General features: G+C 37.2%; 4 protein-coding genes across 6 annotated transcripts; 2 read left to right on the forward strand and 2 right to left on the reverse strand.

Moving 5' to 3' along the window:
• Nucleotides 1-171,940: 171,940 nt before the first annotated feature.
• IL1RAPL1 (interleukin 1 receptor accessory protein like 1) lies at nt 171,941-803,978 on the forward strand (the record flags this gene model as incomplete). The annotated part of the gene is made up of 10 exons (XM_080342944.1): nt 171,941-172,596; nt 463,805-464,084; nt 523,467-523,653; nt 525,657-525,810; nt 637,742-637,816; nt 775,020-775,152; nt 777,111-777,256; nt 788,626-788,769; nt 801,880-802,050; nt 803,260-803,978. Exons 1-10 carry the CDS (start codon nt 172,407-172,409, stop codon nt 803,976-803,978), a joined length of 2,199 nt encoding a protein of 732 aa, XP_080199070.1. The 5' UTR covers nt 171,941-172,406.
• Nucleotides 803,979-940,523: 136,545 nt separating this feature from the next.
• NR0B1 (nuclear receptor subfamily 0 group B member 1) lies at nt 940,524-942,668 on the reverse strand (the record flags this gene model as incomplete). The annotated part of the gene is made up of 2 exons (XM_080340442.1): nt 940,524-940,768; nt 942,077-942,668. 2 exons carry the CDS (start codon nt 942,666-942,668, stop codon nt 940,524-940,526), a joined length of 837 nt encoding a protein of 278 aa, XP_080196568.1.
• A 131,588-nt stretch (nt 942,669-1,074,256) lies between these two features.
• On the reverse strand, nt 1,074,257-1,075,135 carry TASL (TLR adaptor interacting with endolysosomal SLC15A4; the record flags this gene model as incomplete). Its single annotated transcript, XM_080363309.1, has 1 exon — nt 1,074,257-1,075,135. The coding sequence occupies one exon, from the start codon at nt 1,075,133-1,075,135 to the stop codon at nt 1,074,257-1,074,259; it is 879 nt and encodes a 292-aa protein (XP_080219435.1).
• A 30,470-nt stretch (nt 1,075,136-1,105,605) lies between these two features.
• On the forward strand, nt 1,105,606-1,138,863 carry GK (glycerol kinase; the record flags this gene model as incomplete). 3 transcript variants are annotated; one of them, XM_080358927.1, is made up of 20 exons in its annotated part: nt 1,105,606-1,105,683; nt 1,113,479-1,113,552; nt 1,114,224-1,114,330; nt 1,114,905-1,114,982; nt 1,116,810-1,116,889; nt 1,118,148-1,118,285; nt 1,118,776-1,118,885; nt 1,119,463-1,119,529; nt 1,120,647-1,120,664; nt 1,121,670-1,121,705; nt 1,122,340-1,122,407; nt 1,123,935-1,123,977; nt 1,124,657-1,124,737; nt 1,126,621-1,126,699; nt 1,128,553-1,128,649; nt 1,130,304-1,130,388; nt 1,134,208-1,134,328; nt 1,136,083-1,136,226; nt 1,137,143-1,137,223; nt 1,138,772-1,138,863. In XM_080358927.1, 20 exons carry the CDS (start codon nt 1,105,606-1,105,608, stop codon nt 1,138,861-1,138,863), a joined length of 1,677 nt encoding a protein of 558 aa, XP_080215053.1. The 3 variants fall into 3 exon arrangements, with proteins under 3 accessions (XP_080215053.1, XP_080215054.1, XP_080215055.1); XM_080358928.1 differs by lacking the exon at nt 1,120,647-1,120,664 and having other exon boundaries at nt 1,119,463-1,119,541; XM_080358929.1 differs by lacking the exon at nt 1,120,647-1,120,664.
• Nucleotides 1,138,864-1,153,433: the final 14,570 nt, after the last annotated feature.

Genomic DNA, 1,153,433 nt, shown 5'->3' on the forward strand with positions numbered 1-1,153,433 from the left:
ACATTTCTGCTACCAATCTACACCAAAATGTAAAACACCAATACTTTTCTATGTGATGAAAAACAAGAACATACAGTGAACATGCATTAAAAAAAGACTACAAATACATTAGCCACTGACTGATTTCTGATACTAGACTGTGTATTTGTTTAGAAAGCACCTTAATTAAACAAGTGACACGTCAAAGTTAGGTTGAAAGATTAAAAAAAAATATATATTTTTGGCTTAAAAGTTAGGACGAGCAATCAGTTTAGGTTTGGTTTTTTTTTTTCTTTTTCTTTTATTGTTGTTACTGTTTTGGGGGTATTGTGGCTTTTGTTTGTTTGTTTGTTTTAACTAAAATTATGGGAAAATATGTACATGTTTTATTATAAAAACTTACGTAGCTATGCACAGATACAACAAAAGTCACACCTATCTTCAAATCCTGACATCTAACAAGGTGGTTTTACCTATAACATTAAGGATGCCTAAGTAAGACCCTACAGTTTTCAGGTTAGGTTAATAATTTGCGAACATAGACCCTGGAACTCAGTTGATTAATCCTTGAGTGGGACTCATTTAATTCAGCTTTTTTAATGTTGTACATCTGGTTTAAGCTTTTTAATAACTGGAAAGAAGTGTCCCCTCAAAGGCCGATTATCTCCCTGCAAAACAGTTTAAATTAAATACCCTTTGTGTTACTTAGGTCAGTACTCTTTCACTCCTAAAGAACTTGCCCAGCATCAGCAAAGAAACTATTGACATAGAAAGGATTTAAACAGATTTCTCAATTCTTCAGTTTTGGACTGTCCATATATTTTCCATGTGAGCTTTTTTTTTCCCCCTAAATGCTGCCAGACGTACATCTATACACTTAAATACACAGAGATCTTTCTAAAACCGGTCTTAATTTAGTAAGGATTTATCTCCTTTTCTTCCCCCTGCCTATTGTTCTAACAGTTTTTAGTGCTTCTATTTCATCGTGTATACAAAGTAATTAAAAGTTCTAAGGTTTTACTTGGAGGTTTGTAGGGGTTTTTTGTTAGATTTTTTTTAATTATACAAAAGGCACATTTTCATATTGGTCTGGTACAGGACTAAATATTATGTTAGATAGATATAGATAAATGTCCTTAAATAGACAGACTTTATCATTAAGAAAAAATAAAGCATCTTAATTCAAACTTATATTTTTGATATTTACCTGACATGAACTTCTGTGACACAAATTATCTCTTTCATCAATAAAAAATCAAGTTTATTGTAATAAATTCCATTAAGCTAAGAGTTCTGAATTAGAAAATAATATAAAAATGTTAGTAGACCTTTAGACATCAGTACTTCTTCCATGTAATAAATGACAATATTTCCTGAAATTCTTCATTATTGTGTTATCTATGGGTTTGATTGTACTTTCAGTGCACTTCTGATACAATACTTTTAAGATATTGAGTTAACAAAGAGTGACCATGAATCTTTTATTTTGTTCCTATTGGGTTTTTTTAATATTAAATAGCAATATATCTGATGCTTTAGAAAGGATATATGAAATCTAACTCCCTTCCCCTGAAGGAATCTTTGGAAGATTGTCATGCTGTCTGTGCTGTAAAGCTACCACCACTCCACTAACTGCAGTTTCAAGGTACTGGATATTTAGTTAACCAAAAGCAAAGTTTAGTGCATATCGTGCAAGTCTCATTTATTTTATGCTAACTTATTTTCATCAATCTATTAATTTCTTTCTCTGGAGAAAAATATCATAATGATTAAATATGATGAGTAAGATGTTGCCAGCTCTTATTATCAGAGAAGACTTTGTGATGAGGGAAATAAAAAGTGTGTAAGAAAATAACATAATACTGCTAATGTACTTAATAAAAAAACTTAGCGAACATTTGGTATTGCCTCATCTTAATCAAGATATTAATCTGTGAGTCTCAGCCATTATTGCTGTCAAAAGTTGGTAGTGTTTATAATTATTACTCTATTATGGGCACTTCAAAAACTGGAACTATTGTAATTGTCCCTCTGATGTAATTTCTGCTCAAACTGGGGGAAAAAAACACAGAAATAAACAGCATAGCAGTAAATGAATCCATCAACAAAACTAAGAACTTTGTTAAGTAGAGTTTAGTTTGACCTAGGGCAAAAGGAGAAGAAAAAGAAGAGTCCATCTATGGACTTTCCCTTCTTGTCCCCATTTCACAAAAGCTTCTCAGGATCTAACTGCCAAACCAGGGACTCAGACTGAAAGTGCTTTGGGAAACTGCTTTCTATTAGTCAAGGTCCCATTACATTATTTGTTGTAGTATAGTCCATATTTAATTGCAGCGCTACATGTGATGTAGGACTCTTGGAGGAAGTGCGCATCAGAAAGAAATACAGCGAAAATGAATGAGGCAGAATGAATCCATGTAAAGAGGAAAGAGCTCAGAGATACCAGAATATGGTCATCATATGGTCTCTAACTGAAAACTTATTTGGGATATAAGAGAAATGCCAGTCTCTAAACTTAACCAATATTCTTGATGATGATGACGATGATGATGACGACAACAACAATAATGAGGAATATCTCTGAGTGCATATCTGAAGTTTCTATTTGTATTCTATAGCATATGTTCAAAGGACATAAAATACATGTCAATTTGGAATAGATTTTGGAAGTTCTTTCGCTAGCATAAGCATTATTACCTAGTCCTAAGTATATACATAAAATATTGTTATGCATATACTTTTATACATGTATACATATACACAAAAATTGAAGTTTTCAGATGAAACTGAACTTGAATTTCTACACAGCTTCATCCAGCATAGAAAATCTCACAATTTTGTATCACAACATTATGCAGAATGTTGTTTGCCTGCCAACTAGTAACAGAATTATAGACTGACAATATACAATCAGTAGTAGGAAAAAAGAACCTCTGAAAACACATTTTAGACTATCAAAACCAAATGTTGTTTGTATTTCAGCCCATTTAGAATATTCCCTGAAGATTACATGCTGAAATAACCACAAATTTTATGTATTTTACATCATTTGACTTTCTTCAAACGTGAGGTAAGACATGTAACATATATTTGCATTCTGGAGATTTTAGTTTGGTTCTTTGGGGGGGGGGGGGGATTGTTTGTTTGTTGTTTGGGAGGTGTTTTTTGTTGTTGTGTTTTGGTTTTTGTTTTGTTTTGTTGGTTGTTTTTGTGTGTGTGTGTGTGTTTTCAAAACCAGGAAGCATATTACTGAAAAATATAATTTAATTATAAATAAATGCACACTTCCGGAAAAATTCCTGTGGTGATTGCACAAATCATTATCATCACTTAATATCTAACTCTCTCATGCTGAAACATAAAAGCTGGATACTAATTATCCTTTCTCTACTCTCCTCTGAAAAAAAAAAAAAATGTAAAGGTTTTCAAAAGGCATTTCAAAACATGGCTTTGATACATTTGTGTAGGTCTGCTTGAATATAATATATAAAACTCCTTGTTTTGCTCTTTGGTATTGTGACTCTACAGTTGCTAGGAAATAGAAAGCTCAAAATGAAAACTCAGAAACTGCAGAGGCTGTTTTGCAAACATGTTATTCAGATCTTAGTTTCTGATTTGTTTGTAATGATTGACAAAGACTTCTTTCAAATGTGGAATGTACTAGCTCTCATACATACATTCCATTCATTATAGGAAGCATAAAAATAAAAATGCATACATGTATTTTAAATATATAGTCAATGTTATTTAATATGCTGATTTGTCTTCCTTCAGTGGCCAAAGGAAAAAATGTGTCAAATTGCTGGCACAGGACATCATATTAAGAATACTTACTTTGTGTCAGCTTGATTAGACTCCGTTATAGCAATACCATTATCAAGTTAAGATAAGGATTAACAGTAAAATACAAACACTAGCATGTTGGAGAATATGCAAGCAAACAAAAAACCACAATGTCTGAGATTCTACAGAAGACTGAGCTCTAGCTGAAATACGCACATCTGTATTTAAATATGGCTCTGACTTTCAGCACAACTCTTTTGTTTACTTGCTGGATAAGGATTGAGTAAACTAAAATTAGTTGCAAAGCTGGGAAACTGCTAATCATTCTGTGTTGTATACTTGCTGCAGGATCTAAATCCAATGACCTATGAGGACAGGAACTGTGGCTGTTTAGTCTGAAGAAAAGGAGATAGAACATGGACATGAAAACAGCACATGCAAAGATGAAAGAAAAAATCTGCTGGCCGTGAACCCTTCTGAACAAGATAAGCAGTAGCAGCCTGACTTATATCAGGGAACATTTCAAATGTAACACAAAAAAAATGCTTCTAAGAGTAAAAATAGTTAAGCACTTAAATATACAGTTCAAAGGAGCCCATATAATTTCTTTCTCTCAAAAACTTCTAAGAGCAAATTAGGCGAGTGTCAGCTCCATCCAGATGTCTCAATGATTCCTTGATACAGCTCTATAACACAAATTTTGAGCACTATATAGTTATGCTACTTATTATAAGATTTTCCTCTTGAGCTATATGTCCATAGATGTGTGCTAATACCAAATAAGTAGTTTCTAACCATCTGCAATTTTGGTAAATTTTACTCGTGACCAATTGTGGCAGAAACAGAAATAACTGACTGTCACATATGTAACACAGTGACACATTTTGTTCTAGTCTGAATTTCTATTACAATTCCTTTTATCCAATTTTGTTTTTGTTTACTTAGGCTCAGTAGATAATGGCTTTCTGAAATAGCAGGTGTACACGATTTCTCTGACTAGTAAAGAACGTGAGTAACCTGAGCTTTTGTCAGTAGCAGAAGCAGTATTTCTTAAGCTTCACTGAGATTCTGTTCAAATTAAATAGAGATTGTTGGAACTGACCTTACAAAAGTAAATTGTTCAAATAGATTAAAATCAGACTGGTACATCCTCAAGGTCAAAATACATATCTGGAATGTGTCTTCAATTTATACAATTTTCTAACAATCAACCTGATTTTTAAAAGAGGGGGGGGGGGAGGAGGAGCAAAAACCTACACAATACACAAAAACAAATCAAAACAACAACAGCAACAAACCACCACCACCAAAAAACCCACAGAATCTTTGTTTTCATAGGTGTATTAAAATGACTATCAGTTTCCATGTTAAAAAATGTATGGATGTTATTTTTTAAATCTGTGCACTTGCTTTTGTTACCCATATAATGTTACTGAAATAAAGGCTGAATAATTCATGAAATTATTACATTGCCTGGTGTTTAAAACTACAGCATTGATGTTTCAATATTAAAATGTTTTACTAAAAAAAAAAAAAGTATTTTCCATAATTTAAGAAATAACATTATTTATTTATTGAAAATAAAGCACTCTATGAAGTATTCAACTTTTTCATCATACATAACTAATATTAAACTGTACATAGCTTGGCTATCATTTGTATTCTGCATAAGGGATAACAAAAGCAAAACTGAACACTTCATAAGGACCATTTCATTAAAAATCAAGGATGGCTCTGCTTAGTATAGCCCTAGAGATAAGAATGATCAAATATAGTTTTCTTCTGAAATTGATGTCTAATTGAAATTGTAATAGGTTTAAATATAACTCTTTAAGGATACATCTATAAAATATGCTAAAGATACATACAAGCCAGAATTGAGCACAACTCACTGTAAAGTCATCCTGCTTGAATTACCTTGAATAAGTTCTGGAGCTTGATGGGGATGAAAGCAGCCACCAGCCTGTATTTCAGTTTGTCCACAACCATTGGGTCCAAGACGTTTGTCACATCAGAGAATATGTTATAACTACCTGGGAGAAGAGACCAATCCCCACCTGGCTATAAATTCCCTTCAGGTAGTTATAGAGAGTGATGACGTCACCTCTAAGCCTCCTCTTCTCCAGACTAAACAAGCCCAGCTCCCTCAGCCTCTCCCCATAGGTCTTGTGCTCAAGTCCCTTCACCAGTCGTGTTGCTCTTCTCTGGACCCGCTCCAGCATTTCAGTGTCTTTCCTGAACTGAGGGGCCCAGAACTGAACACAATACTCCAGGTGTGGCCTCACCAATGCAGAGTACAGGGGAAGGATCACTGCCCTTGTCCTGCTGACCACGCTAGTTTTGATACAGGACAGGATACCATTGGCCTTCTCGGCCACCTGGGCACACTGATGGCTCATGTTGAGCTTCCTGTCAATTAGTACCCCCAGGTCCCTTTCTGCCTGACTGCTCTCCAGCCACTCTGCGCCCAGCCTGTAGCGCTGCAGGGGGTTGTTGTGGCCAAAGTGCAGGACCCGGCACTTGGCCTTGTTGAACTTCATCCCATTGGAATCGGCCCATTTTTCCAGTCTATCCAGATCCCTCTGCAGAGCCCTCCTGCCTTCCAGCAGGATGACACTCCCTCTCAACTTGGTGTCATCAGCAAATTTGCTGATGATGGTCTCAATCCCCTCATCTAAGTCATCAATAGAGATGTTAAACAGGACTGGACCCAACGCTGACCCCTGGGGAACACCACTAGTGACTGGCCGCCAGCTGGATGCAGCCCCATTCACCAGCACTCTCTGGGCCTGGCTCTTCAGCCAGTTCTTAACCCAGCAGAGAGTGCACTTGTCCAAGCCATGGGCTACCAGCTTTTGCAGGAGTATATTATGGGAGACAGTGTCAGAGGTTTTGCTGAAGTCTACATAGACCACTTCTACAGCTTTCCCCTCATGCACCAGCTGGGTCCCCTGATCATAAAAGGAGATCAGGTTGGTCAGACAGGATCAACCTCATCACTAGTAAGACTACTTTTGTTTGTGCTTTCTGTGCTCTTTCCTTGGTGTACAGAAGGCTAACCACTTCTGGTAAGTTGTTCTTAGCCAGATGCCAGGCAGCCAGAAAAAGCAAGACCCAGCGATGAAACAGCTGAGTTCCATGGCATCCTGTGAAGCAAGTACAGCAGAGATGCAGAGCATGGGAAAGGAGACAGGGAGGAGAGGATGTGCGCAACACCAGGAGAGAAAAGACAAGGAGGTGCTAAAGATCTAAGCAAAAATGTAATGGCTGCAAACGTAAATTCAAGCACAGATTTCATCTCTTTGTTACAAAGAGGAGATGGAGCCAAGGGAAAACATTCCACAACAAAGTGTTGCCCAGACACTCACAGACACTGGATTTGCTAAAGCAAGAAAATTTATTGGTGTATTTACATAGGGTAAACCCCTCCTGCAACTCCTGGCAGGAGGAGAGTCGCAACTATGAACAGATGTGGAGGCTGTGAGGAAGCAGGGGCCTGGTTTCTGTTCAGCTTGTCACGGAACGGAGGAGGAAGCACACCACCTCTCTGGCAGGGCCTTCACAAGGGTGCAGGAACGCCTCGTCAGCAGCTTCCCCATGGTGCCCAAAACCAGCAGAAAATGTGTCCCATGGGAAGCCTCAGGGGCATGAGCAACAGGTGGCTGATGATGTCCTTGTGGGTGCTCAGTCTTCATAGGCTCCCATGGCTGGATGCAGCCCCATCAGAAAGCTGGTTCAGGGAAGGGCTTGGCAAATGCAGAACAGGCCCTCTCCTTATCTGTAGACTTGTCTTGACCCAGAGTGCAATAGGGGTCTGGTTCGTTCTCCCAGTCATCCTCCTTCCACTCCTCCTCTGCACTGCTGGAGCTTCCATCCTGGCTGTCGCTCTCAGAGTCGTTGCTCCTCTGCCTGGGCAGCCAGTAGAGCCCAAAGAGCATGAGCAGGATATCGGCAGAGACCCAAAACCACCACTGATGGAGGACAGCAAAGAGCACACTTTCCTGGGCAAGCCCTGGTGGCTCCTGGCCTCTCAGCTCCCCTTCCTCCCACAGCTGAGCCATCTGCTGCTGCTGCTGCTCTGCATACTGCTGCAGGAGGTCCTGCGTGGTCGCGTCGGTGGGGTCACCCACCCTCAGCTGATATTGCAAGATGCACAGCACGGTCAGCACACGGGCAATGCCGAAAGCCATGGCCTGGAGGAGGAGGGAGAGAAGGGGCTCAGTGGGGCTGGGTGGGAGGGAGATGGAGTTGGGGCAGCAGGGACAGGAGACAGAGGGGCCCAAGGATTGGTGGGAGAGGGGGTGAGGGAGCTCAAGGCAGCAAGGGGCAGGTTGGTGAGGCCTGGGAGGATAGGGGAGGATAGGGACATATCCTCGCAGGCCCCTGGTCACTTGCTGTGGCTGGGAGCCCCAGGTACCTCTGTGCCCAGATCCGAGGAAAGCAGCTGCCCTGCCCAAGGCACTCCCCACAGCACCTCCACCCTGCCCCCTCTCGTGGAAACCTGCTTGGGGACCCACAATTCTGCCCTGACCCTCATCCAGCCGAACCTTACCCCCGCCTGTCCCACTCACCGTCAAACTGCAGCGGCAATGCTGCCGAGTGCCACCCCTGGTGACACTCCTTTCTGACCTGCCCTCTGTGATGTCACGGGTGCCAGAGCTGCACGGTGACACGTCCCCTGGCTGGCACAGCCATTCCTCCTGGCTCTACAGCCCCTGCAGTGTGAAAAGCGCAAACCCCCTTGGCAGCACAGAGCTCCTGGGGCCCTGAATCCTCCCCAGAATGGACAGCAGGAGCAGTACAAGGGTGTTCCCAGCTCCACATGGAGCTCCATGCCCAGCTGAGCCCTGGGGTCAGGTTCCTGTCTCCCTCCACCACAGCACCAGGCCATCATATTTCTACAGTCCAATAAACTCTGTTGTCCCTTTCCTCCACCTGGTTGGAGGCAGGGCACCTCTGATTTCTGTTTTGCACAGTCTCTGGGTGTGAATTAGAGGCTCCTTCAAGAGCATCAGAATCTCTTCTGCCCCTTTTGTAAACTGGAGCAGCCATTTTCCTAGGAGTTTTTCCTTTTATCTCACGTACTCGTTTTTGAAGTTCTGAGGTAGGTCTTCCATGCCATCTATTCATGTTTTCTCCCTGCTCACGCAGGAAGAACCACAGTGAACCTCTTTTTGTGGACTGCCTCTGTCCTCTGTCTTTCTTTTTTCATTATGGCCGACATCAGGAGGGGACCTTGCTGGTCGTCCCTGCGAACTGAGGCCCAGTGACAGACTGAATGCAGCTCCGGTTGGCTGCAGAGTCCAGTCCAGGACTTTGGGTGCCAGTTCTGCAGTTGCTGGGTCTTTCAAGATTGGTTTTGTATATTTTGTATTATTTTCTCTATTCTTATTAGTAGCATTAGTAAAACATTTTAAATTGTTTCCAACTCTCCTCTCTCTGTCCTTCTTTCCCTCCCGATCGCCTGTCCTTAGTGGGAAGGGGGAAGAGGGAGGAGCTGAAGGGGAAAGCGGGGGGGAGAGGAGGTTAACAATACATCTGCCATGGTTTTATTGTCACCCCACAATCAATACGCTCGACAAACATATGTACGTTTTTATTGACTTTTATTGGTGACAATCTGAAATATGACAAGTAAAACAGACAAGGATTGTCTGCTTCCTTTGAAATACTATTTAAAAGTTTAATCTTGAGTTTTCTGCTGTGCTAAAAGTGTCCATACACTTCACAAAATCCATGAATTAGTTTTAAAGTTAGCAAATATCTATATTTTTTTCTTTTTCTTCCCCATCCTATTAGTATACATTCATGTATCAATCTCTTATCCTTTTCTGGAAGCTCTCCTGCTGTTTATTCTTTTCATGGTCAAATGTAGGCTTTTCTTCTCCTTCCAGTTTCTTCACTCTCCAGTCCTCATTTAGTCTATTCCCACTTTTCTCCCAAAGTCTCGCTGTTGATGCTGATCAGATGAGACCATTGCCTGGAATGATGCAATCCAGTGCTGTCACTGAACAACTGATGGGCAGTAGGAAGTGAGATTCCTGGCTCAAGCACCTCCAGATATTAGAGAATCCAGATGAGCCATAGTCATGTATGACCGGGTGGCTGAGGCTTTGGCACTTCCTGAACCTGCAGTTCTGAGTCAGGAAAAACTTCTGCTGAAAATGAGCTCTAATACAAAACACAGGAATTGGGTTTTTTTTAAAACCAATCCTTGCTGGAATCCGGTCTTAGGTCTCAGATAGTGTGTGAGTGTGTGTGTGCTTATATGTGACTAAATCTATAAAGCATTGACAGGGCAGGATTATTACATGCTGTACTGGAATATTCTATTTCTATATTGCAGATATACATGTCCCAGAAATGTATATGCTCAAGTCATTATTTGCATTATCAGCTCATGCTTACAAAGGAACAGTTTTAAACTCATGTACTTCTTGTCATTTTGTTGTTTAGGGGTTTTGGGAGGGGGTTGTTGTTGTTGTTGTTGTTTTTCATTCATTTAATTAAGGCTTTGGATGATGGCAAAATTATTGGTCCTGAAATCATGCATGAGAATTACTGCATGAAATTACTGTTGTGAGGTGTTGCTAACCAAATCTCTAAGCAAAGCATTAGTATTGTGCAGTTCATGGCTATCTCTTTTATGTTTCTGTAGTTATAACAAGTTCTGAATTTGGTCCAGGAGACATCTGAAGGTTTAAAACAGAAGAGGATGTAAAGACTAATTAGTGGAAAAATGCAAGGAAGTTGGTACAATGTATCTCTACCCTCCCTGTTATATTTTTGCTCACTGGTGCACCCTTAACGATGTCCATATTTCACATCTCTGATGGGCTGTTTATAGCAAAGACTTAACATTAAAAAACAACAAACAGTGATATTGTAGTCCATTATAGTTATCCTTGCTATCTAAAACTGCATGACACAAACACACACATATTCAGGCTACTTTAGTTTTGACTTCAAAAACATTTTTGCCAGGACATCAAGTTTAATCTAACAGACAAGACTTCATGATGTCAGGGTCTTCCAGTTGAGCATGTCGTACATCTGCAGCCACACTACGGAAGGGCTGATAAAGACTTTCTTTCGTTGCCACTTCCACTCATGAAGAAGGAGAAGAACTGTCATGTGTGGTCATTGTAGGAAGCCTGCAACTCCTGCAGGAGAGCTATCTATTTGTGCATTAAGGAATATAAGATTTGGGGATATCCCTGCCACATGATCTGCCCCAGGGATCAGAAACAGCCAAAGCAATTCAGCTGCGTACGGAAAATACAGGTATGCATAAATATGTAGGAATTTTACATGGGATTAGAAGGAAGATCCTAAGCACAAGATACGATATAATGGAATATAGGAGTTAAATACTGAGCTCAATACTGCACAGAAGAGGCAGTCTAGGAAGTTCCTAGAGTGTATAGAGGACAATTTCCTTCATCAGATGGTAAATGAGCCTACCAGGGGCAAGACCCCGCTAGACCTACTGTTTACAAACAGAGAAGGGCTGATGGGAGATGTAGTGGTTGGAGGCCGCCTGGGGCATAGCGACCATGAAATAATAGAATTTTCAATACTCAGAGATGCAGGGAGAACCATTAACAAAACCTCTACACTGGACTTCCGGAGGGCAGATTTTTGCCTATTCAGAAGTCTAGTTCAGAGCATACCCTGGGAAACAATGCTTAAAAACAAGGGCGCCCAGGAAGGTTGGACATCCTTCAAGCAGGAGGTTTTGAGTGCACAGGAACAGGCTACACCAGTGTGCCGAAAGGCTAGCCGGCGGGGAAGACAAGTGGCTTGGATAAACAGGGAGATTCTGAATGAAAACAGAAATAAAAAGAGACTTTACCGACTGTGGAAAAAAGGGCTGGCTACTTATGAAGAATTTATGGAAATAGCTAGATCATGCAGAAAAAAAATCAGGGAAACAAAAGCGCAATTTGAGGTTAATTTGGCCAATTCTGTCAGGGATAATAAAAAGTCCTTCTTTAAATATGTTAATAACAAAAGAAGGGGCAAGGAAAACCTCCATTCTCTGTTGGACTTTGAGGGAAATATAGTTAACAAAGATGAGGAGAAAGCTGAAGTACTTAATACCTACTTTGCCTCAGTTTTTACCAGTAAGACAGGTGGCCCTCAGGACAACTGGCCTCTGGAGGTGGTTGACAGAGATAGGAAGCCAAATAGACCCCTTGTATTCCAGGAGGAAATAGCTGATGATTTACTGAGCCATCTGGATCCTCACAAGTCTATGGGACCAGATGGGATCCATCCTAGGGTGATGAGAGAGCGAGCAGAAGAACTTGCCAAGCCGCTGTCCATCATCTTCCAACAGTCCTGGCTCACTGGGGAGGTCCCATATGACTGGAAATTGGCCAATGTTACCCCAGTCCACAAAAAGGGCTGCAAAGCTGACCCTGGCAACTACAGGCCTGTCAGCCTGACCTCGGTGCCTGGCAGGGTTGTTCCTGAAGGGAATCACACAGCATCTTCAGGATGGACAAGGGATCAGACCCAGCCAGCATGGGTTTAGGAGGGGCAGGTCCTGTCTGACCAACCTGATCTCCTTTTATGATCAGGGGACCCACCTGGTGGTTGAGGGGAAAGCTGTAGAAGTGGTCTATGTAGACTTCAGCAAAACCTCTGACACTGTCTCCCATAATATACTCCTGCAAAAGCTGGTAGCCCATGGCTTGGACAAGTGCACTCTCTGCTGGGTTAAGAACTGGCTGAAGAGCCAGGCCCAGAGAGTGCTGGTGAATGGGGCTGCATCCAGCTGGCGGCCAGTCACTAGTGGTGTCCCCCAGGGGTCAGCGTTGGGTCCAGTCCTGTTTAACATCTCTATTGATGACTTAGATGAGGGGATTGAGACCATCATCAGCAAATTTGCTGATGACACCAAGTTGGGAAGGAGTGTCAACCTGCTGGAAGGCAGGAGGGCTCTGCAGAGGGATCTGGATAGACTGGAAAAATGGGCCGATTCCAATGGGATGAAGTTCAACAAGGCCAAGTGCCGGGTCCTGCACTTTGGTCACAACAACCCCCTGCAGCGCTACAGGCTGGGCGCAGAGTGGCTGGAGAGCAGTCAGGCAGAAAGGGACCTGGGGGTACTAATTGACAGGAAGCTCAACATGGGCCAACAGTGTGCCCAGGTGGCCAAAAAGGCCAACGGTATCCTGTCCTGTATCAAAACTAGCGTGGTCAGCAGGACAAGGGAAGTGATCCTTCCCCTGTACTCTGCATTGGTGAGGCCACACCTGGAGTATTGTGTTCAGTTCTGGGCCCCTCAGTTCAGGAAAGATATTGAAGTGCTGGAGCGGGTCCAGAGAAGAGCAACACAACTGGTGAAGGGACTTGAACATAAGACCTATGGGGAGAGGCTGAGGGAGCTGAGGTTGTTTAGTCTGGAGAAGAGGAGGCTCAGAGGTGACCTCATCACTCTCTATAACTACCTGAAGGGAAGTTCTAGCCAGGTGGGGATTGGTCTCTTCTCCCAGGCAGTCAGCAATAGGACAAGGGGGCATGGGCTTAAACTCTGCCAGGGGAAATTTAGGCTGGATATTAGAAAGAAATTCTTTACAAAGAGAGTGGTCAGGCATTGGAACGGCCTGCCCAGGGAGGTGGTGGACTCGCCGTCCCTAGAGGTTTTTAAACTGAGATTGGACATGGCACTTAGTGCCATGATCTAGTAAACAGACTAGAGTTGGACCAAGGGTTGAACTCGATGATCTCTGAGGTCTTTTCCAACCCCGTAGATTCTGTGATTCTGTGAAATAACATTTTATTGGCACTGTTTTTTTTCAATTATACTATGGAAATTAAGCAAGATAGGAGAACTTAAGCTTTGCATGTCTCTGAAGTGTGAATTTGTCAAAACACATTTTTCCCACTATTCAGTGGTTCTATTCAGTGGCATAAAGAGGAACATTATGCTATTCCTTTCTTTTTGAGTAAGGTCAGCTCCCTCATTTGAGTAAAGAGAAATATTTTCATTTGTAAATAAACCCATTATATGCATGTGGGAATTCTCTTGTGTAAAATTGGTGTTTAGAGACAAAAAGTACTCCAGACATATCAGACAAAAAAGTGTACGAGTAAGTTGAGGTTATATGACCCTTTCTGGGTCAGGAATATAGGTTAGTTTCCTTGACCATTTTATATAATATTTTAGTGTTTGGGAATGGGAGATATTTTGGTTCAACATCAATCTGAGCACATTATTGTTAGAGAGAGAAGAGTCCTTCTAGCCTGGGGGACCTCACAGCTGCCCATCACACTCAAATACCTGGGTTCTCAGGTTGTGAAATTATTTGCAAAGGAAGTAGTTCTTTTTTTCGAAACAATTTTTATCGTGTTTCAGCTTGAACCTTTTAGCATATCTTCTTGCAGAGAAGGATGATTTCATGTTTGTTTGTGGTTTTTTTTTTTTTACTAACTCATATTGCCTATTTAAAACAAAAGGTGATAGTTTATTATATTATATGGTATTGTATTATGTATGAGAGATTAACAATATAGGAGTTAAAAGTGAACATAACGGTGAATTATGACCAAAATTGTATTATGATTTTTTTTTAAGTTGTTGAATATCAAAGCGTGTCATTTATTCCATTCCCGGCAAATTTACTTTGATTAAAATGCAACATATCTTGCATTTATTTCTACGTCTTATTATACTTTGTGAAAAACGGGGAGTTTCAGTGCTATCAGTGTTTCACTGTGGATCATAAATCAAAGTTTTTTATTTCTTCCTGAATGTTAAAGGTCTCATTTTAAGCATACAAGTTCATCTAAGAGTATACAAGCATGCCTACAAACAAATGTACATTTTTGACAGTGTGCTCCAACTGTTTAAACAGGTATCATACAAAGACACAGCATACATGCTATGTCTTAAGCAGGCAGTAGAATCCTTCTTTTAAGTCTTTCTCCTACTCATGTGAGGAGATTTGTGAGAATGCGTCAGGCACAAAAATCAGTACAGTAAAATAACAGTTATGTACTTAATATGTATTTTAAGAGGGCACCCAAGAGATGACAAAATCTTCAAAAAAATAGTTATATGCTTATGAATAAAGGCACAAGTCATTAATTCTTATTTGGGTGACAGATATATTCAGCACATCGCTGAAGTTCAGAGACTCCTGGTACCAACCTCATCACTAGTAAGACTGCTTTTGTTTGTACCTTCTGTGCTCTTTCCCTGGTAAGTTGTTCTTAGCCAGATGCCAGGCAGCCAGAAAAAGCAAGACCCAGCGATGAAACAGCTGAATTCCGTGACATCCTGTGAAGCAAGTACAGCAGAGATGCAGAGCATGGGAAAGGAGACAGGGAGAAGAGGATGTGAACAACACCAGGAGAGAAAAGACAAGGAGGTGCTAAAGATCTAAGCAAAAATGTAATGTCTGCAAACGTAAATTCAAGCACAGATTCCACCTCTCTGTTACGGAGAGGAGATGGAGCCAAGGGGAAACATTCCACAACAAAGTGTTGCAAAGACATTCACAGACACTGGATTTGCTAAAGCAAGAAAATTTATTGGTGTATTTACATAGGGTAAACCCCTCCTGCAACTCCTGGCAGGAGGAGCATCACAACTATGAACAGATGGGAGGCTGCAAAGAAGCAGGGGCCTGGCTTCTGTTCAGGTTGTCATGGGGCGGAGGAGGAAGCACACCACCTCTCCGGCAGGCCCTTCACAAGGGTGCAGGAACGCCTCGTCAGCAGCTTCCCCATGGTGCCCAAAACCAGCAGAAAATGTGTCCCATGGGAAGCCTCAGGGGCATGAGCAACAGGTGGCTGATGATGTCCTTGTGGGTGCTCAGTCTTTATAGGCTCCCATGGCTGGATGCAGCCCCATCAGAAAGCTGGTTCAGGGAAGGGCTTGGCAAATGCAGAACAGGCCCTCTCCTTATCTATAGACTTGTCTTGACTCAGAGTGCAATAGGGATCTGGTTCGTTCTCCCAGTCATCCTCCTTCCACTCCTCCTCTGCACTGCTGGAGCTTCCATCCTGGCTGTCGCTCTCAGAGTTGTTGCTCCTCTGCCTGGGCAGCCAGTAGAGCCCAAAGAGCATGAGCAGGATATCGGCAGAGACCCAAAACCACCACTGATGGAGGACAGCAAAGAGCACACTTTCCTGGGCAAGCCCTGGTGGCTCCTGGCCTCTCAGCTCCCCTTCCTCCCACAGCTGAGCCATCTGCTGCTGCTGCTGCTCTGCATACTGCTGCAGGAGGTCCTGCGTGGTCGCGTCGGTGGGGTCACCCACCCTCAGCTGATATTGCAAGATGCACAGCACGGTCAGCGCACGGGCAATGCCGAAAGCCATGGCCTGGAGGAGGAGGGAGAGAAGGGGCTCAGTGGGGCTGGGTGGGAGGCAGATGGAGTTGGGGCAGCAGGGACAAGAGACGGAGGGGCCCAGAGATTGGTGGGAGAGGGGGTGAGGGAGCTCAGGGCAGCAAGGGGCAGGTTGGTGAGGCCTGGGAGGATAGGAGAGGATAGGGACATATCCCCACAGGTCCTGGTCAGTTGCCTTGGCTGGGAGCCCCAGGCACCTCTGTGCCCAGACCCGAGGAAAGCAGCTGCCCTGCCCAAGGCACTCCCCACAGCACCTCCACCCTGCCCCCAGTCCTGGAAACCCGCTTGGGGACCCACAATTCTGCCCTGACCCTCATCCAGCCGAGCCTTACCCCCGCCTGTCCCACTCACCGTCAAACTGCAGCAGCAATGCTGCCGAGTGCCACCCCTGGTGACACTCGTTTGTGACCTGCCCTCTGTGATGTCACGGGTGCAGAGCTGCACGGTGACACGTCCCCTGGCTGGCACAGCCATTCCCCCTGGCTCTACAGCCCCTGCAGTGTGAAAAGCGCAAACCCCCTTGGCAGCACAGAGCTCCTGGGGCCCTGAATCCTCCCCAGAATGGGCGGCAGGAGCAGTGCAAGGGTGTTCCCAGCTCCACATGGAGCTCCATGCCCAGCTGAGCCCTGGGGTCAGGCTCCTGTGTCCCTCCACCACAGCAGCAGCAGCAGCAGCAGCAGCGGCAGCAGCAGCAGCAAGGAACCTTTGGGAAGAAGTTATTTCTCATGCTTTCATGTGTGAGTTTAGCACATGCACTCACACATCTGCTGCTCCAGCCTCTGTTGGATAATTATATACCTGCATTGCATGCAGACTTTTGATTACCCAGCCTTAAATGAAATCATACATTCAGTTATCAGAAGAGTTATGGAGGCACATTAATCAGTGGTCATATTATCGCTGTCTCTAATGAAGAAGAAAAGTGATGCGGATAAAATTTATAGTTTGATAAGAAATGTTTATTTCTTAGAGCAGTGGAAAGGCTTGTTGATTCTTCATTTAGAAAAAAAAAGGTCTCCCAATGTAACACTTGAATTTCAAAGAATGCTGCTATTGTAAATGCATTTCTTTCTTCCTAGCTTAGTTTTTAAACCTTTATACAGGCAATTTTGGTGTTTTAAAGTGGAACTATAGGTGAGTTTGGGATGCCAGCACTCATAAATAATCCGTTGGCATCCTAATTGAACTTTATAATGTTACCGATACAACATTGTCTCCTGTGGTGTCCCTCCCTGTGGTAGTGACCCAGCAGGTAGAAAGCAATACTGGTAGTGCAGGCAGGTTTCCTGCTTGGGCAGCCCCTAGAGGTAGACACTGCTGACCAAGTCAAAGGGCTTGTCTGGATAGGGAAGGATGCTCTGAAAAACCTTTCTGAATTAGTTACTAAAGTGATGTGGTTCATCTGGATTGAACCCCTGTGTTGAGCATTGATAAGGATCATGCCTGAAAACATTGTGATGAAACTAGTTCAGCCAGGAGAAGACACATCCAGAGCAGGGGGAACTGTGATCTACATATCAACAATGAGCTAAAGAGCCACAGATCAGGTGGCTGACCAAACGGAGATGGAGGATGTGCTGGAGGGCACATAGCCCCATCTCCTGATATGCCCAGCTCGGCAAACAAAGGGGAAAAGTTGAGACCCTTTTAATAGGGCCCAAGCCTTGTCAAAACTTGTTCATCTTTTGCAATCACCACTTCCCCCTGATCTCCTGATTTCTGCATGACACAAGGGGCAAGGCGGAGACCCTCAACGTGGCCCAGGACTTGTCCAGACTTGTCCCTCTTTCTCAATCACGACTTTCCCCGCCTCCCCCAGACTTTACTCTGGGAGCTATAGAAAGCTCACCTAAAACAGCACGGTTTAGGGAATACCAGTCTCATTTAAGGGCCTGTACAGTCTCACCAGGGGAATACCAGTCTCACCAGAGGGGTCTACCAGTCTGATCGAAGGGAATACCAGCTTGGCCTCACCAAGGGGAATACCAGTCTCATCTAAGGGCCTATCAGTCTCACCAGAGGAGCCTACCAGTCTCACCGAAGGGAACACCAGCTTGGCCTCACCAAGAGAATACCAGCACCCCGAGGACCCTCACTCTGAACCAGACATGGGAGGATGCTGCGCTCCTGACCCCAGCATCCTCGCCGTGGAACACCGAGGCCACACATCATCGTACAAGTCCTGCCATCCACACTGTGGGGCCATAAGAGACTGGATCCCTCACTCTTTTCTTTCTTCCTTTCTCTCTCCTCTTTCCTTCTCTCCTTTCTATACCCCCATTTCTTTGTCTCGCCTCTCATATATATATTACTTTCTTTCTCTCTTTCCCTTTTGAACATATAAGGATAACACCATCTTTAAGCTCTGCTGTTGATTTCTGGTTAAATTTCATATTATAGCTACTGATGATTGCCAATATATTGCTCGTTTTAGGACTTTCGCCGTTAATGTGTTGAAAAGTTCTGTTATAACTTTTGCCAAGTCACCATTCGCTGTAACCAATATTCCAACAAGTACTTGTAGTAAAACTCACAATTGAATTGGACCGCGGAGGTGGTTGTCTGTCATTCACATAACCACACAGAATTAACCCAGAGTTAACTCGCACCTGGTCTCATCTGTTAAGTCAGGGTGCGTGTCACGTCTAGAGTTAACTCATCCCTCATCCCATCTGTTGGGACAGAGCAGTTTGTTTGTTTGTTTGTTTGTTTTTTATTTTACACCCTGATTGGTCAGTCTCATATCAAATGGTAATTACCTTAATTTGATTTGGCTTGATTTGCTTTGTGAGTGATTTAAAGTCATTGAATTAAACCCTGTTTAATTTTCATTATAGCTTTCACACAGGGATTTTATGCAGTTTTAACTAAACCACTTGTTATTCACGCAGTGTTTTAACTTGAATTATGTATCTTGAATTACCTTGTAGAGACGATATGTAAGTAAAATCAGAAAAAAAGATATTAAAATTACTTTCTTCATGGATACTGATTTTTGTTGTATGCAGACACACCAGCCCTAAATGTGTACATAGACATCCATCTACACAGATAAGTAAAAATGTCTGGTTAGTTTTTGCTTAGTAAAAGGAATTATTCAGAAAAAACAAACAAACAAACAAACAAACAAAAACAATAAAAATATTTCCAAATTTGATGAAAATACTATTTTGTCTAAAGCTAACAAAAAATAATTTTTTCTCAAGAAAGTTGGATCTTGTGTCTATATGTGTTTAATAAAAAACTATTAGAAACCTGGTAATGATGCTGATAGTCTAGATTTTTATCAGTAAGCATGAAAGCAATGCAAGTTAAACATAAATTAAACATTGTCCTGGTTTTGTTAAAAACGAGTTTCTCTTCCCATGGGAAGCCTCAGGGGCATGAGCAGCAGGTGGCTGATGATGTCCTTGTGGGTGCTCAGTCTTCATAGGCTTCCATGGCTGGATGCAGCCCCATCAGAAAGCTGGTCCAGCGAAGGGCTTGGCAAATGCAGAACAGGCCCTCTCCTTATCTATAGACTTGTCTTGACCCAGAGTGCAATAGGGGTCTGGTTTGTTCTCCCAGTCATCCTCCTTCCACTCCTCCTCTGCACTGCTGGAGCTTCCATCCTGGCTGTCGCTCTCAGAGTCGTTGCTCCTCTGCCTGGGCAGCCAGTAGAGCCCAAAGAGCATGAGCAGGATATCGGCAGAGACCCAAAACCACCACTGATGGAGGACAGCAAAGAGCACACTTTCCTGGGCAAGCCCTGGTGGCTCCTGGCCTCTCAGCTCCCCTTCCTCCCACAGCTGAGCCATCTGCTGCTGCTGCTGCTCTGCATACTGCTGCAGGAGGTCCTGCGTGGTCGCGTCGGTGGGGTCACCCACCCTCAGCTGATATTGCAAGATGCACAGCACGGTCAGCACACGGGCAATGCCGAAAGCCATGGCCTGGAGGAGGAGGGAGAGAAGGGGCTCAGTGGGGCTGGGTGGGAGGCAGATGGAGTTGGGGCAGCAGGGACAGGAGACAGAGGGGCCCAAGGGGCAAGGGGCAGCAAGGGGCAGGTTGGTGAGGCCTGGGAGGATAGGAGAGGATAGGGACATATCCCCACAGGCCCTGGTCACTTGCTGTGGCTGGGAGCCCCAGGCACCTCTGTGCCCAGATCCGAGGAAAGAAGCTGCCCTGCCCAAGGCACTCCCCACAGCACCTCCACCCTCCCCCCTGTCGTGGAAACCCGCTTGGGGACCCACAATTCTGCCCTGACCCTCATCCAGCCGAGCCTTACCCCCGCCTGTCCCACTCACCGTCAAACTGCAGCGGCAATGCTGCCGAGTGCCACCCCTGGTGACACTCGTTTGTGACCTGCCCTCTGTGATGTCACGGGTGCAGAGCTGCACAGTGACACGTCCCCTGGCTGGCACAGCCATTCCCCCTGGCTCTACAGCCCCTGCAGTGTGAAAAGCGCAAACCCCCTTGGCAGCACAGAGCTCCTGGGGCCCTGAAACCATTATGACCAAAATTGTAGTATGATTTTTTTTAAAGTTGATGAACATCAAAGCATGTCATTTATCTGAAGTGAAGTATACTCTAATGTACCAAAACATTCATGAGAGCATCTGTAACAGCAAATCTCTGCTAGGTGTATTTTCTTTGATGACAACCAAATGAAGATCTTAAAGAGTTGACATCAAAGAGAAAAGTTATTTCTATGATATAACATCTTCTTTCATTAGACCATTCCAAATGTAATGCTTCTAATTGTATTTGAATATTATGACTAAAACACAAGATTCATAAATGCTGTGAGACAGAAAAAGTTCCTGAAGTGAGGAAGTTATTTTGATTTACAGCAGCTAAAGTTCGGCTAGAGAAGCAGTCTGCAGTAATCATTGATTACTTTTATCTTAGCCTCTTAACTATTGTATATTTTATTTTACTAATGCTTCTGAGAGTAAGTACAGTATTGAATTAGAGTTTTAACACTATGATTTGTACATAACATGAAAACTTGTGCATATGAATCAGAAAACTAAACTGAAAGCTTAACAGGGAGATTTATATACTCACATGCTAAATCAGTATTCTAAAATGTAAGATTTTAAAATAAGTTTTATACGCAGCATACAGAAATCAGAGCTATATACCTGATTCTGAAAGTTAATGTACATAAATCAAAATTCTGACAGCATATATTGATAAATCACGGAAAATAGATTATACTTAGAAAGTAGTTTTTAATGTGGCAATTTTCAATTTTATTGCACTGCAGATACTAACTTTTGGGAGGCTTGCTTTAAGCATATCTTTCTCTCTTACATTTTTGATAAAACAACAATATCCACTGTGGTTATCATTCAACCAAAGAAACTGAGAGTCAAAAAATTAAAGCACCAGACATGGATTAAATTTTCAACACACCTAGATTTTCAACTAATGTCGTATCAAGGATGGACAGCACTTGAAGATCAAGCACCTAGTCCAGATTAATACAGTTTAAACTTTGTATAGTCACTTTTGCTATTGTCTCCTTCTAGCTAGGCAATTTTAAAGACTTAGAAATATCCAGTTAAAAAATGAGTTGACTGGAGTTCAGTCAGTGTTCAGTACTGTACTTTAGTGCTATCATTATTTGTGCCACTCACAAGCCTTTCACATAGCATGAGTAAGGCAGTAAAATTATGACCATTCCTCTGTCCACTGAGAATTGATTCAATGCAATCTTTTGCATGGCATAATGACCTGCACCTAAGTTAGAAGACAGCTTAATATTTATTTCAGAGATAACATCCCTCAGGAAAATATATTATTGCTTTTATTATAGATTGATACTAACGTACCAGACAGAACAGAATCCAGTTACACAGCCTTGTCACTGACATAAGCTGCTTCATTGCAATCCACTCCAAGGACACTTCCCTTCCATACATTGTTCTATCTTCTTTACTTTGACCATATGTGCATTCCTTTGACTCTTTCTCAATTTCTCCATCTCAGTCCAGTCAAAACTCTCACATTAGATAACTGTACAATCCCTTTGCTTCCCTCATTAACCATGAGGGTGGTGAGGCACTGGCACAGGCTGCCCAGAGAAGCTCTGGGTGCCCCCATCCCTGGAAGTTCAAGGCCAGGCTGGATGGGGCTTTGAGCAAACTGGTCTAGTGGAAGGTGTCCCTGCCCATGGCAGTGGGGGTTGGAACTAGATCATCTTTAAGGTCACATCCAACTAAAACCATTCTGAGTCTATGATTCTGTGATTCCTTCGACTTTTTTTTTTTTTTTTTTCTCCAAGCAGAAAAGATTTGGGGCAGTTATTTGTAATCTCAAAAATGGTTGAGTATAGTGCGAGCCAGATACCTACGTAATTTTGCAGATCTAGTCCTTGGTCCTTGGTGGGAAGCAGATGACACAAATTATTTTTTACAAATGGATCATACAAATTCTGTGTCTGTGAATAAGTGTCACAGAGGTAATTCAGCTTCCTTTTGCCAACTGACAAATAGAAATAATGTGCAGATGTTTCAGCGGGAAGAGAGAGAGAGAATGAGAGAAGTCAGTGCTCAAGGAATGTATGGAGCCAGTCTAACCCTCTGGTGTACGTGTTAGAAAAGCTGGCATATGCATAACTGGGGAATTTTTCCAGACTCATTTAAATAGATATGATGAGCTCAATATTGGTTGCAGAAAGCTGAATCCTTCTGTGTATAACATTGGAGCTTGCAGCATCAGAGGTGAATTTGCAGAGCGCAGAGAATCTGAACAGCTTGCACAAGAGATTTTTATCATACATAATTTCTCATTCTACCTAAGTCTTCAAGATAGGAATATATCACTAGGAAAAAGTAGGGGAAAAGTAAAGCATTAGATGACGTTTTCATTTCTGTTACTCTTCTCTCTTTCTACTACATGAAATCAAATTGGGAAATAGCAAAAGAAAACCAGTAAATAGAATGTTAAATTCCTAAAAGAAAAGTGATTCACCTGTGTTCAGGACTAGAGATGAACAAGTAATGTATGTCTAGATATTCGCATATATATAAAATCTGGGAAAAAAAGGCAGTAAACGATGTTAAATAAATATATTCAATATTAACAATAAATAATTTTGTTGTCTTTTTAAAGGAGAAACAGTGGAAGATGTTTTTATATTTTTTTCCCTTCTGGAAGAGAAATAGAGAGTACCTACTAGGTCATCTAGTCCTTCATCTTACATGTGGGGGAATCATTCTTTTTAAATTACTCTTTCATATTCAGCACAGCAATACAATTCCTTTTGAGAGTCAGCACAAAGGAAATGAGAGAGAGAGGGAGACAGGGAGAGAGGCCATCATTTCTCCAGAGGGATCACATGAGACTGCTAAACTAGCTGACATTTCCTAGGACACCTTGAGTGCTTCCTCATGGCACAGAAAATATTTCTCTCTTACTAAGGAGAAAAGTAGTATACACTCATGAAGGACTGGGTGAAAATGTTAAACCCATATTAATTAATTTTTATGGTATCTGTGTGTCTGGGTCTTCTAACTTCCCAATATTGTTGAGCTGCCTATTGTCTAAGTCTTAGAGACTCAGAACAAAGCATATCCTGACTCTACTCTTATGCCACCTTTCCAAGCCTTCCTTACCAAATGCTATGTGACCTCTATGCAAGTTCTTGGGAATTAATGTGCACTCATATATACATCTCCCATATTTACCCCTTTAACAGCAATTGTGGTAAATCTAGGCAACACTGAAGGACACTCAGCAGACCACCTTTACAGACCCATTCTGAGAAAAAATTGCCCTTGATTAAGTTAAAGGCATTTACTGGGATAAATAAGATAAATTCCTAGCAACCTTTTATTGTGTGAACACATCAACAGATGTTCCCTGTAATCTAAGTCATCACAATAGAAGTGACAACCTTGCAATGGAGATTAGTAGATGAGAAACATACAATATACAGAAGAACAAAAAAGAGATAGCTACTCTGCTGTGGGAAATTTGTCCATGGGCCCTACAGACTTACTGACTTTCCTGTAAAATTCTAATTACTTAATACTTATTGAGTGTCATATCAGATATTTATTTCTTTTCCAAAAAAAAAAAGTATGTAAATTGCATTTTCTATTTTCCTCATCTATTTTCAAGGTGAGACCAAGTCAAATGGATTAAATTATGTTGTCACATACTTATTTGTATTGTAACTTTCTTTGGCTTATTTACTTTCTTTGATAGTGCCAATGAAGCAGCTCTTACATTTTGATTAAATTAATATGAAGAGGAGAGAAGCAATGAAACAGCAGCATGCACACACATTATAGTTTTAAAACAGGGTTTTAGTGACTGGGCTATGGTCCACCAATTCAGAGCTCTAATATGGACATGATAGTATGATACAAAACTTTGCTTCTCTGCATAAAATACATTGAATGGGACTGTCACAGTTGCACTTTCTTTTACTTGGAAAAAATAGCGGTTTTTAGGGTTTTTGTGGATATTATCCACAGGGGGAAAAAAAAAAAAAAAGTTATACGAACAAACGAAACAACACATACAAAGATATACAGAGATGATAAAATCACTTTAGAAAATACAGTGGCTGTAAGACATAAGAGGTTTCATGCATATGGATGTTTGTAAAAAAGGTGAAGTATTTTGTAGATGTAGCTTTTTTTTTTTTCTTCAAAATTTGCTAGCCTGGTTGCAATTCTGCTTCTTTTTCTGAACATAGTTAATTGAGTGACCAAATTTTTTACTGTAATTTTTAATGGCTTGTCGTACTTTTAACCTTTTTTTGCCTGTATGCTAACCAAGAGCATTTGTTGTTAAAAAAAAAATGAAAAAAAATAATTAAATGCAGTATTTCCTCTTCTCAGTGTGCTGGCTTGACTGGGATGTAGAGGTGGAAATTCTAAGAGTAGGTTGTATGTTTCTACAGAACAATGTATACAATATTAATCTGTTTCAAAATCTTTCTTACACAAGTTTTCAACAGGTTTTCCTAACAAAATATATGTCTTGTGTATAAAATGACATAAAGACATTCACTTCCATAGAATGATATTCATTTAAATTAGCTGAAGTTCTTGCCCATGTACTAAACAAATATTTTAACTCCTAGAACAGCTAAGGCTGGAAGGCACTTCTGAGCATCCCTGTTCAGAGCACGATCAGCAAAAGCAGGTTGCTCAGGACTGTGTCCAGTTGGGTTGTGAATATCTCCAAGGATGGAGACTCCACAGCCTCTGTGGTCAACCTCTTCCAGTGTTTGATCACTCTCATAGTAAAAAAGTTTTTTTTCTGATGTTTAAGTGGAATACCTGTGTTTGTTTGTGTCCATTGTTTCTCATCCTGACACTGGGTATCACTGAGAAAAGCCTGGTTTTGTTACCTTTACTCCCCGCTTCAGGCACACGGATAAATCCCCATGAGCCTTTGTTTCTCCAGGCTGAACAGCCCCAACTCTCTCAGCATTTCCTCATAAGACAGATGCTCCAGTCCATGACTCATCTTTATATTCCTTTGCTGGACTCACTCCAGTATGTCCATGTCTTGTACTGTGAAGCCCAGCACTGAATACAAATCTCCAGATGTGTCTCAGCAGGACTGAGTAGAGCAGAAGGATTACCTCCGTCAACCTGTTGGTTATGCACTGGCAGGACACTGATGCCCTTCTAGGCAAGGAGGCCAGCGTCACAGCTCTGACACTCTCTGCAAGGCCACCATGACCCAGCACCCACACGCAGCCCTTGGGTTCAGCCTCCAACAAACCAATGTCCCAAAAAACCAGCATGTCCAGTGCAGTTTGCATGTTTGTTGAAGTTATAGAAATATTGCAATGAATGGAAGTCTACTACTAAACAAAGCATGGTGGGAGACACAGTCTATTGCAGGATCCAGCCATGTTCAAGGAATGTCTAGGGGCATACTGATCCCCCCCGAGGATAAATCTAGCTACTACAGATCTTTCAGACAAAATGAAAAAACACTATATTCAACAGTATGTATGGCAATTGGCAGGTGCAGCAAACATCAGCTGGTATTTCAAACAGTACCCTGTGGCTTCAAATTTGGTAGCGTCTGGACAAATCTTATTTGTTCCATAGTGTTTTGCCCTTTGGGGCACTGACTTTGTTATTCTTGTGATTTTTATACTGTGGAATCAATTGTCCTTTATTCTTGTGGAGAATGGTGGCTCCAACACTTCATCAACTCTTAATAATACATTTAAAAACATCAAAATATTATGAGATTTTGGCCTCAGGAAATGAAATATGTTTGGAATCTGGCTACTGTTATGAACACAAATGAAAAATGTGGTTCTAGAGAACAGTTAGTTACTAAAAGAAAAACACAGCAAGCAGCTGTGTATCTTTCACTTTAATCAGTACGTATTATCTCATGAACTAATTTCTTTCTTCTTTAGTCACTGTAAATGTAAAAGCAGATTTAGATGTACAATCAAGCTCTATTAAAGGGACACCACTGTTTATGCCTTGCATTCTTGGTGTGTTTCCCTTATATCAACCTCAGGCTTCATGCTTCAAATGCAATGATTAAAACACAGAATTAAGACTTAAACAACCTTCTTCTTATCTCTTGCTCAAATTCCCTTCTACCCTGGAATATATAAAAAGTGAAAGAGAAGAGTGTCAAAAAGGGTGAAAGACTGTAGCCTTCAGATTGGATCTTGACAGGCTAGACAAGTGGGCCCGTGTGGACCTCATGCAGTACAAGGCCAAGTGCAAGGTCCTGCTTCTGGGCGGGGGCAATCCCCAATATCAGTGCAGACTGGTGAATGAATGGGTTTGGAGCAGCCCTGCAGAGAAGTACTTGGGGGTGCTGGTGGATGAAAAATTGTACATGAGCCAGCAGCATGCACTTGCGACTCAGAAAGCCAATTTCATCCTGAGTTGTTCAGCCTGGACAAGAGAAGGCTCCAGGGAAACATTATTGTGGCCTTTCAGTATATAAAAAGGGCTTATAAGAAAGGTGGAGAGTTTTTTTTTTATGAAGGCCTGGGCAAGGGATATCAGTTTTAGCCTAAAAGTGGTAGATATAAAGGTATGAGAGTGTGGATATAAGAAAGAAATTCTTTACAATGAGGATGGTAAGAAACTGGAACACATTGCCCAAACCATTCTATGATTCTGTGATGCTAGGTTTAGTGTTTACTAAACAGGTTTACTAAAGGGGTGTTTCTAGAAAGAAACAGAGATGACCTTGAGAAAAATGGTCTCCCTATCATATCAAATCTAAGACACCATGATACATCTTAAACAGGAACAAGGTAAGCACTGTTTCACAGGTAGGCCTGATACTAGTTAAATTAGAAATGCTACAGTTAAATCTGTTAGTCCTCAGGTTATACCTCCTGCATCCCCAAAAATCCAGGCAGGGAAAAGGAAAATCATATTTTGGGAATAAGTTAAATGAAACAAATAGAGCTAGGATTCAAGGGTAAAATGCTGTGGGAAATTTAAGCTAAACATGAAGAAAATAACCTTAACAATAAGACCTTTAAGACACTGGAATGTTATCTTAGGAAAGTGACAGAAAGCTGCTCACTTTAGCAATGTGCATGGAAATGAGTTTTAAATGGTGTTTGATGCATGCTAGAAAGAAATTTGTTGAAGAAAAAGTTGAAGTTTTTAAAAAATCTGTGCCTTCCAGTCAAGTGTGATATCTGCTTTACTGCTCAGTTCTTGATATGGATATAACAACAAGGATTTTCAGAAGTGATTTTTATGTGATGCCAGAGTTACCACTAGGATCAGAAATAAAAGGATATGGACAGATGAACAGGTTTATGTGGTTATCCAACCAGCAACCTAAAGGACCCAGTGGGCAGTATAAATTACTCCTTTCTGCAGCTGCATTTGGCCTCCTATCTACAGTTAAATTGCCCTAGATATGTCTGTCCTGAATACAATAAAAGAGCAGCAAGTCAGGTGTGTAACTTGAATTACTTGCATTGTTTATTTAAATAATTGTAATCCACCTGGCCCAGAACTATTAGGGATGAAATCAAACCACCAGTGGTTTCAATCACAGCTGAGACATTTAGCGCTCCACTGAGGTCTCTGGAGCGCCTTTTGGAGTCCAGGCTGCCTTGATGCCTCCTCCTCATGTGACTCCTACTGGCCATAGTGTGGCAAGGAACTGCTGCTCATCATACAAGCTCTGGCTTCCGCTACATGGTAAAACTGGCTACAGAGCCAGTCATTAAATGTATTTTGCCCAGATTTTCTTGGAAGTAAAGAAATATTTTCCTACCCTTTTTTTTCTGATTTTTTGGGTGACATTGGTGAAGAGAAGAGAAACAGGAGGAGGTAAAAAAGAATAGTTGCCTCCTGGGGAAAAGGAAAGAGATTAAAATTCTGGTTTCAAATGAAATATTTTAACCAACTCACAAATTTAGCCACTTGACTGTGTAATAACAAATGCTACAAATGCCCATCGTGATAACTTCAGCACAGAGTGAGAAGTCACGCACTATTCCTGTGAGGATCAGTGAGGGGGGGTGCCTGCACAGCCCACCTTTGGCAAATGACCTGTTCTGGTGAGAATATGAGTTCTCTGTGTGTGTGTATGTACTGAATATAGAAATCTGGTTTTTTGAACTTTCACCCAAAACTAGTCATGCCCAAGAAGAAAATCATCGTCAGCTGGATTAAATAGTAACAGGGGAGTTATTAAGAGTCTTTTAGTACAAAGAAGTCACTGGAAGATATATAAAAGCAGCATGAAAATTCATAACAAGAGTGGAAACAACAGGAGTGAAACCTGCTTTGACACTGCCAGATGTCACCCTGCAGCATCACAGCCCCTGCCCAGGCCAGAGGGAGCAGCTTTCCCTGCCTGATGCTGTGAGGGTCCTGCCCAGTGAGCAGCTGCTCCCTGCAGGGCAGGAACAAGTGGGGACCCACCACAGGTGTTTGTAAGTGACCTTGTGGGGTCCTTTCCCATCAGCGTGTGTGTTAGCAAGTTGTAGGGGGTAGCAAGGGTATGCACAGACCTGGGGCTCCCACGAGAGGGGAATGCAAGCAGGGCAGTCCTCATGCCCAGGGAGAGGGGGTTACTGGTAACCCACATGTCCTGGGTGAAGTGAGCTGTGCACATAATCGTGTGTGTGTGATAAGAAGTTTTGGGGATTAATTATAGGAGAATGTTTAGGAAATTATTTATTATCGTGTGGTTTTGTTTGTGTCCTGATTTTGGCTATGATAATTTTCTCCCTAGTACCTGGTACAGTGCTGTGTTTTGGATTTACTGTGAGAACACTGGCAATACAATGATGCTTTGGTTGTTGCTAAGCAATATTTATAGCAAGTCAAGGACTTTTCAGCAAGGAACCTGGAGATGCACAAGAAGCTGGGAGGGGACACAATCAGGACAGCTGACCCAAACTGTCCAAAGGGATATTCCATACCATATGACATCATGCTCAGTATGTTAACTAGGGAAAAGTTATCTGGTGGATCGCTGCTCGGGAATGGGCTGGGCATCAAATAACAAGTGGTGAGGAATTGCACTGTACATCACTATTTTTGTATATTCTATCATTATTGTTACTAGTATTAGTATTATTTTCTCTTCTTTTGCTGCCCTATTAAATTGTCTTCATCTCAACCCATGAGTTTTACTTTTTTCAGTTCTCCTCTCTATCCCGGCAGAAGGGGAGAGGAGTGAGTAGCTGCATGGTGCTTAGCTGCAAGCTGGGGTTAAACCACCACAGATTGTTATTGTTCATTTTGCAAGTGCCTAATAATGCAGTTTATCTGCTGTATTATTGATATCACTGCTGAATTTATAGTTAAGAAATCAATAAACTCTGTGAAATTAGCATTTTTTCCCTGTGACTGTGTGCTGGTTTGGCTGAAATTGAGGTGATTTTCCATGGAATTAGAAATGTTCTGCCTTAGTAGCTAGTATGGTCTTGTTTTTAGATTTAGTATAAGAATAATGTGATAATCCTGCTTCTTCCCTGGGATAGAATTAATGGTTTTTTCCCTAGGATAGACTTAATGTTTTTTCACAATAGCTTTCCAATTTTTAGGGTTTGGTATGGAAAGAATACAAGAAATCACTGATATCTTGGGCATTGCCAAGGAGACAAAAGATTTTTCCACTGTTCAGCTGGAGGTGCAACATAGCAGTGGTGGGAACATAATGAGATGGTACTTACATTGATAGGTTGATATGATGATCAACAAAGTATTCCATACCACAAACATCGTAATCTATATATAAAAGATGTTTCTGGGGACTGCCCTTCTTCTTGTTGCTGAGGACTGCCACTGTTCATGAGGGGTCCTGCTACTGTGGCTTCCCTTCCTCTGCTATGATCCCTGTGTTTTGCAGAATTCACTGTGTTCGTAGTGTCCACCCTCTGGTGTTCATTGCTAGGAGCAGGTATTCCAGCAGCTAAGTATTGCTCTGTATCGCTCTTCTTTCATTATTGTTCAATTAAATCTGTTTCCATTTCAACCCACAAGCCTTTTCTCCTTTTCTGTTCCTTCTACCCAGAGAAGGAAAGGTGAGATAAAGCTACAGTCTACTGTTTGATACCTGGCCCAGGGTTAAATGGTAACAAATTGTCAGAAAGCATCAAAAGAATTGCTACTGGCCAAAGGAAAACCTGCAAAATTTGAACATTTAAAAAAGATATTCTTAATGGCATGAACAAATATTAATTTATATCATATTCTTCCTACTAACAATCTCAAAAAATGATAGATAAAGCAAAAAAATATATTAGGAGATATAAGTTTGTTTTGTATTACTTTCTCCCTAAAGGTTTTTGAGACATTTTCATGGGATATATTGACTTGTGAATACAAAAAGTAACAAAGATTCATGTTTACCCATAGACACAATGTGGGGTGCATGGTGCTAAAAGATACTAATATTCTATTTTATGCATTTGGATAAGTTCCTGCCTAACTCAGACAACAGAAATGGAAGACAGGTTTAAATTCTGTGGTCACAAAAAATTAGATAACTTCCTTCAGTCTTTTTGTTATAGATTTTTACAAAGTGAAAGTGTAAATCTTAAGACCTATAAAAGTATACATGGATTTACAAAAAGACTCAGGATACCTTTCAGTCAATATAAATTGGCCCCTACTAAATGAAGTCTAATATTATTTCACATCATTCTGTGAAATTTTATGCTGAGACTTTGTATAATAAACTGCGACAATATTAAATCATTCACCTAAAGAATTCCACTGGGAAAATCTTTTATCCATTTTCTCTAGCTTTTTACTGTGAGTACTGATTTTAGAAGAGTCTTGTATGCAAATGACATAAGATAGGACATATGTTTGGAAGACATTTTCATATGAAAGCAGAGGAGGAGTTCATATGTCTGTAGAAGTCAGCATGAAATTCTTGCATAAACTGAAAGTAATATCACATATTCAGGTAATTATCTCAGGAGCACCACGCTTTTCTTGTAATAATGAAATAATTTGCTTGCAAATGACTCAGAAAGGGAGGTTTCCATAAAAATCATACTCTGTTAAAAAAAAAAAAATCTTGAAATAGCTAAAAAAAGTTGTGAGAAGTAATCATCAAGATATCCTTTCAATGCCATCTGTCTAACTTTCCAATGCCTGATGCACTCTACAGTAGAATGAGCTCAAGTGAACCGTTTATCACTCAAACATGAGAGCGTTTTCTTCAGCCTTTGTTCAATTTGATATTTTTAAAATATTTTCCAGATGTGAAAAATCTATAAAGTCATCTTAAATGTTATCATTTTCCACTGGGCAGCTGAATGGTAACATTCAAACAAACAAACAAACAAGATGAAAAAAACATCTCTCTTCACTCAAAGATTCAGTAAATTTATTTTGGAAAGCTGGGGCTCATTCCAATTCACTAAAAATATTTAGCTCACTGGGATTTACAAATACAACTGCTTACAAAGAGATTCAGAGGTGCAGGATTGCATTTGGTGTAAACAGATGTGTTACAGTGTAAACGCTTAAAGAAACTTCTTACGATTTCAGGAAAGGGAGAATTTGGTCCACTACCAGAACATGCAAAGGTACCAAATTGTAAGGGTCTGTTTCTGTCCCAGATTATTCATGACCAGTTCTCTGTCTAACTGCAAGATAAGAGTCCAGTAAGATTTTCAGTGGTTTTAGTAAGCACTAACAAACTAGTACAGAACAGAAACTTTTTTTTTCCTCTGGGAGATTTTTTAATTTAAAACACAATATTGTGTGGAAAATTTTGATCCATTTTTATTAGAATTTAAAGCTTTGTTTCATTTTTTTTTTAAGTTTAAAGCAGAAATGAATTTGTATTTCCTTTGTGGGTTGTGGGCATACGTGCACATAAGTATGTTTCAAAGTCAGTTCTCTTTCTCTTTTTTTCACTTTTAATATGGCTTTTTTTGTTATTTGTTTTTGGTTTTTTGTTCTGTTTGTTTGTTTGTTTGTTCATTTGGGTGAGGTTTTTTTGTGTATCAACAAATTACAGAATAACTCAAATGGGAAGAGATCTGAGGTCTCTAGTTCAGGCTCATGTTCAGAGCATCGTTAGGTATGAGATCAGGCCAGGCTGCTCAGGGTTTATATGTGAAAGACCTCCAAGGATGGAGACTGCACAACATCCCTGGACCACCTGCTTCACTTCTTACCCACTTGGACTAGCTTGAACCACCTCTGTTTCCTGCCTGCTGTCCCTTATCCTCCTGAGAAAAACTGGGGCCTTTGGTCTCAGCAGCCTCCCTGTGGATAGAGGCAGTGGCTGTTTGAGCCCCACAGCAAGCCCAGCTCTCCTAATACCTTCTCATAGAGCTACCACTCCCATCCTGAGCATCCTAGGGGTTCCCTGGGCTTGCCTGGGTTTGTTCAAGTCTCTTCTCCACTAGGAGACCCAACTGGAGGCAGTACTCCAGGTGGGGTCTGAAGAGGAGTGGTCCCTACCCCCAATCTGTGGGCAGTGCTGTTGCTAATGCAGCCCAGGGTGCTGCTGGGTGCTCTTGCTGCCAGGACATGCTGCTGGCTCATGTCCTGTTTGGTGCCAGCCAGGAACCCAGAGCCTTTTCCACAGAGCTGCTCCCCAGCCCCTCAGTCCCCAGCCTGTAGCTGCCAGAGGGTCTTCCTTCCCAAGAGCTGGCGTCTGTCCTCGTTGAATTGCATAAGGTTTTTGAGGACTCATCCTTCTGACTGAGTTTTCTATGAACAACAAATCTGCTCTTGAGTATATCCTCTGTTCCTTCTGCCCCCTCCAATTTGGCATCATCTGCAAACTTGATAAGTGTGTACTCTTTGGCACCATCCAGGCTGTTGATAAAGGTATGCAGCAGGACAGATCCTTTCTTGTTTCCTTTTTCCTTTTGCACTTCTTTTAAAGCTGTTTCCTCAAACATTAAAGCAGAGAAAAAAATATGAATTTCCATACTTTCAGTGCTTATGGGGATTTGGATTTTTTTTCTTTTTTTTTTTTTTTTCTGATTTTTCATTTGGAATAAAAGGTGAGAAGTAGAACGGATGGTAAAAGAATTTTAAAAAATAAGTAAAAAGAAAATGTTGACATGGAAAATCAAGGCTTCTTTCCAAAATATTCACATTGCAAAATATAAATGGATGGGGAAAGAGTCTTGCAAAGTGATAGAGATTTTCATATGATTTTTCAAATCAACCTTTTTTTTACTCTTATTTCTCCCAAAAGAATAAATATTGTCCCTCTGAAAATGCTAGATTTAAATTACCCAGATTTAAATCTCACCAGATTTAGATTTACACAGAATTGATTAAATTGAGAACAGAAACAGCCACATCCAGAATAACTGAGGGTTCAAACTCTCATGCAATTACTCTGGATCAATGATTGTGATAAAGACAGAAAATTATAATCCAGCTAATGAAACACTCTTGATATATTTTCTGTTGGACTGAAAAATGCTTACACGCTGTACAAATTGGGGGATATGGTCCTGTTGCCATTGCCAAAGAATTAGCACAGAATCAAACAAATGAGCCAGACAAGAATGTTGCTGAATCTTTTGTAACCAGGGAATGTTGAAGCAATTATTTTATCTCCATGTGACAAGAGAAAATTACATTTAAACTGTGCTGCCAATAAACATAACATCATTTTTTTTTCCAATACCGGTGCCTCAGGCAAGGCCTGTGTGATTTAGACTGGAAAAGTTTCTAAGCATTTTAAAAATCCATTAATCCTGATTATCTGATGTCTTCACTGATAGATTAAAGGTCTAAGAGGATTCTTCAAGCCTTCTGTGCCAGAGCTTTACTTTGAAACCCAAAATCACAGAACAGCCCAGGACAGTTGAGAACCCTGGAGAATGCATGGTCTGGTCATTTAATGAAAATGAGGTCTTACATTAGGTTATCTGTGGCCCTGACAAGTACAAATATTTCCAGTGAAGGAGATCTCAGCATTTCTCTGAGTAACTTATTCAAATATGTAATTGTTCTCACCATGAAGGATTTATTTCACATATCCAGACGGAATTTATCCTTGTGATGATTGCCCCTTGTCCTGTGCATTCTTGTGAAGGAAGCAGCTCCTCCTTCTCTGTAGCTACTTTTTAGGTATCTGAAGGCTGTGATTAGATCCCCTTGAGCTTTCTCTTCTCTAGGCTGAATGGTCCCAATTTTTTCAAACTTTCCTCATATGTCTGCTTTTGTAGTCATCTTGTTGGCTCTCTGTCACACTCCCTCCAATTTTTCTATGCCTCTTGAACTAAGGGTGGACCAAAACTAGACGCTCTTATTTTATGTGTGGCCTGAATAACCAAATCTCTTAATCTCCTGGATATATTCTTACTGATTTTGCCTTCACTGCTGCAAGGGCACACAGCTGACTCATGTTCAGCTTGCTCTCCATCAGCCCGTCAGATCTTTTTCAACAGATCTACATGCCAGACATTGATCTCTCAGCTGATATGGTTGCTTGGGATGATTTCATCCCAGGTGCAGGACTTTGCATTTCTCTTTGTACGACATCTCGCATTTGCATGGTTTGCTGATCTTCCATTTTGTCAATGTATCCCTGTATTGACTCTTCCTTCTGAAGTATCCAGTTTTCAATTTTATATCTACTTACCCAGTCAGGGAACAGAAGTCAAGGCACATCAACAGTTCCACCTGCCCAATATTGTTCAGATTTGAAAATCTAAAGAAAAAAATACTCAAATGGTTTGCAATCAGGAAAATATGAGCAAATAATTATACAGTAAATTTGAAGAAACAACATGGAACATCTGAAGACTATTTGAAAGCACCAGGCAGTATTTTAGACCTATGCAATGCATTCTTCCATGTAAAAGATAATAGTAGATTAATATAAAGAAAACAAAATAATGACAGAGTTTATACATAAAACTTGTATTTATAATCGGTTATAACACTGTTACAGCCATTAACCTACCTCACAAAAAACGCCCTTCTTAAGGGTAGAGAACCAAAGATGCAGTGCTATAGTTTTCTCCAGTTGGTGGAGAAATAGCTATACAACTGCCTCTGGCCTTATGAATGGCTGAAATGTTAATGACAGTGGAGAGTATTTACAACGCAAGGGTATCGCCCACAGCTTTGCTGACAGAAGAGGAAGGAATTCACACAGAGGGAAAAGTCACTGTTCTTAACCTCTCCTGGACTTGCAAAAAGACATGTAAAAGTATGAGCTGAAGAACCCCATGGTGCTGTTAACATGTTCTGTTTGGAATCAAGAGCTTCAGCCTTGTCCCTGGGATGCCCAGCAGGCAGGACCAGCTCCTTTTGGTCTTTATTTACACCTACATCCTTCAATAAATTGGATTCTATGACCTCTACAGGCCAAGATCGTTATCTAACTGAAGTATGACAGCTAAGAATGTAGTCCAGCACATAGGAATTAGAAGTCTAAAATCTGTACTTCTTCAACTTTGCAAGTTGCTATATTCTTACTCAGAAGAAGTAAGCTGTTTTTTCCCCTGAAAACTAGCAAACTACAAGCTCAGAAATATTTTTCTATATGCAAATGTACCACACTAAAAATAATGAAAAAAACATCTTAATTACTTCTCATGAAACCCTCAGGCATAAAAGTCTTTCAAGTTCTCAGACACTTGTGTCTTCTCACTGCTGTCTTCACTAACTTTCTGCAGGTGTGTCTGGGTTTTTTGTTTTATTTGAATATTTTCTCAAACAGTTCTAGTACTGTTAAAACTACACTGAGAAATGCATTAGGCATAAAAAGTGTATGCACAGCCAAATTGTTTATATGGTTTTGGTTCTGACTTCTCTTCATCATATATTTCTATTCACTCAGTCAGAGAAAGGAATAATAATAAGATTCATTCAATTGCTCAGTCTGTTACTGCCTCACTATATCTAATCTCTCAGCCACATCAAAAATTTCAACAAGGATTTTCTCTCTACAGGACGTAGGTATTGGGCAATGAATTTATCAGTAGTACTCATAATAGGCAGAGTTTACTTCTTAAAATTGCAACTTTTCATTAGGATAGAATTACTGCTCCCAGGTTCTCTTGTTTATCAAACTAACTGAATGTCTAACAACTTTCTAGATTAAGGTAAATAGATGTACCTCTAAATGTGGTCCTTTTTCAGGCAAGTATGATATACATTTGGAACCGTTTTGCCTGCACATATAGCTAGTCAAATACCACGTCTAGTTTAAGAATTGCATTGTTTCCATTTTAATAATTGTACAACAAACGTTAACATGGAAGTGTGAGACAATCAAGAAAAAATAAATTGTGTTTAGGATTACTAATCTTAATAAGTTTTTCTCTTCCTTGCCACCAAGATATTAAGAAAAAGGGAACTCTACAATCAAGAATATAACTTGGTAAAGATCCTATACTAATTCTTTTCAAGAATTCATGCTGTTACTGCTGCTGTTGTTGCTGCTCTTCTTTTTTCACAGTAGAGAAAAGAGCATTTTCTGGATCTTTATTTCTTCTATATCTGATAAAGAAAGAAAACTATACCACTCCAGGTGTCTTTTTGTTGTTGTTTTTTGGTTGTTTGGTTGCTTTTGTTGCTGTTGTTGTTTTTTTCTAATCAGCAATAAACACTGTAGGGACCTTTATCATATTTTCCGATTTTCTCATATTGAATGAATATAATTTTTATGTTTAGAGAGATCCATCAGAGGGTTATAGTAGCACAGAATGACAGTCATCCTGGAACTTAGGAAACAAGGAGTGTGCTCAGTCAATCCAAAAATATTATTCACATGAAAATATTCCCAAAGACAAATCCTGGTCTGGAAATGAAATGTAGTACAACCACAGCACACCTCGTGATGGGAAAAGACAAAATGTTGTTTCTGTATAATTTCTGGTTCAGCAGTCATACAGATAGAAATTAAGTTCAAACTGACTTTGGTAGAATGAAATGATGGAGAAAAGGATAGGTTCAAAATGTTCAACAATTTAGTAAATAAGCCCTTCTGAAAGGTGTCCTTTTTTTAAAGAAGTATCTACTCAAAGTAAAGCAATTATGACAATTCATCCAAAATTAGTGATATAATGCCAAGAAGGGGTCACTCATAGGGATGTATCCCGGAGCCCCTGAGAGGAGTCGCATGCCGGTGGCGTATGAGCTGCTGGTGTCAGAGTTGAGGAGAGACACTGAACCATTCTCATGTGTTTCCCATGAGTCAATAAAACAATGATTTCAGAAAATATTAAAGGAAACGAAACACTGGAACAGGGATGGATTTAAAAGTGCAAAGTTACAGTCTTTTAACTTTCTATTTTACTAGAGAAAATGGAAGAAGTGGCCCACCCTGTCAAGACTTCTGCAGCAGCTCATAGCATTTGTATTTGTACTAAACATGCAGCACAACCTGTGGAGAAATAATTTAAATGATTTTTGGAAATTGGATGCTTTACATAACCCACCTATTAGCAGCTTATAGAGACTTGCTGATGTTACAGATAATGCTACAACACAGAAGATCTCAGAGGGTTGTCAGTCTTTGTGTGTCAGAGGTGTGTCATTTATCTGTCAGACAAAGAATAATGCAAAATTATTCAGTAGAAACCCCTTGGAGTAATGAGTCAGCTTAATGCAGGAGATGCTGTTCCCCTGGTTTCTCTACAGGGAAAGGAAATACACTAGAAAATGCACAAAAGCAAAGCAAGGAAAAAATGTGCACGATAGGACATAAACCCAAGGGGCTGACAGAGTGAAACAGGAAGCTTTGGGCAAGAAATAAGTCTACAAAAGTTCCTGCCAACTAACTGTGACAGTGTCTGCACTTCTAGGCTTGTATGTGTTTTTGAGCTGTTGGTTCTAGGGGCATACCCTGGCTGTGGCTGCTCCCATGGCAGGGAGAGTGTCTAGCACCTTACCTTCTCTCTTTGCACTCTGGTTCCCACATAAGGCAACTCCACCCATCCTGTGGGCACACAGTGGCTACAACTTACTATCAAGGGGGCACTGGGAAGCCCAGGATCTCAGACTGAGCAGTAGTACACATGTGTAGATGCTGGAGGAACCAGCTGCCATCGAAAGATGCTGCAGCAGTGAGACAAGTGACAGGCTCGGTGGTTACATTAAAAACAGGAGCAAGCTGAATACTGTGGGGCTGATCATCCCTACAGCTTAATTACTTAGTTACACACGTGGTTGAAGCAAACTAGGTCTCTGCAGGACACTGTCTGGGCATGGTTCACAGAAGAGTGTTCATCAGCTGGGGCCAATGGATGGGATACCAATTCTTACTAAGCATAGTGGACGAGTGTGTACTGGGCTTGTCTCTTTGCTCTGTAGAGTCTTGTAATAGTATCCTGGTATCTTAGCACACCACTGCATGCCCTCACTTTTGGTCCAACACTCTGCTAAACTAAGCATTCTCCCCATATTATTGTAGGTACTCTGGACTGAAAAAACTACTCAGAAAAATTACATTACTCTTAGGGCCGTGGGGCAGCACATGGGGCCCTCACCTAAAGTTGAATGCTATGTACTGTGAATGTGTACCAGTTTATGTCACTTGTGCCCAGAAACAGAGAAGAATCCATTCATTTAGCAGTACAACTACAGCCAAAGATTTGGGTGAGAAGTCCGTTATAGCTGTCTGTAAAGGTAAAGCTGGGAAAGTAAATATATTTGAGGATTCTTTTTAGGTCATGAACCTGTTCCTAGACTGTAGATTCAGAGTATCCTTATGGCTGGAATCACTGAAGAGAAGCTATACAAAGAACATTAACTACAGTGAGCTGAGGAAAGCAAGTCAGTATGCTCCACAAAGGCCTGAGGAGTCAGTTCTGGAGTCTCATTTTCATAAATGGATCAGAAAAACAAAGCTCATGCCTGGGAATGCAGCCAGAGGAACAGCTTACTGATCTAGGCAAACATACCAAGGTTCAGTGCTTGAGGACCCAATATATCAGCTTGAAAATCTAACAGCTTTTACAAGGATTGAGAACTTTTGGTTCAATTCCTACTCCTGAGTAACCTGGGACGGGCCTTGAGGACAGTGGGAAGAAAGTAGAAATAAATAAATTCATACAGAAATGCACTGAAAATCTTGCACATGTTGCTTTGAGAGAATTCTGTCCTGAGCCTGGAATCTTAGAGCTCACTGGCACTGCAATATACTGTTTTGGTTTTGACTGGGATAGTTATTTTTCTTCATAGTAGCTAGTATGGGGCTGGTTTTGATTTGTGCTGAGATCAGTGTTGATAAGACAGGGATGTTTTATTTACTGCTGAGCAGCACTTAGACAGGGTCAAGGCATTTTCTGCTTTCTCACACCGCCCACCGGCAAGTAGTCTGAGAGTGCACAAGGAGACACAGCTGGGACAGCTGACCCCAACTGTCCAAGGTGATATCCAGTACCATATGATGTCATGCTCAATATATAAAGCTGAAGAAAAAAGGAGGAAGCGGGGAATGTTTGGAGTGATGGTGTTTGTCTTCCCAAGTACCTGTTAGATGTGAAGGAGCCCTGCCTTCCTGGAGATGGCTGAAGACCTGCCTGCCCATGGAAAGCAGTGAATGAATCCCTTGCTTAGCTTTGTTTGAATGTACAGCTTTTGCTTTACCTGTTAAACGGCCTTTATCTCAACCCATGAGTTATCTCACTTTTTTTCTGATTCTATCCCACATTCCACCAGGGGAGAAGCAGTGAGTATGTGAGTATCTGTGTGGTGCTTAGCACCTGGGGTTAAACCACAACATATATCAAAAATGTGATTCCAAGTATTTTTCGAATGAAAGGTAGTAAGGTTGTTCTCTTGAGAGAATTTCATACTCAGAAGGCCAATTTCCACTTCCCCCCAGCACTGTTAGCAGTAGCAGGGAAAGGTGGAGAAATGGTTTTTCCTTTCACCATCCAATATTCAAATAGCATCTTCAATGTTTTGTATGCAATGGAGAGCAATGTAAAAGAAAAGTCTGAGAGGCCAGTTCTTTTAATCCACATAAAATTCTTAAGTTCCCTTTCATTACTGGCATATATGTCTCCAGAAAAATGGCAATCATGTTCATTTTATGATAAGACAGAGCCCTGGGAAAACAAACCAACTAATTTACTTGATGAAATATACTTATTAACTGCAGAAAAAGGAAGATACCAAAAATATTTGATATTTACTTGATTTATAGCATTTTGGGTAATTTTCAAATATTAAAAAAATCATTGCAGAAGCTTGACATGATACCTATGTCAGTACATTCCACCTTTCAAATCCCAATACAGAAAAAAATGAATTATCCATGCACTGTATTCATTTTTCAGAAGCTATGAGATTCTTCTTGAAGTCATATACTGTATAGCTCTTTTGAATTCAGTTCACACATAAAAAGGAAAGGCCTGTGAGGACAGCAATAATCTGTATTATGTGGAGTTTAAATTTTGGTCTGTGTCTCCTTTGTTGTACTGGATTAAGTGCTGCCATGAGAAAAGACAAAGTCAAGGGGAAAAAAAGAATGCAAGATGCCACAAAGCCATAGCTTCCATTACAGTGCAGAAGCTCAGATTGCCTCTGTGTAAAAAAATTGTTACGCAAATACACAAAGGGCATTTTAAAATCATTTTAATAATAAAATATATGTCAGAACCATATTGAAAACTAGATTTCAGCTCAGTGAACTGATTTTTCATGCATTATACAATGTCAATTACCATGTAAATATTAATAGCTATGAAACAAAGTAATGTATAATTCAGGAGTTCTGTGTTACACAAAGTAAGCATCAGAAAGCACTTGATGCATTAAGTTCAAAAAACATGTTATCACCTTTAGCATTCACATGTACAGAAAAAGATAGGGGACAAGAGAAGAGATGATTCAAAATCCATTTTGAATTACAGGGCAAAGATCATCTTCAGTTCAAATGTTATCTTCAACTTCAAAGAGATTTCCAGGGTCAAAGATACACCTGAACCTGTAAGAATTACAAGGACTGAAACACACTACAGATCTGGAGACTCCCATAACAACAAAGAATTTGAGCTCATGTTATTAGATACAAAATTATTTCCTTATCAGGTTAGATGCAATAGAGATAGTATCTTTCAGAGCAAAAGTATTTATAATCTGGTTTTATAGTATGACATTATGACTTGACTTTTCTCCTCAAAACATCTGTATCATCACTGTTCCAGTCATGCATACTACCTATCTGATAGTGTGTGTTTGGCCTCTGCTTCAGCTTACACCAGCAACTTCTTGTGGTAGAGGAACCTGCACATGCTGGAGGCCCTAGCTCACTACTCCTTTGGGCAGCATGGACCTGACTGAAGCAGGCCTGACACCAACTGTGGCATCTAAGTTTTTCTGAAGACACTTGAGCAGATGCTTTGTCCTTCCACATTCCTCAGTGCTGAGTATTTCCACTCTGAGGGCAGAGATCCTGTGTCCACTAAGAAGCGTGAAGATGCCAGGAAGGGATATCCTTTCAGATAGCCCTAGTGGTATGCACCTGCCCAATGCCTGCTGCTAGGAAGGAAACCAGTTTATCCAGTTATGGAGATTTCTTTTTCAGTTGAATAAAAGAAAGAAGAACTTGTGAAGAGTCTTTTATAAAAACAGCAAAACAATGCTACCAGGACAGTGATGTGTTCATAAAAATAGTATCTGGGTACACATAGATCTTCCAGTCCTTCTCTTCCTGTCTCTAAAGACACTTCTACAATACTAACTATCTCTAAAGACAATTGTACAGTGTTTTGTTCGGGCGTTTGTGTGTGTTTTGTTTTGTTTGTTTTGTGGTTTTCTTTGGTTGGTTGGTTTGGGGTTTTTTTAGGGGGTTGAAGTTTTGTTGTTGTGGTTTGTGTTTGTGGTTTTATTTATTTGTTTGTTTCTTGTTTTGTTTCATAATGAGCCACAGAGTTTGTCTAAAGGAAAGCAGGCAGAACTAAAAGACTCAACTGAATAGGAGAAAACAAAAACAAAGATATAACTCCTCTCATATCTTAGGCTCATGAGTCCTAGCAGTCGTTAATGGAAAAACACATTCTTGTCTTTTCAGACACTTTTTGATGCAAATGATTAGTGGCAGGGTTGTAGTAAGGTAAAGCAGGCATTCCTGGAACTTGGCAAAGACTGATGTGGCACATGTCAGTCTTGAAGAACATTGCAGCTTTGGGTTACTATTTGGTGTGCAATGTTCACATAGTGTGTGAGAAAAGGTACACTAGGAGTTCCTGATTTCCTGCAATTCAGACAAAATTCAATCTCAACTGAATGCAGAGCGAACCTAGACACAGCTGCTAAAGCTGTCATGGGAACTGTAGTTTCAGAAGCAATGTGTGCTGAGAGAGGACAGAAATGGATGTTCAACAGGTGCCTTGTGGAGATGAGTGACTTTTTCAACATCCTACAGAAAAAAATCATAAAGGCAAGTAAGGTCTGTAAGAGATGATGGCTCTTAGCATACAGTTTGAGTGTGTGTGAAAGATGGTGGTTCTTAACACACGGCATAAGAGTGGAAGGCTGAGATATTGTCAATTATTTGTCTCAAAGCTTGCTTGTTAAAATAATATGCTTAAGGCCTGCTTGTTACAGAAAAGATGATTGCTCACTCTGCTTGTTTAATTGGGCCTGCTGTAAAGGCCTAAATACAGTGAATTAAAGTGCAAAATGCACGATCACTGTGAATTGCTAAATCTCAAAGAATGTTTGCTTATGTAAGCTCAAGTGAAGCTCCAGGAACATCAGCCACCAACATCTGCAAGCAGGCCTGCAGTGCGCTTGGGCAACGTCCGCCACCAGCTGCCATAAAATGACCAAGTTACGACTTGCAAGTGTGGCAACCACCACCAGGACTGAAACCTGTCACCTGGGACCAGCAGACCTGAGACCTGAGTGCTGCCAGCACTACTGGGACCTGGACTCTGATACTGGCACGACCTGAGACGTGCAAACTGCCAGTGCTACCGAGGCCTGAAACCTGAGAGCTGCCCCACAGGAGACAATGTTTGGATCCCTGGCGGTGACTATCTCTTGCTTATCTCTTGCTCTTGCATGCTCGCCTAACTTTCCTCCTAATTTCTCCCCCCAATTTTTCTTTGTCGCTCTAGCTTTAGGTGTGAAAATGAAATAGATTTACTCTGTCTTTAGGCATAAAAATAAAATAAGATTGCTTAGCAGCATCTCACCTGCTTTGTGTGTTAATCTCATGCTTGGAATTATTTTTGAACCTTCCCGACTCTGAAACTGGACGGGGACCCAACAAGGTCAAGAAAGTGTGTGATACCAGAAACACTTCTTCAAACCAGTTCTAATCCTCTAAGCAAAAGGTATTTGAATAAAGAATAAAGGTCATATCTTGTTAAGTCTTATGGTAGATAGATTAAAAAATACTTAAACATCACTGAGTTGCATATGTCAAAGGCAAAATTCAGGTAAAAATAAGTAAATTACAGGCCTGAATGACAGAAAGGATGGTGCTAGAGACATCCAGCATTTTTGGAATTCAGTTGATAATGATGATGTCAGAGTTATTTTGTCATATAATAGTTCTGTGGTTCATCAATATGACGGTAAAAGACACAGAATGAGATCAGCCATAATATAGAAATAGATTAACAAGTTAAGGAAGAGTTGTTGGAGCTCCTGGTCCACAAGAAACAAAGAAATGAAATCCAACAGATCAAGACATTTAATAAAATTAGGGAACAGATACATACTGCTAGGTATTGCTCAATTTTAGGGAAGATAATATGGTCAAATTTTAGATTTTTCATATTTTTAAGAAGACAAAACTAAAATAGCTAACCTTGAAATTCAATCATTAAAGTGGCAGTAGATATGGAAATTGTCACAAATGAAATGAGGCACTGGAAGAAAAATCACGTAATTCTTGAAGAATAGGTGTGTGTATTTTAATCTGCAGAGACTAGATCTGTAAATTTAATTGATAATTTCTCAGTAAAGTCAAGAATTAAATATGTTGTTCTAAGCATAACCTGGTGCTGTATGTAGTGTTCCTGATTCTTCACTTTCAGTACCCCTTTAGATCTACTTTGAAATATTCCATTAACTTGTGTTAAAGTTTCTGTTAAATAAAATTATTTTTTAGGTCTTCGTTACTGCATTACATCAGTACTACATACCAATAAATAGTAATATCACAGATGGATAACCATGTAGTCATTTGAAGATAACAGTATTCTTAAAATGCTAAATATTACTAGTGAAAAAATACATGGACTTTCCCAATTGTAAGTAAAAGGTAAAAGGTATCTCACAAGAAAGTGGGCTGGTAAGTAATAAAGCCTGTTGTTCCGCCTTCTGATAGCATGAGTTAGCTGCACTGCTTGTATTTAGAGAAAGCAAATTCCTCGACACCTTTTTTCTATGAAGAAATGAAGCAAGACAAAATTTGAGCTACTCATTCCTGTATTAACAGTCAAATGGAAAACAGAGCAGCATTTTAAGAACACTCTGGCAGTACCTGTTTAATTTCTGTCTAGCAGCTAAGCCATACTGTGTGAAAGTCTTCACTTTGAAAATTGTTGTGGTATTATGCATATGTCACTCCAGAGTTTCAGAGGAAAAGAAACTTGTCACCTTAGGGTTTGGGTTTTTTTGGGGGAGGGGGAGTTGCGTTTGGTTTCTTTTGGTTTTTTTTCTACATTGTAACATTAGTAAGTCTCATCCTGTTGCTTCTCTGTAATCAGTTATAATGCATTAAATGATAAAGAACATGAGAATATGTAAGTTTGATCTGCCCTTGAAATTGCGCTGCTTTTAAGAAAGAGGAATTTGGGTGTTTCCACTCTACTCTGAGTAGCTTGAAAAGAGTGGAAGGTGACAACATAAACTGTTACAATAACTCTCTTAGGAGCTGCCTTGCTACAGATGGATTCTGCTAGTAATGTTTTTGTCAGACTTCTGGCACTCTTACAATCCATCAGCTACGGACTGTCTTGGGTAAGTGTCCCGAGTGTTCATTGCAGCAACTATGCCAGTAAACTGTTTTTAGTCTGACCCAATGGCTGCGAATAGGTTTTATTGCTTAATCAAGAGATTATGGTTTGATTTTTCCATTTTTGTTTTCCTTTTCTGAAACACTTTGTGTGAATGGCAAGTATTCATAATGTCTGAAAAATCCAGGTAACTGTAAAAGGTCAAGGCCATATCATAATCACAAATTGAAAAATTCTGTTACTACAAATCAGATGTCTACAAATCACTTGAAGTTGAATAAGAAGCAATACATTTTTTCCTCCTGCTCCCTAAGAAAAAATATTGAATACAAAACATTTAATTAAGGCTTATCTCTAGGGTACTGAATTATTTCCATTAAATGGCCACCTCTACTGTCTTCTGCTCATTTTGGAAAATTAATTGAAAGCATTATGTCTTAGACTTGTTTTGTCTTTTGGTTTTAATCAGCCAACTCCTATATAGGTCTCCCACCTCTTAATGATGATATTTTGTCTTGTAATCAGTGTATGAGATATTATTTATATTGATATGTACTTCAATCTGTGTATATTCGTTAATTTTTTGTAAAGTTATTGAGTAACCTATTTGAATAGCGACAGAGTCTACACTTAAAGTATAGAAATGTAATGTAAGTATATTCCAGAAGCATAAGCAGAGATATTACTTGGCTGAATTTAATAATGGTCCTTTTTTTTTTAAGTGACATTGTAGGTATATGTGCGTGTGCGTATATCTGTATGTGTGTGTATCTATGCAAGCAGAGAGAGTGACAGCATTTTAGTTGACATCTGTAGTTCAGGAAAGAACACAACACCCTTGTAGTATTTTATGTTTTGGAGGGGGGTACTGCTTGTGCTTTAGATCTGGTCCCTGAAAAATGGCAGAGGTCTTATTTCTAATTGTAGATAAAGTTGGTTGGGGTTTTTTTTTGTTTGATTTATTTTTTGGGGGGGTCAAATTGGGTAACAACCTCATCAGTGTCAAATTTTAGTGTATTTGTATACTAATATATCCTATCTCAGAACCAAGACTCCTTTCCCTGAAAGACCCTTGAGGAATAAGCATGTTTCCTTGGGGAAGTATTTAGTGCCACATCTTTAAGTACACACATAATCTCAATGGAAGCACACACAACATCTTCACTGGCATCTCTGACTTGCACATACAAATTCAAAACTCCAAAACAGTATGAAAGTAAATATTCTTATCAAGCTTATATTTAAAAGCCTTGTATGCTCTCCCAAATACTACCTTTCATTATATAATAGTATTTTTTAGATGGAAGAACTGCAAAAAATTCCTTTAAAATAGAAACCCTAGGTGGATGTTACAAAATGTCAATAAGATGCTAAAGTGCAGTGAGACAGGACAATAGTCCTGGTCACTGAAAACTGTCTCAGATGTTTTAACTGTAGTGCCTAAAAATAATTCAGTTGTAATCACCATTTTTTCATTTAATGAACAGATATCACCACTCTGTGAATAATATCCCAGATTTAACACCGTAAAGGAGGGATATCCCACCTGATGATGCATTGCTACAGGCAGGCTGAATGTCCATTCAAAGTACACATGCATACCTAAACTGTTATAAGAATAATATTTTCTTTGTGATTCACAAAAAAAGATTCTCCCTCAATACACATCCCAGTTTAACCTTTGCTTAATTTTTGCAGTATATTTAAGTATATAGCTGAATCAGTGTCTAAATCAGAATAATTACACTGATGACATTTGAGTTATATCAGCCGGAAGCCTGAAGGCAAAGGTAAAATAAGTTAAGTAGAATATTTAAGCAACTAAAAAAATAATTATTGAAGTTTTCTCAGTCATCTATGCTAGGTATTTTAGTCAACTGGTTTTGTTGTTGTTTTTTTTTTTTTAAATAGACTGTTTTTCTTGTCTCAATACTAGGACTTTGGGCCTACCTCATGTTTCAAGACATATTTTGAGACTACAGAAAAAAAGAGAAATACAAGAATACAAGAACACTAAAAAGATACTAGGTAATAGTGTGAATCAGAAAAGATCAGGTGATTTGGTTTTCCCCACCACTACCGTTGAAGCAACTGCACAGGCTCATTATTTCTAGAGATACCCAGAGCCAGAGGACTTCAGAATGCAGGGGATTTTTCCCATCCCCATCTGATGGTTTGTTTAAGATTCTCAAAAGAGTACAGTAGCAGAGATAAAATATTCCTTTTAGTAGCTTTATTTTAGAGATACATAGCATCTTAAGAGTAAACTTGGCAGCTTGCATCTAATGTAAAGTGATTGAATTTAACTATTACACTGAGAATCACTGAAGTCTTTGAAGCTTTCTCCTTCACATTGAATCAGGGATGCCCAACACACACATACACAGAGACATGCACAGGACTCTCTGGTCTTGAACATGCATTATAACAGGTTGTCAGCCCCATAGCGAGGTGTCTTCAGCTGCTGACCTGTGTCCCCCCCAAAGCCCCCTCAGCCTGGTGCCTCTCTCCAGCCCTGGCACTCAGCTTAGCCTCCCATGGCCATGCTACACTGGCTTGGTGTTCGGCAGTGCTTGTGCACACAAGCCCATAACGCAGAGTGCACATGCACTGAAAGCAGCTGGAAATGGGATTTAGTGAGAGGATAAGATAAACTGTGCTGAAGTGCATGGATCAGTCAATCATGTTGACCAGTAACCTGTTTGCAAACCACCAGCCCTTTTTAATCTCCTTTTCCATGTATTTTCTTATGGTTGTTCCTCTCTTATGTACCTTGCTACTTCCCCTAAATAATCTCCTTAAAACATCCCATAAAGTTTTACACATCCCCAAATGCTCCTCCCTCCTGCATTCCACAGGCAGTAGTCCACTTGAGTTTACATCGTACTGCAAACAGAGTTTCTTTCACTGATTCACGTTGGTGGGTTTCACACTGGGTTTGGTGGTCCAGTCCTTCTCCTTCGATAGCTTTAGGACCAGTTGATTCAGTGTTCTGTGGTTTTCACTGATTAGATTTTCACTGATTAGGTTGCTAGAGCTCCTTCCCTGATTCTTGAAGCATCTCTGTGTCTGATCTGCATAGCCTTTCATCAGATAACCCAGCAGTTCTGCTCTTTGCCTTCACAGTTTCTTTTACCTTTGGGCTTAATGCTGGAAGCACTCTTGTGCCACAGGTAAACATTTGCACCCCCTAACTGTAAGCACCCCTTCTGAACTTTGGAAAGGATTTAGGTCATAGATTAATGCAATTTCAGAAGAAAAGTTATGTCAATCCTTGCATGATTGTCTATTGATAATTTAAAGAAGCCAAAGAAAATGAATGAATTTTGCTCTAAGGAAAAAAAAAAGCATGTAATTACAGTATCTTTTGTCAGTCACCACTCTAGTAGGCTGAAGCTGCAGACATAGAAAAAAAAAAAGCAAAGTGACTCTCACTGATGTAAAACATGAAGACAAATGTATTTGGAAATGGTTGCTAGTTAAGATAAAGAACTATAGGCAAAAACCAGCAAGATGTGATATTTTAATATGCTTTTGCATGTGCATGCATGTGTTCAGTGATCTTCAGCAGAGGAGAGAAAACATATCTTTATTTTTACTTTTGAGATTTTAGCAGAATCACATTGCTACCAGTAAAAGAACACTCTATAACAGGATGCAAGGACAACAATTGAAGATATGTGTTGTGTGACAGAAAAATAAAAGGACTTTTTAACTAAATAAGATAAAACAAAGGGTTTTTAAAGCTTCTAATTTTAATTCTATAGAGAATTATGAGATTCTCTTAGTTTTTATTTTTTTGAGCAATGACATATAAAGGAAAAGCACTGAGTCTGCACTGTTTTCCACCTTGTCAGTGGCCTTAGAAACTAGGAGCTGATGTAGTGTAGCAGATAGCAGATTCACAAGGATAAAACTGGATTTTAAGCACTTTTAAATACAATCTGAAACTCACAGACTACAACACTAATGACATCCTGTATTGCTTTGGTGGCTCTTATTGAGTACTATTGTCCTCTCTATTTTGCCAATGTAACAGGAAGTCATTTGAGAAATTAAGGCAACAGAATCATTGCTCCGTTCTGCAATACAGAGAGCCGCTGAAAGCCAGCAAGAATCAGCATTAGCACCATCAAATATGACAGATGAGGAAGAGTTGGCTGTACAGTGTCAAGCTATGTGATAACTATTCTGTTACATAATACTCCTTTGAAGTTGCTAGCATCAGAGTACCAAGCTTAGCTTTATATACCTGAAGTGTTCATCCATACAAAGCCAAGGTTTGCAGCTGCTTTAACCTGCGCAGCTTCGTGGACAGCACTAGAAGCAACTGACTTGTGCTTGCTGAGACCTACTCTAAGTTGTGACCTCCTGTGCTAGAAAGTTAATTCTGAATATTTACTGACAATTTATCCTTTTTTTAAGTGTGTGTATGCATGTGTGTATGCACATGCACAATTTCAGCCCACCCTGAGTTTGTTTTCATTATTAATTTAATGAGTTATATTAGCACAATTTCTCTAGTTTCATATACTTATGTTGCATAGTTTTTTAAAAAATGCATTTACGACTAAAAGTAAATAATACATTTATATTCAATCTGAGCTTTACAGAAGTGAGTGATTCCTCCACCTCATAAATCTCAATCTATGTACTTTGTAACCCAACAAGAAGCAGGGTTTAGTTGTTTGCTTTAACAATAAGTACAAGATCTCTTCTGATCCATTTTTTATGTTTGGACTCATCCTTGATTCCATGTGAAGGAGAAAGCTTCAAAGACTTCAGTGACTCTTGGTGTAATACTTAAATTCAATCACTTTACATTAGATGCAAGCTGCCAAGTTCACTCTTAAGAAGCTATGTATCTCCCAAATAAAACTGCTCTCTCTGCTACTGCACTGCATTGAGAATCTTAAATCAAGCAACATAAATGACAAAAGATTGTCCAGAGTCAGTACATATAGCCCAATACACTTGAAAGGCAGAAGATTCATTCCTAGAATTCTAGTCAGAACTCAAAAATATGTATCTAGACATATATCAACTAACTAATTTCCAGCGTTCTGCTATTAAAAACAAGTTAGAATGTTTATCTGGAATCTGTTAGTAATTTGGCTTCAATGGGCCAAGAAGGCTCAGCTGAAAAATTATACTGGGATTAGATTTTTGAAACTGTGAGACATAAGATATTCTCTTCCTCTTGAATTCCCAGTTTAATTACATTATACTATGCATGCTGACAACAGAAAAAGCATCTCCTCAATAAACACCTTTAATCTATACAAAACAGAATAATGATGGAGAACTTTGTGATGCCATAGTCTTTTACACAGTGGGTTGGGGTTACTCCTCCTCATTAGGAAAACACACATGAATAATTAAGCAAAAATGAACTGAGAATCTGGGCTTCCTGTATCCTAGCTAAAGATACTAATGCTTTTTGTTGGCACGTAGTAACCACTGCCTACTGCAATGGATATTTTAGATATCAGAGTATGTACTTTTATAATCCGTTGAGTCATCCAGAATAGATTTTTGGTTTTAGTTTTAACAAAAAGACTAACTTCACCAGTAACACGGGCAACTAAACTTATTCACACAGTCTTATTTAGGCTTATTTTGAAACATAAGATCTCACTGTCCTTTGGAAAATGGAGAAACCAATCATCAACTGCAACTGATATGGAAAAGTGAACTTCATTTTTTTTTCCTTTTTAAGCAAGGGTATTAGGCATCAAAACTAGAGTATGGTAAGTATAGATGATAGCATCCCTTCAGTACCAGTCAGCCAGAGTTCCTCTTGAGTGCCAGGGACAAGGAGTCTTCCTCTGTTTAAGTGGTGAATTGACTTAATCCAGCTCCCACTGAAGCAGACGAGAACAACTCAAGCAAACTAATCATGCAGAAGGTGAGATATGTTGCCCCCAACAGTTCCTTTTGTGTTCAAAAGGATCAATTTTTTTGCTAGAGCATGCCAGCAGGAATTAATTTTTGTCGTGATGTAGAAGCCATTGCAAAAGAGTGTATCAAGTTGGGCTGAGTTTAGACACTTTGCACCTGGAGAACAGAAATGCACCCTCTGTGATACCAACAAACATCAGCATGACACATGACATGTGACACTTCATATCACAAGGAAAGAAGTAACTTTGAGCAGTCATCTTGACGCCTTCAAGTTTTCTACAAAATTTCCAGACATTTCAATTTCTGCTTCTGCGTAAGCCCAGAAACATGATTCAGTCTTCACAGATGCTGACATGTTCCAGTCTAGTTCATTCTCAATTCATTTTGGGTTTGCTAAATTAGTTTTCCCTCTGCAGCCCCTCCAGAGCTCAGTTCAGAAAGATTCTTCTGCCTGTTTCTCTTACAACACCAGAAAAAGCAGAAAGCATGCCTGTTTACCTAGCAGTTTATCTTTATTTGATCACCGCTACAGAGCACTATTTTATAGGTTAGCATTATGATTTGCCTGAATTTTCTCGGGTGAAAGAGTAAAATGACCGAAGATGAGTGCTTTAACCTCTGGAGAAAAAGTAGTGAAGAATTCTCCTTTTGGTTGCTGTGAAATAAGTACCTACTAGATAACGAGTCTGCTGAAACTGAGGGAGCCCTGCCTTTTTCAGTTTCTGCTAGAAAAAAGAAGCACTTTTATATTTTATATACGTATAATATAAATATATATTTATGGCAGAACTGCTAGTGATTTGAGACAGCCATGGAGGATGGAAACTTTTTTCCTATAATTTTCTATTTTTTTTTATTTTTTTTCCAAATTGACTGAATCTTTTAATCCTGCATCAAAACCTTTTTGTGCTGACAGATGGACCTGATTTTTGCCCAGTGCACAGCAGGTTAAATCAGGTGACAAAAATTATTATACACTGAGTGACAAGAGTGCAGATTACAGTAAAAGGAGACTTAATCACATAATTTTTGAAGAGGTATTTGCTTTGATGTAGTACCCGTAGGGGGGTTTCCTTCGCTCTTATTTTCCCTTTTTAGGTTTCCTCAGGTTTCTCCCTATAGCTTTAACATTAAGCTTTTAAAATCATAGGTAATTTGAGAGTTGTTTCCTCTTCATTTGAACTTCCATTTCATTAATATCTGCTCAATTACAAAGATTTTGCATGATCTACCCTCACTGAGAACTAGCTTAGATTTTCTTAAAGCAGCAAGCAGTACTTCCAGGCATGCATATTTGGCGTTGTCTAACATGCATTTTTTTGTCAGAAAGGTATGTAAGATACTTCCTTGACTTAGGCAGATGAAGAAAAATAAGAGAAGTGCAACTTATTGTAGTGCTGAAATGAAAGTCTGCTTTGATGTAGGATACTAGAATACATACAAGAGAGCACTGCTCTTGTCATAAAAGCTGGCAGCTGAGCTTTCATTACCTAATCACAAAAACTGACATCTGGACAGCGGCAAAGTCAGAAGCACACATGAAGTGGAGTTAAAAATCACTAGATCAGAAGTAAAAATTGAGGTAAAACTGCGGTCGCTAAGAAGTGACAAATACCAAAGACAAGGGGAGTAAATTTCCCTGCCAAGGGAACCCTGAATAGCAAAGAATTCAGGTCTCCAAGGCCTACAGATATATTATATTGTGTGTGAGAATAATTATCTATGTCAAAATGGGTAAGAATGTGTGCATCCAAGTCTCTGAACTCCTACAGCTATGCAATGGAGCTCTGCAGTGCCCAGGGCTAACTTTCAGGCCAATAATGCTCGAGGCTAAAATGAAATCAGCAGCATGGGCCTGATACATCTCCTCCTGAAATAAAGTGGAATCTTCCCATTCACAGCACACTAACCATGCTCGGTATTGCCCTTTTGGTACAAATCCACTTCATATCTAAGCTTTTAATTTACAAAAGATATGATTCCAAAAGCTACTGCAAGGAAAGGTTCTCTACTGCTACTTCTCCATGCAGCTTCGTGGGACACAGGTATGAATTAAAGCTTCAAGTAAATACAGATATTAATATTCAGTCTTCTTTGCATTGATATCTGTCAAATATTGGAGAAATATATTTTACTAAGAGGAAAGGTCCACTGTAAACAATTAACCATAGCACCTCATACACAGAATCATACAAAATGAAAAAGGTGGTTTGCGATAAAATATCAGGGAGGTTGGAGATTAGAGGGAATGATTTTGGATTTAGAGGTCAACATTTGAGCATGTGACTATAAGCAACAGCCCACTTAATAGTTGTATTTATTCCTGGATTCTGTTATGTAATTACAAAAACACAGTAATGTTAACACTTTGGGGAGTGAAACACATTCCCATTCTTGCCCAATGTTGCATAAGTGATTAATATTTGGGATAGTTTATGAAGACTCTGTGTTCTTCTATTCAAAATTATTAATATTTCACACACACAAAAATAGCCTGTTAACATCTATCTCAACGAACACTCAAAAAATCTTGGTTTCAGTGTTGGATTTTAAAGACTAGCAAACTATTTCTAATTTTTTTTGAATTGTAATTGGTGTTCTCTTCTTCACAATCAGTGAAAGAGTTCATTGTTCATGTGGATTGAAGTATTGTTTTACCTACAAAAAAGATGTTATTCTAAAGCAATAAACAGTCTTGGCCAAATCAGCTGCTTAAATCTTAACTGTGTTACGCAAAAAACTGGAAGATAGTTTATCACTGTCTGTAAAATCATACTACTAGCCCATTTCATTCCTGTTGAGCTGGCATTCAAGAATTAAGTACAATAATGGAAAAAGATTCTTACCTAATTCGTAGCCCAACTAATTGTTTCATGGTTTATGAGTTCAGCATTTCAATGAACAGGAACACAGCCAAATTCTTTTCAGAAATTACCTGCTTGAAAATGGATCTTTTAAGAGTTTCAAAATTCAATTTTCTGATCTAGTAACTAAAATGAGGTTTCATTTATAATCAGGACAATTATTTTTTTAATATTCTAATGAAAATTTTCTCTGCGTTAAAAATCTTAGGATGGAAAAATTTTAAAAATAATGTTTCAGAAACATTAACAGCTCAATGAAAATGTCTGCTTTCTAAAAAGAACTAGACACCACATGATGCTTTTCTGGGGGTTCGAAAGGAGGTGTTCTTAAAATAGAATCAGTCCAATTTCACTGACTTATTCAACTATGGTCTAGAAATAAATCCGAATAATCCAGTGATCATTCAAACTAGTCCAAAATCTGAATACCATGTTGTAGTGCTTTTCATTTCCCAGGGAGTGCTCTGTTGCAATCATTGTAATCCAGGTTGACTCAAATGCAGCTGTCAGGTTCAGAATGTAGAACTTCCTCTTCAAAGGCAGCTTCTTATTTCTCTTTTATTTTTGAAAGCCATCTGAACAATCATCAGGGTAGCTATTTCTCTTCAATCCTTGTCCAGAAATGTAAATGCAAACTCCAAAACCAAGTGATCCAGAGATACATATGTAGTCAGTACAGAATATTCCAGTTTATCTGCGATAAGAAGAAAGCATCAGGAAGAGGTTTACACATTTCTTTGAAAATGTCTGGATAAAAAGAGATCATAGCATAGCAATAATTAAAGGGATGTGCACTTACGGCTTCCATTTGTAAAAGTTTCTATTAGTCAAGGATTCATTAAGTAAAGCTGGTGACAAAAGCAGGAGAGACAACCTCTGAGGATAAATGCAGCCTGCTGATTCAGGGACACCTCTGGGAAAGGGAACAGTCCAGTCTATCCATTTTTTTTTTATTTTTTTTTTTAATGGAACACAATATTTTGGAGCAGGAAAACTGAATTTAAGGCAAAAGTACTGGTGTTCTGTTGGCAGAACTTGTCTCCATCTACACTTTTGGTAACTGTTGCTTAGGAAATTATCTGGGCTTTGAAATATGAGCCTGGGCATTCTTGCAATGTGGAGCAAAACATTTGTCTGCTGCTTTTAGTATCGCTGTAGAAGCTAAACATCAAAACCATATTTCAATATTACAAAGGTTCTTAGGTTAATGACATTTGGAATGAATATAGTTAAAACTATTTCTTAGTTTAGGAAATCAAGGCACAGATGGCTTTCTAATTTGCATATAAATTAGATTAAAAATTGTTTACCCAAGGCTTTTGGCCCTATTGAACATTAAACAAAATTAAACTTTTTTTTTTTTTTTTTTTTTTTTTTACCTACAGGAAGAAATCTCTGTGGTTTTGGTTGTTGCATTTGTTTCTAGAAGACAACTTTGGCATCACTAGAAGTCTTACAATTCAACACCAGTAAGACACTTAATGCTTGGAATTATTGATTAAAGTCCATTGTCTCAAGTTATTAACTTCAGACATCTGCATCATTCCACAAGCATCCTTTGCTGATTAAGTGACACAAAAGTAGGTGAGAGAAGCTGTAAAATAAAGGCAGACTTACCTATGAGAGGATAAAATACCTGAATTTGGAGATTGTTCTTATTAAATAAGACAGTTTCTCCATATTAAATAAGCTCAATTGAATCTCTAAGTAACTGACCACACAAACTAGAACAAATGTGGTTCTCAAACAGCATTTAACCTGGAAGTTAACCAATGGCAACGGTATATGTCTTCAGGCCTTTTTTTGCTTCTAGTAGATGTGCAACACAGTCGGTTGTCACTGTTATGTGCTTGTATTTATAGTTCAGCAGGGACATAGCAGTCTCTGACTCTATGAACATATCCCGACATAGTTTGAGAGGATATAATGTTGCAATTAGAACAGTGTTTTATACTTGAAATTACTGGTTTCAATCAAATGATTTGCAGTCTTGGTGTGTGGTTTTCATACCATTGATACATCATGGCAATAATGCATTTGAACTGACATACTGATATTAGTAATAATATTTCATTATAGCCATTACAGTACAGTTTAAAATAAGCATTTATCATCTTTCCCAATCACGATCACTATTTACCAATATGTTTTAAATTACAACCATAAGACTGTTTTAAAAGGAATTTCCCAAAGTTGTTGAGCAGTCCATGCTTTCTAACCTCACATGTGACCAGTTCTTTATAAAGCTCGTTTCCACTTGGTTTCACATCACTCTCTAATCCATTCCCATAGAATGTGCCTCCTAAGTCAGATAACGGTCTCCATTATTGTATACCAGTATGAAACAGATGCAGAATAGTGCTACAGAGAACCACATAAAATTTTTTCCCAGTGTAGTCTTGAATCCTTTATCCACAGTAGATTTACACACCGGAGTGATAAAGATCTCTCTGAGCACCATAGAAGTACTGCACAAATGTGAACAGCTTTAAAATCCAAAGAAATTCTCACCTGACTAGCTTTTTCTCTACACAGTAATCAAGTACCTTACTATCTTAAGCTCCATTTTCAGTCTTATTTGTCTCTCCTCTTAAAACAGGTATTTCAGATTGTCTGGCATACTGAGAACTAACAAGAAATTTATTGGTTTGTTCTTCATTCATGTTTCCAGTGCTTTACCTGACTTTAAAAACATTGTTTCACTGTCTTTCCTGTCACTTTCACATTTTTTCAATCTCTCAAAAAAATATATCTAGCAGAAGGGGACTAATTATATTAAACATATTCAAGTAGAGTAAGTATGATTAATTATATTGTTTTTCCACTACAGTTTAGGGATTTGAAAGCTCTTTATTAAGTGTTAGGATAAAAAGATCAATGCTTTTATAAAAGTGTTGCTTTATAAAAAACATACACAAATGCACACACATTAAAATATGCACAAATTGCCATTCAGGTTCAGTGAGGATGCAAACACTTCTTATACATAAAATGCTTACAAAATGTAGTAGCAAATGTTATAGCTACTTAAACGCGTTCTAGGAGAGTTCTGCTTTGTTATTGAAACACAGTCTCAAGTGCCATAAAACACCCAAATGCATTATTCAAGCGGTGAAATGAGCTTTTATAAGTTCTATCTTAATTATTTTTTACTTCACTAGTGTTTCCTACTTCTAGTTTAGGAAAAAAATGTATAAACACACTGGCTAAAACTTATGGTACATATATAGAATGTGAAATAAAAAGTTGTATCAATACCTAAATATGAATATGCAAATAATCAACCTTATAATCTTTAATGAACAAGCCTCTTTTCATAAGATATTGCCTTTTAAAAGCATAATACATAATCAAGTCAATACCCTATGTAGGACATTTCAAATATAAATATATATATTTCAATTAGGAGAGAAGCCCCTAAGCATCTTTCATTTGCAAACAGAAAATCTGTGGTGAGAAATCTTTCTCAGATGCTGATTATTCTTCCTACTTGATATCTCTGAGCTACAGTGCAGTTCTTAGCACTGCCTTCTGTATTTAAAGTACATAAAAAATTGTATTCCATCACATCAACATTCAAGTTTTAAGTTGTCTCATCATCTATTATAAAAATGAGTTGGTTTATGTACATTCACGTACAGTCACAAAAGATGTTTTTATGGAGGTATTAGGTAGAAAACATTATTAATTCTTAATGCTAAAAAATATGACAGCACTTAAGCCTCTTACTTCCTTTAGAAAAATTTCTATTACCTCCATAAAATGTGAAGAAAGATACTTTAAAGAAATGTTTTAAGTATTATATTCTCCTTCATTCTCAAGTACTTTTTTTCCCCAAAGATAAAAGATTCTATGTAAAGGTATGATTGTTTGTACTCACTGGAAATAGATTTTCAGTTCCTACTGAAGTCTTGAAAGTAAGAAATGGCTAAGAGAGAATGTATATTCTTTCATCCCTTTCACTTTTGAGAATAACTTAAAAACTTTTTGCAAGAACAATGCCTATTAAAAATCAGGTAGAGCATCATTAAGCAAACTATACATTCATTCATGTGCTGCGGATCGTATTAGAGCTAAAGAGAATTACTCTTCTCCTTTCATCTCAAATAATTCTACAAGAGCTACATATTTTCCTGAAAATATGCATGCAGTACTGGAAAAACGTATACCACTAAGAAGATGTTGAACTAAATAATTCTGTATCCAGTCTAGTGTGACACAGGTGTACTTTTATTTCTCCTCTGTAAAAGATAAACAGGTTGGGAAGGGTCTCTGAAAACTCCAAATTCAACAAGAAGTCTTCCCTCTGCTCCTACTTTATACTCTGCAAGATTTATCAAAGTCAATCATGTTCACTGGTCAGCAAGGAACAAGGAAGGTAAAAGAGAATAAAAAAAGGTATGTTTCAACATGAAGGGGAAGCAACTTCCTGATTCAGAGCATTGCTGGGACTTCAATGGTGCTGCTTAAGAAGAGGCTGGAGTACATTTTCATTGCACTTTTTATTTTTTTCCTTGCTTATAATAACTAAGTAAATACTGAAATATTACTGTAACAGAGAAGATTGTACTGTTTCAAATGGCATATTAATTTACATTTTGAATCCTGGAGAAGATACATGAAGTAAATTTGGATGGAAAGAAATGGTGAGATTTTAATGTGAAATTATTTCTTCCCCTCTGATCATCTCAAGACAATGCTTTATGTGACTTATTTTAACTCAATTTATACACCCTTGATGGTTTTATATCACTGACTAAGTTAACTTAGGAATTATAGGTTTTAAGGTTACTTCAGATGGTCCTAAAGATTTTTCAGTAGTGACATGTTCAAACTTGATATTTGAAAATTGGTTTATTTCCATATGTTATGATTTGAATTACTGTCTACTAAATCTAATGGTGATGTAAACTTATCCTAATAGTCTCTCTGGAGATATATACAAAGATATTGAAGTAACTTTATTATTATTTCTGGATTTTGTTATATGTTACTTTTTCCTGAATTATGTAAATTATTATGGTAAATGCAATTATTTTTGCATAGTGCCATCTAAGACACATAATAACCCCATGACATCCCAGAGACGATTGCTCTTGAATAAATTTTAATTTACTAAAGCAATTATTGGATTGGCATGTTCTTTCTTATTGTTCCAGTCTATGTGTTTTTATTAATTGATTGCATTCTCTCTGTGTTTTTATTAATTTACATTCAGGTCTTCATTCAATTAACAGACAATGAGTAGTCAGCTGGTCACCCTGTGAGAGTGACTGAGCACTGGAACAGGTTGCTCAGTGAAGTCTCCGTCACTGAAGATATTCAAAAGCTTCCTGGACAGAGTCCTGGGCAACCAGCTCTAAGTGGCCCTGCTTGAGATGGGGGGCTGGACAAGGTGATCTCCAGGACCCCATTCCATACTTAGGTTTCTTCAGGAGTTATCAACTGAGGTATTTAACCAATTTCTAATCTGAAGTTTGCATATTTGGCATATGGAAATTAGGAATGGATAATGCACAGTTAAATAAGTCCAAGCTAGTGGATGGATTTCTGTACTAGTGCACTTTTTGCTCCTTCACATGTGGAAATTCTGTTGTAGAGAAATCTATCTGCCTGTCTTTGGAGAAAAATGGGATAAAATGAGCAGGGTAGATACAGCACATATTATGAAATTGAGAAGAAAAATGGTGAAGGCAAAGCAATTTACAGAAAGAGTGTTCACTATCACAAAGCAGTGCAGATATTGTGTATCCACAGTAACATTTTTGTAATAGATCTGGAATTGCTCAGACTAGGCTGACCAATTTTACAGCTATTCTAAAAATGTATTACTAATTCTTATGTTTAGTGATTGTAAGTAACAATTTCCCATGACACAAAGAAGTAAAATACTACACACAAAGGCAGAAATTAACCTTGGTTAAAGGTTCTTCAGAACACTGAGATTTTGGAACCAAAAGCAAATACAAGCAGGTGTGGTTATTTCCTTCATCAGAGTAGGGCAAAATACCTAACCAGTCTAAGATTCAACTACTCTAACTTCCAAATAACAAAATCTGAAGTAATAACCTTAGATTTCCTTTAAAGATCCAAGGAAAACTCATGTCCAGTAAATCAGCCAATAAAGTAGCATATATGAGTTTTTGAATTCAAAAATAAAAAGTGCCCAGTTTGTGAACTGATGGTCTAATATTAAGCAAATCTACCAGTTATACTAAAAACACGGTCTTAGAGCAAACTTTCTGTGCCAAAAGCAGACTTTCAGTGAATCTGGTTAATCAGGAAGATGTTTAGGAATGAAAGGGTCAGAAAAAAGCATTCATACATTCATAAGTATACATCAAAACCATGTTTGTGTACTAAGCAGATATAACATTTTAAGTCATTTGTGTATTTAACAGCTTGTAGTCATAACATTTTTCCTCTCTTCTCACAAAAGTACATAAATCATACTGTTCCAATAAAAATGCATTCAGAAAAGCAACAGAGCAGTTTCCTTGCTAGCATGTCACAATCCACTAAATGCAAGAGTTTCTGACGACAATAGGCATTCTTCTTTTATGTTCAGTTTTACTAAGTCAATAAGAGTCTTTTTAGAATAACCAAATGACCTGAGAACTATACACAGAAGCTGACATTTGATGCCAAGCATTGTTGGATGTTTATATAATATGACTTGCAGATCAATACACAACTAATATTTTACGGTGAAGCAGAAAGTAGAAGCTCTTTCATTCTCCTGTTTTATCTGCTGTTATGTTTCTGTTATTTCTCCTGTTTGTCAGGAGAAATAGTTACTAGAAACAAATTGTTGATGCATTAGACTAGAAAGCTTTGCAATGGGATATATTCTCATCTGATAAAAATCCATATAGCTCAATTAAAGTTGAAGAAACTGAGCCTATTTCTGTTTGCTATATGTACAGCCCAACATGAGCTTTCCTACATTTTTTTTTTAATTAAAATTAACAGTAGACATGTTAAAGGATTTATCAGTAGCCTCAGTTTTCTTCTTTATCTGCCATAATGGCATGGAACAACAATACCATTTTTTCCCCCCTATTCCTCTTTCTCATCTTTTCAATCAAGGATGTCTGAGTAAGGAAATAAGAAAAGTTGACTCTGAATTCACAGTTATTAGGGTCAACATGCAAAGACTTACAGAATTTTTCATCTGTCCTAACAACTGCAGTCTTACTGAGATCCCTGCCACAAACTGTAGTCTTTCCTTTATAAATTTTTTTTTTTTTGGTGGAAGATTGAAGAGGTCCATAATTGACCATGGTTGCTTTAAGAAATGATACTGTGTAGCAAGACATTCTGGCATTTTATTCTTTAAACATAAAAGGAATAGCTCTAATAAAATTTTCAGAAAAACAGAATTGCTTTTGTATGTGGTCAAGGGGTGGAGAGTCAGATGGGAAGAAATATACTATTTCTAATAAAAGAAAATATATGAAAAGTGTCTTTGATTTTTCCAGTTTAAATGTATAATTAAGTAAACAAATTTTTCTTTATATATATCTATTTATATAACAATACTTTATATTATTTCTCTCTCAAGTTCAATATGAATGACGAAGGAGGTCACTTGTGAACACTGTGATATTTTATATCTAAAGCTGCAAATGCTGCTTTTACACTCTGAGTTCTAACAACCTCTATTCCCAGCAAGTAATGTTAGTCAATGTATTATTTCATCAAATTTACATAAATGTGTTATAAGGTTCAGTCACCTGAAGGCAGTCGAGTCTTGCCTTTAGTGGTTTCCTTTTAGCCTGGATATTTGAAAGGCTATCTTGAACTTTAGAGATATAAATGTTTAATGGAAATTTTGGGAGAATGGTGGGTCAAACCACTCTCGGAGAAACAAACTGACAAATAAAGAACCAGAGAAGCATTTCTTTCAGAATTAAACCTGTATTCTTTTAAAGTTGATATTGGAACATCTAAATTATATACTACTAGTCAGGATACTTTGTGCTGCAGTAGTTCTACTAAATATAGTTAAATGTGCTAATTAAAAAGCCAGGTCAGTCAGGGCAAGGTTTAACTACCTTTCTGCTACAGACCACTTCTCTTAGAGTGACAAAATAATATTCACGGGTTTTCTTACTACAAGCTTCAGAATGCTTTTTATTGTGCTCAAAAATAATGTATGGCAAACACAGGAAGGATCATACTGTATCAGTTGGGAGAAAAGACAACATGACAGGCAGGCATTAGGTTTCTCCCCCAACCACCTCTCCCCCCCCCACTCCCGCTGCCCCCCACTCACAGTCAGATAAGTAGTAACAAAGGATAAATAAATCAGCAGACAGATCTTATTGAAGATACAGAGCTGATTAAAGATATTACTTCTATTGGTTTACACCACGCTCTGCAGGTAGCATAAAATCTTTTGTGAGTACTTCAGGAAAAGTCAAGTAAATTAATCAAATTAACTTTTTGATATATAAATTTAACTAGCTGACTTCATGTAAATGGGTTACAGGCTGCTCATGAGATCCTTCTACCATCACAGCTGAAGATGATAGGCATATGGATAGTGTTAAAGACTTTAACTGAAGCAGCTGTTTGCAAAATGAGCACCTGCTGATGGCAAAAGGGCACCTTCATTATTATGAAATGTAGAGAGAAGTGGCTACAAATTTGCAGAGTATAATGAAAACTAGAATTCTCTCTCTACATTTGGCTCAAGCTTGCAAACAATCCCACAGCTTTTTGACTTCATAGACAGACTGAAGTCAATAGATGTAATTTTAAAATAAAACATACTTATGATGGAATAAAATAATTCAAAAGCAGGCTGAGACATTGATTTTATCAGAGAATTTATGCTTATTTATATATTTGTATTACAGACAATAATGCAGGACAAGGGAAACTGAGTGTAAAAATGTCACCAACCCAGAATGTCCTTCAACCTTTTATTCACTCATACTTTAGGGCCCAATTCATTTCTGTTGTCCTATCCAATTTCCCTCTGTGAAGTTTAACTCATTAATATATTTCTGTCTGTGTTGTAAAGAGAGGTTCCAGGTATCTTGTATCTATCAGGTGACAATTCCCAACTCATGAACCCTTCAGAGTAATTTACAGCCCCACAAGTTTAAAAAGTTTAAAGTGAACCCAAAGTATGGTGGTGTCTACCTCGTGCTCTTCTAGATGCAAACAGACTGCGGCTGCAGAGCAAAATAAAAAGTTATTATGGAAGACAAACCTGTCAAAAAACTTACTTCATGGAAACATAGGACTATAATTTACCAGAAGGCTCAAGTTCTCCTGCTTTTTGCAGTCACAGGTAAGAGTGCAGGAAAATATTTAGTCAAAAAAACTTAACACTTCCTAGATTCCATTGCTAAATTTTAGACAGTTCTAAATGACAACATTTACAGCAAAAGACAGGAAGAGAACTCTCCTTCTCAGTCTTGGATAAAACAGCTCAGTAGATACCCAGGGGCTCAAACACAGATTTTAAGTCCAAGCAGTATCAAGTTCTACTCAGATAACATCTTACAGAGGGCACTGCAGGCTTTCTTGTCATAGGGAATAACAGATAAGGAAAGGAGAGACCTGAACATCTGGGCCTGTTTCAACTCCTGGCCTTGCTACAAACTGATCTGATCGACCAATGGCAAAATGCTTAAAAATTCTACAAAATGGGGATAATCTGTTTTATCTCCTAAGGACTAGCAGAAGATATGTTCATGCACTCCTTAGGCTTTAAAGTATGCTATACTAAGGGAAAATTATTACTTATTCATTTGTACTGTGTGCACATATGTGTATAGGGAAAAAAGCATGCACAAGTTTGTTAAACTGTTCTCTGAAATATATTCAGCTGATTTTCAGTTTTAAAATGTCTTGGGGTTTTTAGCAAGAAGCTCTTTTTTTTGGGGGGGAGGGGGAGGGGGGGGGGGATGGGGGGCTTTTGCCTGCTTATAACTATATAAATTTAACATGATTCTCATAGTAGACATATGCAACAGCTGGTACTTAGGTTTTAAGTTGCGACCATGCATTTTCACATTTCATATGTTGTGTTGTCTTGTTTGTTATATGATCACCTGTGTTAGCATCCGCAAGAGTTGAGGCCAAAATGGTATGTCTAAGCATAGCGAAACTTTCTAATTGAATGTAGTCAAGATACTGTGTTCAATAACCTTATTCTTTTCAAATTGCTTGGATATCTTCAGTGATAACATATCCTAATAACTTCGGGTTTGTTTGTCAGTATTTTTAAAGCAATGGCTGCTCCAACACCAGGCTGCATTTTCTGCCCTTCTGGATTCGGTGCTAAGGCAGAGGGAAGAGTGCCACCTAATGACTTGTAGGTAAGTGCAGGTTATAGCTGGTTCCAAGATTTTGCATCCTTTGCTGCTTGCAGGTTTAACAAAGATTCAGAGGTGGCAAGTTGATTTCACAGTTGTTTGTATTTACAAACACAAATATGGAGCTGTTTGTATTTAAAAGCTGAATGAGGAACAGCGATCAGCTTTTCATTTAGCTTTCTAACTACAAACAAGCTTGGAAGTGTCTCTGCCTGCCTTTGAAGGGCTGTTGAGCGCAGCAGCTAGGCAAAGGCATTAAGGGAAAAAAATATCAGAGTTTGCTTTGCTAAATTCATGGGAGTTAGGCAAGAAAATTATGACAGAGGGTAGGGTGCATGAATGAGGAAAATATTACAATCTAACAGTAGCTTCACAGAGAAAAGTGATTCTTCCCTGTCACAAAACTGAGAATTACTTGGTGGAGGGAAAAGATAAATACTTTTCCAGTACATTTGAAAAATTACATATAAATTGCAAAGTTGTATTCAATAGGAGTCGTATTTTAATGTATTGAGACATTGCAGGGGGTGTCAGTCACATTAACATATGCCTCGGGTGGTTGAATGTTCAAGTTCTTCTTGTCTCCCATTGCACTAGAGGAATGTGTTAGTGAGTCCGTAGAACATAATCCTGTGATATTTTAATGCTATGTTAATTTAAGTGGCTGTGGAACAAATCCTGGGGCTAGAAAAATCCATTGCATGGAGCCAAATGAAGCCATACATTTTGTCCTGATCCCCTAGTAACACAAGCCTAGTTCTCTACAGTGAGAAATTTCTAAAGACACCTCAAGGGAGGGAGAGCTACTACGTAGCTACCTTAGTCTCAGCTACCTCATCCTCAGGGAAGGATGGTAATCAAACTGTTCTACTGAGGTTTGTTTGGAGATGGATTGAGCATGAATTTTCAGCAATGCTGCTGCTTCACAGAAAAGTTGAAGGATGTTTTTTATCTTCTCTTTGTTGTGTGTTCTTAGCTAACAATTCCAAAGGAAAAATGAGGAGAAAAAGGATTAAAAGGCCTTTACTTCTCAGCAGTTTAAATACAGTCTTTTCACAAATGCTACAACCCTCACTTCAAAATGTAGCTTACTTTAAATACTATAAAAATGAGAAGACCCATTCTGGCTTCAGCCTTCCCACTGATCTACGGCAGGCATGACTGCTTAACTGGGCCAAGAAGACCGTGAGTTACATGGTGCTTGATGGAGAATGATAACAATTTGGCTGACTCTTTTTTTCTTGTAAGCAAAGATTGGCTCCTCAGGGTTTAGCTGACATAGGGAATACATGGTTCTACATTGCTGCCATCAAATTATGTCATCCTCTTGGGTGTACAAACAGGGACACTGGTTTGGTCCCTTAGGCTCTCTCCCATTTAGAAGCTCTCAAAGCAGTTGCAAGTAAATGTAGTGAACCATAAAAGGTCTCTGAACAAATTTCAGCTCCATTTTAAATAGAGACAGCTGAACATGGAAGTGACGACATTGCTGAAGACAGTAGTACTTGCCTCAGTCTGGACATTTCCACTTCCATCAGCATCACATGTTTGCAGAGTAGTTCTAAAACCCTGAAAGCACAGATCCTCTTGGTGTAATACACTGCACAAGACTTTGTGCCTCCACCAGGAATTTCAACAAGCACTTATGCTGTACTCCACTTCAGGTGGAGTCTCATACTTAGTCTCATGTCTTCCCCTTTACAGAAAGCATTTGCACGTCAGTGTCTTCACAGAACTTGCTGCACACCCTTTCTGTGACAAACTGTCATTTTGGAAACTGCAAAAGAACAAACCTGGGCCAAGAGGCTACAAGAACTAACCTGATCTCCTTCTATGAGAAAGTGACCCATTTAGTGGATGAAGGAAAGGCTGTGGTTGTTGTCTGCCTAAGCCTTTCGTAAAGCCTTTGACGCTGTTTCCAATAGCATTATCCTGGAGAAACTGGCTGCTTATGGCTTGGATAGGTGTACTCTTCACTGAGTCAAAAACTGGCTGGATGGCCGGGACCAAAGAGTTGTGGTGAATGGAGCAAAATCCAGTTGGTAGTTGGTCATGAATGGTGTTCCCTAGGGCTCAGTATTGGGGCCAGTTCTATTTAATGTCTTTATCAATGATCTGGACAAGGGGATTGAGTGCACCCTCAGTAAGTTTGCAGACAACACCAAGTTGGTGGGAGTGTTGATCTGCTGGAGGGTAGGAAGGCCAGATAGAGAGATCTGGACCGGCTGGATTGATGGGCCAAGGCCAATTGTATGAGGTTCAACAAAGCCAAGTGCTGGGTCCTGCACTTGGGTCACAACAACCCCAGGCAGCACTACAGGCTAGGGGAAGAGTGGCTGGAAAGCTGCCTGGTGGAAAAGGACCTGGGGATGTTGGTGAACAGCTGGCAGAATATGAGCCAGCAGTGTGCCCAGGTGGCCAAAAAGGCCAACAGCATCCTGGTTTGTATCAGGAATAGTGTGGCCAGCAGGACCAGGGAACCTCCTTTTGAGGTCCCTTCCAATCCGAAACATACTGTGTGATACTGTGTGATACTGTGTGTGATCACCCCCTGTACTTGCCACTGGTGGGGCCTCACCTTGAATCCTGTGTTCAGTTTTGGGTCCCTCACTACAAGAAAGACATTGAGGTGCTGGAGAGAGTTCAGAGAAGGGCAATGAAGCTGGTGAAGGTTCTGGAGCACAAGTCTGATGAGGAGCAGCTGAGGGAACTGTGATTGTTTAGCCTGGAGAAAAAGAAGCTGAGGGGAAATCTTACACTCTCTATAACTACCTGAAAGGAGGTTGTAGCAAGGAGGGTGTTGGTCTCATCTCCCAAGTAGCAAGTGATAGGATGAGAGGAAATGGCCTCAAGTTGTACCAGGGCAGGTTTAAATTGGATATTAAGAACCTTTTTTTCACCAAAAGGATTATCAAGCACTGGAACAGGCTGTCCAGGGAAGTGGTTGAGTCACCAGCCCTGGAGGTGTTTAAAAGACATGTAAATGTGGCACTTGGGAACTTGGTAGTGTTTAGTTAACAGTTGGACTCCATGACCTTAAAGGTCTTTTCCAACTTAAAGGATTTAATGATTCTAACAACATTTTCTTGTACTTTATTCTCCGTGTCTCCAATTTAGCTTTCTTTTCAGCTGGGTGATATAAGGCTTAAATAATTTGACAGACATTGCCAGCAGAGGACCTGTACCTTCACAATGCCTCTGTCTCATAGTCATGTTTCATCTGTTATTTTCTATCAGCTTCTTGCACAAAGAAATGTGTAATTTCTTTCTATGAGTGCCTTTTCCACCACTTTTCACCCCTAATCGGGTGAAAAATCAAATTAGTTTGATATAAGGAGAGTGTGTGTGTGTGTGTTTGTGTCTTCAGCATTCAGAAAGTAAGGAGGAAGGCCTGACTCATACAAACATCAAAAGTGAACTAGGACTTTCCCTAATTTATTTTGCTTTTCCTAGGCCTCTGCACCTGATGATAAGCATATATTCATTGTCAAAAAACCCACCTTTTTTTCCTCTGCCTTTAATAAAATAGCCTCTCTCTACTGTAAACTTGCTACTTTTGCAGGCAAATTAAGCAAGCTTTAAAAAGTCAATCAATGACCAGATAATTGTAACCACAAGAAATAAAAGAAGTGTAGTTACGAGAGAAAAGATTGATTACAATTCAAATATACTTTAAGCTCTTTCAACTGCTTCTTGACAAAACAAATGAGTTGCAGCCTTAGCTTTAACGTCTTTTTGCTTCAGTATTCAAGAAATTGGAAGTTTATTGACAGACTATAACTCAATTATTTATGCTATGTCACATTGTCCTTCTGGTGAGGAGGGAAATTTGAGGAAAGATTGTGGGGGGTTCTATGTTGTTTTTTTTTTTTTCCTTGCCTCTTGTTGAAAAAGGTAATATCCCTTTTTCTCTTATAGTTACCTCTGATAACATCTACAAATATAGCTGTAGGGGAAAATTACAGCAACAAGTCTTACAGTTAATAATATCAGATAATAAAACAGCTTTAAAGATTGCTATTTTTTTCACAATGAAACAGTAGCCATAGATGCTATTAGATGCCAGTATTATGTCATATGGAAGTGTAACCTTTAGTATCACACCTCTTTTATATGTGCAGACAATCATTATGCTCAGAACATAATGAAAAAGTGACTTGATAAATATTGCTCACTGTGGAAAGCTTTCAGTTTTGTTCTCTTGTTGCATTTAAGACTGTAGCATCTTGCCACATAAAAAAGAGAGACAGAAAGAAATTAGAGTTTATTAAAAGTCATTAAAATATATCAGCCAAAGTTACATAACAATGTTGAAAAGTAATGGCTGTTGATTATTTGACTATGTCCTGAAAAGCAGGCATAAATAAGAGAAGCATGAGTGTTCTTCCAGTTATGGGTCTATTTCTTATCATCTCTGACAGAGTTTAAATAAACATTTAGAATCATTAGTAAAAGTTCAAGGAACTGAAGTTTTAAATCTGAAGGAAACGAGTTCAAATCCCTGAGGAATAACCCCATACAAAACCAGACGTATATCATAATCAATACCTACTTTTTGATGAAAACCATCTATACAACATGCTTTAACTTAAGTATAATTTTAAATAGATATCTTAAGCTAGTTTGTCTTAATTTTCTTGCATTCTGCATGCAAACAAGCTATTAGGGGAGCTCCTTTGTGTGGAATCCCAGTACAGGAGCTGAGGGCAGAATTAATGACATTGCCCAGCCACAACTAACTAAAACAGAAGATATCAGGGAAAGTGCATCAAACAGTTTGTGTCTGAAAAGAGAGTGACTTCAGTTGTTTCCCATTTGGAGATGCAGTAAGCACTGAAATAAGTGAAAATGCTGTCTTGAGTTTCAGTGATGCTCACTGATAGAGCACAGTAGATGCTGGGTTACACTTCAACTGTGAGACTCCTTACAGTTTAAAATCTTTACTGTCTTCTCCTTTTTTTTAGGAAATACACAGATTTCTCCTATAAGACTTTGAGCATGATGTCAGATGTAATCAGAAGGTATAGGAAGAGAACTATTTGTAGATTAAAAAAAAAAAACAAAGCAAACAACTTTTAGGTTTATTTGTTGACCTGATTGCCATTACTCACAATTCCCTATTGACTCTCCAGGTGCTTAGCGATTTCAGGATGTCAGTGTTGAGTTGCTATTTTGCAAAAACTGTTGAATGTCTGTATAAGAATGCATAAAGCATCATAAAAAATAGCAAAAATTTATGTTTATCTTTTTCTGTGTTTGTAGACATAGAATAAGGTATTTCTGTGAGTAGTTTTTCTAGTGACTTTTTAGAATTGAATAAAACAATTTACTGCATGCAAGGGAATAAATATTGGAAAATCTTTTTTTAATTATTATTATAATCTTCACAAATTCTACTAGTATTTCTTGCTACCACTTTGTATTTTTTCTGTGAGTTATGTCAGATGCATTACATATGAGATAAATGGAGTAAATGAGAAAAAGCATTGAAATCAGTGTCATTGCCTAAACACATTCACAGTATCACAGTATCACAATGGTTTAGGGTCATGTCCTAACAGAGGCTGAGCTATAAGAGAATGCATAGGTGGCAGATCACATTGTGTGTGGAAGCACTGGCTCAAGGATACAGTGGCTTCAATTTGTGACTCAAAAGAGTCTGTATCTTTAATGTCCTGTGAAAAATCTCTTCAAACACTACAAGAATCATAGAATCATAGAACCATTTCAGTTGGAAGAGACCCTCAAGATCATCAAGTCCAACCATAACCTAATTCTAGCACTAAACCATGTCCCTAAGAACCTCATCTAAACCCCTTTTAAACTCCTCCAGGGATGGTGACTCCACCACTTCCCTGGGCAGCCTGTTTCAATGATTCACTGCCCTTTCAGTGAAGATTTTTTTTCCTAATATCCAATCTGAACCTTCCCTTGTGCAACTTGAGGCTATTTCCCCTTGTCTTATCACAAGGTACCAAGAACTATTGGAAAATCACTTTTGTGTGTGTGTAATGTGTTACTTTCTAAATTTACAAGTTCACCTCTACTTATTATTTTACATCCTCTTTACATATTAATGACGGGAATAAGCTCATACAGACTTAGGTATCTGTCATATACCTCCTATTTCCAAGCTTTTAATCCCTTTTCCTGTCTAGTTCAGAGAGTGAAATAAGTCCTTCAAAGGTGAGATTCACTTAAGATGTCTACAGTAGAATGAGCTGATTAATTTTAAAAGAGCTTCTATTTTTCCGTAGTGTCTACAAAGGTAGTCTGGATGATGAGATCAGGGTGATGACGACACTCTGAGTGCCTAAAGTTATAGATTAGTTCTGCCCTAATTACCAGAGCTAGCATTGCAAATTGCTGTGGCAGAAAATTTGTTTTAATTTGTTACCATATATTGCAAAGTTTTCTTTTTATTAATTTTGACAAATTTTTTAAAACCGATTTAAGTAATTATTCAGTTTGTAATCTTCTGACAAAGAAACTCAGCATTTTCACTAGCATTATGATTGTCATGTCTCTATTTAAAATCTAAGACTGTGATTCTGTGATTTGGTTAAGAAAGTTTCACTTTTTTCTCTTATGAAACTGACTTATAATTTCTTTATATCTATCTATCTATTTGTGTGTGTGTGTGTGTGTGTGTTTTGGTTACACTATAAGCCCTTGTGGAAACACCTGAAATTCTTTCCATCAGTGCTGATATAGCACTAAACCAGATTTTGATTTGTGGAGGAATTGCTTTTGGTTTGTCCATTGATTTTTTTTTTAAATTATTGTTTGGTGGCTTTGATGTAAGTATTTCAGTTTCAAAATTCATAGACATGCAGTCAAACATAAGTTATAGATTCAGAGAAACCTGGCAGTAACATATTGGTCATTTATTTCAGAGGTTTTATTTTTAATGCAATGTCAAACCATACAAAATAAATGTGTGAGAGATAAAGCATTGTGGGGAAGAACTGCAGGGAAATGAAACAGGGGAGAGGAAACAAATGACCTGAAAACCACTTACAATCTATAATCTTCCAATTTATCACTAATACTATGTCTTTCTCTATTGTATCTGTCTATCAGCAAGAAGAGATCCCTACTGTGCAACATGAAAATGTATGTAATAACAGTGTGAATGTACTGACCAGAGATAGTAAAATTATTGGAATTATAAGAAGTGGTTATTGAGACATGCATTCCAAACTCCATGTCCTGAGAAAATGCATTGCTATTTAACTGCTTTTTGTACCAAATCCTAATACTAGCTACAGCTATATATATATATATAAAATACCTTTCTGGGATTCATCCCTTTTTGTTTGCTTGTTTGTTTAATGCAGTATCACTATTATGTGTTCTCAGTCTGGCAGGAATTTTATTTATCCATATCATAATTTGATATAGAATAAACATTAGCAGCATATTTCAATTTGTCCTTCCACATGACAGGTATTCAGCTCAGAATTGAAAATGTGAATAGGCATTAATCCAAAGGAACTGGGTTTGGTTTGCAGGTTTTTTTGTCGTATTTTCCCTGTCTTCAAAACACAGTTAATAGCAAAGATTAGAATTTCCTAATTATCCTAATAGATTAAGGATTGCATTAAAATTAACAGCTTCTTTTGTAATTCATACCTTTTGCTCAACACAGGTGTGACCAGATTAAGATGTGACTTGGATAAGAGGCTGTACTAACAGTACTATAACACATTGATCCTAAGTGTAAAAGGAGATGGAGGTGAAGTTAGGCAGTTACAATTTCTGCTAGAGTAAATTCATGCTTCTCAGTGGAATCCTTAATTTTGAGTTTTATTCCCCAAAACATGAGGGGCCAAGACTCAAAGCACTTACATTACCACACGGTCACTGTCAGCAGCAAACCTGGCTTTACAAGGTCCTAACGTGGCAAAAAAGGAAGCAAGGCTAAAGCCATTTTATACTACCCAGAAGTCTGATGCTCCAGACAACCATCTAGCAGCTAAAAATTTTGTTTGGGATGTCCTAGCAATTTTGCATCCACTGCAGCACTGCAGTCATATTTATTTTTTGAAACTGCACTTAGGCAAATTTAAACAACCTTTTTTTTTTATTTTTAAATGCTGAAGTAACAGCTTACATACCACTATATATCAAGGTAACAAACCTGCTAATTAAAACCAATTTAATTGCTTTGATTCAAGGATTTCTGTAAATCAGACTTTATCACATCCAAGACTTGCTGTATTTCAGGGAAATCTACCATAAGCGTCTTCCAAAAATTCTAAGCTGTTCTGCCCACTCCTTACTGTTAAATATGCAACAATTATCAAATGTACCTTACCTTCATGAAAAGCTACACAAGTATTAACTAACTAAACCTCAAGACTCCTATATATCATGCAGATAAATGTATAATTTATTTTTTACTCTTTACTTCTTAGTCAGGCAAATTAGCCACAAAAGTAAAAATGCCTTTTACAAAACAGTGCAGGAATTGAAATAGCAGCTTCCTTTCCTTGATTTTCATGATTGATTCCAATGTAATAACAGTTTCCCTGTAGTTGTAACACAGGCAAGGAAAGACTAAAAAGCTTCAGATGTACTACAAAAAGCCATTATACAGTAGGACAATTAAGCCAATACTACTTCAGATAGCACATAAGCTTTAGAAAATTATTTTTTTTTAATCTCACAGTACAATTCTGTGGAGTACAATTTTGTGAAGTATTGTGTACTTCACAAAATCACAACCTATTTAGGTCCATGTTATACACATAAAGATATATGTCACTGTATTTGCACCTACACTGTGAAAATATGTACTGGGAGAATACAGACTGTTCTGAGCAACAGCCATGCTCATCTGGAAACCCTGGATTCTTTTAAAGGAGCTACCATCAAATCCAATGGCTCAATGGTTGGAAGGTGACGTTTTCCTCAATGCAGCAGCATGTGTTGAAGCAAGAACTTGAGCAGTTCTCAGTGTACCCTGTATAAAGTGTTCTGTGGTTTTTAAATTTTGTCAACCTTTTATTTTCAAACATGACATGTCTGCTGTTTTTTTCTGTTTGTTTGTTTTTCTAAACCAGGATTTTCTCTGAATGATGATATCCCATGAAGAACTAGATTACGTTATGAATAAACCTAGATTACATATAAGTAAAATACCTAATGTATTTAACTGTATTGTATGTTTACCTGGAGACTGGATGTGAATTGTCAGCACACAGCATCATAGACCTCCCTGATTTGTAATCAGACTGAATTACTCAGAGAAGAATTCTCAGCTCTTGATAAAGTCCAGTTCCATGGACTGAAGGGTCTCAAAAGGTGAGGGAGAATGGAAGGCAGCTGCTGAGTCCTTCCTTGGCAATTTTGTGTCAGAGGGGCTGTGCCACCACCACTGATTGTGAATCCTATTTGTTCCAGTTTTGCAATATAAAAATAGTGTAAGAGTGTGTCAACAGGACAGATTTTACACACTGGAAATGAGAGGGCAAGAGCGCGACAGCGGACATCTTTCATCTTGTCCATGCCTCATCAACATTCAGATCACATTGCCTTCATTTCAGACCCCACCACTCTCCTCTGCCTTCTTCTTCTTTCTTGTTCTGATTCATCTCTCTCCACTGCTGTAAACAAAACTTTCTTCTTTGCAATGACAGTCATCTCTCTTCTTTGAGAAAATGCTACACCATTACTGTTGCCATCGTAAGAAACAGCTTGTTGCCCACTGTAAGAAGAACGCTGGCCTTTGAAACAAACTGGCATTTTTAAGATAAAGCAAGGCAAAGCTACACATTAAAATGGAAGTTTTGTTCCTTCCAGGTCCACAGAACAGTTATACAGGAGTGTTCTTGTAAATCCTAGTAATTGCTGATACTCCATTTTTCATTGTCTGCAGCTTGCTGTGCTGCCACAGATCTTCTGTAACAATCATGTTAAAATTGTAGCATTTCTTTATGCTGCTTCTTATTTCAAGAGAATAGTTAACATAAGGAAGACAGAAGGAACAAAATGTTGGATCTGGGAAATCTGAACTTCAGAACATGGATAACAAAAGCTTGACAAAATTCACATCAGGAAAAGCTTACACCCTTATTAAGCTGCGTGAAGCCTCAAATTTGTTTATGCTGTAAAGCTGTCCTGTAGCCACATAGCATTTCAGTACCGTATAATACTCTCCCACCAAGGCTCTCATGTTTCTGTATAAACTTGAAGGAAGATTCAATCAGCAACAGAAAAGGCCCCACAGGCATGTTAGAAACAGTTTACTTTAATGGCTTTGTGGCTGACACCACACGGGCTCTGCCATGTTGCCATCACCCACAACTGCATTTTTTAATCACTTCACACCTGAGGGAATATTAGGAATGCTTCTGCCCTACAAACAGCATCTTCCTGAAATACTAACAGCTCTTCTTGTAAGGTTACAGGTTGTAGGGCAGGAATAAAATGATTAAAACAAAATAAGACAGAACAAACAAATGAAACCCCCAACAAACATGTAGAAGTATAAATGGTACCATTTTGAACTGACTGGTATACCTAATATGGCTCGGTATTTTTATTAACAGTGCCTGACAGACAGAACTAAAATTCAGCCTGAACTTCCTGCTTTTTCAGGCTCTCTTGGCCTTGATCCTATTGCATTCATAATATTTGCCTACTTGCATGTGCAAAAAAGAGCATTGAATCAATGCAGGAACTCTTACCTGGTAGTGGTTTTTTACTCTCTTTTTAGCTAGAAGTAAACACCAATGAAAAACTGAAATCTTGTACACTAAACCCAGGTAAGCAACATTCCTTGTCATTTTTTTTTCCAGATTCTGTGTTGCATTAACCCTGCATAATGTACATTAACTCTTTCAGTAATACAAAACCTTCACATATATTGCAATAGCAAAAAAAAGTCACCGGGAGTCATCACAAAGACCTAGCCGGTCCACTGTCTAGTCTCTAAGAATGACTAGTAAAAGAAGCCTGGGCTTCGGAGCAGACTGAGATCTTTCTCTGGTGTGTCTTTCCACCTTGGCCACATGTAGTTCAGATGTTTTCTGACTGAGAAATTGTAGTCAGATTATTGTTTAATACAAACGAAGGGCCTCTCCACCAAGAATGTATTTAAACTTTCAGAACTGATTTATACTTCAGCCTTCAAAACATCCTGAGGCAATGAATGAATTGTACAATTTACTTATTTGTTATGCATCTCTTTTGAACATGCCACATCCTAATTTCACTGGCTGACTCCTCATTCTTGTGTAATGAAAACATTGATCCTTACGCTATGTTATTTAGAGATCTCACTTCTATTTCCCTCTGTATCATCTTTTGCAAGCCAAACAGATCTAGACTGTTTAGGGTTCCTCCATTGCCCTGAGTAAATGTGTTATGTTCGTCTATTTCCTTGCTAATTACTTTGCTTGATGCTAATTACTAATAATGATTTTTTTGAGAAAGGGTGACCTAATCACATGTCATATTCAAGATCAAAGGGCACTATGGATTCATACAATGGCACAATGTTTCTTTCAAGGTTTGTTTTCTGTTCCTGTCCCAATCATTCTTGATGGGGTTTGTTTGTTTGTTTAGGTTTTCTTTTAAGACTGTTAAACATTAACTTTGAAAGTGTTATTGATTACTCTTTTGTGAGTACTACCAGATTTTTGTGGAACCAAAGAGTTTAAATTATGGTAGCAATAATTGCTTTAACATCCTTAGGGTTATTTACCTCATACATACTAAAACAATTAAAATATTATCTGTAAACGTAATATTCTGCAAGCTGTTATTGCTCTGTTCGCTGATTTCTTCTACTAATTCTCATCCTACTGGAACATCTGCTATTACCAACAATGACAAGCTTCATCTTCTAATGAGTTTGAAAATAATCTTCTCTGTGATGTATGCTGTTAGTGTGTTGATTCTCAACATTTTTGTCTGGTCTGAGTTGCTATAGATTTACATTTAATTTACTACATACAGTTTTCAAGTACTGGGCTATGATTTTCATATTGCAAAGGTTTTCTTTTTCTATTTCTAACAGACCATGTACTCTCTTGCTGAATCAAACTAGTTCTTTTTTAAGGACTGATGAGTTCACTCACTGAGCATGTAACATGATGACTTTGAACAGTCTCCTTCACACCAGCTAACATTTTTATCCTTTTGGGTGTTTATTTTTAACTTCATTTTAACTAACTTCCATGTGTTAAGGCCCCTCTTTACAGTAAAGCAACAGTTCAGTAGGAGAAGGTGATGTTGTTTTATATCTTTTTGAAGGGATCTAGGGAAATTCGCTCCTGCAATTTGAATACTTCACAGTGATTATTGTACAGTGGCACTTAAATAATTGGCTTTTGAACTAAGTGCTGTGCACTGTTCAAAACTAAAGAGCTGTTTCTCTTTTTGTGAGTTTTTTCCTTAGTTGTTGCAAACAGCAAGTATTTATTATGTCCTAAACGATAATCACCATGTCATGTTCCACCGTAAAGCTTATGTAGTCCACACACAGTAACTGAGGTTTTGTATCATTCTCTTTTTTTTTTTTTTTATTTCCTTTCATAATCTTTCTAATGTCCCTTACAGTTATTGTCACAGTCTTAGATAGGTAGTCCATAATATAGCTGTACTCCTACATTCTTCCTGTCCAGGTATTTTAATCAAGGTCTGTCATACATCTAACGAAGAACCTGGTATTCCCCTCCCTTTTTCCATCGTGTGCAATGTCCCTGTCTTGCCCTCAGTTAATTTATTTCCACAAGTTCAGACCATACCTGAATGTAGAAGTCTACGTTTTCTCATAGCATCCAAATGGCAAAATGAAGCTACAAAACATATTAACTGCACATAAACCCTAATGATTTAGGTCATTAATAAGTGGGATAAAGTTACTAAGTTGGATGCATTGGTAAGCACAAAATCAAGTGCCTCTGTATGCACACGTGTGCATGTGTAGGAGGGAGACAAAATCAGCAACACTGGCTAGCAAACATTTCTTAGGTTAATTAATTTCGACATGTATAGCTTTATTGTAATTGATTCACAAGCTGTGTGAGGTAGGTAATTCACACAGCTTTGATTTTAGTGATCTCTTATTTTGCTTCATAACTTTCCAAAGGATATTTTTACTCTTGAACACTAAACCAGCTAAAATTCAGTCTGTTCCTGTCAAAGTGGTTTACATCTACACAGGCGGTTTCTGTATTCGAATTTGTTTTTGTCAATCACACTCTTAGATATATGAAAGTTTAGTCCTTATGTACGTCAGGGCGGAAGTAACTGTGGTTCTTTGGGAATTTGCTCCTACAGAGCCACACTTGAGTGAACACCTCACTGCCCCGCTTCTGGCAGTCCCACCGCTACACTGACCTTCTTCACATCTAGGTTGGCCTATGTGCATCAAAGCTGCAGAAGTCATTTTAGTAGTGAGTGCTTCAACAGAAAACCCTGCAGTCAAAGGAAGAAAATTTGTATTATGTTCCTATTAACAACACGATGACCACCTGAACCTCACTCATGCAAACAGTACCAATACTGCATCTCAGAGCAACATTGGGCAGCTTTTATTAGATGCCTAGGACTTCATTAAAAATATTTATTGAATTGTGTATAACAATTGTGTATAAATTGTGTATTAAATTGTGTATAACATTCAGTATGCATGCCCAGGCATCTATGCAGAGGGGTTTGGTGGCCGCAGTGGGTGGTGGAAGAGGAGCTGGGCAGGGTCCTGGGCAGGGGAGCAGCACCACAAGGAAGGAGCTGCAGCCTGTGGGATCAGCTCTCCTGGCACCTCTTCCACCTGCTGGCAATTTTTTGAATGAAAAAAATAAAATAAGAAGACTAAGCCTAATTTTTTCACAAAGCAGCTAGATGACTCAACAAGGTTTTGCTTGCTTTCTTGCTTTTTCCTTTAGCTTTTTTTTTTTTTTCCCCAGATCACATTTGTCTCTTAATTTCTAACTCTTCTCATATTCATGCTTGGCATTTTCTCATGAAAAAAAGTGAAAATCCCTAAACTGACAACTGTCACAAGTTGGGAGGTATATTATACAAGCATTGCTTTTGTTTTTCATCAGCCCTGCCTTTATCACGCACTGTTGAGCGTACATAGCTGGTCAAGGTGGATTCCTGTTCTAACTTGGGTTAATCATTATTATGCAACCTTTTTTCCAAATAATGCTTATATTTCACATCTCCAATTTATGATCTTTGAATGGATAAGAGGAGTGCAAGACCTGCTGTACCTGATATTGAAGTGTAGAAGCCTTTCTATTGACTTTATAAGAATTGGGTGAGACTTACATTGCTGAATATTCTAAAAGTAAACAGATCTTCAAAGGAAAATAATCCGTTATTGCTGCCTTCTGTTAGGTCTTTGATAAAAAAAAAAAAACAGCGAGTCTGAAATGAAACATATAAATATTTTTTTAATGCATGAATGCACCTCATCTTTTTGTTTTTCTCATCTTGTGATAGATTACTATTTAAATAAATATAAGCTATATGTTCTAAGTAGCTTATGGATGGATATTATCTTCATTTGAGGTATCCTAATGAGAGACCAGAGGAACAGCAAGTAATCATTTGTTCTACAAAATTAAAAATGTGCAAGAGATGAGCATTTAATTATCTTGACATTATCCTTTGCTAAAGTAGGTTAACGCAGTAGGTTGCAGGACAACCAAGCTATTTTTTATATGTATATCTAATTCCATCACCTTTAATCAGTATGAATCAATGAAATGCCTGTTTTGAAGGAATGGCTTTCTGAATGAAAGTATCCTCCCACTCAAGTAGTAACAAGTTATTTAGCTTTTATGTAATGTCAGTTCTATAGGTGTCATAGTGCTTCATTCAGGCCACCTACGACTGATGCCTGCCCGACACAGGAAGTCTGGTCTGGGCTGGATATAGAGATAGCAAGGCTATCGCAGAGCTGTGTGTCAAGTATCCTGAGCTGTGTGATGTGCTCTGCACAAAGCCCCTGGATTAGTCACACAAAAATGGTACCAAGAAGAAAAGCACGGTAAAAGAAACATCTGGGACAACATAGCTCAGCAGTGAGTACAGCATGCTTATACTTAATTGAAAGGTATATGCAGTTCAGGAAGAGAAAAATGTAATTTGCAGTTAAAACTATAAACAAGAATTGTTGTGGTTAAATCTCTTAGTTACAAGATGAGTATTATTCCCTGATTAGACATGTACTCTTTAGAGCCAGGCTCCTCTGTAAAGGAAATTGCTTTTGAAATTTTCATATGACATGGAATTATGGATTATTCTTTTCAAAATATCTGCTCTCTTGAACACTCTTTTCTGGACTTATTAAAAATATGATAATGTACAATATATAAAGCACACAGCATAAATAAAACACAATTATATATAAATTAAAAATATAAAAATACACAGGAATAAAAGGAGAATCAGATAAGTTAACCAGACGGCAGTTTTCAGGTTTTACCTTGTTCTCTCTGAAGCATTTCACAGTATTTAGTCATGCCAAAAGTGGACAAAAAGGGAATCTGTTTTTAATAAGATCAGTGCAATTGTGTTTTGAAAAGGAGACCAAAAAAAAAAAAGAAAGAGATAAAATGCTGACCTTTTTGCTTTAATAAAAGTGTTTAGTAATTAGATTGAGACCGCAGTTTACAAGGTTCAAGTGTAGATTCCTACATGAGCAGGACTTCTATTTGGTGTCTTTAGTAGGGGGAGTAAAGATATATTTCAGAAATTTTTATTTCATTATTTTTTTCATCTTAAAAACTATGGTTGTTTTCCATGCTGTTAGATTTATATCATGTCACAGTTCTATTATACACACACTAAACAAAAGAATGTGCGAATACTGTTGTTTTGTGTTATAATACTTGCCCAGTTTCTCCCATTGCATTTGCTAAAAAGTGGGAAGTAAATATACAAACGGAAACATTATTTACTACCTGAAGTCCACAGGTAGGTAGCAAGAAATCACACCCTGCCAGTCTTTGGCCTCTCTGGACAGACTTGCCCGCAAGGTGAGCATGAGGCCAGGAAGTTATGAAGGACACCATGTAGCTAAGAGATGGTATCAGCTCTTAGGTAATACCTGTCCAAGCAGATTTAATTTACTAACTGAAAGCGTTCTGCATGATCTTAGCACTCTTCAAAGCCATGTACTCTGTCAGCTCTTTCATTTTAAATGTGTATTACTTTTTTAGAAAAGGAAGTTTACTTTGACTGCACTGTTTTGCTTTCAATAACACACATTAAATGGGATAATCCTTTTAAAGTCTCTTACTGAAGTATACATGAGAATGTGGTTTGTGCCTCTTCCTTACTTCAAGGGACAAAATGCCTCAGGATTGTACACATGGTACAGGTACAAGGTACACTACTCATTCATATTAACCCATTCAGCATGCATTGAGTGCCACAGAACTAAAACAATGTTTAGAAAACAGATAAGATTTTGATTGTCACTCTGGTGAAATATCTTGAAAACAGTCAAGCCATTATAAGGACAAAGGAGATCCCCTTTTATATTGTACACGCCATACTTATTAACGGGAGGACAAAGCCAGAGATTCAGTGTGTGGATGAGAAAAAATTCTAAAATTGCTTTTACCTGTGTCCATACAACTGCATTGCTATCATGGCAATTCAGTAACTGAGAAATTATCTGAATCCAGTTTCCTTAACCCAGGGATGAATTTAACCCAAAAATGCAGGCGGTTTGTATTCTGCATGTGTGAATGGTCTACAGCTTTTCTTAGTTTGGTTTGAGCCATTTTGGCAATTACATTGTAGTTTCTTCACATCTTTTGGCTTTCACCCTTTCTCATTTTCCCTTTCTCCTGCCAGACCCATAATCAGCCTCTCTGGGAACTTATATAGCTCCCATGACCACTGTGTATGAACACCTTACAAACATTAATGCCTTTTTATCTTCACTGCACCCTTGTGAATAGGAAATGTTAACTCACATTATACAGAGAAGGAACAAAAGCTCAAAGAGATTAAATTACTTGCCTATCAGTGGAAGAGAAATCTGTAAAACATCAGGAACTGAACATGAATGTGCCAAGTGCCTGGCTGATGTGTTAACTCCAAGTTCCTCCCTCCTACTTTCTGGCCCTTGCAGAGCATGAACATCCTTGAGCACTTGTTCTGTCCAGGCAGGAAGAAGACTCTTGATGTCACATAATGATGGTATAAGTGCTGGGTGCCTGGGATCGCTCCTCAGTGGTGAGAAAGAAGCTCTCTCAAGGGATAATTTTGAGAATCAAAGTTGGGAGGCCCTTTCTTTCCCTCTGTCAACCCACTAAGATGCCTGGGCTTCTAAATCAAGCACCTAAACCAGCTCTCTAAGTAGATAGCATGAGTCATTTAGCTAACTTAAAATGCCCTGTACTGATCCACAAAGAGAATCCCATAAAGTTTTTCATGTCTCATTACCAGCCTACACACATGGATCGCTCAGCATAGCAGAACCTGAATGCTGGGTTTAACCAGTCACATTAATTTTTGTCTTGTTAAACTGAATTTGGACTACTGGTCATTGCATTCATTTCAAGTTTCTTCTACCTTTTACCCAACATGAAGAATGCCATTCTGTTAGCATAAGGAGAAGTAGGGTGGGGTATGAGTGAGCTCCACAAATGATGCAACAGCTCCCATCTCTCCTGCAACCCACTGACTCTTCATGGCACTTTATCTGCCTGTGGATAATCCTTTATCATGATCCATAATGAACACTGCTCCTCTCCTCTCCTCTCCTCTCTTCCCTCCCTTTTCCTTTTCCTTTTCCTTTTCCTTTTCCTTTTCCTTTTCCTTTTCCTCTCTTCTCCTTTAAGGTGTTGGGCATTTAACAACTGAAGCAGTTTGTATTCTTCTCTGTGGACCTACAAGGAAGCCAGAATGGATTTAGTGGTAACAGAATATTGCCTAGACTCTTTGTTCCTGTTTTGGAAAGCACCATTCACACAAACATAAACAGATACATAACTGTACACGTTTATCTCACACTGTTCAGATATTTCCCTCTCCTTCACTCTCCCACATCCTGCAATGGATTATAACAGTATGAAATGTCTTTGACCCAACCGTCTGCCTTTCTACCTATATACAGGCAACTCTGCATCTCTTCCTCTGAGTGTGCACCTGCAGGGTCAGTGCCATGGAAGAGGGGGAGTCTACTCCTCCATGCCTCTGTGCAGGAATGAATGTGATCAAATTTATCAGGGGGAAGTGTCAGAATTTCACAGAGTTACGTTTTAGAGAACACTTGTTTAGTATTATAAACATCTGCAAATGACTATTTATTTCACGAAGTAATTAACATTCCTAATTAGATGCACCTTGCAGCTGCTGTTAATCTTAATTGGCAATAATGCAGTTACATTTTGATACATATCTTCAGAAGAGTTATAGAGAAGAAAAAAAAAAGAAAGAAAAAAAATCTGAAGGGAAGGAAATAAAACTGTTCCCACACAGTTCAGAGAGTTCGCACAAAGAAGATCCCATGGCAACAGCGAGGCCCACAGTTTGCCTTATAAAAATCCAAGAATAGATAATGTATCATCTCTCCTAAAACAACACTTCGCTTCGGAAATCGGAGGGGAAGGGGAGGGTGGGAAATAAACCACAACAGGAAAAGAGAAGCCGCATGACCCCGCGCATGTTGCGCGCTCCCGCCCCAGCCCCTGCCCCAGCCCCAGGCAGTCTCTGCGCGTCCCCAGCGCTGCGGGCGGAGGCGGCGGGCGGGAGGCCCCGGGACTCAGGAGTTTCTCCAGGATCCTTTCCAAAGGGCCCTCCCCGCCTCGCTCCCTCCTCTCCCCACCCCCACGCCCCCCTCCCAAAAAACCCTCCTCCGAAGCTGGCGCTGGCGGGGCGAGTGCGCGGCGGGCGAGTGCCGAGGCGTCCATCGGGTGGCAGCCACGGTACCTTCTTGCCGGCTGGCGGCCCGGCGGAGGGCGCGTTCCGCTGAACGAGCCCATCTCGTAGAAACACAGGAATCATTTATGCACTGCAGTTTCTCTCGCCTCGCTCCCTCTTCTCCCTCTCTGCCTCTGCTCCTTAGGATATTTTGGGTGGATTGTGGTTATCAATCAAGATCTCCTCTTCTTCACTTGTCTTTTTCACCGGGAAATAGTATCGTTCGGGGCAAGCGGACAACCGATTTTTTTTTTTCCTTTTCTCTTTTTTTTTTTTTTTCCCTTTGGAGAATTCTCCCTTCCCCCCCTTTTTTTATTCTTCTTTTTTTTTTTTGGGAGGGGGGGGTGGGCGGTGAGGGTGCTAGGACCCGGGAAGCACCCTTCCCCCGGGACCCCCCTGCAGCGCTTTCCTCACAGTCGCCCAGCGCCAGGAAACCCCGCCGGACCGCCTGCTCGCCGGATACTTGTGCGCGGCAGCCCGGATCGGCCCTCGGCGGCGGCGGCAGCGGCGCAGAGCTGTCCGCGGGCGGCGCGGAGGCACCCAGGCCGGCCGCCCCCTCCTACCCCCCACCCCCCTCACCGCACCTGGATGGTACCTCCCGCCGGCGACGCGGGCACTTTCTGAACTAGGAAGGAAGGGGCGACTCGGGGGGGTGGGGGGGTGGGGGAAGCGCCGAAGTCTGTATGGAATTACCTGCGCCCGCGGCAGAGCTGGCACCGGTGGATGGATGGGCACCGCGTCCGCGGCACTCGCGGCCAGCTCAGCCCCAGGAGTAAACACGGGGCTTCTCCGGCCGAGTGCGCAGTGTGGTGACCGGCACTCGCCCCGCTGACTGATTGCACCGGAGGGATATTTCAGGAGACTCCTGTGGGTAAGGTCATTTTATCCAGGCAAAAGCCCGGCATTGCTAAACTTGGTGGCGTGTGGTTGAAATGGGTACTTTCGGGATTGCTGCATTACCCTGATGCGAGGGGCTCCAGCCGTTATTGGCAGTTGAGTGGAATAACTGCAGTAGGTCTTCCGGTGAGTGCTTTTTGCCATAAATTAAAAAAAAAAATAATAAAAATCTTCCTCCCTCTCTATTCTTGCACTCTCCGGATTTGGGAGAGTACTGTAAAAGCAAGGAGTCTTTAATTTTTTTCCCTCTTTTTCTCGGTTGTCATATTTTTGACTGGAAAAGGTACATGGTAGTAGAGAAGCTGTCCGTGATGGAGTCTATTTAAAATGAGATCGGATCCCATCCGCTGGTTAAAACAAATGTTTCCAACTCTATGCAGCATTCTGCTGCATTTCATAGCTGCAATGGAGGTAGAGAAATCCTGCTTTTCAAGTTGTTAAACTTTAAGGTGGCGATCCTTATTAATCATGATAAAGTGCTCTGGTGTTAAGGGGGTTAAATGCCACTGGTAATTTAGGATTACAACTGTTCCTGTAAATCCTACCAGGAAATTATACACTATGGGATGGTAAGGAATAAAGAAAAATTTGATAGGAGAGAAATGTTGTAAATGTCACTAGCCTGAAAATCTGTCATCCACTTGCTCTTATAAAATATTTTTTTCACCAGATAAGTTACCTACTGAAACCTCAGACCACGTGTATGGGAGTTGAAGATTTGCAAACCGAGATGCTGCCTTTGGTATTTTCATACATACATGCATCTGGCTGAGGGACTGTGTGTGAATTAATTCCTCTGTTAGTTGTGGTGTGAAGCGAGACAGGGAGAAAAAGGAGAGAAAAGATTGTCGTCTTAAGAACAGAAGTGAGCAAGGGAAGCACTTCAGCCTTTAAAGATATAAAGGGATCCAAGCAATGCACATTGGTAATCTTTCTCTGCGAAATCAATTCTGATAGAGAGAATGGGGGAAGGTTGAGGGAATCGATAGTGATGACGTTGTGCAGTGCAATGCACTGCAATGCTAAAGTTATATAGTGTGTGTGAAAATATATACCCTTATGTACTGCTGGTGGGTTCATGCATAATGGATGGAAGAAGATATGCAGATCTATCTGTAGGAAGATGGATGTATTTGTGCAAAGACGGCGATTATGTAACTTGATTACATCAGTGGCATCAGTCGCCGATAGTGGAATAATATGCTCATGTAGCGTATCAATCACTTGGGTTAACTTTGTCACGCTCCTGCCAGTGGGGGATGGAGACCTGGGCAGAGGAGGGGAGATCCTTGCTCAGCTCCTGACAAGGGGTTTGCCTCTTGCAGGCTGCCTTTTGCATCAGTGTTCTCCTGGTGGAGTTTCCCCGGGATGGGGAGTTGATGAAGGAGCAGGCTGCTGAGTTGCTCATTCAGCCACACCTGCAGAGAGGGCTCCAGAAAAGCTCGTGCGAGGCTGCACAATGGTCCCATTGACCAGATCCGGCTGTGTGCTCCTTGGCAAGGTCACACGGCAACCTGGGACTTCAGTGCATGGCAACAGCTGAGCGTAGGAGGGACAAAAATGAAATTAAATTTGATCTTCCTCCCCCTCTCGCCGTCGCCTACCTCCAAACACGTCTTTCTGCTGACCCCTCTTCCCGTGCTCAAGGCAAAGCTGCTGCTGTTTCACCCTATGTATGTGCGGCTCTTAACATAGGTAGCATCCCTCTCGCTGTGTGCAATGACTGCCTCACAGCTTTAGCAGGATGCTGCTTCGGTATTTTACAGTACAGCATGACTGACTTTAGAAAAAAAAGAATTGTCGGCTATAACAGCCTAGTCTACTTGTTACATTTACAGGGAACCTAAAAGGCAGTCCATTAATGCATTTCAAGCATCTCAAAAGGGAGTAGGTGAAGAGCAAAGGTGTGACAGGAGTCCCATTGGTTTAACTCAGATGGACTCTTTTAGCAAATTGTCCACAAAGATGATAGTAGTATCAGGACATACTTTGCTTTAATATCCCTTTTAGAATCATAAATCACTTTTCCTATCTTTTTGGGGGAGGTGGGGGAGAAGGTTGTTGAAGTGTACTCCTTGAAGACAGATAAGCTTGCAAAGGCACTGCTGAGGCCCTATACCTCTAATGGATGTATTTTCTGAAGAATGTAAGCCCGATGAAATCTTAACTCAGCTGAAATAAGTGATCTTATCATCACTGGCCTATGTCCTTCTTCACTTCACTCTGAATTCGTTCTAGCAAAATTTCACTAAAATACTTTTCGAGTTAACAAGAGGTGAGGGCAGAGTGGGTTTTACATCTCTTGATAAACATGATCTTCACATACCTACTAGATTTAATGTGTTATCAAACTCACAGTAATTTTGCCACGGAACCAGCCTGAAAGTCATTTTTTTCCTCTACTTCCCTGAAAAAATCAGTATTTCAAAGTTGGTTCACCATTAGTTCATGACTATTTCCATATTTCTTGAGGATAAGTCTGGGCAAGCACTAATAAATCCTGCTAATGTAGTTTAGAGTTTGACATTCATAGAGTATACGGAGTAAATTGGAAAAAAAGGATATGGAGTTAACTCTGTTTCCATCCTTCAGGGGTCAGAATAACACTATGGCAACTCCTATGCATTGCTACAGCTCTTATAATTTTCAGAAATGTCCATGGTGTGCTCTCTTCCCCCCCACACGATTGCAGGCATGCTCTTTCCATTTAATTCCTCAGGGGACTTCTTGTGACACACCACTCATCTTAAAGGAAAGCACAATTGTCTACAGAAAGTGTTATGAAACAGGTGCTGTAAAAGAGTAGGCATTGACAGTGTGGGAATATATCACATCGTACATGTAAACTGGCATGCAGCAAGCAAGGATTTGCAAATTTAAGGTTATAGAAGGTGGTGAGCAACTGAGTTTTATTTATAGACTAATGTCATTGTTGTAGTTAGCAATACCCACTCAATAAGAACAGAGGGTTTCAGCTCCAATGCAATGTCTGTTCAGTTTGCACCAAATATAGCTTCTTTAAGAGGAAACTTTCCTTGCCGAAGTGAAACTGTAAATCACTCGGACAAATGAAGAGAAAATGTGAAGAGAAATATTTACATAAAACATTCCCAGGCTCCAAATCTCAGACCACTGAAAGCAGTGGGAGTTTTGCCACCCACTCCTTGTGAGCGCCGGGAAGCTGACTTTTAAAGAAAACAGCAGTGCATGAAGAATAATCTCAGTGCCTCCCTCTGAAAGAGCAGGCTTCTGACTGCCGTTCTCACTGAAGACAGTGGACTTGTTTTACTGCTGACAGGAAAAAATGAAACATATAAGGCAGATCTTAATGAAGCTTTTTTATTATTTGGTGTTATTTTTGTAATGTATTCAGAGTACTTTTGGTGGCTATTATGTTGAACCCATGATTTGGGAAGCAAAGCAAAAAAAATTGATGACTGACTGAGGTTTTCGTTCAGTATTTTTGCACTTATAGATAAGTGTTTGGATATTCTTCTGTGTTTTTAACGACAGGGAGTCTTCCTAATTTTTTTCAATGCACACTGCATGATAATATGTGGCAGTTGAAACATGCAAGCTCTGATTAATATGATTAAAACCTAGCAACTTACCTAGTGGTGCTCAGGTTGTAAAGTTTCATTATAGTGGCACCATTTGCGCAGCTATAGATAAGGTTGTGTCAGCATTTCTATTATAAACCTCTATCGTATTGCCATCTGCTGTGTCAGGGGTCCATGAAATAAGAATTTACAGTAGAGACCACCACGGCTGTTTTGGATTACTGTCATGGCCTGTCAGCTCAGTAATCCATGTGTTGCTTTTAGTCTTTACATGCATATCTACAGCACCAAAGCAGCCATTATGCTCTATCAGTTCAAGTATGTGCTTGCTTTATTTTAAAATGTAATTAAGTATGAGATGATAGACCACAGTGACTCAGGAGGGATCATTTAACCCATCATTTTTCATACATTTTTGTATTGTTCTCAAATTTTTAAAATAAAAACAGACCAAATGTAGCAATGAATTTTACTTGTGATAGCTTAAAATTAGTGTCCATTGGGAAGAAAGCTCTTTTGGAGAGGGGGGAAAGGGGAAAGAATGAAGATGAGAGGATGTAGTTTTTTGATGTTAATATTCCAGCTTTACATGCTCCTCTAAGGTAGTCACATAGTGAATTCCGTTCTATTGCAAAAGAGGAAAATCTGGTGTTACTTGCCAAAGCTATGTAAGACTAGGGCAAGGAAATCGGGTAGTGCTGGTTCTCTGATTTAGCATTGGGCACACTGCTTTTCTAGGTCTCACTGTACCTGCGTATTATAGGTACTCCTAAGTCATTTCATGTGTTACACAGCACACTATTTATGCCTCAATAACTAGGTCTGAATAAACAAACCAAGGATATCAGTCTTACTGCTTCCTGTGCTCAGAAATTCCATGTTCATAAGAACAGCATGCATACAATAGTGCTTCAGTGGTCTTAGCATCAACTGTAGCAATTACCCACAAACATTTTTTTTATTTGGGATGAGGAGGAGAAAGGGAAAAAATGAAAACATTTAGATTCTTGCCAATGCAGTAGATACTATTTCCATTTTATTTGTAGTTTTGGACATAATTCAGGAAGTGCTCAGTGTAGCTTCTGAAAAGAAACACAGAAACCTAATTCATGCATCAAGAAGACCAATACAATCTATACAAATCCATACAATCAGCAGAGGTAGTACAACTTAGTGATTGTATGGCTACTGGTTGTCAGAAAGTGTCCGCTTAAAAAAGGGGAAGAAGATGGAGACTAGCAGAATGGGATAAAAAAAGGGACAGAAAAGCATATAAATATACAGACATCGGTGATATAGCCCCTCTGTCTTCAGGGATGGATATATTTCTAGATACCTTCTCTTCTTTTTCACTAGTGAGAACTAGTGCTTAAATGCTTAAATTATTGCAGTTCCCAGCTTTCAGTGCTCCTTTTTTTTTTTTGGTGAATCCTTAAACTCTTCAGTGCAAGGGCCATCACCTTTTCGTTGTCATGCATGTTTCCAGTTGCATAATGAGACTGTGATCTCTCGGTTGAGGTAACTTGATGTGCTTCTCCATGAAAGAATAAATTAGTGTCAGGATCGTGAGAAAAATAATGTTTCCTATTGGATATTTTAGAAAAGACAGATATTTCAGATGAATCAATTTTTTTCTCTGACAAAGCACAAACCATTGGAATTTCCAGCAAAAATCTCACAGTGCTCTTACAAGACTACCCCTTACAAAGCTAACACAACCGCCATGTAAAACCTTGGTATCTCAGTTTCACCTCTTAAGTTCCACTTAATAACATGTGCTTGGATTCTCAGTAGCAATTTTGGTAAACTCAGTCCCAGACAGAAGTTATGACTGTTTCAAGGAAAATGAAGTCATAGTAATGTGCATCATTATAATGCATGGGGAAAGGCTTCTGCAGGTGGGGTTAGGAACGAGTTTAATCCGAAGTCACCTACTTGTGTTCCCAGACTAGTTGCCTCAGACCAAGAATTGCCATGATGCCTGAACAGTGTAAGAGACTTGCGTGTACATTTGTCCTTGCCCACTCCCTATTTGGCAGCGCACCTCCACTAGCTTCTACTCTGAGCTCAGTGGATCAAACGCCTCAAGGATAATTCGTATACCAAAAGGATCTGTTGGTATGATGGAAACCTTGGGATGGAGCCACTGTGTCTGCAGAGCGATGTGTCTGGCTGGAATGCTTTTGTGTGGCACTGATCCCTGGCAACACTTTTAGCCCTGTGTCTGTCAGGTTGCTGTTCAGTGCACAGAATTTCAGGATGGCAGAAGAGCACAGCTGTTACTGTATAGCACCTTGGCATTCCTGCATCCTCAACTTTTCTTTGATGCTTTCTGGCTGTCTCCTCCCAGATATTTTTTTTTTTTTCTTTTCAGGAAATCTTACCTTTGCTCAATTTAAAATAATGTAACTGGAAATGCGTTTCATTTTCAGCAAGTTGTGTGCATGATGGAGATATATGTATATGTCTATGTGTCAATCTGTCAATAAGATCTGCCTATTTATTACACATAGAGTTTATTTTATTCTACATCTCTTATGAAATAGATGTCTACTAGACATTCTTTGGGGGGTCCCATAGCTGAATTTGGTGTGCTTATACCAATGTTAATCAGGTTCACTGATTGACATTGTCTCTCTGTACATATATATATATATATATATATATATATGGTTAATTATGTACACATACACATGCATGAATACATGTGCCTACTTATCCCTATGCATACATATGGATTTACTCACATACATATGCGTTTACTCACATACTTACACACACAGGAGAAGACTGAGAGCAAGCCATAAAGAGAAAGTACTCTAATTATTTCTTATGCTACATATAGAAAACATTACACCATTCAAACATACCATGAGATACTAGCTGAGTTTGAGGATTGTTTTAACATTAATATATTTTTAATGATCTGTAAATACAGCTTGTTTGAAGACAATACAAATTTATTTTGGAATGCCAAAGCAGAAACCTATGTTGAAAGGACCACCAAAGATCACCAGTCAGGGCTATATGAGATCATCTGTGATTTTAGGACTATACATGGTAACACTTTAGAAAGTACAGTCTGAATGTTTGCTATATACCTCTCCAGCAGAAAAAAAGATACTATCAAAAATCTCTTGTCCATTATTATAGAAAAGCTCCATAAGAGTATTTGCTCAGTTCATAGCAGAAGAAAGCTGTATATATTATAAAAGGAATGCAAAACTTAGTGTTTCTTGTGTAACACTTGTTTCACCGTTGACTCTGATACTCAATAGAAATGATGTGTCTGCCTTTGGTCACTTCTTACCCAGAAAGCTATTAAGGAAAGAAGAAAGGACCAGAGAATGACAGCAAAAAGAAAAGACTTCTACATGAGAAGATTCCCATCTGAAGAAAGAAATGTATTATTCAGAAAAAAATAGAAAGATGATGGGAGAACAAGGGTTTCAGTGGGGAATATTGAAGGCTATTGAAAGATACTTTGAATTCTCTTATATATTGTTTTCCTTCTGACCAATAAAAATAAGTCATGACAAATCTAAAATGAGTAAAAGAAAGCACTCCTTTAAATAGTTCTTTCAAATTTTCGTCTCTTATTGGCAAGGGTATGTGAAGAAAAACGTCTAATAGAATGGAATAGCTTGAAGAAGTCCCTGAATAAAAACTAAATTGTAAAATTTTGCATTGTAATAGATAGATAAGAAGATTATCAGCCTGTGTGACAGATAGATAAGACTGCCAACTTGTGTGCCTGAAAGACCACCTGCTAACTTCCAGTTATAGTGCAATCAATGGATGTGTGCACCTGTGATTTCTAAAGCATTAAATGAGGCTTCTTCCAACAGATTTGCTACTGCCTTTCCTTGGAGGTCTGAGTAGATGGACTGTGTGTTCCTGTGACCGTAGTTCTTCACTACCAGTTCAGGTTACCAATCTGGCAATTGTGGTACTGCTCAATAAAGACTTCATTAGTGCTGACTGGGCAACCTAATTTGGCTGTTTAAGTCCCTGTTACTAAAGTCCTGATCCAAAACCCACTGAAGGAAATGGAAAGATGCCCACTGCACTCAGCAGGTTTTTGGTCAATCTCCAGCTTTGTCATCTAATTTTCTCATTTGTGTTAGCTTCTGTGGAAGAAACTCATGATGCTTCTTATCTTTAATAGGTTAACATTGATTAGAAAAATAAAATCTTATAAGTTTTAATAGAATTCAATAAAACTATATTATGTTATTGACAGTGTAGTCAGTCTCATCAATTTCTGTCATTAAAGATATGCAAACTTTATATATTTATTTTGTCATAGAAAGGCATGTCTGGATTCTTGAAAGGCTGTTAGGCCTTTGCTAGTCTCCAGTGCTTTCAGTTGCTATGATGGCAAAATCATAAAGTGCTTTAAAAATAATCACTAAAAATATATGCAGTATTGGTGTACATCCGGAGCTAGTTATTTCTAAAAATTCAACAGGTTAATCAAGTTATAGATGTGTTTTAATCTTTAGTGGTATTAGCACATCCTCCTTCCTATTGCCTCTTTAGTGCTCTGTAATATATTTTATTAAAGGACAATCACATGACTCAATGGACAGACAGTGTACATCTATTTATGGCTCTTCACATAGAAAGGACCTTCCTTAATTAGTGTTTTCTCTGGATTGTGTCCATTTGTAGGAGTACTTGATGCTTAAGAGTTCCATATTAGCTAATGCAATGTGTATCTTTTATTTCTTTGTCATCCTAAAGTTAGTTTTGCAGGTTTGAAACAAAGATAGATGTAGTTAGGGCAGTTAGCAAAGGAAGATAGTTTTCCCTGAAGGCTCTCAAAACTTGAGGCTCTTTCTGTCGTTAGTGAAGGGGGACATGCATCCAGGGACAAATGAGAGCCAGGCACTAACTTCAGGATCCATTATATCATTAGAAACTTTTCCCCTTTCTGGATGTCCCTGATAGGGACAAAGAAATAAAATGTTAGCAATGAATTTTGAATACTTCGACATAAGACAAATACAAATAAAATTACAGATGAGTGACATTTAAGTCTTTACTATACTACCTTCCCAGGACTGCTGATAGTTAATAAAATTAATTTGAAGGTATCGGACCTCCAAGGCCTGAAATAAGTCCCTTTCACTAGTTCTAAATATTTATTCTCTGTAAAACTTTATTAAATTTATCCATGCTTCAGTTTCCTGTCTCTGAACTATGGAAGACAAAAACACCTCCTGCCTTCTTCTATTTTTAAGTGTTTCATCTATTTACAATATAACCTCTTTGCTTAAGATTTCTGTTTTATTATATATGTTGTAGGGTTAGAAGAAGAGTTATTGTCTGTTTCTTCTCCCTCCCTCAGAGGAAATTCAGTTTTCTGCCCACCCTTGAAAATCATTGAAAATATTTGCTTTCCCCCAGAAAAGAAATGTAATTTCCTTGTTGGTTAAGGGGTGGGATTTTTCATATTATTTTGTGTTCAGTACTTTCATTTTGGGAGGATTGAATCAAAAGATGACATTTAACATGTAAAATTTTAATGAAAACATTTTCTTTTCTGCAGAAAATTAATCAGGGAGGATAATTTCAGAGTACTTAATGCAAATTCTTAGCAGAACAGGACTCTCAGCTAAGGTCTTTAGATGCTAAATAATATAAATATGAAAGTAGTACTGTGAGTCATACTACTGGGGGTGGCTGGGTCAGCTGCCTATTTTCTAAATACTAATCAGTCTTTTTAATTTAAGGTTACCTCAGTTTTGCTTGAATTAATTGTATATTAAATACAGATGGGTCTAAATAAAAGGTAGCTTGTGTTTTTCCTTTTTGCCAGAGTTCAAGTGTAGCTCACCTAGTTAATGGAACAAAAATATTGATTGGTCCTTCTGGTTTAGATGCTGAACTCTAACCCCATGTTTGTTCCTATTCATCAAGTCTTGCTGGAAAAGACTGCTGTTGGTCTCAGTGTATATATAGTGAATTAGATTTGGGAATCTTAGCATCTTAGCAGCAAGTTTCTCTTATTTCATGTGGTGCAGTTGCCTGTCGGTGCAGGGCTGTCACTTGCTATATGCCCACGGGTACTGCCTTTGTGAAAAGCAACTTTTCCAAATAGAGAGCTGAAGTGAGGCCCTTCCTGTTTCTCCATGAGATAATCCCAGAGGCGAGGGGATCTTTGGTTTCATACACAAAACACTCTGATTCTTGTTTTAAGTCTCATTACTAGAAATGACAAGCCATGCTCAGTGCCGTCCTTTGGGCTAATTCCAGCCCATGGCTTTTCCCCGTGGCCGGACTGCAGAGCTCAGCAGAATACAGCTAGACACAGGAATATACAGCCAGCCACAGGAATACAGTCGGATGTGGGAATACAGTTGGACGTGGGAATACAGCCGGCCAGCGGGCTCTGCGCCTGGCATGACCCCTTGCCCTGCGCCTGGAGACTCACAGTCTCTGTAGCTTTGTTTAATACAAGACGTTTTTGTCTGCTCCAAAGATACTTGCGTTTGCTGGTAGAGAATAATATTAAGTGAAGCAAGGGTAAACCAGTTTCACAGAGAAACTCCTTTCAGAGCTCTGTGTTACATCAAGAATAAGCTCAGAGTAACTCCAGTAAAGCCATTCCATTTGGCTTGCCAGGTTAAGTCCAATATGGACCTTCAACATAGATATTATTGCATTAATTTTAATGAATAAAGATCACAGACACATTACTTATTTAATTAACATGGCAAAACCCACTGTCAGCAAGCAAAGAAGTTATATTGTACAGCTGCTCTAATGCAATCACAACAGTATACTTTATGGCTGTGAGAATATAATTTTCCTGTTAAAAAGCTTTGATGTTTCTTTAAATATATAAAACCACAGGAAATGTGTAAATAAGGCTTGCCAGCCATATCAAATACCTCGCAGAAAAATGAATCTTTTAGCTTTAACCTGTGTTTATTTTGACATCTTTCAAATAATGCTGATGTATAAAATTTTTTACAATGAGGGTCGTGAAACAGTGGCACAGGTTGCCCAGAGAGGTGGTAGATGCCCCATCCCTGGAGACATTCTAGGCCAGGCTGGACGGGGCTCTGAGCAACCTGATCCAGTTGAAGATGTCCCTGCTTATTGCAGGGGGACTGGACTAATGGCCTTTGAAGCTCCCTTCCAACCCAAACTATTCTATGATTTCATGATTCTATGATTTATACATGCATATATATATACATATATATATATATAAACATAAGCAGAGGTATACACGTATATACACATCTCTTATTATAAAATCATAGGTGTTTAAATTGAAAGAGACAATAATTTTTGTATATTAACTTTACTTTTACTTTTGCATTTGCACAGTTAAGGGCTTTTTAACTGCCAGAATTTCACTTTTCTTGTGCTTTGCTGCCTGGCCCAACTCACTGTTGGACAGAAAACGCTCCTTTAGTTTGTTCTTATGGAATTCAAGAGCAGTGAACTGGACATTGCAATATTTGCACAAAGTCACACCTCCATGTCTAGTTTAGACCTACAGGTGTTTTTCCATCTGAGCTCCTTCATGCATTACCACATGAACTGGTTCGAAGTTTCTCAAAGTCAGGGAGTCAAGAGGCCACCAGTCAGCTGAGTGGCAGTATCTTGACATGTGCAAGATAGGCTCCTGGCTCTGTGTTAGCCCTGAATTCATAACTCAGAGGGTGTCTGTGTTTCGTAAAATAGTGGAAGCTGTGGGCAGTATATCTCATAGATTGGCAGAAGCTGCTTGCTGTGTAGATGGGTTTAGATTACAGTAGGAGTCAAGATTTTAACACACATTATGATGTGCTTAATCCCACGCTGACAAAGACTATGAAAACCATTGCTTGAAAGCAATATTATATGTAGTCAGACTGCAGTTTATCTAATGATGAAACCTGAATGTGAAAATGGAAATGTAAATATAATGTAGTCTAAAGTGTATCAGGTTGTATCAGTGCCACCTGAAACATGGAAATAAGTAAATTTATTGAGTGGTTGGCAGGAACTGTGGTTCTACAATCCTTGCTTTTATTATTATTTTTGGTGCTGTGATTTTAACCCTGCAGAGGGCTGTCAAATAAGCTTTTAACCTTATACTTTATTGTGATGCATGAGGTTGACTGAATTTTCAACTAAAGCAGTTTCCTATAGTATTATCTTGTATTTTTTTTTCTACCAAACTTGGCATAATATTCTTAGCTTAAAGAGGAAGTTTTTTTCTTTTTTTCTTCTACTGATAATTTATAGTCTAAAGGTTATTGCAGGATAGAGGAAAATAGTAGAATAAGACTATGTTCAAATAACACAATTTGTTTTACACCCGCAACATTTTGATTTTGTTTTAAGGATTATCTATCAAGACTTAAAAAAAAAACAACCCTCACATAAATAATTCCTGAAGACAAGGGAAAAGGGCGTGCTAGAAAAGAACCAAGTTTTTGTAAGTAGATTTGAAATTAAATTTAGATACATATTTTTTTTAAGTCTGTAGCTTGTTTTAAAGTGCAAATTGTCTTTCTGCTTATCTCAGAGGGCAGACCGTCCCTCTTACTATTTAAAGCTTGTTTTTAAAATAGCTTCAGTATGAAGGGGCCAAATTTTTACTTAGTCCTTATCAAATAATAAACACAACATGTTGTCCAGCCACACTCATTTTCCTTTAGATGTTCAGAAATAGGTAAAATACAGAAGACAGCACCATCACTGATTTAAATATCGAAATAGCATAAACTTCTAAGGGGAAGTTTGTGTTGTAAGAGTTTAGTTTGTGGAACTCAAAGTTTTGTAACACAGAGTTGCTTGTGTTTGACGTATGGGATCACTGATATCAGCAGGAAGTTGTGTTTTGTTGATGTCTGGAAATCTAGCCCACTTTCCCTGTTACATGGTTTGTATGGCATATAGCTTTTAAGGTGACCACAGTCTATAACACACACATGAAACAAGAACTATTTTATCCATTTGCATGTGCCAATGGGGACTTCACTTTCTCTGGCTGTCCACACCTTTTAGTGAACATTAATTTTTATTGAACATTAGGTTTATTTTTTTTAGTGAACATTAAATTTTACTTGAAAACAAAGCCATGCAGGAGTAAATGTCCTTAAATGACCTTATATTTTATATGCCACGTTATACAAGTACACTTATTATCTCCAGCAATGTGGAATTTATTTAACTCTATTAGTTGAGGCATTCTGGCTGTCAGCAGTCACTGATGGTGATTGTGACTCCCTTCTGCACACATCACTTACATTATATGATGATACAGTATTTATGTACTGCATTGTTCCTAAGATTCCATAACCCAGATAGACAATTAGCTGTATACTTGCCAGTTAAAATAGTGGGAGCTCTGCAATTAGACTGTGTGGCTGGCTTTGACAAATTTCAACCGCTTTCTAGAGGCAAATTGTGAACAGGCAGTGCCTGGCTGTCAGGGGGTGGCATCGGGTGCCCCCCGTGGGGGGCACGGCGTCTGCAGGTGATGCACTCAGATAGAAATTAAAGAAAGGCTAGTAATAATTAAGCAATTGAGAAATGCGCGGTGTTGGTCAGTGGCCCCTGGCATGACTTTGGGTCGATCACACAATCTTTTTCTGTTGCATACATCATCCCTAGGGAGATATCTTTGCCTCCTAGGCTGATGTCAAGCCTTGGCTTAGCATCAGCTCCCAAGAGAAGGAGTGGGCTTGGCTGGAGGGACTATCCTTCCACCGCAGCTCTCTGGAGCCAGCTGGCCAGGCACCGAGAAAGAGGCCAGTGAGCTCCAGGCCCTGAAAGCCAAGTGGCGGAGAGCAGTTGACAGCCACATGCCCCAGTGCCTATCCCCTCTCAAGCAGGTTGGACAGGACCACAGTATTTATCATTTGGCCTTGGGTCCCTGCTCAGCCAACTGTGGTGGTCCTAACCCTTCGTTATTACTAGTACTGTTACTGTGTTCTGTAGGTTTTGGGGTTATTTTTAGTTTTGATTGCGTGAAGTGCAGCCCACTCAGCATGACAGGTTTTTCATGCACAAAACGGACATAAGTGTTGAGTGTCCTAGACTATGTCCAGAGATAAGCTCAGGGATGGGATGGTATCAGAGGATGGTTCAACACAGACCAAACCCAGCCTGTCACCTTGGTGCTGGAGATGGTCCTAGTAGTCACCTGTCTTACCTCATCTCGTGACTCCAAACAGAAACCAGCAATGAAGTCGCATTATGCAGTGTAGATGGTCTGGTAACCGCTTGAGGGAGTTTGCTCAAGGACTGCATTACTTGGCAGTGGAGACAATGTCTGACTTCAATTCCCATGAGCAGAATGGGGTAATAGCACTTCTCACCTCACTGGCTTACTAAGGAAATAGATACATTAGAGGCTGTGAGATGCTGAGATATGGTAAGATATAGTGTTTTGCGGTGTGAGGAGAGCACGAAAGACAGACTCCTGTCTGAGAAGATGGATGGATTTCCTTCGGTAAAGCATTAATGCGTGCTGTATTCTTCCTCTGAAATGCAAGCTGATAACCACGGGCTCTGCAACTGTTTCTGGGGATGTTCTTATGCAGGTGGTACTTTCTAATTATTACATTGTAAAACTCACGCCCATGTGAAAGGGAAGAGTAAAATGGAGAGGAGTAATCTAACTAAATATGAAGAGCATATTTATAAACACTGTTGTTTTTTTTTTTTCTTGAGAATAAATTAGCTCACTCCTAGCCTTATGATTTCAAGCTCTGTCTGGCTCTATCTGTGTTTATAAGATGCCTTTTTTTTATTACCCTTTGAAAAGCTTCAGAAACCTGACTCCCATCACTAGCATGCTGCTGAGACAGATCAGTGCAGAGCTCTGCACCTTTTTCCCCTCTCCACGTCCTCCTGGCCAGGACGGGCAGGTGTGTGCCTGCTGCTCGCCAGAGCAGGACCAGGAAGGCAAATGGGTTCCCAGTGCAGATCCCATTTGGGGAGTCGCTCTGTAACACAGCTGCTCTTCAGAAGTAAGCTACAAACCTCCTTGGTCTTGTACAGTCCTTTCCACAAATTGTCCTGCGAAAAAAGGGCCGATGAAGGAAAGGTTTGGTGAAACAATTCAGTTGAGAAACAGAGTTTGACACAGCCATATTTCCCATTTGTAGGAGAACTGAAATGCACTCGGCGCTCTGACGGGTCATGTTTGTTCAGCAGATTTCAATTAGGGTGTTACTGCTTTGAAAAAACAAGTTGGACCTTTTCCATAGCAGATTTCTTTTTTTTTTCCTCACCATACATAATGCCATACAATGACTTTATACAGCCAAAATGTGCATCTGCCTATATCGTTAGAAAGCTTTGATGATGGGGTTGTGGAAAAATATGTTCTACTTTGCCATGTCTGAATCAGCAATAGTGTCTTGCCGTGGGAGGAGGCAGGCATTGTGGCTGGGGTTCGGAGGGGAATAGGGATTTTAGTGTTGGTGGAGGAATTATTATTCTTTTTGTTACAAGATTGCCCATAATTGCCCCGTTTCCAATTCCCTCCGTGTTGTGCACACTCAGAATACATTATACACAGCTTACAAGAGATAAAAATTGGATAGGGGCAGCTGGTGAGTACAAAATAATAACAAAACCATATTGGCAACGCTGTTGACAGTAGCTGTCAGCTACCACTTCCTTCTCAATTTTTTGTGGGCATCACAGCAGAGAAGGGCTTTGAAGGTACAGAAGTTGGAGCTTACTGTCTTTTTAGTCTGCTTGAATGAATGGGGAAGGCTATAAAAAGCCACCTCAGGCTTCATTTTGTAGCAGTCAATTCTCACAAATGACGAGGTCTGTCTGTAGGAAGAGCACAAAGCTTCTGTGATACCAGAGCACCTGCAGATGTCACCGAAGAAAAAACAATCAACAGGCCATTTTTCATCGGTCCATCAGAACCATTACCTTGCTTGAAATCCTGTTGATTCTGTAAAGTGATTTTACCTACATGAGAATAAATTTCTGCACAAATTCCCGTAAGCGTTTCAGAACTCTGTGGCATAAATCTTTCTCCCATCAGTGAAATCCCAGCATTTTAAGTTTAGAAAACTATCACTGAGGGAAGGAAAGTATAATTTCATATTACACAGTATTCAGAGTATTTAAATAAAATATTTGGGCTTTTAGTTTGAATTTGGACTTTTGACCTCTTATTAATAAGCAAGTTCTAATCTATTTGAATTTGAAGAATATTTAATTTTTAATGCAGACTTTGTGTCATTTTACTTTCTTAATAATCACAAGGGCACATGGTATCAGATAAAATACCTTATGACAATCCAAATTGAGTGTATCCTCATTATTACCTTTATCAGTCAGAAATAATTAATTGAATTTTGAGTATTGCTCATATATCATGATGTCTACTTCCAAAAAATTCATTGACCGATAAATTGTCCTCCAAGAGCCATGCCCAAACTAGACAGGTGTTACTAAAATAAATTTGTAGAAAGATGTCTCTGACTGATGGGAGTTTACACAGTAAAGCTGAGTAAGAGGGCACCTATTCAAAGCCCCCTTTTAAAGTTTTTTTGTTATATCTTAAAAAAAACCCTACAGGTTTTTATTCTAGTATGAATTAATATAATTCACATATGAGATATATTTTTTTTTCAGTCTAGTTATTTTCATGTAAGACAGGACACTGGTGGAACATGTGCTAGCTACTACATGAATTTATAGATACATGTTCCTGGTTCCACATTAATTTTTACCCAAAATACAGTAAAATTGTTCAGTAGATGAATGATCCCTGAAACAAGTTTTCTTAGTATTTATTTTTTAAGACTTATTTTACAATTACTCAGAAACTTTAATTATGAATTGTTTTGTAAATCCTGTCATTTGCTACTCAGGTTATATTTCAGTTCGGAGGACGCGGCCTTATTGTTATGCAGTCCCTACTGCTTCTTAAAACAATTTTCTTTTTGGTTTGTTCTTCTACTCTGGTTTCTGTTTTCAAGGCCAAAATAATTACTGGATAGCTCAGATTTAGTGCCGTTCTCACTCGTCTATTTTCTGATGGGATATAGAAAGCAGTCGTAACATCTCTGATATTTATCACAATAAACACGCTAAAATTTTCTGTTCTAGTTGGACTTCTTGTTCCCCTTATATCCTTTAGCTGCTGTCTTTGCACTTCTCGTGATCTGAGTTCATCTTTTGGAGAGCACCGGCCAGAACCCTCTACATTGTGCCAGAATAGGTCTCACTAGTGTCGTACGCAGTAGCTCTCCCACATACCTGTCTTAAAATACAGATGCTTATTTTGCAGCTATTCAGTGATATTTCATTTTGATTTGTCATTTGGAAGATTGTATTTACCCATTTGTTTTTTCTGACATTGGGTGTATAGTGTTGTTCTGCTATACTGGGAGTGTGTGGTCACCCCAGCCAATCTGTAACGCTTTACCACTCTAACTTAGATATTTATTTAATGCTGAAAATCTGCCTAGAATCTGAACAGTAGCCAAAAGCATTGCTCTGTCTGCTCCTGTAAGTGTTAACAATGGTCTTTCTTCTGGCAGTGTGGGAAGTTACATTAATTGTTCATAGCTTAAGCCTGCTTAAAAATTCATCCTGGTAACAGAAGGATTCCCTATTTCAGTACCATTTCATAGCTGTATTATACAGGATATCACATTAGCTACTAATATATAGGTATGTAAGACTGAGCAGGTCAGTTTTACTCACTGAATATGAGCACATTCACCGAGTCACCAGAAATAGTGATCCAGGTCAGGCAGAGACCTCGTACAATGTCTTATCCTACCATAACAAGACACTGTGTTTCTCATTGGTTCCTATAGTTATCAGATACTATTTAAAAATCCCCTCCTCTCAGCTCTAAAACCATGCCAGCAAATCTGGCATTCCAATGGAAATCAGAAATGCAGCTAAGAAAAATTTTGATTTTTTTCTTTCAGACTTACAGAAAGATCACATGGCATATGCTTAGGACAGGCAATACTCAGATACCTCATTATTAAAAAGAAATGCAAAAATAATGCTATGGGTGTCTAAAGAGTATTAGCTTCCAAAAGAAAGGATTCTGGGAAACTCTTTAGATGATAAAGTGTAATATCAGCATAGATTTAAGTATAAAAAATAAGTTTTTGCTAATTTTAGACAGCAGTGATATAAATTAGCTTTAATAGAGTATTGTGGCAAACACTGTGTTTGGTAGCCTAAATACTTGATTTGCAGTTCCTCAGCCTCATGGCTTTATTGTGTCCCAAATTTTCATTAGAAAAATCCATCTTACGTACAATTAAGCTTTACTGAGGATATAAAATGACAGTGTAGCCAATGTGAGTTAGGATCATCAATGACAGTGTCATCTGTCACACACAAGAATCTGCCACTCACTTGGTGTTACCCTCTGTACCTGGCCTGCATGACAAGGCAGGGATCCTCCAACCCAAATCCATGCCAGTGAGTGTGCTGGCAGGGAAAAAGAGGGGACGGCTGCACATCCAGCACTTGAGCTTTCTTCCTGGCTTTATATGATTTAGCACTGGTGCAGCCAGGGAGTCTAGTTGACTGCAAAAATGAAATACACAGTTAGTTGAAAAAGGACTACAGAGCACCAGCCCCACACCACTGATATGTCACAAGCTCCAAGCTAATAACCCCCAACATCCTATCATTAATTAGAATAAAAAAACCCTCACAAATTAAAAATTGCTGCAGAAAGAGAGCAGGAGAAATCAAGGGCATTAGGGATGTCCTAATATATATATATGGTGCAGCGGTGAGAATATTGACGTAACATTCCTTATTAAAGTAAATGAGGAAGTTTTAAAGCAGAAATTACTAAAGATATAACACAGGAACAAGTCCCACATTGCATAAAAATGGTATCATTTTTCTTCGTTAATGTGTAAGATGGGAAAGGGCAGATAGGAAAAAGCAATCCAGAAACAATATGTTCTTACCTACATCAGGCAGAGGAGAGCCAAATGAGGCACATCTAGATGGGAAGCACCTTCACAGGCCCTTCTGTCTCACTGCTGGGCACACAGCAAAAATTGCTTTTCTTACTAATCTCTGGTATATTTAATCAGCGAGGCAAAGGTGTATTCATCCTGGCACAAGATGTAATAATTGCCCAAGGATGCAGCAAGGGAAAGCAGGATTGCTTTAAGGCTGCTACTGCAGAAGTGTGGAGAAGCTAGCCAGGGATGAAATAGTATTTCCAGAAGAGGAAGGCCAATAATTTTTCAGGCTTATGTCTTCTCCCTCTCCCCTTAGGTAAAATGGTTTTGTCACTTGCTCGTAGTAAATATAGCTATGTGAAATGAATCTCCCTAGACATCACCTGAAGAAAAATGACAAGAGAAAAACAGAGAGATGTTTGTTGAATTTTATTTTCATTTGGTTTTGCTTTCCACTGCATAAATTAATATTGTGCATTTAGTCAAGTTAATAAATGTGAGGTTATCATATTTACAGCATTTACACATCGTTTTGAGTATTTTCAGGGTAAACAACATCCACATTTCCATATCACTAGAAGAAACAAACTACACAGAGAATACAGGAAATGAGTATGTTTCCCCAAGTAGTAATTTCACAATATTTATTTTCCAGTTTGCAAAGATGAGCGAGGATTTGTATTGTTCAGTGAAGTTTAAACCACTCATATACAAGAAAAAGTGAATTGTTATATTGTAGATGGAAGTATGATGCTTTCTGTACATTATATTCTAAAGAGAATTAATGCACTTATCTCTCCAAAATAATTTCTTCAAAATTCATAAAAACAAAGAACAGAGCACCCTGAAGAACAACTAAGAAAAACCAACAACAGCAAACAAACCTGCCTGTACTTGTGCTGGGTCAGAGTGAATGTTGGTATGGGCTGAATGGTAGTTAAGCTGAACATTGCAAGAATCTTCTTGGTTACATCAGTAGCATTGGGCTCTGTGTAACTTCGCCCCTTGGTTTGAAGCAGTAGCGCAATCTTGAAGCAAATCCCTTGGCCGTTCCCACTTCACTCAGTTTGGTTCAGTTTCTGAGGCAGCTTTGGAGCATGGGAAGCAGTTTGCCTTGGAGGATGGAGCACCACTGGTGGCTCCCACCAGCTCTGCACCAGAAAAGTTCTGATCCCCATCGCTCACACATGGGCCAAAACTGCTTCCTGAACCTCCCAGCAGCCTTGAGCAAGATTTGAGGACCAGATTAAATCTATGCTGAAGTGCAGTTGACTGCACAATGTAGAAATTTGGGTTTCCATGCCACATGGTTTGATCTAATTGTTGTTCAACTCTTATCGCCATGAATTAGGTGATAATACAGGAGTATTTTTGTGTGTGTGTGTGAAAAGGAGTAAAAGCCCAATGATATGAAACCAGAAGAAGTGAAAAGAACACAATTTTTGAGAGCAGAAGTAAATACATGAAGTGCATAATATGTAGGCTGGCAAAATAAAGCGAAGTGAGTTAAATAAAGAACAACCTTTACCTTTACAGAAGAAATTAGCTTCCTAGTAAAACAGGAAAATGAATAATAATTAGTAAGTGATTTTGCCATTCACATAATCCTGTAAAACCGTCTGTCAACAAATTAAATAAAAATTTTAAAACCACTGCCAGGTGGGCTAGTCTTTCTAAAATGCTCAGCCTGAAGTTGTGTTTTTTTCCTAGAGCTGCCATTACTCTCGTTAAAACAGGACCATCAGCTGTGTGCATGCATGTTCCAGTCTGCCCCTCCTGCCCTTCTAGGTTAAAGGTTTAGGCATCTTCAGCTTGTTTGTAAATCGGAAAACAAAACTTTTTAAAGCAGAAACTGGTTGCTGAATTTGACCCAGTTTTGCAAATAGTTTTAAAACAGCTGGATTCACACTTTGGCACAGGAGAAAAGAAATAAAAGAAAATGAAAAAAAAAAATAGAGAAGACTTATACATTTAATAGCACTACTTTGTCAGGTTTTGTAAGAATTTCGTTATATAATATGGCCCTTTAATCCATAACAGGATTAAAAATAATTATTTTCCCATTTCCTGCTTTCCTCTGAGGCTTGTTCAGTACATATCCCATTGTTTGTGTAGTCTTGCATTATTTAGTAAAATCCGCAGATATTGAACAGCTGTTTGCTGGTTTTGACCTGAAACATTAGAATAACAGCACGACAAAGACAACAGATTGTGGCAGCTGTAAACTGTGTATAGCTGAACTGTGATATCTGCAATTAATATGTTACTTGCAAAATTGTGTCTACTTGTTTTAATTTCTGACTGTTTTTCAAGTAGCACCATTTACTAGAATCTGCAAAGACCTAAGAAATTTTGGAGATGTGCATGCAGTTATATAATATGTTTCCATTTATTTGCATTATATATTTCATATCCAAATTTGAATTTGGAGTGCTAAATCAGTTTGTAGATTAGGTCCACATGAATTTAAGAATTAGTCAATAGTCACTACTGTCTTCATAGCAAATGCTGTCTTAATAGAAAATTATATCTTAATAGTAAAATACAAAGCTTTTACTTAATTTTAACTTTTCTGAAGTAAACATTTATTACTTATACGCCTTTTTCTCAATGGCAGTTGTCTCTGTTATTTTAAGTGCAGTAATTGCTTTATTGAATGTCATAAGCTGAATCCAGATGCAGTTATGTTAATTCAGTGGTATTTTATGCATAAGAATTTATTAACATAAATTCTGTTCACTATTTAGCTCCAAAATGCTGTTTGTCTTAATAAGGTTAGTTGACGGTCATTCCTTTACTGAAGGGAAGCTGGGGGAAGAGATGTTAGAGCAGAAACTGGAAGACAGCGACTTGAGGAGACTTCGCCAGCTGCATAGACAAACAAGGCTTACTTTATTATTGCCTTAATAAAAGCTATTGAGCTCTGAGTACATAGTAGTTTCTTGGCACCTCGTACCCTCTGTGCGTGGAACATCCGATTCTCCCGTTAAGTGGTCTGTTCAGTTACACTTGATTTCTCTGGCCCATTTTTTGTTTCTTTCCAGCCATGCTGTAGTCTGACTAAACAAATTTCTAAGCAACGACTGTAAAACTCTTCCAAAAAAAGAGAAATATGCACAAGATGAGTCTTGCTCCTGCCCGAATTCCCATGCAGCCCAGCAGGGAAGGGATGATCCCAGCACATCGTGGGACGGGCAGGAGCTTGGCTGAGCGGGTCTGGGTTTAGCAATGCATGCCCGATTGCCTCTTGCTGGAAATCAGATTTGCTCTTACGTGGGATAGCTCCAGGAGCTAAAAAGATCTACACAACTATTCTTTGTTTATTTCTTGTTGTTTGGTTGCTGGAGAAGATTTTGCATTAGCTAAACTGTATTTACACTGGCTGAAAATAAGTAAATTTAACTGGATCATAAGCTCTTGAGCCTTTTTGTACTGTCTTGGTGTATTGTTTAGCACTCTCAGGGTCTTGAGAACTCCAATGTGATACATTTCCAACTGGGAAACTTACCCACATTTGTCTAGTTCACAAATGAAAAATATAGAATCTGTGCTTATGTATTTAATAACGTTCAGAAAAAGCTATGTTGTTGAATATTCATTATGCTTGAAAATGACCAATCTAGAAAGAGGTGATGAATAGGTCACAGTCCTGAAACAAAAGATGGTACTGTTACATTCTGAATTTAGCCAGCACCTCTTGCTTAATAATTCCTAGTTAACTCTTTTTGATTTTTAACTGTAACTGAGGTTCATTGTAACTATTGAGTAGAACAGGGGATTTTGTTGTTGTTGTTCTTAAATGTGAAAGAGTGATTCTGCAGGTTGCCAAGTGCTTTAGCTTTCATGCAACAAAGAACATGCTGAAGTCATTAAATGGCTTCACTCAAGCCTTCAGACACCTTTTAGGGTTAGAGTTAAGCAGATGAAGAAGAATTTTGCTGGATGGAGATATGAATAAAGTTCTCAAAAAACTGTAATCTTAACATATTTCTTTGTAACTTAGTATACTAAAATAAACTTGTTTTATTGCTTTACTGCCCTGGATGAGCCATTTGACAGAATCACTTTAGCTTCTTTGACTTTAATTAGTCAAGAATGGAGATACACTTGGTGGTTCCCACTATTACAAAGCAGTATCTTATTCAGGAGCACATTTGTTTGGGTTTCCTTTTGTTGTGTTCAGATTGGGAATACCTCATAAAAGACTCTCAAGTAGTTCTTGCATTTTATATTGAAGGTGAATTTTATGTTGAATATGGATGGCTCCATCTGTTAATTGTTCATGCTTTCAAACAACTAGTCTCTTGCTGAAAATGTTTCAATATATATTATTTTACAAGTTTGTTGATTCTTTGTGTGGATAACGGACAATTAAAATACATCACACTTGGGGAAATGCACAAAAAATAGTGGTGACTTATGTCTGCAGAAGTACACAGTTTATTTTAAATTTTGTTTCCAAATATCAAAAGGTGACAATTTTGCTGATTTTGTCTGCTATGACTTTTTTTTCAGTGCATTGAAATGTCTTTTATAAAGTAACATAATTGAGAAGTAAAATATAATTCCATTTAAAATGAATTAAGATTGAAAGTAAGTTTTGAATAGTGGACAAAACAACCACAACTTTGCAATAAAAATAGTATGAATTTCAAGATTTACTGTTTGAAAATGGAGAAAATGAATGATTTTGTGGCTGATGGGTCCACAGGCCACAGGTTCACATATTTGTATGTCTTGATACTTTTTTTTTCAATTTGTATTTTATTGTGAACAAATGTTAAGGGTCATTTTTCTTTACTTAGCTTTTGTTTAATTTAATTGGACACTGAGGTGGTTCAGGTGTAATATTAAAGCATAATCCATACTGTCATGTTTAGTCAATTCTATACAAAATGGTAGTGTGAGATTATACCCTTGACTCAAACTGCAGTTGAAGTACTTTAGGTGGGAAAGAAGGCCTTGACGTGCTTCTGGTGTTCATTTATGCTGTCTGAGTGTATCACACTCTTTTGCCCAGGAATGAAAGGTAATTCTGGTTAGGAACTAACAAACCTGATCAGTTTTACTTAATTTTAAAGTTTCACAGTTGTGTATAACGTATGTTACCTTTACAGATGGGGCAAATGTCTTTATTTTGCCTCTAGCCCCTTATGAAAGTCTAGTCTGATCTATGAACTTTAAGATAGCACCAGGATACCTTCATTTAAATATCACTGAAACTTTTATTGTTATTTACTTAGTATTGTAGAAAGTTTCTTTTCACTTGCATATTGGTATTAAAATCCTTGAGGGCACTTGCCATTAGTTCTTCATGCTGGCTTTAGCATCTGTACACTGCAACACAATTTGCTATACATATAAGTCTTACAGATGTTTCTATATTTGCTGTTGCATTTTCTATGTAGTCATCTCTTTCCAGAGAGTCAACGAGGCTGTGATGGGAGGCAGAAGAGGAGGTGAAGCAGTGAGGACCGTGCTGTGTGTGCCTCCTTCACCACCCTTGGCAATGTGACAGAGAAAGGTCTGAGGGGAAAAGTGCTGTGGTCTGAGCTGGGAGAAGACCAGGCTCCCTTCTCCCACCCCAGCAGGAGCATCCCCTGGAACTCCTTGGACCTCACTCTTAGTATGGCAGATGATCTGGGGAAAAGACAGAGGTGTTTTAATTAAAACAAAAGACAGCATCTGTTACATGTTGTCTATTTATAGATTAGGTCGATATGTTCATCTTTTCGTTTACTATCTTTGAAAAACGGTGAGGCTCATTACTGTTAACATACGAATATCAGCTTGGCTTTCATGTGTTGGCGAAGAGCCAGTTTTATGTGTTTTTAATGACGTTGCAAAGTTTATCAGGTTTTCTCACATAACTGGAGTTATTCATGAGCATAAGTGGTTATAGGGCCAAGGCCTGGTATTTTTACAAACATCTAACATTTATACAAACATCTAAGGCTTTCCGAAAGAGTTTTAATGGCATGACTCACGGATGCAGTACCTCTAGTTGAAGTGCTGTAACAGTTATCTCTGTACTGGAGCTCAAGATAACTGAAAATTGATGATATTTCATAAATGAGAAACGGTCTTTTATTTTCATGCAATACAAATCAGCAAGAGTACAATATTCAGATTTTGTATTCACTGAGCTTCTGTTTAGCTTGCATCAATGGTAAAAGAAAAAAAAAAAAGAAAAACCCCAAAAACATAGCCGTTCCTTCCTCCCAATAATTTAACTGGGCCACAAAGAGTGCAATAGTATTGTAGAGAGTTCTACAGGCTTTATTTTATTGTAGGCTGGGTTCCCAAAACAGCTTAATTGAAATTCACTGGAAGTTAAGTTTTCTTCATTTAAGGCTAAATTGGTAATGCTCAGAATGAAAGATGTCTGAGGATGAGGACAAACTCTTTGTATAGAGTCTATCATGATGGAGAAGAAAATATTTGAAGAAAGAGAGTGTGTCTGTGTACGTATTTTATACTTCTGTTTTCATTTTTGTTTGAAAATAGGAAAACTTATAGTTTCAAAAATTAAACACCTTTAATTGAGATGCTCAAACATTCAAATATGCTCATTTAGAATTTCAAATGAGGAAAATGCAAGGGGTCTTAAAAATTATCTGTATAGTATTTTTATTCTACAACATATGTTTACATACATCAGTGAAAATTTATAGCAAAGAAGTGGAGCAGGTCAAGATATCTATGCTATATCAGAGAAATTACAGTAACATACACCAAAATAATAATGAATCATGATGCTTAATTGGTTCCAGCTTTATTATACTGCTACTTAGCAGTGTTTCTTGTCCAGGAATATGTATATTTATCCTGTCTTAAATACAAGTTCATATAAAATATGGTTAATATTTATCAACATTACAGTGTTTCATAACAACGTGGGGCTACAGTCTTACCTTTCTTAAAAATGCAAGCAATTACATCATTTGTAAAAGATACTTTAAAAATGGTATTAAAGTATACTCTCTCATAATATTTTCCGAAATGTTTATTGATATAAAGAGAAATCTCTCTATTATTCTCATTCTTGAATATTTTTGCTAATGTTTTCAAAGCATCCAATGTGAAACATTACAAGCTAGAGCTTTTCACATGTTTTGCTGTAAGGATATAAAGCAAACCAGTCATACATACCAAGCCAAAGTATCATAAAATTGATGATGCAAAGGTCTGTAGAGAGGGAGACCTGTCTCTTGTTAATGGTCTTGCTCTAGACCGGCACTTTAACTGGAGTATATGATGTATAATTTATCAGGAATTACGCAATCTTCTCATATTCTTTGACCACCACGTATATTTTGAATATGTCTCTGGGGGCAAAGAGGATCTCTCCTGTCTTTCTAAAAATGCCAAAAGAATGTATCTAGCATTCCTAGGTATGTTAGGTATTCATTTCATAGAAATAGGGCAAATAATACCAGGGACTTGGTCCCCTCACTAGTAGCATAGTACTTTCCTCCACCATTTGGGAATTTTAGACAGGCAGGTATATTCTCTCAGCTGCTCTGGGTTACACAGATCACATGAAAAACAAATAAAACCTAAACCACTGAGACCCTTTTCCCACTACTAAGCATCAACAGTTACAGCATGATTTTCAAGAGATGCTTAGATAAGGTGGGAATTAGCCTCCCCCAAATGCAAATAATTATAGGATGATTTTCCAGGAGATAGTGCAGCTTTTATTATTTGGATACATGTTGTGCATACATGGGTTTTGCTGTTTGTTTCTCTCTCTTGTCACTTGTTTAATCAGCTTACTATTTATTTTGAGCTTTATAATTATTTCGCTTATGAAAAATATGTACTTTTCTATACCTGAACACATCAGTTGAAATATTTGACTATTTTCCATCAGTTTTTGTTAACATTTTCCTGTCTGCCATACTATGGCTAGTTTTGGTTCCAACATATTAAAATGCCCTGCTTGGTATTCTTTTACACAGAGCAAATGTGATTGCTAATGTGGGAATATCAGGCTTTCAGTGCAGTTTCTACAGCTTGCATTATAGGTATAAGGCTTCGTAAATGTATCAGACCCAACTCTTGTGCATGCAGAGGAGCCAATGGACCACACACTTCTGTATAGAAGAGCAGCTCTCCAAGGATAGGATCCACATAACTTGGTAAACATCTTGTAGGATCATTTTCTGCCATCACAGCTGTCATCTTCATGGCCCTTAGGGCTTGAACCTACAAACATGAAATATTTTAGTACAACTGTAGGTAAGAGCTCCACTTTGAGAGCTGGTGGGTGTAACATTTTTGACCTCTGTTTATAAAAGAGTTTGTCTAGCAGAAAGGCTTATTTTCATGTGCTCATCTAAAAGAATAAAAACTAAGAGCCAGCAAAGAGTATGCTTAACTTTCTCAGCATTCTGAATCAATTTTAGCATGTATGGAAAGAAAATGTGGGTATAAGTAGATGGTAAAATTAAAAGTATATAAAAATCAATGTATAGACATAGTGTTTGCAGAGACAATGTTTGGAGAAAAGGTAAGATCCTGATAAACCCCACTTTATCATAGAATTGTAGGATGGTTTGGGTTGGAAGGTTCGAAGGTCAACTAGGCCAACTTTTTAGCTTCATCATGTTACTCAAAGTCCCAGCAGACCTCACTTTGAACACTTCCAATGACAAGACATCCACAGCTTCTCTGGGCAACCTGTTCCAGTGTCTCACCATCCTCATCATAAAAAAAAAAATCATCCTTACATCCGATCTAAATATACCCTCTTTCAGTTTAAATCTCTTGCCCCTTTGTGTCTTTTGTTCCAAGTAGTATCATTTCCTATTCTTGCACAGATAAGTTAGGGGATGAGAAAATTGTGTGTTTTTTCATCAGTAAGCCCGGCTGGTGCTCAGGAATGTATCAAACTGATGCTTGTTGCTTAATGACTGCTCTAGCTCACACCTCCTGCTGTAGGGAAGGACTTCTTAGACAGAAGAGGAATTTCAGTAGTGTGTAGCTTTTCCAGAAATCTTTACCCCAAATCAGTTTGGTCTTACTCTTAAATGTTGGATCAAACTATGTTTGTTGTGCAAGCTTAAAATCTCCTAGCTACATGCATTTACCTCCTAGATCTGTCAGTCATCTGGCAGTAGAAATATCACATTGATATGAATGAAGACAGCAGCAATAGTGATTTTTTTCTAATAAAGTCTCTCTTTTTCTTTTTTTTTTTTTTCCTGAGAACATAGGAGCAACCACTATCTTTTTCTAGGGAAGTATTTAAATCTTCCTTACACAGTTGCTGTACAAAAACCGAATCTTCTACAGCAGGCCTGTCCTTTGCATTTATATATGTCACCTCTGATGACTGTGCTGAGATAATTTTGACTACTTTTCACTTCTACTGGCACTATGGATTTAATACAGTTCAGGCAAAACAGTGAGGCCACTGAAATTAACTTGTGGATAAGATACTATTAAAAAAACCTGCAGAAAATGGTAAGGAAAGGAAAAAAATAGGTTAGGGAGATGTGGAGGAGAAGAACTATTTGACTCTCAGATTCGGGAGTCTAACTGCAGGACTAGCAATTCAAAAAGCCATATTTTAGATTAAATCTGAGAGTTTTTCATGTGAAAATAATAGGTAAGAAAATTATATTGCACCATTTTGATCCCTTTTCACATGAGAGATATATTTAAATGGCAAATACCGTTAGCTCTTACCTAGTTACAGTAAATTAGAAGAAGGACAAGGTAAACTACATCTAAACTGGTAAGGATGTTAATCTAATACCACAGCTACAAATTTCTGTACAGAGTTTCGAGGTTTGGGGTGAAGGTGGTTCATCTGATTTATGTTCTTAATTAATTTACATTTCCATTCATTTGTTTGCTTATTTTTAAAACATTTAAAACTAACCTTCTCAGTTTTCTATCAATAGGAATAGTTCTGAAGGCACCAATTATTCTCACTTTCAAAGTTATTTAAAACCTGAATTTCTTTTATGCACAGTTGCTAGCTTGGGTTCTGATATTTCCTCATAACATTTACCTTTTATTGAATAAAATACACATTTTGAGTGGGCAAATTATCATTGAATCCCCAGGTATTGTACTTCCTGCAGTAATTTCCATTGATTGGAGTGCATGTGCTTCTGAGAACAGAGATGATCGACTGCACTGAGTCAAAAAGACACTTATTATACTACCAGATGCTGTTATTTTCTCATAGGAGAAGGGGCTTTATGGACCATTGTTTTCTTTTTCTCCAGGAGGATTTTCCTTTGTACTTATAATTCCAGAAATGGATGCTCTATTACATGTTTAAAGAAATTCCTGGCAAGACCTTAAGATATATAGGCTGTGCTACACAGGCACCTTCTTTATGAATGCGGTGAACTTCCAGCACTTGTTTTAAGAGGTAATTCTGGGGAAAGTAAACCAAAAACCAAAAACCAAAACAACAGCAACAGCCCCCCCCAAAAAAAAACCCAACCCCCTTCTCTCTTCTTTTCTCATGATAAAAATATATTACCTGATTATTGATGGTTTTTTCTTCCTGAAAGTGATGACAAAAGCACTCGCTGTCTTTCAAATCTCACTGTATGGACACAAATCACAACAGCTATCAGAATGTCACCCCAGAGAGGTTATTTCTGTGCTTTCTCTACATTTACAAAGTGTATTATTTTTCCTCACACATATATTATTCTCTATCTGTAAGTGCTTTTTACAAATTGCCTGCTAATTTATCAGGTGCAGGTAATGGATGTTGTATATTTGAGACATAGTTGAACTTTTAAAGGTTACAGAATCACGGAATCACAGAATGTTAGGGATTGGAAGGGACCTCAGAAGATCATGTAGTCCAATCCCCCTGCTGGAGCAGGAACGCCTAGGTGAGGTTACACAGGAATGTGTCCAGGCGGGTTTTGAATGTCTCCAGAGAAGGAGACTCCACAATCCCCCTGGGCAGCCCGTTCCAGTGTTCTGTTGTGCTTATTTAATCACATCTTTGGGAAGCCTATTGCCAAGTTTATCAAAAGCCTTTCAGACCTGCAAATTGGTGTGGGAATATTACCAGATTACTAATGCATTCTGCTTCTGTTGGTCTAGTTAGCAAATGAGAAATGTACATATCTGGTATTTTGTACTTCAGGTTGAAAATGAAGCAAGAAGTACAGAATGAGCATGTTTTTAAAAGCAAACTGGGTCTGGATGAATGCTAAAAACTAAAAAACCACATGGATTGAAAAGGTATTGTTTGAATCAAGAGACAAAATTTTCATTTTTCCATTCAATAGGACATATTTTACTGTGTCACACATAGGCTTTTAAATATTTACAAAAATCCCTGGTCTCCTGGATTAGGTTCACTTTTCTTAGTACAAGAAATTCCATAACATCCAACTAAAGAACACAGGGAGAAAGCTAGATTTCCACGCGTGCTAGAGAATTTATAGAAGTAATTAGAGCTGTAATAATGTATAATTATACAGAACTGACTGCAGTCAGAATTAAGACTAGTAAATGTTGGTACACTAATAACATTTCTGGAAAAAAAAAAAGGAAAAGATAAAAAAATCTTGTCTTTTTTTAGTTTATGCCCATCAAACAGGTCAATTGGCCATGGATGAGTGTTAACAGTAGAGTAATGTGCAAAACCTCCCTTTTTGCAGACTAGCCAAACGATTTGTCTATGTGACTGTTTAGCTTGTAAGTAAGTGAGTGTGATGTTTCTACTATCTGTGAGAAATGGAACCAAATTAAAAATACAAACAAGAAAAATACTTTTCAGAATGCTGATCCAGGAGGTAGAGAGTAGCTCTGCCTTCTCTACCTATAAGAAGGATTTATTGGGTTTATGTACTTACTCCTTTCCCACAAAAGTGAAGGGCATTTCAGTCTTGTATTCCTGTGTTGCTTGGAACACTTCAGAGTGAGCTTAGAGTGGCTGCTTGTAAGAGACAAGAAAATAGTTACAGTTATTTTCTTTCTACATGAGTCTTGAGTGCCCTAGCTTTTTCCTGCTTCGTATTGCAGATACACCTCTGAAGCAGTACCTAGCAGCAGAGCAGTGATTGCATAGCACCACACTGAGGGCAAGTATATTTCCATTTCTTTTTCAGGCATCATTTAGTGCTCGATGTAGTGATTTTGCATACCTTTAAGTAATCAAGGGGTACAGAAAGAAAGGAAGAAAGACAAAAATATAAGGAGACAAAGAAAGGAAGTAAGCAAGCAAAAAATTGAAAGAAGCTTCAAAAAGTCAAGTAACTGTTAAAATTCTGAGCAACAATGGCATTGTCACTCTCCTGCATTCATATCATGTATCCTCAAGTTACAGACACAGTTTATGTGTCTTGTAATGCAAAGGGGGCAGAAAACTACAGCAGGCAATTACATCCTTGGTAATTCCAGCTTCTATAAATTAACTTGTATGGGATAAGATTTCTGAGAGAGTGAAAAGCTAAATGGAGGAAGGATCACAGTCAGGCCTGCAGCAGCCTCTCACGGCCCTAGAAGTCCGGTGGCCTTTCGCTGCCTGGGGAATGACCAAAGCAATGGTGTCTCCATTCCTTACAACAGTCTGGCTTGAAAATTAGTTTTAAATCCCCAGTGTAACTTTAAGGTATTTTCTAATAGAGAAATGATTGTAGTGTGACATCACTAGCACTGCCTGCTGTCACCAAACACAAATCTCTTCTGGACAGAGCAGATCAGGGCAGAGTATAGAGAAGTATAGTGGCAGCATTGTTACTCTGATCATTGCAATATGTTTAATTGTTGTTGTGTTTTGTGTTGCATCTCAGAAAGAATCCTAGTGTCAAAATTACAAAAACAGCCATTCCACTTAAACTGTAGAGAAAGCAAATTCAACAGTAATGAATCACAGAATCACAGAGTGTTGAGTTTGGAAAGGACCTCTGGAGGTCATTGGGTCCAGCTCCTCTGTTCAGGCAGCGTGAGCTGGAGCCATGTATAGATGGCTTGTGAATATCTTGAAGGATGGAGACTCTACAACCTCCCTGGGCAACCTGTGCCAGGGCTCGGCCACCCTCATAGTAAAATAGTGTTTCCTGATGTTCAGAAAGAACCTCTTGTGTTTCAGTTTGTTCCTATTATGTGTCCCTTAAGGAGAGCATGACTCACCCAGACACAAATGTTCAGGAGATGCAGATGATGAATTCATCATGTTGTGCTTCAGGCACTCATATGGAACGAACATTTTATACCCCTTTTGCACATGTGAAGGAGCAAGGGCTATGGAGCAAATGGCTGACTTTGATCACTGATATCCTAAATGGTTGCCTGCATAGCAGGATATTCTGGGTATAATTCCTTAGTGTTGCCTATTAAATTTAATCTCCATTGAAGTATTGCTTCCAGCAAGAACTGAAATTCAAGGCTTCTAGATGTATACCATGACTAAAAAATAGTATCTATCAGGCCAAGTAGGTCAGATACGGAACATTTTTCACAATATGAGAGTATTTGAGGTAAAAATGGTCAGAATACACTAAAGTTTGGTGGTTAAACTATTAATCTTGCAGGAGAATGATGTAAACTCAAACTCCGTTTTCCAGTTAAAGCAAAGAGATGGAATCTAAACTTAGTTCTTTCTAGGTTTTAACTGTAGCTTCCATATTTCAAATTTAATATCCTACCTTGCTTGTGGCCTCTAAATCCAAGAGCAGTCTAAGAATACTGCCTTCCTCTTACCTTTTCCTTCATGGAAGGCTTAAGATTCAGAAAATACTTCCCTACAGTCCATGAAGAACCTGTTCATTGAAGTCAGGCATGCAGACTCTGATAGGCAAGAGGTTGCCAAATGGGAAACTGTAAGACTTGATTTACAGTGGCTGAATATCTTTGTTGTTTAGGCTTTCTATCTGATTTGGTTCTGCCTTTTGATATGTCACCATCTAAACATTATTACCTTCTCTTCTCATACACAGTGCTGAAATCCTTTCCAGCTCTTAACACCTTCCAGCTCTTATCAGCCAGTATCCAGATACCAACTCTGACCTCATGAACAAAATGTTTGCTAGGTGCAATATAAAGTGTGTACCCTGCTTAGGCCCCTTTAGATGTAGAGTGTGATGCAACTGGAGCAATATATGTTAGCTGATCTTACATATGTTTATAGAGCTTACTATAGTGTTGGTTTTTTTTCCATTTTTTGCAAAATTCATGGCCTTTTGTTGGAGTTATCAGAGTTGTACAATATTGATGTTATGTAGGGGTACTTATACAGAAGTATATGGAATCTATCCATTAATGGAACCACGTACTTTTATGTAGAAGTCATTTATAGTATTGCAATGCCAAATTTTGAGGATGCCTGATATTTATGATATTTCAGACTTTTCAGATTAAGCAACATATGTTGTGATGACAGGGAATATATACCAATATGCTAGATTTTTGAAAAAGGTTTAACTAAGTCTAGTGATCTTCATGGTGGCTAAGAGGTTGCCAGTCAGACCTCTTCTTTTTCCCTTCCTGCATCCCCCTGCCAGTATAAAAACAAGACAGATAAAGAGAAGTCAGTGTGGGTGGGATTCAACTCCAAATTTAGATGGTCGAAAATCTATGCTTCCAGTATAGTCAGAAGAGTTCTCATCAACACAGTTAGTGCAAGCTAGAGAGCAGGTTGATGCTTGGATGGAAGTGTCTGCATCTGGGTGAGCTGGACACAGATCTGCAGCTGATCTGAACTTCAAGAGTTGTCTTGTAAAGGGAGTGATGGGAGAAAGCGACTGATAAGAAGAGAAGTCTAGCTAAGCTCCGAAATTATTCTCAGAATACGTCACAGAATACTTGTGATATAGGAGTCACAAAATGATGCTCTACAACTTAAACATGCTACATGGTCAGAAATCTGGAGAAAGTGGACCTTACTAATACAGTTTCCTTGTGACCATTTAATATTTGAAGATAAAGTTGTCGTAGTCACAAATGTGAAAATTGTTTAACCAGATCTATTCGTGAGATGCAATCTCCATAGAAAAAGAGAATAGCTTTTATTCTCTTTAAACATTGTCTCATATAGCCTGCATTTAAGTAAAGGAGCAAAGTGACAATGAAAGTAGAAAAAAGTAACGTTAGTTCTTCCTCAGCTATGAAACCTTCTCTCTGGTCTTCTTATTAATGTCTGTAGTGCAAACCAGAGAAAGGGGGTGTAATGTAAGAGCTATGTTTCGACTGAAGACAATACTTTAAATTATTTAATTTGATCCAAATTGGCTAGGCACTAGTAGAAACAAATGAAAGATGCTAAGAAAAGCTTCATAATGTTTCAGTTCAGATTAGACAATAAAATAAATACGTACTTCTTCCTTTAAATCTGAATATATCAGGGGTATAAAATAGAACCTGTATTATTGATTTATTGGGGCGAAGTTTGTATTTTCCCTGAAAATGTTTTTCTAGAATTTAGTGTGAAACATTTTTAAGCAATTTTGTGGCTTTTTGGTTATAAGTTAGAGAATGAGTATATGATTGTAATTAATGGAGATCTGAATATTTCAGTATATCCACCTGAGGGCTAACAGACTGAAAGAAAATCGTCCCCAGTTTGGCAGGTCAGGGTATATTCATTCAACTAAGTAACAGCCCTTGATACTATCTATAACTGAATCTAAAATACCGTGAAGTGAGCAGTGGGAATATTATCTCATACTTTACAAACATACCATGTATTTTGTACTTTCAGTTTTAATATCTTTTGATAAACACGGTTTATGTAATGGTGAAAGCCAATCTAGTGTGTTTTTCTCCTGGTAATCTTGCTGTTGTCTTTACTGTTAAGTAGCCATGATGTAGTAATTTCTTTTGGAACTGTGGGTATTTTTTTAAGAATGCGAAGTGAAGAAGATGTCAAGCCACTATTTAAAAAATTGCCTTGGGCTAATTTTGAAAGCTACATGAAGGAAAGCAAATACAGATGCTAAATCAGTTATTTTATAAGGTAGTCTTTGAAGTTACTCTAGAAGTGGTTGGATTTTGGAAAGCTTTTTTAGCTTCATGTAACTAAGAGTACATATATTTCACACATAATGGATCCACATCCTGAAGCAGAATTTTTTAATCGTGAGAGAGAAACTGATTAAAACACAAGGTCACATGTCCAATATTTAATTTTGAACTGTTTATAGAAGTTTAAATAGGGTAAAAATAAATTATTTCTTTTTTCTTTTGGTGGTGGTGTTATCCTGCCTGATTAAGAAGTTCAGCAGATGCAAGGTTGGACTTCCCAGTGCTTAAAGGGTGTGAAACAAGGAATAGGGAGAAAAAGATTCAGTAGGTGGCAGTCTTTCCTTGGAATATTTTGAGCACCAAAATCTCTTAAGTTGCTTGTGAAAGCTGTTCTCTTTTGAAAGGACCTTAAAATAAAGAGGTGCCCTTAAGTGGTTATTGTAGATTGTATGTAGTACTTTAGAAGAATAGTGCTTACTCTATCCAATTATGATGGTGGAAAATTATATTCTATTGGCTTTCATTTCCTCAGTTATGTCAATTGGGTATCATTCCTTTTCCAAAATCTGGAGAATTTTTATTTTCTTTGAAACAATGGCATTATCTCTTAATGTGGTTATTGCGATGAATTTAAGCAAATGCAGGTTTTTGCAACACTGTGGTTAGGAGACTGTATTTAGGATCACAGAACAATGAGTGGCTTTCAAATCCACAGTATTTCTGTCTGGACAGGAGTTGTACAACCTTGATTCACCTTTTCTTAGCAAAAAAAGGGTGTTTGCCTCAAAATAATCAAAGTGATCTGACATTTTAAGAGTTGAGAAACATTTCTTCTGCTAACTAACAGAAATTCAGGCCTGTTTCACAGATCCAAACACTTTGTAGACAATTTGTATTCTTACTTAAATAAAAAAGATATAGAAGACAGTAATAGTATAAAGACAAGATATTTGGGACTGCCAAATCAGACACACGAATCTTTAGTACCATCAGTACTAGCTGGTGTGTGTGTTCTTAGAAATGAATGCCCATTTGCACACATACAGCTTTGAAATATCAGCTTTTAAGTTTTGTTATCTTTTGTCTGTTCATATTCATGATTATACTTTTCATCTATAGTGCCAGTGGTAAAAGAAACAAGAAACACAGTTTTCCTGCAATGATGCACACTGAGATGAGGTGTGACCCAATGGAATGTCCTAGGAAGAGCGCAGCAGCAGATCAGGAGATATGTGAAATGTCAATTTACGGCATAACAGTATTTCCAGCATTGCTCTTGTGTACCTCTCAGTCTAGTTCTCCCGTGACTGGCAACACTCAAAGACTAAATGTGACTATTGGGCATGCTCATCCATGACAAAAGCTTTTGCAGATTTGCCATACCATGTCCTTATGGTATTCATATTGTAGCTTACCTCAATTACTACTCCTATACCAGTAGTGCTAAAGGGCAAATGAGGTTCATTATACTCACTTCTCTTTTACTTTTGTAGACATTTACATAATTTGTCTATTGAAGAGCATTTTTTCTTTGAAATTCATGTTGTAAAGATGGCTCCCTGTTTGACTTTCAGTCCTATAGTTTCAAGCACAGAGACACATTTCTTTTCCTGCTGACTTGCAGAGAAAAGATGCTTCAAAGTGAGGTATTATTCCTTCTTTTATACAATTAGTGTTATATTAACTAGGTTTCCATACTCAGATCTTATTTTTCCCTTTATATGAACATTTAGGCGAAAAGAGGGATTACATTGAATTGAATAAGTGTAGGAGCTGGGTTCATCCAGTGTTACTCCTCGTAGATGTTACTCTAGCAGGAAAGGATGCAGCTTGATCTCCTGATGACAATTTGTAAGTGTAAAAATCATATTTTTTTCAAAATAAATGTATTTATTTGCAATGTATGATCTGCAAGGTATTTTTAGGAAAATAGCTGCTTTCACACTGTAAGAATTCAGTTGAATATACTTGTAGAGCTTTTCTTTCTTCTTTGTATGCAGTGTTTAGAGGACATCTTGGCACTCTCTGGGAAATAGAACTAGTTGAGAACACAGAGGGCCAGTTTCTAAAGGTCTACTTCGTATAATGATGTGTAGCTTTCACTGATTAGAGTTCAGATAGAAGATGTTGATCTTGACCTACAGAACCCTATATAATTTAGGGCTGCATATCAGGGCTACCCATGTGGTGCAGTCACAGCTGAGCTTAGTTCCTGTGCTTAAGAAAGGATAAGTTGGTGGCAAGCTATACGGTTTTTTAATCATTATTATTTGAAGGTAAGGAGAAAAGGCTTGTTTTCTAAGGAATTTGCTCCCTGAATAACTTTGAGCCTGTATCTTTTGATATGTAGGACTCAGCTGTACCTTTCCTTCCCCCTCACCCCCCCTTTTCTTTAACGTTTTGAGAGAGAAGAGGAATTTTAATACACTTTTGATAAAAATACTGTTCTCACTGCAATGTTTCAATGTTTTATAGTGAATGCTTTATTATAATTGCATATACTTATTTATTTTGAAGAAAAACTGTGATTTACAGTTTTCCTTTATGTTCAGCAAGGATTCGGAATATGTAATATGATTCTCCTTCATGAACGTGAAAATATTAACTAAGGACATATAAATAACATATTATTCCTGTGCGTAATCCTGTATTTCTTTTGGTTGTTCTACTCTTTGAGGGAGCATCTGTTATTCTGAGCTGGGAAAGTAAAATAGTATGTGGCTGTCCCATGAGAGGGATTTTTACATTGAGTGGACCTAAGAAAAGGTTTTGACTATGATTCAGTTTTGCCCTGTGCTCTGTAGGATAGCTTCTGCTGATAGACTTTATATTCACAACATTCTTATTCCTTTCTTAGAGTCTTAAATTCTTTCTAGGCCCTCTTTCCCACAAAAGGTTTGACCAGATGATCTTTTGAGGTCCCTTCTAACTTGGGCTGCTCTATGGTTCTGAGCTTCTAAGTCTGAAGGAGAACTATGATAACTAGGACAAGAAATTGGAGAGACAGTGCCATTACCTGAAGTTCAGCTGCAGTATTTGATGCAACCTAGTAGAGAAATTAAAGTAGGGTGGCTGCCCTTGAAGGAGAAGGTGAAAGGGGGCTCCTAGATGCTAATCAACTGAACTTTTGAGCCTACCTAGGGACCTACCATTTGCTCAGACATTAGACCTGAAGTTGACAGTATGCATACAGACTGGGCAAGATACTGGATCAGGAGTTGTTTGACCACAGGGAAGAAAGGTGAGCCGAGAAGAGGCAGGATTTCAGTTGGGCACGGTCAAAAGAAGTGGATAACAGGAAGAGACTGACTTAGCAACTCGATTCCTAGAGAATGCCTGCTTATAAGGCTGCTTCTCAGTTTATCTGATGATGTGAACTGGCCATCCTGTGCTTGTTGAGGGCTTACTTGTATCCAAGTACCTTAAGTAATTTTCACTCTCAGCAGTTATTCCCAGCACTCTGTGAAGAAGCTGGAAGATGGAGAGATGTAGCTGGATATCTTATGACTTCTGCTGTTTGGGTGTCTGCCTGCCCACTCCTTTCACTAGCATTTCCCTGTGGCAAGCAGCTCCCTGAAAGCTGGTAAAAGGCTTTGAACTGTTTTACAAAATGCAGTTGGCAGAAGAAAAGTGCTTTCCATCAAGAAAGCTGGAGCACAGTGTTTTCCCAGCTGCTCTGAGGCACCATATGTTTGCTGCATGGCTACTAATGCTACTCCTTATTTCTTCAGAGACTTTACAGACATAACGCTCTGTAGTGATACTTGTATGAGGATAAGCAAACTGTTGGTATGTGGAAGTATTTCACTAGGGTTCACGCCAGGGTCAGCCCTGTCAAAGTATCTGACACAAGGTGCCATGAGGAATATGGAGATCAAGACCATCAGTATTACCAGTCTCATTTGACACTATAAAATCTTGGGACCAAGACTCACAAAACTTTCTGACTTGGTCAGCACAGCAACTGAGATTCAGCTGACCAGGATACTAGACAATGTCCTTCCAATGGCATTTTAGAAGTTGTTGTTGCAATTTCTGTTAGCAGTAATGTAACTGTAGAATTTAGGACAGTAAAATCACATGGTGTTTAATCAACTGAATATGTCTCCCTATACTCCCAGACCTATACTGGCACAGCTATTTGCCAAGAAGTAAAACCATTCCTCTTTAGGATGAGAAGTTACTCTTTTCTGCCCAACTGGTAGTCCAGACAATAAACAGGAAGTCAAAACACCAGAATAAGGTGCTGAGCAAATGCAGGTAGAGCTGAGTTTCAGAGCTCTCCCTGGAGGCTGGCAGGACAACAACCACCAGGAAGAAAAAATGTGAATAGCCATGGATGTGGGAGAATTGGCATGAATGGCAGGTCCTTAGGGTTTGGGACGGATAATAGGAGAATACAAGACAAAAGCAACAATGTGCTGGAAGGAATGTTGACAAAAGTCTCTTAAAAAAATGCTGTCAAAACAAGATACACATCTCTCTGTTGGCAGGCATCAAGACTGTTTTATACACTTCTAACATGAAGAGGTCAGATGTCACATTATGGCTATAGATTTTGCAGTCAATGGAAGGGCTAAAACCAACAGGACACTGAGAGAGTATGGGGAGAGGTAACTGTGGGTAGGGAAATTGGTCAAGGTTTTAAAGTTACAAAGCTCTGGTTTCCAGAATAACACTGCCAGGGGAGCCCACGTCTGTTTCTTACCTCTGCAGATCCTCAGTAAATGATAGCATTGATTCACAACTGCTGAAGTGTATTGCTCATCATTCATTGATGTGGATGCTGTTTCAGTCAGGAGTTGGGATCCTGGTAAAGTGCAGTGATTAGTGTCTGTTCTGCTTCCTACAGAACAGTGTCCTGGTCTTGTTTTTAACAAGACCAGGTTTTTTTTAGTGAATTTTCCTTTCAGCTGAGTTCTTCTAAGTAACTGCACTTTTCTGAAGTTGAATACATGTTTTTCCAGACATAGCAATGGAATGCAATGTCTGTGAGCAGAATGCATGTCCCCTAAGTGAGAGGAGCGTATTTGCAAGGAGGAGTGAACTGAACAAGTGACTAAAATTGATCAACTAAGTAGTCCATCCCATCCCGTCCCATCCCATCCCATCCCATCCCATCCCATCCCATCCCATCCCATCTATGTCATACATCATATAAAGGTGGGAGATCATGAGGGTGTCACTCTCTTTGGCCAGCATCCGGGGAGGACCCTGCCAGTCGTCCCTGTGATCTGAGGCATAATGACAGACACTGCATCCCTGAATCCAGTTCCAATTTGCTGCAGCGTCCAACCCAGAACTTCCGGGTCCCTGCCCTGCAGCTGCTGGAGCAGCGCTGAGCTGTGCCCAGAAATTGAAGGTGGGTTTTGTATATTTTGTATTATTTTTCTCTATTTTATTAGTAGCATTATTAAAACATTTTTAACTGGTTTTCCAACTTGCAAGTCTGTCTCTGTTCCTCCTATCGCCTTTCCTTAGTGGGAAGCGGGTGGGCTGAGGAGGGGAGGGGGCTGACAGAGAGCGTCTGCTGTAGTTTATTGTCACCCTGCAATTAAATGGTGGCAAAAAGTCAAACACACTTCTGGCTTTTAATTTGTTTGGATGTCAGACCTCCAGTTAGTGTTTTGGGCTCACTGCAATCAGAGCACTTCTGGAGGAGGCGAAATTAAAACAGAGACAATGACTTTGAGTTGGCACTGCAGAAACAAATATGCAGGAACAGAGCTGCAGTGAACACTGGACAAATCCCACCTCCTTCATGGTGCAAATTAAGCAACTAATTTTCAAGGTGGAAAGCAGTTAGGAAGCTCTTTGCCAGTCATAATACTGCTGGGGCATGTTCCTGGTAGTGTCACCTCACCAAGGCACTGTGCATATTACTGGCTACAACTGTTGCTCAGGGATATATTGTCATCTTGGTGTGATCAGAGCCATGAAGGGCGACAAGGAACCACAGGATTCCTCATGAGTTAGTATAATAGTGTTATCATTACAATATAACATTATTTTGTATAATAAAAGTAATGGTCAGATTTCAGCAGGGATATGGAATTTCAGGTCATGTGGGACTCTTAAATTTCTAAAGAGAAAGGGAGTGCTTATAAAAGACCAGCAGTAAGCAAGTGAATTAGAGATCTTTTTCTCCATTTGTTAGCAGGAACACTTTGATAGGAAGAACTAGATTAAAAGGAAGATTTCCCATCGTTTTCCTTAGAAATAAAAGAACGATGTGGCTATATGGCTACACTGGGCTGGTGAGATCACAGCTGTATTTCCCTCATGGGATGACAGGACCAACATCAGTATTTACTGCCATGAAGTTCCGTAACTGACATAGATTTTCAATGGGATGAGAAAAATTTCGGAGAGCTAACTGATATGAACTTAAGTGGGAAAGGAGTTTCCTAGGTTGCTCTGGTAGGGTTGAATTAGTGCTGTAGTATCTGATCTAGTCTGTGATACAGTTGAGAGAGGTAGATCCTGTGCTGGATGACAGGGATTCCTCATCAGACTCAATACTAGATTGCAAACATGGCTGAGAGTAAGAGAATTGTGTGCAAGGAAATATACTGTGGTTGACTGGATAAATTTAGTACTAATGGACTTCATCTATCAGCTAAAGAATAAGTGAAAAAAAGAAGTATTTCATTTGTGTAATGACAAATTGAACTTTGTAAACATAAGGAAAAAACATAATTTAAGGTTGCCTAAGCATAATATCAATAAGGAGGTCTTTCTATGCAATATACAGCACATTTCAGCTGAATGGCAAAGGACCAGCCCGAAGAAGAGGTTCAATAGGCTTATGAACCTAGGTACAGATGATAGAAGAAGATATTGGAAAATTGAGTAGTGGAGTTTAAATTTGTCTCAAAGAAGCGGAGAGGAGAGAAACCTCAGGAGACATACAGACCAGCTTTTCAGCTGTGTTCATCATCTATACTTTTTCCACAAGGCACATTATAGCTTGGCTACACGTATATGATTGTGAAGTTGCAGATGGCAATTTAGTCACACCTTAGTTTCTGTCATTCAACATTTGAGTGTCTGAGTCAACATCCATGTAGGCTTAAATCTAGTGATACAGGAATGTAGACTTTCCTTGATCAGTTTTCCAGTGAGATTTTTATTCCCTTGTCATTTCAGACTGGCAAAAAAACCCCAAAAAACAAAACAAAAAAATGTTCCTCTTTATTATACATATTAACAAAGAAAAAAATAAACAAATATTTTATGTATTTACAGTGAACTATGATATTAAGAGGTATCCGTATCTAATAGAAAGATTCCATTACAATGCTGAAGCAATGAGACTTTTCATCTTAACTTTAATTTAAAAAAAATAACACTCAATGTGCAAGGCATGTTTTTCCATTGTAGCCACACAAGACCAAAGCACTGAAAACCACATACCAACATATATCAACCACATATATCGAAAAAACAGAATATACCAAACATTTTGAGCATAATTATTAGTAAATACAAGCTCTTACAAAGATGAATATCTTACTATATTGTCTATAGAATCTTCATATGCAAATAATATTTTAAGTCGGTTTGGGGGGAAGTAGAGTAGGAGTAGAAACTGTTTTAACATTAAAGTATAATAGATTTGAACTTGAACAACCTCCTTCAGGCAATAAGGAGTGTGGAATGAGTTTCAGTGAAACACTTAAAATTACAGCTGTTCCAGACTGTGCAAACTTCACCAGCATTTTAAACATCTTGAAACCAACCAGGCTTAAGCACATGCAAACAGAAAGTGACAGGGAAGTACCTGCTCCAAATTATGTCTGTCAGAAAACCATTAGCTGCAAACTGTTGATGTAGAAATCGAGGCTGTAAGTTTTTGCAAAGATCCCTGCAAACAGGACTTCAAGCTCAGAAGAAATGAGTTTTACCATACTTATTTGCCAAGTATCCTTAAAAACTACAGTAAATGTTCTCACAAACACAGCCTTTGATGGTCTATTTCTAAAATGAGTCTCTGAAGTATAAAAGAAAGAAAGGATGTTCCAAAAATCTTTTGCTCCCTAGCTCCTCTTTAATTTGTGTTCATAGCTCAGGGATTAGGGTTATCATATTTTTTCCCACTTGCCTGAATGCAAGCCTGATTTAAGGCTACAGTTTCTATCAGAGTGATTGTAAAGAAGCTTCTCCCTATGCTTTTCTCACCTCTTGGTCTCTAAGCTGGAAGAAAGTTGATTGAACTTAGAAGGAAGTACACAATAAACCATAAATAGATGAAGAAAGGCTACACCTCCCTGATGAGCAGAAGAGATGCAAATTCCACTGGACTAGTATTTCAAAGGACAAGAACCTAAGTGATGTGACAGAGCTTCCTGACAGGCCATGCTGTTTTCTCTGTTTTTCTATGGTTTTTGTTGCTGTTGTTGTTTTGGGTTTTTTTTGGTTTTTTTTTTAATTTTTATTGCTGATTAGGTTTTTTTTTAAGGGCAGGGCATTGCATTTCAACCATTGTTATAATTAGCACACTGTTATAGATGTATTTTGAGGCAAATCTAGCACATTTTGATTTCAGAACCAGATTTTTTAATGAAAATGTTTGACATAGATACTACAAACACAGAGTTATTAATTCTGTAGAATTCATAAGGTCAATAGCTAAATCAAAAAATAAGAAGGAGTGAACATGAAATTTGCTTTAGAAATGTAGGATGAATATCTTGAAGCATAATGGATATATGCTAGTGAGAATGATGAGTAACAGTGTGAAGCTGGTGAGATCTGGAAAAGGAAAGTGTCAGTGAAGAGAGGCAGTGCTATAAAAGCCCAGTGCAACAGCTTTCAATGTGTAGGTTCACTATGCTGACTCCCAGCAGCTAGAAGTCTTGATGCACTGTACAGAAATTGGATGGATGTCTCAGCAGTGGTACGTGGGTGCGTGGGTGTTTCAGGCCCTATATTATTCTTTACATTATGGCCCTGCCTGCCCTACTGCAAAACACCTTGCAGTAAATCATAACCAAAGGCCTTCATAGGTTGAGATAATGTGTTATAATACATAAAACCAGAAGAAATATATAAAATCAGCTAGTAGATTAATCCCAAGGAAAAATCTCAAACTACTATAACTCAATTATCTCAAAATTAAGAAAAAATAAGTAATGTTCAAAACTTTGCTTGGAAAACTTTGAATTAGCTTTCATACATCTGGTATGAATATGCTTTTCTTGATGAAGTTTTAGTGCACTTAGGCAAGAAGAGGAGTTTCATAGAATCATAGAATTGTTTGGGTTGGCAGGGACCTTGAAGATAATCTAGTTACGACTTCCTGCCACAAGCAGGGACACCTTCCATTAGACCAGGTTGCTCAAAGCTCCATCTAACCTGTCCTTGAATTCTTCCAAGGGTGGGGCATCCATAAATTCTCTGGTCAGCATGTTCCAGTGCCTCACCACCCTCATGGTGAAGAATTAAGTCCTTATATCTAAACTAAATCTACCCTCTTTCAGTTTAAAGCCATTACCCTTTGTCCTATCACTACATGCCCTTGAAAAAAGTCTCCAGCTTTCTTGTAGACCCCCTTTAGGTACTGGAAGTCTGCTAAAAGTTCTCTCCGTAGCTGTCTTCATGCTGAACAACCCAACTCTCTCAGCCTGTCCTCACAGGAGAGGTGCTCCAGATAATTTTCAGAGCCCTCCTCTGGACCCACTCCAACAGGTCCATGTCTTTCTTATGTTGAGGACCCCAGAGCTGAAAGCAGTACTCCAGATGGGGTTTCACAAGATGGGGGTAAGTGAGGAGAATCATCTCCCTCAACCTGCTGTCATGCTTCTTTTGATGAGACCAAGAATACAGTTGGCTCTGTGAGCTGCAAGTGCATATTGCTTGGGTCATGTTGAGTTTCTAACACTCCCAAGTCCTTCTCCTCAGGGCTGCTCTCAATCTGTTCTCTGCCCAGCCTATATTTATGCTTCTGATTGCCCGTCCCCATGTGCAGGACCTTGGACTTGGCCTTGTTGAACTTCATGAGGTTTGCACGGACCCACCTCTCAAGCTTGTCAAGGTCCCTCTGGATGGCATCCCCTCTCTCCAGCATGTCAGCTGCACCACACAGCTTGGTGTTGTCAGGAAACTTGCTGAGGATGCATTCAATCCCACTGTCCGTGTCACTAACAAAGATGTTAAACAGCACCTTTCCTAATACTGACCCCTGAAGAACTCCACTCACCGTTGGTCTGTACTTGGACATCAGGCTGTTCACTGCAACTCTTTGAGTGTGACCATCAGCCAGTTGCTTGTCAACCAAGTGGTCCATCCGTCAAATCCATTTCTCTCCAATTTAGAGACAAGGATGTCATGTGGGATAGTGACAAATGCTTTGTACAAGTCCAGGTAGATGATGTCAGTTGCTCTTCCCTTATCTACTAATGTGTAACCCTGTCATGGAAGGCCACCTAATTCCTTTTTCCCCTTTCAACTTTTCAACTTTAAGAGACAGGATATGAAGTGAATTTAAAAAAAAAAAAAAAAAAAAAAAGTAAAAAAATTAAAATCTTGCTGTGTCTTTCAGAATGAGAAACAATGAGAAATTTGAGTGAATTTGTTAGGGAAAAGAAAATAGGTTCTTGATGATGCAGAACTCTCAGTTTTAAAAAGCTGGAGAGTGCTGTCTCCTATCCCTGGGTGAAATTGAAAGGAATTCATAAAATCATTACTATTTAAACTCTGTTTTGTTACTTCATGCTGTCACTGTTCTGTTGAAGCTTTCTTTTTTTCAGCGTAGGGCAACCATGTACTGACGTTGATTTGTGCTGCTGGAGTCTGTGTGGCTTTTCAGCTCCTATTTGATGTATTATCTGATGTCTCTTTTCCTTCTTCTCACTTGTGTCATTTTACTACTTTTCCCCTCAAAGAGACACTTGTATCTTGATCACTCCTTTAGGCACATGTCAGAAAAAATTAAGAAGAGAAGGCTGTGAAAAGTGATGTGTTGGATATTTGCTTATATCCCTGTCACAGAAGAGCACGCTCTCAAAGTGACCTGAATTTCAGCTATGCAGAATTTCAGCTATGCATAGCTGAACTTCAGCTATGCAAAGCCCTTTGCTACACAAGTCAGAAACACACAAATGCACCTGCATTTGTGCATGCATGTTTACATATAAGCAATTTAGGTTGCTGGATGCAGCTGACACACTTCTAGGCTAAAAAGCTGTTAAACAGCATTTTACTGGTAAAGTGTTAAAGCAGTAAGCTGCAAAAAGTCGTTTACATGCTAATCTAGAACATAGGCTAAGGGTTAATGATTGCAGGAATATTTGGAACTGGGTCAAATAAGGGCCATTAAGCAAATAGAAATGTCACTATGAAGTTAATTACTGGAACAATATATAAATAGGAAAAGGAATGAAGTTTTTCCTCATAATAAGCAAAGCATTAGTAGCTCTGAGTGCAAGCAAATAGGCACGCTAATGCTTGCAACGCTCCACCAGTGTACATCAGCCCTGACCTGTAAGTGTCGTAACATTGAACCTCTGTTGAGGAGATACTGCCAGAAGAGTCAAGCTGAGTCACATTATGTTCCAGTCTTCTGAAAGTGAGTACATGGGAAGGAAGCAGAGATAAAGTGACCTAAATTAAAAGCTGAATTTGTGTTTTCTGAAATGAAACCACTGTGCGCTAATTTCTACACTTAGCTTCCAAATCAACTGACTAAGGACACTCAAAGATTACAAGGATTAATTAAAAAGAATACTAAGCACACTTTCCTGTCAGCTATCACATCTGGAATAGTTTGTCGCTTCTTGCAGAATATGTCAATTTACAAAAGCCAGAATTATTCATTCTTTCATACAGGCATGTTGAAAATTCTTAATTTAAAGTAAGTGAGACTATTATGCTATAGATGATATTTAGCTCCTGGAAAAGCAGCTGCAGAAAGGGGAAAGCTCAGAGTAGTTCTTATGTGGATTTGTTATCTCTGGATGACTTGAAGCATGAACAACAATCTGGATAGTACAGTGTTAGCAATAGTCTGGATTCTGGTTTTCAGATTCAATCTGATACTAGATTTTGTAATACCATCAGTGTTATGTTAATGTTATTATTATTTTCTCTTGCCATTTTTTAAATGAAAGGATTCTACTTTTCTGTCCTGAAGGCAACAGCAAATGATGTTGCTTTTTTTTTTGCTATAGTTCCAAAAAACCCAACAACTCAAAACTCCCCAACTGTGTGTCCCCTCTGTTTTGGTGCCAGCTGTTTGACGGGGATTCTTACTGACTTCACTGCACTGCTGATCAGCTCCTCAGTGAGCCTCGAAGTCATAGTGATGACACTGAATTTAGCCCATGCCAAATGAAATGGTTCCTTCCTTTGGTATCTGTTTGACTGATGTGAAGCAATATACCATAGAGACAGACCAAGATTTTTTTCCAGCTGGTGGCATGACATGTCAGATGTTTGACACACATGTCTTCATCTCATAATAATTTCTCTGTTTTTTCAAAGTTCAAATATATGCACCCTGAGTGTCTGTTCAGATCACATTCAACTAAATGCTCACTTTGGGCTTCAGGAATAATCCCAGAAGTTAATGCTAAGCTTCTGTCAAATTCAGCATAACTATTTCACATTCTTCACACTTGTGGTGCTTTATAGTTAGATTGTAAAATATGAGGTGTGAAATGAATGCACAGTGAATGCAAGGAAAGGTAACTTGACTATTATCGGCTTCTTTATATCATCGTGGGTAGTTTTAAGAAGTGTGAAATGCTTCACACACTAACAGAAGGGTCTATATGCAGACTGGACCCACTTCTTAGGGAAGTCTGCTGCCTCCCTGAGTCCAGGGTTAACGACGTGAGGAGGAAATTTCCTGCCCTAGTGAGGTCCTCAGATTATTATCCTCCACTAATTTTTCAGGTAGGCAGTGATGAGACTGCGATGGGTAATCCAAAGGCAATCAAGAGGAGCTTCAGAGCCTTGGGATGACTGGTTAAGGGATCAGTAGTACAAGCAGGGTTCTCCTCTGTCCCCTCAGTTGCAGGATATGATGAGGAAAGATACAGGAAGACCCAGCAGATCAATAACTGTCTGTAAGACTGGTGTCACTGGCCGAATTTTGGGATTTTGGTCATGGGTCAGTTTACATGACACCTGGCTTGCTGCAGACAAATGGGATGCACCTGTTTCAAAGGGGGAAAAGGATCCTTAGCAAGGCTTATTGAAAGAACCTTAAGCTAGATTTGAAGAGGGAAGGGGAGAAAACCAGGCACAGCAGAGGCAAACCCAAGGGTGGCATGCTAACATTTGAGGGATGGGGTGCTAGTGAGTCCCTTTGGTCTGCTGTCTCTATGGAGGTAGGAGGTGGAGAGCTGTGTAGTAAAAAAGATACAAGGGTTATAGATGTGTTAGAGACCATGGAAGCACCTGAGAATGATTACAAAGGAATTAGGGCTTCTCACTGCAAAAAGGTGGCAGGATCAATAGCCCAGCTGAAGTGCATCTATGTGAATGCACACAGCGTGGGCAGCAAAGAGGAGGAGCTGGAAGCCATTGTGCAGCAGAAAAGAACAGGATGTAGTTGCCTTCACAGAAGTGTGCTGGGATGACTCTCACAACTGGAGTGCTGCATTGGATGGCTATAAACTCTTGAGAAGGGATATGCAAGGAAGTAGAGGAGGTGGGTGAGCCCTGTATGTTAGGGAGTATTTTGATTGTCTCGAGCTTGATGAAGGCAACAAGAGGGTTGAGTGTTTACAGGTAAGAATCAAGGGGAAGGTGAACGAGGTAGATATCCTGGTGGGAGTCTGTTACAGATCATGCACCCAGAATAAAGAGGCAAAAAAAATACTCTGCACACAGCTGGAAGAAGTCTCATGATGGCTAGTCTTTGTTCTCATGGGGAACTTCAGCTTACCAGATATCTGCTGGAAATACAACACAGCAGAGAGGGGACAGTCTAGGAGGCTCTTGGAGTGCATAGAAGACAACTTCTTAACACAGCTGGTTAGTGAGCCAACTAGGGAAGGTGCCCCACTAGATCTGTTGTTTGTGAATAGAGAAGGACTCGTGTGTAACATGTTGGTTGGAGGTCACCTTGAGCATAGCGATCATGGAATGATTGAGTTTTCTATTCCTGGAGAAGTAAGGATGGCAGTCAGCAGAACTGCTACTTTGGACTTCCAAAGGGCAGAGTTTGATCTGTTTAGGAGGTTAGTTGGCAGAGTCCGTTGGGAGGCAGTCCTGCAGGGCAAAGGAGTCCAGGAAGGCTGGTCTCTGTTCAAGAAGGAAGTCTTAGAGGTGCCGGAGCAGGCTGTTGCTGTGTGCCAAAAGACGAGCTGGTTGGGCGGAACACCACCTTCAGCTGGAACTTGCGAATAAAAGTAGAATTTATAACCTTTGGAAGGAGGGGCAGGCTGCTTAGAGGGCTACAAGGTTTCTGTGAAATTCTGCAGGGAGAAAATTAGAAGGGCCAAGGTCCAGCTAAAGCTGAGCCTGGCTACTGCTGTAAAAAGAAACAAAAATGCTTCTATATATATATCAGCAAAAAAGGAGAGCTAAGGAGAATCTCCATCCTCTGGTGGATGTGTGAGGAAACATAGTGACAGAAGATGAGGGAAAGGCTGAGGTACTAAATGCCTTCTTTGCCTCAGTCTTTAATAGTTAAACCAGTTGTGCTCCAGGTACCCAGCCCCCTGAGCCAGAAGACAGGGATGGGGAACAAAATGAAGCCCACATAATCTAAGGAGAAATGATTACTGACCTGCTACGCCACTTGAACACACACAAGTCTATGGGGCCAGATGCGATCCATCTGGGGGTACTGAAGCAGCTTGCAGAGGTGATCACTAAGCCACTTTCCATTTTCCACTAAGCCATTTATCAGCAGCCCTGGCTAACTGGGGAGGTCCCAGTTGACTGGAAGTTAGCAAACCTGATGCCGATCTGCAAGAAGGGTCGGAAGGAGGATCTGGGGGATTACAGGCCTGTCAGTCTGAACTTTGTGGCCAGGGAAGGTCATAGAACAGATCAACCTGACTGTCATCACATGGCACATACAAGACAACTAAGCGATCAAACCCAGTCAGCATGTGTTTATGAAAGGCAGATCCTGCTTAACCAACCTGATCTCCTTGTATGACAAGGTGACCCAGTTAGTGGATGAGGGAGAGGCTGTGGATGTTGTCTACTTAGACTTCAGTAAAGCCTTTAACAGAGTTTCCCACAGCATTCTATTGGAGAAGCTGGCAGCTCATAGCTTGGATGTGTGTACTCGGGTGGGTAAAGAACTAGCTGGATGGATGGGCTCAAAGAATTGTGGTGAATGGAGTCAAATCTGGTTGGTGGTTGGTCATGAGTGGTGTTCCCCAGGGCTCAGTATTGGGGTCAGTTCTGTTTAATATCTTTATCAATTATCTGGACAAGGGGATTGAGTGCACCCTCAGTAAGTTTGCAGATGACACCAAGTAGGGTAGGACTGTTGATCTGCTTGATGGTAGGAAGGCTCTACAGAGGGATCTGGACCATCTGGATGGATGGGCGGAAGCCAATTGTATGAGGTTCAACAAGGCCAAGTGCCAGGTCCTGCACTTGGGTCACAACAACCCCAGACAGCACTGCAGGCTAGGGGAAGAGTGGCTGGAAAGCTGCCTGGTAGAAAAGGACCTGGGTGTGTTGATCCACAGCCATCTGAACATGAGTCAGCAGTGTGCCCAGGTGGCCACAAAGGCTAACAGCTTCCTGGCTTGTATCAGGAGTACTGTGGCCAGCAGTACCAGGGAAGTGATCATCCCCCTGTACTCAGCACTGATGAGGCTGCACCTCGAATCCTGTGTTCAGTTTTGGCCCCTCACTACAGGAAAGACATTGAGGTGCTGGAGAGAGTTCAGAGGAGGGTGACCAAAGCTCATGAGGGGTCTGGAGCACAAGTCTGATGAGGAATGGCTGAGGGAACTGGATCTGATTAGCTTGGAGAAAAGGAGGCTGAGGGGAGACCTTATCGCTGTCTAAAATTACCTGAAAGGAGGTTGTAGCATGGAGGGTGTTGGTCTCTTCTACCAAGTAGCAAGTGATAGGACAAAAGGAGATGGCCTCAAGTTGTGCCAGGGAAGGTTCAGATTGGATATTAGGAACAATTTCTTCATGGAAAGGGTTGTGAAGCATTGAAACAAGCTGCCCAACGAAGTGGTTGAGTCACTATCCCTGGAGGTGTTTAAAAGACACATAGATGAGGTGATTAGGGACATGGCTTATTGCTAGAGTTAGGTTATATTTGGACTTGATGGTCTTGAGAGTCTCTTCCAACCTAAATGATTCTGTGATTCATTCCCTTAGAATTAATTCCGAGTGTTTCCAATTTTAAACCTTTGAAAGATCTACAGAAAAAAATGAGGCAATTACAGCATTTTTTGGTGACAATCAGAAGGATTTAATAAGAAATCAGCTATTCCTCCTAACAACCTGAAAGGAAAAGGTTTTGAAGGAAAGGTATTGAAATCTTCCTTAAGAGCAAACACAAACAATGTTCATGATGTTGGATCTTGGTCAGGTTACACTTATGGAAGAAATGTTTTTATCATATATTTAATAATCATGGGGTTAAATAAAGATCATCAGATTTTTAATGCATTGAAAACTGATATCTAAACATTTTATATTAATATATTTCAACTTGGGAAGTGTGGTGCTGTATCAGATGTAATTCTAGACTATTTCCTGTAATCTGTCTGACCTTATTTGATAACTCACATTTTTTCTGCTTGTGGAATAGAAAGTATGCTAACAAGTGGAGTATTTATGAGAACAGAAAGCAAAGTGACCTCTGGTGCAAAACTTCATATGAATATTCATTTCTAACTAGACTGTTTATGAATTTGACACTTGTTACTATACATCATCTATATGAACATTCAGTCACTGGACTTACCATAACTACCTCAGAAGTGAAGTCAACGTTTTTGTCCAAAAGAATATAAATGTGATACCTTTATTTTTGCCTATCCTTATTATATTTCAAAACTAATAACAGTTGAGTGTTCACCAACATATCAACTTGCCCATTTTATATACTGATAAAGTGAGGAAGATTTGCAACATTTCCAAATGAGTAATTTCAAAATTATTAAGTAGACACTTGGGTGTATCTTCTCCATCTATACATATCAAGCTTTTAATATGTGTTTAGTGTTTGACACATCCTGTGGCTGTAGTTTAATTATCATGAAGTCTATTTATGGAATTTGGTATATAGTTTATTTATAATATATGCTTTATAGGCTTCTAGAAAACAGAAATGCTCCCTGGGTAGAAGCATTGAGAGAAAACTCTTTGAGTATTTGAAAGCAAACCTGCCTCAGTAGAGCATTTTAGAGAAGTGAAGGTTAACAGATGAAGTAATTAAATGATACTCAGTCCATAGCTGAAAGCATCAGAGCTATAACATGCAAGATAGGTTGTATCAGGTGGGAAGGTGTATTTTTTTATGAGTAGTGAAAAAAGGAGAGACAATTAGATACATATTGCTTGCTACAAGTCATACAAAAATTTCTCATGCTTTCGTCAATAGTAAATTATTGTCTTAGTCTCCCAATGGGAATTCTTCAGAACCATGGGCTGAAATTTTTCTAACACTGTATATGTGTGTATTTATTTATATATGAATCTTTGCATTGCCTGACTTCGAAGTGCTTTGAAATTTGATGCAGAAGAAACCCTCTAACTTCTGCCTGTGAGTTCTAGAGATGAAATTTAATCATAAGATCAAATCACAATATAATTTAGAATTCCACATTTCACCTGCATTTCTCTAATGTAGAACTATTTTCCTGGGTTAGAGGGTACAGGAAAAGTGACTTATTTTGATCTATGTATTAGGGCTGAAGAGGTGATGGTTCAGGGAAGATATCCATCTCTGATTTATCCTCCTTTTAGGGCAGGATGGAACTGACAGAAGTGTCTACAAGATAACAATAAGTTGTTTTATTTTACTTGATAACAAATGATAAAAAACAAAACAAAATGACTGTTACTTTTGTCACTAAAAATAGAGAACTTAATTTGACAAATTCCGAAAGATGATTGGGGACAGACTCAAAGATAATCTGAAAGATTCCAATAAACAGGAATAGACTAATCTGGCATTATTTGAATGAATATGCCATCCTCTCAGGGTAAAACACATGAAGAAAACATCCTTTTATGTAAAGACAGAAATAAATAACTCTTTACCCAGATGTACAGGTAATGCAAAAAACAGTGAATTCTGGTGATTTCGTGACAGACTGACTGGTGCTGACTAGTGACTTGTTTTTCCACTCTGAAACCTGTAGTTTCTGAAGGCTGTAATGAGTACTTTTATAGCTGTGAAGCCTGATATATTTGGTTTATGTGGCAAGGTGTTGGTAGTGTAGGCCTACAGGAGTGGCTTCTGTGAGAAGATGCAAGAAGCACCCCACGTGTGACCCAGCCAGTTCTAGGCAGCTCCAAGACAGACGTGCTGCTGTTCAAAGCTGAGCACATCAGTGATGGTGATAGTGCCTATGGGATATCTAGTTAAGAAGGGGGAAGAAATGCACAGCAGCAGCTGGGAGAGAGGATTGAGAATATCTGAGAGAAAGAACTTTGCAGACACCAGGGCCGGTGAAGGAGAGGGAAGAGGTGCTCCAGATGCCAGAGAAGAGATTCATGGAGGTCCATGGTGGAGCAGAGATCCACCTAGCAGGACCTGTGAACCCATGGAGTGAGAAGTCCACAATGGAGCAGGTTTTCTGGCAGAACTTGATACCCCATGGGGAACCCATACTGGAGCAGTCTGTTCCTGAAGAAGTCTACCCTGTGGAAAGGACCAACGGTGTAGCAGTTCATGAAGAACTGCAGCCCATGGGAAGGACTCGCCTTGTTTGTGAAGGACTGTTTCCCATGGATGTGAGCCCACACAGGAGCGAGGAAAGAGGTGGCAGAGACAACATATTATGAAGTAACCCCAACCCCCATTCTTCCCTGCCTTGTGCTGCTTGGGGGAAAGAGGTAGTGAAGTTGGGAGTGAAATTGACCCTGATAAATGAGGGGGAATGGAGAGAAGATGTTTTCAGTTTTCTTTTTATTTATTCTTATCGTACTTTTTATTAGTTGGCAGTAAACCAAATTAATTTCCCCAAGTGGAGTCTGTTTTGCCCATGTTGGTAGTTGATAAGTGATCTCCCATACTTATCTTGACCCAGAAGCTTTGTGTTGTATTTTCCCTCTCTGTCTTGTTGAGGAAGGAGAGTGATACCGTGACTTGGTGAGCACCTGGTGGCCAGCCACCGTCAGCCCTCCATACCAGTGAAGAGTAACTTCACAGAAAAATGGCAAACGTAGCAGGTTTGGACTCCTTTTGTTAGAAATTTCAAGTAATTAATCTTTCACGGTTAGGCACAGTCAAATATGAATACCTTACTACAAAGTATTAAACATACATTTTACATCTCCAAATCTGGTAGACCAATACTTGACTTCCTATGACTGTCATGCAAAAGATGGAAGGGCAAACATCATTTGAATTTGCAGTTCAAAGTAGTTGGTGTTCAATATATATTTAAGCAAGCATGTTAAGAAAAAGATGTTCAGCTATAATAATTTAGAAGTATTTCAATTTTATGGCTTATCTTACTGTGGTAAGTCAGTGGGACTCCTGATAGAAACAATTTCAGGGATAATACAGCATAAGGAAGAAAAGGCTACTTAATACAAACTACTGGACATCTCCAGGAAGTTTTCAAAGAAGGTCCTAGTCATGCTGTTAATTACATTAGGCCTTGCAAAATTGTCTCCTAGTTTCAATCATTTAGTGCATTTTTTTTTTTTATAACTTCACAAAGTTAATGTTTTTCCTATGTCCCTTAAAACACATAATCTAAGTACCATCGATTCAGTTAATTTATTTATCATATTCAGAATGCTAAAAAAGTTTCAGCAACCTTTGGGAGTTACCAATATATGTAACATTTCACTGGAACAAAATGGTTTGCAGGGTTACAAAGACCATTACCTGCAGTACAACGGAAGAAACAAAGAAATATTCAGGGACCATAGTATTTTAACCCCCTGCCACCCTGAAGGTAAGATATAATTAAGGTAAAGAGGTGCAAAATGAACAGAGAGACTCAGGTTTAACAAGACCTGTGTGTCTATGTGTGCATGTCCATGAGAAAAGGGAGCAAAGGCACAGGAGAGTGCAGACAGAATGCACATGGACTTTAAAAAGTGCTGATGCGGTGCTGTAGGAAAGGTTTGTGCACCAAGCCAGTTAAGTATCTCACATCAAGGATGAACTGTTATACACCTAGGATAACTTAATGGAGACATATTTCATTCATAATTCTGAATAAAAACTGTATTGGATTGCAAGCGGAGAGAAATGCAAGGTGACTGGTGAAATGTCAAAAGAATGAACATTGCGGTCATCATTTACATTTCAGAAGAAAGGCAAGAAATCTGCATCATTCATCAAGACAAGCTTGGTACTTCAGAATAGCTAAACAAGCATGGCTGAAATACAGGTTAGGCTTGATTAGATTCAAATCTTAACTTGTGCTTAGATTTGAAGCACTCACTTCTGGGTTTCAGGCTTGTTCACAGTGAGATCACAACTAACAAAAAGAAAGTAATTCAGTTTTGGTGTTATTCTCACAAAGGATTAATATGTTTCAGGATTTGAGTGTAATTTAAGCTTCTTAACTGTGCACGTCTCCAGTGAATTATGAAAACCAAACTAAATATCCATCACCATTATAAGCTGTTAACTATAGATTGCCATTCTTCTCACACAACAGTGGGTATGAGTGAAGTCATCTCTGGAATGGACTTGTCATCGATTATTCAAAAATGTAATGTATGGAGAGGGAGAAGCCGGAGGGGGTGGGGGGAGTCGGGGGAAGAGGGAAGAGAGGTATATTACCAGGCAGCAAGGTGATAACAGATGTATGAATTTTACATGTTCAAGAATAATTAAAATAACAGATACTCATAGGGAGGGAAAGGGAAAGAACTGTTCTGAGCAACACACATTTCTACAGGAAGATGGACTGTAGCATTTACAAGCATAGGAGTTAGTTTCAAATGAAAGCAGCAGTTGTTAATTGATTTATGCTTTTTTGTTTGTGTGTGAGTGTGGGTTTTTAATGTAGATCAAACATTAAATAAATGTAAACAAGATTTATAGGAAACTATAGCTATGGAAAAGAAAATAAATAAGCCTGAAGCTCATAAATCTCCTGTTGATAGAAAATGTAAACAAGAGATTGACAGGAGTAAAAATGATTAATAGCCACATGTGGCTCAGAAGTTGGTGTAAGACAAAACCAAACATGTCTATTGGTACAACTGACTTGCTGCAATATATTCCCTTATATTTTGGCTTCAGCTTATGGCACTCAACACCCTGGTGATTCCATGTTTATGAAATTAGATACAGTATCCTTATTAAAAGATTTTGACATTCATATGCAATCATAAAGTGTCACATATGAATGTGCTACTTAATGCAGAAAGAAAAAAATAAGGGGTTTGGGTTTGCAGTACACTGCTTGGAGAATACCTGACTTCTCAGCCAAAATTTTCCTGGTCCTTCTGAAGCTTTAATTCAGTACTAACAGTAGCTTCAGTCAAGAGAAAGAAAATCTGTTAGGATTTGGCCTGGTTTGTGTTTCAAAATTCAAGGGTGGGCATGGATAAAAGAGCTGGCAAGACTCAGGTGTTATGGGTATCCAGGAGAAGTATTGGGAGTTAAAAATCAAGATAAAAAAAAATAAGTTATTCCATGTTGCTTCCCCCACACCGCCCTGCATAACAATATTGGTTAATAAACATCATTCACCTATTCAAATGTGCGATCATTGATAGCAGAATATTTTAGTTTATTAATTTTGTTAACTGAATGCATCTGAATTTATCAAAGTGCTAATTAGCTGTATAAATTCTTGGCTGATGTTAAAAAAGCATAACATGGAACCCAAATCTCTATCATATAAGAGGAATCATTTGAAGGAAGTATTTAAAATACGTTTCATGTGAGGAAAGGTTGCTTTCCATTTTGGATGTATCTTTCTTGGCCAACATATTTATCTTCTTCCTCTCTGAATATTCTGAACATATTCTAATAGTTAGAGAAAGATTCTATCATCAGCTAATGACAAATGTCTGACTACTAAGTGGTAAACTTGAATTCAGTTTCAAATACATATAGTATTTTGGTCTTTTAAACTATTATGATTTACTGTGCCCATAGCAGAAGGTTATAATGACTTTTTTTTTTTTCCTGGCAAATAAATATAAAACAGATTAAAAGAGACGATAATTTATACATCATTATTTTTGTATCTATGGAGTAATTGGAAATATAATTGAAATTAATAAAATGCAGAAATCCCAAACTTCTTATGCTTATCTCTTACCTTGGATAAACTATGTATTTGGCTACACTTCTTAATGTAAAATTGTTTTTGTAAATAGCCTTGAATTGACCAGACCTGTGAAGTCTGCCCAGAACAACATAATCTGATGGGTTTAACCCTAGAATGCCGAGTCATAAATTCTCATCTTTTTCTGTGGTGTAGGTTACTTGGGCTGCATAAACCACTTAAGTGTTAAAATAAGAAATAATTTTAAAAATCATTATCTGCAACAACTCTGTTTTTAAGGTAAAATATCAATCACCTGTCTCACAGGGGTGCTACAGAGATTTGGTAGTGAACTGTAGTTACCCATTGGGTGGAACTGTAAAACAGTTCACAGAACTAAAATATAGTTCACAGAGTGGAACACATCAATAAATTATTAAAATTCTCAATTTACTGGATATACGATTAGTATAATTTTTAACTTTTTTTCTTCACAAAAGCACTGCAACTCTTTATCTTCAATTACATTTCACTTTTGGCATAATTTGTGTTTAACATTTCAGCTGCAAAAAAGGTTAATGAACCTGCAACTAATTCATGTAATGGTACAAAATACTGATGTATAAAATAGTGTGAAAGCATGACACTGCTTTTACCATGTTCCACAGATGTCACGCTTTCCTGGGAAACATTTTACAGTATATTAACTGCCTGATTACTGAGAATTAATTACAAATTAATTTGTCTTCCTTTGCCTTTTCCTAAGTCAACTAAAACAGTAGATGTACTGTTATGGAGTTGTGATTTGGAATGATATAAAGGAGTGCAACAGCCTTCTGATTGCTCTTTTTCTTGAAAACTATAAGCTGAAATAGTTATAATTTTATAAGGAGAAAAAAAATAATGTAGCATATCTTGTTTATAATCAGGATCACAGTGAACAACCTTTTACTATTGTTAACAATAATCATGATTTTTTTGGTTGCAATACGTAATTCTGCAGCTTTCAGAATTAAATAATTGTTTTAGTCTCTGGGAAGGAAAATACAGTATTGTGCTGATTTCTTCAATTCTTTCTAAGGTCCAAACTTGAAGGTGAATCAGAAAACGTTTTCGTTTGGCACTGATATTGCCTAAATAGCAGTGAGATGGACAGTACCACAGCAATGTGTACATTCCATTTGCTTTAGCTTTAAAATTTAATTGAGTAGGGAAATTATTGAAGGATCACTTTCTCTTTTTGTTGTATACAATAGCAAGTTCAAAAACCAGCCTGCCCTCTGTTAGCTTTGTTATGGCAAGGAAAATTCATTCCTTCAGACTTGGTGTCAGCCTGAAAACTTGCTATGAGTTTCTAGTTTCAACAAATGCTGTGCCACGTTTCCAGCTCCATAAGGATCACACCTTCTTCCCATTGCCTCTAAAAAATTGCTGTGGATCTTCTGCCTGTTGCAGCAGTACTCTCTTTCCCTCAAAAGTCTCCGAGTTCAGATAAGCAGCAGCAGGGGTAGGAAAACAGCAGTACACATGTGGATTTACTTCAGCTCCTGTAACACTGCCATCCTGTCCGTACCTCCCATACGGACCACCTGCTTATTGCACCTCCCAAGCAGGTTTCTCCTATGACAGGATGCACAGACATGCAAAGTGGCTCTCAGAGAGGGAAACTCTTCTCTTTAGCATTAGAGCAGAGTAAATGGAGCAAATCAACAGCCAGCCTTTGGCTATGCTGCTATTTACATTTATTCCAGTGGAATGAAACATAAAGGTAGAAGGAACTGTAAGGAAGCGGCTTGTTATACCAATTGCTTTATGATCTGATCTAGATTACATGCATGATCCAGTTCACTGTGGATTTCTGTTTATAATGCTGATTGATTTACCACCTCTGAATTAAACCTCCCCACTGACATTTTATAAGACCTAATGCTTAAAATGCCCATGAAGGTGCACATGTGTGGCTAAGCCTTACTAAGCGTGAGCAGGTCCAGAGGCAGCCAGCACTGCCCATTTACCAGGCTCCACAGTAAGCTGACCATGTTTTCCTGATGAATGGTTCAGAGAATGTGTGGAATTTAATTTCTTATATTCCAACCAGACTGGGTGCCTTAAATTGCAAGAAGGGTCTTCAAAAAGTAGGGGTTCAGAAGGAATTTGGGATGCATTTGTATGCTTTGTTCTCTGTGTGTTGTGTTAAATGATAATTTTAAAGATATACTGGGTTCCGGCTCTTATTGCCTTCCTGGACCTCAGAAACAAAGACAGAGCTTTGTTGGGTGAAAAAAAGAAGACCTCTCCTTTCTTCCTTTTAGGGCTGTTGTTGAGGTAACGTATTATCTGTTGTCAAGAACTTCTTTCTCTGGTGTGTGGGTAAGCTCCCTCTCTCAAAACCATTTTGTACTGCATCACAGGAATGGTTCTAGTAATGAACAAAGGCTGCACCACTTTTTTTACTATCTAGTGATCCTTGCCATCCTTCTGGAACATGTGCTGAACTCACGCAGTTCAAGATAAAGTCCTATTATTCTAAATCACTGAAATGAAAAGAGAGTGACACTGTACAGCAGGAAATGCAAAAGAAGATATTGTTTTAAGCATGCCTTATCACTAAGATTTAAGCTTGCAAAAGCATCTGGATATGTGTGAACACCTATAGAAGTTACTAAAGAGAGCGAGAAGACTTATGGGTAACCTTATGGCTGGCCTTAGCCCCTGTAGTTGTCGATGATGGGCGTGGTGGATTGTAATAACCTTCAAGTTTAGTTACAAGATAAAGTATTCTTAGTCCAAGAAAGACTATGAATGGTGGCTGACCTGGAAAAAAAAGCATTTAAATGAAATTAAATTCTCTGCCTTTGTCCTTCTTCCCCCTCCCACCCCATAACCAAGAATAAGGAACTGGAGGAAAAGTGAAAGATGGTGTAAAGGTGATTTCGAAGCTCACTGAATTAGCTGAAGTTACACCTGTTCTTGAAATCCTGTGAGGCTCTGGAAGAGGGAAAACTGTATGGAGAGAAGAGACAACATGCTCAAAAGGACAAGATTAGTAAAGCTTAAATGGAAGCCAAACTATGTTTATCAATATCTGATAATACCTCAGCTCTAAGGAGAGAAAACTAATTGCATTCATTTATTTGGTTTTGCATAAACTTAGCCTTAATGCACTACCAATCTATATGCAGATGACTTCTTATACAGAAAATGTGTATTTTATGTATATGAAATGTATTTTGTGTATATGTGATTCCATCTACTTCTGTCTCCATCATGCACGTAAGGCTGATGGGTTTAGATTCCAGGTTTTGTATTTTGAACTACAACACTAATTATGTTGAAGAAAATGCTTAGAACACATGTGCATCTACAGGTACCATATAAAAATTTGTTTTACTTCCAGGAACTGAATGAAATAATAATACTTCATATTGCTTTGATCTCTTGCTGATTATTCTCATATTGAAGGAGAGAAAAGCTTTATTTTAAGTTAAAAGACTAATTTTAGAAATGGGACAATGGAAAACATTAATGAATTATTGATATTGCTTGCATGTCACCTCTGGTTATGGCACCTTAGTGTGACTTTTAGCTCCAGTTTATACTGCAGTTGTACAGAGAGTTATAAAATTACTTCTGTTTAGACTCCTGATAATGAAAATTACCTTTAGTAAGGCTATGCAACACTTTAAAAAAATCTTTAAAACTGCACACATTTTTAAACCTTTTAGTACCTCCATGCTTTGGAAGAAGAATCTGAAATTTGATAAGCATGCTTTCCTCATATGTAGCCTGCCCTGTGTTAAAATGCATATTGCATTTAATCAATCTGTATATGCTGCAGAGCTACACAGACGTTTATAATTCAAAGGCTCTGAAAAATCTACTGATGCTTCATGTTTATAGAACATTTTTATGCTGACTGCGCATGGCTTATGACTGCAGGAGTTGAACAGCTCTTCCTTGCAATTGTTGCCTCCAGGAGGTTCTACATTGCTTGAAGATCTAAGCAAAGATATTTGTGGTCACACAGAAAAAAAAAAAAGTCTACTGGCAGAAGGAAGGGAGGAAATATGAATACTGTGGTAGATGGAGACAGAAATGAGATCAGTAGCAGATTCTTCTGGATATATGGACAGAAGTACAGAAGACTAAATACAGGTGACACAGACTAAGCAGGAGCTACGGATGTCAGAAAAGGTTAAGGGAGAAGGAAACTGAAGAATTCTATAAATAATAAATCTCTGATACTTCCAAGTCCTGGAAATGTGGAGTTGTGAATAGCTACATTAAAAAGCTGTCACATGTACTGGATAAACTCATGTTGCCACTGCAGCAGATTTCTCTGAAAGGAGTTAGCAACTTTGTACTGATATGTTTTACTGCCTTTTTGACATAAAGTCCACTGACCTGATTATTCAAGGTTAGCGTGTTTCTATGTTAACAAAGTCATTGCTTGATTTTGCCTAAACCAGAGAGGAATACATTTTATGTCTGTAAAGCGTTTTTTGTTGTTTGCTTTTTTTTTTTTTTTAAACAACATTTCCTTTTAGAATTAGTAACTCAAATCTTACAGCCAATTGTGCAATCTTCATTTGTATCTAGTATCTATATACATAATGAAAAAAAATTCATTACATGTTTCCAACCAATTTTTTTTATAGGATCCAGTGTTTGTTTTACAAGCTCTATTTACATGCTTTTTGAGACCCTAGCTGTTGAAACAAGGACAAGTTTTGTACAATACTTCCAATCTGCCATAATGCTTGAGAGCTTTGAGGAGAGCACTTGCAGGGTACTCTGGCTGGAGCTTGAGTGGGATAGTAGGGAGGCCAGGTAGCTGCAAGCGATGATGCTGAAGCAGCAAGGTCCCATTAGAATTAAATACAGTCTAGAAGCATGTTCTCTTGTGTTCTGCTTTTCTTTTGTTTTGATTATTCATTTCAGAGCTTGTGTTGATGAATTATAAGTAACAGTCATCTTTGATACATATTGATAAAGCCATCTCTGAACGACCTGATAAACTCTAGGGTATTCCAGTCCTTAAGATACAAAAAACATAATTAGGGTTTACTGAATGTCTCAGCTGTAGCTCAGCTCAGATAAATTTAGGAAATACTAAGAGCTTGGAGTACTTTCCTCCCTGCACAACTCAGCTGCAAGATTAATGGACATAGCAACACTGTGGGCCTTTCTGTTTCTCAGCTGCTCCAGGCTGGAACAGGAGGTGCCATGGAGGCAACAGGGCTTGTGTCACAAGTGGGATATGAGAGTGGGAGAGATCTGGGAAAATGGTGGATCAGGCAGAAATGAAGCGACAAACAGAACGTGAACTTAAAGCTTTTGTAGTTGTCTGGAGACAGACTTTCTCCAGGATTTGTAAGAATTCACTTAAGAAATATTTTTCTATTTGCCTTTTGTGCATGTCAAGGAGAATTGGAGTACTTTTGTCCTTTGAAATGTTCCTGGTCACAAGAAGAACATCTGTTATTGATAGACAAATATCTGTTTCATTTGCCTTTGTAGAAATGCTTCATGAGAAATATTTAACCTCTTAGGAGAGAATGCAAAGTGTCCCAATGGGAATCTTAAAAAAAATACAGACAAACTTTATTTCTCAACAGGCGAGGGAAGATAGGACTTTGTGAAAAACACTGGAAAAGACCAGAGATCTACTCCAACACATACTAGTTTTTAATCAAATTTTAGTTCTAATTCTCCTGTCTGACAATATCAATTCTTATTTTTCACCTTTCTGTCTACTCACTTTGTGTTGCTGTTTCAAGGTGAGGAATTTACTTTCTGTTGAATCCCATATCACTTTTCCGAATGAAGGCACTAATTTACTCCATGCTATAGGGACACCATATCTTTAGTTTAATTTTCATTGAAATCTTCTGCTTTGTTATCAACACTAATCTGAAAGCTGAGTAAAATCAATAGACACAGAAAATTAAATTATTTACTCAGTGTTCGTTCAATGTTATCAGTCTCATAAAGATTCATAGCATGCAAAGCAGATATATGTCTATTTCCCTTTCCTAATCACTCTCCAAAACTTTATTCCTATCTCCTTGATACTATCATTTTGTGCCTACTGAATGCAGACAGAATGCATTTTGTGCTGGTTTATATCCTTTGCTATCTTACTGAAATAGGCAACATTCTGTAGATCATAAACCAATACTAAATTTGTCCCAATAACTTTTTCTATTTGTAACAGTAGTGTTAGAGAATACTGTCAACATGTTTGGGGAAAAAAACAAAACAAAACAAAACACCCAAATAAGCGCTCAGTGATGCAGTTTGTGATAACGTGATAATTTTGTTTAAAACTTTTGGCTTTAGCCCATCCTCAGGTTTGCAAAATAAATAAATATATATATATATATTCTGCATGCAAGTGATATGTTTCCAGTTCTACTCTAGAAATGTATATACTTCAGAGCATACACATCCTGGGACCAACTCACCAATGCTTCTTCACTTATATAATCTTTACTTGCACAAGAAATCCTGTTAAAGTTAAAACTCCCAGATACAATGCAATTACCCACATGCTTTATGGTTGCATGGATTCTGCCCCTCAGCTGAAGGCTTGGCTTCAGTTTCATCTGATAAAACCTTCCAGCTGAATGCTTTCCTCCTGGGAATATATATTTTGAAAGCTGACAAGCATATGGCCTAAGAAGTAGAGAGCCAATTATAAACTGGCAAACAATTTTTGTGAAAAAGAAAATCTAGCTTGCTTTTAGTATTATAACTCTCTTTTCAATGTTTTAGAACATTGCCATTTACCTCACTTTACAGCTTTTATTCTCAAGAAAGACATGGATGATTATAGATTTCTTGCTGATGGCAGGAGAAAGAAGGAAAAAAATGTGAGCATTGTCAATACTAGCCTTAGCAATGACCTTCATTTTTGGGACAAGAACTGAGGTCATATTTTGGCACTTAGCCCCAGACTGTTCTGCAACAGTGCTCTGTCCCAGCACACACTTTACCAAAGAGTTCTCTTGTCAAAACTGGAGACAACTATTTGCAGTGGTAAAGCTGAATTTTCTAGTCTCTCACGGACAATATGTAAACTGGCTGCATTCTAGGTTATGTTGTATTATGTCATGACTTCTGGGTACCTACTGTATATATGCATACTGGGTGTAATATGCATAATATAGCTTTCTTATGCTACTAACAACAAATCCTAAAAATGAATGGTGCACAATCTGTTGCATTAAACTGTCTTGGCTTTGCTAGGATAGCTGTCATAAATTGATTATACATGTCAATAGTGGCTATTATCCAGTTATAAATCTGGCTCTTTTCTGTGCTTCACATGCACCCTTAGTTTTAGACAAAGCTGTCAAATGAAGAAGAAATGGAGTTTCCTTTTTTTTTACCTCCTTTCCACTATTTAACTACATACACCTATTCTCATCTTCTTCTGAATGTAATTTAATGTTTCTTAGAAAATTACTAAGTCAAGAAGTCTTTGAAACACAGTTATGCTTGTGAATGAGCGAGCGTATGTGTGTGTGAGACAGAGAGGGAGTGATGCTGTGAGTGGCGGTGTCTTTGTTATTTGAGCAAACTGAGGTAATGAGTGGTTTCCTGCAAATATCCAGCTCTACAAGCCAAAGTTAAGAAGCGTTTCCCCCCAGGGTATTATTGTAATAAGCATTGTCTTTTGGGAGCTCCAATTCTCCATGCTGAATTTCTCTCCACAGTATAGTGGGATTTTTGGCAAGAGCTAGCAAGGAGCATATGGGATCTCGATATTGGACAGAGATGTACTGCTGATGGAGGAAAGTATTGAGCCCTTACCTTGCAAAGATATCTCACAATGCATGGGAGTTATCTTGAGTTATCTAAACACCATTCCCTATTTGGTCAGTTCCAAAGGAATGATATAAAAGTACCTCAGACAAAATTTTGTGGAAATGGATTTAATTAAGTGCTTTACTATCTAAATATATTCCGTAAAGTTGGTGTATAAATTGTCTGTTACCTTTGCATGGCTGTTTGAATCAAATGTGAATTACTTCACTGTAAAATGAGCATGTACCTCAGCTCACACACCAGCTCACAGGAACTTCTGCAGCTCCATGCAAGTCAGAAAAATAGTGCAAATTTATACGAGTAACACTATGACCCACATATTTGTTTAGCTAGTACATGTCACCTCATTAAATGTACGCTTTCTAATGTGGATTTTTAATATCAGCTGGCTGCAGCATGTTTTCTGCTGGTTATCCCATGTATCTACTTGGCAGGCAATATAATTACTGCTGTATGTGTCAGGACTGTCCTAAGGTGATAAACTCTTGCTCCCCTACTCCATTTCCCTCCTACAAAAAAAACAAACCAAACAAAAACCAAAACAAAACAAAAAAAAAGGCAGTTTTTGTGGCAGACATCATTGTGATCCTTGATTTGTTTTATTCCAGCAAGCACAAAATTTCTGACAGAGCATCGTTTTATTTTTCAGTTTTCAGAAACTATCCTTGCTAGTCTAAGTGTGGCTGCTATCCTGTTGAATTCTGTTAAATTACCTTTTCTCTGTGTGTGTGTGTGTGTGTGTGTGTGTGTGTAAATGCTAAACACTGAAACTTTGTGTTATCCTTATCTCATGCTGATACACATCAAGAAAAAGCCTTCAGAGATGAAAGTGCCATTTTAAAAATAACAGCAATGGTGAAAAAATGCACCGTACTGCTCCATGTTACATATGACACTATTACCTTTCTTTTCCTCCTCTTTCCTGTTCTCCTACTCAAAGCTAACTTAGTTTTCTTGGTGTGATAAGGCTCGTCTGAATTAAGTTGCAATGTACTGTGCTCTGTAATGCGAAAATGTGACTTTTATTGTTTAAAACTTTTTTTTTTTTTTTTTTTTTTTTTTTTAGTTACATATAAATGTCTCCTTGGGACAGAGAGAGAGTAAAACAAATCTTTCTGGTCAACTTCCTATGTAAACAAAATGACCGACCTGATAGCCTTGTATGATGGCATGACTGGCTGGGTCGATGAGAGAAGAGCAGTGGATGTTGTCTACATAGACTTCAGCAAGGCTTTTGACACCATCTCTCACTACATTCTCATAGGCAAGCTCAAGAAGTGCAGGCTGGATGGGTACACGATGAGAGGGATCATGAACTGGCTGGATGGCAGAGCTCAGAGGTTTGTGATCAATGGTGCAGAGTCTGGTTGGAGACCTGTAGTTAGTAGGGATCTTCAGGAGTCAGTACTGGGTCCAGTCCTGTTCCACCTGCTCATCAGTGATGCAGATGATAAGACTGAATGCACCCTCAGCAAGTTTTCTGATGATAGCAAACTGGGAGGAAGGGTTGATACAGCAGAAAGCTGTGCTGCCATTCAGCGACACCTGGACAGGCTGGAGGACTGGGCAGAGAAGAACCTGATGAAATTCAACAAGGGCAAGTGTAGGGTCCTGCACCTGGTGGAGAATAACCCCGGCACCAGTACAGGTTAGGGGTGGACCTTCTGGAAAGCAGCATTGAGGAGAAGGACCTGGGAGTTCTGGTTGACAACAGGTTGACCATGAGTCAACAATGTGCCCTTGGGGCCAAGAAGGCCAACAGTATCCTGGGGTGCATTAAGAAGAGTGTGACCAGCAGGTTGAGGGATGTTCTCCTCCTCCTCTACTCTGCCCTGGTGAGGCTGCATCTGGAGTACTGCATCCAGTTCTGGGCTCTCCAGTTTAAGAAGGACAAGGAATTACTGGAGGGAGGCCAGTGAGGGCTACATAGATGATTAGGGGTCTGGAGCACCTTTTTTATGAGGAGAGATTGAGTGAGCTGGGTCTGTTCAGCCTGGAGAAGAGAAGGCTGAGAGGGGACCTCATCTATGTTTATAAATATCTCAACGGTGAGTGTCAAGAGGATGGGACCAGACTCTTTTCAGTGGTGCCCAACAATAGGATGAGGGGCAACGGGCACAGACTGAAGCACAGGAGGTGTGCTGAATATGAGGAGAAACTTCTTTACCTTGAGGGTGCCAGAGCACTGGAACAGGCTGCCCAGAAGGTTGTGGAGTCTCCTTCTCTTGAGACGTTCAAAATCCACCTGGACACATTCCTGCGCGATCAGCTCTTGGTCAGCCTGCTTTAGCAGGTGGCTTGGAGTACATGATCTCCAGAGGTCCATTCCAACCCCAACCATTCTGTGATTGTGTGATTCTGTGAAAGAAAAGGGAATACACTCAAGTAATACGCTGTATGGTTTTCTGTAGAGGAATGTATTGAGATTGATATCTATCCTAGAAGAGCATACTATCCAGAGGCTACCAAAGAGGTGTTGTCAGTGAATGTCTCAACTGCTCTATTAGACCATTTTCTGACTCTGCTCCCTCATACCTACTTAGATATATGCAGAGGGTGATTTTACTGTTTTTGTTCTGCTGCAGAAGTAAAGGACATCATGGTGGTTTTTGGAAAAAGGAATGAACAAAACCAGATTGGTCTAGAAACTATTTATTGTTTGAAATGAACAGGTATTGTTAGTGCTGCCATAGAGACTATACCTTAAAATGATGAGCATTTACTCTCTGCATTGCATATTTTTTATACGATAAAAGTATTTTGAAACAGTCTACGAAATGTCATGATTACAACTGATCTCCCTTGTTCATGTTATTAGATTAGATTTATCCAGTCTCATCCTTATCTTATAGCACTTGAAAGAATATACAGCTGCTAGTATAAAAGAGACATTTTCTATGTTAGAAGATTATTCTCTGCTTTTATGAGAAGCTGTGTATCTTTTAAACATTAGGAATCTGCTGCCAAGTACAGTTCACAGCATGAAGATAAATAATGCCATTAAGCTAGAAAACCTTTTAATGATTGCTGGCTATTCAGTGGGCTTAGCAATTTAAACTAACACTTCCTTACAAAAATCACTGCATTTATTCAAACTTCTAAGCCCAGCAATCATTTCAAAACAATGTGCTAGCACTATTTTATAAATTGGGTCATTGGTGATTTTCTGAAAGCTTACCATCTTAATTTTTGTATTCTTTTTATTGCTATGTGTAAGAAGAAATACAAAATGTGATTTAGGTTGTTAAAATGGCATAAAACTATTTCAATTTAGCAGGGACTGTATAGGAATAAGGCATGCTATGGAGGTCATTCTTAATTCCCATGAAAACAGTTGTTCTAAGTTGACAAATATGTACTTTACCAGCACACCATTCCATCCTTTGTCATGATTAAGGATTTAAAGGTAAATTAGATTTTTAGGATACGGCTTTTAGGACACAGATTAAAAGGACATGGCTTCTCTGTTTCATCAAGCCAACCCTGACTACAGAGCCTTTCTGTTCACTCCAGTTTCTGCTGCTGACTGTGTGTTTTATCACTGAGAATCAGCAAAGTAGAGAATCTAGTGCTTAGCCACGTACTTGCATTTTTACACCTTTATAGTGGCCAAACGTATGTACTTTCTAATTGGAGAGATATTCAATAAATCTTAAAGCACATAAAATTTTTAAGGATATAGAGAAGCATTAAGGGAAACACTCAATGTTAAAATTAATAATCGATGGGTGCACATGTACAACTTAACTAGAAATTAAAACTAAATCCTTCTGTGATCCTAAACATGAAACTGAGTTCACCATTTTCTCATTGTAATTTGAACAAGCAGGAACAGGTAATAAAAAGTTTGGAACTTGCTTTTTTCATTGTTATTATTCTAAATGTAGAATGTCTTTCCTCATGCCAGGTCAGAATTTGGCAATTTAACATGAACCTAAAAATCCCTTTCCATTTATAGAAGAGAACACATAGTCAGAATTATGCTAGGTATAACAGATAATTCAGAGTGCATTCTTGCAGATGCTGTAGCACAGCCTGCAGAGGATGATGCACTGTAATAGAGATTCCCTGCAGGTCCCTCCTGTTAGGTCACTAGTAGATCTGAAAAATGACATACTTTAGTTACTTAATTTCTTTTCCTTCCATGCACACTTACTGTGTTTCTAAAATCTAAGCAAGAGTGGGTAATGGATTTATTTATTTTGTAACCATTCATTTATCATAACACTTTTACAATCTTAAAACACATTAGCCTTTAATCAAAACTTTGGAGAATTTATTTTCTGTCTTGTCCACTCTGCTGTAGCACTCAATTTATTAGGCTGGTATTAAACACTAAAATCATGTTTACTCCACTACTTCTTAAAAATATAGATGCAATTGTAAACAAAGCATTCACTCTTTCAGAAATAAATGATTTGGTTAAAAGGTTAGGGATCGTTCCACACAGCATAATAGCAGAATTATTCAAGATTTTCCAAGTTACCCTCAGAGAAGTCATATGCCCAAACACTGAACCATCTAACAACTTGTAAAGCTTTCATTACTCTGACTTTTTCTAATTTAGATGCCTAAATGACTCACTGGTTTTTTGCTTGGAAATAAGTGATGCTGTTTGGCAAATGTATTTGGCTATCAAAATGAGTTCTCTAAGTGGGTTCTCAGAGAAGTCTGTACCTCATTGAATTTTTGCCTAAAGTATAAACCTCTGTGAAGGTTAATTATTAAATTATTATTATTAAATTATTATGAAATCTCATGGACTCCTTTCAGTCCCTCACAAGGGCTGTCATTTGGAATATATTCAAATAAGCTTCACTTCTATTTCCCAACATTTGAATAAGCATGAAGCTGGAAAATATTGTTGTTAGAGGGGGTTTTTGTAGTTTTTTTCCCCCTCCTTCTTTTTAATTTACCATTTTAGTTTGAGCTATCAGAGAGTAGTTCCATGCTGTCAAGTCTGCCCTTTGTGTTCTGGATAGAGGCTAGTATTTATAATGAAGAAGAGGGTATGCAACCTTTATAGAAATGAAAAATTGATTTTAAAAATATTAAATCATAAACATTAGGGATATAGTTATATCTTGTGGGAGCACTCCTCAGCAGCAGTGCTATGAGCTTGTGGCTTGAAGATACATCTTTGAATATATATGAACCATAATGAGTGATAGCAATGTCTAGATTTTCAGGAAAACATTAGTGTGTACCATTGATATTTCAAAAGCTTTATTTCCTTATCAGATTCCTGATTTAAATGAAGGATAAGAAACCTGTAAAATAGATGTATTTGACGACATACTAATTCCAAAAGGTAATCATGACAAGAAAACCGATGGTGAAGAAGTCCTTGAGATTTTGTGTCTGTGCTCTCACCCAAAGTGGGTTAATATTTTCTGGTGGAGTTTATACAGATTATTATCTTCAGAGACTCTGGTGAGCATGCAGATTATAGGAGTAAAACAGGAATTCTCATCTTCTTGGAAGCAATTTGCCTTTAGAAAACATAAGGAAAAGCACAAAAAGAGGTCTGTTAATCCTAAAACTAGTGTCTTGTATTCTAAGAATTGACATGATTAAGCTGAGATAAAATCATCTCAGTAAGAACCTCAGATTTTTTTTTTTTTGAGGAGGGGGAGGGTGGTGGTGAGAGGGTTATACTTTTAAGTAATCTGGCTCCTGGTCTTGACTGTTTTGGTAGTCAAACTAGGCTGAGAGTAGGATTACAAACTGAAGTCCTTTTGTTTCAGACAATATTACACAAGCATCATCTGTTGTTAGGGAGATAGTCATCCAGGGACCAGTCATCAAAAGATAGCATGATGTCTTTACCAAATTCAAACCCGTAAAGACTGTTCTGTTGAAAGCAGAATGATCCCTACCCGTTTTATTTTAAACTACACTAGCAGCTGCTGTAATACATGAAACAGCTAAATTATTTCATAACAGCATTAATGAATTTAAATGAGAGCTGCAGTCTGTGCTTCTCCGAACCAAACTTTCAGCTAATTGGGATGAAGAGAGACTACAATTTGAGGCAAGTATGAAACTGTTACTGAAAGTCAGACATATTCACAAAGAAAAGAGAATTAGACTTGTTGAGAACATTACAAAACAAATCATTTTGAACTAGCAACAGCCAGAGGAAGGACTTTCTTGGCTGTAATATTTATGTTTTCACAAGGTGGAAGACAAAAGTATTAGTAGATTGGTGTGAAAGATAAAACAGAGGAGGTAATGGATGCATGTGATTTTTAACTCTAGTTGGCAAAAGTCAGAACTAACCTTTACTGAAGACAGACAGTGGAAAAAACTCTCAGGATTAAGCGTTCAACCCAAATCTTAGTTAATCTTTAACTGGCATATTTAACTGAATGTCCTCAGCATAAAGGCTCCATAGGCTCAGTATACTTTACATATGCAAAGGTTCCATATAACATAGGGAGTCTAGAGGAAAAGATGCATGAAACAATCCAACTTAGATAAACCTAACACAACAAAAAGCTTTAATTCTCATATATATATATATGTATAGATATATATAAATATTATATAAATATAAATATTTCAGTAGCAATTATTCTGGTAAGGGAATTATTTCATTAAATTGTTGCACTAAAGTTTTGTAATTTATTAGCATTGTAAGCGAGTGTGCAGTACTCTTAAAATGCTTCTTCCATCATCAACAACTTTAGATATGTCACAATTTTTTTTTGCCATCTAAATACATGTTTATAGTGATAAGCAATGAATTGTTAAATGTCTTACTCAAATTGTATATTTTACTGAAAAGTCAAAAGTCAATAAAGAAATCTGACTTTGAGAAGCATTCTGATTTGATTCTGATTCATACCACTATAATTTTTTTTAAAGCCGCATCTATTGAAAAATACTTCGTCTCATCTGCTTACAAAGTGGGAAAACTGCAGACTAGACAAACTAAGATTATTTAGTTTGTTTAATAAAGGTGTAACTAAGCGTGCCCTTAAATCCATGCCAAAGGGCTCTTCTCAGTCGGTCCAAATGCAGTGTTTTTATTTCTGAAATTGCACTTCACAAGCACTCACTGGATGTTTGGGGAGAGCTCTTCTTTTTAAGTGGGTGGTCTGAGCCTCTCAGCAAGCTGAAAATGTAATTCTGTTCCAGGTTGGCTCTTTTTTTCTGAAGCTAGCTTCGTGTTTGTGAACTCTATAGACAGTTCATTGCTGCCTCATATCACAGGATATTCATCCAGAATTATTAATGCATTGCACACTAACCTCACTCTGCTGATGCAAAGCTGTACTCAGACATTGCAGTAGGTTAGATTAGTCAGCAAGATAAAAGGATGGCATCATTAACTTTGTAGGTGAGGTAAGCCAAGGCTTCAGTGACAGTCTAACCAGACCTAAGTGCTGACAGCTGTAGCTGTACTACCTACTTCCATCTCCTCTTTCCCTCCCACATCATCTGACTCTTCCTTGAAGATTCCTTGTTCACAGCAAAAGTGAATAGCACACTCACACAGCCCAGTGAAATGTATGCTAAATGATGAAACAAAGGAGGGTGGAGGCAAAAATGGAAGTAGAACTGCTAAGTAGTCAGGCTGTCGGGCTCTGTCAGGTTTTTCAACTGTAGAATGAGGAAATATTAAGAAGTAGAATCAAGAGAAGCTTTCAGTCTCTCCAACAACATGCTTGAAAGGAAAATGTCTAATAAAGTAAGCACAGGGATGTACCTACACTATAATCTTGATGTTGGATCTGGCTTGTTATACTTTAACAAATCAATCATTTAATCTACTTGTGACAATTTTAGTGAAATTTCTTTTGGTGGATACCTGTCCAATTGTAGAGTTTCATCATATTAAGTGTCTGTGGCTCAAACACCTTGCATTGGCTTCTGCTATGACTTCTATCATATGCGCTGTTAATGAGCCTCTTCATTTGAAGTGATCTTGCAACCTGACTTTTCCTGCCTTCCACCCTTTCTTTTAGACCTCTCTGCAAAGCTTCTTAATTACCTACCACACCACCACATTTATCCATGTTGCATCTGGTGGTAACTTGTCATGTCTTTGGGGGTGCACCAGAATGGTGGTAAAGAAAATATTTTCAACTGTTTAGAACTTCTTAACTAGCGCAAAAAGCATATACACAAAGAGGGGAACCAGAGGCAGGGTGCAGTGCCTCAAGCGTACATCTGTGCCTCCTCTGATTCTGTCATATTCATCTCTACATTGTTAGAGCCCTTTCACTCAGTCTTTACAAGCCTTAAAGGTGGTGGGTTTTGTTTTGTTTTGTTTGTTTGTTGTTTTGTTTTGTTTTTTTCCTGTGTGTGTGAGGTTTTGTGGGTTTTTTTGTTTGTTTATTTGTTTGGTTTTTTGAGACAGAAATGTATTTTTCTTCAAAAGAGGAGTTCCTTGGTATAACTCCTGTCTCATGTGATGGAGCATGACAGAGGACAAAGTAAAAACACTCTTTGGAGTAAGGACCCTATAAATTAATTAAATAAAGCAGAACTCTAGAAATAGATTTTCCTCAGTGTGTACACCAATCTACCTTTAATGATGGATTTTTATCCAGAGGTATCTATAAACTAATGTTTTCATGTGGTTTTAAAATATTCTATCTTACAGAATAGTGTAGTGTATCAGAGTCAGTAGCAGTGCCCAGCATAAGCCATCAACTCTCACAGTAAGTTGAAGGCACACACTCCTCATCCACCCCTGCACTCTCAGGACAAAGTAATTAGTATTGATAAGCCCTAAAATCAGTTGTATTGAAAGGGGTGTATTCTGCCTAGGTAATATTGAGTGTGCTTAGAACTGGTACTTGCTTAAAAATGACCTTACAACAAAGTTTTGTTGTCAGGGTACACAGCTTCTCCCTTTGGACATGGTCCTCTGCTCATACTAGTATATCTTATAGTGTTCTGTTCATTGAACAAGTTTGCAAGAAAGCCTAAAACTTACACACAGTATAAAATGTACGCTAATTACCTTGCATGTCCAAAGGTAATATTAAATATTGTAGACTGAAATATTTTGAAATACTACATGTACTGAGATAATTCCATGTAAATATAAATTTTCAGTGACTATCTGACAGTGGATGTAGAAAACAGAGCACACCAGAGAATACTAAACCCTTATAACGTACCCTACTTTCGAAACAGGAGATGAATTGATTCACATAGGACTGAAACACATTTATTAAATATTTGTATTAAGAATTGAAGTTCAAGTTACTTGATTGATACAAGACGACAGCCAAAACTTTGACAGCATCTAATGGCTCATATGTAGTAGAGCTAAAAGTTTCTTCGTGAGTATCTAATACTTGTTCCATTAGAGCTAGGCTAGTATTCTGCACTTGCTAAAACCTTTGCTTACTTCAGGACTTTCTTATTACACTTGTCTCCATTGACTGTTCATTTGCACATAATTACAAGCAATGCATAGCCATTAAACAGAAAATAAGTTTCTGTCCTGAATGGGCAAAAGTCAGTAAGGAATGTACTCTCCTGACTTGTTTAGCTTGGCCCCATTGTATGTAAGGATTGCAGCTATTAGGCATTACACAGTAAGGGGTGTACAACTGTGAGCAGGACATACAAGGCAATGAACAATAGGCAATGGCTAGATGTAAATATCAAGCTACAATATGTAATTTAACAAGGAGCAAGGATGTTATACTTACTCCTTTTCGTTAAAGTGGATCTAACACAGACCTGCAGGGCACTTCACCTTGAATTCTTACATTTTCCCTGTGGCTTACGTTCTCTCCACCATGGCTAAGGATGGAAGTTACTGTGGGGCCGTTTCAAGCATGGTAGTTTCTTGTAGACAAAATACTCAAAAGTCTCATGCTTTGTTCATCTGTAGTTTAGCAGGTCTTTTACTTTTGATTTTTTTCACTCCTCAATTCACATTTGCTCCTTGCTACTTTTGGCCAGATTCACAGTTCCAGAGCTAAATGCCTGCTTCTTCATCCAGCAGTTATACCATTTACATTCTATGGTGCCTGGACTCACAGTGCCACATCTTCCTCTGCTTTACTGTAAGCCAATGACACTGATGTAGCGATCTTCCTGGAGCATCTTTTCGTTTCCTCTAAGCCTTTTTTTTTCTTTTTCTTTTTCTTTTTTTTTTTTTTTTTAATAAGAAATTCTGTGAAGCTCATCTTCCTACCACAAAATACAAGATAGATGAGTTAATAGTGGGGATGTGGCTAAGGTGTGGTGCACTAGCCAACCTGCATATTTCACAGGCTTTAATTTCACAGATAGGTCAGGTATTGAAGTTTTCCTTATTTCTTTGCTCTTTGATTTCAAGACAGATAGCTTTCTAAAAAATAATTACTAGTGTTCCCCCTTCGCCCACTTTTTTTTTCTTCTAAGAATCTTGACACTGACATGAGCCACAATGCCATAACAAATGAAACACACATGTAGCTTTTACATCCACCTCAGAATTTCTTATACCCAAACCATAGGCAAATATCAGCAATGCTAATATCTTTTCTAGGAATGCTTATTGTCTTTGGATAATGTTGAACAGAACAGGTCAGACAAAACCAGTATTTCAACCTGTTTTCTGCACCAGCTGTTGAATGAGTCTTTATAGGATCATCATTTGTTTCTAAATGGTACATTCTGAGCATACACTATTGCCTGTACTCGTGAACTGAGGGTCATCGATGCACTGCACTCTCGTCTCTCTTAACAACTCTTTCATTCCCTGCTTGTCTGTTTTGAAGATGTTCCAGAGTGCGTTCACTTCATAGACATCCCACTGTTATTTTCAGAAGAAGTTTCATAGAATCAAAAGCATAGAATAAAACTATCCTACTGCCCAATGCCAAGGTCAGCTGTACCGAGGCAATGTGTGTAAACCTTAAACATACTTTCTTAAAGCTTCTTAGACCCTTAAAGGTAAAGATTGCACAATTACCCTGCTTTCTGCATATTCCAGGATGGCAACTACCTTTTTTTAGGAAATGTAGTATGACTGGTATTCAGCTCTTAATCTACTATAATTGATAGATCCTTTTCTATGGAACCAATACCTCGCCAGCTGTTCTTCGTCCTTTCTGCATTTGGTTGATTACATCTGATTAATTTGATAATTTACACTTGTTTCTCTAGAGTTTTATCTATTTTTTTCATATTATTTCTGTGATCTGTCAAGGTAATTTTTTCAGTGTTGTCCCTGACCTCAAACAGGCAATTCATCCAACCTTGTTTAATCTGGAAATGTAATAAATAAAATATTTCTTCCATTATGTAAATAATTAATGAATAATACTGAGGTAACAAGGTGACAACAAGCTGTGTAGAAGTCCACTTGGTATCTGGCATTCCAAACTATTGTCCTTTGTTCATCCTGATGAAAAAATGAGACACTGTCACCCAGAACTGGTTTTTGGAAGCCCTAGGTTAAGCTCCTTCCTCAGAATAACACCCTTTAAATAGATGTAAAAAGAAAATTAAAAATAAAATTAAAAAAAAAAAAAGAAAGAAAGAAAAAGAAAGGACTAGAACCTCATAAACTGTTCTATTTCTAGCTTACTTAATACCTGTAATAGCTCTTATTAATGTCCTCATGTTATAACCAATGAAAAGTTGATGAGATTTGCATGTAGGGTATTAATTCATTGCCTGTGAAATAAATTTACCTTGTATATGCATCAACTTCTAATCACCCCATTAATGTGTGAGCACAACAGCTTCGAACAATCAACAGGCAGGAACAGACTGTCACTTCTTGTGGATCTTCTGCTATTTGTATAGCAACCCAGTTCATTGTCTAAGGGAGAGTTGGCTGCTATTAATGAGAGATCATGTTCTTTCTTAGTGTGCATGGAGGAGTATATGCTGAATTCAAAATCCTGTGGAAATAATGTAAGCATCAGCTGTTGGTGCATATATTTTAAAAATGTACCTAAAATCTCACATTTTAACAACTATTTTGCGAAGACCTAACACCTCAGTAGCCGTGTTATCCTGAATATAGATTTTGTATATGTAGTTTATTGGTATACTGGTATTCATTCAATAGCATGGATTCATGGACAAATACATTTATGCTCAATTTTGAATTCTGTGGAAACTAGATGCATTTGTAGTGAGCTTTTAAAACTTCCTGGGGGCTTTCACAATAGGAGCTGATAAAGTTTTATGGAATGCTCTACTTTTATGTTTAGTGAATACATTGAGAATCATTCCACCCTGTACAACAGGGTAGAAATTAACTGAATAGTTTTGAATGAGCTACCCATAAACATTTGCTGCCTTTATTTTACATGATAACATTTCACTCAGCACAAACTACTCCTTTGAAAGCACACAATATGTGTATGTGTTATGGAGTTACAGCACATGCTTAGGAAATGGAAGTATTATTTTGTAAGTCTTCTCGATTTGAAGGATTGGAACCCACATTCCCCAAGTGCCTCATCCAATTATTTTGACGACAGCAATCTCTATAATTTCTGGAGAAAACAAGGCACTGTGCAGCTGTGCGTACTAAATGCAGGGGCCTGGAAAAAGGAGCAAAAGGAGACAAATTCTGGCCTAATAGTTGTAACACTTCTGTAGTAAAGGAAAAGTCCCAGGATTCAAGTCTCTATTCAAGTCTCTTCTGTTATTTCTGTTACACATCTCATCCATTTTATGACAAAAAGCTCCTTTGAATTAGGGACATGGAATCCCAAGTCTGATCTACCACAGCTGAGACCAGAATTTGGTTCCCAGTCTCTTCCTGATCCCTGAGTATTTGAAATCCCAGTTTTGAAGGGGTAGATGAGTACCCGTCAAGGGGCAGTTATTTCTTCAGACAGGGTTTTTTTTGTGTTTTGTTTTGTTTTTTAGTTTTTGTTTTTTTTTTTGGTCATTATTTTCTAATCAAGATTGTGAAGGATGTTATCGTAATAACTCCCAGCTATGAACATTGCCAGAAACATACTGAATTTACTGCAATTACAGTGTAATACTCAGACTGTGACCTGGATATTTGTGAATCTTTGCTTGATTTTTATTTTCCATTGTTATAATCTGAAATTAATTGTGAAAGGCTTTGAAACAGTCATTGTTATCCGTCAGGCTGTTGCAGCTGTTTCAGTTTGAATCTCATATATTTAATGGCTATACATTGGTAATACATATTAATAATATATAATTGGAAACAGGAAGCTCTGCCTCTTCTGAAAATGTCCTCTTCCTCTTAGTATTGAATGAAAAATTGTAACTATTAATAAGCAGTACTATTCATCAGCACATAAAAGATGTAGTTGGTTAGGCCAGCGACACTCCTTTCTGACCTTGGATCTCAGTACAGTTTTAGATCACAGCTGAAGCTGAGCAATAGACTCCCAGGTCTGCTGCTTTCTACTCAAGCAATTAAAGTCTGTTTATCATTTGGGTTATTAGGTACCTGGTTGGTGCTAGGGCAGTGAAGTGGTGAGAAAATTTTTGGCTGTGAAATTAAAGGCATCAGGACATACTTTTCAAAAACTAGCCAAACAAAACAACAGCATCAACAATAAAAATGAAGTTAAGATTAAGGAATGTAATTTGAAACTGAATGATGGGCCTGAGCAGTTTCGAAGTTATGTCATTCAGTGCAGCTAAATGCTTTCCAGTTTTAATGGGAGAAGCTTTAGCACCATTTACAGTCCTTTCTTTCTTTTACTCTTCTGCTCATTTTCATAATAAAAGAAATCGTGATATGATTGTCAGTGTTGTATGCAAGCTAGTTCACAGTGATGGGGTGCAGAACAGAGCAAAAAGAGCTACTAGCCATACTCCATTGCTGCAGGAAAATAAAACAAAATTGAGGACTCCCTCTCCTTTGAAATAATTATCTTCCAGCCACTCTGTTGAGTAGTCCTATGTGGCATAATAAGTTCTTATGTAGACATAACAAATTTTAGTCATATCCAGTCTTGAAGATTTCTCCCTACAACTTCAATAAACTGCAGAGATATATCTTATAATTATATACGATGCATGCTTCAGTCCTTTACAAACCAATTTAATGATAATCCTTGTAGAAATTATTCTGGTTTTAATTATTATACACAAGATGCTGTACCTGAGTGGTAAAGCTGACTTGTCCTTTGTACGCTAATTATCTTCAGGTCCTTGTTGTTCTTGTACAAATGGTAAATTAATCATATGAATTATTTTGTCTTTATTGGGCAGTAGCTTGCCTGTGATATCCCGTACAGATGCTGAATGCTGCTACCTGAATGATTTTATGTGTAACCCTCTTTCTTATAATGGGCTGACATCTTAAAGTAATTTTATTATAGATAAAGAAATGGGTTAAATTGTGAACTTCTAAAGTTTTTAATTACTATTTCTGTAAACACAAAATCATTTACAGTCCTTCTATTTTCAAGGGTAAATAGTGACTCTTCCCAGGTTATTCAGAGTGTTAAAATGTGAAAAGTCACAGAATTGTAGAATGTCCTGAATTGAAAGGAATACACAAGGATTGAGTCCAACCCCTGTCCCTGCACAGGACAACCCCACAGTTCACACCATGTGTCTGAGGGCTTGTCCTGTCTCTTCTTGAACACTCTCAGGCTTGGGGCTGTGACACCTCCCTGGGGAGCCTGTTCCAGTGCTCCACCACCCTCTGGGGGAAGAACCTTTCCTAATGTCCGACCCAAACCTCCCCTGGCACGTCTTCCTGCCATTGCCTCGGGTTCTGTCACTGGTCACCAAAGAGAAGAGATCAGTGCCTGTCCCTCCTCCTCCCCTTATGAGGAAGCCGTAGCCACCATGAGGTCTCCCCTCAGTCTCCTTGTTCTCCAATTGAAAACAAACAGGTTTGAGGCAGATGCTGGTGAACAGTTATTCTAGATTTCAGACCACATTGAGGAGCAGGGTGTCAGAGAGCAGTGAGGGGTGGCTCCACCCCATGCTGTGGGAAGGTGGTTGCCAAAGGCAATCCTGCATTGCCCATTTCTTCACCCAGGGGCTGCAGTCCCACAGGGTCTGAGCACGGGGGCTGCTCATGGGGTCTTTTGACAGCATCTGGCTGGGCAAGCGGTGAGCCAGGGCCAGGGTGCATCCAGGGCCTCTAGCTGGGAGCACAAGGAGATCACGCCAGTGGAAGAGCTGGAAGGAGCGTATGTACAAGAAGTCCATGTTAGGTAGATTACCTTTGGTGTACATACTATCCAGGAGGCAGGGCCAGAGACGAGGCTGGAGACCAGCACTTCTATAGTGTCACTGAGGCAGGGACTGACTGCCCCAGGCTGAGCTTCTCTCAGGATCTGACAGCAGGTTATCCAAGTCTGCTTTGGACAAGTGTAAAGGGCTTGTCAGTCAGCCTGTGAAAGTGAAAGAATAAATTAAACACTTATTTCTGACTTTCCACAGCTCTAAAGGTACAAAGGGAGCTCATATAGTACGAAGTGTAATGTAAGTTACGGATCACTTTCCTAACATCTAATATGGCAGGATAAGGTATTAAATTGAAAACAGGTCATGCTCTAAGTGTCTAAGATGACATTATATTAGTAAGATTATGTCCCAAGTATCAACTGTGGAAAAAGGAAAATATATAGTCTACTGTATATAACATAAAAGAAAACCAATGATGTGGGTGTTATGTAAACCAATAATCTTAGTGATAGTGATAGGGTTTATTACCCTGAGTGTAAACATTCTGTCAGAATATCCACAATGGAACTTCATCCTCCAGAGCCTTCTGTACTTCATTTCAAAGGAAAATATCTCTCTCATTAGTGAATCAAATGGGAGATATTATTTAGATATTTTTTGGAACTAAATCATTCTTGTAATGCTTACTGATAGTCAAAGTACCTAGAATCTTCTGTCAGTGTCTGAGGAACATTGTGCTTATTTTATGAGGTATCTATGCAGAAAATTTCAGGAGTTACAGAAGACTGAACTTCTAAAAAAAGTGCTTTTATCCTAACTTCACCTCAAAATTAGAGTTCTTACATCTTGCAAATTTATTTTTTCAAACATATTCTGTTGTTATGTAACTGCTACTCTTCACTAAGTAAAAAGAGGGGAGAAAACTACTCATGTAGCAAACGACAATATTCCAGCTTTTCTGCTGGTGGTTTGCTGCAAATAGCTAGTCTTCAAAAATTTTCCATATGTAGAAAAGGGGTTTGAATTCCACAAACACATATAGGGAATATACTTAGCAGAGCAAGGTTATTATTCTGCCATTACTGTAAATATTTCAGAAGCTTGTTTAGTTGCCTAAAAATGCAGCCAGTTAGAATTATCCAATAAAATTATATTCGCGGTATTAAAATTTTGTTTCATCATTTTTGGCAGAGATGTAATTTCAGCTTGATACAAGGACAAAGCTACCCATCCCCAAAAAGCAAAGATGCAGAGTGGTCAAGAAACCAATGCAAGAGCAAATGATTAAGGTTAGGTATCTCACATGCCCAAACCATGCCATGATAAGTTCAGTACTGGTTATGCATGCACATGAATTTGGAAGGAAAGCTTTATTCCCTTTTGGAAGGACAGTGTTTCAAAGCCAAACTGAAGATCTTATTTCTATTTTTCCTCTTCATGTAACTTTACATACTTAAGAGTATGAAAAGTTTCAGATTATTATTTCTTTGTGTTCATGATTTGTGAACTATTAAGAAGGAGGCATCTACTTGTACTAACAATACAAGATTGTTTTAAAACTAGGCTGATGCATTTCTTTATGTCATGTAAATATTCCTTGGAATGAACAGAGACTTCTATCGATCCACTGTTCCCCTATCCTGAGAGTAAATATCTCACTGGCACACTATCCAAGGGTTCCTCTCCTGCCCCTTTTGCACCAGCACTGCTGACTGATTGAGCCAACCTGTGAATTACCTGGAACTGAGAAGGACACCCTACTGACCTTGATCACATAAGGTGCTATGAGACCATTGGGAAACCACTGTCATCTCCTTTTTTTCTGTCTGTCCTGAAGTTGTACTTTTTAGCCACAGCAGTTTCCCAAAGTATGTGTCAGATAGTTTCCAACTATGTAACTATTTTAATCTATGGTTCAGAGGGATGAGATTTTCAAACGTTTTTTCAACAGAGTGTTCTCAAGCATATGATGTGTTATATTTCAGGTATCTGCAATCTGCTGCATATTTTTGTCTCTTAATAGAAAAAGGTTATCCAGAAATCTTATCCTGTACATACCGCACAAAAATGTCACTTAATGAAATAATCAGGAACACATTAAGCAATGTAACCAGTGTGCAAAATATGAATCTTTCCTAGTCCATCACCTTAGTGCAAATGCTATTGTTGACATTATTATTTTATACAAGACTGGAAAAATAAATTTGAGCCATACATCAGGACTCTTCTAGTTCCAACAGAAGGTATTTTGCTTGTAGTATAATTTTTAACTACTTTATATGCATATTTCTTAACAGAAAATTTTGGGAACGTCAGATTATATTTTTATATAGAGATATATAGAATGATCTTAAATTTCTGCAGTCAAATTGTGATATGTACTGTACCTTGCATGATGGATGGACTCTTAAGGAGATGAAAATCTTAGCAATAAAAAGTATCTTTAAAAAAAGGCAGTAATGAGTACCAGGTTTAATGGAAAATGTGATGATGCACTTGGCTGGAAATCTCTCCAAATGGCTCTACTGAGTTCCTGTTCATAGCCTGCTCTGCTGGACAGGTACCATATTAGCTTTTGGTTATTGCTGCCTAAAGCACTGTCACCATTCCTTCAACCACTACTGGTTTTTTTGTTTGGTTGGTTGGTTTTGTTTTGTTTTTTCTTTCTGTCATGACAGTCACAACTTTATTTAACTTAAGAATGCTGCTTAGCATGAAGGACCAGGAGTGATTTGCAAAGGCAACCCAGTACCTTATTGCCTTCCTGGTGCTTATGACTGGTTTCTCATGAGTTCTTAAAAATTTGCTGAATATTTTTGCGTTCTGAGACTCAGCATATGACTATCTTTATGGACTTTTGTCTTGAAACAGGTGTGTTTTCCTCTAGCTAACATTTTAAGTATTGTTAGGGCTCTCTTTCTGTTCCAGGATAATAAGGTAGCTGATCTTGAAAATGAATTTATTTTATTATTTGTTTGCAGTTATAGAAATCAAAGCAATTCTTTCAAAGCTGTTTGGGTTGTGTTCTGGACATAGCAGAGATGCTCACTAATACTGTACTAATATTTTGTCTGCCCTTTACACTTTGTGAGATCTAATGACATGCTGTTCAGAGATTGGTAAAGAACTGCCACATAAAAAGAGACTGTTAGTGAACAGGTTTAGGTTGTTGTTGATTTGTTTAGTTTTGTTTTGTTGTGTTGTGTTCTGTTTATTTCTTATATATTCAGATGATGTCTTTTTGTAATTTTGTTACTTGTTCATAATTTACCAGGGACAGGTTTGTGCCTTATTCCACAATAGTAGAACCAAGAAAGAAAGAAATATTCAGTGCTTACCCCAGTTGTCACTTGTCAGGAAGGGAAACTGAAAACCATGAGATTTTTACTTTTGTTTAAGGACCTTTCTGCCAACAAAAACCACACAGCCTTAAGTGAAGAGTTGGTTTTGTTTTCTTGTTTGTTTGTTTGTTTTTAAAGCAGACTAATCTCAGTAGCTAATGCAGCACTTTCATGATGTAGCCACAGAAGAGTCATTAAATTATTTTACAGGGTCAACAGAATCCTGCAATATAGGTTTTTTTTCTTTGAAGGGGATATGATGGAGGAATACAATGAAGTAGTTTTGAACATGTGTAGAAGAACATTCTTCAAAGTTAGAAAGGCAGCATGGGATGAAAAATTATTTTCAGATAATCACGTAATGGAAGATAGCTAGCATTTATAGGCTAACTGAGAATCAGCCACTTAAAGTTGTTGTAAAGGACTAAGGCAATTTATATTTCTTACTTCAATTAAATTTAATTCAAGTTTTGGGAAAGGCCCAAAATGAACATAAGTAAAATTAGGAAAGGAGAATTTTCTTTCCAATTTTCCTGCCTCATCAGGAATTGCCTTAGTATTGTTAATTTGATCTCTGCTGAGCTGCTTTAGGAAGCATGTGTATATGTGTATGCATTTTCCTCACAGTGGCTATTTATGACAATTAAAGCAAAAAAGCATTCTTGACATTTCCCCAAAGAATGTTAGTGTTGAGATATGGCTGTATTTCTATTTCTGTCTCAACTGGAAAACAAGATACTTGACGATACAGATGCTAGAGACTGCCTGTGTCATTTTTGTGTGAAGCAATGACACCTTCTACAGAAAGGATTTTTTTTTTTAATCAATAATATACCCACGTAAAATTTGTGTAAAATATATTTACCCAGGAATATTCAACATATTTTCAGTGTTGTGGTTCATGCAAATGAACAACCCACTACTGAAAATCTGAAATTGTGAATACTGCTTGGAGATGAAAGATCTGCTATCATATAAAGAAAAAGCAACCAAAATTCCTGGATTCTAAAAGATTTTATTAGTCTACTATTCACCCATGGAGTCTAGCAGTCTTAAAGAGTATGAAAGCATATGTAAAACATGCTAACATTGATGCAACTTAGAAAGCAGTCATTAAGTTTATAACTACCATACATTGCCTTAGCTTTCTGATGGAGGTAATTGAAAATTAGAAAAAAAAAAAAAGTAAAAATGACTTTCTTAGATGTGTATGTGAGCTGTTTATATGCCTGTTGCTTAAAGAAACAGCAGACCTGTTCTACTTGTTAAAATAAGAATTTCTTAATGTTGCTTAAAGAAATCCAATTGCATCCAGGTCGCTAGTAAAACAGTCTCTTCTTTAAAAAAATTTGTTGCTGAAAGAAGGCTGTTTCCAATTCATATCAGATTTGACTTAGTGTTAAGAATTTGGCTTCTCAGAATTATGCTTTTTATTTTGTTCTTCAGTTTAAAACCTAACTGAATATGTTAAAGCATCTAAGACCTCAGACGTACTCATTGCAGCAATGAAGGCATTTTCTGTGAGCTCGTTGTGGGATCCCCCTTGGAATGTTCCTTTTTTATTTGCTTCTGACTTGCTTATTTTGTTTCTACGATGTGCTGCTTTTGGCTGGGATAGACTTAATTTTCTTTATAGTAGTTAGTGTGGGGCTATGTTTTGGATTTGTGCTGAAAACAGTGTTAATAACAGGGGGATGTCTTCGTTACTGCTGAGCAGCGCTTACACAGAGTCAAGGCCTTCTCTGCTTCTCATACCACCCACCAGCGAGTAGGCTGGGGTTGCACAAGAAGCTGGGAGGGGGCACAGCTGGGGCACCTGACCCCAACGGACCAAAGGGGTATTCCATACCATCTCATGTCATGCTCAGCATATATTTTGAGGGAAGAAGAAGGAAGCAGGGAGAGATGTTCAGAGTTATGGCGTCTTGTCTTCCCAAGTAACCGTTAGCCATGACGGAGCCCTGCTCTCCTGGACATAGCTGAACACCTGCCTGCCCGTGGGAAGTAGAGAATGAATCCCTTTTTTTGCTTTGCTTGTGTACGTGGCTTTTGCTTTACCTTTTAAACTGTCTTTATCTCAACCCATGAGTTTTCTCACTTTTACCCTTCTGATTCACTTACCCATTCTACCAGGGGCAGAATAAGTAAGTGACTCTGTGCTCCTTCCTTGCCAGTTGGGGTTAAACCACAACATAAACCAAATTTCACTAGGGTGACATTTTCTAGAATACTCAGTTGTTAAGGCATTCAGCAGGAACAGGAATATGAGGTGTTAAGTATCCGTTTTGAATCAGTCATGTGAATGACATGATGCAGATTTTCCAACCTCCCAGGCAACTTCCAAAGCCGTAATGCACTATCTCCACTATACTGATCTTTAACTTTTCCCTTTGTTTTTGTTGAAGCTTTTGATTTTTTAAATGAAGAAAAGATGAGAAAAACTTCCCTTCGTGCAGGAAAGGGAATGGAAACATAAGAGAAGGGTTGGAAAGCTCTGGAGAGGGCCCATGTAAGATCTGATTTGTTGCTCATATTGCTGCAAGGAGGCAATGGCTGCTGCTGGGAGTCACCCCTCCTTTTTTTTTTTTTTCCCCTTATTTTTTTTTTCCCCTCTAGCAGTGAATGCTTTCTGCTATTTCAAAGACAGTGGCAGACTTTACTTTCTAGGGATTTACCGCAGTCAATGTAGGCAACAGCCAATTTTGCTTATGGTTTTACGCTAAACATGAGTCTCTGAGAATAAATGTATCTGAGAGTGGCTTCCACAGTGGTACCACATTTAAAATACAATCCTTACTATGCCATTGTAGTAAATATGTTTCTCCTTGTTGACTTGACAACTTAAATTGGTGATATGTGTGTGGCCCAAAAGAATGAATCAGTTGATATTCTTGTATTTACTGAGGCTTTCTTTAATAACTTAAAGCTTTATAGCTACTGCATGGTTTCTCTACAAAAATATGTATATATAGAGATTAACACATACATGTATACATACATATATGCAAATATATATATGTGTATATTTGTATTGCATTAATCAGCAATATCATATTTTGTTTTATGTTCAAAAAGAGGTGTTTGGATCTGCTTTCACAGTCAGAATCTATTTAGTGAATTTGTAATTGCATAGTAAGATCCTGTGGTTCTTTGGACAGTATTAGGCTCACACAGAGCAAGGAGCTGACTCTCGCTAGTACCCTGGAGGCTGAACATATCAGCTTCAGGATTTCCTGCGGCATCAGTTAGTGCAGTGACTGAGAAATGAGATTTTGATTTCATAAAGCTTGACTGAGGTCTGCAGTAAAATGTGGCATAACACTTTGTGATATTTACTCACTGTGCCCCTGGAAAATCAACCTTTTTTCCTAGCTTCTGAAATTTAAATCAGAGAAATCTTGTTTTTCATATTTTAATTTCTACATTGATAAGCAATGTATTGCCTAACTTCTGTGAAGTTGCACATGAATGTAGGTAAATAATAGTCCTTCACCTGTGATGCTAAAAAGCTGTTTGTTCACAATGAATGAGCAAACATATTAATGCTTGTGCATTTCTCCATGACTATAAAGATTGTTATAAAACATATCACAAATTATTGTTGTCAAACTGTATACTCTCACTCCTCCATCTTTAATGAAGTTGTAATCATGAATAGAGTAGGTTCGCACTTAGTTTGAAATGTAAAGCTCCAAGATTGTTTCTACCTGGAGTCATCATAGCTTAAGTAATTCTTCACATAATGTGCTCTTTTACACTCCCATTATTTCTTATTTCAAACATGTTCTCTTCTAAGATACTGCTTTCAAAGGAAGGTCCTGGCTACTCAGTAACCTGACTATCAATGAAAGTGCAAAAGATTCATGGCCTTTTTTGAAATCAAGCTTGTATTATGTCATTCCTTTTGGGATTTTTTTCAGATGCTGTACAGTGCTGTGATTAACAGAGGTCAATATCAAAACTACATTGGTTTCATCTGGGTCTTTATTTATAATATTGAAGAACTATTGTTCACAGCCCTTTATTTTCTTTCTTTAAAATATTTTTGCAAAAAATACTATAATGACTATAGCTAGCATAAGACTCTACTGTACTTGTACTTTCCCCTTTCAAGAAATTGAAACATGGGATGTTAGTCCTATCAAACATTCCAGAACAAAGCTGATAGTTGTCCTGACTAGATAACATCCTTTAAGTTATATGGAGAATTAGCAGAATGTTCAGTCCTCGTTTTCACCTGCTGCTCATAGCACTTCATCCCCCGAGGATGCAAGTGACAGGGGTGCAAAACCTTTATTCACATCTTAGAGGTGAAGGCTGAGACAACCTATGATCCACTCCTCTCCCATCCTAATATCATTCATTCCTGATTTAGTGCAGTGAATATGCTACTTTGAACTTGCTTATAGGATTTCAGCTCATCTCCAAGGAAGTTATAGGAGTCTCTGCTGGTTCCTCTGGTGCACTCTTAGGTTTCCCCTTTTGCTATTCCTAAGAAGATGATGAGATTTGTTTCTAGTTAATTGTTTGTTGCATTGAGAATGTTCTGCTTAATCTGCGGAATTAATATATGGAAGCAAAACTAACAAATAAAGCATTTTTTTTTTCTTTTCTGTTGGAGGGTGGGTTAGCTTATATGATAGAAAGAAGGAAGTAGATGTTATTTTGCAGGTTTAGTGAAAATATTACACTTTTTTTTCTTTTTCACAGAATAAATTGATTAAAGTTGTTTATTCAGGAGATCAGTTAGGAAGTTTTTACAGGGACTCAATGAATTTTCAATGTGTAGACAAAATTGGAACTTAAGCTCCAGGGTTAAATGTGGTGTGTGCATGTATTTATTTTATAGTGATTTTAGTTTACATCTATTTTTCAGGAGCAATAGTTCATTTTTGGTGCATTAAATTGCTCACAAATGCTGTATTCAGCTTTTCACAATGTCAGTATTAGGATTAGTTACTTCAAGGTTGTTTCAGCACCAAAATAAAATCAGTGTCTCTTTCTTCTTTTTGGTATTCCAGGAAGCTGCCACGGAAGGACAGAAGATGAAAGCTCCTATTCCCAACTTGATTCTCTTGTATGCTACTCTGACTCAGAGCTTGAAGGTTGTGACCAAAAGGGGATCAGGTAAGTAAATCTTTGTCTCTGTGGTTACGATGTGGTTTGAAATGAAGCGCTTAATATTTGCATATATGTACTAAAATGTTGTTATGGTGGTTTGGAACATAGTTAAAAGGATTTCATATACTGCAGCAAAAAAAAGTTACCAGCTTCTATATATTTGTAGACTATATTGTGTCATGAACTTGATGAAAAAAAAAAAGTTAAATTCAGATATGTAATGTGAGGTCAATATAACAAATCATCTGCTGAAGTAAAGTTATTCCCAGAACTATTTAACTTAGAAGACTTTGTTGCAGTCAGTGTTGTTAATGTGAACTACTAGATTTATCTGTTTGATGAGCTACTAGATTTATCTGTTTGACTATGCGATTTATGCTGAAGAATCCCTTGATTATGAAGATCATGCAGTTTTGGTTTAGGCTACTGATCTTTGTAATACAACAAATAGATCGAGCACGTTGTGTTTAATAACCATGAAAAGTGAGCAGAAAAATGTGTTTTTAAAAGGGCTACCTGATACCTGGTTGAAGACTTTAATTCAGCAAAGAAAATACAGGCAGTTTTTTGGAAACCAAGCAGAGGGTGACATGTTTACTGTACATCTTTGATACTGTTACTATAGATGAATTATCTTTGTATGTAAATAAAAGAAGCACCAATACTGAGACAGTTGGGTGGTTTGGGGCTTGTTTTTTTGTCTGTCACCCTGAAATTCTAATTTCCCCCTCTTTCACTTTTCTTTGGATAATGAAAAAATTGTCGGATGATACTACTGCAAACTGTCTTGCTCTGTGGCACTAAAGAACACTTGATGGAAGTCCTAAGTCTATGTTAATGGAAGTAGTTAATTAGGTCTGTTGTTACTAGTCAATTTTTCTTTTGGCATTGGAGTATTTTAGATAGCTTTTTTTTTGTGATGTTCGAGAAGTATAGCTTTGATTTCTTTCTGTATTTTTTTTAAATCTATTTCAAACTGGAGTGGGTTTGTAGTTGTTGTAAATTGGTGCTTAGGAAGGGACACAAGGCTTTATACATTTTGGCCAGCAGCTTAAATAATATTTTCAATGGATTATTTCTGTAAAAACATTATGAAACTGATTATTTCTCCAGTATTTTGGTGACTGGAAATGTAAATGAAGGGAAGGCAAGTAAGGAATACCACTATAAAGTAAGGTATTCCTCAGCCAGAGTTTGAGATTAAAATGTATTTGGGGTTTAAATAACTCAACAAAACTGGAATGTACAGATGGTGTGCAGCAAAGAAGTTGGTGATCAGTTGATGTGTTTTTAATATGATGTTGAAGCCTATATAGAGATCATAATTATCCTTTGAATATGTCTGGGTGAGGTTGTTCTGTTTGATTAAGATTTAATACTTGTAAACTTGAATTTAAGGCCCTTTAATCTAAATATAATATAAACATTTTTGATCATCTTAAAGTAATTTTTTTTAAGGAACTAAAAAAAAGCCAGTATTCAGATACCTGCTACTTGAATGTGACAATAACAAGAACTTTCTTATTTCATCATTTTTGCCTGTCTCCTCTTCCTATGATTAACCAATGTAAGGAAAAGCAGTAAATACACACTTTATTTCTGTTTGGGAAAGTAATATAACTACTGTCCAGCAAAAGAAAAGAACATACAACACTTTTTAAGATGTACAGCATGTGTTCTCATCCTGATGCTGTAATAAAAAGGAAAAACGGTAATAGAAATCTTTGGATACTGTAACATGAGGTTCTTGATGTTCTCACATCAGACCTGCTTAGCTTGTATATCATTTCAATTAACTGTATCACCAAAAAGGCTGTTTGTAAAACCTCTGATTTACTGTAATCTCAGATCCGTCTGCCTTCGGTCTTGTTGTTTAGTGACTTCAAACTTGAAGACCTTCCACAAAAGTAGGTGGAATGTGATAATGTATGATGCTACTTGGTTTGTTGTTGTTGTGGGGTTTGGTTTGGTTTGGCTGGTTTCTTTTTCCTCTGGGAGGCCTGTTTTGCAGTCCTGAAATGTTTTTACAGTGAATACCTTATTTACTTTAACAGAAGTTTTTAGCAACATAAGAATCACTTACTTGTACTAGGAAAATAGAAATGCTTTCCTAAAACTAATGAAACTTATAGTTGGACGTAGGAGAAAAAATCAGCTTGTGAAACAGAACTTTGTTTTTATGTGAATATGATAACCAGAGGCAGAGGATGGCAAGGACATGGTTTATGTCTCTTTAGTCAGTTCTACTTGTGAGTTCACTTTTTCCTTGATATATCAACATTGAAGTAAAATGAATAGCAAAATAAAGATGGCATATTTTTATACTTATGAGACATTATAATTATAAATAAGGAGTAGTAGTATCCACCTTTTAGAGATATATTGCTTTTATATACTTCCTTCTCAGTTATGAATTAAAGGAATGTATTCAAAGTAAAGCATTAATATGCTAAACAGCTGCCCTAATTTTGGCTTGTTCCTTCTGATTCGCTTTTGTTGAGCTTATTTCTAAGTACTCAAGCTGAAAACAAAAAGCTTCAGTATTTTATGTTCAAAAGAGATCTATACTTGGAAATATGTCTTTTCCATATTGTCAGTTGGAATTTTCCTGCTAGGGTACTTCAGCTCTTTCCTTGTATAAGTCTTTAATCAGCTCTACTAGAAAAACAGTGATTAATAAAAGTTTGAGTTTCTCCATCTGGTAGAAATCCATTTCCAACCACTTCTCTGTCAAAAACATGAAAACCTACCTTCAGAAAGTCAGTGAGGATTCACAGCATGCTAAAAGTGTGCAATAATTTGTAGTCTCAAATTCTGGTTTTATTTCTAAAAATGGATAACAATTCAGACTGTCTATTGCCTTTTAAGACTGTAGTTATTTCAAATAATTAGCTATGTACATAGACAATTATGATCAACATGGTATTCTTGTCTTTCTTTGTGTTGATTGAAAAGATGGTTAAAAAAACTTTGCAAGAGAAAGCTTAGGTTGTGCTGTGTTGGATTAAATCTCTGATCATGAGAGGTGTTGTACAAGGCACGTTAAAGACATTACGTAAAGGCAGTCCTTGAATCTTTCTACCAGTGTGTGCTGTTTATCAGTTAAATATAATAATATAGGGTATAAAGGGAAAAGTATTAATCAAATATTTATTACATTATCAGGAAAACATGCTTTAAATTAGCTTGCTCACAACTGTGTGGCATACCTTTTTAATGCATGTGTGATTCTGTTTCTCTCTGACAGAAGATATATATCTTTTTTTTCCATTTATTCTTTTAAATTGTTGAATAGTTTCAAATGACTCTCTAACACAGAGCGGATTTACTTTACATTTAGAGCATGTAGTAACTGTGTGTTAAATAAGGATGGCTGGATGACTAGTTTCACTAACAATTCCATTAATAAATAAAAATGATGCAAGAAACTTCTTCCTCTATCCACGTATGCAAAAACTAAATTAGACTTAAGGACACGTAAACTTTTCCTATCAGTTATGGTTGAATGCACAACACCTACAAGCTGTAATGCCTTCTCAAGCAAGAAAGATAAGATCCTTTGCCTTAAGCTTTGCAGTTCCAATCATTGACTTGAGAGGACACATCGTATTTGTTAACTGGGTATTTTAGGTATTTAGTGAAGTCCCCATGAACTTCTGGAGAGTCTTCAGAGCCTGCAGCAGTAACTGCAAAGGTGAACTTCCATTTGGCACATAATGGATATCAGATGTGATCTGCTGAATGAGAAGTTGACTGTTGCACTACTTGTTTTTTTGAAACATCTCAAAGAATCTGAATCTTCAGGAAACAATTCCTCTGTTTGATCACTATGTCCTGCTTGATACAAAGGAAGAATAAATACTTAAAGCCTACATACTTTGATTTGTTCAGCACATGGTTTACTAGAATTAGCTTATACCTCAAACACACAGCCTGTTTTTTATCATGATGACAAACTTCATATAAATTTACAATGTGTCTAAAAAGTGCATGGATTTGTTTTTTGCAGTCCAGTGAGTGACCATTGCTCAGTGCAATCCTTGATAGTATTTTGAGAACTTTATGGTAATGCATTTCTAAATGGTTTTCTTTCAGTGATTTTTCCTGAAATTATTCTCTTTCATAGTTTTAACTAAATTGTATAATTTTTTTTAGCCATGTGGTTTTACATCCTGAGAAACTTAGGTTTCCTAAAGTCTGTTCTTTTCAGGTTGAGTGGTATTTGATCGCTTACTTGTGGTGCATAGAGTTTTTGCTTATGAATTATTAATATTCATCACAGAGGAAGTAGGTTAGAAAGGAGAGCCTCATGCTGATCTGTACAGATTTTTTTTCCCCCTATAAAATATATGTTAAATAGAATACTTGAACACTGCATTGCCATCTGGTGGTTTTTTCCCAAGGATGCTGAATAGACAAAGGAAATAAAGGTGTTTTGGATTCTTTTGGTCAAAAGATGAGTCTGTTAAAAGGAAAAATTGTAGGAAAAGTATGTAAAAATATTAGATTACATAAAGAATTATGACTTTATTACTATAATTAGACAGTTTCAGTATAGTGGCATTTTATACACTCACATTGCCTAATAACAATCTGGTGTTGCCTGGTATCAACAAAAGTGAGAGATATTATTACTGTCTGCAGTTCTCTGCTGTTCTATAGATTATTATACATTATGATTTAATTAATATTTTGTGTTCAGTTAGGCCATTGTGAATAAAAATTCTCTTTTTTTAGGTCAAATTTACGCTATAATGGAATAATTTAACTGGAAGGACAGTCTTTCCAATGGTGGGTTATTAGGAAATGTGTGAGATCCTTTACATCGTTACTGTGAGATTAAAGTCTAGAGGTGTGTTTTTTCATGTAGCAGAAGATAACTTAACTTTTTAATGTTTAGAATTTCCGTGCTTTAGGTCTTTTGAATGACTGTGGGTGGTTCTAGTTATATGGAAGATCAACTGAAAAAAGGAAGAGCTTTCACATTGTGATGTTAGTATTTCTGAATTTTATTTTGTTTTGTAGGAGAAAAATATGATTTTTAAGTAGGTAAAAATAATTAAAGATTTTTTTTTTCTAAAACTAGTGGAGTTCTGAGGAAAAGACTGGAAATATATACTAAAATTTGTGCATAGTTATTCTGTTTGGCAAATTCCATACTCTTTAGAACTATAAGCAGACATTTTTCTAAGTTATGGCATTCTATACATCTTTATTAATTATTTCTCATCTAAGAATATTTTAGAGAATAAGATCAGCTGTATAAAGGATATCTCTGCACAACCCAAACAGGTTTTCTTTTTCAAAAAGGTTTTCTTCAACTTAAACAGAACACGTGATCTGTACTATGTAGGCTTGAACATCAACAAACCCAAGATTTTACACCTCATGACAAATTTCATAATGAGAACTAAACAACTTGTTAAAAAAAAAAAAAAAAAATCCATGGAATGAATGGATATACCTATGCTATATGTAAGGAATACATCTACAGAGGTCAAGACACTTTGAGAACTCTTTTCAGATAGGAAGAATTTTCAATTTAGTTTACTGATTTGTACCTGATAATCAAATTGTCTCTATTTTACAGAATTATGTATGTATAGAAACCAGCTTACGTGGCAAAAATGCCTTGAGAAACTGCACACAATTAATTGCTGAGGCACAGCAGAGGTCTGGTACCTAGTATTTGAGTATTTGTAGTTTTTATTTATTTTTTATAACTTTTCTGGGAGACACTCGATGTCCTAAGTGTGTAGTATTACATTAATCATCCTGTTAGTGTGTTTTCTTCAGTGATGCAGTTCTCTCTTTCATTCTGCCTCTGTTTTGATTGCAAAGTAGTTTCTATTTGAATTCTTGTCAAAAGGTAATTAGTTGATGGATGTCATATTGGGTCTGATATAGACTGAATGGTAATCAGGTGGTTCAAATAAATAAATAGACATATTATCTGTTCATTTTCTTATAACATTTGTAGGCAGAACATTCTCATATACAGTATTCCAAGTACACTGAGCTTGGAGCAAAGCATTTGCAGCAATTAAAGAATATGCTTCTTGTAAGCCATAGGAGCTTGTGTCAATTCATATTAATGGTCCCTAGCTGTTGTTTTCACTCTATTACAGAATGTTAGCTTTCCATTATTAATTGATGAGGCTTGTGGCTTGTTGAGTGGTTACACAAAACCTGCAATAATATTTAGTCTATAAATGTCTACCTGATGTACCAGATTAATTTGTATGAGCAAGGATTTTTAGAGCTGGAACAATTAAGGCTACTGTTATTTCTATGAAAACCTCTTTCTGGTTCTCTGGTGACAAGAAGCAAAAGTATAGTGAAAGTCAGCCCTAAACACATATGTGTGTACATTTCTTATTGCATTGGAGGGATGGAAGCATCATGTCCTGGTTAAGAAGTGAACCTTTTTTCATGTGAGTATTGTTTCAAAAAGCTCATTTTGAATTGGCATATAAATATGCAGCCTTGTTAGTAGTTTTAGCTGTGGGAATGGATGGAGGAAACTGTGAAACATTTTTCTCTTTGAGGGAAAAGAGAAAGAAAGATGAAGGGAAAGCTTGACAGATAAAACCACAATGGAGATAGACAGAAATCAATTTTGTTCATTCTCAGGCAACTTTCTTATGTCCTGATCTATTATTTTGTTCCGTATTGATTTTATTAACTCTCTTCTATGTTCTTCTGCTTTTTATCCTAAGAATAAAAAATGTTTTAGCTTACTTTTTGCACTTGTTTTGTTCTGAATTAAAAATGGTTGTTCCTCCCCATTCTAACGTGTAGTAGAAATCAGTAAGCTTTATTTTTAGTGTTAAAACCTCTTAATAGTGGAAGAATGAATTAACTGGGTCTATGTCTGCACTTCCTTGGATTTTGCCTAATTTACAAGGTATACACCTTGTATAATATGTGTCAGTGGGGGAGGGTGTTGTATACTTTCTTACTTGCACATTTCTGTTAGAGATAGAAAATATGCAACAATATCATTGAATATATAGGAACAGGGTCAGCTGAGAGCAATGATTGCTTATGCTGCTGGGAGGGAGGTCGAGATGATCTAGGCATGTGAAGACTGTGAAAACGCTCTGCCTCCTTCAATGCTTTCACTCTCTATCCTGAACTTTTGGTGTCTATCTGATAGAACCATGGGGCCTCCTGGCATTTATATAGCCCATAGAAAAGTTTTACAGCTTGTTATTTCTACATGGCACCAGGATACTAAAAGAGCAATTAGTGTCCTTGAGCACCTTATTTAGACACTAAAAGTATCCCTATCCCCATCCTATAGTCAATTCTGGCAAAGCCTTTTATGCCAGTTTTGACATGATCATGACCTCCTTTCTTAATACATGAAGGAAAAAAACTCCACCTGATTAATTTTAGAAGAAAAGGCATGATTCATTTTTTTTTGTGGAAGAAAGAATACTGAAAGAGGATAGACTATAATAATTTCAGTTGGAAGGGACCTACAACCATCATGTAGTCCAATTGTCTGACAAGTTCAGGGCTGACTGAAAGTTAAAGCATGTTGTTAACTAGGACTTACCAATTAACTTATTTAGTAACATTTCATATATTCAGGAAATTATGGAGTTACTTTAGAATATGGTTTTGAGCCAGTTTTTTTGATTATGCCGACTGTATATGGGAAGCATTTATTTTTATTTAAAATAATAATCCTTTAGAAAAATGTATGTTTCTTTAGCTACAGTATTTAGTATGGGTTGCATTGCTATGGAGTATTTTTCAAGGTGTAATTTTCATTTGAAAAACCCTGACGAATAATCTTGTTGGAAAGAACACTAGTTTTGTTACTGAACTTAAACAGATGCTTTGGCCACAGGGATAGTTCAGCTCCAATGGTCTCAACTCTATTTTATTAAGCTAAGGACACTATTCAATATATCAGATGAATAGCCATGATGTGGATTGTTTACTGTGGGTATGTGTGGGCTATATTAGAAAGAAAGAAAGAAACACAATTGTGTGCCACTAGAGGATTTGCGCAATAAGGAATGATTGCGTTGCAAGCATAAATCCTTTGTGACACGTTACTTATTTTTGAGACACTATGAAAGCAGTCACTGTTACATGTCATGTGAGCATTTATGAACAGGATGGCTGACATTTTAAAAATAGTTATATGACCTTTTGTTGTTGCTAGGATCCATACTGATACTTTTCAGAGTCCTAGGAGATGGTGAATAATACCACAGTATGTGAAAAGACTGTCTGCGGTAGCAAAGGGTCAATGTTTTGTAGTGTGCAATACATATTAAGAAATGACTAATGATAGTAAAGGAGACAAAACAAAATCTAAAGCCAAGAAGACAGTAATAGATATTCTTACATAGTTCAGTCTTTGAGTTTTAGTAGCTGTTTAGAATGGCCCTCTGCTTTGACAGTCCCTATTTTTCTTGGGGAATGGTTAGCAGTTGTTTCACTGATTGGCATCTGTTGGCAAATGGCCTAGAAGATGTAAAGGAACAAGTGACCTTTGATTAGAAATAGCTGTCGCAGAAACTTTATTTATTTGAATATTATGCTGTCCATTTTATGTAGAATCATGACTGCAGAGAATTAGGAGACAAAAAAACCTCAAGGGCAAGTAATGACCATCTGATAGATTTGTCCTTTTTATTTAAGTGTACTCAGTTGTGAAGCATTATTAAAATATAGAAATGAGAGCCATGATAATCAGTTTTGCGCATTAGAATATGTTTTGTTGCTACACTTAAAACAAATTAAAATTGATGCAATCTGTCCTAGATTAAAATACTTACTGACTTGTTCTTTCTGAAAGATGGAGGGAGAAAGTGCTATCAGTGCAGCGTACACAGATATATGGGAAGCAATTTAGCATGAAAAGAGAAGGTTGACCTTTAGACTGCAGCACTGAAATCTTCAACCATTCTTGCTCAGACTTGTTTTTGCTGTTATGGTCTTTATTTCAAATGCAAAATGCACATTGTCTGTCATTACTTTCAGATTTATCTTTTTATCTGTTTTTCAAAACAGTTTTTTGCAATTATAAGGAGAATTACCAGACTGCTATAATAGTAAATTATGACATAGTTATGTTAGCTCAAAGATGAGTGCTTCTGTAATTTTATGGTTTGTTCTGAAGGCTTAACTCATTTCAGGAAACTGCAAATTCATTTGAAGTAGCCCACTTTCACAAATGACCCTTTTTCATCCTTGGCAAAAAAGAGCAATTTTTATTCTCTTTTAAATCAGTTTTAATTCCATTTAAAATAGTTCAAATTGACAATTGCAGTTTTAATTACAGAGTCATTTAGGTTGGAAGCGAGCTCTTGAGGTCATGTAGTACAATCCTGGGTTCAGCCAATGTCATCTACAGGAGGTTGCTCAGGAGTGTATGCAGTTGAATTAAGTGACTTCAGGACTGCTCTTTAAAAAAAAAAAAAAAAGAAGTAAGAAGCCTTTTAGAGGCTATATATAAAGCTATAGTCTCTGAGCCTTGATTTTTCCAGATTAGAACTTCCCTATACATCTGTCGCCTCATGGATTACCTCATGTCCCAGTGGAAACTGGCATGTTTAGGATGGTAGCTCTGAATTGCACTAATGTGGAGTTGCAACATACCAAGGAAACACCAGGAGCTGTTGTCATGTCAGATTCTAAAATTTGACGTACCTGGAAGCAGGATCAGCTAAAATCCCTGGTACCTGTTCAGGATGTTCAGTTTCTTTCACAGTAAGATTATTAAATTATTGGAAATTGCAAATGTATTCAAACTCTATTGAAAAATAAGCCAATCAGGCATGTGTTAAGCCACATGAAAAAATGAGTGTACGTCCTGTATGTTTTACCATTCCCTTGCTACCTCACTTCTAATGACAGTTAAAATACTTGACAATACAAGAAACAGTATTTCCTTATGGGAAGAGTAGTTGGCTAATACTAGGCTAATACTTTCATGCACTTTTATATAATTCACTATGATATTTTTTTAATGAGGTTTGTCATAGTAGGTAGAACAAAGACAGCGACTTGGGATATTAAAAATTAAAGAGCAGGCCATAAAGTTAACAACTGTCATGAAAAACAGAAACACATACGGGTTGTCCAGATTAGAAGAGCACAGCCTAAGTAAAGCTGTTGTTAATACTATTTTATTTAAAAGTACAAGGCTGACTTGTCTGAAACCCTGAATTTTCTGCTGGATGTCATTGGCCTTATAATCCAGAGGCAATCCTGAAGGCAAAGCATAGAGAAGGGCAAGGAACAATGCAAAATCTCTATATATGTATGCAAAGATATCTGTGCTATGAGGGTAGACTCATTTCCTTCCTGAGGATCATGAAGCCCATAGTGATGCTCTTAAACTGTTGTGCAGGTCGTTGCCTGGGTGCAGCACAGCAAAGGAGGAGGGAAAACATGGAGCGATATTGTCAAACTCTGAGCTGTTTCTAATCAAACAGGCTGAGCCAAGTATGACAAGGAATCCAGCTGCCTTTTCTAGGAGTGACTAATGCACACCTCATGGTTTTTTACAAGAAGCCTCCTGGCCAGTGAAAGTTTTTAAGGACTCCACAACACAATCACTTTGTATTGTAGGTTTATTTTGCCGTTGGCAGTGTTTCAAATATAATTTCAATTTTTGTAATCTGAGAGGCAAAATGAAATTTTAAGCTTTGTGTTTTTCTACGAAATTGAATAAGGGTCAGTAACAGAATGTTCTAGTTGGATAATCAACATTTTTTGAAACAATTCTTCAGCAGAATTGCAAGCTGGTATAGGTTTACAAATATGAATGCATTCATTTTAAAGTATACTAGTTCCTGTGAAATTTTAGCAAAATTGGACTATTAATGGGTGAATTAGGAAGCTTGAAACAGAGAAAAAGTTTGGGGAGAAATCATGGCAAAACATGTTTGTCAGAAAATGCATTGTTATTGGCAAAGTAGTTGTCATATCAAGGAGAGGAGGAACAAATTGCTTCTGGTTATTAGGAACAACAGATTAGCATGACTTACATTTTTTAATTTTAATAATTTTATGTATATATTTGAAATGTATTCTGTAAAAAATACTTAAAATAATTCACATGTAACATCTGAGGTAAGGAAAACACCTTTTATTATTTTTTTTTTCCCAAAGAAAAAAAAACCATAACAAACATATTTCAGTCTATTAATTATTTTTATTGATTTTATTGAAATAGCTTCCAACTGTTACTGTTCCTAGTTGGATTACCAGATGCCTGTGCAATGCAATAAAAAGCATGAGATGATTTAACAAAAAATAGTTTGGACAGCGTGTCATTTAAAAACCTAAAATATATCGGTGTAAGAGTTTACTACAACCGTGTATCAAAATGCAAGAGGCCAGTGTCCTCGACAAAAAAAGAAAAAAAAAAAAAAAGAAAAAAAAAAAGAAAGATAAAGGCTTAATCTGCTATAAAAATCAGAGGATAGTTTTTAGGAGATAAGGCAGTAATTGAATTCCACTGTGATTACACTTTTATAGTGCCTAGAGAAGCTGTTAGCTCTCCTTCACAGTAAGATCCCACTAAAAAGCAGCTGTCCTTGCTATCATCTGTCTAGTCTCATGCTATCTGTAATTTAAGACAAATTTACAAGAATTGAAATTTTACTCATATTTAACTAGGTGGACTGCTTTATTCATTAATGATTTTGTTTCATTTTGTCACTGTTAAGTATATGCATGTGTAATAAATTTGCTTTTCAAAGTAGCTCATGCTATTCTCATACATCTGGTTTAGTCTAACCATGAGATCCCATGAAAATACTGAAGTTCTGTGCTAGGTCTCCAGAATTAATAACTCTGGGAAAAGAAGAGGCTTGATTTTTCAATTGGTTGGTTTTGGTTGTTCAGTAAAAGCTTGATGAGGAGGAAATGCGTGTTCTGTGGTACTTCAAGACTTTTTCCCATTTCCTTTCTTCAGTAAAGATACACAAGGTGAAAGACGTAACAAGATACATTAATTGCCCATCACTGAACAGCAAATTGTTACATGTTCTTGGGCTGCGAAACTCAAGAAAGGGCTTAAAAGCTGTTTTTCTGTGCCAAGATGTATTAATCAACTTCAAGTTATTGACACTTGTGATCAACAGAGAGAGGCCTCCGTCTCCCACACATGATTTCTTACATAGCTATAGACAGTGCAACAACCGCCCTCCTCAAAAACATTGCTGTTGAAGATTTTATGTCCAAGTTTTGCGTTCTGTCAAACAGAACTTCAGTTTTACTTAAAGTGAAAATCACAGGAATCTAGTTTTCCGATAGAGGCAGTTGCAACTGTTAGCAATAAGTAGGAAATCTTGGAAGTCAATTACTGTGACACACCGTGTCATGTAATTTTAAAGTATCTGATTCTTTAATTGTTTGCTTACATCAAAGCTCCTTTGTTACGCTCTGAAAACTTCACAGTTCCTTGCTTTTTCTACCTGCAATTATTAAAAATAATTGAATTTAATTTTTGTTTTATTAGGTTGATTTCATTAATATGTTCATTGAATATAACTCTAAATTTTCCATTTGCCTGATCTCAGTTTCTAGACCAAATTTAGTATGATGGCTTTAAATCTTGTCTCTCTGTCACGGGAAAGGTCAGGCATCAAGTTCCATCACACTCTAGAGAGCAGAATAACATATTAGGTATGCTTTGTTCACAGTCCTTCACTGCTGTGATGAATTCTCAATGATAAGCCACACGTGAGGGTAATCTCTATTTACATTTACTTTAGTCAAAGCAAATGAGAATTTCTTGGTTTTTTTTTCTCCCCTTCCTGAAGACCTTTTTCTTTCTTGCTGGGCTTACTTTTGTGTTTGTGAGTTATTTTTGGGTTTGGATTTATTTTTTTGTTATAGCTAGTTTGGTATTAGTAATACAGGGCTGTACATTTTGTTCATTTTGATGGGAAATAGCAATACCTGCTGGACAAGTCTCTGACTTACAGGAGCATAAGTACCTAAATATGAATGATTAAAGTTGCCTGTGTATATGAAAAAGAAATAAATATGGAGTTTATCTACTGTTAAATCTGAAGACTGTAATTTTATAATTTTACTGAGATAGTGGGATGACAGGTTCTTGTGTAATGTTACACTCTTTATTTTGTACATTTTGTACTTGCGATGGTTAGTTCCACCTTAAGATGCATCTTGCCATCAGAATACCCAGGAAAAGAGTCGTCTTATATCTATTGATAAATTATGCATAGTGTGTTAGCTTTCAGTCCTGAACTCATGAGTGACAGAAATTCACAGTGCAAGACTTAGGACAAAAGGATAAGATATACAAACAGCAAATATTCTGAGAAAGAGAGTTTACGAAGTTGTTTGGTTTTTTTTTGCAGTCATTGCTGACCTTTTAATTTCGTTTTTTGTAGACAGAAGAGTAGCTTATCCGTTACTTTTTTTTTTTTTTTGCACATCTTTGATTATTTAGCTTTTTATTTTAATAGATGCAGACTCATTTAATTATCACTAACCTTTTTACTTAGGTCTTTTTTGTACTGCAATAAGTCTGATCTCTTTATTAAGATTAGATTTTATTTTAAGAATAACTTAACTTCAGTAGGATCATTTATAGTTGATTACTTAACTTGAGCAAGAGGTCCACATTCTGATCCTGAGGATTTTTTTTCAAATACTTGTTAGGAATTTTACATTGACGCACTGTTGTGTATTCAAGGGATTCTGATTTTCAGGCTAATGAAGTTGAAAACATATTTCAAAATTTTGAAACCTAATGAAGTTGAAAACGTCTTTCAGCATTTTGAAAGACTACGACTGTGATTGTACCTACTTTTCAATAACAAAAATAGGATACGAAACTATGAGATTTTTTTTGATTGAATACTGTTCAGTTTTTAGTATTTCAGACTGAAAGGAGTTATAAATCTGTATATGTTACTGCTTACATATTTTACACATATGCAGTGAACTAAAATTGAAATAAAAATATTAGTTTTAAATAGAATCACAGAATTATAGAATGGCTTGGGTTGGAAGAGACCTTCAAAGGTCATCTAGTCTAACCCCGCTTCCATGGGCAGGGATATTTGTCACTAGATTAGGTTGCTCTAAGCCCCATCCAACCTGAGCTTGAACTCCTCCGGAGATGGGACATCCATGATTTCTCTGGATAGACTGCTCCAGTATCTCACCACCTGCATCATAAAAATATTCTTCTTTATGTCCAATCTAAACCTACTTTTAGTTTAAAACTGTTGTCCCTTATCCTGTCACTATAGGCCCTGGTAAGAAGTCTCTCCCCATCTTACTTATTCTCCCACTTTCTATACTAAAGGGCACAATAAGATCTCCCCAGAGCCTTCTCTTCTGCAGGCTGAACAACCCCAACTCTCTCTGTCTGTCCTCACAGCAGAGCTGTTCCAGCCCTCTGATCATTTTTGTGGCATCCTCTGTCCCCTCTCCAACAGGTCCATGTCTTTCCTGTACTGAGGGCTCCAGAGCTGGATGCAATACTGCAGATGGGGTATCACGAGAGCAGAGTAGAGGGGGCAAATCAGCTCTTTCGACCTGCTGGATAAGCTTCTTTTTATTCTTTTTATATATCTTCTCAATATGAATCACAATGGTTTTAAAGAGAAAACCAACCTGATGTATAAGTAAGCTGCGGGAATACTCTTTTAGAAGCTCTTCAGAAACAGGATAATGGATAATGTAATGATGCTAACTATATAGAAAAAATACCCTATATAATAATTTTAGGTAGAATACATCAAATTTTGAAAATAAGAATTGCTCATAGAGGTCTAATTTATCATATATTGAAAGAACAGGTGTTTTTTTGTATTACTGTTGCGCATAATATATCTTGATATTTTTGTCATGAGGATATGGTTAAACAGCATGATTTAAAGATAGGCCTGTGAGGAAATGCATGTAAATGTGAGATACATAAGTGGTGAGAATTTCCTGTGCTACAGTTGTTAGTGGAATAATATTGAAGTACTTTTTGTGCATAACAGAAGCCTTTCTTTAAATGTAGGTCGTTTTGTTGGCACAAAGATTTAGTTATGAGCTGAAGCTGGCCGAGTCAAATAATCCTTTTGACTTTTCAGGTTACTGTTGTAGGATAATTCAGGTTGGAAGAGACCTTTGGAGATCTTGGGTTTAAAGCAGGGTCAGCACTGAGATCAGGGCAGGTTGCTCAGGGCTTCATCTGCATGAGTTTTTAAAAACCTCCAGAGACAAAGGTTGCACAAAGTCTCTGGGCAATTGATTCAGTTTCTTTTGGACTCTTGCCTTATGCTAGGGCTCTCCTATTACAGAGTATTCTCTTCTAGTTAAGAATGAGCTAATGCATGAAGTAAAAGCTATGCCTGATGTAGACCTCAAAATCCAAAAAACCCTAAAAAACCCCAAGAAAACATGCAAAATTAGTTAGTTGCTAACAGGCTTGATTGATAAAACTCACCTGCAGTAAAATACCAAAAATGAATTAATATAAATAAAAATAAGTAAGTTAACTTTTTCCTTAAAAAAGCTCTATGATGAAACCAGAAGAGAGAATTTAATATTCAATTAGTTCAACTTTCTGAATGATTTGTTTCCATATGTATGCATTTCTTTTATCTAAGCTTTTTCTTTCTTTTTCCTTACGGCAATTTATTGCTTTCGTTAAAGGCTAGTGGAAATTAAGTTCCTGATATGAATAAAAACCTGATGGACCCATTTATTTTTTATACTGTTGACACATAAAGGTATTTAATTTCATTGCAATACCTTCAAAATGTGTTATATGAAATGTGGGGGTTTTAAATACATCACAATTCTGCTTTCTTTAATATATTAGTCATTTGAGTAAGACCTTTGAAACACACTGTGTGATTGGGAAGAATTTTAGAGAATTTTTTAAAATGCTTTAAATTTCGTAATTGTTTTGATCACTAGAATACATATGTTCTTTTCAATTCTGCGAAGTGTAACCAGCTCTGTCAATGAAACCACTACTATCAAAAAACTCTTTTCAAGTTGATACATATCTAGGGTACTAGAATACCTCATTGAAACAATGAATGACAGTAATTATTCGGTAACAAGCTTAGGTTTTTATTAGGTAGCTTATATGACTTTCTGAAAGAGGGCAATGATACACATCATTATACTTTGAAAAAAAGTAACCAAAAGAACTACAAAATCAAAACAATTTTTTGTAGAGAATAGAATCTTAACTCATATTATTGCTTTTAATTAGGAAATAGGCACAAAAATCCTAAATTGCACAATTTCCATAATTCAAAATGACCCATCCTTATCATAATAGGAATCCATCAATAATGTCAACAAAGTACCCGGTTATAATTAAGAGCCTGCGGCTTTATAGCAACATTGGTTACTGTTGTTTCTGTAAAGTGTCCATGATTTTTAACAGGACAACAATACCAATTGTTGTTTCAAGAAATCCATTATAGCTCTTAATTAAATATGTTAAAAAAATATTTTAATCTAAATTTTAGTAACTTGTAGTTATACTGTTATACCACTGGTTGTTTAAGGGTATAGAAAAGGAAAGGTTTGTTAGTGAACACAGCAGATGAATGGGTACTTTGCTGAAGAAGGTCTTCATTGTCACTGTCCAGTCATGTGAAGAAGCAGATCACCTGAAAGACAGGTGTAAATAACTCAGGGATATACTGAAAAATGAAAGAAATTGTTAAAGAGTTAACTCAAATTCAGTCGAGACAATAATTAATTTGGACTGTCATGAAACTATTCTATTTCCATTGGGCTTAATAATTCAGGAGTAACCATGGTCAAGTTTACAATTCCTTAAGAGAACACTCTTACTGTAGGGAAGGCTTTTCTGTCACTAAGAAACAGAACTTTCCCGTTCTTCAGTATGCCAAAGCTTCATTATCTTGAATATTGTGTAATTTATCTTATAGTTACCTTCATCTCCTGTACAGAGAGAATAAGTATTTCTGAATGTTATTTTTCTGCACATTGTATTTTTGAATATCCTAGTTTTTCTAAAATGATATTATCTCTACCTACATACCTAAGCTCCTGTTTTCCAAGATATGACTTAAAACAACAGAATTATGCAGGCTGATGGAAATTGTGGTGGGGTGAGGGGGCAGAGAAGTTCCATCATGGTTAGGGTTATTTTCAGTTTTGAGTAGGATCAATGGACAATTTTTTTCATGGTTAACACTAAAATGTTTGTAGAAAAATCTCCTTGGCCACAATTCACTTTTCAACAGCATTTTAATCTGTAATTTAAAACTTATTTTAAAAGGTAAAAAGAGCGCTTTCTGGGTCTTCTGAATGGGGTTTTCCAACTTCTAATACCTTCTTCAAGACTCTTCTGGGTATCTGTAGGATATCATGCTCAAGGATGGGCTGTTGATACAGTGGTCAGCTTCTGTGGGATTTACTTTGTTAGTTTTGCTTTCCTTCTGAAGTTGACATCCAATCAGCTCAGGAACTGATCACAGGTAACTAAATTGTTCCACATATAGCTAAACTCAGAGTCTTAAGGAAGGGTTGAATTGCTTCCTCTGAAAAAAAATTACATAAAGCTCTGGCCTGAGGTAGGAGAAAAGGTGATTTAAAAACAAAAAGACAAACCAAAATGAAAAAGAAAATTCTGAATTAATTTTGCTTTGTGTAACATTCTGTTTTCTTTAGTTCCCAAGACAGTTATAGATCTGTGCCTGGAAAGACGCTTTCAAATAAAATACAAATGTGATAAATGAACAGTCCTAAAGCAGAGTGGTTCACATTTAAAGCTGAAACTTTAAACTGAATGCAGCTAGCATGGGATTATGCAGAGGTGCAGCATTCTGAGATGGAGAGTTGATTTTCAAAACCAAAGTCTGGATGAGCACCTTTAAACCTTGCTTGTACTGAATTGCAAATTAAACACAGAGCATCAGTGCCATGAGTCTGCTTCACATATGAGAAGGATCTGTGTAATGGACTGGCTGCAACTTTAGAGAGAGAAACACACAGAGGTGCAGCATCAGGTTGAATAGATCTCAAAATACAGTAACTTGGAATCTTCCAATAAGTTGTGTATAACAGCCAAGCCATCCTTATTTAAAGCCACCTACATTAGTTTACTTCAGATGTTGGAAGATCTGGGAAATACTATTTGTCCTGAACAAGTGAAAGATATAACTTACATATTGACTTTAGTATAGTTAAACATGGCAAATATATTCACACACAAAATATTTTATAAGGAAAATGTCAGCTTACCAAATGAGGTACTTCCAGGAGTAATGTGTATTTAAAAACAAGATTAAAGAAAAAAAAAAGGCACAAGGAACATACAAATATTAATCTTTAGTCTACCAAGATAATTTCTTAGATTTTAATTAAATGCATGTTAATATTCTTTATGTTTTCAAATGTACTCTTTCCTCTTTTCTGGATACCCACTCATTTCTATCCAACAATAGCTCTATCCAACAATCCTGCTCTTTTGACAAGTTTCCCTCTTGGCTTTTGAGTTCTTACTAAGCTTCTCAACTTGACAGTCTCTATGAATAGAAAGTACTTTCTCTAGTTGCTTTTCAGTTTGCTCTTGACAATCAAATTCCTCCAAACTCTTTAGAATAGATTCACAACAGACATTAATCTTTCCATTTCAAAGGACTCAGTAGAGTTCCAGTGAATTCTACGCCACTTTGCTCTTTTACTGCAGAAGAATAAACAAAATGGCAAATTACTCATCAATTATAGTCCTTAGGGATCATCCCTATATTTTAAAATAGCCTGAACTTCTATAAACTTTCTCCCAATAATTGGCTCGCATTGTATTGCCTTTAATAAGCACAGGAAGTGCAATAGCTGAGATGCCCTAGAGGCATCAAAATTCAAACACATACCTGAGTCACAGCTCCTGTATGATTCTTGCTCTGGGCAAGAGCTGCTGGCCTAATTTTACTGAACCAAAGTTTCCAGTTTCTCTTCTACCACCTCTTCCTACCTGTGTAGCTTCAATTTTCTGGCCAGGAAGTGGTCCCTGATCCAGGTTTTTGACAGAGTGAAACAAGAATGAGGAGAGTGTATGTGTTTTGTTTTGGTTTGGTTTTTTTTTCTTTGTATATGATTAAATACCTTTTAATTTATTTTTCTGTGTTGTCTTACACATCCCTGATATGCGACTGTGAACATTTTCTGAAGTAAAAAAACATTTCCTGTAATGTTATCATTGTATGAGAGATTCTGTTATATGGCATCACATTTAGCTCTTCTAACTCTGTTCAGTGTAGCGTATATTTGTGCCTTATAGTCTGAAATATGTTACTAAATGAAAAATAACACAATGGGATAACCTGTTCAATTGGTGGTAGAGAGGACTGGCGAGGCTACAGTCAGGCAGACTGCACAGAATGCTTGACATTTAAAAAAATAGTTGTATTAAATTAATAGCCACATCATTTTACGTCTCATAAAATTTGGCTCCACTTTTAAATTTATATTATGATCACAGGGAGGAGTAATTTTCTTTTTTGATGTTTGAATTTGTAAATGTACCATAATTCAAAGCCATGGACATACAGTGTTACATTACTAAAGGTTCTGCAAAATACTTTGAGACAAAATGTAAATATTACAAGTTACATGTTACATAGCATTTTGGAGTCAGGTGCTTTTCACCTATTCTTTAAATACTTGTGATAGAACATTCTTCTCAACTCTTTTTGATCCTTTTCTGATGTGGGAGCTCATAAGGTAATGATCCTGTCAGTTACCATCAGCTGAATAACTGACTTACAGTAATTTCTAAAATTAAAGATAGCAGCCAGTTTAAACTTTGTGTTCAACAGAGCAGGGAAGAAAAGCTTAGAACACATTTTTGAGCATAAACTTGCAGTTTTATAAAAAATCGCTCTATCACAGTCCACATAAAGCAGATACGAAGCTGAAATCTTAAAAGCTTTTCTAAAAACAACAGATGTTGTTACATTTTTCAGTTAATTAAGGAAGGAAAAATCTTGTTTAATTCCACCAAAGTGTTATATATGTTTCAGAATTATCTTACTTCTCTCTGTGTTATTGCTAGGATTTTGAGATATGGACTATTTCTGGTCTAGAGATAAATTTTATCATTTCTAATTTTTAAAATTTAATCAGGTAGTATTGTTGTAGCATATTTTTATTTACAACATTGCACTAAAAATGATGCAACATAGTTAAGTAAAGGAGGCTTCATACACAAAAAAGCATTTTCCACTTTTTGAGAGAAGAGGTAAAGATTACTCAGCTTAAAGGCAATGATTTTATTTTTAGGTCTGGACATGAACTATTTTATAATGCATGTGGCTATCATATATACAAAACTGTTTTAGGACCTTTTGAAATGTTGTCTTAATTTCAACAGAGAAAGTTCAGAAATGCAGAGAAAAGTGATTGAGGTCTACGCAATGGTGATTTTGTCGAAGCTCTTGATTTACACCATCAAGAGCACAGGAGCAGTTTAGAGACTAATGTTCAGTTCCACAAAGGCTAAGAGAAGCCGTGCAAGAGGAACTTCACTCAGAAGGGAACATGCCAGAACACTTCTGTGGATCTTCAGTCTTAGAGGCTTCTCAACATGCTGTGACGAATCTAAGCTTCACTGTTGCTATTATCATACACTTCCATGGACAGTTTGAGGCAGTGCCTTCACTCCCTTCCTTCAATATTTAGTCAGATGGTATAACCATCTGATTGTCTGCAAAGAGGACACATTTCTTCCATGATGTATGTGCAGAGCAGAAACCAATGCTGTTTATTCAAGCTTATTTTTCATCTTTCATCAGCAATGTGAGCCCTACTAGCATTTTCTAAAGCATGTAACATCCATCTCATTGCATATAAGTACCTTGAGAGGTCTAATGAAGGTGATGTTTTATGGAGAAATATGATGTAATACTTCATGTCTATTTTCCAAGACAAAATTACTTTTATTTTTATTTTTTTTTTTTTTTTTTATCTCTGACCCCCTGACGGTAATGTGCATTGCTTCATGTTTCTTTTCCCCAGGCAGGAACTTACTATTAAAGACTTTTGGCTGCCTTTGTTCAACTACAGTTCTCAAAGTCTGCTTACAATGAATATACGGTACTCCTTTAAAATATTTTCCTGGGCTGTAATTATATAATAACTACATCCATTCCTAGTTGCTTAAATGAAGTATGGACAGAGTGGAGAGAAGATCAAAATAAGTGAAAATGTCTGATTTTTTTTTAAATTTCAGTTATTCAAACCCTCAGAAGTTGACTTTAAATTTTTAAAATCCAGGCTTTTGTTTTTAAAAAATTCAAGTCAATGTTTTCATTTTTTGATTACTTAATTCATCTGTCTTTGAAGTAAGCATGCCTACAAAACTGCCTTTAAAAGCTACATCTTTCTATTAACATCAAGTTTTAAATTCTGCATCTAAGCAGTAGAAAACAAATCACCTCTACAAAATGTATTTTGTCTTTTTGGGGGGAATTGGTGCTTATAGTTTTCTCTCTATTTCCAAGCACTGTAGGTAGCTTCATTCTATAAAATTCCAATAGGTTTACAGTCAGTCCAGATGCCTGTCACTTAGCGTCCTTAGCATTATGTTGCCTACTCATATCTGTTTTGGTGTATTCTGGGAATATCCGTCCAGTCCTGTCTCCCTACTTCTGGAAGAAATACGTCCTATAATGATACACAACAGTGAACCATGAAAGGTTCGTCCCCTCCTGTCTTTGCCTCCCCGTCTTCCTTCCTGTCCCGTACTCCCCTTAGAAAAGGAAATGTGTGTTTGACTTTTAATTTCCCAACACGAGCTTTAGTGACATCTCAAGGTAATCAATGTGATTGTGATTGTGTACTTTCCTATATATTTTAATGAAAGCAACATGATTCTGTTCAATAAGGATGACGCGTGTTTAACTTTTGAGCACAGAGAACACATGTGAATGCTTACAGGTGTTTTGTGCAAAAATCTTTCCAAAGAATTTGGTAGAAGCTAGATCAAAGGCAGGAAGAAACATCTGAGCACTGTTGTAAATAGAAGAGAGAAATACTTGAAGCTACAGACAGAATGATCAGAGAACCATTTGGCACACTATTTTAGTCACAAGTAACAAATAATGGTTGATTTCATTACAACATACTCTGTCACATTCTTCACAGAACTCTCTCATTCAGTTGTTAGGTGGAGGACATCACCCATTCTAATTTCCACTAACTTTTTGTGAACCTGATTAGATACTTTAAATTTATCTTTAGTTAATTTAGCTTCATCACAAGACTCATTCCTGTGGGGATGATTTTTGTACAGTTAATTAGGCAATTATTAGGAAATAGCCATTAGAAAGCAGGAAGATTCTTGGTTCAATTGTTAATCAATAAATTAACCCTGTTCTTCGTAGTTCATTTTCTAGAAACTGAAAAGTTCAGGGAAAGAACTTTTCAGTCTTCTTTGAAAAGTACTTCTGCTGTAAATCACATGCTAAAGATGACATGATACACATTTATCTCACTGTTTTAAAAATCAGAATCATAGAAGCATAGAACCATTTCAGTTGGAAGAGACTCTCAGGATCATCAAGTCCAACGATAACCTAACCTAACTAAACCATGTCCCTAAGAACCTCATCTAAATGCCTTTTAAACTCCTCCAGGGATGGTGACTCCACCAGTTCACTGGGCAGCCTGTTCCAGTGCCTGACAACCCTTTGCGTGAAGAATTTTTTCCTAATATCCAAGAATTATGATTTCTTCAGGTTTATTTTTTCTTCTTTGACTATGCTGACATTATGGAAATTGAGTTTTACTTTATGAGATGTCTGATTCTACATGCTGCTGTATTTCATTCTATATTCTGGAATCACTATTAGCACACTCCTTCACTTAAGTACATTCACTGAAAATAATGGAACACTTTGTTTTTCAGGTTATACACAGGTTACTTATATGTCTAAGTATACTCAAGTTTCAATAATTTCTGATTTCATTTGTGGCAACTTTTGATTTCCCGTATTTTCTCTTCCTTCAACACATGGAGATTTTTGATGTTTATCTTGCTATAGTGGAAGCCAGGTTTAGTCTTCTAATTTCTGCTTTCCCTAGAGCTTCATGGAGTTGAAAAGAAAAATAATTGTTTTAAAAAAACCAGTCTAGTCTGATTCTCCTCATTTGCATCAACATAACAAGGTGTTCCTGACTCTTATGGAGTTATTATCTGCTGATTACTCATGAGTCAGACCTTCAGACAAAGGTCTGATATGGCAATACTAATGGGAAACTAAAATGGTATATTATATACTTTAATAAGTACTAGAGATGAGTCAACGAAAATTACTGTGATACCAGTGATTTGGTTTTAAAGAAAAGAAAAAAAAAAAAGAAAGCCTACCTTGAATCTTCAGGGTTTTAAAATGAATTGCAATGGCTTGCAGTCAAATAAAGTTCCAGAAAGTGTAATTTAAGCATTCCACAGTACATTTCAGGGGTTTGTCTGAGATTCAGAGGAGCAAATGATACAAGAAATAGTATAGTGAAATGGAATATGCATATCTAATATGTGGTCTTCAAAGAAAGAACAAGATTTTTTAACATACACATTTATTCTTATTATTGCTCCTTTTAAAGTGTGTTGTAATAGAGACAGTCTGATGGTTACTCAAGTATTCTGTTTTGTAGTTTAACTCAGGATTGATTTTTCTCCTTTTGGATGCTTCTAAAAATCCTTTGGGAAACTGTTACCATTATTTCATTGTTTTGATACCCCAGTGCTTGATTCCAGGCATTTGACTGATGCGTATCCAAAAACCTCACCCTAACACTGAGGACTGATCCTGAGGAAACACAGCAGAAGGTGTTGAATGTAATCAAACAAGCACAATCAAACAACATATTACCAAGCTTCCAAAAGTACATGAAGACTCGTCCTCTGTTTGTGTGCCACAGCTTGCTCTAGATGGGCCAGGGGTAGCTTTTCATAACTGTATACAATCATTAAAGATCTTTTATGGTGTAAAAGCACAGTAGCTTTCAGAACTTTTCTGCAACAGACAGGTTTAGTTATGGTTACAGGGTGGCGTGGGTTGGAGCTTCTTTCTCATTATCTTTCAGACTTTTCATTGCATAGATCTTGCCTGTGTCTTGGCAAGAAGATCTTGAATTATTAGGCTATATATATGTATTTTTTTTTTTTCTCAGAATGCCTGTAAAGTATCTTAAAATCTCTATTAACTAGCAGATATAGTACTACTAGTCTACCAGTCCACTGCAAGTGTTCTCATTTTTCTATTCAGCAACGGTAATCCCTGGAATTCCTTGTAAGCATCTTCTGGTAACTACATTTAGTTTCCAAGATTTCTAGAAAACCAGAAAAATCTCTTGAAAATATCCTAGTTCCTTTCTTAAACTTGATTTAGTTAAAAACCTCTAGTTTCTGTCCTCTGTGCTATTTATTGCTATGATTTTCATTTTAATGTGCATAAACACATGTGCCAACACTGGAATATATTATTTCCTGTTTTACTTGGCTAATCTTTCTTAGAGTCCTAAAATACAATGGGTGGGGATATATTCAATGTTACTATTTACTCATGCTAGGATTTTGTTGTTGTTTTATTTACTACTGTTATGCACCACACAAAAACAGTGTGAATTTTGCTTCCATTTCCAGATCTTTTTTTCTGTCTTCCTGTATCTGTCTGTAGCATGACCAATGCATTCATCTCCTTCCTCTTTTTCCCCCAGTCTCCATTCATTTCTTTATGATTATTTGTATGAAATGCTTATTTTCCTGTGCTGTATGGATCATTGAGAGTTTTATTGCCTCCTCTCTTTTCTTGGTGCGACTGCTGCTTTAGTATCATCAGCAAGTGTTGTCACTTACAGCATGATCCCTGGCACAACTTTGACTTGTGATACACAGATTCAGTCATCTTTGAGCCACTCTCTATATGGGTCTTCACCTTATTTTTCCAGAGCCTCTATTTTTCATGTATACTATCTGTAACGAATAAAACATCAGTAATTCCTGTGCTGAACAATATGAATGGATTTTATAGATTAATTTTCTGAATAGAACTGGATTCTTGCAATTTCCCTCTCCCCAAAATTGTGCACAAGAATAACTAAGACTGAATTTAAGGTGGTGTGTAAATCACTTCATTTTCACCATTTCTTCTGTGGTCAGTAAACTGAATAGGAAGTAAAAAGAAGTTGTTAGTCTTTTTGAAAAGTCAGGCTGTGTGTTAGATGCTAAGACTTAGGCCTAGGAAGCTACTTTAAGGAAACCAAAAAAATCCAATTTAGCTTTATTTGTCCTTCTTAGGATTAAAAGTGAAATCAATCACAAATATGGTACACAGTTTTAAAAAAAAATATTCTGAACATTAGGAAAGTTTAGCACTTTTCAGGAGATGAAATAAAAACAAAGAAAATCAGAGAATATTGTTATTAGAAAGTATTTCCCAACCACTAAAAAACCATAATATTGGAATAAATAATCCAAGAATTAAACAGTTCTGGCCATATGGATGTCAGTGCCTCTGTCAATTACTATTGCTGTATAGGATAAGTTTACCCTAACCCAGACCCTATACATGCCAACAGCACGCTAATGCATGGTACATGGAAAACCTATTGTGGTCTTATTGAGTCAGCAAAGACATGTTTGAAACTATACATCAAACTGAATTCTATTACTTGTTTTCATTCATTCCTTTTATGATTATCATAACTGTAGAAAAAAACTTAAACCAGACGACTATTTAATATAAATTTATAATTTGTGCTTGTTCTGTCAAGATGTTTGTATTCAAAGAGTCATTGTCTTTCAGCATGTGTGGATCTCTGACCTGCTATACACTATTTTAGCACACTGACTTTTTATATTAATGTAATTCCACCACAATAACTCCCAGATATGAGTGTAATTTAAAGGTTATACATGGAAAACAGCAAATCTTCACTTTTGAAAAAAATATTTTCTTCCAGTTTTTCTATAGACTCTATGACCTCTCCTTATCTTCAGGTGAATCAGTGCATACAGTAACATAAAAACTATAAAGCCCATTCACTTACTTTAGGACTTGCTAGATAACTGTTTGGTGATTCAACTTGTCATTATGGGAATTTCTTTTTCGTGTAGTTTAAATGGAAATAATTCACTCCAGCATTCATGCATGGTCTGCACTCTTCTTAGCTTGCTTTTTGGTCATATGTGTTTGTCTTGTGAGTCTACTAGAAGGAAGAACAAGTTTTCTTATAGTCTTTGTTATAGTATTTTTTTTTTCTGTTTTGTACAATACTAGTGACTGCTGACTTTTGAAAGCCTAAGTGGTTGTTCAATATCTTAACGAAAAACAACAGAGAGTAACAATCTTTGCTTACATTTTGTAGAAGGAGGATTCAAAATCCTGTGACATAATTTGAAAGACATGAGGCCAAGACTTTTTTTTTAATTGTATTTGTACTTTGTTTATTGTTAGTGCCTTCTTTTAGCTTCTGAAGATATTTTTTATTCTGGTCAATATTTTCCTTCCAGATATGGTAAACTGTAGTAAAGTGTGATATTTTTAATCTCATTTTTTTCTAAGGGAACACAAATTAGCAGTCACTTAGAACTGCTTTTTCCTTTTTACACCCTGGTAATATTGCTGTGGGAATAGGGCATGAGCTTTTGCTGCTGACTGTGCATGAGCACAGAACAAAACACTTTGTTTTGACATAGATATTTGCTTCTTAACTTTAAAAGGGGCAAGAGGAAATTGCTGAATAAAGACTCCAAGTTAAAGAAAGTACCATTCCACTGAAATATACCTCAGAGAACTGGATATGATCTTACTCACACTGCTGCTCAGTAGTGAAAAGGAGAAAAGAAGGAAGATAAAGCTCTTCCTAAGTCTTACAGCATTATGTTTCAAAATACCTATGCCCCTTTTTACTTTTCAAAATGGATTTACTTCACCTTTTCCCTGTAGTATACAATTCTGTTATTTGCAGCTGACTCAAAAGTAATGGACACTACCACTGCATCTTGTAATTTTTACTAGGATTTTTTTTACTAGATGACAGGGACTAAGGAAGGAAGGAAGGAAGGAAGGGAAGGAAAGGAAGAGAAAGAAAGATAATTCAATGTATATTAGCCTCTGAAGGGTTTCAGTTAAGGTAAAGAACATTTAATGGGTGAAAAAAAAAGACAAACTGTGATGCACATACATGAATACTGAGGGTAAAAACACTTGATCAGACTGTATACCATATATCAAGGTTGTTATAAATCAGTCACTAAAAGGATACATTAGTAATAAGACTTTTGTCTCTTCTCTTTCAGATAGTAAGGCAAGACATTTAAAGAAGCTGTTATTTTTCTAGAAGGGGCTTACATGAGTGTCAGTGTACTATAAAATTAAATTAGTTTATTAATATGAGTCACTGAATGCCAGATTATTTATTTGCTTCATTTATTTGATTCACTGGCTTTTCAAGATTGACTTTTAGTAGATGGAGGTACTTTCAAGCTTAAGGTAAAATCAAATATCACAAGGAAAAACTGGAATCTAGATTGTTCTGATTCCCAACTTCCATCCATAATTATCAACAGTAAAACTATTTTAAAATCTTACATTTTTATAAAATTTCCATCAGCTTTCCTTATATAATTTGCAAATAGTAACAGAATGCGTTCTTCACACTTCACATAATTCCTCCTCTCCCATTCCTTCACCTTGATGAAGGGCACTGTGTGGGTACAAGCTTGGTTCTCTTGGTTATGTCACAGCTGTGTACCTGCTCTTTCCAAGAAGGTGCTAATGTAACACTGTGGAAAATGAAGGAGAACCTTTTTTTTCCTTTCTTTTTAAATGTGTATGAATTTTCACCAGCTCACAGGAAAACACAGTGAAAATGCAATTATAGCAAAGATGGACATTTCCTAAAATATCTTCAGATTCCTAAGGAACTGCTGGAGATGCTGCAATATTAATATTTATAGTCTGTGCTTGTATTGGAAATACTATATACTTCTACTTTTTTTGATTGATTCAGGTGTATCAGGTTTTAGGACTCCAGTTTTCTGAGAATAATAAGCACCAGTAACTGGGAAATCATTTCATGGAAAGAAGTAGGGCATGGGCTTTTTTTCAGCTTTCGGACAAGTAGAATAATAGTGTGAAGTCCTGCTGCGGGCAAGTATTTGTGGATCCTAGCACCTTCTGTGAGAGTGGAAAAGTACACTATAAACTACCTGTGGCACTTCTGTTTGTTTTGCAGTTGTTGATGAAGGGTAAGGAGTTTCTCTTCATTAGGACCCGGTGCCACTCCCAAATCATATAGAAAATTTTCACTGATGCTGGCTACTATTATATAACATTCTTTAGATGATACTAAAGAAAATAGATTCATTTAACTTACAGTGTCTACTATATTGATGTTATCCATAGTATCGCTGTGTCAAATTAGTGGGTTTACACTTTTCTGAGAGTGGAAATATTTCAGATATTTCCAGTTATATGCCATGGAAATAAAAATAGAGAGGTGTATTTGGTCATGTTTTAAAATATTTGATTCTTTTATGCATAATATATAGTATATGAGTAATTTAAAATGTTAGGTAGGGAGAATTAAAAAAACCCAAACAGTTATTGTCAAGATTAAAATTCCCATCCTCTTCAGCCACATCTCAAATGATAAGTAGCCAGTTTGGTATTGCTTCATGGTCCTCATAACCTCTCCTGAGATTTAAAAAATATATTTCAGGTGTATTGCACTACAAAGCCTTACTACTGTAAAAAGGTCTTTGTTCTACCAGACAATAGACAATGCATTTTAGATCTGTTGGAAAATGAATAGCTCAGGTAGATTTGCTCTAAGAGGTCAAGTATTGTCTGAGATTGTACCTTTTGTTCTACCAGTACATTTCTGCATGTTCTGAGTATCATTCCTATACAAGGCCTGATACTCTGAGCTAGTCTATAAATAAACTAAATTACAGACAATACTTGATGAAATCCAGATTTTAAATACATTAGTTCAGAAGTTAAAAAATTTTATCTAGAAATACGTAAGGACAGAATAACAGTAGCTTTACCTAAAAATTTATCCTAATACAAATTGAATCATACACAGATGATAACATAATGCAATTTTAAGCAGTTACTTTGGACTATCTCTTTTTCAGCATCGGTGTCAGAATCAATTTACGTATAACTAGTCTGATAGATTTCAGCTGATAAGACTGACTTTTCAGAATTTGTCAGTCTTTAAGTATCTTAGTTCACATGAGATCTAAGCAGTAGTAAATTAGCCATTCCTGTCCTTTTAGACTTTGCCAATATAATACAAAATTGAGTACACATGTGATTAATAGAGACTGTTTACTTAGATTTTAAGAGCTCTATTTCAGTATTTAATGTATAGTAAGAATAGATTCAATATAGTGTGTAGAGAGCTTGCATGACCTAATTACTTTATTCAATCTATATAATCTTTTACTAGAAATATTGAATAACATTAACATTTTAGCATATCTTCTCCCTCTTTTTTTCCTAGCTTAATTAAAAGTCACTTACGTAAGAAATGTTTGTCAGATCTAGTAATTAAAATTTCATTAAGTAGTAATATACCCAGTAATGACTGTGGGTTTTTTTCTTTTCACATGTGGAAAAAGTATATTTGTGGTGTTATCTTTTCCTGCCCGATCCTCCTAATTAGGCTGCTGTCATCTTGCATGATGATCAAAATACATTTATTGTTCCTTCTTTTCATCCAGTAATGTGGGGGTAATGGATTCAGACAACCTTTTTTTTTCTAAAATAGAGTCCTCAACTGATACTTTACTTATAATAATAAAACTCTATGTGAAACAATTGAAAAATAACCTTCTCTAGGTAACTGCATGAAATCCCAGTATCACTATGAGTGGATTGCCTCTTCAGGTCCCTTCTAGTTGTATTTTCTGTTATTTTTGTGAAATACTTCAACAGAACTTGGAAATCTTTCCATTATTTAAAAGTTTTCGCTACATTAGTACAGATGCCTTCTTTTCCCCAATATATGCATGAGCTGCAGAAATCCCTCTGATAACCACCAAGTTTTTGAAAGCAGGATAGGATAGCATACTCTTGCAAGAGGAGAATTACTTAGCAGTATCAGTTAACCCGTAAGATATTCAAAATATGTTCTAAAATATGTGTAGATTTGCTGTTTAGTCTAATTATTTTAACTTATAAAATCTCCAAAGCATGTAGCTATGACCAAGACACTGCTTTATTGGTGAGAGGTGTACTTAGTTAACACTCTAGAACTGTGCCTTCCTTAGTATTTTCTCTTGGTGTGGATATGGCTTTAGAAAACTGTGTATGATGCTAACATACTTTGAAATACTAAAATCAATAAATTGAAACTGATTTGACCTAACTGAGGAGCTGAAACTCATTGTTTTTAAATCTCCAGGTTCTAGAGCAAAATCTTATATTCATGTATACCACCAAGGTAAAAGTAGTTACAGAAAATAAGTTACCTGCAGCATTCCCAAAAGTTAGTGAGCTTTTTGCATCAGTCACCTTTACATCAGTTCTCATGCTGTTCAGCAAGACTGAATGGTTTATTTCTCTGTCTTTCACTCTTGTAGAGAACATTGTTTTAGTATGCTTCATATTTAATTCTGGAATGTTCTTTTCTCTCAAACTCATACTAAGCATATTTTGAGAGAAGTGCTGAGAATAGGTTGAGTATCCTTTAACTGGGCCTTTTCTACAGTGTGGCTACACTTCTGGCAGTGCTTAGGAGCTGCGGGATATCCTCCACGCTCCACTAGAGAGGGTCTCAAAACTTTTTAAATCTACCATATGGTGATATTCTGGTTTGAGTTAAATTAGATACTTTAACCGAGCTTCTTTAATTTATGCACTCCTTTCCATGAAACATGCATTACTTCACTCATGAAGATTCTAATGAATTATTTTTGTTATAGCTTTCTGAAATAACAAGCTATGAGTACTGCCGAGGTGGCTATGAAAGGACAATAAATAAAGAGCTTTTTGTGAAAGAGTACAGACTGAGTTTTGTTCAGATCTAATGTCTACAAATAATTGTTTTGACTGAGAACTGGTGTTTGCTCTGTCCTCAGTGTGTGGTGTAATAGTGGTCTTAGTTAGGTAAGAATTACTTTTTTATTGTAAATTAAAACATCCCAGATTATGACAGTGTTTTAATCAACACAGAAAGCATAAGACATATTGTCTAGTGGTTATCTTTTTAAAACAAACAAACAAACAAAAACCAACCAACCAAACAAAACAGAAGAAAGCAAAATTACAAGCTTTATGTTAGCAGAAGTGGTCTTACTCAGAAGTCATACATGATGGAAGTTTTTGCATAAACAAATTTTACTAAAGATACTTTAATGCATGTTATGCATATTGTGCCTAAAATATTTCACTGCTGTGTTTATGGTACTCACAAACGTGTCAGTGTTGCCTGGGCCAAATTAGGGTCCTATCTTTCAAAACCTTTTGGGTTCTTTTGAATGTTTTGCAGCATATTTTGTGAAATTTCTATCCATAAAGTTGTCAATGCCATAAAGATAAATGAAATCTAAGTGTTTCCAGAAAGACTGATAATCTAAGAGCCTCTATGCCAAATACATAAAGATTGATATTATTTGTGGTCATATTGCTATCAGGTTTTTTTAAGGTTAATTATTTTCACTTTTGCTTATGCTCCTTGAAACGAAACTTGATTTGTTACTTTTCCTGCCCTGAAGATTATGTGACTTCTGGCAATGAGAGAGAGCTTTCTGGGAACTCAATTTAAAGACCAGAAGGATTAAAAATATTCACAATCAGTTTGAGGATGTTTTAAGTTAACTGTGTAAAGTTGTAGGCCTGAAGTAATCTGTGCCTCCAACAGATTTGCCAGAGCCAAAGAGAGTTTTTAATTACATGTTATACAAGGTTTCTTTTCTAAGCCAAAAATATTCTTTTTGCCAAGGTGTAGGACGTTTTATCAGGTTTCTTCAAAACATAAAGCAAAGATTTATTGCTGCGTTTTTATTTATGGTTGATCTCAGTTAATAAAATTCCACATTTATGAAGATAGTATAATTAAGATAATCAAATTACCGGGTAAAGATTCTTGCTTTTGTGTAAATCCTAGTAATAAACTCAATGCTTAGTTCACGTATCAACTTATTTCCTCCCTTTCCTTTTCTTTTGTTAAATGAAACAACTGTACTTGAAGTACTGCTGTTTAATTTAAACAGTAGTATAATTTAATTTTCCTCCATGCTGAAAGAGCCTGAATATGGAAGGATTTTCCTAAGTGAAGTGTGTAGTGTACCAGCATCATTGCTCTTCCCATATGAAAATACCTATGCTTCCATAAAGCACCATTTAATAAAAAAATTGAATCCCCCCTAGGAAGTGTATTATACTGGCGGAGACAAACCGATGCCACATTTTAGTGCACAAAGCCATAGGAGAGATTAACACACAGCTATTTTTTCTTTCTTCCTTCTCCTTGTGCTGGTGGGATGAATTAAATGCTTTGCCAAAATACCATGCTAACTGATTTTCAGTCTCTCCTTCTGCTCTCTAATTCACACTATTAAATGGCAGCACTGAAGCTGACTGCACCTCCCTCACAGGAGGAGATGCTGGGATGGCAGCTACAGAGTCCCCCAGGCAGGAGCCATCAGGGTCGAGGCTGGAGCTGGAGAGCTAAGCAGGAGAACAGGGAGTCTGTGATCTCAGAGTGGGCAAAAGACAAATGCTTCTTTGGCAACAAACAAAAAACAAATAGACAGTCACTGAATAATAAAATTAAAGGAAGTAATCATGCAAAAAAACAACTTTTCTGGCTGAAACAGAACAGCTACTACAGGGAATTCCCACGAAGATTCTTGTACATAGTACCATCTGCTTTTCTGTATATGACTTCTTTTTTTTTTTTTTTTTTCTATCCTAGAATGTAGGATATTTGCTCTTGATTCATGAAGGTGAAATTTCTTGCTGTAGGTCAACATATTCTATCATTAAAATACAACTTTCAGCATTATTGAGAAATAAAAAGAATGGCAACACATTACATCCCTTGCAAGAATTTCAGGCTCCATTTTTTGATCAGTCTCAGTAGACAGCATATACATTTAGAGATTATTTTCAGTAACACAGGGAGCAGGAGCAATCTTCATTTTAAACAAAAGTGATGAATATGGTCTATCCAGAAGCCACATCTATTTAGAAAAAACAAACAAACAAAAAACACCAAACAAATTATAGCCAGATGTTTTATCATGCCCATCAAAGACTTATTCAAAATGTATTTAAAACTTAATGTTTGCAATGCAGTTGTACAAAAAGAACACTCAGGTCACTAAAGCAGATGTTTTAGAAATGTTGTCATCTTGCTCTCATCAATAGTCATATTTAATATAATACTTTGATAATTTAATAAAAAAAACTTGTTTATGTAGATTCTATCCTATGTAGATTTTTCTGCTGTTCAGTCTGTTGTTCTATAATAGCCCATTCCTGTTATCATCTATTGAGCTCTTTCATGTCAGAGAAGACTCTGGTGGGACTGAAGTTGGTTCAGGAGAACAGTGACCAATGGTGCTCTGACTATGAAAAGCTTGTAGGTAGAAAGTGAGCACTTAATGCTGTCCAGTTTGCTAACTCTTTAGTTAAACACGTTAGGCATTATTCTTGGCATTTCACAACCTGATTTAAAATCTTACATGATGACATGACTACATAAAAATTGGGATGATACTCTTATAAGCAGAACACTTCAGGATAAATAAGTTATTAAGAAAACCCTGCAACAAACAGTTTGTTTTGTTTTGTTTTTTTCTAGAAATGCTACTATGATGCTAACAACTATATGCGCATAGGTATTCGAGTTCCAGGGGACTTTGGGATTTTTTTGATAGCATTTAGGTGGCTTGCAACTAAGAATCAGTAGGGTACTTAAAGCACTGCTTTCAGACTGATTAGAGAGAATCCATGAATCTGAATGTAACTCTCACTTGAGTGTGGTAAAGGCACTTCAGAATAAGTATAGTCATTATTAGAGATTGACAGGAAATATGCCAAAAAAGGTGGAATGTCACAAAACTTTTCTTCTTCATTCCTGGTTTATAACCTCTTCTCTTTTAGAAACAGCATGTGCTGTTTCACCTGTTGATGTTTTCTCTTATTCAATATTCCTATTAATATGTGTGTACATTCGTAATTATTAGTATTAGTTGGTATTTAATGACGTAGAGTGAATAATGCACTACTGTTAACACTGTGTGTACAGATGCATATCATACTCTGTTTCCAGTATGATTCTGTAGTAGTTTTAGCAGAAAAACTAATACTTGAAGGTGTAAGAAATCTGACATTTTCCATTTAGTAAAAAATCTTGATGCAGGTAAGTAAAAAGAATTTAAAAAAAAAGACTTTTCTCCTTTATATCAAGGACAGAGTTTCATGCTATTAATTTAAGAAACCTCTAAGTTTAACCTAAAACTGAGACATTGTGTAGTACTTGTGTTTGTACAATACTCTTAAATCAGAACGAATTTGCCGGTTAACTAATTTAGTAAAAATTTAAGTGTATTTCTCAGTGAAAGTCTACAGTCTTGTAATTAATTCACTCTAGTACCCAGTTTTAGCCTTTTTAGCCTTAGACATACCATGATCATGAAGACACCATCCAGGTAATATTATTCTAACATAATTTGTGCGTACTTTTGATTTTCTTAGCTAACTTCCGTTATATATGAAACACAAGAAGGAAGACAACCTTTTTCCCTTAAGAGCTATGGTCTCTGAAGTATTTAGGAAAGTATTTCCATATTGCTTTTCTCTATGGATTTAAAGTTCAAATTCAGCACCTTGAATTTATAGTTTAAATATACAACCTACAGATTTTCCTAAAAGAAATGTTGCAGGAAGGATTAAAGATGTAAAGGTCTTTGAAAATACTAAGTACTACATAAATGTACTATTGCGGAGGAGAACAGGAAGAGGTGAAAGAATAGAGAGTAATCCGTTGCCCTCTCCTGCTAGTCTCATTTTCTCCAGTTTATTAATGCTTGAACTTAGATCCTTATAAATAGATTAGAAGCATGTGGGCATATTTGTGTACAAGACTAGATCCATGTAACTTAGTAGAAAGAAAGATAATATTAGATACATGAAGTTCTGCAGTCTCCGATATTTTTCTTGCCAATCCCGTTGCAAAAAGGAATCACTGGTTTTATACATATCAACTTCAAATATAAGACACAGTTGTTACCCAAACCTTGTGTCTCCCTGTTTAAAAATTGTTAAATGTAGTCACATATAATTCAGCATGACTATGAAAAATATCTTTCTCAGGAAACAGAATTATTTGCAAAAGAAAAAGAAAATGCTTAAAAAAACACCTTACTGTTTAATTACAGTACAAAACTAGTCCCCACTGGCCATCTTTAATATTAGAAAGAGGCAAGGAAAAGAAAAAATATCACCAGGCCTGCAGCACCCTAAATTTGATGCATATTCATATAGTTTATGATTACAGATTAAGCTCCTGAAAGAAAAAGCGTAAATTTTTTTTAAAAAGCAGATTTATTTGTTCAAAACAAAACAAAAACCACACATCGTTCTCTTGTTTTCTTTTACTAGCAATTTATAAAAAAGTCTAGAATGTTGATATTTCTTATGTAAGAGAATATTGGTTTTCTGGTCAGTTCTACATAGTTCCTGTGTTTTATTCTGAACCCAATCATCTTCCCTCATAATGGAAAATTGTACATCCCCAGGATTCATGAAGGGATAAAATGTAGATTACCTAGGAAGCTTATTACATAAAACAGAACAGAAGAATGGAACAGCAAATAAATGGTTGTCTGAAACTATAAAGCAATGTGTTAAAATATAAATACTAAGGAAAAAAATAGTTTGGACTGTTCTGCACATACTAGATACTTGTCATTAAAACAATAATTAGAAAACTAGTGGGGAAGGGATCAGCCATTTTTTTATTCATGAATCTTATATCTTTAGAAATCCCTATTCAGAGAATCTGTGATTTCCCAAGGTCAAAGAAGTAGTAGCCAGAGGACTCTGGCTGGATAGGACTCACATTATCCAAAGTAACTGCACCATAGTTCTTTTACTATGAAAGAAATCTGCTCTATGAGTAAAATTGTGGTGGCAATAGAAAATAGAAAATGAGCCTTTGTAGGCATTTAAAAATAGAAGTCATAAGCAGAATTTGTTGTTCTTCATTCCAATTAAAAAAGATGAAATTCATTCCACTATGGCAAAAAAGCCCTTCATAAATGATGCATTCATAGCTGCCACTTATCCGGCAGAAATACTGCCATTATTAAAAGGAATATTGATGAGTTAGATAAAACTCTGAATACATATGCAAAAAAAGTGATTCTTTCCCTTTTTTTTTATTATACATGTTATTAATGCAATTATGTCAGAAGCTTATTTCAAGCGTGTTTTTTTGTTGCATATGCTATCATACTCTTGTATTAAATTATTTTCTGTTTCCATTGTGTTTAACATATTGCATGTGATGTATCAGAAAATTATCAGAGATATTTAGGGGAAGGACAGCTTTTCAATAAGATGGAAAAGAATGTTTGGAATTCTAGTCAAAATCTGGCTATTTGAATATTTTTCATGCTTCAGGCTTCTAAAGAGAATGGCCTTTATTTTTTCCTTCTTTTTTTCCCCAAAAATATTTTTTTTTCAATACCTATTGTATCAAAGTCTACTATGATGCTTTGTATTCCACTAGACTGCACAGCGGACACATTTACAACTCAGTTCATCCTTGAGTGTTTTATGAAGTTGGGGTGCTATGAAGGCTTCATAACTACTGTACTGTACTCTAGGATTTAAACACTAAGCATATTTTACCTTGAGAAAAAATGTTCGCTACAATTCCTTTTTTCATACTGTACTACTGCAATATGGAGGCTGTTTTTGCTAGTGTGGTGATATGACTTTTTTCCAGTTTGATATAATTACTATACCAAAATTTCTGGAAGAAAACATTTGATAGAGGAACAGCTCATGTTTCAATCTCACTTTTAAATTGAAAGCATCTGTGATCTAAGCTAAGAGAACACTGTTTTATGGGTGACATTTATAATATTTTCTATATACACTCTTACACTACAGCCTCATCTGTATAAGCCTATGATTAGTATCTTCTTAAAACAGAAAAGAAAGGTCAGGGTACCATTGTTTTGGAAGGACAAGAATTTAATTGTCTCACGTGTAAGAAAATGCTGACTTTCAGCAATCCACTGGGTGTTTAGTTGTGTTTCCTCTGTGACAGAATTTCCACCTGGCAATAGTGACTAGACAATAACAGGAGCATCCTGGCTAAGATGCATTCCAGCTCATCATTGACTCCTCTGGCCTAGGACTGGGTTTCTCTGGTGTTTCACATGGGGCACACAGACACTTCTCCTCCCGCTGAAGGGCCATTCTAAGCAATGGGATTCACCAACATGAGGGTCTTTGAGGCCTTTGGAGTATAGTAGCTGCATGACATGGATTTGTGTCCTTGTCTTGAAGCAGGTTCAAATATGTCAGTCCTGCCAAAGTTAACGTCTGGTTTGCAGGAGTGTCTTTAGACTGGTAAGAATGAATGTTGTAACGAATGTGTTTGAGTACAGATGATGGAAACTGGTGTCGAAATCCATCTGGAATGCAATTCTGATTTTGATAGCAAATTGTTAGAGACTTTTCTATTATCTCTCATCCTACAAACAAATTATTTTTTTGTTGCATACTAGGTGTCCATGTTACTTCTGGGAGAAAAAAAGCCAATCAGTGTCTTCAGAGCAAAATTGCTTTCTGGTGGGCAATAAATTTACTAATCAAAAATTTGCAGGGAGTGTGTCAGAGGTAAGGATGCCATGAGGATGCTGAAGGACAGAAGGCTCACAATATTTAATCCTACCATATGGACAGGTGTGAAAGTTTAATCCTTCAAAGCCCATCTTTGTCCCTGCAATACTCCCTTTTATTTCACTATTAAGAAAATAATAATGTTCAGGAGCAAATTCTGATCTTTGCTTCTCCCTACCTCAAAGGGAGATTTGAGCTTCCCAGACCACTGATGAATGGCGAAAGGAGGCTCTACCAAATCTTCACTGTCTGGACTGGGAATTTGAGGGAAGAATGAACAAGGATGGGGTAAATGAGGTACAGCAACTGCTTTCCTCCATGGATCAGTTAGTATGGCTATGAGGTGTAGAGTGGACCCTACATGCACACTTTGACTTACCTCTGGACTATGTATGTAGTTAAAAATCAGGATCTAGTTTCATTGCTGGCTGTGAACCTGCAGTGGTGTAGCATGTAATGCTTCCCTTAGCCCAGTGCAATTATCTGAGCATCTATCTGCTATTTCTTGTGCTGACAAATATGGTTTATTTTGATGTCAGTTCTTTTCAGTAAAGGTCTAAGGGAGTACAGGTAAACATATATTTTTCACAGAGAAGCCTCTGTAAAACCCAGTTAACTTTCTTGGAAGTAAAACTGAAGAAGCCTTAGTCGGCATGTAACCACCATATTTAATGGGAGCTTGAGGAAATAATAAAAAATGTAATGCAAGCATGAATCACTCCAGAGAATACCAATCTACAATCAGTAATTTTACTGTGAAAACCTAGAGATTTCACCAAGAGGTACTACGCAGACACTAAAATTAGAAAAAATATTATGCACTTAGAAATGGCATTTCAGACCTGTAGATTACTGATGGCTGTATTATACAATATTTACTTGCAGTTTACCTCAGGGTAATAAAACTGCTGACTCAATATGGGGACAGTGATTTATTCTTACTTAGACATCCTTAATGTTGACTAAATATTATTTTAGTGTATGAATTCTTTTATAACTCTACCAACTAAAATAATTTATAATGATTGAAATTCTAACTTTGGGTAAATTATTGCTGCTGTACATATAGATAAGCTGCAGTACCAGTGGATACTGACATGAAAAATGCAAGGAATAAAATTATGAGGTCCTGAAAATCTTCCTTAAAGTCAGGAACAGTTTGACTCACTTTTCCTTGGTGATTCACTGCCCATGTTGTGGAAAACTATTAAGTTTTCTGAATTTATAACCTTGAAAAAAAAATAATTAAAAAAATTATGCTTCCAACTTCTGTCATTTTTACAGTCAGTTGTTGCCTTTTTATGATTTAACTGAACTTAATTTGGAATATAATAAATATTTCAATACATTAGTGATACACATTGAAAATATTATGACATTTATTCTCTCTGGGTGTTTTTATGACACATTAATATTGCAACCTCTGCATGACTTAACCCACTTAATGTCTAAAAGCAAACTGGGTATTTAAAGAAAAGATCCATCTGTCAAAATCATTGCACTGTACCCCGTGTTATCTCTGTGTTGGTTTAGGTCACTGGGAAGGAATATAAATGAAATGATGGGCAGTCAGGTGTTGACTACCAAGTGATTAAGATTATTTTAAGTGATGGTTGATATTCATGTGTATTTTTTATTTTAGCAAAGGCAGCGATTATTGAAACAAACAGTATAGGTAAACTTTCGACATTACAAAATTCTAGTAACTGAATAAGTTATTTGATTTTCATCAACTTATTAATCAATAATGAAACAAACAATTAAATGAAGATTCAGTGATATTAACAGGAGACCTGTTTGAACTGATGGTTGAAATATTGAGACTCTAAATTTTATAATCAGTGTTCTGTGAAAAAAATAACCTAAATTTGCCTGTGTTTTTTCATCAGCTAGTATGCAAGTAGTTTTAACAATTTTTTTTTTTTTTTTTTTTAATCTATGATTTTTGATACAGGATGTTCTTAATGTTAGGACTGTGGCACAATGACAGTTGTTTCATTTAAAAGAAAATATTTAAACTGCCCTCCTTAATCTTGATAAGTCTTTCTCATCTAGATAACTTCCAGCAAATATTTTGGACTTTGATCCTACAAATTTTCACATCCCAGACTGATTTTATTTAATTTACAAATAACTAAGGATCATGAAAAGTTTTGTATATGCAGGATTGTAGCCCCAGTGATTTCTTTTTTAACTATTAACTATTCTTGAATTAGGGGAAAGGAGGATTAAAAGGGATCAGTAAAAAACCAACCAACCAAACGAACAAACACCTCCCCCCCCCCCAGTTTTATTCTGAAGTAACAAGAGACATCTTGAGACTGACTAATTTGTGAATTAGATTGTTTGCTCTCTTTTGCTAACTTCTAATTTGTATAAAATATTTAAATCATAGCCATACTATTGAAATAGAGAAGAATTTTGAAACTGTTGGAAAAACTAGCAAGACAGGAATTACTGTACTCTGAGTGTTTCCATGTGATTTTTCTATTGCTATGGAAACTAGCTAATGATTTATTTGTCTCACTTTGATTCAAAGAGAAAAGGAAATGCTGTGTGGTTTCAGAGAAAGAAAAAGGTGAAATAAAGAGCTAATAATTATCAGAAAAATTAAAATATTTAGCTGCATGACATGAGAACGTAGACTTCACTAATTTTGGTGGCATATGTGAATTACAAATTCGTTTTGATTTGTGATTGTGGAATTCTAGATTAGAACTTCCAAGGAAGAACTCAGAAAGGAAGGATGCCGATGTTATGCAAAGTCTGAGAATATGCTGGTTTGAACTTTTTTGCAGTGGAATAACATCTGTCTGCATTAAGACTCCATGATTCTTTTCACATAGCAGAGGGAATATTTTAAAACTAGTAGGTTTGCTTTTGAACCTTTCTTCATTCTTGTAGGTCACAGATCTCTAGAATATTCTCAAAGCCTTCATTATTAGGTTTGGGCTATCTTTTTCAGAAAATTGGGTCAAGAGGACACCTGCTTAACTTCAACTAGTCTTTCTTTCCTTAAAGGTAATAAACTTTAACTGCTAAAGACGTTGTGTGCATTGCATTCCAACTAGGAATCTGAAGAGTGTACATGCATTTTCTTACTGTTCAGCTACAATAGTACTCTATCTAGTAAATATGGCTGGCAAGTTCTACCAAGAAACTGCGAAGAGCTACCACCCTTTAGTATAAGAATACAAAACCTGCCTTTTGACAGTATATCTTCTGAATTAACTCGAGCATGTTTCAAAGCTGTGTCAGTGACAAGTAGTCAGATATCTTGCTGACAGTTCTATGCTTTGGATATTTATTATTATTATTAATTTGATTATCCTCTAGAATTTTTATAGCTATGATTTTCTGTAGGGCACTGTAGTAAGCATTGGCCCAAGAGGCTAAGATCCTAAAAATAGTGTACAAAAATAATTCTCACTTCAATTAAACATTTCTACTAATTACTTGAAGTCATTATAAAGTTATTTAATCTTCCATTGAATAGATGAGTAAAACTTTCCTTTCGACTATAAGGCACATTACATAAGCTGCAATTTGGATGTGGAGGTTTTTGTTACATTTCTAACAGAAGTCTTTTATTATGGCAAAAAAGTAGCAAAAGCAGTTTCCCTTGAGAGTATGCTGAGTTGATGGCCATAAGGTGCCTCTTGTTTCCTCAAAGCAGCTGCAGTTTTACTTGAAATTTTACAACTATCTTCACATCATTCTTAATGACTCATTTTACCTTTGCTGTCATTATGTTAGGAATAAGGAATCCAAGCCCATGTTTGCTGTGTTGAAAGAGAGAAGAAAATATAGGCTTTACTCTATAAATTTTTTTATTACTTGAGTCTCAGCTTTGAAGACAGAAAAAAAGAATCTTCAAGCCAAAATATTAGGTGAACACACTCTCAGATGCTTATCTTTTCATTTCATGAAGGTTATGTAAAATGACTGAAGTGAAAAATCTTAACAGTTGCTGGCATATAATTTTCTTTAATCAATAAAATTATTAACTTTTTTAGTCCTCCTTTCCCCTCCTACTCTCACCCCTTCCCAAACAGGAGAGATAGGATTTGTTCAATGTTTTAAAGAAGGAACAAGAAGAATAGTAAGGTGAAAAGATAACATTATTGAGCTCATTCAAAACAGAGTTCATTTTTCTCCAAATATGAGAAAGTTCTGAAGTGTTTGAAGGTCTAGGTTAGGAGTGAAGCAGTATTATCATGTTTCTAGTTCTAAAGGCAGACTGAAATATATACTTTTAACATTTTAAAATACTTCTCTGAAAGAAAGTAATTTTCATGTATTAATAAAACACTTTTCAAGAGACAGGCAATTTACTTTAAAAGTCTATTGTAGCTGATGGGAACGGAGCAGGGAAACAGAGGAGGACGTGGCAGTTTGCACGGCAGTTCACACGGAAGGGCTTGCAGGAAGGGCAGAGAAGCTCTGTGCCAGCTCAAAAGATTAGTAATTGGTGATTATACTCACTCTCCCAGAAGGAGCTTTACTAAGGTAAAGATTTTACTAAGCCCAGTGCAAAGGCAGGTCCTCTCCACTCACCAGGAAGGATGCAGCAACCCAGATGGTGCTCCCACAGAAACATGCAGCCAGCCAGACGTCAGGTTTAGTGGAAGTGCCAGAGCCTCTCACTGGTATAGGAGGGCAGTAGAGATAACATTTGTGTGAGGTGTCACCAATTGGAGCCTGGAGGTAGAGCTGAGAGAAGAAGTAGAAAAGCTAAGAAGCATCAGGGAGTCTGAGAAGGAGATAGACTGGTGAGATCAAGCTCTGGCCTCCCTCAGACAGGAACGGGCACCTCTGAAAAAACAGGATCAAGGGAGTCCTGTATCCTCTCCCTGCCAGACTGAAGACAGTAGCTCAAGGGAAATAAGGGAATGGAGACAAGTCCACACTCGGGGTGGCAGGCAAAACCCCCCTTTGCTCACCTTGCCCTCCCAGGTACCTCTGTGCAACATATATGAGGCTCTGGATGTGAAAGGTCAGTCAATAATGAGGAAGATTAAGGTCCATCTACACTGGAGGTCTTGACAAGATAAGAAAGGCCTACGCTCTGTATTATGACCACCTCCACAAGGAAGAAAAGACAGGTTATAATTGTAGGTGACTTCCTTCTGAGGGGTACAAAAGGTTCAATGTGCTAGACAGACCCTCCTCTTAAGGAAGTCTGCTGCCTTCCTTGGGCCTGGGTTAAGGACACCACCGGGGAACTTCCCAGCCTGGTATGGCCCTCAGCCCACTACCTGTTACTGGTCTTCCATGTGAGTAGCGAAGAAGTCAAGGGTCCAAGGGTCATCAAAAGAGACTTCACAACCTTGAGATGGTTGACAAGGGAATCAAGAGAACAGATTATTTTCTCCTCCTTCCAGTGGAGAGCAGTGACCTTAGAAGAAACAGATCGATGCAGTCTATTAATACATGGCTCCATGGCTGGTGTCACCACCACAGTTCTGGGTGTTTTGATAATGGCATGGCCTACATGGCACTGAATTTGCTGGTGTCGGATGGAATTCACTTTTCTCAAAGGGGGAAGAGGATCTTTGCATGTAAGCTAGTGTAGCTCATCAACAAAACTTTAAACTAGGCATGATGAGGGAGTGGGACAATATCAGGCTCACCCATGAAAAGTTGTGGGATGAGATGCCAAGGATAGAGGGATGGGGTGCTAATGAAGAGTCTCAGCTGATGGCCCCGAGATGTGTTTGCCTCACTAGAGCACACTTGAAGTGTTACGGAGATGAGCCAGCGGCTCCAGAGGCCAACAGGAAAACAACAATGAAGTACATCAAAGGAATTAAGGGCTGTTCCTCTGAGAAGGTGATGATGCCAACAGCCCAGCTGAAGTGCCTCCACACCAGTGCACGCAGCATGGGAAACAAACAGGAGGAGTTGGAAGACACCATGCTGCTAGAAGGCCACAACCTAGTGGCCATTACTGAAACTTAGTGAGATGGAACCCATGACTGGACTGCAGTGATCAATGGCTACAGGCTGTTCAGAAGGGACAGGCAAGGAAGGAAGGGTGGAGGGGTGGCCCTCAACACCAAGACATGGATAGAGAGTGAAGAGCTGTCTCTGAAGAACAGCCACAAGCAGGTTGAAAGCCTATAGGTAAGAATCAGAGACTGAGGCAACAATGGAAACCTTGTGGTTGGTGTCTACTACAGGATGCTTAATTACGGGGAGACTGCTTCTGAAGCCTTCTTATTCCAGCTACAGGAGGCATCGTGCTTGCAGGCTCTTGTCCTGCTGGGGGACTTCAACCACCCCAACATCTGATGGAAAAGTAGCACAATGAGCCGTAGGCAGTCCAAGAGACTCCTGGAGCACATTGAGGAGAGCTTCCTAAGTCAGATAATAGACAGTCTTACCAGAGGGGATGCAATACTGGACCTGATGGTCACAAATGCAGGTGTGCTAATTGATGACTTCAAGATTGGAGGCAGCGTGGGCTGCAGAGATCATGGACTTGTGGAGTTCACAGTCTTGAGGGATATGGGTCAGGACTCTGAGTTTTAGGAAAGCCAACTTCCAGCTCTTCAAGGAGTTAGTCAATAGGACCCCCTCGGAAATGTCCCTCAGGGACAAGGGAGCAGACAAGAGTTGGCAAATCTTTAAGGACACTTTCCATAGAGCCCAAGAGCTCTCAATACCCAAGTGTAAAAAATCAGGAAAGGAAGGCAAGAGACCAGCATGGATGAGTCGAGACCTCCCGGTCAAACTAATGGGCAAGAAGGAAATGCACAGGCGGTGGCAGCAGGGACAGGTATCATGGGAAGAGTATAGGGACACTGCCCGGTTGTGCAGAGATGTGGTCAGTAAGGCCAAGGTGCAGCTGGAGCTGAACTTGACAAGGGATGCAAAGAATAACAAGAAGGGCTTCTGCAGGTATGTCAGCCAGAAAAGGAAGGTCAGAGAAAGGGTACCCTCCTGATGAACACAACTGGCAAACTGGTAACAACAGATGAGGAGGAGGCTGAGGTACACAACTTCTTTGCTTCAGTCTTCACTGGCAGGCTTTCTTCCCATACCACTCAAGTGGATGGACTGCAAGACAGGGTCTGTAGGAGGAACATGCTTCCCACTGTAAGTGAAGATCACATTCCTGACCACTTAAGGAACCTGAACATACCTAAGTCTATGGGACCTAATGAGATACATCCCAGAGTCCTGAGGGAATTTGCTGATGTAGTTGCCAGGCCACTCTCCATGGTATTTGAAAACGCATGGCAGTAAGGGAAGTCCATGGTGACTGTAAAGAGGGGAATATTGCACCCATTTTCAAAAGGGTAGAAAGGAGGACCCTGGGATCTACCAACCTGTACGCCTCACCACTCTACCTGGGAAGATCAGGGAACAGATCCTCCTAGGATCTATGCTAAGGCACATGGAGGACAGAGAGGTGATTCAGGACAGCCACCATGGCTTCAGCAAGGGCAAGTCCTGCCAGACCAACCTAATGGCCTTCTACAATGGAGTAACTACATCAGTGAACAAAGGAAGGGCTATGGAAGTCATCTATCTAGACTTCTGTAAAGCCTTTGACATGGTCCCCCACAACATCCTTCTCTCTAAATTGGAGAGGTATGGATTTGATGAATGGACTGTTTGGTGGATGAGGAACTGACTGGATGGTCACACCCAGACTGGTGGTCAGTGGCTCATTGACCAGGCTGGACGGGGCTCTGAGCAACCTGATCAAGTTGAAGATGTCCCTTCTCATTGCAGGGGGGTTGGACTAGATGGCCTTTGAAAGTCCCTTCCAACCCAAACTATTTTATGATTCTACAATTCTATGAATTATTCATATATGGGTTTTCTTTATTTTGGTTTAGGAAAGAAAATAGTTGTAGTGGAATTTAGAAGCATTTATATTTGGCCACTTGCACTGCCGTATAGGAGTACAGGAAGCACAAAGGGTGCTGTAAGACTAAAGGTGTAGAATCCTTCCCAGAGATTAAGACTAAGAATTTGAATTCAGATAAATGCCTTAAAGACTTTCAATTTATGGTTTACTAACACTTTAGCCATTGAAATAGGTATTTTAGAATTTACCTATCATTCATGGAAAATAAGTTTGTATATATCGAGTTCCAAAGAATAGCATCTTTTTATTTAAAAAACTACATTGATAATAGGACACTTGATTAATTGGCAACAGAGTGTTTTTTATGTTTATGACAGAATTACCAGAGTATTCTGTAAGTGCTCGGGGTAATTTCCTTGAAGAACTCTGTAATATGTGAATAAGTTCTCCAAAACAGAAGATAAGGAAGATAATATAATTATTTGGAACATAGCCTGTAGGTAGGTGTTAGTATTCCCATTCCTGAAAAAGCTGTTGGATTTGACATCACTGATTATTCACGAAGCAAATAAATCTGAATAAGTTTGACGTTGTTTATGAAATCTTCCAAAAGCAGATGTTTTCTGCTAAAGTCTCTGAGAAGTTCAAACAGAATACCTGATAAAGTGTTTTGCCAACTTTGATATTTAAGAAGGTGTGAAAATAAGTATCCTTTATTCTGCCAGTGTGGAAGGTTGTTAAATCTAGTGTGAGTGTCTAATTATATTTAAGATGACAAAAAACCTAGCTAAAGTATTGCAAGTGTTGTCCAGTCTTTCTTGTCCTGTTCAGCTGAAATTCATAAATTTCTCTCACCTTTAATGTTTGTTTGTTTGTTTGTTTGTTTGTTTCCTTTAAATTATTTGTTAGAGAATGACCATTTGGAAGTCTACTATCTTTGTTGGTCCATTAGTTCTATATTGTGTATCCACTGCTGTTGTAGGGGTTCATCACAAGTGTTTAAATTCACTTATGGTTTTAAATAGAAAATTATTTGCTAAATATATGCTTATTTTTTTCTTTCTCTTGATCAGAACTGAGACTTTGAAATAATGTGGATGAGGAGTTGGGAACATGTGAATGTTCTTTAAAGAAAAAAAATGATCAAAACCAGCCAAAAAAAAAAAAAAAAGTTTTTAAGGTAGGGTAAAATCATAGAATCATTTAGGTTGGAAGAGATCCACAAGATAATCAAGTCCATCTATAACCTAACTCTAGCACTAAACCACGTCCCTAAGAACCTCATCTATGTGTCTTTTAAACACCTCCAGGGATGGTGACTCAGCCACTTCCCTGGTTTCTTCACAACCTTTTCTGTGAATAAATCTTTCCTAATATCCAATCTGAACCTTCTCTGGCACAACTTGAGGCCATCTCCTTTTATCCTATCACTTGCTACTTGGGAGAAGAGACCAACATCCTCCTTGCTACAACCTCCTTTCGGGTAGTTGTAGAGAGAATGCTGAAACATTACTGAAACAACTAAAATATCTGGGGAAAACAAAACATAATAAACACTAAAAAAAGTCTGAAATAGCTAAGCATTCTGTTTGGTTTCATTTGGCAGTTTTGCCTCATACTGGAATTCTCAAATTTCTAAAGTATTGTAGTAAAAAGTATTCTGGCAAATTTCCATTTTTTCATGTCCTTTCAGGTACACTGGTTTTACATTACTTCAGTTTGTCATCTCGCTTGTATATCAAATGGTCAAGCTGTACTGAAAGCCTTACTGAAATTACCACTTGCTTTTATAAACACTGTGCACTCTTATGTTATTAAATGATATCTCTCACTTCTTTGTTTTGTTCTGTTTCTCCAGTTGTTTAAATATCAAGACTTTTTTCCTTTCCCTTCATTTCTACTTCTTGCCATTAATTTCTCTCTCCTTACCTTGATTTTTGCCTCTTATTGTTCTTCCCTGTCCTTTCTTTGGTACACTGCTCAGTATGGATCCATTAGAAAATATTCCCCTTCCTTTCTTATAGTATTACATAATATCTGAATGTTCTTGGTCCTTCACCTGAGCAAGTAATTCTAAGTACATCTATTATGTATAACTCCATGTAACTGATTCTTGATGGAAACATTAATAGAGAAGATTAAGTAATTACTTATGTATTCAGTATGAAAAGCTCCTGTATTATAATTGCACTGGGTATTCTTAGCACAAATGAACATCACATCGTCAAGAAATGGTTGAGGGTCATGCAATAAAATGCAATTCTCCTATCAATATTATGTTTCTTGAAAGAAAGCAACATATTGTTAGATGTAGAATGCACACTTAGTAACTCAACTGTCATGTAACCGGGGAAAAATTGGTCAATGTGGGAAAGGGACAATCTCTGTGTGACACTGTCCTAAACTCCCAGTCAAAGCAGTTACAAAATCACTCATTGCCAGTAGATTCAGTCTGCTCTATTGTTTTTCTAGATAATCTTTTTGAAGGCAGAGTTGAGATCTGCAAACTTGATGCGTTGAGGATAAATTACTTCAATAAAAGTTCTGTTAAAGCTAAAGAAAGTTATCTCTAAGATTTTGCACATTTGGATGGATGAGTGAGTACATGTAACTTGGTAACCTCTGCTCTAATTAGCAACAGTAAAGTTTTAGGAACCTTCTTTTTCACCCAGATTAGTTAAATGCTGAGAATCACATTTAACAGAACAAGAGGATTCTTCACAGCTGTAAAGAGTTGCTATCTTACATTAATTATGTCACTCTGTAAGTCTTTTCCTCAGAGCAAGTGGGAAGTGTTTCTCTTGTTGTTTTACCTTTACCCCTGAAGCACAGGTATTTTGTGTCTGAAGTAGAATCGTGTGTTGATTAAAATATGTTTACTATCTGTTTATCACAGAGTGTTATAAAATCATAGAATAGTTTGGGATGGAAGGGACCTTCAAAGCTCATCTAGTCCAACTCCATGCAATGAGCAGGAACATCTTCAACTAGAACATTTTCCACATGTTCTTTCTCTCGTTATGCCAAATAAATTCAACAGATTGCTTCCCTACATAGGATGATTACATTTGATGCATTACTGCCTCCCTAGCATCCCTTCTCTTCCTTTTCTGAGAAAGGGAACAGTCTTGTGGTCAGTGCATAAATAGCACACCAAAGTGCAGAAGTCTCACATTCTTCCCTTTCACCTGAAATTCTGACACCTAAATATGAAAAAGTAAGACAATATAATAAGGTAGACACACAGAATGGTAACAGTTGGTGACTACTGACATTTTATTTCAGGTGGATGTCATACTTCACTTTACAATAGGGTATGGTAGTGGTTTTTGTAAATGTGAGAAGAAGAAAAAGAAAAGTAAAAAATCAACAAGTAAATTCAAGATTTATTTGCTGAAACAAGTCCCTGAATACTGATGATGCATTTTGCTGTGGCAGTATCTTTACAGGTAACTGAATATTTAACATTTTTAGGATGCTACTTGTTGGAAGCAAGTAAAACAGTGCATTTTTAAGGGTAAGTTATAGTTAAGAACTATTGTTATGTAGGACCTATGGTGCAAACTACATCGTACTAGTAAGACTTGATTTTTCTTGCTCATTATGGCATTTTACAAGTTCTGAGTACATTTTAAGAAAGTTAAGAGAATGATTAATGAAAACAACGATTTAGTTTTTTTCTTTTTGTGTTTAGCCAACAAAAGAATTGGAGAGGAAAACCTGAGATGACTGCAGGATTAGATTTTAAGAAGTATGATTGTAACATGCCTATCATTCATGGTTATTAGTTCATGACTACTGTTCAGTTTTTGACCAATCTCAGATTATTAGATTTTTTTTCTAGAAGTTTTTTTAATGTTTACAAATCTTTTTACAACTTTTAATTTCCTTTTTTTTTTTAATTGCTTATGTCCTGAATGTATAAATGCACTATAGATTAGTCATGATGGAGTGATCACAAGAAGTCAACACTTCATAGGGTGTGTCTGGCACTACCTAGAGTAAAGCTGCTCACAGTGGAGGTTCCCACAAATCCAGGAACTTCAGGATTTCCTTTACTTTGATCAGTCAGAAGGCTGCCGTAATTTTCATCTTCCAATTAAAAATATGCTGAAGAAATGGTTGGGAAAAAAAAAATGAAAACTATTAAGAGTATATTGCATGTATATAATGAGCTATCTAATGTTAGATGCATAGTACTGTTACATTTTAGAACATAATAGAATATTTTAATAATCTAATAGACTAACAGAAATAGAATTTTATAATTTAATAGACATACTTTCATTGAAACCTAATAGTTTAATACATTTCATGTACAAGCCTAATCATTAAGATTTTCCACTTATGTAATTCCTTAATAAGTACACATGCGTCTGTGTACTTTAATTCCTGAAGCAAAACACATACCTTCTACATGTCCGATCTTTTACTTGTGAGTCTCAACATGATAGTATCACATGCACATTTTGAAGAAATATTGCTGCAGTTTCACAAGAGTAGAATAAAGATGAGATGTGACATGGTTTAGCGTTAGAGTTATGTTTGGACTCGATCCTGTCTCTTCCAATGATTCTATGAAACATATTCTTTGGAAAATTAGTGAATTAAATCGCAAAACCTATAGTTCTTTGTTTCCCAAATAGATAGCTTGTAGAAAGTTCTGTTATATAAAAGTACTCAAGACCAGTCTGGCATGATTGATGAACTGTTTAATTTCTCTCAATTTCTGGCAGTAACTTATGTGGTAGAGGGTCTTCCTTGCTCATAAATGGACAGAGATCTTATCCATGTTTTGGAGCTAAATGAGCCATTTACTTTTAAAACTCTCTGATAAAATTCTAATCACTAAAAAGAAAAATATGACACACTTCCTTCCATGTTTCTGTATTGTTGTGTAAAAGTCACTTTCTTCATACCCTGAATTTTCTGTAGGAGACATATATCCTCTTTGCCAGTTAGGAAAGAGGTAGTCCTATCTTTGACATTATAAACAGAAAATTCAAGTGGGGAAAAAAAAAAACAACAAAACACACAACAGAAAAACAAACAAACAAATAAAACAAAACAAACCCCCAGAACCAAAACCAACACCTCTAATATTTATACGGGAACGTGGACTACAGTTTTTGACTTTTGCATGAAACTATGTAGAGAATGGCAAACAACAAGAAAAAGTCACAGTGCTACCTTGAAATTCTTAAGTAGTTCTTAGACAGCAATGGAGCAGGAAGTTCAACATAGTCTAGGTAGCACAACTGCAGGTCTGAAGATAGTATTTTGGCATTGCTATAGTGCCAGAAATGACATCTGATCAAAATAGTTTTGTATCAGATGTGTCATCATCATACAGACTCTGGTACCTCTTGTACCTTTCAATGACCATGCTAAACATGGAGCCTTTTTATCCAGGGTAGTTCATGGTGTCAATGTAAAGTATTCAGAGACCCTTTCTGTAATCTGATTTTTTTTTTTTTTCTGCTGTTATGAACTTTGCTATGTTACCTATAAAACTTAATTCCATGATAAAATTCAATTTTTAAAAAATTATTCATAAATATCTTAATTTTGGAAAGAATTCAATTGATGTTTTTAGTAAATAAAATTTGATAATAATGAAAATCTGCAATTTGAAATTTGTTTCAACTTAGAAGTGCTTTTTACGTATTTCTGAAAATCATGTGTTCTACTAATGTTCCTAAATAAGAGGCTAATATCTAACTTTTTAAAGGAAAAAAAAAGAGGGGGTAGGAATGAACACTAAGTTTTATGTACTTTTATATATTTTTGCATCTGTATCCATAGGTGAGTACATTTTTTCTAGTTTCAAGTGCTGTTTATGCAATTTCTCTCCTAACTTAAAGTACTCTAGCATAAGCTACCTCTCTACTATTACTATTTACTTCATAGAGTGAAGGTGTGTGGTATTCCATGAAACTGCAGAGTTAGCACTTGCTGCTTGTTCAGCACTGGCAGTAGACATCAAAGGATGATTGTCTCCTTATTGCATTTGATTAACACAATATGTTAATGTTACCCTGTATATTGAAATGTGCAATGTAAGATAACTTACTAAAAGAGGAATATATAGTTCTCCAGACCTTACATTTTCTGATGTAAGATGAAAGCAGGTGAACTGGCTTTTGAGACAATCACAGCTGTTTGAAAGTTGTTGTTGAACGGTAATAGCTGTCACCTTTATCTCCATCTTTGTTACTAAATGAATTAATTATAATTCTTTAAGTATTTCTACAGAGGAATATGTTAGAAAGTGTTTATCCAAATAAGGTGAAAACAAACTGAGATACTTCATACGTTCCAGTATATTTGTATTATGTGTCATGTTATGTACTCCTTTTAAAATCTTTGAGAGGAATTTTTGCTAACCCTCAAAAAATAGTTAAGTTTGCCAGATTTACTTGAAAACTGATATTTTCTGATACTGAACTCTCATTAATGTGAAGGGACTGAATGGTTATAGAGTAGGTTGAAAAACTTTGAGACAAGAAACAAAAAGTAATGAAGAAACAGATTGACAGTTAAAAATCAAATAGTTAAACAAACAAACAGTTGTAAATATAAAGGTCGTGATAAGAATGCACCCATTTTCTAAGTAAAAATTGCCAATTTTCTATGGGCTAAACTGAAGTCCATTGAAAATCAATGTAGTACACTTCAATGGATGCTTGGTCGGGACCTTTGAAGTCAAACGTGGCATCTTAAAGGTAGATATGGGAAGCATTTTTCCCAGTGAAAATACCTCAATTAAAATTAATTCTCTATTTTTCTTCTAACATATAGATATCTGCAAAAGAAATAACCTTTCTTATTTATTTAAGTCCTTGAGATTATCACCGTCTAACCCATGCTAGAAAGAGGTATTAAAGATCAATGAAGGAAAAAAAATAAATAGCAGGTGCTTATGGCTGTGCCAGCAGTTAAAATAGCCAGTGTTTGTATGTCTTCCTTTACAAGTTGTTTTCTGCATCCTGCTTTGAGGTCAGTAGGCACAGTAGTTGATACTAATATTGACATTGACTTGTACAAAATTAATATGTTTAACATGACAAATTAATAATAATGCAAGGTTCAGGATTACTTGCTGTATGAAGTCCTGTGGAGTGTATTCATTAAACAAGTAGGGATTTCCTTTCCTACAGATTTGCTTTGTTTTCTTGAAAAAAAACCCACAAGTACTTAAATTAAGCTGTTTTTTCTTTGTTTTCTTCAGCTGAATATTGGCAGTTGGCAGTCACTGTGCCAAAAAGCCTTTAGGAATACAGATCCAAAAAATACTAGAGACCTGCTGAAAGATTTCTAGTGTTTAAAGAGCCTCCAAGCTTTTGTAATACTTCTGAGGGCTGTATTTAGGGATAACTCTCAAATGTTTTCTAGTATCTTTACCAACATTGATGAAAATACAGTATTGAACAACAGAATGTGATATTGCCTGGAATTTCACCACCAGGGGGTATCCATTTACATACTTAAAGATATCCCTGGTATGTGGAGCTCCTTACTTTGTTGTGTCCGTGAGTAAATAGAACGTTTTTATACCCCTTTATTAAGATGCAATGCAACTTTGAAGCCTGAATTTGGCAAGTACATTTGCTTGTGCCAATATTCTCTTTTGCTTTATACTATTTTTCCATCTCAGGCAGATCGTGCAGAAGAGCAATGAGGTGTGTGAGAAAGGTGAAGGAAGAAAATAACAATAGTCCCATTTACTAATGCAGGGATGTCAAACTCATTTTCAGCGGAGGCCACATCAGCTTCACGGTTGCCTTCAAAGGGCCGACTGTAATTTTAGGACTGTAGAAATGTATGAGTAGTTACAATGATACATTCCTCTAAACAGAACTCTCTTGGCAACATTAGTGAATAAATATCTTCATGTCTTAGTCTCTCCTGCTTGAACTTCAAAATGCAGTGTTATTTCACTTTATCTCTGACAGACCATTCATTTAATGTCAAGAACAGCTTTAAGTGTGGATTGAGCTGTTGTTTTTCACAAATAAGTAGCTGAGGGGACACATGTAATGTACTGATTTTTCATACACTGGACATGAACAAAATGTACAACCTTCGGAGATCAAATGTGTATGTGGCCCAAGAAAGAAAATAAAGCAAACTATTCTGTTATTCAGTAATCCACACCACTATTTAGGTTGCTTATGTATGAGACCCTAAGTGTTTAAGGGAATTTTTACTCATTTTGTACTAGTAAAGATGCAATGACATTGTGTAGATGTTGGAAAGATAATCATAGAATCATAGAATAATTTTGGTTGGAAGGGACCCACAAGATCATCAAGTCCAACCATAACCTAACTCTAGCACTAAACCATGTCATGAAGAACCTCATCTACATGGCTTTTAAACCTCTCCAGGGATGGTGACTCAACAACTTCCCTGGACAGCCTGTTCCAATGCTTCACAACCCTTTCCATAAATAAACCTTTCCTAATTTCCAATCTAAACCTCCCCTGGTACAACTTGAGGCCATTTCCTCTTATCCTATTACTTGCTACTTGGGAGCAGAGACCAATCCCCTCCATGCTACAACCTCCTTTCAGGTAGTTGTAGAGAGCTATAAGGTCTCCCATCAGCCTCCTTTTCTCCAGGCTGAACAGCCCCAGTTCCCTCAGCTGCTCCTCATCAGACTTGTGCTCCAGGCCCCTCACCAGCCTTGTTGCCCTTCTCTGAACTCTCTCCAGCACCTCATTGTCTTTCTTGTAGCAAAATTGAACACAGGATTTGAGGTGCAGCCTCACCAGTGCAAATTGCTTCCTGAGGTAATAGCACTTGGGGTATAATAGCACATTTTTTGGGTATCTTATATTTTCTTCTTCATTCATTCATGACTCACTACTCAAAACAATTCTACTGTGGCAGTAATGTACATATATTAATTTATTTTCTCACTGCTATGGCACAAAGATGTGGGAGTTAGCCATGAATATTTACATCCTAATAGTTTTGACTGTATCAATGACATGCATGATGTAATGCTGAAAATATTTTTTTTCCTTTCATGTTTTCTGAAAAATAACATTTAAATGTATTGCTGGTTAACTTAAGTGTTATAATTATAGATTACATATTTCATAGAAAAGTTGAACCTCAGATGTGGCAGGGTTATTGATGCTTCAGAACTGATAGCTGTTTACTGGCGTGTATAAAATGAGTAGAGTCCACTTCCCAGAAAACAGGCAACCTAAAATCAGCCTTTAAAAGGAGCCAGGAATCTTGATTCACACATTCCTCAAAAATATGGCTGATATGAATTAACAAAGAATTTGTTCAGGAAGGTTGTTTTGCAGACACCCTGGAAAGGCCTGAAAGGAAAATAAGAATATAAAGAAAATAGTCAAATTACAGAGGGATCATCTGTCAAAATATCTATGTGGAATTGTGTACATTTACTTGAAACTATACATAAATCAGAATGTCTCAGCGTGGTAGATTTCCCAGTACAAAGGGGTCATACTGACTTACTGTTCCTAACTGCTGGTGACAGATAGTGTCTGGCCATCTAATGACTGCCATGGGCAAACAGATCTGATGAAATAAAAATATTATCTACTGCATGCATTTGGTTTCTTTCCATGGCCTTCTCCATATAATTTTGATACAATAGGTCTCCTACAAAAATAATTACTTTTGGCTTTATATCAGAATGAAGTCAACATTCCATGCTTACATATAAAGAGAGTCTTTTATTCAGCAGGGTGTTAGTTTGTTTGTTTCCATTTTGAGGTAGAATATGACTTATTTAAAAAAGGTTACAGAGAAGTTTGCTATAAATGGCTACGTGAGTATTGTCATCTAAGGATGAAGCAGATCACAAAGCAGAGCCTTTACCAACTGCAGTATTCATAGAGGTTATTGCTTTCCCAAACTTTTGTCTTCATTTTCTACTTTCATGCTGTGAACTCCTAGCTTTCACATTGGCTTCCTTGACTTTGCAGCCTCTGATTTAGTCACATTTTCCTTATTGTCCTCATCTTGGCATGAAGCCTCATTGCAACTCCTTCATTACAAAGTAGTGATCTTCTCGTGTCATAGGTAAAATTTAAAGGCATAAACTGATATTTTTCCTGGGGGGGCGGAACAAACCAAACCAAAACCCAGAAACAAACACCTTACTTTTTGTTTGTTTGTTTGTTTGTTTCTGGGTTTTGCTAAAAAATAAAAATTAAGGATAATGCAGAGAGAATTTGTGTTTTCAGAAGAATAGATTCTTCCACTTAATTTCTCAAAGCCCTTTTAAAGAAAGGCTTCTTGTACCAGCATAATACATGTTACATGTTATCAAATCTTCCATTTCATCAAGGAAGTCCCTATCCTATGAATGTTGATCACTGAATCACCAAACTTTGAGGGAGAAAAGCCCCATTCTTTGTCAAAGTACTGGGGTCAAATAACACTGAGAAAGGGCCTAAATCACCCAAAGTACATCTTAGATTTCAACCACAAAAGGCATTTTGTCAGTAGACAAATCCTAGATCTTCTGGATCTGACAGTTTAATACAAGGTGTTTCCTTCCGGATCTCGCTCATTTTAGTACTTTTCAATGTCTCATCAGTTTATAAAAAGCTTGTAGACTTCTCTGGATCCCTAGGAAAACTTTATGATCTTCATTACTTTTGAGATCTCTGGGACTGTTGGCCTTCACAGAACACTTCTCTCCTGCACTGGCTCTGCTGATTCCATATTTATGGTCTTTCTTATTCTGTGCTGTGCATTTGCACTCTGAAGTTATTTCCGAGCACGCTCAGTTACTATCAAGAAGAGAACTATATGATTTTCCCCTAGAAGTGTCCCATTTGAGCCATAGGGCAGCAGTCAGGATAAAGCAGCTTGCCTTTCTGGAGTCTAGCCTCACCTTTAAAAAGAAAAACAAAAATCAGTACTTACACAATGAATGTTGAACAAACATATAATGCAGATCTATGTTCCAGCTCACTGAGATGTCAATGAGCTAAACTTCCTCAAGTGGTGTTTTACCAGTACTGAATGTATGAGAAGTTCATTTGTAATATGGAGGTTTTGCATTTTGTGTTTTAGAGTTTGATTTGGGAAACTGGGCCTTTGATGCATTTCGTATTCAGGTTTAGACCTTAAAGTTACAAACTTTTTTATTAATTTTACGTTTTTTGATCTACCACTATTATCGGTAGTTGTGTAGGTTTTTGTTTATTTGTTTTTTCTTTCCCCCAAAAGAATTCCTCAGTATTAAGAGGAAGAAAGGAAAAGGAATGACAGGCCTCTAATGGGTTAGTCAGTGAAAGATATTTTGGTAAAAAAGGCTACCACCATCACAGAAGTTTTTTAATGTATTAGTGTCTTCTTGATATGTTCTCTAATATGCTACTAAGTGCAATTAGTTACTGGTGCAATATGCATACCTACTGTATAAATGGAAAAAGTCCATTTTATACTTAAAAGAAAGAGAACATATAATTTTCTCTAAAAGCTGTTTGCTATTTGTGTAATTTTGTAAATAACTGAATGAAACGTGTCCGAAAAAACATAAAGATACAATTTTGTTGTATAATCAGTGATGTAGACCTAGAACAAGTATGAGAAAGTCAAAAAATGTGCTACTGTGTTAAGCAATCTATACTTTTCTTTGTATTATAGGTGTTCATCATACATAGTAAGGAATATTTTTTGAAATTAATAAATCAACAAAGCACAAGAAATCTGAAGAATTTTATTTGAACTAGTAGAGACAAAAGTATGTAGGAATGGTATTAGAAGAAGAGATGCGGGAAAAAGCAGTGTTTTCCATTTCATTTGGTTCTGGACAAGCAGAGGAATGTAAGCCAAGTCTTTTCTACTGCCAGGAAAATTCATGGTCCTACTGACAGTATTTCTAAGTGTTTAGTGAATTCATCTTGATGGCAATACGTATTAACTGAGGCCCAGTGCAGCATGAGCTGAAATAGCAGAATGGGTAATTAATTGTAAATATAACTAGTTTTATGGCCATTTTTCATTGCTTCTTAACTGATGTCTAATATTAGTACTTTAAAGTAATTGTCTCTCTTCCTGTCTTCTGGCTGTGGGGCTTGAGGAATTTTTTTTTTGTGAGTGAGGTGTCTGCGTGTGTGCCGTATTTAAAGTACACACTTAGAGCTTTGTCAGAAACTCCTCTTTGTCATAGCAAAAAATCCACAAAGGATCTGATTTCCAAACAAAACAATCAAGTTTAAAATTCAGGATATTATACATAGAGCCTGATTTTTCAGTACTTTCTCAGAGATGACAATTTCTATGGTGAAAAGTGGTAACAGTACAATGTTTGTTTAATGTGGAGAGTGTCTCACAACAACAGATGAAGCAATTGAACACAGAACAGGAAAATGTAGAATAACAATATGATACTGTGGTGGCTTGATCTTAGCAGGATGCCAGGTGTCCACCAAGCTGCTCTATCACTCTTTCTCCTCAACACAACAGGGAGAAAATATTACAAAAAGCTCATGGGTCAAGATAAGGACAGGGAGATCACTCAGCAATTACTATCATGGGCAAAACAGATTCAACTTGGGAAAATTAATTTGATTTATTGCTAATTAATAAGTAATAAGAAATATGAACAAATATAAAAACCACCTTCCTCCCACCCTTCCCTTCTTCCTAGACTTAACTTCAGTCCTGGCTTCTCTACCTCCTCCCCACCAAGTGGTGCAGCTGGATGGGGAACAGGGGTTGTGATCAGTTCATAACGCACTGTCTCTGCTGCTCCTTCCTCCTCGCATTCTTTCCCAGCTCCAGTGTGGGGTCCCACCCATGGGAGACAGTCCTTCACAAACAGCCCCAACATGGATCCTTCTCACAGCCTGCAGTTCTTCCTGAACTGCTGCAGCATGGGACCACCTCGGCTCACAAGTCCTGCCAGAAATTATGCTCCAGTTTGGGGTTCTCTCCACAGGGCTACAGGTACTACCAGGAGCCTACCCTGGCATGGGCTTCCACGGGGTCACTGTTTCCTTGAGGGCACATCCACTTGCTCTGGTACGGGGTCCTCCATGGGCTTCAGGCTGGATATCTGCTTCCCCATGGACCTCCATGGGCTGCAGATAAACAACCTTCCTCACCATGGTCTTCAGTACAGACTGTAGGGAAATCTGTTCCAGTGTCTGGAGCATCTCTTGCCCCTCCTTCCCTACCTTGGTGTCTGCAGAGTTGTTTCTCTCACACATTCTCACTCCTTTCTCAGCTACTGTTGTGCAGCAGCTTTTACCCCTTCTTAAATATGTTCTCACAGAGATGCTACCAATGTTGCTGATGGGCTCGACCTTGGCCAGTGGAGGGTCTGTCTTGGAACTGGCTGGATCTGGCTCTGTGGGACACAGGGGAAGCTTCTGACATCTTCTCTCAGAATGCACACCTGTAGATCCCCTGGTGCCAAAAACTTGCCAAGTATACTGTGAAAGAACAACCTTCAGAGACAACCCTCAACCAGCCTAGGACATATGCTGCCCCTTTCCAGCCTGCTGTGTAAATAAAGCTGTCTCCAAAACAAACTGTGCTTTCTATATGGTGAAGCAGAGTCTTTCTAGAGGTCAAGATTTGTATTTGCTGCATTTTTCTCTCTCTGAGCCATGACAAAAGCTCAGAGAAGGAGAAAGAGATTCTAAGGTCAAACTGCTGGGCTAAATATGGGCATGATCAATATATTTGGGGTTTAGGGCTTTTCTAAGGTAAGGATAAAAGAAAACAGTTTATGAAATTAATAATACTTACAATGTACTGCCGTTATGTCATTGTAAGCTAGTCCAAAAACCATATGCTTAATGCAGCAATCAGTTTCCCACCATTTAAACGTTTAACTAGGGTTTTTCTGTTTATTAAACCAAGGTCCGAAGACTATCATCCACTTTTCTTATGTATCGTATTTTCTTCTTTGTAAAGAATTTTATTGGAGTAGATGCTTTACAGAAACTTACTCAAGAAGTACCATTTGCTAGGTGGTGATAGAGGATGTCTTTATAAGATGAATGCATTCAAATTGATTCTTTCACTTCACTTTGCAGAATGGGAGAAGAATAGGCTTGCAGAGCACACCTAAGATACTGCATCATTTACAAAGGATTTTTAAAGTAAGGACAGTGTAGGAAACAAAAGAACGTGGTGAAAAATGTGTTCCTTTGAATCTGGCTATTTAAAGGAAAACTTTTTACTAAAAAGTTAAATTCCTGAAATGGTACCTGTGTTTTACTACCTTATGGTTCAGCTGAAAAAGTATATAAACCTCTATCACTATTTCTATTTTATTTCTCCTGTTCATTTTCATTGTCATTTTCCATTAGAGGCATCTGGTATATTTTCAAAGCATTGAAAGAAAGTTTACAACTGGATTGTCTTAATTCCTTTATGCATTACATTATAAATCAACCTTTAAAAAAGATAGAATGCATCTTCAGTTAGTAAAAATCCACTGTCCTTATTGGCTGCAATAAATCTTGACAATTTATATTACTAAGGATTGAGACAGCAAGTTTACCTTCAGCTGTAAATACAAGAAATAGACCATAATAATCTAAGATATAGACTGGAAATCAGATCAACACTTCTCTTGTTTAGAAAGAAATACAATAATGTACATGGTATAACTTACACTTGAAGAACTTTATGTCCTATGTGTTGTCATAGAAGCTTCAATGATTACAGTTTATTCATGGAAGTAATTGTGAACACATAATTATTTCTTCCATTACTAATAATTACCAACCCATTTTACCTAAACATAAAAAGCAAGACAAAAAACCACAAAGGGGCAGACTCAGAAGGAGGAAAAAATTATGTTCTTTAATTGTGAACTCTACAATAAAATCTATGGAGCAATAGGCCAAAAAATTGCTCTTGTTAAACAGTGAAATAACATTTCTTTACAGGGAAATGTAAAATAGTGCCATAAAAATCACTGATTAGTGTGTATATTCTTTGTGATAAGGACTCTTTTTTTGGACTAGGGAATCAGGAAGAAAATTAGGATTCACAGCCTTTAGTTTAACTAGGTCAGACTATTATTAAGGTTTCTTACCTAGAACCTATTTGATAATCATTCACATAGTACTGGAAATACATGGTCACTTTTTTTGTGCCTGCACAGTGTTTGCATTCAGACTTCATGTTATTGAGCAGGTGCCTATGTTCTCTCAAAAATAATAGATAAAATAACTACACACCACAAAACAAAATATAAGAGACTAAGTCTCTGCATATTAATTCTCATTATTTTAAGATAAAGGGTTGAGGAAGAAAGAAGTGTCTTTTTAGACTAAAAATTTTAGCTTCTGACTGTCTCTGCTTTCTGAAAAATTGACTTCCAAATCCTTGTCATGAGAGAACTGGAGAAATATTTGAGTATATTTACTGCATCATGCCCCAGGGTTGGTTACCTCAATAAAAATAGTAGCAGAACAGAGTTTCCCTCTGTCCCCCCACCTCATCCATCTCATCCCATGTCAATGGGCCATTGAACACTATTATTTGTTTTTCATGTAGGCAAATAAAATGGAAAAGATATTTTAGCATTTTCGCTAGAGCTTTCTTTTCAGAAATATCTGAACTGAAAGCAGTTAAATGCATTAGGTAGTTAGATTTTTTGATAACTTTGATCCAGTCAGTAGCTGCTTGGAGTTTGGCTGTGCAATGACAGTTTATAGTGAAACATTTATCCTGAAAAACAGGTCAAATCAGGCACAAGCTTTCTTTCCTCTGAAATGTATTAAAACCTATTAAGTACTAAACTGATTCTATAAATGTGATAGCAGTATAGCTCTTTGGAGTAAATGAAAAACAATTATGGGAACATTTTCAAAAGGCTTATGGCAAATTTTCAGCATCATTGCTAACTTGATAATCCATGAGTATTTACCAGTATAACTCATGGGACAAATCAATTGTGAGCAAGTAGGAGGACTAGTTAATGAAATATTGTCAAATTGCTCATAGTCACGTATTTTGCCTTCTGGATTTGTACTGCGGTTCACATAGTTGAAGTCCATTCAGATTTTAACATAATTAAGCCTTCACTATATCTGTTTGGTAGAATGTATTTGATTATGCCAGCTATCCAGATTTTAAAATAGAACCAGAACACTCGGATAGACCTTAGAGATATTCAGATCTGTTTATGACATTCATTCTTCTCATTCTTCAAGGTAGATTTCCTTAAGGCAACCTAGGAAATACTCCCATGCTGAAAATTTCTCTTGTTTATTCTTGCTAATCTGTGCATAACAGCCAAAATCCCACGGCTTCCCTGGTTCTTTGATTAGTACCAACTGGCCCAGTAGTTTAGGTCATGCCTCTCTCTTTTTCCTGATTTTTTCCCCAAAGTTAAGGAGGAAATCCTAAATAAACCTAGAGCTTTCTCCCTCATATACTCTCTTTCCCCCCACTCCCCGTCCCTGGGGTGCTGAAAAGGCATTTTACAAAAAAACAAACAAACGAACAAACAAACCCAAAAAAACAAGAACCGACCTGGTCAGAGACAGAACATCTTCAGCTGCACTGAAGATATATATATAAGGGAAAAAAAACATAAATTTTTTTTTTCCAGGCATGTCACCTTCCAATAGATACCTTTATCATCACAGATCACTCAGCATTTCTGTGGTTTATTGCTCAGTATAAAGAGATAGTTGTCTATCAAATGTTAACTTTCATTGGAGGAAAAGCAGAATGCAACGAGAAAATGATCTCAGATTCCAATTTTTTATCTTTTCCTTCCTCTTTTGCAGACCACTACAAGGTCTGTCAATTACGAAGCCGAATCATGCGTGCTCTCTGACAAATGCGTCAAAGCTTGACACTTCATCTGGTCAGGTTTCTTTTGTGTGTGCTGAAATTTCTTCACTTATTCAGACACACTGAAAGCACCACTATTGATCAGTGCTTTTTAAGCAGAAGGCTTTCATATTGCCACAGCGTGCTTGTGAATGTAAGTGAGATTTGTGTCACCTGTAACAAAATCCTTGAAAAATACTCCAGATTATAAAAACTGAATGTGTCGAGGACATTATTTTTTATCAGATGGGAAACAAAATACAAAGAGAAAGAAAAATAAAATCCACCTAAGTTTCTTGTTAATGATCCTGTATTTAGATAATTATGTCATTATATCTGTAATTAGTTCTCCCTTCGTAAGTTATCTCATGTCTGTCTCTTTCCTCAAACAGTATTTCGTTCCTAAAGAAAACTAGGCAAACATCTTTTTATCCAATACCTCCATTTTACTTTAACATTAGAATTACTTTCAAAAGTAATCTATTTTACATAAAAACTACAAACAAACAAACAACAACAAAAAAGAAACAAACCTCAAAGCTGCTAAGTTTTAATCTGATTCAGCTCTAAAGAAAAGTTATCAACTGTGACTCAAAATCTTGAGCTCTTGCAATAAGCATATAGAAATCTTTAAAAAGGTATTCCTGTTGGATTGACAATACTCTGCTTTGATCTGGGACATGGTGTATGTTTGTATTCAGAACAGCTTATTTAATCATTTGTCGTGCTTTGCAGGGAATAGAGTGCCAGGTGTGGGAGGCCTGGTGCTTTTGCCATTAACTGAAACCCTAAATCATCAATATTTCTAAGACAATAAAAATTATTTAATTTGACCATTCAATTCTATATTTCATCCTTTCAAAAGCTGAGTGTTTACAAAACTTCTGAATGGCACTGCACGATAGCTAAGGTACTAAATTAGTGGAAATTTAGTCTTAAAGTTATGTAACTCAGATTTTATACATTCATGAAGTTCATTGGTTATTAACAACTTCAAGCAGACCAGCTGCATTAAATCTAAGTTCTGTAATTATACATGATGTTCCTAATTACTGGAAGAACCAAATAGATCTCTCTGAAACACAGTTTTTTGTTTAGGAAAAATCTGTCAATACCACAAATTTCTATGAATACCTGTAATTCAATAAAGAAAAAAAAAAATTCCTCAAAGAACTAAATGTCCAGTCAACCCAAAACGTCCACAGTGGATTACGTTAAAAGAAGTGTTCCCTGGAGGCTGTTTGATAAGACTTTGCTTCCAGCTAGTTGTAGCAGCTTTCCTGCTCCATGGAGGTGTCCTCATTTTTGGAAATCTCTCATGAAAGCAGATCCACAACCTCACCATTGTAAAAATTCACTTCTACACTGTTTTAAATGTGAGAATTTTTCTTTGTTTGTTTTGCTCTATTGCTTCCTGTACCACCAATATCTAATCGCAATAATCATTTGAGTCACTGAAATACATTATGGTTTCTTCTGTTGTACTGGTTGTTGCATGGACATGCAGAACTGATCAGTCCTTTTGTGGAATTATTTGCACTTCTCGTCAGTCTTAATCATGCCTAAGATCTATATATTTTGTATGTCCTTCTGATTATTGTGATAAAGAGATTATTCATCCCTCTAAATGTTGCCACTCAGATCATACTCTGACTCTTCAGAGAAACTAGTAAACCTGAGCAATCTGGCATGAAATTCTGGTTGGTTTGTTTGTTTTTGGTTTTGTTTTTTTTAGAACCTTTAATCAGTGAATCACTGAAACTACTGCTAGAGGGCAGTTTTTTCCTCATTTATTTTATAACCTGATTTCTACTTCACTGGCTGTATGATGGAGAAAGATTTAGTTTAAAAAGCATGACACATTCAGGCATTCTGAAGAGCTGGTAACTATGTATTAAAAAATGAACAAACAAAAAAAATTTAATAATTCTTAATTTTTTTTTCAAGTGACAAAGTTTGAAAAAATATGTTGAAGTACTGGGAGAAATTTCAAGACTGAAAAGTCTCCAAAATGCATCTCAGGGATCTGTCATCACTTTTCTACAGTATTTAAAACAGGAGTTTTAATGGTCCTTATTCCTTCATTTTCATTAGCTTTTTTTCTTAAACAAAGTGCATTTTTGTTTGTCTGCTTGTTTTGGTATGTTTAAAAAATACAAAGTGTTTGTGTGGCAAAAGAGTACTTCTTTAAAGTAGATGTGATAGTTGTGAGAAGGGATCTTTGAAGTTCATTAAAACCCCAGAGGAAAGGGCAGATGTTGTATTGCATTTTAGTATTTGAAAGCTGACAGGCTGATAATTCTATATGTATATTTTGACGACTTACAGATTTGTTAGGCAGAAGCTGAAAAGTCAGGGATGGAGTTTTGAGTGCTGCAGGTTGTTTATTTCTTACAGGAAATTATTCCAGAATTTAATCAGTTACACCTTCCTGATGGTAAATTTTGAGATGACCTACACAGCCTCTATGGTATCATTTTTGACTAATAATCAGGCAATGATTTGCTTACATTACACATCTACTCCATAAATCTTTATTGAAGTGTCTGGTGGCACATAATTTTAATAGTATAGTGATGTTGGATTGGAACAAAGTTTTTTTGAAAATAGATATGACATCCACATTGCTACAAAACATATTTCTTCCTACTACTGTTATTGCAGTGAATACTAAGTGAATTTATGAAAATGAATGCTTAAAAGCATCATTCTTTCTAATAAGCCCTGACATTTACTAATACAAATATCCACAATGTAGCAGTAAAAATCATGGATGCTGAAAGTTCCAACATGGCTGAAGGTTGAAGTTGGAAAACCAGATTAGCTTTCAGGCAGACATTTTTATACTATGATTATTTAACCTTTGGAAGAATGATTGTGGTGGATTCTCTTTTTCAATAAAGATGGCTGCGGGGGTGTCTGGCAGCCAAGGTCAACCCACCACAAAGAATATTTTCCTGCTAAAAATATTTCCCAGGTCAAATAGGAATTGTTTCAAAACTGTCCTGTAGCTAGTTTTAAATATATGTTGGACCTTTTTTGTTTCAGCATTTGTGAATTGTTGATAAACACAGCACAACAGCACAGTGACATTGTTTTCAAAGCTGAAGATGGTACTCTGCAGTATTACAATGCTACATTTACAGTTTTCTTCCAGTATAATTAAATCCCTATTTTTTTTTTTTTTAATAATATGTTCATTTTAAAATAGGTGGAATGAATACAGCTTTGTCTACTCTATCCAAGATACACAGGAGAGTTTCAATAGATCTGACAAAAGCATTTCTGTATTTCTGATTTTTCAATGGGAATACTTCTAATTATCAAAGAACATCTTTTGAAAAAACATATATTTAAGATGAATGATAAATACTACACTGATAGACCGATTTTTTCAAAAGTCTCTGATTGTCTGAAAGACCTCTGGAAATTAAAATTTTGATTAGAAATATCAAACATAAAATAAATCTGCCTTTTTTCTATTTATTTTATTGATTTTTTTGCCTGGGTTCATTTAAACTTTCCTTTTTTTCATCTTCATCCCTACATCCCTACATTCCCCCATATTTCCAAATGCAGGTGACCCTTTTTTTTTCCTTTTCAGGTCATATAACTTCAGGAACTCGGGGTCAGAGGTTCAGATAAAACCCTAATGATAGAAGAAGTTTGTAATATTTTCTATTTTTGCTTTGAAAAGAAGCTTCAGTGCCAAATGTCGGAGATGCAATCAAGTCATGTAAAAGAAATAGATATCTGGGGGAAAAAGTATGAGTAACGGTGGCTGGCTGAAATCTAGCCCCAAGTTTGCGTAGCATCTGCAAGCCTGAAATACAGCCTTCCTTCTGTTCCACTTTTATTGATGACTATTTGCTTGGTAAGTGTGCCACTGGATATGCAATCACAAATCATGTATATTTTCTCTGAGTAAGAGGATTTAAGAGTCCAAGGAATAGGAACTTATATATATTGTATATTAAGAGCCATTTGTCAGTTAAAACAAAAGAATTTTACAAAGTGCTAGTCCCAAAAGTGTCTTTCATGCCTGCAAGCAACTCTAAGTGGCGGGTATTCAATGATTGTAAATGGAAGTCTATCCATCCAGGGCTCCTGATCATTTCTTTGTCTTTGGGCAAGGAGAAAAAAAACCCAAACCAAAATAAACAAACAAAAAACCCAAAGCAAACCAAAACAAAAATATTTGCACTTCCATCCTTTCTCCTTCCTGTATGATGGGAAAAATGAATGAATAAAAAAATTTGAATTCTCTATTCAAACTTTTCCCTAGGTTATAATTGATATACATTTAAAATACACATTTCAAATTTCTATGGGTGTAAAAACTTTCTGTCAAACATAGTTTGCACGTTAAATCCTAAAGTCATTTTAAACAGTAAAAAAGTTCTATCATTACAAGACTATAATGGTATACCAGTGATGAATGTTAATTGGGAGTCTGTCACCTTTTAGCACATTAACTTGATGGACCTTTTTCTTTTTGTATGAACTGAAACCATGCATTGTTTATACATACTAGGCTTTCACAGTGTTTTTTATTGCTCTGACATTTCTGGTTTACTAATTGGGTTAACATTTCTAAGGATGCTGTGGCACTTCCTCAGATATCTAAGCAAAGATAGGCCAATATCACTGTGTGTTGCCGTGTAAAATTTAAAATTCAGAAGGAGAAAAACAATAAGTAATGCCTTTGGTTGCACAGCACTCTACATAATATCAGTTTATTTTTCATTGCGAAATAGCAATATGGCTTGTGAAGCACAGCTTGAGCATGCAAGAGAAGTGTGACCATCTTTGTCTCCTGTGCCAACAGTCTGCTGCATCTCGCAGGAAGAAACACCAGACTGGTGGTGTCTGTTACTATTTGTAGGATGAACACCTCATGTAACTTCCAGCTGTTGCTTATGTGATTGGTCTTCCTGGTAGCCAAATGAGCACTTCCTGCACCCAGCGAGGGCAGCTGTGCATCAACTTGGCATTTCAAAGTCCAGTTTGAATCAGAGAGATATTCTTTCACCATGTGCATCAGAAGCCTTTTTCCTATGTATTTATGAGAGTAGAATTATATGAATTGCTTACACATTGTGCTTTGTTGGTAAATCATATGTTGCTTATCGTTATTTCATTCTTCATGTTAAAAGTGGTGGTTTTTCTGCTTTTCACTTGCTCACCCAGGCCAGTTTATGGCTCTTCCTGCCTGTGTGCATAGTATGTACACTGAGATGTAAGGAGGTTGCTAGTGAAAACACATTTCATTCTTTCCGTTTTGCATCTGTCTGAAGGACTGATCTCATCTGGATGGCAAAGAGTGATGGTATCATCAGCATCACTGAGCCCTTCCCAGTGTCAGAGGCAGTCTGAGTGACTCATAGCTGAGATAGTAGGGCTTTTGAGAGCTGCCTTTAGGGTGGAGCCACATGGAGCCTTACAATCCCTATGCTATCAAAAGCAACAGTAAAGCTTCACAGCACCCATGTGTGAAAGCACCAAACTCTGAGCAGGTTGCATTCTCATACGGATAAAAGTGATGAATGGTTCAAAAGTGCAAACTGACATCCTTGGATTTATTTCCTTCATCACTGAAATCATAGTAACAGATTGCAAATCTCTGATTTCATTCCCAAATCTGGCTGTTTCAGTGATTCCTTCTGTATCTTCCTGGCTTTATTGCAGTTGCCTCCAGCAATAGAGGCACACCTGCCAATGTGAGTCAGAAAAAGTTAGTGGTCCAATGCTAATAAGAAGCACTCTATTAATCACCAACTTGGTGACAAGCTTGTGGGTGATGTATGTATGTGGGCTGATAGCAGATTAGTACCTTGTATAAGTATACACATAACACACAAGCTTGGGATTTCATTAATATCTAGAAAATTTCTGTTACAGCAAGGAGTCTCTTCAGTACAGTTTATTATACTAAACACAGATGTCCTAAACAAAAACCAGGCTAACAAACAAAAAAAGCTCTGTTCATCCTCATGTTCTTCCAGTGTCGGGAGATACTGTGTTTTGTACTAACTCTTTTTTGTTTGTATTTGAATGCCTTTTCACAGAATTAGTGTTAGTCCTCTAAACAGATAGTTCAAAATGTCATGGGATGTTTTGGTTTGCTTGTTAATCAAAATGATTCTCTCTATACATTCTGAACAGTCTTTGGATAGGGAATACCTCTTCCTTATCCTCCACCACTTTATAATGAGGGTCTATATTCACTTGGATAATGCAAAAAAAAAAAAAAAAGTGAAAATTTAGAAACCTGTCTTCTGCACATACTGTTTTCCAGAGTGAACTGATATATCCTTAGGCCCTGCAGTTCTGTTTTGCTTAATTCTGCCTTTCCTTTCTTCCTCACCATTAGACATTCTGGTTTTATTTCTTCTCTAATGACAGTCATTTTTTATTTCTCTGGCTAGCATTCTTTCCTGGAATTAAACCCTTACTCATTTTGTACATGGGAAAATACCAAAAAGAAAATTCCAGAGACATAAAACTGTGCTCAGGAGCTACCGAAATTGAGTGCAGAACTCCAACCCTGGTACATCACCACCAGGACAAAAGAAAAAAAAAAATAACCTTAATCTGGAAAACAATTAAAATTCCAAACCTTGAATAGCACAGTGTGATGTTCTGCTGTATGACAAAGTACCCCAGCATGAAGAGAAAGGTCATCATTGTTCATGGAAGCTTCTCTGTGACAGGACTGTGTTTTTTTTCTGATGATATTGAATATTATTTTAATTCTTTACTTATGATTCAGTTTACTTCAGTTTCTTTCAATTCCTTTATTTAACATATGATGTCTTGCCTTTTTTCTAAAAGAAATGCCAGGGTTCTCCTTATGATGTAGCTATGGAAAACAATGAGGCAGATTCAGCTGCAAGGGTGAGGAATTTCAAAAAAGTTTTGAAAAGGACAGTCTAGCTTTTGCTTGTCATAGCATTGAAATCTTGAAAATTGGAAATACAACAGATGACTAATTCTGACAAGTCTTTGATTCTTTGATGTGCTTGGTGTAAGCAAGCACACTTGGTGTAAGCAAGCAAGTATCGCTGTTCCAGTATATCATAGCCAAAGAAAAGCATATTTTTTTTTCCTACTCATATGTTATCATTATCTTTTTCAATTTTAGCATGTGGAGTGTCAAAAAGTAAAAAAAAAAATAAAACCAGAAAATTAATTTAGTTTCTAGATATTTTGTTTTGTGTAATTTTGACTAGAAAACTACAAAATTGAACCATTCTTATATTTGCACCCAAGCTCTAAAGTTGCTGAAAAGCACCTTAGAATAATAACAGAGAAAAATATTAATAGTATTTTTCATTCAGATATTAAATATTACTGTAAATATATTCTGACAGAGGAAGTAATGTAGGAGAAAATATTGTGATATTCAAACAGATATTAAAAGTTTTTAGGAACAAATGAAAACCTTAAATTGTGAATGGATTGTACATTTTTGCTATGGTATTCCTACTCTTTCATGGGATAAGAAATCAGACAAATACTTCCTTAGTGTTATTATAGTGCTGTCATAGTCAAATGTAACAGCTTCATTTTGCTAGGGTCTATGTATATAAAGAGAAAAAACTAAATTATCCTATTTTTGTGTATGTACAATTATGCTAAGAGAAATTATCTCCAGGGAAATAAATTCTATTTCAGGTTGAATTTGAGGAAAAACTATGTGGAGGGCTACATTATGAAGAGAATGGGGATGTACAGTAGTCCTTTGACATAGGGATCTGTTCTCTGAAGTCAGCTAAGCCTGTTCAGAACAATTTGAGTTGTGATACAAGAATCAGAGCTCTGGATCTTAAAGGTCTTTTCCAACCAAAATGATTCTTTGATTCTATAATTTCATAAACTATCACTGCTGGTGGTGTTTCACCCGAAGTGATTTATATTCAGGCAGTTATGGACTCAGCTACACTGGCAAAGGAATATGTAATGTAAACTATATTCTAGAGAGCATACCTATCAAACACTAATCATCTTCTGCACTGTGCTAATTTTTAGTGATAGAATGTTTAACTGTAGCCTTCTTTGCTGTTTTGCACCAAGTTGGATGATTGTGCCATTAATAATGTTAGGAAGAGACAAATAACTTAAGAGCATATTTAGAATGAATTTTATATTCCTCCAACTTACTTATGTATAATTTTCTCCCCTTTTAAGTTTTCCGTTGTTACCAGCCAGTAAAATACGCAAACAAAATGTATCTTTCTTCAGTGAAAAATACACTTAAGCTGCCACTTGTCATTTTGCTGCTATTCATTTTGTTTCATGCACACTCAACAGAAGCCTTTCCAGAAATGTTAATGATGATCATCTATGGCAATCTCCTGCAGTGACAGCAATACTACAGAAACACGTTTGGAGAAATGTCTGCCCAAAAGATGCTTCATAACAACTTTGTTATTCATGATTAGAATGTTATTTTATTCCAAATAGCTTGAGGCAATAAAAAAATATCTGCTTAGATATTTCTGGAGCAAAGATTGGCTTTCAGATCTTTACCAACCCTATATTTTTTATATATGTATGTTAGTCATTCCAATTAGTGCTTGAGATGGAAAGGAGAAACACAGAACTTAGATGGTCTCATGTGTCAAAGTCATGTCATAATATATTCTTCCATAATATTTGAAAGGAAAAACAAAACAAAAAGAGGGTTGTTGGAAGTGGGGAAGTTTTCCTTCACTGTAAAGATATGTGTATATATATATGTATATATATATTTTTTTTTTTAAGGGAATACAATGCATTTTCCCTCATTTGTCCCTACTTCTCCCATTTCAATCTTATATAGCATAGGCACATATGCTTTCTGAATCTGTGAAAAGCAGACAACCCTTTCTTTTTTAAAAATTTTTAATTCCATATTTTCACTAAATCTATTATTTCTTCAGTCTCATTTCTCAATTATGGTACAATATTGTTTCAAGGAATCACCTTAATGTGAGTAAATACTTTCTTATATGAATTCTAATTACTTTTTGGCCTATGTTCTGAACATACTAAATGTCTGAAGTCCAATACAAAATTTAGTACAGAATTTTATAACTGCTCCAAAGCAACTTAGATTAACTTAAAATAAAGTGTTTTGGTTTTAGCTTTACCCGGTAAAGGTTAATAGTTTGTGCGTTAAAGTAACTAAGTTTTTTAGTTTGTATTTTATGTATAAATCCCTCTTAAGATAAGCCTGTCTCCAAAACAATGGAATAGGCCAGGAATATATGGAACTATAGGCATTGTATTATGAAGAATTAATCAATATTAAATTTAGTAAAGCAATCCTATACAGAGAATGAGTTGATACCTCTTATATTGTATATAGATGTGCGTGTATATATATTCCTATTGGTCTAGTATATCTGATGAATTACTGAATTTGTTTTAATGAAAAATATTAATAGTTCAAATTCCAATTACATATTACTGTATTAGATAATGAGATAATTCCAATTAGATATTACCGTATATATTATTATAAACTATTATATATTAGATATTACTGTAGACAAAATAACTATTTCTAATACATACTTATTCAAACTTTAACCAAGTTGAACAATTAGATAACCCCTGTTGTTTAAACTTTACTTTTTAATGAATTCAATTTTCCTTTAAGTAAAAACTCAAGGGCAAAAGCCCAAACATGAAATTTCAATTAATTCCTTTTGGTGGTAGCAGTGCAAATAGGTCTTTCACTCAACTAATATCTAACATTAATGAAATAGCTTCTTTCTTCCAAAGGACTTTTTACCTGAGAAAGGAAAACAGACTTTTTTTGTTCCTCTAGATTGACTTTGTGTAGAGATTGTTTGATGGCACTTTTCTTGACTCTCTGTCGAGCTCCAGACAGCAACTAAGTACCACACGACCGCTAGCTCATTTCTCCTCGCTCTGTTAGGATGTGCAGGAGAATAAGGGTAAAAATAAAAAAAAAAAGGGCAAAATTTGAGGGTTGAGGTAAAAACCATTTAACAGGACAGCAAAGGGTAATGCCCTATGAAAGAAGGTCCCATCATGTCATCTGAAACATCAAAAATGAAGAAAATATCAGCCTTTTTCAACACATTATTTTTCTTTTCTCTTAGATTTCTGTGTAAGAAACATGAGGCTTATCACTTTCTGCAGTGTTCTTGATAACTGTCAGCTCAGCTTCTCCAAGGACATTGACTGTTTTAATCCTGATTTGTAGGTTGGCATGGACATCTGCCATGATAAAAAGATGCATTTGCTTAACTGAAAAATTCTCTTGACTATATTTTCCTTGAAGTTGAGAGTAGCTCTGCTTAGTACTCACTGTGTTGCTTCTTAGTCAAGAATTCTTAAAACTACTGTTCTAACACAAAGATAAAATAATGTAACTTCTTTGTTATTTGCTAGAGTTGATCTTCTCCAGTGTCTAGATATTTGTGAAGGAATGATGGTTATATCGAGGTAAAGTATTGAATTTCTTATTAAGTTGTGGTGCCTTCCTTCTTTTCTTCAATAGTGGTTTTTAAAATTATTTTATTTTAGTTACTTAAAATAGATAAAATGCTTTGTAAACTGCATCTTTGATTCTTTGATTATCCCATTATCATGTCATCATATTCAGAAATATTTTTTCTCAGAACTTTTCCAGAAACTGTTAATATTAGTGTTTGTGGTTTGTGTGTGTGTGGTTTTGTTTGGTCTTCTTTTTTTCTTTTTTTTTTCTTCCCTTTTTTTTTCTTTTTTTCATTTATTGTTGCCAGCCAGAGCTATATTACCAAATATCACAGCAGAGCGCTGGTAACAAGTGGCTATGTATTGTGAGTGGACACATGAAATCCTTTTATATGTGTGTGGATCAGACATAAAAAAATAATTAGGATATAAATGTTAAACAAGACCTAATGCACTAGTTAAAGACATAGGCTGTTCATAAGCACAAAATTTGATTTTCTGTTGGATATAAACTATTCTACTAGCTCATGACTTCGTTGTCAAAAATGAGAGTATCAATGACAGAATTAACTTGAAAAAGACTGGATACAATTTTTAGAAAAAATGTGTTTCAGAGTTTTTCATGTCAAAAGGAAGTGTTTGGATTAAATGCTATTTTAAGTATTTTTTATGTTATCAGTATGTAATAGATCACACACATATTGCCATATGAAGGACTTATAACTTAATCACAGTGTTACACCAGTGACAGTCGACCATTGGAGGCTGGTACAAGTCCAGGGCACCCTGGCTACTCAGGCACGGCACTGGCTGTGCCCTGAGCAGGACCCTTCTTCAGAAGATAAAGTTCCTTCCTTGTTCCTGTCTGCCTTTTCTGTTGGAGTGGTTTTCCTTTTTACCTTGTAGACTCCCTTTCAAATGGAGTCCCACAGTTTCTTCCCAGTTTTTGTGGAAACAATGCAGTGAAGAAAAGTGCCTCAAAGAAAGCAGAACTTCATCCAGTCTCACTTGCTCAAGGGTGTTAAGTAAATCTGTTATATAACTAGAAGTACAAAGTACAAATTATTTGAGGGATGCCTTTGAAAACTACCTCTGGGCTTTATGTCCTGTCATATGACTGCATCTTTCCTAGAGCAGAGGAAATCCTTTAACAACCTGAACAGTGCTGAAGTTCTCTCTGTCTGTTATCTGAAGAGTGATACCTAATGTAACAGAGTTGCTTTTCTTGCTTTCACTGAAATTGTGTGTCAGAGCATGCCTATTAAGAAAAAAACTTTTATTTCAGATTTTAAATGTTAAATAAATCCAGATTATTATTTTAGATGGTCCCTGAAAAAAGCAGGGCAAACAGAAGAGCTCATCATTCAGGGCTCTACTTCATCTTCCATTAAGTAAAAGATACAGTTAATTAGACAAATACTTAGCCATGCCCTTCCCAATTCCTCATTCTTCCAATGCAGGTCATTATAAGTCGCAGAAATCTATTTTTCTAAACACTTAAAGTTACTGTGTTGTTGAAAAACCCACAAAAACAAAGAAGCAAAAACAATCAACCAAAAATTTAAACTCAGTTTGCATTCAAGATTGTCTCCAATTTCTGTGACTGTTTCAAGTGAACAGCCTTTCTTCTTCCTTCAGGAAGAAAACTTACTTAAAATGGCTTTCAAAGGAAGAAAGAAGTACTGGAGACTGATAATCTGAAATGAGATTATCTTGCTCTCATGTGGACACTATAAGTTAAATCTTTTCCTGATTGTCAGTTATTGTGATCTGAATGACTTGTAGAGCTGGTAAGGTGGGATTGTTCTGAGCAATATCTAAACAGGCTGCTTTAAATCCAACCACTGGCAAATACGTATATATACAATTCTTTAAAATTTTATTTCAGTTAATCCCATGATAATTCTGCATTGTTTCATGTAATGATGTTAACAGAGCTTGAATCTGGAGACAGTTCTGATTGATTGGTTCTTTCAAGATGCAAAGTTGTGCTTATATGCATTCATACTTTCATCCTTTATTTTCTGGGTTTTTTTCAGACATTATACTGACTTGGATGCTCTTCAATGTTACAAAGTCTACCAGTTTTTCTCTTTGTGTTCACAACACTTATTGTCATCAAATTTTCAAATATGTGGCATATCAATTTATTTTTGTTCATCGATCTTGAATAATGAAGTAATTAAGAGAACATATGGAGAGAGATTATTTTTCTGTACTGTGCTATAATTCTGACACATTTTATTCAAGCTGAATAGTCTGATAGTATAAAAGAAAACTCAGAAATGTTTCACATCAAATGGAGAATAATGTGTCTACATTTCTAGAATAGCAACCTCACTGAAATATCACACTACTTTAAAAAAATATGTATTTTATTTCTAAGTGTGGGAGAACTATGAGCTTTATTTTAAAGGATGGAGCCATTACTGGTGCTGGAGTCATGTCTTGATGCAGGATATATTCATAGTTAAATAACATTTAGGTATCTTTTAGAAGATTTTTCTATTTCAGCACAGAAAGGCATAAAAAAAATAAGATAAAGCACAATTTGGACTCAGGTTTCTGCTTGTGGAAAGCTGATGCCCAAGATGCTGATGTGGGCTGAAATAATTCCATGAATTAAATTGAAGTGCTGAAAGTTATATGTATTTTAAAAAAATGTTCTCTGCTGTCTTAATCTAATACATAAGTGTATGTGGTCAACATTTTTATTGCATCTTAGAATCATAGACTCATAGAATGGTTTGGGTTGGAAGGGACATTAAAGATCACCTATTCCAACCTCCCTGCCGTGGGCAGGGACACCTTCCACCGTACCAGGTTGCTGAAAGCCACATCCAGCCTGGTCTTGAACAATCCCAAGGATGGGGCAGCCACAGCTTCTCTACTTATGGTGCTTGAAGCTATCTTGTTCTGGTGCATGGAATTTGGAACTTTAACTGGATCACAGATAAGTGTTTATGATAAAAAGCAGATTTTGAAAATTTCTTACTTTTGGTAAAGAGCCATGACACAGCAATTTATTTGACTCATCTATACATGAAATTACTGGGACTCAACTACTCTTAAATTAGGAACTCATTTCTCTTTTAAGCATCAAGGTGTATTGGAACATGTGGTTTTATTGTTTCTCTTGAGAATTTTTCTGTATCAGAGAAAATACTGTAAACCATTTCTCTCATTAAGCAATTAAAAGCTTTAGATAACTCAGGGAATTTTCTTTTATAAGTCTATGAGTAGCTGTTTAATCTCCTAACTGGAAAAAAATGAGCAACATGGTAGTTACCTATTTTCTGTACCACTTAAAAAGTATAGAAAGTAGTTAATCTAGGAGATTTGTGTCCATTACAGACTGACATTAAATTAAAACTGCTATAAATTTAAGAGTCCACTACAGTTTTTACAAACGAATTTAGCAGCCTGGGTAGCACCTTTTAGATGATTGATAGGGATTTTTTTTTTAATATCTATCTTATGGAAGTTATGTAATAAATTGTACTTCATAACTCAGAATGACTGAAAGGCTAATTTTAACTTTGAAGGGTTTTCACATCTAAATTGATCAATAAATTAGATGGATTAATTGTGTTCTGCTGTCAGAACCAAGGACTGTCAGTGTGTGTAGCCTTGCTGATGTGTCATTTATTAGTGTCTCAAAGAACAATAACTTTAAAAAAGTCTCTGTATATTCTTTCCATTATGAAGGCCTTGGAAAAGTCTACTTATTTCAAAGGAGAATAAAATTTCATCCTGCTAGGGAAATGCCAAACTCTCCTCAGTAATACTGAACATTAAGGTGACCAAGCCCTGGCATGGGTTGCCCCGGGAGGGTGTAGACTCTCCCTCCTTGGAGGTATTTAAAAGCCATCTGGGCATGGTCCTGGGCAAGTGGCTCTAGGTGGTCCTGCTTGAGCAGGGGTTGGACCAGGTGACCTCCAGAGGTCCCTTTCAGCCTCAGCTATTTTGTGACTCTGTGATTTCTTTGGTACCATCTTGTTATTAATATCTAGTAGCTAAAGCAGTATCACTGCTTGCAACATAGGATAAGCCTGTTCTGTTGATTTTCTCAGATTAGTTGCTGTGAAGTAACCTGTTAAAACAGAGAATCCTGCTTTTAATCAGAGGTACCTGTCCTTGAAGCAATCCCATCAATATACAGAAGAGTCATTTAATAATATTGAAATTCAGATGAGAGTTTGCACTAATATTTCATTTTTCTCCTCAACTCTACCTTCTTTAATACATTGATTTTTCTGTTTTTGGAGACAGACACTGAAATTTAATCTTTCCTTGGCACATGCTTTACTATGATTTAAAGTTATACACAGCATTAAACACCTAATAAAGATTTAAGGAAAGTAAATTTATTCATTGATCTCCACAACAGACAGTTTTTTAAATGTGTATTGTTATATCATACCACTCATGTCAATCCTTGCATAGCAAGTCTTAGTAACCAAAATAATCAAGTCAGTCTTAAAGAAGGAGTACAATGATTTTCTGCTAATATAAAAGTCTCCTGAAAATTACTGTTATATATTAAATAATTATTTTTCAATTAATAGATCCTTAAGATTGCTTCTAAATACTGGCTGGTAGTGCATGAAGTTACATTTAGGCAGAAAAGAATAACCAAATTACTTTTTTTGTCTTCTTTTTTCTCCCAGAATAAAGCATGGTGTTTCTTCATTGTTGCATTGAAAATAAAGTATCTTTAAACTAATACAATACTTTCCCAAATCATAAACATTTTCTATGTAACTTCCACATCATAGAGTGTGTAGCTATATAAAACTGAAATAATGCTACTAAAATTTCACCAATTCATAATTATTGAATTGGATATCAAAGTCTTTGCGGTTCCGTTAACTTCACTCTGCTTTCCTACGCTAACAATTAAGTGCTTATGCTTTTATAAGGGTTATGCTTGGATTCTTGATCACAAAATGGGTTATTCTTTGATTTTTGTAAGACCAGCATCATCATCCTCAGAGATCTGTAATCACACAGCAAAGGCACAGGAAGCGATTAATTACAAAACGTCATTAAAGTTTGCCTGGTTGCAGAAAGATCGTGCATGAAAGAGCAGTCCATTAAGGGATATTAAAACCGGATGGCTTGGGAAGTCCTTGAGTCACCGATGGGTGGAAGCTAACAAGGTTAGCTGGAGGTGTGCTGGGATATGCCTGTTCTCATTGTGATTGCTGGGTACAGGCCACTGGCCAGGGATGTAGATGGGGTGTCCTCCGTCAGCTCAGTCATTGCTGCCATGGTCTTCTTACTCATGGAGAGAGAAGCCTGCCTCTCAGCCACCTTTTGATACTGCCCTGGTGTTTGGGGATCTCTTCATTTGTAAGGGCTGAGAATCTTCATTCTGTATTTCTGTGAACTGTGAACTCAAGGACAAAACATCTGTACTCAAAGCATGGGTGTAATCAGTAATCATTCTACAGAGGGTATGATGATGATAATTTACTCTCATAAGGGATATATTCTGGATTTGCAACAAGAGGTCAGAACTTTTTTCTTGTCAAGGCATTTAAACTGTGTACTTGAATATGTTGATTAGGGTAAAAGTAGCTTATGTACTGTAGAATATTTGAGAAAGACTATGAAAGGAAGCATTTCTCTGATCCAGAATATATTTTTCAGCTTCCAAAAACAAAAAGGGGGGAAAAGACAGACACCATTGTCTACTACAAATTTAATTATATTCAGATAAATATTTTTAGTTGAACCAGGAACACTGATTTTACATAGCTCTTTATGAACATTTTCAGAAATGGAAATGAGAAAGAATTGATTGAAAGTTTAGCAGCAGAAAAAGGAAGACATACATTCATAATTATATGTATGTGGAGAACAAGGATAAGATGACGGCTGGGTGCAAAACTTTGGTTCTTTCATTTCATAGTTTATTTGAGTGGATATACTTTTTCCCTTTCTTACTCCTTTCTGGAGCCTGAACTTCTAATTCATCATAGGAGCGGGAGGATGTGAGAGATGGGGCTGGATTTATCCAAACCAGAGGAGGGCCTGGGGGTTTTAGTGTGAGGTGTGGGGTTTCCAGCAGGAAGAAGCAGATGAGATGAAAGGTGGGAATGTGCTTTAGTATGTGTGGTAGCACATTTGGCACTGCTGTCTGAGAAGCCAAAGTACAGGCATATTTGGCAAAATCATATTACTGTAGAGATTTCCTGGATAACAATGTGTGTACCCAATATGTCAAGTATTCAGTGAAATTTAAGCTAAAAGATTCCATTTATCACCCATGTTCTCTGAAGTTAAATTTTCCACTTACTTAAGAAATGTCTGTGAGTTGTTGATTTTTAGGTCCCCAATTGAAGCTACTGTGCAAGTGCCCCAAACCAGCTACAAAGCTGGGCATGGGATTTCATTTCTTTACCAAATAGGTAAATAAATAGGCTGAGGGAGCTGGGTCTCTTCAACTTGGAGAAGAAGAGACTGAGGGATGACCTCATTTATGTTTATAAATATGTAAAGGGTGAGTGTTAGGAGAATGGAGCCAGGCTCTTCTCGGTGGCAACCAATGATAGGACAAGGAACAACGGATACAAACTGCAACACAGGAGGTTCCACTTAATTATGAGAAGAAACTTCTTCACAGTGAGGGTGACCGAACACTGGAACAGGCTGCCCAGGGAGGCTGTGGAGTCTCCTTCTCTGGAGACATTCAAAACCTGCCTGGACACATTCCTGTGTAACCTCATCTGGGTGTTTCTGCTCCGACAGGGGGATTGGACTAGATGATCTTTTGAGGTCCCTTCCAGCCCCTAACATTCTGTGATTCTATGATTCTGTGAATCAATCCTAAAAGTTAAATGAAGGCAAAATATTAAAAAAATAGATACTTTAGACTAATTCTAACAGATATTTTGGTTGCATATTATAAAGTCCCATCTGCTTATCAGATGGGGCATATCGCATGACATGGTGCTAAGGACGCTACCATTTCCATCTCTGGCAACTGGTACCTGCTGGTAAACATTCTTCCTTTGATATTGGAATGGTTCAAGGTATACTAGCTTGATTCGTGTCATTTCAGCAAAATAATCTTCAATGCTGTCTAAGCCAAGACTGTCCAAACAAAATGCATCTTTTTCTTCTGCTCACTTCTGGAAGTTTCAACAGAGATGAGTCAGAACTACAAATACAGGCAGGCAGTCGTAAGAAAATAATTACACTGTCCAGACAAAACAGTCTCTCAAAGAGGCAGTGTGCCAGAGTCGGGTGGAGAAGTGGTCTTGTCTTTCTGGTATTGACAATATGTGAATATTTTGTCTGTTTTTTTTTCATCATGCTTCTGATAGTCATAGCCCCACAAGTTAATGTACAGCCAGGTGTCTCCACCATCCTGGAGGTTAAATTTTATATTTACTAGACTTTATAAGAAATTAGTTAAAGACTGTATAGATTATATGTTAGTTTGGCAGTCCTAATAAAAACAAACAAAACGACACACACAAACACACACAAAAAAATCCCAAACCAAAAACAACACACACACAAAAAACCAAACACACCTCACACTGCTTTTGATGAAAACCATACAATTTAGGTATTTTGTTGTCAATTTGATTAAGTCCTGCAATGTATTTGTTTTTCGTAACATTTTTCTGTCAGATAGTAAATCATTACACATTTCAAACTGGACCTTTTCTACCTTTTTCCCTTGTCATAGCAGTTCTTAACTGTGTTTGTTTATTGCAAATTATCAATTTTGAGTCCTGCAGTGTTCATTAGTAGATTAGAATCTGTTTGGCATAAAGGCTGTCATTTTAGCATTTTTAGACTAGCTACTCTATAGGGAGCAGTTTCTGATGTGGGAAATTAAGTACTGCTATACCATGCATTTTAAGTAATCAGACCTATTCAAAACTGGATCTGGGGAGTGTTTCTGAATCATAAAATGCAGATGTCTGAGTTCCATTGAAGGTTTCAGCTTAACTACTGTTTGTCTATTTTGGAGCCCCACCTTATATTTAACAGTCTTTAAAAAATCAGAAACCTGAATAATTTGGAGACTCTAAAAACTCTACTAATCCTCTAGAATCATGTGTACAATGTATGCTTCAGATTGTCTATTAACTGGATTGTCTATTAACTATTGTAAGCTTTACAATAAAAATTATGATCAGAAGAAAGAAAGGACACTAATTTTCAACACCATTCCTATGTCATTTAGGAGAGCTTACTGTGAAAGAACAGTGTTATAAAACTTCACCTGCTTTATGCCAGGAGCTTGAACTCCTTTGCTTAACATGAACTGAATTATGTTTACAAAAAGAAAGAATCAGGATTTTTCTTAAAAAGTAATACTTTTTTGAAGCCAATATGAAATGTTATCTCCTGTATTTCTCAGTATTCAAGGGAATTTCATAAATTGTTAACAATTTTTTATATCTGTAGCACTTAAAGAATCAATAACACAGTGCCTTTAAGTAAAATTCTATCTTATATTTCTCTCTCTCTCTGTTAAATTGATTAAAGGGTTGAGAATGCAGTGTCCCAGACATTCTTTACTGCAATCTCTATTTTCTTCAGAGTTACATTCTAACTAATATTGCCTGCAATAACAGTCAAAGCAAAGAGATTTTATTTTTCCCTTTTTGTTGGAAGTGTCCAAAGCCTAGATCTGAGTCAAACACTTCAGTCAAATGCTCTTTGATGAGATTGCTTATTCCTCCCATAGCTCTCCAGAATTCAACTGTGCATCTGTAGTTCCAAATAAATACTCGTCTCTAGCCTTAGAGCAAGCTTGCTAGTCTCCTATTCTAGTAATAGCACTAAGTGGTTCGTAGTCACTTAAACATAAAAATTAGCCTAAGAGAAGCAGTGTTAATGTTGTTTGACTGAAAACATTTGACTTATGTAGGTGGACCTTTCCAATTCTTCATGATACTGTGCCGAAATTCCTGATTTACCAAGTGGTAGCTGGAAATCTCTCCTCCTATCTCATGAATTTATAAACAAATTTCAAAGAGAAACCATCCCTTTTAGTGAAACAAAGAATTAGACCTAATTTTATCTCAGTAGTGTGTTGTTACTATCTATGTTCACAATTTGCAAATTCCCAAAGTAGTTGACCTAGTTGACACGTCTATAGATGTTTAACCCAATTGCCTTTCACTATGTCTTTTTCTTTCTGGGTATGAAAATCACTATACACTAGTGATATATACACGTACACTATACAGTACCTGTAACCTATTCTGTAATGGAATGTGTGTGGCCTGTTTACTGTATACTCATCTTTGCTGAAGCCCTGTCCATTCTTTCTGTGGAGAGGTCTTTAACCCAGAAGCACTTGTCACAGGCTTTACCAGTGATACACAGAATTTGCAGAAGCTTGCAAACCCTTGCAAAGCACTTTAATGCCATGCAGCTCTAGCATGCTTTTCCAAATGCAAGAAGATTTGGTCATGTTACTCACCACATCATAGGCCTATCCATGAGCTATATGCTTTTGTGCAATCCAGCTGGAAACTTTACATATTATAATTACAGAGTACTCTTCCTGAGTTTTGAATCCTAACAAATTTAAAAATATGTCAGAGCACAAAATACCCTACATGAACTTTGTTGTAGAAGTGGTAACTTATTTTTATCAGAAAATTCATATATAAAACATTATATGATTATCTACAGTTCATCCATTAATTTTTTTTCTGAGATTTTTTTCCCAGATTCACCTGTGATGCTGATTCTTCTTCAAAAATTGTTGAAAACTGAAAAAAAAAGTATCTTGTATATGTTGCAGACTATTCCATTTATTTTTTATATACAGTGAATTAGTTGTTATATTTCACAGTATAATTTCACTATCAAGTGAATCAGATAGTTATTGGCAGAAACAATTTTTTTATTAGTATCTTTCTTCTGCTGCTCTTTCTGGTATGGTCTTTTTAGAATATCTTAAAAGTGAACTTTTTTACAGGAGTAGGCAAATGGGAAAAATGTTTCTTGCAATAAATTTTGCTGGTTAATGTTCACATGAATGTATTGTTATTTTTAAGACAGACTTTTTTTTTTTTTTCCCCCAGACTTCATATCCTCGATCTAGTTTACAAGTTAACAAGCTTACAAGTTAACTAGTTTACAAATTAACAAGTTAGGCATAAGGTCAAATATAATAGCAAGTAAATGTACAGCCCATAGGCACTTCAGAACCATCCTAGAGAAACAAATAGGCGTGCATGGGTACTCCCATATATTATATGGTGACAAAATGATAAAATTTAATCAGCCTTGGGACAGCAAGGTTAAAATTAAATGACAGGGAACTCAAGAGGACAGCATATTAGAATAAGTTGTGCATTTCTTAAGTTGTTAGTTATTTGTCATCCTTAGGCAAAAAGAAGTACAAAAAAAAAAGGTTTTAGTAAACTAATATGCCTTGGAAGCTTTTGTTTCAGTTTCAAAGCCTTCCTTTATAAGTATGTTCAGTGTCCTATATATATGCAGATGTTAAAATTACATTAAAAAGCACTCAGTTTTCTTACCTCTAGGCAGTACAAAATGTGTTTAAATAACAACTGATGATTAATCTAGATTAATCTAGTTAAACTAAGAAATGGATCAACATTTAGAAACTGATAATATCTGAGTTACTTTATAATCTGTGATTCAGATTATATCCCTAAAAATTGCACCATCATACATTTCGAAACAATGTACACATTGGAAAATATTCTATTTAATGATACTAATTTCCTGGGGAACTGAGAAGCATGCATTTTCCTCTTTCCTCTAGAGATTTGCCTGTACTTTATCTGCTAGTTTTGTGTAGGTCTCCATTGCCCTGGGCAAACAAAGAAGCAGCAGCAATGTTTAAGATCTTATCTGTCAAATATACTGGTAGAGCTTGGTTTTTGCAACCTCTGCTCATATACTGCTGAACCATATTTTATGAGTGATGTTTTTATAGCATGCAGATGTCTTGGTGCTAGTAAGTAATAATCAGATCCACAAATATAATAAAACTTCTATGTGAACATCAATAGTAGAACACAGAGTAACTGCAGCTATTTGTAATCCAAGGCTGAAAACAGAATAAGCATTGGAAATCATGTTGATGTTTTTTCATTCAGTCAAATCACAGTTTTGTCCATGGATAAGATTTAGAAAGCAAAGCCGAATTCAGAACGGCTAGCAATGGGATTGCTATCACTTGCAATCACTTGCAGTGATTCTGCCCTATTTCTGTCATTGTCTACTGAATTTTTGACTGTGATTGCAATGTGGCTGGCTGCAGATTCTTTTTGCAGGGGCCAGAGACATGTTACTGGAGCACTTATGTATGACAGTGACTCATTTCTTTCCACATTGATCTACACTGAAAAACAAAAGTACTAGTAAACACAGCTCTGTAGTTAATCTTCTTTTGTTGCTGAAATCATACCGTAGTGTTTAAGTTTGTATCATCTCTGGCTTAGTTCATAGAATCATAGAATGTCCTGAGTCGGAAGGGACCCACAAGGATCATCAAGTCCAACTCCTGTCCCTGCACAGGACAACCCCACAGTTCACACCATGTGTCTGAGTGCACTGTCCAGTCTCTTCCTGAACACTGTCAGGCTTGGAGCCGTGACACCTCCCTGGGGAGCCTGTTCCAGTGCTCCACCACCCTCTGGGGGAAGAACCTGTTCCTGATGCCCAGCCTAAATCTCCCCTGGCACATCTTCCTGCCATTGCCTCGGGTTCTGTCACTGGTCACCAGAGAGAAGAGATTAGGGCCTGCCTCTCCTTCTCCCCTTGTGAGGAAGCTGTAGCCACCATGAGGTCTCTCCTCAGTCTCCTCTTCTCCAGGCTCAACAAACCAAGTTATTTTAGCCACGCCTCATATGACTTCATCTCCAAACCCTTCACCAACTTCATAGCCCTCTTCTGGACACTCCAGTAGCTTAATATCCCTTCTGTACTGTGGCGCTCAAAACTGCACACAGTACTCAAGGTGAGGCTTCACTAGGGCAGAGTTAAACAGAATTTAAAAAAAAACCCAATATATATTTGAAAGATCTAGAAATTTATTTTACAGTTAGTGCTGCTTATGTATTAGAGCATCATGTGTGCTGAAAAATAAGAGACCTATAGAAACCAGTTACAGAAATTCACCTGTCATGATTAAAATAAAAGAAAATTCTAAGGAAAAAATCAAAACTACATTCCCATGGTTGCTTGTAATCCATTTTATGTATGGGGGATTCCAAGGCAGACAGGTTTTATTTGCCCAAAGCCAAAGAGTAGATTAGTGACACAACTGAGAGTAGCTGTTAAAAGTTTCCCAAAACCTTATTATTTTAGACTATATCTCCTCTGGGACATACAGTAATGTATTTTTACAACAATATACAGCTTAAAAGAACTGTTATCATATGTCTGGGAATTGGACCAGAATAAACCAAAGCCTGGTTTTAAAAAAATCAGCATATACATAGAAAATTATATATCTTTGCTTCCCAGAAAGTGAGTTTCCATAATGAATTTATGACCAAATGTACACTTTAAAAAACTCATTTTCCTTAACTATGCGTCGTTTTGGGTAAAGACACTGTTAGGTTTAACAAAAGTGTTCAAGTATTGTGGTGATAGACATTTCAGAAGATACTGCATAGGAAATAATTTCACTGTAGGAAATAAATTCAGAAAGCTTGAATAGCTAAAATAATGAAATTACAGCACACGAAGTAGTCAAATTCCTGTAATTATGGACTTATTTTAAAAAGTAAGTTCAAGGGCAAGATTTACAAGGAGTACAAACCTTAGGGCAAATCCTTAGCAATGTTTTGTTACCTAGCGTTTAATTGTAAAATCAGTTCCTCTTTCTTCCTGCTGCTGATGGCTGGCTACTGGACAAATTATAAAGAATAAGCAATATGTGAAAGGAAGTGTTTTACATGACTAAATCAGCTGCAGTGTTAACATTCCAGAATTAGTATATCTGTGCTTGATGCAATATGTGCATCCTGCTATATAAAAAACCCTCAGAGATTAAAATATTGATATTTAATAAATGCATCAAAATGTCAACAAAGAATATACAAACCCATGTTTTATGTTAAAATTTATGTTAAACAAAAGGTCAGTTGGCATAATTTTATGCCATATTTAATGCTAACATGCTGTGCTTCTTACAAAATAAATAGAATGTTCTTATTTTTGAGTCCAATTTTGCTTGCAAACCTTTTAAAAAATACTTCATTCCAATGGACCATGCAGATCTCAATATACAAATTTTAGACATTTCAGCTACTCACATTGTAGTCAGCATTAGAGTTCTTTTATGATCCCTACCCCAGAAGAATCATAGAATCATTTTAGTTGGAAAGGACCTTTTAGATCATTGAGTCCAGCTGTTATCCTAACTCTCCCAAATCCACCTCTAAACCGTGTCCCTGAGAAACTCATCTACATGTCTTTTAAACACCTCCAGGAATGGTCACTCAACCACTTCCCTGGGCAGCCTGTTCTAATGCCTCTCTTCATGTGAGTTTATTTTCAGCCTTCCAATGTATTTCTTTATAAGCCAGGATCATTTCTTGGGTCCAAGATGGAATTTTATAACTTAAATGTAAAAAAGGATGTGGAGCAAGACTAAGGAATTCAGTCCCAATATTCGATGATCCTTCAGTGTGGTGGTTGGCAAGATGTACTCAAGAGTTGGATCTCTGGTCCCTTTTTTCCCCCTATTACTGATGTTGGAATACTAATACATTTCAAAACCGTATGCTATTCATAAAATTGAGTAGTATTCTACTAACCAATCAGTCACTAGTAATAACTTAAATATCAAGGCTTTTTAGAGGTGTTACTGACTTTGAGGACAATCCTGATACTTTGAATAGAAAATGTGGTGAGAACATCTGCACTGAGGTCTCTTCATGCCATGTCTTGAAAGAGTCAGCTGATATAAAACATTCTCCCTATGTCAACTCTTTTGATAAAATTATAGATTTGATTATATATGTGATAGACTAGCAATCAGAGAGTTCTGCTTTGGCTTAAGAATTCCCAGTGCTAGTCTATCAAATACATAATTTACCAAAAGAGTTGACATAGGGACAATGTTTTGTATTTTGTGTTATTTTCAGAATAAATTGTGAATATAAAGTAACAGAAAAATTATATTAGTTTAATCTCAAGCAAACAGATTTTCTGTTTTCTTCAGTACAGTTTGTGCACATAGTAATTGTAGCTTGAACAAGTAATAATAAACAATTTATTTGGAAAAAAAAAAAAAAAGGGAAGGAAATACCTTTCCTGAATAGGAAGATTTTTGAGGAATAAAATTTTCCCCTCAGATGAAGTGTCTGCATGCTGGATTGTTTTAAAACTATCGTATTTTCTTTCTAGACATGTATTTCTATTGATACTAGTTTAAACTGTGTGTCATGGTAGTTCTTCAGATACAGTCTTCCAAGTTTGCTGTACCTTATTCGTCACCTATGAGGCTAATTATGGGATTAACTACTGTAGAACTTATTCTCTTGTGAGGAGAATAAACGTAAACACACCTTACTGCTTGCTCTTACTAAGACCAAGATTCAGAGAAATCAGATGAACCACCCTCATGTGTAAAGTCAATAATGCTAATAAAAATTATTTTAAACACTCAAGATGTGAGGTGAACATGCATAAATTTAAGCATATTTAAACATATGCAGACTATCTTGTTCAGAATTAGAGTGACTTTAAAAGGCTCTAGTTTATTATTCAACAGAGGGGTCAGCAGCTGGGCTGTTACTTTACATAATAACTATCTCATATTTATCAGTAGAGTTATTGGTGCTGGTGTGAATGCACAGGGAGCTTCATTCCCTGGCGTCCTGCCTGCCCAGTTAAGCTGTGTGATCCCATTCACTAAGGCCGATTGTAATGAGGCTGTAGGATACCTGTCTACCAGCTGTAAATTAACCTGCGGATAACTTTTCATCTTTCACAGGAGCCTCCTTTAATACTGATGTTTTTGTGCCTTAGTCATAAGTACTTGTTTAAGATGTTCTGAAAGATTTTTGTTTGGTTGGTTTTTGATTCCCCTGTAGCTTTCATAATATAAATACTGACATTGTGATAAATGAGCGTGCAGTCCATAATAGCACATCTTGTGTATCTATTCGGTTGAAACTTTGGTACTATAAATATCTAATAATGAAATAAGTGAGGAATTCATGGGCATATTTAAGTATTCAGTTTTTAAAAAGTCTTTAGAAAAATTATTGTTCCAAACTTTTTAAACTATAAAGTTGAGATCGGTTTTTCTCCAGTCTATAATAGTTTAGTTAATTACATCAAAGTACTTTTAGGTGTTTTTCTGGAAAGTGTCTTGAACTGTCATTATGTTTTGGTACTGTTTTGTTTTGCTTTGTTTCTTTCTTTTTCTTTTTTTCTGTCTGAGTTGATTCAAGTAACAAGCGAAGTTGTTTCAACAACTGTTGTTGTTGTTACAACTGTTACAGCAGTTGTAGTGCCCCATTCCCTAGAGATGCTTTTGTTTCCAGTGGGAGCTGTCATGATTTGAAGATTATAGTGTCCATAGAGGTTTAATCGCTTGACTATAGAACATAGGAGAGAAGGTCTCTTGTCTGTAGTCTTGGCCACTGCTGGAAAACTGACATTGTCAATTAAGTGACTATATCCATACTGTGTGTAAATATTTTTTCTATGGTGCTTCTCATCCACTTTCATTTACGGTGTTCTTATTTTTAAAATTAATGGCAGTCAACACTTTTATGAGAAATAGTTCTTTATTTCACTGTTTCAGAAATGGAGTATTTTATTTCCTTCATTTGTATTGTTACCTTGAAAATATGATCCATCCTCTAGAGTTTTCAGGTTTTGTATACTATACTCTGTTCCTTTATCTCTGTTTTCCTCACATGTTTTATCCTCTTTATCATTTTTGGTTGCTATTCTTTGTATTTTATCTCACTCTTATGCAGCTGTTCTCAACTGTTCAACCAGGCATCACAAATAGACTTTAACTTCATAAAATTTGGGAAAAGCCCCCCAAACCCCAAATCTGTTTACTCAGGCTAGAGGACACTCAACCTCACTGGGAATACAAGTCCTCAATAAAATTGATGTGTAACCCTGGCATTTTCAACCTCTGGCTTTTAAGCAAACTTAATCAAAATGCAACGAAAGACTTCAGAAGCAAAGCGCAATGCTCCTTCAAGTGCCTGTGCTACTCTGAGGTAACATTCTATCCAAAAATTTATGTCAAAAGAGTAGAGCAGCACTGACATCTGTGCTGTGAAGTGACACCATGGAGGCACCTTCCTAAAGAGAGGTTATGTTCATCACCACTGGAGCTGCATGTAAACTATTGTGATAAGGGAAACATACTTCTGTCATTTTTTTTTTTTTTGAGTTCTGGGGGTTTTGTTTGTTTGTTTGTTTTGTTTGTTTGTTTGTTTGTTTTTCTCCTAATTTGAATGTAGAGGTGTCAGATCCTATGCCAGTAGGAAAGAAAAAAAAATAAATTTCAGAGTATGTATATAGCAGCTAAACATTTCTCTTGCATCAATACATTTGGTTAGTGTTTCAGTGAGATATATTTACAACCAAATAATGATATAGTTTAAAACCCTCAGTGGGTTTATTCAAGGTTGAATATTTATTCTGATATAGGAAAGCAGTCAGTTATTTATTATTTTTTTAATCCACACTGTGAAATACAGAACAAACAAACATGGCTTCTGTTAGGCCATAAACCGTCATGAATATTAAAAAAATCTCTTCCTGTGAAGAAAATCAATGACTGTTTAAACATGACAATGCAACTCTCTCTGTCTTATTTTTTAACAATTGGTTTGAGCTACATACCAAGAGAACATACTGTTTTGAAGTCCTCTTCATAGAATAGTGAAACAATTTTTTTTTTTGTTCTATTTGTTGAAAAATCCATGATCATTTATAAGAAAAAGAGGATAAAAGGCCTTTGTTTAAGGTAATTGCTTACCTTCTCAGCATTTCAAAATGAGTGCCACCATATAAAATATCATCACTTCTCCTAACATAATTTTAATTATAATAGGAGGTTAGGAGCAGTTAATAAATATTCAGGACAGTTTATAGGTACTTGGAATTCTGTTATTTGACTTTTGACTACATACTCATTTTCAGGTTTTGTGATCTTTTTATACTGCTTTATGATTTAATGGAAATACAAGTATATACAAAAATGTTTTGGGAACCCAGCATAATATGTCACTGGGTATGAATGAAGAACCAACAGATTCCACAAAACTTTGGCACTTTTCCTGAACTTTAGGCAACATTGTGTACAAAATGCATTGTTCTTGTAAAAATTACTAAAATAAGACTCTGTTATAATTATGAAATATTTTAATGTTTGTTGTAGATATGCTGGAAAACAAAATTGTTACCTTTCATAGGCAGAGCACTCACCGACATAAGTTGGAAATACCCTGCTGACTTCACTGGAGATCTTAGTGTTTATGTGAGATCAAAAAGTGACTCTGTGGAACTTTTAAGCGCTGAACAATTTTTATCTTTGTTGACAACTTTTCTTTTGCAGTATTAATAGCTGAAAAGATATAAAATTATGTACATTTTCCTTGTAAATGATTTGATCATAAGAATTTGCTAAACAAATGTGAAACACTTTTCAGGTTTGACAGTTTTTCAGCTTTGTTCTCAGTTTCTAAAATGTACCAACTTTCCTGAAATAATGCTCAAATATTGAAAGAAAACTTTTTTTTTTGCTTTATTCTGCTTAACAAAACAACAAATGCCCGAGCCACATAAACACCATAGTAAAAATTAACATAATGCAGAAGAATAAATTCACAAAGTCAGCAAGACATCATCCCATAAGCTGAAATACAGACACAAACAGAGCAGAATCCCTGCTTTTTGCTCACTGTATGTGTTGAAATAGAACTAGTAGCTTATAAAGCCAGTCATTAAAAAATATATATACATATATATATATAATTTGACTTACAGAAAACACATACTGAAAATATGTTTTATTTAAAATATTATTTGGTTGCCAGAATATCTGGTTTTACTACATGCTTGTGTGTTTTGTATTTTGAGCTTCCGTTTAAAGTTTCATAATTCCTCAATAACATTCTTATTCTGAATGATGGTGAAGATAAGTAAAAATTTAGGAAGTCTGAAATTAGAATTTTGATAATTTATATTCCAACCGGAGATGTATAAATTATGGAATCAGAATAGTATAAATGGATAGCCACCCTTTTATTCCTCCTGAGCCCAAAGCAAAGTGAGAATAAGGAGTATAGCCTTTCCTTCCACTTCACAATCTGAGATGTAGTCCAATGAGAACACCATGCTATATAATTGGAATTGTTAGTGGAATCTGCATAATATTACTTACTGCTTTTTGAATTGTGAACAATTAGTGAGTCATAGTATATGTCTACTCTAAATTATTCAACCTGCAAATACTGAATTAAAAAATATAGACTATGATCTCAATAGTGCGGCTAGAGAGAAACCTGACTCTTTTGATAACTTAGAATTTACTGACAATAAAGAAAATATCTGGAAATTTCTACGTTAGTTCTTCATGAGCATGTAGGCAAAGCAAAATGCCTATGGGAGGGTGATTATGGGAGGTTAGGTTAGGCTTTGTGAATGATGAACATGTACCAAAACTGTTGATATAAATCAGTGCAATGATTAAGAGAAAATATGCCTCATAAAACAGCATACACTTAGCAGCTAAAAAAGGGAGCACTGCCGGAAGAAACAAAAATCTTAATGCTGTGAGGACCAACACCAGTTTGCTAGACTTGAGGAGAATGTGCTGTATGTTTCACTATTTTTATTTTAGCAAAGGAAGTAAAATCCATGGCATTTCTCTCTGCTGAGTAATCCAAACATCCCTGTAAAGAAAAACAAAACCTTTACATCAGGCCTGTGTAACCTCCAATCCTGAAATTGAGTGATTTAAGTGAAAACAAAGAAACAAAACATTGTGTCTTTATGTAAAGCTGATGTGAAGCAAACCTCCTGAGACTCTTTAGATAACTAGTTATTGACCAGAACGCAGCCACTGCTGCTGAAATGGATGCATAAGTTCTATAGGTGTACAAGCGTTCTGTGTGGAGTAAATACTTAAGGAAAATGAAATTGGCTCTGCAGTAAAATGGAGAAAGTTGTCTCCTCACCTCCATACTTTCCAGGCTCTGTGGCATAGGGATTATTGCTCAACTACTAATCTGCCTCAAGGCAGTTTTGACTCATTTTGGTCCAAACTGATGAGCAGATTTCAAGACAAAAAGTAGGGAAAAATATTTAGCTTCACCTACTTAAAAGTGATAGTTTTGGCAATTCTTTGTTGGAGAGGTCTAGCTCATGTTACAGAGGAGAGACTTGAACCTTGCCGGGGGTTTTGTCCAGGGAGACACTCTTGGCCATCCCTGGGACCTCACAACTCACCCGAGAAAGGTGTGAACTTTGCGCAGGTGCAGTGCGAGGCCCAGACTGGCCAGATGGTGACTGCTGGGGCAGCGCTTGGGTTGTGCTTAGTCTAGATTCAGGCACAAAAGGATTCAGGAAACAAAAACAAGTAAAAGGAGGAGACAGTCTATTCTCTGCTGGCAGTGAGAGCCTCCTACCCTAAGTAATGGGCAGCATTATACAGGCAACACATTGATATCCTCACTCTCAAGTGTGCGTAATACTGATTAAATCTGGTGTATCAGATATTGACGCTATTAATGCTGAAATATTATTGGTTGCCATCCTCTTGCTGTACCTGCACAGGCCTGATCTCAGTAATGCTGTATTTTTTCTGCATGGCCTCCGTGTTTTCCAAAGCAACCCACCACATCTCTGAAGGGTGTGGAGCTACATGGACTCCTCCTTTTCTACAGCAGAGGAAGGCTGTAGGAGGGTCCTGTCTCCTTCCCTTTCTGCTTCAGCTACTGATACTTCTCCCTGAAATGTGACTGGAAGGGGACACCTGTGGGTCCCAGGGGAGAGGTCATTGGGAACAGCCCACCCTGAGGCACTCTGAGGTGGTGTGAGGAAATGGAAAACACTTAAAGGGATTGAAAAACACGGAGAGAAATCTTGGCCATTTTCATGAGAGGAGATGGAGCAGGGGGACATGGGAAATGTCCTTGAAATCCTACTGAAAGACTGAAAAGTGTTTAGGTCAAAACAAAGGGACAAAGGGACCCTGTTGATAGTGGATGGACACAGATAGTTCCTAGAAGGGAAGACGTGACCATGGATGCAATTGTTGGAGCCAGTTTTGGGAAAACAGATGCAGGAATGGGGTATCTGGGCAAGTGAACATGGATCAAGGAATTTGGGAAAGAATTGGGGAAATGACTGTAAAAGAAAAGAAGGGGAGAAACTATGAAACAGAGCATGATATCTAGAAAAGTGATGTCTGGATGAAGAATGTAAGGAAAAATACCTGAGTCTGAGGCAAGGAGTTGGGACTTAAGTGAAAGTCAGCCAGAATGGGGTAGAAGAGTCTATAATTATTTGAAGATGCTTGTATGTTTCACCATTCCTCTGATGATCAAAGACAGACATTTTTTTCATGCATAGTCTCTCACTATGTGGTTTGTAGACAATAACTTGCTACTGTTCTCAGGTACACTGTTTCAGAAATCTATGAATAATTAATATTTTAACCATGGCTAATTTGATGTATTTTGGCCAACCCACTGTTACTGAAGTGAATAGTTTCTGAAACAGCTTTTTTTTTTTTTTTTCCCCCCTGTATATTAATGAGAGATTTCTTGTTTTCAAGTTTTGAACTTCAGATCTTGATGTCTGATTAGTAACCAGTGGGAATGTATCACTGAAAATATCAAGTGCTTGTTGTAAATTTAGACACCTGAAATTAGGAGATACTTCCAATTTTCTTTCCGTGCTTCTATTTCTCTTTTGTAGAATGTAATGCACACTTTTCTCATAGTGGTACAGAAATTAATTTCTTGATAGCTATGAAGAGTCAGAAAAGCTGATGAGATGTTGCAATTTGTTTTCAGAAAATGTTTTGAAGGGTCAAACAATGAGGAGGAAAGAGGATGTTGAATAATTTGTTATTAAACAAGCACCACCCATTATGCAATTGAATGCAGCAGGGATTCTATGGAAAACATACTATATTACAATGTCAGTAAAACATACGTATGCAGTGGGGCTTGAACACGCATGCCTGATTTAGTTTTGCAATACTGTAAGTATTCTTTTGGAATAGTTGTTTTATATCTAATAAATATATCTTTATTCATGGTTTGTGTTCAGAGAAGGAAAAATTGATTTCTTCTATACAGAGGCACAACTAAAGCCACAATTAAACAGATATAACAGAGGAAACTGCTAATACCTCACTTATAAATCCTGGTTCCATTGGCATACATGTGAAACTTTAAACAAGATATTAGTAACAGGATTTCACTCCAAGAGCTTCTTTTCTTAATGCTTTTAGAATGTGAAAACAGAACAATTACACATTTCGTATTTTAAATAAATGAGACTGCATCTTGGGGTAAACATCTTTTTGATGTTGTTAGTGTTGTCATTGTTAATAATTTCTAATTCCAGTAAGAAATGTAGCTCTCTTTATATATATTTCTATGTATTTATTATATAGATTTCTATATTTTTAGAATACAGGTAAGGAGAGTTATTTTTTCATGGATAACCTACGCTGTAAAACATGCAGGAAGTTAAAATCACATGGACATACTATGAATATTAAGCAATTTGACCTGTATGTGCATTCAAACAAAACAAACCAAACCAAACAAACAAAACAAAACAAACCCCAAAACATAATATACATTATTTCTGACCTAATTCTGGAAATTCTAGTACATTCCTATTTATTTTTTTTTATAGCTCTAATTTCACTTCTAACTGTAGACCTGTGTCAGCTACATGCTCCCTATTTCCCTCATTTCCATTAGACTCATCTGACACAGCTTTCGATTATTTTGTTATTGAGTTATCAGCCTGGTCAACAGCTAGATCACACCCTCTAAATTCTGTGTTTTGCCTGACTTCTTTGTTCCTCACTAACTACCTTTGAAGGCTTAAAGCTACAAAGCAAATGCAAAGTCTAGGTAAAATTGAAACTGTTTGAAATGGTATCCTGACATTTTTGTGATTTTTAGTATGAGATTATTAGTGACTCCTTCTCTTCTTTCGTGGACTCCTGCCCTTGCTTTCCCTTCTTCCATGGACATGGTTGGCGGTTCTTTCTGAACTCCATGCTTGTCTGTCTTCTCCTTTTTTTTCTCCCAGTCTTACTTTTCTGCTAAATATTTCAATTTCTCTTGGTACTCTTCTCTTACAAGGTAAACATGTCCTAGTTTCCCTGGCTGAAAAGGAAACACACTTGACCTGATTCATCTCTCCAGTGACTATACCATCCCTTTTATTGCTTTAATCTCTTAAATTCATGGAACATTGTTTTTAATGGATGTCTGGAGCTCCTCTCTTTTTATCCCCACCCAGTCCCTCACCAATCTGCCTTTTTTCCCTGGCACTCCACTCAATTGACCTCTTCATCACCAGGCAGCAGAACCATTACTTCAGTTTCATCGTTCCTGTGCCCTCAGCACACTCAAACACACTTGTTTTCTTGAATCATGTTCTTTCATAGCTCCTGTGCTTTTGCTCTCCTCATGTTTTTCTCTTTTTCTAATCACTCCTCCAGTATGTCCTCATATTTTTAGCATTGTTGTGCTTTAGCCAAGTTTCAGTAAATATTTTAAATGTGCACACACCACTATATTTTAAATGTATCTCAAGTATAAAGATATTACAGAAAAAAGATCTATGTTGGAGATGTGAGAGAGATTTGCCTCATAAGGGAATGCGTCCTTAAAGTACCCTTGAAATTCCTAAGCTGAGTTAAGCTTTAGTATTTTCATCCTAGTATATATCCTAGTATATTGGCAGCAAATAAATAAAAGCTTACAGATTTGCTATTAAAAATATTTTCCTACCTTAAAGGACATTTTTTTTTGTATGAGATTTACATATCTGCTTTTTGCAGAGAAAAATATTCTAGCTAAAGTATTCTCTTACTTGTCTATTTTTCACATCTGCAATACTATTTTTTCTAAATTCAAATCAATCCAGTTCCCTCTCCCCAGAGACCTGGATACCTAATGAAATCTATATCCAGTAGTAAGACTTGTGATCTTGAGGATGAAGTATGCAGGATGGAGATTGCAAGGCTGAGGAAACAGCTAAGTAAGAGAAATTAGTCCAAATTTTTCTGCTCTAATGTTTTTATTTAATAAATGATTCTTATTTAGTTAAAGATAATATACTAATTAGTTCACTTATTTTAAGCCTTATATAGCAGATGAAAACCAGAGGAACTCATAAGTGTACATTAAGCCATTATCTGCTTTAACACGGAAAGTAGCTAACATTCAGATATCATGATGGTGATCATAGTATCAGATCAGAACTAGACCAATATTTTGATTTTGGAACAAAACCAGTCAACCAGACAAGCACACAAGTGAAATACAAGATTTTTGCCTTCTTATTCAGCAGAGCTCTTAAACATGTGATCCAAGTTTTTCAGCAGAGAAGTCGCGAACTAAATCTGAGTCTAGCTATCTCCTACCTAAGAGATTTCTCGTCACACTCTGACATACTTGCTCTTTCAGAGGGAAGCATTGATTATGTAGAACAGTCGAGCTAAATTTACCTTCTTGATACAGGAAAGTAAATTTTTTTCTTTACCATACCATGAGAGTTTTTTATTTATTATTAACTGATTTAATGATTAACTGGCTAAGAAACATTCTCTGAATATTTAAGGATACATATTTTTCTTTTATTTAAGAAATTTTTCTGTTTCAAAAACCTTTGACAGTAAAATTTCACTAGTTTGGTTGGTTGGTTGGTGGTTTTTTTGTTTGTTTGTTTGTTGTTGTTTGTTTGTTTTTTTAAAGTATAGACAGGGCTATTTTTATTCACTGAAATGCTTTGAATTTATTGAATTGGGAGAAAACAGCTACCCATGTAATTGCATTAATGTAGGGAGATGTTTTTCTTCCATTGTTCAGTACTGATTTTTTTGAATTATTTTTATTCAATATTTCAATGTCCTGGTTACTTACTTACGAGAGAGAAGAGGAAGAGGTGAGTGGAGAAGTTGCCAATTTCTTTGCCCTTTTGAATTCAAGATATTAATCACTAATTAACAATACATATTATGGATATTATTTAAAACCTCAACTTTAGTAAGACTTGGTATACTGTATATCATAAAATTGTCATAGACAGCCTGATGAAGTGTGGCTTAAAATAGCGGACAGTCAGGTAGACTGAAAACTAGCTGAACATCTGGGTCCAGAGTGCTGTGAAGAGTGGTATGAAGTTCAACAGAAGGAAGTGCCAAGTCCCGCCCATGGGGAGGAATAACCGCAGCCACCAGTACAGACCATGGGTGGCTAGAAAGCCGCTCTGCAAGGAAGGGCCATGGGGTTCTGGTGGACACCAAGTTGAACATGAGGTTGGAACGTGCCCTTGCAGCAAAGAAGGCCAACAGCATGAGCCCCAGTGCTGCCAGCAAGTCAATGGAGGTGATTCTTCCTGTCCTGGCCCTGCGGAGGCGATATGTGAAGTGCTGGGTCCGGTGCTGGGGTTCCCAGTATGAGAGACACATGGGCACACTGGAGTGGGTCCAGTGAATGGCCATAAAGATCAAGGGAGGGGAGCATCTAACATATGAAGAGAGGCTGAGAGAGCTGGGACAGCCTGGAGTGTGTAAATACCTGATGGGAGGGAGTAGAGAGGAAACCAGACTACTCTTAGTGGTGCACACTGACAGGGCAGGCACCAATGGGCAAAATCTCATAAGATTCCTTGTGAACACAAAAGACAGTTTTATACTATGAGGCCAAACATGGGCACAAGTTTCCCAGAGAGGCTGTGAAGTCTCCATCTCTGAAAATGCTCAAAACCCTGCTGGACACAGCTCTGAGCAACCTACTCTCACTGACCCTGCTCTGAGCAGGGGGTTGGACTAGGTGATCTCTGGAGGTGCCCTCCAGCCTCAGCCTGTCTGTGACATGAAACTTCAGGTAAGGCTTAGTGTACATCTCTGTGAAAGACTGATAAGAACTGAGGCAGATTCTTGTCCCTGTTAGTTAAAAATTTCTCTATCTTCTGATCCACACTGCTTCCTTTTCCATACATTAGTTCCATCCTAAATATCCAGAAGATTACAGCTGTGTGCTTCTTGTTTAATTGGTTTTCTTGTAATATTCTTGTCGCTACAAACAGTCAGAGAAAAAATGGTCATAGATTTTCGTATGATCATAAAGGAACTAATCAAATAATCATGTTTGGAGATGATATGTTACTTCATTAACAGTAGTTCATCACTAAATCGTTTCTTATGTGGTGAAGACAACGGATTTAGTTTTTATTTGCCTTTGAGTTGATATATGTACCATGTAAAAAAGATTTATTGGAAGGAGGAGTGAGATATGCTGTTAATTTTCATGACTTTTATTATCACGTCAGAAGGTCCAGGTACGGAAAATTACTAGGGGGAGGAAGAAAAAGCAACTCTTATTCTGTGCATTCACAGCCATGCATTAAGTGTGCATTTGTGTAAGCACTAGGACAGAAACTGAGTGTTCTACAGGCAACTGTGGTACTGAGTATTGCTTCTTCATTTTTGAGCAGTTTTCCTGAGAGGTTTTCTAAGGGTAATTTGTATTTAAAGACAGACCAGTCAAGAAGTCTTCAGACCAGCTACTGAACAGTTAATGGGATATATTCATTAAGTCCTATTTCTAGAAAAACAAATTTAAGGAAAGTTTTGCCCCATTATATGTCATGAACAAGTTGTCAAGCAATCGTTATTTTAACCTGCAATAAAAAATTTTTAATCTTACTTTCTGTTCTTAAAAGATATGAGAATTTGTAGCTTTAGATTTTTTGAAAGCATTGTGTTGTGTGATTTTTTTTTTCTAATTTCACTTCTTTTCATTACTTGTAGTGCACAGTAAAGAGGAAAGGAATTAAATTTACACATAAATCATAGTACTGCCATTTATATCTAAGGTACAGAAATAATAGCTCATACATTCTGGCCTTATTCTCACCTGTTTTTGTAGCTGCTATTAAAATGTCAACACTTGTTATCAATTACCCCACCCCATTTGCAGTATTTCTCAATAGCTAAAATAAGTAATAGCAGTGCTATTTCAGATACAGTTAGAAAAAGTCTGCCATAGTTAGTACCTACAGGATTCTTGAAAATTATAGGGGGTCAGGGAGCAGCGATCATAAAAGAGAGATCAGATGAAATACATGTATGGTCAGAATTCAAGTTAGTGACCTATTGTTGAGTTTCTCATTTAAAAATCAATGACAAGTTTAGATTAGAAAAATGATGAAATATTAGGGGATTTAGTCTTTCATTTATGCTATGTTGCTTAAGAATTTGACTTATAGGACACTACTGGTTTTACGAAGTTCTTTTCTAATGTTCAGTGTTAGCATTAATATTTTCCTCAAAGTCATTTTAGAAAGTCTCTAGCAGTATTTTCCTGAAACTTAACATTTATCACAAGGACATAAAGGAGGGACAAAAGGGATAAAAAAGTATTAATATCAATTTTAAATCAATCACCATTATTCCTACAATTTAGTCGTGACCATAATTTCTCTGTGATTTGTTTTTTTATTGTTTTAATTTCAAATATTATATATAATAAAAGAAATTCTGAGGGAAGTTTTAGGAACAAAAATGAGTAAGACTGTTGTGTTACACTAATATCCTAAGACACCCCACGATCCTTTTTCTTTGAGGAACTGGTGCTATTTGTATTAATGTAAAATGAAATAGTGTAATCCGATTTCACAGAATCACGCAGAATCACAGAATGTTAGGGCTTGGAAGGGATCTCAAAAGATCATCTACTCCAATCCCCATGCTGGAGCAGGAACACCTAGATGAGGTTACTCTAGCTTCTGTCTGTATCAGACTTGTGGACTTGCATTATAGACCAAGATGCAGTTCTTTCATGAGTGTTGCAATGTAAGTGATGGTTCAGCATGTCTCTCCTCAGAGCAAGCTTCTGCTGTGTCATATTATTTCTCTTTTTCTTTCTCTGTGCACGAAGACCTGTACATGCGTGCAAGTACATGTGTAGGAATTGATAACAAAAATATCTCTGCTATAATTTTTTCTTCAGCTTGACTTGTGTTATACATACTTCAGCTTGACTCATGCATATTATTTTGCAAGTAAAAAAATACCTGATTAGGTAAAAAACTCTTAAAAATGTTTGTGAAAATTATATAAACTTCCAGTGTGACTTTCTAAGAAGAGTGACTTTAAGAAAAAGTTTGTTTCATAGCTTTAAGGCTCCCCTTTTTAGAACAATTGGCAATAGACAATGTACTCTCTATGAAGATGTGTGTTTAATACTTGTGAAACAAAGATTCCATTAATACAGTTTCTGACTGCAGACAATCAGTGTCTGCATCTCTGTGCATGTGTGCGTATGTGAGCCTCTCCCTCCTTGAGGTTTCTTGCTATCCTGAAATAATGTAAATTGTCTTTGCTTGTTTGCCAAGAAGTCTGATGATATCGAGCTATATGAGGATGTCAGTTCTCTTCTCATTAATATAATTGGAACTAGGCTACATCAGATACTCTTAAGACACAAAGCAGGCATGCTAAAAAATACAGATTCTATTTTCAGAACTTCTCTTTAAAGGTGAGAATGTAGAATATTTCCAAATTATGAGATGAAACAGCATATTCCCCCTCTCTTTCTCATGTTTTCATTCCCTTCCCTTTTTATGCACTTCCCCATCTAACATAGTTGCCCAGGCCTTCAGAGATGAGCAGAGAAAAGACAAGAATGAAATAATAAGCCTTCATTCCTTCTATTCTCTTTCTCTTCCTAGTATTTTGCTCAAGGGTAACTGGAAGTTTTAAGGTTCATTAGATAATCAGACGAATCAGGACACAGTCTTTGACAAATGACGTCACAATCAAATAATTAACCTTTTCCAACAAATTGGAAATATAGCATAGAGTTGTCCCAAGTCAGAGTGTCAGCTTTTAGAGTTTCTTAGTTGAACCTGTGACATGGTGAGTCCTCTGAAAATAAGAAGAGTTCTGCAGTATGTAATCATCAACAGATGCTCTGTTATAAATGCAAAATAAATGATGACCAGAAACTGTGTCATGCATGCAGAAGCCTTATGCATTTTGTTATCAGAACAATAAAGCACATTTTCTGTGGTGATCTTAAATCTCCTGTTATGTATCAGCACAATTTGTGTTTTTGAATACAAGTTAATTTTGATGCTCTGTTAAACATTAAGAAGCAGAACATCCCATCACACTTGTGGATTATTTGTACTCGTGGTAACAGAACTTTTTTATGTTAGTTTCCCTAACTTTGTAATTTTCAAATAGTCCCAACTAATGCATGGCTTATGAAACTACAACATTTATTCCCCTTGCAGAGGCAATCTTAAAGCCCCTGGCTGTGAAGGAAGGAGCCCAGAAGCCCTAAGCCTCCAGCTGAGTCTGTCAACCTCAGCACTTCCACATTCTTTCATTAGAGACCGCAGCCCTGGATCATAAGAGCTTCAGGCTTTACAACACTTGAATTAATTTTAGCTTAGGGTTCTGGGAAAATTTTGGCACCATCCTTTGTTGGGGCTTTCCAGTACTTTTACCACAAAGAGAGTCTTAGCTTGATGAAGAAGTCCTGAAAACCCCAGGACAGGGAAGTTATGCCTGGATAAAGTGTAGAACCTGAGTTGTTTCCATGCAGCATTTTTTGTCAGTTTGACAGAGAAGAAAAAATATTATTAAATTGTTGGAGGGGTCATAGGTCAAGTGGACCTCAAGGTACCATTTCTGTAAAACAGTAGCAGAAGGAGGGCATCTGTCTTGGAAGTCTGCCAAAATTGTAATGATGGTGATGGGCAGGCACTTACTGTGCTTGATAGATGCCTAAATTTTACAAAATTTGCAATAAATGATGGTGCTTTAGGAAAAAAAGAGGATTCCATATTTTAATGTTAAAAAAAGCCTTACTAAATTAATTGACAACATCTCTTGAAAAAAGAATGTTTATTTGTGTTTATGGAAAAACAAAAAGTAAAAAATTACTGTTGCTAAAGACATATATTCATGCAACGGTATTGAACTAATTTTTACATTAATAATTCCTAAGTATGTTGGATAATGTAATAATTCTTGTAGACATAGACCAAAAATCCTAGCAATTTTCAGATCATTTTTGAAAAAAAACCCATAAGGTTAAACTCTTACTACCTATTTGAAGCCTCTTGAAAAGGTCAATGTTACTCTTGTGTTCCTTACTTATAGTGTGACTTTGATCTGCCTACTGGACAACATAATGTAATATTTATCTTAATGGTGTAGATTTTTTAATTAAAAAAATACTTAATAAGGTAAAAGTAAAAGAAGATGAAAAAATGAAATAATTGCCTGTATTAAGCTCAATAAAACTTATATATCTTGATAAAGAATAAAAACCCACAATAATGCTGGGTTTTGCTTTTTAAATTTGGATTGATATCAGTGAAGCTAGGCAGTGACATGGGAATGTATTTGCATATCATTGGTACAGCTCTCAAAGGGACACTCCTGTAAACAACATAGTAAAGTCAGAGTTTGGAACATGATAATTATTTTATACACTTCATCAGTCTTTTGAACAATAAAAACTTCACCCCAATTAAGATACCACCCTGGGGATATAGCTGACCCTTGTAAGTGTGACAAAGTGAAGATGCCATGGCTAGCAGCAGTGAACATGGTGTTGACAGTACATCTAAGTGTTCTTTTCCTCTTTTATGTGGCAATAGAATTGTAGAAAATAAGTTTAAATATCTCAGCCCCAAGGAAAATTTTCTATCATCTGATGTTTCTGCAAATTTTCTATATAATTCACACAATTCTTTGACATATAGCTTTTCTCTATCAGTAGTTTAAATAATCAGTAAAAGAGCTTTGTAATGTTAGGATTAATTTTTTTGTTTATTTGGTTTTGGATGGTTTTGTCCAATTCTGCTATGGTTATTAAAAGCAAATCCTTTCCTTAGATACACCAACATTCCAATTAATAATAGTAAGGATAATGTGGATTTGTGTCTTCTTAACTTGATTAACGACAGAGAAGTTTAATTACAAGGAGCTGTGGAAAAGCATGTAATTAACAATATTTTTGAAAAACATATTGCTCTGTTTTCTGGGCATTTGTCTGTAAACTGAGACAAAGTCCTGTAATGGAATCTTTTTTCGAAGTACTTCTGTATTTTTGGCACCCTCATCCTAGAATTTGCTAGAGAGCAGTGAAATCAAACACTAGCACTAATTAATTCCACCATTTACTTTTGTGTACCCAGGCAAACATTTAGTTGTACTGAAAGACACTGAAACATGAATATACTATTCTTTTAACTGTACATATTCCCCCTTTCAACTGTACATCTTCCTGTTTCTGTTTTTTTCACCTTTTCAGTTAGAGGGATGACAGCTCTTAGGTCTCTGTAACTCAGTCTTTCAGTGTTGTGGTTTGTGGTATTTTATTTAGTGCTCTTGCTTTTGCTGCAAGTCACTTTTGTTTTCTCTGGGATTTGTTGATCACTGAAGTTCGGTCACTGAATAAGGATTCTGCAGTTTTATAGTTTAAATGTTTTTACTTATAGCCTGTTACCAAGTCCCTTGAAATGAATGCAAATTCTATGTGTTTATTTTGGTGTTCTTTTCATATTCTTTCATTACAACAATACTTAAGTTAAATTAGGTATTGAGTTAAATTAGGTAAGAGTATCAATGGTATTGCTCAACATACAAAAGTCTGGGATACTTCAGTACCCTGCTAGTGTTTCACACCTGAGTTAGGACCTAGAACATCTTACTGTGTATGCTGTCACATATCATCCTTTGTTTCCTTTTTTATTTCTTCTCGTTCCTTTGTTACAATATTTCAAGGATAACTGGTTGATGGGTATTATAGATTTATTTTTAATACATCATGAACTTTGTTCTCCCCTGAACTTACTGTGGGAATACGTAGAAGGAAACAGCCAACTCAACATTTCTAAGTGATGTCCTAAGAACATTGCTTTTATACTATGTCAAAACCCACCTGGCTCTTGAACTTCTAAAGAAGTGAAGTTGTCACTGTTGGAAAGAAAAGAGGTAAATAATTGTTAGTCACACTTCACAAGAAAGATTGGAGGTACAGATATATATGTACACGTAAGCTAGAGGGAGGTCCTAGCATCACTTCAATGAAAAAAAATAAAAGTCATCCACTTGCATGCATATTTAACATCACTCTGCAGAGACCATGGAAACTCCTCTTCGCTGGACTGTGATATTAAGGGAACCACTTTGGTGAAACAAAAATCTTTTATAGTTATTCTCAGAAATAGTGAATTACTCATCAGTATGTCATAATTCATAATTCCAAGAAGTCTTTTGTATCCATGTTGCAGAAAAAGCTAAGATTCGCCATGAAAAGAGGTGATGGTAGCATGTATTTTTAATTTTTAACTGTTTTACAGAACTCTGTTAGTTGCCTCTGTCAGTTATTGAAAGAAGTAAGCAAGATGCCCTCTGCATGTCTATCAGGGTGACTGTCTTAATCAGGCTCAGCAAATTCAATGAGTATTTTGCTGAGCTTAATTAAAATTCAGTCCTGCATTTGAGCAAGCCGCAGTGGTTTGGCAGACCTTCAAAGGGCTATACTGCAGCACAACAATAAAAGTGATAAAGACGCACAATGCCAATAAATATAATGCAAATGTTGCCATTATTTACAAATCAGGTAGGAAGTTGCTGCTTCAAGTGTTTTCTGCTTTCTGTGGTGATAAAATTCCAATTTGTGGATCTTTCGTTATTGATCTCTGCATATGTTGTTCTTATCAACATACCAATTTATGGTTCTGAAATGAAATAATTCTGACACTTAAGAACAATACTGTATGTGCTTTATTTCCAATACTGAGGGAATTGCCAATGAGTTTGTGTTACTCATGGATTAGAAATTGTAAAATGGCACTTTGCAGTGACAGTGCAGCCTGACCCTTAGTGGGTTATATATCAGCTCGACCAGTTACTCCTTCAGGTATCCTTTTTATCTGTTGTTCTTGACTATGTGATCCCAGCTCTAGGTTTCTCCTGGCATTATGTAAATTACAGTTCTTCCAACATTAGACATGAAATGGAGCCTTCTCTACAGGTACTTCAGTTTTGATTGATAAACTAGGGTTGTATGTTTTTATGAATATTTGTTTTCTTTTGTTACAAAATCCCTGCTCTTCCCCATTTATCTTTGCAATGCTTATTCATTATCCCTTGTGAAAAATGTTATTTAGAGCATTTTATTTCTTCAGAATTAGAATATCTTTTTGAAGAGTAATTCATCAGAGCCAATTTTAATGGCCAGGGCTCTGTATCACATATCATTTACAGCTTACTTCTATGTCTTATACTTCACAATAGTCCCATTATCCTGTCCCATCTTTGTAACATGGTATGTGCTATGGATATTTTAATATTTTTGTTTACTTTCTTAGCAAAAAACACACTGAAAGTCAGTCTTGGCTGAGGATATTTTTTTTTTTCCTTCAAAAAAGGAACTCCTGGAACAGTTATGCCATTCCGTGTCTTCTGCAACAAAGTAAACTGACAACTATAGCAACAGATTTTTGTATCGTTGAGAGAGCAAACTTTGGCAAACAAAGCCATTTTTCAACAATTAGAGAAAGCAAAAAAAGGAAGAAACAGCCCAAACTGAAGCAAACAGCCATCACTATTGATCAGTATTTCTAGAATCTAATTTTTGTCATAGTTAATAAACCTTGGGATGATTTAGAAAGAAAAATGGTGATTTCAAGAGTGATAGAAATATCACAGAGAGGAAAGACATATTCCTAGCTTATGACACATTGTTTGCTTTGATATTTAGTGTTTGCTAAAAGTAATTATCTCTGTAGTGGCTTGTACAATCAGAATCATATTTTTTTTCAAGATAGATCAAAATCCATATAAATATATAATATATAAGGAAGTATACTTAACAAGAACAGTGTAAAGATAATTTTTCTTTCATTGGAAGAATAAAAATTCTCATATAAAGTTAAATTCTTTGACTGAATGAGATTTAAAGGTTTGTTCAGTACAATAACTTAACTTGCTCTTTGTAATATGACTTTCACAAATAAATAGAGAATAAAGTGCCATCCATATTTACATGAACTTCATAAACCTTGACACAGCTGAACAAGTAAGCATGAAGCTTCTTAGTTTTTCCACAGGAGCAGATGACCTATCTGCCATTTTTCATTTATATTTTCTGCAAATCTAATCTTGACTTTGTTAAATGAAAACCTTTGCTTTTCTTAAACAGATTTGGAGAGCGCAGATTTTTCAGTAGGTAACTGTTCAGCTTTCAGTCACTGGCCATTTCTCTCTCCCTTGTTCAGCCTTACTGTTGAACAGTCTTAGGAATGCTTCTGCATGAAGCTTGCAATGGGCAGTTAGGGTATTTCCAGCTAATGGTAAGGGGAATAAAAAGGATTTGAAGAGCTTACATTGTTTTTGTTTGTTTGCTTGTTTTGTGTTTTGGTGGGGCTTTTTTTTTTTTTTTTAATTATTATTTTGTTTTGAAGTGTAGGAAAGGACCTTGTTAGATGAGAAAAATGACTAAGCGTCCAAGCTGCTAAGAGATTATGAGTACTGCCTACGACTTATGACTGAACATTTAATTCAGACTAAAAGCTATCCTTTATCATTCAGTGTTTTTTCTCAAAGGTTGTGAGTAAAGATGCAAAGTCTTGTAAATCTTTATAAACAAAGGTTCTTTCTATTTTTCTTAATTTGCCTTCTGACAGCATGTACAATTAATCACTATTGGTAAAAGGATCGCTTTGTTGCAAGATTTTTCTTCATAAAAGTGAAGACTTAAAAAGAGTCAGATTATTAAAAATATGGCTTACCTTGGTTCTCTTTATGCTTTGAGAAAGGCATGAAATAAAGTGTGACTAACACATTAAATAATAAAATTTGCATTAGTAAATTAGAATATTTTCACAGATTCTTATAACTACACAATTATTTCAGGAAAGTTCATTATGGAATTAACCTAAGTCTAAAATAACCTGTATTTTCCTTTTTTTCTGAGCATTGTAATAATATTAGGTTGGATGTTCCTGCTTGCTCAGTAGCAAAAGCACATTTTATAATTTTATGTTAAATATGTTATGATAAAATTTTAAAATAATGCAGTCCAAAGAAGTTGAAACATATTGTTCAAATAGTTCAGTGGAGAGATGAGTTTAGCATGCCTCAGGATTATGGAATGTGGAGTGTAGTATTCCAGGCTAAAACTTCCTAATTCATACAAGTGGCTGTCTTCCTAACCATGATATTTTTGAGTCTATCTTGAAATAGAATTTTTCCTAAGTAATTATAGCATCAGGACCCTGCCTTTTACAAGCCAACAAGGAGACATTAGTGGAATTGAGGAGAGGAGCTAGGTCTAGCCTTTAATACAGATGTAGTAAAACAGTCAGGTATGTATGTATATGTAACATTTAAACTGAGAGATGGTTGCATTTAATCAGACTTCCCTTACAAAAGAATGGAGCAGCATACAAAGACTGATGAGATTGATGGAGCGTCTTGACGATCTTTCTATATCAAGCCTTTCCCTTCTAGTTGAGCTATAATTTACCTTATATTAAATATTGTTACTGCATATTTGTATGTAATTTTAAAAAACAGAGGATTACCTTGCTGTACCAAAGTAAATGTATCTGGTATTAAAAGTTAATCAGTCCCTCATCTGCTGTAATTTGGGTGGGACGCTTCTTGGAAATCCCGGATATAGAAAACAGAAACCAGAGCATTTTGCATTTTTTGCTTTCTTTTCATCTTCGCCTTCCCAACTCATATTCCTACTGAAAAGAAAAGAAAAGAAAAAAAAAATGCTACTACATTTTACCAATATTTAAAAGTTCTTTTTTGAATGACTTGCAGTCTTTCTTGAGTCTTGTATTTCAACCTTCTTAGTGATACTACTGTTATAGACCAACATGCATACTTGTGAGATACTAACGTCAAGTTGTAACTGATTCAAGCAGGGACAAGTATTTGGATTTTTACCCACAGCCACATAGTCTTGTACAATTGATACATATAAGTGTAAAAGTGAAGAAGTTGAAGTGGAAAATGCTACAATCAGCAAAATCTACCATAAGAAATTACATGTTGTTTTGTTGTGCCTCTGCTAGGGGGCTGAATACTGTGGGGTCTTACTACAGACTTTTCACTGCTTTTGTAATTAGCCTTTCTAATCTGGTATTATGAATAACTGCAATGCAATAGGCACTGAATCAGTGATTAACAATTCATGTCTGAAGGATCCGTTGTATAATAGCTTAGGCTTGCTTCTGCCAGAAGGTATATAAGAATAAAATGTTCTGAAGAAGTAAAATCAACAGTAGAACTAATAAATGACTAAACTATATATGCATTTTCTTTTCTTGAAGGTTAGGTAAATTGCATATCTTCAACAACAACAACAACAACAACAAAAAAGCAAAAAAGGCTTTTCATATGCTGATAGCATTTTTCAAAAAATGCTGTACTAACCACAAAAATGGCTACTTTGTTTTTCATTTCACTGCTCACAATTGCTTTGTTCTTTTTCCTTCTATGATTGCAGCAGCTGTCATCTTTTAAAAGGTTTTTTTTTACCAATCAGGTGTCCAGGGTTTCCACTGTAATTACATACAACAATATATCCCAAAGCATTTTACCACTTTGTGAAGCTTTTTTTTTTCTCTTTGGCTGCTTTCATAAAAACATTCGAAAAATTTCATAATTAATGATGTTCTCTACCTCTGGGGTACCGTTTTGTCTGGGATTAACCCATTTAAATTCTTGCAATTTATGAAGGAAAAAGAGCATAAGCCTTATGGCTGAGTTTTGTTTTATTGTTAGGCATCATTTTAACTTTAATTTGTCTGAAGAGACCTTATTTGAAAAACTAAATAGGAAACCAAATAAGAAATGGAAAAAAAAGTGAAGATTATTTGCTACCATGTGAAGTCTCTATCTGACTCAGTGGGCTGGTATGTAAGTGCCTGTGCCAGCACAAGACAAGAAGTCAGATTGTACTTTTTGGTAAATGCTGTAGTGGTAGATCACCTTAAAGCAATAGGGCAACCACTGTCAATAAATTCTCAGAGCTGCAAGCAAATTGTTACTCACAGCTGGAATTAGTATAAATCGACAGTATAACTTAGCCAAAAGATGAGATTTTGAATGATAGTTATTATAATTTTTGGCACCTTTAATTTCCAGTATAATTCACAACAGCTGATAGCTAAACATTCCAATCCCCATCACAGTACTGGGAGATGATTAGCAGAAAATTGTATAGTAGTCTAAGAATAGTTGATAACAGTTTAAGATTTAAAGAAAAAGTGATGATGCATAGAAGCTGAAAGTTGTTCCTGGTTCCACTAGCATTCACTGTTAGAACGACAATTTATATTTTGCATTTTCTCTAATTTCTGAAATTGCAAGAGCAATAATGAGCTAAACTCAGAACTGGACAAAAAAGATGAAATTATTTCCACAGTACTCACACATTATATAGGAAAGTTAGAGAGGTAGTCAGGGCCATGGATGTCTGTTGTTTATAGGGGTATTATTATTATTATTATTATTATTATTATTATTATTGTTTATTTGTTTTAAACAATATAGGTGGCTGTTAGTTTGTGGGTGTTTTGGTTAAATTTTTGTTTTGTTTTGTTTTGTTTTTCTTAAGGTGAAACAAAAAAACTTTGCAACCCTCTGTCTTCACTTGCATACAGCTCCAACACCGTGCCATATTCACATATGTAAATCACTTTAGCAGTACCTAGGAGCAATTTACAACTATATAGGCTGCCTGAGCTAAACCTGCACATGTGTTTATCATACACCTATCATGCACGTATCTCATATATTTCCATATGTACCATACATATTCATGTCTATCCTACATGTACACATACATCATGCATGTTTAATATATATGTGCATCATATTGCACATCTCTAACTGCACATGAGGCTTTAATTTGCCTTCAGATGCACAACAATTTCTTATTTCTTATTAAATTTGTTATTTTATTCAGCTGCAATGCGGAATTTGACTAAAGTATATTTCAGTGCTTATTTACGTATTCAATAGCTGTAAGCCTAAAAATCACGGTGTCATTTTAGGGAACATGTTAGCTTATTTTACCTCAATATGTACAGCTTGGATCACTTAATAATGCCAGGATTAATACTAATAATTTTCATTTTGCTTCAGATTTCAAAAATGCTTCAATATTGGAGAGTTGAGGGGGCTGGACAGGGAAAGGTTGTTATGGGGATCTGGATAGACTGGAATAGGGATCTGGATAGACTGGAAAAATGGGCTGATTCCAATGGGATGAAGTTCAACAAGGCCAAGTGCCGAGTCTTGCACTTTGGCCACAACAACCCCCTGCAGCGCTACAGGCTGGGCACAGAGTGGCTGGAGAGCAGTCAGACAGAAAGGGACCTGGGGTTACTAATTGACAAGAAGCTCAACATGAGCCAACAGGCTGCCCAGGTGGCCAAAAAGACCAATGGTATCCTGTCCTGTATCAAAACTAGCGTGGTCAGCAGGACAAGGGAAGTGATCCTTCCCCTATACTCTGCATTGGTGAGGCCACACCTGGAGTATTGTGTTCAGTTCTGGGCCCCTCAGTTCAGGAAAGACATTGAACTGCTGGAGCAGGTCCAGAGAAGAGCAACACGACTGGTGAAGGGACTTGAACATAAGACCTATGGGGAGAGGCTGAGGGAGCTGGGGTTGTTTAGTCTGGAGAAGAGGAGGCTTAGAGGTGACCTCATCACTCTCTATAACTACCTGAAGGGAAGTTATAGCCAGGTGGGGATTGGTCTCTTCTCCCAGGCAGTCAGCAATAGGACAAGGGGGCATGGGCTTAAACTCTGCCAGGGGAAATTTAGGCTGGATATTAGAAAGAAATTCTTTACAGAGAGAGTGGTCAGGCATTGGAATGGCTGCCCAGGGAGGTGGTGGACTCAGCGTCCCTGAAGGTTTTTAAACTGAGATTAGACATGGCACTTAGTGCCATGATCTAGTAAACAGACTAGAGTTGGACCAAGGGTTGGACTTGATGATCTCTGAGGTCTTTTCCAACCCAGTCGATTCTGTGATTCTGTGATTGCTTGCTTATTGCATAACATCACTGTGATTGGAATAGTTTTCATCGGCAAAAATACATATTTTCTTTATTTTTTGTTTAAACTTTATATGTTTGTCAGTGACCTATGTATAGGGTAATTTCATTTCTTTACGGGTTTTTTTGGTTGGTTGTTTTTTTTTTTTCTGTCATTTTAGGAATTACATTTTTCAGAGACCAAGAGGGAAGAGAATTATTTTACAATTAGTTCAGTGTGGCTTTAAATTTCACAATTTCAGTGAAACACATGGACATATGCTGAAACTTAAGGTATTTTAAAACCTTTGAAACCAAGAATATGTCAAACTGACTACATTTGTTCTTGTGCCTTCTATGTAATGCTAGCATCTCATGTCTGTATACTTAAATAGAAATGGCTGTGAAATAATTTCTTGCTGTAGTGTCTTTGATTATTTTAAAAACCAGTCAAACTGTCAGGCTCTAATCCTAAAAATTTTTGTTGGTTCATGCATTTAGGTGAAATGAGAGCCTGTGTGGTATTAGGTCTGTGGCCCTATGTGACAAGCAGCTAGAGAGGGATGAGAAAAGGAAGTTGTCTTTTTACTTTGTTGTTCATATAATTTATGATAAATTATTGTTTTGAAAAATATTCTGGCTGATTGAATTGGATTTTGATACATGGGGTCAAAATATGTGTACTGTGACTGACTCTGATATCTAAATAGAAAAGTATCTGAAAACAGGATTTGAACATCTATTTTCCAACAGTTTCACTAGCTAGTAAGATGGCATGTCTCCTTTACTACTTTGTGTCTGAATTATTTTCTTCCTACAGTCTCTTTCAAATTTTAGTTAAAATAAATAAGTCAAAATGTCTTTCAGTGTTACAGTCAGGAGGAAAATATGCAAGAAGGAGTGAAGTAATGTGGTTGTTTTAATACCATACCAAAAAAAAAAAAAAAAAAAAAAGTGGCTATAGGATTATATTATGAGATCCGTGACTTGATTTTTTTCAAGCATTATTGTTACTATAGAGTGCAAATCCTGCATACCTCCTCAGGTATTATACAATCACAAGTCTTTGTCTGGGATCAGTCGTGTGTGAATGTACTTTGCATTCATAAATGTGAAGGAGGAGACTATCTGTAACTTTGTGGATCACACTGTCTTGGGCCACCAACTAACACTGGTGTGATAAGCTGATCCTGCCAGTCAGTGTGGATCTGATCATAAGTGTGGATCTGATCCTAAGTCAGTTCAGAGGTGCTAAAGTTCATCCTGTTGGTGTGGGAAACCTGGAGAATTTGCTACATGGTAAACAAGACAAAAATAGAACTCCTGAATCTCAGTCTCTTGATAGACTTAAAACTATGAACAATTCTGAAATCATAATACATTTTATTAAACTATTAATATTGTGGAGTATAATTCGTTTTATATATTTACAAAACAGGTTCTTAAGTTTTATCAGTCTTTCAGTTACAGGCTTTGTTTTAACTGCCTTGCTTGCAAATAAATTAGTACCAGGCATATGAAAGTTGGATGTTTACTATATCAAATTAACAGCCTTCAGAAAGTGATTATCAGGAATTCATGCATTATTTTTGCTGTAGATCAAAAAATCACATAAGCAAACATATATTGATTTATGTGTTGAACTTAAGATTTGCTGAAGGAAGTTTTAGGAAAAGCTCTTTAATCCCCCTTTGCCTTCAAATCTTCACTTAGTATTCTGTTCATACTCAGTTTTAATTGCCACTTTATAGTTTGCAAAGATGGTATGCAGCTGTAAAATACTACACTTTATTGCAGGAAGAGGAATATTTATCTGAACAGATACATTACTGTTACTGTAAAGAATAGGCCTGTTTTACTTTATCAGCAACTAAGGAGAAGGTTAATAGCTATGATGTATCTTTTATGTTGTGTGTGAAACATGGAGTGCTCTGCACTGTTAAGATTTACAGTGTGGAAGACAAAGCATGCACTATTCTAAGCACTCTTTTAACAGCAGACTGTAAACTTGGGAATTAACTTCAAAACCCCTAAGTATGTTAGAACAACATTAAGACTGGAAAATAAAATCAGAATCTTTTCATAAATTCATGCTTTTAAGCTTATGTGCATAGGAAGACCTTATAAATTTTCTGGATGTCCTAAATAAGAATGCAAGTAATCCATATGTCTTCAATGTTTATTGTATTTCCATCTGTCATACAAAAATGTTCTTATTTTTGTGAAAATATCAGTACCTTCAGAAAGGACATGATCATTTTTTAGCATACTACTGGGAAGTCTACTCTTTTCATCAAGAAGGGCAAGATGCTGCTTAGGGTTGCATGAATACAGTGATAAATACCAGGTGCAAGGGAGATACTCAGCTATTGGCTTACCCATCGTTTTTGTCCTGTAGCTGAAAGGTAATAGAATGGGTGACATCCAATCCGACTGGACTCATGTATCCCAATGACTGTTAACTGGACCGCTGTGAGACCACTGCAGCTCTGGTAGGACAGAGTGTGATGTCAATTGGTACAGGGATAATTAGGATTACATCCATTTAAAAGTGTCTATTCTGTATTCCTGAAAGCTAGTGATAGTACATTTAGAGTCTAATCACTAGAACAAAGTTCAGAGCTCTGTTTTAGATAATTGGACCATACATTGCACAGGAATCTTTAAGTATGTTATAATACGACCATAAAAAACCAAAAAACTAACTGAGAGCCATCCAATCAGTGTATTTATTAGAACTATCCGGTAAGACACAAATGCAATATGTGTTTCTGTAATTCTTTTTTTTTTTTTTTTCCAGAGACTGGGTAGCTCCTTTTGTGGCTTGAGCTTTCATCCCTGAGTCTGACATGTTCAGAGGGGATTTCATCCCACACCTGCACAAAAAGAGGCATTCTGTACCTCCTCTGTGCATCTTTCCTCTTCTGGAGAAGTAGGGAAGTTTCTTTAGGCTTAGAAGAGAATATGAAAGACAGTAATTTTCCCAGTAGCATAATGGTTGGATCATTTAGATGATTAGGAGTCTTATCAGTTCTGCTCCTTGCTTCCAGAGACATTGATATATTTATGCAACTTTAGATGTTTAATTAGAAACTAGTCCAAGAGATGTCTCATGCCTCTCACCTCTCAGATAAAGAGATTTACCACTAAGCAACAAAGTCAAATTCCTGTTTTTCCTCTATTTGTAACCCTGATAATTGAGTTCTTTTCAGCAACGTGACCCACCTTTCATTTCAGACAGAGGAGTGATATGGATTTCCTCTATCCTAATTAGCAGTTATAGACATTTCTTAGAACTTTGCTTTAAAATACAGATGTATCTGATACTACAAATTGTCATAATACCACACCATGTTCCCTTAGGATTAAAATTTTAGGTTACTGAACCATAGAATCATTTTGGTTGGAAGAGACCCTCAGGATCATGGAGTCCAACCGTAACCTAACTCTGGCACTAAACCATGTCCCTACTGGATCCTGTTCTCATTTTATTCCTGATGTAGGATCAAGGTATTTCTGAACAAGTTCAAGTGTAGAAAGAACATCAAAACATGAAGCTCCTATGCAACTTTTTAGGTAATGGTAATGATAGTGGTAACTAAGTAGGGTTAGACAGAAGATAAGCAGAAGTTCTCAGAATCATACCTTCTGTTTTAAGATGTGTCTTTAAAAAGGCACTCCAGAGTATTCTCACGATCTGGTTATCAGAGCTTGACTTTATTTGTTGCCAGATATTTAGCTGCCATAAACTGGACTACCTTTGTTACCTTCAGGGGAGAATCTGCCCATGAGCTTTCAGCTATGTTAGCAGTATAATTCTTGTGCATTGTGGGCACAAGGGAGAGTTGGAACCATCATAATATCTCAGGAAATAATTGGATAGATTTTCATGTTTCAAAATGTGGAAGTTTGTTCTGAGAAGTGAAATCAATGAGGCCACTGAAGACTTCACTTTTGCAGACCAGAGTTTGTTTTAAAAAAAATATTTCTAACTATGTGTTATACAATTAATACTGTGTTCATAAAATTATAGAATAGTTTGGGTTGGAAGGGACCTTCGAAGTTCATCTAGTCCAACCCCCTTGCCATGAGCAGGGACATCATCAACTACATCTGGTTGCTCAGAGCCCCATCCAGACTGACCTGGAATGTTTCCAGGGATGGGGCATCTACAGCATTTCTGGGCAATCTGTGTTAGTGTTCCACCACCTTAATCATAAAAAAATTTCTTCCTTATATCTAGTCTGAATCTCTCTTAATTTAAAACCATTACCCATTGTCCTATTGCAACATGTCATGTTAAAATTCTACCATTCAACTGAGAAGCAAAATTAACAATATCCATCTTACTAATTTTTTTCTTCTTAGAGGACAGGTTTAAATGTCATATGAATAAGTATTTGTGTAATACTTTTTAAGAAGTTTTTATGGTCCAGAACTCCTGTGCATCCATCCTGTTCGTATTAGAACTGAATATCTTTGAATTTCTTTGACCAAAGTCAAAAATAGTGGTTAACTTAATAAATATTTCTCATCAAGTTCTCTTGTTCAATTTTAAATTTATGAAAACAAGAAAAAAAAAAAAAAGGTTTAGTAAGACTTCATGGAAAAATGGCTCTTACAATGCTACTTTTATATAAAAACTGATGACAGGTGTTAAGACCTGTCATGCCCCAGCTGGATATCATACTCAGATCTGTCTTTCATCCAGCTCCAGCTGCTTACACTATACATTTTTTTTCCCGGTGTCCATTTGATAGGTGGCTCTTCCCATGGCATATTTCATTTTGTGGGAGTGCCCTTTCATTTACCTAGAAAAAAATGGTGTGTTTAAAGATTTAGTTGTCCCTTTTTGCTGCTTCTGGTGACATAAAGACTTCTTTTTCCTCTGCATATTCTACCATATATTCTACCTCCTTTTTCAGGTATCATGATGGCATCATATTTGCTTGAGAACAAACTCAGTTCCTAGAAACTGATGGGGTTTTGTTTGCTTGCTTGTTATTATTTCCTTGTTTTATTGCTGAATTCATTTTTTGTCGAAATACTCTCTGATTTTGCTAGGTCTAACATCCATATAGCTCAAACTGATGACAGGATTCCCAAGAAGTATGACATTTAGACACTTATTTGTGTTTTTCCAACATGTTCCAAGGCACTCAGTATCTATACATTTCTCAAGTTTTCACAGCCAAACTGAGAACATGCCCTTCCAAGATGAGCGATGCTGCAAGTAAATCATTTGTGACCACTGCAGTAATGCCAATCCTGAAAAAAATCCTGTTTAAGCCATTAACAGACACAACATCCTGGATTCATAAATCATCTGGTTCTGTTTCTAGCTCTGCCTTTTACTTCAGCCCCGAAGGAAAGAAGCTGCCACAATGCAGAACTGTAGAATGTTTAGGTGTGAATGCCCTGATTTCCTTTCACTGCTCCCTGTTGCTGTCTCTGCTCTACCTTGTAAGGCTATCATCTGCAAACCTGCAGGTGAGAAAACAAGATGATGTAAGTGAAAAGACACATTTGTATACTGCTGGCATAATAAAAATACATGATTTTTCTAAAATTTTAGAAGCAAAATTTGAAATTTGATGCTATGTTTTATATTGACTTCAGATATTTCAGTTTAAAGAATGACTTCTAAAAGAAACTAAGGAGCAAGATTTAAATAACAAAAGCTTCTGCTAGAATAGCTACAGATTTAAATAGTACAAGTAGTTTCTAGATGCAACATAATTTCCTTCAAACTAAAGCTATCACAAACAGGTAGAACTGGAGGAAAATATTGATAATGAGACCACTTTTGGCAACACAGAACAACTCACTCCTCAGAAATGTGTATCCCAATAATAAGTTTTGCAATCAAATTTAAAGAATCACCTCCTCATCATTAAAATCAGATCCAAGCTTTGCCTCAGACTTCGATGGTATTTAAATTTGAAAGCCTATTTTAAACATTTTTTTCATGTCTTGCTGCCCTTTTAAAGGCCTTGTGTTTAGATTTTATTTTAATTTTTCCTTTTTACAAAGCCTATCTTAGTCCAATGCTATCAGCAGGAAGAAATTAATCCCATAAACACGGGATAAATAATGAAACTTGAAATTCTTAGGTCATGTTCATTTTTTATTTTTTCTTGTGAACATATATTCTGAAGAAGAAGTTATATCCACTAACCTCTGGCTGCTGTACCTAAATGGAATATACCAGTGGTTATTACTGTTTACAGCTGTATGTACCACTTAGGGTTTTGTTTGGGGTGGAGGGGTCGCGTGTGTCAGTTGGACTTGAGAAAGTGAGTTTTTGTCCATGATGTTATTTGCTGTATTTTATTCTCAAGTATACATCAAGCATATAATAACCTGTAGCATGGGTGCTGATAGCCATGCAAACTGTGCAAGAAGAAGACAGAAAATTCATAGTAAATACATTTTTCCTAGGCAAGTGTATCTTGCATGTTTGATAGCATAAATTGCCATGATATGTATTAAGTGAAACTTTTAAAAGTAATATAGTAAATATTAACGTAAAATAAGGAGACAATGAGCTCTGCCCTCAGTGTGTGGTGGTGTACATGTCCTAGGATATCCCATCAGCACTCTGGATTCTTTTCCAGAGCAGTGCAGGTTTCTCACAGATTCGTATCTGCCGGGCCCACACAAATGTCTTGCAAATCCTAGGACACTAAAAACATCACTCAACACCACCTTCTATCAAATTAATCCTGTAAAAGGCCCCAGAATCAGTCAATACCACAGACCTTCCGTGAAATTCATACTGATACTAGTTAGTAGAATACCTTTTTTCCAATTTACTTTAGACCAGCACGTGATTTCTGGATTCATTTGATTTCTATCCCCATCATGATAGTTTGGGAATGCAACCTGAAGAATAAGCTCTCTTGGAATCCTGTATTCTCTCAACTCAGCAGGTTTTCATTATTTCACTTACTGTAAACATAATGTAAAGTAATGAAGTTACTTGCCCAAGGTTATACAGAAGTCAAAACTAACAAGAAATCCAGTGGTATTGATTCTTAGTACCTTGCACAAATATAGTTTCTGTGTTGCTGATGAGTGCCACATCATCTCTAGCACACTTACTCTTGAAGATCTAAATAACTTCCAGAAATTCAAATGTGAAACTAAATAATATTTCCATATGTCATTGTTTGAACTTTCTGAGGTCAAGATGTGTTTGTCTTGCAGGAGAATAATGTTTTACATCAGGCTATACATATTATTTGCGACTTCAAACACAAGAGGCTTTGATCAATATTTTTAAAGAGCTATACGTTGTCTTTTGGTAAATATACTACTGTGTGCTTTAGAAAAACGGGCTTTCATATAAGAGAAATTATAGTTCATTAACTCTGCTACAACAATAATACACATTTTATTACCCTATTTTTTTTTCCTAGTGCTAGCTTCTAAAAGAATGTAAGTCTTTACTACCATCTGTAAGTTATGATTGCAGACTAATTAATAGTGAAGTAACAGAGCTCTACTTTTACTAACTCCTTTGTGAATACTGAACTGTTAAGAGATTGAGTGAATTGTGTATGACCTAAACCAACATTACATGAAGTTTTCATTATCATCTATAGATGAACTTTTGTTCATCATCAGCTGTATCGAGGTATCTGGGATTAAGTTTTTATGGAACAGAAAGCTTTCTCCCTGAACCATTTAGCATTTTATTGTAATTTAGAAGAGTTATCTGTTCGTAAAATATAAGAGCTGATTTGGTGTTTCTTCTAGATTTGTGAATCCAGAAATTTATTTCACAGAGCAAGTATGATATATCTGATAGATCCTCAGATCATGATGTGTTTACCTGCTGATGTTTGCATAAATAGTCCTAAACTTGTTGCATGTCAAAGTGTACTGACCAAAACCATAAGATTGTCTTTTCTTTGCTGTTAAACTTTTTTAGAATGTCTCCTGCCTCATTATTTGAACTGAGATTCTAATTGCTATGGAACCTTAGATTTGTAACCCAGTTTTTCAGATTCAAAGGAGTTATTTCATCCAATTCAGATAGCTAAGATGAAAGTAACATCTCTCCTGAATAACAGTAGTTTCTTTTTGTTCTTTGTCTGCTATCATATATATATATATATATATATATAGTGTGTTTGTTTTCTGTTTCAGATATGGAATGAAATAATCTAATACTAAAAAAAGAAATAGTAAACATACAGCATGGAAATAATCCTCAGTGCACACAACAGATAATGATGTTAGTATCCGTGGCAAGAGAAAAACAAAGACATAATATATTGCTAGGTAGACCCTATTAAAAACATTGAGTAGAGGTCAAGTTATTTTGAGACAGATTGCTGAGGTAAGGAGACATTTTCAATCCATTAAGCTTGGTTTCTTTCATTCTTCTTGCATTTCCTTCTTCCCTTCCCACCTCCTAATTCCTATTTGGAAGATAAGAGGAACCAAATAAGATAGCTATACTATTGCTATTGTTACTGCTATTGGTATTACTATTGCTATCACTATCACTGTTACTTTAGGTTTTCTTCATTGCCAAATCTGAGGATCTAGAATGTAATGTAAAAGCACCATACATTGACTTTTTATTTGTTTATTGTCAATTTTGCAGATCTAGAATGTAATGTAAGAGCACCATATGTTTACTTTTCTTCAGTTTTGGGGGTTTTTTTTAAAGCAATTTGTAATATTATTCAGTTCTGTCTGGGTAAAATTCCACCATAGTATCCATCTTCTCGTGTCAAATGATTTCCTGAACTTGTTCTTTGAGACATTTTTGTTCGAGTTCATTCTGTAATGCAGAAGCATTGCAAAATTTAACCTCCCTAAGTATGGGAAGGGTCACAGAGCCTTCCTACATCCCTTACATTCAAAATGTATCTGCTTAAAAGCAGAAGGACTTACTTCACCCTAAAATACTTTATAACAGAATTCAGACATGTCAGTTTGGTGTACTGGAGGCATGGCAAAGCTGTTTCAGAGACAAGTTAATAAAAAAGTGTACTGTGTATTCCATTTAATAGACAAGTAAATTAAGAAAACAAACAACAAAGATGACTTAACATTCACCTTTCTTCATGTTTGGTTTGTTTGGGGGCTGAGGGTCGTGTGTCTGCTTGTGTACATAGAGTGGCTCTTCCCTTCTTTTTGCCTCTTCTTTCCCTGCAGCTGCATGGCTGTTGTACGAAATGGAAAACCCCACAAACCCAGTTAAACAAAATTTGATTAGATCTTGCTTAGAGAACTGTAAGATTTTGAGGTTTTGTTTTTCCAACATGCTTAATATGTCTCTTGATGTCACATAAAAGCTCTAGACTTTTTTTTTTTTTTTTTTTTTACAATAGTTTTAACTAAATCTGTGAAGGGGAGATATATGGGAATAAAAAGTCTGAAGTTGATATATAACCCATTCCAAAAGAGTCCAGTTTGCTACAACTGTACATATTTTCTCCTAAACTTATCAAACTGCATAGAAAATCAAATCAGATTTTTATGCCACTAATTTGAATATGCACAGTGGGCTACCGTTTGTCATGCATTTTTTCCTGGGCTTAAATAATTGTGACTATATAAGAGCAAAGATCTAGTGATAATACGTCTATTAAATATTGTATTTTTAATCAAGCATTGTCTGATTGTTACAGATTTCAAAAATATAATGCTAAGAGGAGAAAAAAGAAATAATTGGTTGCAGTGTTCATAGATTGGTAACTGTGTATAGTCTCCAAAATTAGAGAATTAATTTAATGTTTTAGTTAACAGAGATGATAATTCCACTTAGTTATTGCAGAAACAAGGTCTATTGAAAGGAATGGAAAAGCGATTACAAATATTACTGTTCCTAAGCAAGCATCTCTTTCATAGGTTTTTACTATGTAGTTTAGATACAGAAATGTGGAAAATATTGGGAAAGTGTGCCTGAGAACATTTTATTTTATGATGTCAAAATTCTCTAGTGCAGAAAGGTGGGGTTTGTTTTTCTTGTTGTAGGCTTTTTAAACAAAGAGAAATACACGTTAGATGAATCTCTGGATGAGGCTTACTTAACTTACTCATATACCTAGAAGTCCATGGTTATCTTCTAGACCCATCATCATACATAATGTGAGGATAAATTAAATTATGTATTTCATAGTATATGTTTTCTAAGAAAAAATAGCATTTCCTCCTCTTTTGTTTTTTCTTTAATATTGTTTTTATAGCTATGATCTATTCAGATGAAGCAATTTAACTTTTTCTTCTCTCCACATGTGTGGAATCTAGAATATAATCTTTCGACATTTTTATTTCTAAGTACATGAGGAATTTACACTGTATTTTCTGATTCATGTAAGTATATCATCAAAACTGTAAATACTTCATTAATGTTCAAACAAATAAACAGAGACTATTCTCATAGTGAGGGCTAAATTTTCTGCTGATCTACATTTTTGTTAGTGACGAGATCTGCACCTTATCAGATCTTAGAAGTTTGGTAGTAGTTTGTGGTTTTGTTTACTTCTTGTTTGTTTGTTTGTTTGTTTGTTTTTAATGAAGGAGGAAGGTTCCAAGACCATTTCAGGTGCTTGGGCCATAAAGAAGGAAACGTAATTCCAGTTAGGACTTGAGTCCAGGATCCTTATAGCAACATATTGTATGAAAAGGGGATTTGCAGAAATGTGAGTTCGTAATTGTGCAGTATGAAACATATAGGCAGAAGTCAGAAAACTTTGAAGTTCAAGCCAATTCTGTACTTAACGTTTGCTGAGCTTTTTATCTCCATGCAACAGTGATCTAAGGACATTTGTACTAATATCTGCTTTTGATCCAAGCAGTGACATTATTTTGAAATGTCATTGCTGCCTGATGAGCTTATTTAGACATGCATTCTGGCAAAGTGAACATTCTAGTATGCAGAAATTGTCTAAAATACGGAAGTTTTTCAGAGGTGTTCAGTACTTACCAATTAAAACCATTTATACTGTAAACATTCTTTATGTTCTGAGGCTGGAAGAAAAACTTTGTTTTGCAGATTTACCAGTGGCATTCAGCATCTCGATAGCTTCATCAGTCATGAATTAATTTTCTACAGTTGCAGTGTAGAACTATGAAAGGAGTTTCCATGGATTACAACTGATGTAACCTTGCAGATTACTTTACATGAGAACAAGAAACAATAGACAGTATACTATCTGACTCTTTAATGATTTTGTTAATTACATCCTTGTTGATATAAAAAAATAAATATTGTAATTGATCTGTTATGAAATAAACAATTCTGTGTCCAGGTGCTCAACCACTAAATAAAAAGAAGCATTATGACTTTATTTATTTTAATTCTCATGATACTTTTACTATATAAATATTACACCATTATGTTTCTGTGAAGTATGCTAACATATAAATGGAGGATTTTCTTTAGCTGTTACAAAATTTGTAAGGCTGAGTTTACCGGTAGGCAGTGTGCAAAGGTAGCATCTTACGCTGAGCCAGCAGAGATTAGACTGAATGAGAACACACTAGCTATAAATTTAACAGGGTACATTTTCTAAAGTGACTGCTTTATGCATCTGCAAATGGAAAGAAATAGAGCATCAAGCTCTTAATTTTTTCTATACAAATAAAACCTGAAGTACTGAATATCTTCGTTTAACTTCTTCAAAGCAATATTATTTTTATTAGGAACTAGAACAGAGCACAATGCATGACAAGGGGGGAGATGATGTAGGATTTTTGTATGATGCACCCTCAGTAAAAAATAACTGTTTGGGGTTTTTTAACTCTCCATGACATTTTTCTAAATATTGTGGCACAGATCACTGGATTGTGATGTTCTGTAAACTTCTGTATTAGTGACTGTGAAGAGGTAGAACATGATGTAAGTTTCAATGATGTGTGTAAAATCTGTTTCTACAGCATATTCAGGATTCAATTCATTTCCAGTTCTAGCCACTCATAATACTTCTACCAATTGGAATGGAACAGGATCAGTAGATTGCATATCAATTGCTGTTGGCACATGAGGGGAGTTTAAAGGCAGGAATAGACTTTTTAGCAATTGCTTGCTTCAACACTATCTTAAATAGTCAGGTACTTTAAAGACAAGTACCATCTCACAAAAAAAGAACACATTTTCTTGCTGTGTAATTCATGCACAGAGTAATGCAAAGTGTAGTGTATGGTCATTAGTGTGCTTATTGTAGACTTAATTCTTCAGAATTCATAGGGTTAAAAAGTATTATTTGTCATGAGTTTGGGGCTTTTAAGTCATATACGAGTTCAAAGAAATGACTGTTACCATATAATAACATATAAAAGATAATAGAAGTCAGGCTACTCTAAGAAAAAAGTTGTATGTCTACATAGGTCTTAGATGAAAGTGAAAAGAATAAAGCAAGAGACTAAAAAGTTTATTGAATGCATTCAAAAGATGTATGTGCAAAATGGCTTGCATGAGGAAGGTAAGCACTCAAACAAAAAAGAAATGTCTGAGAGTAATGACATTTCAAAGAGCAATAAAAATATGTATTTATTGGAACTGCAATTCAGGCACTGTCAGATAAAAAACTTTTTTTTCTCTTTTTTTCTTGTAATAGCACTTAAATACTTGGACAGCTGAACTTCAGATGGCACCTCTTTTTTTTTCTTTCTAAGAAATTTTCTGAATGGTATGTTACATTTTAAATAGAAATTTTCAACAGAAAATCAGAAAGTATTTCTGTAATGATATCTTCATAAAACCTTTCAGATCTGTGCTTGCCTCATGGTAAAATTTCATATGTCTTTTTGTTTAAATCACTGTCTAATATAGAGGTAGAATACCCTGTATAGAATAGAGATAATAGACAGTAAAAATAGTGATTCAGCACTGTATGAAAGTAAAATTTCAGTTTGGTAGTTTGCAACATGTTATTGTGACGTTAATATATGGCAATTTCTCCCTGCTTATAATCTGACTATCAAATGGAGTTATATTTAGTACTTTGTCACACATTAACAATGAGTCACATATATGTCTTCTGCCAGGAATATTGACTGAATAAATAGAAACCCATATTATTAAAAGATATACGTATGTGAATGAATGGCGTATTTATATTGTGGAAGAAATTGTTGCAGATTTATATTACTAGGAACTGGAATATGTAACTTTCAAGCAAAATGTAGCTACTAGTTCTTTATGGATATTTTACTGTGAGCCCTACATTTATACTGTTTGTGTTAGTTTATTGCATATTTTGGGGGTTGAATAATACTTTTAGTACTTCCACTTGGAAAACAGACAAGAACAAATCAGATGCTTCATATTACAGTCTAAATAGATTGTACTCCAAAGCTGCAGACAGAAAAAAATTGCACAATCTATACTATTTTATAAGAAAGAAAAAAATAAAGGGATATTTTAGTTAATTGCACACAAGTAGTTTCACACTCCCTTTTCTACTTTGCTTGAATATTCTGAGCGTCCTCATTCTAGAAGGGGCTATGAAAATAGCTGACTGTACTTTTTTGCCACAGCTAAAGTGAAGAGAGAAGAGATAGAGCAGGGAATCAGCTGTACTCTAAGTCTAAAATGCCAAGAGAACATGCATAGCAAGGCTTCCAAAGATCCCGGGGCACTAGAAATTTGTTCAAGGTTTTCAGTGTTTTGGCTTCAGTGTCTTAGCTTCCTGGGCTGGAGGGAAGATCTTCCCAGCTCATATCACAGACTTTTAAGTCCACTATGGCTCACTTCAGGGTATGTTGAAATAAGATGTCAAATATTAAAATTGTAGAGGTTTGGCTGAGCATGTGCCTCCGTTATAGAGATCTTAAGAATCCTGTATCAAGGCTCCTAGCTCACTGGTGCACCTGTAGCTCCCAGCCTCTGGGTTTAGTAGAATCTGTTTTCATTTGAAAGTCTCCTATCACTCTAAGTTGCACAGTTTTATGGAACTGTGACAATGGCTGTAGTCAACTTTTTTTTAATCTCTGCATCAATTACCCCAAATGATATTCTGACTCAAACAATGATAAAGTCTCACAGTCAAATAAAAATAACTGATCTTAGTTCTCCATCCCTCCACCTGACATTTAATTAAATGCCATTCAAAGCTTCCTAGACATGGAGAAGAACCAGGAGCCTACTACTACCTGTGAAAAGGCTTGTCACTCTCAATGCTAACAACAGGTACCGTATGTTCAGCTCAGCGTTATCAAATAGGAAAGAAGTTCTATTTTTCTCCTCTTACCCAAACTCACACATTTACTTACATGAGATTGTGCTAAAATTGTTTAAATTATCATATCCTAATGTCTGTAGAAAAAAAGACAGCAAAATGAAAGTGTAAACATTTTCTTCAGTCTTTGGTATGACTTGGGATGCGGATAATAATGGCTCATTTCACTAAGTGCTTTGGACATTGATTTGCTTCTGTCCTACTGGACAGGACATTTATTTGATTTTATTCAGCCTAAATAGACCTTTTGCTTAGTACATTGTTGGGTTGGATCTTTTTTGGCAATGGAATAAAAAATGGAACACCGCATTGTTTTTCCAATTATAAGAGCGTATGCGCACCACTAAAGATCCACACAGCTGAACTGACAGCATGAGTGTACCTTGAAGGGGATGGCACATTGTGGTGAATTGACTCTGGCTGGATGCAGGTGCCCACCAGAGCTGCTCTGTCACTCCCCCTGCTCAGGACACAGTTCTCCATGAACTTCTCCAATGTAGGTCCTTCCCATAGCCTGCTATTCTTCACGAACTGCTCCAGCATGGGTCCCCCATTGAGTCACAAGTCCTTCCAGCAAAATTCCTCAGCATGGGCTTTCCATGGGGTCACAGCCTGCCTTGGGCACTCACCTGCTCTAGTGTGGGGTACTCCACCGGCTGCAGGTGGATCTCTGCTGCACCATGGAGTTCCATGGGCTGCAGGGGAACTGTCAGTTTCACCATGGTCTTCACCATGGACTGCAAGGGAATCTCTGCTCTGGCACCTGGAAGACTTCCTCCCCCTTCTTCTTCACTGACCTTGATGTCTGCAGAGGTTTTTTTCTCATATATTCTAACTCCTTTCTCTGGCTGCAATTCCTATTCTGCAGGTTATTTCCCCCTGCCTCCCTTCTTCACTGTGTTATCCCAGAAGCACAACCACCATTGCTGATGGGCTCATCCTTGGACAGTGGTGAGTCCATCTTGGAGCCAGCTGGCATTGGCTCTACCAGATATGGGGACAGCTTCTAGCAGCTTCTCATAAAAAGCACCACTGTAGCCCCCGTGCTACCAAAACCTTGCCGTGCAAACCCGATACCTGCATCATGGGAATGTGCTCTAGGCCTTGGGGCATATGCTTGACTAGAAGAGACTATTCCAGAAAATATAGTGATATTTTCAGGAGAAGATGAACACTTCATTTTTTTATACATGGATTTGAAAATATATAACTGGTTTCAGCAACTGTTCTAAGAAATTTAAAACTTCCTTTTCTTAATCTATGAATGAAAATCAATCTTTTCACATACTGTCTTCATTTAGTCTCCTGTTTAGCTGATTGGTGCTTCAAGACAATTCTGAATTGCAAATAAAATTCAACATATAAATTTTTCTTTTTCATTTTTTTCTGTCCAAATTTGCAGGTCTTCAGACATTCCAGATTTATTGAGTTTGGATGCCACATCCCTGGAAACATTCCAGGCCAGGCTGGATGGGGCTCTGAGCAATCTGATGTAGTTGAAGATGTCCCTGCTCATTGCAGGGAGGTTGGACTAGGTGATCTTTGAAGGTCCCTTCCAACCCAAACTATGCTATCACACTATGATTCTATGATCTTTATTTATTCTTGAAGAAGAAAATGTTTATTCAGGTATTGTGGCTTTGAGCATTTGCTCTGAAAATTTAAGTGTCACATTCAAAAGCGCAAATAGCCAAGAGTTGTTTAACCAAATGCTGTAAACTGTAATTGGTTAGAATAATTCCCCTTTCATTAAATGCATACCAAAACTAAATGAAATCACTTAGTGAGTACATTTCATTTTACAGTAGTACTAAATCAGCAATGAATATAGGAGTTCTTAGGTTAATTATTCTGCATCTACTTTAGTGTTTTAGTCCAAGTTAGGAGGAATTTTTGTAAATGAATATCCTTATTTTCCTTACTCACTGTGCTTTGATTTTTATCTTTGGATAGGCTCAGAATGGACAGTCAGGCTACTTTTTGCATGAACCTAACCAAAATCTCCAGTGACATGATTGTGTGTTCAGCCTGTGGAGCTAAACTAGAACCAGTTTAAACTAAAACCCACAAAAAAGTTCACAGCAAAGACATCAGGTGTGCAACATCTATAGATGACCTACAGATGTATACTAAATAGTATATTTATTTGTTGTAGCATTAAGAAACCATTTTTTTGTGATTTCAAGAGTGTTAGGCCTACATTTTATTTTCTTTTTTTTCTTTGACAAATGAAGCTGGCAGTTCACTAAACCTATATATTTGTGCTTTTACAATTACATCTGTTCCTACCCACAAGAACAGTAAAGGACTAAATTAAATTATTGCATTAGATAGATATTATTAAGTATACTCTCTGATGTATTGACAGTCTACAAGGTCTTTGGAACTTAGGAATTCTTAAATTAGTTTTAGTTATTAGACAAGGTGATTAAGCAAGCATTCTATAATATATGCATAGTCTTTGGAGAGCAAATTCCATGTGAAAGCTTAGATTAGAAACACTGAAATAACTGTTTCATAGGATAACTTTCTGGGGTATGCCTGAACATAACTATCACATAGTTTTTTATATTTATATATCAATTTTATATACCTAAAACTAAATTTACAGTTCAGTCACATACGTTCCATTTTAGAATACTGCAGATGCTAAGTCTCTCCTTCCTAATTTTTTTTTATGGCTATTGTCTTCTGTAAACATGTATATGTACAACTGAGCAAGATTATTTCATGCCCAGAAACATTAATGGGATATAAGATGCATGAAACTTTACAGGGTCTATTCAGCATCGTTGTGGTTGTTTAAGCAGATTTCACACTGTGTTTTTTACGTGTTCACACTGCCCAACTCTTGGTGACTGAATTATGAGTGTAATGTCACTTCAGTCTTTCTATAGACAGTGGAAAAAATAGACTCACTTCCGTGATGGAAGTAATGGAAGTAGATGATTCAGTTTAGCGTCTTAATTCAGGCACTGAGTTTAGGGTGATGATAAGCTATCTTTTTCCCTTCCCGCCTGCCACATGCTACAAATCTGAAACATTCATCTAACACCTGGAAGAAAGAATATCAAGCTTACAGAAGATACTTAGACAGGAGACGTTAGAGAACTAATAAAGGATATATTTTCATTATTAATTCCACTTTCTATTGCTATTCACAAATCATTGCCATTTTTGAATTTTTAAACAACTGTATTCCTAAGAAAACAGAGGTACACATCAAGGTAAATTCTTGCCACTAATGGTTTAACACTCTGAACAAAGAGACGAGGACATGTAAAAGCAGAATCTGATTTTTCTATGCAAAATACAGGTCCTGATGTCCCTAAAGGCTTGATCTCATTTTCATAACATCAGGAACTTTCACAAAAAAGACAAAAATGGTAGGACTGTGAGAAGAATCAATAGCACAAGCTTTTATGATCTGACAAAACTTTGAATATAACATAACTGAAAACAGTTTTATGAAGTGAAAAGCACTTCAGATAATGGCTTTGCTCTCTGAATAACAATAGACTAGTACTTTAAAATAACAATTTCATAGCTGAACATGTGGCATAGGATTAGATTTGCATCCTGCTATTCACTGGAATACCAGCAAGGATATCAGCAGCCTGACCATATGCCACAGATTTCAGTGATTTGATTGTAGTCCGTTCTAAACTGTATCAGCAGAGGTACTGTATAACATTAAAAATTTGCCTGAATGAACATGCAGAGTCTGGGAAGCCACAGGGTCTTCACAGTTACCACTGCCACCAGCACCAGTGTTCTCCCTTCAGTGCTGCGGCTTGTCCCCCAGGATTTTTACATGTGAATGAAAACCTTTGGAGAGAATGCTGCCCCAATGTACAAAGTCAGGAAACAGCTTTTATCCTGCCTGTCTTCTTTCTCCTTTACAGTAGACAGCATTCTTCTTATCATCTCTTGGTGCTCAATTCCAGCTTGGTTTTATTATAGTTAAAGGAGGCCAATAATTGTTTCGTGCTAGTGGAATTACTTAAGTGGCTTCATATACTCAGCCTAGACTTTTCTCTTTTTTAGTCATGTATCCTGAACCAAAGGTTTCCTTGCAGAAGAGCAGAGCTGGAGGCTGGAGAAGTGCTGGGACATACCATGCTGTGGTGCCTTTTTTCTAATTTAGGCATCTGCTATTGGCCACTGTGGGAAGGAAACTGGGCTTGATGGGCTTTTGATCTGACTCAGCACAGCCATTTCTGAGTTCTTCTATACCTTCAGAAAATGTGTGAACACTATGAACAGATCTTTCATGAGACAAAAGAGAAGGCAGAAATACATACTAAAGTTCTGTAGCAAAAATATCTGTAATTTCTCCCCACTTTCTGCTTCTTCATGAACCTTATGCCTATTCAAAATGCAAAATACAGAACCATTCTGGAGCTCAACAATGTGTACAGCACACTGGCTGTTAATGGCAATGTTTTTAAAGTGTATTTCTACTCTAGATTAATGTTTAAAACTTGTAAAACAATCTGTAGTTATCTGCTCTGTGTTGCAAGGGCCCATTTAACTAGTATTACTGAAAAGAGAAAAATGTTAAACCTCTATAAAATGTACTATAATGTTAATTGTAAATTTAATTAAAACACTAAATAGTTCACCATTTTGAAATGGTATTTGTTACTTATTCATTCTTTGAGAGTCACTACAAATCTTCACATATTTTCACTGCAGAGATATTACAAGATATAAAATTGATTTTCCCAACACAAAGATGTATTTTTAAGTATAGAATTCAATCACTGTATGTCTGTAGATTTGTGGCCCATTTAAATGCTACAAAATTTTAATCATTAAAGCAAAATAAACTTCATAATACATAATCTCCTATGAAAACATCCTGTGGTTGCTGTGAGGCAAGTATTTTTCTCAATTTATTGTGCTTTACAAATCCTACACAGAGTGCAATAGAAGCCTAGCAATGCCAAGTTGGCAGCGGCTGAAGTATTAGCTACAAGAAGGCTTAAGAAAGAGACTGTCAACATTTCCTCCTACAGACCCTAAATAGCTATGGGACATGAACGGAGCTTTGTATAAAAATGTGCTCTTGTCCAGCAAGTAAAGAAAATCAATTCTGAATTCATGTTATGGTGCATCATGACAGTGCCTCTACTCCCCTTCACTAGGTTTTTCCTCTGTATAGATGCAGCAAAATACAGTCTCACTCTGCCCCTTTTTAATGTTCGTCATTTCAGCCAAAGTGGTTTCAAGCAGAAAGACAAAGATTAACTTTTTAAATAATAATATCTCCTCTCTCCTCTCCTCTCCTCTCCTCTCCTCTCCTCTCCTCTCCTCTCCTCTCCTCTCCTCTCCTCTCCTCTCCTCTCCTCTCCTCTCCTTTCCTCTCCTCTCTTCTCAAAAACGGAGAGACAGATATACTGGAGCAATTCCTGGAAAATGCAGGTATTTTTGTGACAGTGAAGTACTTCAAGCTTAGAAAGCACTGGATCATGATTCTGCTTCATCATTTCATTTTACAAATAACTCAAATTCAAAGTCTATGACTTGAGCAAAATTACTGCTGCTTCTGGACCAGTGGACATAAATTGATGTGTCGGTTCCGCTTTTCCCTTTTCTCTTTAAGCAATCACATCTCTTTGTGATGAATGCTTTTGTTTTCCTCCACCTGTCCAGTAGACTGGCTGTTACACATTGTCGTGGAGCATCATGTCATTTAAATAGAATTCAAGATATTCATCTTTGAAAATATGCCAGGATAATGTCACTGTGCAAGATCACACATTCAATCTTTTTCTATGACAACTCCCAGTCAAATATTGAAAAATATACACAGTGACAAAACTTATGGAGAAAGCTGGGTACTCCACAGCCTACAGGCAATACTTGTCAGAACAAATGTGTTTTCACTTCTTACACACAGAGTGACACTTGACAAGCCATAGGAAAATTAAGAGATTATGCACAAGGTGGTAAAATAGCGGTTCTCAAGGCATTTATTTTAGTAGTAGTAGTAGTTGTTGTTGTTGTTGTTGTTTTTAATATTCTGTAAAATCAAACAGCTACCTGAGAGAAAACAGAGATTTTATGAGGTGAAACCTCAAATATTAGTCTGGTAGTTACTAAATTATTATACATATGATAGAGGAGAAGTAAATTGGGAAATATTTTTTTGAACAATATAAGGGTCTTTCTGCTGAGGTATATCAACTATAGGGTAAACACAAATGTTAAATTGCTAGCAGAAAACATTTCCTAACATTTTTCTTTTTCTTAGAGCTACAGAGGGAGAGCCCTTACAAGTTCTGTCTCAATATGGAGATGTTTATTTTATATGCTTGTATGTTCTCACCAAATGATTTGTTAAGCTTTATGTCAAAAAGCTGAAGTTGTTTAGCTAGGAATCCATCATTTGGATTTGTATCGAATTAATTTTATGCATAGTTCATGTGCTTCTACTCATTAGAAGAAAGAATTTTTCCTTCTTTTGAAGACAGTTATTTTGAGAAATGTTAGTGATATAGTGCAGCAAGAAGACTCTTCTGAAATCGAGCTTCTCTGATGAACTTCTGATGTGATATTTCAAAATTAAGTTGTTCTTTAAACTTAAAACGCTAAATACAAATGCTGTTTTCTCCTTCAAGAAGAAGGAAAAGGCACTGGGGAATCTACTTTTGACCTTTCAAACCCTAAATGTTTACATTTTATAAGGCTTATAAAGATAAAGAGAAGAAAATAACACTTTTTCTGCCACTCAAGAGAGCATTATTTTCCCAGCTCCTTCACAATTGAACTATTACACTGATAATTTTCAGCAGGTTTTTTGGCTGTAGTCTGGCAATCATTCATTCTTGGAGCTTTTATTTTAATTTCACTTACGCTTTCATACTCATTCTCGATATCAATAGAGATTCCAATTTTTGTAATTTCACTTTTCGACATCTCTTTGTAAACATTTCATTAATCTTTCCTGCATTTAGGATTCATTCACTGGTACTGGTATTTAATTTTTGGACTCTAGGTAGGCTACTGAGACACTGGATATCTAAGGCAGGGATACCATTCAAGAATAAGATACCTGTCTTCAGCTGTTTACACCAGAGTGAGTTGTGACTTCTTATGAGAAGCACATACCACAGCATCTATAAGTGTCATTTTTCCATGTTTGCATTGTTTGGTATTCCTGACTTCCTCTTAAAACTGAGGAACTTCACAACCTATCTGGGTTTTCTTTCAGTACAACCTCTGAGTTACTTGACTGGGTTTAGAATATTTTGTACTTTGATTTTGCTTTCTGTTTCAAAAGTTAAAATGATGAATTACTAATTAAGCAAAGTAAATAAAACAGATTAAAGTGTTTCTGATGGGTACAGAAAGAAATGTCTGATTGTATTACAGTTAGCATTGGGTCAGACTGTATTACTGGGGTTTATGTACAGCTAACAAGAACTCCTGTAAATGTTAGTTCATTAGAAATTTAGGATTTACAATGTTATCAGCTAAAGTCACTTGTTTCTAGCATGTGCATCAGCTTGAATTGCTGGATTAGCAATTTGTCTATTGTGTTTTCAGAAATTGCTAAAATGTTATTTTATGAGCAGAGATTGTTTGTTTCAGATGCATTTGCTTTCAGTTAATAAGACCATATTACGTCTGGGTTTGTATCTGTGTGGGTTTGTTCCTGCATGAGACTGTAAATGAAGAATGACAGATGAAAAAAGCCCTTTAGTTATATCATTTTTAAACCAAATAAAGCTGGTTGATGAATGACAGTAAGATATCACACAACTGCCAGTGTTACTAATTAATAGGCTTTACAGTTTTTTATATATTCAGCAGTGTGACTTGTGTTTGTGGCTAAAAATGAATGCTAATGAACTGTGTAGTGTTACAATACAGATAGCACATTGTCATAAAATGTTATAAATGCTAAGTCTCATTTGTGCAAAATCTGTAAGGACAAATAAATACTGCTGTAATTCTCAAATAAGTGATTATCCTCTCACTTCTGTGTGCAGAAACCTAGTTCCAAATTGAAGTGTGGTTATTTTCTTATGTTAATTTTCATATGAGTTTCTTGAAAAGGTTTAGAAGATTTTGTATGTTGACTTTGCTTTCTGTTTCAAAAGAGGATGAATTACTAATGAAACTAAGTAAACAGAACAGTTGAAAACAACTGGACATACAACTTAAATGTTCTTTGAGAACCCTCTATACAGTCTGATCTCATATTTTCCAGTTTATCAAACTTAGGTCAAGCTCTATTCCTACTGAAATTAGTATCTATTTCCTCATTTCTTTTGCCCATGAGTTTCACAAACCTTTCTTCTGTTAATAATGACTCCCTCAAAAATTAACCAAGAACTGTTTTCTACATTACTCTAGGCAAGACATAATTTTATATATATATATTTCTTAATAGTAAACTCTTTTAACTGCACATAATAATGATACATAAAATATATAGATAAAACTATATATGCTAATAGTCCATTAGATAATGTAGTTCAACTCTTGGTATAATTTATCAGCTTTCTAATTTTCTGGAACCTGAGTGAGTCATGGGAGAGAAGCATATGTTAATATAAAGATGCTATCATATATGTGATATTTAACCATTCACAAATAAAAACTCTGCTTAATAAACATGAAAAGACAAGCATTTAGGTGAAACTGGTGGAATAGGAAGATATTGAAATAGAAGTAGAAAGGAAAAAGAGACTCTGACTCAAGTTTACATTTTCCTAGGAGTTTAAATCTCTCATAGACAAAGAATAAAGTAGAATCAAAGATTCAGAAATGTCAGCCGTATTTTCCGTTGTTGCCTCAACTTTTAATTCTTACCTTTAAGCTTTCAACCTGCTTGTAACTATTCTTCAAGGACAGCCCTTCACACTCTGTCCGTTTCTTGATATAGAGTGCAACTTTAGTACTTCAAGAGCCTTGAGTATATCTAAAGTCTAAAATGTATCTAGAATAAGTCTATGGAAGACAAGCTTTTACCACAACATTCGTCAGTAAGATTCTTCACAGTAAGACGTATAGAACTACCCTTGTGTGCAATGGGGCTTTTTATTTATTTATTTATTTATTTTAATATTTCTTCAAAATTTAGGTACAATTACTAGTTGACATTTACATTCCTTTTAGTAGGAAGGGTCCCATGGTCGTGAGTTGGTTCCATCAGTTATGAAATGTGGCTCCCTTTGCTGTTAGGATGTGAAGGGAGGAGTGGGCCGTAAGCTATACTCTCTGCTCAGGTGGGGATAGAGCGTATGTGTGTAGTGAGGGCATGACTTAGCAGTTGCGTATCCCTAACTAAACAAATCATTCTCTTTAGAGGAATGGGGTGGAGGAAAATTATAATATAAACCATTTTGTAGTCTCATCCCTAAATATATACTTGGCCAAATAGGGGATTATTGCCACTGTCATGAATATTTTTCATCAGATTTTAAAGTTTTAGAAGGCAGGCAAGCTATTGACTTTCCTTTCAGAATGTAAATGTGTTGAATTATATATAATTGCTTGCAGCATACGGTATAGATATTGCAAGGAAAAATTGAAGCCTTTTCTGGTTGTCCAAAAAGCATTTGCTGCTTTGGTTGCAAAGACCTCTTGATATCAGTCAGATTGCAATGCTATTAAAATATTTATGAAAGAAAACTCATTTTGTATATGGCAAAGCCTTCTTATATAAGAAAGGACTTAACTGGAATAATTCTATGGAGTCCTATAGTTACTGATCCTGACTGTACTGATCCTGAGAGTTTTTGACTTTCAATTACCTCAGTGGGAGGTAAATGCACTTGGGATTTTAAGAACAATACATATGAAAAATATAATAAATATATAAAAGAGACCTACCATATCTGGAAACACGAGTTTTTATTGCCTGGCACCTTACTGGCTGGACTATTTTAACAGAAAACTTCTTCATCTAGATGGGAAACTTCTTGAGGACTGCTGAACAATCTGATATTAGTGACTAGGAGAGTGACTAGAACTTAAAGGGGCACATGTATTTCACTCATTTTAGAGACTTCAACTCTGTTTTTCTTGCCTTTGTGGTCCTCATTAAACAACTGAAATACTTAAAAAAAAAAATAGGCAAAATTCTAACAGAATAGCTCAAGTTAGATGAAGTGAAGAAAGCTAAGTTTCCAGCCTGAAAGTTAGTTAATTCTGAATGTGTCTGTGCAACTGTGTCTTCCCAAGCTACGCATGCATACTTATTTTTTCATTAGATTCCACCACAGTGATACAGGCTCACATCAGATTTATAAGAACAGTATTTCCCTTGACTGGCAATCCAGTTAAGATTGAAATTTTAGAAAATTAATCCAAGTCAAAAAACAGCAGCATTAAAGTGTTAATGTTTAAGTCTTCTCATATGTTTAAGTCTTATCTGTGGTAGCTGAAGTAATTGACTATTTTAATTTGAAACTTGATGTGCGGTACATGGAAATGATCTAAAAGGGGGTGAGACATTTGACTGGGAGTTTTCTTATAAGTTGACTGAAATGTGCACACATGCTTTTCTCTCTGCTATAGATTATATTTACTTTTGGGAATTCAGTTTAATTATTTACACTGAAACATCCATTACTCTGCATTATTATTAAGAAGACATTCTTTGAAAATTCCAGAATTACCAGTATGTATTTGTGGTTATGTGCTTGTTATATTTTATTGCTCAGTATATATGCATGATCTAATGCATATGAATAAAGTTTAGGGATTTCTTTTTTTTATGAGCAGCTCATTTCCATATCATATTTCAAAAGCAAGGATGAGAAGTTACATAAAGGCAACAAAGAAAAAAAAGCGTTTTTGATGTTTCACAGTAAGAGTCTTGTCATGAAATTCTAATAATGCTTGATTAAATTTTACTGGTAACCATGTTATATTTTGGTTTTCCTTCCTGGAATACAGCAGGTAGTTTTCACCTTAATTAAATATAATTCTTTCAATTTTCAGACTTTTTGGCATCCTAACATTCATACAGACACATTCCTTGCAATGTTCATCCAGTTTCACAGTAGTTTCTAAATGTCTTTGCCCATAGCCTACTATTTCTGGCACAGAAACAGATATATCATCAAGGTGGCACTTTCTGAGAATCTGAGGATGCACAGAACATTGTCTACTTGGAGCCAGACCCACTTTTTGGCCTCAGAGATGAAGACACAGCAGAGTACTTCTATTGCACCTGAGATTTTATTTAATCATGTACTTGAACTAATATAATTTTCTTTATAGTTAGATTAAGGTCTAGTGGTTTATAAATTTGTTAAATAATATTTGAAACTAAAAATAGTTTTGCCTGAATATGACTTTCCCAAATCTTTTAAATAGCATCCTATCCAGTCAAATGAACAGCTAGTAAGAACAATTTTCTTTACATATTATAATAAATAAAAGATGGGGGGGGGGGGGGAGGGGGCGGGCGGGGAGGGGGCGGAAGAAAGGCAGTCAGAACTCTTTTAGAAGACAAACACATATCACTTTCACCCCAAAATAATATTTTTAGTTTATGTATGTGTGGAACAGAGAAACCCTGAGTTTACCAGCTCTTCATAAAAATGTCAGTAATATCTTTCTCAACTTTTCCCTAATGAACTTCTGAAACTGCAACCACTATCTCTCACCCTACTTTCTGTTTAGCAAAGATGAAAAGTAGCATGCCTGATCATACTTGTGTATAGTTGATTCATTAGGAGGAAATCCCGCCTTCTCTCTTCAGCATCCTGCCGTGACTACTCAAGAAAAAAAAAAGAATGGTTCCAATGGCTTTAATATAGTTACACTTTGATGGTATTATTCAGTGCAAAGAAGTTTACCAAAATCTGGCCTTCAACATAAGATTCACTGACTCCACCCTACTTTTGTATCCTATTAAAAAATAAATTACTATATCACACTTTTTTTTTCAATATGTAAGTAACATAACAGTTCCAACTACCACAAAAGTATAAAATAATAATGTAAAAAAATCTGTTATGCACAGTGAGAAGATAGAATGACTGTAATCCAAACGTCACAGTATTGGACTAGTGATTTGTTTTTACTTCATATCTTCTGTATTTTGTATTAGGGGAAACGTGTCATTGCTAATATAACTCTAAGTGATTTTGACATCTATCCGATAGGTATTACAGGTATTTCAGCCTGTCCCATTTATTAGAGCATTTTTTATTTATCTCTCAAGTATCTTCCTTCAAAAGGGATATCTGCTGCATTTCTGCATCATATTCAGCATCAATCACTTTGATTGGGGTCTCACTCCACAAACCAAACAGCTTTGCTTCCATGGCAGCTCCATATGTTTGCTGCAGCTGTTACAGTTTCCAGGCAGAATGTGACTGTGCTGTGTTCAGACTTTGTGTCCCTGTCAAAGAGGCAGGAAATTATTCCTCTCCGCCTTGATTTGCCTTAAAATCAAGTGGTTTGAAATCTGTCCTATAGTTAGACTATAGTTACCTACAGAAACATACACGAAATTGTATCTGAATTAGACTTTGATAACTATGACTCTGGAAAGTTCACGCTACCAAGGTTTGTTCCCAAAGTACTGTTTGAATACCAGGTCAAAGGAGTATTATTCCTGGAAAGGTTACTCCAGGGAGATTTTTAACATGGAACTAACGATAGATGACTACTATCAGTTGTACTTATTAGCATGAAATATGCTGAGTTTTATTTACTATTTTATGGTTTCTGGTTGTTGATTAATATTTTGTTTTCTTGCACTAAGGCAGTGTGTAGGACTAAATAGTAGGGTACACTATACTACAGTACAGTAGTACTACTACAGTACACTGAATGCAGTACAAAGAATGTACCAGGTAGGAGATTCATCTCTATTTGCAGAAATACAAAACATTTCCATGAAGGACACTTGAAGATCACCAGCTCACTACGGTTTTGTTACATCTGAGAAATACAGGGAGCTCAAAAAAAAAATGTATGTGAATTCAACTCCATACCAGTAAGAAAAGCTGAATTATTTTTATTTCTGATTACTGTGTAAGTTTGACAGTAATCAGTATTGTAAAAACTTTATTAATCCTAAAAACTCGTGCATTCGTTCACCATCTAGCCATCAGTGTGTCACTTTTAATTGCATTTGATTAGCTGGCTGCCCAGATAAATATGCAATATAAATATGCTATGGATCATTAAATTTTCGTGACCAAGAACCCAGTTTGGCATGTCTTAAATATGCTTTCTAATCAAACTTGCAATAGTGCACATGTTCTGGTGACAAGTATTTTTAAAAGCCCCATGAGCCCACAAATGCAGGTCGACAGTTAAGATCTGCCACATATGAATGAATGGAGTGTATTTACTACACTAGAGGTGTGAAAAATGACTTCAATATCAGAATATCTTACTGCTCACTGATCCTCTACCTCTGTGATTCCAAATTGCTACTCTGGTTTTAGCAACCCAGTTGCTGGAGGTGCAAGTTGTTCCTGACACTGCCAAGTACCCTGTTCCTCTGTGTGTGACTTCAGAATGACTGTAAGTAGTTGAGCTGTCACAGCACAGAAGCTGCCTTTTCCCACCAAGAAGGAAGAGCAGAAAGCACATGCAGACTATCAAACACGTGCAATACAATTACTCTTACAGGAGCTAGGGCTGTTGGCGTAATTAAACTAACTCAGTGAAAAATCCTTCTCAAAGTACAAAAGCACTCCCTATAATTTCTACTTGATTGAAGTTGGTCTTTGTCAGATAGTTTTGTTCCCTCTTTCCCATGAAATGTAAATTTTGCCTGAAAAATAAAAAAAAATAAAAATCTTAAAACATTTTTCTTTGTTCTAATGTATCGAAAATAGGTACCTAAAAGTGGAAAACAACAGTATTTGGGTTTTGTTTTCAACTGTCTGATGAAATGCTTAGCCTTTTCACTGAAGGCAGAAATTTTCCATCCTATTTGTAATTCAAAGTATTTTTTTTTGTTCTTGTAGTAAAAAGGCTTTCAAAAAAAAAAAAAAAAATCTTGGTTATTCTGAAAGGAAAGTTGCTGAGTTGCTTGATGTGAATAGGAAAAGTAAATTTATTGTTTGTAAGAATACCCGTGTCCAACAAAGCACTTAGTTTTGAAATATGACTAATGCCACAGATTTCAGAGAGACATCTTGAATGTTTAAGTGTTTTTCTGAACAATGTCATAGAAGGAGCATTTCTTCATAACTAAATTAGTAGATGGATGTATTTAGCTTTATTAGAACTATAAAAATTATCAGTTGTGCTCTCTACTCCTCACCTGCCCCCTTCCCTCGTTATTAAGTGTTTAAGTGAAGGCTCTCATTGTTTAGGAATAGGAAATGGAAGGAGTGAAAACATGTTGGAAATACCAGGGAGAGGGCAATAGCACTGCTGCCCAGTGTTGCCCTTGGGTTTCAAGGGACTCAGGTCCTGTGCTGAGTCTTTCAGCAGTAACTGCGGTCTGGCAGTGTTGGACACAATGTGAAGAGCTAATATAATTTCTGCTCTCTCAGGAAGATTAAATGGTTTCAGATCTGTGCCAGCTATAAGCCAGCTTGTGTTCCAAATTCAAGCATTTGAATTCTAGCTAAAATTATATTCCCTCTGTAACTGTGACATAAATAATATTAGGAAATCATATTTTGTAAGCCAGTTGTGGTTATTAGCTTGGACCTCAAATGCTAACACCTTGCGGAGCAACCCCTTCCCTTGCTCACACTGAAGAGCATTTTTGAAGCTGCAGACACTGTTTTGCTGGTTAGTTGAGAATCCCAGTAGCTGTATGATAAGCCTTCTCAGAATGTAATTCATGCTTATTTTGGCTAGAAACCAACAGTGAGAAATGTATTACAATGTGTTTAAATAATTCTAGACATCACCATAGAATCTAAATACCTGTTGTTGTCCAGTCATCTTTCCCAATTAAAGATCAAATTACCTATATTAAGTTTGTTTTAATTGCAGTGAGTCAAAATCTAGTTAAAAGAGACATGCCAAAAGGGACAGAATTTTCTGCCAAATTGTCTAAAATATGAATAGTCTTCAGACATATTGAATTCTTATATTTGTCTTTTCTTAAATACGGAAGTAAACTTAAGAGTAAACTTATGCTTATCTTATCTGTGCAGAATCAGTCATTCATACTTTATCCAACAAAGTGCTTTAGTTATATTCATTTTAAGAAGCAGGGATGTCATTTTATGGTAGTTGAGCGTCTTTTAAAGCTTCCCAGACCAGAAATGATGATACTTCCCCACACAAAACAACTAAGATGGCTCTTCTTTATGATCTAATATATAATATGTTGATCTTTTGGATTTATTGTTCACATAAAACTTGGCTATACTTTGTAACATAATATTTGAATGAAACAAAAATCTAAATTAAGACACAGGGGCAATGATGCAGGCTGCTTACAGATTAGACATTATATGTCCTGTATTCAGTGGTGGTGGTTACCTTGAGAACTCCGTAAGTCTCAAGCACTTGGATGCTGTATCTCTTGATACAGTGTCTTGGCAATTTTTTGTTTAGATGTTTAAATAAATTCTCAACAGCTGTAATGAATCCTTTCCTTTCTGGCAGGGAATAATATGATTCCCTAATATTGATTCAGTTTCCTTGAATATTCAATGCAAAATCATTGGAGATTTGTTAATAGAAGAATTAACATGTACCAAAAAGGAAGTGCATCAGGGAGATTATATTTGCTAATAGATTTTTTTTCTGCTGTACTAAATGATGTTCTTTCTCTATAAATCTTTGTTAATACTGCCAATTCAGCATCTTTAACCTGATTGTTTAATTTGCATGCTTTGCTTTTGTGATTGGATTACAGTTTGTTTTACTTTACTCTTTATTATTAGCTCTCTGGATATTTAATTACGCTTTATGACTTAACATTCAATTTACTTTGATCAGTATTTGAGTATAAGGTCTTACACAAAGGCAACAATATACCAAAAAATGATCTGCTTCTGCAAACCCTTCTGCAACCCTTTAGCTCAGCCTCTGTCACTTCAGAAAAAAAATAACTTGCAAATGACATATTACTGCTGCAATAATTACATTCATCTGAAGAACCTGAAAATAAGTTTCAATTCATATCCGAAATGGTCATCATCTCATGGTCAAGTGGTCACATCATGTATGAGCTAATTAAAGACCCCCAAATGAAGCTTTTGTATCCCCTAGTTTGTGCTTCCCCCCAAAAAAAATTTATCATTATTAATAGGATTTTATATAATTTAAAAAAGAAAATAAAGACTCAAATTGGACTTTTTTTTTTTTTCACAGTGAATATTACTGAAACTAGTCTACCTATGAAGTTTATTTTTTAAATGCTATCCGTTTTGAAAATTAAGTATAGCTGAAATACACTGTTTGGATGTTAAAAAAAAAAAAAGAAAGAGGAGAAAAAAATAGAGATAAATACAATTTGAATTTATATATGTATTTCAGTTTTATTCAGAACAAGGTCATTGGAAACCTCTTAGTTTCTTCCAGCTGCTTCTTTAATTTGGATTAGTATTTGACATATAATGGGAACAAAACCTTTTTGGTTTTGGGAATACATGGGAACAAAACCTTGGTGACTACTGTTTAGAAGACACTTGCAAAGAACTATTGGCAAATATAATAGAATATTACAAAAGTAAAGGTAGCAAAAACCAGATTACACTTTTCCATTCTGTCAGTTTGTTATAGAACAGTGATTAGAAACAAGCCAAATGGTAGAAAAATCGATTTAATCCAATAGGTTATAAAATTGATTATTAAAGAATTTTGAAGAATAAGAGTTTATTAGCCAAAACAATTGTGCTACTCAAATGTCAGCAAGTTCAGCATATAAGCTTCATTTGAAAAGTCAGAATAGACTGTTAATTTTAATTGAAGTGGATTATTACGATATGAAGATGATAGGTCATTTAATCAGGAATCTGAAAAAATGCACTGATTTAGATGCCAAATTTTCAAACATCTTTTAGCGGATTCTAAAGGAGAGTGAATGAGGACAGGGAAACAAATAGAATGTGTGATAAAATATGCAAGATTATATCAAAGGTAATGACACCTAATGATTTAAATATGCTTTTATAGTAACAAAAATAACCTCTGAGACAAATATGATATGGAGTTTCTAATTTACCTAGATTTAAATAGATAATTTACTTAATTGCTAGAGTAGAGTGACTTAAGGTGTAGGTGGTGGAAATAAAAAGAAGAGCTATAAGGAAGCAAAAGAACTGGCTAAGCAAGAGACTGCACAGGGTTTATATTAAAAGAAGAGTTCTCCAGATAGGGATTTGTAATGAAATTTTTCAAGGATAATTTTTCAGATTCATCCTCCTTAGTATGTTGATTAATGACATTACAGAAAAAAATGAGAAATGTGCCAATAGGGAATTTGGTAATACTGAAGAGAACTGGATCAGTTCATGGCTAATAAACAGAAAAATTAAAAAAATACAAACCAAAAGTACATCAGTTGCAGGTGGCATTTCAAGAAATAGTCACTTATGGAGACTGCAAATATAATATACTTGAAAACTCTGTCATGATACTAGGCATTGGTAAGGCGTCATTTGTAGAACGGTGTATATTCTGGTCTCTGGAGCTAAGAAAAGAGTTGAACTCAGAAAAAGAAATTATTCTAACTAATTTGAAAATTAAAAAACAAAAATAATATATTAAAATACTAAGCTATTCTTGTTCAGTTTAGATACATTTGGTACAAAATTCTTGGAAAATAAAAGAAATATATTGTATTGGTGCAGTGTCCTCAGGAGCAAAAGCAAAATACCAAAAAGAGTGGCTACAAAGAGGACAGAGGCTCTCTCTTGACAAGTAGCCACAGGGATAAGATAAGGGGCAATGGGTGAAAGTTGCACCAGGAAGGGTTTTATCTTGACATAGGAAAGACACTTTTACAGCAGAAGCAATCATTCACTGGAACAGCCTCTCAAGGGACATGGTAGAGTCCCATTGCTGGAGGTTTCCAACATGTGACTGAACAGGGTGCTAGATAATCTTACCTAAGCTGACTTACACATGAAAGGTTGGACCTTTGGTGGTCTTTCAAGGTCCGTTCCCACCTGGGCAGTTCTATGGTTCAGGTAATACCCATTAATATTTTTTTTATTATTTGCAAAGAGCAAGATTTTCCATATGATTATATTAATTAATATAATTAATAATACCAAACTAGCATAATGACTTGAGGAATCTGCCTACATTCCGGTTTCAAATTCTGTTTTATACTGGGAACTGTATATGCATATGCATTATACTAAAGGCTGTCTTCCATATATGATGTTAATTGCCTTATGTTATTAATAAATAATGTACTTTCAAGTAAAGATGAAACTCACAGGAAATCATAAGAGACATTTCTCTACGACTAGAGCATTCCCTAAATCTTCGGCTTTCTGTATTATCTGAAAGCCCTTCTGGTTAAAGAACTGGGCACTGAAAAATACTTGGACAAAGTGGAAGAATGATCTGATTATCTAGTTCAATCTCAAATAAATTTTTGACTCTAATCAATGAGTGATGTGGCATGCATTGGTTGCTGTTGTTGCGTTTTGTTTTGTTTGTGGGTTTTGGGATTTTTGTTTGAGTTTTTGTTTGAGTTTTTGTTTTATTTTGTTTTGTTTGTTTGTTTGTTTTTAAAGGGTCTTCTTTAGTAGCTCTTTTAAGGTCATTTATTCATGATTCTGGAAGAAAAAAAAATATTTGGTACAGGTCAGATGAAGAGGAAGTACCTGGAACTCCTTTGCAAACATGATCTCAAAATTATGCCTGAAAATCCACTCTAGATTTAAGTAACGACACTGCAAAGTCTGCTGTCCTCAGTCCTAACAACTACAGCAATCTGCTAAACATGTAACAGTTTGCGATACAACCTGTGAGATTAAGCAGCATCATCATGTCTAGCCGTCTGTATTGATTGCTAATGAGTGACTGTCTACAAGAAATAAGCAGATACAAAACTGAATGCTGCTACTGACTAAGCAAAGCCATTTTACAAAACAATAACCAAGATAATTCAGTCTGAGACTGCTGTTTGTTTGAGACTGCTTCCGTTCAGAAATTTTGAAATTTAGTAAAAAATAATATTTTGCTCTCTGAAAATACTAAGGAAGACTTCGTCCTAAACTTTTTCTAGTACAGAGCAATAAACCGCCTGACAAAGAAAAATAGATATACCTCCTCAGTTTTTGCGGTCTATCACTACCAAACACAGATCACTACAATCATTGATTGGAAAAGCCATCTCTGCTATCTATAACTTTGTTACATTCACTATTCATAAAACTGTTTCTGACAGACAAGTGAGTGGCTTGCTTGAGGTTGCTGTTAATGAGAAAACGTTTTTCCTAGTATTTCAATTTGGTGCATCTTCTGTTCCTTTTCTTGCTTGTTAAAACTGTCATAGACTGCAGCATTGCTGTAGGTGATCATCCTAAATTAATTTGGTTAGTGTTGCTTCAGTGATGATTTAAGGGGCTTCATTGCAGCAGCAACAGCAAAACCACCCACCCCTAATATCTTGTATTTACCTATATCAAAACCAGTGAGTATTGTTTGAGTATGGTTTGTACCTATTATTTTGAGTTTATGAGCACTGAAGTGAATGCACCTTTCTGTAACACAGCTTCTGATTTTTGGGGAAAAAGAAAAAAAATACTGAGTAAAATCTGTCCTAAACTAAAAATAGTTTAAAACCTTAAAACTGAAAAAACCCCACAAGTTTTAGCAATATTAAATCACAGAAGTAGATAAGGAAAAAATTATTTAAGATAATGATTCTTTAGTTAGGAAAATTGCCTTTAACTGTGTGCGAACTAAGATTCCTTCTGTTTTTTTTTCTTTCCTTTTTTTTTTTCACTAAGTATGTATCTTTAAAAGTAACTGTGAATACCATACAAATTTTGACAGAGGAAATATATATACATGTATGTGCACCCACACAAATGCACACATACACCTATATACATTTAAAGTACCAGACACTTTTCTTTCCATGCTATTATTGCTAAGCAACCAGTTCCTCCTGCCTGCTGCTCTAATGAAAAGTGTGCTTATTAGAGCTGCATGAAATTGTATTTCTCATGAGAAGTCCTTGTGGTCAATCTGGGAGGACCTCAGTGCCAGACTTTTTGAGAATAACTGATGGCACAGCGTTATGGTTAACACTTGTTAAAATATCTCAGACAATGACTCAAAAAACTCACTCAATTTTAAGGAATGGAAAAAATAATCCTGAGTTTTATTGTCAGAGTGATCTATGCGGTTTTGAGTCTGCAAATGGGTTGATTAACTTTATTGTATATAGATACATGTGTGAGCTTGCAATACAATCTCAATGTATTATTTAGAGAGTTACTACAAAGATCTGATTGTTACAGAAATGTATTTCCCTATTGCCCTTGCACTTTAAGACATTTTCACTTTACAAACAATTCCAGCTGTTCATGGACATTTTCCAAAAAAGAGCAAACCAACCAAAAATAAGGACACACATTACTTTCACAAGGCAACCAGTTATTTACACTTCCTGATATTTAAGACTCAGAATTTCCCATTGTTCCTCATTTAAAAATGATTTTTCATGTGACTGTTTTGAAGATCTGTTCTCCATTGAATAACAGCTGCTAAAATAGGTGGACAAAAGGACAATTATAAACTTTCTTAACAAAAATCAAGGTATTGCACCAAGCAATTCTCATTTTTCTTTTCCTCTTTCTCTCGATTTTAAATAGATTTGTTTATCACTCAGTAGGAAAAGATGAATTTCTATTTGTCAAAATTGAAAAAATAGAAAAAACATTATAATGCACTGACGTTTTTGTTAAAAGTTTCCTTTCAGGTTTGTTAATTCCTTGCCTCCCACATATGCACATACTTCCCAGAAATACAATACTTTTTAAGAAATATACAAATATGTAGTTTGCTGAAGTGGGTTTATACTATTAAATTTTGAAGATTAAAAAATACAAAAAATCGATGCCAATATGTTTACTTACTTAGTTTTTACTTTGACTACTTGCAGGATTTACGGTTGCTTATGCAGATGATTAATATGGAAGCATCCAAAGTTTCTGTAAAGTGTTGATACTTTACTCTTTTTGTTTGTTAAAGAGGACAAAATAGTCCCTGTTCCCAAGGCCTTACAGACCAAAAGCCATGTTAGTGCTCCTTACTGTGATCAAGGTCCTATGCAGTTGCAATTGAAATAAGTGGCATTTCATATAAATCCCAAAATATCTATAAAATATATCCTCAGGGGTTGTATGGTCAGTGTTTCTATCAGAAAAAACATTATTCAGAAAAATCCCACCTACTACGCCTAAGAAGTCCTGTTTGCTGCCCAGTAGTTACAGCTGTACTTAATGGTAGCTTGTCTTCCTCAGAACATTTAGATCAGATGACTGATCAAGTTTCACACCATGCCTAGAGATACAGCAGAGCTCAGAAGCTTAGACTGACTTAGAAGAAAATAGCTTTCAAAAGAATCTCCTTGTAAATCCTTCAAATGCTACAGGACATGGTAAGTAAGTGTTAGAGTGACAAGAGAAGGCAAAAGGTCCCCCTGTTATTTTTAAGAATGTAAGACCAGTATCATCCATCTGGGGAATTTAGGCTCAAAATAACAGGTCTTAAATATTATTACGTCTCATTGGCTTCTTCAGTGAGACCCTAAATCTGAAGCAATACTTTTGTAAATTCATAATACTTCACAGCGGTCCAATTACAAATCCTCAGTTATCTCTGCACTATGTGCATGGACTCCTCCTGACCTCTCACAAGGGACCCATTTAGTTGTTCCGCATAGGATTTGTCATGTCCCTGGCAGAGCTGACCTGCTGGAGTGCTGCTGTTAATTATCTTTCTGAGCTTTTGCTGATAGAGCATTTTGCACATAACAAGTTTAAAACGAAAAGATACTTGCATTCTAAACTTTTAAGGCTGGAATTGTTTTCCCAATAGCATCTCTGTGTGACAGGTAGAAACTAACAACTTCTGCAGGAAAATCAACATTCTTGGTGAAATACTGTGTTCTACAGCCTCCACTGAACCATTCTGTGATGGAGAATAAGCCATTTAGTGTGACTGTGCATGAAATGTTTAATCTCTCCATGCAGCAGTTGGTCTGTATGTAAAAAGAGAATACAAATTACTTACCCATTACTTTATAGTATATTCAGATCTCTGGACTAAAATGTGCCATACAAGTAGAAGCATTGCATTCACCATCACTGCATATATAATGAAAAGGCATCCATAGTAGCAATTTCAAAGGTAGGTAGTGCATTTTAGGAGATCAAGATTTCCATTTACTTGCTACCTAACCAATTTTCTAAACCTTTACATACAGTGATGTTTATGTCATCATATAACACTTAAAAAAAATAAAAAATGCTATACTATGTATTACTAACAATGTTAGCTGCAATTCCAAAAATACCTGACTGTTTCTTGGATGAAAATCAGAAAAGCTACTTTAGTGACAGTAAACTAAATACTTAGAAAAAGAGAAAAGAGAAAAATCAATTAAATAGTTTGGTTGGGTTTTGTTTGTTTTGTTTTGGTTTTTTTTTCAGGACTTTGACTTCAGTGTCCTTGCTGCTTTTAGCTGTTCCTATATGAAGAAAATAATAACCTATTTTTTATAGGCAGAATACAAGAGTTTTTGAAAGTACAAACTCCAATATGCCTTTTTTTATTTAAAAAAAAAAAAAAGTTTTTCTTGCTTCTTGATTAAAACAGAAATATATCTGAAATTTTTTGTGTATTATGTTTTCTATCTACTTAGACACTATTAAAGACTTTACAGATTTTACAGCACACTATGTTACGGTATAGCGCAATAATTACACTTTATTTAAATGGAGAAAGGAAATATACTACTGTTTTGAATGTCTTATAGAAAACAATGCCAAATGGTGTGTGTGTATGTGGGTATGTCACCTTGGGGCTCTCAGGATGTAAGCAGGAATTCAGTTTTTAAATAACTTTGTAAATACAGTTAATTTTTTAGTATTTCTGTCCAATCATTTATCCATTATGCTCAGCTATTTCTTTTATCAATTGAAGTGATTAGATGACTTTGAAAAAATTACACCCGCTGCTTAGATGTAATAGATATAGTGTTAGCTATGGCTTTGGCCTAAGATGACATAATTTTTAGTAGTTGGAGAAGAACTAATTTTTAGGCTGGTGAAATTTAAAAATACTGTTAAAACATCCAAAGTTTCTTGAAGTTTGCATTTAACAAATTTAAGCATTGTTTCTTACATAATTGCCGTGGTTTAACCCCAGCTAGCAGTCAAAACAACAATAACTGTTCACTAACTCCTGCCCACTCCCCAGTAAGGGAGAAAATTGAAAGGGAAGGGAGAAACTTACGGACTGAGATAAAAACAGTTTGACAAAACAACAAAAATAGTTCTAATCTACTGCTACTACTATATATAAAATAAAAATAAAATATAAAGTAAGCGCTATTCAATGCAATTGCTCAGAAACTCTGTCTGTGCCAAGCAGCCAGTCCTGGGCAGACAGAGGGCGCCCTGATCCCGAACAGCTGATCCTGAGCAGAGAACGAAAAGGCCAAAAAGGCAGAAAGGCCCAGAGACCCACTGCAAAATGGCAGAATGGCAAAAGGCTGAACTGAAGGAACTCCTGAATGGAATTCAACGGAAATGGGGCAGAACCAGCACGGGTCTTGTTCCAGAAAACCCAACTCCCATTAAATACAAATCATGATGCTAATGGCACAGATATCAGTTGAGCTCTGTCCCATCTATGCCCCCTTCCTTGCTACCTTGGACCTGCACATGGAGACGCCAGAAAGACCTTGGTGTCCCAGGCAACAGCTAAGAGAAAAGGAGGTTCTTGCATTTACTTCATTCCAGCTCAAAACCACTGGAAAATGACCTGAAGAGAAACGTTAATTTTTATCGCAAGGTTCTATATTATTATTCTCAAACTGAATCCAAACTGCATGAAGAAAATTAACTTGATTTCGGTGAAACCAGCACAGTATTAAAATGTTAATTAAAATGCTAAATAAATTTTCAATTAATTAATCTAATTTTACTAGTGACTTCCTTGATGCCTATTTAGGATTGTTTTCATATCTAGCTAGGTATTTGATACACCGTAAAGCACAGAATCCCTGTCAAATATCCCAGTTATGGAAATGCCAATACATAGCACTCTACAGTTCAGGGAATATAACAAATATGGGGAAAAACTGCATATATTGTGTATAAAAAAATATATATTTTTTTCTTTCTGAGGACTATGAAATTACTAACAATATTTCAGCTGGTTATACAGGTTGCTTCATCCAGCACTGACATATGAAGTGGCAGCTGCTGAGGAAAGCAGAACAGAATTTCCTTTCTTACACTGCTGAGCAGAGAATACTGCATCCAATTGAGATTGCAAGGAGAGTTAGGAAGACAGAAGGTAATTACTCAGGGTACCTCAGGAATAACACTTTTAATCCTGTGAAAAGTGTTCGGGGATACTTAGTGACTCACATGTTTAATGTGTCCATCACACCTGTCTTCCAGATAGAAGCATTTACCTCAGTGTAGTTTGTTTGAACACGGTTTTTTTTGTGAACTCAAGATAAATGCTGTGCCTTCTGTGAATTTAGATTGCATCTTGGCCTTTCTAGCTGCACAAACCTATGAAATCCATCCAGGAAACCAGGAAATTTATTTTGACTTTTGATGTACAGTGAGAATATGTAAATTGGTTTAAAGGTAATTCTGCTTTAGGTTTGAAATTACATTAGGACTTGTCTACATAAAGGCAATCAGGAAAGTTAACCCAAATTGACTTAAGTTGTGAATTCAGAGTACCATAATTAAAGTAGATTAGTGGATTCACATCCTGAATAAATTAAATTAGGCCAAATACAAGCCTTTTTAATTTTGAATGAGAGTGTCCAGGCAGGAGTTTAATATAGTTTAGCTAATCCATTTTAAATGTTAATTCTGATTGATCTTGATGGGTGTCCATGAAAGCAAGACATGAAAAGGTGTATGTCTGTATGTGTGGGTGAATGCACAGAATCTCATAGAAATATAATACAATTAATAAGATGTAACCTTGTTCATTTGCGTTTTGCATTTTAGAGTGTACTGATTAAATATTCAAAATCAGAGAAATGGTCAAGATAAAAGAGTTCCATGTTTCCAGAGATACTATATCTCTAAGAATAAGTAATTTCCGAGGTCAAAGTATATGTAGGAAAACATTATTCACTTCTGAGTGTGGATCAATCTCATTAAGCTTCCTGCTCCCTTTAGTATGTATGTTAGTCTACAGAGTCAATGTGAGTAATGGCCTATGCAGAAAGCCTTAAACAAGGTAGCACTGTACACAATAAATAAATAAATATATTAATAAAGAAAAAACCCGAGCAAAATGTCCTACACATACTCTTCCTTACATAAGGTGTTGCAGCTGTGTCTTCAAGTGGAGAAAATGAGCTGAGGAAAATCTGAGGGAATAAGGTACTGAAGTTTAATGACAAAATAGATTGCAAAAATGTTTATAGCCTCTTGTTTATTTTTAATTTTCTGTTTCATTTGCAATATATATTCACTTTTGAGTTTTTAGTGCTGAAAACTTTCCTTCATTGTGCAAATTGCAGGTCACTTTTTCAGCACAATTGGAAGTGTACTTTACTTGTTCTTCCTCACAAAAAATGGTCCTTCATTCTTACTTAGTGACTTGCACAAAATCTGTTATTGCGGTTTCTACTTTTGGAATAATATTAATTATTATTCATAATAACGATTTCTTATTTGTATAGAACATTTTTTTCAACTGAGAATAACTGTGTGCTGCATAGCTAAATTAGTCGTAACATGATTTATATTGTCAAGTAATCTCAAATTCATTATTCTTCTCTGATGCAACAACATGCAGCAATGAAATAATGCAAACAAGAAATTTATTCAGAATAATTGCAAATTTGAGCCAAAATTGGGAAATTTTCATGTAAAAAGGAATATTGTCGTATGCAAATTGATAAACTACCAAAAATAGAGTGGATGAAAGAAGAAACATTTTGATTCCTGGACAGAATGTTAAAATGCTGTAGATCTGGATGACCTAATCATTAAAAATAACAGTAATGTGTAATGTGGGAAGTTTAACACTCAATACTGTGAACAATGGGAAAGGTCAGATATCTAACTACTGAGCTTGTCGTTGCCTAGAAGGATTTGTAGGAACAGTATCAGTGAAGTCCATTTTCATATTGATCTTATGGTTGGACCCAGTTTTTCTTTCTATATTTGCAAAGTTCCTCATTGTGCATTAGATCTTATTTGGGTTTCTCAAGAAAACTGCAATCTCACAATTTGGGGCTAAAATGTCAGATAAACAAAAGTGAGAAATGTATTAATACTTTCCTTTTTAACAGAAGCTGAAAGCATGCAAATAACTTTCTAGCTTTTAGCCTGTGCTGTACATTTAGTTTAGAATTATATTATATAAAGTGCATAGGAGAGATGTTCAGCTAAATTGAAATTCTGAAGTTTCACGTGGTAATTCACATTACTGAAATTTTAGCCCTAGTAGCCTATTAATAAAACTGTATTTCTATAATGTGAGGGGAGTTTGTTGTTTTGGTTGGTTGGTTTGTTTTGTTGTTGTTTGTTTTTGTTTTTTAAATCTGATTCTCAAAGTTTATGTTTCAACCCTGTATATTGGAACAGTTTCCAGCTTCTCTCTCATAAAACGATGTCTAGGTTGCATCCTGTCTCCACGCAGGCAAGGCTGGATGGCATGCAGTCGTTTCTCTTTGTCCTGGTCTCTATGGAAAGGACATAGAGATGTGTGAGCCCAAAGTGGTCCACAGCTAGTGGGAGAGTTCAAAATGTTGGGACGACAGACCTGTACTCACTGTATAGATTCAATAAACCCTTCCTGCTTTCAGAAGGTGACTTTTAGGAGTGTTTGGTCTGACTGTTTGTTCTCAGAGCACTGAGAGACTGGGATCTGCATCTATGAACAGAGGTACATCTTGATGCTTTTTGGTCATTGAGGGTCTTTGATATAGAAATTGTGACTGTAGAAATACCCTGTGCTGCTCAGTAATTGTCTCCATTTAAGCACCTAAATTACTTCTTTTAAAAATGGCACAGAGATTACGAATGCCTTCCCAACCACGGTGGGAATTTACTACTATTTTCTTTACTTCTCTGTCCCTCTGCTGTCATCTGGAAGCTCCCTGGTGCATTACACTGACCCACCCTGTGGGAGATGTGGGCTCTGCCCTCTGCAGTGCCAAACCTTGAAGCCCAAACTTGTCCCCTCTGTGCTCTGAGATGGGAGTGCTCAGTCACACATGATGGGTGACTTTTTTTAAAGGCAAGAATGCAAAGTATTGTGTGCCAAAGAACTAGCGCAAAGAACCATCTGCCATCCTAGGCCGAGTTTTAGGATTTGAAGTGAGTTTTGGAGACTACAAATGGATTTAATACATAAAGTTTAATGCACACAATCCAGGCTTAAAATAAATGTGTACGCTGAATGTTGTTGAACATGTCTGTTTAACTTTTTGATAAATGCTTTCTTTTAAGTAAAAATCTTTCTTCAATAGATTTCAGAGTAATTTACTCTGATGTTATCTCATATAAAATCTGTTTTTGTGTACAGTGTGCCATCTAATTAAAGAACAGTTAAAACAAGGACAGCAGCTTTTTTTTTTTTTTTTATACTTTAGGCATATTAGGAAAGGCTAAGCACTTCAAATTATATTGTTCAGTATGACACAGAAGAATTACTTTTTTCCTTTGCCCTATTTCCATTTTCACAAACAGAAACGAAATGAAAGTTTAAAAGAGAGATTATGTCAGATAGGCCGAAATTGTCTAAAACCTTGGTAGCATATAGAGCCAGAAATTTTCCTAAATGGGAAAAAGAATTCCTTAGAGGTCACAGGGTACTAGGCTAAAATGAAGGCATTACAGCTAATGTCCTATGTGCTTTGGTAGGTGAGGGTAATGTAAAAGCCCCTGTGAGACAATCACTAGGCAAAACAATTTGGAGTAGTTTTGTGGTTGTTCTGTCTTACAAAACAAATTAGGCTGCAACTGCTCAAGGGATCTAAACAGTACAAAGGTAGTCACATTTTTTTCCTTATTTTCTCTGTCATTTCTGACCAAAAATTCTGCACATGTACTCAGAGATCTGTCCAGTAGTAATTAGATTGGTATGGAAATTGGACCATAACTCCATTGATTAATGCAAAATAAGACTAACGCTTTTTTTTTTTTTTTAACCATTTTTTGTGCTTTTAGCAAATACATCAGGTTATTTAATATCACATTTAGCTGACTGTTTTTCTTCCCCCCCCCACCCCCAGATGTCAGATTTTTTGGTAGGTGAGAAAGTTCCTTGAGGGTTAGAGAATATATCATTATATATGAACGTGGAAGATTTTTTAGGTGTTAAATCTCCTTATAAAACACTATTTTCTAATATTTGCTGAAAGATATACTATGTCTCAATATGAAGGTAGCCGTATATACTTACATGTATAAAAATTGTGACTGTGGGATACTGTATGAGGCAATTTCATTTTTCCTTGGAATTTCCTCATTTCAGTTATTACCTGCTCAACCTGCAGATGTTATCTCACAGCTGAGAGCCAACATTAGCCTAATTCATTGTTTTTTTCAATTCTGTCGTGGTTGTGTTTTACTCAATCTAAATCAGACGTATTGCTTGCCTCATTTCCTTAGTTAATATAATATACTCAATATGACTTACAAAGTGCTGTACCTTTTGACCAAAAGGTGACAAGTTTTTAAATAGAAACAAATCCCTTCCAAGAAACCTGATTTGTTGAGCTAAACTGACAATACTTTGATTCTTTTGCCATATGTATTTATTAGTATCTATCTTTTATTTAGTGGTCTGTATATAATTTTTAAATACATTATATGTACATAATATTTAGGAATGGATGTTATTTAACATACAACATGAGCTGTTATTGCATGAGTAAACATACACACATTACTTACTGGGTATTTGGAAATTATTCCTTCTCCTGTCATGTAAAACTTGTAATAAGAGGCCTGATGCTATACAGATCAATCCTACTGTTCCTTATAGATTCTGGTAAAAAAGGTACTCCATAAGGTGTTGGATTAAACTGTTATTTATTTGAATATCAAGAGAAAGAGGGAAGGAACTTACGTCCCTTCAGATGTTGAGAACCCCAAGCTGTGCAACTTCGGGTTTGTAAAGTCAGGGCTTAGCATGCTGCACAAATCCTGTGGAAGGGCTTCAGAACATTGTGGTCTTTGGACTTTTTATAGTATTTTCTTAGACCTACACAAATCTGAGATAAAGAAAGGGGAATTACGTTGGCGTCATCACCAGCTGCCAGGGGGAAGAGTGTACAGATATGTCCTTCAAGATTGCTGAACAAGTTTATCCTATATCCAATGCCTGCTTGAGTTAATTGCTATATGGATCGCTAACCTCACAACGTACAATGGTTCTCCAGTTAGAATCACTATGTATGCCTCTTATGTAGGTGTGTTTTAGTCTCTTAGCATTCCAGAAGAGACTCAACACTAAGAGTTCTCGTTAAAGTTATGAACTTTTTTGTGGTTGTTTGCTTGTTTGTTTGTTTGTTTGTTTTTTCTACTGTGTTATAACATATTTAATACTGGGAACAAGAAATAGATAATAAATTAGATCAGCAAGCCCAAATATGAGGGTTGATTTTCTTGAAAATCATTTGGGATGGCTTGGGGGGGGGATCTTTTTCCTATTTGCATTTATTATTATGTCTGAAGTGAGAAAAAGTAAAAAAAAATAGACAAGATGTTCACCTATTTAACTCTTAATCAGCAAGATTCAATGTGCCTTCTTCTCTATTTTAGTATTATATATTGGGTCTATCCCTGCAGTTCATGGATCTCTGATCTGACTTCCTCCTCAACATTGTTAGTATCAAATTAGATGCAATCTACTATGAAGCTAAATACTGGTTTATATTTCCTCAGTTGACATGCTTACATGTACACATGCACACATGCGTGCACACACACATACACTTATTTCAATTACAGCTGAATGAAAAAGACATCCAAATTATGCATTGCCACCTTCGACACATGAAGGACACAAAGGAAAACTCACCTTGGGTGACTCTTGGGTCTGTGAACATTTTAGGGGAAGGAAGACTGAAGGGAAGGTGCCTGTTGTTTTTTCACTAAAGTTTACATTTTTATATAAGTTTATATTTTTATATAAGCATAGGCTGTAAAATTACTATGCCTTCAAACTGCAAATACGGAATACTTGCAGATGCAAGTATTGCAGATGCAATACAAACAAATACTTAAAGTGGTGAAAGTAGCAGAAATTACAGAAAGAACAACAGGGTAGAATTTAATCAGCAAAGTTGAAGAGGTTCTTGTGTTATGGAAGAACATTGTTTGTGCAAAGCATGTTCTGTGTGAGAAGAAAAAAAGTCTGACTTCACCACAACACCTTAGCAGTTCGATTCCTAGCTGGGATAACAGTGTTGATAAAGTTTGTAAGTTATTTATTTTTAGGTCAGTTGAAACTGAGGTGGACAAGTTGCCTGAGATCTGTGATATAAACAAAGCTATACCCTTGCTCTTTTCAAAAGGTCAGAGGCAACGTTTCCTAAGATGCTGGACAAACTTACAGAGCAAGAAAGGGTGGAAGAAGTATTCAGAGGGAATGTGGGGTGTACAATGAGAAACAGTTTGTCAACATGCCTGTGTGACCAGGTTAAAATAAGGCAAAGGCATAAACATGAGAATCTAATGATGAGCGCTTTTGGCACTCCAGGCATCAAACAGTGGAAGATGGCTAACTTCTATTGCCCATGTTAGAAGAACAGAATTCTTTTCATAATTAAAACTTCATAATCCCTCTGTCTCAGTGGTGGAAGTCACCCAGCAAAGGATAAGGGGATAATCACTCCCACCCCACACTCCTGGTTCATGGTTGTAGGAAGCTCTTGAGATACAAATAGGATGTGTGACTTTGGTATTTGTCAGAGATTTTTGTAATTTTTTTAGGTGCAGCAGAAACTAGACTCAAGGCAGGTTAAAGTTTTCCCAGCACACCCACACTCCCACGTAAATCACTGCTGATCACTCCCATTTCATGCATCTTGGACATACTTTAACTTAATGAAGAAGTGGCAACTGTGTGTTGTGTTTCGGCAGTCATTTAATTGCTATTTCTGTGAGCAGCAAATGAGCCAGCAACAAATGAAATAGTTCTTCTACATGCCTTAAACAGTTTTATGTACTTTACCAATCAGGCAGAAATTGAAGTCCAGGCTTATGGCTTTGTTGAACTGAGGTGAATACATATGTTCATATGTGTGTTTTATCACCAGTAAAAACTTTTCATCTCTCTTGAAATCTAATCACGTTCCTTTCAGTTCTAGTAAGGACTACTGAAAACAGAGAAGCTATGCAATTACAGTGTCATTTTTTCTCAGTGTAAAGAACTGATTATAAAATGTGAATTTCTAATGTGTATTTTGGTTTTTTTTGCCTAATTGAATCACTGGTGAATCCATCTCTCTGTTTAATTTGATCAAATTTGAGGCAACCATTTAATAATAATTCATAATAATTAATAATAATATAACTTCCACATTTTAATACTGATCAATCTTTGCTAACTACAGTAGGTACTAAGATAATTCCATCACTGATTATAGAAAGGCACTGGGGGAGCCAGAGCACCAAGGAAGAGTCAGAAGGTGACTGACCAGGTGACAGATTTTTCTCAGATGTTGTTGCCAGTGCTACACCACTGTGGCTGCCTCATGCTGTATGAGCTGCGGCATGATGTGCAGTCTGCTAGGATGGGAATGGTAATGAGCTTATTTTATTCAAAGTGACTGAGAAATAAAGTATCTGAGCTAAGAGAATCTGCTTTATGCCATCTGACTGTCTGCTGGGGACAGGAGTTGCCCAAAGCCCTCCTCTGATGGGTCAGCTGGGCCTTTTCAGTGGTGCCACACTCCCAAAACAAATGTCAGCAGTGTCTAGCAACAAGATTTCTATAACCATTATATTGAAATGTACAGGTCTACCTTTTTTTTGTGTTTTATTTGTTTGTTTTGTTTTGTTTTGTTTGTTTTGTTTTGTTTGTTTGTTGTTTTGTTTTGTTTTCCCCACTGGGAAGAAAAGAGAATGAGAATGCTAGGACCACTTCACTCTACCCTGACCTCTAAAACCACAAGCCTTTATATTAAAAATGTCTTTCTAAAACCTTGTGGCTATTTCTACAATAGAAAAACCCAAGGAAAACACATACAGTTCAGGTCGTGTGTGTGTCTATGTGTTTGTTGCCTTTTTGTTTGTTGGGGTTTTTTTAGTGCCTTTAGGTGTATCAGACATATAAAAAACAGCAGTTCTAACCAAATGCATTATAAAAGGCCAAATTTAAAATATGTTGGACAAGTCAACATGATTCATTGTATTTTTATTCAACATTAAACTGAGCCAAGCATTTTTCTGTGAAGTGAGGTTTTTTTTATTTTTTCCTTTTACTCATTATCTTGCCTTTTTTTTTTTTTCTGTTTTGTAAATGTCTTGATAAGATTTAAACAACCTTTTATTTCTCGGTAATTTTTGAAAATAATAAGTGTCAACGGTAGTCTTGTTTTGAAAAATTTTCAGAAAGACGTTTATTACAAAATGTTAACCTGCTAAATTTCTTCAACATTAGGTCCAGGCTTAAAGATAATCTTGGGACTTACTTTGTGACTATCCCATGTCTCTCATGACTACTAATAAATGCAAAGCCAACGGCTACTACCATATAAGATAAAGCACAGCAAAGCAAAAACCCATTTGACTTAACTCATAGAGGAAGGCAAAATGCCAAATGGAAAAGAAACTACAATATTAAAACACACACACTGAAATTGTCTTCAATGCAAACTGTGTTATCCACTGCAAAGTTCATCAGTATTTCAATGGGGAATTCAAAATTAAATGCAAGCAACGTGATATTAATTTGTTTTTCAGGATGGCTTGTTTGTTTTTTTTTTTTCTGTCAGGTACCCTAGGTTTAGGAATTCACTATTCTGCTGTGACAGAACTCAGATCTGATGACTTTGAAGTAATAATATAACATTGTTCATTTTCCCATGTTGGGTTGGAATGAGGTATTCAGGAAAATATAAAAGAAAAAACCTGGTTAGTCTCTGTAATAAATAGCTTTATATGAAACATAGTGGGGGAACATGCAGTTAAAGGTGGTTGGTAAGTCTTTATGTTATGATTTTGTTATTCTGTGTTTCATAAAAGACTTGGAATGAAGACCTTAAAAGTAAATCCAAGTAAATACAAGTAAGTGCAGACCTTTCATGTCTGGTAAATCCCTGCTTTTTTTAATGTACATTATTTTCTCCTAAGCTGTATTTTAGGCCAAAATCTTCTCAAACAGTAGGTCATCTAAGGAACAAGCTGAGAGTAAAAATTGGTACAAACCTACACCAAGAAGAAAAAAAAAAAATGATAAGGAACTAGCTGTTTTGGAGTTCAAAACTGGTCTCTAGGACTTTGGTTGGATTTTGAAAAATAGCTCAGCTGCACAAAGGAGATTTTAGAAGACTAACAGTGAAGATATGAGGCTTTCAGTATGAACTCTGTAAAAAAAAAAAAAAAAAAATTACTGCATTAGTGGGAGTTCATGTGCTGAAAATAAGCTAGAAACCTGTGTTTAGAGCAGAATTCTCATGACTAGTGAAACCACTGATTGCATTCCTTGAGTTTTCTCTTTATTTCTTGATGAAACTAGCAGCTTTAAATTTCTTTTATGTTGCTTCATATTTCTGATTTCCATTTACATAAAATTAAAATGTAGTATTTAAGTGGAACATAGATGTAGAGCCTGGAATTAACCTCAGAGCTGGAGTCAGGTTTAGAAATTCTCTGTGAAATTTGCATGTTTCCACTTTGATTCATGTGTTCTTCTTTCAGCATTCTAAGTATTGTCCTGCGATTTGTCTTCCACTTTAGTTTGGAAACCATATGATAGAATTTAATCCTAGTGGGGAAAACGTTATTACAAATTAATAGGTCAAGGAAAAGAAGAGAATACGGTATGACAAGGAATGGTAGGATTTTTTTATAGTTTATTTTTCATTGGAAAAGAGATACCATACATCCTTTTTTATTATTATTTAACTTGTCACTCAAGTCGCCATTTTTAAGTTTTAAAGTAATGAAAATGAGAACTTTACTTTTTCAAGATGAAAGTTTAATTGTTTCAGGTCACATTTACATGCTTAAAAAAAAAAAAAAGGGTAAGTAACTATGTGAAACATATCTGAATTTTAGTAACACAAAATTATAAATTATCAAATGAATTGTATTTTATCACTTGTTTTTACAATTTGGGATTGCTGATCTCAAACTCTTTTAGGATAGGTAATTTTCCCAGCCCTTTTTGGTTAAGGCATTATGAATGTCTGAGGAACAAAAGCAAAGCTAAGACATTAAAACAACAGATCAGTTTTTGATGAGCAATCTCTGTGTTTGGAGCATTATGAAATAACTAACATAATGAAATATTTGTTCTCTGTGTAAAAGGTTTATGAAACTTGCTGTCACCATTTAATGCAGGGTGACAATAAACCATGGCAGATGCTCTCTGTTAACTTCCTTTCCCTCAGCCCCCCTTCCCAACAAAGGAAAGGGAAGAGGAGGGAAAGAGAGACAGACTTGCAAGTTGGAAAAATGTTAAAAATGCTTTACTAACACTACTAATAAAATAATACAAAATATACAAAACCAGTCTTGAAATTCCTGGCACAGCTCAGCGTTGGCTACTTCAGCAGCTGCAGGGCAGGCACCCGGAAGTCCTGGGCTGGACTCTGCAGCAAACTGGAACTGGATTCAGGGATGCAGGGTCTGGAACCAGGCCTCAGATCGCAGACACGACAAGCAGGGTCCTCTTCAGATGCCAGCCATAGTCGAAGAGAGGGACACCCTCGTGATCTCCCACTTTGGTAGGATGTGTGATGTAGATGGGATGGAATACTCAATTGGTCGATTATAGTCACCTGTTCTATTCGCCCTTCCTTGCAAATACGCCCCTCTCACTTATGGGACATGCATTTTATCAGTATTTTGCATTCTAGTGCTGTTTTATCAGCTGCTGTCTACGAAAACAAGCAGCCAAATTCAGGAAAGTGCAGTTACTTAGAAGAACTTAGCTGAAAGGAAAATTCACTGAAAGAGAAACTGGACGCTTGCTTAGAATTTACAAGCGAATAATTGAAAAATTACCTTTGTCAGAAAACTTTGCATTAAACTCTGTATCTTAAGGTTTTTTTCTGATGTTGGCATAAGAAAAACATTGTGTTTAAGCAAGTTTGTCAAAATGAATAATGTTAAAATAGGGTTCATGTGTTCTGAGAATGTTGTTCCTGGCACATGCTCTGGCAAAGTAAAAATTGCAAGGTTTTACCTCATCAAGCAGCCTTTGGCCTCTCTTTGAATGCTCATAATACATTTGTTGGAAAAAAAAAAAAAAAGCCAGGAAAAATATAGACACATGGAGTCAACTCACATTTGAGCAAAATACATTCCCTACCTTGTATATTTGCTTTTGGCATGTTATATTTCTACTTTGCGTACCGAATCTGAAGTACCTCTTGACCCTTCTGGTAGACTGTAAAGCAGTGATGTCAGAGAGGTGACTCCACTTACCTGCTTATCAGACAAGATCATAAAAGGGTTCAAAAGTGCTTGAAGTGCTTGCAAGTATTTGGAAAATAGATATATATTTTAAAGAAGAATAATACTGCACTTTTAATTTGTCATCTATATCTATAACTAAAACATATATCGATCCCTAAAGTAAGCCATTTTTTCCTCCATCAGTCATTTGACAGTGACATTCTATAAATTTGAGCCAGTAGGAGGTTACAAAATAGATGGCAAATTAAAAAGGAGAATCACACTTTGAGAAATCTTGAGCAGAACTGTTGAAAATCATACCAAAAAAAGGAAAATACTAACGTTCAAGAATCACCTAGAAACAGAAGTGCATAATTGTAATACCTGATAAATTAATTCCCTTCTCTACTCCCTATTAATTCCCTTATAGCTGCTATTCTGCAGGGTGGGGGGTTCTTTATCCACCTCCACAGGTGTTTGCCGGTGTCTGGAATCATGTCCATCTCCATATATATGACAAGATTGTTTTTACCTCCAAGATAAAAATGCTGCCTGTTTCCTAACTTCATGTTATCAAGGAACTGGGAGCCTTGTTTGTCCTCTTCCTGGGTGATGGGTATTTTGAGCTACTATTAGTTATTTTTCCACTTACTGTCATTCTGCAAATCATCATTGCAGAATTGCAGATTTTCTCAGATTCATCTAGAGACTCTGTTTAGTGGTTTCCTTGGTTACAGGGGAGGGTGTTATAACCATTTAATGTTTGTCATGTGATCGAGTGCTCTGCAGCACCCTCCAAAAATAGATATCTCTTGCCAGATGAAGAAATAGTAATGCTAACTTCATTATGTTCCTATTTAATCACTTCTACAGCACATTTTGAATTAAAATCCAAATAAAAGCCTGTCATTTTGCTCATTACTTTAAAATGCTGTTGACACCATAAAAATTGCTCAGTCATGTCTCACACACTTAGAAGGCAAGAAATTATCAATTTAAATTTCCAAAAAACAGAAAATGAAATATTAAGGCAAGCACAGGTTTACTCTTAGGGCCTTATATCTGGACAGCCGTCTTTCCCCACCATAAGTATTTCTTACACACTGTGGGAATATCTTCATGGCCACACAGTTTCACTATTGTCCTGTTCTCTGGGCACTATTTGTACCTCAGTTCAGGCAACACAAATGTATATGTCCAAGAATATGAAGTTAGGGAAAACAGTGCTCCTTTCTCCTGTGTCTTCTGGAACTGGTAGTGGAAACAAGAAGAGGTTCAAACACTAACAAGCTGCCAATTGATGACAGGCTCTTCATCTCTTGCAGCCTTCATATGAGGAAGGTAGTCTGTCAGAAAGTGGTAAGTTTAACACATACAGGCAGTAATAATTTAACAACTTCTGCTAAGGATTGCATGAACTAGTCCTTTTTTTCCAGATAGAAAATCTTATGAAGCAATGTGAAAAAGTGCAAGGGAATACAAGGAAAAGGCCGTCTCTTTAGAACTGATAGTAACATATATTATAGGTGTATTACTCTGAACTGAAACCATACTGAATAAGGGACTCACTAGAGACAGAAGACCTTTTGCTGCAGTTGGTGCAAACATATATTAAGGAAGTATATGTGGCCTGTTTTGGTGCTGGCTACTATAAATATAAGGATCTTACCATAAAGACTGACATTATCCAGGATTTAGTGAGCACTAAATAGAATATATATATGTCACAGAATCACAAAATGTGTGTGTATATATAAATAAAAGACTAAAACCCAGCAGTAACTTTGAGTACAGTAGTGAAAGAGTATTAACATTTAAGTTTGAATGCTTATGTGGAGGTTGTGTAGGCCAAATGTAGTCAGAAATGAGCCTGAATTTTAGGACTTCGTCCTAAAAAGCTCATGCATTCTGTACTGGAATTATTCAGCAGTGTATGTCAGATTAGTGTTCAAATTCAGGAAAATTGCCCATAAAGTCTTACTGAAAAGATATTAGACAAATTAAACTGAGAAATTTCAGCTTCCTTTCCTGTAACTTTTCATTTCAGAAATAGATTGTCCATAAGGAGTCTATGGATAACCTTAACTTCATGATAGTTTTTCTGTAATTGAGTTAGAGTGTAATGAAAATATTGTTATTACATTGCTATTATTATTACATCAGTATACACTGTTTTAAAAGGGCATAAAGTAAAATGTGGTCACTTGTGGTATATTTCAATTTCTACTATTTTCTATAGGGAGCTGGCTGAGATCACTGCTGGACCACGCTCCATATCTTTGCCAAGTCTTGGGAAATGGGAGAGGTGCCTGAGGACTGGAGGAAAGCAAATGTCACTCCAGTCTTCAAAAAGGGCAAGAAGGAGAACTTGGGTAACTATAGATCGGTCAGCCTCACCTCCATCCCTGGGAAACTGATGGAATGACTTATCCTTGGTGCCATCTCAAGGCATAACAGGGATAAGAGGGTCATTAGGGGCAGTCAACATAGCTTCACCAAGGGGAAGTCATGCTTCACCAACCTCATAGCCTTTTATGAGAAAATATAACCAGGTGGATAGATAATGGCAAAACAGTGGATGTGGTCTATCTTGACTTCAGTAAAACATTTGACACAGTCTCCCACAGCATCCTTACAGCTAAACTGAGGGAATGTGGTCTGGATGATCAGGTAGTGAGGGGGACTGCAAACTGGCTGAAGGAAAGAAGCCAGAGAGTCGTGGTCAATGGGGCAGAGTCCAGTTGGAGGCCTGTATCTAGTGGAGTGCCTCAAGTGTCACTACTGGGAGCAGTACTATTCAATATATTCATCAATGACTTGGACGAGGGAATAGAGTGGACTGTCAGCAAGTTTTCTGATGACACGAAGCTGGGAGGAGTGGCTGACATGCCAGAAGGCTGTGCTGCCATCCAGCGAGACCTGTACAGCTTGGAGAGTTGGGCAGGGAAAAAATTAATGAAATGTAACAAGAGCAAGTGTAGAGTCTTGCATCTGGGTAGGAACAATCCCAGGTTTCAGTATAAGTTGGGGAATGACCTATTAGAGAGCAGTGTAGGGGAAAGGGACCTGGGGGTCCTGGTGGACAGCAGGATGACCATGAGCCAGCACTGTGCCCTTGTGGCCAGGAAGGCCAATGGCATCCTGGGGTGTATTAGAAGGGGGGTGGTTAGTAGGTTGAGAGAGGTTGTCCTCCCCCTCTACTCTGCTCTGGTGAGACCACACCTGGAATATTGTGTCTAGTTCTGGGCCCCTCAGTTCAAGGACAGGGAACTGCTGGAGAGAGTCCAGCACAGGGCAACAAAGATGAGGAAGGGAGTGGAGCATCTCCCTTATGAGGAAAGGCTGAGGGAGCTGGGGCTCTTTAGTTTGGCGAAGAGGACACTGAGGGGCGACCTTATTAATGTTTACAGATATACAAAGGGTGAGTGTCATGAGGATGGAGCCAGGCTCTTCTTGGTGACAGCCAACGGTAGGAGAAGGGGTAATGGGTGCAAACTGGAACACAAGATGTTCCACTTAAATTTGAAAAGAAACTTCTCAGTGAGGGCAACAGAACACTGCAACAGACTGCCCAGGGGGGTTGTGGAGTCTCCTTCTCTGGAGACATTCAAAACTGTCCTGGACACATTCCTGTGTAACCTCATCTAGGTGTTCCTGCTCCAGCAGGGGGATTGGACTAGATGATCTTTTGAGGTCCCTTCCAATCCCTAACATTCTGTGAATTCTGTGAATTCAGTATATTAACCCTTTGAAAATCCTCAGGAAATGTAAGTAGATTAGGAACATATACAGCATGGAAAGCGAAATATTTGAAAGGATCAGATCATTGCCAGTGTGTGATAAATTTTGAAGTAATTACTCAACATCTCTTTCGGACTGCAGGCTAAATATAGGTACTGACATTTCTCCAGCATTAAATTGTTATTTTCTTGTCATTAGCATACATGAGCTGCCACTGAACTTTGTTTCTTTTCTGCTTATTTTGGCAACAGGGCTGCAGAGTCATCTTTATCCAAGAGCATCTTGAGGTAGAAACTTTCTCGTTTATCAAAATGGGTCTTCTCTCAGTTCCACTCTGAGAACTTGCAGCTGTAAATTTAGATTTGAGATCCTATCTGTAGTTCTGTGGACTTTCCGTCTTTCTGTCTTTATTATGAGCAATGTTCAAAAACTACTTTAGTGTGGACTATCTTGTGCTTGTCCAACAGAAATTAGAGTGAGGTCTTTTAGAATGATGCTGATGTTTATAAATACAGTTTACAAAATTCTACCTCAACTTTGGAACTAAAATTGAGGACACTGGCATTTTTTCAGCACTACTCTTAGCAAATCTGAAACAAAATCCCAGCTATTACACAGAGCACTATACTCTTATACAAGAAAAACCACCAGGACATCAACCATAAGTGAACTAAGCTGGAAGAAGAGATCAAGTATCTTTTATCCCAGGAGTCTAAAATTAAATTTACCAGTTAGTGATAAGTACTTTTACAGGGTTGTGTGTGTGTGTGTGTAAAAATCTCTCCACAAAGTCATCTGGAGTCAAGAAGAAAGGAAACCATGCTTTTAAAGAGGAAAGTTTAGGTTACTACCTGTCTACTTAGTACTGCATTCTGTTTTTCAAATGAACTCTTTGCCAGACAGCTCTCCATCTTTCTATAATCATAGTCTTTGCTTCTGCACTAATAGACTTTGAATTTCTTCTGTAACACATTTGGAGGCTTTCCCTTTCATATTTTGTTTTGCTGAGCAGCACAGTGGAAGTCTTTTATCCCAGCTAAGAAATGACAAGCTATTTTTCTATGACAAAAGCATGTCTAGATTTGGTCAGAAAGAGCAAGCACGCACTTAGAGAGCATTTTCTGAAAATCTTTATTTGTTTAACAGCTCTGTTATACTGTAAACATTAATTGCTTGATCATGTACTTTCCCCATCCATGAAAATGAAAAATACTGTCACTTCATCAAATCTCAATAGTTACACATGAAATCAAGAAACAGTGTTTCTTAGATGTTTCATCCAAACCTTAGAGAGTGAAAAAAGTCTACTGCCAGCTAAAGAATTCCCCAATCAGGGAATTCTTCTTCTTCTTCTTCCTATTATTATTATTATTATTAATAATAATAATTTTAAATAAGGTGGACATGCCTAGGCACGTGACAGTTCCATCACTATTTTTCCACCTACTTTGTAGGAAATAAAAGGTTTATGAGTAGAAATGCATAGCAATTCTGACAAGAGACAGAGAATATGAGATACACATTATCCCATAAGCTTTACAGAAAGGCTTGTGTTGTATAAAACTCCTTGGTTTTGGTACAGTAAAAAAATTTATACAAATAATTGCAACCAATTTCAGATACAGGAATGATATGTGGCAATGCATAGAAAAATAGAGACAAAACATTATTTTTCACTTTATTGGTCTTCCCATTTAAGAAAGCCCTTCAAAACTTTCTGCAGTTGATGGTTTTCTTCTATGTATAGACTTTTATCTTGTTTGAAACTTGGCATACATAAATTGCATCCAAGTCACCCCACTGAATGACATTTACTTCTGATAAGCTTAATTTCATTCTGTTAAATACCAAACTATCCGATTATTTTTTGGTGCTGAAACTGAGAAAAAGCTGATCAAGATAATTTCATCCTTTATGAAATGTTACTCTTACCATATTCCTCACAAAGTTAATAAAATGGTGTGTCATCTGATATGTATTACCATTAAACTGAGAACTTGTAAGAGTTATTCTTACTTGCATTCCCAAGTGCGTCTGGCCAGTGTGTAAGCTCTGCACCTTATGAACTCACATGCTGGTGTGAACTGAAGGGTACTGTGGAGGACTTGCTCATCCCTTCATCTTCTAGAAGCTATGGGAATCTCATTGCTAATCTTTGCTCTATTAGAGTTCAGCGTTCATTTTCACATTTTCACTGCTATGCTTTAGCTTTTCCTTGATGGTTGTATTTATTTTCTTTACTATCTTTTAAGCAGTTGAGTTGACCTCTTTTCTCAACCCATGGAAAATACACCAACACCTAATACTTTTGTTTGGGTTTTGGTTTTTTTTTTGGTTTGGTTTTTTTTTTTGTATGTTTGTTTGGTTTGGTTTGGTTTGGGTTTTTTTGTTTGTTTGTTTTTTGTTTTTTTTTTTTTTGTTTTTTGTTTTGTTTTGTTTTGTTTAATAACTGTAAGTGAGAAACAATAGGTTCTCTGTAGGTGTACAGGATTATTTCCCCATGATTTGTGTGGTGCTTTTTTTATTCACACCAATAAAGAAGCAGGGCATGCTTTTTGTGTGCTTTAACCCATGAAAACGTTGACACTTCTCAAGAACAACCCATTTTACATGATGGAACAGAAAGAAGCAATAGGATCGGCTCCTGTCCTAGGAGTTTCCAAATGCTCTTTTGATCATCTTCTCTCATTTCTAACGCCTGTATCTAGCTCTCTCTCCCACTGGCCTGTATCACATGGTTTGTCTCCCTTTGTTGCTCTCCATCTCCTCTCCCAACTTTTCCATCACTGTGGCAGAAAATGTATACCCTGTAAGGAACAACTCCATTCCAGCTCTCACATGTATCTCAGCAAGTCTCATTATTCCCTGGCTGATGTGCTCGATGATGTGATCTGCTTGGGCTGTCGCCACATCCTCCCTTTCTCTCCAGACCTGTTACATACTCTTAACAGGCTCACACAAAGAACCTAAAAATCCTCAGCTAACCCCTGGTTTTGCGTCTTCTGTTTGATTTTGCAGGAGCTCTGTTTTCATTAGTCTGTTGTATTTCCTTTTCTCTGTAGGTTAATTAAAGTTAATTGATTAACTGGCACTCTGCTAGAGCAGCTACCCAGCTGGAAAAGTATCAATGTGCAGAGTGATCATACGTGTAGAGCATAGGTAATTTGTTATCTTATGTAAAAGGACCAGAACTCCTTTCAACTTAGCTTTTCCAAGGTGCATTTTTCTAGGAGAAACAGTTTCGGTACAATGTGACAAGTCACAGGTTCTATCCAACTTTCTGCAGTGGACAGCATTTGAACTTCGGCGTGGGGATGCAGCTCTGGTTCCACTGTAATAATTTCAGGAATCAGTCTTCTTCTGTTAGAATAGCTTCTCTGGACTCTTGCACTTGGCATTGTCACCAATGCACCTTTCAGACTCGTCGATGCATGAGAAATTTGCACATTTAGAAGGAGGGGAAAAAAAAAATCCCATGGTAACATTTTGGCCACTGTTTTCCCAGTGAGGCAACAGGGGCTGAGTACTTTCAGAATAGAAATTAGGTGTTTAGAGCTCTACTTAAAGTCCTATTCACATGCTACAACCAAATAATATGCTCTTTATTATCAGTTTCTTAAAAGTTGTGGCTTTTTTTCAGTTATGGGGTTTTGCAAGGATATGTAGAATCCACTGCTCCAGCGACTCTTATTATACACATTCACAGTCATCCTTTATATACTGTACACAAAATATTAAGTCAATCCAAATAAATCTTAAAAATCGCTGAGTTTATCAGAAGCATTGAATTGATTTGAAATATTTCTTTCATTTTGTTTTGTGTTCAGTTGCAAAATTATTCATTCTTCTCCTGATTAAAAAATTTGTAAATACAAATTCCAAGTGACAGTTCACCTGGGACAAAACATAATTGTCTTGTTACTTTTATTTTTTTTAAGATCTGTTTGAGCAATCAAGTAAAAAATAAAATGACTAAATATTTTCTAGTTATTGATGTTTGTGTAGAAAGGAGGATTTGCTCAGTATTTCTTCAGAATGTGGTAGGAGGATATTCCTGTTGTCACCTCTGTAAAGGTCTTCCAGTATATGTCAGAGGCAGCACCTGACTTTGATGGCTTTCTCTGAATCTGCACACTAATGCATTTAGTTACTGTTAGAATAGTGTTTGTGCCCAGACTGAGCTAGAAAACTAATTTCTGAAGGCATGTTTTCCTTGTTTTCCCAGAAAATGTAGTACAGTATATGGTATGTCTCTGTAACTTAGAGCAGCAAGCAGATCATTGAAAAATAAATTATGAAAATGCCAGAAAATTGTCAGTTTATGAGTTATGTATTTTAATAGGCTATAGTGTCATCTACAGTTCCTTTCTAAAACCATAGATTTGTGCCTAAATATGTTATATGTGTATTTCGTGGTGTAGCGTCATACCTAACCTTATCCAAAACTACATCATATCTATTGTATTAAGTGGGCTGAGTCATGAAAAAATTAGTTCTGTATTAAATACAGACATTTCACTTCACCTTGTGCTAATGTAATTATTTTGTGGTTAAAATTGTTTATTAACGCATTTTTCCACATTTTATTTTAGGATTTTCTCTAAAGCTTAAGTAAAATATTAATGTGCAGAGGCATGAGTTGACATTTAAGCAAGTAATGATTAGTACTTTTTTCAGGTAAGCTGATCACCAAAAGAACCTCATTCTTTTGAGCAGTGAAGTTTAATATTTAGGAGTTTATATTTTTCAAGGCCAGTTTCTGGTTAGGGAACTTGTCAAAAGTTAGAAACATAGAATCCTTTTGGTTGGAAGAGACCCTCAAGATCATCAAGTCCAACCATAACCTAAGTCTGGCACTAAACCATGTCCCTAAGAACCTCATCTAAATGTCTTTTAAACCTCTCCAGGGATGGTGACTCAGTCACTTCCCTGGGCAGCCTGTTCCAATGCCTGACAACTCTTTCCGTGAAGAAAATTCCAAGGAAACACCATTTTTTCAGCACAAAGAAACAAAGGCCAGACCTCAGTGTTAACATAAATAAAGCTTCTGACTTCTAAGCAAATTATAAAATAGATTTGCATACAGATTAAATTAAAAGTGAATGCCTTTTATTTATTTAAAAGAAAGTGAAATGAGTTAAAATACAGTATGAAAAGACATCACTGAAGAAAATCAATATTCCTCCTATTTACAGAATCTAATCTGAAAATCACCATTTAGAAGCAGTAGCATATTATTTCAGTAGGGTAAAAATCACCATCACTTACAACTACCACCACCACCAAAAAACAGGTAGAAAATATAATAAAAAAAATATATTTCCTTAAAGAATGATTAAAGCATTTATAAATCTGGATAGAAACACTGAAGCATTTGCTTAAGCAATGTTTTCTTCAGCTTATTGGGATTTTATCATTTGATATTTGGAATGACGCATTTACATTTTTATTTATTAAGCTCATATAATTTTATTCAGCTGTATCTTCACTACAGACAGCAGAAATCTGCTTTCCCTGAGACAATGGTATTTATTATTTGGCCATTGTCCATGGAACAATAAACATAGAAGGGATTTTAAAAATAGTTGTGAAGTCATAGACAAAGTCTGCCAGCTATCATTCCACTATTTTCCACTATATTTAATGAGTTAATCTTGCATAAGGGCTATTAGGGAGCAATTCATTTGCCTTAACATAAGGCACTCCGTAGTGCCTTTTCTGGTCTCCAGCTGCCTGCCCAGAGGAGAGTCACTCCTACTACAGTCCGAGTCTACCAGATACTTCAAGCGAATCTAAACAGCATCAGACGTCTAATCTGTCTGTTAAGCAGCTGAGCCCCACCCTTCAGTTTTGTCCTTGTGTCTAGTGAAAACAAGATATACGTGATGATTGTGAAAACAAACTTCACTGCTTTAGAAAAATCTACAGGCTACCTAGGGTGAGAAAGTAAAATGCAGGTAAATAATGGTCACTTGCATTTCAGGGAGACCTAAAATTAAACAGCTGCTGCTGCTTTTTTTTTTTTCCAAAAGTAATAGTAGTTTCAATCACACATACTAGACCACGAATGCAAGGAGAAGAGAGGTGAATTTTTACAGCAGTACATTTTAAAAAACCAGATATTTGAAAAAGGATTTTAGGCTGAGTAATGAAAAATTTAAGCCTTTGATTCAAACACTAGCTACTTTCAGGCTAATTTGAAATCTATATACATTCATTAAAATAAAGGTAAGTGGATAGCTGTATTTTTCAGAAGCACTGAAAAAGGGTGAGCAAATAATTCCCATTAAATCTTAGTAATTAGGCGTGTTGGAAAACAGCCCAGTATCTAACTGTGTTGTAGTCATCTAAGTCTCTGCAAAAATATAACCTTCAGATACCAGGAATCTTCCCAAGTCATTTTAAATAATCACAAAAAGCATGTTTGCTTTTCTTTTTTTTTTTCCCCAGAAAGCTTTAAAACCTAGGTATCAGTTTTATGAATTGTAAAGTCAAGTGCATGTACAAAATCAGCTGGTCCAGAGAGTACACATCCTTAAATCATACTGGAACTACTGGTGGAGGTGGGTCTAGAATCAAAGCACTAGGAAAATGGAACAAGAATTTACCAATGCAGAATGGCAGAAATTTGAAAGTGTTGTTATTAGTAAAAGCTTTCTTTGTTGCAGTCCAAACTCACAGCAGCTCATCCCGAACTGCTGACTGCTTGCCACTTAATGCTATGAATAATGATCTGAATACCTGACTTCACTGACAAATCATAGGATCACTCAGAAGAGAAGAGACCTCGGAAGTCTCCAGCCCAGCCTTTGTTCAGCTGGGAGCTCAGAGCAATGACAGTACTGAAGTCAGACCAGGTCACTCAGGGCTTTGTCATATCAGGTCTTGGAAAGCTCAAAGGATGGATATTCCATGCATTTGAAATCTCCCCTACAGTGTTCAAAAAATTAGGATTTTTTTTTTTTTTTTTTTTTTTTTTTTTACTCTCTCCACATTGTCCCTGAAGTGCAATACATATGTTCTACCCCCTTAGAATGACAGTAAAATGAGGGTTAACAGGCATGAATGTAGCTTATTGATGATTTTCAGCACTGGACTTTCTAAACACCTACTCCCTGAAAATAAAAAAAAAATCTCTTATAAAAACTGAGCTTTCCCTCAGATTTCAGGGTATGTTTTTATTTTGTTGTTGTTATTTTTTGTTTTAATTTGGTTTTTGTTTGGTTGTGTTTTTTTTCTTTTTTTCTGGGTTTTGTTTGTTGGTTTGGTTTTGTGTGATATATTATGCCTTCTCCTAAAGAAGGACATTTTAATCAATGTATTGTTAAATCTACTGACTTTCTATCTACTCTTCAGAAGGGTAGGCTTGTATGATTTATTCTCCAGTGTACTTGGATGACATTTTGTCTACCAAAGTGTAGGATTCACTGTCAAGGCCATTATAATTCAAGTAAAAAATAAGTAAAGCCCAAATGATTACAATTTTGATAGAGGAATGTCATCTAGATCTGTAAGTATCTGAAAAATCTATATAGAGCATAAGTAAGAAAAATAGCATTGATCCTATCTCACTTAGGAAAGTCATTGTATTGTAATTATGTGAATTCATGCAGAAGAACACTAGTCTAGAAATCATACATAACATAACGAGGTTCAGAGAAAGGTGTGGTTTATATGAAGGCACGGTCCAGGTTTAGACTGAGACTTTCCTGGGTGCAGAGTGAATGAAGAATAATGCCATTTCATTTGCAGATCTATTCCTTCCCACACTCAGGTGGAGACATTACCCATATTATATCCTGACAACATGTATTGATGTGAAGTACAGTGTAGATGAAACTCTGATGGAATTGTTAAGCATTGCAGAATTATGATTTCTGGTGTGCAAAGCAGAAAGGAATAATGAGTTCACATTTTACTCTGTAGTATTTATGACAGCTACTAAAATAATGATTTTTTTAAAAGGAGCCCAGGTTGCATATTTTATGTCAGGATATAGTTATGATTTCTCTACTATGTAGGGAAAGATGTAAAAATCACAATCCTCAAATTTTCACAAAACTCCATAGTGCATTATGTTCTAAAAGAGACCAACAGATAGACATGGAAAGACGTAACTAAACAACTACTTGGCAAAGCACCAGGAGAGTCTTGTTCAGAGAAACAGAAGCATCACCGAGATAATCCCTGTTTTAATCTTTGACAAGTTGACATCTCAGCATTCTCCACTGTATGAGCGCTATTGTGCTGACTTCAGCATGGGAACTGTAAAACTGGGGCATGACTACATGTTTCACTACAGTCCCTGCTTTCCTGAACTCTGATGATAAAAGTTAGTGTTTTGTTTTGTTTTTTTATTTTTATATAACATAAAAATATCTAAATATACATATATATTACCTACATCTAATAAAAAGGCTAGCATAGAAGAGTCATGCCTTCATCATGTCATCATACTAGAGCAAAAAGAGAATGGAAAATATTTTACAGGAAATGGGTATGGAAACACTCGGCTCCCCTGTATTAACAGTGTAATTTATTTCAAATCAGCAATATAATTATTTTCTCAACCAGTCAACCATTCTTCATGCACTAGCACAGACCAGGTTGTAAAAACCATTTTAACACTTTATGGCACAGAGTAGAAAGGTGAATAGCTCATGTTAAGAGGGAGATGAGCATTTTTGTCTGATGCTTGTAATCTGAGACCAAAACGTAAGGGCAAATGTTTCACCACTCGCTTTTTTAGCGAGCACTTTCTGAATGCAATAATACAAGAAAAAAAGACAATACATAATTTAGAATAATATTTTTGAGTCAGCTTAAGCCATTAGAGATAAACAGCAAACACAAATTTAACCTTTAAATAATAATGATAATCAAATTCAGAAATACTGAACATAAATAAACCAGTGGGCCTAGAGCATGTGGGGTGACATTAAGTTGAAAAGAGTACCATAAGGATGAAATTGTATTTAAAGCTGAACAAAGGATAAAATTATTTTACTACAAATAGCTCTGAGTATTAACTTAATATTTCTCTGTGGTTAAGGAAATTATTTTCTTTACATATTTCTGGTTGTTTGAAATGGTTTCTGTGCATTTGATAACAAAAATGTTTCACCCATCCTTGCTGGTGTTAGACTGGGTGGCATTTGTTGCTCCTTCTCTCTCTGTTGCCTGATAATTCAGCAATGACAGGGGAGCCGACATGCAGAAAGGAGCTGATCTTAAAGAAGGCTTTAAGGTTAACTGCAAACCAAGGAAGAAGACACATAGACAAATGAACATAAAGAGACAAATGCCAGGGACAGAAAATGAGAGAGGAATACAAAACTCAAAAAGCAGACAATTCAAAGATCACAGAGAATACAAGGAGAAAGGGAAAGAATAGTTAAGTAAGTGTAGAAAGGTAGCAAAGATGGCAGATGTAAAAGCACTTATTTTTGTTTTATTTTTTTTGGTCAGTCTTTTTTCTTTCTTCTCCTCCACCAGTAAAACTGCTGAGCTCTCACGTCAACAGAAGTGTAGTAGTAATAGCCCTTCCAAAAATGATATTTTTTAAACTAGTTGCCAGTGTGTTGGTTAAAAGACAGCAAGATATGTTGGGATATTGGTGTAAAATTTTTAAAGATGTGATTCTGAGGTAAAATATAGTGCATTTTAGGTGTATATGATACTAAACAATGCCAGGACTCTTAAGTACAACTTTGATTGTAGTATAGACAGTGTTACTCTTGGAGGATTGTGTCAGGCAGAGATGCTCTGTCTGAGCCCTAAGGAGAATCCTGTACAAAGAAGGAACTAAACCTCATGGAGTTAGTCCAAAATCTGAAAAGCAAGAAAGCAAAAAGTAAATCTTATCTCCTCTCTTGCTTCCTCAGGATATGGCCCCAACTGCAGGTTGAAGTCATGCAAGAGGTTGTGGCACTTTTGCCTCCACAGTGTGACCATATTGTCAGTAAGCAGTGAAAGTGAGGGAAGAAGAACCTCCTGCTACTGTCATCAGCCCTGAAAGCTCTTGTGAAAAGTGGGTAATACAGTAGTGAGTGCTTGTAGTCAATATTTTATTTGGTATTTCGTGCAGAATTCAGCTGACATCTTCTGTATCATTGCACTCTGAATATGCAACTTGAAGAATTTTTGGTATATTTCTGGTTTTTGTGCTTTTTACCTACTAATTAGAATTATATATTCTGGTATTTAGTCAGAATTTCTATTGTCATTTGTGCATGGACATAACTCTCCACAACTAGCATTAGAAAATCAGATGCTTTCTTCTAAAGATAATCTCTATCATACAGCAGTGTGTACCTCAAGAGTTCTAGAAAGAAGCCTTAGACTAGGATGAGGTCAATTAATTTCCTGTCTTTGCTAGAATGATAAAAATATGAAGAGCTAATGAAGTAAAGAAGTCTTTTTCAACTGTCAGGACATACAAAGGCTTTCTAGCACACAAAAAGGCACACAAACATAATAGAAGAAGAAAATGTCTAACTTTCTTTTATAGAAGTAAATTTGGGGAGAAATGTCTGGATAATTTGCATCAAAATATCATAAACTTAAGTCTATCAAATTTATCTGAAACTTTTTGACTGTCACAAGTCACTAAAGCAGAGTGAAACAGTTGTTAATGGAAAGAAATAACAATCCTTAAAACAACGTCTTTAAACCCAAGAAAGAATTATAATTTTTTTTTAATAAGTAACTCCAAAATACACTGTGGTCTAGTGAAATGTCCTTTACAATATTAAATGCTGAAAAAAATTGGTGTCTTCAGTCATTATAGCTTTTTGTGCTAAAAAATTTCAAAGTTACTAGACACAATTTCTGTACTAACATTAAAAATAAATTATTTTATCATCATTAGAATTTTCACCTATCCCTCTCTCAAAGGTTGCATTATTTATGTTCACTTTAATGTAGTTGAAGTTAATTAACGTAAGCAGATATGGCAATGCTTACCTATCTCAGTTAAGATGAAAACATCAGTATTGGAAGAAAGGTATTCTTAGATACAGCTGTGTTGTTTTGGGGATAATTCACTTAATTTTTCTGAATATTTTTTAAAAGGTTGTTCATCTTTCTCTTAAGATAGTCTATAGAATTCTAATAGTTTATTTATTTACAGAAGCAATGAATCTTTTCTTATTTTAATAATAAATCAGCAGCCTACCTTCTGCTTCCAGAAGACCCTTTTAATAACATTCAAACTGCTGCAGATGCTTCCAGAAGGTCAAGTAATCCACTTTTCTGATTATCATTAGCTTGTAATTAACAATTACTAGCATATATATGATCTGTCCTGTGACTGGAGAGGAGAGTGGAGCCCCCTCTGTCTCCTGTACCCCAGTAACAGCAACACCTATTCCGACAGACTGGCAGAGATGGAAGGGCATGAACTGAAGGACAAACTGTAGCTGTCAGGTCCCAGGTGTTTTTTTGGAATGGGCATAGCTGTGATGGGGAAATAGGAGTTTGTGCTTTTTTTGTATGTGTGTTTCTGTTCATTGAAGGTGGGTTTTTAAAGTAAGCAATACCGCACGGAGCAGAATGCCACCTTCCAACATGGAAATCCTATCCTGCTCTTTCAGTGTATTGGTTTCAAATGGAAAATCTTGCAGATTGAATTATGAAAATAAGGATTATAAATCTTTGATGTGAGTTGCTCATACTCATTTCCCAGAGGTAATTTTCCATAAATGCATAGTTAAATAATTATGTATTAATTGCTACATTTTTGAGAATGTTTGAATAAGTAAGCTTCCCAACTTTTTCAAAAATATGCCATCACCTGCAGTTTCTTCCTTAATGCCAAACTACCTCCCTCCATACACATATTCCTTCAGCTACCACTAATAATAGCAACAATAAAAAATACTTTAGTGCCTATTGAGGTTTAAAATGCTGAATTACGACATGTTAGGCTACCAATTACTTTCAAATAGACAGTAGATATAAATTCTGAGCCATAGGTTGAACTTTAGAAAGGAAAATCATAATCTAAGGGCTGAAATTACGTTGGCAGTGAGGAATCAAAGAAATGATATTTAATCTTTTCCTTCGTGACATGCTTATCAGTGACTTATATTACACACTTAGCAGCAGATACTTGCAAGTATTAAATATCAAAAATTCTTGTGTTTGAAACTGCGGCACTGACAGAACTGAGAAGGTTTAAATGAAAACTTCAGGTTTGTATTTCATTAGTACATTTCTCTACTTAATAGTTCTTTTTCTTTTGCTGTTAGCTTTGTGATGATGAAAAACATATTTTATTTTTCTGTGAGTACTAGAAATAGGACTTACAATCCTAAAATCTTTTGCCACTCTGCCTTAGTGCTATGCAAGCAATCGGACAAAAATTCAGTCTGCCAAGCAACAGTTAACAGCCATCGTGGCAGCTGATTTTGTGTTGACCAAGTCTTCTAGAGTGAAAACTTAACTTGTCCTGGAAATGCTGATGTCCTCAACTGCCCAGGCAAAGTTCAATATGATTAAAGCTAACTGTAAGGTAAGATTTGTTATATGATGACATTAGACTGCAAATCAGGAGGGACAGAGAATATAACAGCTAATATAAAAGTATATATACTACATTCTGCAGTAGTGTCAGAAGAGGAGAGGATTAAAATTTCTTAACCCTTTCTTAACCCTTTACCTTCTCACTTTGCAATCGACTAATTCATTAGATTGGAATTCTGTGTGACTTTCTGAACTTAATCCCTCAATATGCTAGTGTATTTTCAGTTGGTTTTGGGGGTTATCTGCTGAGACACCAATACTGTGGTATTAGAAACTAAGAAGTTACTTTAGGAAAAAAAAAAATACAGCCAACCAAGCAACCAACAAAAAACAACTACCACTGACATGCTTACATTTTCTTCTGTATTGCATTGAAATGTGAAGCCACCATACTGGCAAAACAACAAACAACACTTTAAAAATAATTTTTTAGAGATGGAAAATATTTCTCAAAGAAAAAGAGCTTCATGTATTTGAAGGGAGTTTGTACAGAGCCATTTGTGACATGCAGCTTGAGCACAGCTTAGTGCTAAGTTGGAGCTGCTAAAAAGAATTGGAAAGCTACAGGCCACCTGGCAAGTAAACAGTGGTAATTTCTTCTGCTGCAGAGGGCTCTTAGATGTCCTATTGGGTTCTCCGGGTTGAGGGAAGAATATCAGTCAATCCTTATTAAGGATAAAATGAAATATGAATTTCCTTAGAAAATGATATTTAGCTGAATGAAAGCCAGGAAGAGACCATGCAGGTAACTAGACAGATGGGATTCCTAATTTTATTTTTAAAAGTAAACAAACCCCCCCAAACAAAATAGCAATCTAGAATCCATTCTATAAATCGAAACATTTTGAAAACAAACCTCGTTAGGAGGATTCTGGGGTGGTTTTTTTATTTCCTTGCTATTTGTGTTGTGGTTTTGTTTGTTGTTTATTTTTGGCCACACTTCATGTAGATATCTACAGGGAGAAATGCTCCTGCTATAGACTTTTCATATATTCTTGCATATTCTCAGTAAGAACGGGGGAAGTTGCTTTTTATAATCTCATCCAATTTTATGCTTTAATTTCCTTAAGATGAAAAGAAAAAAAAAAAAAAAAGAAGAAACTACTTGCATTGTACCACTGAAAAATGGTTGCAAGGTTTAAGTGGCGCATTCAAAGGCTAAAGCAAGCAAGCAAGTGGCAAGCAGAATGCATGGGAACTTGTCCAAGAGCCCTTCTCTTGGGTGGGCTCCCCATGCACAGGCAGGGGCGACCTGAGACCACTGAACCACAGACTGGGCCACAGAGGAGGCTGTTGGGAGGGAGCGCGGCCTCTGGCAGCTGTTGGACTGGGCAGCCTGGCTGAATTAAGAGTTTCTAAAAGGATTTTTGATTGGAAGTGATTGGTATAGTCTGAGGTTGTAAGTGGGAAAGATAGAAAAGGGAGAATAAGGGAGGAATTCTTACACTGAAGCATCCACCTGACTTGGGTAGGATTTTATCAGCTGTCTGCTTTTCTTCCTTGTGTAGGATGTTCCTGATAAGGGTGGTAGGATGGAGCTGAGCTCAGGCTAGCTACCTAAACATGTAATAAACCTCTTGCATGATTGTATTATTAGACAGAAATTTTGCGTTGTTCCATGCAGAAATTCTAGGTCTAAGTTTAAAATATAAATTCCTTAAAACAGTCTTATGTTACCAGTATCTCCTTATGTTCCAATATGAACAAAATGGACTTAAGTAATAGTCCTACTTTTTATTCATTTATTCATCATAGTTTTCCATAGCTGTATTTGTGTCATAATTAAAGTCTCAACAGAAAGCATTATTTTATGTATAACTTGTCACTTACGAATGTGTATGCGTTTTTCTTACCTAATCTAGCTTGTAATTTAGTATTTTTGAGAGTGGTGTCTTCCTGAGAATGCCAAGTGGTTTGTTTCCATAAAACATAAAAGTGAATTCAGATTGTCAGGTATCATTATCATTTAACAATGACTAAGACACACATATTTGTGTGGTTTTTGTAAAAGAAACAAGCAGTATTACCCTGTATACATATAATAAACATCTGAACAGACAAGACTTTCAGAAAGCATAAGGTTCTCTAAAGATCGTAATTTCACTGCCTATAATGAAAAGATTGCATTTATGGCTTTTTAACTGACTAAATATTGCTGCTGCTTCAAATTGTTCAAGCAGTAATGAATGGCATGTCTTGGATTACCACAAATAGGATGAAGAGCACATTGAAGTCATAACTTGAAACACTATCTGCAGAGCAACGCATCAGGCAACTTTTATAAGTACCGTATTCATTCCAAAACATAAACTAGAGAAACAACAAGGAAAATTAGATGTTTATATTATGTTATAAAAACTGCATGTTGTTTTAAATTTAAAAAAATGGACACTTATTCCAAGAGAACAAAAGACAATGCCAGGGACTCTTATCTGAAAGGGGAAAATTAACAATAAACTTTTTGTCTTGTTTTGAAGTCGAGAGTCAATGGAATAAATATACTTTCTTTCATTCTACCTACATATTATATACATTTCTCCTGGTCTAGAAGAATGCATGTTTAACTTTTAAAATGTTGGCATATAGTATCAATAGTAGACATGACTATATCGTAAGAGAGGAAACTTACAAACCAAGTCTGCTGCATGTCTTGTCAGAATTTAAGACAAATCCTGTTACAGGAAGCTGGAAAACTCTCCTTGACATTCATGGTTGTTATTTTGGAGCAGGAATATTTTGCCAGAAGGGAAAATGCTTTTCTTAAATCAGTGTCAAGTTTTGCAACTGAATCCAAAACTGTCTTATGAATGAAGAATTGTTTTTCTCAGTTATTTTCCTGACACTTGGAATTTTAGTAGTTGATACAAGGATAGCAGGTATATCAAGGATATCCTTGAACAAGGATAGCAGGTGTGGAAAAAATTACATCTAGTTCAGTGCCTTAATTTTGACACCAGTCTGTGGCAGACAGGGAAGAGGCAAGGGGCAAGCATATGATTATTTTTTTTAGGTATACTCATACTCGGCTTTAGCCAGCTGTTATTGTCTTGAACCATTCTTTATGATTTATTTTCTCCAATGAATTAGAAGAAATTATTTGAGCCTGTGTAAACTGAGGCGATTGTTTACCTGCATGCACAGAGTTTAGCTATGAGCAAACCAACAGCATATCCCCTGTTTTGAACCTCCCATCTGATGATTTCAGTCCTTTCATTCCATTTTTGCTTCATGACAAACAATTAACAGTCATTCCTTATTCACCTTCTTCTTGGCATCTGTGATTTTACAGACTTCTGTTACATGCCTGGGGTTTAATGGTCAGTTCTAATATGGAAGAGTTTGTATGTCTTTGAGAATTCTCGCTGCCCTTCTTCTGTTCAAGTATTGTTATCCTTTTGGGGATGTGAGGACCAGAACTATTTTATTCTCTACTACTTCCCTTATCGCTCTTAAACATTTTGGTTTTATTTTTCACTCTTTAGTTTTTATTGTTCTTTACCCTTTAGGTAATAACTCTTCATTATAATTGCAAGATCTTTGTCTAAGTAGAAAGGTTAAAAAGTAGTAGTTAACTAATTACCAGTAGTAACTCCTCTTCAGTCTTTACATGAAGAAAATCAGGATTGTTGTCTCCAGTATGCATAATTTTGTTATTTTCTGTAATGGTTTATCTATTTTACTATCAAGTACTTTCACTTTATTCTTCTGCACCTTTTGACACTGCTTTCAACATTCTGACTAGCGATTTAATATACATGCTTGTTCATTTATTGTTTGAGTATGTGCTTCAGAATTTAAATAGAAAAATAAAGAGAGGTATTTGCATTCAGTGTTTTAACTCTGCCATTGGAGAATTTTAAACACGGTCAGTAAAGCAACATGGCGTATCTTACCCCAGTTCCTAGAAGATAATTGTCTACAAAATATTAATCCTCACCATCGTTGGCTATCCTTATAAGAATAAAATTGTATAATAAAATAACTGAAGAATACTAAGCAATTTCTTTCTTTGGCATTGTTGAAGACAATATGTTTCAGAGAAAACTGTAGCAGGCTTATTTGCAACAACCCATTTGGGGAGTGAATTTCATTTTTATATTTGTCACACTTTACAGCTTGAAAGAAGCAGTTTCAATCCTTCATCCTTCAAGTCATTACCATCGCTCTTTAGGGCACAAGGTAATCTTTAACTGACAGGAGCATAAAGATATGTTTGAAGGAAACGGATTACTCTATCATTTTCCACCATGGACATGTTGCATCTTTCCTCTGTTGTACATGGCCCTGGCAAGTGTTAAAGACAGAGTGCTGAACTAATCACAGGGCTGCTCGAGCACAGCAGTTCCTATAAGATGGTAGATGATCCAGTGCATGTACAGCATTTCCTGTCTGTAGTACATGAAAATTTAATTCCAGCTGAAAATACAGAGTAATGCATATCAAAAAGCCAACTGGCTGTACTTGTAAGTAATTTCATACCTTATACAGTTATGTAATTCTGGATTTCATACCCTTGATGCAAGCTTTGCAAGTATGCATTATTTCTTTTTTTCCCCAGAAGTGAAGTTTGTTGCTTCTCTTTACACATGACTTTGTTATGAGAAAAAGTTTTAAAATTAATATTATAAGTATTTTCCTTCTCTGTGTGGAGTGAAGAAGACAACTGCAGCTGGGAATTCCAGATTGATCTCACTGTTTCATTTATTTAAAAGTGCCAGTCTAATAAATGAAAATAATAATTGTACTTTGTCTACAAAATATATTCAACAAACAAATAAAAATTGGGACAGTTAATTTCTTGCTCCATGTCAATTAAATATTTGTTCTATGTCCAGTAAATCATTTAGCACCTGCTTGCCAACTGAAAATGGGGACAACGATATCTTTCTAATTCAGAGTTGATGTGATAGATACACTGAAGCCACTAAACACACTAATGATCATCTGATTAAAGATCTGAGGCTAGTGATCATCCTAATCTAGCATGGTTTTCTCAGTCAAAATCCTCAATTCTCCTTTATTTAAACTGCTTAGTGGACAGACATTGATCCACCTGAAAAGTCCAATATATATTGATAGCTTGCATGTATTTGGGGCTGTACTATGAGTCAGATTCCAAGTGTTTGAAATGATCTTGGTTCCTCTGTTGACTTTTTAAATTGTTTTATAGTATTCATAGTCTTATAAAGCTAAGTGCAGAAAGAACCATCAGGTCATTTCATCTAACTGCCTTCTCCAGGAAATCCTTTCAATTTTGTCCAGCTACAGGAGGACTCGTAGCTTGGCTAGCACACATTTTCCGAAAAGACTCTAGTTTCAGTTTTAAGCCACAAGGAGAGAATTCACCATTTTCCATGGAATGGACGTGAGCTACAGGAGGCTGAGGGAGAATTTTTTTAATATGTTGTGGTTTGGTTTTTTTTTTCTACACACAGTGTAGGAAAATTCAAACAGGCACACTGTGAATTCTGTGGGAGGAAAAGGAGGTTGACATGGGTACCATTAAAATGTCCAGTGTGACCAATGAATTGGAAGGAGTATCATGCAAGTTATAGTCCCAGCTTTACATGGCTACATGTCTACTTTCAAAACAACATGAGAGAACTTCAGAGACTATTAACCCCGTTTTTAAAACTGTGTGAATTCAGGGAAATAATGAGCTTGTTTTTACATAGATTTTCAACTAATTGCCACATCACAGTTTTTCAGTTTTACAAATTATATTGAATATAAGATAATATGAGAATTTTAAGAAATTTCCATATTATCTTATATTCAAAGAAAGAAAGGCTGCATTCATACACGAAATATTTTCACTAGCCTTATCTCTATGGTCTCTAGTTTTCCAAGTTTCCTGTGATTCCCCTGAAGACACAAGTCACTGGACATAGTTCTTCTATAGAGAATGCAGAGAAAAAATAAAGTATCGAACTTGAATAAATCTTCACAACTTTGCACCAAAAGGTAGCCTAAGTATCAAAGGCTGATTCAAAGTCTTGTTGACCAACATAGTGCACACAGAATACCAAAAGTTGTCAGTGAAGAAATGCATAAAAATTCTACTCTTCCTTGCATGTATGCGAGGACAGAACATGTCTGTATGAAATTACTGTGGGTCTCTGCTGTGATATTCTTCAATGCATAGTGCAGAATAAGCAGTACAGCCCAAGCAAGAAACACACATCAGATGAAGGTAAAAAAACCACTGGTATTTAATAAAATAGATTTTTTTCTCATGCTGCTTCAGCCCTAATCTTTTTTAGAAGTCCTTCCCAGAATGCTGAATGGGTCTTAGCAACTTGTGCATTAGACCTCAAAGTCAGAACTACAGGGATGCTTTTTTTTTTTTACAATATGCTGTTAAGGATACATACTGTAATTCATTGTTTTCTAAAATCTCTGACATCCTAGCAAATGTAATTCTTCAGATTCATCCCCAGTGAGACTTTTTCAGCATTAGTGGGTCAAGTCTTTATTTGGCATAAAGGCAGTGTTCCTGTGACATAGATTTGCTTACCAGCATCATCTGCATTTCTAAAGAATTCAGCCTGAAGACTTCTGTAGGCAAATATTGAAATACTTTCCCTCTGCTAATTACCATTGATTTAAGGAATGACTGACTTTTAAACAGTTTAGTGATCTTTATACTCTGGAGCCACTTTTCTCAATATCTTCCACAGAATGTTGTGGAGATTTGTTAGTTTTGCATTTGCTTGTTGGTTCTGTGGACCTATACAGAATGCATTCTTCCTCCCAATTCTTCCTTCCTTTATAAAGGCATACAGACTTTTTCAAACATTGATATAATTTTTCTCTTTTTATGTTTATTACTAGAACTCCTCATGCACTTGGAGGTTCTGCAAAGCTCCACGTAAATGAGGTTATCTCTTTCAAAAATTCTCATATTTTCATGTGTATTTTAGTTCTTTTTCAAGGATTTTCTAGGAACTAATAACTCTTTTTTGATGATTCTTCATGGCCATTCATTGTGCTTTCTCACTTACCTTCTCAGATTAATATATACTGTGACTACATAAGTTTGTGTATCAATATAAAAATATACGTGTGTATATAAACACATATATAAGTGTGTGGGTCGATATGTATACACATGTGTATATGCATAGCATATTTGAAATATGCATTTATGGATATTTATAACAGCATATTTAAGCATAAAAGGAGGCACACAGACCCTAGCTGCCAGCGTGACTAGCTCTGTAAATCTATCATGGAGCACAATTTTCTTTCTTTGCTCTTTTCAAGGACTCCAACTCTTCATGACGCTTTCAGAAATCAAGTGAATAGTAGTATCTGTTCATCACTATGACAAAGCATTTCTTGTCTTCTGCAAATTAAAGTTCATTACATTAGTGCTGATGTTCTCTCAGCAGGTGGTCGATGTCAATTATTTTTTGCTTCTGTGTAATGAAAGCTGCTACATATTCATTTCAATTCTGTTACAGAGCTCTGAAGTTCTGACAAGCTGTGAGCAGTTCTTCAATCAGGTAAACTTATAAACAGCTTCGTACTAGTTGGAATCATCATGTCCCGACTAACCTGAAGTTCTCACAACTTGTCTCTATGTTTGCTTCATACACAGTGGCTAGGTTGTCCTTTTCCTGTCTCAGTTTTTAGAGCCTGTTGCAGAAGACAGGCATCCAAACCTCACTTGTTCACTTGCAACAGCTGTTTCCAAGTGCATGCACAAGATAATTCTGAAACTTGGACCACGTCCACATGAACAACCTACCTTGCCCTTGTCCAAGTCATCATGAAGTCTCTAGTCAGATCGAACTAAGTTCTGCTCCTCTGGGAACAGCAGCCCTTCTCTCAAGTCTGGTGTCTGAGCTGCTGTCAGACAGACACAAAACAACCTGGTCTTAAATCTTGAATATAGGTCTTCTTAATTAAACTGTAAACAGATGAAAACAAAACAAAACAAACCCCAAACAAACAAAACCGCAAACAAAATGGAATGTGATGTTACGTTAAAAAACTCTTTCAACTCTTCTACCTGCTGTGGTGCTCAAATTCCCCAATTTCACTTCCAGGAGTTTCCCATAACTTTTATATATTTTGCACACATACATATACATGAATATATGTGTGTATATATATGTATATATATATATATGTATATGTTATCTCTAGCTCTGAATTTATTGAATACTATTTGTAACTGTTTAGGTATTCTTTTTTTTTTTTTTTTTTTTAATGTAAAGGTTTTCTTCTTCCAAAGCCTTTGGTTGTCCTATGAATCAGAGGGTAAATAACTCATTACATACTTGTATTACACTGACGACTAAATCCACTGAGAAAGATCAGGGTCATGCCCATATGTCTCCCAGAGCATTCTCTCTACTACATGTACATACACTGCCAGCGACCAGTGTGGATGTAGCATCAAAATATCGAAACACGAGGCATAATGAGAAGAGGGTTGAAAAGATTAATTTAATGCACCTCTATATAACAAGTAATTAGAATTAATTTTTATGATAGAAAGCAGGAAGAGTGTAGCGGCTGTGGAGCTGTCACTGTTCAGCAGAATTGGTCATCTGGACTTCCACAGTACTGTGTGCATTAGGTAGCAGAAATTTGTTATCAGCAATATAAAAGCATCTGTCATACTGACAAATTTAACGAGAAAGAAGCATGGAAGAAGACATTACAATCTAGAGATACAATTAGTCCTTTGGAAAAGAAGTTTAAGAGTTGTATAACTTGTTCATGAAAACATAGAATGACAGACTCAGAGACTGGCTGAGGCTGGGAGGCACTTCTGGAGATCATCTGGTCCAAGCATCTGCTCAGAGCAGGGTCAGAGAAAGCATATTAGTCAGGGATATGTCCAGTTGGGTTTTTAATATCTCCAAGAATGGAGACTCCACGGCTTCTCTGGGCAACCTGTTCCTGTGTGTGACCACCCTCATAGTGAAGAAACTTCTTCTTATGTTTAAGTAGAATTTCCTGTGTTTTATTTTGTGCCCATTACCTATCATCCTGTCACTGGGCACCACTGAGAAGGCTTTGGCTCTGTCCTCTTTACTCGCCCTGTCAGGTAATTATGATTCCTCTGAGCTTTCTCTTCCCCAGCTGGAGTAGTCTCAGCTCTCTCAGCCTCGTCTTGTATGTGAGATGCTCCAGTCCCTGAACCTCTTAGCTGTACTCACTCCAGTATGTTCACGTTTCTCTCTTACTGGGGAGCCCAGCACTGGACCCAGCACTCTGGTGTCTCACCTATGCTGACTAAAGAAGGATCATCTCCCTTGACCTGCTGTTAACACTCTTACTAATGCAGCCCTCAATACTGTTAGCCGCTTTTGCCCCAGGGACACACCACTGGCTTGTGTCCAACTTGGTATCCACTGGGACAGCCAGGGCCTTCCCTACCAAACTGATTTCTAGATGGGGGCCTGGGGTTGTTCTTCCCCATGATCAAGATTTGGCATTTCCCTTTGTTGAGCTTCATTAAACTCTTGGCCCATTTCTCCAACCTGTTGAGGTCCTCCGGAATAGTAGCACACCAGTCTTGTGTATCAGCCACTTTTCCCAGTTTTGTATCATCTGTAAACTCACTGAGAGTTTATTCTATTCCATCATCTGGATCATTAATGATAATGCTGAACAGTATTGACACCAATATACCTTCCTGAAGGAAGATTTGTGTGATGTTGCAGAGTTGACATTCATTGCTTATGAAAAAAGTTACATTCAGATCATTATATTTCAAAAAGTCTACCTGCCATCTGGTATTTTTTTAATAATTATCCTGACATTGATCTTAAACTATGAAAATTTAAAATCATTTTGTGTTGGAATTTGTTTAGAGCTTCATGGATTCATGTTTTCTGTATTTCAACCTTTTACTCAAAGCTATAAAATTTAGAAATTTAGCTTTGAAAACAGAAGGTCAGATTTTCATAGTTGTTAGTTTATTCGTGTTTTGTTTGTTTATTTTTAAAAGAAAAAAAATAGAAAAATTGTTAAGCTCTTATAAAATTATAATTATTGGCATCACTGGAACAAGTAAGATCAATGAAATTTTTTCACTGTTGATTGTATGTGGCATTTCTTTTTATTTCCCTGATTCTGGACTGTGCTGATTGATTTTAGGATTGTGTTTCTTCTTTTCTTCCTTAATGATTTGACCTTGATCCCCTTTAACGCAACAGCATGCAACAGTCAATGAGTTTTCATTAGATAGTCATCTAAAAGGCATATTGTTGTCAAATGATAAAAATATTATTAGGTTATTAAAAGGTTATTATTATTATTATTATTAAAAGATTATTATAGTCTGTATTAGCCTTCCTTTTCAGATCTCAGAGTTCACCTTATTTTTAGTTCACAAGGCTTTTATATTAACTTTGCTCAGTTCTGCAAAGTGCTGTAGGCGTTCTGATTAAATGGCAGGTTCCTTGAGGACCCGGGACAAGGCAGCATTTAGCATTTATTGGATCAACTGTTTTTTGCCATCATTTATGAATTTGCACTAGTGCTATTGTCCTGTATCCTTCAAGCTCAGTGAGCCAGTTTGACCTTTCCTATATTGCTATGTTGCATGATTATATATTTGTGAGGCTTCTTTGCACTAAGACACTTTTTCTCACAATATTCTTCCTTATTTTATGATGTGCTGTCATGTAGGAATCAAATATACATGCTCAGACGCCAAAGTTCAATGATGTTTCAGTAGTGAAACTACTTCATGCTTTCTGCCAGAGCTCTTGCACAAGACTAAAATTCAGCTGCTGTCCTCTTGAATGACTTTTCTTACTCTGTTCATATTGTGCACTTGGAAATCAAATATGACAATGTGCTAGACAGTAAGAAAATAATGAGTAGAGTCAGATGACAGAAATAAAGGGAAGTGTTACGTATGTCTGTAATTACTGCTAATACAGCATCAGAAAAGGTTTTAGTAGCAATCTTCAACCAAGCCATGCTCCTTTTGATGCCCACATGAGCCTTTTACAGAAATTGTTGTTTCATCTGTGTGTATTATCTAAGTACACCAGATATTCCACTGTTTTACGGTATTTATGACTTATGGCCAGGCAGGATCCAACTGCTTAAGGTAGTAAATCATATTAGGAAATTGCCGGTGTAGTGCTTCACATGTACTTGGTAATAATAGACCTGCAAGCATACTTAAAGAGGCATATAGTACAATCAGTATTTAGGCTTTCTGTTGGCATTTAAAAGAAGGTCCACTCCAATAATCTTGTTTCTTTAGGACAAGAGGACATTCAGGGTAATCAAGTCCAATTCTTTTGTACTCCGGGATATCACACCTTTATCAGTTGGTAAAGCTCCACCTTGTCTACCTGTCCTGTTAGAAGACTTGTCCAAAGTCACACTCTTGTCTTCCTGGCTATTAGTACCCATTTATTTTTATGCCAGTCTGGTTCTTTAGTTTAAACAGCAGCTTCTGCTTCCTGTACTTCCTTCTTCCCTTTCTCTCACCCTCTTTCCTGCATGCTCCCTGCTGCAAAGCCATCCTTCCCAACTGGTTTTGTAGCCTAAGCTAGCCAGACATTGGCCTTATAGCCACCTAATGTTTTCTACAAGTCTTCCTCTGTACTATGCCAGTGGATCTGTGCATTGGTAAAATACAAACAGAGAAGTACAGACACTATAGTACCATTGCTAATATCAATTTTTATACATTCAAGTTCTCAAAAACACCTGTAGGCTAACAGTTAGGTTCCTGATCTAAGAAGAAGATGAACAGCATAGAGAAAAGAGGGGCAAGGAAGAGACTCAGGTTTGTACAGTTCATGACTATCTTTGCTCAGAATGTCTGCAATTATGTCAGCTTCCTTTCCTACCTTTCTGCCTACAAATTGTCATGGGCGACTGGTCTGTGTCATAAGCAATGAGAAATGCCTCCAGGGCTTGCATAATAATTGTGTTTCCACAATTAGTGGAAGTCCTAGTTTGCTAAGATTACATTTTGGATTAAACAGCAGGAATATCATTCAGCAATGATGATTGAGATATCTATCATGAAGGATATATATAAATAGTTCAGTGTACTGGCTCTGTAGAGGAAAAAAAAAAACTGAGCTACTTGCATCAAGTTATATAGAGGAATATTTATTGGGTCATGATTTCTGGATCAATGGTGGTCTGTAAGCTTTCAGGAACACAGAAAAATGCCAATTTTTTTGCAAATACATAATGTACACTTATGAAGACAAACAAATGAAGCAAACAGAGGGATATGGAAGAAAGAGAGGAACATTGAAATTGTAACCCATATTCAGTACAGCAATAATTAAAGCTTTTTGTGATATCATTTTAAATTACAGATGGATGTGTGTGTGTTTGCAGGTGTGTGCATGTGCACACATGTACTACATGTGTCTGTATGTTTCTGTATTTAAATTAGGTATCCTTCAAGTCTGAAAAGAGTGAAAATCAAACTATATGTTTCTGATTGTTCCTTCCACCTCTATCACATCAGGCAAGTGTATTGAGGAAACTCAAACCCATGCATGCCACCACCACTGCCAGTGCTGAGGAATTCATACAATTTGTCTGAGTCCTCATGACTTTTTGCCAGGTCAAAAACTGGTTCAAGACATCCAGTTCTCTTCAATGACAGTAGATGTGAGAGGATGTCTTTCCAGGCACTGTGCTAATTATTGCTTTTTCATTTTAAAACATAAGAAACAAAGATATTCTTGCATTCCCAAACAACAGTTTTTGGGGCAAGGTTTGAAGCACATAGACAGCCACTATGACCAATGATTTCTTCACATTTATAGGTCACAGATAATTGATAAACCTTACCCACAAAGCTATTTTTTTCAGCTTTAAGAAAAGGGCCTGCATATTTTTCATTTTTAGTAAATTGTATTGGTTTTGTTTTTTATAGAATCATAGAATGGTTTGGGTTGGAAGGGACCCTAAAGATCATCTAGTTCCAAGGTTCCTGCCATGGGCAGGAACACCTTCCTCTAGATCAAGTTGCTGAAAACCACATCCAGCCTGACTTTGAACACTTCCAGGGATGCGGCATCCACAGCTTCTCTGTGCAACCTGTTCCAGCACCTCACCACCATCATGGTGAAGAAACTTTTGATTTGAAACATAAGTTTGGAGAAAGAGAAATGTCATGGGTTTATCAGACTCCATTAAATTCACAGGACATTGAAAAGTATTCTAGCTTTCTTCTTCCCTTCACTCTACCCTCTAACTCAAATGACTAAAATACATTCACTTGGACTTTCTCTTTGCTCTACTGTTTTATGAATTAGGTATATTTCTCTAAGGATTAAAATCATCTGAAGGAAATTCATGAAAATTCTTAGAGTAAAAGGCTACACAACAGTAATAACATTCACTTTTAATTATTACTATATTATTTTATACTTCTGTATGTAATATCTATCCATCCTCTGTACATTACAGTGTTTGCAATGGAGTCATGTGCAGAATTAAATTGTCCTATCATTGGCAAACAATGATAGGACAAGGGGTAATGGGATCAAGCTGGAACACAAGAGGTTCCACTTAAATTTGAGAAAAAACTTCTTCTCAGTAAGGGTGACAGAGCACTGGAACAGGCTGCCCAGGGAGGCTGTGGAGTCTCCTTCTCTGGAGACATTCAAAACCCACCTGGACATGTTCCTGTGCGACCTCACGTAGGTGTTCCTGCTCCAGCAAGGGCATTGGACTAGATGATCTTTTGAGGTCCCTTCCAATCCCAGACATACTGTGATACTGTGTGATACTGTGTGAGAGTTTTGTGTTTGTGCTTTTCATTTTTCTTTTTTTTTGGTGTGTTTTCTTTTGTTTGGGGGTTATTTTTTTTCCTTTTCTTAGGTTTTTTTTTTTTTTTACTTGTTTGTTTGGGGTTTTTTGTTGTTTTGTTTTGTTTTGTTTTGCTTTGCTTTGTTTTGTTTTTTTCTTTTATTTTTTAATTCCTGAATTATCTAAAGAGGAGTTAATAAATAAAGATTTAAAAATGTTAGGAGACTTCACATGTTAAATCATGTTCAGATGCATTATAAACTGTAACTAAAAGTTACTACTATATGATTTCAATTCTATCCTCATTTGAAATCCAGTATGTTCCTGATCCATTCTATAAAAATCATTGTAAAGATGTTTCTATTCAGTGCCCTAGTGGCATTCTCAGTAGTGGACCACAAGATATTACGAAGAACCATCTTTTGCACCTTATGTGTGGAAGTTCAAGGCAGAAGTGAATCACTGATAGTTGCTTGCAGAGAAAATATAGAAAACTACAGGCCTGTTACTCTTGTGAAAGGTCTTCTGTTGGTAAGTATAAAACCTTTCTTCCGGGTTCTATCAATCCAACACATTTCATGAGCAATAAATTCATTTGCAGTGAAGTTACAGATTTTTACCAGACCAAGTGCTTTACATCGTGTCTGTGGGACTAGCAATATTAATTTTGCAATAAATCGTTTTAAAACTAAAACCACGTAAAGTGACATAGAAATAAAAGTTGAAATAAAAATGTCCATATATCTCCTGAGGACAGCAGTCATTCTTAATAAAGCCACTAGTAAACTGTTTCAGAAAATACAACAAAGCCATAGTCTCTGACCATATCTGATCCATAGATACTAGTGTCATCAACATTGTATTTGCATTACATATGGAAGGAAGAAAATACAGTTCTCTAAAAACCAGTCATTTGACTTGATCATTCTCTACCTGCAAATATACAGCTTATGTCAGTATGGGCCCTTTTCAGTCCAAATAAGAGTGTATTAAATTGCTTATATGATACTTAATTTATAAGAATATGGTTAGTGATAAATCAAAACATACATTCATTGCTTAAGTGAACTAGATACCCTTATATGTTAAAGCTTTTCTGGACTAAGTTCTCCTTATACCTTAATGTAGTATAGATTAGCACAAGGGCCATAAATCTTTCAGAAGGGGCAGGGCATGAGCTTCTTTTATGTATAAAGCTGATAGTGTTGTTGCAGTGAGAAAAATCTGGAATGGAAAGACAGGAATGAGTTTAAGGGACTGGAGTATATGAAGAAGAGTTTAAGTATAGTTCGTGGAAGACAGGCCATACTTTGAAATGTTTGAAAGTTTAATGATCATTATCTGGGTTCAAACTATCATCTAAGCACTGATGAAGCAGAAAAAGGAGTCAGAGCTGATTCTTTTGAATAAAGCAAAAACCTTGTAGTGGATAATTCAGCATATTGTGCCCCACAGGAGAAAATTCCTCTTAAACCTATTCATAAGGGCAATATTTTCAACAGCATATAAGTGATTTGTTAGACTACCTCTTATTATAAACAGGATTTTAGTATTTGGCTTCCATCCTCTAACTGGAATTTAGACACTTAAGAATTTGGTTAGTAAGATTCTTTATGTGCTTGATGATGAGTGTATGGACTTTAGAAAATTTAAAACCTCTAAGAGATTAAGCTAGTTCGAAAAATTCTTCATGTTTTTCAACAGATAGTATTCTTGTCTGATCCTCTGGCCTGCAACCAAACATAACAACCAAAAATGCCCAGTCTTCCTATGCCTAATTAAAATAAATTGAAACCCTTTTGAGGGACTTCTCAAATTAAAATTAAATTATATCCAAAAATAGTGTTTTTTTGAACAGGCAACCAGTGCAAAGGAATCACCCAAGAAAAAACAAAAAATAAGATGTTAAGTGAAACCTTAAATCTTCATTTTTTGAAAAGATTTTTTTTTAAGTAGGTTTTCAGTTTGATAACTGTGATCCTTCATGAAACCTTTGAAGAGATAAAAGGATAAGCACTGACAATGTACTTCCAAAGTTTCTTCTCTTGAAGATATTTAATTGCATTGGCAGAATAAATGTTTAGTTTGGCCTTTAAAACAGAATTTCTTTTTTAAAATATGGAAAAGGGAACATGTGAAAAATTTATTATAAAAAAAATTAAAGGTAACACATCCTCTCTTTCTCAAACAGGGAAGAAGGGTGGGAACACCTCTTTTAGAACAGTTCAGCCATGTCAAAATATATCTAGTGCAATGCTGTCAAGATCAATAGGACTTACTATACACTGACTTGCTGAAGTTACTTTAGACAAATTATTCACCTAGAACTCCTAGAACTTTTTATGGCATTTTAAGACAATGATTTTACAAATCTCAAAGACATGGCAATTCAGAGTATTGATCCAAACCTTGGAGATGCAACTAATTATGCCCAAATGTCGCAGGTCGATGAAGTTTTCAAAACTAGCCTAAAAAGTTAGGAGGACTAATTTGTGTGATCTATAGTGTTCTTTAGGGTCAAGTTTGAAACACTGCAGAAATGCTTTTTACAGCAACATCAGCACTCTTGCCTCCTGCCAAAAGTGGAAAGTATATAAAGCCTAAAGAGAAAAAATATGCATATTAGGAGAATTAAGCAAATTTCCTGGAACTTCAGTTGCCTCTTATGTGTTCAGAAATTAGTATTATTATCATATGTCCCTGCAGATATCATTAATTTGAAATAACTCTGCTGTAATTTTAACCTTTTTACTTCTTTAACTCTTTCTACTGTGGGAGTATATAGTTTTGTGAGTGACAAATACCAAGCATTTATATCTGCATTTAGAAAAATCTATGTTGACTAGCAGCTATATTTAATGAAAGAAACACATAACTTTGTGTTTCAACTTCAAATGCAAAAGTAAGACCTAGTTTTGGCACAGTTAGAGGCAGGACAACATAACATGGAGCATTTAGAAAGTGCTGCAAATAAAAAAAAAATACAACCTTTTTTTACATCTCTGAGCAAGTAGCTTCATTCAGCTTTATTAGTATTTTCAAGAATCCTGTATCTTTTATAAATCTATTCTTAGCTGTCAAAGTCATCATCTTTTGCATTGTGCTATACAGCTATACTGAAAATACCTTTCTAAGAGAGTGTTTAAGAAATGCTACCTTGAAATCAAGCCTGAACAATGACAAATCTTAAAGCTACATTATTTTCCTAATGCAAGAAGTGATCAGCTGTTCTGCCATTGTCCACTCTTGTCTGACACACATATTGCTGAAATCTTTGAAAAAAGTAGTCAAGAATGAAATAATTCATTGATAAAACTTTCTCTTTGGTTAAAGAGGGAAGGAAGAAGGAGGAGAATAAACATGTTTTATGTTTCTGGTTTGTTCCGTATGCACAAATTACAGACAAATTTAGCTGCTGGTGACCAGAAACCCTAAGGATCTTGTGATGTGTGTTCCTGTTAGTCTCTAATCCTATATTCAACATTGTACTGAGGTTTGTTAAACATTGATAAGCTTTTTTTGTGCTGTGGGTCCTCCAAGATCATTGTGCGTAAATGCCGTAAAGAACTGGATTACGTTTATGAAATGTTAAAGTGGTTTAGATACATCTTGATATATTCTTTCCATGGGAAAAAGTCAGCCTAAATGTGTATTAACATTGGCATCATTGTAATGATTAGCTGGCTAGAATCTTAAAAAAATTAAATAATTCAGTGTACTTTTCTGATGTTTATTCCTCAGTATATCAAAGGAATTTTTTCAGCCCTAAAATATGGGATATTTACAAAAAATCACAGAAAACATATTTGTCATTTTTTATGTACAAACCTTTGCAAAAACAGCTTTACTTTTTTCAACCCATATAATACATTGGTCCTGAAGGTTATTTCTCTTTTTTCTTTGTCATTTATCCTAGCAAGAACCTTCTTTTTTTTTTTTTTTGCTAAATATTTCCCAGTTGCCATAGGTTTCTCACTTTTTCTATATGGAACAGAACTTGGTATATAGCCCTTTTTAGATAGAGATTTTTTTGTTTGGATTACTTTCTAGGAGGTGCTCTTAAGGATAGAAAAAAAATATGGCAACATTAACACACTCCACATACTTAATATTTCAGTGCCATTTATTGAGGTCTTGTGTTTTGACTGAGATTGGTCCATACAGCGTTTATATATACAGAAATAGTACCTGCTTATCTGCCTGTTGATACAAATCATCAAAGGATAGAGATACATACACCATTTTCTGGGTGCAAAGTGATAATATGGGATTTGCTTAGTGAAGTTAAAGAAAGCAAAGTGTAGTAAGTGTTGAATGCTTAGCTTTCATTTCATACCTTGAAAATAGACGCCACCTATCTCACTTGAAATTTTATTCAGTACTAGTTTACTTAAAGGGTACAAAAGTATAAAGAACTTGTGTGAACCACATAGAGAAAAAATAGTCTTATCCAATAGAAATAATATTTTTAAAGTTTGTTTGACTTAGGAATGGTAAACTACTTGTCAAAGTTTGGAATAACGACTGCTTTCAACAGCAACTGCCAATTTTTGGTTTGTCTGGGAAGTCACAATTATGCAAAGACTGTAAAGCATTGCATTTAGAAGTGATTTTTCTTTTAACAAAAAATAAAATAAAATGAAATAAATATAAATAAATAATTTAAATAAAATAAAAATATTTCCAGAGCTCTTGATTTAATTTGCAGAATTTTATGAAAGAATTTTCTTATTTGACTACTTGTTCAAGAAACCCTGAAAATCTTGACATTCTAAACTGTAGCATAATAAAACCTGTAAAGATATTCCAGCAGATTATTTTAAATACTTTATTCTGAATTATGTCAATAAAATGAGGACAGTTAGTCTTATTTTTAGGTTGGGGGGAGGGGGAGGGGGACAGAGCAGGGGGGAATTTGGTGATTCTATGACTTCCCAAATAAAATTATTTCAACGTCTCATGTCATTCTCTGGAGGACTGATGTTTTTTCATTGTGACTAGTAAACAGGCCAGACTACTGGAATGGCACAAAGCAAAATAAAACAAAATGCGGTTGGCTGTTACAAAAACATATGGACTGAACACAGAGGAAACCAGCACTCTTTTATATACCTCCTTTTCTCTGTCCCTTTCTGCTACTTTTACTTTGTCATTGTTTTCCAACATGTAACGTAGATCATAGAATCATAGGATAGTTTGGGTTGGAAGGGACCTTCAGAGGTCACCTAGTCCAACCTCCCTGCAATGAGCAGGGACATCTTCAACTACATCAGGTTGCTCAGAGCCCTGTCCAGCCTGGCCTGGAATGTCTCCAGGGATGGGGCATCTACCACCTCTCTGGGCAACCTGGGCCAGTGTTTCACCACCCTCATTGTAAAAAATGTCATCCTCATCTCTCACCTGAATCTCCCCTCATTTAGTTTAAAACCATTACCCCTTGTCCTATTGCAACAGGCCCTGCTAAAATAGATATAGTTTCCTTTTGTTCTGTCAGGAGAATATATACATTTTAAAAGTTTCCCTAATTTATTAATAGATGTACTCAGGTAAACAGCCTCAAAATGCCTTGCCAATTTTATTAACTGTTGCAATCATTGACTGATTTGTGCAGTGCTGAAATATAGGCTTCTTTATGTTGCTTCTCCAGAAGCAGGATCTTGTCCTGGATAGGCAGGTTGTTGGGTTTTTTGTTTGTTTGTTTTTTCCCAACTCGAATGCACAGATATAATGGCACAATATATCTCTATTTCTTCTGCTTAGAGCACTTTAGTATCCATCTCCAAAAACAGCAGCTGTTGTTTGTCTTTATCCTTCAGTATATGTCTTTTAAAGCTACACTACTAAATACTCAAGAAGCTTGTCCAATGTTTTCTTACTCATTCTTCACTTAGATGTGTTGGTGTAGGTGACTCCTGGATCTCTAAAAGCAGCTTAGTCTGGAGAGATTGTTCTCTGTATCTCAGGATTGTAGTTGTTCAAGGCAATTTCTCTAACAAGATAAATATATTTGTTGACATTTCTAAGTGGCTTACTACCAAGTGGGATGTTAACCTGATTGTCCTCTACTGTTTAACACAGTGATATCAGCTCTCTTCAGAATATAAGTTTGCCTAAAAAAACCCTCTGCTTGCATCCTTAACTCTTCATAGTATACAAAAACCCTGTAATCAGCTACAGTGAATATTTTCTAATGTCTATTTTTTCTTTTTTGTGCAGTCTTGTACTCTCAGGATCTGAGAAATAAGTAATTTCCGCTACAGTACACTCAACTTGACATATCTCTGTTCAAACAAGAGATATACAAATATAATATAGTATTTTTTAAGCTTTAGTTTGTCTTAGAAATATATGTGGGAATCTTTTTTTTTTTCTTTGATGTGTGTGTGAGATTACAGTAATCACAGAATTGCAGAATGTTAGGGATTGGAAGGAACCTTGAAATATCTTCTATTCTAATACCCCCATTGGAGCAGGAACACCTAGATGAGGTTACACAGGAATGTGTCCAGGCTTAGGACAATCATAGCTTATTTTATAACATCTAAATTTATTCTATTTTGAATTTATTAAGGTCAATGCTCTGGAATGAGCTGTGTCAGTCAGATTGACAAGTAGTCTTTGTTTTTATTGTTTTCATCAAATTTAATGGTGACTGAGGGACATTGCTGACTGAGACCTTAGCTCCACAAACTGAGCTCTCGCAGTGGCTTGCTGCCACTAACAGTGAAGCCTTATTGCTTTTCCTGTCTTCACTGGTATCACAAAGTGCTGCTTTGTTTCTATCAGTTTGACACTACCATTAAAATAAATTCCCACTCATAAAGACAGGAGGTAAAAATAACTTGGAATTGCAACGAAAGGCCAAGCAAAGACCAGAAAACTGTTCTACTCTCGCTTCAGTCATAGCCCTAGGAAACTGAAGGGGGAGGTCAGGAGCCCACTCCTTTTCCTGAGACAACACCACCACGGCTCTCTATGCTGAGAGCACAGAAATGTCTTTCTCATTCTGATGACCAGCCTGAAAACAAACTAAAAATATATCTCCATTTTTGACTATGAGTACAGCAAATTATTACATCTATGCATTTATGACACTATACATAGGAGAAGCAAAAGGAGAATATGCGTGACTGTGCGAACTGGTAGGGCATCACTGAACCTTACCCTGCCTCTCCACAGTTACCCTCTCAGTTCTACAGAAAGATTTCCAGTAAATTCAGGGGCTCAGGCTTCCATTGTAAAAGTACATGTAAAAAAAAATGAGTAAGTATATTTTAGGAAGGTAACAAAGCACAAATTGTACCTGAGAACCTGTGAATTATAAGGCACATCTGTGGGCAACTTCCCGCACAGTGGCTGACATAAAGGATCGTTTTGCGTAAAAGTGGTATACTCGGCAAAATGGCTGTATTTTCCAAAATGTTTGGATTTAAATGATTTTGTTGGTGATTCATTAAGTATAAGATCTTGTCTATATTTGAAGAAAGAAAAATGAATATCTGATTTGTTTGTATTAAACTACTTTGCTTACAATGCATTGCAAATCGGCATTCTTATATTGCTCACATTGTGAGCTGAATTATGAAACAGAGATATAGGCTGCATTGTTAGAATGTGGCGGTTTTTATCAAAATACCTGAGTGAATTAATTTTTCAGGTAGAATCTGAAAAGTTCAGACTTTTAGCAAACATTAAGGAGGAACATAGCAGATCTTAAAATAAAGGTAGAGACGTAGTTTTCGTAGCAGCTAGCAGAAAACTTCACGGGAGAGGAAAAATGTCAATACCTGCTTTATGTATACATCAATAAATGTTCAATAGAAGGAGTGTTAAATTTATAATTTATTTTTATCAACCAAATATGACTTGGAATTACTGTAATGTGAATTAGGTGTATCTTCTATAGCTGGTTGTTTACTTTTACACAGAAAAGAAAAATATGTTTGCATAAGACTGAATATTTTGGTGTATTATTTTTATCAAAGAAATCCAGGAAAGAAGACAATCATGTTTTTCAAATTGAGAGTTCTTTTGAGTTGTTTGTGCTATTGTCTTTTTGTCATCTGAGTTTCTAATGCCTAATTCTTCAATATACATCCCAAGTATATATTGGTAGTTTTATGTAATGTGGGTGGTAAAGTGGATTTTTTTCAAATTTGGAACATTTTAAATTGATGGAAGTTCTACTTGAATCTAAAGTGATTGAGTCTGCATTTATATAATTTATAAAAAGATTTTCAGAAATGAGTTATTTTAAAGTGTTATGCTTTTTCTGTGTAATAATAATAATACATCTTAAACTTTGGAAAACATTCATAGCTACTGAGATCAAATTTTTATTTCTGTTATTCATGTTGAATACTTCTTATTAATATGTAATTCTACTGAATCAGAATGATTATTTACAAGATAGGTAGATAGGTACTGCTGCACAAATGTGATAGAATCTGTTACAATTGATTTTTAGCCCTACCAAGCAATTCCTTTTGTTAGATATGAAATATCTGAGGTTCCAGAATGCTGTTATTTCTTAAAAGCAAATAATAATACAATTTCCATCCCTATTCAGAAAGAGATCCTTCTCTCAGATACACACACCCATAACTACAATTGACATCAGTAGCAGCTGTGCATATGTAACGAAGGGCAAAGCTTGGCCTTTAATCAAAATCATTTTCTAGTGCAAAAATTGCCAGTTATGATTATTCAGTTTATATTGTAGATGAGCCATTTGGCTATCATTCTTTCTTCAGTAGCATATCATAAATTATAAACCTTCAGTAATTATTTGTTGTGCTTTATTCCTTTGCACTGCCAAGTCAATTAATATGTATTTATATTAATCTACAAAAATCAGTCGTATGTTCTAGGCAAGTCTTGCTAGTCTGAATGGATATGAGACAATCCAAAACTGAAGCCTGTACCCCAATAAATAGAGCATTGACCTTGCTGATAACGTTTCAGGCTTCATAGTAGCTCTTCAAAGCCTCAGGACTTTTCAGGCTTTGTCAGGACTTCTCTTGGCCTGCCCAGAACTGTTTCACATTGTTTAGCTGTAAAAGCAATATTCTAATGACCAGATGGCTATTTCCTAATTTGTTTTATTTTGCTGAGCTTTGTGTAACTGTGTGGTATTACCATAATTTTATATAGATAGTACTACCAAGTAATTATTCTGTGTAGAATGAACTCTTTATGACCCTAGCATAATGATGGAGTATAATGGAATAAAAGAATGGGAGTGAAGCAGAGCCCTTGAAAGTGGGGAAATAGCATGCAGTGTAGAGAGAGTACAGAGACAGGATGATAATAGAGGTGGCACACGGTGATGCTAGAAGGCTGTAAACAACTCATCAGTGTCAATTACCTATTGATAAAGAAATACAGCCTTCAGAGCTGGGCAAAACCAGTTTTTAAACGTAACAAGAACAATGCACGAGTACACAAGGTATGAAAGAAGTCCAAAATACAGTAAAATTAGATACAGTAGGGGCCTTTCAGACAAACAAAGAAATGATCAAAGATACACCAAACAAAAAACCAACAAACAAAACAAAAACAACCAATGAACCAAACAAAATACAACCAAGGTACAAAAAACTGTCTTAGAAACATGTACAATTGGCCCTGAAATGAAGAGCAAGAAGCTATCAACATCAACGTGACACTCCTGAGGGAAGTACAGGAGGTGCTGGTGACATCTTACATTCCACCACTCCCAGACTGATGCTGCAGACTGTAGAACCTATAGAAGTAGGGGAAAGGTGAGAATAACCCCACAGAAAGGGGTAGAAACTAAGAAATGCATGTAAAACAATTATAACTGTATTATTACTGAGCTTTTCTCCTGAAATAGTGTTATTTATTTCCTCCCTTTCTTTTTTTTTTTTCCTTGTGTAATTTCAATTATACAACAAATAAATACTTGAGATTGCATAAAAGATGATGTTGGGGTTTTTTTTCCTTTTGCCAATAGAAAGGTTTTGAGTAGAATAAGTATACTTTAAGTTTGTTCTCCAGAGAATGCAGCCCCTACCTTGAAGTAGATTGTGCCATCTGCTCACACACTTGAGTCTCTGTGTGTCAGAAAGACACCCTGTGCAGAACAATTCTTCAACCTATCCTGGTGTGAATTCTCAACAAGTCAATTTAACTAGCAAATTATGGCATTGCATTTTTCAATGTCTTGAATAGCTACTTTTTCTAAGGGTTATAGAGAACATCTGTGCTCCAAGTGCCTGCTCCCCAAAAGCAAATGGTAGACAACTGTAAAGTTCAATGTCTTTCTCTACATTTTATGTCTTGCTATAAAATAATGATACTTGACAGTGGCTATTAAGATCTCAAGATCAGTCTTACCCCTGATTGCCTTGTTCTGTGCAGACTAAGGCTCAAATTCTCAAAAATATTTAATATCTACAGCTGCTTGAAATATTTGTCTTTTACCTATCTCTAGGCAAAATCAAAATTTCCAGCAGCATTTTTACTGAAGAAAAAGTCCTTTGCAAACCAGACTTTTTTATACAGGTGCTTACAGAGGAGCAGAATTAGTCTAAGTGACTCCTCATTATCTTTCATTCTCTATTTTCATTTATGTTTTTGAAGAATGAATACGAATAAAACACAATTTAATATTCAGTGTAACTTGTGAAAATGTCTTAATCAACTGTAACAAAAAAATCCAAGACAGTCTTGTGAAAGATGAGATTATATATTCTTAAAAATATCCATACCAATAAGGGCAATTCTCTTCCAAATTTGTACATTTATTGATAGATTTTAGGGTCTGATCTAAAACCTTACCATCACTGGTAGAAAATGTTGGACCAAGTCCCATCCAGTGAAGATAAATAAGTAGAAATGGAAATGAAACTCATAAAAAATAAATATTACCATAATTTATTTCCTGTTGGCATTTCTGTCCATGGTCCCTCAGCGTTTTAAGATGTTTTGTAATGAAAAAAACCCAACATGTTGAATGTCAAGAGCTGAACAAGAACTGAAATCCATTTTTAGGATGAGGAAAGTGATATGAAATTGAACAGAACTTTTACCATCAACATTATTCATAAGGACCATTTGTTGATTAAACTATCTGTTGTACTCTCAGCATGTCATATCACATCACTCACATAGGAATTTAAATTAAAAGTCATATTCCAAAAAATAATAATTGCCGAGTTGCCACATGTACCATCTGAGTTCTAAATTTAAACTTTTGCAGTACTTCAGCAGCTGCATGAACCGATGAATAGTACATTAAGTGTATTAAATAGCCTATTAGAATTAACCAACTAGTTGTATATTTTAGCTAATGTTAAGAATGGAAGAAATGTTACTAGCCCATTCACCAGATACTTCCTAATCAAAAGCAATTATTTTATGAAGTTTATTGGAAGATCTACTTAATCATTAATATATACTTCAGGTAAACAGAGGAACTGAGCTAAAATTCAGATTTAAAGAAGAAAAAGAATGAGATAAAAAGGAAGTAAAAGGACTTCTGCTGGGTAATGTACAAGTGGCTTACAACATAGCTTCAGGGACTGTTCTTGGGTTTCTTAACAGGCGATTTTTACAAACTTGCTTAGCTTCATCATTTTCATGTCCTGTTTTCAGATTGAAGGAATAATTATATATTTTATAAATGTATCAGGAATGTTTTGTCTTTCTTCTAAGTCACTAGCATGAAATTCCATATTCCTTATTTTTGAATTGCCAGAGGTAGATTAGTACTGGGCTTGCCTGCTGTTTGTGGTTGGTAAAGAACAGCAAAAATCTCACAGAAGGAAACTGAAAATTTTCTATACAGATATTGCATATTTTTGTTCTCAAAGGAACTGCTTATGGACATAGGTGATTGTAGGTTTCAGGATATTATTCCTTTTAGTCTGTGAGGACAGGCACCATTACACATTATGCAAATTTGTGACTGAGGCTGCAGTGTGACTCCTAAAGGGGAAATAGAAATTAATAACAACATGTCTTATGGTCAAAAGGAGAAGCCCCATCACTGAGCAAAGATACGAAGCCTAGAAGGCCCTTTCCCTGCTTTTTTTGATAGTCATACTCTCATAAGTAAAGCAGGATGGGAAGGTGTTTTCTGATACTGTCTGTAACTTGTATGGGAATTAATGGATAACTTTCTCCCCCCCCACAATGAACACAAGTGTTTATTCATTCTTAGTAAAATGTAATTTTAAACTAATTATTCTTTTTAAATCATTTGTAGAAAACATATTCCAGGCCTTCACTTCTGTATTTTTCTGCTATCTGCAACTAGTAGAGGGCCACTCATCCCAAATACTATGAAGAGGTCAGCCCATGCCAAGTATCATTTACGAAATTGCATAATTTAGAGTATAACACAAGAATAAATTTCCTTGCTTCAAAATGTCTGTCCAGAATAATAATATTGAAGTATTTAGTTTTTATGGGGAGAAAGAGGAGGAGAGGAACACCAAGGAAAGTCCCTGTGCATTATGTAACATTAGTATTCTTAAAAAGATCACTTAAAGTCCCCATTTGTGTGTTTCTCTATGTGCTTAGCCACCACAGAAAGTGCAGTAGTTAATGCCCTACTTTGATGTATGCTTTAGGATGTTTTATGTCTGTAAAACTGTACAAAACCAAAGGAGAAAGAGATGGAAAATGCTACCAGTATATTAGAAACAAGATAGTAATAAAACAAAATGCTATTACATCTATTTAGAGTAATATATCAGTCCTTTGGCATAAAATAATTAAGCTGATGCGACACCTTAATAGAGAGAACTATTTTTAAGAGATTAAGGTACTCTGGTATTGCTTTTATTTACATTCTAACTGCTTATACATGATATACAAGTGTTCTGCAACTGTCAGTTCTTTAAAGATACTGAAATGAGAAAGCTCCCAGTCCAGGCAAAACACTCAGAAGAAAGAGGTAAAGGTGAAGAGGCAAAATGAAGTAACAGTGTAGTGGATATTGAAGGTGGTGGTTGGTCTAATTAAATGGCAGAACAGTTGCTCTATTGCAAAAGTTAATTTATTGAAATTAACAGTAACAGTTTTCTACTTAGTAATAAATACCCTGCTTTGTCAGCTTTTTATTTTACTTCAGCTTTTCCCCACTCTCTTGCAAAGATCATTGAATAAAACCTACTTCAACTCAGATTTTTAAAATACGAAACCGTTTCTGACTTCATTTTTTGGCATTATTTGTTTTTATGGTGTTACCAGGCACGTACATAGAGAAAGATATTTGTTCCATCACCTAAGCCTCTTTTATAGTAATTTAAAAAATCTCCTAGCATGACATAAGCCTCAGAATCTCAAATAATTAGAACAATTGGTCAAATGGCACATTCCTGATTCCACCAGAGTACATGGCAATTAAGAAAATTCTGCTGCGGTAAGGTAATTTCATGGTGACAAAAAGATAATATTGCTACATATAATTATCCTGTAATTATAATAATGTTTAGCACTTACAAGATTCCTTCTACCTCAGATTCTCAAAAAGTTCTTCAGAAGAGTTTTAGTTGTATTCAGCCTGTGGTACAACTGCTGCTATTCCTATTTTACATGAAGGAAAAATAAATTAAAGAAAGTTAATATATTTGTAAGAGCCTATGTAGTAAGATATTGAAAGAGGCTGGTTGAAAGAATTAGAGCCAAAGTTTTATCTTCCACTTCCCTTCACTATTTTCTGGTGCATTCAAAGAGCTAGATTGAAACTTGTTCTGTATATCTCAGGGATGTGTCCTTGGAGATCTCCTCTGGGGTATACACACACAGAGTATGTTTGGCTTTAACTCATCTTACAGCTGCTTTGAAAGGCTGAATCCAAATTTGCACATCATAATTTAAAGTTGAGCAAAATAGAAGAATCATGACCTACAGGCTTTTCTAAGAGGGGCAGCATCTCTCAGAACCACTGTATCCATAACGCACAGATACCAAGATGTATGAAACCATTTCTATGCTGAGTGAAAAACTGCCCTCTTGGTCAGTGAAAAGTGAATTAAAATGAAGGATTTACATAATTTTGTATTAGCATTTAAAGATGATGATTTATGTTTTCAAGTTATAAATACCAGCAACAATCACACTGAAAAATATGCTTCAAACATTTCAGTTCAGTCATTTATTTCCATCTCCACTACGCATCTCAGTATCATCAACATCACCATCTATTTAGTGCCAAATCTCTATGGTGTCTTTTAGATATTGTTTTGCTGCAAATCTACTCATTCCTTTCTCTAATATAATTTCAGTTTCCTCTTATAAACAGATAATTCAGAAGCTTATTTTCCATGTTAAATAGTAATTTTGTAAAGTGAATAACCTGTGAATGAAACGCAGAAAATCCTCACCATCATCTAGTCTGACTAGATGCCAGGAAAAGAACCTTCATCAGGCTTAAAGAAATTTAATTAATGTTACAGTCATCCACAAAATACACTACACGGGTGACATACAGAACAATTGAGATTGGGGGAAATAAACAATAAAGCTGTAGTCCACATAGTCCATGTTTCAAATATTTTATAGTTATTAAATCTCTCACCTTAAAAAGGTATAAAATAAATAGACAACTGAGAATAAAATTATTAGAAATAAAGTAACACATGTAATAAAGACTGGAAAGATGATATTATTTTACATTAGAAAGAAGAAATGTAAAATGGAAAGGTAAATTATTTTTTTTCCCCATAATAACAGAAAAAAATAGTAATTAAATGAAAAATATTTTTTAAAGTATTTTTCCCACAAAATGTGCAATTCATGACCACTGTGTCTTCTCAGGCATTTAGAAAAAGGATTAATAATTGATATAGAATGGAAAACCATATGTTAATAAAAAAACCACTGGTATTGAAAAGTGCAAAACAAATTACAGGGCATAAGTCAAACATTCTCTGGTCTTGCAGAGAACCTTCCTCTGAAGTGACTGGATCAGCGATAGGATGTTTACTGAGATTAAACAATGGCTCTTGCTATTCAATAGATTTTCTATTGAAAATATTAATGAATGACGTTTCTACACAACAAATTCTAACTCATAAAGGAGACATCATTATTGTGTGTGAGAACACTTAGTAATTTGCAGGATTACATTGAGAAATTCAGTCACTCCACTAATGTAGGGGTAATAAAACATTCTCATTTGATTTAATGAAGCTGTGTACTAACATTGTCTATAAATGAAACATATTCATTACTGAAATATTCTTTAATATCCTTTACAAATAATGTTGTGAGAATCTAAGTCAATCTGTGGCAATGACAAACAAAAGGCACTGGTCAAGTGAAGAAATTGCTTCATCAGAGAGCACAGTTATGATTAATAAGCCTTTGTTTTCCTCACAGATCAGTGAAGGTGTTTTACATCAAAATATATTTTTGAACATTATCCACTATTGGTTGCAGGGCAGAAACAGATGAGAGTGTTGATCATCAGGACAGTAAAATACCTTTTAAACACATGCAGTAGCATTCTGACTTCAGGGGCTGGAGAGTCACGTGGCTAGTGAATGAAGTTCTCTAAGCTTTACAAAAGTAAAGATTTCACTCATGCCTTAAAGGAGGTACTGAAAACTGTGACTGCAGTAGTCTTCTCAGTTATATCACTTCAGGTTCGCACAGATCAGTGCAAGGTTTACTACTGAAGTCAGTGCAGAGATACATTCTCTTAAAGACATATATGTAGAACCTGTATTTTTGAGATAACTGATATCTCAGTACCATTACATGTGTTTCCAGAGGGAAAAGAGACAGAAAGGTCCTTTGAGAGAGATGCAAAGTAGATATTTATGCCAGTTTGTCCTCCTACATTTCCTCTCTCCCACTTCTCATGGATTTCTCTCTGCATACGTCTAGACAGCTCTAGATGTATCTAGATAGCTCTAGATATATCCTCCATTGGAAATAGGTTCCAGGAGAATGATGCTAAATGGCTTCTACTTGGATACTTTAAAGGGAGTAACAAGCCCTGGAAACTCAAATAAATTCCTTTCAGGCCATTCTAAAACTCTGAATGAAAGCAAATTTGTTAGGGAAGGCGGGGGGTGGGGGGGGAGGGGGTGTGGAAAAAGATTGATTACTACTGAGATTGATTCTTAGAGTTAGATTAAGGTTTAAGAAGTTAAGAAGTTTCACTTCTGTGGAAGAAATGTCTCAAAACTGTAATGTGTCAGAATTCTGCCAAACTGTCTGCTTAGAGGTGGAATGAGAAACAATATGTTGTATTAAGCCAGTGTCAAGCGTCACAAGCTTTGCCATTTGTAACTGTAGGATCTAGGAGAAAAAAAATCCCATCTTAGCTGTGCTTTTTTACCATATGGGGTCAAAGTAAAGCATTTAGGTCATGTTTTCTCTCATGCAAGGATTCAGTATGTAGTTGTTGGCCACTCGAAACTAGTCCTTTGTTCCTAAAGTAGATTTCTTGCAAGGTTCTTACAGTTAAGTATGGTGCAGAAAAATATTGCTCCTTCTTTTATTGGCATCATTTCAAACCTGAGTGCCTTAGTTTAAGTGTCTTGTTTCTTTCCAGCTGAACTGGAAAAACATGCCAATTTTTTGATGTGGACAAACAAGGACAGGGAAAACCTGTCTAACATAATTTTGCTTGACACCTAAATTATAGTTATGTTTGGACTCAGGAAATAAAGAATGCAGCAGAAATCGATTGGGCTATTTTTCCTTTAGTCCCAGCACATTCTCTGTTGTCATTTTCTGTATACCCAAAATTGAAAGGTTTTGTTCTTTACCCACTGAACTAACCGAAACTAACAAAGAAGTTTGGTTCAAAATATTTTTCTCTGGACCTACTTTAAACTTACAACTAATTTATTAGGTTGGAGAACAGTCAATTTTAGCCTGTTAGCCTTAATGTTATTATGCTAGATTATCAGGGAACCTGCCTTCATTTATTTCCTATGTTTAATGGAGTGCTCACCCAATTTTTGCTTTGTATAAATAGCCCTCAATATAAAAACAAGTTAATACCTTTTAATTATATATTCACTTTAAATAAATGGGAATTTTCATTCAATCCAATACAAAAATGGATTGAAGGTTTTATGGAACTTTGTCATTTTGCCCACTTTTGAAAAGAAATATAATTTTGCATAATTTTCCAAAATTGTAATAAACATTGATCTATAAAAATGCATGTGTTCATTTTAATACGTTGTTATATATCTAACCTGGCATAGAATACAGATGTACATGTGAAGTGAAAAACACATAAAGAAGTTTTGCATTGCTTTCAGAATTATTGCATATGGCAAATGGATGCAATTTCTAGAGGGATTTTTTCTTCTGTCCAAAGGAGCATTCACCTTGTCCACCTGACCATTTAGGTCAAGGTTGGCCACTGTCAGGACACAGACAGATTAAGGATGTTAGCTGTTGCTACTTACATGACTGAAGAGTAAGGCATTGCTCCAAGAACCTTAAAGGACAGAAACATCACATTTTATCTATCTCTGTCTTTGGATAGCATAATCCCTATGGGCTTGTCTAAAAAAATCTCCAAACTCTCCCCATTTCATCATTTTTCCCTGCTTCAAAAGTGCTGACAAAAGGTGCTCATTCTGGCTGACTGTGAAATAAACAAAAAGATTTCACTTCAGCTTTTCTTTGCAATATTAAAGTTTGAGGGATTTTGAGCAAGCTGAACTTTTGAGATGATTAGCTAAACCTGCAGCTTTAATTAATCACAGCCTTAATCCATCATAATACTTGGGCATACATCAAGCTTTTAAGCATGTGGAAGTGAGTTCACATTGGTGAGTTTTTTTAAAAAGAAAACTGTCTAAATAAAGTTTAAGGTGAGGTTTTAGAATTTCCCTGTATTTGTATAAACTTGTACAAAGAATAGGACAATGAAAACTGAAACTTGTACAAAATATAGGACAGCAGGTGTTTATTTTTCCAATTTTTAGGAAGTTAGGTTTAAAAAAAAATCTAAATTACTTTGTTTCAAAGAACTAGAAATGGGAAAAGAAACTGGGAAACACTGCTCTGATGATATTTCTTTGCCTTAGAGTCCACCTACATAGGGACCTTGATTTATTGTCTGATACTTATTCTTCAGGCAGGTTATAGACTTTTTATCAAGGCTAGGGTGATATCACCAGGTTGACCAGAGATATGATGAAATTCCTATTTACAAGAAAAATGGTTGTACCTTATTTACTGAGAAAAAAAAAAAAAAAAAGCCTTGACTGATACATCATTGTCAGCCTTTTCTGCCATCATTTATTCTTCTCTGTTTTCAGTGGAAGTTCTTCAGACTGTCTCAGCCCATAAATCATTGATTATTCTACCACTTGAAGATACTGGAGCAACAGAGCACATTCAGAATCCTTTTATGCAATGCCTGTGGGATAATTGCTTAGAAAACACAGAGGTAGACATGTTAATGAATATTTCTTTGTTACTGGAAGAATGTGTGCAAAATACATTAAGCACACTGATACCTGTATAAGAGGGTTTTTTTTTTTTGTTTTGCTTTGTTCAGTTTAATAAAGTATGTCTTTGGATGCTGAATTTTTGGCAACCTTATTTTAAGTGTTTTTTCATACTATGCAGACAAGTGATTGAAAAGCTTTATTATATTTTGAAAAGCTGTAAAATTAACTAGCTGTAAAATTAATCTAGAGGAGGAAGAAGCAGTTTTCAGGAAAACGAGTTAAAGAGGGAAAAAGTGACCCACAGGGGCTGGCTAGTTGACACTGACCCAACAGGACTGAGTAGGTGATCCGTTCAAATCCTTTTCACCCATTCCATCCTGTGAAAGAATTAAAAGGCAGAACACAAAGAAAAGCAGCTTGTGTAGTAAATAAAAATCATGGGAAAGATGATACAGGGGGCACAATATGTAACAGTGAATGATTGATCCTACAACTCAAAGAATAAAGGTGTCTTATTTTCAGATCGTTTGAGTCTCTTAATCTTTTGTAAACAGCGTTTTTGAAGGAAGCTTTGTAGGCACCTGGTAAAGCCCATCCTCTCTGTTGGGCATATAAAGGCTTCCATCATCTCAGAGCAATTTTGTAGCTATCAATGAAATACGTAAAAGTTATCTGATTTTGGTTGTTTGTCTGGTAAGGTGGAACAGATTTTACAAGATATTTAGCTATCCAAAGTTTGAATAGATGCCTACTATGTTATTAAAAAAATCTCTATGTTCCTAACTCACTTCAAACTCTTGTCCAATGGTGTATGTGTATTCTCATCCATAGAGTCTTGAACTGTGACCCATCCCTGCACACTTTGACAGTGCCACTAGAGATCACCTTCCTTGCCCTTTTCTGATGGCACCAGTAATGCAGAACTGGAATTCTTGACACTCATTACAATGTTCTATTACTTCTAAAATATGTAGGGTGGTAGGCCCAAAAAGTTCTTAAAAATATCTCATTTTATTTTTCTACTATGAGCATTCTGTGCATCAGGATGTCCTGCATTACTTAATAACTTGGAGGTACTACATGCTGTTTAAAAAGAAGTGCAGCTTCCTTCAGCACCCTGTACAGTACTTGCTGTTAAAGCTTTTATGTTGCAGCATGAGCAGCACTCCATGCATGCAGTTTTGCCTCTTGCCCAGCATAAAAGTCTTTCTGTACAAGCACCTCTGCATATCAAGAGTATGTAAATGTGCTGGATCCTACAGTGTGGTCTATTTATTCTCCTCATCAGCAGTTTGTCTTTTGCTTAGTCACAACAACATAAAGATCTATCTTATGGTTTCTTGCCTTCCCCTTTTATACCACAAATACATCCACTCTTTCAATAGCCACAATAAATTTAATAGTTCATCGATTCTGCCACCACTCCCCCCAGCACTCCCCCCGCCCCCCCCCCCCCCCCCACCCTCCAACTTGATCAACAGGGAAAGGTATTCAAAGACACTAGGCACTGAAAGGAGGTGCTTGGGCTTCATGACCATATCTAGTTTCTGCAGTGTTTACTATGCTACTATGGGGAAAATGTTTATATACATAAAGCAGAACACACCATGCTTACTTTCACCTATGTGTTAATGCTAAAAGTCATACTCCCACTGCAGTAATAGCAATCAAGCTGTTCAAATAAAGTTTCTTTAACAAGACTTGAACATCATTTCCCTGGTGTAGATGGGCTTACTGAGATCACAGGACTGTAGTTCCTTTTGGAGTGAAATCATCTTCTATGGGAATTTTTCACCGAATTTTCTCTTTATGAATCAGATAAATGTGTTCCTTTCACTGAAACAGAGTGCTTATGCCACATTCTGGAAGTCCCTTGTTTGTTGGCGTGTCAGACTGTGCCTGTTAAGGGATGGATCAAGTCAGGGTAATGCAAATCTGTTTGCCTGGTGGGGCCACCAGGAATTACTACTTTTTTGGAAGCACAGAACAACTCCCTGAGCTAGTGAGGATACATAAGGAGCATCATTTATCTTTTAGTGTAGTGCAGTGTGCCGTGCCAGCATGTCTGGCACCTCTGCTAGCCGAGGGAGAGGAGGGACATCAGAGCGAGACGCTGACTTTCCTTCTCCACTCTCATTCTCTGCTTGAGAACAGGGAGCAGTGTGGAGACTTAGAGAAAAAGAAACATAATTGTCTCTATACCCAGTGCCACTCTGCTTTCCCCTGTGTTATCTGCTGTAATCTGAGTTTGCTTGTGTTTGCGTGGAGAACTGTCACGCCTTGCAACTGCACAGCATGGTATCCCAGAGGAATTTAATTTTGAAAACCCACTGTTAAGAGAGAGGATCTGATGCTGTGTCATTATGTGGCCCATTCACATGAAAGGCTTGAGTTTTCTAGACCCTTTTTTTTGTTTCACAACTCAGTGAATGTAATATAAACCTCCTTTATTGCTATAGAATTGCATTTTCATACTGAAACACAGGTGCTTTCTGAGGTTTCTTTGGTTTATGCTAAATTATTAGACTTCTTCACATTGGTGGTTAGCTACTGGCCCTGTAATACCCTGAATAGATTTCCATACAGTAATTACAATACTCACACAAAACAGACTGAAATTACTTAAGTGGTTTCCTGGAATGTTTAAGGTAAGCTGCTAGAGCTATCTGAGAAAACTTTAAGTATGTGTTTGCATTTCTATTTGTAGACTGTTATATTTTTAATGATATATTTATGGCTTTAAGTGACTAATGTTTTATATATGGGAGAAATAGTTAACTTGCTTAGGTGACTCATGCATTAAACCTAACTTCACTGAATTTTTCTCCTGCCTCCATTTCCTGGGAAATTCAACTCTCTTGTTAAAAAAATTATAATCCTGAAATGACATCTTACTGATGTCTACAACACAATTCACACTTCTGTACTTCTTTCATCACTTTTACCAGAAGCATACGGACAATATTAAGATACAGTAATGTAAACAATTTACATTGACCTCTTTAAAGGAATACAATTAACACTGGCAAAAAACTATACAGAAAAGCATTTCTACTGAGTTTATGACTCCCCTGTAAGTATTAGACCAGATTTTGATTCCATTTGCACAGCTATATAGAGAAAATATTGTATACACTATTTCTTAAGTAAAGAAGACAAAATTCCTTAATCTCACTGTGTCCTGTCTTTGGACTTCATATTGATTTCCCCATAGAACTACTTCATATGAGAAACTAAGGAAACTGAAATGGATGAAGCCTAAGGCCAGACTAAGAATAATTGTCTGAGAACTCTTTTTTAGGAGTTTCTGAGAGCAGCAGTTGCTGAGGCTGTGGCTGTGCAGGGGCCACAATACTCACAGGTTGCAGTAGGGGATCACCAGATATATGTTCACTTCATAATTTTTCTGGAATTTATATATGTAATCTGATTTTCATGACTTATTATTTAAAGGTGCTGTAAGTGTCTGGAGAATTTTCTGGAAGACCATGGCATTTGGGAATGGCTGTGTTGGTCAGAATTACAGCTGAACTAGGCCAACAGAGGAAAAACATTTCTGTGCTTCCAGCTGGACCATGTTACTTGTTCCATTTGTGTCAACTGAGTAATGACTGTGGCATTTGAGAAAGACTGGAAAGTTTGAAGTAATCTAAGACTGTTAAGCACAATCTGCTAATATCTTTCAGGATTTTATTGTCAGTAAGCTTTGTTCAGAGAAAAGGTGCTTTGTCAAAATACTGGACAGAAACTTTTGTTTGACCTACTGAAACTGAAGATTCTTGAACTCTCTTTCTGTAGCTCAGGCACATGTTGCAATAGTTCAGAAGTGAAAACGTATGAATGCATTCTATTAATTTCTAATTCTTCAATTTGGTAAAGAGATTATAATCATGGAATCACAGAATGGTTGGGTTTGGAAGGGACCTCTGGAGATCATCTAGTCCAACCCACCTGCTAAAGCAGGTTCACCTAGAGTAGATTGCACAGGAATGTGTCGAGGTGGGTTTTGAATGTCTCCAGAGAAGGAGACTCCACAACCTCTCTGAGCAGCCTCTTCCAGTGCTCTGGCAGCCTCAAAGTAAAGAAGTTTCGTCTCATGTTCAGTTGGAACCTCCTGTGCTTCAGTCCGTGCCCATTGCCCCTCATCCTGTCATTGGGCACCACTGAAGAGTCTGGTCCTGTTCTCTTGACACCCACCCTAGAGTATTAGCATATGTCTATATTACAGGTAATAGAATCTTTAACAGTTTTTCTGTTACATGATACTTGTCCTCATCCTTTTCTTAATTGCTTGATATATTCCATATTAACAGCTTATATTTTAAAAGCCTCTCTGTTTTCTAGTCTTAAACCCATGCCCTTGTATACATAGTTTTTGCAGACACTGTCCGAAAAGCGTTGCACAAAGGGTGCCTTGTTTAATATACCAAAGGTCAAAATGTTCATGATTCAATATGCCATAGGTCACCACATTTTTAAATGACTGCATATTTCCTAAATGATGCCTAGTTCTGAAATATATTTCAGGAAATGACAACACTTCAGCTAGTTTGGAAAAACACAAAGACTTCAGAAATGCTTTGAATCATGAGTTAGGGTGTTTAGGCAGTGTATATTTATTTTGCTATGTCCTTGGTGGGAAACTGGATTTTAAGTTTCTCTATCAGTGTTTAGCATTATTTTTACATTTAGTATGGTCCACAAGGAGTTCTGCAACACTTGAGGGCCATATTTTTATTTATATTGCAGTTCTTAATGACATTTTGACAGATCCATAATGAGTCAAAATCTTTTGTTTCACCCTATGTCTTATCTTCTTTCAAAGTGATAAATATAGTTATCTGGCTGCTCTGATGTGATATATTTTAGAAATCAACAGTCATAATATTGATGTGAGTTACAATCCCTTCCCTCACTCTGCCAACACAGAATATCATGAGGTGTGGGGTTTTTTTTGTTGTTGTAGTGGGGTTTTGTTTGTTATTTGTTTTCTGCCCCTTTTGTTTTGTTTTGTGCTAAGGACTATATTTTTCAAAACTCTACATAGACTATGTCAGGGTCCTGAAGTACACAAAAAGGAAAAGTTTAATGTAAGATTTATTCTTCTACACAAAATAAAATTGTCTTTTTCAAGATACACCAAAAATATTATTACATCTTCCAGTCAGTGTAAGTGCCACCATTAACAGCCATTTGGTATTAATTTTCACCTGCCTTGCATATCCTGAAGCATTAGCATGAGACAGGTTAAAAAAAAATAAATTAGTATTTAATCTAAGCGTATTTCCTGAAAAATATACTTACAAAGAAATCTTGAAATTTTACTGGTTTATACTTTTAGGAATATTGTCAACATGATGCTGTTACACTTAGGTCTGTACAAAAATAGCATGTTTTCTATTTCATGGTGTTGTAATAGATTGGTTTATGTGGTAATTGTTGTTTTCCATTTGAAACTGATTACACAGTTATGAAGATGATTAGTTTTCATGATGTCAAGGAGATGTATTGACTTGAGATTGCCATAGTCAGGTGATCCTGTACTTCCACTGCCTCTTGGGACTAATGATGAATTTGCAGTTGTCCACACAATTCTGTGTGTTTAAAAGATATTCGCATTGTATCCCGTTACCAGTCCCACAGCGGAGTCTAGTTAATGGACTGCGTAAGCATTGCTGCTTTCCTCCAGTGCATATGCAAGAGATTGGTTTAAATTGCTTCTGATCTTTAGCTAGGAACAATCTGAGGTGTTAAATCCACCCAGCACAGCGTCCTGTAGAGATGGCAGTCTCTCTCTGGAAAGAGTCTAGTTTGGGGAAGTTCTATTCAGTGTGGGGTGGATGCACCCAGCCTACTTCCAGGTTCGGGGCAGTTCAAGGAGAGCTGGCTGCAGGGGTCTGCATCTCATTTCCAGCCTTCAACATTAGCTTGGATCTTTAGATGCATGGTGCATCTTCACTAAGATCTTAAATGTCACTGATTGACCATAGACGCTCCTTCCAGAGCTCAGACTCTTCTCGGAATACACGGCTTTACAGGATTTTTTTGAGTTTTGTAGTTCACAAGCCATGACCTATGGCTCAGCTGTAGCAAGAGTAAAAAACACATTGGAGGAACAGCCATAATAAAAATCATGCACAATTTCTGAGTGAATTCATGGTATTGTTTCTTAATGTTGAAATATTAGATATGACTGTTACAGAATTTCTTTAAATACTAACCAATCCTTTAGATATTTCCTACGTCCTTTGCAGGTTAGTCTTTCCAACAGTTGCTAAACATATACCAGAAAAACTTCTCATTATTACTAACCATAAGTCCTCTAGCACATCTTTCTGTGCACAATATGTAAATACATCATTATTTTGAAAAAAAAAAAACAACAAAAACTTTTTCAACATTATTTTTTGTAAGAATCATTTAACAGTCAAATAGTTATATTAGACAAATATCAGAATTCTGTTTTGATATAAAAGGAATCTAGCTGACATGATGTGCTTCTTTTTAAGTCTAACAAGAGTAACGCTGAAACACTGTAAAGTAATAAACATTGTAACATGGCTTTCCAATGAGTATTCTATGCCACTCAGGGGCATCAATGCTTTTGTTATTGCAAACATTCAGACTAATTAACCAACTCAGTAATATTCTCCTGCAACATGAACAAAGTAAATTGGTAAAGAAAATCTAATTAATATGTTAAATATGCAATATTTTCTTTAGTGTAATCAATGGTTTGAGACCATGAATTTTAGCCTTTGCTACAGGTAAGACTATGTCCGTGAGTTTCATATATTAGTCACATTTTTCTTCTGTTGGTGTGCCTGAAGAATGTCTATGTACTTTTGACAATCCAAAGCAGATTTTATATCAAACTTATATTACATGTGATATTTTCATGGACAGACATTGTGTAAGATTTCATCCCACTTAAGACAAAAAAACTTTTAAAGTATATAAAGTTGTTTACAGTGTGAGAAGTTTGGTAGGTGACATTTATACAAATTCTGTGATTCTGTGTATGTTCATAAATACAAATATATGCACAGGGTATATGTGTACTTATACACTTACATATACAAATACATAACTTGCAAACATACATATGAATATTCATGTATATATACAGAAGCAGCTGTGTTTCTTATATATAACAACATTCTTATTACACCTTATTTACCTGTCTATAAGAGAAAAAAAGCATACAAAAGCACTTAAAGATGCAATAAGATTTTTCTTGAAAATGAGGAAAACTTGGTAGTTTCCATTACAGCAGTTTTATCAGTTAGTGTCATCACATAAAGTGTGAAAGTTTTTCCTGTCCATCATACTCAAGGCTTGTGTTCTTTAATCTGTCACGCTTAGGCAGTGTAGGTTGACAAGGCACTGTATGATGAAGGCTCCACAGAAAAAACATTGAAAGAGCAAAAGAGTGCACCTAAACTATGTCTGTAGGTCACAGTGTCGAAGACTCCGTGTCCTCTTCTGTAGTGAGGTGAACTCATCTTATAGAATGCTACAGAAAGATGGCTGTGGATAAGGCTCCTAGCTGAGTGTCAGAGATGATTAATGAGAGAGATAAAAGAACATCCTCCTTTTGACATTAAGGGGCAGATAGAGGAGAATGAAAGAGTGAAGGAAAGCAAGGCATTTATATCTGAAAAACTAATGTGAGTCAGCAAAGCTCTGGTCTCAAATTAGAGTTTTGTGTTGGTCCATTTGTCATTGGAATTTGACTCCTATCTGATATCTTTTAAGGGAAGATGCTAACAAAATATTCTCCACGGAGAAACGAAAAGGGTGAAAAGCTTTTATGGAAAGAAACATGACAATACAGAAACAGAAAGTGAGCCAGACTCACAGAATTAGGTGTTTTTCAGAAAAATATTTTAGTTTCTTGAGCTCTGAGATTGGCTTTGTGGAGACAGGAGCAGATTAAGCGAAATATCTCCACCAAAGCTTATTGAGAAAAAAAGATAAAGGACTAGTAGAAATAAGTATTGCTGAAGGTGGTTCTATAATATATATAACCATATTCTGACAGCACAGGGAAGTTCATGACCCACCCCCTCAGCTTCTTGGAGGGGGTAGATCAGGAGAACATGGTCAATGTAAATGTCAAAAGTCATGAAGGAACTTTCTGTTAATACAGATAGACCGCTCATGCTGTAGAAGAAAAAGATCATTCTTCATTCACTGAAGTTTTTCAAAGGAATACTTTTGTTGGAAGCAGACAATTTGTAGACAGAAAATTATTTTTTTAGGTCCACAAGCTTCTCGTAATCAGAATCAAAGAGTAATTTGCCAACTGGGTAAAATGTATCAGATCTCATGAGAAACTTGAATGGCAGACCAAATTAGCTGAAGTGTCTTGTTTTGGGACTGTGCTGCACTACGGTTATCCAGTTATCTAGTAAGCAATAAAATTAGTCCTTGGGATCCTGGAATATTTGTACTGCCATGTGCAGGGAACTTGTATTTTGAAAATTTTAGAAATATTTACTTCCCTGAATTGTCTTTATTTTGTAAAATGAGGCAGAGCATACATGATGTTACCTGCATGTGTATGAACTTCAGATCATGCTGGATGCCCCTGCTTTATTATTTTTTAATAATTCACTAATTATAACAAATTATTATTTAATTGTGACTTATTGTTAAACAATATTTTAATATTTTGGTTAAAAGTTAGTAATTTTGTGGTATATAAATCCATATATCATTAGAGAAGTGGACTGTTCCTTTAAAAATGTTTATTCTCTTGCTTTGAATTTTATCTAAAAGATTATATTAATTTTATGTGTGTTGAAGGCTCCAAGAAAAGATTAAAATGAGTCTACAGAAATAAGTTTTCAATTATGAAAAAGAGCAAAAATAAATAGAGCAGGAAATTAATTTATTGGAAAACATAAAAATGAAACACTTTCTGCATAAGTTGGTTAAAACCTGCATTCAGTTGAGAACTTCAGCTGGAAAAGTGCGATACTGTCAGAACATCTTAAAATGAAGATTCTTCCAGGATAGTTTGTTTTAACCTATTACATATAGCTAGTGATAATGTAATTAAATCAAATATGTTTAGCAAGCATTTTTGAGCAATTTTTGAGCATAAATTCTTTTCTGTTCATCAACAGCCATGTTACATAAGTTGACTGCAACAGCACAGTAGCTCATATGAAATACAAGCAAAAGGTTACTACCTTTTAAAATAACATGCTCTCCACAATGGAGATGTATTATGGAAGTACTGTTTTCACATTTATTATCATGCAGCCTAAATAGTTTTCTTCTCCACATCCCCTCGACCTGCCCCCGCCTTTTTCTTAATCCATTATGTACTAATCTATCTATGTGTGGGATCAATGCAAACTAGTTTATATCAATATAATTGATAAATAGCTTTCATTTTTGTTTTGTATGTTTATCAAACAGGTCAGTGTGAAAATGGTCTTTGTTATAGCCACAGATAACAGAAAATTAGGTACACTGTCCAGGAGAAAAGAAAAGAAACAATGCTACTTGCTTCAATCCTTCACAAGAAAGGGATAGGTAAAATAAATTCTTCTTCTGCCTGTCACCCTCTCCCCCTCTCCATAGCACCCTCCCCCCCCAAAAAAAAAAAAAAAATCAAGGAAGAAATAGATACTTTTGTCTGAAACATTAAAGACATAAAAATAGACATTCATGTTTAGAAAAGGGAGGTATGTGGGAGTTAAAATAGACCTATACTTAAGCTGAAAGAACAGTAAAAATCATTTGCATGTTTTATCCTACATAGGAAGCGATAATATTCTAGTCAGGTTTTCTGAGATTGCCCAAAGGTCTTTAATCAACATGTGGCACTAGAGAGAATTGTTTGAATATGTAGAAAGAGAACATAATACAGAATGAAGACTAGGGCTATGGTGTTAGTTACATTAACTTAGAATGTTGTTTTAGAAATTGTATCAGTAATACATAGATTACAAAATTAATATCACAAGTTCTTCCTGGTGTCAGAGGGAGAAACTCCACCTTTTTTTTTTTTTCAAGCAATTGCTGTATTCTCTTTCTCTTTATAACAGAATAATTCCCTAACTCTTAAGACCATGGAAATTACCTCAGTTTTGTCTTTTAGTTTTAGAAGCTTCCCAGTTTCTTTATTTTCCCGTAGAGATTTTTGGCATTAGGGAAAGGCAATTTCTTGAAAATTTTATTCTAAGATTCCAATTTAATGAAATACAAATTTCCTAGACTCAATTGATAATTTTAAAGAAGGTAAAGCAGTAAGTGAGGCTTTATTTTGCAATAGTGAGAGTAAAACAAGTTACAAATTCTTGAAAACTGGATGAGAGTTGCCCTCTTGAGCAGTCAGCACAAGAGGCCATGTAACAAAATATACTTTATCTGTTGCTTTTCACAATAGCATGGGTGTAACAATATAAATTCATTAAACAACAAAGTTGTTTGCATTTTTTTTCTTTAAATAGTTTCTGATTTGTTTGTTTTATAATGTACAGCACAATTAACTAATAACAGAGAAGATCAAAAAAGACAAAAAGCTTGATGGATAGGGATTTTTTTCCCTGATTTGAACAGTTGTCCATTACTCATAGCTCCTTTTCACAGCCACATCAATACATTTTGTGTTTACTGCATGGAAGCAACAATGCCGTATAAGAACTGTATAAATGACAAATTCCTCAATAGTCAGCAGTTTGACAAGATGTTAATATCTATTAATATATCAGCATTTCTTCTACAACATAGTTGGAAATTTAACCAGTCTTTTTTTTTTTTTTTTTTTTTTTCTTTCTTCGCTGATTTAACTGTTTGGTAATGCTTGATTTGAAGTCAATAAACATACACAAATGGCTCCTGTCACATTAAGAGCACATTTCATTCTGAAGCCCTGTTTTTAACATGATTTAGCCAGGGCTTTCAGGACACTTATCCATTGAGAAAACCTGGGATGGAAGGCAGATAGGTAGACAGTAGAAGTCAAATTCTGCATAGTAGTATCTTCCTTTCAATACTGAATTCCAGTGTACCCCCTTTAGTTCCACCAGTTTGCTAAGAAATACATAGAGGGATCAGATCATTGGTCACAGCTTCTTGTGGGGAGAGGTAAAGACCAGGAAGCATCTGGAGGCAGTTCATGGAAGAGTGGAGTGAGAGACATGAAATGCCAGGCATTTAGCTACTGGAAATGGGTGTGAAATTGTTCTGACATCTTGACACTTTCCATGGTGAAGCAGAAGAATCACTAAATATACTAATTAAGAGAACAGATGTTGTCAATATACCTGTGTTAACCTGTATTATTTTCTTGACTACTGAAAACTACTTCTTCACTTCCTTGTCCCCTCAGCACATTTTTATTTTATTGAAAAAGAAAAGTGACATAATATTTAATTGCTTAAAGTTATAGACAATTTCAAGTGGAAAGTAAGGGAAGAATCATACCAGCTGGAAGATACTTCTTTTTTTAAAATAAAATTGTATTTTGACTATTATGTTGTGTCATATTATAAAACCCTGACATGATATCCTTTTGCAATATACATTATTACATCCTGGAATAATATAAAAGCAATAATAATAATAAAATATCTAAATGTAGTGGTGAACAAAGTTTGAAAGTAACTTTTTCAACCTGAGACTGAAAATAAACTTTAAACCAAAAGAATCCTTTTGAATCCACACTCTATTCTCTGTCTCTGAAGATCACAAGTGTGGAAAATATTTATGCATTTATGACTATCAAGTTGCTCGAAGGATTTAGAAAACTAGAGGATAAAAAAAAGAACAAACAACATAATAAAAGGTAAAAAAACCTTGGTTAAAATGCCATTGAGAAAGTGTAATGTCTATTCTTTTTATTCTTTTTTTTTTTTTTTCCTTTAATGAAATTAAGGAATTAGTAACTTTATTTCATTTTACGGAGAAAAGTGATGTAGAGAAAATATATGAGAGAAGGATATAGAAAGAGTCAGCACCTACAAGCTGGTAGCAAATTCAAACAATAAGTAAGGCCAATTTCTTCTAATAATGAGTGTATTTAAATACTTAAGAAAGCTACCTACCAGCTATTAAATTTAAGAGATAAATAATTTTTTGAAATGTAATGTCCTGTAACATAGGAGATTTGACCAGATATGCAAAGTTCTTTCTTGACCAAATTTCCATTAATGTGTGATGTTGCTTTATAGGGGAGGGAAAGATTAGCACGCTTTGTAATCTCAGCTGGCTGCATTTAAAATGAAAGCTATATTTACAGTTTTTATTTTGGTAACTCACTACAGAGAACAAAGAAAGTCTAATTGTGCTCTGACACATTTTTAATTCTGGAGAAATTCCACTTCCTTCAAATTGCTCTTCGTCCTTACCACAGAATGTACTTTGAGCTTGAGTTACACGTGACCAACTTCCTTTTCAAGTACTTCCAGACCCTTACGGTATGCTATTTAGCATCTTTAGCTGCATCTGCATGTACCCTCTGAGATTTCTATCAAAGGCACACTCTTGCATTTACTTTCCTTAGAAACCGTGATTCAGCTGAGAGATAGAGGAACTTATGCATGCATAGGCTTACTCTGACATGAAAACAAAATGTGGCTGAAAACTCCTAAATCCTGTAGCTCAAATGTAATCCCTGTACCTCTTATAGTCTTTGGAAAACAGGCAAATTGTCTTATGCTTTCACTGCAAGGATGAATAGATCAAAGGCTGTGGACACAAACGTGTTACAAAAATAGTCATGGTGAGATGCATTCACTAAACTTTCCCTTGTAACTTTTTTTTTTTCTTTTAAAATTATTTTTATGGGTAGATTAATATTTAAAAAGTTGTCTTGTTCTATTATAGCAATGATCTCAGTTTCCCATACTAAGGATACCATAGGAAAGAAAGACTATCTAAGCTCTGGTTTAGTTCATGTTAATGGTTTGTTACTGGAGTAAACTATTTCATGAGAGAAGGAGAAATAGGACATAATCTAATCATGCGCTTTTCTTCTTTTGTTTTCTTCACACAGCAGAGGAGAGGGTTGAAGTGGGCAGATCATTTATTGCCTCAGGTAATATGGGTCCATATTACTTCTATTATAGTGACTCAGCTCTCTGAATCTTCTACAACTATTCTCGGGAGATTTTCATTCAAGTTAGGCACACACTTTATTTAAGGCTAAAGGTTTCAAGCTGAGAACTGTGAAATCTTGGTTAGGAAAACTGTGACAGGAAGCCATGCATTCCCAGATATTCAGGGTCATTCTTTTAAAAAATGTGTAAAAGAAAACAATATGAAAAGCTGTAAGAAAAAGTAAACTTTAAAATTTAACTATTTATTAATACGTTATCTTCTTTCTCACGTTTCAGAGAATATGCCTGTATTCTTCATACTTTCCTTTTCTATTGCTGTGCACAGTAAGAGTATTTGAAAGCTTTGAAATAAAGACATGGTCTATTGAATTCTGTGATACTATAGGGTACTGAGTTTTTCACTTAAATAAAAACCTACTTATTCTTAGGCTTGTGTATGCATATAATTGACTTGATGATTAAATGCCAATAGGTTCTTGGATGCCTTCAATTAAATTTTGTGCACAATTTTTTTTTTTTTTTTTTCTGGCCAATACTTACATCTCCTCTTAACATAGTGTCACAAATCTTCTTATATGTGTCTTTATAAATCAGGCGTAGCTCCAATAGTCTTAATGGCCATATACTGGAGAAACACCAGGATGAAACTAGAATCAGGAGTCAAAACTTTTTCATGACCTTAACTTAATCAATAATGAGTTTGCATTAGTTTTGGAAATGTTGAAGTCAGGAAATGGAATCAGACTTTAATTTCTTTTAGAAGATGAATGGGTGTTAGTCACAGGGTCCAGAAATCAAAGCAGAGCACACCTGAGAGCTCTGCTACCAAATGAGCTCATCTAAGTGTGGGATACAAATAGAGCAAATCTGGCAACTGTCTTGTCAGTGTGGGGGCTGCAGCCCTGGAGCTTTTCCTTCAGAAGAGGCCCAAGCACATTTCTGCAGCTTGAATTTTGATAAAAGTGGATTCTGTATGCAATAAGCAGAGTTAGAACAGGCGCTGATTCCAAATGAGTTTGATGAAGGCCAGGAGCCATTCCATTTCAACCTCTTGAAAATGACTCAACATTTTGTTCATTGGATTTAATGATCTTAATAACTACTGACACATCAGTCTTTTCAGAATCCTTTCTGTCTGTATAATTAAATTGAAGGCTGGCACCAGAGAATCTGGTGCTCTGTCAGGTAGTGTATGTTTTTTCCTAGCCTAGAACAGAAAGACTGGACAGGCAGCGAGGTATTATTCTGCTTCACTGGATCTGGAGGAAAAGAAAGAGGGAGTCATAGTAGGCTTTTTGTACTCAGCTCGATTCATTTGTCCATTCACTAGGCTATTATAATAAGGGTTTCTGACTGAGGACTGTTTTCTGTGAAGTACTCTATTTACATATGTTTGTTTTCAACCACACACAAGGTTTTTGTGTAAATTCAGTTCAAATAAGAAAATGTGCCATTTTCTTGTGTAGTGAAATCCCCTCCATTTTCCTTTCTTTGTTGCTGGTGGCAGGTCCAATTTGTCAGCTGTGTCACCATACACCTTTTAGAGTCTGGCTGCAGTGTAGATGTATAACAAGGCTGGCATGTTAGAAGGCACATGGACTTTTGCTCCTTGAATACTATTTTTCCATCTTAATTTATCAGTTTTCTTTAATCATTATTTCTCTATTTCCATGCATACACATATATAGAGATATGATCAGAAAATTATTGTTTACAAATGTATTGGCTGCACAGATAGATGATAATAACAAAATGCTTCCAAGTGTCTCCAAAATAAAGACAAACAAATAAAATTGAGTGATGCTAATACAACTGTTTTGGTTTGGTTTTTGGTTTGATCTGATGTGGTTTGTTTTTTTATGCAAAATTTCACTGAAAAGGAAGAATTTTATTAACGCTGATAGAACAGAATTTTTTTTTTTTCTGATTTAACAAAGTTTGAGTGAAAATACTTTAGAAAGAGATATACTAATAGAGCTCTCAGAGAATAAAAACACTACATTTTTAAGCATTCCATGGCATGAAAAAGTTGAAAATATTTAACAGAGCAAAACTGATCTATATTTTGGGAAAACAAACTTTATAGCCTCCCTCTAGATTTATAGTCAGGTCATTTCATTGTGACTATCAGTGCATGTAAATCAAGTCACTAAATATTTTTATTATGTTAACAATCAACAATTGCAAATAAGCATCATGGATATTTGTGAGAACAAGTTTTATACCTTCAATTTTTTTGGCTGTTTTTGAGGACTTACCACACAATATTTTAATCTTTTGTATATAAAAAATGCATATAGGACATTATAACAGGTCATCTGCAATAGCAGTAAAACCTATGGGTATTCTATAGCAGAACAGAATTTCTAAAACAATCCCTGTAATGATGCACACATGTGCCATCCACAGTGCTTGTCCACTTACAAATTCAACTTGTTTTTAATCCCAGAGTGCATTGGCATGGATTTTGACTGTATTAAAGACCTCAACACTGAACAATATCTCTGTAGAATAGGTGTCTATACTAATAATGGTGCAGGCAAAGGATTCATTGTGTTCCCTCACAGAGAAGGAGTTAGTGTGACATGATAAAAAAGGTTATGAATAGCAACAGAAGTTTTAACTCATCTTTGGAAATTAATCCTCCTACTCATCCATTTGTGAGGTGGTAGCCAACTGAAGAATGACTGGAATTTACTGTCTTTTTCTGCCAGTCTTCTGTTAGAAAGGCTGTCATGGGACCTTCCAAACTATGGTAGATCTTGAAGGTGACACAATACCCAGTGGTGATATGTAAGTGAGACCATATTAAGGGCACTCTAATATATATGTACACACACACACACTCACTATGTGTCTCCCTTGCAGAGATACTGTAGAAAATTACATACCCTGGCTAAAAATGCACATCCATTTGAGCATATCCGAATAAGTATTGCTGGAGAAAAATGCTAGAAATGGAAGTATGTAGTATTTTATGACAGAAAAGGTAAAATGTCTTATCTATAAGAATGATGAGACGCATTGGAAATTGTGCCTCCTAGAACTGATAAAACATTGTGATTGTTCTTGCTGCTACTTCTTATATGCTTTATTTCTGTGTTTAAAAAAAAATAATAATTCAGGTAGAAACTGTCATGGCAGACAAGTAATTTTTTTCTGCTTTCCTGGAGTTAACTTGGTCTGACCACTACATCCAGACAGTTGTTCAACAACCATTGCTGTTGCAGGTTTCACACTGAGAATTGGCTCTGGTGTGACCAAAAACCACACACATTCTCCACTCAGTCCTCTTCTATGCTTTTTCCCTTTACAGCAGTCTGAATCTCTTCTTGGCTTTCATTAAGCAGGCCCTTCTTAAGCTAAGTAAATAAAAATGGTATCTCTTGCTTTGTGGTTACTAGATAATCCCTTTGTGAGCACCAAGAACTTACATTTATGGAAAGGTCTGCAAAAATACTCAATTATTATTTTTTTAAATTATTTTTTTGTAAGGATGTGGAATTTTATTGTTCCTTTTCACAGTCTGAAGACCCTGTTTTTAAACTAAAAAATAAGGTTACTAGAGTAGCCTTGTTGTAGCATGACATACTGTAAAACACAAGAAGTTCAAAGCAGGCAGTTCACAGTATCTGTTCAGGATAAACACTGTTAAAATCTTAGAGATCTCAAGAGATATGCAAAATAACCGTCTACTTTAAGTTGCTGTGATAGTATGCAGTATTTTTTAAAAGAGATTTGTGATTTGAGTGCTACCATTATATAATATGTAATTGTTTTAATAACAGGAAAATCCTAAAATGTACTCAATATTCAGCTCTTTTTTAAATCTCCTTTGCTATTCTGAATGAATTCACAGTAAAACCAGCTCCACTTTTAAACTCTTTGTGTTGCATACGCAGTCACTTATATTTTGTCAGCCCAAAGTTCTGCTTATCATTTATGAATATTTAGATATTCCATTGCCAGATTATCCCATTATGAATATCCCTTATTCCATTATTCTTCCCACAATGAAGGGAAGAGTAAATGCTGGAAAACATCTAATCAGCATGTGAAAGCCATTTTTACGGGGGTGAATAAGGGGAAAAATTAGTTTGTGCAGTTAATAATAATGAACAAGAGAGCTGTTTAGAGGACGAAAAGACTTATGTTCCTATCTGATTTGGTCTAATAAGAACTTTGGAGACCTGGAAAAACTGGGTAGTCTCTTATGAAGGGAAGGAGACTTTATGTTCTCCTTTCTTCAAGTTGCAATGGATCCTCACATTTTTATTTGTCCACAGTATAGAGACAGGAGCTGAAAGGAATACTAACTTCTTATTAATTGAGATCTTTGTTCAGGTCCCTTATAGGTTCTCACCCTTCTCTGATCATTGGCCTCCTCTCTAGCATAGAAACCTTTAATATGGGTCTGAATGACCACCTATAAGGCAGTTCAAATGTTCCAGTCCTGCTGGGAGTCATGTTGTTGTTTTTGTGATCAGAGATTCAATACATTGGCTTGTCATTAGGTGAATCTAATTAATTGATGTGAACAAACAGAAGATTAAAAGGAAAAAACCCCTAAAATTATTAAAAGAGAATGCATGCTGCCTACTTACTAACTAGAGGTAGAAATGTAAAAATTAATGGTATAAATCAAAAAATTAATATTTAGCCTTTATGGCCTTACTAGTAATTTTTCCCATAGATTACCTGCAACCTTACTGTGTATGTGTGTATATGTATATTTATATGCATGAATAACATTTATGGATCTATACTTACTTTTTTTACAATGATTTGAAGCAGTCTGATGATGCCGCAGATCTTAAAAGTTACTCTAGACCGGTTATAATCACTGCCACTGCTTCATGTACTCGACCCAACTGTGATTGTAATTAGCACAGCCTTTTCTCATAAAAAGCTTTAATCTTACATTTTCATCCTCCATTCTGGATCATTTTCCAGGTAAAGAACAGCTCAGGAGCTATGAAATAGTTGCCAGAACAGCTAAAATACCTTCATTGCTTGGAGAGTGCGGGTTTTTTTTTTGCTATGTCATGTCTTTTTAAAAGCAATGGATGATCTTTTTTTTTTTTGTTTTGGATGACCGTGTTACAAGTGAGAAAGTTAGTTTATGGAGTTAGAGGAACAGCAGGAATGTAAGATTTACCCTGGAAAGTAACGTGCCTCTTATGTAGTTGTTAGTATTTCTTCTTTCCTGAGACAGTGTGCTTTTGAAGGAAAACTGAATTTTTAATTGGTACTTGGGTGCTTTGAAAAGAGAATCTTCTATACTTGTTCATGAGCTTTGAGGTTTTTTTCACAAATAAAAAATGTGAGAGAAAATTGCGTGTCATGTGTTCTGGAAGGCCACTTATGCTTCATTTTAAGATGCATTAGTTAAGATTGGAGTTGTGTGCTGCCGAGTTCATCTTCATTCCCCTTTTTAACATGATCTAGTGAAATGTCTGAAGATTAGAAAAACTATATGGAGGAAGAAGCAGGAATAATTTTAAATTGTGTTAGGTCAAGTGGTTAATGAGGTATTTCAATTATTTGTATGCCAAATAGAACCCCTCTGTTTTAAAAGATTTAAAAGCAAAGATGGTCTTCCAAGGGTGTAATAGCAAACTCATCTTAAGCACAGAGAAGTGCATAAATTGTGTGAAAGCCAAATGTGGTAGAGGTGAAGCTGCTGCAGCTCCACACCCGTAGGTCCAGCCACTACCAAGGATAAGCAGACACATGAACACACGTGTACACCCAGTAGCTGGCCTTTAGATTTAGTGTCTACCTAGTAATGGACTCTGGGTCTTCTCAACCCAAGGTGCCTTGTATGTGTGTATGCACACATGTGTATACACACACAAACTCACTCTTCACTTTCAGGTCTCACAAGTAGCTTGCAGAGAGCCCCTGGCCCCTCTGGTGGCCACCTCTCAGACCCTGATCTTTCCACCTCTTTACCCAAATTTGTTGCTTCTTTGATCCCTGGATCCCAGGCCACTTACCCAACTCACCAGCCAATCCAGCCTGATGTTTGCTGGTGATGTGCACTAATACACCTTGCACGCTCCAGTGATGGTCCCTGTAAGCCCTGATTCCACTCCAGTTGCTACCACTCAGGTACCCCACACCCACATGTACACAGAGAACCCCTCAGGAAAACAGCCAGAATTGGGGTTTAACAAGAAGACATGACAGAGTAAGCTCAGTGGCCAGATAAGCACATTGACCAGCCCTTGCTTACATGTTGCCATCTCCTTTTATCCCCGTGTCCCTCTATTTTCCCACAGTAGTACATCCTCAAACCACCTTCAGTCCCAAAGGTCCCTGAGAGGCTTTTCCTGGCCTGACAACAATGGGTGTCTACTCCATCTCCTGTGACATCCTTGGTATAGGCAAAGGCTTCATCCCCCTGTTGCCCTTGTGTCTCTGTCCTTTATTTTATCACATGACCCATTGTAATAATTTTATCTTCTTATTGAACAGAAATTGATTTCTTTTTTCAACCACACTGAATGCAGATTGCTGTGTTTGAATTGAGTATGTGCAGTCATGCCAAAGACAAATAAAATATCCTAAATATTTAAAAAATTCCCTTTAGCATTTAGGTTTCTGCTGAGTTTATAAGGTGTAACCAAGGTAGAATTGGAAAAACATGAGCTGGTTAGAGCTTTCTGGAGGAAGAACATGAAAATCAAGGATTCCTGTAGTGGCACTGAAAGGAGCTTAAACTGCCTACTTGTCCTCTCTGCAGTAGTGACAAATTTTTGTTGTTGAAAACTCTCCAAAAAGGGTATTGTGGTATCCCATATAGGGACAAAAGCAAAAGTGATCTTTCTTCATGTATCTTCCAAATCATACAGTTCATAAGTAATATATATGTAGAATATCCTATAATTTTCAAAGCATGAAGCAGCTTTACAATGAGTTGAGTGGGAACTGTGTTGGAACCATGGTTCATGAATGGGTGATCATATGTTTCCTGGCTTAAAATGCAAACTTCCACTTTTTATCCCTTCAGAGAGCATAAGCACAAGGTCATCTCATTAAATTATGGGCAGCATGTATAATAATTTATAATTTACTATTCAATGAATGCATGCATAAATATGAATTTATAAATAAACTTCTTCCTGACAGTGTGTCTAAGATAAAACTTTTTGTTTATCACCCATAAAATCATAAGGTGATGATTTAATGGACTGGAAAAACTCAATGTTTCTTTATTAACTAGCTTTCTGAAGACATTGCTGACCTGGAAATAGAAAATAACAAGTGATACCTAAACTATGAGAGGGTTTTTTTGCATGTCTTTTGTATGCAGAGGAAGACAATATTGCTTTGGAATTTGATCAGAGTTAATACAGCTTAAAGCTCAGGCCTGAACTAGTGGAAAAATATTTAAAATCAGCTTAAATGCAGAAGTTTAGTAACTGCTTTGTCTATAAAAAAACAGCAACACAAAAGTACAAAAACATAGATGCCCTTTTCAAATTCTCCTTTATACAATTTAGTTTTAATATCCAATTTTAGAAATCTTCTTCACCTGACTTTTAGATAGTACAGTTATGTTTCCTTTAGTAGGCCAGCATTGGTCCATTGATCCATTCCCCCCCCCCACCCCATCCCCCACCCCAAATAAGCAGAGAAGGAAAAGAGAACAGAATTAAGGGTTAAATCATTCAATGTGCAGGATTTTTTGAAATGCAACTTGAAGAAAAAAAAGAAAAAAACAACTTAATTGTTATTCTGCAGTCTCCAGTGCTTCCACAGACCAAAAATAACACAGTATATAGAATTCCTATGTGTTTTTAAAAGCCTTTTTTTTTTTTTCCTCTGGTATTTGTGGTGGTTTGGGAATCTATGAGAACATCGTGCATGTTGACTGTAATAGCTGCTTTCAAATATGGAGGGGAAAAGGAAATACACAAACATAGCCCTTTCCAAACTGAAAAATGAATGTGGTTTCTAGAGACACGTGCCAGTGAGCTCCAGCAGAAGCCCAAGTAGGTCAATGTGAATAAAAACAGTAAAAAGATGCTCTGTACTGAGTGGGATCCTGTGAGATCTTATTAGCAGGTGAAGTGACAGGGAGGAGAAGAAGCCTTTTGAGTTTCCACTGGACCAGACGGTGGGCTGGAGCATCAAGAGGATGGCATTGGCTATGGTTTCCTACTCCTTTACCACCATTCTGGTGGTGGTTCCCAAAACTTCTCCACCTTTCCCCTTATTGCACACATCTATTTTCAAATAATACTGTAAAAACAACAACAAAACACCAAAAGCAATCAACCCTTTTAAATGTAATTGCTGCAAGCATTTTATTGACTTAAAAAAAATATGCCCTGTATTTGCAGTTTGTCTTCCCTCTCTTCTGTATCTTAGCATAGCGTAAATACAGTTCAGAATGCCAGAGAAAACTTCCGTTTTGTGGCAATGCTCACAAATGACTGCAAGGGGAAGAGGTGAGCAAGAAGGTGAAGGTGAATAGGTGAATAGGGAGAAAAAGCTGAGTTCTAGAGAAGGGCTATTTGATTGTTCTTGCACTTAATAATGCCCTTACATTTTTTTATCATCTCCACTGCTTTTTGTTTTGTTATTCTGGCCTAAAATTTGATCCAGCCTACCTTAGTTCCTCTTAAATATGAGTGATTACTTGGAAAGGAAATGCAAATATCAATGCAAAAAAAGTTGTCTAGAATTAAGGTCATAATTATATTTGCAGGAAGCATCTCACATTCCTTTTAATATGCCAGATTTTTTTTTTTTCCCAATACTTTCTTATATGACCTGAAAGAACAGAAAATTCTGTCAACATGTTTCTGCAATAAGTTTAAATGGGAATTGGAAATATATACAATGTTTGATAAAACTCACCAAAGATGTGAGGGGAAAAACTGTTCATTGTTTCCAACAATGAAAAAAGGCACACATATACCAAAAGGTACATAGAGAAACAGTGAAGGAAAATATGTGTTGGGCACCATCTGGATGGAAGCTTTCAAGCTCATTTTTGTCTCACAGGAACTCTTCCTCATTTCAGACTTAAAAAAATGGAACACTGTGTGCTGTACCTATCTTTGTAAGCATTCGCCTTTCAGACACCTAAAGCAAATTTTTCTCATCACAGGTTTTCTTTGTCACTTTAATAAGTTGCTTATGTATAGCACTGCAGCAGTTATTGCTAGAACATGGTAACTGAAAATGAATTTAGGACATAGACTATAAAATAAAGAGAGAATAATATAAATGATACAAAATGGGGTTTTATCATGATATATCATGAGATCCTAAGGATTTTGCATGGAAACTAAGTAGAAATTCATACTTTGTAATAAGCAAGAGGTTTTCAGAATTGTTCACGTGAGACTGGACACTAGAAACTGTCAAAAAAATAAACACAGTAAGGTTCATTTCATTATACTTCATGTTTTCCCTTCTAAAATGTCATGGGGGAATGTGTGACCACAGGAGATAGCATGCACTGTCTATTGCACCAATTTAACTATAAGTTTATAGAGCTTCTCTTGCCAAAGGATCCAAATACCTCAGAAATCTCAATTACTTCATCCTCATGGCAACTAAAGTGAAGGCTATATTTTGTCTTGGTTTTTTATCTATAAAAAGGAGAAAAGGGCTCCTAAACCTCCTTTAAAACTGCTGAAGAGGGTTTAACCATCACAGAATATGCGATAAGTCTTGAAAATGAGAACCTTTGTTGGAGCATTATTTCTCTGAGGTATAAAAAAAAAGAAAGAAAAAAAAAAGAAAAAGAAAAAAAAAGCTCCAGAGGAGAAGCATGCCACAGTATGTGTGAGTGAAGAGTGAAGAGTGAAGAGCCAACATTTAGCATGACTCTAGGTCTTTCTCCTCAGTAGGCTAATAATTTTACTATTAGGTTTACTATACATACACAGGTTAAATACTTAGTGCAAATGTGTGAATCACAAACATCATCTTGTTTGACACTTTTGTCATATAAAGGTGGTGTTTAAAATGCTAGGTAATAGTCACAAATCTATATAGTTCCTAAGAGTGCCATTCATTTCTTGTACATTTTACAAAAAGCATAATTCAATTTCCTGACGCATTTTTCAAGGAATACTATTTTCACATAATAAAATTATAGCTCTGGCTGGAACTTCTTAATGGTTTAATAAGACTTGGGTTTGGTGGGTTTTTTTGCATACTAGGGATTTGTCAACAGGACTGTTAATTATTAGGGTAAACTGAAAAAGCATTTGGGATGTTAGTAACGTCCTGAGGATATTTTCTTCTCTCTCACGATCATCCCCCAAATAATAAAACACATGTATTTTTATTGGACTCTTTTAATGAAATCTTTTCTCTTCCCTTCTATTTCTGCTTCTGCAAAACTATAACTATAAAATTGTTAATTTTCCTCAGAGAATATGGTATTCAGCTATACAGCATATTCAGTAAGAATTTGTTCACAATTGGGGAATCTTATAAATTTGGAATGTGCTGTAGGTGGTGAAGTTTTGTAAGACATTGGGTACACTCATTATCGTGTTCTAACTCTAAATTACATGAAAAATTTATTTAAAGCTCAAGAACTTGTCTAAATACTGTGACTGAAAATCCTCACTGCACGAAGTCTTTATTAAACATACTGATACTTTACTGGTTCATACCGTGAACCCTCAGCCCATGTCTGATTTTTCTTAGCTTCGGCTCAAACAATTAGTAAAGCCTTCTAACTGTGGCCTAAAGTGTGACAAGAAATGGTTAAGAAATCTTCCGACTATTTCCTGCAGGAATCTGCTGGGTGTGATGGTTGTAAGAAGGACTTACAGCTCTTCATGAGACTCACAAATGTGCCAGGCTGTAGAGGCTTCCTTCTCAGTGCTTAAGTTTCAATGAAATTGTATGGTTAGAGACTTGACTGCTGTATTTCTTCAGCTGCAAATGGAGTTGATGCAAGCTGTGGCTTTCACTGAAATTTCTTAATTGAACTAGATTTCCATGCATCCGTGCACTTAGCTCCCCAGTCCACACTTTCCAGGGGCAGGTGGAATGTTCTCAGTAGGCTAGGAAGGGAGCAGGAGAGGATAACAGAGACTACAAATTATTCTTTAATGAGCATAAGCTTCATAGTCTTCTCCAGAACTGATGAATGCACAATATGCAAGGTATAACTGAGATTTATAAGTGGGTAAATTAGAAAGAAAAAAATAAATTAGAAAATTAATGAGTTTTCAAGGGGAAAAATTTTGGTTTTGTGCATGGGTATTTCGAATTATGTATTTCAGTCCTGTGGTCTCAACTTTTGGTAGGTGCCCACAAAAAGCTAATGATTTTGAATACAAGCTGTATTTTTTTAGCTACTAAGACAGCATTTCCTGCTCACAAGTGGCTCTCATCTGAAAGTGTTTCCTAATTCGGCATTTTTGGGGTTGCATATTTGCTGCATGTCTTGACTTTCAGCTCAAAGCTGTTTAAATTTGCACTTGTTATTAGGAAGTTTTTAAACTGTTTTCCCTGCAGAGAAGCCAAGAAAAAAACACTTTGTTTTGTTTCAACCTGTTTTGCAATGAATTTCATTGTACAAACCTAAAACTACTGGTGTCATATTTAATCTTTAGATGCAGATGACCATTTTTTGTTTAAAGTAGCTTGTGCTCTCCTCCAAGAACTTCACTTTTCTTTTAGGTTTGAGTTGTTTGGGGGGGCATAATTAAAAAAAAAAAAAAAAAAAAAGTGACATCATTGCTACTTTTGCATGGAAAACTACAAAATGTTGTGATAGAAATAGATACCCAAGCCAAATTATCTCTGCTGTTTCAATTGCAGAAGACTTGTCTTTAAATTATTTTCTCACTTTTCTTGTTGATATCAGTAATCCTGCACAGTTTAGACCAAGGTCATTGTTTAGCTTTACCATTCATAAAATATAAGAGGTTCCAGCTGGCTTTCTCATCAGCAAATTAGCTATGCAGAGACATCGGAAATAAAGGGGGTGGGGAATAAAAAAGTAAAACTAGCATAGTCAGTTAAATGTGTACCTGAAGGGGGCCTGCAAGGAAGCTGGAAAGAGACTTTTTATGAGGGCATGTACTGATAGGACAAGGGATGATGGCTTTAAACTGAAAGAGAGTAGATTTAGATTAGATATAAGGAAGAAATTCTTCACCATTAGTGTGCTGAGGCACTGGAACAGGTTGCCCAGGGAAGCTGTGGATGCCCCATCCCTGGAAGTGTTCAAGATTAGGTTGGATGGGTCTTGAGCAAACTGGTTTAGTGAAAGGTGTCCCTGCCTATGGCAGAGGGTTTGGCTGGAATTAGATGATCTTTAGGGTTCTTTGTAACCCAAACCGTTCCATGATTTTTTTAAGAAAGTAATAAAATTGTACTGTTAGTTGTGAATTAGTCAACTCTATAGATTTAGCTCAGCTCAGGGTTGGTGAGAAGAATTTTGTTCTAGTTTCTGAATCATCAAATTCCTGATAGCATTAATGAGAGAGTTCTGGAATTGCAAGTTGACCCTATGCAATTCTACTGCAAGTTTTTTCTGTGGTTCCACAGGTGTGGAGAGCTTTGTCCAATGTCAACAGGCTTGCATTTGTGGATGAAGATCACATTAATTATGGGTGAAGGCAGGACGAATTTATTTTTATTTAACTTTGACACTGATAGAGCTCGAGGTGTAACTAATTTGAAATACGTATCGAACCTTTTCTGCAATTTATAATAACTGATATTAGAAGAGACTCAAATTTGGAATTCCAAAATGCTGAAAACTGACAGCTTTAAGTACTTTAAGTACTCAAGAACTCATTTAATTTAAATCAAAACAGATTCCTTAAAACCTTAAACTGAAACAATGTTAGCTAAAGGGCTTTCATAAAAGGATTAATTCCATGAGAATTAACTAGCTTGTGCCTAGGTGCTAAGCTCCTAAATCATCCTGAACTTTTAGCATGTGCTTAAGTATCTGAATTCATCAGTAATGCCTTAGTTAAATACCAGTTCAGTGCTAAAGTGCCTTAAAGACACTTCAAAAAGTGAAGTATTTTCTCTGTAGTTTTTGTCATAATTAGGTCAACCTAATTAAGAGAACATTGAATTCTCTGAGAAATTAGAAATCTGAGATATTTTCATAGGCTGTCAAATTGAAAGTTGTATCTTTGGAAATGTTGGTTTAAGAAAAACCTAGAAGGCGTAAAATGTAGGAAATGTGGTAAGGACAAGAAATAGAGATAGGTAAGGTTTTTGAGGAGACTGGTCTATGTAAGATCAGAAAGACAATTACTCAAGACTGTATTTCCAGCATACCTTCCAGTGTCTTTCTAGGGTTATGGCAACTGGAAAGAGAAAGATTTTTTAAGCAAAAGCTTGGCACTACACATAACATCTAATGAGAATGTAAGAAATCTGACAAAGTTGGTATAGACAATGAAAAGAGTAGGAAAATAGGAATAGAGTCTGTTAAAAGTAGCACAAGTATTCCCAAGAGAGGACATAGAACTTCTAGAGATATACTGTATTAAATAGGTATGTATATTTGGTAAGTCAAAACAACAACAGAAAAATCTAAAATTTGTCTGAAATTGTATATGAATAAAATTAATTTGCCTGAGAAACATTGTAATGACCTTATGTCTTCACACTTTAAAGAAAAGTCCTACTGAGATTATTTCCTAATTAGCAATAGTCTGTATTAGGCTGTCCATGAAACAACTGAAAACAATTTCTTCGTGTTGTGCACTGACTTTAGCAGTTGCTGTTATATTTGCTGCAATGCCAAGGGCTAACAGTGTAGTGAAATACAAATATCTAGTATGAATTATGAAGTATTTATGAAAAGGAAATCTTAATCAGTCTGTATTTATTTATTTGTTTGAATAAAATCTTGCTGTATTCTTCTTACTGAAGCCATTCAAATAAATTCAATTAAGTACTCAAAACAGAAGAAAGTTCACTCCTGTCTATACATTTCTTTCAGAGCATTGTCTTAACCTAGATGCTCAAGAGATTATTATCAAGCTGGTTTATGCCATCAAGTTTGTAGAAGAAAGGCTCCAGTAGAAGAGTTCAACATGTTTGTATACACACACAGCATTTTCTATGCATTCTCTTCTGTAACAAGTTGTGTATTTCTTCTACTTTAATGTGTGTTTACATATTTATTGAAGATGTTATATGTGTGATAGTGGAAATATGAACTACTGGTTCTGTGTTGTACAGCGTGAGTTGTGAATTTACAATCCTGAGTAAAATTAATGGGGCAATGAGAGATCCATTTGGAAAGAGAGGGAAAAACATTCGGGCCTTTTTTTTTTGTTGTTCTCTGTGATAATAGTTATTGTAAGAAAGGATGTCAATTGACCGACCCCTCCTCACGATTATGAAACTTGATTGCACCTTTAGTTATGCAAACAAGTGAATTTGTAGCATCACCAGAGACCATTTATGTATAGCTCTCACAAAGGAACTGAACTTCTGGAAACTCGGCAAGATCAATGCAGAAAGGCAAGGTAACTTATATCAAGCCACTCTACTACACCATCTGTGTTTTCTGACACTTATGGAAACTATTGCTACAGTCAAGCTTGCTGATGAAATAGTCTGTAAAGCTATTATCCCTGACTTCTTTGAAATAATTCCATAGCAGCTTTGCCTTTACCTTAAGCCCACCATTTCATGTTTGATATTTATTCCATTCTTATAGGTACAGAATGACTGGAGGTAAAAGGAATTTGATTCAACTCAAGTCATAGGTGCAAGTAGGTTTCAAGAAGCACAGTTAAACCAGGAACATAAAATAAAAAATAAAAAATAAAAAAAAAAAGAAAAAAGAAAAAAGTATTCTAACTTAGATGCAGATGAAAATCAATCAGTATTAACTTTTTGAAAACTTCATTGTAAGGTTCCTATAACAACTAGCAGGTATTGCTTAAAAATATGACTGCAGAAATACAGAAATACAAAATTATTACATACATGAAATTAAATTTGGTTTTGTTTGTTTACCCTGTTAATTTCCATTTATTCTGCAGACGCTAATCACTAGAACAGGTAATAAGAACTAAAATTGTTTTACGCTTAGGGACTCTAAACGAGTATGTTACATATTTTCTGTCACTGTTCATATTTCCAAAGTAACTGAAGTGCCTTTATTTGTGTCTGTTAGTTAATGAAATCTTTGCTTTGAAACCTCTAAATAAATTTTACTGTAACTTGTATGGTGAATGCATCCTAAAATATTTTGACACGTTCTTATTTATTAATGTTTGGTGTCATTAAGGATAGTAAACTAATATTAACATTATTCCTTAAGTCTAAATTCTAAAGTAAATCTTGCTTCATTAAGTCATATCCTTGATTGCTATAATAAAGTGGTCTTTGGCTATTTTGATAGAAAACTTGGGTAACTTCAGGTTGGATCTTAACATTAGAATGTTTTGAGCAGTATAGCATTAAGCAAGGGATCAGATTAAATCTGGTGGATCTGTTTATACACAGAAAAACTTCTCATTCCTAGTTTCATGCTAGGAAAAGTAATATAATCTTGCACAATTATAAATATGTACTTGATTTAGCAAACAATTATTTAGAGATAGATATATCAAGTCTCTCAACAGCTAAATGCTCCTATTTTGGCACATAAATTAGCAGTCTCATTTTCTGGAATGCTGGCAGCTGCCGATTATTAATAGAAATCCTTGCACAAATTAAAATAAAATTGAGTATTTCCTTTATTTTTTATATCCCCAAATTGAAAGCATGACCAGTCTTTAAATATCTGGTTTTAAAACTCACTCTGAACTCAAATCAATTAGGAAACTTCCACTGAGTTTACTTGGATTTGAACTGCTCTTTAACAACTGTTATTACTTTGTAATGAATGTAAAGTCATCTTTCTTGTACATCTCTGCTTTACACCTGTAGTATCATTTTTGGATCTGCTTTTCACAGTCTAACTTTTCTGCGTAGCCAAAATGTATGATAGGTCATATTCATGTATTCCAGTTAATGGGTGGGATGAATCTCACTCAGTGAGACTGTAGTAGGTTAATAAGTATAATTTTTGTACATCATCAAGCCATTTTTTTAATCCATATCAATGAATTAAAATAAAAGTGAATTAATAAGCATACACATAATTATGTTCACCATGTGAAAAACAAATGTGCTACTTTAATCATGGAAGAAAGTTAATTTAGTCTCTGTATATCCAGAAATTTGCCACGACCATCTTAATCTCTTTTTTAGTAAATCTTTGTTAGCACCAGCAGTTCCCAGTGCTCACTTTTGCTCTTTGCGAGTCAGTCCTTTTCAGCAGTGGGGGTGGGGGTGGGGGTACCAGGAATACTGCCATCTGTATTTAATTAATTTAGATAGTAAAGGCAATGGAGGAAAAAAAAAAGAAATAGTGAAAGTGAAACTGTCAAGAAGATTGTAGGAACATTTGAACAGCCAGAATTTACATTTCAACAGATACATATATATGTATATTTTGTTTTATTTTTTTTTTCCCAAACATAACTCTGCAGTAGTCACATGCATGTGAAATGTACAGTACAAGGCTCCTGTTCCTATTCATGCTTTCTCTTGCATGTAACATTATTCATTTCAGCGGATCATTTGATGATTTGCTGTTTCTGAAGAGGAATGTGTTATGAAAAAGTTTTATTTTTAATGTTTTTTAGAAGGATATATTTGAATAATCTTTGAAATAAGAGTTGACATTGGGGTTTGTGTACCAGGGTAGAATTAAGATACTGATCTCCTCACAGTCAGCTGAAATGATATAAACCAACTTTTAATCTTTTAATTGAATTCAGCCAGAGCTACAGCTTTTTTTGAAATGATACTTAGTAGTGAATATTGGTCACTTTATGGCTTACTTAGTTCATGCTTGTTGTGAAGAAATTGATTTTCACAAAAGTAGGGTTCAGAGTTTTACGTTTCAAAGCTAAGTACCAAATTAGAGAAATGTTTCATGTCTCACTTTTAGATTTATGAAATTATATTTCACAAGGTTCGTATGAGGCTTCCTTATAAAACTATTTTGTATTCTTTCAGTATCGGAAATGATTAAGATTATGAAAGCAGGTGAAACTGTGGGTCATACGTAGCTTCATGGCAAGCCTCCTGTCAAGGTAGAGCTTTACTCCAGATTTTTCAGAAACACAGGTACAAACACAAAGATTTATTTAACTATTTGTTTATGTGAACCATTTGTTTTTGTGTAGCCTTGTTAATAAAGATCTTGGGTGCCTAGAACCATTAAAATGTCTTGAGGTAAAAAGCAGTTAAAGTCTTTTCTTTCTACATTTGAGGAGTGTTCTGACTGATAAAGGTAAGAAAACAAAACAAAACAAGACAAAACAAACACAACAAATCCAAAACGAAACAAAACGAAGCAAACAAACAAACAAAGATTATATAAACATTGAATTGTTTCATTAATTTGTGGTAGCATTTTAAAATTTTTTTAATTGAATCATTAATGCTTTTTTGTTGATTAAAAAATAAGGTTTGCATTTTCTTTTTTACGCCTTTTTTCTTTTTTTTTTTTTTTCATTTTTCCCTTTTTCATTCCTTAGCTTTCAGTTGTCTTTTTTTAGCATTCCTAGTCACAAAATGGAAAATAAATGTCTCTTGTGCTTTGTAACTCCCAAACATACAAAAACCTAAACAAAACCAAAACATGCTTGGACACATTTATCTTTTAATCTAATCTTATTCAGTCATTTGCATTGTATTGCACTACAATCTGATTAAGCTAAAGAATAGCTTAACTACAGTTTTGGTTAAGCCTACCCCAATTCTTTTAAAAGATTAGTTAAACTCCTCTCACTCAGAGATAATAGAGAAATTGTTTTGTTAATTCAATATGACAATTATATGTTCTTTCTGATCTGTAAACTTAATGGAGTCATTCAGATTTTACTTCATTTAATGATGGTATTTGTTTCAGAAGCTCTGTTTCTTTGATTTATTCTCATGTCAGGATAAATAAGAGAAATCACCTTACAAAATTTTGTTTGTACAAATACATGGAAATGTAATGCTTGTACAAGGAGCCCTAAAAAATTTTCTCTACAAAAAAATTTAGGGGAGTGTTTGATCTATGCCATGAGTATGTCCTAATAGATATCTGGAAGTATAAAGCACAACATTGCTCAATAATGTGTATCTAGTTATTTCTTTTAAATAACTTTACTTGGATGGAAAGTTGAAAGAATTTTGTTAACTCTCAGTTTTAAATTTTAGTATGGAAATTTTGGCATTAATATCTCCATGCAATTTCAACCTTTTTAGATAAGAGTTTGCAAGCAATTGAAAATATGTTAAACAAGATACCAAGATAAGATACGTGAAAGCCTCAGGTGACAGAAATAATGTAGAAACTGATGTCTAACTGAGTCCTTATGAGCAAAACAGAATTGAAGAAAAAATCTGAAATTGAGAAATATGTTTCAAATAAAAGTTTTTATCCGTAAATGTTGGAGATCAAATTCTTAATCGAAAAAAATGCCTTTGGAAATTTCGTAGATTTCAGTTTTGTAATTATTTTCATAGCACAATTGAATTTTCACAGTCATAATAAATATATATTCTGTGAATAGAAAGTCAAAAAGAAAAGTTATTATACATTGCATATCTTTAACCTACTACATTAAAAATACATTTTATTTTCTTGCACTTTCTCTAGTCCTTCATGTTAAGTTTATGGAGTTTTTTTAATCAAGCTAAAAAAGACTAGCTTAGTAGAACATGTTATAAGCCATAAGTATCCTTTTAGAAAGAGATCTGTTTTTAGTCACAATAATATTGGAGAAATGCAAGGGAATTGCAAACTTCTTACACTTCTTTCATGAGTGTGCATGATGCTAAATATCATTAATAGATAATTTAATTGCTATTATGTGATCTGCTATGTTCTGCCTATGAAAATGTGCTGTGTTTCAAAATAAAATACATTAGTAACTTAGAAAGGCCTTCCCCATATCTTAAGTAACCAAACATTATTAGATGTATTTTTAATGTCTACAGAGAAATAGCTAATTTGTGGTACTAGAGTAGATAATTTCCTATTCTTGTGATACAAAAACTTGAGAATTTAACCAAGAAAGTGAATACTGCTTTGGAACATGAATGATGCATAATTATAACATGGAACACATTAGGATTTTGAATTACAGCAAAATACCTTTTTGACAGCTCAAAACAAAGATAAAGTATTTCTTTTCATAGCATCTCCCACATCTTCTGAGTTAGAATGAAAACAAAATTACAAGACACAACTTTTCATGTTCAGAAAAGATGTCATCTAGTGAGAAACTGGCACTTCTTTACACTGCTCTTCTGGATTTATTTGGGATTTTCTTTAAAGATAAGATAGTAAATTGTGAAGTTTTTTAGTTAGGCTGCATGAATCTCTACTCTAGTATAGATGTTGCTATATTTTGCTGTGACAGAAAGAGATGCTGTGAAAATCTAGACAGAATAAGTTTAAATTTAGAAAGGTCTTGTCTGGAACATTATGTACAATTACAGGTTTTCCAAATCAAAAATATGAAATTAAACTGAATAGGTTGAGAGGACTGATCAGAGCTTGTCATATGAGAAGAAACAATCAAGTCATTAGCCTTCTTAAAGGTTAACTGTTTATATCATTTCCTGTCCAAAAGGTAAATATCAAGGAAGAATAAAATAATTTTAAAAGGCAATACTGTTACAGGATCAAGTGACTATAAATGGATCATAAATCTTAGAATCCTGAAGTAGCTTGGATTGGGAGGGACCTTCAAAGCTCATCTACTCCAACCCCCCTGCCATGAGCAGGGACATCTTCAATGAGATCAGGTTGCTCAGAGCCCCGTCCAGCCTGGCCTGGAATGTCTTCAGGGATGGGCCATCTACTACCCCTCTGGGCAACCTGGGCCAGTATTTTACCACCCGCATTGTAAAAAGTTTCTTCCTCGTGTGTAGCATGAATCTCCCCTCCTTTAGTTTAACATATTAATAAATGTGTTAGAACAGACAAATATTCTAAGCGTTGAAAGATTTCAACGGTGTTCTGAGAAGATCTATGGGGCAAACACACTGAATTTTAAATCAAACTTGAAGAAGTTATGTAATTCCTCGGTATTAAAACAAAACAAAACAAAACAAAATAAAAACAAAACCAGAGAATGTTCTACTGAATCTTCAGGTTTCTTTCATCAGACATATTAATCAGTAAGAACGACAAGTGTCACACAGCTACCTCAAAACAAGAGTTTTCAGATATAAACCACAATGTAAACGCAACAAAGGTCATAAGTATGCTCTAAAAATATTCCAGTATTACCATTTGAAGGCTTCTTTTGTGTTTTCCTGTCAATCAACCACATAAAATAGTTTGGGTTATTCCTGCTGCTTCAAACTACTTTTTAATTGTATTTTCCCACACTGAACTTCAGGTTTACTTCTGAAACACATTGTGTTCAACCTACATTTATATCTGTCCTCTAGTTAAATGTCATCTCAGTATATTTAGGCAGTGACAGAATGTTATTTAAAAGCATTTAGAATGTAGCATTATATTTATACTCCTAGACCTTAACGTTTCTCTGTTTATGATGGTGGGGACTGGAAGAAATCTGTATTCTCTGTAGTGGAAGGCTTGAATTAAGTAAGCAAATTGTCCATATCATACTTTTCCCTTAAACTTTTAAGAAACCTTGTTGATTTATTATTTGCAAAATTTTCTCTATATTGGAAATACATTATTATGTCCCAGTTTCAGTGGTATTGAATGCACTATGACAAGATACTTCTTTACTTTTTAAAATTTGTACACACTTGGTGAAAATTCATGATGTGTGGTCCTTATATCAGTCACAGATACATTAACTTATATAAAAGTAAATGATACCATGAATGCACTGATTTCTGTGCATACTAATTTACCAGGCTTCTCAATTTACCTGAAAACTCACCCTCACAAATATGGCAAATTAGACTGCAATAAGACATTTCTTAAGGGTTAAAGTCAATTAAAAGCATCTACTTTTCAGATTAGAATAATTTCCAAAATGTTCTTTTTCTTCATTGTTGGGAAATTTAAAGTCAAAATCAAGTGTTTTTCCAGCTGGGTGTTATCTCATCTAATTTTTTTCTGGGAAGTTTGTAGCTAGTTGTGTTAGACTGGAGAACTGTGTGATTTTTTTTTTATTAATCTCATAGCTAACAAGACACACTATTATGTTGAGATTTGCAATGCACTTGTGCTATTATGTCACTTAGTGTATAAAATATATTTCAGGTTTCTAGAAAAGTCCTTCAGAAAAATCATTTACATTAACAGAGAAAGCCCTGAGTAATAAAGAGCCATGTACTAAAATAACATTATAGAAGAAACAATGTGCTTCTCTTCTGTTGTGTAGGGGGTACACTGGTTTTGCATACACCAAAACTGTTCTGACATCTTTAGTGATGAGGTGTGTGAGCGTCTCAAGATTATTTTTTCATTTCAAAACCAGCAGATGAAAATAGAATGGTTATTAGATATTTAATATTGAAAATCCCATTGTGACTTCAATGGAGTTAAACTTTTAAACAGCATCTTCAACCTATTCAGTAGCAGAATACTACGATTTGTCTGCCCTAACATTAAGAGGACCTAAGTGACTGGTTTTATGACCTCCTGCAAGCTTTTGGTTAAGGTATTTCCCATAAAATGCATGGATTTAGACAATGTCTAAATAATTGATATTTGGCTTACAAAGGTGGCATTTCAGAAAATGATTAATTATGGGAGTTCTCTTATCTGTATTTTGCATATGCAAGCATTACCTCATGAAAATAACTCAGCAACAGGCATCCAGTACTATTAAGCAGAATGTAAGACTGGCATTAAAGAGCAACTCCTCTCACAAAAATACAGTTTTTGTTCTGATTTTTTGTATGTTTCTTCTCTTCTTCTTCTCTCTCTTTTTTTTTTTTGGGTGTTGTTTTTGTTGTTGTTTGTTGTTTTTTTGTGGGGGAGTGTTTTTTTTCTTTATTAATAAAGATGCAGTAGAGAAGAATGCATAAAGAGCAAAAAGAAAAAGTGAGAAATAGGAAAAGTCATGGAAATAATGAAAGACATTTATTGGATAATCATGCTGGTTTAAAATATTCATAAATTTGGAACTTGTCTGTTTCATTTGCCATGCCTTATGTTTCATAGTGATTTTCATTCCTATGTGATAAAATTGTTTTCTTTAGATGACACAGAGCATCTGATTGAAAAAAAATAAAAAGAAAAAGCAAAAATGGATTCTGGGTTGTAACAGAAGTGAACCAGCATTATCTACTTCTCTCAGATGACTGCCAGCTGACACTCTTTTGAATTGCGTCTAGGTCTGTTTCTTGGAGCATTATCTAGAATATCAAGACGCAAGATCTAGTATAGGAAGGGGAAGAATATAACGTAGCCAATTTAATGACTTTGTTCTTAAAATATATGTAACTTTTTTCTTCCCTATGAGAATAATACAGCATTACCAGAATATACTCATTTGTAGCCTTACAAATATAGCTAACCTTTCTCTTTTAGATAGTTTGATATTCCTGTTAATTATACTTGTAATATTATAATACTTAGAGGGATTTGTTGCATAATTTTATTCCTAATACTAAACTATTTGAATTACAAATTTTCATATACTTTTTAGTAACATATTTCTATTAAGGGAGTTTTATATGTACACATGCATGAATACATATACACACATTTTTATTAAAATAGCTCTACTTTTAGTAAATTAAATGTGCTTGTGAAATGAATAATGAATATGCAAATTGTATACAACTGTTGCTAAGATTACAATTACAATTTAAATTCTTTATCAGACAGTTTATTTTTAGTCCAATTTGCATTAAAATATTTTAATCTACTGACATGGACTATAGTTAGATTCTATTATAGATTATGTTTCCATAAAGTTTCTGTTCTTGGCTTCAGGAACACTTAACTCCTGTATTGCTGTGTTTTTACAGTTTAAAATCTGGATTGACTCCCCATGTGTCAAATGTTATTTGGAAACCGACATATCTGTGAGTTTCTAAAGAATTTATGGAGTGCAGAAAAATGTTTACTAAACAACGTGTCCCAAACCGAATACTTCCTCTATGATAAACATAATACTTTTGATAGATAAAATGATTTATTATAAAACTGAGGCCTCAGCTATCAAGAATTATGAAATGGAACCCAGCTGTCTTTGGAACTTCCCATCCTCATGGGCTGAACATGTATTTGTGTGCATGCATGCAGGAGTTGTGTCTGTAGCATTGTTCCATCCAGTTTTCTTAAAAAGTCACTGGGCCAATGCAATCTTCTAGTCTTCTCTTTCCTTCATATTTTTCTTTGTGTTGATCAACGGGATGCCCTTTTTAGAGGAAAACTGCAGGAAAATTGAAAGTCAGGGAAGTCCAATATTTTGTTATATTAGTGATGCTGACTTGAACAACTTGTTTGAATCTCCTATCCTTCAGTCAAGTGATCCTTTTCTTCTGTCACATCAGTAGCATTGGTCTGTATATCGTCTTTCTGGTATCCTGTGGAGAAAAGTTCTGAGCCCCTGTGAAGTCAAAAAGTTGCAACAAATGAGTTGCTGGTAAGCAGACATATTTCATTTAGGCAGCAATGACTAGAAGTGAATCACTATGTTCTAGGTTAGTGGTTTTTTTTCATGTCATAGACTCCTAAAACGATTTTGGAAATTATGATCATAGGAAACCTCTAGCTTTGTTACTAAAACAAGCAGTGGGAGTGTTTATTGCTGTTGGTGCTTATATAAAACCTAACAACACATTTGAGAGGGAGGTTCAGAAATTAGAAAGCTGAAAAGAACGGTCATAAGCAATTACCTTATTATTTGACTTTTATTAAAAAATAAAAGAGATTCTGCAATACCTTTATTCACTGAAGTTAATCTCCAAGGACAGCTTTTCTCTCTTTTAAAATATTAAAAATTATCTTAATTTAACATCAGCATATTTGGTACTCTTCTTTTTTTTAATAATATATTCTAAGGCAGCATTCTATAATTTCTGTAACAGCAGCTGTATTCAAGGTCTAGTTCTAGCTTTAAAATTAGAGCTATAACAACATAGTCTTGTGCTTTCATTTGTTTGAAATTGCTTCTAGAGATTAAATGCAATATGTGCTTCTATTTTGCATATGGATTATTCCCTGCTACAGAATGCACAAGTGAATCTAAGAACTTGATTTTTCTCATTGCAAGGAAACATATTCGTCAGGGTGAATGGTGTATCTCATCTGCTTCATAATATAACATTGAAAAGTACTGGAAATTTATAGCAAAAAAAACCCCAAACAAACAAACATAAAACCAAAAAACAATTTCTGAAGTGCTGGAAGAGGTACACCCTTTTTTTCCCTGTTTCCAGTCTTAATCACTAAAACTTTTTTTTTTTTTTTTTAAAGTAAATTGAGCATTCTGAGTTTTCAGTTGGGTGTGGTCTGTTGAACCATTTAATCTGCAGGTTTTATTATTTGTTTTTCTTGTTCAAACAATCTAACTCAAGGTGTTCCTCAGGTATTCAGATTGTAAGATTTCCCCAGCTATCTGTTGAAAATGTTACCTTCTCTGATTTGATAAACAGAGGTACCTATATGTCAGAACTCTTCCTAGGGCACTCGCTCCCCCTATCTGTACAAGTGCGTGAAATTCCTGTATCCAGCTTGGCTTTTCTCTAGCAGTTTAACTCAAGTTTCATAATATGTTGTCATCTTTGCACAAAGTAGCAAGGAAATAAATTAATGTAGGTACTCATCTATTAATTAATGAGGGCTATACATTCACACCTAGAGAAGATCTTGGAGAGTTTAGAGCAGTTCAGAGCCAGTGCTGTCTGTGTCAGGGGCTGGAGTTATAACAGAATGCTTGATCACATCTGAAATGCAAAGTATCTGCATTTACTTTACAAAAAAGTAATCAGATTATCTGGAGAAAGAAAAGATCACCTGCACAGAAAACAATTACTACAGTCAGGAGGTCCTCCCACGCCACGTTGTAATTACTGTTGATTCTTACGACGTGCATGACATATGTTTTGCATTTTAAAACCTATCCACAGAACTGAGCAGAATGGCTGAAATTCAGCAGAAATTGAAGTTTCTGTATAATCACAGAAGTGTCCAGGACATCATGACATTCTGTAGGATCTTTTTCCTTTGATTGTCTTGTTTATTTTCAACACTGTATTAGCATGCTTTAGTGCATTTTAAGATGTAACTTCGGGTTGCAAAGAAACTTGGGGTGGAAAAAAATGAGGAAGAGATATTTTCACAATTTGAAAACGTGGTGGAGGAAGTCTTTCTATTTGCAGAGGCTTGGACTGGAATGAATGTCTAAAAAGGAATACTATGAGGAGAGAGTACAAACTAAAAGAATGAGATTTTGAGTACGAGTGAAGTTGTTATAAATATATATAAAAGCATGGTGGATAAAACTATTCAAGCAAGTAAGCTCCTTATGTTTATCACATGATAATGGAAGGTGAGATAGACAGAGGAAAGGGGTGCCTCTCTTTGCTGAGGAAACTGGGTACTTCTGATGTGAATTCAGAAGTGAATTCATGTGAATTCTTGAATTCACAATATTTTTTTTCTGCTAAATTAGAACCAAAACCCACATGCAAGTTCATTAGGTAATTTCTGGCTATCTACATCAGCAGATTGGACTAGATGATCTTTTGAGGTGCCTTCCAATCCCTAATATTCTGTGATCCTGTGAAGTCTGTTATTCATATTTCTTGCTCATTTTAAAATTTATCCTAAAAGCCATGTACCAGCTGTCTGACCTCCACCAAATATTTTAAGTTTGATGCAGTTCTACACAACTCATGTACAAATCTCTAGTTTACACACATCCAGACATCTTTCCCTGACTTTAATACATAAATTTCAGTTTCTAGAATACAATGTATTTACTCATGACTCTATATATCTTCTCACTTGCAGTCTCCCCAATAGGAAGAGCAAACAAACAAACAAAAGCAAAAAAAACCCTCTCAGAACTTAAAGCAATATATTTGGCAATTAATTGAATCTTCTATATACAAAGAGCACATGCTGCAAACTTTCTGCATCTCAAAGAGCTTTTTTTTTTTTGTGAAGTTCTTCACAAAAGGTTAGGATTTTGATTTCCTTGTACTGTAGGTATCTTATGAAGACAATGTTTTGAATCACTAATTATTTCACAGCAGAAAGAGTTTCTTTATCATCTTTATAAAAACACTTTCTGAGTTGTTGAATGCATTGTGGAGGAAGGAAGCATTTTGTACTAGAGTCTTTACTGCTTAGTATGGCAAAGAGAACTAATAAAAAATATTTTGAGATTTGACCATTCAAGGAGGCTTGACTTGCAAACTTTTAAGAATATTGGATTTTTATGGCAATGATCAGCCTAGTAAATATTAGTTCACTTACTAAATGAAATGCTACAAGATCCCTGGAATACTTTGTGATGTCTTCAGTTTAGGAGTTCTGTACTAGACTGAGGGATGTGAATGGTTCATTTACCAAAATAATTATCATAGTATTTTCCACAATCTATTTTCTACATCTATTAGATGTCTTGTTTTAACAAATATAATTCAATAAAAGTTGTTGGGTGTTCCATTTCCAGGGAAGGTGCTGTAGTAGCAGTAAGTAATTATGTACATGTAGCCTTTGTGATTTATAATCAGGTCTTAATACTACTCAGCTTCATTGAAGAAATTTTGTGTGCTTTCTGTACTTTAGTTGATGTGTGTTTGTGCTTAAGGATTGTTTTCTTAGCTTTTCACACCAATGCACGTTATAGCAGTAACTGCAGTTTTCCTTACTCGCTCAGCTCATTGCATGTGCCCTGCCAATTATTGTCTCTTTGGACTATTTTTTGCTTCAAATTAACTACATTTGTTTCCTAATTAAATTAGATACATACTCGTGCTCTATAGTAAATAGACAAACATACTCATCTTACTTGAAAGTTATCCCATATATTCAAGTGCAATTCACGGAAGAACTTGGTCACATTCGTAAGGCCATATATCTATGAATGGAATCTGCTCTTTTGAAACGGTGTTCACATGAATCCACTAATGTCATATGTGCCTGAGAAATTAGATTTTTAGGCAGTTTTATTTATTTAAAAATGTAGCAGCATCTAGATCCAGGTGTGATTCTAGAGTAATGTCGAGACTGGTTTCAGATACCACTTAGATCTTCTTATGTTCTCTTTTCCTGTTGGCCACTTGTAGTGTGTTTCTGAGGGAAGAGAAGAAAGAAGGATCACAGAATCATAGAATTATCTAAATGTTTGGGTTGGAAGGGTCCTTAAAGATCCTCTAGTTCTGAGGCCCCTGCCATGGGCAGGAACACCTTCCACTAGACCAGGTTGCTCAAAGCCTCATCCAGCCTGGCCTTGAATACGTCCAGCTCTTTAGCTTGGAGAAGAGGAGTGTCGCGGTTGAGACGGACAAACAACATGGACCAGGTTCTTTCAAGATGAAAGTAATAGATGCCATTTATTGCTACAAGTGCATTTTTATACAATTCTACCAGTTCATGTGTCTTTTCACTATTGGTTACAAGTTACAGCACTAACATCTCATTGGTTAATTTTTCTATCATCCATGTTATTCTTCTATTCTCTCACGGGTACATCTCTCCTCTCTCCGGATACTCCTTTACTCCCATCCTTCTCAAGGATAAATCTTAATATCTCAAGGCTGATCTCTACTCTCATATTTTCTGTCAAGGATTCCACAGACCTGCTACAGTTTCCCACAGAGGAGACTGAGGGGTGACCTCATTAATGTTTATAAATATATAAAGGGTGAGTGTCAAGACGATGGAGCCAGGCTCTTCTCGGTGACAACTAATGGTAGGACAAAGGGTAATGGGTTCAAACTGGAACACAAGAGGTTCCACTTAAATTTGAGAAGAAAATTCTTCTCAATAAGGGTGACAGAACACTGGAACAGGCTGCCCAGGGGCATTGTGGAGTCTCCTACTCTGGAGATATTCAAAACCCGCCTGAACACATTCCTGTGTAACCTCATCTAGGTGTTCCTGCTCTGGCAGGGGGATTGGACTAGATGATCTTTTGAGGTCCCTTCCAATCCCTAAGATTCTGTGATCTTGTGATTCTGTGATATTTACTTTTTCAAAACGTATCAGCAAAGTTACTGAATTTAAGAAGGGACTCCACTTAAAATAATTATCTTAAGTAGCTTATTTTGGTTTTTAATTTTGTAAGACTATAGAAAGTCTCAGCAAGGCAGTCTATGAGGGGAGCACTCTTTTTCACTCTGGATATAATTCTTCATTTCAGAGGAAGAAAAACAAAATTGAGAATGCTTTAGTTGAATTTATCATTGTGAAACTATATTCAGACACAAGTATTAAATCTAAGTTAAAAAGTCAAAGCAATGCAAAAAATAAATATTTGTCTGAATCTCCTTAAAATATGTGTAAACCATGCTCTAGACCTACTAAATGTAACAGAAAAAAAGGAGCAGATGAGCTGGTAACTGATGCAGAGTAACACTAGTTAAAACTAAGTCCCTGTGACTTCAGCAATTTAAAATTCAGAAAACATTTATTGGTGGTTAATGAATATCAATATGAAGTATTCAGAAATAACGAAATAAGGATTAAAAGCAGTATAAGAAACCACAGTGGCTTTGACAGTCTAACTGCAAAGTGTAGAAGTGTCACTTGATATCTAATCCAGGAAAACTGATGCCAGTGGGAGTTTGCTGTGAAGTTCAATATATATAAAGTTCTAACTAGATCAGGTTAAATCATTACTTCATTTTCCTTTCTTCTGCCTTTCTCTTCTTTAAACATTTTGTGTTTTGTAAACTGAACTGAGACTCCTTAAGAAGAAGCATCATACCATCTGCCGTATTTCAAGAGATCACCTTTTTTTCATTAGTTTTCAAAAATGTTGTGTGAAGCATTGCATTTAAGTTATATGGATGGATTCCCAGCATGTTCTAAAACCATTAATCTTTCTACAAAGAACCACGCATTCAGCAAGTTTTCACAGTGTAAGAAAACCCATTGGTCATTTTCAAATTAGACGAAAGATGGAAATCAAATCCTGCTTAGAACTGGCGTAAATATATATATATATATATATAAATTTAGATCCATCTGACAACTAGCAATATTTTGTAATATTATTCTTTACCAGACTATACCCCACTCATGATTAAATGACAGCTTATTCCCACCTCTAGTGAAAAAAAACCAGGGGGGTTAAGATTTAAGTGTTTATTGCTGCTTTACAGTTGAAGCTGTAGCATGCAGTACAAATTATATACGAATGCGTCTTTTAAAACATTTCCTCTTGGCGAGAAGTGGTAGTACCTTCCAGATTTATATTTTATCCTTAATAAGAAAATAGTAATCCTTTCTGGGCATAAGAAGGCTTATAACTGAGCATGCTTAGGAATACAAACCAGTGATGTCTAGGAATTAGTTCTTAAGGTTCACTTCATTATGAAAGCCATAAAGAGCAAAGACCAACTGTTAGTCCAAATCTGTGGTAATACAAAACAGATGTTATAGTACCAGAGAGGGCTATGCTTCAAGTTCATTTTAATTACTCTCGAGTGCATCTTCTAATGACAAATCTTGTTTTCTGCTCCTCATTCTCAGTAGAAGCCATACCTAGATGCCTTTGGATGCATCATTAGGCTGAAATCTTGCTGGTTTTAAATTTTTTTAACCTGAGGCCAAATCAGTTTTGGCCCATGAGCCTTCAAAAAATAAATGTGTGATGAAACAGTTTTTCAGCATCCGACCGACCACAGTATTTTTCTAAATAAAGTATGGTTTATTAATTCATCCCAAGTTATAAAAATGATGGAACAGAGATTAAAAACAAAAAGCACAGAATACTTAAAAGTCTTACCTAAAATGACATCCTTCCTTGCCTGCTTTTGACAGTTCCTTTTAGTCAAATTGACCTCATCCCTTCCTTGCATAGATTAACTTCATCTTGCAATGGGCTGTTTTATAGTTATAAACCAGCCCTGGTGCACGTCTCTTGTAACATACAAGTAGATATAGGCATTTAACACTCATATCATCATATGCTTAATGTTGTCAATCTCTACAGAATCTTTTCAGCTGTTTCTTAGATATTTGAGTTATTTAGGAAAAAAAAAAAAAAAAAAAGGAAACTAAGGAAACTAGGTCAAGAGCATCTGAATTTAAATAACTGAAATTATATATCCAGCTAATAATGAGAAGTGACTGTTGACATAAGTGGAACTGCTGCTATTATACTATTGTTAGGGGTATGTCTTTCTCTTGTCAAGATTATGATTGCTGTTTCATAGGAGAAAACTTTTAAAATATAGTAACTTTTCTTAAAAGATATAAAGGAGGATAAATGTAATTTATTTTTTACAAACCACAAGTGATATGATATATTGGAGTTCTTTACACTCAAGTAACTTAATTCTCATATGCATCATAATTGAATCATTAGATCATTACGGTATTTAGAAGTACATGGAAAACTAACAAGTCTTAATAAAATATGAAATGTTTGAAGTAGAGCTGATTTTTTTTTTTTTTTAATGTTGCAGTGATATTTTGCAAAGAACTAGATTCAGATGTATTTTTTTTTCAAGGAAAACGTGAGCATAAACAGAAAGGAAACCCAAATTATCAAAACAAATCTTTAGAGTCTCACAAAATCAAATGCAAAATATGCTGATTGAGGAAAACAATGTTTATATATACATAAGCAAATGTAATGCATGTATTTATGCTAGTCTTCATGTTATCTTACACATTTACATATTTTGGTTTTATTGTGTCAGTGGAATCCACTGTATCTCACATAACTCATTGTAACTCAAGAAATGTCTGTCCATCTGGGAAATAACAGTTCACAGCTGTGGGGTTGTTTTCTGAACTGTAACTCCCACGAGCCATAGCAATAACATCACAAAACCAGTGTTTCTGCTTTTCCCTTTATTCACAGAAAGAAAAGCATTTTCTGTGGAACAGATGAAAGGGAAGTGGAACCATCCTTTCACAAGCCCTAATAACTGACTAATTTCATCATGCTGTAAAGAAAGGAGATAGGGCTTCCAGTCATGAAAGCAGCATTGTGTTTAGCTCCTCTGACTTTCTCAAATATGAATCGATTTCTAGAGAAGCCATGCTGAATGCGTTCACAACAGAGGCTGAAACGTGTGTCAACAGATACTACTTCAAGGAATACACTATTGGAACATAGATTCTAACAGCTAATATATCAACAGCATATTGCAAGCTCACAGTTGTCTTAGATGGGGTGATAGCAGACTTTTGCTATTTCTAGGTCACAGATTGTTCCCATTTATGTAAGTTAGAACAGCGTCCTAGGAGACATTTTGACAGACTGACTTGGCAAGGTGCTCCATGGCATGGCCTGTCAAAATCAGCATGGTCCCTGCATGTCATGAAGCAGGGGAAGCAGAGGATTTCCGTGTGCCTTCACTGAGATGCTCAGAGCTGTTTCATGTCCTGTGTTAATTAATTCATGTCCTATGTAGAATTAACTACCCTTGGGTAGCCCAGGCTTCTGCAAAGTACATCACTTGATTCCCAGTATCTCTTACCACACTTCCTATGTTACCACACTTTGGGCTTTCCCCAAGCATGACTTAAGAAAACATTTTGTGACTGCAGGGGGACCAAGGGACCCAAAATTTGAGAGGGAAAATGTGGAATGGAATTTCATCTCTCTCTCCTTCAACTTCTTGAGGGGAAGAACTGAAATGTGTGTGAATTAACCTTTTTTTCAACTTAAATATGTCTTTCACCACTTGTCAGAAGTATTTCCGTAAGAAATGATAATAAATGAGAAAGACTGTTCATGAATCATAAAAATTCAAAAATATTTCTTTAATAAAAATTGTTAGGAATTGTGCTAATTTATCTACATATAAAATCAGGGTTGGCCTGGTGCTATATATAATTATTATATGCTTGCATTTTACATAAGAGTAGCACCGCTTTAGCACTTTCTATTTTTAGTAGCTCCTGATCTCATATAACCTCCCTAGCAAGGAAAGCTGTGTGAGGTTTCTACCTAAGGGAGTACATTAGTTACTTGTTTCAGGTCCAGTGAGGAGGAGGAGGGAAAGCAGGAGAAGGAGGACCATGATGTCCCTAGAGAAAACCTGTCATGAGTGGAACAAGGCCGTACTTCCAGAACTGAGCCACACTCTAATCCCTGTGGCACCAGCCTTCCTACGCCTGGGCCCACACAGTGAATGTGCAGCTGATGAACACCAGCAGATGGAGTCTGCTTTCATCAGTCTGGTCAGAGCCTATGTACCAGTGAAATTATACTAGAATGGAGACTTAAAATGAGAGAAGATACGTAATTAAAAGTTGAGAGTCCTTATCATCATGTCATTTTAACATTGTTCTATTAGCAAAAATAACATACGTCACTCAAGAGCAACTGTATTTGAGAGAGTCTATTTAAAACTCATGTTCCAAATTGCCTGTGATTTTATAATAAGCTGTACTGGGTTTTACTAACATTAACTTTTTGTCACTATGCTTTCTGTACTGATGCATTGTGATAATATCTTGTATATTGACTTGGAGAACTACACTTTACATGCCTTCAGTTTGATGTTAATGTAAATATATTAAACAAGCTAATGAATATCCTTTTTCCATTTCTGGCTTTTCCTCTTGTATTCTAAATCATCGCAGGCATTTCAACAAATTACTTACTGCCTTGCAGATGCACTAGAGGCAATTAAAACAATTGAATAACTCCTTGGAACAGTATGGAAGTCTTTCCTGCTTTCACACATGGCTCTCGGTAGAAGAAGATGTACAGCTTGTTAGCAGACAGAGCTATGGCTTGTTGTGGTTGTGACCAGGGAGCTCATTGCAGTTCTGAGACTAGAAATGTCAGATCTCAGTTCAGTTTTGGCTATTACATAACTGTATAAATATTTTCAGGGTGGAAATTCTAGTGGATCACGTTTGTAGGCTATGCTAAAAGATGCTGAGTTATGTCAAAAATGAGGGGGAAAATAGTGCTGTATCTCAAGATATGAACATTCTCCAACAGCTCTGCTCCTCTGATGGAAACATCTGTAGGTTAGTTTTCAGAAACAAGCTAAGTACCCACAGAACCCTTTTCTTAGTGCTGACGTGGTACTGAGTGATGATAAACATTATAATGTACTTTATTCTATGAGGTGTTCCTACAGTACCTATATAATTCAGCAAAAAATAGAACTGAAAGATTTGAGATTTAAAGGTCAGTACGAGAGTTATGCCCTGAACCTTGTGAGAAGGAGGCAGAGTAATTTGATTTTGGAGATTACACAAGCTTGAGGGACTGTATGATCAACATTTTATTCAACTTCTTCCTAACTGACTTCCTCTTGAAAGATCTACTGATGCTTAATAAAGATAATCTTCCTGACAGAGAATTTCACATAGCCCAATGATGAAGGTACTGCCAAAAAAGGAAAAGACACAAATATTCATTCTGGATCCTAGGATGACAAGGCATCAGAAGATCCAATGCTCTGTCATTAGGTTAAAACAGATTGTTCGGTTTCTTTCAAACTACTTTCTAGTTTCATTAAAGTTAATTGCATGCTTTATATTTCTGGTACAGCCAGTCATTGTTACAGTAGTGTGATATAAATTCTTCAAGCCATTGATGAAATTTTTCAGGTGTCATCTCAAAAATTGTTTTACTTAATCACCTTCTACGTCTCTAAGGCAAGTGTGGAAGGTGGGCTGCATTTGGGAGAATGAAGTAAGTGAAAGTGACTGCATAACTTCAGTGAAAGTTACCCTCTTCCATTGTTTTGATGAAGTGTTCTGGAGTCTGCTGTAAATACATGAATCTTCCATGCTTTGTTTTGAAGATCTTGTCTCTAGTTTTTCCTAAATTGAAGTTCTCAAACTTTTCAAGAAAAAAAAAAATTCTTCAGGTAAGGTCTGACTCATGTAACTTCTAAATATAGCTTAGATAGGGCAAAATTTGCTATCAGAAGCAACAACAAACAAAAAAAATTTCCAGGTTTTCCAGATTGTCAGGTAGAAGGATAACCAGATTTTTATTGCTTGAAATAGTTACAAAGCTATTTGTCAGCATAAAGCTGGCTTCAGGTGTTTGGAGGGAATTAATGTTTTGGCAACTTCTTGATCTTAAAAAACATAAACTAGGTCTCTTGCATAATTCAAATAACAACTTTACCTGTAAGCAACTCCACCTAGTTCACTTCATTTTATCAAAAAATGTTGTGGCTATTAACAGTTATTGAAAAAAAGTCTTCAGATTAACTACTGAAGTTAGATTATTTGTCCCTGAAGAACAAAAATTTTTGCTTGTCGAATATGTTCGTTAAAGAACAAAAAAGCATGAACAAGATTGTACTCTGCTTCTTGACCAGAGAGGAACATTAAAAACTGTTGTAGAGTATTAGGGACTAACCAGTAACAGATATAATATTATGGAATACAAGTATGGTGTAACAATGATCTCAACACTTCAATCTACTGGTGCCAGGCTTTCTGCCTTATTTCAGAGTCAAGAGAAGCAGTTTCAGTTATTTATGGTGCCATCATGTGGAGATTTCTGAGCATTGAGGAGGTTGAATTAGAAGAGCTTGATTAGAAGAAAAGGCCCTCAAACTATTGCTGGTAAACTTGAGCTATGAAGAGGTGCTTGAATTTAAGAAATTATAGCTGACTTCTGAGTTGCCAAACTTCTCATCTTCCTGCCCTCCTTAGGGAGCTTTTCATGGCAGTCACACAATCCACCAGTACTTAAGTACTTCACTTTAAAAAAAAAAAACTATGAGTTTTTTTCTCAAATGGAAAAGAATGAAATTCTGTCTTAGCTTAACATAACAGAAGAAAAATAATGAATGAAAGCTAATTTTCATTCCCTGACACAGTTAGGTAAATTTAAATGTAAGGGTAATTATAAATATAAAAATATTTTCTTCAAAGCCTTAGTGCTTTCCCATGGACAAAGCAGTCTTGGCTTAAGGTTATGCAGCAGCATGCAAGCTGGAAGTTTTTCTGCAAATATATTGAAAATGCTAGGTCAAATTTGCAGGTGTTCAGGCTCATTTACTTGGAGGGAGACAACTACGATATTTTCTACGTGACCTTAATAATCAGAAAAAACATTTGTCTAATAGTTTATTCATTTGTTTGTTTGTTTGTGTTTGGTTTGGTGTTTTGTTTTGGTTTGTTTTGTTTTTTTTTCCATATTTCAAGGAAAAGACCATCTCATCCACCTGGGGAGAAACCGAAGTAGGTCACTGACTTTTCTTCCATAGATTGAAGATGGAATATTATAATAGTTCCAGAAGCACCTTTTAATTTTACATACATTGGCCTGCACAGATGGCTGTGATTCATCGTGAAAGCTTATTTATGCTCTTTTATTGAATTGTGTAGGACAAGTTGTTCTTTAACAATCCTTTTATGAGTATCCTACTGGGTACCTCTAAGCATGCAGAATGGCAAATAATTTCCTAGACCATTTTTTTTTCTCCCTCCAGGGAAAAGGAAAAATTGAGCCCCCTAAATCTGTGGTAGATGTTTTCTCAGTTTATTCAGAGTATTTAATTGTCCTAGTCTTTCTTTATGGAACATAATACTCAATTTTCTGCTATATACAGTGAAGAAACCTCTTGTTTTCTACACCTAGTGTCTCAACATCTGGTTGACAGTTTTTTAGATCTGTATAGGAGATAATGTGTTTTTTAAAGTAACAAGTTGTCCTTCCTTTTGCAGACTAGGTTTGAGAGTAAGGTTTTTTTCTTTTTTTTTCTTTTTTTCCTTTTTCCTTTTTCCTTTTTTTTTTTTTCCTTTTCTTCTGTTATCTTTTTTTTCTTTTTCCTTCTTTTTTCTTTTTCAAGTGTGTCCATAAGAAGTTTGTACAAGGAATATCAAGTTATTTAGTATGGAAAATTAGATTATTTAGATTTAGCCTGTGCAAAATTCTGGTAACTTTGAATTGATTAGTGGGAGATGAAGATTTATGTAAGAGGATGACAGGCAAGAATTTTATCTCTCTGAATTTTTTATAGAATTTTGATGGAGTGATAGATAGGCCTCAAGTGGACTATCTATATATTCCCTTATGTGCACATCTCTTACAGCAAATGTATGTTTTGCATCACCGATCTCTTTTTCTCCTGTGTTAAATTCAAAAGTCATGCCTAGAATGCTGAGATAAAATGTAGTATAGTTCATTGTATTAGAAAATTGTTGGTGCCTTGTGAAGGTGGCCTAGGTAAGGGAGGAGTTGTATACAGGCAAAAATAAGTGTAGTAGGTAAATTGCGAAGTAAACTAGCTAAGAAAATACAAATGATCAGGAAAATAAAGCAAAATATAGGAACTGAATAATGCAACAAATTCATTCATTTGTGAAGGATCCTTTACATGTGGGTAACAAGTTATAACCAAGCTACACCTTAAAATATTAACCCTGCATTATTTTTTCCCCGGAACATACTATTCTTACATAAAAGGAGAAATGATCATTGAGTCCAGTAGGCCTCTTAGAAGTTACATAGAAAATATATTGTAACATTGCCTCATAGGCTTGGGTAATGAGAAGAATTGGGACTATGGGGAATTGTAGTACATCACTGCATTGTAGTATAGATATTTACTGAGCTGTGTGACTTCACAGTTTGCAGGGTTAGCATTCTGGTAAAAATACAGGATTTATAATGGAAGGCTTTTTAGTCAGCTGGAGAATGCACTACAAACATTATGTTTTCTGGCAGTCTGTGACTTATGGAGGGAAGGCAGTTGCCTTTTGACCTTAATTTTTATGCTGATAAAATTAACTTTGGGCAGAAAAATGCTTTGCCTTTCAAATGAGATTTATGTACTCAGATTTGCATTAGCAACCCAGTTAGAAGTGCAATGATGAGACACCTCCAAACCTTTCTGAAAATATCCAGCCAAATTTCAGTACAAGTCAATGTCTCTTTCAAACTATAGAATAAAGTTTTTGTACCTTTTTTGATGGTACCTTGAAGCTGATCAAGTTCTTGAAGAAATACAGAAGAGGGGAGGGAAGATTCACTTTTTTTTTTTTTTTTTTTTCCGGAAATTAAGATTAATTTCCTAGAAGGTTGCTACACTCTGATATTTATATTGCATTAGTATGTCCACAGTTACAGGTAGTTGTGGCATGAACATGTACACAAAGAAGGTCATGGCCACAGAGTTGAAAGTCCAAAATATGAGAGCAGCATGTTAATAAGAAAAAGGATAGGAGGAGAGCCAAGGAAAAGTTAAACTAATCTGTTTGGTATGACAGATTACAATGCAGGTAAATTAATAGTCATATATGTCAAGAAGGTTTGCAGACTTCACAGTGAGAAGATTCACATTCCACCACATCTATTTCAGATTTTCTCTTCTTTTCTCTTTTTTGGATGGGGAGGAAAAAACAAAAAAAAATACACAAAAAAAACCAACTTGTTGAGTACATAAACCAAACACATACCTACTTAAAACAAAAGAGTAATAGTTCAAATTAAAACTGCAAACAAGCAGCCTGCCAGAAGTTGACAGGAAAGCATATCATAGTCAAACCTGGTGAAGGTCCAGAACTGACGCAGAAGGATATGAGACTATTCTGAGCTCAGAGTACAAAGAGGTCAGATATTGTAGAAATACATACTGGGATAAGCAGACATTTTTACAATGCTGATCCTCTCACTAAGGTATATATAACAGTAAAATCTACTTGTGAAGTAAGGTGTTTCCAAACCTGAGTATCTTATGTCATACAATCGCAGTAAGAGCCAATAACTGATGTCAGGCTTTCCACTTCCTTTAAGGCAAATCAAGAGAACAGCTGAAATATTAGTGAGTGGGGGTATCTTGCATTATTGTTGTCGTAACCACTCTTGTTTACTTGTGACAATGTGGCAGATTGTGAGTGTATGAATGCATTTTCTGACACAGCACGGATTCTGTACTGCTTGACTCCGTGGCTGAGAAGAGAGCAATAAGAAGGCTTTTATCCAACATTATTTTTCTGTTGGAAACGTTCTATGTCAAATTTATGAACCCTTTTGAATGCTGAAGCCTGTAGACTGGATTTGTACATCACTGCAAATTAAGAAGTGAGACAATAACATTTATTTTTTGAAAAATCCATATTGCACAACATTTATTTCAGTACCGTTCTTCTTAACTGGGATTTCTTTTCACAGAAATACCATTTTATAGGCATTCCATCCTTACTGGAGTAATAGTTCTCATCTCTATACCCTAAATTTAAAAAAAATAATTCTCAGATTTGACAGAGGGGGATTTAGAAGGAGTGCTCTATACCTCATAATTCTCTGCTTGTGTTCTTGTCATAAAATGTCATTTCATTGTGTCTTTTGGGGGTTTAGTTCATTTTGTAAGTCTCAAGAGGCTGTTAATAAGTTGCAAGTGCCTTCCCATATTTGTCATAATAAAAAAAAATAGGGTGTCAAAAGCAATGAAAACTTCAAGTCATTTTGTAACACTGTTTGTGGATGAAGGAAATATGAGTCATAATCATAGTATCACTACAGTATCTGGTACAGCCCAGAATCTGACCATGGTCAGCACTGTACATATGCTCATAAAGGTACTGTCCTAGCCCTAAATACCTCACAAATCACATGGAAAAAGAAATGAACCAAAGCTATGAAAGAAGGATTGTCAGAAACAAGAACTGGTGAAGGACAGAATTTGTTAAAAGTTGCGATGTAAACTTGTAGTAGTCAGACTCTACTGACTGTCACCAATGACATCCTTCTGAATGTAATAAGACCTGAAGTACCTTTGCTGTTCATTTTACCTACCATCAAACATAAAATGTGATGTTTTTGTCTCTGACCCAACCCTGAGGTGCCTGATATGTGATTTTATTTTGTATTGCCTCACAGCAAGGAACTAATGGTGAATTTTCCTTATGTGAATGTAGTTTTAGTAATCAGATAATTAATTCTACAAATATATTCTCCAATAATCTTGAAAGGATTTGTTTCACCTTTGAGTTTCTTTCTTTATGTACCAGTAACATTATATAATTGAATTCAGCAAACTAGTGTACCTAGCGTGAAGTTACTCCTCTACTTTGTGTTTACCTCCTGTAGTGAATCCTATTATAAAGCTGTCAGTTACTCCCTTCCTGTGGCATAAAGAAACCTTTTCTGACTCTGCAGGATCAAGAGATCCTCTGGGTTTTTTTCAGGCTCAGGACTGAGTGATGCCTGTGCTTGATCTCACAATGGTGTGAACTGGTTGCAGAGGGAGAAATCAACATTTGGAAGAGAAAAGGCAAAATATTTTTGTGTCAGAATGCTTTCTGAGAGATGCCAAGAGGTTTGGTATTGTTAAAAAAAAAAAGGGGGGGGGAGATGGGAAGAGATATTTATGATTATAATACAGATGAGAAGTTTAGAGATACAAGATAAATACTATTTATCCAGAAGATATTTGCAGCCTATCTGTGGGTTTAGTGTATGACAATTCTACCAATACAGCTAGACCTTCACTGCCTGGTATTTTCGTCTTAACATTGAAAGTAGTCATCCAAGTGAAGAGGGGAAAAACAGCAGAAAGATGTTAAGAGATTGTTCTTATATGTACACACATATGGAAAGGATCATCCTCTATAAAATGATTTGTGGTTTTGCCATGTGTGTGTAGAAAATGGAATGTAAATTAAATCTTTATCCATTACTACAATGTTTTGTTTTCCTCTTTACTTTTTATGGTTGTGAAGATGCATGGTTATGTTTGCCTAAAAATAAATGTTTACATAAGACCTTTCACACACATGAATTTTTGTATTAAAAAGATATCAATGAACTAGTATCAAGTTCTGTTACACAAGATGGCCTTTAATTTACATTGCATTTTCAAGGAGTCACTTAAGGCAAAGCTTTGCCAGCTGGAAGTACTTTTTAATGCCACTTACTATTTACTTTTACAGTCATATTTTTCATTCCAGATTGTACCCCATAATATTATACCAATATTATAATTGAAAAATCTGGTTGGAGCAATTAGCATCAGAAATGCTGCATACATAATGTACTTGTATTTGTACAGATTGTTGAATACTGTATTAAAGGATAGTATAAACATTTTTTAACCCTGCTCAGAGGTGTATTTTGGCAAAAGCTCTAAGAGCTATGCCAGTGCTTTGGAAAGATCCTTTTGAGTAAGCTATCCTTCCTATTGGCTTACAGAATGTGCAAAATCTGTTATCCCTATTTCCATCTTCCACTTCGCTGAAAATTTAAAGCTTGTGTTTCTCTTCATTCTTCAGTAAGTTATTTATATCTGAAGGCTGACAAGTTAAGCAAGCCAGCTAAGGTAGGGCTAAAGGAACTATAAAACTTGGCTATGTGCCCCTGGCCTAAGCTGACACTTCTGATTGTAAATGTGTATGACAAGAAACACCAGAGTCAACTGTTGATGTCATTACTGTGAGTTTTAATCCTAGACAAAAGAGTCATCCATGGGTAAACCACACCTAGTAAGGGTTTGGTCACCTATCTTCTTCGTTTGAGTTAATTCATTCTATTTTTTCAACTTTACGAAAAGACATGACCAGTAATCAATAGTTTTGCTTAAAGTGGAGTGTTATTATTACTGAAAGGAATAAATGAGGAGCAATTTCTCCAGGTTTGACTGATCTGGTTCTAACCTCTGTGCTTCTGCTTAGAATAGGTGCAAAGCATTTACCCTGTCCAGCATATTGAAAAAAATATATTCAAGCGATCAGTGCTGAGAACAGGTCCAGTAAACAAGAAACAGGCTTTCTCAACTCCCTGTGAATTTAGCCTTTTGCAGTGAACTTCATTTCCCAGCAGGAGCATCTTGCTGAAGATTTGCACGTTGTATTGATAATAGTATAAAATAAGAGAGAAGCTTTATGTATAATTTAAATTGCTCTCTTAGAGAAATTGTAACCAAACTGATGGATTCAGAGAAGAATATCTATACATAGTGGCAAAGAAATATCTGCTGTAGCTACTTACATGAAGTATCTTTTCCCAGAGGTCCAATTAACTTTGTAGTGTGGCACTAAGATTCAGGTTTCTTCCCCATCAGAAAACAACTTTTTATGGTCTGAATTATACAGTGACCTTATTTATATTATAAACTCAAAAATAAGATTACAATTCATCCTGTATTTCATGTAAAGCATTTCTAAGAAGAAACTTATGCTATGAAATAAAGCAGAAGCCTTTATATAATATATATTGCATGTGTACTGTTTTAGAAAAAGTGACTAATAATATACTACTTTTCTTGAACTCACCTATTTTGAGGGAAAATACTCCAGTGAAGAAGCTATAAAATGCAAATGTAAAATTAATTTGTTTTGCAGATATCTATTTTTGGAAAGTAGAGCAACCTCTGCAATTACTTCTCTCTATATAAAATAAAAAAGCCTACCATCTCTATGGAACATTATATGATTTCCAACAGAGCTATTTGTTTTTTAGCAACATGAATGCCTGTGTGCCACAAAATAAAGCACAAAATTTTTGTGATGGCCAAGTACTTTAGTTATTGTGTAAGGCAAATTGATTTTATTATTTCAGAGAGTTTGTTTTTCATTATACTCCAAATCAGGGGCATTTGTATAGGTTGGGAATCAGACTGGGATACTGCAAATTTCCATGAAAGACTCATTTGTGAACTATTTGGCAACACCGTTGTGGAATAGCTATAGGAAATACACTTTGGAGTGCTGATCAAGTCAAGTACATCCTTATTTGCCTTGATGTCAGGTTGCATAAAAGTAAACTTTGTAGCTGCCTTGGGATAAAAAAAACACCCAAAAAGCTTAAGCAGACCTAAAGCAGGGTGCAAAATTTAAAACCCCTTGGAAAAAAATGCCATGGCAGGATTTCCAACTAATTTATACTCAGAGAACTTTATCTCACAGAAAGAGATGATCCAACTACCTCTACAGGTCAAAGTACAAATTAAATAAAGTGAATAAAATGAAATGTCTTTCCACTTATGTAATTTTTCTTCAGAAAGTCTTGAACCAGAACCATTTGTCTAGGGTAAGCATTTATGGGATCACTGTGAGAAGCCCAAAGCTTATTTGTGACTCTTCATGCAAAACACAAAGCTGGATCTAACAAGTCAGTCTAACAAACAGTTAGCTTTTGCAGTTTTGTTCATGAGTGTGCCTCCAAGTGAAGTCAAATGATTGTTAAGTAACTGGAGTTCTTATGCAACACCTAAGATTCACCACTGTCTTTCTCTTTAAAATGCTGCATACCTGTGGTCTTGCAAATATTTAGGTTGGGCCTTTGTGCATTCTACTGGTACATTGTAACAGTGTTTAAACTGAATAAAGTTTATTTTATAACAAAACAGCAATATAAATGTCATAGAGTTTTTTGTTGGCTTGAATGTTTGCATACAAGGCATTGCATATTGGGGAAAAAAAAAATGATTGTACACACTATGCTAGCAATCCATCTGTTAAACTGTAAGATGCTAGTGTGAAGACTTTATTATGTGATCTTGAATACCACCCAGTGAGAAAATTGTTGAGGTTCCATGAAATAATATATGTATGATGAGTTTTTAAAATAAACTAAATAGATTAAAACAGCAGTTTGCACAGCATAACTCCATTTAGGATTTATGTTCAAGGAACCACTTGTAAGTCTGCTAGATAAGTTCCTACCAATTCTACAGGAATATATTGCTTTGGTATTAATTTTTAATCATTTTGGCAAACATCATGAGGCTTCAACATAAAGGACAGTACCGATTCAATACCACGCTTGTGTGATTTGAATTATGTTGGTACCCATGGATGGAAACTATAGTCATGTTAAAATTTGCTTCACAGTCATTTCATAGAACTAATAAGGTATTTCTCTAGGACAAAGCCCTTCTGCTATAGGACACAAAAATATTTTTTAAAATACTTTGAGTTATTTCTAGTTATTTTATCAACACAGTAGATTCACAATGATCTATTCAGTACCTCTAATTCATTTGAATATTGTCAATGTAAAAACTTTACTTTTATCCATTTTTCTTTGCTTCTTTACTTGAACACAATACAAAAGATACCATCACTCTAAAACAGAAAAACCCTGTAACTAGTTAAAAGATTTGAATATTATTATGAAATACTGATTTTTTTTTTTGTTTGTTTTTCAAAATATGGCAGAACTTATTTTAAAGATAATGTGATATCTGGTCCATGGGAAATATATGACCTGGTGGCTGAGGTGAATTGCAATTGTTCTGGTTTATTATGTCTGACTGTGGATCCCACTGGGCTATTGCAGTCCTGTGCACACATGTAGCTTCCTCAGAACATCCCTCATCCAAGAGAAGAAGGGGTGCAACTATTACTATTTTTAATTAAAGGCTGACTACCGTGATACCTTTTTCCTTGACTTAAGGAATTGCATGAATTTTCTAGGTTTTCCAGTAAAAAAAGTTTTGGAAACATGCACAGACTTCTCAGTGCTGACACTGATTTCTTCTTTTCATAATCATTATGGAGGAAGACTATAGTAGAAGCTACAGTTAAAACTATGGAGGTGACCAGGCACTAGTGCAAATAAAGCACAGAGGTATGTACATAGCCTAGGCATAGCTGAAAAATTCAGCCCATGATCTTGTTTGAATTTTACATTAAAAAAAAAAAAAGACAAACAAGGTCAATAATAATGTTTAAATGTTTACCTAAAAAGCATTTTGAATTTGAAAGTTTCTACGACTAGGGTATATTTGTGAAAATCATGACATTTGTGATATTAAGGGGATGCCAGTGCATTAAGACTCTTGGGGAAAATATTTAATAGGGAATTATTTTTAAATGTTCGTCTGTAAATTGCCTGGCACGTACTTATCTTTTGAAGAGTTGCTACATCATTTGGAGTCTAATTTTAATCACTGAAGGATGAAATGGGAGAATTTTAATCCTGCTTTAAGTGTGCATTTCAATACAGCATTAATGTGGTGTTACTACTGATAGTTCTGTAATGTATCTGACAAAAGCTACTGGACCAGTTGGATGAATCAATCTTTCTAACTTAGACTTTATGAGAATTCTGTGGATTTTTCATGACTGTGATGAAAACTAATAGTACAAAATGGGCACGCTTTAAATATAATACAAGGAAGAAAAATAGAGAAAGGCAAAGTTGTAGTTACATGTTATGTATGTACTTACATAATCATAATCCAAATCATCAACCCAATGTATGCATATGAAACAGCACCAAGAAATGAAAAGCTTATATGCCAGTAAGTGTTTTCCATTTCTTGGGGGTCTTTTAAATTTCTGAATGCCAGACCTGGGGATTTTTGTTGTTGGTTTGTTTGTTTGTTTATTTGTTTTCTGATAAGAGTTTTCCTTTTTCCTTCCTCGAATATAAGGGGGAGAGGAGGTCTTCTTTGAAATCAACAAGTAGATAGAAGAAAATAGAAAAACTCTGCTAGCTTTAATGCTCATTGTTACCATCCTTTAACACTCTTTAATCTACATCACTTACACTTAGACTTATATAGACACAATTAATATACATGCCAGAGAAAAATTATACAAAATTCTAACATCCACCTGCAAATTTAATGTGTTTGAAACCTTAAAGTGAACTAGATTTTTCACACAATTCCTTTGTTTTCTGTGGATGTCTGTAAGATATATGATAGGTGAATCTTAAGTCTGCTACAGTGAATTTTTATGAATATGTAATTACGTCAAGCTTAGAGAGGAGGAAAAAAGAGCTGTATTATGAAAGCATGGACAACTCATGCTGATACAAGGGATTTTATTGCTGCAACAACAAACAGTTCTCAGGTAGGGGTTAATTCCTTTGGATGCCTCCTGGCTAAATAATTACTGTTGTCTAAGGCAGTGAAAGATTTTGAGAGCTTCTGTGCTGCATGAGGCTGTCTCATTTGTGCCTATTATGGCAAATGCTTCAGGTAATGGGACTCCTCGCCAACATATGGGAAAGCATACTGAATTACAGCGTGGGTTTCAGTAAGCCACAGATACAATAGAGGAAGACCACCTTCTGCCTGTCAAATTGAAATTGTAGATACCATTCATGAACATGCCCTCTATGTTCATGTGATTTACTGCATCAAATTTGCTTCCCAGCTTCTTACCTGCTTGAAATAGTAGAAGGGAGGATGGAAAAGCAGGAAAGGAAAAAAAAAGCTGTGGAGAGTCTGTTGGCTGTCAGTTCTGTAGGTGTTCGACATTGGAATAACCCTCAATATGTGGGAGGTCTTATTAACTATAGCTATTCAAATTCTTTAAAAGAAGGTTTTGTGTGAGTATTTCAGGATCAAAGTTTTAATACCTAGAGAAGAACTGCCAAGACTATGGCAGCCAGCACAAAGCGGCACTTGCTGACAGCTGTGCATCCATCTCTTCCTCCTCTTCCTCGTCAGGTTCAGATCCCACTGGGAGAGGCCTCAGCAAACCCTTAAAGTGGCAAAGCCAGACTGCGAACATTAGTAAAACTTTATATAACTAAGAACAGAACTCAATAAGGAGAAATACACTTTCTAGTGAACTGAAAGAAATTTGGAAAGGAAAATAAAAATTAAAATGAAGTATTTTGTATGCCTTCTGAGTCACCAGCATAGTACAGTTGATGTGGGAACAGGCTGCTTTTTTTCCCTACATGAGTATCAACTTTGTACAGTGCCTCATCTAATAACAAAAATGACTCTTGCAAAGAAGCAATATCAGAATAATTTCAAGAAATGCACGTTTCACTGATTTGTTTTACTACATTTATAAATCAATGCTTAGGGTTTTTAAACACTAAATTCACCTGTTCTCTATAGATACTATTTTAATACCCTCTGAGAATTCTGACATATATATGCAGTACTTGATCAGATGGCTAGAAGAAGAAAAATGTCACTTTTGTGTACACTCATTTAGATCATACGCAGCTTTGTCTTACATTACTGCATTTTTTTAAGAGCACACTAAATATTCCATTTAGTAATTTTGGATAATTTAATAAGAGAGAGGTAGTGCTTTTTGAAGATAAATCAGGAGAGGGAAAAGTATGTTTTTGACAGCTTGTCTTCTAAAATAATGAAAATTGAACTAATTGTTCCTGTCTAAAAGGGGAACTGAATACAGATAAAAGCTTGTTTACATGCGTTGTTAATTTTTTTGTTGTTTAAAAAACAGGTAAGTAGTCCAAGCTGTAAATGGTCGCTTATCTTTAAGTAATAAGGTGCCTGGAGGTGACCAACAGGGAGAATTGATTTTGATCTATATAAAAATTATGCTTACTAGTACTTCATATAATTGCATGGCATTAAACAAAGTAAAATAAATTACACAATAGTTACATTGTCCCGTCTCCCTACTCAGTCCTAGTGAGATACAGCTGAAATGCTGAGTCCAATGCTGAGCTCTTCAATACAAAAGAGACAGGGACGTACTGGTCCAAGCCCACTGAGGGGCCATGAACACCATTTGGAGACTGGAGCATCTGTCGTATGAGAACAGGCTGAGAGATGGAATTGCTCAGCCTGGAGAAAGAACGTTCATCCACGTGTATAAATACCGGATGGTGGAAGTAAAGGCAACAGTGCCAGGCTCTTCTCAGTTTTGCCCAGTGACAGAACAGGAGTCAGTGGTCACAAACTGAAACACAGGAAACTCCACTTCAACACAAAAGAAAACTTCTTCACTGTGAGGGTGGACACACACTAGAACAAGCTGCTCATCGAAGTTGTGGTGTCTCCGTCCTTGGAGATATTCAAAACTCAATGGCACATGACTCTCGGCAACCTGCTCGTGCTGACTCTGCTCTGAGGAGGGAGCTGGACTTGGTGATCTGCAGAGATACCGCCCAGCCTCGGCTCATCTGTGATTTAAAGATTTATTGAGCTGCACAGTTACACTGTTAACTTGAGGGGTATTGTTTTAATATACATATTTCCTTTTAAAGCTTTCTTGTCTGAAAATCAGCATTGTCTGTTATGTTATGTGAAGACATTTCATTCTACAATGAAAGGAGGGAAGGAATTGCTGTCCGGCAGTATAAGAGTAACTTATTCCATTTATAGTCTGTGACTACTAATGACTCTGTGAATGATCTTATTTTTCCTTTTAAATTCCTTTATAAAGTACTTGCTATATCATTAATTCCTAATAGCTGGTAACAACATGAAGTGGTTTTATATTCAGTAGAAAATTATGATCATCAAAATAATTATTTCCAAATAAAATTTAAGTTGTCACAGAAATGTTTTAAGATACCAATAAACCGAAAACCATGTGCAGTTAATATTTTATTCCAATGAAGGTCAAAAACCATAGGCGAAGCTTAAGAAAGCACTTCAGTAGTAACCGAAACTTAATTTTTGAATTATCCATTATCTTCCTCTCCAAATACAAAAATAAAAATACTAGCTATGGTATATATCTATTTAAAAGTAAAACTCTGCATTGCCAATACAGAATAAAAGCTGGCACTTTAAAGAACTGTTGGTTATTATAGAAGTTTTGATATTTTATTTTTTTTTTGGCCAACCCTATACTACTTCTCCACTGATGGCTGCCAGTTAGAACACTGGGAAATGTGTGTTTTGGTACACATTTTTCCCTCTCTGTTCATTTCTGGTCTGGTTTCAGATTGTTTTCATTTTTTGCAGTTGTTCGTACTTCAGTAGATTAGGAAAATATCAGGCAGTGCATTTCAGAACAACTTTCCTAATTGTGTGGGGTTTTTTACACTTTAGTTTTACAACTTTTTGATTTGTCTGGATTTACACATTTGGTATTCACACCCAGCTAATTAATATCTCCAATTGGTTTTCATTAGATACTGTTTTATACTTCAGGTACAGTATCACACATTTGAAGTACTCCTTTTAATTGATACAAGCACTGCATCACATTTATAAGAAGGCTCTAAAAAGTGCTGGACTGATCAAATTATCAAAGTGAAGATCCAGTTGAATAGTGTGCAGACCTTTAAAAGACTTGAAATTATCTCAGTTCTGAAATCTCATTTCTGATATTCACAATGGGTAACAGAAAACTGCTTGTGACACTCACTGCCAGAAATTTTAGGTTTTGAATTCATGTGATCTAATAAACCATTTAAAATGGTCAGTTAGATACAGCTTGTATGCCTGTGAAAGTGTTATTTTTTCTTTCACCATCTCATAGCTTGTGTTATGTTTTATTATATTACTGGTTTATTATTAATATTAATGAGTACTACAATTAGCAGGTAACATTCTGAGACTCTGACTAATTGTTTTACATTGATCTATGGGTGGGTGAAAGATAAACTTTTCCTGCAGGTGAAAGGGGCAAGGTACTGGGACTGTCTTGCAGAAATTTAGAGAATTGATAGAAGTCATGTTTGTTGTGTTGCAGTTTTTATGCCATTGAGAGTTTTGGTTTGTGAAGGGTTTTTTTTAGTTGTTTCCAAAATGAAAAGACAAAATCCATTATTTCAGCAAGCTTCATGACTGTATCATCTGGAAGGTTTGGTGGACTGAAAAAACAGACATGTTTTTAAAGTACCATCTCTTGTCTTTCTTTGAGGTGCATCTGTTCAGGTAACTGTTTAGCAGTGATAGCTTGGCTGTTGTCCAGCAATTTAATTAGCACTTACTTACCTAATGTCTTACAGCAGATAATATTATTACTGAATTCAGGGACTCTAGAAATCCCATATCTGGCAAAGCAGGCTTAATAATGAAAATCACTATGTTTTTATATTGTGTTTATCTTGGCAAGAACACCTACTAGAACACATACATTTTTCACTAGGTAGAAAACATGCAGTTCAGAGTTGCAGTCCCTGAGTTGTTCACTCTTTAGAAAAACAGAATTGAGCAGGAATTAAAATTGAATGAAAACTGAAGAGGGAGTTGCAGAGAAGGACGAAGTGTACAACGTTTTCTAGACAGATGTTAATTTGTTTCTTACTGGGTGAAACTGAACCACTGTAATGTATTTGTGTGTGGATTTTGAAATGTTTTGAGCAGAGTATCTGGAGAACTGAGGGTGGACTTCAGCCCCTGGGCTGGTTCAGTTGCCTGATTTCTTCACACAGGCTAGCTAGCTTGACTCCTGCTTGACAGTTGCTGGGAGCTGATTTTTGAGGCTCATACTCAGAGGTGGGAGTCATTTCATGTCCTGCTGAAAGGAGAGGAAACATGCTCAAACAGTGGTTCTATAGAAGCAATCTTATATTAATTTTGCCTCTTCCTTTCCAACCCTCCTCTTGGCAGGAATGTGGAGAATGGGATGAATAAGTATGTTGTTGGTAAGTATGTGAGGACAACAAAACTAAAAAAAACCACAAAAAATGGAGATATGTTTATATTTCCTTGGGAAACTGGGGATTACTCTGTCCTTTTAGCAAAAAGGAAAAGTCTGTTTCCAAACATGTGCTCTGCTATACTAGTGCTGATGCTCAGAAATTCTGGTGGTTATTATCTGTGGCTACGCAGCACAACCTTCCTTTGCTTTTTCCCATCAGGACCCATCAGAGTTCATAATCTAGTATCATCGGATAAACTTGCAATGAGCTTGGTTTTAATTCATCTACTGTACTGTAGTTTGTTCATCAGCTTCTATGCATGCAGGTGTGCACAGGACAGCAGGGGCAGATGCTGCTGTTGCCACCCCAAGGGGAAGTATCTCTTCTCAGGTTTCAGTGCTCCAGCGCTCTATCTGCATATGCAATTTAGTCACCAACTAATTTTAAGTGTAATTTTTCACATTCCAGGTTGCCCCCTCACGGATATTTTTATATCGAGTAGACAAGAAACCAAGTTTCTGTTAGGCACTCAAATTACACACCTAAAGTAGACAGTCCAAGTAGTCCCAGAAGTTTTAGTTTTCCCTGTTTTGCAACATATGAATTGGATCATTCTTAAGAATCATATCTTGCTAAAATGAAAGAAATATGCTGCTTATGACATTGTTTTCTCCTACCTACAAGTGCATCTCTCCATACTTTCAAATTGCTGTATTGAGATGCCCTGCTTCTGTGTGTGTACTTTTGCAATAGGTCTAAAATGTCAATAATATATCATAATGACCAAACAGAGAATTAAAATTGTATGTAATTGTTCTCTTGGAATGATCTCAAATTCTGCCAGGCAGCTTCTCAGGTATTCAGTTATGAATTTGTAGTTGTGTATCTGTTTAGTTCGGAACACAAGGGAAAAATTAAGCAAAGGAGTCATAATAACATTTTTCTATGGACTGTACAGACCAGCATAATTGGTTTTAATCAAACTGGAGAAACCATTTCAAAGGAAATAACTGATTATAGTCTGATGTGACCATATTGAGGATTCATAAAGATATTTATAAAGATTTCTTTAAGGATTTATTAAAATTAGCAAGGCTATGTTTTTCTTCTGACAAAGCTAGAACCTTCTGATGGAGGCCAGATTGTACTGAAGCAACTGCTTTCAGTACTGCTGTATTTTAATTTCATATTTAAACTACATCTGTTCCAAGGTTTTTAATGTATCTTTAAAAGATAAATAATTGTTTTGTTAATATAATTTTGTGCTACAAATATGCTTTTTGGCACTACTAGTAATATCGCACCTCTTCAAAGGGGAGCATTCCTTTTACTGTGGTGATCAAGATATATGTTGATTAATCAAATTGTTTTTTATTCCCTCTGCATTTCAGATAAGCATAAGGTCTTTTCCAATTTGCTAGTCACAAATAGGAGACAATAAATGAGGTACACTTGCACAAAGAAGTGCAAATACAAACTAACCACAAGTATATGTAAGGTATAAATTAATTTTGCATTATGAATTACCAGATAGTTTCTAAATGCTAGAGGAAGAAGATTATGAAATTTCCAGCAGGAGTTTTTTTTTCTGTTTGTTGTTGTTTGTTTTGTTTTTGTTTTGTTTTGTTTTTGTTTTTAAGTATTTAAGTGATCTTGAGATAAGAAATCATTTCCTCCACTGATTGAGCCAATAGACAACTAGAATCTTTGGTGCAGCAGACCTGGCTCAGTCCTGCCATTAAGAAGAGTGGATATTTTATGAAGGAAGAGAAAAAGAGAGCATTTTAAAAATTCTTTTAAAGCCTGTACCTAGTAGGCACACTTTACAGTATTGTCTAGGAGTAGTTTTGCTCTCTGATACAATTCGGTGGATTTCCTTTTAGTTTGTGTATGCTTCATTCTATTTGGCATTCAAGTAGATTTTGCCTATTTTCCTGTGAAAGGTTATTTTCATTCTTCCATTATTTCTACATGTTCATTTTGGTGAAATAGATCATATGATGTCAAGAGTTGTCTAATAAAAGATAGAAAAATGAATCTGTATGCAGATTAAATTAAAAGCTAAGCAGCTGTTGGCAACAAAGGGCAACAAAGATGATTTAAGGAGTGGAGCACCTCCCTTATGAAGAAAGGCTGAGGGAGCTGGGTCTCTTTAGTTTGGAAAAGAGGAGACTGAGGGGTGACCTTATTAATGTTTACAGATATATAAAGAGTGAGTGCCATGAGGATGGAGCCAGGCTCTTCTCAGTGGCAAACAATGATAGGACAAGGGGTAATGGGATCAAGCTGGAACACAAGAGGTTCCACTTAAATTTGAGAAGAAACTTCTTCTCAGTGAGGGTGACAGAGCATTGGAACAGGCTGCCCAGGGGGGTTGTGGAGTCTCCTTCTCTGGAGACATTCAAAACCCGCCTGGACGTGTTCCTGTGCAACCTCACCTAGGCGTTCCTACTCCAGCAGGGAGATTGGACTAGATGATCTTTTGAGGTCCCTTCCAATCCCAAACATACTGTGATACTGTGAAACTGTGAACTCAAGAAAAAGATCGAAGTATTAATTCACTAAATCTTCAGTCTTTTTGGGGGCTGGGGAGGTGGTGTTCCATTGCCATATATTTGCTATGTAACTTCTAAAATTCTAACAGTTTAGACTTTGACTTTGATGTCTTTTATCTGCAGTGGTTAATTCTTTTACTGTTACATTACGTAGCCACCTTTTCAATAGAACCTAATTCTCAAGGGAATTAATAATTCCAAGTGTTTGAATGCCTTGATGGGACCAGATATTCAAATGGGTCTTTTGAACATGCTTTTTCACAGTAGGATCTTGAGGATATTTCAGGCTGGAAACAAAATATTTTGTACATAACACTGTTAGTTCTAAAAGACTTTTTTATTTTTCCTTCTCTCAAGATACTTAGTTTTATTGTAATAGGAATAAGAATCCCTTGGAAGGTGGAGAGGTCGTAGTGAAACCCTTCTACATGAATTCATTGTCAAGCTGAACATTTCTGGTATGCCTGTAAACCAAAGAACAGTAGAAAAACCTTATCATTCTAAAACCTTTTTGCCAATGTGAAACCCACTGTCTCGTGAGTGTGTCTGGCACCTATTAATTTGCCCTTTTCTATCAGTTTTAGTATACGTAGTGGCAGTGGGCTTCTCTCTTTTTTAGACAAATACATCTTTTCATACATTTGTCAGCTAGCTAGGCTGTAATTCATTTGTTGCACTGATCTCCTTCAACTAGCAACATCAGAACAGGCAAAATATAAGACGGCAGAGGAGAAGTGTATACTGGGCATCTCCTAATGGATTAGGTGCAAAATCTGAAAGTCGTCTTTCTCAGAAACCACACTGCAATATAGATAAGATGGTCCTGTCAAAAGGAGTGTGCTGACAGGGAAGGGACAAGCAATTTCTTCAGAGGCCAACTGCTTTCTTATGCAGTTCTTATACAAGTAGTAAAGTGATTCCTGACTGTTGAGACAGGGAATGTCTTTAACAAGGAAGAACATTCCAGTGAAAGAAAAGCAGGAATTTTTACTGGATGCGTCCAAAGTCTGGTAATACAATTTTATGAAGGAGGGTTCATTTTAAAATCTGGATTTGTTTCGAATAACAATGCTTGACCATTTTGTCACAAATAAAAGAGAGAAATTTCAAGTCTAGTGAATGTTTTATTTCAAGCGCTGATATTTTACATGACATTCTAAGTTGTTGTGCAGTATTATGAATAAAAAAATAATTTCAAAAGGAAAAGTGAAAAGATATTTGAGTTTAATGTTCAATTTGTCCACTTGTTTTTTCTTGTGACTTTCTTTCAATAATGAATTTTGATTAAAATTGACCCAATTTCACAGGCAACCTGATTTCAGTGAATTGGACAGGTAATCCTGCTGAAGCTTCTGAAGTTATTCTCCAAAAAGCTGAAGATACAAGCTACTCATAGAGACAGGGTGAGATCCTGGATAGTAGAAAAGAGAAAAGAAGCTCTTAGGTTGCTAATTCTGCTTTCATATGGGGATCATAATGTATAAATGAAATAAATATGCTTTGAAATGTGACCTGTCCAAAATGTGGCTCTATATGTCCATATATAATGTAAGTTTGAACAGTGTGATTATTGTGAATTTGAGAAGAAAAACAGCAGGCATCTAGAAGGTGAAAGAGAAATCCATAATGGATCAGTTTAGTATTATATTTTTTCACTTATTGTATTTTCCAGGGAAACAAACAAACAAACAAACCCACTCAAACAAACAAACCAAACCAACCAACTACCAACAACAACAAAAAGAAAAAACACCACCAAACAAACACACACGAAACAAACAAACAAACAAAACCCACCAAAACAGTTCTGCTCTAAAGATACTTAGGTACTTTCTTAACTCTGGAAAAGTGATTCAATCAATGAGGTGTGAAATTGAAGGATTTTAATCACACTTTCAGCAAAAATCTCAATGTGGCTCTAACTATGGAGTTACTAATAGCATTTTTATAATAGCAAAAATATCATCTAGAATTCATATATAATCATGTAATGCATTCCAAATTAATTATGAGACCTGGATCTTAATTTTTATCATTTACTTTCTGCAATTAAAGATAGCCTTTCATTCTTTCTTCTGTCACCATTTCCAAAATCACTTCTGAGGAAAGAGAAAACAAGACTATTGAGGATGAGACCTTGGAGAATCTTGGGATTAATACTTATGTGCCTCATCCCGTTTATTTGCTCTACAACCTGTGTGAAATAATTAGCCATATACCATACAGTGAGGTTGAGTCCCATCAAATTTCACACATACTACAGAGGGGTTGTGTTTAATTTTGATTTTATTTCCTTACCTACCCTTCTGGTTCAGTGACATTAAAGAACTGATTTGCAATTTCTATTTTGGGAGGCATATAATCTTACCTTAGACTTTCTTTGTTCTGTCTTGTTATTTGTAGCTCTGGGTATGATAATATGAATTTTTCTAAATAAAAGTAATCCTTTAGGAAAATGTTGGCTTTAATTTCAAAGGTTAGCTGAAAAAAATAAATGTATCTCATTAGGGTCATTCATATTAATCAGGTCTTTTCTGTAAAGTTATTTTTTTATCCATACTGGTCGAAAATTTACTTCGCTGTGGTTAAGCCACAAACAAAATTAAGCTTTTTCCTCAGGTATATTTATTGCCATTAAAGATCAAGCCTAAGAGAAAGGTGGTAATTAAACTGCTAATGACCCATAGAAGAGCTAAGTTTACTTACAGACTGCAACGCAGCAGTATACAAAATATTGCTCAGCTGGAGTCAATTTTACTCTCAAAACCAAGTTTCCCTTGATATTAAGATGACTGTATTGAGGAGCTTGATAAATATTATTTCTTAGACTTAAAAAACCCAAGGGTAAAATGAGACTCAACTGTCAAATGGGAGACACATATGATGTCTCCTGCTGTTTAGCTAATGTGCCGAAAAATATCATTTGAACAACCATCCTGAGTGGCACTAATTTATTACTATAAAATGAAACAATGAATGGCACTCATCACAAAAACCTGGGGAAGATGTGTGAAAAAAAAATGTATGAGGGGTTGATGTCACTTCTCTGAGTGCTTTCAGAGACTGAACTGATCTTCTAAAGGGAAGTAGAAATTATGCCTTACTTGGAGATGCCTGCACTGACAGCTGTGAGCTTTGCAACTCTCCAGTCTGGAAGCTGTGCAGTTTCATTAGCACAGAGTACAAAACTTAACAGCTTGTGCACTCTACTGTGCTAATATTGGTCTATTTTATGCCCAGTCAACTCAGGCCAGCCTTAAGTGAGCCAGCATCACCCTGCCTTTTAAATCTATATATTCCGTTATTTTCACTCAGAATAGGTATGAAAAAAACCAAAACCAAATCAACAACAAAAACACCAAACAAACAAAACCACCAAACAAACAAAACCCCAACATATTTACACTTTTTTTTTTTTTTCTGACTCCTTAGAGAGTCCTGGCAGACTATCACTCTTTTGCTATAACCTCATTTCACGCAGCTAGCCTGATGTCTAAACACTCGTTGCAGCAACTAGAATATCCCAGTTATTTTCATCCGAGGGCACAGAAACTGCAGGAAGTCTAAGCAAATGAATACCTTGATTATCACAAAGGATCATGTATTCAGGTGAAATTTATTCCCCATATTTGAGTTGCTAGAAATTCAGAAATGAATGTTGCAATTTTAGACTCTTCTATATCTTATGTCTTTCTACCAGGAATTCTAGTCCTCTCTAGAGAGAAAATAAGAGATATACCTTCACATTAACACATCATAAAACAAACACATTCATGCATAAACTTAGTGTTGGAACATTTTCTAAATTGTTATATATTATTTACCTCAGTATGCTGGGTTAGCTGAAATTGAATTAATTTTCTTCATACAGGTAGAAACTTTTCTTTTTAGTAGCTAGCACTGTCTTTTGGTTTGGATTTAGTATAAAAATAATGTGATAACGCACTGAGAAGAGCTAATGTTTTCTTTTGGATAGCTAAGCTATGTTTTGGAGTTGATACAAAAATAATATAAGAACTCACTGATATTTTGGCTGTTGTCAAGGAAACCAAGGTCTTTTCTCAACTTTCCAACTGTAGGTGCAAGGCAGCTGGGAGGGAAAACAAGCAGGACAGCACCTAGCTTGACATCCAGGCTGATCAATGAAATATTCCCTACTATTAACATCATGAGCTGGTTAAAACTGGAGCTGGCTTTTCTGATTCATTAGTTCCATTCTGGTTCAGTTCCATTCAGGAGTTTGGATCCGTTCTGCTCCATTTGGAGTTCAGTGTTACTTTGGCCTTTTGCTTTTCTGCCATTTTGCAGATAGCCTCTGGCCTTTCTGCCTTTTGCCTTTTTGCTCTCTTGCTGGGATTGGCTATTTGAGACCAGGGTGCTCTCCTTTTGGGGACTGGCAGTTTGGTATGAGACGGGCTGAGTATTGACCACCGATTGGTGAGATTATTTACAATGAGTATCGCTTATTGTTATTGTTTATTATTATTATCATCACCATTATCGTAATGGTTATGGTCATTATTATTTAATATTATGTTTTCGTATTATTGAGCTGTTCTTATCTCAACCCACACATTTTTCCCTTCCCTTTCAATTTTCTCCATCATCACACTTGTGGAGGTGGTGGGTGGGTGAGTGAGTGGCTATCAAGGGCCTAGTTGTGGGCCAAGGTTCAACCACGACACCCAGAAAAGGAAATGTGGGGATATAGTATGAACTCTTCGAGGAACTTCACTTGTTTGTTGTTGGGTTTATATGAAAAACACTTGGATGCTGAGGAGAAACAAAACAAAACAAAATAACACAAAACAAAACGAGCAGTATAAGCACTGGTGCTCATAAATAAACATGCAAAACATTATTAGCTATGTTGGTTTTTTCATAAATCTTCTTTTCTGCCTTTCAGCATTCACCAGTCTTGGTTCTCTCTGATACTTTAATGTACTCTTTTTTTCTACTTAACTCCCCTTAGTTTTGTTCCTTTTAGCTTGAGTGAGAAAAAGAGAGAAGCATTTTCCTTTTTGTGACAGGAAAAAGGGCCTAGTCCCTTTTTTCCTCTCAGTCTGGATATAAACACAAATTCATCTTTGGCTGTAGAGATGGATGGCATCTATATCTATTTTTCTACTTCAGTCATGTCTCTTCTGTTTTGGCATAAATCTGAGCCTATGTTTGTACATTCCACATGTTGCCTTCCTACGGTATTAGCAGGAGGCTATGACTGTGATGACCCCTCAAATTGCACAGCTCGAGTTTGCACTTACTTTTCAGTCTCATTGGTATTCCTTACACCGTGCAGCAAAATTCATCATTAATAATTAAATTGTGTATTTAAGTGTGCATATATGTGCAGAGGAAGACAGCGAGGGTAAACAGAGGGTGAAATAGTTACTAAATTGAGCAATCCCTGAATAAATTTTAAATAATCTCAGATCAAAATCTATTTCAGCTCTGTGACCTTATCTTGAAAAATATACTAGTGTTTTCTTTACCTCGGTGCATTTGAGGTAGCAAAAAGGCTGCATAGAAATCAAAGAGTGAAGCATCACTCAATAAAAGTTACTCTCAGTGGAGTATTCGGGTTATAAGGTGCTCTTACAACCATTTCTAATTTCTTTGAATTCGTTTATAAAAATGTTAATTCCTTCAGTGACTGGAGAGGTGTAGTATGAATTTGCAGGCTTAGGTTAAACACTCAGGAAAAAGTCTGAAGCTGGAGAACACCACTGGGCTGAATTCTTTATTTGCTACCTTGAGAAATGTCAATAACCATTCAATATGCATATTACCTGTCTGACATGCAAACTTATAACTATAGAGACAGTGAAAGATCCTTTAATATACATTCTTTAATATACATTTATTTTATGTTCAGTGGAATTTATAAGGTCTAAGTTTTTAATGAGTGTCTGCTACACCACATAGATTTAGAATGAAGAAATGTTGAAACACATCCTTTGAAGCTGGTTTGAACCAATCTGTAGAATTTAATTTTGATGTGAATTGAAACAATTCTTGATGTAAATCAGCATAAAATTGCCTTTTTTTTTTTTTTCTTTTTAACCTTACAGTTTGTGATTTGGATGTCCAAAGTCCAAAACCTTTTTCCTGTGCAACTTTCATGCTCCATCTTTCTATGTCTAGTAGTGTAATTTGGTTTCTATATTCATAAAGAGGTTTTATGGCTGCAAGGAGATGACGAGTAAGAAACATTGTGATTAGGGCAGATGTGAGCCATCTGACCTGATCATGAGTCCCAGTGGCATTGTAGGAAGAAACTGTTCCTTGATCAAATAAATATTCTGTGTCTGCTCGTTAAACTTGAACAAAAAAAATACTTTACAATGTATCAAAAATTTCTCTTTCAGTTGAAGGTGACAGATTTTTTCTGATTGAAAAGGTTGTCAATATTGCATTCCAAAAATATTTCTGTTGCATTCATTGAGTCAGGATGCAAAAATATATTTGAATATAAGAATATATGTGTTTCCTTTATCTAACAACTCTTAATTTTGTTTTGCATGTATTCTGGGATATAGCATAAGGAGGGAAACAGAAATGCTCTGATGTTTCGATTTTGCCTTTGAAATTCAATGCAGCTAGGTGTATCAGCGTGATTACCTGATCCATAAATGTACGTGAGAAAGCTTTTCATCTGAGTCTTGTGGGATTTGGATTCCTAACTCAATTAAATCCATTCTGTTTCTTTAGATTTGCTCCAACCAAAACATTCATGCTAAGCTTTAAAGTAAGGTTTGGTGAAAGGAGCAAAGTTTTCTTCTCAAACTCAAATGGTAATGATTTTTGTTTTCTTTGCCTAATGAGATTAAAGTACTGAATTACAGTATTACTCTGGTGACCTCTTTCTCTTTGGTAAGCTGTTTCAAGTATGGCAAACATGTGGCATATGGGAACAGAGGAAATGTCAAACTGGGGAGCAAAGATTTACAAAATTTAATATCTTTCATAAGCTTTAGCTTGTAGACTTAATATGGACCAAATGCTATAATAATATGGATTCTTCTAAAACGGAAAAAAGTGTACAAACAGATTTATAATGACTTTTTGTAATCCATGGAGTGCAGATTTACTGTAGTTAATATTTTCTCTTTAAAGTTCAGTTAATATATTGTTCCTTGCTGAGTCTTTCATGAGGTTCCTATTGGCCTTAAACTACCGTATTTTCTACTTGGTAGCATTTGCAGGAAAAGAGCATATATAATAAAAAACCTTTTCAATTAAAATTATTTTCTGTTTCATAATCAAATATGTTCTTTCTTTATCAGTCTGATGATAAATTATCCCAGTGTTACACATATATGGAAGAATTTCTTGTAGTTTTGTGGAACAAGCATACTTTTCTCTTTTTTTTTTTTTTTTTTTTTTTTTTTTTTTATTATTTTTATTTATTTTCCCACAGTCAATTACATTGCACTTCTGGTAAATAAACATAACATAAAATAACAACACTTTTTATATAAAAGAGTATCTACTTTAATTAATAATTTCCAAACTGATAAAGGCTAATTTTCTTATTTAAGTTAGTATGTATTTTCTAATTGTTATGTTACTGGGTGCTGTGTTGTGTGCTGGTAGCAGCCTTCAGAGCAATACCAAGAGTTTATTTTTCTATTGAGCCATTCACACAGAAAATTTTAAAGGGCTCTTGGGATTAAAAAGAAATGCAAAAGAAAAGAAAAATGTATCTGTTTCGCAACCTTGATGCTTGTATATGTGTACACGAAGTAGTACAGTAAAAATTAGCAATATTTGTTAACAGTGTATATTTTTGCCATTTGTTAAGGCATGTAATTACAAAACTTAGAATAAACTTGCCTCTGGTAAAAAAGACAACTGTTTTAAAGGAAATGTGTCACCTGCTGAAGAGAGAGCTACACGGACGATGTGGTTTCTGGTTTTGATTTTTTTTTCTGTCTTTAATCATTGTTTACTCCTGTCATATGACAGGGCAATGCAGATCCTGGTCTGACCTATCTTGTGGAAAGACCCTCTTGTCTCCCAGTGCAGTGGTTCTCATTGCCAGGCCACACACTGGCACCAGGCCATAAAGCAGCTGCCCTTCCAGACCTCTGTGCCCCTGTACCTCCCTCCCTCCTCCCAGGCTCAGCCTTTAGGTCCATCTCTGCTCCACTTACCTGTCCAAGAATGTCTATGGGCAGAATACATTATTCTCTCCTCAAGTGTTTAAAATGTTTCTGGAGTGTCTCAAAACAACTGATGATTACCAAAGCCTTTCTTAATGGATTTCTGATGACACTGTATGTGTGTGTTTCCTTATTGACATCAATGTTGACATCGTAAATCCTGTCCAAGAACACTGTAATTACTAGGAGAGCTCTTTTGCATATGAATGCACACAAAGTTATCAAACTGAAGCAGTGATGTGCAGTGAAGGTTATTTTAAAATTCTTGTCAGCTTCGGGAGAAAGAAATAACTTTGTCGTGTTGAATAAAGAAAAAGGAAAACCTTCCCAGAAATACTTTGTGCTCTTAGATGTTATGCTGTATTTTAACTTCTATTTAATTGCAATTATAGATACAAATACCTGTCTGACACATATGGCTTTAAATAAATCTGTGTCTATAGATAGAGTCTAATAAGACTCTCTGTAGGCAATAAATACTTGTCAAAATCTCTAGGAGTTGTATGAAGTTAAGATATACATTGACAAATAATATTGATATTGTCAATCCAAGATCACTGTTTCAATATATTAAGTGTCTTCCAGTATTTTAAAGTGAAAGTAATGTAGAACAAATTAAGAACCAGATATATGTAATTTAAAATATGTACTATTGGTTGCAACCTCATGGCCTGTTTATGCTTAATAATTATAAGGTTAGAATTTCTAATCTTTGACATTTTAAAGCAAAAAATGATCCTTTGATTCAAAGTCTGTTTAAGATAAGTAGTGTCTCTTTGGATCTCAGCTCTTCTGAAGTGCTCACTCCAGTTCTTTTCATTTCTGCACAGTTCTTCTCACATTCACATAGTCATGATAATGCAGCTTGAGAAATTTCCAACAGCTAAGTCACACCAACAAAGTGTTTGCACTCCCCTATTCACATGTTTTAATTTGGTTAATTTTAATTCTCTTATATTATGAAGTAATCTCCTGAATTTTCTTATATTTACTCCAAGGTGAAAGTCTTCACATATTTAGCTATTACAATTCAGCTGATATTCAGCAACTTGTTTGTCATATTCAGCAGTTGCTACTCAAGTCCTATTGAAATTCCAACATGAAGAAATCCTTGATGTTCCTCGTAATCTCCAAAATTAAGCTATTGGAGAGCAAAATATATTTTCAGAAGCAGTTTCAATAATAAGAGATTATGGGAGAGATTAAATAATTTCTCATCTGCTATACAACATGATATACCAGTATGGTCCAGAGAGTCTCTTTTCTTGAAAATCTTTCTAAAAGACATCCTTTATGTGTACTTGTTCAATTTTTAGGAATTAACGTGACGACTTCTAATGGTCGTTTCTCTTCAGGCTGGGTTACTATTTTGTTTTAGGAATTTGCAGTTCCACAGGGAGATTGAAGATGAATACATGAATACAGACTTTATTTTCTCACATAGTAATGTTGAGATTCCATATCTAATTAATGCAGTGAACAATAGAAATTGTACGACAGTGGCACTAAGTAGAAGATAACTTTAAAAATTAGTCAGAGCATGTCTGGGGAGCAGGGAGGAAAGAGACTTGTATTCTTAAGGTCCAAAAAAGAACCACAGAAACTCTAGCATAGCCACAAAAAAACCAGAGGATGTAGAACTGTCCTCAAATAAAGATGTATAGAAAATATAACAAGGAAAAAACGATTCATTTCAGGTCATCATTGATCATTAATGTAGTTTAATATCAGGCTTTGGAAATTAATCTAGTAAACAAACTCTTGTGTTTTGTGGTTGTTGATTGGATGATGCTGCCATCTCCATGCTGTAACTGTAAATGTACAGGTGGTCTCTGAGCTGAAAATAAATAACTGAAAGAAGGTGGTGCACAAAAGACCGGCAGCCCATGTACTGGGTCTAGCTGAGATGGAGGTATTTTTATTTATAGCAGCCTGTATGGTACCATGTTTTGGATTTGTGACTAGAACAGTGTTGATAACACACTAGTGTTTTGACTATTGCTGATCAGTGCTCACACCACATCAAGGCTTCTCTCTCTTCCGTTCTGCTTCCCAAAGAAAGTAGGTTGGGGGGTGAGGCAAGAGGTTGGGAGGAGACACAGCCAGGACAGCTGACCTGATTTTGCCAAAGGGTTATTCTTACCAAATAACATCATGCTCAGCAGTAAAAATTGGGAGGCTTTGGCTTTCAAGATATCCATTGCTCAGAGACTAGCTGGGAATTGATCTGCTTATGGGAGGTGGTGAGTGCCTTTGCATCATTTTCTTTCCTTCAGTTCTTAAAATCCGTTTCTCTCAACCAATGAATTTTCTCTCTTTCACTCTTCCTATTCTCTTCCCTGTCCTGTTGCATGTGGGCCTTAGTGAATGAGAAGCTATGTGGGTGCTTGGCTGCATGCTGAGGCCAGCCCACCAGAACCTGGTAGGTCAGTGTATAAATAGGTCTGTCTGTAAATGTGTGTTTACTAAGCCTCATATTTTACATGACAGTGTGAATCAGAAAAAAAGGGTTTAAAGGAGGTGAGACGGACTGAATGGACATCAGGGAAAAATTAGTTGTTTAGAATAGGAACTCAGAAGTTCAGCATGCATTTGTTCTTCCTTTGGTTGCTCTGTATTATACAGTATTTGATTTTCTTTCTTAAAAATAGCTTGTGTATTTTAACTTTTTCTACAACATAATAGTGATAATTAAAGAATTAGTATTAATTCAGACAGAAATACTACTAAATCTGGCTTATGTCAAGTAAAAGAGAGAGTGACATAAAAACTTCCTACCAGATAGACATAAAAGTATTTTCACAGTTATTCTGTCTCTAAGTAGTCCAATGTCTGTACATGTGTACTCTGTTTCATGTTAGTGCAGTATTCTGATGCCAAGAAACACATTTTTAATTAATTTATGGCAACCTATAGCTTTCTTCTTCCATTACTCCTCTTCATGTCAGCTAGTTCATTTTCCAAGATCCCTCAACTACCAAATCTGCCACTTTCAAAACTCTTCTCACGTGGGGCTGGGACAACTGCAATTTTTAGGAGGTAACTTCTTTAAAAGATTATGATATCCAAAATAATTTTTTTCTCTCTCCCTCAAATGTCCTTTAATATCTTCTTTTTCCCTTACTGGCACTCTCTCATATCAGCCACCTTACACTTCTATACTGAGAACAAAATATGTAAGGTTTTTAGCCCACCACATAATTTTTGCAAGAGTTTTCAGGAGAATGAAAAATGGCATTTAAAAATCAAAGTGCTATCTCAAACAAAAGTGCAGCATAGCAATGTGCAAAGCTGTAGTAGTGGACAGTGCAAAAGGAATTTTAATCATGTATGAAATATACTTGATGTGGTAATTTGAAAACATTAGTACTAATGATAATTTTTTTTCATATTTCCAATTTTATACTGATACTTTTTTAAAAGTACAACATCTGAGTGGTCTAAGATTAGAACTGACCATGTTCTCTTTCTAATCTTGATAGTGTGTTGCATTTCTAAGCTATGCTACTTCATTCCCATTGGAGTTCATTTGTAAAGCAAATAAAAGGATACACAAACCAAATATAAACAATCTTCACATTTCTTAATCATGAGAACACTCACTAGAATACCATGCGTTATGTTACATAGAGATAATTGGCTCAGGCACTGTAATGAGTGTGCTATGAAGTATAAAAATCTTGACTTCTTTTTCTTTTTAAATGATATCTAGTTTGAATAAAAAGAAATAACTAGAGAAAAAGTTAATCCACAACAGACTGTCATTTTGATGGTAAAATATTGTGAAAATTGTTTCAAAGAAAGTAATCTTGTGTCTTAAACATAACTTCATAAATTTTTGAAAAGTTATTTTATTCACTTAACTAAGGGAAACCCGTTTTATTGACAGATTATGCCCCATACTTCTCTACTCTCCCCCAAAATTGTAGCCACACTGCTACAATATCCTTTGTTGGCTTTACCCATCACATTTACTTTCCCTACATACTGCCATCTTATTTCTGCATCTGCTAATGCCCTCCTTGACAAGTTTCCTTCTTTAGAAACAAGACCTGCTTTCTCCCTTACGCATCCATTTTTCACAATTTATGAGATCACTTGTCAGATTTGGTTGCAAATGCCTAACGTGTTAAAAAACCCTGAAGTGGCTGACAAATAAGTGGAAGGCACGGTGACATTGCATAAACCTCTGTTTAGGAAGTTACATAAAGAACGGAACTAGAAACACAGATAAACAGGAAAAAAGATAAATATATTAATTTAGGATAATTTATTGTTATAAATGTTTTAGGAAAACTTTTAAACAGTCAGACCAAAATTTTTTAGATATCTGGAATTCAGATTTCCGCCAATGTATTGGAAACTTGAAGATGTATATTAACTCTGAAACCTATAAATCGAATCGAAGCTTTCAAACAAAGCCAAGCCGCAACAGTGGACTCAGGAGTTATTAGCTTGCTTGCTTTGCTTTTTTCCTTTTTTTTTTTTTCTTTTTTTTTTTTTTTCCCCAGCCTTGAAAATGATACCTATGACTCTGAAAAATGAAGGTGAAGACCTTCTCAGTAATGTTAAATATTCTGTGTGCTGGGTCCTATCAGCCGGTACACTCTGCAAGAAGCTTGTTTATCCAGCAGAACGATCTCATTATTAGGACAGTGATGTAGTGTAGTTTGTTTCATACCCTGAAATCACTCAAGGAAATAACTGAGTGAATGATATTCATCCTGGACCATGTATTGTGCTATTATGTGTAGCAATAACTGGCAGCATATTAAAATAGAGATCAGGGACCACAGCCATTCATTTGCAGGCAGTTCTGAAATTTCAAAGCTGTTGAATTATTCAAGTATTTTCCAATTTACAAAATAAAATAAAGATGAGTGACTGCTTGATGATGTGACAATAGAAATGAAAATATTGAAAAGTCTTGAGTGTATTATTTTTTCCACAGTTGTTCTGAACCAGCATAAATGTAGGTGTTGATTGTGTGTCTGTAGCAGCCATAAATAAGAAGGAAAACATTAGACATTTTCTTTGGTCAATGCCCTCCACAAGGAAAAGAAAGAAAATCCAGTCAAAATAGAAATGGACCACAGGTAGAACAGAAATTCCTCAATCTACATATGTCTGAATGACCCTTCAGATCTTTATACAAATTTAAAAAATCCCCCCTCAGCTTTCTCTTCTCTAGACTAAAGAGTCTCAGCTCTTGGCCTCTGATCATAGTACAGATGTTCCACTGCCTTATTCCTCTTTGTAGCCCTTTCTTGCACTCTCTCCAGTGTGTTCATGTCTGTCTTTACTGAGGAGCCCAGAACTGGATACCACACTGCAGGTGTGGCCTCACTTGTGCTGAGTAGAGGGGATGATCACCTCCATCCACCTGCTGGCAATGCTTTGACTAACACAGCTCAGTGTACCTTTTTTACAGCACGGGCACATTGCTGGGTCAACTTAATATTTCCCAGGACCTTCAGGTCCTTTTCTACCAAGCTGCTTTCCAGCTGGGTGTCCCCCAGCACATCTTAGTGCATGAGATTGTTCCTCCCCGGGTGCAGGACTTTGCACGTCTCCTCGTTGAACTTTGTGAGGTTCCTATCAACACATTTCCCAGCCTTTTCAGGAGCCCCTGGATGGCACCAAAACCCTCTGATGTTATCAGCCGTTCCTTTCAGTTTTTTGTCATCAGCAAACTTCTGAAGGTACACTCTGATCCATCATCTAGATCTTTACTGAAAATGTAAAACAGGACTGGACACAGTATTGACCCCTGAGGTACACCACTAGATAAAACATAAAATACAAATCCATAATATTATGAACATACTAGTATTCATATTTGCTTGAGATGATATTCTCTTAAGACTTCTGGTGAGATATATTGATGTGGCTAGTGCCAACAAATGACAAAATAGTTCAGTAGGTAGTTAACTTAAAATGTAATGTTCTTTGTACTTTGTGATATGAACTCTTAATGTCAAAATTTAGACAATTCTAGGCATTTTAGAGTATTTGATTTTTATTCTCTTTCCACAGAAATGGCATCCAATCTATATATTAGAAATAACTATTTCACAAAGCAGTAATGTAAATACAGTGTGTACATATTCAATCTGTTGTTAACATTCTCCTTAAAACTCAGGAGCTTAACTTTGATAATGTTAATTTTCAAAAGTTTGGTAATGTTCTCTCTGGTTTTGCATATGAGTGTAGAGTACCTAGTAGCATGTTTGCTTAAGTCTACTAAACTGGACTGCAGGTAATCCTTAGCACTTTTAAAATGAGGAATAGCATGCTGAAATAAAGTCAAGGATATCTGCTCTGCATAGCTAATTCTTCATTGAATCTGGAGGCTTGAAACAGGGTTGGTGTTATTCTGCAATATATTCTCATGGATTCATCAAACTCATGGAACTAAGAAACATTAGAACTGAACATTCTGAGAGAGAAAACATGACTAGCAGACTAATATTATAAACCAAAGTGTACTAACTTAATTAGGCAGTGAAAGGTAAGATTACAATTTGATAATAAAGTATGATGAAGAAGTTATTACCTAGTATCTTATATAATGGAATTAATGCTGTTTAGAGGTGCACATTAATTCATTTTTGGCATGGATATTTAGAAACATAGAGAAATCAAATCAGATCAGAGAGATAATGCTCTTTCAGAATGGTAGAAAATGACATGGTCAAAAATGTAAATAAATTCTGAAAAAAATGGAAGTTAGTTTCTTAAGTCCTATGGGGAAGCTACTAGTGTAGCCTTGTCTCCATTCACTTCAATTGCTGCAAGACTACATCTATGTCTTGCTAGAGCCTGTGAAGGTTACTAAAGTTTAGGCACTGTAGTGTTGGAAAATCATAACAGAGACATATTATTTTCCTTTCCTGGTCTTCAAAGTAAATGCAGGAGGAAGCACCCAAAGATATATGAAATATTTCTCTACATGTATCCTGTTCATAATGAAAATTGGTTCTGAAGTTTTTTATTATTTTTTCTTCTACCTTTTAGTGTTGTATTGACTTAGGTTATTACTTACACAGTGATGTGTAGAGATGTTTGCGTCTTTCTTGTTTTGCTATGTAGAATAACTACTGTGGTATTATGCAAATGTAAATCTCAAAAATCACTAAGTGGCATGCAATTCTCTCAGAAGAGAGATGAAAACATTGTGTGTATTTAAAGTGCTAATACTGATTTTTCTTGCGTAGTAGGTTGAATTCTCCATTAAAGTCATTTGATGTGACTTTAGCTTTGCGAAAGTTGATTTTCTAAGCAAGTTAGCTCTCCAAGCTCTTTTAAAGTTAATAAAAATAAGTGGCAAATTCAATGACCAAATATTTATACACGTCATAGATATGCATTTTAAGATGAAATAAGTGTCCATGGGATGTACTGATTACTTTCTACTGACTAGATTTGGGGCCTAAATAACTAGCTGAGGCTGGACACCAAGATTTTAAGTGAGTGAACCTAATGGCAAAATTCCATGGTTGAAATTCCTTAAGAAAAAAATACATAAGTTTTTGTTTAAGGAAGCCATTGTAGAAAGCATTTGTTCCCCTTTTGTTAATTTTGTATTCTTAACTAAAAATAATGGGGGAGAGGGAGGAAGATTGTGTGTTGTAGGGAGTTAGTTTTGTTGCTGTGACTCAGAAAGTCAAACAAAACTAGTATTGCTTTCTGATGAACAGTTATTGTGGGACAGTATTGGTAGTGGATGACTATTCAATAAGTGAAGAGTAAGAAAGTTATTATAGAATTATTGCTAATCAGGACAGGAAAAAATAAAAACATTAATTATTTAAATGTTTTTGTAATGTACTTCTAGAAAGTCAGGAATTCAGGGTAAGATCTGCTTAACTTGTTCTTGAGTAATCCATTAAAAATATTGACAGTAATTTTCCTGACAGCAACTTTTTGCACATTTGCTCTTATTGCTCTTATTGTTAAGACTGTTTCTTCTCCTCCATAAAATCTAATCCAAACCTTGAAATTTTTTGGTTCAGGGTGCAGCACCTTGTCCTTCATTTACATGGTTACCCTGAAGGTATTTGATTGATGCATTTCACAGATTATGACACCCTCTGTACGAAATGGCCCCTGTGTTGCACCAATTTCACCTCAGTATTTTAAAACTCGTCATGCTGGAGTTCCACAAAAGAAAAAAGAGCAACTGCTCAGTTATCTCAGAAATTATCAACATTTTACATAAAATCTCCATTCTGCATAGACAAGCACATGAAGTTAATAATGTGAAAACACATTTTTTTAGAGTTAAAAACAGTACTGCTAGTCACGCAATGCACATTTTCTCAAATGTTGTGCTTTCCCACAATAAAGGTTGCTGTGTGAATAGTGCCCTCTGAAACCTTTGATAATCGCTTGTCATTTTCTCTTCTCTTTTAGCTGATGGATGCACTGACTGGTCTGTGGATTACAAGAAATATCAAGTTCTGGTGGGAGAGCCTGTTCGTATAAAATGTGCGCTCTTTTATGGATATATTAGAGCTAATTATTCCCTAGCCCAAAGTGCTGGGCTTAGTTTGATGTGGTACAAAAGCTCTGGACCTGGAGATTTTGAGGAACCTATAGCTTTTGATGGAACTAGAATGAGCAAAGAAGAAGACTCCATTTGGTTCCGACCAACAGTTGTACAAGACAGCGGGCTCTATGCATGTGTCATAAGGTACTGTATTTTTAATATACTGCATTTTAATTAACCAGATATGAAATGTGGTTCTTAATAGTGAGACATTTGTGCTAAAGAAGAATATTTTCTGAGCATGTTCCTTTTCCTTCTCCTCCTGATATTCCTTTCCTTGAAGTGTTTCATGCTTAAGTAGAAGTTACTATAGAATGTCTTGCACATTTTAAACTGTTTTTTTGTGTAAATGTATGTCATCTGTAGCAAAATACAAAATATATAAGATGAGTGAGACTGGATTCATAAGTCGTGTCCTTGCTTCTGATTCTGGTTTACTCTATTCTAGAGTAAAAAGCTTCTTTTTCAGATTCAGATTTAATTTGATATGGATTTTATTAAATGGTTTCATTTATTTCACTCTTTTTCTGTAAAAATGTACAGTAGTTGCAACAAGGAAAATGGAAGGTGAAATTTTAGTCTTTTGAGTATTTAGTATTTTTGCTGAAATCCTTTAGAATCACATGTGGCTTAGCCTGATAATTGAGACTGGATGCCAGATGTCTTCCAAAGGTATTTAACCTTATGATGCTTACAATGCTTCAAGCTTTATCAGCATAGCTTGGACTAGATTGTGCTTTCTCCTTTCTGAAACAAGTGTTCCCTTCCTTCTGCATCTTTAAAATGTCTTGCACTAAGATATCGTTTCCAGCCCCTTGCAGTTAAAAAAGTCATCTAGGCACTTTCATATTGTCTCACAGCCTATTACTAGATTTTCACTAAATGTGAAATTATGCAAATTAGATTTTATACATAGAAAGTACAGAGAAGAGTCACTACGAATTGTTCAAAGGTTTAAAACAATTGTTTCTTGCAGTTAGTTGAACGAATTAAGCAGTTTTCTTCTCTGCATATCTATAAAAATGGTCTTTCTGCTCATACACAATAGAAAAAGTAAAAAACAAACAAACAAACAAACAAACAAAAACCAATAAGGGATCTGAGTAGCTAGAAAAGGGCCACATGATGAAGCTGTTTCAATATAGCAAGGAAAATAAGGAAATTGTTTTACCTGCACCTGCAGAGGTTAAGTGTCTAGCATTTGTTCCTTGAGCTCTTTACAAAACCTGTGAGACATTTTGTATCACATAATTTGTTCAATAGCATTTTCAACATGGTTATGATGCCAATGATGGTTTTCTAGAAAAGAAAAATGCAAAAAACTGCATGTTAAGCTACTTAAGGAGAATATTTAACTATTTTTAGAGTAGTATTTTTCAGATAAGTGTGGAACAGTAGCCGTGAATATTGCAACAGTTTTGTCAATTATTCTATAATGTTATTTACAATACCATAATTAATCTCCTCTGTTTAATAAAGAAAACCTCAAATATCTTATATTGCACTTTCCAGCAAGTATACATAAATTCTGAACTTAGATAATAAATATACTGTGAAATGTGTTTATCATGTCCATACCAACCTGTATTCATGCTTTTTCTAAGTGAATTACTTTTAATCTTGAGGTAGGTAAGGGCATGTTCCAATCTACTTTAAACTACATACTGCTTTCTTTGCACATGCTTAATTTCCAGTTGTCAGTGCTTATACATGCCGATTGAAGATAGATTCTTAAAACATACAGTACAAATTAGTTTGTGATTCTGAATACTCTTATGAACAGTTACAAAGCCTCTCACCTTGAGGAGACCTGCTAGAATAAACAGGTATTGATTAAAGGCTTCATACTAAGAAGTCTGTGTTTGTTCTTATATCAGTGTTTAGACAGTTCTAGGGTTTTTTTCTTTTTATGATATATTCAGCCAGAGTTTTACATTCTTGTTTAGAAATCATCTTTATCATTGCATACAGTGTATGTAGCAATTCAGACAGTTTTCTGAATCTGAATATGCTCTTACTAACTAATGACTTTGTTATTTTTAAAGTCATGCTTTAAAGTGAGGTTGCTTTTACATCTGTAACTAGAAATTCTCATTTTAGTGCTAGAGATAATACATTTTCTCATGTAGAAATCTGTTTCGACATGTAACATCTTTTTTTGTCCTCCATTTGTCCTTAATAGTGATGGTGGTAGTAGCCAATTTACTGTTCTGTAGTTGAGTCCTTGTGCAGACTTATGTGTTTGACTGTTTACGAACATTAATTGCATCGGTAAGCTGACATATTTAGTGAATAAAAATGCATAAAAACAACGTCTTGTTCAGAAACATGAGTGACTACAAAGTAAGCATGAGATCTAGACAAGAATAGGTAACTATAGAAGTTTGAATAATGCATTACAACTTTTACATTACAAATGAAAAATGCTCTCCAACTTTAACACATTTAAAATACAGAGTGTTTCAAAAAGATGGACCCAATTTGCAAACACTATATCTCTGCATAGAGTCCATCTTTTTGAAACACTGTGTAAATTTGTTAGTTATTGATCAGCTATAAAAATACTGCCTATAGTTCATTCAGGGATATTCAGCTTTGATGTTTCAAATGTGGAACTGACTACCAGGCTCAAATGTGGAATAACTGCAACTATGGAGATGGTTCAAATCTATTTGCATCCCCAGTCAGTAACAAACCTGAGCATCAGCTTGAGAATCATCAACTATTTCTGTTAAATCACATACAATCTAGCATTTTATACCGAGGTAAAGACTGAAATACAGTGAAGCATATAGAAATTTCTGCGTTTCTTTCTGAAATGTAATACAATAAAATGCAGCACTTTTTTTTTTTTTTTTTTTTTCCTTAAGCATGCTTAGGAACCTGAGATTGCTGTGAATTTATGAAAAAAGTCCTTTATTTTCATCATGTCAAATTAATTTTAATTTTAGATGGCATAGATTTCTTCTGTCAGGTAGGATACTTCAAATACAGAAGTATTGCTTTTCTGTAGTTTAACAGACCTAGTGTTGACAGGTCGTGTCAATTATAGCTTAACCAATGTTAACTATTTAACTGTTTGTTTATGGTTGGCTAGTTAAAATAATTGCAGTTATATGAATGATGCGTTATTATCTGCCCACAGTTATTTTTTGAAATAAACATGAGATAATAAACAGAAAGTTTAAAATAACAACATATGTGATTTAGTTTTCGAGAAAACTCCTGTAGTCTTTTGTTTTGTTTTTTTGTTTTTAAAGAGGCTATGGAGCCTAACTATTCCCTGCAGTAACTTGTTGAATTACCAGTGTTCATTCAGGCATTAAGAAGTTTTGTTCTATTCATTTTCAGAAGAATATCTATTTCTATATGTGTCATTCTGTTGGTTCCTAAAAACCATATAATGCACATAGTCGCAGTATGTATGCACACAATTGTTTAGTGCATTATCACAAATCCTGAATACAGAACGTGTAAGGAAATCTTTAATTTAGTTATGGAAATGGCGAACAAAAAATACAATTAATTTTTCATCAACCTTGTGCAAGCACCATTTCTTCATCTTGAATAATGTAAAACATTTTTACAAATGGGAATTACCATTTAATGGGACCAACCATTTCTAAAATCTGTCTCACTGTAGGAAGAGCTTTTACCTTTCCTATATATACTTACAAATATTTTTATTTCTTTGTACAGTTTTTACTAATGATTTTCCTAAGAAAAAAGTGTTCAAATAACAACTAGACGTTAAATCTGAATGAAAATCATAAACAACGAAAAGGGGAAAATATTTGAAAATTAAGCCTTGCAGCAATTTATCTTACAAGTTCAAAAACATGGAGTTCCCTAGATCTGCATGAGATGCCTGGATATATTTAATTGTGTTAATAAGAAAGAAATCTGACAATGGATGAAAGAAATAGTCTTTCTTAAAGGAAGACCAAATGTGCTAGCAATACACAGAAATAGCTTTCAGAAAAGCCTGCTATTCTATTAATTCCTTTCAATATCACCACAGTGGCAAAATAATTAACATAAAAAACAGCACTAGAAACAGGTTTAAAATTACTCTTAAGTGGTCTGAAATGCTGATTTGTGAGTTTTTACGATTTCTGTTTATTGGGATGCTTTTGAGTGAAGCCCAGAGGTCCTGGTTTAGAACACTGGCCTACATAAATAAAGTATTTTTTAAACCAATTTATTAAATAGGCATTCATAGCAATATGGTAAGAAAACTGAGGGAATCGAAAAAGGAAAACCAGGAGAAAAAATATGGATGAAGATGTCTGCACCGTTTGAGTTACTTAAGTGTTTGAGCCACCCTTACAGATCTTTGTACAGAAGTCAACAACCCTGACAGCCTCTTGAAGTGGACTGCAAGTTTTATAGCACAAAGGAAATGGACTTTCTTTGATCCCCTCCTTCATGTTGATTTGGTTTTTATAGAGTAGGGAAGGTGATTGACTGTGCCTCCATTTTTCCTGCACTCCATTTTTAAGCTTGTCTGAGCTTTTCCCAATGTCTTTTTCTTCTGTGAAAGTGTTTGGTAACCATGACAAGGAATCTGTCTCATATGGTGACTGAGATTTTATCCATCTCCTATTCAAATGTAAGCTTGTCAGACTAGTCAGACATCTATGAAATACTTCATTGCAGCTTAAGCATGCCTTGGTGAGTAGAAAAAGCCTTCAGGGTAACATTACGAATTTATACAGGTTGAGCTGCTGGAGCTTATATTAAGTGTCCTGTACAGAGGGCGAAAAGCACTTGCTAGTTCCTAGAAATAAATGAGATCTGAGATTTTTCTTGAAGTTGATGCTTGTTGGAAGTCAGATGATTGAAATCTACTCATTCTCCAGTTCCCTTGTCCTTCAGACACTGCAGGAGGTCAGATGTCTGACATTAGCATCTTTATTGTACATGATAAATACATTTCACCTATGTTAGGACAAAACAAATGCCTAATACTGTAGAGATAAACAGGTGAGTACAGGGTACCTTGTTTCATTCTTGATACAAGCTATGAATAATGCCAAATTCTAGCATGTGTTTACTATTTGTTTGGCTCAGTGAGAACTTGACACTGAAAAACAAACAAGCAATCATGATGGTGAGTAGGTAAAGAAACAATATCATCTTTACAGTGGGTAGAGTTATGATTTTAAGTTAAGAGTCTTGGTGGACTAGGTATAATCATGTGTGAGAACTAAAAGAGTTAGTCCAGAGAATTGTTTTAGGTAAGACTTAATTAAAGGATATATTGATTTATACTGAGGGGAAGGATACCGATATTGGGGGCGGTGGGTGGGGGGAGGTGTCTTTGACTGAGCAGAAAGCATTGCTAATATCTCATTTGAACAGCTCTGAACATAGCGGAACAGCATAGTCAGTGCTTGAGGAGAGAATAATTTGAATAAAAGCCTTATAAAGTTTATTTTACTACATTTCTTTTGTTGTTGAGATATTTGCTGAAATATAGCAATGTAACAAACAACTTAGTCTGACTACTGCTTCCAGTGTTTTATTAGAGGTTTGTTAGCTTGTTTTTTACTTAAGAGTACTTCGAGCAAACCAGTTTCATTTTCCTTTTGATTGTCAAGGTTCTTCTTGTCACAACTAAATGAATATTTCTAACCAAAAAAGTAACACTTCAGATCGCATTTCAGTGTAATAGTAAAATATGACTCTGATGTTTGTTTTTGCAGCTGTAATTAACATGTAGTCAGGTTGTACTAGTATGAATTGTTTGTGGCATGAAACACAGTTTCACTTTCATTAAGGAGCAGAAAGAATTTTGTCTGGTTTAGACTCTCTTGTTAAGTTTATACATCTTAGAAAAGGACCAAAAGCCATGTAAGAGTACAGAAGAAGTAGCCTATCACCTGCCCTTTTAGTAAATGTGGGAGAAGGAAAAATTGCAGATAAAGTTAATTCCATGTAATAGATACTTAGGACAAGGGTAGAAAATTTTCTTCCAGGCACTAAAGAAAATGGAAGACAAAGGCAAAGAATTCAAATAACTGGCACATGTTTTCAAAAATTGGCTTCAATTTTTGCTTTGTCTCCAAAGTTTGTTGTGTTTTAGTTCTTTCCTCTAAAGGAATTCAAAACAACCAAGTTGTTTAGCTAGTAGTAATATGGGCCTTCTACCTTTTATATGATCATTTAAGTTTGCTCTTAACAAGTTATATTTTGAATCTCAGTCCTGCAAATGCTTACCTCTGTGTATATAAACAGTGTGCAGATGTCAAATTAAGTTTGAGCATCTACGTGCTAAATAGCTCCATCTGAATTGTTTCTCTCTTTAATTCCTATTGTTCTCAGGGCAGAGGGTAATTTAGCTGATGCTAAAATATAGCTAAGACTTAATTTAGTTACAAAGGGATAGTTATCTAATACTATTTTAGAGGCACTAAGAGCATTTCCAACACATTTCCAAGGGAATGACATATAGAGTGTTGGATCTGGAGGAGGTGGAATGCGGGATACATTTGGGCAAGATACATGCCGCTACAGATCCACTCTCAGGCAAATAAAATTAACTTCTCAAGGCTTTTTGGCTAAACCATTTGCTAGGCTCCACCAGCTGGACCAACAGGTACAGTAGTTTAGACATAGCACACAGGTATATGAATGTGAGTGCATCACAGAACTGAAATGTCTTAAATCCCAAACTAAACTTCACTTGTATGTTCATATCATATACATTGAAATGCACTGGCTGATGTGAAAGTTAAGAGACATATCTCTGGACTTGGCACTATGTCATGAGACTGACATTTTAAAATATTAAACTTATTTGAAGAGTCTAAACATAAAAATGTGATATGATTGAATTAATTTATAATTTAAACTCTTCTGAAATGCAAATCTAAAATAGTGGTTGAGGCTCCCCAAATTCATCAAACTGACTTAAAAGACATCATTTCATCAAACAAGACTCTTAGTAGTTAGATTACCATTTACAAGGTTTCTACACAAATAAATATTACAAATGCTCCTTTCGAAAAGAGAAAGAGAAGCAGCAGCTGAGATTTAATCAGACTCCAAGAAACAGCAAGTATTAGATGGACTGTGGTGAAGTGTTGCAGGACTATTTTAGAAAAGTTGAATCTGAAAAGGGTGTGTGTGCTGTAACCCAGAAAGCTTACAAATACAGTAGGGAAATTGAAGAGAAACTGCCTACTGAGTACTTTCTGGTGCCACTATCACAGAATCACAGAATCGCAGAATGGCTGAGGTTGGAAGGGACCTCTGGAGATAATCTGGTCTAACCCACCTGCTAAGATTGCACAGGAATGTGTCCTGGTGGGTTTTGAATGTCTCCAGAGAAGGAGACTCCACAACCTCTCTGGACAGCCTGTTCCAGTGCTCTGGCACCCTCAAAGTAAAGAAGTTTCTCCTCATATTTAGGTGGAACCTCCTGTGCTTCAGTCTGTGCCCATTGCCCCTCATCCTATCATTGGACACCACTGAAAAGAGTCCCATCCTCTTGACACCCACCCTTGAGATATTTATAAGGCCCTCTACTCTGCTCTGGTGAGACCACACCTGGAATATTGTGTCCAGTTCTGGGCCCCTCAGTTCCAGAAGGACAGGGAGAGAGTCCAGTGCAGGGCAACAAAGATGATTAAGGGAGTGGAGCATCTCCCTTATGAGGAAAGGCTGAGGGAGCTGGGTCTCTTTAGCTTGGAGAAGAGGAGACTGAGGGGTGACCTCATTAATGTTTACAAATATATAAAGGGTGAGTGTCACGCGGATGGAGCCAGGCTCTTCTCAGTGACAACCACTGATAGGACAAGGGGTAGTGGGGTTCAAACCGGAACACAAAAGGTTCCACTTAAATTTGAGAAGAAACTTCTCAGTAAGGGTGACAGAACACTGAAACAGGCTGCCCAGTGGGGTTGTGGAGTCTCCTTCTCTGGAGACATTCAAAAGCCACCTGGATGCCTTCCTGTGTAACCTCATCTAGGTGTTCCTGCTCCAGTGGGGGGATTGGACTAGGTGATCTTTCAAGGTTCCTTCCAATCCCTAACATTCTGTGATTCTGTGATAAATAAGATCCCCTCTCAGCCTTCTCTTCTCCAGGCTGAACAGACCAAGCTCTCTCAATCTCTCCTCATAAGAAAGGTGCTCTAGGCCCCTAATCATTCTTGTAGCCCACTGCTGGACTCCCTCCAGTAATTTCTTGTCCTTCTTAAACTGGGGAGCCCAGAACTGAATGCAATACTCCATGTGGCCTCACCAGGGCAGAGTAGAGGGGGAGGATAATGTCCCTTGACCTGCTGGTTACACTCCTCTTAATGCACCCCAGGATACCATTGGCCTTCTTGACCACAAGGATACATTGCTGACTCATGGACAGCCTGCTGTTGACCAGAACTCCCAGGTCCTTTTCCGCAGTGCTGCTTTCCAGCAGGTCCACCCCTAACCTGTACCGGTGCTTGGGGTTACTCCTCCCCAGGTGCAAGACCCTATACTTTCCCTTGGTGAATTTCATCGGGTTCTTCTCTGCCCAGTTCTCAGCCTGTCCGGGTCTCACAGAATGGCAGCACAGCTTTCTGCTCTATCAACCCTTCCTCCCAGTTTGCTATCATCAGAAAACTTGCTGAGGATGCACTCAGTCTGTTTATCCAGGTCATTGATGATCAAGTTCAACAGGACTGAGGAACCCCACTAACCCAACTACTAAGGAGGGAATGAGTAAAGATGGGAAGGAGGTGCTGTGTTTTCAGGATGCCTATGGAATTCCATCAGTCCTTGCTTCCCACAGCAATTAGACTATTTCCCCCCAGCCAAGACTAATCTAAAGCATTCCTAGCAGTGTTCAGAAGTTTCTTCATGATCCTTGCTCTGACCCTTGCTTTTCTCTTCTGTTCTTTCATAATTCAGAGAAAGGCACCCAATATTACCAAAAATTAAGAAGAGGTAGTGTGGTCGCCACCATACGGAACATTGAAAAGATGGTCTTTACCCCTCCTCCCCTCCCCTCCTCTCCCCTCCCCTCACCTCCCCTTCCCAGTAAATAATTTTGGTGACATTCTAGTTCCTAAGCAAAAGCAGTAGTACGTGATTTTCAGGTGAGGTGTGTATTTATTTATTTATTTTATTTGTTTGCCCCCCCCCCCCCCCCCTTTTTTTAAAGAGCTTTTAATGATTATATTATTGTTCCAGGGAAAATTGTGAAAGTAGTGAATCATAAACAAACAAACAAACAAACAAACAAACAAAATCCAAGAACTGAAGAAAGCATATAAGATATCTCTCAGCACATCCACATGGCTCTGGATTTCTCTCTGTGGTCTTGTTTTGGAATTTTTTTTGGCGGGAAGGGGGGAAAGTACCTCATTCTCATTAGCAAGACATATGAAGGAAAATTAATCAGCTATGCTACGTGACCAATATGTGAAGTCTTAAATGTAAGAAAACCAAATAAATAAATAAATAAATAAATAAGGAGAATAATTGGGAGACTGAAATACTGTCTAGATTATTTTGAGGACTTATCTCACTGGTTTTCAGCATCAAAAATTTTGTGTCTATCCCTTTGGAAGAAGTCTGTATCTCTCATCAAAAAGACAGAACAGTATGGGTTACAGGGGAAGAAGGGGGATAAACAGATGAAGAAGAAATTGAAGAATAAATGTATTAGCCTATAGAAACTTGAAGGCAAGCTATCAATATTCTCTTGTTGGAAAGCCTTATTCTGTCTCAATTTTGTTTTTCTTGTTTTTTAAGTCTCTAAAGCCTTAAAAAAACAAAAAAAAGAAAAGAAAAGGAAATTCTCTGTTTCTCTAATCATGTCTCTAAACAATTTTTGAGTAGATTGTATTGATGAGGCCTGTGAATTTTCACTGTGGTATGGATTTCTTACATGGAATTGTTTTAAACAGTGATGGCTATTAAGATGCATTATCCCTGCTTTTAAGGGTAATCTTCCAATAGTCACAGACAGGTTAGTGCGAATTTACTAACCTGGAAGTCTACTAATAAAAACAGAAACTTGAGAATAGATGCTAAGGAAAGTCTATGTTATATACTCATTTTAAAATTAGTAAAATATATATAAAATGTGTATATTGCTATATACTGTAATAATATATTGGATATTATTATAAACTACTACTACTGGAAAGACTGTGAGTCATTGTTCTGCTATAAATGACATTTAGCATTTCTGTGGGATTTTTGTTTCTTAATCAAAATATAAATTAAATGCTGCCCATCTGAGATGGTGTAGTTAATGATTAACACTTTTGCTGAAGAAATAATATAATCATAATAATTTATTTTAGTAACTTCCATTCTCAAATGTTCATGTCCATTAAATTATACATTATTAAGATGTTTGACCCAAAGAGTTTGTGATCTCATCATGGAATAGCTGGTCACCATGGAGGGAACTGGAGGAAAAAAGCAACACATACTTATTTACACAGCCTGTATATTAATGAGATACTACCTTGGAAATGTGGGGCATGAGGAGAAGCAAGTTACTCACAGAGCCTGGCAATGTTAAACAGCAGGTTTTTCATAGAAGTGCTGATGCTCATGAATCAATAGCCTAGTGTGAAGATGACAGAGTACTTGGAGAAGTCATGCAAAACCTCGAAGTGACTTCAGGTTTGGTGTTCTAGAAATAATAAAATGAGTTATTATAACACCTAAATAATTCGGATTTGAAGACTATTTATTTTTCTTGTTCTGTTATGGCAAAGTCAGAGTTCACATGTAAACATAAGATAAATAAAGACCCATGTTTGCAATGACCATATTTCGTAATTAATTGTTTCTTTGGTTCCTGTGGTCATTGTAGAACGACTACTGTAAGCCTTTTGTAGCAAATATATCCAGACTTGATGGTAGTCTGAAATTGGTGAATTTATAATTGTTTTAATGTCTTTCAGACATAAAGCTTACAAGCAGAGTTAGCAAGTAAAAGTATTTGTAACACTGAAAATAATATTATGCAGCTATTCCCACTATAGAGGAAAACTAATGACATTTGCATATGTGGTGCTTGCTTAGTGCTACCATCTGTCAAAGTAACATAGCCTGGTGCTGCTAATTTCAAAGATGATGAGGCTGACCCAACAGATCTTGAGGAATTTAATTGCAGAGGCTGAGAAGATTGATCAAAGGTCAAGTTTGTCTCTATAATCTTAATCAGCCTTTATTGCAGGAAGCATTGTGATATAGCCTCTGAGTGCTAAATTTGGACTTTCTTTAGAAAATTAATGAAGATTGGACAGTGAAGAGGGCACCTCTTTTCATTTATTGCAAGAGCTAGTGTGTGCATGTAAATATACACACACATATACATTGTTGCACACCAGCATATGCATACAGATATGTATATGTGCATAGTGAACCAAGAAAGAGAATTAAAGACAGAAATGGATGGGCTAAATATAGTTGATGACATGCTTGAAAACTGGATTTAATTTTTATCTGTGATAGATTTTTCCTGTGAATATTGCCAAGTCATTGGAATGAGTTTAGCCTTTCTCTTTTCTGGGGTTACGCTGTAAATTCTGGCCACTCTTTTTTCACTGTGCACTGAAAAGAGCCCCTGAAATATGATAATATGATAATCATAATAACAACTATGTAAACTGAATTTCTCAGTCAGCAGAAAATCTTTATAACATGACCTTTCCATGATTTTGGCATTCATTTTTTTCAGCCTTGAGTTTTTAAGATCAAGTTGGCTGGCTTCTAGGGGCAGAGAATGCAGATTAGAGTTAATCACCTTCAACTGTGTGTTATTAAAGTGAGAGAGAGATTGCTCAAATGAGCACACGTACTAATGCCTTTTCAGTGACACTTTCATGACTTTTTTTTTGTTGTTTTGTTGTTGTTTGTTTGTTTTTAGGTTTTTTGTTGTTTGATTGTTTTTGCTTTGTTGTTTGTTTGTGGTTGTGCTGTGTTGTTTGGGCTTTTTTGGGGGGGGGGGAGGGTTGAGGGGGAAGGGTTGTTTTAGTTTGTCCTCTGAAATGCAATTAACTCCGTTCAATGTTAATATCTCAGTTCAGTGTTTGGTCTCAGATGTAGTTCTGCCTTGATATCTATTCAAACTCTAGTGTGTTTTTTGTGAAGTTTTATGACAATATGGCAACTGAAGGGAATTCTTCTTTCCGTGTGACACCTAGACTCAGGCCAAGGCCAGGCAGGTTCAGGATTTCTTGTGTAGTATTAGTTGGTCTTCAGATTACATGATCAAAGCCCAATTAAGATGCCTACAACTACATGAAGGGGAAAAAAAAAAAGTCCAAGACATCAGCACTGTACCTTTTCATCTCACTGTATGTTGTAGCACCCAAAATAAGTCCTGAAAAACTCATGGGACAGTATTTCAATATTTCAGTATTTCGTGTGGAGAAATGCAGGGAAAAGTGTTGGCAAACATAAGATATTAGAAAAAAGAAACAAAGACATGAGGGAGAAGGCAGAGGGATGATTCAGAATGGGAAAGTGTGCCATCAGTATCAGCAGTTGAAAAGGAGTGTGAAGATTTCTTTGTCTCTTCAAGATAAATCTTTTCAATGCTTAAGGGCAAAGTTTAAGAAACTACAGCTTTTCACCTGTTCATGGGAACTGCTGTTCACTTAATTTCCAGTTCTACTTACTTCATAAGTTATTCTGCATTCTTATATTTAACATTGTACTACCCTATTCGGAAAGTGAGCTTCAGTTACTACTGCTCTTCTTGATCCAGTAGGAAATATTTCTCTCCCACACAATTTCTAGGGAAGATGCTTCTGCATTTTTGCTGCCTTAATAACTGGAACTCTTCTCCTTCATGCAGATTTCATATATGCATATATGTATATTATTTGAAGATAAGTACATATATATATGCATGCATACATATGTAGATGCAGGTAATAATAGGATTTAATGACTTTGAAGCCCATATCCACAGCTACTCTCAATCTTTGTGCCATGAACATTATTCTTACATGTTATAAGTAGCAGTAAGTAACTCCCAGCTATGATATGCTGTTAAATGAACAGCACGTAGTCACTGGATATTGGCTGATAACTCCAGTGGGACCTGGATTTGCAGTTATCAGCATGTATTAAAAGCTGCAAAGCTGTTAAAAATATGAACATCACTAATGTGTTTTCATTTCAAGTATAATTCAGATGTTACTGGTGATGTCCTTGTTAGCCACACAGAGTCTTAACTTGAATGTAGAGGTGCTCAGGTGGCTGGAACTCAGGAAGTGAGTCTACATAAATTATGCATGGAGTAAGCTAAGATTTTTTCTTCTGCTTAGGCCATCATTCCAAGTGCGTGTCATTTAATGGTCACTTACACTCAGTCAAGGTTTATTTGAGAGGAGTTGATCCGAGAATAGAAAATTTCAGTTAACTTTCCAGTGAAAACAACTAGCTCTTTATAAATTGTTTGCCTCAAGTTCTCAGGATGGGGCAGAAAAAGGTAAATGTAATTTCCCTGGGAGACTGCAGTCAAATGTTTAGTTTGAAAGGTGAGAGGTTAATGAAAAACTTGAGTAGTGCAGTGATAAAACTATGTATGAGCTTATAAGGAAATGAAATCCTTTGTATTCGGTTCAGGATATGCAGTAAGTAAAATCAGGACCTGCATACTGAAAATAAAATAGAAAGATGAGATCAGAGCACATTTACTGGGGATTGTACATCCATTGAATATCCAGGGTACCAAATAAGAAGAGGAAGTGGCTGAGTGAAGGAGAAACTGGGGAAAAAGAAATATGTTCATGCTGGTTAAAGATAATATTGTAATATAGGCACACAGGGTGCCAGGACCAAGGAAACTCTAATTACAGCACTCCTTTACATCTGATTTCTTTAACTTCACCCTTTTTGTTCATGCATTTTATTGCATGGATTGTATGGTTTTAATGTTAACGGTGTGTATATATCTTGTTAAAATTAATATATCATCTCCGACTCTTCTATCCTATGAATTTTACCTACAGCACTGTAGGTAGAAAAGTTATTAACAAATCATATGGATTTAATGTCATAAAAATTATATTGAGTGCTTGTCCTTCTTAAAAATGTCTCTAAGATGGTTGTGAGATTTAATAGTAACACATACAGCTTTCCCATTTAGGATGTATCATTCTCTTAGACCACCACACAGGAATGAGTGGGACAAGTGTCTCCAGGCAGGCACAGTTGAGGCTGGAGGTGATACCAAGGGTGCATACAATCTCCCTGCTGCACCGAATTATGTGTGGCAAAATACCCTCTCCCAAAAAAATTCCTTCACAGTAGCATTGCTTTAAAGTTTGGAAAGTGACAGTCCCTTTTCCTGCTGTCAATGTTTTGATTGCGGGGTGACAATAAAACCATGGCAGATGTATTGTTAACCCCTTCTCCCTGCCTTTTCCCCTTCAACCCTCCCTCTCCCCCTTCCCACTAAGGGCAGGTGATCAGGAGGGAAAGAAGGACAGAGAGAAGAGAGTTGGAAAAATTAAAAATGTTTTACTAATGCTACTAATAAGAATAGAGAAAATAATACAAAATAGACAAAACCAATCTTGAAAGTCTCAGCAACTGCAGAGCTGGCACCTGAAGTCCTGGACTGGACTCTGCAGCCAACCGGAGCTGGATTCAATCTGTCACTAGGCCTCAGTTTGCAGGGACGACTAGCAAGGTCCTCTCCTAATGTCAGCCATGAGGAAAAGGGACGAAATCCTTGTGATCTCCCAGTTTTTATATGAAGTATTCATGTGAATGGCATGTTATACTCAGTTGGTCAGTTTCTTGGTCACCTGTTTCTTGTTGCCCCCCTTGCAGAAGGTGCATCCATGCTTATCAATAACTTCGTATTCCATGGCTATGTTTACCAAAACATGTATCTGGTTTTCCAGGAAAATGCAGCTAATATGAAAGCTTTAGCTGACAGGCAAATTCACTAAAAGATAAGCTTGTTTATAACAAAACAAGGACACCTGTTGACAGCAATGTTACATTGATCCATTCATTATGAAATAAGAAGAATAGCCTCAGATAAGTGTGAAATCTACTCAAGACACAATTGCATGGAAAAAATTTTATGAGAAAAATATGTGATGATCCAGATTTTTCTGAGGCATTCTTCAAACACTGAAAATCAGAGTCTCCTAGTCCCACCTGGGCAGAATATGCATGGCTTCTTATTGGATGAGTTAAGCTGTGATGGATGTTGGGTATTTGATGTGTCTCACAGATAAGGCTTGATGGGACAAGATAAGGCTTACATGGGACAGCAGGTGTCATATGTGGGATATGTCTTAAACAATGGGAGGGGGGAGTAAAAATGTGGATGAGGCTCCATAGCAGACTATGGCTTAACATTCTTACGTGAAACAGCAAGTATTTAATGAAAACCTTAACTTTGGGAAACTACAGTGAATCCTACTGTCACTCCTTTTCTTGAAGTCTCATTTTAAAACAGTGACTTTAAATGAGCAATTTGCTTGTGCTTCAGTCCTTTGCTGCCACTGAGAAGATCATTGACAGGTAGTACTTGCATTGTCCACCATGTTTTATTATTTGGTGTTTAGAAAAAGCATCAAATAAATTTAATTTGAGTGACAGAATAACTATTATAGACTCTCTTGTTTTAGTAGTGTCAACACTGTTAAAGGAGAATTAATGTTTTTGAGTAAACAGCTACATTATTAATAAAGTTCTGAGCATTTTCTATTCACTAACATCTAATACTCTCTGATTCTTCAGTAGTTCTATCTGGTAGAGGCATGAGAACCAAGTTTATGTTTGTTGAAGGACTGTATATCAAATTTGCAAATTTTGCAAGTTACAATACAGGAATTATATATCTTTGTATTTATGCAAATCTGATTGCATCATGGATGCTATTTCTTTTAAAACTGTAAGTAATCACTGTGAGTAGGATGATGGTTTTGATTTTGTGTCACCAAAAAAAGGAGAAAGTATTTAGTGTAAGTGGACCGTCATCTGCTACTGAATAACTGTTACGCAGCAATTGATAGAAATAGGTAAGGAAGTAATTGTCATGTTTTTAGAATTATTTTGATGTCACAATATAGTTAGTAATCACAATATAATGTGGGTGGTTTACTCATCCTGTACTACACTCTCGGAATTGTTGCAGTTTATTTTTTTATTGCCATTTTAAGTGTTTAAAGAGTCTATATTTCTTTTTCAGTCATTTCAGCCTCATTAATTAGCAAATTACCACTTCAGTTAAAAGAAGTTTAAGAGCTTTGACATACAGAGCATGTCAAAAAGGTCTTTCCATATTTACAGTATTTCTGATCTTGGCTAGGTAAACATCTAGTGGTATATTGTAGAAAACAATCATTTATACGCTGTGGTTTTGAGTCCAAGTGAAATCAAGAATGCAATATATTAAGTAGTGTAATATGAAAACTTCTAGTTTACAATACTGTACTGTGATCCATGTTTTCCTTCCTTCCTTTATTGTGCAAACACTACTATAGCTACCACTGTTATAAACTTGAAAAACTAGCAGAAAAGAATCTTACAATTAACATGATTTTCTTTTCCAAAAAGTTTAAGTGTGTAGTCAAGTCTATAAATATGTATTTACTTGATTATTAATATGTGTATTTTTAATGAGGAAATATGAGGAGTTGAGTTGAAATAAAGTATGCGTTGTAACGCACCAGTTATGAAATGTATTCCAGCAGAGCTAATTAATAAACTAAATTACCTTCAGGAAAGTATGGGGCTAAGGTTGAAAACCTTGATAGACAACCGTTAGTGATAACCCTCCTGTGTTAGCACTACATATTTTTAATGGGTTGTTTAAACATTTCAGTCCTTTCTCCATCCGTTACAGATTTCCATTTTCTAGAGAAAAGATATAATTATTCTTAACAGTTTTACACAAATGAGACATTTGGCAGATTATAAATTAGACAGTTGTAGACACTGATTTTAATTCTCATAATGTGGAGTCCCTTCCAAAATGTGAATATTTAATCCCATCACATATGCTTTAAAACTTCAGAACATGCATCACAGGTACAGGATAAAGAACGCTGTCTAAGAGTTCAGTGACTGAAAAGGTCTATGAAGTAACTGAAAATAATGCTCAGACACAAGCTCCTGTTTCCATTCTGTGTCTTTTCCCCTACATATGTGACAGAGGATGGAAACAGCAAGTAGGATGGCTCAGCAAAAGGCAGGAGAGGGTTCTGTGGTAGGAAACTTGAGCTATGTGCACTCAGGCTAGGAACAATGACTCATTCATGACTATTATATTTGGAGCCATTTACTTGGTGTTTTGTTGAATTGTTCATTTTCTGGAACATCTAAATTGATAACAATTGTCTTTGTAAAATGCATGCTATACCTTAAACAGAAATTACATTCTAGTACTGAAATAATGCATTACATGGTGTGCATCATTCAGGTGGTTAGACTACAGGGTTATAGTATGATCCCTTATGATGTTAAAAAAAAGAAAAAAAATCTGTGACAATGGAACAACAGCTTTTATTCCTCAAAATGCACCTTTTTAAGAAATAGATCCTTCCTTCCTTCTCAGGACCCTAAAATAGTCATGACTTGGAAGCTTAACAAGGAGCTTTGATGGGCCTAAAGAAAGTGACGAGCATACTCCTGTGAAACAGTTGTTCTTCTGTATTCTTGTGCTAAATGAGTGTTCATGTGTGACCAGTGGCCTTATTATGTAGTCTTTCTTGTTCATTCTTCATTGGTCTTTCATTCAATCCTTTTTTTTTTTTTTTTTTTAATAATGTAATAAAGGAGGACATGATTTTTGTAGATAACATAGAAATAAGTCCAGTCATCCAAGCTGAAAAAAAGAAATTATGAACAGCAAAAAGAAAAGTGTCCAAAGAATCCCAGGGCATAAAATACATTTCCATACATCATTTGAACAACTTCAGGAGTTCTAAGGGAGATCCTTGCAAATATTTACCACATCCTGAGTTTATACACATTTGTCTCATGTTGTATATTATTCGTGTTCTGTACATAATTCATATTACACACAAAAAGATGAAACTGCATAAGTGATTTTAACAAGATGCTTCACTGAAATGAATGGACAGGCAGCCAAAGTAGCCTGTGGATTTTTGAAATGCAACACGTAGTATAGATAAAATGAATGAGGTGGATTCATTGTGATTTTGTCTGAGAATGTTTCTTTTTTATTTCCACATGTGAGAATGTGTGTGACAGACAAACAAACAATGTGAAATCAATCGATGAATCTTATGTATGCAGATAGATTCATCTTTGGAGATTGGATTTTAGAGAACATTGCTGATTATGAATTGTGTCACTATCACATTGTATTTAAAGCTTCGAAAGTGAGAAAGGGAGCATATAAAGAAAGGGAACTTGTAAGATCATGTTGTCCATAAGTATTTTGTTTTTGTCAGAGTACCAGTAAAATTCATGATGATGGAATGTGCAAGCAACAAAGGGCTTTATGCATTGATTAAATGTCTTGGCTTTGGTCTAGTATTTAATCAACTGCCAGAAAAATTTATTGCCTAGCAAACCCAAGCAACATGAATATTATCCTTTCATCTTACTAGTACAGACAAAACAAATGCTAATATTTCTGGAGTCAATAAGCTAAAAAACTCAAGTGTTTTAGTATACACATTCATTATCTGTGTATACATGCATTTGGCTGTGCACATAGAAGTCAAGATAAGATTGTGATATCATGATGCATTAATAAAGAAAATTACTCTTCTTAAGAGTGATTCTCTACTACTGTTATCACATTTCTCAATAAAAAAGCTCAAAGTTTGTAGTTGCAAGGTTAAATTCAAATATTATTCTTACAACTAAAAAAATCACAGTACACACTATGGAACACTGGACTTGAAGATCCCTTTGAACATTATTTTTATTATCAACTTACAAGGCTGGCAGTATAAGCTTTCCACCCCATTTTCTGATACATGTTTTTAAATTGTGATCAGTTGCATCTTCTATTTGAAACTGGTTCTTCTGACACAGGAATTGATGAATTAATTTCGATGACAAAAGAAGGGGCACCCATCCAATTCAGGAGGTATCAGCAACATGAGTTAGAAAGGCAAAAAATAAATAAATAAAATAACATCTTATCCTCTCTCATCCAGAATAACTGAACTTCTTCAACTCTACCAAGGAGTCGCACAATTTATAAAGCATATATCATGGAAATTAGTGTATGTGATGCACTAAAAACGAGTAGTTAATGTAAGGCATTATTTCTCTTTCAGTTTCACCTATAAACTGCTGACATGGAGCTGTTTCCAAGCGAAAGATCCTAATCTGCTGTAACTAAACCCTGTAGCTGACATGTAATACCAAATCGAGACCTGACTCATAACAACAGCCTTGATCTCAGGAGCGTAGGACATAAACGATTCGATAGATAAAGGTTAGCATTAAGAGCAAAAGTACACTGACTTCCACAGGATCAGAGAGCAGGTGGAGGATGGTTAATAGAAGCCATGTTTCCTGAATCCTGATGCAGGTTGGTATCCTACATCTAGTGCTTCAGTTACACCATAAAAGAAAACAGAGGCTGAGGTTCTTGTTCTATTAACATAGGATAGATGTTTTGGAGACTCCTATATGTTTACCAGTTCAGGCTTTAGTAGGAGTATGTTTTTCCTACATCCGATTAGACATCAGTTTAGAGTAGATCACAGAATTAAAGAATAACAGAGTGGCTGAGGTTGGAGGAACCTCTGGAAGTCATCTGGTCCAAACCTCCCTACTCAATCAGGGCCACCCAGAGGTGGTTGCCCAGGAACGAGTCCAGATAGCTTATGAATGTGTCCAAGGATGGAGACTCCACAAGCTTACTGGACAACCTGTTGCAGGGCTCATTCACCTCAGGAAGTGTTTCCTTATGTTCAAACACAACCTCCTGTCTTTCAGTTTGTGTCCACTGTCTCTTTTCCTGCGACTGGGCATCACTGAAACGAGCCTGACTTAATCCTCTTTGCACCTTCCCTTCAGATATTTATATACATTAGTGAGATCCCCGCTCAGTGTTCTCTTCTCCAGGCTAAACAGTCCCAGCCTGTCCTCATATGTGAGGTGCTCCAATCCCTTAATCATCTTACTGCCCCTTTGTTAGACTTTCTCCAGTGTGTTCATGTCTGTCTTGTACTGGGTTGCCCAGAACTGGGCACTGGACACTGGTCTGGCCTCACCAGTGCTGAGTAGAGGGCAAGGATCACCTCCCTCCACCTGCTGGCAATACTACTTCTGATACAATTGAGGACACCTTTGGCCTTTTTTGTGGCAGAGGCACATTGCTGGTTTGTGTTCAACTTAGTCTTCCCCAGGACTTCCAGGTCCTTTTCTGCCAAGCTGTTTTCCATCTCACACTTCTTACCTTTGTTCTGTCCATCACATTTGCTGTTAATTGAGTCATCAGTTCTGTCCTGGAGTACCTGTTTACTTGTGAATGGGAACACACATTCAAAATCTCCCCCTCACTCCAAAACCCTGTCAAAACTCATGTTTCTAGTAACACATACTGTAAGTTGCAGCTTAACCATGGATAGATAAGTTCCAAACTAGGATTACTTAACAGTTTAAGATACAATTTTATGTGAGGAATATAATATTCAGAGTTAAAATATGCTAATTTTAATTATTTATATGTACCACTGTAAAACTTACGATTTTTAATTATTGCTGCAGCTGAGATTGCAGCTGCACTTAGGACCATTTTTCATGACACCTTTTCCCAAAAAACTTTCAGCTGAACTGGATTCAACAATGGATTTGAGAAGCTCAAGTTATACTTCGAGCATGTGTTTTGTTTTTTTTTTCATATTGTCTACAGTGCTGGATTTGGCTTTCAGACAGAGAAGCATTCAGTTTATGTAATGAGTTTGGTATGATTTTTTTGTGTGTGTGTGGCAAAAGGAAGATTATTTATTTAAGCTCTACTGCTTGGGTTATTACTCAAGTTTAACTTGTTGGCATGTTTTAGAATAAGTCAGTTTGTTAAGATGAAATAAATTCTAAAGTATTTAGCTCTTCTTTTAATCTCATTTGTTAATGTATTTTCTTCCATTTTACTTAATGGTTATTCTTTAGTAATACAAGTAAGCCAAGCAATCTTCTGCTGTGGCAACTGACATAGTTTTCTACTGGTAGTCTTTCACTGATTATTTTATTTTTGTTTGTATTTTTGCCCTATTGGAGAAAGCAGAGGTTTATAGCTGTGATAGTCCTGAGCTGTAATTCTCACTGAGCCTACATCTGGGTGATTGCCGACAAGCCACTTGACCTCAGTATGACTCAATTAACCCAGCAGCAAAACTGGGTAAACATCAAAATCTCATTGAAAAGCAGCTGCTACATCTAAATTGAATTGTCTAAAATTGCATTGTGACAGCATTGCCATTGGGTCTCTGAAGACCTGAATTTTAATTGTTTTTCACTCATAACGCTACATGAAAATGGCTCTAAAAAGTGTGCAAATAATGACGTCTCCACATTTTTGCAATGACATTGCCTGTGTAGTCAACGGAGGCACTTAGAGCAAATTTATAAAGTGACTATGATAAATTCTTCTCACATTTTTCAAATTTTATCACAGCCATTTACTTGTATAGTATTTGCAAGGGGCATGTGTTTTTATAATTTTGGATGAGATGGCAGCAACTTCATCTTCAATTCATCATACAACCTTAAGAAATCGATTGATCTTGAGGGAAACCTAGAAAATAGGAAGATTAAAAGAAGTTTTATGAGTTTTTTCAAAATTAATAAATTAATTTTGGGAATGTTCCATGACAGTTATTGTATTTTCCCTTGATTTGAACATGCTGCTTTTCCAGTTTGCAGTGTCTGCTCCTTCAATTATTTTTATAGGCAAAAAGAGATGTTCTTCACTTAAGCTGTGCCACGAAACCTATAATGAAAGGCTGTAACTGGAGTAAGAGTGTACCTTTTTTCCCATAATGGTGGAACCCACACTTCTGAAGTTATGGATGGCTTGGATGTTATCTCTCCTGGCACAAGCAGTAATAATGTTTTGACAGGACCCGAGTTAACATCTTAATGATTTTTTTTTCATAATAATGAATTTTAAATTCTATTTTTTTTTTTTAATATGTATTCAGGCTTATCTTTCTCACGCAGTCCTTTTGTAGGACTGTAATTTGGGATTTTGCCTGCTACTTCCTTCAGCATATGAAGAACCTGTGCTTCTGTGGGATCTTTTAGGATCAGCTACTTGGAAAGCAGTTACTATTAATACTGACCACTCCAGTCTTCTGCTCTGCCAGTTAAAAAAGATCCTTAGCTTACTCAATAAACCTTGAAGACAGGTTTAAATCTGGACTTGCCACACAGGGCACCTTATTCAGACACAGTGGGTAATAGGAAGCATGCATACTATGTTTTTTTCTCATGAGTAATTTAGTAGTGCTCAAGGAAGTCAAACTACCCAGCAATCTGAGGCCAAGCCTGGAAACCCTCCTTTTTTCTGTTATTTGTATACTTTTCCTTAGGTGTTGCATCATGATTTTTACCTCCTAATCATCTTTTGTTGTAAGTTACTCGTTACAATGAATACATTCATTATTTTTTATCCATATGCAATGCACACGCTCAAGTGCCAATCACTACAGTAGCAGCTGTTTAGGCAATACACATCCAATACCACACTTGGTATTTCCCACTCTACATAATGTCTTTGATTTATGACCAGGTTCCTTGTGAAAGGGATGATTTTGTGAGTCACTTGATATCCTACAGAAAACGTTATTTCATACAATCAAAAATATACACTTTGTCTTTTAGCCATAGTGCACAGAACTTCTGAGGTTATCAGTCAATTATTGTTACAAAAACTGTAAAAAAAAAAAAAAAGTAAGTGGCATTTTGTCTGTTATGAAAAAAGCCCTTTGTGCTTAAAAAAATCTGAAATCTCAGTATAGGAATCTTAAAAACTTTATTTAGTAATGTAAACAAAACATAATAATTACTAAATTTAGAATCAATTACCATAGGACAGAAAAGCAATATCGAAGCAATGTAGCCATTAGGCAATAAAAGGTTGAATATACTGTCCTGTGTCTGGTAATACAGATTTAATGCTTCAGGTCATCTAATGAAATAGGAAAACCTTATTATGAAATAGTCAAAACAGGAGGCTGAATTAATGGCCTGAATTGTTTTCTTATATGAAGCCACTCATGTAGAGTCAAAACCATGCAGCAGTCCCAAAGGGACACACAATATAGACTGGCAGTACAGCTGTGAATCAGGAGTGGGGACATCTCACAGTCTCGCTGCTATTCTCTTCTCATGTCACATCCTTGGGCATCCCTAATATTTCATTTTTCACGCTCATCTCTCTTCTTTCTTTCATATTTTACTTCCCACAAGGATTTACTTTCCCCAAGCTACTTTCTCTTTCCCTGTTTGAGGAATGAGGGGAGACAATACAAGAGTTCTGTGTACAGCCTGATTCTTGTCCCTAACTGGGAAAATCAATAGGAGCTGCAATCACCAGTTAATGCTCAGGGAAGAATAATGGCAGAAGAAACAGTTTTCATGGAGCACAACACACAAGCACACAGTTTGATGTATGTAGTGAGCAGAGACTTCTGCAAAAGTAGACAGCAATCCGGTCAGCAAAGCTTTTTCTAGTGCTGATGACATTCTGTTACTTTGCAAGATATCTTTCAGGCTTTTAGTTCATTCTGTTACCTTTTCCTGTACTAATGGAAGGGATCAGGATGTAGTTCTGTAGATTTTGTAATTACTATTATTTAACAAAAAGAAACAAAGAAAAATAAACTGTCAGATGTATGTAGTGGACAAAAATTATTCAGATGCTAGTGATTTTGTTGCTTAGTTTTCTAGGCAGTCTGATACAGTATATTACCAAAGTTTTATCTTCCCCCTCCCCCCCCGCTTAAAAACAAAAAGAAAAGAAACATCTTCTCTCCATTTAAGCTATCTTTAAAGGCTTTTAGTTAAAAAACGGAATGTCAAAAGACTTCTTGGAACTGCCCATATTTTGTATTTAGCAGTTGAAGAATCTTAAATTGCTAATAGTTTAAATAGTATAGCAAAACTTCCTTAACAATTTTACTTGACTGTGAATAGATACCGGCAGTGAATAAATACAGTCAAAGTTAACCATTGGGCTAAATAATCATAAGGTTCTTTTACAATATAATTGATACTCCAATTCTGTTGTTCTGTGATTCTGTGGTTTTTGTGGTCAAGCAGAACACCAGAATAATTTTTTAATGTTGGTATGGAGTTGATAATTATGATTCCATATGTGGATCATAACTTCCAATACAGACCAGATACTTGTTGGAAGTAAATCAGAAGTACTTATTCCACTTGACAAACTTTCTTTAAGCCAAGTGTAAAATTCATATGAGATATGACTTTCCTCAATCCCTTTACTGTATTTTGACCGACCTTAACCACTGTGCCCCTAAATGTTGGCAACAATGTATTTGAGTTCCTTTGGGAACTTTTTCCTGCAACATAATCTTTAGATATTTATTTCCACTCCCCCATGTTTTTAAAAATATTGTTATTTTGTGAAATAGCATTCAAAATAGATCCTGACACAAGTCTGTTGATTTTAAGGACTTCTAATTTATTTTATAGTATTGTACATTACCTGAACAGCTTTTGATCTTTCACATTTTCAACAGAGAGAGTGAAGAGGGACCTGACTCACAGAGAAGGCAGGTTGCATTTAGATATTTAAGATTCTAAATCCCATTGTTTTGTATGATCCTCAAGCACTTAAGCATTTCAAAGTATCTAACTGAACTAGCTCAAAATTGTACAGAATATGTATCATAGCAGAGAAATTTGAAACTGCCTCTCTGCTGAATCCCTATACTGGCACCTTGATTAACTGTGTGATTTTCCTCCCTTTTGAAAAACATTTACTAAGGAGCTTAACTTTTAACACAAGCCTCTAACAATACACACATATGTCTTTTTTCAGACTAAAGTCCAGATCTTAAAAAGACCTTCACATATCTAAGAGTCTGGTTAATTATGTTTTGCAAAAACAGCATGCAGTTTTTTGGAGAATCTTTCCCTGCGGAGACAGAAGTTACACATCAATGGGTCACCTTTGGTAGGACATCTTCTGCTGTGTGCAGGCTCTGCATGCAGTATATGTACAAGTATAAGAGTACAGAGAAGTTCAGCAGTTACTTCTTGACCAGTGCAGTAGACAACTGGCAGTAATGTGCTGAGCTTTAATGTATATGCACCACGAATGAGACCCCAGATGTGTTTGAGATGCTGATGGTGAGACAGTCATCAGTTAGGGAAAAGTTGCCCTCTCTTACTTCTTGAGGTCGGCTGATCCTCAGACCAGTTCATAATTGCACATTGTCATATTGAAGCATGCTGACTTCTAAAGCTGAAAGCAAATAACATTCTATCTACAGTAAAAAATTCTGGGTTTAAAGTTAAAGAGCAGGAAATTTGGTATATGAGCATATGGACCTAGTGTCTGAAGAACCTTAAAGATTAATCTAGGCTTTGAAAAGCTGTATTTATCTGCAAAATAGATATTACTAATGAGAGTAACATGAAGACAGTGAACTGAAGAACAACAGTCTCCTCAGCCAAGGTACTGTGAATCATTACTTAGTAGACTGTCAGCTGAAGAGGAAAAAAGTGAAAGGCTTGTTTGGAACTGACATAAGAACAAGCTATATCTATGTCTAATTGTCATTTTAGCCCTGTAAATCTCTCTAGTAAAAGCATTTTCTTAATATATTTCTATTTTAGATCTTATAAAGAAATATTATTGGGTTTTAGCTTAGCCTGGCATGGAGGAAGCATGATTTCAGAATAAGTGAAATAATCTTCAAGTGCTACATCTCACAGGGCATGATGATCCTTAACTATTTGTCCTGGTTTCAGCTGGGCCAGAGTTACTATTCTTCTTAGTAGCTGGTACTATGCCACCATACTGGTGTTTTAAGTTGGTGCAAAACAGTGTTTATATCAAGTTAAGGACTTTTCTGCAAGAAGGCTGTAGGTGCACAAGAAGCTGGGAGAGGGCAAAACCAGAACAGCTGACCCAAACTGACCACTGGGATGTTTGATACCATATAACATTATGCTCAGTCTGTATTTTGGAGTAAGAAGAAGGAAGCAGGGAACGTTATCACCAGAGCACTCCCCAACCTGGTGCACCCAACAGACTACTACCCACTGCTGATCTTCCAGACAGGTGGGAAGGAAGCTGCATCCTCCAGTCTGAGGGGAATGAAGAAAGATTTCAAGGCCTTGGGATGGATGGTGAAAGAGTCTGGAGCTCAAGTGATTTTCTCTTCTCTCCTTCCATTTTTGGGTGACGACGTGGGAGGGAATAGAAAAATTCAGTCCATAAATAATTGGCTACAAGACTGGTGCTACAGGGAGGACTTTGGATTCTTTGATAACAGCTGGTTTTATAAGACACCTGTGAGGACAGTGATATGAGGGAAAGGCTTATCTTGCTGGGGCAAAAGGATGCTGGGACAGGAATTAGCAGGGCTCATTTGGAGAGCTTTAAACTAGACTCGAATTGGGATGGGATTGTATCTGAGCTTGCACCTGTGGGGCAGCATTCTAGAATTGATGAAGACTGGGAGGACTCCCATACCCCTAGGGTGAAATCAGTGTGCTCAGCTCACTCCCTGAAATGCCTGTACACCAATGCACACTGCATGGGGAACAAGCAGGAGGAGTTAGAAACCTGTGTTCGGGCAGGAGATGATGATCTCGTGACAGTTACAGAGACATGGTGGGACAGCTCACATGACTGGAATGTGGTCATGGATGGCTATGTCCTTCTCAGGAAAGACAGGCCAGCCAGGCGTGATGGTGGAGTTGTTCTTTACATGAGAGAGCAACTACAATGTATTGAGTACTGTCCAGGAACGGATGAGGAACGAGTTGAGTCTATGAGTAAGAATTAAGGGAAGGCTGGCAGGGGTGATACAGTTGTGGGTGTCTATTACAGGCCAGCAGATCAGGGTGAGGAAGTTGATGAGGGAGCTTGTACAGGCAACTGAGAGTGGCCTCACAGTCACAGGCCCTGTTTGTCATGGGGGATTTTAACTTCCCTGATGTTTGCTGGAAGGACTACTCAGCCAGCCACAGTCTAGGAGGTTCCTCCAGTGCTTTGATGATAACTTTCTGACGCAAATGGTGGAGGAGCCAGCTGGGAGACGTGCACTGCTGGACCTCATCCTCACTAACAAGGAGGGTGTGGTTGAAGTAGTAAAGGTTGAGGGCTGCCTTGGTTGCAGCAACCATGAAATGGTGGAGTTCAGGATCTCGTGTGTCAGGAACAGAATAGCAAGTAGAATTGCAACCCTGGACTTCAGCAGGATGAACTTTGGCCTTTTCAGACAATTGGTAGGGGAAATCCCAAGAGCAAGGCTGCTTGAAAGTAAAGGGGCCCAAGGTAGTTGGTTAGTATTCAGGGATTGCTTCTACCAAGCTCAAGATCAGAGCATCCCGACACATAGGAAGTCAAGGAAGGGAGACCTGTGTGGTTAAACAGGGAACTGCTGGGTAAGCTCAAGTGGAAGAGGAGAGTTTACAGATAATGGAAAGAAGGACTGGCCACCTGGGAAGAATATAAGGCTGCTGTCAGAGGATGTAGGGACGCAACTAGGAAAGCTAAGGCCTCCTTAGAATTAAACCTGCCGATAGGGGTCAAGGACAACAGAAAGAGCTTCTTCAAACACATGACAGATAAAACTAACACCAGAGGCAATGTGGGCCCACTGATGAATGAGGTGGGTGCCCTGGTGACAGAAAATACAGAGAAAACAGAGTTACTGAATGCCTTCTTTGTCTCTGTCTACTCTGCCGGAGGCTGTCCTGTGGAGCCCTGTACCACTGAGGGCCCAGAGGCAGTCAGGATAATGGAGGAGTTTGCCTTAGTTGATGAAGGCTGGGTTAGGGAGCAATTAGGCAATCTGGACATCCACAAATCTGTGGGTCCAGATGGGATGCACCCATGGGTGCTGAGGGAGCTGGCTGAGGTCATTGCGGGACCACTCTCCATCATCTTTGCCAAGTCTTGGGAAATGGGATAGGTGCCTGAGGACTGGAGGAAAGCAAATGTCACTCCAGTCTTCAAAAAGGGCAAGAAGGAGGACTCGGGTAACTATAGACTGGTCAGCCTCACCTCCATCCCTGGAAAAGTGATGGAACAACTTATCCTTGGTGCCATCTCAAGGCATATCAAGAATAAGAGGTTCATTAGGGGCAGTCAACATGGCTTCACTAGGGAGAAGTCATGCTTGACCAACCTCATAGCCTTTTATGAAGACATGACAAGGTGGTTAGATGATGGCAAAGCAGTGGATGTGGTCTATCTTGATTTCAGTAAAGTATTTGACAGGGTCTTCCACAGCATCCTCGCTGCTAAACTGAGGAAGTGTGGACTGGGTGATCCAGTAGTGAGGTAAACTGTGAACTGGCTGAAAGAAAGAAGCCAGACAGATGTGGTCAGTGGGGTAGGGGCAGAGTCTAGTTGGAGGCCTGTATCAAGTGGAGTGCCTCAAGGGTCAGTACTGGGGCTGGTATTATTCAATGTACTCATCAGTGGCTTGGATGAGGGAAGAGAGTGCACTGTCAGCAAGTTTGCTCATGACACCAAGCTGGGAGTGGCTGACATTCCAGAAGGCTGTGCTGCCATCCAGTGAGACCTGTACAGGCTGGAGAGTTGGGCAGGGAAAAATTTAATGAAATATAACAAAGGCAAGTGTAGAGTCTTACATCTGAGCAGGAACAACCCCAGGTTCCAGTATAAGTTGGGGAATGTCCTATTAGAGAGCAGTGTAGGGGAAAGGGACCTGGGGGTCCTGGTGGACAGCAGGATGACTGTGAGCCAGCACTGTGCCCTTGTGGCCAAGAAGGCCAATGGCATCCTGAGGTGTATTAGAAGCGGGGTGGTTAGTAGATCGAGAGAGGTTCTCCTTCCCCTCTACTCTGCCCTGGTGAGACCACACCTGAAATATTGTGTCCAGTTCTGGGCCTCTCAGTTCAAGAAGGACAGGGAACTGCTGGAAAGAGGGTCCAGCTTAGAGCCACCAAGATGATTAAGGGAGTGGAGCATCTCCCTTGTGTGGAAAGGCTGAGGGAGCTGGGTCTCTTTAGCTTGGAGGAGACTGAAGGGTTGACCTTATTAACGTTTACAAATATATAAAGAGTGAGTTTCACGAGCCTGGAGCCAGGCTCTTCTCGGTGACATCCAGTGGCAGGACAAGGGTTAGTGGGTTCAAACTGGAACACAAGAGGTTCCACTTAAATTAGAGAAGAAACTTCTCAGTGAGGGTGATAGAACACTGGAACAGGCTGCCCAGGGGTGTTGTGAAGTCTCCAACTCTGGAGACATTCTAAACTGTCCTGGACACATTCGTGTGTAGCCTCCTGTAGGCGTTCCTGCTCCAGTAGGGGGATTGGACTAGATAATCTTTTGAGGTCCCTTCCAAGCCCTAACATTCTGTGATTCTGTGATGGCACTTGTCTCCCCAAGTAAAGGTTATATGTGATGAAGCTCAGCTTTCCTTGACATGGCTGAACACCTGCCGCAGATCACAGTATCCACCAGGACCCCCAGGTCTGTTTTCCTTACACTGCTCTCTAATACGTAATTTCCCCCCATGGGGCTGTTCCTGCCCAGATGCAGGACTCTACACTTTCCCTTGTTAAATTTCATCAGGATGGAAGTAGTGAATGAATCCCTTGTTTTGCTTTGCTTGCGCGTGCGGCTTTTGCTTTATCTATTAAACTGTCTTTGTCTCAACCCACAAGTTTTCTCGGTTTTACTCTTCTGTTTCTCTTACCCATCCCACCAGGGGGGTGAGTGAGTGGGTGCATAGTGCTTAGTTACTTAGTTACTGACTGTAGCACTCTGAGTGTCATTTACCAGCTGCAATTTGACAAAGTTCTGAAAAGTTTTTCAAGATTCAAAATGTCATTAAAACATCTTAATTTCTAGGACTGAGGGGGAGGCATGGTCAATATTTAGAGGATAATCCAATACAAAACAAGAAAACCTTTCTATTGGCAAATGAGTTGTCTCTCCCCAGTTGTGGCTCAACAGCAGTGACTATGCTCATATTGTTGTAGTAGAGTGTGCTTTTCAGTGTTTCTACTCACGGAAATGTATTTAAAGACATCCACATTGCTTTTTCATGGAAAATTTTTTGAGATTATGAAGTCTAGTTATGAGAGGAATAGGAGGCATTGGCACACTAATATGAATTACTCTGTTTCATATGTTAATGCAAAACACAAAACAAAACACAGACACACACAAATCCAAAACAAAACAAACACACAAACACAAAAACAAAACCACAAACAAAACAAAAAACAACAACAACAAAAACACCCACCTAAAATAATAATTTCCTTTTAAGCATTTGTTTGAAAGGAAAACAAATGAAATGTTATCTACAATTCATATTTTGTTTCACTAGGATAGAATAGCAATATACTGAGTTTACAGCCTGAAAAGTGTAGAAGATAACCATATTTCTTAGAGAGATATGTAGAAGTGGAGAAGATAACCATAAGCTCTTAAATTTTTCAGTAAACTCAAGGCATGCATTACAATTTCCTCTACTGAAATTGACTATAGTAATTTTTAAAATTATTTCTGATTCTAACATTCTAGAAATCTATTTAATGTCTAGAATTCCCAGAGAGGTCTATGAGACTGTATTTCCTATAACTTGGTATTGTTGAAAACCACCTATTAGCTGGCTTTAAGAAACATTAGACACAGAGATTCACAAAGCATTTGGTTGTATATATTTGAACACTAGACAAGCATTTCTACATTGTATTCCTAATACTGTAGATTTTAAACACCACAGTTCTGTCAAAGAAAAATAGCGTTCAAATAACTAGTGGTCATTTTTCTTTGTAGTTTTCATCATTTCTGACTACTGTACTCAATACTCAGAAAAGCCTAGGATTCCTGTTTCATTTAAAATAAGAATACTTAAGTTTTGCAAAACAATTATTGCCATCAAAAAATGCTTTGATGCATTTTTAAAATTATGATTATGTTCTTAGCTGATCAATTAATTGCTAAAGCTAAATAGTTTCTTTTTCCTTGTGCATTTGGTAAGGTTGTAAATTGGTTTTCTTTCAGTATAAATTGTCCCTTAATGTCTTTGTAAGATTAAGGCTGAATAGACACAAAGATTTTATATTTCTTTTTATTATCTTAAATAAGTGTTAATATTACCCAAGTATTCGTGGGAAAACTCAAAACCAGTTTGCCATGGGAGAGGCTAGTAAAAACTGTGGAGAAAAAAAATACATTAAAAAAAGCAGATCTTGTGAGTCATCTAAAGCCATAGTGCTTCCTGCACCACTTGTCTACTTGACTATACTTTGAATTTTTATTCCACAGTCTGCGAATTGTCATCACACAGGTAACTCTAAAGCATGATTGAGCAGACTACTGCAAAGCAGTCTGTTCTGGTTTTTATTGTTATTGGAAATATTTAGTTTTCCTCAGAGTAATTGCAGGTGTTTTGTTTTTTTTTCTTATGAAAAAATAGTTTTCTTTTTAATTCTTGGTTTTCCTTTGAAAAGTGTCTGCCTGCAGTCATTCAAGACTCATTTTTTTATAGTAAGTCCTGTTTGATTTTGTGTCTGTGTACACAACTGCTATATTTTGGGGCGGGCTTGTGTATTGGCATATGGGTCTTTACTCTGTTAGCTTTGGTTGTTTTAAATAACTTTAAATTCTGCTCTGCTTTGGTATATGTACTCTTCTAAACAGAATTCAAGAAATAAATGTCTCTCAGACTGTCAAAATTACACAATGATGCAATGTACTGTAATATGTCTGAAGAAGCATATTTTTTTCTGGCACCATATGTAAGAAATTTGAGTAACAGCTGCTGACACAGGCAATAATTCTCAAAGTGAGTTTTTTCTCTCTGCTTTCAAAGCTGTTTTGTTTCATTTCTCTGAGAATAAGAAATTGTATAGCCACAGCATTTTTACTAATGTTATACAGAAAGGTATTTAAAAATGTATTTCACATAAGCAGGCTATCTTAGGATGTCTTTGCCGTATCTTTGCTGTATTCCCTTTCCCATTTTATAAATATACTTTCTGGAAGTGTAAATCTCTTTTTAACCTGTGTCTCATGAGACGCTAACTTAATTATAACTTAAACACCCAGACAAATATATTTTCTTCCTTGTTTTCTGGAACACAGTGTCCGCTACATGTTGCAGCTGATCATGTTCCTATCTACTTAAAATAAATAAGTGGTATATTTACACACTGCAGCAACTTTTCAGGGATACATTTAATAAACTAATTTAATATTATTTTAAGGGTTTTCATTTTTCTGCCCTCAGCTCTTCAGAAAAAAACACTGCTGGAAATGAGGATAGTATGCACCAGCTTTTCCTGACTCCTTGGGTTAGAGGAATAGTTTTCTTAAGAGTCTGACTCCTTACCAATTTACCAATTGTAACAAGTTTTATTTCGCTTTGGATTATTGAAAGCATCGCAAAGGCAACCTGAGAAATAGCCTCGAACAGCAACCCTGGGTCGTGTTTACATGAGGCGGTGCTGGTTCCCCTGTGCGGTGCATGTGGGTAGGAGCCTGGTCTCAGAGCAGCTCCAGCACACCCACCTGATGGCATCTGCAAAAAGACCTGCACAGAGATAGCTCGGGAGACTTTATACTCCTATTTCTGATGTCAACTCTTGCAGGGTGAGCTCAGGACACCTGAAGTCTAATTAAGCCCCTGTGAAGGCACATGGTTGCAAGCTGACTGACTTCTTAAAGAATTTATTCCACCTTTTCCTCCTCCTCAGGCAGGAAAGAAACTTACCAGGGAAAAAAAAAAAAAAAAAAAAAAAAAAAAGGCCCTGCTCCAAGTCTGTTGAAGTAAGTGGAAAAGTTTCTGTTCACTGCAACAGACCTTAGATCAGGAACAAAGTGACCTTAATCCTTTTCTGTGATGCTTAAGAGATCACTCATCTCAGAGCTGGGCTTCCTCCAGGCCTCCCTTTCTGTCAGCTTTTTTGCCTACCCTGCCTACATTCTGCTTCTCTTCAAGATACAAACAGTTTCAAACATTTTTTTAGAAGTTCAGTTGTTTTTTTTTTCCTCAGTGATCTAACTGTTGTAGTTGTAGTCAAAAGACACTCATTGTGCAGTTTTAGAGAAAAAGAAGTAAAATTTCAGAAACAAGAAGTAAAAACCTATAGCTTTGTATCTTAAACACTCTTTCTCCTCTTTTTGAAAAGTCGATTCTTTTCTAATGTAAGATTTTCAGTGATGGGCTTTCTTCTTGAGTGTTTATACACAACATTTAAAACAGGGAGGCATTCATTTTGACTGGAGCAATTTGACACTACTAGAATACAAATAATATGTTACAATTCTAAGACTTGAAGTACATGAAAAACGTGAGATTTCAGTTTATTTTCACTATAAAGATATTTGTAAGAGTGAGTTTAAAATTGTTGTGTGGAGAGAGATATAGATTTGTAAAATCTCTGTTCCATTGTAAACATTTATATGCCTCTACCATTGAGTTTCTGACTGTGACCTATTAAAGTGATCATAAAGGCCTGCTTACTTAGGAAATAGCAGCTGCATTCAAGTTGCTTCAATTAGCTGGGCAATGAAAGCATTCAGACCCTTGGTTCAACCTTTCAGAAATACTGAATTATATGTCCCATTCAGTTGTCTTCTCTAAGGAGCAGGATAGATTGTTTGCAAGCAGCATGTCACAGTTTAACCCCAGCTGGCAACTAAGCACCCTGCAGCCAATCAGTCTCTCCTCCACCCAGGTAGGATGGAGTGGAGAATAAAAGAAGAGTAAAACTCATCACTTGAGATAAAGACAGTTTAATAAGACAGCCAAGGAAGAGAAAATAATAATAATAGAGTATACAAAATGAGTGATGCATGATGCTCATCACCCATTGACTGATGCCTAGCCCATCCTCAAGCAGCAATCCCAGACCCCTGGCCAACTCCCACCAGTTTATATACTGAGCATGATGTCATATGTCATGGAATACCCCATTGTCCAGCTTGGGTCAGCTGTCCTGGCTGTGCTCCCTCCCATCTTCCTGTGCATCTCTCCGGTGGCATGTGAAGCTGAAAAGTCCTTTACTTAGTATAAGCACTACTCAGCAACAACTAAAAACAACAGTGTGTTATCAACCAAATCTAAACTGCAGCACTATACCAGCTACTAGGAACAAATTAACTCTGTCCCAGCTGCAACCACGACACGGCATAATACCACTACTTTTCGGAACCTAAAATAGAAATTGTTCTGTGCTGCTTCTACTGTACAGTAATGCCGCTTGGTTTCCTTTTCAGTTACTCTTGCTTGTTACTTAGAACATAAGATGAAATGAAATAGACGTTTCATGGAGAGATGCAGTGTGTTTGAATAACAATGTCAAAGTATGGCTAAAGAGAATTGCTCAATTTTTGGAAGTGTTTTATTTTGGATGAGGCATTGATTAGTATTACTTTTAGGCCTTTCGGTTTTATTATTATTATTATTATTAATATTATGCTTACTAATTACAGAAGTGAAGGTTGAAAGCCTATTATGAGAAACACAAATTATTCTATCAAGAAAGCACATTTTTTTAACTACATCTGTTCATGAGCTATTATTGTTTGTTGCATACTGGAGACGTGGCTTTGAACCTACATCTCCTCCTCTGCCTCAGGACACAGAGTCTTTGAGCTCATGCTACTAGTGTTTTAGAAAGAATTTGAGAAGTACTATCGAAAACTTTTGTGATTCTGCATTTATTTTTTCTGTTCATTACGTTATATGACAGATTAGGATTCCTTTCAAGATTTTTGTCTAACAATGCAGTGTTGATTAAAGAAAAAAAAAAGAAGAAAAAAGGGAGAGCAGAGCAGATAAGCCTATAGTTTTTTAGTAAGATGAAGTAAAAAGTCGAGTCATAGTCAAGATGAATAGAAAGTAGCAAACACACCGTTGAAGTTTAAGAGACAAAATAAATTGTTTCAAATTTAGAAAATATTAACTCTGGCTTGGTCTGGCTGTGTGGAATGTTGTATTTTACAGTTCTTCCTCAGTGCATAGTGACCCCCAGATTTGGTTCAAACTGTTGCTTTTGCAAGGCAGTGTTATTCTAGTCTTTTTAAAGGCATATTTTCAGTCATACTACATTGTATGGTCTGCTTTTTCCGCCTTTTAGGATTTGAAATTATAAGAGAATGCTTGGTACGATATATCAAAGTAGTGTTCTTGTCTAGTCTCCAAAAGTGATGCTTAAACTAGTGATGCTATTGCCTACCATGTCATCTCTGTGTTGGTTTTGTCTCCTTTTTCTGTAACTCTGCAGAAAATCATGCAACTCATGTATAATTAATATACTTTTTGAAGATTACAATGTGTAATAGCCTACCTAAATCAAAGTCATATTTTAATGTATGAGGATATTGCTGAAGAGGTTAGTAAGACTAATAAAATATCATTAGAGAATAAGAGGCAGTATAAATTAAAAGCAAGTTTTTTTCTCATGCCTCGGGATTCAAAATTACTTTGAGTGACAGTAGGAACTTAATGATTTGCCTTTGTGGTGTGTTAACCTTGTCTGGCTACCAGATGCTCACCAAAACTGCTCTCTTACTCCCCCTTCTCAACAGGATAGGGGAAAAAAACAGATGAAAAAGCTTGTGGCTTATCATAAAGACAAGGAGATCACCAATTACCTTCATGGGCAAAACAGACTTGGGGAAAATTAGTTTAATTTTTTCAGATTTTTAAAAAATGGAGTAGGGTTATGAGAAAGAAAGACAAAGCTTACAACAACTTCACCCAGTGTCTTTCTTCTCCCCAGGCTCCACTTCAGTCCTCCTTCATTCTCAACACGTCTACCTCTTCCCTGTCAACCTGGTGCTACACAGAGGGGTGGGAAATGAGAGTTGCAGTCAGTTCATAACAGTTCATCTCTGCCACTCCTTCCTCCTCATACTTTTACCTTATTCCAATGTAGAAAAGGTTGTCAGGCATTGGAACAGGCTGCCCAGGGAAGCAGTTGACTCACCATCCCTGGAGGTGTTTAAAAGACACGTAGATGAGGTTCTTAGGGACGTTGTTTAGAGGTGGACTTGACGGTGTTAGGTTAGTGGTTGGACTCTATTATCTTACAGGTCTTTTGCAATCAAAATGATTCTATGTCCATTTGCTGTGGCATGGGGTCCCCTGTGGGCTGCTGTGTGGATATCTGCTCCAGCATGATCCTTCATGGGCTACAAGTGGGTCAGGCTGCATCACCATGGGCTGCAGGGGAATCTCTGCTCCAGCCCTTGAAGCACCTTTTCCGCCTCTTACTTCACCAAGCTTAGTGTCTACAGGGCTGCTTGTCACAGGTTGTTTTTTTCTCAGACCTCTCTGTCACAGCTGCTGCACAGTGTTTTTTCTTAAATGTGTTCTTAAATATGCTTCCCCAGGGGCACAGCCAGCTTGGCTGCTGGGCTCAGCTGTGTCCTGAGGTAGATCTATGGGAGCCAGGTGGAACAGGGTCTACCTGGCACAGGGTGGCCCCTGGCCTCTTCTCACACAGGCCATCTCTGCAGCCCTCTACTGCCAATACCTTCCCACGTAAACCAAGCATAGCTCTTTGTTTTGCCTGGTTCTTCTTATCTGCCCTGCCATTCTGCGGTTTGACATAGGCTCAGTCACTGCTATTTAAGTGACCTGTGTCTTGATTTCACTCCTGCCATTCCCCTGTTGTTACCACCCCACTGTTTGACATGGCTATGAATAGTTTGTGCAAAAGCTGAACAAGTGGAGAAAAAAATGATGTGTCACAAGGAAGGGTCATATTTATATGCTATAAATAAAGTAGGAATGTAGCTTTTGCTTTTGTGTTTTCTTTCTGGCTCCTACTCTTTTATCCTGTAATGTGCTAATTCAGAAATGAAGCTGTGGAGAGTAAGTGTTCAGAATTGGATTTAAATTATTTTTGTGATATTTAGTCCTATTACTATTTGAGAGGAGTGAGAATATAGTCTTTCAATGTCAGTTCTCTGCAGAATAACACTTTTACACTTCACGGATGATGAGACAAATGTATTACAGAGCATGAAACACTTGGCTGCCTTTGGTTGAGGTCACAGGCAAATACCTGAGCTGGAGACGATGGAGTTTTGTGTCAGAATATGTCTAGCAGCAAAGTAGTCTTACTACTTTGAGTGAGGTCTTTTCTACTCGTGGTAGTGATCAGCTGTCATCACTGTGACAACATGTTGTTCATTATTTAAGATGGATGATTATTTAATTATTTTGTGTGCTATACTCTCTGTTTCTTGATTGGATTGCTAGATTGGTTTCAGTGAAAAATGAATCTAAATTCTCTTGTTTGTTCTATGATGAGTCTTCCCTTTAAAGGGGGAAGAGGGCCGTATGAAAACACATCTGAATTAAAGTAGTTACCAGGTATTTCTGTGAATGCAATCTCACTTTACTATTTAGTTGGCTTATAGTGAATAAAAATGGGGAGTTTTTTTTAATGGCCAAATAGGTCAGCTGTTTTGAAATCCAAACAATATTTGTAACTATTCTTCCTGCCTTGTTTAACTGATTTGAACTTTCAAAGTCTAATGCTTCCTTTGAGGTTGTGCTAGATTTGTAAATAATGATCTTGCCATGTTCATACAACATGCAAACACACATATGGTACATATACAGGCATTATCCTCATATTAGGTGGATTTTGTTGATGAAAAGACAATAGATCATTTAGCAAATATATAATTTGCTGACTTTATTGCAGTTTTATAAGAGACACTGTTATAAAAATGGGTATGACATTTGCATTTCTGTTTAATTGCTGTGGAGTGAACATAAAAAGATATGAGAGTCAAGAGAGCTTATTAAACTGAAATGAGGGCAAGTGATGAAAGAATGATATTTTAGTGGTGCTGCAGTCAGATCTGTTACTCTCCCCACAAAAACAATCTTATTCTTGGATTTTTTGTTGGGTAGAGAGAGATGTAGTGTTTATATAACCACTCTCTTTTGAGCTACAGTTGATGTATAGGTTCTCTCCATGCCTGTGTTTTTACTTGGGGGCCTCAGTACCCCAGGGGACCTTCTGGAAAATAATGTGACTTTTGGTCTGATTTGAAGTAGCTTCCTTTTTCCTTTTTCCTTTTTCCTTTTTCTGTTTTACCCTCAGAATAAACCAAGCTGTATGTAAGGGCTCCTGAGCCTCACCGTGGTATGCCTCATAGCCACAACTCTGCATTCCAACATGTCCAATAAGACTTAGCAATTGAGAGCAATGTTTTTAGGGAAAGTGTTCAAAGGAATGTTTCGTGGTTTGAAATGTTCAGGATTAGGAAGTTAGAAACAGTAGTCTATACTGGGCATTTAAATGAACTAAGTTCACAGTGCAAAATCTATAATCATATAAGTAAATCATATAAAAAGTGATGCTTCCTTTCATGCTGCAATATATTTAAACATATTTTTGAGTTCTGGCCTTCTTACATAAAGCTGCCTTGTTTCAGATGTTTTAATTGTGTTATGAAGAATGAACTTCTTCATTCCTTGATTCAAACATACATAAAATGTAGGAAACTTCCATTTATTGTTCCACTTTTCATAACATATCCTTCATTTTTGAGGCAACTTCCATTTCAATATACATATATTTATGGATTTGATTAATAGCTGTACTACAGCTATTGGTATTTTCTAATGACTGAGATTCAAAACTTAGCTATTTTGAAGATGATTTAATACAATAACAGAAAAAGTCTGTAGTTTTATGTGGATCCTTAAAAAAGGTGCAAATAAATTCTTAATGGCCAAATATTCTGTTGTCAACACATTTACAATAACAAAAATATAAAACAGGATATATGGTACACAAATGACAATATGGGTTAAATTTTCTATTCAGGAGGAGTTTAGATATTCATTCAATGCTCTACCAACTATACTAACTGATGGTAGTGTTTTGAGCCATAGCACATTTATAAACTCAGCTGAACCGTGTTGTACAGCTATTCGTATATTTAAATAGTGGGGGTTTTGGGGTGTGGTGGGTCACCTTCCCCATACTCCTCCCATCTTCTCAGGCTTAACTTCATTCATGATTTCTCTACCTTCTCCCTGCTCAGGTGCTACAGAGGGGTGGGGAGTGGGAGTTGTCATCAGTTCATCGCACGTTGTCTCTGTAACTCCTTCCTCCTCAAGGGGAGGACTCCTCAAACTCTTCCCCTGCTCCAGCGTGGGGTCCTTCCATGGGAGAGAGTCCTCCACAGACTGCCCCAGCATGGGTTCCCCATGGGGTCGCAAGTCCTGCCAGAAAACCTGCTCGAGTATGGGCTCCTCTCTCCATGGGGTCACAGGTTCTGCCAGAAGCCTGCTCCAGTGTGGGCTTCCCAAGAGATCACAGCGTCCTTTGGGAGCATTCATTGCCACACTGTGGGGTCATCCACAGGCTGCATATGGAGATCTCCACTGTGGACATCCATGGTCTGCAGGGGGACAGCATGTCTCACCGTGGCCTGAATCACAGGCTACAGGGGAATCTCTGCTTTGGTGCCTGGAGCACCTCCTGCCCCTCCTTCTTCACTGACTTTGGTGTCTGCAGACTTATTTTTTTCACATAGACTCACTCCTCTCTTCAACTGCAGTTGCTGTTGCTCAGTAGTTTCCCCCTCCCCACCTTCCTGCCCCCCTCTTTTTAAGTGTGTTATCTTAGAGGTACTACCACCATCTCTGATGGGTTTGGCCTTCACCAGTGGACATGGGGGAAGCTTCTAGTAGCTTTTCACAGAAGCCATCCCTGTAGCCCCCCCCCTCTACCAAAACCTTGCTATGCAAACAGGGGGTGAAGCTGGGTCACAAGGAACAGCAGATGGTTCTGCTGACAGCACCAGCCCAGCTGGAAGCTCTGTCCTGCTACAGGGGGAAGCAGCCAGACAAGCCAAAGCAGAGATTCTGCATTTCAGACAAAGGAAGTGGACAATATGTGAGAGGTCTCTGCTATTGCCCCTCACATATCTGTGCTGAGAGGTACTGTACAAAAACATTGAATCATAAAGGTTGGGCCAGAGTCCAAGTGAAAAAGAGCCAGTGACTTTCGATTAGCTGAAATGTATTTAGACTTGTTCAGTTTACCTTTTCCATTTTAGATGTGAATTAAAATGTACAAAGCAAATCTCATTTTTGTCAAACTAAAATAGCTTACAGAGGCACTTTTGAATTAGATAAAATTATTCAAAGCTGTCTGTGCAGAAATGCTCTCATACATTCATATTGCCACTGTTCACATAACTTTGGATTTTCATGTGTGGTTATTGTGGATGATTCATACTTCTGAGGATGAGAAAGAGCAGCAAGCTTGAAAACTAAACCAAGAAATGAAAATAAAGAGTTATGGTGTCTGGCATCTATCTGTGCCTTATTCTCATACCTCTCTGTTTGCTGGTACAGCTGAAGTGTCTGTAACTTCATCATTTTTCACCTCGCAGTTATTTACCTTGGTGGCTGATAATAATATGAGACAAAGAACAGTATGGTTTCATATATTTGAAACTCAAGGCTCTGATGGATTCTGAAATACGTCACGATCCGCTTAGGGGCTGGCCACTGGAGATGGAAACCTGGCCTTGGGAGGAACAAAGGTGTGCAGCTGTTGTTTTTTTTTACATTATATCAAGAAGATCAGGAAAAAAATAATAATAATTTGTTTGGGGATGCTGCAGAAGAAGGGAATTACTCATTCTTTAATACAGAGTCTCAACTCACTCATGCTTTGACAGCCTTACAAGAAGTGTGCCCCTCTGGCTGTCCTAGCCCCTTCAAGAAATTAATTCCAAGAGATCCTTGAATAACGTTTACCTAGAATGGCTCACTGAGCTCTGTTTTCTTCTCTGTGAATCTGATTATTTTTATACTTACGATCTGGAAGACCATGGACAACATGCAGATACACGTATTGCATTTTCAGGAGGTGCTCCATAGGGCAACAGTTCCTCTTGGTGTCAGTGCGAGAAGATCTTATGGCTTTTGCTACTGAGAGGATGCTTTTATGCTGGATAAATCTTGCATTTCTATGTTTTCCTTTGAATGCATGGACATAACGTGTGGCTTTTAGTACATTTAGGGGCAGACAGGCAGACAGGAAAGAAGCTGTGGAGGCTGGACTGGGAACTAACACTTTAAACACTGGGCAGAGTAGGTGGCTGGGGTGGGTGGAAGCGCTCACTTGCCTATATTTAGTTTCAGGGATGCTGTTAACATGAACATACTACAAATAGAATTCAAGTTCTGTTTTCTGTTTCCTGAGCTTCCATAACTCTGATCTTCAGCAACAATCTGAAGCAGATTGGGATCACACTGTAGAATTCAAAATTTACTGTGTCAATACAGATCACACATGAAATTTTTAAACCTATTATGTGGTAAAGCTGGTCATATGAACACAGCCCAAAACAGTTAATAGATACATTTCCCATGTACTTTATGTTTCTCAGATGAAAGATGCATCCAAATGGTATTATATTCCTTTGTTTATTGTTCTACTAATTCAAATCCTGATTTCCTTTCAGCATGTAAATTTATTATTTGGGAATTCAGGACTTGTAGTGAGGTGTTCAGTTGTATAAATTTCATCAAGTTCTTGAACCTTTCTGAAGTTCTGCTTTGGTAGCAGGCTAAGCATTGCTAAAGACTGACTTTTCTGCAGAAACCTGGTAGTTTCTTTTGAGTTCTAGGTCAATCTGCACACAACAATGTTCTTACATTCATCTGTGAGATGTCATACTGGAGACCTCCTCTCTAATTCTCCTTCTGGTAGAGATGAATCACTATTTTTGAATCGTTCTTTCTTCATAGGAAAGTAAATGTAAAACAAGAATAAATGAAAGTGTTTCTTAAAAAATGTATCAGTCATAAGTATTGGAATTATTTACTTTTTAAATTTAGAGTTGGAATGCAATTTCATTTGAGAATTTCCAGGAATCTGGAGAAATGGCGTCAGTATGCCAGGAAATAGTTAGCCTTGAAGCAGTAACCTAATGAATGTGATAATTTTTTTACTGTTTAGTGTCTACTTTTAAAGCATATTATACTCATTTTTACTGGGTAGATATGGGAGTTACGGAGAGAATTTCAAGGGATTCTAATTCATGTGCAAATACCATTTGTCTACTATCTGTAATAGATTTAATAATTGTTGGATATATCTGTCCATATCTGCCTTTAATGAGTAACTCTGGTAATGGAACATGAAAAATCTCTGTTCAGAAAAGAACTCATACAGAGTTAGCAACAGAGAAATATCTAATCATTCAGAAAAAAGATAGAAACCTTCAAGTGATATTCTTTATGCACCTGCTAAACAGCTGAACAGAAGAATATAACTTAGCATTTGAGACTGAATGGTAGGATCTGTCCTCTAGCTCTAGTTGAGAATAGCAGGTTGCACTTGTGCTAATCAATCAAGCAAAGAGAGGGAACAAGGGAGAAGCCATTTAGCATCTCGTTTCCAATAACACTTTCAGTTTTACTACTATAAAGAAGGCAGATTGCATTTGCAAAAGAGATGATAGTGGTAAAGATGTTCCAGTATTTGATGACCTTCTGAGTCATCAGGATGTAGTAACACCCAGTTGTGCCCGAAGGCAGAACCCTGTGTAGGCACAGCTGTTCAGGCACACACTGTTGCACCAAATGGTAGGCAGCATTTTAAGGCTCTCTGGCTTCAATGAGTAAGCATTTTTTTTTCCATTCGTTCTCATACCAACTGTTATTTTTTTCTGTCCCTTTTATATAAAGCCTTGGGAAAAGTATTTTCCTTTAGCAGTTTACTTGTACCACCACCCAGTAAAACAAGCCCTAGAAAACAGATGGATCAAGGACAACAGAAAGAGCTTCTTCAAGCACATGGCAGATAAAACTAAAACTAGAGGCAATGTAGGCCCATTGATGAATGCAGTGGGTGCCCTGGTGACAGAAGATACAGAGAAGGCAGAGTTACCGGATGCCTGCTTTGTCTCTGTCTACTCTGCCGGAGGCTGTCCTGAGGAGCCCCGTACCGCTGAGGCCCCAAAGGAAGTCAGGACAATGGAAGGGTTTGCTTTGGTTGATGAAGACTGGCTTAGGGAGCAATTAAGCCATCTGGACATCCATAAATCAATGAGTCCAGATGGGATGCACCTGTGGGTGCTGAGGGAGCTGGCTGAGGTCATTGCTAGACCACTCTCCGTCATCTTTGCCAAGTCGTGGGAAACAGCAGAGGTGCCTGAGGACTGGAAGAAAGTAAATGTCACTCCAGTCTTCAAAAAGGGCAAGAAGGAGGACCTGGGTAATTATAGACTGGTCAGCCTCACCTCCATCCCTGGGAAAGTGATGGAACAACTTATCCTTGGTGCCATCTCAAGGCATATCAAGGATAAAGGGGGTCATTAGGGGCAGTCAACATGGCTTCACCAAGGAGAAATTGTGCTTGACCAACCTCATAGGCTTTTATGAAGACATAACCAGGTGGATAGCTGGTGGCAAAGCAGTGGATGTGGTCTATCTTGATGTCAGTAAAGCATTTGACAGAGTCTTCCACAGCATCCTCGCAGCTAAACTGAGGAAGTGTGGACTGGATGATCCAGTAGTGAGGTGGACTGTGAAATGGCTGAAGGAAAGAAGCCAGAGAGTTGTGGTCAATGAGGTACAGTCTAGTTGGAGGCCTGTATCAAGTGGAGTGCCTCAAGGGTTGGTACTGGGACCAGTACTATTCAGTATATTCATCAGTTACTTGGATGAGGGAATAGAGTGACCATTGAGACTTGGACAGGCTGGAGAGTTGAGTAGGGAAAAATTTAATGAAATATAACAGGAGAAAGTTTAGAGTCTTGCATCTGGGCAGTAACAACCCCAGGTTCCAGTATAAGTTGGGGAATGACCTATTAGAGAGCAGCGTAGGGGAAAGGGACCTGGGGGTCCTGGTGGACAGCAGAATGACCGTGAGCCAGCACTGTGCCCTTGTGGCCTGGAAGGCCAATGGCATCCTGGGGTGTATTAGAAGGGGGGTGGTTAGTAAGTCGAGAGAGGTTCTTCTCCACCTCTACGCTGCCCTGGTGAGACCGCACCCGGAATATTGTGTCCAGTTCTGGGCCCCTCAGTTCACGAAGGACAGGGAAATGCTTGAGAGTCCAGCGCAGAGCCACGAAGATGATTAAGGGAGTGGAGCATCTCCCGTGTGTGGAAAGGCTGAGGGAGCTGGGTCTCTTTAGCTTGGAGAAGAGGACACTGAGGGGTGACCTCATTAATGTTGATAAATATGTTAAGGGTGAGTGTCATGAGGATGGAGCCAGGCTCTTCTCAGTGACAACCAATGATAGGACAAGGAGCAATGGGTACAAAATGGAACACAAATTGTTCCACTTAAATTTGAGAAGAAACTTCTATACTTTGAGGGTGACAGGACTCTGGAACAGGCTGCCCAGGGAGGTTGTGGAGTCTCCTCTGGAGACATTCAAAACCCACCAGGACACATTCATGTGTAGCCTCATCTAGGTGTTCCTGCTCCAGTGGGGGGATTGGACTAGATGATCTTTCAAGGTGCCTTCCAATCTCTAACATTCTGTGATTCTGTGCGATTCTGAGATTCTGTGATTCCATGAAAAACAATCTATGCAGCTTTGCAGAAGAGAACCTGGGGATCCTGGTGGAAACCAAGCTCACCATGAACCAATAATATGCTCTTGCAGCAAAGAAGACTAACAATGACCTGGGCTGCATTAGACAAAGTATTGCCAGCAGATTGAAGGTGATGATCCTTGCCCTCTACTCAGCACAGGTGAGGCCACACCTGGCATACAGTGTCCAGTTCCAGGCTCCCCAGTAGAAGAGGGACATGAACAGACTGGAGAAGGTCCAGTGATGTTACGTGAAGATGATTAAGGGACTGGAGCATCTCTCCTGTAAGCACAGACTGAGAGAGCTGTGACTGTTTAGACTAGAGAAGGGAAGGCACAGTGAGTATCTCATCAATGTATATACATAGCTGAAGGGAGGGTGCAAAGATGACGGAGCCAGGCTCTTTCCAGTGGCGCACAGTGATAGGACCAGAGGTGATAAGCCCAAACTGAAACATGGAAGATTCTGTCTGAGCATCAGGAAATAGTTTTCACTGCAAGGGTGACTGAGGGTGACTGAGGACGTAACAAGATGGATGGATGATGGCAAAGCAGTGGTCGTGGTCTACCTTAACTTGAGTAAGGCATTTGACACAATGTCCCACAGCATCCTCATAGCTAAATTGAGGGAGTGCGGTCTGGATGAATGGGTAGTGAGGTGGACTGCAAACTGGCTGAAGGGAAGAAGCCAGAGAGTCGTTGTCAATGGGGCGAAGTCTACTTGGAGGCTTGTATCTAGTGGAGCGCCTCAAGGGTCAGTACCGGGGCCTGTATGATTCAATATATTAATCAATGATTTGGATGAGGGAATAGAGTGTACTATCAGCAAGTTTGCTGATGACACCAAGCTGGGAGGAGTGGCTGATACACCAGAAGGCTGTGCCACCATCCAGCGAGACCTGGACAGACTGGAGAGTTGGGCGGGGAAAAATTTAATGAAATATAACAAGGGAGAGTGTGTAGAGTCTTACATCTGGGCAGAACAACCCCAGGTTCCAGTATAAGTTTGGGAATGACCTATTAGAGAGCATTGTAGGGGAAAGGGACCTGAGGGTCGTGGTGGACAGTAGGATGACCGTGAGTCAGCACTGTGCCCTTGTGGCCTGGAAGGCCAATGGCATCCTGGGCTGTATGATAAGGGGGGTGGTTAGTAGGTCACTCTGCCCTGGTGAGACCTCATCTGGAATATTGTGTCCAGTTCTGGGCCCCTCAGTTCAAGAAGGACAGGGAACTGCTGGAGAGAGTCCAATGCAGGGCAACAAAGATGATTAAGGGTGTGGAGCATCTCCCTTATTAGGAAAGGCTGAAGGAGCTGGGTCTCTTTAGCTTGGAGAAGAGGACACTGAGGGGTGACCTCATTAATGTTTACAGATATGTTAAGGGTGAGTGTCACAGGAATGGCGCCAGGCTGTTCTCGGTGACAACCAGTGATAGGACAAGGGGTAATGGGTACAAAATGGAACACAAATTGTTCCACTTAAATTTGAGAAGAAACTTCTTCTCAGTGATGGCAACAGAACACTGGAACAGGCTGCCCAGGGGGGTTGTGGAGTCTCCTGCTCTGGAGACATTCAAGACCTGCCTGGACATGTTCCTGTGTAACCTCATATAGATGTTCCTGCTCCGGCAGGGGGATTGGACTAGATGATCTTTCGAGGTCCCTTCCAATCCCTAACATTCTGTGATTCTGTGATTCTGTGAGGTTATGGAGTCTCGATCCTTGGAAGTATTCAAAAGCTGCCTGGACATGGTCCTGGGCAAGCTGTTCTAGGTGGCCCTGCTTGAGCAGGGGCTTTGGACTAGATGATCTCCAGAGATCCCTTCCAACCTCAAACATTTTCTGATTCTGTGATTCTATAAATGGAAGAAATGAGAGGAATAATAAAACTCTGCTATTCTGACATATGGTGCTAAGTAAGGTTTAAAATTTACTCTCTTTCATCACCAGTGGTTCCCAAGAAAAATCCAGTGCCATTGTCTCCTAAATTTTGAGGTGACAGTCTACCTAGAGAGATTTCATGCTAAGGTATTATCTCCTTACTGCGGTTTGTAGAAGGCTGAAGGGATTTTCATCTATAAGGGTATACTTGTACAGCTCTTCATACTTTTGTCTTCTTTGGGAATATACATTGATCTACTGCAGAGAAGACATTTAGTATCATTCTGACACATCTCCATTTTAGCACTTTATGATTCACTGGTCCAAATTTTTTCACTAATAATCCTGGGAAACCTCACTTAAATGAGTAGCTAATTTAGCAGTAGATTTGTAAATAGCACTAAAATATTAAATGTGTGATTAAATTCAGACTAATGGTAATCCGTATTGTACTCACCCTATATACTCTGTACAATACATATTTTTAATTGATTCCCATCTTTTTTAAGCACCTCTAACATCTTTACTTGCAATCCATATATAAGAGCTATTCTGTGAAGGAGTTCACATACTAAATATTTGAGAAGAATGTTGTTTTAAAAATTGAGCTTTACTTGCAACAAATAACATGTAGGTATAGTATTCATATGCTTTAAAAACCTTTATATGATAACTACCTTAAATTACTTTGTCTGATTAGTTTTACAATTACTGAAATCTCTCATATACCCATATAACTGATTCATACATGTACATATGTATAGACACGTACAGTATAGTAATAGGTGTTGTAAGAACATGGGAGTTTTCATTTAAACGTCACTGAAAGAAAGCTTGAAGTTCAAATAAAGTGTAATTAGATATATATTCCTATATTGTAGGAGCACAGAGTTACATTATAGGAATATTTAGATATTCCTGTACTGTAGGAGTATGGATTTTTTTATTATCTGAAAGGAAGCTCTAACTTTAAATAAAATGTTTAATGGGGGAGTTATGTAATTGTATGCAATTGTGTCATCCATGTAATTGCCAGTACAATTCTTAATTAAGATTATTGTCATAATTTTTTTTCAAGTATTTTATACTAAGAAAGTGAGGTTTTACTGAAATGTAGAAATCAATATCAGATTGATTCCAGCTTTCAGAAAGGGATAAGTTTCACTTAGACTTTAAAAAAGACAGAGATCATACAGACAAGTCAATAACATAAAAGTGTACACATATATATTTTTTCTAGCTTAGTCACAAAAGAAGCTTTAAGGTATTGTAAGGATGAGAAACTTCAATTCCCTTTCTAAAGGATAATTTGTATTTCATTTTTATTGCTCAGAACATCAATAAAATGCCGTTCACTTCAGTCAGTAGCTCCCTCTAACACAAGGAAAGCATTATTCTAACAGAGTTAGACTTTGACATACTTTCATGGCTGTCTTGGAGAGGAGAAAGGGAAACTTGGGGTGGCATCATGTACCACTTGTGTTAGAAGAAAGAAAAAATGTGAAAGTTTTGGCTTCCAAGGATGGAAGTGGGCACTAAAACAGAACAGTATTTTTTGATGTGACTAATTCAAACATTAAAATAAATGTCTTGCAGACCATCGATATTCAAATAGTCCTGGAGGCTCATGTGCAGTGAGTTATTTCATAGTATCATGAACATAATTAGGTGGCCCTTGAGGGAAGAAATCACTGCTTATGTAATTCAATTGAGGTCAAAAGCAGTTTTCAAACTGGATTGCCCCCCCAGGATATAATTTCTAAGGCACAGAGGAAAATTCCATCTAGCTTCTGTCCATCACTTTTCACTTGTCTTCTCTCTTCATCTGCTCCTGCAGCACTGCCTGGCACTTGCAGCTCTGTTGGCTCTGGTAGCTTTGTGGAAAAGGTCATGTGTCATTTTAGCTATCAGAGTCAGGGAGCGTGGGAGCAAGCGATTCCAGAGTTTTGGAAAGAGAAGAGAGAAGAAGAGGAAGGGAAAGGGAAGAGAGGAGAGGAGGAGAGGAGGAGAGGAGGAGAGGAGGAGAGGAGGAGAGGAGAGGAGAGGAGAGGAGAGGAGAGGAGAGGAGAGGAGAGGAGAGGAGAGGAGAGGAGAAGAGAAAGGAGAAGAGAAAAGAGAAGAGAAGAGAAGAGAAGAGAAGAGAAGAGAAGAGAAGAGAAGAGAAGAGAAGAGAAAGAAGGAAAGGAAAAGAAAAGAAAGGAAAGAAAAAAGAAAGAAAAGAAAGGAAAGGAAAAGAAAAGAAAAAAAGAAAGAAAAGAAAAGAAAAGAAAAGAAAAGAAAAGAAAAGAAAAGAAAAGAAAAGAAAAGAAAAGAAAAGAAAAGAAAAGAAGAAGAAAAGAAGGAGAGAAGAAAGAAAAGAAAAAGGAACCTTGGGAACCTTGGATAAAAAGTTTGAATACTTGTATCCTGAACAAATGGTCCAGAAGCCACAGACTATTGAGGTCATCAGACCCCATCACCAAGAGGACCTCACTGTGTGGCAGGAATTCTGGCTGCACTAGGTACATTGGCCTTCCTCCCTCACCATGCCTGCCCAAGGCTTTAAGCATGTCCTCAAACAAACCCACTTCCAGCTAAAGGCTTTAAAAATTTTTGTATGAAAGTTTTAAAGCTGACAAAGAGCCTCTGAAGCCATTGGCCAAGAATACAAGTAGCTTATCAATAATGTGGTTTTGTTTTTCTCTTGAATGAATGCTTTTCTCTCCAGCTTTCAGGCATCCAAATAATTCTAAAAGAAGTTACTTGATGGAAAATGGACCGAATTGTGTCTACAAAAGTATGGAAAAAGTAATTAATGAAGTCAACAGAAGTTTTCACCTGAAATGGGGTGGACCATTTCTAGAAGGTGGATACTGACATCAGTGGCCAAGTTTATTTATTAAAATTTAAAATACTGTGAAGAAAAGACGTTTCTCAGACTTTGGTTTTTGATGTCTGGCCTAGGAGGAGATGGAAATAAAGTTACTTCAATAACTCATCTGGTACAATGAGAGGAAACATAAGAGAGATTTTTTTTTTTCCTTCCTGTTTGTTCTCTTCTTCTTTTTCTTTCTTTCTTTCTTTTTTTTTTCTTTTTTTTTTTTTTTTAATAATCCTGGCAAATAGCATAATACTATCACATGACTTAGAACAAACAACTGATCTCTATTAATGCAAAGCTTGCCATTTTTCTAGTAATGCTGACGAAAAGGTAAAAAGTGAATTTGCTGTTATGATGTACATTGAAAGAGTGTCTGCTCTGCTGCCAGTTAATTAGTCATCATGTTTAAAATACCCTGCAAAAATCCAGTGTCATGACAGGCCATGTACTACAAGTATTACATCCCTTGAAAATGGAGGAGAAATAAAGGATATGCAGAGGAATGCAAAGTCTTCAGACTGCTGTCTTAAATAAAAGAACATTGTTAAAGGGTCCGGCTGCATTCGGTAGGTATCATTATCGTACTGCAGTTCCACTGCACCTTATTTAGAACTGCAGAAAAATGTTGTTGTGCCTCATGATCAATGGCAGGATCAAGAGAGGTCTGTTTGCCCTGTTCATCCTTCCTTCAAATGCTGACTTTATGTACTAGATGATGATTGTCTTATCCTGAACACCTGTGATGAAAGAAACTGCCTCTTCACACAGAAAGCAAGTTGATTGCACTCTACAATGAAACAAAACAGGGATTGGGTTGAAATTCCCTCTTCAGGGGACAGTGAGAGCTTTCCAAAGGGCACTTCTTTCTTGTCCCAAAGACAGTGTGTCTTCCATATAAGCTATACGCTATACTCCCGTTAATTGTTCTGGTGAAGAATATGCATGTGTCCTGGTTTTGGCTGGGATAGAGTGAATTTTCTTCCTATCAGCTGGTATAGTGCCACATTTTGGATTCAGTATGAGCATAAGGTTAATAACACATTGATGTTTTAGTTGTTGGTAAGTAGTCATATATATGGTATATATTGGTATATTGCATACCATATGATGTCATTCTCCATATATAAAGCTGGAGCAAAAAGAAGGAAGGGGGGACATTTGGGGTGATGTTATTTGTCTTTCCAAGTACCCTTTACATCTGATGAAGCCTGGCTTTCCTGGAGATGGCTGAACACATGCACGCTGATGGGAAGTAGTGAATGAAGCCCTTGTTTTGCTTTGCTTGCGTGTGCAGCTTTTGCTTTACTTGTTAAACTGTCCTTATCTCAGCCCATGAGTTTTCTCACTTTCAGACTTCTGATTCTCTCCCTCACCCTACTGGGATCAACTGGGGAGAGTGAGCAAGCAGCTGCATGGTGCTTAGTTACTGGCCGGAGCTAGACCATGACAGCATGGCAAAACACAGACAAGTAACAGAGTCCCAGTTTCCCTCCTTCTGCCATGAACAGGTATGTGGAGGCATCTGCCTGGGGAGCACCGAGCTGTATAAATCCATTGCTGCCTCTGGTGAGGCTGAAGAGGAGATTGAAAATTACTGTGTTTTATTCAATGCAGGAAAAACGCGGCATTTCATAAGAGTAACCCGTCTAGCCCATCTTAAAGATCTATTTTATAAAGAAATTCTGTTTTAAGTGCCTAGTTCTCTAAGCAATTCATTTAAATGTAGCTGTCAATATTGTAAATGCTAAAGTTTAGAGAATCTATTCTTGCTTTGTGTGTGTTCTCGTCTGTTTTCTCCCATAAGTATCCTCTTCCTCCTCCTCCTCCTGTTCTTTTGTGTCTGACGAGTTACCTTTAAAAGGGTACCCTGTGGAAAGTATCATGCAATCATAGCACCATAGAATAGTTAGGATTGGAAGGGCCCTTCAATAAGTGAGTTAAAGCATAGTCAATTTAGGCAGTACAGGGTAACTCAGTGCTGTTTTTTCAAAGCAGCAACACCACAGCAGATAGAGTGATTAAGAACAGTCAAATGCCAGATTAGACATCATATGGGGAAAAAAAAAAAATTCTTAGTTTCTGACTCTGCCTTCCCCACAGGCTCTTGACTGCTACAGTCTGTAAATTGGTAGATGATCTGTATTGCTGCTTTAGGCTCTTTTAAATTTAATGGTATCAAGTTAGACAGAATTAGTTAGGATACATTTATGTATGTAGGAGGAAGTTATTAGTAATATTGTAGCAATTGAATGTAACTGAATTCAGATGAAATGGATCTGTTACTGCTTTAAATATAGCTACATTTGGTAACATGGCACAGGTATCACTAGTCAGTGGTAATTAATGGAAAAGAAAAACTATTAATAATATGTTATTAGCAATTACCAGTGTTTTGTGTTGATTGTCTTCATTATCTCGCTGTATCAAAAATGAAATAAAGTTAATTCAGGTCAACCTTTCTTCTGTTTCTAGGCCCAAAAGTTAGCAAGTTGGTTGAGTCTCTCGGGTTTTAAACAGTGAACATTGTGCTGACTGGGAGACTTCCAGTAATTTTGTCACCTCCCCCTTTAATTTGTTTTAATAGAGAATTTACAATGACTTTTATTTTTTTTTATGTGCTACATGTTATTACACACAAAATTGAATATAACAGTAGGAATTAAAATGCATGTGACTTTTTCTTTCCTAGTGTAATCTTTCATTGTATTTTCATGTGTAGATGTATTGATACTTTTGTATTGGGTTAAAAGATACCACATTGGCCTATGTACAACAGTAGTAAAAAAAAAGTCTGGAGTAACATATTGTGTCAAGACCACCAAGCTTTTTGGTGTTACTGCCTATTGATTTCTCATCTGTGCCTGTATGTATTTTTTATTTGTTTTTAATAGTTTGCTTACTGTAATGATAGGGAAAGTAGAAGAAGTTTTTTGCAGAGTGATAGACCTATGAAGGTATTAATTTCAAAATGTTGTTGGCATTACTACTACTGTCACTGCTGACCAGTGTTTATTTTCAAGACTCATTTTAGACATTACTTGAGCAAATGTAAGTGTACAAAAATATAATTGCAATATATTACATGAAGATCAAAAAAATCTTGGAGATATTTGACATAGGAGAATTTAGAAATACTGGAACAGTTTCCTTCTCTGTTTTTTCTTGTGATGATGTGTAAGTTGCTGCCCCCAGATGGTTTCCATGAGGGCAAAAAATATATACATACATCCAACATCCAGTGTTGTGGGATTCTATATCTTCCAGTGGCATGAAAACTCAGCAACCTGGCAAAATGTAAAGTATGAAGGTGATACGTAGAATGTTCCTGAACACATGCCTTTAGTGGACTCAAACACAACACAAAAATGGAAGGCAAAGCCAAATGAAAAAAACATACATATCTTTTACATACTTTTATATACTACTTTTTATTATTATTTTTTTGACCTGGAAGTTACTATTATCTATTGCCTACCTGATAAAGAATTTATAATAGAGTGACTGAATAGGTAATCTGTAGGAGATTTATTTCTACTATTTGTTGATTATCTGCCTATTAATTTTTTATTTTAAAAAATAGTTGATAATGGTTTTGATAGCTCAGAATTTAATTTGTGGGGTTTCGTATGTGTGTTTTTGTCTCCCTACTACCATTAACTCATAACTTGCTTGGTCAAATCCTGGTTTTTGGAGATTTTTTTTTTTATCTTCAAAGTAATACATTCATCCCTTTTTCTTCTCTCACGCTTGGTGTTTCACCAAGTTTAAAGGAGATGCTTTCCATGTAATCAGTTCCTGTTTAACAGGTGAAATATAGGATCAAATTAAAAATGCAGTGGAAAAAATGCATGAAACCTCCTGAGAACTACCAAAAAAAAAAAAAAAAGTATAAATCAGCTATAAGAGATTTTTATATAATTACCTTTAAAACATGGTTTAGTGCCAGAGTTAGGTTATGGTTGGACTCGGTGATCTTTAGGGTCTCTTCCAAACAAAATGATTCCATGACTCTAAGAAGAGAAGTGAGGTATATATTTATGCTGTAAGCATGAAGAAAAATTCCCTGTTTTTCTAGAAAAAATGTAATTAATCCATATTCCTTGTATTCTTTCACATGGGACAGAATGAGGCAAAGTTAATTTTCAGCTGTAAGTAAAATTTGTCTTCACAGACTTGTGTGAAGAATTTTCCAAAGACTTCCAAGGAAGATTAATAACCTAATTTTATGAAGCAGAAAGCTTATTTTTTTCATGCTTTCATAAACTCAAAGCTTTTGGAAAACCACAAAGAAAACGAAACAACCAACAAAGATAATCTAATCTTACTAAAGCAAACTCATTCTTAAACTTTCTGGTCCTTCTTTAAGCTTGTCAAAGCTGTTCTTTGTATACTGTTTTGTCTGAAATTTGGCAAGTTGGTTTATGTCAATTCATGGATATTTTGGATTACAGTACAGACTTCTGCCTTTCTTCTTTTAAAAAAGGAAAAAAAATCCATTTGAAGTCAGGTTTTCAGATGTATGCTTTTATCATTTGTACTTTTTTTATCATTTGTACTCAATAAAGAAACTATTTCACAAGTATTTGAATAGACAAGATCTCAGCCTTATATTAGAATCATAAAATCATTTTGGTTGGAAAAACCTTTAATACCATCAAATTCAACCATTAACCTGGCACTTCCAAGTCCATGCCTATACCATGTCTCTAAGAACAGTGAAACTTCTGTATTTGCAGATTAATTCACCATTCATGATTCTTGTCAACAGCTCTTGTTTTCTTCACTGCTATTTGATTGACTGATAGTGGTCAAAAGTGTCACCTCTGCGATATTCTCATAATCACAATGCTTGATCGAAAGAAAAATACCTGCATGTGAAATATATATATCGTTGCCTTTCCAGACATGAAAATATACTCAAAAGCTAAGACCTTGAAATTATTTAGAGAATTTTACCTGTGCATACTAGTAGTCTGTACATCTTTGGACACTCTTGTTTTCAAAGGTATTTTGTGATAATTTTCACTAGTCTTTTTTTTTCTAGATATGAACAAGAATGGAGACTTATACTTTAGCAGTACAGTCTCACACTTTCCCACAGTGTTTCCTGTATAAAACATCCAGCGTAGATATTTTTTTGTTTGTTTTGTTGTTTTGGTTTGGTTTGTGGGTGTTTTTGTTTGATTGTTGGTTGGTTTGTTTTATTGTGTTTTGGTTTTTTTTTCTCTTTGTAGAGATCCATGTGAATAAAGTGGCCCAAGCTAGATATGTAGATTGCAAGATGCATTCCTTTGTTTTTTCCTCCTTTGACCATCTTCTGTTCAATTTATAAAAACGAAAACAAAAACAAAAAACAAACATGAAATGCATATGGGTACTTTCTAGTTTATATCTCAAAGAAACAACATGCTGAAGTGGATGTCAATTCAAGCAGTGAAAAAGAACAGAGAAAGGAAAAGCAATATTTTTCTTCAGAATGTCAGGAGGTACTTCCGCTCAAAAGCTCAGCTGAAGAAAACCTTTTAATAATGTCGTTATTGGTAATTACACTTGTGTTAAAGTACGGCTTATGTAGGTAGAGGACAAGCTTTACACTACTAGCCCACTTTAATTTCTAATTTCATAATATGAAGAACGAAGCTTTTAAACAGCAACAAGTACTACAACTCGTTGAGCTGATGAATGCATGATAGTAAAAAAATAGTTTCAGTTGCTAATAATTATTTCAAGTTTTAAGTCTGTTTTGTAGAAATAGTTAATTGCAATCCTAAATTTTTTGAAAAGTAGTCAACTTAATGAATTTCATTTTAAGAGACAAGTATGGAATAGGCCCACCTATTACAAATTGCTATAATTCCATTAATTCAAAGAAGAGACAGCTGTATATAGTAATTGAGAATGTCAGAAGACTGTGAATAAGCATTAATCTTATTTTTAAAAATACTAACTTGGGTCATGAATTAAGCATAGTGTTCGGGGTGTTGCTGTGACTTCTGAGTCAGTGTCTGGAGAATGAAGAGATTTTGTAATGTGCCTGTATTTGTGGTTGTTTAACCTATGTTTTCCTGCTTTTCATCAATCTTTCATACATCTTTACTCAGCTGTACTTTTTTTTTTTTTTTTGCAAGACTTTTGCATACTTCATGCTCTTCCATCAACTTAGTCATATTATTTTAGTTCTCTATGTAGAGGTCTTCTGCTCTTTTCTCTGTCACACTCTTCTTTGTCAGAGGATCTGAATATGAATGTGTCTATCTCATATGACAGATATCATATGTGAATGAACATCTATGACAGTTGCAGATCAACTAACATTAAGGTGAAGTAGGTACAGATGACCTAGTGAAGTGATTGTCATTTCATGCAGATAAAAGCGTAAAAAACAGAAGTCTCCTTTATTATTAAACACTCTTGTTAGTCAATGCTCTATATGCTTTCACATGGCTGCTGTACAACCAAGAGGTCACATAATACCAGATAAGAAAAGGTGAACCATTGATTAAAGGGAACTGTGGGAAGCTGAGGATTAAAGCAACTAATCCTCGGAAACAGAAGTCATCGAGAATTTAAGCCATTTATACACTTCTCCGTCCTATTGTTATCACAAGATTCAACCACACATTCATTGCTAATGGGCCCTAAAATTTTAAGGATGATAAATGGCTACAAAATTCAAAGGCCTGTAACAGAATCAGTTTAGTTAGTAGATGTGATTGCTCTATTGTTTTTACTTTAACACTTATAGACCAGTAGTGGATAAATGACGTTAAGGTGAAAATGACTGCATGGGTCCATGTCAAACATTGGGGCAACCTCTGTCATACTATATGGAATAATTTTTGCTCATCAGTGGTAGCAAGTAGGTGAATATTTTCCTAGTCGTCATAAGCAATTTAGTCTTGTGGACAAGAAAAAGGAAGTACATAGAGTTCTAGTAACCCCTCTGCAATTTATTAATAACCTCTGTGATTTTCACTGCCTGAATTTTACTTAAGAAGCTGTTGCAGATTTGAGTTTTTAAGCTGCTACTGCTTTGAATTGTAGATGCCTAAATGTCCACAGTTTGGACTACACTGGAGGACAAGTGGAGAAAAACTGCAGCATTTCCTCTTAATAATGAATGTATCATTTGGTTTCCATTGGGTTATAAAATTTCCTTAAACTTATGACATAGGTTTGTTTGTTTGTTTGATCTGATGCCTCCAGTAATATACATATGGAATTTTTTCCTAGTTCTAACACGAACATTTTTTACCTTCTGCAGTAAATGGATGCTTGCCAGAGGGCTATGCAGACATATACTTTTTCTGCTAGCTGAAGGGCTCCACACCTACTGTATCCATCATGATACAGCTGTAATCAGCCAAATCATGTCCTCTTTCTTCCATTCCCACCTGAGGACTGTTTAATTTTCTTTCTCTTTTTCTGTTCTATAAGCCCTTTAGCTTGGTTTCTTTTCCTTATACTGTTTATGTTGCTCTGCCTTTTATAACATCCTTTTGAGTTTTGTCTCATCCCAATAGCCTTGGTTTCTGACTCGAAGTACAAGATGAGTCAGTTTGACAGTGCAGTTAGTATTTAGAGTCACAATAATAAAGTCTGTGTCAGTGGGGGCAGCTGAAACTTTAGGTTCTCTTGATGATACTTTGGGCTTGTTAGAGAAAATTATTTTAGGGAACTGCGCTGACAAAGTATCCACCCAAAATGTTTCAGTACCTTATATCTGACAGTTTAGAACATCAGTACCTTAAAGCCTAGTCAATTTCTGCTTCTCTCTGCAGGAGGCTTATATCCATATCACTCAAATAACAGACACACAGAACTTTGAGTCATTAAATACCAACATCCTTTTCAAACAATGCATTTAAACACTCTGAGATATTTCCAAAATATCTCTGTTCTTACGGAGCAGGAAGCCTAAGCTGCATCTGGTAGAGTATCTGATGTTGCGATGGAAACCTGGATGTGCCTCAGAAGGAATTCTAGCTCTGGCAGTTGACATTGCCACTGTTACAGAACACAGCTCTTAGTAGACCAAAACATGAGTCAGAATTTTTGGCCAATTCACTCTGAATACTGAAGGAAGATAAAAAAACCCACCCATATATAGGACAATTTTATTTAGCTTTCTTCTTCAGAGAATGGGATGACAGCTAAGTGGGTTTTGCATATTTTTTTCCCCTCCAAGCTCCTTCCAGAAAATTCTAAATCATAAGACTGAGTAACATGAACACAACACAATGCTCAAATAAATGGACAGAAATAGAATATTTAAATGTGTAAATTAAATATCCAGTGCCTCCTTATCTGATTACTGTATTCTTGACCCTCAGAGCTTGATGGATTGTTTAGAGCTTCTCTCTGTTTCCAAGGAATAGGTCTTTCAAAAACAGAGAAAGACAATTTTACCAATTTGGAAAACCTGTCTTAGGTGACTTTTTATGATGTTTTCAAGCACATAATAAATAAATATCCCAAGTAGCACCTTAATGGAGGAGTAACATAAGGTACAGCAATGAAAATGTGTTCTTTAAAATACTGGATGGTTTTAAATTACAGGTACAAGTAAGAATGTTGATCAGCTCTTAAATAGCTTAAAAGCAGCAAGAGTGATCCATATTCAATGGATGCATTCTTGCTTTGCATGAAGTTTTAACAACTTTATTTGGTTTATACAGCCAGATTCTTGAATGGGGTGATAAATAATACTTGCAACTTCATTATAAGGGAGAAATTTTGCGTTTGTTTTCCTTGCAAGTCCATGAATTAGCTAGATAGCTAAAGGTCATTCTGTTCCAGAATTTACTTTTCTAAGAATAATTTCTGATTTGTTAGTTACTTTTACATCTTCCTTTTCAGGTTTACATTTTCTCTAGAAAATTGGACTATAGAATTCTTGGATTGAAGTTCCTCTTATTCTTTGCTCTTAGGTGTTTTGTGTCCCCTTGAACAAAAAAAAAAAAAAAAAAAAAAAAAAAAGGAATAGATATTAATAAATCTAATGAGAATGAGAGAATGTAGCCATCTTTTTTTTGAGATTATGCCATATCTGATAAACACGAGACTGGACTGTTGTAAATCAGCAGTCAGCTCATAGAGTCTGAGAATGGAAACAAGAAAATGAATGTTTCCTCAGTGCTCTCTGTGGGATACTCATTCAGCAGATCAGGGGTCAAATGCACTTACAAAACAGTAGGAAGGAAATCTTGCATTGTCACTGTGTGTTCCTGAGGAGTACTCAGCTTTACATACTCATTTACTGCCCACTCGGAAACTTTAATGAAAAAAAAATAATCATTTCAAATAATTTTGTCTTTGAGCCTAATGAAAGTTTGCAGTGAAATGTAGGAAAGAAGACGATGTTCCCTCGTTGCTCCTGCCTGGCATATCAACATCCAGCAGCAGACAAAATAACAAGTTTCAGGAGAGCCCAAGCTAATGAAAGCTGTAGGTAGTGCAGAAGCAACATTTTGAACTGGGAGTATGGGGATTGAAAAATAAGGTAAACAAGTTAGCGGTCTGTTAGGTTAAAGCATCCTTTATTCTGTAACTGGAATGGTCACAGGCTCATTTTAATTAAAGGCTGCAAAAAGTTTACCACTTCTAATTTAAAGCATGCTCAAATATATTATGAATAGGTGGCTCTTGTTGTGGTGCTTGAGTTCCAGTTTGACATTTGCCTGTGGTGCTACATCATGACTTGTTCACCCCTGAGAGCTGTCATAATAGTATCAGTCTGTAAGCTGATTGTCTAGTTTTACAGGTAAATACATAGAGCTCTTATTGAATTTTTACTTTTGGGGAATTTGTTCTCAAATACCCAGTAGGACAGTAATGTTAGCAGGAGCTTGACAAAAGAGATAAACCTTTAGTACTAGAGTAAGGCAAATGCTTTCTAAATATCATTAATGGCTGAGAAAGAAGTAAAATTATCATGAACAGCTATAAAATAGAAACAAAATGAGTTTTTTATATTTTGCTTGGGATGAAAATAATGACTTAAAACCAATGTCATGTACGTTGACTTTGTTGTTGTTGTTGTTTTAGACTTTCATTTCTGTTTTTGTTGCATTACAGAAACTCAACTTACTGCATGAAAGTGTCCATTGCACTGACGGTGGGTGAAAATGACACTGGACTCTGCTACAATTCAAAGATGAAATATTTTGAGAAGGCTGAACTTAGCAAAAGCAAGGAAATCTCATGTCCTGAAATTGAAGATTTTTTATTTCCATTTAGGGAGCCTGAAATTCTGTGGTATAAGGTAAGGAATGCAAAAGATTTTCAGCTTCAGTAAGATATTATCCAATGTTCTGATGATTTTCATGACCTAACTATGATATGAAGTTTGAATTATTTTAAGATTTGTTAGGAACAGACAACAAAATCAAGGACAGGAAAGAATGAACTGAGAGATATTCGAATACTTCCTTCCTAGAACTTAGAGATTATGTTTTCTTAACATCTCTTTATAGATGTTAAAAAGAATTGGCAGCTCTCTGCTAACAAGAGGGCTAAAAAAAGAAAAGTGTTACCAGTCTGGGCTGGTTTGATATACTAAGGTAAAGCCATGTAAGCTGTTTATACAGCAATTGCTTGTGCTATACCAGACTGAAGAGTGTGTTTCTAATAACTCAGATGTAAATTTTTTTGAAAAATATAAATACAGTGGTTATGCATGCTATTATCTGAATTAATGGCTTGATTTTGCAGCATCAAATTCAGCAAAGACTTCCAAAACTTCAGTCTTGACATACTAGCTTTTACTTGCAAATATCAGTGATTTCTTAGTTTTTACCAAGATCTTTATTTTTTATTGTTGGCTGATTTCTAGGTAATTTCTTAGGAGCCAAGTTCTTTCAGATAGTGCTTCCTGTGGGTGGCTCATTAGAGCTTCCATAAAAAGCAACTTGAATTCTGGGATTCTTACCATTTAGAGAAAATACTCAGTACCCCAGTACTGTAATGCCCACAATGTAAATTCCTCAACAGTTTGGTAAATCTGAAATTTAGATTCTGTATATTTTGTAAATGTAGATCTGTAGATGTCAGTGTATATAGGAAGCTATGTGTTGGTATGCGTTTTAATTATTTTTAAAAGTCTAATAATTTCCCAAATTACATAAATGCATTTAAATATGGTACACAAGACTATGCTACCTAAGAAGTAAAAACATGGCCTAGAAGGATTCTGTCTGAATTAGCTGAAGGCATGTCGAAGATGGGATATATGTAACCAATTATTTGCTTGTAGTTGTCTTGGATATTGGATTTATAATACAAAATATACCTGTACTTTTATCTAATTTAAAACTATGGCTGGCTTCTTAAACAAGAACTCAAAAGACTAGCTTTTTAAGACTCATTAACAGTATTTGTGTGAATAAGCTGAAACAAACCCTGATACTTTAACATTTAAAAAAATCCCTTACTGTATAAACAAAGATAAGATAATCAGGTAAAATAATTTGTGACAGCCCATCAAAAGACTTTTTGTTATGAAAAGTATCAATACAATTATCCAATATCTTATAAATATAATGCTTTGCAATTAAAAAAACAACAAAACAAAACAAAAAATACCACCACCAACAAAAAACATAATCCCACTAAAAATATTGCAATAATCAATTTCATATGTTACCTAGGTTCTTTGGGTGAAAATAATTTAATTAACTTAGGGAGCAAAAAACAGGCATGCAAAAATATATATTCTCTATCATAGCATAAAAATTAATATTTTGCTAGTAAAAACTAAAATATTGACTTTTTTGTAGATACAAAAATCACTTACTGCTAAGAGTTCAGAGAACTTTGATTCTAAAATATTTTCAGAAAGAGATATATAACACATCCTCATATCTTCTCATTCTCATCTTATGTTTCTCTACATTTTTTATTCATCGATTTCTTAAAAAAACTACAACATCTATCTACTGATAATATAACAGTCATGGATCACAGATGTAATGACCAATAAGTAAATGAAATAGGACCCCCTCAGCAAACTAATGCCAAAAAAACTCACCAAAGTAATCAACTCCTTTTTCTCATCAGAGAGCAGATATTAAGTCAGCTGATAAAATTCTGTAGTCTCTTTTCCTTTTTAGGCAACACTTAACTGAACTGCATTTTCAAATATTTAGTATGTGGAAAGCTCATAACTACTCTGAGCTCTTGCCTAGTCTCCTTAGCTTTGAGATGCATTGTCAACAGTGATTAAGTGTAAGAACATAGTCACTGAAGTGTTCTATTATCTTTAAACAGGAATGCAAGTCAAAGACGTGGCGATCAAGTATTGTATTTAAAAAGGACACTCTTGTCATTTGGGAAGTTAGAGAGGATGACATTGGAAATTACACTTGTGAGTTAAAATATGGATTCTTTGTTGTCAGAAGAACTACGGAATTAACAGTAACAGGTAATTACAGTCTCTTGCTATCTCTTATCTTTAGAAAAAAAACATAGGATATTGTGATTTCAGTTGTGTGTATTTGAGTCATCATAGCTACGTAAACAGCTTTTTCACAAAACTTTGCTGTGTGCCTAGACATGAACAGTTGACACATCAAAGCTGTCCTGAATACTTCACAGTAGTATGTGTAACATTTTGAACCAGTTTGAGTTCTGGTCTGTTGCAAAAGCTTGTGGGTACATCTTGGTTTTGAATGGAAAATGTGGACAAGGCACAGGTAACTTCAGCAAGAAGTAACAAAAGATCATTAAGGCTATCATATGTCTTCATGTGGTTAAATGCCTTGGGACATAAGTACAGCTGTAGCTATAACCCAATAGCAGTTCCTCTAATTACCTTTGTACATGAGAATATGTCCATTAAGAAGATGCTTTTAAATAATCTGCATTTAAAACTGCCATATTAATACATGAAATCAATCACAGATGAAAACAAAATGTATGCTGTACTAGTAATGTCCACAGTGGCAGAACAGTATGAATAATGGTCCATTAAATTTTCAATTCCTCACCAGATCTCTAACCTCTGTTTTACAAACATGTAAAGAATATAGCTGAACATTATACCTAAGGTGGAAAATTAGCCTCTATCGTTATAGGATGACATTGGAAGACAGGAGTACATCATAACCTATGTAATGTAATGTAGTTCCACTGTATATTCCCTGAAAGAAAGCAGAAACAGGATTTTTCACTGGAGGTGAATTAGATTCATATGGTAGACAAAGATGCTTCCACTCTTACTGAACCTTCTAGGTACCAAATAAAGCAAGAAACAAATCTTAGAGAAGGAGTTCTGTGGGTTTTTCTTGTTCCTTTTTAGCATTTAATATATCAATTTATTGCACACTGACTACTAGTAACAGTGCTGGTGTCTTAGGATGAATTGTAACAGTTTTCTTTTATGATGAAAAGTTTGCTTTCTGTTTGGATGGTCCCATTTGCCCTCCACATTATCAGAAATTGTAAAGAATCATGGTTTGTAATTTTCTTCTAGTAGATTAGTCTGGAAATCCTATTGTTTATGTTGTTTGGAGAGAATTCAAGTAATCAATCATAGTTATTTAAGCTCAATATCCAGGATATCTTAATAATTTTCCTTTTGTATGGAATAGATTTATTTGGTCAGTACAGACAGGCAACTACTGTCTAGTGATTAACCTCTCAGTAAACATCCATATACTCTGTTTGATTGACTCTCACATAAAGAAAGCAGAGATAGAGTCTTCAAGAATTTTATATGCACCAGAAGGAAGTTGTCAATTATCTTTTTCAATATATGATATAAGGGTTCAGAGAGTGCATCTGCCCCCAGTCCTCAGGTGATCCCTTCTGTCCCTGTGGTTGGTGGCTCCACTGCAGAACAGCATTCCAAACAGACTTAGGCTGACAGAAAGGAGAAAGAAAAAAGCATTGGCTCCAGATGTATGTTACTATTTCTATTAATAGTTAAAAAAATATAATTCATCACTTGTCGTGTAGGTAGGAGTTCAGTATATAACATTTAACTAGACAGAGACAGAAAAACTCTTGACTGATTTTGATGTGCTAAAAATGAATTACTGCACAAGGAGAGGGTTATACATATTCCACTTGTGCAAACCCTGGCTCTTACCCTGCTGGGGGACTTCAGCCACCCCAATGTAGGCTGGAAAAGGAGCATGGCGAGCTGTAGGCAATACAGGAGGTTCCTAGAGTATGTTGAACATAACTTCTTAAGCCAGGTAATAGACAGCCCTGCCAGAGGACCTTATGGTCGCAAATGCCAGTGAGCTAATTGCTGATGTCAAGATTGGAGGCAGCGTGGGCTGCAGTGATTATAGACTGTTGCAGTTCACAGTCTTGAGTGATGTGGGTCAGGGGAAGAGTAAAGTCATAACCCTGAGTTTTAAGAAAGCAAACTTCCAGCTCTTCAAGGAGTTAGTCAGTAGGACCCCCTGCCCTCTGGGACAAGGGAGCAGAACAGAGCTGGCAGATCTTTAAGGACATCTTCCATAGAGCCCAAGAGCTTTCAATCCCTGAGTGTAATAAATTAGGAAAGGAAGGCAAGAGACCAGCATGGATGAGTCAGGCCCTGATGGTTGTACTTAAGGGGAAGAACTAAATGCACAGGCAGTGGAACCAGGGATAGGTATCATGGGAAGAGTATAGGGATACTGCCCAGTTGTCCATACAAAAATGGCATGAGGAAGGCCAGGGCATGGCTGGAGCTGAACTTTTGTCGAGTTGCAAAGAATAATAGGAAGGGCTTCTACAGGTATGTCAGCCAGAAAAGGAAGGTCGAAGAAAGGGTGCCCCCTGATGAACACGACTGGTAAACTGATAACAGCAGAAGAGGAGAAGGCTGAGGTACTCAGCGTTTTTTTTGCCTTGGTTTTCACTGGCAAGCTTTCTTCCCACACCACTCGAGTGAATGGACTGCAAGACAACAACAGGGGGACAAAAGTCCCTTCCACTGTAAGAGAAACATAGAATCATAGAATTGTAGAATGTTCTGAGTTGGAAGGGACCCAGAAGGATCAACAAGCCCAACTCCTGTCCCTGCATAGGACAACCCCACAGTTCACACCATGTGTCTGAGAGTGTTGTTCAAATGCTTCTTGAATAGTCTTGGCTTGGAGTCATGACTACCTCTCTGGGGAGACTGTTTCAGTACTCTACCACCCTCTGGGTGATGAACCTTTTCCTAATATCCAGTCTAAACCTCCCCTGACACATCCTCCTGGTTCATGACCACCTGAGGAATGTGAATATACGTAAGCCTATGGGACCTGACAAGATGCATTCCAGAGTCCTGAGGGAATTCGCTGATGTAGTTGCCAAACCACTCTCCATGATATTTAAAAAGGCATGGCAGTCAAGTGAAGTCCCCAGTGACTGGAAAAGGGGGAATATTGCATCAATTTTTAAAAAGGGTAGAAAGGAGGATCCTCAAAACTACTGAACTATCAGCCTCTCCTCTGGGAATATCATGGAACAGATCTTCCTAGAATCTATTCCAAGGTATATGGAGGACAGGAAGGTGATTTGGGACAGCCAGCATGGCTTCACTAAGGGCAAGTCCTGCCTGACCAACCTGGTGGCCTTCTATGATGGAGTGACTACATCAGTGGACAAGGGAACGGCTACAGATGTCATCACTCTGGACTTCTGTAAGGCCTTTGACATAGTCCTCCCCAACATCCTTCTCTCTAAATTGCAAATATACGTATTTGATGGATGGACTGTTTAGTGGATGAGGAATTGGTTGGATGGTCACACCCGGAGAGCAGTGGTCAACAACTTAATGTCCAAATGAAGTTCAGTGATAAGAGGTGTCCCTCAGGAGTCCGTATAGGGACCAGTACTCTTCAATATTTTCATCAATGACATAGTGGGACTGAGTGCACTCTCAGAAAGTTTTCAGATGAGACCAAGCTGAGGAGTGCAGTTGACAAATCTGAGGGATGGGATGCCATCCAGAGGGACCTGGACAAGCTCAAGGAGGACCTATGTGAATGGTCAAGGGCAAGGTCCTGCCTCTGGGTTGGAGCAACCCCCAGCACCAATACAGGCTGGGGGGTGAAGGTATTCCGAGCAGCCTTTTGGAAAAGGACTTGGGGACACTGGTGGACAAAAAGCTGAACAAGACCCACCAGTGTATGCGCACAGCCCAGAAAGCCAACTGTACCCTGGTTTACATCAAAAGAAGCATAGTCATCAGGTCAAGGGAGGTGATTCTGGCCTTCTACTCTGTTTTCATGAGACCTCACCTGGAGTCCTGCATCCAACTCTGGAGTCCTCAGTACAGGAAAGACATAGACCTGTTGGAGAGGGACCAGAAGAGGCCACAAAGATGATCAGAGCACTGGAGCACCTCTCGTGTAAGGACAGGCTGAGAGAGTTGCGGTTGTTCAGTCTGGAGAAGGGAAGGCTCTGGGGAGACCTTATTACAGCCTTTCAGTACTTAAAAGGCTTCTATAAAAAAGTTTGGGACAGACTTTTTAGAAGGGCCTGCTCTAATAGAACAAGGGGTATTGGTTTTAACCTAAAAGAGTGTATATTTAGACTCTATAGAAGGAAGAAATTTTTTACAATGAAGGTGATGAAACACTGGCACAGGTTGCCCAGGGAGGTGGTAGATGCCCCATCCCTGGAAACATTCAAGGTCAGGTTGGATGGGGCTCTGAGCAACCTGATCTAGTTGAAGATGTCCCTGCTCGTTTCAGGGGGGCTGGACTAGGTGACCCTTAAAGGTCCCTTCCAAAACAAACTATTCTATGATTCTAAGATCCTACGTAAGAACAACCTCCAAATCAGTAAACTGCTTGGGTAGTACTGCAGGTCTTCATACTATCTGTATAATATTATGTGACTAAACAGAACAAACAGATTTACTCGTAATACTACTGATTTTGTGCTACACTGTACTTTAGAGAAAAAGATTCAAGATTTAGGTGCCTGTCTTAGGCTTTTTCTGTGAGCTGAAAAACAGTTTGAGTTGCCAAGATGTACATTATGGAATATACAGAATAAACGAATAACAGAATAGAGTGTTTGCTTGTTTAGAAAAAGGAATTAAACTACAATTCAGGAACTGAAAAATAAATGTTCCAAATGTGAAAGTTTAAGTAGAAAATTAAATTGATAGTTGATGGCTTTACTGCATTAATGAAAACATAATTAATTGAAACAAAAGAAATGATGTATCTTGGTGATGGACAGTCTCCAGCATGTCTCCAGGCAGTATCAATAAATGATGACATTTGTGTGAACCGTTGCTTAGAAGAAATTCCATCAATAAATTCCAGTTCCACAAGGAGTGAAAAAAACTATTTTGAAGACATTTTATATTTCTCTGCCAAACATACTTTTTAGTTTGAATAAAAGAAATTTAAAAATATGAGTAGGAATTATGAGTTTGCCTCAGATTTTCTAGAACATATGGGAACTTGTAATATGTTTATCAACTTGTAATGTGTTTATCAAAATGTCATTTATGAAAAAAACTCTCTCTGTATTCATTAGCATTAGCTTGTGGGCAATGGTGAGTATGCCACCATCATATATCCATCATTAGAAAAGACAGTCACTTATTTTATTCCATTTTCTGTATTCAGTAGGATTGGAACTTGGACTTTCTACATTTCTTTCCCCTGATATGCTACCTTTCCTCTACAAACAGACTTCCTCCCCCCACAACTGCTGCAATAAGTCCATGAGCCAGATGTTATATATATATACACATTTGTAGTATTTCACAGAAGCTGAAGATCCACCTTTATGCATCATTACCATTGCCTAGTAAGAAATGAAATGGTTAATTATTATGCTAAGAAATCATAGATATCTGGTTGTTGACATAACAGAATTCAGTCTATTAAGCAGAGACCAGAACTGAATTAAAGCTGTATTTTTTGTGCTTCCTACTACCTAGCAGAGGCAAGGAGAAACAGGAAGACTATCCAGAGAGCAGTTACACAATCATAGGGATATTCTCCAATTACCTGAAATTTTCATATTCCTTTGTCTTTCCAAAACTCAGAATGGAATGAAGAAGATAAAAATTATTATTTTGGAAGGTAACCTTATTTATATTGAAGCTCTGAACAATTTGTACTGAAAATGTTTATTCAGATTGGAAACTAATTTTGTGCCCAGGCTGTTATTTTTTCAAACATCTCAACATTATTTGTTGTAAACAGCCTTTTTTTTTTATAATTTTTTTTTTCCCAAATGATAATGTAGGTGTTCTATAAACAAAATCAAAAGAAAAAACTGTTAAGACTCCAGGAGAATGATCCTTGGCTGATTTTTTGGGGTAGGAGATCTTTCTATCACAGACTTCTTATGCTATTTTATGTAAATAATGTATCTGTTGTTTCACACAAGTTTGCGTCTCTGATTCTAAAGTCATAGACACATAAAGCTTCATAAATTAGAATAGTAGACCAAATACTAAGGTGACATCTGCACATAGCTACATACAAGGAATCCGATAAATATGTTGAAAATATGTATCCAATAGATATGTTGAAACTACAGTGATATTTGAGTGACCTTAAGTTCCTGATGATTTTTAAGACAGGATTGGATTATTTTCCTAATGAAAAAGGAATAATAACATAAATCTTACTGAAGAAGAAAAAATAGAATGTCTTCAGACAATATGAGAAAGGATAGAAACAGTTTTCTTGAACTTGTGAACAGTCATAAAAAGCTCTCTTTCTAGTATTAAACATAGGAATTAGGGTAGAAGGTAAAACACCTTAACAAGAGTTTTTTGGAATAAAAAGGTCATATGTGTAACCAACTGCAATAATGTAAATTAACTAGCAGCTCGTCTCCTGGATTACTTAAGGCAGGCAGGGTGAGCCAGCTAGGACATCGGTGGGACATGACAGCACCTCAGTGCTTTACACGTTACATACCTGTGTGCCTCATAGTGGAATATAGAAAGACTCATATAGCCATTGAAAATCCCAAAGCCATGGAAAAATATAATTTTCTGTCCTTTTAAAGAATGAGAAAACACATTGCCCTTTCTTAGCTTAAATTGTAAGGACTGAATGCCACCTTAGGTACACCTTTAAAGTAACAACCATATTTAGTGCTAACAATTTTGGTTTTATGAGAAAAGTCTTGTTAATGGCATTGACATTGCAGTAACATTTGTAAATAATACACAAAATTGTCAGATGTTATGTACCCATTCCTTATCAAGAATAAGTATATACTTTTCTTCTAGATTATGATTTCTGCTTATAATATGGGTGTATCTTTCAGGTTTTTATTAGGATGATTCTTTTTGCTTGGATTTTAATATCATTTGCAAGATCAGTATCTCACACTGAAAATGTATTAGAAGTGATTTGAATCAATTTCCATATTGTTCTAAGATATGCTTGGAAATTATATGCTTTACAAAATACAAACTATGCACTGATTATTCTAGCTTGTAACTAATGAAAACATTCACATAAACAGCATAATTGGTGGTTCTTATTTTCCAGTTATGTAATTATATGTTCTAAAAAGTCCTGCAATGTATAAAACCATTTTAGACATTTATACATTCAGGTTGGTCAGATTAGCAATTTTTTATTTTTTTTTATATGTGGAATTTTAATTAAGGCATACCTGCTTTCTGTGACATACTTAATTAAGAGTGTGTTCAGACTTGGGAAAGAATCATATTTCAACAGCATAGTATTAATTTAGTCATAGTGCACAACATGGGTCAAAAATATTTTCCAGCAGTGATTTCTTTTAATTAAATGTTGGGTTTAATACATTGTTTTTGTTACTTATATTACCAAGACATTTGAAAGCACTAGCTCTTTCTGTTTTTGCAGAATTTCTCTCAGGTCAAATGAGTCTTTGGGTTTAAGAGAGAGGATATGTGTCCCCACTGCAATGTCAAATAGTTCTCCACAAGGAACAGCATAAAGCAAACAGACTTCATCAGCCTTGCAGTTGGAGCATTACTTATTTGATTCCTCCATGCCTTTTTTAGTTTTAAATATTAAAATATTTTTTCCATTCTCTTATATATAAGTGAGAAGCTCTTACACCTCACAGGTGGAATCAGAGCTAATCAGTAGGTTCTTACTCCTGAACCTTTTTCTCAGACATACTCTTTATTCTCTTTATTCCTTGATTAGTCTCCTTAAAGTCCCCTTGAAAACAAGTCCTGCTGGAATGAGCACAGTTTTAGATTTAGAAATTTGAGTGTGTCCACAACTGAGATGATGCTCATTCCTTTTGTTACTCATGAATTTAATTCAACTCCAGAACATATTCAGAAAGAAATTCTATTTACCATTATTCTCTGAAAAGACTAATAAAATATAAAGCAAACAATAGACTCATTATGAAAGCAGCATGCTTAAAATACCGACCTAGCATTTTTATAATACATAAAATCCTGAAGGCTTAACAAATTCATGACTAAAGAGTGAGTTGGATATTTTTTTTTTAAATTAGAAATGAGTGATCTTCTTTTGTGATGCAATCATTTTTATAAGGCTGAAAAGAAGGTTCAAAATTAATCTCCTGTGTGCATTTGAGTAATAATAATCAGAATGGTATGTAGAGATTTGATTAAAACATTCTCTATAAATGCTCATTTTACATATTCATTGTAAATGGGTTTAGTGAGTTATTCAAAAACAGCCTTATACAAAGACAGTGATGAACAAAGCTTCATGTATTTTACTTTGAAATAATTGCAAATGATGCTGCATGCTGCATGTTAGGGGTTGAAATTATAAATAAGAAAACCAACTTGAGCAACTTAGGAAAAGAACAGATGCATAGGGGAGACAGATTCCCAACTCTATTTTGAACCTTGCTGCTTGTGGTCTTCTGACATTTCTACCTTTGTGATATGCCAAGTCAGGGTGTCCACAAAGGTCAGCTTTAAGAAGTGGAGATTATTCCCATCTGTGGTCACTGGAGAGAGAGAAGCTCCTCTAGACAGTAATTCAGGGAAGCAGGCAGAGTTGACTGCTCAGAACATACTTTATAAGACAGTCTCTATGGACTGTAGAAGGAGTAGAGTTTCCTTTGCCTAAAACAAGATCTGAGTAGTAATTTGTTCCTTTTGGGTGATGTGTTTACATGCTTGTCATTCTGGACAAAGTCCTAATTCATGTATAATACACCTTCTATAGTATTCTTTCCTTATTTGCTGCCTTTTTCTGTCATTTATCAAAAAATCCTCCAGGACATGGCCCCTATTGCTGATTTTTCTTATTTTACTAATGCTTTTTACACAAGTACACCTTGTTCAGCACTTCCCTTGCTATAACCTAGGTCAACCTCTCTGCCTGATAGTGTATCTTCAGAAGAGAAGTGATCAGTCTCTTATAGCTTCTTGTGTGAATAATGTAAAAACAAAACATTACTTATAAAGCTGTAAGACACATTAGAAAGTTTTGTGTTTAGTATTTAAAGTTTCAGTATTTACAAGCTTATTTTAATGATCCTTTTTCACTGTGTGTCATGCCCATTGATGCCTCTGCTTATCTCATACATTGTTAACAAATGGAAAAAATATGTGCCAATTGTGATAGTTACTTGGGCAGATGCTACAAAACGATGTAATTGATCATGCAGTCATGACTTCTGCTGGAGTCCTGTACTGCCTGTTGACAATATGGTGTCAGTGAAAGTTTAAGGAACGTTTAAATATGAAGTTATCAGTAGGAGAAATATTATTCCCTGACAAAAATGAAGAATTCCACTTAAATTAGGTATTATCTAACAAGTACAGTGTGTTGCTGTGTGTACTGCTGTTAAAAATCAGACATTTTTGCTTGTTTCTGTCCATAGTGTTGTCACTAGGAACAGGATGTCTTTTAAAACTTATCTTAGATTTTTTTTTTCCTGCTGATTTTTTTTTTTCAATTGTGGCTTTGTGTGTAAGGTTCAAAACTAACATAAAAATAATAACTCAAAACAAATCTGTTTTTTACATCAACTGAGAAAAAAATAGGGAAATGCCGTTTCTTGGTGTGATGGAAGTTTGTTTTTCTAAGTCAGTTCCTCTTTCTTCATAAGTCATATAAACTTTTTTTAATAGATGTTACCATGGTGCTGCTTCTCATTGTTTCATTTTAGTGAGGTGAAGATTATTTTAAGATGATTTGCATTCTACAGAGAAAAAGAAACTATAGACAAAAACATTTATCACAAAACTGTGTTAGTGACAACTAAAGGCATAAAAGACTTATAAACCCTTACTTCAATAAGAAGTTACAAAAATTAAATAAATCTGTTCTTAAGGCACCCAAGATGCCTGTAAAGCAACCTTTTAAAATGTAGTTAAATGACATTCAATGTTCATGTTTTGCATTATTGCTATGGAATCAGAAGACTTCATTTTACTTTAATGTTCCTCTAGAGTATGTTAAGTACAACAATATTGTCCTAACCAAGCATTTATCATTTCCCTAGCTTTTCTTTGAAAGAGTTAGAAAATTTACATGTACAGTGGAGTCTTCCAGGATGATATTTTAATAAACTAGAATATAAAATATATGAGTACAGTAGCATATGGACCTTGTGTTGCCTCCGTCCTTAAAACGAATCTGTACACAATTACACTGACTGGTATATAGCTTTAAACTGGAGGTCTGTTTTCCATTGTTTTCAACATCTTTCAGTTAGCTTAGTCAAATTCTTAGCTCAGAGCTATTAAGTGAAATGATATTGGTAGTACCTATGTTTAGCAAGAAATTCCAGAAAATACATGTATCTGAAATCATTGCAATTGTTATTGCAGGCAGATAAACTTTGTTTAAAGAAGAAAGATGTCTCATTTTTACTGCAGCATTACCTGCTTGGGTACAGTGTTAAGGGCATAGTAGCCTCAAAATCATGTAGAAAATATCTGAGATGTATTCTACTGTATCAGAAGTACACTTACCTTAAAGAACATTCAGGTCTTGAGACAACCTCAGAAATACTTTACTCTGCCCTTCATAACCCCCCAAAAAGTGATCAGGTTTCTTTTCATGTTGTTGCTTCACAGTATTAACTAACCATCTAAAACACCACAGTACATTATAAAACAAAACCACTGAAAAACAAACAAACAAACAAACAAACAAACCAGTGCATATCAAATTTAAGCAGCAAGTTTTTTCTTGGAATTCTTTTATAAGTGTCAATCAAGAATGAAATCTTGGTTTCTTTGAGTTCAGTGACAGTTTGCCCATCAACTTAACAGAGCAAATCTTTTGACTTTTTTGTTAAGAAAGATGAGAACTGAAGTTCATTTTAAAAAGTTAGATTAGATTTAAAACCAAAACAAAACAAACCTGCAAATCAGCTTGTTGTTTTATTCTCTCATGGAATATCTAGAAAGTCATGATAGCTGTATAGTGTCCATCCAAACCAGAGTGAAGAGTAGATTAAATCTTTTTTACAATAATAAAAGACGAAAACCTGCCAATCTATGTCTACATGATTCTAAAATATAGATTTTCATTTTGGATCTGGCTGAAACTATAGATCTTCATTTAGTCACTTGGTAAGTAGTTTGTTCCTATTCTTACTGAAATCAGTACGGATGCAACACCGACTGGCTTACTGGAAAAAGTTAAGGGCTAAAATAAAGCAGTCAAGAGAACAAATTTTCTATTCTAGGGTACTTAATCTGAAAAGTTTAAAAATGAAAGATATATGAAAAGGAATAGGTATGGATAAATCAAAATTATATCATAATTGAACTTCTGATGTTTTACTTATCTGTGTGAGAGCTGAATATAGGAAAACAATTTCACCAACTTTTTTTTTTTTTTTTTTTTTTTCCTGTGGAATGTTGATAACACACAGTAATTGTTTGAATATGAGAAAGAAATTGGAACAAGCAATGACATTTTTCATTTCTTTAATACAGTTTTTCTTTTAGCTTTCGAGTATTATATTCACATCCAGAACTGCATTAATTTAAAAATATGAGATATAACTTCATGAAAGAAAGATTGAGGAGTGATATAAATCAATGAATTTCCTCCATATTCTTTAAACAAAGTAGAAAGAGAGGAGCTAGAATAGGAAGATGTCCGTGAGTTTTCTCACTTTCTAAATAATTCTGTCTCTCCTTACTGCACCCTTCCTGTGTTAGGCAAGATGATGATATTTCTTCATACAGCATATGACAAGAAACAGCCTCAGTCCTTTATAAGCTTATACTTAATAAGTTTATGGAATCAACAGTTACACAGCATAATTTTACCCAAAATGTGGGAGGTTTATTTATGATAAGTATATGATCTGTTGTGTGTTTTTTCTCTAGAGGTAAGATTCCTCTCACTTTAATACTTACAACCATCTGCATATGAGCCAGTTTCTCTTTATAGCAGCTCCATGACATGACTTGTCTCCTCCTAATACTTGTGTGAAATATCAGAATAATTGTGTTATACAAAGTGCCACTTCAATCTCTTGACTATCAAAGGAGTGTTAGATGACAAACTCAAAAGTAGATTTATAATATAGGCACCTAAATTATATGAATCTTACTTTAAGGTTTCATAGTTGTTATGTTTATAATATTTGGAAATGGTAAGCTACCTCTACGTAATATTTTGTTGTTATAAAACAAGTCTGAAAATTAATGACAGCTTTTAGAGGCAGGCAAGAACAAATTTATAGTTAGAAATGTTACTTGTGTTTTAGACTGAAATGTACAGTTGAAAAAAATAAGCAAGCTTTTGGGTGTACCGGGCTGTCTTCAGATCTCAGGGGCTTAATATACCAGCTGGTCTAATAAAATCTATTGCTTCTACCTTGTTTTGTCTAAGCCATCATGTCTACAACAACATTACTGTTCCTGTTTTTTATATTTAGGTTTTCTTGGGATGGAAGGACAGCATGCATTTCTTTAAGGTAGCTGCATTGTTCAAAATAAATATAGGGTTTTTTTTTTATTAATATATTACTGATTTGATTCATTTTGGCAGCTAGAATAAACTGTTTCACACGTAACACAGAGTGTACCCTTTTCCATTTTGTGCTTTCTTTGAAAGTGATGATTGTGGTTGCAAGACAACTGAAAGCTTTCCTTTTATATTTCACTATTCTAAATAAAACTCGAACTAAACATAAAGAAAATTGAGTCCTCTCTGAAAACAAAGGTTTCAGTTTGGGAGGTGCAGAACAACAGTTCCATTATTAAGTAGGTGGGTTACGATGTTTCAGTATAGAGATGGTAAGTTTGTTTTAAATTGCTACCTCTCTTCACTACTTGCTTGTGTCTTCTGGCAGGGCATTTCTCATGTCAGTATCAACTGGCATTAATGCCCAGGTGGGTGAAGAACCTGAGACAAGATGTCATTTTTTGTTTTGTTGTCATACAGCTCTGCCAGGAAACCCTGTCTATTCCACGCACAGCAGGGGAGGCAAGTGTTACTCGCTGTGAGCACCTCCCGTTTCCTTCACCGTTTTGTGCTCAGCGCTGGAGCCCAAGCACCAGCTGCCGTACAGCATCCCATGCTGGACCTGTCCTAGCAAACCACTTCTCCTGAATCTGACAGTTTGTGATTCCAATTACCAAAACAGGCCCCTCTCACTTTGCCAAGTCTGCCCTTTGCAAGCACAGAACAGCAATGCATGTTGGGTCTTGGCTCCACTTCCAAGATGTGCTGCGGCAGCGCCAGCAGTGGGCACCTCCGAAGGGGCAACCCTGTCTCCCCACAAATACTGCCACTGTTGTTCCTGCCCTTCTGCTGTCTGCACATCTGCCTGTCCTCCCCTGTGTGAAACTCTGACAGTGGCAGTGGATAAGCCAAGGAAGGCTTGGTAGGAAGGCAGCTCAAAAATAGAAACCACGGTGGATGGAGGCTGCAGGGACTACTGCTTCTGCCAAAGGGCACTGTGGGCCAAAGGGACCACCTACCCCCATCTGAGAAACAGAGGAGCCACAGCCTCTGACAGAGGAGTCACTCCTCCATGAAGTGGCAAAGCGTTTCTGAAATCCTGTTTTGATTTTTTTCAAGCGTTTTCTTCCTCCAAAACAATTCCATTAGTTTTTTCAGAATTTTTGAGCTAGTATTCAGAATTCAAAAAGTCACTCATGAATAACTTGGCAAAGGGCAAAATATGCATTGTGATAAGCTAATTTAAATAGAAATAGGCTCATTCCTTTGTGTGGGTTGCAGATGCTTTTTTTTTAATAAAAAAATTTAGATTTTTATGTGCAAATTCAGATTTCTGTGGAGCTACTCCGACACCTTCAGGAAAAAAGAAAAATAAGACTAGATGAAATGTTTGTTATTTTTGTACAGCTAGCAATACCTAGACTTTTTCATCACATTTAAGAAATGACAGTTGCTTAGGATGAATGGGAGTCCAGGAAAAGAGATTAACAAGAAAGACACTTGCAAAATGTGTGACATTTCCTGGAAATTATGGGATCATAACAGCAAAAGCATTCATTTTTCCCTACTCTTGTGCACAGATAAAAAGCTGTACACTTAAGAGGAAATAGTCCTCTGCAACTATTGTTCTGACAAAGACAGGCTCAGAAGACTGAAGGATAAAAATATTTGAAAGAACTATTCTGACTGTCAAGGACATTTCAAAATACTTTGCATGTACTCTGTAATGCCTTATTCTAATGTATTATAGATGCTAGTTGGCAGATTACATCTCATATTTTCAAAAGCTAAATTCTGTACTGTTCTGCTCTAGGTGTCTTGTCTATGTGGTTCACGAACATCCTCCTGATCTGTCATAGTAGATTTGATATGCACATGAGGCGGAGGGAACAGTGATTTATAAACTCTACTCAGAAAGATATACAGGTATATATGCCTGCTGTGGGGTGGACAGAAAGCATAAGGCACTGAAAGTTTCCTGCTTTATGCTGTAGTTTATTTAATTTGCAAGAAAATACAAATTCAAGGTCTTCTTATTACTTAATAGTTCCATAAGAAACATGATAATTTCTTTAGTTCTCAGTATTGTTTTTTTTCCTGACTTGTCTTTTTACAACAGCAATTCTGAAAAATGTTATTTAATTCAGCAAAAATAAAACAAACCCAAACAACATAAATGGTGCTTTTGGGCCTTCCAGGCCTAATTAGAAAACTTTCATGACTTGAAAATTTTCTTTCCATTTTTGAATGTATGGCAAAGTTACTCTTCTAAAAAACATGTCAGCTGACCTAATTTCCTTATTAAACTGAGTGCTTCATAGTGTCAAAGGACAGAAAACTTGCATTAACTTGATTAAATATACTATACTGAGTCAATAGGAAAATGATGAATATACTCTTGGGATTTTAAAAGGATTTTGAGAGCAGAAAGCAGACTTTTTTAATAAGTAAATTGTTACAGAATGAATAGCTACATGTGTAGAGGGTCCTTATAGTTCCTACTCAAGTATATTATGGAAGAGTAAATGAAATGAGCAGAATATGAAAAGCGGTTCTGACTCATGAACTGAATTAAAGGAGGTCTTAATTCTTGTTTGTTTATGGCAGTTGGTAACATCTGATTAAATTAACTGAAATACTGTTAAATTTTCAGGACATAGATTGTTTCTTCGCCATACATAGCAAAAGGGTATTTATTTTGTTAGAGGCCTTTCAGCAGAGGACAGAAAAAAGTTATTTGCTGCAATTTCAGCCATTAAAAGAGAAGCTAGGCCAGTGGTGGAATAGGTCTGTTATAGAATCAAAATACTAAAGTAGGTTTGCATTGACTCTGTTTGCATTTTCCTGCTTTATTGTATTCTGTGCAGAATACAATATGGAAAAAAAAATAATAAACCACAACAGGGCAGTGTTGGGCTGTTGTGTTAAAATATTTGAAAGAGGATTAAAAGGTTGTTCATCTGCAACTTAGATACCTTTGATTTTTTACTTATTCAAATATAAAGCATAGTCACATGACTTTTAGAATCAAGTTTATCTGTTGTACTTTTAACTAAAAATATTTAAGTGTTTATAATTACACACATACACATACCCATTCAATAAATCTGAATGGAGCTCACTGATAACCAGTTGACAGAAAACATTCACAGTTTAAACAAATCCTCTTTTCCTTGTCTAAAATTTTTTACAACTTTTTTCTCTGAGAGGAGAACAAGTTGCTTGTGTATTTGTTTGGTTCTGTGGAGAGGAAAAACAAACAAACAAACCAATATTTAGCTGCATTTAACCTTTATCAAATTTTGAGTAATATGTCTTTGAAGAAATATATGGGACTTATTTCCCTGGAAGCAAAAGTCCTTTTTAACAGGAAAAATACAATTTAAAAAACTTACTTAGAATATATTATTTGAAAGCTTTTCTGTGAGATAAGAGGCAGATTTTCATGTCTGCAGTGACGCACAAGCTCTTTTTCCTAAATAAGATGACAGTTTTTCTGGGGGCAGAGGAAAGGGTTTCTGTGAATTCAAACCAAGAGACTAGTACAAGAGTGGGCAAGAAGAAAATTTGAGAGAAATATATCTTCTACCATGGAACAAGAGCTTGGGAAGTCTTTAATAATACACTCTGAAAGATTCAGTAGGTATGGGAGAAAATAAATATGCGAAGATGGAAGAAGTAAGAAGCTGCCACTAGTAGAGATGAAAAAAACATACATGGTGAAGAAAGTGTTTGGTTTTTTTTTTTTTTTCCTAAAGAAGGCCTACTGTAAATATGTTTATGATTTTCCCTACTGTGGGAATCTGTACCATTTTTCACAAGATAGTATTAACACCAAAGACATTGTCAAGCGAGTCAGAAAGTGGGAATATATTTAAGTGAATACAGTTGTATCTTCCATCTCTAATGGCTGCTGTAATCACAGCTTCTAAAACCCATTTTAAGTTTTGAACAGCCCATGGTACAATGGAGGTCTTCAAAAGTACAATAGCCATCAACATTCCATTGGAGAAAACAATACAAGTGGAAGAATGTGTTTAAATTACTTTTTACTCTGTACAATTGATTTAAATACAAAAACAGAAACAAAAACATTATGTAAGGCTTTTAATGTATTGTTTGTGTGCCAACAAGCTCTATAACAAGTGTTTTACAAGATTTGCTCAGATGAAATTATGAGTAGTTACATTCTGGGAGAAGTTCAAAGCTGATGGATGTTTAGTTCATTTTTGTACATTATTTATTTCTGCATTCAACTGGTGGAGAATGTACCCTACCTGAGTCTCACTGAACTGATGCTTCCATGTAAGTTTACTGCACAAGGTTTGCATAGATTGATGAAAGCATCAGTTAAAAGTAGAGCTAGGCATCATTTACTTATTTAATAAATAATGATTTTTTTCCCCCAAAGGGTAGTTTTCATAATCATTTTAGAATTTATGTGAAATCCATTGAAGAGCTTTGCCTTTACTTGTCAGCTTTGCCTTTACCTGTCATCATGAAATATGTCAACTGCATTATGCAGGCCTTTCCTGTTTAAAAAGCTTTATAATTGTTGTCCTCATTCTAAGTAACATCAAAAGTGAGATGCTCCAAATTGCCTTTGAAACTATTACTATGTAATGTACTGCATTATTTTAATGTACTTGCTTAGTTACTTTTAATCTAGAAATAGCATTGTAGCAAAACAAGCAGTGCTGTCAAATATATGAACCCGTTTTCCTACCTCTCTAAGGTTATGTTGGCTACCTATTCAAACACTTGAGAAATATTTGCGTATCTTATGCACAAATGTTAAAAAATATTTAAATGTAAATGCATAAAGAATATCAGAATAGGTTTTTAAAAATGAAATTAATGTTTCTTGTGGCTTTATTGTACAAATAACCCATCACAGCCTTCACATTCTCCTCCATCTTCCCTGTGCTGCACTGAAAAAAAGCCCAATACTTTAGCAAGGCAAAATGAGAAGTATTTTTTATTTTGTCTGGTAAAAGTAAGGTGGGATTTTTGCATCTGTATATCATATGGTTTAAAAATAACCTTGACTGGCTTTTGGGACCTGATTCTACATATCTGGTACTCTACTAAGGCATTGTTGCAGAGGTTTGATTGCAAGCTGCAAAAATTATAAGTGTAAGTCTGAAGCAGCTCAACAATTAGAGAAGCACTTAGAATTCTTCTGTTTTGTTTTTTTTATTTCATATGTCATCTGTAAGAAAGTGAATGCTTGCATTATAAATTAGGCTTTTAAACATTGCTTGCTAATGTCTTGTTTTCTTTCTAGGAGATATATGTCTCTCTAACACAGCAGGAAAAATAAGCTAAAATTACTTAGATTCCTCTTTTTGTCAGTATCATGAGTCAAGTCTTCATGGCAAATGAAATACAAATGCAGAAGTAAATGAAAAATATAATTGAGAGCTTAAATGTATGGAGGTGAAGAAATTTAGGAGGAGATCATATGTTAGAGAAGGCAGATAGTACAGCAAATGAGGCTCAAAAAATCATAGTAACACTAGTGGTGCTTAATTATTAGGATGTACTGCTTCAAAGATCACACTGTTCACAGAGTCTTTTTTCTGAGTGATACAATTCTGTTGCTTGCACAGTGTTTCCATCAAATGATGACTTTTGTGACACTGCTAGAGTCAGTGAAGTGCCACCCCTATCTGTCAGTCATACTTGAAAAACAGGTTCTTGTTACCAACAAAATAAATGAATAACATGTTCTAAGCAGCTTCTGTAATGCTGCATTACAAGAGCGGTAATAGGCAGGAGATTTCTGATGTGTCTAGACAGTTCCAGGTGAAGATCCTTTAAATAATTTTCTTTGGTTTCATTGCTGATTTATTCAAAGACTTGAGACTCAAAATCTCTCTTAATCTCTCAATCATATGTAGCAGATTCATAAGGAGAGGGAGGAAAAGACACCAAATTTCTATTTAAAGTTAATAGGCTTGTGTCATTGTGATTCCTGTCTGACAAATGTCTACATCACAGAAAATGCTATTACAGTCAGCAATAATTGGCATCCTCATTGGTAATCTCAGCAGAGAAGATGAGGCCTCAATAGTTTTGGAGGCTGCACTACAGCCCTCACTATTAGGCAGAGACCCAAAAATACATTAGCGAAGGTGGGGTGCAGGAACCTTCTCTTTTAATATGGTTTGTAGATAAATAGAAGAATTAGGTTCACAATATCTTGATTGTTTTCTACTTAGGACAAATAACTTCATTTAAAATTAAATGGGCTGTGTCCTGTTTCTAAACTTTTTTCAATAGTTTGCCTGTGGCTGTTACGGAAATGGAAAATAACTCTTGAATGTCAAATCAAGATGTTTATTAAAGTGTTCCCTAGGGTCAGATTCATTTTTTCACACAGAAAGAAAGAAAATAGTTGTGGTACCCTTATGTCACTACAAGATCCCTTCAGCCCAGCTGTATTTTGAAGTCACATAGTTCAGCAGCTGACAGTAGGTACTGGTTTGCACACTAACTCTTGACAATGGCCTGAAGAAGTGACTGGTCTTTGCTGTTTTCACTTGAAACTCGTCATTGCTCTAATCAGGATCCTAGAATTCTCTTGGTATTCTCTGGAGGCTTTGCGAGGTGTTACTTCACAAAATAATTTTGCAAGTTTAAAATTAAGTTGAAGACCAGTGTGGATGTATATATATATATATATATTTAACGGTATTAAACTAGTTAAATTGTTAATTCTTTTACTCAATTTTTAGATAATTGTTTTCAAATAGAAATTTATATTGTGAAAATCAGTATTACCATTCAGAAAGACAATATTACTTCAAAACAAACGAACAAATAAACAAACAAAACCCTGCCAACTAACAGGGTAGCTGTTAATGATAGCCTGTCCTGCCTATGTCAAAATGTGAAGAGAAGGCAGAACATTTGTACTCTGCTGTCAGTGTTCTGTCCAAATTTAAAGCTATTGCCTTTAAGTTGACGACTGCATTGCACTTCTGCTAGTCCTATCTCATCAACACCACTGCAAAACAAAACACTGAACTTTGCTGTGAGGCTTGAGACAGATACAGAATTTTCCTGAAAGGTCAGCTGAAATACTCCCATGTTGCTCCCATTCTCTCTCCCCAATGAATCTCAGGCTGCCCATAGCCCCACTTCTCGAAGACGAGCTGTACAAAATGCTTGCCAGCAACACCCACCTGGTTATTGTTTCTCTGTCTAAAGATGTCAGTGCTTCTAGACTAGGTGACATGTCAAACCGACAGTGAAAACTGAACAATACTTAGTTGCCTACAACTGTCAAACCTTATGCTATTGATGCAACAGTCAAACTTCAAGAAATGGTGTTGGCAGGTAAAAGCCACTAATTTTTAGCTAATCTAGATTTTTCTAGTCACCTGCAGGCTTTTATGAAGACAGATTGGATGCAGCAGTGCTAGGACTAACCATGAGCTTTGTACCCAGTAAAATGTAGATCGAGATATGCAACACTTCTTTGTGTGCTTGTCTTTCCAGTCACAAATTCTTCGGATAAGATTCTGAGGGAGAGAAAAGTCTCCAGATGTTGACTTCAGATTCTGTAAGTTTGGCTAGGTTCATAACTTCATTATTCCAAACAGCATGCGGACATCAAAATAATGTAGCATTCACCCAGAATGATTTATAGAAAGGCTTTTTTTTTAAATAAAGTTAAACCAACTCATTCAGAAGATAAGGCATTGTGAATTAATACTTCTGTTAGGTTCAGAACTGCAGGCAAAGAAAAGGAAAAATGTGCAATGTGAAGAGCTACAGGATAGTTACTTACAATTTTATATATTCAGTAGGTATTGCCTGGATAATAGTTCAGGCTACAGTTCCTTACTGGATCATCATCCTTCATAGAAAAGTTCTTTTAGCCCCCCGCTGACCCTCAGACTATTTCTAGAACCACATTCTCTTCCCCGCACATGGCAGTGAAAAAGTTGGTCAAATGGGACTGTCATTCTGCTTACCCAGGAGGTCAAGTCTTAGCATTTAAAAAATACCTCTCTCTCTGCCATTAGTGCTCCTTTGGGGCAAGCAAAACATGACTCTTGGATCAGGACCAATATGTCTGTAAACTATAATCCTTTCCTCTATGACTCTTGCTCACCAAGGAACTGTATACCTTCTGAAGTGAAAAATATGCACAGGAATCATAGATCTATGTATGCATACACAGGTACATGGATGGACACAAGGAAGCAAGAATAAATAACACATTTTTTTAGGCCTGAAACATCCTTCCTATGAACCCATTTTTCCACTAATTTTGACTCAAACTGGAAAGACTACATCTTTCCTGGTCATCTCTGATGCTAGTGATGGTACTTTTGACTCTTAGCAACCATTTTTAATTGTCAAGGATTCTCACATTTAATGTATTAATTATAAATACCCAGTTGGTTCTAGTAATTCTTTTCATTATGACACTGCTAGCTTGTTCAGAATCACCTACCAGAAAAAAAAAGAAAAAAAGAAAAAAAGAAAAAATTGTTTCACTGTATTCTCTTATGATTTCACTTAAATAAATTTTCATCATATAATCAGTTTAGAACTGTATTCACCTGAAAGAGCAGAACATAATCAAAGTAGAGTAACACTATCCATTGAATTGAAAAAGGGAAGGATCATTTAAAATTTACTTTGCAATAAATAAGTAAATAAATAAGCTTCATAAACACAGAAGGAAGTGATTAAAAAATAACCAATTTAGAAAGAGATTGACAAAATACTTTTCTAACATGATAGACTGCAGCCAATTAGAGATATTAAATTATTTCTGAAATTGTTATTTCTAAAAATTATCATTATCACTGAAATTTCAAGAAAGTTTGTTGTTGTGGGTTTTTATGTGTGTGTGTAGGTGTGTGGGTTTGTTTGTTTGCTTTTTTTTTTTTTAAATAATTTTGAATTTGGACTAATATTTTCATTAGAACACTCCATGGTAAGTCTTCCAAGCAGTCTCTTTTCTGATTGCTTTGTTTGAGGTATAGATATTATAGTGGTAATGATAGTGGCCAATAGAGGGGAAAAAAGGAGCACAAATCTGTGTATAATCTTACCTGTATTCTTAAGGAAGACAAATTTGTGATGTCGTTAAAGGTCCCTTTGACAGCAGTTTCTTCCCTGTAACTGTTTCACGGTATCTGAGAAATTATAGTTCTTTCCTCATAGTGAGAGATAGAAGTCAGTAGGGCATTTCCACACTGAAAAGAATTGCAAGATACTGCCTCTCAGATAAGTATATGTTAGCATTAGTAGCATATTTTATGAAGAAAAGTCGATTTTAGATAGTAGGGAAGTGATTTGGCAAGCTAAACCTCACTGGTCTGACTGATCGGTGGCTACCTCCTTGTAAGCACTGAAATTACTGCCTTGTATGTGTCAGAATTATGTTTCAAAGCATAAGATCTCTAGCTGGGCTCTAACTGTGATTTTAGATAAGGTTTAGCTGTAAGAAGGGAAAAAAAAGTAATCTCATAAATTGCCTGTTTATACTGATATGCATTCTACAATTACCAGCTTCCTTCATGAGGACTTTTGTGCCCATTATAAGATCAATACTCTGTTAAATTTCCATTAGAAAAAAAAAAATCTTTCTTTGCAAAAGAATCTTTAAAGGTTTGTATCAATGTGAGACTTTTACTTGTTAGTTAGCACTGGAAATTACTGATATTTGCATGTATCAGTTACTTTCAGAATAACTTGATTGTCTCTAGGGAAATAAATCTATGATCCAACTGAATAGAAGTCCTTGTTGTCACAAAGTCTGCTTCCAATAGCTGGCATGTTACTAATTTTTAGTTTTTGAGTTCAACCAGAAGATGTGTAACACATAGAGATATATTAGTATTTTCAGTACAGATCATAAAGTATGAAAGGGCTCTTAGATAATTTTATAAAGGAAGATAGAGCATTAATGATCTTCTGTGAGCTTTTATAAAACCACAACCACTTGTTTTGGTAGATGTGCAGTATAACTTTTAATAAGGCATAATATTTGTATATACTGTGTGCATTGTATATTCATCTTTTTTACATTCCTTACATTCCGTGTTATCATCCAGTCTATTCTTTTAGTTAAATAGAAAGAAAAGTGAAATTCAGATTTATTGTAATGACAATATGGATGTATATTCTGCTTGTGAAATGGCTGCAGTGTGTAAAGTAGTGAAAAAGAGAAGTACAAGGAGGCTAGCCTGACTTTTACTTTTAAGTAAGTAATTTATAGAATAAAGATGGATGTATTTTAGTACTGAAGGTGTCTATTAAATTAGTAGCTTCTAGGCCAGTAGGTATGATGTGACTTACAGGCCCAAATATATTATATTACAAACCCAAATATATTTAATGCTAAGATGCTAATTCATAGTAATGCTAAAAACTTCTTTATTGAAGATTTAGTTTATTTTTCTGAAGTTTTCCTAGCTCATTAGACACTCCAGTATCATAATATTTCAGGGAATGTAACGATTTTTTTTTTTTTTACCTTTCATGTGCACCTCTATCAGTTTCTAGACAGAAATACTGACTGCTATGGTTAAAAGTCTTTGAATAAGTCTGAACACTTGGAATTAAAAAAAAAAAATAGGTTGCAATATTAACTAGATAACTACATAATGTCTGATTTGTTATTAGAACTGGCAGTATTAACCAGAGTTGCTGCCTGAAGAGCTATAAATAAATAGTATATACGAGTGCTATTGGATTAAATGTACGTAAAACTAGATGATTAATCAGCTTTCCTTCATGTTCTCTCTTAGCCTTCTCCCTGAATATCCAAATAATTTCAAAATATACATTTGCGACACTCTTAAGTTCCCAATAAATAGCAAACTTAGTGAACAAAACATAGATTTGTAGTCCAAGACATGAATGTTTTAGTGAAGTAATAAGGGAGCAGTTACAGTGTGTGTTTAAGTTTTCTCTTAGACGAATGAAGTAGCTACTGAATTCTGCATTGAAGGCAAATGGTGAGAAATGTAAATAGGACACACATCCATACTGAATGTTTTTATACTTGGTTGCATACATCATATAATATTTAAAACTCCTTTTATCATGTGCTGTAGCTCATGGAAGTAAGCTTTCTTCTCATTTTTAGTCTTGGGGAAAAAAAATCAGTTAGAGGATTCTGGGATTTAATTACAGAACTTTTCAGAAGCTCTTCTTAAAGATACTAATTCTCATCTGAATTAACCCATATCTTCACTTGTGGACTATAGTAGTCACATATGGAGAAATGAAAGAACAGGATAAGAATGATCAAGATATTTCCTGAAAATATCTTCCAGTTTCCTCTTACTTGAAGTTATGGGAATTCTTCCACTGCTGATTGTACCTAAAAGTCTTTTTCCAATCTCTATTTCACTTACTTGTCCAGTCCTATCTGCCCTTTAAGCCTCCACAATATCTTGCAAGAAGGAATTCCACTATTTTAACTAAGTATTGTATGAAAACCGATATTATTGTTTATTTTGAAACTGTTAGTTTTGTTCAATAATTTTCAGTTCTTGTATGAATCTAGTGAATGGTCTTTCCAGATCTTCTGGCCACTCATTATTTTATTATAGTCTTCTCTGCTGTCTGCCTTCAATCATCTCTTTTCTGAGTGAAAAGCCTCATTACCTATTTATTCCTCATATTAACATTGCTTCTTATGTTGAAGAGCATTATAAGAATGTATGTTTTTAAAATTATATTCAGCTATAAAAATTTTAAAACAAATGTTTGAGGAAGATATTCTGTAAGATCAAACTTATTACTTACAATGTGTCATTTCTTCAATTACCTATGCCTTCTTTTAACTTGCCTATATTGCTTTAATCTTTTAGCAATCAAATAAACACTTAAGTTATTTCTGATCTATTTATTAATTTATTTCTTAGAATGTTTTGTGTGGTTTAGGATTTTTGATGGTGAAAGTAATTCACCTGGAAAAATCTAAAACTTGTTCCTTCTCATCATTCCAGTACTGTCTTTAGGACAGGATAGCAATATAATATATATATACAAGTGCCTATTCTGTCTAGCTGGATACATTGACAGGTCAGTTTTAGTTCTTGGTGGTTAAGATGCTATTTGAAGGTGTGCTAATGTAAGATGGAAATTTATGATCAGAATAAGCTGTTCAGTGGAAATGTAATATTTGTCAATTATTGTTGACAGTGACTGATTCTATTCTAACTCACATTGCTGAAAACCAAGAACAAAGTTAATTTTGCAGTTGTAACAGAGAGGCTTTGAAGAGATGCTGTTGTCATGCTATAGAATAGTGCGTGATTTCAAATTTTTGAACGAAACGTTAGTACAAAGCATGCTGAAAACAATGAAAATACTTTATAAATCTCTGAGTTATAAACCAGCTCTCCAGAATTCTGCACCCTGGCTTTGTGAATGTGCTCAAAAAGGAGGTGAAGGCAGTGTTTGGCTGGTTTGGATTTCTTCAATTTGTCAGCATTTATGCCTAGCTTTACTTAAAGTTTTCATTATTTTTAGAACCACGGAAGTTCAGATAAAATGGTTGTCAATTCAAAATACCAGTAGTTTAAGACATTCACCTAACTGTGCTCCCAAAGGCTGAAGTTATTTTGAAGCCTTTCAGGAGAAATAAACTCGACAAAAGTACAAACACACAGAAAGTCTATGGTGGCAGTCAATGCTTACCCTCTTTCCCCCAAAATAAGACAGGGTCTTATATTAATTGGTCTGAGCTAGTGTTCCCTATCAGATATGCTGGATTTAACATACATTACCTTTCTCAGAAATCTTTGATATTTTATCTAATTCTCTTTACTTGTTGTTTACCACCTGGAAATGGGTGAACTAAATGCCAAGTTTCTTGCAGCTAATTATTCAGATATTTGAATGTCCAAATCCGCAGTATAATCTAAGTTTTCAGTGCTGCTCTCGTGAAAGGATTTCACAGTAATCAGCATCAAGTGAAGAAAAATTTTAAAACTTTTTTTTTTTTTTGAATCATTCAGTTACCAAAGACCAATGGATAGTTGTGACTAAGCAAGACAAAAGAGGTCCAGCATGCAGCAAAACTGGAATAAGTTTTTCTATTTTATCAACTTCCTACTTTTTCACTCTACCCTTACTCTCATTTATATATCTATAATAACATAAACTAATTACATTAGCATCCCGGACAGATGTAGGCCATGAACTTCCCATGTAGTGGTGCCATGGTATATAGTAATTAAAGCTTTGTCAAGATCTTGTCACATAAGGTGGCTATTCAAAAAGAACATATCAGCCCAGGATTTGAAACTGGTCAACAATTTACAGTTGTTATAAGAAGAATTCTATTGTGTCTGAAAATTAAATACTGATGCCTACAAAAGATGCTACTTGGTGCAACTGATATTGGAGAATTTCTGTTACAGAAACCTTAAATCTGTTCCAAATAAATGCAGCAATAATAATAAGAATTTCAATAATTAACACTCTGTAATTCTTGACACTGCTAATAAATTTCTCATACTAGTTTTGCTGATTAATTTATAAACCATGATGAATAAAAATTGCATTTAGTACCAGAGAATGATGGTTTTCTTACCAGCTCTCACTGATCATCTTTTCAGATTATAATACTATATCTCTTAGTGTTTTCCAGATACAAAATTGTAATCTGCATTGAAACATGCAGACTTAGTGGAAGCTTAGTAGCTTTCAAAAATCAAAAGTGATATTAAGTACAGTGCTCAAATTCATCTCTCTTTACCATTTTCCTTTGCTGGAGTTAGTTGCATGGGATGGAACTTTTCATCCTTAAAGAAGGTCATGGAAGAGTGGCTTTGAAGTATCTATGAGGATTTCAAAGTCTGCATGAACCCTGACATTTACCTTTGCCATTCTTGAAGGTGTTTTGATAGAGTTCACCACTATGTGCTATTTTTTATTAAAATGTAATTTGTCCTCTTTTATAATGACCAGATGACATATAAAAACTTAAGTTTTTTCCAACAAAATAATAGAAATCAGTAGAATAACTATAGATGACAAACAAGGTAAATCTTAGTCATTACTCCTTAATAATCATCTGATGACCACCACATGAGCACAAACATGTTAATTTTGTCTAGCTATCTTTAGTTACTGTGGTTAACCACTGAAGCCCCATTTCATGTTTCCAACTGTTGCCTCCTGTATATCTCCCTCCTGCAAGACTAAACAATGTATATCGCATAGTGAGATCAATCATATTGCAAAAAACTAGTTCAGGTACTGCAGGAATGTTTGTGTCATGCTTATAAGAAAAAGACTATCTTTCAAGTTTATAGCAACTGTTAGTCATTTGTTGAATTCTTTTGAACTCATGTGTTGAAATCAGTTAAGCAGTAGACACATTTTCCTTTTTCCCAATAAAGTGCAACGCATTGTCAGGGAAACAAAACCAAAATGAACAAACAAAAAAAAGGTTTTGAGGTCTCTTATTTGGTTTCTCCACATAATAATATTTGAAAACAAAGTGGATATTGCCAGCTGGGCTCCCTGAGGCAAAAGAACACACGATAAAACACACAATAACACACCAATGGCAGAATCCCACAGAATTTCTTGTTGGCTTGTCACACAGTATCCCTGGCATGTTTTTGTTGTTTTATTTTTAAGTTGACTGTGCCTATTAACATGGAGCAGCCTACAGATGCTTGCAATGTAACAAAGTTCTGAGCAATGAGTACATTTTCAGAACATAAGAGTCTATGAAGGGTTTGAATGCTGTCAAGATGGTCCGCTTTCTCAGATAGATTTACAGAAGTACAGAAGTAGCTTGGGGTTGAAAGACATTGTCTTGTATGAAAGGCAAAAATTGAGATTTGAGGGATACTATTATTCTTTTCAATGTACAATACATTTCATATTCTGTTCTCATTAATTACTCGAACAAAACTATGAAGTTATTTTAAGCAGAAGTGAAATGAATTATAAAGTGTTTTCATTATACTACTGCTATCTTAAAGATAGCTTAAATATTTTTCCTAACAGTAAATTTATCATTATTATTACAGTTTGTCCTTGTTAACCTTTAGAAGAAAGCTGAAATACCAGGTAACCAAAAATATGATCTTACATATATCAGTATCAAATGGAATTATATGTGATTTTCAGAGAAGGTAACAGTGAATCCATTAGATTATGTAATAATAACATTATATTTATATAGATTCACTGCAATACATGCTTAAGAATGTGAAGTATATTGGCATTTTTAGATGGAATTTGCGACCCTTTTTTGATATTACACTAGAACCACCTACAGAAAATGGGTTCTTATTTATACAGTGCAACATAACTCATTCCTGCTCTCACAGAGGGCATGCAGTCATCGTTAAGGGTCTGTATTAGTATGATGACTTGATAAATATTAGCAACAGCTCCCAGATAGTCATAAAACACAACAGGGTTGAAATCTACCCAGAGCTCTCTGGCATATTTTTAAAGTGTTGCCATGCCATCCTGAAACAGTACATAAAGTTTTCAGCAGCCCTGCTTGAATTTGAAATAATTTTTACTGCAGCAATTTTCCATAAATGTTCCAGATGTGTTTAGCAGAAAACGTCATAATACTAGTTTTCAAACTCTTCATTTATTTTTCCCTTGTATGTTTTCTTCCTTTTATGTTTTCTCCCTGTTTTTTTTTTTTTTTTAATCATTCTCACTTAACTCTAGCATATGGAGGAAGTCCAATCTGCAGCACCTCTCCCTGAGGTTGATGACTGAAAGTGTCTGATATTCCTTTAGAGGAACTGCTTTTCCTAATGCTATGTCATATCAATGATGACATTTAGAAGGGCATGAAATGGACACAGTTGCTCCAGTTCTGCAATGTTGCATCTTTTCATAAATACATTCCCATATGTAGGTCAAAGGGGTTCGCAGAGGGTGGCACATCGCCTTGTACTTACTGTGTTATGCAAAATACTCTGCTAGATCCGTCCGTGAAAGAAAGCCTACATGTAACTGATTCAGTTAACTACCTAACTTCTTATAGGCATTTATGGTAATTAATATAGGCACTTATAGGTCTTACAATGTTTTTTGAATAAACCTAATGAAAAGGCGATATGTCTATAACTATATTGTTCTTACATTATTTAGAATATATCAGTATTGTAACTTTGTAACAAGCATTTCTATCCCTTTGCCTTTCTCATTACCCCTCAGATTCTCGAAACACTAAAACTGAGTTTAAAGGCAAACATAACACTGGGGCTTAGATGAGCTGAAACAGAGGAGACTCCACTTCAGCATAAGGAAAAGCCTCTTCAGTACACAGGTGGTCAGGTTCAGGTACAGGTTGCCCAGAGATGTTGTGGAGACTCCATCCCTGGAGACATTCAAAACTCCACTGGACACAGCCTTGGGCATCCTGCTGCCATGAACCCTGCTCTGAGCTAAGGCTTGGACAGGTGGATATTCAGAGGTGCCTTCCAGGCTCAGCCAATCTTTGAATCTTTGAAAATATATTAATGAACAAAAAATGGCAAAATTAATAGATGTAGATAAGAAGTGTCAATCCTAGAATCCTGCCTTTGTTGAGCATTGTGCTGTGCCATGCCTCTTGCCTCATCCTTTTCATTTATTTAATGAAAGGCTGCTGAGGTCAAGTGCAAGCACACACAAAAGGACATAGAAAAGCACAAAAATTCTAACTTTGGATTATGTCTGAACTTTCTATGTTTATTTTTTACTTGGTGAGTTTTTTACAGACATTAGGCAGCCATATGCAGGGCAGATAAGATGTAAATGTCAAAACAAAAAGAAGATGTCTGACAGTTGCATTCAAACAACATCAGGTTAAACTTGATTGTCAATATGATAGCTTCCGGAATTTTAGTGATACCACTTGGAAAAAGAGAAAGTTATGTCAGTGGCAGCTTTTTGCAACTTGATTGAAATTATCAAACAGCTGAAATGTTTATTAACTGAAGCTATTTTTAATTGTGACAGTTATCATCTAGTTAGCTGATGCACAGAAAAGAAGGATGTGCCTGAAAAAAAAAATAAAGAGACAAAGTTTCATCATTGCCTGACAGGAGATGATGGTCTCTTTTTGCTGCACTGTTCTTGTGACAGGTTTCATTGGCCAGGCTTTATGGGGCTATCTCTGAGCCTCTTTGTAAGTAGCCACCTGCGTGCAAGTCGGTGTTCAGCACTGTCACCCTAGACACTTGCTCTTTGGAGACAGATTTCAACCTGACTGGGTTGGACGCTTCAATCTGGACAGATGCCAGTCAGGGTAATTACAGTCTGCTGAACGTAATTATCCCCTGCTATTGTAATTGGCTGTGGTATTTACTTCTGGTCTTGTGCATTTCTGTGAGTTCTTGTTAATTGCTTCATTTTATTCCAGAGAATGCTATATTTTAGTGGAAACTTAAAAGATTCTTCCTTCCCTTCCTCCCTCCTCTCTGGATGTACATGTACGCATATTTATTAACACAATTGGCTAGTCTTATTACAAGCTATTTCTAAATAAAAACTCTAATGTAGCTTATTAGTTATTTATGATACATAGTTTAATCGTTTTCAGATTCACTGCTTTCCCAAGTATTTCAAAGAGAATTAGAGAGCGGCAAGTAGAATAGCTAATATCTCAGCTCTCCAGCAGTGGAAAGCGGGGCATGTTTCAGCTACATTAATTGATAAGAGAGGTATACCTTAGCTATGTCACACTTTTAGCAGCGTTTTCGAAAAATGCAAATAATATGCTGTGTCATCTGTGCATCTCTCTGGCCACTTCAAAGTCTTTTAAGTCTATGCTGATGAAAGTGATATTTAAATGTCACAGCCTTACCAATACAGTAGGAATCTAGGGTAGCTGTGTACCTCTGCAGAACGCTTTTAGAAAAAGTACATTTTTTATACAAGATAAAATGAAATAAAAATAGCAGAGAGGATATACATATCAACCACTGATTTGCAAGGGTAAATATAGAGGACGTTGGTGGGGAAAAGTCTTTTTTAACAAGACTGAAGCTATATACTTCCAACACAGATGAGTATAGAGAAAGTTTACGTTGTAGCTTGAGCTTGCAGGTCTATTCTGAAATTTGCCTGTGTGCTTCCTCCCAGAGATATGAATCACTTATGGAAACCACATGCTTCAACTTGAGTGTGTGTGTAAGTGCTCACAGTACTGTCCCTAAAGTAAGAATACTGATTTTGGTGGAAAAAATAGCAGTATTTATCACAATCCACTTTTGGTGTGTTTTTTTTTAATTGGTTTTTGTTATTGCTATTGTTGTTGCTATTGTTTGTTTTGTTTGGGTTTTTATTTTGTTTTATTTTTGTTTTGTTTTTCTTTTTTTTTTTTTTTCCTAATTACTGTGAAATATTTGTCTCTGATTGGCATTGTGAACCTCATTTATTTTGCTTTGTTATTGTGTACCATGACTCAGATCCCCAAAGATATTGTGATACCTAACTTCCACTTCAGGCTATATTTACTGTGAGTCAGTTGCTTAAACTGAGTTTATATATTGTATATATGTTATGTATAAATTTTATATATGCTATTGCGTTTGGGAATATGATCCTAAATTGTTATATAAGAAATAAAACTTATAAACTACTCTTTTTGCGTTTTAGAAGAAATGGCATATTTTTCAATAATTTTATATGCATTTGACAATAACTAAAAACATACAAACAATTTATTTCCTGCCTCTTGGTTATCTGATCTCATTTATTATTTAGCTTATAGATGTACTGCTTAGGACATCAGGATTCTTTAATGGTTCTTTGAACTCACCCAGACATCTGCAGATCCTCTGTATTTTGTAAGCATCTTTAATCTGAGTAAAATATAGCAATACATGCATCAATTTTCACTTTTCTTAAGGTTAAATTTAAACTTCTTCGCATCACTTTATTTCAGCAATAGTTATAAATGTTCCTCAGTTCCATATGCAGCATAAGTATGCAAAAGAGCCAAACACTATCTCAATTACGGTGCTAAAAAGAAAATGCTTGAAGCAGATTTTGCAATATCAACCATGCTGAAGGGATTACTTGATTTGAAGAGAGGTGCTGAAGTTTGTAATGTCCTAGACGTGTCAATGAGAATCGACTATTAGACCTGAACTTCGAATGTGATAAAATATTTACATGCTGCCATGCAGTATTAGATATCAAAAAATACAGTTCAAGATAACCACGAAGAAAATGCTAATAGATGTTTAACTTCAATGGGGGGTTTTTAATCTCAAAAATTGAGTCCTAAATTTTAACTTCTGAACATGAAAGACAATTATCATCATTCTCTTTTTCACTATTAAATACTCACTTGCAATTCTCCTCAAATGATGTTTTATTGTTCTATTTCATTTCATACAAAACATTTTTTAAAACAAACCCTTCTTGTGGCATGTAATGCAAGTCGTGTCATCCTGTGTTACACAGGTGCTGAGAATAATATTAACAGACTAATGACCTTTATGCATGTTGCTGATGACATTTGGTGTCAGATTGTTTCCGCTTACCTTGGGTAATGGGTAATTCAGATACATCATGGAGAAGAATGTCATGCTTTGAATATAATTTGAAGGTTCACTGTCTGAATCAGTCTATTCCTCTCTGGCACTGGGATTTATCAAATCTCTGAATACATGACTTCTCATGACAAGTATTCAGAAAGCTCATTAACACTCAAATACAGTTGATATGTATTTTAGAAACTCCTAATTCTGCAGTTCAGCATCTGTATGTGAATTAATATATGGAGATATAAGTAATTGTTTTAATGAAAATTTCACCTCTGAACCACTTTGCTCTGTCTTCATTCTGGGTATAATTAGGTCTGCCATAGTCCTCTCCCTATGGGACTGCAGATAAGGCACGGAAAAAATATATTTCTTTGCTATAATCCTTCTGCTTAAAGATGATAGGGAGGCACTGGTGAATTTAGTACTATTCATGTTGTCTGAACTAGAACCCTTTAAATAATAAAATATCATGAATTGTCTTTTTAAATAAACATTTGTTTTTAAACAAAGAAGGAACAACTCCATTAAACAAATACTCTATAGGGCACCCACACTTAATAAATGGAGAAACATATCCCGTATTCTTCAGTCCCACACAAACAAGAACTTAGACATGCACTTCATTTGACCTTTTATTAGTAATGACTAAAGGATCTGTTTTCTCTCTCTGGATGCCAGTGTGGCTCCTTTGTTGCTGGTTTGTAAAATGCATTAATGTGACAGTAATAATTAAGCAAATCTTTGCCTTTATGTGAGCAGTTGCTGAAGATTTTAACTTCTAAATTAATTCAGGGATATAATCCATATATATGAGGGATATATTCATGTATATATTCCATGTATATCTGGAGATTTGCTTTATGAAAAGTCTCCCAAGACTTGGGAAGGTGAAAAAGTTACTAATTTTTTAGCACAGCTTAGTTAATGGACGTTAATATAGTTGAGCTTTGGCTGAACTCTGTAAATGTTCATCAATTTATCATGTAAAGATACTTTATTTGAGAAAGAGATTTTCTCAGTATTTCCATCTCTGTCTCTATACTGATGATGTAAATAACATTGACTTAAATGGAAATTAAATTATATGAATATTGGTGACACCTTCCAAGCTACAAGTAATTCTGGAAGACAAATATTGTGTTACTATAAAGGGCCTGTTTTAATGGAGGGGTTATTAAACTTCTGTGAAACTTTTCTAATCCTGGAGGAAGTGATGAAACACAGACTAGGAAAAAAGTGCCAGCTGTGTACACAGCTGTTTGCTGTGTACTAAAAGGGTGCTTGGTGCTTGTAAAGCACAGGCAGACAAGAGGACACCTAAAGCTACCTTGGGTGACTTTCATAGCTTTGGTAAAGCCACAGCATATATTGAGCGATAATGTGCTTTGAAAGCTCGATGAGAAACCCACTGGTTTTCATCTGAGGAGTTTACAGAGAATGATGATTTCAGAGGAGAGAGTTTACTGGTTTGTCACGTGAAATGCTTGCTGAAAGCAAAAGCCTACCTAAGTATCTGTTTCTCACTGAAGCTCTATCAGAAGTTTTCAATAAAGCCTGTGGGTCATCTAAGGTGGCATTTCACACTTTCACACTTGATATTTTACTTTTTTGTAATTTGTAATAGTGACAATTCATTACCAAGACAATTTATGAGAGCAAATGTAAAGGGTGAGTTACAGGAAAATGCTGGATTGTATCAAGTTTTGTCTTATTATGCCTAAGTCTGCATCACAGGAAGAGAAAGGTGTCCAGCCATCTCAGATAAGTTTTGATCAGGGTTTTAAACAGGCAACAAAGTCAGTCTTTGTCAAATAAACTGAAATGAGAAACCAAACAATTAGAAATTAAAGAAGATTAAAAGAAGGACCTCAGGTTTTTCAGCTGAAGTTTCTATTAAAAATTTATAATAGGACAACCTTCATATTTGAAGGACAGAAGAAAACTGTTTAGTATTTGTGCTTTTTAAGTACTTCTTATGACCTTGAAATTGATGCTTTGCTGACTTTTCAATGAAAAATAGTGATACAGACAAAAATATATGGTGATTTTCCAATGTGTGTGAAGGTAGTAAAAATTTTCTAAAGACAAATTGATAGATATAATGTGTTATGTCTTGTGTATTTACTATGTGTATGTTTTCATTTCAGATTTATCTGGCATTTGTATTTGTTGTACATGCAAATCTTTCTGAAGATGCCTTTTTTTATTTGCTTGTTTGTTTGTATATGACCTACCTGATCACAGGTCTGCAGATATGACCAGTTTTTCAGTGAAATAGCAGAGTAAGTTACTTGGAGTGCTAAATGTTCTCTGGAGGCTGAAAAGGTCAATTTCTGCCCATCGTAGCCAATTAAACAAATTGGATGTAGGAATATTATAACTGGCATTGCAGAATGGTTATTCATTCTGAAGTGGACTAATTCAATATAATCAATATATCATCCCAGCTAACCCTTCAATAAAACAAATTGAAAAAAAAAAATTGGCAAGCCTGTCCCCATGGCATGAGAGGTCAAGTATTGAAATTTGGTAAAGAACAAGGATTCCACAAGAAGAGAATATGATAAACTTTAAGCTTAGAAGGAAGGTAGCAACATGGCCTTCTAAAATTCTTTTTTGCAGAGTTGGAAATTTCTGTACCATACAACAACCAAGGAGTCTAGAATATAGAGATAGTTAATTCTCTAAACTGCTCCTGTAAAGCTCATTTAGATGTATAGCATAGTAAGGCATTGGATGTATAGATATAAGAAGAGGCCTGGTAAATGAAAATAGCTGATAAGAAAGACCTGGATTTTTAGATATGTACACAAATTTACTAGTTATATCTATATATATTTTTTTTTTTTTTTGGGGGGGGGGGGGTGGTGTTTGTTTGGTTTCGTTTTATTTAGCAAACATCCGGAGAAGATTCATTAGGCAAAATTACATAAACCAGGTTACTTTGTTTTTCTTTACTCGCTAAGACTGTAGAGAACCCCAAATTATCTTGTAATGCATCAGTCTTGTTTGTGCTTTCAAGTTAGACAAGTTACCTAATGCCATTATGGAGCTTTACTTTAAATGAACCCTGTTTTTGAAGCCTTCCTTGCAAGAGGGATACTACACTGACATGACCTGGACTGACTGTCTGCTGATCACCATAGCAATTGCTTGGCCCTGAAAGGACCATCAGTGTTTCATCACATTGGCAGTGCCCACCTGGTCACCTGCCCTTGCAAGGGCCCCTTGGATGTGTATCCTTGCAGGCAACTACCTGCTAATTCTCTGCTCTGTGCCCTGTTTTTTTGCAGGGCCTCCCATTGGTGATATGGCAGAAAAAATCATGAATTACCCCCCTCAAAAAGTATTCTCCTAACTATATATAACCAGAGAATTTCTAATGAGGGTAATCAGGGACTGAAGTACATCCTCTATGAGGACAGGCTGAGAGAGCTGGAGTTGTTTAGCCTAGAGAAGAGAGGTCTCTAGGGAAACCTTCCAGCAGCCTTCCAGTACTTAAAGGTGGCCTCAAGAAAGATGGGGATGGACTCTTTATCAGGGAGCGTAGTGATAGGACAAGGGCTCATGGTTTTAAACTGAAAGAGGGTAGACTTGGATTTGATATTAGGGAGAAATTATTTACTGTGAGGGTGTCGAGACACTAGAACAGGTTGCACAGAGAAGTTGTGGATGGCCCCTCCCTTGCAGTGTTCAAGGTCAGGCTGGATGGGGCTTTGAGCAACCTGGTCGGGTGGAAGGTGTCTCTGCCAAAGGCAGTGGAGCTGGAACTAGATGATCTTTAAGGTGCCTTCCAACCCAAACCATTCTGTGATTGTGTAATTCTATGATTTTGGCAACACTGGTCAAGATACTGCCATACCTTACAAGAGAGCAGCCATGACCTGATGACCTTGACTGCCTCTGTGAGCCACTGCCTAGTCTTTCCCAGTAGAAGACTGGATACTGCCAGATCAATATGTAGAGTTAGACCATGAGTTCAACAAAGTCCTTCTGAACCCTGATACCTGCCCAAATCCAAAAATGATTTGTTACTCTCTTTAAAGTCCTGAAAGCAGTCATGCTGAAAGTGCCTTTATATTAAGAGAAAAGCACAGCCAAAAAAGCTTTTTCTTCAAGAGGTCCTTAAGTTTGGAGCTTTTTCTGCAATCACTCTATTTATAGTATTATTTTTACTTATTAAAATAGATATATGACATTGACATTAGTATTTCTACATATATATTTGTAGAAGCAGAAAGGAATTAATGAATGGTAATGGAAAGTTTTGTTGGTGATTTTGTTTTTGCTGGTGGTGGTGGTGGGTTTTTTGGCATTTGCCAGTTTTTCTACATCATGTTAAAGACATTTGGGAGAAACTTCTTAATTTATTCAATAAGGTAACAAATGCCACTCCTATAATTCGGTTCAAATAGAAATCTCAATTTCCCTATTTTCTAATAATCTGCACAATTATTTTGAGTAGAATTAGTACTAGGATGATATAGCTGTAACCTGGGTGAAATGGGGGCCTGCACAGAGTTGCAGCCAGGGAAATCCAGAAGATAATGGCAATGAAACTGTACAAACAAACAAACAAACAAAGGAGAGAAAGGGAAGCTATCCCTCTTCCATGAACATTTTTTTTGAACTTACAGAAGTGTGTAATGTAGGCAGTCTGAAATTCTGGCTCATCAAAATGCCTCCTCTTCACACTGTTAGCATTGTATTTATTTTGAAAACAAATATTTTGCTTTGAATTTTTAAGGTGTTTCTGAGTAGCTGTATAATGGAAATAACTGAACTTTAGATGGTGACTTTATGAATTCTTCTCAATTCCTTTCCTCCTCATAACTTACATGACCCACCATCTGATAGCCAGTTATCAATTTGTTAATCTTTTCTCTTTATTAAAAAAAAAAAATGCTGAAAATCAACATTTTTACAAGGCTTTTAACATTTATTGTGTGATTCATATTTATGTCGAACAGAAATTATTATGCTTTTATCTATTTCCAAAAAGTAATTCCTAAGAACAAATTGCTGTCTTTGAGAACTCATAGTGGGATGTATGATCTGTCACCTTCAGGTCATGAGTTTAAATTCACCCAGGTCAGTTGTATCTGAAGATTATTATCTGAAACTGGTACAACAGTGGCTTTGGTGAATAAATTAAGTTACCAATACTGCTATTCCACACTTTTAATCTTCTCTGAAGTTATTATTGCATTTGTGTCAGAACCTAAGACTCCTTTTATTTTGCACTTCTTCATGCAATCTGTCTTCCTGACCCTCAAGTTCCAGACATCTCTGGATAATGTATGGTTTTCCTTTCTAGACCTCAAATTGAGTTAAATGCCCCTACAGCGCTTTTGGTCAATTAGGGGCCAGCATGTCCAATGTCACAATGTAAAGCACAGCCCCTTCATGATTAGTGAGTTTCAGCTCCCATACTTCCTTTGGAAGAGCAAAGCAGAAATGCTGTGGCATTATGCTTACTCAATACCTACATTTAAAGAAAACAAACAAACAAACAAAACCCTTAAACCTAAACAAAACATTGAAAAATAATGATGAAATAACACATGCTTAAAATCCAAATAATTTTTTTCTTTACATGATATAATTTTTGAAGCTGATGTTGAGTCTGAAAGAATGGCCAGTTTTTCTTGATTCCTAGATTGTGGTTCAAAGGGCAGATTAAGAACTGTATCATGAAAATCTTAGCACCTTTTATTTTTGAGCTGCTAAAAGTGAAGAAAATCCATTAAATTAACTAAGGAAAACATTCACTTCTTCTGGATCCTTCTTCATCATCTGAAAGAATTTGGCAAGTTACATAAATAATACATTTTATATAGGATAAAGTGACATGATGCATTTGTATTATTGCTTTGGCTTGGTAATTGCTGATGGAAAGGAAGAGATAACAAACTGAACCAAAGAACAGAACTGGAGTATATGTGTCTTATAAAAAGTGATTATTATGATAATTCATTAACGTAATAATACAATATCTTGTGTGTATGTATTTGTTGGTATATTCTATAGAAGTAAAAGTGAGATTTGAGAAATCTGTGAATCAAATAATCTGACATACATTTTTTCTCATGAGTCTCTATTTGGCACTAACAAAGAATGTTTATAATTAAGCATATTTTTTATTTTGAAATATGAAATTTTCAAGTCCTTTTGCTTGCAATAACAGGCTTTTATGGAATGGCTATTATTAATTTTAATTGTCTATAAATATTTATAAGTGGGCTCTGATAAATAGAAAGAGATAATCTGTTGCACATCTTTGTTTTATGAACTTTGTGTATAAATATTGTTTAGAGTATTTTACAATCTCTCACTAGTCTACTCGCATTAATCCATATTGAGAAAGGGACAGATTACATAAATGAAGTACTTACAAAGAAAACCTTTTCATTTATGTGTTGTCTTAAGTATAGATTACTGCAGTTGGCAAAAGTTTCTGAAAACTGAAGTAAAAAAGATTGCAAAATTACTTTTGTGTGAGAATTCACCAGTTCTTGAAAGCAGGTATGACTGCCTGAGTTTTTCTTTTCTTACTGGTCTCCTATTACTTAAAAAATCACAGAGAATTCTTTTAGTGAACAATTAAAGTACTCTTTTATATACTTTCCAATCATAGGTTTCAGAAGCTGGTTTCTCACAGGGGCTGGGGAAGGAGATTCAATACGAAATAAGAAACCTGAAGTTTGTATTCTATTCAGGAGCCAAAATGAGGATTAGAAATCAAAAGCCCAGCTGTGAAAACAAATTGTGATGGAGATAAAAGTTAATTTATATGTATATTGAAAAACATTCTAAAGAAAGTAATAATTTTCTTATTTTCAACCTTTGGTTGATAACAGATATAAGCTTTAAGTAATGTCCTCATTGTTTTAATACAGTAAAATGTTTCAAACTGCAAGTTGCAAGGAAACATCTATAATCAATCATCAGTTTTGTTTTTCTGCAAACTCAGAAACTTGGGGTTTAAATTTGATATAACTCATGCCTCCACGCTCCCTAAAGCCAGCTTTTGTACTTTCTACAAACTGCTCAGAAAATTGTAGGAAGAAAATATCAATTGATTCATTATTTGTATCTTCAACAGAAGTATAGAGACTGATCTGATTTTCATAGATGCCCTCTTCCTCAGCTCTTAGGATTTTTAGGGTTTTTTTTTAACCAAGATTCAGAAAACAGAAACATTCATCAAGATGCCCTTCAAAATGGTACCTGAGCTCTTACTTAAAATATATTTTTCTGCTCTGTCATGCACGTCGTGCAACTGTATGACACCAGCCATTTATGAATGGTTCCTCTATCAGACTGCTTGCCAGGATGCCGGTCTCGTGGGTATTTCCTCACAGCCTGTATTCAGTACCTTGACACTAAGTCCAGTTGTGAATTTAAACCTAGTTAACAGAAATAAAGTTACTCTCATAATGCCAGTAATTGACCTGCATACAGACAGCTCTTTGATGTTAGTCCCCAGGGGGATAAATTTGGCAAGAGGCGATCTAAGTGTACAGTGACTTGTACTTTCTGTGGTTTTGCATGCAAATCTCATGTATTCTATCATACTCTGGTAGTTATTCCCTCTACAAATGTTTCAGATAATCTTCCTGTGCGATGTTTTCAAAACTTCCCATGATTTAAGCCTATTGATATAATACTCTCTACTGTAGCCTTCTGATGATAGGAAAGAAACACAGATAAAATAAATGTTTTCCACCTATTTTACCCTTTGCTTTAGTATTCAAAATAACGTCACAATTATTGCGGAAAAACAAAACAAAAAAAACAACAACAACAAAACAAAACAAAAATAAACAAACCAACAAACCTACCACACCACCAAAAACCACAACCAATCAACTAAACAAAAAGAAATTATATTTCATTTTACCATCAGAATAGTGGAATTACTTAATTTTCTGCAAATGAGGAGAACCCTAGAAAATGAAAATGCTGAATTTGTGTTGGAAAATAATGAAGTTCTTTTAATGGCTATATTAACATGTAATATTTATATTAAAGTAATTGCCATAATACAATAGTAAAATTCACAGAATATCTACAGATTGTATTTTGAAAGTGTTGCTACAATTAAAGTATTTTTTGCATAGCAAATGAGAAGTTAATTTATAGGACTAGCTGGTATGAATTTATTGAATCTAATCCACTTAATCATGGGCCACAGACCACCACTACTGAGGAAAAGAGCTGATGGTTCCCCTTGTCTTGGAATGATCTTTGGGTATCAATCTTTCCTTTTATACAAAGGATGCACCCAAAACATATACATAAAAAAAACAAAAAACAAAAAACAAAAAAACCAACGTTTTAATTATATAAATCGCAGTAGAAGGAGGTTTTGTCTGGACTCTAGTTGACAGGTGTTTGTGTAATACAGAAAACTTTTCTTTCCCTAAATAGCTTGCTGTGTAAGGGTGAAAAAGAATCCATAATAATATTATGGTTAATACATAATAGATCAGAAGGAAACAATAAGACTTTGTTAACTCTAAATAGTTAACTGCCTTTAGGAACACAGAGAAGGAGGTGCTTTGTAAGTAAGTGTGAAGTTCAAGGTGAATCCTTGATACTGAAGGAGAAATGATGTGGGTCTCGATATACTGTGAGGCCTTTTGTCTCCACTTTCATTTGTGATATGATAGTGGAATTCAGCTGAGAAATAGAAAGAGGGATTTAATATCAGCAAAGTTATGAGTGAATTATGAATTTGGCACAAGCGTCTTGAATATCTTTGCATTTGAGATGGAAAAAATAGGTTTATGCTAAGAAAGATTAAAATGATAAAAATTCAAAATTGTCTTAGTTGTAAAAATAAAACTTGTCAAGACATAGATAGCCTAGATCTGATGACTCAAGTAAGAAATATAAGTTGAAGATGATAACCATAGTAAAAGCCTAGATTGATGGAGATGAAGAGAGACTTTTGTTGGTGAAAGCAAGTTAGCAAGGAAAAGTTAGTGTGAAAAAGCTTGTTTTAGGCAACTGAACTGAAGCTTAAAGCTGAGCATCCAGTAAAATATGCACCAAAAAGTCAAATGCATGTCTTAGCTTTGATAGTCTTAGGGGGACTATCTGACATTAACATCTGAGCTAACCACCCAAACCCTTTTAGAGCTGAGAAAAATATGTCACAGCTAGGAAACCATTCTAAAAACTAATAGAGATCAGTGCCTAAAAACATTGTGGTTTGATTGTGGCGTTTTGTTTGTTTGTTTGTGGTTTTTGTTTTGTTGTTGTTGCTTTTCTGAAATGACTTTAAGGAGAGATGTGTTTTACCAGTACAAGAGATGTAAACTGCAGATGCCTGGAGTTACATTTGGTAAATTTTTGGCAAGAATATAGTGCTGAGACGTGTAGCCATGTAACAAGAGAATGTAGACTTCTTTTCTATGGAGAGGTTTCATGAAATAAATAATTTAAACAGAAAATGTACAAAGCCAAAAGGACTCTTGTAACCATGGAGAAAATTCCCACATCATATTTTATGTTCAGGATAGATTGAAATAGTGATTCAGGTGAGGTAAAAAAGAAAGTTTAAAAAGGACGGAATAGCAGAAGACGAACAAAGACAGGAGAAGAAAGTTGTTTTAAGGAAGCTAATAAATGAAAGGAAAATGGGACAATTGTCTCAATATTAGAATATATAGAAGATACTAAGGACTTTGTTTTAGTAGTTTCTGGAAATTATATGGAAACACAGTTAGGGGTAGACATTGTAGTATTCTGTACCCATAGAAACTGAAGAGAAAGGACAAAAAAAAAGAGTTGCTAGAGAGGAAAGTTCAATGCCTTTTTCTTTAGAAAATGAAGAGGCCTTGAGGATTTTTGTGCCACTATGTGAAAGGGGACAAAGGCCAATAAACTCTGTGGGAGACTGATTTGCAGAAAGCAGCAAGACTCTGAATAACATCTGCTGTTGCCACTGCTGAGGTAGATGCATCGAGGCTGTTGCAACCTTGTTCTGACACAGCTGGACATTTCTTATGCTCTTAGAGTAAGATGCAATTGAGGAGAGTGAAATTAAAGGAGAAATGTAGGGAGAAATTTGGTTTTGGTATGATAAGCTGCAACAGGAAATTTAAATCTACTTGTATGTCATGAAAGACCTCTGACCCACAGTAGGGGGACTGACAGCTGCTGAGGTGAGGAGAGTCTGCAACCCAGCACAGACTTAGAATTGCTCATGGCAAGACAAAACGTAACCATTGCTTACTGAGTTACTGCATGAACATAGTTACCAATTTATTGAGCCACAGGTGAATAACATGATAACATCATGGCTAAGACAGCTGCAGAACTGATTGTCTATGGGTCACTGTTGGAGCTGCAATGCCAGGATGGAGAGCTGCAACCAGGGACTGAGTGGTCAATTTGCTTTGGATCAGATTCCGAGCTAGCTCATTAGGGACAGTGAAGAAGAAACGGGGAAGGACATAAAGCTCCTCCCAGAAGGAGGAGAAAGGAAGTGCAAAGGCTGCAGTAGAGTGGGGAGGAGCAGGGGAGCGTAAACCTTGCAGACCCCAGGCTCTGAGCATCAACTGATAAAGGGGTGCGTGAACAAGTTGTCCCAAAAGCGTTTGCATGCCAACAGGACATCCTGATGCCCTGTGCATGTGCTTACAGGGCCAATGGAGAGGTCCCGCAGACCTTCACAGGTCGGAACAAACTCAGGAAACTAGGAGTGCTCATCCAAAGGGATCTGGGAATGCTTTCAATAACCATAACACTATCTTATATACTTACTGTGATTGTGCACCGAGTTTATTAGTTAACTCCTACTTGTTGTCAAATCATAGTTATATCACAGTCAAAGACTGTGAAATTTAAATAAAAATAGTTGGTATAACTGTATCTACTATTGCCATTCCTGCGTATTGCAGTCTATATAAACTATTAAAATTAACTATGCATCTGCTTCATATATAAAATGTTTTTTGGTTCCTTAAACAGCTGCAAACATTTCTTCCCCACTATCAACATGAAGAGATTATGATAGAATAAAAATAGAATGATTGCAACAAGTGTGACACAAAGAGACAACATTGTGTTTCTGTGGATAAGAATAGAGTTGAATAAAAAGGACTAAAGCGAATGTTAATGTCAAGTGTGCCGTCTTTTTTTTTTTTCAACCACAAAAAGAGTGACCCTGTCTATAGAAAAAAAAAATAAAAGGAACACTAAATAAACAAAAGCAGCTTACCAACAGAACTGAATGTTACAGTTGTTAAAGGGTGTAGCAGAATAGAATTAAACTTGAAAAACTAAAGTGTTTTTTCTAGGAATCAACCACATGAATGGAGTGTAAAGGATTCATGCTCTTTAAAGAGAATATGATGTGAGACCAGGCAAAAGGAAAGGCAAAGCTGACACTTTGGAAAGTATACCTTGCCATGGAATGGTTGTGAAAATAAAGAAATTTTTTTCCAAGACTGAAGTCATAGAATCTATAGAAAGAATAGTGGTAACATCAAGTTTCATGAAAGTTCTTGTGGCAAGTAGAATAATTGAAACACTTTCTGAGGACAAGGAAAACACAAAGTAAACATGAATCAGAGTTTATAATAAAAAGTGGGAAACACAGAAGAAACACATTTGGTGGATGGTACAAGCAGAGAGAGAGAAAATGAGAGATTCTGATTTATGTGAGCGGCAATCCTAGTTGTAGTTGATGTAAACATATATGCAGTATGTAGCAGTTTGCACACAGTTGTGTTACAGAATCACAGAATGGTTGGGGTTAAAAGGGATCTGTGAAGATCATCTAGTCCAAGCCACCTGCTAAAGCAGGTTCACCCGAGTAGATCACACAGGAATGTGTCCAGTGCGGGGTTTGAATGTCTCTGGAGAAGAAAGCTCCACAACACAGTTTAACTGCTCCTTGAACTGGGTACACTTCCTTGGTCTCATGAATCTGTGAGAAACATGGTAAGCACTAAGTTATTAACTTGTCTCAACTGCTTTCCATCTTCATTTAAAAAGAAAAAGAAATTATCTGCCTAAGAAATATCCTTACCTAATGTATCATCATAATTGGAAGGATGAGCATTAGTATCTTACTGGTGACCATCCTCTTTCTCAAATGCAGTCTGATACACAAATTCTGGCTGATTTGGTCTAGATGCAGTGTAATCTAGTCTATAATATTGTTTCTACATAGATGTATTTTTGAAAAGTTTAAGTGGAAAGAACATACTAGAATAGGTCATAGGAGGCACATTTAAGTGTACAAAATATGTAACTATCTTCACATTACAGATATGTTGAGACCACAGTGTGCTCTTACCTGATTTTCGATTCTGCTTTCTAGAAATGACATGAGATTCTGACTAATCAAACACATTTAGTTGAGCTTGCTTCATTTCCAGTTCCTCCACTCTAGTTCACTGATCTTTTAGCAGATTCTTAATTCAACAGTGTACATTTATTCCGGAAAGCATGTCAGATAACATATGATTACTGATTTATTTTTTTTTTCCCTGATAAAGGTTAGGCAAAAAGACCGATGAATCAGCATGGTAGCTGTTTACAAGCGCTGATGGCAAAATGCATTTTGTATAACAAGTTATCATCATAAACAGTTTGTAATCTCAGCATTTTACCAACCTCACAGTTATGTTTCATTATAGGCTTTCCAACTCCAAAAGATAAAGATGGAATGTACAAATTTGTTTAAACCCAGCTATTTTAGAACCTTTTCCATGGCCATTTTTTGTTGATTTTGCTGTTAGAAAAATGTTAAAAACAAACCCAAAATTGCAACATTTTCCTTTGTTAGAACAGAAGCAATATGTTAGAGTGAAAAGGATTGAGTGCTTAATCCCCATACTTGGAGAGGAAAGGTTAATGGGAGCCAGAAAAGCTTTCTCAGGAGCACAAGAATATGGACAGGTAATGAAAGTATTTCTGTCTGCTACCTTTGCATTCTTTTAAAAGTAGACAGGGAAGAAAAAAAGAATGGACAAAGTCCCAGAGTGAGTCTATGCTTCAAGACAGATTGGAAATTTGGAAACATATTAGAAAAGGATGATAAAATTAAACCTGGGAAAAACTGAAAATGTTTAATTTCTGTTTAGTACTCCCTGGAAAGTAGCGATGCTAGGGGAGTCCAGGGGAAGGCCAGATTCCCTGAAAAAAAAAACTGTTTAACTAGAAGAGACGTTAGAAATTCAAATCAGGGACTTGAACTTAAGCTTCCTAGAGTAAACACAAGGGATTTGCTGGAATGGGTGTGTCTCATTCCTACTTGAATGATAAAGTACATATATGTTAAAAAAATAGGGTAATTACCTGATCTGATATCTTCTTTAGTGAGGTGTCCTTGTCAGATCATTATAAGTGTCTCTCTTTTTCTTGCCCAGTAAACTTGCTAATGTAAACAGTTCTTAAAAACTTTGGCCAATCCCCTCCTCCCAAAAAAATCGCATAAAAAAACTCCCTCCGAGTCCTGCACGATCTTTTAGAGTATCATGTTGTTGATTGATTCAGTGGTGGCATGCAGTGGATGATTGTTGGCTTTCAAGATCCTATTACTTATTTGCACGTCCCCTTTAAAAATCCCTTAAACAGAGCATGAACCCATATGAATTTCATTTGGTTTCCAGTCTTCAGATGCACTAAAGCACTCTGTATTCTCTCACTTTTTCTAGCTTATATTTGGAATATAAGCATCCTGTCAAACAGTTAACACCTGCTGGTGGATGAAATGTTGTAACCCTGAATGGAGGCTCTGTTATCTTTGAAATTAAATATGCAAATTTTCAAATAGCAAGGATGCTATTGTTGTTTTTCTAGAAAAATCTCTGTACAATGATTTGGTAAGTTACTGTCTCAATAATAAAATTTCCAATATGTGCAGATTTTTTGTGATTTTTTTTTAACTAGGACTGTACTATTACTCTGAATATGGATTCCTAAATGTACACATAAAAGCACATTTACATGAAATCATATTGAAACTGTGAACAAATTTTTCGCTCATAGAATATCTTCTGTCCTTGAGTTTTGAATGTATTATATAGACTAATGTCTGAACAACTTATTAAATCATTTGTTACATAATTAGCCTTGAAAATTCTGAAGGAGTCATGAGTACTGCAGTCAATGAAAGGCTTTATTCTTTAGACTATGAACGAGTAATCCCACTAAATAACGTTACTTAGCTCCCCTGCCCCCACTGCCATTGCAGCATTACACATCTGCTCTTGGCTGAGTGCTTTATTTAATTCAGTCAGGAAACTATAAAAAAGCTCATCCAAGTTCATAAAGTTTGACTTATTTTCTACTATACTTGAAGTCTCAAAATGTACACTTGAATTTTCATTCCATTTTTACAAAATCAAATAGATTGTTTTTCATAACTTATAAGGAGCACTTTTATAGTTAAATAGTTGAAGTTAACATTAAGTATAAACAATTAATAATTTTCAAAAATATTTTTTGGTTTTTAAAATAGAGTTTTTCTAGGTACTGATATGCAGTATTTGTCAAGCAATTCAAACTGAAAGTTGTAGCTGGCTGCAAAATCTTCAGAAATTACAGCGTGAATAATTCTTGAGATGTCAGAATTGATCACTAGCTGAACAGATCCGATTTAGAAAAAGTTACAAACAGCTACTTCTGTGACAAGACAGCATGTAATGACATAAGATCAAATCACATTTGCATTTGGCATAAATTATTTTTTACATGTAGTTAAGATTAAAAAATAAAATCCAGTCCACACTATTCCCCCATGACAAACAAATATTTTAATTTATTTTGTTTATCAGAAATAATGATATTTTAGTGATAATATTAGTCATAGCTAGTGACAAGAAAGATACTGAGTGAGTAAGCCAATGCAAATAATTAAATTTTAAAGCTTGAAGCTTAAAAATACATTGTAAAAGGGAACTGTGTGTCAAATAACTTATTTCAGTAGCTTTTGTAGAAGTTTCACTGCACAGGAATGCTACTTTAAAATATATTTTCCCTGCTAATGTGTTCATTTCTGTTGAGATTTTGAATTGAATGCCAGAGTGCACGATCCCTGTCCATGCATTGTTCAGCACAAGTATTACTAGGGATTTAGGGCAAAATAAGTCAAAATGCTACAATCACTGAGAATTCTTTTCCTCTGACAGTGTGATACGGGTGTCAGAGGAGCTGTGGGCAGTCACTGCTGCTTTGAGTAGAAATGTGATGAAAGCCACAGACGTGGCTGCTGGGGAAGTGGATTGAAGGGAAATGGGGAAATTCTGTTCATCAACAGAGTATTGTATTCTGTGGTCTTTCAGATGTTTTCTCTTATAAGTCAGAGGTTTTGCCCTTTTTTTCTGATATGTGGCTTGTCTAAAACTTGCCTTCATCAGTCCAGTGGTTTTATGTATGGATTCAGAAAACTATTCGCTTTTGTGGAGTGGATATTATGTATGAGTTATAACAGTCATACCTCACTGTGCAAGCAGTCAGTGCCATTTCAAAATATCACAATTGATAAATCTCTCTTTTTCTTCCTTTTTAACAAAATGGACTTCAAAGACCCAGGGTAGACTATGCTATCAGCTTCAAAATAACTGTCAGCTGGATTAACCTAAAGGTTTTAGATGAGATGAAGGGGAGATTTAGCCACTACATTAAAACAGTCTCTTTGGAAAGAAGGAGGTGAAAGTGTTTTAAAGTATTATGTCCTGGCTTTTAGATCAGTATTACTTATTATTTTGCTGTGTGTGTGTATTATGCAGTATGCACAAAAAAAGCCATAATTAATATAGATCTAATGCAAAATTTTCAAAATAATATTAAAGCTGTCTCCTTTTTTGTTTGTTTGTTTGTTTGTTTTTAAAAAATGTTAGTTTAAAAATGTACTGTGGAAACTAATTAATATGCACTGTAGTTCAAATATATTGCAATTAAAAGAGTGAGTTTAGGGGTAATTTTCTCCAAAATGATGTTTCATATGTGTTATAGAGTGATATTTTTTACACATTTTTAAACTATTATCTGCAACTCATATTTAAATAACTGTTAGTTATTATATTCAAAACTGGTTCTGTTTCTGTTTATTCTGTTCTTTTGTTCTGTAGCAATTTACTTATATTATTCTCCACTTTCTTTTTTAATTAACTCTAAAGTTTGGTAATTTTTTGGAAACAGATCTATATCACTGCAATATTCTTACATGATAAACATATTAAATTAAAATTATTTATTTTATTCTGGTGAAGTTAGCAAAAAGTATATCATAATAAATTTGTTTGCTTGTTTTTCAAATAGAAAATAGAAATTCACACATTCATAATTGGCTGAGGACGAACTACGAATATCATCTAAATACATGTTATAATGGATTTCCATATTTAGACTACAGTACCCTAAAAGTTTTTATAACTCTTTATGTCCTGTATAAGTCTGAAATAGAGACACTGTGATCTGCCCCTTTTCAAAATATATTGCCCTTACTGTTTTTTACGCTACTGTTACTAAGCAGTGACTGATCAAGCAATAACCTTGAAATCTGAGACATCATATAGGATTATGACCAAAAAAAGGAAAGTTTTGTCCAAAGCATCTTAGTCTCAGCAAGCCAAAACCACAATTCTGATATTATCTACCTAGCTTAAATGCTACACCGATGAGAAAAAGTATTAAAAGAAATATCTGAGGAGCTTTGAGCTTAGTCTTTCAACCAATAAACATCAATTCTCATATTAAATTCACACTACACTACAGCTATATAAGCTGTAAATGGTCATTCAATCTGTGGTATCAGAACAGGGCTAATCTGAAGGGGTTTTTTTCTGTTTTAAAAAGAGCAGTCATCCACACACAAAACAAAACCCTGGAATGTGTGTATGTGGGGATGTCAAGTCTTCAGTACCAGCTGTTCTATATGACAGGTCTCTTATCCCTCTGTATGACTTGCTATAGTACATATGTAATGACTGCTTCTATTATTTTTGTTTAACAGATATAAACTACACATATTTTTTTTGTTTTGTTTTTTCATGATAATGTAAATATACTGAGAAACATACCTGTAGTTTCTAAGATTCTGGTTGATGTTATTAATCTGCCAAAAGTTAGACCAAACTGTGGAGTATTTGGTTATCTTTCAGACAGGTACCAGCAAATTGAGAATTCACATGCAGATAAATCCAGATTTTTCTATTAGGAAGAGAAAAAAGGTTTAAACAACACCACGATCTAAATAAACCCCTCCATTTGCCATTTGAAAAAAAAAAAAAATCTGTTATATACTAATCCACTCTAACATCAATTGACTGCCATACAAAATAGCTATATCTAAAACTTCTTTGTTGTTGTTAATATCTTTCCATTGGAAACACTTGAAAAACGCACTTAGTTTATGTCTCGTAGCATCATTTATCCCCCTTTCTATATTCCAGGCATGGCATCAGTCTGGAAATACGAAACACTTTATTCTAAGTCATTCCCTGCAAACAGAATGCTTTTCCTAAGCTAATTTACACAAGTGTGCCTCTATTTCACACTGATTTCTTCATGGCTGCATTAATGACAGTAAACGTATCGTTACATATAACAATGGTTTTAGTCTTTGCTGAGTATCTCTGTGGACTTATTTATTACACGGCAAAATTTTGACAAAGCCCATGTTACACTTATACCTCTGCATTAATTCTTACTAGGAGTGATCTGTCGTATATTTCTATGTCATGACATGTTTGCCAAATTCTTGTTTCTATAGAAAGGAATGACTTATGGGAATTATATGAAGAATTAATTATAAAATCGCAAGGAGATTTTAATGTATCCTTCATGAAATGTTGAAAGGCCCCTCAAATAATTGTGTGTGATACACATTGGAGAGATATTTAGCACTGATACTCTCAGGAAAGTATCCCTCTGAATACCTAGTAGCTATTTTTTTCCCCATTTTTACTTAAAATATATATACAATTAAGGAAACAAACAATTTGGTTTGGATATTTGTAAATTACTATCAATATTTGCCATGCCAAATATTGCTAAAATTTGTGAGAAAATAAATAATCATTAGTATTAATACAAGAGACTTTTATTTGTGTATTTTGTTATGTATCTTTGCTCTTGTCTTTTATCTTCCAAAATTCTATATAGAAATTAAAATTATTAGAAGCTTTGTTACTTTTCTCAAATGAAACAAGATAGTTGCACTGCCAGCATCCAGGCTTTACATATACACAGTTTGTATTTATAATCTTTATTACATCAAATTGCTAATACAGAAACTGAATCATATAATGCAGGCTGATTGTCTAAATAGTTAAATAAAAATGTTCTCAGGTTTGCACAATATTTCTTCTGTATTTGTGTTAAAATTGTATCATCATTACTTAAAATGTGAGTACATTTTAGTACAGTATGGATTTTAAATGGGCCAATAATCAGGAATACAGAATCCTATGTTGACACAGAGAAGTGACTACGCAATGCATAGAAAAAGATTTAATAGTCAGACTACAGATAAAATCAATTTTTCATGAGAAGTTAACATTTACAGTGAGTTTTCTGTTGTTGTAGCTGTTATTGTCAAATGTGTATGTCTTTTAAATAATTTCATCTTACTTGATATTCTATTGTGTGTGCACTGTTGGCTGATTTAATGACTCATGAAACTCCTCAAAATGAAAAAAAGGATAATAAAATAAAAACCAACTTCAGTAAATCATTAAAGCATGGCCCATTTGTGTTTATGGTTAATGTCTCTGTAGGACAAGAAAATCATATCAATATAAATATGCAAAGGTTATAAGGCTTCTTTTCTGGAATAGATGTTTTCATAGCTTTAAATCCTCACAGTGAAAATCTAGAAAGCTTTACTTTGTGCTCTGTTTATATATTTTTATATATACTTCAATTGAGCTGCACCATACACTATACTTGTGCTCTGAAAAAAATCCACAGAAAAATATATAATATGGAAGATTTGCTTTAATTCTCAGTAGTGTAGTATTTAAAAAAAGACAGGCTAAAAGACCAGTCTGGAATGTAAGCTTAGACATGCTATTTATCATTAAAATCAGAGTGCATGGGTGTGCATTTTCACTTCTGTCGAAAGAGTCTGGGGAGGTGCCAGTGGTTTTGCTGTGGGCAGGGCAAGGAATGGGAAGCGGCAGAGCCACAGCCAAGCAGCCGCCAGCACAGCCTGGAGGGACAGCACAGCCTGGAGGGACATCCAGCCTTGGGTGTTGGAAGGGGCTTCCATGGACCAAAATAGGGAAATATGGGGCTTTCTGCCCCGTCTCATTAAATTTGTGCAGACATATGTAATTTAAAATTATTTCTCTGTCTCATAAATAAGTAAACTTATTTTACAGCTTGCTCAGTATACTTTCCACATGCTTTCTGAACCTCCAGTTCAGGAGGCATTTAGACTAGAAGTCTAGCATATACAATATAGATTTTATCAAGTAAAATTTTTTTAATGTTCCTCTTAATTGGCAGAGATTATTTTTATGTAAGAGCAACATTATGGAGAATAAAGTGGATCTGAGCTTTATCGAAATATTGAATATGCATGAATTTTTTGTTGGAAAGAACAATTAGAGGTTTTTTGTTTGTTTGTTTGTTTTGTTTTCCATTTAAATAAGGATTTTTTTTTTTTAATATGGGCAGAAAAATTGTATTTCAAGTGGAAAGAAATACAATAAAGTCTCTTGGTCTGTATTATGCAAGAAGTCAGATTCTATTATACAATGTTTTACTGTCTGGATTTATAATAGAAATACCTCTAGCCTATAAAATCAGCTTTATTAGTCCATTGTTTGATCTCTTATGTCAGGGAGGGTAAGGCTGGGTTTTATTCCATGTAAAGTTTTTAAAAGGAAATTTGCATTTTGAAAATGTTGAATTTTACTTCTGAAAGTTGTGTTGTTTGATGTCCTCCTTGCATCTTAGCAACAGAAATGTCATACTTTGCACCATTTGAAATACAAAGGTTGCCCCCTACATTCATGGGGCTTCCTGTGGGTCGATGATTTGATTATCATGGGAGACTGCAGCAGAAGGTTACAAGGGGAGAGATGATAGCTGCCACGGGAAGGCAACTACTGCAGATGGCTTTAGATACCAAAGCAGATAGCTTGAGCTGATCTCTCAATTCATCTGGGAGAAAGCATACAGGAGGGATAATGTGTTCTCATGTTTGCTAAGCAGATGACCTTTTGCATTTTGTGCTAATTATGGCTTTTCCATATGGGTGCTTTCCTACCTGGATGTGCTGAGCTAGAGTAATCAAGCCTAGTGGCACATAATACATGGTCTGCTCAGGACTTTGATGTGACATGGTGTGAACTCTTGACCATGCCTGGGTTGTTGCTTTGCTTTCTTTGATACTTGAATAGCCTTTACCAGTGCAGAATCGAAAAGCAAAATCCTCAGTTTACCTTGAAGGGATGGATACAGGGCAGGTTTAGCCATGACCATCTTTGAAAGTCTGAGAAGGTGTTTCCTAATCTTTCCACAAACATCAGTGTAACCACTGTAACCAATGTAACCAAATCTTGTTTATCAAGTTTTCTTCTCATTGTTCATTTCCTAGAGTTGCCATAGAAGCTGAGAGGAGGTTGAAGATATAATTTTATGTAAGATACAACGTAGATCCTGATCCCTACAGGATCTGCATATTCTAAAATGCTAGACTGTTTATCTAATCATATTTCTGAATATTGTCTTGAGCTAGCAATTTTCTTTTCTGTCAGTGGACACTTATTTAAAGTAACTCAAGATCAATATCATCTATATAGAGGGTCATTTTGATTCTGGCTTTTACAGTTGTGCCCTCTGCATTTGTTAGATATTGCAGGCAGTGAAACTTCCTTCATTTTCATACAGGAATATATATTTTTTTTCACAACTTTTTTTTCTTCTCAGCTTCAATAGTGGAAGAGTAAGCCAAAAGTGAAAATTATCTTGTTGAGCATGTAAAATCTGTACATACATGAACAGACCATCTTCCCTCAGCATAGGAAGAGTTCTCAAACAGAAATATATCCTCTGGAGATATATATCAGTCAATTGTTTTAGTTATTTTGTGGGGAGGAGTTTTAGTTTTGTTTTATTTATTTCAAATGTGTGATGAGTATGCTATGCTTTCAGAAAATTGTTTGGGATCAATCAAAAAGCGGCATAGTCTCTTAAACATTTTGGTAACAGTGATCTGAGATTAAAAGGGTTTCTGAATCATATTTTGAGGTCATGAAAGATAAACTGGGAGTAAATTAAAATTATAGCAGCTGTTGTATATCTGAAACCAGAGGGAAAAGAAAATAACCCAATCACTGTATTTGGTGTTGATGTTCTTGTACACATTTTAATATTTATCAGCAACTTTGTACCCATCTATACATTTTTGGTTTTGTAAGTAAGTTGGAGAAGCAAAACTTCTGGTTTTATGTTGTAACTTTTATATTTACTAGTTTATTTGGAAGGTAATAGTTCCTCTCATTCTCTGAACACACAAGATAGAAGGAGGCTGTGAGTGTAAATGGGCTTGCCAACTTGCCTGTGTACAATTATTGTATGTGTTTCAAGCTAAATGTTTTTTTGAATTTCCTGCCAAGCCAGCAAAACTTTAGACTGCTGTTGCTATGGAGTCTCTTCTTATGAGAAAGCAAAAACTCTCATGAAATATATAATTCTACCACCTCTATCAAAGGTTAGTTTATTCAAACAAACGAACAACAACAACAGAACCCACAGTAAACTATTGGGGATGGTTAAAGGAACTAATTCCCTTCAGGGGTGGTATGCCTAATAAATTATTAAAAAATGGGAGAGGGATCAGTCATTCTATTTTTCCACTGAATAAAACGAAGAAGTAATAGGGTTGAGCTGCCACTGAAATGTTAGATTTAGTATTAAAAATGTCTTAATAACAATGATGACACTTCAGCAGTAGACCATGTTGCCAAAGCAGGTTGCATTGACAAAATTATCACTGGCTGAATACAATGGAAGTGAATTCTGAGAGTAGATTACTGGGGAGAAGCCCCTTCCTACACAAGTATTTTTGTCATTGGTACTATAATACATGTGAAGAGTCTTTCAATGCTGTAAGATGCACCACTAAGGAGCTTTGTAATCCTGATAAGGCTTCATCTGCAACTGAATTCCTCCTTCTTCGCTTAAAGTGTGTGAAATGGATGTTAAGATTTTAAAGTCCAGTATAGAAAATACTTCTGTAAGCGTATAATTTGTCTCTAAGCTACCTGTAGGTCCAGCTTCAGTTCATTGGAAAGCAAAATACTTTCTGAAGATTAAAGCAGTGTACTCAGCAATTCACAGAAAAGCCTGTTTACTATGAAAGAACTAGTTTGTGTGGAGTTAGATGAGCTACATGAAAATTTCCTCCCTGAGCTCCTCGATTACTCAAGGCAGTAGAGACTTTCAGAGATAGTAAAATATTGCCATGTATTCCTGAATTATTGCTGTACAGAAACTGAAATTTCCTGTGGAAGCTGCTGAGTCACAGCTGTGACTTTTTCAGTTGTTTGCTAATCTCTTCAGATTTCCTCGTGACACAAAAATTTTCTGAGTCTGTTTACAGACAGCATGATTTAGGAGATTTAATACTTTTTGAACAATTGTTTCGTACTTCAGAAAGATCTTTAAATGGAGGACAGCAACTCAGGCTTTCCCTACATTCTATAAGCTATGCAAATATTTATTTATTTATTTATTATGTACTATATTCTGATATCTGGTAAAAGACGTTTGAGAGTCTAATAGTCTAATATGCTTGATTAATCTTAAGGACTAAATTTTTGTGGTGGGAGTTGAACACACAAAATCTGATGTGCGAGTCCTTCAATACTCACAAGAGGCAGACAGTCATCCCTACAAGGTCTTCATGACATCTGTTACACGTGTATTAGGATGTTAAGATGATAGGAACTCCAGAAGAAAATCAGCTGATTACATTTAGTTAGTTGCTTACCTTTTATACTCCTGAAGCTGAAGGGCACAAATGCTGCTCTGAGTTTAGGGCTTTTTGCTATAGCTTTAGAATTCTGTGTCAATGTAGTGTTTGATGAGGTTATAAATGCTATTTAATGGCACATGGGCAGAATGTCTATCTTTCTTATTTGCATCTGTTAAGAACAGCATTATCTAGCATCATATATATTTAAAAAAACTAAACTGGAACAATATCATATTTTTGTTAAATAGTAACAGTTAAACTGATTTCCAGCAATAGGGGCAATCTAATTTTTCTCTATCTGGATCATGTGTGTGCTGAATAAAGGGATTTTCGTTTATTAATCCAGACCTGCTAGCATACCTATGAAATTGGACATAAATAGGAAAGATTTATGTTTTACTCTGTTGATGCAGTTATATATATTGTGACTTTAGTGGTGAGATGTGTTATGGGAAGGATGAGATTAAAAGCCTGCTTGGTTTTCAGTTGGGTTTTCTTGTTTGAAATCTAAAAAGAAATTTCCTAAAATCTTTAAATTATTTTTAATGCCTTTGATAACACTTCACCTAAAAATCTTCTATACATACCATCCATTTTCAGAGTCAGTGCAGATCTACCACTGTAATACTGTCAGGTCTTAGAGGACAAAATGCTGTCCTCATGTAGTTCTACAGGCCCATGGAGCATTGTTAAAACAAGCAAATGTTAAGTGTTAATTTTCATTGGTCTGTGAACTTAATCATGCATAACCAGGAAAAGTTCATTTTTTTTAATTAAATCACCCCCCCATTCATTACTCATGTTATCCTCAAAGGAATATCAGTGAAAAGGGTCAGAGTCTGATGGGCCTCTTGCTTTTCATTTAAATTAACACATCTTCTGATCATAGGTGTACATGTTGTGCTAAATGTGAAGATTTCTACATATTACAAATGGGAGTTCTTTCTGAATGACAGAATGAGATCAGGATTTCTGGGAAAACTCTTTGTCTGCAGCCTGTGTTTGTGAGTAACATGCCCATTATTTTATAGTAGCTGACATGTAAGAAAATTCTGGAACAATAAAATACCTGTTGCAAATTGCTTTTAAAAATAATACAGGCTACTTTAATAGTATCTGAAGAAAAATATATCTTCTTTCACTAGACTGTTTATGACAGGACAAATAACTGTTCGAAAACTATCTTGGAGAGAGAAATTGAAAGGAGGACTTTAACTCATTATTCATATAACTGTAATATTAATAAAAATAACTATTTGAGAAGCTACCATTTTTTCTTCATTCATGTAGCATTTACTTATCCCAGGGGCTAGCTGAGCTGCACATCAGCAAGGATTATTCACTTGCATAAATTCTTCCGATAAAGTATTATTTGGTTTCAAGTCTCCTGTTTCCATTTTTGAAAGGCTTTTTTCCATGGCTTGTAACTTCCTAATATGTGCAGGCCACAGTTTTTAGGTTCAGATGATTTTTTATGGCCTCTTTGCTGAAGCTGAGAAAATAATATGACAAATCACTACCAGATTGTAGTTTTGATATCATAAACGAACCTCATCAGTAGATTTTTTTCAGAGAATAGAGGCAAGCATACACAATGGTGTTGACCTGCAGATCTACAAAAAACTTTATTGTCATATTATATTATTTCGTAGTGCATTGACACCATCAACTAGCTTAATGACTACAGTATGTTAAGATTTTTTGCTAAAATCACTGCAACTTCTCAGTCACCAGGCTAAAAATGGTGAAATCAAATACCTACTTCTTTTGCATCTTTAAAGATGCTTTAGAACAAGGAATATGAGTGACATGTCTGCATTCTCATCTCTCTTCAGTCTTACTGTACCTATTTTGAATGCATGTAATGAAAACAAAGGGACAACTACATTACCTTTAATTTCCATGCAACAATGGTTTTGCACTGGTTATCTACAGTGTTTGATACTTTGCTAGCATTGCAAAATTTCCTTCCTATTGCTGTTTTTCATTTGTTCAAATTTGGCTGTATAAAGCCAGAGGGTTTGAGATGCCCAGCTGAAATGGGTGGATGTCATACAGTGGCAGCTCAGGCAAGTCATCATGGAATCACCCCAGACCTCACAACCCTTTTTTGCTGCAGAACCCTGGATGATGGTATGTCCCACACTGCAGGACACCTGACAGGCCCACCCAAGCTTCATTTATGCACAGTCAGGTGCAGCTTGGGATCTGTGTCAAACCAAATTGCCTTTGTGGCCATGTTTGCCTTTCTACTAGCAAAACAGTGTTTATTGAGTGTAGCAGAAGAGATAGCTGAATGCTGCTTGATCAAGCTCATTCTGCCCCTCTTAATTATTACAAACTTACAGTAATTTCCCACCTGAATAATTTAGAACTCCCTTTTCTGAAGATGCGGTCTCCTGAAAAATGAGTCTCTACTTCCAGCCGTATTCTATCTAGCAAGGATTTTGTTTCCATTGTGCACAACATGGCCACATAAAGACACCTGGACCTGTCCCCTATCTATATTGTAACCAATTAATATATAGCTAGAGTTGACATCCACACTATTCCATTGAACTATTTGAGATTATCTAACATGTTCATGCAAGGCACTATCCAAAATAGAGTTTGCTGCTTACTATATGTTCATAAATCATCAACAAACTTATATAAAGGGTCATCATATTCCATTTTAGTGATGGAATGCAACTTTGTCCAGCCAAAAATCATGCTAGAACTAGATGGAAAACCAAACAAATTTCTTCGTGACTTCCTTCCAGTTAATTTCATTTTTTTGCAGTCTCAATTATGCCTGTAGCCTGAGGCAGTCAAGAGATAAAAACCAACAACTACAGAGAAGCTTCCAGTTAATAAATTTCATACTATCACAGGGGACAAGTTAGTAATGCTTTCTGACCTGAATGAAAACAGAAACCGTGATTTAAATAATATGTCACTGACCTAATTTAAAAAGCCCTCCTGTCAGGTACACAGTATGGAAACATCTGTTACTTGCCCTGGTAGTTCATTTATACTTCTTTTCTTAAAAGTTGTAATCTTGCCAAATATTTACTTTTGTGTTTTACTTGCTAATTAACTGTCATTGCTATGAATAGTGTATTTAGTAAGAAGAGAATTACGTATTCTGTTCTTTATTAGTGTGCTTTAAAGCCACACCAAAAATATACTGATACTTGGATGCTGCTTTGTAGTCTTTCAGAAGTATAAGTTTGCAGTTTGATTGACTAGTTTCCACCACCAAAGAGAAGCAGCTGCATCTCTGAATAAAATTGTGCTAATGAAGCTTTCAAAGTGGTGATCAAAAGCAGACTTTGCTCTTTCAATTGTACACTTTTCTGAAAATAACTAATCGTGCTGTTTCAGCAAAATGTGCATATCAAAGCAGCTGAATCACACACTTCAGTGGGAACTTTAGAGCATGTTTAACGCATTATGATGGCTAATCTTTGTCACATTTGGTCTGTCAGTTGCAGAAGAGTAGAAAGTGAATAACTGTATTTTTAACACTGATTCATGTAGTCAATCAAGATTCTGAATATGAAGAATATTCTATATTTGTTCATAGACAACTATATTTACATCTGTGGAGATACATGTCTAGATCACTATATGTCAACTTACGGAAGGTTTTTTTTATAAAATGTATAAACCCTGTAACTTCAAAGAATTTTGGTCTGCTGGACAGACAAAACAAAGTCGTATCCTCATTGTTTTCGCACGATGCCATGGACTGCCATTAGCTTTCTGTCAGTTGTGCTGGAATAGTCTGCTAGATTTGAATTTTTATCATATTTTGTCATCTGAGGACAAAGCCATGTGCCTTCAGAAATTTCTCTCTGTATTTTCAGGCAAAGGTCAATTGTTCCCAGATCATTTAAACCTCCTTATATTGCCGTACTAACTTCAGAAGGCAAATTTTGCTGCCCGAAGTGAGTTCTGTACAGCAGTTTTTAGACTGCTCTAGCACCAAAGCCGCCTACCTCACACTAGTTCCACCACTTTCTGAATTAAGCTTCAGTCCCTTCTGCACTTTAGGAAAACCCACGCACAGTAGGAGCATTTTTTGTCATGCTAAAAACTGTGAACAAAATAAAAAAGAAATCCAAATCAAAACCATAGATATAAGATCAACTGGCTGAAGATATTAAAAAAACCCACAACAAACTACACATGGGGTGAAGAGCTGAATTGATTTACTGATAATGGCATTTTATATAATTTTTTAACTTCTTTTTAAAGTTTAAATTATTCCAATGCACTTTTCTGGACATGCAGCAAATAACCTATGGCAGAGTCATACTGCTCTCCTGACAAAAGATCTTTGTCTAGTCTGTTGAGCAGTTGCTAATTGCTTTGTAGTTATGGGTTTTATCCATTTAACCAAACTGTTTCTCAGGGTAACCACTGAATCCAATAACTTTGTTACGGATTTCAGGTTTAATTGCTGTGGCACATATAGCAACCTTATCGTCCAGCTTTCTGGATGGTGTATCTACATAATAATGTTATGGGACTACTTTGAATGTTATTGAACTAGGTATGTCCTCTGTGTGACAACGTATTTCTTTTAACTCAATCCACTAGGTATCATAGTACTGTCTGCCTACTATGTCTTTATTCTTGATATTCAAACTTCAATAGTAATTACAAATCTATTGTACAGTGTCCTTTTTTGGCCACTTTTACACTCAACTTTGAAAGTACCAGGTTCAGTGAAGATATCTTAGAATCACAGAATCATAGAATCATTTAGGATGGAAAAGACCTTTAAGATAATGAAGTCCAACCACTAACCTAGCACTACCAAGTGCACTTCTAAACCATGTCCCTAAGAACCTAGTCTATGCACCTGTTAAATATTTACAGGGATGGTGACTCAACCACTTCACTGGGCAGCCTGTTCCAGTGCCTGACAACCCTTTCGGTGAAGAAATTGTTCCCAATATCCAATCTAAACCTCCCTTGGCACAACTTGAGGTCATTTCCTCTTGTTCTATTGCTTGTTACTTGGGAGAAGAGAGCAACACCTACCTTGCTATAACCTCCTTTCAGGTAGTTGTAGAGAGCAAGGAAGTCTCCCTTCAACCTCCTTATCTCCAGGCTAAACAGCCCCAGTATTCAAGGTGCAGCCTCACATGTGTTGAGCACAGGGAGACAATCATTGCCCTAGTCCTGCTGGCCACACCATTTCTGTTACAAGCCAAGATGTTATTTGCCTTTTTGGTCACCTGGGCACACTGCTGGGTTGTTCAGCTGGCTGTTGACCAACACCCTCAGGTCCTTTTTTCCTGGGCAGTTTTCCAGCCACTCTTCCCCGAGCCTCTAGCATTGCATGGGGTTGTTGTGACCCAAGTGAGGGACCTGGCACTTGGCCTTGTTGAACCTCATACCTTGGTACATCAATCCAGCCAGTCCAGATCCCTCTGTAGAGCCTTCCTACCTCAAGCAGATGAACACTCCCACCCAAGTTGGTTTCTTCCACTTACTGAGGTGCACTTGATCCCCTCATCCAGATCATTCATAAAGATGTTAAAGAGAAATGGCCTCAGTAGTGAGCCCTGAGGAACATTGCTTGTGATCAGCCACCAACTGAATTTACTGCATTCACCACATGCAGTGAAGCCATGAGAAGCCAGTTTCTCCAGGAAAATGCTGTAGGTAATGGTGTCAGAGGCTTTACTAATGTCTAGGTAGACAACAACCACAACCTCTCCCTCCTCTACCATAATAAGTGGCTCACCTTGTCATAAAAGAAGATCAGGTTGGTCAAGCAGGACCTGCCTTATATAAACCCAGGCTGACTGGGCCTGGTGTCCTGGTTGTCCTGTTCATGCCGCATGATGGCAGTCAAGATGATGTGCTCCATAACCTTCATGACACTAAGATCAGACTGACAGACCTGTAGTTCCCCAGATCCTCCTTCCAGCCCTTCTTGTAGATGGACATTAGATTTGTGAACATTCAGTCAACTGGGACCTCCCTGGTTAGCTAGGACTGCTGATAAATGATGGAAAGTGGCTTGGCAAGCACTTCCACCAGCTCCTTCAATATCCTGGTGTAGATCACATACATCTCCATAGTCTTGTGTGTGTCTAAGTGGTGTAGCAGGTCACTAGCCATTTGCCCTTGGATTATGGGGTCTTCATTCTGCTCCCTGCCCCAGTTTTCTAGTTCAGGGGGCTGTGAACCCAAAGAACATCTTGGGATGCTTCACAAAAGATAACTTATTCTACATGGTTCAAAATGGTTGTAGATGTTAGCTCTTGAGAAAACAACATACCAAAAGATATTTTCAGGTTTTTTATCACTGGAGGACATATCAAATAGTATATAGTTATATTCTGACCTTCCTAAATGCTTATCAGGCCAGTAATACGAATCATTATTGCAGAAAAGCACTAATTTTGTATTTATTATAATGTTGTAAATGGCCTGCAGAGAAAAGATTAATTTTCTCTTTCATTCGCATTCCTTCTGTTTCTTTATACTATATGTCTTTTTTAACCAACTTAGTTCCAGTTCAGTGAAATTACATGATTAAATCCTTGTTGCACAAAAGTAATTTTCTTCCTGAACTTCCGTGAATTATTTTATTCACAAAGATATTACCATGAAGACAGACAAGAGAAAGGTCAGACTAAGACAAAACTTCACATTCTTTTAGTATCTGCTAGATTTGCTCCATCTATAGCATATTCAAACCCACTATCTTTATTTTCCATTCCTTATCAAACCAGAAATTAAGTGGAAACCTTGCTTCCATTAGCAATGTTATAAATGCTTAGCCAACCCTGCTTTCCATTCTCTGTTCTTCAGTATTAAACAATACGTTCTAATAATTTATACTGCAGTCATATAAAAGTATTTTAGATGCAGTATGTATTTCCAGATTATCCTCATCTTTTTTTAATCAATAAAGTTAGAACCTAAAGGTTACCACCATGTCCAGACTCCTGAAGTAAATTATTACTATCCATAGGGGAAGGAATAAATAATAATAAGTGCTAATTAAAAATAAAATTACAATGAAAACTCTTACATTTGTTCTACACCTTGTGCAATTTCCACAGAAAAGATGTCCAGTTAAATCAACTTTGTCATTTTCTAATTTTTAAATAATATCCCCTTATTTCCAGTAATTTTCAAAAATCTGAATACTGAGACATTTAACTCTTTTAAGCATATAAGCATACAAACATAAGCTGAAGCAATGTAGACTTAAAATTGAATGTAATAAATTAATTTAATTTGAGTTATTTGCTTAGTATGTCTAATTCTACTAATGTAAGTTAATTTATGATTAAAGTAGAATCAGAAAAAAAGATCAAGGTTACTCTAGAAGTCAGAATTCAGCTTACAGTTATGTATCTATGTAGTTATGTAGTTATATATATTCATGTATCAGTTTCAAATAAATATACACATAAATATTTAATCTCAGTTTATTTTTTATTTTGAAGCTGTCTATTGAAATTATGCATTGCTATAAAGCATAACTTGTCCTTTAGAGCTACTGTAATGCATTAAAGGTATTGCAAAGGTTTTCATGCTTTGTAATCCTTACAAGGTTTTCTGGATTATCTCATTATTTCACTAACTCTTTGCACTCCCTTCATTGTTGATATAATCTTTTTTAACCAAGATTATAAAAAATGGACAAATTAGATTCCCTATTTTGGGAGCTGTTGTTTAAGATATTCTGTAAAAAAATGGTTTGCTAACAACTATTAATATATTTGCAATCAAAATGCTCACACACCAGTTAATCGTAGGAACCTTTGCAAAGATGTATTAGCCATGTGTGGAATAAGGTGAATGGTTTCCCCAGGGTTTTTTAGAGGGCAAGCAGCAGTATGAGGTACATATTCTGTCCCATTGCACTAGTTTTTTCTGTTTGTTGTTGTTTTGTTTTGGTTTGTTGTGTTTTTGGTTTTTTTGTTTTGTTTTATGAGCACATATATATTCTTATACCAAAAGGCAGTCCTTCAACAAAAACACTAAGATTTTTGAGGATAATGTAGGAATCCCTTCTGCTGCTGTCCAAACTCAAAATTGTGCAAGACTTATGAGCACAATGGGTTATTTTCTCAAATACTCTTTGGGAGTTGCTTATTTAATCTAGTTTTACATCTTAAAATTTAATTCCAATTATGCTTTATGAGTTTTTCAGAGGATGGCTTAACCTGGTTAGAGTGAGCTGGATCTTGTGAACTATGTGTGAACTGAGGAAATTTTCAAAATTCCGATAAAAAATAATCTTAGATAACCAAGTATGACGTTCATTTGAATTTATAAGCATTTCCTTGACATAAGAAAGTAAAAGAATAAAAAGTGCATTCAGAGAGGTGCCTGTTTTCCATCATTATAATTTCTCCATTCGTGCAACTAAGAGTGTCCCCAAAAATCTCTTGACAAAAAACAACTTCAGAGTCTTACTGTTGACTGAAGGAAACTTTTTGACCCTGCCTATGTGTTAAGGAAATAAACAGAAAAAAAAAGCTGTTTATGTCATTTCCTTAGAATCTTTTTTTTTTTTTTTTTTCCCCAGAAAAGATGAACTTATCTTTTTTTCACCTAAATATGCTTTAAAATTTCTTTTCCATTTTTTTTTTTTTCAAACTACACTGTTAATCTACAGTTTATTTGCTAAAATGGTGTTTTGAAAAGTAGGTTACGTAAGAATCTTGGTGAGAAAATGTTAAATTTCTGCTGTTGCTCATAGGAAAAAATTATTAATACACAGATGAAGTCACTCAGGAAGTCTGATGAGAATTACATTTTATATGTCACGACTGCAATAATATGTTTGCCTTATTTCTTACAGAGGGATCAAAAAATGTAATTACAAAGTCTTTTAGAGCCAATAATTCAATTCAGAAATAAAAAGGTGTTTTAAAATAAATGGTATGTAACAGTTCTGGGAAGACAGCTGTTGGAGTTCCTAGAAAAGAAATAGAAAAATTACATTGTACATCAGAAAGATTTTTCTTTTCAAGGTCTCCAACTCAAGGTCCTATTAGAATTTTCCCATTCTTCCTGCCACTGAGTCACAGGTGCCTTTTCCCTGCTCTCAACCTAATCTTGAAATGATTCCTTAAGAAGTCATCCCACCTCAGAGGATTAATAGCATGCTCTTCTCACATTTACAACATGTTTGCTGTAAATGACCTTTGAGGTATCTGCTTTTGTGTCTGTCTTCCTGTAAAGATGGCATCCTTAGTTCAAATGACCCATACAACAAAATCCATATGGAAAAGAAAAATAAGGGGGGGGAGGGGAGGGGGGGGCGGGTACGGGGAGAAAACATCAGATCCTTGCATGTAAGTGGTTTTGCATGTTCCATAGTCAGAATGAGAATGGAATACTGTGTCCAGTTCTGGGCCCCTCAGTTCCAGAAGGACAGGGAACTGCTGGAGAGAGTCCAGCGCAGGGAAACAAAGATAATTAAGGGAGTGGAGCATCTCCCTTATGAGGAAAGGCTGAGGGAGCTGGCACTCTTTAGCTTGGAGAAGAGGAGACTAAGGGGTGACCTCATTAATGTTTACAGATATATAAGGGTTGAGTGTCATGAAGATGGAGCCAGGCTCTTCTCGGTGACAACCAATGATAGGACAAGGGGTAATGGGTACGAACTGGAACACAAAAGGTTCCACATAAATTTGAGAAGAAACTTCTTCTCAGTGAGGGTATCAGAACACTGCAACAGGCTGCCCAGGGGGGTTGTGGAGTCTCCTACTCTGGAGACATTCAAGACCTGCCTGGACATGTTCCTGTGTAACCTCATATAGATGTTCCTGCTCCGGCAGGGGGATTGGACTAGATGATCTTTCGAGGTCCCTTCCAACCCCTAACATTCTGTCATTCTGTGATTCTGTGGTAGCTAGAGAGCGTGTTACACACCAGTAGCAAGGCACTTAGAGTGGTGCTGAGCACTGTTTCTTTTCCTCTCAGAAAAACTGTATCAGTAGTTAATTCTAGGGTCCAGATTGACTTTCATGTTTATTTATCATTTCAGATTTGAGACTCTGTAGAGGTTTCTTTAATTTCCAAACCTTGTGACTGCAATTAGAGAAAAGCACCCCATTATCCTCATTATTCCTGGGCTGTAGGAATTCTAATGATCAAACACAGAAATCTCACCATATGCTGCATAGTACTAATTATATTCTTATTGCATATTCTTTTATTCTTTTTATCTTCAGCCGTTGTACATTGCTAAGAAGTTTTTACTGATTTTCAACTTTTGTTTAATTTTTTTTTTTTTTAATGAATGACTTTGTTAATGTAAATCTTGGATATCATATGTTAAAAAGATGCTGAAACAGAGTAACACATAGGTCATTGGAAAAAAGATAAACTTGCTAGAAAATTAATATCAGTAAAGAGACTGGATGTATTTCTTAAAGGAATGTATATTTGCATCTATAAATACTGAAGTGAACATGAAAGTCTCACTGTAGCTAATCAAAAGACAGATGGAGAAGCCAGGCTTTCCAGTGAAACTTTGGCTTAGTTCACTTCTTACCTCACTTGTTCCTTCACTCCTTAGCCTAAAGAGACCTATTCTGCCAGCTGCTTCATGAAAGCTGGCTTCAGTCACCCAGCTGTGCTTAATTTCAGGAGTCTCAGGTGCAGTGGTACTCTGCCTGCAAAAGCTAGATTGGTATGCATACGCCCCTGGGGAAAGCAGAGCAAAAGGTGACTCTTTCTCCTTTTCAAGCTCTAATGAGGTGGGATGATTGGAAGAATGCAATAGTTAAAATCTTCTTTAGTTGAAGTAAAAAAAATAGAGGTGGTGTTTGTTTGTTTTTTAACAGTTATTTAGGTTTTTCTGACAAGTGATTTTAAAAGTATCTTTCAATACTATGACTTCTGCTAGTTACTATTTTCTAACCCACTTCCCTTTTCCTGATACAGAGAAGGGCCCAAAAACTAAACACAGACTCTCCCTTTCCACTTGTGTATCCAGAGTCCATGCCAAGAGGGTATAACAGCTCATGTGCAGTTACCATATGTCACAGTGTAATCCTGATTCAATATGACAGTAAGATCCTATTTCCTTCTGTCATTTTATTCTGCCTGCTGATGTCACTTTGTATCCCCAGTCCACCTTTTCTTTGCAGCAGTTTCATGAGCTGCGTAGGTACATAGCACTGTATGATTACAACCTTGCAGCTGGAGGAAGGTGCATAACCTTTTGTGGGTAAAGGTCTTTTCTGCCCATGACTGTGACAAGAGAACACAAGAATGAGTTCTGGAGACCATTGTCACTGAATTTCACAGTTAGTTTTAATTGTTTTGTTTTGCTCTTAGGTATTCCTCTTCTGATAAAATCTACTGGCAGTTCAAACAGCATCTTTGATATCTTTGATTACTGCCAAATTTGTGCTTGTTTCTGGCTGAATAACTTGTTAACAGGCATTTGATAGGAGGAGTGTTTTCTAACAAGGGCTTCATTATAATATGTGTTGCCAGAAAATTCCTGGTTACTGATTTTTTTTCTGTTATATGCAAAATAAGGTCAGCTTAAGTGCAAGCCAGTTGCATGACAGTACATCTTTATTTTTTCTTCTTTTTATTCCTTTTCTTACATCAAAATTTATTTGACAAATTTCCATTTAATATTTGTATTTACAGATCTTTTACATTACATTATGAACTAAATGAAGAAAGTAGAATGTATGTCTTCACAGCATGGAGGAAAAAACACTAGTGGATCAGTGACTGCTTAACTGAATTTGTGCCATGCTTATTGTGAATGTTTGGTTAGAAGTTAGGACACTAGTTCAGGAGTATGGCATATCTGGCTTTTAATTATTACCAAAAGTGTCCTGTAGCACCTTGGGTACGTGCATTAAAGTCTCTGAACCTCAGTGCCTACCTACAAAATGAGAATTTCCCACCTCATGCATGAGATAAGTGAATATTTGATTGTGAAGTTCTCTGATAATTCAGTAATGTGTATCTGACTTGATTTTAAATATGAACTTTTCATCCATTTTCTGAGTCTGGTAGGCTAAAAACATTGTAGTGACATCTCTGCACTGAAATCCAACGTGGAATAAATACTGGTGACTACCTGGTGCTGTCACACTGTTTAATCATCTAAAACTGGGGGTCGTACAAACCATATAGGCAGCGCTAAACTTGTTTACATAGTGGAACTGTCACTTTTAGAAGACTTATCTCTATTTCCTCCTTTTCCATTTCTTAGGTTTCCTGTTCTCTCCCCTTCATCTTTATATCCCTCATGAACTTTTCTTTCACAGCATCTCACAGTATTTTTGACCACCTGAGGGTATTTCACTTTCCGCCATTGCCTTCACAGTCCTACCTGTCCCCAGTTGTTGGTGCCGTACATGCTGCCCAAACTGATATACTGCCTGCCCTTCAGCCTTGTAGACATATGTGGAGAGCTGCTGCTACCCTCCTGCCAACTCCTTATGCTTTCACAGATGCCTCATGTCCTTCTTTTGATCTTCTTTAATGTCATGGAACATGAACAACTATAGGCTTCTCCCTGCCCTGCGCTTGGAGAGTGGACCATGGGAGCCTCTCCTGTCTGCATGCAGCAACCATAAAAGAGTTATTAATACTTTTAAGACTTGGGACTGATACGAATTTTTTTTTTCCTGTTTCTTCACCTGTTGTTATTCTCATATTGTCACATCTAGGAGAGATCATTCCTCTGGGTTGAACCTAAGTGTTTAAAGCTCCACTAAACAAGGGAAAACATCATTATACTTTGGATGTCTGGATAAATTGAAAATTCTTTTAGTCTACTGTAAATGTACACATTGTTTTGAGATTTACTGTGGGTTTTTTGAATCAGAGTTGTAGATATTTCATATTTAGGAGAGGACCATCCCCCCGTAAATCCTTCTTTTCATGGGATACATGTCTGTTGTTTGAGTTTTTTTTCTTTACTTGGAAAAAAAATGTGAACAGGACTCGCTATAGCCCCTTGACTAGAATTATTCTCTTGTGTATGAACCTGCTCAAAATAGAAATATTCTCAACAACAACGACAACAACATCTTGTGTCTACTTGTCTTTGAAGACCAATGAATAATTTTCATTAACAAAGTATTATCAGAGGTGTTTGGGTTTCTCAAAATAGTAATTGGTCTTTATCCTTAATAAGTCTTGGATAACCTCTCCTCTCTTTTAAATGGATAATGTGCAAGAGAGAGACACTTCAGGCAGGAAATAATGAGCCAGCTTTGCCCCCGCTGTCCTTCCCTCTTTCAACAACTTGCAGCTTATCTGTATGAAATTGCACTCTTTTTCTCATTCCTTTCCCAGTTCCTTCCAAATACCTACAGGAATGGTAATATCTCCCAGTAACTTCTTTTGTCTATGGCAGTAAGCAATCATGATATGTTAGCTGGTCAGCATTTCAGATCCTGACCATCAGCAGTGTTGTGTAGTAATATGTAAAGAGACATACTCCTTTCCTTCTTTGCCGATATCTTGTCTGTATCCTAGGACGCAGAAGGTAATGCTGATCAAACCAAATTTGGGGAGGATCTAACAGGAGTTTGGGAATTGGAAAATTAGTAATTAGAAGCAATCAACATCCTTGAGATTGGGGAACAAGTGGAAGACTGCATTGCCCATCAAGAACTCTGGAGGTCTCAAGTGAAGCCTGCTAACCAAAGAGAATTTCTCTGGTGTGCAATAAGAATAATGTTGTATCATGAGGTTTGCTTGATCTCACCTCTCTACTGTGTGATTTGCACATTGCATTCAAGGATATCTACCAGAAAAGCTACTTCCATACCTTCTCTAAAATTTGACATATCTAAAGTTTATTGCTTATATTTGAAATATGCATTGGACCAGCCCTGCTCATAGTGATACCCTGGTTATCAGTAGACACAGCCATGACACTAAGTTGTATTATCATGTCTGTTTTGTCATGTTTGTGTTAGTAGGCTTTTGTAAAAAGGCCTCAACATGAGTAAATTTTTCAAGCAATTTCATTAAGCCAAACTGATAAAAGAAATAAACGTCCACAGATACCAAAAGGTGCATCCCAAAATCTAACACTGTTTTTGAGGTGTTTTCAAAATGAGAATGGGCCTTTTGAACAAAATAGCCAAAACAACTATCCTCCATATTTTCATTATAATTTAAAAGTTTATAATTCAATTCAGTCTTATTTAGATCCCATCACAGTTCAACACTTAAGAAGGCCCAAATTTAGCCAGCACGCAGGGGTATTAGAAGAATAGCAGCCTCATCTAGAATATAAACAGGAAGATGATACAACCTCTACAGCTCCCAAACTTGGGGAGATATGATTGCTTATGAACATGTGATCATTACTGTCCTCCAAGTTCTTATTGGGGAAAAAAATGGAGAAATATCTAGCTATCAAAGACCAATGATATTGATGCTGTTTCAACCAAAACTTATGGGAATCTTTGACAGATGTGAAACCATCTAAACTTTTAGTCATAACATAAAGGGTATAAACTACAGAGAATATTTTCACTTCCAAAATTTCCATTGAAAAGCACTGAGAAAAATCTAAGGACTAAATACATCACCCACGCTATTTTACCACAACTCTCTACATGCCTCAATAGTAAAAGGAAGTTATAAGCTCAGAGCACTGAAATGCCTTCTTCAGCTTGATCATGTAAAGGTAAGATCTTGTTACCTTGAATAGTGCTTTGTCAATACTTTACTATTCGTTTTTATGGCTACTATTTCATTTATTAAATGAAAATACTTTTTAAAAAGTATTTTTATCCTTTAAAGTGCTATTAAGCTATAAAATGCTACTATACTGTAAAATAACTTTTAAAGGCTTTTGTTTAGTTTGTTGTTGCTGTTGTGTTTTAAAATTTTTTCTTAATTGTACTGATTTGTAGACCTGAATATGGTATTATTTTCAGCCTTTCTTGAATTTATGGTTACTCTGACCATAAAATGTAATTTATTATGGAACAGATGAACTATGTTTTCCTATGAAAACCAAAGAGTTTGGATTTCAAATATTTTTTGTCCAGTTACAATCATTAAGCTCAGGGCTATGATTTGCTCCATAGAAAATACTTTGATGTTTGCATAAATTTCATCAAGATACTCACATTTTTAAATTAATTTCAGTGACATTTATGCAGCTGAAATTATCGCTGTACATGTGACTATTTTTAAATACCCTTATGATTAACTTTGCAGTGTGGAAATTATTTTTGTACATCTTGTACAGCTTGTGCAGTCTGAGATATGTTTGCTTTTTGTTTTGTTTCTTTTTTTTCTTTTTCTTTTTCTTTTTTTTTTCTTTTTAGCGAAAGAAAATTTACTCAAGGCAGGCCAAAAAATATTTTGAAAACTACATTGTACAGACAAATGAACTTGGAAAGTATTATACTTGCTGCACTATAACCCATTGTAGCAATTATGTATGTCTTGCACAGTATTTTAGTGTTTTACTGTAAATACTGAAATTATTTGAGCAAACCAGCATCTATTCCATTAGTATCTCTCTATTACATAAAATGTTGATTGTGTTCTTGTACAATAGTCTTTAACTACTGCTGTGTCACAACTATTCATGTTTAGTGCTAATGAATCAGTAAGAAATGTGAAGAACAGATGAGCCATTCATTCCACTATGTTTACTACCAAGAAACTGGGGTACTGAAACGGTGAAACACTAAGAGTCTTAAAGCTAATTTCTGAAAGCTCTGAATTGATCTCTGAGGTCTTTTCCAACCCAGTCGATTCTGTGATTCTGTGATTCTGTGATAACATTGTACATTTTCTTCTGTTTTGGTTTTGTCTTTACTTCTTACAAGAACATCCGTTAGTCTGCAATTATCTTTTAACACCTTATACTTTTTTGATATTTTTGTCTATGGAATGCGTATGCAAATGGTGTTCTAATTTGAACATTAACATTTTCCTAATTAACTTATTCCTATAAAACATCAAACTAGTGGATTAAGGGTAAAACTTTCTCCCCTAAACACAGTTTTCTCATTTTGAACCTGTGAGTTAGATAAACATGTTCATTATTACCGTGGCTATACATGGGCATGTGACTAACTTTCCAGGTAGATCCATCAAATATAAGTGTTTGAAGGCATTGTGAGCTTCCACTGAGGACATGATACAGCAATGTCACTATCTTGTAGGAGGATTTAATGCTTGTTATTTACCAAAGCAATTTATAATTATCAAAAGATAAATTAGACTAGAACTTGAAAAATTGCAGTTCATGTCAAAAACCTGTGAGATTTATGTCTTGGAAAAATTCCACATATTCATAGTGCAAAAATCCATCAGTAACATTTCTATTCTCTTTAATTATCCAGAAATCTTGGTTTGGAACATTTTGTATACACTCCCTTAAATCCTACTTCCCTTTCATATGTTTCAAAACAAATCATTATTTAAGAGAGAGTCATCTTGCAGGTGCATTAAAAAATATTCAGTTTAGTACTTGTTGACAGCAGATGTTCAATAAGTATAAAACTTGAAGTGAGGAAATTAAATCTAAATAAGTTACTACATGCTGTTCTTCCTGATTAAGTCCTGTCTTTCATTTATGCCTTTCCTTTCCAATTCTGAGTAGACAAATACTTCAGATTGGTTATCCATGAGTTTCATATTATGTACGAATAATTTTATTTTCAAAGACTAAAGTATAAAATTGTCAAAACTATTCTTTTGCTATTTATTTTGTTCTGATCAGTTAAGGGTGTGCGCCTTAAAATTTTGTTTCCTGGGATCACAGTCCTGAGTAAGATAAGCAGACATGTTCCAGATATTATTTAACGGTAATCTTATTTTCATGCCACTTTAGACTTGCCTCTCCTGAGTCAAGATACTTCAAAACATATAGTACTGAAACAAGCTTAAACATAGTGACTTAGGGTTCTGTCCATGAGGAACTGAGCTGAGAGAATTCTTAGAACTCTTATGTCCAGGCTATGTCTTATTTGAAATTAATTACTCCAACTGAAAAATATGAGATACATTTAAAAAGTATAAATATCGCTAACTCCAAGAGATGAGTCCAAATTCAGGTATTGAACAGGAGAAGTCAATCTACTTATAAATAAGGTGTGAGACTGTTTATCAATACTCATCAAATTAAAGGAGGGGAAAAACCAAAACCAACTGACAAGCAACTAAAATCTTTCATAAAGGATGGTTATTTGTACAATCTGAATTTATGAAGGCTCTGATTATTCCACTTAAAACATATTGTTGTTTCTTTTCTTTTAATTAATATTTTACATGTATATTTTATTACCAGATTTCTTTTATTACGCAACTTCCCAAAATGCACAGCTTCAAAGCAAAAAAAGATTTACACTTCTAAACAACTGCAAAATTTCTTCCTTTACATGAAGCAACAGGAGAGATTAAATGACTGAGTAGTATAGAACTTACTGCTCTCACCACCCCACCAAGGCAGAAATTTGAACTTGCTGGACACAGTCTGAGGTGGCATGGACACCTTGTATTGTTGATGTGAGATTTTCTTTTTGTGTTATAACCGTGTTCGTGAGAGTATCACATAATGATCTGATATTATGTACATGCTCTATAATTAGTTGTATCTGATGGTATCCATATCATTCTAATCCCAATGCCAGTCTAAGGAAATAATGAATCATGTTTTTAATAAATCATCAAGTTATATGTGTGTTAAAAACATTTCTAAATGAGAACTCAAAAAAAAAAAAAAAAAAGCACTATTATTACTATTATTGCTATAGCTCCAGGGAAAATACATGATTAGGAAAACAGAATAAAAATACTGCATCCAAAGACAATGTACAAAATCTTTTTATTTTGGTAAAAATGTAATTACTTGAATTTCAGAATTATCGTATTGCCTGTTTCTTTTACAAACAATGATACATTCCCTGACAAAAGTATTTGGTACTAAACTGCATATAAATGGTGTTTGATGCTATGAAACTACTGCCTACTTAAATCTAGCTCTAAGTGTGAATAAAATATTTTGATCTTGATCTTAGTCTTGATTTCCCTTTTATTTTTTGAAAACATTTTTACACAATTTGAGCTCTAAACAAAATAATTTTGTTTGATCTTAGCTACTGTTCTTGAAATTGTCTTTCAACATAAGAAGGCAGAAGAAGGACTGTTTTCATGTTTTCACTTTTATTATAGTTTCAAATGACTGGGTCTCTCAATTATTCTTTACCTCCTTAGTTTTGCTTAGTGTCTTTTTCATGCAGGAATGTATTGTAACACCTTTTCCATTTTTTTGCAGGCTGCCACATTGTCAATGTGTGAAAGTAATCTACGCCTTTTCTGTTAGATCTTAGATTTTTCATGTTGGACATCTTATAAACAGATATTATGCAACTAAAATATAGGAATATTTGGTAATACTGAGTTCTGGTAGAGATGAATGTATGCTGAAGGAAGGCTATTGTGTTTCAGCATAAACACTTTCTTTTGTGCAAAATATGTTTTTCCAGGTTATGAAATTGTAATAGAAAATCCACATATTGTATACAAGATAGGACAAAGAACAATACTGTCTGGTGAACACTCATGTCTGATAAACACTTGGAGAATCATGCTGAAAACTCTAGGTTGGAAATCATCCAAGTGGTGATGCTTTCTTGTTGCTAGTTATTTTCATGCTGTTTTGGTGTTTTGCAGTGTGGGACAATACGGGAGAGGAATATTTTATTGTACTGAACAAATCCAAAATATATGCAAATGAAATGCGTCCTCTCACTCATTGTAGTATTGTGACAGTGTAATCTGTGTAGTGGGTACGTGTGTATATATATAATAGTATAATCTTTATTTCAAGGTGCAGAGCAATCTATCCTAGCAGACTGTGACTTTTCATTTAAGAAAATGGTTCAGTGCAGATGTTTCCAAGCTTCTCCGTCATGACTAGAAATGAAACAAAGAAACACTTGCAGTGTGAATGTGTAATGAATCAGTCAAGTTTTTGGCAGTAAAACCTATACTAGGACTGCAATCTTATTTTACTAAATACAAAAATCAATTATCTCGTACATTTCTTTTTCTTTTCCTTTTTGCTTGGTTTTGTGTAGCTTTCTCTTTTGGTCTCTTCTACTACCTTTATTTTGGTCAGACCTAAATAAAGGGCTCCGTGATTAAAGCAGACAATCTTGATTTGGTTTAATTGATTAGGACAGATTTTTCATAAAGAATTAAGTGTTTTCTGTTCACTCTAATTTAGTTCTTTTTAGTCTGCATCAAGACATTTGTTCACACACAAATTAAAAAGTTGAAAGGACCTAATAACTGAAGACATGTAATATGCCAGCTTCATTCATCAGCTTTCTTGTTGCATTGGCTTGCCAGTCCTTGCATTCAATTGTTTTAAGTCCTGTTAAATGAACTACAGTACTTTTATGAAATGAAAGCAATAGGTTATAAACGAAATGTACCAAAGTATGACTTATCTTTGCTTAAGTGTTTAAGCTATTATCATCTTCAAAACCTTTTTTTTTTTATATTTTTATTTGTTGTTCCTTAAGCCTTTACTTTGTATCTTATTTCCTTGCCTCAGAGAAACTGAGAGGCAAGTGTTCTTCCCAGTTGCTACAGGGATTGATTTGCTATGAGTTCTGTAGGAAAAGGGTAGTTTGTAAGTTTCTTGTAAAAACTGGACATCTGTCCTCTAGAGCTTATAATGTGCATGGTAATTTCAGCCTTTGGAAAACAGTAAAAAAGAGTGGAGTTTTTCAGCAACTGGTCTAACAAAAAGGAACTTTCTCATTTAATTATATAGCTACAAAGATTTTATGGTTTATCTCTAGCTTAGAACATGCATTAATTTTTATTTGCCTTTTTCCAGGCCTTCTCATAACATGTAAAGTTGTATTGTCAAATAGAAGATGGCAATATCAGTGCCTTGATCAGAATTTCTATTAGTTCATCCAAGCAAGTATAAAGCAATGTTCTTACTTGCTGCACCTCTGTGTATTCCATACCTGCAACTCAAGCTGAATGAGAAATTTCCTTGTTATTCTGCCATAGCCATCAGTCCATTACTCTCAGTCAAGGTATTATGATTTCTGTATTGTCCTTAATATTGATTAAGTCTCCTGAAAGGATCTGCTGTTTTTTAAAACTTCAACATGAAGCTGTGTTTCAAATTGCTCACTCTGTTCATTGTGAGATGCATGCCCTGATATGTCTGTTTCAGTGATACTATTTTAAAATAAATATTTTAAGATGAGACAGGTGAGAATGGTGAAGTACTAGTATGGAAAATATGAAGTATTGAAGATTATTATAAGCAGAGTAAAACAACTGATGTCTCTTATCACTGTCACATTTCAATAGCATATTATTCTTGCATATGACAGTTTATTTTCCATTCAGCAGGAAATTCATTATGTTATTGAATAATAAAATCTAACTCTACATTTAGATAGAAAACATAAATTCCTCAGTTCTGACAACTGGAGATAGGCCTTTAAAATAAAGTTAATTAGGAAATTTTTAACACACATTTAAGTAATTTTAAAATAATTTACTAGTGTCTAAACAGTTCATAAAAAGCTATTTATTCACTTGAGTGCATAATGTCTCCTGTGGAAAGGTTTAGCATTTTTTTCCACTTTATATGGAGTGCAAATATATTCTATAGCATAACATTCTATTTTTTAAAAAATGAAATTGAGGGAGTTTGATTTAAAATCATGTATCAGTAGTTTGAATTCTACTTAAATCAAGCATTTTAAAGCAACATAGATGTGAGCAAACAGTTCTTAAAAAATATTGCCTAGTAGAATATTTGCTTAATTGCTTATTCATGCATAAAAACTGGTTACTGAAAAAAAAATGTATTTATATTGCTGTATATAATAGCAATGACTGCACTCCTCACAATTGTTTTTCAGCTATTAAATGTCCTTTAGGCATTCCTAAAATATTAAAAATATTTTCTAGGCATAAATCTAGATCTACAGTACACATTAAAGTAGTTGTCAATAGGAATTTCCCCAGCAAAATTTTTGAGAGGCAAAGCTTCCTTCAATTTAGACTAAAATCAGTCACACTGTCTCTCAGATGCAGAGTTTCTGTTATAGTTAGTGTCCAGTTATTAACGTGACAGGGATTGTGATCCTGATATGCTTCAGCCTGTACCAGATTTTCCAGATACCATGCTTGGAACCCTTCTCGTCCTCCCACTTTCTTTATGTCTGCTATGAATACTGGGCTGTACAGAATCTCCAATTGCTTGGTTTTATGAATGAAACTGATTGTAAATTAAAAGGTAAACCCACATAGCAGTTATTAGTAGAACTCTACTTGTAAATTGAGCAAATCCATTGCTTAGATTAAGTGAAAAAATGAAAGTATGTGAAGGAATGGAGACGTATTTAAATTCTGCCCTGCAGTGATACCATGAGAGAGGAAAATGAAAAAAATTCTTATTAAAATAAATTCAATGAATCTGGATTGTTTGTTTATGCACTAATCATAATTTTGTATTTATTTCATGTTACCATTACAGAGAGGAAGTAATGGAGCTGTCAGCCTCGTATACTATATCTCACGATACCCTTTGTGCTTGTATAACAAATATGCATATTTATGTCATCAGGGAGTTTCAAACTTACATGCTGTGCATTGTCATGTGAATGGAAACAGAGAGTTATTACTTTTGTTCATAAATTCATGTGTAATCCAACTCATATGTTGAGTAGTTTTATAGAGAGAATTTTTTTGTTTAAGTGTTGACAACATGCAGAATTCAGGGTATCTCAGATTCTTTTAAAAATAAACCAATATTTTGTGTTTTCTGATTCTTCTATGGGGAAAAAAAAAAAAAAGAGTCACAGAATTTTGTTTGCTTTTTCATTTCACTGAATCTTGATACTATGCTTGTTTATTTTAATCTTCCTAGATAGCTTATACTGGTGTAACTTCTTTCTCATCTAAAACTGAATTAATATACTCACTTACTTATACTCACTACAAAGAGAAGCTACAGCACTGTATCTGGACTCACCTTTCTTCATTGATGATTATCACATAAACTAGCACATGGACAGTCATTGACCCAGCTGTGGAGGCTGCATACTCATGATAGCATTATGTTTCCATCTATACCTTAATGAAGCACTCTTATTAGACAAATCAGACTGCTGTTTCTGGCATACACTCTGATTTTTCTAGCTTCAAGCTGCAACACTAAGCGTAATCAAAGTGCCACTTTGGCCCTAGGTTTCAATGCGTGATGTTGGATAACTCACCCTTTTATTTTGTCTACTTCGAGGAGATAATACGTGATATAGAACCACCCATCTGGTGCTGACTGTCCCATGGCATATGATTACATTCTGAAAATGAATATAGTTTAAGCTTGACTCTTCTGGAAACGTACATATGGAGATTTTCAACTTCTAGGATCTCCAAAAACAGAAAACTCAGATGGCCTGCATTTGAGTATTCTGATTGTGTAGTTGATTTCAGGGATGAAACAAAGAAAGCGGGCATAATAACTTTGTTTAATAGCAGCACATCATAGCAAAGCTGATTATAGTGCAACATGGCTTCAGCATTTTATTAATTATGTGACAATACAACTTGAAAAGGATGTATTTTATACACGTCCTTTTGATCAGATTATCCGAAGATTGTTTCCTGCAACACTTGCTGAAGGTTGTTGTGTGGTACAGGATCTGGGGAGCCTTGCAGCATGTTTTTTTTCTAGATTAACTACAACTGAAAACATTGGCTATCAAAATAAGCTCATTATGTGGTAAACTTCTGTCATACTTACAACATCAGTTGCCAGTGTAACATATCATTGTTTAGCCATAACAGGAGCAGAGAGCTGTGAGTGTGACATCTTTTGTTTATCGCTCATACTTCTAAAATTAGTCATTCTGTTCCCCTCAATTCCTTAGCAAGACTTCATCTGGAGGGGATTGTAGGAATAGGCTACAGATGGAAAAAAAACTAGAGAGAGCTTATAGCATTTATAACATTCTATTACACAATTCCTATAATAACATATACTGCAGTGAATTCACAAATGAAAATTGAAGTAGAATTAGGGTTTGGTTGTTCTTTTTTATAAAAAGCAAAATAAATCTTAAGTCTGTGGGGAAAAGTAATGTATGCATAAATGTATAGACACCTGCACACAGAGTGACTTGCACCTTTCCTGATTCATCTTCTGTACATCAGTTACGCTGTAGGTCTGAATACATATTGTAACAAAATCCAAGTATGATAGGATCACACATAAATTAAAATTGCATGCCTAAACTCAGTCTGCATTTGTGAGGTGCATTTGAATTTTTAAAATGAGCATCCTTTATGTAAGTCTCAGTAATAGTATTTAATTCTATGTGTACCTCAATAAAAAAGAATCCTAAATATATTCTTTAAGGAAGGGTCTCAAACAAACTTTTTTGTTTATGTTTGTGGGTTTATACTACCTCTTTAAAAAAAAAATTCTGCACACTACTTTCGTTTGCATTTTCTGCATGGTAAATGTACTCGTTGCAGGCAAAAAGGCAGGATTTAGCTCTCAGAAAGCTTTTCAAATGTTTCTTCTCTATGCTGATAGTCCTATGAAAATCAGCTTCCTTGAAGAAAGCTAAGAAGAGTAGAGAAATGGAATGTCAGATACCTATTTTTACAATGACTGTTTATTCTTTGAAAACTTCATAGTGTTTTTTTAGTATTCCATGAAAGAATAAGCTCTCAGACTCGGTTTACTTGTATTACATATACTACTCAGTGAAACGCGTAGGTCAGAAAGAAAAATCTGAGGCCATTTAGAAGCTCAGCTAGGGATATAAGTAAAAGCCTTAGGCACTGCTCATATTTATTCTTCTATTTCCAGATAAACTTTTTAAGCAATTTGTTACTGTACACATTTTTGTGCTGTCTCACTGTGTTTGATTGTTTGCTTATTATTCGTCTTTTATCTTTCCACCACTCATTTTAGAGTGGTGCAGCGTTAGTTTTATGATAATGGGGATAGTCTCTTATGTTTCTGATGTCTTGTTTACCTCCTTTTCACTGGTTCACAGTGCTAAGATTGCCAACACAATCTTGTCCAGCACAGTATTGGTGACACTTCTATTCAGAAATCTGTCTATTGTAAAGCTGAGGTTTCTTTATATTTTTCTTCAGTTACATGAAGGCTGGAATTCACTACTTTGCTTAAGGTATACAATCAAAACAACAAGCATATAGCAAGTTCCTGAATAAAAATAAATCATTAATTCAGACACAAGTGGCAAATAAAAATAATATTGCCATTACATCTGTCACACAGGCAGACATTATTCCTTTCATCAGTAAAAGTGTTGTGTAGAATTTCTTCTGCCACTTTTCTACAGGACTTGCAGGGTTATGTTTGCTTAAGAATAGCCACCACTGATGAACAACCAACAGGACACTGGTACAGTTGAAATATCTGCCTTGTGATGAACTTTACAAGTAGCTATGCTGTTTCCTGGCTTTATTAATTCACAGTTGCTATCGATATCTTCAATCCCAGTAAACAGGAAAAGTTGGACGAAATCAATTTAGAACCCCTTTGCATCAGAGAGCTAGAAATCCAGTCAAAAGTTACTATTTATTTTCTACAAACCTTCGACAGAATGAATACTGCACTCTGAAAATACTTTGTCAAGAGAGTAACTTGCACTAGGAGACGTCAACTGACAATTTGTAGAGGCTTTTAGCAAACAGAATATGTGGTTCATGACACAAGCTCCTGTCACTGTAAGCTGTAAGCAAAAGAAGAGGTAAATTTGTAATGGGAATTTTGTGATACATCCTAGTTAAATATCATGTTTTCAGTATTGTTTTTGCACAAGGAAAATCCAGCAATGTTCCGTATAGAAGTCTTTACCTTTGATCTATAAATTATTAGTTCCCACTCATATCTCAACATGTCACATCAGTCACAATGCTTTCTGAAAGGTCAACAAACTTTTGAGCAGCTCAGCAAATGCTATTCTGCTATGCAAAAAAAAATTGTTTTAATAAGCAAAAGTATTTCATTAAATGTACTACTAATACACTTTTCTTCAATGTAAACCACAACTGTACAATGATTGTAGTTAGATTATACGATTTTTACTCTCCACTGGCAACTTAAAAAAAAAAACTAATGAAAGTTGGTTATTTGGTTCATTTCATGGAAGTAACACCATGCTTTAAAATAGCTGTTCCACAGAGCATCACTACTACTTAATTAGAGAGAAAATGCACAGGAAAAAAAATCATTTCAGCAATTCTTCCTAAATTTCAGGAGACTTTTACTAAGTGGGAATGATTTGGCCATGTGCATAGGACACAGGAAATGAAATACATATCTCTAACAAAACATCTTCACCTATAACATTTGTCTCAGTACGGAATATAGTTGTTAGATGCCCTTCTTCAGCAAGAATTGCAATCCTACATTAGAGCTTTGTTTAAGTATAATACACATTTCATTTAGATGCTGAAAGCCATCATTTGAACATTTCATAATTTTCATAATTGCCCATGTTTCTTGCTTCTGCATGGAGCTAAAATATGACTTCAAACTGGAATATGGTCACGAATGGCTATGTCCTTTTCAGGAAAGACAGGCCAGCCAGGCGTGGTGGTAGAGTTGCTCTTTACATGAGAGAGCAACTACAATGTATTGAGTACTGTCCAGGGGCAGATGAGGAGCGAGTTGAGAGTCTATGGGTGAGAAATAAGGGGCAGGCTGGCAGGGGTGATACTGTTGCGGGTGTCTATTACAGGCCACCAGATCAGGATGAGGAAGTTGATGAGGCCTTCTACAGATAGCTGAGAGCAGCTCACAGTCGCAGGCCCTGTTTGTCGTGGAGGATTTTAACTTCCCTGATGTTTGCTGGAAGGCCTACTCAGCCAGCCAGCCAGCCACAGTCTAGGAGGTTCCTCCAGTGCTTTGATGGTAACTTTCTGATGCAAGTGGTGGAGGAGCCAGCTGGGAGACGTGCACTGCTGGACCTCATCCTCACTAACAAGGAGGGTTTGGTTGAAGCGGTAAAGGCTGAGGGCTGCCTTGGTTGCAGCAACCCTGAAATGGTGGAGTTCAGGATCTCATGTGGCAGGAACAGAATAGCAAGCAGAATTGCAACCCTGGACTTCAGCAGGGTGAACTTTGGCCTTTTCAAGCAATTGGTAGGGGGAATCCCATGGGCAAGACTGCTTGAAGGTAAAGGGGCCCAAGATAATTGGTTAGTATTCAGGGGTTGCTTCTACCAAGCTCAAGATCACAGCATCCCCACACATAGGAAGTCAAGGAAGGGAGACCTGTGTGGTTAAACAGGGAACTGCTGGGTAAGCTCAAGTGGAAGAGGAGAGTTTACAGATAATGGAAAGAAGGACTGGCCACTTGGGAAGAATATAAGGCTGCTGTCAGAGGATGTAGGGACGCAACTAGGAAAGCTAAGGCCTCCTTAGAATTAAACCTGCCGATAGGGGTCAAGGACAACAGAAAGAGCTTCTTCAAACACATGGCAGATAAAACTAACACCAGAGGCAATGTAGGCCCACTGATGAATGAGGTGGGTGCCCTGGTGACAGAAGATACAGAGAAGGCAGAATTACTGACCTAAGGGTCCTGGTGGACAGCAGAATGACCATGAGCCAGCACTGTGCCCTTGTGGCCAGGAAGGCCAATGGCATCCTGGGGTGTATTAGAAGCGGGGTGGTTGGTATGTCCAGAGAGGTTTCCTTCCCCTCTACTCTGCCCTGGTGAGACCACACCTGAAATATTGTGTCCAGTTCTGGGCCCCTCAGTTGAAGAAGGACAGGGAACTGCTGGAGAGAGTCCAGTGCAGGGCAACAAAGATGTTTAAGGGAGTGGAGCATCTCCCTTTTTTTTTAGGAAACACTGAGGGAGCTGGGTCTGTTTAGCTTGGAGAAGAGGATGCTGAGGGGTGACCTCATTAATGTTTACAAATATGTAAAGGGTGAGTGTCATGAGGATGGAGCCAGGCTCTTCCTGGTGACAACCAATGGTAAGAAGAGGGGTAATGGGTTCGAACTGTAACTCAAGAGGTTCCACTGAAATATGAGAAGAAACTTCTTCTCAGTGAGGGTAGCAGAGCACTGCAACAGGCTGCCCAGGGGGATTGTGGAGTCTCCTCTGGAGACATTCAAAACTGTCCTGGACACATTCCTGTGTAACCTCATCTAGGTGTTCCTGCTCCCGTGGGGGGATTGGACTAGATGATCTTTTGAAGTCCCTTCTAATCCCGAACATTCTGTGATTCTGTTTCTTTGTGTATAGAAATATAGAGAAACTGATAGTGTCTTATGTATTGTTTTGCTTTTGTCTGGGAGTAGAACACTGAGCTGTTCATGTAGTGAGTGACCCCCTCTAAGGAATCTGGGTGGATTGCTAAGCAGTTAGTTGTGTTTCAACGTACATTTCTGAGTCTTCTAGAGTAAGTTTTTCCACACTGGGAAATGAGCATTTCCTGGGCATCAGCGTGAGAACACCAGAAATTATGAAAGGACCAGGAAGGAACTGGAAACAATGTTGCTCTAAATGCTCATCCGGAGAGATCAATGGCTGTTTAATGTACCAGTGGTCCTCCAGCATGAAAAAACTAGCATTGTATTTTTTTTTCTCTGTAGATTTGGTGAACAGTTTAAGGGACTAATATGAAACTGGCTCAATCAGTAAGAAAATTCAGTGCTTTTCCTACTGTTAGAGCCAGTTTGATTTTACATATATGCTGGAAAATCTAATAGAATGATAGAAAAATTGCAGCTAAATCACCTCAGCAGATGATACACCAAAAAGCTGTCACATGGTATTCAGAACAATGTAAACAGTATGCTAACACCACTGTGTGATCACCTGTTACTGTGGTTGTACTAAAAGAGTTCCCTAAATAATGAGCTGTAAAATAAAAAGTATAGGTTGCCATGATTACAGCTATCAACATGTTTTCAGTTTTTTATGCTTTTCAAAAGCAGGATGCTTCTTCCAAGCAGCAGGAAATGTGGATTGATAAAATTTATGAAAATCTAAATACAGGATTGATGTTTTTATTATTCGTGATGTTCATTTGAACTCTGACAGACAATGCTTATGGGTAGGATTAGTCTGAAAAAAGGCTGAAAATTTAAAAGCTATAGAACAAAAATAAGTTTTGTCTTTTACTCTCTCTAAAACTAAAAAGAGAATAAATAAAAAATATACTCTCTGATTTCATACTGATAATAACTTTTGATGAAATTTGTTTTAAGGTAGAATTTGGGGGATTTATGTATCCTGGTCTCTGCACAGAGAGTTAGTCCCATGGTGGCAGGGACTTTATTGACTACAACTGTTTTGTGTAAGAGATGACAGTCATGAAAGTTCATGTTTTCTTTGGACTGGACACCAGCTTGCATAGTAATACATCTTTGGACATTGTACATAGCCACATACAGTCCTGTACCTGATCTAGGTTTAGCAACTCTGACAGTAGCATCCTAATAAATGTAAAATATCTGATTTTTCAAATACTCCAGTACAAATGACTTACTTCAGATACATTAAATTATGTGGTCAAGGTGGTTTCGCACTTTCAGGAGTCTAAAGACTGATATTTTGCTAAAAGCAAAGATACCAGTGTGTAAGATAAGTTGATTATTTTGGGAAGTATAGGTGAAGAGTAATTGATAACACAAGCTTCACAGACTCACAGAATGGTTGGGGTTGGAAGGGACCTCTGGCAATCATCTCGTCCAACCCACGTGCTAAAACAGGTTCACCTAGAGTAGATTGCACAGGAATGTGTCCCGGTGGGTTTTGAATGTTTCCAGAGAAGGAGACTCCACAATGTCTCTGAGCAGCCTGTTCCAGTGCTCTGGCACCTCAAAATAAAGAAGTTTCTCCTCATGTTTAGATGGAACCTCCTGTGCTTCACTCTGTGCCCATTAATACTCATCCTATCATTCGGCACTACTGAAAGGAGTCTGCTCCCAGCCTCCCTTGAGATATTTATAAGCATAAATAAGATCCCCTCTCAGCCTTCTCCAGGCTGAACAGACACATCTCTCTGTCTCTGTTCATAAGAAAGGTGCTCTAGGACCCTAATCTTCATAGCCTGCCACTGGACTCCTTCCAGTAGTTCCTTATCCTTCTTAAACTGGGGAGCCCAGAACTGGAGACAGTACTCCAGATGCAGCCTCACCAGGGCAGAGTAGAGGAGGAGGATAACCTCCCTCAACCTATTGGTCACACTCTTCTTAATGCACCCCAGGATACCATTGGCCTTCTTGGCCACAAGGGCACAGTGCTGACTCATGATCAACCTGTTGTCAACCAGAACTCTCAAGTTCTTCTCTGCAGTGCTGCTTTCCAGCAGGTCCACCTCTGACCTTTACTGGTGCATGGGGTTATTCCTCCCCAGGTGCAGGACCCTACACTTGCCCTTCTTAAACTTCATCAGGTTCTTCTCTGTCTAGTCTTCCAGCCTGTCCAGGTCTCACTGAATGGCAGCACAGACTTCTGGTGTGTCAGCCCTTCCTCCCAGTTTGGTATCATCAATAAACTTGCTGAGGGTGCACTCAGTCTCATCATCCAGGTCATTGATGAACAGATTGAACAGAACTGGGCCTAAAACTGACCCCTGGGGAACCCCACTAACTACAGGCCTCCAAACAGACTCTGCACCATTGATCACAACCCTCTGAGCTCTGCCATCCAGCCAGTTTTCGGTCCATCTCACCATGCATTCATCCAGCCTGCTCTTCCTGAGCTTGCCTATGAGGATGTTGTGAGAGACAGCGTCAAAAGCCTTGCTGAAGTCAAGGTAGACAACGTGCACTGATCTGCCCTTGTCTATCCAGCCAGTCATACCATCATAGAAGGCTATCAAGTTGGTCAAACAAGATTTCCCTTTGACGAATCCATGTCAACTACTCTTTTCCTCCACATGCTCCATTATGATTGGAGGTATATGTAACAGATCACCTTCTAGCAGGACAGTATTTAGAACTAGAATACCCTCTTTTAAACTGTTTTCTATAATCCCATGTTAGACATGGTATTAGTTATTAAGTAAGTTACTCTTCAGATAGGTCTAACTATATATCTTTGCTCTTAGCATAAACATTATTGTCATACAAAATTTCAAATGAAGTAATGATTTCAGCCTTGTACAGGACATGGTAGAGAATGATGTAATTCACCCTCAAACATGTCTATGACAGCAAAGTATTTAAACAAATGTACTGGGAAAAGCATAATTAGGTTTGTTGTCAGAATAGAATTAGGTTCATTGGTTTTCAGAGGGACTTGAACTTTCTGTCATTCTCCTATTGCAAATCAGAACCTGAAAATTAAACTACTAGATAATTTTAAACAAACAAAAACGTGTACATGTGTGTTTTAAGGAATCCGTAATATAGTAATACAACTATACTGGTAATTGGCTCTTTCATAACACTTAAAAATACTTCAGAATAATTAGCTAATTAGCAGAGTACATACAAAGAGCAACACTAAAAAAACATAGTGAGAATCTGTTGAGCCACTCAGGGATGTTTTGCTTTTCATCACAAGATAAGCATTTATTGACTTAAGAACATATACTCTGGTAAATCCTATTGCTTTTAAAATCCAACTTGTAGTTCTCTGTTGGAGTCCAGCCATTTCTGAAAAAAAGTTATCTTTTGCTGGTTGATTTGTGTGTTTGTTCATTTAACTGGGTATTTGCAACATCTCCCCAAGTGAAAACTGGGTTTCTATTTGTGTTTGTTTTCTCTCATCTTTAATTTGTCTGCCTCTCTGAGTTAGCCTGTCTGTGGATCTGTCACTTGAATGACCTGAGAAAGAACAAATCTTAAAGGCTATGATTCATTTCCGTTTAGCAGAGGAACTGAGAAGAAGGTGCCTTGCAATTTTATCTTTGGACTGACAGTTTGGTCAGACTATAACTGATTAGAGCGGCTAATTCAGGTGTTCTTAGACCTAAAAATAGGCCCTAAGCACTGACATCATGATTGACTGTCCATATTAAGCACTGAGGCTTCTTGCACAGTCAGATGCACACAAGATGAATGGTGAGGGCAAGTTGAGAAAAAAAGTTGTTCTGTATGTCTTGTCCAATGGGAAGACAGCCCCCTGGAAAACTGTATTATGAGGTGGACCAAGATTTCAATGGCAATCAGGATTAGGTAGCTGGGAGATTTTTACTGGAGGGTCATGAGGCCAAGAACCAGCTAATTCTCCATGTCTACTTTAGAGGAGTGTCTCTGTGGGTTTCTAATGAAAAATTATAGAAGGTTGTATTTTTAAATGCTGCTCATTTCAAGGTGCATATGTGGTAGTTAATGAATATGCAAGGAGCTCTTTTATATTAGACTCCTAACGTTACACAATGATAGTTTTTTATAAGAAAAACACAGGAAATCCCTGGATATTATTGCCATGCATGATGATGTGATTTCAGCTTATTATTCTTTAAATGACTCACAATTTTGTAATACTTCAGCATTTCATTATGCTTTTTACCATATCATTTTAAAGTATGAGTATTCAACTATTTATCTAAAAAGTCATCAAAATCATGTAATTGAAATAGCTCTTATTGTTAACCTATATGAAGAAGCTGAAGTACAGGAACAGAGCAGTTATATGATTTGTCTCTGTATCAAATCTTCTAGCAGTATTGACTGACAGTGTAGACTTCAGAAAAAAAAAAATAAAGTGCCTGTATTCATCTGCACACTATAAGTTATTGCATATCTAGAAATTATTGCTAGGGTGCTTTTCATTGAACTCAGATAGTTTTCTGATTTGTTGCACACCTAAAATATTAACTATTTTTTGTTTGTCATCCTAAATGACTACATTTGCATCATGGCTGTGGAAATCCTTGAAGAACAATATTCCCTTCACTTCTTATTATACTGGAACAAAGAGAAATGGAACAAGGAAAAACTGAAAATATGAGAGGAATTATTTTTTAAAAAATTCTGTTAAAGAATTTTGAACATTGGCTGGTCATTCAAGGAGAATTCCATATTTGGTTTCATTCAGCTTCTTTACTTATGCATAATAACAATGCATGTTATAGGTATTTGATAACCTATTATAAACACTGTATAACATTTAAGTTTTCATTGATTCCATTTGAGCAGTAATATAAATTATTATGCCTTGACACTTACCATTTTGAAACTGCATGTATCACATTTACAAATATATAGTTGTAAGTGTAGAGAATGCTGTATGGGATATAAATATAATGCATACAATGCATTCCACATCCTTTACAGGATGTGTATTATTACAGCTGTAAGCATGATAGATAACAAGTGCAAGGTTGGTTTTAGCTAAAATACTCTATTTTATACATAATGTATAGAATCATACAGTCATTTTGGTTGGAAGAGACCTCTAAGACCGTCGAGTCCAACCATTAACCTAACCCTGTCAAGTCCACCAGTGAGCCATGTCCTTAAGAACTTCCTTTACACATCTTTGAAACACCTCCAGGGATAGTGACTCAACCACTTCCTTGGATAGCCTGTTCCAATGCCTGACAACCCTTTTGGTGAAGAAAATTTTCCTAATATCCAATCCAAACCTGCCCTGGAGCAACTTGGGGCCATTTCCTCTCGTTCTATCACTTGTTGCTTGGGACAAGAGACCAACCCCCTCCATTCTACAACCTCCTTTCAAGTAGTTGTAGAGAGCGATAAGGTCTCCCCTCAGCTTCCCTTTTCTCCAGCCCCAGTTCCCTCAGCTGCTCCTCATTAGACTTGTGCTCCAGACCCTTCACCATATGTATATGTTATTTTGCTGATTTTTTGAAAAGGCAATTTGCTTTGTGAAGTCTAAGGTATATATTAGAACAACTCATGGAGAAAAGAGTTTTTGAATGACCTGCATATTTTATAGATAAAATAGAGGATAGGAGGATAGAACCAGTCAACTCCTTTATTTATCATAGCTGAGAGTCTGAAATTGCTCCAATAGGAAATGTTAAAGAATGAATTTCATGATTTATAAAGCTAGCCAAATTTACATCAAATTACTGAAGTTTTCTTATTCCCAACTGGAGTCTCATTAAGCAGCAAAGTGATAAGAATCTAGGTGTTTTCAGCAAAGACATGCATCTTCATCCCATTTAGTTTGGTACTACATGCCTAAATAATGTTTAATAACCTAAAAACAAACAAACAAACAAGCAACAGTCTGCTGATATAATTGCTGACAAGCAGTACAACACTATAATCAAATATCACTGTACAATTCATGTTTTATTAACTGCCTGTGACCAATGGTGGAAGATAGGTTTGATGTAATTATAAGTACCTTTAAAAGTACCTTGCTATTGGACTAAATGAGAGAATCAATTTTCTAACTTTATTGCAAAACCCAGATTTCTTGCAAAGAAAAATTCACCTAGCTTCCTACTTTAGCAAAAAATGCATGGACATTATTAATTTTTCAATACACTTTCATATTTAATTTATTTATAAATACATATATATACATATACATTTATAAATAAATACATCTGCTTAGAGCAGATTGAATTTTTGGAAAAAAAAGAAAAAGGAAATGTAAAGTTGTTATTATGAAATGCTCATATGAGAACTCTTACGAGGTCTCTCAAGCTTTTTGGTTACCATGGCAATGGTTATCAGTCAGACTCTAATATAGGACATAGTACTGTTACAGCTGTAGAAATTTAGTCTCCACAGTAAACTTGATAAAACATCATACTTGTCTTTTAAATATTCTGAGTCTTTCCAAAGGGCTGCATTAAAGACAGATTTCACTAACAAATATATTTTTAATAATTTATAATCCGTAGCAGAGATCAAAGGTTGCATGCATCTGATTAGCCAATTAAATGAATGTGACCGGTGTCTAGTATATGGCAGTGAATTTGAAAGCAATTAAAGAAATTGTATTCAAGACATTTTCTATTGTCTCCATCCCAACCTGTTGCTGAATGAATCACAGTATAATGCTTCCTGGCTTTTTGATGAGGACATAATGATCTGAAGAACATCTCATCAAGTTAAAACTACTCAAGCTCATCTGTTCAACATTTAAAAAATTTAATACAGTGTGACTGTGATTAGAAATCAATCTTTTCTGTAAGACAGGAACTGACAATTCAACCCAGTCAACAAGGCACTTCAGTTTGTGTGGCCAGCATCTTCAGGAAGACCTGCTCAAAGCTGGAAAGGTGGCTGACCTTCTCACATGCACATGTACAGCCTGAAGTCCCTGGGCAGTCCCTGTGGGGCTCAGGCTAGATGCCATGGGTACAGCTCCTGCCACCAGACTTCTATATCACCACATACAGTTTTGAATATTGTAATCCTATAAAACTTGCAACAAGCTTCTTCAGCCCAGAGCATATTTAATTCCTGTTTATACAAGGGTGAGTGGTGATCAGTTTGTAGGGGGTAAAGCACTTAAGAGGTTGCTGCTCTAGAGGCTTACGCTCCTGGCCCTGGAGGGGGAAAGGTGCACCTCAGCCTATGAGTTTCTAGTTCTTGGTTACAAATAACTCCCCAGATTTCAATGCCTGAGTTGTTCTTGTCAGGTTTATTAACCACTAACAGTCTCAAAACATTTATCTAGGGACATCAGGGACATTTGGCAGCCAGAATGCCATTTTAGGATTATAAAATAGAGGTACAATATGCTTTTAGTTGAGGCTGTCTTCCATGAAATAGTAGCATGTTTAATATTTGAATGACCTTTTTCAAATTCCCGATGAAATCCGTTGTGATGAATCAGAGCTCATAATACTTTCAGCATTCATAATTTCAGGCTGCTAAGAGATGTGACTACTTTTGTTGCTCTGTTTAGTTCTGATTCATATCATATGTTATTTCAGAATTGCAAGAGAGAGAATGTTCTTTCTCTTCTTCTAAAGGAAATCTTACACTTCAGGAGCATGTTTGTTTCAAGGGATGGTGATGCAGAGAGGAAAATTTGTAAAGAGAGATGTGTTGAAGGAGCCTTATGCCTGGTATCCCAGCCTTAATTCTATAATCTTCTTTGGAAACAAAAGCCATATTTTAAAAATGAGCTTTTTGTCTTTCACAAGGTCAGAAGTTTGGAGTGTCCCTTGCTTATGACATAAACTAGAGCAGTTCAAGTTCTCAGAAAACTGATCCTTGTTTGTTCAGAAAATAGGTTCAGTTGCAGTGAACTTCCTTTGCAAATGTTTTTTTGAATGTATATGCATATATATATACATCTAGATATATGGATGTTCATATATATTGTGCAGTGGAACGAATCTTCATAGATTCCTGCTCACCCTTGTGATGGACAGTTCCTATAAAAGTCTATAGTGACTGCATTTCAAAATCTGTGGCTGATGATAGAAAGACATGTTGGTTTTAGAACACTTATTTAACCTTCTTCCAGAACCTGCCAGCAACCCATTTGTGATATCCCTTCCTTAAAATGTCTGATTTATTAGCTGGTGTGTGTGCCTACATATTTCCTTACTATGACTACTGGTCTTTCCTTCCTCATCACTTCAGGCAAAGGGTGCCCCTAGCATTGCAACTAAAAGTGTTGGTTTCATTTTATTTTGTTTTCTAAAGTCTTCTTCATGCTCTCCCCTCAATTAGTGTCTCTTTACAGAAAAAAAAAAAAAAGGGCTTATATTCAGACAACAGAGCACCTGAAATCTAGGTAGTATATTTAGGTTTTAAAATATTTGTTTGTCTGGATTTTAATTATCTAGCAGTAAAATAAAAGATGTTAAAAAAATGCAACTCTCCAAAATGTGCACTGCACATCAGTTAAAGGTAGTTATCTATATTGAGGATTTCCATTTTATAGACACATGCTTAATACTAAGCAAACAAAAGAATCTATGGCTTTTGTACTAAGTTTGTTGTGTGCCCCAAAACCACATTTCAACATGTGCTGATGATATTTTCCAGCACTGTCATTGCTACAAATTTCAACAATAATGTGGAACTTGGATATTGTGTGGAACAGGAAGAGTATTAGGATTTTGTCCTCCTTAGTTTGCTGTTCTGTTGCTTGCATGCTTTCACTTAATTTTAAATTTACATTTGACATTTCTATCTGTTATACCTATGAAAATTAGTTCAAAGTTTTAATACTGATAAGCAGCACTCTGATAAGCTTTGACATTTCAGTGTTAGAAATAACATTATTAGTCAGGAGATTTTTACTTTTTTTTTTTTTTTTTTTTTTTTCCTTTAAGAAAAAAAAAAGACAAAACTCTTGCATGACAGTTTTGTCTTTCTCCTCTTAGCAACAGGAGGAAGTCAACCTAACATTCAAGATCATAACCTGGCTACTTAGAAAGAGAGGTTAATCTGATAGTATTTGTTGTATCTAAAATTTGTTTGGAGAGGACTCATTCGTGCTCAGATTAACTGATAAAGATAGGAGACTCGCATCTTCAGCTATTGCCTAACTTGAATTAGCAACCAAACATATAAGCTTAAGGTGCTTTCTTGTGCATATTGAACTTAGTAAAGTAAGTATGACTAAAGGAAAAGTCGCAAATATAGACAAACTGTAACTACTTTTAATTCAAAGTTTTGAACAGCTATACTTCCAGCAATTCCAGATGAGACCAGATGTTTGGATATCACATAGAGAAGCTGAACAAATAACTTACTTGTTGTAGCTTTGTTCTGGTGTTCCTTTATTGCTCACAACCTTGCTCTCACTCATGTAGCCCCTTGCTATACATAGTTATGAATATGAAGTGCATTGACACTAATTACTGTCCTAGGTGTCTAAGAGAAATAATTTCAACATACAAAACCACTTTTATTAGTCATGCATGAACTGAGCCTATTTTTTAGAGAAAACAGAGATTACAGATTCTTACAGAGAAGAATATATCCTGTTTGTGTTTTTGTTGAAGTAATAAAGCAACTAGACATCATTGCCAATTATTTTTATAAGAAGTTTGAATAATTTTTCGGATTTTTTTTTTACTTACAGGAAAGTACGGAGGGAAGTAGAAGGCTATTACTAGTTACAATGTGTGTCTGTGAATCAATACATAGTTTGATCATAGAGGGAATTAGCTAGCCACTTATATTAGTTTATGTCAAATAGTTTACAGTTTGATTCTGTTTCAGAAAATGTAGACGTAAATGAAATCCCCGAGTTGGTTTTGTTGCTAAAAACACCTCATCTTTTTTGTGAAAATTCCCAGGGGATGTATGTGGGCAACTTTAAAATATAGGTTTTATAAATATATTGCAGTTTGTTCTGGTACACAAGATAAAACATTTTGTGTATGAAGTGTTGGATATATTTAGATTTTAAGAAAACAGAAGTGTTTCAGATAGTGATGAATTGTTTTTCCAAAACAAAATGAAGTGTATGGGTTTTTCATCAAATCAGAAGTTTTAAAGAATACCAGATTTCATAAGAAGGCAGGTGGCATTCAATATATTTGTTACATGTCTGGAAAGAAAGATGAGGAGGAGGTGAAACAGATGAAAAAACTTCCTTAAAACAATGACACGGGTCACAGATTATTCAAGGTAATAGACTTTTAATCCAGTAAGTTGTAGATTTCTTTCTTTTATTTAATTCGTAAATTCTTTAATTCTAGTCTCTTCTCTTCTGCTTATTTGTACAGTTAAGACACTTTGTCGTTCCAAATATCCATACTGTGCCTTGGTATATTATTCCTTGTTTAAACACAACAATCCGTGTTAGCATTTCACCTGTATGTGTAGTCAACAACAGAGAAACCATACTTTTTCAGTACACACCTATATCACAGCACTTTTTACTAGTAGCTTGAAATTGCAGCTTTAAATTGCACATATCATTTGGCTTTTTATTCATAAATCAACAGGTAAAAAGACCAATCAATGAAACCGTCTCCTAAGAAAATTGTAGTTTACTACAGAGTTGGCAAAACCTATTACAAATAACCATTATTTACTCTAGTAGAAATACTTCATCGATTTTATATTTTATACTTTTTTTTTTTTTCCCCTCAGATATACTTTGCATATTGATTCGGTTCGGTAGGTTTATTGTAGTTAATTCATGTGGTGAACCAGGAACTTTATGCATTGTCATCTTCTGCATGGTTTTCAAACAGTAGCCAGCTTTGTTTCCATTTTCATTTTCATTTCCTTCATTTCCTTCTTGAGGCACATGATGCTTAAAAAATAATTATCATCACAGTAATCTTCTTTAAGATTTCTCTCTATTTCTATGCTATTCCCCTCCTTCTCTCCCCAAATGATATTTGACAACTTGTTGGCAGCAAATGTTAAAGTGGCTAATTACATTACATCCTCTACAGCTGTGGTGTGCTACAGTGCAGGCTAGAAAACTGGTTTCTGGCAAAGAGTCCTGGCATCAGGAACCAGGTCACTGATACACAGTGGCTGGATGGAGGAAGAGCACTGGTGCTTGATTTATGTGATGTGAACTGTACAGAAATCAGCCTCCCTGGCCTTTCAGCTGAAGGCAAAGGCTCTATGCAAGTAGCCTCCAGCAAAGTGCAAGTTAATTGATCAGGAGACAGCGAGGAGAAGCTTAGGAGATTAATGTAAGTCTGAAAGCATCATTAACAAGTTTTAGAATTCACATAATGTAAAGGAATTGTCGTGGCCATAGCATTGCTCTTTGATAAAACTGGCATACTTTGTTCAGCAATATGCCTATAGGTAAAGGTATAAACTGCTTGAGTACAAAAATAAAAATCAGTTTAAACTGTCATTTTTCTCCAATATTATATATTTTAATATTTCACTGTTAATATATTCAGAAGCACATGGAATAGGTTCTGAAGTTAAATTACTAACTGTGGTTGTTAAAAATGTGCTTTCATTGTTAGAGCTGAGCAATGACAAGACTATTTCAGGTAAATGCAAGACATCACATTGTGACCTTTTACCAAACAAGTACTTCTCATAAGTGTGATTGTCGTGGGCTGGTGAATGCTACTCTTACACTCATTTTCACAATAATTGTACATATATTTGAAAAGACGTGTCAAACGCCTTCGATGCCCAACTTACAACAGTTTGGTATGATTACACCTAATTAAATCAGATGGGAAAACTGTACTTAATCATGTCAATTGCTTGAATCAAAAGATCCAGAGATTTTTTAGATAAGACCTATAAAGTGTTTCCCATATTCTCATTGTAAGACAAAACTGGAAATTTTTTTTTCCCAAGTTTTGTGCCCAGTGTTGTTCAGAGCTTTGCAAATGTGGATCTCTTGATGATTCTTCACTCCAAATTTCAATTAGACATTTGGTTTATTATGTAGGGTTTTGTTTTGTTTTTTTTCCAAATACCAAAGATGCCTAATAGAAATGTCACTGAGGCGGTTTTAATACTTTTCTCCTCCTCCATCTACCCTTAACTCTCACCCCTGTAGTAGAGCTAGGAAAATAAGTTTTTAGTGTGCATTTATCTCTCTTAATATTTTATTTCCCTTTTTGTTTTGTTCTGAGATGTTAGACTTCCATTCCTAGTAAAACAACCCATTTAAGAGAAGCTCCATGCTGAAGAGTTAGTTTGCTCAGTGAACCTGTTACCTACAGATGATACAGGGGAAGACCAGACCACTGGGTTTGTACCAGCTGACACATTGTGAGAATGGTCTTAAACTAGACCACCTGCCCTAGAGGCAGAGCTTGCTCTGTACATCAGTAAGGAAGGTGTAAGCACTGCTCATGATTTTAGGATAAAGTCCTCTAGGTCTGCCTAAGGAGCCACAGGTGGAACTGTGGGTCCTGCATACAGATCCACTGTAAAAATCTGTAGAAATCATTTCCACTGAGTAGTGTGGTGTGGACTGCTATGAATATTTATAAGGTTGAATATAAAATACTGACAAAAGTGCTGAGCAGCAGGGAAATCTTGAAGAAAAATGAATATATTTAAGTAGTTACCTTATGACAGAGTAGTTTAGTAATTCTATGATCAAATAATTCTCAGCAGATAGAAGGGCAATGGGGATTTTTCACATTTTAATTTTCACTTCTCAAAACCAACTTTTTTTCTGCTAATACACACAAGCTATTAGTCTATTTTATTTCCTCAAATCTCCTACACTCATTAGAGGTCAGTAGGATTTGTCTACTAATTGTTCCAACTTTTAGCCATCCTAGGGTTCCAGAAAAGTGGCATTGAAGTTGCTAACCCTATCTGACCATCTTTTATTTATTTTAACAGTTCATTATTTATTTTAGAATTAGCACATAGACATCTGTGTATCTTTTCTGTGTTCAAGTCCTGTCTTTTTCCATTTGTGTACTCCCAGTACTCCCAAAATACCAGAAGAAAAATGCACATTATAGCTACTTAAATATCTGGGGAGGATGGGTAAAAGAGAAGCTAAAACATATCTGCAGACTGTGAAACAGCAGTTTATACAGAAGAATACAAAAGTGGAAATGCCTATTAATGACAGAAATCCATTTTAGTAAGTCCATTTTAAAGTGCATTTGCAAAAGTAAAAATGCTAACAAGTGTAACAAGTGTGCAAATGATCTCGGAATATCTGATTGTTCTTAACTTCCAAGTACCTTTTTCTGATGTTGACTCATAAAGTTAAAAAGTATATTGTATGAAGTAATTCCTGAGATTATAAACATATTTTAGATGTTCCTAGGTCTGCTGCCAATGCTCAGCTATTAATAACTTGGCTATCACTTACAAGCAGCTTTTAGCAAGTCTGTTTTTTCAAAAAAATGACAACACTTGGCAGAGAAATTGGCCCTTATTTTCTTTGTAAAAAGTTTAGCAGTCAAAAAACTATTTAGAAGAGTTTGAAACACTCTCATTGTTATGTGAATTCTTGTGTCAGAACTCCAGTGTGAGGGTATTCTGTCATAAGCAAAGAAGAGGTGGATGGCAATGAAATTACCTCCTTTCTTCATCCAAAACATCTTTATTATAGAAAATACAGAAAGATGATTAGGAAGAGAAAAAAATATTAATACAACAAAGATTATTTTTTTATGTTGCCTTGAACATTATTTGTTTATTGTACTAGTTTTGGACTAGATGGCCTCCAAGCTGAGTTTTTTTCCAACCTCAACCATTCTGTGATTCTGATATTTCACATGAGTAACTCTGAAAATCCCTCTTTGAAATATCCACAGACTGATGAGGCGTTCTGATTAGTATATGAATAAAGCACCAAATACTTGCAAAAATTACAAATCTTTCAGCAATACTTTCCATTCAAAGAGACTTACTGCAGCCTACTTTTAAGTTCTTTACAGTATTCATTTGTGTAATGTGTTTTTTTGAGATCTGTTCAGTGTTGCATTGTCGCATATGACAATTTTCTAGCATGATTTGCTAGATACTCTTCTTTTTTTATGATTCTTTCTCTTTTCTCCTTTCCTTTCCTTTCCTTTCCTTTCCTTTCCTTTCCTTTCCTTTCCTTTCCTTTCCTTTCCTTTCCTTTCCTTTCCTTTCCTTTCCTTTCCTTTCCTTTCCTTTCCTTTCCTTTCCTTTCCTTTCCTTCCCCTTCCCCTTCCCCTTCCCCTTCCCCTTCCCCTTCCCCTTCCCCTTCCCCTTCCCCTTCCCCTTCCCCTTTCCTTCCCCTTTCCTTCCCTTTCCCTGTATTATTTGTTCTCTGGTATATGTGGCTTGGTTTGGTGTGAGGTGTGTATTAAAGCTAAATCTCCTCCTTTCTCAGCTTTCCATTTAAAAAATGAGGAGGAGGGAGCAGAAAAGATTCATTCACTGTGACTTCTTTTGCCTTCCACATTGCCTCCTAGCATGAGGTTTTCCCTGGGAAAATTACTATGACATGGCTCCAGGGTTCTTCCACACCTCATTTTTTTTCCAATTTCTTGCTTATTGGTTTCTGATAGCTTGAATCTACCTGGTACTTTAAAGCTAATTGTACTTCCAGAACTAAAACACACAATAATGTATCTGTCTTCATACCATTTTTGTTATCTGTTTTCCTGTTGCTATCATAAATTAAATATATTCATTTCAAATTTATCAGAAGTGAGTCTGACCAAACAATGCTTAAGATGTAGCAAATTGATAAATGTTTTTGAAATACACATGAACTATAAATATATACATAAGGAATCGGTTTGTAACCATGCAAACATTTGATAAATTCAGTTCTATGAAAATAAGTAGCAAAGTAATGACACAGGAGAAAGCTTTCAGTGCTGTAAGAATTTGAGGCTTTGCATTTATACATGATGCAGCTAATTTCAGTAGAAATGTGTGATGTTGTCATGCCTTCCTCCACTCTTCCTTATCCATAGTCAATTGGGAAGTGGTTTGGTTTCGTTTTTCATTCTCTTCTTCTCTGTCACTGAGTAGGCTTGAAAATGATACTTATTCCTAACATAGAAAGTGCCTTCAAGTTTCCTTTCTCTTGAGTGCTTTTCAGCTTGTTTTGGAGCTTCCATTGTGGCAATCTCTACATTTGCAATTTGTGATTAGTACACTCAATGACTAATTTAAGTTAGTGCACTACAGACTATTAAGCTTGCCTCCACCCTAGCTGAGGTACCATTCCTTGTTGCATTGCCTTTTATTGCATGTTCCCCAGTGATCAGCTCTAAACAACTATAATAAGGCTTTAACTGGGTTTATATTAGACAAATAAGGAAGGTAAGCAGAGGGGAATGAAGCAGAGTGGAACACCATAGACATGGTGTTTCTCAAACTAAAATAAAAAAAAAAAAGTAATTACCTTTTTTTATATATAGTATATTTAAAAAATAATGCCGTTATTTACCTTTGGCACTGATCTGATAATTTCAGTGTTTCTTCCCAGGGTTATATAATACAAAATAGTCATGAGAAGGGCCTGTTATAATTTTTGAAGTCCAAGTGAAACCCACTGCTGATAATAGAAACTTAGAAATAATAGAAACATCTTAGCTGGATGGAGGTACACACTTCCATATGTGCCACCAACAATGTTACAGGTAAATTAAACTTCTAAGGGAGGCAATAAGTACAGTTGGAATGTGATATCCAGAGATTTTGACATCTGAGTCTCTGCATATTGTAGTAATTAAAATATACACCTTTAAAATGCTTGTTTCTCATTTCTCACCATTGTTAATAAATGGAAGTTGCAGAAACACAGAGTCACAGAATGTTTGGGGTTGGAAGAGACCTCTGGAGATCACCTAGTCCAACCCCCCTTCTAAAGCAGGTACACCTAGAGCAGGTGATTACTAATATACATACTATGAGTATAAAACATCCATAAAATCACACTTAAATTAGTGTATACCTGTTTTTATTTAAAGTATAAGAAAAGGTAGGGAAGCTAGTCTTTTTGCTTCTGTTGGCTGCATTGCTTCTTTCTGACTTTATTTTACCATGTCTTGGAATGTAATGTAGAAGGTATCATATGTTGTTCACTTCACTCAGAAGATCCTCTTCTCTTCCCCCAATATAGCAGATTTCTGTACTCTCTGGGAACATGTTGTGTCCTAATGTTTACTGCCTAAATATTAATAGTAACATAGAGCCTGTTTGATTACTGAGAATTTAAGAGTATTAAACAGAGCTCCTAGTGCACTACATAGCAAAGATATGGCTCCTTGTGCTGGTTTGACTGAAAATGAGTTAATTTTCTTCATGCAGTTAGAAAGCTTTCTTTTTCATAACAAGCACAGTCATTGTTTGGATTTAGTTTGAGAACAAGAGATAACATTCCAGGACAGAATTAAGGGGTTTAATTGCTTTGGTCTGAGAGCCAAGGACATTCTGAGTGCTCTGTCCACAGGTGTGAGGCATCAAGGAAGGGGGTCAGAGATGGGACAGAGCTTGATTGACGTCTAGACTGATCAGTAAGAGTATTCCATCCCATTAACGTCATGCTTCGTATGTAAGGAGAGTCAGGATCTTCTGGTCTCTCTCTCAGGCGCTCTCTCTCTATCATGTTCTTCTTTGCTCTTTTTGTCAGAGCTGGGAGAGTTCTGTTTGGGACATTTGGATTGGCCTTTGCCATCCTGCCATTTTGCAGAGGCCTCTGGGCCTTTCTCCCTTTTTCCTCTTTTCTCTCTTCGGGATCAGCTGTTCAGGCCCCGGTGCTGCTTCCTGGGACTGGCTGCTTGTTGTGGACAGAGTTTGTGAGGAACTGCATTGAATATCTTTTATTTTACATTGTATTTCTATTTTATATATATATTTACTAGCAGTGCATTAGTATTTTGTTATTTTATTAAACTGTTTATCTCAATCCAAGCTTCTCCCTTCCTTTTCAATTCTCTCCCCTATTTGGGGGGTGGGGAGTGTGGTGAGTGAGTGGCTATCATGGTTGTATTGCTAGCTCGGGTTAAACGATGACACTGCTACTGCTGGATAATAACTTTTATTTGCCTTCTTTCTCTGCTTAAAGGAGCTGGAGCTATGTAATGTAATAGCTACTTCCTACAGCTGTTTGTGAGATGAAAATTTGTTCCTTGTTATCAAAACTGAACACAGAAGTCACAAAGATGTAATATTTCCAAGGAACAATCTTCCAATCAATTTAAGAGTGAGGATTTTTCTCATTATAACAGACTTTTCCTGTTTTCGCTATAATTTGATTTTACATCTGTAAAAGCTGCAATATTTCCTATTCAATCTTTTTTCTTTCTCTATTTCCCAGTAAAAACAACTTCAACTGTGAAGAGGTTGCTACAGCACTACATTTTTAGGTTCTAAATAGATATGGTTTTATTGTCTTGTGGCTGAAGTGACAATTATTTTTCCCATTACTGCAGCATGACAGGTTATGCACTTCTTTGTATATGCAAAGAAAGTCAGCCATGTAAACCAGAAGCAATAATATTTGTATTGAAAATTAGTTATGCTGATACTTTCTACACAGACTCTACATTACAGATTTCTTATCCATTGGGAAAGAGTCTAATTTGCTGTAAAACTGGGGTTTCAGCCAAAAAAAGCTTTTCAGGCAAGTTACTAGCTTTCCAGGGATTTAGATTCCTGCTCCTAGGTTTACACAACGATTATGGTACCAAGTTGGATTTACGAAAGCATAGGAATTAAAGAAATGGGATCTGTATCAAGTCATGAGATTTTGAGAACTGGCATGACACGTAGGCTCCTAAGTACCTACAGCATTTTTGAAAACTGGATTAAGGCTCCTAAATCAGTAATGATATGTTACGGTGAAGTATTGAGCAGTGACACCTAGCTCGCAGATTAGAAGCAGCACAGATTTGTTAGCAGGGCACTCTTCCTTCACTTACCAGCACAGATTGTTGAACTTTTGAAACAGAGTATTTGAACCCAGACACAATGATGTCTTAATGTGAACTTTCTAATGACATTGAATATTACCTTGCAGACAAACTCCAAGATAGATAAGGAAATTCTAACATAGTCAGTATTCACTCAGTTGAAATTTGAGTTTGTACTATTTTTGATCTTTTAACTTTGGCCTTGATTCAAACAAAAATATTGTGAAATATGAAATGTGTGTGCCACAAGAACCAAGCAGCAGAAACCTAGGCAGATGAAGTGTAACAGTATGGAGACCGTACTCTGGATGTTGTATCCAAAATGAACACATCTATTTTAACCCAAGAAACCCCAAAGCAATGTATTGTGGGATTTTTTTAGATATTTCTGTCAAAAAGTAGACATTTCTACTGAAAATTTCAAAACCAGACAATTCCTTAATAGCCCTTGCTTTTCTGTTTAAGCAATCTGTACATTCCATCCCAAATTCCTCCTTAATGTTCAGAAGAAATAACAGGTTTGGGGAAAAATACGGGAAAGCCTTCCAATTCCACTTCCTCTGGAGAAGATATTAAATTATAAAGAGGATTGAATGATGGCAATCAAGAGACTTATTGTGAATTTATGATGGTAGAGATTCTTGGAAGAAATAGGATGGCATAAATTTCTGGCCAAAGAAAATATATATAGCAGTTTCTGGCCGAAGAAAACTGATGTGCAGATGCTTTAAGAAGCATTCATTTCCTTAATTCATGAAGTGAACTTTGTCTGACCACTATTTTCTGTTTCCAAAGGAAAGTATGAGATTTCTTTAAAAAAAAGTCAACTAAAAAGTAGAAATTTATCATCATTTCCCAATTACAATATCTCAAAAATAAAAAATCCAATGTCTTCTACTTTGTTTGCCAGCAATGGTGCTTTTTATCATCTTGTTTGTAATTCAAAGAGGAAGGTTTGTCTTAGTGTGTGTGGGGTTTTTGGTTTTGTTTTTGCTTTTGTTTTTAGTTTTTAGCTTTGTTTTGTTTTAATATGTAATAGGAGTATTATTTTCAACAAGATCTTCTGGTTTTGGAGTTTGCTTAACAGATATTTTAGTATAGAAGTATATATAGATTTTTTACAAGTTGGGTTTTTCTTTTTTTGTGCACCAAGCATTAAATGATGATTGTGTAACCACCAGCTCTGACAACATTTCTGCAGACCAAATGTTTGTGATGTCTGATGTCTGTTTGTTGCCAAGTAACCGTATGATATGTGCTAATATAACATCTGTCATATTGGCTTTGTATAGCAAGCATTATTTAAAGCTTAGTACATCAAATATTATTGTTCTCAGGCATATTCCCCTCCCCTTACAGTAACTTTTTTGGTTTTGGTGTCCTATAGTAGATCTTGATTTCCTACCATATTACAAAACAGAAAGGCTGTGGAAACTAAAACATCAGGTCTTAGACTTCAGACAAGATTTGTATAAAGCTAATGCAAACCTGAAGTCCCCTTGGCATTTTCAGTTTTTGAACTTCATGAGGCTCCAGTCAGACCATTACTCCAGCCTATCAAGGTCCCTCTTAGTGACAGCACACCCATCTGGTTCATCAACCAGTTTTGTGTTCCATCATCCGGGTCAGTAGGAAAGAATTAAAGTGGAGTTGTATCACCATTTACAAGTTGGCCCAGGCACTGACCCCTGGGGTACACTGTTGGTGGCAAGCCTCCAGTTGGACTTTGTGGACTTTGTGCTGCTGTTTGCAACTCTCTGAACGCAGCAGTTGAGCTAGTTTTAAACCCGCGTACTTCGTCCATACTTCATTGCTTGGTCAAAAGCTTTGCTGAAGTCATAGACTCATAGAATCATAGAATCATTTTGGTTGGAAGAGACTCTCAAGATTATTGAGTGCAACCATTACTCTAACTCTGGCATTAAACAATGTCCATAAGAACTTAATCTATGTGTCTTTTAAACACCTCCAGGGAAGGTGACTCAACCACTTCCCTGGGCAGCTTATTACAGTGCTTGTCAACCCTTTCTGTGAATATTTTTTTCCTAATATCCAATCCAAACCTTCTGTGGTGCAACTTGAGGCCATTTCCTTTTGTCCTTTTGTCCCTTGCTACTTGGAAGAAGAGACCAACACCCTCCATGCTACAACCTCCTTTCAAGTAGCTGTAGACACCGATAAGGTCTCCCCTCAGCCTCCTTTTCTCTAGACTAAACAGCCCCAGTTTTCTCAGCCACTCCTCATAAGACTTGTGCTCCAAGTCAAGATAAACAACATTGACTGCCCTCCTCTGGTCCACTGAGCCAGTTACCTCATCGCTGAAGGATATGTATTTGAATAAAACAGGTCAAAAATAGCTGCCTGAGAGGACAGAAAAGTAACAAAGAGAAGTACTAAAAAAGCGCCCCCAGACTGTTCTCAAGAGTAGAAATTGTAGATTTTCCTCACTTAATTTTTGGGCCACAAGAAATCATAATAAACCCAAATTTCTAGCAGAGCAATGACAGATTTAGAAGACTAAATCACTGAAATGACTCAGAGAAAGAGGTGTACGGATCTATGACAGAACTGGAACAGAGAGAATGAGAGAAGGTCACCCTTTAAATCAGATGATTTTGAAATAGAGCAACAGAATTAAAAGGCTGACTACAAATCCTGAAAGAGGAAATTCTATGCAATATGTTAAAACTTTAATTGCAAGGCCTTTAAATGTCAGCTCTTTGGAAGGGCTGAAGTGGTCAGGGTGCATAGGGTCCTGTTCCCCTTACAAGGCCTCCTCAGAGGCTAAGAAATCTTATGCCGAAATGTCAGCATAATCAGGAGAAATATTTAATTATTAAAAAAAAAAGCATGGAGGACCTAGAATTTGTGTTCAAATGTCAGGAGCTACAGTATTTCGAAGAACTATCTTCTCTAACTCTCAAAAAAGGAGAAAATAATAAAAGCAAGGCAGGAAGAGTTTCACACGTATTACTATTCAATTCCCACTACAATAATTTACTTCGATGAAGGAACATACACTCCAGTTACTTGGGTTTGAAATCTGAATGAGAGACAGAGTATACAAAATAATAGGCCAAAAATGGAAACTATTGATAAATTTCAAAGAAAAATATTAATGATTGTGAAAAGAAATAATAGTGAATACTAGAATTCAACTGACAAGTGAAAGTAAAGCTAAACAAGAAAATATAGCTACCCCTATTTAATTGGAGAATATAAATGAGATTTTCTGGGAGTTGTGCAGTAAAAATTATAGAGTAATTATTAAGAAAATGTGTATTTGGTGTAGCCACGGAAAACATAACCCTATAATACTGTTGCCTCTTATACTTTATATGTTTTAAACCTGAAGAAAAAAGGAAAGATAATAGAACAAGGGGAATAATGTGAAAAGGGAATCTATTATGATATGCAGTGAAAATGTAGTAGTGTGTGTTGCAGAATGCGTGCTTGATGTGAAATGCATGAGTATGGCTTTTCTTACTTGTTTGCCTAAACCTCATGATTTATATAGCTTTCTGGTTTGCTTCATGAATCTATTCAGGTAGCTCAATTGTTAAGAATGCTGCATATGCTTTTTTTAGTTTCACAAGCCTTATAAAGAATTATACAACATACCACTTTGCTGAAGACTCTTCTAAACAAATGCATGAGCTAAAGTGTACATATAGGAGCAAAAAAATACTCATGCATTCTAATTGTAAATAAACATGTCAACAAGTAGTTACAGTAAGGCTTGTGGTCTATACAGATCCCTCCAAAAATCATTAGTATGGGCTTCCATACTTAAAATGTGCTAGGAAAGAGCTTTCCAAAACTTTTCATTTATCTTGGAACAGAACAATAACAGAAACTGCAGCATATGCAGTTTAACTAAGGTGAACTGGATTTGCTTAATCCTGTTTTTGTACAGTGGTAAAGACAAGGATGTTTTAGGGAAAGCTCCATGTAGATAAAATTGCAGAATAAGCTGGACTCAAACCAGTAGCACAGTGCATGAGTACTAAAATATTCCAACTGTAGTGGTCTTCTTTGTCCTCAGCTTATTTTGTCTACTAGTTGTTGTCACTACAAGGGCAGAATGAAGAGGTAGAGACGACTGCACAATATGTCAGATAACGTTCACATTTTTTTAAGAGTGTCCGGTTACATGTGACAAGCAACAGATGTGGGTGCCCTCCTCAAGGAGTATAAAAATGTTTATGAAAGTTATCCACTTAGGGCACTCTGGCAGAAGGAAAGATGGCTATTTTGGCCTAGAGGACTCCGATGAGCCAGTAATATAAACATGGCAAACCAGACAAAATTCCTGCTGAATGAAAAGCTTCCCCATTAACCTGAAACATCAGAGAATCTCCTGGTAGAAGTGCTCCTGAATTTGTTTCATTCTTTTGCTAACAAGAGCTTTTATTTTGATTAAATACACAGGTAATAGATCCCATGCTTGTTTACAGTAGCAACCTTCTTCACCATTTCTCATTTGTTTTTCAGAAGTTCTGATGTTTCTTAGATAGAAGCGGAGGGACCAACTTAACAGAGAACGCAGACAGACTAGCCTTTAATATAGCATTATTTTTGTAGATGTACACAGAACATCTAATTTCCATTATCTTGCTTTATGGATTACTGTTGTACAGAAACAATAGTGTAATGCAGAGGAACTTCATGGAAGAGAGAACAAAACCACAACTATTTTGGATATTTTTGATACTTTTAGATTTTTCTTTGTCTTTTTGGTCTTTGGATCTCTTCTTTCTTTCTAGGATGAAGGGCTTGGTTTATTCCTTTCTTTCCTCTGTGTAAGATCAAAATGTAAATTCTAAATCTGCCACGCAAAGAGACCATTACTGTCAAGATGTTAGGTTTATATTTCATTCAATAGTTTTAACTACATATACTCTTTGGTGCTTTTGTATTTCAAGATTGCATTAGCATCTGTGAAAAGAGTGTTTTGATTATTTGTACTTTTTCCTTGGAGATCACTGGGAAATGTCACTGTGTGTTCAAAAAACTAACAGAAAAGAAAGAACAATATATACATCTTCTCTGAAGTCATAAGAGCAGCACAAATGCCACATCAGATTCAATTAGAGATGAGCAGATAATGAAAACCCCAACATCTGGCTGCATTTGCTCTTCTCCTTCAGTATTCAACCTGTTGCTAATCACAGGAGACACACAAGCTTAAATCATTTTAAAAGGCTTCTTGGAAATATTCTTCCCATCTACTAAGATTTCATTTTGGGAATGCCTCTTCTTTTCTCAATATACATAATTGAAACTTTTCCATAATAATGATCTCTTTATTAGTTACTATTCTATCAGCTTCTGCACTTCCTCACAGGAAGTGCTAATATTCTGTTTAATGCATTACATAGTTCTTTTAGAAAAAATTTCTTACGGAAAAAAAAAAAAATTGAGGATTGTAACTTTAGTTTGGGAAAAACATCAGAAGAAAGGATTAGGTGTGAGAAAAAAACACTGTGTTCATTTTTATGCCCCCAAATTTTTGTTGTTGTTTTATGGGTTTGTTTTTTTTTTAATATGTGCTAAGGAGAATACATAAACTGACATAAAGAGACATAAACTGAAAGAAGAGGCAGCATTTTTATCCCTCAGTGCAAGATTTATGGAAACATTTCACAAGATCTTCAATCAGTCATAGTGATAACTAAGCCACTTTAGGCAGCTAATTTGCAGTCATATGACTATGGCTTCACACACATATCTTCAGTATCTTCATATGTATCTGCCCTCAGTTTGAACTACTTGATTCAGGATATAACTAGGCTTGTTCATACAGTGAGGCAGAATGTTCTTACAATGCTCTGTGCAATTCATGGCATATGTGATTTTAAATGATGCCCTTGTGAATGAAAATTAATCTGATTGTTACTGAGAAATGAGATTTAAGGTTGTTAGGAGACTCAAGCAGGTATAAAGAATTTCCTTTTTCTGAAAGACTTTGCCATGTATTTATTTTTTAAAGGCAATGATTTCTCTAGTGATATATCTGAGTACATTGGGCTACACCTGTGTTAGGGGAAATCAAGGAAAAAAGCCAAAATCCTTGCATTGCATTAATTAAGTTTTACTCCACTCACAATTGCTTTGAAGAACCTCAATATTAATATTCATTTGGACAGTGACTGTGTATATTAATGTTTCAAGACTGCAAGTTCAGGCTTCACATAATTAATTTTATTGCAAAAGTAAATAAATAAATAAATAAATAAATAAAAAATATATATAAACCAACCACAAAAGCATGCACCAATGTTTTCCAAGGTACTGCTGTTATCAACTGAAATGCTATAGTTTTTCTTCCTGTTCTTAGAATTACCTGTGATTCCTAAATATTGCCGTCTACCGCAGTTTTTCATGAATGATGGCTTTCCAATGACTATGCTTTATTTCAAGAGCCCTCTCATCAAGTGGGCAATACAAAAATCCCAAATCTATTGTGATAATCTCATTTTAAATCTTCTCCACTGCCATTGCTATAGCATTATCATGCTTGACTATGTTTGGTTGAATGTTGAGATGTAGTAGTTGGAGGGGTAAGAACACCACACACGCTTCATAGCCAGGCACTGGCCAACTCTGAGGACACGAGGAGCAGGCAGCGGTGCCAGGCACTATGCTCAGAAGTGCCTGAAGGTTCAGCTTTATAGTCAATCAGACCTAATATCCCTTCTCTGTCAGAGGTGCCTTGTCCCCGAGGTCATTTTCCTGTGCTGAAAATAGTAGAATGAAGAGAGGAAAAAAGAAACCTAGGCTCAGAAAATCATCAGGAAAGTAAATTATAATGGGGAGTTCTCTTAGTTTCTACAGGTGAGCTAAGAGATGGAGGATCTTTCTGAACTGCAGGGTGAATTCAGAGAAGCAGTGTGGGCTTCAAGAAAAGAACTCTGTCTCTCTGGTTCCCTTTGATTTCAAAGTGCAGGAATATTTTGCCTTAACAGAGTGATGAATTCTTTCCCCATTTTAATCCTGTGCTATAGTTGCAATATCTTTCAGGGACATGTCAGTCATTTTTTCTATAAGTGGTCTAAGTTCATAAACATAAGAGATGTAATCTCATTGTATTATCTCAGATCTCAGAAAGATCAGAAGGGTTTTATCCTCAGAAAGTAAGTTTTACTTCAATAAAAAAGTTGAACAATAAATGTTCTAAAATATAGAAAATTCAGACTGGCCAGGTAAGGCAGCCATTCCTATGAATTTTTGTCCTTGAAGGAAGCGTCCACCCAATAAACTGCCTTTCTGAGTTGCAGACAACTCCACACAGCCCTGCCTGCCTCTAAGACACTAAGTCTATTTGTAATCATTACAATTTGAAAGGAAGAATCTGAGAGCACTTTGTAAAACAGACATGAACATAAAACCTTGGAATTATTATATTTCTATTATAAGGATGGGGGTTTTGAGGCAGTTTCATTTTGTCATGTCCAAATTAATGCTATTTTGATGGACAATTTGGATTAAGCTTTTCTTTATTAACAGTGTTAAATTCTAACAGGTGGCTGTTCTCTTCATATAACAGAATTTTGCGTAGAGCAAATGTATGTATGGTGACCATGAACATCTAAGCTGAAGTGGCAGCTTCGAAAGAGGCGTGTGGAAGTAGGTGGCTGATATAAAAATATTATCTTCTGACTAGTTTCCATTTGGGCAACTGATGGTAGTGTCTCCCAGCTTCAACACTGCAAAACAAATTGATCAATATGTTTTAAGTTTACATCCAATCTGGTAGACATGGCATGTGAAGTTAGGTACCTTTTCTTTGAGCAGGACAAATATATCTGCAGTTGAATTGTATCTCTGAAGTTAAACGTGAAGTAAAATACAGCTTCAGAATTGATTACTTCACTTATGTTTTGTTGGTGTGGTTTTTTTTGTTGTTGTTTTGGTTTGATTTGGTTTGGTTTGTTGTTTTTTTTTGTTTTATGTTGTGGTTTTTTTTTTTCTTTAGGTTTTTCTAATGACAATCAAGTTTGACAACATGTTTGTTTTCAAACCATTCATTAGTTGTGATTCAGAAATCGAACATAAGATGAGCTGTAAACTTGATTTATAATCCAACAGCTTTTCTTTGAAAGAATATGATCCATCAAAACCAGTTCTTTTGAGATAATATACCTGTTTTGGTTAACTTTGTCTGGGATAAGGCTCTTGACTCTTAAGTAGGAAATAAAATAAAAAGATAGACAGCAATAGGGAAAGAGGGAGAGAGAAAGAGAAAGAAAGAAGAGGGGGAGGAGCGTGGGAAACTGCAGCAGGTCTGTGGAATCCTTGACAGAAAATATGAGAGTAGAGATCAGCCTTGAGATATTAAGATTTACCCTTGAGAAGGATGGGAGTAAAGGAGTATCCGGAGAGAGGAGAGATGTACCCATGAGAGAGAAGGGGATAGAAGAATAACATGGATGATAGAAAAATTAACCAATGAGATGTTAGTGGTGTAACTTGTAACCAATAGTGAAAAGACACATGAACTGGTAGAATTGTATAAAAATGCACTTGTAGCAATAAATGGCACTCTATTACTTTCATCTTGTAAGAACCTGGTCCATGTCGTTTGTCTGTCTCAACCGCGACAGAGGAGAGAGAGGGAGGTAGAAGTGCATCCATGCATCAGTAGATAAGAATATGCAGCAATTAGGATTCTTGCAAGGAGGCTTGAGAATTTCCTCATGCAAGAATAAGAATCTAAATACTCTGTTCCTCTGTATTACAACCATGTCAATAACTACTACCTGGTGGGAAGAAGACAGTCTCTTAATTTTTTTAAATGCATTGAAAATAATTCTGGTTCTTTGTGTGCAATACAGACCAGGAAAGACTTTGAAATCATGGATATTTTTGTAGGACATGAAAATTATTGCCTTCTACATCTATTCATAGAAAAGAAAAAATATTTAACTTGTTTAAGAGACCAAGCGTAGTTAAGTTTTGTATTTCTCATTTTATTTTTGCTGTTTACTAAGAGTTTAGGAAGAAAGGATTAAATTCTGGTTTTGCTGTTCAGTTTATTAGATAACTGTGCCTCAATATGTCCATCTGAAAATTGTAACAGGAGGAATGGGTAACAAACTGAGGGCAGGGCTCCTCTTTAGAGAAACCTTGGAAAGTTAGGGAAAGTCATGGAGACCAAAAAAGACAAATGCAACGTCTTGCTCTAGGAACGGAATAACTCTGTGCAACAGTGTGGAAGTGAGGACTGACGGAGCAGGAAAAAAGCTTTGCAGGAAAGGTCCTGGCAGCCCAGGTGGACAGTAAATTGAGCATGAGTTGGCCAAGGCCTACTGCACAGCTCTTGGCAATAATTTGGCTAGCAGGTCCAGGAGGAACATCTGTTTAATCGTCACATTTGTTTAATATCTGTGAGGGAACATCTGGAACTCTGCCAAATTTTGAACACCCCTGTGTACAAAACGGCGTGGATGTACTGGATTGAGTCTAGTGCAGGGCCCCAAGGTGGCTGGGGTCTGGAACACCTGAAGTGGTGAAATCTCCATCCACAGACATGTTTAAGACATAACTGGATGAGGTCCTGACAACCTGCTCTACTGGACCTGCTTTGAAAAGCAGGTTGAACCACTTGACCTCCAGAGGGTCTTTCAAGACTACTTGCTCCTGTGGTTCTGATACATCAGTTATGTGTCTAATTCATTATTTTATGTTTTCTCTGATAAATTATCTATTGAATCTCACAAGTGATGGGAAACTTAAATTTGGAACAATTGTTTTAATAACTTCATCCTTCATTGAAGGATCATTTATCTGCATATATTAACATCCTTTACTTGTTCATTTAAAAGTAGGAAGCCTCCTAGAGACCTGAAGTACGGGACCGCAGAAGTAATGTCAATATTTGCTTAAACTGAGGAAAATACTGTTTTCTAATCTACTTATTTGTTACATTCTGATTAACTCCACCAGTTACTATATCTTTACTTACAATGAGAGAACTTTGTTTGCTCAAAGAGTTTCAAAACAGATTTAGAGCAACAGTGACTCAGAAGACATTAGCTGATGAATGGTAATTGATTTGAGAATGACAGAACTGCAAAACTAATTTTAAATTCATAGTGGATGATGTTTAAAAAATGGTAATGTGCTGACAAATTATGAGCCTTTTCAGAGAAGTTAAGAAATGAGAATGACTAATTTTGCAGTTTAAGAAAGAATATATTTCAAATACTTTTCCTTTCCACCCACTATAGCCTGCAGGGGGGGAAAAAAAAAAAAAAAAAAAAAAAAAAAAAAAAAAAAGAGATAGAGAGACAAAGAGAACTAAAAAGCATTCAAAGTAATGAAAGAAAAGTAACAACCCAGAGATGTTGCTGAACAATCTCTCACAGTTGTGGCTCTCTCCAAAGTCTGTAGTATAGAATGATTTCCTATAGAGACTAGAAGCTGCTGTTGGAGAAATAAACTGAAAGAGGGTTTGTGGACAAAACCAAGTTCTTTTCCCATCCTGGAAGAGATACTGCAATTCAGTCCTAAATTTGATGGGTCAATGTCTCAGACACCAATTGGGTGGGTTTATGCTCTGGTCAAGTAAAGGAAAAACTCTGTAAAGCAGAAGTGTAGGAGTTGATAATGGATCCATTCTGTAATTGCTGCAAAGTTGAAATTAATACTGTAGATTTTAAAGGGCATTGATAATTTAATGAAAGAGCAGAGGAAACATAGTAAAGAGAATGTAACTAAACCTCTCCTGCAATTCAGCTGACAGCAGATGAGTGTGTTTAGTAGATTAAACCCATACACATGTGGATGTGCTTGTGTCAGTATGAAAGGGAAGAGTGATTTTGACAAGTTGGAGGGAACAAATATTATAGAGTTATATCAAAATGTCAAATGTACTTTAAATCTTGACAGCCCATAATCTGTGTTAAAGACTAAAGTATGAATTGATGTTGAAAAGCAAAATATCAAAATGTTCTAGGTGACTGCAAAAGTTGGAGCTTTCCCATGAATATTTACTATCAATTTAAAAATAAATTAAAAAATAAATGAATGTTGTTTTTTTTTTCTTCTAACATACACTCATCTGTTAGATATCAGTAAAGAGTACATTTACTAACAACAACAAGAGTAGTAATAACCAATGACACTTCTGTGAATAAAAATACAGATGATTAATTTAGTGGAATAGCCACACTATATAGCTACATGGTTTGAACATGCTTCAGTAACCTTCAGAAGGTTTTTGACCACTACAAAACTCTTCCCATTCCACAACTTTCATAAGTCTACTAATACTGTTTCAGGCTAGATCAAAAGGGAGGAGGGAATTCACCATATTGGGAATATTGATATTATTTCACTGTATCCATTCCTTGGATTTTGAAAACTTAATCCTTTTCTAGTACTCCACTTTCAACAGTTTCAGTGATGGTAATATCTTTTAACGTAAATTTTTCATAAAATATTCAAAGTTGTTTTACAGTAACTGAATTTATATTATTTCTCCATTAATGACTATATTTGACAGAAAGATAATTAAATGTTATAACACTATGAAATGCTGGATACTATTTATGAAAATACAAAATTTTAACATGTCAGTGTGTGGTTTTTGTGAGGGTTTAAAGAGATGACTATTTTTAACACAAGTACCTTCAATATCTTAGCATGGGAAAGATTCTATATTTTGGTGCTATATTCAATCTCTAAGCAAAAATATTTGCAGCTACTGAAGGCATGAACATCAGTTAGACAAAAGAAAAACTAAAACTTTCCTGAAAAACCAAATGTAAAATCAAGTCTTATTCTACTCAATAATAAACAGAAAACTATACATGTGAATTTCTTTCCTTTCTAGCACCACTAACAGATAAGCCGCCAAAGCTTTTACACCCCTTGGAGAGTAAGCTAACAATTCAGGAAACCCAGTTAGGTAAGTAGCAAACAAATAATTTCTATTCAAAGTGTATGAAGATATTAGAAGTGTTAATGCATGATGGTAATGTGATGGTATGTTTGCAATAAAAATTCCATTGAAAAGGCATTAGACAGACTTTGTTTCTATGCAGAGATGTATCATACACCATCTAGAAGATTGTTGTTCACAATGAATCTGTAGTAATTATGACTGAATACTAAGTTCTTGAATATTACTGACACTAGTTTTTACCTTTGCTGAAAGTCTATACTTATAGGTATACATGGGCTTTTCTTTCTAAACTTCCCATTTTCTATATGTCTATATGTATTTACTGAGGTATTCAGTGGGATTTTGTGGTTTAAATTCTGCTTGCAGGACTTCTTTACTTTGGCGATTACTTACAGAACTGCAGAGATGTTCTGTAATTATAAATGTTGTGCTGGTCTAAACCGATCTGGCAAACAGTGAGAAGTTAACATACTGGCATCAGATTATTCTGAATGTATGAATATATACGTAAAGATGAATGGAGAGAAACTGATGCATGAAGAAACCATTTTGTTTCACTTTTTGTAGCCTAGTGGATGGTGGGTATGTATTGTCATTTTGGTCTCTTACTGCCATACAGATAATTAAGGCTCCAAAGCTACATGTGTGAGTTATGACAGTTTGTAAGGTATGACAATCCATCTCCTTTGTGGATCAACACAGAAGGCAACTTGTAAGAAACAAACAGTTCTCAGTAGGTTGCACTGGAACTATGCTTTGGTGTCAGAACAGTAACCTATTGATAGATCTTCTAGGATGTTACCTACAGAAACAAATGGAAACAAATCTGATGGTTGTTTAAATCTCATAGTAAGAAACAAAAAAAAAAAAAAAAAAAAAAAAAAGAAATAAAGCAAGCAGAACTCAGTACATTCTGCAAAACAACACCAGGAAAAGCAGAAGGCTTGCAAATTAACCCTGACAGTCATTGGGAGAACATTTTATGGTACTTGCCAGCCTATAGCTAATGGTGGCCAGAATAATGTGTCTTTGTTTTGATATTAATAAAATATTACTTTAAATGATTCATGTTATTCAGGTAATATCCTGAGATACTGATAAATGTATTTTCAGAAACAATTATATAGAAAAGGGGAGGTGTAACTTATTTCCCTCTAGAGCAAATTTCTGTTGTTTTGAGTGTATTGCTTCTGATATACCAACTCAGAAAACTTTTTTCTATGTGATTTTACTTTTTAATTTGAACACAAGCCTAGGGAACAGAGGGTAAAGTAATTCCACACTTTTTTTTTTCCTAACTGAGGTTGCTTACTGAGATATATTTGATGAAAACAAACAAACAAAGAAGCAAAAAAACCAAAAGACAGAACTTTTTGGGGCTTTGAAGTTGTCTTGCTAAATATACTATATGGTTGAGACTATTTCAATGAATGTAATTATTAAAGCTAGCTAGAGGGTTTTTATCTATGATTTTTAGAACTAATCATATCTTTGATTTCTCATAGTTCTAAGAAACAGATTAAATAATTTGAGAAGTGCTGGATTTGGAAAATAAACTTTTCAGAAAGTTAAATATCTATTGATGAATATGAAAGAGTTAATTTGAAAATGACACTTTCACACACAGATAAGAAAGTCTGACCGTAAATGAATGTGAAGCTATAATATTTTGCTGTATATCAACAAGCTACAAGAATATATTAATTTGTTGTTTAAAAGCCTGTGAAAAACCTATAAGAATTGGAGCAAGTGTAAAAAAGTTACAGTTCCCTGACACAAAAATTATGTTGTTACTCTTCAGATTTAATGTCTTGGTCCTGCTGGATAATGTTTGCAAGGTCTGTGTTTTGCTTTCACTGAGGAAAGCTAGCGTTCATTTCAGGGGATCAGTTCATACCCTGCAAAAATTGCAAAATATTTTAACATCAGAATAACACTGAGATTCACTTAGCCAAACTGTAGAAATTTACCTGAGCCAGCGGCCTCCTACCCACCTGAGGCTTGGGGTGACCACATGTTTCAGACTGGTCTAGACACTGCCAGAAAACATGTTAGTCCTATAGAGTGTTTTTGGGATGGTGTGTTTGTTCCTTATTTGAAAAATAAATATGTTGGTGGAAGAGGGAGAAGTAGAATGAATGTCACAGAGAAGTGAGAGCAAGGCATGAGGAGCTTGAGGCAGTCTGGGATTTTGTTAACAGGTCACTAGCCAGTGTGGTGGGGAGCTGGGGCAATCCCTGCTGTGCCCTCACATTTCTGTGCTTCTTACCTTGCAGTCCTCTGCATGGAGTTGGGAATGAAGCAGGTTGCAAATGTAAGGCCATACCCTGGAGAGTGCATACATAATTTACAGGGATGTGTGTACTTGTGCAGGTGCACATGGTGTGCTGGAACGTCAATAGCAATGGTTCATCTCAAAATTTTCCTCGGCCGGCAGACCTCTGGGGAGTGGTACTTGGCACACTTTTGAGGAAGCCCTCAATAACCCCAGTGTGTTTGTAGATGAAGTTGCTACCGGAGTTCAGTTCTTAAACAGGGTACCTCCATCCCATGTCTACATCAAGGTGGGAAGACTCCAAGTGTATCTCATTCATTTGGCACCAGCACTGGTGAGTGACAGAGATACCTGACATTTATTGCTAAGATATATTAGTCTCTTCTATACACGAGCAGTTAAAATTAATATCATGGGACCACAGACCTGTTTTATTACTATGTTGCATGACATCTGTAAAACTGCAACAGACCAAAAGGTGACTGCACATTAAGGAATGGGTTTCTCTAAGGGGTGACAGATAGAGTGTTATGGCATAAGTTAGCAACTGCAGTTTGACTTGCTAAGACAAAGGAAACCAAAGCTGGAGATTCTGCAGTCCTTAATCCTATGAACCTACAGGCTCCCTTAATACTCAAGCTATCCAGAGTCAGACATGGGAAAGGTGTCCAGCTTTTCATCTGATGTTTGGGAGAGTGTTAAGCCTGGCTGCATTGCAATGAGCAACCTTCGAGAGTCACAGGAATCCTCAGACCTCATCTGAAATATCTTTTTATCATACTGAATAGTCACCAGAAAAGCACAGGGTAGAAACTGAAGGAGAAATTCGTTTCTCAAAGGCCTTTCTTAAGAGACAGCATGAGGTGGCCAAGGCATGAAGTAGAGAAATCCTAAATGAAGAAATAAAAAAATGGTTGTCAGCTTATCCTGTTTTGCTTTTTTTTTTTTTTTTATTACTTCACTTTCAATTTTTTTAATCAGTAACTTAATCCTGTTGCAAGGTAAATATACTTTGATTTTTAAGCTTTTCTCTGTTTAAGAGAGTTCTTAGGTAGCTGTGGTGACCTCAATATAAACTGTTTCTCTGGAAGCAATGACACCAGATAAAATATTATGTCAAATACAGTATTCAGTTACACTCGTCAGTTACACACTGGTGCCCCTGGCCCCGCCCCTCCAGGGTTTCACACCAAACACAAGGCCGGCAGCCTCAGTGCTGCATTGCAGTCTCGAACCCCTCAGCTCAAGTGATCCAGTCGAATCTGCCTACCAACAGAGCTGAGACAACAGACACATGCCACCGCACCCAGAGTCCTGCATCTGGGCAGGAACAACCCCAGGTTCCAGTATAGGCTGGGGAATGACCTATTAGAGAGCAGTGTAGGAGAAAGGGACCTGGGGGTCCTGGTGGACAACAGGATGACCATGAGCCAGCACTGTGCCCTTGTGGCCAGGAAGGCCAATGGCATCCTGGGGTGTATTAGAAGCGGGGTGGTTAGTAGATCGAGAGAGGTCCTCCTTCCCCTCTACTCTGCCCTGGTGAGACCACACCTGGAATATTGTGTCCAATTCTGGGCCCCTCAGTTCAAGAAGGACAGGGAACTGCTGGAGAGGGTCCAGTGCAGGGCAACAAAGATGACTAAGGGAGTGGAGCATCTCCCTTATGAAGAAAGGCTGAGGGAGCTGGGTCTCTTTAGCTTGGAGAAGAGGACACTAAGGGGTGGCCTCATTAATGTTTATAAATATATAAAGGGTGAGTGTCATGAGGATGGAGCCAGGCTCTTCTCGGTGATAACCAATGGTAAGACAAGGGGTAATGGGTTCAAACTGGAACACAAGAGGTTCCACTTAAATTTGAGAAGAAACTTCTTCACAGTGAGGGTGATAGAACTCTGGAACAGGCTGCCCAGGGAGGTTGTGGAGTCTCTTTCTCTGGAGACATTCAAAACCCACCTGGCCACATTCGTGTGTAACCTCATCTAGGTGTTCCTGCTCCAGCAGGGGGATTGGACTAGATGATCTTTTGAGGTCCCTTCCAATCCCTAACATTCTGTGATTCTGTGATTCAGAAGTATACTTCCTTCAAGAATCTTGGAGCCATGAGAAGATGAGGAGTGTTTTTCACCTGGCTCTGAGCCACTCTGTGGGCTGGCAGCAGCGTATGCCAGGAAGGGGAGAAAAACAGGCAATGAATGGGAGGCAAGGGGAGGCAAGGCAGAGGTAATGAACAATGACCCAAGGAACTACATCTCACAACATTCTTCCTCTTACCCTCAATCCACTAACAAAATCCAATGAACAAAACCCTGCTAACATAAAAAACCCTAATAATAATATTAAAAAAATACTCACATTTTAATTCAGACCTGTTTCAGTTACACCTGTCTTTCAGGTAACATTGTTTTTCCCATCAGCACTATCAAATATCTGTCTTCCTCAAGGAAACAGCAAGACCACTCTTAGTCTCACTGGAAAAAATCTGATTTTAGTATCCTGATGGTCCATCTTCATGTTACTAAAGAAGTCAGGTGTGTCTCCACAACAGGCAGTAATGGATCTGAAGGATCTGAATTAAAAACAAATAAACAAACAACTAAACCCCCTCCAACTACCACACACACACACACAAAACCTCACAAAAACCTTATTTTAAACACCTCACAAACTAATTTACCTGTGTCCTCTGTATTTTTCATCGTTTTTCCTTGTTCTGCACAAGGCTGTAATTTGAAATGCCAAAATTCACCTAGAAAAATAAAGCAATTGTTGGTTTATTTTTAGCTAAGCTTGATGTTAGAGAAAAGTGAAAAGGAATAAAGATCTTCCAGCACTATATGAATGGACCTAAAAGATAAGTTTGTATAGGCACCTAAACACTTTCTCTGTCAACTGAATGAAATGAGTTTTCCTGAATGTCATCCAGCACTAAGAAATTACTATTGCAACCAAATATGCAGTGATATTTTTTTTTTTTCTTATTTGCTTTTAGGGCATTATTTTGAGTAAAATTAAATTGAGTATTACATAGTGAATTGGGGCTGGCTTCTTTCTCCTTTTTCCCCATACATATTCAAGAAATAATGTAATTAAAACTGCTTTTAATGTATTATTTCTAAAATAAGAATACAAAGAGGTTCCAGAGGTAAATCATCAGAGAGAGGAGAATGCTACTTCTTTTGTATCATTGTGTTGTCATAAAAATCTTCCACACAAATTGGCCTTGTTAATGGTAAAAGTCCTCCTTAACTAGCTTAATCAGTAGCTGTATATATAAAGTGATATGAAATAACTAGCAATCTGTACCACTTTCAGGATGAAAACAAAAATGAAAGAATATCTAAAATGAATAATTTTTATCTCTACACATTTCATCTAAATACTGTATTCACTCTTTAACAAGAATAGATTCTCTTTCATTATGATACAGGGATTTTAAAGTTTATCTGTTTGATAAACATTCTTTAAACCAAATTGATCTTTTTTTTCAATTAGATGATTCGATTGGACACTTTGATTCTTTGATATATTCAATTATTAGATTAACATAATATGGGAATAATCAAAACTATAAATTCCAAATCTACTTCACACATAAGATCTGTTTCTTTACTGGCCTGAGACTGGGGTTTTCTTTTCATGAAACAACTAGGTGTTTTGTTGTTTTTTGTTTATTTTTAATGCAAAAAGAACAAAAATTATAAGTGCTTTTATTTCTGTTTGAACCATTTATTTTAAAAAGTTAGTTTTTAACAATTTAAACTGTTTTAAAAGAAAGTTTTCATTAAGAAATTCCTAGTCTCACTGTTCTAAAATGTTTTGTATTAATGGCATATCATAATTTATGGGCTAAATTTCAATTTGGTGTACTCAACTAGTCAAATAGTAGGACTTTCAATGGAAAAAGCTTTGCTTAAAGACTCACTTGCACAGTTAATCATTTGACTGCAGACTGGTTCATGAAAACTCAGTTGTCTGAAATGTGTTTTTTTTAATCCAAACAGATACAAGCTGACCAAAATCTCATGCATGCTGTTTTACACATTCTACTGGCATTTTCAACTCAGCTTTCCAATTCCAGGTAGAGAACTTTAGCATAGAAGTATGTTCCCAAAGTAATAAGTAGACTGAGGACTTCCAAAGGTCTTGACTCAGGGGAAAAAAAAAAAAAAATCTAGTGAAGAAAACTACATTTTAACAAGGGAGATTTTAATCACTAAGATCTGGGTATTTAAAAAAAAAACAACAACCAAAAGTTTCCTTGGTACTCTACAGTCCCTAATCTAGACTTTCAACCTCCAGATTGCATTAATTCAACTATTCTGTAGCTGAGGCTGTCCATGAAGGGCAAAAATAGTTTACTAAAAAAGAGGCAGTAAGTGAGTCGGAAACATTGAACTGCCCTAAGGAAAGGTTATCATTTACAGCTCAGTGACAACATGTCAACTGATATACTTTCCACTCTTTTTCCTAATTTAATCAAACCCTAAATTGTCATAATTAAGATAATTAGAAATATCTATGTGCTTTAAATGGTTATTTTTCACTCTTTCTTCAACTGTGTGGGCATCTGAGAATAAATACATGCATACCTAATCTCTCTCTATTTATATAACATATATATATGCACATGTATAGATAAAACTTGACAATGCATTTGTGCAAAATTTATCTCAATTTGTTAATGCAGGATATAACTTATTGAAACCAAAATCATAATAAATCCGGAATAGCATATACCAAGAAATGCAATTTAGAAATGGAATCATTGAATCATAGAATAGATAATAAGCATATAATGTATGTGATTTCCACCTTGGAAAATTATACACCTAAACAGACTGTAAGTGTGTAAATCTGAAACATCAGGAGTCACATTATTCTGTGATTGTTTTTGCCAGAGTCTTGGCTTCAAGTTATACTTTGTGTTTCTAAATTATATGAAGGTGCTTCATTGTATCTAATGTTGAAAGACACACAGGTGTTTCCTTGCATGCAAAAGATAAAATATCACTTAATGTTACTATGGGAAAGCATTAAAATGTTAAGAAGTGAATATCAAAATAAAAATGTAATACTGTGTCCTAAGTACTTGTCATTGCTAACTATTTTAAATTAATGATTCATAACGATTTCAAATTAATGAATGCCTTCAGAACATTCTGCTTTAGAAATACTTATCTCTTGTGATCAGCAATGGTCTTACTCCCAGGAATTATTTTCCAGTTTTAGAATAAATGCTTTCCAGCATTATTGGTGAAGTCAGTATATGCTCATGCAGTCCAAATTAGGAGTGCATTTCAAGAAGCTGCATTGAACATTGTTTTTGTCTTTTACATACTATGAATGTGTAGACTGTATTAAGGTTTAGTGCTGTACACAGGTTTCATTCTGAAAAAATCCATCTAAATCTGCATGTATACTTAATGGCAATAATTATTGTGAATTTGAGTTTGTCTTGTAAACAGAAGATGGAAAGTTCTTTGGAGGAACAATGAGGGGGTGAGTGGCTAAATAAATTCTTACAGTTTAGAACATCACGATAGTATGAATATTTTAAAACAGTTGAACAGGATCTTCTTTATGTTTGTTAACAAATGTGTAACACTTAAAGTTCAGATTGTTTGTTATCTAGATGCATACTTGTTTGTTTACATAGCATATTACAGATTAATACAAAGGATATAGCATCCCTAGATATACTCAACACACGTTTGTTATAAATGGTGTACCAATTCACTAGCTATTTAATTTTAAATTCTATTTAATGCCTGAGGAACTTGAAAAAAAATACTCATGGCAATTCAGTTTGATGCTACATAGCATAACTGATTAAAAAAAATAATACCACAATAGTTTATTTATGGCATGTATTGTGAACCTTCACATAAAACTTTGGTAGTGATGAATGCATGATCAATTACTATTGGTCAGTGAACTGCTTTGATTTGGGTTAGGCTTGAGAGTAAGAAGATACATATGGTCATTACTTCAAATTCCATATTTGACAACAAATTACAGAATCACAGAATGTTAGGGATTGGAAGGGACCTCAAAAGATCATCCAGTCCACTCCCCCTGCCGGAGCAGGAACACTTAGATGAGGTTACACAGGAAGGTGTCCAGGTGTGTTTTGAATGTCTCCAGAGAAGGAGACTCCACAACCCCCCTGGGCACCCTGTTCCAGAGTTCTGTCACCCTCACTGTGAAGAGGTTTCTTCTCAAATTTAAGTGGAACCTCTTGTGTTCCAGTTTAAACCCATTACCCCTTGTCCTACCATTGGTTGTCATTACCAGCAATGTCTTTACAACTTATATGTCAATCATAATTTGTGCCCTATATCCCTCTCAGAATGCACTAGACAGCTATGAGCAAAAGACAAAACAACAGTATTTTCCATAATCTATCCTCTTTCAATTTATTTATCCTTTTGCCTAAGGCAGAATTCTGACAATGGAATACTTAGATACTTTTTTAATGGTTGCACACAGAAAGTAAAATTTCCCCTGAAACAATAAATTTATTCAGTGCTTAGAGTTGTGCTGGTTTGACTGAAAAGGGGTTAATTTTCTTTGTGCAATTACAAACCTTTCTTTTTCATAGCTAGCACGCTCATTGTTTGGATTTAGTTTGAGAACAAGCAGATAACACCCCAGCACAGAGCTAATGTTTTTAATAGCTCTGATCTGAGAGCCAAGGACACTCTGAATGCTCTGCCCACAGGTGTGAGGCAGTGAAGCAGAGCTTGACTGACATCTAGACAGGTCAATGAGAGTATTCTGTCCCATTAGTGTCATGCTAATTATTAAAGAAATCAGGGCCTTCCAGTTGGCCCTCTTCTGCTATCTCTTGCTCTCTCTCTAGGGGGCAGCTGGGGAAGGTCTGTGTGAGACGTTTAGTTTGGCTTTTTACCATTTTGCAGAGGCCTTTGGGCTTTTCTGCCTTTTTTCCTCTTTTTTTTTCACTGTTGGGGACTGGGTGCTGCTTGCTGGGACTAGGTGCTCAGTTGTGGATGGAGTTCGTGAGGAATTGCCTTGAGTATCTTTTATTTCTATTTTGTACATATTTACTATCTCTGTATTAGTATTTTGTTGTTTTATTAAACTGTGTTTGTCTCAATTCAAGTTTTTCCTTTCCCTTTCAATTCTCTCCCCTATTGGGAGAGGGTGGGGGATGAGGTGAGCGAGTGGCTATCCTGGCTGTATTTCTAGCTCAGGTTAAACTACTACAAGTGTTAATGCCAATCTGAAAGTATACACAAGAGATAAATCCAAATACAAAGAAACTAGGATTGAATGCTTGTTTCACCGAACTCAGCGGTAAGTCTTGTGAACCACAGAGCTAGGAAATTAAAAGACAAAGGATGCACTCCATTCAGTAAAACCAGAATTTAAATCTACACCTCAGGATTTAGATACTTGCAAGGCCTGTCTTGGGTATCTATCTTCAACTCTGCAGTAGACATCACCTTCTAGTGTATCAATCATTTCAACTGCTTAAAGTATCCTTCAAATAGATTTGTGTTATATTACAAAAATACTGGTCTCATTCCGATAACTAGTTTAGAATAACTGGAAATATTGTAGGAAAGGAAATATGAGAAAAAAAATCATACCTATCAAGAAATAAAATGTATCAAGTGACTATTCATATTCACTACAAAACCAAATGAAGCACATACTTCAGTTAACCTACATTAGGGTTATCAAGAAAGAATTACAACAAGCATTTCAAAATTACCTCTCTCTGTACTAATGTAATGGATAGATTTGAGATGTGAGGCTATAGGATCATACATTTTGTTTCTTTCACAGCTCTTTCTAGGCAATTCATTTCAAGTAATAAATGCTTGTATTTTTAAATAATTCATTCAGGGTCAGATTTTTCATGAGATTTCTATCAGCATGTATGGTACATTTCTGCTTATTAAAAGTCATAGGAAGACTAGCTTCTTGGTGCTGATTTTATCATACTTTTAGAGATTGATACTAAAAATACCTACAGATTTGTTGCAGTTTAAATATTAATAGACACTTTCTGTGGGTATCCTGTGTGTGTTTTTAATCTCTCATCAGTTTCTTTCAAACAGAGGATTCATTCTGCTTCAGTCATAATTAGAAAATTAGAGGATTTTTCTTTTTTTGGAAGATATTTTCAAATTTTAATATGGACATTCAATTCCCATATGAAGAAAGATGCCTTGCATATAAAGCAGGCAATATTGTACAATTTTTTTTTTTTTTTTCCTTTGTCAAATGGTAATGAATGTCAAAACAGGCATTTTATCGTTGATACAGTATCCAAAGTGCCATTTTTAGTTTCCCACTGCTTTGGAAAGGTCAAGTATTTTCAAAAGCTTATAAACATGAATATGTCCCATCATATGAATACTCAAACCAGTGAGATTATTCCTCTTTGTAAAAAACAAACAAAGAAACAAGCAAAAGATATAGTTACAAGGGAAAAGTCTAAGACTACAATTACTTGGAATTACTATTGAGGAATGAGCAATCTTTAGTTTGTCCAGAGTGTTGTTCAGAACCATTTACTTACTATAGCACAGACATATGCAAATGCATTACCAAAAATAACAATTCTACCTAGTTTAAGTCAAAAATTGAAATAAGGATCATAATGATATTGTAGTATTTACTGGATGGACACATACAAAGGGTAACAGTGTACTTGAAAGACTTTTCAAAGAACATTGGTAACTGTTACAATTCCCTGACTGTTTTAGTTTTATGAATACTGCATCCTTTTTCAGAGTTGTTTTATTTTGGGAGTTCCTTATGTCAGTCACTCCTTGAGGTAAAGAGAACAAAGTAGGGAGAAATTGGAATTTGGCTTCCAGGTCAGTCTGAGTCAGTACACCAGCAGTTCAAGAAAGAAGCATCTGCTTTTGCTGAAGAGATTCTGGGGAGTAGGCAAATTTTGCTGCTGTTTCATGGAATCTGAGGGCATGTGAACTCCTTTTTTTTGTTGTTGTTTTCTGTTTAAAATGCTTGTGACACTATCACCGTGAAAGAGGAAGATATATAAACAAAAATACATTTACAGTCAGATGCACAAAAAATATTTAGACGCCTAACTTCCATTGCTGTCAATACCTTTGTGTTCCTGCTATTTACATATTATTAATAGTGTTCACTTTGTCCAGCTTGAGACCTCTGACTCAAATAGATTCTTCAATTAGTCATTGAAACCTCTTGAGGACACACAATTGTACTGGTCAGCCAAGATAACCATTAACCATGTGATGTTTTGCGATCGCTTTAATGCAGTGTAAATCTGTGCTGCTCTGACACCTGCCCCTATCAGTCTTCTTTCAGCCAGCTTCAGCACTCATGCTCACAGAATTTGTGAGATGACTGAAAAAGTAATCCCAAAGGAAAGAAAACCGATCTTTGCTAGATGGTATCATCATCTGTACAACTGATGGTGACATGGGTGCAACAAACCCTATTGCCAGGACATAGTAAGAGTGGGAGTCCATAGCCAGGGGCAAAAATGGGGCAAAGGCTACAAAAAGATGTTTTGGCAGAAATTGATTACGAAACAGCACTCTAAGTCAATACTTCGTCACAGTAGGTTCTCCATAGGGTTGATATGGATCAAGAGGTACCTGTATGACATAAATCACATCGAATCAGAGTGGAACTGCTCTGCAGCTTCCTGTATCTTCCCATGAAGGTGGATCTTGTCTGGCATGCTGACAACTCATTCCATTCACTGTAAAGGATTTTAGACTCTTTGTTTAGACATCTAGGTTGACATACCTGAAGTGGGAGTATGTCAGTATCTTCCTTCATGATACCTATACATAGCAGGCAAATGCTAGCCTTTCAAAAATATTTCAAATAGAGATTACAGAAACATTTTACATTGAACAATTGGACACCATGAGTTTTATAATTGGAAATGTCATTGGTACGGTATATAATAGAAGTTTATAGCCTGTATCTTCTAATGTGTTTGTATTTTTGACTGTTAAATTCATTGAAACATACCTCCATAACTAAGATGTGTTAATGACATAGCATGGCCAAACAGAAGAGATAATTCCATCACTATTTTGAAGTTATTTAAAGCTATACATGAATCACACTGTTACTTGATTGGCTGTCTGATATCCAGTTACAGAAACTTGAGAGCAAGGAACACATTTTACTGTGACAAAATAAAAAAGTATATTAGTTATGTCTACTCTTAAATTAGACATTTATTTATTAATTTTACTTGCTTGATCTCCTTTGTACTCATTTTTATGAGTAAAAAAAACATACTACTTGATGGTTCTTGGTTTTCAGCAGAACTATACATGATAAATTAGTGATACTGAGAACAACATGAATATTTTTTAAGAATTGATTTTAGTCATACAGTGCATCAAAATTCAAAGGCAATTTTTATTTTAGCATATGATATTTTCAATGGTAAATTTTCATTCTTTTAGTGTTGTCATGTCAGAAGATTTATTTTTCAGACTTTTTTTAGTTTCTTCTCTTAGTGGCATAACAAAAAAATAATCTCAATATTGTTCCTGCCTTTGAAATATTGCTTTGTTATGGAAAGAACATATTGACTTTAATTCAACCTGCACAAATGAGGTTATTGACTCTATCTGTGCAATATAGGGAAAGGTATTGCATGACTAATCTTAAGATTGTGGGATACCTTATTTTTGCTTTTGTCTGCCTTTATGTTATAGGCAATCATCAATGTAAATGGTTCCAAACACACTATTTTAAAAGCAAATCACTTGGCTTTTGGAATTCTTCCCTTTTATTCTTTGCACTGGAAACCAGAGGTTTCTGTAAGAATAGTGAGCTTCTGTGATCCAGATTATATGTGCCAAGCTACCAAATCCCAACCCTCACTGCCTTTATTGAGTGCATGCATTCGTTTATTCAACTCTATTTTGCTTAAGGTTTTTATGTAATTAGAAGCTCCAGCCTGAAGTAGATAAGAAGATAAGACTATACCAAGAGAATTTGGTATCTCTCAGAGCTTGAACATCTCCTCCTTTGAGCTTTGCTTTTCATTTAGAAGTGTCATCCTTATTCTGGGAAGATGGTGTCAGTGATCGATCTATCACCTACTACTCTGCAGTATCCCTGCCCCTATCTCCTGTTTTGCTTTGTGGCAATCTGTTAACAAGTGTGGGTGTGGACAGACTCCTCTGAGCTGTCATAATATCCCAAGGCATGAAATGCAATTAATGAGTTTTTGTGTCCTAAATTCACTATATGTTGTTCAGAATTAGCTTGATGGATGAGAGGATCCTCACAGGAGCTGGGCAGTCACCCCACTGGGAGAGTATTTCACTGCCAAAGCTGGACCTGGAGGCAGCTCTGAACTGCCACAGGGGAAGAGGCTCCACTGGACCTAGAGCATGGTTAACATAAATGTCCTATTAATCCAGAGGCTGGATTACTCTCCAGATGGCAGCCCATGCTCTAGGGTTGAAATGAATCTAACTCTTCTTGGAAAGAAGAGAATATAAAGCAGCCTATTTCTAGGTCTGTATTCAGCATGTCTGAGCATTTCAAGGAGTTGTCTAAATCCTCAGGACAGTAAAGGTTTCAGACAGGCAGAGGCAGAGAAGACAAAGCTGGGAGAGCCTGCAGACCAGTCTAATGCACTATAAGAAAAGCCTTAACCACCAGCATGCAGACAGTGGTGGTTAGGGAGTGTAAGATTCCTTGATAATCTTGACCCCAGGTAGATATAGGTAAGGGATGTGCCAAAGAGATTTGGAAGTGGAGCTGATTCCACTTCAGTACAAGTACCTGATATGCTGGGTGCTACTTCTACAGCTCCTCAACCCACATACACAGAGAAAAGCATTGGACTGCCAGCAGCAGTTTACAAGCAATCCACAGATGAAATGGAGGACTTCACTAGTTAGAGATGACTGAAGGAGGAAACAGTGGTGTATGTATAATTGCTGGTTATTTCCACATCACTTAATTGGGGTCTCAAGAGTGGCTAAGTTGTTGTAGATCAACTGAGCCTCGGTAATTGACCCCTGGCAGCATTTCCTGAAATATGTATTCAGTGCATTTTAAATGCAAAATAAAACATTGTTGAAGTTTAAGATAGGAGAATTTTCTTTGCTCTTTCAAATGGGTAATAGTACACATTATCACTTACTGTGGCACAGAAAATGTTATGCAATTCCTTGAACTGCAATAACACATTTGTGAATTAAAGAACAATACTGAATACTTACTAAATGATCTGTCTAATATGTATTTTTTTTCTATTCAGAATGTAAAGTGATACAGCTACTTCAGAATTAGGAATGATAAATTAGTTGAAATTACTGTCTGGACCATTTTAACTTCTGTTGCAAAGCACAATGCATATACACTGCTGTGTACATCAAAGGTACATCAAAAGTTATATTCTGCTTTGAAACCTCAAAATATTTTTCATATTCACTTCTGTTATCTGCTAGCAGTACAGCAATTTATCATGTATGAATGCCATTTCTAGGAAGTCTCATTTTTTTCTTTGCTCTTCTTAAAGCAGGGACATACCATTAAGTACTTACAAACACATAAAATAAAAGAGGCTATTTATTTGTAATTCTTATGGTCTTTGTATACAGAATGATAACTTATGTGTTCTATTTCAAGGGTATATTTTCTGTAATTTACATACTCCCAAATGCATTATATATATAGGTAAATACATGTATATAAATTTACTTTGTTTATGAAAATATAATATGTTGTTGCATTTGAATGAAACTTTCAGGTTTTTTGTTTGTTTTTTTGTTTGTTTTTTTGTTTGTTTGTTTGGTTGGGGTTTTTGTTGTTGTTGTTGTTGTTGTTTTCTTTTTTTCAAATTAATTAGAAAAACCACACCACAAATCAAGTACAATAATCTAAAAATTATGACCAGTTGTTTTTCCAGCTCATATTTTGCAGTGCTGAAATGTAGTCTGCTACATCAGGAGACAAAAGTAACAAAATCCGAACAAAATTAAAACTAATTTTTTTTAGTTGAAATTTTATGCTTTAAACTAGAGGAAATATAAAAATATACAGTCTAAATAATGAAAAGCCAACATAATATGTAAGTATCATCAGTTTTATTCCCTAGTAAATTCCATATATAAAAAAAATACTTTTTCTTCTTTTCATGAAGGATATAGAAGAATGTATTATTTTAAAGCCAGCAGTCTACCTTTAAATGTAGCTTTTTGAAGGGAAAATGTTGGATTCTGGCTTTCACATGTTGCCTGTGTAGATTACAGGCACAAGTAGGACCAGATTACAGTAACTGTAGATTTTACAGGCTGTGGCGAATAACAATAATTCCATTTAAAAAAAAAAACGTTATCTTACATCCAAGTGAAAAACCACATCCTGCATCATTATTCTTATAGTAGTAAGCCATAGAAGTGTTTAAAGAGACAAGGAGAAGTTGGGTTTTGTCTATTGACTCTTTTCTAATAAATAACAAAAAGAAGATAAATAAATTGTTGTTAAATTTGGAGTTTGATATGGGGACTTAAAGAGGGAAAATACATTAAAAAGATTTTTTTTTTTCAATATGTTTCATTCTTCCTTATGCACCTGTGCTGCTGAGTTCTGCCTACTTAAAACAGTGCTCCAAAGAAAGACAAAGAAGGGAAAAAAAAAAAAGAAAGAAAGAAAAAGAAAAAAAGAATCAGTTCATCGTTAGTAAAATTCAAGACTTGTAAAGGTCAGTGTTGCCTGTTTAAAAATTTAAGACACTAATAAAAATAAACTGGAAGTAGGTGGCTTGAGAGAGAATGTCTAACATGTAGCTATAGGAAACAATTTGAGTTGCATTACTGTTAGGTTCTTTTCTTGTAATGACTAATGCTAGGTAAAGTGTCTCTGGCAGAATCTCTACATGAATTTTGATTGAAGTAGATAATATTAATAAGGATGTTTAAATTATACATGTTTCTCTTAAAATTTCACTTTTTAAAAAATAGTTTAAAAGTAGTGAGGTAAGAGTCTAGCATACATAAGTAAATATAAAACTAATTTCAGAATTATAGCATTGAAAGGAACTCTAAGAGTTTCTCCACTCCTAAACTTATTCTAATTCTATTTAGCCAATCAATTTCAGATGTCTTTGCAGTTTGAAGCCTTTCCAGCTATGTAAGATAAACAAGGATTCAAGATTTTGCATCTCCCTATGGATGTAAATGATTCAGAAGCCTTAAGACTATTAAGTCAGCTCTGGATTGGAAAAACAATGTAATTGTTTCTTCAAAAAGACTTAAAAAACACACTCCACATTTTATTCTATCTACATGCAAAATGTGCCTCTTCTTCTTGCCAGGCTTCACCCTCCAGAGGGTTGCACACTTTTCTCTTTGGTAATCTACCCTGCCTGCTGGAGATAGTGACTTTTACATGCAATACTGCTGCCATATATATCCTTCACATAAAGACCAAAGCCATCAAATTTCCCCTCAGTTCCAGTTCTGTTTCTTACATTTCTCTTTGAAAATGGTTGGCTTTATCTATTTAGACAGTGCCTATCCACCCTTATCATAAATATTTTTCTCTTGTGATGAATAATGATGATTTTCTAGTCTGGGCTCTGCCTTCTTTTACTGTTAGTATTCCCTGAGAGTTATTCTAGTGTAACTGCAGAGGATTATCTGGGATTCAAACACTGTTCCTTTTGCAGAGCTAGCATAACTGCCAGTAATGGACAGCTCTCCACTTGTCTATCTGAGAGAAATTTAAAAAACAGGTATTTGGTTTCCAATTAGTCTTTGGCTGAACTGCTGGCAGAGGTGAGTGAGACGCTTCTTGTAAAGCAAGAAACTTTTGCATGAAAGAGCATCTTTTGGAACAGCAAAAGCTTCCTAAGTGGCAGTTCCTGTCATGACAAGGGCTTTCTCTCCTGATGGAGTTTCACCCAAGTACCCTGAGAGTAGAAGAAACTTTCTCCAACCCCAGGATCCTCCATAAAAGTCACAGATAAGTGATGGAACAAGAGGAAGTAATTATTTCAAAAATCTCTGTTTTCCCACATCCTTACCTGAACTCACCAGAGAAGCATAAAAAAATTCTCTAATACTTACTCAGATACCTGTTTATTTGATACATGGTAGAAATAGCTAAGGCAAATATCATCATCTTTCAGACTGCTGCTATTGAAATGAATCTGGTGATGACCAGACAGAATAAACTGTGACTGAAATTATTAAAACTTGCTTGGTTTGTAGTCTCGACATGTTTTCTGAAATGTTTGTTTTGTCACAAGCAAAAACTGTGAGCTTTTGGAGGAAATATTTCTACTATGGATGGACTCTCTAGAGCAAGGCCCTACTAGTGATAACTAGTCACAGTAGCTGTTACCACAATGGCAATAATTGTTCTGGTCTTTCTTGTGAAAGAGATTTAGATTACAGCTATTGCTCCTCAGTTCCTCGTTCTCTAGTGTGCTGGCCACTCCAGAAACCCTATAAAGGTCTCAACCATGTAAAGGGTTCTCCTGTCTTCTCCTTCTCCCTTTACCACTATCTTCCCAATCAAGAATAGAAAGAAAGGCAAAGAGGAAAAGAAGGGAAAAACTTATTCCATACAGTATAAATATCTCTGAAAATTATACTAGGCAAATAAAAAATTCTATACAATCTATTCAGTACTCTTATCAGAAGATATTTTGCAGCTGCCAGGCACCCCACAGAATTTTGTGAAGACAGAAGCCACCCACGATCCTTTGTAGTGTTTGTTTGACATTTCTGGCTATGGAAAACTGTTGTGTCATGGTGTAATCTCAGGAGGAGTCCTTGCACTAATTTCCAAAATATGCTGCTTAGCACAGCTTTCATTTGCTATTTCAGCCGCATTGCAAGGAATCAGACCATGTGTTTGTGTGCATCCACTATCTATCCACACTGGCATTTGAATGGGAAATAAAATGTAAAGAAAATATTTTGTATGCATATGTGCAGTAAAAACTATGTGTAGTGATTACAGATTTCAAGTCAGTGTTTATTAGTACCTTTCTCCTCACTGGGCTCAAATGAACATTATTTTCAGACAGAAGCCTGTTCATGTTACAGCAATACAGAGAACATGTTTGCATCTCTGGCACTACCTTGCTTCTGCAATGGACTAAACTGATGAGAAATGCCAGAATGCACACTATTGAATTCAGCACACCTGCTTGCCTTTTGTTAGACCACTTTGTATCAGCAATGTAGTTTCTGCAACTTAATGAGCTGTACATGCAGGAGCTTGTGAGACATCACAAACTTCCTCATTAGCAGTTTATGTAGTTATGCAAAGAACCATTGTGTAGAGTTGTTTAATGAAACATGAAAGAGTTTTTTACATGCTTCTAGCATATTTTGCTGTGTTCCATATTCATGAAAGATTTTTCCTTTAAATGTTTCTTGTGTTTCTTATCTCTGTTATCAGATGTTGATTTTTAATGATAGATATGATATAGAGAATTGAAATCTTCCAATATGTCATATCTGGTGTTCTGTTCAGATTTCAATAAGTAGCCTAAACTTTAGAAATAACTTTAAAGGTATTCAAGGTATCCTTCAAAGACGTCCAGCCAAACAGCTGGCTCTGAGTAAGCAGAAAATACGTATATTGTAATTAGTGTAAGAAATAAGAAGTAGATTGGGAGACTAGGCGTAACCAGAGAGCCTCCAGCAGAATGAAAAATCAAGGCTATTCAAAACCAGAAGTCCAGGCATCAGGCAGTGAGAATGCAGGAAGAACACAAAGCCACTCTTAACAAGGAAGAAGGTCCTGGCAGGGGTTGAGGGGAAAACAAGCAAAGATGGGAAAACAGCAGGTAAAGGAGGAGGGAGCCATGCAGTACAACATTGCCACAGCCTGTTACAGACAATATCATTATGATAACATGTGATCGCTGTTGTGTGACAGAAGAAAGGGAAACCCACAAACCCCCTTATAGGGGCAGCGTAGTGTGCTACCAGAAGCAGGTAAATGCAGGGAGAAGGAGGATCTGTATTGGGCAACTGTGTCGTGATTGTGATGGAAGGGAATAAGGGCACAACAGAAAGAATCTGTCTTTTTCATGCTGTCAGGATTACAACAGATATCAAGTGAGAGATTCCTTAAAAATCTTTTAATTGTCTTAATGTCAGCCTCCAAGGCAAATACCCGTTCCTTCTGTTTGTTAAAATAAAAATTAAAGAAATGTAAATGAATCTGTTGAAGGAAATATATTAATTTTCTAATTATATTAGACCATGCTGGGTTATAATTATCCAGTTGTGTTTCTGTTGAATATTTATACATAAAAGCAAATTTCAATAAGTATCAGAAAATATGATGAATGTATCAGAAAGTATGATGCTTATATTTCCTGACTGGGGAAAAAAAAAAAAAAGAGAGGAAAAAAGATGGAAGAGATGGTCAGCAAGTGCTCTGTCTTTTGAGAATGATTGATACAGCACTTTTCATTTGACATTTGAAGCTCTAGCATTTCCATATCCTTTTATCTTAACTATTAATTTTCAGTTCTAAGCTTATTACTGTCATGTAAGATTTGTGAGAATGACTGCTCATGAATAAAATCAGCTATGGAGGGTGATGTCGACCCTGTCCAGGGGAACTCTGCACTAGCTTTAGCAAGGGTATGCTTGCCTTCTAGTGACTGTGTACCTCTTTGGACTACATTGACCTTGTGAGACTGCACTTGGTTCTATATCGATCTGTGATAGTCTCTGCTAGTTTATCTATGTTACTCACACTTTCTTCTGTGTTTGCTAGCAAAATCTGGGTGATCATGAACTCCATGCAAGCCAAGAATGCCTTTAGAGGACAGAAGTAATTTTCAAATTATCATAGGTAGAGTGTCTGTTCCTGCCATTTCAGTGTCCCCCACTGCCCCTTTGTATATATGCATTGACCTGCTGACACACACAAACAGTTTTTAAATAATGAGGAATTTTGTCAGGCAATTTGTCATGTTAATCCTCACTTAAGCAAAGCTTTGATAACCTGAGTCCTAGAATTTTCAGAAGTGAATTCTTATTAAAAGTTTGGTTTAGCTGACTGGAACAGCTGATAAATATGTGACATTTTTCCTGGGAGTCACTTGTGTGAATCCAACTCAGAAATTCAATAGTCAATAACTGAAGGCTTTTACATGGTGTCTAACTGTAAGGCATCAGCATTCATTTTGCAGTCCTCACAGAAAGGCAAAGGCTTAGGTTAGTCAGAGAAAATGAATTACTGTCACCTACTGATTTGGGCCAGGGTCAGCGGCAGCTGTGGACACTTCCACAGTGAGCCTGGTGGCTAAGTGCAGTCAAGTGACTTTCCCTTCCCTGCCACACTTCTACTTTCATTGCACACATTCAGGGCCACCCCCTTGTTGGAAAAGAAGATAGAGCAAAAAGAGCCATTGCAGTGCTACTAATGACTAATCAATTATTTGCATAAAGCTGCCTCTTTAGGGTTAGTGGTGTCATCAGCTAGGAGGAGTCTCCCTGTAACAATATATTTTGAAAAATGATAATGAAAAGGTGCCCCATAGCACTAGGTTTGGTTGTGCTGATACACCTGTGAGATACAGCAGCAGACACAAGGCAGGAAGAGAAACACTGATGTTTGTGCCTAAGTAGTTAAATAGAATAGGATGTTAATGGATAGGCACCACAGAATCACACTTTTTACATGAAAAGGAGAAAATACTAGAAGATCACGGTTAAGTAGTAGTTTCCTCTTATGTCTGCAGGGATTGATAGCTGGGAAATTTTTGAAAAACTACAGGAGATAGTGTTGGACATATTATGTTTACTGGTAGCACTCTATCCTTCCTCCTGGTTTAAACATAAATGAATAAATAATAATAAAGTTTCTAGCCTTTACTGACATTTTTAGAGTTTATAAAACTACTGCGGATTTTTTTTCCATTTTTAATTGCTAAAAATATTTAGAAAATTATTTATAAATGCAACATTTCAAAGGGTTTTGTGGTCTGTGTGGCTCTATCAGATGTCTGTCAAGACAAGCTAAGACTTGAAAGCTAAATATTTAACAACTCACTTCTTTTCTATTCATTGCTGTGTTGTCAGGAAAGCACCTTTATAGAGATAAAGAGCTAACATCAGAGAAATACGGTGCAGAAGCACAATGAGAAGCCTCAGTTATTTTGGTGTGGCTACTTATTGTAGGATGTCCTCAGACAGTAAAAAGTTATTTTAAAAATGAAATTAGAAAATAAGCTTTAATTAAATATTTATACATTATTTTCATTTTTAACACATTGCTTTAATGGGTGCATGTGTGTAGGTAGAAGAACTATCAGATATTGTGTCAACATGCTGTATTTTCTGTGATCTTTCATAGTTTTCAGACAATGAGGAATTAATTCTTAAAACATGATCTAGGGACCAAAAAAAAAAAAAAAAGGCATTCTCTCAAAATGAGACAGAAAGCTCACTTTCACGCTAGTGCTGAGAAAACTTGGAACATGAAGCTCTGTTGTGCATGCAGCATGGAAAGATATACAGAAGTTGTGTGCATGCTGCCTTCCCATGGAAAAAACAAATCACCATTCACTTTTGTCCTCAGAATTTGAAACTATGCTTCCCCAGATGGTTTGACAAAATTCTTTCCCTTCTAGCCGAAAAGTTTAGGATTTTTCTAATTCCTATGTCCTAAATTATGGGGATAAAAATGACTTTTTGCACCTACTAGTGTAGCAAAGACAGTTCTTTTATATTAGATTCTTGTTCTTAAAATTAAATAAAACCTTAAAGTCTTCCAACTTTTAGCAAAATTTTCTCTACAAAACCTGGATAAACCAGTTTGATTTGAATGATCATTTGCGTGTGTTTTGTGCATAAGGATTTTCTTAACCCCCATAGATATTTTTTAAACTTTAAAATGGAAATATTTTCCTGAGATCTATGCCTAATTCCAGATGAAAGAATGAAAGAAAGTGACTGAAAAACATGCGGGAAAATATTCATTGTATATCTACCTTAATCTTATTGTTTCTATTACTTAGCTTGGATTGGCATCCACATGAGTAAAGATGGCTATCCTTCTTTAATCTCATGTCTCCTTAGTTTCAGTCACCACATGTACTACGATAATGCGGACATTTTTTCATGTTGGAGTACTGGGGGTATTTTGTTTCCAGATCTATTCGTGCAAGTGGTATACTGATACTGCTGATACTCTAATTGAACCTGATGTCAATGTTTCTCTTACACTAGCAATGGTGTCCATCTGCTCCATCACTCCAGCACATCCACCTACTCTATAAAGAACCAGAGGATATGTCTGCAGTGTATATCAGAGTGGCCTGGGGAAGAGAAGTCCAGTGTGGCCATTCATGGGTGACATCTATAGGAACTGTCTCTCACTCTAAAAGGGTTAAAAAAATTGTAATTCAGTAGTTAACACTATAATAATGTATTTTTTAGAGGAGATATGTGTTCAAAGTAGTCAAGAATTTCATACTGTAAATTCATAGAAACAATAATTGCATTGTAGTTTATTTTTCTTCAAAAGTATTTAATATTTCTGCATGCTCCCATTTGCATCTCTGCAAATCTTGTGTCAAATGTGACAGTTACTGACTTCCTTGAATAGTATGCTGTAACCACGTACTGTATTTATATAAACCACTCAGTAAGAGTGAGCGGCTGGATGCTTCTACCATATTGTTCATACTGTGTTTTGTCAGCAGCCTGGAGCATTCCTATTTTCTCTTCTGTTACTTTATTTGGCTTTATGGCTGCTTCTGAAGCTGTCCTTTTATTGTTTTTGGTTTTGTTTTTGTTTTTTTTTTACAGTTTATCTCAAAGAGCTGTTAAACTAGCGACAAGCAATCTATCAACAAAGTGGTAATATGGTGATTTTAAATTTGCATTAGCTGAAAGACACCAGACTTGCTCGTTTCTAAAGCAAGTTTGTGTCCCAATCAGCTTGTGTTCCATACTCCACCATGCAGGCTAGCCTTGTCCTGTGCATCTTCTCTTTCTCCAGATCTAGAGCAATAACCCTCTCACTCCCACCCCATACTAGGAGCGGAGGATGCAGAAGCTAGATTTGCTGTTTCCCCTTTGCTGCAATAGTGCTGCTCCTCAGCAAAATCCTGGAGCTGCTACTACACAAAGAGGGAAATTCTGGGTCCTGAGGATGGTTTGAGTAGAGTACAATAACTTGAACAAAGGGCAGGGAAGGAGTGACCCTGACAACTAATCATAGGCTATGCGAGAAATTTACCCCTGGGCCATCTTCAGCTCTCAAGGACTTTAGAGATGAGATAGACATGGCCTTTGCCACAGAACACATTCATTCCCTGACCTACCTTAGATATTTGTGCAAGAGGTTCAGTATGAAATAATGTTGATAGCATCAGTGGTGGTAGGTGTTTGAGAAGGTGTGAAAATCATTAAACATCTCAGTGGTAACATCTTGTCACTACCCTGACTATACAAGTGCTTATACCCCTGTACTGGATGTACAGTTGCAGTACTGTCTGATGTTGCCACAAGTGCTAGCAGTTTTTTATTGGGAGCATTGGCAGAGATAAAATTATTGCATATATAAGTAAAAAACCAAAGTGTTTGCTGGAAGAAAATCCCTTGGAACTTAAAAAAACTCTTGAAAAATTTATTTTAAATTACCAACAACTGTGCTCTACTTTCTCTCATTGCATTTAGGTTTTTGGGAGTTCATGATAGCACCAGATCAAGATTGATGAAATAGATACCAAATACATTGTAACTGCACATCATCATTTGAGTTATTCCACATTTCATTACATTCTATACCAATTTTTATTTTATTTAAATACCAACAACAAAAAATATTTAACCAGAATCAAGTACTGTGTTTTTTCCAAAATCCATTTCATTTGAAACCTGGGGGGGAAGAATGATGAATGAATGAGGATATAACAGGTTTTACTTCATATCGGAGTTGTCATGGAAATTAAACGCATTGTCTCAGCGGATAACAAGAAAATGCAGATTCTTCCAGGTAACTGTTTGTTTCCTATGTTTTGTGGGCTGAAGAGTCTTTTATAACAGCAGAGAAGGCCCCTATTTGCATGAAGTCCATATATATTTTCTAGGAACACCAATGTAACTATAAGTCAGAGTGAAGAAAAGAGGAGGGATGTAGGAGTTATTTGCAGGTTGGTGAGATAATTTTTCATGGGAAAGAATAGAACAACAGGTTAAATAAGCAACAACAAACCCATTAAAAACAGTTTCATACCAAAAGCTGACAGAAAGCCACCATTGGCCGAACAGGTCAAACTTTCTAATTTCTCTGTGTAATTACAATGATAGATTAATTGGACTTTAATTGCTGCCTAAGCAGATGTAATAACATGACAAATATGAACTGAAAAAACTAAATGTAGCTTTCAGACACATTCTCTAAATAAGTTTTATTTTCCTGAGGGCATCTTCTTTTTTTCTAAGCTCTTCCTGTACTCTTAATGTATGAAGGTAATTGAAAACACAATTTAAAATCTGTGCAGTTAGAATGCAATAATAATGAATCTTTCCCTGCTTAAGACAGTAGATTTGTAAACTAAGTCAGCAACACCTAATTCTTTTTGCAGAGTAACTGATAGTGGTTTCTTTTCAGTCTTTGAAAGATCATATTTCCATGATTTATTGTTATTTACTTAGACGTGCAGCCATGGGATAGACACAGTTATATTATCTGACTGGCATTAGCAGATTTAGGAAAAATTTTAGTTGTCGTAAGCTTAGGTATGGGTAAAATATGTAAACCACTTTTCATTTTGGCCTAGAGTTATCAGAGCTGGATAGTAATGAAACAAGATCAATGTCTGCTTGAATCTTTGTATTGCGCTGCCACTGCTTTTCAGAGAACACAACATCAGTGAATACATCTACCTGAACATCTTGGAATACTACAGATTTTTTCCCCCTCACAGAACAAAAAAGGGCAGTAGAAATGTTTCTATCACCCTTTCTCTGTTTCCTGCAGGGGGACTGGAAAAAGCTGACAAACCTGCAGCTTTCAAGTCTAACAAGAAGGCAAGCAAAACTAAAATAGATTTTATCTAAGTGTATTTAATATACTATTAAGAAAGAACATTGTTACCTCTCAGGGAGGAAGAATAAGAATGCCTTGTATGCCAGAAACCAAACAAACAAGAGACATACAACAACTAGAGTTTATAACAAGAGAGACTTTCTTGCTTTGTTGTTTTTCTCTCCTCAGCTCTAGGCTAGACGATGCATTACCCTGCAACAGAATAGAGAATGACAATGCTTGTTACTGTGATAACATAACCAAGTAGGTTTCAGATTTCATTTTATCTGTTAATTAGGGCCTGAAATTTGCTGAAATTTGTGTTATGAATGTCAGTCATCAATAAAAATATTTATTCTTAACTTACATCAATTAGAGAATAACATAGTTTTATGACTGAGAATATTTAGTATTTTGACATCTGATAAACACTGTACTTTAAGGTGATTTTTAAACTTTGAGGTCAAACTGTTGTTGTTTAGCATTTAAATGATTTCTCATGCTTCATGTCCAAGAACATAAGCTTTCTATAATGAGTGTTATGGGACGTGCTCACACTGCAAGGGGGATTCTCTCTTCTTTCACAATTCAGAAAAAAAAGCCAGAAAGATCAGCACAGCAGACAAAACAGCCCATAAGCTCTGGTTGCCTATCCCCTTTCTTTTTGTAATGTACAGATTCATGTCACACATTATTGTCTGGTCCTTAGAGAAGACAACAGGGTACAGTTTATTCTTGGTCAATAATGAACTGCATTATTATGAGGAAAGCCCAAAACTCCTTTACCCAGTACTTTGTGAATCACCTTTTCACCCATCCCTTTCACCCATGGATATGCTGTGGGCTGTTTCTTCAAAGATCAGAAGGATTTTGGATATCTGTTCTTCCCTCCCCTATGAGGCTCCTTAGGTGCCTTATCTCCCTTTGAGAGCCAAAACCTTGAAAAAGGCAGCACAGAGCATTTTGAGTAGGTTCATACTTTCTGTCACTCTCTGGAAATACCTCTTTCTCTCCACTAGTTATGTAGGTAACCTGGGAGATTAGACCCTCAAATTGCACAGCTATTTACCTCATGTTAATAATCTGAAGACCTACTACTTCCCATATCACCTGTACATTACCTGTCCACCCCATAAAAAACACATAGTGGTCTGTGGGATGAAGGAATGTAATCCATTGGAGGGTGTTCATCTGTCTCTGCGTGGGGCTTATGATAGGGCTAGATTCACAACAAAGGCTGGGCAGACACCATGCCTCCTTCTTCAACTGGCCTTGCAAAGTAAAGATTATGCAAGGGGCTAATGGGAAAGTAAATCTTGTACTAGGAGATCATGGACGGAAATTTGGCCCTAGATGTTAGAGTCTGGAAGTATGTGTGTGAACAAAGCAATGTTGCAGTCAGTGTGAAAAGGTTAGCACATTCTCACAGTGGAGTGTAGCTGCCCATAAATAACCCTTACAGCAAGGTTAACATCCCTTTATACCAGAAAGGACTAACTCAAGGTAAAAATCACTTCTCTTAGAAGAGCTCACACCAGTATCATACTGTGAAAGGGAGATAAGGACTACAGAGTAGAAACGGGTGGAAAATGAAGCATATGTAGGACTCCAGCAGAGCATCTTTTATCAAAAAGAGTTGATGTCAGCTTTGAAGTGCTAGAAAAGGAGAAGGAAGAGGTCCAGTGTGTAGGAATACAGAATAATGCTGATAGGAGATAAGTGTAAATCAAGCCACCTTCCTTATTAGGAGTCCCTGGGAATGGATGACAAACTCTTGCTTTAGTATGAAGAACAAACTGTTCACATAAATTGCACCTTTGAATTCATACGATTTTTGCAGCTTCACCTGCAAGCTTCAGTTTTTTACATTTCATACATTTCTCCTATTAGTATTGATGCAAGATAGTGTATATAATATGCTTAACCATTTCAAATGAAAGAAGAATCTCTTCTCACATTGATACATTCATGACATAAATTCATGTTTACGGGTCCTTCACTTGCACAGCATGCAGTAATAGACTCCTTCAGGCTCTAAATAATCAAATTTGCCATTTTTAAGAGGAATTCATGGATTACGGGTTTATTATACAAAGGAACAAACACGGTAACAAAGCATTTCTTTTCTCTTTCAGAACTAAAATATTTATAAATGAAATTATAAAATCTTCAATTCTGTAAAACGTTTCTGACTAAAAGTTTCAATGAAGAAAGAACAAGAAAACGTTCCTTAACATCTGTGACCCTCTGGAATATAATACTAAGCCTATCTTTTTAAGATACAGGTGGAACTAGATGAAAAAAGCACAGACATTTTTTATGTTATCTGAATTAGTCAGAGTACCATAGTGTGAGTTAATGGATTATTCTTCTGTTTTCTCTAACACCTAATAGAAGTTCCAGGAAAAGCAAGCAAAATTGGAAGTTTGTCAAACATTTGAGTGGGTGAAGCCTTGAAAATATTAGCAGTATCATGAATGCTTAGTATTAAACATATATATTCTCTCCCTTATATTAGCATGCATTTAAGTCAGATGGTTAATATTAATGTAAATAAGGATCTCAGTCGCAGTGATAATCATAAATTATACATTTCTTTAAACTTTCCTTCATGTTTTCTGCTCTAAGTCAATTCTATCAATATTTCTACCAAATATGTACTTTTACATACAAGTAAATTATATCCACAGTATTTGGAAAACAAAAACAAAAAGCAAAAACAGGTAGTCAGGGTTTTTATGATATATCTATAAGGTCTTTTCACAGGAAGCATAATGCCACCTCTTCCACCCTCTAAATGGATTCCAATATTACCTGCTTGAATGTTAGCTTAGCCAGAAATGCAGCTGCACTTGTCACAGTGAGGAACCTAACATCTTGCCTTTCAGTTCAGAGTGGGTTTTCATCTGGCTGGTGAAGACCATGAGCAAAGAAAGCCTGCATCAGTAAACAAATACGGGAAATGAGAAGACTATATGGGATGTAGTTGTCATTTTTAGTCTGTGGAGCAGGATGGGATCGGAGGGACATACAATCCTTCATCTCCTCAGTTGTTAGCTCATCTTTTTGTGCCGCCCTTTAAATCATCCTTATTACTTCTTTTCTTTTGATTTCTTTTGCAAGACTGATTCTCCATTCTCACCGATGGCTAGCTATCCTCATCTAGACTTGCAGACTATTTTACATTTTCCCTGTCTTCAGATCATTTCTTCTTCCTTCAGCTGAATGCTTCACTTACCTGGTATGAATTATCAAGAAAGTATTTTCTGCTTTCTTTTATGGTGTCCCTGTTGTTAGGAAGAGTTTCCACCAAGCTATGTTGTTATTCTCCTTCAGATTCCTCCTTAAAACTCTACTATGATGCTATGATGAAATTTGGAAAAGAGATTACTAGTATGTGAAAACTGCTGGTTTTAATGCCATCGTCTAATTTTCCCTTGCATTTTTCCATCTGCCTATATCAATCTGTTGCCTCTCATCTTAAATGTAGATTATAGATTTAAGATCATCAAGCTTAAAACCATCTATGAGTGTTGTAGAGTGTCTGCCATGATAATGCTCTGCTACATGGCTGGAATTCTTAGACATTACAGCAATGTCAATTATCATAATTTGTCAGAGCCCAGACATAAAGGATTTTTTTCCCCTGCACTTACAGCTAAAAGCTGGAAAATATAAATATTCTCTTTCATAAAACATTTTAAGGCTTCATCAACTGAGGAGGAAAGCTGTTTATAACGTTGTGGAAAAAAACAGCAATGAGGAATGATCATGCCTCATCACAGTTGCCTCATTCTGAAGTCTTGCGTGATGTGGGGGGGTGGGTTCCTGTTTCTGCCTTTTTTTTTTTTTAAAAAAAAAAGGTATTTTTATTTACACACAGTAAGATATCTTTAGAGAGACATGAGGAAGAAGACTGAACCAAACAGAAGCATGCAGCTGTATCTATCTGTGCTATTTCTACATGCAGGCCAATAACGTACCAGAGGTTTATTTGGCCAGAAATCCATCCTTCCATGTGAAGAATAAGCAAGCAAACAAACAAAACAAAATGCAAATTTTATTTTTTTATAAAAAACAATAAATGAATAATTTAAATAACAAGCTTCTGTTCCGATGAAGAAATCTTTCATCACAAATTCATGCAATGATTCTGTCATTTTATAAAAGGTATCTGTTTTTTTCAATGTTTGTTCTGTGACAAAATTAGGAAAATAATTAACTATCTCTGTTGCAGTGTTGTAAGAAAGCACTGAAGTCCAAAAAATGCTTAAATACCTTCAGGCAGAATATACCAAAATCACATGCCCTCAACCTTACTAAAATACATATACTTACTATTAAATTATGTTAATTACTGCAAAATAATAGTTTTCTTTATTATTTTATTATGGTTTCCATGGCTATATACACAGAGTATGAGTGTATGTAATATATTCCAAAATCAACAAATTTTATAACTCAGCAGTCAGGAAATGTTTCCATGTGTTTTGAAAGGCTCTCAATTTTAAAAGAGCTACAGAAAACCCTCCAGCAACATGCGTCTACACTGTGTGCAGAAATCTAAGTGATATAAGTGAACCATTTGTTGATTTTCTTTCTAATAATTGCTGCAGAATAGATACTCTAATGCTATAAATTAGTAACCAGATAGGCGTAAGGTGTAAGAATCTCCTAAAAGATAATACCTACAAGTGAAATAATAGTTTAGAAAACAGTACCCAACAGTGCTGGTGACTGCTTTCCCTTCACTTGAGGCGTACCCGCCCCTCCAAGAAACAAAGACTGGGATCTACAAGTGTTCGAAATGGCACCAGGGAAAGTGCTTTCTCCAACTTCAGCGTATGTCTTACATTCACACTCATTGACCACACTGGGTGCTTGCCACATATCTTAAACCCAGAAGACTCCACTTTCAGATAAATGTATAATGACCAATTTTATTTATTGCTTAAGTACTTGCCTTTTGTGAAGATAGTATTTGAGGAATGGCACATCAATTAGCTCTGATTGACAAAAGGAATATAATGTATCGACTCAGGCAATCAGCAAGATCCAAAGCCAGTGAAATAAGCAATAAGGTAAGTATTTCTTAGTCTTCATGACTCTTCCCAAAGCAAAAATAATAACTTTAAAGAAGCTAAGTCTGAAGCCTACAAAACCTGCACCTCAACATCCCCAGAACAAGTGCTCATCCCTATAATGTGGATTTAATTTGCTTCCTAGAGTATAATAAGAAATATGTTTATGTAATTTTAATCTCAGACACCTAATCTCTCCAGAGCTGATTGCTATTCTATCTGAAGGAAAATTTTATTTATTTACTTCTGCTCAGTACTCTTGTCCAAAGAAAATAAGCAACTCTGAACAGAAGTAGAGAGCTACTTGTTGCAACACTTTCCCCCTCAATTTATAAACTCTGTGCTTCTGCAGAGAACACAATTGTTCCTTTAAAATTAATAGCTATTGCTTAGTGTATATCAGAATGGACAAAAATATCTTATCAATAATCTAAGACCAAGCGATTTGCCACATCCCAAAACACCTCTGAGGTGACTTTTTTTTGCAGTGACCAACATCCTTCTTTCATTTCCCCCTCAGCACACAATCCCTGATGTGATTAATTAGAGATCACAGCCCTATACAGTGTAAAATAGTTTTTGATAGTGATGTCAAGGATTTTCTGTTCAGCATATGAATTTTATCTGCTGTATTTGTCTTTTCATCTTTCTCACTGCTGACAGAACTGGTCCTCAGTTCTCCCAGAGACAGGCTGGAAGCCAGGATTAGCTCTCTACTCAGGTGCCCTGTTTTTCAAGACAGCAAGTGGAACTCCTTTAGCAGCAGTTACCCACAAAGGACATGCAACTCATTAGGGGGAGGAGAAACCACTGGAAAATAGATGCAGCCTCAGGATAGATATTTTTCCTTGCTGCAACATCTGTTTCTGTTTGAGGGTAAAAAACAAATCTCGCCTGCAGGCAGAGAAAGAACAATGGCCTAAATGGCTAATACTTAGTCATATTCTTTGTGTCTTTAAGCTAAAAGAAAGTGAATGACTTGGGTTTGCATATATTTGCCTAGACCTTGTGTAGACTTGGCTTAACTATTCCAGTAGCCTATATATACATCAGTACAGGAAGACTGCTATTAGTTTTAAATTGAGGCATATTGATTTTCTTTGAGATGGCATTGTCTCCTGAGGTGCTTACATAAAAGACTTTCAGGGTCAGCTAAGCATTTCAAGGAACTCCCTGTTCCACCAAAGGAGAGTCAAAGAACAATGAAAAAAAAAAAGGTTGCATTAGATGATGAAAGTTGAAGCCCTATAGCACATGGGAGATAGTTTTTTAATAGGAAGGATGTCCAGAATGACTTCCCAATAGTGAAGAGCCTTTCCTGGTGTCAATGGCAGATTAAGGACTTCAGAGGATGATCTCATGGAGATAAATAATCTCTGTAAAGTCTGTGCAGAGCAAGGCCAGTGTCACAGACTGGTGAAAACAGTAAATCAGCACAATAAGCTCCCTGAATGTTTGCACTCATTGTGCAATGTGGCGACTGGGCAAAGTCAAGTCCCATGGACACGTACAGTCGGTGAGGAAGAAACTACAACTATGGACTGATATCCATGAGGTTTTGGAGCAAATAGCTGAGGGGAAAGATGATAAGTGAAACTGAGTAGCTCTTAGGACTGATCAGCTCTGCTTGTTGACACAGAACATGTGTTTGTAGCAGTACCTACATGTTGTGTAACCACATGTAGTAGGGTGGAGGCTGGAAAAAATAGCTCACGTGGCACAGTCACAAAAAAACCACACATGAAGTGTGGGCTGGCCTGCATTAGTGCTCTGACCGTTTTGCTATGGTCTTACAGTATATGTTCTACCATCTTTCAGGCTGTCCCTTGAGCAGAATGCTAGAAAAAATATGTTGTGCTGGTTTGACTGAAAATTGGTTAATTTTCTTCATGCAGTTAGAAACCTTTACTTTTCATAGCTAGCACACTCATTATTTGGGCTTAGTTTGAGAACAAGAAGATAACACCCTGGGACAGAGTTAATGTTTTCAGTTGCTCTGGTCTGAGAGCCAAGGACATTCTGAGTACTCTGCCCACAGGTGTGAGGTGTCAAGGAAGAAGGGTGTGGATGGGGCAGAGCTTGACTGACATCCAGACAGATCAATAAGAGTATTCTATCCCATTAGCATCACGCTCCATATTTGAGGAGTCGATCTCTCCCATGATCTACCTCTCTCTGGGGCACAGTTGGGAGAGTTTTGGTTGGGACATTTAGCCCAACCTTTTGCCATTTTGCAAAGGCCTCTGGGCTTTTCTGACTTTTTCCTCCCTTCTCTCTCTGGGATCAGCTTTGGGGCCAGGTGTGACTTGCTGGGACTGGCTGCTCAGTTGTGGACAGAGCTCATGAGGAATTGCCTTGAGTATCTTTTATTTCTATTTTATATATATATAGAGAGATAGATATACCTATATATATACACCTATATATATATATATATATTTACTAGTAGTGAATTAGTAGTATTTTATTATTTTATTAAACTGTGTTTCTCTCAATCCAAGTTTCTCCTTTCCCTTTCGAATCTCTCCCCTTTTGGGGGAGTGGGGAGTGGTGTGAGTGAGTGGCTATTGTGGTGGTATTGCTAGCTTGGGTTAAACCACAACGTATGTATCTGTGTGTGCTTCAATTAGAGAGCTTCTTGGCTATGGAGGTTTTCAATGTGTAGCACTTCGGGAAATGCCATGCTGGAGCAAATCAGAGTTCCTTCTGACTCTCATCTTAGAGAAAAAATTAAGAATGCTTCATGTAGAACAAAATGTGGAACAGCCAGACAAACAACCAGCTTTCTTTGCATCCTCTGATGAGCACAGAGCTATCTGTATTCTGTAAAGTTTAGATGTTAAGGATTTACTCTAGGCCCTTTGTCATCTATGGAAAAAGAGCCAGTGCCATTGATGGTCTGGTTTGAGCCACAAACGTCCTGACACAATGGGAACAATTAAGGAGGCTGAGTATCACAGTATCACAGTATGTTTGGGATTGGAAAGGACCTCAAAAGATCATCTAGTCCAATCCCCCTGCTGGAGCAGGAACGCCTAGGTGAGGTCGCACAGGAACACGTCCAGGCGGGTTTTGAATGTCTCCAGCGAAGGAGACTCCACAACCCCCCTGGGCAGCCTGTTCCAGAGTTCTGTCACCCTCACTGTGAAGAAGTTTCTTCTCAAATTTAAGTGGAACCTCTTGTGTTCCAGCTTGATCCCATTACTCCTTGTCCTATCATTGTTTGCCACCGAGAAGAGCCTGGCTTCATCCTCATGGCACTCACCTTTTATATACTTATAGTATAGTTTGTATCTCTGTGGATCCTTGGACATTAAAAACCCATTTATAAGGAAATAGCATGAAGTATCTAGTATGTTCTTATTCTTGAAGGAATATTTTCAATAAAGGATTATACAATATTTTCCATTCATTTTTTTAATTATGGGTTTATATCTTGTTTGATTAATATTTTAATTAACAGTGAAGAAAGTAATTTGTAAATTAAATGCTCAGATAAACACATACGTACATATAACAGTTGCAGAACATTTGCTCAAACCGGTGTTTATTATCAGAAGTTCATTATCAGCTAATAATATTTTTTTATCTTCCAAAAAAATGATTGTCATAAATCACATTAGAAGACAAAATATTAAATCACTCATTTATGTAAGGCTTGTAGTCTCTCTGATGGAATGTTTTATGTATAATATCTACTTTTCCATCGGGGTTTACTTTGCATGTCAGTATTATGATTATGTTGAAATGGATCATTATTTTATGGTTTTATTCACTTAGAAAAGAAAATGGAAGAAAATGAAATATTTTATTGTAAGAAATAGCTTTCTTTTGTAAAAGTCTGCAGGTTCTTTTACCTTCTAATGTTAATTACTTTTTGAGAAATACTGTATACTTACACTTGAGTATAGTCAACGCACAAGAAATACTTGGGGTTTTCTTTCAGTCCCAGGAAACAGTGATCTGTCATGTCACAAATGCATGTAATATTGACTCTCTTGTCATGCGCAGTGCATGATTTAGACTGTCACAGGAATTATGTGTCTGCTTTTACACACTTTCTCAGATTAAGGACTTTGAGTCTCGTTGGATCTGTCTGTATATATGTGGTTATATGCGTAGTTGCTTTTCTAGATACATAAATATAGTGCATAGATATTCAAAACCCACCTGGACAAATTCCTGTGTAGCCTCATCTAAGTGTTCCTGCTCCAGCAGGGGGATTGGACTAGATGATCTTTTGAGGTCTCTTCCAATCCCTAACATTCTGTGATTCTGTGATACACGCACACATATGCATACATATGTATACTTATATATGTGTGTATATTTGTACATTTACATATAGGTTTACAAATATACATTAGTAGTGTTACTGCTATTATAATTATTGATGGATTAATAATAATAATGCTATATAGTGTATCAGCCAATATTGTTCGTTCTACAAATATCCCATCGGGAAGAATATTTATTATGTTTCCTCCATTCAACAGTCTTTAAAAAATCAGTTTAGAAGCAGATCTAGGAAATATTTTTTCTTTGTCAGAAGACCCATATTCAAGCCTAAAAGAAACATACTGAAAGCTCTACTATTGCCAGCCTAATAAAAGCTGATAGATATTCCCAGCTGGTATAAATCTGTGCAACTGCAGTGACTCCAGTGTTTTTCAGCTGCAGCTTGTTTTCTAGCATAGAGAAAAGAAGTTTGGGTTCATTGTACAAAACTGATTATTGATACTATGGTTAGATTTTGCTGTGTCTATATTGGCATTATATTTGCAGTAAAAAAAATCCAGAGCTGCTTTCTAAAATCACATCTTTCTGCTACATTCATTCCAAAGGTTATACATGAAAGATGAACAAAGGTAAATTCTTTCAACTTGTTCCTTTTTCACAAGTGATAATATACTGTATCTTTGTTTAATGCAGGTAAAGCCAGATTGCTTAGAAAAGCTGTTTCAACTGTTGAAATGTCCATATTTTTTATTTGTTTGTAGTTAGGATCATATGCAGAATGACTTCAGGGATCATCTGTGAGAGCACAGTTCTTGTAGTTCTTACTTTTTCAATCTGTCAGTGTGGAAGATTAACTGCAATGGAACCTGTGTACTAAACACAGAACAGAACAAAAGCTAGTCTCATTACTAACAACAAAACCAAAACCAGCCAACCCTTAAATAGTACTATCTAAATGGTACTGTCAGCCTTCCCATGTGTCTGTTTGGGATGAATACTTTGTTGACTATTCTGGATGAAGGCTAAATAAGTAATTGCCTTGAACTAACATGGTGTCTTAGTTGAAATCAGGATGCAGTTCTTGAAATTGGAGAGCACAAAACCACCAAAACCTTCAGCTTTTCTTGTCAGCTCTTGGGCAAGAAATGCACTGTATTCCATGCACAAGCTCACTTTTTGGCAACTATATATATGTTAAGTTTCAGTGTTCTTAATAGCCTAGTGTTCACTGCTGAACCTAACATGGGGCTATAAAATCAGTGTGAGGAAGCCAATAACTAAGCTTTTGAAATCAGTGTCAGAATATTTATTCTTAGACACATTCTGCTGCAGACTAAAACCCTTCCTCCTTTCTTCTGCTGCAAGCAGGCTTCACTGGGAAAGAGTGGTGATCAGGAAACTTGGGAAACAGAGATTTTGACATTTTGAGGTTAAACTGAAAAGGCACTTCCTGGCAGGGAGCACATCTCATGTTTGACAAAGTGTTGCATAAGCACAGACAATTGTCGCCTTTTCTTGTCCTTTACAAAGTCAGAATGTGTAAAGGTGCTGTCATCCACTCTGAAGGAACTCTGATCTGTATTCTGTAATTCAGCCAGGTTCAGACTTGTTTACACCTATTTATGAATCCATCAATAATGTAAACCCCCTTTTAACCTAGTTTTCTGTGTCTTTTTTATTATACCTACCTCCCAGTATAAGAATAGTAGAAATTAAGTATCCCTTTCATACTTATTTTGGGGTAAAGGTATGCTTTTAGAAAATGTAATCCATTTTTGTTTCTTTAATAATTGTTAAAACATTCTGATTTCTTGCTTCAAGAATATGACATCCTGCATAATTCATTCTGCATTACTATGACCACAACCGCTCAGCTCCATGGCAGAGTTTGGCTTTAGAAGATACACTGAAATCAGTTTACAAGACAGAGATGGCAGAGGAAAAAACTTTTGTACATTCAACATTAAACAAGTGCAAGTGTCTGTTCCAAGTATTCCCTCCTATAGTACCTTCACATATGGAAAATCAGGGAAGAACTTGAATTAATTTGGCTAGGCTGTGGTGAAAAATTTTGAACTGTACTTAGAGCAAAATAGGGTACAACACGGTGGAAAAAAAAACAAGAGTACTGAATACAAATAATCTTTCTGCTAACTTCAACCAGGCAAAAAACAGAAGTAGAAGCACAGAACATTCTGTACTTGTCATGATCCACGATTTGTAAATGTCTCATAGCAGAGTCCTGACAGATGCTTTATATAAGAGTGATCAGCTCCAGTGAAGTTGTTAGTCATCCCAGCCCAGCCCTCCCTGGTGATCAGAAACTGCTGCTCCTCTGCTGCAGGCTCAGTTCAAGCTCTTGTAATAAATCACACTGTTGTCTGTCCCTGAGATATACGGGTTGGACAATGGGGTGTCTCTTCACCTCCTGTTGCAGTTCACTGAAACTATTAAAATACTCTGAAGAGTAACTCATATGTCACATTATTCTGGTTAAGACAAATGCTTTACTCTGCTTACTACATACCCAGGCAACTTAATGTTTTCTAAGCACTGCAGACTCCTGGGACTCACATAAAGTAATGAAAGGTTAATACACATATTCCACAGATTTGTAATTTGTAGAACGAGGACATTAGCATCCTCCTGATCAACTTTAAAAGTGGAGTCTGATTTTTAACAACTGAAATTCCCTTTCGCAGAAATCTCTCAACTAATCAAAACATTCCATATCTTAATTTATCTGAGTTATATTCTTAATACATTTTTGTATTCTAATCAGTTGTCTGAGATATATAATATTGCTTTGTCACAAACTGCATGAACATCCTTAATTGTTGATGGATGTTGAGATTTTGTATCAATCGATGTATTTGACAAAGGAGGAAATATCACTGAGATGTATGTAAACCCATTAAGTCACATGAAAAACCCCATTTTTATAAATGCATATTAAATATATCATTAAAAGTGTAAAGAAAAACATATAAATATTAATGACAAATTTTGAAATTTGTGAAATGACTCTAGGAACTACAACATTTTTAAAATTATAGCTCGAATCTGAACAAGAGTTTGAATATGTTCAATATGTTGTTCAAAATTTGAAATATGGAAAAAAATACTGTATTTCCCTGACTCCCTACTTTTATGTTGAGCTTGACCAAGCCTGACAATTGCAAGAGTCTCTCTACAAATGTTCTTCCTTGATTGCCTTCTATAAGGAAATCAGTTTTTTACAGCAGGTTCTGAACTTTGCATCTGTCTAGTTCCTGTAACTGCTCCAAATAGAAAAAGACCTTAGAAATAAAGAATCTGATTCATTTGTCCAAGTACGGACTACTGCAAAGCAGAGTTTTGACTTGTGTGAACTCTGTATGGTCAATAGAACAAAATATATTTTTCATCCTAGTATAGATGACTAATAGAAGTCAGATTACTGATTGTGTAAATGTGATCATTTCACTGTTAGAGAGAAAATAGGAGTATTAGCTGAGGTGTGAATGTCTGCAGTATGACCAGCTAATGCTAGATAATATTAACTTTAGCCTTTGTTTCCTGAATAGTATTGTGTTTTTCTTTGAGTCAATGTTTTGTTCTAACTTGGTAAGCAGATAATAGTCAAGACTGGTAATCGTCTGGATCTCCGTGACATGTAGCCATACGTCTTTCTCCTGGAGACTCTTCTCTGGTCCCCCGGTGCTATCTTCTTTCTCCAGGTATCAGGGCATCAGAGCTTAACTACAGCCCTCGCAGGGGCCATTCCACTGATGTGTTGCCAATGCAGGACTCCACTACTCATTCCCTGATGTGGAATCCTGAATTTAGATTCAGGATCTGCTGTTTTACTTTTCTTAGCTTGTAACTGCTTCCCCGTCCTGTCAGCCAGAATGTTGCCAATATTACCTGCTTATAGCTTGGATTCCTTTACAAAGTTCCCAATATTTTGATATGTTCAGGAATATGCTGAGGTCTGGAAATCCTTTTTGTAAGAGATGAGCATTTAGAATCATGTTCTCAGAAATCCTTCAGCTCCCCAGCTTTAAGAACTTGGCGTGACAGGAACTGGAAAAGCCATGAGAGTCTGGAACAACAAGTTCAGAGGTGGATGTGAGATACTAACAAATTTTGAGTTTTGGAAACTTACTGTGTCTGTGGTGTTTACATTCTGTATATGTTTCAGGTGAATCTTGCCAAGAAACTTGTTGCAGCAGTTTCCTGAGGTGTTTTTTGTGTTATAGGGTGAGAATAGTTATTTCATTTTGGAAGAAATCTAATGCTTTTACTGAAATAAAAAAGCTCTTCTAGATAAAACTCTTTACTAGTCCTATCAAAAGTGATATCTTAATGATCCACTAGTTTTCTCTTTTGATGTCTAGAAAATGTATAAAACCAATGCAGTGATGTCATGATGCCTGCATCAGTTTCCTTTGTCTTGGTTTGATTTAATGAGACAGACGAAGAGAACACAGGGCAGGGCTCTGTACCTACCAGAATGTCCTTGCATGTCTTGTTGCAAAGCAGTACCAATATATTCTGATATCTTAAATACTAATAGAGTGTTAAACAAGGCATATTCATGAATTATCTTGAAACAATTTGATCCAAAGGTGTGTTCTATCTGGAAAAGAGCTGTGTTATTCCATGTAGAAGCCCAACAGGCATCCAAGGCATTTTCAAAAATTATTTAAATGTTTTTCATTATCCTGTAGCATTCACTCTAAAAATTACATCCCTTTTGTAGATATGTATACTCTCTATAGAGTGAATCAGAAGGGTGATTCATAAATTCTATGGAGAGGATCTCACTCCTTGGTGAACTGCTAGTGGTTTGTTAATTACCCATAGAATCTTACTTGTTTCATACTGACTGACTGACTAGGAATAAATTTGCTTCTTACTTTGTCTAAACTGACTGTCGTTGAACTGTATGTTTCACTGGAAGACAATGAATAGTCACTGAAATACTGATTGCTGTTGTTTTTAGGATTCTAAATCTGATCTTGTCCATTAAATCTCATCAAGAATTGAGGAGAGAGCCCAGGAATTTAAACACTATCTTAGTTTAGCCATAGACTTTTTATCTATAAATGTGATGAAGAGGAAGAACATCCATCTCATCTTTCAGAATTCTGCTCTTGAAAAGAAAGTAAATTTAATTGTCAAAACTATTTTGTCATACATAATTATCAAACAGCCACAAAAATCCTAAATTCTGTGCAGGTTTTCCAGGTAGTGAAAAGTGAAGAATATAGGAAAGACTGGAGCTTACATGTGATAGATGCCTGAGTTAGGGGTTGTAGTATAGCCTGTTCTCAGACAAGTGCCAACATTGCATAGAAATATGTTGACCCTTGAGGATGGTATCTTCAAAGACAACAGAAGCATTGGGTCATAAATTTCGAGATAGAGAAGATTGATATTTCATTTTAGTGGTTGCTGAAAAGCTTTTCTGGGAGTATTATGAGCCTTGTGTAATTTCTCAGTCACATCAATTTTAAGTGTTTTATTATCTTTTACACTCATTATAAACACATCACTTGCCTATGTGCGTGAGAATCATTAATTTTAGATATAATACTAACCACTTTATAGAAAATCGTTTTCATAAAGGTTGCATCATGGAAAAGGCTTCGTGTTTTTACACAAGTTACCCAAAGCAAAAAAAGGAGTCAGGTGCTAATGTCACATTAAAAAAAAAAAAAAAAATCTTTGCAATTGAATAATTGCCTTGTAAAGCTTATACTTCAGCCCACACATTTGGCAATTGATAGTCTGTGAAATGAAAGGTTTTGGATTTACTAGACCATTTACACTTTATCTGCCACTTTTGCAGGTTCTCACAGACCATATAACACTTATGGAACAATTGTGGCAAATATTACAGAAATGGTAGAGATTATACTTTTTCCGTTTTCCTAATTTACTCTCATTTGAGTGACTACAGACTATTTTTCTAGAGTTAGCTATTTACAGCAGCACATATTAATGAAACCATAACTTGTTCATTTCTTCATTGTACCTTTTACTGAATATTTTAAAAAAAAAAAAAAAAAAGAAATAGAAATAAAACAGATGAGGTTATAATAGAAAACAAAACTATGTCCAGTTTCTCATTTAAGGAAAAAAAAAACCTCTTAGTTCTATGTCTTGAGTTATTTTTATGTTTTACAGGCAGTAAGGCATCTCTGCATTGTCACTATGGTCTGAAAAATATTCAGCTCTAATTTGTAGAAGTGTCTTTAATGCTATTTTATTAGCTATAATTGCAGAGATGAATTATTCATTTTCTTCAAAACCAAGAAATTACGAGATAAACAATTCAGGTTAATTATCAAGAAGTATTTTAATATTGTTGATATAAAAACCAGAACTGGTAGAAGAAACCTTGCCCATACCTGCCATTTCTATTGACACCCCAGTTCAGGTAAGCAAAATATAGACTAAAAGGAAGGGCAGGGCAGGCTAGAAGGGAAGTCTGCATGGCTCCTGTCTCTCAGCTTGCAGATAGGTACTATCCCCTGTTGAAAGGTTGACTGCAAAAGTTTATGCTTCCATTTAGACTTGCTGCAAGGGCTGGAATCTTCTCTGTGTGTATTCATATGAGAATTTCCATAGTATTTGAAATTAAGAAAGGAGACTGGAGCCAGGTTAAGGTCATCCATGGTTTTAAGGAGTGGACACTGAAGGAGTGGACACTGAGGTAAAATCCATACTTTTAGTATTTGTTCCCCACCCTCTTTTAATCCCAGCCATGTGCTAGATCCTTAGAATAATAGAAATTATTTTTACAACTATGTGATACTGCTATGATCTTTAATACAATTCCAAGCAGAACACGAGTTTAATGTGCTAAAACAAAAAAATTTTCTAAGCCTGAGGAAAGAAGAGTCTGTCTCAGTTATGTGCTCGAATGCCTCTCTTCACCAGGCTCATGTGAATACGAGTTACTTAAGTGGATGAAACTTTCATAATTTTGTTTGCCACCACACCTTAAGTGTTGGAGCATATATGGTTATCATAGTCAGTGATTTTTTATTTACCAGACTTCTTTGTTTGTTTGTATTTTTTAAGTTAATTACTATTCTGACAGTATTGCAGCATATTAGTTAGAGGCAATACATGTACTGGAATGTCTGGAGTAAAGAACCATCAAAGTACTTTTTTATCACCTATTTCTTTATACAACCTAAGTAAAATGAGTTAACCATTTTTAGAAAAGTTAACTTAATATTTAGAAATGTTATGTCTTGGATAATAAGCCTAAAATAATTATTTTTCACCTGGCTTTGATAACAGTTCATTTGGTACAATTTCTCAATTCAGCTTGTTTAAAATAAATTCACTTTACACAAAGGGCTGCTCTACATTTTGCTAGTGTTGCAAATCCCCTTTTAGGTGACAAAAAAATGGCAGCTAAAATTTACAGTTGGAAAAGTGCAACTGTCTTCTGGTTTTGCATTTGCGTATCTTTCTTGATCATGCTCTTGGTTTGGTGTTTTGTTGGTGTTTTGTTGTTGATGTTCTTGTTTGGCTTTTATTTCCCCTTTGTAGAACAAGCAAATAAACACTAATCAGTTATGAACTGTGTCTACATCGGTCAGATTTTCTAAATGTTATCTTTTGGATCTGTACCCTTGTTTCAAGACAGTACTTCAATTAGTGATATTCACAGTTTCTCTTTCTGATACTGCATTTTGGCACTTAGACAACTACATCAATACCTGGAGAGCCATAAGTACCTAAAGTGGATGAGTCATCCCATTTTAAGACACCTCTGTAAATTAGTTGGCTGAATTCCCTCAGGAAATGCATTGTACCCTTCAGTGGCTACAGAGGGGTCCTTGATAGACTATTATAGCTTTAAAATGGCACTTAAATTTAGGTGACGTTAGCACTGCATTTCCCATTTAAATAGACTGATGTTATTCTCTCAAGTTCAAGAAAACACAGAATCCAGCTTCTGTTTCAAGTCAGAAATTCATGTAGCAGGATGTGAGTGAGATCTGGTCAACTAATGCTGTAGTTATGCAAGCACCTGCCATGCAGAAAAGAGCTTCCCTCAAACAGCCTCCTCCTTTGCAGGTGATGGGGCCTTCAGGGCTTGTCCAAGAACCTCCTTGAACTTGTCCAGGGACTAGGAAGGTCTTTGTATAGCCCTCTTTGCTTACAAACCCTGTTGCATTAATGGACATAATTAACACTCTTCTTTTGCTAATTCCTAACCTTTTTCCTAATTTTGCAATATAGTAGGTTAAGTATCAGCAGCAGCAAGTTGTAGATGGAGTTAACTTTCTTCATAGCAATCTATATGGTGCTATGTTTTGGATTTGACACTAAAACAGTATTGGTAACAAATGTTTTGGCTCTCACTGAACTGTGCTTGCTCAGCATTAAGGCTTTCTCTTCTTCCCTCTCTGTCCCATGCCCCCTAAATCAGTAGCAAGCTGGGATGGGTCAGAAGTTGGGAAGGGACACAGACTGAACAGCTGATCCAGACTGGCTGAAGTGATATTCAGTGCAGTATAACATCCTGCTTGGCAACAACAATTCAGACAGAGGAAAAGGAAGGGATTTTCAGTTTGGCTTCCAAGGTGGCCTTTGCTCAGAATTGGTTGGTCATCAGTCTGCTTATAGGAGATGGTACTGAATTATTTCCATTGCATTACTTATGTCTTTTTCTCTTTCTTCTACTTGTTAAACTGTGTTGTCTTGACCCACAACTTTTCTTAGTGTTTTTTCTTCCTATTCTCTCCCCTTTCCTGCTGGAGCAGAGAGTGAATGAGCAGTTGTGTGAGTGCTTGGCTGCTGGTTAGAGACAACCCACTACAGTTCATTTTGGCTCCCTTAGTGGCTCTCAAGGAGTTCAATATAATGACAGACCTGAGCAAACTGTGCTAGACTGAATTTACAGCTGTTATATCTGTTTAGCTGTTACTTGTCATGCTATTACTTTCTGTTGCTAGTTCCAATGCTGACCTATTTGCTCCTTCACCTGATCCCTTGCTCATTCCCTTTGTTGCTGTACACTGAATTCCAGGGTTTGTTAGTGGTTGCTTTCAGCTTTCATCGTTTGTATTACTTATAAGTTTTTCTCTTTCTTCGACTTATTAAACTGTCTTTGTCTCGACTCACAACTTTTCTCGCATTTTGTCTTCCTATTGTCTTCGCCATCCCACCATGGAGGAGTAGTGAGTGGGCAGTTGTGTGAGTTGTTAGCTTCTGGCTGGGGTCAATCCTCCACACAAGCCAATACTTGAAATTCAGCTGATTAAAAAGAAGAATGTCCTTTCCCCATGGTTAATTAAAATCAGGCTGTAGTTTAAATTGCTTTGGAACTGTGCTATGGCCATTGATTATATACTATATTATAAAAGGTAAAAACAACATGCAAGGTCAGCATGTGGTGTCAGAAACATTTGATATTTGTGTCAAGTTTCAGCTCAGGATGATGTTATCTGGCTTTTCTATAAAAATCTTGAAGTAAGAGAAAGTGACATAGTTTAACTATAGAAAAGGTACATGAACATGAGTATAGACTGAGCTTCCTCTTTTTTTTTTTTTTTCTTTTTCAATATGTTAGGTAATTAAGCATGCTGAACTGCAACAGGTTTGTCAGTCCTAACCTAGAGACACTCTTGATTTAACACGTTTTCCAAAATACAAAGAAATACAGAATACAGTTGGGAAAAAAACCCACAGTTCCTTTAGTTAGTTAGCATGTGGCTGTGTTTAGTTTCTTCTCAAGAAGAAGTATCTTTTTATCAGTGTATTTTGAAATAACACATATTTTGAAATAAGTAGAAATGATAAAATTTTTATTTTACAAAATAAGCCTCGGGTTATACCAGTGAATGAAACCACCATCATGTTTATATAGATATAGCTCTGATTTTATTTAGAAATGAGAATAACTATAGGAAAAGACTGTCCTAGCTTTAAGTGGATCTGTCAGGGCAGTAAGTAGTAGTTCTCGGATTTGAACAGACTAAGAATGCTATTGATGTCTGTATCCTTGAGATTAGCAGATAAATACCAGAGCAAATGGGAGTCCCGTTCCCTCTATTTCACTCCCTTCACATTTCCTCCAGTGCATATCTACCATCCTACATCTGCTTCACTTCAGCACACCCGCATCTCCAGGTTATTGAAGTCAAAGCTATCCAGGCTTTTCCACTACAGGCAGACGGAAGACATTATTTTGCATAGCTGTGACACTGCATTTCCCATGTTGCAGGGACAAGAAAATGAGTGAATGAATGCACAGTGTTGTTCTTGTGACATGTGCCAGGTAAAGAGCAATATCAGGAAGCAGGGAATGACAGTAATTCTAACTGTCTAATGCCTAACTATAAGGCCATCATAGAGTCTCCTGACTAAACAAGAAAACACATACAAATGTAGATGAATTATCTTCTCTGGAAAGAAACACCTTCCTTGTTCTAAATAGCTATTAAGCATTGTTTTGAGAAGGGATCTGGAAAAGAGAAACAGTTTAATTAAAAAAAAAAAAAAGTCAGGCTCATCAGTAAAACTCCCATGGAATTTGCTTAGACCAGGATTTTCTACATGATTCTTGATGCATAATACAAGATGCTGAGCTACTTGGGGACAGAGCTATAGAGGGCAACACCTTGTCATGTGTAGAAGACTGAAAGGTGAACCTCTGTCATGACAAATGCCATGTTTGACATTGTATAACCATTCATAGATCAGGTCATCTTATTTTGCATCATTTTTTCCTATCAACAGAATAGCAATAATAACAATGACCACTTTTAAAAAGTACTTTAATATTTAAAGATTAAAAATAAATTAAAAAATGAAATAAAGTATTGGTGGTATTCTGAAAAGCATTATGAGAACAATGATAAACAGGAGAACATCAAAGGTACTGAAGCAGGGCAAACGTTATCTTTAGGCTTTTGACTTCATCATTCCAAGGATTTGTGCATATGCACACGTGCATATAATGATTGTTTTTACTTAATTCAAAGTAATATTTCATGACAATAAGAACAACAAAAGCAGCCAAAACAACAACAATAATAATAATAAAACACTATAAAGATTTATTTTGTGCAACTATGTATATACATAATGAAACTTTATCAAATATTCAATGGTTGTTTGTAGTGTAAAAATAATAGTTTTGTCTAATGCGTATGCATTGGAATATATATATTTATATAATATAATTATAGTATGGATATTATATGAATTAGTACTTTTCTAAGTCATATATTCATAGAGGACATGGTCTCCTGACAGCTCTGCCTTGTCACTACACTTTCAGTAAGTAATGGAATGAAGAAGATGGTTGTAGTAAGATCAGCAAGTGTTCTTACATGATAAAAAGTGGCAGTCGCTCACACTGATTCTTTGAAGAAAGAAACATACTGAAAGGATACTGTCAAAATTGTTAGACTTGAAGTGTGACCTACCTTTATGGTAGCTCCCTATGGCAAATCTTACTGTAAATGTTGTAAACACTTATGGCAATGTCATTTGAGAAAAGTAATAAAGGCTTGCAATTCAGGAAAGCTTGTTTTCTGATCATTGTGCTCCTGTCAGTATATGCACTGACATGAGGAAAGTCACTTAGAGTAAGTTGTACATGTATGACATCTCTTTATTTTGGTGGATATCTACATTACTCAGGGTAAGCATATGGCAGATTTCCACAGCACAAACTCCCGTGACAGCAAGGCAGGTACCACTTCCAGGATATGGTATCTTTTTCAGCTCAATAAGCCACTCCAGACATCCAGCAAGTTCTTATCTAGACTTCATAAGAATTTATGCTTTTTTCTTCGTTTTCTCATGGGCCTAAGTTGGATAAATACTGACTAGAGTTTATTTACAAGTCTTTCTTTACAAGTCTTAAACTCTGCAAAATGTATGCAGTAAAAGAGAGCATGCATTAATGTTAAAACTGATGTAGATTTTGTTTACACAGTGTGAAATATATTTAGACATTTGAATTTCTGATTTCTCTGAAAAATTTGGTTTCTTATAGGTGTAATATAACTTTTATTTTTAAATGGAGAAAAATATTTTCTTTTACTAACCCTTCAACCTGATATTTCCAAGATTAAATAATTCAAAGTCAAGAATCTCCTACTGACCTCAAATCTGTATAAACTACAGGTGCATGTTGAAAATATAAAGGATATTACTGCTACTTAGATCAGTTACTAACTAAACTTTTGAAAGCCTTTGAATAAAATATGGTAACTCTGGGAGCAATAGCAGTTGTAGATTTAGCTGCTTAGAGAGACATATCCTTTTACGCAACTCAAAACATCTTTGCTAGAATATTATATGTCTACAACATTACAACAAAGACAAATCAGAAATATGAGCCATGAGACAAGAATTTCTCACCAGTTATCATCTTCAAAAATGAATAGATAAAAAAGAGAGTGGGATATTTTTGAATGTGGTTTTAAATTGTCTTTCCACAAATACCTATTTTTAGAATGAAATTAATTCCACCAATTCTCTTCTCCAGTGCACTTTCAAATTACTTGTACATATAATTACCGGGGTATGATATCTACAAGTTTTATAACAAAATTTGACAACTACAATGTATTTTGAAAAATATCTTTACATAAAAATGCCAGAGCAGTTATTAGGGAGTTGCAGATTTCAGTTTCCCTTGCTGAAGTCTTCCTGTTTTAATATTTTTAAATAATTTCAATGATTTAATATTAGTATAAGATTACAGACCTCTCATGGGAGGGGTGGATCCAACAGACTTTATAATCTCACCCCAGAAACAGTTAATAATGGATAATTTGTGCATACGGTTATCGTTTACGTTTATTGCAGTGATGATGCGTGGAAACAAACAAGAATAACACCTGATTGCACCAGGGAAAAAACAAACAAACAAACAAACAAACAACAAACCAGCCAACCAACAACCAAAACCAAACCAAACCAAACTGAACCAACAACAAAAACAAAAACAACAAAAAACACACACACACATAAAAAAAGAACAACACAAACCCAAACCCAAACAAACAAAAAACCCCAAGAACGATATGAGCTTTGCATCTAGGAGGTTTCAGTCTGGATTAAATACATGCATAGGAAATTAATGTTTTCTAAGCAGAGCTGGAAGGAAATGTGATGTTAATTCCACAGTTTTAAGCAGGAGGGAAGGAGGAAGAGACAAGGGTAGGAATGAGTCAGAGAGCTGGGAGTGGAGCTGGGACTGTAGGGAGCACCCTGGTGCCCCACCAGCACTGCCCTCTGCCAGGCAGCTCCTCTCCCCCAGCATCCCCATCGGCATGTGAGAGCAGGAGAGGTGCCTTTTGGGTTACCAACATCACCCCCAGTAAAACTGCCCTCAAAGCCCATGGGGCTGCCAGCCGCTACGCTCATCTTCATTTTTTTTGCAGGGGGCAGAAACAGGGTAAGAAAGGATGTGAAAATAAATTATTGTGTGCAGCTTGCTCAGTAATCACCTGAACAAATGTGGATTTCTCAAACTGAACCTCAGCTTAGTCATTGTGTGGTGTTCTGCTCTCTCGCCCAGCTCATGGGATTCACGTCAAATGAATCAATTTCTTCAGTTGTATTTACTGTTTCCTGGCAACCACCCACCTTGGAAAAAATAAAATCCTGTGCAATAAGAAAGACTGGAGGGCATTCTCCCTCTTTCCCTCCCTCTACCCCTCCTGCAAGGCTTCCTATGCTTAATTCTGTGTAGTCAGGCAGTATGTGTCTCAGTTACTTTCCTGAAATAAAAGTTATGCAGATTGATTAGGGGCATGTCAAATCAGCTTGTTATTTAAACTCAAGAAAGCTTAATCATATGAATAATTCTGATTTATAAAATTAAATATGTGAAGTTTTCCTTTCATTTTCTCAGCATGTTCATGCAGATGGTCTGTTTCAGCTAGGCAAATGAAATGAATCTTGAAAAGATGACTTCATACAAATATTTTTCTTGTATAATCATATGGCAGAAAAATAATTGAAGGGTAATATTAGTGATTACAGAATATTAAACAATAAACCTCTTTGTGAGTTACTTAAATCCAAATAATGATTGTTTTTATATAATCTAGCATATTTTGTCATAGACTAAAGAACTTAATGTTACCAATAGCACGTTAATGTCAAATGCCTTTTTACTATTAGCCCATGTCTTTTGATAAGGAAAAAAAGGCAAGCAGGGACCTTTTAAGCTGTTTAGAGAAAGAGGAAAATAAAATAAATGGAATTTGAAATATGTTTTCCTTCTTCAAGTTGTATCTGTGATTTAGATCTCAGTCATCTGAACTGAGGTCCAGTACTCTACCTCCTGTTTTCTAAAAATGAATCAAATGGAGGGAGGAATCACGCAGATGAAGATGATATGTCCTAATAATTAAAGAAATACATGATTTGGTAGTAAGAGGGGACTTGACATATTCAGGTCACCACCAGATGAAGAATGCAGCAAAAACACAAGGTCTCTGACAGTGCTTGAAGTTGGTTTTTTATTGCAGAAGGGAAGGACAGGAAGACCTTTTCAATTTGACTTCATTCACAGAAATAAATTAGTTGACTGACCGTGCACTCATGAGGTCTCATGGTTTTCAGGAGAAAAAAGGAGAGAGGACATCACAACAGAGGCAACAACCTTAAAGAAAGGAAATTTAAAACTCCAAGGATTGGTGTGTTAAATTATAAGAGGCAAATCTCAATCTTGAAAAAGGGGATGCACAAGAGAGCTCAGAATTCCACAATGACATTATATTGAGGACACATTAATATTTTTCAATGCAGAAAGCTGGATCAGAAGTTTAACAAGCAATCACCATAGCTAAATCACAAACTCTTCAACTACATGAAGCTCAAGCACAAAGTAGAAACAAGTTTAGTTTATTATAAAAGAGTACAGAGGAATACTCACATATGTAGGCACAAAATCAGAAAGACACAAAGCTTTCCACAGCTACCAAGGGACATAAATTACATTAAGGAGCCATTATTTAATTCTAAGAGGACAAAAGCTCTGTTTCTGGCACAAATGTGTTTTATTGTTGCAATATACAACTTTCTGTTGCCTGTGAAGTGATACTGTGTACAATAGATTTTCCCTTAAGCTTTGGATGATCTTTAATTTCCTTCTTTGGGCCAGGCTAGGACTAAATCTGATGTGTTTTTCTGTTGAAAGAAAATTCAGATTATGCTTCTAGTTGTTTGCTTTATTGTAACTTGACCTCACTTTTCATTTTTACTCCAGGTAATGCATGGTGGGAATAATCTGAAAAGCTTGAAAACTCTGCGTTATGTTCCATAGAAAAACGTATTCTTCTAGAACAAAGATATCAAGGCCTAGATTAAGGAGCTCAGATTTTAATGTAGTCAAAATGAGTTCTTTTTCTCACACACAGCAGTAGTGTAATTGACATATGATTATATATCAGCCTTTGCCAAGAATATTGCTAAGCACTTTAAGCCTGGCAAACTGTGTGTTACATTGTGATTGGTAGAAAAATCTCTAATTTTCTCTTGGGGAAAGGCCAATCTTGTATCAACTCAAATGTTACACCATACTCTTTCCATCACAAAATTCCAGCTGCATACACTGAACATGCTCCTAAAATGATGGATTTTATTTATTTTTAATGGAAGTGAAAATTTATTTAAGGAAACAGCAATATCTTACCAAACTTGGCCTTCCAACTGTTAACATCTTCGAAGTTAGAAGATGCCCTTGGCTTCACCTCTGGATTTCAACTCACTAGTGAGTTGTAAAATTAATGATGGCAATTCATTATCACGGGTTGTTGCAAGACATATTCCGAGCCTCTGGAGCCCTCTCCCCTCACTGTCTCTGAGTTTGACGTAAGGTTTCAGTTGTGCAGCACAAATGTGTATGCTCAGGAAAGCTTTTGGTTGAAAACTGTTGTGATTGTTTCATGTGGTCTAGTGGGATACTTGGGATTATGAAAGCTTTTTAAGGAGTGTGAACTGCAGAAGAGCATTATTGCTTAAACAGAACAGCACATTGCCAGATTATGTTTGTAATGTAAAGTCATATATGTATTATACAAAAAGAAATTGCCAAAATATATTTTATGAGAAGCTAGTGTTTTTAAATAGTCAGTTTTACAATGTTTTTTTCACAAAATGAATCAGCAACCCTTCCTTCCAGAAGAAGGCATTGACTGTCTCAGCCAATAAGACAGGTATTGTTTCCCAGTAGCTTCCTACTGTGAACAAATAATTTTGCAACATTTTGTATTTGAGAAAGAATCAATATCAAAGCTCACAAAGCTGTTATTTAATGCAAATTTTAATAAATACTTTTGGATTGCCCCTCATAGGTTTTTGTCAGTGACCTTTTCACATTTTGCTCTTGTTAGCTTGGATATGGTTTGAGGATTTTCTAAGAGGTAAACAGCATTCACCATAATTTATACAGGCAGGCTGCTGAAGCTTTTGATATTTTGAATTCAAATTATAGAAAGACATCATTTAAGTGAAGTAATAATTGTGGACCTTGACCGATTTGACACTACATGCCTAGTGGGAGTTGCGTCCAATCTGCTACTGAATAGCTGGGTGTCATCTCATTCTCTGACATCTGAGCTGAAAATGCACTACTGCTAGACGGACTGATTTCTTCTACTTGAATAATGAACTATATAACTGATGCTAAATACAAGGGTATTTTTGGACTGTAGAAACAAGAAGAGAGAACCGTAGGAGGGTACAGTTAATTACAAAAACAGATTAACTGACCATTTCTGACCTACATTTCTTGTAGACCTGAATTGGTTATTTTTCACTGATCAAAATAATTACATAGCAGTTATGCATATATTCAAATACAAGTAATTTGCTGTCTCACTAAAAATAGCGAGCATCCAAGATCCCATGATACTTTGAATGCTAATCCTTTTCTTTAAAGTAAATGAAACAGTCTCTTAACTGTCAATTGAAGTCCTTTAGGACAAATAATGTATGTACTTTGTGCAGAAAAGTAATCAAAAATGCCTGCATGATGAAATGTGCTTCTTTGAAAGATTACTTCTGGAATATTTGTGTAAAAACTCTTCTGAGACAAAACTGGCAAAGTAATTCCTTTTTAACCAAAGGATATCTTCTCCCAAAGTGCATCCACATTCTGATTATGATCAGAAGGTGTATTTGACTGTGTAGAGTCCAGACTCATAAGTTATTAAAAGAAAAAGCATAAATGGCAACCTTTTTTTTTTTTTCTAGAAAGGCTCCACATGCTTAATTAGGACTGAAGTTATCTCTGGGGTGACAGTACATTTATATATAACCTGAATGGCATTTATTACCCAAACCTCATGCATTTGAATGCAAGAAAAACTGGGAGCAACCTAAACTCTGTGTGCTGCAAAGGAAGCTCAGTAATGAAGCTTGACAATGAGGCTCTAATCATTGCTTTCATGACAATTATGCAGTGTACTGAGCAGAACTTCAGCTCCTAGAGAAAGATGGACAATGAATGCCAAATTTTGACCTGCCTTTTTAAGACACTCTAAACTAGAATAATTTAATTGGGATCACATAATTACTCAAAAGGTAGTCTCAAGTGCATTATCATCCTCCTGTGTCAGCCCTGCATACCTTGTTATCCTGTTAGAGTTTGTCAAAAAATTGTCACGGGAGACTGAATCTTACAGAGGATAATAACCCTACTGCTGCTTCTTCAAGCCTCAAACCTAAGTTCTGAAATAATGAGAGGACTCTGTTGCTGGGAAGAACCTTTTTCATTTTGGGGGGATTTTTTTTAAGCTAGACCACCTAGTTAGATCTGTCATAGCAGGGGTAAAGATTAAAAAAAAAAAAAGAAAAAAATATATATACACACACACACATATTTTGAACAGTGGAGCCTTCGTGGGTTTCATCCACTGATTTATTATGTGCCATTTGCAGAGGTGTCTAACAGTCCCATGCTTGCCGAGTTATATATATTCCTAATGATCCTTTTCCATCTCTGTAGAAAAGAACAACATGGAAATAATACTTTTTAGGATAGCATCTCATCTGTTTTTTACATAAAGTTTACAAGCAGAATTTACTGTGATTTTCTTTTCCATTTCATTTTAATCCACAACGAAATGTGATAGTATACTGCTGCAATATATGTCTTGGTGTTACTGTTTGTACTATTTGTTAACAAAGAGAGAAGGTAAATGAGCATTACCGACCCAATTACTTATTCACTTTGCTATTCATGCCCAATCCCAAAGCTTTTCAATTCTACTAAAATGAAATAATCTGAAGGAACAGCTAAGATAAATAGTTTTGAGATGAAGTCTTCCAACAAACTTGGTTATTATATGTCAGAAGTGAGATAAGGCTAATATTAAGGTAAGGCTAATAAAAATCTGCTGCCACTGCCACTGATATTTGGATTGGGAGCTTAATGATCCACCAGCACATTGTCACTGGCACTCTGTCCTGAAAAGCAGATATTAGACTACCCTTCTTGCATTTCTTTTTGCTTGTTCACCATTCACTTCTCCAGGGACTACTGTAGCCCTACCTGAACTACACCCTCCACCATTTCCAGAGGCCATAGGCAACCACATTTTGTCTCTACAGATACTGTAAATTCTATTGCTGCTCCCCAGGTAGAAGGCATTGTGCACTCTTGAATTTTACCTGCAAGTTCATTGCTTTGCAATCATTTGCCAGACCACACAAAGTTCTGTATCATGCGTGGTTTGGGATTTAGAAAGTAAAAGCATTACCATTCATTTTATCTAATTTTCTGTGTGATGCTTTTGAAATCAGCCAAAAAAGAGAGAAGCTATTGCTGACAGCAGGCTTGGCTTGCACAAAGAAGATCAATCTGTAACCAGATCAGTCACTGCTGCAAGTGTTCCCAGCAGCTCTCGTATCTTTCTACTTAAAGTGCTTCCATTTGGAACTGCTATGCATGAAATTTATTCCTCTATGCTTCTATTGGTAGTGGCAATTTGGTGTCAGATTTTAAGGACAACTAAATAAACATAGGGCAATTTGACAACGACTGAATTACTGTGTTTCTAAAAATATTTCCGATAGAATACCTTAAGTATTTAGGAATAGTTACAGATCAGGTTTAATGTGGTGACTGGGCATAGCTTTATGTATAACTGAGTGGACACATACTAAGAAGACGAGTTCAGCATACTATACACTAAGAGATGAGTGAAGTGCATTAGCGGTACACAGCACTCCATATACAACACAACTGATTATATCCTTGCTACACATCAAGAGAAATATCTTAGTGTATTTTTGTGACTTAGTGTGATGGAGAAAATTTGGGGAAGCTAGGGCAGGAGTGTTGCAGTATAAATAACGTGTGAGTCATGATGGTATTGTTGGTATTGTGAGAAGCAATTAGGAATTGCCAGATGCAGATGGACTTAGTGTGCTTTGGAAAGAAACATGGCTTCATCTTATTTTCATTTTCAGGGGGAAGAAGGGTAGGAGAAAATTAGTAGGTAGCACATGTCTCTCATATGGACACTCTACAGAAAGAACCAGAAAAGGCCACTGTAGGTAGGACATGTTACCAATGTATATTTTTTTTAATTATTCTAAGCACATAGGGTTAATTCATCCCATGACCTAGAAGTAATTACCATGTGAATTATGTGGTTAATTGAAATTAAACAACTTACAATTAAAAAAAAACCCCAAACTGGTTGACACTATTATTGGTGGTGTGCTTTTTCCTGGCCAATGCATGACAAAAATAATTATTTAATATTTCATAACATTTGTCAATTTATCACCAACACATATAATGACCCTTTTTAATAAATCTCACTGATGTGCCACTGACACAGGCAATCCCATGTTTTAACATAAGCATCAGTAAAAGCTTAGGGTTGCTAATATAGAAATAGGGATGTACAAAACCCTTCAATTTGCTGACAATTAAAAACTACTAGTTTTTGACCAAATGAAGCATAAAATGAGATAGTTGCACAGAAATTAGACCATTTAAACAAATTCTATTTACATTTCTTAAGATTTGAAATAACTGCAAAACAACTAAACAAATTAAACTATCTAAAAATATGTTCTAATATTTTGAATATATTAATACATACATTTTTAATCTAAGCAATTTTTCACTGTAAAATGAATTAACATAACATTTCATGGTTACAGAAGTTTGGTCCATATCTATTCATAGGCTTCTACAATTACCTAATCAAATATGTCAACAGAAAAGCAAAAGTTAAATGAAAGATAGTTGCCTCTCATCCTCATCTTGTATTAAACACAGACTAATTAGAATCTGTGTTACAATAAGCTAGACTTCATTCCATGCAACCATCAGAAAAATGAATATGTTTTTCTTTGTTCCTTATTGCTTTGGCTTCCATACTGTTTTGCATCGTGCATTCATTAAATATATAACACTCAGCAGGATTAAAACAAGCATGTGAAAAGAATCTTTTGGGTGCTGTCTTCAAAGCAGCTCTCTATTTTAACAGGTATAACTCAGTCCTCAATTGTTTTCAGATATAATGTTAATAGCCACAATTATATATTCCTTTATCAACATTTTCTTAATTGTCACCCACCATTATTTACATTTGAATACAGAAACAGCATTTTACTTACTGCTAGGCAGCTGAGCAGTGTCACTGGCGTAATAGATAACATGACTAATTAAAATGAGTTAGTTTGCTATAATGTTCTTTGTAGCATTTACTGAGTGAAAGTTATTACAATATTCAATGCAACAACAGTAAATTCCATATTCAAAGTGATAGTAAGCATTTATATTTCATTTAATGTTAACCTGTCTTCTGCAAAACTGAAATTAGATTGAAAACTTTTTAATGGCAGCATGATGTTTTTGTATATCTTCTTAATGTTTTCAGATAGGTCTCTGGATGTAGCCTGCATCTGGGAGTGTCTCTGGAGGAGGCACCCAGCTTCACCCTCCTGGTGTTGGCATCCTTCCTTAGAACCAAGGTTTAAAAGGATCTCTTGTGTAATCCAACTTACTGTATTTTTTCTTTTTATCTTAGTTGATAGGGGAAAACAAGGATATTATTGATATGAATTTCAACAGCCTGTAGCTGTCATTGTTTTTAATAGTTGTTTGCTTAATGTCATCTTCAGAGTGCTATGGGTTATTTTCTCCTAACTACATAAATGGCTCTTGTCACCACTGTGCATCAGTCACTATAGAGAACACACTGTCCTCCTTTATCATTGTCAGGAAAGGGCAATGGCAGCGTTCAGTGTTCAACAAAGTTACCAAGTTTTCCATCATAACTAAACGTAGGAGACTGTAATAAATTCCTTGTTACAAATACTGTTAATGTACGCTCCTAGTGTGTGATCATTCTGCCAGCACAAAGCATCAAACTAATTAGCAATAGCATACATGCAAATGATGTTGTTCATGTTAAAGAACTTTGCATAATGCCCCTATGATTAGTAAAGCAATTACAATAGTGGTTGCATGTCATTATTAATCATTTTAATAACTTCTGTATACTAAATTTAGTTCATTCTTGAAGTCCTAAATCAAAATATACCTTTGCATTATATTCATCAAAACTTCATATTTTCTTGGGTTTTTTTCTTTTTAATTTGTATATTTTTGTTGAATAACTCCAGGCACTTAATTAAAAAGTTCTCCATTATTTCCCACATACAGTTATAAGAACACTTTCTTAGTATGAAAAAGTGGCTAAAGAACCGGTATATTTTTAAGATTCATTTGTTCTAGATGTGGAGATCATTTGCCTTATGAATTGCTATCCAGTGTCTTTTTATGAGAGAGAGAAATAGAGACAGTTCTCAGCTTAAAAAAGGAGAAATGAAAATGCTTTGTATATGCCCATTTTCCCAAGTACTCACAGTTTCATGCACAGGTAGCAGTGCAATGAATTCAAACCACTGTTTACTCACCCTAGGGAAAAAAGTCTGGGTGTATGGCTGTGGAGACAAGTACACCCCATTGCTGTACCTGTAAGGCTATGTTTTACAGGACAAAAAAGCATTTTCTGAGTCATGTAGAAAAATACCAGGTGAGAGGCACCAGCAGCTGGACTTTCATTTAACTGCAGAATTCAGTTTGTGCTCTGAGTATTAATGAGGCTGTATGCATAAGATACTGATACCTTTAATTTAGCAGCTTATAAAACATGAAATAAATGCTGTCTTCAGAATGAGGCTGGCATAACACTGCCTCCTGCTTTTTCTCATATCCTTCTTTCATGTGACCTGTGGACCCTTCTCAAGGTGAGAGGCAAAAGCTGGAGGTGTTGCACTGTGTGGAAGATGGGTTAATCCTTCTATGTTTTGTTTTGGAAAGACAGAATTATTTAAGTTTGATAGCTAATAGACAACTTTTATCTTCAATGTTTACCATAGCACAAGCTCATAGCTATCAAACTCAGGTCCTAGTCTGGAAAACACATACTTATCAGTCTTGAAAACTCCTTAACTCCATTTCTTTCTTGGGGAGCAGTTGATCCACTGGAGGGCAGGGCTGGGAGGTGGCACTCCACTGTCTGAGGAAATGAGAGGGAGAAAACTTCAAGAAGATCAACAAAGACAAATGCAAAACCTTACAGCTAGAATGAGATAATGACATGAAGCAGCCCAAGGTGCAGGTTGACTGCTTGGAAAACACTCTGCAGCAAAGGTGTAGGGAGCCCAAGCGTTCCTCAAGTTTGATGTGAGCCAGCAATGGGACCTACAGCAAAGGTGGCCTCAGCACTATGAGTTGTGTTGGCAGTGGTGGAGCCAACATGTCCATGGAAATGGTACTCCACTGAGCATCTGTGAGTCTGCATCTGGAGTAGTATCCAAAAAAAGGAAAAAAGGGCAGTGATCTGGGGTTCTAGGTAGGCCCTCCAAAAGTGGCAGTTGTTCTGGATGCCATGGAACAAGAAAGGCCATGTCCTGCTCTGTTTTATTTCTCCATCACTGTGATGGCCAAGTCACATTAATACAGCTCATCTGGTATGAAGGCAGACTTTTTTGTGATCTTGTAGCTGTCTCAGTTCCCACCTCATCAAGTCTCACTCAGTGTATACCTCTACAGGGCTTCTGTTAATACAACTATTGCTATTCGGTTCTCTTAATTTCTGTCAAGAAGAGAGGTAAGCCAGCTTTACACCAAATGGCACAAACTCAAACCAAATGCTGAAGGAGTGTTTATCTCTTTTAACTAAACTTTAGGAGCTACCTTGAATTCTTGCTGGAAAAAACAGTATATATGCATGACTATGCATACATATAGTGCAGCTCAGATTCTACTCTGGTCTCTAAGAGCCATGTACAAGTTCTTTATCTTTTTCTCTTACTGGAAATTTCCCTTCTTTGCCTTCCTAACCAATATTGCTGACTGTTTTTCCCAAAAGCTTCTGCAAAACATTGTCTAGTGTCTATAGTGAACTATATTGGTGTATTTTATCTGATGTCCTTAAAACCAATTGGTTTTCATTTAAAAATGTCACTATACCTCTCAGAGCAGTGGAAAAATTAGCAGTAGAAATGTTCAGCTCCAAGACACTTCTTCCTGACTGAGTTGTACATTCAGATCACTTCAGATGTGTTCCTAGTACATCTTTACATTGAATCAATATGGATATTTTGGATACTGAAGCACTTTGCAGTGCTTCGGTCTTCTTCTTTTCCTTCCTCCAAAGATGACAACTTTGTATACAGAGTATGATATATGTGTGTCTCTTTTCCAGTTTGTTTTTTTAGCTCAGATAACATGATATACTTCTGATAAGGAACACTGCTCAGGAAACAGGGGAAAAAAACAAAACAAAATAAAACAAACAGCTACATGCCACTGTGTTCAAATATTTTGTCCTATCCCTTTACATGATTTTTCAAAAAAGCACAATCTTCACTTACAGGGAGGTAACACTTTAATATTTTTCCCTGCATTGCTTATGGTAAGGAACAAACAAACAAACAAAACCACAGCATAATATCTATCTCAAATTGCAGTTTTAAAGGCTGCAATAACTGAGCTTTAAAACATCTATTTTAATACTGCTACAGGTAGACTACTATAGGCTTTTTGAAAGCCGCCAAAAAACCCCTGATTTTGTGGTTTGGTTTTGGTTTGGTTTGGTGTGGGTTTTTTTTGTTTTTTTTTGTTTTTTTTTAGCTACTTCATGATAAACTAGAGGTATTGCAAATTGAGCAGTCTCAATTCTACTTTGTGTCAAATTTTAAGGTTCTGGTGTTTGGTTTTGATTTTGTTGTTTTGTTTTTGTTGGTTTTGTTTTTCTTTTTTCTTTCTTTCTTTTGAAATTCCTTGTTGGAAGGTAAACAAAACCCCTGAGCATTTCCAAAGAACAGAATTATGCTGGCTGAACATTTTGGGTGAGAATGTGGGTACATTTATGCCTGTACCTTGAATTGTCTCTCTCTGTCTCTATTCACAAACTTCTTATTAAAAAGTTAATCTTTGTCTAAACTGACACATCTCTGGGCAGCTTTTCAGCTTTTTGAAAAACAACAATTTGATGATATTTTACTTGCCAAGAATATTTGACTAACATTGCTTTAAAGTAACTTATTCTGCTTTTGCCAATGATCTGCTCTGTGTAAGCATCCCCAGGATCCATTTGAATAACCTGTGACAGATTACAGCCTATAGAAGGATGAAAGGTATTTTGGGTATGGTGGAGAGGAATGAGAAGGTAAAGGGTGGGAGTACATAGAGATGGTAGGATGTCTTCTCCTGCCTGTGTGGGCAGCCTGGCCCAGCAGGGCTCTGGTGCTGATGCTTTGTGATGACACATGAGCTCTCATTGCTGAGCAGCTACACTTGAGAATAGTATGGCCTGACTCAAAGCATGAGATGAATGAAGTCATGAGTAGCATGACTATCTTCCTTTCACAGGAAGGTTGGTCATACTAATATTTGTTTACAAGTAAAATGTTTCAGATTTTTACTTCTACTGACTAAACCAAATGTTTTCACTGGGGAATCCATGCCTAAGGAGTTTCTGAGTTCAGACCAAATGTTTCTGTTTCATCTGGAAATCTTTCAGTTTTTCCATCACATCTTCCACTTTCTAAATTGCTTAGAGAGGGAAAAGGAGCTTTTACAATGTCAATTATTTCCGAAGTCAAAGGTCTTGATGTAACAATAAGAACTGGACGTTTACAACAATTTCTTACATTTTTCAATAAGGAGAAAGGAGGCACACTGCCATTTCTAGAAATGTCTTGCCAATGTAGCTTTTCTTCATTCCAGTCTCTCCCTGACTGAGCTTCATAAGCAAAGCTAAAGCCTTCAGATAACCTATTCTTTTTAACTGTTTCAGACTTTATGTGCAGAAAACTGCTGCAAAACATCTACTCTTCAGAGATGTCATTACTCCTTCCCAGATTGGTTGCTGTTGCAAAATCAACAAAAATGCTAGAAGTGCTACAATTCAAGCTTTTCAGATGGTGGTAAAACACCACTGGAAAAATGAAAGTGTAAAAGATGTCAGCCATCTGTTGTTTAAACGAACCAAAATGTATTTATTGTAGTTCTTTCATAAGGACTGTGCCTTTAGAAGCAAACACACGTACACTTGTTGGCAGCAGAAGGCCTTCTTTAATTGTAATGGGATGTAGAAACATTTCTCTTTTCTTTCACTGATCATACAAGTATTTGGAAAGAAAATAATTTTTATCAACAAACCCAGAAACACTTGAAATGAAGCATCCATCTAACAAAGACATTATACTTCCTTGCATAGCTGACAAGATGTTCTAATATTACAAATTAGTCAGATGTTGTGTTATAAACAGAAGTCTGCAACACATTCTTTCCTACTGACTCACTCAAATTCATCAAACATCATGTTGTCAGAAATTGGTGGAGAAAGATAGCAGAAAAATGAGAACCAAATATGAAAAAGACCTGAAAGAAAGTCTAAGAAATCCAATTATTTTTATTATATTTCAGGCTTTCAAAGACCTTTATGTGCATGTCAATTTCATTTGGGGAAAAAAAAAAAGTCTTATATTAAGTTATTTTTTTATTAAAGTATTGGCAACACTTCAGATGCAAGTTCATCACCAAAATTATAGAAATATTTTTTAAGCATAGATGTGTCTGATATCAACAATTAGTAGCATATAACATGCATAAGTATGATTCCAGTCTAAAAAAAAAAAAAAAATTAGAGATTGAAGAGAGTTTTGTTCTTTGGAATCTTATCTAAATATATCACAAAGATTTTATGATACTTCTAAAATGAGAAAACTCAGAGTCTCTAACCATTCTGAAAATGAAGCCAATGTATTAGAATATGGAAAAGTAGGACATATAGAAATATTTCTCAGATAAAACCATAGCATCCTTCTGAAATAGCATTACAAAAAAAATCAGATTGATTAGTGGGTTATAGCATTTGTAGTAAACAATTATACTAAATTTATTATTTAAATTATTGGTTTTCCCCTTTTTTGGTATCACCATAGGAAAATGATTTTTTTTTTTTCTCTTTTTTTCTCTCCCACCCAGGACAAAGACACACTTTATTTATATGAAACTGAAAAATTGTGCAGCATAATGTTATTAAAAGCATTTGGAAACAAGTCAAATTCTGCCTCTGGAAGCTGCATTTCTTAGAGTAATAATTTAAAAATTAATTTGAACTTGTATTATGAAATTCTGGCTTCAGTGAAGGGAGAAGAATATTGCTATTGATGTAAATTGAACTAGGATGTCATCCATAAAGCAATTTCCTTCCTCACAGAAAAGCTGATTTAAGTACAGAACTTATCACAAGCCCAGTTTAGGAACTAGCATCAAGAGATGTGGTAAAGAAATCTGAGTTCCAATGCTTTTATTGCCCTGAAGGGAAGGAAAAGAGAAAAGATGCTTTCCAAAGTCACAACAACAAAACTGTTATACCACGCAACAGTAATGTGTGCACTGTATATGCTGTAAAAATATTTTTTTAAACTTCTATTACAATCTTAGTACCAGTAAATCCCTTGTAATCAGAAAACTTAGGTGCTGCCGTCACTGTAACTCCTTTTATATGACTGAAATTGATTTTTGAACTGATAATTAGTTGAAATACAGAATATGTTGTGGTCAGAATCTTTCTGAGTGTGAAAGCAAGTTGGACTCCAGTAACCAAGAGCTTCTGTTTCTTCTTGCCGTAAAGCTACCATTGCAAATACAACTCATGGCTTCTATGCGTGGGGGCACCAGTTTTCATGCATAGCTTGGTCTTTCCTGTAGAGCATTTTATTACTGTGATCTTCTGTGGAAGGAGCAGTGAAGCAGTGCAGCAGCAGCCTGGTGCTTCTTTCTGTGGCGGGGAGATGAACTCCCTCATCCTCCAAGAACAGCAGTAAAGATAAAACTGAGAAAAATCAGAAGCTACTTAAGGTGCTAGAATGAGTCTCAGGAAAGAAGAGTGATGGATAGTGTATGAGTGAGACAGCCAACTGCTGTTGGGTGTCCTTCTTCATGAGTGGTAAGACCAGTGAGAGCACTAAATACATGTAACACATCTGAATCTGTGCTAGGTGTCAGGGACACTTCTGAACCCATCTGGACACTTGAATTGCAGTAATGCAATTGCATTGTCTATTTTTTATATTTTAATACCTTTAAATTCAGATAATTTCAATGATAATACATATATTTAAATTTAGTTGCGTCTAAGAATGGCGTGAAAGACTGCTGTTACTTTTGTACATTTAAATTGTGCTCTCAGCATTTTTTTATATTTCACAGATGTTACTATATACCTCTTCCCTTTAATCTACCACTTGTTTCATCTTTTGTGATTTGATATTACTGACTTCATCAATCCTATATGTAAAACTGTATTTTCACCTGTACCATGACACAAAAAGTGAAAACGTACTTTTTTTTTCCCTATGGATTAATACTGAGGTTTGTGTTTTGCAAAATCCTGGTACACAAAGTGGATATAATGCAAATATTCTGAAACACAAAGAAACAGAATGGCATTCTCCTCATTTTCGATGAACTAGATACTCTTATTCAGGCCCAAAGAAGAGATGTGCTAATTGCATGGACCAGTAACAGGGAGGAAAATAGTGTGAGGAACAGCACTGGATTCCTCAATGATTGATAACTTCTTTATAGAACATTAGCTCTACATGTTCTAGGTTGCCTCACACATCAGTATCTCTCGAAGTTTTGTATTTGGACACACCTGCTCCCCTCTCAAAATAAAAAATCCATGCAACATCCTTTGCCTATCTTAAGCTTAGAACAATATGAACAAAGGGACAATTTTTAGGAGAAAAAAATTAAATGCATAAACTGAACTATCCATTAATTATACAATTTTTTACTTAAATTATTGAGTGTATAAAAAGCAAATGTATTTGAGGTGTCAGAAATTAGGATATTTTGAGCCCTCCTCCCACATTTAAGAAATCATTTTCTACACTGATGATAAGATTTTCTTTTTGTACATAACTTCAGGTTCCCTTTCAAGTTAATGCCATATTGCACTGTTTGAGCTAACATTTACAACAGGTAGCAGCTGTTTATGATTGATGTTAATTTATTGGAATAGTTCCAGTCTTCCTGATTCTTGGTGGGGTTACCTCTTCCAAGAACTGTATGAAGATTTTGAATGAAGAAAACAGACCATTGGTTATTGTGGAAATGAACTCACAATCTTTTGTTATATTTAGATAAAATGTCTATGGATTTTTCAGACCATGTTCAGTTGGGGAAAAAAGTTAAACCAAAAATTAAGCTATTATCATATTCATTACTACGTTTTACATAGTTGGGTGAAATTAAGATCATAGTTGTTAGCAGAATATTAAAAAAAGTTTGTGAAGTTATTAGATGGCAAAATTCCTTCCTAAACAATTGATGAAAACGTTCTATCACAAAATATTTCCATTCAACAAAAAAATATTTAGGTATTGCTTTTGGGCTTATTTAAGTAGAGTGATGTTTGAAATCTTTCAAGAATCAAAATACAAATAATTCAATATAATTCTTCATGAATAAAGATTCTGCATGATGTGCGATGATAGTCCTAAAATTCTGACAATGAACTTACTACATGCAAAAAACAAACCAAATAATCATTACTTTTCCTACCAGGAAACCTCCACACACCTTATTGCACACAAGTTATATATATAAATAATATAATAAAGATAATATAATATGATATTATGTGATGCGATATGATATGATATATAAAGAATATAAACTGAGAAAACAATAATTATTTGAAAACTGGACTACAAAGCAAATTTTATATTATATATGCAATTTTTATTTGTATGTATATATATATTTTGTATGTTATCTTTTGTCTGAAAACCATATGAAAAGCTAAAATTGAGTTTTTTATTTTTAGTTTCGAGGGGGTAGATAAGTAGGTGTGAAGAAGAAAGCAATTTTTTATGTTGGTATTGCTATACATTTCTCATACAGTTAAGGATTTAATTTTTTTCAGGCAATTTGTTATACAGCTGAAGAGTTAATTTCATGAGCATCTGCAATAAGACTTGGCAATGATCACATTAATATTCGTTATCAAGCAAAAATGTATTCTGGAACAAAAATATTGCCTGTAATATTTCCCCATATGTCATTGTCTTTATGATACTTGTATTATTAGCAAAAAGAAGCTGAAATAGACAAAGTATTTTGATTAAGTTCTTCCATTCATGAAAATATCCTTCAGATTCAACATGGCTTGAGAAGTTTTCAACTTGTTATCTGTGACATAGATAATCTATGCAGCCCAATAATGTCTACATAAATACATTTTTGCCATGACAGTGAGATCATCTTAATGAACTGAAAAAGCAAGAGGTTTGTTGGGTTTTTTTGTACCAAATGACATCTGGCAAAGAGCAGCAACACTTTCTGTTCTACAACCTAATTTGATCTTCAATTCTACAACCTACTTTGGGATCTGTTCTTTTAGACATATATAACTTCCTACATCGCATATTGCTTGTGTTTATAGATTAGCAGGATTTAAGCCTTCTTGTCTCCCCACTTGTTATCATCAAATAGGGTACTCCTGAATGTGAAATCCACCACACTAAATTATATTAATATTTGAAGTAAAATGCTACTAACAGCAGGCCTATGGTTCAATATGCTGTCAAATGAACAGAAGTATAATCACAAAAGCTCTGGTGCTTATTTCATTCTGCTTTGTTTTCATAGTAACTATAAATAGCTAATTGTGGTACTCTCACAAAAGTTTTTTTCCTTTTTCTTTCCTGACAACAAATGCTGGTGGTTTTATGGAGGGCAGGAATCTGTGCAGGAAATGTCAACAAATTGTTGTTGTTCAGAAGACAGCTAAGCTAATCATTAGGATAAATAGCATTTTGCTGACTGGAGGTGTCTAGTGGCTTTCCACAGGAATAGATTTTATTATCCATCTTGATTACTATCTTAGTTTTTGCTGTGGAAGTTGGAATGATTCTCACATGAATGGTCTTTACTGATGATATATAAAACAGGAGAGAGAATGAATATCAGTGGTAACATTACTACAAAGAAGTAATAAAATTTATATTGAGATTTAGTAGTGATATGGAGATTAAAAATTTAGCCTAAAGATATCAGCTTGAAAAAGAATGTGTACAAATACACTTCCAGCAAAATAATACATTATCAGTTAAAGACATGAAGCAAAGTCTAGCAAGATTCTAAAATTCATTCCAGAGGCTTTAATGATGGACAGCAGGTGAAGTTAATCTACCATTTAATACAGGTGTTCAGAAGGCTAACAAAACTTTATTTTGAGCCTGACAGGCAGCATGGAGCTGCATATCTCAGCATGGAGCAGTGCAGAACTTGCATTCAGTCTAGGCTCCTACTCTGGGAAAACAAGAGAGATGAGCATCCTGTGATGTTTTTATAAGTAATCCTTAGAAACAGCAGCAAATATTTGTACTTGGAATTCATTGAGTGGTTTTGAAATTTTCTTAACAGAAATGCTTTATTTTCTATTGCTAAAAGTAGGACCCAAGGTCATGATATCTTTCTAACCACAGTATTGCTTATAATTATGACTCATTTCATTGGTTAAAATTGATATTTGCAATCCACAGGGATTACCTTAAAACTCTACAGGGTTGCAAATCTCTTATTTGTCAATGAAAAGAGTAACCTATTAGCACCATGCAGAACTTTAAGCCATCCAGTGTAATTTCTCAAAGTTACAGGGGAGTTGGAGGGCTCTACAGACCCTGGGAATCCATCCAGATTTGGCTCTGCTCTACAAAGCCTGTGAGCTGTGTACTAAGATACTGTTTGCAATTCTATGAGGAATTCAGGGCTTTACATAGTTTTATATGCAAAGGCAACTGAAATTTGTCAATCCTGTTTGTGGTTTAGGATCTGTTATAATCTGCCTTTCACAAGAGATCTCAACGTGTGCAAGCAGAACACCGATGAGAAAATCAAACAAACAAAAAATGAATAAACTGCTACCAGTGAATAATTCAGTTTCACATAGCTTTAGAGACTGTTGAGAAAGCAGTTAATATTTTTTTTCTAAATATTTGCCAGAAGTCATGGGGAAGGAAAGGAAATTGTCACTAATTTTGTGGCATTGAAGCAATTTCTAGTAATTTTTTTAGAAGTAGAATATAAAAAACACAGGTCACCTGACATCACTCATCCCTAGATGTGCAGCAGTTTCTCTCACCTGTGTGAAAATAAGAGGTTATCATAGAAGATCAAAATGTCAGGACTCATACTGAAATACGAGTTGCTGAACAATCACAGTATTACCTTCTAAGGACCAAGCTGGACACATGGAGGATGGAGTAGTATAAGCCTGTCTTTTCTAACTGTTAGGTTCTCCTTGGGTGTCTACGATAAGAGGGAAATAGGAATAGGAAGGTTGTGATGTTCGTTGCTGGTGGCTCTTGTACTGAAGTTTGTGAGGGTATGTGTCCATAAGGAATTTGAAGAAAAATAAGGACGATGGCTCTCTTGCCAGGTTTTTGAAAAACTTAGTTAAAATCTCACAGAGGCAGAATTTGTAGGCTGGAAATCAGTAGCAGGAACTAACTATTGCCCTTTGTCCATCAAAGACATAGTGCAGCACAGTGAGAAGAATTATGGAGAAGTATGATACGGAGGAAAATGTGTTCCCTAGATTCTTATTCACAAGAAGGAAACCCCAAAATGTTGCTGGGGAGAGTATTGGTCTAGCCCTCAGAAAAGCAGTCATTGCAGTAGAAGCCAAGAACAATGTTTCTTCTGCAGTAGAAGCCAAGAACTAAGAACTGTAAAACCATGTTTAAAATTGTTTGCACTGGAACAAACCCAATAGATCCACTGATTCAAACTTTCATTCTGTCCAATCCCTAACATTCTGTGATTCTGTGATTCACATTTAAGAAGTTGTAGCATAAATCATCAAAATTCTGTGAAGATAGAAACTCTGCTCTAAACAGCCCTGCTGTGAATAACCACTATAACCAGTATCTCTGTTGCTTTAAGTCCAAAGCATGGGTGTTAAAAAAGTTAAAAGAGAAAACCTGAAAATATCTGCTTTCCTTTTGGCTTGCTTACTAACTTGGAGGAGTAAGGGTTTTCTTTCAGTTTGAGTGTAAGCAGAGAATTTCTAGATAAAGAGCAGATATTTAAAATCATAAACTGATTTCTTGGACTGGCATTTGTAGCTTAAAATCTCTGTTCGTCAGAATGATTAAGGATATACTTCAATGTCTAGCTTAGTAAGCATAGAATACATTTAATGGATAAGAGCTTCAGCTAAATCCTCTGATTTTAACTTCAACATTACTCAAGTGGAAACTGTTTCTAGTAAGCAATGATTTATGAACACTTGGGGTTTTTTCTAATTAATCAAGCATTTTTTATAATTAATAAAAATATTAATTATATCTAGAACTATATCATTACCTGTTCAGCTAACAAATGGTTTTATTCCTAGGATAACACATGCATAAGTGCAGATGGCTTTTTCCATGTTTGACAGTTTAAAATATATGTAGATATATACATAGAAGCATTTCTTAATATGGTTTTGTCTGAAAGTTATTAGAAGTATAACTTCATAAGATCTTTATCTAAAATGAAAGAATTACAAAAGGACCTTTACCTGTCCCAGTAGAGCAGTTGAAGGCCACAGGGCACAAACCTCCAAATCTGAGATCACCAAGTGATTTTGTGGCTCTGAAGTCAAACACAGACTTTTTTTTTTTTTTAAATAAAAGTGAGAGTACCAAGTAGGTGTAAGGGGGTTAGCACTACCCAAGATATTAAGAAGAATTTATTGAAATTCTTTGCACAGTTTTCATTTCAAGAGTGTAAAAGGAATGCCAGCAGTTTGGAAATGATTTAGAAAAGAACTCAAAGAATAATGTAAGGTTGAAACATCTCAGCTGTAGAAGACTAAAAATAGTTAATCTATTTAACTAAACAAAAAGAAGGCTAAGAGGTGAATGGTTTGTAGTCTGCAGCTGCTCACATGAGGAAAGTTTTCAGGTGGTAGAAGGCTCTTTCATCTTACAGATGAAGGGAGAATGAGACCCAGTGGCTGAAATGAGAAGATTAATAAATTCAGAATCAAAATGAGGTAGACTTCAGCAGTAAAATGTAATTAAACTGTGTAACAATTTGATGCGGGTTGTGGTGTACTTTCCATCATTTACAGTCCTTAAATTAAGATTAGCTGTCTTTTTAAAAGATACGCTGAAACTCTACCAGAAATATGGGCCCAGTGATGGGATTAGCGGTTGAAACTTTTAGGGTGGTTTTGCTGGAAATCAGATTTAGGGAATCATAATGGTTCCTTCTGGATAAAAACCTGTAAATCTTCTGAGGTTTATATTCTGTTGTCCTTTCTCATACTGAACATCATCTTCCTCTGAAATCAATGTCTTTTGAAGCCAGTGTAACTGCATGTGCAACAGATTCTGGCTATCAGGAATACTACTTTGCAACCTCATTCTGTTTTATCACTAGGAAGCAAAATAGCATTAACATTTGTAAGATTTGTAGTCCTCACATGTGTTACGATTGTGACTGAAATCATTGTACTATCCTTAGTGTTTGTTTTTTGTCTGCATATATTACACTCTGGCGAGCCTTTGTGCAGGGTAACGCTTGACCACTGCTCACCTGAGAAGAAAGTCTTTGGAGTAACCCAGGATTACTGAAGCCACCAAACCATCCTGAGTACCACTCAGTGAAGTCACTGGAATATCCCTTTTACAAGGAATCCTTTCCTTTGTTCTGGGCTTTAGTGCTACAAAAGCTGGATAGTGGCACTTCTTGTGGTCCATTTCAGTAGACCCAAACATGACTGCCAGGAGTAGTGATTCACCTTCTCCAGATAGGATTGCTATATTTCTACCTTGAGCACATATACATGAATAGTACATATATAATGAGGTTATTTTGCTGGGACGTACAAGACCTAGTTCTTATGTGCAAAACATGTATGAAATTGAAAGGGCTTCATAGTGTAGAGGGTTCTGACATATCTAGGGGGATCTGTAGCTGTTGTTCATGCTCAAATGAAGTTATCTTACCTTGTTCATTAAGTTTGCCTTGGCAAATTGTCCCATCTCAACAGATGGGATGAAGATGAGTTAACTCTAGATGAGACATGCCCTGACTCAATAGATGAGACCAGGTGTGAGTTAACTCTGGGTTAATTCTGTGTGGTTATGTGAAGTGAATGACAGACAATCATCTCCGGGGTCCAATTCAATTATGAGTTTTATTGCAAGTACTTGTTGAAATATTGGTTACAGTGAATGGTGACTTGGCAAAAGTATAACAGAACTTATTAACACATTAACAGCAAAGTCCTACTATGAGCGATATATTGGCAACCATCAGTAACTATAATATGAAATTTAACCAGAATCCAACAGCAGAGCTTAAAGATGGTGTTATCCTTGAGTGTTCAAAAGGGGAAGAGAGAAAGAGAGTGGTAGTGAGGGAAGGAAAACTAAGGTATAAGGGAGAGAGAAAGAGAGTAATATATATACGGAGGGAGAGACAAAAGAAATGGGGGTATAGAAAAAAGGAGAGAAGGAAAGAGCAGAGAGAAAGGAAGAAAGAAAAGAGTGAGGGATCCAGTCTCTTACAGCCCCACAGTGTGGATGACAGGACTTGTACAATGATGTGTGGCCTCGGTGTTCCATGGCAAGGATGCTGGGGTCAGGAGCACAGCATCCTCCAATGTCTGGTTCAGAGTGAGGGTCCTCAGGGTGCTGGTATTCTCTTGGTGAGGCCAAGCTGGTGTTCCCCTGGTGAGGCTGAGCTGGCATTACTTTCAGTGAGACTGGTAGGCCCCTAACTGGTGCTGTTTTAGGTGAGCTTTTTATAGCTCCCAGAGTAGAGGAAAGTGTGAGGGGAGAGAAAGTCGTGATTGAGAAAGAGGGACAAGTCTGGACAAGTCCTGGGCCACGTTAAGGGGTCTCCACTTTGCCCCTTGTGTCATGCAGAAATCCAGGGGGAAGGGATAATTGCAAAAGATCAACAAGTCTCAATAAGTCCCAGGACATGTCAAAGGGTCTCAACTTTTCCGCTTTGTTTGCCGAGCTGGGCATATCAGAAGATGGGGCTATGTGCCCTCCAGCACAACCTCCATCTCTGGCCAGTCAGCAGGCCTGATCTGTGGCTCGTTATTTCGTAGTTGATATATAGATCGAAGTTCCCCCTGCTCTGGATGTGTCATCTCCTGGCTGAACTAGTTTTGCCACAATGTTTTCAGCCGTGATCCTTTTCAATACCCAGCACAAATATATTGAATTAACTGCATATGAATATTCCTAACAATTAGTCAGTCATAGAATTGCAGTAGACCCAACAAATCTTAGACACATATTAGACAAGTAAATACTCAAATGTGTAGCAATCAGTCCTAGAGAAATGGTCAGATCCCTGCTTCTCCCCCATAGACAAAACAAGGGAAACTAGATGAAAGACAAGACTATGTGTTTGGTCTGGAGATACAATTTATCCTTGATGGGAGCCTATTTTATTATACTCTGGAATATTTGCCTTGTTAATGATTAAAATAGGTCCCGTAGGCAGGGTTGATACTGCAGTGTACAAAAATTCTCATGCAGCACATAACTTTACATGTGCAATAATGATAATTATGTGAAGAAGTCACTTTCATCAATTGATGCTCTGTAGTAGAATATTTAAACCAGACTCCTAACAAAGGTTAAATTGAATCCACAAAATTCACTTAACTGATTAAAATGTTCCATTGAGCAAGTGCGGTGCTCTCTATTTGTAATAAACAAGATGATATTCCAAATGCTCACCTTCCACTAAAATAAGAAAATTACATTATAATTCAGAGGGTAGCTTGCATTCTTTTTATGGGACTATTTCCAGAAGCAATAACTAGCAAACTGCCAACATGCTTTTGAAATAGCTCATATACTTATTTCTAAAAGAATACTCTTCACCGATGTTATTAACTTGTCTTTATGTTTTATGCTTGCATTATAATGCTGCTCTATCTGAAGCATGTAATGTTTAAACTAGCAAATAACACAAGTCATATGTGTACAATATACTCATATGTGCAGATGATCTCTCTTTTATTCTTAATTTAAATCATTATTTTAATCTTTTATGTTTACTTAATGTGTCCTTGTTTTATTTTCTGAATGTAAAGAATCAAATTATTACATAAAGATCTGATCCTATTTTGTTGTGTAATTTAATAGTAATACCCTTAGATTTGGATATTATTACATAATATATAAAATTATGTGAACTAGTGTTTGAATGCTCTGCAAACAAGTAACTACCAGAATATGTCTATCTAAAGCTTGACTACATTCCCTCTAGAAATTGCACTCCATAAAGTATGTAAAACTTCTGCCTCTGTAAAGTTGGTAATGAAAGAGCATAAAGCATTGTGGTTAAACCCCAGTAGGCAGATAAGGACCACACGCCTGCTCGCTCACGTTCCCTGCATTGGGTTGGGAGGTCTTAGCACTGCTCAGGAATAACTAAAACATACCTGTGTTATCAACACTGATTTGATCACAAATCCAAACCACAGCAACTTACGGGCTGCTAAGATGAAATTAAGTCTATCCCAACCAAAACAATGAGAAAACATAGTTTTACCTGACTTTACAATTTTTAGATAATTCAGTTCAGTAATGTAGTTACTGCACATACAGTGTTAAATTAAACTTTTATAAACACTGACCCTTCAGTGAGAAAAATAGTTAAAAAAAAAGTTATTATGCCATCAAGCAATGAAAGCCCTTTCAAGGCCATCAATGAAGACAAACATGTCTGGAATTCAGTTCCCTTTTCACCTGATTTGAAAGGAGTTTAGACATAATTTAATATCTGTCAGAAAGTCAGGCTGATTTGCTTTGCATATAAATAAATTTTCAGTCTGTATCCCAGCATGGCAGCCAAACTCCTGGCATGCTGCCTCAGTGACAGGGGGCATCAGGAAGTCACAGTGTGCAGAAAGCTTTGGATTCACTCAGAAACCTCATCTGAATCATTGTAATACTTTTCCATTTTGCCACTTTGCAGGACAAAACATGTGGAAAGATAAACAAATTTTGAAAGATATTTCTGCTTTCACTCAATAGCCTTACAAGTGAAGTGGTTTTCAGGCATGAAGAAAGTTTCTTCATCACTTTGAAATATTCATGTTTCTCAATATGTTTGGAGGTTTTCTTACAAATAAGATACTATTTATTTCATGTGCCATATGTGCTATTAGCAGGAATGAATATTAATCTTTACTAGTTGAGTATTATATACTAGAGAAGAAGAACATTAAAATTAATGAGAAACCTCATTCACTCTTCCATTCCTTGTTCTGCTTTCCTGCTCCCCACCACCACCCAAACTTGACAGGATTCAGTTTCCTGGCTTTAACTATATCAAAGTTAAGCACCTAGAATTACTCTGTGTTTCAGGGCAGGAGAGGGACATCTCCCAAAGGAGGATTACCCTATCTTAGACATAAACCTGGAAAGGCTAAGTTCCCTGCAAGAAGCAGATATTTACTTATGATAACAGAAAGAACTTAGGTTTTTTGTGTGTTTTGTGTTTTGTTTGTTTTGGTGGGGTTTTTTTTTGTTTGTTTATTTGGTTGGTTTTGGGTTTTTTTTTGTTGTTGTTTGTTGTTTTTGTGGTTTGTTTTTTTTTTTTTTTTTTTAACAAGATACTTTAAATTTCTATCTTTAAATTGCTAATGTTAGCCACTACAAATAGCACACTTGGAAAATCCCCAATGTCCCCAGTGCCCCATGGTGCCCTAAGCAGAAGAAGGTCACCACCTCTGTAATACCGGCATATTGCATGCCTGTGGTTGAACAAAATTCCTCTCAACTAAGTGGAACTGTTATTGTAATTGACAGTACTTCTCTCTTATCCCAGCTATGTGATCTTTTCATTGTCTGTTGATGACACGCTGCAATCCTTGTTGTCACACCTCAATGTGTATTCCGCGTATTACCTCCATTTTTTGTCACTAGGCTCTTGCACATTTGCATTCACTTTTGTTTCCCAAGTGTAGCAAGAGTCTGTTTGCTGTTACTCAGATGCCATTGTGGACAGCAGTGCAATGTAAGAATCTGCAACAAAATAAATTAAAATTTGAAAAGAAAATATTTCAATCTGAATTTCAGATACAGAAGTATGTTCCGCTTTATAAAACTGTATATGAAACTTGAATTGAAATGATTAAAGGTAGTGCTTTTCATCTTGGAGAGTATCTCATTATCGTAGATTTTAAGTATGATACTTGGATTTCCAGCAGAGAGAAGCATTTGAGAAAAACATTTTGCTGCAGTTAGTTAATTCTTCCCTACATGTGCTATATTCAATGTATCCATTTTAAAACCAAATGAGGCAGCTCTGTCTTCTTTGGAATCTATAGCAAACCCTAGCTGTGCCAATTTTAGAGTGTGCTTATCTTTGTGGGAATGTGGTTTTCTAATCTTTATTATGTATTAAAATTTTTTAAAATGGAATTTTGTGCAATAACAGAAAATACACAGGTTACTGAATGATTTTCGTAATTCTTCTTCAGCATGGCTCTTAAAGCTAAGCAAAATAGGTTTTAGAAGTGGATGAAGTAACAAAAAACGCGCTGTAGAACAGTCTCAGAAGATAATTTGGGATGGAGAAAGGGTCAAATCATTAACCTCTGAGTATTTTGCCTGCAATGTCTTGACACTTTGCCAAATGGGAGTCTCTCCAGCACTGGCCATTTTTTACGCAGATTGAAAACAAGGTGTAATAAACAAAAAAAGCCTCTTAAACCCTAGTACTGCCTCCTACAAAAGAGAGACAGGTACAAGAATTTAAGCACTAAAAGGTGTAGGGGATCTTCAGGCCTTGTATACATACAATAGTAGTCTCTGAAATGGCAGTTCACTGCTGTCTCAAGCAGAAATGCCTCAGCTTTATGGCCAGAGCAGCTGTTTTAGTTGTCAGCTACATCTGTGACTCCACACATGCCCGGAACTGTCTCTGCCATACAGTGAAGTCAAGTCCTTCAGGATCCAAAGAAGGGGTGAAAGTCATCTGAACAAATGAAGAAATCTGCAGCGTAAATATTTTCTTTTGATCTATTCATCTGAACGTCCTTTGGAGTAAACACGAGTGGTGTCCAAAATAGGTCAGATGAATTGACTCTTACAAGTTCTTATCTCATTCCATTGGCCAAGGGTCAGCTAGCTTCGAAGAAGACTGTGTAAATTAAGACTTTGCAAAAGTTAAAAAAGAACGTCTCTTAATTATTCCTTTGTTATAAAAGGAAGTGACAGTCACATTCCCTGGCTCTTGACAGTGTATTCCATGAAGGGTTCACAAGCATGATTAACATAGAGTTAGTACTTCCTCCCCACTCCCTCTCCCTCTCTCTCCCTCTCTTCTCTTCCTCTCTCATCTCCTCTCTTCCATATGCAGAATTTTCAAGTAAATATCTGACTTCTTTTTGTTTTCCTGGATATGGAGTTTTTTTTTTTTTCAAGACAGCAAAGCAGTGGTGGTTTAGCTTAAGTATCAAGGGTACAAGAGAGACAAAAAATGAGATTTGGAAATGAGTGGATTGAGTCATGATCTCATTTAACTTCTAAATATTTTATAGTGTCCTTGTTTGTAAAGACAAGAGGAACTGGGCAGGGGGGGCAGGCAGGTGGGGGACAGCAGGCAGGTAGGGAGGGTGGAGAGTTGAGGGGGGCTTTTGTGTTTGGTTTTAAGATTTTTATTTTTTTTTATTTAAGTAAACATCACTGATTTTTGAGTACTGTGAGGGAACAAATAACTGCACATATTGGGATGTGACTGAGAGCAAAATAAAAATTGTTTCAAGAAAGGAGAAGTAAATTTCATGGAAGACTTCCTCAATAGATGCAAGAGCTATTTCAGGAAGTTTCTAAACTGATGAGGCTTAGAAACTGGAATTATAGGTAGGCAGTAATGCTCTACATGCTACTTATACTCATGGTTGGATCTGATGCAGAGCAGTAGTTCTCATATACAATATGGTTTAAGACTGTTTTTTAAAGACCCTTTGAGTCTCTTGGATCAAGAAGTATTGGTGACTGGGCTCCACTACAGGGCTTGGCTCAAATCTCAGCTGTGGGGATGCGAAGAAAAGATTTGCCCACATCTCTAAAAGGGCGAGAAATGATGGAGATTCAAGAAGCTGTGAGCTCCATAAGGTACATGAGATTAAGTAAGATTTATGTCTATACAGAAGGGTTAGATTACAATTTAAAAGCTGGAGATCTCTGAAATAGAAATTCTTGATAGATAAGTTTTATTTCGATATAGCATCATCACACATTTGGACACCAGCCTGGAAGACCTCTTGTCACTATCATTTTTCCAGGTCATTTACTGTTGCCACTTTTCCAAACTCACCTGCTTTAGAGCCTGACACTGCTGGGAAACCTGTTGTTGTTGCTGTTGTTGCTGTTGTTGTTGTTGTTGTTATTATTATTATTATTATTATTATTATTATTATTATTTCCATTGTCTGAGACATTACTGGTTTTTGCTCTAGAATCTGTACTGGTTTTTCTTCCTGTCCTCATATTTTCTTATGCTTTTGTGGTGTCTCCTCCCAGTGGTAGTTTTACTGAGACTGAAAGCAAACTAAAGCAATGAGATGCCACTTTTAATTTAATATTTTCTTTTTTTTAAAAAAAACTTTTTTTTTTCCTTTTTATGACCTGAAATTTTGAATATGATCTTCTCTGTTTACTGGGAGTAAATGCAACCTATTATTTTTCCATTGTTTCCCCTCTTAGAAGACTCAGAGTTCTTGGAGAAAAATAAAGAGAAGGACATTTGGTTTCATAGTCTTGATTCAGTGAGTTCAGATCCATCATCCCTACTGACTCTCATGCTTCAGAGTTCATATAGATTATGGTCTAGATGTTCAAAACCAACTACTTATGTGTTCTTTGTCTACACTGAGGTACTGCTAAGGTAACTTAAGGAAAGGGTAAAGCTGCTTAAAGAAAGTCTTGACAAGGTGCCCTTTAGAAATACTGATAGCAAGTCAGTTATGAAACATGTAGGCACTCAAACTATCTAGAGCTTTTAAAACGTCAATTTTTATGATAATAGATCCGCCTCATCCCATATATGTTCAGTATTTCCCTTTACATCAAATAGCAGAAGACTAAAAATATCTAGGGACACAAGGCACAGGTTTTCCTAACTAAAAGTAACTGAATCCTCATTTTCTGAGAGCAATTGTTAAAACTCACTCTCATCCCATGCATTAGACAGTCATAGACAGATCAGCAATATAGCCTAATTTAGATTTTCTAAACGCCAGACTGTTCTTTGCCCATATTTAGCTCATACTAATAATAAAAGAAAGTGGGATAACTGTAGTGATAACAAGGATACACAGAGCAGTTAATTCTCAGTTATACATGGCAGGATGATCTGTATTGAGGTTTAGCTGTATTTCATGCACTAGACAACAGCCCAGTTGGCTCTACTTTGACCTGACCCTCTGTGGAGACAATCTCACCACATCTCCAAAGCAGTCTTTGACATACAACCTTCCATAACTGTGCAGTCAGTAAAGAAAGCATTGTGATGTCTCCTCTTTTTCCTTTCCTTTCCTTTCCTTTCCTTTCCTTTCCTTTCCTTTCCTTTCCTTTCCTTTCCTTTCCTTTCCTTTCCTTTCCTTTCCTTTCCTTTCCTTTCCTTTCCTTTCCTTTCCTTTCCTTTCCTTTCCTTTCCTTTCCTTTCCCCTTCCCCTTCCCCTTCCCCTTCCCCTTCCCCTTCCCCTTCCCCTTCCCCTTCCCCTTCCCCTTCCCCTTCCCCTTCCCTTCCCCTTCCCTTCCCCTTCCCTTCTCCTTCCCCTTCCCTTCCCCTTCCCCTTCCCTTCCCCTTCCCCTTCCCTTCCCTTCCCTTCCCTTCCCTTCCCTTCCCTTCCCTTCCCTTCCCTTCCCTTCCCTTCCCTTCCCTTCCCTTCCCTTCCCTTTTCCCTTTCCTGTACACTTATTCTACCTTTTAATAGTCTAATTTGCTCACTTGGGGTGTTGCACAACTTTGTTTCTCTATGAGATGTAAATTTTTTATTGTTAATAATATTATTATTAGTAGTAATAATAATGGATTCATTAATCTATGTACACTTAACTTTGATATATCTAAAGTTAGATAGAGACATTCCCCTCCCAAATTGCTCATAATTATTGCTTTTTTTCTGTTGGAATAATAATAATAATTAAAAAATTGGAGTTTCCTTTACATTATTAATTCTTTCTGTAATACCTTGCACTCACGTGCCTGGCATTTCTTTTATCTTTTTTTTTTTTCTTTCCCCAGAGCTATAGGTTTTACTCTGTCATCTTTAACAACACTGCAATCCAAAAGAAATCATCAGAAAACCTTTGCAGAAGAAAACATTAGTATTATTATTGTAGAATAATTATTTTATAAAGCTGAAAAGTAGCTGTTATTCCTCTTTAGCAATATGTAATTTCAGAAGGATAAAATGACATTTTTGTCCTCTGACTGAACTGGAGAATATCCAACACATTTGAAACATTTAATCTTTATGAGAGTCCTTCATCTTAGTTTTCATTTTGCATACTTGCATTATAAACTCCATTAGGCCTATCAATAATTAAATGTACTTCTTAAGTGTAACTCTCTTTAGAACAGAGAAATTTCTTAGCTGAGAATTGTTGCCAGTTCATATTTGATCTATTTAGACATTGCACACCTGACTCTCAAACCCATCTGAGCAGAAGTGGATTCTCTGCAGAAAATGGGTTTGCCATAGGAATGTTTTGGAAGTATACAATATCCCACAGGTATATGTTACCTATATATCTTGAAATCATTCTAAGTAAAAGCCATGCCGTAAGCAGAATGGATTAATTTATAAAAAGAAAAAAAAAGAAAAAGAGAGACAGAAGTGTCAGAAAAGAGAATATTTGGGTTATGTTTGGGTTATTTCAGAATCAAATCTCTGTAAAGGTAGTTGTAGTTCTCCCTAGGCCTGGTAGACACATATTTTGCAGACACATACTTACCATGCATGGTCAGGAGCTTGGTCCTCCTGCTGGCCATGCAACTTCAGACTCTATTAATGAGAAAGATATTTTGGGCAGAAGAGAATGCTAACTTGCATACGTATGCTATTGCCTATGTTTTTGTTTAATTTCAAAACCTCTTCTTGCCCTTGAAAATACTGACAGTCAATCTACCACAAAGAATTTTCCTTCCTGGACTTCCTGTTGCTATTTCTCTTTAAATGCTAATCTCTAAATCCTTTAGAGAGGATTAGTGTAGACATCTTTCTCTTCCTTAAACAATTAGCAAGTCATTAACTTATGAGTAAAATGTTCTTTCTTACCTAGTACAGCAGTACAGATATTTCAATAGGAAACTATTTCCATTTGTTGAACTTTATATTTTATAGAAAGATATAAAACAATAGCGATGATTTTTGCAAACTTCATTTATACAGATGAAGGTGATTAATACTTCATTTAATTATGGGCTCATAACTGAGACCAGATGTGATTGCAGATTAGTGACTCTGAAGTGATGGCTACATTTATGATAACTGACTCAGGCCTTTGTCTTTAAGGGACCTCATAACACTCTTTTTCCAAGTACAGAATAAGAATGGTTCTAAAACAGAAAGTAAAATGAAAGGGAGAGAAATAATTAAAGAATTCTTGTGAGGAAAAAAGGCTGACATTTTTTTCCAAGCTTTAACATGTTCAGGTTATAGATAAGCCATTTTATTACTGGCTACCTTACAGAAGAAATCTTAAATTTTAAATTCTTAACATGAGGATTAATTGATTCTGAACATTTTCTCCAAAGCACAAACAAAATAAATAAGCAAACAGTTTTGCACTGATAGCATTTAAGTCAACTTGAATGTTGCCAAGAAAACTGTTCACTTTTTCAGTCTTACCAACCTTCTCTGTTTCTCCATTACTGACAGAAACTGAGACTGAAGACCTCAATAGCCTGTGTTTTTTTCTCCTTTGTGCTGCTATTTAAGGTTCAAAAGCCATTGTATAACTGCCACTACTTTGTGACCTTTTGCTTTGTCACTTCTGTATCGATTTTTTTTTCCTTTTGGCATGTGAAGATCCTCTTTCAGTCTCTTGCTCTATTGCCCTGTGAAAGAGCACCAGCCAAAATGATGGGAACGCAAGCCTCTTCATGCTATCAGAGTGTTCAGCAGATATTGATATTCTATTTTAAACTGGATATAATTGTTCACAACAGCAGTTCCCTCAACATCTATATGGATTTATTTCACAATATACCATATGCCTTTTCCTAAAATAAATTGCTTCAGGTTTAGGAAAGCTTAATTAATTTTATAAAGGAGGATGCACTATAGCTATTACTGGAATACACCATACCACTCAGTAGGCTGCTAACTGATGTTTCCCTAACTTCCTAGTCATAATATAATTGTAGCAATTAGAGGATTAAAAAGAATAATTATCTCCTTTAACCCACCATTCTTGCCAGTGCTTTTTCTACAGAAGAAAACCATCTTCTTCAATGATCTGTCATCAGGTATACTTTTAAATGACTACATTTTCCATTCTTTCTCCTTGGAAGAATATTAGCTACTCCAAAAGAAATGTTAATTTCTTCTTTCTCTCAAAACTTCATAAATGAGTTCACATGTAGGCTTTTAAACTACTGGCTTTCTTGCTTTTCTCAAGTGCCCTTGTGTCTCCCATGTATCAATTTTACCTTTATCCAGTTTCAATTAGCGATGTTATATCTGTAGCTAATGTTCTGTTCCAGTACAACTTTGCTATCCTCTGTACGATTATACAGTGTTATGTGCTCAAATCGAAGCTGAAAAATGGAGTGGGAATTCAGTAATCTGAATAGTGATTGGGAAGAACTTCAACTCATAAATCATCTTTTGGTTTCTTACTAGCACGCAACTTGCCATCAAGAGTCCCATTTATCTGCTTTGTTTTTTTGTCTCAACTATAAAGCTATATTAGTGCCTCTGAATGGTTTGGTAATACTGACAGCTGAAAGGTAAATACAACATATGCCATCCTGATGTTTTCCTTCCAGTGTGTGGAATTCTGAGATTTAAGAAGCTGAAAATCACTTTCATGCTGGAGCTTATAAACTAGAGGTCAGAAGCTTGGAGGCAGTGAGTATCTCAACCTTGACAAAGAATTTGGTGCAACATCAGTAGTCCAAAAGACTGACCTGGTTTGTGTTGATGCCTGAATTTTGACACGGTTTACATTTTTGAGTTTTACTTCAAAATGAATTTAGACTAGTCTCTGTGGATGCACACTTCCTCCATGCATGTAGCTTAAAGCTGCCCAAAGGGAGCAGATTTGGTGCACAGGTGTGCTTCTCTTTAGAGGGAGTTCAGTCCACATCGAGACTCCTCTGAAAACTTTGTCTGTACATGGTAAATATAACAGAGTAGAGGATTACCTGCAGAAAGGCACTGCATCTCTGAACACTGGTTAAACCTGAAGGAAGAATTATTTTAATGGCCTACAGATTCATGATTTATTAATACAGTCCTTCTTGTATTAATTCACCCTATGGAAAATAGCAGAGGACAAGTTAAACGAGAATATCTCAGATTTAAATACTAAGGGAAAAGGAGACTTTCACAAATTCAAACAGAGACCAGGGTCAAGCAAGCACCGACATGCCCTGACTTGCACAGCAATATCTTCGTAATCCCAGAACAAGCATAGTTTCTGCTGCAGATTTGACCTCTTTACTTCCTATTTACCCCAAGTGGAGCCTTGGTACAGGGATACAGGAAACTTTGACCTGACCCAGTATGTGCAGTCTCAGCCCTAGTCAATCATGGTAAACTTTAAACAGATGTCTTAAAAATGATTGTGTGTGGAGAGCGCAGGTTACCGTGGTAGAGTCACTAATATTCTGTTTTTGTAAATTTGGATCTTCATCAGAAGTGCCGAAGTTTGCCAGAGTATGGGCTGTATGTAATCTGTGTCCTGAGCTCTCTACTATGTAGTCCTTTACAGTGAAAACAGTGGCACTGTTTTCATAGTGCTTACACTTTGACTAAAGTTCCAGAAATGAGTGATATATCTTTTCCACAATATTCTGGTTCATGTATCTCAGAAGCAAAACAAACCAACCAACCCCAAATTATTGCTCTACTTTATTTTGAAGAACCTTTTCCTTTAAGAGATAGGTGGTGCTGAGTTTTAAAGTCTCCACTAAAAGAAGGTTCAAACAACAGTCTATTTTTAAAACTAGCTAAGTATTACTGCAATATAAGGAGAGGAACCATCTCAAAATTCTAACTCTTGACTAACGGGAAATTGTGGGTGGTGAATGGACCTGTAAGATAGATAGGGAAATATTCAATCACTTTTTACAATTTGAGACAGCCTAGGGTATCCCATGAATCTTGCAACTGCAAGGAGACAGGTCTCCCAAACCTCTTACATCATACCCACTCATCTCACAGTGCGTGCATGTACCTTATCATCTGAACGGAAGCACAGGCAGTTTCTCCTGGAAGATGGAAGGCTCAAACACTGAAAAAAAGCAAAGTACTTATTGTTGTTTACAGATATAATACTTTTCATCAACATGTGATACCCAGATTGTTCTCTATTCAACAGTGCTCTGCAGTGAGACAGCAAATGTGCTGATGTCAAGTGCTAACTGTGAAGTAGAAATGAATGTGAAAAAGAGCAAACTGTCACTTAAGTCATGGAAGTTATTTAGCTAGTGATTCAAGAAAGATCACTTCATTTAAGCATGCATGAGGTTGTGCCAAGGGCTCTCAATGCTTTGTAAGCATGTGCCATATGAAAACAATGAAAATATTGTTTCATTAATCACTTATTTTAGGATGTATTTTAGTCTAAATATTTTTATCTTAAATATTTTACGTGTAATAGTTAAAGTAAATGTAATACACAAAAAAAGCACTTAATATTGCTGTTTGGGAAACTTCATTTATATTCACTTGCTTAAATTCATTGTCACTTGGCCAGAGTTATTTTGTGGTAGCATGGTGCCACTCAGGAAAGCATATCTTGCTATCTTGCTTAAACTTGTTTAACTGGAGTGTGCAACTGTATCCAAAAAGCCCCTTCTTTTATCATAAGGATGGCACCATTAAAAAAAAACTTTGGAGTGATCAGTGTGCAAACAAAGGGGAACACTGAATGAGAACAGGACTCAGTTGTGTCATGCATAGTTAAAAATAATCACCTGCAGAAAGAATTAAAATACCCCAATGTCCACATGACTGTACGCAGGATGTAGGAAACACAGGATTTACAGGAAATTTTGTGCAGAATCCACTGTTCTGCAGAACAGATTTTTATCTCAGGGCGGCGTTGCTCTGGACTTTGCTGATAAAGCCATAGCAAACTGATATGGAGAGCCGACTTCTTAAAATCTCAAGTGGAAGACAAAAGCCACTTTGGCCTAGATCCATAGTGTTTCACAGTAATTCCTCTTAATTTATCCCAATTAGAAACAGGATTTGCATTTTAGGATTTGGTTGCATAGAAACCTTTGTAACTGGTCTTGGATTGGAACAAGAGACCGGAGGGTCTGAAATCTGAAATGGTGACAATAAAATAGATCATCTGAAGACTGAGATCGGGGAAGAAGAATCTGAAGCAAATAGAAAGACTAAACTAAACCCATATGAAACGTTCTCACTTGGGTTGCTGGGAAACACTGGTAAAGATGCCCTTGGAGCAGTAGGAGATAAGAGCAGAAGAAAAATTTGGAATAAATACTATAAAATGCTTCCTCTACCTAGACTGTCACAATGAGTTCTGAGTAAGAGAAGACAAAAAGCAAGGCCTTTGGGAGAACTGTGATTACAGTGATTTCATGTGTAGTTGAAAGTGTTCAAATAACAAGTGCTTTGAGAAAAACTGGTAATTGCAGTTAACATAATATTCCTGCATTTTGTCCAGGTAATCAAGAAGAGGGAGAAGAGATGGGAGAGACAGGAGAAGAAAAAAAGAAAGCAAGCAAAAAAACCCCCACTTTTTAAAATTTTTCCCTTATTTCCACCTTGCTTTTGAAAACATATCTTGACACTACCTCTTTTAAGACTCTGGGAATTTCTAGGTATCTTCATATGAAAAATGTCACACAGAATCATACAGAATGTTAGGAATTGGAAGGGACCTTAAAAGATCATCATCATGTCCAAAGGCTTCCTCTGAAAAGCAGTTTTGCAGTTAGTTTTACAAGGACACAGGATATGCACATTTATTAGAATGAACATGAATTAGCTATTACTATCTTTTTTTTTCTGTCACTGATTAAGTTGTGATAAATGTACAGTGCTTCTAAATAGGTTGTTTGAAATTCTACAGATTGTAATTTCTTCCACAAATTTCTTGGGATTGTCCTGGGCATGAACTCAGTTTGTCTTCCTGAGAAAATTAAACAATCTCTTCCATGTTCAGTTTGTTTAGTTAAAAAGCCAGGACACCAGGAGGACACATATGTGTTGCATTTTCCTGCTTTTTGTGACAAAGTACCTGAGATATAACAAGTTCAGAAATTAATATTCTGCTTAAGTTCTGATACTGAGCCCACAACTTCATTTTCTCAGTACTAAGAGAGCTTGATAATTTTTTCTCTGCATCTCCTCATAAACCGTAAAATCCCTCACAATAATTCTTCAGGTATTTCAATTTCATTATTGATATTGGATTTACAATTAAGATAGCTACCTGCATGTGTCTAGATGTGAGCCAGGCTCCTACGTTGCTGCTGTAGTCAGTACAGGCATAGTCAACACAGTGGACTCCAGATAATTATTAATCTCATTCTGAATTAGACACCAGTACAAATTTGTTACATCTTTTGCCTTTTTCCACACTCAGAAAAAACAATTTAAAATGATAATTTCCTTTGTCTATGAAAGGTAAATGTGTCATGGGAGGATACTAATGCTGCACTGCCATTTTGGGGGCTCACTAGCAGTTTACCCGCACTGACACATTTCAAGCTGAGCATTTGTAGCCATTTTTCTTTCAACACAACATTCTGGATCAGCCAGTGAGATCTTTTGTACTTATGGACAGATATTAAGAAGACTAAATAATGATGTTTCATGGCTGAAGTGTTTGAGAAAATCTTAAAAAATTACTTAGATATAGAGTCATTCCTAGTAGGTATTCTAATAAGTCTAAAATTCGTATAAGGATATATACACACATATACTTCAATGTTGCCATTCAGAAAGACCCATGATACTCATACACATACATGCTTACTACTCTGACTATCTGAGGGATGACAACCACTCTGTCTGTGTGGTTTCTTTACATTTCAAAACATGCAGTTCATCCACCTTAAAGCATCTTTAGAAAAAACATAGAAACTTAAAGATTGAAATACATCAAGTTATTCTGTTTTAGCAGCAAAATTGTACCCAGGGAGGAGAGACTGCACAATCTGCTCTTTCTTGAGGACAAATGAAGTTACAGCTTTCCCGCTCTTCTGCGTATTGATCTATATGAAAGGAGCATAGATGTAAGGGATATATTCCAATTATTATAACATGTTCATGTCTTGATTTGCTATTCTTCATCCCATGCTTACTTGAGAGAAAGATCACCAAGTAAAAGATCTGAGCATCACTATGACAGTCTAGTGGTGTTAGAAGCTTTATTTCATTAGCACTTATCGTTACATTAATAATGATTTGTGTTAATGAAATGCAAAAATCAACCGGTTAACAGGAATTTAACCCACAGAAAAGTAATTGAACAGCACTGACGAAGTATGGCTAACATGAAACATAAAGGATGACCTTTCCTTTGCTTCTTGACTGGTGGAATTGTTTCTCTAACTGATGCAGAGACTTCAGTAATTGTGTTTCTTGGAGAAAATCAGTTTGGATTGTTGAAGAACATTATTCTAATAAGGTTATTTACTTTTTACTTAAATAGGAAAATAATTAAAACCAGGTTTAACATTCTGTGTTTCTGGAACAACAGAGTCAGTAGAATTACTGTAAACTACTAGATTCTCCTTTCTCTTTCATCATACCATTCTTTGTGGATTTAAATTTAGGAAGATGAATCCCTTTTTGTCACTAATACTTCACATGTAGTTTGTATTCTATCATATGTAGTTTGTTGTCTGTCTGGTAATGATGAACACCTTAGTTATTATTTTGAAATGTGTTTTCTTCTGTTTAGGTAGAGATCTCAAAATATATGTCCGAGGGCATGTATTAACTTACAACTCAGCTCCATAAAGCAGTGAGCTATTGATTCAGTATCTGCAACTAGCTCTCCTTTACAGGTAGTGTCATCTAAAAGTGCTAAGTGCAACATCTCATCTTTAACACATAATTCTTTGTTATGGAAATAAATCAGAGGCATTCCCAAATTATACTTGTGATAATAACTTTTGCTCATCTGCGTCTCCATTTATGGAAAAATTCTATCATCTATGGAAAAAGGTAAGGAATTAAAAACCTTTATTTGATCAAATCTTCTTTGAAGTAAGCAAGTTCATACTCTTTTTATTCTCATAGAAATCAGATTTACGAAGTTTTGTGTGCTGTTCTATATGCTTCCTTCTGCAGGAACTTTAACTTAGTTAAAAATGTATTTCTCATTAGGTACTCCAATGACAAACATTATACTTAAATCCACTGTGCATGGAAGACATATACTTTTATTTTTGTGTCCCTGTATGCACAACTCCATCCACACCAAATATTATGCAAGGCGTAAATGCAGCTGTTTTTGCAGACCAATTTGTTTTCCTAGAATCATAGAATACTTTGGTTTGAAAGGGACCTTCAAAGGTCATCTAGTCCAATTCCCCTGCAATGAGCAGGAACATCTTCAACTAGATCTGTTTTTTTCAGAGCCCCATCCAGCCTGACCTTGAACGTTTCTAAGATGGTGCATCTACCACCTCTTTGGGCAACCTATTCCTGTATTTCACCACTGCCATCATAAAAAAAAAAAGTTCCTTATATCTTGGGAACTTGTTCTCTGCTGTCCTGTTAGCTGGTATGATCAAACTACTGATATTCTGTCTGTGGAGGCACAATAAGATACTACAGGATCACCACAGTAATTCCTTTACACTTCAATGAGCTACTGCCACAGAAGCATAGACAGAACAGCACATTTTATGTTCCTGCCCTTTTCTGAACAGATGTTTTTTGGCCTGCTTTATTTAGCATATTGGGGGAGAGAGGGGCAGAAGCATAACAGACCTGAACTTTGACCAAGTGCATTGTAACAGCTCCTCAGCTGTGATGTGGTTATAATGATATAAATAGAAATATGTATATAATGGGGAAAAATAACCTGAAAGGATCCCTTTTTACATTCACATACACTTATTTAAATTAAAATGGATTTAACAGAACTAAACAGCAGATACCCATATGAAGCAAAAGTAAATGAGAATTTTCTATTTTTAAGTGTCAGCAGTTCACCTTAATACATTGCAACACTTGTGGATTTCTGGAGGTATATAAGTTCAAATTTAAATACCCTCACATATATGCCTCTCTTCTTTTAAAAACCCATCCAAAGAGAAGATCATTCAACTGCATTTTCAGGATGGGAATTTCGTTCCTGGCTGAGTCAGTACTTCAGTAAAATAGAGGTAACAGCATTTTATTAAATGAGTGGTGAACACCACTAAAATATCCAGTAGGCTCAATAATTTTTTCTTTAAACAAACAAGCAACAAAAAAACCCCACAAAAACAAACAACAAACAAACAAACAAAAAAAACCCCAAAACAAACAAAAACAAAACAAAACCAAAAACCACAAATGAGATATTTCCCATACCCACTGTTTAAAACCCCTCATGTGTCATGAAAAGAAAATGCCTGTTTCTTTTGAGAATTCACAGAATTCTGTGGAGTCCTAACACTAGGTAGAGATGTTCAAAATGTTTTTTATCTTTGAACACCAAGAAAATGAAGAACTAAAATGTGGATCCTTATGAAAAAATGAACAGTTAAATGATATTTGAACAGTCATTTTAAAAAGTTACGTGTTCCAGGGTCTGACACAGCTTAGTTATCATCTAGTACTTTGGATGTTCTTCCTAATTCTTGTTTGCCTCATAGATAGGGTCAGTGGTTTCATAACCAAGGCAACCAATAGCACTGACTAGAAATTACTCGACAAACACTCATAAAATAGAAAAATTTTGAGTCATTGTGCACTGCAACTAATATACAGAACTGAAAAACAATAAGAGGACTTGAAATGCCTTTCTTCATATTCTGCTTTGCCATCTTCATTATCTTTTGGTGATAACCACATTTTGAGACTATTTTAAGTAATTTTATATGGAAGCTGAAGTGAAACTTTCAATTGTATTAGAACACTCTTTCATTGCATACTACATTGAAATGAGGAAAAAAAGGAAAAAAAATAACAATCGATTTAATTCAATATTTCCCATCTTTCTCTTATCCTTAAAAAAAAGGCTCACAAAGATTCACTTCATATTGCATTACAAACACGTCAGAAATAGTTTTTAACTGCTCAGCCTTATGCAGAATGTGACAAGGTTAAAGTCTAACTTCCAACATGTTCATCATTAACATTTTGACATTCTCTTAGCCTGTCTGTACAGAGAAAGATGAATCCATTAGAGATAGGTAAATAAAAAAAAGTTATCTTCTCTCTAAATTAATATAATGACACACTTTCATGATGAATTTTCTAAATAATTTTCAGCTTTTACTTTCCTCTCTATGGGTTCAATTATCTTTGTCATAAAAAAGAGCTTTTTCATAGACAATCTTTAGCCATTTTTCAGGGCCTAGTTTAACTATAAAGCTGTTAACATCATATTTTAAAGATGATGATAGATTGCCTTTTAACCTATTAGAAATTTTCAGATTAGATATTATAATATTCATAGATATAACCTTACCAATTATGAAGAAAAACTCTGAAAACACAAATACAGCTTTAACCTTGAAACCTGACTGGGGTTCAGATACAGCAGAAACTGTCATGTCATAGCAGTGCTTTGTTAGAGCAAGTCCTGTGATTTCTTGAACTGTCTTAGATGACACCTAAAGGCCAGATTCTTCTGAGACTTTGGGTTTATGCTTTTGTTTTAGCTGATTTTACTGCCAGTTACCTCAGATGTTTCAGATACTTTTTCCCCCTATTTACTCTTACTCTTTTAAAAACATGAGGATGGAACTTTTTTGCTTTGTTATCTTGCTTTTTTTTTTTTTTTTGCTTTCCAAAATTAGAGAGTGTGTTTTAAGAAAATAAATAATAACATACTTGCATAGTTCACTGACTTTTTTTGTGATTTTTGTGGTAAACAATAATATTCACTGTAAGGGTAGCAGACATTTCTGAGGTGGAAAAGATTTTCTGAACTTAAACCATATTGCTGAGTTACATGTAATACTTTTACAGAGAAGTCTTCTATAGAGATCAGCAGATCTAAAAGAGCCAACTCACCTGAGTAAAATGCTTTCAACTAGCTAAGGTTTTCCAAACATAAACTATTAGCTGGAATATAACAATCTACACTATCAACAAAAGGGACTGTACACCAGTATTAATAAGCAAGTCTTTTACCAGGTGATGTAAATAAATGGCAATCTTCCTTTCACCTGGAGACCATGTCCTCAGAGCACAAGAGGCAATGTCTTAAAAATCAATAACAAAGGAAAGGAACAACTTTTTATCTGTAGTTGTGAAGATTTACATTGAGCTAAGGCTTTTGTTAGTTAAAATTACATTTTATTATTTATCCAGGCAAGTAGGGCAATTTTATCCACCTGACATGATCACTGTGTCAAAGTCCATGCTACTTGCTTCATTACACCGGCTCTCATTATAGCACTTGCTTCACTGTTTAGGGACTGAAGTCTCCTCTGCCTAATTAACCTCTTTCCCCTGATGCCTTTTCCCTTTGTGGAAAATCCCACTGTAGTAGCAATACAAGACTGCAGCTGTCTGGGGTATAAACACGAATAGCAGTTACCTGGAACTCACTCGCTTGGAAAACAGAAGCACAAAGCAGCATCACCACCACCACTGCCTCCTCCTGAAGATAAGAGATGAAACTCTCCCAGAACTTCCCTAATCCAGTTTTAAAGAGTTAGCAAATAGAGAAAAATGAGGTACCAGGCCATCAAACAGAGTGTAGCTTCCTTGCTATCATCTTTGCTGAATAGCAGGACTTGTGAGGTGGGTGGCTGTGTCCCCTTGTCCCCATGGCAAAGGAACTTGTCTGACCAACCTGATCTCCTTTTTGATCAGGTGACTCACCTGGTGGATGAGGGGAAAGCCGTGGATGTGGTCTATCTGGACTTCAGCAAGGCCTTTGACAGTGTCTCCCATAATATACTCCTGCAAAAGCTGGTAGCCCGTGGCTTGGACAAGTGCACTCTACGCTGGCTTAAGAACTGGCTGGAGGGCCGGGCCCAGAGAGTGCTGGTGAATGGAGCTGCATCCAGCTGGCGGCCAGTCACTAGTGGTGTTCCCCAGGGGTCAGTGTTGGGTCTAGTCCTGTTTAACATCTCTATTGATGACTTAGATGAGGGGATTGAGACCATCATCAGCAAATTTGCTGATGACACCAAGTTGGGAGGGAGTGTCATCCTGCTGGAAGGCAGGAGGGCTCTGCAGAGGGATCTGGATAGACTGGAAAAATGGGCCGATTCCAATGGGATGAAGTTCAATAAGGCCAAGTGCCGGGTGCTGCACTTTGGCCACAACAACCCCCTGCAGCGCTACAGGCTGGGCGCAGAGTGGCTGGAGAGCAGTCAGGCAGAAAGGGACCTGGGGGTACTAATTGACAGGAAGCTCAACATGAGCCAACAGTGTGCCCAGGTGGCCAAGAAGGCCAATGGTATCCTGTCCTGTATTAAAAATAGCGTGGTCAGCAGGACAAGGGAAGTGATCCTTCCCCTGTACTCTGCATTGGTGAGGCCACACCTGGAGTGTTGTGTTCAGTTCTGGGCCCCTCAGTTCAGGAAAGACATTGAAGTGCTGGAGCAGGTCCAGAGAAGAGCAACACGACTGGTGAAGGGGCTTGAACATAAGACCTTTGGGGAGAGGCTGAGGGAGCTGGGGTTGTTTAGTCTGGAGAAGAGGAGGCTTAGAGGTGACCTCATCGCTCTCTATAACTGCCTGAAGGGAAGTTCTAGCCAGGTGGGGATTGGTCTCTTCTCCCAGACAGTCAGCAATAGGACAAGGGGGCATGGGCTTAAACTCTGCCAGGGGAAATTTAGGCTGGATGTTAGAAAGAAATTCTTTACAGAGAGAGTGGTCAGGCATTGGAACGGCCTGCCCAGGGAGGTGGTGGACTCGCCGTCCCTGGAGGTTTTTAAACTGAGATTGGACATGGCACTTAGTGCCATGATCTAGTAAACAGACTAGAGTTGGACCAAGGGTTGGACTCGATGATCTCTGAGGTCTTTTCCAACCCAGTCGATTCTGTGATTCTGTGAACTCCAGCCAAAACAGCCTGCTGTGGCCTATGGTACTGTTAGCAGGCTGCCAACCTTATATCTTCCTTATCTGAGTGCGGAATATCATTACAGCAATGGGCAGTATTATAATATATGTGATAAAGGGTCCAAGTTAAACTCATTAAGGTAATGAGGGCTAGGGTTCAAGATGACAGGCTGCAGTATGTCCTTGATTTAGAGTCCTTGGAAGAAATTTAATACTGCAATGTAAACGTGTCTTCCAGTGAAGTACAGACCCACTGGTGATATGTTTTTAATGTGTTTTTAAAACACAAGTATACTCAGACACTTAAAATATGTAGATATTTTCCATCTAACCTCTCTGGGAGCCACTGGTTCCACAATACTGCATTGCTGAAATCCATGTACGTTTGTGAGCTGAGCATGGCTGAATTTGATTCCTTGAAATTTTCCCCCCCCCACTGCCTGCCACTCTCTCCCATTTTAGTATGTTTTAAGTGCCATTGCTAAAGGAATCTTCCTTTCGTATCTCTTATTCTGATCATGTCACTCTTCTTTCTAAATCCCTTTATTGACTATTTTTCTCCTTTTTATCATGGTAAAGGTATTGATTCTTTATGAAACGCCCCTTTGCAATCTCACTGATATTTCTATTTTCATCTACACATTCCTTATTCCTTCTTCTCCCTTACTTTCTTCTTTTCTTGACTTCCTACCATCCTCACATCACCCAGCATTCTTTCCTAGCATTCAGAGACCACTCGCAAGCTTCCTTCAGTCATTTCTTCTTATCATGAATAATCATCGCATCCAATATTGTCTATAGTGTGTTGAGCTGACCGTCACTGCAAGGTCTTTAAGATAATAACTTGCAATATATTTGTAAAATGTTGTGCACACACCTAGCACACTGCATAGCTATTACAGCTTACTCAGAGAGAAAGCATGTAAACAGCTAGGTCTGCCGTGAAGATCAGCAGACTCAAGGCTCATCAGGTAAACAAGGGAAACAAATTTCAGTCATTCTCCATTATGCTTCTATTGCATGTTTTCATCTTGATTAGACTCCCAGAATTCACATCTGAAATTTTTTAACAGGGCTTTTTTAGCTGACCACATGATCTGAAACGTGGGAAAGCCAGTTTGTAGCCTACAAATCCCCGTACAACTTTAGTAAGAAGGGAGGACTGTCTTTACTTAAGGACCTACACATGTAACCTAAATACTGAAAGCACCCATATATATGGGCATCTAAAGCTAGACACACAGAAATCACTGGGCATTTATCTTGCCCTGACCAAGCTATGGCTTTAAAGGGAACTGCAGAGTGCTCAGCACTTTAGAAAATCGATGCTCTAAGCAGTCCATAGTTAGGATTTAGGAGCCATCTTTAAAGTGCCATTTTTCTGTTCTTAACTACCAGGCTTAAAGCAGACCTTTAATGAAAAGTTGCACCTATTTTTCTCAGCTCAACAGTCTGAAAGCTGACAAGGTGAGACATGCTTGTATCCCTAAATAAATTGTAATGTGTTTATTTTTGGGGAGTTATAGTTGCAACTTGTCAATTTAATGCTCTCCTGAAGAGTGGTGTCATTTGTGAGGATTTTTGTGTCTGCTTAAATATGGATTTAAGAAAAAAAAAATGTAAAACCCGAGTCTTCAAAAATGGTCTTTTGTGCTCATTTCAGCAATTACTAAAATAGAATTGAAGTGTGTTTACAGATTCCTACATTGAACTCTAACACTACCACTGTCACAAATCACATAGCTTTCAACAATGGGTCATTTCTACCACTCAAGAATGAGAGTGTGTTTGAAATGAAATATTGCTATGTATTCAGAATGATGTATTTGTTATTGCCCTTAATATGTTTTTAGGTGGCATTATCCTTTTAGGCATTGTATTGTGTCTTGCTTATTTTGCTTTGTAGTGTTACACGAAAAAGGAAGCAGAGTTTTATCAAAGATTTATTTTAAAAGTATAGAAAGTTTGCACTAAAAATTCAGCTGACTTGCAGCTTTTTGGAGTACCTATGCATTATGAATTTGGAATCTGCAAAACAATTAAAAAAATATGTAAAATGTGTGATAGTATTACTACTGTTTCAATTGGAGACTTATAAAGATGGAGGAAAAGGAGAGGTAAATGGGCTACAGCTCTGCACTCAACATAGCAGGACAGTCTGTCTCCCCAGATTCAATCAGCTCAGGGTAATGCCTGTCTGATTTGACTGACGTGCACTTAAATAACAATATAATGGTAAAACGAGTGAGAATTTATCCTGAAAATATGGGTGTTTTTCTCTTTGGATCATAGTAGCTATGGGTCTGTGGTCCCGCTTTTCATAGAACTGCAGAGAAAGAAGATTTAGCATGAGACTTTTGCTCATGGGGAAATATTATGCGTCCTGTACATTAAGGGCCAGATGTCCTATGGAGTTATTCACAGTGCATGCAATCACAAATAAAATTATGCAAGCTTTTAACAAAAGGCTTATGCTCAAAGAAATAATGCTTGTATATCTACTTTAACATCATTCTGCTGCAAAATGTTAAAAGTCAACGGAAAATTCATCTATCATCTTCAGCTTTGTACAGAAAAAATGTCAATGAACTATAATTCAGTTAAAAATTTAAGTTTTTTACCTGCCTGCTAGCCCTCCATCTTTCATTCTTCTTTTTAAAGTATATGTCCTAATTATTAGGTCAGTGAGAGCTCTATGGATATTTCTTTTGGCTAATTATTTGTATTAATCAATCTGATTACAGTGGTATATATTTCAATTTGAAAAATAAGGTGCAGCTTGACTGAATGAAGAGATTTTTCAGTCCACTGTGGCACCAATCAGTGCTAACCTTAAGATTCTAATATGAAGATTAAAGATCACAAAAAATATTTTAAAACAATTCAAAAAGTGTCTTAAGCACTGCATCACCACGTCTTACTTTTTAGTTACTGCAGTCCAAAGTGGAAAACATAGTCACATAAACTGCCTATCCAAGGAAAATGAGGCACTTGCAATAAGCTTCACAGCAGCAGAGAGCCGCCTCAAGTACCTCATATGAATACTGAAGAGCAGGATTTAACTTAAATGTCACTCTTCTCACAGGCTTTGGTACTTAACTCAGGTCTGCAGAGAAGCATTCCTGTCAGACTGAGATTCATGCATCTAAACTCTGTCACAGATTTTGAATCTTTTCTGTTAAAAAATGAAGGGGAGGATCAGTTTTTTTCTTTTGAAACATGCTAGTGAGACCATTTCTGCTGTTACTTCTGCTGTTGCACACTGGAAGAAGTAGGGCTTAACTCCAGGCATCCTGAGAGTGGGAGGACACAAATTTACCTTTATCTATGAATGACGTTTGCTGCAAGCTCCTAGGAACTACGTGCCACTTTCACGAAATAATGAAATATTTATTGTGCCAGAAAGAGGGCAAATGAAAGAGCATGGTTCTCTGGCCTGAAATGAGGGTGCTGACCTCAGAGGGAACAATCCTGATTAGTAGCTGTGGCTCCCAAGAACTGTTGAACATATTTAATGTCCTGTGCATTGATTGTGAGTTGTGGGAAGGTAGTGAGAGACAGGCGAGATTCTAGATTCCAAAGAAAACAGAAGGGGGAAAAAATGTCAGTAGAACAGGGAAGCCGTGGGACAGCTAATAACAAAAGAATGTTATGGGGGACAGACTAAAGCTGACTTAGTGAGTCATAGTTCAGAAATCAGAAGCAGAGGTGGGAAATACCCATTACAAAGGATTTCATAAACATCCAGATTTAAAGGATGACATTGAAAAATGAAAAAAAAAAAACAACAAAACAACAACAAAGCAGTAAAAATTTCAGACATGTTGTGTGTGCTACTACCACTTATTATTCAAGCAAATAATCTTGGCTGGAAGGAAGGGCATTTCTCTGAGCAAATCTGAACCATGTGTTACAACATCTGCATGAACAGACCTGGACTAGCCCAAGAACTGGCAAGAGCATTAGCAACTGCATTCAGCATAGAAGACTTTGTATACAAACTGCTAGCATGCCTGTAGCACATTTAGGGCAAGAGCTGCCAACCCTACACAGCTGTGTTGTATAGATAAATCCTCCTGTTTGGAAGTAACGATATATTCTTGCATTGCATGGTGCAGGCATACCTGTTGCTTTGGGGCAGGGGAAGACGTCCCCCAGACTGTCTGTCCCACTCAATTCATGTAACAGAACTGCCTATAATATGTTAATCTTGGATTTTAATAAGGATCTTTTATTAGGCCTCACTGGTAAATATTTTGAGAAATGGAAATATATTTGGTTTCCATGACAGATCAAAACTGATAATTAAGTAATAGATGAATATTTTAGAGAAAAAAAATATCTTCCAAGAGAGGGAAGTCTCAGACAGGGAAAGAAGAAAGAGTATTTCATATAAAGGTGGCCGCAACACAACCATATGTTTATCAGGGAGCAAGTTGAAAGAGAACAAATATCTCAAAGGAGTAAAACAGCTATGTTTGAAGCATAAATGGGATTTCTGACCCTGTATAAGGTAATTAAAATCCAAGGAAATTGATTCGTAAATAAAATAATTTAGTGTATTTATTGTTTAAATGATAGGCATATCTGCTCACATAAATGGTGGGATGAGACTGCAACAATTTTGTCAGAGCTTTCAATCTCTGATGCAGGGCAAGTGTTCTCCCTTCGAAAGGAGATTGTGCCCAGGCCTGTGTATTGTTCACAGCACTGGTTCTGTGGTGAGGGGAGGCTGGTGGTCACTTAATGAAAGCAAATTTCCATTTCTCTTATAAGTAAATTTTTAACAGAATCTGGGAGCAAGCATTTCATAAACAAGAATCTATGAAGCAAGTCACTTATTCACTTATCTGTCTGCTTCCATTCTAAAATATTTATCACCTGAATGAGGTGTTGAGGAGAGCTGCATATCAAAGTTATGGGGCATTACAGGTCTCGTAACATCTCACTATCTTTGATGGCTCACCAGCTGCCTCTACAGGGCAAGAACTGAGCTGAAAAAATAATACAGAAAAGTCACTGTCTCACTCCACCTCAATTAATAATTAACAATGATGGTTTATTATCGTGCCAATAGCACATTAAAATGAGGTGGGCTGGGATGAGGAAGATGCAGCTCTCTCTGAGCCGTGCAGGAACCAAGTTTGGTCAGAAACACATTGCAGCAGGTAAGAGTTTGCTTTCCTGAAAACAGGAGGCAAAGTCAGTCTTTGTTAGGTCTAAGTTTTGCCAAAGAATCCCTTACCAAAGATTTTAAATTCCTGTTATTTCAAAATGAGAAGCCGCTGGACTGATTGCCACATAACGCCTTTTGAGTTTAGGTGTTGTAGGGCAGGGGATATATCTGTCCCTGTGCTTATGCACTGCTAACAGAAATGTGGCAGTCATCCTGCCTAGCTACCACAGTAAAACTAATAATGATAAAATTGTTGCTACCCTGTTTTCCATTGTTATGGAGGAAAAAAAAAAAAAACAAACCAAAACCAGAACAAACATATTTTTAGTATTTTTATATATAACTGGCTGCATTTCTGTCTGGCACATTTTATGACTAAGAAAACAAAACACAGATTTAGAATTTTGAGTAAGCGTGGGAAAATGTCTGAGGCAGACCAAAATTCTCACAGTTAGGTATTCCTCATCTGGTAAATGTGAACTATCTAATTCTAGATTGGCCTAAACAGGTGACATTGTTGTGTCTTCTTGTAAGAAATGGATGACAAGATTTCCTAACTTGCTGCGTCTGCAATGACTGGAACTGTTGGTTGTTTTGGTTGGTGTTTTTTTTTGGTTTGGTTTGGTTTGGTTTTTAAATGTTTTTTAGATTAGCACTTGCTCACCGCAGGTGTAGTGGAAGTGGGAAGAGGGGAGAAGCTGCTTTGGAAATTAGGCTTTCTAAATGTTGTATAGCAATCTTGCTTTCTGAAGGAAGGACATTCTGTTTTGCCAGGGTCAGTAAAGATCAACTGAGACAAAACCAGTTTATTATAACTGGAAACAGATATAAAATACATTTCCAGTCTTTTAATTTCTGTCTCTTAGTTAAAAGTGATTGTGAATTCTTGAGTCTCCATTGCTTAGTGAAGCTTTTAACCCAAATCTGAAGGTATAGATACTGCAGAAAACAGTGCTGCATTTTGGCTATTGGCTTTATTTGCCGACAAGATCAGAGAACTAAATTTGGTGACATAAGACATTTCTCCTGTTCTGTTCACAAATTACTCCTGATTGAAATCTCAAGCAGTTTTCTCTTGGGAGCTTTCATTCCTAAAGTCCTTGCTGATCTAGCTGAAGTCTACAAAGAACTTGAATAGTAGACACATAACCCCTTCTTTGTGCAAAATGTTTTATAAGATAGTACTTATGCTGTGACATTATGTTTCAGAGGATTCTATTTAATTTATTACATTCACATGTAATGTGCTGCTTCTTGTTATCTTGATTAGGATTATTGTGTTTTTAAGATTTTATTATCCTTCCTGATGGGTAGGATAATGTCATCTCCCCTATCTTGTGAAAGTAAAACGATATAAGTGCTAATGAAAAAATTACTTTCGCCTTCAAAACTATTAGCAGTCAAGTCATATGAAAATTTCAGCAATTTGAAAGCATAATATAATAAAGACCAAAGGGGAGACCAGGGAGGCAGGAGGGGATAACAAACAAAACCACCAAGAACATCCCTTACTCACCATGAGAAATTCTTTATTCTGAGCATCTGAGCAACGTCTGAAAAACAAAAAGGTTATATGTGAAAAGCTTTAAGAAATATCTTGTGTGAGAGACAAAACAAACAAACAAACAAACAAACCCCGCCAACAACAACAAAACCACCACAACTGAACCATTAGAACCAAGGAGAGAGGGTGTAGGGAACGTGTATGTTACTTTTTTCCTCTGAGTAGTCCCTACAGCTGATTTCAGCAATTTTTAATCTTTTGAGCGGTTGGTTGTTTGGTTGTTTTTCCTATTAGCCCAAACCCATCAAAACTAAAACTCAAGAGGTAACTGAGACAGGCCTATGACAGTGTATGTTAACCAGAAGAAGCAGATGATAAGAAATGTGCAGCAATTTATAGACGGTACATTGGAGAGACATTTGTATTTTCGATGGATTTGTGTTCGCTTTTTCTCAGTGGAGGAGGCAGGCCACTCTGGAAGAATCAAAGCACATATAATTTTATTGTTGGAGACAGAAGTAAAGTGGTGTGTAGTCAGTGACACATAAGCAAACAACTGAGCATCATAGATTTTTCTTATTTGTGGAAGGATTACAAGAATTTGAAATTAGTGTTGTTTGAAGCCGGTTAGGTAAACAGTAATGGTATTGGAGATCTTCAGTTCTAATTAAGTGTGCATGTGTTAGAGTTCTGTAAATTAAGCATTATCAAATGGTTTGTCAACATCCTAAGATTTGACTTCATACTACTTGTATAGTTGTCGAGGGTTTAGATTGCAGGGTGACAATAAAACCCTGGCAGATGTATTGTTAACCTCCACTCCCACCCCTTCCCCATTTTTGCCCCTCCCTCTTCTCCTTCCCACTCAGGAGAGGCGATCGGGAGGAAAAGGACAGAGAGAAGAGAGTTGGAAAAATTAACAATGTTTTACTAATGCTACTAATAAGAATAGAGAAAATAATACAAAATAGACAAAAACAATCTTGAAAGTCTCAGCAACTGCAGAGCCGGCACCCAAAGTCCTGGATTGGACTCTGCAGCCAACCGGAGCTGGATTCAGTCTCTCACCAGGCCTCAGTTCGCAGGGACGACTAGCAAGGTCCTCTCCTAATGTCAGCCATAAGCAGAAGGGAAAAGAAGAAGGGAAAAGAGACGAGATCCTCGTGATCTCCCACTTTTATATGAAGTATTCATGTGAATGGAATGTTATACACAGTTGGTCAGTTTCTCGGTCACTTGTTTCTCATCGTCCCTCTCACAAGATGTCCATCCATGCTTATCAATAACTTCGCATTCCATTGCTATGTTTACCAAAACGTGTATTTGGTTTTCCAGGAAAATGCAGCTAATATGAAGGCTTTAGCTGACAGGCAAATTCACTAAAAGAGAAACTTGTTTTTTAACAAAACCAGGACAATAGTCTTACATGTTTCTCTTAGATGTCACTCTCCCTAGGCAAGACATAACACAGATGAAAACATGACATGCTTTAAAATCATAATATTTGTCTCCTTACTTCCCATCTGAAATTAATAAGAATACATTTTATCCATGCCTGAAAAAGAAAATCTTTATAATCTCTAAAAACAGCTGTTTATTAGCTTTATGATAATTCCATCCCATTAGTAGGTTGCTGAGCTCCAATAATTCTAATTCATACATCCAAATGTAAAGTAAAATTGCTAGCTAAGACTCCTGAAGTATGTTTAGATACATACAAGAGTTAATGATGATTTGTAAGGTACAGGTCATAGCAATAACCATTTTCCTACTTGGAGTAAAGCAAATGCTGCATATTGAGCTGGGCTTCTGGTGTGGTCCATTCCTAAATTCGATTTTCACATTTTCATCTCTGCTGAATTCCTCTCTCCCATCTCCCAGGAGAAAGAATAATGCTGCGAAGACTGTACCAGAGAATATGAGAGTGGGAACATAAGAAGATGGAGGTCAAAAGGCTGCAGAACTATTAGTTCAGCTAATTAATCAGCTGCAACTCCATTTAATCATCCAGCCTAAGCAATGCAGAGAATAGTGTGTCTGTAAATATGTGAGCAAGGTGGCAAGGCAGAAGAAAGCTATTCTTCTTTTAGGAGCAAAATCAGATCTTATAAAACCAGTGGTGAATAAAATATTACTTCCTGACATTTTTAGTCTTTTTGCAGCTAACAGTGTTGATATGTGTTTTGTTATAAATGACCCTATATTGAAGATAGCTAACACTGGAGAGCAAAGCTCAGGTCCTAAGGGTATGTTCTATCCACTGAGTATCCGGCTTCCAGTGCTACATTCAGCGGACACTGAAGTGTGTCACTGAAATTAATAATGCAGTTCCTATCCATTGCCTCATTTGCATTATATTTTATAAACTAAAATCTGAAAGACCTTAAAGTTTTAATGTCAATATGTCATATCAGATAATTTACTTGTTCATTTCCTTTCTTCATTTCTGCACCAGTCTTGGGAGAATATGTAAGCATCTGTGAGAGATTAAACTGTGCTATGCTTAGTGCACTCTAAAGCCACACTTAAGTCATCTTACAATCATCTTCTATTCATTTTGCCTTGAAAGTGGCAGTAAGACATTGTTAACAATGTGAAAGGCAGCAGATATAACTGCATATTATATCATAAGAAGAGACAATTATAAAAAGAGTATGAGATGAAGTACCTGCTTGGAAAGCTTTAATTTTAACTGGTAATTAAACTCAAGTGTTTCATTTTCCCAGTCAGCTCATCAGTAACTCTAGAAAATAAATTATCTGAAAGTGAAATCCTTTGGGGGAAACAATAGTAATTAATTACATTTCTCAAGGGACAATATATTCCCAAAGCTTGTTTCTGGTTACCCTCTTGAGCAACAGACATTACAATGTACAGGTGGCAAAGTAGGGTGGATAACAAAAAATTATAATTTAATTTGAATATTCATGAAATTTCTAGACTGGCTTATGGTCTACCATAATTTTCTTAAAATTCACAGAATCAGTACATGTTTCCCTTAGTGTGTCACAGTTAATATCTATCACCTTTGCCCATATGAAAATAAGGAGACAGTATTCTACAGGATTTGCTACAGTACTTTCTTTGGCATTCTTCCAAAAGCTAATTACATAGACAAGCAAATTAGTGATAAAAAGGACCTAGTAGGTCAGAAAGTAATATCTCTTTGCAATGCAGGAATTCCCCCAAGAGAAAATCCTATTATGTTTTTCCTCTATATTGGATTTAAGACTTGAAGTGTTGGGAATTCCCCATTTGTTCTGGGATATTTATCAATTCTACTTTTTTTTCTGACTAATTTTTCTTCTGATTAATTTCATTCTGTTGCCTCAAGTTGTTGTGTTTACTCCCTGCATGACTATCAATACCTTCTTAGTTTTTGTTTAGCTAGTCTACACATATTAAAATTTTAATTTATTCTTGTATGTCAATCCCTTCAGACCTCTTGTATGTTTCAGTGTTTTTCTCTGTAATTCTTCCATTGTGCACACTTGTTCTAGTTATCAATCATCCACAGTAAGAGCTGGATTTAAAGCCTCTATTACCAAAACCAGAGATTTTATGGAGCAAGGTAAAGACATCTGCCAAAAGAGAACTAGCAGTTCCAAAATTACTAGGGTAAAATACCAATCTTTCTTTCCTTCCCCAGCAGAAAGTGTTTAAAACTGTGTCTTTAATGACTGTCTCAGGTTGTTTCCTTGTTATTATAATGGCCTTAAAAGATGAACTCAAGATGGAGCTTTTCATGACATGACAGTTGAAAAGCAGATGAGAGGTGTTTCACAGCTGATATGGAAGATAAACAAGCACGCTGTCACAGCCCCTGCTGGGACAGGCAGCAGAAGTAGCCATGCCAAGAATTACAGATTTCTAGCACCATAATAATCTGGATGAACTGGTTCTGGGGCATGTGTGTGTTTCTCACTTGTGGCACTGTGTAGCTCTACCTATGTACAGCAAGTGGGGTACCACAGCTCCGCAGCTGTCCAGGAAAAAACAAGGAGAAGTTTGCTGGTGAGACAAAAGTACAGTATCATTCTTTTGCACAAGCCCACTGCTCCAGGCCCAAAGTAGCATTTTTGCATTGCCAGCATGCAGAATCCTTCAAAATACAGGATCCCCTGTGACATTGTCTACAGTGTGCCAATCAAGCACTAAATGAGGTTGGGGGTAAGAAGCAATATCTCTTATTTGATTATCTGAAGCAGCAACAATTAACTAAAAGCACCTGACAAAATTTAGAAGCTCTTAGGAATTATTCACTGAACTTTAGCATTTTCTACATTTTTTTAACATCATTTTTTTAAATCCTTGCCATTGCAAGTATTATAAATGAGAATATGTCAGGAGGGCATATTTCCAGTTGCTCAACTATGTTGTATCTTCACCATGTGAACCCTTCTGTAAATATCAGAGAGCTTGCATTACTTGAGGATCCATCAATGACTTTTTGTAGGAGAGTAATAAATATCAAAGAAAAATGTGCATTACTAGTCTATACCTCCCTAAAAAATATCTTGGCTTATTACAGACCAACGTTTATCCAGCAGTTTATCCCACATCAAGAAAAACATGTTTTCAGATCTTCAGGTCCCTGAAACTAAAAGTTTCAACATCATAATGAAAGAAATCAAGGTGATATCAAGGCTCCTCCTGACCATGTGAGCCATATCCTTTTACCTTAAATTACCTCCTAGAAGTTCAATCAATCATAGGAAATAAAAGTTCCATATATCTTTTAATTAGGCCACTTTTATAGTTAAAAATAGTGTTAGAACATCATTCTTACTTAAAGTAGACAAAGCAGTTATGAAATAGCTTGTAAGGGAGAGTCCCCGGTGTTTTGTGCAGATAAGTGTCATATAATGACAAAGATGAAAAAATATAGTTTATCTGAAACCTGTTTTAAATCAGTGGCCTGTGGATAGCATCCAGCTGTTCTGAGACATATTTTCAACGCAGAGGTCCTAAAGATTTGGTGAGTCCAGTGCACCAAGATGACACAGTTTATGTGGCATGCAGTGACTGGAAATAAGCATAATGACACATGAAGTAAGAGGAATGTTCTCATCCTGGTGAGGTGTCTGAAAAGCAAAGACTGGATGATATAAGCAACGAGACAAATCCAAGAATAACAGATTATAGAAATAATTCAATGCATAAGAATATCTCTCTGAATTTCTAACACAAAACTTTAACAACAGATTATTAATACCAATTGTCTACAAGATTTCAGAAAATTAGGCACATTCAAAAAATGTATGAACAGACTTGTAATATTGTATTTGTTGTTTATTTATGTATTTCTTTGTATTGTGTTAGTGCCTTGAGGCAATTGTACTAGACAACAGCCAAATACATTATCAAAGCAGTGGATGTGGTCTATCTTGACTTCAGTAAAGCATTTGACAGTCTCCCACAGCATCCTCACAGCTAAACTGAGAGAGTGAGGTCTGCATGATTGGGTAGTGAGGTGGACTGCAAACTGGCTGAAGGAAAGAAGCTAGAGAGTTGTGGTCAATGGGGCAGAGTCTAGTTGGAGGCCAGTATCTAGAGTGCCTCAGGGGAATAATACTGGGACCAGTATTATTCAATATATTCATCAGTTATATGGATGAGGTAATAGAGTGCACTGTCAGCAAGTTTGCTGATGACACTAAATTGGGAGGAGTGGCTGACATGCCAGAAGGCTGTGCTGCCATCCAGCGAGACCTGGACAGGCTGGAGAGTTGGGCAGGGAAAAATTTAATGAACTATAACAAGGACAAGTGTAGAGCCTTACATCTGGGCAGGAACAACCCCAGGTTCCAGTATAAGTTGAGGAACGGTGTGTTAGAGAGCAGTGTAGGGGAAAGGGACCTGGGGGTCCTGGTGGACAACAGGATGACCATGAGCCAGCACTGTGCCCTTGTGGCCAGGAAGGCCAATGGCATCCTGGGGTGTATTAGAAGGGGGGTGGTTAGTAGATCAAGAGAGGTTCTCCTGCCCCCCTACTCTGCCCTGGTGAGACCTCATCTGGAAAATTGTGTCTAGTTCTGGGCCCCTCAGTTCAAGAAGGACAGGGAACTGCTGGAGAGAGTCCAGTGCAGGGCAACAAAGATGATTAAGGGAGTGGAGCATCTCCCTTATGAGGAAAGGCTGACGGAGCTGGCTCTCTTTAGCTTGGAGAAGAGGATGCTGAGGGGTGACCTTATTAATGTTTACAAATATGTAAAGGGTGAGTGTCACGAGGATGGAGCCAGGCTCTTCTCAGTGACAACCAATGATAGGACAAGGGACAATGGGTACAAACTGGAACACAGGAGGTTCCACTGAAATATGAGAAGAAACTTCTCAGTGAGTGTGACAGAACACTGGAACAGGCTGCCCATGGGGGTTGTGGAGTCTCCTTCTCTGGAGACATTCAAAACCTGCCTGGACACATTCCTATGTAATCTCATCTAGGTGTTCCTGCTCTGGCAGGGGGACTAGACTAGGTGATCTTTCCAGGTCCCTTCCAATCCCTAATATTCTGTGATTCTGTGTGATTCCCCAGGAAAACTTAGAGTGTAAAATAAGCAGATAGAGGGAGCTAGGTCACCAAGCTCTCTCTTTCCAACTGCAAATCTCAGAAAAAAAAGGCAAAAAAGAAGCTCAGAATGTACAGGGATGGTTGACTGTAGCAATACGTGAAATACTTTGATGAATCAAAGCCCTTAAGGATACACCTAGCCTTAAACATATGAATGATCTCACTGGCTTCAGCAGTAACGTGTTTTGTGCAACTGGATAGAAAAGTTCAAGAGCATAAGAAAGTAAAATGAAAAATGAAAATTAAAAAAAATGAAGGCAAAATGTTTGCCCATGTTCTTTAGCTATCCCTTTATATTTTTAGTAGCATGTTACTATAGCCATAGAAATTTCAGATGCCATCTAGCAGAACACCTCAATATGTGTTTCACTTCATCACGTGTTTAAGAATGCACATGACCTACAGTGTTCAACTTTCACATCTCACACAATACAAAACAATGTATACCTCAGGATCATGGGTCTTCTTGTTCAAAGAAAACTTTCTTCTTGACAAAAAAAAAAGATAAAATCTGTGTAAAGAAATTACATTAGGCATACAATTATTTTGAAACATAATGGAATAATACCACTCAAACAACAGAAAATGAACCAAGATTGATAATAAGGTCACTCTTCACTTATTAAACAACTTAGAAACAGGAAGTTTTGAATGCATAAACTGTTCTGCAAACACACCAGTCCAAATCTTGTTAGAGCCAAGACAGAGAGACACTGATTCTCTGCAGATTTCACATGGCATCTTTTTGTGGATGTGGGGGTTTGTCATGATGCTGCAATTTCAGTGGTGCCAGGGAAAAGTTCTGACATCCAGGGGATTATTTCCTCCTGTTTCTGAGCCTTAAGAAGAATCAAAGCACTCGGGCAAGATTCAGAAAGGGATTTTAGAATCTATGTTTTCAAATGCTGGCCTGTTGAGAAAACCTGAAGAATGGATGTAAAGCATTACCTTCAGGTCAGAGGCTGATATATCAAGATGATAATGAGCAGATAAAAATGAAGTGGCAACTGTTTCTCAAAAGCTTTCGATTTTTACTTTTCATTTCTTTCTTTCTAATGACTGGGAGATAGTAGTAGTTGCATAGTAGTCCATACTTGATTTATTTAAAAAAATATCCTGTAACAAAGATGGATTCTGACTTAGTCAATGCTTCTGTTATATATACTTTTAAGATAAAAGTAATTTTTAAAAAACCTTCATAATCTTATTCATTAGAAAAGAAAAATATCTAATGACTTTTTTGAAGAGAAGAGAAGAGAAGAGAAGAGAAGAGAAGAGAAGAGAAGAGAAGAGAGAAGAGAAAAAGGAAAGGAAAGGAAAGGAAAGGAAAGGAAAGGAAAGGAAAGGAAAGGAAAGGAAAGGAAAGGAAAGGAAAGGAAAGGAAAGGAAAGGAAAGGAAAGGAAAGGAAAGGAAAGGAAAGGAAAGGAAAGGAAGAAAAGAAAGAAAGAAAAGAAAAGAAAAGAAAAAAGAAAAGAAAAGAAAAGAAAAGAGAAAAGAAAAGAAAAGAAAAGAAAAGAAAAGAAAAGAAAAGAAAAGAAAAGAAAAGAAAAGAGAAAAGAAAGAAAAGAAAAAGAGATTTTTATTTCAACATTTCTGTGACAGATTCCTTCAAATATCATAATTTGAATTTTTATAGTCAGTTGTGAGACTCTAGGATATAGCCATCATCATCCTAGTAAAAGGCAGTCACGACTATGTATCAATATTTCCTCTTAATCAAACATTAATAATTTGGACATCAAAACTGACAGCTTCACTCACAATCTGGATTTCAACTTGTATATAACTTTGTAATGGGAACTATATTGGTAAAATCAGAGAAATTCCTGTTTTAGAATTGCCATGTGATCAAAATCCAGACTCATACAAAACTGTCTTAATAAGTACACATTACAAGTGAATCCCAATTATTTGCTATGCTCATTTGAATATTTTTTAACCATATGTTTTTTACAGCCTTTGTTAACCTCTAGTGAAATATAGAAGACAAATCTTCATCTGATATTATTGGTTTTGGTGAATAATTTATTTTCCACTTTTAGTCTCTTCACATTATTTAGTTAATTTAGTTATTTAGTAATATCAGATGAAAAAAAATCAAATAGGACTGGAGAACATTCTTATGGCAAACATTGCAGTTTAGGGAGTTCAAGTTATAATGAGATAAGAAGAGATATTTTTTCTTTTTCTGTCTGACGAAGAGAAAATACTCAGGTTCTCCTGTGTTTTCAGGCATCTAGGCAGTGCCAGTAGAATAAATTGACTCAGAATCTGGCACAGGATTAAAGCTTTAAGTATGGGAAACTGAAGTAAAGGCTTTTTATTTTGGATTTTCTGAGCTTAACAGGTATCACTGAAAGCAAAAATAAATGGAAACTAAACTATAGCCCCTGTTCTCACAGCTTTGTTGTTGTTATTTTTTTGTTTTTGTTTTTGGTTTGTTTTTTTTTTTTCAAAAAAATGATTGTCTTTGTGTTTGTTGAAGAGGAAAAATCCTTAGGCTAGCACCGTAGATGCACAAAGTAGGAGAGAGGAAAGAATGTACTTGAATCTTTGTTGCTTAAAGACTGCTTACTGAGCATTATAGGAAAAAAATACTACCAAAATGAAATATTCATTATGTTCATTTTATACAGACTTAAATGGTCACAGACAATCAAGAATGAAGGCCAGAGTAAGATCACATGAACATACCAATTTTGTTTGCTAGCTCTTTGCTCATGTATGTTCTCTATCAGAGAACAAAAATACCATTTCTAATATATGACTAAAGAAATAGACTAGAAGTTTTTCTGACCAGATAAAACCATCCAAAACTTGCTGTAATTCATTTTGAGCTGACTGGGCACTTCCAAAGTCAATATCACCAAACAAAAACAGTGATTCACTTTGAATATTTGTTTAGCATAAATTAACATGCAAAATTTGCAATTTTTTTTCCTGTGTTTCCAGAATTTTAACACTGGATATTAAAAATAAAGCTCAGATATAATGAAAAATTACAAACCACAAAAGCAAATGGCAGTTCTAGTCCTTCAAATCAGAGAATGTATTTTTAAAGGGAAGTTTCTATCCTTTGATAAAAATGTTTCTGAGAAGATTTTGTTGCTCAGATAAAATGGAACAGGAAATCTTGTAGAGTTTATCTTAAAAGGCACTATGACTTTCGTAAAGAATCCTTACTCTATTAATTTTGTCATTATTTTACTATTAGAATATTGTTATTTCTATAATTGTTTAATATTTGTGTTTGTTTCCATTTTATTTTATGCTTTTTGGTTTTGCTTATAAAATTATCTTTCTGAAGCTTTCTGTGTGAGGCAAGTATTTTCCAATATACACATTTTTATTTTAAAGCATGTATTTTTCCTAAATGTTACACCCTGGCATCTATTCTTTCTTCAGCTGTTCAGTGGCCTGTGTTGTAGTCACATCCTCCAGCTTTTGTGGATTCTTTTGGAATGTTCTTATTTTTATGTGTTCCCAGCCCAAGGACTGCTTCAAAGTCTGAGCACTGTTTGTCATTTATTGTTACCATCCATCTTGGGGAAGCACTCACAACCAGCTTTGCATTCTGTAGAACATAAAAGAAGACATAGCTATTGCCCTAAAAATTTACAGACAAAGTAGTTGAGCAACGAATAGACATATGGGTTAGACACAAAAATGCTGATAAATCTTCTTTTCTAATGCTTTTAGGAAGGTTCATATCCACAGGACTATACTAGTTTAGTATTTTTATCATTCATGTCAGTTCCTTACTAATAGCATTAAAACATCTGTCTAGAATTTGTGGATGATCTCTAAGAAGGGTTGTTGAGAAGGAATTTAAAAGGAGGGGGGAGAGATAGACCACATGTTGCACTAGGTACTGTGTGAAAAAATGTAACTGAGAAAGTCGGACAGGCAAAGTGAAAAGACTAAATTTGAGATGTAACTGGAAAAGGCCAAGCGTATAATGTATACTAAATGGAATATTAGGGTGGCACAAGGAATGGTGGCTTTCTCTCCTTCCTGCAGTATGTTTTTGCAAAGCTTTCTGGATGGTACATAGAAGAGTCTAGAGAAAGTCAGCCACTCTTGGGATGCACATATCGTTCTCTGGTAGACAGGAAAAAGAGTCTTGATTTAGCACCTAAATAATGCACCTAATGGCAGCATGGAAGGAGGATAACAATCTGACCTTTGCAGTTACCATGACTTCTCAGACAAGGAAGAACAGGGAAGGGACTATAATTTGGTCACAATTACTGCTCCTCCTAGGCTGTTGACTCAGTCACATGGCTCAAACCTGCAATTAAGATGAAAGAGGAAGGAAAATAAATGAAATCAGTAATGATGTAATGGTGGGTTTTGTCTCTATTTTTTTTAGTTTTGAACATCACATATATTGAAAATTCTAATAAACCTTTAAAGGCGGTGATGTTTCCAAGCAGCATACTGACAGAAACTTGTTGCTTGTAATAACTTTCTCACTTGTTGTACAAAAAAGAGGATTAAAAAGCTATTCCTGTAATTTTCTCTCAATTTTTACAGGATTACCACACAGTAAATAAGACACTTGATTCTGACTCTTTTTTATGTTATTTATTGATTTATAGCACACGCTTCACGCACACAAACACCCTTTTATAATACAACATCAGGAAAACACCACACAAAAGCTAACAGGACATAAAACATAATTGATAAATTGCAAAAATAAAATTACTGCAATAAGACAGCACTGTAGGTTAAACCTGTGAGGGGCTAGGATATCTGACAAATGTTAGATTCTGCAGTCCAGATAATCTTTCCAGACTGATTTCCAAGTTTGTATTGTTTGAAATAGGTATTCAAATAGTCCAGCTTACATACTGAAGACATCTTGTGAAATCAATAGAATTTACCTTCAATAGTAGCTGTAAGATTTGGCCTCTTGATAAAGAACAAGAAAAAATTATTCAGGAAGGGCATATATTTTATGAGTAGAAACAGCAATGCTAATTGAATTCCACAAAGAGACTATCATTGAAATGTGAAGAGCCTTTGGGCAAATTTATGGCCACATTATGCCTTCTTTTTGCATCCCATTGTGCTCATCTGGCTCATAATTTGGCTGCAAGAGCCAGATCCTCAGCTGCTATAAATTGGTGTCATTCCACTGAAGACAGAGAAGCTGTACTCATTTATACCAGCTGTGGACTAGGCTTGTTTAGCCCTTCTATTTTTTTTCTAAAATGTGAATGAAGGTATAGCCAGAAAAGCTACTATAGTCTAAAGAGCAGATGAATAAACATAGTTTGAAAGAGATCCAGCGTGGCTATAGCATTTTCATTACTCAAAAAAAGAAAAGCTTAAGGCTCGAACTACAACTGGAAATCTGTTAATTTGAGATTCAGAGATCTCCCTCAAGTTACGTGTCATTAACCTTCTACCAAATAAGCAGGTATATTCAGCTCAGATTAATTTAAACCTTCATTTTATTTGTAGGAAACCAATTAAAAATGACAATTTGTTCTGAGCAAATTTAATTATTGTGTGTTTGGTTTTGTGCTTTGTTTTTTTGTTTGTTGGTTTTCTGAATCAATGCATCTTCATCTACCAGTCTGCATTTCTATGTTGGTTTTTGAAACTTAAATTTTTTCATTGGTAATAAATTGTATTAGTCATATGAAAAAGTGATTGCATGCACTTATGAACACAGCCTAACCCTGGGTGCTACATGTTGGCTTCTGAAATCATGGAGTTCCTGGTTTTATTTCATTCATTTTCCTTTTGTTTGTATCCTGTTCTATATCAATGTAGTGAGTAGAAGCAGCTTGAACTAAAAAGTGAAAATAAATACCAATATTATTTCTCCTTAATAAAACTTCGGTATTTGTCTTCAATTAAGTCTTCTTGTTGAAGGCTCCTGGATTTCCATAAGCATTATACAGCCTGAATGTTTGACATGACTCTAAAAAATGTAAGCTTTTTTCTATCTGCCCAGGGAAAATGAGATGGTATTTCCTGATAGGTTCTCTGCACTCTAGGATATATATGCAAAGCTATAGATAGAAGAAACAGGTACTCTACTCTTCACAAACTAATCTGCCAGGTCTGTTAAGCATCAGATTGTCTCTGTCTGGATTGCCCTCAGCACACTGAAAGGGCCTTATAATTCCTGGGTGGCATATCCCATTAGCTCACCTTTGATACTAGGAATTAAGAAAACTAAAGGTGCATGTCAGAACATCAAAAAAGAAATAATTCTGAAGGGCTTTAATTGAAGGTGTGTTGGAATTTTCTGAACTGACAGCTTTTCAGAGGATGCTAAAAGCTATATTCAAATATTGAAGTACCAACTCAGTAACTGGCTTTTGTTTATTTATTTATTTAGTTATTACTTAGGGTTTTTTTGGTGTGTGTGTGTGTGGTTTTTTGGTTTTGGTTTTGTTTTTTTTTTTTTAATGCATCACTCTCTTTAGGAGTGAATTAATTTACCAGGATAAACTAAGAATATAGGGATTTTTGTGACAGGCTGGTATTGACCCAAACACAGACTGTGCACCCAAAATATCAGCGGCCGTATCATTGGGAGCAGGGGTTGCCCCCTTAAGAGTATGAGGAAGAAAACATACATGAAAGAAGTTTTGAAAAATGTGAGAAGTGTGACTTTGTGAAGGAAGAGTTTATTGCTTTTAGGTAGTTTATAAAAACATGTTAAAACTATTAGTTGGTTAATACTTATCAATTAATGAATAATTAATAGTTAGATGAATGTGATTAATTACTAAATAATAATTAGTTGATACTGATTAGTAACTGCCTAATTATTAATATTGATTATTAATTATTGATAATTATAAATTCCACTTATAGTGTACCCGCAGTAAAACTATTTTTCCCTTTTCAGTAAGTATCTATTTCCATAGCATCTAAATAACAGATCAATCAAATTACAGGGAAATAAGCCCCTTGTTCTCTTCACGAATGTGTCCAAGTGGCTTTAAAGTTGTTGGATAAATGGATTAAGTCTTTGGTTTGACTGCAATATTCCTTTTGATACAGTCTCTGTAATTCCTGTTGGAATTTTTTCCAACTCTAAGCATACAGGACTTGATTCTGCTGTTAAGACAATGTGTTTGTAATAATCTAAAGTGCTTCTTTAAAATAGAAGGGTGGAAAAGTCCATTTCATTATGCCTTTAGTTTCCCATTAAGGGAAAAAAAAAGGCAGTTCAATACAGTATAAAAAGACAGATTTAAAGAGTGTGATAGGTGAGTGTTTAAAATGAAGTTTGTAGAATTTGTTTTTTTAAAATATTCTACAGCCTGAGTTGTTCACTGAAAAACTCAGAGTTGTGGTAATAAGATGTAACCTCAGAGTTTTTAACTGCTGTTATGCAAGGATAATGTGCAATTTGAGCGGGAAAAAAAATCCACTTTTGGAATGTGGATCAGACTCTTTTGTAATAAGCCCATAAACTAAATGGTTTTAAGTCAATATAGCTGGATCCCAATAAAAAAAAAATATGGAAAAAAAGTCTTCGACAGCAAGTGATTAAGCTAATTTCGATCTATGAGCACTACATAGTGGCATCAAATTTGGACCTGATAAAACACTGGTTCCACTGAAACTTTTGAATTTTTGCTATTTGCCACTCTATCAGGCTCCAGAAACCCAGAGTCTCTGAACCTCTCAGCTCCCACACAAATCTTGATTTGTACAGTACTCACAGGTGGATAAAAAGGTGCAGTCCACTTGCACGGAACTGAATTTTACCCAGTCTATATTCAGTCACTGCTCTCGAAGGCGTTACCTTCTTGGGGATTTAAACACTAACAACAGACATTTTACTGTTTCCAGCTACAAGAAACTTTACAACAATTGTGAGACTTTCGCTCATATTTGAGTCCTGCCAAGGGAATCTGAAACATGGCAAAATCTCAGCTCATCATGCAAACTAGGTCCGAGCACGTTTGCTCAGTATTCCATGGTCATTGGCATCTGTATCAAGGCTGGATGAAATTTCATCTTATTACTTGCGTGGGGCCACTGAGGGAGAGAGGTGTTCATGTGGGGGTAAGCGATGTGGTGCCAGCAAGTGCTGGAGGTGTAAGCTTCAGCCAGTGGGTAAGGGTCTGTGCTGAAGAGTCAGGTGCTGGATCTCTGTCCCTGCGGACAGAGTGAGTGCAAATGCCCGTGGCTGCTGATGGCTGAAGCTCCAGGGTACTTTCCCCCATACTGTTAGAAAACATTGCATCGAACTGCACGGATAGTCCTATTCAGCATATGTAGAGTGTGTTCACCCATTCCCATTCTGAAGATGTGCGAGTTCCTTGGTGTATGAAATGGAAAGCTACAGTAGGTTATAAAAATGTGATGGATGATTTAGATGGCTGTATTCAGCTGTAAGCAATAAATGCTGAGCTCGGCAGAAACTACCAAAGGCAAAACTGCAAGTGATTTACTAGCAATTTAAAGCACATGAGATTTGTAATGCATGAGGCCCTCAGGCCCATCACTTCTCTTCAGTAATGGGAAACAATATTTTGGTGAAAAATGGCACATTTAATTTCAACCTTGTGCTGTAAAATATAAAGGCAACCTAGTTTTTCCTTCATTTCTCAGGGTGTAGCTATTTGCATTTTATTCAAACTGCAAGTGGATGTTCAAAAATTGGCAATATTAATATCCCTTGAGTGAGTTTTGCTATGAAGAAAAAAAAAAAGAAATATTTCAGAATAACTAAAACTAAAGTTCTAAAACTACTGGTCTAAATGAATCAAATCTTATCTCGCCTATGATAAACATGTAAAATTAACTCCATAGTGAGCCAACACATCTACCCTATGAAGGAAAACATGAAGATGTCATCTATTTCTACCCAAGTACCAATGCAGTTTAGTAGTTCAAATGTGAGTTTTAATTTAAGGGGGACACTGTGTGTAAAGGCATGCTGGCATGAAGCTGAATAGTGAGACATCAAACATTTGGTATGACAGAGACAAACACCATCCAGCTTGGGACTTATGCTGAAGTTTTCCTGATACGTCAAACTTTCGGTTCATGAGACAACCTTTAAAACCACTTTGAACAGTAAGCATTTGAAAATGGTGTAGTGGATCCTGCTGTGAGTTTGGAAGACTGAAAATTTAGGCAAAAAACTTGTTTTCATTTTCAAAGTGCCTTGTACGACCTGGACTGTGGAAAGTAAAATGAACCTGCAACCTTACAACACCACAGTCTGACAAAAATTGACATTTCCACTCAGCAAAGCTAATAAGGTTTTGCCAGTTTTCTGTGTTTTTTTTCCAACATGGTCATGTTGGCTTAATTCCTGAGTTACCACCTCCTCACTGAAAAATGCGTTGGTCATAGGTGAGTTCTGCAAGCAGCCAGATGGTGACCTGGTGACTGCAAATACTCCCCTAGCTAGCAAAGATCAGGTATTTGGTTTCTCCTGTGGTATCAGTAGCTGAGCAAGAGGTTACTGATAGTCCACAATGAAGCTGAATGATTGGTTTTGGTTTACTTTCTGTGTGCTGCTGTAAATATCCCCCCTCTTTCCTGTCTGCTCTGTGCAATACATTGCCCTTCCCTCTGCTCCCATGGCTCCACATTGCCAGCTCTGCTCACTGTACATCTCATTGTGTGCACCTTTGCAGAAATGATTATTCTAGTTATAAAATAACTGTTGTAATGTCCCAAATTCCAAAGGTAATAAAAATGTCCTGAAATATTTCTTCTGGATAGATAAATGAAGAGATGAAAATTGTATCCATTCATCCATTTGCAAATGAAGATTAAAGCACAGTAGTAGGGAAGGAAAAAATAATGCTTCTAATTTATTTTTTCTTTTAAGTCTCTAGTGGAGTCTTTACCTTACTGAAAACTTGAACCTCTTTAGTTTTTTTTTAATCACAGCTAAACTCTATTTAAGAAAGTTTCTAACCAGAAATACAAGTTACTTGATACCATAAATCCTTAGACATGCAACATGAGGCAGGAGGGAGGGAGTTAAATGTGTGGACTAGATATTTATACTTCTATCCTGAATCTATTGAAGCCAAGGTAATGCAACGGTACTTTCTGTTCTGCTATTGTAACCCTTCCTAACTTGGTTAACAGAAAGGATTGAGATGAAAAGAAAGTAGTAAAAGCACTTTCTGTCAACTGGAAGTGTACATATTCTCTTAAAAAGTATCTATACAAGGAACCATAACTGGCTAAGAGGCAACGTTCATGTCCTACAATGATTTTTTTTTTTCCCCAAAATTATTCAATTGGACTAAAAAAATCAGAATCACAAAAGACTTTAGGACTAAAACCTCAAGATAAGTCTGATGAGTTAAAATTTTTCAATATAGATATTTTTATTTGATCCTTTTAAAATTTTCTTTCAATTTTTAAGCAAAATATCCATTTATTTTTCCAGCAAAACATTTACCCTATTAAAAGATTGTGCTGGGCTTTATTATTTAGAATAATTTAGGAGTGGTAAACTATTTAGATAATTGAAAAAAAAAAAGAAAAAGAAAAAGGAAAAGAGAAAAAGAAAAAGAGAAAAAGAAAAAGAAAAAGGAAAAGAGAAAAAGAAAAAGAAAAAGAGAAAAAGAAAAATATTGAACAATGAGACAATAAAAGGAGAAAAAGGAGAATAAGAGTGGTTTTGAATGGCCTTACTGCAGGGGACATGAAGGATTTTGATAGTAAAAGCTGCTTTCAAATAAGCTGATTTTAGTAGTTAGGTTTTTATGGCAATGGGTGAGAATATTTTACTGGACTGCTAGAGAGAAGGCCATTGCAGAAATTAGATGAGATGTTGTGGATCTTCAAAGGTTAGTGAATTTAGGAAAGTGCAGACACTAGAAATGCCGCGGAAGAAAATAGCAAGATTTAGACACATTCTACATCCATGGCATGAGAAAGAGCAAAGATGTGTGCACAGTTCCTTTCCTTCTCTCACACACAAGCAACTGCCATTAGTTAAAGGACATATTATTCTTTGTTTTCTCTTGGATGTGTGCAGAAAGCAAGTGGTATTTTCACCCAGTTCTTCCACTTCTGACTTCCCCATTTTTAGAAATGTCTGAACTTTGAAAGTGTTAAGCTATTTCCTTTTGAATTCTTTAATGTAATTTCCCATTTTACTCACCCCCTCATCTGTACTCTGTGAAGTCTTCTTTTTTTTTAATTTTTATGAGCAATGTGTTTACAGCATTTTAATTAAAAGAAATCAGATCCCAGGGTACTAGAGGTCACTGTTCTTCCTAAATCATACCTCAAAGGAAGTCTAGGACTAGCAAAGAATTTACAATTTATGTTCAATAATTGGAGCAGAACACCTGCTAAGGCAGAATATTAGATCTCATTTAGTGACAAATGAGGAGGCAGTGAAGTCCAGTGGCTCTTGTAATGTACATTGATTTCAAATCATTACAGAGTCTCCTTTTAGTTGACCGTGATTGCATAGTCATCTATGTAAAAGAGTTACTGTGCTCTAAGCCCACGTTTGTTTTAAGTAGCATGGTTCTTAATAAAGACTGTTGAAGCTGTGATCATGCAGAACTTACTTTGAATAAAATTCCTTTCCATACTAGTGGATTTCTTTTTTGTTTCTTTCCCTGAGTTATACAATATCTGACCACAGTACTTCATTACTGTCGTTTCGTAGTCTGCTGAAACATGGCAGTCGTATTTTTCTTGCCTCTTTCTCTGGGCTGCTGCCTGTAGTCTTTCTTCCCTGGGAAACTCTTTTACGATGTTTCTCAGAAACAGCAGGAAAGGACTCAAAAGCTGCAGTGCCCACATAGCAGGGACCAGTGAGTGTGTGCCTGGCATTCAGATGAAATTATGGCATGCATTAGCAACAGAACCATTTCTGTCAGTGTTTGGTCACAGAAAGATTGTGGTAGTATCTACCATAGCATGTTATACTACTTCAAACTTCGTGTTATAAAAATACAAAACCCACATCATACCCAGATTGTGGTCATGAAGCAATCAACTACTTTTTTTTTTTCTTTAACAGAGCAACAACAAAGGTAATAACTTCCAAGCAATGGAGAAGTTTCACATCTGTTTTGCCTGAAATCCCCTTTTCTTAGGGTACTTATCACCTTCTGATCTGAATTTTATTAATGTCAGTAGCCCTCAAGCCTAATGTTGTCTGTTTTCAGTAATGGTGTCTTAGAATAGTATTTGAATAGACTCATACCCTTCAGGATGTGATAGAAAGATAGAAGAGGATTAAATGGCTTTTTATAATGTTTTTGTCAGTCATTTGGAATGATTCACACTTTAATAAAGGACACATTAACTACAGACATACTAATAACCTGAAGATGTAACCTTTAGTCACTGAAAGCCAGAACTGTACAAATTAAAAATTTCAGAGTAACTTGTATGTGAGCAGACAGTGTCTTTCTCTCTTGACCTACAATTCCACTTGAAACAAAGGTGTAGTGTATAAGCACAGCTGAGCCTAATAATTTTAAGTTCCTGTCTTTGAGATCTTTGAAATAGAAGTCTTGCTGTGTTACAGGATGTATGTATTTGTCATTAATTATTCTTCAGTCAAGAAAATATAAACTTATTAGTCTGTAGGTTTGGAGAGACTTTGTGATTAGCAAGGACAGTCTTCTGTTCTGAAAATCTGTATTAAATAAACCAAAGCTTAGAATATAAAACTCTACATTTCTCTATTTTCTTGGCATAGATTATTTTAATCTATTTAAATACATTTAATAAAAGAACAGTGTAGTCAACCCTATATATATATGTTCATATTCTCATGGTGTTGGAAATAGCCTGTAATTATTTTTTTCCAAGTATAATTTTCTGTTGGATTAACTTTCATTGTCTTAATGTATAAAGTTCATTTATTCTTAATTAGGCAATGATAATGGTCATGAGTGAGACTGAGACCACTTTTGGAAAGTTTTAGAAACAAATGAAAGGATTTTTCCAGTGGTTAAGAACAATTTAAATTTAAAAGCCTGATGTGGTTTTAATTACAGAGAATTTCTACTGGGAAAATTCGATACTGTGAGATACTCTTCCACCATAACGAAACTTTATTCAACCTAATGAATCTGAATAATTCAGAAGGAGTAGCCAGGTACTTAAATTGAAGCAAACACATACTTGTGTGTACATCTTTAATCGGTTTCTATAACCTACCACTAACCCTTTGATGAATGAGTTTAACATCTGTGATGATCATAGAATTATTTTGGTCAGAAGAGACACTCAGGATCATTGAGTCCAACTCTAGCACTAAACCATGTCCCTAAGAACCTTGTCTAAATGCCTTTTAAATGCCTTCAGGGATGGTGACTCCACCACGGACTGTTACAAGCAAGGATAAAAATATGAAATGTATTTTTAATAATTCTGTAGTGTTATTACAGTGTTTATCACATCAATACTGAACCATGTGAATGGAAATTATCTTCTCACCTTATATAGTTTGATACCAGTTCAATTATTCTTAATTATGTACTTTCCTTCATGAACTGTGAGGTTTGCCTAATTGATTTCATCTATGTGAGTACTGCAGAGATGAAACAGAGATGTTTAAAGTAAAGCATATTATTTACCATGCTGCTGAATCAAAACCTTGATCAGATATAAAAGGAGAATTTGTCTCGAGACTATTTAGGCCTGATTGGAGTGAAAGGTCATGTCCTACATCTGTGGTTCATTATGGCTGTTTGCCGGTTTCACCAGATCACTGTGTTATCCTCATAGAACCTCAGAATTGGGAAAAATCAGCAGCATGGCTGGTTTCGTAAATTACCTCTTTGTTTATCTCATTATGTGAGAGTTTGATATGTCCTTGTCCACAGGTAGACTGATAACTTCTTGGTAGCCATATTTTGTAGTGCAGACTTTTCTGAAGAATCACAGGGCAGAAATCCCAATATTGCCCTGCAAATACCTGGGACAATTCTTCAGTCCAGCTTCTGTAACATGAATCCAAAGTATTCTGAATATTAAAAACAAACAAACAACAAATAAAACAAACAAACAAAAATAAACACTAAGCAAAACTATATTAAAAATATAATTCTAACTAGCTCATGTTGTGTGGGTACAGAGGGCATAAATAGGTAGACTGACCCCCATGGCAAACATTAGACATTCATGCCTTTTAATATCTTGTTTGAAATGGTTTAATCTGAGTGACAGAGGTGCATGGAATAGGACAGATTTTTATTTTTTTTTTATTTGAAATGCAAGTCAAACTCCAAATACAAAGCATTGTCTCAATGGTTCAGGAAATTCTAACACCTTTTCTCTGTTCTTATGACATTTACAAGTAATTCTCCTGGCTTTATGTTATGATAGAAGTGCTAAAACAAAGGTTAAAATCACCTCAACTTGAGATGTTGAAAGCACTGTAACCTGTACAGAAAATGTCCTGTGATGGCACACTTTGTTCCAGGCCTGAGGACTCATAGTCCGTATCAATTTTTATACACCACCAAAACCTTTTTTTCTTGTGTTTTGTTTGTTTGGTTTGATTTGATTGATTTGTTGGGTTTTTGTGTGGTCTTTGTTTGGTTGTTTTTGGCATAAAGAGTAACAGAAAAACTTATTTTGGCTAAAATACTGTAAAATTTGTTTTTCTGGAGATATGATGCCCAGACAACATCAGAACCTACAGAAAATAACTTTCCATACTGTCTTTCCAAGTCCTTTTGTTCACTCTGGTTTTAGAATACTGAACAGTAAAGTAAAATCCATGAATCCAAGAAATCCATGATTTCTTAGTCTCTGTGTAATTAAATGTTGACCTGCTGCTCTTCATCCCAGCAGGATGACGGTGACCGTACGAACATACAATCTGTTATAAATCACTCACATTACATATTTTAAAGGAATTTTGAAGTCACAGAAGATAGTTTAGCCAAGACAATCCTTACTCTGTTGATTTCTTAATGACTGTCGTATTGGGGTCTTTCCAGTAAGCATGTTCTGAACAGGTCTAAGTTATATACCACTTCCATCCTCTCACACCTGGGAACATAAAGACTGGCAGAAAAAAATCCTACGTAGTTTTTTGAGTGAAGTTCTGCATGTTTTCTGCATGTCTCTGTACAAGTCTAAGGTGCCTGAGGACATGTAGACTGTTATACTAGGTCATGTTTACATATCTCACCTCTCGACAGAACTCAATAACTCTCCCTTCACTCATACTTCAAAATAATACTTGCCTGAAAGGCTGGATATGATAAAAGAACAATTCAAATAAAGGGGCTTACTACATTAAAGAAGTCTGTTCTCAAAATAATGAGCACAGTTCTACTCTCATGATTTGAATCTGTGAAGGGTAAATATTTGGACAAGAAATAAGAGTGCAATTTTTAGGTTTGAAATGAAATAATCTCTTCAGGAGTATTTGGTGCAACAATGACACCACGGAGTATTTCATTTTGGAGTAGCCATCTCTTTCATCACAAACCAATAAGTTGCATTTCCCTTCCAGTTTTTTAATCCCCTTTGAAAAATCTTTCTTTCATCAGAGTAAAAATAAAATAAATTAGAATAAGAAATATTGACAAGGATTATTTGAAAATGTCAAAAGAACTCTATTGATATTTTCTACCTTTCTCTAGTCTGCCAGCCAAAACCCATCTGAGTTCACAAATAATTTTACATCTTTCTTCCTTTCTTTTCTAAAATTAGATATTTATGAAAAAAAAAGAGACAAAAAACCACAACCAACCAACCAACAACAACAACAAACCACAAAAACAACAAACAAACAAACAAAACAACACCAAAACCACATTGCCTTAGCCAAGGCAAAATGAATTGTATAAAAGCTTTATGTACATCTGAAGAAGGAGGCATAGTCATGGTCTATATGGTCTTTTACCGGCACTTTTTTTCTTTGCAGTTTCCTGAGTAACTGGAACTGTCACTATTCTGAATGAGAGCTAAGGCTTAACATCTGGACAGACCTTTGCCTGTCTCTGTTTGTGAATGAACATGTAGTCTTACTTTATATGAATAGTATGTGTTTCTTGCTTCTACCAATTCCAGTCTTTCACATGTATAAAGAAGTTCCTCTCTCTACCAACAGAATTACATTTTTTTTCATATTTTTATCATCATCCTTGAATAGTTTCAGGCAATTTATATACATGAACCTTTTAATTCACTTAAGATGCCTTTCTTAGGAGGGTAAGAATTAGTTAGGAAGCATTACTAAATAGGTCAATTCCCATTAAGTTATAGTCTCTGGGTAGTCCTCATTTTTATGCATAAAAACCCAAAGGATTTTCTTACCGCATCTTTAACGTGTAGAAACCTTATGTTCTCTGTGAATTCAGAAGAAGAGGAAGAAAGAATTAATCTTAAAACTGAATTATTACCCATACCCATATTTCAAGAATATATAGCTTGAATCCAGGCAAACCATGGAGATTACTGGCAAAGGAACGATTATCACAACTGTGCTATCAGGCAGCTGAGAAGCAATTGGGAATAAGTATTTACTTCATGAGGGCAAATATTCCCTCCAATATTGTCCTGAAGGGAATATATTTCAATCTACCAATAAAGGGCATACATTGCAGAGAATTTTAAAGCATTATAGTGAGTAAAAACTAAATATCAAGTATTTAATCCAAAAGCATTTATCTTGGCTTCTGTCCAAATCTCTTATCACATAATTATGCAACTTTCTTGCTGGTCTTTTGGCTAAGCTCCAGTAAAACATCAGTTTAATATCTACTAAGTTAGAAGAACAAAAACTATATCCTGCACTAAGGATGTGGACTCAGTAGTCTGAAAGGTCTCTGCTGCAGCCACCGCGTTTCCATGACTACCTTTTGTATTAACAGTAAGTGTTCATCCCCTAACACCAGAAATAAAATCATTTCTTGCAAGCTATGGGTTGATTTTGTTGTTCTTTCCTCACAATTAGTCACTTTCTCCAGCTGACTAAGATTTAACCTTTCACCTCAGTCTCAAAGGAGCTATTGTGATTTTCTTCTCAGTTCACTACACTCTTTTTTCGTGTGGACATCATAAACACATTTGGGATTGGAAGAGAAGCAGCATTCGACAGGGCTCTCCTTGATAACGTGAGCCAGAAATACAAGAACCACATCAGTAACTGTTGTGAGCAGTGAAAATTGTTCAGTGACCCATGCATGAAAAATTGACTAAACCCCGTCTTTTTAGTCCACATAAATACCCAAATTCCATTTGCCTGCTGTTCACCAGTAATAAAACAATCCAAGATGATACACTTTTGCATGGAAGGAATAATATGGAGTGTCCTCATACATTTATCTCACAGAAATAGAAGCCTTAAATGGTTTTATATTTCATTACACTACTACAGCTGTTGAACTGGGCAGTAGTAATGATGAGGGTTATTTTGCCAGCCATCAACAGATGGCATGTTACTGAGCAAAATGCTGCAGTGATGTGAAGACAGTGGGTGAAATCCCAGACTAGAACAGGAGTTTTGCTGTCAGTCTGGGCAGTATTTCAGCAATTGGTTTCTCATCATGCTAGCAATCATAAAAGTGTATTAATTATGTTCTGCTGGGCAGAAAACATGAAGCCAGCCATTTGCATCAGAAAAGTTGTTGTGCTGTTTAGCAGCACTGTAGACTACCTTAGATGGTCAATATGAATGCAGTATAGGAAAAGAAAATTCTATCCGTAAACGTAGAGGTGAAACAAACCCTTTTGTAAAAGTAAACAGGTCAAAGTTTATTCAACTTAAAGTTCCATGTTTTCCCATTGGATTGCAGAAATAGGAAAAAGGAAATCAATATATGTGGTACACATAGAAGTGAGAACGATTGCAATTAGGGGTGGGCAGGACAAGTGTTTGTTCTAACTTCGTGATGAATGTTTCAATTTCTTCACACCTGCATCTTCTAGCAAACGTCATCTCTAACCACTAAAAACTCATCAGACTATACTGTTAGAGTCCAAATTCATCCCTATTATTATACTTCTCACAAGAGTAATTATGATTTAGGGTGTATTTTGAAAGACTTACACACATATTGACTGAAAAAACATGGAATCTGTTGAAGTAATAGTACCTTGACCATTAAATAGCACATGATCAGCCATGCAAGAACATACAACTATTTCTAGATCGTATGCTGTTGAATTTCATCTTTATTATAGGTTAATGACATGGAGTATCTTTATAAGATTAACAAAGTAGGTACCAGTAAACATTTTTCTTCCACTTATAAATCCTTCTCTAATATGACAATTTAAATTACAAAATGTTTTCCCTGATTTTTATCTTTACTACTTTGCCTTTTTCAGTTTTACTTGTACCTTTCTTTATAGAACAAATGCATCCAGAAAGCACTGTATTTGCCACAAGTCAACAGTGAAAAGAAAAGGAAGTAAAAAGATATCTAGGCTGTTGTAACAGACATTGCAAAGATATTCCTACTAGAAGCAGGAAAATTTCTGGAAAGGGAGTGAAGTTTTAGGTGTGTAATAAGCATGAGAGAAATTATTATCTTCCTCCATGGGGCTTATGATCCAACACCCCCAGCCTATAAACAGTTATGTAAATGCTTAATTTGAACTATATGAGTCATCTTGTAGCTTACAGTGTGTTAAGCAGTTTCCTCATTGCAGAAGGGTAGCTTAGACTGGAGTGATAACAGGGTGCTTTTTGCAAAGGTTTCATGAGCAATTTCTTTATAGCCCTTGCCAGTATCTAACCATCCAAGCTTTATTTATTTTTTCCTAATAAATTGAAAGTAATATTGCCCTAGAATTATACTGAATTAAACTTGACACCCTTTATATAAATGCATTAATAAATCTTCCCCTTTCTTCACACTTGTTTATGTAGCCTGCCAAAAACAAGCAACCTCTTTGAGGAACAGATGAAGAAATTGTGAATGAAGAAATGAACAGTCACAGATATAGCTAGCAATACTTGTTATCACAGCGACATTTACTGGCCTCCACCAGAGGAAGGATTCGTTGTAATTTTAATCTGGTTTGTACAGTGGACATAGTAATGAGAGATCTACAATACACAACACATCCTACAATTATATAACCAATGTGGTCCAGAATGAGTAACCTCTAGTACAGAAGCAGTACAGATGATCCAATACAGCATTTTAGAACTGTATTGCTTTCAGGCCTTTAGCTATTATATCTGCATATTTTTTCACTATGTAATGTACCCAGGTGTACTCATTCATTCAGCTGATGCTGGAGAGTCTGGATTGTGAAAGCTCATTGACTTGCTGCCTTTGCAGTTTAATTAAACAAAACAGAGGATTGGAGGACAAATTTATTTGAGCATGATGGCAGATAAATTAGAATAGAAAGTGTCAGTAAGTATCCCAAAGTCGTACAGAGCACAGGTAGGAGAGCTAGAACTGCAACTGAATGTCAAGGTCAGAAAAGATGGTCTCAGTCAGAACAAGCAAGCTTCACAGTATTTTGACAAATTGACTATCTTAGATTTATGGCAAGTCAGTGAAGATCCCCAGGCTTACAGTTCCCTAGTCTTGAAAACTGGGAGTCATGTGGGGCCTTTCATACCTGATGAGTAAAGCTGGAAGTCTGACTTCCCTGTGGGCTACAGTTAGAACAGCCTTACTGTCCAACATGAATGGTGTGCCAGGGATCTTGCCGCCTCTCTGGTCTTGAGATGGTCAACAGGGAGGCAGCCTAGAAGCTGCAGCTTCAAGAGGCTTGAGTTGGACTTCCGAGCTCCACACTTCCAGGCAGAAAGACATCCAAGAGTTTCCAAGATCATTGATGTGAAGCTTGCTAGCAGTAAAGCCTTAGAATCCCCAGCCCCAAATAAGTTACTCTCATTAGCAGAGAGTTTTAAGTCTTTGAGAACATAGGTAGGCCAAGGTGCAACAGGGTTTCCAAGCTTTCTCCTGCAGCACTTTAATTCAGACCCTGCAAGTCCTGGGAGAGATACCAGAATATTGGCTTAACAGGCCAGCCTTGCTCTTCAGGCTGTCCTGGGCTGACAGCTCTGAGGTGCTGATCTGTTCAAATTAAATAAACTAACAGACAGGGAAAAAAAAAAAAATCCAAGAAAACAAAATGGCAGGGGTGTTTTATCAGAAGTCTTGTCTCCTGGAAACTTCTGCTTTTCCATCCCACTATCTGAACTATGGAAACTTAATTCTATTGAACCTAGTGTGTCCAGTCTAACAATCATTCATTTATGGTTAGTTCATAAATAAAACTGGAAAAATTCCATGGGACATATGTTTTTACTCATGTCTAACCATTCTAGCAATTTGCCTTGATAAATTCAAGTAAACTGTTGGAGCTTTTCATGTTCCCACTTAGTGAGAGGGTGGGTTAGTAACTCCACATTCTTTGTCTTTCTTAGTAAAAATCTGGGAGTTTGCAGCTCTTTACACAAACAACAGCTCATCTTCAGTATCTCCTATGTCACCAAGACAAGTTTTTATTCATAAAAGTGACATTTGAGTAACTAATAGCTTTTTTTTAAAAATAGAAATATATTAAAAACGAACATAAAAAGCAGGGTTTTTTTCTTCAAAGTCTTCATTTATGCAGAAAATGTCATGTCAACCTTTTTCTCCTGCCTTTTCGACAAATGCTCTTTTCAAACTTGCATTTCAGTTTGATTCTAATATGTAACATGTGCTAATCATGTTAGGAATGATTCATTTTATTCAGGATGGCAAACTGCTACTCTTATGTAGTTCTTATTTGCAATGCCACTCTTAAACTTACAACAGAAGAATCTTTCTGTTGGATGAAGGAAAGTGGCTGATGTCAGCCACTTCTCCCACAACACTTTTGCAGTGTTTTGCTTGATTTATTTATTTATTTTTCCTCATCGCTCCTCAGGCAAAGTAATTTCATAATATTTGTCGATCTTTTCTGTTAGCGGCCTAACGGTTTCCAGCCTTCCAGGCGTAAGATGGATCTCCATATTAACATGTTCATACTGCCTCTCACCTGATCTGGGTGCCGGAGGTCTAGTCCTGGAGTTGTCTACAGGCAGGGAGTTGCTGGCAATTGCAGGAGATCCCTCAGGATGCAGAGGAGGGGATGGCATGGTAAAGGGTGACTGTGGAAACATGGGGCAACAGGAGTGTTGGGATTCTATTTAGTGGAGAAAAAGCAACATCTTCCTCTTTCAGTTCAGCCTTTTAATGGCTGCTGCTTGTTGGCTACTGCAGTGTCACTGGGCTGGTGCCAGCAGCCCACCTCTAAGAGCATATCTTCTCATTGCCATCATCCAGCTTTCCCTATACATGCCCTTGAAGAGATCAAATCCTAATCTCAATGGCAATGACCTTTTTCTGCTTCCCAGCTGCTTCTTCCACACACTACTGACCTAAGCAATACAAATGGAAACAGCTTTTACAAGAATCCCTCATTGTAGTATAAGGAAATACAATTCAGCAGGACATTTAGAAGTTACTACTGTTCCCATTGAGTTAGCTTTTCTCTCACACTCATCAACACATCTACTAGTTTTAGAGACTGACTCAGAGGAAATATTAGAAAAGCTACAGGATCATCCACCCTATATCATAGTATTGCTGTTTTTCATCCTACCAATACATTTTTCCATCTTTTAGTGATCCCAAATTATCCTTTAAAAAAAAAAAAAAAAAAAAAGAGGAGGATTTTAAGGTGGTTTTCTCACACACACTATTCTCACTTCAGATAATCCATATGACTTCATTTCAATGTGGATTTAAACTTCAATGAGAGTGTACACTATACATTTAGGAGACTGGCTGGATATCTAATCATGCAATACTTAATGCCTACGGCCATTCATTTTGGACTGTTTTATAAAAAATACTCATTTTCGTATGTCTGCTGGTATAACACATTTTAAAAGGATGCCATTTAGATGCTGAGGGTCTGAAAGTAAACACTGTATTAAACACGTTCTAAAATGCATTTTATTACTTACAAGTTATTGCATCAATAAAAATCAAATCCTATAGCTGCAAAGGTATTCTTAGAGACCTGATGATGGGCTAGGTAGTGCAAGGGTTAACACACCCTCTCCTTTTTCCTCAGATCTGGATTAAAATTCTAGCTCCAAGTCACAAATGGAAAGTGATTTTGCAAACTTACCGTGGTGCCTTGTGGACAGGTGTCCACATTAAAAAGCCATCATTTAGTTGGGGATGACTGGCAGCCTCAACTCTGGAGGGTCAGAGGACTGGGTGCGCAGTGGGGCTGCTGCTCAGGGTGTCACCATGCACCTCTGCAGAGAGCTGTGCTGTGAAAGACACCAACTTGCCACCACCTTCCTTTCACAGTTTATATAATAAATATTGCATAATGAAGATTTGTCTCTGTTCCTGTAACCAGCAGCTGTCATACCTTATATTTCTATTGTCACTCAAACTCTGCTTTAATCCTTTCTATGAGACCTGCAAAAACTTTTTCAAAATGCAAACGACATTGTAGACAACATTTTGTATTCTTGGAGTTTGAATGGAGCAAGGTGAAATTTTCCTTCACTTTCTTCTTCTTTTAAGAAATGCCATGACTCCTGTGCCTCTCAAAGCACTTAGAAAATTAAAACAAAAATTACAGTATTACTGGGTGAGCAACAGGAGGACAGTAAGTTGTGTAAATTGATCAGGAATTTCACAATTATGCTAGTAATGAAGATTGATAGCCTGCTTGCTGACCTCAGGTTTTGGCTTCCGATACAAGATCTCTCAGGAGTTTTGTTGGCAGGACCCTGTACAGTGCAACTATGGAAATTACAACTAAAGGGGGATGAAGATGGACTAGAGAAATGAGGCCCCTGTTGCTGCTGCAAGAATATAAAGCATTTAAGCCTTGCTGTTGTCCAGACTTTCCAGCACCCAAGAACATCTCCTCTTTACAAATATGTGCGAGAAACCAAAGTAATTTCATGATTAATTGTTCTTGAGAAGGAAGTTGATTTGGAAGACTCACATTTTATGATGCCCAGGACTACAGCTACTTCAAACACAGATGGGAACATCAGGCTCTGCTTCTTCCTCTTGTACCTACAGCCCAGCCAGGCCATTTTGTGTTAAAGAGTGACAGCCAAGGTAAAGCCAGCCCTCGAGCAGGTGTTATTTAGGAGTACAGGAACCATGCTCCCATTCTTGGCCATGTGGTGCAGGGAACAGCTATTATCTGTGGAGGGGGATGGAGATGACAGCTCTTCACCCATCCCAAAAACAGAGTGAGAGAAGACACATTTCTGGGTCTGAGAGCAGTGGGCAGGCCCTGCTGTGGAGCAGAAGCTCTCATGTAGAGTAAGGAGCGGAGAGAGGAGGTGCTCTGTGGCCCAGGAGCATGTGACAGGAATCCTGCTTTCAGACAGACCCATCTTTTTTTTCCTGTGGGAATTCTGGTTATAATACAGATCCTCTATTCCACTCACACGCCTGGAGGTCAGAAAGCAGAGTACAGCGTCAAGAATTCAAACTTGACCCCATTTCTCTACTTTTTTTTTTTTTTTACCTTTAAACTCAGATAGCACGTTGGATTCTTTTTATTCCATTGGTGGCATTTGTGCAGCTGCCCTCACTAGGCATTGTCTGTCAACATGCAGTTATATAGAAGTATATGCCAAAAAAGACTGTTTGCATTTCATGTGGGAAGGAAGCTGATCAATAGCAGTAGATCCCAGCACGTGTATGGTCCGAGAGTATGGCATATTTGTCACGGACAAGCAAACAAGTGTCTTCATTTGCATCTTTGTGGATGAAAGAGTTTTATTTTCATGGATTTTGTTTCAGGGGTTTCTTTGGAGAGCAGCAGACTAACTTACACATGCAAGAGAAGTAGAAAGAGTACATGGTGCAATGACTACAACAAAAAAAATTGAACCTCCCGTGCTGTTAGAAGCAGCACAAGTTCACATTTTTGAGCAGTAGAAATGTTTGATGTGTTAGGACTTCAAAATTATATAAACAAATAATAGTCCATGTGATAATTAAATGGCAAACATCAACTGTTTCTGAGGATGTACTAAGAATTAGTATTTTCTCTGTCCATTGCAATATCTTCATGACATAAGGTAGGTACACTACAATTTAAAGCAGGAGCACATTTGTACTATATATATATAATTCTTTTTTATTCATTTGTTTAAATAGAAAACCCCAGTATGAATAAGCATGAAATACATTCCTACTCTCATAGGCTTTATTAGTATTGAACAGGTTCAGTTCATCAGGGCTCCAGTTTTCTGTGATGCTTAATGGCTTTCCTGGTGAAAATTTAAACAGAGAAGAGGTTTCACATTGTTTGGAACTGAATTGAAATGTTTTGATTTATGTAATAGATGTGGTTTATTTCAATTGTATTTATCCTGTTGTGCCACATTGCTTTATGGGAATGGAAGTTTTCCCCATCCACATGCTTGCCAAACTAGCCTGGTCCTTTTCCAAATGATATCTCCCATCATACTGTGTGATCTGACAGAACTGGTTAGTTAATGAAAATCTTACAACAGCTAATGTTTCTTGTGTGTGTGGAAGAGGAAATACTACTAGAAGATGATATAGTGTTTAATTATTTATTGTGTGTTATTTGTAGTCTCAATTTCCTTAATACCCACCTAGCAGGTGTAGGGGGCTCTGTGCCTGAAATCTTCCATATGCAGCCCATCTCTACAGTATTTTTCAGAATGCTTCTTTGCCCATGTAATTCCCCTGCAACCTAGTCAATCCATGGTAGGCTTGGTCATGAAGAAAGAGCAAAGGGACTAAAAGAGCAGTCAGGCTAAACAATGGAAAATAAAACCACAAATTATTATTTAATGTATATGTGTGTCTCCAAAGCTGAGAATTTGCTATGTATAGTCAAATTATCTAATGACTACACAAACACTACATTCCTTTCTTCCAAAGCAGTCAAAGAGCAGGTATTATGAGACCTTATAGTAAAACATTTTCTAATGCTGTTCATTAAGTGCTATGTCAGAAGAAATCTACTGGCTGAACAGTTACGGGCTGAAACAACTGCAAAGCGGGTGAAGACTTGAGAATTTGTTTGTAAACTGGATTACCAAATCTGTTCCTTAAAATTATTGCTATTTTCATTTAGGTGTGATCTGACACAGTAAGTTGTTTGCTACAGCTCCCTGGAGTCAACCGCTTTTGGAAAAGTGTGTTATTTATCATTATCTAGAATCCAGGACACAGTCTGCATTCGCCTTGTATGGAAAGTGTTGTGCAGTACACCTGAGAGGGTGGGTGTGAGAAGTACTGGGGCTGCAGCTGGTTGCCATGATTTATATGCAGGGTTTTTTGACATGGACTAGCATCCACAAGAGAGCAAAGCAAACCCACTACATTCTATCCAGAATAAACAAGAAAACAGGATTCATAACAAAAGCTACATGGCAAGAGATTTGAATGTTTTGTCTGGTGGGCAAACACTATTCACATTAAAAAAAAAAAAAAAAGGTAAAGCGAAAAGGAAGTTGAACTGTTGAAAATGTGCTATATTAGAAAATTATTGCTGTAGTAGTCACGGGTGGACTGGATTTATCAGTACGTTCAAGTAAGTCCTTACCAAAACAAGTCTAGTGACAGCTGCATTCTAACTGAGAAGAGCTGCGTAAGTCCCACTTTCAGTCTCCTGATGATATGCCACTGGGTTTTGTATGGCGAGGAAAATTTTGTGAGAGCTGTAGTGGCTTGAAACTGTCTTCCTTAACTAATAGAGAAATTATTCCAGCTTTATAGTTTCTTGAGACCCAGAGTCATCTACAAAACTCCAGGAGGTTACAGTTCTTATAGTATTTCTTCTCAATAAATATTCTTTACCAGAGACACATACATTGGTTTTTATTTTGGCTATTCTAACCTCTCTGAAATGTGAAACGATAAACAAGAAACCCCTCCTTCTTTTCTAGGAGTTTCCCAATACCTGCCCCAGAGCAGGATTTCAAAAAGCTAAAGCTGCAAAAGGCCATTCTCGTGGTCAGAGGCTGCGAAGGGGCAGGGGCACCCATGGATGCATGACAGAGAGAGAACTGGTCTCCCCAATGGGATGCCTTGTGGGAGCCCTTCTGGGACTTTTTTATGCAAAGGAAACTTCAGGCTGCTTGCTGAGCTTGTTTTCTTACTGTGTAGCATCATTAAAATCCAAAAGCCACAGCACCTCAGTTAAAGGCAATATGGTTGAAAAAGAATCAAGAAGCAAAACACAGAATAGTAAGCTATGCATGGTGTGGAAAGATTTAAAGCTCCCAAGTCATAAGTCTGTAAGAGCTGAAAAGCATGTGAAGTCTGACATTTAGAGAGACACCTCATTTTTTTTCCTATTGGTGATATTTCATTACCTAGGTTATTTTCTTGTGACTTCTATCTAAAAGCAGCTAAGCATTTAAAAAGTCAAAATTATTTTTCGCTCTGACACAGAAAGCATAGAAAAAAATATGTTTGAGAAATGCATTAATCTAAAAAAAAAAAAAAAAAAAAAGATAAAATAATAAAATATGAGTTTCCAGAGTAAAAGTTAAGTCAAGCTTGTAAAACAATTGCAGTGATTTTTCCTTTTCTTTAGCAACTCTTGCTTTGTGCTTGTGATAGCTGTTGTCTCCCACTCCAGCCTCTACTTCTGAAGAGGAAGGAATGAAAAATACTTGCTGAACAACTAATTTATCAGCCTGACATTACCATCTATCAAGAAGAGAGGCCTGCTGTTAGGAAAATCAAGATTATTGGTTCAGGGGTTTTGTCACCTCTTGTGAAATGAAGGTTAGTTTAACAATGTACATACCTGGGACATGTTCTGGGCATTTTGAGCCCAAAGTCCCATACATATTACTTCTCTTTCTGCAGTCTGCTATGGTGGTGTCTGTCTTCATTGACTCTCTGACAGTCCTGATGCTAAAGAGTCCATCCAAAGCAGAAAGGATTTGGGTTTGTTTTCCTTCACAAGCTATAAAACAGTCCACCAAATTTTTTAATAATCTTGGTTAATCTTGGACGTTACCATGTATGTTTCTGTGCAGCACCTTATTGAGTGTTGCAGCCTCAGATATCTCAGGGCTGATGGCAGGGAACATGTCAGCAGCAACATACAAGCACATCCAGTGAGTATCCTGCTGTTGAACTGTAATTCAGCAATTGGAAGCCTTATGGGGTAAAGACCTTTTCATATGGCAGTGGATGACTATAAGTAGTCTAATAAGTTTAGCTCTGTAGTGAACGTGGGCTAGTTTCTAAATTAAAAAAAAAAAAAAAAAGCCAACAACCAACCAAACAAAAAACCCATAACAAGCAAAAAGCAAACAACCAAACAAAAACACAAAGTGAAACCTAATGAACAATAATTAGGCTTTTTTTCCAATTTAAAAAAAATCAGGAATTCAAAAAAGTGATCTTTTAACCTCTCCAATAAATAGTGATAGCTATAAATTCAGAGAAAGTTCAAAAGCTACAATCTGCCTTTGATCTTGTTGCAAACCTTCAGCTCATGTGTTTGGGGTTTTTGGTGTGTTTTTTGGTTTTTGTGGTTTTTTTTTTTTTTTTTGAGGAATGGCTATGTGTACTCTAAATTTACACATTTATGGCCTGAAGAGCTTATTAAATATTTAATTCAGAGTCCCATGCAACCACCATTCTGCTCTGCAGCATAGCAAAATACAGACAAGTCTATTAAGGAAGAGATATAGCTGTGTAACTGCATTCAGCCTCTTTGCATGACACTTGCATGATAATATTTAGTGAAATGATAATACCCAGCCCTTTCAAACCTACATCCACTGAATCCAAAGCAGAGAGAATTTGCACATTGTGTCTTCACAATTGTATGGATGCAAGACCTTATGCCTTGCCAAAGACTGCAGAACACACTGCTCAGTGACAAGACTAGAATTTAGCAACTCCCATCTTGCAGTTATGTTTCAGAAAACAGCATTATTTATTTGTTTGTTTAATTTGGCGTAACCTGCTGTATGAAATGTACAGCAGGACAGTTGTGATCCGGTAAGAGAGAACAAGGTATCAAGATGTGGAAATCTATATGTAAACTGGAGGGCAGCAGAGCAGTAGGTGAGGCTTTGTACAGGCAAGGAAGCAAATGAGGAATCTCTGAAGTTCATCTTACTCTGAGGGAAGACTTAACAGTTCTGTAGAATATGATCAAGGCTCATGAGTAAAAACTATATGGTACCTTAGTTTTCTTTTCTTTTTTTATTTTTTTTTTCTTTTTCCATATTCATATTTAAAGGAAGGCTTTCAAGAACTGTCCTAGGATGTGAGACTTATCTGAAAACATGAGCGGCTTCTACCCACTTGCCTGCTGGGCTTGGCAGTTGACATTGGCAAAACAAGTGGGTCACTGACTTTATAAGAAATTGCCACCTATACATCACAACTAGGATTTTAACAGCTTTTACATCTCTCCTCTTGGAAGACTAATATTTTGTCAGTACTTTTCCTCTAATATGAATATAAAGAATAGTATGAAATTCTTGTGCAAGAGATTTTGTTTGTGTCTGCTTTAGCCTTTTATAATTACATTTTGAAGTGTTAACATTAAAAATAAATGGTATACATATGTCTGTGCATGAGTTTTATAAATAGTTTACATTGTACAGTGAAAGAAATTCCCATATTTCTGTACACTTAACATTTCCACGCTCTTGGCACTCTATATTACTAGATGCTGAGTTTGACTCTCAGCGCTTCATTTCCATAATATATTTTTGAGGTTTCTTCTAAAAAGAGGTTGCAGAAGTTGTCTGATAATTAGCATTGCTTCCAACAAAAATGGTTGCCCTTCACTAAAGAATCTGACAAATCAAAAGCTAGAACGGGTGCCATCACAGCATATACTAACTTGTCTGACTAATGGCACAAGTGTGATTTAAACTGCCCATACAAGATGACATTTCATTAATCACAAAACACTCACTATTTGCTAATTACAACTAGCAGGATCATAGGGGGCTGATGTTTTAAATTAGAGCTTATACACTAGGTACGTACTCTTTTTTCCTTTTTTTTTTTAATTTTATTAAAAGCTTTCGAAGTTAGACACTGCCCTCTCCTGGACATAAGCTCCCATAGCAGTAGTTTGCAGAGTGCCCCAAATGCTGCCAATTAAGAGAAAACGGGCACAAACCCAGTGTGTTCCTCTGCTGAAGGGATTAGCTGGTTTCAAGGAAGTTCATTTTGCTGTGGTCCCTCCTTGCATTCTGCTCTACTTGAAAGCATACTGTGCAACAAAAATTGTTTTCAGTTTAGATGGCAAAGAGCTTTTGATTAATTTAGCTTGAACCCAGTTGGCTGGAGTTGACAGCACAACTTTATCACAGTGAGCAGCAGGAACATGTAGCGCTATATATTCCAGGTTTTACAAAAGTCAACTCAATATAGTATGAGCATATTCATCTTCAGAGTTAAAGGTGATGGAGAAATATGCAGTTGAAGCTTACTTTTTGGGTGTTCTCTGACATGTCTTTAATGCGTTATTTCACAGTAAAAAATGAGAATTATAGTGAGAAGTCAAAAGTGTCAGTTTTTTCTTTTTCCTTCCTTGAGGGTGTTTTTTTGGGAGCCAGGGGAAAGTGTAATTAAAACCCCAGCATTATCAGTTTCACTTAATAATTGTAATCTAATACCTCTGGACTTTTTCAGGATGCATAAAAAATAGCAATTTATCTGGGACTTGAGACAACATTCTCAAGAATTTGCAATGTCTTGTAGCAAAGGGGATGGAGAGAGATAGATTTCCCGTGCTGTAAATTTAAAATGTGCATTTAAATTGCTTCAAAGATAGACTATAAAACTGTAATAATCCAGCATTTACAGGAAAATTTAAATTAATGGCATTAAAAACATCACATATCCATTCATCAAACTTTTACAGTTTCAATCCAATTCTATAGTTTTTCTCAGCATAGAAAACACAGGGAGAGATTTAGGATTTAGTGTTAACTGTGAATGATTTCCATTAATTGGCAGACAGGCTGGTTTTTTTTTTACATTAGCTTAAATATGAAGAACATTTTTTTATTTAAGTGAATTTTACATGCTTTTAAAAAATATACAGACTCCTTGAAAACAGACTGCCCATGCAGAGCACCTTCTCTGCATCCCAAACTCTGCATCCTCCGACCATTCACTTCAAAGATGTACTTCTCTGGAAAAATCCAGCCCATCCTACAGCATACACTCACAGGAGGGCAGGTCAGGATGTGCTCAAAGTACTCTGTCAACTCACAATATTGCCCTTGAGTCAGCCTTTGCCCCTTACTTACATGTGCCTGCAGCTGTGACCATCTCTGCTTCAACAAATGAGCTCCACGGTCCTCTGCAAAGAGCCCTGAGCTCTGGCGTTACAAAGCTCCTCATTAATGGTCACAGTTGGTCATTAGCTGGTCATTGAATCCTTCTTGATGACCTGCTAATGAACTTCCCACTGGTTTATTGTGAAGATTGGTTAAAGTAGACAGTATAGGTAATTTATAGCTGAACACCCAGCATGATAATGGCCTTTGTTCAGTGATTGTAGTTGACACAGTACTACGAAAACGCCTCACATCCTTCCCAGTTTATTAATCAGGTGTAAATATTTCATGTGGAATGGAAATTTTGGATTTTGTGTTTAAAAATATGCTTACATATTTTTTAGGGAGAAATTTCTGTAAGAATTTATTGAGGAAAAAAGCCTTAATCTTACAAACTATTTTTTTTCTGATATCTTTTGCCCTTAACAAAATATGTTTATTTAAAAAAAACCAAACCTATGCATGTTAATATTCACCTGTAAAAGGCTCAGAGGCCTGTACAGTGCATAAATCAGATCTCGGTGGGTGGCTGTTAGCTGCAGGAGCCTGAAGAGCTCGGGTGGTTCAGCACTTGTGGTGCCTAATCTCTGTGAATCATGGATAAATTGGCCAGAAGCAACAGTCCCTCCAGCTGTGATCTTGCCAATGCTTAAAAGCTAAATATTTTCAACCCGGCCTTGACTTGGTGGTAAAGCACCAGGAAAAGAGAGAAAAAAAAAAAAGAAAAAAGAAAAAGAAAAAAAGGTGGCAGTGATGGATTAGGTAGCACTATACCCTCTAAGAATGGCAGATTATTCCTTAGGGCTTATCCAATTATCACAGGACTCTACTTTTGCTTTAGACATGCAACTACCTTCCCCTGTTTTGAGCATGATTGGAGTCCACCAATGCTATGGTTACAAGGCATTTTAAAGCCCTGAACATGTGCTAGATTAGGTGACTGTGGCCAAGATATTCATAATCCTTCAAGGTTTTGTATCTTCATTTTCACGTGTTCATGTATCATAATTATGATGCAACTCCCTCCCCCCTCAAAAAAAAGACCTAGTTTATCTTCCATGCAACTGCTATGAAAAACTTGGTTAGGATTTGTTAAAATGTCCTGGGAACAACCAGGAAGTTTATCATCTTCTATGACAGATTTTCATGCACTTGACCCACATTAAGCAGTGTCCCAATTCTTATCACATTCCCTGCAAATGGCTTCAAGATTGCAAAAATCTCTCTCTCCAGTGCTTCCAAATGACACTTCTTGAGCTGTGCAGAGATTGAGGAGGTGGGTTTCCAGGGAAGTGTCCTGACCATCACGCTCTATGGTGTGGAAACAGCAGCTGTCGTTGTCTAGAAGAACAGTTTTTTCCCTCCCACTGAAGATCTTCAGCTTACAATTTGGTACCTTTTCTCTAAATGAGATGAGGTTATCAAAATGTCTTATTAGTCAGAGATCTGATTTCATACCTTTTGATTACAAATTAGACCCTCCTCCACACCCTAGTTTGAAGTTCTGGGATACTCCTATCTCCTTAGCAGGCATTGCTGGAAATAGTGTGGCACCAGCCAAAGGTTCATGAAATGAATGAAAGCCACTCAGTTCCTAAACAGCTTGTGATAGTGACATAGAGGGTATTTGCCTTTTATGTTGCATATTCTGGTTACAAACATCTGATTCTGCACCTTTTATGGTGTGAGTGTGAAAGTTCAAGCCAGGTAGAGGAGTCAGACACTTTTACAGGAAAACATAAATCTTTTCAGACAAAGATATTTATTTTAAAGTTACTCATCTCCTTGTTATACAGCATCCTTCATCTGTTTCCAAACTAAAAAGTAAATAAGATATTCAAATATTAATGTCATACATTTGAGAAGAACCAGGTTCTGACCCAAAGCAGAGTATTGTTAAGGTAATTAATTGAACCCACATAGATTTCTCATAGCATCTCAGTACAGAATGAAGTAGTATTAACAATGCACATTTTATTATTTTATTTTTATTATCATTATCATTATTTCCAGGAGCTGTGGTCAGTCAGCTTTAGAATCCTAAGATCAAAAACTGAAAGTGTAAATAAAACATGAATTTGGTCTCAGCAGTGATATAAACTCCATGAAAATACTCTCCTCAGGGGGGAAAAAAAACATTGCTTAAATCACACCACTTCCTTAAATCACTGTGTAATTATCCACTAAAGAAATGCACGTAGCAGTTTAGAAGGCTTGGTGCATATTGAGACAAGCATCTTTACAGCAATGGATGGGAGATCTTTAACTAGGTGGCTGTCTGCTAGTTTTATCCTGTCTTACCAACACACAAAACACATGGAAAGTACCATTCTGACCCCTGTATGTGCTCTAGCTGAAACTCCAAAGCCAAGTGGCATTAACACAATGTAAAACTACACAATCAAATTAAACCAAAGTGAAGGCATATTACATTTTTAATTTTCACTGTAAGGATTAAATAAGCAACACTGCACATACATAGAATTTCTCCTCCTTGCTGCATATACCTGATGGTTATTCCCATTTGTAAGACTAGACATTTCCCACAGTGTACAGGATGAGTTCATATGTGCTCTTTTTTCAATTTCAGTGTTTTCTGAAAAGATAATTTAGCAATGAGCATACATCTTTCTACTGACTGTCTCTTGGAAATAGTATCCTACAGGAATCTACTGGCCTCTTTGCAGAAAGTGTTGCAAAGCCAAACACAGATGTGATTGCATGTCTATTTTACCTAACCTTTATCTGTTTTCAGAGAAAATATGGAAATCTTTGGTTAAGTTAGCTCTTTTTGAAAATACAGCCTTTCCCTTCCTTACCAAACACAGGAAACTTGATGGAAAAGTACAAAACTGAATTCTGTTCTTATGTAACATTTAATTTTATTTTTATTGTATTTAATTTCAGAAAATATATTGAACACCAGTCACAAGACAAGTAGATACTATTGGACATTTTCAACAGCAGCTGGAAATCGAGGGTTTCTATGGATTTTCTTTTTTTTAAATCAACAAAAGCATTTAATTCAAAAATTATTTTTTTTTCTAAATTTTGAAATAACGTATTTTCTTGTATTCTTTGTAACAGGCACTTCTGCTAACCTAACCTGCCGAGCTTTCTTTGGATATAGCGGAGATGTCAGTCCTTTAATCTACTGGATGAAAGGCGAGAAGTTTATTGAAGATTTGGATGATAGTCGAGTCTGGGAAAGTGACATCAGGTACAAGAAAAAGCATTTTAGTTTTTTTCAGTCAATATCTTTTTGTTGATAGCTAATGTAATACTTGTTATCACAGACTGACTCAGGAACATTTTGGGTCTGATCCATGTTTTTGCAACATCCATTCTTCACCTTTTCAGCTCCACCAGTAGAGAAGAGAAAAATGCACACCTGGGCAAGAACTGATGTTAGAGAGCTGTGAAAGCAGAATAGTTGCCCAACAAGTACCATAGTGTAACCAACTGGAATTTGCGTAGTGACTTTTTCGAACAATGGCAAGCTACTATAAGAACCATTAAGGCAGTTTTTAAAATGAAATAAAGAAAAATAAATACATCAAGAGAAACAGTTCAAAAGAAGTCTTTTAAAACATGGAGCCTTAAACAAATGCTGAAGTCGGGCTTCTCTTCAGGAATGTTTTGATTTCTCTTCTTCAAGGAAAAAACCTGAGTTTCCTGGGATGTTATCGAGCCTGTGAGAGCCAAGCCTCCTGTTATGTGGGCTGCTTGTATCTGTTGAAATGCTTGTTTTAGAGAGGATCTAGCAATTCGCGCCATGTACTTTTACTGCTCCTAAAAGTGCTGCCTCATTTGGAAATTAAGAAAAAGGTGGTTTTGTATGGAGAACTACATGCTTGACATAGCGTGCTAACTCCTATCGAATATGAAATATCTACTTGTATCTAAAGAGACTCCTTTTTCATTTATAATGCTGTATAAGTGCATATCACTTTGTCTATGTATCATGAATAAACCTGGAAATGAAGGAAAATCTAAATGCACATTACAAAGGAAGCTAAAGAATCACAGATATTTTATCTGCAGTGATTGTCTATAATAGAACAAAATGAGCTTATTAACCCTTTGCTTGTTAGATGGGAGTTTGCTATCTCATCAAAAGACATGAAGTTGCACTCATTTTCAGCTTAACCTTGCACTTCTTCAGTGTAATCAAAGTAAGAGACAATTCCCTTACCAAAGGGAAGGCCACATAGACATTCAAGGTCACCTCCATGTCCCCAGATACAGGCAAAATGGAGACATATTTCATCCCAGTATACTTCATGTTTATTCTATAAAGCTCAAGACCAAAACACTAAATAGCACATGACAACCAGATCAGCTCTGTTTTGTATCTAAAGCTTTTCCGAAGCCCTTCAGCCAGAGACTTGGCATTCTGAACGCTAACAAAAACGGGACAAAGACCTTCATTACATCTTTCTTGTTTTGAAAGGGAGGAGCAGGAAGGCTGGTTTCCACTCCTTTTGTTGGGTGGGATGGTGGGATGTAGGGTAGCAGCCTGGAACATTTTGTCACTTGCTTTCCTAGGTTTCTAAAACCACCGATGGGCTTGCTAAGAGGTAAAGAAAGCAGTTTGAAGACAGGTAGAATCTTATGTGGGAGGTCTTTCATGTATCATCTGTATGAAAAAGGAGCATCTGGTATGCCAGTTCTTCCTACTGATTTGTAATTCATAGTCAAATTTTATAATAAATCCAAGAAATAATTTTTCAGAGCATGGTATGAACACCATGCTTCTGAGTGACATGATGAAAAGCCTCAGAAAGTGCACAAATGGCGTGTTTGAGCCAGACTCCTTGAGTGGCCCTAAATCCCAAAGTAACTGTTTTCACTTTTCTCTGTTTTAACATTTCAAGCCTTCATATAAATCTGATCAGAGTCTCCATCAGAGTGTGCAACAATATATTATCAGTGTGCACATCATCCTGCTTAAAGAAGACAATGAGCTGAAGCTCTCATTAACATTTACAAAACCATACCTCCTCATTAGAAGTGACGAAGAAAGGGGCATGACATAATTTAATTAAGATTGCATTAAACCATAGCCAAATTTGAGGCCAGAGAGTTGTGAATTGTAAGTAACATTGTTATGTCATGATTATCTAATGCTTCACTATGATACAAGCAGAATAGTAGTGGTGGTTGCTTTTTCCTCAGGGTTCTCAAGGAACATCTTGGGGAACAGGAGGTTTCCATTTCGTTGATCCTTGACTCTGTGGAAGAAGGAGACTTGGGGAATTACTCATGCTATGTGGAGAATGGAAATGGACGCCGACACGCCAGTATTCTTCTGCATAAAAGGGGTAAATATGCAGCTTTTCATGGTACATTATAGGAGCGGTCAGTTTGTAGAGCTTCCTTTGGATGCAAGCATGAATTTTGAATTCCTGAGATATTAATAAGCAATATTTATTTTTTTTTCCTAGGCATTTGTACGACTTTAAAAGTAAGACAGAAAGGTGATTGTTAATTATGGCTGTCACTGGGAAAAACACTGTAGCACCTTTCAATTGTATTTATATAAAAGATGCATTTAACAACTCATGAACTTTAAAAGTAATAAAGACTCAATAGAGAGGAAAAAAAAAGTAGAAAGATAGAGGTAATACAACCATAATAATTTTCTGTAAGAAATAAAATCAAATATTAGAAAAGCCTAAAAAAATATATGTTCCACTCCTATAAGAAATGCCTCCTAAACCCCATGCCAGGGGAGTTCCTGCACAGCGTGACTGTGGACGTCTTCCTTCTAACACATTTCTTTAAGGCCAACATTTCTGAAGTGAAGTATGACAGAAACTTCTGAGGACCCTCCTGTTTCTACTCAGCACTCACATCCCGTGATTCCAGCCTGCCTAATGGCCACAGCCGTCTCCCACAGAGATAATTACAGAGAGAGGGGGAATCTCTTGCAAAGAGAGGTTCTCGGATCCACTTTGTTCATTTTACCTCCCAGAGGGTCCTCCACATGCCTGGGCTTGACACTCCCCACCCTCATGCAGCATCCTGCTGGTTTAAGAGAGCAAAGAATAATCAGGAGCAGTGTCTGTACTTCGCTGTCATTACTGTGCTTTTTTTAGACTTTTTGTAAATGTGAGCAAAACAGGTTCCTACAGTAGTGCTGAACGACTTGTGGCATCTCCATTTATATCAAAGCAAACTCCCCTGGTTTTAGTCTTGTAGCACACAAAGTCTAAGTTTAAAAGGAAGACACAAATTAAGATAGTGTGACTCATTTATTGGAATGTATTTTTGTGTATCTCAAATAATTGAATAGAACTAATTTGTAGCCATTTTTCTGAACTCTTATCATTGCTTCTTAGGAGATACAGATGTAAATAACCAGATGTTCTGCTTAGCCTGGCATTTACTGAGATGGGAAATTAACTTACTAAGTAGTTGAATCTCAACAATTTACCAGCTATTAGTCATATGCTCCCAGTTCAGAGATATTTGAATCCATACCAAGAGTTAAGCTGAAACTTAACACTGAAATCCAATGGCTTGTCTTTAATAATGAACTTTGTGTATAGAACACTGAAAATAAAGAATTTATAAAGCTTGAATCACTCTGAAACCAACACTTAATTAAGTGACATGTATTAAGTCATATGCTCATGGTGAGTTCTTATTTTCCCTTTCGTACTAGCTCCAAGACTGACAATACATAAGTCTGTTCTGTGACCACTGGCTTTATAATTTAACAGTGTGCATGCATAAATTTTGCAAGGTTCTACTTTCCTTGCCTCCTTTCTTGGAGAAATCACTATGTCAAACACACCATAGTATGTGGCCTCATGATGACATGTTTAAGAGGCAGTAATCTCAATATTTAATTGCCCTTATAAATAGCAAAAACCTAAAAATTGGAAAAACTCCCCCATTTTTTTTTTCCTCTTTAACTAAGGCTGCATCTGAAATTCTGATTTGGATACAAAATTTGTTGTGCCCTCAAAAAACAAAAGATGCCTGTTACAAACCTTCTACATACTTTGCATGTTGACAACTGTTTCAGTGAAATGATAAATTAACCATGACAGCTAAAAATTTGAGCTAGTCTCTCAGGTCTCCTAGGAAGAGGAGCTTTGCACTGCTTGCTTAGTCTCCTGTATATCACCATGACAACATTTCGCTTTAGGTTTCCTTGTTTGATGCACATTTAGTCTCTGCTAGGAATGAGTTAGTTGTTTATTAATTTCTGGTTATTGGCTCACTTAGAACAATTGGGACCTAACAATTAAGTAAATTTGCTTCCTGAACACTGAGGCATTTGCAGAAGTGTTAGTTTTGGCTGGTTTTCTAGTTAGTGATCTTTTTTTTTTCCCCAACAGTATAAGCCAAGAAGAATGCTGAATCTAGAATGTTCACTGAATACCTGAAAAAGTAATTACAACCCTCTTAAACTGCCTGTGTGGTACATTATCACCAGGATCAGGAGGGACAGAAAAGCAGAAAGCTCTGCTAGTGAACAAAGAGTATTCTTGGGAAAAGAGGTATTTAGCACTAAACACTGCAGGGTGGATTCAGGTACAAAATTTAAGCCCTTCAAACACCCTTGCAACTGCTGCTTCACCCTGGTCAATATATTCTCCATAAATTTAAACTGCCAGGGGGAACTTTTGGATATGCCTGCAATCACACAGGCCCTGAAAGGAGAAGAAATTCAGAGTCTAAATCACTGGCCAGCACCTGGGTGCATCTTCCTCACTCTTCTCACTGGTCAGCCCAGCAGGGACAGACACTCACCTCACAGAAAACACAAGCAGGGCCCATCCAGTGGTGGTCCCCACCACGAACTGGCACATCCAGTGAGGGAGAGAAGACTTCTGCTCCTTCCCTGACATGGCCCTCAATCAGCAAAACCCTGAGCCTCCCCTTTCCCAAAAGGAATTTTGCGAAGGGAGCAGAACACAGCACCGGTTGTGCAGGAAAAGTGAACTCAAGTTTGGGCATCCAGCACCGGGAGAAAACTTGGGCCCCTGGTATATCCCTCTGGCTCAGATGCCAGCGCTCAGCAACTCAGGGAGATGAGCCCAAATTTTCTTCTAAGCTTCTTTTACTTTCTCACTGCCAGTGGAGAAAAACTATGATCTATGTTTTTGTGCAGCTGGCTAACCATTTTTAGACTCCTAAATTTCTTCAGAGTGTGTGCATAGGGAGCATTTAAATCAGAGCCAAAGGCAGTAGAGCATTTTAAGCATGACAATGCCAATGCTGTTCTGTTTTCTGGTCCATTCCTACTAAAGATGTCCAAAAATAGTCAGAAAAAGAGAGGCATTAGAACCCAGGAGATTTAACTTGCATTCCCTTCCTCTAGCTGTTGGCCAAATCTTTTTCTATCACCTTTACAATAATCCAGTTATTTTCTCTTTTGTGTGAGAAAAAAAAAATCTACTTGTGATAATCTAAGGCTGATTTTGTAACTTATTGTTGATAGCTATCATTGATCTTCTGTAGCAGTTACAGGTTAATCTTCAGCCGGTTAGTGGAACTTTCTAGAAATTAATTTTGAGAGTGGTACTGACAGCAGCTAAGCCCAGATTTATTAGAGACAGACCATATACTGCAGATGATATAGGGAGTGGATCACACACTGTAATTGTGGTTTTTTTCCCAGGTTTCTAATTCAAGAAGACAAGCAATAGTCTATCAATGTAGTAGACAAAAACGTAATGCATAGGAGTAAATAATGTTCTTCAACAGTGTAATATATTGAAAAGTATGACTTTCATGCTGGATCACAGCCTTTGTAATCTCATTTAATCATCAACTATGATGGAAATACAGATTATTATCTAATTGTGGGATTATTTTTGTGGGAATTCTTTTCTGCGTGTCTGCAACTAGATCTTTAAAGGAAAAATAATCTCAAATTCTATCCTGACATTATTTTTTATGTTATTAATAATATTTTAAAAGCTTAATGATATAGCTGTATTTTTCATGAGACAGGCACCAGAACAAAGAACAGGTAACATACTTTATGCATTTTTTTAAGAAGTGTCTCCTTCCCTTTCTTTTCATTCTCTTAGTGATGTCTAATTTTATGTCCTGGGCCTCTTTTATGTTTTGGGTTTGTTTTCCTGTGTCATAGGTGTTCTCAGTGAACATATATGGGTCTTGTTGACCATAAGCTAATGAGGGATTTTTAAAACAGCTTTATTTCTGTTGAGACAAAAAAAGACCTTCACTGAAATAAATTGTTTAGAGGAAGACATTTATTCTGTTTGAAATTGCCTGTGAGAATATATGTTTGATAAAGAAAAAAGTTAATATTTTCTATAGGAAATAGATCTTGAGGAAACCTATGAATAGGTAGGCATACTTTAAACTCTTCATTTTTTAATGCATAAAATAACAATAATGTTTCCTGTACAATTTAATAACAAATTATGAATAACAAGTAATTCTGAATTTTCCTCATACGGTTATTAATGATAACAGAATTGCTGACTAGAACCTTAAATTACAGTGTCATTCACATAATGGTATAAATCTGTTTTACTGCTTACAGACTTGAATAAGTTAAGTTTTTGATGTCATGAGCATTTTCAGTCACTAGGAGGTGATTTCACACAGTGGTAGTGATGAGTGACAATTAAGGCTTAAAAGAGAAAATAAACTAGTACTTTTCTAACCTCTGTAAAGAAACCACAGGTGTTATAGTTCCCTTTGCCGTAAAGCTTCGTGATGCTTCTGAAGTTCCTGAATGGGAGCTCATTGTGTGAGATATGAGAGCAATGAATTGTATATTTCAACTTCTGTCAATTGGTCCTAATTATGTGAACATTCTAGCAAATCTCCGAGTCTCAGTGAAAGCAAAACCATTGTAAAACTCTGACTCACTTGGTTAGTCAAGATCCTACGCATGCATATATTCCAGTGTATAAAGCATTCTGTTTTCATTCTGCACTGCAGGAAAATCTTTTCCGATCTCCTCACCAGGTTTTAGAATCAGAATTGAAATTGGATTTCATGAGAATTGATTTTTCATCCCTCTATGGCCATTGAAGAAGCCTTCAGGTTGCTACTGTGCAGGGCAATGCAAAAGTTCAGCAGCCCAAGAGCTTCATGACATAGGGCCAAAAGCAGAATATTGCCTCTCTTCCTGTCCCAAACTCAACCAAAAGTGACTGCTCTTTTTATACTTAATCTCATCTAAAATCGGTAAATCAATAGTATACTGAAGACTACTGCCTGGCAGAAAGTCTTCATAAGACCATTTTCTTCTTCATTACGGTTCTTCTCATCCATTAGAAAACTGTACTGAGACAATTTCCAGTAAAAAGGTTAGTCAGATTGTTTAGTATGTGCCTAAATCTAACTTTCCCATGACAAAATGTCAAATGAGTTGATTTGTTTAACAGATTCCTTTAAAAAAAAAAGATTTTGTACCACTTTTATGATAGTTCTTCTCTTTACATAATGTCTAAGTTCAAGTCTAACCTTAATTAGCAAAGATTAAAATATTTTAAAATAAAATGTCACAAATTGTTCCCATAATCCATGCAGAGCTAAATTATTCATTAATGCTATCCTCAGAAAAAAATGTAAACAGTATGTTTTGTGATTTTACATCCTTGGAACTTGGTATTCCTTTTTTCCCCACATTTTAGCACCTCCAAGTGCTTCTCAGATTCATTTCTTTCCAAAGATCTAGAAGAAGTAATTGTGTGGGCTGTCTGATTTCTGTAGTGTGACAAGCTCTCCTAATCAGTAAGGTTTTAAGTCATACGCAATTCATTTATTTGGGGATGCTGACCAGAGATTAATGTAATTTAACATCATAATGACTTTTTTCCTTCAACCTGAAGTATAAGCTGTCCTTAAAACGTAGTGTTCTGTATTTAAATGTAGTAAACGTCAGTATTGTTGCAGAATCTGTATTATTTTCAACTTTATCCTCCATTGAGCCAACATACTATTGGAGATAGCCGGTGTAATTATTCTCCTGCTGGGAACAGGTATCCTGCGCTTCTCAGAAGAAATAAAAATGTCATTGGCAAGAATATATATCTATTATAATAATTTGCTATCTCTATTCTTATAACACTGAGAAATGCAATATCATCAAGGCTCAGATGTGCTGCCTGGTATACTGATAAATAGCTTAACAAGACCCCTGTCTTGTATTTGCATACATATATACATATGTACAAAAAACCCCAAACCCGACTAGTTTTTTCATAGATGAATCATGAATATATGTCATATATTGATTTAAAAAATGAAGAGAGATAACTAGGTCGCAATAGTTCTAATAAATAAAATGAAACTACTGCATTGAAAACCATATTAAAGGCTATAACTAAATTTAACCACCGTAAGTCAACTCTGCAGGCATCTGAAGGCATGTGTGGCCTATGCTGGCAGAAAGCATATAATTTGTGCTAACAAATTATTTCTTAATTAAGCTAATGAACATCCCAAATCTCTTTCTGCTGGTATCAGAAATATTATTGTCTTACCATATCCATCATTAACTGAGAACTGGTGCAGGCAGGTCACAAGAACAACCAGAGGCCACAAATGCAATTGCAAAGGGCAAATTTATTTTAGTTACCTCACTACCTCACTGCCAGGAGATCTCCAGAACAGCACTTAAGCTCCCAGGCAGGGGTGACACAAGCAGAGATGCAGGCGCTGCAGAATTCAGCCCTGGCTGAAGATCAACAACCCTGCTCATTCCAGCCTGTATAGAGGGATTTACACAGGTGCAGTTTACCCCACTGCTTTGATCTTTGCCTGCAGGAATCTCGAGGATGTATGATAAGGTGTCGTTACAACTCTTTTCACAGGCCTGTTATCTAAACACAGAGGTTCTATTTGCGATGTATGTGTTTTTCTACACTCCAGCTGCAGTTGCTTGAGTGTATTTCCAATTACCCTCCTCATCATTCTTGCAGTATTCCCATACAGGAACTATTCACAACAGTATCCATAAAGTCATCTAGGTATCTTAAATGCAACCAGATTATGTTTGGCACATTGAAACAACCAACTAACCAAAAAAAAAAAATTAAAAATAGAGAATAGATTTATGTACATGCGTATATTTATATGCATTTGGATGTGCATATTCTGTATAAAGCTGTGGTTCCATTTGCTGTACTTTGGAAAGATAAAGTTACAGTCATGCCATAATGAATACTGTATTAAAAAAAAAAAAAGCAAAGGCACATCCTTCTCCATTTTTAAACTGTATGAGTTTCTTTCTTCCTAATCTAAATTCTGCCTGCTGTTTACTGCCAATGTCTGAAATGAGACTCAGATGAGTATTCCTGTGTCAGCCAGCCTCCTTCTTCCTTTATAAGAAACACACCTGCTTATAACCAAAACCGCATGTTATGACACATCTGTCTCGCAGTGGTTATCAGTATCTGCTTTCTTTACCTTCTCTCAGGTGTCATTATGAGAGCTTTAGTGAGTATTGTCTCTTACTACACCCTTTCCAAATTATAGTCATTACCTCTATGTTTCACTTAACAGTTGAGGTCTATGAACATGTATCTAGACAAACTAAGAACTGTCTCTAACCAAACCTTCTAGCTTTGTAAGTTAAATTATCCAAGACATACAGAGAATGGAAATGAGTTTAGGCCACAAAATAGCAAAGATTTATGCATGCGCTAACCTGAAGCACTGTGAATAGTCCTGTTGACTTCAGAGGGATTACTTATAGTCGGTGAAGTTAAGCAATCCGTGTAAGTGATTGCAAAATTGAAGCCTTAGATAGACTGTAATTGGATTTTGAAAAAGGCTCAGAAACTGAATACACAGCTATAAATCACACATCCTCGAAGAGTTATAAATCACAGAAAAGAATGTTTGAAATATAATTATTTTTCTTAGTAGCTCAGCTCTATGTGGACTAATGAATAGAATAAGATTAATTTTAAATTATCACAGATCATTAAATGGAAAGTCCCTGAAGCATGTCTTATAAGTCAGAAGATATGCATCTTCGAAAGCACTCTTATTTACTTACTTATTACAACTCCAACTATGATAAGTGAACTACCCACATGACACAGCAAAGGGAAGTTTATCAAATATTAAAGCCAAGTAAAGATCAAACATATATCCTACAAATATGCCTAATAATTAGGGTAGAATCAGTATAAAATGACAGCATTTATTACCCAGTATATCATGCTGGTTATTTGGAGAAGACACATACTTTGTTTTAATTAGCTATCTTTTTCATTGGGTTGCTTGGCCAAAGCCTCCCAATAAGGAAAAAAAAATGTAGCCATTGGTCAAAATGCTTGTAACAAATCTTGTTTTAAATTGAAGCTATTTATTCAGAAACCAATCTACTGCTGCTGCAGTAATCAATGTGTTTTCCCTTAGACTAGAACTGTTCCGTTGCTACTGGAGGACTATTGTTAATTGCCTGTAACTAAATGATTGCTGTGCTTCTGGATGTAACTCCCTGGCACTTGCTCATTTGTTGTGTTTAACAGAATGCCTGTCCCCCTAAGGGTTAGTCGAGTAATTTTCCTCTACTATTTTCTACATTCAGCCCTAGCTCCTTAAGGAGGGCAAGGCCTGTAATTTGAGCAATGTAACACAGAGGCTAAATAGATTTTAAAAGGTTTGCACTTTCCATCTCTCCCCTCTGATGTGGAATGGTGCTGAAACTGAATCTTTTTAGTATGTAGCCACTACAGAAAACTTGAATTTCAGCAGAGAAAAATGATCAGACTTCAAAGGGAGTGTAATGTCTGCCGCAGAGACTGTGCTCAAATCACAATGCAAAAAGCAGAATAAAGCAGCACAAAAAAATGTTATTGTGAAAGCAGCCTTACACTCTAGCCTTGCTGTTACACTTTAATTTACCTTTAACAGTCACTACGTCATTGTTGACATACACATCACCAGCACTCTTGACATTCACAGACCAGCTTTCGGGAGTAACCCCTCATATGAAGGAGCCAGACGCACGCTCCCCAATTCACGTTGGGAAACCTGAGGCACAGAAATGTGAAATGGCTTCAGTGACTAGAGGGGCTGACAGAAGAAGCCTCCGCTCCTCACACCTTCAGTTCTGCACAACACAGGGTAACACTGTTCACAGGGTAATTCTGTTCACAGGGCAACACTGTTCACAAAACCCCTGCAGCAGCTCAAAGCCAGCCAGTGCCCCCATGGGGCACGGTTTAGCATCCTGCAGAAACACTAGTGCAAGGCCTGAAGGCAATCTGCTCACTGTGGTGATGTGCCCAGACCAATCTGTCCCACCTTCCAAGGCACTGCTGCCATGGCTGTCCCAGTGTTTTTTGGGTTATCTCAGGCATCTGCAGGGCTGGGGTTAAGGATGCAGCAGTCTGCTGGGCTAATCACTGCTCCCTCTACCCCGGACCCTGACAAATGGCACCTAAGACAAAGAGCAAACGTGCTGACAGACATCCAGCATGGAGCAAAATGCCAGCTTGCTGTGTGAGATGGATGGAGCATGAAACTTACTTTGCAAACAAATCTGTTTAAGAAAGAACCACCTTATCCTTGTGCTCATAAGTGATCAGGGTGGGCTCAGCAGCAGCACATTAAAAGGTAATTTCTTGTACATTTCAGGGTAACTTAGAGAATGTCATTGTTTGTTTTGCTTGCTTTATTTAGGACAGTTGCATGTTTGTTCAGAGAGACTTCACTGAAGTAAAAAAATAGGTGTAATCTTTGATTGTTTTACAGGGAAAAAGATAACTGAGAGGGACCTGATGGCAAAAGTGATGCAGTGCATTAGTCTGATTTCATGATTAGTTACAGAGAGCAATTATTTTTTCCATTTAATCTCAAAACCATTTATTTATGAAAAACCTTTGTTTTCCAGTTATAAAAATTTTCTTTGCCTGTAGTGAGTCATAACAGCAGGCACATAGAGTATTTTGTGCCTAGCAACCTGAAATGTTAAAGCCTTTCTTCTAGTTACCATTGAACAGCTGTATCACCTGTAGTACAAAATGATAAACAAGGTATAGTGAGCCAGTGCTGAGTAATTTCCATTTCCATTTATATTCTAAAATACTATATTACTTCTTTATGCAAACAATTTGTTGTTGGGTGTTTTTAGTAACATTCCCCTCTCTGGACAAGAAAAGTATTCTAAATCTGAAATAACCATGTTGGTCTTAAAAATATTTAACACAAAGGAGTTTCCAGCACAGTTTTGGAGAGAATGACATGGAATATAAATGCCTTTTTATTTTATTTTATTACAATTTTAGTGTCTTCTAGAGAGCAATGAAATTTTTTTACAGTTGCCTCAAAATAATAATAAAAAAAGTGTTATTCTCAGTAGACACAGTCAAAATAAATGGAATTGTCACATCTTCCTCTAACCTTTTATTTCTCTAATTGAATTGTGTTGTGCTGGAGTAACACATTTGCATAACCACACACACACACACAAAAATGTTACTTCAGGACTATCGTGTTTCACTCAAACAGAAGCTGCCCACTGGAAGAGGATACTGTGAAAATAAAATGTAACTGATCTTTCTCCAGCACAGCAAACTGTGTATCTTGGATGTCTAAGATTTGATTTCTTGACATTTCTGAAAACTGAGTGATATTGGAAAAGTATGGGTGATCTTAAGATATGCCATCTATTACTCACTTCAAATTGGAACGTTGTTACTAAGGCTCTTCTTCCTCCCAACCTCTTTTTTTTAACATTGCCAGTTTTCAGTGAATAAGCAGATGAAAAGTAACAACATAAGAGATGCTGGGTAGCTGTGTGAGCTTCCCTGAGCATGCAATGGTTAAGACTGGTGGAGGTGAAAGTTCATGATGGCATATTCCTTGGGCACTGTAAGCGTGCCCACTGAAGATACTGCTGCTGGCAGATAGTTGTGGCCACATCTGACCAGAGCCCGTGTCCTCAGGAGTGGAGCTGCATGGTGATGATCTCAATCCATCATGTGCATCTGTAGTGGTATAGCGCAGCAGAGACACCAGGGGGTCACAATCTGAATGGGAATGTCAGACTGGACAAATCAATTTGCTGGGACTACACATAAGACAACCCCACTGGGGGAAAGGATGGAATAAAGACAAACTGCAGATCACTGGGAAACTGTGTCAAGGATATAAGCACATAACTGAGATGTGAGTGGGTTCCTTGGATAACTTGTCTTCACATCTCTCAAGTTTTTGTTTATTTGTTTTTGGGTTTAATTTTAGTTTTATTCTGAAAAGAAAAAAAATACTTAGTGTAATCTTATCCAGTAGACCAAAGCTCATTTGTGTGTGGAATAAGAGAGGACCTGTGTTTGCATTATAGTCCCCAAAAGAGAAGCATTCACCTCCGCTTTCATTGTAAGTAGAACGTCAACATTTATCTGTGTAAAGCAAACTGTGATCTGTTTGCAAAGAGAGAGAAGGGAGTTATTGAACATCTCTTATAGATATGCATACTCATACACACACACATCCCCAGCCATTGTTATCTTTTGAAGTGAGCAATTCACGTGGTGTATCAGAAAAAAAAAATTACTAAATAAATAAAAAATCTATTAATTAGATGTTTCTTCAAAGGCCCTAGGATGAAATAAATATGTATATAACGTACCATTCATTGTTATATTTTAATGTTTAACATAAGTGCGAGGTCTGCTGCTAATCTCTGGTTTGGAATGTGGTTGTTACTGCGTTTTGTAATTCTTTGCAGAGCTGATGTACACAGTTGAGCTTGCTGGTGGGCTTGGTGCTATTCTGCTGCTGCTTGTTTGTTTAGTGACTATCTACAAGTGTTACAAGATAGAGATTATGCTCTTCTACAGGAATCATTTTGGAGCTGAAGAACTAGATGGAGGTAAGACAGCTTTTTAGTATGTTTCCTACTTTCTAAGTATGCCTGTCTTTTATTTCTCTCCACCAAGGCCCAAATTTCATTTTAGTTCAAGATGCATTGACAACTGCAACTTTTATTTCTCACTGCATTAGACACTTATGAATGTGCACTCCTCGTGCAGCACGTTAGCAGCAGTGATTGCTGACCTGATGTATGTGCCACTCTCTGGAGTTCCAGAAGACACCCATGTCTTTTAGATTTTTCTTCCTAACACTGAATTTAAATTACCAACGCTGATGCATTAAGTATTTTCACTTTCTGTCAGTATAGAAAGCCAGCTTCACTTCTCCATAAGCTAGGGAGTCTCTTCCCTAATTATATTCACCAAATATGTAGAGTTGATGTGAATCTCAATTTACTGCTTGTTTAAACTGATCAGTTTCAATAAACTGTACTGAGTGTTTGGGAATGTACACAGCAGTTAATTTACTTAGTTCATTTACTTGATCACTGAGAGAACAGCTACTGGTCATTAAATTTGTTCTGTGATTCAAGGACACCCTAAACAAAAGTAATACTCAATGTATGCACTGCCTTTTGTCAAATGTATACATGCATTTTCCTTTCTTGCCTTCTCTTTTTAAGCACTGAAGGAAAAGGTCTTCTTTGCCTCTAGTCCTACTAATCAAAACTGTTGATGAACAGCAAATGGGGTTGAGCTGCAGGCTCTGAGTAATTAGGTTTGGTTTCTCAGGTCAGAGTTTCTGAAGTTTTGTGCTACTACGTCTTTGGTAACAGGAACTTCTTTTTTACTGAGATACTAATAAAAGTTTTTTTACAGTTCAAAGTAATAGCCTGTGGGCAGAAGCCACTGTGACGTATTAAAATAAATGCCTACTGATAAATAAGATAATACTCATTCTATAAATATATCAGCAACAAAAGGAGGGCTAAGGAGAGGAGGGCCGAGCCCAAAGAGTTGTGGTGAATGGAGCCAAATCCAGTTGGTGATCAGTCACGAGTGATGTTCCCCAGGACTCAGTATTGGGGGCAGTTCTGTTTAATCTCTTTATCGGTGATCTGGATGAGGGGATTGAGTGCACGCTCAGTAAGCTTGCAGACAAACACCAAGGTTGGGAGCGTTGATCTTCCGGAGGATAGGAAAGCCATACAGAGTGATCTGGACTATCTGGATTGATGGGCTGAGGCCAGTTGTATGAGTTTTAACAAGGCCAAGTGCCCAGTCCAGCATTTGGGTGACAACAACCCCAGGCAGCACTACAGGCTCAGGGAAGAGTGGCCGGAAAGCTTCCTGGCAGAAAAGGACCTGGGGGTGTTGATCAACAGCCAAAGCATAGATGAGGTTCTTAGGGACATGGTTTAGTGCTAGAGATAGGTTATGGTTGGACTCAATGATCTTGAGGGTCTCTTCTAACTGAAATGTTTCTGTGATTCTATTCTGTTATTCTAAGAACTGGTCAAATCTGCCCTCAATAAGGGAAAAGAGCAGCAGCAGAATTAGAGGTCCTTATATAAGGGAAAGACTTCCATAGTAAGATCAGTAGGGAATGACCCACTTCTACCTCCCATCTAAAAATGCACAAGGATTAAAAATAGAAAATGCTCAGAGTAACAAGCCCAAGAACATTAGAACATTTTGTATCCTTCTACTGGATTTACAAAAAGGATGCATTAATATAGCAGCTCAGTGGGGGAAAAAATCAGGTTATTTTACTTATTTTTGGAGGACAAAATTGAGGCCCAGAGAGACTGTGAGTCAGGGAGGATTTTGGCAGACACCTTTTCTTTTTTTTTCAGGCCCCTGTTCTCCACAAAGCATCTTCCAGTTTAAATGGGCATGCTTACTTGCATGAATTGTGAGAATTTGATAATAGTCCTATTATATTATGCAGAAATAGACAGTTTAATGAATAATGGTTTAAATAGATGCAATTTAATGTTTTCTCGCTATACCAGTAATTTTTACTTTTACAGCTGTCATTTATTGTTATCTCAAATCATTCCAATTCATCTGCATACTTTACCAGGTGTGACACACTTGCTTCTCTCTCATCCCATCTCAAACATTAGTTACGTGGGAACAACATTACTTTAATCACACATTTTAAACAACCAAAAAAATTATCTCTGAAGCATACTGTTTTGGAATTCAAAAGCAGGAAAACCAATATCCACCTTATCCTTCTGAGCAAAGAAGATAAAGCATGGATTCTCCTTAGATGATCGGTGCAAACACTGATAGTTTGGGTACTTAACCACAGTAATACAAGAAGAAAAATACTACTTGCAGACTCCTAATGGAAACCTGTAGCTTCTGTAGTATATCCAATATACTAATAACATGGATGAAACCCATTGTGCTAGTGAAGTTAACTACAGCTGAACTTTTTACTGGTTTTTTTTCACTTACACTCTTGCAAAAGCAAGAAGCAGAGGGACAATGTCCCACAGCAGACCAAGCCACAAGCTCGCACAGAAATAAATTGCAGACATACATTCATATCCTTTGGTTTAATTTGTTACTGACAGACACAAAATGCTGAACTCTAAATTCTTCTTCTAACCGCATCTCCTGCAGTGCAACAGCAGAGCACCCACATGCTATTCATAATTTACACCATGTTCTGTCAAACTTCAGGACAGCATGTAGATAAGCAAACATCAAAATATCACAGGCTTTTTTAATGTGCACTATATTGTACCCAGAGAGGATTTGAAACACTTTAAAAGTGAGATCCAATTAAAATTTTCAGTTGAAAATCTCTTTTAAAATTCAATGCATCATTTCTTCCCCGATCAGAGAACAAGCCCTTTGGGATGTCAAATCTCATCACATCAGTTTTTCTCAAGCTAACATATACACATTTTTGTGGGAGGCATGGGTAAATTGTGGGAAATATTTGAAAAAAGAGTATTTAACACTTACAGCTAACACAATTTATTACTTTCTGTAAGGGTACTGTGGATTAAGCAAGTGATTACAGTTCCTCATTTCTTTACCTGGCAGCTTTGAGTTTCCTGCCTTCTCTCTCATCCTGAGGACTAGACTCTTTTGTTTTTTCCTCTCTCCTGCAAACACTTCAGCTCAGTCTTGCCTTTATTGTCTCCTAGGAAAAGACATTGAAGCCCCATTTTTTGTTATCATGGTTAATTCCTCACCTTTCCTACTAAATGGGAACATAATCAAATCCAGCCCACATTTTACCACTTTTCTTCCCTCTCTGTGCCCATGCTTTCCAGCAGCCTGGGATCTGACCCACACGGGGGCACTGCATGATGGACACTGTGTTGTGTCCTTCAGTGTGGGGCAATATGACATGCCATTGTTTAGCCAGAGGACCTCAGGGTAAAGGTCTGATATTTCCCCAGGAGCTGGAGCACAGGGGCAAGAAAATCACTCTGATACATGGCAAAGCAGGAGCTTTCTTACCTGCAAGTGTTTGGCATGACCTTGAGTCTCAGAGATGAAACTGACCCCTAGCCATTAGGTGGTCAGAAACTCCCAAATCTGTTTGATTGGAGAATTTCAGTTTACATGCATGATGCAGATGATATGTTGAAGTGATATGCAAACAAAAAAAATGCCTGATATTATCCTGAAAACAAAAAAAATTCAGAAGCAGATACTTCTCTGGAAACTTGTGATAGATGATTGTTGTTAAGTCTCAGGCAACCTTTTTAGCTTTGCAACTCTAAATATAAAACTTATTTTAAAAAGCCTAGTCTGTAAAGTGCACTATAAGGATTAATACATCATTAGTGAAAGCCACTTTGAGAAGAGATTATTTTCTCTGTTCTGCTGCACATTGAGCTCTAGTACAAGAGATTTTATATGACACTCTTCCTCTCAGGAGTGTTTTAGCAGTTACTGTTTATGTATTTTTATTTTTCAGGGATCTCCTCTTGCTGCCTTTCCCAGTGGTTAAAATACTTGATGAACAAACTAAGTATCATACTTTAACTAACAGGCAAGAATAAAAATGCAATAAACATTTACAAGTATCTGCAATCAACATGTGCACTCACTTCTTTCTACCTTGCACTCTGTGATTTTAAAAGGCTATTTGTATCAGAAGAGATATTACCACTGCAGAGAGATCTGCTCTTTGCCTACATAAGAGCTGACTTCCAGCTCCCCTTATACCTATTAAAATTTAGCCTAGATTTTACGTGGGACAACTTTCTTCTTTGTGAGATTGCTCCTGCTCAGCAAGGATTGGTCCCCAGACCAGCATGCAGCCCCATGCAGCCAGGGTGGGGAGGACCACGTCTCTATGCAGCACCATTTATGCTGCTTCCTGAAAGTGACCAAGAGGCTCAAAGTCACCAAAACAGCTATTTTCAACTTTTTTCTTGCAATTTCAAGATGTGAGAGTTTCCAGAGCATGCACAGATATCCGTATGCCAGCTTTAAGGTGTAATAAGAATAAATCCAGAAGTCTACAGAGGACAATCTGAAAACCACTGGTCATGGTCAGATAGGCAAAATTACTTAAAGTCATTAACTTGCATATGTCTTTATATTCCAGATTCCAGTTTCAGAGAAAAGAGCATTTGGTATAGTTAGCTGTAGAAACCATCTGCAGTCACCAGCCCCTTTTTAGGTACATTAGTAACCATTTACATGGCTACTGGGTTTTACCTGAAGGAAGAGAGAAGAAAGTTTACATTGAGAGGTTGACATTAAAATTGCTAAGAATAAAAAAAAATATGAACAAATGTGCTGTAAATGCAGTTTTCTTATAAAATATACATAAATATCCTTTCTCACAGCTAGGCTGATGAGAATCAAGCTTTAGGCTGAAGAAAAACAAAACAAAACACACACACCACTGTAGGCAGCTGATAACTTGCAAGTGACAGCTTTGCTTGACAGCTGATGTGATGATATTCACAAGAACCCTTTAGGTCCCATCAGCTGCTTCTGCAATGTTGGACAGGAGCTCACTGTGGTGTCCCTTGCAATCCTTCATCTTTTTCTCCTTATTCTCAGCTTTTCTGGCCAAGGAAACCTGGGTGAATTAAGGGAATACGTAACCTCTGTGCATCCAGAATGCAGCCTGAATGGACACCTGGGAGACAGGGCTGCAGAGCTCCTCTGGGTTTCACTTTCAGTTTTGCAGGTCCCTGCTTTTTGTTTTATTTTGTTTGTTTTGAGTTGTTTTTTCACATTGCTGGAACAAAACAAAGTGTGTGACAAAATTCGTCACTGCTGTGTTCTCTAAATTCAGGAAATCTTAGGTTTGATACATGACATCTACAACGGCTGTTTCTTGGCTGTGCTGATTGCGCTTCCTTAAGAGATGAATTTCTACTGCTTGCCAAGGGGAAGGAAAGAAAATCAATGCTCAAATTAGGAGGCTGATGAAATAGTTTCTGCTTTGATGTCTCTGTTGCACTTGGGAGTCCTTAGGTAATCATGATTTTTGTCCTTACTATTATTTAGCTGCAAAAGACTAGCAGGGTTCATGGACAGACCTATGGGATTGTCCAAACAATATCTTATTAACTGTACAAGACAAGAGCAGCTAAGATATACTTCTTAGTGGTTTCCTGGGTTTCATCCCAGTAAACCTCTTAGGCAGCAATGAAAGGCAACACTGAGATTTTTTCATGTTTCAGTGTGACTTTTAGTTGCTAACTTTCGAATAAAACTTCTACCAATGATTTAAGCACTGCCAAAGCACTTGTGTTAATGATTATGCTATGCAAACTGAAATTACTGCAGAAGTTAGTGGCTTTGCAATTACAGAATCTTCCCTGGGGACCCACAGCATAAGTTTACAATAGCAGCCTTGCCACTGCAAATGTGTTCTTATTGGCTATTGGCAAACTGTGGCAATAAGAAATCCTACTCTGTGAATATCAATTTCAAATTCTATTAAACTCACCTCTAGAAAAAAGTAGCTTTCATCTTTCTAAATATTACTTGTTACAGAAAAGGATTTTCCTCTTATTTAATTACAATTTTATTTTTGGAGGAGTGCTTCTCAACTCTTTTTATTTCTACTATTTATTTACATCTGAAATGCATTTCAAACAATAAAATCTCCATTTATGTATCCACTGAATATGGGATATGCTAGATCATGTCCTTGAAATTTGCTAATTCGAAGCAAAAATCCTTAATTTTTCTTTCTTCCTATTTTATAGCACCCAAAGTACATGCATTATATATATACATGTATATATATAGATATATATTTTTTTTTTTTAAAGAAAACTGATGTTATTTCCAGGAACATCTTTAAATTCCAAACTAAAAGGTTGCTGTAGGTTAGAAAGTCCAGTTATAAAGTAGGAAAAAAAAAACAACTGATATAGGTCAGATGGATACAGCGGATTGGCATTTGATTTCAAGAATCTTAGACTGCAAGCCTGCTTCCAAGACATTTCTCCCTTGAGTTTTGTTTATATTTATAATGATTTACTAAACTTTTCATTGATTTTAGTTAAATCAAGGATGTCTTAGCTCCAGTTTTCAAAATACTTAACCCAATCATAAGATATAAGTACTGTCACTGAGATCAGCAGAACTAAGGAATATACATAAAATTAAACATGTATTAAACATGTAAATAGTTGCTTTATTAAATTAGCACCATAACAAGAGCATCAGTTCTTGATACTTTTTTATTCAAGATTTTTTATAGTATAGAATAAAGATATATTTTCTCCATTTTCAGAGTTTAAGTGACTCTCTTTATTATTGTCTTTTCCTACTTTCTCCTTTTTAAATAGTAGCTAGTTTCTTCCAGTCTTTCATAGATAATTAGTGCACTATGCTATGTTTCCAGCTAGGTAGTTATCATTCAGTCTTTCAATAGCTACTACTTTTTCTCTTAGTTTGGTGTTTGACCTGAAAATAATTCATAGCAACCAAGAGAATAATTTCTATAACCATCTTTCACCTTTCATAATTTTTTAATATTCTGAGGCTCTTATAAGAGCTTCTGAGTTTTCATATCTGCCAAGAGCAACTTCTAAAATTAATGCTTCATCAGTTTTTTGTATTGCAAATAGAATGTCTTAAGTCATAGTAATACATTTAAACTTCCATATTAACACAAATGTCTGAGAAACTTTTGAGATGCACTCTTCATTTAGGCAGGAATACAAAATCAGAGTAAATATAAGAGAAAAATAACTGTAATAATAGGTTATTAAGTTAAAATAAGTAATATTCTATCTTATGTATCTATCAATGACAAATTTTAGCTGTAATTATAGAAAACAAGGAAAAATATAGCTTACAGAGAGACTTTATTCTACAATTGAAATCACGTAATTGTATTATTTTGTGGCTGAATTTTTATCTGCCAGGAATCGCAGCTAATTTTCAATAAATGTCAAATGTGGCATTGATATCTTGAGGTTTTCATAAATGTTCTTATAAAAATTGGTATTTCTTTTAATGTTTCGTGCTCTTTAGACTCCCAAAATGTAATATGGATTAATGTGGAAAAAAAAATAAAATGAGGTGGGAAGAGAAAAAACTGTATGTACATTGCTTTAATATTTTTATAAATATGTCTACTAGATTCAAAGAACTTTTTTTTTTTTTTTCTGGTCTGTAGTGTGCTGAGAATACTTCAGAAACTATTTAGAATTGGTCACATTTCTTTAACCTCTTCCTTGATGTTGCATTTACAAAACCTCCCTCCAATTCACTGTTACCCACTCTGCAGAAGGATATGAACTGTCATTAGTAATGCTATACTTAACGTATACTTTGCCATGGAAAAAGCTTGACATTTAAAAACAAAAGAAAATGTTAAGGTGAACTTCATAAACAGTAGTAAATAGTGTGATAAAAAGTATAAGCATTTTGAAAGACTTATAATGATTTGGCGGTTTTAGTCAGCTAAACATTTAAATTATATTTTTTATTACATTAAGGGTAATGAACACTATTCATGTAGAAATGGAAGATCTGATCCACTGTGAAATATAGCATTATGGTATATCTCTTTATTTTGACCCATTAATCTGTCTTGTGCTAAAATTTATCATGCCAGCTGAAAAACAGTTTGTCATCTGCTTAAACATAACTGATAAGAAAAAAAAGACACTATGAAGGGGTTTTTTTTCGTTGTTTTAATTTCTCATCCATATATATTTCTGTACCACATTGGCAGAAATATCTGAAATGTCTAAGGTTTAATAAACCCCCAAAGACCCAAACTGCTGGCTTCTTGGAGTGCAACACGGAAATCATTAGAAAATGTGCACAAATAAAAGATAATAGAAATGTAAAGCTAAATCTGTTTGCAGGTCCTTGTAGAGGAGGATTTTTTTATCTTTCTATAGGCACCAGCTTACAATTTTTTCATGTGTAGGTGTTAAAAGAGCAAGCCTATAGATGAGTTCTTAGATGTCTGATAGCAATTTACTCAGTCAAAGATCCTATTTAGATGTGACAAAGTAGGTGCGTATAGAGTCTTGTTTTCATTTTCTGCTTACATTGCACCCTTAAGTGACTGCTGCTTAGTACCTCCCTGGAATAACAAGCAGCATTTGCAACCTCATCCCCTATAAATTTATATAATTTGTGCTGGATTAACTCTGTAGAAAGTTACATGGAATTTTATAACACATTTGATGTTTGGATGAGCACCGAAAAGAATGGGCAGCATTGAAGAATGCATGTTGCAATTATGCAGCAAATGTTTTGGCTAAAATCCTGGGCTGATAAATGAAGTAATGTTTCCATGTGTTATCAACTAAGCTGGGATTTCACCCTCAATGTTTACCCTTAAGATCAATCAAAAAAATGTAGCTGAGCACAGGTCTGTGACCATTACTCAGTATCCTCATTTTCAACCCTATAGGATGGTTGATATGATACAGCAAAGTTTATACCTCATGGTCTGTTTTGACCAGAGTCTTGAAGTACCAGTGGTTTGGGGCTGACTGAAACATTCGTGGACTGAATGCCTCATATCTTGAGCACAGGCTGTATTTAACTCCATTGTGATGAACTAATCCAGAGCTTCCACATGCTCTCATGGTTGTCTACAGTAAAATAACAAAGGGGTTTTTTTAATCAAAACTGGTTGAATTTGGTCCTGCAACGTCTGCTTTAGGTTTTGTATCAGTATTTTCAATTAATGGATACAACAAAATTTCACAGAAATTAAGCCTGTTGACTTGAAGAGCTCCATCCTAGTTGTGTGCTACCTGTACACAGCAGAAAGCAGCTCCAGACCACATAACTGGAGAGGATTACTTCTCCATTCACGGAATATGGGAAAAAGAAACCGACGCCTCTTCCCATTTACACCAAAATGTTTCAAAGTATTACTATTGCATGATATTGTATGTCACACTCAACTGCATTCCTGAAGTTAAAGGACAGCCATTATGTAATAAAGCTCTGCAATGTACCTGCAGGCAATGCAAGATGAACTTATTCTAATATGTGTCTAAAAAAAGAACCCTGAAAGGGTTAAGGGAACAAGAGTGTTTTCAGGTACAAAAGTATATGTAGATAATCACTTTCAATCTCTATTGGAAAGAAAAAAGTTTCAGATTAAATGATCAACATCCCTGCCTTTGGTTATTAGCAGGTATTTTCTTCCTAAGTGTGGGAGGAAACAGGTAGTGAGTAACTATATTCAAGTTTATTGCTAATGCACAGGAGCCTGACAAAAACAAGCCTTTGAAATGACATAATTTGTATCTAAACCTAAGTGCAAACAACAATCAATCACATTTTCATTCTGAGGATGCTTGCATAGAAGACTTAGTTGTTCGCTGCTAAAGGGAAATGAGGAAATTCTCATTTTAAAGGAAAGCTTAGTTTGCCACCAGATTTGTTTGTTTTGAATTTGGATTTTTGCCTTTTTGTTTTTTCTGACACTGAATATTAGATGCAGCCAGTACCTGAAGTTATTGCATAGCCAAATCTGTAATTATCTTACTACATAATAACAAAAGTAGTAATATCAAGTACTTTATTACTTGATTTGTGATTAGGAGCAGATCAGAAATTTTCTGGTGAAATGTTTCTTTTCTTGGAAAAGGCAGATGTGCAGACACCAAATATTTCCATGGGTAAAAAACCTGTTCCAGTGAATGGTCAAGAGAACACAAAGCTGTAATGGACTTCTTACATGCTGGCTGGGAGACTGAGGACTCCTGATGCATAACTCACAGGAAGGCTTACAAGGAAAACAGCCTGAGGGAAAAGAGCTTGAGAGCAAAGCTGAGAACCTCCTGCTTCCATGTGACATGGCCAAAAGTCTGGCAAGATGCGCACCTTGCTCCCAGAGCTTGACTCAGCTGTAAGATCTGGATGTCTGCAGGCTCCCATCTCTCCCTCTCAGGCTGTTGGGACAGCACGTTAAAAACACTAATTAACATCAGAAATGTCCCATCCATAACAAGCAGAAGTAGGTGGGACCATTTAACTGAGAAGAACCACAGGCAGAGATGCTACCTGCTGTGTGTTTAAATACTTTTCTTGAGATGGGAGATTTCAACAGTTTCATGAGTTCTCCTATTTTTCAGTACAGTTGAAATTCTACATTTTTTGCCTATCCATAAACATTAGAAAAACCAGTAAATAATGTCATAGCTCTTTGATCATATCACAGAAAATATAGCTTCTGAGGGCTGCATAGCTATCTGCCTGCTGTAGCTCTTAAAACATTTCACAGAGTTGGCAATGTAACCCAAATAATTTTAATTAACTAAAATCAGGCTGATACATAAATAGCATTGAAGTAAAACAAAGGCAGAGGTGATCATGCCTTGTGTATCTCAGGAATTTCACATTTTGCAAATTGTGTCCTCATGCCAGTATGTCAGCCCATCAGACAGTGAAATTACCACATAAGGTAATTCAGCTGTAAACTGAACTTTTTACTTTTCATCAAAAAATGTCAAAAAAACCCGGACAGATGGAGAGTAAAATAACTCAGAGAAACCACTGTGTTAATGCACGTAATAGTTTCCCAAACCATACTATGCATCTTGCTGGACTGGAGTTTGAATAAATTCATGATAGCCTGAACTCACCTGTGTAGACATACCCTACAACCTGGTCATTCTTTGCCCTTCAAATGCTGTTAAACTAGGGAACTAGGAACTAGAGTGGAAATAAACGTCCCCTGCAGGATAATGCAACTGTAGTCAGTGGAAATGCTGGAGTCTCCATGGTATGAAAAATGTGTATTTGAAATAAATGCATTAGTGTGATGTTTACATATGCAAGAAAACTGCAGCATAGCATTAATAATTTTCCCTGTAAGTAAGAATGTGCAAACCATCTTAACAGACAATGTCCTCAGCCTTTAAAGCAATTTGAATACTGCATTATTTCTTATTATTTATCCCTTTAAGAAATGATTCATTCTCATCTCTACTCAAAGACTTCCAACAGAACAACACTGATCTCGAGCATGTACTGTGGTTATGACCACTACTAAGGTGACAACAGGAAATGGCATTGCCACATAATGATTTTGTTGGAATTTCTCCATATTTCTTACCTTTTCGTGTGGTAACTGAGTTTCTGGGTTAACACTGTCCTACTGCAGAAACAAAAACCTTCTTTGTAATCTCCTTCTGCCTTACACATGACCCATTCAGTGTTGTTTCACAGCATTGTCAAAGGCATTAGGTGCTTATCTGTTGTTGAGGATCATGGTTTCACAAACACTCCAAATAAAAATAATGGAAAGAGTGAACCATAGAAGGCAGTGCTTCTCTTTTTCTTGTTTTTCTTTGTTGGTGGTGGTGTTGGTGGTTTTGTTTGCTTGTTTTGTTTACTGTGGATATAACAATCTACTAGCTAATATCATACAAAAAGTGTGCAGGGGAGAGAAGGAGCACACAGTCATTTCAGGGATTTGGAAAGTTTGCAAGTAGTTACAGTTTAAGCAATTTTAATTTTGTCATCTGCAAATGTTAATGGACACAGTATGTGTGATTCCTTGGAAGGAAGAGTGGACTACTCAGCGTTAGTACTGTTTCACTGATTTTGTTTATACTCCTTGCATCCATCCTGCATTTGGCAGGCTTTTCTAAATAATGCTACCAAAGTGCAAAAAGGTGTAAAATGAGAAAAGGAGTGGCTCAGTAAATAACTGAAGTCAGCATTGACTGAATATAATGTTACTTATGACACATAGTCAAGTATTCAATCAGATCTCTTTTACAAGCAATTGGTATTCTTGATAGTCTGTGCATAATGTTGTTGAGAGAGTTAGAAGGATGTTAACATTTCATTACTCTTACCATTGATTTTCTTCTGCTTTCTTCACAACAAAAGTCAAAACGTGACCTCTTGTTCCACTGAATTAGTTCCAGAGCACTTGCCGTTATTGACCTCCTAATGAAAATTAATGATGGCTCTTTTGATTCAGTCTTTCAAGTAGGCACACCAAGCACATTTAAGAAACAGGCACATTTATTTCTCAGACTGAAATGAAATAACACACTGTTAAGTAACAGAATGTACATCAATGCAACATTAAATTTGCAAATTTAAGCACACAGAATTAAAGGGATTTAAACTGCATTATCAGGAGCTGATGCTGCAAAGATTTAAGCTTGGCAATAATTTCAGACCCGGAAAGCCAATGAGTTTTACAACTAAAGCTACACATATTAGAACATTTCAGCCCCAGGCCTTAAATTTATAGTAAAAATCTGGCACTACTGAAATGTTTTTACTATGCAACAGAGACAATTGCACATTAGCTTAGGTATTTCCATGATTTTTTTTTCTTTCCCTTTTAAAGCTAGAGAAGAATTCAAATTATTTTCAGTGACTTTTTTTCTTTTGTACTCACAAGCTGTCACCCCACAACAGACTGGATTTCCTTCATATGGAGCCTTACACAAATGTTTATGCACAAACTGATTTAATCTATGGATATGGATCTCTTCTCTCTTGCATCTGTGTAAATAAAGATTACCTCTACCAGGCAAAACAGGAAAGGTTAACAGATTCATATCTGGAGATTGGGTGAAAGCTCGTCATTTTACCTGAACAGTTTCCTACTTTTGGGAAATTCTCCCAGAAGTAATTCCTGGGGAATTATCTAGGAGATCTGCAAGAATAATGAACAACTAACTTACTTTCTTCCTCTCTTCCCTCAGACAACAAAGACTATGACGCATATCTATCTTATACCAAAGTGGATCCTGACCAGTGGAATCAAGAAACTGGAGAAGAAGAAAGATTTGCTCTTGAGATCCTACCAGATATGCTTGAAAAGCATTATGGATACAAGTTGTTCATACCAGACAGAGATTTGATTCCCACAGGAAGTAAGTCGTGTCTTTATCCTTGCGTGTTTCCTAAACGGCTAATGCAGTGGTTGTAGTGATTACTTTAGTATTGTTTCAATACCTACTCCTTCAGAATATCATCTTTCCTTCCTTGTCTTAGAGAATGGTGAAGCTAAGCCACCAAACGTACTTTTTGTGTATTTACCAGATAAGAGGATTACTTTTTAGTGATTGTATTATATTATTGAAGGTGAGGCGGAGGTCTTTGTTTTCTGTTTGCCTGGAAAGATATCCATGATTTTAAGCGTTCATTACAGAAATTCAGACAGGAAGGAAAAAGTGTTTGGACTAAGGCAAAGGTTGAGTAATAACATCAAAGGCAGAGCAAAGTAGTGAATTTTTTTGGTGTCCACTGCAGATAAATGTGTAGTGAAGGCATTGGATCATTATCAGAGACTTAAAATTAGAATTGATTCCAGCTGGTACAAGTAGATATTTTTTGTATTTCTTTCTCATATTCCAATGCAAATGCAGTAATTTTTTGTAAGTTGTTGTAGTGTTCTTCATATTTTCAGTGCAACCATATAGAAGCTACTAAGACCAGTATCTTTTACTAAAGATAAGGCAGGATGCTTGGTATAGGCAAAGCACAACATCAAACAATCACATGGATATTTTTTAAGTCTACAGCAAATGACACATTAATTTGCAGGAGACTACATTGTTTTTGTGAATGTACGTGGTGGGGGCATGAAAGGAAAATAAGAATCTAAGCCTACAATGCACAGTACTATAGAGTATCATTTGGGTTTGAGACTGAGGCCCTGAAGCACATAGCTGTTGCTCTGTTGCCTACCTGGCTAACTTTGCCTTTTTAAAGGAACAAATTATGATGAACACACTTGTTCCAAGAAAGATAGAGGTAATGATATAAAACCCCAGCTCATGAGCAAACACTCACAGTCATAGTGCATGCAGGAATTGATGTTTCTCAGGATCACAAACTGGTTGAGGTTGGAAGGGACCTCTGGAGGTCATCTTGTCCAACTCTCCTGCTCAAGCAGAGCCACCTACAGCAGGTTTCTTGGGACCATGTCCTGGAAAGGCAACCTGGCATATTTGCAAATTCTATTTTTGAATATTTCATTGAGCTCTTCTGAGAGGGATTTGCCTCTGTTGTTTCTCTCCAGTCTATAGGAGCAGAGTGTTTTCTTAGATTGTTTTTTGAGCAATTGTCTTATTTTGTAGCCTACATTGAAGACGTGGCAAGATGTGTAGACCAAAGCAAGCGACTGATCATCGTCATGACTCCAAATTATGTGGTAAGAAGAGGCTGGAGTATCTTTGAACTGGAGACGAGGCTTCGAAACATGTTAGTCACAGGCGAAATCAAAGTGATACTGATTGAATGCAGTGAACTACGAGGAGTTATGAACTACCAGGAGGTCGAGGCCCTAAAACATACCATCAAGCTCCTCACTGTCATTAAATGGCACGGACCAAAATGCAACAAGTTGAATTCCAAGTTCTGGAAACGTTTACAGTACGAAATGCCTTTTAAGAGGATTGAACCCATCACACACGAGCAGGTTTTAGATGTCAGTGAGCAGGGGCCCTTTGGGGAACTGCAGACAGTCTCCGCAATTTCCATGGCTGCTGCCACATCCACTGCTCTTGCTACTGCCCATCCAGACCTGCGCTCCACCTTTCACAACACATATCATTCACAGATGCGCCAGAAACACTATTATCGAAGCTATGAATATGATGTACCTCCTACCGGCACCCTGCCGCTTACCTCAATAGGTAACCAGCATACCTACTGCAACATCCCTATGACACTTATAAACGGGCAGCGGCCGCAGACAAAAACTAATAGGGAGCAGAATCCAGAAGAAGCTCACACAAACAGTGCAATACTGCCCCTCTTGCCACGGGAGACCAGTATATCTAGTGTCATCTGGTGACCAAAATGCAAGGGGCCATCGACCCCCTTGAGTAGGAGCTGAGTCTGCAGTCCGGTGCCTGGAACTACATCCTCGACTGCTGCTGTTAAACATGCATTACAATTGATAACATACGAGGAAAAACAGGGTCTTGTACATATGGTTTTTGCAATTTCTTTGTAGCATCAGTCTTCCTGTTTTACCCATGTCTCTTCCCATTCACATTTTCAACTTTGTTTTATATGTCATTGGAATTTGTATATTTACATTTTTTTAAATGAAGAGACTGCTGTATAGATAGGAAACTTTTTTGCTTCATTAGTATAGTTTTAGACTTTTCGTTTGTTTGTTTTTAACCTCTCTTGGAAATGCCTGGACAAAGCTATGTTGATATCAGAAGCACCATTGTTTTGTTGGCCTGCCTAGCCTGATCCCCGAAGGCCATGCCTGCTGCAGTTCATCTCTTTTGGAGAATATTTGTTCTTAGAAGGACCCCATCCCTCACTGAGAGCTCCAGTTTCATTTCTACTCCTGTAATGTGCAGTGCTCCTTCCCAACCCTTACAATGACCCCCATTTGGGGTAACACTACAGTCTGATCATCTAACATGTAACTTGGTAGATACCCGTCAAACATCAGAATATACCGAAACAGTATCGATTGCTTTACAGTAGTCACTACAGAGTGTGTAGAAACTAGAGATGGTTTCATTTGTTTTTTGTTTTGTTTTAATTATTATTTTAAGAATGAGTTGATTGTATCCCTTTTATAAATATAAAAGCAAACCCTATTTTTAACACTTCCTGGAAAAGGATTAATGTGGTTGTGGATTTTATTTTTAAGCATTTAACTTTTTCTTTTCCCTCTTTCAAAATCCTGCAAATAAGATCATTTGCAATTGTCAGGCAAGTAAGACAAGTGAGGCAATAGGCACTGAATTGCAGAGAGTCCTGCTGATATTTACAGTGATGACTTCCAAACCAAAGGGGAATAAAAAGACAGTATTGTAGATGGTTTGTCACTTTGTATTATAGAAAGTGTTATTTTCTAAAAAAAAATAAGAGCAAAACATTATTTTGCTGTGGATTACAGAGTCCCCTTGTATTTTAATGTTCCAGAAACTGTATTTGCTTTAAAAATATGTATTCAGGATTAAGAAATATTCTTTCATTTGGTTTTAGCTTGTAATGATAAGTAAAACTTTATTAATTTCAACATTATTTCAGTAAGAACTCAGGCAGAAAAAAAATGACATGAATACCAACATATATAATTGTTTTTAGAATAAACTTTATTTATACAAAATTAATATTTAAATCAGACCTGGAAGTATTAAAAACAATTTATTCACTTTAATGAATAAATAAATTAGTTTTATTTTTTATGTATGGTTCTATCTTTGAGGAGTTGCAAATAATGCGTGTACCACGACTGCCAGGGAAATAAAAAACAAACAAACAAACAACAAAAGCTACTATATTTACATCTGAACATCTTTAAGACAAATCATATAAGCATCTTTCTCATATTTTAAATAATGGAAAAGTCCTTTCTGATTTTAGAAAGAGAGAGGAGTGGTGCTGTAGCTCTACAACATATTCAGGCCAAGCTCTCTGCTGGTCTCTGCAAGTAGAGGCAGAGGAGCTGGCATGGAGTTACTGGTTGCAGTCACTGTCATATGGGTTTGATTTACTCTGGCAGAAATGTAACTGATATCCTGGCAAACAGACCTTATAGTCTATCTCTGTAATTCAGTAGCTTTAGGTATTTTTATGGTAACTGAATGATATTGGCCTATATAATGGAGGTGTGGGGTTTGTTCATCCTGATTGTCACAATGAGAAAAGTACAGATTATAATATTTTGGTCTTCTTAATGAGGAGTGAGGGATGGAGATCAAGGAAACTGCAGTTTGGGGTATATTTGTGGGAGTAATGCAGAACTGACAGTGTGGGAGGAAATGACTGTGCTCCTGTTGTGAAAGTCAAGAAATCTCCGTATCTGCATAACAAGGTAATATTGCTTTGGGATATGTACTGATTTTTATTTGCTTTAAAATGTTTATTTTTCCGACTATTTGCTCAAGTCCTATTCTACAATCTGTTCTTTATTATGGTGTCTCCCTCTGGACATGTGCCAACATCTACAAAATGGAACTGAAGCTGCCAGGCCAGATAAAATTTTAAGAGAGCTTTGCAAATTTGGTTATTTTCATAGCGTGAGAAAGCTATTATTACTTATTTGCTCTACCAGACTCCTGTCAGGCACTGTTGGCATTTTCCTTCATTCATCTGGATGCCAAATGCTCAGTATCCTCTGAAAACAATGCATTATTTTTCCCCTTTCCCTCCGCTTTACATGCCCTGGGGTAAAGACTGAGATGTGGAATAAATTTCAAATGTAACTATCTGATTACAGTCACATTTAAATGATTGGTAGGTGTTACCTTAGCCACATGGGGAGTACTTTTCTCTTGTTCTATTTTTAGTGTAGATTTAAGCACTTTGAATAGCATGATTCAGGGACTGATGGATACTATTTGATATTCACACTACTTTAAAAAGTTTTTCTTATAATGTTTTGTCATAATATTAAACAAAAGAAAAACAAAACCAACCAAACAAACCACAAAACAAAACCTGAAATAAATGCAGAAGCTATCTATGGCTTTAGAAACATTCCTCCCAAGTGTTCCTCCTCTATGAACATCTCTGTGTGGGAAATAGTGAAGGAAACTGTTGTATGTTCACGTGCTTTATGTTTAACAAAAGTTCTGTTGGAACATAAAATAAAATGAAAAAAAAAAATCAAAACCACAACCAAACCTGTCATTGCCCTAGTGCTTAGGCTCCATTCTTTTTTGGTGAAGGTATTCCAATTTTTGACAATGCAGCCTGAAGTGTGCATGCAATAACCGCATATAATGTTTAGCCATAAGCAAATAGCACTTTATTTTTAAAACTGCACAGTGTGATGATTGGAAAAAAACTTACTCTGCCTGGTCAATAACTTCGGGTCTGTATGTGGATTCTATGCACATAAATTATCCAAGTGTGGTGCTTTGTCTTTATAAGGCTCTCTCTAATCAGGGTAGTACTTGATATAAAACTAAAGAACTCTGTTGCACAACCTGTGGAAATTAGGTATGTAGATTCTCCGAACAGCACATATAGCTGGACAGAAATGGGAGACTGTAAAGTAAGCAGCTAATTATTTTGAAGGCAAAGTGCATTGCTGGGTCTGATTTTGTTCTCAGTTGCAGCAGTATGATTTGAGAGTAAATGTAATAAAGTTGAATGAGTATAAGATTGACTTGTGTGGAAGAAAATTGGAAAAGCAAAGAGAAAAGGAATGCATATTTGCAGTCTATGACAAGCTGAAATCTTGGCCGCAGGGAAAGCAGCAGCAAAATGTCTTCTGAATTTTAGTAAGAACCTAGTTCTCAGCTGGCAGCCAATGTCAAACCCTTTCAGTATGTTCTGGTTTAGAACTGAATACTGTTAGGCTTAGGTGCAAACTAAGATTTTTCTGTTACTGGGCAGCTGTGAAAACCATGTGTATGTTATATAATGGGTGATAATCAGCTTCAAAATAATTGGAAAGCTTGTTACACCCGCCTGATTAAAATTCACAAAGTTTTACTTGGAAATTGTGCATTAATGACACATTTAAATTATAGATAAAGCAGTGAGATTTGGGGAAAACTGGCCTGGTAAACAGACTTTCTTAATTTTTAAATTGAAAAAAAATGTCAAGCTAGCAAGCCTAAGGAGAATTTAATTAAAATGCAAAGAAGAAAAACAAAACAAAACAAACAAACAAAAAACCCCAGTAAACTAACCTCAAAAATAAGATAAAGACTAATGAAGAAGAAAGGTCAAAATACCTGCTTTTTTTACTGTGTTGTGGATTTTTTCATCAGGCAAAGCTCTGCACTCTGGCTGATCTACATGAAGCAACTGTTTTTTCTCTGAACACATCCAGACAGATCAGCAACATAAATATGTCCCATCTGTCTAATGCACTTCCAAATGGTTTTGTATTTGTTGGTAGTCTAGCAAAGAGAGTTTTTGGTGTGTCTTCTATTGTTGTGATATAGAGGATGGCAGAAATCTGTCAGCACTAAAACAACCTCTGTAACAGGCTTAGTTTCTCATCCAGAGTAACTATGTTCCTTCGCATCCACCCTTATCTGATTTGCTGTTATTAAAATACTTTTAAAAACACATTTCTCAGCTAAGTAAGAGATTAATGTGACTGGCATCAGAAAAATGTAAGCAATTTCATAACAATGAGTCTCCTTATATAATGAATACTGCAAGTTCCCTTACATTTTTTCTTTATAATCACAACTCTTCAGCTCCTAAATGTCCCACTGGATGGAGGTTGGAGAACACCATTGTGTCTTTCATTTGAGATGCACTGAATTTAATATAGATACTGAGCGGTCATTTGTGATGTAGTTTTGCTGGGCAATTTCCCATCAACTCTGGCTATATCCTCCAATAAGACATGTTGACAGCATCACGTTTCTCCAGCTGGCCTTGGGTCGGAGTTCCAGAACCTGGAGCTGTTGCCCTGGGGAGTTAAACCAATAGAATTGTTTCAACTGTTAAGGGTTTTCCTATACTTTTTGATTGTTAGAATTCTGTTCAAGACAAAGTTTGACCTTTTCCCTGGACTAATAAGCTCTGCAGGTAGGAGGTCAAGAGTCCACAGAGTCATGAAGTAGTCAGAACAGAAATTACAAAGGCAGGCCTGATAACTTATTTGGAAAATGTATAAATTCTGAAGCTGCTCAGATTACTAAAAATTGAGTTCATTTAGATTGAGGGTTGTTGAAGGAAAGTATTCTGTTTGTTATTACAACCAGCCTCATTCCAAAAGCTTATCAGCATTCTTACATTAAATAGCCAATATCCTAGATAATGTAATTCCAGAAACATTCAATAGTCAATTAAAATATTTTTATTTTGGTGGACTGAGAGTAATATGATTCTCTAGGACCTAAATATTAAATGAAATAGATAATCTTTATTTAGCACTGAGCTTACAGAAAGTAGAAACACCTCATTGCTGGGTCACTATTGTTAGGAAAAGAATTTGAAGCAAAATTCAAGAGCTAAGAATTTGATGGAGGTATTCTTGGTATTTTTTATGAAGACACCTCTCTTAACCATCAAGGCATGATAGAAATAACACACAAATTACTTAGAAAATAGACTGGATATGCTTTTTATCGAATATTAGCGCTCTCTCTGCCCCCTTCAAGAATACAAAATCATCCAGGAAAAATTAATACCTGCCAGGCCCATACTCTCAAACACTTTTGGTGATGGATAAAGAAGGGCAAGCAGGAGTGACAGGCTGTGCAACATGCCTGTGACTAAGATCTACGGTGGGGAAACTGTGTGTACCTGGACAGGGAGAGGGAGAGCACAGGGCCCTTTGGCCATCGTGTTTCTTTACTCCTATGTTAGGTGGGTGCAGAAGGAGCTATAGGCTCAGTGCATCACCACTCTATACCTGCTATAGGCAACACAGAGAGGAGGTGGGCAGTAAGCCTTGATGTTAGTGGCAGCAAACATGAGTACCCTCAGCTGACTGAGCACAGTTCAGCTCCGTGCCCTATTGCAAAGCAGCTGGAAGAACCGAAGCAGCTGACAGTGTTTCCCATTTGTTCAGTGTGCAAAGTAAAAGCCGACACTGAGCATCAAAACAGGTTAGCTTAATGGGTTAGTGTGCAAGCCACTAAATGACAGTTACAGGGAATTACCATCTTGATCAGCTAGCATTGCACCTGAGCTTCCTCATATCAGCTTTCATCCTCTTCTCTCCTATCCTCTCCTTTACCTTGCAGGCTGTGTTAAAAGTACAAGCACACAAAGCTTGTGAGCCCTCATGTTGAGGTACATCTGAAAACTCCTTGCAGAGATGTTGAGGGTGAGTAGATGTCTTTTCTCCTGAGAAGACAGAGGAGCAAAGCTTTAGTTTGTAAAAACAAACAAACAAACAAACAAACTATTTTTGTGCTGAGTTCACACACCATTTTGACACATCCCCATAGGGTGCTCATGTGAAGCAACTTCCTGATACTGAACCTTCTGTGAATTAAAAACATAGTCTTAAAAAGGTCAGTCATGGGCTCAAAATATCTTCACTCATGCATCTGCCATTAAACTGCAGGGCCCGCACATATACGCACACACACAAAACCAAAAATATACAAAGAAAATCAGAGTAACAATGCAACTCATAAACCCAAATGAAACCTGTTTTTTGAGGGCTTCATTCTTTTCAGGGAAAGTTGTTTTCTCTTGCTGTTTTGTAGGAAATTATGTGAGAGACCATTTTAGATTTTCTTTTTATTCTTTGTATGACAGGTAAATCACAGGGAGATACATATATGTGTATATATATATAGGTTTGGGTTTTTTTTTAGAAAGTACCATTCTTCAATGTAAACATAAAACACAAGTGGCAATTAATTTACAGACTTTGAAGAAATTGTTTGCCAGAGTTAATATTCTCTGGCAAACAGCTCACTGCAGCCCTAATTAAATTCTAAGGGACACTTCAGTAGAAAATTTTAACAATTAGTATTGTGCATGTAACTTCAGCATCACATCAGAACATTGTACATTTGTCTTCTTAAAACCCAGGCAACTTAAAATGAAACAATTATGTAAATACAAAGCAGAGAGGAAACAGTGATACAGTTGTCTCTCCATCTATCTTAGTGAAATACTTTAGTGACATCAGGCTCATTCTCTGAGATCACTAACTTATGCCTACCACAGTGAAACACATGAATCTTTGCAAAATGTGCAGATATCTGGGGAAAAATTGTTGCAATAAGCACTCTAAAATCTTAGTCACATCTCAGAAAGCACTTTATACATTGTAATTCTTATGCATAGGTACTTTAACTTGTAATCCTTTAAACAGAGAACAGTATAAAAAAAAAATAAATAAATAGCACTCTCATAAAAATTCAACAAGTCCCAAAAACCTGGGTTTGTTCACAGGACCACATTTTCCATTTGCTGTAAAAAGACGAACTTGTAACCAGGCCATTGGTAGGTAGCACAGATACATAGCTAGAGGTTGACATGGGGTGGGAGAGGCATAAGATGTTTCCTGGTCATGTCAGGACCAGGTGGGTGGTACAAGACTAGCACTCAGTCCTGCTGCCACAGGAGATTACAGACATCCTTTGCCTATAGGACACTAGATACCTGAATCTACCAGCTAATTCCTTCACCTGCTGGGTACTATGTGAAGTCATTTATATAACCTTGTTAGAGGTAGGAAATGTTTTTTCTAGATGACAGGGTCTACCTGAGTCATAGAAATATCTGTCAGAGTTCCTATCATTGTAAATAGTAATTAGGGTCAGTATGGTTCATCTCCTGTTTTCTCCACTTACATTTTCACTCTCCTAAACAAAAGAGACTCTGAATAGCTCTCAGTGCCATATAGCAAATAGCATTCCTACAATTTTTTTTTTGCTGCTAGATATTTGAAGAGTGAAAAACAGCAGCAAGGACACTATCTGCTTTAAAATACACTTGCAAAGTTGTTCTTTGAGAAATTTGAAGAGAAGTTCCCTGTTCAGACATCTTGGGCACCTTACCTTCCATACCTCTTTCAAGATCCTGAAAAACAGAATGGAAGATACATCAGGACTAAATTTCCAACCTGTGTATATTGCAGATCTTCAAGGAGCTGCTGGATTTCCTTCAGCTCCCACTTCAGTCAGTTCTCCATTACATAGCCACTGCAACACAGAGGTTTAGAAAGGGAAAATGGTACTTTCAGGTGCTGTAATACATGATGTCTCAGGCACAGTGAGTCTGATGCCACATACTTACTGAGAGATCAGGGTTCTGTGAGAAATCTGAAGTTTCCTTCTCATTTTGGCCAGGCTCTCTGATTGCCATCTGTTTGCTTGCTAAGCTTTTCCCAAGACTCAAAAAATAACATGAAGTCAAATATTTAAAAGTCAGGTTGAATTAATGGAAATATATAATATCATCATTGTTTTTCGAGTAAGTGACACACAAATCTCCCCCTTTTCCTTGTCTCTTCTCCTGTCCTTCTGTCTGAGTCACCAGCTATAACTTATTCTAAATGTAATGTTCTGTAAAGATATGATCTATGTTTTTTTAGAATTATATTAGTGAGCAAACTCAGAAATAGTTTAATATACTATCTTGGTTTCATCATAAAAGTTTGCAGACTCATTAATCATTTTCATTGTATCCCTGTTCAGCAGCTGATGAAGTTAAAGAGGGCAGCTGCCCAGTACTGGGCAAGTGGTAAAAGAGCCAGCACAAGAGGTGAGTTGAGGATGCAAAAGACGAAATATTCATTTTAGCTTGCCCTAAAACAGAATTTGATTATCTTCCCAACATTACACCTAAAATCCACTGATGTCGCTCACAGCGATTTTTGAGTCACATATGAATTTTGCAGGTAAATCACATTATTTAGTCTGTGCAGTTACTGGTGTCCGTGACTATCCAGCATACATAAACTTAAATGTATGCATCATTTTATAGGTAAATATTTTTATTAACACATAGTACATAACTGCACTTTCTACAGAAGACAGAGAAACAAAGTGACCAAAACGACCTTTACAAGAGAGAATATGTGCCCAGTTGCAAAGTAGAAGAAATATTTCACTGCCTTCACTTTTACAAAAAAGCTGCAAATACCAATAAAGAAATAAAGGTCTGCAGAGAATTGTTTAATTCCAATGTCAACTGCATCATCATTTTACCAGCCACAATTTGCTTAGGGGACTTAGTTTCTTTATTTTTTTTCCATGACTTTACTCAGCTCAGGAGGAGCTGGCTGTCCATAAGCATAGTGCACAACTCAAGCAGTAACAGTCCCTTATTGGGAGTGTGTTATTCAAAGTTAATAGCCAGATAAGCATTGTGGTAAAGCACTTTATTACAAAAGCTCCTAGCTGGCCTTGTGAGATTCTGGGAATAACCAGAGATGAAATGCCCTGTAGCTTCTATTAAATACATGCACATTTGAAGATATAAGCGTATACTTACCAACTGGAAAACATTTTGCATTGATGGCACAAACAAGTGCCATGCTAGGCTTTGGGATCATCCTTCTTAATTTACTTAATGGTTAGTAAAATTAAAAAATAAGTCTACTCAAGTCAGCAGAATTAACAACACGTATAACTGGTGCAAAAAAAGAGCAGAATCAGGCCCAGAATTTGCAAACACGGATTTCTGGTTATTCTGTGCTTTAGTTGAAGATTCAGCAGCATTGCCTTTTCCAAATGTTCACTACTATTGCCATATAAACCATGGATTAACATATGTATTCTTATCAAGGCTTTCTTCGAGGCTACAGATACAACTAAAAACTGGAAAATCTGCCTCTTTTTACACTCTGTGCAAAATCACTGAAGACAAAATAGAAGCACTGAAGTTAAGTAGATACATCAACCTATATTTATGCCTACTGTATATTAAATATTTTACCTAAAGAGATTAATTTATATTTATTTTTTAAAAAATTAGACAGATCATAGCTAAAAGCAACTGCATTTTTATAGTAATACTGTACACGTTGCTGAGAAGCAAGAAAGTCATGATCAAAATGTTATCTAGTTTCAGTGTATGTTACTTTAAAAAGAACATGTTTTATATTATTCCTATTTGGAAAATTCACCAAGACTGATATATCAAACTGAACAATTTATTGTAACAACTTAAAGATATTAAACATTTTTGTATTTTCATTAATTTTTATTCTTACAGGAGAAAAAACATCACTGACTAAATATGAATGCTGCACATGTTAGCAATAGAAATATTGATTTTTGTAACTTTTTTTGCACTTGCCTTAACTTTTCCACACATATATACAAACACAAATAACACACAGAGAGGGAGAAGAAAAAAAAAAGAGTATTTAAGGAAATAAAATCCACAGAAGTAGGCAAGTTTTGCATTATTTAATGAATAACGGCACATGAGCATATTCACTAGAATCCTTGTAAAGAGCACATGATGCCATAGGTATGTTAAAGCACAAGTTGTACTTTGTCTGGATTAAAAAATCACAAAAAAAACAACCAAGCAAACAAAATAATCTTTTGGTGTGACTTTACTTTAGGTTTAAAAAAGTTGGATGTTTAAAAAAAAACTTTATTACCTGCATATGAATATTTTTGTATAATAATATCTGAAGAAGGTTTTAAAACAAAACAAAAAAACCCTACTTGCTTTATGGTGTGCAAATTTTAGAGAAAAATAAACAGGGTATGTGTCTAGTTTGTAAAAAAATGTTCACCTTTCAAGATTACTCTTTCAATGGCTAAATGCAAGGTTATGACAACTTGAAATACTTTTTTTTGTGAACTCACAAAGAAAAAATAAAGCAATGTGAATAATTTGCGTATGCAAACTTTTTTTTTACAAGAAATTCATGCTAATAGCAATACAAAATTAACAGCATGATAGGGAAGGCTTTGAAGATTCCAGTTCAGTGATTTGACTTGCAGGACATACTGGGCCAGAGCAGTCGCATGGGATAAACTGGCACAGCTCCACTGGAGGCAATGGAACTGCTCCAGCTTACACCAGCTGAGAACCTGACCATTTGCTTATGAATACTTTTAACAGTAAATATCCGTCCATTAATTTATTTCTTGTTTTTTCCTCTTGTTCAGCTGTTTCATTTCTTAAGGATATTTCTTAAGAAAGTATATATTCTATGCGTATTCTTTTATTCTTAAAAACATGAAGGGTCATGGATTTGCTCATAGTAAAGCAACTAGTGCAGCCTCATAACTCTCTGAGGGAAAGATTTTGTGTGCATGTGTGTGTGCACACGTGTGTTTGATTTACTGCTTCATTGCCCCAGTTTTATGACTCTTTAGCTCCACTGGAACCACAGGGTGACAGGGGAACAGAGTACCATGAACTGAATAATTTTTTTAGCAGTGTGTGTGCGGTGTCTGTGAATAGAGTAGAAGATCCTGACTGGTACAGGAACTGCAGTGGAACAGAAGTAGCTCAAATCACAGCAATGTTGTCATTGCACAAATGAAAGCTAACAAAAAAATGTCCAAAAAGGCATTATGAAAATGAGGATGAATGTTTTTCTTTTTAAAAGTTTTTTGAATATTATATCATCCCTGCATCAGGACAAATTCCATCCTTGGTTTTCTGAATGGACTGTAAGCTCTGTGGTTCTCTTCTCTACTGCAGTGACATAAATCAGGAGTGCCGTTACCTAAAGCAATGGGTTTATACCTCTTTTGTACCAGTCACATGAACTGGAATCACCTTCTTTTTAGTTTTTCTGTCAAGACCCTCATCTCAGCTCTTTAAAAGATGCAAGAAACACTTCACTTGTTTCCACTCTCTCATTATTTTTATAGTAAAGTTGTGTTCTCCCTCAGGTTCCAGGAGAATTACTCCAAATTTGAACTTCTGCGACACAAGAATTTGGAGCCTTGAAATAAGAGATAGGCACCAGTGCACAGCAGCTCTTACAAAGGCTGATCATATTCTGTAGCAAGAGCTTAGGTTGGGAAAAGGGCTAGCACCCTTCTTGCTCCAGGGGCCCAGGCCATAGACCGCTCTGTGTCTTTATAACTTGTAAGTATCACAAGACTTTCAAGACATGATAAACAGATCTTTTTACCTGCAGCTACTGACATTGAAATACTTTTTTAGTCTAATCACTGTTTTTTGCACCTTTGGTCTGGAACCTGCACTCAAGGTAACCTATATTACAAAATATTGTTTCTACAGTCACCTTTCTGAACTTTGAAGATGTCTGCTGTATCTACTTCTGTTGAGATTTTTATCTTTGCTATACAAAATATCAGCAAGATCCTCTGATTAAATGATCATGATTTCACCAGTATCAACACAATTCACTGGCCTGGTACAGTGGCAGGAAATGCATTTAGCATTCTATTAGACATCATAACAGTTATGATTATTCAACTACCAGCATGTCAAGTGCGCAGAAACATGGCATCCACTGTAAATTAAATAATACTTATGTATATTTAGTTACATTTTAAAATATTGCTATTAAACAGATATTAATAAAAAATCAATAACACACTGCTCCATTCTTTACTGCATTATTTTGCATTCATTGCAATTCTTAAACTTGTGACCGAAACAAGCACAAATGCAGAAATTTCATTAATTGCTGGTATTCCCTCCCAAAATCATGCACATGTAAACAGACTGGGAAGCCACATATGGCTGCGTGGTTGAAGAGAGACAACCACCATAAAAAGTAAGTAAACAAGATTACTTGGAAGAGCACTAGAGTCCTGACTTCAAAAAATAAATTAAGAGAAAGACAAAGGCAGACAAACAGAAAGACAGAGAAAAATCACCAACAAGCTCCAATATTGATCAAAATACTTGGAGTCTATCTGGAAAATTTTCTTGGACACTCCTGATCTGCACCATGTAGAGTGGTTATCCAGAACTCTCCATTTCCTGATGACTATTTCCTGACAAAACCACAGAATCTTTCCTGTGTTCTTTTCTTCTGCTACGAGCTGTCGTCCTCAGATGGCACTCCCCTTCACCATAGTGTAACTCAAATACTAGAAACAAAGTTCCTGAGCCTAGAAAACTATTGCAACTTTTGAGGGTCTTTTGGATCACCAAATTAGTATTATAATAAATTTAATTCATTGATTAGATTATAAATTTTCCCTCTCCTTTATGAGTTCTTATTTCCCCTTTGTATTTTTCCCCACATGCTTTTTTTAATTTGTTCTTCTTTCATATTTACTTCATTTTCCATGGATAATTAATTTGGTAATTATTGAAAAAATATGCAACTCTTAAGTACTAGGTTTGCCTTTTTAGGAAGTCAGTGTGGCATCTGTATTGAGCCATCTGTTCTTGAACAGAGCTGTGAAATGTAACTATTCACACACTTGTGAGCCTACATGTTAACTACTGCATCAGAGAGATCAGATGATTGTCGTTTGGCATAATACATACATAACTGAAAATTAAATGCTCAGGTATTTATGGTAGGCACTGAAGTGCAAATAAAGCTGTTGCTTGTAAGTAGAGAGCTGTTTTATTTCAACTGAAGGATTATTTACAAGGTCTTCTGTTAAACAGCCCACTAAGAGTCATAAAAGACACTCTGACAGTCATATACTACAAAAGTGATGTCGAGAATAAGAAAAAGAGACATTGCAATGCAAGGTAGATCTGTAATTGCAGTTTAAGTTTTAAAAATTTCTCCAAAAAGCACGGGAAACACATCCTCACCTGAAATACAGTCATGGATTACACACAGGTTAGTTTCAAAGCTCAGTGAAAGCAAATGTCAAAAGTAAAATGAAGAGTAAGCTAATTTTTCAGCAGAACAGGAACTACAGTATTGAGAAGAATGCTAACATCCAGACAGAGGAGAGAAAACAGTAACACAGAAGTGACGTCTAAATGCTTTGTGCAGCGATTGAAAAATAGGCTCCAGAAAATTAGTCAGACACCTTTAAAGTGCTTTACTTCCTACTTACATTCAGAATTCATTCGTTCTTTTAAATCAATATGCGTGCCACAAAATGAAATAGCTATTCCTTTAGGCTATGAACGCTGATGAAACTTAACCAATTTAGTATGTTCTCCATGCTTACATTGCAGAGGAATATGCACTGAGCAAGGTAAAGGTAGGACAAAGCTTTTGCCCTTTATGATTACTTTATATGGTACTGTCACTTCTGTCTTGAGAAATTAGGTGTTGACTATCATCAGATTTAGTATTGGCTATGGTGAAGACAGCTGCCAGAAACAACATAGTCCATATATTTGATGTGGGAATACACTGTGGCTTTTCTGTCAGTAGCACTGGATATGCTGCCAACAACAACCACAAGCTTTTTGTTCTCCAGTGAGCATCATCCTGCATCCCATAGTAGCACCACATGTACTGGAGGGAATGGAGAGAATATAAACATACTAAAGGTAGAATACACCATGAGTGAGGATGCAAGAAAAAGAGCCGTACATCCTACACTGGTTCACATTTCATCCCAAATGATAAATTCCTTGTTGGCTCCAGCAGGTATTGCTTGATCCCAGTTTCTGACCCAGGCAGATGAGATAGATGGACAATGCTGAACCACAATGTTTGAAGTCCTCAGCTGTCTCTCTCCCTACTGCAAGAGGTGATTTCCTCCAAGTTAACTTCCAAAACTCACCTGGATGTAACTACTAATAATGTGATCTACTTGACCACAGCTTTTCATGTACTATCAATACATTACATTATTTTGCTGTCTTCTAGGAAGATAATTATTGCTTTTGATATCCTGCTTGTTTTAATATGTCTTATAGGACATTCTCATTATGGAGACTTGGTTGTAAAGTTAAGGAGCATATACTTGTTTCTGTATACAAGAGTAGGGGTGTGGTGGTATGAAAACAGAGACTAGTTTGAAATTTTAAGTAACAATGGAAAGTGGCATTTCTTCTAATGACTGAAATCACAGAACATACATTTCTAAGTAAATAGGCCATTAGCAATTAATGCAAGCAATAGATACCTGGAAAAAAAAATCTTCTTAGATTATATCTAAATGAAATACAATTTAATATAGCAACCTAAATATAAATTTGCCACAAAGATTTGAGCTTTTTGCAAAGGAACTGTTTCAAGCCATTAAGTACATGATACTTTCAAAAGACGCTCAAAAACTCTACTTTCATCCATAGTAACTTTATAGAAGTTGTCTCAGTCTCTCTGGTAAATAATTAGCATTTCTAAACTGATTAAATAAATATTTATATACTAGATTAGAAGGCATTTCAAGGACTTACTACAGGCTCTCTTTGTTGCAAATAGGATGGAATGGCTCTGATGTGATCTCCTGGGTAAATAATGCATTTCATAACTTTTAATTAAAAATGGGAGAAGTGGAAATTCTTTTAAACAAATATTTAAATACCATCAAGGATTTGATTCAAAAGTGACAAAAGCCATCAGAATTAAAAACCAGAAGGATATTCCATCCTTGATTTCTGTTTTCTTGCTAAATAATGGCAGTTGCTGGAGGTTCCTTTCAGACCTTGTCCTGTGGGGCTGAGAACTGAGGTCTAGCCTTCAAATTTACATGGGCCACTTTACCAAAAATATTGTGATCTGAAGCTGAATTAACTTTTAGTAGATACTTTTTAAGATTTGCCATCTAATATACTTTATATATCAGCAGAATCTGGAGCTCAAGTGAAAATGTTATTGAGATTTTATTTCAAGGTAGAAAGAGATAGCTCTGTTCCTAGGGAGGCTATGCTCACAGATCAGGATTTTTTGCAACTGTTCATCCTTATATTAATCTTGATTTTAAAAAATCCACTCAGAAACAGCAGAAAAGAGCTTGGTTTTCCTCTTAACTCCTACTTGTAGGTGACTTAACTGTAGGAGGGAGACAGCTTCACCCACTTCCCAGAACTATGAATGAATTTACAGTGGGTGTGAAGTAATTTTCCCACCCTTCCTTCAGCCGGAAAATTATTTTTGGGAAAACTTTTTCTTTCTTGAGATCCTGGTTGTATTAAAATACCTTGTAGGCTGTGGCCATTGTAGAAAAGAAGTTGTGAATCTGTGGTGTAGAAGTGTCAATCTCCTCTATTATTTACGGAAAGAGCATACCACAAAGGAAGGCTAGACAACTCAAAAAAGCTTGGTGCCTGCTTCAGGCAGCTCTTAGAAGGTGCCACTGAGTGGAAATGAAGTACAGTCCTGTAAATATTGCACTAGGAGAAACACTGCTCTCTGTTAAGTCCAGTCGTTACTATAAGTACCCGATGTGGTACTTTTCTCAAGCTTAAATCCAAAAAATTTTTATTCTTATTTCTTTCTTAGATATAGTGTTCCAGACCATAACTTTCTACTGTTCAGGAGTCATTAAACATCTATCCTAAATATATTGTTTCTGTGCCAATATTTTTTCTATGCTCAAATAATCCCCTCTGTCTTTACACAAAAATTAATAAAGCATTAGGTATCATTCATGTATCATTCAACCTTTTTTCTTATTAAGATGAGACAAGCTAGTCTAGTCTTCCCATAATATTCTTCTTCTTCAGCATAATTAATGTTTCACCATGATGATTCTGGTTTGAAAACAACTTTCTTGATAATGTTCAGTCTGCAGCATTCTGTTAATGATCTGCAAGAAATCTTCCACTAAGGCTTTGTAAAATGTCACTGATACATATATCTCTATTTTGAACATATCTTTCCTTACTACAATAATTATGTTTATATACATGTCTAGAACAATGACTCAGAATAGCCTCCTGGTGAACTACGAACTCTATACAAAAGTGTTCAGGGCTTATTTTTGGTTGCTGTTTTTTGGAGGCAGTTGTTATAATCCCTCATCAATTTCCAGCCATTAGTTAAATCCTAAGATTTTCTAATATTCGTGCATATTATTCTTGGAATTATTTATTGACAGTGCATCCCAAAGTTTTGAATCAGAACTTTTCCTTAACACATCTAAGAGCAAAGACACTGAAGATAAGACTGTCCACAAGAGCGATCTAAGAAGAGCTCCATTACCAGCCTCTCCAGCCTGAAAGATTTTCTTTTCAAAATAATACGTCATCATCTCCTTTATCTATTCATTTATCAACTTATCTTTGTTGACTAATAATTTCCCGTGCACCATCATATTAAATGTATTACTGAAATCTGGATTGATTTAATCTATTTTATTTCCATTTTCTTGAAAGCCAGGAGCCTTACCTGGATGATGTTGCACAATGCACAGATAGACCCATACTATTCAACTTCCTTTTGATTTGCCTCCATAAGTGTTCTCTTCTAAAATATGCCAAAATCCTGCATACTGCTGAAGTCAGATAAAGGAGTTTGTATTAATTTGTCACTTTCTCTCAATTTCTTCAAGTTCTTTAGCCAAGAGGTATAGTTATCAACTTCATAAATGTATTAAAAATTTTCACTATTTGACCTATATTTAATGTGCAGGTTTTTTAGACCTCTGCGATGGATATCTCCAAATTGCGTTTTACTTTAGTCTTGGATTTAGTAATTCCATTTCCTACTGTCTTTCCCTTTATTTTTTTGGGATAATTGACTGGTCACCTTCATTAGTCCCACCAGAAAAAAGGCAAAGCTTTGATTTACATTTGAATTCATGCCAACACTCCAACACTACCTTCAATCTTTGCTCCATTCTATCATGTAGAGGAGGTGAGGGGTGAAGGTGGGCTATGTTTTCTTGTTCTTGTTGATTTATATGACTATTTTTACTGTATGAATTTGTTTGCATGAACATGACTCTTACCAGTGTTAATTTTACCTGACCATACAGACCTCTAAGTTTATTTGCAAGTATCTCTCTCTTTTTTCCATTCCTTAGTGAGGTTTTTGTTTATTCTTTTTGAGGAAGGGGTTTTCCCAGTAAGTCTACTGCTCTTCTCTGTATTCTTTCCACTTATGTTTTCACTATTTTTCCTCACGTTGGTCACCTTGAAACTAGCAAACTAAACAGTGACTGGGCCCATTTCTTGGCCCTGGGGCCTTCCAGTGCATCGATAATATTAAACTCATCTGGCAATGAAAAGAGGTGCCTTATCCAAATTCTGTATTAGGAATGGTCACGCAGATTTGCTCAGGCACTGACTAGGAGAGCCCTTGGTGGCCCAGAACAAAATCATGCCAGAGACCCTTTTAACAATGTGAGAGTGAGATAATAGAGCACCACAGGCAATTTTTAATTAACTCATGTAGATGAGTCACTGTGCTCCCCAACTCTTCCATCATATTCATTGCAAACAAGGGCAGAAAATTGTTAATTCTCACAGTCTTGTAATGAGTTTCACATATTTTGGAGTGTACCGTTAAGCTTATATACTCAGAAAGTAATATGTGGGGATAATTTTACCGTCCTTCTTAGAAAAAAGGTGCCCAATTTTCATGATTTGGAAAAAACAACTAGAAAACAGTAAGTAGCAACCTACTGAAGTTTTAGAGACCTGGAATATTCCCCTCTTTAGTAGTAAATGTCTGGTGAATTTTATGAGAGGAGTCTAATTTACAGCTTTGAATACTTGAGACTATAGACCACTTGAGACTGCAGACTTTATATAACTTCAGTTTTAGTAAACATCATCTAACTTGTCATCAAGCAGATTTCAGATGAGTTCTTGGAGAATCAACCTACTTGTGTACATAGGGTTAAATAAAAAGGCCATAGTATCTTCTGTCCCGAAACAGGTAGCAAGGAATTTGGAACAGCCTAGAGAATCATTGGCTGTTCACAGGAGCTGAAATAATATAATAATAAATTTTCAACATATTTGGCTTGATGGGAATAATTGATGTTATATTATATTGAAAAGTAGGTAGAAATTAGCTGCCTTTCAGGTCAGTGGTATATCATTGATAGTCTGTTGTTGTGGGTTTTGGGGCTTTTTTGGAATTTTTGTTTGGTTGGTTGGTTTTGTTTGTTTGATTGTTTTTTAATTTATCAGTGAAGAAAGAAAAAATATCACTTACTACATAGACACAAAACTTTCCATAAATGGTATTCTGAACTCTGATTATTATTTTCTCCTCATTTCTATAGCACTAGATTAATCGAGATCAAATAAATAAGAAAGGTGTGTTCAGTAGTTTCTTCTGCATTTTCAGTCCAAATACTGACCTAATTTAACTATAATGTTCAGCTTTTTCCACAGAAAGCTGAACTGGGACATGAATCAGCACATATGCTTCTCTAAAGTCTGCAGCATCTTCTGATGTGAAATATCAGACCATGACAGGTTAGGGATTAACTGAAAGCACAAAACAACAACACAAGTAATATTTGGAAAAGTGCTTTTTTGAAATAACAGCCAAATACAAGCAAAAAAGTAGAAAGTAAATAATGAGATTTACTATGTGCCATATAAAAAATGAGACTCAGCTAATTCACAGATTGAAAAAAAGATATTAGTAGTATAATATGAGAAAATGAGAGAAAAATCTTGTTCATGTTAGTAAACCTTACAGTTTGTATTTGAAACAAAAGTCAATATTTTCGGGGGGTTGCCTTTTTGTTTTTGTTTGGTTTTTTTTCCATTTGGTTTGTGTTTTGTTGTTTTTTTTTTTTTTTCTTTTGTTTATTTCTTTGGTTTGGTTTGTTTTCTTCTATCCAACAGGCTTTTCCAAGTCATGCTTTAGGCCTCCCTGCTTCCTATTACATAAAAATAGCATATTTTTCTGGTCATATTATTTGATACTTTTGAAAGGAATTTTGAGTATCTTAAGAAAGTTCCTGATCTAGATTAACATACAAAGAATTTCCAAAAAATGAAACTATCACTTTGTTTTGTTTTGTTTTCCCCTGAGACATTCCTCTGTAGTGGAACTATTGAGATGCTATTTCGTGAAACTGTTGTCAGTACTAGTAACAGAATCACAGAATCATGGAATCACAGGATGTTTGGGGTTGGAAAGGACCTCTGGAGATCATCTAATCCAACCCACCTGCTAAAGCAGGTTTGCCTAGAGCAGATCACACAGGAATGTGCACAGAAATTCAGGACAAGTTTTGAGGATAGACCACTGAAAATATTTTCTTCCATTTTTCAGTGAATTTGCTGGATTACGGAATAGTTCTCTTATTTCACATATCTCTATCCATGTTGATACAGAGATTGTATGTATGTATGTATGTATGTATTTATTTATTTATTTATCGTGGAGCTATTCCTTCAGGATCTTGGATTTTGTCTGTATTTTCATGTGGTGAACTGACTTTGGCTGGCCACCAGGTGCCCATCCTCCTCAACAGTACAAGGAGAGAAAATATGATGAAAGACTCATGATTCGATGGAAGGACAGGGAGACTATTTAGCAGTTACCGTTACGGGCCAAACAGATTCAGCTTGGGGAAATTAATTGAATTTATTGAAATTCAAAATCAGAGTAAGATAATGAGAAATGAGAACAACTCTAAAAACACCTTTGTCCACCTCTCCCTTCTTCTCAGTCTCAGTTTCGTTCCCAACTTTGCTGCCTCCTCTCCGTGAGCAGCCCAGGGAGACAGGGAACAGGAGTTGTGGTCACTCTGTAATGCTTCATCTCTGCTGCTTCTTCCTCCTCACATTATTCCCCTGCTCCAGTGTGAGGTTTCCCCTGCTGCAGGAGGACAACCTGCTTCACCATGGCCTTCAACTTGGATTGCGGGGGAATCTCTTCTTCAGTGTCTGGAGAACCTTCTTCCCCTTCTTCTTCGTGGGCCTGCAGTGCTGTTTGTCTCATATATTGTCACTCCTCTCTCACAGCTGCTGTTGTGCATCAGTTTTTTCCCCCCTTTCATATGTTATTAAACAGGGACACTACCACCATAGCTTGTGGGCTCAGCCTTGGCCAGTGACAGGTCTGTCTTAGAGTCTGCTGGGTCTGTCTCTGTTGGACATGGGGGCAACTTATAAATCTTCTTACAGAAGCCACCCCTACAGCCCCTCTACTACCAAAACCTTGCCAGGTACACCCAATACATTTCATTAGTGTGATCTGCAATGAGACCAATTGATCATTTGTTTGGAAGCTTTCCTGTTTCTTTTCTAGTTGTAATTGTGTGTATTTACTAAGGAAAATAGTGCCAATTTACAGAGCTTCATTGGCTATGTAGTCAGCACTACACTGAAATATGATTGCTGTTCTCTAGAAAGCTCAAAATGTGCCTATTCTAGTCATCTAGGTTTTATATTGCCCAAATAATCACAGACAAAGAAACACCAATTAAAGTACTTTTAACTGAACTTTTAACTCTTCAGTACTTCACTTGCAAAATCTGTGCACAGGTCGTTCAACTTTATCTTGGTTTGCTTCACCCGAGTGAAGTACCTTTCAGTTATCTAATTTCCCATTTATCTTAACCCCATAGCCACAGTTTAGAATTCATTTTTCATTCTTTGTGGCTACGTTTATTGTCTTTCCACACAGGAATAAGTACGTTTCTTGTTATGAAGTGCACCAGTGACATACAAATGACCACAGTGGTCTAACAGAATCAGGAAAACTAAAGTGAAGGCACGTAACATGTCCTTGCCACCTGCCATTGTACTAAACTAAATTAAAAGAGGACAAGAAGGTGGCACCACAGTGAGGATTATGGATGAAGTGTCAGGCATTATTTTAAATCTTCTTATCTTCTGTCAACTTAAATCAAATTCTTGAAATTTACTGGGGTGGAGAACAGGGAGGTGGCTCTGCAAAGTGCCTAAATTAAAAATGCCTCTTTATTTCTATGAAGGAGGATCACTTTTTATATTAATCCAGAGTAATACATGTTAAATGTGGTAACAAATGTAAGATTTTATAATTTCTGCTGTTATCAGTCCTGCGGAGTCAGCTACAGCTGCATACAAGTGGAGGCTTCTCCACAGAAATCACCAAAGTAACAATGACTGTAGTCTAAGGCAATCTGAGGCAAGGATCCAATTTACTGATGTCCTCGGGTTTCCTACGTGCCGCAGCTGACATAAAATGAAGGTAATGCGACTCCACAACTGTCACCAAGGTAATGGAGAAATCAGTGGGATTGCAAAACTATACACAAGGGTATATAATCATAAAATCATAGAATCATTTTGGTCAGAAGGAATCCTTAAGATCAGCAAGTCCAACCATAATCTAACTCTAGCACTATACCATGTCTCTAGGAACCTCATGTATGTATCTTTTAAACACCTCCAAGGATGGTATGCTTCAACCCTGAGAACATTTACCACAAAGAATGAAGAAAAGATTGGAAAAGATTGATTTTGATACCTGAGGTTGGATGGAGAAGGAAAAGCAAAAGTATAGTTTTGTTAGCACGCTCTGCCCATCACTGGATCTTTCAATGCCAGGACCACTCTGACCTGTCAAAACACAGGCATATGTCATGTCCTTATAGAAGAATTTGAGACTGCCCAAGAGAAGCTAGTCTCAGAGTGTAGGCTGACAATGCACTGCCCATCTTTACGGTACACAGTTACCTAGCGACATTCGCTGTACTTCCTAAGGGTTTATGTTCTTTGCACTGTGCAGGAAGAAAAGCTGATGTTTAAGAAGGTGAATCACAGAAAATAGCACATGGAGTAATGAACATCTACGCCAAAGGACATGAAACAATGAGAACAAACATATAATAAAGTGTATCTTTCTGTCTGAGTTAGACAGTTCCCTTCAGGCGAGCACAGGTTATTTGTCCCCAGCAGAAGTTCAGCCCTGAGCTGAGTGTCTATGAAAACTCCTTCTCAAACTCAGACTGGTGCAAGGGTCATGAAGGCTTCACTCTCTTCCTCCTCTGTTCCTGCCTAGGGCAATGGGACTGATTTAAGCATTACCAGATAAGAATTTTTGAGGTAGAATAAATCCCCTCCATTGAAGCTGTTCCACTTCACATACAGTAATTGAATATTCAGTAGTCCAAAGCAAGCATTGGAAAAATGACTTTGTAGCTTACGTGTAAGGAGCTTTTTTACAAAGAAGATGTCTAAATTCCTATACCTTCTCCCTTCATATTTGCTTAAAGTTTGCGGGTTCACCCTCCCCAGCAGATTATCTACTAGCTTTTTCCCAAGCAATGTGGGACAGCCAAAGGCACTGGATTCCAGGATATATAATTTCTTTTTTTTTTTTCAGTGAATTTAGCCTTCCTTTTGTTTTGTAGATGGACTTTTTTTGCAATGTGCTTGGTTTTAGTCACTTATTGCTTCATATGACTTTTTGTTTCATAGGACTTACTTTTTCACAACTTTTTCAGAACATTCAGTAAATTAGCAACCAGAAATTTTAGCTCTGTAAGACAAGATAAAAAATACGGCTCCTTTTTTTTTTTTTTTTTTCTTCTTCTTCATTTGTTTCTATTTGGAGATTAAGAAATCTAGTGTTGAGGTTTTGATTGTGGGGTGACAATAAAACCATGGCAGATGTATTGTTAACCCCCTCTCCCACAGCTTCATCCTTCAGCCCCTCCCTCTCCCCCTTTCCCACCAAGGACAGGCGATTGGGAGGGAAAGAAGGACAGAAAGAAGAGAGCTGGAAAAACTAAAAATGTTTTAAGTCCTGGACTGGACTCTGCAGCTAACCAGAACTAGATTCAGTCTGTCACTAGGCCTCAGTTCACAGGGACGACTAGCAAGGGCCTCTCATAATGTTGGCCATAAAGAAAAAGGACGAAATCCTCATGATCTCCCACTTTTATATCGAGTTCTCACGTGAGTTGGATGTTATACTCCTTTGGTCCGTTTCTGGTCACCTGTTTCTCGTTGCCCCTCTCACGAGATGTGCATCCGTCCTTATCAATAACTTCACATTTCATTGCTATGTTTACCAAAACATGTATGTGGTCTTCCAGGAAAATGCAGCTAATATGAAAGCTTTAGCTGACAGCCAAATTCACTAAAAGATAAACTTGTTTTTAACAAAACCAGGACAGCTTGACACAGTTTCTTTAATGACTTGACACCAGATTGTTTCTGAGTTTCCAGAAGTCCCTCATGACTTTATTGTAATTCCACATAACAAATGCCTGAATGGGACAAACTGTGAGAGTAATACCTGAGAAGAGATACTTAAACATGTAAAGATTTCAGCAAGAGGTGAGGATCCAGAAAATCCCATAGATGGGATATGTTGCCTCCCAAGAAGCATATATGAGAATATGCTTCAAACAGGAGGGGTTTCTTACAGCCTTGATTAAAGGTTAGAATCTCCCTGGAGACCTCCTCCTTTGCTCATACTACTTTATTGTTCTTTCCTCTGTTTAATTTATTTGTTTATAAAAAAAGGTAAATGGTTTTCATAAAAACCTAGCAAACGTACTTATTCATTAATTTACTGGCTGTACAGCTGAGAAAAATTCTGTAGTTGTTCAGGCACTAAGAGGAAAACTATATTGAGACTATCTACCTTTAAGAATGTTTCATATGCATTAAGAAAAACATTTTTCCTATTCTTTCCTTGCCTGACCTACCTGTCTCTTGCCTTTAATGACTCAGAATCTCTTGCTAGCTCTTTTTGTAGTATAGAAGATAGTGGTTTGGTTTTAATAGTGATTTTTTTTTTTCCCACTTCCTGAATTTCCTGAAAGATTAAAGGGAAAAAAGTATGCACAACAGGAAAAAAAGGATTTTTAACTATGTGACAAGCAATAATAATACAAGCAAACACAACACCTGATATATTAAAGTGGGTGAAGATGACTACATAATAATTTGTAATTTATTGCAAGTCAGATACATATTTTAATGGGTTTTTTTTTATTATTATGGGGTTCAGCTACATGGAAAGAACACAGCAGTCATAACTTATTAAAGCTTACCATGACACAGATGGCAGAAGCACTAAAGAAGATAATGGTATGGACTGTAAGAACAGGACAAAACACCTTGCTTCTATTTTAATATTTGACTTCAGGAACACAAAACAGAACAAAACCTATTTTTATTATCTTTAGCTTCTTGTATTCTTGGATAGTACTATACTGACACTAATATTGACTACTGTACTAGTCCCACAAATAGAGAACTGAAAATCAAGTAAAGCCTACATTCTGACTTCTCATATTAGATTTTGCATATATTTTGAGCACAGCCTTGTAAACACACTCTGTCCACGCTCTGTGTCATCAAGCAAGCTCAAATCTGACAGCTATGAGTAAGGCACAGTGATTTCAGCAATGTTTACACCAAGTATAGCATCCTTCAGCTTGAGCTCTCTGGCATCTCTTGGGTGCAGAATACATGACATACCTTGCAAAGAAGTAGCTTATTGTAGCACAAAGATGAAGGTTTCATAAAAAGAAAGACAAAATACAAGGTAATAAAAGAAAACAGACCCTCATTTGAACAAATGCAGAATCAATCTAAAACATTCTGAGCATGAAACAATCATTTGGTAAGTGTCTGAATATTAAAAAGAACTTTAAAGTAGCTCTAAGTAATATGCTCTATGGACATATGATTTCTTTTTAGAATAAGTCAGCAGCAAAACTAAATCTAAAAATCTATGCATAGATATATTTAAATGATTCTTTTTCCCCTAGTCTTCATGGTGCAATCAGCCTCAGCATCCACATTCCCTCCTCTGTCTGACAGTTCTTGTTCCTGAAGTAACAAATATGAGCATACCTCCTGGGAGCACACTTGACATTGGAGTTTGCCAATTAGAATGGTCAGAGTGAAATTTCACAAGAGACTATGTACTTTGAAGGTAATTCAGATGAGAATGTTGTTGGGAATTGGGTTCATTCCTTTTTCAGATGAATGATTTTTCTATATAACACTGATCTGTCCCTTGTTCCCTGCTCTTTATTCTATATTTGCCAGTGTTATCTGCTTGCCGGTAAGAAAAAATCCATTTCAGTAACAGAGGGAGAGTGATTCTCAGGCTACCATAAAGCATAACCTAACTCGGCACTGTCAGAAGTGGTATAAACAAAGTCATAAGTTCAAGTTGTGATCATTCCTGTGTTCACATGAATGAGCAGTGCATTGTTCTTCTGGACCATCTTTAATACAATTTCTCAAACTAATTTTGCAGCAATTACCAAATTATAACACATATGTGACCCAAGCAATTCTCAGGAATCCCACTTAACTGAACAGCAAACTTCATGTTTTTAGAGTTTACTTAGAAGATTATTGTTTGAAATATAATATTTTAATCACTTTTATTAAATTACTAAAATGTAATTTGTTTTATCATTTGAAATTTAAACATTAGTAGAAATTTAAATGTAAAAGTATATAACTTTAAGAAGGATTGAACCTGTTATAGCTATTTAAAAATTGAACCTAAAATTCCAGAATGTTAAATTACCCTAGACAAACAGCTTCGTCATTTTCATCAGAGTTTGTATCTGTTTTCAATAACAATAAAGAATTCGAACTTTGGTTGAGGAGTGCAGAAAAGGAACTAAAGCCAGACTGAATTTCAATATTACGAATGTACCATATATCTAAAAATTATTACATTAAGTGGCCAGGGGTATTAGATGTTATCTATTTATGTGCATGTATTCTTTTAAAAAACAGCAACAAATTAAACAATACTTCGTCATTGTCATTCAGTTTGCATTTGGAGAGAGGCAACAGAGTAGGCGTTCCATTTTAGTCACTATAATACCCTAGACATGATCCTAACTAGTCAATGTAATATACATTCACTAGAGCATGATGGCACAACTTTGTTGAGAGTCTAAATTCAGAAAAGCAATGAACATCCTGATAGACTATTACTATAAAACATGTCACCATCTAGATTAAAACACTATGTCTCAGTTTAGCAGAAATAGAGGTAGAGCTGTGAACAGCTCAGTTACAGGGCATGCCAGAAACACTCAAAGAATCTAGAATGGAAAGTCATCTTCAGCATGAGGCTGCACTGCCAAATTTCTGAAATTTTTGCTTTTTATTGGCTTTAATTCCACTTTTTTATTTTTTTTTAAATAACTGTAAGAAAATTTCTGACAGTTTCAAAAGAGTAGTTCTTTCTCTGCTTTTCAAGTGTCAGATGTACCTGTTGTGCTCTATGTAACAATAAGAAAAATTCCAATAAGTATAAAATCGAGTAGGTTTGATTCTTAACTGCCTTACTGCTTATGCAGCCATTCTGGATCCAACCTAACACACAGATGAGTTCATAAGGTGTATGGTTCAAGTGAGATACATAATTCCATAGTCTAAATGTTTTATCACATCTTGCCTATGGTTCACATATGGCATTACTAGTGAATTAGGTGAAATGGAATAATACGGGCTCTAAAACAGAACACTCTCCAATATGTGTGTGGGGTTGATTATTGTTATTATTTTCATGGTCACACTTTGGAAAAGTTGTAAATTTGCTCTGCAGGCAGGCTAGCTACTGGGTTTGCTGTAGTTCTACACTACTTCAAAAATGCTCTTGGGACACATTCTGAACTAACTCATGCTAGTACCTCCTTGGGAAAACCTGCAGTGTATTGTGTCCCTTGGTATTTTTTCCAGTCCATGCTTACTAAATGGATTTTCCTGGCACGCTCTGAAACCTCCAAATACCCTTGTAGTGAAGGTATTCAATACAGAAGACTGTTGAAGGCTTTCTGAGAAACACCCTGATAAATGCTGCAGCAACGTCAGGCCTGTCAGTAGCTGGAACTCTGCTGAACTGATGGTGCATGCCGTGAGCGAATGGCATAATGTGATAGGTCTTTTTTGGAACATTCCCAACAGCAGTGGGCGTACATCAGTACTTTCTTTAATCTCTTTGTAAACTAGCCTATATATGAAGCTGTTCAATATATGTATCCTAATATGTCATGGATAAAAATGGATTAAATATAAGTAACTTCTTTTTTAATGAAAGTTAATTCAGCTTCAGTAGCAGTGGCCTACCATTTATATGCTATGGAGAGCTCGGAGAGAGAATTACCCCTCAAGAACTCCTAATGATAAGGACAAAGCTGAGACAAAGGTAATATTTCTGGTTGTCCTGGTTTCAGCTGGGATAGAGATAATTTTCTTCCTAGTAGCTGGTACAGTGCCGTGGTTTGGATTTAGAATGAGAATAATGTTGATAACACACTGATGTTTTAGTTGTTATTAAGTAAGCAAGGACTTTTCATTATCTCATGCTGTACCAGGTGCACAAGAAACTAGGAGGAGACACAACCAGGACAGCTGACCCAAACTGGCCAAAGGGATATTTCATACCATATGACGTCATGCTCAATATATATTTTGGAGGAAGAAGGAGGAAGCGGGGGACATTCAGAGTAGTGGCTTTTGTCTTCCCAAGTCAACAATAGGTGTGATGGAGCATGACTTTCCTGGAGATGGCTGAACACCTGCCTGCTGATGAGAAGTAGTGAATTAATTCCTTATTTTGCTTTGCTTGTGTGTGTGGCTTTTGCTTTACCTATTAAGCTGTCTTTATCTCAACTCACACTTTTTTTTTACTTTTGCTCTTCTGATTCTCTTCCTTATCCCATTGGGGGTGGAGGATAGGGGAGTGAACAAGTAGCTGCGTGGTACTTAATTGCCAGCTGGGGTTAAACCACAACACTGGTTTTGCCAGGAATAACAAGAACTTCTACATTAATAATGGTAAAAGCAACTAAAATAAGCTGAGGCACAAATACATATTTCAAAGGATGAAAGCCCCATATCCATGCCAATCTTTGTTTATTTTGCCCCTTTCAGTCTACGTCCTCTGAATTTTTGACTCCAGACCTAGTTTCTCTTTAATCTTTTCTTTAAAAATACCTTTCCAAATTTTTGGAGGATCTCACACTATGAATAGGATAAAACTGTCATTTCAAATCCTTGGCTAAGGATTTTCTTTCACTTCAGAACAGTTATAGGAAGGATGGGCTTAACCCAGTGCCTTCATCCTTATGAATCAGAGCAAGAACATCCAAACATGAAAGCAGACACCTGAATAGATTGCCTTGTGGCCCTTGAAGGAGGTCTCGCAGTCTGGATGATCTCCCTGTATGCCAAGACAGTGTTTGTCTGCCTAAGGGTACTGAGCAGCCATGAGACCTGTTTCTGCCACTCCCTGATGTGGGCAGCTGGCAGGAAGAGCAGTGGGATCGTTGTCTCTCCCTTCCCCTCCCCTCCCCTCCCCTCCCCTCCCTTCCCCTCCCCTCTCCTCCCCTCCCCTCCCCTCCCCTCCCCTCCCCTCCCCTCCCCTCCCCTCCCCTCCCCTCCCCTCCCCTCCTTTTCCCTCCCCTCATCTTCAGTTTAGATTTGCATTAACTGTATGTACAACTAGGTTCTAAAAACAGCCTGGTCATCATGAAAGTAATCATGCAGTCACGTGATTGCTTACTGATTTTCACAACTTCATTCTCCCTACTTAAGACAAAACTGTGATGGGAATAGTTGTACAGCTTTTACATGTAAACACCTATACTATACTATACTATACTATACTATACTATACTAAACTATACTATACTATTAGATTTTGTATGGCTAGTTCTTTAGGGCAGATATGAGAAGATGGACGGCTACCTGACTTAATTTCCTAGAACACAATGAATTTCAGAGGTACTTATTCCCAGCCCTGGGGTATTATGTCAAAACTGAGGACTCTGAAGAAAGCTCTTCGTGGATCTCAGCAAGATTGGCAGGCATGGGTGGGACTTGCCTCAGCCACCTGTCCTCCTCTGAAGCCTGCTCCACCTGGGACACAGCTTCCAATGGAATTTGACATTTATGACCATCCACATTACAAAATACACAGGACCTAGATGAAACAGGTAACACTGAGAACATACCCCTGTACCACGTTACCAATAATTTTTTTTCCTGACAGGAAGCTGGCTTGACAACTTCTAATGGTACACTTGTTTTAAAGAGATATTAATGTCTTTATTAAGGAAAAAATAAATCAGAATTCTGTTAATTTCAGTGTTTGATTATGTTTTGTAAGATTTAATTCTTCCAAAGTTTAGATCTAAAATAGTAAAAAGGTTCAGATCTCTTAGTTCCTGAAAAGCGCAGGCATGGTTTGTGTCAGAAGATCACTAACCACAGCGGTATCATACTTTTTTCATCTTCATTAGAGACTATAATTTTTTTGGTTTGCCTATATTTCTGGACATTCTGTAGCATATGAACTTGGTTTTTATTGACTTCCCCTTTTAAAGTTAAAAATAGCACACTTTTAACCGATATTTACAATGACAACCTAGTGCTAATAAGTTATCACTTTTGATTTCTTTTGATAGTTCACCAAGCTCATAGCAAATCACAAGTGAATGCAACAGGTTGTAGAAGAGCAAATCAAAGTTGACATGGGATTAGTAGCAAGTATGATTTAGTAGCTATAAAAACAATACTAATATATGCTTCTTCATCTGATGTTATGGTCTGTTCAGCATGTCTTACCAAAGCAGAAAAGCAACAACTCCATGAAGAGAAACCCCATAAGTCTGCCTATAATGATAACTGGTAAAGATGATAATACTTCAAATTTGATGATAGACTATGTCTAGCTACATGAACACATGAAATCCTTTAAAATAAATGTCCTTGAGAGCTACAAATTTCATTAACCAAGACTATGCATTTTAAATAACCTTCCAGTGACTTCTATGAGACTTGGCTACACTTTAGTAAAAACCTGGTTTGTGCTTTGCCTAACACAAACTTTCTCTTCATCATTCTTTGTTGCTTATTGCAGTACTTAAAAAATGCCCTCTAATTTAAAATTCTATATTTGCAGTGATTGAAGTGGCACTTTCTTGTCTTTCACTCTCTGAACAGTTTGCACTGTCATGAAACTGGAACTTGCCTTAGTCACAAATTAGATTTCTGCTTTCACTCTTCATTTATCCAAGTCATTAGCTCTCAGAATTAAACATCATTAGCTATCACAAACAGTAAACAATTGCTTCTGTGTATTGATTACATCACAATATGTTACTATTAACTAAATGAGAGCATTTAAACTCACATCCTCAGTGCAATTATGGTCTAGTCTGCTGAATGGTAGCATTTCAAAATCTGTTTGAGGTTTCAGGCCTAACTGATTGATCACAGATGTCTTACCTATTAAGAAAATGCAACGGCACTGTATTAAAAATTAGTTTCTTGCTAAATACACCTGCAGTTTTCATGCTGAGAAATTTTTTCCTCTTTCTTTTCGTATTTAACTGTCTCTTGTGACAAAATGATGACACGCTTGTTGTCAGTCAGTTCTAGGACATCCAGGAAATTGCGAATACACAACAGAGCTTCCTTGGCATTTGGCTGGTGAGGAGCATTTGGAAATTCAATTAATTTTTTAATCAGAAATAGGCCTTTTCGCACTGACTTCTTCCATCGTCTGTATTTATTCTGTTCAAATTATTTTTTAATTGATTTTCTCTTTTTTCCCCTCAGGTCGGATGATATGTACTCAAATCGTATTACATTCTGCTTCTTGTATCACACATTTCTTCAGTTGCTACAGGTTTGATGACTTCAACGAAGATTTGGGTGAAGAGAGAGAACAGGTAACATTAGTTTTCAATGGTTCACTTCTGCTGGTATAGAAAGAACAGGATATCCTGACTCTCTGAATCAGCAATTTGTTCAATAAAAAAGGGACCATTTCTTCAGTAGCTTACCTAATAAGGACTGTATTTCACGTCTGAATATGTTTTGGTATTATGCCTGCAATTAGAAGTGTTAGTCTAAATCTCCAAATTTCCCGTGATAATCCCAGTGAGCAGTTTAAGAAGAACATTAAGATAATTCAGTGTTTATAGGCAAACAGGAAAGGAGTCTGTTTGCTTCATCTCACTTGCCAGCTGGTGACAGTGAGAGGTAAATTGACTCTTATGTCTCCAAAATTAAAAATGTGTGAAAACAATGTTTGTTTTATTCTCATTAGTTCTTTCCCGAGGCTTATTCCCATTGAGTGTCTACATTAGTATTTTACTTGGGTCAGGAGTGCTCATTCAGTGTTCCTTCAGTACCCCCTCTTCATTATGTTTTGGTGCACATTAGGGAGGTGGCTCACAGCACTTGATCTGAATTCCCTTTGGATATAACTGAACTTCAGTGAACTCTCCAGAATCTTACTTAACACTGGATGCACTCAACCTCCCTTCCCCAGCCAAACCAGCAGCAGTTTGGTTCAGGCTGCAGAGGAAATAAAGGCCTGAGCTGTAGCCAGGCCAACAACTCCTTTTAGGAAACCCACAAGGAAGCAGAACATCACACTAAACACCGATAAGTTGTGGGGTACAGGGAGTCTCATGCATACCTTTCCCACTGTACGCAATTCAACTGTGAGTCAACCACTTTATTCTATAAATATGTCGGCCTGGGTGAGCCCATTTTGGGCTCTCTCTGCTAAATAAGCTGACTGTATGGCAATGGTTTTACTACTCACTGGTCAGTTGATGAGCCCTATTTAAGTTTAATATTAATCATTTAGCTTAAGTAAATGCACACTAAATATAATTAATAATTTAGAAGTATAAGGTTTTATGATTTTTAATATACTCTCTGGTTCATATGACTTAGTAAGCTGGATTTGCTGAAATCTTAAGCTGTAAAGTTCTGCTCATATTTAACAAAAGCAACTACAAACTACACTGAACACTTTTAAGAGGTCTAGCTTGAACTTTGCTGGGAAGAACGGAACTGACTGGGGAAATAACGATTTCAGAGTTAACATGGAGATATTACAGACATTACAGACAGGCCACATCTGGAGTACTGCATCCAGTTCTGGGGTCCCCAGTTTAAGAAGGATAAGAAATTACTGGAGGGAGTCCAATAGAGAGCTACAAAGATGATTAGGGCCAAGAACACCTTTCTTATAAGGAGAGACTGAGAGAGTTGGGTCTGTTCAGCCTGGAGAAGAGAAGGCTGAGAGGGGATTTTATAAATGTTTGTAAATATCTCAAGGGTGGGTGTCAAGAGGATGGTACCAGACTTCTTTCAGTGGTGCCCAGGGACAGGATGAGGGGCAATGGGCACAAACTGAAGCATAAGAGGTTCCATCTAAATACGAGGAGAAACTTCTCTACTTTAAGGGTGCCAAAGCACTGGAACAGGCTGCTCAGAGAGGTTGTGTCTCTGGAGACATTCAAAACCCACCTGGACACATTCCTGTGCGATCTACTCCAGGTGAACCTGCTTTAGCAGGTGGGTTGAACTGAATGATCTCCAGAGATCCCTTCCAACCCCAACCATTCTGTGATTGTGTGATTCTGTGATCTGCGAAACTGGGCTAGTTTCACACTTCACTAAGAAGAAAATTATTTATTCAGACAAAACAGCACCTACAAGAAGAAGTCTAAACATTGTTCTGCAGTAAGCAGAATCTTAAATCATTCCCCCATGACAGGAGGCCAGTCCATCAAACCAGACAAGACTTGGCCTGAAATGTCCTTCTCCCCCTGCTTGAAATGTGTGTACCGTGGACATGTGGTGCTCAACAATGGATGGTTTGCTCTCCAGGTCTGCTCACATTGCTACGTCTGACTGGGGAACAGAGACATAACTGCTACTTTTTCTTCTTTGTGCTTACCAAATGAGGTTGTTATGAAATGGGAACAAAATTGCCTGCAAACATGAACTCTGGAAAACATCAGTGTCTATCATTCTACACTAATATACACGTAATGAAATGCAAATGTCTGTTCATAAAATTAGTGTGACTATGCATTGTTTGATATATGTTGGACTGATACTTCTGAAAGATCAAGATTATAACTATTATATGCACATTTTACTTTTCACTTAAGTGAACAACATTAAATCTGCTTGGGAAGAGTGATCATCACCACCAGCTGCATTACCCCAGTTAAGACTGTTTTGCCACTGACTTTTTTTAGAAAATAATGTCATATTCAGAAAGATGAGTATGTTTACCATATAACAACAGGAACATACTGACCTCTCCTAAATGGGTATAGCCTCATGGGAGCACTTTTGATGTTGATTTTGTAAAAATGTCAGACAAAATGGTTTTATAGAGACAGCAGACCCCATCAACCCTCATATGTTATTTTTGAAAGTACTTGTATGCACTTGTAAGATAAATGCAATAATAATGCAAGAGACGAATGAAGTATGCTGCATAAGATCTAGCTGGCTTTCTACATTGAAGATCAAAGCAATATATCCTGTTGCTGACATTTTTTAATTTTAATTTAAAATCTATCTAAATGTCTGAGACAGGATTATGACCTCTTTGAACTTGTTACCATTATAAGATTGGAATGCTTGCAACTGAAACATTATGGTTTGATTCCAACAATCAAACATAAAACATACACGGGGTCTTCCTTATTCTATTATTACTTCAAACAAACTTGGCAGGCTTAGGTGCCTCTAGAGAGTAATCTATCCAAACATAATGCAATAGCTAAAACGGGAGGAATTAAACTCGTCCTCAGGATGCCTATCTCTCTCTTCTAGTTGAAAAGGGAGCATAGCTTGTACTATGTACTGAATAGTTGAATAACCATAGTTCACTAAGAAAATTCCCATTCTCAGTGTCTACTTAAAATTTGTTTTCCCTTAAAGATCTTCATATCAGTGCTAACTTCTCTTTTTGAGTCCTAATTCTTTCCTCTTTTTTTGCTTATTAGCGATGCATATATGTAGTATCACTCCACTGACTTGAATAGGCATTAGGTCAGATTTCCATGTTCAGGTCAATGCTGTTCACCATCAACCATTGGCTTTTCTTCCTTCATAGCCTCATCCTAGTAATTTACAGTTAGAACAAGCCCAAACTTCCTTAGCTAAATATCATTATCAAAGCTGTTTCATAATCTGACTGAGCTTCTAGGAAATGCTTGCATCAGCTGCACTCTGATCCTCAGATGAGACCAGTGTTAGTGAAGAACCAGGGTCTTCTGGGCCACTAGTGGACCATCAGGTAGCACTGCCTTTTACTGTATTATGATGTTCATTGCTCTGCTGATTTCCTTGCAGTTCTGTAGGTACCAGTGATAAAGTGAAAAAGTGAAATCTGTGTAACCAGTGCTTCCTTGGGCACCAAAATAAACCTCGTTGTCCCACCTGCAATGCTAAACATGAGATCACCTGATGTTTTTATCATTTCACCATGGATGGGAATGAAGGTTTTCTGTGCTGCTTTGATACAAATGTACATTCTCATTTGTAACAGAATCAAAGGCAAAGAACCCTAATGGTATCCAGTTTAATTTTTCTGGTTTGGATGTATGGTTTCAGCTACTCAGTGCATGTATTATGAAAGGTAGTGTATCCATCCCAAAACTACATCATCTTATTTCTAAATGTAGAGCAATTTCTTTTTTGCAAAGTGTTTGGGACATTTTTTTCTTTCATTTTATGATTTCACAGATTTATTCAGCTCCTTTCAAATGCTGTATGGATACATATTTTATACTTATACAAAAGTAAAACTAAAAGTTTATAGGATTTTAGCAAATCTGTTTTTTTTTAAAAAAAATGAAAGTTCATTTTGAAACAAAAACAGAGAGCAATATTTTATTACTATTTCCACTAATGGAATAATCAATAAAATTTATTCTTCTTATTCTTTACTTTCACAAAGAAACATTAGGAAAAACTACTCTTTCAAATCTGTATGTACAGAAGGCAAATCTGAGTACTGCTCATGTGTAGTATTTTAGTTAGAACAGTTATACTGTGATTGTAAAGTAAGCTATTCTTAACTTACTTGAAAATATGTTCTCAAGTTCTGTATCCTGTTTTTGGGGGTTTTTTTTGTGATTTGGATGGGGGCTTTTTATTTATTGTTTTCGAGTAGTTTGTGTTTTGTTCTCCCTGAGATCTTCTCCAAAAATCACCAGTTTAGACTTTAGAACAGAAAAATATTTCAGAGGAATCTCAGCTGCATCTGAAATAATAAGTCCTGAAGTGCCTCAGGTGCAGAACGAGTCTGTGCCCAGCCAGAGCTGTCCACTGCTCTGAATTTCAGAATGCTTATTAGCTAGAATTCAGTTCTGTACCTAAGCAGGATAAATGTGTTTATTCTACACTATGCTTGAGCTAGGAAACATTTCCAGCTCCAAATTGAAGGGTTTTCAGAGTAGTCTGAGCTTTATAAATTGTAGTAAACTACAAGTAAGGTTATGCAATCAGTTTAATGGCATGAGTATTATCAGAATTTTTCCATCACCTGGGCTATCTTGTCCCTCTCATTATTTTTTCTTTAAGTGAAGACCCATCTACACAGTTAATCTATCAGGTATCCCGCATCCCATAGATAATTATGTTTAGAACAAACAACTCCATTTTCTCTGTTTGATTCCTCTCCAGCCTGCTGGCCTCAGCTCTTTAGTACTTGACACAGTAAATTCTAATTACAAATTTAACTCAGTAGAGCAGCAACTCCTGTTAGTCCCTGCACTAAATATGACCTATTTAAGATATCATCCTAGCCATGGTAATCTTATGAATTTGATCAATATACTTAGCTCTGTTGTTTCACGTCTGCCCCAACACAACGATTAACAGGCAAGTGCTGTGACATTCCTGAGTCCCAGTATCAATCAAAAGCCAAATGCCACTGCTGGCACAGACCTTCATTTTAGGCCTACAAGCTTTGTTTGATCTGTCAGTGAACCACAATGGTAAGACTTGATGCTAATCCTAAACCAAATTCTGGCATTACTATGAGAACATAATGCTATCATGACCTTGATTAACCCAAGCAGCAATCACAAACATATATCTTATCTTTATTCAGTACTTTCTCAGTCATACTCTTCTTCCAGTGGCAGTTATCTGAATTTTAAGACTAAATGTTGGTATTTTGTTTTTGGGTTTGTTTTACTTGATGCTAGCCTATTCTCATACAATCAAGCAATTAAGATAACCCCTAGTTAAATTCAGTTTGGTTTTTTAGATGCTGACATTAAGTCTGACTCAAACGTAATCCTGCCTTCAACAAAGTCAACCAGCAGCCCTCTCTTTGGCAGAAATCATGATACACTTATCTCTGTAGGCATTCGCTTCTACTTAGCCCAATGTAACACAGTAATTTCTATTCCCTCTAATCCTAAAGCCTGATGATAAACCTACATTTAATATAGTGGTTTATAGTAGCTCCATCTAACCCAGAATTTATCATAAAAAATTTCTAAAAAGACAAGCTCTGTGTGTTATGCAGAATTCATACTTAACGTTAATTCTCCTACCTCAGCTGCCCCAAAGCCCAAGTACAAGTCTAAACATAGCCTTAACACAATAAAACACTCACCCCTCTCAGTCTCAGAATCAATTCTAAACTGAAACTGACAGTAACAATCCAAGAGATAATCTGGTTCTTCAGACTCTGGTGTACTTAATTTTAACTCTGGGTTAAAAAAATTCCCTCCCTGTATTCTTCTCCTTCCAGGGATGATCTCAAAGTCCTCAAACCCCAGAATCAACCTTCCCTGCTCCAGGATTCCTCATTGTAGTTAGGCGTGCAAGATCTGCAGGCACGAGCACAGGATTGTTCCTCACCTAACCCCAGCCATAATGAAAACCACCCTAATTCATTCTCCTCCTGAATTCTGTGTAGGGTATTTTCTCATGTTAGCAACAACCTTCATCGATCTTAGCAGGACCAAAATATACAGCTGGGTCCACTGTTCCAAATCTTACTGCAGCTGTAACAGTGGTAGCAGTCATCTCCTGGTCCTGGCCTGACAAAAAGGACTCAGGCATGTTCAGAGAAGTCAGTCACTGCACTAACGCGGGTGGCTTAATGTTAAGTTTTGAGCTAGCGACAGATTTTGCTGTATACTGTCACAGATAAAGATTAAGACTAGAGTTAGGGAACAAGAGAGCAAGAAGGCACTAGGAGTTTTATTGCTCACTCCTGTGAAGCTGGGGCGGGAGTTCTCCAGAAGTGAATGTTTTAAGACACTGTTAGGAGTTGATGGGTGGTGGCATTGTGATTTCATTAGGACTACGACTAGAAAGAAAAAAGTGTTTCTATATTATGCCAGATCCACAGGGTCAGGATGTAATTTTTATATGCTTATAGCACCAGTCCCTTCCCTCAGCTCTTACAGACTCCAGGAGGAAAAACACCTTCTGCCTCTATGAGGAGCAACAATCATGAGAATCAGTTTTAATAATGAACTCTAGCAAAAATTCTGCATTATAGAATTAAAAAGGTTACCAGAGTCAGAAAGATGTGCTTTCAGTTTTTCAGTTTCAGAAAAGACCCAGTTAGCATTAATAAAGGCATGAGCCAAACATATTTAAAAGAAGTAGTAGTCAAGTTTATTTAATGAACAAACAGTAGTATCTGGATTGTCAAATCACAGGCTCTCACATAATTTCAGAACTCAATGAACCATTCCTCTGGTCAAATAGCTTCTCCTTGGTTGCTTCATATTTCTTTCCTGCAAAAGCTAAACAAATATTGGACTCTGTTCATATTTGATATATACAAGCATAATTCTTAGTTCTGAGCAATCTGCAGACACTGCTAGTCAGATGAGTTTTTCAAAATTTTCCCTCTCGGTTTTCCACTTATATCACTTTGTCTGAAAATATTGTCAGAGGATGTAGGGAGGCAACTAGGAAAGCTAGGACCTCCTTAGAATTAAACCTGGCGAGAGGGGTCAAGGACAACAGAAAGAGCTTTTTCAAATACATGGCAGATAAACTAACACTAAAGGCAATGTAGGCCCACTGATGTATGGTGTGGTGCCCTGGTGACAGAAGATACAAAGAAGACAGAGTTATCAAATGCCTTCTTTGTCTCTGTCTACTCTGCCAGAGGCTGTCCTGAGGAGCCCTGTACCACTGAGGCCCCAGAGGAAGTCAGGACAGTGGAGGGGTTTGCCTTGGTTGATGAGGACTGGGTTAGGGAGCAATTAAGCAATCTGGACATCCATAAATCCATGGGTCCAGATGGGATACATCCACGGGTGCTGAGGGTGCTGGCTGAGGTCATTGCTAGACCACTCTCCATCATCTTTTCTAAGTTGTGGGAAATGGGAGAGGTACCTGAGGGCTGGAGGAAAGCAAATGTCACTCCAGTCTTCAAAAACAGCAAGAAGGAGAAGCTGGGTAACTATAGACCACTCAGCCTCACCTCCATCCCTGGGAAAGTGATGGAACAACTTATCCTTGATGCCATCTCAAGGCATATGAAGTATAAGAGGGTCATTAGGAGCAGTCAACATGGCTCCACCAAGAGAAAGTTGTGCTTGACCAATCTCATAGCCTTTTATGAGGACATAATGAGGTGGACAGATGATGGCAGAGCAGTGGATGTGGTCTACCTTGATTTCAGTAAAGCATTTGACACAGTCTCCCACAGCATCCTTGCTGCTAAACTGAGGAAGTGTGGTCTGGATGATTCGGTAGTGAAGTGGGCTGTGAACTGGCTAAAGGAAAGAAGCCAGAGAGTCATGGTCAATGGGAAGAGTCTAGTTGGAGATCTGTATCTAGTGGAGTGCCTCAAAGGTCAGTACTGAGACCATTATTATTCAATATATTTGTCAATGACTTGGATGAGGGAATAGAGTGTACTATTAGCAAGTTTGCTGATGACACTAAACTAGGAGGAGTGGCTGACATGCCAGAAGGTTGTGCTGCCATCCAGAGACTTGGACAGGCTGGAAAGTTGGGCAGGGAAAAAAATAATGAAATATAACAAAGGCAAGTGTAGAGTCTTGCATCTGGGCAGGAACAACCCCAAGTTCCAGTGTAAGTTGGGGAATGACCTATTAGAGAGCAGTGTAGGGGAAAGGGATCTGGGAGTCCTGGTGGACAGTAGAATGACCATAAGCCAGCATTGTGCCCTTGTTGCCAAGAAGGCCAATGGCATCCTGGGCTGTATTAGAAGGCGGTTGGTTAGTAGGTCGAGAGAAGTTTTCCTTCCCCTCTACTCTGCCCTGGTGAGACCACATCTGGAATATTGTGCCCAGTTCTGGGCCCCTCAGTTCAAGAAGGACAGGGAACTGCTGGAGAGAGTCCAGCACAGGGCAACAAAGATGAGTGGAGTATCTCCCTTATGAGGAAAGGCTGACGGAGCTCGGTCTCTTTAGCTTGGAGAAGAGGACACTGAGGTGTGACCTCATTAATGTTTATAAATATGTAAAGCGTGAGTGTCATGAGGATGGAGCCAGGCTTTTCTCAGTGACAAACAATGATAGGACAAGGGGCAATGGGTGCAAACTGGAACACAAGAGGTTCCACTTAAGTATGAGAAAAAACTTCTTGGTGAGGGTAACAGAGCACTGGTAACAGGCTGCCCATGGGGGTTGTGGAGTTTCCTTCTCTGGAGACATTCAAAACCTGCCTGGACACATTCCTGTGTAACCTCATCTAGGTGTACCTGCTCTGGCAGGGGGCTTGGACTAGATGATCTTTCGAGGTTCCTTCCAATCCCTAACATTCTGTGATTCTGTGATTCTGTAATTTATATAGATAGCTATAAGAACAAAAATCTAGCCGCACACACCCATCAAGAAAGAAAACTTATAATTTTTCTATTTGACACACAAACAAAACCAAATATCTACACAGCTATCCAATTTACATGTGAATATATGTTTATACCTGTTCATCTTCTGAGCCATCACTGGCTAAGATAACTTCTGACACTGGTTAGCTTGAATGTTAAGGCCTTCACATATTAAATCTCATTCCCTCACAACCCCTGCTGTCATAAATGGAAAAGGAAAATCTAGTTCTTACTCAAATCTTGTCAGTGTCAACAATAAGACCTTGTCTGATCCTACCACATGTTCTTCTGCTTGCCAAAGCAGAAAGGGACAATTACTGGTTTAAGATATGAAATTGTTTCTGGGTGAGGATTGGGCTAGTTTCATATATTTGGAGAGTTTAGGTCACTGGGCTACACTAAATATCACAGTCAGGTTTGTGTATTGAAAACATTCCAGAGAAAGAATAATGAAAAACACGTGTCACGCAAGGCTGGTGAGAAGGCTCTGGCTGAGATGAATAAGTACCATATTACTGTCTAGACCAGGAAGCGTCCACGTGTCAGCAAAGCATATTAGAGTCAGAGTTTGAGGAAATATTATTTAAATAAATAGTTTTACTGCTTAAACCATATTATTGTGCCTAAGATGATGGAAACTTACAGAAAAATTTTATGCATCATTCACAGTTTCTGGTTGAGGAAGATGGGGGTCAGTTTCAGTTTAAGGTTGAGGACATGAAAGACTAAATAGCTAGGATTACTGCTATGGTCAAACAAAGGTTTAGATTCATTAACAAAGATTATGATAACCTCTGCTATAAGGTAAGAGATTAGAAGGAAAATATTTTGCTTCTTGACAGAAGCAAGGTACAAGACCTGCAGGGTTGAGCTGAGCTGCACTGGTGTAGTTACAACTTGAAGGGTAGTCCTGAACCAGAAAGGATTTCTGGAGTACAAATAAGCAAAGGATGGTACTTGGTGTTCAGAGATAGATAAGAGTTTAGGAGTTAGGTTTGGTTTTGCGTCCTTTTAAATTTACAGGGTTAAGAGTCTGGGTGTTAGCAGGGGCTGGGATTATGATTTAAGGATCTAGCTTGTATTGGTGTAACTGGACTATGGAATACCATGGATCAGGTCTCAGGCTGAAAGCAGCAGTTTATCAGTCCCATTAATTTCTAGATCCTCTCAAGCTGCTAATACTAGGATTAGGGACATCAACAGGAGCAAATAATTTAAAATCAGTTATGGGTTTTAGGGTTATGGTAGTAACCTCTGGAAAATTGTAGACTGATTATGTTTAAAGTTGCATCATGATTAAAGCTGCATCATGAGTGAGGCTCAGATTAAAGGCAAAAGAACTCAGCCTCCTGTTGGGAAGTGCAAAGACCTGAGTGCTCACGTGAAACCTATTGTTAGAAAGGGCAAAAACTTGTGGCACAGTTCTGACAGCAGGTAGGATTTACTGCACCTCTGTAAGCAACTGAGTGTCATGTTGATGTTGGTGTTAGACGAGGGGTGTCAAACTCATTTTCACAGGAGGCAACATCAGCCTCGCTGTTGTCTTCAAAGGGCCAAATGTAATTTTAGAACTGTATAAGTGTAACTACTCCTACATTAACTACATCTACAGCTATCTGTGTTAGACTCAAGAATTAGGACTCAGCAGAACCTGAAATGCTTGGTTTCTTGCCTGTCCAAGTACAACAGGACAAGAGTAAGGGTTTGAAAAGATGTTATTGACATTAACTAAGGGGCTAAATGAGGTCCTGTACTATAATGGTAGTTTGACTGTAGCGTGGATTATAGTTAGACTTGGAGCCAAAAGTGCTTATATAGATAATACTCTATATTCTAATGCTAGAATGAGAGTTAGTTACAACAAGACTATTTAAGGGAGGGGCATGGGCATCACAAAACTGTGACAGTAAATCCAGCATTAGGGACTCATTTTGGAGGAGCAGGAACTGATGAATGGGTTAGACTAATTGCTGGTCCTGACTGGGTCTGGACAACTGTCAGTAAGCTGAATATTTTGTTATCATTCCCAGGGTAATAGCGGTCAATGTGCTGCATGAATCAGTCTGTTTCCATGTGTATGCATATTTAAATACATATATATATATATATATGTATAGTAAACGTATGAATACACACATGTATGTAGGTGTTCACAGTCAAATCTTAACTTAGCATTGAATCTAAGTTAGGCTTCAGGAACAGTTCCAAACGGAAGTATCTGAATCAGTGAGTATTGAAAATCCATAAGTTCTTGAAGAAAGAAGTGGTTTTGAGGTGGACTGTGTTATTGAGTGTGGAAGTGCTGGAGCGGGTCCAGAGAAGAGCAACACAACTGGTGAAGGGACTTGAACATAAGACCTATGGGGAGAGGCTGAGAGAGCTGGGGTTGTTTAGTCTGGAGAAGAGGAGGCTTAGAGGTGACCTCATCACTCTCTATAACTACCTGAAGGGAAGTTCTAGCCAGGTGGGAATTGGTCTCTTCTCCCAGGCAGTCAGCAATAGGACAAGGGGGCATGGGCTTAAACTCTGCCAGGGGAAATTTAGGCTGCATATTAGAAAGAAATTCTTCACAGAGAGAGTGGTCAGGCATTGGAACAGCCTGCCCAGGGAGGTGGTGGACTCGCCGTCCCTGGAGGTTTTTAAACTCAGATTGGACATGGCACTTAGTGCCATGATCTAATAAACGGACTAGAGCTGGACCAAGAGTTGGACTCGATGATCTCTGAGGTCTTTTCCAGCCCAGTGGATTCTGTGATTCTGTGATTCTGTGAAGCAGGACTCAAGCCAGCAGCCTTCACAGAACATGGACTTGTTGCTGAATTCTGAAAGTCTCACCATGTCTCTGAGATAAAAGCAGATTCTGTATACTTTGAAAGCCAAAGAGGTATCACCTGGCTCTGATGCTAAAGCTATACAGCATCCAGCTATAAACATGTATATGCAGCTGTAGATGCAATAAAATTCATCACCACCTTTAGCCATAGCTAGAAACTTCTGTCCATTGCACCATTCAACAAACCACTGAATGCAAGTGTCAACTCAAACCTGCCCTACACATTACATCACCCTCAAACAGGTTTCTGCCCTTAACCTATATCTAATGTGAATCCTGACTCTAACCTCAGCTTAAACCAGTGACAGCCTGAAAAACTGTAGCCACTCCAGCTCAGGAGGGCACATCTTGAGCAGTATTTCCACAGATCCACACATCGGTGTTCGAGCACCGTCTGCAGTGCATTGCTCTACTCAGATGGCACTGTCTCGTAGGAGGAGGGGAGGGAGTAGAACACAAATTCTTCTGAGTGCCTTGCTGCAAGGCCCAACTGTAGCCCTGCTTCACATCATGTTAGAAAAGACATCAAATCGTATTTCCTTTCAGTCTTGGCAAAGTCATCCAAGAGGGAAAGAGTAGAAAGAGTTCAATTTCTACAGTGTTCCATCCATTGACTTGTTTGTTGTTTCCTCTCTTCAACACACATTGCAAGAATATATGCAGAAAAGAGGACCATTTAGGTTGTTTATTTCACTGAACACATCATTTTTTGGGATATGAAAAATAAGGCAGAATAAAAGAAGAGTTTTAAATCAATTAGTTCAGAGTTTTTATTAAAAAAATGGGAATCAGATAGAAACAAGTAATTACTTCATTGGTTACATTGTTCTTTCTTGTTCACATATAAAAACAATTATGAAAAATTAAGATATTTTAGTATAATTACTACATTGATTCAATTTTTCTTGTTCTTTGTATTTAAAAAGAACATGACAGATAAGTTGCTACTGTAATCAATTTTAAGTTAATTCTGTGCTGGTAAATGAGGTCAGACTAATGGTCTTCATAATTAAAGTTTTCTGAAGTAGTGCTAGTTAGAAAATTGGGCCTATTACTTCCTCTATATAAATGTGGGGTGTTTTTTTTGGTGTACACTGAAATATTTAATTTCATAGAATCATGGAATAGTTCAGGTTGGAAGAAACCTTCACAGCTCACCTAGTCCACCCCCACTGCACTGAGCAGGGACATCTTCAACTAGATCACGTTGTTCAGAGCCCCATCCAGCCTGGCCTGGAATGTTTCCAGGGATGAGGCATCCACCACTTCAACGGACAACCCATTCCAGTGTTTTACCACCCTCACTGTAAAAAATTTAACATTTATTTAGAAATGACACCATGATTCCTTATAAGACTGAGAATTTAAATGCCATTTTACTATGTTCTCCCATCAGCTGGGTCCAGCTCCCTGGCTATGTATTTAAACATGTACACTACCAATTTTCCATTATTCTCATGATTATTAAACAAAATTTTGCTGGTGAAATGTGATATTTAGTAAGGAAGAGTCTCTCCAAAGAGGACATATAATATGTAATTTCTTAGTCTTAAAGCTGGAGTTAAAAACATATTAGTGTAAGCGAAATGGAAACCAAAATATTCATAGGATTAGAGAAGCTGAATGGGAAAAAGCTTTTGAAATGAATTGTTATTATTGCCTTTGACACTTCCTATGGGAAACTGTGTTCCTATCTAATAAATGTGCTTGTGAAAAAAAATCCCTAGTTCTGACTGAAAACCTATTTCCACTGATGTCAGTGTATAGACTCTCATAGGCTACAAAGGGCCAAGACTTTATCTGTTCCTACCTGACTAATGCACTTAGGCAGGCAGAAGGTCCCTGTTTGAATAAACAGCACCACAGTGGTGCAGGTTCCTAAACTCGCTATTCCTCTGCCCATCTCTGCTTCTTCTCTCTGCCTTAAAAGATACACATCTCTCCATGTATTATAAGACAGGGCCAATGCAAGCTCGTAACCTCCAATCAGATTTAAGAGTAAGAAACTCAATCAGAAAGAGGTGTCTGCTTTTCAAAATCTCTTATTAGCTGCCTTGGACAGCTATACTGGTTTCTTTGTCCTTTGTGGCAAGGGGGCCTCAGGACACAGACACCTGACCCACAGCTGTGGTTCCAAAAAGAATGGAAATCTACATCTCTCATAGGAACTTTTTTTTTTTTTTTCCTGGTTATGTTTTGTTCAAGTGCCCATTATCAACTGAACTTAAGAAATAATTGCTTTTAGTATTTTAGACAAAGCATTTCATTCTTTGAGGAGAAGGAGAAAGATTTACAACACTGTAAATCTTATTTTCTGTCATAATTTTGGAGCTGTTAAATAAAATTCATTACTTTTTGTTAGTTTAGTTTGTAGCTGGAAAGTGTTAATCAGAAAGTCAGTGCAACTATAGAAGCCCTTTTGCCACATGTGAGCACTTTTATCATTAAATGTGGACTCTAATTCTATTTAAGTAAAAGACATTTTGGCAGCAGTTCCCATGCAGAGTTTGAAGAGAGTCCATCTTCCCCTGTAGTACTTTATGGCTCAAGAAAGCATTTCACAGATAAATCAATCAGCTGATATTCACTGTTCTACAATGGAAAAGAGCAGGGTTATAACAAAATATTACCAGTCTCAGGGCTAGATCCCGTTTTTACATTTCTCAATAGCAATGCAGTTTTTCTCTAAGAATTTAAAATTATTTTGCAAATACATCATGACACCTGAGTACACAGACACAATCAAATGAATGTTAGCAAGAAATGGACATAAGTTACCTTTAGTTGGATAAAAATGGCAACTATCCCATGATGAATCCTCATAGGCTTTTGCCATGTAGAAAAGCTGACCCAAAAGCACCACTCGGGAAAGGTGGCCCCAAACTACATCTACTTAGAGCTTACTGGCCAGATTAATCCAGAACAAGCTGGAAAAATAAGGAAGCAATGGATGAATTTTGTGTGAACTGTCCCTGACTTCACACTTCCCTGGGGGAGGGAACCAGAAGACACGAAATGTCAGTAACAGACCCTAATTGGCCTTAGATGTAAAGTCAAAGACATTGCCCTGGGGCTGAGTGATGAGCAAGGTTATTTGCAGCCTGTGCCAACAGTCTAATTCAGAGGTAATGAAATGGTGAAGCAGTGGTCTCTGGAGAGGGAAAGCACCCAGGGGAGTCTTCCTTGGCATCCTGTCCCCCTGGGGCAGGCCTAGACCTGTGACAGGAAGGTAGTTGAGGCTCAGTGGTAGTAATACAAGGCTTTAGTGCTTATATAGTGCTTTTATTTCTTTCAAAATCCTTATTCTCTTAGTTTTCAAGGTCACTTTCTCAATTACTTAAAAGAAATAAAGGCATAAACAATTACAAAACAACAAAGAAAAGAAAAATCTGTCATAAACATCAAGAAAGAGAAAAAAAATTGGAAAGTTAATACAGCCTAATGCTTTAACAAATTGTAGACTGAGAAAATAAAACCTCTCAATCCCTTCTAGAGCTGTAGCAAACATTTGTTCAGGTGGAGTCTTCACAAAGTTTTCAGAAGTGTTTGGTTCATGAAACTATTATAATTCTTGTCCCAATAGCGTCAATGGGAAATCCACAGTTTGTCCTGAAAAATTATATAATGACTTTCAAAACTATGACATCAAGGCAGATATTTATATTTAATGTTTTCAGGGAGAAAAAAACCCACACCTTTATAAAGTAGTTTTTGTTTTCATGTTATCCATATATGTATATATGTATACAAACATACAGTTCAGTTAAAGTTATGAAAGATCATGGCAGTGTGTGAATGGGGAGGCTGTGAAATTAAGCTTATTAATAATAAATATGCTGGTCCCATTCGGAAAGGCATGAAAGGTGAGAATTCACAATGACAATACAGGAATCATTTAGTTCAGTACAACTTCTTGGGACTTGAATGCCTGAAATGCCTTTGTTAAAAAGGAAGAAAAGAAAATACCCATACATACGTTATCTCCATTGAGGTCAACTATAATCTCTGTGTCTCAAGTCTTAACTCCAATGTTCATCAAACATGAAGAAAGAAAAAACAAAAATAGAGGTGAGCTTAGATGGAGACTCTTAGGTTATATCAATCATTGTTCTTTCCTCATACCAATAGTATTTTCAATTCTTCCACCCTGCATTAAGAAAAATAAGTAATTAAGAGGAAAAAAAAATAATATTTGTGAAGAACTTCAATAGCAAAGCCTGTTTAATGTGCCTATGAGACAAAGGCTATGCGATAGCCATACATACAAGGAAAATATAATGACAGAGATATTTAAAATAGCAGGTGGCATTGCAAATTTACGTGTTTCATAAAGCAGAATAAGTGGTGACAAAAATTTGAAAGATAGTAAGTAAAATTAGATACAGTGTTCAGAATTTCTTTCTTTCTAGAGGAAAATGCAATCATTGAGAGTCAAAGCTCAAAAACTTGGCATACAAGAAGCATTGAGCTTTATCTGAATAACAGCATCCATTCTGTGTTGATCAGGAAAAAATATCAAGCATTAAACTCTCATCATTTATGTCATAAGCTAAAGAAGAAAAACATCCATAGCAATTTCTGTTACTAGGATAAATTTAGCCAACTGAATCCCAAACCACAAAATGCTTGTGGTCTGCATTGGTAAATAGTTTCTCATGAGAGAAGAGTGACTGTAGGGTGAGCCAGCTGCTGCTATGGGCACCTATGGGGGGAGAAGGGAGGAAGGAAAATCCCAGCTGCTTTTCCTTGAATCACAGGAAAACCCTTGAGTGGAAATTCCCTTCCTGCCATTCTTCTTGCTTGCCTGTATGATCTGAACTTATCCCTGCAAACTGCAGATCACATCATGTGCTCTGGTGCAGCGTGTGCATGGTGAGATTCTGCCACAATGTTCAGAGAAGGAGAGGACTTACTGTTGGGGCCAGAGCTGCAGGTAAGTGCAGGCTGCTTTACTTCAACAGGCACAAGCAAAGAAAACAATGTATTCTGCCATTTATGACCCTCACCAAAATCATTATTGACTACACTCAAGCACACATCAGCTATCTTAGAAGGAGGCATTTGGATTTCCCACTACGGATAAAGCACCAGATCTGATGCTTTGAGAGGAATTAATGAAACCGCTAAATCTCATAACAGTTTTCTGATAGACTTAATGAATAGCTGTCAGCACAACTGGCACTAATTGGCATGCTTTTGGGTACCCTGGAGGGGAAAACTCCAAGTGGATAGTAATCTCACACTTCTTTGATTTATAAATGTTCAGAGTCAGCCTGACACTTTGTTTCTGGGGCAGTACATTGATATTTGTACTTTTGTTTCTGTGCTGTTTCTTGCTCCGTGCACATGCGGAGACCATAACGTCTCCAAAATGTCAATTTAGTGTTTTTCCAGAACACTCTATGGAAGGGTTTTAACAAAAATGATCATGTGGGCAGGAAGGAAAAGGAAAAGCCTTCAAGTTATTTAAACAAAACAAAACAAAACAAACAAACAAACAAACAAAAACACCTAACTTGCATATGACGCTTGCAACCTTGATTTCACCAATCATCTAACTATCGTGCCACTTTAAAGAAATGTTGGCATTGTCAATTCTGCCCAGAGAAATTCTCATGAGGCTTTGCCACAGTCAGAAGTGCCTTGAGAGTAAGATTTAAGTGCAGGTTTTATTTTTCATGGGACATTATTCACGTTAAGGATTCTCCCCAAATTTCTTATGTGTGTGTGCAAGATGCTTTTTGAAGGCTAGCGTCATTCTTCTAAGACAGATAACTGTGATGAGAAGATGTCACTTGAAGATGAGACATCATGCTGAGTAACTTTATCACTTTGCTTACGTTAAAATGTTAATGATAATGTTCTTATATTTAACAGAATGTGACCCAGATAATTATTTAGACTCACTGTGTTCACAGAGTCTACATCAAATGTTACCATATTCTCAGACAATCTCTCTTGGTCAGCCCAGCATCAATTGCCACGTAGCAGAAAATGACTCCTCTTTAATGTTGTGTTTGGCACTTCATTTGCTCTCATGGATTTTGGACAAAGTCTGGAAGTAATAAATTAAACACACACAAAAACATAATAGTATCAGTAACAGCAGGTTCTATATACAGCTATATGTTTTCTGTTGATTATCTAATTATTGAGACCAAATATAATCTTTAAAAACATTCAAAATTGCAAAGAAATAATAATTTTCTATCATAATGTAATACTTTTTAAATGGAAAATTAAAATGCAAATGTAATAGACTAATATAATTGAATCAAAAGAAAATGAATTGTAATTACCTTCTTGAAACAAGAGTTTTATAATTATAATGGTGGCTGTATTAATCAGATGTCATATTAATACCTGTAATAAAATGCCTTATGAAGCTTTTTCAGCTAACAGAAAAGTTACAGAAGACTGCTGGAACCAAGTGTTAAAAGAATAAAATTATCTTTTTCATGGTTGAAGTCTGGCTGGATTAGAAAATGCTAGAAATAACCATGTGAACTAGGGAGTGTGATTTTTTTTTTTCTAGATTCCTGGAAATCCAACAAAGATAAAAGCTGAGGTATATTTTAAAAGATCTTAAAAACAAAGGGTGTCCCTAGGCTTTTAAAACGGAAGTAAATTGATCAGTGATATCCAGTGCTGTCAATCTGTGAAGGCAACCTATGAATGGCACGGTATCAACGACATGCTCAAGGAGGCATCAGCTACCTGGGAATTCCGTACACCAGATTAGATGCAGTAATATCTAAAGCCTGTCTGGATAATGCGAACCACCACGCTTTGTTCCTTTGTGTATGTAAAAATGACCATATTTCAGGCATGGCTCTCTGTTTATTGCCACAGAGACATGGGTTTGCTGTGTGTCACACCCCTGGGTGGTGCCTTTCAGGACTCTTCCCAGAGGATGGCACTGATGTCCTCTTCATCCTCCTCCTCCTCAGCCAAGGCTGACCCCAGCTGGCTCCTGGGGACCTCTCTGGCTCAGCCCATGTCTCTCTCACCAGGAGCAGAAAGTACACCCTTTTTCAAAGACTTCAGATTTAAGTTGGTGAAATTCAGGGCTATTCTGTAGCCAGAATTTCACTGGGTCTTGTTTCATTTTTACTCCTGCATAATGCATGAAATGGCACATAAGAAAGCAAGATATAATGAAAGCAGCAGCTATAAATAAACATGAAAACTTACCCACATTTTTTTTAAAGGAAATCAGATAATGGAATCAGCTTCTCTTATGGAAAAAGCATTCTTGTATTTTCAAGCACTAGTCTTATGAATATTTTCATGACAATACTTTGAATGTTTTAGTACCTACAGCTACCATGTTTGAGCTACTGAAGAGATATTCTTGCTTAGAGATATTTTTGGAAGAAATCAGATACTCTTATTGTTACCACTTACTGCAGCATCACCTGCTGAAAGACAAAGTGCTTTAAGAGTTCTATTCACTTTAATGTTCAATTCTGTTTAATTCAGTTCCAGTGGATCAGGTCCTATCATTTCATAAGATCATTTATTGCTTTCTGCTTGAACAAAACAATGAACTTAAAATGCTTTTAGTCATAACGGACACTGAATTAGGTTCCCTATTCAGTTTTTGCATATTGGCAACAGACAATTACATCTGGATTTAAAATACTTCTGAAAACATTATTGACTGATCCAGTTTATTTAACACATATACATATATATAATGGTCTAACAAAACAATAATTTGCTCCATGGTTTTAGAACACTTTGGCCTGACAAGTCTCTTTAATTGCAGCAGCTGTAAAATTCTAAGATGCTTGGGTTTATTTTAGTTGACCAAATCCTGTGCTATATAGAATAATGGCTCATTAAATAAAAGTCTCCTAGGGAGGACGTTGTCTAAAGCATAATGTTTCAGATTAGCTTTTCAAAGGAATTTGGAATAGTCAGAGTCACCTTTGATCCTGTTTAGTATATCAAAATGAGGATTCTGTATATCAAGTCTGCAAGCTAAATCCATGGCAAAGGAAATTGAATAAAATGGATTATTTCCTGTGTGAGGTCATTTGATAGATTTAGTTCTAAATGCTCTCTCTCGGGAACTGCATGATATCCTAAAAGCTGGAGAACAGACGAGCAGGAAGATGTGAATAAGGCTGCCTGGTTAAATCCATCAGGAGCTGACAGAGTCCTAGACAAAGTCAGGTGGATTTTTCATAGAAGAGGGACAATAAGGCAAGCAAAGAAGCTGCTTTATTTTAAAGAGGCTGCAGTTTTATCCAACTTCATTTAAAAGGCGTAATGCAGCACCCATGCTAACCCAAATCCTTTCAGTGCTCTCCCCAGATTGTGGGAGATTGTCACGGTCCATTCCATTATGGACTCATGATGGTTCATATACCATGATCTCAAAGCACAAAATTAAGGCAACCAAAATGCCAAGGGGTTATAATTTAATCAAGCAGTGTTACTTTATTATTTTGCCTGTAAAGCAGCATGCAATAGAGAGAGAGATTAGATGAAAAAGGAAAGAAAAAAGAAAAAAGGGGGAAAGAGGATTTTAATTACCACTAACGAGTCCCAAAGGCATCCCTCTGGTCTCCGGTCCTGTAGAGTCCTGCCAGTCCTCTGTCGTGATCCGGGAACCTCTGGTGGGAAGATCTTAATGATGTCCAGTCCGGAGTCATCTTTTATGGTTCTTCACCCCACCTCGCTCCCATTGTTTGAGGCCAATCTCTGCCTTTGTTTCACAATCCAAGCTTAACTGCGCAGGCCAAAAACGTCCCCACTTTGCTTGCCAGGACCCATCTGTGCCTGCGTCACCTCACGTTCAGCAGTCTCTTTCTCATCCATTGGGTGACCTCAGGACCCTTGGTGAGCTTCTGGGCATGCCCTTTTTTGTTGGCCTTTGTAACAGGGAGGAGGTGGGGGGCATGTTTGGCTGAAGCAGCAGGTGAAAATCCATCTTCTGGACAGTGGCTATTGTCCCCAGGTTGGAGAGACCCGTATAACACAGTTCCTTTCAGGAGGTGGGGGCAAGCTTGGCTGAGGCAGCAGGCGAAGTCCACACAGCAGCTGGTGTTACCAGTAGCCCCAGGGTTGGAGAGACCTGTGCAGCACAATTCTTCTCCTCAGGCCTCTCTTCAAGTCATTGTCCAATTCAATTCCCTGATGGCGACAGTCAGGCAAATACTGTTCTTTGGACTGACTCTTACAGGGGCTCAAAGAAGGGATGTGTATTTTTGACAATTCTCTTTCACATTGTCAAAAGCCAGGTTAATCCATAAAGTTTTTGACCAGCTAGTGATATGGATATGTGATCTCAGGTTGCTCTTCTCTTCTAGTTCCCTCAGTTTTTTTCTCAGTCACATTCTCACCTACATTGGGAGGGGTTTTGCATTTCCTTTGAAAGACATTATTTTTCTTCTACCAAATGATTTTGTATCTATCGATATATTTGATTTGCCTGATTTATTTGGCAAAATCACAAGATGCTATTTCATTCTTTCATTATGCCTCAAATCTGGTGACTACAAAGGTCTGAAAAGTTGAAAATTAGCTAGTGATTTGCCATGCTGCAGCCATATGTTTTAAAGGTCCAAATATATGCAATCTAATATATGCACTAACTCCTCGAAGGGAGCAGGGTGAGGGAGAAATGTTATAGAAATATTCTGTTAACAACTTATCTGCTTACAGACATTTAGTCTGGATGTATTTTATCAAAAATTTTAGTAGATTCAAGAATTCAAGATTGATCTTAAACTTTATACTACTGCTATGATGTCTAAAATTCCTGGATGTGTAAATTCAGACTCAATACATTTGACAACCTTGAAAAAGGAAATAAAATTCTGTCAATTTCTGAAAGATTGTTAAAAATAGGACTTTAATAGCACAACATAAACCCCTTTCACATAAAATTAAGATTTTTTTTTTCTTTAAAATGAAAAAAATTCAGGATAAATATACTTGGAGGGAAAAAAATGCATCCATATCTAGCAATAAAAATGAGGTTTATACTTTTTATTTTAAAGTGAACATAGCTCTCCCACACATAGAAGTCATCTCTATCTATTCAATGCAAAACAAAGTGTTTCCTGACCATCAGAGCAGCCCTATCTTGTGCCTTTCTTTTTATTCAAATACACACTTCTGTAGTTCCGTGTTTACTCACCATTTCATCAACATTACTGATGATTTGCCTGCTAGTTATTTCAAGAGACCTCCACATTTCCATTCCAATATCCTTTATCTCATCACCATGGGAACCACTGTCTTTTTATCCTTCAAGAATATTATGTTTTAGAAAAGTCCTCATCCTTGTAATGGAAATTTGCAGGTGAGAACAGCTTCAGTGTGTATTCTTAACTTATGGACAGTTTTACTACTTCTGGTGATTTATCATCTCTGTTAGTTATGTCTACACTTTAGTCATAGATACCATTGCACCTTCTAGAAATGCAGTCACAGTGGCCAACTGAATACTCATTATAGTTTCAGCACTGGAAAGGGTGAATCTACAGCAGCAGCAATGGACTTCACAAGCATTAGAAAAGCTGCTCAATAAGTCTCAGCAGCTGAAGCAGCTGTTATTACCATCCAATCTTGAAAATTTGAGATCTACTTTGGGTATGTCTATGTAATCTGCAGCTACTATAAGTTCTCTACCGCAGACATTATTTTGGCAGCCATCTCTGTATTTTTCTCATTTAGTAGTTTGGATTGATAAACACTGGGGGAAACAGGTAAAAAAATCTAGGAGGAGAGCTGGAGTATTAAAAGATCTCATTACAGAATTCATGTTAAAAAGAAGAAGAACAGTGGAAGGCAGATAAATACCATTTTCAAGGCTTAAAAGAAATTTTAAATTACCCTGAAGGATAAATAGAAGAAAGACAAGTGTATTCCCAGATCAAATTGTTCTGGATTCAGTTTCCCTCTCCTTCTCACATGCTGGTTGTAGGATGCCAGGACTTAAAATGTCTCAGAGGCCATAACAGTAAATAAACTACAGTGGATTTGGGAAAAGATAGCTTAATTTTTTCCTGCTCCCTTGAGGGAAACCTAGGCTTTCAAGTCCATGACCTACAACTTTCAGATAACATGTTGGTATCATCTCATTGTAAAAGAAACTTGGCTTCCTCATGGATTTGTTAATTGTTTGTTTTTTAGTAAAATGCCACAGTTTCTCTGTCTTGTGAGAGAAGGGATGAAGGAAGGAGAGAACTCTTTCCTAATCAGGTAAATTTGTCATTCTGGTTTCTGCTGACCTTCAGCTTCCCGCTGAACTCAGTGATGCGCATAACTTCCATCTCTGTGCTGGAGTAGAAGGAAATTGTGAGTTTGGTTCCAAATCTCAGGTGGCCAAAACATTCAAAACACCTGTTTTCTATGTGCAGGCACACAGTGAAATACAGACTTGACTTCTAACTGGACCCTCCGAAGTTCTACAATAACATAACTCTTAACAGTTCATCGCATGGCAGTCACGTACAGCCCACCCTTGGCAATAATCATATTTCCCATTATGTTACTACAAATCTCCTGTCAAAGGTTTTTGGTGCCTAATATCTGTGACACTAGACCTTAGACAATATGAGGATTATGATTAATCTCCCTTCTTCAGTTTTCCATGTTGTTTTCATGGCCTTCCCAGTATCAGCCATCAGACACAGAGACCTAGGTCTATAACCTTAGAAACAGAGACCTAACTTAGAAATTTAGGTGGGATATTTTTCAGTTGCCATTTAACAATTTGGTACATTAGTGTCCATATCAAAATAAAGTCCTCAGACTCCGTTTTATGTTTCAGAGCCTCTGCCTGTTATGCAGTGGGCAGAGCATTTAAGTAACCAGTCTGGTCAGTTTTGGATTTACGGACATAATTCAAAATTACTTTGATCTACTGATTCCCCTTTTGTTTTCTGGCCCCTGCAAATTCAGAGAGCAAGTTTAGATCTGTGATTCATCAGATATTACTCATAAGCTTCTGAAAAAGTACATTACAAGAAGCTATTAAGGAATGTATGTTGTCATGATATGAAAGACAAAGTACTGTGAGGGAATAGGAAAAGCTAAAGACAGAAAACAAGGTAGAAAAAAATGGTCAGTTTTCAGTAAAACAGTACCAGTGAGGTGTGATCACAGACATCCATGCAGCAATGCTCACGAGTTAGAGAAGGGACCGGAGAGAAAGGCGGCACCAGTCCGGCACCTCAGGGCTAGGGACAACCTTCCACTGCTTCGCTAGATCTTGTAAAGAGCATGAAGGAAGCTGCGGTTTAATATTGGTAAATGTAAGACAGTCATTGAACTTACCCCAGTACTTTGGTGGGGTCTAATTTAACTAACCTCTCAGCTAAATATAAAGGACCATTTGATGTTCAGAATAAACCCCAGCCCGGTTTTGGCTGTGACAATAAAAGCACATGCGTACAGATGGAAATTTGCAAGAAACATTAATAGCGGTAGAGAAATAATCCTAAAACTCTGAAGTCTTCATATAAAATTGTAAATCCACACATTGAATACTGCATTTGGCTCTGCTTATCCAAACAAAATATAATGTTATAGAAATTAAGACTGTTCAGTGACAAGCAATAAGAATTATTACAAGCATTAAAAAGTCACAAATAGATTAACTAAGAAGATTAGGACTGTTTACTCTGGAAATGAACTGAACAAGATTAAAAAAAAGGCATGTAGATGGTAAATAAAATAAATTATTTCGGAATTCTTCTTTGTTCCAACTTTCACAACTGCAATGTGTCAGATTCTAAACTGATGAAAGGAAATGTTTATTTTAGAAAATTTACAGCTAATCTATAAAATTCATGTTGTGGTTCAAGCTGAGTGCTATAGATTTCAGTGGTATAAAAACTGTTTATACTTTTCCCATTAATTATTTCTATACTGGAAAATGTCTTTTCAAAACAATTTTACTATTTGCCGTGATTTACTTTTTAAAGTAGAAAGATTTTATGTCGGTTTCTTAAGAGAAGTGGAGCAAATGAAAAATAATGCTTCAACACTGTTTAATACAAACTTTTCCAACTGGTAATTTCTTGATTTTTCTTTTCTTTATTTATTCCTCCACACTTTTATTTATTTTCCTTTCATTTCAAAAGGTGAAGAATTGAAAGAATTGTAGTAAAAACCTTTCAGACAGAGAAAATATAGGCCTTTTTGGGTGTTTTGATCCAAAATGCTTCACCATGTTTTTAAGCCAATTTTACAATCGAAAAGTATTACAATAAAATATTTAAAATACTTTCAGTCATCCAGGGGAATCATGAAGGAAAAGGATCACACTCCATGAGGATATAACCCCTACCCTTACAGTGGAATTTATATGATAATTCTTTGGATTACGAAGAAAATCTTCCTATGAGTATGTCACATGGGTTTGGCAAGCATGGTGCAAAGTAGCTGTGCCAGATCTTCAGGAAGCAGACACAAACTTACTGTGAGATTTGAAGGTGCTCACAGAGCTGTAACTTATCGTTCCCTCTCTAGTGGACTGTGTCACATGTTATACCATGATTGACTGTGTTTGATGTTTCACAGTTCCCCTCCTTTCCCTCCTCCCTGTCTAACTGCATCAGACTCTAGGAAAGTCTGGAAACACAGACTGATATTCTTCACAATTGAAAGTTTTCAAAACCACAACAGAATATTAAAAACCATGACACTGAGCATCCTAAAAGATATTTTGACTTGCAGTCTTATAGTATCACTGGGAGCACAGCTAGTGCACATCCACTACCCACACTGTTTCCTTTTCCCAGCCTCAGGTTTACCCTGTAAAGCATATGCAAGACCACCCACCCATGCCATATATGTTGCACTGAGGTTTGATGCAGGCCAGCAGGGACAGAGGGGGCTCCCCAGAGAGTGACACTGGCACAGAAAGTGTGAAGGATTTTGGGAAGAGGCAGGATGGTGTGTGAGGAGTGATCTGGCACTGGGAGGGTATGACCCAGCTCAGGTTCTGCAGGCAGCCTCTGGGGGGAAGGAGTGCCAGTCTGGGGAGTTTTGGAAAGGATTATGGGCTTTCAAGGTAGTAGCAGGTGATGGGATGGAATGTAGTTCATCCAGCTGTGATTCTGTCAATCACACATTCATAAAATTATATTACCAGAAGTCATCATGAATATTTCTGCATCTGTGTAATTAATTTTTTGTGTGTATAATCTTAATTTCATCAAGAACTTGTATGTAAACTTCACCCCTCATTCCTTCACCAAGTAAAGAGTGAAAAACAAAAACCCTCATCTTCATAAAAATTAAGTGATACAATACGCAGCCTGAGGTATGAAGTATTGAAACTTAAGCATATATCTTCCAGAATAACTAAACACATGCACAGCTGGTGCTTGTTCCAGTTAACATTTCCCTTAGGCAAGCAAAGGTCAAGGAAACCTCAAACACTATGAAGCAACTTTTCTAGACAAAAACACTTAACTTCCTAGATTCAATTTTAAAATCTGTTTTTGTGGACTGTAGAAGGGCTTTCCCTCTGTAAAGTGTTCTTTTTTTCACAATTATAGGAGGCATTGTTTGAACTAAAATTACTGTTCCTTGTAGAAGATCTTGTTCACTAACTACCCCTCCTTGATTCAATCTTGAAATGCTTTTAAATCCCGTCTATGAAATGTTTTCTCCCTCTTCTACACTGTTATTTAAATGAACTCTGCAACTTCTGAGTACAAATCGATGAGAGACTTAGCTGCATTACAGAAGAGATGGCGGAACAAAATGCCTATCTAATACACTAAGTGCAGCAAGATACTCTCCTTGAACCAGCAAATTTTCCTTTGTTCCTTGTTCCACCTGATCAGGCAAATGCCTCTGTTCATTTTATGTATTAGTTACTCTGTCTCACTGATCATAAAGTTGGCTTTCTTGTGTCACTACAACTGACAGGGAGGGTGTGAGTGTATGAATGTGTGGCTATATACACATGGATGTCTATCAAAGTGTACATATAGATATTTGTGAATATATACATATGTCATACATTATGATCACTAAGGACATTTGCGTACCAACACAGATTACATTGGAAATTCCCTGTAAAGGACAGCCTTGTTGGCACTCAAGCAGAGATATTAGCTGGTGTCAGAGAAGCAGAATAACCATGAGATAAAAGCCCTGCCCCAGTGAGAAGGGCTCACTAGCTTCAGTGCAACACTGTTTTGACATGACTGTGACATTTCCATTCCCAAAGCTAATTTCCTTTTGAAGCACATGTGGTGTGTGAATTACACACTCATGATGAGAGCAGACCCAAGACTTTGTCTGAGGCAGCCCCACAGCAGGATGTGTTTCTTCTCCCATCCTGGGGCTCTTTGTGCAATTCAGGTAGCAAATACAGTCCAGAGAGAAAACAAATGGAAGAAAGGAGAGGTGAGAAAAGAGACAGAACACTTTTCTGCAGGTTTATGTGAAATAATTGGTGGGAGAGAAAGATAGATAGATAGATAGATAGATAGAGAAAAAGAAAGAAAGAAAGAAAGAAAGAAAGAAAGAAAGAAAGAAAGAAAGAAAAAGAAAGAAAGAAAGAAAGAAAGAAAGAAAGAAAGAAAGAAAGAAAGAAAGAAAGAAAGAAAGAAAAAGAAAGAAGTCAGTAATCCACTTTTTCCTTCAGACAGAGGAATAGCAGGGGGAATGTATTGGAGTAAGAAATCTCTCCCAATGCGGAGCAATGGCACATCTCCCTGTATTCAAACAAACCTTTAGATTGATTACGTGCTGAGAATAATAAGTTATATTGCAGATGTAGAGAAAAATGTTTATTTCAATGCCCAAAGTGATTTCTGTGTCCCCAAACACTGTGAGAACTATCAGATATCACCAGAATGACTTCTCAGTATAATTTGTCTTGGACTGAACCTGTCTGTGATTGTAGGCAGCACTCCAAATACTGCACACACTGCACACAGCTTCATATTATGTGCAAATCTTTTTGGTGTGTGGTTTTTTTTTTTTTAAATCACTTAATTAAATTGAGTCATTTGCAATTGTTTTGGGAAGATAAAAGCTACTGCACCTGAGCAAAACAGTACTGAATGCAATTATAATAGTTATTACCAGCCTTCATTTGTCACCAATTACATCAGCATCTGTGTGTTCACAGAACCAGAGTGTCCCCACATGGACTTCTCTGGGAGTGACGCATCGAGGCCTGTTCCCCAATTGGCTTCCACAGATTTGACTGAGGGCCATCTCCACCCTGTTCTTCTTTTTTTCAGGAGCAGATTCCCTGTTTACTAAACCTTTCCCCAGAAAACACGGGGATATTGTGACCATGTGTGTTGTATGGAGGAAGAGAGTGAACTTGTCACCATGACCATCTGGTTCTACCAGCACGCAGAGCAGGGACTGACAAGAGTGGACTTCAGTAGTTATCTTACCTGCATTCATCTCATGAAGTATGTACATCATTCTGGGACAAAATATAGATATTGTCAGGACTTCATTAAGGAGAAAAAGCCAGTGAGTGGTGAAAAGCTTTCACAGCCATATTTCTCATGTCCCATGAGGAGGCCTGTACACTAAGAGAATTGCTTTCTAAGCCCTGGATGAAGCCTGTTGTCAAGGTACCTTCCAATTAGTGATCTGAGCAGACAAAAGATAAGTAGGAAAGGAAAGACTGATTTGTTCATCTGGAGATACAGAAACAGAAAAAATAACACTGTCTTGGATGTCAAAGTGAAACAGATTATCATAGTGCAAGTGTCAAAATGGAGTCTGCAACGAGGCTTCAGCAGACACAGGGGCCAAGGACAGACTGTGACTGGGAGACAGAACAGGTTCTAATGTCAGCTTTTGGTTTCCTAACTCCTCTGGAACACATCTATACATCTGAGACTAAATTTGTTGAGGTTAGGTACAATCTCAGTCACAGATATATTTTTATGTTGCCTGGCTCTTCACTCTGTTACCTAAGAAACATGTCTGCTTTTCATATGCATATGCAGACATTATTTTTTCATGTTTTTAGTTAAGGTAGAGTCTTTCATTGGTGGTCCCTGTGCTCTGCAGGGAGCAGCACATGCGGGCACATGTACCATCATTTTTGTGTGGTCATCAGGATTTCTCCTGTCATACTTAACACAAATTGTCATTCAGGTGCATAAAACTTGGATAAACTCATTAAAAACACAAGAGAAAAATCCTTGTTTGAGGTATCAATTGTGGATTTTCTTCAGCTTTTGCCAATAGGGTTAAATATTTAGGACCGCTGATCTGTTGCACTTAGGACTTTCAGCCATAAAGTTGCAAAATAATTAGTGTAGTCAGAATTTAGAAGAAGGTACTTCAAAGTTATTCTAAACAATTACCGCTAATTGTGTAGTTTTGTAATGTGTGTCTACTCCTGTCCTTAGTGATTTTACAGCTGCCTTAAAATCTGTTCTTTGTCAGAGAAGCATTTTCTTTGTTCTTGGTTACTGCAGAATTTGGCACTGGAAAGAACATCCTTTCAAATATCTTCCAAAAGAAACCTGTTTGGTGCCTTAAATAAATATAATGTAGTGGTAGGTAATGTCCTGTTTGTCTTAGTTTTCAACTGTAATTGCATACACTTAATTTTTAGAATAGCAATTAGTACTGAGGATCATTATAAAAATCTCCTAATATGATTACCCTGTAGGTCCCAACTGTATAGCTTAAGAAGCAGTTAGAAAACATTGAATAAATCTTTAACTAGAAAACAGTGATGTGTCAAAAACAACATAACAGTTTTCAAAGTGGTTGGAAAATATTCCAAATTTGTTGTTCAAACTACTGGAATTCCCCTCCACCCAGTCGCCTCCATAGTATTCATTAACTTAGTGGTAAAAGAGGAAATCTACAGTTTCACATTCCCAATTAATTCTGTCATTCAGATTAGGGTCTTGAACTTCGGTGTCCTCCATTGATGTCTGTTTAATCTAGCTAAATCCAGGAGCAGCCTTTAGTTCTTGAATTTATATGATATAGTGTCCCCAATGCCTTTAGGGCCATGATATAGTTTTGCTAGTGAGAAATCCCATTCACTTTTTCAGGAGACAAAAATCAAAGACTTTCTTGGCTGAATCTCTTTGTACATCAGCCATATGCCTTCATTGGAAAAAAAGGATGTGAGGAAAAAGAACAGGATGAACCATTACCTACAGTCAACTTTGCATCACAAGAAAGCACCCACTTAAGTGTACTCTCCAGCCTTCTGTGAAATAAATGTCTATCCTAAGAGAAGTCCTCAGTATATCACTTTATAAGAAAAGTGGAAAGTCTTAATATGTCACAGAACTTACTCATATGTCAGCTGAAAGTTCTAAACAGTAAGATCTTTAATTTGTACCTCTCTATTTGTCTGGGAGAAAATCTGTAAAATAGTGTTTTGAGATAAGAACAGGAACAGTCTTGGTGTTAAAAATGTTCATTGAATACAAAAAAGTGCCCTGGTAGTCCTGTTTTTAACACTATTCTGCTTCCCAAAATCCATCAATATATGGCTCCAACACACACACAAATAAAGTGTCATTACAACAACCAAATATCTTTGTGATCTTTATCATTTATCTTTAAAAATCTTCAGAATAAGGAAATGTTTCCTTCGTTTCTTATGATGTCTTTTAATCTTTAAGAATCACAGAATCATAGGATGTTTGAGGTTGGGAAGGACCTCTGGAGGTCATCTGGTCTAACACACCTGCTCGAGCAGGGCCACATAGAACTGGTTGTGCAGGACCATGTATAGTTAGGTTCTGAATGGATTACAAAACAGAAGGATTTGTATAACTAATATATTACTGATTTTATTTTTAGTCCAGCAAAAAATATGCATTTTTAATCTACTTGAATGTGTTATAAAATCTATGATACATGGCAAAATGCTAAAGCTTTTGCTTATTGGCTCAATCTGAAGATAAATGCTATTTAAACTCATCTGTGAGACCGAGGCCAAATTTACATATTTAAATCCAAGAAAGTAAACAGATTTGGAACAAAAAAAAAAAATCAATACTGAGAATACCATTCAAAGCTAGCAGTGAACACTGAATGCTTATGAGAGAGAAAATATCAAATCCAAGTAGAAAGTTAGTCCATGATACTTGGCATCCTGCTTTTGGAATGGCATGGCCCATGAAAAAATAGAGCTGCAGTGGTGCAATGGTTTGAAGATGGGAGGCTGAAACGTGCAACTGCCATTGGCATTTGTGATATTATTGCTGCAAATATTTCAGATATTCTTAACACATGTGGTCCATATGGGGCATTGTCTCATGCCAGTTAGATTCCATAAGGATTGACCAAAATTTAGGATGCCAAAGCAATTGAGTTTTATAGATAGATAGATAGATAGATAGACAGACAGACAGACAGATTTGCTCCTGGTAAAATTATTTTCAAACATTCAGAGATGCAGGAGAGCAAGATGCACCTTTGCATGATAGAGTTATGGTGAGTATGAAACAGCTGCAGAGTCCTCAAAACTGAAGCCACTCCAAGACATTTGGGAGAGTTTGGAGAAGTAATTCTACTTAACGACAGCCTCATTTTCATGCTAGGAGAAGTCTGTTATTGGGCAGTGACAAGGAAAATGAGTGTTTATTTATATAGAAGGCACTATACATGTTAAAAAAAAATGCAGAGCAAAAGATTTTGCCCTCTACATAGAAGGAGAAAGAAGAAGTGAAACAAAGATGAAGATGAAACAGAAGCGTGCAAGTGACTCGAGCTGGAAAGTAATCTCAATTGTCCTTGTTCCTCCTCTGCTATTGACCTGGAGGTGACTGGTGGGACCCAAGACAGTATTCTTCTTTGCTGAAGCTGCTGGCAGTAATCACATACAATCTGTACAAAGCTGAAATAAAGCTTTTAATTAAACTAGAGAGAGACCAGATACAGGGCAGGCTGTTTCTGTTGCTGCTTTAGTTAGAAAAGATCTAAGAAATGCAAGGTGAGAGAGGGTGCAGAACTGAAAAACTGACAAAGTACATCCATTCCTCCAGGAGCTTTGAACTGTTAACAGCCTCTGTCCCACTTGATCCACCTCTGAGAAGATTAAGAGAAGCTGAACACCTTCTGGCCTGATTGCCCAAGTACCTATCACCTCCACTGCCTTTTTGCTCCTATGAGCACCTGGCTTTTTTGAGAATCAGGCTACACTTGATGTACTAAAGCATCTCAGAAGAGCAACCCTTTTTCAACTAATCTCTAGGATGGCTGGAGATCAGCTTCCCCTGGGCAGGAAAGTCAGAACTCTCTACAGTTATTCTGCGTGTGTGTAAATGCTCGTTCCTCTGCCCTTTGGGAACTATACTAGAGACAGCACTCCAAGGTACTTTGCTTTACACTTGACATATCTTTATATAAATATTTGTAGCTAGTAATGACAGCAATGTCTCCTCTTCTTGGCACAAGTAAGGGTTAGGCAAATGGAAAAGTACTGCTTTTTCTAACATTTTGCATCTCTTCACATTCTTTCATGATGCCTGAAAAGGTTATAATCCTTCATTTGAGAACATTGTGCTAGACTGACAAAACATTAGGACTGAAATTAGGACTATGTCTACCATTAAATTGCTGGTACTTGGAGCATGTAAAGTAAAATCGTCTGTTTGCATTTCAAACAATCTAAAAAGAACTGGCTCGTTAGTCACCCTTCAAATAATGAAGAAAATAATTTATTTTCTATTTGTTTGTTTTTCAGTGAGGAAAAATGACCTACTCATTAATTGTTTGTTCATTTACTGTCATACAATATGGATCAATTTTTAGGAAATTAGTCTGTATTTCAATCTACAAAAAAATTTGGACATGCAAAATATAGGCAGTCAATTCTTTGAAGGTGACAAGGTGCAAATTAACTTTAATCCATCTTTGTTCTAGTACTCTTGGGGCCACTCAAAAGCCAAATGCTGTGGTTTTTAGTTAGAGAGGTGAACTGTGTGCATATTATTCCATCATTTTAAGCAGAGAGGCAGTTTTCTATTGTGCATTAGCATATATATTAGATTGAATCTATGCACAAGTTTTGCATTAGCCTGCATTGATTGCAACATGAAAGGGCCTAGTAATATAGTGCTACAATTCCAGTGTAAATGCAGTTATACCAGTGTACTGCTGTTTCATACTGTTATAACTTGCCCACTTGTTCATACAAACTTTCCCAATATAAGAAACTTCTTACATTGCTAAGAAAGATGAAGAGGTGGAGGTTCATTTGTAGTCAAGTTTTAGTGTATGAAATCATGAGCAACCTACCACAAAGCAAGCTAGACAGTGAATTTACAGAGTTAGGTCGTTTACTCAATTATTCATTAGCAAATGCAAATTCATGTTAAATTGCTTGCCTTTGAGTGAAAACAGCATTTGCTACCCCACAGTACATTGTGAGTGAGGAGTCTGCCCAGGGCAGTTACTATAGATTAATGACTTGTCTGTAAATTCATACACCATAGCATGTTTTGCACATGTCAATGCCTCTACATTACAGTTTATTTCTTATGTAAATTTAATAAAATTAAAAGAGAGAAGGGAATCATTACCTAGCTGATATAGGTGGGCTTTCCAGTCTCTGAATTACCTGTCAGCATATCAAGCCCATTCTCATCATTCATGGTACACTGGAAAAAATATTGCAAGGTCTGTAATCTAGAGTCTGATTCCAAAATAAAACATCTTTCAGAAGCAGCCTTAGTGGATATTCAGCTGTGCCAGAGAAGTAAATAAATTGAGCTGGCATGCAGACACACAGGAGAGATCCTCTGCTCTTGTTAATTTCGCTCTTTAAAAAGCTGAATGAGACACATTTATTTCCTAAGAAAGTCAGCACTTTATTTTCTCTTAAACTTTCACCAGCTTTCCTAATATGGCTTATTATACGAAAGAATTTTTTACCCCACAACAGTCAAGCTAGGGAGTAATTAGCTTTTAATTTTTCTTTTTCCTGTGTTGAGCTGGTCAGATCTAGGATAATAGATATAATGAGAGTAATCATGAGTCTGTATTTCAGTCTTGAGAGATCTGCTGACAGCAAAAAGTGCCAGGATGGCAGCACTGCTGAGCTGCCCAGGGCATAAACAGGACCTGGGCAATTCCTCCCCTGAGGCCCAGTGCTGCTGCCAGAGGTTTCCTTCAAGCCAGGCTCTTTCCACCAGTTTCAAGGCTCTAGTGTAAGAAAGTGTAACTGCAGCTTCTTTTTTTGCTGCCTTTAACTTCCCTGAGGAACAGTAGAGGAAGAACATTTCCTGGAAACCAACAAGAGCAAAAATGTAAATGTCACAGCTTGGAAAACAAATCTTTTACTAACTCAGAATTTGAAATATGATGCCAAAAAAAAACCCAACATGTGATTGAGAGTAAACAAACAAACAATTGCTAGTCCAATACATGGTTTTCCTTTATAAGACTTAAATTTCCTTACTTTCTCATTTTGGTCCTGTCATTGAGCCAGAGTAGACAGTTTTGCAAATGTTTATTTCAGATCACAATGAGTAGCGCAGTAGAGCATAACGAGATGATGATACCTACATTTATAGATGTAGACTTCTATCAGAAGTGCTCATTGGATTTAAATTGGTGTGATTACATTTTGAGGTTGATATATGTTCTAATTTTTATTTTCAACAGCTGTACTTGTCTATAGGGAAAAAAAATTCCATTCAGATACAGAGTTTTGAAGGTTTCAGCAGAAACTTGGTGCTCTGATTTACCATCTCTAAGCATTTCCATTTTAATTTTTAGTCAATATTATATAAAGTCTGACTACTTAAAGAACAGGATCTTCCCATCCTTCTTTGGCATAACACTGCTCAGACTGCATCTGGGACTATAGAAATGTTGTCAATGGAATTTTTACACAATTTTGATTTAGCAGCAATTTAGGATTTATTAATACTTTGTGGTAGATTACAAGGTTAAGTTGTATAATTACTACTAGCAATTAATCATCAGCTAATTTTACAGAGTAATTCAATATAAATTGTCATAATCAATCAAAATAGTGACTTAAGTAAAGAATAATGTTGCAAGGTTCACCCTAAACTTACAGCGGGCTTTTCTTAAGTAAAACACACACAAAAGGATAAATTAAAACACACAACAGACAGACAAAATACCTCTAAAATCAAATTACACACTCACACGTTAATCTATGATTAAAATTTCCCTTTCTTGAATTTTGTAAATTACTCACTTTTATGTGTCAACATTCACCAGCGGATGATCGTCAAACCATGCAAAATTAGGCCTTTGGATCTTTGCAAAACTGTCAGTAGATGATCATTGAATCTACATTAAATCATCAAGATGATTGTTGAGTCCTCAAGAAATCATCCCTCAGAGGCATCCTGGTTCAGGGAGAGATATTGGGTCATAGCCTGCTGTGATCCAGGACTGCTCAAGGGATCTCACTTTAGAACCACTGTTTATAGGATCACAAGATGGGTGACCTTGGTCAGTATTTTTCCATTCCCATCACAACTCACACCAGACAGCCCTGGTACTTCCCAGACTGGGCAATGATCCAGTTGGTAGGAGTTCCAGGTGCAATCAGGGAGTACCTGATTGTCCTGTCTCACTCTCTGATCAAGACAAGAATAATGTTGTCCTGCCTTGTGATCACCAAATGAGGAGCACCTGATTATCCCAAATCACTGCACCCTTTGGTCAAGACAAGAACATTTGCCGCCTTGGCAGGAACAAAATATTAGCCTGTCTGATGATCACCAGGTGAGGAATGTTAGTTCATTTCTACTCACTGCACTTGTGATCAAAGCAAGAATGCTTGCAGCCAATGTGAGAACGTGATGTTGGCTTGGCTTGAGATTGCCAGGTGGTCCCATGAGAGGTCTGTACCACCACAAGAGAACATTTAAAAAAAATCAGGATATAGTCTAAAATATAGAAACATACTGTATTTGTTTGTTGTTGTTGTTCTTCTTCTTTTATATAGTTAGGATGATCATGACTTAAGTAAATCAAGATTTTTAAGAAGGGTGATAACTGTTTTTGAAGTACTACATACTAGATTTGTAGGAAAAAAAAAACACAGAGGAAAATAATAGATATTTTTTAGGTCTGAAATAGAAGTAGCAATTTCAAAGCAGTTCTAGACTGGAAATAACTCTTCTGAGTTTAATTTAATTATGCTACTCAATTAGACAATCCGAGAGAAAAATGTGAATGACACCAGTCAGGAAAAAGGGTTGTTAGAAAAGTAAGACATGATAAGGTCATAAGCTCCTGCGGGATAAAAAGCAAAATTAGTAATTATCACCTATGGAACACTAAATTGTTTGGAGACAGCTTGGGAAAAACTGCATAAAACCGATATCTCTCAATTGCCTCCATGATTTTTAGTATCTTTGGAGGTCATTAGACTTTGAAATATATGTTCTGTGAATTTCTGCTGCAACAGTGACAAGAACAGTTCTACACAAAATTTTATATAAAAATCCAGTCAAGAAGGTTAAATTTGGATTACTTGATCTTATATCTAATATCCACTGAAATCAATGGGAGGATTCTTGGTCACCAAAACCAGAGTTTATTGCCACTATTATTACTACTACTACTACTACTATTACCATGTAGACTGTAAGCTAACAATGAGAGAAGAAGGATCTTTCACCAAGATGGGGGCATATATTTTGTTTGGAGCCTTCACTAAGGTGAAACCAGCGAAGGTGATACAAATGCTCTCAGTGTGAATTTATTAAACAAAAGATGCCTTACAGTTACAAATTCAAACCCATGGTTACAATTGTTTACGAGAGCTCTCAGCCTAGCTAAATAACACTGTTTAAAAATTATAAAAGAAAATGCTTTGCAAACTCTAAGTAGTTCACCTCCCACGGTATCTCCAAAATGCAGGTAAATTAGCATTCATTTTTTTCAAATGGCAAACTGCAGCAGGAGTAATTAAAACAACTGATTCCACAGAACTGTTGACTATTTCCACACTTTCTGCTCAAGAGGGATCTTCCCTGGGAAGGATTATAATATCTTAGACTTCTTTAATACCTCTCAGCACTGCAAACTATAAAAGGGACCAGACCCTGAAGCACAAGTCACATACAAGGTCTTTTCATTACATGAGACTCTAGTTACCCAAATCTAACACAAATTCCCTCTCACAAATGCATCTTGGATAAAAGCAAATAAGAATTCCCATGTAACTTCTTTCCCCTCCAGCAGTTCGTACAGGAATAATGGCAGCTTGAAGCCAACAAAGAGCACTTGTAACACAGTAAAACTGAGTCACTAAGGAGAGGTGGACTTTTAGTGAGAAGTTAGATCAAAATGTACTAAAAAGATTGGGAGCTGCTTTAAAGTGATTGCTTTCACTTTCTCAAGTTCAACCTTGTGTGATGTTTTCCTTTCCCCAACTCAGCTCCCAGGAAGTCACACAAATAAAACCAAAATTTATCAAGTTACAGTTTTGTTGGTTAATCGGAGAATAAAGCAAACCCCAGAAATGTAGTTGTCTGAAATGTTTTGAAGCTGAGGACTTCAGAAGTTGATTACCACAACATCTAGTTGATCCTTGATGAGACAAATCATCCAATAGAGACTTCCTTTCCCAGATTTTGCTGATACTTCACATTTTGCTGGAGGTTAACTTGCACATCTTTCACATAAATCCTGTTTTGTTTGTCACCACTGGCAACTCTCCCATCTCCTGTAGGCATCAGTATCACAAAGTTGGTGCTTTTTCTTTTTTTCAGCTTCTCTCTTAATTTCTTTACCCCTCAGTATTCCCATTAAATCCTGCTCCTGTTTCTCATCTATCTGAGAAATCCCATCATTCCTCTCTGTCCCTACCAGCAAAACGTTCCTACAACATTTGCTTCTGTGCTGCAGCAGAAATGCTTCACTTAATAGTGTTGTCATTAAATCTAGTTCATACTCATTCCTCTCAGCAGAGGGATTTGATCCAGACTACTCTTTGCCTTCTCTCTTTCTGCAACTCTGACCCTGCTGCCTTCTGCCTTGGATGCATCTGCTTTTTCAGCTGGTGTCCATTTCTTTTCTCACCTCCCAAGGCAATCAATCCATCAGGACTCCTCAGATCATTATACTATAAAAATACAGATAAATAATCAAATACGTCCATGAATCAGTGAGAGGGTTGTATTGGGGTGCCTTTTGAACTCCATCACTGAACTATTATAGCTCTTTACTTCCTCCCTCTCCTATCTTCACACTCTCCCTTCTGTTTGGACCACAGAGAACTGGATCGCCTGGACAATGACAGCAACAAAACACCTTTCTTTCATTGCACTTACATGCTGTATTTTCAGCCCCAGGGGTGTGTCAGGGACTGATCGTTTTCCAGTTTTGCTACAGAGAAGCAGCTTTACCTGGCATGTATTTCTCCTGTGCTCTCTGAATGTGCTTTAGGAGCATAAAAATGCTACATGCCCCCTTGATCAATGCACCACGCGAATTCTATGGAGTGAGACCCATTTTCGGGTCATCTTATCAGAGAGAGGGGTGGGAAAGAAGAGACAAAAGGCAAAACCTTTACAAGAGCCAGAACTCTAAGCTGCAATTCTTTGACTTCAGTGCTTCTTCAAACATCTTCTTCTATGACAGAGAAACAAATGTAGAATGTTAGAATAGAGTGATAAATTATTCTTCCTAGTATCTGTGAGTTTTACAAGTCCCAATAATATATATATATCAGGTTTAGAATACTTTTCACCTTCAAAAGGTTGAATTAATTCTTATTATTTTTCTCTAGGAGCATTTTCTTCGTGTATTTCCTCCATCTTCAAGAAAACTTTCTATATCACTACTTTTCATTAAAAATCTTATCCCATTCTCATAAAAGTAAATAGAAAAATAGTGCTTGTGTCACAAATGAAGGAACAAGCACTTGGATTTCTGCTTCTCCTCTGGGATTTTTTTACTTAATTATTCCTTTTTCTTTTGTGTTTCTGTCATCTCTGTTCCCATACCAGATTTTTACCTCCTTTGTTTAACTTGTTTCAGTACATCATTTGTTTTGCTCTCTATTCTGTTCATCCCCTTCCCGTTTATTTTCTTTAGATATTTTATTAGTGTTAAGTGTCCAAATCTATCCTGTATCACTTCTCCTTTTACTCATCATTTTTTCCTCCCTCCTTCTATATTTCTCCTATTCCACCACATGTTAAAGATTCTTAGCCACATGTAGGAAAAGCATAATTTTCTGGAACTTTTTGGGTGAATTGAGTCAGACACAGAAGGAATCTTTAGGCATATGAATAAATCTGTTTTGCCTCCAGACTATGCTTATGAGTTATTTTTAAACTGTTTTTCTGAAAATACAGACCTCTGTGAAATTCAGTGGTGCCAGGAATGCTCATGAAAGCAAAACAAAACAAAACAAAACAAACAAATAAACAAAAAACCGCCCACCACCTTAACCAACATCTCTGAAAAATGCTGTGGAGATAATAAGTACAAGTGGTTTTGAGAGACACTGAGAAATTGTGTTGTTTGAGCACTGTTCACTTGGTTGGTTGGATTTATTTTCTTTACAAAACCTGTTCTTATATTCTTGCTGTGGTGGCATTATTGCTCTGTGTTGGCAGTGTACATTAAAACTGAACATCACATTTCTCACATAACAAAATAAGGTGAAATCACTTGCAGCACTTCCTGAATAAAATGTCATCACCTTTTGTGCTGAGATACGAAGAGCCAAAGGATTTTTTCATGTTTTGCCTCTCGTATTTTGAGGGTATATGCAGTCAGAAGCTGATTTTAAGCAACTGGAAGTGATGCTCAACAGTTGTACCGAAGGGCAGGATCAAGCCCTTGATATTTATCTCATTTTTTTCATATTGCTGTTTGAATGTCACAGGTAGTTAAATGGGATAACTGTGTGCCATTTCAAAGATACTACAAATTCCTAAGATTTCTCTGGGAAAGAAGAACTCTTTCAGAAGTTGAAATACCAAAACATGCTTTTTCTTTTTCTTCTCATAGCTAAAAGCATCTGGGCTTTTTCCGTTTTCCTTCTCCCTCCTTTGTTGTTTTGTTGTTGTTGTTGTTGTTGTTGTTGTTGTTTTGGTTTGGTTTGGTTTTGGTTGTGTTGTGTTGTGTTTTGTTTTGTTTTGTTTTGTTTTGTTTTGTTTTGTTTTGTTTTTTAATGCAAATGTGATATGGCATTAGAGCCTGGAACATATGAGAAGTGAGCCAGGTACACTCCCTGCAGTCTGTGGTGCTGTTTGACAGGAGGAAGAATAAGCCACAAATACAGGTAAGAGCCACTGAAGCATATCAACCTTCTTCTGAAAATAAATGCACAGATATTTTCAAGCTAGCTCTGAGCATGTTCCAAATGAAGAGGATGCAAGTTAGCACCACTCAGATGTGTAGGCATAGAGCCCATTCGGTGGGCTCTGGAAATGGGGCTAGCTCACAGTCCACACTTTGGGCTGCAGAAAAGCTGGGTCCTCACTGTTGGCACTGAACTGTGTAAATAAATACATCTATGTTTATCGTCCTACAGCTGCAGGAATTGGGGACAATGATTTAGAATGTTCTATATAAGAAGAGTTCGTGGTTTTGACTGCACTAAGATGAATGGGAGTAATTGAGGGGTGATAGGCCTATCTAGCAATTAGCTGTGAAACCATCAGAAACTCTCAGCCGTGGCTGAGCACCTGTTAAACACTAGTTCTCAGTGACAGAACAAACTGGAAGTATCTCATTTGTCTCCATTTTCTGACAGATACAAGAGTGGTGAAAAAGAAGCAAACAAAAAGTCATATTCATAGGCAGACTCACAAATTATATGTTCCTGTTTGAAGAGTTTCTTCTCTCTTGAGAGTCATGAAGTATGCATAGCCAGTTTAGTTAAAAGCTAAATTAAATTGCTTATGTGAGGAATGAATGAATGAAGATTTCAAACTTATCCAGGCAGTATAAAAAAAATTATCTGAATAAAAATGTAGGGATTTTAAGATATAACAACTTTCAAATTCAGTATTCAAAATTAAAAGTGATCTAAAATTTTAGTAAATTAGTGTAAATCAAACCGATATTTTAATTTTGAAACACAATATCCATGTTATTTTTAACTCTGACACTTTGAATTCACCATTGGAGTTGGTTTTAAATTATTGCGCTGCACATGCTATGTAAACAAGAACTTTATGTTTTTTATGTTAGCTGAATTTGCCTCTTTCTGGCCTTCATGCAGTTGGGTAAGTTTTCAAAAGAGACTAAGAGTGTGGAAAGAGGAACATCAAAATAGAACTGAAGCTAAGTGTTGCTTCACCTATCTGAATTCTGTAGACGTGCAATGTACAGAGAATTACAAAGGACTCACAAGTCCTGACTGTGGACTGTGAGAACCTGTTCTCATCCACATTACATCCTTTCACTTATTTATGTAAAAGTGACATTGAGCTTGCCATTTCTCAGCAACCGCCTATTCAGTATCCAGCTCCCACAGTCAGTGCAGAGCAAATGAGAAGTGTTAGCCTGTAGGGTACTTGAAGATTTACATGAAGTGTTAGGCTGTCACATCCTTGTAGATCTATGTGGCTTAGCATAAACTGTATACCAAGTCCCTGCACTACTGATATGGATACCATATGTTCATGAGAAACTGCTTGGCTCCCATGTAGCTTACTCTCTTAATAACTAACCAGGAATTTTCCCTCTGCAAGATGGGATGCATCATGGGGAGAGGGTTAAAGATACAGAAAGGCAGGAGATGTGCCTCACAAGTCAGTCTTTGAGGTATTATTATTCTCAGCATTTATTAATTTTAAAGTGTACACCCAAAATTAGAGGCAAGCTCTATGTTTCCTTCCAGGAAGATGTCAGCCTTGTAATTTAGCTGGTAAAGGATACAACATGAATAGATTAGCATTGTACCATCCATCTTGATCTGGTGCACCCAGGGCTATGTTGCCAGTGGAGAACATCTGTAATTCTTCCCCTACTCTCCTTCACCATAAACTGAGAGTTTACTTCTTCCCCTTTTTTAGATCATTTTTTCAGCATTATTTATAATTTCAGCTACTCTGATTGCTAATGAAGACAGTAGAAGCTAATACGTAGTAGAGGTATTGGTAGAAGTCCTGTATGTAGTCACAAGTGGGACATTTCCTGCTTGGAAGAAGGACCTCCTGCATTTCTCCCCTCTGCAAGAGCTCAGTAGGCCAAAGGAGTAATAGAGTACAACCCCTGCAGTTCCTCGTGTAACCACAAAAGGACCCAAGCAGTAAATACTTATCATCGAGGATCCAAGTCATGCCAACAACTACCCAGGCACAGAGGAGGTTACTATAACACCTTTATAACACTATAACACTCCACCTGCCTTGAGTGGCATAAGTTCAAAGGCAGCTCTTTGCATTTCTTATACTATTCTGTGATTGTTTTTCCAAAAGCTGCTGAACTTGTTTAAATGCATTATGCCATGGTCTCTAAAACCTATTTGCCTTTTTGCTTTGCTTTGGCAGCTCAAAGGAACATAAAGAAGTACGAAGTATCAGTGTGCCAAAACATCTAGCAGGTCATTTTTGTGAGAGTAGAGCTGAAAAATATAACTTATGTTGATGGTGTGTTGCAGCCAGAACACTTAAAGTACCTAAAGTGCTCATCTCCTTTCATTTGCTACAAAATTGCAGATCATATAAGAGCAGAGGCTAGGTAGATACAGTGTGAAATTAGTGTCATTTATCTTTAAATGTCAGGATAATGTTATACTTGATGTCTACATTTTGACACACTGTGCTACACCACATCTTTTTAAAATATTTCTTTAACCTGGCGTATTATGGTATTTGGAGAACTGAAAGTGAGTATGGATATGGAAAAATAAGTCGTTTGTGGGAATACAGACACATATGCAAAATGATGGTGGCAGTACTATAATATGCCCATTCACTTCCTACAGACACTTCCAGTACAGCAAATTACATCCAGACTTTTTTATTCCATTTCATCCTTCTTCTTCCTTACTCTTTACAGATCCCTTCTTTCCCCCCTGCTTAGAACTACACAGTAACAATCCAATTTGTATAATGAGCAACTTTTTTTCCTGCCTGCTTTCTTTTTTAATTAATTTGATTAAATAATTCCATACTGGCTTCCTTTAGCTGTTTTATGCCCTTCTTTAATGAGCTAATTAAAGACATGTGAGGTCTCTTTATTATGGCATATAGAGGCTGTTCTTTTTGCATTACCTTTTTGTTTCTGCTGTGAGTCAGACCTTTCCTCCCACAGTCTTCTCTTACTGACCTATGGGACGGGGCTTTTTAGAGATAGGAAGCAGAGAAAGTTTTTCTGAAGCTAGCTCCTGCTTGTCTTCTTGCACTGTACTGTGAGGTTCCCCCAGTTCTCTAGAGTGTTTCTGTCTTCTATCTGCTGCTCTGCTGGGCATGAGTCTGCTGTGTTTGATTTCTGGAGGAGCAGAAATGGGATTTCAGCCTCCTTTGCAGCAACAAGACCCAGTACTGGCCATTTGTTCTTCCTGCAAAGGAGTACCACAAGTGCTGCAGCTTACTGCTTGTGTTAGCTTTCATTCATCTAACAAATCTCAGCGGTCAGCTCTGTAGGTATGGCGTGGCAGATGTTTGTGGTCAGAATCTTAACTTGAAGGCACCAGGGATTTGTATTGTCCTGTCATATGAACAGAGTTTTTACCCTGTATTTGACTAGCATATTATCCTAAGATGAACTGAAAACCTCAGGAATCCAGGTTTTTTGGAGCAGAGCAGCTTCCTGGTGGGATGCGAGGCAAGTTCAGATCTTTTCTGGGATATGAACAGTATGCTGGTGGGTGTCCTTCTTCTCAAGTTTCAGGCTGAAGAAAAGATCAAAAATTTATAAAGTTCCACATTTCAATCCACAGTCTGCTCAAGACCAAGCCATGATCTCCATCTGGGCCCTTAATTTTTCTGTGTCTTTTCTGGCTCTGGAGACATTAGTATAGATCATGTAGCTCAGTTGTGCTAGGGTAGTTTGAAAATTATGTTAAACTCTGCATAAGTAATGTGATTTTCCCTGAAGAGTTTCCAAAAGGCTGAAGTTGACAAAAGATGATACTAAACTAGTGTTTTCCATCTCTCTTTCTGTTTTCATAAGCTGTGTGTACTTCATACTTCCAAGAAGGCTAGAAACGCTAGCAACGGAGAACTAGGTCTTTAAATTACCCAGACAATGGGCAAGTGAGGGAACAAGGTTTATAAAATGGAATAAAAATCCATAACTGACACTGAATTTAGGAAAGGCTCATACCTGGACTAGTGGCAGAGCCCTGGGAATCCCTGCTAGTGGAAGAGGCAAATAGCCTTTTTCCTACCCTAGCATGATTTTTTAGGATTTTTGAGGATGCTTGAAATATAAACCCTACTCCAAAAATAAGCCCTAGTTACAGTTCATTGAAAATTCTATTTAAATAGTGTCCAACCAGCTATACATGTAAAAAGAAGTAACAAGTTTTGGAACAAAAATTAATATAAGACCCTGTCTTATTTTCAGGCAAACAGGGTACCTGAAAGATGGACTACATAGAAAGTAAAGACATGAAACCCACCACATTAGCATGTAATTCACACTCCATTGTTATAAATTCATTTTACCTCTTCCAATAATTGTTTCAAATTATGTTTTTATAGAATTTGGTACAATAGATTTCAGCTGAAAGCTACTACTGGAAGGCACGTGCTCAATCATGAATGTAATTCTCAGTGGTGCTTGACTCTAAGATATTGATGGCGATGTAGGGATTCTTGAGAGATCAAATCCATGCAGGAATTCTGGCCACAGATAGGCTACAAGAATATATTCCTATTGCTTTAAGTAGTACACGTTCTTTGTTACTAGGAAATTACATGTAGCAAGAACTATAATTTAGTAAACCTGGATAATTCAATGAAATTATATATAATTCTTGTACATTCACTCAAGAAGACTCATATTTGCAACAAACTACACCAGGAAAAAATGTAACACAATGCTGCAGATATCAGATACACTTGGAAAATTATATTTATTTCTATAAAATTTAATTTCCTTTCCTTCTTTACTATATTTAACTTAATTTTGTATTCAGTTTTGGAGCCAATATTGGTCAACTTCTTATTAATGTGATAGCTGATACCCCGTACTTACTACTGGTCCAAACAAAACACTGAACAGACAGTTTCAAACAGTAATTTCATTTAAAAAAATATGTTTGTAAAGGCAATTGATCAGTGTGGTCTTGAGACTGAGCTGTAAGGTGTCAGTATCTAGTTGTATAGTAATTATTATAGCAAATAGAAATACAGAGATACTGCTCAGTACATAGCTATGGAGGTGGAATGGTTTCCAGAGAAGTCTCATACTAGGATATGCATTTTTCCTTCTGCACACACACTGTCACTAAGAGAGGACAAGTCATGAAATTGGTATGCATCTGTACTCCATGTGAACATCTCATTCTGCGAGGAATAGGACAAGGGGGCATGGGCTTAAACTCTGCCAGGGGAAATTTAGGCTGGATATTAGAAAGAAATTCTTTACAGAGAGAGTGGTCAGGCATTGGAACGGCCTGCCCAGGGAGGTGGTGGACTCGCCGTCCCTGGAGGTTTTTAAACTGAGATTGGACATGGCACTTAGTGCCATGATCTAATAAACAGACTAGAGTTGGACCAAGGGTTGGACTCGATGATCTCTGAGGTCTTTTCCAGCCCAGTAGATTCTGTGATTCTGTGATTCTGTGAATGGTGGAACAGTAGATTTGTCAGCTTCCCTTTCCTACACCACCCCTTGGAAGCAAGAGGTTCCCCCAATCAAACTTCCCAGTTGTTTCATTTACCACAGCAACTTAGGAAAGCTATTTAGAAAAGAGCAGTTGTGTTTGAACGAATGTTCTCATGGGCTCTTAACTCGGTTTACTGCAGACTTTTGTCTTTGTATCAACAGGAAGGTATTTTCACTCACGTACAAGTTTGGTGTGTGATGATCAACCTAATCAGCCTATACCCAGTCTCTTGTAGTATAGCTATATAAAATCATTTTCTATTTCCTGCTTTCAGCATTTTAGTTGTAGCTGAAGCTGTCATTGTTTGCAGCTATCCTAAAAACATCTTTCCCATTCATTCTTGAGACAACTGTATAGATATCTGTGTTCTGAATCTCTGGTGCATTTCATATCTTCTCTGCAGACCTTGAGGAGGAACCTTTTTTCCCCAGTACCCTGAGTATTATAACATCTTTATATTTGTTGGTTCAATACCAAGAATCATATTATGTCAACAGTTCAGAGATAAGACAAGAAATGGGAAAAGAGTAAAAACAGTAGACCTTTACATCTGCTAGTACTGGTTTCCCAGGTTATCTTAATCACATATTACTACATATGGACAGACAGCATGCTTAGCCAGAGCAGAATTGCATAAAACCAATCATTTCATTGGGGAAAGAAATTTTGCTTTTAAAACAGTTATTTGGTCACAGATCAAAACCAGAAGATCTTTAAAGCTCAGTAGTAGAAAAGTGGTACTAAAAACGGCATTGCGGAATACTACATTTATTCTCCCACCATGATTTCTGCATTGCATTTTCTTACTCCACAAGTCAAAACAATGAGACAGTGTTTACTTCTGTAAGACAGTACATTAAAGTTTACATGAAAATTTCATAATCATGTTTGCTATATTTGAGTAGTAAATGAGTTTGAGAGGACATAAAAAGCTGAAAGAAGTTTTAAACTACTGTAACTTGATTAAATCTGGCATTTTATGTTTGGGATTACTCTGAGAGGTAATGCAGTAAGAAAATCAATTTATGATCAGGCGACTTGTACATTCTTATTGTTGATTTTTGTGCTATTACTCAATTTAAACCCCATTTAGTTCTCAGGCTGCAACAAACTACAGTACTCTTCTAGTTGTGTTTATACGCATTATTATGTCCCTGATATTAGGTACAAATCATGTGGAGGATTACTTACGCATTAAAATGCTCCTGCCAAAAAAAATCAGGCTGAATTAATAACAGACAGGAAACCTCCAATTGGATTTTGCAGCACCTTCAAGGATGCTGTGGCAGTGTTGTGGCAACTGGGCCAGAGTGCCCACTCAGTTTTCTTTTTCTTGGGTTAATGCATTAAACCAAGCATATCAAAGGATGGAACCTGTCTATGCTTCACCCTCACCTAGAGACAGCTGAGCTAGTTATAAACACACTAGTATGAGTTGTAAAAACAGTGTATCTTCAGCAACACACACCTTGAAGAAACCCCAAGGTGTGCTCAGTATCTTACAATGAGATTGTTTCTGGTACCTGAGATAAACTAATATAAAGCTAACAACAACAAAACAGCCTCTTAGTGCTTGCAGTTGGAATCATGTTTTCTGAGCTTCACAGGTAGCTTCTCAATATTTTTGTGTTATCCTGAAGATTATTTAGTGGCTTTTCTCTCTGGTCTTAGAAGCAATGAAACATTAGAATTCCTGTTTGGGTAAGATTACCAGCTCCAAGGAGCTGGTTCTATTCTAACTTATACTATTGTATATCTGTTGATATATTGATAAAGGCAAAGATATATAAATGTTGATATATTTGATTGCTGATATATGTTGATATATCTCTGTTTATATATTTTCTATGTATAAATATATAACTTTTATTATAAATTTTACATATATAAAAAAGGCAGCCAGACAACACATCAGTGTCTGTTCAGGTTAGCCCTTTTGGAGATAATGTATCCTTTTCCTGGCCCTTAATTCCAAAATACAGTATGCCAAATTTACTTACTGAAATGTTTGTTTCTGACACAGACGGATAACACTGTTGTTCTGCAAAATTATGGTTTAGAAATCTGGCCTGAAATGCAGAATATAATATATCTCCAGACAGCTACTTCCTTGCTGACTCTAAAGAGTCATTTCAAGGAGTGACAGCTCTTTCAATTCTGCCCCATCTCAAAAATTCCCCAGAGAACCAGCTGTAACTAAGAACATCATACAATAACTCCAGCAAGAAAAAAATAAAATGGAGGGATGTCCTGAAGAGCTCATCTTTTAAAAACTAGTCCTCTATGAGATTCACACCAGTAAACAGGGACCAAGGTTTCCAGAGTTTTGTTCCCTGGCAATGACAATTCAGAGAAGAGGGAGGCATCTCCCCAGGTTACTGCTTTCGAACACCTATTCTCTAAAACTATTATTTTAAGCATATAAAACCTGAGTTCGTCCACCCATGCATTGATATAATCCCCGACAAGGGGAGACCTTTTTTCTTCTCGCCTCATCTGTGAAGATTTTGGATAAACACCTGAGTTCTGACTTTTATAATCTCCTCCAGGATGGGAGGTCTTATATTGTGAAGTGACATGTAATGTCGGTGGGCCACTGAATAGGGCCAGGAGACCACCAGAAAGCCCTGTGAGTAGAAAGGGGCAGAAGAACCAGTGATTGGATAAGCAAAATGACAGAAATTAATAGTTATGTGGTCTCTGGATGCAGGCAACTTCAGGGAGGATGCTCGGAGAGCCGAAGAGCGAAGGTGCTCTGAGCAGGGATGTGCTGGTTTGACAAACAGGACTGAAAGGAAGGAGGGAGTGCTGGGTGAGGGATCAAGGGTATTTGGGATGGTGCACAGCATCTGCCCATCCTTGCCTGCTCCTAGTGCATGAGCCTTTCAAACAGGGATGCTAGTATCAGGTGAGCACATGTACCTACCCACTGATCACATACTAGCTAGTCCTTCTTTCTCCCTGCCCCAGTCCCCAACGCCTTGACTGCTTTGCATTTGTGACCTGCTGTGGGAAACAAGGCAGCACAGGGAAAGGCTCTGCAACACCCAGCCTGTAGCCAAGAGGCTTGGCCCAGGGTCCTCACGTAGCCACGGCACTGCCCTGTCTTCCAGGCTATATTGTCCCTGCAAAAGGCTGCAGCTCTACTGCTGGGCTGCAGCAGCCCAAGGGGGAGCTCAGGTCCTGGATATTTCCCTTCAGAGGTAGGTGTTTGGTCCAGTTAAGCCACAGATAGAATGTGAGGGGAACTGTGGTGATGATCTTTGCTTTATGTGTGCATGGCATTCTCATTTGCTGTGGGCATGAGCTCCAGCACTGTGCAATCTCTGATAAGACTTTGAGGTAACACCATGTCGTGGATATCAGGCAGGCCAAGTATCTCCGAGTCCCTGCTAAAAGAGCCTGATGTCACTATATATAAAGGGTGGAATTTGCAGGGTTATTAACCCAACCAAACCTGAGTCTTGCTGGGCAGCTAGCTCAGTCACAAAGTATGCATGACCAATATGCACATAACTTAAAAGTAACTCACAGTAAATCCCTCAATTTACCTTGTTGTTTGGTTGTTGTTGGGCTTTTTAAATTTTTTTTTTAAAAAAAAAAAAAAAAAAGAAGATTTTTCATTGCTTTCACCACCACCACCTGGGACAGAAACATTGCAATAGCCCATCAACTAGAAATCCCATGTTTCACCTTAAAGGCACTTTGTGAAACCCAGCTTTTTTCCCCACAGCTACAAAGAAAGACATCAAGTTTGATTCATCTTCACATTAAGTTATGCTAGTATAATTGCATTTCTTCCAGTGGATTTACATAAATGCAAATTAGACCCATTCTATCTTGCATGCAAGTAATGAGATTTTTCAAGTTCTGTAAGGAATCATCTCTATCCTTTAATGAGTTAATTCTCTTCTCTTACTAATTTAGCTGTAAGTAGTTGGAATGAAGCAAGGTGAAATGTGAGAAGTTATCATTTAGAGTTTCATGTTTCATATTTCCACCTATGTTTATAACTCCTGAGGTTCATCTAAAGGATCAGAGAATATAAAATAAAGCTCAGGCAAGTTTTACTGTCTTTCACATCAGAATGGCAAAGACTAGCATTTTTTCAATGCTATTGCTATAAATACCAATGCCTCTCTTTTCAACAAAGACCCATTTCCACTAAAAGGGTTTTTGTGAATCTCAACAAAACTACTGTAAAGACTTCATTTTCAATGAAACCTAAGAAACAAGTGTATTTCACATTGTTTGGAGTATTACTGGGAACATTTTTTTCAACCTCACTCCAAGACGAACAAGTATAATAATTAACAACAGAAGGACTTGACTGTACTATGCATCAGATGGTGGTGCTCCCAGAATCCATTTCATAAAACTCATCAATCTGATTTCTATAGGTACAAACCCAAGCAATCTGAGAACATTCAAGATAAATATGAAGGATTTAATCCTACATACTATTCACAAGTACAGAAATCCTGCTATGTGGAGTTGACATTCCTCTTTTTCCCAGGGAATTATGTCCCTGAGCCTAGGGCTCACTTCAGCTACCACCATGTGTTGCCAATAATATCATCTTCTTTCATGTTGTGTCTTGAAATGAAAAGTCAAAATATCTTATTGAGTTTCTCTTGTAGTCATGAAAGCTATGCTATAGGCTTAATAACAAGTATGTGTATTTAAAGTGAATATAACATGATTTTTAGATAGGCTTTCCACAATACAATGCTAGAGGAGCTCAAAACTTCATGTGCTACAGCTGAGTTTAAAAAGAAGTGGATAATCTTATGAGCAATATTCACAGTTACACATGATAAGGTGGATAATCAAACTTTATGTGACAGAAGATAAAGTAAACCATATTGGGTTCAAGTAAGAATTTATAAGCCATGGACAGTATCATAAAACATGGCCAGGTACACTATATTACTTTAAATGTTGCCTTTTGCTGAAAGCTAAGTCAGTTGTCATTGGCAGAGCCTGAAACAACATTCATGTGACCAAGCTTGACATTCTGCTCTGAGAACCAAGCTCTCAGCCAGCTTTAATTACAGCCTGCTTTGGATAAATTCCAGTGTCAGGATCTAACAACAACAATAAAGGCATTTAGGAAAAGACACAGAAGAGCAAATTGTTGCAAGGCACATGACTCTTCTAATTCATAGGCATTGTTAATGTGGACAACATCATTAAATAGCTTATCACAGTCAAAAACATTCTCTGCAAGCAGATGGTCAACCACTGCATGATTTTATTTAGGTTTTGATTTACATACTGGTCTGAAAAGATTTTAGTTTATTTCATTTTACATGAAAATGAAGAAGATGGTTTGTTAGCTGAATTCTTGTATAGATAATCTCTTATGCTGAATTATCTCAGTAGGATATGTTTTATTAATGCACATGTATTGCTTTGAACATATTTTAGTTGGCATCTGTGGCGAGAGGTTTCAGTCTTGCTTCTGCACTCTTTCTTTGCCTATCACCATCACCCTTTGGCAGGAGATGAAATGATGTTTAGTCTGGTGCTGACTTTAATGAGTATATCTGAACCAAGTTGATTATCAGGGCCCTGAACACACTGTTTGGTCTTGATGACCCCGACTAGCCTCACCAGTGACCTCTTCTCACACGCCCTCGTCCTGTTTGCCCAAGAGCAGCCTCTAAGCTCAGGCCTTGCCCTGGTCCTGGCCCAAATTGTGTCACTGACAGCCCTGTACCCAGCCCAGTCCCTTGCCTGCCCCTGCCTCACCTGCCCTGGTCACCATCCCCAGCCCAACTCTGCTCACCACCCCTGGTAGAATGGGGCCACTGCAGGAGGTCCCTACCCCAATATTCCATCACTGCCTGTCCCAGCTGTGATGCACCCTGATGGTCCCTTAGACAGGGAAATCTTTAACTTTCTAAAACTTTCCACGAGGAAGTTACAAATGTGATGAACACTTATCAAAAAAGCCTTCGGGCAGCTCTAGTATGGCTGATGACTGTCTCTCACTCATTCACGTAAAAGACTGGGGATGAGACTCACCCCCTCTTTTTGGCCTGGAATGCCAATTTGAACCCAGATCATCCACATGCAGGGGTTATTTTTTGTATCAGAATATGGAATGTGTAGGTGACGACTCCTCTCAAACCAAATAAATAATTAAGTATTTAGGCAGCATAGAAAAGTGCCAAAGGGACTCTACAGCCTTCCTGCACAAGTGGACCTTTCATCTGTCCTTTAGTGACAGGGGATCTGAATGAGCACGAAATCCCAGACACCCGGCTCCAATCCCAGAAACAGGACTGGGGTGATGTCTCAGCAAGAGCTAACCTTGTCTGATAGTACCAAGGAATGTCCCTTTGGCCAGGAGAGGTTAGAGATTTCATCTCAGCTGAGGATAGTGGCTTCAAAGTGAGAGGAGGTGTCCTCATTTTGAGAGCTTGGTCTTTCTGTAGAATCAGATACACTCAGCTTCCACGCAGCCGCAAGCACTTGAAGTCCTGAAGCAGTCCCTGAAGGAGATAACAAGAAATATTTCTCCTCAGATATTTGGACAAAGCCTTCTCATTTCCAAAACTAAAGTAAGGAACAGAAGGCACTCCTGGCGTTCACCTGATAATACTAAAGCTAAGAAGCATATCTGAAATTCAAATGATAGAAGAAGATGGCCAACTGTCCTGTTTGATGTGCTGATCTCTTCTTTTTTTTGCAGTCAGGTGTCCTGTTGTTTTGATGAGTAAAATGCAAGATGCCATTTGTCTTGCATTGTGGCTTTAAGTTAAATATTTTAAATTGTCCATTTCATAATGCAGATGTGAGGTGCTCTGATTACCATGAAGAAGCTTGCTGAACAGTCTTATTTGAATGTTAGGAAAAAAATCAGCTGGCAATTATCTTGATTATCTTGGCATAATACCAAAATCTACAGATTTTAAAAGCAGGATGATTGGATTTTATGCTTTTATTCAGACTGTGAGTGTTATAATGAAGGTTTTGCTTTGTTTCATTTGCTCTTTCTTCCACAGCTCTTTGTAAGTGGTTTTGAGGGAGTGGGGGTTACTTGGACTCCTGGTTATACGTTTGCCAGTTTATTATCACTTTTTCAGTACAACATAGTTAAACCCTAATGTGGTGCTTTACTGAAATCTTAATTGCTAAGCTTTTGTTTTAATAGTTTTAGACTTAAATGAAAAAATGAATATTCTTGGTTTTAATAGAGAAGTCACTTGGATACAACACAATATAAACTCAGTAGCTATCATATAATTACTTTTATTCCTAAAACATGTGACTAGGATGAACAGAGTCTGGATTGTTTGCTTTTGGGTACCTTAAAGAAAAGAAAAAGATCAGCAGCTGGTATACCCTGGAGGGTAGATGAACTTGCTCAGGAGGTAAATGATTCTAGATGCCTGCAGAGCGTGGCAGGAGAACAAAATTCGCAGCAAGGAACAAACAAACCAGGTCTCAAGGTTAAATTTCTCTAGGCATGATAGGAAGCTTATATATAGAGCCTCTTGAAATTCAGCAAGACAATGAGCTGGCTGAAAATAAGACTAGAAGAAAGGACACAACAGATAGAGGTAGAATATATGTTTAAAACATTTTTCACTGCTTTTTCTCCACAGTTAGTTTTAGTTGTGTCTGTTCAGAAAGCTAATCATTCTAGTTTAAGCATAAAGGAAAATATCCTATTATAGTAGAACATAAAATTGCTGTCTGTATGAGAAAGATCTGCAGGAACTCATCACAAAACTCTGGCATACTTTAGGTCCTAACACAAAATAAAGAAAAGATTTTGCCTGCATCAGAAGGGTGATGACCTCAGTCTAAAACTGAAAGTGTAGACTTAGGCATACTAATTCTGTATGCTATGCAAGAAGCTTGGGATAATTTGGGTTATTGCATATTACTCTGTGACTTTGTGAGGCGTGGACTGGTATCACTGGCATTCAGTCAGGTCTGAGCTGTACCTCACTGCCCTGGCATCAGTCATCTGCCATGGGATTCCTGCCATTCACTAGCTGACTCTTCAGTCACCACCGTGTCCAGCACTGCTCTCATTTCTCTTCCAAAAATGCTTCTGAGAGCCCATTGACATTCTGAAGGACCTCACAGATGGGTCTACTTAGTTTCAGTTTGACATTGCATCAAAGAAATGCTGCCTGACAAGGTCAGAAAACCTGTGTGGCAGTTGCCACTGGTATCAAAGCTTGTTCATTCTATTTTATGAATATGAATAGTCACTCTTGTGCAGCTGTAACTGGTCTTCCTGAGTAGCACAAGCCTGCAAGGCTGGCAAATATCAACAGAGGAATTTCTGTTGAGCCCTGTGCTTCAGCTCAATTTCATTTCCCCCACATAAAGCCAAATTAGAATATGGATGATAACATTGTTTTTCTTCTGCAACTGTCCCACAGTTTCCTCGGCCTGTAGGTCCTGGAGCAGTTATTCATTTCTTAATAAAGAGTCCTGACTTGATTCACATCTTTAGGACATCATAAGTTCCACACAAGGCATTCTTTTAGCCATCAATGTCTGTTTGCATCTGGAATCCTTAGGCCAAAATATCCACCATCATCAGGATCTTTCACTGTTAAATGAAATTACCTTCACTTTGAACTGCATAAACCTGCTCAAAATAACTTCCCTAGAGACAACACTACCTCAGGAGGCCTACACTTCCAAAGGAGACAACGACTGGATATTCCCAATTGCAGCACTCCTAATTCCACCCAGGTGGAAGCATCTGAGGAAACTATAATAGTCTATAAGGTCTATAACACAGGATACAATACCAATTTCTATCTTCTGCCAGCACTGGAGTAAGCCTCTCAGCTGTCGCAAGGTACACTGATTGAGAAACACATTCTGTCTAAAAGCTGTGGTCCATTAAGATGTATCGTCATCAGGCCCATCCTTTTATTGTGTCAAACCTTTAAGGAAAAAGAGTCAGTTGTGGGCTGGGTTTCTAACCTCCCACCACTGAAGCCATTGCTGGGAGGTTGCTGTCTATAGTGGAACAGTAGACATAGAAGGGACAGGTTTGAGCCAGTCTTCTGAGTCGCTCCCGTCAGCTGCAAGGAATTGCTGCAATACGCACTTCTTCCCCAACCTCCACAGTTCTGTTAACCGCTATGAACCAGGTCTGCCTGTGGCTTGAAAAATATTAAGAGGGATGGATAACTCTGCAACTAAGAGTCAATAAACATGTCAATGTAAATTATATTTTTCCCTCTCACATGACAGGTGTCCAGGATTCTTGTGTTGTTCAACAATCCTGCTATGGCTGCACTTTATCTTTTTGAAGTGGATTGAAGATGTTTTTCACAATAATCACAAAAATAGAAGACAACAATATTTTGGCTTATCAAGAGTTTGAGTTTTCTAATTACAGGATTTTAAAGTAGGGATAGTGAAAATTTTAGACAGCAATGATCAACTTTTTGCAAATGAAACTTGAATTTCTGTAACAATATTCAAAGAAAGGCAATTAATCTTCTGTGAATAGTTCTGAATTAATTAAAAAAATAACTTATATAGCAAAAAGCTAAAGATTTTATGAATTGCATTAATTAAGTTAACAATAATGTCCTTAAGCGTACAGAAGCAGCTAAACTTTTTTATTACTTTCCTAGCATTTAAAATAAAAAAAAGAGGAGTGCCAGGTGAAGGTTGAAAATAAATATAAAGATAATATCAATGCATATAAAAGATGAAGAGATGTATACAAATATTTGGATACACAGCATGTACTTTGTAAAAACATGAAAGCAAAAACTGAATTTCTTTGGCAGCACTAAGAACTACTGCATAATCAAAAAGGTTGTTTTCATCTATAAATTCTTTATGAAGAGATGAAAAGATCTATTTTAGTATTAGAAATATTAATATCGTTATCATAAATCAATATTTTTCAAGATTTTTTCTGTTGAATATTTCATTCTGCTTTTTCAAAATCTTAAGATTTTAAGAAGAGATACACTGTTCAAAGGAACACAAGAACTAAGAATGCTCAGTCTCTCAGTTCTGCAGTTGCAGCATATTTAGGCAACTGCAAGATTCAGTAAGCAATTCATTAATGTTACCTATAAAATTTAATCAAAGTGCTTTCCAAGATATACCACTTGGCACCACTACTCATATTTTTTCCAGCAGTTACAGCTTTATGTATAGATATCTGGACTCTAACTAAGCAAACGTAAAGAGTTTACTTAGCTTAAAACATTTGAAATATTAACTCCATTTATTCACTATACTTCATCAACATTTGTCAGGGAGGAAATGAAGATGTGGGGAGCTGAACAGTGAGGAAGTCCTGGTATAAACCACCTGGAAACAGTAGTTGTCTTCTGCATAGTATAATATTCTCTAATGCTGAATATTTAGAATTTTTAGGCATATAATTTTTTTTGGCTCATAAACACTTTGGAACAATCAAAAGGTAAGCACACTTCATTTTTTTAATCAGCATGTTACCTTGTGCCTTTTTTTTTGATCCAGAAACATTTTTCACTCCAGGTTGTTTTTTTGGGGTTTGTTTTTATTTTTGTTAGTTTGTTTCCCAAAGCAATACAGTCCTGCAACTTCGTCGACTGTAGGCATGAAAACCTCTTTTGTTGTGTTGTTCTGATGTATGTGTTTAGGACGATTATTATTTGGCTCATTAATTTCTCTTTAAAAAGAAAACCATGGATGGGAGACCTCCATGAATTATCTGCATATTAAACTATACAATCTGCTGTACAATAATAAGATGTATATTATAATATACAAGCACACACCCCCCAAAAGACACAGATTTTACAGTAGTAATGCTGAATTTAATTTTATGTATACTAAATAACAACTCTATTAACAAGTAAGGATGAACGCTTAGCCAGTCTATGAAAGCCAAGTAACCACCACTGCACAAGAAAAGTGAACCGTCCCAAATTGGTGGGAAGTTAATAGTTATTCTCATTGAAGCAAAAAGTGTTAGGGAAACGGTCAAGCAATTAGAAGTAACTTTATGGAAGATAAACATTTTAGGGTGCAGTTTCTTTTCAGCTAGAGAATTCAACAGCAAGTGCCTAGCAGACTCCTCACAAACTGAGGAAATGTTGAACTTGGGTTGTCTTTGGGACCTGACACTGTGGGGATCAAAACCAGAGATAATTCTTAGGGGCTGCTATGGGCAAGTGGTGCTCAATTTTCATCTGAAAGAGCCACAGACCTTTTTCTGTGGAGAACCCTGTACACAGGGACCCCATAACATTTCCAAAGTCTCCATGCAAAGTCCACTCATCCTGGTATTCATCCCTACTTACATCTGAGGCAGCCAGCAGAGCAATCCATGTGATCTGCAGCAAACATCCCTCTGTCCTGGGAACTACTCAGAGACACAATATGGGAAAGAATCAGAAAAATTGCTTTGGCAATAACAGAGGCAGCTCCTTCCTATATTTTATCTTTCCAAAAGCCCTTTATTCCTTTTTCCTTTATGATTACTTGTCTTGGCTTGTCATACAATCAAGAGCAATCACAAGGCCCCCAGGAAAACTTAAAGATGGAGAATGAGATGTCACTGCCAGCAGAGCAATTTGTCAAGCCTGCAGATGGATTTTGAGGAGCTCTTGGGAAAGAGACTCATACAGGGAACGAATGTTATGAGCTGAATGAACTAAATAGGAAAATCCACTCTAAAATGCCATTCCTTTGCCATAAATATCCACCAGCATCCATGCCACTGATGCTTTTCTCTTATTTCTGTATTATATTTATGATCGCTAGCCTGCTTAGAGCATCCTGTCACCATAAGAATCACAGAATCACAGAATGTTAGGGATTAAAAGGGACCTCAAAAGATCATCTAGTCCAATCCCCCCACCTCACCTAGATGAGGTTACACAGGAATGAGTCCAGGCAGGTTTTGAATGTCTCCAGAGTAGGAGACTCCACAAACTCCCTGGGCAGCCTGTTCCAGTGTTCTGTCACCCTCACTGTGAAGAAGTTTCCTCTCATATTTAAGTGGAACCTCCTGTGTTCCAGTTTGCGCCCATTGCCCCTTATCCTATCATTGGCTGTCACTGAGAAGAGCCTGGCTCCATCCTCGTGACACTCACCCTTTACATATTTATAAACATTAATGAGGCCACCTCTCAGTCTCCTCTTCTCCAAACTAAAGAGACCCAGCTCCCTCAGCTCCACTCCCTTAATCATCTTCGTGACAATTCTGAAAGGAAGCCTAAGACAAAGCAAATCTATATGGCTGTCTCACAGGATATTCTTCTGATCCACTGTGAACAGAGCCTCATGACCTGTGAGCAGCACAGAGTTACTTACATCTATTCTGGATTCCTATCAGGATGCAATATGGCCAGGGTGGGTGGCAGTGGGTCACAATGGGGCAAGGACTGTCCTGGCAGCCTTGTCCTGCAGTGAGGAGCAGAGCTGGGCCAGGAATGGTAACAGGGCACACCAAGAACTACTCTCACATGTTAGTGGGAGAACTACTCCCACACTACTCCCACAGGAGTGAGTTTGACCCAGGATTTCTCAAAAGCACTTTGAGACTCAATGTAAATGACCATATACTGGTCAGAGAGTAGAAATGCTTTGGGAAGAAAAAAATAAAGCATCAAGAAAGCCACTCTCAGTAACTCTGAGCTCACTACCTTCCCCGTGCACTAATGGCCTTGCAGCAGCGAGACAACAGTCTGTTGGAGGATGGCAGGGAGGAGAGTCTCACACTGAGCTGCAACAGCAGAGCCAAGGGAGCTCTGAGAAAGCAGGGATGCCCAAATGCATTGCTAGCTGCTGGGGTGATAGTCATCTGAGACAGGCTTGCATGTGGTGATTTATAAATAGAACAGAGAAAACCTGAGACAAAGAGCCTGTTGCAAGGTGGAGAAACACATGAAGAGACTGCTGTCAATATTATGGTAGAGGAGTGTTTCACCTATTAAAAGTAATAATTCACATATACTGTTGCTGCCTTTTTTTCTCCTAAGAACATTTTCTGTATTATTTCCTATTAGAATTAAGTGCTTATGAATAGAAAGGTGTTGCTTATTAAAACACACCCAATGAGTACAGTTTAATGAATTCAGAAATGTTATGTAGAAGGACCAAGCAAGTTATGTAGTTATGTTTATGATTTTAGTAAGTATTTCAGTTACTTAAGCCTAGCTCATACTCTGTCTACCATATCTCATAGCAGTCTTCTGGTAACATGCCCTGGTTTTGCTGAAAGTTCTCCACAACATCCAGAGGGGTACTGATGCCAAAGTCCAGTCAGCAGGATCTCCACTGTATGTGGAAGGTAGAGGACTACTGATAACTGGACTTTGTCAACACAGGGATCAGAGAGTATCTTGAGACCTCAGACACTAGTACATGGCTTCATAATAGCTGAAAGCTGAATAAATGGCACTGACCAAGTCATTGTGCTGGGTCTCATCCCTCCTGCCTAAAATATAGAAAGGATGCAGAAGTTACAGCCACTGAATTAAGGGCACAGAATAACCTCATTAAGTATATTTCACCCGTGTTTCTAACATTGTGAATCTCTTTTAAAGTTTGAAGACACATAAAAATAAAATTCTACTGAAAAGCTGCCCATTAACATAGAGTGCAATGACATCTCTAAAGCTTTTGCATCATTTCAGCAGTACTGTTTATCACTGACATATACTCAGGCAGTTTATTTTGCAACCATAGATAGTTAAGAGATAATTAAACAGGAGTCATCTTTATAAGGTAACAATCCAGATGCAGATCCCAAGTGCATCATGCACAACGACACAGATCAATTGATATCAGCATAATATTAGATGAATTTGAAATTGAATTAATTTCTTCCTTATCCCATTGTGCTTGGCACTTCCTCATGCTGAGTTCAGATTCAGAGCAGAGAAGCTCAGAAAATACCCAAGGGTCAAGGAGTATTAACTGCGTCAGTTTGAGAACAGAAGGGGTGATATTGCTAATGTTTAATGTTTTCTAAATTGGAAATGCAAAAGACCTCCACATGTGTAGGCAGTGAACAGCAAAGAAGGGGATAGAAGAACTGATTAAATTTTGGCAGAATAGCAATAAGCTTAAAAATGAAGGAAACTTAGGAACTGACTTTGAGGATCTGAACACAGCTGGTGACCAGAATGAGATGCCCCAAAGAAAGACTGTGAAGCAAGCCACACTGTGTCTAAAAAGTTATACAGAAGGACTGGAAGTACTTTCTCAGTTTCTATGGAAAATCTTTTTCTATTGCTGTGAAGCTGTGCATTTGATAGACTAGATTAAGTAATAGCAACCCAAGAGCTGTAATTAACATCTGTTGATGATACTCCCTGGAGATAGTAACCATTTAAGAGTTTAACCAATGAGTAGAGGCTTTTAAGGTGCTGCAGAAGATCTGTTGGAAATGAGGGAAGCACTGGATCAGCAGCCCCTGTGATTGCCTGACTTTCCCCTTTGTTCTGCTTCCCACATGTCCAGCTGACACTCCCAGGGGTGTTTTCCCATCCAGGCCTGAGCCTTTCAAGTAGAAAAGGGTACTGTATAATAATGTGTCATTCAGGACTTCCTGACAGCATGAATTCAAAATAAATACAATTTAAATAATCACCTGGAAGTATTTATGATGGTATACGTTTCAGGTATCCATAATACTTACAATTAAAATGCAGGTTCAGTGACAGTTATTCCAAGTCAGTTACAGAAAATTTGTGTCTTTATCTGCTGTACTTAGATTAATCTCTGTACATAGCAAAATTATAATTTTAAAATAGAGAAGATACTACTGTTAGGCGTATAGGAGGGCAGGACACTTTGTTACTGTTATAACATGGATAGTCTTCCATTCTGTAGCTGGAGTGAAAATATCCCTCAAGAGTGATTACCGTGTGTGTCATTAATTTGACCAACACACATAGTTCACAGCCAAAAACAGAAGACAAGAAGCTCACTGGCTTACAGAGATAAAAAGAAAAGAGGTCATGGGCTGATGTCTGCAATACCTCAGCATTCAGCCAAGACAACCCAGCAAAGTCACTGTAGACACCTTGAGATTCAACACCATCAATGATGCTGTGGTTTAACCCGAGCCAGCAATACAACCATGGTAGCTGCTCCCTCACCCCCCTTATCAACTCCCCAAACAGGGGAGAGAATCAAAAGGGAAGGGAGAAACTTGGACTGAGATAAACACAGTTTGATATAATAACAAAACGCTAAAACACTACTAGTAAATATATATATAAAATGGAAAAAAAAAAAAAAAATAAAAGATCCTCAATGCAATTCCTCACAAACTCCATCCACATTGAGCAGCCAGTCCCAGGAAGCAGCACCTGGTCCCAAACAGTGGATCCCAAAGAGAGAAAGAAGGAAAAAAGGCAGAAAGGCCCAAAGGCCTCTGCAAAATGGCAAAAGGCCAAACTAAACATCCTGACCAGAACTCCCCTGGCTCTGACAAAAAGAGAGAAGAACATGACAGAGAGAGCCTGAGAGAGAACAGAAGATTCCAGCTCTCCTTATATATGAAGCAGGAAGCTGTATGATGGAATACTCTTATTGATCAGTCTGGATGTCAGTCAAGCTCTGTCCCACCCATGCCCCCCTTTCTCAATGCCTCACATCTGTGGGCAGAACACTCAGAATGTCCTTGGCTCTCAGACCAGAGCAATTAAAAACATTAACTCTGTGCTGGGGTGTTATGTCTTGTTCTCAAACTAAGTCCAAATAATAACCATGCTAGCTATGAAAAAGAATGGTTTCTAACTCCATGAAGAAAATTAGCTCATTTTCAGTCAAACCAGCACAAATGGAGATTTCAAAATCCCATGCGTAGGCTCCCAGAAGTGCTAACCAGGTGCATAACTCCCTTCTGTGTCTCAAATTCTTCCATTGCCACTTCATTATTTTCCATCTTTTGTTATTTTTAATTTCCACAGCTTCACTCCCTGATTTTTTTTTTGGTGGTGAATCTACTACAGCTTTCCATCTGAGTTTCTCTTTGCTGTCTACAGTGGATTTTTGCTTTGGAAAATAATGCATCTGTTGCCCCCATGAAAGTTACATAATTCTCCATTTAGCCATACAGTTTTGCTCTCTTTTATGTTTTCCAGCTCATCGGTATGCACACCATCTGTGTCTCTACCACAATGTTCTTATATGGCCTCCAGGCTTAGTTAGTGGTTTTAAAGTTTTATTACTTTGCCCTTCAGTCTTGTGTTAATAATTTTGCACACTGTTTTAAAAATCTGCCCTTTCAAACCTTTCTGTTAGCATGTCAACCACACTGAAATTGGGCAACGGGGGCCTGATATAATACCAAAACTCTCTGTATGGCAATGGCTGGTAATCAATGGAAATACTGTAATAACACAAACTCAACCCAGCTGTTATATTCTGTAGAATACAAAGTTATTAATTACAAAAGAACAGGATATCTTGCCAAGAACAGAGGGTAAGAACTATACAAGTGAGTATAAACAAAGAAATGCTTTTAAAATAAATTTAGTCACTTTTTCTAATTTAACGATTGAGAAATCTCAAACAGTGCCTACAGTGAATGTATGTGACAGCAGTTATAAGTAAATTCTCACAGTTGTGCTAAAGCTTCTCAGTCTCTAATGATGTGTATTGTGAATCCTGAAAACTGGCCCTCAAATTTAAATTCTGCCAAATTCAGCTAGACAGGCTTTGAAACTGAGAACTCGTGCAGAAACATCACGAGGAACACGAATGCTGAGAAGAGCTGGACAATACTATTTCCTCAGAAACAGAAATATTTTGCAGCAAAGCTGGGTCACTTTCCGGCTGCAAGAGGAATGAAGGTTTTCTGATTAAGGCACTGAGCAGCAAGATGAAAGTGTAAATCCCAGCTCTGCCAAAGGTTGCATGTATATCCCTGGGCAAGTCACGTCACCTTTCTGTGATTCGTTTCTGCAGCTACAAAAAGTGAATCATTATTTTTCCTTCCTCTAGCATTTCTGAGAGTGAGAGCTCTTTTGGAGTTGGACTTTTTCCAACTATATATTTGTAAGGGACCTAACACAACAATGTTTTATCTAACTGAGACTTCCAGATGTTACTGTGGAATAGATCATTAAAGCTTCTCCATAATGTGGTAGGAAAAAGAAAAACGGTAAATGATCTTTTAATTTTTCTCTTATAATGTAAACTGGGAATAATGCACACTGGAATATCTGTATTATAAATTTGCTGTTATAAAGGCACAAATGAGAGCACAATCATGACTTAGTAATTCTTAACGGGTTTGCTATCTAAATATGATTTTGTTTATTGTTGTTTTCAAGTTCATGGAACATGAGAAAGAAAACAAGATACTGCATTCTGAGACTGATGGACACATTAACATTTGTTGTGGAAATATCAACTAACTTAGCAAGAATACAGATTGCTTCTTCTGTGTCCTATTTTTATTCTTGAGGGAGAGGACAGCGGAGGACTTCTCTATCAAGTTATTCTCAATAATAACTGAGTTACTTTGAAATGTCTTATTTCATATTAAATACCATTATATTTCATTATCTCCTACAAAATCCTCTTCATTGTTTTCATTTAAAGGACAAACAACTAAGCTCTTTCCATGTAAAATAAATAAATTTAAAAAAAGAATAACTATAATTAAATAGAATTTTATGCCATTTTCATGCAATTCCATCTATTCCATTTGCATTATCAAAGTTCCAGTGTATTACTAGTTCTTTTCCATCAGAATTAATGAAAACCTAAATTGAGCTAGTTGCTACTTATATAAAAGGCATTTGCCAATCTGAGACCTTCAGTGAGGATTATTTTCAACTAGTTACTTACCAGTTCAATGCGATGTAAATAAATACATGCATAAACATTTGGAAGAAGCCAATTCCAATGTGGCTTTACTAATACCACTGAAAAGACAGCACCATTCTAAAATTTCAAATATCCATATACTGATTACATTTTCCATGATCAACAGTAAATTAGTTTTTATATCATTACCAAACACACTTTGGAAATATGCTTGATGTATTAGAAATACACATGGGCAAATTACATGGAAATTAAATAATGAAACATTGTTAAATGCGTTGCCAGATCACAATGACAGAAGGAATTAACAGTAAGAATTAGAGAAGTTTTGAGAACATTATCCAGCAAGACCTGCTTCCTTTCTTTTTCTTAATCCAGAAATTGCTGTTATCTCATGTAAAACTATTTACATCAATTATAAATATACAAAACTTTTATTAAAATCTTTCCTATGCATTGGATTTATGAAGTAGTTATCCAAACAAGTTATTTCAAACAGAGGGGAAACTAAGCATTATCAGCATGTCTTTGTGGAACAGGCACCATGTTCAACTCCACTATGGATTTTTCCTACAGACTTTCCTATGACATAGACTATCTCACACTCACATGTAGAGAAACACATAAAGAATTTTTTCAAAGCAGTGTGGTGACATAGTGATTTTGTTCTAACCACACGTCCCATTTCAGCAGCCCTCCTGAAACCTGACTTTAGTTTGGATTAGAATTCCACTTACACTATTTGCTGAATATTGCAATTCTTTTTCCTCTTCTAAGCTTTTCACTTTCAGCCTAATTGGGAATGCTCACTTTTGACTATCAATTAGAAAATGTCATGTTCATAGTGCAGTCTTGTGACCTATACTTCTGAGTCAAATCAGAAGACTTTCCAATAAGCATGATGAAATGCGTTGTTTTTTTAATGGCATATGTGCAAGAAAGGTCAGACTGATGGTTCTGGATAAAATTATCTGTTCTGGAAAGTAAATATGGATCTGGTCAGGTGTGAAACACATCAGCTATTGCAGAATAACAGCCTGTATATCTCGACTCTGCATTGTAAGCAGCTCTCCCCAGATCCTAAATAACAGCAATCCATTTGCTGAGCTCTGAATTATAGTGGCTTTCAAATGGACAATAATTTTTGTTGATTTTTCATTTCTCACAACTGTGTTTTCTTAAATGATTGCAAGCTGCCAGCACTGTACACTGCCATTAAATTACATTAAACAGTCTCCCTGCTTTTCTGAAGGACCTGAATCTGGAAAAATTTCAGTCTGGTCTCCCACCCACACATTCTCGTCCTGTTTCCCTCGTCCACATAACATATGCTGTGGGTCAGGCCAGCTCCAGTGAGCAGCCAAACAGGCATGTGTCTCTTGAATGGATTGCTTCAGCGGGAGTGAAATGGTTAGTGTGCTGTAACATCGTGCATAGCATTTGCAAATACTATAGTCTAGATTTCAATTAAGAAATTACAAATTGTCACATGCAGTTGGCACTTTCCAAGGGCTGGGTAGTGTAACTAATGCAGTATTAAGTGGTCCTGAGATTAAAGCTACAATTTATTTTCTAATGAGGACATACAAATTCTTTGAGCTGCAAGACTGACTGTGTAATTGCACTGCTCCGTAAGAGGTGTCTATTTATGTGATGTTTTTTAGGGTATGACTCTAATGAAAGAAAGACAATGTGGGAGTGTCTGTGTGCATTAGCTCTCACAAAAGAAAAAAAAAAAGCCATTTTCATTGATAATATTTTTATGAAAACACAATCTATTTTTAGCAAAACGTGAACTCATAAAACTCAGTCTGACTTCAGTATGTCTTGCTGATTTTGTTTCTTTAAAATATGAAACACAGTCTTTCTTCTGATCAAAGCTATGCAATGAAGCATCCTGAAGCCTGCCACTAGAAGCAACAGTTTGGGGTAAAATTGTGATTCATTATTTTTATCATTCTTGTTCTTGGAACAGAAGAAAAATAAATCTCTAAAGTCTCTTTTACAAACTTCACCGCATTTTGTATTAAGTGAAGGAGAATTTAGCAATGGTATGGTGGCATTTCTGAACTCTCCTAGATGGCAGGCCAGATCTCCCACTCTGGATGAGCTCTGTGATGCTTCAGCATCAGGTTACTGTGAGTGGCTCCTCTCTGACAGTAGAAACCAAGATTATAACTGGAAGAGATGTGCACCCACCTGTCTTTTTTCCTGTTTCATAGAGACATAATCCAGTATGCACTGGAACCTGCGAAGACAAATAGATGCAACCAGCAGTTTCTCTGAATGCCCTCCTGAACATTGTCCTTTGTCTAATATTTAGGGTATTAACTCTTCAGTGAAGAGAATGTCCTCACGTTAGTGTCCAGCGATAACACCAAAGGCATCCTAATTGCTGCAGCTTTCCTGATCAAACCTTCGCAAGTTTTCTCTGGATTATATGAAACTTCTCAAGAAGCATTAGAGACAATTGCCTGCTCTCCAGAGCATTGCTATGGATCCTGTCTAAGCTGCTGATGATCAAACACCTTGTTGGCTAAAGTTCTGGTGTGGTTTTAAAACACAGCTACTGGTTTTGAAATATAAAGTGGGTTTCTGAAATTGCCAGCCTGAGGACAAAATAAAGTTGTACAAAATAAGATTATCAGAGCTTTACTTTTAGATAACATATATTTTTAATAAAGACTTCTCTGACATTAGACTCACAAGTTGAAGCTGCATGAAAGACACTCTCGAGATAAAAGTGGGCTGCTTCCTCACTGCCATAGATACAGTTATCCCTAATGGCACCAGCTGACTTTTGGCACCTGTGAATTTGCTCTCTTCCTTTTGAATGTCTTCTACAGCCTTCTTAATTCACAAATTTCTGTTCTTTCCAAGACTATTTATGTAACTCAGAAGAACTGCAAATCCAGCAACTTCCATGAGATTAAATTAGTTTTTGAATTATTCTGCTAGGACACCAAAAAAACTTTGTATTAAATGATATATTTACTTTTAAGAGGTTGATTATTCAGATTTATTAGATTCATTAACATAAGTTAATGATGCTGACACAGAACACAGTGATTCAGTACTTGTAAAAGTGACTATTAGGTACATAATACCTGGATAAACCTTCAAAACACTTTTTAAAAAATGGCTGCTATAAAATGAGACTCCATGCTCACTTTTCCTTTATTTAACAGGTGTGATTTTGGTTGTGTATGATGGGCTTCCTGACTACAAAAACAAAGGAATACTTTAGAGAAAATGGCAAGAAAGGTAGCAAAAAACAATAAACAGTTTAACAGGCATGATCTATGAAGTGACAGGAAAGGAATGTAACATATGCAGAATCATAGAACCATAGAATCATTGAATAGTTTGGGTTGAAAGGTGACCTTAAAGTTCGTCTAGTTCCAAAACCCCTGCCATGGACAGGGACACCTTCCCCAAGACCACATTGCTCAAAGCCCCACCCAACCTAACCTTGAACACTTCCAGGCACGGGACATCCACAGCTTCTCTGGGCAGCCTGTGCCAGTGCCTCAGCACTCTCATGGTGAAGAATTTCTCGCTTACATCAAATTTAAACCCACCCTCTTTCATTTTAAAACCATTACCCCTTGTCCTATCACTACATGTTCTTATAAAAAGTCCCTCTCCAGCTTTCTTGTAGGCTTCCATTAGGTACTGGAAGGCTACTATAAGGTCTCCTCAGAGTCTTCTCTTCTCCATGCTGCAAAACCCCAACTCTCTCAGCTTGCCCTCATAGGAGATGTGCTCCAGCCCTCTGGTAATTTTTGTGGCCTCCTCTGGAACCCCTCCAACCTGTCCATGTCTTTCCTGTACTGAGGACCCCAGAGCTGGCTGCAGGACTCCAGGTGGGGTCTCATGAGAATGGAGTAGAGGGGCAGAATCACGTCCCTTGACCTGTGGGTCATGCTTCTTTTGATACAGCTGAGATAAAAACAGCAAAGAACAGATACGATAACTGTATTTACTTCAGGAGAAGCAACATAAAACATAGGGACAAATTACTTCAAGTGATTAAGAGTAGGCTAATAAGGAGTAATGAACTGAAACCCGAAGAGCAAAAATTAATTGAAGTTATACATAAGGAATAAAAGTGATAAAAGCAAGGACAATTGAACAGTGGAAATACTTGCCAAGAGGGGTAGTTGAGGGACCACCAGTAGGAATACTAGATACTAGATAAGAGATGTATATGTTTAATACTGAAAGCAAATCCTGCCCTAGTGCAGAGTGATAAACTAAATAATTCCTTGTAACTTTTCCAAAGCTATTATGTCAGTGATTGTCATGGAAAAAAATGATGTACAGATGAACATGGCTTAGTTGAGCTCTGATTTAGAAAGTTTTAAGGAGTGATTTTCAGAGTTGAATTCCTCTCAGCGAACTTTCATAGAGAAATTAAGACTGACAAAGCTGAGCAGGTAAACTTGACAAAGAATGCCAGACAGAAATTAGAAGAAAAAGAATTCAAAAGAAGTAAATTTATCTTCTGTAGCCATATGCTCTAATCATAGTCACTGTCTTAATTGTCCTGCAGACATGGCTTCATGCACGGACACCTGTTCTGATCTCTGAGAGCACATACTGCTACATATGTGTGAATCCCAGTATAGGGGCTTCCAGAACAACAGCCCAACAGTTTCACAAGTGTAACAAAACACTAAGCAACACTTCCAAATATGCCTTAATTACTGAATGTGTACTTAGCTAAGGTGAGCTGGAACTCCATCCAATTCTTAATTTTTTAGCCAAAATCACCCTGGCACTGAGTAGAAGTTATTAAGTGCTTTTCTGGGGTGTGGAATATACAGTAGCTCCATTATGAGCCCATAATAATTCACGAGCAGTACTACCCCTCATCTTAATCTGTGATCTAATTTGGGATCTCATTTTCTTCCACCCTTATCCCATCTCCCTTTACATTATCTTCCAAATAAAATACGCTCACAGAATACCAGAATAGAAATAGAAGTCTATAAATCTTTCAGAAGCATTTATAGAGCTGCTCTGCACTGTGGCATGCATTCAACTGACAGCTGCTGCATGCCTTTGTGTTCTCATTCATTAGATGTTGCTGTCTGGAATAACACCGGCATAGTGGAATTCTTTATACCCTAATTATCCTTCTGCTCTTTCACTTGCTTCACATGGTAGATACTTTGTACGTACATTATGAAGAATGTCCAAGGTATTGCTCTGGTTAACTAGCAAAGCATCAAATGTTCTGCAGAACCTTCTCACAATTTTAAGAAAAAAAATAAAAATAACAGATACCTGAGTGATAGGTTGGAATGGGTCAGTTTGTTTAGGAAAGGAGTTATTAATAGGCATTCAGAGACACAAATAAGGTAAGTGAAATAGTGGCCTCTCTCTAGCACTCAATATTTAAAGATTTTCAGGTATTTTCTAAAAAAAAGAAAAAAGGAGCAAGGCAACTAAGCAGCATAAAATGACTGTGGTTCTAAGACAACATAAGCTGGTAGAAGAAAATGGCTTTGTTAGCTTAACAGTACTGATCTGTCAGCTATACCAGAAGGTTCAAAAGTGTTGATGAAACTGCTACAGTTTCAAGAAGACCATCTCTGTATACAAAAATAAATGCTTTCACTTTATCTAAATATAAAGGAGGTCACTATGTCATTCCTGCTAGTGAATGAGTGGTGTTACATCATCCATCCATAAAGGGTCAGCATCCAAAGAATCAGAGATGTCTGTGTTGGACAGCAATAGTTGGTGCACTGCATTTTTAATTTCTCTAATTTCCTAATTAAAAATCCTCTTTAGACAAAATGTCAGGTAACTATATTAAGAAAAGCCAGAATTTCTCAAGTCACAGTTTATAAAAACATTCACACGTCATGCTACCTGATTTTTATACCTGCAGGTACACTCAGGATCTTAGCAGCAGTATATGTTGTGTCTATTAGCAAATCTCTAACACAACATTTACATTTTCATTCTTAAAGAGTTGTGACTTCTGCAGCAAGGCAAGTTAAAGTGTTATTATTCTTTGCTGCGTGCTAATGAGCACCGTTTCCTGCATTGAGTATCTTCACCTGCTGGCCTTGAGACTCTATCTATAACCTTAGAGAAGATAAAACAAGAGAACACAGGGTATATAATTGTGGCAGTGGACTCTCAAATGGATTCTTGTTACAGTCTTTAAAGCAAAAATATAGCCTGACTCTCCTAAAGTCTGCCATTTGCCTCAGTAAGGCTTGATTTAGGTGCCTGGATTTGATTCTTATTTTAACACAAAGGTTTCTAAGCTGTGGCAGGGAAGGGTGAGGCTCAGATGCATTTTCTAAGTTAGTCATTCCTAAGAAATATGAGGCTAACTCTGTTGAACTTTGTATGTGTCATTATATATATACTTAGGTACATGCATTCCTGGACCAATTTTATAGAGGAGGAGGTGTTGAAGTACTAACAGTGGCCACCTGTTTCTCACAGTCTGAATCTAACCTGGATGCAGTTATTTGACTTGACACAAACATTACAATTTTCCCGTCTTTCAATACTTACAGATGAGGATGTCACTCCATTGCACCACACAGGCTGGGAGGCAAAGGTCAGTAGCAATGTAAAAGCCAAAACACTCATTTAGTACGGTGGATGAGCTATACAGAGTTGCAGGAGCCCAGGGCACTTCAGTCTCAGAACTGTGATTTAACAGACAACTGGCAGAAAAAATATGAGACTTACACATGAGGTGGAAAAGGATTTAAGCCATATATATGTGGTTAACTGCTTAAAGCTGAGTGACAATAGGGAAGGCACTGACCACAGTGAATTGTTGGGTCTGTACCAGTGCCATAAAGATGCCCGTAATGTCTTTTTTTCAACTATACCAGCTACTAGGAAGAAAATTAACTCTATCCCAGATGAAACCAGGACATAATATCAGGATTAAATGGAAATAATAAGGTATGCTTTTGCAGACAATCAGGATCTTTACCTCCAAGTGACTGGTACAGCTGTACAAACTGGCTCCTTTTCTAACACTGGAATGATAACCTTCCTACTTACGACATTTCCTCTGATAAAACAAGCTTGAGTGACATATGCTGTGTTGAGTAAAAGTTTGTATACGTGATTGAACAAGTACGATCTATATAGTATGTAACGGTAGTGCATACATTATCAGCTTGTTCAACCCCGTAAGAGCAGATATATTGAGGAAAAGAGCAAAACCAGCTGGGTGGCATCCACATAGGATGTGCTTTGTGGCTGTACGTCAGGCCAGATCTACTCTAGCCCTGAGGGAGAAACAGCTGTAGTGGCTGGGGCACATTAGGTTCATTCCTGAAGCACATATTCCTCTTTGATTCTATTGTAAAGGAACACAGTTCATGTGATGAGACAGCTTTGTGATATAAACAGAAACATAGTGAGTGGGGATGGTCACAAGATTGAAGCCAAAATCACGCTCCCAAATCAAAATTGAACTCAGTGAGAAGCACTCAGCAGTGGTTTGAGATGCCTGTAGTGGTAATATCAGTCACTGGGGAATCTCCAGCAGTTTCCCAGTACTATTCCTAAAAACTCTTTCAAGGTGTTCTGGCAAAACATTAGCCACGCTACTTACTATGTATTTGTGTCCTATTCATTTTATTGTGGTTACAAGAGATCCAAATGAAAGTCACAACGCCGTTGTATATAACCTTGTGTAATGCTAATTCAATACACTAATTATCTACAATATGTGTAAATACATAAGTATACATTACAGACCCCTGCCCCAAAGTAATTGTGGGTGGATTAATCCCAACAAAAAGAACTCCTACAGAATCAGGTAGCTAGTCTTGGTGAGCTCTCTCCAAAGCAGTGAAGGGGGAAAAGAAGCACCACCAGATATCTGCTCAGTCCATCCTCAAGAGTGTTTTTAAGACAGGTATATCAAAACACCCTCCAGAAATGCTTCTTTCTCTCATCAACCATAGAGGCTAATGGTCAGCATCTTGACTGTCTAAGTTTTTGAAGCTCCTACCTTTCAATTTTATTTTTTCTAGAAGTATATGGAATTTCAGTTAAGCATAACCCGTTTTATCGTTGTTAAAAAGCATCACTCTCATGGTTGACTACCACATGGTGGGATTTATTATCACACAGTCTCAACATTGCGTCAGAGCCTGAAAATATATGTATTGTCATAAAAAGTCTAGGTTCTTCTTTTTAACTGTAGAAATGGATAATTTATTTTTAAAAACTTAGGTACCAGTTCTTCTTTGTTTCACCAGAATACTAAATATACCAGACTTCATAACAACTGAAGTGGCTTCTCTTAAAAAACACTGTTTCTGCAGAGAAAATTGTCTATCTTCAGAGTGTTAATATGTGCATTAGTTGTAGATTATTTTAGCATTCCCCTCTCATGCAGTTGCCAAACCCTCTGGCCAAAAGCACTGAGACATCAAAGGTCATTTGGGCCAATGATTACTTTTGTCAGCTGGGTAGTTTCTTTCACTTGGCTAATTAATCATGCTCTGCATATTTCTCAGCCTCAGCCTGTCTCAGAGAAACAGTATGTGTCATTATTGGCACTGGGTTTATTAAAGGCACAGCAAAGAAAGTAATTTGCAGACAACACGGAAATACAACTACAAAGGACACAATATTGGACATTGTGTAATTGACTGAATAGATGATGGACATGTTTTACTTTTCTTGGAACTCAAATATTACCTAGTGCAGTATACAGAAGGACAGGTAGATAAATACAGAAATCAGGTAGTTTAAATCCTACAGTGTAGTCAGATTATAGTTTCATTTGTAATAATTTTGAAAAATTGCCTTCTTAGTTGGAAGACTGGAAGACTTAAGATACTGAGGATGTAACCACAACCAGAATGTCTAAAATTGTGACAGCATTTTGAAGATATGTATATTCTTGTGGGAAAATATGTGTTTCCATTTTTAGGCAGACTTCATATAGGCATACACCAAAATGCCCATTTGCACTTAAAAGTTGTCTGTGTTTATTTTGCAACAGGAGTCAGTCTAAGCATAGCTTAGCATTCCGCTACTACTGCGAATGCAAAGAGTAGCGGAAAATAAAACCAAATCAATAAATAGAAATAAATTTTAAAAGTAACTCTCATTAAAAGCTTTCGAGTTAGACCTGTAAGTTCAAAAGGAGTCTAAAGGAATGAGGTGCCTAATATCTAACTGGCTAGTAAGCTCATTTTTTTACTTCTTTTGTATTTTCTTTATCAGTGGAGGGGTGAAAGAAGAATAGCATAAACTTTAAAGAGAAGAATGCTTGTATTTTAACAAACAAAGTTTGGAAAGATCGAAGGACATAATTAAGTCTATATTTGTGGGAGTTCCAAAACCTTAATTTCATGTGCTCCCTTCCAGTTCTTTACCTGCAAAGCTGCCCTCTTCTTTCCATGGGATAGTACCAGCATGTAGCATTAGAGCTCTGCTTAGAAACATGTCTTCCAAATCCAAAGAAAATGTTAAAGGATATGCAGTAAAGATAATCAATATATCATCATTAATTAGCAAACACAGGGGAGGTGGAAATTTCTACTGTTAAACTTGTCCAGTGTTTCCTGTAAGAAGTCCCTTTTTCAGGTGTTTCTAATCTTTCCGAATTTGATCTATTTCCAGCTAAGAAAAAGACAATATTTAGCAAATGTTAAAAAAATAAATACATTTTTTATTTGAAATACTCTGGCTATGTCGTGAATTCATATTTGGCAATATCAGGAGTGGCTTTTGTGATTTCCATGAGCCTTCTTCTGAAAATATGCTGACATCTAGGCTAACATAAGCTTTTGAGAATACGAAGAATTATTTAGGTTGTTCAACTGGAAATAACTTTGTCCCCCTCTCAGCCCACACAGATAAGGAAACAGTCAGTGCACCTTCTGTGCAAGAAGCAGCAGCTTTCAGCAAAGGGTTATTAGAATTTGAGGACATCTTTCCTGCAGCGACTTTTCCCTTGCGTGCTACAGGAAACTTGGATAATGAAATTAAATGTGGAAAACTTACCCTCTTGTCTCTCAAACTTCATGAAAGTGATTTAAAAACTTGCACTTTCTTGCCCTCAACCTGCTCTTTCCTGACAAGTGCTGTAGCAGAATCAAATTCAGAACAGTTTCATACAGGAAGGAAGGAGCGGTCCAAGGCTGGACCAAGGAAGGGACCCACAGGACCTGGGACTGGGAGGAGCCCATGGTGGCAGGGGGAAGGTGAGCACTGCTTGGAGGAGGAGGAGGCTGAGGCACCTCAGGAAACACGACTGGGGGAGGGAAATTTTAAAGAAGGCAGGGGAGAGGTGAGGATTCTGGAGAAAAACAATCAGAGGAACACATACACAGCAGAACATATGCCCAGAGTTTGGAACAGAAAACAGAACTCCAGTTTTAGGTTTCTCTGCTAGCAGCTGATAACTCTGAAACCTTCTGTAAAGCATCTTTCCCCTATCTGAGTGTTGCTGTGCTGAGGAGAGGATAATTCTTCTATCTGAAATTCTGTCAGCTCGGAGATCCTAGGTCTCTGGAACAGACATGCAGGCTGTAGTAGCCAGATGATTATTTTTCTTTCCTGTTTTTGTCTGTAAAACAACTCCAACTCAAGGAACTAAAAATCCAAAATACCATTATTAATGACTGGGTAAGAATTGGCTACCATGTTTTAATTTAATTTGCCTACTTCTGGTTGTGGATGTTGCAGACATGCTTATCTTTATTTACATATTGCACACTATTTATTTTTTTCCACAGGAACCAAATATTTCTAACAGCAGTAGATGATTCTTTAACTGAACCAACTATTTTATAGATGTATTTATGTATTTATTTAAATGTTCTGTGTGTGCATTTTTTATGTATTTACATATTATAAATTTATCTTTGCTGTTTAACAGTGGTTTTCTGTCTTGTTTACTGCACATTTCTAAATCTCTGCCATGAAAATAAAGCCTTGTTAATTTCCTCACAGAGTTTTCTATAGCTATCTGCACTATAGTATCTCAGTGCTTGACAGTTGTATTCACATCATCTCAGTGGTGACTGAGATGAGAAGGAGCCAAACCCTATTCTACAAAAAGCTCTGGAATTTATCATAGAGTAAGTTGTCAAAAAATCACCAATAATTTTCATTATGTCATTTGATAGCCTGTGACTTGCTGGTTTTGATAATTTATTTCTATGTAGTGTGTAATGCATTCACAGAAGTTGTAAAGATATAAATCCAGAGTCAAGTTGAACTGGTGGTTTTCTTCTGCAAGGTGGCAGAGCCAAGCTGGGTCTGCTTTGCCACAGTGTCAAGAGAAGCCAGAGGAAGAGGCAGAGCAGAAAGGGTGGTCTCAAAGGAGGGCTGAAAGAAAAGCTTTTTCCGTTCTGGAAATGTCAGATTTGGATGAATCCTGGAGAACCAGGTTTGCTGCTCCTGCTACAACCAGAGGTAGGGCAGGAAAGATGGACAGAACTGATACTTCCAAGGAGGGTTTTATACCTTTACAGCCATGCTTACTGCCCTGCATCCCCTAAAATTTCTCATAGTCTCAGCAGAAATCAGCTTGTCTTTGCAAGACCTCAACCAAGGCAGAGTAGTCACTGGGGTGTAGCCACTTTGTAATTTACTTTTCACCCTATTCTGCTGCTCCACTCTACTGCCTTTCCTCTGTATGTTTTAAGTCAATCCTAGACAGACCATTGACAAAACAATGTACATAGTTCTGTGTATGTTGTAGTTTGTCAAGTCCCCTGTCCACTTGATTTTGCTCAGTATTAAAACCTACCTGTTTTAGAAGGCAATTAGCCTTTACCTTTGTTAGTGCATCAGTAAGTTAAGCTTTTCTCTTCCTTATAATATTAGCTGATACAATAGTTGTTCCCAATACTTCAGTCCACTTGTTCCCTTTATAAGACAACAGTAATTGTCAGTCATCTTTCATTATCTGAAGTGCTTACCATTCAGCCCTTCTAAATATTTCCATTTCCTTCTTGCTTAAAATGCTTGGTTTGGAACATCATATAAATTGTTTTGTTGTTTTTCTGTTTTTAAATAATACAGCTAAAAGCTGTTTTGCCCAGAGATAAATGCTGTTTAAAACCACAGGGGGGGCTATAACAAAAAAAAAAAAAAAAAAAAAAAAAAAAAAGCTGTCAAAGTTACAAAGAAAACTGTTCATCTACTGTATATAAAGACATGAAACATAAAAGTCAAGAAGGAAGGGTCAAGTGAACCAGAGGGAAATGATGTGGGGTAGGGGAGAGTAGGACAGATTTTCAAAGGAGAATGCACAGAGAATGTCTTCATATGTCTAACAGACCTATTTCTGTTCAGATTAGTATCTCCTTGTTATACGCATGAGGCTCTGGCTTTTTCCAAAAGTACTTCATGTACAGAATATTAATTTCTTTTTCTTCCCAAAGTAACACATTTAGAGCAGTGAATTCTGTAGAGACAACAGAACAAAGAATCATCATCTAAAACTCATTTTAGGGTATTTGAGTTTAAATCAGCAAGACTCACAGTTGGGGTAGATAGCAAAATAACACTTCTATCATCCTAGTGAATTTACACAGAGAGAATTCAAATAGGAACATTAAAGAAAATGGTAAGCTTGTTTGTTCGTGGGGAGGAGTGGGGAGAGGGGAAATGGCAACCATCATTAAGAAAACACAAGGAAAAAGGAAATCATGCAGGGAGCAGAAAAATAGTAGCAGGAGTGTGAGGAGAAAAGGCAAAGGATGGAAATATTCAGCAGCTCCTCAGGAATATTTTCGATTGAGTCTGCTTTCAGCTTTACTCTGCTAGCTAAGGTCTGGGAAAAGTAACCATTTGAATTTCTGTCTTCAACAGGAGACATGCCCCATAATTTGCTGGTGGTTTACAATTTACTGTGCATGAAAGAAACGTGATGAATCAACAGTTTGGGGGTTCTCCTTCTTCTTTTGGGTATCTGAAGGAGCAGAAGCGGCAATGGATTTGTCTGGGCTTGGCAAACTCCTTGTGATAAGCAGCACAGTAAAGTGGCGAGAGCCTCAGTACTGAGGGTTATGTATATGGGGACCAAAAAGTGAACATATCTGTCCACTTATGGCTCCTTATAAAATGTGTTATCTGTCACTGCCTCAACAGGAACCCTTAGATGCAACTATTCAGATCAGTCCCTTGAGATCTGTATATATTATAGAAATCCTTTCCTGGTATCCTGCCTGGTGCATGTTCACTTAAGAGAGGTGGATTTTCCATTTTTCCTGCGCGATGTTAGGAACTGTACTTGCAGCAGCCACCTTCAGTCCTGTTTTTTAAGCTATGCTCAAGATAGATGACCTGCAGAGCCTACTGTAGAGCTGGGTGTTTGCCTAGTGCAAATTGAATGCTGTAAGATTTTTACCTCAAGTCTCTAAACAGTTCTGCTAAGCATGTAAGAACACGGTTTCTGGAAGGCTTTATAAGCTGGTCAAATCAGTGCAAATAATCAAGCAGAATAATGGCCGCCTTTATGTCCTCAAGATTATTCCTCTGAAAAAATTGAAATCAGATAAAAAAAATAGAGAAAATAGGCCTCTTCAAAGAAACAACTGGAGATGCTGTAACTTAGGCAGACCAGCTCTTTTTCTAACTTTAGTTTTAGAAACATTATGAAACAACAACTACAAACATTACTGCTATCTCTGCTTATGATACATAAAAGGAGAGCACACAACCACAAAATTACTTCAGAATGCTCTTTCCCTTGCCACAATCTAGTGCTAAATTCTAGCCAGCATTGTTGATTGAGGTGCCACGCTGCAGAGAATACAGAAGAAAACTCTTCCTTGTTTTCTTTACTGGATACTTGCTAGCTTCATATCTCCAGTGAAAGTCTGATCAAACATGAGCTGCTGCTTGAAGTAGGACACGTTTGTTTACTTTTATTTCTTTTGTGTATGTGTGTAAATTTATTCCTTCATTAATTCATCTATTTCCTCATAAATCGAAAGATCTTTTTATTTTTCTTAAAGAAACACTCAAGTCTTCATGTAACTGCGAGGCTTGTAAGTTTTTAAAGTGGGTTCCTGAAAGTCATTTTCTTTTCTTTTTAGAAACAAGAGAATTCAACACTAAAGAGGACAGAAAGTGAGGGCTTTAGTCCATTGAATCAGAAAAAACAATTTTATTAAAACAGCATGAGCAGCGTAGTGCAAAAGGTACATGAATCATGGCCCAGACCGATCTTTAAAAGTTTAACGGGATTTTAATTTCTAACATCACATTGAAGGAGAGCTCATTTTTCTGTTTGTGGCTCAGGATGCACAAAGTAAACATGTCCCTAGGAGAAAAAATAATTCCAGTTCAAACTGTGAGTCATGGCTCGCTTGAAAAGAGAACTAGTGAGGGAGCAGTGCCATCTACAGGCTGTGTCCCTGCATCCCTGAACAGGGCTGATTATCACGGTCCCCTTCAGGCACAGCCATGAGTAGCTGAAGTGTTTCTCAGCAGCCTGCAGTATGTATCTGGACACCTGCTGGGGATGCTCTGAATAAATTTTGCATTTTCCATTATTCCTTCTGGCTATGGGTTCTTTCTAGCATGCCCAACAATCTGAAGGTTCCTCTGAAGATGGGAGAGTGCTTTATTTTGCATTTTTGAATTGAAATCTCTGAAGGGCTGCACAGCACTCTGAGAGCAAGAGTTTTCAGTGTTGAAAGGAAAATAATTCTTTCCATAACACAAATAATTTTAAAAAATCTTCATTGGTGAGGAGACGTCAAATCAGTAACATGTATCTATGATGTTCTACTATGAGAAAAAATGTCCCTAGTAGACACCAAAGCAAATATGATACAGAGTATTTAAATAAACAAGTACAACTAATCTGTGGAACTTACTGCCAGAGGTTACTGTGGAGCTGGAGTTATATGGGTTCATAATGGAATTAGACCACTGCAGAGGTGGGAGCAGCCGGTTCTTAAACACTATTGAAATTAGTAGCCTGGATGCAACTTTTTTAAGGAAATCTCTAAATTTCTGAGCTCCTTTGTGACATCTTGTGCACTGATGCTTGTATTCATTCTCTAGACGTGTCTTTGCTGCTAATAGGGATATAATAACCAAGTGTAGTGGAATTTCTCATTACTCAATGCATCCATTATAGTTGTATTTGCATAAAAATCTGACCACGCTTGCAGGAACTAATCTTTGTACAATACTAAAATCCTGAATGCAAAGGAATAGATGAAAGGCCAATAAAGGTTTAGTAAACCATTGTTAATGTCAATGAAAATAATAGGCTATGCACAGAACTTTCTCCACTGTAATAAGTTTAAAAATAAACAGTTTATCTTGCTAGATGTTTCCTCCCAACAGGTTTGTAGGCGTAGAGGCTGAGAAGATGGCCAGAGCAGAAAATATCAGAGCATGAGTAAAGAGATTTTGTCACTCTGAATTTCTATTGCATAGTGATGATAAGAACTGAAAAAAAAAAAGTGATTGCAACAATAAGTCTACTCCATCTTCTTTCAGGAACCCAAATAGATCTCTTCCTACATTTACCCCAACTCTTTAAGGTTGTGAGGAGTCTGTAATTTGCTTTGAGACAGAGATGTAGACACCACCTTCACCAAAAATGTTGTTGGTAGGGTTCATGTATTTTCTTTCATTTCCTTTTATGCCTAAAAAAAAAATCCCATTGTTGCTCATAAAATACCTCAGCACAACTGACCATGAATGTCTTTGTATTTTTCTCTTACTCAGTTCAGAATTCTTCCATATTCTGAGCAGACATGGGTGTGCTGCCCACCACCAGAGTTTCCACTTTCTTTCGTTTCCTACAATCACACTTTCCTTTTGTCTTTAGAATGGCAGCAGCCCTGAGGTGGTTAGTGAACATCTGATAAGCTACAGGAGATTCACATGGTACCAATCTGAAGCTATTCTTTTTTTCTGCCTTCAAAGAAATGAGAGACCTGATAGTTCTCATTTAAAATGTGTTAATTTAAAGGCTATCACATTCCCTCTGGAGTTCTCATACTTTCTCTCTTCTCAGACATAATCAGAAGAGGCTTCCAATGTTAATCTCAGTTCTCTTAATCAAAAGAATGCAAATTTTACTGCCCTATCTCAGTTTGACATCAGCAGGGCTGATTACTACTTAGGAACAAGGGTTATACTAAGCTTATTCTTCCAGGGTAGAAATAATATATAGCTTTATGCTGTTCATACGGTGCTGTGCTATTTTCCTTCCTTGTTGTCATTGTCACTGATAATATTCATGTTTGACCCAACATCATCACTAAATCGCACAGTAGTAGTACTGAATGACCATTTTTGTTGCAAAGACTATATATATATGTATATATATATATATATATATATATATGCTTTTCTCTAACTGTTTTGTCTCTGCTAGGGAATTTAGGAACAAATTACAATTTAATGCCAGATATGTTCTCCATTGTGAGCTGCATATATCTGGTCTGGAATTGCTAATCAATAAAATGATGTGCTACATTGTTTGCTGTGTATGGGCTTGTTCGATTCTCCATGCATGCTCTGGTTACTTAAAAAATAATGTTGTTTTCCAAGGAAGGTGTTCTGCCTATATTCTGTTTAGGATTGTTTCTGCATTTCCTTAATGTTGTTCACATATTCCCTAGCTGCTACAGATAAGAGCATAGCAACCGTTCTGGATGGGAATGCTAACTGAAGGCAGATGAAACAAGGAGATATGCAAGAGAATCGACTATTCAGAAATCAGACTTGGAAGGCAGAATTAAATGATTAATAGTCTACTGAATTTTACCAAAGTAAAGCTCAGTGGATCTTTTCAGTATTACTTAGACCTTTCCATGTTCAAAGTACTGGTTGTACCACTGTAAGTAGTCAGCATTATGCAAAGCTAAGTCCCTAATATTAGAACTGCCAGTAAATAACTTGTGTAAACTCAATTTTTAATTGGTGCATCAGGGATGTGTTTCAGTGTACTGCAGGAAGAGAAATCTGAGATATAAACAGGAATTGTAAATGGATCTTCTATTATCTTCAAGTTGACAAATACACCAGCCACTTTCAAATATGATAAAGCCTACTTTATGGAAGGAGTTTGTACTTACGTAGTCATTTCATCCATGCTGGGACACATCAACTATCACCCAAAGTATTATTTAGAAATACACAGCCCACAGACTTGAATTTTAAAATAAAGTGCTCAATCACCTAGTCCAACTAAAAATATGCATGTTTTGATAACTCATCTGTCAGAGCAATGGATAACAAGGAGTTGAATAAATAGCAGGGGTTTTGTTTGTTTGTTTTACTTAAACCATAACAAAAACCTAACCCTATTTCAAAGTACTGGAGCTGAAACTAAAACAATTGCATTCACAGCTGAATCCAAACTGGAATAGATCAAAGGTGTTTGTTATGTGAGCCCCATATCTCAGATGCTGAAGAACAAGAATGTAATACTAATATGGGTTTATGAAGTCAGTGATATTCTGGTCATTTTGCTCCGGTCATTCTTAGCTGTCTAATACCTTTCCATTGACTGGGTCATTTTTATTTTTTTTTTCTACTAAACTAACAGTAATGCCATTTTGGTTGATGTAAAATTCCATGAATGAACTATGAGATGCTAAACCATAGCAGAAAAGAAAATTACTGGAAAAAATAATAGAAAATTTACAGACTTTACATTCCTCCTGATGCACTTTTCAGACAAGCTAACACTAGCCAAAATTATCCTACCCCTAAACATTTTATTTTCTACTGTCAGGCTAGAGAAAACATCATTGAATCTGACTCAGAAAACATGAAAATTTAGAAGTTGATTCTGCCTCTTTTGAGCCTTTGCAGTACAAGGTGTCATTTGGGGAAGCTTGGATTGAAAGAAAACCCGAGCGTATGGAAGCTGCCTACAGCCAACTGAAAAAGCCTTGCACAGCTTTCTCTTGAACCTGCCTGGGAATGGGTGGAAGAGTGGGGGAAGAGTGAGAAGAATCACAGCAAGTATTGCAGGACAATTTAAGCTGTTTTGAGGCCTGATTTCTGTCCTGAAATACTTGCTTCGTGCTGTAGCTTAGTCAGATGCTTTGTCAGAACAAGAAGTAGAAATTTTATACGAATGCTGGCAGATCCTTTTTCAATAAAATATTTAGAAAAATGCACATTACCTTACCATAAACCTTTGGTTTTAGTCTTTCTGTCACTTCTCTTAATCTGAGCGTGTTTATCAGCATCATCCCTCCTGGGCTGCCCCTGTAGGGTTATAATGTATTCTGATCACATAGAGTCTATTCCTCTATAATGCTCTTGAGTCAGTTGCAGTCATATTTAAGTATTTGATAGTTTAACCTTGAAATAAATGGCAGCTGAATATCTTTTCACCACACCCAAATATGTTCCTGACTAGTCATCAGTTTTTACTTCCATTTCCCTGTCATTATTATAATTCCATTTTTACTGCAGAAAATCTCCCTCTTTAAAATATTGTTCATCATCCAGAAATAAATGCCACCACCACAATGCTTAATATACACTAGTTTTGTGTGGGTGTTTGCCCGCATGTGGGTGGGTGAATGCATGTTCTTTCTGAAATTTTATCTTGAAGTTAAGCTGAAAATCTGTGCTTTGGTTCTGAGCAGAAATGCAGCCGAATTCCTAAGGGAAATAGGGAGACTAAGAGCAGGCCCTGCTGGAGCAAAAGCAAAACAGCTACTTGGCTTCAACAGCATCAGGATTTTTCCCTCCTTGCACTGGAAATATTAAGATATGAAGGACTGAACAAATAACTATTTGCATTTTACAAGAAATACTGTGCATTCTGGAGCATAAAAGTTGATGCTATTTGTCAGTAATTACCTACACTTAGTAGGAACTACATGCTGTTTATAGGAACTATACCTGATAAGAACTCCTAAGAACTACAGCCAGTACAAACATTTTTAGGAACACATTCAGAAACACATGATGATTCTCCTTACCATCCTCTATTCTCATATGGATGTAGTGGTGCCTCATGTTAACCCAATCCTGTACTAACAGGGCTCAGTGAAGGAGGCTGTTCAAAAACCAGTTTTTAGGCGACACCTGAGCAATGGATAATTATTCCCTGGCATGTGTCTGTACACCTCTTGAAAGCTGCAACTACATAAGAGTTAAAAGGTGCAGTTTTGTAAGCTGTTTGTGGTTCATATTCTGCAATCTGGACTGCTCTGAATCAATAAGTAGTGTGAACTCTTGCCAGCCATGAAGAGGTTTTGAATGCACTAAAGAGATGTGCAAAAAGAATTTACTAAAGATGAAATTTTGAAAGTACAGGGTCATAGAGACAGTACTTCTCCTTATTATTACATGTCCTTATTCTTAGATATCTTTAACGTTAAATTACATATTCCTACACAGCAATCTTTCTGGATATCTTAGTAAGCTATAATTTAGATCTTTTTCAATCTACAATAAATTGACTTTGTTGATAACTTTCACTATGTTTTCTTTTTCTTTTTTTTTGTTATTCACCATATGAAAAACCTTACCAATGAAACTCATAAGCCTGCATAACAGGTCAACTGGCAAACAGAAGTCTTGTTATGACAATGACAGTGTAGTCTGTTTATGTTTTTCTCCAGATTAGGTATTTGACAGTAATTTGCCAAAATATAGTGGACTTATAAAACTGAAAAAGCTAGAGAGTCCACACTTGCCAAAGACAGGAGTTCATTAAATAGATGGACTAACAGATAATGAAAAACTTCTGTGCACTACAGTCCATAAAAACAATATACTCATAATTAGCAATAGTGAAATATTCAGGAACAAAAGTTCAAAGTTCAGATGATGGAAGAGATCTTAATTTTCTTTACAAGTCTGTTGTTACTAAGGAAAGCAAGCAAGCTTGCCATGACAAGATTCAGTTTTATTTAGCTCCCTTGTTTGCCATAATATTTCTTCAAATATTCCAACAAATTTTTAAAGTCATCTCTGTAGATATCCAGGATCATGGCTTCAATTGACGAAATCAGGTTTTTAAGTTACTTAGTTATAGCAAATTATATAGAGATTATCCTTTTTAATTATAGAATTTTTATTAATTAGAATGGAGTGAATAGTTTTCCTAAGTCTTTTTAATAGTCTTTTAAGATTCAAATAGGTATTTTTATGCTGTAATTGAGCATATTGTGAAGTAGTTAAGGATGTTGATATGGTCTGTAATTGAGTCTAAGTTTTATGTACTGAAGCAAGACACCCACTGAACTACTAAATTTTAAGTACAAAAAAGTTGTTTAAAATAATCTAGACTTTATTACCACACAATAATAGTAACATCTAGAAGCAAACTGACACAATCATCTCCAATTTTTCAATCTGTCAAACTTAGATTGTCTTTGGCCCAGTAATGTCTCTTTTGCTAGTTTTTGCTGCAGGTATCAATGAATGTTTCAGTATTAGTTTGTACTCTGAGAGGAATTTTCGCAGTGTGCTTTTCTCTTTGGTGTCTTTTAAATCCAGCAGCCAGCAAGGTGATTGCCCTGTGTGGTTGCTATAGGTTGAATTGCTTCTCTTTCCTCCCAAATGGTATTTGGGAAAAACTATTTTTAAGTATCTGTTGCATTTGACATTTTCCCTCACTGCTTTGAAGTGCTGCATTCTGAAAATGTTCCTGGTATGTCCAAATTATGTTTGGTTTATTGTGATTTTGTTTGTTTGGCTTTAAATAAAAATTACAGACTTAGAAAACAGATACAGAAAAAACATCTCAGGGGAAGGAGAACTTACTAGTATAAAAAGGATGGCTTTGAGGTAAAGTAATAAAAGTATTCTGCTACCCTAACAAAACGATAAAGAAGACAAAAAATAACCTGTAGTAATTTGCAATAACTGTTTCTTCGAAAATCTGTAAAAAGTTATGAGAATAATTAATCAAATGGAAAAAAAAAAATACCGAGGATTTAGGAAGGTAATACAAAGCAAAAATTACCCTGCCTACCCTACAAAATAGATTAAAGTTAGTAATGAACATAAAAACTGGAGAGTTACCTGTAAGGAGTCAAATATTTTACTGATGCTTGACAAATAATAGCAACTGAATACCATTGTATGTACTAAATAACATTCTTAAGACTGGGAAGTCAAAGAGATGTTTTGTAACCATCTGATAATAGAGAACTCATATTTATTGCCATATTAAGCCTTCTGAAAATGTTGAGGAAGAAGAATAGGAGATGAGATGATGGATAAACAATCCATTAAATCCATTTACTGCCACTGTTGTCCCCACGTGTCTGTAAAATTCTCATTTCCATATGCTAATGAGCATTTATTGTGAGTCCCCAATAAATTTCATGTTTAAGAACATATTTGTTTGTCTCAAAATTGTACTTACGGAGCCTTCAAGTACAGTCAAAAACTGACATTGCAAATCCTCCCACTTCTTGCCCCACGTTACAGTATTTTAGCAGCATCCATTGACTCTTTCACCTGCTCAGTTTTCAAAGCACTGCCTAAGGTACAAAATCTGCTCTTTACCAGTTTTACATTTCACAGCTGCCACACCAAAGCAGAAGTGAAGAAAATTTGTTTAATTGTGTTTCCCCAAAGCAGTGATCTGTTCTCTTCCCTGCCACCTTTTTAGTGCATTTTTATTTTCTTTACTGCAAGTGCAGCAAAGATCGTTGTACTTTCTCAGTAGGCTACAGAAAGCTTACAAGCACATTAGTGTCTTAAGTGTGGCTTAGCGGTATATTAGTGTCTGAAATCTGGCAAGAGGGCAAGACAATGGAACTTAGATCTGGGACTTGAGAGCACAGTGTCTCACAAGCATAGAGGCTTTGATAATGATAATAAATGGCTGTCAAACAAGGATGAGTCCTCAGACAATTTAGACATAGATTTCAGAGGGATCTTCCAACCACCCCCTCTGACCCCTTCCCATGCACACACACTGAAGTGTCCTGCTCCTTAGCAGCTTGTCTGCAGGGAGGTGCCATTTGACAGGTACTTACCAGAACTATGTCATAAAACTGTGTTATAAAGCTGTGTTATTCTACCCTTTAAGCAAACTTAACCAGCAAACACCTGTATATTCAGCTCATGTCTGCATTTTTGTGGGACCCCGCTGGTTGTGTAAGGTAGTTCTTTTATTCAGAACAAAACATGAGTCAAAATTTCAGATGTGTAAAAAATATGTGGCTTCAATTTCCCAAAGCAGGAGATAAGTTTTGTTCTGGTTTTACTTGCAGTCCAAGTGTTCAGTGATATTTTCCTGCATCACTGTTTCACGGAGCTAAAATACATGCGATGCTCCAGTAAGAAATCAAAGCCAAATTTACACTGCAGCTAAAACAGAGGCCTCAGACCTTAAAGAGAGTGAGTGGACAGGACCTGGCATATCCTTAACAATTAAAAGAGTCGTGTGGGATGTGCTGCAGCCAAACTCCTGAGAGGGGCCAGACCTTCTCATCACAGTGTAGCAGTGTGTGGTCAGGGCTGCAAAGGCCAAAATAAGAATCTCAACTATTTTACTATTCCTGACAGTTACTGTTTATATGGTATTAGAGTCCAAACTGAGTCTAGAATGAAAAGTAACTCCAAGAGCATCATATGAATATAAATATATGCAAACACATAACTTTATCAAAATTGATTTTAGTATAGCTGTGTTTACATAAATGCATTACATATTTGTATTTATAAAAATTAAATATAGGTATACAAATATAAATGCTCATCTTGAAATAGCTGATTGAAATTTCAGAACTATATTTTCCATATAATTTTAAAAACCTACTCCGTAGGACACTAATCTAATGAACTGTATTTGAGGTATTTCCCTGTATTAAAAGCAGCCATGACAGAAAAGTTTCATGCCAGGTTTGATCATATGGGCAATTTACGATAGGATACAGAATTAAAATTGATTTATTCCTAATTCAGGTATGCAGTTTGATTTACTGTGTCTTTCACACTCTTTGTGGTTCCTATTCACATTAACATTATTGGAATAAAAAAGGAATATTTCAATTTTTTTTTCTTGCAACAGAAAATTCAGACACCTTATTCCTTTACAAATTAAAAATAAAAGATTTATTTCAAAAACATAAAGTACTGTAAAAAAAAAATAATACAAGCTCTTTGGTTTCCTTATTTTTCTCCTAATTTTTTCAAGTGGAAAGGAAAAGGCACACTTCCAGGAAATTTAGTGCTTCACTGAAGTAAGGGAAGCAGCAGTCATGAAACACTGCATGAGAAAACAAAATAAAAAGTTCAACTCCTTTGTGACAAATTACACTGCTTGAGGAGAAGCCATGATCTTATTGGTTCGAAACCTGATGGCAAAATGCCACAATTTTCCTCTGAGGGCAGTGATCATGTTTAACAAAATGCTCCTCAACTCTTCTGTATCTTTTGATGGCAGCAGCATATCTTTTTTCACTTACAAGAATATGCCTGATATTCTAAGAGAAGTATATGCAATACAGGGAACTGCTGGTTTCATGCAAATCAAACAATTTTCAAAAGGATTGTTTATCATTTTTTTTTACTTCTGCTAGGACCTTTAGCCTCAGTGTGCCTGTGTGACCTTCAGTGGACCTCCTGGGAAGGTGATCACTGTGACTCAGCCACTCTGGCCAACATGGGGTGACATGCAGGTGACCACTGACCTGGTCCATATCCACGCCTGCCCTGTAACCTCCACAACTGGTGACACTCAATTACCAAAAGCTGTGTTCCCTTCTTTACTTTCCCCAAGACATCTCAGCTTTCCAGGTTACACACCTTGTTTGTGTATTTTCTGTAGCCAATAGTTATCTGTTTTAACTTCTCATGGCAATCATGCAAATGTAGATGTTATCTCTTTATGCAGACTCTGTAATTGCATTTCCCTGTGGATATGTAGGTTTGTTAGTTGGAAGTATCAGCTAAGGAGATAACAAAATGAAGGATATCATACCTACACTAAGGCAACAAATTTGCAAGGGTTTATAAAGCCAGATGGACCATAACATTGTAAAGATTGTTTAAGGTATCAACTCCAAGGACTGTTCAATGCATGCACTCTGAGAAGGCAACAGGAAAAGAGAGGAGCAAGACTGTCTTCCCTTTCTCACAAAATGGGCATAACAAAAAATCAAAGGATCTTTCATTCTCTGTTTCCTTGGTATGGCATCAAAATCAGAGCTGAGAAAAGGGAAATAATCTCTATGACCAATGAATATGTGAAAGACTGGCTTTTCCAAAACAGCGTTAGCCTAACCAATTATCACCAGGTCCAGTTTTGTTAAGTTTTCTTAATCACCTCTCTAGGATTATTGCTGGAGATGGCTGACGAGACTGTGCCAGCATGGAACAAAGGCTCCAGGACTGCAGTAAAACCTGCCTGTGACAGGAGCTGAGACACAGTGGGGTCAAAGACCAAGCCTGCACTAGAAGTAAAGCAGCACAGGAGGACCTGTAGAGTGAAACCCTGTGCTGAAGACCTATTATTCACACTATATGCCTTAAAGATATTTTTCTTTGAACTAACTCTAGCCTAGTCCTGTGAACTGGATGCCTGCAAGCAGATGGATCTCCCTTCCTGGCTTAGTTTCATCTGAAGGGAATTCAGCTCCTGCTCTTCAAGCCCTGTCCACGCTGTGAGCCAAGGCATGGTAAACAGGAATGACAAGAAAATTCACTTCAAAAGCACACTCCCAGTCCAAAAGATACTGCTAGTGTTGACCAGATCCACAGGGACACTAAGATAAAGTCTTTATTTGAAAATAGGACAGCACATCCAGCATCACATTGAAAGAAATTAGAGGTTTTTAAATACAAAGCAGAATTATTTGTTTCTTGCAATATCACTTCAAAAACTGCAGATATTTTAATCTAGTCTGAGGATAGGTTGGAGGCAGACTTTGTTTGGGTAGGGTATGTCTATATATATGAATTCTACATAGCTAATTTAATTCTCTTTTAGGCCTAAAAAATCCAGGAGTTCTGAGTGAAATACTTATGTCATCTGTCTATGTGTTGCCTGACTCAAGTAAATTCTGTTAGTTCTTAACTTTCCCATTACTTGCCATCTTTTTAAAAAAATATTTAGAAAGTAATCTAAGAAGAAGGTCCTGGATTTTTTCCGTTGTTGATTTTTAAAAGAATTTTTAAAAACTATGAAGAAAAAAAAACAACATACCTGCATAATCACAAAATTTACAACACTGTAGTCATTATCTGCTTGTATTTAATTTTGAAGGAAATAAATTTTTCACAGGTTACAATGCTGAAGGGGAAAAGAAAATGTGCATGTAACAACTTTTATTTCTGCTGTGAAGTAATATATCTTAAACAGTAGTAAACATTCTAATGAAATAGCAGCTGAAGCAGTAGAGCGTAAAATTAATATTCATCAAATGACAAAAAGGAGATGATCAGTTGATGGGCTGTTCCATAAAGTTTGCATGCATAATTCAAATGATGTCTAGCAATTCATGGATCTGAGTTACAGCCCTTTTTTATTGTCAAGTCACAAAGTATATTTGTTCAATTAATAATATCACTTTTTTTCATGGCAAAGTTTAAACAATTCAGATGTCAAGTATGTGATCCACCCATGAGTGCTTTACAAATGGGGGGCAGGGCTTTTGGGGAACAAATATAGCAAAGATTTTACTGAATACAAAGACAATAGAGCAACTTTTCAACTTTTTATTATTTTTTTTTTTTTTTAATGTATGTATAACTTCAGCATAACTTCAGCTCATGGGGAGAGACTTAAACTAAAAGTATTCCAGTTTCCAAGTTGATTAGGTGAGCATTATTGAGACTGAAAAGCCTGCAATTAAAGCTGTGAAATACAAGACCATACAGATTGCTATAAAGTGTTGAAAATGGTTGAGACATAGAGCAATTTGCATATGATACACAAAGAATTTATATGTAGTAACTGAGAAAGAGTCTGACATATTCTGCTGTTGGCATTTGATACCCAGATAGGAACAAAATGTTTTTCTTAACAACAAAATCTTGAGCTTTAGTCCTTCCAGCCTAAGGATTATAACACAGACACAAAGTGATTCCACCCCTTGAGTCTTCAAGGATAATCAGCAATGAAAATGACATGAAAATGTAATAGTGAGAAAGATATCAAGAAACTTATATGTTACTGCTATGTATCTGAAAATATGGTTGGATTCCTAAAAGAGGGAGATGAATGTAGCAAAGGAAGAGGCAAACAGCAGGTTACTATACAGCCACGCAGATCTCTGCTAGTTGGCATAAGGAGAGCACTGAACTTAGATATTTAGAGAATTTAGATTTCATTAACTTTTTTTTTTTAATAAATTAACTGGGTAATTAAATGGAAAATAGCACTGTCAGTTGGACTATGAAAAGGCAGTATAAAGACGGTTTTTATTATTTAAGCACCAGTGTGCCAATGGAAACCTTATCATCACAGGTTTTAAACTAAATAATTTATCTTGTTGTGGGACTTTGAGGAATCTCTTCCACAATCAAAATGCCTGAAAGAGGCCAAGTTAAGGTAATATATTGACTAACCAGAGAATCATTAACCAGGAAAGAATATCCAAAAGGAAATACTTTAAAATGTGTCCAAACATTTAACTTGCCATTAGTGAAAGAAAAGTCTAATAACGTGGAAATTCTCTTTCACAGTTAATTTCAAAGCTGGCTTTGTTTTGAATTGCAATGAAACACAGCATTTTTTTACACAATCTGCAGAAGACCTTATCGAGGGTAGAGGGGAAGAATGCTGTCTGTCAATCAAACCTACTTCTTGCTACTTCATACCAGTGCTCATCAAACTTAAAATATAAAGACAAAACTAGACAAGCAATTGGAAAGCAAAAAATGAAAAAATTGATCTCTTGTTTCAGTGATATTGGAAGGATGTTTGACTATCAAAAAAAACTCATGGATTTCTTTTTACATAAAATTACTTTCAAATGCACACAATTCTTGAAATTTTAGTATTGCTAGAACTGCACATTCTCAGAGGATTTAGCTCTTCTGACTGAGAAGCTTCTTCTTAAGAAAAACAGCCACTAGGGCCCATATGTTAGGAGAAAACGAAAGTATCAGTTGAGCCACAGGGCTGTGCTACCTATAGATACAGAACTTTTCATGCATCTGGATTGCTGAATGGGTCCCCAAGAGATATTTTACTCTGTGTAGCCCTGAGAAATAGAGTAGATATACATGATATTTTTGAATCTATTCTCCCTCTCTAGAGGCAGAGTATGATTTACATAGTGCTCCAAGTTATGAGTAAGAAAATGTATTAAACTTATTTGGGATTCTTTTTGGACACTTTTAGTCATCTGAGATGAAATCCTAGATATGCTGAATTTGCTAGGAGGCTCAATCATGATTTCTTTCACCCATTAGTGACTATTTCAGCAAGGCAAACTTGCATTTAGCCTTCTTAGTCATTCAGATTCTCCCCTACTGACTAGAAGAGAATGATTTAATATTGTGAGAATAAAAGTTGAGATCCCCAAGTGTTATACTTTTTTTTTTCATTATATGCTCTCATTTTCTTGTGATTTTATCCCTTTGTCCTCTCCTATTTGATTTTCTTGCTAAGCATCCATTCTAATAAAGTGCCATGTTCAATGGAGTTGCAGTGAACTATTTAAATAATAGCAGGTGTCGATGTGTAGGAATTTTGATTGTAATGTGCTACTGTGAAGAACTCATGCATTTATAGTGCAGTATATTTCTGAAACCATTATGGCAATAAGCCAATCAGCTTGAATGCGCCAAAGGCACTTCTGCAAATGCACAGAGTTGATGGAATTTATTTCAGTCACCTATTCTTGAGGTAGGATTAGAGCAAATTCTGATCAGTTCATGCATCTCCAATTTGGCCTGTAGCTTTGAGCTCTGGCTACAGCAGAGCTCTCAAGCTGAGCGCAGATGGGGCTGGATAGTATCTGGGTGAGAGGCTTCCAAAAAAATCTAAATGCTGCACTGTGTGGGTGTTGGTAACTCAGTAGGCAGTATGCTTCCCTCAGATCTGCTCCTTATATCTGTGCCTTTCACCATGGTAGCAAATGCCAGCTCGCTAGAGGTATTTCCTTTGAAGATAAGAGATAAGATCGAGTTACTTATCAGTTGAAAATCCTATAATATGTTCTCCAGTACTAGTCTTGATATCGTGTCTAGCTTCCAACTCAAGAAATTCCGTTATATTATCTGCTTTTTCCCATTTCATTTTCAAAAGTAGCAAATTAGAACTGCTGTCAATATAGAACAGCTATGACTGCATTTTGCAGAGACTATCTGCAAAAGAAGAAAGGGTATTAGAAGAAAGGAGATTTGTTCTGGGTAGTAGGCAGAACCAACTGCAAAAGCTCACATATATGTTGAGAAGCTCTTACCTTTAGGTCTGTTACTTTGTTATTATAATCTCTATAATCTCTTCAAATTATTCTTACAGTTAAGCTTTATATTTTGAGCTATGACTTCAGTTGTACAAGAGGACCTCAGTTACAAGTTCAAGCTGCATTGCAGCTGGGAATACTTTCAGCATATTATGTAGATAAATATAACGTGATTTACATCTTACTTATGAAACCTTTGCACATCCACTAGACACAATGTTGAACAAGAACTAATATGGACTGCTCTGGGGCAGAGTAGAAAAGGTCATTTCTGAGGTGCTTGGCAGCATGTCTTACCCGTTGGTTTTAACACTATTTGCAATCCGGGATAGGTGTTTCTCAGATCCACTTCTAACACTTTTGCTGCTTAGGAAACTCTATTAAGGTCTTCAAATCTGAAAGACATTTTTACTGAGTTCTCTCACACTGCAGCTGTCCATGGAAACTGGAAAGTGAGTTTGGTGCTCAGAAGCTATGCTGAAATACCACTGGGAATTGGGGGGTGGATGATGTGGCACCATGGCTGTGTGAAATGTCAGTCATGCCATGGGCCAAATTGTGCTCGAGTTACTTTTCCTGCCTGCAGAAAAATCAGTGGAGTTGCATGAATGTATACTAACTAAGCATCTAAGCCTGAATTTGCTAACCTACTGACATTACTTTGAAATTACACAGTAGATCACTGAATATTTTCCTGCTTCACATTGTTTACAGGTAAAGTGAGTTGGACAAAGTATAATGGTGGAGGTAAGAATGACATTGTGAAGTTATATGGAGGAATGTTACTTTTATGAAGTGCTTAGTAATCAAAACCTGCCTTTGCACACACTGACACACCATCATCACATCCCAGTAATCCGCCCCCAAAACTAACAAATGTAGACAGGATGATAACTGATGTAATTTTGGTGATGAAATTATATATGATCTACCAAAATTTATTCAAGAGATGTTGTCATCCTGCTCTCTTTAGAAGAAATATAGAAAAAAAATATATTTTCTGTAGTGATGGAGTGTGTTTTGAAAGACAGGAGTTAAAGCAGCCTAATAAGCAAATTATATCTGTAATAGAATGGCCATAGCTATTGTGTATCACTAAAACAAAAGCAGACAAGATATCAAATTTCTCTCGGAAGGCAGGTGGTTAGGATGGGTTATCTCTTTCATTCTCTTGCAGCAGAGTTATTTTTTCACTCTTACTGAGATTTTGGTCACTGTAGTTACAAGACAAACTGAATGTGTCAGGTTATCTGCACACCCACAGAGGCTCAGAGAGACAATGCAGGGAGGAAGACCAAACAATACCCTGCCCGGCCACTGCCAGGTCCATCATAGGAGTCAGCATCCCATCAAAGCCCAGGAGGAGCACAGGGACATGACATCAGGAAGTGGGGGAACCCAAACTGAAGACTCAAAGGGAAGGGGACTCTATCCAGGCCCCTCCCAGGGCTGTCCCAGCAGAGCCTCAGCTCTCAGGTGTGAAACCTGTCACCATGAGTCATTCGGGGAAGCTTTATGGACCACCTTGTGGACTGAGGGTGGTTGCTGTCTAGGGGTGGGATGCATTATGGGATGCAGGGGAAGAACATTTTAGGATTGCACAGAATTTACTGGGCAATTTTTAAGGGAAGAAGAGGAGAGAAAGACGAGGAAAAGGGAGGGATTTAGGCAATTTGTGGCAGAACTAATGGAGAGATAAAAAAGTAAATGGGTCCATTTGTGTGTAAGCAAAGTCAGTGCAGTTGTCTGGCCCTGCCCTGCATTTGCTCATCACAATCTGCCTGTCTACTTAATCAAAGTCCACCTTCAACTGCTTTCCAGTAAGGGGCTCTTTACCCTCTGTGTGTGTGTGGCTGTCTGTCTGTCTGGGGATCTGTGGTGCCAGCAACTGGAGCATGGTTGCAGCCTGGGAGCTCATGTGTCCAGGTGCCATCAGCTGGGGAGACTGAGTAAGCCCAGATGCTGGATAGATCCACTTTGTGGAGATATATATATATATATATATATATATATATATGTATATATATTCCGATTAGTGGTCCTGTGTCCTACTCAGCCAGAGAAGGGAGCAGGACAAGGCTGGCCATTGATGCTGTCTGTGTTTTATGAACGCTCTGAGTGTCCATCTGTAACCTGTACAGCCAGCTGTCTGTCTGCATATGTATATATGAGGTGCTTGAGTGGGCTCTGTGTGTGGGTGCCTGCTGAGAATATGTTCTCAGCCTCGATACCGGTTGGACCTGGGGACACATAGTGGTAGCAGCCTTGCCTCCCTCAAGCTGTCAGATCTGGCATGATATACTTTATATTATATTTGGAATTTCCCATTCCAAATCCCTCTAAGAGAATGAAGACCAGTTTTTAATAAGTGTGAGCAGGTCTCCTGCTCAGCTTCCTGAATGCAGTTCTTTCCTTTGACAGGACAGATTTATTTCACTTGTTGGAAGTAATGTCTGTCCCAAGAGTCCACTGATCACCATGATAGCCATGAGATCCTCAATCAGTGCTAGCAATCATAATGTGCAGATTTTAAAAGTCCCCGTTAAAACTACTCAGATACAACCAAACATCTTAATACATCCTGCCATTTAAGTGTTAGATTATTAAAAGTTCAGACAGAGTTCAGTTACAAATGGAAGAGGTTCTTCAAGGTACAAAGACTGTCTTGTATATCTACCTTTCAAAACTCCATGTGTTAACAGTGATTGCTCATCCAAATTAATAACTAAGTACATTAATGAGGACTTGCTTAGATACACAAAATTTGCGTGATTACATGTGCATACGATAGCATTGGAAAGTGTTGTTCAACGGGAATAATTTCTTTATATGAATAGTCATATGCAAAATATTTTGAGGAAGAAAACTATTTAAACTCAGAAAAAAATACTTCAACAGAGATTAAAAAAATCAGATTTCAAGGAAAATGAAGGGTGTCAGAGAAAATAATAGCTAAAAATGCTGAGTTTCATGAAGTTACACTGTGAGTTATAGAAGAAGATTAATATTCATTGTGCAGATTACTGGAAAAATCCATAGATGTTTAAAAACCTTAATTGGCTATTCCAGTCTCAAGAGAGAGGGGGAAAAAGTCTGTTATTGAAAAGTGCATGAGCAAGAAAGAAAGCTTTTGATAATGTCAGCATGGATCCCAATCGCTTTTTCACTGGCACAAGGTGAATATTGAGTAGTGTAATTTCCTTCCCTTTTAGGCTGTACTTTTTTACATTTCTGTAAGGACGTTCTGAAACAGGCTTCAGGGTTGGGGTTTTTTTCTCATTTCTTAGGATGCACACAAACAGTATCTTCTTTCTTCCCCAGCAAGAGCAATGACATTTTACTATTTCCTTAGTTTTAACCAGTTTAATGTGCAGAAAAGCACAATGTCAGCAACTCTGCAGAGCAAAATGTTGATGGAAATGGCAGACTGCTCTTAGAGATGGGGTTATGGGAATCCCAGACTCTGGAAAAAAAAAGAGTCAGTGAGGGTCTCTGGGAAAATATGGAGCAGCAACATCTGTGTTTCACTGAGCTCTCATGAGAGAAAGCATTCTGGATGCTTTTTATTACAGGCTTTTGATGAAACTGAGATGGCACCATCAAATGTTTCCAAGATTAGAAATGTTAACATTTCCTTCACCACATTTGAGAGCTGCTTTTGATACAGTATGGCATAGCAGACAGAGGGAGACCTGCTGTGTTGCAGATTTTGCCAGGCTCTATAGCAGCCATAGTCATATACGCCTTTAATCTTTCTGCTTTTGTTTTATTTCATTTCATTCCCTAGAAAAATTCCTGATGTATAAAAGCCCATGTTATTTGTGAAGTAGAAGTTCTGCTGTAATGACAGTGTTTAACTTTTGATGTAAACATTCTTCTTTGGGCACGTTGCAAATGAGATTAGCTATTTTCCTTTCGTATCCTCCGCATACTAATTCCTGCAGAACTGCTACGTTACATAAGCACTCGATTCCTTTTCTCCTTTTATTTCCCTTCTTTTGTTTAAGACACTTTAAAGAAGTAAATTCAAATCCACGGTTAAGTGGAACCTGATTCTTTCGAGAAAACATAATAATGGTCATTGAGACAACTGCACATGCTGATATTGTAATGAACTGATGTCATGCAACGCATTTTGTAGCCTCAAGGAAATTAGGCACTGAAAATTATCCAGCCACCAAGTTTCCCCACCCACACTGACAGCTTAAGAACAGTCCCTCTAGAGTATTTCTAAGTGTTTTGACCAGTCTAGGTGTCACCGGGGCATCCCAATATCAGTTTTAGGCGGACGAGTTCCAAAACAGTCTTTATTCTAGCTGGAGAGGTGCAGCCAATAAACACACTAGAAACACGGTTTATACAATTAGTTAGCACTCCGACCGCATAAAATACAGGTTCAGATATCAGTTGAGGAGATTATTGGGGTACAGCAAAATAAGAATAATGAGGATCCACAGTGTGCATGCACACACAAGAAACAAAAGCAGAGCCCTCTGACTCCAGGGTACCCACAAGAAATAATCACTCGCCTGGGTTAGGCAAGGACTCACACTCACCTAGCTAGACAAGGACTCATTCAAGGATATATCTAGTAAATAACAACTCACCCAAACAAGGAGGTGAGGCGCTCTCAATTTCTGGGAAGTCTCCTCAGACGGCATCTCAGTCTAAGGAGAGGACTCCAGTTCACAGACCCGCTACTCCAAGAAGGCCACTCCAAGGGGACCTTTGGTGGAAACCCCGTTTTATAGCGTGGTCAGATCTGGCTGTGGGCATTACAACACGATTCAGAAGCTTTGCATCTACTCTGGGCACCTCCTCTGCTAAGGACCCTGTCAATTGACCAAGGGTCCCACTCCTCCTGCCTCACCAGCTGGTGGAGGTGAAGTGACCCTCCTCCGGGGTAAGGGAGAACTTGACTATCAACTCCTTGGTACCACCCACTGTACCTGGGGACAGGCACAGTGGGGCACAAAAGGTGCTAAAAGAGCCATCAACTACCCCATTGAAGGCTCCAGATCTCAGGCGGATGTGCAACTGCCACACTGGTTTATAAATTTCACAGGTGTCGAGACCACTTCAAGAAAATAAATGCAAGAGATATCAAATACTACAACCATGAGATTAGAAAAGTGTTCTGATTTACCAAAATGCAATGCATATCTACGCAGAATGTTTAGAATTGCAGCTGGAAAATATGTTTTAACCCTGGTTATTGACTATCACAAAGTGCTACAAAAGTATACAAAAGAGATATAAAAGAAATGAGTATAAAATATTATCTATAAAAGATTCACTGTGCTGTTTAAATTTTGACAAAATATATAAAGGAATTCTAGAGAAATATTATTCCTAAGTAATTTTTTCCATTCCAATAGAAAATCTTGAAGTTGTAGTTCAGGAGTTATACTGAACAAATGGGTGTCCAGAGGAGGTAAGAGGTCTAAGAATCATGAGTGGTTGAAAGAATCCAGAGAAGTAGCTTTCCACAAAATTATGTGTAAGCTTAAAAGCCTTCAAATATGCAAAGATCTTCTGCCACAAAGTTTATCACAGAATGTCAGGGATTGGAAGGGACCTCAAAAGATCATCTAGTCCAATACCCCTGGTGGAGCAGGAACATTTAGATGAGGCTACAGAGGGAGGTGTCCAGGCAGGTTTTGAATGTCTCCAGAGTAGGAGACTCCACAACCCCCCTGGGCAGCCTGTTCCGGTGTTCTGTCACCCTCACTGAGAAGAAGTTTCTTCTCAAATTTAAGTGGAACCTCTTGTGTTCCAGCTTGAATCCGTTAGCCCGTGTCCTAGCATTGGTTGTCACTGAGAAGAGCCTGGCTCCATCCTCATGACACTCACCCTTTATATATTTGTATCATCTTTGTCCAAGCTAAAGAACCCCAGCTCCCTCAGCCTTTCCTCATAAGGGAGATGCTCCACTCCCTTAATCATCTTTGTTGCCCTGCGCTGGACTCTCTCCAGCAGTTCTCTGTTCGTCTTGAACTGAGGGGCCCAGAACTGGACACAATATTCCAGGTGTGGTCTCACCAGGGCAAAGTAGAGAGGAATGAGAACCTCTCTTGACCTACTAACCAGCCCACTTCTAATGCACCCCAGGATGCCATTGACCTTCCTGGCCACAAGGGCACAGTGGTGGCTCATGGTCATCCTGCTGTCCACCAGGACCCACAGGTCCATTTCCCCTATGCTGCTTTCTAATAAGTCATTCCCCAACTTATATCGGAACCTGGGGTTGTTACTGCCCAGATGCAGGACTCTACACTTGCCTTTGTTATACTTTATTAATTTTTTCCCCGCCCAACTCTCCAGCCTGTCCAGGTCTCGCTGGATGGCAGCACAGCCTTCTGGCATGTCAGCCACTCCTCCCAGCTTCCTGTCATCAGCAAACTTGCTGATAGTGCACTCTACTCCCTCATCCAAATCATTGATTAATATATTGAATAATATCAATGTGGTTGGTGAATAAGTTAAGAAAATGGGCAATTATGTTACAATATAGAAGGGTCGGCTTAGGTACCTAGACAACTTTAGAATTTTCAGGGTAGTGACACAGAAATAAACTGAAAGGGAGGTATCTTTGAGATGCCATCACTGAAAGTTTTAAAAACAAGAGAACAGGAGGATGGATTAGAAGGTCACCTGAAATCCCCTCCAGCCACATGACTATTTAGAAGAACAGAATATATATGCACTATAATTTATAACCCGTTTCAACTTTACTGCTTCTTTTTTTGTTGTTGTTGTCACCTTTACTCTTCTGTAATAAAATAACTGATATACAAAGCATTTCTTTGTTGAATTACCCTTCTATGGTTTATATAAAGGAGGCATTGAGAGCATATCAAGTCCAAACATACTGAATTTTTCAGAAGTCAGGCAAAACTTTAAGTGCTTAGTTTGTGCTGTCAGTAATTGCTTTACACTTATAAAGGTTCCAAGTCTGTCCCATAAGGTAGCAAATACTTTCAAATGTTTGTCCCAACACATAAGGAGGTGACAAAAAGGGAAAAATATGGATAACAGTCATGTATCACTCAATACTGAAAAGAGAAGTCATCTGTCTCTTCCACGATGCATCTTTAATAAGAGGTCTTCATGTCTCAGCTGTTTCTGAGCAGAATTTCTAGATAGAATAACTAGTTCCAGGTGATTCCAATTAAGTGTTTTAAAGTTCAGCTGCATTGTCCACTTAATTTAAAGAGTTACTGAATGTTAATTGGGCTGTGATAATTTGTCAATAGCAAATGCCAGTAAAAGTTTTCTGTTCACAACTCAGTTATCACAGAAGGGATAGCAGGAAGCTGTAGCAAATAGGCATAAAAGTGGCAACTTTTTGAGCTTTGGGACTTCTTTATCAGAGCCCACTCATCCATAATTTTTACAGAATCACAGCCTGGTTGGGGTTGGAAGAGACTGCTGGAGATCATCTAGTCCAACCCACCTGCTAAAGCAGGTTCCTCTAGAGTAGATCGCACAGGAATGTGTTCAGGTGGGTTTTGAATGTCTCCAGAGAAGGAGACTCCACAACCTCTCTGAGCAGCCTGTTCCAGTGCTCTGGCACCCTCAAAGTAAAGAAATTTCTCCTTCACATTCTGATGGAACCTCCTGTGCTTCAGTTTGTGCCTGTTGCCCCTCATCCTATCATTGAGCACCACTGAAAGAAGTCTGGTCCCATCCTCTTGACAACCACCCTTGAGATATTTGTAAATATTGATGAGATCCCCTCTCAGCCTTCTCTTCTCCAGGCTGAACAGACCCAGCTCTCTCAGTCTGTCCTTATAAGAAAGATGTTCCATACCCCTAACCATATCTGTAGCTCTCCACTGGAGTCCCTCAATTTATGTGCAGTTTAGCTGATCTGGAAATCAGATAGAAAAAGTTCATACAGTACACGTCATAAATGCTTCCTCACGCATTTCACCTTGTTTGGGAGTTGCTAATGCTCACAGCTCAGATCCCACCTGCAACAGGATTTTGCTCTCTTGATCTTATTTGAGAGTCAACTGATAGAGAAGGAGGATTTCCACCTAATTGTTCCAGACATTAGAAACGCAACACTGCTCCTCACCTTCTCAGAAGTCCTCTCTAACGATCACCTCTAGCTCTGGTTCATCAGGACACTGGAGTCTTTGACAAAGGAGCAGCACAGTGGATGAGTGCTGCCTGCTAAATTCCATCCTTTTGAACACAGACTCATATCTGTTCCTATGTTTTCCTCACTTGGCAAACATAAGAAAGAAAAAGGGAAAAAAAAAAAAAAAAAAAAGGTAAAGAGAAGCATCCTCACTCCAGCTCACTCCAGCACTGATCATTTTGGTCATTTGGTCACTCGCTCCTAAGGGCTTATTTCGATTTCAAAAATAATAAGATTTGACAGCTGGGATAATATAAACTGGATTCTCTCTGAGAAATTGATTAATTGTCTTTAGTTCATTCTTATTTAAATTTGGCAGATATTAGTTGTGTACTTAAAGCCTAGGACAGGAGGCCTGCCAGCTCCTGGCATGAGCGGGGTTACATGCATGAATGTTTCCTTTCTAAATACCTCTGTCTTCTACGCCTGTATGCTTAACTGATTTTTTTTGTTATTTCTCTTAACCCAGCTGCACTAGAAAAATAAGATATGAATTGTTCTGCTTTATTTTGCTATGTATGTGTATGTGTGTATGGTCACATGTATATGTGAGAAGCTGGACCACAGTCTCAGCTGAAATCAGAGAGCTGAAGATTTTCCAGAAGTGAGGATGACTCCAAGGGCTCCAAGTTTCACTTTGCCAAACTGCAGTGACTGACAGTTCTGTGTATAACCTGAATCTAACCCTACTCTGCCAAGTATGAACCAATAACTCCACCGTAAAACAGGTATGCTGGGATCAAATGCCATCTAGAGGTCTTCATGCCTCTTAATTCACTCTGAACAAAGCCCAGAAGTCCCGAGATAACTGGATATCAAATTTTCAGGCAGTACAGTTTAAGCAAGGTGAAATTCATCCTGTGTGACAAAAGGATGAGTGGTAATACAAAAGGAAAAGACAGGTTATTTTTCCTGAACCTGAAATTAGTGTAGTTTTCCTTAGATAAAATAAGGAAATAACATAAGTACACACAGAAGAGAAGGTGTCTGTATACCATGTGTGCTTGTATAAACACTTGCGTGGTTATTTACCTACATCTAGACATGGTGTGAATATCTAAAAGAAGCTGGGCCAATTTGATTGCTGACAGAAGCAGTGACAGGACTGCTGATTTGTATCAACAACATGAATGATTTGTGGATTTGTGCACAGTGCCATCTAACAAGTTATAGACCTGTGTCCTCACCGTGCGTGTTGATTTAAGAACATTTTTGTTGAAGTTCCTCAGCCGGTCTCTAGTGGTTTCAGCTATTTAATCTTACTTGTGTACATTTCACATTTAATTACTAGACTTCCATAATTTAAAATAAATGTTAAGAGTGCTAAGGCAATATGTGCATGCAGATTGCTGCATCTAAAAATTTCAAAATGTCTTGATATAATATTTGCTTAGACTGTTTGGTATTTTTTTCAAGGAAGGAAAAACAGATCACCAACTAGCTGACATTTTAATTTATTTTAATTTATTTTATTTAAATTTTGGCCACATATTGCAATGCTTACAAGGTCCACTAGAGGAATAAATTCTATCTTTGAAGAGAAATGAAAATGACTGACCGTGTAATAAATTCCAGTCAGTACATGAGGCCACTTCAAAAGAAGTAAAATTATGCTTCAGAACCACACCTTTGGGAGCAAAGTTTCTGCTTGTTAGGCATTAACAGCATTCATAGTCTACTCACAGCTACAAACTGCTGCGAAATTTAAGCTGTTAAAAAGACTACCCAAACAAAGGTTATATATTAAACCTCAAAAAGTAAGATTATAAATAAATGCCATGCTTTTCTTATCTAAAAGAAACACTCCTACCCATATTATTGAAAAATGCAAGTTGATTTCTAAATTATACTTTCTCAGATCTCTCCAGAGAAAAGGATATTGCGTGGCAGTAACCTCTGCCAAATGGTGATTTGTGATTAGCAGCCGGTGTCTGGACTGCTGGTGTCACAGCCCTGACCACAACCAATGGGCATCTACACTGAGGTGGGTGGGAATGGCTTTTCATAGAGCACTGCTTCTATCTAGCTGTGTCAGTCACTGCAGAGATTGCAGGACTAAATTGCTTGGCAGGCTGTTCTTAGTTAAAATGTCTCTAACATCCTGGACAGCTGCGAAAAAAAAATGCTTATAAGAAGATTCGTGCCCAGATGCCAGGGATACAGAGCAAACAGAGAAAATGCTTAAAAGTCCTCAGAAGTCATGTTAATATCTGAACTGGAAAGTGGTCTTTACTGATACATTTAAGAACAGGAGGAGAAATGTTATGCTGAGTCTAGTGGCTCAGAGCTGACAGCATAGCACTGTTTATCAGAAGATGAGGCTGGAGTCAGGCTACCACCTCTGCAGGAGACACGGAGACCTGACAGAGGTCTCATCCACTACCCCTTTGGGCAATTGAAGCTGTGGGAGGCTCTTGACCCTTGCTCTTTCTGGTAGAGGCTGCATTATCACGGGAGCATCCTTCTCCTATGCCCAGCCTTCCCTCCTCCTCTGCCTGTCTGAGGCCTTCAACAGGTTGTCCTACAACTGTTGCCAGGGATATCCAGAGAGATCACCTCTTGTGCACAGCGATGGCCATGGCCATGTGGGCTATCCAATTCCGAGTTCATCCACCATGCACAGGACAGAGTAGGGGCAGAAAAGGATCTGGCCCAGCACTTCTCCTGCACAGTGGAAAACCACCCAGAGTCAAATAATAGTTTTGCTTTCTTCTGTGAGCACCACATGCTCACAAAGGCTGAGCAACTTGTTCTTCCACCTGCACAGCTGCCACTACAGCCCCTTCTTCAACAGAGGCACCAATGGAGGAGAGTACAAGACACCCAGTCATGTCAGGTTGGTCAAGATGCCTGTGTCCCCATCTGTGTCAGCTTCTGGGGTAGGTTCTTCCCCGCTCTGCAATGTTTTCTGCACTTGACACAGAGTTCTCCCACAGGCACCCTTTTGCTCAAAGCTCTGGCTTGTCTTGTGAGTTACAATCACTCTCCATCTGCTTCCAGTCAGTTCTTGGCACATTGTCCCCACACTAAAATCAGACTCTTTCCCACTCTGTTCCAGAACCATACTAGTCTCTTCTCTCTCATACCTGTGTGGATTTCCAAGTCTTGAGCCTAGTTCCCCCTATAAGTCTTTTAAAGACTTCTTTCCTTGTCATTCCTATTCCTTTAGCCTATGAACAGGCATGCTTTTTTTGCTTTTCTCTGCAGAAAGCCTCGACAAATTGGTTTTCCCATACACATTTCCTATGTAGTGTTCCCAGGTGCTTCTATTTGAGTAGACAACAGCTAAATGAGTAACAGTATTGCTAGTCCAAGAGAAATATGATAGAGTACAGAGAGTTCAAGGTAGGTTCGTTGTGCACAGAAGCAATATTTTTCATGACAACTTCAGAAAACTGAACAGAATACACAATTTGTTCAGAGGGAGATATTCCTGCTTATCAAACCTGGAGAGGTAAGCAGGTCTACCTGAGTCATGGAAACTTGTTTTTAGTGGCACAATAGATCCAAACTGTCTCAAGGTGACTATTCAGCTGAAAAATCCTTGCCTGTGACCAAGGTTTGGCTATTACAATTCACTGGTAGGACTACTGCCAACAAGTCTCCTCTGCTACTCGACAGAAAAGTCTGAACACTAGTGTGCATATTAACAAATTCTGAGGCTGTCAGATTTTTTTTAGTCCTTACCCAAGATTCATCTTCAGCCACTAACCACTATTTAAATGTTTTATCATTTTGCTTTGTGCTGTCATGAAGAGATTTCTTTGTCAGGCATCCTTGAAAGCTAGCTGTTGTAAGCTCACATGCTGTTTACAGAGAAACAAGGAAATAAATATATTTATGTTACAGACATGTTAGACGGGCTCAGAAGCCATTGTAAACTCACAGATCACTTATACACACACAGTAAATATTCTCCTTATGTATATGTTTATATTTGTTATGTGTGTTTACATGCATGTGCGTGTACATATAAAAGCATCAACTCACCATAAAGACTATTATAGTCTGAACTGGTCTGAAGTCTGAACTGGTAGTGAAGAGCACTTTACTTACATACTTTCTGTTACCTGCAATTTTGAGGAGCTCCTCAGGGTACACAACCCTACCCAGAGCTACATGAGCACCAGAAGAGTGTCTGTTTAAGCTACTCCATTGTTTATCAGCATAGCAGTTGTATTTCTTGCTTTGTTTTGTTTGTACAGTGACAGTATCCTTGTTCTTAATGAGATTCTTATTCCCATGGCAATACAGATCTCCATGATAATACTTATGAATGGATGAACTTGTCCCCCTGGAGATGTTAGACTACCTCTCCAAAGGTAGGGTAAGTACAAGACAACAAGAGACCCCCCTGCTCCTTACCTGAGTGTAGGAGCTGTGATTATCCCTTGCGCAAGGTGGCAGCAAAAGAAAGCTCTTCAAACTCGTTCCTCTTCTCTGCACACCTCCTATTAAGGAGACTAACTGCCTCAACTATGCTACTTGTGTTTTAAAAAACACTTCTTATTGCTAGTGGCTAATACATATGTGAATGATACATAGACTTACTGATATATTTTACTTTGGGAACACTATTATACTTCTCTCTACATTTTTTACCAATATACCCCAGGGGAAAGGCTAGAAAGCTGCACACAGAGAAAGGAAAACCATGAAACAAATGCCTCTTAAATCATTGATTTTTACTTTTAAAAGAGGAATCTTTAAAACAAACAAACTAACTAAACCCCTGCTTTGGGTGAAATATTCAAGTCCAAGACAAAAGAAAAAAAAAAAAAAAGGAAAATATGTAAGCTTGATGCTTAATTAAGACACCTTCATGCTAGCTGACAAATTCTGGTGGATGTACCAGCAGTACACCATGGTTAATCATAATATTTTTTTAAAATTTCTATAAGAATAAGCAGTGTGAAGAATACAGCTTTTGAAATCTTAGCTAGCAATTACCTAGATCAAAAGCAAAGAAAAGCATGGAGTGCACATCACTAGTTGTCCTGACATTATTCAGCATTTGTTGTTTGGATATTTTTAGAGGTCTTTTTGTTTGCTTGTTGTTTTGAGGAACAGAGTTGTTTTATCTCATGGAGCCAACGTGTGTTGGATGGAATGTTTTACTGCAAGTGTTAGAGCCAGCCAAGCTACTCTAAATCTCAAACAATTCCAAACACATTTTCCATATATGGAAGAAAACGTTAAGAGAACATTTTCTTTAATATTCTTTATAGACTTCAACTCTGTTAATGTCAATAGAAGTAGTTCCCTGACTGCAATACGCCTTTGATAGAGCCAGTATTTGAACTATGAGCAGAATTGACTACAGTATCTCAACATTACTGAAATATGTGAAGTAAATAGCTTGTTCATTCCCCCTCCTGTGTGCCAACTATGTTTAGAATGTAAACCTAGATTGCTGCTTATTTTGAAAAAGCGGGGATTATTCACCCTGAAAGTACAATATAGCAAGTGTGATCTTTATTCAGAGATATGGTAAAATAACAGTCGGTTGACTTTGGATATAAACATTCTCCACAACCTTAAAGCTTGTTTTGATGCCTGTAATCTTACCGCAAAAACAATGTGTTTAACAAAAATTAATTTCAGAACTTGAATAATATTTTATTATGGAATACAAAAATACTATCTATGTAAAAACAATAAGTTAGTTTATTTACAGTACTTTACATTATTCTGCTGTAGGGATTCCTTTGCATTTGTTTTATTTTCATTATTTTATGTGCTTTTACAATTTTGCACAAAGCATCTCCAAAAGCATGTCATCCATGTTCACTGCTCCAATGATGGGCCTAAAGAATAGTTCAGCAATCACATTAGCATTAATAGATCTTAACAAGGATAGAACAACATTCAGCTTGGCAAATCTGGCTTCATCACCTCTGTGAATGAGTCTGACATGTTCATTTAAAGCTTGTTGTGCTTCCCTCTGCAGTCCTTCAATGTACTGTGTACACTGCAGTCCAGGTAGATCTGAAAAGAAAAATAAATTATTTTGTTTACAAGTTTTGTCTATAAAACAAGATCCTTCTCACAGAACAAGTACGAACAGCTTACAGATCATATTTTTCACCAAGAAATGAAACAAATGTAGTTGCTAGAGGACTTCTTGTATGCAGAATCAACATGCCAAATTTTATACAGCAGTTCAAAATCTTATCATGTTGGTGTTCCGGACATTCAATACTCTTCTTTGCTACACAAACTTGAAATAACAACATTTGCCAACATTCCTTTAAGTGTTAAATAAGTTAACTGCTAAAACAAATACTTTGATTGAAGAATGCTCTTCAAAACACCTTTAGAGTGACAAACGCAACCTGTAAGCAGCGAGAAATACAATAAAAATGCATTGTTAACTTGTTCACTTCTACAAAATCCATCATTCACATTTAAGGCATCTTTCGACAAATGTTGCTGAGTAGCTCCAAGCAACAAGTGACAAGAAGTATCAACTCCAACGTGTGCCAGAAAGTTTCCTGGGGAACCACAGTTAAGGACTCCAGGACAGAAAGTGAAGAATTTCTCCTTTTCAGTCTAACACTTTGACAGTGGGGAATGCAGGAAGAGCCGTGTGCCACATTCACATGGCAGGACACACTTAGGAAGTGCCGTATCCAGCCTGCCGGCTGCCTTTCAACTAAGTCATTGACATGATAATCACTTGTTAGAGCTGCATCTATGGAGGTCTCCACAGAGAGATGGAAAACAAAACAAAACAAAACAAAACCAGACAAAAAACCCACACAACTCATCATAAATGCTACACACAAAGCCGAAACAGCACTTTGTTCCCGGAAGCCCTGAATCTTTTCTTGCTTTCTTTCGTGCACGCAAACCTCCGGGACAGAGCAGCCTGGACCCGGCACCCTGGGGCGGCCGGTGACCGCACCGGGAGGGAAGGTCCGGCATCTCCAGCCGCCTCCCTCTGAGCAGACGCCGCCGCCAGCAGCCCCGCTCGGGAACGATCAGGGAACCTCTGCTGCTCCTAATTTCCCCGAAGCGGCTGCTTCGTGTTTGTTTCGCTCTTGGAAAGAGTCTCTGGAAAGCGCCAGCCCCCGGGACGCAGGACCGAGCCGCAGCCGGACCCCTCCAGCTGGTAACGGCAGGCGGGGCAGCCGGTGGCGCTCCCTGCCTACCAGCGTGGCCCTGGGGAGAGCACCGTGGGTGAAACTTTCCTCCGCGTCCCCCCTAAGTGAAGAAAAGCCCCGGATTTTTCGGGGTACGGGAAGGTTCACCCCGCCCACCCCCCTGCCCCTGCCGCCCCGCCGGGTCACTCACCCGGGTTGAAGAGCACCGTCCCCTTGAGGTAAGCGTACTCTTTGGTGCTGATATCCAGGCTCCAGCACTTGGCCAGGAAGCCCTTGATGGTCTGAATCTCGCCGGCCGAGGGCAGATGCGGGACGCCGCCGGCGGAGCCGTGGTGCGGCCGGCCCGGCGCCGGTCCCCGCGGCGGGGACTGCTCGCCCTGCCGCCGGGTGGTGAGGATCTGCTGCAGCATGCTGGGCTCCGCGCTCTCCACCGTCTCCAAGTGCACCCGGTCCTGCGCCAGCCCCAGCACCAGCAGAGGCGCCCAGCAGCTGCGGACCAGCAGGAGCTGCTCGTCCAGGGGCAGCTCCTGGAAGCAGGGCACGTTCTGGACGAAGCGCAGGGTCTTCACCAGCACGGCCGAGGCCGCCTTGCATGCCACCTGCGGGCTTCTCAGGGCCACCCGCCGCCGCGACCCGCACGGGCAGCCGCGGGACGCCTGCCCCCGCCTCGGCCCTTGCCTCGCCGGCGACGCCGCCCGCTCCTCGCTCCTGAGGATGCTGTAGAGGATGCTGCTGTGCCGCCTGCTGTCCGTGCAGCAGCGGCAGCGCTCCACGCACGCCATGGCACCCGGGGGAACGGCACCCAGGGGCCGCGCCGGCCGGGCTGAGCTGCCCTGGAGGTTCGGCGGGGCAGCAGCAGTCCCTGCTCGGCCGGCTGAGAGACGCGCACTGCTCGCCCTCTGCCCGGAGCTTAACTTATAGCCGGCGGCTGTGTGTGTGTGTGTGTATGTGTGTGTGCAGCCTCAGGCTCTGTACCAGCAGTTCAAAGGGGCAGACACTCTTTACTGGCTGGAAAAGAGAGAGAGAGAGGAGGGGGGAAAAAATGGAAAAAAAAGAAAACCCTCCTCCTCCTTGCCTGAGACAGCGATGCCTAGAGGCAGCCGGCGAGCCGGCCCCCCTGCCTATCGGCTGCGGCGTGATGGGCGGCCAAACACCCACCTCCCTCGCCCAGTGCGGGGTGGCGGGACGCCCCTTCTCTACCCCTCTTTCTTAGCCCGGCCCATTTTATATTATCCAGGGCCTCTTTGAGCAGGTCAGGGCGGGACAAAGAAGGCAGCTCACACTGCCTTCTCGTTTTGCCCCCGCCGTGCTGGGCAGCTCCCGCTGCCCCCTGGGGTCCCCATGGGCCCTCGTCGTAAAATGGCCACCGACCCCGCTTCCCTCCTGATGTTTTTTACCCGAGCGGTCTGCGGCAGGAGTGAGAAAAGGTGTCCTGAGGGGAGGGAGGGCAGAATTCGTCCAAATAATAAAATTTCAGCAGGATGGGGAAAAGGAGACACTGCTAATGATACCAAGGGCTTTGGCACATGCCTGTTCTAAGGAGTGCTGTCCCATACACCGAATTCACGTAGTGCTGCTGTGTGGGGAGGGAGATGCAGGCAAGTTTCTGCCCAAACTAGGGTGGCCCTGTGAAGATAGGGTGCAAGCAAGGCTCCATCAGGGTGCCCTGGTGCTGGTGCCCCTTCAGCATCTATGTGGATTCCCTATGAAACCTTCTCTCATGAACAGTTCCCTTTCTCTGCTTTTCAATGCATGGCCCATCTTTGTGATCTCAGGTTGTTTCACCTATCAGTTTAAAGCATTTCCATTTTCCTTCCAGATTCCACTTGTTCTGAAGGGAATCTTTCCTCCAAGACTTACATACACAGTTTTCTGCAACTCATGTCCTCCAAGTGGCATATGGACTTCAAAACAAGGAAGCAATCCTTCTAGGCCTTGATGTTTACACAGGAGGGATAGGGGAATAGTGATTATCCAAGAGTAATTTTACTCTTGAATGAAAAATAAGCACATTTACTTTCTCTGTAGGACTGACTAAAAGAGAGTGTAGTGGAGAGGAGAACTTACTACAGAAAGTAAACAGTTCTGTCTCTGTGCCACATAGGGGCTAAACCAGAAACATTTTACATTTCCTGTCATCTGGAAGAACCTTGTCAGAGTTTCAGAGAAAGTAGCCACTTGCAAACAACCTTCTGTGCCTGCTCCATCAGTATCTGCTACCAAGGGATGTCTAAATCACCCCTAGAAAGCTGCATTTTCTTATAATTAAAGTATGCATGTTTTTTTAAACAAGTGTCATTGAGTACTTCAGATTTCTTAGAGACAAAATAACTTTAGGCTGGATCTCAGCGATTTCTTTTCCCTGTGAAGTCAGTCCTACTCCATTGGCTTATATATGTATAGATTCATACAGTAATTCCTAGGTATTTTTTCATAATTGGACTCAGAAGAGATATTCTTTACAAACAGCACAAAAGGCACTTTTATATAAGGCTATATAAAGTACTGGTGAGTTATCTTCCTCAAGTAAACATTGTTTTCCAGATACAGGTTGTTCAAAATCTGGATTATTATCCCTTTGGTTTTATCTATGAAATGCACTTTTTTCCACAGACCCAAATGTGATAAAGTCCTTTGTTGGTTTTGCATTAATGGAGAATGGTTACATTGCACCAAGGAAGTGACATCTGCAGGTAGCAGACAGGTGAGCTGGGTCCCTGGAGTAGAAAACAACGATGTTTCACCAAACATCCTGTAAGAAAAAGAAAATACTTAAAATTCCCAAACAAATTTAATGTTATCAAATGTTACCAAATTTTTCATTTACAAAGATTCACTGTTAGCTAGAAAACAATCCTTTATTTGTCAAGAACATTTCCTTGCCATTCTAGATTGTTTCCTCTTATCTTCATCGGTATTTTCTGAACTTTGTTGTATTGGGATTTTAGAGGGTTTCTTTTTTCCTTTTTTGTCTTTTTCCTTCTTAGTTTTTTTGGGGTTTGTTAGGGTTGTTTTGTTTGTTTGTTGTTTGCTTCTTTGTTTGTTTGGGGGAGTCTACTAACTTCAGAGAGAAATCTTGCCAAGCATCCCTAAGCTTTTAATTGGCTTCACTAGCACTTCTTCCATGAGGTATATATTAGTAGGCTCACTGTGGAATCTAACAGTGTTTTCTATGAGTCTGTAACTTGGAAGGTATCTACGGGAAGACTTTGTACAGTCGAGACTCAGGTCATTGCCTTTGCAGTTTCAACCTTGGATTCCAACTGTGGGAACTTTCAGCTTCTTATGGGAAGATGGTGCTTACACAGGGCCATAGACAAAGGCAATATTTAACTTTTATACCAGGTCTATAATAAATGTTTTTCCTGATTTAGCAATATGGGTTGTAGGTGTTTCATTTTTCAAGGCATTGCTCTTTCAAACAAGTCTCAAATGTAAATGCAGTTCTACTGTCATATAATGTTTTTGCTGCTACAGTTAATTTTCTAAACCAACTTATACAGAAAGGGTTTATCTTTGATAATAACATCAATATGGGTATCCCATACTGAAACTGAAACTTAATTTACTATACAGTGCCAGAAATTACATTACTGCAGTTATAAGCTTACCTCCTTCTCTCATAAGTGAACATAAGCATTCATTTCTGTCTTCCTAACTCTTAATGTATCTTAATGTATCCTAATGTACACAGCATTTTATTCAGGATAGATCCTCTCTTTCCCAGATAAAACATCAAGAATATCCTACAAATACATGTTACTGTTTTTCACATTGATATTTAGCAATTTGAACAGTCTTTATTTTCACATCCAACTTCTTCCTGTTCATAGCATTCAAGCTAAATTAAAGGCAACAAAGCTTTCTATTTAAAACCAAGACAGGTAAATATGTTTTGATGGAAAATGCATGAAAACACTTTTAGCAAAAAGTGGATGTATCCAATTTCTGCTAAAAGATCTAATGTTACATAAGTGTTACCAAGCTCCTTGTGGTACAGTCATTAATAGATTTACATGCTTCCAGACAAAAGATGACTTATTTGTGTTTTTTTCGGTTGGTCTTGGTTTGGGTTTCTTCTGTGTTTGTTTTGTTTTGTTTTTAACTCAGACAACAGCCTTGGTTATGAAGGTAAGACAGTGCAGTCTGGGCAGTCTTACTGTTCTATGTTGCTCCTCAGTGTCTTTGTATCACTCATCTGGGAGCACATTTGGTTCTTGGCCAGAGGGCAAGACTTCAGTTTCAGAACAAGACCAAACAAGCATTTGTTTTTATGCAGTCAGTGCTTCAGTGTATTATTAGCTTGAGAGAGAGCTTTTTTCCAGAGGGGAATAGGATCCTGATGTCCTCTAAATACCTACTATTCCTTCCAGTAAAAGTGCTGCAAAATAAAATTTGATCTTAAGATCAGATGTAAAACTGAGACTCAATTTAGTGATTAGCAAAAGAGATGTTATTTTTTTCTCTGGAGAAAAAAAAAAAAAGATTGAATGTGGAATATGTTATGAGAATATGATTAGAAAGATAGTTTTTGTATAAAACAAATATTCCATTAAACCAAAGTTTTGGAATTCAAGTATATTGCTGGTTTTTATGTGTTTCTTATTGTGACTGTCCATTTGTTACACTGACCACCATCTATATTTCTCCTGTTTTACTGGGATGTTTACTTGAAAATAAGTGGAGATTAAGTGAAAAAGATAACCATGAGCAATGTTCTACCTATATGCTGTACCAGGTATTCCTGATGGCACTGTTGTCTCCTTCCTTGGTGGGCAATGGATTCCTTGGGAGGATATTGAAAGCCTGATTGATGCTGCCTGACAGCTGATGTGTACCTGGTCAAGGGATGCTGACCTGAATTTACAGAGCTTTTGCAGCTGTAAGGCTGCGATTTAACTATCATTACCATATTCCACCACCAGCTCACCTAGTGGTATGTATTTGTTCTGGGTCGGGATGAGCATATAGTCATATTTTTATGGAATTAGTCAGAGTATATTAAAAAGGGGTTATACCAGGTTTTGATCTTTCTGACAGCAGCTTGAAAGCAGGTGATATTTAATCAGGTATAAACTGTAATGATGCAAAATCAACCCTTGAACATTTCTTAAACAAACCTGAACCTACAAAATGGATTTTTTTTTTCCTTGTCAGATGGGTGCTTTGCATCATGTGGCCATGGCATTTTGGAAACAGAAACAGGAATTCTGAATTTAAATTTATTGTTATTGGACTGTGCACTTTACTGTCATATTTCCACTGGCAGATAGCCTTTGTATATGCCAGACCTTTTTTTCTCTCAGCCATATGCTAATTCACTTTAGTTAACACAACTAGGATTCAGGGGAGGCAAAATTAGGGGAAGAGAAGAAACACTGTGAACTTTTTTCCACTTAAAAGCACTCAGCTCCTTCCCATTAAAAAGAATTAATTGATCTTTGGGCTCTGAAAAGAGCTGTGGGTCCCAGCAATCTAAAACCGTTTTGATATGCTATTGGGGGATGGCCATTTCAGTGTTTAATTATAAGTAATACACTTTTATTTTTTTTTTTTTTTTTTGTCAAAAGTGAGTTCATACAGCTCCCAAACATCTGCCAGTGTGCCATGCTTATGGTTGCAGTCCCTTAAGACTGACTGAGAACAATTTAGTATCTCACTGAAGCTGGAAGAGGCGACTCCCACAGACGCCCTTGTTGCCACTGTGTTCCTTGTGCCAGCTCTGGCACTCACCTGACACCTTGGTGAGCCAAACCCTGTTACAAAGCTGGCAGCATTTTTATAACAGCCACCACAAGAAAGGCAGCAGAGAAACAAGATACTTTGAAATGTGCTCTCCTTGCTTTATTTTCCCCCTTGATGCTTTTCAAGTTTCTGTCCAACCTGACAAGTTTTAACATTTATGTGATATGGCAGACCTCTGCTTGGCTGAGTCAGCAAAAATCCTAACCCTTCAAGAAAAAACATGTCGTTTTCTGCCAGTTTACTGAGCATTATTACTCAGTAACACTGTACTGAAAGGTGCTGAACCCTGCAGTGTCAAACTAAACACAAAGCCACTGTTTAACACCAAAACTGGCATAACCTCCATTTGAATGGCCTTTATTAAGAGAGGGAAAAGTCTTTTTAAACAAGGCAAAGTCCGAATAAGAACATTTTGCTTAAGATCCAAAACTAAAGGATGGATCAACAAAAGATTTATTAAACCTTTTATCCGAGCTATACCTGTAAGATCTCATGGTGGAAGGAATGTTTGAGGAATCAAACATCCCTGCATTATACAGCGAGCGATCAGTAGCTGCGGAAGAAGGTGGGTTCAAGATCTAGGAAGAGCAGCAGTGTGAAAGTTTGGGTTAATTGTACAACTCTATTTATTTTGTAAATATTATTGATGCTTTCACCCTGCCACTCATCCTTATTTTAGTTTCCTCGCTGCCTGGGCGGGTAAATGCACTTCTAAAGATCACAGAAGTTCATTACCAGACTTTACTCTGGGCTTAGGTACGCTGCAGGCAGCCGAAGTTCTCAAAGCACAGGGAATTTTCTTCCTTGTCACACACATTATTACCAGAAGGCTGAGGTAAAGCTGGAAATTAGACCCAGTTTTACAGAATCTCAGTGCACTTTCTTGAACATAAGGACTGAACTCATTCAGCCAGGGATTAGACGAGTGCCAGAGCAGGTGGAAAGGAGTGTTGCGAGTTGCCTTCCAGGAGTGGGAGGAGAAGGGGGAAAGAGCAGGACCACTGCTGCAAGCCATTATTCCACTCAGCCACCACGTGGAACTGCTTCCTCAGGGTAGTAAAACCCTAAAGCCTGAGAGCAGAAAAACTAGAGGTAGGAGAGAGAGGGGTTGGAGTAATCTTTGTTTTTTAATTGTTTTTTTAAATATAATCTGAAATTGATCTGTACTCTTGCTAATGACACTTGGATAGCGGAATCATGTTATATAATGTTAGCGTAGAAACAACTTTCAATTACTGAGCTTATTACATTTATTTGCCTTGAGGAATATGTTGCTGATACAGAACAACAGATGAATAACAGGAAAAAAAAAATGGCAAATTAAGCTCTTTAATGCACTGTTCAAGGTTGTGGCATAAAGAAGAAAAGACATTCTACCATTAGTGTTGCAACAGGACACTATATATCCATTACACTAAATCCTGAGTTGAAATTTCTGTATAAATACGTATGTTATTTGAGCTGATTGTCTGAGACTGAAAAGTTCACAAATATATTTGTGAGTAATATCATAGGATACACTGCTGATTGAAAAAAAAAAATCAAAAACCAAAAACAAAACCAAAAAACAAACAAAAAAACCAACACCAAACAAAACCAACATTTAAATAGGCTTACAGGTTAGCCTGCATTTTATTTGCAAATCAATGTGAAGGCTTTTAAAATCCATACATCTTTCTGTAGGTTTTAATTCAGACATATTTCACCCAAGCTGGCTATTTAAAAATACCGTCTGTCTGGTGAATCAGTGATCTAATTTCTCATTAAATCAGGTTCATGCTACGGTTTTATAAAATCATTCATTTCTTTTTCACCATTCTTCATACATGAGTTTGACAGATGCATAGATGATTTATAGGTTCACCCTAAAATATAAAATCTGTATCTCAAATATTTATGATCTTCAAACGACTTCTGCAATTCTTTGGCTACATTCTTTGCTTCAATCATGATCCACCAGGTTTCTAAATCTGTACACATTCTGTAGCTAACAGGAAAATCATTTGGCATTCTTTTCTTCTGGCAGACAAGACAGACTACATCTTCAGTTTTGTCAAAATAATCATGTTAGCTTACCCTCTTTAAAGATAGGACTTTGCTAACCTAGATAATTTCAACAAAACTGGATTATGGAGTGAACCGGCAGTTACGCTGGTACATCTAGTGTACTCGCAGTCATTGATAGCCCAAAGTACAGTGAGAAGTGCTAACATCTTAATCTGTCTCAGCTGCAGCCAGACAACATCCTTGGCAAGTGTGAGATCCAAAGACTCTAACGCTGGCTTGAACCATCAGCTCCCTTTGTTGGACTTCCTAAAGGCACTGCTAAACACCGAGCTTTTGTTGACTCAAGTGCAATTTCTGCTCGTCAGTGTGCCTCTGCAGGAAACCATTCAATTTTGATTTGAAAACTGAGTCCAAGAGATAAAAGCCTACAACCCCACTGTTTGTTTATCCAGGATTTTATCATTCTTACAATCTAAAATTAGCACTGTGCTACTCCTTTACAGATTCAGCTTATAACTTCAGTTTATAACTTCTAGGCTCCTGTTATAACTTTCCTACTACTTTAAGAACACAGGAATTATTTCTATCAAGAGTAACTATTTTTTTTTTAATAAAGTAAAACATATGTTAGGTTACAGACAGAGCTTGCAAGCTAACAATTTGAACTTTTTTTTTTTTTTCTCTTAAAACCTATTCTGTTGTTATCCTCCATGGCTACTGCAAAGCTTTTGCCAATTTTTAACACCCCTTCAAGTATGAACATCAGAACTGCACAGAGTATACCAATTATACTGATCTCACCAGTACTATAGAGAGATATATAGTCATTCCCCGCCTCACATTCATTACTCTAGGTTGCATACGTTAAAGGATCATATTAGCCTTTTTGAGTCATTATTGCACTGGGAACTCATGTTAGATTGCTTGTCTGCTTCAATTCCCTAAATACTTTTCTGATCTCCTTCTTTACACAACAGAGCCATTTATTAACAAAAGTAGGATGCCTTGCTTGTTTCATTTTTGTATTTGGCTGCATTACAATGCATTTCATAGAAACAGGTTCAGCAATCCAAGAAGAGAGCGGTTTTGGACTAGGATTACTTCTCATCCGCATTGATCATCCTCATCCCAGAATGCCTAGGCATATAGTGAGTTAGGGGTGGAAATATTCTTCTCCATAAGTGTGTTTTGTCCGTTTTATTTTTAACTTTGTTAAGTTCCTTATTGGTACTGCATAGTGCTGACATTTCAAATGCCATGTCATATCACTCAGAAAAATGCCTTAACAGAAATCTAAAGGATATTCTGTCTGCATTGTTACTTTTGGCAGGGCCTACGCACTGTGGCATGGTGGACTCCATGATGCCCTTGTTCACATTGTCCAGACCAGGGACTGAACCACAACACTCTGTGGTTTTCTTTCAATCCATGCATGCACGGTGCCATGGCCCTAAGTGAAGTGCCGAGGTTTTGCAACACCTTTCCCCCACCCTTAGTGTTTAGCTCCGGAGCTGAAAGCCAACTCTGATATATGCAGTTATGTAGCCTTAGATCAGAGCTATGTGAGACAGAGCTGTGAGAAACCTCATAGGGGCCCTCCCCTACTTTGTTCGGGTGTTGCTTTTATGCTTAGACCCAGGCTCCTTGTCCAAGCGGTGGTGTAGACACATCTATGCCTGGCCCTGTACTTTGCTATTCCTGACTGTGACCTCTCTGCCTTGACTTCTTGGCTTGACCTTGGGCCTGCTACAGCCTTGCCTGCTGATCAATGGATTATGGCCAACCCTGGCCATTGTTACTGGACCTGCTGCATTCTGCTTGTTGAAGTACTGTGAGAACGCACACCTTGTCAATGACGAAACAGGCCCTGTCAACCAATCCTCAGCCTCTGGCTCACCTTCCCTTGCTATGACACCCTTGTTAAACAATTAACTCTGAAATGCCATATGATCCTGCTTCCTGACACAAGGGCACTTCACATGGACACCAGGAATAAGAATGGAAGAGGAAGAAGTGCTGCCTGCTTGGTGTTCACTCAAATCAAGAGCCAGACATAGCTGGTCAAAGATCTCAGAAGTAGTCTTGGCTCTGACATTCTAGGCCTTCCCAGAGAGAACACTATTGCATAGATTTGCATAAATTTCAAATAAAATCCACACAAATTAAGGATCATATGGTATTTCAGATTTAATTGTTCAATAAGGGTGTCATAGGCAATTCAATTTAACAATGTTTAGGTTGTTCTTCCATTAATATTAAACAAGCAATAAAGGAAGTTCATTTAAAACTAGAAAACAATGTGTTTCCATGAGAGAACACCTTTTATATTATGTTAACTCTTGGATAATGCATGTTATGTGTGGGTTTTTTTTTGGATTTGCTTAGAAAAAAAGATGAAAAAGACCCTACAGCATTGATGTATATATAACTTTGTCATTTTGTTTTGGTTCAGGGGACTGAAATAAAAAATAAAATTTTCTTATGATTTAATCATCTTTAAATTAATATTATTGGCTAGTGTTACACTCCTGCTACATTTGGTAAATATGAAGGGTTTGTGAAGTTTTCAGTGACCATGACAAGGAGAAGGTAGGGACACTGAATGCTGAATTAAGAGAAGGAAGTTTGTTTATCTTTACTGAGTGTTTTTTTCTGGATATCCAGGAAAACACAAAGTACTGAACAGAAATGTTACTGAGAAAAAAAATGTTATAATAGTCTCCAACGCTCATACTTGTGGCTTTAGTTCAGAGAGGTAAGCAAGTGAAACACAAGCATGTTGTTGCTTGGTGAGAGGCACCCATGACGGAGGAGAAATGTGTGAATGAGTCAAAGAATAAGTCACTGCAAAGAAGGATAAAAGGCACTGCCACTGGAAATAGAGAAAGGAGAAGGAAAAAAACCTCAAAGTACAGTAGAGCTTGCAAGAGGAGTGAGACCTAAGGACAGACAGAATTAAGATATTAATAGTTGGCCCATAGAAAAAAGAAAATATTAATAAATATATTTCTCTTTATTCTGCTTTTTGGTAGTCTGTTGTTAGGGGGTTGGTTAGTCTGGGTTTTGAGAAAGGATAGGGAGATGGATTTAGAGAAGGAAGGTGTCCTCTTTTTCTCCTTCCAGCCTGTGGAAACCATACTTCATGTACCTCTGTTTCTAGTGAAATTTCACTAGAATGTGACCATTTTGCTGTTTCACTAATTTCACTGTCATCTCAAGGCAAGTCTTTCCAGATTTTGGCTTTGAAAATGTGGTTGTCTTAGAAGAGGAAGACTGGGAATTCCTTCTTTCACACCTTCATCATCTATTTTGCTTACCAGTATGCACCTTGCGGAAAGTCCATGTCAGAAGAAGAAAGCAAACAAAACTACAACCAAACAAACAATCAAACAAAAAAAAATCATCATTGACACTTCACTGTCTCTTTCTTGCATTCAGGAACATGTTCAGTTTAAATCTCTCACTCTTTTCAAGGACAAGTTTTCTCTGTACACCTGTAACACAGTAAATCACATCGTTACCTTGGACTTTTGCTCTCAGAACTTCAGGAGCATGGTCTGAGAATGAGAAATGAGGATGTTTCTGATTGTAGACATTAATATCTAAACCTTTTGCAGTTACATGAGAGATAGTTTGGAGTAAAACATCTATATTTACTTACAATTTGAAGTATGATTTCTAAATTCTAATTAGCTGTGTTATGTCCTTACAATAATAGTTCCCACATAAAGCACAGAAAACTTAATCTCATATTTTGTAGCTTCTTTTTACTTGTCCTAAAGCAAACTTGTGTGCTTTTCTTTACCAAACTTTACAATGGTTAGTCCTTTACACACACAAATCCCAGAAGTTCCCCCAGACCTCCTTTTCCTCTCAACAGTCTTCTTCCATTCCACCTTCAAATCCCATAGTTCCATTCTTATAAAATTTTGTATGTCATAGCAAACCTGCATCTTCACAAGTATTTCCTGGTAAGCAAAGAACAGGTCACTTTGAAACAGGTCAGATTATAATTTAAAATGTGGAAAGAGGGGAGAAAAAAATTCTATAAGTGAAATTGGGTGAGTGGTTTGCTTGTTTGTTTGTTTGTTTTTTCCCAAGGTTTTGCTTACTGAAGATAAGAAGATATGAAGAGGATCATTCCCTTCCATGGTAGATCATAGAATCAATCATAGAATACTAGGTTGGAGGGGACCAAAAGGATCATTTGGTCCAAATTTTTCTTGTCAAAAGCACAGTCTAGACAAGATGCTTCTGCACCCTGTCGAGCTGAATCTTAGACCTATCCAGTGTTGGGGAACCCACCAGTTCCCTGGTTTATTCCAACAGTGTTTTTTCTTTAAATACTGGACCACGATGATGAGGTCTCCCCTAAACCTTTTTTCTCAAGGTTGAACAAACCCAATTCTCTCAGCCTTTCCTCATACGGCAGCTTTCCAGTCCTTTGATCATCTTTATGGCCCTTCTCTGCATCTTCTGCAGCCTGTCTGCATATTTTTTTTTATAGCAGGGACCAAAACTGAACACAATATTCCAGGTGTATCCTGATAAGTGATAAGTAGAGCAGGATAATGACTTCATGCCTGCTGGTGATGCCCTTGCTAATGCAGCCCAGCAGCCTGTTGGCTTTCTTAGCCACAGCAGCACACTTTTCTCTTATATAAATCTTGTTGTACACGAGGATCCCAGGCCCCTTTCCACAGAGCTGCTACCCAACCAGGTAGATTCCAGCCTGTGGTGCATTCCTGGATTATGTTTTCCAAGGTGCAAGACCTTACACTTGTCCTTGTTGCACTTCATAAGGTTCTTGTTAGCCCACTCTTCCAGCCGATCCTTGTCACCCTGCGGGGCGGCTCTCCCTTTCAAAGTGTCCACTTCCCCACTCAGCATGGTGTCATCAGCAAACTTCCTGAGGGTACAGATGACCCCACCCTCCAGAATCCTTCCAAAAATGTTAAACAGTGTTGAGGTCTATATTGATTCCCGGAGGTCCCCACTAGTGAACTCCACTCTGATTCATGGCATTCTTCTCTGATTACTGGAATTACACCAGTGTAAGTGCTGATGTAAAACTGCAGTGGCTCCAACTGTTCAAAAAAAGTCCTCTAAGGTTTTCTTTACCCCACAAAAATTAAACAAGTGTAGTTTTAGTAAGTCTAGAAAGAGCAGCAATGACATGATGGAAATGATTCACCTTCCAAACCCTCCAGGCTGTCAGTTACATGACCTTCATTCCTATGGCTAAATTAAAGCTACAGTGGTTTCACATCTTCATTTTGATAAGCAGACATAGTCCTAATATATTTTATTTGATCCATGTAATAACCACAGCTCCCTGATGTTATGAAACAACATAAGAAGGAAATTCCATGTGTTCCTGGCATATGGTGTCTATGCTGTACTGTGAGACTGGAATTTGGGAAGGATGACACAGTGCTAAAAGAAAATTACAGTGTTTTTCAAAAACATTTAAAAGCTGAGTTGATGTTGCTGAAACACCATCATTTCATGTGTCTGTTGCTGACACAGCTCATGTTGAAACAGTTTTATTAAAGTCATTACAGGGTCAATGGAAAATCTCCATGCATATCTGAAGTATTCTGAGTGATTTATGTGAGTGCATGGATATTCATTATAATGATATTCTTTCATGTTTCCATTGACAGGAAGAACAATGTCACCCGTAATGTACAAAATAAATTATATCAGCTTAAGCTGGACCTTAAATGCAACAAAATTAAATTTAAGATAACTCTTAAAGTTTGACAATTAAGAAAAGTTAAAGGACATATTTCAGGTAGTACTTGTCAACCTAAATTGCCTTGCTCTGAGTAAGTGTTGACATGCAGTAGGCTTTGTGACACAGAAACAGACATATCATCTGTAATCTGCACTACAAATGCAAGGGAAAGAATGTAGTGAGAAAGCCTATTCTAAATTCTCTCATGTTGTCTGATTTGTAGGTATTCCATATCAATATACTATTTTCAATGCCATGTGTCTCAGAGTACTGCAGCTTTCCATATTAGGTGTTTGCTGTTGTCTGTGGCTATCAAAAGACTCTCTTCCAGGAGGGTTCATCATTATCCCCAGCAATTCTGCAGCTGGCCCCAGTGAAAATATAGAGTGCTTATGGATTTCCTGATATAGTCTTATTTTATATTGTCATTTATGTAGGGTGATAATAACTAAAGACTGAGATAAGAGCGTCATTGGACTCTGTAGGTAGCAGTAAGAGACTGTCAACTGTTTATCACAGGGTCTATCACAATTGACTGAAGAGGAGCTAAGCCAGAGAGGACAAGAAACAAAGAAGTGAAATTATTTGCCTGAGGTCATCTGGCAAATTAAAAAGAGAAAAAACTGGGAACCAAATCTGCTATTGGAATTATGGCTTTGTTTAAGCCATCGGCAAATTTTCCCCTAGATTCAGTGAGGCTAAGGTTCATCCCACAAGTTATGGTTTCCCTGTTCTACTCCCATTCCAAAACAGGCCTACTATATATCTTAGTTTTAAAATATTGCAGGCCATATCCAATACTGTATGTTCATATAAAAACAAATTGGAAACTTGGTTCTTTAATCTGCTGAAACAGAGGTCAGCCAGTTTCCTCGTCAAAGAAGTATTGAAAAATGTCAGTAGTACTCACAAGGGTCTGAATCATGCTGACTATTAAATGTTCTGGATTGACGTGTCACTTTCAGAGAAACAGTGGAGTAAGCAGCATTTCTAGTACCACCATTGGGAACACTGGCCTATTTGTTCTCCACTTATGATATGCCAGAGCCCTTTCCTCCCAGTAAATATTCCAGGGCGGATTGAATTGTGCAAAACTTCCCCTTCCACTTCCCTTAAAATTCTTTGTTTTCTTGTATTGCGGTTTCATGTAGGTGTTCATTCTCTAAAGCCTGAGTTTTTCTCTGAAAATGTTTGTGTAGCTATTACAGGGCCTCTGACTTCAGGATCTAGTAATGTCTCTAGTAGTTTTCTCCAAAACATAGAAGATACTATCTCATGTCTCTGTCACATTTCTTGAAAACATGCATTGTTCCTGGGAAAGGTGGGCTGGGGAGAAGAAAATATGGTTAGAAAAGCTGGATAGGAAGGCCCGTTCTTTCATAATTGTCTGAAACCATCAGAAGGTTATTTTAGTTCTTGGTGTTAAATTGTTGCAGCTAAATGAAAACATAAACAAATAGGACGAAGATCAAGCAATGGAGATTTTCCAATGCAGAAACCTAGCATTATGCTGAAGTTAAGTATGCTCAATATCCTCCAGGATATTATCTGGAAAAAAAGTGCCAACATTGTGAGACTTAATGCACACAATTTGCATGCTATTATCCTCGATTTGACTGTCAAAAATGAGTGAAAATACCAGTGTTTTAATTCAATGATAAATAGTGGATTAATGAAGGAGTGAGTTTATTTTCCCAATTTAAACCTGTACCTTCCTGATAAGCTTATTGTGTATCACTTATCTATTATCAGGACATGTAACTGCTCAGTCCAGCAATTTTGGTCAGTGGAACAGTACAGCTTAACAGTTCCATAGTGAACTGATGAAAACAAGTATAAAAATAATGAGCCTTGGAGTTAAGTTTAGAGAAACACCTTGTTCTTTGTTTAATGACTTTACCTTTGTTCAGCTTCTTCATTGCAGGCCAAGAGCCATTGAGAAGGGAATGTGGAAACAAGATGGTTAGAATAAGTAGGTAAAGGAAAATTTGTTTAGTCAAAGTATATCTGCAGTTTCCCAGTAGATAAAAACACTGAATATCAAAAGATTTATTCAGGACTTAGTTGTATGTAGGAGATTTCTGATTATATTTTTAATTAAACACCAAATAGTCAGACAAATATATGTGATTTTTTAATTTCCATTAAATTCACCCTTGAATTAGTGCTTCTGACAGAACTCTTTTGTTGACTTTTTTTTTAGTACACTGATACAGTTATACTCTGCTTTATGTAGCTTTATTACTTCTATGGTCAAATGGTATTACGCACTTAGTCCTTTTTTCCTGGTGCTGTGAGTTAAATGGCTAATTCAGGGCAATGGAGAAACCCTAGCCCAAGAAGCAAACCAGCTTTTTTTTTTTTTTTTCTCTCTTTTTGCTTATAGGAAGATAAAAGAAGCAATTTCCTTAATTTTCAGATTTATATGGCAGTGATGATATTAAACATACTTCAGAAATATGTATTCGTACATATCATCATAGGGATGTACTTTATCCATCCTAAAACAATACAGGTATTTCTGAAGCAGATCATTACTGTATTAAGGAATTGAAAATTCAAGATTTGATGACTGCTGGAAAGTTGATTACTTTCTTAAAATACTCTGATCAGGGAGAAATCACAAACCCATATAGGTTGATTTGAATCACTGTCAGATTTAAAGATTTTTGTAGAACTTTCTGTTTTGGTTTGCTTTTTTATTTTGATCATAGAAGTGTGTAATAAGAATACAAATACATTTCCCAGTGGTTACAGGAGTAGTATTTTTGAAAAAAAATAGGTAAATGATTTGAACTTGTAGCTCAATGTTCAATTTACCAGTCTGAAGATGCCCTAAATCTTTTGGTTAAAAAATAAGAACACTGAATCAAATCCATTTATTTGGAAATTAGCTGGGTGAAAACAAAACCAAAACCAAAAAACACTAACCAAAGCCCCTACAAAACAGATTATTTTACAAAATGATGGAAGAAAAATCAGGATAAAAAGAGTGACTGAAAAGCAATTCATGACCTGCAATGTAATTCAGACAAATAGTTGTATCAGATAGCTGTTCTGAGAGGTTGTAAACACCTTGATATGCCCTTTAGCTCATTTTGTTTTGACTCTGAGAACCATCCATCTCCCATCCATCCATCCATCTATGCATTCCTTTCCCTCAATAACTAGTATTTTATTTTATGGCAATTTTTTTTTTTATGTCTTTGAATTAATTTCTGCTTAATCTTTGAGTTATGCTAAGGTTTATATTCATTTATTCAGAGTTTATACCACACAAAAAGGTCATATGTGAGCCAAGTCCTAAAAGGTGCTCAGTTAGTAATCAAGGGTAGAAGAAGCTTCATATAAATTGCATCCTATCTTTAGTTAGTCTCTAGTTTTACATTTTGTGTTCTGTGTGTTATCATGATTGTTAACTGAATTATGTAAGGCCCAAATCCATGGGAAATTCTGTCAGTGCTTAACTTTTGGCATATGATTCTTTTCCATGAATTCAAGAAATCTCACCTAAGGATAATGTTTGCAAACTTAGAATGTTGGATAATGTGCCTTTGTGACTTAATTAAATTAACCTCTCTCAGTTCACCTCCTTATCATAGCCTTGCAATTTAGTCCTGTAATACATAAAGTCAAACCAAATTATTCAAACAGATTAGGATATTTGCCTTGGTTTATCCCTAATTTCTTGGCTACACTTCCACTAGCAGACATTTTCACCAGTGAAACAGAAAAAATCTACCTGTCTTATTCGGCTTTTTCTGCCCTGGCTTCATTCACTGCAAACAGATGGGAATGGCACAAAGATCTTAGAGCAAAAGAAGCTCTAGAAAAGGAATGCAGGAGACGCATTCTGCACAGCTTGCATATTCATTACGACATTAGAGAATTCTGTATTAAAAAATCCAAGATCACTAATAGATAAGCTACAGATGCAATCAATTTTGCTTTCTGCCCCACTCCATATTTATGTGGCACTAGGCTGTGCCTAGTGTATAGTAAATAATCCATGTTCATCATTACTCTGACCAGAGTATTAAGTTAATTTGTTAAAGAAAAGGTAATTTATTAAAATGAAATAATGGAATGTCCTGAATTGGAAGTGACCCACAAGGATCATTGAGTCCAGCCCCTGTCCTTGCACAGGACAATCCCACAGTTCACACTGTGTGTCTGAGTGCACTGTCCTGTCTCTTCTTGAACACTGTCAGGCTTGGGGCCGTGACACCTCCCTGGGGAGCCTGTTCCAGTGCTTCACCACCCTCTGGGTAAAGAACCTTCTCTTCATGTCCAACCTAAACCTCCCCTGGCACATCTTCTTGCCATTCCCTCGAGTCCTATCACTGGTCAACAAGGAGAAGGGCTCTGCGCCTACCTCTCCTCCTCTTCTTGTGAGGAAGCTGTAGCCGCCATGAGGTCTCCCCTTAGTCTCCTCCTCCAGGCTGAACAAACCCAGTGAGTTTAGCTGCTCCTCATACAGCTTCTCCTATAAACTCTTCACCAATTTTGTGTCCCTCTTCTGGACACTCTCCAGTAGCTTTATGTCCTTTTTATCCTGTGTAGCCCAGAACTGCACACAGAGCTCCAGGTGAGGCCGCACCAGTGCAGAGCAGAGCGGGACAATCACCTCCCTCGCCCGGCTGGCAATGCTGTGCTTGGTGCACCCAGGACACCGTTGCCCCTCTTGGCTGCCAGGGCACACTGCTGGCTCACATTCAGCTTGCTGTCGACCAGAACCCCCAGATCCCAGATTCTTTTACAATGGGTGCTCTCCACTCTGATGCTTGGCGGTATTGATTTTTAGCTGATAATAGATATATTTTTGCATCTGACAGGCTGCAGAACTTGCAGCACTGCTGGCAGAGACACACTGGATGGATAAGAAATAAGAACACGATAGTTTCTTCATGATGGTACCTTCAGTAGCTGCATTGAGCAGCAAGCACAAACTCCTATATATTCTCAAGTTTTGGTGCCACAGTGCACAGAGCCTAGGCATAGGAGATGAGGGAGTGATTTAGAATTGAAACATGTTTCGATATAACCACATCATGTCTTGGATTCGGGGTGCAGCTGGAGTATGCATCCACTCTGAGGACCTTGGAAACAATCTGATTACAAAATTTCAGTTTATAAAACCTACAAGTTTATCTCTTTGCTGTTACAGCTTATTCTTAAAAAAGGTAATATAACTGTCCTATTTGCATATTTCTTACACTTTAGGATTCAGTCTTGCTTCTGCTGCTCCCATTCTGTCTCCATAGTACTTCATTCTTCTTAGATGATTTTTTGAGAGGACATTATTTTCAATTTCCTGAAATATTATTTTTTACATAATTATATAGAGAGATATAGATATAAATACTTTGTAAATGTGCATAGATGTAATCCATTCCATTTAAGTGTACTTTTTCTCCCACAGAATTCTCATATTTCAAAAACTTAATTTTCCTTTCTTTTTTTGAAGGCTGAATTTTGTCACATCTAGTAACCTCTTCTGAAATCTGTAATCCTACTTGTACTGATAAGGACCTAAGGGAGGCAGATGGTACCCCAGAATCTGTTTATGTAGTTTCATCTGTATTGAAAAAAAGCCCCACTTTCTCATGGGTCAGGTACATTTACTTCCTGGATTGTGAGTTGAAATATCTAGTGATAACCAGAAAACAAAGCAAGACCGTAACCTCATCTTCAGCCTTCTCTTCCCCTATGATTCTTAGTTCAGGGTTCTCTGTAGTTTTCACTATTCAAGCTTGCTTTTCCCAACTCTATTCCAGCCACGCCTAACTCAATCTAATTCAAAACCATTTGTCTTAGCACAATACAGAGAATTCTTTTTACTCCTTCAAGAAAATCCCATCAGTAAAACAAAATGCCTGGGCCATTTATCAGTTAGTAGACAGTAACATGTTCTCATAATTACTGGGTAAATACAAATGCAGACTACATCGTGCATCACTGTTGAAGCAGGACTACAGTGTATGTTTCACTTACTGTCTCAAACAACTTAGTGTTGACATAGGTAGAAAGCCTATGAATCCCCACAAGGCTTCTAGTGCCCATTTTCCACTGATCTTCTTTTTTTTTTTTTTATTGTTATTATTCCCTTACTAAATAATAAGTAGGAGAAGCCCTTTCTCCAGAAAATTTGTGAGATAAGACAGTGCAGATGTGGTTTGACTGTGTAATTTTAAAACAAACAGAAGGCATTTTTTCCTGATATACAACAGCTGACTGATACCAGTTTTATTTGCTATTATTACTATTAGAAGAATGATCCATTAGGACTTTTCTTTCCCCCAGAGATGCTTAACTTAAAGCTCCAAGGACATTTGCAAATAGACTGTAATAGTTCAAACATTCTTATCAGCAGCACATTATGAAACTGTGCTGGCTTTCTCTTACTTTTTCTACACGCCTGTGAGGTGTTTCTCATAACATTAGCAGAGAAAGGGCAGATTCTATGCATGTAAGTGCAAAAATAACACAACCAAACCACATGGCACTAGTATATAATCACCTGCAGGTGAACTCCACCTTTTATGAACACCCAGACTTCTACACCTATTACCTGTATGTTCCCTGTTAAAATTCAATTTGTAGAGAAGAATTTGTCCATACTCCAATGAAAGTTGCAGCTGATTCATTAGAGGTTAATATGCCTCCTAAACTACAATGAGCAGCTTGTGATCTTAGTGATGAGGCTAGTAATATTTAGAAAAAATATTCAGCTTAGGCAGTTGACGCTAAATAGCTTAGTATCTGTGTAGACTAAATAGAATCAGTCTCTCCTTACTCAAAGCAACCATCCTGGAATTCTACCCTTCTGTTTTTCTGCTGGGTTTTGTTTGTTTGTTTTTATTGTAAATCAGAGCCTCATTTTGCTAATTGTTTGTAATTCCCTATTTACGTGTTGTAAGTTAGGGACAGACAAAGTCTGTGTCTTTTTCATTATTGTTTGTAACATATTACAGAAAGAGAGATAGGTGCATGTGGTTTATCTACTGTTTCAACTAAGTCAACAACAAAATTAAATATACAGCAGAGTTTCATGTTTTTCAGTACATAAACCCTCCAGATACTCATAAATACTGTCTCAGAGTAGATCATTAAATTCTTAAGTATGCCAAATCATGCACTGCTAAGACTATAGTCCCCTTTGGCTTTGGAAAATAATAGTAGATAGTTTAAACTGTGTCTGCTGTAAAATGGCGTTAAAATCAAATTTATCCACCAGGTCAAGAATCAGAACTTAAACAACAGATTAGGCAAGTAAATTCTTATTACATGTTAGAGCCACTTCTATTTTATATCCATCCATACTGCCTGAACTGTGCATAAAATCATAGTTTTTTCTGATTAGCTTGCACAGCTCCTTGTTGAATCTCATAAATGTCTATTGCACTACATCTGTTGTTTTTATGACACAGTTCTTTGCATGCATTTTTCATTTCTGTTTACTTGAAATTCACCTTTTTGTATATCGGTTTTTGTGATGATCATTGGACAATGAAAGTACAATGCTTGAGAACAGCACCACAGAGCACAGAGACAGGGAAGGTGAAGGGAAATGCGTTATAGCTCCAAATTACCTCAACAAGATAACACTTCAACACATTAAAAATGATATTTTTAGACTGAAGTTTATGGTACACAGTTGTCAGTCTAATGGTTTCAAGTGTACCACACAGACACATACTGTCACATACAATTATACTGTGATGTGCTGTGAAGGTAAAAGAGCAAAGGTCCAGAGATTCAAAGTCCATAATAGACTGATATGTTTTCTTTATGGAAAAGCAATCACTCAAAGCAGAGGCATCTAATATTTCAATAATTTGTAACGTGTTATAAATTTATGTGCTAATTCACAGAATTGTAAAAGTATAGGCTGCAGTCCAGAGGAGCTTATGGCATCTGTTACCCATGTCTCAGGCTACTCTGAGCTCCATTAGCACTGATGGAGCTTTGCTTGGATATTGAGTATAACAGTTCCAAAGTTCCTATGACTTTCATTAGCCACATCATCATAACATAGCGACAATAGAGACTAGGACTTTGTGGGTGATATTGCGATTTTCCTTTTTCCTTGTAATGCAACAATGGAAAAAGGCATCTTATATCCACTTCTTTTGTTGTTTGGTTTCCTTGATTTCCTTAAATTAGTGATTGTGTTGAGAGATTTTTGAGCTTATTTTTCTGAGATTTAAAAGGGTTATGGTTAGCTCAAATACATAAGCAGAACAGCTCTGCTTCTGTCTCAGTGTCTATGATTTAACTGTCTGGTAAATAGAAACCAAAATGAAAAATGTTTATGGCTTTGCACACCTAAGTAAGGGGATTTTGTCTAAAGAAAAACTTGTTTATTAAAAATTCTATCTACGACCTTTAAAAACATGATGTACATTATTCAGAAAGAAAAGAACAGGGACAAGCCAAGTGTTCTTTTCACTAGGAACACTCTTCTGAAGTAATTTCATAATAACAAAATCTGAAGAGATATCAAGGACAATAGAAATATAATGTTCCTTAGAGAGAAAAAAAAAGCATTGTTTAACAAAAATGCTGGCAGTGCATTGAAGTAATTAAATAAATTTACAATAGTGTAATAAAGAATGTGTAATCTTTCTGCTTGCCAGTAGATGCTGTATTTTTTCCCATGTGTTAATGGTTCTCTAGATAATCACCATCTTAAAGCACAAACAGGTTTTCTTTATTTTTATTTTTGAAGTTTTTTCTTCATGCAAAGAATATGAAAATTATGTACATACAAAGTGAAAGCTATGTAACTGTTACCTTGACATAAAGGTCCTTATAATTGGCCTAATGATATGAATTTGGCACTATAAATTCCAGATTTTATATCTAACAGATTCTACTGTGCTATAGGAATCATGGACTCCTGTGGTATTATTAACAGCAATGGAAGATGCGATGTTACAGAGCTCATGTTAGACTTGTTAAGAATTGTAAAGAAATAAAATGAAACAATAGTTTGTTTCCGTTTTAGCACTTCATTTAAAAGGTTAGACTGGAATATAACAGAACAGGATTATTCTCCTGGTGATTTAAATATTAACTTTGATTAACTTTGTGTTGCTGTACCACTTCATGCTTGATATTGACCTATTTTTCTTTTTAATTTTTTTGAAAAAATTATTGTGTAGAGACCTATGTCCTTGGTGTTTGGAGAAAAAAAAAATCATCTGTTGTGGGCTGTAACTAAAATAACTTGCACTTACTGAAAGTTTTAGCTTCAACCCTGTTAACTCCTTATAAGCTTGCAAGGAGGCTTGCAAGCAGCAGCTTATTTTAAGCAGATATCTAGTCTAAATTAAGGTCATATTCAATATAAGCCTAATGATAGCATTAGATGGGATGTTGTCAGGGTACTGGTGTAGGACAGTGGAGATGTCTGTTCATTTCCAAGCTCGAACAGCAGATACTGTGACTGACCTTGGATAAAACAGTCTGTCTCAGACTACTATTTCCCGTCTGTGAAAGGGGACTAATATCTTCCTATCACAGAGGCATGTTTTGGAAATAATGTCTATTCATGTCAGTGAGACAGTTACTCAGTGAGGTTTACATAGATATTTGATAGTTTCATCAGCTGTAATGCCAGGCAGTGGCACAGGTTATGAATAGTGTGCCTAAGAAGGAAGTATTCTACCTACTAGAACAGGTTGCTCTTGTACAGCACCTCAGAGCATGGTTAAATTCTGGACTTATTATCTTTATTTTTGTACTATTTTTTTTACATATCCACTGACTCTAGCACTTTCTGTTCCATGTTTTTGGGTTGTATTTGAATTTACTGTTCCTAGTGATTTTTTTTTTTAAGTCTACTGATTGAGATTAATTGTGACTAATGAAGCCCTACAACAGAAAAAGGCTCAGAGGACAGGGGCAAGGAAATGTACCCATGAAGCTCAGGGAATAATGTAGACTTTGACTAACCACAGCTGCTGTAAAGAAGCTGCCTTATCTCAGCACCAAGGGGACTGGAGGGTGACCTTTGGTTTAGATAAACAGCACTCAAGAGTCGAGTGGATCAACTGCTGGTATAAATTATTCTTCCTGAGTTCATTATAAGGGTGTGAATGTCTCCCTGAGTGAGCCAGACAAGCAAGGTGGGCAGTGCATTCCTAGGTCAGCCCAACATAGGGTATAAAACCTGAAAAACAAACAAAAAAAAATTTTGAAGAGAGCAATGGACGTAAGTTGGCTTCAACTGACGTATGGTTTCCTGACACCTGGGGATACCCAGTGTCATGATGGTGAGCATTTTACAGAGACCAGTAATAGGAATCACTTTGGTATTATGATTGAAATGTGTATTGCAATTGCTATATACACATTTTGCTAAGTGTAGCTTACATTTGTCTTGTGTTATGCAATGTATTTTGTACCACTCTGCTAAATCAGAAATCTAATGTAAAATAATCTTTAAATAAGTAAATTTGATACTGAACAGTCTCAGTGTGTGGACTATTAAAATAACCTGGTCAGACAGTACTGGTCTTTGACACTAATCACACCCAGCTTCTGAAATATGTAAAAGACAGTGACGGTGGAGTAGGTATTCCTCAGCCTTTTAATAGGCATCAGTCAACAGTTTTGATCTCTGAACATGATGGCTTTTTAAAAATTCACAGTTTCTCTTTTGTTTTCAGAGCAGTTCTCTAAGCATCCCAAAATTTTTAGCTGCTATGCAGAGTCCAGATCAAGTACATGCTAGTCTGTCAGTATGGGTCAGAAAAGATACCCGGTAGGAAGAGGGAAGGAAGGATATGCATCTTTTTCAACATATTTTCCATTTTGTTGATGTTAGATACGAACAGTTACAGTTTTTTTCTCTCAAGTGTTTGAGACTAAGAAATAGCAGCCTTTGTCTGAAGGCTAAAATTCAAAGGTTTCATAGAGGGTTTCTAACTGGAAGTATGATTCCAAACTATGCACTAGTAATCTCTAAGGAAAAATATTCATTAATTGTAGAAAATTCAGCTACTGATATCTACAAATCTCTGGGTTTCATTAACCTTTCTTTTTAGGCATTACAATAAAATCTGGGAAGAGTTCATATCTTGTGATAGAAAAAGGTAAAAGATGCTCTAAATGTAGCTGACAATGGGTAACCTCACCAGATCCCTTTCTTCAATGCTTTTTTATTATTGTAAACTTTTCTGCTACCTGTAAGCTACAGTTTCTTTGATTGGCAGTTAAGCAAAAGATGTCATGGGTCACCGCGGTATTCATGGTTTGTACTGCTCATGAACTGCCAGCAGGACCCAGGAAGAAGTTGAACTGAAATATTTTAAGAATTTCTAATGTTTAATATTTGTATATTGTGGCTGGATGGAACTCGTGTATTTTCCCCTTAGAGTGTGTGCGTATGATGAGAAAACCATTCAGTAGACTTTATGGAGGAAGCATAGTTCAAGGTGAAATTCTGCTATAAGGAAAGAGTACATTAAAAATAAGTGCACTCAAGAGCTTAATTCTGTGTGCATGTAATCACAGCTGCAGAGCTGAGTACTAACCTTAATCCAGTACTGCCTCCTAATAGTGCTTTCAGAATTGCATATCTGTCAGAGAACATGAGATCTACTGCTACTTTAATAACCCTAGGCATTCTCTAAATTCTTGCTATCGTAATTCATACCTTTTGACTCCCATCAAAACATGTTTAAAGATGATAGTATTTGCACAGCAAACTGCTAGGTGACAGTGTCAAATATATCATTGTTTCATTAAAAAAAAAAAAAAAAATGTGTAGACCTAAGTAAAAAAGAAAAAATAGAACAAACAAACAAACCAATAAGCAGGGAGTAGCAGGCTTTCAGCAAAATACAAAGCAATGAAAAGAATGGAGTGAGTAAGATTTTATTGAAAATCTAAATGGAGTCTGCCTGAATCCACCTTGGTTTCAAAATTTATTTTGGAGTTTCGCCAGAACTGGACAAAATTTGAATTTGGGGTTTCAACTGCTTCCCATAACAGAGTTTAAGTTCTCAATGTTAAATAATCTACATAGCACAGTTTAACACGGGCAAAGCTAATTTGGCACCAACTTGATTATATTTGAGCACTACAATGAACAGTATAATTGTATTCATATGGCTCAACGAAGCAGCAGATTGGAAAGCCTCATTATCCAAACTATTACCAATTTCACTGTATAAGGTAGTCCACTTAGAGTTATTTGGGGTGTATCTATGCATAGCAATTCCTTTTCCTGTGCTCTACCATTTCTGAAGTGTTTGACCACATTTTTCCTCAAAATACAAGGACATGTGGATTAAAGTCTGCAGCAGTGAAAAATGTCTAAAAAAGGCTGAGGGAAATTATTTTTTAGTAATTTAGTCCAAATGTTTTGTTGATAAGGAGTTATATTTTCTAGATTTTTTCTTAGTTGTGGTTAGTTTAATTCTCTCCATTTCAAAAGTAATTATGATGAAAGATTAGTGATATGAAATCCTAGTTTCTTTAGGGAATTTACAGAGAAAATTGCTATACATAATAAGAACTTGACCTTATTTAGGTCAAGTGCAGTTATGGGATCCTTTGGCTTTAATTACGAAATTTTAAGCAGACAAAAAAAAATAATTGTGGGAAGGCCTAGGCCTTGGCATTACACAGCCTGTTTCGTAGCATTCAGTAATTTTTTTCTTCAACAGTTATTCTACGGTTGCTATGTTTGTTTCACAAAGATACTAGAATAGCATGCCTGACCAACCTTAATTTGGCTGTAGATGAGCAAAAACTTGTAGCTAATTGCTTCATTCTGTCAAGGCCAGGAAAATCTTTGTTTGGATCCATCAAGGGAAAAAAAGAGGTTTTTTTGACAAACAACTTCAACCTATTAGAGTACTCATAGCCTTACATGACTGAGATCTTTCAATAGCACACAAGGGCAAGCTGACCTCATCCTTCTAATAAAAAGTTGTTGCTAGTATATACTTTTTAATCCATCTGAGAAGATGCACTGTGAATCTGATTTTGATTTTTTCCATTGTCTGTGTTTTGAATCCCTTTACTTCCTTAGCACAGCCTGCCATGAGTATGCTGATCTCAGCCTGTATTTATGCACACAAAAAAGTGTATCAGTAAATATGCTTGTAAAGCTTTAATGGGGTTTTCAAAATTTTGAAATCTGAATTGTGTTTTACACGTTTAAACCATGATACCATGTAATTTTTATATTTGAAACTTTTGCTCAGAAATTGTGGATTTTATATGGATTTTTAAAAGGAAAGGTAATGGAGGGCAAAAATACCATAGGGGCAGTATCACATCTTCTGAAATGTGAAGCCCTACTGCCTTCATATAGGTCTAAATATCATGCATACATTCAATACTGTATCTCTTCTGATGCACCTTCTACATGATGCAAAAGAGGTTTTTTTTGGAGGGAAAGGTAAGAGGCAGGAGGCTGCAAATTTGATATCCAGGACAAGGCAATTTACTGCAGTACAGCCTCAGGATGTGTTATTTTCCCCATAAAACACCAATGTGTAATCCTTACTGCTTCAGCTCAGCTTGACTAAAATCCTGGAAGGAGGGCTTGGATAAACAAACGAGTCCCCAGGCTACAGAGGGCAATAAGCTCTGAAAGAAGTAGCAGGCAGCTGACATGGTTGCAGCCAGGTATGTGAAAAGGGTTATTTTTTCTCATGGAAAATGTTTCTGTCTTTTCATTCTCCTCTGCGGCAGACATTTGAAAGCCTGTTTCTTTAATTACTAGATAGCAGAACTGGTCGGAGTGCGGGTTGTTTTGGTTTACTTTTGATTTTTTTTTTTCACAAAGCCATTTTCAATAAATGGCATTATCAACTAAAAAAATACAACATTTTAATAAAGCCAGTGCATTTATGAGGCAAAAAGCCACCAGCATAATTTTTAACCTATTGGTTTCTTCAGAATTTCTTCCAGCGACTTGGAGTGAAAAATGCCACTTCAGTTGTAATGTGTCCTTTCAAGACACTCAGTGATTCTCTGACTTCCTCTCTATTGGATTCATCAGTACTTGAGTGCAAGTGAGATAAAAAGTAAAAGTAGTAGCTACAAGATGAACAGAAAACCGCTTTCCAGGGCAAGATTCAAGCCCCCTTTTTCAAGCTATAGATCAGCCTGTTTTTAAAGGGAATATGTTTTCCTACATGTCTACAGACTGTTACTTTAAAAATCATCTTTGTCTATGTATTAACTGACATATCTAGTTTCTGGAACTCCTGAGTGACAAATTTCAAGTCACACTCACTTTTCTACTTTGTCCTTATCATGCGTGTCCACTAAAATGCAAATTTTTCTTCATTGGCCTTGCTCAGAATGTCAATCAGGTATGAATATATATCTACTATCTTTGGCTTTCTTTCTTTCTTAAAAAATCTAGTTTCATTTAATAGCTGATGCTATTCTATTCCTTCCTAATTTAATTTTGGTGACAATTATGGATTGACTGTTTTCCTTTCTTTTTAACTTAGCTTTCCAGTTTACTTGAATTTATAGATCACATTTCTTAAGAAACAGCTAGTTATCTGATACCAATGAACAAGCCATCTCTAATAGTTCAGAAATATTCAAAATAGTATATAGACACAATAAATATCAAATTTAAAGATGGTATTTAAATTGTACTTTGTTTTCCTGTATATGCATTCATTCACAATGATTTAGCTGTTTTCTTATAGTCTTTTGTGGTGTGTCTTTGAGTGATACTTTTTAAAAAGTTTTTCAAGACAGTGCTGAACTATGTCCTGCTGCAAATATTAAGTAGAAAATCAAGAGAATAAAAGCATAACAGAGCTGAAAATAATATTACCTCAGCTGTTCCTTCCATCATCACAGGTGCTATTGTTAAAGAGAACATTGTACTGATTTATCTTAGAGAGCTTGCTTCACACCCAGTTCTGAAGGATAAAAGGAAGAGGGGAAGGCAGAATAAAAGAAGTTCAAGGAAGGACCTTGATGCAGCAGTCCAGTCATTATTTTAGTTTAGCTCAGAAGGACATTTTCAAAATGCACCTCCTCAATATCTCCACAGATTATGTTTCAGTTTGCATTGCTGAGTGGTTTTGGATTGTGCAAACTAGATTCTTCTGGGTGAAGCAAAATGGAAAGATTTTCCTCAGAAATGTATCTGATGTTCTCCATCTGCTAATGGGATTGGTTCTACCAACCAAACTGGAGTTAGCCCAAAGTAAAACCCCTGAAATGCATATAGCATTGATGATGAATCCTCAGCACTGTTTTATTCTACATATTGGCTCCCACTGCTGCACTGCAGTACTTGCTAGTGTAGATACAGCATGATTCTATTCCTTCTTTATATAATGTTGCCTATCCATTCCTCACACAGCTGTTCCCTGAGAGCCGTTGTAGCAGATCCCAGTATGAGGCAGATGAGAAACAAAATTTGTCCAGGGGAAGGAAGGTTAAAGCTACATTTCAACAATTAAAATTGCTCAGTGTAGAGGATGCTCTTGGAAGAGCATCTCCATTATATAGAGATTCCAGGAAGAAATAAGAGAGTAAACTAAATTCCTTTAAGAGAGATAAATCAGCAGGAAGAGACAACACATTCAGAAAAGGAACATTTTTATGTGACCAGGCCAGAATTCAGGAACAGATGGAACAGAAAAGGCATAGATGCAAGCAGAAGCCAGCAATATCTTTGCTTTCTCTGATATTTTCTATTTTGTTTTTGGAAAGAATAAAGAAGTTAGAGGAAAGAGACAGTAATAGAAGGGTATTGTTTTTTCCTCTGCATGCGTTTTTTTTTCTCAGTGGCATCAATCATCACACATAATTTCTTAGATATTTTTTCAATGTATGTTAAAAATAACTTATGTAGTGTTGAGAAAGATTTTGAGTTGAAGGCTGAGACAAAAGTATCACGATTTGCAAACATTGAGTCAGTCTACGTGGCGACCTGCCAACCCACAGATATCACATATGCTGGAATGCTTGTAGCCCAGTCACAAAGCACTTGCATGACACTCGAGGCATGACACTCAAGAGCCTCACAGCAAAACCAACATGGAACAGTTCTCCAGGAGAGCAAAGCTGACATCTCGAAGACAATATCATTAACTGACTGCAGTGTGAAACTTAATACTTATCTTTGGATATTTCTGCAATAACTGCAGCAAATTTTGAAGATATGGAATGATCAGTATGAAAATTACTCTTTTCGGCAGTGCTTCTATTCATAGATGAAGTTAATGATATTTTGGAACTACATGAATGGAGCATTTCTGGTTAAATGGCTTTTAGTCCACCAGAATATTCTTACCTCTAATTTGGAGAGAGATAGATGTGATGGATGGACTATGAAATGGATAAGAAATTGGCTGGGTGGCTGTACCCAGAGAGTTATAGTCAACAGTTCAATTTCCAAGTGGAAACCAATAATGAGTGGTGTCCCTCAAGAATCCATACTGGGACCAATATTTTTTAGCAACTTATTTAATGACATGGATAGTGGGACTGGGTGCATCAAGAGCAAGTTTACAGATGACACCAACTTGAGTGGCTCAGTTAATACACTAGTGGGAAGGGAAAATGCAAAGAAAGTTGGCTGACTTCCCTGTAAAAATTTGATTTCAATTAGTACCATGGTGAAATACAGAGATATAGAAATACAGGATGTAGAAAAGGTCCCTTCCTAGGATTCTGTGTGGCAGGTAACTTACTTCTCATTTAAACTTCCAGCAACTGTTACATAAAAATAACTTAGAAATGGTCTTTTCTGCTAGGCTAACTCAACTAAATACAGTAACTAGATAATAGTAAATGCGTATTTACCTGATGCTAACAAATAAATAAGTAACTAACTAACTAACTAACTAAATAAATAAATAAATAAAAAGAAGTATTGATATTCTAATTTAGACTGTTATAAACAAAACGTATCTTCTACAAGTAAAATTCTTTCTGCTCCTGACCTAAGAATTAATATTTTTCAGCTGCCATATTTATACTGTTTTGTAACCCACCTATTGAAACCACATTTTACACAAATATAGATAAGAAGGTGAACAGTTGCTGTTGTTCACAAGGAATCTGCACACAAAGACAAACATATATGTGGGTTACACTCTTTCTTGAGTAGCTTACTGAATTGAACAGATATGTGACAACCCTAATGTTTAAATTCTAGTTTTAGCAATTCCATGAAGAAACAGAACAATCGCGTAATTTGCTCTTCAAGATTCATACACAATCCTCATTACAACTGGTTTCCTTGACATTTGCATTGCTCTAACTCTGCATTCATTAGCAAATGCATATGAGGCTGTATAACAATGTCCTCTACAACAGGGGTGGACAGAGCTCAGTGCTCAAGTGATCTCTTCTAGTTGTTATCTCCAACATTCCTTCTAATTTTGAGAACATAATTAGCGCAGTTTGGTTAGCAAAGGTGGTTTGAAGAATTCCAGCCATGGTTCATAGCTTAAAACTTATTTTGATTTTTCCTAAATTTCATCTACATCCATGTTTTCTCATATTTTTTGGTAGTATGCAAGTTTAGGTTCAGCTCCATAGAAGACAGCAGTTGCAATTCTAGCTGTATTCAAAATTCAGAACAATCTTAAAGGTCTGAAACACAGATTTTCATGTCACTTAGTACTTTCTATAAATGGATTCTCCCCCTAAATTATATTATTCCTCCAATAACTGATCAACAGACACTAACAGTCTTTGTTATAAAGACTTATTATGTGAAATAAATCACAACAAATTGATAATACAGAATGTTCAAGTTGTTTAACTAAATTTGTGAGACATTAAAAACTTTTCCATTAATCACTTTAGCAGAATTTAATTTTAAAAGTTAATAGGAAAGTTAACTCTCAAAGTCACCCTTACACTACGCACAGTGCTACTTCCTTGAAACTTCTGATATCCAGCACTGTACACGTACTCACAAATTCTCAGCTGTCCTATTCACCTTTTTATATTTCTTATTGATGGTGTGGAGATCTCAGATGTAATACCAACTTTTGATTTCTATTTAAGTACAATTCTTTCTCTTAGCGATTGTACTTTATTGCAAGGTGAACATATGTATGGTATTCCAAAAACCCTTCATGGTGTGAAAAATACACAGGTACATAGATTTCTTGAATTATTCAGGAAATGTAGTCATCGAACAGGTAATACAAGGAAATAAAAGAATAAGAGTATTGAATTTACAACCAATTCTATGATTTTGTCTATTTATGCTCAGAATCTACTGTTTGTAAGAAATTTGCCTTTGTGATAGCACTTAATGGCTCGTGAGACTTTCAAAGAATCCCTCAGAGCTCATTGAGTTTCTGATTCCTTCACATCATTTGTCCGAGTGCTGATGGACTTCTATTGATTTTTAAATGAATTTTTACATGACCAAAATTAACACTACTCCTTTTCAAAACCCTTTAAAGAGAACGAGGCAATCTTACCAAGAATTGTGATCTTTGCATTGAAGGGCAGAAATGTTTAAATTGTGGTCAAAGCTGGAAAAACAAGCATTCTATAATGAAGACAGTTTTGAAATCCATACAAGCTTGATCTTTGTATAGGTGCTATACAATGCAAACATGTTCCAGGGGCCTCTGATGACGGAGTTCTCAAAGTGCTGCTCCAGTCATCTTAAACTTCTGAAGATGAAGTTGCAGTGTTGCCTCTTAGTTTCTCTAACACTGTGGGTATAGTTCTGAAATTGTTGTTCTTGGGAATTGCTAAATTAATGCATTAAAAATGTATTCAGTAGCATAATGAATCATTCTTGCAAACTGAAATTTGGGACTACTTCTTCAAAGACTGTCTGAAGAGTTTTTTTGGAGGATATCCAGATACTGCAAAAGCATTTTCAGGACTACCAGAGAGTGAGGCATGTTCAGAAAGGCAAAAGCCCCAAGAATAAGTGTTTAAATGCTTCCTGTTTGTGGCACAAGCATGCATCTCACACAGTGTTCTCAGTGTGAGCTAAAAATAAAACAAGGTCTGCCCTAGAGTCTCAAAGTAAGTATTAGTACAGATTTTTCTGCTATCAAAAGAGAGAAAAACACATAAACCAGCTTTTTGTTGAAGGAGGACTGTTAGCAGAGTTCCTTCCCACTGCTCCTACCTACTATTTTCACATAGAGGAATGTGTTGGGTTTGTGACTTATAGCTGCTTTGGCTGAAATTGGACAGTTAAAGTTGTTGAGATGGGGTACTACCAAGCAGACTGCTGAGAAAATTTAGGGTAACTACCTAATTATTATCTTTTCCCTTAGGGAATGTCCTGGTTTCAACTCCAGAGAAGCAGATTAAAATGCAGGTGGAGCAGCAGCTGGTAATGGACTATCAAACATTTCACACATCCCTGGCCCTGGATCATAGTCAAAATTATTCTACTTTAAAGCATGTTACAGTATAAGCTCACAAAGATGACTTGCAATGTGAAAGACCTACGTTGCTTAAAAAAATCGTGTGCTGCCAAGCTGGTTTGGATCATCCACTCTAGAAGATGACAGTGACAGCTCTAATGTGGAAAATGCTTGTTATTTCAGCGTGCCTTTAATAAAAATAGTCTTGTCTGCCTTCTGTACTACATACTAGTGATAGCAACAATAATATTCCTTTTAGGAGGAACCAGTGTTAAGAGTCCTTTGGTCATAGCTTGGAGTACTTCTGAAGGACAGCAGAGAGGAATCAGAATTCTTTTCATTCTCAAGAATGAATTGAAATAAATGCTTGTTAACCTGGTGACTGTTTGGCATAGGAGTGTGACAGTTTAAAAGTTAAAAACGGAATTACTACTTTGCCTTTTTCAAGGTCTTAACACTTATTTAGTTTAGCGTTGTAATTGTTTATGTTGTCGATAGGCCACCTGTCCATGCAAGTTTTGTCAAGAGGATTATGTTGCAGCAATTGATTTTCTTTCAATGAGTAAATAATGAAGTAATTTTACTTTGGACAGGCCTTAAGCAAAATATCTCCTATATTTTGCTGTTAGAGGTTGAATATTCTTGCGTTTCTATAGGTTATAGTATGTCTCATATATATATGTGTATATATATATATGATATTTTTGATAAACTATTCCTGCAAGTAGCAGTGTCCTTCGAAAGTCACCTGTCCCTATTTCCATATGATGTCAAAAAACATACAGGGTGCATTTTTCCAGGGTCATGCACTCTCACCATGCTAGCCTGATTACCTTGTGTTATATTAAATATTGCCTCTTGTTAATGCCCTTAAAATAGGTCTTTCTCTGCTGTGGTAGCATGTTAAAGCAGATTACCTTCAGGGACAGGTAATATTATTTATTTGAAAGAAAAAATACCACATTATTTTTTTCCAATTTCTATGTAATCTCATTTCATACTAAATTTCAGTTGAAAACTCTAGGATCAAAATGAAGCTAACATAGCTTCATTGATTTCAGTGGAAGTAAATCAGCTCACAAACAAACGATAATATTTTATTTACATTGCCACATCTGAACACTAAAGTTCTTATATTCTCAATACAGTATATATTTTATTGTCAGAGCCAGATCTAATGAGGGTGGGGGGAAGTAAAAATGCAGTGATTTCTGAAAGGTTCTCTAAAAAAAAAAAATAGAAACAAGATGGAAAATCATTGCAAGTATTCTGTTTGGTCTTCAAAACTGAATGTTTAACACTGTTTCAGTAATAGGTATGAAACAAAAATAATGGCTCAGTTTTAGCTAAAAAAGCTTTTCTTAAATTTCTCTGTGTAACTTGCTCTGAGAAAGCAGCATTACCTCTGCTGTCTTCTCTGAAACAAACTTTTGCTAAGGAAAATAAAAAGAGGTGAGACCTTGTACAAGCCTATTTAAAATAAAGTGACTGAGTGTGTGTTCTTCAATATGCTCAGGAGGGTGACTGACAAAGACGTGTAGGTATCAAAATGTTCAGAGAGTGATTGATTCTACACCTAGGGATGCATTTCAGAGTAGGGTTTCTGTGAAACATTAGTTCTTTTATTGAAAAACCTTTATTGTGAATTTTCAAACAAAATTATGGCATTGGATAGGAAAAGCAGAATGGTATTTTAAGTACTTCACAGAGACTTTATATGTAACTCTTGTTGGCCCATATATCTCCAGACAGCCATTGCTCTTTTTAATCCAAGCAACTCACAAGATCTGGTTTAGCCATTCCCATCAGTAGGTCCAAAGTATTTACCAAGCATTACAAATGTTTAAAAATTAATATAGGAAAAACTGCATTTTGAAGCTTTCAAAATTACTGACACAGAACCTACCTGCAAAGAATAGTAATGTCAAAGTCTCATACCAGCATGTTTCCTTCACGCACCTATACTAATCTTAATGTGACCATTGAATTTTTGTTATTTCCTCTCTCGTTTGGCTCCTCCTCCTGCAGCTGAGATCCTGTGAGCAAAAAGAGAGATTTTATTAGAAATTTTTTGAATGAGTGAAACCACAGTCTGAGCAAGCAGCAAGGCAGCTGCAGAAAGGACTTGCATCCTATGAAGACCTGTTACTGAGCAGCTCTCTGTTCTGAAAAGTAGTGAGAGAAGACTGAGGCTAGAGCAAAGAAGATACGGGTTTTCTGAGTATGAAGAGGTGAGAGAGGTCACAGTGTCTGAAACAGACGAACTATCAGTTGCAGAAATAAGGTTATACCATTTACCTACACCTCTCCTTCATTATTTGTTCTCCTTAAAGATTATATTCTAAGTGGAGCTGACAGCTGTTGTGAGATATATTACCTGAAGTACATAGACTGAGAAAATGAAACGTTCATTTGTCCTTAAAAATCACATTGTAAATAAATGGAAAGGTCATTGAATGAATCCATTTCCTGTCAAACCTACTGTGGAAAATCCCTGGGCAAGGTGAACCAAATAAATATGTTTGCATAAGCCATATCAGAGTTTTCTATGGCTTCCATGTGATGTTTATTCAGCAAACAGGCACAGTGTCTTTTCTGCATTATCAGTGGCTGAGATGCATCCAGTCTGTGAAGCTCACTTTGTGATCTTTCATCAGTATGCAGTGTTCCAGGTTTCCTGTGACTTTGGACAGATTTTTATGCCCGCTTTTAGCTTTGGACCTCCAACCCTTGCCCTTTCGTAAGTCTAGTTAAATAAGTACAAAAGGTTCCTGAAAAATGGCAAAAGTTGCACAATAAAATGTGTTGCCTAAGTGTACACGCTGAGAGCAAAGCTGCAGTTATCCAATGAATGGGTCACAGCTGGAACTGTACACTCAGTGAACTGAGGCCGTGGCGCTTAAACTTTCTACAGTTGTCTGAAAAGTGGATAATATTGCAGAGGAGAGAAATGTGTGGAACAGAACTAGGCACCAGATTATTTCCCAGGTTTATGGGCTACATATAATAATAGATCCAGCAGTAATGAAGAGAAAACCAAGAGTCACATCATTAAAGTCACAGATGTCTTACACAGGTGAAAACTGCATCATTCTTTTTAAAACATCCACTGAGTTTTATTTATTTTTCAGTTCAGTATGAAGTCTGAAGCTTTTTGTGGACTCCAGCTCCGAGGCTTGCAGTGCCTTTGTTTGTGTGACAGTTTACTATTTTGATACTGGTGGCTGCTGGTGATTTGCTTTTTGTTTGTTAGTATTTGTTTTTCTTTATTTAAACCATGAGGTCATTGACAATGGATGACAATGCATAAGAACTGAAGATCCTCAGGTGCATACAGCTGTAATGGAAATCACTTTTAATTAAAGGAATTGAAACACAGGTTACTTAACTGGGTGGTAGTAAAAAAAAAAATAATATGAATGAAGTTAAAACAGTCAGGAAACAGGAACAACTGCTGATGTGGAGGCTGCACAGCACTTCCTTCAGGTGTTTCCCTCTTTAGTTGAGGATATCCAAAACAGCTGTGAAAGTCTAGGGCACAGTCAGTACCCAAGTGGAATAAAGGAAATGAGTTAAGATCTCATTTCTTAAAACTGAGCGCATGGTACTGTGCCAGCATCTGGTCTGAATGAGAGACCAGATGCTGACACAATACCACACACTCAGAATCTAATGAACTGGTCATGGAAGCAGTAGTTCAAGTTCCTCAGACTTTCTCTTATCCTGAAATGAGCCTATAAGCTTAATTTTTCCTCAGTGCCTGGTAATACCAGTCAAGTAAATATAATTTTTCTTGTATGTATTTTTTTTTTCTCAAAACCATAATTGGCATAAAGGCATGTAAAGTGCTTTTTTTTTTTTTCTTTCTAAGCAGTACAGTCATTACCGATTTTAAAGGAAACTATGTTTAACTTGTATTTTTTTCCAGTCTGACATGTTTATTCTCAAGGTTGTAAAAACCCATACTTGTGAAGACAAAGTTGAGTGATAGCAGCTGTCTTAAAATGGTAGAAAATTCAGGGTTTATTACAACATAAGCAGAAGTAGTAGATCCTCCACACTGTGTACAGCTGAGATTGTATCACTTAAGAGGCTGAAATGCTATGGGGATTTTTTATTCTTTAGTGTGATGTACTAGAGACTCACAGTCTCCATAGTAGCTCTAGTAACTCTGTGAAATGGCACCATTGATGTTATATCCTCAAATTAATATTTTCTGATTTTTTCAATGTTCATATTAGATATTTGGCATTAGCATCATACAGTAATTCCTTCTTATTATTGGCAGTTCCATTAAGTATTAGAAATGGATACATTCAAGGACACTGAAAATCTGAAGATCCTCATTGCAAGAGCCTTTATGATTTTCTTATCATTTGGTAGCTTATGAATATCTTTGACTTCCCTGTCATGGAGAAGTCAACTTGACCAAAAATAAAGCTTTACAACCCCATCTTTGTCATTGTTGTGATGATGTCATTTTAAATTTGGTATGGGGAATTATTTTTGTTGATCTAAGTAGAGTTTGTGAGGATTGTCTGATGAATGTATATTTTAATGATACATGCTATTAAAAGCATGAATTATTGTATAGACAGAAACCTCTCCCTTCTATGTATAATAACAATCAATCAAGTAAGCCCCAAACATTATTTATATTAACTCTTCCTCTTCTTAATATAATTTTAATTGTGCTATCATTTTAAGAAATATGAGTCAAAACTAGGAACTTGCATTATGACAATTATGTCTACTTTCTTTTAATGAAAAATTAAATGGGTGTGTGAAGAGTGCAAGAAAACTTGTAAAGCATTCTATTTACATTACCATATATTATCCAATTTTCAGGAAAGTACGTAAATGCAATTAGGTGCAATCATTTGACAGATGCAAAGAGCATGGAGTTACAAATGTTTATGGCTGACTATTACATTGTCGATCAGAAAATAGATGTGAAAAAAATCTTGTGCTACTTATAGAAATGAATATAAAACAGTATAAAACCATCTTAGTTGCTAATAATACAAGTAATTAAGATTCTGGGCAATGTCTCAGAGTTTCAGCCAGAACTGATTTTTTTGGTAGAATGGAATATAACGGTGAACTCCTGAACAGCCTACTCCTCAAGTGAGCTGCTATATAACTCACAAGTAAATAGCATCACTCACAAGTAATTCAAATATATTGTGTTAGCTTTCTGGTACCTACTTCCACACTTCCACATAGAGTTTCTTGTAGCTTCAGTGAAACCAAGAGGGGAGCAGTCTAACAAGGAAACACTAGGAATAGGAAGTTCACAGTAATACTGCTACAATTATATTTATGAGAAATACAGAGAGGAGAAAATACAAACAATGAAGTCTAAAGGAGTAAAAAAATTGTTTAAGCCTGTTTCTGTTTTCACGTAACTTGTTAAAAATCATAAGCAAAAATGACAAAATATGCTGGATGTATTTGATTAAAAACTATAAAGATATTGAAATGGAAAAGGATAGTACTTCCCTTTTTATGTATAAAATTAATCTTTGTTTCTCAGTCCAAAAAAAAATACTCCCCACGATTAAAGCAAGATTTTCAGTCTCCTCTGAGCTCCACTGAATGATTTAACTACGGGATCCAAACTGGTTCAAACTATAGTTGTGGGATTTTCTGGAGCTTTCCAAAGATACTGCATACCCCTGCCAAGAAGAAGATAAATTATGTCATTATTAAAGGTCTTTTTCTTGTTTTAGATCAGAAATACATTTTTTAAGCTCTTTCTTATCTATTTTGCTAGTACACTGTTCAAATGAATTATCCATGAAAGTGCTATCTATAAAGAATTGCTAATCTCAAAGCAAACATGACATGGCAGACAAAGGTCCAGATTCTTCTCAAAGGGTTGTAAAAACCTTTTGTAAAGATCTTGCAGTCAAATTGTAGCTTCCTGTGCTGCTCATCATCTGGGTCAATGTAACTGCACGAAACCATCCCTTTACTCTGATCCTTAAGTTGAGCAGTACAACAGGGATGAGCTCATACCTCATGTGAGCATGAGTTAAAATTTATCTCAAATAAATTATAAACTTAATCAAAGTAATTTAGGCTCTCTTCAGAGAGAGTCAGCGGACAGAGAAAAGCTCCCTTGCCATCATTCATCTCATCCTAGACTGCTGTCCTGGGACAGGCATGATTAACTGGCTCTGGAAAATGTCATGGTGGGCAACTGTAAGTCATTCATGTTCCTGAGCCCTGAAACAGTTCTTCAAACTGGTCTGAAGACAGCAGGATGGTTAAATTCCACCAGAACAACTCATCTGTCATACAACTGGTCTGATGCTCTGTTCTCCAAGTGTCTCTTCAATATTGTATTAAAGAGGGCAGATGTGGCTTAATGCGTTATTTCTGACATACGAACTTCCTTCTTGATGTCCTCTACCCTGTTACATGATCAAAATTCTTCAATTTCTGTCATATGGTAGATGCAGCCAGACATTTGAAAGGAATGTTCATCTGCCAAGTACACATGTACTGTCTCATCATATATTGAACTTCTGTTTCTTGATCATGTGTTCTCATTTGCCTTTGTCCAGTCACAATAAGGAAAACAATGTTTTGTCAGCCTGCCTTATACCCAAAGTATTTAATCTTTGCCTGTGGACATTCTTTTTTTCTAATGTACTAGCAGGACCATTCTTGAAAAGTCATAGGACAATTTCTGACATTTATCAACCTTCCTTTTAAAGTGAAGATGAGTAGCTACTCACACAGTCAGAAGAGGTGTTGACTTATTAGAAAAGTTAACTAGAGAGAAAACTTTGCTTTGTAACATGTGACTACAGTGAGAGATTTAAAGCTTGATGAGGAACCTGATTCAGCAATCAGTAGATGATGTTTCACATTGTGCAGCAGGTCAAATTACATGATCATTGTGTTCCCCTCAGGTGTCAAAATCTAAACATCTTTATTTCACTTACTGTCTATTGGAAGTGGATTTCTCTAGAAGTGATTACGCTGCTAGACTGATTGAGAATCACAGCATCAGAATACCAGGTTGAAAGGGACCACAAGGACCATCTTGTCAAACCCTTTCTTGTCAAAAGTACAGTCTAGACAAGATGGTCCAGCACCCTGTCCCACTGAATCTTAAAAGTATCCAGTGTTGGGGAACCCAACAGTCCTTGGTTTGTTCCAACAGCTGATTGTTCTCATAGTCAAAAATTTCCCTCTTGTGTCCAACCAGAATCTCCCCAGGAGTAACTTGTACCCATTACCCCTCATCTTTTCTATGTGACTCCTTATAAAAAGAGACTCTCCATCTTCTTTGTGGCCACCCTTTAAATACTAGTTCAGGTTAATTAAGGAGTTAGAGCTGTTACTGGAAATGGAAGTAGTCTACATTAGATCAAAGTGATTCTGGCAGATTGGTGGAATTTACTCTTAGAAAGAAAGAGAAGAAGATATGTGAAGAACAGTGAGCCACCAGGAATATATGAAAGAGAGGAAAAATCTTGTCAAGAAAGAGAACTAGAAAAGAGAGAGAGCAGATTATTATTCAGCTGTGTTACAGAGTTTTCTGTATTGGTCAGACACAATCATGGCTGCACAAGCCTAAAGGAAGCTGATGTTGCGAGTGCTAGACTATGGTTTGTAATTTATTATATCTATATTTATTATTTCTATAATTATTATAATTCTGGTTTTATGGAAGATAGACATTTTTAAACTTGGAAATGTTAGAGATTTTTAGATTCATATATTTTGGTTTCGATCCAGAAGGCAAGTGATAAGAAAAGAAATTAATGATCCTCTGTATTTAGCTCTGATTACCTGTGAAGTTAGGAATATCTGATAATCTTTGCTGAGAGTCTAGTGCACATTTAATTCTTTCTGCCACACTGATACCAAGAGTTAATTCAGCCTTGAGAAGTAGATTTACACATCTCTAAGTCAGTAATTGGCTAATGATAGTCTAAACACTGATACCTGTGAAGTGCAGGGGTACCAAGAACTAGTCTTGTATTGTCCATTTGAAAATGGAACACATACCCACAGCTGTCTAAGGACAGGGCTCTGAAGATTACTTGGCAACCACAGAGCAATGATCTGATCATGTGTTATCACGCTAACTTGTGTGATTCTCAGCAGTTTCTAGCCTCAGCTTCAGGGTGAGTGCATCTGTTACACATGCCATCCTTCCTCATCTTTTACACTCAAGGCTCTTATGCCCTTGCTCATTTGTATCTGCAGTAAATTCTCCCTATTTCTCTTTCCTCCCTTTATTTCATCCTAATAAACTTCTGGAAAATATGCTTCTACTGTGCAGGACTATCCAGCCTGCTATCATTTTTTAGAAGCGTAGAAACATAGCTTCATTTAAGTTGGAAAAGACCTTTAAGATCATCAAATCCAACCACCAACTTAGCACTGGCAAGTCCACCACTGAACCATGTCCCTAAGCACCATGTCTTCCCACTTTTTAAATACCTCCAGGGATGGTGACACCACCACTTTCCTGAGCAGCTTGTTTCAATGCTTGATGGCTCTTTATTTGAAAATTTTTTTTCCTAATAACAATCTAAAACTCCCCTGGTGCAACTTGAGGCCATTTCCTCTTGTCTTGTTACTTAGGAGATGAACACCCATCTCGCTCCAACCTTCTTTCAGGTAGTTGTAGGAAGCAATAAGGTCTCCCATCAGCCTCCTTTTCTCCAGGCTAAACAGCCCCAGTTCCCTCAACTGCTCCTCATAAGACTTGTGCTCCAGACCCTTTGCCAGCTTTGTTGCTCTTCTCTGAACTCTCTCCAGCACCACAATGTCTTACTTGCAGTGAAGGGCCCAAAACTGAACACAGTGTTCAAGGTGGGATCTCATTAGTGCCAAGTACAGGGGGGCAATCACTTCCCTAGTCCTGCTGGCTGCAGTATTTCTGATACAAGCCAGGATGCTGCTGGCCACTTTGGCCAACTGGGCACCCTGTCAGCTCATATTCATATGGCTGTTGACCAACACCTCCAGGTCCTTTTTCACTGAGCAGCTTTCTAGACACTTCCCCAAGCCTGTAGCATTGCATGGGGTTATCGTGACTCAAGTGCAGGACCTGGCACTTGGCCTTGTTAAACCTTGTACAGCTGGCCTCAGCCCAACAATCCAGCTGATCCATATCCCTCTGTATGGCCTTCCTACCTTCCAGCAGATCAACACTCCAACGCAACTTGGTGTCATCTGCAAACACACTAAGGGTGCACTCAATCCCCTCATCTAGATCGTTGATAAAGCGATTAAACAGAACTGGCCCCAATACTGAGCCCTGAGGAACACCACTTGTGACTGGCCACCAACTGGATTTTACTCCATTCACCACAACTCTTTTGTCCCAGCCATCCAGAGAGGTTTTTACTCAGCAAAGACTACATCTATCCAAGCCATGAGCAGCCAGTTTCTCCAGAAGAATGCTGTGGAAGATGATGTCAAAGGCTTTACTAAAGTCTAGGTAGACAACATCCACAGCCTTTCCTTCATCCATGAAGTGGGTCACCTTGTCATAGAAGACAATCGGGTTGGTCAAGCAGGACATGCCTTTCATAAACACACGTTGACTGGGCCTGCTAGCTTGGTTGTCCTGTACATGTCACATGCTGACACTCAGGATGATCTGATTCATAATCTTCCCTGGCACCGAGGTCAAACTGACAGGCCTGTAGTTCCTTCCAGTCCTTCTTGTAGATGGGTGTCACATTTGATAACCTCCAGTCAACTGGAACCTCCACAAGATTACTGATAAATAATTTAAAGTGGCTTCGTGATCACTTTCACCAGCTCCCTCAGAACCCTTGGGTTCCAGAGTCCCAAAAACTTATGCATATCTAAATGGTGCAGCAGGTCATCATTTCCTGTGGGATTGTTTGGGCTTAGTTTTGCTTCCTGTCTTTGTCTTCTGGCTCAGGGGGTTGGTTACCCAAAGAACAACTGATCTTACTATTAAAGACTGAGGCAAAGAATGCATTTGGTACCTCAGCCTTTCCCTCATCCTTTGACACTATGTTTCCTAGTACATCCATAAAGGATGGAGATTCTCTTTAGCCCTCCTTTTGTTGTTCATGAATTTATAGGAACATCTTTTTATAGTCTTTTATGGCAGTAGCCAGATTAAGCTCTAGGTGGGCTTTGGTCTTTCTGTTTTTCTTCCTGCAGAACCTCATGACATCCTTGTTGTCTTCCAGAGCTGCATTGCCCTTCTTCCAAAGGTTAGAAACTCCTTTTTTTTCCTGAGTTCCAGTCAAAGCTTCCTGTTCAGCCAGGCTGGTTGTCTTCCCTGCCAGCTTGTCTTTTGGCACATAGGGACAGCCTGCTCCTGCACCTCTAAAATTTCCTTTTTGAAGAATATTCAGCCTTGCTGGACTCTTTTACCCTTCATGACTGTCTCCCAAGGAGTCTGTCAACCACCCTCCTAAACAGGCTAAAGTCTGCCCCCCAGAAGTCTAAGGTGGCAGTTCTGCTGACCACTCTGCTTACTGCTGACCCCTTTCCTTACTACTACTACTGCTTTTCATAGTTGGAATCCCAGAGCACCACAAGATTTAAGAATACACTTTCAAGATGGAGCTCACCTTCTACCACCTTTTCTAACCAAAGATCTGAATTATTATACTTGAAGTATTTAAGGTTAAAATATGTGCTATAAATCCTATATCATCAGATGATCCCAAACTCAATATATAGCCAAATTAATTTTGGTTTCATGTGACGTCAGCATGGCCCATTGAATGAGTTACAGCCTTGCATTTGCTCTGGGGCTATCTATTATTTAATATGTCTTACTTGATTTTCAGTTTTAAGCAGGCAAATCGACCATGTATACTTGCTTGTGTGAGTAGCTAATTTTAGGTATCTAGTTTAATTGAAGACTTTATGCTTCTTTAGCTTGTCAAATAGAAATTCACATTTTCTGATTAATGTGATTCATTTATATTAGATTTGACTTGACAGGATGACAATGTGTAATATAGAATACAAGGATGACAGGATTCTCCATTTCCTCCGCCACATTTCATTATGAATGGTCTAGTCAAGGCTGTGGCCTACAGTATCTTACCCGCAATATGATAAAATTTGGACATTATTGTAGCCATATATGGTCTACACAATATGTTATCACAGGTGCTGATATGCTTTCAGAAGGGTGACAAGTTAAACAGCTTTCCTACATTTGTAACCCCCATATGGAACTGGCTTTGTGACATCCCGATGTAATTGAAAAAATGCTGAGAAAGGGTGAAAGCAAAAGAGAAAATCCTTGAAAGAAAGCTAATCAAACTTTAACTGACACAAAAAAAATACACAAGGAAAGTAAATACCAAGTAACTCATTGGTTGGTGGAGGAGAGAATGGGTTAGGTGGGGAAAATGGAACACTAGATGGAAGTTGAAAAATGTGTCAAGAAATATAAACATGACATCTAATAAAAACATATCAGTAGCTTCAGCACAAAAACATTGGTAAAAGCAGTAGTTAATAGGAAAATTGTCCATAGCTGGGTACATGGAGTAGTAACTTATATAAGATAACTGGCAACAAGTGGATGCATGTCAGAGGTGCAGAGGGTTGTCCATCAGTCCAGCACCTCTCAAACTCAGGCAACAGAAGGACAGAGGAAGAAAAGGGCAGAATGTCTCCAAGTTCACAGATGATATTAAATGTGTGTTTTGAAGGGGAAAATTGTGTATTCTGTCACTTCTACAGGTCAAATGTCTTGTATAAATACAGCACACTTTAAATGCTCAGTTTCGTGTGCCACAACAGTCTCCTTTCTGACTGTGTAGGCAGGCTCACCACCATCTTGATAATTGTGGTGAGGATAGGACTCCATCTGATTTAACAGATTAATCTGCACAGTCAGTCCAGCCTGCAAGGGCCTACTGGTGCTACAGCATTCCCACTACAGACCTGCACATGTGGAGCTGTTAGTGACTTACAGAAAAAATCATTTTGGAAGGAGTTTTGAGACATGTCTAGTCTAATCTCCTACTCAAATTAGGTTCAATGCTGAGTTCAGACCAGGTTTTTTGGGTTTTGTACAGCTGGATCTTTAAATGGCAAACTATGTCTCCAAGGACAGAGACCCAGTATCAATACGGGTTGAGGGATGAAGGGCTTGAGAGCAGCCCTGTAGAGAAGGACTTGGGGATACTGGTGGATGAATGACTGGACATGAGCCGGCAATGTGCACTTGCAGCCCAGAAGGCAAATCATATCCTAAGCTGCATGAAAAAAGGAACATTGCCAGCAGTTCGAGGGAGGTGATTCTGCCCCTGTACTCTGTTTTTAAAACTAGGTAAGAAGACATTTTGTCCAGTAGAGGCGATTTATAGAGCCTGTTCTGGAAACAAAACTGACTTTAGCTAAACTGTCTCATGATGGAGCATCTGGAGCAGCACCTTTCTTAGTGTGGTATCCCCAGTAGGGTTTGCACAAACTCAGTTTGGTGCTGATGTTGACAGAGGTGTTACAGGGTTGCGATTCTAGTGACTTGGTAACATCTTATGAAAACTCCAAAGACAAACTGAACTTCTGGCCAGAACAGAAGTTTTGCATTGGTGGAGAGCTGAGTGCTCATGTTATCTGCAAAGAAGTTACTGCTTTTCACTGAGTTCTTTCATTTGGACATGAAATGGAACATGCACATGTCTTCTTTCTCTCTAAGGCCTGCAATAAGGCATCCTAACATAATAAAACAGAAGCAGAACATAGGTTTGAGGTTTTTTGTTTTGGTTTGTTTTTTTTAAATCAAGATAGTTTAGGAGGTAAACAAGATCTCCGAGGTGCAAAGCAAGCAAGACTGGTGAATGGAGCTTTCAAACATTTCAAAAGGTCTAATGAAATGAATGGAGGTTTTAAACACTTCAAAATGTTTAAATGTTCAAAATCATGCTTCAGCACTCAGCCTTTTGCAGTGGCCTGCAGAGATTTCAGTGTATGTGTGGATAAATAGAAATTATTACATCAATAATTTAGTTACATATCCCTATAGCTAGGGACACTGTACCAAACTGTACCAAAATTCAAACTTCAGCCTTTATACATATGAGTTCTGAGTGGCTTAAAGAAAAGTTGATAAAATGTAGATGCTTTAACAAGATGAAAGCAATAACATATTACAAACTTACTGGTATAGTAAGAGATACGGAATATAGAAAATAGGAGGAACAATGAAATGAAGCTCAGTTAAGGTGAAAGATATATTCAAAAAGGAGTAGCATTGTTACTGCCATGATGGATAAAAGTAAGGCATAGTGTAAGTACTTAAAGAAGTTTTTTTTACTAAAACTGACTAGGTTGTCTGGAAAAATAAATAAGCTTTTAGGTACACTTTCCTGTCAACTAGTATAACATAAATATAAAATATGTCCTTCAGAAATAAGATACTTGATGCAGTTTTTTGTTCTTTATGCATATTCTTGTGTTTCCATGATCACAATTTTGCAGATGTAATGTTGTTGCAGCTGTAATGATTGAAGGAAATTTTCTGCAACTATATTATATTTGAGAATTGTATTTTTAAAAATCCATACCCTTTTTCCAGCTGTTCTAGTAAAACATATCCCGTCTCTCTCTGTAAACCTTGCCCTTTCTCTCCTACAGCAGTATAGCAAAACAATTTGTACTTAAAAGTTTCAGACTCATAGCTATCTACTGCAGCAAAAAAAATATACACAAAAAAAGCCATATGATTTTATATCGTGCAGTAAAGAGAATCCTGGTGTTTTGTGGCCAGGCAAAGGCAAAGTATAAATGAGAACTAAAAAAACAGAATAAAGGACATTTAAAATAGACAAATATGTGAAAGTGAGGGACAGCTGCACCACATGCTTCATGAAATGTGGAGACTGCAGAAGCACCAAGAAGAAGCTGGTGGGGATCTTTTTTAAAAATAAATGAAAACTTTTTTTTTCAATTATTATTTATTCCAAATAGTAAGATGTACTATTCTCTCTCCCTCTGTTTAATATTTAAAGACAATTTAGAAGAGAAGGGGAAAAATGTGCAAGCAAGTTTAAAAAATCAATATTTCATATTTTGTGTATGCGATTTTTCAAATACAAATTGTCCACATTCTAGATAGATATTTCAGTTAGCCCATGTTGATATTTGTGAATGGCAATAAAGATCTACAGTTGGCTTAAATACAAGTGGCAGTAAACTTTAGATGTGCCCCTGTTTATTTAGAAATAAAGCAAAATGTTGCCTCTGTCTTTTGTGAGTAATATTTGTGACTGTACACATAGCACTATACACATAAATAAAAGAATAATTTAAGGTGTGTGAAAAAACACAGTGGAATCCACTGTTCAGGAATCCATGGATGAGGATCGAGGTAGGTTTGACATTCAGTGTTTCGCTGTTGTCAGACAAAAGATGCTCCTCTTTTATAAAGCCTACTGTACAGAATTCTTCACTGTTAAAAGTACTTTTTCCAAAGAGCTATGATTCAGCCTGGTCTTAAGAGCACTTCTCTTATTACCTGCTCTCAGCTTGTTTAATCAGGGTCCTTGTAGCTTGAGTGGCAGGGCCAGTCTAATTTTATCCCTCCACAAAGCTATAGCACAGGTAGAATTATCCTGATTTCATCCTTGATGTTAACCTTTCATTAATTTCTGGTACTTGTATCTTTTGTGACCACTAAATAAAAGCTGGTGTCTTGCTACATATTGTAGCTTTAGCACAGATTTATTCCAGAATTCCTGAGGCAACTATCATATTCCTTCCATAGTTATCACTATGGTAGTTGATACAGATTTGGAGGTGAAGATAATGGAACCAGAAAGATTTTATGGCAATAATAGATCTCTTTCTCTTCATTACATGAGGCATTCTAATTCATGTAATGTTTCTTCTCTAGTGGAGGACTGCAGCAGATTGCCTATTCTTGCTCTCAGTATTAATTATACTTACTAGTACTTCTGTAGTTGAAGGTCCCATGATAAACTCCTATTTTATTTTTAGGGGTTTATAATTCATCTTTAAAAGCCCACTTTAGACTGAAATATGTCACCACCATCTAGCACCGACTTATCTGACCCAGCAGTAATATATGATAGATATGGAAGGAAGAAGCTGCACTTTGAATAATTCAAGGTGATTACCTCATGTGAAAAGTCATTCTTTTCACGTGCATGTCATCAGAATGGCCATATAAGTATGAACCTAACATTGACAGGCTATATCTCATCATAGCACTATGTCAACAAACACAGGCCAGTCCTCTTCCGTACTTTTTATTCTCGATACAATTTGCACTACAAAAACTGAATTACATGTTTTTCAAAAGTCAACATAAAATGTGGAAAAAGCTAAATTTATCAGTCTTTTGACATTCTCAGTGCTAGGACACACAGTGATATGATTTTTAATAGAATACCTTAATTTGTATGTCACCAAAAGAGAAATCATCTCCACTGATGCTTGTATTAGTGGCGTTTTGTGAATTATTCCATTTGAGAGCACAGTTACAGCTTTAGAGGACAGGTATGAGCATCTTAAGACACCTGACACTAATGAATTTCCAGCTGGACAAAATCATCAGACTTAGCTCAGTACTCTTTTGCCAAACTACAGACTCAACTCAAAACTGAGTATTACATTCCTTCTGCCAAATATTACAAGTAAAATGTGAATCAATGGAGCATGTAGCTGTCAGAGTCACGAGAATAATGATTAAGCTACTGTTTCTATAAAGGAAATTAAGCTCCTATTTAATTAGTCTCTACCCCTGTGGATTATGAAGTCATGCCCTCCTCTGTTTTTTTTCCCAAACCCAGTAGTGATGGGGTGCAGACCAGGTGCTCACTGAGAGTCAAGAGTCATCAACCCAGTGTAAGATCTAGCATATAACAGACTTATCTCATTTTGTTGGTGTATTCCTCTGTGCTTACCTGTTAGCCTTCCCCAAAATTCACACTGTAGACCAGGAAAATGTCAGCCTTCCAAAAATGTAAGTATGGAAAAGTGAATGTAGTTATAAAAATGCAATTAAACATTCTACAGAGAAGTGGAGATATTTTCTCTCTTAAAAACTGTTGCAGCATATTTTTGCTACTCTGTTTCTTAGCATTTACTTCACTGAAAATAAGGTAATGTTTCAGTATAATGCAATTGCAAACACTTCTGCAATATCCACCTATTTCTCAACTTTTCCTATTATATTTTTTTACTTCAAACATTTTTTTCTGAAATTAGTGGACAGGAATACTTCAGTTCAATATGGAATTTTATGTGTTTGCTGACCATTTAATATTGATTCCCCTTTTATGGTGTACAATGTACTTTGTTCATTTTAGAGTACAGCTGTTTGCACCTTGCCTCAATCTGTACATGTTGCACATCCTTCCTGTGCAAATTGTTTTTCAGCCATTCATTGCTCTGATTAACTAGACCATCAATAAATCTGGACTCTCTGAGAGTTTTGGTTTAGAATTACTGAGTAGCTCCGCAACTGAGATCTGACACAGTATTCTTCAATTCTGAAGCTTTCTGTAGCATAACCATTGGAAATACAGCACTAACATTTTAAATGTAGCCCTGTAATATCAGCCTTCCAATAGATGTGTTATGAGGAGGAACTCCCAAACAAACAATAATGATAGGAATTTTGCCTATCACCAAAAGAACAGTAAGTGTGTGTTAATACCTTTCTGATCGTTAGCCATGTATTTCCATTTTAAATCCTAGCTAGAGCTGCTGTTGCTCAAAAGTACAACTCTAATTTCCCAAACCTAACTATGAAGAAACACAAGAGAAGGGAGTACATATCTCAGCCACACAGTATTACTTAAAATATTTTTAAAATACATGGACAAAAATTATGTTAAAGGGAGATGCTTGAGGATTCTGCAGTTTGCTGGAGTCATGTGCAATGTCTACTGTTCCACAGCTTCTACTTGAACTAGTATAAGCCTCATAAAGCCTCCTTTAGAATTTCAATTGAAATGGTTCACGAGTATTGAAGAACTTTTAAAGAAAATAAGTTTGAATCTCTATGGAACTGAAGATGATAGGTCCTTCTTTTAAATGAGATAATTATATATTGTCAATTAAATGTGTTTGAGTTTCCATAAAATCTTTCCCTTAAAAAATAATTCTTAATTTGTCTTCAAAATTTAAGTTTAAGAACATACAAATATGCTATAATGATGTCTTCCTAAAATTATTTCACTAGTTTTCTTTACAAAGCTCATCTTTTAATGTTTTCCTTTTTTGTTGCTTGTTTGTTTGTTTGTTTGTTGGGGGGGGGGGTTGTTTGTGGTTTCGTTTGTTTGGTTTTGTTTTGTTTTTGTTTTGATGACATTTTTTCACCTCCTGTTCTCATGGAAATGGGGACATAAGAAAATGAGGAAAAAAGTTTATTTTGCAAAACCCGTACCTATAGTGCACACCTGAGATTAGCCATATCAAAAGATATATTGCTTTTTATTGTGATATGGTTTTATTTTCACGATATCATATTCCTAAGAAGAAATAACAACACACATCAGACATATACATTTAGTTCTGTTTCATATATAGAGATTCTCAGTATTTCTGAAAAATTCTCTTCAAGAGAGTCCATCATGTCTCTTTGAGATAGCACTGAAAACTCATATGTCTTTTGAAGCTGATTTGTACTCTTTTAGAGACTAAATGTATGAAAAGTCACTTTGTTAAAATACAGCTATATTAGCTGCAAAAAGAAAAAATGTATTGTAACTTCTATGAGAATTAGTTGGTAGTGTTGCTATTGCTATCGTATATTTTTCTGATAATTTCTTTCTCTTTTTCTATCAGTTTGAAGAAAACTATGTAAAAAAAGCAATAGCAAGGGAGCCTGCCACTGCTTTCATAAGATAGTTCTTGTTTCCTCAGCTCCTCTATACACAGAATGAAGAATTACTATCATGGTGTAGTGGATATTCTAGCTTAATGAAGCTGATAAGGGGAAAGCATTCAGCAGGAAAGTTCAGTTAATTAAGAAGCTTATATTAACAGTGCATGTGTTCTATGCCTCTTGCATGTTTTGCTTCTGGAGAAATCATGCACATCTAATGTTGTTCAATGTCATTTTACTAAAACTGGTATTTGAGAAAATTGTTGAGCAAATTAGAAGCGATGAAGTAGCCCAAGGAGATAATGTCAGAGAGCACAGGAGATTCTAGTGTGAAGACCTAGCTTCCTAATTGTTATTGTGCTTACAAGGACACTGTTGAAAGAAAAATGAATGTCTTCCTTCACACTTGCTGTAAAAGGTTCTGCAACTCTGGAGCTTGCTTAAATCATTCTTCCTGAAACAAACTATGGAATGAAACTCAGGCCATTTAATTTCCAAATACGAGTAATTAAAATGAGTCACATCACCAGAGTTTGGCAGGGTAACAGCCTTCTTTTATTTTTTCATTTACACATAAATTTCAGTGAAGGTCAGATTTGTTGGGGGGAGAAGAAGAACCTGCCTGCTTTTGTGTTCACGAAAGGTTAAAATATGACTTGTTCACAGTGTCCCTCATAGTTCAGTACTTAATGGTCCTTGACGGGGATAACCTAGAAGTTAATTTTACTTTGTGTCCCAAAAGCAGTCGTTGTCACCGTAATCCTTCTTTCAGGCTGAAGGGTATCTTCAACACCTGATCAGACTTTCAATAGCGATTGATGAGCAATATAACCAACCAAGAAGCACTTTGCTAGTGCTTTCTGACAAAAGGTAAAAAGAAAAAGAAGGAATGGTGCTAGCTTACCTTTTCATAACTTAAAGCCTTTCCAGTGTTCCTTACTTTAAATGTCAGCTTTTGCTATTTGTAGAAGTCAAACACCGCAAAATGAGGAACTGCTACTTCTTTCTTTTCCTCCATATTGCTCAAGTCCTGCCAGGGAGAAGGATGAGAACTTAACAGACATATACACCCTTTTTCCAGTTTTGATATCCAGAGCAGAGAGATGTTTGAAGCCAGAGGCAAGTACTATCAGGAAGGCCTGGGCTCTAACCTCTGGGCAGCAGAGTGTCCCATCTGCAAAGGTACCTCAATTTCCAGACTCTTCTAACCTCTAACAAAGTCAATTTGGCTAACAGGTCTTCGAAAAACATGCACATGTAATTTCTTTTTTGTTTAAATTTATCCGGATTGGGGAATGCTACACATGATAGGCATGGCTTTGACAGCAGAGCTGCCCTCCAGCCCTCTTTAAAGTAACCGTTCTAGGACCCAGACAATATATGTTCTCAAGTAAACAGCTGTAACAGTATTTTAATATAGGCATAAGAGTATGCCTTTTCCCTTCCCTGACTTTCGCACTGAAACTGAAAAATGTAATGGTTAACTCTTCAGGGAGGTAACATCCATCATGAAAACATTGATATTCATTGAAAAACAGCTAATGAGAGAAAACATAAGGCTGTCTTACAAGTACTACAATTATAAGTAACAGCTTTGTATGTTCACAGAAGCTAAAATGAATCACTGAAGCCTCACAGAGTAAGTTCTTAGATTCTCTCTGTGCTACCTATACTGGGCACCCTTAATTTCCCTTTGGCAACGTATGTGAAACATGATACAAGTAAAGAGAAAAAAAAAATCTCTTTGGGTGTAACCACAGCTGAATTTCAATAAATTCTACATTAAAATAATGATGTATGGATTAGAAGTCAAAACTTTGATGTAGTTTTGGTCAAAAAAGCGGGAAGAGTGGAAATCTTTTCTGAATGAGCTCAGGTTCTGCAGTGAAAACATGGGACTTTTAGTTCATGAGGGCATTGCTTGAAGAGCAGATTCCAGACCCAAGTTTTGTGCTCAGTACTTCATGCAGCACACTCATCCCCCCAAATGGTTCCTGAGGATTGGCAGGAAGTGGATCATATTCACTGGCATGTAGGACACCAGAGCTGGTTCTTTTACACTAGCTATTCCTGGAGAACAGAGAGTGTTCAATACACCATGACACCCTCCTGCAGGCCTTCGCTAGCAAAATCATGAGTGTGAACATTCTAGCTGTTGGTCTTCTTCATGATGGAAGGTGCTTCTATCCCCTAAGGAGAAGGGTTCTGATCTCAGTGCCTGAGGTGGGCATGCACCACACCATCCACTGTAGGCAGTGATATTAAGCCAGTTAAAGTGTCAGAAGCAGAGTGGGTGACACCAAATCTCAGTTTACCCTTGCATTTCAGGAACCACCCATGACACACCTGGGACCATGAAAGATGGATGGTACAGCACTGAATGCTGTGACTATTTCAGAGAAAATTGAGGTCTGTGACTCATCCTCCCAAAAAAGTGCTCCAGGATGCAGGCTCCTGTCACTGTCTACAGGAAGCCCTGAGAGGAAGGCATCTTCATGTGTCTCTGTGAATCACCTTTGTTTCCTTTCATCCTTTTAAAAATACCTTTCATTTGAACATCAAATAAGGAACGCCCATATGGTGTCCATACTGGGACCACTACTGTTTAATATCTTCATCAATGACATAAACATTGCCATCCAGAGAGATCTGGACAAGCTTGAGAGGTGGGCCTCTGCAACCGTCATGAGGTTCTATAAAGCCAAGTGCAAAGTCCTGCACCTGGGATGGGTAATCCCCGGTATCAATACAGGCTGGGGGGTGAAAGGATTGAGGGCAGCCCTGCGGAGAAGGACTTGAGGGTATTGCTGAATGAAAGACTGGACATGAACCTGCAGTGTGCACTGGCTGCCCAGAAGGCCAATCCTATCTTGAGCTGTAACAAAAGAAGCATGGCCAGCAGGTCAAGAGAAGTGATTCTGCCCCTCTGCTCTGCTCTTGTGAGACCCCACCTGGAGTCCTGTGTCCAGCTCTGGAGCCCTCAGCACAGGACAAACATGGACCTGTTGCAGATGGACCAGAGGAGGCTACAAAAATTATCAGAGTGCTGGAACAGCTCTGCTATGAGGACAAGCTGGGAGAGTTGGGGTTGTTCAGCCTAGAAAATAAAAGGCTCTGGGGAGACCTTATTGTGGCCTTTCAGTACTTAAAAGGGGCCCATAAGAAAGATGGGGACAGATTTTTTTAGAAGGATGTGTTATGACAGGACAAGAGGTAATGGTTTTAAACTACAGGAGAGGAGATGCAGGCCAGACATGAGGAAGAAAATTTTTACAATGAGGGTGGTGAAAGAGTGGCACAGGTTGCCCAGAGAGGCGGTAGATGCCCCATCTCTGGAAACACTCAAGGCCAGGCTGGATGGGGCTCTGAGCAACCTGACCTAGTTGAAGATGTCCCTGCTCATTGCAGGGGGGCTGGACTAGATGACCCTTGAAGGTCCATTCCAACCCAAACTATTCTATGTTTTACTGTGAGCAACATACGTATTCTGTCTCTGCATTTACAGTCCTCTGACTGGACCTGACTCACAACGTAAATTGTCCCATAATACTCCCAACAGTGTCAAATTCTGAACTTCAGAGGCAAAAATCAAATACTTAAACAAGCACATACAACACCAATAGTGTTTTCACGCATTGCTAAGCACAACGTACAAGCATTGGTCCATGAAGCATTCCAGACCTTGCCCCCTCTTAGGAAAGAACAAAATTTTCTAATGACCACAGATTCCTCTTTGTACACACTGGATCAAGACTTCTCATTTCTAGGTATTTCACCTTGTTCCTTCTGTGGTTTGTCTGGTGACTTGGACAAGCTTTCCCTTAGTGATAGAAGAGTCCTGCAGACATTATTCTTGGAGCCATGTTGCTTCTGGTAGACCTAGGCCTTGTTCAGGAGGCAGGAGGGTCCTAGTCCCAGTCCATTTGGCAGAGCAGCTGCAGCCTTACTGGAGTTTCTGCCAGATGATTCATCTACCTTGTTGCTCCATCATTGACGTTCTGAACAGTATCACCACTCCACTGTTATTCCTTGCTCTTCTTCCCTAGATCTTTGACTAATGCAAAAACTTCTAACTTGCCAGAATAAAAGTTTTACCCCAATGACTGAATGAGCATTACCACTGAGTCTCTGGAAAGAGATAGTCTTTTTGTGACAACAACTTTTAAAATGTTTTTATTTTCAAATAAAAATTTCTAGAATAGAAATAATTAAAATTTTATAACATAAAACTATACATTAAAAAAAAAGCACATGGACACATTTTGAAATATAAGCTCTTAATAATAGATCTGAATTTGTCCAATTCATTTATTACTGGCTTCAGACAAACAGTTTTCATGTTCAGCGGGAAGCTGCAGGACTGCATGCCTCTTGGCCTCCATATAGACAGCTACTATTGGTGTGTGGAAGATGCTCAGAATCTTCTCCTATAAAGCATTTCCTCAACAGGAGTCAGCTGCATAAACACTGGCTTTAAGGGAGATATGACATTTTAGCAGCAGCGCACTTGTCTCTGCAAAACTACATTAAATGAAGACAAGTTATGGAAAAGGGTCCAGACAAATCTGTTGCTGTACAATCATTTTTGTCATATCATATTTTGCCATAAGGCAAAATCACTTAAATTGTTTGAGTTATAGAAAAAAAGCCTACATTCAAATTTCTCCAATTATGAAAATATTGTTTCAATTGTATAAATGATCCTAATGCTATTTTTCCAAAGAAGATACCTTTGATTTGTTGAGATGTTGACATGATAATTATATTTAGTCCTCTGAATGTTATTTTCTGTTGAAAAGATTTACACCGAACTTCAATAGGCACAGTCATTCCAATGGTTCTTCAAGGGATTGCTGCTCCAGAAGCATTTCTGTAAGCAATGCAAGACATCTATTGGGGTTGTCAAAATTAAAAAAATTGTTGAAAATTCAATTTCAATTCTACTACTAGAGAAATCAAACCTGTATTTTTTTCTCCTAGCATGGCCAGTCTTACCTACTTAAGCAGGCTGACAAGACTGACTTTTTCGGGAATTCAGCAGAGCTCCTGCAGATAGTAGATCATCTGCACAAAGAGTAAATTGATGCTGTGCTGACAGATCTACCCCACCCATTTGCAGGGCCTGCCAGACCAATGCTAAGCCTCCTTTGGCATCTGAGGAGAGGGCCATCTGACAATTTTTGTGCAATAGGAATTGAATGCACACCAAAATTTTGTGTTTTTAAAAGCCATTTAGTGTTAAAGAAAAATCAATGATAAATATATACAAATGGGTGGAAAAGTTTTAAATATGCTCGATACTCTAAGTCCTCATCACAGCTGTTGTCATTTGAATAAAAGCTGTATTGTTATGTATAATTCTAGTAAACGTTCAAAACATAATTCAGATTATTTTCTGTTACCCACAGCAGAAGTTTTAGATTAATGCAACGTTGTCTCCTAACTATGATAAAACCTTTTGGCCTTGAAAAATATGTAAATAAGTTTCCCTATTGATGTTACCTTAGTAACTGATAATATCACCTTATGAGTATTAGTGACTGGAAAGGTAAAAGCAGTTTGTGCCTTTCAGGTGGAGATAGAAAACTTATTTTTCCCATTTTATGAAAATAACATCTTCTTTAAAATTATCAACTTGTATTGTGGGGATTAGCCTCTTTCAATAAGCATCAAGTTACTTGTCAAACAACATGCGCAGCTGGAACTAGTTTTGTATGAAATAAAGAGTAAGCAAACAAAATAATCAATTTTTATACTAAGCAAAAAGTACTTGAATAGTCAGCTGTTAGAAAAATACACTGAGACTGCCCACATGGGAAGGATTATTCAGTTTCACAGGTCCCATGCTTGTATTATTTTTCACTAGAGTCATCTCTTCTAGAAGGTTAACACAAAGAAGCATGTAGCCATACTAGGAATAATTAAGTATATTCCCCAATCTGAAATTTTATAGTAGTAAGAATAACAGATAAAAGGTGAGAAGATTAAAAAAGAAGTGCATATTCCTTAAGGATCCATATATGCAAGACAGAGATCGTTATCATTCTCTTTGACCTCCTCTAGTATTTCTGGTTGGACTGTTGTTGAATGGCATAGATGTCACCATTTGGACCTTTTTTACACTCCCAGACAGACAAGATAGAACTAATATTATTATTACAGAATTAACAGAATAGAATATATCAAGTGTAAAAATGAAAAAATATGATCTAGTTTGATCTAAAAAAAGTATATGCTTATGAGGTAACATTCATTTCTAGAGGTGGTTTAACACCTCCTAACACTTACATATTAAACGTACACTCATTTCATAATACAGTGCTTCTGTTGCACTGGCACTGTCCCCATAGCAGCTGCGAGGTTTTACATGACTGCAAGCAGGTTCCTGCTTCTGGCACCAACACGGTGCAAATTCAGTCGCAGGCACAACAACGAAGGGTGCCTGTGAGGCTGTGAATTCTCCGTGGCTGTCACCATTACTGTGTTAGGCTACAAAGGTATCCAGTGCCCCCAAGAGCTGCTCCGGTCTCACTTGCTGCTACAGGCGAGCAGGTTGACCATGTGGGGCTGGTACAGCCAGGCCATCTTGTTAGATTGAATGAATTCACAAGGAACTGGATGAGAGGTGGATTTGGCCCCTTACTACACAGCAGAGAGCTAAAATACAGAAGTTCAAAAGCTATATAAGGTGAAGAAGCGGGAAAATACAGGTATTTTTCCAGTACGTGCTGGCAGCTCTTCATTCTTTCCCAACTAGGCACCTCATTAAAGAGAGGTACTTCCATGAGGTCCTGGTAACTGTCTGCAGGCAAGCATACGAGCTCTTCTGAGTGAGACTGTCCCAGGAGCATTCTCAAGCCTGGTCAGGTGTGAATTCTCTGATGTCTACTAAAGTGAGGTCACATTGTCGCCTTTTCACACAATCACACAGAATCACAGAATGTTAGGGATTGGAAGGAACCTCGAAAGATCATCTAGTCCAATCCCCCTGCCGGAGCAGGAACACCTAGATGAGGATACACAGGAAGGTGTCCAGGCAGGTTTTGTCTCCAGAGTAAGAGACTCCACAACCCCCCTGGGCAGCCTGTTCCAGTGCTCTGTTACCTTACTCGGAAGAAGTTTCTTCTCAAATTAAAGTGGAACCTCTTGTGTTCCAGTTTGAACTCATTACCCCTTGTCCTACTTTTTCTTAACCATTTGTTTAAAAGTTATTTGTAGGAAGCTAATTTGTCTTTGAGACCTCTGTCCCCTGACAAATTTAGATAAAACTGGTCAGTGAATTAAATGCTGTTCTGTAAGTTGACATATAAGGGTATGTAGACATCTACAAAGAGAGTGCACATGCAAGCCTTAAGAAACCAAGCAAAAATTTTTAAAAAAAAAAAAAAAGGTAAATTGAGTCTGTGGGATGATGGACAGAAATAAAGGAGGCAAGTTTTCTCATTTAAAACAAAATAAAAAAGATCAATAGATCAGTTATTCAGTTTGGGGAAAAGAAAGCAAGGGGAAAAAAAGAGACTGTTATACAATAGAAGGAAGAGAACAGAAAGAGCCAACCAAGCTTTCCTGTTTTGAAGGACAAGCAGGCACTTTATGAAAACACAAGGTAACAAACAGAAAATAGAAAATACTTGAAGCAAATGACTTAGATTTTTAAAAGGCTCCAACGTACAAAGAACAACATCTGCAATTTCCATAACTGAGACAACAAATTACAGTAACTATTCATCTTAATACTTTGGAGAATAAACTGATTGTCATGGTCCAAAAAGTCAGTCTTCTCACTAGGATATATTACAGGCTGTCATTAGCCATATTACAGAATAAAGCATTGGACCTTCACCTGAAGCACTTTTGGAGCGAGCTGTCACCAGCACACTGGTAACCAGTGGGAGAGCTGAGTGTTGCTGTGCTTTGCAGCTCCTGTAGTTCAGCTACCATTCTCATGGGCAGCAGTACTCAACAGTAAATTTTAGGAAACACCATCTCCTTTCTTATTTTGTTTCTTGGTAACATCAGGCACATTCTGCAGCAGTATCAGGAGCAACATTGCTTAGTAAAAAAATTGAAAGCTTTGAAATAAATGGCATTTCTCATTTTCAAGGAAGAGAAGTTAGGTTTGATTGCTTAAATAATAAATACTGAATGTCCTTAGAACGACAAGATTTTGGTTTTATTATGGACAATTTCATGGGGTTTTTTGTGGATAACGCATACCCTTAAAGACAGTAGAGAAATATCGTTCAAACATTTCATAGGAAAGAAGAGTTTTGGAAAAGTCATTAAAATCTTTTAACTAGCCTCTAAAGTGTTCTCATATTTAAACTAGGATTGGTATTATCTTGTTTCAAGCTTTAGTTTGACCTTGTTCACCTAGATACCATGAGAACAAGCTTGCTATTCTTTCCTCCTGACAAATACGTTAAGGCCATACTTAGTCAATTACAAGTACTAACAGAACTCCTTTAAATGAAATTGTCTTTAAACCAAATCATGCTTCTTCAGTGTATTGGGTATATTGTTTTGTGTTTCTGCATTGAGCTCTCATTTTTATGTAATCTGCTGTTCATCAGTCTTCTATGATACTCCAAACTTTGCTATTTGGTACTTGAAGGGACAAATAAACTGACTTTGTGTTCCAGCCTACACATTCATCCAAGCCAGATTTTACATTCTAACATGCACAAGTTTATTTTATCAGGACACAAGTCCAAATATATTTCAAATTACTGGTCACATTACAGTAAATCTTACTTGAGAAAAACAGAAACTGTATTAAGCTCCTTCTAAATTTTCTTTTTTTTTTTTTACATTGCAATAAAGCTATATTTCACATTTTATAGGGACAGGGAGAAGAAAAAGGGTGTATTTTTCCACAGGTTTGAAAGCTTAAACCTGCTGTCTTTTTATGGAATTTGTGCTCCCAATTTCTTTACATGAACTTGCAACTGTGAAACTGAGGTTTACTAGTTTATTAGGTAATCACCTCAGTGTTTCTAAAGAGTTAGTTTCCTCCTTAGAAAACAAGATATAAACGCACCTGCCAACTTACCTTCATTACCTATTCTAATCCTCATTCATTTGAAACCCCTAAAAATATTTTATGTATTCATTTTCTGAACATTCTGTGAGATACAGAGTGCTACTATCTTCATTTTATAAGAGCCTAAGGTCATACAAGAAGTGTATTTCAGAACAAGCAACTGAATGAGCCTCCAAATCACAGGCTAGCCCAGTGCCTTAAACATTTGCATCTGTATGATTTTTTGTCCTCTCTTAAGATAAAAAAATTGTGTAGCAAAATAAACAAAAATGTCAGGTAATTAACACTGTTATCTGTTCAGCTTTGGTATTTCTGTTCATTCATTTGTGGTTAATATCTTGTAAGAAGTAGGAGATAATTAAAACTGAAAAGCTTAGCAGAAGCAATAGAATGACCTGATAATGCATTAACCTTTTATTTTTTACTAACACTTCAAACCAAAGCAAATGTTATTCTGAAGGGATGTAAAGGTCATTTAATTAAAAAAATTTTTTTTTTAAAAAAAAAAAAAAGTAGAGAGAAAGAATAGACAATGTAATATCAATGCATTTTGTTTCCAGTACTAAGCCACTATGAAGGTGCTGGTAACATGCCATAAAGTGTGGGGAGCTACTCAAACATACATAGCTATTGACACTAAGAATACCGATAGTCTGTGTGTGCTTGTGTTCAGCTTCTTTCAGGACCGAACTGTAAGATGTAGCATTTCTTTGCACTGATTGTGTTCAGTTTAATAGTAGACAAGAAACTAAAGAAACTAGTAGACTACATAATGATGTACTCTCTTTCTGTTCTTTGAAATTTCTACTCACAGGAAACATAAGATAAATACAAGCCACCAAACATGAATCTGGATTTCAAGATGCAATCTGATTATAGGATAGGATCAAGGTCCTCAGGCAGTTTAAGGCAGCTTTTCTTATGCCAACTCCATCCCTTTCAATATCAGTAGAGTATGCAGTTCCAGCTTCAGGCCTCTTTTTATTAGAGTTTGTGTAAAAATAGAGAATGTTTATCATTCTTACATACAGCTTTGATATTAAATATGCACAAAATTCAGGAGTGTTGGACCTTGGAAAAAAGGGAAAAGTTTCAGGTCCATCTCTGGCTATAGATCTTTATAAAAATACATAAGAAGAAAAGAAAGGAAAAGAAAGGAAAGACGAAAGAGGAAAGAGGAAAGAGGAAATAGAGGCGAGGTGAGGAGGTGAGGCAAGACAAGGCAAGACACAAACAAAACAAACAAAGAAAAAACTTAATCACCATATTTCTATCATCAGGGAAAGACTGGACACACTGAAAAAGTAGAAAGAACATTTTGTAATTATCTAACTATACACCTGCCTCTACTGGCCTATGTGGTAATGAGAGTGACAAAGGACAAGATAGGATATTACCGCGTATATCATGAAGACAAGAATATACGTTTAAGAGAGTATAGCAGTGTGGTATGATGCACAGCATGTTATCTCAGAAAAATATATCCATTTGTGCAATGACATCACGGGAATTTTCAACACATTTTAAAATGTACACAGATCCTCTGACCTTTGACTTTGTCTGCTTCAAGAAAGGACATCTAACTCACCAGACAGGCAAATATAAAAATCCTGCCACCTCCTCAGGTATTTGGGTAATTTGTTGTTGTTGTTGTTGTTGTTGTTGGATATACCTGGAGGCCAGGGAAGCAGGTCAGAGACTTATTTTCCAGAGGGCTGCAGGAGAGACCTTCAGATCTGGAACTAGAATAGTCTTTGCATTGAAGCATGTTAAACATTTCCTGGGGAGGGCAAAAGGGCTGAAGTAAAACAACCTTAAGTTATGACTCAGACTCAGTCTGAGTCATGGTCCAGTATGTCAAATTCCTGAGAAAAAAGGACACTGTCAGAAGGTACACATGGGCACTGCATTTTAATTCATTATAACTGTCAAAGATATCTTAATATCTCACATGAAGTTAGAGGACCTATTTAATTTCTTAAGTACTTGAGAGACTGAAAGAGTACATTGTTATTTCCTAACTTGCCATGGAGGATCACTTGAGTATTGCACTTCCAAACCCTAGTCCCACAAAACTGAAATTATGTGAAATCATATTGTCCCATTCCTTTATATCCGCAATAGGAAAAAGAAGCTATTCTCAAAGCCCAGCAGTCAAACCTCAAGAAATATTTCCCAAACAAATGACTTCCAACAAAAACAGGCAAAGTAATAGTGGAATGCCAAAAATGTTTCAAAACAGCAATGGTAAGAAAAATGTTTCTGGGACAGGATGACCCAAATATCACCTTTTTTTATAACTATATAGATTAGGATAAATTATGATTATTTATATGGCATATTGCTAGGCTCTGAAAACAGTGGACTCTAAACCCATTCTCATCCCAAAGAGTTCCCAGGCAAGTCATTTATAAAAACAAACAAACAATACAAGATGATTGGGTCAAACCCATACTTGTCATGTCCCTATCATTAAATAATTCTCACCAAAGGCATGCCTCATTTAGAGCTAATGACTGAAAATGTTTGAACATATTCATTAAAGCAATTTGATTTCTTAGAGATAATCTTCATTAAATTGTTTTCATTTTCATGTTACTAGGTTGGTTGTTTTTATTTGTATAGTACTAAGCAAAATAATCTGGACTGTCTAGAAATACTTTGGCTTTCTGAAAGACTTGAATTGTTATAAGATGGGAAAATAAAAGAGTGGAATAAGAATGTATTTTTTTCTGAAGTTTAAATTAAGATCTCCATTTTGTCAATTTACAAAGATCTATTTAGATTTAGTAGGGAAAACACATTATTCAAAAGTCATCCACACACAAGATAAAAGTCTGAGTCTACTACCCTAACAGAAATTTAATCCTACACGTATAAACAATTTGTCTTTCCCACATAATAGTCTGGAAAATAAATTATTATTGGGGTATTTTATTACTATTTCCATGCCCACAGGGTCAAGCTCAGGATCCTGAAGTCTTCCAAAAATGTATTTTGAGACAGTCCTGTCCTTGAAAACATCGCAGTTTAAGTAGACAAGACAGAAACTGGAAGGGGTGGTCTGCCAACAAAGATTTATTTGCCCAGAGTTTTGCAGAATTTTTACAGTGTTTAATTATTGTATTTCTTGGTATATAATCCCAACAAGATTTCTGATCTAAAAACAGGAACGCTAATAACTAAATCTTATATTTTACATGTCACTAAACAGTGAAAATAACTAAAAACTCCGTGTGTTTTTGTGTGTATGAAGGTCTGAAATCTAAAAAATTATGCTGTGAGTCTTACAGAATAACATACATGTGGGAGTTTTTATCTTCTTTATGTTTCATTCTGGGTAGAAATATTACAGGAATGCCATTTCTTACAGAATTTCTGCTCTTTCATTTCTTGGCCCATGAAAAACATCCTGCATGAGACTAATCAGAAATAATAGACTGGAACAATAAAATATGTGGGCCAAAGACAGAAATGCAACATCTCTGAGGTCATTAAATCTCTATCGCTGTTGTTGAAATCGTCCAACATTTAAGAAATGTTTAAGGGGTCTAATAGACAGATGGCAAATTCACAAAAGCTTTGTTTTGCTAGGAAACTATACTGGAGAATTTTAAAAATGTACCAAAATCTAGTGTCATGAACAATGGTTATTTTTTCTTTGGGCTGAGTTTTGAACTAAGATGTCGTAGGAGCTCAGATCTCACCTGAGTCTGTTAGCTTTTTCCTATTCCATTTATAAATCATGCATAGGATAGCTCCTAAAGGTTTGTTTATCCCAATTGAGATTATGTTGGGCTTTATAATGCACATATGAAGAAGTTACCTTTATTGATCAGGTCATGGCATGTTACCTATATTCAGCTGGAAATGACTCACTCTGATAGTCATCCTTCATAAACTTTTTAAAAAGACTATTTTAAAAATCTTTTTGCATTCATGTCATGTGTCATGTGTCAGGCACAGCCTTATGGCTGATAGGTATGAACTTCAAATAAAGCACCAGCTCATCTTAATAATATTACATGCTGTGGAATTGTCTACTGAAATTTTAGCAGTACACTTGAAATGCCTAGAGGGTATGATATACATAATTTTAATAAGCCAGCAGTATTGTAGAGCTTGAATTGGAAAGCGATTCACTCCTGAATACCCTTACCATATAACACGCTGCTGATAAATCAGATATAAAAGAATTTGTGATTCAAATTAAAACTTGTTTTAAGTCAAAGATACACTTTATTGTTGCTGAATCCAGAGGACTGGTAGTTTAGCTATGACAAGCCAGCCAGATTGATTCATGAAACATATGTAATAATATTAAATAAATTACGTACTCATGCTGTGTATTCCTGATTCTATTACAGAAGTGAGAGATGGAAGGGAGGAGGGGAGCAGATATGCAACTAGGAGGCATATATCACCTCCTGCAAAACAGGATGCATACCAACATGCCCCCAGGATAATAAAGGCTGAGAAATTCAAGCATGCCTAATCAAACATAAAAGGAAAATGTCTAATGTCAAAGAGATCTTTTTTCTCTCCTGCTACCCCTCAGGCAAACACCCAGGGAGCAGATGTGAGGGTGAAGCGTCATTGAGATCGATGCACCATCAGGGTTTGCTGGAAGGTTCTCTGCTCACTTATACCACATGACAACAGCCTCAATGCTGGAAGAGCATCTCAATCCTCAATTGTTTGACCATTCAGTTTTCATTAAATACTGGTTTCAAACAAGAGGATTACATGGATATTGTCGTCCGTTACTCACCCTAATCTACAAAACAAAACCCCGTACGTAAACTGCTTAAGAAAAATCTAGTCCAGTGTTTTTCACAGAACAACTGGATGCTGTGGGCTGGAAGTGACCTTTGGAGGCCATCTGAACCAACCTGCTGCTTGAAGCAGGTCTGGTTATAGCAGGTAGCTCAGGGCCATATCCTTAGTCATGTTTTGAGTCTCTCAGAAGATGGAGATTTCAGAACCTTTCTGGGCCCCAGTTCTGCTGTCTGACCGCCCTTATAATGAAAATGTTCATGTACCACGTCAGAATTTCCATTTTCACCATTTTGTGCTCCTACTGTGCACTTCTGAAAAGAGTCTGGCTCCGTCGTTTCTGATAAAGTAGTTGTAGGTAGCAGTGAGATCTCTCAGCCATCTCTCTTCTCCAGACTGAAAAAACACACATCTCTCAGCCACTCCTCACACACTGTGTACTTCAGACCCCTGTCTGCTATGGTAGCTCTGAGGTGAACTGGCAGCAGCATCCTTCTTGTTCAGGTGTCTTCTGGTACTCGTACTTCACAGCACTGCCCACAGGAATTTAGTTGTGGTTTCAGGAGTGCCCAGAGAGAGAAGAAGGTTCTTCTCTCTAGAGCTGCTTGCTGCACCTCAGGACACTATTTGCCTTATTTGTTTCAGGGGGCTGCTGCTGCTTCATGTTCAACTTCTTGTCTGCCAGTTCCTTTCCTGTCAAGGGTTTTTTCAGCTGGTCAGCCCACAGCCTATACTGCTGAAACGGGTCATTCTATGTCAGGTACAGCACATTCTTTTTGCGTTTCCTGGACTTCATTAAGTTCTTAAGGGTCCTCAGGGTCCTCAGGGAAGCACGGTCCTCAGCGGCTCCCCAGAGGACATGCCTTCCAGCCCCTGCCCCAGCTCTGCTGCCCTCCTCGGCAGGCATGCAAGTCATGGAAGAAACTGCCATTTCAAACATCTAAATAGTAGCAACAGCAATTGGAGATGGGCAGCAACAAGCCAGGGTAAAACACTACTGTGTAAAAACATTACAATTCAACAGGAAAAACAAAACCTGAGCACCATTATAATTTACTGCTGCTGAGATCCATCTGTGCTTTTACATGGAGAGAAATATGAAAACTAAATTCAATAAAAACATTAGAAAACACACTGTCTAGAACAACATTTGCTGTTCAGAAGACAGAAAGATTTTTCTGTTATGTGAGATGATACCTCTAGGATCTAGATTCTGCGACTACGCAGCAGCATAATACCATAGTGTTGCCTGTGAATATCAGAGCATGTCAGAGACCTATTGAAAACCTATTGCCATCAAGCACCCTAAACAAACAACCTCCAACACTGAACATTCAACAGCAAACCTCCAACTCCCTACAATCAGTGCACAAACAAACTACAATCAGTGCACAAACTCCCTACAATCAATCAGTGCACAAACAAGTGGAACGGAAAAGGAGGTGTCAGGGCCACCCAGCAGCTGTGCCCAGTGCATGGTCACCAAACGGCAGGGACAGCCCCTGGACCTCCTGGGCACAGGAACTGCCTCGGGGCAGCACCCTAAAGGCTTCCTCCATAGGGTGCTGGGCGGAGGGCTGGCAGGTGGGGCTGCTGCGGGTGGGGCTGCGGGCGGGGCTGCACACAGGGGCCCCGTCACCACCACGTCACAATGCCAGCACCCGGCAACGCAGCGGTCACAATGCCCCGGGCAGGATAAGAAGGAGCAGCCTCCCGTGGCCACTGCCAGAGCTGGCCCAGGGGCAGCCCGCACACATCCCAGAGGAAGCTCTTGAAGAGCTGGTGCAGTTCCTTGGCGGGGGCTGAGGGAGGAGAAGACTGGAGGCTGGACCAGGCTGCTGGAGGTTCTCTGCTGCAAGGCTTGTCTTTTGGACGGAAACCCTTGTCAGCCGGACAGCGGTGGTAAGACCAAGGGAATGACGTCTGGAGGAGCACTGCGGAACTCGCTGTCCTCATCCTCTGTGGAGTCAGAGGCAGCAATGGTAAGAAATAGGATGCAGAGCTGCTGCCAGGGGTCCCAGTGCTTTGGAGCAGCCACTGCGGTCCTGGCAGGGATGGGAAAGGTTCTTGCCCCCAAGGCGCGCTCTCGCAACCGAGGCCCCTCACCACGACTTCTCTGGCATATTTGGCCAACCTACTTCGACAAATGTACCCCAAACCACATTCATACGCTAACCTACTGAAACCACCAACCTAAAAGAACCAATCTAAAGCATGCAACCTAAAATAATGTAAATAACCTATATTCAGTGACCTAAACCATGATAAAGCAAACAAGATCAACCAAACGACCCAAACCAACCTAAAACAACAGCAAAAGAAAACATCCTAAACAAAAAACAGCACAGAGCATCCCACCTAAAACAATCAATCTAAAATACCAGCCTAAGCCAACCAACTAAATAATCTCACCCAAAAATCACCTCAACCAACCAACCCAAACCAGCCAACAACACAAGTCAACTTTCACAAAGTGACATCAAACAACCTAAACCAAGCTAAAACAGTAACCTAAACCAAGTAATTTAAGACCACCAACCTATACCAAACTCAACCGACCTTAAAACAACCTAAACCAACAAGGTTTAAATGCCTTACGAACACACAACCGACAAAGAGACTAGAAATAACCTAGACACAACCTCACACAGCACCAAACCACCAACCGCAAAAATCAACCCTAAAACAACTAATGGAAACAGAGCTAAAACAACCAACTTAAACCAACATTCAAACAAACAAGATTCAAAAAACAAGGTAAAAAAAATAAGCTACAGGAAAAAAAAAAAAAAAAAAAAAAAGAAGGGAGGAACATAGAAGATAGAAACAAGCTACAAAGAACTACACAGAACCTCATCAAGGGTAAAAAAAGCAACCAAACCCAAGCAACTGTAAACAACCAAACCCAGACAACCAACAAATCTCAAGCAATCAGCCTCAGCCAACCAGCCAGCCTCAAACAGCCAGCCTCAAACCACCTAAGCCAAACCACCTAAACCATCCTAAACAACCTTAACCAAGACACCTAGACCAAAAGCCATAACTAAACTCCAGTAGCCAACCCTACAGAACCTTCCTGAAACAACAGCCACCAAACAGCCTCCGAAAAATAAGAATTACCAAAACACCTCAACCAAGCAATAGAACTCAGCCTTAAAATGACACCAAACCACCACAAGCCAGCAATTAACCAACCTCAACCAAGCTAAACCAACAAACCTCAATCCAGCAGCATAAGAAAACCAAGAGAAACCCACCCTCAACAACCCCGCAACAACCAAGCTTCAATGGCCTACAGACAGCCTGCAAACACCCTACCTCAAACAAACAGCCTCAAAAAAACACCCGCAAACAACTAAGAGAAACCCAGCTAAAGCAAACAACTGACCTAAAAACAACTCAAACAACCTAATCCAACCAACCTACACCTAGCTCTACAGAAACACACCCACCCAAATGACATAAAGCCGACTTCCTTCTAAAACATCCAACCGGAAATAATCTCAATAACCTTAATCCAACGACCTAAATCACACCAAAGCAAAGAAGCTCAACCAAATGACCCTAAACCAACCTAAAACAAACAAACATCCAGCCTGAACAAAAAGAGCTTAAAACATCTCGCCTCAAAGAACCAACCTAAAAGAACCAAACTTAACCAATCAGCCTCCAAGAAACAGCCTCTAACAAACACCCTCAAACAACCTTCCTCACAAAACCTAAAACCACCTAAATACCCTGAACCAAGATACCTCAATCAAAAATCTAAACCAGACTAAGACAACCTGCCCCCAAAGAACCTCTCTGAAAAAACATCAAGCAAACAACATAACAGAAATGAGGAAAACCAACCCACCTAAAACAAACAACACAAATCAACCTTCCCAAAATGACATCACACAACCTACAACAAACAACTTGAAATAACCACCCCAAACCAAGCTAAAACAGAAACCTAAAACAAATAACCTTAAATCACCAGTCTAAACCAAATTATCCAGCCTTCAACAGCCTCAACCAACAAGGTTTAAATGCCTTACGAACACACAACCTACACAGAACCTACAAAGAACCTAGAAACAACCTCATACAGCATCAACCAACCAGCCACAAAAATGAATCATAGAACAACTAATGGAAAGAACTCATGCAAACCCAGCCAAAGCAACCAACCTTCAAAACACGCAGCTTCAAACAAGGTAGAAAGAAAGAATCTACCAACAACCTCATTAGAACCTAATCCAGTGTAAGAAAAGCAACCAAATACAACCAGCTGTAAACAACCAGCTTCAACCAGCCAACCGACCTCAACCAACCAACCAGCCTCAACCAACCTAAACCAAATGACCTAAGCCAGCCTAGAAGAAACAACATCAATCTAAACCAAAATAGCCTCCACCAACCAGCCTAAACTAAACAACCTGAAACAACCAACCCCAACCAAACAAGCCTAAACTAAACAACCTGAAACAACCAACCCCAACCAAACAAGCCTGAAACAAGAAACCCTAAACCAACAACCACGAATCACAAACCTTCAGCAACCTACAAACTGCCCAGAAACCATCGGAATGGCGAAGGATTAAGTTCCAAGTGCACCTGATGGATAGAAATCTGACTTCGCTGTTCAGCGAACAGATGCATACCCCTCAGGAGATCAGAAGAACCACCAAGCCCTAGAAGTGCCCAAGGCTATCAGGTCTTTTCAGCTGGACAGAAGTGGTAAGACCAAGGGAATGACGTCTGGAGGAGCACTGCGGAGCTCGCTGTCTTCATCCCCTGCAGAGCCAGGGGCAGCAGTGGTAAGCAATAGGATACTCAGACGTTGCCAGGGCTCCCAGTGCTTTGGAGCAGCCCCTGCTGTCCTCACAGGCACAGGAAGGATTCTTGCCCTCCAGTTCAATCTGGCCAGAGGCATCTGGGCACTCTCAGAAGCCCATGAGATGACTCCCGCTTTAGTGATCATAGGGCTTGGGCAGCTCCTGGGAGGCATGACCGGCCTATGGGACGAGGAGCCAGGTCTGGCTCACATGCTCAGGGAACAGCCGATCGCCAGCTTTGGGGTCAGGAAGGAATTTTCCCCTGGGGCAGATTGGCACTGGTCCCCGGGGGTTTTTTGCCTTCCTCTGCAGCATCGAGCACGACCGCTTTGCAGAGCTCCTCCCAGCCCTTTTGGCTTGGTTCCTGCCTGCTGCTCAAGCACCAGGAAGACGGCCTCTCGTGCCCTGCGGCCGAGAGGAGGAAGCTTCCTGGAGTCCCAGGGTGGGTCCCAAGTCTTCTCCTAGGAGTTCCTTCTTGTCCTCCGTAGCACTGAGCACAGCCCTTGGCTCTCTCAGGCTTTCTTGCCCAGAGCAACTTTGCAGCAGGAGCCAGCTCTTCTCTGCCCTGGATTCCATTTCCCCAGGGCTTCTGGCTGCTGCCAAACAGCCTGTGCTTGGAAGGGCTCCCAGCTTGCTGCACCGTCTGGATCTCCCACCTTTCAGCTCTCCCTGCATGCAACTCAAGCACCGGGCAGGAACAAGAGCGCTTTTCATGCAGCCCTAGCCAAGTAGCATAGGAACCAAGAAAGTTTTCAAAGGGGAAAAACTCTGCTTGTCCTCACTATGTGCCACACCTTGGAAAATACCTCACAGTATCACACAGCTCTTCTTCTTCTTCCTTCCCTTCTTCTTCTTGTTTTTCTTCTTCTTCTTCCTCGTCTTCCTCCTCTTCTTCTTCTTCTTCTTCTTCTTCTTCTTCCTCCTCATCTTCTTCTCCTTCCTCATCTTCTTCTTTTGTGTGTGGTCTGTCCTGAAATGACCTGTCCTGGTCTGCCCTCATTCCTCACCTTCTCCCTCTTCTTCCTTTGTGTGTGGTCTGTCCCGATCCTCATTCCTCACCTTCTCCCTCTTCAGGACACAGGGACAGCTTGGCCTAGATTGCTGCTGCTGTTCTTGCAGTTCTGTCACTTGCCTTTGCCAGCCTGCAAGGGATGTTTCTTCAGGGGAAACTGAAGAATGCATCAGCCTGCTCCTGGCTGCACATGGGCATTGTGTTAATGCTCATGAGCATCGGCTCTGTAAACAGACTCAGTAAATGACATAGAATAACCCAAAATAAAATCAAATGAAATCAAATAAAATCCTGTTTCCACTCGTATCCTTTGTGTTCTGTGTCCTTGAAAGTGTTTCTGGAGCTGAAAACCCCCTGGCATTTCACGTAAATAATATTCCCATCCTTATTGGGCTCACGGTGAGCACACGGAATAGAATACAATACATAGGAGAGAATCGAAAAGAATTTAATCGCTGTGCTGTGTTATGCCTTGAGTGCTGCATGACGAGTTCTTACAGAGCCCTGAGGGCTCCATCCATCCAGGAGAGCCTCTCTCTGCAGGGCAGGGCCCAGGCCCAGCCAGGGACAGAGGCCGAGCCCAGCCGGGCACACACACCTACAACACGGCTCAGGCAGGGAGCCAAGGTCCCAGGCTGAGCTGAGACACGTCCCCTGGGCCCTTGGCAGGAGACGGTGGCGGTGGGCGGGGGTCCCAGGGGAGGCCAGTGCCAGACACCGAGCCCTAGGAGCAGCCCTATGGACCTTCTCTCTGTGGGAGCACTGTTGTTCTCAGGCTCTTTTGTTTTAGTCATGAAAAACTGAGAGGGTAATTCTAAAAATGAGTACAAGAAGGAAAACAGAATCCACAGGAAACGAGCAGGTATTGTTCACCTCAGAAAGGTTCGCAAGCCCTTGGGTGAGGAGCACGGCCTGCTTCAGACTGAGGGCTTGATCTCTGAGCCTCACCAGTGTCAGAGGGATGAGGTTTTGCCACCCTGTGGAAACCCAACTCAACCGGATGGACAGAGAAGAGTTTCAAAAACTCTACTTCACACTTGCTTTTTGCCACTTTGTCCAGATGGTCCAGCTACCTTGAGACGATCCCCAGCTCTCACCCCATCAGAAGGTACGTGCCTCCTTCCCACACCGCGACAGGGGCAATGCCTGTGCTGGGGTACGGTTATGGGTATTCAGTGCCTTCTGCACCGAAATGTCATCACAGGTTTCCTCAGCATCTACTTCTGGGAAAGCAGGAGATAGGAAGAAGAATGGCGTAGAATAGAACGGGATAGAACAAATCAGATGGAAGGGCCCTGTAACCATCACCTAGTGCAACTGCCTGACTGCTTCAGCACTCACCAGAAGTTCAAGCGTGGTACTAAGGATGTTGCCCAAATGCCTCTTCAGCACTGACAGACGTGGGGCATCCACCACCTCTCCAGGAAGACTCTTCCAGAGTTTGACCACCTCTCCGTAAAGAAGTGTTTCCTCATGTCGAGGCTGAACCGACCCTGACGGACACAGCTGAGAGCCATTCCCATGTTTGCTGGCACTGGGTACCAGGCAGAAGAGCTCAGCACCTCCCTCTCCACTTCCCCTCCTCAGGAACCTGGAGACAGCAGTGATGTTGCCCCTCCGCCTCCTTCTCTCCAAAGCAGACAGACCCAGGGTCCTCAGCGGCTCCCCAGAGGACATGCCTTCCAGCCCCTGCCCCAGCTCTGCTGCCCTCCTCGGCAGGCATGCAAGTCATGGAAGAAACTGCCATTTCAAACATCTAAACAGTAGCAACAGCAACTGGAGATGGGCAGCAACAAGCCAGGGCAATACACTACTGTGGAAAAGCATTACAATTCAACAGGAAAAACAAAATCTGAGCACCATTTTAATTTACTGCCTCTCAGATTCACCTGTGCTTTTACATGGAGAGAAATTTGAAAACTAAAGTCAGTAAAAACATGAGAAAACACACTGTCTAGAACAACCTTTGCTATTCAGAAGACAGAAAGATTTTTCTGTCACGTGAGATGGTACCTCTAGGATCTAGATTCTGTGACTATGTAAAAGCATCATACCATAGTGTTTCCTGTGAGGATCAGAGCATGTCAGAGACCTATTGAAAACCTATTCCCATCAAGCTTCTAGCTTCACTTACACATAAGTATCTAGAAACTGGCTTCACAGAATCATAGAATGCCCTGAGTTGGAAGGGACCCACAAAGATTGAGTCCAACTCCTGGCCCTGCATAGGAGAACCCCAAAATTCACGCCACATGCCTGAGTGCACTGTCCAGTCTCTTCTTGAACACTCTCACGCTTGGGGCCGTGACACCTCCCTGGGGAGCCTGTTCCAGTGCTCCACTACCCTCTGGGGGAAGAACCTTCTCCTCATGTCCAACTTGAATGTCCCCTGGCACATTTTCCTGCCATTGCCTTGGGTTCTGTTACTGGTCACCAGAGAGAAGAGCTCAGTGCCTGCCCCTCCTCCTCCCCTTGTGAGGAAGCTGGAGCCACCACGAGCTCCAGGTGAGGCCGCAGCAGTGCAGAGCAGAGCGGGACAATCACCTCCCTCGCCCGGCTGGCAATGCTGTGCTTGGTGCACCCAGGACACCGTTGCCCCTCTTGGCTGCCAGGGCACACTGCTGGCTCACGTTCAACTTGCTGTTGACCAAAGCCCCCTGGTCTCTTTCTGCAGAGCTGCTCTCCAGCATTTCGTCCCCCAGTCTGCATGTACAGCCAGGGTCGCCATGTCCCAGGCACAAAATCTGGTGCTTGCTCTTGGGGAACTTCATGCGACTGGTGACTGCCCAGTTCTCAAACTGTTCAGATCCCTCTGCAGGAGAATCATCCCTTACCACTTCAGTCTCCAAAAATGGAAAGGTACTGCTCCTGCACTGGTGTACCTCACACTCAGAGAACTAGGTAGCAAAAGGTAACCTTCTAGTGCACACGGGGCAGAGCTAATATCGTTAGTCTCTGGCCTGCAGGACTTCTTTCTGCCAAAACCCGAGACAAGGGTAAATGCATGAGGTTTGTCCTGGGAAACTCAATGCAAAAGGAGGCGTCAGCAAAATGCAGCAGCTCTGGCCACTGCATGGCCAACAAACAGCAGAGACTGCCACGTAGGCTTCCTCAAACAGAAAGCAACCTGAAAATGACACCAAACAACCAACCTCAACCAAGCTAAACCAACAAACCTAAAACAACCAACCCAAGACAACCAAGCGGAACCCAACTTCAACAGCCCCAAACCCATCAAGCTTCAACGGCCTACAAACACACAACCTGCAAAAAACCTGCCTCAAACAAACAACCAGCCTCAGCAAAACACTCTAAAACCACTCACAGAAACCCGGCTAAAGCAACCAACTGAAACCACCCCTCCAAACAACAACAAGCTCCTAGCAAGGTAGAAACAAACAACCTACAAACAAAGAATCTACAAACAACCTAATTAGAACCCAGTTCCGTGTAAAAAAAAGCAAGCGAAAACAACCAGCTGTAAACAACCAGCCTCAACCAACCAACCAACCAACCAACCAAACTTGAACAACAGGCCTCAAGCAACCTAAACCAGCCTGGAACAAACAACCTCACCCATCCTAAAGAAAAACAGCCTCCACAAAGCAACCTCAACCAAATCACTTGAAACAGCCTACCTCAAACAAACAAGCCTCAACTAAGAAACCCTAAACAAACAACCTCCAACACTGAACATTCAACAACAAACCTCCAACTCACAGAATCACAGAATCACAGAATCCACTGGGTTGGAAAGACCTCAGAGATCATCGAGTTCAACCCTTGGTCCGACTCTAGTCTGTTTACTAGATCATGGCACTAAGTGCCATGTCCAATCTCAGTTTAAAAACCTCCAGGGACGGCGAGTCCACCACCTCCCTGGGCAGGCCGTTCCAATGCCTGACCACTCTCTCTGTAAAGAATTTCTTTCTAACATCCAGCCTAAATTTCCCCTGGCAGAGTTTAAGCCCATGCCCCCTTGTCCTATTGCTGACTGCCTGGGAGAAGAGACCAATCCCCACCTGGCTAGAACTTCTCTTCAGGTAGTTATAGAGAGTGATGAGGTCACCTCTAAGCCTCCTCTTCTCCAGACTAAACAACCCCAGCTCCCTCAGCCTCTCCCCAAAGGTCTTATGTTCAAGTCCCTTCACCAGTTTTGTTGCTCTTCTCTGGACCCACTCCAGCACTTCAACGTCTTTCCTGAACTCAGGCGCCCAGAACTAAATACAATACTCCAGGTGTGGCCTCACCAATGCAGAGTACAGAGGAAGGATCACTGCCCTTGTCCTGCTGAACTCGCTATTTTTGATACAGGACAGGATACCATTGGCCTTCTTGGCCACCTGGGCACACTGATGGCTCATGTTGAGCTTCCTGTCAATTACTACCCCCAGGTCCCTACGATCAGTGCACAAACAAACTACAATCAATGCACAAACTCCCCACAATCAGTGCACAAACAAGCAGAACGGAAAAGGAGGTGTCAGGGCCACCCAGCAGCTGTGCCCAGTGCATGGTCACCAAACGGCAGGGATAGCCCCTGGACCTCCTGGGCGCAGGAACTGCCTCGGCGTAGCACCCTAAAGGCTTCCTCCATAGGGTGCTGGGCAGAGGGCTGGCAGGCGGGGCTTCTGCGGCTGGGGCTGCGGGCGGGGCTGCACACAGGGGCCCCGTCACCAACACGTCACAATGCCAGCACCCGGCAACGCAGCGGTCACAATGCCCCGGGCAGGACAAGAAGGAGCAGCCTCCTGTGGCCACTGCCAGAGCTGGCCCAGGGGCAGCCCGCACACATCCCAGAGGAAGCCCTTGAAGAGCTGGTGCAGTTCCTTGGCGGAGGCTGAGGGAGGAGAAGACTGGAGGCTGGACCAGGCTGCTGGAGGTTCTCTGTTGCAAGGCTTGTCTTTTGGACGGAAACCCTTGTCAGCCGGACAGCGGTGGTAAGACCAAGGGAATGACGTCTGGAGGAGCACTGCGGAGCTCGCTGTCCTCATCCTCTGCGGAGTCAGAGGCAGCAATGATAAGAGATAGGATGCAGAGCTGCTGCCAGGGGTCCCAGTGCTTTGGAGCAGCCACTGCGGTCCTGGCAGGGATGGGAAGGATTCTTGCCCCCAAGGCGCGCTCTCGCAACCGAGGCCCCCTCACCACGACTTCTCTGGCACATTTGGCCAACCTACTTTGACAAATGTACCCAAAACTCACATTCATACGCTAACCTACTGAAACCACCAACCTTAAAGAACCAATCTAAAGCATGCAACCTAAAATAATCTAAATAATCTAAATAATCCAGTGACCTAAACCATGATAAAGCAAACAAGCTCAACCAAATGACCTAAACCAACCTAAAACAACGGCAAAAAAGAAGAAAACATCCTAAACAAAAAACAGCACAGAGCATCCCACCTAAAACAATCAACCTAAAATACCAGCCTAAGCCAACCAACTAAATAACCTCACCCAAAAATCACCTCAACCAACCAACCCAAACCAGCCAACCCTAACCACTCAGCCTTCAAGAACCAGCCTCTAACAAACACCCTCAAAACAACCTTCCTCAAAAAAACCTGCGACCAATCTAAACCCCCTGAACCAAGATACCTCAAGCAAAAATCTAAACCAGACTAAGACAACCTACCCCAAAAAACCTCTCTGAAAAAACATCAACCAAACAGCCTCACAGAAACGAGGAAAACCAACCCACCTAAAACAAACAACACAAGTCAACTTTCACAAAGTGACATCAAACAACCTAAACCAAGCTAAAACAGTAACCTAAACCAAGTAATTTAAGACCACCAACCTATACCACACTCAACCGACCTTAAAACAACCTAAACCAACAAGGTTTAAATGCCTTACGAACACACAACCGACAAAGAGCCTAGAAATAACCTAGACACAACCTCACACAGCACCAAACCACCAACCGCAAAAATCAACCCTAAAACAACTAATGGAAACAGAGCTAAAACAACCAACTTAAACCAACATTCAAACAAACAAGATTCAAAAAACAAGGTAAAAGAAACAAGCTTCAGGAAAAAAAAAAAGAAAAAAAAAAAAAGAAGGGAGGAACATAGAAGATAGAAACAAGCTACAAAGAACTACACAGAACCTCATCAAGGGTAAAAAAAGCAACCAAACCCAAGCAACTGTAAACAACCAAACCCAGCCAACCAACAAATCTCAAGCAATCAGCCTCAGCCAACCAGCCTCAAACAGCCAGCCTCAAACCACCTAAGCCAAACCACCTAAGCCAGCCTAAACAACCTTAACCAAGACACCTAGACCAAAAGCCATAACTAAACTCCAGTAGCCAACCCTACAGAACCTTCCTGAAACAACAGCCACCAAACAGCCTCCGAAAAATAAGAATTACCAAAACACCTCAGCCAAGCAATAGAACTCAGCCTTAAAATGACACCAAACCACCACAAGCCAGCAATTAACCAACCTCAACCAAGCTAAACCAACAAACCTCAATCCAGCAGCATAAGAAAACCAAGAGAAACCCACCCTCAACAACCCCGCAACAACCAAGCTTCAATGGCCTACAGACAGCCTGCAAACACCCTACCTCAAACAAACAGCCTCAAAAAAACACCCGCAAACAACTAAGAGAAACCCAGCTAAAGCAAACAACTGACCTAAAAACAACTCAAACAACCTAATCCAACCAACCTACACCTAGCTCTACAGAAACACACCCACCCAAATGACATAAAGCCGACTTCCTTCTAAAACATCCAACCGGAAATAATCTCAATAACCTTAATCCAACGACCTAAATCACACCAAAGCAAAGAAGCTCAACCAAATGACCCTAAACCAACCTAAAACAAACAAACATCCAGCCTGAACAAAAAGAGCTTAAAACATCTCGCCTCAAAGAACCAACCTAAAAGAACCAAACTTAACCAATCAGCCTCCAAGAAACAGCCTCTAACAAACACCCTCAAACAACCTTCCTCACAAAAACTAAAACCACCTAAATACCCTGAACCAAGATACCTCAATCAAAAATCTAAACCAGACTAAGACAACCTGCCCCCAAAGAACCTCTCTGAAAAAACATCAAGCAAATAACATAACAGAAATGAGGAAAACCAACCCACCTAAAACAAACAACACAAATCAACCTTCCCAAAATGACATCACACAACCTACAACAAACAACTTGAAATAACCACCCCAAACCAAGCTAAAACAGAAACCTAAAACAAATAACCTTAAATCACCAGTCTAAACCAAATTATCCAGCCTTCAACAGCCTCAACCAACAAGGTTTAAATGCCTTACGAACACACAACCTACACAGAACCTACAAAGAACCTAGAAACAACCTCATACAGCATCAACCAACCAGCCACAAAAATGAATCATAGAACAACTAATGGAAAGAACTCATGCAAACCCAGCCAAAGCAACCAACCTTCAAAACACGCAGCTTCAAACAAGGTAGAAAGAAAGAATCTACCAACAACCTCATTAGAACCTAATCCAGTGTAAGAAAAGCAACCAAATACAACCAGCTGTAAACAACCAGCTTCAACCAGCCAACCGACCTCAACCAACCAACCAGCCTCAACCAACCTAAAGCAAATGACCTAAGCCAGCCTAGAAGAAACAACATCAATCTAAACCAAAATAGCCTCCACCAACCAGCCTAAACTAAACAACCTGAAACAACCAACCCCAACCAAACAAGCCTAAACTAAACAACCTGAAACAACCAACCCCAACCAAACAAGCCTGAAACAAGAAACCCTAAACCAACAACCACGAATCACAAACCTTCAGCAACCTACAAACTGCCCAGAAACCATCGGAATGGCGAAGGATTAAGTTCCAAGTGCACCTGATGGATAGAAATCTGACTTCGCTGTTCAGCGAACAGATGCATACCCCTCAGGAGATCAGAAGAACCACCAAGCCCTAGAAGTGCCCAAGGCTATCAGGTCTTTTCAGCTGGACAGAAGTGGTAAGACCAAGGGAATGACGTCTGGAGGAGCACTGCGGAGCTCGCTGTCTTCATCCCCTGCAGAGCCAGGGGCAGCAGTGGTAAGCAATAGGATACTCAGACGTTGCCAGGGCTCCCAGTGCTTTGGAGCAGCCCCTGCTGTCCTCACAGGCACAGGAAGGATTCTTGCCCTCCAGTTCAATCTGGCCAGAGGCATCTGGGCACTCTCAGAAGCCCATGAGATGACTCCCGCTTTAGTGATCATAGGGCTTGGGCAGCTCCTGGGAGGCATGACCGGCCTATGGGACGAGGAGCCAGGTCTGGCTCACATGCTCAGGGAACAGCCGATCGCCAGCTTTGGGGTCAGGAAGGAATTTTCCCCTGGGGCAGATTGGCACTGGTCCCCGGGGGTTTTTTGCCTTCCTCTGCAGCATCGAGCACGACCGCTTTGCAGAGCTCCTCCCAGCCCTTTTGGCTTGGTTCCTGCCTGCTGCTCAAGCACCAGGAAGACGGCCTCTCGTGCCCTGCGGCCGAGAGGAGGAAGCTTCCTGGAGTCCCAGGGTGGGTCCCAAGTCTTCTCCTAGGAGTTCCTTCTTGTCCTCCGTAGCACTGAGCACAGCCCTTGGCTCTCTCAGGCTTTCTTGCCCAGAGCAACTTTGCAGCAGGAGCCAGCTCTTCTCTGCCCTGGATTCCATTTCCCCAGGGCTTCTGGCTGCTGCCAAACAGCCTGTGCTTGGAAGGGCTCCCAGCTTGCTGCACCGTCTGGATCTCCCACCTTTCAGCTCTCCCTGCATGCAACTCAAGCACCGGGCAGGAACAAGAGCGCTTTTCATGCAGCCCTAGCCAAGTAGCATAGGAACCAAGAAAGTTTTCAAAGGGGAAAAACTCTGCTTGTCCTCACTATGTGCCACACCTTGGAAAATACCTCACAGTATCACACAGCTCTTCTTCTTCTTCCTTCCCTTCTTCTTCTTGTTTTTCTTCTTCTTCTTCCTCGTCTTCCTCCTCTTCTTCTTCTTCTTCTTCTTCTTCTTCTTCCTCCTCATCTTCTTCTCCTTCCTCATCTTCTTCTTTTGTGTGTGGTCTGTCCTGAAATGACCTGTCCTGGTCTGCCCTCATTCCTCACCTTCTCCCTCTTCTTCCTTTGTGTGTGGTCTGTCCCGATCCTCATTCCTCACCTTCTCCCTCTTCAGGACACAGGGACAGCTTGGCCTAGATTGCTGCTGCTGTTCTTGCAGTTCTGTCACTTGCCTTTGCCAGCCTGCAAGGGATGTTTCTTCAGGGGAAACTGAAGAATGCATCAGCCTGCTCCTGGCTGCACATGGGCATTGTGTTAATGCTCATGAGCATCGGCTCTGTAAACAGACTCAGTAAATGACATAGAATAACCCAAAATAAAATCAAATGAAATCAAATAAAATCCTGTTTCCACTCGTATCCTTTGTGTTCTGTGTCCTTGAAAGTGTTTCTGGAGCTGAAAACCCCCTGGCATTTCACGTAAATAATATTCCCATCCTTATTGGGCTCACGGTGAGCACACGGAATAGAATACAATACATAGGAGAGAATCGAAAAGAATTTAATCGCTGTGCTGTGTTATGCCTTGAGTGCTGCATGACGAGTTCTTACAGAGCCCTGAGGGCTCCATCCATCCAGGAGAGCCTCTCTCTGCAGGGCAGGGCCCAGGCCCAGCCAGGGACAGAGGCCGAGCCCAGCCGGGCACACACACCTACAACACGGCTCAGGCAGGGAGCCAAGGTCCCAGGCTGAGCTGAGACACGTCCCCTGGGCCCTTGGCAGGAGACGGTGGCGGTGGGCGGGGGTCCCAGGGGAGGCCAGTGCCAGACACCGAGCCCTAGGAGCAGCCCTATGGACCTTCTCTCTGTGGGAGCACTGTTGTTCTCAGGCTCTTTTGTTTTAGTCATGAAAAACTGAGAGGGTAATTCTAAAAATGAGTACAAGAAGGAAAACAGAATCCACAGGAAACGAGCAGGTATTGTTCACCTCAGAAAGGTTCGCAAGCCCTTGGGTGAGGAGCACGGCCTGCTTCAGACTGAGGGCTTGATCTCTGAGCCTCACCAGTGTCAGAGGGATGAGGTTTTGCCACCCTGTGGAAACCCAACTCAACCGGATGGACAGAGAAGAGTTTCAAAAACTCTACTTCACACTTGCTTTTTGCCACTTTGTCCAGATGGTCCAGCTACCTTGAGACGATCCCCAGCTCTCACCCCATCAGAAGGTACGTGCCTCCTTCCCACACCGCGACAGGGGCAATGCCTGTGCTGGGGTACGGTTATGGGTATTCAGTGCCTTCTGCACCGAAATGTCATCACAGGTTTCCTCAGCATCTACTTCTGGGAAAGCAGGAGATAGGAAGAAGAATGGCGTAGAATAGAACGGGATAGAACAAATCAGATGGAAGGGCCCTGTAACCATCACCTAGTGCAACTGCCTGACTGCTTCAGCACTCACCAGAAGTTCAAGCGTGGTACTAAGGATGTTGCCCAAACGCCTCTTCAGCACTGACAGACGTGGGGCATCCACCACCTCTCCAGGAAGACTCTTCCAGAGTTTGACCACCTCTCCGTAAAGAAGTGTTTCCTCATGTCGAGGCTGAACCGCCCCTGACGGACACAGCTGAGAGCCATTCCCATGTTTGCTGGCACTGGGTACCAGGCAGAAGAGCTCAGCACCTCCCTCTCCACTTCCCCTCCTCAGGAACCTGGAGACAGCAGTGATGTTGCCCCTCCGCCTCCTTCTCTCCAAAGCAGACAGACCCAGGGTCCTCAGCGGCTCCCCAGAGGACATGCCTTCCAGCCCCTGCCCCAGCTCTGCTGCCCTCCTCGGCAGGCATGCAAGTCATGGAAGAAACTGCCATTTCAAACATCTAAACAGTAGCAACAGCAACTGGAGATGGGCAGCAACAAGCCAGGGCAATACACTACTGTGTAAAAACATGACAATTCAACAGGAAAAACAAAACCTGAGCACCATTGTAATTTACTGCCTCTGAGATTCACCTGTGCTTTTACATGGAGAGAAATTTGAAAACTAAAGTCAGTAAAAACATGAGAAAACACACTGTCTAGAACAACCTTTGCTATTCAGAAGACAGAAAGATTTTTCTGTCATGTGAGATGGTACCTCTAGGATCTAGATTCTGTGACTATGTAAAAGCATCATACCATAGTGTTTCCTGTGAGGATCAGAGCATGTCAGAGACCTATTGAAAACCTATTCCCATAGAATTCTTCAGTCTGACTGGGTTCTTCTTATTCAACCTGCCCTTCTACTCCATACTAACTGCTCCCCCAGTCAGACCTCTAGGTCATTAATAAAGATGTTGAACATCATTGACTCCATTGTGAACCTTGAAGGTTGCACCTATTAATCTGCTATCAATTGGACATCGTATTGGTTATCACAATCTTTTAAGCCCAATGGTCCAGACAGTTTTCAAATCACCTTACTATTCGGTCTATAACTCACCAATTTAACTATAAGGATACTATAGAAGATCATGTCAAAGTCCTTGCTAAAGGCAAGTTAAACAACACTCATCATCCACACTGTCAGTTATCTCCCCAGGGAAGGCAATTAGGCTGGTCAGGCACAATCTGCCCTTTGTAAATTCATACTGGTTGCTCCCAGTTATCTTCTTGTGCTTCCTGTGGCTGGAAATGACTTCCAGGACAATTGGTTTCCAAGATCAGGCTGAGAGGTCTGTAGTTCCCCTTGATCTTCTGTCTTTACCATCTTTCCAAGATGGCTTTTGCCATAAAGGATGAGAGGAGACCAAAAGGTGCTAAGTATCTGTGTCCAAAGTTCAGATGTCTAAAATTCCTGTTTGCTTTCAACTTACCTCTGAGGACATCTAAAACTAGCAGCTTTATGAATACTTATTCACAGGATCATAGAAGACACTTCAGGGTGTCCTGAATAAAAAACCTAGGTAGGACAGTGGCAAGTAGAAAACTGAAAGCTCACTTCAACAAACAAATGAAGTCCAACTATCTCTCCTTCCAGACCCAACTGAGCACGCAAAGCAGACTTCACAGAACATGGCTCGTTCCCTTTCACCTGAAAGTTCAGTGATTAAAACTCTCATGACACAAAATAGTTTTCTGCCTAGCGAAACAAAAGCGGTGCATGTCACTCTGACAGAGATGTGTCTATCCCATTCTTAAAAACTTACATGGACAGAGTTTCCTTGACTTCCCAAGGCAATTTGCTTTACTGCCGCATAGTTCTCTGTCATATTTTCACCTTTTTTGTGACAATTTAAGATTTTGACTTCCTGTCATTTCCAGAATGGAGAATAATGCACCCAATTGCTGTGTTTTTCTTCACCAGCAATGTAAGAACCACTTTCATCATCCTGTTACTCTTTGGCACACGCTATCTATACTTTTAGCACAGCATCCAGAGCTGGATACAACCAAGTACCCACTATGCAGAGCAAAGCAGAAAGAGTCTGACATGTCTTAAAAACAGTAACCTTGTTTATACATCTAATACCTTTTTCACAACAATAGGACATTGCTGAGTCATATTCAATTTGTCACCCACTGTAGCCCCCAGATCCTTTTTGAAGGACTGCTACTAGCCAGGTGTTCCCCATATGAAACATGATATTTTCTCTCTTTCTCCCTTCATTTTTTTTCTTTTTTTTCTGAGGGGTGTGGGGCTGTCTTGTGAGTGGTCATAGGGGATGCCTCAATGTTTGATTTGAAAGGTTAGAGGTGCAGATCTTCAAGAGGGATTTCAGGCTGTGGAACACAAATTACTAAGACGCCTCTGTACTCTACAGTCATGAATTACTCACTCAGGCCTCTGTTACTGTAAAGGCTCTCTCACACCACAATTTTCCTGTGTTTTAAGAATAAAACCTTTGCATGATCTGGAGACTCAAAGGCTCTTCTGAAGCATTCCGTGCCCTTTGTGTAGATCACCATTTCCTGAATCACAAAGACTGTACTCAATTATCTGCTCCTGTAGGGATAAGACATTTTGGTGAAGTCCCCATGTGAATTGTGTTTAGCTCCGTTCACTGAAACTTTACTGGCACAAAGAGAATTACCAAAGGCGAAGGTCAGATGAAAACCAGCATTTAAAAGAAAAATACATATACAAAATCTTCTGAATCCTCTGATATTTCCTTTGAAAGCATTACATTTTACTCATTATGAATACTAGTAACACATGCCTAGTTGTAATGAGTAGTAAGTGCCCTGTTTGTATTTGACCTGAAAGTAAAATAGATTTTGAAGTGTTAGGAAGCAAGCAACATCAAACAGCCTGAGAGTTAAATACCTTACTGCCATGGCCTGAAATGAATGTTACCCAGAAAGGCTTTGTGGGGAGCCAGAGGATTTTTCTGAAATTAGAAAGCTATCCTGTGCACAATATACACACAGTGTGAGAACCTTGCTACTCAAAAAAACAGTCTGGAAGTGCCCTCATTAGCATTTTACAGCAGGCTTTCTTTAAATATGAACTGAAGAAGCTCTTGTCCTAGCAAGCAGCATGCCTGGTTGTGGACATGGGGCATGGCTGGGTGTGGACATAGACCATTTCAGCATGTATAGTGGAGTACACTTGTCCACCCCAGGTTTTAAAGCCCCTCACATAATTTATTTTGGTAGATCTCTGGTGGTTTTGAGTTCGGGATCTCTGACAGCAGCTCTGAGGAGTGCTGACGCAGGTGGAGGCCTGGAGGCAGCATGCAGCAGGGCTGTCCCATGCTCCCTGCCTCTCCTAGGTTATGTTCCCCATGAAGGAACCCAACCTTCCTGTTTGTTGGGTGTTTTGGGTTTTTTTTTTTTTAAATGAAGCCCAGAGCTACAGTGATATGAGAGACTGAGTGGGATCTGAGCCACTATCTAATTAAAAAGGTGAGAAGCGGTGTACACAGTGGGCAAAAAGACTTGAGAACTCACAAGCTGAAACTGAGGCAGCACTCCCTTGAAAAAACATTTACAAAAGGGACAGAGGTCATTTATAAAATGAGGCCAGTGAAGAAACATGATGGTAACCTATGGGAAATAAGCACATACATAAGAAGAAAGTGGAAAGAAGAGCTAAAATGCTAAGGCACATGGTGCAGTTCGCCGTGGGGGCTGTGGGGTGCCTGGGCAGGAGGTGACTGTGAGCCACCCTGGGCTGGTTCCAGATGGTTCGAGATGGCTCTGAGAGCTGACAAGGAGCACATGGGACCAGGCAGGCATGCCTGGGGGTGAGTGTCAACCACAGAGTGGGGAGAAGAAAAAGGGATGAGGGAGACAGGTGGAGGGGACGGTAATGGGGACACAGCCAGTGACACACACTTTTATGGGACAAAGCGCTGGGCCAGGCACTGTCCACTTACCTGCTAAAATCCTGCTGAAGGTAATTGCTTCACATGCAGTTCAAGTGACAGTGCCGTTGGTCCTAGTCAGAATCTGTTTTTCCCACAGGCACCAGTAATTTGGGTGTCTTAAAGCTGTGATCATATCTGAATACAAATTTTGAACAACCCTGGCCAGAAGCAGGACGATGGCCACAACTTAATCATCAGTGTAGCGCTGAACACTGTGAGATTGCTTATTCAGTCATAAAATGTTCAAAGAAACACCCCAAATTTTAGTATTTTTCAGTGTCGAATAAAACCTCTAAAATTTTTCAAGGTCTCCTATCTCTATCTGGTAACTGCAAAGACAATCACTGGAGTTTTAAACTAATTACTAATTATTGGTGAGAATATGAACAATAACATTAGCTGCTTGAAGGTTGCTGGGAGCAGGAAGAAGGGGAAAGAAGATCGAGGGATTTAATGATGTTTCATGTATTTCCACATAAACTATTCCAGAAAAAAAAAAATACTGAGTGCTCTAAATCCTCTCATAGTCCCATGAAGTACTCCTTTTATTTCCATATTACCAAACAATACTGTAGAGAGAGTTAATATTTTTTCTGCTTCTCAAAGTATCATGACAGCCTAAAAAGTAACCAGAATTACCAGCCAACTGGCATGATGCTAATGTGAGTTCTCCAACTGTGCAGCTGCTGCCCTGGCATCCTCTGTTATTTAGGTAGCAATAGCTGCATATATTAATTATGCCAGCAGGGAGACAGCAAGTTTATGACAGTGTTTAGAGTAAATCTGAATTTACATAGCATTTACACAGAAAAGCAGAAAAGGTAGTGTGCAATGGTGTTTCAGTTACTCTTGTAACTTGGGCACTCTGGCATATGATGAGGTGATTTGAAATGTATTTTTAAGTTAATGCATTGGTTTAATGCCTTTAAGTGGTTTTAATTACCTCCCTTTAAATGTTTTTGGCATCTGTCAGCTTGGATAGATAATGTCTGCAACATCCTGCTTGTTTGTGTGCCTGTTATCCTGCGAGGATATTTTGCAGGTTCTCAGACCTGGCTCCTCGGCTGTCACAGACCGGCAGTGACAACCTGGAGCACATGTAGCAAGAGACTGATTGACTGCAGGTAGCGCTCCCCGCTTCACCACCACTGCGGAGGCCTTGACAGCTCCGTGACCCTCGTCCCCACACCGTTCCCTCCCTCCAGCTCCCTGCGGTTCTGCTACTTGAGCAAAGCATCACATCAACATTGTTTACTGCAGGAACTCGGCCAAGGAAGTCATAACAAGACAATAGACATATAATCTGATAACCTTGTTAGCTTGGTTGAATCAGAGCTTCTAACAAGTAGAAGAGTTTAGTAAAGTAGAATAAAAATATTACAATATTTGTTGTCAATGGCTTTTCAGCTGTCTTTGAAAATGTAGCATTTCTTGTGCTTTTATTTAAGATTAAAGCTAAGCTCAAGGACACTAAACAAAACAACAAGAACAAGGTCAGACATGAAAAAAACCCCACAACAAATGCTAACTAGAGCAGGCAGACAGACTTCTTCATTGTGTTCAAATAGCAGCAAGTAAAACTATATAAAAAGATATGAATGTACCATTCCAAAAAAATCTCAGCACAGAAACAATCTACAATGCACTGTTTCATATTTTATTAGGACTAGCCTGTGACAGTGCCAAAAATCCTAAACAAAGAGCGACATGTATTAGCACCGTCATGTCAGCAGCTGAAGAGCAAATCAGTGACCATGTCAAAGCAGCTGTGGCATCACTCACTGCTCCCCGGAGGAAATAGTCTGAACTTCCCAAATACCTCCCTTCCCACAGCAGTTTCCCTGATCCGACTGGTGCCTCATAGGAGGAAAGAAACCAGAAAGCAGCACTTCTCACACTGCCACCACTTCTGGGCCACACTTCCCACTCGAGTGTGTGTGTCCATGTGTGTACTGGTTAGTTAACAACCAACAAATCATAAATCGTGTTTTTCTTCATCTGTGACTATTAATTTTCTCTCTGTTACCTAGCCATAATGATTGTATCTTTCATTTTAAAACGTTCTGGGTTAAAGTACATAGAATACATTTATTGGTCTCAGCTTTCCCTGGAGGAATAATATATCACATGAGATAAGAACATCATTTTAATTCTACCATTTCCCAGATGTTAGAGAAGAGTCCTAATGTGAGATGCTGTTTACTGAAGTGTGCATTTTTTTCTTTGATTAAGAGAATGAAAATTAAAGAAATTGGTAGCATTTTTTCTATTTTTAGGCAAGATGAGCAGAAAAAAAATTACCATATGTAAATTGTCGCATGAAACCCTACAACCCAGATTTGTCTGTCTTGCAGTATTTCTGAAAGTGGTCATAGTGACTAAAAAGTAAACTGTTTCCAGGGGAATCTGCTGAGCATGGGGCACTCCTGAAAAACAGGTCACTTGCCTATGTACCAGAAAATAGATTTAGGGATCTAGCTTCAGGCAAACAGTCTTGAAAGTAGAGTGAAAAATCAGTCATCTTGAGGAAACTTACTGCTTCATCCATATGGTTACATCAGTGTAATTTTTGGTGTAGGCACTCTTTTCCTACAATAAATTGCCTTGTTTATCTTAGGGAAGCTACCTGAGGAGCTGTTTTCCCTGGAAGAAAATGGTTCCAGTTATACTGGTAGGTCTGTGGATTGTTTCTATTAGAACATACAGCACAGTAAATACATGAATTTTGAGTAAAAGAAGCTGTATTTTTAAACTGCAGTTTTGGCAGTATAAGCATAACTCACTAGGAAGTTCTGCTGGCATGACTGCATTGGAGATGACATTTTTCACCAATTCAAACTGCACTGTCTGTGCCAGCAAGAAAGTGTCTGTTGTGCGAGGGGCAAGACACGGTCTTCCCCTGTATCAGACAGGGAGAGGAGGAGAAGCTCCAGTCTCTCTGTTTCACATGGCCAGCAGAGACAGAAGAAACATCCTATACAGAGCTGTTAGGGATGGAGAATTGAGACTTGAATTTATCTGATTCTCCAAGGAAAGGGGGTATATAAATTTCCCGAGAAGCTCCTTCAGAGGCAGCTTGGAGCTATGGTTAAGAGAGGCCCAGTGGTTGCCCTCTTCTCTGATGCTGCTGGAAGGCTGGTGCCCAGGAACATGGTGAGATGGGTACTCACAACTGGACCAGACAAGCCGTGAGTAACCTGATCTAACATCAAAATCAGGCTGCTTTCAGCAGAAGTTTGGACCAGGTGGCCTCCAGAGGCCCCTCACAGCTTAGTTTCTTTCAGGACTGTGTAGTGAGCCAGCTCTAGAGAAAGAAAGGAGGGAATCAGCCAGCTCCCTCCTCTTCCCCTCTCCTCCATTGTAAGCAGGCTACATCAATGTGCAAGCAATTAGTGAAGGCTCAGGAGAGTATTCTGACCTATAAAAATGCAGTTACATAGTAAGCATTTCCCTTCCTCACCCTCATAAACAAGGACTGAATGCTCTTCACATCTTTAAAAATCTCATTGTTTAACAGTAACCTTTTCCTCTTTTTTATTTATGTCCAGTGAAATACTCAGAATTTTCTATGCTGAGTGCATTACTGAAGCCTTATTTCAAATCACAGCACTCAGCGCTACCAAGAAAAAGGCTCTTGGGGAGAATTTCTTGCTTTTTTTTTTTCAAATATCACAAAAGACTTTAATAGCTTTTGTTGTTGTTGATTTGTTTGTTTGTTTGTTTGCAAATACAGCTACAAATTTGATACTACTTCACTGGCACCCACCTCATAACTGCAGGTAGCTTGCTGCTATTCACAACATCAAAAGGTTTTCTTTTTTAATTTACACTACTTTTCTTCTGTGTAACTGTATGGCTGTAACCTTGAGAGACATCCAATTGTGCTGCAATGGGTGAGATATTACAGGTAGCACAGCATAAACAGGAATTAGCACTAATTCCTATTTGCTGTGGTTTTCCACAGAAATGTGAAAGCATGACTTACTTTGTAAGTGATACGGTGTAGTCTAATAGGATTGTAGGGACTCCTACTGCTGTCACAGCATTTCATTGTAGGCATCTTGGAACAGCACCTTCCCTGAAGGCTGAAATCCTCAGAGCCCCTTGTGCTGTAGTAAACAATTTTATAAAACAGTTAAAAAACAGCTTGCTGCTTTATATTTGAAATGCATAGCATCAGGCTCTTGTTTCAAGCTGTCTTCTTAGCAACAGCACTGTTCTGACAATGTCATGCCCTTTGTGTAAAGCTTTAGGTACACTGCTCTTCTTACCGAATGCACAATAACTTCAGAAAAATCATTACTTACAAAAAAGGGTATTTCTTTGAATAAGATCCCACATCATACTGAAAATAGAGCTTCTATCTTTACAATAATGAGCTGTACCTTAGCATGTTTTGTCAAACTATCATTTAAAATTCGTAGTTGTTATTTTCATGTCTTTGCTGATTCCAAAAATTATATCATTTACTAAACTATTTTTTTTATTTGGGAAGTTTATCATCTTTCCAGCTAAGATAATTTCAGAAGTAACTCTTCATTAGGTAAGGATAATGTTCTCTTTTGTTAGGTAGTGCAAAAAGCAGGATTTTTTAATAATTTGTGGGATTCTGCTAAACTTTTAAGCTCAGTGAAGAGAATTTGTATGTTGTGCACATTTCTGCTTCATTTTTCTTGCTTTTTCTCAATCCACAGTAACCTGGGATTGCAACCATGGCACAGCTTTCCTCTTTCTCTTTTCCAAATCACATTTTGCTGAGCTGGAGGCGGCATAAAGTCCTCCACTGATTCTCTCACCACCATGTTTCTGAAGCCATTTCCTCTGAAATCTCTTCTGACTGGGACAGGTTTTCACAGCACTGGTCTTCCCATCTGAATCTCCGTGTGCCTCTGAGCAATAATCCTCTGCTGAAGATCAAGAACCCCAACTATGGTCCTCACCAAGCAAACAATGTAAATACGAGTTTAAAGTGAGTGTTATCAATTTTCCTGATTTGCTGCTGTCCAGAACAGAAAGAATTAGATTTCTGCTCTAGTAGGCAACCTTTTGAATGATAGAGCTGAAATATGTCTGAAATCATGCAAACGCTTACTTAATTTCTGCTGCTGGAAGGTGTGCTCGTGGTATTCTACAGCTGTGCTCCAAAACCTTGTAGAGTGTGAGAGCTTTTAGTGCTGCTAATGATGCATGATATGAAAGATCAAAGTTTGGATAGCTTTTAATCCCCTGAAACTTCCAATGAGAAAGAATAACTTTTCACTGAAGTGTACTAATTAGTATCAAAATAGTTTCGCCTTTTAGAAAAATCCCATGGAATTAAAATAAGTGCTTTTATTCAAATAATTCTTCAATAGAGCTACAATGTTCTATGACATTGTAGTAGATATTTTTAAGGTTACAGAGAGCACTATTTATTATCCAGTTCAATAAGATTTGTCATCAGTCTTTGTTTCATACTAGCAGAAAAAACAGGACTTTTCATTTCTACCCTCTGCTTTCCAATTAGGGAAGGCACGTGGTGAAACAGTATACCTGTGTGATTTTCATGAGTTCTCTCTTATTGTATACTGTGGTACTTGCAAGTCCTCTGTGATTTGAGGAGATGGTTGCTTTTTTCCAAGGTGAATAAAATAACATTTGCTATGTCCTTGTTTAATGAGCTATGTTTGATTTGTTAATTAGCATCTTAATGAATTTCAGATGAAAGAACTGAAGTTATTTTCAGCCTTGAATAGAATTATTAAGGCTGTAAAAGCAGATTTTGGAAAGCATTTTAGACTTACTGCACATATTTGTATTTAATCTCCAGAAGTCTACTGCAGATTGTATCATGCCTGCTGAACTTCAGAAAGGTGTGGAGCACTCACACATCTTGTAGATCTGAGAAGAAGCTGGACAAATTTTGCACAATCTCTTCTTCAATGGCTTCTCAGGAAGCAAATAAATAAAATTTTTGCATACAGAAGCCATTTGCCCAATTAACCATATTCACAGAGAGCTGATGTTTTGTAGTGTCTCCTCTACATTCCTTTCCATTATTTTGGACCAAGATAAAAAAACAGGCAGCCCAGAATTAGCTCAGATTTCACACAGGACTCTCCCAAGATTGATAAGCAGATAGATGCTATTCTTGCCATTACCCTCCAGAGAAACAAGTGTCATCTTTTGACACTATTCCTTCTCCTAGCCTGAACAATGTTATAGATGCTTCTGCTTAAGACAATTGCAGCAGCCCTGATCATCTCTTAATCTGTCACTATCTGTAAGTCCTTGCCTGAAAACTTTTCAAGGCCCTGTAGCTCCTACGTCCCTCAGTCTCAGTGTTTTGTTTCACCATTTAGATGTCTCACCATCATAAGCCATTGAATTTTCACTTCCAATTGCATTCTCAGTTCCTCCACATTTGATATAGTTCTCAGTTCCAGATCTCCACTCTGACTTTCTGTTTGCTAAGAAGTGATCCCATCTGCTGCTGCAGATTTCACATAATAATGCCATCTTTTTGTTGGTGCCCATATGCAGTCTTTGGACACACCTAGAAAATAGCATAGGTCTGTCCCACTGCTATATAAGGCTGCTGGCTTCCAAACATGGGAAGCAAAGCAGATTTGCTCTCCCTATGCAGGAATTTTGTCTTTCTTCTTCGTTTCAGCATTTTTTCTGTTTTACGGAAATCTGTCTTTGAGAGAAGCAGCTTCAGCCTGAGGTGCCTCTATATATTCACTCTCTTTATATACACCTAAACAGCATGACAGCTCTATTGCAGCATAAATAACTGCTCACTCTGTCTGAGCTTTGAATGGTTCACAATTGTTATGTCTGCTTACAGCCACATAGCAAGTCAAATAGGGCAATAGGAACCAATCCATAGAGTGAAGCATTACAGCTGGAGACTTGGCATTCACCCTCTGAGTGCAGAGCATGCTTTCTTCACATAAACTCTAGTCTAGCTCATTAATGCCCATTACTGGTTGGAGCACAGCAGGTATGCTCCTGGATCACTCTTTTGAGTTTGGTTTCAGCTGAAAAGAATCCAGTACACACACACGAGTGAGACTGTCCCGTGGTGCACACCGAAATAGTACAAGTGAGAAGGGTTGAGAGAATCACTTCAAAAATTTTACTCCAGATCCAAATTAAAACACTAATTTAAACACATTTGGGAGGATGGATGAAAGGTGACATTCTTTTACTCTTTTTCAGAAATAAGAGTTCCTAAATTAATATTTAGACTGCAGCTCTAGAGGATATGTGTTTTCTGCACTGCAAATTTGTTGCTTTCCCACCTCTGAAAGTATTTGTCTTGTCACTTGTTTATCCTGTCTGGCCAATCCATCAAAGCAGCAGGACAAGGATAAAAGCAAGGAGATTAAGCTCAAGAAAGCTATTTACAAATCTTCTGATTAATTAAAGGGCTACTAAGAAGGTTATAGTAACTCAGTTTAGACATATGTAATAGGGCTAAAAGGGAAGGAGTCATGTCTGCCAGCTGCTTGGTTTTCACTTTAATGGCTGAGGACTGTGGCTCAAGCCAAGATACAACTTGCCTGAGTTAGCAGGAAATCGATTTGTTGTCTCCATCTTCGTTTTCCTCAGGATCGCCTCATTTGGACTTGCAGGAGACACCACTGAAATAAAATGCAGCTGAGGGAGCTGTGTCTGCCTGGTAACCCAAGGAGCAGCAGTGAGATCCATGCCTCCCACACTGCAGGCCACTTCTACAGAGGTTTGGCCAAGCTCCCATTCCTGGTTATTGTGGTGAGAAAATAAGGCCATAACAAGTACTACATACTAATGAAGCAAAGGCTAGAGAGTTTAATGATGCTTTTCCTTGGCTGCAGTTGGAGAGATAAGTCTGTGCTTGATAGTATCCCACTCAGTCTCTCATTGTCTTTCACTAGGATATGGGTAAAGCGTATCACCTCAGCAAGATCTTCACTGCACATGATGTGGACACTGAACAAAGCATTATCTGCTCTGAAAGAATATGGAGAAATATAAAGAATATGTCCCTACCATTATCTTCCAATAGGCTGAAAGCTGGACTACAATTGCCACCTGCTAGGACTGTGTTTGTCACTGAATATTCCTCCCAAATTACCAGTCTTGCCATACCCTCTCCAGCATGCAATAGACAAAACAAATACAACAGATATTTTTATTCTCTATTAGGAATGCCTAAAATGAAGTATTTAAAAAGAGGCAAGGCACATTCCATTAAATTTTAACTTGATACTGAATCTGAATCTCTATCTCTCCTTTACTAGTAATCTGAAGATCTGAATAGGTCTTTGGCCAATAGTATCTGCAGCTGTTTTTCTGAATAGGATTTGCAGTTTTCTCATGTAGTGAAAAGATATTAAGCAAGGTTGAGAGACAGTTTATCTTTGCAATAGTGAAATACTGCATAAAGATTATCAGCAAGTAGTATAAGTAATTCATATCTAGAAACAAAATCAGTGTCCCTGGAACGAACCACTTGGATTGTGTTGCTGATTTCCTCCTATCCAGTGCTCTTTTGTGTTTATTTGACAATAAATTTTACTGCAGAGTTGCATTCTGTTATGTTTCAGTAAAAACTGAGATACATTCAATGTTCATTTGAAGAAAACACATGGCTTACACTTTCTAAACAAAAAAAAATATGTTTTAAATGTATATGATGAATCTGAGATATTTATGACATAATTAAAAAATGAAAACTAAGATTTAGAAAATTTTTCTCCTTTTAAGAGTGTAAGTGAACCAATTTTCAAATGTTAAGAGTAGCAAGAACCTGTAATTTGCTTCCTAAAAATGGATTTAACTAGAGGGGCCTTTAGGAAAAAGTCTTGGCCTATATTGAAAGCAATCCATTCTTCTGAGGTAGAAAAGTAAATGTTAGCATATTTGGAATATTGAGTCTTTCACTTAAATGGATAAAATAACTAATATTGTTGTCAATGCTATACACTATCTTATGATTACAATAATTACAATTTTACAGTTATCATGATCAATATAAATGCAGCTATGATAGCCATAAGAAAAAGGTTCATGTCTTGGAGAAGTGAAAATAATGTTGTCTAAGATCTCAGAAACAAATAAAGACAACTGTTCCTTCTAACGAGTTTTAGACACCTGCTGTATCCCGCTGGACTGGAGGCACAGCTCTCTAATCTCTGTAGGTGAGGTGACAGTCGCTCTCAGAGGAGCTCAAGGAGATCACGCCACGATGGATGCCTGGAGTCAGCTGGTTCAAAAAACCCTCTTGGTGACCCCATAAGAGTCAAATGCGGGATCAGAGGAATTTGATGGTGTCCATAGCATGGTTGTGCAGGAAGGGAAAGGAGCAATGATGGGCAGGACTTGCCATGGGGACTGAGCAGCAGCCACTGGTATGAAGGAGGCAGTGTGAGCTGGAAGGTCCCTGACAGCGTTTGGATGGTCACAAGAGAATGTAGCAGCAAAATATATGGGAAAACAAGATCTCCAAGAAAAAAGCTGTGAATGGGTCATCTCTGCATTCTGGCCAGAGGGAAAGCAGGTAATGAAAATCACAGCTCCTCACATACAAGGGAACAGGGAAGAAAAGGGAGGTCTTGCTGAGCAATAAATAGTGAGGTTTGTGTTTCCTGTGCATGGTAGAGTCTGAATAGTGATCCTAGAATTTTTATGCCCTTCTGAAAATAAAAAGGTTCCTTCCAAAGCATGAAAACAACCAAAAGATAAATTGAGGGGAAAAAAAAAAAAAAAAAAATTCTTCAAGTATTATATAAGATAAATTCGCTTTATATTTTATTAATATGATGTTTGACTAGTGACCATTAGCAACCCTATAGCATTATCTTCAATAGCTTCTCTTTTTTAAAATAACATAGGACATTTTGTTTGCCATAGAATATGGTTTTGTAAAGCCATATGATTTGTAATGCAATAGAATAAAATACTGAGACATCTGAAATACCAGCTGCATTAAAATAAGTAGAAGGTAGGGCAGGTGTCTCTGAATGTAAAGAGATTAAAGCCATTCCTGAAACATCCCCAAATCTGTTGCATTTTATAGATCAATTGACTTTTAAAAAAGACTTATTAAATATAATGAGATGAAACCCAGTAAACCAGCATGGTTTTATAATACGGCAAAAAGTAATCTGTTTTACCCTTGTGTGTACAGACATTATTGCTATTATTATCTAGCAAGTATGTCAAGGGCACGCATGCAACATTCATATTAAGCATTCATATTAAAGGAGAACTTTTATTAAAAACTGAACTTGCTTTTCATCCAGAAGTCACTGAGGTTTATCTAGTGGTGTGATGTTGCTGTGCTCAACAGCATGTACTAAGCAATAATATGTGACAGAGAGTACAGTGCTGAAGGTTAAAATATGACTAAAGGTGCATTATGAGTCACAAGGCTGAGGGAATAGAGATTTCAGTCTGGAGAGCAAGGCAGTCATCTCCTGAAAACAGACTGCCCAAAGTGACTTATGATTGTTGTATAAATATAGAACAAATGCAACGCTACAGTTAGCTATGGATATCGGATCTCAAGTCACTTTGTTACCCAGTTAGAGGTACACACCGACAAGGAAGGCAGCTACCTGAGGTTGCTGAAGTTCTGTGATGCAGGGTCTATCTCAGCCCACTGTCATTCCCAGCAGCTTTGGAAACCAAATCAGTAGCATCTCACGGCTACGGATGTACAGAGGCACGTTTTACATTGTCATAAAGGTTACTGGAGATGCAACCAATAAAGGTCTCAAGCAGTGCAAGGGCTCCACAGTACAATTCACACACTGGAGTCCTGGGAGCTGCTTGGCAGGGACAAGCAGACGTCACCAGGAGCCAGGCAGAGAGGAGGAGGGAAGGGGACTTCACTCCCTGCAACAAGCCCACTTGGTAGCTTGCAGCCAGCCTCCCTGCAGTTCCTAACTCATGTGCTGTTGAGAGTTTCAATACAGCTGCACTATCATTAAAGAGATTGTAAGGTCCATAAATACACATTGACTGAGAAGTATAGATTCTGGTTGTTAATTTCTTAAAAAGTTCTAAATGCTTGAAATCTAACTCACTGAACAGCTTAACTCAGCTGATAAGCAGGAGCCTCACACTCTGCTCCATATTTTCAGGTATTACATAAATCGTATTATTTTGGAACCATAGTTAATATAAACTAGTGTTTAAACAGTAGTTTGGTTATATTAACTTCAATATAAATAATAAATATTAGTAATAAAATGAACTTCTGGAATGAAACCAAAGCTAGAGTCTTATTTTATTTAACTGTCATGTAGGACTTATTACAGACCAGGGATGTCAAACTCAGTTTCACCAGGGGCCACATCAGCCCCGCAGTTGCCTTCAAAGGGCCGAATGTAATTTTAGGACTGTAGAAATGTAGGAGTAGTTACATTAATTATAGACCCTCACCCAAAAAAGGAAAAACAACTTGCTACCAAATGTTAATCTAGAAGATGTCAGCAAAATGAAACTGTCAGCTGTTACTTAGAAAATCAGAGATATTGACTTTTTACCTTTTGAATCAAGCCTTTTGAGAATGTTCTTCGAAGTTCAAAATCGATACAGGAACCTAATTAAGACAGTGTATACTATGTATTTAAGTATTCTGTAGCCCATTTCTTATTTCTCAGTGATTAGTATACATTTTGAGGTGTATGAATAGTTGGTGTTTCTTTATTTATAGAGTTGTCAGTGTTTTGTGTTTGCCTTTGAGACTTGTAGGTTAATTCAGAGTTGAAATAGACTCCCTGAGATGAACCACTTCAGAAGATAAGGAGCTGACACCTGCCCCATTCATGAATAGTTCTCCAAAAACAACATAAGCAGCTTCCAAGGGGAAATTTCTACTTATGATTAAGCAGCTTAGAGAAACACTCTAAAACTAAAATATAAAACGAAGGTTTTGCCAAGTGCATAAGTCTGTGAAGGCCAGTTCATGGGGAAAAAAAAAAATCTCTACCTGATTTCATTGTTTTAAAGGATGAAATATATCATGTGTTAGCTTACTTTTAATGCTTCAGTACGGGCAGAAGTAATATGACATATCCTAACCAACATGACAATAACCACTGGTGAGGAAACTGGTCGCCAGGTTTTTTCCAGCAACATAATGGCAGAAGATCTTTAAAACAGCAATTAATTGTCTTGCACAACAAAATCTCTTGCTTTAACCTTTTCCCAAAACTGTGAATCCCACACAATAATTTAGAATTCTAACTTATGAAAAACGTTGACCATTGTTCTTCCTTTCTTGTGATCAATTGACTTTTCCTTTAACTGCACTATCTTAGCTGAAGTCCGCAATGCACCATTTTTTAGGCTGCTTTGATGAAAAGACCTCAGGCTCGTCTTACTCATCTCTCAGGTTAGGAGCTTATTTTGCCTTCAAAACTATGCTATAGGGCAATTATAGTTTTATACTCAAAATGGTCTTAGGTAAAAGTGAATTTAAAGTGGTTAACAATAAAAAGAAGGAGAAGAGAGAAGCGGCAAGCATAACAATTCACAGAAATATTTCCTATCTCTGCCTGCATTCACCCTTGTGGTTAGGTGCAAAGGACAAAATTACATTGAATACAGTTTATGGTTCAGAATCAGCAATATGCTCTCAGGCCTGTGTGCAGATTTCCAGGATGTTTTCTGCCTTTCTTCCAGTGTCTGCATTCTCTTATCCATTTTGTTTCTCGTCTCATTGTTCTTGTTATCAGACATTTTGTGCTTAAAGCTCTCATTATTGTCTGCACTTTTTCTCACAGAAAAGTTCAATTTATGAAGAAAATAGAAAGGAAAGGGAGAAAAAAAGTCTATGTATAGTGACATGGTAGACAAGCCTCCTATTCAACTATACATAACCATATTCTAATAAATTTAGCACTTTTACTTAGCTTTACAATTAAACTTTTTTGAGTTTCAGAAATATCCAGGTATGGGTGCGAATGTATGTTGTACATGTATATACTCAGGAATGGAAATAAAGATGAAAATCAGCTTACTAAAATAGGTATGACAAAGACTGTCTGGCTATACCCAAAGGAACTGGGCAAATAAAGTTTCTGTTTTCCTTTTAAAAGGCAAAAAGAGAAGTTTGTTCTGTGCTGAACTGGGAGACGAGTCATGACACCATGATGCCTGAAAACACCAGAAAGAAGAATGAAATATCAACCAGTTCTCTCATTTGCAAGTATTGGGCTGAATCACAGGGCTAAGACAGTCACCAGGATAGCACTGAATTGAATAAATAGAAAATTGAGATGTTTGGAAAGAGACTACATTGGTGATTTGAGGTCCATAAAGATGTTCATTAAGGAAAAGAGAACAGTTTGATATTTAATGTGTGATGAAGAAACCTCTGGAACCCTGTGTACTGCTTCTGTGTAATTCATAGAAGGGAGCAAATTCAGAAATTATTTATCTGCATATATGAAATTTCAAAAAGGTTGTGCATTTGCACTGACAAAATGGTTATATGCCCACAAATTGAGAAAGTTTGAGTTCATGGATTACCAGATTCTACGAGGAAGGAATAGTTCTTTTTGCTGCAGAAATGTCTTGTGGCATGACAGAAAGAAAGATTCCTCTGCCACAGTGATCCATTCCACCCACTTTTTCAACTTGTTAGCCATCCTTTACTTTGTCAAAGTAGGATCAATAATTATTGTTATATTGAACCTTCATCCATTTGTGGAATGGAGTTAATTTTCATGTGCCTCCAAAAATCAGATGTTTACATTACGATTCTTTAAATTACCCAAATCATTAGAAAGTTCTTCAAGACCTTTGTGTCTTTACAAGCCATTTCCACATGCTATCATGGAGAATAGATTTCAGATATGTACACTATCTTCCAGTATTGTTCCTACAGATACCATTATAAGTATCTTTTTCTACTCTTTTAATATGTCCCTCTTTTTTTGTCTAAATACAATGCTAGTCTTTTTTACCATTATTGTAAGTTAATTCTTTTAACTATTGCTGTTTTCCAAGGTAACCTCATAAACATTGTCACACATTCTTTGTTCCTGTGCTCTTAGGAGTATTAAAACGTTACTTCTCTGGTCACGAGCAGCTTAAGCAATCCAGGCAGCTTTCTACAAGTGATCTGCCTCTTTTTATTATTTAAGCACCACTTTCATCTTTGTGACATTAACAACCAATATCAGCAAAGGTTTGTATTTTCTTCCCAATAAAAGCACTAAATAACGCAGGGGCAAGCAGTCATCCTAGTGGGAAGACTTGAGACAGACTTCTATTCAGAGATTATATCCCAGGTTCAAGTGCAGCTGGAGAGCCAGGTATGGTTTTCTCCATTTCATATGGACCCGCACTAGTGTTATTGACATGATCTCAAATTGTGTTTCTCACTTTGTAAAGATATTGGATATTGTTTCCATTCCCTTTCATAAAACAAGTAAGAAGCCTATTAAGCCCTACCTAAGATTAGGTGGCTTGAAACGGAACATAAAATTGAAAAGTAGCATAAGATAAAAGCAGTACCTTTAAGGTCACATCACTGCGTATCATCTGTCTGTATTACAGCCTTGTAACCTCCCTGTCCAAATATTATGAAACAAAATGCTTCTTATTGTACTTTTATGAAGTCAGGAATCTTTCATTAAGAAGGCTCATTGTAAGGCCATAGCCCTTTGTTATGTTACTTCCGCAGGTACGTATGTGTTCTCCTGCTGCTGTGTCTAAAGGGAGGAATAAATGCAGACATTGCTATAGTTATTGTAGAGACAATGTTATCCAATCCAAATGTAATTGGAGTATTAGAATGTATACTACTTGTGTGAAGGACAGTCTGTACCTTAGGATTTTTTTAAGAACTGGTAATAGCCAGGCTGTTTGAAAAAAAAAAAGATTAAAATTAAATGTGTATTTTCCTCTATTGTGCTGCATCTGTTTTCTGTCAGAATGATTCCTGCTGATCTCAGTTTCAAGGTTTCCATTCCGTGTGCTTTGAAACCAAGGTCATGCAGTAGGCAGCAGAGGGACCTTGAAGGTGTCATTGGCTAGAAATACATAAGCTTTATACCTACACCACTAATTATTTATCATTCACAGGAAGAAATATAGGTGGTCAAAATGATATAGATACTGATACTTCTGTAGCTGTATGCACACCAGAATGGCAAAAGACGGATGCTTAAGATTATTTGGCAGTGCATGTGAGTATACACGTATGTTTATGAGTGAGTAAAAATGTCCATATGGCAAAAAATGTTTCTACCTCTTTTTCTGTGTCTAGACTGAAATTGCTTTTTGTATGTTCTGTACTGCTCACATATACTGTCCAAGAAGCCTGAGAAATCTATGAAGGAAAAAAGCATTTAGCAAAGCTGTCTGTCTAGTATGATTATATACTACTAGGTGTTCTTTTCAAGGCTAACCTTGAGGTGGTTTCTTTTCATTAAAAATAAAGCCCCTGGAATGAGGCCTTAAACCTGAGAAGGCAGAGTTGGGTTGGGTTTGTTTTTTTTTTTTGAGTGAAAAAAAAACCCTAATATTATTTCAGTAAATTGGGGACTTCCCTGTATAACATGTTGGGGTTTTCCTTAATTTTGTGATTGTCTAGGAGAAGGTACAATATTCTTCTACACACTACCAGTAACTTACGGCTACTTATACATAATCTGTTTAAATTGAATTTAAAGCAGAGTTTATAGGAACGGTTAATGTACATTCAGAACAGATATCCTATTCATCTAAGGCAGCTGTGACTTCTGAAAAGCAGCAGGCACAGAGCTCACATTTGTCAAACAGAAGCCATGCAGAATGACATGTGGGACTCTCAGGAGAAATGTTTTCACATAAAGACAAACCTTCTGGCCCCAGATAACTTATCCTCTGTGCCTTCAACTCAGCACACGAGCTGTTATATTTCATCAGCTGTGGCTACGCTTCTGGACAGGTGGTCTCTATTAGATTGTATACCAAACCTTCTTGGCTCCTGGGTTCTCCAGCCCAGGTACTTGTGGCTGTGGGTCCAGATCTCTCTGCTACATTGCACACTGAGGTCTCACCATGGCACACAGACTAAATAGGGCCAGGGTGGATGTACAGAGCCAGGAACTGGGAACTGCACTTTGGCCCCATGGGTTACATGTTCCCTCAAGCACGAGGTGCTGGCACTTTCAAGCTGTGTCTACGTTAGCAAGTAATGCAAACCAATGGGAGCAGATCTGCTGATTGAAGCAGCTGATGTCAAGCACCTGTCATAGATAACATAAGCATTTCAGAGGGTGTTATGCCAGATTAGCTTTACTCTGTCTTTATAGATTAATTGCTCATTAGCAACTGAAGTGCCTTATGTATACATCGGGGCAGTATCTGCAAGTTCAGTTCAATCAAGGAAGTTAAAGAAAGACAAGGAACTGCTGGAGAGAGGCCAGTGGAGGGCTACAAAGATGTTTAGAGGATCAAATAATCTTGTGCCCTCATGGTCAAGAAGACCAATGGTGTCCCAGGGTACACTAGAAAAAGTGTGAGCACCAGGTTGAGGAAGGTTCTCCTCCCCCTCTACTCTGCCCTGGTGAGGCTGCATCTGGAGTACTGTGCCCAGTTCTGGGCTCCCCAGTTTAAGAAGGATAAGGAATTACCAGAGGGAGTCCAGCAGTGGGCTAAAAAGATGATGAGGGGTCTGAAGCATCTTTCTTTTGAGGAGAGACTGAGAGAGCTGGGTCTGTTCAGCCTGCAGAAGAGAAGGCTGAGAGGGGACCTCATCAATGTTTATAAATATCTCAAGGGTGGGTGTCAAGAGGATTGGACCAGACTCCTTTCAGTGATGTCTAATGACAGGATGAGGGGCAACAGACACAAACTGAAACACTAGCAGTTCCATTTGAATATGAAAAGGAACTTCTTTACTTTGATGGTACCAGAGCACTGGAACCGGCTGCCCAGAGAGGTTGTGGAGTCTCCTTCTCTGGTGACATTCAAAACCCACTTGGACACCTGCTCCAGGTGAACCTGCTTTAGCAGGTGGGTTGGACTACATGATCTCCAGAGGTCGACTCCAACCTCAACCATTCTATGATTTTGAGATCAAAGAGCCCAGTTTGTGTCCTCCTAGAAAATTCTCTGATACATGGCACAGTAAGTGGGACAAAAATTCCATCCTGGTTCAAATTAAAATACTATAGTAGACACACGGTCATTTCATGAGAATGACATGCCGATATATTGGATCTGTACGGCTTTCTGCATTTTCTGTAGTCTAAGTATGGAAACACATTCAGGCTTCACAGATACAGATACTTTTCATAAAAAAGACAGGGTTTGGAAGAGAACATCAGTTTGATTTGTCCAGTATATGTGGATTTTTTTATGCGATGTGCCAAAAAACATTGAATTTATGTTGACTAAGTAAAAAAGCTGGAAGAAAAATTATTTTAATAAACTTCCTGCCTTTCTTTAATGTATGACTGAAAAGCTTTCAGTCCATCTATCAAAATCGTCACTGATCTTGGCAAACGCATATTTCATGGATTTGCCAAAGAACCATGACATTCTCTGCTTAGGAAATTAAAATTCAGAAATACCTTTTCTTACAAAAAAAATAAAAAATAGAAAGATACCCAATTAATTAGGCCGCATTACTGCACAATGTTTTTTGTTCCTTTGTTGCTTTGTCCCATCTAAACAACTTTGTGAGATAATGGTCACCTCCCAAAGTTTCTCCTTGTATAGGAGAAACACTGACATCTACATTTGTTCACCATTAGTGTTGTGTCATGCTTCAGTCCCTCTCTCAGTTTCTCCAAGTTCTTCCTCTCAGATGAGTATGATGTTTCCTCCCCTCCATCTCCTTTTGTTTTCATTATTTCTTCCCATTTTTTTCTTCTTTACCTGCTTGTTTCTTGCTTTACTCCCACTTTTCCAGAGTGATGAGATCATGGAGTAACCTTCCCATTGTTGATAAGGACAAAACCCCCTCATTATTTTTAATACTGGTACATGATGTCTGCATGAAGGTGACAAAGGACACAGGTTTTGCTGACAGGCGTGATGTTACTTTGACCAGTTTTTGTCACGAGTCAAAAGCTGTATCATCTGTCACCTTCATGCAGCCATCAGTGTGGCAGTGACCCTCCCAGCAGGCTGGCTTGTTAGTTCAAGGACACTGGTGAACCTACTGTAGCCACTCAGTTCCCACACTACAGAGAACATCTTCAGACAACCTTTATGTCTGCCTGTAGAAGACCATAATGTGTTATCTGCAAAAAATATAGGAATCAAAAAGCCTCATTATTTGTATTACCAGACTTTGAAGGGGGTTAAAACAGCACATCACCAATACTACATGTTCTTACCTGTCTCTTTTTTGTATCAGAGTTAAAGGCAGCATTTTCGGTCTTCCTTCAGCCTTTATTTCTCTAGTCACAAAGCAGTTTTGAAGTGCACCACCTTCTCTGCCAGATGACAGGAGGAAGATCTGGCAGAACAGCTATAATCAGTCCCCATTCTGCCCAAATTTGAAGACTGCACGTGAAGTGATGCTGTGCTCCCCACATCTTCTGGATCATGAAAATCAGAAAGAAGGAACAGCTGTGGTCTGGTGTCACGGGGAGAAATGGGTATTTCTTTACAGACACTACACAAAAGACAAGCTTTACCACTCATGCTGTTCTGCACTAACCACAGCAGAGCATCTGACACTCCAGTTTCTGGTCGAAACTCTAAAAATAAAATACTTAAAATTGTGGTAAAGGAATAAAGAATGGGAAAAAAAATAGTATTGGGTGACCCTAAAGAAATATTTTTCAGTGTTCTTCCTGAAGTAAGGAAGATTGCATTTGAGATTAAACATTTTTTTAATTTTCAGGGGATTTACCTGTGATGCATGGGGGCAGGTGCTGGGTGGAAAAGAGAGAGGGAGAGATCCGTTTAATCTCAAAGCATCATTTGACACATAAAAGTCAGGAATTTTTATTTAGATTCTAGTGCTGTGAGGACTGGAACTAATGAAATTTGATTTCCAAAGGATTTCTTATAGTTGAGTCTCTGATGGCTAAGGTGATGAGGCTTTAACTCCCCCTGAAATGTTTCCCTCCTTCAGGATATGCATCCTCTTTTCTCTGTATATGAACCCTCAGACACTTTACATCAACTGAATATTTACTTCAACCCTTTTTTGAAGTGGGCCTGTGCAGGATTTTCTTTATCTACCCAGATCCCTAATATGTTAAAATAGAACTACTGAGATTTCCACAGCACGGTCAGTCTGAAATGTGGAAAAACAGATCCAGGTTTATGGTGAGAGAAGAATCAGGTAAAATAAGTTTAAAACCCCTCCAGTTTGGCATACTATATAGTTGGGGAGGACAGAAGGTGTGGAAGGCTAAACTACTTGTGAAATTCAACACATATCGACAAATAATTTTGATTTACTTGTAGAAACGTTTCAAGAGAGTAAGTTATTGTTTTGAAAAATTCCACAATTTGTGATTGTACAGTTTCCTGAGCAGACCCCTTACTTGGGCCTTTACCCAATGCTGCTGTAGCTTCCCTTAATATGCCAAGTGCTGGGCACGGCAGGCTTCGTACACCGTGACCAGACTGCAGCATGGTTTTGCATAAGATTCTTTACAAAGGAGAAATAAATCAAATAGCATGTTTTATCAGAAATGGGTTTTGAGCACTCCACAGGGAGCACGCCTAATCCAGAGCTTTCTCCACAGGCACTCTCCTTTTATGCACCAACAGCATCTGTAATGGAAATCAGACTCCTAAACTGCTGCCTTTAGATGGAGAAAATAGGAGGCAAAAACGAACCTGCAAGGCAGTTTCATTAGTCAAAAAGCAAACGGATGTATATAGACTTTATAGAACTTTTTTAAACTGATCATTCAGCTTGTTAATGTCTTGCACTGCTAACTGGGAGTAGACATACGACATCTGTGTAGCTTTAAATGTTTTGGGAGTTTCTGAGTATCAGTTCTGCCATTGTTAACACAGCCAGCAAATTGTTGCTGGTGTGAGGTCATCATAATCCTGAATGTAAATGTCAATACACCAGATTAATTGGATTTGTTGGGAATGGCACCGCCTAGACAGCTCTTAATGTGGGCCTGTCCCATGACAAGTTTTAGTTTATAACAATTTCTTTGCTTCTTCTTTGCTACTTTTTTTCCCCTGACAATTAGAGTGAACGCATCCCTCTCTTTTATCGTCTTTCATATCATCGCGCAGATCATCAACATGTCAAGGTTGCTGAGCCCTGATAAGAGAGTGAGAAGTTAACCTGTCTATTGTCAGAAGTGTGGTAGCTGTGAGAGATCCCAGCTTCCAGCCCTTTCACGGGCTCCAGCTCTGGTGCGTATGTCCAGCTGTCCTGCCCTCCTTCCCCTTCCCTTCCTCCCCTTCCCTCCTCCCAGGGTCACTTACACCCCCTGTGGCCAGTACCCCCTCATTAGCTCTGTGTCCCTATCACTAAATTAAATTATGTGTGTTGATTAAGTGTAAAATTAAAAACAATCTGCAGTAAAGAATTCCTCTGCTTCTAGCCTGTTTGTGTGGGTTTTTTTTCCCAGCCGTACTAAAATAAATAGCAGTCTGGGCACTGAAATGGGTGAGGGCCCCTTACATCTGGCTTTGTGTTATTATTTCTATTGTGGGAACTGTAATTTCTGTAGAATCTCACTCTCTAAAACAGATTGCTGGATTTTTCTAGCACAGGGGAACTGACAAATGACTGGACTATGAACCACAGACCCAGTTAGGCTGGTATCTGACTGCTGCAGATATGTGCTGGAAAATTATTGCAGCTGAGTCAAGCCAGGCAAAGATTCATGTATTTTAATCCATGCTGATTAAATAAACATTTTTCCAGCGACATTTTATATTGCACAGGCAATCTGGTCTCCTCAAAGGCCCAGGAAAGACTAATTGTAAAGGGGCTGTAAGTGTCTTTATTGACAATTTCTCTAGGTTATTTGATTCAGAGACTTTTAATACTGTGTTTGACCTTTCCTTTCTTTTCCTGCAAAGTTATTTAATACTACTTATAAAACTGATTTTTGGGAGACTGCACTTTTAACCTTTTTTGTTTCCTGACTGTCACAGGCAGCTTATTCTTCGTTTCCAGAAGCCATCTTGGAGTTCAAAAGCCTCAAATCTTTAGATGTAATTCTCTCCAGTTTACTAATGAGCATACTTAAGCCCCAGTCTGCCTAGCGAAGTATAGACACAGTGAACTAAAACACGCAAATGAAATTACCTGTCATTTGAAACTCCTTATGCCTGCTGTTTACATGAGGTCATATGAAATTTAAGCTGTAGCAAAATGTCTGTTTATATATCAAATGGACAAAAAATTACATTTTCTCCAGATTTGTTTGCAATGAATTTCATGCTTTTAAAATATCTTGCAAAAATGTTAGTTAAGCAACAAAAACATGCATATTTTGTACCTTTTTGCATTGGTCTTATTCCCTTGTGGGGTAGGGGGAAGTTAGTATTCAAAAAGATAGCGAAATTTTTAAAAAGTCTTTGAGTTTTTATATATGAAGCTGTGCAGTGACTATGTGCTTGCCTATATTTTAGCATGAGTTCTGCCCCCCGATTCACTCTCCAAGCAAGTAACAAGCTGGACATCTCAAAATGTAGGAGCAGGTCCCAAGCCAAGAGCCAGGTGAGGAGCTAAATCCATGTCAGAGTGCTGAGGCATTCCCTCCCACCCCCTGCTCCTCCCCATCCATCCCCACCTTCAAGGTTCAGTGTGATCCCCTGGTTTTCTTCTGAAGTCAGGTACCCCGAGGATCCCCAGCCTGTCCCCGAAGGCAAGCCACAGCTTCCAGTTTTATTTTCTTTCTGCTGCACTACTGTACCACACTTTGCAGGCCATAGGTCCTTGAGGACCAATTATTATTTCTTAGCCCTTCTAGCAGCAAATCTCTGGAACCATCATTGTTTCCAAATGCAGACAAGAATCTCTCTACTTTTCTCCTTCTTTTCACACAGTGAAATGTGTCCCTTTTAGTACAAATAAACACAAATATTTATTAGCAATGTGTGCAGCCATCATTATTGTTCTCCTGATTAATGCTGTCTCTGAAGCGATGGCATGTGAAATATCCCTTATAGCATCCCCAAGCAGAAACAAAACTGCTCTTAAAAATGTTCTTCGCAGAGTTTAATACAAAGAATGAAAATAAATAATGTCAGGCCCTTGCCAGGATCTGCCTATTTTAAACTTTTCAATGGAACAAATCATCATTAATGAAGCACTTAACATTATACTCCTGACAGCACAGTATAAAAATTACTGCAGTCATCCAAAGGATAAGAAGAAATGTGGTAGATAACTTCTGAAGGGGAAAGATGTACACTCTTTTAATGAAACTTTATGGGTCCAAGTTTACATTAGAATAAGGGAGGGGAAAAATGTTTATCTCTTAAAAGCTTTTAGGGGAGGCATTTGGAAGGAAATTGTATTTTTTTAACCCAAATGTATGGAAGAAAGATCAGAGAGCAAGGCCTCAGCAATAGCAAAATCTGGTTTGCGTCATCAGCTATTTTCATATAAAATACTGTAGTTGGAGTCACAGGACATAGAGATTTACATTATAATGCAGAATAAAGTGAATTCTATTATGCAAGTCTCCTTGTTACATAGTTTTAGTCACATTTTATTCCAAAAGTAGCTGACAGTAAGCTCAACACCTGGTATCCAGTGCTTAATTTATTTTCTGTTTATTTGTGTAAGCGGAATACCATGCTCTTTTTATTAAATTATGCATAGAAAATAATCTCAAGTTCACATGCCTGTAAGACATGGATCAGAAGAAAGATTCCTCTTTATTGATACAGGATGTCAGAGTCTGGATGGGAGTCTGTGAGAAAAAAGAGGTTTCACCCACCACCACTCAGACCTCTGGCAGTATTTCTATGGAGCTGGGATGGTGGCTGGGCAGGTCCTGGTGACAGAGAGGGACATGCCTTGTGGCACCAGTTACTCAGTGCCATAAGACAGGACCACTTAGTCCAGACTGCTCCCTAGTGGGAAATGGGTTTTAAGCCAGGATCTGGCCAAAGGGGAACAGAAAGAACTCTGTAGACAGTAATTGGTGTTTGCCATCAGAGGACGGAAAACTGTAGAAAGGCTAAAGGAAGCAAAAACAAAGAAACAAACAAAAAATTTCAATCCCATGTTTCTCCTGCAACAGTTTTGAACAGAACCAGCAGAAGAAAGAGGTCATCTTTGGGTTTGATTCATAACGCATAACAAAACCAAACCATTCTTCGATAATGCTTCACACTATTCAGTCCAGTAAATACAGAAGCAGGTAACATAACAGAAATTAGAAACTCTACAGAGTTTCTCCTATGAGGAATGTTTTTGAGGAAAACCAAAACGATATACTATGCAGAGAGAAGAGTTTTGTTGTTCTGAGCTTAGAAAGATAGCATCTATGTTCTGGAATTCAATTTTCCAAAAGGAACATTTACTCTCCTTATTGAATTTGATAGATTGTAATCTATTCCTACTCAAAATAAGGTGGCAGTGTTACACCAGTATATGTTCTCAAGCTTGATCTACTTGAAAATTTGAGATTTTCTCTGGATTTATTAACCAAAGTATTTCTAAATTCAGTCCTACTCTATTTTCTGTCTAATTACCCAATCTATTTAAACTCTGTTTGTTTTGTTTCATGCTTTCTCAAAAGTTAGCACCATTCACTAACATATTTACCTTATCCTTTGCAAAGAACAGATTACCTTTGGGAAAGGATCATAAGGATCTTAAAAAAACCTTCTCTGCTCTTTGTATTCTATAAAGCAGTTCTTTAGAACATCACAGATTCTCCCAAATGCTTCTGTGGTGAAATAACAAATAGCAGCAAGAAAAGCAACAGAAAGCTATAAGGTATTCACATGTTACCAAGGACAATGTTAAAGAAAGCTCACCTAAAACTAAACTCCTGTTTTTCCTAGATCAATATTTTGCAGTTATCTGCATCATAGATTGTTTTGACTGTCAAATTTCTAATCTTAATGACAATGTCCCAATCAGGAAAACCAGAATTAATTTTGTGTTTAAGTTTCTAGAAAATGCATCACTAAAATGCCATGCAGAAGTGACAGTATGTCCTGCTTTCCTTTGAACCATAAATTTTGCTCTCTATCAAAAATGAGTCGAATGTTCCTCCGGTATGGTGGGGTTTTTTTAATTAGAATAATTTACAGAATTGGTGTGTAAAATACATTTCATTTTAACAATTGTGTAGCCATCTTCCAAAAATAAGTCTATAATATTTCTGCCTACTATTTTGCCATATAATATTTTCATTTGGCTCATTTTCTTCCAGGATTCCTGATGGTTGCTGTGAGAAACCAAGACAATCCTGAGCTTCTGCTGAGTTGAATTGTGTCCCTGTAGTTATTAATGTTTTGAAATATGGGGCTAAAATTTGTCAGCACAGGGGCTGGAGAAGATGGGGTTTACTGGATAAGTGATAAATGCTGAGCATGAAGGACTGCTAGAAATGTATTAGGTATTATAAGGGGATATTTTCAAAGACAAAAATAGGAGTTAAGTGCCTTTGAACATTAGTGAGAAGCTGGTAGCTGAGCATCTGCATCTCTTTTGATTAACATAATGACAATGGGAAAGAATGAAAAATAATTTGGTCACTAGACAGCTGTTTTTTAAGTGGTCTTCAGTAGCAGCCTCTTTATACTGAAAGGAGTTATTCTAAGGTGTCACCTCATGTTTTCTTCATCTTTTCCACAGACTAATATAATCCACTTAACTCACCTGTCCAGCTAATCAATACAGTCTGGTTGGAGCTGAAAGAGCAGGTTAAAGCTGGTGAATGCAAAACTTGACTACTAGGGCAGTCCCCTCTAATCTTATTGGCTTTCTCTTCCCAATGTTAAACTTAACTTGCATTCCTCCTATTTCTGCATTCAGTGTCCACGCAGCTCTCTTCTAATGTTTTGCACAATGTGATGAAAAGAGTACTAAAACTGGGCAGACTGACTTCCCCAATATTTCTGTCGTCATGTTATCGTGACTCATGCCAGCCCTCATCCTGTTCAGTGGTAATTGTACATGGAAACGTATTTCAAGAGCAAGATCTGAGTATTGAGTGTTGTCATTGTGTGCTGCTGGGGGCAGCCTGTTTAGCCTTGAAGGACTCTGAGAAGACAAATAATAGTTTGATTTTTTTCTCTCTTTCTTTGATGCACGACAGCTTGGCTGTACTCAGTGAATTTACTGAATACCCACTGTGTAAAAAGCAGGCTGTACAAACTGAGTACATGATAACACACTGCCTGGAAGGTGTTCAGGGACCAAGCTGCGCCTGCATAAACAGCTCCTGATCAGCTACTGAAATCTGGCAAATGCAAAAAGCCTTTATGAAATGAGGCTTGTCAAGCCCTGAAAGGAAGATGAGCACTTCTTTGCCTTGCTGCTTTGACCACCAGAGATATGTTTCCAGGGAGGCTGAAGCAGTACTCAGGCACTTGGGCTGTTCTCCCTCCCCAGGGCTGCAGAGGAAGAGGGGTCATGCTGGGACTTCAGCCACCAGCAGACAGTGACACCGGGAAGGGTGCGACTGTGAGGGTCTCGGAGGTCTCACTCCGCAAATCCCCATCATGCCATCACAGCCACAGCTGCAAGTGGTGGCCAGAGCCACCGCTGCCACATCTGCACTGGCACATGAGGAGACAAAAGTGAAGCCTGAAGTTTCACCTCTTCCTAGGCTGAGCAAATAAAGTGCACGGTAAAAGCTCCTGGTTTGGTGTTCTTGGGTTTTGGTTTTGTTTGTTGGTTTTGTTTTGTTTTTTTATAATGGATGAGATATTATCTTTGTAACTATTACAGGACATTTTGAGCCCTGCTGTGGAATGCAGTTTCCAGCAGAAATGTTCCATTTGAGGTGCAGTTTATACACAAAGCAAGCCATCTGTCTCATGTGAAATAGATGGCCACAGCTTATGGTTTGAGCTGAAAAGAGATCATTAACACGGTGACATTTGGGGAATCATTAGCAGAGGTCAAATGCACCTTTGACAGCCTGAGGAAAAGATGTTACACAGCTCATAAAGACCCTGCAATACCTTCCATCCCAGAGACATGAGTCGTGCTCTGTCTGCCAGGATGAGATTAACTATCGTTACTGTAAACACTGGTTTTGTGAGGACTAATTTGCAGTTTAAGCATTTAGAAGTATACATACCTTGGCTAGTGAAACCTAATGAAGGCAAAAACAAAAGCAGGGTGACATATCTAACACACAGAAACCTGCCAGAGGAGATGTGCAGTGGAATAAGCTGGAGGTAGGATCGGGTGAGACACCAGCAGGTAGTGCAATGGATGCCACACTGCTCACTGCTGCTGCCAGCAAACCCCATGTGAAACTACCTGCAGAAGCTCCTGGTAAGAGACAGTGCAGTGCATAAAGAAATGTGGTTTGGCATGTGTATTAAATCAAAGACAGAAAATATGTTTGGTACATTCACTGGTAAGAAAATAAAAGAAAAGCGGGAGTCCCAAAGAGAAGAATCTGTGTGCTTTTTTACTAGACTTTTTATATATCAATACTAATTTATAGAAAGGATCCTCAGTAAGAGCCTATTTCTCTGGATGCTCAGAAAAACATCTCTCTAACTAACCAGTGCTAAAATTCACAAGACAAGTTGGGGCAACAAAGCCGTATTTTCCTCTCCCTATGCCAATCTGACTGATACCGAGTACATAGCATAACGTCTTTCTATAATCTAGCAAACTCCAGTGGATAAATTCCCTCTTTTCTATACTTGAACGATCTTCTGAGAGTGTTGCTATTTCTGGACAGAAAAGATAATGATTTAGACAGCAATTTCCAGCAAGCTTTTTACATGCCTATCAGTAATCAGTAATCTTCATCCCAAGATGAAGAAACTTTTCCAGTGGTTTTGAAGTTTTGGAAGATCCACTGAGATTTTCAAAACAGATTGCAAAATGAAGGATCTACTCCCTGTCTTTAACATCCATTTTCAGCTGACAGTGATATGATAGAATACCTAGGATATCTGCTATTTTATTTTACTTCATTTTATTACAGCAATAGGTTGCTAGCTTTATAATCTATGGATAGACATAGGGTGGTTTTATCTGGCCTCCTCAACCTACAGCCCACCATCTTTGGTCTCAGCAGCACATGCTTGTGTAATATACCAACAAGCTCCTATTAACACATCAAAGTTTCCTATTCTGCCATCTCATGTTAGGAAACTCAAAGGTCCTTTCCAAGGTCATAAGTCCCTGTGCAGAAAACCCCAAACAATACCTCCCCATCCACTGAACAAGATTCCCTGACAACTCCTTTGCTGCATCCCCCTTCCCAGCACTTCTTCCAACCTTGCAAGTCAATGCCAGGTCTCTCCCGCTCCATCTTGTGAGATGACTCATCTTGCTCCCGCCTTTTCCTTTTCTCTTTCACCCTCTAGGTTTTCTGCAGGTTATTTGCATAATGAACTCATTTTGAAACAGTGTTTCTGGGTGCCCCAAGGACAGAGCAAACAGAATGATGGCTGAGCACCTCCAGTAGTAGTTCCCCTTCAGAGCAGAGGGGGAGTCCTGGCTGAGCAGCCAGCTCCCAGCACTGCACCAGACAAGCCCTGTGGAAGTGATGGGTACCCCACCCAGGCTTTCTCTGAGAAATTTAGCCATGTTTTGCTGGCTAGGTGTCTATCTGGATAAATATTCTTGGGGTTTTATTTGGCTGATGCCGCTGCAAAAAGTATTGTAGTACTAATGCTCGAGCCCAGTTGTTTTCCATATATGTTTCATAGCATAATTTCTTCTTTACAGTATACTGCCTGCTGTTCGTGTACCAGGCTCAGTGTCATACAAAGAGCTGTGTTAATAACACCAGTACAGCCAGGCAGGTCCTGGTGTAGGGCAGGCAGCCCTTCCAGGGCAAGCAGCCAGGCAAGGGGAGGCAGCAGCTGTGAACTGGGCCTCCGCCTGGGGGGTGGACAGAAACCTGGGTTTGTCACAACGCCGCGTGTCATCCCCTGAGCCATTGAAATAGAATTAAAATAAAATTCCTTGCTACACATCGGGGGAAGGGAATGGAATGGCCACATGGCATGCCTGTACGCAAGGAAGGAAAAAGCAAACCAGCCTAGAGACCTTGAAAGCTTGCTGGTACATTAATAGGTGTCAAGGAGATCTTTCTGATTTAGTATTTGACAGGTTGCCATTTTCTACATTCCTCAAGCAGCTAAAAACTAGATAATTATCTGTGTATAGCTCCAAGTTCTTAAAATGCCAGGCAAAGGAATTTTTTGCCTATTTTCCTACAGTGTGGATTTTAAAAGCTGATATTGGTAAAACAATGACACCTTGTGGCACAGCAGAGCATTCAAACCCATACAGACATAGTTTTAGGTAAAGCATTGCAAATAAATACATTACATTCCCCAGAATACTCTGAATTATTGATGAGCTGAGTTTTCAGCTACCAGGTGTTTTTTAAATCTTTAACCTAAATTGTTCTTGATGTTTATAAATTTTGTAAGCATCTCTCCAATGACAGGAACGATTTAGACAATCATTATTCAGGAATACAGCAAAACTCCAAGTCAGTTCTGTAACTATGCTTGCAATGGAATGAAAACAAAACAAAACAAAGCAAAACAACACAAACCTTTTTGCTAATCTAGTATATTCATATGATTAAAAAAAAACACAGAACGTAATTCCTCATCTTTTCAACCTTCCTGACCTTACTTCAGGCAACCAGGTGCTTTAAATTGTACTGGCAGGAGAAATGTTATGCAGAATTACTAACAAGAAAGACGTGATGCCTGTTAGTTTTATCAAGGTTAAAGGGAACATGCCAGCTGTCTGGACTTTTCTCAGCAAGGAGGAATTCCTGTTATAATTATTTTAAATGGGCATAGGTGAATAGAACAGATGTGGTGGAAATGTCATTTTAGAGCTCCAATCTGATTTTGGAAGGTTTGAAAACATTCCTTTATAACAACAGTATTAACTTAAAAGGACTGGAGAGCTAATGATTTGAAGACAGCTCTTCCTTTAATTTGTATCTCTGTTCAAATCAGGAACATTAATGGCTGTAAGTGGATGAGAATGCATAGGAACCAAAAAAGACCCCAAGATTGTAGCAGCCTCTCATGTAAAATATTTCAGGTTTTATACAGTTTATAATTACTGTCCCATCTACTGAGTGCCAGATTTCACTACCAGCACTAATTGCTGACCTTACCAGTGTCTTCTCTGACCTCCATTTAGACAAGGTATTCTGCAAATTATTGAGATTTTGAGTGAATGATGATCTGATTAAGATGACTGGTGAGCTATTTCTGGTATTACATTATGCAACTGAAACATTATTCTTGCATTCATATATTTTATAACTGTCTAAACATTAAAATCTTTTTGTCAGCATAATAACATTGCTGGGACAGCACTCCTCAGTTCCAAGGGCTTTCTAGGGACAATAATGAAACCCACAATGTTATATAAAAAGCACATCATAGTCAAATAAGTGAAATATAGGAAGAAGGTCTATTTGGTGCTTCTGTCATTTGTTACTGGAAAATTCCAAATCTTGACACCCTTTTTGCATTAAGAGGTAATTTTTTTTCCAACCTGATGGCAACAAACTATGTGTTTTACATTGGCATAGTGAAAATTACAAAATAAATCTTAAATAGTGTGCACTTTGAACATTAGACAACAAACAAGTCAAATATACCAGCAATGGCATATGACTAATAGCACACTTACATAAAATGTGATGCCAGCAAAATCACTTCCCCTCTTGTAAAGGAGCCCGTACTAGCCAATTATTGCAAAATCTAATGATGCATTAAGTGATTGCTGCTGTGGGCAGTACATATCCAAAAAATTACAGAGCTTGTCTAACAAGCATTAAACCAAACATACCACCCTGGTGTAGTGCTCAGGACCACAGTACAGGCTTTGGCTTGTGCTCAGCCATGTCTGCTGCCTTTCAAACTTCATAGCCTGCAATGGGCATCCTACACCTAATCATCAAGATAGGGCCAGCAGGCTGGGTGCTTCTGGGAGATTTCTTGTCTGATGTGAGCAGAATTGCTGGTCAGTGGAGCAAAGATAGGACAGTTTACACCTCCCATTTTCAGTCCCTTTAAACTTCCTCTACAGATGGAGACTAAACCAGTCCTCAGTTATATCTCTGCATTGCTAGATCTCCTGTAGGTGCAGAAGAGCCAAGCACAAGTTCATCACAGCCAAGCCTCTTCTCACCTCTCACTAATTCATGCCCACTCTCACCCCTCCTGCATCGCAGCTTGACCAGGTGCTAGAATATTTCTTGCATCCAGCAGTGCTACAAAGCTCACAGGCAGGGGAGCTTTTCCACAATCATTGTACATGTGCTTTATGGCCGTTTTGTAGCCTGTGTCTTCGGTCTTTAAGTTGTGTATATTCTGTATTCATCTTGGTCTACAGCAGGTCACTGAGTTCAGTGAAGATTTCTGGGTTTGCACTTGCAGTAGGAACAATGGAGCTCAGCTGTCTGCATGCCTGTGTTTAAGAAAACACAAAATTGCTGGAAAATGACAGAAAATAACAGTTAGTATGCTTATGCACTGTAAAACAGTCAGACAACTCCAAAAAAGATACGTGCAATGCCTCTTTCTTACAGTGGCATGGAGATGGAATATTTATGTCCTGATCTGCAGAGCAAATGAGATGCTTTTACTTTCTTGCTGTCTTAGTGAGTCATTAGAGAAAGTGAGTTGATGAACATGAATTTCTACATCAGAAAAAAGAACAAATCAGTCTTGTTTCTTCCTTTGTTCCCACCTTCTGTTTGTCAGGGAATGAATAAACTGGCACTTTCAGAGCTCACAAATGAGAATTAACCGTCCCTGTTGTGAGTTTGGAGATTAATTTAACCTCCCTTTGGCCCTGCTGTGAATTACATCTGTGGCATTTTTAATGTTTTACCAACTTAAAAACAAGAGTAGATAAAGAAATACTGAACCTTCTAAAATCCCTTAAATATACTTTTTTTTCTGTATGTGAGAAGTACCAAAATCCCTCTGTTTCTTCTGACCTTTTGTTTCCTTGGGTTACCTATCTTGTCATTTGCAGACATTTCCATTCTGAAGGTAGCACTCCAACACACAAACTGGGGGTTCAGGGAGGTCTGGTTCTGGAAATATCTCAAATCTGAAAGCTTGAGGCATCAGTGAACCCGTGTGTCATCTGCTCAGAAAGCCTCCAAAACCTCCCTGCCCGGCAAAACCCCTTTGAGAAATAATGGCATTTTAACACAAGCTATGTGTGAACTGCATGTCAGAATGGTGATGCGCCCTTTTACCAGTCTTCTATAATTCATTTGCCACAGCTCCTGCCAAATGTGGAATCCTAACAAAAATAATGAGATCTTTCCTCTCCATGGGCTGCCTGGCACTAATATTTGAACTAGAATTAAGAGCTGCTAGAGCTCAAAAATCCTCCCATTGGAATACAGCCACAGGAAAAGCTCCCGAAAATTATCCTGGGTGGAACTGAGAAAAAATTTCTTCTCAGTGATGGTGCCAGAGCACTGGAACAGGCTGCCCAGGGAGGTTGTGGAGTCTCCTCTGGAGACATTCAAAACCTGCCTGGACATGTTCCTGTGCGACCTCACCTAGGCGTTCCTGCTCCGGCAGGGGGATTGGACTAGATGATCTTTTGAGGTCCCTTCCAATCCCTAACATACTGTGATACTGTGAATTAGCACCTGGCAGGTAAACAGATGGCAGGGGCTCAGATTTGCCATCCTGAAGTGGGAAGGATAAATTGTTCTGAATGTAACACGCATTTTTTCTCCATTTCCACACCTTTACATTCAACCAGTTGTTCCTGTTTCCACACTCGCCCTGCCTGCCACACCAAGCTGACCACAGAGCACAGGCTGGATCAACACCCTTCTGCTGGTGGTGAAATAAGTTATACTGAGAGGCGCTCAGCCTTTGTTGAGGTGAAAACCATAAGAAAGGAAGGTGCATGTGCTGCTGCAGAGACTGGGAAATGGGGAGCAGGGCGGGTGGTGGAGGTGCGGCCTGCACCCCCATGCAGCGGCTGCAGCACCGGGGCTGGGCCGGCTGCTCCGGGTGTGAAATGGCAGCAGAGGAGATGTGGGTTTGCTGGCCTCTTGCTTCCTCTCTTTTTCTGTTCTACACATCAAAGACAAGTTTTGAAAATGTCTTAATGCCTGGCAAGCGCAACACTGGCTTCTCTGCTCGGAGATGTTGTTTCAGACTCTCTAGACACAGCGAGATGAGAAAATATCACATTCAGTTTCAAACTTTCCTTCACAACCATTTTGTGTGAAGAATTACTTTTTCAATTAGCTACCTGTAATTCTTGCACAATCACATCAGAGGATAAGATGTATTCCTGTGACTCTAGCTCTATGCTCACTTCAACCATTCACTGCTCATTTTCACACATTTATTTTTACCTCAGTCAAAGTTGCACATTAATTGAAAAATAAATCATAGCAGCATGCCCATTCTTGTACTTTACGAACTTGTGCATAATTAAAAGATATGTGAAATTCACATGGCTCTTTGGAAAGGTGAGAGGTGTGTTTTAGAACTGCGATCCACCTGAGACTAAAGCTCCCAAAGGAAATTGCTTTGAATCAGATCTTACAATCAGGACACGTATAAGCCAAGAAATATTCCATCTTGAAAACCATATTATGTGATGTGTTTCAATTACAGGAGCTATGGACTAACATTACCACTGCACAGGGCAATTTAGCTAACATGTTCCTAAATGCATTATGGCTTAAACCTTACAGAAAGAATTTGAAACCAAATTGCTTGAACCATTAAAACAAATACGTTTTTAGCTATGCATTGAGATATATTTTCACGATCCTAAATATAACCATAATATTAAATCAGACTGTCAATGTGAAGACTATTTACATATTTCCCCAGAATTAGTCGTCTGACTCTCAAATTCAGTTGTGGCTGTTGCATATATTAATGCTAAAATCCCTTAAATATATTTTTTACATTTCTTAGAAGTACCCTCTTATTAACATTAATGCCCTTTGTTCAACATGTTCACTAGGCACAAAGTCAAAAGATCAAATACAGAAACCCCCCAAACCTGAATAAAAAACAAACTGTTTTAAATACTCTGATGAAAATACTTTTCTTTTTGCTTTGCTTAGCCTTCAATCTTTCACAGATTAAATGCTCACTAGTTCTCCAGTCACTCATAAAATTGAAAAGATAAATAACTTCAGCTGTTTTGCTTGTGCATTTCTTTTAATAATTGTTACTTAGATTTTTGCACAGAATTCAGGCACTTAATGACTTATGTGCAATGATACCTCTACCATTGCAACAGTGTGGTTACTGAATTAAAACTTGATCCAAAACTAGATTTTTTGACGCAAATTTTGGTGTGTTTTACTTGCAGGTGAAGCAGGTGTATAGCAGATGAAGACTCACTTCACAGTTTATAGACACCAAGTACAATGAAATGGAAGCAGAAGAGATTGGACAACTGTAATCTTCCCATTGGACCTACCAGTCTTTCAAAGTTCACTCATGCTGTTTAGCACCATGACTTCATTTTTAGCACTATATTTTCCATTCATTGATTTTTTTAACATACAGTTGTTCACTAGTAAGGAAAATCTTCAAGAAAATAAAGCTTTTGTTGAGTTTTTTGGTTTTTTTTTTTTTTTTTTTAATTTCAGGCCTCATATCTAGCTACTAGAAGATGAAAAACTAACTCCAAAAGCTCTTATTTGCTCAGCTTTAAAATTGTTTTACACTGGCAGTGCCTGATCCTTTTTATTTTAGTTTTCTGCAAACATCAATATTTTTTCACACCAATATTTGTTGAAGAAAAGTTGTATGTTCCTATGTACAACCATTCCCATAAGAACACAAGTGGTGTTTTATGGGACACTGTTCAGGACAGTTTCGAAACCCCCAAAGCCCTGGGTACTTAAATCTCACTCCACTTATCCCAGCCTTGCATGCCTGTATCACTGAAGCTGTTAAGTAGGGTCATGCATTTAAGGTGATGTTGAAGCTGAAGAGCCTAGAGGGGGGAAGCATCTGCTCCCAGAGCAGCCCAGGCACTGCTATGGGAATTCCTTTCCTTTGAGTGGAAGGGGCAGGGCAAAATTAAACCTAAACTCTTGCATCCAACTAGTAAATCTTGGCTCTTAATTTGTTTCTTTCTAGGAAAGATGCTTAATGCAAGGCTTGAGTGGCCAGGAGAGGTTTGAAAATTTCTAAACTTTTCCAATCCAATCTAGCTGCTACCTCTTTCTGAGCAATTTGATGTCCTGGTAGCTTATGGGAAGCCTCCAATCAGGGCAAGAAGTCAGTGCTATCTGTTTCCATTCATATGGTCAAGCAGCATGCACAGCTTGAATTTCAGCTGGATATTCACAGAGAGCTGATCGGAATAAAGGCCAACAGGAATTCATTAAGATACATATTCGAAGGAATAAATGCAAGTAAATAACATTATCCTCCCTGGATTTTCTGCAAGTATAAACAGAAACAGGAATCATCAAGGTAATTATTTATGGCAACTACGGAATACAGTTTTATTGGTTCAGATACTGAATGCTGTCAAATAAAATGTGTGTCTGCTTCTCTAGAAACCCTTTATTAAAATAATACAATTTAAAGGTCTAATCTTCACAGGTTATTTTACTCCTTGCCTGTACACTTGCAGTAGATACAATATTCAGCTGCTGTCTCTCATTTCACCTGCAATATTTGTTTCAAAATTCACCTGAGACTGAATAAAAAGCTACAAAAGGTATAAACACACTTCATTGTATAGGCTCACCTGTGAATAAATAATAATAAACAAATAAAACATTTATGTATCTTCAAGCATCCTTTGCACATCAGCTTAACAATCTGTCTAGCTGTTTGTCAGTAATAGTAGAGTCTATATGCTCCCTCTTAAGAACGGAAGATAAATTCAACATGCTAGATTGAAAAATTCAATAAAACATTTTTTGCTTAACCTGAGTTTGTAGGGGTTCTGATGGCAACTTGCTCGCCCTTTTTTTTTTTATAACGGTGTTTCCTTCGCATGACTTAAATATCACTCACTTTTAGCTTCATCTGAGCCTGTTTTCATTTATGTGATTAGTGCCCACCCACAATCTTCACCTTATAATCATTTTTTAGATTGTTTTCCCTCCTTATTTCTCATAAACCAAAACTGCACTCACTACTAAATGTAATGAGAGGCAGGAAAATATATGGAGGTCAGTCAATTTAAATTATTTACTTTTCCATACTGCAATGCACTTCTGAAGAACTGTTTAATGGAATGGAAGGCTGTCAAAGCACTCTTCCATTCCCATACCATCTTGTATTTCACTTGTATGAACAAATCAACTGATATTTCTAAAATAATTATTTTTTAATCAGGAGTTATCTGTTCTTTTTTCATAGGGATATCTGGAACAATAATATACAATTAAGAGATGACAGTTCAATGATCTGAAGTCTTTTTCTTCCCAAAGGTGCTGTGAATCAGTCCAAGTTCCTACTTATTTGCATAGACACTTTAATAGGTCTTCTGTTTCTAGAGAGTATTTTCAAACAGTTAGTTCTACTTTGATGAAATGAAAGGCTTTACAGCTGACATTTCACAGTCATCAAAATACGTCATGGTAGATGTAGCAGGTGTTTCTTCTGTTAATTTGCAAGCAAACTGAATGAGAATATAAAACTGATTCAAATTAGTTCTGATGATGTGCATCAGGAAGACTCCAAAATTGAGCCTTACGTCAAGGCGCCGAGAAGGAACAGTACTAAATATGGCTTCAAAATATTGTTCATATTATATAGCTTATCTGGAGCTTATATAAAAATGCATCCCGCTACAAATTCAGATCAGTAAGAAAAAAAGGCAAGATTCAGTAACTTCTACATGCTTTCTGCCTACAGTGCTGCATACCTATCCTTTTCCCTTAGAGCTCACAGGTCAAAGGCAATGAACTATCTTGTTTTACTTCTTCAGTGTGTATATAAAGTATTATTCAAGGTAAGGAGCAACCATGGCTTCTACTTTTATTAAAATTCAGAAGTACTCAGCCGAATATCTGTTCCTCTTACAGGGTTTGCCATACAATGAACACCAAAATTATGATCTTTCTTTCTGCCAAAGATACTGATCTTTATTTATCAAGTGCTGTGAAATCTCAAAATTAGGTTAACTTTTCACTCAATCTGAATAATGAAAGAATATATTGTCAAAGGGACTTCAGTTCTCTCTACCCTAGAAGTAAATTCAATTCTTCCTTTTGCAAATGGATTTGGACATACTGCCTTTCATTTTGTTGCCTCCAGATCGCATTACCACAGCTTTCTATAATGCAGACATGAAGATAAATACAAAATCTATACTTTGAATGAATCTGTTCCTTCAAAGGCTGCAAAACAGCATGCAGTCACAGCAGGTTGTAAGGACCACGTGAGTGCTGGATTGGGTTCCATGAAACTGGATACCAAGGGCTCTGTGGTGGTGTGCCTTTAATCAGGACAAGCTGCTCTGAAGCATTTTTGCTTGGATTTTTTTTGTTTCTCTATGGCCCACTCCCACAGTCAACTGAAATCTGGAGCCTCTACACATTTCCTTCAGCTCTTCACTGTCTGAAGGAATTCTGTCTTTTCCACTGGTACTACTCATGTGGCTGCCTTTCCTTGCAGATCGACATTGTGCATCGTGGATCAACGCAGTTCTTGAGCTTCTTGGGCATCTGTCTCTTTTACTGAACACTTCCAGTCTCTCTTTTTTGCACTCTTTCTTCTCATCTGAGAAGTTCTCTCCTCATATCTCCCAGTCCCTGTGATGTGAACACAGCAGTCTTTAATTTCACTCTAGTTTCACTTTTTTTTCCCTCCACAGCCCCATCTGTGCCTACATCTCCCATGGTAATTATTCAGACAGCCCCTCTGCTCTACATTTCACCACATGGCTCGGCAGCCCTGGTCAGCTGTCTAGGGCTACTTTCACAAAAAAATGATCCTCCTCTGCTGTCTCACCATTTGTGTTTTTCCAACCCAGTCTTTCCCCGGGTTTGTTTCTCACTTTGCCCTGGCCAACAGGACCACAGCCTTTTCTACAGCCAGCTGGTTCTTCCAGTTCAATGACATCTTTTCATCCTAAGTATCTCCTCCCTAGCCTCTCATTCCTTTCTGCTGTGACTATAATCGTTGATTTTCCCTATGCTTCAGTCATGACTCTTCAGTCTTCCTAGCTAAATGACTCTACTTTTGCAACTGAGTTGACCATAGCTTCAGACCCTTTCACATATTTTACTTGCTATCACACATTTTCCTATTTGCCCTCCATTTTTTTTCATCGTAAAAGAACTGTCGACCATGCCTAATCAAAATTACATTTCAGCCTTCCAGTTCAAGGACACTATACCTTTTCTCGCTTTCGTTGTTCTCCTACAATTTTTCCTCTTTTTTTTTTTAATTCCTCTGCATCTTTACCTTCACAGTACAAAGCTGGTTTATTCTCTTCTGTCCAAACAGCAATAAAAAACCTTCAATTCTGTTTTCCTAACAACTTCATCTTTCGCTTCTCCTTTTATCATAAGTTTATTCTGCATGTCATTTGCAATTGCTGGCCACCAGCAGATACAGATGGCTCCTGTCCAAGTTCTCAGATTCTGCATTCTCAAGCATTACAACATCCTTGACAATTTCACTCCCGCCTTCCTCACCCTTCTATGAAGATTGTTTTACTAATTCCTCATTTTGATGACATCATTCTTCTATCTTCATTCCTCATTTGCTATCCCATCTCCATGTCATCAAACATTAAAAGAAAACAACAACAAAAAAATAGGGTTACATTTCCTCATAATCTAACCCTTCCCCATCTATTGAGCTAGCTAGATTAGATGGATAGATACATAGATAGATAGATAGATAGATAGATAGATAGAAAGATAGATAGATAGATAGATAGATAGATAGATAGATAGATAGATAATAACAACAACATATGCATAGAAATGCACTACCTCCAAACTAACCAGATTTGGATGTCTCATGTTGGGAACTTCAATCTAAGTAGGAGCACTTGAACTTCCCTCCAAGTTGTGATCACGTCAAATGAATTAATGTTCTTATATTTTCAGAAATTTTCTTTCTTTGTTTATTAAAGGCTTGCATCTGATGCCCTTACTTAAACTGAATACTACTTTGTTTCAGGACTCAGTCCATTGAGCTAATGAATTGCAAAGAAAAGTGCTATTTAATGGGAGTAAAGAGGGTACAACTTGCCTATAATAAAACTTGTCTTTAAAATATTTTCTTAATTTGTATTTGAAAGATGACACATTCTTTTGCTTTACTGCAGCTTAAAATGTGAGGGTCACATTTGGTAGACAAGGATCAGGGGCTGTATGACTTCATTAGATACAAGAATATGTATCATGGATTTTTCCAATATGCTGCTGATCATATTGTCAGAAGAATAAAGAAATAGGTCACTAATGAACTTAATTGCACAGTATACAAGAATTGGCCTGAAAACTGAATGTAATCTAAAAGTAGTTTATCATTTTACAAATGCCTTTGATCTTTAAACACAATAGAATATTTTGTATACATCATTGGTTCAATAACCCTTATAGCATATGTAATGACAGCTGACATAAAATTAATTGACTTTTTTACACAAGTACCTCAGATATATATGATTAAATCATTAGGAAATAATCATGTTCCTGACTGAACAATAATGTAATATTTTACAAAAGAATTAATCAATTATTTTAATCATTTCAAGTGGATTTAATAAACGTGCTTCTAGCAGGTACCATTCCCCTTTGCTCCAGTCTTCAGATGTATATTTATAACCAGACTTTCTGCTGTCTATAGGAGTCCTCTGGACTATGTATCCAGTCTGGAATTTTCTTTTTTGCAATAGACCATAAGCTAACAGAAATAAACTCTACCCTGTGTAGTCTCAAAACTGCATGTTGTTCTAATCGATTTGCTTTAATTGGTTTTCCCATGACTACATGTCTAGCTTCTTTTCTGAGTTTAGCTGGTCAAGGCTTGAATTGAAAGAAGAAAGGAAGAATTTTTTTTTTTAAAAAAAAAGCTACCTTAGGCCTGCTCAGTATATCACCATTGGTTCAATTGTCTAATGTACTTGCAATAGCCTTATCTCAAAGAAGAGCGCATATTAAAAGTTGCCAAGGCCAAAGGGATATATCCAAAGTGCAAAGTAAAAGAAGAAAATGGTAAGGCCAGAGGAAATAAAATTAAATAAGTGCTCACAGGTCAAGGCTGCTAAGAGAAGTTGATGAAGCAACTGTTTACTATGAGCTGATGGCCTCATTGGATTTTAAGCTATAAACTTGTCACTGTGGGTTTTAGAACCTAGTTTGAAGCAAAACAAAAGTAGTTGTGTGAATTAAAGAACAACCTCCCCTGGTTCTCTTTTCTAATAAATAGCTCTCTACCATTCCACTCAGTCTCATAGCTGTCTCTTTTGAACTGTGCAGCTTCATATGAAATTGAATGTCTTTATAGCAATCTGAGTTGCATGCTTCCAAATAATTTTCATACGGCCTTGAGTGTACAGGTTTTATGATCTGGGCTGGAATAGTCTTAGAAGAAATTTGGCTACTGTGAGGCTGAAGCTGGGCAGGTCCAAATTCTCTGCAGAAGGAAGATGAAGCATTTCTGATATATGCATAGAGTAGCAAGGGTAAGAGGAGGAAGCAGTGACGTGCGGTGTCTGGTAAATGTGAGCAATGAATATTAGACAGAAGTTGTTCTGAGCAACAGATATGTTGAGTGTGGAAATTCGTCCTTGATTTCAGAAGATGTCTAAAAGACGGGTAAGTGTCATCTGGAAAGAGGCACTGGAAGCAGGACCCTGGAATTTCACGTACCTAGTTATAAAGAAGAGTATTTGAAGAAAGTGAATGTCTACCCAAAAAGCAGGACAGTAAAAGAGTCAGTATGGGCTTGAGAAAATGCAGAAGTAATGCTGGTATCCTCACCAGCTGTTTGCATTTGCCAGCTCATCCTGCCTCTCATCTGTTCCTGCCTGTTCCTTCCCTATTTGCCATTACACCCATCTCTCAGCTTGAGGGCCAGAGACAATAAGCATGATGGAGCTTCTTGGGAATATACCACGAATCTTATGGTGACAGAGGTTTTTTTTAGAAAGGTTCAGGATTGCTGGGACTAAAAGCAACATACGCCAGTGTCACCCAACAAGTGGGACTGCTGAGGTGGCAAAGCACTTTGAGGGAAAGGGGCTGTGAGAAAGGGGCAGGGCAGCCAGGGCAAAGGAGAGTGCACAAGACGTGCATGCATGAAGCAGGGGGGTCCTCCATGACTTCCAGTGATGCACACAGACAAGGGAGGACACAGCACCCTGAGGGACTGCCTGCTCTATGTGCTTGAGTGAGACAGCAGCACAGGGGCTCGGTACCACAAACTGGCTGTGGTCTCTGAACACCAAAGGGATGTCAGCTGCCACATGCTGCCAAAATAAGGAATCTTTGATTCATTTCTTAAAGTAATGAGAAGTTAGAGATGAATGCTTCTAGATGTACAATTTAGATGTTTCTCATCTGTGAAGCAGCAAAAAATAATCTTTGAGGCACAGCAAGAGCTGTTATCCCCTCCACCGACTCCTGATTCATTTTTGTCTCACAACGATGGATGCACAAGCAGGAGCCACTTTTGAAATTATGTTGCATATTTTCTGATTCTCACCACTTAATTCACACTGATTTGTGATTGCCTAGGCCCTCTTAGGATCAGTTGTTGGTCTTTTCTGGGTTGATTTTTGGAAAACGTCTTTTGATAGACTAACATTTCCCTACCTGCTAGATTATGCTCTTTTAAAATAAGAAACTGTAGGTGCACATAATCAAATAATCAAATTTCTGCTTGAATTATCCTGACTTTAAGGAACATGGCTGTGCATTTTTAATATGACCTTATTAATGGAAAAACTGACTGCTCAGTAGATTTTTTTTTTAACTTCTCAGCTGTATCTCTTTATTCAAGCATTGTGCTTCTGAAGTGACACTTCAGCCAGCTAAATAGGTCAATAACACCTTCAGATTACTTGGTTTAAAGTGCCAGAACTGAAAACCTCTAACCTCTCTTTCTTAAAACTGGTGATCTTACTGCTGCTAAGTCTATCTCTAACATGTTTAACATGTTTATTTGTTTTGACAAAAAGTTTTCATTTAGGAAAGTATTGGAATTTGTCAACTGTGTTAGAATGGTGCTGTTAAAATCATTACTGGCTTTTTTTCTGTCCTACCACTACACTCCATGCAGGATCTACTTTTAGGCAAGGCAGTTTGTGTGCAAAGATGAAAACTGGAGAACTGTATCAATGAAAATACCAGAGTCAGCTCTGTCATCTACTATTTTATTCTCATAGGTCTAGCTGTGGTTACACAAAATGAATCTGGAAAAAAGCCACTGCACAGCCTGGCTCTGTGCCTCACACCTTTTCCCTTCCCATTGTTTGCTCTTAAGAGAGCTCTCCTATTCCACTTCACGTATAGCAAGAAAAGGTTATCAAAGGACAAAACTGTTTGTCAGTCAGAGATGAGCCAGATGGCACCAGGATCCGTGCTGATGTATGGCTGTCTGGTGCAAACGCTAAGGCACCAGCCTGGCCACAGGTCCCTCACCAAGTTACTCCTGGGGAGATTCCAATTGGACAAAAGAGGGAAAGTTTTCACTATGAGATCAGCCATTGGAATAATGTCCCCAGGGAAGTGGTGCATTCCTCAACATTGGACACTTAAACTTTTAAGATTCAGCTGGACAGGGTACTGGGCCATCTTATCTAAACTGTGCTCTTGCAAAGAAAGATTGGACCAGATGATCCTTGAGATCCCTTTCAACCTGGTATTCTATGATCTCTCCTGCTCAGCCATGGCTGCAGAGGAAGTGAATGAAACACCGTATTGGATGCTACAACTCGTTAAGGCTGAAAAATGCCACAGGTGGAGCTGGCAAGATTGTTGATTTTTAAATACAGAGGTGCTCCTTCCAGCCAGAGAGTGGCTGTAAACACTGCCGTCCCTCAGACTTGTCTTCATGAGGAAAATTGTGAAACCTCTTTCCTCAGCTCCCCGCCATCCCCAAGAACATTTCACAAACCCCACTCAGTGAGGGCTCCTCTGTCTCTGCCGGGGTCCCTCATCTCTGCCACAGGGACTCTGCGGCCACCTCCAGCCCTTCTGATCTCTCTCCACCATCCTCACCCTTTGCCAGTGCTTGTCTCCAGATGCTCAGTATCCAGCTGTGCCACCTCACTGATCCTTCTCCTGGTTGTCAGGGGAGCCAGGATCACCTTCTGTGAGGGGTGCAAGAGGAGGTTAGAGAACACAGGAGCAGGTCAAGTGTGGCATGTAAAACCACCAAGTAGGGGTAGTATGGCAGGAGGAGGGAGGGAAACCTCAGGAGAGTCCTGGAGGTTTTGGCATGGCAGGACCAGCCTTGTGGAAAGATAAAGTGGGAGCATAACACTGGGGGGAATGGCAGCATAGAGTTCAGTAATAATCAGATGTTAATTTGAAATGAGGTACTGTTAATATTCCTTGAGGGGATTTTTCACTTCAGGCAAGGTAGTTCATCCAACTTTTGCTTCAAAAGAGATGCAAGACGGTCTGGGAATAAGCCTCGGGAACTTTGTTGCCTTCAGTGCATAGAAAGCCTGCTTAGTATTCTGAAAAGTCACCCTAATCCTGTCAGCATTAATGCTGTGGAGAAAGCAAGCCAAATCTTCCCAGTACGGTAAAAGCAGAAGTAATGCTGCAATGCACAGAATAATTCTGTTTTCACCTAAAATTCTGTTCCTTTACACATTAGTCATTTTTTGCTATACATACCTAAACCTTAAGTGGTTTTCTAAGACAGTGATGGTTTTACCTGGCATGCTATGTCTTGGGAACTTGGTCTCATTCCATGTTAGTTGCCATAGGTCCAACAACCAGAGGACAGTCCTGCCCATTTACACCAGATGTCAATACACTGATTTAAGCCACCTGATGTGTCCATGCTCTGTGTAATTAATGCAGCTCAAAAAAATCCCACCCCTTCTAAGTACTGTCTGTAGTCCTCATATCAGTCTGTCAGAGGCGGTTTGCTTCTGTGAACATCATAGAGGCACCAAGTGAACACCCACCAGCTGTCCTAGACACACAGGAGCCTTTCTGAGTCCAACAGGCTCCATTTTACTAGATTTGTGGCAAGTTACTAATTTCATCAATTAGCAAAAGTGCAGCAGGCCTTTCATATCTTGATATTGGTTTAAAGTCATCGCCATAACGTGGTGATCTCCCTAAATCAGTTATCATCCCTCCTGAATCTGTGAGAACAAGGAATGCCTGCCCATCTACACTAGTAACAAAGGTATTTTACAACAATTCTGATTGATAAACATGGTAATAAATTCTGTAGTCCCTTTATTCCCCTCCTGCTCAAGCCACTTATACCTACAGCTGGTTACTTCCTCAGCAGGTCCTATCTCTGAGAGAAAGCTGTGGTAGAAAGAAGCTCAGTGAAGGGATAGTCCTAAATAGCTCCTCACTCCTTCAGCTCTTGAAAGGCCAGTAGAAGGGGAATGAGCTGAACCTCAGGTTGTTCCATCAAACCCACTGGTGCTGAGAGGTCCCAGCCTGCTCCTGCCCTGCAGCAGCTTTTCTCAGGTGAAACCCCACCAATATGACCAGCTCAAGTCAGCGCTGTAGAACTTATTTCAGCTTTAGGTGCTTAGCTTTTTGCCTTCATCTGAACACAGCAAACAGAGCATGAAATGCTCACTTTAACATTCAGCACAAAGCCCAGCCTGCACTTTGTATCCCTTTTTTTTTCCCCTCACTGCTTCTTGGTACAGACAAGAAATCAGAACCAGCAAAGGGGTTAAACCCAAATGCAGGAGCTACAGTTTGAAACAAATCTGACAACTTCCTTTTCCCTCTATTTTCCCCCCCAGTTCTGACAAGGGTTGTTCTCATCACACCACACACACAGCCTTTCTGGAGGCACGCAGGCAGTGTTCATCTGCCACAGTGATGGGCTTGGACTCTCGGGGGCACAGTTACACTACGTATAAACAACAAAACTCCTAGGTGCTATAGTCATGTTATCAGTAAGGAGTAATATGTTCTGTGAAAAAATGCCCAGGGAATCTGCTACAGCATGCTGAAGGTGGTTATAAACTATCCTTCTGAGATTAGTTTCTTAACAGTTGGTCAAAATGTCAAGCAAACAGCTACTGAAATCTTCATTACAATTATCTTTGCCTTCTTACGTGTTCTTAGTCATATTAAAACAGCCATGTTAATAGGAAGTATTGTAAGGGCAGAATTTCCAGCACACACTACCCAGCCAGCGGAATTCCATCAGCATTTTGAAAAGCTCCTGTCAAGAAACAATACGCCCCTGGCTAAAAATTAGTTATTTAACAGTGCTACTAAAAAAATCAGTATCTCTCTCTTTAAACGTTTGACCCTGAGGCAGAAGAGGAGGGGAGGGAGAAGGAGAGAGAAGATGATAATCGCTTTAGATAACAACCTGACTCATGTTAATAGCAGCCTAATTGCTATCCAAGTGCATTTAGCATGAAATAGCCACACCTAGAGAGGTACCTGTGCAGAGGAAGATTAGTTTAATATGGAGGAAGGACAGAGATATAAATTAACTTTCAGCTGAGCCCAGTGGAAAGTAAGAAATAGCTGTTTGTTTATGTAGAAACTGCCTTTAAATCCAAAAGTTACACGGTACTGCTTCAGATAATGGAATGTGGCTGGTATGTAAGTCACATGAGAAGCAGGTACACTCCAGGGCTCAGAATGAAATGGGGATTTATATTTGAGCAGGGAAAAGCAAATAACTTCATGTGGGGAGGAAGTGGTTGATGCTTTCTTTCCAGAATAAATCAGCTTCTGCAAAGATTATGACCCTTCCGTGGTTCAAATTCGAAAAGCCAGTCTGACAATACAATGTATTATAAGAACTCTACTTGAAAGTAGGTATGATTATATTAAGTAATTTGCTTAGAAGAAAGCTGCATGGAAATGGAATAATTTGTAGTTGATTGAGGTGTTTAAAAGACATCTAGATGTGGTGCTTAGGGACATGGTTTAGAGGTGGTTTGGGTAGTTTCAGGTTTACAGTTGGACTCAATGATCTTAAAGGTCTTTTCCAACCTAAGCGATTCTATGATTCCACAATTAATCAAATGTAAATATCAAACATGCCCTCTAAATGCACCAGCCATGCTTTTGTATATTTAAGATGTGTCTTTTTCCTCCACTGCCCCATGGTGCATTGCTATAAGATCACCATCCTCTGGGTATCCAACCCCTGGTTCTCATTGCAGCCCCTGACACAGCACCCACAGGTGAGCCCAGGAAAGGAGAGGTTTTCAGGTGGGTCCGGGTAGACCTCTCAGCCCCTGTTCTCCAGCTGCCTGTGCCGTTTACCACGTGTCTTCTGAGAAGAGAGGCCATGGCAAGCAGGTGCTGCCCACAGGCCATGGTCACAGCCTTGCCAGCTGGCAGGAAAATTACAGTCTCGATTTCTGAGTAATGGGAGATCAAATGCTGTTTTGTTCACGCAGTATGCGGTCTGTGGAGTGGGCAGAGTTGAGTGCAAGAATGGGTCATGTTCTCTGATGAAGGTGCCAGATCCTTCAGGGAGGGTATTGATTTATGCATTCAACTCTGAAGTTGCTTTCTGCTACAGATTTTGCTACTAAAATCCAGTGATGTGAATGTCAATAGGCATGGAAAACAAAACAAAACAAAACAAAAAAAACATGAAACAACCTGTGTTTTGAAAAGCCTGAATCTGTATATGTAGGACACAAAAATTACTATATTTGCTCAGTTTTGCTGTCCTCTGTAAGCCGTTTTCATACATTCCCATTATTCTGGCAGAGTTGACTTGAGACATGTACTGGTAATGGATTTTGCACGCAGAACACAAGTTTGTGCCTATGTATTACCATGAATGTTATTTTCTCTGAAAAATAACATTTTTTTTCCTATTTGTAAATTGCATTTGACCACAGTCTAGAAATATTATAAACCAGAAATTATCTATCCTGAAGTGCTGAATAATAGTATTTGGGTCAGCTGCTATGGCAACAGATGTGCAGTCTCTGGATTCACACATCAAACGTTCTTGTGACAACTGTTTTTTGGATACTCCTTCATTGCACAAGCAGGAAAATAGACTGAGCTGTGTGGAAAGACTGCCATGTTTACTGCTTTACATTTGTTTTTGAAAGAGGAGAGGGAGAGGAGAGGAGAGGAGAGGAGAGGAGAGGAGAGGAGAGGAGAGGAGAGGAGAGGAGAGGAGAGGAGAGGAGAGGAGAGGAGAGGAGAGGAGAGGAGAGGAGAGGAGAGGAGAGGAGAGGAGAGGAGGAGAGGAGAACAAAGACCAAAACAACACTGTGGAATAAAAAAACATGCAAACATTTTATAAATATTTATTATAAATTAGTATTTATATTATATTGATACTTAGAAACTCAACCAATTATGGGTTGGCATTGACAATGTATTATACATTATACAGACTCGGTAACCACCCTTGCCTACAAGGCAGCTATTTTTTTCTACCTTTTTTCCAAATTTTTTTTTAAGACTTAGTGAAACTTTACAAAAGAGGACCTTCTACTAGAAATACTTCAGGTTCAAATGACCTTGACCTGTGATACAGAGCAATGATTCTATCAAAAGAAGGGGTTAGCCATACTGCTGAGCAGTCCGGGTCAGCTTTTCTTCTGCGTTCAAGGGAACTGTTGACATTAATCCAATGGATTTCAGATTAGCCTGTACTTCTCAATGTGCAATTCTCTTAACAAAGGTGAATTCTTCATCCTCCTCCCCCTTTGTTTTCATTGCTGTCCCTACACAACCACTCCACAGCTGCAGGTCTGCTAGTAGCTGGCAAAGGTGGTGTCTGCCATCACAGGCCACCAGCATCCATCATAATAGTCTGGTTCAGTGCAAAACACACTTGTATACATGCACTCTTCTACTGATGAATTCTATTTGGAAATAGCTTTTGCTTCACAAAAAGGGATGGTAACTTTTGAACAGGAAGACACCAACTAAATAATTAGGGTTAGCACAGAAGAAACCATAAATGTCTATCACTTGGTATCTTTAAGAACAAATTGTGAAAAACTTCTGTGAGGGATATCGTAAGTAAAGCTGTATGGGGCACGGAGATGAACTAGATGACATCCTAAATTCTGGATTTCTGTGGCTCTGTGATCACTGTGCTTGTGCTTTCATGGGCACAAGTCTTCTTCACCCTGACTCCAGACAGAGGAAAGTTGAAATGATATGTCAAGCATGAGGAACAAAGTGAACACCAGAGCACCTCAAACACTGTCATATGCTCTTGGCAAATTTTCTACTAAACTTTTTAAATGTCTGAGGCTCACTAAAATAAACCTTTAGGGAAAAACTTTTTTTTTTTTTTTTAATAAAAAAGTAGATAATCTGTTTCACAATGAGGGCTGCACAGAACAGATATTTTTACTTATTTAATATGTACTGGAAGATTTAAGTGGTAGATAGTAAATGCATTTTTATGAAGCAGAAAAATGTCTTAAGAAACTAGAAGTTGACTTTGCAGAATATAAAACCAGGCATTCAAATATTATGCATTAGTGTGGCTATACTGGGAAATATGCAGACTAGGCGTGCTCATTTCTGAAGATATTTTTCCACTGGCTATTTGTAAGAAGCGGCTGATGACAATGTCTTTGGCCTTGGTGGTCTCCATATTCCTCTCCCGTGATATCTTCATGCTGATTTGATCTACGTTAGTCATGATAAGCTCTGAGGCTAGGATCTGAGTCGGGGATGCCCTGTTGGCGACGCTATCCATGATGTACTGCTTATACAGTTCCACCAGCTTCTGTTCAAGGTAGTCATTGAGGGCTGAGTCGGAGAGGGGCTGCTGGTGGGGCACCAAGCTTGCCAGCCGCCAGCATGAGGAGTAGCCCTGGGCGGGCTTGCGGATGGTGTCGCTGGAGGGGGGGACCCTCACGGACTCCATGGGGGGCGGAATCTCTGAGGACTCCAAGAAGGGGCCTATGCCGCTGTCGCAGGTAAAGCCTGTCGTGACTGAGCTAATTGGCACCACGCAGTCTCCGGCTATGTGCAAATCATTGTAGTTCTTGCAAATGCTTTTGCAGGAAGATGGAACCAGGTATGTGTCTTTTCTTGTCACTCCTTCGCAGGCATTCACAGCTGGAGATGGCTGGTCCGCAGGCACTGGGTGCTGTGTGGGCTGCAAGGGATTATCCTTCTGCTTTCTGCTGTGCTTGCTGCCTCTAGAGCAGACTGAGGAGAGGCACTTGCCCACAGATCTGCACCTCTGAAGGAGGCTTTTTCCTTGTGCGTCGTCCGTGGAAGAAAAGCTAATGGACCTCATTTCATACACTACTTCCTCAGCTGAACTCTTGCTGTAGAGCTCAGGGTTCAGGTCTTCACAAAGGTAGGCGATTCCATAAAGGTAACCTTCTGACAGCATCCTTCACTGAAGGAAAGGAACCACTGGCAGACAGAAAAAACGACAAGAGCAAACTGTTACTTCATTGCAAACTCACTGAGTGCTGATGACGCTCACAAGGCTTGTTGCTAGCTGCAGAGGGATGTTTCCAATGTGGACATGAGCAAGAGTGTCTCTGTCTTTCTAAAGGACTTGGGTCAATGAGCAAAGCGATCAGCTAGTTTCTCTGTTGTGCTGCGAACTCAATCACATCAAAAAATGTCCTGTATAATACAGTAATGTGTGGCATGTCCAATACATCCAGCGAGTGAATTGGGAAGAGAGGAACAAGAAGTGGTTTCTTGCCATAATAGTTGCTGTAATAGCTTACACTTAGATATGTATGATTTGGCCCTTGACTTCAGTAAGAACCTGAGGGGCTTCCCCCTTTTTCTCATAGGTTTTGAAGCAACTTTTTTTGTGTGTGGTTTGTCAGCTGCTTCAGAACTATGTTGATTTGAGATTCATATTGAGAATATCACCCCTTCTGTTCCAGACTAATGAATGACTGTAGGTCTTGTTCCTTTTTTATTAAAAAAACTCAGATCATAAAATAGCATTTTGCACTTCTGCGTGCTGAACAGGATAGAATTAATTGTCTCTAAATTTTAGACATGAAAATGTCAGTGACACCAGCAAGGCTTTCTGGAGGCATGATTCATCTGGCCTGTTTTACACGCCTAAATTGAAACAAGATGAATTGTGCCCTAGAACCGCTTATCACTGTTCAGTTACTATAAAAGGATCTTAAACTGACTACCCTAGATGTAGAAATCTGCAGTGTACTTTTTAAGAGACATATTCCAGTGCAATGCATAGGAAAGTGCACATTTCAGAAGCACTCCAGCTCCTTCTCTGTTGGATTAGTCGTGAGTACTACCAGCTCTGACATCAGTTTCCATTGCATTTCTACAAAGGCACAATCAGGTTCCAGCAGTCACTCTCTCCGCTCTCAGTCTCAAACCTGCGTAGACACGTTAGCAATGAAAGACAGGACTCGTTAGCAAGGACACACATGCATCTGCACATCAGTAAATGTTCTGTCCAATGTTTTGCAGCTCTGCTACCACATAATTGTTCTTAAATCCACCTCTGTGTCTTTATATTTAACAGATGTCAGGGAGACAATCAATGGGAAAGATGTCTGAAAGAAATTGTGTGGTCCAGCAAAGAGAAAGTAAACCTTATGTAAAACTGAATTAAAATAAATTTTGTTTTTATCTCTCTATAGTACAAAACATCTTGTGTGACAGAAGAACAAACAACTTGTCTTTGTTTTAATAGCACACGTTTCTTCATGTACTATTTAATCCAATTATATAATTTTAATCCTTAACAGATACTGTCTCTGCAGATAAGAACATATGTCTCAGTAACTTGACAGTTTGCCTGTCTATTTCCAAACACCCACTGTGACAGAGCACCAGAATGGGAACATCTTCCCATAAACTGTGAATGGGGAGGTGGCATCTCTCTGGCACACACTGCACAACCCCATGTTGCTGTTCCCTGCTCGATTTATCTTTTCCAAGAGTGAAAGAACTCTTATTTCTTAGTAAAGTATTTCAGGTGTCACAGTTGCTAGTGAAAAATGCTGCACTAATAATAAATGTTGGCTAAATCTTGTCTAAGCATTGATATAGACTTTACGCAGATGTTAAGAAGTAGACAGCATGACAAAAGACTTTCCTTGGTGGGGCAGAATAAAATAATTTTCACACTAGTGATAAAATTTTCACACTGGTGAGAAAATAAACTTCCTTCTGAAGGAAATATTCATGGAAATTCAATGTGTCTAAACACTTGGGTTGGTTGCCCTGGATCCTCTCTGCTGCTGCTAGTTGTGCGAGATTTCCCACAGGCAGGTAATATTTAATGAAAACATTTACACAAAAGGGGAAAAAAAACAGACCAAACAAAACAAACAACAACAACACAAAACCACAAAACAAACAAACTACAATCAAACATGTTTGGGGCTTGGTTTTCCTTGCAGTATGCTGTTGTTGTTTTGCTTCAGGTTTTAGCTGTGATTAAGGTGCCACTACAGAAATCTTAGCCAAATGCTGGAGTGACTCAGGTTATCAGCTCGTGCTCCTCTCTCTTGCTTCTGTTCCACCCCTTTCGCAGTGCAAAGGCTGTTCCCTTCCCCCAGTCATCCATGGCCCTGGTGGCTTTATTGCAAAGCCACCACTGACTTTGGCTAGCTTGAACCTGGGATTGTTACACACTTATTCCTATTCTCGTTTTTAGTGTGGATTCTGAGAAATGAGTGTAAATATAACATATGGTCCTTTCACTGCTTGACCAATGTACGCAAAGCCAGTTGCCTTCAGGTAGCATGTGACACTTCTGTCTTTCCTACTACCCAGATGTTATGTTGTTTCTGTCATAAGGTGATACATTAGGGAAACGAAACCACTGGTTTCATTTCTTTGCACTGCATTCTGCAATACTTATTTTAAGAGTTTTAGAGCACACTGTCCAAGGCAGGAGCGGAAAGAAAAGAAAAGAACTGACAAATCCAAAAAGATTAGGCTCCCATCATGCTCGGGAGTTTGTGGAATGAGTTCCATGCTTACCCTCCAAACTGGGCAAGGGCTGTTGCACTAATCTGACTATTCCCAGCTCTGCTAGGAAATATGCTTGAAGTTTTGATAGGCAGTGTCGAGAGCCTGAATGCAAAAGACACATGCATATATTTCTGGTCCTAGTACTATTATATATTATATACCGCTGACAAGTTGTTTTTACATCACTACCAATGGCTGGTCACACAATCAGGTCACCTTTAATTCTTATATATTACATCTGATAAAGATGACAGTTTTCATTAATTCTACTTCCTCGTGTCTCTTCTCTTAATCCCCCTTCCATGCCACAGAGGCACATACACACCAGGATTCCAAGTGCACAGGGATTATATCTAATGTCTTTTTTAGGGTCTCATGCTCCTTAAATTCAAATTTCAGTTCTCTCTTCCTGAAAATAAATGCATGACTTTTGTTGCACAGGGAAAAAAAAAGTCCTTTTTACAATTCTGATCTGATGCATTTTGCACACAAGGCGGACAAAGAGATTTTTCCTTGTGTGGCTGCTTTCCTGGAAATGGGAGCTGACTCCATTTTACCTAAGCCTAGTGGAGACAGAGAGAGAAGACTGTCTGGTTTCGATGTCTTTTCTGTTTGATATAGCCTTTATCACTGTCAGATGATCTTAAAAACTCACATGCCCTGCCTGGGGTTTTTATTCAGTTCTTCAGCAGAAGAAAGCCTAAAGGCAGGATGAATGTTTAAAGCCATGTGGAGAATCCAGTGATATTGCCAGTATTTTCTGAGTGGCAGCAAATTTGCTGGGTTATAAAGCTTGGAGATGGTGCCAATGTTTGCATAAAGACCTCACATTATGGTCTGGGAGCAGGCAAATGGAATGGGAGTTTTTGGCTCAGGATAAACAAAACACAAAGAGATATGATAAATCGCGTCCTACATAAAAACCTGAGCAAGATGAAAAGTTGTTAGGGGCAATGGAAAGAACGTGGTGCCAACTGGGATCACAGCTCAGTGGGGACAGGGACATTCTTTTGCATTGCAAAAGGATGGGATGGAAACTCATTGAAGAGACAAGCTTGTTTTGAGTATGTCTGGCTTTCAGATCCCCAAGTAAGGCCCTCGGTGGCACTAAAGTTGTGCAGCTGGTAGCTGGAGTTCAAGTTTTATCACAGGGTATAACTTAAGTTCTAGCTGACTTACTAGATGGGACCATAGATGACAGTCTCCCTATCTTGAGGGAACTCAAACACTGCAGATCCATCTGTAGCATTTTTTCACCATTTTAAGAGACACTTTTCCAGTCTGTGGAGATACAGACAGATCCCTTCAGTGAGGTTTGGGATCTACCTCAGGCTGCAGGACATGCATGCAAGAGTTCACCTGGCAAGTGGGACAGGCTGGAGAGCAAGCCTGCATATGTTGTAGGACCCATACCTCACCTTCCAGTGTGGGGCTAGTGTGAAACAGGGCCCAGGAAGCCTCAGTGCTTCCAGCATAGGGAAATCAGGAGAGTGAAGAAGGTAGTACAGTGAGCTGTGGTTATGGATGAGTTTAACCTTTCCTTAATGCCTGAACGCCACAGATCTTTTGTGTCTGAATCTCAGCTGACAAGGGTTTTCTCCAGTGCCCAGGGCTGGCTTGGGTAAAGGTAGTGCTGATGACACTAAACTGCATGATGAGGTGAACATGTCAGAAGGGAAATTCATCTTCCAGGGAGACCTGGACAGGCTGGAAGAGTGGGCCAGCAATAACAGTATGAAGTTTAACAAAGACAAGTGCAAGGCCCTGTACCTGGGACAACATAACCAACAAGCCCAGTACAAGCTGGGATCTGATGTGGCTGGGGAGCAGCCTTGCTGAAAAGGACCTGGGAGTTCTGGTGGACAACAAGCTGAACATGGCTCAACAGTGCACCACTGCAGCAATGAAGGCAAATTGATCCCTGGGCTGGATCTGCAGGGACACCACTAGTAGAGATAGAGATGTGAACATCTCACTCTACTCAGCATATGTCAAGCCACACCTGGAGTGTCCGATTCAGGCCCTCACAATTCAAGAAATAGGTGGACAGACTGGAGAGGGTCCAATGGAGGGACACAAAGACAATCAAAGGGCTGGAGGACCCGCCCTATGAGGAAAGATTGAAGGAGTTAGGACTCTCCTCTCTGGAAAAAAAGAAGGCTGAGTGGGGAGGTATCTCATCAGAGTATTTCAGTACCTATAGGGCAGCTACAAAGAGGACAGAGGCTTTCCCTTCACAAGGAGCCACATGAAGAAGACAAGGGGCAGTGGGTACAAGTTGCATTGGGAGAAGTTTCGTCTCAATGTAAGAAATAAATTTTTTACAGTGAGAACAATCGGTGACTGGAACAACCTCCTCAGGGATGTGGTGGAGTCCCCATTGCTGAAGGTTTTCAAGATGCAGTTGCACAGGGTACTAGATAATCTCATCTAGGCTTCCTTTCTCACTAAAGATTGGACCAGATGATCTTTCAAGGTCACTTCCAGCCTGGGCTGTTCTGTGGCTCTAGGATTCTACAACAGTGGCTAGTATTTCAGTATTTCAGGTAGGAGATGGCCCACTTTGCCCATGGCAGAAGAGCTAACAGATGCTTTTGCATGTGCACCTGCACGCTACCTGCACCCTGTGTAACTTACTCTCTGTGCTGCTGCTGCTGCTGCTCTGGAAGATCTGGGACCTATGAGACTGTGCCGAGGCTCTTTCACCAGTGTTTCTTTCCAGCTCTTTCATCACAAGCCCCTCCCCACAGCTCCCTTCACTCTGATCTTTTGGTCTTTCTGCAGAAGAAAACATCACCTTCTTTATTCACACGTCAACAGTTCAAGAGATGCAGGAAAGCTGGGAGCACCCCTCCCATGGGGGAATATGGGCTGTCTTGGGGGAAACGAGTAGGTTTGAGAGGATATTAATCCTGTATTTCAAGAGTATGAGGGAATCTCCTTGAAGGACAGGTTGAAGGAAGCAAATGAGGAGACATCTTCCCCAAGAACACATTATGTCTGCTGTACAGTTGTTCTTGTTATACAAGTGTCAACCCATTTTCAATCATGCTAAATGGATGGCAGTAAGCTTCAGGAGCAGCTGATTTCTTTCATCTGGGAAAACATAAATTCTTACTGTATGTTTGAGTGCTGTTGTATCTTTAAGTGGAGCCTGAGGGGACAGGCTTCCATAAAAACACAATGAAAACCGTATGTGGGTAAATATAGCTTCTTGAGCTCTCAAACAATTTCCCATCGAAGTTTGTTTTATCAGTTCAACTTCCCTGAAACTTCTTACAGAGCAAGACTGGTTTATCATTTTCCACAGTTTTCTTAATCACCTATACCCATACAAGTTGGTTTAGGACATGGTCAACCTGGTTTGATAGTGTTTTACATCTCATACCCCACAGCTGTAAGCAGCAACATGAAATATGAGGCAGGAAAGCATCGAGCTCCACATTCAGAAGAATTACTTGACTACATTATATTTCTATGTTTATTTCATGTCTTTCTGGGGTGGAAATCATTTCATGTTTCTGAATTTCTGTGTTTATTTTAATGAGCTGTTCGTTGCTGTCATGACTAAACTACTTGGACTGAAATATTTGGTATCTAAGCAGCTGAAGTAAAGAGGAAATAAATTCATGTGCACTCACAGAAGAGAAAATACTTTCTAGAAGTGAAGAGAATAAATGGTAAAGCAAGAAAGACAGAAAAGGCTGAAGGGGTTTCCCAGGAGAAGCAAGGGAAATGGTGCACTAATGAGCATTGAAATATTAATTACATCTGCTGTAGAGTATAAAAAAGAGGGGGAAGGGTGCGTATTCTGTGTGTACACCCATGTGAAGCTGTGAATTTGCAGTGAACCAGGAAATTGGCTGTGAAACAGGAAAATACAATGATAAAGTTTATTCCTCTATACTTTTTAGAATCATCTTGTTTTCAAAAAAGTCTCAGCTTTTATTCTATGAACTTTTTTTTTTTTAATATGATGCTCATGTTTATCTATTATGGTGCCCATTTTTACTTCTAATCTACAAATAGAGTTCTCCGCTGACAAGACATCACTTGGACAGTACACTAACATTTGCAGAAAGATCAGTAAAAATACCATAATTATGCTAAAAGCAACACACCTGACAAGGTTCCCTTTAAAACTATTCTGTAAAACATTTTTAGTATTATTTTACAATAGACTTTAGAAATATAAGAGGATCATTTTATATATATACATATATATGTATATATATATTTTGAAGTTGCATTGCAGACCAATCACAGGCAGCCACAGCTGTAAAGATGGCACTTTTGAAGTGTTCTCATCACTTTTTGGGGCAGCAGAAACTGCATGTGGAGTTGAGACTCTGCAAACACGCACATGCTTTCCAAATAAGAAAAGTACATTCTTCTTTTTATCAGCTACCACCTGTGGTCCCACTCAAACAGAACTGAGCCACTTTGATAAGCAAGAGCAACCTTTTCATACATTTATATAATGCATAGGCTATAACTAGTTCTTACCTCCAATGATCCAGCAGCTGACCAGGTATAGAAAATCAGTTGTCTTCTAACCAGTTTAAAGCTTCCTGTGACTCTGTCCTACCCCAAAATGCAACGTTCTGTTTTTATTTCTTTTTTAAATACACTTCTAAGATGACATGTGCTTTATTTCTAGTCCTCTATAGCACAGAAGTATAGAAAGGAAGTCCCTTAGGAGATAAGGGGGTTTTATAACTGACTGAACTTGCTTCCTCTTTTATGTTTAAATGAAACTTCATTGTGAAACTGCGTACTGTTAAAATAGCTGATTGCAACACACTCAGTCCAGGCAGATGGACCTCTCCCTATTAACTGCTATACAAAAAAATAACTTGGTGAACTGAACAGCTAGAACAATCTTAGTGAAACTGTTCGGTTGTTGACAACTTACAGCGTACCCCATTTCAACCATTATCTATCACTCTCCTTTTAACTGACACAGCAAGACACCTGGATATGTCGAGACTGTCGTGTCAAACAGGTAGGAAAAGCGAGATGCCAAAGCAGAAATGCATGTCACAGCATGCCTGCTTTGCTGGCTGCAGACCCTTGTACCCCTCAGATTGCCCCTAACAGCACAGCTCGGCTGGTTTATCAGGTTTTGCTTGGTATCCGTAAAACTTGTCACAAAGAACATTAATTAAGATGGAGGTGCATTTGGTACCTCAGCCCCTGACGTACCCGGACAGGCACCTTCTCTTAGCAGGGACAGGACATGAAAATATAACACCTTGGGCAGGTGTGAGCTCAGCCTCCAAGCCTGAGGTGTATTGACAGTACATATGGCTTTGAGTTCAGTGTTGCGGCATTCCTTAAAGGACAGGGGACGTGTACTGTCTGAAGCACATAGCTAAAAGGTTTGAATTGATCCCAACAGGATGTACAGAATTTGCTTAAAAAGGTATTACCAGGCATCCATACACTGCAAGAAAAAGAAAAAATTATATTCACTCTCACTGTATTTTAACTTCCTTATTGAGGACCTATTTTTTAATTTATTTTTTTTTTTCTCAGAAGCCTCCAACTCTGTCAGACAGAAAATATGTTGTAGTATAATGCTTTTATTAACATAATTTTGCTAAATATTTCTGTGATATGATACACAACCAGGACTAGTATCCAAAATCTTAGCCATAGGCATGGAAAAAATACATATGTCAGTCTGGCCCTACCTAGACATCCCTAGCTAATTCATAGAACAATTTAATCATATAATATTATACCTGATCAAATGCTATGCTAGGATTAACATCTAAAAAGCACAAGAACTGGACAAAATTGGCAGTTTAATGCAAATCTCAATAGATATCTTTACTGCAAAAAGCGTTCCCTGTAGAAACAAAACTACTGTAGTAACCAACAACTCCTTCATGCTTAACATTAACATTAATATTATTGTATTTTTTTTTCCAGTCCTTCACCAGTCCTATGGACCAATCTCAAGCCTTTTCAAATTTATGCTGGTCCAACACTTTTTTGGTGTTTCCATTATCTGGTTGAAATAGTATTGAGGGGAGCAAGAAATACATCACTAGCAAGTTTTACCTCTTCTGTAGATCCACAGAGCAATATGTACCTAGGAGCTCAATATTTCTTGTTAGACTGCTGGGAAATAACTTTGGTAGTATAAAAAAATCAGTTCTATAAAGGTTGTCAGCGAGTTTTCAAAATATATTTCAAATCACCTAAATCCATGTAAAAACAGAAATATAAAAATTGACAGATTTTTGAAAGTAAAAAGTGCTTCCACAGCTATAAAAGCAGCTACCCAAAACCACTGAAAAATCGATCTGCTTTCATATGGATACCTAAATATGGATTTCAGACTTACCTTCAGGCACCTACATCTGGCAAAAATAAGTGGCCTTTTTTTTCCCCCAGTTATGCGCATATGATGTTTTTAGCGCTCTAGAGGAAGTAAAACACTGTCCATATTTCTGCACAGTAGCTATCTGTGCCTGTGGAAGGGAGATGTAAAACTGTCATTTTTTATCATATAAATTGCACATTAACATCATGGCAATCTAGGCTTTGGGGACACTCATTTATTCAAGTGACCTTCTCCCTGTTCACTCATGACTTTGGGAGGGTTATCCACATCTAAGAAGCATGGTCATATATGAATTTTTATGTTGTGGCCTATCAACTGCTGAGTGTAGCGCTCTGTGGGCTAGATTCAGAGTTGAAGGAGTCGGGACACTGCTCGATGTAGCAGCACCAGCCCCCTTTTGCAAAGATCCCCACATGTGCTGTGCCTCCAGCACCCAGTGGAAGAGGTAGGAGAGGGAATAGAGGAGAGGGAAAGCTTCAGCAGCTATGGGGGTCATTTGCTCAGTCAGTCTCTTCATCTGTACATGTAGCTCAGATTGTCCGAGGCCACAACAACTTGTTTTTCTCAGTGCACTTTGCTACAAGTCTCATGCATCAAGAATCTGTTATCCCCATCTCCTCCCATCCCCTCCTGCAAACAAAGCACATTTCAAGTAAGTTTCTCCTATTCCCAGGGAGTTTCCTCTAGGAATCTGCTTTAATTTTGACCCCATCTTAACTTTTTATTTCAGTTCAAGAGTTTCTTTTCAAAACACATCTGCCAGTTGTATCCTTTCATTGTGCTTTGGTTTACGTCTTGAAGCACGTGCAGCAGATTCCTTTTGAACGAAATTCCACACCCCAGGACCATACTTGAAATTTGCCATGGGCAAGTTTCCTCCTGGGGTTTCACGGGACCAGGGTGGAGCCAGTCCAAACCAACCTCCCCCGAACACGCACACCATGGAGGGAGGGTTTCAGCACCCACTGTTTTGCTGTCCACATCTGCTCTGAATGTGATGCACTATTGGCTGATGCAAGCAGGTCAGAAAAACGCTTTCAAGGGACCCATCTATATGCCAGTACCAGACAGTTTATTATTTCTTCACAGGGTAACATTGCCCACCAATGTCATTCCACGGGTGTGTCTCAGTATGTTGTAACTGATAATGCTGTACTGCCAGAAACACACGATAAGGCTGAAGTTCCTTCTTTATAGCCACAGGCTCCCCCACAGATGTTTAGGATAAATAAATCTCTGCTTAGCCTGGGCCTGTTTTGTCAAACATTGCTAAGGCAGCTGCCTGTCACTTGTAGGTGAAATGTTTGTATTCTAGAAATTATAAATTGGGAGCCTTTAAGAGGACCAATATTCCATAGTTTTTGTTAAAATTAATAGTAGGAATAAGAGCAGAAAATAAATCCATGTTCCTGTACATATACTCAAGCAGGTATGTACACAGTAAGCTCTCTCTGCATTAGCTACATCTATACCATTAACTAGGAATTTTGAAATTCAAAAGTTTAAAGATAACATCTTAAGATTATCACCTAGTTTATAATTTCTTTGTTCAATATGACAAAGGGGATAATTTAAATCCTTTTGGTCTTTCCAAGTGAAGAGGTTATGGGAAAGAGATAAGCACATTATGTAGCACTCCATCATAAAGAACAATCATGAATGATTTGTGTTCCTTACAGCAGCAAAATCAGTTATATTTCAAGCTTCCCAGTGTGCCAAACTTGATTAGAGCCTGAAACTCAGTTTCCGATGCATTAATTACACCAGTATAATCAATTATTTGAGTAAAAAATCAGTCTTTAAACAGGGAAGAAGCCACCATTGTACTCTGTTTTCTCCTTCATTGCTGGTAGCAGAAAATGGATCAATATAATTTTCTAGGTAAAATGTGAAGATTCCCATCTTCCAAATGAGTGCCAGGCAAGTCTGGTTTTGAGAAATCTCAGGCTGAAGAGAGTCTCCTGGATCATTTACTCCAGCCATCCACCTGTTATGTAGAAGAAAGGTGGTGATGGCATCATTCTCCTCTTGGCCAGGTGCTTCCAAGAAGGAAAAAAAAAGGAATGGATGCACAGAGAGCCTTGCTGTTCTGGAAAAGGTGGGGGAATTTTGGAGCGCACCTGCATTTACTGCTCCCAGCTGCCCACTGGCAGTGACTGCCCATGCAGCACCAAGAAGTCTGTCTGTGCTTGGGGCTCAGAGCCTCAGCTCCAGGAGCCCAAGTCAGAGAGCACAGCACCTTCCACGTGGCTAAATCAATCAGGTTTTACACACAGAGTTTGATGCTTTAAAATTAAATTGTCATTTTGTCTTACAAGTGACCATTAAATCTTTTAGTTATCTACAGAGGCAAGGGCCATGAATTTCCTGATTTTTTGTTGCATTATAATATGTTTTTTTGTGCTTCAAATGACAATGTAATAAGGAATATTTGCTGCCTTATAAGCTCCTCCTAGTTGATAAAATATACAATTTATTCTCATGTTAAATGTCATTTCTCTTTTGTGGCTCACATACATATTTTAGTTATATCCTGTCATTTCTACAGGCTCAATCTATGTGAAAATCAAGAAAAAAAAGCAAGGCCTTTGATATGAGAAAATTATAAGCAAGATCATCACACCCTTCAATAAAATCCCCAAGGCCAGAGAGAGTTTTCTGTGAGAAAAGATGGCAGTATTGTACATAGCATATTGAAGCTGTTCTACGTTACGTTCACAGTATTAGTGTTTTCTAGTAATGAACAGCCAGTTAATGAAGTCTTTTCAGTTTCTGTTCTTTGCTCCTCTCACTAATTTACGTGAACTAGGAGACTGGTCTTGTCACAGTTTAGAAATCTTTCCTTCCAATCTTAACCTCTCTGGATCCATAATCTTTTCTTTACCTTTAGCCGTCAAACTGTTCTGCCCATATTTTTTTAAGGAAGGTCATAAATAATGCAGTGCCGATGTATTCGGAATAAAGTCCCTTACTGTACAAGGGATCCCATTGATGGCAGAGTATATTGTGCTGTCCATGCATAACCACATATGGGCACATAAGCATATAAGCACTGTTATTTAGTTTGCAGTGCATGAATGACAAGTGGCCTGTAAAGCATCAGAAGGCAGTGTGCTGGGCAGGCTGCCCTCTTTCCATTGTCAATGTCTGGCTGAAAACCAAAGAGTTTTTTTTTTTTCCTTTTTTTCCCTCTCTTTTCCTTTTTTTTTCCTGCCCAACTAGTAGCATGATAACTTAGAAACAGATGGTTAAAAAAATCTAAATGCCACCTACTTTTTAACACCCCTCTAGCCTCAAATAATAATGAGAATAAAAGATGGTCTACAATGTATAAATATGTAGATAAATATTTACTGAAAAACTGATGTACACCATGAGCAGTGTGTAGCGCTTGCTCTCTGCTGCTGACTGAAATACCTCAGGGTATGATGCATTTCAGCCAGCAGCAGAGAGCAGCTTGAACCAGCAGCACAGTGGGTAGAGCGCAAACCTCAACCACTCTTTAAGCAATTAAGTGTATTCTTCCCCAGCTCACCAGCCAGCTCAGCTAAAGGGTTTATCAGCAGCTTCCAGATCTTTTTAGGCAGTCTTCAGGGGTCATTTTTTAAGCTTTCCAGGATGCAAAGACATCAGTTCTGCACCTTTCATAGAATTTGTGTTGTGGTAGGCCTCATTCATTTCTTTAAAAGTCTGTTTTCAAAGAGGAAAATCAGCAGTAACCTTTTTTTTCCTGGATTTTTCCCCAACACATATCATTTATTTGTAGGTGTCTAAACTTCCAAGATATGTATATATAATCCGAAGAGTTGGTGGTTTCTCCTGGTTTTAGTTTTATTTGATGCTTTTCATACATTGAAAACTTTAGGTGCTTGAAATTCATATAAATCATTTCTGCAAACAATGAAAAAATGTCTAAATTATTATCTTATTCGTAAACCTGAGTGTGCTTAGCAAATAGGAATGATCAAGATTAGTATTTCAGGTGGCAAACAAATAGATCAGCCATCCCAGATCCCTGCATTTCAAAGCATGTCCTGCAGAATAAAAAGGTGCTTGAGCCCCTAACTATGTCAGATCACTTCCTACTGCAGGAATACCAGAGGGATGTTATAATGCATTCTTTGCTTCACAAGTCTGGAATGATTAACCACATATGCTCACTTAATTAGGTAGCAGCTAATTACATCCTGTGTATCAGATAGAAAGACACATCATTGGATTAGTAATAAGACTAACCAGTAGGTCTGGGAGGAACTATTTATGCTGCTTGGAACATAGTTCCACCTTTTATTGAAGGAGTCTTTGTACAGATGCAGTGCCTAGAACAGAGACTGCAGCAGCCCACAGCACCATAACAGGGAGAGGGTAGCAGAGCCTCAAGTTGTTTTACCAATGCTGGCAGAGCAGGGTGTAGCCTACCTTTCCCTCCTCCCCTTTTTCTTCCCCCAAGAACCTTTTTCTGCTTTTTTGCCTCTGGGTGAGCTCTGAATTCCCTTCTTAGCAGGTCTCCAGATTCGATAAGCTCTAAGCCTCAGCAAATCCCAGCTGATAAGAGGAGGAGCTTCTTTCACCTGTCTGCACCTTGAGGACAAGAAAGACTATTCACTGCTGCAGGACTAGCTCAGTACAATATCGGCAGTTTTCTTCCTGGCTTTGTGTCAGATTCCCACTGTGGCTAGACAAGACTCTCTGGGATAAACCAGGATTTTCTGTGTAATTCCAAAGGAGGAACTAGTTAATTTATAATATAAAAGTTTCAAATGTTATTTTCAAAGGCAATACAGATTGCCTGGAACACTGCCTACCTGAATCCTGTCATATGATACATACTCTAATTCCAATGCTTGCATTGAGCCTTTGTTAAAAATAAATCATGCGTCACACTGCTAATGTACTTCTTGCTTCAGTGACAGCTAGTCACTAGTGGTAAGGTTTTAAGATGAGGCAAAGAGCTTTTAACTGGAAAACAGGATTGAGCAATAGATGGGGGGTTTCTTCTTTTATATTTTTTTACTCTACTTCAGTGTAATATAATAAAAGTGAAGGCAATCAAGCTACTAAGAAGGGATTTTTTTGATAGTGTATCAGGATACTACAAAAATTGAAGAAACCTAAGAGGTATTACAGAGACCTGGTTACATTTGGTGTATTGGAACACATCTGTAATTTCTAGGCAGAGCCATCCAGTGGTAACTGGCTGAATTTCATGTATCTTTCTCTCAAGTACTGGCTCGGTCTTTGACTGTGATTTCCACATCCCTCACTTCTCATTCTTTCATCTTTCCAGCAACCAACATTTTCAGCTGTCTCAAATTCTCTGCCAGTAGCATTCAATTGAAAATTGTGCCTGCATTCAGGCACTGGTTTACAATGGAGACGACCAAGGCATTTTGGAAGCAGCAACAGAAAAAGCAGTTGATCCCCAGAGTACTTTTAACAAGATAATAATAGAAAACCCTCCTGCACTTTGGTCTATACAAACCAGATGCCAGCAAAACACTGCCCGTGGTTTTGTTTGAGTTAGGGATTCCTGGGCAACTGTTTCTTGAACAAAAAAAAAGAAAAAGCAGCAAATGTTACAGGCTGGAATGACCGCGGACAAGTCGTCAGTTCCGTCTGCTAACGAAACGATACTCATTGGGGCATGAGACCTGGCAGAGGGGGTTAGAGGGAGGAATGGTACCACGAACTAGTTTCTGAAAAGCAGACTGAAAGCTAAGTGTCGCTGAGTTTATTTTTTGAAAGAGATGGTTGCTGGTAAGGGGCAGAAAAACATTAAATCAAACAATTATACAGGCACAGAGAATCAAGGAGTTTTTTTCAGATGGAAGCTAAAACTGAGATCTTGCAAGAAAACTGATAGCAAAAGGTTATTTAGTTACATAAATATGAGAAAAACAATTTAAGAAAAAAGCATTCAGTGTGTTTTCTGAAAACAAATATATTTGCTTTAAGGTGGAACTCAGCTGGGTTAATGAAAAGTGTATGTTTGACATGGTGCTTGGAAGATTTTCTGAAGACACATATACGTACTCAGGAAGACTGCAACAGAAACAATACAAAGATTTAGGAATAAGGTAGAACATTTTAATTAAAAAAAAAAAAAAAGAAAAGAAAAGAAAAGAAATTATGAGCCACCAATGTGTCTTTTTAAAAAGAAGGCTAAAATCATTTTGTGCTGCATTAGACAGAGCATTGCCAGCAGAAAGCTGAGCCTTCCCCTCCACTCACCCCTGGCAAGACACATCTGGAGCATTGGGTCCAGTGCTGAGCTCCCCACGATGAGACATGGACATACTGGAGCAAGTCCAGCACAGAACTGTAAAGGTGATTAAGGGACTGGAGAACCTGACATAAGAGGAAAGGCAGAGAGAGCTGGGACTTCTCAGTCTGGAGAAGGCTCAGGGGGATTTATCCATGCACATAAATACCCGATGGGAGTAGTAAAGACAACAGACACAGCCTCTTCCAAGTGACAGGACAAGAGGCAATGAGCACATACTAAATACAAGAAATTTCATGTAAACTTAAGACACTTTTTTACTGTGAAGGTGATCCAACACAGGAACAGGTTGCTCAGAGAGGCTGTCGAGTCTCTGTCCTTGAAGATACCCAACTGGACACAGGTCTGAGCAACCTGCTCTCACTGACTCTGCTCTGAGCAAGCACATGTTTGGACCAGATGATCTTCACAGGTGCCTTCCTGTCTCTGCTGGTCTGTGATTCTAAGTAAGAAGGAGGTAGAAAATACAGTATTTTGCACAAAAGACAACAAATGCCTCTCTGTGAATGTTTGTTGCTACTGCAACATAAAATAACAGTGATGTGTGAAAGCACATTGATACAATACACAAATATTGTAAGCACAACAACACAATAGCTAATGGCTCATATGAAACTAGACGAAGAGGTAACAGAATAACCACAAAGGAGAAAAACAGGGACTGAAGGTAAAGAAAGATTTTTGTGCTCAAAGCAGCTTTTGATATTTGATAACTCATGATATATTGCCAATGCTGCCAACATCCTATATGTTTCTAAATGAGATCTATAAATATTGTGTGACTAATTTTCTCAACTCATAAAATCACTTACTGGCAAATACTAGTTTACATAACAGTTTCAGGAAAACAAGACAATCTTGTGGATTTGGTCTCACAAAAGGGGAACAAATTCAAGTTATCTCAGCAACCACTAAACAAAACTGGAAACCAAGAGAAAGTTAACCAAAGAAGGCAGCCACAGGCCAAGTAATTATATTTCCATAGCAGAACAAGTCTGAACACTGGCATCAATAAATGCAAAAGAGTAAAGGATTTTGGAAAATCAACAAGAGGTAGAAAGCTCAGAGGCTTCAGGACAATGTGGATGACACAGGTTTTTGTTTGTTTCTTTGTTCATTTTAAAGAAGCAATTATGAAACCAGGAAGAGTGGGAATAGCACCTACTAAATTGAAAAGTTTAACTCTTAAGGCAGTATTAAGAAACATTTGTATCTTTCTGGGTATTCTAGAAATGTTGAAAAATGTAGGACCATGCTGTCAAGCAAAGTTTGTTACTTTTTTTTTTTCTTTAAATTGTTTATTTTTTGTTTTGAGTTATAGTTGGGATCTTTAATGACTTGATATAGATTTTTATGAGGAAAGAACTAGACAAATCATCAGATATTAGATATGTTTAGTATTTGTGCCATTTCCTTTTTTGTCTCATATCACACCAAGCAGCACAAACATCATTAATTACAACACAGAAATTGTAATTTAAAAATTACAGTGATCCTACAGACATCTCTATCATCATCAAACTGAGTAGCCGTTCATGCTAGGTCAGCTAAGGCAAAATAAAATAATAAAAGAAACTTATAAAATAATTATACACACCCAGATGTCATGATAAGATAAGGAACACTTAGAGTATAATTCACATTCTGCTATGGATTTACTGCTACAAGTAACTAGGAAGTATTTCACAACCACCCTGACTCACCCATGTTTGATACGTGATTTAATCAATGGTCACAGGAATGTGTATCTAGCCTTGTACCAGCACAAAGTACTTTGAACGCAGTATTTTTATGCCTAGGCAAAAGTCAGGATTAAGGCTGCTTGCTGCCCATAAAGCAGATTGTTTGCATAGCACTCACAGACTCTGGACTGCAGAGAAAAGTGGTTATATTACAGATAATGTTCTCTGGTAGTCCTGAGGAGTTTTAGAGTACGACTGCTAAGGTCAACTGTGTAAAAAGACCTGGTCTCTAATGACTGCTCTCAAGGGCTGGACTTTGTTTCTTAACTGAAGAGTTTGAATCAGCTACATCACTCTAAAGAAAAGACCAGGAAAGGGCTGCAGGCCGCAGCTTCTCCAAAGACTCAGCTGTATCTCCAGCATGAAGCAGAAGCTCTCCTGAAGAGCAGAAGCTGCTTGGTCACTGCCTTGCTGTCTTTCAGCTGTGGCTAAGGAGACGACAGACAAGAGTTAACTTCAACTATTCTGTTTAATTCCCGCCAAGCTACATGACCTCTGCGGTGAACCGAGCAGGTCTGGCCAGCTCTGCATAGCAACTGAAGGGCACTTCCAACCAATACACAGGTGTTAGAGGAGCCCAGGAAAGAGAAAAAAAACTATCAGCACCTTGATGCGTGACCCTGTCAGCTATAGATTGATCCAATCTGTGCTGGTAGACCAGGGTCCTCATGAAATGAGGAGAGGATCTGCCTCAAAGCATCACAATGGTGTCTTTGTCCTGTTCTCTCAAAAAATGATTGTTATGAAGCTATTTGGGAATTGAGAAGCTCTTTTCCCTGAAGACTTGAAGAAATCATTCTGCTTTTTTTTTTTTCCCCACTTCTCCAGTCCTCAGGCCCACAACCACAGGTTATTGGACTCACCTGCTGCAGGTGGCAAGGCTCACGTTTAAAGGCACAAAGGTGAGAGTCTGGGCCTCTTCAGGTTTGCATTCATGAGATAAGATATATTTTATAAGATTTGATAAGAAATGGACACTCCATCCTTGAACTTCTTCTTTGACAGAGCATATTCCAGTTCCTCATTCTTTACCTCCTGAGATAAATGAACAGAACATTGCTCATAAAATTATAGAATGAACTTTCCCATGACCAGTGAAATTTGTTACAAACAAGATAGTCTCTGAACTCCAGTTGACAAAACAGAGGCAGAGTGACTCTCTAACAAATACAGTATCAACACACCAGCCACTCTACGTGCAGAAGGACACAACACATTCAGGGAAAATGGCTTCTCACCTTTCTTCCACAGCATCCTCGTCTTCAATGACAGATTGCGTATCAGATTTCTTTGGAAGTCTGGCTGGTTAAAGTTTCCTGATGAGGGCTATTTGCATAGCCATAAGATATTCTGCAGGATGTTTCTTTTAAGAGGTATTTTCTGTATAACAGTATAAATCTGATTTTCAAATTTTATGGGACTGGCCTGGAGAAAAACTAATATTCCAAGCTAAAAATAACTTCTCAGAGTTAATCCATTTTGATTAAAAAATCTCTCCTTTATTTGCCAAAATACATAGGTCTGAACTGACTTTAAAGCATCTGAAATGTTCACTGCTTAATTCTGTTATGTAATTCTTAAATCCATCCTCTCCTGTCCAGCAAGCTGTCATGAGAAATATGCTTTGTTAGCTGGGATCACCTGTTTCATATACACTATCTCAGTTGTCAAAATGATAGTAAGCAAAACCTTCTGCTGTGGTATATAAGGAAAACATAGCATTTCAGCTACACAAGAGCTCTTTGTTTTATATCAGGACTCTAATTATTATAAAATTTTAAAGAGGAAGAGGCAAAAAAAAAGATAAGAATTAGTCCTTCCAGAAGAATGTACAGAAAAGATCCTTTTATTTGAATGTTGTGTCTTCTGGGAACTTAAGGAGTTGCATAATAGAATGTCAGGGCGAGGCGGGGGGAAGTGTGGTTTGTTGGTTGGTGTTGTTCTTTTTTTTTTAATCTTAGATGAGGGTAATGAGGTGACCTTCTGAGTTCACTCCCAACCTAATTAATTCTATGAAAATTAATGGCATTAAACTCTTATAAAACCACTTGCCACTTTGTGCATGTTCATGTATACTGTGGTACTATTTTAATATAATATCTGGAAATACTACATTATTACACAGAACTTTATAGATGTTTATATTACATGTATATAAGAAGACATTTACTAAATCATGCATATTATATACATATACAATAATTATTTAGTATTAATACCATTTATTTTCAATGTTCATATCACACTTTAAAATATTATTGGGAAGTAATAAGAACTGTAATTCCTTGTGTTCCAAATGCCTCTGAAATTTCTAATCTCTCTGTTCTCTTGTTTTAGCAGACTCACATGCTCCACCATTAATCATCTGAGAACTTTGTACAAAACACACCATGGAAGTAGTGTTTTCTGTTTACTCACTATCTTGTTTACAAAAGTACAGCAAACAAAGATAGTAAGCAAAGATATCCATGACAAATGTATTTTGAGGTTAAAATTTTAATCTAGTTTCTATCTTAAGTAAGCAGTAACAAAGCAAAGCAAAGCAAACAAATGCACACACAAACATCAGACACATTTTATAGCACCCACAGGAGAAATGTACATCTCCTTTCCTTCTTAAATACTCTGCAAAAGCTTCCTTTGACTGCAGGGGGAGCAAGAATTTTCCTAAAGTATTTTCAAACATTCAGCTGTGGTGCACTCACTGTGCAGTGTCTTGGTCATTAGCCAGATAAACATTTCTGCACAGAACAGAGAGAATAAACTATATCTATAGTATATGAAATCAATTGAGCAGTGTGTTGCCCCAGGCTGATTTTTTGTCCCAAATAATACAGTAGAAATGAATATGTATAAAAGAGACTACGGTTAGCAATTAAATTTCTTTGTAGTATTATTATTATACCAAAACCATAATTTCATACAGAATAAACAGCTATAAATTTATCTTAGAATAATAGGAACCTTATAATGTCATTAGAAAGGCAATTTTTTTTCTACTTCTGCAATAAGCAGATGAATTTTACTGCTGCTACACTGATGTTCATCATCTGAATGTCTATCCTTATGATTTTATCTATGCCTTCAGTATCTTTTGGCCTAATTGCCTCCATAAGGAGTATATACTGACAAATCACCCTTTTGTAGTCATTAGAATGTTATTAAATTGCATAAAAGAATCAATCCAGCTTCTAGAAGTTAACGTACTCACAAACAAGGCAGATGGAGCAGTTTCCACCCTAGCTCTCAACTCTGCCCCTAAGGAGCTTCTGCTCCTACAGAAGCGTGTTTTAACCTGAGGAGAACCAAGTGCCTGTGAGTAAGCTGTTCTAATAATGAACCAAGAGCATTACTGAAACTAGACAGAAATTAATAACAAGTAGGTGCAATATGAATACATAAATGCATTCTGTTAACGAAGCACTGCCAGGTAGACTGAAATGTTGAAGGCCCTGGAATATGATGTACTATCACGACTACAGTGTGCTGCAGTTATCGGCAACTTAGCCTGGGAAACATGAGCAGGAAACTATGTCTTGAGGTATATTAAAGAAAATCAGGAACCTGCTGTTGGAAAACCAGTCAGTATATAAGATTCACATAATTTGACCATGTACAGAACTGCATAATAACCTACTGAAATAGCCATAACTGATAGCATAGGTGGAGCCATCTTTGCATTTCATACATAAACCTGTAATAAACACCTCCCATTGCACAAGTGCCTGTGCTTTAGAATCAAGTATGCAAATCTGATTACTCTAGTTGACACTACTGATGTGTCACCTTATAGTCATTCCAGGGAAAGACAATCCTTACATTTGCCTCTGGTCTAGCATCCTGCCCTTCAGGCTTGGTCGTAATCCAGGTGGCTCTGACAGAAGCTGGTCTTAACACTAGAATTACCCTGGGCTGCCTGGACTGCAGCAGGCTGGGCCCCATGCTGGGTCAGGACTGTATGCTGAGCAGTTCATCCTCACCTTCCAGGAGAGGAGCAAGAACGGCTAAACCAATCACTGTTTCAGTCTAACAATTTTCTTCTTTTCATATGTCGTGCTTCTCCACCATTGCACCAGGAATGTGCATTCTTTAGATTAGCTGTCCTAAGTAGTGCTTAAGATATGTAGTCTCAGCGGATGCTCACAAAGCACATGATAAATTATCAAAACGACAAACTCAGTCTTTGAAGATCAGTCCACATATACTCTTTCTCTGTCTGACTGGGATTTTTGCCCTAATGATATCTACTAGATATGTTTCAACCTTCTTGTGCTCTCCTCAAGATACTCTACAGTTTTTTTAACCTCACAACCTTTGTAATTCTCTGCTGCTAAAGATCACTTCTCTCTCAGGCAGCTTCATTGATATGTTGGTCACCTTCCTCCATTTTCTTCTTGTAGTTCATTTTAGTTGAGACTATCTGAGAGTTTCTTGTCTTCCTAGAGCTGGGTTGCTGTTTTTCTACCCCCTTAAGCATAGGTTTGGGGTTCTGCTTTAGCAATCCCAGCAAGAAATATATGCAATGTCTTCCAAATTAATTTAAAATCCAATTCAATTCCCAATTCAAACACAGCAAGGCATCTTTTATGAAGTTCAAAAAGGCTGGTGTACATTTTGGCGTTCCCAGTGAGCTGTATTTGCCAGCTTACATAGCAAAGGAGTTTTCTGCGTCAGGAAGAAACTTGTGAATTATATGTGTCTGTCTCTATTCCTTTGAACCCAGAACACTCCAAAGTAGAAATCACAAGCTTCAGGAATAGCTCCTGCTGGTGAGTGCTGTCATATCAATGTCAGACCTTGGCATCAGGAAGGATCTGTTACTCTGCAACAGTCCTTCGTATCCTGGTCCCTGGAAGCATTGGTTGAATTGAGACCTCCTCATCTGACATATCCTTCCACAACTTCTCCCAATTCTTGACTATTGGCTGGAACTTTGTTTTCTTAATATCCGGTTGCCAATTCAGGAGGTTATAGACTGAGTTTCAAAGCCCTCCACCTGCAAGGCCTTGATGGAGAAGTAAAAGAAGAAGGTCCGAGTGCTTGGCCTTATTGAGCCGCCAAAACTCTTTACAGCTCCTGCCACATCAGCTAGTACTGCTGAAAGAAAAATAAAGAAGAAAATGAGAGGAGAGGGAGAGGGAGAGGGAGAGGGAGAGGGAGAGGGAGAGGGAGAGGGAGAGGGAGAGGGAGAGGGAGAGGGAGAGGGAGAGGGAGACGGAGAGGAAAGGAAAGGAAAGGAAAGGAAAGGAAAGGAAAGGAAAGGAAAGGAAAGGAAAGGAAAGGAAAGGAAAGGAAAGGAAAGGAAAGGAAAGGAAAGGAAAGGAAAGGAAAGGAAAGGAAAGGAAAGGAAAGGAAAGGAAAGGAAAGGAAAGGAAAGGAAAGGAAAGGAAAGGAAAGGAAAAAAGAAAACAAGAAAGAGTTACTAAGAAGAAAAACTTTTAGGCTTCTGTAAAGCTCAGTCTTTTTCTGCACTTCTAAATACTGCTTTTTAAATGAAAACAGTTCATTTACCCCCAATATCACTCAGAAAGGATTTTTCTCCTTACATACAGAACCTCTAGATTCACAACATCAATTCAGGGTATTTTCATAATCTCTTATGGAAAGTATTCCCAAATACTGCTGGAGGAGTCAGCAACACTGAGCAAGGTTTATATGACAATATCCAACAACAAATCTCTCCAGAATGTCTTCACCTATAAATCAGGCTCTGCTGGACTCTTCTTACTTGCTCAGTGATCTTCTGCAGAAGTAGTGGACTGCAAATATCAAGTCCTTGCTGGGACTAGAGACTTTTTGTTTAAACACCCACACTCTTCATTCATTTAAGGAAATAGCTAGAAAACCCAAAAATACCTAAAAATATTAGTCAAAAAAATAAGGGAAAAGTCTTAATCTGGCAGCAACTCTTAGGACTGGGTTATTCAACTACCATACCACGCTTTGCTTCTAGGTCTTCATTCCTTTATTTTGAACCATCTGTTTGGGTCATATATCTGTGTATCTATTAATCTAGTAGAAATTTCCACCCATTCCTCACCTGTTAAAAACTGATGCAAAAGTTAAAAGCAGTGTCCTCTGCTCCTCTTCTGGTAAGAAATTCCTTGATGCTGTGAAATCTGAGGTTGGGATTTCCATTACTTCTGAGTCCTTTATGACATGGTAATGCGAGTAACCACCGCAGTTATCAGCAGTTCCACTTGGAATGTACATGACATTTGGGCACTTAAGAGAATATCATTCTAACACACCAGTTTTTCTGATGAAGTATCTCTTCACACACATATCATGCTTCTGCGTAAGAATGTAGCCAAATTTACTAGCCAAGTAGCTGAAATTGTATGCTTTCCTAGCCTTCCAGTCTCTAAAATGGAAGAATCACTGTACTCCTCTTTAGATGTCCACAGGGATCTGCCTTTTTGTAATTCAAAACTATCAGATGTTCTCCGATACCATTCAATCCTATTGCTAACACCAGCCCCACAGAGGTATTTTTGATTTGGGTATTTAGGGCAAAGGTAACATCAGTGAATGACTGTCTCAGAATGATCTCGACACTGTCTCCATCTTCAAAATCTATATGATGACCCCCTAAACTTCATTATTAAACCCCTATAGACTATAAAGCACAACACAATTGCTAGAGCATTTGGAAATGGTGCAGGTAGTGGCAGCAGTCCTGAGGTCGTTTTTTGCTTGAACTACTTCAATTGTTTCAGATTCTGCCTGGAGACATCACATGGAAACTGTGGCACACACTGCTTCCAAAGGAAGGAAAACAGGTTGTTTAGCCACAGTTTAAGTTTCTTGAGAACTGTAACCCACTAGTATACCAGCTTCATGCTCTCCTCTGTGTCCTATTTCATACTCCAACTTGTCTCTGTTTAGATTGCAGATGGAGAGGAACTGACGACATGGGGCTGACGTCTACTGACAGACCTGTCACAGAGTTAAAGGGAGTAGAGGGGGAGCATGGCTACAGGTACTCAGCGTGAGCACTTGTTCACTTACCCTCAAAAAAGTCACAGAACCACAGAATCATGTGTGCTGGAAGGAATGTCTGGAGGCCAACTGGTCTTAGACCTGTTCAAAGCAGGCCCAGTTAGAGTAGGCTGGTCAGGCCTTGTCCAGTTGTATTTTGAGTGTCCTGAAGAATGGAGATTTTACAGCTTTCTCTGGGCATCTGCTCCACTGTTTGACAACTCTGTCTGTAGGAAGGGGGAAAAATGTTTTTAAAAAAGCTGGATATTACTAGCCATTCCTTACATCTAACCAGAATTACATGTGTTCCAACTGGTGTCTCTTTCCTCTTGTCCCGTCACCAGGCACTTCCAAGAAGAGACTGGATCCATCTCCTCTATAGCCTCCCACAAGGTAGCTACAAGCAGCCGTAAGATGTGCCCTAGGCCTTCCTATGGCTGAGCAAACACAACTCTCTCAGATGCTCTCTGTACATTACCTACCAGTGCCCAAGAACTCCAGCTGCTGGTAACTAACCTCACTTTGCCTCAGAATATAACCAGAGTACAAAGAATCATCAAAAGACCTCTGTATAGGTGAGCTGTTCCATCACTTTTATGAGAGAAACACTCATTTTATGATGTAAAATAGAAAACAGCAATATATTAAAGTTATTCTTAAAAACAGAGAGTATAGTTGAGTCCTCGTGACAATAGTGTAGCCATTAATATCACCAGAATTTCCCAACAGATAGCTAACATCTGATTTGATGATATAGAGGCTGAAGGTCCATGAGCAGCAGAGGCAATCTAAGAGGCTGGCAGTTGCTGAATATTTCATGCTGTCCCTAGTCTCCCCCACATCATCTCCTACTCATTCTTAACCTTTCCCATGCTCCTAGCTGTGGAAAGCTCTGCTTTTGCACCCGCTCTGGCACTCATTGCACTAAATGAGTCAATGCAGCTTCTTGGCAGAAAACAATCTGCTTTTATGTTGTCTGGGTATGTTTTCTGCCATATTAATGAGCTCAGACAACTCAAGAAGGGATCCAACAAAAACCAGACCCATTGCACAACAAGCAGAAACTGTGCACAGCCGGGACCAGGATAGTAGTGGTAAAAACACCATTTTTCAGGACCTATGTGCAGGTAGTTCAGCGTACCCTGTGGAACCCTGCCTCTGCTGGTTATTATTAGATAATTCAGTTCTGTTCTCTCTGAGGTCAAAAGGAATGTGGTTACTGATTCCTGAGAAAGGCAGTGGCTGAGGAATGCAGCCTTTGGACCTGAGGGCTGAGGGAACACTGTCCTTTACCTCTGCTCTGCTAAGGACTTGCTACATGACATGGGCCAGTAATTTAGCTGCTCTGAGCCTTTCTCCATATTTGTAAAAAAACCCCAAACTTCCACAAGAGGCTTTGTAGACACATGATATCAAAAGCTTTTGAAGTTCATGGACAAAGAAATGTATGGATCCTGGGGCCATCTAATTACCTAGAATAAATGACTAGACTAAAATATAATCATCAGTACTAAATTCTCAGTGCCCTTTCTGAGGATGTTGCACAGCAACTCACCATGCAATAACCAAACTGAAACAGAAAACCAAAAGTATGCAGTCTATATTCTTAGGTCTACTAAATATGGATTTTCCTTAATTAAATATATTTCTAAAAAATTAATACATATTTGATAGTATGCTTTAATAAACTATCCTCCTGTACTCTCTGTGGACATATGGCACCTCTCACTTGAAACATTATATTTTTCTTCTGTCCTTTAGTTCTTCTGTATGATATAAGAGCACAGGGTAGTGGAGGATTAACAGAATCTGTTTAAATCCAGTGCAGTGACAGTCTCAGGGTTCTCACACAATTCTGCTTCTTGTTTTTAATATCGTTACACATGGAAACCAGAGCCTGTAGAGTACATCACTAAATTTTCAATTCTAAACCTGGATTTAGAGACAAAAGCATCAAATATCAGCATTCAGAGCAATTCACCTTTTTTCTAATCCTATTATTATACATCGCAATTTCACTTAAGCTTATTTTTGGAAATATGCATTATCCAGTGCAAAAAAAAAAAAAAGATACATGTGAATAGATGCCCTGTATAAGCAGCAGTTGCTTTGCTTCTGCTAATTTGAAAGTGAAAGAACAGAATGAGCCTATGAGAACTGGTCATATCATCTGTTTATGAAGCACAAACTAGATTAACCCACTTGATAAAAATATTTTTTTTAAAAAAAAAAGCTTGCAAAATACAGCTGCTACAAAACCAATAGAAAACCAACTCATTTTTCATGCTCCCTTTCAATGCAGTGTACATTTTCCCTCAGGAGTAAATTTTGCAGTAAGTTGTCATATTTTTGTACAGAAGCTAGAAGTATCTCAGAGTTAAGGATTTTGAAGCACAAAGCATCCATTATAACACTAAAGAATATTTCTATTTCTCTGAATTATTTATTTTAATTCCCAAGAATGCTTACTTTTACTTATATAAAATTCTTGAGTGGATTTAACTTCTGGTTTTCCCATTTTGATTTGAGTAATAATATGCATGTGAAGATTTATTGGCTTAATAGCTACTTTTCAAAGTGCTTAGTATTAGTAATCTTTAAAATGTGAATTTATTTCATCTAAGTTTTATTTTTATCCACCAGAAAGAGAGCAACTGCAATAGTGATTGCTCAGGGCTTGAACAGCATAAGAGTGATTCTAAATATAAAATTTCATTCACGGAAAACTATTGTCTAATATCAGGTCAAAAGTAAAGCATATCCTGCAAGACATTTAATTGCTTCACCACAGTCATGGCTTCACAATAAAAATCTTCTTGCCAAATTGTGACAGAGTACTACATGTGGACACCTTCCAAAATAAGCTGAGGAGACAAAATGTAGAGTTACTCGTACTAATCTCCTTCCCCAGGATCTATGAGAAGGTTCCCTGCATATAGGCACTGCAGATGACATACATAAACGCAAAGACATTGACAGCCAAGGTCATGATCTGCTCGTGTTTGCTGCCTGAGCCAGTGAGACAGACTGAATTTATCCACCTGTGCAGGCATATTCACTCTCACACATGCCATTCATCTTCCCAGTAGGCAAAAGGGTGTATGTGACAGCGTGACTCGTTATCTCAGCAGACTGTGCACTTTATAGGTACACATGTTCCAGGATAGTTCAAAGTATTTGCCTGCAGCTCTTCCCAGGGGAACACAAAGATTGGACATCAGTAAGGAAGAGCAGGATTCAACTGCCAAGCCTCCTCTGTCACTAAGACACGGAAAGGAAAGACACGTGGACGTCTGGCATTCACTCTTCAATTCACACTGTGTCACATGCTTGGAGTAGCCTGATGCAGTTACATTTTGTCCTTAACTTGAGGTCAATAAAAGAGAATATGACAGAAAGAGCAGAATTTAATTACCAACATCCCTCCATTCTACTGAGACTGGAGGGAAAAAAAACAAACAAACAAACAAAAAAAAAACAAACAAAAAACAACATACCAAAGAAAAAAGAAGGTAAACAGCTGGGTTTATTTGCTACTGAAAATAGTTCTCCAGGAACCGAATTATGTTGTCTCTGAAAAATGCATTGTAAATATTTATGTGCTTAATGAATGTGTTTCAAGCACGTTCACTGCCTTAAAATACCCAAGAAAACAGTGGGGCTATATTCAGAGGTGGATAAAACTTGTCTGCAGAACAAGTGGTCAAAAAATTGCATGCGGAACAAGAGCACCATGTGCAGGAATCCACATTGCATAGGCAGTTGAAAATAAGTTCCATCTTCACAAATATAGTATTTTGCGGAACGGAATTCAACTTTGTTGTAATTAAGTTCTCCAAAATCAAAGGATGCCAGGCCCAAGATGTTTTAGTCCAGGATCTCTTCCTTTGTCATAAATAATATAGACAAGGCTCTCAATTAGCACTTGCTAGATAAGAGCTTGATTTTTTTTTTCTTCCCTTCCCGTCCCTCCCCCGCCCTCCCCCCTCCTCCCATCATATATGTTCTTCAGCAGGGAATAGAATAGCTAACAACTTAGGCTGCACTGTGTAGACTTGCCTCGGTGAGATCTGAGCCAGAAGCAGAAGAAATTAGTCCACACAGATACCCATGCTCTTTCTTTTAAAGGAAAACTAATTCCTTTAAAACTATCTCAGCAGAGTGCAGCCTCACACCAACATACAGCAAAGGTACCACCACAGCTCCACCCTTCCTTCCCCTGCAGGCATCTTCCTTGGGACAGTGCCCAACACCTGTACTAATAACTCTTCAAATAGTAACGCTCCTGTATTGTATAATACATACTACAGGAAAAAAATGTTCATTTCAAACACTGAACAGAAATGTAAAAGAAGGGAGAGTACACTGCTGAATGAGCTAGGAAGAATAGGCAATTCTCCCTAACTCTGCCTTTTCTAGTTTCAGTCAAAATTCTTCCTTATTCTCTCTTGCTTGTGTCTGTTTCAGGTTAAATAAATGGCATAGGTTATCACTGCCACCCCTCCTGTTCACAGTCCACGAAAACACACAGGCACTGCTAAAGAATACTCCCCAAAAAATGGAAGATCTGTACCTCCTAGAAAATGTCTGTAACTCAGTGATCTTTAGAAATTTTACATAGGCGAAGTAGTATTTCATGTTTTGCATAAATATCAGTTATGATATTGCTTCCTCTCTTTTGGGATCCTGAGAGACTGCAATCTTTGCTGAAAATAGTCATGTCTTATCTTGAGATAAAATACATTCAAAACACCATACGGCAGTTTTTAGAAGAAACAGAAGAAATTACACAAACCCCACACTTTTCCTAGCAATTATACTAATGGATTCGAACTTAACTATGATCCCATGAGATTAAATCCTCAAATCACTAATCTACATGAAGATGCTGTAGTCTTGCATGAGCTTTACAAGCCAAGGGCAGTTGTTGCCCATGGCTTTAGAGTAGGAGCTGCCTGCAACATTGACCATGACAACTGAAGGAAGTAGAAGAGGGGTCTCTTGCAAAGCCAGGAGGAATCATCATGACCTTCTAGTATGACTTGCTCTGGATCCTTCCCTATGGGTTGCAGCATGTCCCTGAGCAAACTGGTCTCTGAACTACAGTTTAAGTTCTAAGAAACAATACTGGTCTTGGTTATAAAATTTTAGAACAAGAGAGAATCCTTCATAATATTTGGTAAGTGGTTCCAGTGCTTCATTCTTCTTACTCTTGAAAATACCGATCTTACTACTAAGATGCATTTGTCTCATTTCAGATTTTGTAATTACGGGCTGCAGCTAAACCCCTTGCTATCTATTACACATTAGCAGATAGTATTGTTCACATCCCAACCAACGCTCCTAGATGCTAGCTCAAGTACTAACAGACAAAAAAAGGGTATGTCAGAACCACTGGGTAAGATGTCACACAAAACATTACTAAGCAGCAGCAATCAGATTTTGCTGATCAGGCAGCAATGCCATCAAAACACCATGAGGTTGGACAACTACCACTCATGGAGAGTTTCAGCAAAGACAAATCTATGTAACGGTTTCTCTGGGGGCTGACTTCTCATGTGCTTTAGTCAGCATGATTAGCTTTTGCAATTCTATCACGGGTGTTGCAACACCAGCAGTTTTCTTGAAGCACCAGTTACCAACACATAGTGAGGAAAGAGGATCAAGATCTCATTTTTTAAAGTTAATATTTTTTGCTTGACATAGGGTAAAGCTTTGAAAGATGAAACAAGACCCTTTGGGCCTGGTAACGTTTTTCAGCCATCACCATGGCAATGGTGACTCAGTTTTGAATTGCATCCCTGGCAATATTCACTCTGAACAGAAAATTTCCAGTGGACATCCCGGCTTGGCACCACCCAAGCACCCATCCTCAGCGGCTGGATCTCGCCTCAGAGCGGCAGAGCCGCCGGCCGGGCCCGCGAGGTTTGGGGTTTTTTTTCCCCTTTTCCCCAATTACAAGCGAAACAGGCTTCGCCCCGGGGAACACCGCCGCACGGCACAAACGACCTCAGGCTGGGGCCCCGGGACGTCGTTCAGCAGGCTCTGCCGGGAACCTCTCACCGCTCTCCGAAGCCCCTCGCCAAGCGACTCCCGCCAGGAAACCTCTCAGGTTTCCCGCGCCTCCCCTCAGCCCAACGGCTCCGCTCGCGCCAACGGCTCCCCTCGCGCCAACCGCGCTCGGGCGGGCGGGGCAGGGGGAGTGACCGTCGCGTGACCCCCTCACCGCTCCCCCCACACCCCCCTTCTCCCCCCCGGCCGCTGTCCCACTTCCTGCGCTTCCCGGCCCCGCCCCCGCCCCTCCGCCCCCGCCGCGCCCCGAGCTCTGGTTGGCTGCGGGCTGACTACGCGTGCGGCAGCGCCCCCCGGCCCCGCCCGCCCCCCGCCCCGCCCCTCCGCCGGCTTCACCTCGGCAGCCACGCGCCGCTGGCCGCGAGCTGCCGGGGCAGCGTTGGCGCGGCGGTTAACCGCTCGCTGAGGGTCGCTGAGGAGACGCAACGGGCGGCTGAGCGGGGCTCATGGCCGCGTCGGACCGGATGGTGCTGGGGCCACTGGTGGGCTCCATCGATCAGGGCACCAGCTCCACTCGCTTCCTGGTGAGCACACCGTGGGGCTCGGGGCCGCTCCGGGTGCTGAGGAGTGCGGGGGACCGGCGGCTCCTTTCCTCTCCCGCATCCTCGCGGGGTCTCTCCGGCTTCTGCTGTGCCCTTGGGGAAGGGCAAGGGGAGCGGGCCGCGCAGGGCCTTGCTGCCTCCGCCCCGGCTCCCGTCTCTTGCCCCGAGCCGGCATCCCTCTGCCCCCCGGCGGGCCGGGTCTGCCGCGCCGCGAGAAGCGGGCGCCAGTGGACACGGCTGTGGCGGAACCGCAGGCCGGCGGTGTCGCCCCGTGATCAGACCCCTGTCATCTTCCCGCCGCGATAGGGGAGGAGCAGCGCTGCTCGTCTGACAGAACAGAGGGGAGCGGGCCGGGCCGCTGTGCCAGCAGTGCCCGCCCGGCCCCAGAGCAAGCCGGAGGCCAGCGTTTCTGGCTGCTGCTTGAGGGGGCTGCAAAATCCTGCTGCTTCGAGCAGGCTGTGTTTTAAAGCTGTCAGGCGTCTCCACCTGAATGAAATTAAATTGACAAGATGCTCAGACACTGGAGAAGCAGATCCGTGAGAGTTCAGTGGCTGTGATTAGCTAGTGTGCAAACAATGCAATGACTCTGCTTTGTTCCACTCTGAAATCTACGTGGGCCTGTTGAACTGACTGCTGTGGTTCTGGAGGCTACAACCTTAGTGTCAGTGCACCCCATGCACTGTGGGTATTCAAGCAACCGAACTTGTACACCTTACGAAAGATGGGGCTAAGTGCTGGAGAAAGACAGTTTAAGGATGGGATGATTAATATAGTAATCATATATACAAGTCCTTTAGTTTCAGGCTCTAGTTATTTCCAGATTATGCAATAGACAGTAACTAATGTTGTTATTGTATATGAAACTTACTATATAAACTTCCTGCTTGCAAATCTCTACAAATGTCCTGTCACCTAGTCAGTAAGTCATGGTAATTTGACTTAGATCCCAGTGTTAATTCCCACTGTGGAAGCTGAATAGAGATAATAGCTAGATACAAAATGTGCACAACTTTGAACTGGGAAGATGCATGCCCTTTTTTTAAATTTAATTTTATTTTATTTTTAATGCTTCCCCTATATTGAATGTTCTTTCATGAAGCAGAATATCTTCTTGACCTGTGTTACCGTTATTGCTTAGTATCATGACCTTCATGGGATTGTCAAATGACAAAACACAGATCTGGGGGTGGAGAGACTCCAGACTGACAAATGACACCAGTGGGCTCTCTTGAATGCCAGTCAGGAGTCCTTTTTGGAAAACAATTTGGAAAAGTTCACTGTAACACCTGAAGATAAACTCTATCTGCTATATGTGTACACCAAGTTAAGGTTTTTTGTAGCCAAAAAGGATAACACTAGTAGAACTAAAAGAGACACTGCAAGCTTTAAGTTTATACTCAAGCTCTTTTTACAAGTATTTTTACAAGTTCCTCTAGCAAGGAGTTTCTTACACTAGATGCATTCACCAATGGCTTCTATACAGTAGGGTTTTTTTCTGTCTACATGAGGTATGTTTCATCTGTCGGAGGATTCAGATGCTCACACTAATAAATAAGAGGCCGTAGTTCTTTCCTTTTTTTTTTTAGAGTGTATTGTGTCTATTGCTTTTCAATTCTTCTTCTATCCATCTCAGTTTCTCTCAATTCATTTCAAAATACAGCATTTTCTTAAATTTGTCAGTGTGACCAAACTGTTATGTTAATAAAGTTATATGGATTTAAGCAAAAAAGATACATAATCCCTGAATTAAATCAGACCATGGGGTAGGTGGGAAGGAGAGGGCAAAGTGTGCAGGATTCTGCTGCAAGTTGCATCAGTCATTCAAATAATAACACATGTATCTGGACAATTTATGCTGCAAAGAGATTGCCACAATTAGAAGAGAGACTTTGCTTTGAAATATTTTAAGCCAAAATAGAATGTGTTCTTTTAGTTTCCTTGACTCTCTTATTACCTCTTGGTCTTTTATTGTGTTATTTTGCATACCTTTCCCACTGATTTCCAATTTCTTTTTTCTCTTTCCAACAATTTTCATCTTCACCAAGTCAACAGTCAAAAGCTAATTGTTGGTTACTTTGCACATGTCTTCAGTAGTACAGTGCAACTGTAACCTAGTTTTTTTAAGATGGAAGGCATATGATTTTTACCAGGTTAAAGGTGTCTGCGTGAAAACCGGGCTGGTCTTTGGGGCCAAATAGTAGTGTCAACAGTTCAGAGTCTAAATTTACAATTACAGGTGGCCAATTTACATGTGGTGTTCCACAGCGGTCAGTAGTGAGGGCTGATACCCCATACATAGTATTTTCATCAACAGCCTTGGGAATGTGTTGGAGTACCCTCTCAAGCATGCAGGTGATGACTGACCAGGGAGAGCAGTTCATTGGAATTCCAGTTGGCGAAGGGGCCTGGCAGAAGCTTCATGAAATTCGAAGAAGTTTAGCACTTGGGACAGAAGGCTAATAAGCAGCTTGGTGAAAAAGGACCTGCATTCCTTGTGGACAGCAAGCTGAATATAAGTGGGCAGTGTGTCCTTGTTGCAGTGAAGATTAACCGCATTAAGAAAAGCGCAGACTGCAGATCAAAGGACGTAATTATTGCCATCTGTGTGGCACTTAGGAGGCAGTATCAAGAACATTGTGTCTGGTCTTGGTCCCTCCAGAGGAAGAGAGAGTCTGCAGCACAAGGCATGCAAGGAGAGGTTGGGAGATCAGGATTTGTTTGGTCACATGGAAGTCTAAGGGGCTGTCTTCAGCTATTTAACCACTGTCTGTAGAGAACACAGAATCAGCCTTTTCTCAGACGTGTAGAAAAAGACAACAGGACATGAACATGAGTTGCAGCAAGTGAAGTTCTAAATAGATGTCAGGAAGACATGTCTCACTATGAGGGACTCTGAGTCAGAGGCCCAGAAAGTCTCTTGAATTTTCATCCTTGCAGACACTCAACACCTGAAAAAGGCCCTGAACAACCTGGTCTGACTTTACATTTAAGCTTACCTGAGCAGTGGTAGACAACCTCAAGAGATTCCTTCCAGAATTAATTATTCTGTGTATGGACACAAATTTTGAGAGATTCTCCTGCTTACATGAATGAGGCTGTACGAGCATAGATGATCAAGAAACACCAGAACTTGGGTGCATTTCTGTTACTGTCAATCCTTTATCCTTGCCTCTCACAGTACAGTTTTAGGTTATGCTGTAGTTCTACCCTCTGGGGACCCTAATTTGGATTTTGTTGGGTTTGTTTTTTTGTTTGTTTTGCTAAGCTACTTGCTTTTGCAAAATTAGCTGTAATTATTTTTGAGATGTCAACTTCTCTGTTAGGTTGGGTTGAACTTGGGTAACAGAGTTACCAGGGAGAGTGCAGTGCTTTGAGTACTAGTGCAATTGCTTAAGGCTCATTTTCCTCAAGATATAAAGTAGGAAAATAAATTGAGTAGGTTAAACAAATGTACCCAGATGACTAAATTTTGATCAAGATGTTTTGCCAAATATTTCTGTCAAATACTTGCATCTCTCATTTTCCATTTGATTTTATTCAAGAATGATGTAATAAAAGTCCACTGTAATAAATATCCACTCTATTGCTAAATCTTGAGATCAGGTGCTAATGGCCATCTGAACAACTGCCTGATCTCTTGAAGGGTATTTGCTGCATGAAGTCTTTCTGGCATTTTATCCAGGAACAGCAAGACTCTAAATACTCAGTGAAGTCCACAAACAGTGAAGTATGTATACAGTACTTCAAGTTCTAGGTTTGTCATTTAGCCACAGACAACTTTTTTTTGACTTCAGTGAAATATTTCTTTCTTCTGTTACTTCATTTCCAGAAGAAATATTTAAATAAAGCTTTATAACACTGTAAGCATTTTTTTTTCAGTAAACAGAAACTGGTTTTAGATAAGGAAAAACTTAGAATCCATTGAGCTTGCCCTTCAGAGTGAAATCCATTTCACCCTTCTACTGAAGTAACATGACCTCTTGGGAAAAAGCAAAACTCGATAGTATAGCTAACATGAAGGGTTAAAAATATTGCAAATACTTCAATTTTTCCCTAACTCTTAGCTTTTATAGTTTAAAATACATTGTATTTTGCTTTGTATTCCCATAATCATAAGCACCTCCTTGAGAGAGGAGCAAGGTCTGTTCATCAGGAGCCTTCCAAGCAAGATAATTTCTAAGAGGTTTGTTAAACCATGATTATTCATACATTCTGACTACCTGCTGCTAATCCTAGTTAAAAGCTAAAGGTGAAATTATTGTTTGTCATCCTTCCCCTAGTTGGGCTGATTTCAATGCAAGTTCAGAACTCCAGCTCTGAGCTTGTTTGCCTGCAAAGCCATAGCTGTTCCAGCTTAACAGAAAGTCGTGAAGATACAGCATGGGCTAACAGAAGTAGCGTTTCTGTAGGCAGAGTTACATGGCAAAGCTTGAAAGTTATGAAAAGTTACTTCTAAAATCTGTTTTCACTATTGTCTTTTCAGCTGTGCGCTTCCATGAGCCTCATGGGTCTAGTTGTCTGATATTTCTTTTCATTCTTTGAAAACTATTAGAACTGATTGATCTGAATCTCAGTGTAATACCACGCAACCTTTAAGATTCAGCTGCACAGGGTGCTGGTCAGCTTGTCTAGACTGTGCTTTTGCCAACAAAGGTTGGACCAGATGATCCTTTAGGTCCCTTCCAACCTGGTATACTATGATTCTATGACTATTACTTGTTTGCACTGCTTCATATGATGTCATGTATTCTATTAGAGACCCTATAAAGAGCTTGAATTAAGTGATCAGCTCTTGTGCTTGTCTACTTGCTTACATGCAGTGTAGCTATGTAGGTCTTCATTCTCCTTCACCCTGAGATTCAAGGCTCAAGCTCTTGTTCTTCGTATGATAATTTGTTGGGAGTGGAAGGAAGGTGTTACTTGTTCCTTTTCTTTAATCTCTCATCAGAGAATTCGATACATATCTGGTGGCTTTCATCAAATCATCTCTGTTTATGAGAGCTCTACATGTCCTAATAGCCTAGACAATTCTTTTGTGATTACTGCTGCTACAATTAGGGCAAAACTGACTTTGACTTTCTCCCCAAAAAGTGAGAGATCCCCCCAAAAGTGAGAGATCAGTATCATAAACTGGAATCAGTTCTTAATGAATATGAAAGGAAGGAGAGCAGTGACAAAAATACACTTCACACATGTTTCAACAGGAATATATTGACCTTATCTGAATTACTTATTGTCATCTCTTTCTCTCAGCACTGTCAGAAAGAAGCAAGGATAGTTTGGGGATTTTTTTTTTTGGCAACAGTTGTTTTTTTTGGAGGGGGGAGGAAGGCACAAGGAATGAGAGGCGGTCCCATTTCTTCTGTTTATTCCCTACTTTGTCATCTTCTGAGTGTAAATGTAATGAGTCATTTATGTTTGGCATCCTTTTGTATATCAGACTTCTGTTTAGCACTATATAACATGGTATTGTCCTCAGTGAAACTTTTAATCCCTTGCCCTGAGGTACAGGGAGTGTCTTCTGCTTTTGTTGAGGGTGTCAGAAGCTTGCAGTTTTTCTTGTGATAGATTAGGAGAGCATGTTTGCCTAGTTCTTCTCTATGGGCATGAAAAATCTATGCATTTGTAGTGTTATTGCTTCTTGAGAATTTATTGCTGTTAGAACAGGTTCTTAGAAGGAGGCAAAAAGCCTTGCTGCGCTAGAGCTTCATCCTTTTATTATCTGCAGGTCACACATGCCAGGTTCAATGAATGACCTTGTCTAATTAAATCTATATTTACTTCCAGAAAACAGTAGGAATCCTTATGCATTCCCTTCTGTTTCAAGGAATACTGAATGAGTAATGGTGAATGATTATTGAGTGATATTTAATATTGTTAGTAGGTCAGATACGTACATGTTGAATAAAATGCCTTCTATATTTCCGTCTTATAAAAACTTCGTAAATGTTACTATGCTTTTGGCAGAAAGGCAATTTCAAGTACAAAAAATCTTGCTGCATACATGCAAAACTTAATCTCTGCAACTATGTTGCATAGTGCTTTAAGACCCTTATCCCATCATAATAGTTCCTTCCAAGCATGCAGTACTGACAAAGCTTACCCTTTTATTAAGATAGCATCATGTCAAGCCTGAGCTGGTAGATGAAACACACACTGATAAGTAAACATGGTAAAAAGAATACAGTGATGCATTTTCTGTGTGATCTTTGCAACTAATAACAGAGAAGGATGAACATATACCTTCTAAAGACTTCTTTTGTGGGGAGAGGAGGTGAAAAATTAGCTTTTCATGTTTTCCAGAGATGTTGTGCTGTTTCCATCCTTGACGGTTTTCAAGACCTGTCTAGAAAAAATCCTTGAACAACCTGGTCTGATCTCATAGCTGACCCTGCCTTGAGCAGGAGGTTGTACTAAAGATTTCTCAAGGTCCTTTTCAGCCTGAATTATTCTATGATTCTAATATATAACTAGAATGTTTCTAAACTTCAAAGTTTCACTCTAAAGATACACTTTAAGGTTTCAAGGAAACTAGAGAATCAGAACTTCATCTGCTCTTCGTCAGATTTGTTCTAATAGTTTCAGAGTAAACTGTACTATCTAAATGAAATCAAGAGTTTATGGATTAAAAGCTTTTAAGAGAAATTCCTAAAATGTGTGGAATGAGAAGAGAGCATTACCATGAAAGTCTAGAAAAGATTCAGTTGTATTGTGGATGGGTATAACTGAATTTTGTGCCCTTGGCACGAGAGTGATTTCTCAGTCTGACACTCCTCTGCTTGCCATAGAAAGATAGGATGGTGTCCTACTGGCATGTTCTGCAGTTCATCTCTCTGCTGCTAGATTTTAATTTCTAGGTCCCTGAACATTCTTCAAGCAGAAGATTCTGCATGATACTTGTGAGAAAGATGTTTTCACAGGAATGTCATCATTGCCCAGTCAGTTATGCTGACTTACTCATTGTACAATTAAGTTGGATGTTTTACTGGGTGTTGTCATACCTTGGTCACAGTAGATTACTTTTGGAAACAAGCAAAGGAAGATCACTGTGTATTCTAGCAGAGCTTCTACTGCAAGCCGGAGCCTCTAACTTGTGATCCCTTAAGAACAACCATTCCTAAAATCCTCTGAATTTTCTACTCTGCTGTTTTTTATTGTAGTATATCCAAATCCAAGTCACTTTTCTGCATTTTCTTATCTTTTTAAAATGTATTGTGTTACTGTTTTTATCAGATTGTTCACGAGCTCTGTATTTGTAGTTTATTTCTGCCTAGGTGCTTTTTCCTTCTTCATAGTTTGGTCCCTTCTGTGATTTCTAGGCGATGTGTGATTGTCTCTCTTAAAATCACTCTTCCTAAAAGTGAGCTAACTGAGCTAACCCAAGAAAAGGCATAGCTCTGTCATTAGAGTAGCAGAGCAAGAACTAAATAGATGTTATTATGACTAGCAGTGAGTATTTTACTGAGAGGTATGTTCTAAAATGCATCATTAATTTAATTTCCACAACCTCCATAAGAAAAAATGTAGTTATTTCCCAATCCATCAAGGAAAAAAAAAGCAGTTTTAATTGACAGCAAAGCTCACCAAAATATTCTTTGCTCACCTTAATTACAAAAATCCATATATATGAACCCGGGTTAAATGGATATTTGGGTTGATGACAGATTCTGACTATCAATTATCACTGCACTGTATTTGTTCAGAAGAATAAATGTTAGTTAATTGTTGTTTAAACTTCTGTGTTTATAGAAAATTCTGTTGTGTAATTTATTTTCAGGTTTTTAATGCAAAAACAGCAGAGCTCTTGAGTCACCATCAAGTTGAGATAGAGCAGAAGTTCCCCAAAGAAGGGTATGAATTATCTCTGGTTTTTTTGTTTGTGTACAATTTTGTAGAGCTTATGATTTTTAAATCTGTGAATGATCACAACTGAAGTTGATTAATAATTATTAAGAACATAGTATCTGCTATAAAATATTGTGTAGTAGGGAAAATGTCATTAAAAAAGACACATGGGTGTCTGGTGTGTGCTCTGAGTTACGTAAACTAAAAATATTTTGTGTTTGACTACTCATTAACATATCTAAAGTTTAAACATTAAAGATTGAAACTAAAGTTTAAACAAGACTGTAAGTTTGCTTTAAAGTGGTAAAACTAGTCATTATTACAATTTAATCATAGTCTTCAGCTTAGTCCATAGAAATTGGTTGGTTTGTTCTCTTAGGCATTGTTTTTTTGTTTGTTTCTTCTTAACTGACCTACTATTTTGCTGCCAAAGCCCTCTGTATAGAATAAACCAAAACAAATGTCTTTGTTTTCTGCACATAGTTTTCTTATGAAAATACAGCTTACTGTTTAAAAAAGATTTGAAATTCATTACACTTTTTCTGTATATGTAAAACATAGTTTGTAGTTATGATTGTGACAAAATGCTCAGCTGTTTTTTCAGACTAGAATTTCTTTTTTTCCCCTAAATGTAATTTTTTGTCTTTTTATTAACTTGTGTTTACTTTTTATTAAAGATGGGTAGAACAAGATCCAAAGGAAATATTAAAGTCTGTCCATGAATGTGTTGAAAGGACCTGTGAGAAACTGCAACAACTGAACATAGACATCACTAACATAAAAGGTATTCCTGGTACCTAAGGGTAACCAAGGGCTTTAACATACTCATCGTTGAACAGGACAGATTCCCTAGTTTTTAAGTCAATAAAAAGAACGGTGACAGCATGTGCTGGCCTCAAAGAAGATGTTAAACTGGAATTGAGAGCAGTTTGTTTGGGAGGAATAATGAGAAAGTAAGTCTGTTGTGTATATTAGCAATACAAAATCTACAAAGTAGACTTAACCTAATCTTGCAAAATCACAGACGTGAATGACAAATTAAAAAATTCTGAAATTTAAATTACGACTTAACAGGAACAGATAGTTTCCCTGTCAGTGTTGTTGCTGGCTCCACTTGTGAAAAAAGAAAAAAAAAAAGATTTAGAGTGCATAGATTAAACAGCAAAAGTTGAATGACGAGTTTTTAGAAGTACCATTTCTAGATCATAACATGGAAAAGTTGGAAGCTTTTTATTTCCCATTTACTTTCCTCTTCTCCTTACCTGTTTTCCACTCCACCTTTCCCCACCCTCCTTCACCCCCATTTTGGGTAAAATAAACCTTCTGAAAAGGATACTTCTTTCTATTTTGTTCTTAAGCCATTGGAGTCAGCAATCAGAGAGAAACAACAGTGGTTTGGGACAAGACAACTGGAGAACCTCTTTCTAATGCTATTGGTAACTACTATATTTTCTGACTATGTAATATCATAAAATGAGAGTGTTGTAGAAAAATGCTTTCCTAGTATCCTGTGCAGATCTCATTGTGGCCTAGCCTACTAACTTGTTTGATTTTCTGGTATCTGTGTCCTAAGTTGTGTGTTTGTGTACATCAGAGCAATTTTTAAAAAGCCTATTCCATTAAAATTTTTACTTAATATATTGCTTTGTGGGCTTGGAACAAAAAACCCCAATGTTCCTGAGGGGTTTTGTACATCCCTGGCATGTAACGAAGCTCTGACTTATAGAATCATAGAATGCTTTGGATTGGAAGGGACCTTAAAGACCCATCTAGCTCCCACCTCCCCTGCCACGAGCAGGGACATCTTCTGCTAGACCAGGTTGCTCAAAACCCCATCCAACCTAACCTTGAACACTTTCAGGGAACGGGCATCCACAGTTCCTCTGGGCAGCCTGTTCCAGTGCCTCACCACTCTCACAGTAAAGAATTTCTTCCTTATATCTAATACAAATCTACCCTCTTTCAGTTCAAAGCCATTACCCCTTGCCCTGCTACTACATGCCCTTGTAAAAAGTCCCTCTCCAGCTTTCTTATAAGCCCTTTTAGGTACTGGGAGGCCGCTATAAGGTGTTCTCAGAGCCTACTGTTCTCCATGCCGAACAACCCCAACTCTCTCAGGCTGACCTCACAGGAGAGGTGTTCCATCCCTCTGATAATTTTTGTGGCCTTCTCTGGACCCTCTCCAACCTGTCCATGTCTTTAATGTACTGAGGACCCTGGAGCTGGACACAGTATTTCAGGTGGGGTCTCACAAGAATGGAGTAGAGAGGGAGAATCATCTCCCTCAAGCTGCTGGGCACGCTTCTTTTGATGCAGCCCAGAGTACAGTTGGCTTTCTGGGCTGCAAGTGCACATTGCTGGCTCACATTGAGCTTCACATCAACACCCCCAAGTCCTTCTCCTCAGGGCTGCTCTCCATCCATTCTCTGCCCAGCCTGTATTTTTGCTTGGGATTGTGCTTCCCCATGTGCAGGACCTGCCCTTGGCCTTGTTAAACTTCATGTGGTTCGCACAGGCCCACCTCTCAAGCCTGTCAAGGTTCCTCTGAATGACAATTGCTTCCTTTTAAATGAAGTAGCTTACTGAATTTTCTGGGTGCTCTTGATTTAATTTAAAGGAAAAATGTGTTAAATAAGTTTAATGACTACTTATTGATTTGGGCTTTTATTTTTAACTTACCTTGGCTTTTCAGATTATATCAGCTGAGAAATGATAATTGTTTAGATTTGCTCTTTTAGGCCATGTCAAGTACCAGATTTAGTTTAACATAGTATCACTGAAAAGCCAGGACTTCTCTGTATTCAAACAGATGTTGTTTACAGCTTTATCTCAAGTCCAGCTGTACTTTCATAACTCTGACATAGCACTTTAGTCCAAAGTTTTCATAGAAACAGTAAATAATCAACCTGCTATTTGTTTTAGCTTCCTAGTTTAATGACAGTCATCTGCTGTAAACAAGGTAGCATTAATCATTTGCATATGCTCTGGTAGAGAAGAGTAGATATCCTATTATGTGGAAAATTCTGTTTGATTTCTCAAATCATTTGTTCTTCTAAATCAAATGAGTTTATCTAAACATTTTTAATTTTTTCAACACTACATTAAAAATACAATGGTAATACAATATTCTTTCAACTACATGAAAAGCTAAAAATAAAGGCAGGGGTTTACTGGAAAGAACTCTAGTTTTGTAGAAGCAGCTTGTACATGTCACTTTTTGTGTATTAAATCAGGTGATCAGTTAATTTTTTTTGTGCTTTTAGTATGGCTTGACCTGAGAACCCAGTCAACAGTTGAACGGCTTCTTAAAAGAATTCCAGGAAAAAACAAAGCATATTTTACGGTAAGAGATATTCCAGAACTTTTAAATAGTAGCTGAACTCTTATCGCTACAGTATATAATGTTTTGGAGGTGTATGCTTAGAATTCCCCAAAACCAAGTCAGTCAGTTCTAGCTTCTAGTCCCTCTTAGCTTGTCAAATAATAAAAAATGTGCATAATACTATACTACAGATCTGAGACTGGAAAATATTTATTTTCCTCAAAATAAGTGGTTAACATTCCTTACCTATCTCACTAGAGAAGTTAAATGAGTAATGAGTAGTAAGACTTAGTCATGTGCTACCTGTCCAATGATAAGTAAGCATCACACACAAAAATTAGAAAGTAGAAAAAAACACTTAGAAAATAATTTATTGATGTGAAATTTATTATCCTTTCTTATTTTATGCCTTAATATTGAAATTAATTGCAACCAACCTGAGAACTGGGAAGATATTTTATGAAGAGCAAATTAATTCTTTTTTTATATGTTTGCATCTATATACAACTTGGAACAAAATGCTTGCAAAAAGGTGTCATAATTCTTTGATTTGTGTTTTCCTTGGTTGATTGTATAAATATGGTGTATTTTGTATATTGTGTATTTTCCTGTAGCCAGGAAATGGATGTCACAAAGCATATAAACTTATTTGATTTTTAATTTCTAATAGAATATAAATTTGATCTTTCCTGGGTCCTGCAACTCATTTTTGTTGGCATTACTTGCTGTCTAGTCATAGCCTAGATAAGACAGGACTTCTGCAAACAACTATTTTGGCATAAATGGTCTTTGAACAGCATGTAGATCAGCTTTGATCTTTGTCCATCAGTGCACTGTTCATTTGATTTTGATATTTTGAGACTTGTGTATTGTATCTTTAATACTTATTTAAAGAACAAGCTTGTGTCATTTCTCTGAGCTTTGTGTCTTTGGTTTTTATCTTATTATCACAGTTTTACATATAACTACAGTATTCATGGAAAAGATACTTGTGTGGTCTCAAGTTGGACCAGGGAAGATTTAAGAGTGGATATTAAGAAAAATTATTAATGGAAAGGGTTGTCAGGCATTGGAACAGGCTGCCCAAGGAAGTGGTGGAGTCACCATGCCTGGAGGTGTTTAAAAGACATGTAGATGAGATTCTTGGGGGTATGGTTTGGTGGCTGACTTGGCAGTGTTAGGTTAACAGTTGGACTCAGTGCTCTTAAAAGTTTTTTCCAACTAAGATGATTCTGTGATTCTATGATTAAAGGTTTGTTTTTTTTTTTTAATTTTACAGTCTAGAACTGGTCTTCCACTTAGCACTTATTTTAGTGCAGTGAAACTTCGATGGCTTTTGGATAATGTGAAAGAGATTCAGCAAGCAGTTGATGATGGAAGAGCTCTATTTGGGACTATTGACTCATGGCTTATATGGGTATGTATTTGTGAGTTTATTGTCACTTTTTAAAATTAATTACCACATCGCGTGAATGTCTGTGCAAAGTACTGTGACACATGATGCAGACTGATCACACAGTGATGTCAATACAAGCCACTGAAGAAGTTCCTTACAAGATGAACTTTTACTGTCCCTGTATTGCTGCATTTTTTGTAGATGCCTATGTGTAGTTTACCATTTATACATTGCTGTAAACTTTTGCTTATGCTTTTGGAAAAATTTCAGATTTCAGAAACGTATTAGCCACCTTTGCAATATAAGAATCCAGGAGGTACTGCTGTACCCTTATTACCTCTCTCATGGCTTTTTTCTGCTACCTCAGCTCTGCCTCTTTTGTTGTTGCAGAAATATTGGAGTTCCCAGTCCCACACTGAAAGCTTTGTGAATGTAGAATAGTTATTTTGTAATTTGTTACAGTAAACCTGTACCTTTTTCTTGGTGAGAACTGTTGATATTTTTTGTTTAGTGTTTGACAGGTGGAAAGAATGGAGGCGTTCACTGTACAGATGTAACCAATGCCAGTAGGACAATGTTGTTCAACATTCATTCCTTGGACTGGGATCCTGAGCTCTGCCAGTAAGCTCAGTTTTTCAGTAATAGTGTTATTTAAATAGATTCTGTAAGTGATGTGTAAAGAAACTAATTTAATATCTAGACTAAGATCAGCAATTACTGTTGTATTTACTGTTAACATTCTGCAGATGTCCAAATTACAATTGTCTAGATTAATTAAAACAATGAGAGCCTTGATTTTTTTTCTGGAAGGTGGAAGACCAGTTCATGAAGCAATGACATTTAATAGTTTCTTTATTTCTTAATCAGATTTTTAAGGCAGTTACAATGATAGTGTCTCTGTTTAAAATTATAATTACATTTATTAATAACAGTATTATAAAGATGTTTTGAGAAGAGGAATGACTTCCCACATGAAGGACTTGGATATGTCTTCAAAATATTCAAATATATGCTGTTTTACTCTGTAATTCAGTGTCACTGTAACAAGTGGAAAAACACAGTGATGGATTAAACTCTAGAAATCAAGGCTTCTTTTATATTTTTTCTCCACTGCTTAAACTTATGTAAGAAAATAAATGCAAAATGCTTTCTGATTTAGCTCTGATGATATATATAAATTGTTTTGTATTACGTTCAGGTTCTTTGATATTCCTATGGAAATACTTCCTAAAGTCCGAAGCTCCTCTGAGATTTATGGCCTGATGGTATGTTTTCTTGTGTATATGTGTGAAGTTAATCTTTTAAAAATATAACTATCTATATGGATTTGACAGAATTGTCATAGATTAAGACTAGTGGCTTTTTGTAGACCAGTATTGTTTACGTTTAGTATGTCATTATCTACTGTTATGTGATGTTATATGAAGTTGAGTATCTATTGTTTTCTCTTCTAAGTGTCAATTAGACAAAACAAGATGGGAGAGGTTTTTGATAAGGATAAAAATTTGGGGCTTTTATTACAATTACTTATCGATTTAGAAACTAGCCATCAGAATGCAATATATTATCAGTAGATTAAAGCAATGGGATTGCTGTTATTGGTGCACAATATTTTTACTTCTTGTATAACTGAAAAGATAAAAGTCACTATGAAAGTCTTCATGATCTAAGAAGACAGGACAAGTTGTGTAATGTCTTATTTCTACATAACTAAAGGCAAGATTACTCAGTTTCCATGAACTGGAAAATTGCAAGCAACACCTTAGATTGCCTTCTTTTTGAAAAATAAACTCCTCTTGCTGTGTATATTTACATAGCACTCAGTAAAAAAATATATATTTTTTGGAATATTGTGATGTCTTTGTAATCACACTGCTTCCAGTGCAGCTGTGAATATTACTTAGGAGTAAATCATTAATTGTTATTGTGGGGCTGAAGTTTCAAGTTTACTTTGATGCAGCACCAACTCTTCGGATACAGTGGCATCTAATTTATTCTTAAAAGCTTCAGAATTGGATAAACTGGATGTTGTGATTTTACATGCTTTTTCCTGCTAATTTGTTCTATTGTTTACTAAAAACCTACAGCCATTTTGTAATTAAGACAAGTTATGATTTTTTTTTTTTAATGTGACTCTGTCTTGCCTGGAATGTAAGTATTTTGCTAATCTGTTAGTGTAGATGCCAGTAGAAGTCATTGCTGACTTCTATTGATGTGAAAGTCAGATGACAGTGGGTTATAGTAAGCTGAATGAGATAAATGGAAAAAGATAATACCTGGCAAGGGAAACAGAATAGCTGGTCACTTTAAACGTGAACTTTTATTTCTCTTCCCCTTTCCTTCCATTTTTTTTTTCTTTTTTCTTCCTTTTGCTGACTGTAGAAAATCTGTTCTAGCCTGGTGAGTAGAGGCTTCAATTAGGCTGACCACCTGTGTCTTATTCATTCTGTTCAGATGCTGTGCATTTCCATTGGTTTAAGGATTAGTAAAAGTACACTTTCTAGACCAATAAATTTGGAAAGTATTTCCAAATTTGAGATACTATGATTAGAGTTCATGCCAAAGGTGTTTCTAGAATGTCTTGTTGCATGTTTTTGCCTTAATTTGAGGGCTATTGAATGTTTCTTTTTATAGTGAAATAAAAAAGTGCAGCTACTGGCCAATAAATGTTGTCTGTCTCATTTTATAAATGAGAAAAGTGGGCCATTCTCTCTACAAACATTCATTCTATTGTAATGAAACTTCGTATTCATGCAGGGTTTTTTAGTGCTTTTATAAACTCAGTTACCTTGAATCCAGTTAATTAAAATTAGAATAAAAGAAAAAGATTCAGATTGGAAATGCACTTGCGTGACTTCACTGGAAATGCATTTTCACAATTGCACAAAGAAACAATTTAAATAAATAAGTAAAAATTGTCAGGATATAAATTTCCTATTATAACTATTGCAAGAAAAACTACATGGTAGTGTATGGAAGAAATTATGTATGAGACTTAAAATGCTGTATCTTAAAATTCAGCATCTGTCTTTGCTTAGTGTGTCATCACAATCACATTTTTTTTAGTCACTTTACCATTTTGTACTTTTGTGTTTTACACTTGATGCTGACTGCACAGATTATGCTGAATCTCATTTTCTGTATGCTGTGATTGCAACAAAATTTATGTTAAGAACTGTTGAGCTGACATAAAGTATACCTGTAAATTTCCTGCTCTCTTTTTTTAGTGTTTTAGGCATGAGCTGCATTAAGCTGAAGTCCAATGTACATGTCAACTGAACCATGTTGCTTATGTGACCCTTCTTTGTTTTCCTTTAGCATTACAAGTTTAGCTTCTTTTTCATTGCTTAAATTGTAGTAATGGAAAGCTGATTTGTAGCTTTTCTTTCTCTTTTTGCAAATCAGAAATCTGGAGCTTTGACAGGTGTACCAATTTCTGGGGTAAGTCCTACTTCAACTCCAATTCTGGCATGAGAACCTGATACTGCATGAACGTATCTTCACTGGAAAAAGCTTTAAGATGAGTGAACCCTACTGCAAATTAAGTTGTTTGTTTGGTTTTTACTTCATGCCAAACATGAAGTAAACATCTGAAGCTGAATTATTAATTGACTGGGTTCTTCATTATTAAGTTAAGGTTTGGCCGTGGAAATACAGTTGACAGCTTTAATGTGTATGAATGTTTAATGCTGTTGGATATGTAGGATCTCTAAGTAAACTTACTTACGAAATTGAAGCAAGCTCTGCTTTATATTAATATATAAAAAGAGTTCAGTATATACATAATTCAGAAATGTTGGGCAGATTCTCAGCTTTTTCCAACACAATATACATAAGGATATTACATTTTAAATTTGATTTCTTTCAATTGTTCACCATAAGTGGTACAACACATTTCATTTGCAGTTCTTATGAATAGTAGTAAAAAGCACAGGTTGTCTCTATAGAGACTTTCAGTTGCCCAGGTGCTCCTAATAGGTTAGAACTAGAGTTAAATGCATATGTTCATGTTCCTTTCTCATGCATGTGATTCATGTGCGGATATTTGCTAAAATTAAAAAAACTCTCTTTTCAGTGCCTGGGTGACCAGTCTGCCGCTCTTGTTGGGCAAATGTGTTTTAAAGATGGGCAGGCAAAAAATACGTAAGTTATTATGAAAGCTGTAAGATAAACAGTATGTCACTGTTCTGTTTTGAATTTAGTATTATGTTCTCTTTCACGCTAACTGCCAAATGCTTTTGTATTTACTGCATAACTACAGCTCTACCTTTTGACTGTATTGATCCACAAAGTAAACAGTGCCCTGACTTTCATATAAAATAGTGCAGATATTAAAGTTAAATGGTTTGTGAGGCGTATTTTGAAACAAAGTCACTGTGACAGGAGGTTTTACTTTTTTAAAATTCTCCAAAACACAGATGGAAACAGTTGCAGTAGCATTTAAATTGTGACCTAAAGTTAAACAAATACAGGCCGTGTAAGTTAGATTACATAGACCTGGAATAACAAAAAACCCCACAGCATTGCTAGATTGGAAAGGTTCATTTCAGTTGCAATGCCTAGTTTTGCTTCTGTGTCTAGCTCAGTGTGGAGAATTTACCTTTTTTTTTTTTTTTTTTTTCCTATTTATCAGCTTTTTAGTGTCCCTTGTTTAAAATAGCTGATCAGCTAAATCAGGCAACTGCTATAATCAAACATTCATTTGAGGAAAAGCTCTCTGCTTAAATGATTTACTGTTCCATTTACAACCATGTGCTTCACTGAGCACGTAGGTACATACACACAGTATTGGACTTTCACAGATTTAATTACATGTTAATCTGTACTTGTTGCTAGTTAACCTTCACTCTATCTTTTATATTTATACACAGATGTAATGGCTAATGGCCTTGTATTTTAGCAAAACAAACATGGTTCTAAATAATAATATCACAAAGTATTTTTATAAGAGATACTTTTATAACACGAGAGACCTTTTGAAAAAAATCCATCTAAACCAAAAGGTAAAAGTGAGAGTTTTTTAACCCCTTTGTGTTATTGCTTTACCCTTTTTTTCTCAAAATATAACTGAAGACTTTCTCAATACTATTTTAAGCTGTTAGTTTTCAAGGTAGAAAACTAGCAATTTCTTAGAATAATTTAGAGTGGATTCCCTTTACTGAACTGTGTCCTTATATATGTATGTACATATACATGTGATGTAGTCTTCAAATGAGAAATATGCCATTTTTAGAAATTTTTGAGCTGAATATGTTTAAAGAAAACCCTCTTCTTTGTGACATGAAGAAAAGTTTTTAAATTTTGCCCTTTAAAAGCATGAATTTTATATTGTGAAATATTTATTTTATAAAGTAGCTTTCATAATCAGCTTAAATTTAAGTAGGTAAACACTGCCACCAAAGAGGAATTCACACTTAGTTTTCAGCCATATCTGCTCCTTGATCAAGTATTACACAAAAAATAGCGAGAGAGAGGTGTGTGGCTAGATTTTTCAGCTGCAGGCTGCATTTAAATCAACTTTTTCAGGATTATTTTATCATTAGTTAATAGTAATATAACCTTCAAGGTGCAAAATGTGCTGTCTCGATTTTCCACAGGGGAGTCATGAACTGCATTAACAGTTTATCCTTTAAACATTCTCATTTTAACTTTCCTTTGCTTTCATGCCAGGTATGGAACAGGATGTTTCTTGCTGTGCAATACAGGTCAGAAGGTCAGTTGCATTTTTTAGTTGTTCACTCTTTTTTTATAATCTTTATTTAAGTTCTTGAGTACAATTCTGTATTAGCCTTTCTTAGCAACAGTTATATCACTAGAGATAAGGAAAAGTGCATGCTGAAATCTGAAAGAGTAGAAAGTAATAATGTGTTCAAGGTGTTTCAGTAAGACTGTTTCCTAGCTCCTTAGGTTTCCAAAAAGAACTTTTCATAGCACATTTCTTGCTCTTTCCTTGTATATGTTTTTTAACCTCACATAGAAGTGCTGAGTATTGTGTTACTGAACTACTTGCTTTTCTCTTTGTCTTGGCTATTTTATTTCTTCTCTTCATTTCCTCCCATAGTTTTCTTTGTAGTTAAAGTTGGGTAAATAATGCAAAGCTTTGGCTTGCTTCTCATTCACATCTCCTTCTAAAGAGCCCAAATTATTTGCTATAAGGAGGCTGGAAAGATGTGAGGCAGCTTGTGGAAATGAGAATTAACACCAGTGAACTGAAGGTTCTATCTTTGCTGTTTATTAAGAGTAACTGATAATTTACTTTGTTTAACTTCCCATATTTATTTTTTTTCTTAGTGAAGAGTTTGTCTTTTGTTTATTATCACTTGAATATTTGTATTTCAAGATTTTCTGTCTCTGTTCATGCTTTACCTTTTCTGTCCCCTTTCCCAATTTAGTCTGTGCTTTCTGAGCATGGTCTTCTAACCACAATAGCTTACAAACTGGGCAGAGACAAACCTGTTTGTTATGCACTAGAGGTAAGTCCAGTAATTTCTTGCTTCTTGTAGTGCTACATGTTCTTGTTTACTTCTGTTTACTAGTATCTTTATGTTCTCTTCAGTTGCATGGAGATCAAAGTAGCTTTGTGTTATAGCTTGCATGCCTCAAGGCTTATGTGTGGTTTAAGGCTTATGTGTGGTTTTGGTTATCCCTATTTCCAATCTATCTATATCACATAATCTAATAAAAATATTTATACATTGCATCATCTATATTTTCAGGGCATGCTGGCTAACACATTTTTTCTGTTACACAGTCTTCCAAATCTTTACTAAATGTTACAAATAAATAAAAAAATAAAAATGTTTATACTAAAATTTGTTTAAAAATAGGGGAAAAAGTACTAGTGTTTCAGTTATCCTCTCATGATAAAAGGCATGATTAAATGTCTTTGGTTTTTATTTCATTTTAATGGATTTTACTTCTAACTTTTTAAACTCTGAATAAAATTTCTGATACAAGAATCCTCTAACAATTGAGTTCTTTTTACATTCTAATACTTAAGTACCTACTTCCAGAATTCAATTCCTCGTTTCTCTACACAGCTCTGAGGGCATCCAAATTCTGTAGAAAAATTGAATTTTTACTATCACTTCAGAGTTCATTGTTCTAAAGCTGATTGTGAAGTGCAGATCAGCTGAGCACCTATTTGGCACCAAAGCTTCATCAAGATCAGAGGAATGATTATTCTTCCATCTGTGTTGCTTAGTGGGCTTGATCTAATAGTTATTCTCAAAACATACATACTGAGTTCTCTGCTGCCATCGAGCTTTTGTAGAGAGCCTATGTTTTCCATGTGAAACAGACAAAAGCAACACGCAATTTTCTTTGCTGGCAGAATAGTTTCTGGCTTACAGTACTTTACTAGGCCAGGCTCATTTCCTTTTCCATCCCTAAAGACAGTTAATCTTGCCTTTGTCATGTTCTGTCAAACTTTGTGGTTTTAATTTTGTGCAGATATGCAAGAGGTGATTTTTATTTCTGCATGCTGAAACACATGCATGTATACTTGCTTATTCCTCATCTCCAAGTCTTTAATGATACTGTTTAAAGAAATGACCTCAACAGAAAATATTAAGTGTTCCTTCTCCTGTATCCATGCTTGAAATATCTACAATCTGCTGGTTGAGAGGCAAGAGGAAGAGAGGCAGAAATGTGGATTCAGTCTTTTATCAAACTGATATCTTGTGAATGTAATAGCTAGCTGGTTAGAAAACATCCCCGTCCTTCTAGCAATGGCTTTGAATGAAAATATAATGCTGTTCCCATTTTACTTGAAGCTTAGTCTACTAGACTTGCGACTGTCTCATAGAGACGTCTATTTGGAACCATGCAATTCATCTATGGCATGATGGAGCCACTCAGCGCTGTTTGCTGAGGCAACAAAAAAATTTTGCTGGTAAATGCAAGTGCCTAAATTTTCTCTCTATCTGGGTATTTGTATTTAGACTCTAGACACAATCAGTCTTAGATTTTTAAATCAAAGCATAAAAATCTTCATTTGTCAGAAAAAGAAGGCTGAGGCTACCCAACCATATAACGGTATATTCAGGAGAATACCTAAATTAGACAAGAAGACTGCTTAGGAAATGTCATGGTAACTCCCCCAAATGGACAAAATCATGCAATATCTATCCTTTTCTACATGGACCCTGTGTAACAGGCTGCTATTTTTACATGGCAGTCTCCAGCTGCCAAGAAACATGTGGTTTGGTTGTGAGAATTCTTGGGAGTGCTTTAGGCTATGACTGTCAGCCTGCAATTGGAGGCCACAGCTACCACTCCTCTTCAGTCCCATGAAAAGGAACATGAAGCTACCAGTTATTGTCTCTTGATGTTGCAGTGATTTTGTTTCCTTCAGGGATCCGTTGCTATAGCTGGTGCTGTTGTTCGTTGGCTGAGGGACAATCTAGGTATCGTTCAGACTTCACAGGAAGTTGGTGAGTATTCACGATTTGGAGCTGTTCAGTTTCTTTAAGTTTTCTTTCCCAATGTCTTGATAACTCTAATGTTGAATGAAAGCTCAAAATATTCAAGTAAAGAGAAGCTGGATGATGTATATATTTTGCTGTGTTTGAACAATTTGATTTAGATCCATTAAATCACTGTTTATTGGTATGTATTTCATACAGAATACCAATACAGTCTTTGAAACCCTTTGCCAGCTTTGTTCTATTGCAACCTGTACTTTTTAGTAGTTTCCCTAGCAAGCAGATATTCAGGAAGATACTATACTTACAGCATATTTCCTGGTTTCGTACAGCATTGAATTTTCTGGAGCCAAGAGTATATTAGTCTCTATTACAGAAGTCGGAGCATGTTTGATCCTAAACATACATACTCATTCTTGTCATAAACGTGAGAACTTGAGTCCCTACATATGCAATGGTTTATGTAGAAAGCTTCATATCCATTGAGTACAAAGCTGCCTCTTAAATGAATTGTGGAGAATGGCAGTCTGTTTTGGCTAAGAATACAGTAATACTTTAGCATTTGGGTAGATTATCTTTTCTGCTTGAGCTGAACTGGAACAAGCACGTGTGTAACATTGTGAAAACCAGGAATCTATCAGACTCTGAAGAAGGAAAAAATGTAAGATGCTCGCAAGTGCGACAGTTTGACAATGACTGATATAATGAGATTTAGAATTTAAAAGCAATTTGTTACATATTTTAATTGATATCTTATTCAAGGGTGGAAAAAATTAGAATTCAAATTTTACATAAAACTGACAGAAAACAAAAAAAAAAATTAAAACATTGGTCTGTTTTTCCAAAAGAAAGCTTCACAGATTATAGAGAAGAATATAAACTACTGTCACATGCTGTTGAAATACTATAGCACCTGTTGGCTTTACAAGTTTGACTAGACCTTTAGAAGGTTTGAGCTTCAAGAACTTCAATCTTGTCAGAGTTTTAGAAGTCATATGTATGAGACTTCACCATCTCTTCATGGTTCCCTCAACACATCCTTCCTTCTTCCTTCTCCCTTCACTCCCTTTTTGAATTGAGTCTGTATGAAACTACCATTTTAAAGACTTTGAATAAGTTTTCCTACTTCTTTCCTCTACTGTTACGCTTCTCTGATCAACACAAACAGAAGTAATTTACAAAAGCAGAAAAAAATACTTTCTTGTTATAGGAAGGAGCTGCACATTAGCATTACTTCCTTTGTAGTTCTAGATGTTTTAATGTAATTTTAAAAATACAAATACTTTAATATTGAGGAGTTAGTTCAGTTATCCAAAGTTATTATCAGATATTAAGAAACTTCAGATTTCCTTGTAGGTGGCCTTGTGATTACATATGTAAGCTGAGAATTTAGAACTCTAAATCAATTTGAAATTAATGGGAATTTAGTTCTTAGCTCCCTTTGGTCTTGATCCAGTTTTACTTGCTTGCCTTGACTTAAATGCAAGTCAAGTGTGACCTCCTGGGCTGCTTTGAAGGTTGCATTCTTTACCCACAGGATGCCCTTTGAAAACCACACAGAATCTAGGTCAGAATATTGAGTAGACAATTTTAGTGTTTAGTTTTGAGTTTTCAGTTTACATTCCCACAACTCCCTCTGACCTGTCTGCCATTCATGCTGCTGCAAGTGGACAACTTGTTAATGAGGAGCAGAATGCTGAGTTAGTTGTATTGTCTAACTGTATGCGGCTTATTTTTGTGGCTATCATCTCACATACTCTGAATATTTTCCCTACTTAAATAATAATGCCTGTAAGTATCATATTTAAGTGCTGGTACATTTATGAAAAGCTAAGTGAAGACTGTTTGTGTGTGTGCCTTAGAAAAACTGGCTGCAGAAGCAGGGACTTCTTACGGCTGCTACTTTGTGCCAGCATTTTCAGGACTATATGCACCATACTGGGAACCCAGTGCAAGGGGGTAAGAATCTGACTAAACATTGCATTTACAGAGAGGTTTAATGTTTTTACAAATACTGCTGCTAGTCCTTCCAGGTATGTGAAATTGTTCTTTTTGTTCCTTTGACCTGTGTCGATATATCACTGTCAGCGGTATTTTCAAGTAACTACTGTGTTTTGGTTTTCTATTTACTCTGTTCAAAATAGCAGCTGCAACAGGGAGAAAAAGAAGGATTAGCTAGCTCAGCTACTCACCCTGCTCTCCCTCTCCCCTCCAAAACAAAAAAAAAGGGGGCGGAGGAGGGGGAAAACATTTGGTCTGGGTTGTGCATTTCAGGGGACAAGTACAAAATAGTTCTATCATCCTTGTTGCTAATGGTGCCAGCTATTTTCTTGGCACATTTCTGGTTCTGTAAGGATTTTCATCTCACTAAAGAGAAAGAGGAGGTCTGCATACCTGTGAGCTGCCAGGCAACAATAGTAGAAAGTGAAGATTTCAGAGTTGATGATGTTTTTGAGCGCTGTTGCCCATGGCTGCTGCATTCACTGTATCAAATGGTACAGGCTACTTAATTCCTCCCCACTTCTCCCTCTCCTTTCCCTTATGTCCAGCTTTCTTTCCAGTCTATTGAATACTCTTTTCTCCTTCCAGTCCCTTCCCTGGTTTTTAGGACTTAACTAGCTGTTCCTCATTAGAACTACTAGTTCAAACAGTGGCCTTCTATTTGTCTTTTCTGCTATTGTGCTTGCCTACCGTTGCTGGAATCACAACATGCCGTGGGAGTCACAGAAGCATAACGAATTTGAATACAAAATAACTTAAAAGAATATCTATCTCCCAAGGTTTTGAGTAGTTGCGTCTTTAGAATTTCAATGCCTTTTGTACGTAAGGAAGAAAAAAATCTTTGCTTTAGATGTTTTTCCAGTTTTTCAGATCACAGAGCTTAAGTTTTTCACTGTTAAAAGCTGATCCTTGGAGTGGCAACAACTAAAAATGTCCTTTAAATATCTTTGAACTTGCACGTATCCAACACCAAATGTAGCAGCATTTCCGTGTAGTACAATACTGTTCCTCAGATGTTTAAATAGAATAAAAGGATGATTATTTAGCTCTGCAGTTCAGTGTACATTGGCAGAATTCAGCTTACTCATGGTTAGATGTAGCATAATTTCCATATCCAAAAATCTTTGAAGATGCAGAAGCAACTAATGATCAGAATAGATCTGAAAACAATGTTAAGCATTTAGAGCGCAGCACTGACCCCACTGGACTTTTCCTTAAGAACTGAAAGCACTAGAGAACTTATTAAGATTTTAGTCATAGGTAATATAATTTTTTAAAGAAAAATCAGCCTTGATCATACATTTCCTTTTCTTAAAGGAAAACCAGAATCTGTGTGTGTGCTTGTGTGTGTATGGGCGAATATATACCCATATGCATGCAGATTGGCAAGCAGTTTTAATTTCTAGCAATTGTATTGGATGGACATTGAAAGCATATTTGTCAGGAAAACAGGGATTAGAGAGTTTAAAAAGAAAAAAGCTTTTTAATATTAAAAAGCAGTCGTCACACAATGGAACTGGTTGAGCTTTGAATTAGAAGGCCTATGTCTGAAGTAATGATGTATGGTAAAGAAGTATGTCCTAACTGTTTTTTGTTTGTTTGTTTTTAACAGTATTATCTGTGGCCTTACTCAATTTACAAATAAAAACCACATTGCCTTTGCTGCACTGGAAGCAGTGTGCTTTCAAACACGAGAGGTAAGGACAAATTTGATCCTAAATTCATTGCAAATTAGGGTGATAACAGGGACTCTTCAGGAAGATTAATCATATGCTTTTTATTATACTTTGATGCTATTCTTTATGTGGTGCTAATGTTGAAAAACTGTTTCTGTGGGCCTAGCTACAATGATGAGGTTGGGTGGTACATTATTTTGGGGTGGCAATGCTGGTTTTTATCAGCACTTAGGATAAAGTGAATGTATTTTGTGAATATTTTGAGAGGCAGAATGTAGAAACATTAAACATTAAACAAGGCCTGTTCTGTAACTAAAAAGTTGTGTTAGCATAGGAGATTACATTTTATATTGTCTGCTGTGACAGAGATGGCTTATGTTGCTTCCAGTACACGAGAACAAAAATAAGTTTAAGCAAGACAGGAGCAAACATACCAAGGGAAATCTGGACTCACCTCCTGCCTGTTACATCTTGGATTGCCTTCGCTGCATTCTACAACAGCAAACCTGAATTCTCACAGAAGAAATGAATCCTCCAGTCAAATCAAAGGGGTTGATATCAGTATGTTCTGAGTGTTAGAACCTTTGTATCACCATCTATTACCAATTTACACTCCCTGTGTTCCATACAAATACAGGAGAAAATGAAATCCCTAGACACCAAAGGGTAACAGTCAAACCTTGATTTGATTGCATGCTTTTAAACTGTAGCTATTTAAAGATACTGAGTTTTAAAATAACACTCAGGTAAAACTGTGTGAGAGGACGAAAGCAACTTGCTGTTTCATTAGTAACATAGAATAGAGTAAAAAGTACTCATCTAGAAAAAGACAGGCAGAAATTTCACCCAGATGTCTGCTTTTGAAGCTGTGCTAAGCAGCCTCTGAGTCCTCAGAAAGTCTTGAAAGAGATTGGAAGCTTCTGGTACTAGAAGTCTGGGTAAAGTCACAGGGAACTGAACTGATAGTTTAGTTTGTTGTGTGATCCTCTCTTTCCTTGTGCCTCCTCCCATCCATTCCTTTTCATGTGTCAGCTCAATTAACTTTCCAGCAGGAAATTATCCCTCATTTTGCTGGGCAATTTTTCTGCTGGATTAATGACCTCAGCTACCTCATAGAGGAGTGTAGCAAATACCAGAACAAGAGATAGGGTGTGTGGCTGGGAGTAGGAGGGAAAGGAATAAAGCTCTCAGATTGAGTGAGGGTGAAGTTAACTGAAAAGATTTAATACTTCCTCATACTTTAGCCAATGTGCTATTATCACAATGACAGGAGTGCCTAATCAGGTCTGTGGACACGCTTAAATTAATAAAGTCCTAGCGACATTTTTCAAAGACACGTTGTTAGTCTTGTCAGAAATTAAGTTCTTTTGTTTTAATTCCAGTTAAAATGAAAATCTTTTGTATCCTTCAGGAAAACCTTCACATTTCATCTTAATTGGAGTTTTTCCTGTTTTATTGTGCCATCCAATCCTTCAAAGTCTCTGTTCCTTGTTATCCAAAAAGCTCCTTCCTTGTGCAGACAGATGACACTTATTTTTTATTCCAGAAGGCATTATGGGAAAAATAAGCAATTTTTCAGTTCTAGGAGCTGTACAGTGCTGTCATTAGATGAAACTTACATGCTTAAATACCTTGTTCTTCATCCTACCTCAGTACAATAGGGATAGCAGCATCATGATCATGATTTGTTTTATTCCTTCATCCCTTCTGGATTTCTAGCATTCTTTTCTTTGTTTTAGTCTCTACTGAATGCATAGTATGATACAACACACTCTTACATGGCGGTAAACAAAGCCAGAGCCTCCAGCAGTGTCTGTATGTAAAGCTGAGATTATGAGGCACTGCTGAAATTCTGAATCTTAAAAAAGACAGATGGAATCAGCACAGACAAATGTAAAATGATACAAGTGAAAGAAATAAGTGGTGGAGAACAGTACTAGCTTAGTAGTATCAGCAAACTTTGCTGCTATGCTATGAGTCCTCTTTTCCAGGTTATTTCTGATGCGTTGAACAGTGCAGACCTATGGACAGATGCTGCCACCATGAAAACTGGCCTTTTACCTTCTAATTTGTAACCGTTATTTATCCTTTGGTAGTTCTTTTAGTTCCTTTGACGATTTTCTGATAAGGAACCTGGCTGACATACTTCCTGGGAATGGGTAGAATCTACTGGACAATTCATCTCTGTATAGTTTTTACTGCCTTACAAACCTATACATTTTTTCGTTCTTTTTTAAAAAACGTGTTGACTTTTCCCAGTAAGGATTGCATAACTGGGTACTTTGTGAACTACAGAGCAACACAGAATGCATTGTAGTTTTGGTCTTTTTTGTGGTCTATCTTGCTTAAGCATTTAAAGCTGAGAAAAGCACACCTCTTTTTTATTCAAATAAATAGAAAAATTTCAAATAGAAAATCATTCTCCACTACTTAATGCCTAACTTTGTCAACAAAAATTCTGCTCTAATGTTAAAAAATGTAAATGAGGTATGTAATTGGTTGCTTTTACAAAACCCTAGAAAACCTACTGTTCTGCATTTAATAGGTGCTTGTAGAATAATGCTGTGGTGTTACCAGTAGCTAAGGTTTAAGGCAAATCTTACATTTTTAGGAAACAGAATCACAGAATGGTTGGGATTGGAAAAAACCTCTGGAGATCATCTTGTCCAACCCACCTGCTAAAGCAGGTTCACCTAGAGTAGATTGCACAGGAATGTGTCCAGGCAGGTTTTGAATGTCTCCAGAGAAGGAGACTCCACAACCTCTCTGGGCAGCCTGTTCCAGTGCTCTGGCACCTCAAAGTAAAGAAGTTTCTCCTCATGTTTAGATGGAACCTCCTGTGCTTCAGTCTGTGCCCATTGCCCCTCATCCTATTGTTGGGCACCTCTGAAAGGAGTCTGGTCCCATCCTCTTGATACCCACTCCTGAGATATTTATAAACATTGATGAGTTCCCCTCTCAGCCTTCTCTTCTGCAGGCTGAAAAGACTCGCAATCTTTTTTCATAAGAAAGATACTTCAGACCCCTAAAATGCATACTGATGGGTATCAGTGAATTAAATACTCTGCTCTTAGTTAATTATCCCTTGCAAACACTTGAACAGTTTTCTTTAATTTTTATCCCTCCACTCTGCTCAAAAGAAGGTAGCATAATTTTACAAAAAATTACACTAAGTTGATTTTTCCAGTCTATCTCATGTAATGTAAAATTTTCAACAACTAATTGAAAATATTTCAAGAGGCTGCTCTTTCCAAACAGTTCGATGTTCAGCAGTTCCCGTTGAAGTGTCTTCCAGATTGCCAGTTCAAAAATTTAAATTTTTCAAGTCTTTAATGCATCAAATTGGAGAAAGTGTCTAGACAAACTGTAGTCAGCTAAAGGCCTCCACTTAGTGTTATTTCTTCCTTTGTTTGCTTTGATAAATGTTGTAGTTGTCATCAGCTTTTCTTCAAAATTCTTCCTCTCAGACCAAATAAGCAACACATTGGCTAGATATAGAGCATCAAAGGAGAAACATCTCCTGCACTACCATTTCTGTAATAAATAGAATGCATTTGCTATATGTTAAACAAAAATGTACTGCCACTGCTTCTATTTTGCCCTCTTGATATATAGGGAAGGGCAATTACCTACTTAATACACTTCAGCAATTGCTGAATTATTATTTATTTTTAATTTATTATTAATAATTTTATTCCTTATTTATTCATTCTTTATTATTATCTTATTAATAATTATTTTTTGTTATAACAATTTGTTATTTATAGTAGTATTTTACACTGAGAGTGTATAGTTGATTTCTCTACAATGAAATCATAACATATATTGCTCTTACTTAAGATTTTAGATGCCATGAACAAGGACTGCGGGATACCACTACATCAGTTACAAGTAGATGGAGGAATGACCAATAACAAGCTCCTCATGCAACTCCAATCAGACATTCTCTGTATTCCAGTAGGTAAGATGAAATTACAACTCTGAATTTCTTTTTAAAACTGAAAACAACATTGGTTTTTAATGACTAATGAGGGTAAATTGTTTGTTTTGCTGGTCTTTTGCTACTGTTTGAGAATGTTGGAGTTGTTTTCAGGAAAAAGTTTTTAGATCTTGCATCCAGTTTTGAGATTCACTTTCATAGAGAATCACTGACTTCTTTCTTGTGTTGAGATACGACAGTACTGTGATGATATTGAACTTCAAAATTTTTATATAAATTACTAAACATCTATCAATTTTAAAATTAGTTAAACTAGTGCCCTCCTGCAACATATTGTCCCTGAGAATCTTACTCAGAGAAAAATCAGAACTTTGCACTTCCACTCCTCATGTTTTGTTCTTGCATTTCAACAAACAGCAAATACCCTTTTTTTCTGTTCTCTTTGCCTGCACAAAACTTTGATTTCATTTACAATGTAAAAGAAGACCCACAGAACACATTGTCCATTTTGTTTCCTCCCACAGCAGCAACAAAGAAAGGAATAGAGTTTACAATAAAAGTGGGGATCTTGCAAACAGTTTTCTTTGCATGCGTAAGATAAAATACAAACTCAAATGGGGTCGTTCCTCTCTGAGGCACATGAAAGTTTCCAATACCATTATTCTGATCTAACATCAACATGACCATTTTAGAAATGAACATGTAACATTTCTTTCACAGAAGCCCCCTAGAATAATAGAAAAGGGCTTTTAGTTTTTGAAGGATGTATTTCAGTACACTAAAGTTCTTTAAAGACTTTACTTGAAACCTGGAACATTTTAGCATCAGAGAAAAGGGTGCATCTTTCTGAAGACATGTTTTAACACCTGTAGCAGATCCCAAATTGCTGAGTATTGTAAGCCATACAGTAGCATTCTTAATGATGCGGTGTGTCACTGATTAACATAAAGATATTATATATCTTCATCTATACTGATAATTTTCTGCATAAATGTAATAATCTTGCATAATATGCAGCTTCTAGAAAATCATTTAGAAAAACATCATATTGTCTCTTACGCATAAATGTGAGACACTTCAGTGGAAAGTATTTGACTCTAGAGGTATTATATCTTGCCTTAAATAATACATAATACACAGGGCTCATACTAGCAGTGCAGATGCGTAGTTAGCAGATGAAAGGACTTGATTGGTAAAATCAGATTTTAAAGGATTCCCTAGCTGAAGCAGGGAAGCAGGCAGTTCTAGAGTTAATAGAACAGATGACCATGAGATGGCCCTCTATAGTATCTTGGAAGGCAAGCAAGCTGATAAGTACAGGTGTGTAGCCTCTTTTAAGATGCCTTTTCTAAATGCTTTCAATAACGCAATATCCAGAGCATGGGAACAAGACTGATAACTTAGCCAGTTATTACTTTTTTGAGAAGGGAGAAGGCAAAAAAGTGGTATATCATGAACAGGAGTACTCTAAGGAAACTGATGGTTGAGGTCAGCAGCCTTGTACATGGCATGAAAATGGGCAATTGTATGATTCAGTCTTGAAGGAAGTAGTGATCTGAGATATTTCAAAAACTTGGATGACTCATAGGTGAAGTTAGCCTCATAACCATGTGAATGGCAATAAAATGAGATTTGCAGTTGGTAAACTTAAAGGAAGCATATAGCAGTTGTAGAAAATATATATTATTCTAGATAGATATGTGAATCTTTAGTTCTGATGTAATCAAGGTGACTTTCATTAAAATCATCCCAACCTTCTCTGTGATTTACTTCAGTAAAGCCATCAATGCCTGAAACAACAGCTCTAGGAGCTGCTATGGCAGCAGGAGCTGCAGAAGGAGTTGGAGTTTGGAGTCTGAATCCTGGAGATTTGACAGCAGTGACATGTGAAAGATTTGAACCACAGATCAACCCAGAGGGTAAAACCCTTTCATGTTATCTAAGAAGTTGCAAAATCAATACTTTATGTCCACAGATAAGGTTTTTTCTTTGTTGAGGTCTAATATACTGATCTAAAAAACAGCTACATACATGAATATCTTCACAAATGTTGAAGATCAGATTTATAGTGTTTGGTTTAGAGAAAAGTGCATTTCACTTGCTATATTGTCCATTTATTGACTAGTAAGATTGGAAAATGATTAAAACAACATAATTCTACAGGGGAATGTGTTGTTTGGGGTTTTTTCCTTCTTTTTGAAATAAGCTTTGTACTGAGCATTGCAGTTAGTAGCTATTTATTTATAGCAAGTAAAATTAAAGAAATCTTGGAAGGTTTTTACTGAGAAAGATGTCTTCTAAAATTCCTGTGCAGTTGTGAGTTTTCACAGATGTAGAAAGGACAGACTGTTTTGATGAGACTTTTCTTATGTGCTCCTAGGGATGGGAAGGATGGTCTTGACATATTTCATCCATATACGAAACAATGAATTTTTGTCTTTTCAATGATTTCTTAGTTTTTGGTACAGAATTTTGTCTTACCATTTTGATTACAATTACTGCTATAATCCCTACTTAAGACAGAATTTTCAGCACTGAAAGGCTTCTGCGTGAATAACAATTGCTTCATTTTGTCCTACTTGTAAATCTTCTTATTGGCATACATGCATAAAATTGGTTTTAAGGCTTATTTCTCCTTACTATACGTAACTGTAGGGTTTGGGGTTGGTTTCATTTGGGTTTTGTATTCAAAACAGCTTTTTATAATACTTGTTCTGTGCAGACAAACTATACTGTGCAAAAAAGTGGAAAGCTAATATTGTAGTCTCTGCTTTTTAAATACTTTTTCTCGTATGCATTGATAAGCTTTTCTGTTTGCTGATTTCTCAATTTCAGAAAGTGAATCTCGCTACGCCAGATGGAAGAAAGCTGTGATGAGATCTATGGACTGGGAGACATCTGAAGCTCCGTCAAATGGTAAACCAGAAATTAATGCAAGTCAATTATTATTAATTAGCCAGTTAGCCTAGGTAGTTAATCTTGAGTTTCATGACCTTTTCTGTTCATAGCATCTCTGGACTATTCCAATGATTTTGAAATTGTTACTTAAAACCACTATGGAAACAAAGCAGGAAGATGGATAGATGGACAGACAGACAGGTCTTCCTTTTGAAACGAATGCACAAGCAATATCTTGTAGGGCTCTAAAAACAGAGGACATGAAATCACAACTAAGGGCAGGTTTTGCAGAATAGCATTGGTTTAAAATCTTACCGAGTAGAAGAAAAACAGCACAATTCTAAGACAGTGGAGGGATTTAATAAACTTTCTTCTTATACTATAACCTCACGTTGCAAAGAAGAAAAGTTTCATCCTGTGTTTTTTCTTGCTATAGCTTGCCTTTATTATTTGCTGTATAGGAAGGAGGGATTGATAGCCACATCAAAACCTGTTTGACCCATGAGGACTAAGAGCAAGAAGTTACAAAGTGAAAAATTGCATAAACACACACAGAGAGTATACAAACACTTTTGAGGGACAGAACAAACTTTTTCTTTCAAAATAGAGGGCTTTTTCATCTGTCAGATGTGGATTACATAAAACTGCAGTCTTCTCTGATCTGTAATTTGAATTTATATTTCAGCACTATTTCAGGGTAGGTTTTTTAATCCTGGGTCATCCTACAACACATCATTTATGGGCTTTGTCTTAATTTCACTTTCTTTTGGCTGGAAAAACTGTTAGAATGAAAAGTATTAAGTAAAGAATCCTCAAAATGTAATCTACCCCCACAATCCACAGTTGAAGCCCTCAAGTGGCATGAAGTCTCTTCCTTTATTCTTAAAAGCTAAAGCTAAAATTTTCCTTTTGCCATCTTATGTGTTTGTTTAAGTGTTTTATTTAACACCGTGGTTATACAAAGAATTCTGTCAAGGCTATTTGGAAGGGAAGTAGGTTACTTCGAATAAATAACAAGATTCACTTCAGTGTTGTCCATTATCATTTAGTAGCCTTACATCTGAACTCTTTGTTATGTATGCTAAAATTCCAAATCCTTGATGCATGTCTTACTTGATACCATTATTTCATTTTGAAAGATAGAAAATTCTACCTTGCAGAAAACTAAAACTCTGTCTTATTCTTCAGCTCATATGAAAAGGGATATGCTTATCAAAACTTACCCTCAGTGATTATCTTGTTTAACGCTGGGGGGAGGGAAATGTTACTTTCCTTAGTTCATGCTTTGAAACTCTGTCTTCTGCCTGCTAGGAATATTTAAGATTGAAGAATACTAGAACTGGGCTTAACCTAGATAACAGTGGAATTTGGATTTGAACTCTTATTTGAGAGCCTGTTTGAATTATTGTGGGGGTTATAGATGATCTTTTTCATTTTTTCTGCAAATGTCATTACATTTGTTACTTTTTGCTGTTCGTATGATTTTTAACACATATATTGTAATTTATATATATATCTCTCTTTTGATTTGCTTGACTGGAAACACCCTCCCCTGGATGACAGCAGTTGACCCTAGTATCTTCTGTAGTCTGCCTTTGGGTTTTTTTATTATGAGTAGCGTGATAATGTTAATCGGAGCAAAGTACGTCTCAGGTTAGTTATTGTTTGAACTAGATCACTTTAAAAGCTGTCTACACTGGTTTAAGTGTTGGGGTTTTTTGTATTCCATCTGTTTATTTTTAGCAAAAATGTCTGATGCTTTTTGTTGTTCATGCACACGAGTGTTCCAGGGTGTGAATTAGACATACGGTACCTAGGGGAACCAGGTGAATGCCATCTTCAATTCATCCTCATGTGCCATGAAATTCATAGTTGTTAGATGCACATGAAACTTTGAATTCTCCTTTCCCTATATCTGGCTACACAGACTGTACACAGTTTACCAAAAGGGTATATAGGTTGGAGCAGCCCAGCAGAGTTTTGCATTGCCTGCATTACTGTGTGTATTGCAGTTAGAATAAGGTTCCATCCTTTATTCTCTATTTCTTCTCATAATGTTCAAAATTATTTTGAGGATCTTGTTAAAAAAAAAGAAGACTTTTCTTCTGTCCCTGAAAGGCTTCATGCATCCTTTTAGTTTTTCTGGTCCCCTTGGAACTGTTGTATTGTTAGAAATCTTGATCAACTAAATCTATAGAATATTCTCTTGTACTTTACTCTTGATGGATAACTGAATTCATTTTGTGTAAAGAGACCCTGAAAGGCCTCTCTGCAAAACTGGGGAAAGGGACTGTGTGCATATGCAATGAAGATGCATCTTCAACCTATTAATATATGTTTTATTTGAAAATAAAGTTCTTAACGTGGATGATGGTGTTAGTTGCTTATGCCAGGAGTAAGACATTTCATTAAGATATTCTTATGGTAAGAAAAAGATCATATGGTGATGTCATTTGTTCTTTCTTGTAGTGTTTCGTAATTTCATTCCAAATAAAATATTTTACAGTATAGCCATTGTTACCACTTAGTAAGCTTTTGGGGGGTGCTTGTTTAGTTTTCTTTCTTTGGTTTTGGTGGGCTGAGTGGGAGGTGTTAATTAAACAGACAATTGAGGACTCTAGCATGCTCCTGGGATTATGTGTTTTTATTTTGTTTCTACTCATTCGGCCTGAATTAACTATTCAATTGTAATTTTTCTTGCATGGAAGAGACTGTCTGAGCTTGTAGGAGAACTACATTCAAACTAAACAAATGCTAGGCAAAAATCAAACTGAACAAATGGATTGACATTAATTTACTAATTCTGGAATGTATCTGTGAATGAAAACAATCTTGATTGTGAAGAACAAAATAAAACCAGCTGTGATTAAGTGGGTAAATTTTTAACAAGCTGAACTAAGCAACTCGAATATTAATTCCAGGTCAGGTTCTTCACCACATGGAGGATACCTAAAATAATATGAAGAACAATGTTAAGTGGGCAGATAAGCAATTTAAATTCTGGGTATATTGCTTTTTAAAACTAACTAATCAGTAACCTGCATATAAATATCTAAACCTGCACTGCTGGAACTCATTAAAAAAAAATCTTTTTCTCCCTTCCCTAAGCTTGTCAGTGCCTTTCTAACCCACAAGTGGGAAACATTCATCCCATCACTCTGGCCTTCAGGACCCATTTTTACCCTTGTTTTCAAATTATTCTCTCTATATAGTTACAATATATACCAATATAGGAACTTTATATACCAAGATGTTGGTGTATTATTTACATGTTAAGCTTGGGGACAGGAGAAGTTGCAAGAAATTTCCGGCTTTTATTTGTCTTGAAAATGATGATCTCTAAACAGGAATAGCATCAGCGATGATATGTACAGGTTGTAGTTTTGCTCAGCTGTGTGTTAGGGTAGAACATGATATACAGAATTTGTGCTGCTGATTGGAGCAGGGCTGCTTCCCCCTTAGACATTTCCTCTGGTAAATATTCTCTGCTTTTAAAAGCTGGAACCAGCTGACCAGACTTTCTTTCTAATTCAGTACAGGAACTCCATTAATTAATTTGTTATATTTTACCTTTTAATAAAACACTGGAACTGGAATGCAGTCATCAGTATTGTAGGTTTGAGGATTGAATCTACTGAGGATTGAATTCATTCTTCATGTGCTGAAACAGCAGTAAGTCTTGCATGTCAACAGCACTGTTGTTGAACATGTCTCTGTAAGGCAGGGCCATGATTTTACAGCTACTGAAATGCGAAGGAAAAATCTGCTGTGGCAGAATGGAGAACACTAATGTGGCAAAAACCCTTTTACAGAACTGCTAGACTAACTGCCTTTTCATGCAGCACCTGATGACTGCATATGAAGTACAATACTGTATTGCATTATATCATTTCATAATTTCATCAAAATCAGATCATTACTTGTACCTTATTCTATGATCCTCATTCTTCTTCTCTCCCAGGGGAGAAAGGGCTTGTATTTTGTTTTATGTCACTATTAAGTTGTGTGTAGCGACTGGAGTTGTTATGCTAAGATTCTTTTAAGTTTTCACAGTAGTTTTGGAAGTGGACATCTGAGAGGTTTCAACATATTCTGCAGCTGTATTTCTTTAGGGGGTGGAAGTTAGCCGAAAGTGATATTATATTTTATTAGACTGAAATTTAAAGACATGCCTTTGCATGCTTAAACTGGCACCTCTCAAGTGAGGTGTAAATGGGGATTGACTATATATGGGATCTTACGTGACATAAATTCTTTTACTTTATTCTCACAGAAGAAGGCATCAGTACTGATAGTAAAACTATATTCTTCCTGCTTAAATATGCTTTGTGGTTTTTTTAAGATTCTCTTTTTCCTTTTTAGTTTCTTGTGTTGTGATAGATAGTGCCAGATTGCATACTAATTTAGGTATAAGGATCACTATGCAGTTCTGCAAGTTAGTTGCAATAATGTTTCCCAAATTTGTGAAAGCTGAGCTCATATTCAGAAAAAAAAAAAAAAAAAAAAAGCTTAGAGTACCTTCCTTCGATTCTTCTACTTGTTAAAATTTACCCATCTTTCTCTCCTGCACATCCCACACACTTAAGTGCTGGTTTATCTGATGTCACAAGATACACCTAATTTATAATCCCATTAACTGAAAACAAAAGATGGTTATACTGAATTCCTCTTACATAATAGCTCAGCTGTATTATAGAGTGTTATTAATGTTTTAGAGTAAATTCTATATTACTAACACATGTTTTTTTCTTATTTAAGGTACTGGTAAATGAAACTACTTAGTGGACTGTCCAGATGCAGCTGATTTTTTTTCTTTTGTTTTTTTTTTTTTCTGAAGAGGTTCCACCACCAATGTGATTGTACTATTTGTGTGACTAAATTCGTTCATGAATCCATCTGTTCCCAGTCCCTGTGTAACCTCCCAGTGGTACTCTGAAACTTAAGTCCTCATCCCTTCATTAGTCTGCTCCTTTCCCCATCAACTCCAACTGCACTAGAGGTCTTTGCATGGACTTTCTCACATCATCCTCTAAAATTTCACAAGCCCTAGTTTTGTGTGAGAAAGCTGGTATATCAAAACCCTGCACCTTCTGAAGTAATATCAGATGTTTAGCTCCCCTTTTCAGGGCTTTGGTACTTTATACAACACACTGCAGAAAGTTAACAATGCACTATAGAACTTTGTAAACATCTTACAATTCTTCCAGCTGCTGTGAATTACCTTTCATATGTTTATGGTTGCCAAAGATGTTTTATTGTAGTTGCTGCTGATCTGAAACACCTTCAATGGTACAAACCTTTTAAACACTATTTCAAAATGTATTACCAGTAGCACACATCGCCACTGGTTTGGCAATGAAGAGGTTGCTGGTATGGTCCACAGGGTACTGTCGAAATGATCAGTTACAAAGTTTAAAAGTTTGGTTTGCCTTCTGGCATTTGTGTTCAGTTTTTCAGGACTAAGTCCTGTAGCTGTTTCTTTAAAGAAATGGGACTAAATAGATGTGTTTGTTAAGGCCATGTTTCATGTTCTTGTGCTATTCTACTGGGTTGAAAAGATAAATTTGATACAGGACTGCTGACAGGTCCTCAGCAACCGATAACTCTTAAAACTACTCTGTACAATGCACTTTTCTTCAGCAATACCACATATATTCTGACATCCTGCTTAAGAATATTTTAGTGATATTTGTTAAACTTCTGAAAGTTGAAGCTAACTTAATTTTCCTTAAAGTGAGTCCACTCCAAATTAAATATCAGTGCTTTAGTTCTTGATCTCATTCAATATTTCTCAGGGACCAAAATCTCCCTTTCAGTTTCAATGTCCATAGTTTTAACAGCAAGTTGTCACAAAGTATGCTGGGACAACCAAAACCCTGACCTGAAAGAGTAAGCACTTGGCACCTGAACTGGGCCACTGAAATTCACAGGCAACATGTATGACAACTGAGTTGCATCCGCTTGGAAGTTTTTTGTCCTCCAGGGGTAAAGGAGTGATGCAATAATTGTATGTTCAGCTTTCCTGTTTGCACCAAGAGCATGACAAGTGCCAGCCTTATTGCTTAGGTCAAAGAAAATGTATTTTTGTCTAGTGCCATTAGATCAGTATAGAAACTATGTTTAGAGGCTTAGTTTTTAAAAAGATGTTAAATATGTGTGTGTCTGAAGCAATGGATTGCACAGAAGTTCAGGTCTGTACAATATATTTAATATCAAATGCATATTAATTGCCTTTTTATTATTGAGTGCAATGACTTTTGAAAATGTGACTTTTACTTAAGAAGTTAGAGAAGGGAACATTTTTTTTGTCCTGTGATTACATGTATAAATTCGACAGAGAGGGGTTTTGTGCACAGGAGAAAATATGACAACATCATTCGAATCCTTTATCTCATAAATACTCAAATGTGAGGTGTGCCAGCTAAAATTTCTGTGTTTTCCAGTTTGTATTGGAGAGGTAAAGAAAGAATGAAAAATCAACGTCAATCCATAGAAATATCTTTATACTCCTTACCTTTACTTGGGGTTGTTACTGATCCCACCTTACCCTAAGGAACAAGAGTGACAGCAGGCTCTGGAGCACACAGGGCAAGAGAAGCACACACCTCAAACACCGGACCTCTGCCCTTGACTTCTTGCCAAAAACACTGAAGTACTGAACCTGGGAATGGTTAATGTTGAAGTGTTGCCTTTGCTGGTGATGTACGTGGCAGGGGGAAAAGTAGCACATAATAAGTAGAAGGGAGATTTTTTGCTGCTTTTCTGAATTTTACTGGGAAACACAATTCCTGTTACTTTTTCACTGAGCAAAAATCATTATTTTATTTTCAATTGTTGTTGCAAATGTTTTTTTAAGAATTTCACACCACTGTTAACTTTCTACCAACATAGTTGAAATATATTTTAAACTGCGTGTTGGGGGGGAGGGAACAAACTGTTGAAAGTTAGCTTTTTGTGAAGCTGTGATTTATTTTTTTCTATAAATTGCCAGGTTTATAAAATTCTTACTTGAGAAATGCGTTAACTTGGTATTAAAATACCATAAATAAATCAATATAAGCTGTCAGTTTATTCTTGCACATTATCTTTCAGACACATTTTAATTAATGTTTTTTGCATGAGGCATTAGCATACATTGACACATTAAATAGTAGAGCACCCTCTTTAAATATCACAGCTGTGCTTTCATGTGCTCTCATGTACAGCTCAAATCCATGCAGTACTTCATTCTGCTTTTCAGTGATATATTCAGTTTCAAGGACTGGATTAGAAATTACATTTCCTCAAGTCCCTCCATATTCAGGAACAAAAGCAGGAAAACACAAGGAGAAAAACTAAAAAGGATACAGTCATAATACAGGTTTGATCCGAAGATCTCAAACAACTTTGCATGGTGGGGCCAACAGGCCCAATGGCTTTTGCTCTTATACCATGGTCTGGTAACTGCTATAGATCAAAAGCCTTTATGGGTTGGGGGAAGAAATGCTCATGGAGTAGAAAACACTGCTGAGGGCACTAGCCAGGAGTGTCAGGTGTTATTTTAAGAAAGAAGCATGGGGGTACGTGTATATGTGGAGATGATACATGTATGAAGGGTACCTGCCAGATTCTCATTTGTTCTGGCTCTACAAAGCTCCCACTTCTATTCTGCACATCTGATGCTGCATAATGATCCCAAGGGTATGGCCTTCATCCATAGTTTTTACAGAGTCTTTAGTCCCCTATATTGAAATCAGTTGTGTGAGTCAGAACCAACCCACCTCCTCACCCCCCTGCCAAAAAAGGCATTTAAATATCACATCGGGACACAGAAACCTGAGGTAATACATTATTACTCAATATCAGACTTGAGTCTTCCTTTCACACAGCAAAATTACATGCTTGCCCTTGGCTGTGCTGCACAAGAGCATACTCAAATCCCATGATTCATCAAGCTGGAATATTATGAGATGAGAACTTTATTAATGTAATTAGTAGCAGAAATTTATATGTATGAAGATTTTTTTGTTCAACAAAAGCTAAAACAATGTCTAGTCTATTATTGGAGCCCTATACAAATAAGCTTCTTAATATCCATACCAGCATCCAGGCCCTAATCTTTCCATCTAAAGAATTTGAGATCTGTAGCTGTGGAATGCTGTCCCATTAAGAGCTGTAACACAAGCCCAGGATCTTTGGCTGTTGTTGGGGTTGTTTTTTTTAATTATCATAATTTACCAGCATTCATGGAAGTAGTACTCATCAGTCTTGGAGATAAGGGCAGGCAAATGAGTAACAGCCCTCTAAATCTCAAAAAAATGACAAAAGAACATTGCTGGAATGGTGTTCCCATGCTCTCCAGAGGGATCTCAAGAAGGTGGAGAAAGGACTGATAGGAACCATGTGAAGTTCAATAAGGGGAAGTGCCAAGTCCAGCCTGTTGTACTGGGGCATGTTAAGGGCCAACCTGCTGGGAAGCAGCTTTGCAGAAATGGTCCTGGTGGACACCAAGTTGAACATGAGGCAGCGCTTGCAGGAAAGAAGGCCAACAGCACCATGGGCTGCATCAGGCAGAGCATCTCCAACAGGTCGAGGGAGTGATCCTTCCCCTGGTGAGACACAGCTGGCGTGCTGGGTCCAGCTCCGGGATTGCCAGTATGAGAGACAGATGAACATACCAGAGTGAGTCCTGTGACAGGCCACGAAGATGGTTAAAGGATGGGATCATCTGTTGTATGGGAGACACTGAGAGATCTGGGACCTCTCAGCTTGGAGAAAGCTCAGATAGAAATACCTGATGCAGGGAGTAAAGCAATGGAGCAAGACCCTTCTCTGTGGTGCCCAGTGACAGGACGAGGGGCAGTGGGCACAGACTGAAATGCAGGAAATTCCATTCAAACAAAAGAAAAGGTGGTCACACACAGAAGCACGTTGCTCAGAGAGGTTGTGGAGTCTCCATCCTTCAAGATTCTCAAAACCCAACGGGACATGGCCCCGCTCTCGCTGACTCTGCTTTTTTAAGCAGTTGCTAGTGGGAGTTTAACCAGACTGTTTTTTTCAGATTCCTGATTTCATTAGTTCAATACCCTATTTTTTAATGGAATTATACCACCAGGTGCTTCAAAACTGCCCAAAAGCCAGCCATGGTATGACATGCTTCCAAAGAGACTGTAGTTATATTGTAGTTAGCAAAACCTAAAAATATGGATACCTTAAATTTTTATACCAGTTTGGGAGTAATTTCTTTTTGTCTGTAGTGTTTTTTCTTTAAATCCATGGGATTCTGATCTGAGGCTTCCTTCTCTGACTATCCTTACATTCACTTCCATTGGAAGAATCTCCAGCACCATTATTTTTCATTTTTGCAGGGATGGAGCACTCCCAGAACTGAAGGTCCAGGAGCTCTAGCTTCTGGATCACCTGACACACTTCTTGTGTCTTGTGCAACTAGAAAAGACCTTGCAGACAGGATGGTATTGGTGACCAGCTGTCACTGCCTTGAACAAGCACTTTCCCTCGCAGTTCCAAAGCTGTTCAGGTGGTCTTCTATTTGTTTTGGCAACAGGATAGGTTAGTCAGTGTGCTCTGCAGTGCCTGCATTTCCCAGGCTCCTTCATAAACAGCATCAGGAACTTTGAGCATATCACTGCAGCTACTTATTTTTTAAGTTTTATGACTGCACCAGCCCTACCCATCTTTCTTGCAAATGTTATCTTGCAGGTGAACTGATTACTGAAAACCTGAACTTACTCTTTGATACAGAGGAATTCAAGACTGATGAGTGTTTCTCGTCAGCTTTTATGAGCACAGAAATGCCTACTGTATTACTACTCCATATTAAAAAACTGAAGTCAGCTTACAGTTGAGAGGATGCATTACACAAATATTAATGCACTCCCCTGCATTGTGTTTCAATATTAACATCACTTTCATCCACAAACATTAAAGAATTCTTCAGCTGAAGAAAATGCTGACAAGAAGAAAAGCTTCTAGAGCCCTCATGCTACAAATATTGGAGGCATCTGATACTGTCCAAACTTTTTGCGTTAAGGAAGAAGAGGAAAAGTGGGGAGAGTGACCTATATGGAACATGCAAGAACCCTGTCTTCAAAATATGAGATGATAACTTTAACATTGTTCTCTAAGTAATGGTTGTTGTATCTCAGTTGAGCCTCAAGACAAGTATTATTAAGTCTCTTTAAGACGTGCCCCCTCAGGAAACAGGTTTGTATTACCAACACAACCTATTCTATTTGGACTCTAGTTAGTCTTCAACGAGGTGCAAACCACTTCATATGCAATATGATGCCTCTATTCTGTGACTTTCTGATACATAAGCCTTAAAGTAAATGAATTGTACCTGACCTTGGTTTGCATTTCGGCTCATTGATGAGCTTCAGACTCAAGCATGACCAAGGGCTGTCATAGCCAGCAATAGATCTCAGATCATGCGATCATTTCTTTGATACCAGTCTTTCTGTTTCCCCACTGATACTACAACAAACAAGCGTATACAGTGCAGGGTTTGTAAAACTACTAAATGTTAAGTAATGTTAAGTAAAATTCATATTAATTAATTAATTAAGTTAAACATATTACAGTAGTGATGAAAGATTTTATTTGCTAATCTTGAAATAGGCTATTTGTTTATTCATGAGTATGTGAAACACCAAGTCCCAACTGATATGTAAATGAGGCTTGTTGTATGTTGGAATATGCAGGCATGGTTTTAATATTTGGTGTGTGAGATAAGCACTTAGGAAACATAGGAAAAAACATACCAGAATTTTAGCAGTGCAGAATCAAGTGTAACACAACAGTAGATCAATATAACAAGCAACAGGATGGTTGTGGGTCATAGTAGTAGGATGATAGTGGTTTACATAATATCCTTGAATTTCTGAAATTGTTGGAAGATTTTGTTATCGTTTCACTAAAAAAAAAAAAAAAATAAAATTCCTACTTTCTTTCAAAATAGCATCTGTTGAAGCGATCACAGCAGCATTTGGCACAGTATTCTCTAAATGAAAATGTTGAAATAATAATTTAAATATTTATACAAAAACATGAGTCACAACTGTACTACCTTACAATAGAAACAAAGATAACATCAGCATATGAGCAATTCATTTACACACTGTAGATCAGTGCTACCAAACTAGTTTGCAGTAAATGCCTAGTAATAACTGCGTATGAGGACAGACAGTGAGTTCTTTCATAATGAAATAAAAAACAAGAGATGTAGCAATTCTTGTTTACAGAAATCCCCCTAAGGCTTGTAATGTTACAAATTTTCACCCAAAATTCACACTGTTCCAGTGCCAAGGTTACGCACAGACCTAATAGTCCATATGCACAAAGTAGCCATTAAAGTATAATTCGGTAGAATCATAGAATGTCCTGAGTTGGAAGGGACCCACAAGGATCATCGAGTCCAACTCCTGTCCCTGCACAGGACAACCCCACAGTTCACACCACATGCCTGAGTGCACTGTCCAGTCTCTTCTTGAACACTGTCAGGCTTGGGGCCATGACACCTCCCTGGGGAGCCTGTTCCAGTGCTGCACCACCCTCTGGGGGAAGATCCTTTTCCTCATGTCCAATCTAAACCTCCACTGGCACATCTTCCTGCCGTTCCTTCAGATTCTGTGGTTGGTCACTAAAGAAAGAGCTCAGCATCTGCCCCTCCTCCTCTTCTTGTGAGGAAGCTGTAGCCGCCATGAGGTCTCCCCTCAGTCTCCTCTTCTCCAGGCTGAACAAACCCAGTGACTTTAGCCGGTCCTCATACGGCTTCCCCTTCAAACCCTTCACCGACTTTGATTCCCTCTTCTGGACACTCTCCAGTAGCTTTATGTCCTTTCTATCCTGTGTTGCCCAGAACTGCACACAGAGCTCCGGGTGAGGCCGCACCAGTGCAGAGCAGAGCGGGACAATCACCTCCCTCACCCGGCTGGCAATGCTGTGCTTGGTGCACCCAGGACACCATTGCCCCTCTTGGCTGCCAGGGCACACTGGGGCTCACGTTCAACTTGCTGTCCACCAAACCTCCCAAATCCTTCTCCACAGAACTGCTTTCCTGCATCTTGTCTCCCAGTCTGTATGTAATTTCTTTCTCCCTATGGCTATTTAATATTGGACACTGCCTAGGTTTTGAAATGAACTGATGTTCCATAGTGAAGAAAAGAGATGTAACTGGGATCCATGTCTCTTTATTTTATTTTATTTTGAAGTTAGAGGTTTTGCAGTGCATAAGGCATGGGTTCTCATTCTTGTGGTTCCTGAAATTATACTAAGCTAATACCTTTTCATAGGCATCTCCAAGGTACCTCTTTCTCTCTACCTCTTTTCTCTGGCCCTGAAAAAACTCAAACATTTTATCCACTCAGAAGGCTGCTAATAGCTGTTTGTTTGTTATTTGGGGTTTGCTTATCTACTTCATCACATTGAGTCAGGACCTTATGTCAGTAAAAGTGTTGCAATTCCAGAACAGGAACAAGAAGCTGGGGTTTCTCCATCTGTCCCCTCACTCTGCTGCTGTAGTGAGATACTGTCTGACAATCTTAGAGAAAATGTAGCCATGCCAGACATTTTCATACTTTAAAGATACATTTTTCAGAGCGTGTGTACTCCTTATCCACTTTTACAGAGCTAATCCTTCCTCTTGACAGATGGCCTTGTAGCTACAGTATGAAAGACACACTATATAGAGGGATGAACTGAAGAAGAGTTATGCTGAAGTTCACACATTGGGTGTTTGTTGGGATTCAGGACAGTACCTTATAGGGATTCTTGTGGATCTGGTTTCCATCATGACAAAACTGCTTCTGGAAAAGAGCATTCAGAAGAAAAAAGTATATTTGCATTTGTATAAATTCAAATAATCCTTCTCCATCCCCACCTCAGTGCTGAAGTGCAGCCCACACTGTAACCCTTTGCCAGCACAGCTGTGATTCCCCTGGGGACACGGGCACTTTGCTTGGTTGATACCTTAGCACCCCTGTACGTTAGACATAGCGGCAATGCTGTGCTTTCACTGGCTTCGCTGGCCTTTTAGATAGGAACTGATCTAAAATCTCTGTCTTACCACAGCAAAATGGCCTTATTTCTGTGCTTTAAGAAACCGTTTTGCAGACCTAGCCTTGGCCTCTTGGGCTTGAACTAAACCAGACTGTTATCACAGCAATTTTAATAGCTTGTTTTTCAGGCCAAGTTGCATGACACTTCTAATTTAAACAATGTAGAAAAAAGCTAATCTATTCAAAAGTAATCTTTCTTCAATGAAGAAAACTTCTAAATCATTTGAGATAGGAATTATGGGTAAGAGTTTTAAAAAAAGCACCCAGGGATGGTATCCCTTTATTTGGGTATGGGCACAGTTCAGACTGATTGATTCCTCCAGTCTCCTTTTTTCTTTAGGTTGATCTTTGCTACCAACCCATATGGTGCAAACTTTCCAAAAAACAGATTTGTCACCACTGTCATTTTCCTGCCACAGCAGATATCAAGGAAATGTAGCCTTAACTATAAAAATGAAACTCCTGTTTGATCAGCCAAGTAATCAGACATTGCTGGCCCAAGGCATGGGACTTCTATTATTTAATCAAGGCATATTTGTACTCAAAAGCCAGTTGCACAGATATTTATTACGTTATTTATTATGTTCATTTTAAACAAATATACATTTCTTTTCATTCTTTGATGTTTTCATCATTTATTAGTGCCACCTAGGTTAGCATTAAGTTAATGCCACAGGTGACTTGAGAGAAAATTCTAAATGATTGTATAGTTTATAAACAACTGCAACATAAAAAACTTCTATATGATTATGGTAAGTTCTGCTTTAAATCTGAAGCCTTTGATTGATTAAAAATTTAAAGCATAAATTGATTTTCTTAATAGAGGACCAGAAAATTGTGTTAGCTTCCTTAACCACATTCTGTCTTTGCTGAAAAGTACTGGCTGTTTATAACTAAAAAAAAAGAGAAGCTCTTTGTTTATTCAGAAAACAAGCCAAGCACAGGCAGCAGACTAAGTCTTACTCTCTTACCCTTGTGCACCACATACACAAGTGGATATTTGTTGCCACTTAAACCTGGACTATGTCTTTGGGCATTAGGATGTCTGTTGAGATTACAGTTTGTCCCTGTGTAGCTACACATCTAATAGATACCAAAGGAGTTTCTAACGCCATTGTCGGTGGGTGGGCAAACAACGACCAAGGACACTGATCTCCTGTCACTAACCTGTTGCTGAATCAGCCAGGTAACAACATGGCATTCTGGATCCCATTCAGTCGTCTTCTTTCCTTTATTTTTCTTCATTCACTGACTGTTTTGTTGTGTTTAAATTACTCAAAATAAGACTAACCATTTCTTAATAGTTGTGCTAGACCAGTGCAGTGTGGGAAATGTCACTCAGTTATTCATTGTTCTGCTGTATTTCCTTTGTTTAAAAAATACTGTGTTAGGTATCCTAGTAAAGATGAAAAAGCACAGGGTCTCTTAACCCTGGTTAGCTATGAGTGGAATAATACTGTCTATGGTGGCTACAGTTGTATGTAAATTTAAGCCTAACCCCTAAGCTGTCAGGGACCAGTAATTCTCTTGGGCTTCATCCCATCAACCCCGTGTGACTGGAAATCCCTTGGGAGCACAGAGCTGGCCCTGGGAGGCAAAATTGTGCTTTCCTACCATGCAGTAGCACAGCAAGTCACACACACCAGCTCCACAAATGCCCTCCAGCCATGAGGCAGCAAAAAGATTCCCACCTGAAGGTGCTCTCCTTGCTTCCCCTAAAAACCAAGCACACAAGCTGAAGCCACGCAGTTTCAGTGCCCTGGCAGAGGTGACAACTAGGCCATGAGGGGCCTTCTCCACCCCTTTGCATTTGGGGACCACGGCGTAGAGACCAGCAGCTTGCCAGAACGGTGCCCTGACCTCATGCCCAACATGCAGCGCAAAGTGGTACTTTTGAGGGGACTTCATGGACTTTGAGGCTTAATTTTGGACCTCCAAAGACACACTGTCCAGACTGGAGGTCCAAAACATGGTACTTGCAATAGGACTAAGTAATTCACCCTGAGTCACACCAGGAGTCTGGGATGCTTTCACTCAGGGCCATCACTCTCAAGTGACAGGACCTAGACAGACAGGCATAATTTGATCAAAGACTGAGCCCTTAACTAGGATGGTGGCCAAGGGCAGCTCCCACTCAGCCATTCATATCACATCATATTTGCCCAGGTGACGTTTAGAAGCCTGCTAGAATTCCTGACAAAAATAAAACCAATTTAAAAATCCAGAGCACTGTAATTGCACCTGTTTATCAAATTCATCAAGTAAATTGTGTAAAGGAAGTTGACTGAAAGCCCTGCAAAAGTTTTAATTAAAATTAATTTCACTGTGTAAAAGGAGTCCACCAAGTTTTATAATTAAATTCTAGCAAAAGGATTTCACTGGAAAATGTCAGTGCATCAGTTGCGTTAATTGCCTAATGCTGTTCAACACGGCTTCCTTTGCTGCTTTACTGATGGAGTAGGAAGGAGAAGAATAAAAATACCATGCTGACACCTCTCCACAGAATAGTGGATATTAGTCAGTTCGAACACTTTCCTGCTTAATAGAATGCATTACCTTAACTTTTCACAGAGAGGAAAGCAATATTCTCAGTAGTGAAAACCAGCTGGATATCATTAACAGCTTGAAAGTGGAGGTGGTGCTTTCATCGCTTCCACTTTCCCTTCCCTCCCTCCTCCTTTTGGCATCCTTTTCAGAACCATAGCTTTATTTTCCCCTGTTCTGACTTAACTGACCCCAGATTACAGCTTTCTGGCAAAATGAAGCTGGACTTTCTGAGTTTTCCCTCTACATTTTGTCAAGCACATGGTTCCTCCTTACTGTTTTTCTGTGTTTGGTTTTGCACTCAAAGAAGGTCTGATGTTTTCTGAAAAATAAGGGGCAAAAAGGGCTCTGCCTTTTGCAGTAGCTGCAGTTTGTTGCTTTCCCCAGGAAAGGGACATTGTCAGGCAAAGAGAGATTTCTTTGGGCAGTCCAATGTACAAATTTTGCAGGATTAGCTCCAGTAGGAGGCAAAGTGCCATTAGCGAGGATATGTCTGGAAAAGGTCACAAAACTCAAACAGGATTGTCAGCCTGCTTCTTTGTGTTCCCTCTTACAGTGAGGATCCACTGTTATCTGCACGTTTCATCCAGTGTTACACTGAATAGGAACTTTGCTGTTCTGCCGTACTC

Source organism: Nesoenas mayeri (genome assembly GCF_963082525.1).
Source record: "Nesoenas mayeri genome assembly, chromosome: 1".
In the NCBI taxonomy this organism is placed as follows: domain Eukaryota; kingdom Metazoa; phylum Chordata; class Aves; order Columbiformes; family Columbidae; genus Nesoenas; species Nesoenas mayeri.